General features: G+C 33.0%; 9 protein-coding genes and 2 long non-coding RNA genes across 19 annotated transcripts; 3 read left to right on the forward strand and 8 right to left on the reverse strand.

The window, feature by feature from the left end:
• The first annotated feature begins 21,360 nt into the window (after positions 1–21,360).
• Positions 21,361–85,610, forward strand: LOC126888061 (pyridoxine/pyridoxamine 5'-phosphate oxidase). 2 transcript variants are annotated; one of them, XM_050656077.1, is made up of 6 exons: positions 21,361–21,507; positions 60,349–60,514; positions 67,816–67,915; positions 73,041–73,115; positions 78,988–79,190; positions 85,433–85,610. In XM_050656077.1, exons 1-6 carry the CDS (start codon positions 21,477–21,479, stop codon positions 85,557–85,559), a joined length of 702 nt encoding a protein of 233 aa, XP_050512034.1. In that variant the 5' UTR covers positions 21,361–21,476; the 3' UTR covers positions 85,560–85,610. The 2 variants fall into 2 exon arrangements, with proteins under 2 accessions (XP_050512034.1, XP_050512035.1); XM_050656078.1 differs by lacking the exon at positions 21,361–21,507 and adding an exon at positions 23,714–23,736.
• A 24,305-nt stretch (positions 85,611–109,915) lies between these two features.
• Positions 109,916–205,270, reverse strand: LOC126888062 (pyridoxine/pyridoxamine 5'-phosphate oxidase-like). The gene is made up of 5 exons (XM_050656079.1): positions 205,032–205,270; positions 195,045–195,147; positions 174,298–174,369; positions 124,949–125,152; positions 109,916–110,350 (listed from the first exon to the last, which is right to left on the reverse strand). The coding sequence occupies exons 1-4, from the start codon at positions 205,262–205,264 to the stop codon at positions 124,949–124,951; spliced, it is 612 nt and encodes a 203-aa protein (XP_050512036.1). The 5' UTR covers positions 205,265–205,270; the 3' UTR covers positions 109,916–110,350.
• A 4,265-nt stretch (positions 205,271–209,535) lies between these two features.
• On the forward strand, positions 209,536–540,949 carry LOC126888063 (atrial natriuretic peptide-converting enzyme). Of its 3 annotated transcripts, none has more exons than XM_050656080.1 (12): positions 209,536–209,701; positions 313,365–313,703; positions 366,893–367,079; positions 379,755–379,968; positions 391,642–392,017; positions 405,697–405,919; positions 441,417–441,623; positions 479,551–479,764; positions 493,107–493,252; positions 499,220–499,442; positions 522,507–522,822; positions 535,347–540,949. In XM_050656080.1, exons 2-12 carry the CDS (start codon positions 313,650–313,652, stop codon positions 535,530–535,532), a joined length of 2,346 nt encoding a protein of 781 aa, XP_050512037.1. In that variant the 5' UTR covers positions 209,536–209,701; positions 313,365–313,649; the 3' UTR covers positions 535,533–540,949. The 3 variants fall into 3 exon arrangements, with proteins under 3 accessions (XP_050512037.1, XP_050512038.1, XP_050512039.1); XM_050656081.1 differs by lacking the exon at positions 209,536–209,701 and adding an exon at positions 286,215–286,343; XM_050656082.1 differs by lacking the exons at positions 209,536–209,701; positions 313,365–313,703 and adding an exon at positions 361,877–361,897.
• LOC126888065 (uncharacterized) lies at positions 229,468–230,468 on the reverse strand. Its single transcript, XR_007699372.1, has 2 exons — positions 230,036–230,468; positions 229,468–229,947 (listed from the first exon to the last, which is right to left on the reverse strand). It is a non-coding gene; the product is annotated as an uncharacterized LOC126888065 (long non-coding RNA).
• On the reverse strand, positions 281,196–284,548 carry LOC126888064 (uncharacterized). Its single transcript, XM_050656083.1, has 2 exons — positions 284,194–284,548; positions 281,196–281,698 (listed from the first exon to the last, which is right to left on the reverse strand). Exons 1-2 carry the CDS (start codon positions 284,260–284,262, stop codon positions 281,459–281,461), a joined length of 309 nt encoding a protein of 102 aa, XP_050512040.1. The 5' UTR covers positions 284,263–284,548; the 3' UTR covers positions 281,196–281,458.
• A 6,063-nt stretch (positions 540,950–547,012) lies between the features above and the next one.
• LOC126888066 (uncharacterized) lies at positions 547,013–678,559 on the reverse strand. The gene is made up of 8 exons (XM_050656084.1): positions 678,244–678,559; positions 635,241–635,539; positions 600,396–600,640; positions 595,562–595,795; positions 584,814–585,091; positions 576,482–576,808; positions 557,479–557,752; positions 547,013–547,627 (listed from the first exon to the last, which is right to left on the reverse strand). The coding sequence occupies exons 1-8, from the start codon at positions 678,462–678,464 to the stop codon at positions 547,073–547,075; spliced, it is 2,433 nt and encodes an 810-aa protein (XP_050512041.1). The 5' UTR covers positions 678,465–678,559; the 3' UTR covers positions 547,013–547,072.
• Positions 678,560–693,867: 15,308 nt separating this feature from the next.
• LOC126888067 (armadillo segment polarity protein) lies at positions 693,868–746,301 on the reverse strand. Of its 5 annotated transcripts, none has more exons than XM_050656087.1 (13): positions 746,164–746,301; positions 745,756–745,813; positions 740,017–740,307; positions 739,236–739,954; positions 738,990–739,175; positions 736,295–736,549; positions 734,152–734,166; positions 733,912–734,082; positions 733,485–733,800; positions 720,702–720,853; positions 720,311–720,407; positions 711,279–711,331; positions 696,349–696,694 (listed from the first exon to the last, which is right to left on the reverse strand). In XM_050656087.1, exons 2-12 carry the CDS (start codon positions 745,787–745,789, stop codon positions 711,300–711,302), a joined length of 2,268 nt encoding a protein of 755 aa, XP_050512044.1. In that variant the 5' UTR covers positions 745,790–745,813; positions 746,164–746,301; the 3' UTR covers positions 696,349–696,694; positions 711,279–711,299. The 5 variants fall into 5 exon arrangements, with proteins under 5 accessions (XP_050512042.1, XP_050512043.1, XP_050512044.1 ...); XM_050656088.1 differs by having other exon boundaries at positions 696,545–696,694; positions 711,285–711,331; XM_050656085.1 differs by lacking the exon at positions 711,279–711,331 and having other exon boundaries at positions 693,868–696,694.
• A 155-nt stretch (positions 746,302–746,456) lies between these two features.
• LOC126888626 (uncharacterized) lies at positions 746,457–916,190 on the reverse strand. The gene is made up of 19 exons (XM_050656982.1): positions 916,044–916,190; positions 915,913–915,980; positions 909,538–909,634; positions 909,420–909,486; positions 900,932–901,124; positions 893,318–893,399; positions 890,471–890,629; positions 881,056–881,180; positions 871,973–872,074; positions 871,792–871,912; positions 859,140–859,269; positions 858,642–859,083; positions 842,322–842,670; positions 812,809–813,047; positions 789,803–790,050; positions 772,432–772,603; positions 770,392–770,586; positions 767,507–767,808; positions 746,457–746,773 (listed from the first exon to the last, which is right to left on the reverse strand). Exons 1-19 carry the CDS (start codon positions 916,071–916,073, stop codon positions 746,682–746,684), a joined length of 3,213 nt encoding a protein of 1,070 aa, XP_050512939.1. The 5' UTR covers positions 916,074–916,190; the 3' UTR covers positions 746,457–746,681.
• Positions 875,951–878,645, forward strand: LOC126888069 (uncharacterized). The gene is made up of 3 exons (XR_007699373.1): positions 875,951–876,728; positions 877,365–877,522; positions 878,465–878,645. It is a non-coding gene; the product is annotated as an uncharacterized LOC126888069 (long non-coding RNA).
• Positions 916,191–946,539: 30,349 nt separating the features above from the next.
• LOC126888070 (CKLF-like MARVEL transmembrane domain-containing protein 8) lies at positions 946,540–1,105,365 on the reverse strand. Of its 2 annotated transcripts, none has more exons than XM_050656090.1 (5): positions 1,105,179–1,105,365; positions 1,061,415–1,061,541; positions 1,000,132–1,000,314; positions 955,803–955,928; positions 946,540–951,270 (listed from the first exon to the last, which is right to left on the reverse strand). In XM_050656090.1, the coding sequence occupies exons 2-5, from the start codon at positions 1,061,526–1,061,528 to the stop codon at positions 951,196–951,198; spliced, it is 498 nt and encodes a 165-aa protein (XP_050512047.1). In that variant the 5' UTR covers positions 1,061,529–1,061,541; positions 1,105,179–1,105,365; the 3' UTR covers positions 946,540–951,195. The 2 variants fall into 2 exon arrangements, with proteins under 2 accessions (XP_050512047.1, XP_050512048.1); XM_050656091.1 differs by lacking the exon at positions 1,105,179–1,105,365 and adding an exon at positions 1,104,964–1,104,986.
• A 13,163-nt stretch (positions 1,105,366–1,118,528) lies between these two features.
• On the reverse strand, positions 1,118,529–1,119,125 carry LOC126888627 (uncharacterized). Its single transcript, XM_050656983.1, has one exon. The coding sequence runs from the start codon at positions 1,119,123–1,119,125 to the stop codon at positions 1,118,529–1,118,531; it is 597 nt and encodes a 198-aa protein (XP_050512940.1).
• Between the last annotated feature and the right edge of the window lie 34,308 nt (positions 1,119,126–1,153,433).

Raw genomic sequence — 1,153,433 nt, forward strand, 5'->3', positions numbered from 1 at the left:
CCATCTTTCCCATAATTTTTTGAAAGTCGTTCAAAATAGGTAATTTCTTTATTTTTGTGCTGGGCGTGTTTGGATTCAAGGTGGCGCAAAAGTAAGGAAGGTTTCATGCTACCATTACTTAAAACTTATCCACAAACAACACATAGTGGGTTTGGACTTTCCTCCTCTCCAGTAAACGAAAAGCCATATTTCAAGTACTCATTTGAATATTTTCGTTTCTTTGAGGAAGTTCCACTACTAGTACTAGATTTCTGAGGTTTACTATCACTGGTACTAACACAAGAAGAATGTTCTGCTGCTGAGTCCCGGGACGTACTAGGCTTGCTAAGCACCTGACTTGCCGTATCAATCTAATTTGTTTTAACCGATCCAGTTTTTAACCACTTTTCCATCTTCGTGATTACAGTTAAATCGTTTACAAATCAGTCAAAAACTTACACGCACAATAAGCAAGTAAAAAGTAAACGGAACATAAAATCACGTAATGAAGAGCGACAGACGACAGTCAACTACTATGGAAGCGAACTATGCGAGCACTGACTGACGCTGACGCCTGACGGTACGATAAATAGCAGTGCATTGTGATAGTGGCTAAGTGAGTGGGGGAGGGGGAGCGGCAGAGGGCGAACTGACCTTGACGAGCGAGCGTGAGTCAGACCATCGGACGATTCAGCGCGCTAGTACTGTACTGTACTTTTCAACCACCACGTACGTAACTTAACGTACGACAAACACATAAAATCCGCCATTACCAAATATTTTCGGCGTACCCCCAATCAGGTCGTTGCGTACCCCAAGGGGTACGCGTACCCCAGGTTGGGAACCGCTGGCCTAGTAGTATGAGTATAATAGATAAAGTTATAGGATCGTGCAAAAAAAATTTTTTCAGATTTCACTTTTTTTCGACGTTTTGAGTCCCCCTGAGTCTAAAAAGCAAATAAAAAAAACATGTCGGAAGTATGTACGTACGTACGTATGTCGCCACCGCCCAGCAAAAACTACTGGACCGATTTTGATGAAATTCGGTATGAGTAAGTTTAAGAGAATTTTGTCGAGAAACTAAGCTTTTAAAAAAAACCTCTCAAAGGGGGGCCGAAATAGGGGGGTTATTTAGGGCCCATTTTTGCAAATTTTTACCGAAATGAATGAAATTCAACTCAAAGTAAGCTCATCGATAGGTAAATAAAAATACGGAATTTGACATTTCCAAATTCAAAATGGCGGCCAACATGGCCGACCGCCCACCCGACACATTTCCCTATCTATCTAAAAACTTGTTTAAGATAAGTTTAATTTGAAAAAGTCGTTATATAGCCTAAAGATAGGGCTATAAGAAGGATGTTATCGTTTTTCAGAAAAAGTTACGGGTTGCCTATATTTAAGGGGTCAAATTTTGACATAAATTTGAACTAGATTTTCTCAAAAATGGCTCCAAGGAATTCTTTTATTTTTTGATATATTTTTGATATCCTATCAGTAAATTGAATGACATTAGTCGTATATCTTAACTCCCCATAGGAGGGGAGTTATGAATTTTTTATAAAAAAATATTCGAGTGCCCGTAACTTCCTTCTTAATAGGAACTAAAATTTGAAATTTTGCAGACATATATGGTACTTTATTATCTATTATCACAATAAATTTTACCAAAAATATGGCTTCCAGTTGAACCGGAAATGAATAAAAAATCTTAATTTTTTTAGATACTGTATATTTTGAAAGAATGCAAAATTACCTTTCCAATGACATAAAATTCATTGCTGTAGCTCAAAAACTCGAAAAGTTACGGTAAATAGAAATTTTGCTATAATCTTATGTGTGTCCTCTCTCACGCGTTCATAGCAGAGCATTATTGTAGGGCAGTCAATGAGGGTATTTGGCTCCGAATTCCATCCTACTACATTGATGTACTTGATATTTTCACAGTAAGTAGGGAAAAGCTCAAGAAACAAAATCTACCCTATATACTATGGCGCTTTTATCTTGGTGCGGTTCCCACTTCTTCAAGGGGGTGGAAAATTTGTTGGTCAATATAAGCACGGAAGTGGCTAAAGAACCTATTTCTAAGCAAAAACTGGTCTATAATTTTTTTTGAGAACTCAATACTTTTTGAGTTATGCGTAGTTGAAAATTGGCCATTTTCATTGAAAAATGACACCTTTTTGGACGGATTTTTTGTGAATACCTTAAAAACTATGCATCGAACTAAAAACACTATATAAAACATTTTTTAGATTATAAATAATAAAGAGATTCGTTCCTTCGTAAATGTTCTATTTATAATACAAAAAGTATTATGGTAGGTGAAAATAGTTTGTTTTTTGGTGCATGCTCAAATTGGTGTATTCAACTTGAAATAACAGAGGAACGGTAGGTTTTAGGTGTATAATGCTACCAACACCTTTTGTAGTGTTTGAAAAGGCCTTTAAAACGAGCACCGTGAAATGTCGGTTACTTACAAACTAAGCGAGATATGGTGCAAAAAAATATATGACTAATGTACTTTAAGGAAAAATGAAAAGTATATACATTTAACTCCCCATCCACCATAATTTAAATGCATTGTTTTCCTTCTACAATACCTTTTAATATATATAGTGTTATTTCTACTTTCAAAAAGTTGAACGGGTTTAAAATGAATGGTTTTTGTAAAAAATGTGATCAAATTACAGAATGAATTGTTAAATTTTCTTAAAAATCTTCCTTTTTCTCCATGTAATTCGAAAATAAAAATATTTCATCCCTGAGAAGTGGTGGGAACTTCCCCCATGATAAAGGCGCCATAGTATATAGGATATACTTTGAATTAGGAGATTGGGCTACTCCCAAAATTTCATTAAAATCCATGCAGTAGGATAGAAATTGGAGATAATATCTTGTTCTTAATCTCGCGCATTGACTGGCGTAATCGATATAGAATGAAATGCAAATATTGTAAACTATTAATTTCTCAGAAAAATGAACTAATTTGAAATGAAAGTATGACTATAATATTCTATTGATTTATGCAATAACCTACACATCTATAGTGTGTCCCCGAAATATGGCATCGAACATTTTCTCAAATGCAGGAATTAATGATGCGTAGAACCATAAAATTTAAGTACAGTAGGTGTTTCTAAAATATCAAAATAACGAGTAACTTTGTTATTTTTATAGAATTCCAGTATCTAGTACCATAACGATAATAGATCGGTACGATAAAGTTCTCGGGCGGCCCTTCCGTCCAGCGTTTTTTTAATTTGTTTAAATTTTTTTTAATAAATGTAGCCAAATAACTTCGAAATTATGGCATTTAGATATAGGGAATATAACACGAAAAATATTCAGCATTTCTTAAGGACTTCAAAACGCAAAAATATACAGGGTGTTCCATTTGAAATAAGAAAATTCATTAGATTTACAGAAAAACGGAAGTTCTGACAACAATGTAATTGTCACTATTATATCGGCCGCATTAGAAAACCCTTTGTCACCAAAATCTATAAAAAATTGTGCATGCCGTTTCTGAGATAATTCAGGCTTTCCATATATAAAACTCAGTCTGTATAATATACTCCATTTAATAATACAAGGCAAGGTAGACGGAAGAAGAAAGGTCAGGTTGAAGAAGACCGCCATGGCTTAGACACCTGTGAAAATGGTTTAACAGATCCTCTGCATCCCTTTACCGAGCTGCCATTAATAAAATTACTATAGCCAATTTAATAGCCAACGCTCAATAATCGAGCACGGCACACGAAGAAGAAGATTCTTTTGTATTCAATTACATAAATTTCTGTAAAGCTGATTATAGAGTATTATTTCATGCCACATACCCCTTTCATCCATTCAGATAAAAGATAGTTATACAAACTAAAATTAATGGAAGAAGGCGGTATGTACAGTTTTTATTTATTTTTAGAAAAAATACTAAAAATAAAAACAAATTATCAACATTATAACATGTAAAGGAATGCTTATAGCAATATAAATAAAACCAAATAACACAAACAATATTTTCATGATAAAAGTAGAGGAATAAAAACTTTAACTGCCCATATCTCAAAAGGTAGGCTTTGTAACATACCTTCTTCTTCTACTTAGGTCTTCAATTAATATTAACAAAATTAAGTAATATCGATAAAAGTCTAAATATTTTATCTCGCTTATTGATTAATGTAATTAATTTTGTTTATTAACTAATTCTTTATACTAATTTATGTAAACTGTTATATTCTCCCAATATTTTTTCGCAAACCAGCAACGCAATAGCCGCTATGCTAGTTACATTTAAAAGCAGTGTCAATAGCCGTTAGCATCTATGCATGTATGTCAACACACATCTATGCCTGTATGCCTAGTGTCAACACACGCTAGCATCTGTAAACGTACTGTTTTTCCAAAACCGAGGCAACAAAAGGAAAAAAGAAGCAGAAACCTGATGAGAAACATCACAGAGAACCAACCTAACGCTAAAGGGCATGGATCTGCTCATTAACCTCATATTTTTTTATGTTGTTCATTTATGTTAATATATTATTGTTTATGATTAATTATTTATATGGGAAATAAGCCACAATTAAAATGAAAAAAATAATTTTATTAACGTTTCGACGCCCAAATCGGGTGCCGTTGTCAAAATACAATTTTGATGATTTTGTATTTTGACAACGGCACCCGATTTGGGCGTCGAAACGTTAATAAAATTATTTTTTTCATTTTAATTGTGGCTTATTTCCCATATAAATAATTAATCATAAAAAATGCGACAAGGAAATAGCTTCAGAACAATATTATTGTTTATATCCCAACAACGTTTAATTTTATTTGTTCATACCTAAATCACTTAAATATTTTTCCACAGCAGTAGGTATATAAAATCAGTGTCAATAGCCATTAGCATCTATGCATATATAACCACTAAAAAAGCTAGCTGCTTTCAACACTTTGGTATCCAAATCTGTTAGTATTTGTAAATGTACTGTTTTTCCAAACCCTAACTGATTTCCAAACCCTAACAACACCCTAGTGTGAACACACGCTAGCATCTGTAAACGTACTGTTCTTTCAAAACAGAGGCAACAGAAGGGAAAAAAAGAAGCAGAACCTGATGAGAAACATCACAGAGAACCAACCTAATGCTAAAGGGCATGGATCTGCTCATTAATCTAATATTATTTTTTTAAATGAACTATTTAGATGGGAAATAAGCCAGACTTACATTGAAAAAAATAATTTTATTAACGTTTCGACGCCCAAATCGGGTGTCGTTGTCAAAATACAAAATCCTACTAAATTAAACAAAAATGTTGTTGCTTAGTAAAAAATACTTTAAAATGTATAATATATGTCTGAATTGCCAATATAAATGAGTCAGATTAAATAAATTATTACAAGAATTTTTGACTAAGCAACAACATTTTTGTTTAATTTAGTATTTTGTATTTTGACAACGACACCCGATTTGGGCATCGAAACGTTAATAAAATTATTTTTTTTTCAATTTAATTGTGGCTTATATCCCATCTAAATAATTAATTATAAAAATGCCACAAGGAAATAGCTTCAGAACAACATTATTTTTTATGTTGTTCTTTTGTGTTAATATATGATTGTTTATATCCCAACAACGTTTAATTATTTATTAATACCTAAATCACTTAAATATTTTTCCAAAGCAGTAGGTATATAAAGTCAGTGTCGATAGCCGTTAGCATCTATGCATGTATAACCACTAAAAAAGCTAGCTGCTTTCAACACTCGGGTGTCCAAATCTGTTAGTACAGTCGAACCCGCTTATTGGAATAGCCTTTGTGCAAGGCACAAATATTCTTATAACCGGGATATTCTAATAACCGATCATTGGTGGCTAGTCGAAATAAGTGTTACCGAATATACGTAATAATATTATTTACATACTATGCCAATGTGTAGTTTTACATACTATGCCAATATGTAGTTTTATTACATACTATGCCAATATGTATATCATATAATATGTACCTACATAATCAGTGTATGTAAATGGTTTTAGGTCTTTTTACGTCAATAATACAGTAGTGTAACTAGTACTTATTTATGTATGTGTTAAATACCAAATTACATTACATGTATGTGAATGAATACATTAGGTAATTAATATGAAATGTATGCAATATGTAGATATGTAAATATTTTCTTATTAAAATGCATATATAACAAAATTACTTTTTTTTTCTTGAGAAATTATTGGTAATTATAACTTTTTCGTTGTTAATCCGTGTGGTCATCCTTAATCCATTGGTTGAATAGAAGTTTTATTGGCGTCAAGAAATGGATTGTTACATTCTTGTTCTTTTCTCTTCTTTTCGAATTTAACAAAGCCATAATTCCATCTTGCAAACAAGTAGGTACTCTCTGAGTGAATTATAAATAAACTGCTTCTAACAATTTTATAACAGGCAACAGTGCCTTTGTGTAGACAAATAAAAATTATTTTATGACCCATGCGTTTGTCGGCCTTGCTAAAGATCGAATTGGTATTCGTAACAAAGTAATAAATATTTATTACCCTAATAATATCTAATCCAGCACTACAAACAAGCTGTTGACGACAAACCATAATACCAAACATACATAATTTAAATTTTTAGTAAATTGTAAAAAAAATATTCTTTGACCTGCAAAATATGCTAATAAGCGGTATTATCTAGTTAGATCCTATTCCAATAAACAGATAAATTTATTAAGGAGTAAATGGAAATGTTTCGGGAACTTGAATTTATATTCCATAAACCGGGATATTCCTATAACAGGGATTCTAATAAGCGGGTTCGACTGTATTTGTAAATGCACTGTTTTTTCAAACCCTAACCGATTTTAACACCCTGGTGTCAACACACGCTAGCATCTATAAACGTACTGTTTTTCCAAGCCCTAACTGATTTCAACACCCAGGGCCCTGATTCTAAATCAAATTTCGACCAAAAACAAGTCGCTTTCAATATGGCGACTGTCGAAATTATTTGACACGGAGATGAATGAATCATGAATGAATGGCCAAAAGCGAGGTTAGGTTTAGTTTAGATGTGTTTTGTTTATTTCTTGCAAGGAAAACTAAATCAAAAGGTATTATAATATAGCTGGGTTTAATTGAAATTTGCTTGTTTTGAGGAATTAGATAGAATAGTAAATTAGAAATATAATAATTGAGAATGTCCACAACATGAATCATCAACTCAATGAAAGATGTGAGGTAATAATCTGGGAAAATTAGTAAAAAACAAGGAAAATTAATTACCAGCTATTTTATTGCTGGACATGCTGAAATCAAATCTTAAGATTTCCTATATTAGTAATATAGCTGTGCAAAGTCCACAGAAAGTGTGCTATTTTGTTTATAAACAAATTAGCACTCCGAAATCTTTTTTTTTATTATTGCTCTATAACTCCGAAAATTTTAACTTTAAACCAAAACACTCACATAAAAATTGACAGTAATTTAATTCTGCACATTGATAATTTATTCCAATTTCCTTCGACGGAAATTTTCTTCGGAAAATTCGGGTTTTCCAAACAAAATCTTTAATTTTCAACTAAAATTTGAGGGAAGTAATTATTTATCAATAATTAAATAATTTGGTGACAGTGACATAAATCTTTTTTGTTATGAGTGTCTTGAAGATATGAAAATTTGTATGTACAAAGAGGACCGGAATTAAAAGGTATCTAATGGTTCAAAGATTAAAATCCTGTTGTTTATAACTCTGTCGCAAATGCCGGTCAAATTTGACCGGTTATACCTGGAATCACTCCTCGCAATTCAATTTGTTTTTCTTCGAAAAGGACACAGAAGCCGTGCTCTTTTCAACAGCGTTAACTTAATTTAATTTAATCTAATATTTTCTGAGGGGTTCTATTTGTTTATAAGCCAAAAAATTGTTTCTTTATAACATTCCTGAGACCGCTCAAATGGTCCAATTTCAATCCTGTAAGGTACGTTGAATAGGTATAGTGCTTTTTTTATATGAAAATCATAGTTATTCTGGTGTATCATAATCTTTCTGGTTATTATTTCGACCGAAATTTTTTAATTAACATTTTAATTATTGCTAAACTATTGGTTAGATTGTCGTCGGTCTCCTGATATACAGAGAGGGGCTAAATTATGGAATAAATTCATTTTCTCTAAAATGGACGATTTTAGAGAAAAATCCCGAAACAGGTCGATTTTTATTTTTAAATTAAATTTCTTGGCATATATTTCAAACTAGTGACGTCATCCATCCGAGCGTGATGACGTAATTATTTTTTTAAATAGGAATATGGGTTCGTGTTGTAGCTCATTTACAAAGGCGTTCAATGCTCTATTCAGTATTATAAACATTAATATCATTATTTATACAGGGAGGCCAAAAAAAAATTTGAATTAAATTAATTGACGCAAGAAGAAGAATGTATGTAATTTATTTAACTCAAAATACATTCTATTGCTGTCAGAAAATAGAAAAAAATGTTTATTTTGCAAATAAACATTGCTTTTAGCTTAAATTAAAAGTTCAAACTGCCAATAGGTAGGAGGGAGGCTGTTTGTGATTTAATTTAAGCGAAAAGAAATGTTTATTTGTAAAATAAACCTTTTTTTCTATTTTCTGACAGCAGTACAATGTATTTTGAGTTAAATAAATTACATACATTCTTCTTGTTGCGCCAATTAATTTAATTCAAAATTTTTTTTGGCAACCCTGTATAAATACCTAATGATATTAATGTTTATATTACTGAATAGAGAATTAAACGCCCTTTCAAATGACCTACCACACGACCCCTATTCCCATTAACAAAATTATCGATTACGTCATCACGCTCAGATGGATGACGTCACTAGTATGAAATATATGCCAAAAAATTGTAATTTAAAAATAAAAATCGACCTCTTTCGGGATTTTGCTCCAAAATCGTCCGTTTTAAAGAAATGAATTTATTCCATAATTTAGCCCCTCTGTATAATCTACTATAATAAATCTTTCATGTCTTCAATTATTTAATTATTGATAAATAATTAGGTACTTCCCTAAAATTTTAATTGAAAATGGCAGATTTTTTGGGAAAACTCGGATTTTCTGAGTAAAATTTTTGTTGAAGGAAATCGGAAAAAAAATAACTTTGTGCAGAACTAAATTACGGTGAATTTTTATTTGAGTGTTTTTGGCTCAAAGGAAAAATTATAGGAGTTACAGACCACTAATTGAAAAAAAAAAGAAGATTTAGGAGTGCTAATTTGTTTATAAATAAAATAACACACTTTCTGCGGACTTGTCATACCCCATATTACTAATATATGCAATCTTAAGATTCGATTTTAGCAATAAAATAGCTGGTAAATAATTTTTCCCAAAAATGGTATTTTTTCGATAATTTTCCCAGACTATCAACAAAATCCAAGAAACCGAAGCGCCAACCCAAATTCTGAGCAGTCTCAACATGATAAGGTTAATATCCCCAAGAATCGCTATACTCTCCGGCTGTCATGGCGGTGTCGAAATAAAATTGCGACTGTCGAAATGAATTAGAATCAGGCCCCAGGTGTCTACACACGCTAGCATCTGTAAATATGCCACCCGGTACATTTCATTGTATCATTTTAAATACTCAATCCATAACAATACCCCAAAGATACGTTGCTGGCAGTGGTGTCATGGTGCGGGAACGCCGTTCCGGCACTGGTTAAGAAAAGAAAAAAAAATAATAGAGAATTTAGGTTTTGTAAACAAAAATTAGCAGCGCGTTCCGGCACTGCTAATTTGACACCACTGGTTCGGCTTCACTTTTGGCACTTTTGGTCATAGGATTACTCGTCCTCTAAGAATTCGCCCATAAAAGTATGTTGTAGCAAAGTCTACTATAAACAAGGCTATATTATATAGGCGACCGGCAGCAACCCCTAAAATTACGTTATACCGACCACGAAAATCAACTTTAAATGTTAATGACCAGTTTTGGTGGTTCTTTATGTTTTGGAGGTCGCTGAATCTGAATATGAAGTTTATTTTTTATCTAGAATTGGTGGAACATGTTCAAAAATTAAATTTTATACAAAAATGCGAAAAATCAATTTTGACGATTTTTTAAATTTATCTCGCTGTATCTTTGGTCGCTGTAAATATTTTCTCTTGAAAATTTTACTGTGTTATATTTGAAGTATTTAGATACCAACGAGATTAACACAAAATGTTTATACGAATTAAAAGAGAAGTTGTTAATTTTTAAACATTTTGTCGTCATATTTCGTTAGTTTCATGTTTACTTAAAAAGTTAAGTGACAAAATTCTTAGCTTATAATTTTAACCAACACAACAAGAAAACATAATTCATGAAGAAGTTTTCTGGAATATTTTAAGTCAAAATATGCAACAGGAAAGGATTTATGTGACTTTATAGACGAGCGGCACACCACAAAAGCGCCTATTTCTCGAGATAATGTGTGGTGTGATAACCACGGTGTGGTGAATGGCTAATTTTGGTCATACTGTATGTTTTTGATGGTGCTGAAAACGAAAATAAAGTTTATTTTGAACCTTACGTGGGGGAACATAAGCAAAATCGCAATTTTACCTTAAAAAAAAAATGAAATCACGTTTTTTGCGTTTAATAACTCTGTACCATTTTAATATTTTTTTCTGAAATTTGTATAGTATATTTTTCTTACCTTGCTGAAGACAATGGTAAGTATTTCAATCTTTCTGTTTCATTATTATAAAGGTTATGAATTGTTTAAAGTGAAAGGGACAGATTTCTGAATTTCAAAGTTAAATCGCAAAAGTTGAGCGACAAAATTTGAAATTTAGCTTTTTAATTAAGTTTATGTTAAAATATAGGGTACAAAGAATAATATGTTTTATATAAAAAAATGCAACTTTTAATTTTAAGAAAAACGCGATTTCATTTTCTTTTTATTTTTGGGGTAAAATTGCGATTTTGACAATATTCCTCCATCTAAAATTCAATATAAACCTTATTTTCATTTTCAGCACCATCAAAAACATAAAGTAAGACCAAAATTAGCCATTCACCACTCCGCGGTCACTATCTCGAGAAATAAACGTTTTTTTGGAAGAGTGCCACTCGTTTATAAAGCCATATCAGTTTTTTCTTATTGCATATTTTGACTTGAAATTTTCCAGAAAACTTTTTCATGAATTATATTTTATTGATGTGTTGGTTAAAATTATAAACTAAAAAGTTTGTCACTAAACTTTTTTAAGTAAACATGAAACTAACGAAATCTGACGACAAAATGTTTAAAAATTAACAACCCCTATTTTAATTTTTTTAAACATTTTGGGCAATCTCGTTGTCATTTAAATTCTCGAAAGATGATACAGTAAAATTTTCAAAAGAAAATATTTACAGTGACCAAAGATATAGCGAGGTACCTAAATATGAAAAACGATCAAAATTTATTTTTCTCATTTTTGCATAAAATTTGATTTTTGAACATGTTCCACTCTCCGACGCCCCTGAGGGGCATAAGGAGTTCCGAGAAGGAAGAAGAACATGTTCCACCCATTTTAGATAAAAATAAACTCCATATTCGGATTCACCGACATCGAAAATATAAAGAATGACCAAAATTTGCCATTCACCTATCATGGTTGCTTCTTCGATTTCTAAGCCTGAAAATAGTGGTATGCCGCTGCCGCTCGCCTAATAGTATATAGCAGTGGCGTGCGGTGACTTTTTCTAAAGGGGAAGCGATTCAATAAGGATATAAAAATATTTTCTTAAGGGTCGAGGGTCGAGCAACTTTCCACCTGATAACACTCTGATGCGCAGGGGCTCTCTATCAGCAAAGTACTTAATTATGTGAGACGTCCTGCGTACAAGGACTCACACACTAAATCCGTGACGCGTGAATGCGTGAGGCACTCTATTCCCGCTATATCTAGTGACTAGTGACCTATCATTGATCTGTATTGCTAGCTCGGGCCTTGAGTCCTCGCGCCGGGCTTGGTTTTCTAAAGAAGAATCATATTTAAAAAAAATATACTCCGAGGCATTTTCCACAACACACAATTTTCACTAAAATGGCACTTATTTATACTCGAGGTCTATTCTCCTATCAACTTCTGATAATTGTTGATTTCAGTCTTTTTTAATGGATAATAGGGCTAACTTTCAAAGTCTGTCTTCGCTTGTTGAATTTCTTTTAAACTCTTAATTTGAAACTTTTAATGCATCTTAATACTGCAAAACTTCGTTCAACTGATGCACTTGTGGCTGGGATAGTCACACAACTTAACCACTTCACACAGCGACTTGTTTAAACCAGTAGTTATAAAGAAATCCCAGATTTCTGGGTATTTCTTTATCATTCATGTCAGATGTTTCATAAATGATACTTAACTGAGAATGCAAAGCTGGGATATCAAAAAATTTTCATTATTTAATCGTAATGACATAAATTCCTCTGTGGGAAATTTTGATGAATTATAATTAGAAATATTAAGATTATATATAATTCTACAAATTTTAAATCGTTAAAATTTTGAAAGCTAGAATTCATTTGTTGTAGAATATTATCAAAAGGTCTCTTTGTTTCCTCTGTTTTCTCTGTCTCTCTGTCTCCGAAATTATCAATCTTCATTATTTTTCTTTCATGTTCAAACCCCATATGTTCAGTTTTATCCCAAATATTTTTAAACTGCTCTCGTTTTTTTAATTATCGTATTAATAAAGTCATCAATTTGTCTTATACAAAATGCAATACCATTTGATTTCTGTAAAATGTCAAATAAAAGATCAGTAAAAGGAAATATCTCTGCAAAAAATTTAAATCGAAATATTTTTTAAGCGAATGTATGTAATACCTAAGCATCCCTTAGCAGCAGTAACAGTCGGAGCATCTCACTTTCGGGAAGGCGATACGACGAGCGCTTCCATGGCATACCAAAATTCGCGCGACTAGTGGCTGAGGTCATTGAACCCTGACCAATTTTAAAAGGGACAACTGCATGACAAGCGGCGATTTTGAGATGCGCTTCTGCCAGGAGTGGACCAAATAGTTGAATTGTGTGCATATTGAGTTCGTTCGTACGCGATTAATTTTTAATATTTTTCAATGCCTATTGGCTAGGTAATATGTAGATTATTTGGATTAAGGAAAAAATTGTATTATTAAATATTAATTAATAATATATTTTCTTATATCGACGAATAAATAGGGAAGCGGCGCTTCCCCCGCTTCCATGGACCGCACGCCTCTGGTATATAGTATATAGGTACATTTCACAGCACGGAGATAAGCATAATATTTCAAATAGGGGATAAATGTCTATTTTTTTAGTACGATTTATTGAGTGACTTACTGAGCATACTATGTAGGACAGAAATTGTTTCCACAATTATCCGACCAGAAGTGGCGACTTGCTGAGTGTAACTGGTCATATTATATCGAGTTTTAAAACGTCAGTAAATGTCATTTACTCATAAAGTAAATGCTCATTGAGTATTAGATTGTTTAACGGTTTACCAAAAAAAAAATACAGAATAATATCTATATATTCCTTTAAGAAATCCATTAAAGTCTTATTGCTTACCAAATGATGTTATATTGTGGAAGAGTTTGTTTCGAACAGAAATATTAGGTTGCTAGATGTTACCGTGTAATGTGTAATGTTTATAAAATTTATAAATGTTTTAATTTTTTTGTCTGTAAAACTAATGACGTCTTTTATATACGCTGTTTGTCTTAAACAACGAATAAATATTAATATTATTACAGGTTGATGCCTTCTTAGCATATTTTTTACAAACTCAAAGCAGTTATACTTTTTTTATAAATTTCTTTTAAGACATCATATTTATATGTATTGCTTTACGGTATACGGTATTCGGTATTCTTACTTTAATATAAGTATCTATTTTAATTTTTTTAAAACCTCTAAAAATTGGAAAATGTTTGGATGGCAAGTATAAAACAAAGCATTGCATTTTGAATGGAATTAACATTTCTTCTACGACGCGACGGTATGATCAAATATTATACAAGCAAGACGCAAAACTATCACTAAGTGACCTAACTATATAATTTGAAAATAAGTTTGCGGCCAAGGTTTCTATGAATTTAAAAGATGATGGAAAATACAATTTCTATCTGGGCGGGATGACCATCCCAATAAAATCGAGTGCTCATAGAATCCATCGCCTACTTACCCAAATTTCCGAAAATTTCATCGGGAGCGAATTCACGCAAACCTTTTTATAGGTTCTCACTTATTACCTGAAAGCGGGAGCGAATTCATGTGCAGCCCATGCCGAAACAGATACACAAGTTTAGGTGTTATTTGTTATTTACAAAGTCATATCTCGTGTGAATTCCAAGAGGTCTATTTCTCCTCATTTCCCTAATCCTCCCCTAACGTGCATATACCACCACGTAGCTTCTCGATACAATGTGCTAAAAAGAGACTGAACCAGACAGGAGGAATAGGGAAATGAGAAGTAGATACAACATAGATTTTTACGATGGGTTTTGGATTTGGATCTTGTCCGGGTATGTAGTTTGCCAGTTAAGTTTTTTTTTGAAGGGTTAAGAGTTTTGATTTTTCCAGTGTTCGGATTAGGTTCCAGGTTTAGTTCAAAAAGTAACAATGAATGCCAACAAAGCCTATTTCACGTTAATTCAAATATTCCGTTCCAAAGCTCTAGAATCGAAGAATAAACATAAAATATAATTTATGAACCGTGAAAATGCGCCTTTAGACAGACTTTGCTGCCTTAATTCGAAGTATGCTTGATCCATAAGCATAGGCATAATTAGAGTTCGTGGAGATAATATACCCTCCTAAATATCGTTTCTATGAAAAATGTGTAAATTAAAAAAAAAAAAAAATTATGTTTCTTTGCAGATTTTCAAATTTTTCTAAATTTGTATCCTTTTTTCTGTGCAACATTCTTGATTTGTTATAAATTTGACTTTTAAATTTTGTTTAATATTAATAAACCGGGAGATAGGTATTATACAAAAGTTCAGCCACGATTTTTTAAGTCCTGCCTTTTGCAATACTGGAAGGGTAGACGATGTACTTACAATCTGTGGAAACATCCACAAATTTCGTGTGACATTTTCCTGTAAAAATTAGATTTTCCCAAAAAATAAAAATAGGGTTTTGCGATGAATTTCTAAGTCCTGCCACATCCGTAGATAGACAGGATACTATTGATTTTATGAAGAAAATTTTTTGGGCAGGAGGGTTGCAAACGGGGTAACGGAGTATATATGTATACAAATATGTAAGGAAAATAATGAAAATTTCATGATTTTCTAGGTCCTGCCAACTAAATAAACTAAACATATTTATTTCAAAATGATCAAAAAAAAATATTGGCATGACGTCTCCTAATGTTTAAGTATACTTGACCCTTGGAAAATTCTGCGGAAAATTTTCACCCTGATTCCGTGATTTTCTTAGTCCTGCCTTTAAAAAGTTATAATGTTCAAATAAAATAATACCTTTTCGGTACTCGGCAGGAAGGTTAAATTGTTCTTGTAAGACGGCAGGAGTCCTAGATTTGTAAGAAAATTCGTGAAAAAGTCAACGATTTTCTGAGTCATGCCATTTTGCACATGTTTCAAGATTCTTAATATAAGTCTATTTACAAAGAGGCAGGATGGTTTTATGGTTCTTTTGTATACAGGGTGGGGCATTAGTGTGACAAAGTCCAATTACTTGTTTGTCGTATTATATACGAAAAAATTTATTTAGGTAAAACATGGGCCACAGATAGGACTATGATTTAACAGTATTTTCAAATATATCGGGCTACCCGTTTTCACAGGGTGACACAAATTTATGTTTTTTTAAATGGAATACCCTGTATATTTTTACATTTTTGAATTCTACTCGATGTTCTTTTTAATAAAATATAGTGTTTTGAAATATTATAAGAGGTAGTTTAAAATATAATTACGTTTTTTTGTTAATTTTGTAGGAACATTCACACCCTATATATATTGTTAGTGATTTGATATCCAAACTTCTATTAATTTATGTTTAAACGATTTTAATATACTCTACTATTGTCAGTTATTAATAGTATACCAAAATGTTTAATTTTAGTATACGGGGTTGGTTGAAACTCGGAATGAATATTTTCTGAGTTTTCTTAAATGGGACACCCTGTATTTTAGTATTATAATAAAATTATATTTTATGGTACCTTTTTATTTGTTAAGCATTTTCTATACCATATTTATATATTAATTTCGGCAGTAAATTGATACAGGCAGATACAGGCAGATTACTCAGGTGGTTTTTGGGGTTGCTGAACAAGAATGTCACATTAGAACATATGTTTACCTAGTGCTCGGGGTGACTAATATACACGCCACATTCTTAAATTTCGAGGCTTTCAGACACTAAAGTGATGCAAGTAGATTACTCAAGGAGTTTTGTGGTTGCTGAACATGAATACGCCATCAGAATCGACCTCCAAAAACTCTCTAAATTCGAGATCAGTCACCCTGGGCACCAGGTGCTCCGAGGGTCGGTTGTAGTGTCATATTCGTGTTCGGCCATCCCAAAAACCCTCGAATAATCTGTTTTCTTTAATTTATTGCCGATATACCACGAAACTCCAGATGACGTGCCTTAGCAGCAACTCTGGGCACTAGGTGATTCGGAGGTCGGTTCTGCTTGCGTATTCGTAACTCCATAAACCTCCCACATAACACAATTTTGCCCTTAATACACTGATTTTGACAGGTTTATGCACTTTTGGATGCATGTTATGCACTAAAATGCAATTTCCACCCATTTTTATACTGTACACCTTTTCCTGATGTTATCCTGAACACAATGCAAAAAGTAGCAAGTAGATAGATGCTGTATTTAAAAATAGATTTATTCTGGTGTTGTTAGTGTTAGTACATTTTGCTATCAAATATAGGAAACAATATCAGGACAATATCTACTATAATACAATATCAGGAAAACCAGTTGAGTGCGGCAACTTAGCGCCTGTTACATGCGTGTGTATTTTGTGTTCGAACAAGTAAGAAGGCGGGATAAAATTGCTATGCAACAAAAATATATTGATAACAACAAATAGATAGGCGGCATAAAATTGCTATGCAACAAAAATTTATTGATAACAACAGAAAAACCGACTCCACATTTTTATATTAAATTTGAATTTTGTTGGCTGAAATATTGGTAAGTTTAATATTGTAAGCCTGCCTAAGGGAGCTAAAGCTCCTTACAGATGGCGCGTTGTAATTAGTTTTTTATATCTACAGAGCGCTTCCAATTCGAAAGACAAAAATTGGTCCGTCTTTTTTCTTCCAGAGATAAATCGATTCCATCAATTGCGAATCTCTAGTATCGGTCATAGGAATCTTTTTTGTCTTTCCCTTTTAGGTATTTTTGACACTAGATTATTAAATTGTGAGGTATTCTAGTACTAAAAAGTACTCCTGCTTTAAGTCAGTAGGATGCACGGTTTTCTGGAAAAATCCATTTTAAAATTTTCGTTTGTTGAATTTGAAAAAATTAAAAAAAGAAACGGTGTATTTGCCGACTTAAAGCTACTTTTAGTACTAGAATACCTCATAATTTAATACTCTACTCTCAAAAATGTCTAAAAACTTAAAGACCAATAAGTTATGAGATAAAATATCCGTTGATCTACCCAAGACGGATGCCTATGACCAGTACTAGAAGTTCACAATTGATCAAATCGATTCATCTCTGGAAGAGAAATAAACGTAGCAGTTTTCGTTTTCCTAAATAGAATTTTTCTAAATTCTTTTAAACTCAAAAAACCAAAAAACGAAAAATTTTTCAAATCGATTTTTCTAGAACACTGCGTATTCTTCTGAGTTAAAGCAAAAGTACCTTTTAGTACAAAACTATCCCAGAATTTAATAATCCAGTGTCAGAAATGCTTAAAAGTTAGACAGAAAAGTTATTCGATAAAATATACGTTTCTGGTTTCCGTACCCAATCCAAAACGGACTCCTATAACCGGTACTAAAAATTGACAATTGATAATTGACATAATTTGACAATTGACCTCTGGAAGATAAATAAGTGTACCAGTTTTCGTTTTTCCAAATAAAAGCGTTCTGCAGCTATTTTAAAGAAACTAATTACAAGACTTCGATATGCTTCTTCTAGACGAAGCATATCGAAGTAGAGGTCGTCCGCCACCCAGATGGTCTGATGACATCAAACGGATCGACAGAAACTTGATGCAGACAGCTCAGGACAGAAATGCATGGAGAACACTGAGGGAGACCTATATCCAGCATTGGCTAGATCCGGGTTGAATTATGACGATGATGAATTACAAGACGCCATCTTTAAAGAGCTCTAGCTTTCCACGGAAGCATTTTTGAACTAGGTGAATTGAGTTAAATTTTCTTAAAATTATCTGAGGAATCTCCGGTTTTCGTTTGTTATGAGAGCTTCTGGACACCCTGTATAATATAATGGGTAGGTAAATTCCCTACTATAACCAATAAATTGTAAAAAGTGTTTATTTACTTTTATTGCATTTACTTAGATAAAAATATGATCTAATCACTTAAAATAAAGATGTTAGAGTTTGCTATTAGATTTGAAAAGTGTGTAAAAATTCCGAGACATTATACAGGAAAATAATATTTAATAGGATACGATTGTTTTAATGATATACAAATTAATTTTTTGTATTATTCATCTTTGCGGTTATCCTGCCAAGTTGTAAACGGTTTTAGATTAGTGTTTTTTAAGCATACTCGACATGGTATGACTTAGAAAATTGTGGTGATATGAATATGTTTGTATAACACCCTGAAATAATTTTACAGACACACAATTTAATTTTTTTATACGAAATAACTATACAACCATCCTGCCTCTTTGAAAATAGATTTATATTAACCTTCTTGAGATATGTGCGAAATGGCATGACTTAGAAAATCGTGTAATTTTCCACGAATTTTCTTACAAATTTTTTAACTATATATAGTAAAAAAGGTGTAACTAAACATCCTGCCATTTTGAATAATGTCTACTGAAATTATTTATTTTATAACGAAATTTATTTTATGACTTAGAAAATCACGGAACCAGAGTGAAAATTTTATACAGAATTTGCCAAGAAACAAGTGCATTTAAACATTAGGTGACGTCATGCCAACTTTTTTTTGGTCATTTTGACATAAATATGATTAATTTATTAAGTTGGCAGGACTTAGAAAATTATGAAAATTTCATTATTTTCATTACATATTTGTATATCTATATACTCCCTTAGTCCTTTTGCAACCGTCCTGCCCAAAAAATTTTCTTCATAAAATATATAGTATCCTGTTATTCTATGGATATAGCAGGACTTAAAAATTCATCGCAACTCCCAATTTTTTTTGTTCATGGAAAATCTAATTTTCACTGGAAAATGTCACAGGAAACCCGTGGATTTTTCCACAAATTGTAAGTACCTTCTCTAACCTTCCAGTATTGCAAAAAGGCAGGACTTAGAAAATCGTGGTTGAACTTCTGTTAATATCTCCCGGTTTATAACAGTCAATTGGGAATATCTTAATCTTTTTTACACGCCAGTGTTTATGAAAAATCTGAGTGCCTAGTTATTTTTGCACCCCAGTCAGTGTATATATTGTTTTCACCCAATTTTGAAAAAATGTGAAAACTTTGAATTATTCACGTCAGTCTGCCTGTCTGTCTGTCTGTGATCACAACTCCTCCGTCATTATACTACGTAGAATGACAAATGAGGTGTCAAATGAAAGCTGATAATCCAGGGATGGTACTAAAGGTGAGAAATTTGACCTAGGCTGTCTGTCCGTCAGTCCGTCCGACCGCGAATATAACTCCTCCGTCATTATACCACGTAGAATGACAAATGAGGTATCAAATGAAAGCTTAAAATCAAATGATGGTACTAAAGGTGAGAAATTTGACCTAGGCTGTTTGTCCGTCTGTCTGTCCGACCGCAAATTCAACTCCTCCGTCATTATACCAGGTAGAATGACAAATATGAGGTGTCAAATGAAAGCATATAATCCAAGGATATAAACTAAAGGTGATAAATTTGACCTAGGCTGTCGATCCGTCTGTCCGTCCGATCGCGAATATAACTCCTCCGTCATTATACCAGGTAGAATGACAAATGAGGTGTCGAATGGAAGCTTATAATCAAAGAATGGTACTAAAGGTGAGAAATTTGACCTATGACTTCTGCTTTTAGAAAAGCAGCCATAAGTACTGTGTTAAAGTCACCGGAATAGTAAAAGTGATATATTATTCGACGCGCCTTCGCAAGACGAGAATAAATATATACTTCCGGTTTAATGACTGTCTGTCTGTCCGTCGGCGAATACAACTCCTCCGTTATTAATACATATAGAATGACAAATGAGGTGTCGAATGTAAGCTTGTAACCTAAGGATGGTATTAAAGATAAGAAATTTGACATCAGATCTCCGGTTTTAGAGTTGCATTGCAACCGTAAGTACTGTTTTAAGGTCACCGAAATAGTATAAGCGATATATCATTCGACGTGCCTTAGCAAAATGAGAAAAATGTAAAATTTTGGTTTCAATATTATTTCCGGTTAAAAAGTTCTAACAAGAAGTGCCATTATCGTCGCAGAAATAGTACATGTAACCATCAATCGAAGCGTATTGAAGAGTTCAAATATCGACTTCCAGTTCTACTTTCGATTACTTTGGGTGAAAACTAAGACTTACGAAGTCCAGTTACTTGTTTTATTATATAAATAAAAATATTTATAGGTATATGTATACTGTATACATATAATAATATATAATGTATAATATAATATGATAAAATATATATAAATAAAAATATCTAAATATAATATACCTTTAAATAAAACTGTGCCACATTTGTTTTTTTTTAATATAATTACATAATTGAATGAAGTAAAAGACAGACGTACTCTCAATCATTATCAATGTTTGAGAGTACGTCTGTCTTTTACTTAATTTAAAATGAACTCTCACATGCAACCTAAGCCAAGCCGCACACCAAAGAAATATGAAACGAAAAACATGAAACATGAAACGAAAAACATGTTTCATGAAAAGAAAACACTGCTAAAAACATCTCAAAGTCCGCCTACTAATGAAACGAGTGTGATTCATGCTCATGACACATTTTTATTTTCGGAGAGTCTCATAAATGGCCGGATATATATTTGTTTAGCAGTGGTTTATTTCCATGAAACGTAATTTACGTTTCATGTTTCTTTGATGTGCGGTCGGGCTTAGAGTATGGAAAATTTTTTACCCTCTCCAAAAATTTTCCATACTCTAAGCATGCAACCCATTCAACATTTTATAATTACATAAATATGTCTAAAAATTTTGAAATTTGTATGTACCTACCTATGCAACCCCAAATACACTCTTGTAAGAACAATCACCTGATCCTGGTGAGGTGATGTGATAAAAAATAAATATTTTTTAGACAAACAGTTCATGTGGCATGTCATTTGGAAATAAAACTTCTTTTATAGGTATGTAATAAGGTATTTTTAGCTTATCGATGTAGGTACATTGAAATGTTACCAGGAAAAAGTGATTTATTTCGTTTACCTATCGCAATTTGTGAAATAATAAGTAAAGTTTTTAATTTGGATGGTAGTGACATTTGATTCTGAATACTGAATAAGCAGTGCTGACAGTGCGGTAGTTCGAGAATATTTGTATAGGGGTTTATTTTCTTTGGTTAATTTTTAAAATGGTTTTTTATTCTTTTGGTATTATAATGACATACTGAAAGGTAAACTTCACATTACTGGTGAATTCACGTTATCTAGCTTTGTATGTATATTTTATGCAGGTGTTATGTAGATGCTGCTAAATAGACACTGTCCTATATTTATTCAGCCGCCAAATCCAAAGTGCCCATCTCGAATTTCAGTTCCTTCTATTCATAATTTTTTGGTTGTCGTGCCATGCCAGTTGTTATTTTCATTCCTCTAGTCACAGAATAAATAACCATATTATTCTGTGCTCTATAGTAAAGGAATGGCAAAGCGGAAAATCGCTATCTTGTGGATATTACTAATAGATGGCGTCATTGTGAATGCACTTCGTAGCTTCCCCATAGTTATATATTATCATAGAGAGAGTGTCATTCAGAGCGAAGTGACGACACCATCTTTTTTATTTGGCTTAGTGCTGTTTCACTCTTACGCATAGTAAAGCTGCGACAGTAGTCCTCCCTTTCCGTGCCTATACTCACACTTAATGTAATCTTAGTTTGTCGATACAATGTGTTAGAAAGAGATGCCGCAAACCAGTCCATGAGATCTTGTCGTCAGGAAGCGAGGAAGGTAGGCTCACTCTATGTTAATATATACCTCTATGGTAGATAGTCGAATGAATGTTATATTATCTATAACAGAGGGTAGCATTGTATTTGACTTACATGCAAGACTGTATATTATCAGCTTAAGTTATGTTTTAGTGAGTACAAGTACATATCATCAAACAAACTTAGGAGAGTATTTTTCACTATTTTTCCAAAATATAAACTTTTCTTATTTATCATTCTAGGCCAAAATCACTGAATAGCCGCCACATATTTTTTAAACGAGGGCAAAGTGGAAGCTTTGAAACCTGGGGATGATTTTTTGTGTCTCAGGCACCGAACCATCCAGCAACTCCAAGAGCAAGGAAGTGTGGATTCAGTGCAATATTTGTTAGATGTGGGCTCATAAAATCTGCACCTGGATGAGTATTTATTTGTGATTTTTGTCGAGCAGATATATGCTCGAATATTGAAAAAAATAGATTTCAAGAACAAACATTTCCATTCATTGAATCATTACTTGCATTGAATTCCATTATAATCCCAAAATATGTTCACTGCACCTATTTATTTATTACTTTCCACTTTGCCCGAAATTGATTTTCACTTTGCCCTCCTCATGTAGAAAATGCATATTATTATGTTTGAGAAAAAATTGAATTTTCCTCCTTTTGAAAGAAGGAAACATATCTATTCTTGTGTCTTATCATTAAACATACATTAAGAATCCGACAACGAGGTTTCTGTACATACCAAACTGTATTCTAATAACGAATGCTATAATTAAAGAAAACCTTTCCCCTTTGCCCTCACTTCTCCTACCTACGGGCTCACGAGCTCACAGCGGATACTGGTTCTTTCCTTGTGTGTCATCCACGAAATTGGTCTGTTCACGGTTTTGATGACATTGTGATATATTTTCTGAAACACATCATGTAAATAATTTTCTTGCTAGTTACGGTATTGTTCACATCGCCTAAGATATTACAGTTTGAATTCCTGAGTGGGATTTTCCCTTTTGTGTTTATTCAAAGCAATATCGTTAAACTGTAATTAGTATTATTAATTATCAGTTAGTACTTTCTCATTTATTTTGAAAGTAATTTTCTTTCTTTATCCAGTTTTCGTTGACAGATTTCTTTTCACTTGAAGTTTTGGTCATTCTCATTCCAACCTCTGACGGATACGGTAGTAATAAATAATATTCATTACAACAATCTTTAGTAATATGTTTTTATTCAAAGAAATATCGTTAAAATGTAATTAGTGTTATTAGTTAGTTATCAGTGATGAAAATAAATAAAAATTAAACCAGAGAACCAGAGCTGCTTGTAGATACCACCGAGCAGAAATATTCATACCAATGTAGTGATGTAAAAAGAGGATCTCAAAATAATATGGTGTGCCGTTTTATTAAACTGGATATTAGGTATATAATATGCTTTATCAACAATATTATTCCCCACCGCCAAACAACCAAATAACGTTTACAAAACGTTGAAAAAACGTCATAATTATCACCAAACGACGTCAGCTTATCACGTTTTTTCGACGTCGAAAATCACGTGAATATGTCCCACCATAACTCAAGTTTTTACGTCGATTTTGCGTCATTTTTTAGATTTATTTTTCATTTTATGGTTTTAGAAATACACAATAATTGAATGGGCCCACCGAATAACGTTGTAAGCGCCACATGGTTTGTTTTTGAGAAGTCAAAGAAAAAGTTTTAATATTGTGATAATGTTGAGTTTATACATTTTAAAGGTGAGTAATACAGTTTGTATTTAAAAGCTGTATCACTAACCCTTAAAATGTATAAACTCACCATTATCACAATATTAAAACATTTTCTTTGACTTCTCAAAAACAAATCATGTGGCGCTTACAAGGTTATTCTGCAGACCCATTCAATTATTCGTATGGGCATTGTTGGTACATATTGCAATTTTTCCATTTAAGTAAAACCAAATGGAAGGCTCATTAAAATGTATAGAATTACAATATCCTCAATGCATCATATATAACATACATAGAATTTTCACTTTTTATATTATATTTACTGTGTCAAAACTGGAAACAACATATAAACTAATAAATCATTTATTAACAAATTAAACATTTAAGTCACAATTTAATAACAAACTTAAGTTTAAACCATTTAAGTTATATAATATATATAATTATTATAATTATACCACACACTTTAAAGGTACGACTCCGACAACGACTGCAGACGGCAGTTACAGTTGTCACCATGACAGACGTCATTATTTTGCACTATTAATTTGCATAATTATTAGCAACTGATGTTCTGCCGGACAGCAGTTGCAGTCAGATGTCGGAATCAGTCTCATACAAGTAAATAGTGCAAAGTAGTAACGTCCGTAACGCTGACAACTGACGTTTGCAGTTGCCGTCTGCAGTTGTTGTCGGAATCGTACCTTTAGTCAGAAATTAATACATACAAATAAGATCCAATATATTGAATTTCAATGAAAACTATCTGCTTTATATTTATAAATTTTAAGGAAGAGGATTGAATGATAAAAAATAGGACAAAACTATAATAGTCTGTGTTCTCACATATATTTCCATACTCTTATAATCCTCAAATTGATTTTTCAAATAATTATTACACATTTTTGCATACAAAAAGATCTACAGATACCTGAAAAATATATTTTTTGGTTAAGGGACTGTAATGACCAAATTAAAATGATAAAAAGAATTTACATGTGATATCTAATAATACACACTTAAAAGACTAATACATAAATACTCATGATGAAGAAGTACATTATAATTAAAAATGAATAACCAGTTTCATATCGCTGCAACATGAAGCCAAAGCCGTCTTATATTTCAGTTCGTTTAGAGAGCGCAACAAGCACTCTGACTGAACAGTTTCAAAACACATTAGTTTTTCATCAGAGAATGTACATAGCTGTAACATCTGTACATGCATTGGGTTCTTTTTCTTCTGCCTTGCTGTGGGCATACTCAGCTGCAAATAAGATTGCTGCAATATGGCTGCCAACTTCACTATTACCGGCCAGACACATACAATGTACATTTGCTATGCCATTGGAACTGGCTATCGCCCAAGCATCTAGTGGTTTAGCATTAGCTTTTTGGTAATGCTTCACCTAAAAAAAATATTTTATCTTTGTGGGAATGCTTCAACTACAAAAATTTATTTTTATTATGAGTATTTGCGTTCCTTACAATGATTGAGAATATTTTAAAATCAGACATTCATATAATATAATTTTAGAACAAACAATCATGACTGTTTATTATTCTCTTTTCTATCATAGCAATTACATGTTGTCGACCTAATCTGTAAACTGCGTTACTCCATTTATCCAAATTTTACAGGAGACACAAAAAACTATTTCTCTAAATATGACTAATGTGAATACTACGTATCTCCCATTTTAAAAGATAGGATGCTAAAATGGAATATTTTATAGATAGGTACACATATCACTAACATTTGCACCTATATTGTTTAATTTTTTTTTTATTAACATCCAAGTTTTTTTACAATCTGTTTTACAATGAAAACAATAAGTAAAATTGTTTGTCTTTACAATGGCAGAGAGATGTAAGGTCCAGTGACCAAAGTATCACGACACACACACATTACCTTGTTTACCGGTGAGATGCGCACATACACTGATACGCGAGCACGAAAACTAAAACTAAAACTGGCACAGAACACAATTGCTGGACGCTGTTGAAGGCGTAGCTTCCTCTGCTGTAGGCTCTGTCAGGATCGGTTAGGTAGGTCCAAGGGATCATATCGCTTCAATCTCTTCGCTTGTTGCTTGTTGAGAAGATTGTGTGCCAGGGTGTTTGGATATACCCGCAACCTATTTTGATATTGTTCAGAAAATTTTTTGCACTCTTCGGAGACTGATAGTACCTGAAGATCTCTATGTATTGCGTCATTATGGATGTACCAAGGGGCATTAGCGATTGTTCTTAGAGTTTTGGATTGAAATCTTTGTATTTTCATAATATTAGATTTGCTAGCTGATCCCCAGAGCTGCGAACCATATGTCCAAATGAGTTTTATTATTGTTTTGTATATAAGCAGCTTGTTATCGATCGATAGGTGAGAGTTTTTTCCCAACATTCAGTAAAGTTTTCTGTATACAATTCCCAGTTAAAGTCTTTTCGTCCATATATGTTTGGTCCAAGTTAGTCGTTTGTCAAGGTGAATACCTAGATATTTTACGTCATCCTTTTGAGGTAAAGGATGTCCATCGAGATTAAGTTCTGGACATGTACCTCTTCTTAGAGTGAATGTAATGTGTGTGGATTTTGAGGGGTTTACTCTAATTCTCCAGAGTTTAAGCCATTCATTTATTTTGTTCAGATGTAGTTGCAGTCTCTCTGATGCTATTATTGGATTACCATGAGAGGCCAGGAAAGCAGTATCATCTGCGAATGTTGCAAGTGTTAGGTCGTTGCTTGTTGGCAAGTCAGCCGTATATATTAGGTATAGGATCGGTCCGAGCACACTACCCTGAGGTACACCAGATAGGATGGGGTAGAGTTTTGTATAGGCTTCACTATATTTTACCAGATATCTCCTTTCTGTAAGGTATGATTGAAGCAGTTTGAAGTAAGTGTAAGGTAGGTTTTTCTTTAATTTGTACAGAAGTCCTGTGTGCCACACCTTGTCAAAAGCTTGAGAGGCGTCTAAAAAGGCTGCAGTGCAGTATTGCTTGTTTTCGAGACTAGTTCTTATTGTTGTGTACAGTCTGTGAACTTGTTCTATTGTACTATGTTGATTACGAAATCCGAATTGATGGTCAGGTATGAGACTCTTCTCTTCTAATATTGGTTTTATTTTTCTTAACAGAAGTTTTTCAAACACCTTAGAGATGACTGGGAGCAGACTTATCGGTCGGTATGAGTTGACATCTTTTGGATCTTTTCCAGGTTTTTGAATTAGTATAATCTGTGCCACTTTCCATTGCAACGGGAAGTAGTGCAGACTTAACATAGCATTAAAGATCATAGTGATTATTCTGTAACAATCATCGGTTAGTTCCTGAAGGACCTTACCCGTTATGAGGTCGAATCTTGGTGCCTTATTAGGTTGTATCTCATTATTTATTATCTGTTTTACTTCTTTAATATTAAACTTGGAGATTAGCAGTTCCATTTGATATGGAGCCTCAAGAAAAGAATGAAATGGTTCTTCTTGTTCTAATGGTACTACTCTAGTAAAGGGACTAAATACTGTCGAAAGATGTTCTGCGAATGTCTCGGATTTCTCTGTGTCTGTTCTTGCCCATTTACCTTTGGCATTTTTTAAAGGAGGTATGGCGTCTTTTGGTCCTTTTACTTTTCTCGTCGCCTTCCATAGCGAATAGTTAGTGTCTTTGAATGGAGTCAGATTTTCTAAGTAAGTTTGAATCCCCCTGTTTTTTTCTTCTTTTAATAGATTTTTAAGTCTTCTGGCAATTATGTTTAGATTTTCTTTGTCAATAGGTGAATGTGTGTTTTGCCATTTTCTCCTAAGTTTTCTTTTTTCTTCAATCATGTTTTTTGCACTCAGAGAACAATTTATGGTTTCCTTCCATAATGTTTGTTCAGGTGTAGCACTCCATCCCGCCTTTTGTATGGAGGTAGTAAGTTGTTGTACTGCATTTTCAATTTGTATTTCTGTTTTAAGTGGCAAATTCGTTGATATTTGTTCTGTTAATGCACTTCGGAATATGTTCCAATTTGTTTGGTTATTGGTTAGGACTGGAGGCTTATTTCTGAGTATGACTTTGGAGTTTAGGTCAAAATTAGAATGGGAGAATGATCTGACGAGAGGTCCCAGCATGATTGTATTGCTAAGTAGTTAAGAGAGATACATTTAATTACACAGAAGTCTAAGAGATCTGGTGTTTTATTTGGATCTGTAGGCCAATAAGTTGGTTCTCCTGTAGATATGTGTTGTAGATTGTTTCCTATTATCGACTTCAGCAGTTGTCTACCCCTTGTTGTGATTATTCTAGAGCCCTAGTGATGATGTTTACAGTTAAAGTCTCCTCCTGCTATGAATTTGTGTCCAAGTGAACTAAAATAGGTATTAAAGTTATTTTCGTTGATGGATTGGCCAGGAGGACAGTAGACAGCAGATGAGGTAAGGTTGCCTAACCAGTCATCAATGACAATGCTAGTTGACTGCAGGTACTTTTCACTGAACTTATTTAACTCATGGTGTTTTATATTAGATTTGATAATGATAGCTGTGCCACCGTGTGCTTTGTCATTTGGATGTTTTGTGTAGTGAACAGTGTATTTTGGAATTTTTATATAATTTTTGTCTGTTAGATGGGCTTCTGATATGAGCATAACATCAATTTTCTTCTCGTCGAGAAAAATTTTTATTTCTTGGATATGATTCGTTAGCCCGTTTGAGTCCCAGACGGCTATTTTAAGTGCGTTTTGCATTAGTGCATTTTGGAGATCATAGTGGTAAGGAGATTAAGCATAGTATCCATTCTCTCCATTAATTTTGCCATCATGTTTTCCAGGTTGGCAATTGTCGTTAAATGGTTTGAGCCAACATGACTTTGTTGGTTTGTGATTTCAGCTGTTTGACTATTTCCTGACGTTTTTTGAGCGTAAGAAACACCAGGGGTTACTGTTTGGCTGTTAATTGTATTGATGTCTGTTCTATGGGTCTCTTGTTTCTGTCTGAGTTGGGGGAACTTTTCTTTTTGTATTTGTTTGTTTACGCTGCAGCCCTTATAGTTGGCCAAATGATTTCCCATACAGAGTACACATTGTACGTTATTGCTGCGTTCCTTGCGTGGGCAGTCTAGAGTATGATGATTACTTGCACACTTTACGCATCTTGGAGGCATATAACAGAATTTTTGTGTGTGGCCATAACGTTGACATTTGGTACATTGGGGAACCTGACGCTTGGGATGTGGTGGTTCGAAGGACACAATCATATTCTGAAGTGCTCTCACTTCATAAATGTCTTTATCATTTGGCTTAGCTTTTAGTTCTATATAAAAAAGCGGAAGCGCCGTTTTGGATCCATTCTTATATATATTAGCTATGTTGATTACTTCGTGTCCCATTTGTGCTAACTCATCTTTTAAAGCATCTTTATCTGCTGTTTGATGCATATTACGAAGTACAACTCGGAATGTTTTTTCTTCCTTTGTTTGGTAGGTGTAATAGTGGGTTTTTTTCTCATTTAGTGCTTTGGCTATGTTTCGGTAATGTTCAGAGGTTGTGGGCTGGATCTTTACTTGGTTGTTATAAAGGCATTTGATGGTGTATCCCAGTGGGGATATTGTTTCTAACAATTCTCTAAGAGGTTTTATATCACCTACATCTGAAACAAATATGGGTGGGGGCTGAATACTATTTTTAACTTGATCAGTTTCGGTTAGGTTGGTCTCATCAGGTATTTCATCTAAGCTAGCAAATCTATTAGACGTTGGTGTGGGTGCTTTGAGCCAGTAATCGCTCATTATTTTTTGTCTTAGTTGTTTATCAGCTTCAGGGCTGTCCTTTCTTGCTCTTTTGCGCGCTTGAACAGTGTCCCATCCTTGGTGCTGATTTTCTTGGCTATCGTGTAGATTACTGATGTGTATTTGTGACGGTTGATAAGAATAAGAAGAAGAAGAAGCATGATTAGAAAGAAAAGAGTTACCTGGTTGTTCTTGTTGATTGTTAGTAGAATCAGTCTCTTGGTGCACTATAATGCTTGAGTAATTTTCATTGCTTTGTTGCTCACTAGACGAGGCTGTGGTTGAATCTCTCGATGGTTGTTCCATGGTATTTGTTTGCAAGTTAGCGGTGTATTGTTCTGAAGTTGATCTTCTCGTCGGAGATCTGCTCACTTTATTTGAATTTAGAAACGGATTGTCTTTGTCTATGATTTCTACATTTTCGCTCATCCTGTATCACAATTAAATGTTTTATACATCACGAACAATTATTTTATGGGACGCCTATGACTTTATTTGCCGGTATTTTTGCGTATAGAAAATAGAAATAGTACTTATTTTATTTTATTTGCGTTTTTAAAACACTGGTAAAAAATATTACTAATTAACGATAAAGTTTGGAACAAAAACTGGTTACTAGATATTTTTATACTAAAAATAAATTTATGCGACCGTCTCTAGCAAAGGTTGGATCGAGACTGATATTGTTTAATGAGTATTTAAAATTATTTACCACATTACCACCAACTTTTTCTTGAAAATATCACTTTCTAAACAGTGAGGTCAGTCGTGTGGTATGACAAACTGGGGACTTACATATTTTTCATACTAAATTTGCCGCAAAGGAGATACGGTGTATACGAAGAGGTCACTATTTACTCTTCTAGTAAAAATATGCATGTGCATCATTTTTTAAACGAGTAGGGATTTTTTCAAATAAATGGCAGTAATAACTCATTTTCAGAGAAATATGGAGTTACATAGTTTACAAATTAGTCTGGTTTCATACAGATATATAAACGTAAATAAATCTAATATTTAAAACCAATTTATCCAAAAGACACTAATACTGTTATCCATATATTTCTTAATGGTGAATAAATAAAATAAAGGCATACCTTTCCATCAATAATATATAAATCATTAACAATTTTTACTCCAACTTTCAAAACAAATCCAATTGTGAAGGCTTTTATGTGCTTGAAGGCTTTTGTATGCTTTCTGATGACTGAATTGTATATGGATCTAAATCTCCAATTATTTTCAGCTTCAATGAATATCTATTCTAAAACAATAAAAAAAATAATGTTATTGCTTGCAAAATTCATCATTATTGATAAATATCCGGGAAAAATGAACAGTAAATAAAAATTGTTTCGCCTACCTTTTTCTCCAACATTTGGAGTTTCCAATAATAATTTCCTTAAATAATCACTTTGCATTGTGGTAAATTTATAAAATTCACAAATGACAAACAAATGTTTTAAAAATACACAAAAAAACAGCCAACAAAATCCAAATGAATCCAAAATAGGCGAAATACGAGTAATACGACAAACGACGATACAAACATAACCTATAACCTTTGTTTTGTAACTTTTAAGCTTCTCCAATTTCGTGACGTCAGCCGTTAGACTTCGGCTGTCTGAAATGAAAACGTATTTTAACGTCATTAATTTTACGTATTTAAAATCACCTACAAAAGACGTCGGTATGACGTAATGTTCAACCACGTGTGTATATTCAACCAAAAACTGACGTTTCGTCGACGTTATTGACTATACAAAGAGACAGGAAAGACAGGACTCGAGTTCTCTGAAAAGACAATTTTTATTTAATGTGGTTAAGATAAACATCTGAATAGAAGATAATTGCCATTTCCGAAAAAATGTATTTTTAGGGAATTATTTCATGATGAATTCTGAAGGGAGCTTTTTTTCGGGGCTATTTTGTCGGGGCTATTTTGTCGGCGGGCTATTATTCCGCGGCTATTTTGTCTGCAGGCTATTTTGTCGGAGCTATTTTGTGTGCGGGATATTATGTCGGGGCTATTTTGTCGGAGCTTTTTTGACGGGGCTATTTTGGCGGGGTACCTGTCAGAATCACAAGTTCAATGCATGAACGAACAATCATTCCCAAATTTTGAAGAAAATGGAAGATACTGACTATAAAACAAAAAACGAATAAGAGGTCCAGATGAGGAAAATCTAGGAAACAAACAAGAAAAATAATCCCAAATCTTGCGATTAGTACTGGCATAAGTATAAGCCTTATGAGCCACACTTTAAAAATATTACTCAAAGTTATGTTATGATGTTATGAATCACTCAAAAACCGAATTGATGTTCTGGGATTAGTTTAGCTTTGTCTAATATGATTTTTAACCTTTTCACATACCTACATCTTTTCAAAGAGTTTGCTGGGCATAAGCAGAGATTTATAGGCCGGTAGGAAGATACGTTTTCTGGCTTTTTTCCGGGTTTAAGGATCATTAGGATGTGTGCCAGCATTTTCAGAGTTATGGGGGAAAATAATAACTGTGAGGCTTTTCCCCCATAACTCTGAAAATATCGACCACACGAAAAATTATAATGAAAGAAATTATAGAGAATCACATTTTCAACAATTTTAGTTCTTATGCTTTTTGTCGAGCAGTTGAAAATGGGTGAGATATCGAGCAAAAACAGTTCCCGTTTTAAAATCTAAATGACGGCTATGCAACGGCGAAATTGAGTCGAGATTTTAAATTTACATTACTGTTGACCCTCCTTAAAGATTAGAAAAATAAAATTTGGGGCAGCTCGGCATGCAAGGTTAGGCCTGTTTTCTTTCTAATTTTCTTTCTTTATCCAGTTTTCGTTGACAGATTTGTTTTCACTTGAAGTTTTGGTCATTCTCATTCCAACCTCTGACGGATACGGTAGTAATAAATAATATTCATTACAACAATCTTTAGTAATATGTTTTTATTCAAAGAAATATCGTTAAAATGTAATTAGTGTTATTAGTTATCAGTGCTAAAAATTAAACCAGAGCACCAGAGCTGCTTGTAGATACCACCGAGCAGAAATATTCATACCAATGGAGTGATGTAAAAAGAGGATCTCAAAATAATATGGTGTGCCGTTTTATTAAACTGGATATCAGGTACATAATATGCTTTATCAACAATATTATTCCCCACCGCCAATGGCACAGCCCCAAGTGGGCTACCAAAATGAAAACCAATATATAGGTGATAAATCAATAGATGCCAAGTTCATACACACAAATGCAATCAATTATTCTACAATATTTACCACAAATAAATCCTTCGCCTTTTTACTCAATCCTAGTATGTCAGAATTCACAAGTTCAATGCATGAACAATCATTCCCAAATTTTGAAGAAAATGGGAGATACTGACTATCAAACAAAAAACGAATAAGAGGTCCTGATGAGGAAAATCTAGGAAACAAACAAGAAAAATAATCCTAAATCTTGCGATTAGTACTGATTAATAAGAATTAGGAGCCACACTTTAAAAATATTACTCAAAGTTATGTTATGAATCGCTCAAAAACCAAATTGATGTTCTAGGAATAGTTTAGCTTTGTCTATTCTGATTTTTAGCCTTTTCACGTACATCTTTTCAAAGAGTTTGCTGGGCATAAGCAGAAGATTTATTATAGGCCGGTAGGAAGATACGTTTTCTGGCTTTTTTTCCGGGTTTAAGGATCATTACGATGTGTGCCAGCATTTTCAGAGTTATGGGGGAAAATAATAACTGTGAGGCTTTTCCTCCATAACTCCGAAAATATCGACCACACGAAAAAATTGTAATGAAAGAAATTATAGAGAATCACATTTTCAACAATTTTAGTTCTTATGCTTTTTGTCGAGCAGTTGAAAATGGGTGAGATATCGAGCAAAAACAGTTCCCGTTTTAAAATCTAAATGACGGCTATGCAACGGCGAAATTGAGTCGAGATTTTAAATTTACACTACTGTTGACCCTCTTTAAAGATTAGAAAAATAAAATTTGGTTCAGCTCGGCATGCAAGGTTAGGCCTGTTTTCTTTCTAAATTTCTTTCTTTATCCAGTTTTCGTTGACAGATTTGTTTTCACTTGAAGTTTTGGTCATTCTCATTCCAACCTCTGACGGATACGGTAGTAATAAATAATATTCATTACAACAATCTTTAGTAATATGTTTTTATTCAAAGAAATATCGTTAAAATGTAATTAGTGTTATTAGTTATCAGTGATAAAAATTAAAACAGAGCACCAGAGCTGCTTGTAGATACCACCGAGCAGAAATATTCATACCAATGGAGTGATGTAAAAAGAGGATCTCAAAATAATATGGTGTGCCGTTTTATTAAACTGGATATCAGGTACATAATATGCTTTATCAACAATATTATTCCCCACCGCCAATGGCACAGCCCCAAGTGGGCTACCAAAATCAAAACCAATATATAAGTGATAAATCAATAGATGCCAAGTTCATACACACAAATGCAATCAATTATTCTACATTATTTACCACAAATAAATCCTTCGCCTTTTTTACTCAATCCTAGTATGTCAGAATTCACAAGTTCAATGCATGAACAAACAATCATTCCCAAATTTTGAAGAAAATGGGAGATACTGACTATCAAACAAAAAACGAATAAGAGGTCCTGATGAGGAAAATCTAGAAAACAAACAAGAAAAATAATCCTAAATCTTGCGATTAGTACTGGTTAATAAGCCTTATGAGCCAAACTTTAAAAATACTACTCAAAGTTGTTATGATGTTATGAATCGCTCAAAAACCGAATTGATGTTCTAGGATTAGTTTAGCTTTGTCTATTCTGATTTTTAGCCTTTTCACGTACATCTTTTCAAAGAGTTTGCTGGGCATAAGCAGAAGATTTATTATAGGCCGGTAGGAAGATACATTTTCTGACTTTTTTTCGGGTTTAAGGATCATTAGGATGTGTGCCACCATTTTCAGAGTTATGGGGGAAAATAATAACTATGAGGCTTTTCCCCCATAACTCTGAAAATATCGACTACACGATAAAATCGCAGTGATAGAAATTATAGAGAATCACATTTTCAACAATTTTAGTTCTCATACTTTTTGTCGAGAAGTTGAAAATGGGGGAGATATCGAGCAAAAACGGTTCCCGTTTAAAATCTAAATGAAGGTTAATGCAACGGCGAAATTGAGTCGTGATTTTAAATTTACACTACTGTTGACCTTCCCTAAAGATTAGAAAAATAAAATTTGGGGCAGCTCGGCATGCAAGGTTAGGCCTGTTATTCCTCTAACCCGACTGGACTATCCCTGTTATTTTTGGCATCTACCACATCCGGAAATTGTTGTAAGGAAAAAAGTTGGGTGTTTCGTCAAAATGAAGCTACTTACGAAAAATTAACTTGTTAGTAGTAAATGGTGAAAATAGGCCTGGGATCCCTGACTGTACTTCGTTTACCCTCATATAATTGTCAACCTAACCCTATAGTGCTAATATGGGCACAAGTAAAAAGTGACGTAGCGAGAAACAGCAGTACATTTAAATTAGTTGATAAGATAAGACTTTTACAGGAAGCTTTATCGAAAGTCATTGCAGAAAATCGATAACGATATACCTACATATTAGGGTGGTGCGAAAAAAGTCAAGTTGATAATTTCGTGTCGCTATAGTGCGGAAAAGTTGCGATTGGTAATTACAAGAAAAACAAAAAAAGAATTATTCAAATCGGACTTTATCTTCCGATCCCGCAGCAGGCCTAAAGATTATGAAAAAAAAAATGAAATTTTACCTTTTTTCCAAAAATTTTTATTTATTCTTCGTGTACGTTTTATTTATTGGTATAGTAAAATTTATTTACAGTTTTCATGGTAGAGTAGTAGAAAAAATTGATTTACGCATTTAACGAATATTTTCCGATCCCGCAAGGTCAATCAAAATCTATAAAAGTTTGAAATTTTTGATGATTTTGATAAATTAAAAAAATTTCGTTATCTCATTTTTCTGTTTCATTGTGAAGCTCTTCGCTTGTTTAGATATTGTATGACAATATTTAAACAACCCAGGACTCAAAACGAGCGGGTGGTTGCATTTCTAGCTCCACACGCACCCCTCTATCCAATCAACCAATGAGTGTGTGTTTTTACATTATTTACATAAGTACATTTCTTTTTTATCTGTTTGTGTCCAGTTCTTAAACATCAACTTTGTATTGTGATTTCTTGGTAAAATCTGGCAGCATGGACCTTGGTTTAAATGTTTTCCTGATGAATCCATCTGTTGATTGGGGCCCACATACATTAGCATTAGACGATGCTTCCGTGGGCAACTTTAGACAGCGCTCCTCAGCTTGCATGTGGCAGGGATAGTTTTGTACATTCCAGTCTGGCATGTCTCCCGATGTAATGCAAGAAGTTATATCTTCATTTGAAACTCTTCGCAGAACTGGTGGAGGAGACAGTTTTGTAACATTCCAGTCTATTATTTCAGTGTAGTCCTGCGCTTGAAAATTTAAAGTAGGAGGGATGCAATTTCTAATACTTTTGCCCTTGGCTTTAGTCTGTCCGGCTTTTAACACTCTTCTTGGACCTAGCTCTCTATAATGTGTTTCCTTTCTCCCTACTACTTGAAATTTTGAAGCACAGGACTAAACTAAAATAATAGACTGGAATGATGCAAAACTATCTTCTCCACCACTTTCTCGAAGAGTTTCAAATGAAGATATAACTCCCTGTATTACATGGGGCGACATCTCAAACTGGAATGTATGTACAAAATTATCCCTGCCACAAGCCAGCTGATGAGCGGTGTCTAAAGTTGGCCACGGAAGAATCGTCTAATGCTAATGTATGTGGGCCTCAATCTGGATGCATCATCAGGACAACACTTAAATCAAGGTCCATGCTGCCAGATTTTATCAAGAAATCACAATGCAAAGTTGGTATTTCAGAGCTGGACACAAACAGATGAAAAAGAAGTGTACATATGTAAATCATGTAAAAAACACACACTCATTGGTTGGTTGGAGACAAGGGTGCGTGTGGAGCTAGAAGTGCAACCATCCCCTCGTTTTGAGATCTGGGTTGTTTAAATATTGTCATACAATATTTAAACAAGCGAAGAGCGTCACAATGTAACAAAAAAATGAGATAACTAAATGTTTTTTAATTTTTCAAAATCATCAAAAATTTTAATTTTTTATAGATTTTAATTGACCTTGCGGGATCGGAAAATATCCGTTAAATGCGTAAAACAATTTTATTTAGTACTCAACCATGCAAAGTGTAAATAAATTTTACTATAGCCATAAATAAAACGTACTCGAAGGATAAATAAAAATTTTTGAAAAAAAGGTAAAATTTCATTTTTTTCATAATCTTTAGGTCCGTTGCGGGATCGGAAGATAAAGTCCGATTTGCATAATTATTTTTTTGTTTTTCTTGTAATTACCAATCGCAACTTTTCCGCACTATAGCGATACGAAATTATCAACTCGACTTTTTTCGCACCACCCTACTACATATACACCATGAAAAAAAGGAGGAAGAAAAGTTATGGGACTTAGATTTCTTAGTTGACGAATGCTTATTATAACTAATTACCACCATCATTACTGCAAGCAACACAACTTTAGATTCAGATGTTGATCATAAACACGATGTGATATAATTCATGAATCGTTACGCGCATGCGCAATAACACATTTTTCGTTACTGCGCATACTCGTACCCGTTCAAGAACGGTTTTTGTAACGGGTTGGAACAAACCTATATTAACTGAACTATGGTATTTGTTTATTCGTGCACATCTATATGTTCTTTAGTTATTGTATAGCGAGAAATTGTTTAAACATGCATTTAGTATGTATGGGCCATTCCACGAACATACGCCTGTTTTGGATTATTTCGACAACGAATATTTTACTGTGCAAAATAAGAAGAACAAAAGTAAATTGCAAATGACATTGTTGTTTATTGGAATAATTATTAGCGCCATTTACTTTCGTACTTCTTATGTTGCACAGTAAAATATTCGTTGTCGAAGTAATCCAAAACAGGTGTATGTTCGTGGAATGGCCCATATGTATTTTATATATTGTAGATATTTAACTAAACTATAATATACAGGGTGTAACAAAAATACAGGTCATAAATTAAACCACATGTTCTGGGACCAAAAACAGTTCGATTGAACCTAACTTACCTTAGTACAAATGTGCACATAAAAAAAGTTATAGCCACAGCAATATATTGAAAACTATTAGAGATTTTTTATTGAAAATGGAAATGTGACATTCTTATGGCAGGAACATCTTTAAACAAAAATAAAAGTGAAATTTGTGCACCCCTTACAAATGTTATGGGGGTTTTGTTCCCTTAAACCCCCCAAATATTTGTGTACGTTCCAATTAAAGTATTATTGTGGTACCATTAGTTAAACAAAATGTTTTTTAAAACTTTTTTGTCTCTGTAATTTTTCGATAAGTCAGTTTTTATGGAGATATTTTGAACATTTGTAAAATTCAACACAAATTTTTCATGGTAAGTAAGATTATAGAGATCTGGTAGTAATATGAAAATTTATTGTGAATTTACATTTTTAGGTATCTTTTGAAAAGCATTGTGTTTAACTAATGGTACCACAATAATAAGTTAATTGGAACGTACACAAATATTTGGGGAGTTTAAGGGAGGAAAACCCCCATACAATTTTTAAGTAAACATATTAAAAAAGAAGTCGCATCTCGATAAAAACCAGCTTATCGAAAAAATACTAAGAGGCAAAAAAGTTTTAAAAATATTATGTTTAACTAATGGTACTGCAGAAATAATTTAATTGAAACGTACACAAAAGTTTGGGGGGTTTAAGGGAACAAAACCCCCATACAGTTTTTATGGGGTGTACAAATTACACTGTTATTATTTTTTTGAGATGTCCCTACCATAAGAATACCACATGTCCATTTTGAACAAAAAATCTCTAATAGTTTTCGATATATTGAAAAAAAAAATCGATTTTCATTTTGTAACTTCAAAGGGCTGTAACTTTTTTTAAGTGCGCATTTGTACTAAGGTAAATTAGGTTCAATCGAACTATTTTTGATCCCAGAATATGCGATTTAATTTATGACCTTCATTTTGTTACACCCTGTATAATACATATAGATTATGATAAACTTATGAATGTAGAAAATAATAAAACTTTATTTCCAAACGTTTATACCTAATTCCCCGGCACTGGATCGGCAGATCTTTTATTTTGCTTTGATTGTGAACCCTACAATGTATTGTATTAGCTATAATATAATTACATATACCTACATCTCATAATAGGTACCGGGCGGATATAAAAAAAGATAGCAAGTAAAGACACATTTCTAATGAAGATGCTTATGAGGCGCTTTTTTTTAACAATGCTATAGTGCTTCAGACACAGGTGTTGTGCTATCAAGAAGGTGAAAGGTGAGAATGGCGTATACTAAAATTATACAGTGTGATTCATTAAGAATATCCAATCTCAAGAGTTCTAGATTCTAGACCTCAAAATATTAATGTTTAATAAACCCAAATTACGTAAGCAAAATTTTACTCTTTACTGACACTCAGGGTATTTAATTTAAAATATTTAAAATTATCTGTTACCAGTACTTTAAAACCATTAGACATATCCTGGCACCAGAGGCGTACAACAGTGAAACGTGAATAGTTGACCTTTTCCCAATTCTACGTCACTGATGGAATTGCTATTTTAGCATAATTTTTAGATTATCCAATACTTTATATGTTAATAATATACTCTTCAATCGTCACGATATAGTATATTGTGCAACAAGTGCAGAAAGGTACTAATTTCTCACGAGTTTGAAAAGTTGCGGTACGAGCGCAAGCGAGTGCCGCAATTCAAACGAGTGAGAAATTACCTTTCTGCACGTGTTTCACACTATACTTTTTCTACAAGCACAGTTTTTCCTAAAAATAAAAATCACAATTTCCAAACGACGATTAATTATAATAGGTACCTATGTGATAAATTTTAAACTGTATTTAATTAATACCTACTAATCAATTTAAATTCCTTATACCTAAATAAATTGCACAGAAATCAGTTAAAAAATTAATGCACTGCCTTAATTTGTTTAAATTTAAACAATTATTACACATTATTAACATTATATTTATGCAGTCACGGATTTACACAAAACCTACTTCATTCGACGTCTCTTGCACAGGTTGCTAAATCCTTATTGGTTATTTGATAATTATAAAATGTTTAATAAGAATAAAATTGTAAAATAAAACAGTTGTAACATCCATAATTTAGTTTCTTTGCTATAGTTAAATATAATAATTGTCTTATAGGTTATATATTTGTCTAAAGTTTAACCACGGATGCAGTGCCGCGCCAGCACGTGGTAGCGCCTGTGTACAAAACATTTAATGGCGCCCAAAATGAACAATTATTTATTGTAACCAAAAAAAAAATAACTAAAAATTCTTACACATGCAACACGAAAATAAAGCAAGTTAAAATAATTAAGTAAAAATAAATCTTTGGCGTAATAGCATCAAAAAACTAAAGATATAGGTAGGAAAACATGAAATACTTAGTTATTTTATAAAAAATTAACTTTTCGCGTCTTCAGTTCGAAAAATCTGTTTATAATATATGGTGAATATCAATTTGATTTAATACTGACGACTCTATAGAGATGGTAGATAAATTTATCAACTGCCCTGGACTGATGGTCTATCTCAAATAATTTTTTAAGTTTCAGTTTATAAAAAGATCACTCAGCACTGGCATCAGATATGGGCAGAGTGAGCAGAATGCGAAGAGCTATTGCTAAATTTGAAAAAACTTCAGTAAATTCGTTTAAAAATATAAATTTTAAAATTTTATAGACATTATTTAATTCTTTTAACAAAGGCTGAAGCTGTATAATTTATTCAATTAAATCGTCTCCCCCTATATGTATCTAAATGATCATTAAATCTCATTTTTTACAAATTTCTACACAAAAGTTTTAATTGTGAGTGTTCTGTACTGTTGTTTAAATTATATAAAAATTTGAAAGAGTCAACATGATTTTCCAATATGGAAAATCTGACATTTACTGAAATTAATGCTTGGTCGAGAACACAATAAAATAAATTTTGTATGACATTTTGGGATCCAAAATCAGTTCGTCTTTATGTTCGTAATCGAACTGTTTGCTTTTATTCCGACACCGAACTGTGTGTCTGATTGAAAACTGGGCTCCACATCCAGTTTCTCTGAAGTTTCATTTACTGTAGTAATAACATCATTAAATTTGCTATCTATCCGAAACTAGAGGAAGAATTGTTTTAATGGCGTAGGCGCAAAATTTCGCTCCAATGTGTTTTAAATGAATTCATTTTATCGACTCTTGAGAAAACTAATAAGTATTTTTGAAAAATTTAAAATGCAGAACGAAGGATTACATTATTACCGAGGGCAGAAAGTCCCTTAGAATAACCAAAAAGTTTCATTTGACTGAGATCTTTGAAATTAAAAATCACACTAATTTTTTTTCGCCCCTGTAACTTATTAAAATAAACATTATAGAAGTTTTTAAGGACTTTCGGCCCTCGGTAATAATGCAATCTTTCATTCTAGGTTTAAATTTTTCAAAAATACCTATTAGTTTTCTAAGAATTTGAAAAAAAAGAATGAATTTAAAACACATTGCCGCGAAATTTTGCGCCTACGTCCTTAACTCTTGTAAAGCATTTAAGGCAGGCTGCATATTCATTGTTTTTAATTGTAAAATTTTGCTAACGAAGTTAACTTTCATCAGAACTTCACACTATACCTAGGTATATGTGGACCGAGCATATGAATGTAAATGTTGATATTTTATCTTCTAAATATCTAGCTTGATATTTTTAATCAAGATCAAATTTATCCGAATGCGTTATAGGTACTTACTGCATAAAGCATCATACATTTCTATCAAATTTTTGTATAATGGTTTTAAAGCATAAATTCTCCTGGACCGGTGGCTGCATGTCTTTACATGATTTTTCTTGTTTATGTAGATTGTATAAATCAATACGTAACGTACCTACCTTTAAAGTTGAGATATGCAGGGTGGCAAGGTGGTTAAATTGGTAAGTGTTGTTTTGACCTGCGTAAAATTTTTGTAACAACTCTAGTGGCGCCCCTTAATTGCTGGCGCCTGTGTGCGCCGCACACATTGCACACGTGGACGGCGCGGCCCTGCACGGATGTAAACAGAATATAACGTTACTCAGAATGCGGTAGTCCACGGATGTAAACAGAATATAACGTTACTCAGAATGAGGTAGTCAACTGTGCAGAAAAGAACTTTGCGGCACAGAAACGTCACTTTGCGGCACAGAAATGTCACTTTTCTGCACACTAATGTCAAATATCTTATACTGTGAGAAAATATCAAGTTTGCTAACATAAAACCGTGCAGAAAAGTGCACTTTGAATAGTGGTTGTAGAAAAAAATAATTACTTTTTCTTATTACCAGAGAACGGCAGTTCTCGCCAGTGGCGCACACCCACACCCCCCTACAAGCGACACTATATACACGAAATTGTATATCTGCACGAAATTTGCGATTTTCTAAATCTGATGGAATTGGAAATTGTGCCAACTCCCATCTTAAAGTTCAGGAAAAGACTCACCCATTCATATGTCAACCATCCATTTTGGTCCAAGGGTGTGGATTTTAAGACCCTTCCTATTTAGGGCCTGTTTTTCGTTCTCGTCACCAAAACTCCCAAAAACTTCGAAAATGTAAGTCCCAACTTTGCGGCTTTTAATAGTACTGATCATTACCTTTCCAACGCATGTCTAATTTTGAAAATCGGTTATACCATTCAAAAGTTACCGAGCTCAGAAATATGACTCAATTTCTATTTAAAAAAGGGAAAATGTTTGTGGATATGTATGTATGTATGTATGTATGTATGTATGTATGTGACTGGAAAAGTTAAACCGATCTGAATTTTTTTTCTGTGTTTGAAGAGGAGGTCAGGATCGATTCAGAACCGGTGTAGTTTGTGACTTTTGACCACCCATAAGCCAGCTATAGGGCTTGGTAGGTACAAAACGGCATATTTTTTGGGGGTATATATCTTCGGTTCAAGAAGAGATAGGAGAACCTCAAATACACCAAATCAATAGTGTTGAGTTAAGCTTTCAAATGGTGTTTAAGCCGTCAGGATCAGACATACACACGGCTCAGTATCGCCGAAAAACTGAAAAACTAAACTTTGAAAATTTTGGTTTTCGACAATTACTCAAAATTTCAACCTACGAATTGCGCCAATAACTAAGCGTTTGCATAAGGACCCTAGACGAATCTGACGGTGTATACCTCATATCTGGGAAAATTCGAATTTTTAAGTTATAGGCTTCATAAGTATGTATGATCAAATCTATTTCCTATGGGAAAACGATTTTTCAAGCTCAATAATTCCTGTAATAGCTTCAGTGATCATACTTGACCTTAGATGCATCAGATACTACTTGTCAATACGTTTCAAACTCATGTTTAGTGATCAAAATCGGTTAAGCCGTTTAGAAGTTATTAAGCTACAAACGTATAATAAAATTAACGATTATTCCCGAAATGGTTTATGTAGTTGTAGCGGTTACGACGCTAAATTTGATCTGGCAACGGGCAATCCGAGTTCATTAACCGGCCATCCCAATATTTTTTTTCAATCTATTTCGAATAGAAAAAAATCTTGTGTACATTCGATGGACACTAGATCATTTGGGAGATAATGCGACAAAGGCGAGCATTTATAAAGCTTAACGTGTAATTGAGAAAAATTGCATTCAACTTCATACATTTAATTTATAAAAAACTTTGAAAAGCTCCTGATACAAAAATAAAAAACCGCTAAACGCCGTAAAAATGAGTGAGTGGCGCATACAATATTCCAGCTACAAAAGATCTGATATGAATATTACTGTATTTTCATTTTGATGCAAAATAAAATTTTAGTTTTATTTTAAATTATTTTTCCATAATATTTGCTAAAGGCTATAGCGGGATAAGATGGTCAAAATTGCACCAGGCTCGATTTAGTTTTGGGTTTGCCATTCGAAAAGATATACATAATTGAAAACTCACTCAGCCAAATTTTCAAGTCCCTATGTGCTTCTGGGGGTGCGATATGGAAAAAAACGTGTTTTTTTGAAAAGAAAATTTTCCAGACGCTGTATTAATACAAAAAATCTGAAAAAATTCACTAAGACGTATCTTACCAAATCAAAGCTGCCTGATTTTTTTCAGATTTTTAGTTTAAAATTGAGCCCAGAAAATTTAGGTTATGTTGGAAATTTTTCGCCAACTTTAAATAATGTTTTTTTGTGAATTTTTCTCCGTTCTTTCGAATGGTATAGGCATCATTATCATTTTCGACGTGGAAAATACCTAAAAATCAAAAAAACTGTTTATTGTGGCATTTTTTGAAGTTTTCGACTTGTTACCTCAACAGCAGACAGCTAAATTAATGATCATTTACATTTTTATATGTATTCTTACCTTTACAATCAATATCAGCTATAAAAAATTATTTTTTCCTACAGCATGCACAAAAACCCAAAAAATCCCGTTTTTCGGCGTTTTTACTAACTAGCCTCAAAAATCAGTCAAAATAGTTATTTATGAAACAGTTCGTGAAGTATGCTTTTTGCGAACGCACGCGATATTTAGAGCACGAGCGACAGCGGAGCGAGTGCTATACATCGCGTAAGTTCGCAAAAAGTACTTCACGCACAGTTTCATACAATATTTTATCTACTCTACCATAAAAAAATAAAAAAACTGTAACTCTTCGTCACTGGAATTCATTTCTATTCTACAATTTTTAGAACTTTGACATTTAAAAATTATAACTTCTTTCAAACCACAAAACTGTCAAAACCTTTGTCGTAATTTATTGCTCATTATGTCATCACCATGACAACGCGAAGGTTAAGGATATTTGATTATATGAAAGTGTGTTAAAAACAGTGCGAAAAAGTAAGTTCCATTTAAAATACATTGTTACTTCACGCACACTTTAAACACTTCACGCACTGCTATCTATAATGACAGTTTTCACAAACTAAAAACTTACACATAATATGCCATAGAGTAGATAATAGCTATTTGTATAACAAGGGAGGAAAGTGCTACTTTTCCTCCCGAGAATGAAGTTTACTGCCCGACGCGTAGCGGAGGGCAGTAATCATTCAAGGGAGGAAAAGGCACTTTACTCCCATGTTATACATATGGTTTTTCCACCTTCCTCAAATAACAAGTCATTTTTTCATTTTTACTTAATTTATTTATATAACTAACCAACAAAATTTATTAGAACTAAAACTAAGAAGTACGTACAATATAACTGTCAACTGTCAAATATAAGTCAAATTAATAATGTAAACATTGTTACATCAAAATAACAATTTACTGTTTTTTACCATTCTGCAAAATACAGAGTGTTTTATAAATAAACGTTAAAATGTATAGAAACTTACGTAATAGAAAATAGATATTGTACAGGGCGTCAATAATTTACATTTCATGAATGAAATACCATGACGTCACTTTTACTTTTCCTCCCTAGGGAGGAAAAATATTTTCCTCCCTAGGGAGGAAAAGTACAACTTTGCTCCCTACAATCAGGTCCGGTAAAGTATACTTTCGGTAGAGGTAGGTGGAAAAATAATTTTTTTAATGTTTAAAGAATTAAAATTCTGTTGTTAAGGCGGCTGCACAATTGCCCGGGAACGGGAACGAGAACGGAAACGGGAACGGGAAAAAAGTTAACCTCTATGTAAATTAATGTTGTAGATGCACAATAACCGAGAACGAGAAGCTGTCCGGTAATGGGAACGGGAAAGTTGACCATGTTTTAACTTTCTCGTTCCCGTTGTATTCCCGGAACCAATCAGAAGGCAATATTAAAAATTGTACTGTCAAATGCCCAATAAAAATTTGTTATTAGAAGTGTGTGATCAAGTTTTAGTGAAAATTCCACACCTGTAATTTTGAACCAATCAAAATACGTTATTTTGACAGATCACCATGGCAACGGAGGTATTTTATCGGAAATTTTTTGCTCGTGGGGTACCCAACAGCGAATTATAGTGGAAATTTTTTGACGTTTACAATAACAGAACATTTTTGACAGACTGGTTTTTATTTGTTTACATAATTTAGTTTTGATTCATTTTCTATCACTTGTAGTTACTCAAAACTTATGTAAAATTGAAGAATATACTATTTTCTATCTTGAAATGGTATTCCCATGCAACTACAATGAGTAGAAATTACGAATTTGAAAGCCTAAATAATTGCTGACAAAGCTATGGCGCGCTATTAATCTGTTCATGCAGCTTTGGATTTTCAAATGCAAATTTGGTGTGGAATTTTCTTACCGAATACCACGCGAAGTCAAATTAATATCCGGAAATTTTTTTTTGATCATGAATATTTTTAGAAAATTTCCCTCGTCTGCGACTCGGGAAATTTTCAAAATATTCATGATATCAAAAAAATTTCCGGAAATAATTTGACCTCTAGTGGTATTACTAGTGACAATTTTTATACATTTTGCATTAAAATAAATGACGAACGATTGATTTCTTTATTGGAAAAATGTCCTCATCTGTATGATTGATGTAGATCATAGTACGTAGGTACTTATATGGTAATTAGATACAAAAATGATAATATGCTTTTTATCGTTATGCTGACAAACCTTTGCGATTGCACACATATTGTGTAAATTAGTTCCAAGATCATAAAAAACGAAAATATTAAAAGCTCGTCGTCAAATAAATCCATATTTTTAGAGTTAACAGACATGTTCTTTTAATAAAATTAGAAAAAGATCGTTCCACAAACTTTATTTTGAGAAGAAAAATAATTAATAGCACAAGTGACAGTGACACAAAACAGCTGTTTACCATTTAATTGTAAATCTGCTGATGCTTTCAGTTTCCGTTCTCGTTCCCGTTTCCGTTCTCGTTTCCGTTCCCGGTCAATTGTGCAGCCGCCTTTATAGGGCAGTCAGTGAGGGTATGTGGCTCCGAATTCCATCCTACTATATCGATTTACGTGATATTTTCACAGTAAGTAGGAAATAGCCCGAGAAACAAAGTCTACCCTATGCCGATGTGTGCTTTTGTCTTGGGGGCGGTTCCCACCCCTTCTCGGGCGTGGAAAATTATTTTTTGCTTAAATAACTACGGAAGTTGCTAGAGAACCTAATACTAAGCAAAAACTGTTCTATAATTTTTTTTTCGAAAACTCAATATTTTTGAGTTATTCCTGTTTGAAAATTGGATATTTTCATTGAAACGTAACACCTTTTCAAACGGTTTTTGGCGAATACCTTAAAAACTATGCATCTAACTAAAAAACTATATAAAACATTTTTGTAGCTTATAAAATAACAAAGAGATTCTTTCCTTTATGAATCTTCTAGTTATAAGTGAAAAAAAAAACTTTTTTTCTTGGTGCATGCTCAAATCAGTGTATTTAACTTGAAATAACAGAGAAACGGTCGATTTTAGGTGTATAATGCTACCAATAACTTTTGTTATGCTTGAAAAGATCTATAAATTAAGCAATATTAAATGTCGATTACATTTAAACTATGCGAGATAAACTGTAAAAAATTTGATGACTAACGTATTTTAAGAAAAATATGAGAAGTATATTTAACCCCTCATCCACAAGAATTTAAATGCATCGTTTTCCTTCTACAATACGTTTTACTATAGTGTTCTTTTTATGTTCGAAAAGTTGGGCATGTTTAAAATGAATGGTTTTTGAAAAATATAAGATCAAATTATTGAGCGCATATATAAATTTTCTTAAAAATCTTCCTATTTCTCCATATAACTCGAAAATGATAGGAGATGCCAAAAAAGATGCCATACAAAAATGTAGGTTTCTTCTAGATAAACATTTTGATTTAATTTTTTATAACAGTAACTCTTATCATTTTCAAGTTACATGGAGAAAAAGGAAGATTTTTAAGAAAATTTAAATATGCGCTCTATAATTTGATCTTATTTTTTTCAAAAACCATTCATTTTAAACTCGCTCAAACTTTTTGAACATAAAAATAACACTGTAGTAAAATGTATTGTAGTAGGAAAACGATGCATTTAAATTCTTGTGGATGGGGGGTAATATATGTACTTCTCAATTTTTTTCTTAAAATTCGTTAGTCATCAATTTTTTACAGCATATTTCGCTTAGTTTGAATGTAATCGACATTTAATATTGCATATTTGAAAGGACTTTTCAAGCACAATAAAATGTATTGGTAGCATTATACACCTAAAATCGACCGTTTCTCTGTTATTTCAAGTTGAATACACTGATTTGAGCATGCACCATGCACCAAAAAACAAACTCTTTTTACCTACCATATCTCTTTTTGTGTTATAACTAGAAGATTGAAGAAGGAACAAATCTCTTTGATTTTTTATGAGCTACAAAAATGTTTTAAATAATTTTTTTAGTTAGATGCACTGTTTTTAAGGTATTCGCAAAAAACCGTTTGAAAAGGTGTTATATTTCAATGAAAATGGCCAATTTTCAACCACGAATAACTCAAAAAGTATTAAGTTTTCGAAAAAAAAATTATAGACCAGTTTTTGCTTAGAATTAGGTTCTCTAGGAACTTCCGTAGTTGTTTAACCAAAAAATTTTCCACCCCCGAGAAGGGGTGGGAACCGCCCCCAAGACAAAAGCACACATCGGTATAGGGTAGACTTTGAATAAGGAGATATTTTCAGGTTATTCCTAAAATTTCATTAAAATCCATGCGGTAGGATAGAATTCGGAGGTAATAGCCTGTTCTTGCTCTCATTGACTGCCCTATTATCGATAGAATGTAATACAATAAATACCTAAATAAATTATTTGTTTGCACGATTATTTGAATTTTATATATAATAATATCGTCCCACTAAGGGTACCCTGCCATAGGCTTATAAAAAAATGAATTAATTTTTTTAACGTTTAGGTAATAAAAATTTTATATTGTTCTATAGAAAATGTTCCCCCTTTATGAAAATGCTCATTGCGGTTGTGATTTTCAAAGCGTGCTTAGGTTAAAAAAAGCACGCCACTTTGGTGCCGTACGCAACGAAGCGCTTCAAGCCATGTTTTTGGGAAAAACACAGAAAAAATCAGTCCTCAAGTACCTGCCGTCAAAGCCACTAACTACTTACGTAATAAAAACCTTTTTATTAAGAGGATCGGTACGTATTTTCGGCTGCTATGCTATTCAAATGGGGATTAATTTTTTTCGAATCCTGAGAAAACTAATAAGTATTATTGAAAAATTTAAACGCAGAATGAAAGATTACGTTATTGGCGAGGGCCGAAAGTCCCTGAGAACTTCTGTAATGTTTATTTTAATAAGTTACAGGGGTGAAAAACTAAGAGAAAATTTAGTATGATTTTTAATATCAAATATCTCATTCAAAATAAACTTTTTATTTATTCTAAGGGACTTTCGGCCCTCGATAATAATTTAGTCTTTCATTCTGCATTTAAATTTTTCAAAAATATTTATTGGTTTTTTAAGGATTTGAAAAAAATGAGCACAATGCCGTGGTAATATTTTCCAAATCTATCTTTGTCTTACAATGCACCCAGCTGAATATAATATTGTCAGCATATAGTGTCAGTCAGACACTGACAGTCAGTGACAATTTTAAATATTTGACATTGCATCGGGAATATTTTGAGTTATTAACAGAGGCGTAGCTACCGCCGTATCAGCCATATCAATTATACGGGGCCCCCGACATTGAGGGGCCCCAGCGCGGCATGTCGAAACAAAATTCTATTCAAAAAATTGAACAAAATATTTTACAATTACTTCACTAATAAAACGCTTTGAACAGTATGTATTGTTTGTATATCGACATTTTCGTGAAATGGATTTTTTATCTACATACAAACTATATTTATGCACAGGTACCTATCTATTTTCTGCCTCTCGCCTTTTTATAACTACAGAGCTTTTTTGTTTTCAAGCTAATTATTTTTATTATTGTCCGTTGGCTGTGTGTGAGACATTGTGTAATGTTAATGCCAAATTGCAATATTTGTAATCGCTTTACCTTTGAATATTTGAAAAATTGAAACACTGAGTATTGTTTGCTTATATTTTCGTGTAATCTGTTCTTTATCTATAAATTGTATTAAGGTATATCTATGTATTTGCCAGTCGCTCGCCGTTAAAGTACAGAGTTTCTTTGTTTACGTTCATTTTCAATGTTCATTTACCCTTAGCTTGAAAAAACTGAATCTGTTTTAAAATAATGAGTCTCAACAATTCAAATCTATTTTTCGACTTTGGTTTATTAAAGTTTATTAGGTTTATTATTATTATTTATATTTGGGTGTTATACGCAGAACTTTTTAGTTCTTAAGGTTGTATTATGCAATTTACAATCTACACTCACCGGCAGAGAAAACGGGCACCCCAAAAAATGGGTCATTTTTAATGTCTTGTATTTCCTAAACCTGATGTCCGATTTAAGTAATTTTTTAATATGTTATAGCCTTATTCTTTATAAATATCGCTGTAATAATATTGTTGCTAGACAGGTACATTGTCATTGTATACAGGGTGTACGAATCAAACTGTGTATTTTTCTCAAACTTTGGAACACCCTGTGGAATGTTCTAGCTTTTATAAAATACTAAAATTAAAACCCAACTATAGCCACAGATTTTCTTAACATTCTGTTTTTTTATTCATTCGCTTATGTTGGATAATAAAAAAGTTATGCACTTTAACAACTACCCCTGTTTTTCGTCAATACAGGGTGTTTTTCAATAAGTACGGTAAGCTTTAAGGGGTAATTCTGCATGATAAAATAATGACAGTTTGCTTTATAAACTTATGCCCGCAAATACTTCGTTTGTTGTTCTTACAAACTGACGATTTATTTATTGCTCTAAAACGGTTTGTGATATGCAAATGAAATTTGGTAGATTTTAAGAGCTAGTTATTGCGCATTTTTTGGCATACAATTGAGAATTTTATATTCACCATTGGCGTGCATACGGGATATATTTAAAATATTTATACCCGTATGCACGCCAATGGTGAATATAAAATTCTTAATTGTATGCCAAAAAATGCGCAATAACTACCTCTTAAAATCTACCAAATTTCATTTGCATATCACCAACCCTTTTAGAGAAATAAATAAATCGTCAGTTTGTAAGAAAAATTTCAACACCCCCTATCTCGGAAACGAAGCATTTGCGGGCATACGTTTATAAAGCAAACTGTCATTATTTTATCATGCAGAATTACCCCTTAAAGTTTGCCGTACTTATTTAAAAACACCCTGTATTAACGAAAAACAGGGGTAGTTGTTAAAGTGCTTAACTTTTTTATTATCCAACATAAGCGAATGAATAAAAAAAAAGAATGTTAAGAAAACCTGAGGCTATAGTTTGGTTATAATTTCAGTATTTTATAAAAGCTAGAACATTCCACAGGGTGTTCCAAAATTTGAGAAAAAAACACAGTTTGATTCGTACACCCTGTATACAATGACAATGTACCTGTCGAGCAACAATATTATTACAGCGATATTGATAAAGAATAAGGCTATAACATATTAAAAAAATTACTTAAATCGGACATCAGGTTTAGGAAATACAAGACATTAAAAATGACCCATTTTTGGGGTGCCCGTTTTCTCTGCCGGTGAGTGTATTTAAATTTTTCAATATACAGTTTCATTAATAATTGGAAATAATTTAACTGTAGCTTCGTGGTCCCAAAATATTAAGATTTAACTCAAATCACCTAGTCTGAAAATGCTTCCTAAGGAGCTAGAGCTCTTTGAAGAAGGCGTCTTGTAATTAGTTTTTTTAAATATCTCCAGAACACTTCCATTTAGAGAAACGAAAACTTCTACGCCTATTTATATTCCAGAGATTAATAGTCTCCATAAATTGTGAATTTCTAGTACAGGTCATAGGCGTCCGTTTTGGGTAGGGCAACGGTTGTTTTATCGCATATCCTTTTTGTCTGTAACTTTTAGCCTTTTGGACACTGGAGTATTAAATTGGGAAACATTCTAGTAATAAAAGGTACTCTTGATTTAAGTCGGTCGGATACACCGTTTTCTAGAAATGTCGATCTGAAAATTTTGTGTTTTTAATTTGAGAAAACTTTTCAAAAAAAGCCACGAAAACAAAAAACGAAAACTGGTACGTTTATTTCAGAGATGAATCTTTTTTTGACACTAGATTTTAAATTATGAGGTATTCTAGTATTAAAAGTTACTCTTGCTTTAGGTCGGTAAAATACACCGTTTTTTTTTCTGAAAATTTTTTCAAATTTTGTTCAAATTTAAAAAACAAAACATTTTCAAATCGATTTTTCTATAAAACGGTTTATCCTACCGACTTAAAGTAAGAGTAACTTTTAGTATAGTCGATTCGCTGATCTGAGACACAACTGTCTACACTACAATCACAATAAAAATGCACTATATAGAAACAAACAAACCAAGACACGTTGAATGTTCGAGGAGCACTCTCAAATCATGATTTGGGAGTGCTCCTCATGCTTGTTTATTTCTAGTGCATCTTTATTGTGATTGTAGTGTAGACAGTTGTGTCTCAGATTAGTGAGTCGACTACACTAGAATACCTCACGATTTAATAATCCAGTGTAACAAATGCTTAAAAGTAACAGACAAAAAAGTTATGCCATAAAATAACCGTTGCCCTACCCAACGAGGACGCATATGGCTGGTACTAGAAATTCGCAATTTATAAAATCGATTTATCTCTGGAAGATAAATAGACGTACCAATTTTCGTTTTTCTAAATAGAAGTGTTCTAGAGGTATTTAAAAAAATACTAATTAAAAGACACCATCTTCAAAGAACTCCAGCTCCCTTAGGAAGCATTTTCGGAGTAGATGATTTGGATTAACCCTTAATATTTTGAGGCCAGGAATCTACAGTTAAAATATTTCCAATTATTAATGAAACACCCTGTACTGTTTTGTTTTATTTCATTATCTTTTATTTTGTAATAATATTGACGATTTATGTAATTTCAGTAAACTGTATTTGTCATTGTTTTTTCCTAATCTTTGTAAGCTTTGTCCACAAAATTGTAAAACTTTTGTTAAACATTTTTTTAGCACTATGTCATATCAGTGGTGGCTGGTGGAAGAGGGCCCCGCGACAAACTTTGATATGGGGCCCCTGTGGGGCTAGCTACGCGACTGGTTATTAATTAAATATTATTAATATATAATTGATTTAAGACGTGAATTTAATAAAAAGTTATTTATTGTGTATTATTTGTGGAAGATCCAAGCAGAGAATACATCAGGATAATAATATATTCTGTGATCGAAGTATTTTGTTATTAAAGATGTTCAAAATTGTAAGCGTTCCATAAGAACAATATATTATTAAAAAATCACTTTAACACTTTTCCTCTTTTCTCGATTGAGTATTAGTTTTTGTTGTACAAATAAATTATTACAATCACTGAATACATAGTTAGTGAAAAAATTATCACATTTATTAACTGAATTAATAATTTGCAATTTTAAAAATAACAGTTATCCAAGAACATTCAAAAGCCATCTCTTTAAATTAATGATGACATTTTCAAGTAGAATGACATTGTAGTAATGTTTACATATCCATACCAGTGTGAATTTTACTACACGTAATTTGCCGTGTAAAGACAGAAAAAGTAGGGATACACGTAAAATATTTGCGAATTATGTACCCATAGCCTTAAACGTTAATGAGGAATTATTATTTAAATAAATTATTAAAATATTTGAATTACTTAATTGACTAAGAGTGCAGAGTGTTTAAAGGGATTAATAAATTAATTATTAAAAAGTTACTACGCAAGTTAAATTCAAATTAATATACAGCATGGTGCAAATGAAAGGAATAAAATCGTTATTTCGTAAACTGACGACTTTAAGGAAAAATCCCGAAACGGGTTGAGGGTGATACGAGTGACGTCATTCATCTGGGCGTGATGACGTATTCGATGATTTTTTTAAATGAGAATATGGGTCGTGTGTCAGCTTATTTGAAAGGATATTCAGTTCTCTATTTAATAATGTAAACACTAACTTTATTATTTATACAGGGTGACCAAAAAAACTTTTTTGAATTAAATTAATTGACATAAAAAGAAGAATTTAAGTAATTTATTTACTTCAAAATATATTTTACTGCTGTTAGAAAACAGAAAAAAATGTTTCAGATATAAACATTACCTTTCACTTAAATTCAATGTTCAAGCCAGCTCCTGCCAGCCACCTGCCTCTTGAAAGTTTGAACATTTAATTTAAGCGACAAGCAATGTTTATTTTTCGAAAAAACATTTTTTTCCGTTTTCTGGAAGTAAAGTATATTTTGAATTAAATAAATTACATACATTATTTTTTTTGTAAATTAATTTATTTCAAAAAATGTTTTTGTTCACCTTGTATAAATAATAATGTTAATGTTTATACTACTGAATAGAGAATTGAATAACCTTTCAAATAACCAAATTACAATAAAGTCTAAGTGATTTACTGTATACCATAATTAAAAAACTTACACAGAAGTAAAAAACTTCGGTTTGTATAATGGTATAAAATTCTATTAAAAACTTTTCAAAAAGTCATCCAAATAGATTATAGAAAAACATCAGAATGTTTTCGATCTAGTCAGATCATCTTCAGTGACATTCTGTGTAGTAATTAAAACTAGCCCCCTAGTTGATATATATTATATAGTCTTCAAAATTAGATAATTATTTATTAAAATTTTACTTTTGAAATGCGGCACAATGTCGATGTTAATAGATTTGACTATTAGTACTCAAAACCAGCATGGCTTCCCTGCTCGACAAACTGAAAGGGTACTTTGTTACGTTTAAATTTTGTGCAAAAGCACAAATATAATTTGTCATAAATATAAATTAAATATTTACTGTACTGGCCTAACATCTTTTGTGTTATGGGTCGTAAAGGTATAATTGTATCAGTATGGCCAAATACGTTTCTGGTGGTATTAAACAGTAATTAGTAACTAATTATTTAAGTGTATTTGGGCCCTACCTGTAGGCAACACACATTGTTTTATATATTTATTTATTAGATGTTTAAATGAGCCGCTTATACATTAGGGCTAATTGATCTAAGCATTGGCGACACTGTTGTGGAAGCCGAAGAATTTCCTTCCGTAGAGGAGGTCCGAGGGGACATTTTTGGAATGTGTTAGTGAGACATGGTGAAAGGCAAAGTTTGAAAAGGGCGTGATAGCAAATATTCTGGATGAATCCTACCTCGTGCTGAGGGATATTATTGCACACCCCTCTATAAGGGCTACCTATTGTGTTGAGTGTTCCTAGGTCAGCCTATCCTCAAGGGATAAAGTTATTTGTCATCTCCTGCCGGTCTGATGTCCCGTTGACTATATTGGACTCCTGGACTATATGGGAATTTGGAAGTTTTCGAAGATATTGTGAATTGTATAAAAACCCCAGTTCAATCATTGGTGTAATTTGCTGGGTAAGTTATGTATAATTTTTTGTATTAATTTTTTTGGTTGTCATCATTCTATTTTTTTATGTCATTTTTTTGGTTTAGCTTTCTTCTTGAACGTTATTTAAATAATAGATAATTAAAGAATGGTTTTTGTATCTAAACTTTCTAGTTTCAATGAATTCTTAGTTACTACAACTTTGTAAAAAAAGTTTAATTGGAGGAAGCTTATACTTTATGAAATAAAAAAGATATGATCCTGATTTCTCCGTATTGTTTTAGGGTTTTTTTTGATCCGGGTTTGAAGAATTATTATTGTGTTGGGTATGAAGAATCATTTTTATTTTCTGGTATAAAGATTTATTTCTATTTCCTGGTATGCAGAACATTTCTACCTATTTTTCCTGGTAGAGGGACTTGTAAGCAGAACTGTCTTTCATGGTAGAGGGACTTTTCCTCTCTATAAATGGACTTTTGATTTCGTGTACGTTGATATTTCCTACTGAACATATCTTACGTGGACATGTGGAAATCCTACCGGCTTTCTGTAAAGGCCATATCGACGGCGGAGGAAAAAATGCTATGTTATTAAATTCAGATAAGTTTAGTTGTATGGTCGGACGGTAAGTTCTTATAAAACTTTTTTATTTACTTGCCTGGTTTCAAACAATATCTACTATTATTATTTAATATTAGGCCAGGTATTGACCACTATTTTAAATTAATTAATTGTAATTTGTGTAATTGATAGTATATTTAACCCTACATATATGACATCAAATATTTATCTTGACGGTCCCATATCTGATCAGATACGCAGGGCTTGGTATAGCGTACATCTACACCTCTTCTTAATTTTATTGTTACAGCGGAGAATAATGTTATATAAAATTTATTATTGCAAAACTGACTTATGTTTTACAGGTTGTTTAATTTATATTTTAATTATGCTGAAAATATGTTATGTTTTACAGGTTGTTTAATTTATATTTTTAAAATGAGGAATTTATGTACATGTTATTGTTAAATTTTATTAGTTTCATTTTTATTTTTTTTTTAAAAGAGGTACATTTGTTCGATTGGTATTTATTTATTATTTTGTTTGTTAGGACTTACCGATTCCGTTATTCCTTTCATTCATTTGTTTTACGTATTAGAAGAGTCAATACATGTTTGGTTTACTTTAAGGCTCGTTTTATTCCTTGTCTGTTCCTAAAATAAAACATTCATAGCCGGGGGGGTAGTCCGTTGGAACGGACTGGCGCCCAATATTACATCAGATTTAGGTCTATAAAGAACTCCGACCCACTCCGCTGCCTGACAGGGTTCAGCTAGCCGGACATACCCCTATGTCCCCCCTTCTACTTGTAAGTAACTTGAAGGGTGGGGGTGACAACTTGTCAAGACAAGTTCGAGGTCAAGACTAAATTCGATCTGTGTCACTCGTCTTGACAAGTACCCCTTCAGTTTGTCGAGCAGGGAAGTCATGCTGCTTTTGAGTACTAATAGTAAAATCCATTAACATCGACGTTGTGTCGCATTCCAAAAGTATAATTTTAATAAGTAATTATGTAATTTTTTAAGACTATATAATATCAACTAGTGGGCTAGTTTCAATTACTACACAGAATGTCACTGAAGATGATCTGACTAGATCGAAAACGTTCTGATGTTTCTATAATCTAGTAGGATGACTTTTTTAAAACTTTTTAATAAAATTTTATAACATTATACAAACCGAAGTTTTTCACATCTATGTAAGTTTTTCAAATAAACCTAATTCTCATTTAATCACAATTATTAAAAAAAAATCGACCTCTTTCGGGATTTTCCCGTAAAGTCGACAGTTTAAGAAATGACGAATTTGTTCCTTTCATTTGCATCATACTGTATATTAATTTGAATTTGAATTTTATAATTTGATGAGTACGTAGTAACTTTTTAATGATTCATTTATTAATCCCTTTAAACACTGCACTCTTTAGGTTGCAATATTTAATCAATTAAGTAATTCAAATAATTTAATAATTTACTTAAATAATAATTCCTCATTAACGTTTAATAAAAAGATTTTTAAAATAATAATGTATACCATTTTTATTCAGTTGCAATGCGAACCAAAACTGTCTTATTTTTTACTTAGTTCAGAGAGCGTAACCAGCACTCTTATCGACGATTTCACCACTTTTTAGTGGTTCTTCAGAGAATGCATAGGTTAGGTTGCTATCTCTGTCCCAAGTAGAAATTTTCGACTCTATTAGTCCACACATTGCAACTGACGAGATGGTAGTAGGTGCGTAGCGGCACCTGCTAAATAAAAGTCAAAGTTTTCATCCTAAAAAAAAAATTTAAAAATATTTTTAAAAGATGTTTAATTTAAACCTTATTGGAAAAATGCAAGCCAGATGGATGCTGAAGCGAAGAAGACAAGAGAGAATTCTATTGAAAGTTTTAGAATTCCCTCTTGTCTTCTTCGCTTAGGATCCATGTTATTTGAAATTTTTAGAAGCCATGGAGGTGTTACCAGGAAAATGGACCAATAAGTCTTCAATTAAATATCTTTTAAAATTTTTTTTATTACGTAAGTAGTTAGTGGCTTTGACGGCAGGTACTTGAGGACTGACTTTTCCTGAGTTTTTCCTAAAAACGTGGAAAACAAAAAAATCACAACCGCAACAAGCATTTTTATGAAAGGGGAAGATTTTCTATCAAACACTACAAAAATTTTATTTTTTAAACGTTAAAAAAAATTAATTTTATGATTTTTTTATAAGCCTATGGTAGGGTACCCTTAGTGGGATGATATTATTATACAGTGAGCACGTAAAGGTTGGAATAAATTCATTTTCTCGAAAATGGACGATTTTGGAAAAAAATCCCGAGACAGGTCAATTTTTATTTTTAAATTGCGACTTTTTGGCATATATATCATACTAGTTACGTCACCTATCTGGGCGTGATGACGTCATCTATGATTTTTTGAATGAGAATAGGGGTCGTGTGATAGCTCATTTGAAAGGTAATTCAATTCTATATTCAGTAACATAAACATTAACATAATTATTTATACGGGGTGTCCAAAAAATGTTTTTAATTAAATTTATTTAACTCAAAATACGTTTTACTGCTATCAGCAAACAGGAAATAATGTTTATTTGACAAATAAATTGTTGTTTGCTTAAATTCAATATTAATTCAGCCACCCATCTTCCTCTTGATATATTAAACATTTAATTTAAGCGAAAAGCAATGATTATTTTTCAAATAAACATTATTTTATGTTTTCTGAGACCAGTAAAATGTATTCTGAATTAAATTAATTACATGCATTCTTCTTTTCATGTCAATAAATATAATTAAAAACATTTTTTTGCACACCCTGTATAAAGAATTATGTTAATGTTTATATTACTGAATAGATAATTCAATTACCTTTCAAATGAGCTATCACAGGACTCCTATTTCCATTTAAAAAAATCATCGATGACGTCATCAAGCCCAGATGGGTGAAGTCACTAGTATGATATATATGCCAAAAAGGCGTAATTTAAAAATAAAAATTGACCTGTTTGGGATTTTTTTCCAAAATCGTCCATTCTCGAGAAAATTTATTTATTCCAACCTTTACGTGCTCACTGTATATGAAAATCAAATAATCGTTCAAACAAATCATTTGATTCAGTATTAATTGTATTACATTCTATCGATAACAACAAAATTTTAATTTTTTAAACATTGAAAAACTATTCTTTGACTGATTTTTGAGGATATTTAATAAAAACGTCGAAAAACGGGGTTTTTGTGCATGCTGTAGAAAAAAAGATAAGTTTTAATAGCTGATTTTGATTGTAAAGGTAAGAATACATATAAAAATGTAAATGATCATTAATTTAGCTGTTATAAGTCGAAAACTTCAGAAAAATGCCAAAAAAGCAGTTTTTTTCGATATTTAAGTATTTTCCACGTCGAAAATGATAATGATGCTGATGCCTATGTCGTTCGAAAGAACGGAGAAAAATTCACAAAAAACCATTATTTTAAAGTTGGCGAAAAATTTCCAACATAACCTAAAAAATTTCTGAATATTTTTAAAAAAATTTCCTGAGTTCAATTTTTAACCTAAAAATCTAAAAAAATCAGGCAGCTTTGTATTGTTAAGATACGCCTTCGTGAATTTTTTCAGATTTTTTTCAGCAATACAGCGTTTGAAAAAAAATTTTTCTACGGCGGTGCTAAAAGAACCACTTTCGCACGGCGTGCGTGAAAGTAAATTTTCCAGCACGGCGTGCGGGAAAGTAAAATACCTTGTAATGTGGCATTATAATATATTATAATACATGCAATAAACTAATATTTAGAATATATTTACTAATTTAATAAACGTATATTTACATAATATACGTATTAAAAAATAATCTTACGAATATCACACGACAGTAAGAATAAATAAGAAAATAATGCTTCATTTTTACTCAAATTTGGTTGTAATTGGGCAATAGCCACTCGAGCCCTGCGGGCTCTCTTGTCTACGACCCATTCTGTCATGAAATTATTCAATTAGCAAAATAATATTAAACGACTTTTTTGTGTTATTTGTTTATAAAAGACATCTCTCTTTTACAAAGATAAAATATAAAATACACTTATCTTACGACCGCGAACGATTCAAACTAATCGGACGTTACGAACCATTACGAAAGTGCCGGTCTCCAGTTGCGTCACGACTCCCCCTCCCTTCAGGATGCGTAATATATTTTCTTCTTATTTATAGCAAAGAATACTAACACGTGGGTGTGTTAGTATTCTTTGTTTATAGTATGATCGTATGATGTGTATGTATACATAAGTAGCATAGAACGTACGAAACGCGTATATAATAGCATATATACGCGCATATATTATTTTAAAAATTTTTGAACAAATAATTATCTGTTGTCCACTGCAACTAACACACTGTGCATTCACCCTAGGATATTTGTCAATCAAAAGACTTTTAAACATGGAAGAATCTTCAGGCCTGTCCTTTATAAATCTTAAAGATTCTACTTCACCTTTTGAGCTCGTTGCTGAATGGTTCCAGGAAGCGGGAAAATGTGGCGTAAATATGCATTTTTTTAATTTGGCTACATCTACAAAGTAAGTTTAACCCAGATCAGTACTTAATAATTCCTATGATTATTTTTTAATGATTTTAATTTCCAATCGTGTGGTAAGACTTTTGATCACGTCTTTAATTTTGTTCAATCAGATTATTATTATAATGGGAAAACCCTACTTAGTACAATATTATACTGAGCATAATAGTATATTATTTAACGAGCATGTAATGGCTATTACTCACTCTGATTAATTACGACACTCGCCTACGGCTCGTATCGCAAACTTCATCATCGTGAGTAATAGCCATCATTACATGCTCGTTGAATTAATATATTTTTTCTAAGACTTTTTGATTTTAATTAGTAAAAAATATAATTCTCAACTACTCGAGATTTAAATTATAATAATTTACAAAAATTCCTAAATGCTGTTTAACCCCTAATACGTGGCTGAATAATTGGTTGCCTACTATTACCAAATTCTTATGTATTATAAAAATACAACAAGAAATAGTCGATCCAAGTTATTTTTCGTTTCCGAAAAATTATAAGCATAAATTTGTACAATTCATACATTGTCAACGAATCTAATAAATAGGAAATGGCTATTACCGATGGACGTATTTCATTAAAGTTATAATGTATATTTACATTTAACTATATATAATAAATATAACTATACATACAGTGCAAGTCAAAAGTCCTTACCCCCTCTCATATTTTGAACGGTTATATAGACCAGTAAGTATCTCCGAAAAAACGTCTATTTTTGGATGTGAGAGGTGGCATTCGGATTTTTGCAGATAAAGTTAGGTGACACCTTCAGTAATAATAATTGACTTATGCTCCTTCTCAAATATGCCCGGAACATTAATAAAAAAATTAAAATATTTAAAAATTTCGAAAAACATCGATTTTTTTCTGCTTTCTTTGCTTATAACTTTAAAACGATTCGTTTTGGAACAAAGTCGTAGAGAAATAAAATAAAGATAATTGAATTTTTGACTGTAAAAATAGTAAATAGTTGACTGTAAGTTTATATGACTGGTAAAAATGTCTTAAGGTATTACCTTTTCTGCAATATAGCAATAAATACAAAACAAGGGGGCAAAATAGGTCTGTTGTTATTCAATATTTTTTACCCACTTTGGTGGCACTTAGAACCTTAGTAATTCGCTTAGGAAATTCTTTGTAACATACTTAAATCGTGTACCAAATTTCATTAAAATCGACCTAATAAATTTTGCATAATAAATTTGCAATCTAAATGTTTTTAGAAAAGTTCAAATTTTTAAAAATCTTTCTGAACAAAAACTAGACCATTTAGAAGTTGGCTAATTTTTTTACATATAAAGAGGTGCTCTACCTATTTTATACACTTTACAGAATTAAAATCGGATTATTTAAGGGGCCCCAGCAATGTTTTAAATTTATAAACAATTTTTTGGCTTATAAACAAATAGCTTTGTTTAATAATAAAAAAAATTAATTTTTAGCAATGCAAATAATTAAAACCGGTATAATTTGACTTAAACTTTCAAATGCTGTCAGCAGAATTGCTGTTTTATTTTTTAATCAAACGTTATTCGCTTTCAAAAATTGCAATTTCTCGATTTTTTGAAAGTTCCACCGCGTTTATCTCGAAAACTATGCATCCTACGAAAAAATTTGTAAGAACATTTTTTGCTTAGAATTACCCAAGAAATACAACAAAAATTTTATTTTGCGAAAAATCGATTTTATGTAATTCCTCAAGTTCTTTGTTTATAACAATCTTATCGACATCCGGATCAACTGTTACCCAAAAAATTCGTGTTCTACGGGTCAAAATACATAAAAAAATTTGGGTAAGTCCATCTAAATAAAGGAGCCCGTAGCATCCCCTCCTGGCCACAGCACTAATTTGTTTATAGGCCAAAAAATTGTTTATAACTTTAAAACATTGCTGAGGCTGCTTAAATAATCCGATTTCAATTCTGTAAAGTGAATTAGATAGGTGGAGTACTTCTTTATATGTAAAAAATTGACAAATCTTTGTATGTTCTAGTTTTTGTTATGCAAGATTTTAAAAAATTTTAATTTTTTAAAAAAAGTTTAGATTGCAAAATTATTATGCAAAAACAAGTAAGTCAATTTTAATGAAATTTGATGTACGGTTTTAGCACATTACAAAAATTTTCTAAGCGAATTAGGAAGGTTCCAAGTGTAACCTAAGTAATGGAAAATCATTGAATAAGGACAGGCTTGTTTTGCCCCCTTATTTTATATTTATTGCTATTTTGAAGCAAGGGTGATAAATTAAGACATTTTTAACCGATCGCATCTGATAGAAAATTTAATTATCTTTGTTTTATTCCTTTGTTCTAAAATGAATAGTTTTTAAGTTATAAGCAAAAAAAGTAGAAAAAAAAACGAAATTTTTTGAAATTTTTAAATATTTTATTTTTTTTTATTAATGTTTCGGGCATATTTGAGAAGGAGCATAAATCAATTGTTATTAATGAAGTTATCACCTAACTTTATCCGCAAAAATCTGAATGCCACCTCTCACATCCACCAAAAAACAGATCCTTACTGGTCTAATACCTATAATAGTGAAATTTGGAGGGAGGAAATAAACGGACGTAAGCTTTTTAACTAGTTATGACAGGTGACGTAATAGTGACAGATGACGTTACAGAGCCACTGTGACCGATAATTTTAAATGGGACCTTATGGCAAGTGATACCTCGTTTGAAAGGTATTCAAAATTCCTATTCAGTCATACTAATTTTTTTGGGTTTAAGTCGATTTTGATTTTGGTGAATAAATTAAATAAATAATATATTGTAGTTTCGCATTTAATTAATAAAAATTCAAATGTCCGCCTATGGTTTTTGTCAAAAAAGTTGACGTTTTTAAATTCTCTAGTAGTTTTTACGTCAACGTCAACATTTTTGACAAGTAATCATAGGCGGAATTTTGAATTTTTATTAATTAAATGCGAAACTACAATTTTATATTTATTTCATTTATTCATCGAAATTAGCTTAAACTTAAACAAAATTAGTATGAGTGAATAGGTATTTGCAATACCTTTCAAACAAGGTATCACTTGCCATAAAGCCCCATTTAAAATTATCTGTCACAGTGGCGCTGTAAAGTCATCTGTCACTATTACGTCACCTGTCGTAACTAGTTAAGAAGCCTACGTCCGTTTATTTCCTCCCTCCAAATTTCACTATTATTGGTATAACCGTTGTTAATTAGTTAATTCCAATTAACACAAACAAAATGCGCTAATGTCACTGTCGCTAAAAAAAAAAATTAATTATAAACGTCAAAATTTTTAGTAAACAAGATATAAACGTAAAAAATATACAGTCCATCCCAAACCCTTCTTTCAGTGCATCATAGTTTGTCGAATTTTCTCTATCGTGATTAATATAGGTACCTAGAACTCAGAAAATTATGTATTCTTGGACGGATAGTCTCCTACTTTCACAATGTGAAGGGGTAAAATTACAATTCTAATTCTAGGTTAGTATATTTCGACATTTTATCGTCGATGCACTGAAAGAAGGGTTTGGGATGAACTATACTGACATTGTTACAGTTAAAATTCCTTTAAAAAGGTTTTCGAAGTTAATTATTGATATAAATTACAATAACTAATGTATTAATAAAACAAGTCTAAGTAATGATATTTGCAGTTTATACACGATTAATATTAAAAGTGGCATGCGCCATTTTAGTCCTGTCGCCAGGAGGGGTACAACGGCCTCCTTTATTCAGATGGACTTACCCAAGTTTTTTTCATGTATTTTGACCCGTAGAATACGAATTTTTTGGGTAACAGTTGATCCGGATGTCGAGAAGATTGTTATTGACCAAGAACTTGAGGAATTACATAACAGAGATTTCTCGCAAAACAAAATATTTTTTTGTATTTTTTGGGTCATTCTAAGTAAAAAATGTTCTAACAAGTTTTCCCGTAGGATGCTCAGTTTTCGAGAGAAACGCGGTTGAACTTTCAAAAAATCGAAAAACTGCAATTTTTAAACCCGAATAACTTTTGATTAAAAAATAAAATAGCAATTCTGCTTAGCGCCTTTGAAAGTTCAAGTCAAATTATATCGGTTTTGATTATTTGCATTGCTAAAAATTTATTGTGTTATTGTTAAACAAAGCTACAAACACCTAGTGCGTGAGTGATGCTTTCTATGATTTCTCGTTTAAAATCGAACGAGTAGGTAGAATAGGTACTATACTAGTGCAATCGAGGCTATTTCTACGTAGCATGCGTTAAAACGCATGTAAAGGCACGGGAAACACTATGTGTTTATAGCTTTGTTAAACAATAAAAAAATAAATTTTTAGCAATGCAAATAATTAAAACCGATATAATTTGACTTAAACTTTCAAATGCGGTAAGCCGATTGGCTATTTTATTTTTTAATCAAAAGTTATTCGGGTTCAAAAATTGCAATTTTTCGATTTTTTGAAAGTTCAACCGCGTTGCTCTCGAAAACTGAGCATCCTACGGGAAAACTTGTTAGAACATTTTTTACTTAGAATGACCCAAAAAATACAAAAAAATGTTTTGTTTTGCGAGAAATCTCTGTTATGTAATTCCTCAAGTTCTTGGTCAATAACAATCTTATCGACATCCGGATCAACTGTTATCCAAAAAATTCGTATTCTACGGGTCAAAATACATGAAAAAAACTTGGGTAAGTCCATCTGAATAAAGGAGGCCGTTGTACCCCCCTGGCGACAGGACTATTTGAATCTAACTTCAGCCCGTGAGTAATGACCCGTGAGTAACTTCAGCCCTTGAGTAATGAACTATTACTCACACAGAATATTACTATTACAAACTAGAACAGAATACTATGTACTATCCCAAAATTGGCATTTATTTTAATATAGGCCTGGATCCCGCGTACCAAAAAAGTTGATAATTAACAAGCTGAAAATTTGTTAATAGCTTAAACGGTGTTTAGTCGAACAAACTTTGATGTATGGGAACACTGGAACAGGGTCAGTTTTAATTGTGAAATGTGATTTTAATTGTGGAACGTGTCAACCTGACAAGTTTGTGATTGTAAGAATAGTAATGGAGGAAAGTATGCTAAATGTGCAGTCACTCGAGCGCTTTGGGGACCTATTGGGTAGTGAAGAGTAGGTTCTAAAACCAAAAAAAGTTAATTAAAGTATTCCATTTTAGTGAGGACTTTCCATTTTTATTTTAATTTTCCATTTCCAACAATCGTTTTTTCCGATTATAGCGAAATAAAAGTGATTTATTTTTACGTAAGAAATCCGAAACTGCAAAAAAATGGTTGCGCCCCTATTTAAAATTTTAAAGTAACCCCCCACCCCACCTCCGTGGGGGGTCGTGTTTGGTGCCATTCGATAGATTTTTCAAACATATTGATTAAGTGTATTTTTCAGTTTTTCGATCTGATGTTCATTTCGCGGAATATCGCGGGATTCGTATTTAAAATTTACCCCCCACCAATCTCCGTGGGGAGTCGTGTTTGGTATCATTCGGTAGATTTTTGACAAATATTGAGCACGTGTTTTTTAGTTTTTAGATCTATCGTTCATTTCGCGAAATGTTCGCTTTTTTCTTGTGAAACTTTGTGACTCACCCATTTCCTTACGCCCCGCACTAATCAGATTTCAGATTTCAGATTTTTGAAATGTACACTGTTTTGCATGTACTTAACTTACCTTATCTTAATCTGACGATTTCGAGTTTTTCTAAGGATACATTTTCTTTTTCGGCCCCCCCTTAACGAACTCCCCTGTGTTTAGAGCCAATATATGGTAGAGGTACATCTACAGGGTACCAGGTTTCTCCCCATATGATAATCTGACGCGCTCGAGTTACTGCAAAAATCCCCGCTTGGGCTCCCCTACCAGAACTAGCAGGTGGTTTTTAAGTTTATTCAATAGCAAGCTATATATTATAATACATGAAAAAATGTTTGACCGACAAATACGTTGGCCATTTTAATAAGTCCGACACGTAGAACATGTAAAATGACAGGAATTATGTTGGTGGTAAATAGCAGTCCGATTTTTGCATGAGAGTTTATTGAAAGGGTAACAAATCAATTAAAGCGCTTATTGTATAAAGGGTATAAGTCCACAAAACTTAGTTTTGAGAAAAACGAAAAAAACTATTTAGTTTAGAAACTTGATGATCTATCAAATTTTGTTCTACAGATGAAATGTAGAAGGAGACTAGTAGAGTGACATGTGATACAGCAAACTTGGCTTTGAAAACGATTAACGTCAAAAAGTCGTTTTTAAAGGCTGGGACTTGATTCCTTTCTACAATTAATGAATAAAAGACAAAATAGTGCTGCTTCTCTACAGTTAAATTATTAATTTATTAAAAAAAAAAAAGGTTTATTATTACAAACAAGACCTAAAATACATCGTAAGACTAACTAACCTAAGCTAACCGAAGTAATAAAATAAACGACAAAGTGCCACAAACGATGGTGGTGCCACAAGAATTATTGTATAAAGGTAATCAGTCCCGGACTAGTTCCCTTTATACGCCCAACAAAAACTTTATCGTGCGATACTTCGCGTACGGTGAGACATACAAATTTCCTTTATAGACTCATCGATCCGTCGACGTTGGTTTGACAAAATGTATATCTCACTTTAATTTCGTACGGAGGTGGACTTATTCCCTTTATACAATAAGTGGTTCAATTGGAAGTTCTGTCCGACAAAATACATGGGGCTTTTTCGCAGTCTGAGTGTGAAGTTCGAAACCTGTAACATGTTCCACAAAATTTAAACTCCACCTAAAACTTCCCCTGTTTCAGTGTTCCTGTACATCAAATTTTGTCCGACTAGACACCGTTAAGCTATTAACAAATTTTCAGCTTGCTATTAATAAACTTTTTTTTGGTACGCGGGATCCAGGCCTAATAGACTGGGCATTCAATATGAAAAGGTGTAATGGTGAAGACTATAAAGAAGCGGTGATTAAAACAATGTGGAATAAAACCGCCAAACTTATTCAATATTTTTATCAATCACGATTTTTTGTAATAATATTAATACAATAAAATAAATGTTAACAAAGACTTGAATTTTGTATATGAGTATTAAAAAATAATCTTTTGAATATCACACGATAGCAAGAATAAATACAAATATACAACATATAATGCTCCAGTTTGTTTCTCAAACTTGTTGCCATTCGGCAATAGTCACTCTAGCCCTGCGGGTGCCAGGCAACAACTTTTCGAAAAATTGTCGCATTATTTTCAATTTATTCTCACTATATTGTGATATTAATACTGATAATAATCTATTCTTTTCTAGATCTGGCGAAGTTTCAAATCGATCTCTTCTCTTACACGACTATGTAAATAATTCTTTTAGGTTTATAACTAATGAAAAATCACTCAAAGGACGCGATATGGTAATTAACTACGCCCATATTTATAGTTTAATTTAATTTAGTTCTACAGTATGGTACAAATAAAGGGATTCATTAATTTTTTGTGAATGGGCGATTTTGGAAATAAATCCCGAAACAAGCCGATTTTTATTTTTAAATTATCATTTTTTGGCATATAATATACTTACCTACTAGTGACGTCATCCATCTGGTTGTGAGGACGTAATCGATGATTTTTTAAAATGAGAATAGGGGTCATGTGCTAGCTCATTCGAAAAGTTATTTAATTCTCTATTCAGTAATATAAACATTAACATAATTATTTATACAGGGGGTCCAATTTTTTTTTTTAAATTAAATTAATTGAGACAAAAAGAAGAAGTATGTAAGTTATTTATTCATCACTTTCAAATGGATGAGTCACTATTATGATATAAAAGCCAAAATCAAGAAACTGTAGCAACTCGCCAACCACACTCTTAGCTGCATATTTAAATTTCTTAGCAGAGCACTATTCTCATTTTGTTAAAATTTGCTCTAGCCTTTTCTTTTCTGATTTTTATTTCCTGGAAGTAATCACTTGCAGAGTAATCATTGTTCCAAGATATGTATTTTTGTGCACTTATTCGACATTGGTTCCGTTTATTAGAAGATTGTCGTTTTCTTTGAGATTTCGATATTCTCGTAAATTTTATCTTTGTGACGTTCATTGTTAGACCGTATTCTTTTTCATCTTCTATTCTGGTCACCTCTCTCTGCAGATCTTAAGATAATAATATAAGAAATAAGTCTCTGAAGACCGTATTCTTTTCAATTCTCCTCTATTCTGGGGTCACCAGTCTCTGAAGATCTTCGATATTTTCTATAGTTCGATAGGTACTAAGATGACAGTCTCATTCGCATATCTAATGTTGTTAATGGGAATTCCACTTACCTTTCTTGCAGCTGTTTCACGTTCAAGAGATGTTTTCAGGATTCTTCCGACTAGGCATTAAAAAGAATTGGCGACAATACGTATCCCTGTCTCACCCATGTTTAATTCCAATTTCGTCCAACAGCTGTTAGTTAACCCTTACTTTTGCTCGCAGCTCATATACACAAGGGCATTTAGCACAAAATAAATAAATTTTTAAATACAGCACCTAAAGACTTGCAGTTTTTATTAGCATTATATTCAGGATGACGTCAGGAAAAAAGTCTACTATTCAAAAATGGGTGGAAATTGGAAATGCATAATTGCACTGTAAAGTGCATAAAATGCATCCAAAATTGCATATATAAAAATAAAGTCAAAATCAGTATACTAAGGAACAAAATTTATTATTTGGGGGGTTTTTGGGGTCACTAAATACGATTACGCAATCAGAACTGACACCCGGATCACCTGGTGCTCAAGGTCAGAGCAAGAGACGTCATCTCCTGGAGTTTAAAATGGTTTTCGGCATTAAATCGATGCAAAAGGATTACTCACGGGTTTTAGGGGTCACTAAGTACTAATATGCCATCAGAATTGACCTCCGGAGTACCTGGTGCTCAGGGTAGCTACTAACGCACGTCATCTTCTGGATTTTCGAGGTATTTCGGCACTAAATTGATGCAACTGGACTATTCGGGGGTTTTGAGGTGGTTAAACACGAATACGCCATCAGAACAGACCACCGGATCACCTAATACCCAAGGTTACTGCAAGGCACGTCATCTTCTGGAGTTTCGAGGAATTTCGGTATTAAATTGATGCAAACGGATTACTTACGGATTTTTGGGGTCGCTAAACACTAATATGCCATCATAATTGAAATTCGGAATACCTGGTGCCCAGGGTCGCTACTAGGGCACATCATCTTCTGGGGTTTCGACGGCTTTCGGCATTTAATTAATGCAAATGGATTACTGGAGGGTTTTTGAGGTCGCTAAACACGAATATGCCATTACAACCGACCCCCTGTGAACCTGGTGCCCAAGGTCACTACAAGGGACGTCATCTTCTGAAGTTTTAAGGAATTTCGGCATTAAATTGATGAAAATAAATTACTCGGGGGCTTTTGAGGTCGGTAAACACTGACATCAAAACGGATGCCATCAAAACAGACCATCGTAGTACCTGTTGCCCAGGGTCACTGCAAGGAGCGTCATCCGCTATTCAAGGTTTTCGGTACTATATTGATGCAAACAGATTACTTATAGGTTTTTGGGGATTCTGAACACGAATACCTCATCAAAACAAACATCGGAGGACCTGGTGCCTAAGGCACGTCATCTTCTGAAGTTTCGAAAGTTTTAGATACTCAATTGATGCAAACAGATTACTCACGGGTTTTTGGGGTTGCTAAACACAAATACGGCATCAGAAGAGACACCGGAGCATCTGGGCCTAAGGCACGTTATCCTCTGGAGTTTTGAGGGTTTTTTTGGCATTAAATAGATTCAAACGGATTACTCATGGGCTTTTGGGGTTGCTGAAGACAAATACACCGTTTATCATCTTAAGGAGTTTAGAAAAATTTTGGTCATAAACTGATGTAAATGAATTGCTCATGGGTTTTTGGGTTTGAGGAATACGAACTCTACTATGTTGATTTATTTATTTTTTTAATATGAGTGTTATTATGCGTTGACGTTATTAGTGATCACCGTAATCACCAGATACTCCAGAATTCCTCATGTAAGCCCTATTCGTGTTCAACAACAACAAAACCAAAAAGTAATTAATGTTTCATCAATTTATTACCGAAAACTATCGAAACTCCAAAAGATAACGTGATTTAGGCACCAGGTGCTTCGGTGTCTGTTATGATGGCGTTTTCGTATTCAGTTACATCAGAAACCCATGAGTAATCCGTTTTCACCAATTTAGTACCGAAAACACTCGAAACTCCAGAAGATGACCTGCCTTAGGCACCAGATACTGCGTGGGTTGGATCTGATGGCATATTTATTTTTAACAACCCCAAAAACTTAAAAGTAATCCATTTGCACTAATTTAGTACCGAAAACTATCGAAACTACAGAAGATAATGTGTCTTAGTCACCAGGTGCTCCGGTGTTTGATCTGATGGCGTATGTATGTTCAGAAACCCCCAAAAAAAACCCATGAATAATCCATTTGCATCAAATAAGTACCGAAAACCCTTGAAACTCCAAAAGATGACGTGCCCTAGGTACCAGGTGCTCTGGTGTCTGTTTTGATGACGCAATCGTATTCAACAACTCCAAAATCTGATTAGTAAGTAATCCGTTTGCATCAATTGAACGCCGAAAACCCTCGAAACTTCATATGATGACCTGCCTTAGGTACCAAGTGCTCCGAGGGTGAGATCTGATGGCGTATTCGCGTTCAGCAACCCCAAGCACCTATGATTAATCCGTTTGCATCAATTTAGTACCGAAGACTCTCAATGCTCCAGGAGATGACGATGCTAGCAATAACCTTGGGCACCATGGCATATTCGTATTTAGCGACCTCAAAAACCCCTCAGTAATCCATCTGCATCAATGTAATGCCGAAATTTCTCGAAACTCCAGAAGATGACGTGCCTTGCAGTGACAATGGGCACCAGGTGCTCCGCGGGTCTGTTCTATTGGCATATTCGTGTTAAGCGACCTCAAAAACCCCCGAGTAGTCCATTTGCATCCATTTTATGCCGAAAACCCTCGAAACTCTAGAAGATGACGTGTTCTAGTAACGAACCTGGTCACCAGATACTCCGGAGTTCAATTCTGATATATTCGTGTTTAGCAACTCCAAAAACACGTAAGTAATCCGTTTGCATCAATTTGTTACCGAAAGCCCTCGAAACGCCAGAAGATGATCTCCCTTGCAGTGACCTTGGGCACCAGGTGATCGGGTGGTCTGTTCTGATGGCATATTCGTGTTTAACGACTCAAAAACCCCCGAGTAATCAATTTTTATCAATTTAATGCCGAAATCTCTCAAACTCCAGAAGAGGACGCCCCTTGCATTGAACTTGGGCTCCAGGTGCACAGGGAGTCGGTGTTGATGGCATATTCGTGTTTAGCGACCTCAAAAACCCATAAGGAATCCGTTTGCATTAATTTGATACCGAAAGCCTTTGAAACTCCAGAAGATGACGTCCCTTACAGTGGCCGTGGGCACCAGGTGATCCTAAGGTCTGTCCTGATGACATCTTCGTGTTTAACCACCTCAAAAACTCCCCGAGTAGTCCGGTTACACCAATTTAGTGCTGAAATCCCTCGAAACTGCAGAAGATGACGAACCTGAGCACCAGGTACTCCGGAGGTCAATTCTGATATCATATTCGTATTTAGCGACCCCTAAAACCCGCGAGTAATCCGTTTGCATCGATTTAATGACGAAAACCATCGAAAATCCAGAAGATGACGTCTCTTGCCGTGATCTTGGGCACCAGGTGATCCGGGGATCAGTTCTGATGGCGTAATCGAATTCAGTGACCCCAAAAAGCCCCCAAATAATAAATTTTGTTCCTTAGTATACTAATTTTGACTTTATTTTTGTATTTGTGCAATTTTGGATGCATTTTATGCACTTTACAGTGCAATTATGCATTTCCACCCATTTTTGAATAGTAGACTTTTTTCCTGACGTCATCCTGAACATAATGCAAAAAACTGCAAGTCTCTAGGTGCTGTATTTACAAATTTATTTATTCGGGTGTTTTTAGTGCTAAATGCCCTGGTCTAATAGTATAAATTTGATATGAATCTCAGATCATTGAAGTATATTTTCTATGGTTTCAGGACATCCATTAACATTGTGAGCGCGCTAATAACTGGCAGAATAACGCAAAAGATGGAAAACAATTTAAGTTATGAGATAAAAACAAATGAAACTAGTGGAGGTGGGAACTTTAGCGATAAAAACCTATACATTTATATTATATTTATTGTTTCCCACCTTTACACGTATCGGACAAGATTGGCAACTGCCACTATGACAGTGACAGTTTACTTGACATACTCCTCTGATACGTCTAAAGATGGGAAACAATAAATATAATGTAAATTTTTAGGTTTTTATCGCTAAAGTTCCCACCCCACTAGTTTCATTTCTTTTATCTCACAACTTAATATGTTTTCCATCTTTTGCGTTATTTTGCCGGTTGTTAGCGCGCTCATCACTGCATATTATAAAACATAATCATTTTAGGACGAAAATCCGAATGTTGCAGCTTGCTTTCTTCTACAATACTTGAAGGATGATAAATCTCACGTGGTCAGGCAGGTCGGTATTTATTTGGAGTTATATAATGAACTGACGGTATTAGTGTAGCGATTATAGCTTCAAAAAACAACGACTTTTTACTTTTACTTTTATATTTTTTGAACTGTCTTAGGAAAAACAAAAATTACCTTCAATGGACTACTATCAATAATAGACGGAGAGGCAGCGCTGAAAAATCTCTTAGAATTTACTAAAGCTAAATTTTTCACAGTTGATTACTGTGATTGTGTAGAGAAACATACTGCGGTCGGTCAAGTGAAACGTAGAGCAGGGGTTACTGAGAGGGTATCAAATTTGCTTTCCTACGAAGGTAATTAAATCCATTTACTAAGGCTGAAAATCAGTACACACATTCTAAATTAAATATAAATAAAAGTTATTATAGTCGGTCAGCTGTATGACGGGACAGAGCCCGTCGGTCGGCCCCAATGAATGTACAGGGTTATTCACTATATTTTGACCCCCTTGTAAACTGCTTTATTTACAGAATTAGAAAAAAATGTAATATACAACAGGTATTCGATTTTTTAATTATGATTTTTTGACATATATATCGTACTAGTGATGTCATCCATCTGGGCGTGATGACGTACGCGTAATCGACTATTTTTTTAAATGAGAATAGGGGTCGTGTGCTGGCTCATTTGAAAGGTTATTCAATTCTCTATACAGTACTGTAAACATTAAGATCATTATTTATACAGGGTGTCAAATTTAAAAAATTTTTGGACACCCTGTATAATTAATCATGTTAATGTTTATATTACTGAATAGGGAATTGAATAACCGTTCAAGTGAGTGTCCTGGAATAAGAGAGATAAAGATTTTCATAAGTATTACAAGATAAATTAATAGATGCAAAATAATATCCAATATTGAACTGGGTCAAGATTGTGTAATATCGACTAACATTTACCTTCATTGTTTATTTAAATATTTAGTGTACGAATCCTTGAGCCACGGGTGCTGAATAAGCAACCCGTGTATTTGTAAAAATAACACACATTGATTGTCAAAAATAATACAATGAGAAATCAGAATAAACTTGGTGTTCGTCGAGGTAAGATGTTTCATTCTCCCTTAACTACTTAACATTGAAAAGAACCTGATGTATTACCACTCTTAGCTCCCAGGGTGACAGTAAATACCAGTTATATTAGATGGCGTACCACATACCACCATATGAGCTAGCACTCGACCCATATTCCCATTTAAAAAAATAGTCACGTCCAAATGGATGACGTTATGATATATATGTCAAAAAATCATAATTAAAAAATCGAATACCTTTTGTATATTACATTTTTTTCTTATTCTGTAAAAAAAGCAGTTTACAAGGGGGTCAAAATATAGTGAATAACCCTGTACATTCATTGGGCCGACCGACCGGCTCTGTCCCGTCATACAGCTGATCGACTATAATAACTTTTATTTATATTTAATTTAGAATGTGTGTACTGATTTTCAGCCTTAGTAAATGGATTTAATTACCTTCGTAGGAAAGCAACTTTGATACCCTCTCAGTAACTCCTGTTCTACGTTTCGCTTGACCGACCGCAGTATGTTTCTCTACACAATCACAGTAATCAACTGTGAAAAATCTAGCTTTAGTAAATTCAAAGAGATTTTTCAGCGCTGCCTCTTGCACTATAACTATCAATCATTGATACATAAGAAAGGAGTTAAAACAAAGAAGTGGATGCACACGTTGTTTTATAATGCTACATCGGTTAGGGGTTTGTCAGATGTCGTCTTAAACTATTTGGATGGTGTTCTGCAATAAAAGTATAACCCACTAATCTATTGTTCACAGAAAATGAGCATAATGTATCTACCTACTATAAAAACATCACTTTCACAAATCAGGAGTTAACTAATTTTTTTCAAAGCTTCATAATCGATATTGTTAAAAAATCTATAAAAAAATCTTGGGCAATTAACTTACAAAAATCTTTAAGGTCCTTTATTTTTCTTCAAATAGTGGTTTTTCATTTAGCCATAAGGGAGACAACTCTACATTCGTTAGAACCGCACAGTAAGTAAAGGATTTCGTCTTTTTCCTAATTTTTCAATATTTACCTCTGCAAATTGTATATTTGTTTTGTTACATGGTTTTTTTATTCAAAACTATAGGATTTTCTTTTGTAATCTTTGTGACATGATCAGGCTCAAGATACAAACTGCTACAGTTGATTATGCAAGGTAAAATTAAAGGTAAAAGAGATAGAGGAAGAACGCGAACCTCTTGGTTGCTCAATCTGAGAGAGTGGTCTAATTTGAACTCCATCCAACTTTTCAGAGCTGCCATAAAGTGAAAATTGTTGTGTTGATATCCAATCTTCAGTAGGAGACGGAAGTTTAAGAAGATGTTTTGCAACGATCGATTTCCATAAGGAACCAAAGTCACAGTTCACTTTTGTGAACTTGTCTCAGTTTATTTGATTTTATTATGTCTATTCTCTCTCCTATTTTATGGATACGTATGCATTTTAGCAGAATTTGAGGTACTGTCTGAGAATTAATGTCTCATCCGTATGTCTACATAGTTACATACAGTAATTCCCCATTTTTCTTTGTTCCACATATGGAAGTGATATTAATTGATCAATTCAGCAGAGGTTTATATATTTAGCTTTTTTACAGGCCTTTTAGGCCCAGAGCTTTGTTGTTCTTTTCCATAGCTTTCTGTTACTTGTCAACTTCTTCCAGTCTGTTATTCCCTTTTCTTTTAGGTCTTCTACTACCGCCTCTCTGTATCGCTTTCGTGGTCTCCCTCTCTTTCTTTTATAATCTGGTACTCTCCATGCTATTTTCTTGACCACTCTGTCATCGTTCATTCTTTCTATATGGCCCAGCCACTGCAACCTTCTTGATTTTATTACGCTATTTGCCGTTCCTTGTAAATATTATAAATTTTCTCATTTGTCCTTCTTATATTATCCTTCCTCTGTTCTCTTCCCTCCTAATATTCTTCTGAGTATTTTCCTTTCCCATCTTCTTACTGTTTCTTTTGTTGTTTGGTTGAGTATCCATGTCTCACATCCATATATCGCTGTTGGTCTTATTATAGTCTTATAAATCCTGAATTTCGTATTCCATGACAGCTGCTTTGATCTTAGTAAATAATTCATGGCTCCCGCAGATGGATTGGCTTTACTCAGTCTGGCATCAATTTTTTTCATTGCTTCACACTTGTTTGTTATCCCTGGTCCTAGATATACAAATTCGTCCAAATAAGAATAAAATGGATCTAGTCAATGCGTATACCAACAATATCATATTAAAGATAGATACCATGGCTATAGAACTGAAAAACGTAGTATAAAGCGACCACCAAGACAGGGCCGTAAATACGATGTTGGGGGCCCCGGGGCAAACGTGATCTGGGGCCCCCTACCGGGAGGTCTGGAGAATGTACCCCCCAGCGGGAGGGGGGTTCGGAAAAATGTTTTATATTTAACCCATTGAAAACGCATTTTCCTCCTGTGTGAACACCACACTCTCTTATTTCTTTTGTTTTCAGCATGTCCTGCAATAACTATAAAATTAACAGCGCTAATGATTACATCTTGATCTGTATCTGACATTGCGGATGGATCATCAACGAATGCGTTCGTTCGCTACAATGTAAAATGTACATAAATGGTCTTACTTTGTAGCGAACGAATAACCAAGCGAACGTAAATGCACCTTAAGGTGCATTAAGCAACTGTAGTGTGAGCTGAATGTAAGTGTGAGTGTGAGTGAACACACTCATTGAAGCTGGTCAGTATACTGGTGGGACTGATCCTAATGTGCTGATTCTATCTTACCCTTACCTTCCTTTTCAATATGTGGTACCAAGATGTGGTCTGGAATAAATTGGTTAAGACAAAGTAGCTGGAACCTGGGGCCCCTATTCCGGTTGAATTTTAGTTTTTATTTTGCCAAAATAACTAATTACTTCAGTAACAATTTATTAGGGCCCAGCTTAGCCCGGGCTCCCTCTTCCAATGGCATTTTTGGTTTTATTACGCCGAAATAACTAATTTCCTAAGTAATAATTTAAATGTTTATGTTAAGGTATCGGGAGGTTAAGCTGGGGCTTAGCCTGAGCTAAGCCCCAGCTTAGCTCAGGCCTCAGGGGCCCCTGTGCTCTTCCAATTGCATTTTAGTCGAAAAGACTAATTTCCCCAGTGAACAATTAAAACTTTATGTTGCGTTATTTTTAAAAGGTCTTTTTTAAATTGTGTCATTTGAAAATATTTTGTTAGGACCGGCTTCCAAAATAAATATTTTTATTTTCCTCGTTAAAATATATCAATCTCTGTCAATCAATGTAATATCTCGGCCAATCAAAGGGTATTCCTGCGGGGCCTCCATTGGCCGGGGGCCCCGGGGCACTGCCCCGGTTGCCCCAATGGTAGTTACGACCCTGCACCAAGAGAATATAAATAAAGATCCAAAAAATAATTAATGACAATCTAATCTATAAGTATGTAAATTATTGCAGGAGCTATTTTAACATAACCAAAGTTAGTTGAGGACGATTATACATACATATTTATAATATATACTCACCGGCACAAAATTCCGCCACCCAAAAATTTTGATTAAGTTTGACAATCTATAACTTTATTATTTGTAATCCGATTTTCAAGATTCTTGCCTCAGTTTGTAGGTACATGTATTGATATCGTTTGTTATTATCCCGATAACAATTTTTTTTTGCTTAGATGGCATTATATGGGGGATGAATTAATAACTCTAAAAAATTCTGTGGAAAAATTGAAGGGTCGATTTTGTTTCATACTCCTTTTGTATTATCCTGAAGATATCAATAAGGTTTTTGTTTTTTGAATTATCCGAATATCTCTTTTTTTGTAAGAGCTGTAAATAAAAACACTGCTTTGAAGGTTTATTTAATTAAAAATATCAAACCAAACGCACTAAAATTAACAAAACAAAACAAAATTAACAACAAAACATAACAATTCAATAGCGGGTGTGTCCACCTCTTGGAGCAACGACTGCTTGCAATCTGTTAAGCATCGAATAAAAATGTGTTATCCTTGCCTGGTGAATAGCCCGATATTCCTCTACCAAGGCCATACCTGTACCAAATTTTCTGGAGGCCTAGGATGACGGCGAATAGCTTTTTTTAATTCATCCCATAAATGCTCAACAGGATTGAGATCTGGGCTGCATGCGGACTATTCCAATCTTCTCAATCCAACCCCTATTTTATGAGTCAATCGGTGTTTTTATTTACAAAAAATTGCACAGCTCTTACAAAAAACGATATATTTGGATAATTCAAAAAAGAAAATTTTAGTGATGCCTCCGGGATACTATGATAGGACTGAAAAATAGGATAGAATAAAATCAGCTATTCAATTTTTCCATAGAATTTTTTAAAGTTAGGAGAAAATACAACGCTTTCATTCACCCCTGTATAATGCCATGCAAGTAATTTTTTTTGTTACCGGAATAACACCAAACGATACCAATACATGTACCTACTAGACCTGGATCCCGCGTACCAAAAAAAGTTGATTAATAGCAAGCTGAAAATTTGTTAATAGCTTAACGGTGTCTAGTCGGACAAACTTGGATGTATGGGAATACTGGAACAGGGGAAGTTTTAATTGTGGAACAGGTTAAAAATTTGGAACGTCAGAATACGAAAACGTTCCATGTATTATGTCGGACAGAACTGATTGTTACCATTTCATTGAACTCTTGCAAGGTGCAAGAATCTTGAAAATCGGAGTACAAATAATAAAGTTATAAATTGTCAAACTTAATCAAAAATTTTGGGTGGCGAAATTTTGTGCCGGTGAGTGTAATATTAATATAGAATTAAAAATATCAATTATTTAATTTATTTCAGATAAGGTGTCAAGGTAGTGTTATCAAACTACCATATAAAGAAACTGCAAAATATTATGAAAAAGATCCATTGTTTTGCCAAATACGATCTCAAATAGTACCGAAGCAAGGTGAAAAAGTGGATTGGAATGAACTGAAAATAAAACACGATGAACTACTGAAAAATGTTAAATCAGGATTAAAGTTACGAATGCCTGAATATCAGTATGTATCCATTTTAAGTACACATACCTCTGTAATTCTTATATCTCTGTTTAACATGTTTAAAGAAAATTAAAATATTTAGTAAAATTCAAATAGCAATACAATTACTAATGAATTAATAATAATAATTGAAGAGTACAGGGGAAAAACAAGGAATGTCACTTTTTCATGAGTTCTGGCTTTTCTCGCCATGTGGTGGCAAGAACTGAGTACTATCGACTAGACCAGCGGTTCTCAACCTTTTTTACTCAACGACGCACTAACGTACTCCTTACAGATTTGCGACACCCTTATATGTACAAATTTTTGCTAGTGGTAGGTAAGAACAGATGAATATATTAAAAAGATATACAGTGCGTAAATCGTTCAGCTGGACATAGGAAACATACATTGTATATATTTAGATACATAAATACATACATTGTATTATATTAAGATAATTGTGGCAACTTCGCTCTCTCAATGACAATATAGTATATAGTTGTTAGCATTAGGGCATTAACCTCAAAATTGACAATTAATTTTGGGTGACACAAATAAACGTCAAAACATGACATTGTAGTAGAACTATTTTTGACCTAATGGGAAAACTGAGTCTGTTTAATTTGGAAATTAATTTTTAAATAAAAGATATTTTAAAAATTAAAGTAAAATTATTAATTCATCAGTCAAAATCTTTGTTTTTGATTTATTTATAAACTACCTTGCATTCAAAATCACTCATTCTATTCGTTCTAACAGCTCTATTGCACCAGAAACTCGTACTCGAGAACAGAAGTTTCACCTAACACAGGTTGGCGCAGTTGCCACAATGATCTCAATGTATAATCCCTATGTTCAGCAGAACGATTTACGTACTGTGTATTAAAAACAGTTACTAGAGAGGAAACAATTACGGATTTATTATAAACAATTACTTTATTGATTGGTATAACGTGGTATATACCTAATAGTTAAAAAAATGGTTGAATGCATGATTGGTATATTATAACAAGTAAAAAAATATAAATAAAAATATCGTATTCGTAAATCGCGCGACACACCTGATAGGTTCTTCCGGCACACCACTGTGTCGCGACACGGTGGTTGAGAACCGCTGGACTAGACTATCGATTCAGAACAATAACCAGAAAGATCAGTCTACGTTGAGTTCGTGAATCTTTACCCATGCATCATCATTTAAAGCATACGAAATAAGACGATGATAAGGCGGAAATTGAAATTTACTAAACGCAACAGCAAGTCACTTACTGTCACTTGCTGTTGCGTTTAGTAAATTTCAATTTTCGACTTATCATCGACTTATTTCGTATGCTTTAAATGATAACGCACGGGTAAAAATTCGCGGACTCAACCTGTATATAAATTTTTTAAGAATGTGTATCCAGGCGAAGGACCAGGATTGTCTGCACGCCACTGGACAAAAATAAGGAATGTTAGCAGTTTTTTGGTGCATTATTAAATTAATAACTTAATATAGATTATTATTATATTAAGATTATAGACCAATAATTGCTAGAATTCTGCTAAGAATCTCCTAAGTAGTTTTTAGATATCATAAGAATTAAACCTTTATTGGTGTTTGTCTCAATATGTATAAAATGTGACATTCCTTGTTTTTCCCCTGTACTCTTCAATTAGTTCCCTGTTCGCAACCAGAACGTTTGTGGAAGTCCAACAATCAGTTTATTAAAGATTGCTGGGGTTAAAATATCACATCCCAAAAATCTTTTATATAGGGTTCATATTAGGTGAATTTGTATACATGAATATTATCCATAAAATATTTCATTTTCTTATGGTATTTAGATAATATTCTTTCTTCTTATTCTTTTTGTGTATACATGACACTGTCTGTTTTTTCAATGTGCCTGTAGTACATTTTCATTTCATCGTTTTCGTGGTCTTCCCATTGATCGTCTTCCTATTAGGGAACCGTCTCTCGCCGTCTTTACTACTCTCACGTTCCCAGGCCGACCCTGTCAATTCCGGACGCTTCTGGCGGCGAACTGTCTGAGACCCTTTCTGTGGGCGAGAGAAACTTGTTTACAATCGGCGTATCTAGAAGACCATCGATGAACCTTTTTTTATTGCTCTGTAAATAATATTTACCTTTCGATGTTTCTGGAAATCAGTAGACTAATTGTACATAACTATATAAATAGACATTTTTGGAATTAGAGTGGAGTGGTGAATTTGAAACCGTCGCGTCGGTGTACTTTGATATGTAACGGGCGCGGTATTTTTGAATTTGTAGATTTGGTGTAGATAAATTAGTAGATTTGGTGTAATAAATAAATTAAATATCGTCGTTTGTAAAATAGAAGATATAAATTCAGTGTTTTTCATTTGTTTAGTTGTAAGTTATTAAAAATAAATAAAGTCAACTCAAATTAAACATTAGTGCCTAAAAGACCATAGAAAAGTCAAGTCAGTTTTTTAACACTACTCTATTTGTTGTCATTAGGTTTTTGTGGTCGTTCCGTTCTACTTTTCTGTTTTTTACCCAGTTATTAATGTTGTCCACCGTGCATCTGCGTCGTATATCTGCACTTCTGGCTCTTTCCCATAGTGTCTTGCCATCGATTTTTGAAAGGGTTTTCATTTCTGATGTTTCTAGCATTCTTTTTGTCCTCTTTATATCAGGTCGTTTTTCTGCCGCGTACGTCATTATTGGTCTGATGACTGTTTTGTAAATTCTGTCTTTTCCAATATTTTTATTTCTCCATATTGTTTCATTCAGACAACCTGCGTCTCTTTTTGCTTTATTCACGTGATATTCCACTTCTGTTTCGGGCCTTCCGCAGCCAGATAGTGTGATGACTAGATATTTAAACTCCATCACCTGTTCTATTAGGTATCTGCTCCCCCAGCTCTAATTTACAATTTAGTATATTATCTGTTGTAACCATGCACTTGATCTTTTTTGGGGAAATTAACATGTTAAAGTTTCTGGCGGTTATATAAAATTGGTGCTGCAGATGTTGTAAATCATCTTCAGTTTGAGTGATTAGTATTGTGTAGTCTGCATAGCACTTATTTTAAGTTGTTTTTCCCATTATTTTTTCTTTTATTGTGTTGTTCTGGTAGATTTTTTCAAACGTTTTAATTATTTCCTAGAAATACCTCTCTTGCGTACAATAAATGGATAAACGTCATTTAATTTGATCCTGTCAATTGCCTTTTGAAGGTCCACAAAACATAAATATGCCGGTTTTTGTATTTTAATGACTTCTTTTGAACCTTCCTCATTATTATAGGTATAGCATGGGTGCATGATATTCCCGATCTAAAACCTTCTAGTGTTGCTGCTAATGTTATATTATTGTATACAGTTTGTTTGTTATCACTTTGGTTGTGTTTAATAAATTAATTTCTCTGTAATTCTCCGGGTCCGATTTGTCACACTTTTTGAAGAGAGTTATTATGCTTTGACCTCCATTCTTATGGTGCCTATTCTGTTTTGTTCAATTATTTTTTGGAGTAGTTTTAATACTTGTTCGGTCAGATTTTGTCCTCCATACTTTAGGAGTTCATTCGATATTCTGTCGTTTTCTGGTAATTTTCTATTTTTAATTTCCTTAATGCTTCCTTTACCTCTGCTTTTATAATGTTTATTTCTTCATTTGTCGTCACCTTCAGTAAATAGAGATCGAAAGTAGTCTGTCCATGTTTTCTTCTGAATGTGTTACGTTTTTATTAGTTCGTTTAGCTCTTTTCTTTGTCCTTTGATCATTCTCTATGGTACATTCCATGTCAAATCACTCAGGCAAAAATTTTGGATCTCCAATTTTTCTGAAACTTGGTGTATAGCTTCTGGGGACTTAAAAAATAAGATATTTAAGGTCAAAAAGCCTTCTCTTTTTTTCTTAAAATGTTATTTTATGCGATTTTACAGTGATTTGGTGTTTATTTAAACAAATTTGCATTTTTTATCGTAAATTATCAATGGAAAAAATAATATTTTAATAGAGGGGACTCAAAAATGTCGTTATATGGCATTATAACAAGTTATTTTGATTCAAAACGAGTTTTTGATCAAATTTTATAGTGTAGAAAACATTAAAATAACCGTTTTTTACATTTTTCTCCATTCCCAAAATACATCATAATCGATTTGGCTGAAAATTTGCACATGCAATAATATCAGACTCAAAAGTATATTAGTCAAGTCGGGATATCATTTGACCTTGCATGCCGAGCTGCCCAAAATTTTATTTTTCTAATGTTTAGGGGGGTCAATAGTAGCCTAAATTTAAAATCGCGAATGGATTCCTTCTTTACGTTAGCCGCCATCTTGATTTTAAAGGAGAACCGTTTTTGCTCAATATCTCCACCACTTTTAACTTTTCGACAAAAATGGTAGGAACTGAAACTGTTCCAAATAAATCGTATTTACAATTATTACAATTTCTTTTTAACAATGTTTGTCGTGAGGTCGATATTTTCGAGTTAATTGTACTTGCAGAAGACACCTATATTTTTGACTATGATATTGCATGTGACTTTTTTAGTATTGTAAAATAATTCAAATCCTTCTAACCACTTAAAGTCCCATGTTTTGGCTATCTGTAGGCAAATTTTCAGTCAAATCGATTATGATGTATTTTGGGAATGGAGAAAAATGTAGTAACGTTTTCTACACTATAAAATTTGATCAAAAACTTGTTTTGAATCAAAATAACTTGTTATAATGCCATAAAATGACATTTTTGAGTCCTTATTATTAAAATATTATGTTTTCCATTGATAGTTTATAATAGAAAATGCAAATTTGTTTAAATAAATACCAAATCACTGTTTTAATCATAAATACCAGATCGCCATCAACATTTTGAGAAAAGAGAGAAGAAGAAAAAGAAGATGACAATTCGACCTTAAATGTTTTATTTCTACATCCTGCAGATCCTATATACCAATTTTCAGACAAATAGGAGATCCAAAAGTTTTTTTGATCCAAAATTGAGTGATTTGAAATGGAATCACCCCTATATTTTCTTTTATGTTCCGTAAGAGTTGGGTTCAATCTGTTTTGAGAAGCTCTCCCAGTGTTCCCTTTTTGTTTGTTTGACTAATAGTAGGGGAGCCCAAGCGGGGATTTTTGCAGTTACTAGAGCGCGTCAGATTCTGACATGGGAAGAAATGGGGGTAAACTTAAAATTTTAAATAGGAACCCCGCGATATTTTGAAAAACTGCAAAATACACGTATTCAATATTTTTGAAAAATCTATCGAATGACACCAAACACGATCCCCCACGGAGGTGGGGAGGGGGGTTACTTTAAAATATTAAATAAGAGCCTCCATTTTTTATTGCAGATTTGGATTCCTTGCGTAAAAATGAGTAACTTTTATTTAAAATATTTTTTAGAAATATGGATAGATGGCGTTATAATCGGAAAAACGATTGTTGGAAATGGAAAATTAAATTAAAAAATGGAAAGTCCCCACTTAAATGGAAAACTTTACTTAACTTCTTTTGGTTTTAAGACCCAATCTTTACAACTCAATAGGTCCCCATAACGCTTAAGTAACTTCACATTTAGCATACTTTCCTCCCCTACTATAAAGTGTTCGTTTCGTTTCTGATTCGTTTATAGTGGTTGTAAGTATGTCTGTTGTGTTTGTTTTGTTCTGTATTGTAAAAAGGCTCTCTTCTTTTCTTTACATTTTATTCTCACTTCCTCTCTAAACCTTTTTGATACGTTAGTATTCGTTACTTTCCTCTCTCAAAGTGATTGTGTTGCTGCGTTAGTTATTAAGCTATATTGGAGCTTTTTTCAGCTTTCCTCGATGTTATCGTGTATTTAGATATTTAGATAATGTTTCAGGTATTTAGATAATATTTCGGGTAAACAAATATGTGGATAATGATTTTGGTGACTTTTTTCAATTTTGATAACTTTCAAAGTTCCAGAACTTCGATATTGTTACTGTATATACCAAAGGTTGTTTCATTTGAGAAAAGCACATTTTACCACTAACAAGTTATTTATCAATTGAGTACTAGGTACTCTCAAAGGTCATTTTAGCTCTTAAATTGATAGTTTTAAATCTCCGTGTCTTTAAAAATCTCCCAAAAGTAAATAATAAATTAAATAATACAGACATTCGTTTATAATTCTACAAATTTTGATCTTTGAAATTACAGAAAGGGTCTCAGAATTTCGACGGTATGGGTATTATAAAACATGCGTTAATTTTGAAATAAAAATATATCTCAACAGACTTATTTTTTGCAGGGTTGGATATGAAATACATCCACGTTGTTTTGATTTCTACCATTCTTTAGGAGGTGAAATTGCAGACAGGATAATATTTGAGAAATCAAGTGATGGGTCTTGGAGTTCTCACCACGTTGCATGTTAAAATGTTTTAAATATTTTTTATGTAAACATACAATATACATATATAATAATATCGGAAATTTTATTTATAAATAAATTTTGAAATGCATCTTCAATAGACGATGAACTAAACTAACTGATCCAATTGAACCTGGCAATGGGATAAAACACGGGATTTTCTGAGGCCTTTATTGTTCAACCTGATCATGGATGAAATAATAAAAAAAGGAAGAACTAAAAAAAGTTACCAAGTGGGAGAATAACAACTTAACGACGTTCTACACCTTCGGCCAAGAATTAAAGATTTGCATGAAATTTTAGTATGTTATAGTTTACTTCAAAAAACTAAGACTTGATTTAAAAAAAAAAATTTACCGTGCCGTTTAATTAATATTAAGGTTCAAAGTTAAGTTTTAACATGGGCTCTTATGGGAATTCTTAAAAAGTTAATAACTTTTGACCCAAATTTACGATTTTTAATTATTTGTGTTTAAATTAAAGGTTTTTTTGTAAGTAATAACATATTAAAAAATGAGGATTGTTTACCGCACCTTTATTAAATAAAAGTGAAAATACTGTTTCGAAAATACTGTTTCGCTCTTAAAAAATTAATAACTTTTGACCCAAATTTAAGATTTTTAATTATTTGTGCTTAAATTAAAGATTTTTTTGTAAGGAATAACATATTAAAAAATGAGGATTATTTTCCGTACCATTATTAAATCAAAGTGAAAATACTGTTTCGAAATCATGTTTCGCTCTTAAAAAGTTAATAACTTTTGACCCAAATTTACGATTTTTAATTATTTGTGCTTAAATTAAAGGTTTTTTTGTAAGGAATAACATATTAAAAAATGAGGATTGTTTACCGTACCATTATTAAATAAAAGTGAAAATACTGTTTCGAAAATACTGTTTCGTTTGCATATAAGTTTCCCCCCTTTCCTCTGAGAGGCATACCCCGCAACGAAGGTGTAGAACGTCGTTAAAATAATCTGCTATGCAGACGATGCAATACTAATCACTCAAAGTAAAGATGGTTTACAACGTATGATTCACCATTTTAGTTAATATAACCGTCAGAAAATTTAACATGTTAATTTCCTAAAGAAAGACAAAATGCATGGTTACAACAGCAAATCCAATTAGATGTAAATTAGAGCTGGAAGGTCAGAAGATAGAACAAGTGATGGAGTTTAAATATGTAGGCATCACACTATGTAGCTACGGAAAGCTCGAAACAGAAGTGGAAGATCAAGTGAATAGAGCAAACAAAGCCGCAGGTTGCCTAAATGAAACATTATGGAGAGATAAAAATATCGGAGAAGAAATGAAAGGCAGAATTTACAAAACAGTCACCAGACCAATAATGAAATACTGCGCAGAAACACGACCTGATACAGAGATGACAAAAATATTGCTAGAAAGAGCAGACATGAAAACCCTTAGGAAAATCGAAGGTAAGATACTATGGGACACAGCTAGAAGTACAGATAAACGACAGAGATGCAAGGTGGAGAACATTAGTAACTGGGTAAGAATAGTAAGGACGGCGAGAGGTAGTTCCTTAATAGGAAGACGATCAGTGGAAAGCCCACGAAAACGATGGAACGACAAGTTACGGGAGGCACATTGAAAAAATAGAGTCATGTTTAGACAAAAGAAAGAAGAAGAACAAGAAATATATTTTGTTAAGAGATTAATAAACTTTTATAGCGTTAATGAAAATCAATGCAAAATGTGTATCAATAAAGTAAAGGAGAATTAAATTACGCACACCAATAATCACGCACACCATGGATTCCCCACCGGTAACATATTTTAGATAAAACGAATTTTGTCGATAAGAGACTACCGGGCAAATCAAATACTCGGAATTATCCAACGTTATAGCTGTAGAGACCATTAATATCATACCAATCTGTAACCTTTTTACTGCGAACGGCAGCTTATCGGAGAGCGAGTCGTGGGTTCGAATCTAGCTTTTGAAATTGGTTTTTGGTCCAACAGAATAAATTACCAGAGATAAGATAAAATAGGATTAGGATAGATAGATAGATCGATAGCTAAGATAATCTTCCAATATAGGTATAAGACGAAAAAATAGAAAAAGGACGCCACTTAACTTTTTGTAACTTAAAGAAGAAAGTTGTGAAACCTTAGATCTAGAAGAAAGTTAAGAAACAACAAATTATGTTCTGAAAACTAAAAATGTAAAATACCTATATTGAAGTTACACACACTTACCTAAGACTTACACTTACTTACACAGCCTGATCTTTCTTTCTGGTCGAAATCATCATTCTATTTGCCTTATCCCTATGCGGGGTCGGCTTCCCTAATTGCATTTCTCCACACAACTCTATCTTGGGTCATAGCAATGTTAATCTCCTTTACCAACATGTCCTGCCTTATTGTCTCTCCCCAGGTCTTCTTTGGCCTTCCTCTCCTACTCCTTCCAGGAATCTGCACTTCAGCTATTCTTCGTATTGGGTGATTAACGTCTCCACGTTGAACATGACCAAACCATCTTAACCTATACTCTCTCATTTTGGCATCAATTGGTGCCACACCTAGACTTCCCCTAATATACTCATTTCTAATTTTATCCTTCTTTGTCACTCCACTCATCCATCTAAGCTCATTCTCATTTCCGCCACATGAATTCGTTGTTCCTCTTTCTTTTTCACTGCCCAACATTCAGTTCCGTGCATCATAGCCGGTCTTATGGCTGTTTTATAGAATTTTCCCTTCAGCTTCATTGGAATTTTTCTTTCACACAACACACCACTCGCTTCTTTTCACTTCATCCATCCAGCCCTAATTCTACTGCATGCATCTCCATCTATTTCTCCATTACTCTGTAATACCGATCCTAGGTACTTAAAACTATTGCTTTTCACTAGGTACTTAAAACTATTGCTAAAACAATCACTTCACCATCCAAAGATACCATTTTATTTGTAGTAACTCCATCTTTAAATGAACATTCCAGATACTCTGTTTTTGTCCTACTAAGTTTTAAACCTTTTTCCTCCAGAGCTTGTCTCCACTGTTCATGTTTTGTTCAAAGTCTCTTTCACTATTTTCTATTAACGCTACATCATCAGCATACATTAGGCACCATGGAATACTACCCTGTTGTTTCGCTGTTATCTGGTCCAAAACTAATGAGAATAAATAAGGACTAAGCACCGAGCCTTGGTGCAATCCTACTTTCACCTGAAATTTATCAGTCTCTCCCACACCTGTCCTAACACTAGTCGTTACTCCCTCATACATATCTCTCACAATCTTTACATATTCGCCAGGGACTCCTTTCTTATTGAGTGCCCACCACAGAATCTCTCGAGGAACTTTCTATGCTTTCTCAAGATCAATGAATACCATATGAGCGTTGGTCTCTTTATTCCTGTATTTTTCCATCAGTTGCCTTACAATGAAAATTGCATCTGTTGTCGACTTGCATCTTTCTGCCCTGCATAAAGCCAAATTGATTATCGGATATTTCGGTTTCTTCACGTATCCGTCTATCAATTACTCTCTCCCATATTTTCATGGTGTGGCGAAGTAGTTTTAGAGCCCTGTAGTTTGTGCATTGTTGTATGTCTCAGGTACTAATATACTGCTTCTCCATTCGTCTGGCATTTGTCCAACTTCCATATTCCTGTCTCCCCCAATGCTCTCCATACTTCCCCAGGAATATCATTTGGTCCGACTGCTTTTCCTTTCTCTACCTATTTTTTGAAGCGCTTGGGCCACTTCCTCGTTTGTTATTCTGGTAACCATTGCTGTTACTGTCTCCGTTAACTCTACAGGCTGTCTGTCAAATTCTTTATTTAATAAACTGTCAAAATACTTTCTCCATCTCTTTTTGACATCCTTTTCGTGAATTAGTATTTTATTATTTTCATCTCGGATACATCTAATCTGATTAAAATCTCTTGCTTTCTTTGCTCTCTGTTTGGCTATTTTATATATCTTTGCTTCGCCTTCCCTGGTATCAAGTTGATCGTATAGGTTTGAATACGCTTCTGCTTTAGCTTTTGCTACTGCTGCTTTCGCTTCCTTTTTGGCGACCATATAGTTTTGAAGATCTACGTCCGATCTGGTTTTTTGCCACTTTTTATATAATTTTCCCTTCTCTTTTATTTTTCCTTGTACTTCATTTGCATTTGACCACCACCAAGTCTCTTTATCCTCAAACTTCTTTCCTGACGTTTTCCCAAGTATTTCAATAGCCGTCTGTCTCTCTAATAATATTGGCCATTTTTCTCCAAATTGTGTTAGGGCTTTCTTTCATGTTCCAACATATTTTTTCTACTATTCTTTCCCTGAATAGACCTTCCTTCTCATCTTTTAGCATCCACCATTTGATTTTTTGTGGCCCTCTCCGATATTTTTCTTTAGTTTCGCTTTTTATTTCGATGTCCAGACCAAACAGCTTATGTTGTTGGCTTACTGTCTCATTACCTTGCACTCCTTGCATTCACGTCGAAATACAACTATCAAATTGTATCAAAATACGTTCGTTAAAACAAAAACAATGTATTTCAATACATTGCAAAAAAACAAACACTTTAATTCAACAAATGGTTAGACCTTCACAGTGGCGCACCCAGAATGTTGCACTAGGGGTGGGTTGGCTTGGGCAACCATTTTTTTGTATTGTTTGTGAAAGTCAAGTTACATTTTCCTACTATCCTTTATAATTGTTTATATGCCCTGGGGGGTTTAACCCCTCCTCCAAAACCCTCCTGGTTGAGTCACTGGACCTTCAGAAACAACTGAAATAATAAACCAATAATTTCAACACATAGTTGAATACATAAAAACAGAACAAATAATAGTCCAGGGCGGATCTGTTTTGAGATGGACGTTGAGAGGTGACTCAAATTTTTTTGCAGAAATTGCTTGAAAATAAATCAAATAATAATATTTGAGTTATCCTCCCTCTCAAAAACGTCCGGAACATTGTTTAAATAATCAAAATATCAAAAATTGAAGGAAAAATTCGATTTTTTTCTTCGTTTTTTGATTATAACTTTAAAAGTGTTCATTTCCGAGAAAAGTTGTACTGACCTAAAAGTTGCGTATTTAAATTTCCAACAACATAAAATTGGTTAAAAATTTAAAAAATAGTCACCCTAGTTGCAAAATAGCAATAATTGCGAAAAAACCATACAAAAACAAGTATTCGCATTTTACGTTTTTCAACCATTTATGATACACTTAGGACCTTCATATTTCACCCAGAAAAACTTTATGATACAGTAAAACAATACTGTAAATTTCTTTAAGATCGGTTTAACAGATTTTGCAAAATAAATTTTGCAATCCAGCTTTCGCAAAAAAAATTAATTTTTTCAAAATGTTACAGGACTGAAAATAAAGCAGATAGCAAGTTAAAAATTTTTTTTGCTTATAGAAGTGTACTGTACCTTTCATTTGCAATTTTCAAAATTAAAATCGATTAATTACCACGGCGTCAGAAAATTTTTGAAATAAACAATAATTTTTGGTGCTACGCTCAGGACAGCGGTGTTCGATTCACACAAGTTGATTTCCACCAAAATGTCTTCCAATCTTTATCTAATATATTATTTTCTTACTCTATATTTTGTTGTATTTTAATATTTTAATTCCACAAAAATCAAACTAATTTTATTATTGTTTGTGAAATATTGTTTAAACAATTGCATATGTTTAAAAATAATAAACTTTTATTATTTAAGTTAAAATATATGAACAAAGAAAGTTTTTGCTAATAAAATTGTTATATCAAAGGATAGAGTATGTGTTTTTATTTTGCAATAAACAAATTTATTTATTTATATCGAAATGTAATAAAAATTAAAATGTATCAATAATTATCAACGGTCATTGGAATGCCCAATCAGAGCAAACTATCCGCTGTCCTGCGCGTAGCACCAATATTTAATGTTTATTTAAAAAAATTCCTGACGCCGTGGTGTTAATCGATTTTAATTTTGTAAAATTGCGAATGAAAGGTACAGTACACTTCTATACGCAAAAAAATTTTCAACTTGCTATCTGCTTTATTTTCAGTCCTGTAACATTTTGAAAAAATGAATTTTTTTTACGAAAGCTGGATTGCAAAATTTATTTTGCAAAATCTGTTAAACCGATCTTAATGAAATTTACAGTATTGTTTTACTGTATCATAAAGTTTTTCACGGTGAAATATGAAGGTCCTAAGTGTAGCATAAATGGTTGAAAAACGTAAAATACGAATACTTGTTTTTGTATGTTTTTTTCACAATAATTGCTATTTTGCAACAAGGGTGACTATTTTTTAAATTTTTAACCAATTCTATATTGTAGGAAATTTAATTATGCAACTTTTATGTTAGTACAACTTTTCTCGGAAATGAATACTTTTAAAGTTATAATTAAAAAACCAAGAAAAAAATCGAATTTTTCCCTAATTTTTTGACATTTCGATTATTTAAACAATGTTCCGGACCTTTTTGAGAGGGAGGATAACTCAAATATTATTATTTGATTTATTTTCAAGCAATTTCTGCAAAAAAATTTGAGTCACCTCTCAACGTCCAAATGTACTAATATTTTTACAGATGCGCCCTGGTCTATAAAGAAACTTACAACATACAATTACATCCAGAATATGTAATCAGCAAAGAGATAGTTGCAGTTAATTCAAAATCCAATAAAAAAATAAAAATCTAATCTTTACTAATTAGATCAGGCTTTATATCGAGTTAACCCTTTAACCTAGGGAACATATACGGAGGTCCATGTCACCAGCCCCCCCTTTTTCAATTTGAGGGTAAAAAAAAAGCTCATTCGTTTGTATTGCGTTAGTACTGGATTGTATCACCCTTCATTCGTTTGTACTGCCCCCACCCTTTTAAATCTGCCTGGAGGGGCTGGTGACATGCCATCCCCCTTTTTCGATTTGAGGGTCAAAAAAAAGCTCATTCGTTTGTATTGCGTTAGTACTGGATTGTATCATCCTTCATACGTTTGTACTGCCCCCACCCTTTTAAATCTGCCTGGAGGGGCTGGTGACATGCCATCCCCCCCTTTTTCGATCTGAATCGGATTGTATCGTCCTTATTTTGTTTGTACTGCCCCCACCCGTCTAGATTGGCCTGGGGGGCCAGTGACATGCTACCCTCTACTCTGCACTTTCTTTTTGCCTTCTGAATGTCGAAAATAGGCTATTTCGTTTGTACTGCGTTAGTACTGGATTGTATCACCCTTCATCCTTTTGTACTGCCTCCACCCTTTTAAATCTGCCTGGAGGGGCTGGTGACATGCCATCCCCCCTTTTTCGATATGGGGTTCCGGGATGGGTACGTTCGTTTGTACTACGTTAGTATCGGATCGTATCGCCCTTATTTCGTTTGTACCGCCCCCACCCGTCTAGATTGGCCTGGGGGTTCAGTGACATGCTACCCCTCTAATCTGAACTTTTTGCCATCTGACGTCGAAAATAGGCTATTTCATTTGCACTGCGTTAGTACTGGATTGTATCACCCTTCATCCGTTTGTACTGCCCCACCCTTTTAAATCTGACTGGAGGGGGATCCCTTTTTTCGATCACGGGGTCCGGGATGGGTATGTTCGTTTGTACTGCATTAGTATCAGATTGTATCGCCCTTATTTTGTTTGTACCGCTCCCACCCGTCTAGATTGGCCTGGGGGAGCCAGCGACATGCTACCCTCTACTCTGCACTTTTTGCCTTCTGAACGTCGAAAGTAGGCTATTTCGTTTGTACTGCGTTAGTACTGGATTGTATCACTCTTCATTCGTTTGTACTGCCTCTACCCTTTTAAATCTGTCTAGAGGGGCTGGTGACATGCCATCCCCCCTTTTTCGATATGGTGGTCCGGGATGGGTATGTTCGTTTGTAATGCGTTAGTATCGGATTGTATCGCCCTTATTTTGTTTGTACCCCCCCACCCGTCTATATTGGCCTGGGGGGCCAGTGACATGCTACCCTTCTACATTTAAAACAGGGGAGGATTAATGCTAGGAGTAAGGACACAAAATTAGCCAAAACTATTATGTTCGTTTGTACTACGTTAGTATCGGATCGTATCGCCCTTATTTTGTTTGTACCGCCCCCACCCGTCTAGATTGGCCTGGGGGGTCACTGACATGCTACCCCTCTAATCTGCACTTTTTGCCATCTGACGTCGAAAGTAGGCTATTTCATTTGCACTGCGTTAGTACTGGATTGTATCACCCTTCATCCGTTTGTACTGCCCCACCCTTTTAAATCTGACTGGAGGGGGATCCCTTTTTTCGATCACGGGGTCCGGGATGGGTATGTTCGTTTGTACTGCATTAGTATCAGATTGTATCGCCCTTATTTTGTTTGTACCGCTCCCACCCGTCTAGATTGGCCTGGGGGAGCCAGCGACATGCTACCCTCTACTCTGCACTTTTTGCCTTCTGAACGTCGAAAGTAGGCTATTTCGTTTGTACTGCGTTAGTACTGGATTGTATCACTCTTCATTCGTTTGTACTGCCTCTAACCTTTTAAATCTGTCTAGAGGGGCTGGTGACATGCCATCCCCCCTTTTTCGATATGGTGGTCCGGGATGGGTATGTTCGTTTGTAATGCGTTAGTATCGGATTGTATCGCCCTTATATTGTTTGTACCACCCCCACCCGTCTATATTGGCCTGGGGGGTCAGTGACATGCTACCCTTCTACATTTAAAACAGGGGAGGATTAATGCTAGGAGTAAGGACACAAAATTAGCCAAAACTATTATGTTCGTTTGTACTACGTTAGTATCGGATCGTATCGCCCTTATTTTGTTTGTACCGCCCCCACCCGTCTAGATTGGCCTGGTGGGTCACTGACATGCTACCCCTCTAATCTGCACTTTTTGCCATCTGACGTCGAAAGTAGGCTATTTCGTTTGTACTGCGTTAGTACTGGATTGTATCACCCTTCATCCGTTTGTACTGCCCCACCCTTTTAAATCTGACTGGAGGGGGATCCTTTTTTCGATCACGGGGTCCGGGATGGGTATGTTCGTTTGTACTGCATTAGTATCGGATTGTATCGCCCTTATTTTGTTTGTACCGCCCCCCACCCGTCTAGATTGGCCTGGGGGGCCAGCGACATGCTACCCTCTACTCTGCACTTTTTGCCTTCTGAACGTCGAAAGTAGGCTATTTCGTTTGTACTGCGTTAGTACTGGATTGTATCACTCTTCATTCGTTTGTACTGCCTCCACCCTTTTAAATCTGTCTGGAGGGGCTGGTGACATGCCATCCCCCCTTTTTCGATATGGTGGTCCGGGATGGGTATGTTCGTTTGTACTGCGTTAGTATCGGATTGTATCGCCCTTATTTTGTTTGTACCGCCCCCACCCGTCTAGATTGGCCTGGGGGGCCAGTGACATGCTACCCTTCTACATTTAAAACAGGGGAGGATTAGTGCTAGGAGTAAGGACACAAAATTAGCCAAAACTATTATAGTAACACCGCGGGTGTAAAATTTGGTAAATTCGTCAAAAATGTAACGAATTACATTTTGAAACTGAAAAACAGGCTTGCAAGCCACTCTCCATGGGGAATGGAAAGTTACACCCTCAGATGGATCTCGGAGTAACGCTACCGATTTGAAAAATGGTACATGTATTTGTTGGAGATATTTTGAACACCATTTTCGATCAGAAATCAGAGGAGCGACCTTGCCTTTTCCTACTAGGAAGAAATTTATCCATCCCCTCAATAAATTTTACAGTTTTACACGCTATCGATATGAAAATCAAAGATCTCATGCGGCGCATTCCGAAATGCACTCTTCGTTGTACAATTTCAACCTCTCTGGATAACTGATTAACTGAAACATACATACGGCAGAATTCATTGGAGTCGAAAATTATTAAAAGTATTTGGAACATTAAATGAAAAATTCCCACAATCAATGTCTTTCCTACCATCTAATGCGAGAGACCAGATAACAATAATTGCCGTTGCTATGTTATGGTAATTTGTTTTCTAGAAAGGTTTGTATTGTTCATTTATGACTGCAATGAGATTCAGAATTTCCGTATTCCATTTGCAAAATAAATATAGTGTCAAAACTTGCTTATACATTTGACGCACTGTCCGTCAACGTGTTAATTGACTCTACAGATTCAGTGCCAAAACGAGACATTTTTATAGAAAAATATTTGCAAATATATGAAATGCCAAACTGACCTATTAAATAAACAATGACAGTGCAATTTTCGATTTTTTTACTATGGAATTATCGCTGTATAGACAAGGGCGGATCTGTTTTGAAGTGGATGTGAGAGGTGGCATTCCGATTTTTGCAGATAAAATTAGGTGACAACTTCAGTAATTATAATTGGCTTATGCTTTTTCTCAAATATGCCCGGAACATTTATAAAAACATTCAAATATTTAAAAATTTCGAAAAACATCGATTTTTTTCAACTTTTCAATCGTTTTTAAAACGATTCATTTTGGAACAAAGTCGTAGGGAAATAAAATAAAGATAATTGAATTTTTTATGATATACGACAATAAAATACACTTAATAGATTTTGCATAATAATTTTGCAATCTAAATTTTTTTTAAAAAGTTAAAATTTTTTATAAAATTTCTGAACAAAAAGTAGACCATTATTTAGAAGTTTGCTAATTTTTTTACATATAAAGATACGCCCTACCTATCTAATACACTTTACAGAACTTAAGTTGGTTTATTTAATCGGCCTCAGCAATGTTTTAAATTTATACACAATTTTTTGGCTTATAAACAAATACAGTGAGGACGTTTGAGTTAATAAATACGATTAAATTAATTTTTCTGTTATTTATCAAATGAACATTTTTTTCTGTTTTAGGACAACAGTAAAATGTATCTCGAATTAACTAAATTAAATACTTTCTTCTGTTTGTCTCAATTAATCAAAAAAAATTTGGGCACCCTGTATAAATAATTATGTAATAAATAGAGAATTGAGTAATCTTTCAAATTAGCTAGCACATGACCCACATTTTCATTTAAAAAAAATCATCGATTACGTCATCACACCCAGAGGGATGACGTTAGTAGTATGGTAGATATCAGAAAAATTATAATTTAAATATAAAAATCGACCTGTTTAGGGATTTATCTCCAGAGTTGCCCATTCTCGAGAAAATGAATTTATTCCAACTCAAACGTCCTCACTATATTTGTTTATAAGCAAAAAAATTGTTTATATCCTTAAAACAGTGCTGAGGCCACTTAAATAATCCGATTTTAATTTTGTAAAGTGTATTGGATTGGTAAAGTACCTCTCGATATGTAAAAAAATTAGCAAACTTCTAACAGGTCTACTTTTGGTTCAGAAACTTTTAAAAAAATTTGAACTTTTTCTAAAAAAATTTAGATTGCAAAATTATTATGCAAAATCTATTACGTCGATTTTAATGAAATTTGGTGGACGGATTGAGTATGTTGTAAGAATTTTCTAAGTAAAACACGAAGGTTCTAAGTGCAAACAAAGTGGTTGAAAACCATTGAATAAAAAGAGGCTTATTTTGCCCTCTTATTTTGTATTTATTGCTATTTTGCAGAAACGATAATCATTTAAGATATTTTATACCAGTCGTGTCGTATATCATACAAAATTCAATTATCTTTATTTTATTTCCCTATGACTTTGTTCCAAAATGAATCGTTTTTAAGTTACAAGCAATGAAAGTTGAAAAAAATCGATGTTTTTCGAAATTTTTAAATATTTAAATTTTTTTAATAATGTTCCAAACATATTTGAGAAGGGGCATAAGTCAATTATAATTACTGAAGTTGTCACCTAATTTTATCTGCAAAAATCGGAATGCCACCTCTCACATCCACCTCAAAACAGATCCGCCCTGGTCTATACAGCGATAATTCCATAGTAGAAATCGAAAATTGCAATGTCATTGTTTATTTAATAGGTCAGTTTGGCATTTAATATACTTGCAAATATTTTTCTATAAAAATGTCTCGTTTTGGCACTGAATCTGTAGAGTCAATTAAAACGTTGACGGAAGGTGCGTCAAATGTATAAGCAAGTTTTTGACACTATATTTATTTTACAAATGAAATACGGAAATTCTGAATCTTATGGCAGTCATAAACGAACAATACAAACCTTTCTAGAAAACAAATTACCATAACATAGCAGCGACAATTATTGTTATCTGGTCTCTGACATTAGATGGTAAGAAAGATATTGATTGTGGGAATTTTTCATTTAATGTTCCAAATACTTTTAATAATTTTCTATTCCAATGAATTCTGCCGTATGTATGTTTCAGTTAATCAGTTATCCAGAGAGGTTGACATTGTACAACGAAGAGTGCATTTCGGAATGCGCCGCATAAGATCTTTGATTTTCATATCGATAGCGTCTGAAACTGTAAAATTTATTGAGGGGATGGATAAATTTCTTCCTAGTAGGAAAAGACAAGGTCGCTGCTCTGATTTCTGATTGAAAATGGTGTTCAAAATATCTCCAACAAATACATGTACCATTTTTCAAATCGCTACTACTCCGAGATCCATCTGAGGGGGTAAATTTCCATTCCCCATGGAGAGTGGAGAGTGGCTTGCAAGCCTGTTTTTCAGTTTCAAAATTTAATTCGTTTCATTTTTGACGAATTTACCAATTTACACCCGCGGTGTTACTATGTGCAAGGTTTGGCTGATTTTGTGTTCTTACTCCTAGCACTAATCCTTCTCTGTTTTAAATGTAGAAGGGTAGGGGTAGTACAAACAAAATAAGGGCGGTACAATACAGTACTAACGCAGTACAAACGAAATAGCCTATTTTTGACATTCAGATGGCAAAGAATGCATAGTAGAGGGGTAGCATGTCACTGGCCCCCCAGGCCAATCTAGACGGGTGGGGACGGTACAAACAAAATAAGGGCGATACAATCCGATACTAACTTAGTACAAACGAACATACCCATCCCGGACCCCCATATCGAAAAAAGGGGGGATGGCATGTCACCCGCCCCTCCAGGCAGATTTAAAAGGGTGGAGGCAGTACAAACGAATGAAGGGTGATACAATCCAGTACTAACGCAGTACAAACGAAATAGCCTATTTTCGACATTCAGAAGGCAAAGAATGCATAGTAGAGGGGTAGCATGTCACTGGCCCCCCAAGGCCAATCTAGACGGGTGGGGGCAGTACAAACAAAATAAGGGCGATACAATCCGATACTAACGCAGTACAAACGAACATACCCATCCCGGACCCCCAGATCGAAAAAGGGGGGATGGCATGTCACCAGCTCCTCCAGGCAGATTTAAAAGGGTGGAGGCAGTACAAACGAATGAAGGGTGATACAATCCAGTACTAACGCAATACAAACGAATGAGCTTTTTTTTTTACCCTCAAATCGAAAAAGGGGGGTCTGGTGACATGGACCTCATATACGGGGGTTTTGGGCATTGTGCTTCCGTTTAACACTTCCGCGCATCTATGCATTTCCCGACTTTTGTGGTAAACAAGTTCGTTAGTGTAAAATTGAATAAACATTTTATTAATTATTTATAAAAATGAATATAACGTTTCCTGCTCTGAATTATATTTTGATGCAAGTGAATATAATATATTATGCGTCTCCCGTATATGGGGCACGGCATGTTTAAAAATTTCCGTCGCGAAAGGGAACTCCTAACTTGACAATCTTATTTAAATCTTATACTAATAATTAACAATTGATGGTAATTGACCAATTATTCTAAAACAGTAAAAAAAAATAAAAAATTCCTTGTAACAAACAAAAAGCAAACCGGCACTAACTTTCACTTTGTTCAACAAAATGTGAGTTCAAGTAGTCGTCCTTAATTACACTGGACTTCTAGTAATTCAACAGGTGACAAATACATATATATGATCCATATTTGTCAAAGATTTGGCAACTCTCAAGGTTTTCAAGGGTAATAATAGGTTTGTTCCATGGGTTTGTTCTAGCAAACAGTCAAACTAGTCAAAAACCGTCAGCAAACAGTTGGTCAGTGAGAAAACATAATACAGTCACCAGTGCTATCCCCTCTACTCGCGCTGGTCCACTATTCGCTGATGGTTTCAAACCATTTGAAACTGATGCTAGAACAAACCTATAATTACTAACAGTAGTACCTAGTTGTTGTGTGTCTGGTTCTTGAAAACTCACTGACTAACTGATAAAAAATTGAATACAAAAGCTGCACTCTTTACCTACCTTTTAGACGCATTTTGTTTTGTTTTGTGGATCACAAGTGCCCTGTGATCAAAAGATATCGAATTTTTGCCGTCGAGTTAGTACCGATTTTATTTAAAAAATTGATTTCGCGCGTAGGTAACTGATATTCAAAATCGTCGGTCGCTTCAAACGTTTTTTCCAAGAGAATGGTTCATTTGAACTACACAAAAAGTGCTAATAAACATGTTTGTTATTTAATACAGATTGTTGATAAATCGATATTTTTCGTTTCCCCCTACGAAGGGAGTGCTTTGGGCAAACGTTTTTGCTTCTTTTTTGGGGTAACAAAATTGACATTTTAAGCAAAATTCAGCTTGCTCATATGATTTTTAGAGGTCAAATCTCTGACGATTGGACTGCTTATCTTATGCCACGTTCTATATTAATCTCGTTTGTATCTACTTCTGTTATTTTGACAAAGTATTAGTGATGAGTCCTTCATTATCATTCTAGTTAGTCTTATTATTTTTGCTGGTATTTCCGTCCTTTTCATTTCTTTTAATAATTATTGTTGTCTGTATATGCTCCCGAAAGGTTGTTGGAAGTAGATGAACAATATACAGTGATGAGCGCGCTAATAACCGGCAAAATAACGCAAAAGATGGAAAACATATTAAGTTGTGAGATAAAAAGGGATGAACCCAGTGGAGGTGTTAAATTTAGCGATAGTAACTTATAGATTGACATTATATTGATTGTTTCCCACCTTTAGATATACTCTTCTGATACGTCTAAAGGTGGGAGACAATCAATATAATGTCAATTTATATGTTATGCTTTTTTTCACGAGGATCTTTCAGTGCGTCACAGTTTTTCGATTTCTTTCTAACGCATTAAATTGCATGTGACAGAAAAAAACGCACGTCGGTGATTACATTTCGTCGGTAACATTTATTCTAGTTGTCAATAGATGGCGCTATAATTGAAAAAAAATTATTTACCAATTATATAATATATCTACGAATATAATCTGTACAATTTATAAGACCATACAAATCAAAGAAAATACCATTTTATAAATGCAATAAACACAATTGATTTGATTTTATGCCAAATTGCAAATAAAATGTGACAACTGTCAGATTTAACTAAAATGTCATGTCACTAAAATGTATATTATCACGGACTTACCTTTTTTTCTATCATTTGTGACGCACTGAAAAATGCTCATGAAAAGAAGCATACTATCGCTAAATTTAACAACTCTACTAGTTTTATTTCTTTTATCTCACAATTTAATATGTTTTCCATCTTTTGCGCTATTTTGCCGGTTATTAGCACGCTCATCACTGTATAGTTCTGTTATGTTCGTAGCTTTTCCCGATGGTTTGCCTTCAGGGCCGTTCCTATGGTATTTGCCGCCCGGGTGCGAGAGTAATTTTGCCGCCCCCCCAAACCCAACCTTCCTAGAAAGTAAAATAATATTTTACTTAAAAAAACAAAATTGTAAGTAGAGTTTACTAAAAACAGAGTTTATTTTTAATATTCCTGATATAAATTTTACAACTTATTTGTAACGTTCTATTATATTAACGTTCTATATATTAACGGAATAAATAGATAACTGTCCTTTTTTTAAGGAAAATGTTTTAATTAAGTCAGACTATTTTTCTATAAAAATGTCTCGTTTTGGCACTGAATCTGTAGAGTCAATTAAAACGTTGACGGAAGGTGCGTCAAATGTATAAGCAAGTTTTTGACACTATATTTATTTTACAAATGAAATACGGAAATTCTGAATCTTATGGCAGTCATAAACGAACAATACAAACCTTTCTAGAAAACAAATTACCATAACATAGCAGCGACAATTATTGTTATCTGGTCTCTGACATTAGATGGTAAGAAAGATATTGATTGTGGGAATTTTTCATTTAATGTTCCAAATACTTTTAATAATTTTCTATTCCAATGAATTCTGCCGTATGTATGTTTCAGTTAATCAGTTATCCAGAGAGGTTGACATTGTACAACGAAGAGTGCATTTCGGAATGCGCCGCATAAGATCTTTGATTTTCATATCGATAGCGTCTGAAACTGTAAAATTTATTGAGGGGATGGATAAATTTCTTCCTAGTAGGAAAAGACAAGGTCGCTGCTCTGATTTCTGATTGAAAATGGTGTTCAAAATATCTCCAACAAATACATGTACCATTTTTCAAATCGCTACTACTCCGAGATCCATCTGAGGGGGTAAATTTCCATTCCCCATGGAGAGTGGAGAGTGGCTTGCAAGCCTGTTTTTCAGTTTCAAAATTTAATTCGTTTCATTTTTGACGAATTTACCAATTTACACCCGCGGTGTTACTATGTGCAAGGTTTGGCTGATTTTGTGTTCTTACTCCTAGCACTAATCCTTCTCTGTTTTAAATGTAGAAGGGTAGGGGTAGTACAAACAAAATAAGGGCGGTACAATACAGTACTAACGCAGTACAAACGAAATAGCCTATTTTTGACATTCAGATGGCAAAGAATGCATAGTAGAGGGGTAGCATGTCACTGGCCCCCCAGGCCAATCTAGACGGGTGGGGACGGTACAAACAAAATAAGGGCGATACAATCCGATACTAACTTAGTACAAACGAACATACCCATCCCGGACCCCCATATCGAAAAAAGGGGGGATGGCATGTCACCCGCCCCTCCAGGCAGATTTAAAAGGGTGGAGGCAGTACAAACGAATGAAGGGTGATACAATCCAGTACTAACGCAGTACAAACGAAATAGCCTATTTTCGACATTCAGAAGGCAAAGAATGCATAGTAGAGGGGTAGCATGTCACTGGCCCCCCAAGGCCAATCTAGACGGGTGGGGGCAGTACAAACAAAATAAGGGCGATACAATCCGATACTAACGCAGTACAAACGAACATACCCATCCCGGACCCCCAGATCGAAAAAGGGGGGATGGCATGTCACCAGCTCCTCCAGGCAGATTTAAAAGGGTGGAGGCAGTACAAACGAATGAAGGGTGATACAATCCAGTACTAACGCAATACAAACGAATGAGCTTTTTTTTTACCCTCAAATCGAAAAAGGGGGGTCTGGTGACATGGACCTCATATACGGGGGTTTTGGGCATTGTGCTTCCGTTTAACACTTCCGCGCATCTATGCATTTCCCGACTTTTGTGGTAAACAAGTTCGTTAGTGTAAAATTGAATAAACATTTTATTAATTATTTATAAAAATGAATATAACGTTTCCTGCTCTGAATTATATTTTGATGCAAGTGAATATAATATATTATGCGTCTCCCGTATATGGGGCACGGCATGTTTAAAAATTTCCGTCGCGAAAGGGAACTCCTAACTTGACAATCTTATTTAAATCTTATACTAATAATTAACAATTGATGGTAATTGACCAATTATTCTAAAACAGTAAAAAAAAATAAAAAATTCCTTGTAACAAACAAAAAGCAAACCGGCACTAACTTTCACTTTGTTCAACAAAATGTGAGTTCAAGTAGTCGTCCTTAATTACACTGGACTTCTAGTAATTCAACAGGTGACAAATACATATATATGATCCATATTTGTCAAAGATTTGGCAACTCTCAAGGTTTTCAAGGGTAATAATAGGTTTGTTCCATGGGTTTGTTCTAGCAAACAGTCAAACTAGTCAAAAACCGTCAGCAAACAGTTGGTCAGTGAGAAAACATAATACAGTCACCAGTGCTATCCCCTCTACTCGCGCTGGTCCACTATTCGCTGATGGTTTCAAACCATTTGAAACTGATGCTAGAACAAACCTATAATTACTAACAGTAGTACCTAGTTGTTGTGTGTCTGGTTCTTGAAAACTCACTGACTAACTGATAAAAAATTGAATACAAAAGCTGCACTCTTTACCTACCTTTTAGACGCATTTTGTTTTGTTTTGTGGATCACAAGTGCCCTGTGATCAAAAGATATCGAATTTTTGCCGTCGAGTTAGTACCGATTTTATTTAAAAAATTGATTTCGCGCGTAGGTAACTGATATTCAAAATCGTCGGTCGCTTCAAACGTTTTTTCCAAGAGAATGGTTCATTTGAACTACACAAAAAGTGCTAATAAACATGTTTGTTATTTAATACAGATTGTTGATAAATCGATATTTTTCGTTTCCCCCTACGAAGGGAGTGCTTTGGGCAAACGTTTTTGCTTCTTTTTTGGGGTAACAAAATTGACATTTTAAGCAAAATTCAGCTTGCTCATATGATTTTTAGAGGTCAAATCTCTGACGATTGGACTGCTTATCTTATGCCACGTTCTATATTAATCTCGTTTGTATCTACTTCTGTTATTTTGACAAAGTATTAGTGATGAGTCCTTCATTATCATTCTAGTTAGTCTTATTATTTTTGCTGGTATTTCCGTCCTTTTCATTTCTTTTAATAATTATTGTTGTCTGTATATGCTCCCGAAAGGTTGTTGGAAGTAGATGAACAATATACAGTGATGAGCGCGCTAATAACCGGCAAAATAACGCAAAAGATGGAAAACATATTAAGTTGTGAGATAAAAAGGGATGAACCCAGTGGAGGTGTTAAATTTAGCGATAGTAACTTATAGATTGACATTATATTGATTGTTTCCCACCTTTAGATATACTCTTCTGATACGTCTAAAGGTGGGAGACAATCAATATAATGTCAATTTATATGTTATGCTTTTTTTCACGAGGATCTTTCAGTGCGTCACAGTTTTTCGATTTCTTTCTAACGCATTAAATTGCATGTGACAGAAAAAAACGCACGTCGGTGATTACATTTCGTCGGTAACATTTATTCTAGTTGTCAATAGATGGCGCTATAATTGAAAAAAAATTATTTACCAATTATATAATATATCTACGAATATAATCTGTACAATTTATAAGACCATACAAATCAAAGAAAATACCATTTTATAAATGCAATAAACACAATTGATTTGATTTTATGCCAAATTGCAAATAAAATGTGACAACTGTCAGATTTAACTAAAATGTCATGTCACTAAAATGTATATTATCACGGACTTACCTTTTTTTCTATCATTTGTGACGCACTGAAAAATGCTCATGAAAAGAAGCATACTATCGCTAAATTTAACAACTCTACTAGTTTTATTTCTTTTATCTCACAATTTAATATGTTTTCCATCTTTTGCGCTATTTTGCCGGTTATTAGCACGCTCATCACTGTATAGTTCTGTTATGTTCGTAGCTTTTCCCGATGGTTTGCCTTCAGGGCCGTTCCTATGGTATTTGCCGCCCGGGTGCGAGAGTAATTTTGCCGCCCCCCCAAACCCAACCTTCCTAGAAAGTAAAATAATATTTTACTTAAAAAAACAAAATTGTAAGTAGAGTTTACTAAAAACAGAGTTTATTTTTAATATTCCTGATATAAATTTTACAACTTATTTGTAACGTTCTATTATATTAACGTTCTATATATTAACGGAATAAATAGATAACTGTCCTTTTTTTAAGGAAAATGTTTTAATTAAGTCAGACACATCTATATTTTCAATACTAATGATAGACAAATCTGAAAACCAAGTTTGCCCCATTGTGGATCGTAGATAATTTTTTATTATTTTAAGTTTTGAAAAGCTTCTTTCCCCATTTAATGCGTTCTGCGTTCATTTCAGGAAAAATATACATAGGTTACAAATTTGTCAATTTCATCATATTATACTTGACTTATAACGTCTTTTTCATTTTTAACCGAAGCACATAAAATATTTTCAAGAAGCACATAAAATATTTTACAAACCTAATAGTGTGGTATAACTAGACTCAACCCAGATATCCCAGTATTCACATACAGGGTGAGTCATGAGGAACTCTATATACTCCTACCTCGTATAGAGGCTCCTATGGAGAATAACAAATTAGCATTAAAAAGTGTCTGCTCCCCTTGTTTAATAATATACAGGGCGAGTTTCGCATTTTGACAGAAATTTATATTCGTCATAATTTTTGAACGGTCAGATCGATGTGTCTCTTATTTTGGTCAATCGTTACACTATTACCACATAATCAACTGATTTATTCAAACTAGAAAAAAATCAGGTCCGGCTGTAAACAATTAGTTCGTTTGGATCTTAGAAAAAATTTCACCCTGTATACGTTTTTTGAAAACGCTAATATGAATTTTACAAATTAGACAAATAGGCAATTAAAATGGCTTATTCATTTTTTCCCCACACGATTACTCAATTTTTTATAAAAAAATCAAATTTGACTATGTAAAAGTTTGGTAAAGTAAACCATAGATTTAAAAAAAATTAACTTTTATTGCAAAAATTAATTTTTTTTAACAAATATTTGATTTATGTTATCACCCAATCAATTGATTTATTCAAACTAGAAACAAATCAGGTCCGGCTTTAAAAAATTAGTTCGTTTGGGTCTTAGAAAAAATTTCACCCTGTATACGCTTTTTTAAAACTCTAATATGAATTTTACAAATTAGACAAATAGTCAATTAAAATGGCTTATTCATTTTTTCCCCACACGATTACTTAATTTTTTATAAAAAAATCAAATTTGACTATGTAAAAGTTTGGTAAAGTAAACCATAGATTTAAAAAAAATTAACTTTTATTGCAAAAATTAATTTTTTTTAACAAATATTTGATTTATGTTATCACCCAATCAATTGATTTATTCAAACTAGAAAAAAATCAGGTCCGGCTTTAAAAAATTAGTTCGTTTGGGTCTTAGAAAAAATTTCACCCTGTATACGCTTTTTTAAAACTCTAATATGAATTTTACAAATTAGACAAATAGTCAATTAAAATGGCATATTTATTTTTTCCCCACATGATTACTTAATTTTTTATAAAAAAATATCAAATTTGACTATGAATAATAATTAAAAGTTTGGTAAAGTGAACCATAGATTTAAAAAAATTTACTTTTATTACAAAAATTAATTTTTTTTGAACAAATATTTAATTTATGTTACCACCCAATCAACTGATTTATTCAAACTAGAAAAAAATCAGGCCCGGATTTAAAAAATTATTTCGTTTTGGTCTTTGAAAAAATTTCACCCTATATACGCTTTTTGAAAACTAATATGAATTATACAAATTAGACAAATAGGCAATTAAAATGGCATATTTATTTTTTCCCCACACGATTACTTAATTTTTTATTAAAAAATCAAATTTGTCAAAATTGGAATTTTAACCTAAAAATGAAAAAAAAAAAGATGAAATCACGGTTTAACTCGCTACAACGTTCGATTAAAATTTTATTTTCTTAAATTTTTACAGTACATATCTCTTACCATTGTGAAGACTATGACAATTGTTGTAGACTTTCAGTCTTCTTCTCATAAAAGTTATGAATTTAAAAAAATAAAAGGTGCAGCTTCGTGAATTGCAAAGTTAGATCGCAAAAATTAAGTGAAAAATTTAAAATTTATCTATTTGATCACGTCTATGTTAAACTATTGAGTACAAAGAGAAGTGTTATGGGGAGTTTTAGATCTAGACGTGTTATAAAAAAAATGGTAAAACTTTTAATTTTAAGAAAAACGTTGTTTAATTTTTTTTATTTTTATGGTAAAATTGCGATTTTGACAAATTTGATTTTTTTATAAAAAATTAAGTAATCGTGTGGGAAAAAAAATAAATATGTCATTTTAATTGCCTATTTGTCTAATTTGTAAAATTAATATTAGAATTTTCAAAAAGCGTATACAGGGTGAAATTTTTTCTAAGATCCAAACGAACTAATTTTTTAAAGCCGGACCTGATTTTTTTCTAGTTTGAATAAATCAGTTGATGGGCCGGCGTAGCCGAGTGGTAGTGTGCTAGGCTAGCGTGCCGGTGGTCCGGAGTTCAAATCCTACCGCCGGCAAGAACAACTAGACATTTTTAAAAGGTTTATAGGCCCCGGGTCGACTCAGCCTGAATAAAATGAGTACCTTGGGTAAAACCAGGGGTAATAATAGGCGGTTGAAGCGTAGCACTGGTCCTGTTACCTTCCTTGTATACCGTAGGCCCTAGATATAGCAGACTACCCTGCTATACTCCCAAAGCCACGTGAGCGGTATAAAACGGGAGACTATTATTTTAAATCAGTTGATTAGGTGGTAATAGTGTAACGATTGACCAAAATAAGAGACACATCGATCTGACTGTTCAAAAATTATGACGAATATAAATTTTTGTCAAAATGCGAAACTCGCCCTGTATATTATTAAACAATGGGAGCAGACACTTTTTAATGGTCATTTGTTATTTCCCATAGGGGCCTCTATACGAGGTAGGAGTATGTACAGTCCCTCATGACTCACCCTGTATAGTAGTAGAATCCACATATTGTCCAGTAAAAGGTTACACCATTTTGAGCGTCGGGTTTGAGGGATGGGGAGGGGAAAAGTCGGAAAATTAGTAGTTTTTTACGTCTTTCGTCAACATTTCAAAACCTAAGCGGTTTAGCGTGAACAATATCCTATACAAAAATGTTCTACATTACATCTGAAACGAAAATTTTACTGTTGGAAAGATATTCATCCGACATTGTCCATAGAAAGTTCCGATTGGGTTTCTTCGTACCAGAGATTTATATGGCCTATGCCTGTTGGTGAAAAAAATCAGGTTAAATTTTTTAAGCCTCTTGGTGAAGTTGACGTTCCTTCAAGGACTCATCAGTAACATACCACCGTAACATTCACGCTAAACCGCATAGTTTTAGAAATATTGACGAAAAACCTAAAAAACTCCTAATTAACCAACTTCTCCCCCACCTCCCCACCCAAACCCGACGCTCAAAATGGTGTGACTTTTTACTGAACAATGTATGGACCATATAGAGCAATTGAAGACCTTGGGACCAGAAGGGGACAAGCCACAATTTCGTCAAAAATGAGTTAAAGTAGAAATCGCACACTTTAAGGCCATATTAATGTCCCAAACAGAAAATTTCAGCTGATTTCTCATAGATGCAGATGGCGCCGCTGTAGTAAGTCCCGTTATGTCACCATAACTTTATATTGCAACAGAAGGAGACAAGCCACAGTAGTAATCAACATGGCGGCGGAACATTCCCGTGCATGTAAATGGAGAATAGACGTTTCTGGATTTGATTTTGAACACAGTGACCAAGATCCGTTTTTAAATGAAAGCGAAGATGTCAAAGACTATACAGTATGCGCAAGTAGCAGCGATTCCTTAAACATAAACTTAGAAACGGTATGTTTATTAAATGTGTGGCTTGTCCCCTTATGTTATATTTTTCGAACCTAAAAATATTAGGATTGTTCTAAAGGTTTTTTGTGGCTTATCCCTTTTAGTAAAATACTTACTTTATTGCAGGAAAATGAATAGGTTTATACCCCATAGATTTCTCCAGGTGTTTGCCAACTCCAGAAAAGAAGGCGCCTTCTAGATGGAGACACAAGGATAGCCAACGACATAAAAAAATGAAGCGAAAGACTAAAAGAAATATAGGTTACGAATATATAAATACAAAAGGAAGAAAATAGAACCAAAAAACTTAGGTGCACCTTGCGGTTGCACAAAACAGTGTAGACAGAAATTGGTGCTTGTCAACAGATTCTACCAGGTATTGAGAATAATGAACCACTGGAAGACACTTAACATTTGGACCCCTTTCAGCTATTGAAAATATTGACAACTGAATTATTTTATTGCTGAATTTTATGTTCATTTTTAGAATATAATTTTTTATACAAAAGGGGATAAGCCTCATATTTTTTTTTCAAAAAATGTTCAAAAACTTAAAAACCGTTAAATAAACATTTGTGTTACTTTTATTGTGTATTTAATTACATATTTCCAAACGATTATTGGCCTTACTTCCGAGAAAAATGTAAAAATTGGATTTCGGGATTTGAAAATAAGTTTAAAAGGATGTTTTCTCCAAAGTATTGTTTGGTGGCATGTCTCCTTCTGGTCCCAAGGTCTTCAATTTGGTGTTGAAGGATAACTTTCACTTTGGATGTCTTGGTTATGCCTTTTTTTTGGAACAACTGTATCATACTATAATTGATTTATCCGTTTTAAGGAAATTATATAGGTCTTTGAGAATATTAAACAATGTATCATGTTACTTTATTTGTTCGAACCTTTCCTCCAAATTTGATAAGGCAGTGTCCAATATAAAAAAGTACAAATTATGTGATTGATGGGAGAATAGAGAATTTATTTATCTGTAGAGAAACAATAATACTATTAGAGCTTATATGGATGAGAAATCACAAGTTGTGTGTTTTCAGTGCATTTATAGGTCAATGAAAGTTGCCAAAAAATTGTATTACCTATATAAAAAAAAACAAACAGATACTCTAAACAGTTTAGAACTAATGAGATAGTTTATAATAGGTATATTTATATTTTTATATTTCCGAAATAATATTTTTATTTCCAACAATGTAAGCATGTTCTGTTATATTTTATAAAGTCAACACCGGCTTCTGGCTTTGATTTTAAGGTCCGATTCTTCGATGACACCATTTTCCATTACCACAACTTTTAAAAATAATTCTATCTGCGATACAATGATCTCTTCCATTATAAAAATCCATTTCTACTGGAGTAAGGCGATAGCCCTAATAACACAAAACATTCCATGAATGTTCCTAGAATGTACACACAGGACATTGAAAACATTCCTGGAATGTCCCCAAATGCACACGAATGTCCCTGGAAAGTCCCAGGAAAGTGCTGTGTCAGCATTTTAAATATTCTTAGAATGTTCTGTTGGAACATTCCATGAATGTCTACGAATGTTCTTTGGACATTCACAGTCTATTTTTTAGACTGAATGTCTTGTTGGAACATTCCATGAATGTTCTTTGGACATTCACAGTATATTTTTAGACTGAATGTCTTGTTAGAACATTCCATGAATGTCTACGAACGTTCTTTGAACATTCACAGAATATTTTTTAGACATTCACTGAAATATATCGTCAGTAATGTGACAATACCTCCTATATGTTTTTTCATGAGGTTTGCAGGAGACGAAAAACATTTTTTAAGGTCACTTTCTGTTTTCGTACGTATTCTGACTTTTTTGTAGTAAATAGATAGTTGAATTTACTGCAAAACAAGTCAAAAGATATATGAAAACAGGAGGTGGCCGAAACAAGTTTTTAGTCTATCTTACAAATCTCTTGAAAAAAACAGATAGGAGGTATTGTCACATCACTGACGATATGTGGCCATACCAAATAATACATCCTTGATAAATATAAACATTTTTATTGCAAAAAATCTTTACATACATTTTTTAATGTAATTTACTGACATTCCTAAATATTATAAAAAAATGTGTCACATTTGCTTTGTAAACCTTTCTTTTGCTTTTCGTAGCCACATATTCCGTTTCCTTTCTGTTTTTTTGTAGACCACTTCTCTCAGCTGATTCTAAAAGAAAATAAAATAAAAGGTAATTTTTCTATCCTTTACGATTAACAATCAGAAGAAATATTATTTACAGGTAATAATACGCATAAATAATAATAATAAAAAAATAAATATTAAATAATATTTAATAAATAAAATAATAATAATGAACATTTTGTATTTTGACAACGACATCCGACGTGGAAGTAGAAACCTTAATAAAATTATTTTTTCAAGTAAATTGTGGCTTATTTCCTCATTAGAATAGTTAATTACAAAAAAGCCACAAAGAAATAGATTTTTCACAAACAAATAAGTATTTAGTATTCATTATATTTATTGTTTTTATTATTTACTTTAATGTCCTACTGGTACATTATTTGACAAATAATGACATTTCGAAGTCTGTTAAGTATGATATCACGCCCTTGGGCATTAAATTTAAATAACGACTTAGATACTGTCAAGTTGACAAATATCAACCTAAGTAAAACTATGGTTACCACAATTATGTTACTACTGTTACTGGTAAATGTACTTATTTAAAAACTAATCAATTCAAAATTCATTCAAATTTTTCGCATATAAAGAATAATTTAGTCAGACATTAAACGTTGAAGGCACCACAGGTATTATAATAATAACGCTTTCGGTCAACGTATATCCCTCAGGCCCTTGTTAAAAACACCATTGACCTCAAGCGTTATTATCCTTATAATACCCTTGGTACCTTAATAACTGTAACATAAGATTATACCTTAATTCTTGTTTTCTATTTCTGATGTTTTTATTTATTTACATTGAATATTAATCTGTTTTGTTGTATAATCTACTTCGCAATAATTATGTGATATATTTGACTTAAAATGAATTCTTTTGCAGTTGGGCAACAATGTCAACTTAGATCTCCGATGTAGATAATGAATTACAACAGTATCTATATTGTACAGACTGTATTATTAATTAGGTTATTTATTTATTTATTTATTGAAATATACATCCACCAGGTATAAACCCATAAAGGTGTACATAAGAAAACTACATACATTGACTGAACACTTGATGACAAAATATAAAATAAAATAAAGAATAACCAAAAATGTTTCTGTTGTTAATACACATACACAATAATAAACAAAGACCTTAATAAAGAAAAATAACATGGCATCAATTCGATAAGCTATTGCGTATTTCGCGTTTAAAGATGTTAAAACCAAGAAAAAAAATGCATATACCTGTGTGACATAAGCTATTGGAACAGCACAGTCTCTTAAACGAACAGATGAAAGTGAAGTTCTGTCAATATCTTTTTCTAAAAAGTGTTTTGAACATACTCCTCTATTAACAAATCTGATCTATACTTCATGTCTTCTTCGCAGGATCTTCTGGAAAGCTAAAAATACAAAATATATGCATTACTAAGCATTATTAACAAATTTTAGTTTTAAATAAAAAATATGATTAATGGACTCACAAAATATTATAAAACAGCTTAGAAATTGTTTATTAGTATAGTCGGTTCCCCAAACTCTGACACAACTGGCTAGTGATTTTAGTAGGTAATTTTTTTTGTTTTTGGCCAATTTTGCCAAAATTACAGTAATTATTAACTATTTAGTTATTATTTTTTTTTTGCCAATTTTACCAAATTGGCAAAATTATTTACTAAAATCACTAGCCAGTTGTGTCTGAGACTCAGTAGTACTGAGACTGAGTTTAGCAAATCGACTATAATATTCTGTGTATTCATTAGTTGGTACTGCATATTATAGTGTGTGGTCTACCATCCTATTTATAAAGGCATACATTAGCAAAAACGCAAAAAGAATTACTTTAGTTTTACAAATCCTATTGTTATTATCTCTATTTACTATTTTAGTTAGGAATAAGCGAAGTTTGTGGCTTATTCACAATTATTATTAAAATAATAAATGGATATGACCAATTATTAACTTATAAAATAAAATAATAATTCTTCTGATTTATGCCTTTTATTCACTTTGTTATATCTAGGTTACTTAAAAGATTTTTTATGAATAGTATTATTAGGGTATTAATAGTATTAATTTATTTTCTGAAATACAGGGCATGCCTTCGTTTACATATTTGCATACTAACCTTTTAATAGGGCTTTTCATTCACAGTCATTTGTTTGGAGCTTCTGTCATAATTGAAACGTTATTCCTGCAGATTTTTTTATCTACATTTGTTTCTGCTACTCCAACTGCGTTAAAAACAGGACACCATTTTATTCACTATGTTAATAATACTATTAAAGCTATTATAAAAGTATCCGAATTAAAAAAATATTCTTAAAAAGCACAAATAATAGAAACAACGATCCACCCACCGCAAAGCAAGGTGGCCAAGATGAAGACGAAGATGCCAAGATGGCCGAAGCGAGGTCGTTGGTTGGTCGTTTTTAGTCACGTGATGCCCTCTCAAGCGCCATGCACAAAAATATATGCACGGCGAATTTGAAAATGAACGCAAAAGAAATAAATATAAATGCCTCTCTTGGGTTTTGCATAAGTTATAAGTATTTTTTTTATTAACAAAATCGCATTCCAAATTGAATATTCGCGAACAATAATTTTTATTACATTTGTATGTTTATAATATTGTATTAATTGAACTTGGGAAACTCTTTAAATTTGACATATTATTGCACTGTAGGCCTAAAGTGTCACTTAGTTTGTCTGGTATGTTATAAGTAATGTTGTATCTGTTACACGTATGTATTATTTCGCAACTTAAAATATAGGAACATTGGTAGTATGTTCACAGAATGTCTTATGGTAACATTCCAGGAATAATTTAAACAGATGTTCACCGAATGTTCCCTAAATGTCCAGGACATTCAAATATTGATAGAACTTTGGTAGTACATTCCTGGAATGTTGTGTGTTGTTAGGGAGGCAATCCTAAAAAACAATAAATAATTTATCTCTTAGTATTCTCGGTACAGTACTAAATAGACTAAATATTCCATTGTTTTCCATTCTAAACAAACTCGAGATTAAAAAAAGGCTGCCCACAATACGTTTGCAACGAATTCTGCAATTCTTCGGTCACGTGGTTCGCAGAGGTGACGATAGTTTGGAGAGATTAATTGTTTCTGGAATCGTTCCGGGAAGAAGATCAAGAGGACGATCACCAAATAAATGGTCCGACCAAATTAATAATTCAACTGGAAACTCATTCTGTGAAGCTCTTAGAGCAGCTGAAGATAGAGACCAATGGAAAAAAGTTGTTAGGAATATTGGAAGAAATCACGATCCTCAGTAATGGGGAAACGACAATTACGTAACCATTAATATGATGCTTGTTGTATACGTTCACGAGATTGCAATAATTCTACTATGTAACATTCAGTTTTCCTTATGCCTGGTTGCTGGTTGAACCAACAGATCTTAAGCTTAAGACGTGCCCCAAGCTCAGGTTATGAAACATACACGTTGCACCATTGAGTCTTAGATCAATTTTCAGCTTGCCACAATGAATTGTCACGTGGATTGCATCTTAAACTTCATCTCAATTACGACGTGCTGAGACGAGAATCGAAAATTATGGTTCAACTAAGTGAGACTTAAAGAGACCCTATCTATAAGCTGGAGCTTAAGATTTGTTTGTGCAACAAGGCATTAATCTCGTACCATGGGTTTTTGATTGGTATAGTTCAAGTAAAAGATTTAGTGGAAACGGTCAGATTTGTATGTTTTGGTAGTTCTGCTTAAAGCTATAGTCCGGCGGCTAGTTCTTTTCTGGTAATTAAATAAGCAATTAAAAATATTTATTTTTTGCTTAGGTACCGTTAAAACAATTGCTCACAGACGACGAAGAGATAAGCCGCCAATGTAGAAAATATTTTGTGCAACTCTTAAATACAGAAAGCCCCACAACGACAGGAGGGCAACAAAGACAGTACCAGTTAGCCGAACCTGAAATACCAGGGTCCACACTAGCTGAAGTAAAGTCCGCAATTTCGTCCCTAAAAAACCATAAAGCTCCAGGCCCAGACGGCATACAGGAATATCGTCGGAACGATAGAGGAATATCGTTAATCAATACGACATACAAAATTATATCCATAATACTGTTTAGAAGACTAACTCCAAATGCAGAGGAAATAATAGACGACTACCAAAGCAGATTCAGACCGGGAAGATCGACCATAGACCAGATCATCGTCCTACGCCAGGTATTGGAAAAAAACTGGGAATTCAACCGCGATGTACACCAAATCTTCGTGGACTTTAAACAAGCTTACGATTCTGTTAGCAGAGAAGCATTGTGGGAGACTATGGTCGAAAGGGGAGTACCTGGAAAGCTGGTCCGATTAGCAGAGGTGAGCACGGAGAACGCTTCCGCACGAATCAGAATTGGCAGCACCAAGTCGGAGGAATTCCTCATTGACACCGGGCTTAGACAAGATGATCCTCTCGCCCCCCTGCTGTTTAACTTCGCTCTGGAACATGGCAGTAAGGAAAGCTCAGCCACAACTGACAAACGGATTGGCCGCCCAACGATCAAAAATACTATTAGCCTTTGCGGATGACGTGGACACAATTGCACAATCCACCAGAGATGCAAAAGAAGTTTTCACCCTATTCGAGAACTGAGCTAAGAAAGTTGGCCTTAAGGTCAACGAGGACAAGACCAAGTACATGGTGGTTACGAAGAATCCAACACCAAGGGTTAGACAAAACGTAACAATTAATGAATACAACTTTGAAGTCGTCAAAGAATTTAAGTACCTGGGAGCGATCATAACATCTGAAAATAAATATGAAAAGGACGTGGCAGCCAGGATCATTGCACGAGACAGGGCATATTACTCATTAAGGACTCTACTTAAATCAAAAAAACTTTCAAGACCAGCAAAAATAAGAGTATATAAGACAATAATTCGTCCCACAATCACGTATGGAAGCGAAACATGGACTCTAAATCAGCGGGAAACGACAAAATTACTGGTACTTGAAAGAAAGTAACTACGGACTATCTATGCAGACTATCTACGGACTATCTATGGGCCTTGCAGAGAAGAGACAACAGAATGGAGAATGGAGAAGAAGACACAATGATAAACTCCAGACAATATATGGAGATGAAAACATAGTACGCTACATTAAAGCAAACAGAATACCATGGGCGGGTCACGTGCTAAGATCAAGTGACTAAAGAATTATGAACGCCACATTCTGGGAAAGGCCCGATGAAAAAAGGTCAGTTGGTCGCCCAAGAAAGAAATGGAAGGACGCAGTAGCCTGTGATCTACGCAAAATTGGAGTACAGCAATGGGAAATAGCTGCTCAGGATCGACAACAGTGGAGGGAAATAGTAAACGCGGCCAAGACTCACATAGAGTTGTAGAGCCAAATGATGATGATGATGATGACCGTTAAAACAGGACATATTTATGTGCTAAAATTAATTTTAACCATTTCTTATTTACATTTACCCTTACAGGGACACTTCCTTTTATGCTGGAATAATTAATACCTGATGTAGACTAGCTTTTGTAATTACTGTGTTGCGTACTGTCCAAAAATTTTAACTTACTTACTTACTTACTCAGTAGACCCATTTGTACCTTTCGGTATTTGGCCATTTATAATACAATTCATTAAATTACAATATTTTACAATCTTCTGAATTTTCCTAGCTCTTAACGAACTTTCTCCATTCCTTCCTATTGGATGCTATCTGTGTTGCTTCCTGCCAAGTCTTACCCTTACTCTGCAGTATCTGCGAAATGTCACTGTTCCATTCTTTAATGGGTCTTCCTCTTCTATTCTTACCTATTGGTTTGGCGTCCCGCACTCTTTTCACTTGTCTATTATTGTCCATCCGGGTTAGATGTCCGAACCATGCCAATTTTTTCTCCTTGATTGAGTCGAGTATCGGTTTGATTTTGAGTCTTTCTCTTATTTCTTCATTTCTGATTCTATCAGTTCTTTTTACTCCGATCGTTCTTCTGAGGTATTTCATCTCTGCTGCCTGTATTCTGCTCTGATGTCTTTTGTTTAATATCCAATTTTCTGCTCCATATGTCACCGTAGGTCTATATATTGTTTTGTATATTGTCATCTTGGTCTTTGTTGATATTTCTTTGTTATTAAGGAATCCTCTATTTAGTGCTTGGAATAGTTTTCCTGTGTTTTCCATTCTGTTGTTAAGATCGTCCTCTATGTCTCATTTGTTGTTGATTACTGTTACTAAGTATTTGTATGAATTTGTCTCTATTATTTGATGTTGGTCTATCATTACTTCGATTTGATCTTCCGTCCCTTGTTTCCTTGATATTTTCATTATCTGAGTCTTCTCTTTGTTTACGTTTAAGTTGTATTTGCTTGCTTCTAGGTTCCATTTCTCTAAGTTGTATTTCAGTTTTTTGCTGTTTCCGCAATTAATACTATGTCGTCTGCAAATATACACATCTCAGCGTTTATCATTTGCATTCTGTTCCAACCGATGCAGTATTTCTTGAAAGTTTTCTTACATTCTTTCACTATCTCATCTATTACATTTATGAATAGCACTGGGCTGAGACTTCCCCCTTGTCTAACTCCTTGAGTTGTTTCAAATGGTTCTGACTGTATATTTAACACTCTTACTGTATTTGTTGTTTTCATGTATATACTCTTTGTTGCTTCTATCAGTTCTTCACTTACTTCCTTCTTCTTTAGGCTTTCCCATATATCTTTTCTTTTGACTGAGTAGAATGCTTTTTCCATGTCTATAAAGCTCAGATATATTTCTCTTTTTTTCTTTAATGCTTTTTCTATTACTTGTTGCATGGTGAATATATGGTCTTGTGTGTTGTGACCTTGCCTGAATCCACTTTGTACGTCCTCTAATTTATGTTCTATTTCTTTTCTGATTTTCCTTTCTATTATGGTTTCGTATACTTTTGCTGCTACACATATTAGTGATATACCTCTATAGTTCTTACAGTCCCTTGTGTTTCCTTTCTTGTATATAGGTATAATTACTGCATTTGTCCATTCTCTGGGTATTACTTTTCTCTTCCTTATTAGGTTATATATGTATAACAATTTTTCTTTTGCTTTTACTCCTATATATTTCATCATTTCTGGTGCTACTTCATCGCTTCCTGGTGCTTTTCCAATCTTTATCTTTCTTATTGCTTCTTCTAGTTCTTCTTTTTCTATAGTTTCTGGATTTCGTGTTTCTCATGGATACTCTCTTGATGTGGCTTTCCTTCTCCATTGTATTCGCTTGATTTCCATTAAGTATCAGCTGCAAATGTTCCCTCCATCTTTCCATTATTGTTTTATCGTCATTTATTATTGTTCCTTCCTTGTTCATTATTTGTTTCAGTCAAGGGCGGTCATATATCTTAATTCAGGGGGGGGGCATTTTGTACAATTAGATATTAGCTCTCAATTTCAATACAGACACAAAACGCAGAATGGGATGTTTTATATATTGAAAAGAGAAAATAACAATAACTCGAATGAAATGAAATTATAAACAAAAAACTAATACTCTACATGACGAACTCTATGTTTCGGCTCACTCCACTTTTAGCGAAACGTTCTATTATATTGTCTTCGTTAATAACAATGTCCTTGTGGACATGCATTAGTGCAAGGCCAGTTAACCGTTCTTCACCCATATTGGCCCTCAGCCAACTCTTAAGTCTTCTCAGTCCTGAAAAACTCCTCTCTGCAGATGCAACACTTACTGGAAGAGTACACAATATTTTTAAAATTTTATTAATGATTGGATACATCATTTCATCACATTGTATGAGAGCATTTAGATCATCGCTCGGAATTTCCGATTCTTTGCTGTGTTTCCATCTCATTTTCCATAAATGTAGCTCTGCAATAAAAGTTGACTTCAGCACGTCTCTAACTCTCTCAAACAAACTTCCATATTTTGCAATCAAAATTTCTACGGCGGAATGGATGTCATCTTCATTTGAATGAATTAATATAGCAGCAACACATATTTGCAGATTAAATACATCCATGGTTTCTTGCTGGAAACGACACTCAATGTCGGAAATGACACTTTCAAGTAAAGGAATATATATCGTTATTCGAAAGTATTCTGTGGAGGAATGAATATCTGGATTAGGTCGATTTTTCATGAATTTATTCACTCTTGGAATACATAAATCTATATTCAAATTTTCTAGACATGGCATTATTTCTTTAAGCAAAGCATTGAAATTTGTTTCTGCATTGTTGCGTTTGTCTTTCAAAACAAGCAGCGTATTTAGAACAGCATTCTGTGTAGAGCTTATAGCCAAATTTTTTGTTTGCAATAATTTGCTCAGAGGTAACGTTATTGCGAGTACTTCATTTAGACAAAACAAAGTGATAATAAAGCTGCAATTTTATGAGATCGCAAGTATATGCGTCCTAGCTTTACTGGAAGATTCTCTTTCGTTCCATTCGGAAATCAAATTCAAAGCTTGCAAAATTTTTTCAATCGATGCTTTAAACTGCAGAACGGAGTCGTGCCGTTCTACCCATCGCGTTTCACACAATCCAGAGAGCTGATCACCCAATGTTTGTTTGAGGACATAATTGCGTTTAGAAGAGGCTTTGAAAAAAGATATTATTTCCTTCATTACCCCTACAGCATTTCTCACACATTGAACGTTTGATGATTTCGATAAACTCAAATTTAAAGCATGATTGAAACATGGACATCGTACAGCTATATTCATTTCTTTTTGAATTTCTTGGACGGCTCCTTGTTGTTTTGATGTCATTACGCTGCATCCGTGTGTACAAATTCCTACACAATTTTCCAATGGTAAACGAAATTTTTGAACTTGTTTTATCACTGATTTTCCTAAAATAGTACCATTCAAAACCGGTTCCAACGTATCGGGACTGAGCTCATAGTTCTCAGAATGACAATCTATGAATGACACAAAATCCTCCCGCACGTTGTTACCTTCTAAGTATCTAATAACAATCGACATTTGGGAAACATGTGCTATGTCAGTAGTTTCGTCAAACATAATGCTGTAATATTTAGCATCACTAATTTTTTTCACGATAACAGACAAAATTTCGTCTTTACAACATTCAATCAACTCATTTTGCGTTCCTTTGCTAATATATGTGGCACGTGACGACGTGTTTCTTAAATGCTCTTCTAAAGTTTTGTCTCCTGCTTCGATTCTGAATCGAAGAAGCTCTCGGAAGTTTCCCTCATTATTTGTCACATTGCTTTCTTCTAACAATGGCCCGTCATCTCTATGGTCACGGAAAGGTATACATTGTGTGGCTAAAAAAATTATAGATCGAATGATTGGTTTGAGCCGATTTCGATTATCCTCTATCTGCCTGGCTCGAGCACTATCTATCAAATTTCTTATATCTAAAGATCGGTTTTCGTAACATTTTATAAAATTATCGCTCGATAAAACCGCTTCAATGTGATATCGATTTGTATTATGTTTATCTAGCACACCATCCATTCCAAAAAATTTTGCAAATTTTGTAACTGGTGTGGTAACCAAACTTTGCAAACTTGTTGCTTTATTTTTACCACCTGAATTTGCGAAGATAGCACAGTGCTTACAAAAAAGTCCTTTCTTCAAGTCCGAAAACGCAATCCAGTTATATTTTTGGAGATGATCGTATCTCAAGTACCGCTTAACTAACTTGTTATTTTTGTTATGTTCAGAAAATGGAAATGAGTAGTTTTTTTCCGGAACCCACGTATTTTTCAAATAATTATATTTTTGAAAGTCTCCCAAACCACTCAAACCATCAACAACTCGACCAATGTCGTAGTTACTAACTTCATTGGACTTTTCTACAGCGACTTGCTTTAGAGTATTTTCATTATTAACTGATGTTTGTAATGTTGATACTGTTGTAAGTCGTTCTGGCACTACGAGATTCTGTTGAGAAGACGATGAGGAAGATGACCGGGATGACCCATTATCACCCACATCTTTAATTACTTTCTTCGGAACAACAGAAAAATACGAATTCAACGTATTCGTATTGTTTGCCCTCTTCATTTCCTGAAAAAAAAAGAACATTTGTGATTCCGGCCAAACGAGAGATGGATATGCCCAGGTTTTTTAATTTGAGCCTAATAATAATTTGCAGTCACTTTTCGTTCAAATCGGCATCTATTAACTTTTGTATTTCGAAATAGCATCCTATATAGCGAACATCTGCGCTGGACGAGAGAAAACTGCAGAGTATTATTTACTCATTGCTGATGTATTCGTTCCATTAGCAAACAGAAAATTATTCCTAACCTATCTATGGATTTTTACTCACCTGTCACCCTGGAATAAAATAATGATTACAATCCGGCAATATATATAGTGCACTGCACCTATGTCACCTCTATAACTACGATACGATAGTGTATATCGGGTAGACGATAGAAACTTCAGAACGTTCAAATTTCTACACAATACACAACGATATAACTTCCATAAAAAAATATGTACATAGGCATTCTTATGTTTCTGTTTCTACACTGGACGTCGCCGGTGTCGGGATTCGCGCGGGAGGCGATGCACTTGCATTGGCGTAACCAGAGTTAAAGAGACAGGCATTATGATTAATTATCATTATTACAGATTGCAGTATCTAGGTATTTCAAAATCCGTATGTGAATCCATTCAAAATAATTAATTTACAGAGTAAATAATTTAAAATATATTAACATAACATTATCCTGTGTTACTAGACAAGTTTATTTAAGGTGCATTACCACCTTTGGGGGGGGGGGCATGGCCCCCATGCCCCCCCCCTTATGACCGCCCTTGGTTTCAGTTTCGTTTCTTTGTTGCTTCTTAGGTTTTTCAGTGTTCTATAAAATAATTTTACGTTTTTTGTGCTGTTTTCTTCCATTTTTTCTCCGAATTTTTCCCAACTTTTCTTTTTCTCTTTTTTAACTATCTCTTTAACTTTTGTTCTTTGTCTCTTATAATTTTCATATTTTTGTTGTGTTTTGTATGTATTCTTTCCATAATTTCTTCTTTTCTTTTTTTCTCTTTTCACTTCATCGTTCCACCAAGACGTTCGTTTCCCTCTGTTGTTATTTCTTGTAGTTCCACATATTGATTTAGCTGTTTTTATCATCGCATTTTTAAAATTTCCCCATTCTTCTTCTATTGTTTCTGTTATTTCATGTTCATTGTCCATCTCTTTCTCTAGCCCTTCTGTGTATCTTATTTTCGTTGTTTCTTCCCTTAGTTTATAAATTTTTATTATTTCTTTGTGTTTTCTGTTTATGTTCTCATTTCTTTTTATTTCTTTTCTTTTGCTTTTGAATGTGGTTTCTAGTAGACAGTGGTCACTATCAATTTCATAACTCCTTTTCACCCTTACGTCTCTTATCCAGTTCTTCTCTGTTTTTTGCACTATAGTGTAGTCTATAATTGATTGTTCGTCTCTTGATTTGACTTCTCTTGTGATCTTGTGTATCCTTTTATGTTGGAAGTGTGTGTTCATAATCACCAAGTTATTGTCTAGACAGAATTCAAGTAGTAATTTTCCATTTTTGTTTGTTTTTTCCTCCCCATAAGGTCCGATGACATTGTTCCATTTTTCTGCTTCTTTCCCCACTCTACTGTTCATGTCTCCTGTGATCACAATTTTCTCTGTACAATCATTTATCACTTCTTGTAATTTGTCTCAGAACTCATTCTTTTCGTTTTTTGTTGCGTGTTCATCTGGTCCATATCATATGATTAGGTTTGTATTGGTTTCCTCTGTATCCATATATATATATATATATATATATATATATATATATATATATATATATATATATATATATATATGAAAGGAAACGGCAATTGCATTTTATTTCACTTCGACCACCACCGATATTCTACACGACGTGTTTCGAGCTCATGTCAAGCTCTCGTCAGGAACATCTAGGTGGATGGTCGAGGTGTAAGAAAATGCTTTTGGCCTTTCTGGTAATAATAAAATAACCAGACTTCAGTACACTTGGTACGACATCTATATTAATTAAACGAAAAGATTTCTCTGGTATACAGAAGAAATCTTTTCCGTAGCGGACGCGAAAATGTAAATTTCAAAGTCTTCATAAAAGACGATGAACGACAAAAGACACCTCTTTGTGTCACAGATTTGTCTACAAAGCCACGTGGCTTTGTAGACAAATCTGTGACACAAAGAGGTGTCTTTTGTCGTTCATCGTCTTTTATGAAGACTTTGAAATTTACATTTTCGCGTCCGCTACGGAAAAGATTTCTTCTGTATACCAGAGAAATCTTTTCGTTTAATTAATATAGATGTCGTACCAAGTGTACTGAAGTCTGGTTATTTTATTATTACCAGAAAGGCCAAAAGCATTTTCTTACACCTCGACCATCCACCTAGATGTTCCTGACGAGAGCTTGACATGAGCTCGAAACACGTCGTGTAGAATATCGGTGGTGGTCGAAGTGAAATAAAATGCAATTGCCGTTTCCTTTCATATCACGGTTCTTCTCCGTTATTGACAAATGTGTAGCGAAAAACGTGGCTTTGTAGACAAATCTGTGACACAAAGAGGTGTCTTTTGTCGTTCATCGTCTTTTATGAAGACTTTGAAATTTACATTTTCGCGTCCGCTACGGAAAAGATTTCTTCTGTATACCAGAGAAATCTTTTCGTTTAATTAATATATATATATATATATATATATGTAAATAATATACGAAATTAATATTCACACCTCCGTCTCTCCTACCATTCGTAGACCGGTTTCTGCATTATTGCGTCATCAGTACGACTTTATAGGAAAGACGAAGATGAGAACATTCCTTTCGTATATCTGAGGCCGCGATGCAGCCAAAAAGTCATTCAAAGACTGGTGCAATCTGAATTATATGCAAACAATCTACCTACTTGTTTTGGTAATGAAACCTGTATGGCCTTCCACTTTGAAGGCACTAGATGGCGCCCGGTATTTAAAATAAAATACCTAGAACGCCGAAAACAAGAGGCAATAATTGCTGCTTTCTACTTTACCAAAAGTATGAAAATAATGTGTAAATAATATATATATATATATATATATATATATATATATATATATATATATATATATATATGTATACTCTTAGTATACGTTCGTTGTAATATATCCAATATTTTACTTTGTTGATACTATCCTTCTTAATTATGCACGCTACTCCTGCCTGAGCTCTCTTCGTTTCTTCCACTCCACTGTATATTAGTAACATTCCGTTTTCTAATATTATTGCTCCTCTACCTTTTTTCTTTGTCTCTGTTATAGCTACTATTTTTAGCAAAAATTTTAAAATTCCTTTATATTCTTTCCATTCCTTATACTCTGACTATTTATTATTATTTATTAGTACCTAATACACGTTTATTATAAGATGACACCATAATACAATGTAAATACATCTAATAGTTAATCGGTTATGGTCAGCCGGTTAGGTTTAGCGGAGCCCGTCCTGACATTCTGGTCACATTACAACAAAGACACTTGAATGTTCGGGCTGATAATGAAAGGGTTAATAAATTGAAGCTCAGTGTAAAATCTTGGCAGGTCACGCGACTCGCATGACAGATAACAGATGGACAAAGCAGTTACTGGAATGGAGACCAAGAGATCATGCCTACCGAAGCAGAGGTCGTCCACCAACACGTTGGACTGATGATCTACTAAAACGTTGTCATAGGAATTGGATGCAAGAGGCACAAGATCTAAATGGATGGAAAATTATGAGGGATATCTACGTCCAGCAGAGGACAAGCGAAGATTGGATGATGTACAATCTTATTAGTTACCTACACTGTTGAAGGCATTTTTAGTTCCAATCCTTTTTCGCACTGTTGCAAAATTGCGTCGAATTTATTCTTGTGTGTTGCCCAATCGAGTATTTTTCCTTGTTCAACAATATGAAACTTAACTTTCATAAACTGTGGTATGTGATCAAAATAGGCTGAAGTTTGATCAGTTGGTAGTTGTCCCACCGGTCCAAAGAAACGTACCTGTAAAATATAAATAATATGAGGTTAAGATTGACAATAGACTGATGAAAGAAATATAAATTGCAGGGTTCATTTTGGGTATTTTAGTGAACTTGTACAGTAAGTCCATTTGTTAATCAACTGTTGATAAAACCTACTCATACTCAGAAGAAATAGTAATTAATAGAGTAGTTCTAAATAACATTAAAATTAGAAATGCTGATGATACTGTATTATTAGCGGAGACTTTTGAAGATTTGCAATAACTAGTCGAACGATTGAATTAATATTGTCAAATACGGTCTTAAAATAAACATTTATAGGTCTGGATCCCGCGTATGAAAAAAATTTGATTAATAGCAAGCTGAAAATTTGTTAATTTGATATATGGAAACACTGGAACAGGGGCAGTTTTAATTGTGGAACAGGTTAAAAATTTGGAACGGTCAGACCACGAAAACGGCACATTTATTTTGTCCGACAAAATAGACTTAAACTCTCCGAACAGAGATTAAACTCTTATGCAAAAATCAGACTGCTATTTATCACCTGTCATAATTCCTGTCATTTGACATATTCTACATGTTCCACTCATTAAAACGCCCATTTGATGATAAATAGCAGTCTGATTTTTGCATGAGAGTTTAATCTCTGTTCGGAGAGTTTAAGTCTGTTCTGTCGGACAAAATACATGTCCCGTTTTCGTGGTCTGACCGTTCCAAATTTTTAACCTGTTCCATAATTAAAACTTCCCCTGTTCCAGTGTTCACATATATCAAAGTTTGTGCGACTAGACACCCTTAAGCTATTAACAAATTCTCACTATTAGACCTATTAGAAAACCAAATTTACACCTCGCAATTTTTACAGAATGGATCGATTTCGACAGCAAAAATTGATTAATAGCAAGCTGAAAATTTGTTAATAGCTTAAGGGTGTCTAGTCGGACAAACTTTGATATATAGGAACACTGGAACAGGGGAAGTTTTAATTGTGGAACATGTTAAAAATATGGAACGGTCAGACCACGAAAACGTCACATGTATTTTGTCCGACAGAACTTCCAATTGATTTGTTATCCTTTCATTAAACTCTCATGCAAAAATCAAAGCTGCTATTTATCACCAAATGGGAATTATAATGAGTGGAACACGTAGAATATGTCAAATGACAGGAATTATGACAGGTGATAAATAGCGCTCTGATTTTTACATGAGAGTTTAATGAAAGGGTAGCAAATCAATAATTGAAAGTTCTGTTAGACTGGGAGATATTATACAGAAGTCAGCCACGATTTTCTGAGTCCTGCCTTTTGCAATACTGGAAGGGTAGACGAGGTACTTACAATTTGTGGAAACATCCATAAATATGCCGTTTAAGATTTAATCATGCATTGATTCCAATATATCTACATAAAATTAATTTAAGAGACAATCCATATTGTCAATGTGGAGAAATAGGTGATGCTGAACATATGATTTTAAATTGCCCTCTAATACAAATAAATATAATACTCTGGGCTAATTAGCAAAATACAAGGAAAAGTTATTTACCAGCAATTTTATTGCTGGAATCGAATCTTATGATTGTATATATTAATAATATAGATATGCAAAGTCCGCAGATAGTGTGCTACTTTTTTTATAAACAAAACGGCGACCGAAAATCGTGTTTTTTTCAATTTTTGCTCTATAACTCCAAAGATTTTAACTTTAGACCAAAAACACTTAAATAAAAAATCACCACAATTAAATTCTGCATAGAGACGTGTTTTTTCCGATTTACTTCGACGAAAACTTTCCCCGGAAAATGCGGGTTTTTCCAACAGAATCTTTAATTTTCAACTAAACTTTTAGATAAGTAGTTGTTAATCAATAATTAAATAACTTGGTAGGAAGCCGATTGAAATTGAATGAACAGTTTAGCAACAATTGAAATGTTAATTAAAAATTTACGGTCGCTATTCGCGATGTGCAAGTACTTGGAAGGGAAACGAGAAACGACTGTGCGCAAGTCGCGGAGAAATATTGCAACTATCTTAAATAATTCATATTGTCAATTAAAATTGTCAAATTGACGTATATTTCATACCTTCTGTCATTGAAGCAGAAAAATTATATATTGCTCCTCAATATTGATATAATATGCAATTATTATATAAAGGTAAATTTAATTAATTGTATTTTGCTTGCAGTACTGCATTTTAATAACTAATTTTATTTACTACATACAATTGTTTACGTTTTCATAACATAACCTGAATCTTATTTTTTCTTCTTATTATTTTTTTGGACTATGGCCTTGACAATTATCCAGTAACCAGGACTAATATAATTGGCCAATATAATTAAAAGTGCGAATAAAAGTACAGAGCGAAGAAATAGGGGTCGCTTTGCCGAACTTGCACGGTCCCAATAATAACGACAATAATTACGATGCATAAGAATAACTATAATTTTTTCATAAAAAGACACTATATCTATCTAATGTACTTTACAGAATTGAAATTGGACTATTTAAGCGGCCTCAGGAATATTTTAAAATTATAAACATTTTTTTGGCTTAAAGTTAAAGTGTGAAAACGGTATTCGAAAGACAGCGGCAGGACGCTTCTTTTAAAAGAAAAAACGTTTAATTTTGACACGTGGTTCCTGAGATACAACCGGTCAAAGTTGACCGAAATTTACGGCAAAGATATAAACAATAGGATCATAATTTTCAAACCATCACCTTTTTATTTTTGTCCTCTTTCTCCACACCAATCTTTATATCTTTAAAATCCTCATAACATATATTATTATAATAAAAACTATCGATAATACGTGTGAAAATGCCAAAAATAGCAAAATTCCAATCAAAAATTAGGTTGGAGAAAATGTAACCCTCAAAGTTCAAACTCGGTATACGTTAAAAAAAAATGCATTTTCTCGGCTTCCCATGGAACAATTTCCTTCATTCTTTTTTTGTTCCCAAGTAACTCGAGTAGAGCCATCGAACTAACGCATTATTAAATGTCAAACTTGCTTTTGTTTTGTTATAATATATTAATTTATTTATTATAACACAATATTTTAATTTGTTTAAATAAAAATTGTTTAAATAATTATACAGCTTTCAAATGAGAATATTTATATTTTTAACTCTAAAAGGTACACTTGTAGTAAGTTTATCTAGAAAAAGCCTACAACTGGAAAAAATATGTAATTTTCTGTTCTTATAAATAAATTAATCTATTATAACAAAACAAAAGCAAGTTTGACATTTAATAATGCGTTAGTTCGATGGCTCTACTCGAATTATTAGGGAACAAAAAAAGAATGAAGGAAATTGCTCCATGGGAAGCCTAGAAAATGTTGTTAGCGTATACCGATTTTGAACTTTGAGGGTTACATTTTCTCCAACCTAATTTTTGATTGGAATTTTGCTATTTTTGGCAATTTTCACACGTATTATCGATAGTTTTTATTATAATAATATATGTTATGAAAATTTTAAAGATATGAAAATTGGTGTGGAGAAAGAGGACAAAAATAAAAAGGTGATGGTTTGAAAATTATGATCCTATTGTTTATATCTTTGCCGTAAATTTCGGTCAATTTTGACCGGTTGTATCTCAGGAACCACTCGTCATAATTAAACGTTTTTTCTTTTAAAAGAAGTGTCCTGCCACTGTCTTTCGAATACCGTTTTCACAATTAAATTTAGTTTAATATTTCCCGAGATATTCTATTTGTTTAAAAACCAAAAAATTGTTTATAATTTTAAAATATTCCTGAGGCCGCTTAAATAGTCCAATTTCAATTCTGTAAAGTACATTAGATTGGTATAGTGTCTTTCTATGAAAAAATCATAGTTATTCTTATGCATCATAATTATTGTGGTTATGGTGGCTCCTGGCCGTATTATAGCGACCGTAAATTTTTAATTAACATTTCAATTGTTGCTAAACTGTTCATTCAATTTCCATCGGCTTCTGGAATTATAATATATACGGAAAGGACTTTTACGTTACCAAGTTATTTAATTATTGTTTAACAACTACTTATCTAAAAGTTTAGTTGAAAATTAAAGATTTTGTTGGAAAAACTCGCTTTTTCCGGGGAAAGTTTTCGTCGAAGTAAATCGAAAAAAACAATGTCTATTAAGCTAGAAAGACCATTTCATAAGGGAGCCATAAGACACACCCCATATTTTTTTGCTATTTTATTGCTAATTTATTACGCAAATTAAAAATTTATTGCTTCATCCCCTTCAGAGAAACAGGTGGCCATTCCAGCTTAATATTAAGCTAGAAAGGCCAACATTCATATATCCGGAACGAAAGTAGATAGAGAGTTGCTTCTGGTGGCCTATTTTATTGCTAATTAATTGCTAATTTACTACGTAAAACAAAAATTTATTGCTTCATCCCCTTCAGAGAAACAGGTGGCCATTCCAGCTTAATATTAAGCTAGAAAGGCCAACATTCATATATCCGGAACGCAAGTAGATAGAAAGTTGCTTCCGGCGGCCTATTTTATTGCTAATTAATTGCTACTTTATTACGTAAAACAAAAATTTATTGCTTCATCCCCTTCAGAGAAACAGGTGGCCATTCCAGCTTAATATTAAGCTAGAAAGGCCAACATTCATATATCCGGAACGCAAGTAGATAGAAAGTTGCTTCCGGCGGCCTATTTTATTGCTAATTAATTGCTACTTTATTACGCAAAACAAAAATTTATTGCTTCATCCCCTCCAGAGAAACCGGTGGCCATTCCAGCTTAATATTAAGCTAGAAATGCCAACATTCATATATCCGGAACGAAAGTAGATCGAGAGTTGCTTCCGGCAGCCTATTTTATTGCTAATTAATTGCTAATTTATTAAGTAAAACAAAAATTTATTGCTTCATCCCCTTCAGAGAAACAGGTGGCCATTCCAGCTTAATATTAAGCTAGAAAGCCCAACACTCATATATCCGGAACGAAAGTAGATAGAGAGTTGCTTCCGGTGGCCTATTTTATTGCTAATTAATTGCTAATTTATTACGCAAAACAAAAATTTATTTCTTCATCCCCTTCAGAGAAACAGGTGGCCATTCCAGCTTAATATTAAGCTAGAAAGCCCAACATTCATATATCCGGAACGAAAGTAGATAGAGAGTTGCTTCCGGTGGCCTATTTTATTACTAATTAATTGCTAATTTATTACGCAAAACAAAAATTTATTGTTTCAACCCCTTCAGAGAAACAGGTGGCCATTTCAGCTTAATATTAAGCTAGAATATCCAACATTCATATTTCCGGAACGAAAGTAGATATAGGTTAGCTTCCGGCGGCATATTTTATTGCTAATTAATTGCTGAAAGATTGAGTTTACAAAAATTTACAAACTCACCGCCTTCAACCCCTACCGTTATCATCATTCCCTGGAATCCACAAAAAGTGAAAATAACCAGTTTAAAGAGCTAAAACCAAGTACGTATTTTTTGCTCATTAATTACTACATGTCTAAGCCAAAAATGAATGTTTTGCTTCCTCCCCTAACGAGCCACAATGGCTACAGCGGTTTAATACTTAAGGCTGCAATACTCAACACTGCTATTTCAGGAAAGATAGCAGATAGAGGGTCGCTTCTGGCGGAATATTTAATTTTTAATTAATTTCTAAAAGATGGGTTATACCAGTATTTACAAACTCACCCCCTCCAACCCCTATCGTAATCATCGTTCCACGAGTTTCACAGAGCGTGAAAATAATCAGTTTAAAAACTTAAAACCAAGTGGGTATTTTTTTTCTAATTAACGGCTGCAGGTCTACGCCAAAAATTAATTTTTTGCTTCATCCCCTAACGAGAAACAATGGCTACTGCGGTTTAATTCTTAAGCTACAATACCCAACACTCCTATTTCAGGAACGAAAGCAGATAGAGGGTTGTTTCCAGCGGCATATTTTATTGCTAATTAATTTCTGAAAGATAAGGTATACAACAATTTGCAAACTCACCCCCTCCAACCCCCACCGTTGTCATCATTCCCCGGATTTCACAGAAAGTTAAAATTTCTAGTTTAAAAACCTATGACCAAGTGGGTATTTTTTTCCTAAGCAACTGCTGCAGGCCTACGCCAAAAACGATTGTATTGCTTCATCCCCTAACGAGCAACATTGGCTACTGCGGTTGAATACTTAAACTACAACACTCAGTTCTCCTGTTTCAGTAACGAAAGCAGATAGAGCGTCGCTTCCGGCGGCCTATTTTATTGCTAACTAATTGCTTATTTATTACGCAAATTACAAATTTATAGCTTCAACCCCTTCAGAGAAACAGGTGGCTATTCCAGCTTAATATTAAGGAACAAAAGTAGATAGAGGGAAGCGGGTATTTTTTGCTTATTAATTGCTACAATTTTAAGCCAAAAATGAATGTTTTTCTTCATCCCCTAACGAGCCACAATGGCTACTACGGTTTAATACTTGAGGTTACAATATCCAACAGTCCTATTTCAGGAAAGAAAGCAGATAGAGGGTCACTTCTGGCGGCATATTTTATTTTTAATTAATTGCTGAAAGGAGGAGTATACCAGAATTTGTAAACTCACCCCCTTCAACCCCTACCATTATCATCGTTTCCCGGATTTCACAAAGACTGAAAATAACCAGTTTAACGACTTAAAACCAAGTGGGTATTTTTTCTAATTAATTAACTTCTACGCAGCTCTACGCCAAAAACGAATTTTTTGCTTCATCCCCTAACGAGCAACAATGGCTACTGCGGTTTAATACTTAAGCTACAATACCCAACACTCCTATTTCAGAAACGAAAGCAGATAGAGGCTCGCTTCCAGCGGCATATTTTATTGTTAGTTAATTGCTGAAATTTGTTGTATATAACAATTGACAAACTCACCCCCCAACCCCAATCGTTATCATTCCGCGGATTTCACAGAAAGTGAAAATTACCAGTTAAAACCCTAAGACCAAGTAGGTATTTTTTTTCCTAAATAACTGCTGCAGGTCTACCCGAAAAATGATTTTTTTGCTTCATCCCTGAAGGCCATCGCTGAAGGGCAACAATGGCTACTGCGGTTGAATACTTAAGCTACACAACCCTAGTATTTCAGGGGCGAAAGCAGATAGCTGGTCGCTTCTGGCGGCCTATTTTATTGCTATATTATGCAAAATAAAAATTTATTGAAAAAAATGAATAACCATTTTCAATTTCGAAAATGAATAACCATTTTCAATTTCGTTGCAAAACGAAAATACAGCCGAACCATATTCTAGTCCAATCAGAGAGTGCTGCAAGCACCTCTACCGGTTTCGAAACTTATTAGTCTCTCATCAAAAATTTATTGCTTCAACCCCTTCAGAGAAACAGGTGACTATTTCAGCATAATATTATGCTAGGATAGCCAACATGCATATATCCGGAACGAAAGTAGATAGAGAGTTGCTTCCGATGGCCTTTTTTGTTGCTAATTAATTGCTAATTTATTACGAAAAATAAAAATGTATTGCTTCAACCCCTTCAGAGAAACAGGTGGCTATTCCAGCTTAATATTAAACTAGAATAGCCAACATTCAGATTTCCGGAACAAAAGTAGATAGAGGGTAAGTATGCAACTTCCTTAAAAAAACGAATTTACTAAGAGAGTTGACCATAATTTTTGTACTAATGCGTGCTAATAATAAGCTGCGAAAGAATTTAAGCATAGGTTTCAAAAAATTAAAGCAAGTGTTGTTTATTTAATTTTAATTTATTTTATCTTTAATGTACATTAGTAATCTGGGCGCTATTTTTTTGTTTCTTTAACGAAAAATTATTTAAATCAAACAAATGAAATAGAGAATGTGGAAAAATCCCCTTACGAACAACTCACACATCCACTATTTCGGGAAATTATATTAAAAAATTATTTTTCTAGTAAATTATCGAAGCCCATCCAAGATGTGTTTCCTCTTCGATAGGTATAGGTTATGTAGTGACCACCTCGATTTTCATTAAAATCAGACAAACTGGTTCCTCCTACACCAGTGTATCCGATAGCACCCATTAATACTAGCTGATGATCGTCGTCGTGGGGTATGTTTAAATTTTTAAGGAGTGTCTTTAGTGGTATGGTTTTAATTTCTTCATGTTCATTATAGACTTGAAAAACCGCAACATTGAGAACTAGAATACATAAGTGGTATGTTTTCTCCATCTTCCTCTATGGGGTTGAAGCCTGGAAAATGACAGAAGTAACACAAAAAAAATCCAAGCATTCGAACTCTGGTGCTACCGTAAAATGCTCAGAATGTCCTACATGAGCCATACCACAAACGCGGAAGTCTTTCGGAGGATGAACAAGGAAACAGAGCTTATGATTATAATAAAAAAAGGAAAATACAATGTTTTTTCATCGTAAGAAATCAAAAGTATGAACTACTCCAACTTAACGAACATAATCTTAAGCAAAATTAATAGCAAAAGGGGACCAGGAAGAAGACGCAACTCTTGGCTTAAAAACCTACGACAATGGACGAATATGAACAGGATGGCTGCAAATAAGATAAAATGGGAAAATGTAATGGTCAAGGTCCTTAAGGATAAGGCACCGTAAGAAGAAGATAAAATATATGAGTAATTCCACATAAATTCTCTAGATTTCTGTCACCGATTGTGGATTTTTTGAAATTTAGGGGCATGCTTCTGAAACCACTTTCTGTTCGTTCTCTAGGACCTGAAAGTCAAGCTTTTTTGGGAATTGAAATTGAAACTTATGTCGCAATCTGTCCGAATTATCTTTCCTATCCTTGTTTGCATTCATTAAATGCTATTTTGTAAATTGTTTGGTACAATATATCAACACTCTCGATGTAAACTTGCACGCTCAAGAAGATGGCCTTAACATAATTTGTCTAAAGTCCAAAGTAACGTTCCTATTACCTATTTTTGAAAAAGAGACAAGTGTATTTTAGCATGTTTTTAAAGCGAAGGAACATTCCTACGAGCTATTTTTGAACAAGTGTATTTTAGAATTTTTGCGTTTTTCTGTACTCCGACTATAATTTCAACACAAAAAAAGATACAAGAAATATTTCCATATGGCATAAACAGAATTTACCTAAAACCGTAAGGAACTATCCTAGAAGCTATTTTTTTAATGAGAAATTAGAGTATTTTGGCATGTTTTCTTTTCATTTTTATGCATTTATTTGTAGGTACTCTGGCCATAATTACAACGATAAAAAGTAACAGGTAGGTAATATTTTCGATGTAAAATTTTACACTGAAAAACATGATACTAACAGAATTTAGCTAAAGCCTGAAGGGAGTTTCCTATAACCAATTTTGGAAGGAGAGGTTAGTGGATTTTAAGATGTTTTTTAAGCTTAATTACTTTTTCTATAATCCGTTTTGATGCGCCATTTTGGTGGTGATTTAGTTTGAGATTTTTATCTGAATACAATATTAAGAACAGTAAGGGTATTCTCTTAAATTACTTTTAAGTATAAAAGTATTATTTTTAATCAATTCATCACGAGAACGGCACACGAAGATGAATTATAGAAAAAATCCACTAACATCTACTTTAAAAATAGCTTATATGAATGTTCCTACGAGCATTGTATTAATTATTCCATTAGTGTCATCTTCTTTATCCTGCAATATTAAATCCAAAATGTTACCTGATACTTTTTTTGGGGTTGATATTATGGACATAGTGCAAATAAATACATAAAAATGAAAAATGATGCTAAACTACACTTGTCTCTAATCTATCCTTCCAAAATTGGTTATAGGAAAGGTCCTTCAGGCTTTAGCTAAATTCTGTTAGTATCACGTTTTTCAGTGTAAAATTTTACATCGAAAATGTTACCGACCTGTTACTTTTTTATCGTTGTAATTATGGTCAGATTACAAATAAATGCATAAAAATGAAAAAAAAAACATGTTAAAATACTCTAATCTCTCATTAAAAAATAGCTTGTAGGATAGTTCCTTACGGTTTTAGGCAAATTCTGTTTATACCATATGGAAATGTTTCTTGTATCTTTTTTGTGTTGCAATTATAGTCGGAGTACAGAAAAACGCAAAAAATTCTAAAATACGCTTGTTCAAAAATATAGCTAGTAGGAATGTTCCTTCGCTTTAAAAACATGCTAAAATACACTTGTCTCTTTTTCAAAAATAGGTAATAGGAACGTTACTTTGGACTTTAGACAAATTCTGTTAAGGCCATCTTTTTTAACGTGCAAGTTTATATCGACAGTGTTGATATATTGTACCAAACAATTTACAAAATAGCATTTAATGAATGCAAACAACGATAGGAAAGATAATTCGGACATATGACATAAGTTTCGATTTCAATTCCCAAAACAGCTTGACTTTCAGGTCCTAGAGAACGAACAAAGAGTGGTTTCAGAAGCATGCCCCTAAATTTCAAAAAATCCACAATCTGTGACAGAAATATAGAGAATTTATGTGGAATTACTCATATATTTTATCTTCTCCTTACGGTGCCTTATCCTTAAGGACGTTGACCATTACATTTTCCCATTTAATCTTATTTGCAGCCATCCTGAATAGTCCTGTGGAGGTCATATTCGTCCATTGTCGTAGGTATAAGGTATAAGCATAATCTCTGTTTCCTTGTTCACCCTCCAAAAGACTTCCGCATTTGTCGTATGGCTCATTTAGGACATTCTGGGCATTTTACGGTAGCACCAGAGTTCGAATGCTTGGATTTTTTGTGTGTTACTTCTGTCATTGCTCAGGCTTCAATCTCATAGAGGAAGATGTAGAAAACATAGCACATGTATTCTAGTTCTCAATGAGATATCCAGCTGGAGGTTGCATATAACGTTTTGTATTTTGTAAAACACTGTACGTTCCTTTTCCAGATGTGTTCTTACTTCCAGTGAGTGGTACAAACTTTCATCAAGGTTGCTTTCAAGGTACGTTATTCTTGTTACTCCTCACTCCTTCCAGATCTTTGTTTTGTCACAGTGTGAAGGTCAATGTTTTGTCGACATTGACCTTCACACTTCTGTTTAGGTGCTTGCTAATGACCACCCTTTTTGTCTTTTTTTGTACTGAATTTCATTCCAAATTCTCTACAGGTATTTTATAAAAAACAAAAGTTAATTAATTTACATTCATTGCAGGGGATGTTGTGGTTTTTTAAGTCTATAATGAACATGAAGAAAATAAAACCATACCCTTAAAGACACTCCATAAAAATTTAAACATACCCCGCGACGACGATCATCGGGTAGTATTAATGGGTGCTATCGGATACACTGGTGTAGGAGGAACCAGTTTGTCTGATTTTAATGAAAATCGAGGTGGTCACTATATAACCTATACCTATCTAAGAGGAAACACATCTTGGATGGGCTTCGATGATTTACTGGAAAAATCATTTTTCGTTAAAGAAAAAAAAATAGCGCTCAGATTATTAATGTACAATAAAGATAAAATAAATTAAAATTAAATAAACAACACTTGCTTTAATTTTTTGGTACCTATGCTTAAATTCTTTCGCAGCTTATTATTAGCACGCATAATTGCAAAAATTATGGTCAAATCTCTTAGTATATTCGTTTTTTAAGGACGTTGCATACTTTATTTTAAATTAAGTATATTCAAATGGGAAATAAGCCACAATTTTACCTAAAAATTATTTTATTAACGTTTCGACGCCCAAGTCGGGTGTCGTTGTCAAAATACAAAATAATATTAAATAAACAAAAATGTTGTTGCTTAGTAAAAAATTCTTCTAATAATTTATTTAATCTGACTCATTTATATCGGCAATTCAGACACGTATTATACATTTTAAAGTAGACGACTTTAAAAATGATATTGCCAATATTGATGAGTTGCGTTCCTGGGACGACTTTACTAAAAGATAGTTCATTCGATTACATGAAATCAATCCCAACTCAAGAATAGCCGCCACAAAAAATCATAGCATGTGATCTGTCTTTAAAAAGACAACCAAATGCAACGGTGGTACTGAAATTCTCGCGTTAGAGATTCCATAGTAAATCACGAGGGAAAACCAGGAAAAACCTCGTGATACTATCCCGACATCGCAAGTATTTGGGTTTACATTTAGTTTACGCTCAAAACTAATACCAAATTCTGACTTGATATTTTAAATTTTAAATAATACTAAAATACTAAATATGTACTAACTCGATATGTTACTGATTTACTAATTGTGGTATTTTCTTTCTATTGACTTCCTCCTTTAGTATGGGTAACCACATCCTACTGCATTCTACCGAGGAATTTGCGACACAATTGGTTTCATTTAGCATAATTAGAGCCGCTTCTTTGATTTTTCTCTTTTTACTATCTGCTTCTTTTAGGACTATACTTGAATCTCTCCACTGAACTCTATGTTCATTATCCCATGCGTGTTGACATATTTGAGATCTATCAAATTCTCTATTTTTTATATAAGACTGATGTTCATTTACTCTAACGTCTAATGGTCTTGACGTTTCACCTATATAAAATTGTTCGCATTCACAAGGTATTTTATAAATACAATTCTTTGTTCTTTCTTGTTCACTGTTAGGTTTAGTTTTAGATAGAATAGATCTCAATGTGTTTGTTGCTTTGAATGTTGTTGAATTAGACATTAGACGTTAGATATAATAACCATTAGACGTTAGAGTAAATGAACATCAGTCTTATATAAAAAATAGAGAATTTGATAGATCTCAAATATGACAACACGCATGGGATAATGAACATAGAGTTCAGTGGAGAGATTCAAGTATAGTCCTAAAAGAAGCAGATAGTAAAAAGAGAAAAATCAAAGAAGCGGCTCTAATTATGCTAAATGAAACCAATTGTGTCGCAAATTCCTCGGTAGAATGCAGTAGGATGTGGTTACCCATACTAAAGGAGGAAGTCAATAGAAAGAAAATACCACAATTAGTAAATCAGTAACATATCGAGTTAGTACATATTTAGTATTTTAGTATTATTTAAAATTTAAAATATCAAGTCAGAATTTGGTATTAGTTTTGAGCGTAAACTAAATGTAAACCCAAATACTTGCGATGTCGGGATAGTATCACGAGGTTTTTCCTGGTTTTCCCTCGTGATTTACTATGGAATCTCTAACGCGAGAATTTCAGTACCACCGTTGCATTTGGTTGTCTTTTTAAAGACAGATCACCTGATATGATTTTTTGTGGCGGCTATTCTTGAGTTGGGATTGATTTCATGTAATCGAATGAACTATCTTTTAGTAAAGTCGTCCCAGGAACGCAACTCATCAATATTGGCAATATCATTTTTAAAGTCGTCTACTTTAAAATGTATAATACGTGTCTGAATTGCCGATATAAATGAGTCAGATTAAATAAATTATTAGAAGAATTTTTTACTAAGCAACAACATTTTTGTTTATTTAATATTATTTTGTATTTTGACAACGACACCCGACTTGGGCGTCGAAACGTTAATAAAATCATTTTTAGGTAAAATTGTGGCTTATTTCCCATTTGAATATACTTGATTATAAAAATGCCACAAGAAAATAGCTTCAGAACAACATTTATTTTAAATGTACAGATTTTAGAGAATCTGCCAATATTACCATTTAGTTATTAAAAAACGATATACAAAAACTGAGCATTGGGTCACGTGCTACAGATATGTGATAATGGATATCGACAATTTAACATGGACTCTAAAGTATAAAAAACTCTACAAATCAATATTGAACTGTACAGATATTCTTAATGAGCATTTAAGAAAATTATAAATGAAATATGAGTGTTGGGTACTGTGGGTTCATTATAAAACTGCAGTAGCCATTCTTGCTCGTAAGGGGATGACGCAAAAAATTCATTTTTGGCGTAGACCTGCAGCAATTAATTAGCAAAAAAATGCACACTTGATTTAAATCTCTAAACTGGGTATTTTCACATTTTGTGAAATTAAGGGGATGAAAATAACATTAGGGGTTGGAGAGGGAGTGTCTGTAAATGCTTCTATACCCCACCTTTCAGTAAATAATTGGCAATAAAATATAGCGCCGCAAGCGACTCTATCTACTTTCGTTCCTGAAATATTAGTGTTGGGTATTGTAGCATAAGTATTAAACCGCAGTAGCCATTGTTGGTCGTTACGGGGATGAAGCAAACAATTCCTTTTTCGCGTAGACCTGCAGCAGTTGCTTAGGAAAAAAATACCCACTTGGTCATAGGTTTTTAAACTAGTAATTTTGACTTTCTGTGAAATCCGGGGAATGATGATAACGGTGGGGGTTGGAGGGGGTGAGTTTTTAAATTGTTGTATACCATATCTTTCAGAAATTAATTAGCAATAAAGTATGCCGCTGGAAGCGACCCTCTATCTACTTTCGTTACTGAAATAGGAGAATTGAGTATTGTAGCTTAAGTATTTAACCGCAGTAGCCATTTTTGCTGGTTAGGGGATGAAGCGATAAAATCGATTTTGGCGTAGACCTGCAGCAGTTGCTTAGGAAAAATATACCCACTTGGTCTTAGGTTTTTAAACTGGTAATTTTCACTTTCTGTGAAATCCGTTGAGCGATGATAATGGTAGGGGTTGGAGGGGGTGAGTTTGTAAATTCTGGTATACCCAATCTTTCAGCAATTAATTAGCAGTAAAATATAGCGCCGAGAGCTACTCTCTATCTACTTTCGTGACAGAAATATGAATGTTGGCTCTTCTAGCTTAATATTAAGCTAGAATAGCCACCTGTTTCTCTGAAGGGGTTTAATTTGCGTAATAAATAAGCAATTAATTAGTAATAAAATAGGCCGCCGGAAGCGACGCTCTATCTGTTTTCGTTACTGAAACAGGAGAATTGAGTGTTGTAGTTTAAATATTTAACCGCAGTAGCCATTGTTGCTTGTTAGGGGATGAAGCAATAAAATCATTTTTGGTGTAGACCTGCAGCAGTTGCCTAGGAAAAAAATACCCACTTGGTCATAGGTTTTTAAACTAGTAATTTTGACTTTCTGTGAAATCCGGGGAATGACAACAACGGTGGGGGTTGGAGGGGGTGTGTTTGCAAATTGTTGTATACCATATCTTTCAGAAATTAATTAGCAATAAAATATTCCGCTAGAAACGACCCTCTAGCTGTTTTCGTTCCTGAAATAGGGGTGTTTTGTATTGTAGCATAAGGATTAAACCGCAGTAGCCATTGTTTCTCGTTAGGGGATGAAGCAAAAAATTGGTTTTTGGCGTAAACCTGCAGCTATTAATTACAAAAAAATACCCACTTGGTTTTAAGTTTTTAAACTGATTATTTTCACTCTTTGTGAAATCCGTGGAACGATGATAACGGTAGGGGTTGGAGGGGGTGAGTTTGTAAATTCTGGTATACCCCATCTTTTAGAAATTAATTAAAAATTAAATATTCCGCCAGAAGCGACCGTCTATCTGCTTTCTTTCCTGAAATAGGAGTGTTGAGTATTGTAGCCTTAAGTATTAAACCGCAGTAGCCATTGTGGCTCGTTAGGGGAGAAAGCAAAACATTCATTTTTGGCTTAGACCTGTAGCAATGAATAAGCAAAAAATACGTACTTGGTTTTAGCTCTTTAAACTGGTTATTTTCACGTTTTGTGGATTCCGGGGAATGATGATATCGGTAGGGGTTGAAGGGGGTGAGTTTGTAAATTCTTGTAAACTCAATCTTACAGCAATTAATTAGCAATAAAATAGGCCACCGGAAGCAACTCTCTATCTACTTTCGTTCCGGATATATGAATGTTGGCCTTTCTAGCTTAATATTAAGCTGGAATAGCCACCTGTTTCTCTGAAGGGGATGAAGCAATAAATTTTTGTTTTGCGTAATAAATTAGCAATTAATTAGCAATAAAATAGGCCACCGGAAGCAACTCTCTATCTACTTTCGTTCCGGATATATGAATGTTGGCCTTTCTAGCTTAATATTAAGCTGGAATGGCCACCTGTTTCTCTGAAGGGGATGAAGCAATAAATTTTTGTTTTGCGTAATAAATTAGCAATTAATTAGCAATAAAATAGGCCACCGGAAGCAACTCTCTATCTACTTTCGTTCCGGATATATGAATGTTGGCCTTTCTAGCTTAATATTAAGCTGGAATGGCCACATGTTTCTCTGAAGGGGATGAAGCAATAAATTTTTAATTTGCGTAATAAATTAGCAATAAAATAGCAAAAAAATATGGGGTGTGTCTCATGGCTCCCTTATGAAATGGTCTTTCTAGCTTAATAGACATAAAAAAACACGTCTCTATGCAGAATTTAATTGCGGTGAATTTTTATTTTGGTGTTTTTGGTCTAAAGTTAAAATCTTTGGAGTTATAGAGCAAAAATTGAAAAAAAAACAGGATTTTCGGGCGCCATTTTGTTTATAAAAAAAGTAGCACACTATCTGCGGACTTTGCATATCTATATTATTAATATATACAATCCTAAGATTCGATTCCAGCAATAAAATTGCTGGTAAATAACTTTTCCCAAAAATGGCCTATTCTCCGATAATCAGCCCAGACTATAAATATGTTTATAAGTAAATTATACAGTTGTAAAAATATAACACCCAATAAATTTAACATATACAGGGTGTCCCGAAAAGAATGGTCATAAATTATACCACAACATTCTGGGATCAAAAATAGTTCGGTTGAACCTAACTTACCTTAGTACAAATGTGCTCATAAAAAAAGTTACAACCCTCCGAAGTTACAAAATGAAAATCGATTTTTTTCAATATATCGAAAACTCTCAGAGATTTTTTATTGAAAACGGGCATGTATCATTCTTATGGCAGGACCACCTTAAAACAAAATTATAATGAAATTTGTCTACCCCATAAAAAATTTATGGGGATTTTGTTCCCTTAAACCCCCCCAAACTTTTGTGTACGTTCCAATTAATTCATTATTGTGGTACCATTAGTTGAACACAACGTTTTTAAAACTTTTTTGCCTCTTAGTATTTTTTCAATAAGCCAGTTTTTATCGAGATGCGGCTTCTTTTTTACTATATTTACATAAAAAATTTATGGGGGTTTTGTTCCTTTAAACCCCCCAAATGTTTGTGTACGTTCCAATTAGGCTATTATTGTGGTACCATTAGTTAAACACAGTGTTTTTAAAACTTTTTTGCCTCTTAGTCTTTTTTTGATAAGTCAACTTTTATCGAGATATGGCTTCTTTTTCAAAATATACCAAAAAATTTAAATTATAAATAAATTTTCAGATTATTAACAGGTGTCTATAATCAAACTTAACCATATACAAATATGTGGTGGATACGACAAATATTCAAAATAGCTCGATAAACACTGGCTTATCAAAAAAGTACTAAGAGGCAAGAAAGTTTTAAAAATATTGTGTTTAACTAATGGTGCCACAATAATAATTTAATTGGAACGTACATAAAAGTTTGAGGGGTTTAGGGGAACAAAACCTCCATAAAATTTTTATGGGGTGCACAAATTTCACTATAATTTTTTTTAAGATGTTGCTGCGATAAAAATTCTTCATGTCCATTTTCAATAAAAAACCTCTAGGAGTTTTCGATATATGAAAAAAAATCGATTTTCATTTTGTAACTTCAAAGGGCTGTAACTTTTTTTGTGTGCACTATTGTATATAGGTAAGCGAGGTTCAATCAACCTATTTTTGACCCCAGAATCTGTGGTATAATTTATGACTAATCTTTTCGGGACACGCTGTATATTATCACAAATTAATAATACAGAATTAATGCAATTATTTATAGAACATATGAAAAATATAAAAATCAAATTATAAACTAACTAACGTAAAGACCGAAATTAAAATCTATTATAATATATAAGTACCTAAGGGCCGGTTGTTCGAACGCTAATCAACAATGATCATTATCAAATAATTAATTACTGTCAATGTCAACTTTGTTTGGGTTGTTAAAAAGTCTGTGGAGTCTATAATCAATTAATATAACAATAATTATTAACATAATTTATAATAAATCTCATAATTGTAATTAATTATGTTTTCAGCAACCGAAACAAAGTTGACATTGACACTTTTGGTGACAGTAATTAAATATTTGATAATGATCATTGTTGATTAGCGTTCGAACAACCGGCCCTTAACCTGTGTTTTTGCCTGATGTGGTATTCCCACTGACCTGTGGTCATTCCTTATAAAGTATGTAGAATAAGTAGGATAGAAAATGTTAAGTAGATAGGTATCGGAAAATATATTGTAAAATAAATGAGCAAAATTGGTGAATCGGCGAATGAGCCTTGAAGGGCCCGTAGTCATACAACTCCAAAGAAAAAAAAAACTCTATCTAGTGCCACTTGGTCTTTGAAGGACTAAATCGTGGCGTATGGGATTGAAGTCGAGTTTCATTTAAGCATTTGATCATAACTTCACAACTTCGGTAGAGGCTGAAAAAAAGTTGTACACGGAGTGAACAAACCCAAAATACGATATTGTCGTAACACACCTTTCAGCAGCCCTTACTCCAACAAAATTAAGTGAGTGTGCGGCACAAGGAATGTAAATTGCAAGTTTGTTAATTTTGGATAAATGAAAATGGAGACTATTGTATTTGCCTGACATGTTTGCTGCATTGTCGTATGATTGTCCCCTCATGTCGTTTTAACATCAATGCCACAGTCGTTTAAAAAGGTTAAAACAGCTTAAACAGCAGAAGAAAGATTTTTCCATTATGGCTACTATCTACTAATTGATGTTGAATCGACACTTAATAAGTAGTATTTGGCTTCCTTAATTTATTCAACATGTATTCAAAACGTGTTTTCCCATTACTTATATTCCGTCTTCACAGAGCTTTGAATATAAGTAAGAAGATTTTCCAGTACCCTTATTACTATACTTAGCTAAATGAGAGCTTAAAAAGGATCGGACTCTACAAGTAGCTCTGAAATGACTAAGTAGTTCTTATTATTTTGTGAACCAAGGATCTCTGTATGACCTCTAAGCGCTAATCCGCGAGAAGATAGAAACTTAACCACAGAGACTGCTCTTTTCAGAACTTGCATCCAGTAATTTCACTCTTGATTAAATTGAATTTCCAAAGAGCTGTCAATTCGACCACAAAGGCGCTCCCTGTCTTTCACACATGATCGGTGAGCTTGACTTTCTTCATGTGACTTTATTCTATGAGGAGTATTTTTCCAATGCGAATATCCTGTTGTGAAGTAACCACAATAAGAAGAAATAAAAGGCTAAAATTAAATGATAAATTCCGCGGGAAACTCGGCGGGTGTAATTTCCTCAGCAAAATAATCTTATACCTGAGTTTGGAAGGGTATGTCATAATCCGACAGGTATTTTCCTCACCAAAACTGAAATGGTTGTTTCAGGTAGATTTTACTAAAAGGCATTCAAGGAAATTATTTATCTACTATAAAATTACAGTAGGTACCTAAAATAATTAATTTATTAATTTTATAGTATTTTATTTTTAGTCGTAAATGGAATTTTGACAAAAATGGCATGTTTAATACTTTTAATAGAAAGTAATCGTGGTATTTGAAAATGTTATTTTTTATAAGGTGAAAGTTTTAGAAAGTGAAGAAGTGTTCTGGAGGCAATAAAATAACTTTTACTGCGAAATTGAATACTATTGGGGCAAATTTTACAATAACTAGAAGTAGCCTACAACATAATCATGAACCAGATCTGCAGAAGATAGATCGAAAAATTGTTTCTAACTCTTGTAAACGTAAAGCCGAAGAGAATATACTGAAAAACCGCCAAAAATCATTCGCCAAGAGCTTGCAGCTAATTTGTCTGAAACAATTACTACGATTGATGTCTGTTATATAAGAAAAAATATATATAATTATCGACAAAAATGATGCCTGGTCGACTTCCTTCCAATATTGATGAGGTTCAAGAATTTGTGAAGAGCTGTGCTCAAAAAACAACCAAGGAGGAAAATTTTCTCTTTATAAACTGTGTCAAAAGTAAGATAACTGTATTTAGTTGTGAATGTGAAACAAATATAAGATTTTTAGCAACATTGAATTTTATACAGAGTGGGGCAAAAGTATGGAATATATTCATTTTCTCTAAAATGGACGATTTTGGACAAAAAACCCCGAACCACGTCGATTTTTATTTTTAAATCACAATTTTTTGGCATATCTATATTTCATATTAGTGACGTCATCAATCAATCAATCAATCAATCAATAATTACGTTAATGTTTATATTACTGAATAGAGAATATAACATCCTTTCAAATAAGCTACCACACGACCCCTATTCCCATTTAAAAAAATCATTGATTACGTGATCACGCACAGTTAGATGACGTTACTACTATAAAAATATAGGCTAAAAAAATGTAATTTAAAAATAAAAATCGACCTGTTTCGGGGTTTTTCTCCAAAATCGTCCGTTTTAGAGAAAATTAATTTATTCCATAATTTTGCCCCTCTCGTATATTATATGTATGGCACAATTACCGTACCACATATTATTTGCAATTATTCACTATTCATGGGCCAATTAATGGGCATTATATTTCTTTATTATACTGTTTACTGTCAAACAAAAAAAAAACAGAAACTTAAAACAATCTTTTCTATTTGTTAAAATCAGAAATTTTTAAAGCTCTCGAAATTGAGTTTAATCCTAGTAAAGTTTTTGTAGATTTTGAAAAGGCTATATTTATACATAATGCAATCATTCAAATGTGTCCAAACACTGAAATACATGATTGAAGATTTCACCTAAGTACACCAAACTTGGTATAGAAAATTCAGTCTCTTGATTTAACATCAGAATATACAGTTGAGTCCGCGAGTCTTTACACGTGCGTCACCATTTAAAGCATACGAAATAAGTCAGAAATTTACTAAACGCAATAGCAAGTGACAGAAAGTGGGTATTATATCGATCACGGGTTATAGTATAGAATTTGACGTTATCAAATGAATAGAATGTCAAATTTAAGTTTTGCTTTAAAATTTTGGTGCATAATTTCAGCTACATTCGAAGTAGCTTAATAAATTATTTTATTATCATTGACTAATAAATGAATAAACAATTTGTAAAAAAATTCAATGACATATTTTCTTTTTGTTATTTTATTCACTTTGACGGAACATTTAACACAAGCATATCTTATACGTTGTCAAAATTTATCGTAGAATAACATAAACTTATTTATCATAAAATTTCTAATTCCAATATAAAATTAGTTATGAAAACAACTGATGATATACTATAAAAAACTTCAAAATGCAAAAATTCGACAAAATAACAGCAAAAAGTTCAACAAACTGACGGCCACAAAAGTAAACAAACCAAAACGTCAGAAATTGTACTTAAAATAATATGTGAAAACATTCCCAATCGTCTTTCTTTGTATCTGTCTCTTTTCAATGCACTGAGTCTAAATCGTTCATAAAAATAACATGTATTTTTACTTAATAGCATGCGGCAGCTGGTTTGTCATTAGATTCATGCGTGGAAGAGAATGATGCTAGATAAAAATTTTGTGTTGTATCTCGCCAGGTAATAATGACGCACGGGTAAAGACTCGCGAACTCAACTGTACAAATGATTCTGAAGTAGGCTCAAACATACTTTTGGCCTTACATTATATAAAACCGGAAGACGTATCAGATTGTTTTGTGTTTGATTTAATGTCATGCAAACTATAAAATGAATTTTTTTTATTACTGCAGTCTGCAAGTAAGCTGAGAAAAGTGTAGAAAATTTACGTACGACTGGTCTATTATTTGACAAATAATGACATTATTTCGAAGTCTATTAAGTACGATATAACGCCAAAGGGGGTGTTATAGAAAAATAACGCCCTAGGGCCTATTAAATTTAAATAACGAGTTAAATACTATCAAGTTGACAAATAAAACAAGTAAAACTATGGTTACCACAATTACGTTACTACTATTTCTGGTAAATGTACTTATTCGAAAACTAATTTATTCAAAATTTATTCAAATTTTTTGCATATAAAGAATAATTTAGTCGGGCATTAAACGTTGAAGGCATCACGGGTATCATAATAATAAAATAATAACGCTTTCGGTCAACGTATATACCTCGGGCCGAAGGCCCTCGGCCTATACACTATTGACCTCAAGCGTTATTATCCTTATAATACCCTTGGTACCTTAATAACTATAATAAGTTATCAGTCTAATCAAATGACTATAATGGATTTTGTAAAGTGTGTTTCTTATTATAGTAAATAATAAATAATAAGGTATACGTTTTGCACATTATCTATATTATAAACTACATATTATTACAACGTAAGGAAATGAATGTCTTTTATTCGGATTTCGGATGCTTTCATAATAATCATTCTTAAATTACATCTATATTTTTTATTTTATTACCTGAGTGAGTTGGTGAGGAAAATACCTACCGGATTAACACGAACCCTTAAACTTGGTGAGGAAAATACCTGTCGGATTATATGGTTCTACTGGTTGGTGAGGAATTTACCTCCGCCCGGGAAACTAGAGCGAAAGTCTTGGGTAGTGAATTAGTGAAGGAGAAGGTAGGGAGGGGGCGCTGACTCATTTGTTCCTTTTGCTCTTAGTACTCATGTTACTACTTTTCTAAGAAATCGTGCAAACTGACAGGTCCAGGTCGTACTGTTTCTTCTACCAAACGGCATTCATTAGCGACTTATTCTCACAACATAGGATTTCTATGTGAACAAAGTATGCATTGTAATGTATTTTTTACGTCCATTTTCATTTTTATGTTATTGCGCGATATTTGAATTTTTCAACATAATATGATTTATAGTTTTTATTTAATTATAATTATTATTTTTTCTCTTTGGGCCCTGCGAGGCACCCTTCGGGGCCGATGCCCCTAGGGTAGGCCCAACTGCCTACTTAGCCTAATTGTTAATCCGGCACTGGTTTCGGTTTTAGTTTACGAGAGAGATATTTCAGGATATTTCGACGACATTTAGAAAACTCTAGATTTTTCATACTTCTTCTTTTTTTCAAGGAATTTTTCATGTATGAAACAAGTACATAATTGGACTTCGTAAGTCCTATGTTTTCACTTAATGTGATCGAACGTAGAATCGGAAGTCGATATTTGAACTCTTCATGTAACTTTGCGTCAATTAATATAGGATTTCACTAATTTTGAGTTATTTTTACTAAACTTTTGGTCACCATTGTTTAAACGGAAATGATTTCATAATCGGGACTAAAGAGTCAAGCTCGACTTTTCAATACTCTTCGGTTGATGTCACATGTACTATATCTGCGACTATAATATGGCACTTCCGGTTAGAACTTTTTAACCGGAAATTATATAAAAACCAAAATTATACATTTGTTCTTATCTTGCTGAGGCACGTCGGATAATATATCGCTTATACGTACAGTAGGTACTTTTGTTTGAAACACTAAAACCGGAAGTCCAATGCCAAATTTCTCATATTTAATACCATCGTTGGGTTCGACACCTCATTTGTCATTTTATTTGTATTAAGTACGGAGGAGTTATATTCGCGGACGGATGGACAGACGTGACAGACATATGAAACGAAGTATATATTTGTTCTCGTCTTGTGAAGGCGCATCGGTGACTTTAAAGCAGTACCTCCGGTTGCATTTCTAAAACCGGATGTCCTAGGTCAATAACCTAGATCTTAGGTAGAATATAGATTCTAGGTTTTACCTGGTATAATGACGGAAGAGTTGAGTTTACGGACGGACAGACGGACGTGGATAATTCAACGTTTCCACATTTTTTTAAAATTGGGTGAAAACAATAAATCTTTGTCGTAACAATATCTATAATAATTGCAATTAATAACGGAATAAAAAATAAAAATCCTAAACGTATTAATATGAAATAACCTGATTGGAGAACGACTGAAATTTATTCATTTAGACGTCTATTATTTTGTTCGAGTTTGTTTACAAAAATGGGAACTTCATTGTTCTCAACACCTATCACAATAAAATACCGTATATTATACCTAATACCGCTAATACCTTACTCTCTATTCATCATTCTTAATTCTTATCAATTCTTACAACAGCTTTTTAAAAAAGTAATGATTGACAGGTATTACGTGCAGATTTCGATTTTTCGATATTTAAAGACTTCTAAGTAACGTGTGGTAACATTATCTAAATGGTTTTTTAATAGGTACGTGTATTTTAGTAATTTTTTTTTCTACTGATACTAAGTATTTTTAACCTTCCATGGATACGATAAGAAAACAAAAATGCAAACCTTTGTGAAGTTTGAAGAACTAAATAATTACCTTTGTCAACTATACATATAAAAGAAAATTGAAAGCAGTTGTGTATAAGCTGACACAACTGTCACTGAATTGCTGTAATTATTATCATTAAAGCAGTTCTAATCATTAAAGAAGTAAAGGGAGTACGGGCCCCTTAAGGACTCATTCGCCGATAAATGACCGTTTTGTTTTATGAATATTTTAGCCTGATCAAATAAAATAAAGTCAAAATATAGTTGATGTGCATGTGCAGGTTGGAACAAATCTTGATGTAACGATAGTAAGCGGTCTACCGTCTCGTTTCCACTATAGCTTGTGGTCTACCGAGGGATGCGGTGTAGGTATAATGGGTATTACAGTGCCGATAAAAAAATATTTACAAAGTGAATAAAACACATAAATCACAATAACTATTATTTTATTTTTACAAATTGATACTTTGTCGTATCAATTTACTTTTTAGATGGGAATAATAATCCGGTCAACTTAGACATCAAAATAGTTGGTAAATAACAAAAATTGCCGGAGAGCTAAATTTTGGTGGAGAGGTAGAGTTTACCATAACAAATAAAGTTTTAAAAGTCCCCATCGATCCCATGTGTGCAACAAAAGTTATTCGGGGTCAAAGGTCAAAATTTGAGATTTTTTGGATTTTTCTCGAAAACGGTAAGTTTTATCAAGAAAAAAACATCAAACCAAAGTTGTAGATCTTAATATTCTTTACAAAAATAGTCCTTGCAATTTTTTTCCTAAGAGTTACCATTCCTGAGATATCGCGATTTTAAAAGTTACTTTATACATTATGCACATATAGGGTGTCAATTTAAAAAGTTGCCACCCTTATAATTTGGTCCCTATAGAAAATCTAAAAATATACAAAAACACGTAAAATTTATTTATGAGGGGGACATTTTATTGACCAGTTTTCAACTAAATTACACTAACCCTCTAGCGGGGGCGGACACAACCCCCAAAATCTTTAATGGAAAGGGGGTTGAGTGATACCTCATTTTAAAGGTCGTTCGATTACCTTTTCAAAAATACCACATACATTATATTTCTTTTCAGTAATTTTAATTTTTTTATAATTAATTTTAATAATTAAATATCGAGTTCAAAACTCCAAAAATTTTTTTTGAGTATTGAACTCCAAATTTTTTTGGGGTGTTAAAGTATTTAGAGTATTTTTTTGAAGTATTTTTGGAAAAATCAAGTAAAACCGTAAAGATATTAAGTATAGAGTTCAGAACTCCAAAATTTTTTAGAGTATTGAGTCCAAGATTTTTCCAAAAGTACTGAAAAGAAATATAAGGTATGTGGTATTTTTGAAAAGATAATTTAATGACCTTCAAAATGAGGTATCACTTAACCCCCCTTTCCATTAAAGATTTTGGGGGTTGTGTCCGCCCCCGCTATAGGGATGATGTAATTTAGTTGAAAACTGGTCTACAAAATGTCCTCCTCACAAATAAATTTGACGTGTTTTTGCATATTTTTAGATTTTCTATAGGGACCAAATTGTAGGGGGTGGCAACTTTTTAAATTGACACACTGTATAAGCCACATATATACATAATGTGGCACTTAAGACAAATAGAAGTGCCTATTTGTGTCTCTTTTATATAATATATTATACTATTCTGAAAATATTTCTTCAAAAGATAATCAGTCCCAAATTGAATTTCCTCTATCCTCGTGGTCTTGAAAAACATTTGGCTATACCATTGTTTAAAATAGAACAGATTGTCTATTGTAAACAATGGCTACAGTATTATTGTCCGTAGGTCTTGTTCACATTATCTGTTTCTTTTAGTGCTAAAGGTTCAGTTCAAGTGAATATAAGTACTTATTACAAGCGTCTACCATTTAGCAGACATTACGGGCTTACAGTGACAGTGGTATTTGACGGCTACAGTGACTCGACAAAGAATATTAAAGCTGCACAACAACGTCGTCGAACTACAAAAACATCATCGGGTTCCGAGATTATCTTTGATGAAAATATAACAGTTCCAGCGAATCAACAACAATTTTTCGCTTACATAAATAATAAATCTCGTTTCATTTCCGTGTTATCTGACAAATTAACAGCTGCGAATATTGAAGTGAAACAAGCTAAAAATGACGCAGATGTCCTTATAATTGAGACAGCTATTGAAAAATTTAAGGCAACAAACACAACAATAATTGTAGTTGGTGAAGATGTTGATGTGTTAGTACTGCTTACTACAAGGACTGCAGTAGATAAAGTTATTTATTTTCTGAAACCTGGAAGGCTCAACAGCGAACAGAGATATATTCTTCGAAAAGTTTATCGGCTTATCCCAAATGCCAAAAGTACATTTTATTTTTACATGCGATAACCGGCTGCGACACTACGTCAGCAATGTACAGAAGGGGCAAAACGTAAATACTTAAATTATTCGAAAAAAAAAAGATTTGACTGACTGCTGTAAAGTTTTTGCAGAACTTGATTCCATACCGCAAACAATAATTACGGAAGGAATTCGCTTTCTTTTTGCGGTTTATGGAGCTTCAAAAAAATTAGTTGTCTTGATAAATACCGATACTTAACTTTTGTAAAAAATACGCGAAACAAGAAACAAGTACAACTATCATGTCTTCCTCCAACATCAGCATCTGCTTTTCAACATTTGTATCGAGTATATTATTATGAAGTTCAAACATGGCTAGGCAATTAACTGAATCCAGAAGACTGGGGTTGGAAATTAATAGATAATACTCTGGAACCTGTTGGGCCCCTGGACGTGAAGCGTGTGACCCATGTTAATGTGTATGTATATATATTTTCTCTACTTTTCACTAATTGTTGTATTGATTTCCAACTTTAAATTTATCTATTCTAGTCTATTCAATTGCAAAATTTCATAAACTTTTCACTGCTCCTAATGAGATTAAAAGATCATGTAACTGGCTGTATGGCAAACTGCCAAAGCCATAAAAAAATACTCTGGAACCGATTAAAACCTTACTCCCACTTGCTCCAGAAAAACTCCTTAAACACTATTTTTTGCAATTGCAAAAAAGGTTGTAGTGATAAATGTGGATGTAAAAAAATCGGGTTGCTGTGTTTTTTAGCGTGTACCAACTGCCAAGTGCAGTTTTGCTCAAATGTCCAGTTTAGTACAACAGAGAAAGACTCCTGTGATTTTAATGAAGAGGAAGAAGATAAAATCGAAGAAGACTTGACTGTTGAAGCAGACTTTCAAGAATATGAATCTGATTAATAAAAGTATCTAAAGAAATCAAAACAATAGTTAACCTAAGAATCAATAGCAATATCAATATTCAATATCAATCATAAGGTAATATCTAGAACTTGACCGGTATTGTTTCCTTAAATTATCCTAAAAGTGTCAAAACAGTAAGTGGAGTGGGTCTACAGGGGAAATAACGGTAAAAAAACGCGCCTAGTACACTACCTCACAGGTGGTGTGGAAACGTGTGCATAATATCATGTATAATGTGACTCCTAGAATCGCGATATCTCAGGAATGGCAACTCCTAGGAAAAAAATAGTAAGGACTATTTTTGTAGAGAATTTTAAGATCTACAACTTTGGTTTAAGGTTTCTTTTTGATAAAACTTACCGTTTTCGAAAAAAATCCAAAAAATCTCAAATTTTAACCTTTGACCCGAATAACTTTTGTTGCACACATGGGATCGATGGGGACTTTTAAAACTTTATTTGTTATGGAATACCCTAGCTCTCCACCAAAATTTGGCTCTCCGGCAATTTTTGTTATTTCAAATGTCTATATAGACCGGGTTATAAGCCACAAAATGGGGTTAATCTGCACACTAGCACACTATAATAGATATGCACAGGTAGATCGCATCCTCGAGGTAGACCGCATACTATAGTACCACCCAAATTTTATATCAAAGTTTAAGTGAAAACATACGATATTTTGGAATCATTATTCAAATAATTAAAAATGGTTTTATAAAGGATTTTTCGAATTTTTTCTGTAAAGTTAAAGGAAAAATCGTTCATTTAAGACTTGCCAAATTAAATATATATACACCGTTATTAGGCGTCAACGCCCTTCGGTAGGGATCTATGGAGGAGTATCACCAAGCCGCAAGCCCTTATCCCTTGCCGTACCGATCCTCCATAGGCCGTTTGGACACCAGTTTATTCCAGACCAAGTCGTAGATTCTATTGAATTTTATACTACCGACCGCGACGTTGGCCTCTTATTAATTATAAATGATCTGGCTGAGGCTCGAACCGTCGATCGCAAATCCACTAAACTTGTCGATCGACTGCGCCTCTTCCAACTGAGCCGTCGGCGTCGTGACCGACGCTGGTTCAAACCGGCCAAATTAGATACAACCCTTAAATTATTTAAATAATTATAAATAACTTGAACATATAATTACAACATAGCTTAAAAAAGAAATTTGCAAAAAAAATATTATTTGCATTATAAATAAGCACTATAAAAATCTCTAACAAGAAGTAAAACCACTTCTATGTAAATTGGTATATTTATTAAAACTTAAAAATCCCAATGGATTGAATAAAAATGTCCAATTCAGAACGTTTTCAGACCTATCGGTCCATCATCAGTGAATCTACAATAAAATAAGTAATCCCACTATTAGAATTGAAAGATGGTTGAAATTTTTAAAAGCTAAAAATGTGGTTAGATTACTTACGTGCATACTTGCTAAATAGCCCCAGAACCAAACAATGGTTGAATTTAAAATTCAATTTACATTATTTAAAAATAATATTAAACAGGCTAAACGCCGATGTTACAGGATATTGCCTATGGGAACATGGTGAAACCCTACCAAAACCTCAATCAACCATCTTAGGCCAACTTTGACTATAAAGTGACACTAATGACTAAGGAACTGTTTGAAGTGACATTGACAGTAGAGAAAAAGGTAGTCGATTTTCAATGTTAATTAACCAAAAGGTCATGACCCACAACAAATGATAAAGATTTTAATATCTGAAAAATGTCTAACATTTTAAATCTATTGGTTATTGAAAAGAAATTGTGATATACAAAATTAATTTAGAATATAAGATTATTTATATTGACTGTATACCATAACATTAGATTGATCAAATTGATAGAAAGAAAGTAAGCTGCTGTCAATAAAGATAAAAAGATAAAAATAGATGAAGGTGAGAAAAGAGAAAAATCAATATTAGTTGGAAAGTTATTGTACAAAATGAATAAATTGGTAGGCAATTTAATCTAGTCTATATTGTATTGGTGGTTGTATATGTAAAAGGAAAATATTGTTATTTAAAAATGCAAGTTTTTGTAAATAATGGATTTGAGTTAGGATACAGTCAAATAATTAAAAGTGTGTAATATGTGAATACCAAAAAATGAATCGATTAGTCTGGTTAATTCACTCCTCTTAAATAATTCTGTCACTTCCACCACCACTTCGTCTATTATAAACATTCTCAAAATTTGTCTATCTCAAGATTACTTTGTTTTTAATAACAACTTTTATCAACAACCTGACGGTTTAGCAATGGGTAGTTGCTTATCCCCTTTCTTAGCTGATGTTTTTATGGATCACTTAGAATCCAACTATATCATAAAAAATCCAGAGATCTTACACTGGTTCCGTTATGTTGATGACATTTTAGTCCTCATTTCTGGTAACTCTGATTCAGCTCACAACTTACTTCACAAAATAAATCAAATCCATCCTAATATCACCTTTACCATGGAACTAGAATCTTCTAACTCCATTAACTTTCTGGATTTATCTATTACCAGACTACATGACCACTTCAACTTTGGTATCTACCGTAAACCAACACAGACAGATCATGTTATCCATTCTACTTCTAATCACCCTTTATCATATAAACTCTCTGCTTTTCGCAGTTTTATACATAGATTAAACTCTATTCCTTTATCCGTAACTGAATTCAACAAAGAGTTGAATATTATCAAACAGATTGCAGTCAACAATGGTTATGACCCAGACATTATCACTAAACTTCAACAAAAAAGAGAACTCAAATTACTACAACAATCCGCTTTCTCTACATCATCCACAACTACTCCCATCTATGCCTCCTTACCATTCAATAACTCCAAATTATCTGAAAGAGTCAAACATATCATTTCAAATTCTTGTGACAACATAAAAATATCTTTCAAAGTTAATAACACTCTCAGCAAAAGTTTAACTAATACCAAAGATCCTATCCATTATATGAACCGGAGTGGGGTATACAGACTCTCTTGTTCAGATTGTGATGCCACCTACATCGGCAGAACTTACAGATCCCTTTCTACCCGATCTGCTGAACACAGCAAGAGAGATACCACTTCTGCCTTTTCACACCATTTAAAAGTCAATAAACATGAACTTAAGATTCCTGAAGGTGTCCAGTTGATACACAATATTCAACAAAACAATACACTCCGTTTAGACTTATACGAAGATTTGGAGATTGGCAAGGACATGAAGAAGAGTCCCAACTGTGTCAATAGACAAACATCCCTTAACCGCAACTTTGTCCCCATTCACCGCCAATTATTCTCATAATTCCTATTTTTTCAACTTCCTCTTTTATCCTATTCTTTCTCTTTCAACTTACTCTCTCTTCTTTTTCAAAATTTCCTCTTTCCTTCACTGCTTCCAAACTCCTTTACCCGAATAACATTATTAACTATTGAACCCTATTAACCATCACCTCATTAATTCACCCTACTATCTTTTTACTTCTTTTTCATTTCATTACTTCGTTCAGTTTAATTCCACACCTCATCTTTTCTTTATCCCTCTCTTTCCCTTAAAATTCTTGTCTTTATACCTTACACCACAGCCCTCTGCTTTTTGTCTTTGACCTTTTCCAAGAAAACTTTTACCTCTCCAACTAACATCCATTCACTTGATTTCAGTTCTCACATTCAGATCCATTATCATTACAATTAAATTATATCTATATTCTTTTTCTTACTTTGGTTTTATTTTATTCAGTACACTTTCAATATTATTTTCATTTTAATTTCATTTTTGTATCAACTGGACTTAACAGCTATAATCATACATTACTTTATCTCTAATTTCCCATACCAACACTTTGTCACAAGAATTCTCTCAAAACTTTTGAAATAAAATAAAAAAAATAAACCATCTCATAATAATTACAATTCTTTTTCATTCACATATTACACACTTTTAATTATTTGACTGTATCCTAACTCAAATCCATTATTTACAAAAACTTGCATTTTTAAATAACAATATTTTCCTTTTACATATACAACCACCAATACAATATAGACTAGATTAAATTGCCTACCAATTTATTCATTTTGTACAATAACTTTCCAACTAATATTGATTTTTCTCTTTTCTCACCTTCATCTATTTTTATCTTTTTATCTTTATTGACAGCAGCTTACTTTCTTTCTATCAATTTGATCAATCTAATGTTATGGTATACAGTCAATATAAATAATCTTATATTCTAAATTAATTTTGTATATCACAATTTCTTTTCAATAACCAATAGATTTAAAATGTTAGACATTTTTCAGATATTAAAATCTTTATCATTTGTTGTGGGTCATGACCTTTTGGTTAATTAACATTGAAAATCGACTACCTTTTTCTCTACTGTCAATGTCACTTCAAACAGTTCCTTAGTCATTAGTGTCACTTTATAGTCAAAGTTGGCCTAAGATGGTTGATTGAGGTTTTGGTAGGGTTTCACCATGTTCCCATAGGCAATATCCTGTAACATCGGCGTTTAGCCTGTTTAATATTATTTTTAAATAATGTAAATTGAATTTTAAATTCAACCATTGTTTGGTTCTGGGGCTATTTAGCAAGTATGCACGTAAGTAATCTAACCACATTTTTAGCTTTTAAAAATTTCAACCATCTTTCAATTCTAATAGTGGGATTACTTATTTTATTGTAGATTCACTGATGATGGACCGATAGGTCTGAAAACGTTCTGAATTGGACATTTTTATTCAATCCATTGGGATTTTTAAGTTTTAATAAATATACCAATTTACATAGAAGTGGTTTTACTTCTTGTTAGAGTTTTTTAACTATATGGTATACAGCCAACCTAGGGAACCTCCCTTTTAGTTCACTATAAAAATATTTTATGTTACAGGAAAAGTTGCACTATTTTACCAGTATAAAGCAAGAAATAATATTGTTCTGAAGCTATTTCCATGTGGCATTTTTGCAATCAACTATTCTAAATGGGGAAAAGCCACAATTTAACTAAAAAAATGATTTTATTAACGTTTCGACGTCCAAATCGGATGTCGTTGTCAAAATACAAAATATTGATAAATTAAACAAAAATGTTGTTGCTTAGTAAAAAATTCTTCTAATAGTTTATTTAATCTGACTCATTTATATCGGCAATTCAGACATATATTATACGTATTGCCAATATTTATGAGTTGCGTTCCTGGGACGACTTTACTGAAGGATAGTTCATTTGATTACATAAAAATAACCCCAACTCAAGAATATCCGTCACAAAATAATCATAGCATGTGATCTGTCTTCAAAAAGACAACCACTTGCAACGGTGACAGTAAAATTCTCGTGTTAGAGATTCCATAGAGAAAATTTTACTGTCACCGTTGCATGTGGTTGTCTTTTTAGATATCACATGCTATGACTTTTTTGTGAGGGATATTCTTGAGTTGGGGTTGATTTCATGTAATCGAATGAACTATCTTTCAGTAAAGTGGTCCCAGGAGCGGAACTCATAAATATTGCAATATATGTATAATATATGTCTCAATTGCCGATATAAATGAGTCAGATTAAATAAACTATTAGAAGAATTTTTTACTAAGCAACAACATTTTTGTTTAATTTATCAATATTTTGTATTTTGACAACGACATCCGATTTGGGCGTCGAAACGTTAATAAAATAATTTTTTTAGTTAAATTGTGGCTTATTTCCCATTTAGAATAGTTTATTGCAAAAAATAATTTGAGGAGTTTAATAATCGGAATTTTGATTTCTCACTGTATTTATCAAAAATATACATAAAAACAAAAAATGAGACCTTTAAAAGTGTAGGTATAATATATCGACAACAACCGCGTTTTTGTAATTGAAAAAAAAAATAGTAGCATTTAATAAAAAAATTAAATATCTCACAAACTATTGAATATTTTTTGCGATACTACTCTCAATATCCAGATGAGTAAGACAATTTTTGGGAGATACTTCGACGTACCTTGTCACCTAGGGCTAGGGCTCGACAACAAAGAGTCCCATCAGAGCTCATTCCTTTTGATATCATATGATATTGATGCTATTAATGATAAGCATTGTTGAGCCACTAAAATCAGCCAGACACTCAAGTGGCTCGTCTGCAGCCGTTCATTTAAAACAATGCTTTGCTGCCGGTGGCGCACACGTAGGGCTTACAATACCGAACTAAAATTTGAATACCGGTATTTGATATTTTTGAAATTTGAAATATCGGAATACCGATATGAAGCCGGTATTATTATTAAAAAATTTACTAGCTATATTTTTACTTACCTCAGTAGTCGAGGAAATGAAGCTGAAAAAATGGCAAAACCTCGCAATTTTTTCGTCCAGGATCGATTTGTACAAAAATTTGGGATTATGCTCATTACACCCTCTAGTTCATTTTCTATATTGAGCTGTTGTACGCTTTTGGTTTTTTAAGGGTGCACACTACCCCTAATTGTAAAAAATTATAAAATAACATTTTAAACTTTAATATTGTCAACATTTGGTTCCTATTAGTTACATAATGATTGTTTTATGCTTTAAGATACACTATCATAATATTTCAACCCTTAAAACCACCCTTGTAGGAGCTATATATAAAAAATGTACTTATCCTAACAGAATAATTTTGGCTTGCATCGATTTACATAAAAATTTGCGATTAGGATCATCTCACCCTGTACTTCATATTCTATATCATGCTTAAGGGCGTTGATTATTTTTAGGGGTGTAAACTACCCCTTATTGTCAAAAATTATATAAAAACATTGTAAACTTTAATATGCGTAAAATTTGGTTTTGATTGGTTAAAATAATGATTGTTTTATACTTTAGAATATAATATCATAATATTTCAACCCTTCAAAACCACCCTTAATAACATTACAGTTTTTATAAGTAGATATTTTAATAGATCTATACAGAAAAAAAGTAGAATTAAAGAATTACAAAAACATTTATTTACACAAAAATACGAATTTACAAATATGTACAAATACAAATAGTTTTTTAGTCATTTTCCAGTATACGAACCAGTTCTGTGGTATTATACATACATTGAAAGTTATCCTTAAGCGGACTATCCGAATTTTTCGAGAAAAAAATTTGTTTTATAAACATAGCTCCTTCATTTTAGGCGATAAATTTTTTTTTAAATTACTTTGTAGGCGTTTTAAAGAGTTATAAGACTGTGTAAACTAAATTCCGTAAGATCCCTTAGTTTTTAATTAGGGTGGGTTTAAAGGGCTCGAATAAGGGGGTGTTTGCTCGTAAATAGAGGTTTTAAACAGCTATATCTCGCTAACTGTTCACTGTAATAAAAATATTCGCACAAGGGTATTTGAGTTATTAAATAAGCTACAATTTAGTAATCTATCATTTTTTTCGTGTCTCCAGTATTTTCGGAGATATTTTGAAGTAAAAGCTGAAAAAGGGGAAATTCCAAAAAAATTTATTTTTCTTTAAACTCCAATTTTTCTAAAATTAGGCCTTTTAAATAGGTAAAACTTCTTGGGTGTATTGATAATATAAATATAAAATAAATTACAGAAAGGTGAAGACCGATTTTTAATTAGGAGGATAGTTAGGGGGTTGTTTTTACCGATTTTTTCATAGAGAAAAGCAGGTACCGACCTTTTTTTGATCATAAGTCGCTTGATTTTCAGGCTAGAAACTTTTTATTATTATTTTTTGAGAGAGCTAGCTATATGCTTGAAAAAAATTATTTAAGTTTTCTTCGAAAAATGGAAGGTTTTTCCCCTATTTTACTTTGAATGTTTCAAATTATGCATTTGACGAAAAAAGCTAACTTTTAACATGCCGCATCTCGGTTTTTATTGGTCTTAAAGATATTAGAGAAAGAGAATTTGGTTTGTGTTACCAAAAGACACAATTTTGATATCTACAATTTTTTTGATTAAATGCATATTTTTCGAGGTATTCTCAAAAAACCCTCTAAAAAAGTCGATTTTTTCATCGAAAAACTGTTACTTTTAGTTAGTTTTACGAAGAAAATGTAAAAAACATTTTTTTCTTAGAATTACTTTTTACATCGATTTACATTGTTAAAATGTAATAAAAAATTCGCGCCCCAGAGATGCAACCACCCCCAAGGTTTTAGCGTACAGCAGCATGATATAGAAAATGATCCTTGGGCTATTCCCTACCTTCTGTGAAAATTTCAAGTAAATCCATGCTGGACGAAAAAATTGCGAGCCAAAATGCTTCATTTCCTCGACTACAGTTGTTATATTGACTTGTTAAACAAATAGTATATGAAATCCAATAAATATTGTTCTGAAATGAGTAGATATTATTTATTTTATTACATAGAGAGTAGGAGTAGATAGATATAAAAAAACGTGGCATCAAAATGTTTGGGCGATAAACGATTTCTTCTTTAAGTTTGTTAACTGCCCAGACTTTGAAAATACTCTTTCGGAAGGTACTGATGCAGGTATTGACAAAAATATTGTATAGCCAAATAATAAAGCTCAGGGAAAGCGGATTTGTATTTTTTCCAAAATTCCATTGGGTTATTTTTTCTTGCGAAATGTGGCATTTCACAAGAAAATGTGACATTTCACAATAAAATGAGGCATTTCACAAGAAAATGTGGCATTGGGTAGTAGACGTAAAACATAAACAATCGCTTTATATTGCCGACACCGCCGCTTCTTGATGGTGCCATACTCGGCTCAATATGTGTAATAAATATGCCTGATATAGATTTGAATAAGTACAACGAAATTGTTTGTTTATCTTCAAAAAAATTTCTTGTAATTAATTAATATTATTTAAAATTAGATTTATATTGTGCATAAATTCAATTTTTATCAACTAATGTAATACCAAAATACCGGTATTTTTACATAAATACCGGTTTTTAATACCGGACAAAACGGGTATTCGGGATCCCAGAATCCCAGTATTGCAAGGCCTACGCACACGGGTGTCAGAAACCAGTGTCTTAGTCTGAAAGGGAACTTAAAGTAAGTGAGCCGTATGGCTAAATCTAGTTGTTATGTTTAAAATGGAAACAATGTTGTTCTGAAGCTATTTTCTTGTGGAATTTTTGCAATTAACTAGTTTTGATGGGAAATAAGCCACAATTTTACTAAAAAAATGATTTTATTAACGTTTCTACGCCCAAATCGGGTGTTGTTGTCAAAATACCGACAATTATTTGACAGGTATTTTGACAACGACACCCGATTTGGACGTCGAAACGTTAATAAAATCATTTTTTTAGTAAAATTGTGGCTTATTTCCCATAAAACTAGTTAATGGAAACAATAATTGAGCCGTTGAAAACCACAGAAAGTCAAGAATTTTATTTTACGCGCTCTCTTGATATTATCATTTTTCTATAATATATACCAGGGGTCACCAATTAGTTTCCCTGAGGGTCCGTTTCGAAAACCTATGACACTTCCGGGGTCCGGATTTATGCTGCCTGTGTCTGACTGTTCTGATTCGGTTTCTTTGTGGATTATTGTTAAAAAATATCCCCTATAAACAAATCAGAAGGGTGCCGGCGAAATTTTTGGGTAGAAATTGTTTAATATTTTTTTTAACAAATTCAAAATATCACCTTTTTTGCCCGCGAAAATATGTTTTTAGCATTTTTGGGTCATCTTAAATAGAAAAGGTCTGTCATTTTATTAAAACTTTACAGTTTTCAAGCATCGCAAATGCATATTTTCACATTTTTCGTCACATTTTAAATCGCTTATAACTCTAAAACTATGAAATTTTCAGAAATATGACAAAAGACCTTTATTGTTTATAATTACCTAAGAAACCTAAAAATACATTTTTCGAGGCAAAAAGTAATTTTGAATTTGCTTAAAAAATTGTTTCACCCGGCACCCTTCTAATTTGTTTAAAGGGGACATTTTTGAACAGTAATCCGCAAAGAAATCGAGTCCGAAACAGTTTTCATACGAAAGTGGCCTCACACATGGACTAATATGGAAAGGAAAACTAATAATATCTGATTGTTTTTTGGTTACTGTATACTTTTTTGTAAGTTTTCCTGGTACAATAAATAAAATATAAATTCATTGTGTATTGGTTTGATGTTATTATCAGTATATTTTGAAAACAGCAGTATTGTAAAGTGTTACTGAGAATATTTTAAAAATTAGGATTTATATTTTGAATGCTAATGAAGTTTTTAGACATCTTTAATTTTGTAGACAGGAAACTGAGGAGTTTAAAAGAAATAATCATAGTACAAAATGCTAATTAACATGTTATCTTTTCTACATTAGTTTCAATGCAAGGTGTTTGTTGCAAACTTATTAAATCTAAAAAATTATTTTACTTAAATGCTCATCTGAAAAGTACTCCTGCTTAACATATAGTAGAGAGGAAATGAATATAAAAAATGCACATGACAATTTTATATTACAGCTTACTTAATTTCAAAATTAATGATGAGCAAGTATAACAATAAGGGGGGAAACTCTTTACAAAATTAAATTATCAGAGAGAAAAATGACATTTTTTTATGTAGGTACAACCTGTCTGAAGTTTGGAGTGACTTAAGTGCAACTGAGTCTCATTGGGGAGTTGAGATATTCAGCTGTTGAGTGAGATCTCTAACGATTTTTAATAAAGTTCATTCTTGATAAAGCGGCTTCGCACATATAAGTTGAGCCAAACATAGTACACAATTTCATGGCCAAACATTTTCAAAATTGCCAAACACTAGGTATATTCTGAATTTATTGACGGTTCGCACAAAACTAGCTCACGGTCCGGATGCGGACCGCGATCCGCTAATTGGTGACCCCTGATATATACTATTATTATACAGAGTGAGTTTTATGTATAGAAACCCTCAATTATCTCGGAAACGGCCTACACGATTTTTATAGATTTTGGTGGGTGAGGGATTTCTAATGCGGTCAATATTATATTGGTAATTACGTTGTTGTCAGATCTTCCGCTTTTCTGGAAATCTAATGAACTTTCTTATTTCAAATAGAACACCCTGCATATTTTCCGATTTAAAGTAGTTAAGAAATACTGATTATTTTTCATGTTATATACCCTATACATAAATGCCATAATTTCGGAGTTATTAAATTAAACATTTATTATAAAAAAATTAAACAAATTATAAAAATCACTTTTTTCGTCCCGGGTAGACACATATTTTACGTTTTCTGGATCATTGGGAACAACAAGGTCTTTTGTAATTTTTCTCTAAAGTTAATCGTTTTCGAGTTATAAACAATTTAAACCAAAAAAAATTGAATATTGACGATTTTAAGGTTCACAAACAGCAGTAAAAAATATAATTTTTTGAAATTACGAAAAATTCAAGATAGAACCTTCTACTATCAGCTCGCCATACGATTTTTTGGCACGTTTTATTTTAAAACATTATTTTTTAATTGTTAATAAAGCGCATATGAGAGGACGGGCGGTCGGGCTGCATTAACAACTAAAAACTATATTTTAAAATGAAACAAGCTCAAATTACTTATCAGTAACTGATAAAATAAGGCTTGAACTTAAATTTATTTACTTTTTTGAACCTTGAAACCTCGTCATTATTAAATTTTTTTTTCAGTTTTAATTCGGAACCGATTAATTTAAGAGAAAAATTACAAAAACACTTTTTTGTTCCCAATTATTCAAAGAATGTAAAATAATGTGTACCCGGGCTGAAAAAATTGATTTTTTATAATTTGTTTAATTTTTTTTTAAATAAATGTAGCAATAACAACGAAATTATGGCATTTATGTATAGGGAAATAATCAGTATTTCTTAAGAACTTTAAAACGCAAAAAATATACAGGGTGTTCCATTTAAAATAAGCAAGTTCATTAGATTTCTAGAAAAATGGAAGATCTGACAACAATGGCGGCCGCATTAGAAAACCCTTACCCACCAAAATCTATAAAAATCGTTTAGGCCATTTCCGTGATAATTGACAGTTTCCATATACTGTATAATATTACATATTATTACAGTAGCTTCGTCTTTGAGTGTTAACATTGTTAAACAGAATAAAATTCATGACGTAAACGTAAAATGAAATTTATGACTTAGACCACTCTGGTTTTCAACGGCTCAATTACAAAATAGCTATAACAATAGCTAAAACAGAAGAATAATAATCTATTTAATGAAGTTGATATGAGAAGATGAAAGATACTATTTTTACTGGAAATAAACCTCAATTTTACTTTAGAACAATATGATGCAAGCAAGAAAAATTTACAGGATAACCAAATATAGGCCAAAAAAATAAAATTATGCACGCAAATATTAGTCCTGTCACCAGGGGGAGAGTTGATCCGGATGTCGATTGTTAGAAGATTGTTATACAAAGAACTTGAGGAATTACATAACAGCGATTTTTCGCAAAACAAAACATATTTTTGTATTTATTGGTTCATTCTAAGCAAAAAATGATCTTACAAGTTTGAACGCGGTTGAACTTTCAAAAAATCGAAAAATTGCAATTTTTGAACCCGAATAACTTTTGATTATAAAATAAAATAGCAATTCTGCTTACCGCATTTGGAAGTTCAAGTCAAATTCTATCGGTTTTAATTATTTGCATTGCTAAAAATTAATTTTTTTATTGTTAAACAAAGCTATAAACACATAGTGCTTGAGTGATGTCTTCAATGCAACTCTCATTTAAAATTGAACGAGTAGGCGCGTATACAAACAGGCAATTTCTACGTAGCATGCATTAAAACCCATGCATTGGGCAAGGAAACTCTATTTGTTTATCTCTATTTGTCTACTTGTTTAATAATAAAAAAAATTAATTTTTAGCAACACAAAAAATCAAACCTGATAGAATTTGACTTGAACTTTCAAACGCGGTAATGCGAGTTTATCTCGAAAACTATTAGTCTAAGAGCTAGTGAACCCTCCGACTAACGGTCGTCCTGTAAGGCTAGAAATTTTTCTAGTGATAATTCATAGCACACCAAGGCTAAAAACCATGACCTGGCAGGCCTCAGTGGTGCACGTGTATCTACCAGGTGAATCGAAAAGTGCAAATTTAGGGGGTAAAATAAACTTTCTCCTGTAAGATTTAAATTTAAGTATGTGTTTGAGTAAGTCATTCAGAAGAAATGTGTACAATGACAGGCGATTCTGAAGAGCATAAGACCTTGCCAGGCGAGGGGAAAGATTAGGGGTTTTTCCTAAAAATTTTCTTTTTGCACCGAACAAATTTTTTTTAGGTTTTTTGAAACATTCCAAACAGAAAACGTCTTTAGTGATTTTTCTCTTAAGTTAATAGTTTTTGTTATATAAGCGATTGAAAATTTTGAAAATTGCGAAATCGGCCATTTTTAACCCTAAATCGGACATTTATCTAAAAATTTCAATGTTGCCAAGATACGTAGATATTCTTTAAACATTGATTGATGAAATCCCGAAGAGTTTTTTGCAATAAAATATCGAAAACCCCTTTGTTTTTTAATTGCTAATCAAGCAGGTGCGACACTGTAGTCTAAGTGAGGACGTTTGAGTTTGCATAAATTCATTATCTCGAGAATGGGCAAATTTCAAGAGAAATCCTCAGACAGGTCGATTTTTATTTTTAAATTAGGACTTTTTGGCATATATATAATACTAGTGACGTCATCCATCTGAGCGTGATGAAGCAATCGATGATTTTTTTAAATGAGAGTAGGGATTGTGTGATAGCTCATTTGAAAGGTTATTGAATTTTCTATTCACTAATATAAACATTGACATAATTATTTATACAGGGTGTACAAAAATTTTTTTTTTATTAAATTACCTTTGATTAAATTTGACAAATAGAAGAAAATTTTTTTTTGTACACCCTGTATAAATAATTATGTTAATGTTTATATTACTGAATAGAGGATTAAATAACCTTTCAAATGAGCTATCACACAACCCCTACTCTTATTTAAAAAAATCATCGATTACGTCATCACGCCCATATGGATGACGTCACTAGTATTATATATATGCCAAAAAGTCCTAATTCAAAAATAAAAATCGACCTGTCTGAGGATTTCTCTTAAAATTTGCCCATTCTCGAGATAATGAATTTATGCAAACTCAAACGTCCTCACTTATACTACAGTGTCGCACACGCTTGATTAGCAATTAAAAAAACAAAGGGGTTTTCGATATTTTATTGCAAAAAACTCTTCTAGATTTCATCAATCAATGTTTAAAGAATATCTACGTACCTTGGTAACATTGAAATTTTTAGATAAATGTCCGATTTAGGGTTAAAAATGGCCGATTTCTCAATTTTTAAGAATTCTCAAGTTTTAACGATTCTCAATTTCTCAAGTTTTAAATATATTGGGTTGTAACTAATTAATGATACCACAGAAATATAATTTAATTGGTACGTACACAAAAGTCTGGGGGGGGGTTTAAGGGAACAAAACCCTATAAAAATTTCTGCCATAAGTATGCCACATGTCCATTTTCATTAAAAAATCTCTAAAAGTTTTCAATATATTGGAAAAAATCGATTTTCATTTTGTAAATTCAAAGGGCTGTAACTTTTTTTATGTGCACATTTGTACTAAGGTAAGTCAGGTTCAATCGAATTGTTTCTGGCCTCAGAATATGTGATTTAATTAATGCCCTGTCTTTTTGTTACACCCTGAATAAGAAAAATACTTTTTACTCAATTTATTCTACAATTTATTCAAATTAAAATTTTACACGAAAAACCAATAGAATTATCAAATACAGCCACATCAAGGATGGTCGAAACAAAAAACGTGGAAGTTTTTAAAAATAACGAAGATAAGCCAGTTGGACTTGATGATACTCCTGAAGAAGAGTATAGAAGATAAGAAATAGGAACATGTTGACTAATAAGCTTCTTTAATAGAATTATGAAAGTGGGGCAAATGCCAGGTGAACTGGGAAACAGTATTCGCGGTGTGTACTCGGAAGGGATACGCGAAACGATCGTGCGCGAATAGCGGAGAAATATTGCAACTTTCTTAAATAATTCATATGGTCAATTGAAATTGTCAAATTGACGTACATTTTATACCTATTGTCATTTAAGAAGAAAAATTATATATTGCCCCACAATATTGATATGATATGCAATTATTATATAAAGGTAAACTTAATTCATTGTATTTTGCTTGCAGTACTGCATTTTAATAACTAATTTTATTTACTACATACAATTGTTTACGTTTTGATAACATAACCTAAATTTTATTTTTTCTTCTTATTATTTTTGTTTGGACTATGGCCTTGACAATTATCCAGTAACCAGGACCATATGATTGGCCAATATAATTAAAAGTGCGAATAAAAGTGCAGAGCGAAGAAACCAGGTGTCGCTTTTCCGAACTTGCACGGTTCCAATAGTATCTTAATATCTATTCACACAAACAAGGTTTTCTATAATTTTTCAACAACAATTATATTTCCTGAATATTTTAAAAATATAACATGTTAAGTGCCAAACTTGGAGGATGTACAGAAAGACATTGTGAGACTGAGATACAAGAGAGTTACAAGAAACTCTCAGAACGTTACCGTATGAGTTTTAACTTAGAAAGAGTAGTATCACGTAGTTCACGTGAGGTGATCTCAAAAAGAATAATTATTGTGGCAAAAAACAAGGAATATTGTGCAATGTAAACGTCCATACTGCTACGTAGAAAAATTAAAATTAAGTTGTACACGTCTTTAATATTATTATTGATATCAAAAGCGAAATGGTCGACTTCTCTGCTGAAATCTGGTGCATGAAAAAGGCAAATGTTTTTTTTTTTAATTTTTGAATTAGTAAATACAACATGGTGAGAATCCAGTCGAGATAGTATTTGACCTTGCATGGCGAGCTGCCGGAAATTTTATTATTCTAACCTTTAGGGGGGCCAATACTAGTGTAAATTTACTGAAATTTAAATCACGACTGAATTTCGCCGTTGCGTTAGTCACCATTTTGATTGAAAAGTAGAATCGTTTTTGCTCAGTATCTCCGCGATTTTCAACTTTTCGACAAAAATGGTAGGAACTGAAATTGTTTCAAATGTGATTCTCATTTCCTACAATTTATTTTTGACCTTTTTTTATGCGGTCAATATTTTCCGAGTTACGAGGGAGAATAATTATTGAATTGAACCTAGTTTTTCAGCTGCCCCAAATTTTATATATATCTAACCTTCAGCGGGATCAATAATAGTGTAAATTTAAAATCGCGACTGAATTTCACCGTTGCGTTAGCCGCCATCTTGATTTTAAAGGAGAACCGTTGTTGCACAATATCTTCAACTTTGCGACAAAATGTAGGAACTGAAATTGTTCCAAATGCGATTTTCTACAATTCCTTTTTGATCAATTTCCTAATATTTCTTTCCCACAATTTTGACCTCTTCAATTGTTTGCTAAAATCAATATGCCTTAGGTTCGTTCTTGTTTATGACTTATTGCCGATGACGTCAGCGTCTAGGGTTCTTGTGTCTCGGTATGCTTGTCATATACGTAGGTTCTTAAATGTTGATTGTAGCACAGAAAATAAAAGAAGTCACAATTGTATAAAATTTAATTCCCTTTATTTTTGTTTATGTACATTTATCCACTTATGTCGTAAAGTTCTTTCTTTCTTTCTCCCCTTCCTTATACCCTTTCAGGTGTCGGATTTGGGTTTAATTTAGCTACATATTCACCCATCTCTTCCATTCTTTTCGGTCCTGTGCTATTAGTTTCATTTCTTCTAGCGTTTTCTGTTTGATTTTTCCTGCTTCTACTATTTGCTGTATCCATTTTTTCTTCGGCCTGCCTTTTTTCTTTTTTGTAATATTCCTTGTTTCGTGAATTTTCCTTGCTAGTCTACTAGGTTTCATTCTCATCAGATGTCCATACCAGTTTAATTGCCTCTTTATTATTTTATTCATTATTGGTTCCTGTTTAGTTATCCCTCTTATTGTCTCATTTCTTATTCTATCCCATTTGGTCTTTCCGGCTATAGCACGTAAATGTCTCATCTCAATTGCATTTATCCTACTATTATGCTTTTTCTGTAAAGTCCAATTTTCGCTTGTATACAGTATCGTCGGTATCACAATCGTATTATATATTTTAATTTTTGTTTCGTGGGACAATTCTTTTTTCCTCAGAATTGGCGCTAGTGCGTAGTACAGTTTATTTGATTTTTTAGTTCTGTTTGTTATTTCGAGGTCTATTTTCCCATCATTGGTAATAATACTTCCAAGATAATCATATGCTGTAACTATTTCCAGTTGGGTATTTTTGCATTTTATAATTACTTCATTTTCTTCCTTTTCGCCGATGACCATTATTTTACTTTTCTCGATGTTTATTTCCATTTTTAATTTCTCTATTTCTTCTGTCCATATATTTATGAGTTTATGCATTTTTGTCACGGAATCTGCTATAAGGACTATGTCATCCGCATACAATAGGGCTTCTATTTTTATTGGCTGTAATCTTTGGTATCCTATTGTTGTCTGTATTTGGTTCGTTCTTTCTCCAGTATTTCTAGTCAATTCATTCATGACTATTATGAATAGTAGCGGACTAAGACTGTCTCCTTGCTTGATACCTCTTTCCCAATTGAATTCTTCAGATCTTTCTCCTGCTATCTGTACACGTCCTTTTACTACTCCGTATATATTTTCAATTATTTTTATCAGTGTACTTGGTACTTTCATGTTCTGCAAGCATTTCCATATAATTTGTCTTTCTATAGAGTCGAATGCTGCCCTTAGATCTATGAATGCTAGAATGAGCTTTCCCCCCGAGTCAATATTTCTTTCTATTATATTTCTAATGATGTAAATGTTATCGTTTGTCTGTCTTTCTGGTCTAAACGCTGCTTGTTCTTCTCCCAGTTCTTTTTCTACCTCTTGTCTTAGCCTCTTCTCTACTATTTTCGTGTATATTTTAAAACATACCGATGATAAACATATTGCTCTATAATTGTCACAGTTGACGTGTTCTCCCTTTTTGTATATTGGCACTATAAGGTTACTTTGCCAGTCTTTTGGGATTTGCTGCTTTTCCCATGCCTCTTTGTATATTTTCAACAACCAGTTTATCCCTTCTTCTCCCATGTACTTGACCATTTCCGGGTCTATGTCATCATCCCCTCCAGCTTTACCTATTTTTACGTTTGATACTTCCAATATTACTTCTTCTCTATTTATTTGCTCTAATTCTTTGTTCTCGTTATCTTGATATGTTTCATTTCTATCATCTATTATTGCATTTCTAAATTTGTTTTCATAGTATTCTTTCCATACTTTAGCTATTTGTTCTGGAGTTGTTTGGATTTGGTTTGTTGTATCCCTTACGGCTGTTATTTCTTTATGTTTTCCTTTCTTCATATGTCTGATTGTTGTCCAGAAGCTTCTATTATTTGTTACATAGTTTTGTTGTAATTCTTCTCCAAACTCTTCCCACGTTTTTGTTTTTACTTGTTTTATGGTGTTTTTCGCTAATCGTCTCAGCCTTTTGTATTCTTCTTTATCTTCCTCCAGTTCGGTCTCAATGTATTTTTTCCATGCTATTTTCTTTTTCTTCACTGCTGTTTTAACTTCATTGTTACACCATCTCGTTCTTTTAAGGAGTTTGTTATGTTTTCTGATTCCACATATTTCTGTTGCTGTAGACTTTATGACTACTTTGAAGGCGTTCCATCTTTCTTCCAGTGTCCATGCCTCTTTTTGGTTTTCTAGTTGTCTTAATCTTCTATTTGTTTCTTTTTTGTAATGTTCTCGCACCTGTTCTAATTTGAGCTTATTTACTTTTACTCTTTGGTAATCTTTTCTTTCCACCTCCTTTATTTTTTCATCCTCGAGTTTTGCAGTAACCTTCCTGTGCTCTGTAGCTAGTTCCGGTTCCTTTTCAGTTAAGACGTTATGTATTTTATCTTCTAGGTTTATCGTATAAACTATGTAATCTATCAAACTTTTCGCTCTTCTCTCTTCCGCCACGAACGTATATTTGTCTTCGATGTTTTGGTTTGTAAATGTGTTTCCTATTAGTAGGTCATTTGCTTGGCAGAAATCTAGCATTTTGACACCATTCCTGTTCAAACATTCCTCTCCGTATTTTCCAATGCATCCTAATCCTTTGTTGACATCCTTGCCCACTCTTGAATTCCAATCTCCTAAAATTATGATTTTCTCTCTCGATTCTCTTAATTTGTCTAGTGCTGTTTGGAGTTCATTGTAGAATTCTGTCATCGTTTCTTCATCTCTGCCTTCAGTTGGTCCATATAATTGTATGAATCCTATTTTGTCTTTTAGGTCCATTTGGATTATTATAATTCTAGATGATAATGTTTCATAGTGTGTTATTCTTGGTTCTAGTCTCTTATTTACTATTATACCAACTCCTTCCTTTGCTCTTTGTCCCTGCGGTACTCCTGAATAATAAAGACTATATTCCTCATTTAGATTTATGTGCCCTCCTCATATCTTTTTTGTTTCACTTATTCCCATTATTTGGATACCCATTTTTTCCATTTCTTCAGTTATTTCTATTTCCTTTCTATTTAGAGAGGTCACGTTCCATGTTGCTATTCCTATTTGTTCTGATTCTTCATTTACAAAACTAGTATTTGATTTTCCATTATTGTTATTACTACTACTACTACTATTTATACTACCTATACTACCAATATTTCCACCACCCATCCTATTTCTATTATTATGTTTAACATTTGAACTCCTAAACCTAACCTTATCACTAATCGAGTCTATACTTTTATTTTCATTGTCCAGTGTATTCGTAATTTCCTTGTTTTCTGATCCTTGTCTGGCATCTACTTCGTCTCTTCTCTGTCGCTCTGCTAGTTTTTTGGACTCGCTACCTCCACTACCTTTTCCTCATTGTAGTTCCATCTCCATTCCTTACCATCCACTGTAATTTTGTTGTACCCAATTTTCACTGTTTTTCCTTTATCTCTCATTTCCCTTGCTTTGTCTCTTAGAGATTTCATTTTTTCTCTCTCTTTTTTTGTAAGGTCCTCTGTTATCCATATTTTCTTGGGTTCAACATTCTTTAGTTTGTTCCTATTTCGTAGAATGGCTGTTTTTTCTGTTTCGTTTCCTAGTTCTATTAAGCATGTTCTTATTCCAATCTTACATGCTCTTTTAATATTAATATTTACACCTAAATGTTTTCCAATCATATTTGTTGCTCTTTCTTTCAGTGTTGCTGAATCGTCAGTATCAATTTCTAACCCACTAATAATTAAATTATTTTTCCTTTTGTCTTTGTCCATTATTTCTATTGTTCGTTGGAGTTCTTTTATATCTTCTGTTATCTTTTTATTTTCTTTTTTAAACAATTCATTTTCTTCTATCAAATCTTGTCTTTCCTTAGTCCATTCATTTTTCATTTTTTGGATTTCTAGTTTTATAATATTTATTTCTTCATTATTTTGTTTTATTTCTTCTTTTAGTTCTTTTATATCACTTCTGGTCTTCTTATTTTCTTCCTTCATTTCTGTTTTTAAGTTATTTATTTCTGTTTTAATCTCCTGCTTCAGTTCTGCTAATATGTTCTTTATTTCATCCATTTCTTGCTTTTCCTTATCGTCTTTTTGGGACCGATGACGTCAGCGTCTAGGGTTCTTGTGTCTCGGTATGCGTGTCATATACGTAGATCCTTAAATGTTGATTGAAGCACAGAAAATAAAAGAAGTCACAATTGTATAAAATTTAATTCCCTTTATTTTTGTTTATGTACATTTATCCACTTATGTCGTAAAGTTATAAATATAAATAAGATATTGTAGTAAAGATTTATTTTTTTAAGATATTTTTTTTATAAATAAGATAATTTAATAATTGTGTTATACCTTTTTCCTACTTCTTTCTTAACTCAATAACAAATAACAATTTAAGTCAGTACCATTTTGTCGAAGAGCTTAAAATAGCCGAGATATTAAACAAAAATAATTCCTATATTACCATTTTCCGCAAGATCTTACGCTCGCGCCTTTACCGTATACGTACAACATCAAATGTTGATTTTGGCAAAAAAATGACAAAAATTGTATAAAATATATTTCTCTCCATTTTTGTGTATGTACAAAATTATGTCGTAACGTTAATATCTAATAAATGAGATAATTCAATAATTATGCTTCCCCTCCCCATTCACTATTTCCCCCTTAATTCGAAAAATATTGACTACACAAAAAAATTGTAGAAATGAAATTTTAGGAAATCGCATTTGCAACTATTTCAGCTTCAGCTCATACCATTTTTGTCGAAAAGTTGAAAATGGTGGAGATATTCAGCAAAAACCCCCATCTAGGTTTTCCTTTAAAATCAAGATGGCGGCTACCTGACGGAATTCAGTCGCGATTTTAAACTTCTAAAGGTTAGAATAATAAAATTTTGGGCAACTCTCTATGCAAGGTTAGGCCTTTTTTGTCTAGCCCAATTGGACTAGTATGTATTGTAGTGGAGTTTCATAAGTAAATTTAAGCTTTAAGGCGTAGCTTGTACACATGGAAAGAATGGAGAAAATTCAAGTGGAAATTTTATATGAAATAATGGAAATGCCAAGAATAGTGAGACTAAGGAAACAAAGAGACCCACTACAGGTTGTAGCGCTGAGATTGTATGCATGTTTGTAATAAAATTATAAAACGAATATGCGTACCTGTCTAGATATAGTGATACCATCTTTTAAATAATACAACAGTAAGCAAACACTTGCAACTGGGTTTTCAGCCTAAAATATAAATGTTTTAAAAATTATAATAGGTAATAGAAATGAGTCTCTCGATTTGTGTAGGTTTTTTGTCTACTAATTTTTGTATTGACCCGTTTGCAATTGTGGCAGACATCATGGAAGGTAATAAAGAGGTAACGGTGGTATAGTCTCTTTAAGTCTCTTCCTCTTCCTGATCGTGCTTGGTGCTTGTGGTATATCTGTGCTATTTATAGCCTACTTGTATCTCTCTAGACTGTGTTGGTTGGTGTGAATCGCTAATTCCATTTAATTTAGGGTGCATCTAGGCCCTAGACGAAGTTTTGTATTTCGTAGGGCTTTTCACATGCTGTCTCGATACAGACGCTCTTCTTTACAATTAAAGTTAATTTGTTATTTTTGGAATTTGATACACTGTATTCAATACGCTGTTCTTACTTTTATACATTCTTGAGCACGTACTCAACTAAACAGTTTTTTAACACAACTTTTTCTCAAGGATGTTCCCTTCCATATTAAAATCGTAGGTTTTAATACACGTTAATAATCTACACTTTAAGTATGATTACAATACAAGAAGTTATTTTATACTCAGTCCAAAACGAATGAACTGAAATGGTAGTAAATACCATCAATATACCAGACGAACAGACGCGTAGGGGAGAGTTGGATAAAACGGGATAGTCGGATAAAACGGGATACCTAGCCTAGAGTCCCAACTAGTGGTGCTATCAATCGGACAACGACGAAAACTTGTTATCAGTCGCCATTTTAACATTCTCAGTTCGTTTTACCTTGATGCCACTATTTGATGAAAAGTTGTTGTGTTTAGAATTGTTTGACTCTATTTTTTTGATACTTTGTACTTTTAAGTGCGCTGTTTTCTACATTATACTGCCTACATATATAAAAATATAATTCCGGTGACTATTACATTTAATTAAGCAATCATTAACGAATATTCTCATGTGTAGTCTACCTAATTTTACTTTCACATTTAGGCAGCAGCCACTTTTGTTTTGAAAAATGTCTGAGTTGGACAAAACGGGACACTTATAAGTTGGATAAAATGGGATACAGTTTCTTATGTCCCTTTTTATCTACCTATTTATTTGTTGGCCTATTAGTTTTTTAAATAGAGATATGAAGCGTTTTATCATACCGCAGAGAAGAACAACATATTTTTATGTGACCTTTGTTCTGATATACGTACCTAGTCCTAAATAAAAGGTCTTATTTCCCATTTTCCCATAAAACATAAAAAACGCCTATTTTAAGTTTCTGATTACTGAAGATATTATTCTTTCAAGAGTAAATTTTACTATACAGTTTAATGTCTACTTAATTTAGATATAAATTAAGTTTTAGATAATTTTATACAAAAAATTAAATATTATAAACCTATCCCGTTTTATCCAACCGTAGTTGGATAAAACGGGATGTGTAGGACTTTAATATTTTTTTTTACTATTTTCCAGTGATTAAAAATAGCTTAAGATATGTGATTTGTGTGCTGCAATAAATGTTATACTTATAGAAAATAATATTATGATAATTTCTTTAACATATTTTTCGTAGTTAAAGTAAACAAGAATGGTATCCCGTTTTGTCCAACTCTCCCCTAGGTAACACGTTCTACATTCCGCAAAAGTAGCATAAAATATACGATATCCAAATATAAAGACAAACCCGGCTGCCACATTAGTACTACAACTACAAACACCTTTTTGTAGGAAATCTATGAATATAAGAAAATAGACATCATACATTGTTAGCACAATGAAACTAAAAATAGAAAAAAGAATTAGATTCGAGTCAACTAGAGATAATGAAACATGAAATGTAACTGATGAATAGGGAACTTGCATAAATTTTTAAATTCGAAAAAAATGTTATAAATCACAACATAACATAATTTAAAACATGTATCAAAGATAAAAAAGTTTTGTTTGTCTTTCGTTTGGCCCCTAAAGACGATTAAAAATTCAAATTAAAACAGGTGGTCCAAAACGCTTCGTGACGTCACTTGGTTTTACATTTACATTTTTCCAATAAAGTAAACAGAATTTTAAATTAGACGTTATAAACGTCAGTAGAAAATACATTTATGTGACGTTACAAGTGTTTTTGATCGTTTGAACTATTCATAGAAAAATTCGTACTTTTACAAAATGGTTTTATTTTCAATAGTAAACCTTCGTTTCTTTCCTTCAAAAACAGTATAAAACTACAATTTTAACAAACTGGTATATATTATTACAATGACATACGATAAATGTCATTAGAATATAAATATTTTTGACTTATTCCACGACGATGAGCTTGCCAAATACCCAAGTAGGTGGAGGCCAATAAACTAAAGAAGGAGAAGAAGAACATACATAAATATAAGGTTGTGTCTAGGTGTACGTTACCGTGTACGCAAATAAAAAAGTTAGAGTGTCAGTGATTTCTTATTTTTTATTTGTTTAGTGTTTGTTTTTAAATTAACTACGGAGTGTGGACAATTATTTAGTTCTATTAATGAGTTTAAGAACATTTTAAAACAGTACGAAAAAGATAAGAGACTATAAATTAATATATATTTTTTTTAGTTATAAATGAAATAGTATGTATTACCGTAAAAGATTAAAATAAAAAGAAGACCTAAAGCTTTCACAATAATAATTAACTTGTTCTGAAGCTATTATCCTTGTGGCATTTTTGTAATCAACTATTCTAAATGGGAACTAAGCCACAATTTAACCAAAAAATGATTTTATTAACGTTTCGACGTCTAAATCGGACGTCGTTGTCAAAATACAAAATATTATTAAATTAAACAAAAATGGTGTTGCTTAGTAAAAAATTTTTCTAATAATTTATTTAATCTCACTAATTTTTGTATTTTGACAATGACATCCGATTTGGACGTCGAAACGGTAATAAAATCATTTTTTTAGTTAAATTGTGGCTTATTTCCCATTTAGAATAGTTGATTATAATAATTAACTTCCGTATAAAAATTATTTTAGCAATATTTTGTACGTGTCATATCAACTAAATACATATATTTATTTGGCTAACCTAAATATATACTTTTATATATACATTGATTTATTACAATTAAGTTTGAAACATCTAAATAGTTCTGCTTCCCTTCCCTTAACAAGTATTTTTCTATCAAACAAACACTAAACATATCAAAATATAATGTACCAAAATATACAGTCACTGCGCACGTTAAATAATGAAGTCACTGGCTTGATCAAGCTTGATCAAGTTTAATTCGCGTGTACCTAACTTTTTTATTTGCGTACACGTTAGAGTGTACCTAGACACAGCGAAATATAACCATAATAATAACTAATGTAAAACTATGTGACGTCACGGGTCGGATGAACTATTTTATACCGCAGAAGATTTTAAATATGTATTTCTAAGTTATTACGAGTTTTTGAAGCGTGAAATTTTGGAAATCTCATTTTTAAACAAAACTGAACATTATTATGTAACAAAAAAAAATGTGCAAGTTCCCTATTATTTGAATTCATTACAAGGAAGAGTATCTAATAAATGACCAATCCACGACAGACGTTGAACAAATCAAAGAATTAGCTACACTATTCGGTGAAGACACAAAACTGAGGATTGAAGTCGATACAATACGAGAAGAGAATTAACTCTCAACTCCAACATCCACAAAACCAAATACTACCTTCTTCTTCCTAATTAGTCGTCCCATTCGGACATCGTTCATTGACTTCTCCTAAACTGTCTCTATCTTTCTCTATTCTTTACAGCTCTGAAGCAAAGAGCATTATCTCCAAAAATGTCAGCTTGTCCAGACCATCTCTACGCATCACATGACCAAAGTAAGCGGTGACTTTGTCGGTCACAATTTTTCGAAGCGTACCTACTACTGCAATAGGCTACCTAGGCTTGTAAAGTGCAACTGTTTAAGAATATACTAGTTGGATCTTCTTGCGGTCCAGAGTATTCGTAACATTTTTCGACAGAATAACATTTCAAACGCGCGTAGGGTGCGTTTATCAACGTCTTTTAATAAAAAACAGCTTTCAGATCCATACAGAAAAATAGGGAAGACCATAGTTTTTACAAGCCTTATCTTTTATTCATGGTTATGTTGCGGTTTTTTCATACTTTTGGAATTGGTTATGGGGTAGCCCAGATACGCAATGTGATTCACCACTTCGATGGCATTGATTATGATAAAAGGACTAGCTTAATTCTCTGTAAACCCCTCTGTGGCTCAGTGGTAAGAGCGCCTACCGTTGGATCGAAAGGTCCGAATGGTCGTGAGTGCTAATCTCACCAGGGTAGAGATTCTTTTCGTTTATTATAAAATTAATAAATGAAAATAATTTCTATCATTGTGGGATCGTTACTCACCGGAAGGACCGCAGACGTTCGGATACAATTAGCGTCTCTTTGCAAAGACAATGACGTCGACTTTCCAAAGTAACAAGACACTTACTCCACACACACATTACACTTTACACTAGCTACCTAATTGGAAAAATCCACTGTAGCATCACCATGCCCATGGCCATTAGTTGTCGAGGCATTAGCTGAATAATAAAAAAAATTCTCTGTAAACAAAATTCAAGGAGCTAGACGAAGAAAACGAATTAAATGTACAGTACATATATTCTAAAAATACCGGTGGGGGATGGCGTCTATGCGCAGCATTATAGTCGGTGTATGAGAAAAAAGCATTCAAAATAATGAAATAACAAATAAAATAAAATTTGTTTCATTAGAGAGATTTTGCACTTCTTAAAATAACCGCTGATTTTGGCTCCGCTATGGTTAACTTTATTAAGCATAACGATTACGGCAACGTTAAAAAGCAGAGTTTTTGCAGCCTTTCAAGTAGGTTTTTCGTGTCATCGTTATCGTTATTTAAACATAACCTCACTTCACAACGTTATTGTAATTTTAAGCATGTACTTGAACAGTTTTTGATATTTTAATTTATAGGTCATCAAAATTAGAATCTATGTAAATGTAATTTTACTGATTTTTTTACATTCTGGCAACAAAGCAATTTAACCATTACTATAACGATAACGATAAGCACTACTTTAAACCTCCGTAAATTACGGAATCTCTTATGTTTAATAACGATAACGGATCATATATTCGCTACTGCGAAGACGTAATATAACGATAACCATAAAGGAATTGCAAAATAAGAGGTGCAAAATCTCTCTATTATTTCGAATACTTTCTCTCTCATACACCTACTCCTACTGCGTATAGACGCCATCCCCACCGGCACCTTTAGAATCTGTGCACTGTAGATGATTGTACCTCCCTATAAGCAGAAAATGATAAACTAACCGCGAAGTATAAAGAGCAACAGTGGACAACAGATAGCCTACATGTCACAAATATAGATATGAAGAAGGAGAGAGCAGAACTAAATTACAAAAAAAATACAAACACAGAAGAACTGGGACAGAAGAGAAGGAGAAAATTGCACAAACTGGAAAATGATGAATATATCATTAGCCGTCAGAAATCAAATAACCAGCTATCATCCACCCAACTGGCCTCTGACCATCTACATAGTTTAATAAAAACCCGAATAGACCATTTTTCTCCCATTCTCATCTACACCATCCTTCCATCTAAGTTTTGGCCTACCCCTATTTCTACTTCCCACAGGTTGTGACATAAGGATTCTTCTAATAGGGTTGTTATGCTGTGATCTTGCTAGATGTCCTGCCCATCTTAGTCTTCCTATTCTTATAAGAGATACTACGTCTTTACCACCAAATATATGTTTATATCTGTGGTATACCTCGTAGTTGTACCTCCTCCTCCAAATACCATTTTCACAGATGCCACCGAATATTCCTCTCAGGATCCTTCGTTCAAATATAAGCAGAAGGTTTTCATCTGCCTTGGAGATGGTCCATGTCTCCGATCCATATGTCAACACTGGTTGTATAAGGGTTTTGTATATGGTTATTTTTGTTTTTTGGTTTAAGCTTCTGCTTCTTATATGTCTACTCAGTCCAAAATAGCATTTGTTCGCTAGGATTATCCTTCGTTTGATTTCTTCCGTCATGACGTTCCCCTTGGTGATCAGGGAGCCTAAGTATGTGAATTTGTCCACCACTTCAAAGGTAGAGTTATCACCAGTGAATTGGTGACCGATGTTTCTGGCTCTATTGTTGGGTGTTGATGTCAACATCTTAGTTTTCTCCTCGTTTACTTTCAGGTCCATATTCTTTTAGGCATTTGAGAAGGTGGTATACATTTCTTCTAGTTTGCGTGTTGTGCGGGCAACTAGGTCCACGTCATCTGCATATGCCAAAATTTGGGATGATTTATTAAAAATATTTCCTCTAGCAACCACAGATCGACCCAATGTAAAATTCCTCGAGATCAAACAGCGAAGTGTGCAAACTGCGAAGGCTCACATCCAGCTAGAGGTAATGGATTTTGACAAGAGTTATGAGTCATGCCGATTCAGTACACAAGTTTACCTGTTCTTTACAAGGTCATAGCTCTTGTCAAAATCCATTACCTCTAATTAATAAATACTACACATGGGTAGCTTTTAATCAATGCTCTAACTCTAGATACTGCAACAAAATACCATATTAGCCCAAGCACGGTATGACAACATGAAAAGGACTCAATAGAAGGAAGTAAGTACCCATACAAGAGACACCAGTAGAAATAGGTGAGTAAGAGTAATTATTTATCTCTAATATCATAACAGAAGCAATTCAACCCCTAAAAGACGGGTTGCTAAAACATAAGACGGCATCCTACTCAAAGGAGGCTCAAGAAGAAAAACAAAGGAGAATACCCGCAAACAAACTGAAATATAATATGACACACACTAATATAATTATATACAGGGTGTTTGGTAAAGAATCGGCCATAGTTTAACCTTAGATTCCTGAGGTTAAAATATGTCGATTAAAGCCAACTTACCTTAGTACGAAAGTTGATAATAACAGAAATACAGGGTGCCAAAGTTAAACTTTTATTTTATTTATTTTTGAATATTTCCTGACAGGCACGAGATAACAACACGAAATTTGGTAAGTGGGATTTTTTTAGGTGGATAAATTTAAATTCCCCACCAAAAATTATACAGTATGTCCCTGTAAGTTGTATCCATATTGAAAACTTTTTTATTATTAATTTTACGAAAAAAAGTTATTCTTTATAAAAAGTTGTGCATGGCCCAAAACTCAAGATTCAACCATCAGATATCAAATTTTATGAATGTTATACGAGGTATGTCAAAAAGTTTGAATTTCACTCAACAATTTAATTTCAAGAGTAAAGTAGCTTTATGTTTCAAAACATTGAAAATTGCTATTATGAAAAGTTGTTTGGAATTAAAAACTATATTCTAATATGCAATTACATCCTTCTAATTGAAAAAAAAAAAAATTGAAAAATTATGGATAACTAACATTATTTTCAGTTATTTCAATAATTCTGATAACTCTATTATTAATTTTACGAAAAAAAGTGATCCTTAATAAAAAGTTCTGGATGGTCTAAAATCTAAAATAAAATCTTATATCAAGTTTGATCAATTTTATACTAGGTATGTCAAAAAAGATAAATTTAGATCAAAAGTAAAGTACCTTTTTAGTTCAGAATATTTCAATTAGAAGGATGTAATTACATACTGTTTTTAATTCTAAATAACTTTTCATAATAACAATTTTCGATATTATGAAAAATAAACGTATAAAATTGATCAAACTTGATATAAGATGGTTGTATTTTAGATTTTAGACCATCCAGAACTTTTTATTAAGAATCACTTTTTTTCGTAAAATTAATAATAAAAGAGTTATCTGAATTGAAATAACTGAACATAATGTAAGTTATCCATAATTTTTCAAAAAAATTTTTTTCAATTAGAATGATGTAATTGCATACTAGAATATAGTTTTTAATTCCAAACAACTTTTCACAATAGCAATTTTCAATATTGTGAAAAATAAAGCTCTTGAGTGAAATTCAAACTTTTTGACATACCTCGTATAATATTCAAAAAATTTGATATTTGATGGTTAAATCTTAGGTTTTCGACCATGCAGAGCTTTTTATGAAGAATAGCTTTTTCGTAAAATTGATATTAAAAAAGTTTTCCATATGATACAACTTAGAGAGACATACTGTATATTACCCAGAGGGCACCACATACGTTTTTCAGCGCTCATTTAATACGTTCAATTATTTTTATACATCACTCTACAGAATTTTGAGATCAAAACTTTTATTCCTTTATAATTTTTACTTAAAAAAGGCATACATACTACCTTTATCTCGCTAAACTCAACCGTTTTCGAGATCAACGCATTTTAAATCTACTATGCAAAATTCAATTTTTTGAATTTCATTGTAGTTACTAAAAACCATTTGACTTATCCTTGTCATACTTGGCAGCAAGTGTAAGTACTGTACACTGTACACCCTACTAAATTGTATTCCAACAATATACAAACGTTTTACAAACGTTTCTGGCTACTACCATAGGCGTACGACGGGGGAAAGTGAATGGCTGACCCTTACCAAATTCTACGCCACTGGCAGAATGATTGCTTCTTCTTCTTCCAGTTCCATGACCTTTATCGATCGTTAGATATCGTGTTTACTACCATATTCGCTATCGTGACTTTATTAACAGCAGCTCTGAATAACGATGTAGGTAGTCTATTTTCCATACCATTGCCTTAGATTTTTCAGCCGTGATGTTCTTCTTCTACCAGGACCACGTTTACCTTGGATTTTTCCCTGAATGATTAAATGTAAAAGATCATATTTTCAGGGTGTCTCATAATGTGACTGAAGTATTTCAGCTTGCGTCTCTTTATTATATTGTCCAGTTGTGTTGTTTGGTTCAGCCGTCTAAGGACCTCCTCATTTATAATTCTGTCGACCCAGCTTATTTTTAGTAGTCGTCTGTATACTCACCTCTCAAAGGTTGTCGAGCGTTTAACCATAGCCTCAGTTAAAGTCCATGCTTCTAATCCATACGCTAGTAGATATAATACTCCATAGTATCTATAATACTCCATACAGGAGTAGAAGCCGAATTGCTATTCTAGTTAAATTTTTGGATTCTGCAATACTTTCTATGTAAATAATATATTCTTCATTCGTAACGATAAAGTCATTAGTTTTCGAGATATTTGAAATTAAAAACAAAGGGGCATAATACATTAATCAAATTAACTGTGCCGTTTCATTTTTAACTTTAAATATCTCGAAAACTAACGACTTTATCGTTACGAAAGAGGAGTAGGTATATATAGTGCAGCCGATATGTGAAACAATTGTGCATTTAATGATAGAAGTATATAATTTGGACCCCATATACTACAAATATAAAGGTTCAAATTTAGATACGAGGCCATCTCAGATTTTGCCTTTTACAAAAATGGCGGGCATTCAAAATGGCGACTATACATATGTCACTAATAGCACGATAACTTTTGAACGAGACGTCAGATTTAATTCAAATTTGGTATATAGTTCCTTTTTTTATGTAAAAGATTGAGGTCTTGAACCGAATATATCGGTTTACTAGAAGTTGTGTTTTTCCTGGTTTTAATGTAAAAATATGTTGTTATTTTTTCAATTCTTTCCCTGTATGTATTAATTTTTCAAAAAGTTAATACCGCCATTGAAAATAGCGTAAAAATATTTTTTAGGAAATATTTTGAACTTTTTAGTTCTGTTTATTTATTTAGCGTATGGCTTAAGTATATCACAGAATATATTTAGATTTATGCATTATACAATGCATCACAAACAGATGTCCAATTTTTTTATATATTCGATTGACCCTTCGGTTGCCATTACAAAGTCTATAGGGTCGCCTGTGTATGCTCTGCGTGGGCAGTCCTGAACAATGTGACTGATCGTCTGTCTTGCAGCGCCGCAGTCACAAGAAGGCGAGGGGAGTTTACCCCATCTGTGGAGGGAGTCGGCGCATCTTCCACAGTTTGTTCGAATTCGATTAAGGGCTGCCCAAATCTTACGGGGACGTTCAAATTCGCCAGGTTTCCCTATGATGTCCGGTAGACTATGGTAATGCGGATCTGTCCTACTTTCCCAGTCTTCTCTCCATCGGGTATTTAAGTCAAAGTTGGATTGCTGCAGCGCTTGAGCAGATTGTAGAGGGGGTAACCTGGATCGGAGACGGTTTCCAAGAATATCGGGGATGTCGTTGTGGACTAGAAGCTGGCGACTGTCCATTATTTTGTTATATTCTTTAACCAATGCATGTTCGCGGCGTAGGTTGGGTGGTGCTATATTACTAAGGGTAGGTAGCCACATTGTAGGGGTGGGTTTAATTGTGCCTGTTATCATACGCATAGTACGGTTTAGTTGGGTGTCGACCAGGTGGGTATGCCTGCTATTTAGCCACACTGGAGCACAGTATTCTGCCACCGGATATATCAGGCCAAGAGCAAAGGATCTTAATGTTGATGCTGTGGACCCCCATGTAGTGCCGCAGAGTTTCTGTATTATATTGTTGCGTGTTTTCAATTTTGCTGCTGTTTTCGTCAGGTGTTCTCTGAATGTGAGCGTTCTGTCTAGAGTAACCACAAGGTATTTCGGGTATTTATTGTGTTTTAACAGCTTGTTATTAAAATACACTCGCAATTCTCTGTTTGCCAACTTGTTGTTTAGATGAAAAGCTGATACTTCAGTTTTTGTAGTACTTGGCTGTAGTCTCCATTTCTTAAGGTATTCGCTGAGGATGGATAAGTCATTCGTGAGAGTGATTTCTGTAGTTTCTAAAGATTGGTGGCTTGTTGCAAGGGTCCAGTCGTCAGCATATCCAAACTTCCGAGATTCGGTTTCAGGCATGTCAGCAATATAGAGGCTGAAAAGTAAAGGGGCAAGGACAGAACCCTGTGGAAGACCATTGTTAAGTTTCATCTGTCTACTCGTCTCCTTTCCCATTATAACCTGGAAGGCTCTGTTGGTCAGCATGTTGTCAATGAGGTTAATTATCTTTCTGCAGGGGATAATGCGGGCCAGTTTATATATTAACCCCTGTCTCCAAACAGTATCATATGCTGCTGTTAGATCTATAAATACTGTTGATGTCTTTTGTTTCTTTTGAAAACTAGCTTCTATAAATTTGTTAATGACAGCACTTGGTCCGTACAGCTTCGATGAGGGCGGAAGCCAGCTTGTTCAATGGGGACATTTTCTAGTATCCTGTGACTAATTCTGTTGAGGAGAAGCTTTTCTAATAGTTTATATACCATGCTGAGTAGAGCTATGGGGCGGTAGTTTTCTGGCTTATCGTTTGATTTGCCCGGTTTCGGAATTGCAATTATCTTTGTTCGCTTAAGTGAGAAAGGAATGTTACCTGACTGAAGTATATCATTAAAGAACATTGCAAGCCACTGTTTCGTGTATGCACCACTGTGTATCAAGAACTCTGGATGGATACCATCAAAGCCAGGTGCTTTACCTGATTTCATTTCTTTCAGCGCATGTGTGATTTCAGAAATAAGTATTCTTGCTGAATATTCGGAGTTCGTTCTGTTCATTTGTTTTAATGCCCTTAAGTCTCTTTTCACGTTGGTAGTATGTGTTCGATCTCGTGGAGCTCTGGATAGAGATACTATATGGGAGGCAACCTTGTTAGGAGACATTTTAGACTCTCTGGATTCCAGCTGGTTAGCTCCTCCAATTTTCCGCAACAAGGACCATGCCTGCCGGCTTGATTTTTTGAAGTCAAGGTTTTCGACAGTCTTTATCCATTTTTGGCGTCTAGCTGTATCGATGTTGTGTAAAAGCTCATCGGCTATTTCTCGGTCACCACTTTCGAGAAACTTCGTGTATAAGTCTTCACATGTTTCAGTCCATCCAGGCACATATTCTTTGCGATACCCCCTAGGGATGGTTTTCTTGGCAGTGCTTATTACTGCGCCCACAAACCTCTCATAATGTTTGCTGGTTGGAGGGACCCAGCTCAAGGTCCGGTCTAGTTGTTCAGAGAACTTCTTCCAGTTTGCTTTTCTAAGATTCCACCTGGGTCGAGGATATGATCTAATTATTGGAATTGATATTCCGATGGTGATAAGCACCGGACGATGTTGAGTATGTGGGAAGTCTGCAAGGACACTTCTCGCAGTTGTTAGTGGTCTGTCATTGGTATCTTTTGAGACAAAACATAGGTCTGGGTTATATTCTTTTCTCCATGCAGCTGATTTAAATGTTCCTCTGTCTTTGGCATCAAAAACTAGGTATGTGTTTTCCTCTTCGGACCATTCTACTAGTGCCTCCCCATTTTTATCATTCGTTGTTAGTTCTGTTAATTACCATTTAATAAATGCATAACGTATCTTCACATGTACCTATGTGCGGCAGATTCGTGCAAATATTATAAGAATTATTGTGCATTTAATGGTAGAAGCATATAATTTGGACCACATATACTACACATACAGGGTGAGTTTTTAGTGCGGGATCGGTCGATAATTCCATAATGGTATAGAATATCGAAAAAGGTTATTAAGAAAAAATGTAGGCAATGATATTTATTCTCCAGGCTTGGAAAATATGTTCATTTCTACAGGGCGATCAATAACTGCGTGATATATCAAACATAATTTTTTAAATGGGACACCCTATATATCTTTCATATTTATATTTCCCTCGTAATTCTTGTTCATATAATATAGGGTTTTCCATTACTGTACAGAGTATTTAACAAGTTATGACCATTTTTATTTCGAAATCCCTATAAGATTAACACCATGTATATAAAGAAGTAATTCATAAATAATAATTTGTTTTATATAATGAGATAAACAATATACTGTAGTTTTTAAATTAAGTTTAATTGAAATCATTGACGATTATTTGTATACAGGGTGAACTACAAAACCAAATTACGATTTGCTCAATTTTTTTAAATGGATCACCTTATATTTTATTTTTTGAAAACATTATATTTATTATACTCTTTCATTTTTATACATATAGCATTCCCTATACTTAAACTCATTACTTTTCGAGATATTTTTAGTTTTCTTCAAATATCGGGAATACATTCAATTTTTCTATTAGAAATAAGTTAGTATTGAGAGATAATTAAACAAAATTATTTTTATTCAAGAAATAACTAACACAAAATATATACCATAACAATATGCAGTAAATGTACCAATAAATTTGATATTAAGAAATTATCAATTTTCCCTAATATACATGAATCGTAAAATTCATACAAATAAAAATTTATTTTGTATATAATAATATAACGAGATTATTTTTATTCAATAAATAACTTACACTAAACATAAATCAAAACAATATACAACTGATGTAACAGTTTTTAGATTGTTATATCAACAGTATTCTAAGCCAAGAAGTGTTTAGTGAAACATTCAATTTTATAAGCACTTTTAAACTACAAAAAAATTACGATTTTTTCATTTTTTTACATAGATTAGCCTATATTTTATTTGTTAGGAATGTTGTATTTATGATACTCTTTCATTTTTATATAGCATCTCCTATACCCAAACTTATTAATTTCTGAGATATTTTTAGTTTTCTTTATTTGCCGGGAATACATTAAATTTTTATTGTGTAATAAAATAACAAATATTTGCATTCAATAAATAACTAACAAAATATATAAACCATAACAATGTTTAATGAAAGTACCAATTAATGTGATGTTAAAGATATAAGTCTAAAGTAAATGTTGAAAATGCCCACCTTCAACGTCTATGCAATTTTGTAACCGATATTCAAATGGCCGAGTCACATTTCTTAACATTTTTGTATTATTAAAAGCTCCACCTATTCTTTTTTTAATATCATCAGGCGTTGTTGGATGCTTCTGGTATACAAGGTTTTTTATATAGCCCCAGTTGAAAAAATCAATTTTGGAAGAACTGGAGCACTGTCGTCGTGTAAAAAACCTCAACCGTCAAAAAAATGTGGGCCAATCACATAATCGCCAACAGTAGCATCTTAAACATTTATAAATCACCTACTAGATTGACTATGAGTGTTAACCAAGTAGGGATTTTTTGATGCATAGTAATGGAAAAACTGTATAAAATTATATTATTAATAACTGCGCGCCACAATCTGCAATTAGGAATGTGTTACTAAAAAATTCTTGGCTTAGAATACTGTTGATACAAAAATCTAAAAACTATTACATCAGTTGTATATTGTTTTGATTTATGTTTTGTGTGAGCTGTTTATTAAATAAAAATAATCTTGTTATATTATTATACACAAGACATATTTTTTTGTAGGAATTTTACGATTCTTGTATGTTAGGGAAATATGATAATTTCTTAATATCACATTTATTGGTACATTTACTGCCTATTGGTATGGTTTATATTTTGTGTTAGTTATTTATTGAATAAAACTAATTTTGTATAATTATCGCTCAATACAACTTATTTCTACTAGAAAAATTGAATGTATTCCCGATATTTGAAGAAATCTAAAAATATCTCGAAAAGTAATGAGTTTAAGTATAGGGAATGCTATATAAAAATTAAAGAGTATCATAAATGTAATGTTTTTAAAAAATAAAATATAGGGTGATCCATTTAAAAAAAAATTGAGAAAATCGTAATTTGGTTTTGTAGTTCACCCTGTATACAAATATTCGTCAATGACTTCAATTAAACTTAATTTAAAAACTACAGTATATTGTTTATCTCATTCTATAAAACAAATTATTAGTTATGAATTACCTCTTTATATACATGGTGTTAATCTCATAGGGATTTCGAAATAAAAATGGCCATAACTTGTTAAATACTCTGTATAGTAATGCAAAAACCTATATTATATGAACAAGAATTATGAGAGAAATATAAATATGAAAAAATATATAGGGTGTCCCATTTAAAAAATTATATGTTTGATATACCACGCAGTTATTGATCACCGTGTAGAAATGGATATATTTTCCAAGCCTGGAGAATACCATTGCCTACATTTTTTCTTAATAACTTTTTTCGATATTCTATACCATTATGGAATTATCGACCGATCCCTCACTAAAAACTCACCCTGTATAAAGGTTCAAATTTAGATACGTGGCCATCTCAGATTTTGCCTTTTACAAAAATGGCGGGCATTCAAAAATGGCGACTATACATATGTGACTAATAGCACAATAACTTTTGAACGAGACGTCAGATTTCATTCAAATTTGGTATATAGGTTTCTTTTTTTATGTAAAAGATCGAGGTCTTGAACCGGAAAAATCGGTTTACTAGAAGTTGTGTTTTTCATGGTTTTAATGTAAAAATATGTTGTTCTTTTTTCAATTCTTTCACCCTGTATGTATAAATTTTTCAATAAGTTAATACTGCCATTGAAAAGAGCGTAAAAATATTTTTTAGGAAAAATTTTGGACTTTTTAGTTCTGTTAATTACCATTTAATAAATGCATACCGTATTTTCACATATACCTATGTGCGGCAGATTCGGGCAGATTCGTGCAAATATCATAAGAATTATTGTGCATTTAATGTTAGAAGCATATAATTTGTACTACATATACTGCACTTTGGTTGCATTGGTGGTGTATTGGCTAAACGTGCAGGGCAGGGTATGGTGCTGATAGAAAAGGCATTCAGGCATCAAATATCCAAAAATCTTTTCAGGCCATAATAATGAAAAGATCTTTCTCCAAACGCAGTAAAAACTTATACTGAAATGATGGCATCTCCTGAGGTAAAATGTTCCGGAAGTAAAATGAGCCTCCGTTCGGATCTCCGGGTGAGGACTATCTCAGGGGGAACACCATTGCAGGTTAGAAAAATCAGGATAGGGTCTTGGAATCTTGGTAGTCTTACAGGTAAGAGTCTGGAGTTAGTGGATGCGCTCAAACGAAGAAGAGTTCAAATTGCTTGTTTTCAAGAAACTAGGTGGAAAGGACAAAGGGCGAAAGAACTAGGTGAAGGATACAAATTGTGGTATGTAGGGAGTAGTAACACTAGAAATGGAGTTGGTATAATTGCTGATAGTGAAATGAAAGATAACGTAGTAGAAGTTGTAAGAACGAGTGATAGAATGATGTCAGTGAAATTTGTAATTGATAAAGAGGTATTGAATGTTGTTTGTGTGTATGCTCCCCAAACTGGTCTGGGTGAGAATGAAAGAAGAGCTTTCTATGATCAATTAGGAGACGTACTGAGTGATATTCCAGCAGAGGAGAAAGTTATAATAGGAGGTGATTTCAATGCACATGTGGGCCAAACCAAGACAGGATATGAAACAATACATGGGAGATTAGGCTTTGGAACTAGAAATGAAGCTGGATATGATATGCTTGAATTAGCAACAGCATTGGATATGGCGATTGTTAACACATTCTTTAAAAAGAGAGAAACTCAACTTATTACCTACAAAAGTGGACAACATCAATCCCAAATAGACTACTTCATGATACGGAAAGAAGACATACGTGAATGCAAGGACTGCAAGGTAATAGTGAGTGAGACAGTAAGCCAACAACATAAGCTGCTTGTTCTGGACATCGAAGTAAAAAGCGAAACTAAACAAAAATATCGGAGAGGACCACAAAAAATCAAATGGTGGCTGCTGAAAGATGAGAAAGAAGGTCTATTCATGAGAAGAATAGTAGAAAATATATGTTGGAACATGAAAGGAAGCCCTAATACAATTTGAAGAAAAATGGCCAGTAGTATTAGAGATACTGCTATTGAAATACTTGGGAAAACGTCAGGAAAAAAGTTTGAGGATAAAGAGACTTGGTGGTGGTCAAACGAAGTACAAGGAAAAATAAAAGAGAAGAGAAAATTATATAAAAAGTGGCAAGAAACCAGATCCGACACAGATCTTCAAAACTATATGGTGGCGAAAAAGGAAGCGAAAGTAGCAGTAGCAAAAGCCAAAGCAGAAGCGTATTCAAACCTATATTATGATCAACTTGATACCAGGGAAGGCGAAACGAAGATATATAAAATAGCCAAACAGAGAGCAAGGAAAGCAAAAGATTTTAATCAGATTAGATGTATCCGTGATGAAAATAATAAAATACTAGTTCACGAAAGGGAAGTCAAAAAGAGATTTTGACAGCTTATTAAATGAAGAATTTGACAGACAGCCTGTAGAGTCAACGGAGACAGTAGCAGCAATGGTCACCAAAATAACCAACGAGGAAGTGGCTCAAGCGCTTCAAAAAATAAAGAAAGGAAAAGCGGTAGGACCAGATGATATTCCTGGGGAAGTATGGAGAGCATTGGGAGAGACAGGAACAAGGTGGCTAGCAGGTCTATTTAATAGAATTATGGAAGTCGGACAAATGCCAGACGAATGGAGAAGCAGTATACTGGTACCTGTTTACAAAAACAAGGGAGATATACAACAATGTACAAACTACAGGGCTATAAAACTGCTTAGCCACACCATGAAAATATGGGAAAGAGTAATTGACAGACGGATACGTGAAGAGACCGAAATATCCGAGAATCAATTTGGCTTTATGCAGGGTAGATTAACAACAGATGCAATTTTCATTATAAGGCAGTTGATGGAAAAATACAGGAGTAAAGAAACAAACGCTCATATGGTATTCATTGATCTTGAGAAAGCATATGATAGAGTTCCTCGAGAGATTCTGTGGTGGGCACTCAATAAGAAAGGAGTCCCTGGTGAATATGTAAAGATTATGAGGGATATGTATGAGGGAGTAACGACTAGTGTTAGGACAGGTGTGGGAGAGACTGATAAATTTCATGTGAAAGTAGGATTGCACCAAGGCTCTGTGCTTAGTCCGTATTTATTCTCATTAGTTTTGGACCAGATAACAGCGAAACTACAGGGTAACATTCCATGGTGCTTAATGTATGCTGATGATGTCGTGTTAGTAGGAAATAGTGAAAGAGACTTAGAACAAAAACTGGAACAGTGGAGACAAGCTCTGGAGGAAAAAGGTTTAAAACTTAGTAGGACAAAAACAGAGTATTTGGAATGTTCATTTAAAGATGGAGCTAGTACAAATAAAATGGTATCTTTGGATGGTGAAATGATTGTGAAAAGCAATAGTTTTAAGTACCTAGGATCGGTATTACAGAGTAATGGAGAAATAGATGGAGATGCATGCAGTAGAATTAGGGCTGGATGGATGAAGTGGAAAGAAGCGAGTGGTGTGTTGTGTGACAGAAAAATTCCAATGAAGCTGAAGGGAAAATTCTATAAAACAGCCATAAGACCGGCTATGATGTACGGAACTGAATGTTGGGCAGTGAAAAAGAAAGAGGAACAACGAATGCATGTGGCGGAAATGAGAATGCTTAGATGGATGAGTGGAGTGACAAAAAAGGATAAAATTAGAAATGAGTATATTAGGGGAAGTCTAGGTGTGGCACCAATTGATGCCAAAATGAGAGAGCATAGGTTAAGATGGTTTGGTCATGTTCAACGTCGAGACGTTAATCACCCAATACGAAGAATAGCTGAAGTGCAGATTCCTGGAAGGAGTAGGAGAGGAAGACCAAAGAAGACCTGGGGGGAGGCGATAAGGCAGGACATGTTGGTAAAGGGGATTAACATTGATATGACCCAAGACAGAATTGTGTGGAGAAATGCAATTAGGGAAGCCGACCCTGCATAGGGATAAGGCAAAGAGAATGATGATGATACTGCACATGTAAAGGTTCAAATCTAGATATGAGGCCATCTCAGTTTTTGTTTCTTTTACAAAAATGGCGGGCATTCAAAATGGCGACTATACATATGTGACTAATAGCACCATAACTTTTGAACGAGACGTCAGATTTTAACCAAATTTGGTATATAGGTTCTTTTTTTGATGAGTAAGATCGAGGTCTTGAATCGGAAGAATCAGTTTAACAGAAGTTGTGTTTTTACTGTTTTTTTTTTATGTAAAAATATGTTGTTCCCTTTTCAAAACTTTCACCCTGTATATATAAATTTTTTAAAAAGATAATACCGCCATTGAAAAGAGTGTAAAAATTATTTTTTTAGGAAATATTTTGAACTTTTTAGATATGCTTATTACCATTTAATAAATGCATAACGTATGTTCACATGTACCTATGGGCGACAGATTCATTTTGAATGCCAGACAAAATCTGAGATGGACTCGTATCTAAATTTGAATCTTTGTATCTGTAGTAGGTATGTGTGGTCCAAATTATATGCTTCTAACATTAAATGCACAATAATTTTTATATTATTATTTGCACGAATCTGCCACACATAGGTACCTACATGTGAAGATACGTTATGCATTCTTATTAAATGGTAATTAATATAACTAAAGAGTTTAAAATATTTCCTAAAAAATATTTTTATGCTCTTTTGAATGCCGGTATTACCTTTCTAAAAAGTTATATACAGGGTGAAAGAATTGGAGAAATAAACAACATATTTTTACAAAAAATAATCAGGAAAACACAACTTCTGGTAAACCGACTCTTTCGGATCAAGAGCACGATCTTATACATCAAAAAAGAATCTATATTCCAAATTTGGTTGAAATCGGACTTTTCGTTCAAAAGTTATCGTGCTATTAGTCACATATGTATAGTCGCCATTTTAAATGCCCGCCATTTTTGTAAAAGGCAAAATCTGAGATGGCGCCGTATCTAAATCTGAACGTTTATATGTGTAGTATATGTGATCCAAATTATATGCTTCTACCATTAAATGCACGGTAATTTTTATAATATTTGCACGAATCTGCCGCACTAATATTATTTTCATAGAAAGTATTGGAGAATCTAAAAATTATGCTAAAACAGCAGTTTCGTCAGTGGCGTAGAATTTCGGAAGGGTAAACCATTCACTTTCCCGTGTCGTACGTCTATAGTGGTAACCAAAAACGATTATTTAGTAGGGTATACAGTACCTACAGTAGGAAAAATGAAAGAATACCCATGAACGAACATATAAAACACGCTGTATTTTCCTGTCACCGTGTCACACAAAAAATTGGCCAGCGCAAGTACATGTAATAATTATTATCACATGTACTTGCGCTGAGCAATTTTCTTTGTGGCACGGTGACAGGAAAATACAGCGTGTTTTATATGTTCGTTCATGGGTATTCTTTCATTTTTCCGACTGTACACTTTCTAACAAGTATGATAAGGATATGTCAAATAGCTTTAAAGTAATGGGTACAAATAGTTCTTAACGTTTTTAAATAAAGAATAAATTATTAAAAAAAAAATAATCTTCTTTTATTCTTCTAATCTTCTTCTAATATGTATGTCTGTTATTGTCAACTTTCGTACTAAGGTAAGTTAGTTTAAATCGACCTATTTTAACCCCAAGAATCTACGGTTAAAATATGGTCCATTTTTTACCAAACACCCTGTATATTTCGATAGTGGTTAACCACACATAGCTACTTCCACAGTTTCCCTTGCATCTGCAGAAAATAAATTTTAGAATTTCGGGGGGTGCTGGAGTAATGGAAGTTTGGATTGGTATCCAAATTGTTTCATGCTTTTCCCAGTCCCAATATTCAGCATAACAGTTTTGCCGATCCACGACTGAACCTGGCGATAAACTCGCAGACGGTGGAAACATAATGTAAGTGTTGGAGGAAGCGATGATAAGGTAAATGTGTTTTTGGTTTAGCCGTATATTTTAATTTGATATTCACAAAGACTATGTGGTGTTTTGATACTTACTATGTGTTTGGATTTAGTACTTCTAACGTCAGTAACAAAGAAAAAATCTTCCTCCTCTGTTATTTCTGCATAAGTAATTGTACGATTTAAAACTTCCCCACTCCTAAAAAAATGTTGCTCATTTAATGGTATAAGTAACTGATTTTAAACTTACAGTGAAATGAATAATTTTCGGCAAGACTCAGATGTAGTGTAGGTTTTGGGTATGGTTCAGTATGTTTCCTAAAGTTGAATCTTGTTTAAGAGAAGGTTTAACTTTACTAAAGAAAAATGGGATAAATTCTCTGAAACATTGGATCAAGAAGTTTCCCAGCTACAACCTTGCGCTGATTCATACGATAAATTTGTAGAAATCGTAAAGCAAGTATCACGGAAATTTATCCCTAGAGGTTGTCGAACTGAGTACATAGCGGGGCTCAATAAAGAATCTAAACCCCTACTTAAATGACACGAACAGCTATATGAAGAACATCGTTTCTCGGAAGCGACAATATAGGCTGGGGAGGAAATGCGATATCCGCCAACAGAACGGAAAGGTGGTGCAAGCTGGTCACGAGTCTGGACATGAAACAAAACAGCAGACGTGCCTCGTGCCTGGAAGCTGATTCGGAATCTTGGCAACGATCCCGCTGCTCCGGCAGTCAACATGACAGAAGTCACACCCGATCAGATAGCCCATCATCGTCTAATGAACGGTAAGACTACATTACAGACGTAAGGTGAGAGCTCAACGGAATATCGACGAAGAAAGAGATGTTCTAGGTACCTCTTTTTGTCTAGAGGAGATGAGAGGCGCGATCCACCAAATGAAAGATAATAAAGCGGCTGGCCTGGACGACATACGAACAGAGCAAATAAAGAACTTTGGACTAAAATCCGTAGAGTGGCTCGTAAAAATGATGAATTGCTGCATCCGTACATTACAAATCCCCAAAATCTGGAGGGAAGCTAGAGTGGTAGGTAGCCCTTTTAACACCAGGGAAGGATCCGGCGGATACAAAGAGCTTTAGACCTGTATCTCTCTTGTGCCACCTTTTCAAAGCCTTTGAAAAAATGATACTGAGCCGAATCGCAGAATATGTGAAGACTAAAATTATTCCAGAACAAGCAGGATTCAGGCCCGAAAAGTACTGCTGCAGTCAAATTTTTAATCTCACCCAACATATTGAAGATGGTTTTGAACGGAAGGAAATAACAGGAGTAGCGTTCATAGACTTAACTGCCGCCTATGATACAGTTAACCATCAACGGCTACTCGCAAAACTCTACGAAACTACAAAGGATTTCCGAGTAAAAAGGTTAGTGAAATGTCTCCTCCAGAATAGACGCTTCTACGCAACGCTCCATTCTAAGAACAGTCGGTGGAGGGACCAAAAAAATGGGCTACCACAGGGAAGTGTCCTCGCGCCGATTCTATACAACATATACACCAACGACCAACCCATAAACCAACAAACAAGACAATTTATTTACGCTGATGATACAGCTGTGGCAGCTCAGGGAAGAACCTTCAATGAAGTCGAAGTGAAACTGGCAGATGCCGTGGGAGACTTAGCTCTATACTATGATAAAAACCCTCTGAAACCCAATCCCACAAAAACCCAGGTATGTGTTTTCCACCTGAGAAACAAGCATGCCCAAAGGCCGCTGGAGGTGGAATGGCGTGGTCAGATGCTGGAACACAACAAGACGCCAAAATAACTTGGCGTCCGTCTGGATAGAACTCTGTCTTACCGATACCACTGTCAAGATGTCAAGAAGAAAGTAAGTGCCAGAAATAATATCATCCGCAAGCTAACTAATACAAAATGGGGAGCACAACCACACACTCTCCGCACTTCTGCCTTGGCATTATGTTTTTCGGCCGCGGAGTTTGGAGGACCAGTATGGGCAAACTCTGCTCACGCAAGGAACGTCGACGTGATTCTAAATGAAACGGTCCGTATAATATCGGGTTGCCTGAAACCGACACCTATCGAAGAGGTATACCCCATAGCTGGAATTGCTCCACCACCTATCAGGAGGAAGGTCACGTCAGAGGTAGAACAGAAAAAGTAGGAGACGGACCGAAGACACCCCTTATATGACCACCAAACTCAGCCAAGCAGACTAAGATCTCGGAAAAGCTTCCTGAAAACATCAAGATCCATCCCCGAAGCGCCAGAGACGCGCCGAATACACCTATGGCAAGCGTCAGCTACCGCGACACATTTTCCTCCCTCAGAGGAAATGGCTGCTGGACACAATTTACCGTATCCGACTTGGAAAGCGCTAAACAGACTAAGAACCGGCGTTTTACGTTGTGCTAGTAACCTGAAAAAATGGGGATACCAGGAGGACCATACCTGCGACTGTGACGCGGTTCATACCAGCCGGCATCTACTATCATGCACAGAGATGAGAGAGACCTGCACAGAAGAAGACTTAATTATAGCAAATGACAGTGCCATCATCTATGCGGCCAACCATTGGAAATACAGAATTTAAAGTTGCTGGTGTTCCGGACACGGAAAGTAAGTAAGTAAGTTGAATCTTTTAACATGGACTTCATATCATTTCAATATTAATTTTTCAATGTAATGAAAGAAAAAAAAAAAAAAAAAAAGAAAAAGAACACCTTTTTAAGTGACTGTGGCGTAACCATACCGTGTGAGACTTGGAAACAATATATAGGCCTGGATCCCGCGTACAAAAAAAAAAGTTTATTAACAGCAAGCTGAAAATAGTAGTTTAAAGGTGTCTAGTCAGACAAACTTTGACGTAAGGGGACACTGGAACAGGAGAAATTTTAATTGTGGAACGTGATTTTAATTGCGAAACGTGTCATCCTGACAAGTTTATGATTGTGAAAACTAGCAGGTTGCTTGTAAGTTTATTCAATAACAAACTTTATATTATAATATATGAAAAAATGTTTGTCCGACAGATATGTTGGGCATTTTAATAGGTCCGACACGTAGACCATGTAAAATCGACTGCAAAGACTAACGTTGTAAGCAGCATTTATGATATTCTTCACAAATGATAAATCAAGATACCAATTTCTTTGATTTTTTTTATGCATGCGACATTTTTTCAATATAAGCAATGTAAACTGCAAAAGATCATATACCCATTGTCATAATAATCAAACAAAGAATACGTAACGAGAAAAAAAAAATCATTCTGAGCAAGAATAGCTTTTAAAAAAGTGAAAAAATAGTGTATTTATAAGGTCTCTAAACCCAGCAGAAGTAGAATTTCTAATTTATAACCCCAGCTAATGAAAAATAGGTTTATTTTCATCAATTTCCAACTCGAATATTTCAACGTTAATGACCAAAAAATTAAGACATTTTTGGGGAAAACTCATGACAACTTTTTTAAAGTGTTTAAAAAATCTTTATTTTTGTTTTTCTTAAAAAGTTTCTAGCATCAAACAAAAGTAAGCAAGCTACGCTCAAAATAAAGTTAGAAATAAAGTAAAGCAATACGAAAACGCTCTAAACGAGATACGCAGATTTCGAGAAGCCATGTTTTTTTTTATTTTTTTTTTATTTAATTTAAAAGTATTTGGCAATCTGTTGAGTGTCAACAATAAACAAAAGTAATGACATTGACTAAGGACAAGAAGGATTTTACCCACTGGTAAATAGCCCAGTAAATGAACGGGAAATTTGGCGATACCGTGTAATTTTCAGGGGCAACTCCGAATTGCATGAAAATTTGGATTTAGGTTCTACTTACCCTCCACTTCAAAGTTGAAATTATGCCGTTGGTTGCTTTTACTTGGGGGGTGACAGTCACCCCTTCTCGGGGGTGAAAAAACATACGTTCAAGATAAGACAGGAAATGGATAAATGGACTGATTTTAAGCAACTTTTGTTCTATAGAGTTTTTTACGTAAGTCGATACTTTTCGAGTTATTTGCCATTGAAAATGTTGATTTTTCGACAAAAAAAACTACGTTTTCAGACGGTTTTTCGCAAATAACTCAAGAAATAAATATTTTATAGAAAAAAATACCCCCAGCAAAAGTGTAGCTTATAAAAAACCCAAAAAAATGGTGTATCAGTAAAGTCTATCAATCAAATAAAAACAAGGTTGTAGCTCATGAAAAATACGTTCTTATTCGTCTAATTCGAAATCACCGAAAAATTAAGCACTTTTCGGGAAAAATCCATTTAAACTTTTTTAAAGTGTTTATAAAAAGCTTTGTTTTAATTGTTAACAAAAGTTTTAGCATTAAAAATAAGCTAGTGACGCTCAAAATAAAGTTGGCCCTCTGTTTTTTTTTTGTAAAAAATCATGAAAATCTCGCCATCTTTAGCTCCCCAAAATGAAATTAATCGCTACCGGTTTACAAACAGTTTACTTACCTATCTATTCTTTATATGATCTGTCAGTATCACCGGTTTAAAGTGTTTATTTTTGAAAGGGTTATAATTGAGAAAGCTTGAATGGGTCACTAATCACAAGTGTATGCAAATTTTGAACAGCCATATCTTAACCAATTTTTGTCTTACAGAGAAACAAAATGAAACTAGCATATTTATAATAGCAAAACCTACATTTTTTTACTCTTTAAGATTTTTCTTATCACTAATACTTTTTAAGTTATTTTGAAAAAATGAAATTTTTCAAAAATTTTTAGAAAATTTTTTTTTACTATGAAACCAAATGTTTTCAAAAATAAGCCCTTCAAACCAACCAAACTTACATATCATATAAACAATACACATACAGTTAAAATAGATGGTAAAGCCAAACGATTAATTTCATTTAGGGTGCTAAATAGAGGGAGGTTTTCACGATTTTTTTTACCAAAAAAAGGGGCCAACTTTTTTTTTAGTGTAACTCGCTTATTTTTGATGTTGTAAACTTTTGTAAAAAAAACAAATAATAAGCTTTTTTTCGATATGTTGTAAACTTTTGTAAAAAAAACAAATAATAAGCTTTTTTTCGATACTTTAAAAATTTTAATAAGATTTTCCCGAAAAACGCTTCTTTCTTCGGTGATTTCGCGTTGAACTATTCGATTTGGAATTAGACGAATAAGAACGTATTTTTCATGAGCCGCCACTTTGCTTCTGCTCAATTTGTAGACTTTGCTGGTACACCATTTTTTTCGTTTTTTCATAGGCTACCCTTTTGCTAAAAATATTTATTTCGATAAAATATCTAGTTTTTGAGTTATTTGGGAAAAACGGTCTGAAAACGTAGTTGTTTTGTCAAAAAATCAACATTTTAAATCGCGAATAACTCGAAAAGTATTGACTTACGTAAAAAACTTTATAGAAAAAAAGGTGCTTAAAATAAGTCAATTTATTCATTTCCGGCTTTATTTTAAACACGCGTTTTTCACCCCCCGAGAAGGGGTAAATGTCACCCCCCAAGTAAAAGCAACCAACTGCACAAATTCAACTTTAAAGTGGAGGGTAAGTAGAACCTAAATCCAAATTTTCATGCAATTCGGAGTTGCCCCTGGAAATTACACTCCAAAACGGTCATTTATTGGGCTAAAAATCAAAGTTCAATTTTTATAAAGTTATGTAGAAAATAATTACATTTTATAACTACTAACTAATTAGTTGAAAAGTTTACTCTAAATGGTAAGTCCAGTGGTTTGAACCTCTTTAACCTACGCTGTTCTTAGAAATTGTCTAAGAGGTTAAGTGCAAACTGGTTTTCATGATCCTCCAACTTATCAATGTTGTACGCTACGTTTTGTGATGACTTCTTGTACCATATCCATTTTAAGGTCTCGATGAATAATTCTGTTGTTGATGTACCAAGGTGCATTAGTGATGGTTCTGAGGGTTTTTGATTGGAAGCGTTGGATGATTTCGATGTTGGAGTGACTGGCTCTTCCCCATAGTTCCAACCCATATGTCCAGATTGGCATAAGTATTGCCTTATAGAGCAGAAATTTATTATCCAGAGATTGTCTTGATGAACGGCCCATTAACCAATACATATTTCTGAATTGGAGACCTAGTTGCTTTCTCTTGGTCCAGATATGTTTCCTCCGCATGTGAGACTTCTGTCCAAATAAATACCAAGATATTTTACCTCGTTGGCTGATGGCAATTGGTGATTGTTTAGAGTTACAGGAGGACAAGTTCCTCTTCGTGTTGTAAATGTAACATGAATAGATTTTCCTTCATTGACTTTAATTTTCCATTCCAAAAACCAATCTTGTATTCTGTCTAGATACGCTTGAAGGAGATACGAGGCATAAATAAGGTCAGTGTGTGAGGGTAGGATTGCAGTATCGTCGGCAAATGTTCCTAGCATCATTTCTTCTATAGGTGGTCTCTCCTCTAGTGATTCTTGAAGAGTTGGAGGTATATCTGCGGTAAACATGAGATACAAGGTAGGTCCCAGCACGCTACCCTGTGGTACGCCAGGTTTGGTAGACTAGAGTTTGGAGAAGCTATGTTAAAATTAAAAAATAACAAAGCCTATGGGTCTAATAATCTATCTGCCGAATTTTTTAAAAACGACGGAGACCCTGTTTTCAGATAATAAACATAATATGCTGACAGGTAGTACGCAACGGCTCCAAAGGATGATGGATAATAATGTAGAGATATGTAACAAATACGGCCTAAAACTAAACTCGAAGAAGACAAGAATAATGATCATTAGTACGAACATCAACATAACTCCCAAATTACAATAATAGACCTGGGCGCATTTAGTATTAGTACATTTGGACGTTGAGAGGTGAATTTTTTTTGCAGAAATTGCTTAAAAATAACTCAAATAATAAATAATATTTGAGTTATCCTCCCTCTCAAAAAGGTCCGAAACATTGTTTAAATAATCAAAATGTCAAAAAATTAAGGAAAAATTCGAATTTTTTCTTCGTTTTTTGATTATAACTTTAAAAGTATTCATTTACGGGAAAAGTTGTACCGACATAAAAGTTGCGCAATTAAATTTCCTACAATATGAATTAGTTAAAAATTTAAAAAATAGTCACCCTTGTTGCAGAAAAGCAATAATTGCGAAAAAATTATACAAAAACAAGTATTCGCATTTTACGTTTTTTAACCATTTATTATGCTGCATTTAGGACCTTCATATTTTACCCAGAAAAACTATATGATACAGTAAAACAACACTGCAAATTTCATTAAGATCATTTCATTAGTTTGATTTTTGTGGAATTAAAATATTAAAATACAGCAAAATGTAGAGTAAGAAAATAATATATTAGATAAAGATTGGAAGAAATTTTGGTGGAAATCAACTTGTGTGAATCGAACACCGCTCTCCTGCGCATAGCACCAAAAAGTCATGTTTATTTAAAAAATTTCCTAACGCCGTGGTAATTAATCGATTTTAATTTTGCCAATTTCAAATGAAAGGTACAGTACACTTCTATAAGCAAAAAAAAATTCAACTTGCTATCTGCTTTATTTTCAGTCTTGCAACATTTTAAAGAAATGAATTTTTTTTTGCAAGACCTGGATTGCAAAATTTATTTTGCAAAATCTATTAAATTGATCGTAGTGAAATTTACAGTGTTGTTTTACTATATCATAAAGTTTTTCTGGGTAAAATATTAAGGTCGTAAGTATAGCATAAATGATTGAAAAACGTAAAATGCAAATACTTGTTTTTGTATGTTTTTTTTTCGCAATTATTGCTATTTTGCAACAATGGTGACTACGTTAAAAATTTTTAACCAATTCTGTATTATAGGAAATTTAATTATGCAACTTTTATGCCAGTAAAACTTTTCTCAGAAATAAATAGTTTTAAAGTTATAATCAAAAAACCAATAAAACAATCGAATTTTTCCTTCATATTTTAACATTTTGATTATTTAAACAATGTTCCGGACCATTTTGAGTGGGAGGATAACGCAAATATTATTATTTGAGTTATTTTCAAGCAATTTCTGCAAAAAAAATTGAGTGACCTCTCAACGTCCATCTCAAAACAGATGCGCCCTGGATTATAAGCGACAGATACACTGTTACAAAGAGTGGAATAAATATGCTATTTGGGCTATACAGTAAATACCGACTTCTACAATTGATTCTACAAGGCAAGATTGAAGACAAGAGAGGACCTGGACATAGACGTACATCCAGGCTGGCTATTTTTTAGTAAGATGACAAGATATTTAGAAGATAGGCACCTTTAGCAGAAAAATAACACAAATCTGGCCACGGATTGAAAGCTATGTATATTGTTTCCTCATCACAAAAAAGAAGACAAGATTGTGTGTAATAATTATCTAGGCATCACACTACACACACACACACACACACACACACACACACACACACACACACACACACACACACACACACACACACACACACACACACACACACACACACACACACACACACACACACACACACACACACACACACACACACACACACACACACACACACACACACACACACACACACACACACACACACACACACACACACACACACACACACACACACACACACACACACACACACACACACACACACACACACACACACACACACACACACACACACACACACACACACACACACACACACACACACACACACACACACACACACACACACACACACACACACACACACACACACACACACACACACACACACACACACACACACACACACACACACACACACACACACACACACACACACACACACACACACACACACACACACACACACACACACACACACACACACACACACACACACACACACACACACACACACACACACACACACACACACACACACACACACACACACACACACACACACACACACACACACACACACACACACACACACACACACACACACACACACACACACACACACACACACACACACACACACACACACACACACACACACACACACACACACACACACACACACACACACACACACACACACACACACACACACACACACACACACACACACACACACACACACACACACACACACACACACACACACACACACACACACACACACACACACACACACACACACACACACACACACACACACACACACACACACACACACACACACACACACACACACACACACACACACACACACACACACACACACACACACACACACACACACACACACACACACACACACACACACACACACACACACACACACACACACACACACACACACACACACACACACACACACACACACACACACACACACACACACACACACACACACACACACACACACACACACACACACACACACACACACACACACACACACACACACACACACACACACACACACACACACACACACACACACACACACACACACACACACACACACACACACACACACACACACACACACACACACACACACACACACACACACACACACACACACACACACACACACACACACACACACACACACACACACACACACACACACACACACACACACACACACACACACACACACACACACACACACACACACACACACACACACACACACACACACACACACACACACACACACACACACACACACACACACACACACACACACACACACACACACACACACACACACACACATACTCGTACAACCCCAGCCCCGGGGAACATATGTGTACCAATGGAAAAGTGGGACCCACATGTCCGAAGATCAAACCGGTCACACTCCGTAATGGAGTGGTACCTATCTGACCCTTAAGTTATACCACCACCCCTCCCCATTGAAGGACATACCGAATGGGGAGGCGTTGTACTTAACGTTACTTTAGATGCCCTGGATAATGGGACATCCTCTGATTTACTTCATGTGGTTAAGCCACCTGATTTTAGGGGTAGCTAGAAGAGCTTTTCTCCCTATTGCTCTACCCTCTACCATTGATTATATTATATTATCTAAATCAGATATACTATAGGTACATGCATATATGTATAAATAGTTTTGATTAACTTACTTTGTAGCTGTAGCGATATTAAACACAGGCTTTAACATACCACAGTGTTTGGCTTCGTCAATCCATTCCCTCATTATTTTAAATGGTGAGGTATTTGGTGGGACCTCCATGCAGGCAAGTCCAATTTCGTTAGAGGCCATACTAGAAGTATTTTTTGTTCTAATTAAGTTTCGATAAGACTTTAAATTTTCGTTGACATTTGCATGATTTATGAAAAAAATGTCAAAACACATAATAATTTGAATGTAACAAAGTATATTTATTATGTAGCTAATTAGAATAAACACAATTTTGATAAATGTTACTACAATGACATTAATTACAGGTAGATACAGTCGGAAAAATGAAAGAATACCCATGAACGATCACATCAATCACATATTTTGAATTTGATGTTTTTTTTTTCATAAATAACAAATGAGAGAGATAGATTATTAATAATCTAAATAATATGTGATTGATGTGATCGTTATGGGTATTCTTTCATTTTCCGACATTTTTCAATAGTGTGAATATTTTTATATAAACAAAAAATAGAACAGTCAATTTAAAATTTAACAGTGAATAGGGATGTTCACAAAAAATTAAAAAGTCATTTCAAACATGTAAAACGATTAAGAAACACCCTAGGAATAATTGTCCAAAATTTCAACAAAATTGAAAAAGCCTTTCTATAAAAAATCTTTATTAGAAATCTAGCATTATTTTAAATTTCAAGAACGCTTCTCTATTGGCCTGACGTCACTAGTTGCATACCCCAAGCGCGCGCCATTCTCATAGTGTTACTGTTTACCTGTTTGACGTTTCAGGTCATTTTATTTTGTTCTCTTCTTGTTTTATCAGGGTTAAAGTGGAGTTATATAGTGAATTTGTTTAGTTTAAAGTGGATAGACTGTTTGTAAGGACATATTTTGGGTTTTACAAAAATAAACAAATAAAATGGAAGGTTTTCAGAAAGCCGATTCGTATAAACTACCGACTGTAGTGTAGATGTAACAATGGTGTATGATTTATTGGCATCTTGTAAAAAAATAAATCTACCACAGCTTTACTGAGTGTATATTCCATATAATTTACCATGTCTTCTTTAAGCTAAAAAAATAAATGCTTAATACTCCACAAAAAAAATAGAAAAAGTTGTATGCATGCATTTTACGCATGCATATTGTATATATACATTGGCTGGTTATTACTTTACCTTGGTTAGCTGTATTAAAAATATTTTTATTCTTCTTCATGTGCCTTGTCCATTGTGGACGTTGGCTATCATCATGGCAATTTTAATTTCATTTGAGGCGTTTCTGAATAACTCGATCGATTTTTGTCCAAATCATTGGCGTAAGTTTTTAAGTCATGAGTGTCTTTTCTTCCGGCTCCGCGTTTGCTCTCTATTTTACCTTGCGTTATCAGTTGGAATATACGATATTTATCATGCCTCATGATATGACCGAAATATTTAAGATTTCGTTTCTTAATTGTAAAAGAGATTTCTTTTTGTTTTCCCATTCGACGCAATACCTGTACGTTGGTGTGGGTCGCCCAGGATATTTTGAGGATACGTGGGTACACCCACATCTCGAATGCCTCTAGCTTTTTCATTAATGTTTCCATTATTGTCCAGGCCTCTGCGCCATATAGCAAGACCGGAAATAATAACATTTTAGCAGCCGCATTTTTAGTGGGAGAGATATTATGTCGCAATGGGTGAAAATATTTCTCATGCATGTTGTAAAATGTTGCTATGTCCTTTTCAACTCTAGATCTTATTTCGGTTGTTTCGTATTTCGAGTTGACAACTGTTCCAAGGTAAAAAATATTTTTGAACTTGGGTATTATACAATTTCATTTCAACCAATCTTTTCACTAAATTATTAATGATTTTAATATAATATAAAGTCATACCTACATTCACAGGTAGTTATTTCAAGGTTTACTTTTACTGTATGTATTATTAGAATCCCGTTTTTAGGAATATTCCAGTTTAAGGAATACAAATTTGAGGTCCCGAAACTTTTTCATTTACTCTTTAAGGGGGTAGGTGCAAAATCTTGGTCCAATGCTATTTTAATTCATTCATTTTTTTCGAATCCTGAGAAAACTAATAAGCATTTTTGAAAAATGTAAATGCAGAAAGAACAATTACATTATTGCCAAGGGCCGAAAGTCTCTGGAAAACTTCTATAATGTTTATTTTATTAAGTTAGTTCTTTAAGCTAGTTATTTTAAGTTCTAGCTGCAACAAACCATTTCTTTTTCTGTTTTAAATTGGCTGGGACGGTAATAAAAATCTTGTCAGAACTGTTTTTTGATGTATTTACACACCCAGGAACAAAACACCACTTATTTGGCTTTATATTTAATAATTAAATACGTAAAAAACTGCGCACATTCAAATACACTGAGTAAATAAGTATACAAAACTAGTCGTCGATCAAAGACGTTACGACTGCTGACGTCACAGACCGTAGCCTCGCTGCATGGTACCGTTTTTCTAGCCTCCAAGAAAATCAACATTATGAACTCATTTATCTTAAAAAATATACATTTTTAAACAGTTTTATGATTGTTACGTTTATATATACCTTGTAATCTATTGAATTTAACTATATTTAAAAATTAGTGAACATCCCTATTAATTCTCTCTTTAATTTTTATTTTTGTAGCTTTCTATTGGTCAGAATCTCCTATGACTGAAATATTCTAGCAAATACGTCCGTCGTGACGCTGATAATTTCACTCCAAAACTGTCATTTACTGAGATATTGGTGTATTCATGCATTGTTTATGACGACTTACATTTTTCATCTTTATTGGTATAGAATAAAATAGAACAAAAATTACTAATTACATTAGCATTATTATATGAGATGAACAACTTTCTTCGTGCACTATCTACTATCAGCGAATATATCTACAATTTTATTAATTCGGATGGACAACTTCATTTTCAATATTACACTGCTTAAAAACGTATGTATGCAAATAATATAAGAACACATTTTTAGACAACAAGATGGGGCCCTTGATATATTGGGACCCCCGTAAGCTTCATGCTGCGGGGGCCTCTATTACGCCTCTGGAAAATTGTATCGAAATATTAAACGTAGGTAAAGATTAAAGAGAAACCCCATTTCTAGATTTAGAAATATTTTTCTAAAATTCGGCAAATTACAATTCTCAAATCTTTCAATAGTCACGTACAAAGTATTATAGTTTATTGTCGTCACCCATAAAAGTTCGTGAGACCGGAAATGATTAAGTTTCTCGATATGAGATGATTCACTTGCCGAATACGTCGATTTAGAAATTTATGTTTTTAAATTTAAATACACATAGTAAAATCATATTACCTATAACAGATTTTTACATATCAGACGACAAGATGGGGCCCTTGCTCGATTGGGGCCCCCCGCAAGCCTTACCATATTTTAAGAGTTCATTTGCTATTTGATCTTCCCCTGGTGACTTTCTATTTTTTTATTGGTTTAATCCTTGCTTCACATCTATTTGGGAGATTTCGGTCTTTTCATTAGTTATTATATTTGGCGTTTCTGGTAAAGATTCTTCGTTTTCTTTATGTGTTCTATTTCAACTAGTTCTTTCATTTCGATTCTTTGTTGTCCGTAGAAATCCATCTCTATCCATCATCCTTTTGTGAATCTTTCCCAGTACCTAATCTGTTTTTGTTTTTCTTAACAAATGATGAGTTTCAGTTCTTACTCTTTTCTAGTCTTCATATCATTCATTCGTTTTTTCTGACTTATATTTTAGGAAAGCTTTCTTTTTTTGGTGACATTTTTGTTTAACCTCTAGTGTAAGCCGTGGTGTTTTCGTTGACCACTTTTTGTTGCTGTTTATTATTTTCGTTCGAAGAGCTTCTCGGACAGCGTCCAGAATATTTTTCTTAATTTTCTCCAGTTAGTTTCTACATTGTTTTCATTTTAGATATTCTCCATTTTCATTTTCTGTTTGCCTAGCCTTTTTTGATATAATAATTTTATTTGAATGTATTTGTCATACATAATATTTTTGTTCTCTACTAACAATTGATAATTTTTATAAACTTTTTCGTCTTTAGAATAATTCTATACGAATAATAATTAATTATTATATAATTATAATAATTATTATACGATAATTTTTGTGAAGTTAAGATGTATCCAAAAAAGAAAGCATGGGCATATCAGTCGATTTAGGGCAGATAGGCAGATACGCAGATAGTACCTACCTATTGACAATTCCTCAAGCATTACGTTTTCGTTTGTTTTTATTCTTCATGCATTATTAAGGTTTTTAACTGGATATCGAATGTTATCTCTTCTATTTTATCCTTCTTTTCTCTAATTACACAGTTACAAACAATAAAAACCAAAACATAAACGACCTAGTGATCTGAAACATCAATCTAGCGACACTCTCGCGTGTATTTGGGAAACGGTGTCGTGAGTACAACTCGAAATCCTTCTGTGGAAGATATCAGACACAGACAGACATTCACCAGCTGACGAAGAGGTAGTACTCGAGCGCGCGGTACTCGAGGATCTCTTGGGTTAGTATTATAATAGTACTGCGTAAAGTGGTTTAACGGAAAGTTGGTTATATACGGAGTGTTACAGTTTTGTGTGTGTTTTATGAGGATTTCTTAACGAAGATCCTACTGGAATTATAGGGTAAGCGTTCACTAATGTAGTTATAGATTTATAAAAACTTGCTATATTTATATAAATGTCACCGAAATAATAGTATATCATTTCATGTGTATGTAAAAATGAATATTGCAAATAATAACATATACCTTTAAAAACATTAAATTTTAATTTATATTAAAAAATAATGAGAAATATATACCTAAATAAAGATTTTTGTTTACAAAGATTAGTGGAATCGAATTTAAAATATACTATTTTTTTATAACGATAACTTTCTATTCATTAATATTCTTTATAATATTTGAATAGATCGTTAAATGCATGAATAATATATTATAGGCCCGGATCCCGCGTACCAAAAAAAAGTTGACTAATAGCAAGCTGAAAATTTGTTAATAGATTAACGGTGTCTAGTCAGACAAACTTTGATATATGGGAACGCTGGAACAGGGGAAGTTTTAATTGTGGATCGTGTCATCCTGACAAGTTTATGATTGCGATTATTTAATTCACAGAGATTCTAACCAGTAGAAAGCTACAAGAATAAAAATTACAGCGATTATTATTTCATTCATAGGAGATGCTGACCAATAGAAAGCTTCAAAAGTAAAAATTACAGCGATTGTTTTTTAATGATTTTAGCTTCCAATCATGTAGCAATATTTTTCATCACGTGTTTAATTCTGTCCAATTAGATTATTATTACATCCGTAATTTTCTACCGTAGAAAATTACAGTGGGAATTTTTTGAAGTAGATTGTTTCTGTTTAATTGCAGTTTCCTAGTTTTGACAACTGTCACATCTAAGAAAATATCCATAATAAACTTTTAGTTCTGCATCTATGCCAAATTGTCAGGAGGAGAACACAAATCGGCAAATTGAAGCGCTGGAATTTACTTCGGTAAGATTATTTCAGGAATAAAACTGTATTTAAATGATTTTAACTAATATTTTATTAATATCTTCTTCTAAATATTTGCTAAACTGTGCTGTTCAAGTTGAAAAATGTGTGACATTAATTGGGATCAATGTCACTGAATGTTTTTATACAAAAACTTGAATTTTATATGTAAGTACTAATAAAACCTTACGAATATCACACGACAGTAAGAATAAATAAGAAAATAATGCTCCACTGTTTCTGAAACTTGGTGTCATTAGGCAATAGCCTACAAATTAAAACTGTCATAGTGTCACTCGGAAACAAATCGATAATTTTAGTGCTCTCGTGCAAATACTACTGATAATTTTTGTTAATTTCCCGTCGTCAAGTATTACGCCAGATACACTTCGTTGCGTACATTCAGAAAATATTCAGTGACATTAATGACAATTAATATTTTACAACTTATCAAAGAGAACACCAGAAACAGGTTTAGCAAATATTCAGGTGAAGATATCAATAAAATATTAGTTAAAATGATTTCAAAAACATATTTATTCATGAAATAATCTTATCGAATTACACTCGAACTCTTAAAAATTACCGATTTGTTTTGCCCTCGTGACAATTTGACATAATTTCACTCCCCTTCGGGTCGTAAAATTAAAACTGTCAAAGTGTCACTCGGGATACAAATCGATAATCTTAGAGCTCTCGTGTAATTACTACTGAAAACTAGCAGGTTGTTTTTAAGTTATTCAATAACAAACTTTATATAATATATGAAAAAATATTTGTCCGACAAATATGTTGGGCATTTTAATAATTCCGACACGTAGAAAATGTCAAATGACAGGAATTATATTGGTGCTAAATAGCAGTCTGATTTTTGCATGAGAGTTTAATGAAAGGGTAACAAATCAATTGGAAGTTCTATCCGATAAAATATATGGGACATTTTCGTAATCTGACGTTCGAAACCTGTAACCTGTTCCACAATTAAAATTTCCTCTGTTCCAGTGTTCCCGTACATCAAAGTTAGTCAGACTAGACACCGTTAAGCTATTTACAAATTTTCAGCTTGCTATTAGTTAATAAACTTTTTTTTTTGTACGCGGAATCCAGGCCTATTATGGGATAATAAATTTGCTGATTGTCCACATCTGTTTTCCGCTCTCTCTTATGGATATTTTTAAATATTCTTGTAAATTAACTTGCTATCGCATGATTAACTAAAATATAACTACTTAAATAAAATGTTTTCAGTATAAAACTTGCTTTAAAGTACAGTGACTTACTTTGGACTATTATCTCCATCCTTCATCGATTACATCCACCTCTTTTTAAATCTTAGATTCAAATGATTTTTGTTATTTGCCAATATTTTGAAGCTCCATGTGTATTTGTGTCTCTTTTTAAAATAGTATTGTAGGTAGGTACTCATATTTTCCATCCCAACAGGATGTTTTTATTTTCCCAATAGCTTTGTTTTATCTAGTACCTATTTTATTTATTTCGATGTACCTATTTGGTACAAATACTTTTATAAGTCCAGATAACTGCGCTTTAACAATTTGTCCACCTTCTAAAAGAATCATACATTATATCTGGTGCATCGAATGCGTTGACTTCTTTTTAAATCTAGGATTCAAATAATTTTTATTATTTGCTTTTATTTTGAAGCTCCCTGTGTATTTGTCACTGGTGGATCTACGGGGAGGAAAATGGGAAATTTCCCCCCTAATAAGGTCCAAAATTAAAGAAAAAAAATGTTGAAACATTTATTAGGTTACATTTATTAAAAGAGCTATTTGTATAACAAGGGATCAACGTGCTACTTTTCCTCCCGAGAATGAAGTTTACTGGAAGTAATCATCAAGGTTCTTATTTAGATGATGCTTCGCCATTTTTGTTTGTTCTTTGCAAAAACACCGTGCCTTTTTAAAACAACGTTTCTACGTATATAGACATAATAAGAGTAGACAAGGCATACCTACTGAGCAAAATAGCGTAACGCGCGGGCAGTCGATCAGTGGTCTGTCTTATCTCTTTTTACAAAGCGATCCCGCGCATGTGACAGACAAAGATGGCTAGACCTTCCTCTTCATGTACCATGTCCTTTCAGAACGTTGGTTACCATCATAGCTATCCTAATTTTATACACTGCCACCCTAAATAGCATGCTTGTATCAACACCATACCAATCTCGCAAGTTCTTCAACCATGAGGTTCTTCTTCGTCCTGGACCGCGTTTGCCTGCTATTTTTCCTTGCATAATATTTTGTAGCAACCTATATTTGGGACCTCTCATTACATGTCCGAAGTACTCCAGCTTTCTCTGCTTGATGCTTTTTATGATTTCAGTAGTCTTGCTGAGACGTTCTAGTATTGTGGAGTTTCGAATCTTCTCCACCCAGGAAACTTTTAAAATTCTTCTATAGCACCACATTTCGAAAGCCTCAAGGCGATTTAGATCGATTTTATTCACAGTCCAGGACTCGACACCATAAAGTAAGACCGAGAACACGTAGCAGCGAAGTAGGCGGATCCTCAATGCCAATTTTAGGTCTGTGTTACATAACACCTTGGACATCCTTCTAAAAGCGGCTCTAGCCTGCTCTATCCTAGATCTAATTTCGCCGTGACTTTCTGCGTTACAATTTAGTTGCTGTCCAAGGTAAACGATTTTATCAACTTGCTCAATTTTGGTATTATTTACATATATAGACGGTTTTATATGCTGCTGTTTACTTATTACTTTGTAACGTATTTTGACTATTTTTGAGTATTTTGGTTTTCCGTATGTTCAAATCCAGACCTGCCTCCCTACAACTCTTAACGACACTATCAAGTAGTGTTTGCAGATCTTCTTGACTAGAAGCTAGGAGTACTGTATCGTCCGCATATCGCAAATTATTGATGACTTCACCGTTCACAAGTATTCCTTTTTGTTTTTCAGAAAGAGCTTTTCTGAAAATTCTTTCGGAGTAAACGTTGAAAAGCAGTGGTGACAAGAGGCATCCCTGCCGTACTCCTCTTTTAATATTAAGAGCCTGTGATTCCACACCATCTACTAAAACTGATGTTGTTTGATTTCAATATAAATTTGCAATTATTCGAACATCTCTGCCGTCCAAGCCTATGTCTATTAGAGCTTCTATCAATATAGAGTGCTTAACACGATCAAATGCCTTTTGGAAGTCAATAAAACAACAGTATATGTCTACAGATATATCTCGACATCTTTGAGAAAGTACATTCATTCCAAACAATGCCTCTCTCGTTTCAAACCCGTTACGGAAACCAAACTGTGTGTCATCCAGGTATTCCTCGCATTTATTGCAGATACGACCATGTATTACCTTCACAAAAATTTTCAATAAATGGTTTAACGAACTAATGGTTCTATAATCAGCACAGGTTTTTGCTGTTGTCTTCTTAGGTAGAGCTATAAACAGTGAATTAGACCAGCCATTAGGAAGTTGTCCGCTGGTATAAATGGTATTGAAAAACGAAGTTATAGCCTCTAAAACATTGCTATCATTTATAAGCTTGTATATTTCAGTTGGAATTTCATCAGGACAAGTCGCTCTGCCATCTTTTGATGATTGCATGGCTTTTATTACCTCAGAGGGTGTTATTAGGGATCCGTCGCAGTTAGTAATATCGGGTGGTGAACTACTCCTATCGTCTTCGAATAGGTTCGTAACGTAATTTTCCCATTCTTTAAGTTTGTCCTCTACTTCAAATATTACTTTACCATGTTCATCTTGTAGCAATGCAGTTTGATTCTTATTGAAGATACCAGCTGCTTTTTTCACTTTTTTATGCATGTTAAACGTGTCATATTTGTTTTCAAGTTCTTCAATGTCTTGACACTGTTTGGCTAGATGTTGACTCTTTGCTTCTCGTATTTTACGTCGAATTTCTTTTTGTATGCTGTTATAAAGTGTTTCGTTGTTTTTCGCTAATCGCCGTTGTTCCATCAAATCCAATATGTCTTCTGTCATCCAAGCCTGCTTTTTTAGCTTTTACCCGCCATGTAAATTTCTCACACAGATTTCTTTTACTGTTGTTACGATTTTATTTAAGCCCTCATCACTCATCGACATTCTCACCGATATTTTCCCAAATTAAATTTTCGTTCAGTTGTCTTTGAACTGATTCCTTAACTTTCTCGTTTCTTTTTGATCACCTTTTTTAATTTTAATTGGGTTACAGCTACTATGGGATTGTGATCACACCCAATGTCAGAGTCAGCACCTGGATAAGTTTTAATTGATTTGATGCAGTTTCTAAATCGATTTTTTATTAGAATGAAGTCGATTTGATGTAGAGTCTTGTTGGTGGTAGTTTAAAGTGAGTATTCGATATAATGAAATCGTGTTCTTGACAGAACTGAACAAGTCTATCTCCACGTTAGTTTCTGTTTCCCAAGCCATAATCCCCCACAATGTTCAAACAGCGTCCTTTGCCGACTTTAGCGTTAAAATCTCCGAGGACCATGGTATTTTCTGCTGCTTTGACAAGATCTAGAGCATCAGTAAGATCTTTGTAAAATGCTTCTAATTTGTCTTCATCACTGGATGATGTTGGGCGTAGACCTGAATTACATTGGTAATGAACGGCTTTGAACTAAATTTTATTAACATTACTCTGTCAGATATGGGGATATAAGTTAATACTGATTGAGCTAAGTGTTTTGCTACTACGATTGCAACTCCATTATAGTGATTGACATCGGTATTTCCGGCATGGTACACTTGATATCCATCTACGTCACATACTCCTGATCCCGGCCACCGCATTTCACTTATTCCGAGGATGCTGATTTGCATTCTTTTCATTTCTTTTATGGCATTATATGGCTAGACCACTCAAAGTAAATATTTTCCATTGATATTGGCGTTACACCTCGATGCACAGAGCGGCTCATACCTTGCCTGGTCTACGCTTTATTATGTCTATGTTTCTACGTCTGATGTAACGACGATGTAAAGGATAACGACGACATGATTAAAAAAATTGAATAAATGTACGGTTCACGGTGCGTCAATAAGGCTACTAAGGGTACGAAAATGCCAAAGATACATGGATGAGCGCGGTGTAGGTCGCGGTCGAGGTTTACATCGATGACGGCCAGAGCATACCGAAGATAACTTCCTTTCAGTATTCTTTGTGGTTTCTATATAACCAAAACTTGTCGCAACCTGATTACAACAAGAAATGAACTAATACACCATCCGTATTTCCGGCGAATGTCACGTGGTTTAAAAACCACCAATAAACTTTAATTCACCACGCGATCAGCAGCTGGATCTGCGATCTCATAAGAAAATGATGGTTTGTTTTGATATCGATGTAGCGACCGCGATCGCGACCTACACCGCGCACATCCATGTATCTTCGGCATGTTCGTACCCTAATGTGCAAAGCAAAGGCTAGGCTAGGTGCGACGTATTTATTGTGCTGTGTGTGGTGCCGTGCGATGTGCCGTGCGCCGTTGTGGCCGTAACCTAAGAGTAGCATTTTTTTGGGACTCGGTGAATTGGGTTGAATTGTCTTAAAATTATCTGAGGAATCTCCGGTCTTCGTTTGTCAGAAGAGTATAGAGGACACCCTGTATAGTACAGTACGGTAGACAACTTTACTGATAGCTTTTTATGGATAACATATTATGTTTTTGGCGCCTACTTCAATATTTATTTTTAGCATTTGTGGGTTGATTTATAATTATTATACTTAAATACACATTCTTTTACATGACCTTTCTTGAAATGACCTTAAACTGGAATAATAAAAGTGGTTTATTATTTGGGGAATTCTTAATACACTATGCTTGTTTTGTCCCAATAATTTCGTCTGCTAAATATAAATAAAAAAAACGTTCAAATTTGATTTTTTATTAGGTGAGGAACATACATTATTGTAAAGAGCTTATGTTTAAAAATTTGTGAGAGAAGCAATGAAGAACTGTAGAAAAGTCTTTTTTTCAATTTTCTCTTTCGATATCACTTTGAAGACGAGACAATAAAGTACGACATGCAACCTGTTAAAGGTTCAAACGTCCAATATTTATGCGTAATACTGCGACCGCGCTCACTTAGTGGGATTGCAGAGATAGGTTCTGGGTTGGACTGAGTCAAATGATTTCTCAAAGTCTAAAAATTAAGGGCATATGCGCAAAACGTCGCTGTCAAAATGTTCAATGTTTTTTAAATATATTCATTTTTTTTCGAATCCTAAGAAAACTAATAGTAGGGGAGGAAATGCTAAAAGGTATGCTAAATTTGCAGTTACTCGAGCGTTATTGGGACCTATTGGGTTGTGAAGATTAGGTCCTAAAACCAAAAAACTTAAGTAAAGTTTTCCATTTAAGTGGGGACTTTCCATTTTTTAATTTAATTTTTAATTCCAACAATCATTTATTCCAATTATAGCGCCATCTATCCATAATTCGAAAAAATATCTCGAATAAAAGTTACTTATTTTTACGCAAGGAATCCAAATCTGCAATAAAAAAATGGGGGCTCCTATTTAAGATTTTAAAGTAATCCCCCACCCCACCTCCGTGGGGAGTCTTGTTTGGTGTCATTCGATAGATTTTTCAAAAGTATTGAATACGTGTATCTTGCAGTTTTTCGATCTCATATTCATTTTGAAAAAATATCTGGGGGTTCCTATTTAAAATTTTAAATTCCGCCCCCCAGCCCCCCTCCGTGGGGGGTCGTGTTCGGTATCATTCGATAGATTTTTGAAAAATATCGAAAACGTATTTTTTAGTTTTTCGATCTGACGTTTATTTCTCGAAATATTCGCATTTTTCTTGTGAAACTTTATGACTCACTCATTATCACTCATTTTAAAAAACCCTCAGATTTTTAAAATATACACTATTTTGCATATAGACACTTAACTTACCTTGTCTTAATCTGACGATTTCGAGTTTTTCTAAGAATAGATTTTTTTCATGTATTATCATGTATTAAGATCCAATATATGGTAGAGGTACATTTATAGAGTACAAGGTTTCTCCCCATGTGGTTTTCTGACGCGCTCGAGTAACTGCAAAAATCTCCGCTTGGGCTCCCCTACCATAATTAGTATTTTTGAAAAATTTAACAGCAGAATGAAAGATTGCATTATACTGCAAAAATATCCAAAAAGTTTCTTGTCAATAAAATATTTGAAATTAAAAGACACACTAAATTTTCTCTTTTTTTTTCACCCCTGTAACTTATTAAAACAAAAATTATAGAAGTTCTCAGGGACTTTCGGCCCTCGGCAATAACGTAATCTTTCACTTTGCGTTTAAATTTTTCAAAAATGCTTATTAAGTTTCTCAGGAGTCGAAAAAAAAATAAGTACATTTAAAACACATTGAACATTTTGACAGGCGACATTTTGCGACAATGCCCTTAATATCAATGGCTTGTATTCTATAATTTTCTCTATCAAGGATTTTATTACTTGTAGGTGGTCATTCGTTAAAAGTCACTCCTAAATCCTGCTTGCAAAAATGATTGGTGAGCATCTAACAAAATTTAGAACAAAAATGTTTACTGTTTCAGAAGTGTCTGCTAAGCGATTGCCATTGTTTTTAGAAAATTGGATCAATTTTAAGACGATATTATTTGTTGTGTTCGTCAGTATAAAGTCATTAGCGAACATAAATAATTTTAAAATCGTTTATATTGTTTCAACAGCGGTGACACACATTTCCCACAGTCACGTTTTCGATCTGTCTTTGTAATTGAAATATAAAATAGCAAAAATGTATAAGTATCTATGTAATGCAACTTTAGATACTTTTGACCTTTTCGTAGTTAGAGAAAGTCTAGTATCTTGTGTTTGTTTATAACAAACATTTGTTGGTCGATCGTTTACAAATACTGCCGGTGGCACTCCTTTTTTAAACAGGTGCAATTTGGGTGGAACTTGCCAAAGAATTTGGCAAGGTCAATTTTATTCAACAAAAAAAAACAAAGCACATAAATTATTGTTGTATTGTTTAATTATTAACCAAATTTAATACAAAAATATAAAACATCAAATTTAATACTTAAGTACTTTTTTATTCGATAACGATTCCTTAACTCCTAGATCTTCAGAGTGCTTAAACTAAAGAAAAATTTAGAAAACATTAAATACTTAATGTTGTTGATATGACACGAATCTGTGGCATACTTTTAATCAGCGGCGGCTCGTGGGTCAATCTTCAGGGGGGTCATTTTGGTTTGAAAACTTCAAACTGTTGATTTTTTAAAGTATTTAAAAGATCTTTTAGCATTTATATTTTAGATAAAAAATACAGACTTAGATAAAACTCAATACTATTTACCCTAGTTTTCCGAAAATTAAATTTGTCTTTTTTTAGAGTAAATCTTTTAAAAAATATAGGAAAAATGGTATGAACAGGTTATTGACTGATATATAGATAGGAATATTTATAGTATAATAAATTGTAAATTTATTAAAACGAAACTTACTTTAAATATTTTTATATTTTAAGTCAATTCTTCTATCCTTTAGTTCTGCAAAATAGTCTATGACCTTCTCATTGAAATTTGGAATGCTCTTGACAAGCGTTTTCTCGATGCTCAGCATAGACAAGGCACTAAGTCTAGGTTGTCCCATCGTATTACGCAGGAATGTTTTTACTCTTTTTAAAGTAGAAAAACATCTCTCACTTTCCACGGTTGTCATAGGGAGTGTGCACAAAATATTTAATAACTTCACTGCTTCAGAAAATGTTTCAGACAAATTCATGTTAATAAAAAGCTGAAGTATGGCTACTGCACCAGCACTATTGCGAAAATCCTCACGACAATATAAGACTTCAAGTTCCGATTTTAGTTTGGAAATATTCACTGTGGGATAATTAGCCGTCACCATTTTTAAAATATTTTGCGGAAAGTTGGTAGTGTATGCTTCAAATTTCTCTATGTAGAATAACTGTGAAATCATGAGATGATCATTGAAACTAAACCTGTGATTTATTTCAGATATAATAATATCACAAATTTCAAGTGCAGTTCGTCGCTTTGGATCCTCTGCAGTAGTTTTTCTTTTTTTTGCTGTTGATGTGCTTGGTACTTCTGATTCCAAAATAGTATTTCTAATTATTTGGATATTGTTGTTAAAAGACAGGATACAATTTTTGACAGATATAACATCAATGTCTCGCATTTGCAATTGTTTAAACAATATATCAACATGGGGCATTATTTTATGGAAAAAATTTAACCAAAATAAAAAATGCTCATCTTCCAAATGTCTTTTTAAACCAGTTGCTTGATTTATATTGTTACCATCTTGCTCCTCATCAATAATTTCCTCTAAGCAAGATTTTAAATCATCTTTATAAGTGTATACAATTTCAACACATTTTGTATTGAAAGCCCATCGAGTAGGCGCAGCTTTAGGTAGCCTTACTTTAACCACTCTATCCAGAACCATCGTACGTTTTGGAGATCGGCCGAAAAAGGACGAAAATCCGTGTAAATTTGCAAAAAATATTTTTATCGGTTTGTGTTGACTCGCCGCTTTTTGGAGGATAAGATTAAATTGATGGGCATAGCAGTGAATGAAGTGTGCATTTGGGTATATTTCTTTAATTTTTGTTTGTACTCCTCCCAGTTTACCGCTCATGACTGATGCACCATCGTAACTTTGGGCAATCAATTTTTCAGGTGCTTCATTAATTTTTAATAATTGAAGTTCTTCTAATATTACATTAGTTAAATGTTGTGCTGTAGTACCTAGGGGGTTAACAAATTTCCAAAATCTTTCATGTACAATACCAGTTAATACATATCGCAATATGATAATCATCTGCGTTTTATTGGAGCTGTCTGTGGTCTCATCTACTTGAATGGCCACAAAATTTGTCTGGCCAATCTCCTTCATGATATGAGTATGCACAATGGCTAACATTGATTCTAAAATATCGTTCTGAATTGTTTTCGATGTTCCTTTAAATACTGTACTTTTTTCAATGTGTTCTTTAAACATTAAATCCAGTTCAGAAACAAAATCGATAAGGCCCAGAAAAATTCCACGATTATTGGAGCTGTCACTTTCGTCATGACCGCGCAATGCAATTTCGAAAACTCCACAAAATTTTACACAGTCGATTAGTTTGTTTAAAATATACCTATTTTTAGATACCAATTCATTAAAGTCATGCACAGATTTACGATATACACTATCAAGTTGCTGTCTTATGTTAACACGTCCTAAACTTGCGTAACTCATTGATGAATTTATATGAGTAGTTGAAGAGGCATGTTTTGTAATTTTCACTTTTAAATGCTTAATGTCAGTTACTCCATTTTTCGCCCATACAGCGTCATTCGAAAACAGTAAACACGGATAGCAAAAAAATGCATTTCTCACACTGCAGCCACAAATCCAATCACACAAATTGTACATTGATTCTTTAAAATATCTTTGAATGTCCTTACCCCTATCCTTTGTTGTTTGTTTTAAATTCATGTTTGGTTTTGGTCGACCACTTTCTTTTTTCTCAAGCCGCCGTTCATAATTTAGTGTTCCAGCAGATTTTAAGGCAATTATTTCGTCAACAACACTCATCTTGTTTTCTAACTAAACGTGAGGCCGTCGACTCTACTAGAGGTATACGACGGAAAGGTCACTCCCACTCTCGCCCACGAAATTGCTATCTGCCGTCTCTTTTCTATTTTACATGCATTTGTCCATAAGCCATAAGAACTGTATATAGACAATTTAAAATACGGCCCAGCCACGGGCTTGTGTATAGCGCGAGGCGCGACGTTATTATATCTATTATATTTGTTTTGCCAATGGAGACTGCTGAGAGAGAATTTTATATTTCAGAGTGAAGTTTTAGATAAAAGATATTTTTAATAAAATTGGTATTTTTATGAGATTATTTTAGGGGGGTCATTGACCAATTGACCCTAAGGAGGAGCCGCGCTTGCTTTTAATATTGAAATTATCAAATTTTGGATATTGTCTAGAAAACATAAATACAGGAAAAGTTTTATAGTAATCGATAAGAAATATTCTTAGAAGCAGGTTAAAATATGTTGCAACAAAATAAATATTTATAACGTAGCATAATAATTGAGGCGTTCAGGAACAAGTACCGTAATCCACAATGGGAACCTCCCGTTAATATAAGGAAATTTTCCTAAAATCCTTTTATATTTTTCTTTAAAATATAATTTTCTTCCTTTTTATAGTAATCGATAACAAATATTCGTAGAAGCAGGTTAAAATATGTTGCAACCAAATAAATATTTATAACGTAGCATAATAATTGAGGCGATCAGGAACAAGTACGTAATCCACAATAGGAACCTCCCGTTAATATAAGGAACATTTCCTCACTCCCAGAATTAATTTTTTTTTCGTTTTACATTCTATGTGATAAGACTCAGCTCAATTTTAACCCTCCATCCCCCTGTCCTTCTCCCCGCCCACCACCAAAAATGTAATTTATTCGTTTTTATTTTTTTGGGTGGGACAAAATCAATTTAAAAAAATTCACTTGCGAAGTTGAGGCTTTTACAAAACATGTCTCTTTTTTTATAGGCCTATAGGTTAAGTGTACATAACCCCAAAATGCCTTTTAATTTTTTTTTTGAAAAAATCGTATACTTAACTTTTTTTTTGGAAATGGCTGCAGGTCTATTTTTTATTTTGTGTATTCTATCAAAAACCATATTTCTATTTCTTCAGATTTTGGTGACGTAGGTTACGCCATCTTCAAAAATCCAAAAAACTGGCTTTTGAGAGGATTTTGGGAATTTCCCCATTTTATAGACTTCTATAGACTAGATCAAATCAAGGTTTTTTTTATAGGTTAGATATAATTTGAAGTAACTGCGATCTTTAAGACATTCAAAAATAGAAGAAACACGTTGAAACTCCCAAAAACATACTCCCAAAAAATCCGCTTGTTTTTGGGGCGTTCGAAGATATTTCTCTCGAATTTTAAGTTGCTTCAGATATTTATTTTAAATAAATATACAGTGATTACGTAAAGGTTGGAATAAATTCATGTTCTCGAGAATGGACGATTTTAAAAAATATTCCGAAACAGGTCAATTTTCATTTTTAATTTGCGACTTTTTTGCATATGTATCATACTAGTGACGTCATCTATATTTTTTTTAAATAAGAATAGGGATCGTGTGATAGCTCATTTGAAAGGTAATTCAATTTTCTATTCAGTAATATAAACATTAACATTATTATTTATACAAGGTGTCCACAAAAATTTGTTGACATAAAATGGAGACTGTGTGTAATTTATTTAACTCAAAATACATGTTACTGCTATCAGAAAACAGGAAATAATGTTTATTTGACAAATAAATATTGATTTTTGCTTAAATTCAATATTAAAGCCGCCACCCACCTTCCTCTTGACAGTTTGAACATTAAATTTAAGCGAAAAGCAATGACTACTTTTCAAATAAACATTTTTTTCTGTTTTCTGAGAGTAGTAAAATGTATTCTGAACTAAATAAATTACATGCATTCTTCTTTTTATGTCAATAAATTTAATTCAAAAAAATTTTTTTGAACACTCGGTATAAATACATGTAAATGCTTATACAGTGAGCACGTAAAGGTTGGAATAAATTCATTTTCTCGAGAATGGACGATTTTGGAAAAAAATCCTGAAAAATGTCAATTTTTATTTTTAAATTACGACTTTTTGGCATATATATTATACTAGTGACGTCACCCATCTGGGCGTGATGACGTCATCGATCAATTTTTTAAATGAAAATAGGGATCGTATAATAGCTCATTTGAAAGGTAATTAAATTCTCTATTCAGTAATATAAACATTAACATAATTATTTATACAGGGTGTCCAAAAAAATTTTTTTTTAATTAATTTAATTGACATAAAAAGAAGAATGTGCGTAATTTATTTAATTTAAAATACATTTTACTGCTATCAGAAGACAACAAAAAATGTTTATTTGGCAAATAAATATTGTTTTTTGCTTAAATTCAATATTAAAGCAGCCACCCACCAGCCTCGTGACAGTTTGAATATTTAATTTAAGCGAAAAGCCATGAATATTTTTCAAATAAACATTTTTTTGTTTTCTGAGAGCAGTAAAATGTATTTTGAATTAAATAAATTACATACATTCTTCTTTCCATGTCAATTAATTTAATCAAAAAAAAATTTTTTGGACACCCTGTATAAATAATTATGTTAATGTTTATATTACTGAATAGAGAATTGAATTACCTTTCAAATAAGCTATCACACGACTCCTATTCTCATTTAAAAAAATCATCGATGACGTCATAACGCCCAGATGGGTGACGTCACTAGTATGATATATATGCCAAAAAGTCGTAATTTAAAAACAAAAATTGACCTGTTTCGGGATTTTTCTCCAAAATCCTCCATTCTCAAAAAAAAATGAATTTATTCCAACCTTTACGTGCTCTCTGTATTACTAAATAGAGAATTAAATTACTTTTCAAATGAGCTATCACACAACACCTATTCCTATTTAAAAAATCATCGATGATGTCATCACGCCCAGATGGGTGACGTCACTAGCATGATGTATATGCCAAAAAGTCGTAATTTAAAAATAAAAATTTACCTGTTTTGGGATTTTTTTTTAAAATCGTCCATTCTCGAGAAAATTAATTTATTCCAACCTTTACGTGCTCACTGTATAATAATATGTTTAATTCTGGTTGATGAGAAGCATTTTTTTTTTATTGAAGAAATATCGCTTCTCAAATGATATGCAAATATAGAAGATGTAGTACCTATCTTATAAAATATTATTTTAATGATTCAAAAGAACTTTAGGCTTTGTAATTTTTAAGAGATGCAGACGTTACAGTTGGTCTGTCAAACTGTAACGGTCTATCAAGTTTCAAGAACCGGAACCATTAATGAATATTTATATTTTTTGGGTTGAAGGAACCGTTACACACCCCTACAGGCTTAGTGACTAAAATAATTATTATGACTTGAACAAACTGAATACGCTCAGACTACAATAATCTAACAATAGCTAAAATATTCTTCTTTAAGGATAAAAAATGCTAAAATTTTAAATATTTTGATCGGATTTTTGTAATTGTTTTGCAAAACCTATTACTAGCTACACCCATTTCATATACCTAATATTTCATAGCTACCTAAAATAGACAAAATTTTCGCGTTGTGTGCAAACAGAACCTACCTTTGGACCCAGGGTCGTGAGTTCGAATCTTGCCTGGGTATAAATTTTTCTTACTTACTTATTACTTATTTAATCCAAAACTCTTCTACCTTTCGGTGTGAGCTATTGTGGAGTTGGGTTCTCCGTCGTTTTCTCCACATTTTCTTCCATTTCCTTCTATCCATGGCGAATACTTTTGCTTCCTCCCATTTTATTCCTCTTTTGTCGGCCGCTTCCCTCACTTGTTCTGTCCACGTCTTTCTTGGTCTTCCTCTCTTCTTTCTTCCTATATCTTTCGCTTCATATAACTGTCTTACTATTTTTTTTGTTGTTTTCTTTTGTTCGATTGTTGTTGTAACTGGATGTATTTTCAGATTTTCTCTAAAGGTTTGATTTCTGATTTTATCTTTCCTTGTTGTCCCTCTGTTGTTCTCAGAAATCTCATTTCTGTGATTATTAGTCTATTCTTTTGTCTTTTTGTTAATTCCCAAGATTCACAGGCATAGATTAGAGTTGGCTTCACAATCTATTTTACTATTTCCGTTTTTATATTCTTAGGTATTTCTTTCTTATTTAAAAAGTTAGTCTTGATATTATTATTCAGCTTACCAGTCTTTACAATTTTTTCATCTATTTTATCTTCTAATTTTCGATCCCGGCTTATGATTACCCTCAAATACTTATATCTGTCTATGTGCGATCTTTGATGTTAGGATCTCAAAGGAGCTTTCTAAAGGAGCTCTGACACCGGTTCAGTAAAAAACCCAAACATGAGCAAAAAAGGAATAGAATAATTAAATGAGGCGCAAAGAGGTCCACTTACCAATTCAATCCCTGCATTTGGTCTTCAAGAGGGCCCTCAGCTGCATTTAACACTGCACCAAGTCCATACACAAAAAAAGCCTTACCAGCTAGGCTTTTACACCGGCAAACGAGCGAGCCGTTGGTTGAGTGGCAACTTACGAGCTGTTGATTGTAGAACAACTTGCGAGCCATTGATTGTAGAGGCACTAGCTTCTCTTACTTTTGACGAACACTACTAGGCTCCAGTTTTTGCACTCATTAAAGCAAACCTCTTTTCTATCGCGATAAAAGGCAAAATAACTAGAGTTGGGACTATTTGCCTTCCTCGCGTAAATAAGTTAATTCAAATTTAAATGAAAATACAACAGTCTACTTGTTCAAGTTGCTTGCCATCTACTTCTGTTTTATGTTTTTTTTTGTCTTCCAATGATCTTTGATTTTGATTTTTCTTTGTTTATTTTCATGTTTCTGCTACCTATTTCATTTTTAGCTCTTCATACAGTATGTTTATATTTTCTTGTAATTGTTATTCTGACTCCCCAACCAAATATCACCAGGTCGTCTGCGTAGCATAGTTCTGGTATTTGTATCATTCTCAAATTCCAATATCCTACATCATATTTTCTCCATTTGTGTTTGCATTTTTTTATATCAGCTAGTACTAGGTTAAAGATTAGTGGGATCAGGACACCACTCTGTTTTAATTTATTGTTGCTGTAGAATATTTTTGATTTTTTATTCTTTGTCCTTACATAGCTTTTCGTTTTGTCGTATAAACTCTGGATGCATCCTATTAGATCTTGTTTAATTTTTCTCTTCTTTAGTATTTTCCAAATATCTTCAAATATGAAACATGCAAGTATTTCTTTTTCTGAAAATAATTTTCGACCACGAGTCAGTAATCTATTAACCGACGTACGGCAGTACCAAACGGCGTCGCTAGGAGAATACTCCAATAATGCGTCGTAGATTACTTTTAATGAAACGTGGTCATTTGTACTCTAAACCGAGTAAGGTATAACAAAAAGCAAAATATTCGTTTCGTTTTGATTAAATTCGAGTCTCTTGCCATCCCCTGACACCTGGTGTTTCTAGATCTATCTGTTGTCAAAGAGGCTATACAAGAAGACTGAATTTAATCAAAACAAAACGAAGAATAACTGCATATATAAAAATATTTGCAGCAGAGTGTGGTTAGACTGTCCTCTAACGGGGAATCATGAAATGAGTGAAAATAATTTTCGACCACGAGTCAGTAATCTATTAACCGAGGTACGGCAGTACGAAACGGCGTCGCTAGGAGAATACTCCAATAATGCGTCGTAGATTACTTTTAATGAAACGTGGTCATTTGTACTCTAAACCGAGTAAGGTATAACAAAAAGCAAAATATTCGTTTCGTTTTGATTAAATTCGAGTCTCTTGCCATCCCCTGACACCTGGTGTTTCTAGATCTATCTGTTGTCAAAGAGGCTATACCAGAAGACTGAATTTAATCAAAACAAAACGAAGAATAACTGCATATATAAAAATATTTGCAGCAGAGTGTGGTTAGACTGTCCTCTAACGGGGAATCATGAAATGAGTGAAAATAATTTTCGACCACGAGTCAGTAATCTATTAACCGAGGTACGGCAGTACCAAACGGCGTCGCTAGGAGAATACTCCAATAATGCGTCGTAGATTACTTTTAATGAACCGTGGTCATTTGTACTCTAAACCGAGTAAGGTATAACAAAAAGCAAAATATTCGTTTCGTTTTGATTAAATTCGAGTCTCTTGCCATCCCCTGACACCTGGTGCCATCCCTTGACAACAGATAGATCTAGAAACACCAGGTGTCAGGGGATGGCAAGAGACTCGAATTTAATCAAAACGAAACGAATATTTTGCTTTTTGTTATACCTTACTCGGTTTAGAGTACAAATGACCACGTTTCATTAAAAGTAATCTACGACGCATTATTGGAGTATTCTCCTAGCGACGCCGTTTGGTACTGCCGTACCTCGGTTAATAGATTACTGACTCGTGGTCGAAAATTATTTTCACTCATTTCATGATTCCCCGTTAGAGGACAGTCTAACCACACTCTGCTGCAAATATTTTTATATATGCAGTTATTCTTCGTTTTGTTTTGATTAAATTCAGTCTTCTTGTATAGCCTCTTTGACAACAGATAGATCTAGAAACACCAGGTGTCAGGGGATGGCAAGAGACTCGAATTTAATCAAAACGAAACGAATATTTTGCTTTTTGTTATACCTTACTCGGTTTAGAGTACAAATGACCACGTTTCATTAAAAGTAATCTACGACGCATTATTGGAGTATTAGCGACGCCGTTTGGTACTGCCGTACCTCGGTTAATAGATTACTGACTCGTGGTCGAAAATTATTTTCACTCATTTCATGATTCCCCGTTAGATGACAGTCTAACCACACTCTGCTGCAAATATTTTTATATATGCAGTTATTCTTCGTTTTGTTTTGATTAAATTCAGTCTTCTTGTATAGCCTCTTTGACAACAGATAGATCTAGAAACACCAGGTGTCAGGGGATGGCAAGAGACTCGAATTTAATCAAAACGAAACGAATATTTTGCTTTTTATTTCTTTTTCTGTTTTAAGAGCTTTTTCTACTATTTGTCTCATTATGAAAATCTGATCGTTCGTCCCTCTTTCTTTTCTGAAATCACTCTGGCTCTCCTCAAAGGTGTTTTCTAGTTTTTCTCTTAGCTTGTTATCTAGTATACTAGCATATAGTTTTCCTACTGTGCTTCCAAGTGTTATTGCTCTGTAGTGTGAGCATTCCTTGCTATCTCCTTTTTTATACAATGGCGTTATATTGCGTATCTGCCAATCTAGTGGAACTTCTTTTCTTTCTTTCATGATGTTTAGTAGTTCTTGTTTTCTTTCTTTATTAATGTATTTGACCATATCTGTAGAGGAAGGCCTAGAAAAAGATGGCTGGATGATGTAGAAGTACGGCAGAACTACTGACATTCAGATTACTTTATTAATTACACTTTTTTCTTGTCTCTAATGAGTTACTTGATTTCTTCTACATAAATATATTTTTTCTCTTCTGCTGTACTCTATCATTAACTTACTATTTCCCTTCATAATTTTCTATTATACGGGGTGTTTGGTAAAGACTGCGCCATAGCTTAACCTTAGATTACTGAGGTTAAAATAGGTCGATTTTCGCTAACTTACCTTAGTATGAAAGTTGATAATAATAGAAATACAGGGTGTCAAAGTTCAACTTTTATTTTATTTATTTTTGAATATTTCCTAACAGGCATGAGATAACAATTTGGTAAGTGGGGTCTTTGGGACGAAAAAACTAAATTCTCCACCAAAAATTATATACTACCCAGAGGGCGCCACATACGTCTCTCAGCGCTCATTTAATACGTTCAATTTTTTTATCCCCCCTCTACATAATTTTGGGATCAAAAATTTTATTCTCCTATTATTTTTACTTAAAAAAGGTATACTACATTCATCTCGCTAAACTCAACCGTTTTCGAGATAAACGCATTTTACATCTACGATGCAAAATTCAATTTTTTTTGCATTTCATTGTAGTTACTAAAAACCATTTGACATATCCTCGCCATACTTGGCACCAATTGTAATGGTACACCCTTCTAAATTGTATTAAACAAACGTTTCTGGCTACTACCAGACGCGTACGACGACGGGAGAAAGGGAAGGATCAATCATTCACTTTCCCCTGTCGTACGCCTCTGGTAGTAGCCGAAAACGATTATTTAACATAATTTAGTAGGTGTACAGTACCACAGCTATTTCTCAGTCGGAATTATTTTTATATTATTAGTTGGTTTGATTTAGATGAGCATGAGACATGACAGTTCAAATAAAACACTAGATAACTATAGAGAATATAATGTCAACAAAATTTTAAGTCCCTTTTTACATACAAATATTAATTTTGATTTCAATAGTTTATAAGAACAAAAGTAAGTAATTAATTAAAAAAAAAATAAACCAGAACCAGCTGTTTCCTTCACATAAATATAAAAATCATTGTATTTTAGTCCCCTTTTTAGACCCCTTAACCCAATCTAAATTGTACCTTGTTCTTTCTTGTTTTCTCCCATAAAATAAAATAAAATCTATTACCGTCCTTATTTCCTTCAATAAAAAAAATCATTTGCCTGGATAAACACACTGCAATCTTCCTTAAATTTTGTCAAAATGTCACGTCAAATATCGAACTTCTAAATAAATCTGCCAAATTTATTATTTCCAATATACTGAATAAATGTAAATCTGGTAAATAAATGTACTTCTATTACTTCTTTAAACAGGATCGATAAATACATACAATTTTGTACTACCGGAACACCCTAGCAAAAGAAAAAGAAAATAAAAATAACTGAACTAACTTCTTAAAACTGAGAACCAATAAACTGAACAAAAATGACTTCAGCTTACCTTTAACATACAAAAGGGTCTATTACACGACTCTCAGCCTGGCCATCAATAAACATCGAATTAATCTCTAGAGGCTAGAGGATTTTCCAAGACAAATCTTTACGTGCCCCAAATTTCCAGCACACCAACGGATACCTCAATAAGAGAATTCCCAGTACATCCCACCAAAGGATTGAAAAAGTACCATTTCAATTAAAAAAACTGGGAATCCAAATCGCCGACCAGGCTTCAAGTGCTTTCTCAAAAATGTTTATTGAAAAGAATGAACGTTGTTGATTTTCTAACAAGGCGTTCAAAACAAAAAAAACTCTACAACAAAAATCTTCTCTCACTGACTCACACAAAAAGCATATACATCCAAACATACAAATTATACATCCTCCAAGGACAAAATAATCGTTTATAAACAACCAAAACTCAACAAACGTTACTACTAAATTTTCAACCGTAATAACAGTACCTATACTTTTTGCCAAGTATGACACAGAATATAAAGTATTATTTTTTTTTTAATTATTTATTCTTTATTTAAAACGCTGAGAACTATTTGTACCCGGTACTTTAAAGTTATTTGACATATCCTTATCATACTTGGCAGAAAGTGTAGGTATTGTACACCAGAGGTGTACGACACGGGATAGTGAATGGTTGACCCTTCCCAAATTCTACGCCACTGACGAAACTGCTTGTTTAGCATAATTTTTAGATTCTCCAATACTTTCTATGAAAATAATATACCCTTCATTCGTAACGATAAATTCACCAGTTTTCGAGATATTTGAAGTTAAAAATGAAACGGCACAGTTGTTAATTTGATTAATGTATTAATGTATTATTCCCTTTCGTTTTTAACTTCAGATATCTCGAAAACAGATGACTTTATCGTTACGAATTAAGGGTTTATTATTTACATAGAAAGTATTAGAGAATCCAAAAATTGCACTAAAATAGCAATTCTGACACTGGCGTAGAATTTGGGAAGAGTCGACCATTCACTTTCCCCCGTCGTACGCCTCTGGTAGTAGCCATAAACGTTTGTTTAATACAATTTAGTAGGGTGTATAGTACTTACCCTTGCTACCAAGTATGACAAGGATATGTCAAATGGTTTTTAATAACTACAATGAAATTCAAAAAATTTTATTTTGCACAGTATATTTAAAATGCGTTTAATTCGAAAACTGTTAAGTTTAGGGAGATTGCGAGATAAATGTAGTACACCTTTTTTAAGTAAATATAATAAAGGAATAAAAGTTTTGATCTTAAAATTATGTAGAGTGGGGGATAAAGAAAAATTGAACCTATTAGGTAAATGAGCGTTGAAAGACGTATGTGGCGCCCTCTGGATAATATATAATTTTTGGTGGGAAATTTAGATTTACCGTTCTAATAAACTCCCACTTACCAAATTTCGTGTTGTTATCTCATGCCTGTCAGGAAATATTCAAAAATTAATAAAATAGAAGTTTAACTTTGGCACCCTGTATTTCTGTTATTATCAACTTTCGTACTAAGGTAAGTTAGCTTAAATCGATCTATTTTAACCTCACAAATCTAAGGTTTAGCTGTGGCCCATTTTTTACCAAACATCCTGTATTATTGTGTAAAAAACGATATCATTTATGCCACAATAATGGGATAAAACAAAATAATCATTATTCTTGAAAATTATTCGTAACGGTATATACAAGTTGTACGCGTTAATAGATAAAAATCAACAATTTAATTTATATGTTGGTGATTACAGTAATTTATATAAATATTTCATAATTTCAAATTAACGGTTGTTCCATCGAAAATGTCAATAACAGAGGATGTAAGCTGAAAATAAAATTTAATACAAGGCAATGTACTTGACTGCTTTCTTAAATATAAATATAGAGTTCCGTAATTGTCTATTATTCAATTATGTTTTAAATAATTATTGATTTTAAATTTTTGTTACACTATATATACTTACCTACACTGAATAAAAAAATAATTTCTTAACTTTGCACAATAATTATAAAGTTGGTTATAGCTAAATTGAACTTGATATGTTATTCAGGGTGTAACAAAAAGGCAGGTCATAATTTAAATCACGTATTCTGGGACCAAAAATAGTTCAATTGAATCTAACTCACCATAGTACAAATGTACACAAATGTGCTCCCCCTGAGTCGGGCTCTTTCGACAAAAAATGAAAATGAACTCTAGTAGTTTTTAGGCAATACGCTTTCAAGCTAAATTATCGACAATTTTGATGCACTTGTGTAATTACCCCCAATATTTCATTCTTAGGAGATTCTGTCCAATAGAAATAAAAATTAAAGTGATAATTGTTGATAATATCCCGTCGTCAATTATATTACGTCAGATGCCCTTCGTTGCTACGAAAAAATACATTAAGTGACATTAGTGACAATTAATGTTTTAAAAGTTATAAAAGTGATGACTTTGAACCGTCAAATAGTTATAACAACTGTGTGTTTAATTGTAGTAATTACTAATTTGTACTTGCATAAATAAATTACAATAAAATTTTGCTTTTGAACAGTTTTATTCATGAAATAATCGCCGCAAATTGCACTCGATCTCTGATAATTGCATAGTAGAAATCGAAAATTGCACTGTCATGTTTTTAATTGTTAAATTTGACGACCACATACTAACAGCAGCTTTGTTTATTTAATATGTCGGTTTGGCAAAATTTAAATCCATATCCAAAGGAATCGGGAAATAATGTAAACAATTGAAGACCTTGGGATCAGAAGGGGACAAACCACAATTTCGTCAAAAATGAGTTAAAGTAGAAATCGCACACTCTAAGACCATATTAATGCCCCAAACAGAAAATTTCAGCTTTTTGCTCATCGATGGCGCCGCTGTAGTAAGTCCCGTTGTGTCATCATTACTTTATATTGCAACAGAATGAGACAAGCCACAATAGTAATCAACATGGCGGCGGAACATTCCGGTGCATGTAAACGCAAAATAGACTTTAATGAGTTTGATTCTGAAACGAAGTGACCAAAATCCATTTTTAAATAAAAGCGAAGATGACAAAGACTACAGTTCATTTTTTAGAATTTAATTTTTTTGTACAAAAAGGGCTAAGCCTCATATTTTTCAAAAAATGTTCAAAAACTTAAAAACCGTTAAATAAACATTTGTGTTACTTTAACTGTGTATTTAATAACATATTTCCAAACGATTGTGGACCTTGCTTCCGAGAAAAATGTAAAAATTGGATTTCAGGATCTGAAAATAAGTTTAAAATGGTGTTTTCTCCAAAATAATCTTTTGTGGCATGTCCACTACTCGTCCCAAGGTCTTCAATTATGAAATAGTTTTTTTGATGAAATAATCTTAACGAATTACTCTCTAGCTCGAATTGTCGACTTGTTTTGCCCTCGGTGACACTTTGACATAATTTCACTCCCCTTCGGGTCGTGAAATTAAAACTGTCAAAGTGTCACTCGAGATAAAAATCGATAATTTTAGAGCTGTCGTGTAATTACTAATGAAAATTTATTTTTGATTTACATTTTTAGGTATATTTTAAAAGAGGCAAAAGAAGCCGCCTCTCGATAAAAACTATAAAACTATAAAATTCCCAATAATAATTTAATTGAAACATACACAAAAAGTTTGGGGGAGGGGATTTAAGTAAACAAAACCTCCATAAAATTTTTATGGGGTGTACAAATTTCACTGTCGTTATTTTTTAAAGATGTTCCTGCCATATGAATGCCACATGTCCATTTTCAATAAACAATTTCTAATAGTATTCGATATATTAAAAAAAATCTATTTTCATTTTGTAACTTCAAATGGCTGTAACATTTTTTATATGCACAATTGTACTAAGGCAAGTTAAGTTCAATCGAACTATTTTTGATCCCAGAATTTATGACCTGCTTTTTTGTTACACCCTGTATAATCTAATATCAAGCGCATTAGACAATTCAAAATGTTTAAAATCGGTGAAAATAATGTTAACATAAACTCCAAACCCAACCGAATTCCTTATTTTGATTTCTTAACATATTTTTAGTAGCGAGTTATCGTCAGCAATGATTCCAGTGTCGTATCAACCGAGCAGGTAACATGAACAACTTTTCAACAGGCTTTTATTCCCAACCAAATTATGAACAAAATGTAAAAACCATGGCTCCAATGATCCAAAATCCTATACAAATTCCCACTTGTTCCCAACAACCTAATGATTCACTACAAATAAACCAAACAAATGAACAAACAGCCAGTATTGAAGAACAGCAATGGAATGAGGTTACCGGAAAAAGATTAAGAAGCAGTCCAGAAATGCCTAGAAGTAACAAAAGACAAACAAAACTTGGTGAGTACTGGTTAAGTAAACCTATAACAACACAAAATCAATTTGAAGCACTAAGTTCAATAGATGAAAGTGACAATTTGGAAGACACAGTTAAAAATACAGATGCAAAACCAAAACCACCTCCAATATTTGTATCAGGCGTGCAGATCTGCAAGCCTCTTATCGATCTTTTGCAACAAGTAGCAGAAAATGATTTTATTGCTAAAGCTATCAACAGCGAACAAATAAAAATTCAACCAAAATCAGACAAAGCATACACCGCCATAATAAATGCTCTAAAAACAAAAAACACGGACTTCCACACTTATAAACCTAAAAGTGAAAGACACTACCGAGTGGTTCTTAAAGGCATGCACCCCACGACAAATTTAGAAGAGATAAAAGAAGATCTTAAAACCAAAAACCATAATGTTATAAATATATGGAATATACTACACAACCAAACTAAAAAATCGCTGCCTATGTTCTACATTGATCTAGAAACAAAAGATAATAACAAGGACATCTATAACATTAAACAAGTAATGCATTCCATAGTAGAATTCGAAGCACCGCATGTCAAGAGAATAATTCCGCAATGTAGTAGATGTCAAAAATACAACCACACAAAAAACTTCTGCAATAAACAACCGTGCTGTGTCAAATGCGCAGAACCTCATTACACTAAAGAATGTCCAAGGAAAACCAGAGACAGTAATGTTAAATGTGCTAACTGTGGTGAAAATCACCCCGCAAATTATAGAGGGTGTGAAGTTCACAAACAATTACAAAAACTTAAATTCCCTAACTTGAGACGACACAACGCGAGGACAAACCAAGATAGAACTACAACAGTCAACTATGTGCAACCTGGAATAACATACGCACAAGCAACGCAAGCAGTTAACCAGCAAGCCTCCAACCAAACTACTACACAACATATACCAAATCAAACTAATAACCACACAGACATGTCAGAACTGAAAGACATGTTAAAAAAACTGACGGAACAAATGAGCACTATGCTCAACCTCCTGACCATGATTCTCAACCAGAAATGACTCAGTTACTAAAGCTAGTATTATGGAACGCCAATGGCTTAAGTCAACATGTAGAAGAATTAAAACTATTTATTAACACACAAAAAATTGACATAATGCTGATTACAGAAACTCATTTTACATCCAAAAACCACATCAATATTCCACGATTTACAACTTATCATACGCAACATCCCAATGAAAAAGCACATGGAGGCACTGCAATAATAGTTAGTAATAAACTAAAGCACTACGAAATACAAAAACATGAATGCGACTATCTACAGGCCACCAGCATTGTTGTGGAAGATCAACTAGGCCCACTAACAGTATCAGCTATATACTGTCCGCCAAAGCACAATAACAAAACGGAACAGTTTGAAAATTTCTTTAAAACATTAGGAAATAGATTTATAGCAGGAGGAGATTTTAATTCTAAGCATACTACCTGGGGATCCAGAATTATTACCACAAAAGGCAGAGAACTTCTTAAAGCTATAAATGCGACCAATGCAAATTACCTCACCACAAGGGAACCAACTTACTGGCCTACCGACAATGCAAAAATACCTGATCTACTCGACTTTTATATTGTTAAAGGAATTAATGTTAAATTGGCAAAAGTAGAATCTTGTTACGATCTACCCTCTGACCACTCTAGCGTAGTCGCGACATGGTATGCACAAATAACAAATAGTACTAAACAACCATCACTATACAGTAACAAAACAGACTGGAGCATTTTCAAGACTAAACTAGATGAACTAATTGACATAAACATCCCATTGAAAACAGAAAGTGACATCTACGCAGCAGTAGAAAATCTTCAGAAATCTATACAAGAAGCTGCTTGGTATGCTACCCCTGACTGCTACCAAACAGAATTGAAAGAGAATTGCCCAACTGTAATAAAGGAAATGATTGCTAGAAAGAGAAAAATAAAGGAAGAGTGGCGAAGAAAAAGAACACATGAGAACAAGGCGAAATTAAATAAAATCACCAAGGAAATTAAACTACAATTGCATAATATCAAAAATAACAAAATACAAGAATATCTTACAGGTTTATCAGCAAACGCAGATAGTGAATATACCCTTTGGAAGGCCACGAGAAAAATCAAACACCCGAAACAACAAATACCACCAATACGAAACCAAGAGGGAAACTGGTGTAGAAATAATAAGGAAAAAGCCGAAGCATTTGCAAATCACCTCACTAATGTATTCCAGCCACATCCCATGGAAGATGGTGACACAGAGGAAGAAATAAATGACTTCCTGGAATCGCCCTACCAGATGGATTTACCTATACAAAAAATCACCACTAAAGAAGTTAAAAATATGATCCAGCATGAAATCAGTCCAAAAAAAGCTCCAGGGTATGACCTGATCAACGGGAAAGTACTGCAGCAATTGACATGCAAAGGTCTGAAAATGATAACGCAAGTATTTAATGCAATATTTAGGCTAGGTTACTACCCAGAACAATGGAAAGTTGCTCAAATTATTCTCATACCTAAGCCAGGGAAAAATAAAACTCAGGTGACTTCATACAGACCAATAAGCCTGCTACCTGTTCTATCAAAAATTTTGGAAAAACTTCTCCTTAAACAATTATCCCCAGTTATAGAAGAAAGGAAACTAATTCCCCAACACCAATTTGGGTTCAGAACACAACACGGAACGATAGAACAGGTACATAGACTGGTAAAACACATCAGAAGTGATCTAGAAAATAAAAGGTATTGTTCTGCTGCATTCCTGGACATTGGTCAGGCCTTCGACAAGGTATGGCATGCTGGTATGCTCTTTAAACTAAAGAAAAACCTTCCTCATCCTTTTTATCAAATCCTAAAAAGCTATATTTCCAACCGACATTTCCTAGTCAAGCAGGATAATGAATACACAAGCCTAAGACCAATAAAAGCCGGAGTACCACAAGGAAGTGTCTTGGGACCGATATTGTACTTGCTCTACACTGCTGACCTACCCACAAATAACAAAACAACGTGTGCAACTTTTGCTGATGACACTGCTGTACTAGCCTCCCACCATGATCCAAATACAGCATCCAGAACCCTTCAGAAAGACCTTAATAATATACAAATATGGCTTAAAAAATGGAAGATAAAGGCGAATGAGAGTAAATCCATCCATGTAACCTTCACCATAAGAAGACACACATGTCCATCTGTAACACTAAATGAAACTCAACTCCCACAAACCGATACTGTCAAGTACCTAGGAATCCATCTTGATAGGAGATTAACTTGGCAAAAACACATTTTTACAAAAAGAAAACAACTAGGAATAAAATTTCGAGAAATGTACTGGATCATCGGTCGTAAATCTCAACTATCACTTGAAAACAAACTGCTGATATATAAAACTATATTAAAACCAGTGTGGACCTATGGTATCCAACTTTGGGGGACAGCCAGTCAAACTAACCTAGAAATATTGCAGAGATTCCAGAACAAAGTCCTTAGAACAATGCTGAATGCCCCTTGGTACGTGCCAAACTATGTGATAGAGCAAGACCTCAATGTGCCATCCATAAAAACAGTAATAACGGAATATTACAAAAAATATTCCAAGAGACTAGAATCTCATCCAAATGAGTTAGCCAGCAACCTTACTGATGACCACAGTGATGTACGACGCCTGAAGAGATTCAAAGTAGTGTATCTAGCAAGAAGATTCGAATAATCTGTGATAACTAAACTTATTTTAATTTGTTTTAATTTAATTTATGTAAACAGGGTGATCACTGGATCTCCCTCTACAGGTCAAAATTTTCAATTTTTGTCAAATAGACTAAGTTTTCACTCTAATGGCATATAACATATCCCACCAGAATGAAAACAATGGGAACCTTCTCTGGTTACACCTCCGAGGCTTCTACAATTTGCAAGCCATACGGATGCTGAGACTAAGGAAGATGAGGGAATTCTACAATTTACAATTCACGTCACATCTGCTCAGCGCGGTAAAGTTCCAACGAGACTGGTTCCCTTCATACTCCACACAGAGTAAATGTAAATCAAAAATGAATAACCATTTTCAATTTCGTTGCAAAACGAAAATACAGCCGAACCATATTCCAGTCCAATCAGAGAGTGCTGCAAGCACCTCTACCGGTTTCGAAACTTATTAGTCTCTCATCAGGAGGCACATATGCTGCTCTCCCTGATCCAACCAAAACAAACCCCAGCGTGCAGTCCCGAATTGCAACGAACGAAATGGCATAGATGCCCTAGCGGCAACTGCTAGCAAAAGACTAAGTTTTCACTCTAATGGCATATAACATATCCCACCAGAATGAAAACAATGGGAACCTTCTCTGGTTACACCTCCGAGGCTTCTACAATTTGCAAGCCATACGGATGCTGAGACTAAGGAAGATGAGGGAATTCTACAATTTACAATTCACGTCACATCTGCTCAGCGCGGTAAAGTTCCAACGAGACTGGTTCCCTTCATACTCCACACAGAGTAAATGTAAATCAAAAATGAATAACCATTTTCAATTTCGTTGCAAAACGAAAATACAGCCGAACCATATTCCAGTCCAATCAGAGAGTGCTGCAAGCACCTCTACCGGTTTCGAAACTTATTAGTCTCTCATCAGGAGGCACATATGCTGCTCTCCCTGATCCAACCAAAACAAACCCCAGCGTGCAGTCCCGAATTGCAACGAACGAAATGGCATAGATGCCCTAGCGGCAACTGCTAGCAAAAGACTAAGTTTTCACTCTAATGGCATATAACATATCCCACCAGAATGAAAACAATGGGAACCTTCTCTGGTTACACCTCCGAGGCTTCTACAATTTGCAAGCCATACGGATGCTGAGACTAAGGAAGATGAGGGAATTCTACAATTTACAATTCACGTCACATCTGCTCAGCGCGGTAAAGTTCCAACGAGACTGGTTCCCTTCATACTCCACACAGAGTAAATGTAAATCAAAAATGAATAACCATTTTCAATTTCGTTGCAAAACGAAAATACAGCCGAACCATATTCCAGTCCAATCAGAGAGTGCTGCAAGCACCTCTACCGGTTTCGAAACTTATTAGTCTCTCATCAGGAGGCACATATGCTGCTCTCCCTGATCCAACCAAAACAAACCCCAGCGTGCAGTCCCGAATTGCAACGAACGAAATGGCATAGATGCCCTAGCGGCAACTGCTAGCAAAAGACTAAGTTTTCACTCTAATGGCATATAACATATCCCACCAGAATGAAAACAATGGGAACCTTCTCTGGTTACACCTCCGAGGCTTCTACAATTTGCAAGCCATACGGATGCTGAGACTAAGGAAGATGAGGGAATTCTACAATTTACAATTCACGTCACATCTGCTCAGCGCGGTAAAGTTCCAACGAGACTGGTTCCCTTCATACTCCACACAGAGTAAATGTAAATCAAAAATGAATAACCATTTTCAATTTCGTTGCAAAACGAAAATACAGCCGAACCATATTCCAGTCCAATCAGAGAGTGCTGCAAGCACCTCTACCGGTTTCGAAACTTATTAGTCTCTCATCAGGAGGCACATATGCTGCTCTCCCTGATCCAACCAAAACAAACCCCAGCGTGCAGTCCCGAATTGCAACGAACGAAATGGCATAGATGCCCTAGCGGCAACTGCTAGCAAAAGACTAAGTTTTCACTCTAATGGCATATAACATATCCCACCAGAATGAAAACAATGGGAACCTTCTCTGGTTACACCTCCGAGGCTTCTACAATTTGCAAGCCATACGGATGCTGAGACTAAGGAAGATGAGGGAATTCTACAATTTACAATTCACGTCACATCTGCTCAGCGCGGTAAAGTTCCAACGAGACTGGTTCCCTTCATACTCCACACAGAGTAAATGTAAATCAAAAATGAATAACCATTTTCAATTTCGTTGCAAAACGAAAATACAGCCGAACCATATTCCAGTCCAATCAGAGAGTGCTGCAAGCACCTCTACCGGTTTCGAAACTTATTAGTCTCTCATCAGGAGGCACATATGCTGCTCTCCCTGATCCAACCAAAACAAACCCCAGCGTGCAGTCCCGAATTGCAACGAACGAAATGGCATAGATGCCCTAGCGGCAACTGCTAGCAAAAGACTAAGTTTTCACTCTAATGGCATATAACATATCCCACCAGAATGAAAACAATGGGAACCTTCTCTGGTTACACCTCCGAGGCTTCTACAATTTGCAAGCCATACGGATGCTGAGACTAAGGAAGATGAGGGAATTCTACAATTTACAATTCACGTCACATCTGCTCAGCGCGGTAAAGTTCCAACGAGACTGGTTCCCTTCATACTCCACACAGAGTAAATGTAAATCAAAAATGAATAACCATTTTCAATTTCGTTGCAAAACGAAAATACAGCCGAACCATATTCCAGTCCAATCAGAGAGTGCTGCAAGCACCTCTACCGGTTTCGAAACTTATTAGTCTCTCATCAGGAGGCACATATGCTGCTCTCCCTGATCCAACCAAAACAAACCCCAGCGTGCAGTCCCGAATTGCAACGAACGAAATGGCATAGATGCCCTAGCGGCAACTGCTAGCAAAAGACTAAGTTTTCACTCTAATGGCATATAACATATCCCACCAGAATGAAAACAATGGGAACCTTCTCTGGTTACACCTCCGAGGCTTCTACAATTTGCAAGCCATACGGATGCTGAGACTAAGGAAGATGAGGGAATTCTACAATTTACAATTCACGTCACATCTGCTCAGCGCGGTAAAGTTCCAACGAGACTGGTTCCCTTCATACTCCACACAGAGTAAATGTAAATCAAAAATGAATAACCATTTTCAATTTCGTTGCAAAACGAAAATACAGCCGAACCATATTCCAGTCCAATCAGAGAGTGCTGCAAGCACCTCTACCGGTTTCGAAACTTATTAGTCTCTCATCAGGAGGCACATATGCTGCTCTCCCTGATCCAACCAAAACAAACCCCAGCGTGCAGTCCCGAATTGCAACGAACGAAATGGCATAGATGCCCTAGCGGCAACTCGTTGGAACTTTACCGCGCTGAGCAGATGTGACGTGAATTGTAAATTGTAGAATTCCCTCATCTTCCTTAGTCTCAGCATCCGTATGGCTTGCAAATTGTAGAAGCCTCGGAGGTGTAACCAGAGAAGGTTCCCATTGTTTTCATTCTGGTGGGATATGTTATATGCCATTAGAGTGAAAACTTAGTCTTTTGCTAGCAGTTGCCGCTAGGGCATCTATGCCATTTCGTTCGTTGCAATTCGGGACTGCACGCTGGGGTTTGTTTTGGTTGGATCAGGGAGAGCAGCATATGTGCCTCCTGATGAGAGACTAATAAGTTTCGAAACCGGTAGAGGTGCTTGCAGCACTCTCTGATTGGACTGGAATATGGTTCGGCTGTATTTTCGTTTTGCAACGAAATTGAAAATGGTTATTCATTTTTGATTTACATTTACTCTGTGTGGAGTATGAAGGGAACCAGTCTCGTTGGAACTTTACCGCGCTGAGCAGATGTGACGTGAATTGTAAATTGTAGAATTCCCTCATCTTCCTTAGTCTCAGCATCCGTATGGCTTGCAAATTGTAGAAGCCTCGGAGGTGTAACCAGAGAAGGTTCCCATTGTTTTCATTCTGGTGGGATATGTTATATGCCATTAGAGTGAAAACTTAGTCTTTTGCTAGCAGTTGCCGCTAGGGCATCTATGCCATTTCGTTCGTTGCAATTCGGGACTGCACGCTGGGGTTTGTTTTGGTTGGATCAGGGAGAGCAGCATATGTGCCTCCTGATGAGAGACTAATAAGTTTCGAAACCGGTAGAGGTGCTTGCAGCACTCTCTGATTGGACTGGAATATGGTTCGGCTGTATTTTCGTTTTGCAACGAAATTGAAAATGGTTATTCATTTTTGATTTACATTTACTCTGTGTGGAGTATGAAGGGAACCAGTCTCGTTGGAACTTTACCGCGCTGAGCAGATGTGACGTGAATTGTAAATTGTAGAATTCCCTCATCTTCCTTAGTCTCAGCATCCGTATGGCTTGCAAATTGTAGAAGCCTCGGAGGTGTAACCAGAGAAGGTTCCCATTGTTTTCATTCTGGTGGGATATGTTATATGCCATTAGAGTGAAAACTTAGTCTTTTGCTAGCAGTTGCCGCTAGGGCATCTATGCCATTTCGTTCGTTGCAATTCGGGACTGCACGCTGGGGTTTGTTTTGGTTGGATCAGGGAGAGCAGCATATGTGCCTCCTGATGAGAGACTAATAAGTTTCGAAACCGGTAGAGGTGCTTGCAGCACTCTCTGATTGGACTGGAATATGGTTCGGCTGTATTTTCGTTTTGCAACGAAATTGAAAATGGTTATTCATTTTTGATTTACATTTACTCTGTGTGGAGTATGAAGGGAACCAGTCTCGTTGGAACTTTACCGCGCTGAGCAGATGTGACGTGAATTGTAAATTGTAGAATTCCCTCATCTTCCTTAGTCTCAGCATCCGTATGGCTTGCAAATTGTAGAAGCCTCGGAGGTGTAACCAGAGAAGGTTCCCATTGTTTTCATTCTGGTGGGATATGTTATATGCCATTAGAGTGAAAACTTAGTCTTTTGCTAGCAGTTGCCGCTAGGGCATCTATGCCATTTCGTTCGTTGCAATTCGGGACTGCACGCTGGGGTTTGTTTTGGTTGGATCAGGGAGAGCAGCATATGTGCCTCCTGATGAGAGACTAATAAGTTTCGAAACCGGTAGAGGTGCTTGCAGCACTCTCTGATTGGACTGGAATATGGTTCGGCTGTATTTTCGTTTTGCAACGAAATTGAAAATGGTTATTCATTTTTGATTTACATTTACTCTGTGTGGAGTATGAAGGGAACCAGTCTCGTTGGAACTTTACCGCGCTGAGCAGATGTGACGTGAATTGTAAATTGTAGAATTCCCTCATCTTCCTTAGTCTCAGCATCCGTATGGCTTGCAAATTGTAGAAGCCTCGGAGGTGTAACCAGAGAAGGTTCCCATTGTTTTCATTCTGGTGGGATATGTTATATGCCATTAGAGTGAAAACTTAGTCTTTTGCTAGCAGTTGCCGCTAGGGCATCTATGCCATTTCGTTCGTTGCAATTCGGGACTGCACGCTGGGGTTTGTTTTGGTTGGATCAGGGAGAGCAGCATATGTGCCTCCTGATGAGAGACTAATAAGTTTCGAAACCGGTAGAGGTGCTTGCAGCACTCTCTGATTGGACTGGAATATGGTTCGGCTGTATTTTCGTTTTGCAACGAAATTGAAAATGGTTATTCATTTTTGATTTACATTTACTCTGTGTGGAGTATGAAGGGAACCAGTCTCGTTGGAACTTTACCGCGCTGAGCAGATGTGACGTGAATTGTAAATTGTAGAATTCCCTCATCTTCCTTAGTCTCAGCATCCGTATGGCTTGCAAATTGTAGAAGCCTCGGAGGTGTAACCAGAGAAGGTTCCCATTGTTTTCATTCTGGTGGGATATGTTATATGCCATTAGAGTGAAAACTTAGTCTTTTGCTAGCAGTTGCCGCTAGGGCATCTATGCCATTTCGTTCGTTGCAATTCGGGACTGCACGCTGGGGTTTGTTTTGGTTGGATCAGGGAGAGCAGCATATGTGCCTCCTGATGAGAGACTAATAAGTTTCGAAACCGGTAGAGGTGCTTGCAGCACTCTCTGATTGGACTGGAATATGGTTCGGCTGTATTTTCGTTTTGCAACGAAATTGAAAATGGTTATTCATTTTTGATTTACATTTACTCTGTGTGGAGTATGAAGGGAACCAGTCTCGTTGGAACTTTACCGCGCTGAGCAGATGTGACGTGAATTGTAAATTGTAGAATTCCCTCATCTTCCTTAGTCTCAGCATCCGTATGGCTTGCAAATTGTAGAAGCCTCGGAGGTGTAACCAGAGAAGGTTCCCATTGTTTTCATTCTGGTGGGATATGTTATATGCCATTAGAGTGAAAACTTAGTCTTTTGCTAGCAGTTGCCGCTAGGGCATCTATGCCATTTCGTTCGTTGCAATTCGGGACTGCACGCTGGGGTTTGTTTTGGTTGGATCAGGGAGAGCAGCATATGTGCCTCCTGATGAGAGACTAATAAGTTTCGAAACCGGTAGAGGTGCTTGCAGCACTCTCTGATTGGACTGGAATATGGTTCGGCTGTATTTTCGTTTTGCAACGAAATTGAAAATGGTTATTCATTTTTGATTTACATTTACTCTGTGTGGAGTATGAAGGGAACCAGTCTCGTTGGAACTTTACCGCGCTGAGCAGATGTGACGTGAATTGTAAATTGTAGAATTCCCTCATCTTCCTTAGTCTCAGCATCCGTATGGCTTGCAAATTGTAGAAGCCTCGGAGGTGTAACCAGAGAAGGTTCCCATTGTTTTCATTCTGGTGGGATATGTTATATGCCATTAGAGTGAAAACTTAGTCTTTTGCTAGCAGTTGCCGCTAGGGCATCTATGCCATTTCGTTCGTTGCAATTCGGGACTGCACGCTGGGGTTTGTTTTGGTTGGATCAGGGAGAGCAGCATATGTGCCTCCTGATGAGAGACTAATAAGTTTCGAAACCGGTAGAGGTGCTTGCAGCACTCTCTGATTGGACTGGAATATGGTTCGGCTGTATTTTCGTTTTGCAACGAAATTGAAAATGGTTATTCATTTTTGATTTACATTTACTCTGTGTGGAGTATGAAGGGAACCAGTCTCGTTGGAACTTTACCGCGCTGAGCAGATGTGACGTGAATTGTAAATTGTAGAATTCCCTCATCTTCCTTAGTCTCAGCATCCGTATGGCTTGCAAATTGTAGAAGCCTCGGAGGTGTAACCAGAGAAGGTTCCCATTGTTTTCATTCTGGTGGGATATGTTATATGCCATTAGAGTGAAAACTTAGTCTTTTGCTAGCAGTTGCCGCTAGGGCATCTATGCCATTTCGTTCGTTGCAATTCGGGACTGCACGCTGGGGTTTGTTTTGGTTGGATCAGGGAGAGCAGCATATGTGCCTCCTGATGAGAGACTAATAAGTTTCGAAACCGGTAGAGGTGCTTGCAGCACTCTCTGATTGGACTGGAATATGGTTCGGCTGTATTTTCGTTTTGCAACGAAATTGAAAATGGTTATTCATTTTTGATTTACATTTACTCTGTGTGGAGTATGAAGGGAACCAGTCTCGTTGGAACTTTACCGCGCTGAGCAGATGTGACGTGAATTGTAAATTGTAGAATTCCCTCATCTTCCTTAGTCTCAGCATCCGTATGGCTTGCAAATTGTAGAAGCCTCGGAGGTGTAACCAGAGAAGGTTCCCATTGTTTTCATTCTGGTGGGATATGTTATATGCCATTAGAGTGAAAACTTAGTCTTTTGCTAGCAGTTGCCGCTAGGGCATCTATGCCATTTCGTTCGTTGCAATTCGGGACTGCACGCTGGGGTTTGTTTTGGTTGGATCAGGGAGAGCAGCATATGTGCCTCCTGATGAGAGACTAATAAGTTTCGAAACCGGTAGAGGTGCTTGCAGCACTCTCTGATTGGACTGGAATATGGTTCGGCTGTATTTTCGTTTTGCAACGAAATTGAAAATGGTTATTCATTTTTGTCAAATAATTTACCTATTGTTCTCAGTTGAGGACAGATTGTAAATATTACAACATTAAATAAAAAAAAAACATATTTTTTGAGTCACATCAATGCCGGTCTCCTTTACAGACATGTTGCAACTTATTTTTTCCAACTAAAGTCTATTAACTAATAACCAATCGGTTGACGCATTGGGTAGTTAGCGACAATTGACTCAAATATAACAGGAAAAATAACACTCAACACGAAAAATGATAGTTATCGTCAAAGTTACCTAGAAAAAAAAAACTAAAAGAGCATAAAAATAGTGTTAATTTCAAGAAACGATTAAAATCACATTTAGCCTACAACAACTCCCGTATCACGAATGATTGTAAAGATAAGACAGTTAAGGTGATGCCATTTTATTAGAGATAGCGTGGAGTGAAATATTTATTAATCAACGGTGATAGTGATATAGTCTAGTCACTGTGGAGGAAAACAGGTCAATACCTCTAAATTTTGTATAACTCACTTGATTTTGCTAAAAAATTGAAATTAGTCCCATAGTATACCTATGTGGTTGATGAGCTTTTTATTTTTAAGGAGGATTATTGAAACAAATGAATATTAAAGCATTTTATGGATTTAAATCATGTTAATGAAATACATATTTTATATACCTACATACCCAGACTGTATGCTCGCCCCCGTTAGTTAAATTATTCCAATTCTTTTTTTTTTGCCCAAACTTACTCAAAAAGAGGTCCTTATAACAAATCCACAGGGTGCTAGGCGATATGGCGAGTGGACAATTTTTTTAAACAATTTTTTTAAACAAATTTACAAATTTTTTTTCTTCGGACATTTTTTTTTAGATTCTTTGGTCATTCTGAATAAAAAAGATCTCTTGTGAATTTTTCTCTGAAATTGATTTTATTAAATATTAAATGTTAAAAATATTATAATAAAAGTCAGAAAGTGACCAAATCAAAGTTTAAGTTTAAAGACCCCCCTCCCTACAAGATCCTGGAGAAACTTTTGTCATTATTTTATGAGCGCTAAGCGCGTATTGAGACTGCCGTCAATGGTGAGTGCGAGAGAGATGCACCATTCCAGCCGTCCAATAGTCACTTTCTGACTTTCATAATAATATATTTTAACCGAGTTATTAAGCCTTGAAAATAGCCATTTTCTCGTTTTTCAAATTTTAAATCGTGTATAACTCCACAACAATCAACTTGGAGAAAAATCACCAGAGGCGTTTTTTGTTCAGAATGACCCAATCAGAATTTAAAAAAATTGTCCGAAGGGAAAAAATTTATTTTGTGAATTTGTTTAAAAAAATCGTTTAAACAATTTTTTCTACAACCGTGTTAAAAATGCAATTTTTAGCACTCCATAGGAGCGTTAAAAATGCTACTTTAAAGCACTAGTGCTTTAAAATTTTTAAGGCACTGCAGTTAAAAGTGAATTGTCAAATTATGAAACGTCAAAATATTTATACTTATTTCATTTATTAACATTAATAATAATAGTACAACTTGCGCAATTTGAAAAAGGTGATTTAAAAGGTTTTTTAAAATTTAATTTAAACTGTATTATTGCATTTTTAACACGTTTGTAGAAAAAAACTATTAAAATTTGTTAGAATATACAACAATAAAAGTAAGATGTTATTCTATAGTTGTTATGATTTACGTATTGACAGTATAGGCAGTTTGGATGTAATGTTAAGAGGCTACCGTAGCGATCAACAGGTAGCAACAAACGGGTTCCAAGATTGCCGCTCTAATTTTGAATATTTTGTTGAGATATTTGGCACACATATTCGTAATATAATAAAGAATGGCGGTACAGAGCCCAATTATAACTAAATAAAATATTGAAAAAAGGAGCCTGTACCGCCATTAAGAAGAAAAAAAAACTTTCTTTAAATAAACTTTTTTATACCATGCCTAGATTTTGTGTAATCTTGGAACTACTAAATTTTTTTATTTCTAACAAGAAATCAAATATATTATAACTAAATAACTAATTAGGCAACATAGAGAAATTATCACTGTCATTTTGACAAACCTGCGTCAGATTTTCTCTAATCTGTTCTGTCATCTTTATCGATATCTGTTCAGTGCAGTAGTGTGTTAATTTAATAATTCGTTATTGTTGTTTCATAGGAAAGTAGTGTTTATTGATAGTTAATTTATTATATATTTTTTGTTGTTGTATAAGTTGTTGGCCTCTTTGAAAGAATTCATCATCCAGCCTCAAAAGTCCACTGCTGAACATAGGCCCCCTCCCCTCGTTTCCAACCCCATCTATCCTGCGCCGCCCTCATCCAGTTTTTATTTACCTTTCTCAAGTCGTCAGTCCATCTTGTAGGCGGTCGACCGACGCTTCTCTTATCTTCTCTTGGCCTCCATTCCAATAACCTCTTCGTCCATCGCCCATCTGTCATTCTGGCTACGTGTCCTGCCCATCTCCACTTCAACCTGGCTATCCTCTCGATGACGTCAGTCACCTTTGTTCTTCTCCTGATTTCTTCGTTTCTGATTTTGTCTCGCAGAGTTATTCCTAACATTGACCGCTCCATTCTTCTCTGCGTGACTCTTAGTTTGGTAGCCGAGGCTTTAGTTAAGGTAAGTGTTTCTGATCCGTACGTCAAGACTGGGAGGACGCACTGATCGAATACCTTTCTCTTTAGACATGTGGGTAACTCACTTTTAAAAGTTTCTCTCAGTTTTCCAAATGCTGCCCACCCAAGACCGATTCTTCTCTTCAGCTCATGAGTCTGGTTATCCCTGCCAATCGTAATTTCATGTCCCAGGTATTTATATCTATCTACGAGTTCTATTTCCTTCCCACCAATACTGATGTTCTGGTTGGGTACCAAATTTGTCATTATTTTTGTTTTTGAGATGTTTATATTTAAACCTACATTTTCTGTAGCTACAACGAGTTCTTGTACCATCTCTCTTGCCATACCTAGATCCTCAGCTACTATGACTATATCATCGGCGAAACGTAAGTTGTTTAGGTATTTTCCATCTATTTTTATTCCCTTTGTCATCCAATCCAAACTCTTGAAAGCATGTTCTAAGACCGTATTAAAAAGTTTAGGTGACATTAGGTCTCCTTGTCTAACCCCCCGTTCTATTTTTATGCGATTACTGTTAGTATGTAATTTGACAGTGGTTGTTGCCTGTAAGTATATTTTGTGTAATAATTTTGTATACCTATAATCTAGCCTGCATTCTTTAAGCGCCTGTAATATTTTGCTAAGTTCAACTGTGTCAAAGGCTTTATGAAAATCGATAAAAACTAGAACTAGGGGTTTATTGTATTCCACTACTTTCTCTATCAGGGTTTTTATACTTTGTAGATGGTCATTTGTTCCGTAATTTTTTCGGAATCCTGCCTGTTCTCTTGGTTGATAAGTCTCTAACTTTCTTTCATTCTCTTAACTATTATTCGCGTAAATAACTTATATCAATGGCTGAGGAGGCTAATCGGTCTGTAATTCTCTAAATTGGCTTTGTCTCCTGCTTTGTGTAATAGAATCATAGTAGCGTTGTTCCAGCCTGTTGGAATATTGGCGTTGTGAAGGCAGATATTGAAAAGTTGTTTAATTTTTTCAAGTAGTATATTTCCTCCAATTTTTAGTGCTTCGGATACTACTCCATCTTCACCTGGGGTTCGATTATTTTTCATTTTTCTTCAGAGCCTCTTTGATTTCTGATTTTGTTATATCGGGCATTAAATCCGATCCTTGATTTAATACCCCAGTTTTTACTGTAATTGGAGGTTGCGCATTGTCATCTTTTTTTCTTGATTTGTATAACTGTGTGTAGAACTCTTGAACGAATAGATTGTTGTTAATTGTGAGTTTTAGTTATATGTAGGTAGGTAAGTATATTTTACGTAAAAATATTTCGAATTCTAATGGGACTATATAAAGTTTTAGGAGGATTTTTTATTCTAAAAATATTATCAATAGTTTAACAAAATGGAAAAGTAAATCAAACGAAAAATAAAGTGAAACCTTCCAAGAAAAAGTCCATTAAAAACCGTGCCAAAATTATGCGAAAATCGAAATTTGTTTCGCTTCACAACAAAAAATGATTATTTATTATTGTTTTATTATTAGATATTTCATGCAAATACCTTTCTAAATACCTATCTTAACATAAAATTTTCAACAATTTTGGTTTATTTTTATAAATATCTCTTTATTAATAATAAAATCGTTTTCTATTACAGTAGAGCGTCGATTATCCGAACTAATTGGGGGACATGGGTGTTCGGAAAACCGATTTGTTCGGATAATCGAACTATATTGAGATTGTCATACATATTTATCCACAAGTGAATAACAACCATATTTAGATAATTGTATATTTGTTTATACCTTGATAATGACAAATAGCAATTAAACAAAAAAAGTGCAGTCTTTGCAACAACATATTTTTGGATACACAATTGATGAAAATTGAAGATATTTTAATCGTTAATTACTAACGCTTGCTCAGTACTCGAGTGCGGGGCGCGGGAGTCGGGAGTTCGGATAACCGGTCGTTCGGTTGATCGACGTTCGGATAATCGACGCTCTACTGTACTTCCATTTAGCGCGACTATGATATTGTCAAAATATTAATCTTAGATAATGTCAAAGATTACCACTGTTGCCAAAGTTTATGATACTATCTCCCGAAGTTATATTTTGTTGCTACCTGTTGATCGCTACTGTTTACTCTTAAGAAAAATATAAAAATGGAATGTCAGTCAAGTTCAAGTGAAAATTTTTGTAGGTATTGTCCTGTAATTGAGAATGAATAAATTATAATTGTTGATATATATAAGACGTTTGTAGAAAAAATATTGTATGATATACGTGTTAAAAAGTACATTTTTAAGGCACTCATGTGAATTGCAGAATTTGCTTCGTTCATTCTGCAAACTTTCACATGCGTGCCTTAAAATTGTACTTTTAACACTTATATCATAAATAACTATTCCGACCACCGTACCTCCCGGCACCCTGTGGATTTGTTATAAGGACCACTTTTTGAGTAAAGTGCAAAAAACGAATCGGAATAATTTACCTAACGGGGCGAGCATCCAGCCTGGATTATACGTATGCTTTATCCTACAACATCGGTTTTTAAATTATATGTGATAATATCAGACAAAATCGTAAATCATGCATTTCCTTAGGCGATATTTTCTATTCATTTACTTCGATAAGTAGATGAAAAAACATACCTACGTCTAGAGAAAATCTAAGTAATAGCCAGCTACTAGTTTCTCTAAATCTATTATTAACACCAATCTCATTGCAATGCTATTAGTTGGTATGATTTAAACGCCATGTATATGATGATTTGATCCGAAAACTCTTACTTTCTGATTATTTTATCGATAAATCGGAAAGATATAATTACGAGCAACAACAACAAAAAACAAAACCAGTAAATGAGGAGAAAGTGAGTATTGCAAAAATTATTTTTGCAGCGAATCAATTTTGATCCGACTGAGATCACGACAGACTGTAATTACGTTTAATAAAAGTGCCAGAAATCGTGTTCTTTGTTAAACCAGATGGCAAACATTGCATATTATGTTGTATATGACAAATTAGAGGAAAAGCTTGAATGCATATATTTTTATATCACATGTACTCCAGGGTAAGAAGCTAGAAATAGACCATGTTCGGGACACTCAAAGATCCAGGTAGCTGACTACTTTTTTAGTTATTGTAGACCTATAGGAAGAAAACCTACCTGTTTCCTGCCTAGAGTTCGCGTCCGTTTTTTAATTGTTAACAATTTAGTGCAAGAATCGTGATTTTTTCGATTTTTTGCACCCCATTCAAAAGCTAAATAGTTGACATAAAATTACAAATTTTAATTTTTTAGTACATTAAAAAACCTTCAAAATGCCGATTTTTGAAAGTTAAAAAGTTAATTTGTTGCTACGCAAACTGCAAAATCAGTGAAAATCGTTATTTGTTAATAACTTTTACTAAAACTACTTTAGAACTTTAGTGTTTCACCCAAAGTTGGGTATTGGGGTACTTATCAGCCTCAAAATTTGAGACCGATCCATTAATTAGTTTAAGAGTTATTCTAATTGTTTATCCCAGAGACCTTTACTTTTCAATAACATAAGACAGAAAATAATGAAGATAGGGCAATTCTGCGTATGCCAAATGAAAGTAAAAAACTGATGCTTCAAACTGTACTAAAAAAAGAAAACAAAATGATCTAATATAGTCAAAAATCCTAATGCCAAATTTGTGAAATTTGTAAATATTGTCCATAGAAAAAATCATTTTACATATTAGAAAAGCTGATATTGTACACGAATTATTAAAAATGTAATTCAATTGGTGAGTACCTAGTGGTAAGTGAAAGGGGAGCTGGGAGCCGACAAATGCACGAGTTCAATAACTAAAAAAGGCAACTTAAAACTACCTGCTATCATTTTCTATATCTCGTGATCTACTGAATATATTTTGATCGTTCGTTTTTTAATTTGTATGTAATTTTTCTGTACATTACAAATATGCAATTTGTCTAGATGTATTAATTAATAAACAGTCTAATATGTTTAAAGGATTTTTGAAAAAATAATTTTCTCCCAAAAATCCATGATTTTTATCATACTATCGTTATTAATCATAGAAAAAGTTAAGGTATACTTTAATAAATAAATTATTTTCAATAAATAATTATCTAATAAAAATCATTTATTTATTAAAGTGTAGTTTAACTTTTTCTATGATCATTAATTAATTTGCATTAATGTCATATGATTAAAAAACTAGATTTTTGTAAAAAAAATATTTTTTCAAGAATTATTGTATAAACAAATTAGACTGTTTATTGTACGTAGAAATTACATACAAACTAAAAAAAGAAAGATCAAAATCCATTGAGTTGATCCGGAGATACAGAAAATTGTATTAGCTTGAAATTGCTTATTTTGGTATTTTAACTCAGTGGATTTGTAGGTTCCCTCTAGTAACCGTTTGAACTACATTTTTGAAAAATCTTAGAGGGTGCTGTGAAGGTACAGTGTTTGTGCAAATTTTTTAACAAAAATTACAAATCCCATTCTTTAAAATGGCAATAATGAGATTCCTTAATTATTATAAACAAATTAGCTGTGAATTTAAAAAAAACACACGCTAACTTTGTATCAATTGAACTCAGGCTAAATTGCTTTATTTGAAATTCGTGTTAAAATAAGCTTTTCGAATATATAAAAATATTGTTTCTACCTATAATATTTTTATCAAACTATAAATATTGTATATATGTTATCACTATCTATAAACCCAATAAAAAGTTAATTTTTTTTTACTTTAATTTGACAATTATCGCAATTTAATAGATTGTTAGGTAATATACATTCTATGGTACGTTAGTGGTTGCTTGATCTGGTTGTGTTAAATTTAACAGTTGATTACCTTTGCTTTTTTACATAAATTGCAATTTGAAGTATTTTCAACTTCATAAGCAATAAGCAATCACCAATAATCTCCATTGAGGATTATATAATTTTAAGTTTTTCTGTTAGCTATTCCGTATGTAAGAATATAACAAATGCAATATAAAAAAAAGTACGTTTTTATACTGTTTGGTTATTTATGAATCCGACATTATATTCTACATCTTCATAATAGGCTATTGATTATATTCAAAATAAGATAGCTAAAAGGAACTACAACGTTAACGGGGTTTTATTCTTTCATATGGTCAGTGGATATCTATATATGAAAAAACCGCAGAGTGCTACCATTTAAAGGGGTGCGTTTTTGAGAAATGGGTGAATTAGTCCCTGGGCACAGGTTACATTAGGGTGAGTTCTATGCACTTTTGGTACAAACACGTCTACATAAAAATTGTTCCAAGTTAAATTTTCTATCTAAATATAACTTTTTAAAGTCAATAATACTTTTTTTTACAAAAATATATTCAAAAGAAAACGCACAAAGAAACCCAAAAGAAAGAAATTTTGTTTTTTGTCCCATAACTCTTGTCCACGGGGATATAGGTATAGACATTGCTTTACAGAAAACAAACCTACATATTTCTTCTTTAAAATATTGTTTAGTAAAGGTAATTAGGATTTATAGTTTTCAAAATATGATTTTTCAAAGTTCGCCACTCACAGCAATTTTGTGCAATTTTCTTTGTTATTTCGCAAATATTGTTCTGTAACTTTTTTCTACGTAATTTTAGGTATATACAATGGTACACGTAATAGAAATAGAAATTAATTACCTTTATAATGGTCTACTGTATAAGGTTCTACTACTTTTTTTTAAGAGATTATGGTTTTTCAAGCTTTTATACTTTTAACGATTTTTTATAATATAATATAAAAATAAAATAATATTATTATATAATATATCATATATCATATAATATTATATTATATATAGTATATATAATATAATATATTATATATTATATAATACCTTATTTAAAAAAATATTATATTTTACATTTTTTACGATTATTTTTGGAATTTCTCATTATAACTTTTTGTCTTCTACATTTAGGTATATATTATATTATATAATAAAAAAGTATATTTTGTTTACTTTAAATGGTGTATTACAAAAAATTCTAGGATCATTTTTGAATAAGATATTATTTTTTAAAATGTAATAAGTACTTGCAACGATTTTTGATTTCAGGATTATTTTTTAAATTTGTCATTATAACTTTCTTTTCTTGTACATAAATATACTATAATATATTGCTCAATAAAGAGGGCTTACTTTCTGTTCTTTAAAATGGTGTATCATCTATATTTAAATAATGGAAACAGAGTGATTCTTTGATATTTTTTACCTGTATTATTTAAAATTATTTCTTTTACAAAAATTACATAAACATTAGTCTAAGAAAACATCACTCTAGTTAAAATTATTAAAACGTTGACATTTAAAAAATTTTCAAAATCAAAGTCCATCTCTTCGTTAGCATTAGCTTCAATATCTTCCTCTGACACCTGTTATCTTAGAGTTCCCACAATTAGTACCCATGCACATACACCCTTTGCAGAATATTGAACAACTACTTCCTATCTTCCTACAACCGCAGTTTTTTGTACATCCTTTGGTACATTTACATGCTATTTTTTCAAGCAAAACTTGTGGTGCAGGAGCTTTGACAGTAAAATTTACTGTGTACTGCAATTTATCTATTTATCTAAAATTTACTGTTTACAGTAATATTTAATATTGGAATTATTCCATATTTTGAAGTTTGCCAGGCCGAGTCAAGTGTATCCAAAGTATTACCTATAAAAAATAAGATTCAATCATAACACACAATCACATAAAAAAGTTATAATGAGAAATTTAAAAAATAATCACAAAATCAAAAATCGTTGCAAGTACTTATTATATTTTGAAAAAGCATATCTTATTAAAAAGTAATCCTAGAATTTTTTATAATACACCATTTTAAAGTAAACAGAATAAGCTTTCTTTTTTATGATATATACCTAGATGAAAAGAAAAAATTATAATGTGAAATTTAAAGAATAATCGTAAAAAATATAAAAACTCGTTAAAAGTAAAAAATCTTGAAAGAGATAACCCCTTTAAAAGAAGTCGTACAACGTTATACAGTAGAAAATTTTAAAGGTAATTGATTTCTATTCCTCTTACATGTATCATTGTATATGCCTAAAGTTGCGTAGAAAAAAGTTACAGAACAATATTTGAGAAATAACAACGAAAATTGCCCTAATGACCTAATGACCTAAATCCTAATGACCTCTACTAAACATCATTTTAAAGAGAAAATACGTAAGTTTTTTTTTCTGTTAAGCAATGTCTATACCTATATCCCCGTGGACAAAAGTTATGGGACAAAAAACAAAATTTATTTCTTTTGGGTTTCTTTGTGCTTTTTCTTTTGAATATATTTTTGTAAAAAAAAGTAACTTTGACTTTAAAAAGTTATATTTAGATAGGAAATTTAACCAGGAACAATTTTTATGTAGACGTGTTTGTACTAAAAGTGCATAGAACTCACCCTAATGTAACCTGTGCCCAGGGACTAATTCACCCATTTCTCAAAAACGCACCCCTTTAAATGGTAGCACTCTGCGGTTTTTTCATATATAGAGATTCATTGACCATACGAAATAATAAAACCCCGTTAACGTTGTAGTTCCTTTCTATAGTACATAATCAATAGCCTATAATAAGAGTCTTTTGGGTTATATGTAATATTGGTCTTATGAAATTAAGTCCAGTGACTCGGGAATTTAGCTTATGTGTATTTAAACAAATCAATGTCACTACAGCTATTTCGGCAAAGTGTATTTCTCAAGTGACGAGTTTTTAACTATGCGTCTATGCTATATCGTCTTTAATTAAATTGGTCATTTATAATTATTATATCCGTATTTTTTAATCTATTAATTTCCAAAGGACTAATGATGCATAATGCTTTTATTTTGAATAATGAGAATTTGAAATTGTTCATTAAAAGAATGATTATGGTTTAGAAGGTGAAGTGCGTACGTAGAGTCTGTTTTTCTATTAATGAAAGTCCTTTTGTGTTCTGCCATAATTAGTGTGACCAACTAGTCCGAAAAATCCAGGATATGGCCAAGGGCGCCCATATAAAAAATTTTAGGGGGGGGCCAAACGTGAAGATGTTGCACATTACATTTTGTATATTTTGGATGACAATATATACAGTAGACTCTCTCTATAACGAACACGGATATAACGAGGTTTCGCTTAAAACGAGGTACATTAGGTGTCCCATGAAATTCCTATTGAACTGTGACGCTCTATAACGAGGCATATTTGGTTATAACGAGGAAAATTGAAATCGAAAAATACATGTCTACCTGTTTTTAACGTTGTAATGGTCATAAATAAATAAATGCCCCAACTGCATGTACATAGAAATGCCCAACATCTGTCTTATTATTGAGGCCAGTGCTGTAATAAACTCGGCCGCCTATAATAAACTTCTGCCTGTTTATCGACCGATATTGAATATTATAGGAAATTTACAATTTATGACGGCGAAGTCTCATTGTTCATTGTTCAGGTTGACCATCATCATCATCATCATTATCATCATCATTTGGCTCTACAACTCTATGTGAGTCTTGGCCGCGTTTACTATTTCCCCCCATTGTTGTCGGTCCTGAGCAGCTATTTCCCATTGCTGTACTCCCATTTCCCATCTCTTTCTTGGTCGAATAACTGACCTTTTGCCATCGGGCCTTTCCCAGAATGTGGCGTTCAGCAGTCTTTCGTCACTCGATCTAGCACGTGACCCGCCCATCGTATTCGGTTTGCTTTAATGTAGCGTACTATGTTTTCATCTCCGTATATTGTCTGGAGTTCATCATTGTGTATTCTTTCTCCATTCTCTTATAGTCTCTTCTCTGCAAGGCCCATAGATAGTCCGCAGTATCTTTCTTTCTAGTACCAGTAATTTTGTCGTTTCCCGCTGGTTCAGTTCAGAGTTTATGTTTCGCTTCCATACGTTATTGCGGGACGAATTATTGCCTGATATAGGTACTCTTATTTTTGCTAGTATCGACACCTAATAAACTACGTAAGAGGCATCAAAACATTTCAATATTATTGTTGATATAAAGAGATCCGCTTATAACGAGATAATTAGTCCACCATTTCAGTTCCCGTTATAGAGGGAGTCTACTGTAGTTTAAACCACCTAAAAAACCTAGTTTAAACCCTATTGTGAGAAATTATTCATACATTTAAATACTAGACCAAGTTTTTAAATGGAAATGTCATGGGTACCACAAAAAATTAAAGACGCGATTTAAGTTTTTTCCTATTGATATTCACAAGTTCTTAATCCCACTATCCAATTGCTCAATAATGTTTTTCTTTTTCTTTTCGATCGAATCAAAAAACTGTTGGCCTTGCTTGTAGATTCTAGATGCCAACTAATCTTTTCATGTGATCGGGCATCTTTGAAAAATATTTGTAGTCTTGATGAGCTTTTATTATAAAAGAACCAAATGCGCCTCTCTTTAAAACCGGTGTGAAAATAATACAATGCTTGCAAAGCCCTGCCTTCAACTTTGGCGAGTAGACTAACCATGAGTATGTGTCGAACCAAGTTTTTGCTTTAAAATATTAACCCTTAAGTACTAACACCCGGTCTATCAGACGGCGTCGCTTGTCAAAAGTGGGATATTTCCCTTCCTAGAAAATTTTGAAGGTCACCCGTTTATGACTTTTCAAGTTGGGTTGTTCTTTAGTAGTACTGAATTCGGCAATTTGCGGCAGGTTGTTATTCGAAAGATATTTAGGCTCAAAGTGTGATTTCCGTCTAATATACGGGGTGTTAGTGTTTGTGCCCAGTTCGTCCTTACACATAATGTGCCCCAGTTCGTCAAAAACATCAAATAAGGAAATAAAGACCCTGAGGAAACTCTTTTGAAATGGTTTGATGAGGTAAAAGACGACATAAGCGAAGTGGAATCAATTTGTCATGAAAATGTTGCCACTGACTACCATTGCTACACTGTACTAACTACAGTACCTGTCAGTTTTTTTTTGTTTTAACATTTTTTAAAAAACTTTTTATTTTCATTTTTCTTACTCTTTGTTTAACTCGATTATACAATCTTTAATTTGTTTAATTTTTATCACACTTTTTTTCAGGAATAAAAAGGTACACAAACAATCCTTCCATTCTTGTTATAATGTTTTTTATTATAATAAATACAGAAAAACTGGATTAATTACTGTGTTTTTTAGATAATCAATACTTTCAGTAAGTCATCAAGATATTTTTTTGCATTAAAATATTTAACAAAAACAAAAATTACCACTAAAATATTAAACCCGTCTGTCAGGCGGTTAGTTAGTGTTTACGTCATTGATTTAAGATGTTAGTACTTTAGGGTTAAAAAGGAGCCCCCTTTATTTTTGCAGATATAGAATCCTTATGAAAAATAAGTCACATATATTCCAAACATTTTTAGAATCGTTGATAGATGGCGCAAATAAATCGCATTTTCCGATTATGGCGCCATCCGTCAACAATTCTAAAAAAAGTTTCGAATAAATGTTACTTATTTTTTGAGGAGGAAACTCAATCTGCAATAAAAAACGGGGGTTCCTATTTAAGATTTTAAAGTTAACTCCCACCTTAACTCCAGAGTGTGGAATGTAAAATCGTGTTTGTTGTCATTCTATAGATTTTTGAAAAATATTAAAAACGTGATTTTTAGTTTTTCATTTGGAAGTATATTTCTCGAGATATTAGATCGTTTCTATAATTTTGCTATGGTATCACGATATATCGTTTTTTCCGATTATGGCGCTATCTATCCACAATTCGCAAAATGGCTCGAATAAAATTTGCTTATTTTTACAAGGAAAATCCAAATCTGCAACAAAAATTAGAGGTTACATTTAAGATTTTAAAGTTACCCCCCGCTCCACACCCGGGGGTTGGAGTGGGGGATTTGTTTAGTGTCATTGCACAGATTTTTGAGAAATATTTAACACATTTTTTCAGTTTTTCGATCCGACGTTCATTTCGCGAATTATTCGACCTTTCCGCTACTTTTGGGACACCAATAAGTATATAACACTCATTCATCATGCAAGATCACCTGTTTTTCATTTAAATAAAATTGTTCTGTTCATCATAATGTACACTTTAAAAATAATCAATCTACCTACTTACTAAAAAATACTTTTACAAACTAACATTTGACTATGTTCAATAAATTTTAAAAATTATTTTTCAATATGAATTTATTTTAAAATATAAAATATAATTATTACTTACCTAATGGTGCTTATAAATATGGTTCTATTCGGTGTACACAAAACTTAATATAGAAAACAATAAAACAAATGTAATCACTTCACAGATTTTACCCTTTATAGTGACAGTTCTCAAAGACAAATGGCTCATAGTGATTATCGGTCAGAGATCGGATTTCTTACTGATATGATTTTCTTTTGCAGTATTATAAATGATTCATTTAATTTGTAATTTTGGGTGTCGATTACAGTATATATTATGTTCCCATGTTTCTAATCTCTTTCAATGTTTTCGTTAATAGCATACCGTGACTGTGTGAAATGTGTATTTAGCACATTCCATATAGACCGCTGTCGCAAACACACAGATTTTCTGTTAAACTATTAATTAATAGTTTAACAGAAAATTATTAATTGATAATTACCCAATATGTAAATCTTTTTTATTAATAAATATGTTGTTTCCAATTTATCTCTCAAAATTATCCAATAATTTTTTGACAAAAATACGTTTATGTAATATAAATTTAATTTTTGTTCTTTCCCGAAAAGCTAGGGGGGCCACAGCCCCCCTGCCCGTGTGTATGGGCGCCTATGGATATGGCCCAAGTTACTAAGTCGTATGCCGGCGGCATCTAAACATTCCGTATATGTATTTGGAACCTAGGAGCTTTCTATTGGTTCGTTGCAGCACGCAGTCATATTTTAACCAATAGGCGGCGAGGTTCCAAACGCATATACGGAATGTTATTCGGTGCCAAATTCATATACGAAATGTTAAATATTCGTACACCGAAAAAGATAAGTTTTTATTAGAATCTCTTAAAAGGAGATTGATTGATTTTAAAATACTTGTTACTGTTTAATAAAACAAAAATAAAACAATTATAGTATTTGGAATGTTATTTGGTGCGAAATTCATATACGGTATGTTAAATATTCGTAGAACAAAAAGACGATTTTAATTAAATCCAGTTAAAATGAGACTGGTTTTTATTAGTATATTATGCAACGAGCATTTAATGATGGTCATTATGAAGCGAGTATAAGGAATACAAAACGAGCCGCCTAGCGGCGAGTTTCGTATAGAGTACGAGCTTCATAATGATAATTAAATGCAAGTTGTATACACGATTTTTTCTATGATCGTTCAGAAAAAAAATATATTCAAATTTATTAATTTTGTAACGCAAACAAATTAAGTGGTTTGTCAGTCTGACAGTTTGTTTACATATTGAGAACTGTCAAAGCGTATATATTTGACTCACCATTGGTTACTGCTACCTTTATCGTCATCTACTATTCACCTTTATCGCGAATGTCATATCGCGATTCTATTGGTTAAAAATCTGTATCTTATTGAAAATCTGTATCATAATGAAGTTCATTATGATACAGGTAGTGACATCATAATTGATATTATAGTATGAGATATTATAGTATGAGAATAGAAAAATTATTGTTAATGTATTATTAAAGATCCATAAGGAAAAATGTTTTCTTGTAGTTGGCTGTATACCATATAATACAAAAAACGAATAAAGTCCTTTATAAAAGGTCTCTATTTAAAATCCCTAAAAAGGGCTACATCACAGAACTAGTTTTCGATTGGTTGACCAATCATCATCAGTGCTTTCCTAAAATGAATATAACCTTATAAAATGGTGCAAAGGTTTTAAAATTTTGACTACGGTTAAAAAAAGTTGTACATTATACTCACGTGATCTTACATGCTAACCACCAAAATATTTGTAATTATGTAATATGTATATGTAAATAAAATTTGTAATATTATATTTTGGTGGTTAGCATGGTAAGGTCTTGTGACTATAACCTACAACTTTTTTTAAACGTAGTCAAAATTTTAAAACCTTTGCATCATTTTATCAGGTTATATTCATTTTAGGAAAGCACTGATGATGATTGGTCAACCAATCGAAAACTACTTCTGTGATGTAGTCCTTTTTAGAGATTTTAAATATAGACTCTTTATAAAGGACTTTATTCGTTTTTTTGTATTATATGGTATACAGCCAACTACTTTCCTTGTGGATCTTTAATAATACATTAACAATAATTTTTCTATTCTCATACTATAATATATCAATTATGATATCACTACCTGTATCATAATGAACTTCATTATGATACAGATTTTCATTAGGATACAGATTTTTAAGAAATAGAATCGCGATATGACATTCGCGATAAAGGTGGCACAAGCGCAGTAACCAATGGCGAATCAAATACATACTCTTTGACAGTTATCAATATGTAAACAAACTGTCAGACTGACAAACTACTTAACTTCTTTGCGTTACAAAATTAATAAATTTAAATATATTTTTTTGTGAATGATTCTAGAAAAAATCAGGTATACAACTTGCATTTAATTATCATTATGAAGCTCGTACTCTATACGAAACACGCCGCTAGGCGGCTCGTTTCGTATCCCTTATACTCGCTTCATAATGACCATCATTAAATGCTCGTTGCATAATATACTATTAAAAGCCAGTCTCATTTTAATTGGCTATAATAAAAATCGCCTTTTTGTTCTACGAATGTTTAACATACCTTATATGAATTTCGCACCAAATAACATTCCAAACACTATAATTGTTTTATTTTTATTTAATAATGCAGTAACAAGTATTTTAAAATTAATCTCCTTTAACAGACTTAATAAAAACTTATCTTTTTCGGTGTACGAATATTTAACATTCCGTATATGAATTTGACACCAAATAACATTCCGTATATGCGTTTGGAACCTCGCCGCCTATTGGTTAAAATATGACCGCGTGCTGCAACGAACCAATAGAAAACTCCTAGGTTCCAAATACATATACGGAATGTTTAGATGCGTCCCGGCGTCCCGGACAAGGCTTCCGGGTCATCCGAATTTTCAACGTTTTGGTTAAATTCTATTTTGAAATTTTGAATACGTTATTCTTGTAAGAATTTACATCAAATTGAATTGGTGGGACAAAAAAAAGTCGGAAATCCAACATCAATTGATTTTATAATTTTTCATTTTTTTTAGAACGATTTCCGGATTGGAAGTCGAAACGTAAAAAACTAACAAAAATATAATTATCATCAGAACCAATTGTGGCTTAATCTCAATCAAAAATATCATTGTCAACATAAAAATGTTGTGTGTGTTTGTGTGTGTTTGTGTTTAGATGTATGACCTTGGTTTGAACCAATTGGCCAGCTCAAATTTTTTTTATTATCCTTCTCATAGACACAATTTCCTAATTTTAATTGATATACATTATATTTTAATAATTACATACATATATTACATACATTACATTAAAAATACATACTAATATTACACTATTACTAAATACTTATACTAAACCAATAATTGATATTAAAATTGAAACGAGTAAGGCGATTGACTACCCCGCTAATTGAAATAATATTCGAAAATATTACTTCAATCAACTAAGATAGCCATCGCTACACTCTTAGCTTAGCTCAGTCACTCAGGTGTGTGTTCGTCTTGTCCTAACCTCAGGTATGAACTATGAAAATTGGAATGGAAGCAAACAAAACAATAATTTTAACTAATCATGTTTATTGTTCATAAAGATATAATAAATAAAATGACTTAGTAAATTGCATTAACAAATGTATTCAAATTCTTGCCAAAAACTAACAATTTGTAGATTATACTTATGGCTTTTGGTAGCTGATGGTATCTTCTTGATGTCGTATGGTACTGCTGTCGACTTGTAGACCTGGGCAGGTGTTATGGCCCTAGGTCGCTGCAGCTACGGTCTTGGTGATGTCTATGATGTTGGGTGCTGTTGTCTGTCTAAAGATGTTAGGTTGTCAGCCATCTGGTGCATCGCCGGCGATGGGCTTCATGCTCCCGAAAGGTGAAAGTAGATTTTATTCCAAAAACTGTAACAGTAAAACACATATCAACAATCAAGAAAAAAACCAAATTGTACCTTTGCCAAATAGTATTCAGAAATAGTAATTGGCAAGGTTAAATTACATAGAATTAAGATGAGGAGAATAGTTAAAATTTTGATAACTAAACGTGCATATTAATAGATGAAAAAAATATAGAAATCAAACACATTGTTGAACATTTGAAGGTTAGATAAAAAAAACAATATAAAAACTGTTAGATGGAGAAATATAATTATAATATAATGTTATTCTTACCCCAAGAGATGATTTGATGGAACGAAAATGATTTAATTTTGGAATTACATGCCTTTTTAAGGATTAATTTTTCCCTTCCAGTTTGTGTCTTCTGGTAGGGATGAAGTATGAATTGACACTTTCATGACAGTGCGACATAGGTGGCGGGCATGTTCCGAATTGAGACAGATACTTACGGAGTAAGAATGTATACAGGGTACGTTCAGTATGTTGATTTAAATGAAAAGAGATATAATAAATAGAAGATAATAAAAAAGGATAATAAAATGATAATCAAAGAGGATAATAAAAGAGGATAATAAAAGAGCGCCAACCAATTTTTAAAGGGGGAAATGGGTAAACCAAATAGAAGAAGATAATTATTAATGAAATATTAAAGAAAATAAGGTAAAATAATTATTTAAAAATAAAATATCAAAGATGTGACGTTTGTAACGTTACAAAATATTTTTTTTCAGCGCTAAGACCTAAACCCGATTCAACACCTCGGAGGTTTAGACCTTCTTTGTGATTTTTTTTGTTTTTTTTTGTTTTTTTTTTGTTTTTTTTTGTTTTTTAATATTTATTTCTTTTTTTTGTTATTTTTATTCTTTTTTTATTGTTTTTTTATATATATTTTTATTTTTTTATATATTTTTTTAAGTATCAATTTTCATATTTTTTAAGCAGTTATAAACAATTTTATACAAAGTTATATTTCGTGTACATAGAATGTTAAAATTATTTAATAAAAATGTTAAATAGTCAATAAAATGATTATAATATATGTTCTATATTAAAAAAATGGCCCCGATTTTCATTGAAAGGTCCCGGATTTTAGGTATTTTTTCAGCCTTGTCCCGAAATCGGCTGAATTTGAGTTGGCCACACTAGCCATAATGTTTGTTAAAGATGCTACCAGTTTGACCGCTGTAAGTGTTTGGGCAGTTACCACATGTAACTTTGTATACACCACTGTGTAAGTTCTTTTTCTTTTGGCTCTTGTTATTCTTAATATATTTGCTTGTGGTTTGCCCTGAAAGCTGGTTTTATTCCTTTCTTTTTTATATATTTGGCTATTTTAGTTCATATCAAGATGGGTATCTAACATTTATTAGAGTCGTTTGCTACGCTGACGATGTTGTCCTTGCTGACTGCATTTAATACTAAAGCTAAAGAACTAAATATGCTGATCAACACCGAGAAGAGTAAGTGCCTAGTAATTTCCAAAGAACCGATAAGATGCAAATTGGAAATTGACTCCAAAACTGCGGAACAGGTAAATCACTTTAAATATCTTGGTGTGGAAATAACAAGCTATGGAAATCTCTCAAAAGAGATCAGAGAACAAACAATGAAAGCAGCTAGAATCTTGAAATGCCTGAACGAAGTCGATGGAAGAACAAATATCTAAATACTGTAAGCAAAGTCAAAATATATAAAACAACAATAACACCTGTTATAACATATCCGGCAGAAACAAGAGCAGATACAAATAGAACGTTACAAATGATTAGAACAGTTGAAATGAGGACACACTAAGAAGTATCTGTAGAGTAGGGAGTGTGAGTCAGGTCCCACAGCACTTAGGCCACAATTGACCCATTGTACATCCTCCCAGGGGGTTGTCGTCCTTAGTTCATCATCCATCCTGCCACTTCCAGGAAGGTGGACAAATCACCTGGTGACATCTCCCCTATATCGGCAGGTGTAGGGCAAGGCTCGCCGAACGCATACTCTCGTATTGACGGTAACTCCGGACATTTACATAGGACATGCTCGACAGTTTCGTCATCTCGTTCACACCTCCTGCATAGAAATGTGTCTACTAGCCCCAGTGTGTGGAGGTGTTTTCTTAGTTGACAATGGCCAGTTAAAATACCAACTGTCAAGCGTAGGTTTTTCCTGGTCATTCTCAAGTACTTTTCTGATGCTGACTTCCCAAGGTTCCTTAGTGTTACCTTGGCAAGTCTACATCCTGGCCCTTCTTCCCATCTTTTCACGGTTTGCGTGTGGGAGTGACATTTGACAATTTCCGCGATTGTTGCAGTTGACCACCCAAAAAGATCACCAGGTCCTAAGAGTCTTAGGCCTGCTGCCTTCCTAGCTAGCTGGTCAGCAATGCGGTTGCCTAACACTAAGAGCTATACAGGAATCTTGTATACTAAGAAGTATACAAGAAGGCAAAACTCTACGTGACAGAATAAGAAGTGAAGACATCAGAAAAACTGTGGAATACAGGACATGGGAAGGTGGATCAGACAGAGACGAAGATATTGGAACAAACATATAGGGAGAATGGAGGACAGCAGACTCGTTAAAAGCTCAAAAACGAATAACCCAGTAGGTGAAAGACCACAGGGTAGACCACCAAAACGATGGCGAGAATGCTGGACCTCATCGTCCAGGGAACACTTAATGGCAATGAACAGCCAGTAGCCTACTAGCATGATCGATCATGCTAGAAAGAAGAAGAGGAAGAACAATAAGTTTACATTTTGTCTGTATATGAAATCGAGCAGAAGGTACATACTAGGTTTTTGTGTGGTGATGGAAAGACTAATTTAAGGCTTTCTATTGCAATTCTTAGTTTAAAATTTTGTTTATTATTTGTTCGTTGTATCCATTGTTGTATCTATTTGTTTAATGATATATATTCAATCATATCTGAAACTTGGAAGTTATTTTTTTTATGGGAATTTATATTATCTTAGTATAGTAGACGCATAGTTAAAAATACATCACTTTTAAGAAAGTCATTCTGCCAAAATAGCTGTAGTTACCTTAATTTGTAATACATTTTGTGGAATTATTGAAAACACACATTTTCAGTGTTTTATTGTTAGATAAAATGAACTTCCATCAAGTAACGATCGACTCCATCACTAATCCTAAAATCTTGTATAACCATAATTTAACCCTTAACTAGACTCACTACGTGGTCAAAAAGACCGCACTTATTACAAATTACTAATCTTTCGGCAAAAATTTACATTTGGTAACCACGGCCTTTACTAGCTTACTTATTCGATACATGTAGCCTCATTACTAAATTAGATAAACGGGAGGTTCGTTGATTTGGAGTTACGTCCACCGTTTTATTTTATTCATTTATGTCATTTATTTTATTCATTTTGTCACCCTAAAGTATGGATAAACGTTTTTTTAATATACTATGTTACTCTACTTGTGCCTTATTCTCACTACTTTTGCCCTATTCTTTAGTAATCTTTTGAGTATACCTCTTTTTCTTTTACTGCGGTCAGAAATTACGCTAATCACATTTTAAATTACTGTGCTTACTTTGCAAACAAATTACTATTACGATATTTCATTGAGCATGTTTTATTGAGCATCAAAGGTTTATTGTTTTTTAGTGTTTTACTTAAACTGGTTCCAAATACTTTTAACACAACTTAGAAAAAAAAGACGAAGCGGTCGTTTTGACCGCGAGCTACTACTAGTTTTCAAAAATTTCTATCGACTACTGAGGGGTTAATCAGAGAATCAGTGAATCAGTTGAATCAGTGAACGTTGAATCGTTCATTGCTAGTTCCAATCATTTTGTTACAGGAAATTGTTTAAAACAATGAGTAATTCTGCTAGACCCTATCATTTCTTCTAAAATAAATCGTAACGACTTCAATTAATCTTAAATTAAGGTTTACTCGTGGGAATATACCGTATTTGATTTTTATTACCAGCAATTTCATTACCATTACCTTTTGTTTAACGGTCTAATAAAAACGATCTTCTTTTTTGAACATCGCAATAGCCGACAATTAGTCCATTTACTCACGGATTTTACTCCAAATTAAAAAAAAACCGCTTGGATTAACATGAAATTTGGCATGCACATAGCTAACATGTCAAAGAAATGGAAAAATAGGTTAATAATATTCGTCCAATTCCAAACAATGTTCCAACGCGAAATAACCAAAAAATGAAGCACTTTTTGGGAAAATTCATTACAACTTTCTTCAAGTGTTTAAAAAAAGTTTTATTTTTTTTAAGTTTGTAGCATCAAAAGTAAGCAAATTACGCTCAAAATAAAGATGGTCCCTTTTTCGGGAAAATCACCCCCTAATTAGCATCTTAAATGAAACTAATTGCTACTGCTTCACAAGTTGCTTTACTTATGTTTCATTTAAAGGATCTCAAGTTTCATCGGTTCAAAGTACATATTTTGAAAAAAAAGGTTTCAAAGTAATTTTTTTAATTTTTAATTTTGAAAGAAATACTATTTTTTCAAAATAACTTAAAAATTATTAGTGATACCAAAAATCTCAAAGTGTAAAAAATGTAGGTTTTGCTTTTCTGAATATTTTGGATTTTTTGTTTTTGTGTAGGACAAAAATTGGTATGAAGATATAGCTGTTCAAAATTTGCATATACTCGTGATTAGTGACTTGTTCAAGCCCTTTAAACTACAACCCTTTCAAAAATAAGCAATTTAAACCGATGAAACTTCAGACCTGAGAACTGAGATCATATAAACAATACATACACAATTAAAACAACTTGGTACGATTAATTTCATTTGGAATGCTAATTAGAGACTGATTTTCACGATTCTTTTACCAAAAAAGGGAGCAACTTTATTTTCAGCGTAACTCGCTTACTTTTGGTGCTAGAAACTGTTATTAAACACTTTAAAAAAGCTATAATAAGTTTTCCTCAAAAAGGGCTTCATTTTTTGGTTATTTCACGTTGAAATATTCGATTTGGAAGTTGACGAATATGAACCTATTTTTTATTAGTTACAACTCTGCTTCTACTGATTATAGAGACCTCATACATACACCGTTTTTTCACTTTTTTATAGTCTATATTTTTAGTAAGAATCGATTTTTCTACAAAATAATTACTTTTTGAGTAATTTGCGAAAACCCTCTAAAAACGTAGTTTTTTTGTTGAAAAATGAAAATATTCACTCGCAAATAACTCAAAAAATATTAACTTAGAAAAAAACGCCATAGAACAAAAATTGCTTAGAATTAGTCAGTTTATTCAATTCTGGACTTATTTTGAACGTACATATTTTCATCCCCCGAGAAGGGGTGAAACTCACCTCCAGGGCAAGAGAACACATCAGCACAATATCAGTTTTTTTCTTTGACATGTTAGCTATGTGTATGTTAAATTTCATATCAATCCAAGTAGTTCTTTAAAAGTTAGAGGTTTTGCAATATTTTACAGTCAGAGCATGGACTAAACCAAATACTTAAAATTACTCTGCAAGTAATATAGTAATAATAAGTAATACAACAATGCAGTAAAAATACTGCTCCAATTTTGATTTCAATCTTGTTTCCATTCGAAAAATTGTCGCATTATTGCCAATTTATTCTCACTCTCTTATGATATTAATGTTGATAATATACATTATAACTTGTTTAGGTTAAATTTAGAATCGTAATTGATAAACTTTATTAAAGAATGCGTAAAAGTTTTTAAAAATTACGTTTTGAATGTAAAATCCTGACATATTTATAAAAGCGTGCAGGAAAACGAATTATGAAGTAGGCGCTATAATTCTGAGCTTTACCGCCTTTATAGTGAGCCTAGTAGTCGAGGAGATAAAACTGAAAAAATGGCAAAACCTCGCAATATTTTTGTCCAGCGTCGATTTGTACTAAAATTTGGGATTAGGCTCATTTCACCCTCTAGTTCATTTTCTATATTGAGCCGTTGTACGCTTTTGGTTTTTTAAAGGTGAAAACTACCTCTAATTGTAAAAATTATAAAATAAAAATTATAAAATTTACATAAAAATTTGGGATTAGCATCATCTCACCCTGTACTTCATATTCTATATCATGCTCAAGGGCGTTGATTATTTTTAGGGGTGTAAACTACCTTTTATTGTCAAAAATGTATATAAAAACATTGTAAACTTTGATATGGGTAAAATTTAGTTTTAATTGGTTAAATAATGATTGTTTTATGCTAAAGTATATAATATCATAATATTTCAACCCTTAAAAACCGCCTTTAATAACATTGCTATTTTTATAAATAGATAATTTAATAGATCTATATTCGCGCTGTGCAAGTACTTGGAAGGGATACGAGAAACGATCGTGCGCGAATAGCGGAGAAATATTGCAACTTTCTTAAATAATTCATATTGTCAATTGAAATTGTCAAATTGACGTATATTTCATACCTACCTACTGTCATTGAAGAAGAAAAATTATATATTGCTCCACAATATTGATATGATATGCAATTATTATATAAATGTAAATTTAATTAAGGTATGTGTATACAATATCGCCATGTTAAGAAAAATCGCACATTTGTAGGATTAAATATTAAAACAAAGAAAACGCCAAGTCGTCATTTTATGGCCTATACTATATACCAACAAATGATGACCTCTTAATTTGATTATCCTAATGATCACTAATTAATTAGGGCCTTTTAAAAATAACGTTAAATGGCGATATTGTCAACCCCTGTTGTCAATATCGCCAGGGGATACATTTTAGCATAGGTTTATTTTTAATATGGAATAGAAATGGGTAATTAAAAAAATTTTACATCAAACATGTTTTATTAATGATACTTATGAACAATAAGGACATATGTATGCTGCAATTATGTCGTCTTTTGTAAGTCCCAGGCATTCATCATGCATGTAGCATTTGCACGCAACGCAAAGACGCATGTCGGCCACTCGATCTTCTTTGCAAGCTTTACAATACCAAGTTTCATCCTTGCTTTTGTGTTGGTTCCTTCGTATTTCGACTTTCCTAGTTTTAGAATTTTTCTCAGACACTTTTGGTGTCAAAATTTTTTCTGGCACGAAGTCAGTATTCCTATTAAAAAAGTCTTTTGTGACGACCTGTGCGCGACTATTTAATGCTGCCTTTTTTTTCTTTGTACCATACTTATGTACCATTTCAGGTGTTTCAAGCATTTCATTAAAGGATACTTCTTTAGTTGGCTCATATTCGTCATCTTCAGATTCATTATTCTCATCTTCATTTGCTTCAGACTCATCATCATCCTCTGAATCACTACTGTCCCTCAATTCAGTTACCGTAGGTTTTCTACTAACATTTGATGGCCCTGGGGGTGGAGTGATGACTCTAACTGGTTGCTTTTCATTATTTTGCAGAATATTTTGTAGTCCTGGACCTTCAACATTCTTGTCTTCTGTTACGCTACTTGGGGCAAATGCTTCTGGAGGAAGAATGTCAGAGTTATACGGATAAATGCCTGTAGCCAAGAAACCAGACTTTATGTTAGATGGAGTCATACATTTGTCCCAAACTATAGAAAAAATTATTCCGAAGCGTTGTTTTCTGATGGACCGTTCCTTATACCTTGCCCAATACTTTAAAACTTCCTCATCCCAGTAATGTTCGAAGCTACGAAATACCGCCTTATCCATCGGCTGAAGCTCGTGCGTTGTATTACTTGGCAAGCAATACAAGGTGATGCCGAGTTCACTGGCGACAGTTACAATGGAATAATCTAAATGGCACTTGACACCATCAAATATTAAAAGACAAGGTCCAGGAGTTCTATATTGCGAAAAATGTTGTAACCATTGCTTAAATGTTTCTACGGTCATACTTCCCTTGGCCGTCATTAGTGCCATACTACCCGGCGGGAGTGAATCTGCCCATTCCGGCTTCATTCTCTTTGCTTTATACAATATCAAAGGCGGAATGGCGGCACCCAAAGCGTTACCACATGACACTACTGTAACATTTTGACCATGCTCGTTCGCTACCAGATGTACTCTCTTCGCCCCTTTCTTTGCTAGTACAGATTGTTGGTGATGCAGTGACAATCTGCAGCCTCTTTCGTCCATGTTATAGATGCACTGCGGCTTGTCCATGATATCCAAGTTATTCATTATATTTTCTAATTTTTTGAAATGATCATTCACAATGAATTTGTTCAGTTTTTGCGCCCTTGCTGGGTTCATGCTTTGAGCGCGTCTGTTTCTTATTTGTGGATGTCTAATTAGGAATCCTTTGAGCCAAAATCGCCCAGCCATCATATAATCTTTGTTAAAGGCAGTTTCGATATTGTTAGTATTGCAAAAATTGAAAACACAATGCCGCAAAACTTTGGTTGTTAGTGGATATCCTACTTCAGCCAATCGAATTATTCTATTGCATAAATCTTCCTCTTGATTATTCGTAAGAACAGACTTTCGTCCCATCGAACATTTTGAGGTAAGATGTTTCTTTTAATAATCCCTCAAAGTACCTCTGGGCACCTGAAACTCCTTACTTGCTGAATTAACGGATTGTCCATTTCCAACAGCTAATATTGCATTTTGCAAGTTTTCTTCCCTCCATTTTCCTCTAATACCTTTATTTCGTTTGTTTGGCATAATTATTCCGAAAAAAAAAAGATTTATTATCATATTCTGTAGTCACTTTGTAATTGCTAGTAATATCGCCAAGAGTGATAACTGATTTGACAATATCGCCAATGGCGATAGTGCAAACCATTAAGAATGGCGGTGTTAGCAACAATGACGTAATTTGTTTTCGTGAAAAAAGCACCGGTAAAAATACATAGAAAAAAATTATTTTTGTGTTATCAGCAACGGAAAGGATCCCTATCAATTTTGTAAAATGGACAAAAACACTTACCGGCAATTTGAGCCTGGAGCAGCTAACCAAATACTAGAACTTTTTATAAGAAACAACTCACAATATTCCAGTGGCGGTTAAACGACACATGAAACTGAAATTTTAGGTTATAATCATATGTGCTTCTACCACAACACTAAGTTCATAGTAAGAGAAGGTATCCCTAACGCCATATTTACTCAAGTAGCCTGACAACAGAAATATAGGAAACTGGCGGAATTGCAAACCTGGCGATATCGTATACACCTACCTTAATTGTATTTTGCTTGTAGTACTGCATTTTAATAACTAATTTTATTTACTACATACAATTGTTACGTTTTAATAACATAACCTGAATCTTATTTTTTCGTCTTATTATTTTTTTGGACTATGGCCTTGACAATTACCCAGTAACCAGGACTAATATAATTGGCCAATATAATTATAAGTGCGAAAAATGTTGCTGAGCGTAGAAACCAGGTGTCGCTTTGCCGAACTTGCACGGTCCCAATAGAAAAAAAGTAGAATTAAAGAATTACAAAAACATTTATTTACACAAAAATACGAATTTACAAATATGTACAAATACAATTTAAAAAATAGTTTTTTAGTCATTTTCCAGTATACGAACCGGTTCTGTGGTGTTATACCGGGTGGTGAATTGGAAAACGGCCCACAGGAAACTCAATGTAAAATTCTAAATTGTTGAATTCCTGCTTCCCTAATTACTTTACGTTAAAAGTCATGAGAAACTATTTGTAGAGGATTAAAATCTGTATTAAAAACAAAAGTTAAAATTGTTCTACGTTTTAAACAGAGTCCAAAATTTTGAAAAATGGGGATACATTTGGATAGTTTTATAAACATAGCTCCTTCATTTTTAGCGATAAAATTTTTTTCAAAAATGATTTTGTAGGATTTTTTAAGAGCTATAAGACTGTGTAAATTAAATTCCATAAGATTTTAATTGTTGTGGGTTTAAAGGGCTCGAATAAGGGGGTGTTTGTTCGTAAGGGGGTGTTTGTTCAGCTATATCTTGCTAACTATTCACTGTAATAAAAATCTCTGCACAAGAAAATTGTATTTATTAAAAAAGCTACAATTTAGTGTATCATTTTTTTCGTATCTCCAGTATTTTCGGAGCTATTTTGAAGAAAAAGGTGAAAAATACGAAATTGCAACTAAAATTAGGCCTTTTAAATAGGTCATATAATATAATAATAATATAATAATAATGTTTATTTAAGAATAACAATAAAGATTTACAAAAAAAAGAATGTGTGTGTACTATGTACGCACGTAAGAAGATATTCTTCTATTATATAATAGGTAATTTAAACGAAGTAAATATACTTAAAAGGTTATTTGTATTTTATTTAAAAATTAAACTAACTTTCTTATCTACCACTTTCAAAATTTTTTTATTAAAACAACCAAAAATTAAAAAAAATGTGAATCGCCCGGGAATTGAACCCGCAACCTTCCAATCTCAGTGCTAACGCATTTCTAACTACTCCATCGAGGCTCTAGAAATAGAAATGTAAGTTTCGGATATAATTACACAACACGGCGACATATAGTGTAAAAATGTTATGCTTACATAATATTTTATTAATCCAAAAACACAAGAATTATAATAAATAATACATTTCCTAAAACCACTAATATATTCTTTTAATGACTTATTTGCACGGTTACAGATACATACATACCTATCTTGAAAGATTAGCAATGAACTACATACTGTCAGTGTGCGCAGGCGCGCGGTAAATGTACAATTTTACCCTCAATCGATTCGCCGCTAAAGAAGAATATCTTCAAAAATAAAAAGCATAATGAGTACTACCTAAATAAACATAAATAACTCACTGAAGTTGAGCTACCCTGTATATATATATTACTAATATACATACAAAAGTAGCACCCCTTGTGCGTGAGACTTAAAAATATAATATACTATTTTACAAATATAAACAAACACAAAAAATATTTAACAAATGTATAAATGTATACAGTTATATGAAAATTTATAAAAATACTAAAAACTCTAACATTAATCAAGAAAAAATAAAAATAAAATAATTTTAATATAATTTGTGATATAAATGTGGCCATCAATAATTCAAGAAATGTCGCAGTTGATAATAAAAATCTATTTAGATACAATTTTTATTTTCGATACAATTTTTTATTTCTTATTTAAGTTTATTTATTACAATTATTGTCCATTGATAAGTTCTTCGCAGAATTTTGTTGATTTGTTCCCAATCCATTGTTTAATTTCATATTTATATCTATGTTTTTTATAATCTTTAAATTGTTTTAAATTATCCGGTAGCAAATTGTACAATTTGGGCCCTATGTAACCAACATATCTTTGAAGGATGGATTTATTACATTTTGGTAGAATTGTATTGTTTTATATATCTAGTTTGGTGGGCATGACTGTTCAAATTTAATATTATCTTTTTTTCATGTATATGTATAAGGGCTTTATAATAGAATAATTTACGTACATTTAAAAATTTACTTTCGTTATATAACAGCTCACTAGAATATCTTAAATTTTTCCCGTATATAATTCTAATTAGCCATTTCTGAATAATATTTATAGAATGTAAGTAATTATTGCGTATATATTATACATAACATAATATATATTATAAAAGCCCTTCGTCAAACTTCTTGGGTGTATTTATAATGCAAATATAAATGGAATTACAGAAAGGTAAAGACCAATTTTTAATTAGGAGGGTAGTTAGGGGGTTGTTTTCACTGATTTTTTCGTAGAAAAAAGCAGGTACCGATCTTTTTTTGATCATAAGTCGCTCAATTTTGAGGCAAGAAACCTTTTATTATTATTTTTTTAAAGGTCTAATTGTAAATTGTATGTTTGAAAAAAGATTATCTAATCCTCGAAAAATTCAAAGTTTTCCCGTTATTTGGCTTTGAATATTTCAAATTATGCATTTGACGAAAAAAGCTAACATTTAACATGCCGTACGTATTGGTCGTAAAAATTTATAAAAAAAGAATTTAGTTTGTGTCACTAAAATATACAATTTTGATATTTACAGTTTTTTTATTAAATGCAAATTTTTTTAGTTATTCTCAAAAAACTCTCGAAAAAGGTGGATTTTTTCGTCGAAAAACTGTTACTTTCAACCGCGAATAACTCGAAAAATATTAGTTTTACGAAGAAAATGTAAAAAACATTTTTTTCTTAGAATTACATTTTTACATCGATTTACATGGTTAAAATGTAATAAAAAATTCCCACCTTCGAGATTGGGTGGCAACCGCCCCCAAGGTTTTAGCGTACAGCGGTATGATATATAAAATGATCCTTGGACTATTCCCTACCTCCTGTGAAAATTTCTAGTAAATACATGCTGGACGAAAAAATTGCGAGCCAAAATGCTTCATTTGCTGGTCTATAGTACTGGTAGATCTATCAAAATAAATAGTCTGCGGTGGCTAGGCCACTTAGAGAGAATGAATGAGATGGAGCCGTCGAAACACATTTATAACAAAAGACTGGATGGAGTGAGCAGAAAAGGCAGGAGGAAAGAAGGAATGGAAGCTAATTCTGGAACAGGCCACGAACCACATGGGGTGTAGCGCTAATGATGATGATGGTTAACGAATATAAATTAATTATTATATTTTGTGGGAATTAACCAGCAACGTCATTAGTCATTAGAAATTAAAAATTTAAATTTCCATTTGGAATTTCGTAAGAATATTTATTCGGGCTGTAGAGTCAAAAGTGAGAATAGCAATGATGATTTCTAACCTTCGTCGCGGAGATGGCACGTAAATAAGAAGAAGAATATTTATCTTTGACAAACTACATACACTTACTCCGTACATTACGTTTAATGCCGTCACCACACTTAGCTATGGTATTTGTTTTGCGGCTACGCTGTATGCGCCCAAATATTTGTACTTTGAAGTGTGTCAAAACTGACAACTTTACGGATAGGCGTATTTGCCATTCGTCCTTATGCGTCATGCGTGCGAATAAACACTTCTTCCCATGCGGCCGAATAAGGCGCATAACAAAAAATAACACATAGCGAAGAGTGGTGCCGTCATAAGAATCAGACCGTCAAGTCACGGCGTTTATCCATCTTTTCTCTCCGAATACTTTTAGGCTATTGATTATGTACTATAGAAAGGAACTACAACGTTAACGGGGTTTTATTACTTCATATGGTCAATGAATCTGTATATATGAAAAAACAGCGGAGTGCTACCATTTAAAGGGGTGCGTTTTTGAGAAATGGGTGAATTAGTCCCTGGGCACAGGATACATTAAGGTGAGTTCTATGCACTTTTGGTACAAAAACGTCTACATAAAAATTGTATCTGGTTAAATTTCCTATCTAAATATAACTTTTTAAAGTCAAAGATACTTTTTTTTACAAAAATATATTCAAAAGAAAAAGCCCAAAGAAACCCAAAAGAAAGAAATTTTGTTTTTTGTCCCATAACTTTTGTCCACGGGGATATAGGTATAGACATTGCTTCACAGAAAAAAAACTTACATATTTTCTTTTTAAAATGATGCTTAGTAGAGGTCGTTAGGATTTACAGTTTTCACAATATGATTTTTCAAAATTCGCCACTCACAGCAATTTTGGGCAATTTTCCTTGTTATTTCGCAAATATTTTTCTGTAACTTTTTTCTACGCAACTTTAGGCATATTATGCAATGGTACATGTAAGAGGAATAGAAATCAATTACCTTTAAAATGTTCTACTGTATAATGTTGCACGACTTCTTTTAAAGAGGTTATCTTTTTCAAGATTTTATACTTTTAACGAGTTTTTATATTTTTTACGATTATTTTTTAAATTTCCCATTATAACTTTTTTTCTTCTACATTTAGGTATATATTATATAATAAAAAAGAAAGCTTATTCTGTTTACTTTAAAATGGTGTATTATAAAAAATTCTAGGATTATTTTTGAATAAGATATGCTTTTTCAAAATGTAATAAGTACTTGCAACGATTTTTGATTTTAGGATTATTTTTTAAATTTCTCCTTATAACTTTTTTATGTGATTGTGTGTTATGATTGAATCTTATTTTTTATAGGTAATACTTTGGATCCACTTGACTCGGCCGGGCAAACTTCAAAATATGGATTAATTCCAATATTTACTGTCAAAGTTCCTGCACCACAAACTTTGCTTGAAAAAATAGCATGTAAATGTACCAAAGGATGTACAAAAAACTGCGGTTGTAGGAAGATAGGAATTAGTTTTTCAATATTCTGCAAAGGTTGCATGTGCATGGGTACTAATTGTGGGACTCTAAGATAACTGAGGTGTCAGAGGAAGATATTGAAGCTAATGCTAACGAAGAGATGGACTTTGATTTTGAAATTTTTTAAATGTCAACGTTTAAATAATTTTAACTAAAGTTATGTTTTCTAAGACTAATGTTTATGTAATTTTTGTAAAAGAAATAATTTTAAATAATACAGGTAAAAAAATATCAAAGAATCACTCGGTTTCCATTATTTAAATATAGATGATACACCATTTTAAAGAACAGAAAGTAAGCCCTCTTTATTCAGCAATATATAGTATATTCATGTACAAGAAAAAAAAGTTATAATGAGAAATTTAAAAAATAATCCTAAAATCAAAAAGCGTTGCAAGTACTTATTACATTTTGAAAAATAATATCTTATTCAAAAATAATCCTCAATTTTTTGTAATACAAAATTTTAAAGTAAACAAAATAAGCTTTTTTTATTATATAATATAATATATACCTAAATGTAGAAGAAAAAAAGTTATAATGAGAAATTTCAAAAATAATCGTAAAAAATGTAAAAAATAATATTTTTTTTATATTAGGTATTATATATTATATAATATAATATTATATTATATATACTATATATAATATATTATATAATATACAATATATCATATAATAATATAATTTTATTTTTATATTATATTATAAAAAATCGTTAAAAGTATAAAACTTTGAAAAACCATAATCTCTTTAAAAAAAAAGTCGTACAACGTTAGACAGTAGACCATTTTAAAGCTAATTGATTTCTATTTCTATTACGTGTACCATTTCATATACCTAAAGTTACGTGGAAAAAAGTTACAGAACAATATTTGCGAAATTACAAGGAAAATTGCCCAAAATTGCTGTGAGTGGCGAACTTTGAAAAATCATATTTCGAAAACTATAAATCCTAATTACCTCTACTACACAACATTTTAAAGAAGAAATATGTAGGTTCTTTTTCTGTAAAGCAATGTCTATACCTATATCCTCGTGGACAAAAGTTATGGGACAAAAAACAAAATTTCTTTCTTTTGGGTTTCTTTGTGCTTTTTCTTTTGAATATATTTTTGTAAAAAAAAGTATCATTGACTTTAAAAAGCGATATTTAGATAGGAAATTTAACCAGGAACAATTTTTATGTGGGTATGTTTATACCAAAAGTGCATAGAACTCACCCTAATGTAACCTGTGCCCAGGGACTAATTCACCCATTTCTCAAAAACGCACCCCTTTAAATGGTAGCACTCCGCGGTTTTTTCATATATAGATGTCCATTGACCATATGAAATAATAAAACCCCGTTAACGTTGTAGTTCCTTTTAGCTAGCTTATTTTGAATATAATCAATAGCCTATTTCTCGGTCTGCTCTCTGCGCAAATGGACAAAATTTCGAAAGTCGTTCCTAATTTTGACGAGTAATAACTTATTTTGATTTTTGGCACATGAAAACAAAATTATTTTATTTTAATTTTATTTGCTTCACTTATAATGAGAATTCAGAAAAATTCTATACATTTTACCAAAATTACTTGCCCTAACGAAAATACTTTTTATAGAGAGAAAAATCTTTTAAAATCTATTTCAATAAAAAAATATTATTACTCTTGGTTATTTATAAATAAGGAGAAAATTAGAAAATAAGACATTAAAGAAGTTCCTGAAACATTCATGCAAACAACTCACGTAGAATAACATACATATAATATAAATTAATAATATTATTATAAAAGGCTCCTCTTAGATGGGAAGATCAATAATTCACCATCTATTTAGATTAAGGGGGCATTTGAAATCAAAGTTTAAAGCACATTTTTTTGATTTTTTAAACTATGGTAGAATCATTTTATTTTTAAATTAAATAAACTTATCGGCAGTTGAAAGGTAAATGGTAAAACACACAAATCAACTTTTTTAAGTTAATTTTAAGTTAATAAAAAACGCTCCATTTAAGTAATTTTATGAGGAATTAACCAATTAATTTTATTAATTTATAGGTGAATTATTGATCTACAAATTAATGAAAAAAATATTAGGTTACTTCCTCATAACATTACTTAAGTGGAGCGAGCGTTTTTCCACTTCCTGAAGAAATTTGATTTGTGGGTTACAACCTTTTACCTTTCAACCGTCGAAATTCAGTACAGTTCAAAGAATGTTAAAACAAATCAAGGTAAAGTGTTAAAAAATAAGCCAACGGTGGAAAATTTTTACAAAAACCTCAAAAAAAAATTTATTTTGCGGTGGACATCAAAACTTGTCATTGGATCATATGAAACAAAAAATTCAAAAATAATTTATTAGCTTATGCATGAGTTTATCGAGTTCTTTACTTTTAGCAACTTTTGAGTTTTTGGTATCACTCAGAAGTCAAAATAACGAATTTTTTTGTAAAAAACGGAGAAAATCAACATATTTATTATTGTTACGAAAATATCTCGACAGCATTACTTCAGGAAATGTCTAAACAAAATATATGCAAAATTTCAGGTGGATCAGTCAAATAGTTTTTGAGTTAAAATATCCACTGTCTTTAAAAAACGCAGTTTTGAGAAAAACGCGTTTAAATTTTTGACAACTTTTACTTTCAATTTCTTTTTTATCTTTTCAATCGTAATTTGACGCACACCGTAATGAGTTTTTGAATCGCGGAGTAATTTACAAAAGAGAAGGGGAACAACTGTTGAACATTTCTCACTAAAGCGCTGGTTTCCTCGAAAGCGGTGCCGACAACCTGCGATCGTAACACTGCGATGAATGACATCATAAAAAACTTTACCGTGCAAAATAATAGCGGTGGTTTCCAAGGATGCGTTGGAAGCCACCGCTTGCTGAGTTTGCACATTCCATTGCAGCAGTGAAGAACCTTGAATTTTTCACCGTAATCTGACGTAATTCATCGCAGTGCTACGGTCGCATGTTGTCGGCACCGCTTTCGAGGAAACCAGCGCTGCAGCGCTTAAGCTCAAGCGCGCTGGCATGAAACGGCTGCAATGCGAGTGGAAGGTAGGAATATTCATGCTGTATTTCCAGTAATTTTGCTCCGATCAATCTAAAATTTTCTTAGAGTATTCTTGAAGTTAGCTACTTTCATTTAAAATACTAAAAATAAATCGAAAATTTCAAAATTTTCAAACCATACTCCCCTTCCCCTTAACCCAAATTATTGGAAAACAATTAGCATTTGACCAATGATTCTCTACAACCATTAAGAATGAATACGAAATCAACATAATAATTTTGCATTAATGGTAAATAAATTAAATAGAATAAAATGACATAACAAAAAGGTTAAAACAAGAATATTATCACAATATTGTTTAAAATAAACTTAATGTTGTTCTGAAGCTATTTCCTTGTGACATTTTTATGATTAACTATTTAGATGGGAAATAAGGCACAATTAAATTGAAAAAATAATTTTATTAACGTTTCGACGCCCAAATCGGGTGTAGGTGCACCCTTAGTCGTCGGGTTTTTAATTAACTTATGCTTTGGTCACAATATACTTCTTCATACTTTTTACTGTTTACATACATAACTAACTTCTTCTTCTTAACGTGCCCTATCAAGTCCCCTTGACGTTGGCGATTAACATGGCGAAACTGTCTCTGTCTCGAGCTATTCTAAATAGGTGTTCTGCTTTCTTTATTCCTGTCCACTCCCGGATATTCTTCAACCAAGAGGCCTGCTTTCTACCAATTCCTCTGCGTCCTTCGATTTTACCCATCATAATAAGTTGAAGAATGTTATACCGGTCTCCCCTTACTACGTGTCCAAAATAGGCCATCTTTCTAACATAACTAACCTAAACCAATTTATTATCATTAGCTTTATAAATATTTGCAAAATCCGACAAAATTGTAATATTATTTCAAAAAGAAAATTAATAGATATATTTTTTATACTGACCAAGTCAGTGAGTTCAAGAAAGTTAATTAGTTTTTTTTTTGTACTTGTACAAACCAACAAACCAAATCATTTTTAAGTTCGATACCTACTGATAATTATTGCAGTGCAACTAGAGCATTGAGTTTGGAATTGCAAACTATTAGTTTAAATAATTACATCGCTTTTTAAGACGATTTAAAACTGCAAAGAGATAGGGAAAATATTCAATATCTTCGAGTAAATTCGAGGATTAAAAGATATGGTATTGTACTAAACAAGAATAAAAAACCGCTAAACGCCGTAAAAATGAGTGGCGCATAAAATATTCCAGCTACAAAAGATCTGATATGAATAATACGTGGCGCGAAAATGTATTTTCATTTTGATGCAAAATAAAATTTTAGTTTTATTTTAAAATAATTTTCCATATTTGCTAAATTTGAAGTAAAACGCGCCACAAAAGAGTAACTTTGATACAGTTTGAATTTTGAAACTCTTTTGTGGCGCGTTTACTTCAAATTTAACAAATATTATGGAAAAATCTTTTAAAATAAAACTAAAATTGTATTTTGCATCAGAATGAAAATACATTTTCGCGCCACGTAATATTCATGTCAGATCTTTTGTAGCTGGAATATTGTATGCGCCACTCGTTTTTACGGCGTTTAGCAGATTTTTTTATTCTTGTATCAGGAGTTTTTCAAATTTTTTTTATAAATTAAATGTATGAAGTTGAATGCAATTTTTCTTGATTACACATTAAGCTTTATAAATGGTCGCCTTTGTCGCATTATCTCCCAAATGATCTAGTGTCCATCGAATGTACACTAGATTTTTTTCTATTCGAAATAGATTGAAAAAAATTATTGGGATGGCCGGTTAATGAACTCCGATTGCCGTTGCCAGATCAAATTTAGCGTCGTAATCACTACAACTACATAAACCATTTCGGGAATAATCGTTAATTTTATTATAATTTTGTAGCATAATAACTTCTAAACGGCTTTACCGATTTTGATCACTAAACATGAGTTTGAAACGTATTGACAAGTAGTATCTGATGCATCTAAGGTCAAGTATGATAACTGAAGCCATTACAGGAATTATTGAGCTTGAAAACCCCTTTTTCCCATAGGAAATAGATTTGATCATACTTATGAAGCCTATAACTTAAAAATTCGAATTTTCCCGGATATCAGGTTTCAGATTCGTCTAGAGTCCTTCTACAAACGCTCAGTTATTGGCGCAATTCGTAGGTTGAAATTTTAAGTAATTGTCGAAAAACCAAAATTTTCAAAGTTTAGTTTTTCAGTTTTTCGGCGATACTGAGCCGTGTGTATGCCTGCTCCTGACGGCTTAAACACCATTTGAAAGCTTAACTCAACACGATTCATTTGGTATATTTGCGGTTCTCTGTCTCTTCTTGAACCGAAGATATAGACCCCCAAAAAATATGCCGTTTTGTACCTACCAAGTCCTATAGCTGGCTTATGGGTGGTCAAAAGTCACAAACTACACCGGTTCTGAATCGACCCTGACCCCCTCTTCAAACACAGGAAAAAAATTCAGATCGGTTTAACTTTTCCAGCCACATACATACATATCCACAAATATTTTCCCTTTTATCTCACAATAAATAGAAATTGAGTCTCCCTTTCTTAAATAGAAATTTAGTCATATTTCTGAGCTCAGTAACTTTTGAATGGTATAACGGATTTTCAAAATTAGACATGCGTTGGAAAGGTAATGATCAGTACTATTAGAAGCTGTAAAGGTCGAACTTAAATTTTTGAAGTTTTTGGGAGTTTTGGGGACGAGAACGAAAAACAGGCCCTACATAGGAAGAGCCGTAAAATCCACACCCTTGGACCACAATGGATGGTTGATATATGAATGGGTGAGTCTTTTCCTGAACTTTAAGAAGGGAGTTGGCACAATTTTCAATTCCGTCAGATTTAGAAAATCGAAAATTTCGTATAGTGTCGCGTGTAGGGGGGTGTGGGTGTGCGCAACTGTCGAAAACTGCCGTTCTCTGGTAATGTGTAATGTAAACAAAAGATTACTCATAGTATTTAACAAGCATTCTAAATAAAGTGATTGTTTTGTTTATATGCTTTAAAAATAGAAACCAACTCGGCTCCATTTGAAATTTTACACTATAATTTATTTGTCTTCTTTTAAACAGATTATTAGATGTGTAGTTTTTTATTTTAAGATAAGTTTTTTTGTTTTCCAATGTTCCTGACCCAGAATCCTCCATTTTATCTTAATTATCGTGACTATCATATCAGTCGATACCCGAGGAGATACTTCTTGTTCTTCTTCTGGTTTCATGACCGCTACCGATCGTGGGATATCATATTCACTTTATTGGCCAAAACAAACTAACAATATATAGAATGCTCAACCTACCAATGCTGACATCATCATCAACCCGTATGCGTCCACTGCTGGACATAGGTCTCCCTCAGCACTTTCCATCTGTCTCTGTCCTCTGCGGTTTGCATCCAGTTACTGATCACGCTTCAGATCGTCCATCTGCGTTACCAGACATCTCGTAACGCGACAGATCGTAACCGGACAACTGGTAACGGACAATTCGTAACAGCGACAGTTCGTAACGGCGACACTTCGTAACGGCGACAGTCCGTAACTATACAAATTCGTAACGGACAATTCGTAACGTCCAAATTGAATTATTCTGTTTATTTTTGTTAACGTGGAAACTAACTGTTATTACAGTTATAATTAAAATTATGTTTATTAATTTAACTAAGCAGTACCGGGATAAACATAAACATGTTTAACACATTTTATGTTTCGTGTTTCAGAATATATTAAAAGTCTTTAAACACAAAACAAATATTTAAATACATACAAACTTTTAACAATATTTTTAAAAGTTTATCTCTCTTATTGTTCCTTAAATTTGCATATACCTAGACAAAGGAAAAGTAAAGTAATTCGTGAAATATTTAAGCCAACAACCGTTTTTAGACATTCGTAATTTTCTAGTAAACATTTTGTAAAGGAAAGATTATAATTACCTATTATTATAATAAACCTTGTGATTTGTTATAGCGTTGGAGTATTCAATCAACGGTTATAGTTGGTACGAGGGATGGCTTTTAATACTTTAATATTTGGTTTAAATACTTTTATTATATTCTGAAACACGAAATATAAAATGCCTTAAAAATGTTTATCCTGATACTGATTCGATAAATTGATAAACATAATTTCATTTATAATTGTAATAACATTTTTTAGTTTCCACGTTAACAAAAATAAATAGAATAATTCAATTTAGACGTTACGAATTGTCCGTTACGAATTTGTATAGTTACGAACTGTCGCCGTTACGAAGTGTCGCCGTTACGAACTGTCGCTGTTACGAATTGTCCGTTACCTTGTCCGGTTACGAACTGTCGCGTTACGAGATGTCATGGAACCTCCATCTGGTTGGTGCGCGTCCTCTGCTCCGTAGTGCTTCTTCTCGTGCCTTCCACTCGACAATACGTTTTGTCCATTGGTTTTCTGATAATCTGGTGACGTGTCCTGCCCAATTCCATATGAAGTGTTGACATATGGATCAGAAACAAGGTCTAGCTACAAAACAGACGCAGATCATCTGCTCGTCTTCAAAATGAAGATACTAGGAAGAGTAGGTAATGAACGCAATCTGCGAGAATGGTATTTGAGAAGGCCATATAACTTCTCGAAATGTACGAGAAGTCTAAATAAATAGTAAATGGTAGATATGTAAAATCATTCATAAAAATAGGCAAGCTTAGATGGGCTGAACATGTGTCAAGAGAAAATGAAAGTTACCCACACAAACGAGTAACTGGGAACGGTTGGTGATGGACAGATACGACTACCGAAATATACTGGGGAAGGTCGAGGCTCACCAAGGGTTGTAGCACCACTGATGTGGTTCTACTATCAGTACAGCAGCTGTAAATAATGATGTGGTCGATTTGCCGTGCCATTGTCTCAGATTTTTCAGCCCTAATGCTATTTTTCTACCAGGAACTGGTTTACTTTGGGTCTTTGCCTAAATAATGAGATGCAAAAGTTAATATTTTTCAGAGTATATCATAATGTGGCCAAGATATTCCAGAGGAGACGTACTTTTAAATCAGTTGATTTACCGTTATAGGTTGCATTTTTCGTTTTTCTTTCCACTTTTAATATTGTTTTTTAACTGGCAATCTATACCTAATTGTTATTATCTATCTAATCCTTAACATTAGTGTTAGCCTACAGTACATTAACCTTAACATGAAATTGAAAAAAAACTGCAAGCTCTAGATTGGTGAATTATTTAAGAATGTGTTTTTTTTTGAGAATGTCGTTGTGAAAATCGTCAATTTGGTAATTATTATAATATGAACAACATTACAGTATTACGTCTATTTGCAAGATAATAAATAAAAAAAGAAAGAAAAAAAGTTGAACAAAATCTTTTGGAGCATGAAGCATATCAAACACTTATAGTATGCTAATTTCTCTACTTTTACGGTGTCCGACAGCAAAAACTTCCTCCTATATTTTGTTCGGTAAGTATACTATTACCTTTTAATGGTTTTCATAAAGTTATCTTGATTATTTTTTTAATGATTTTAATTTCCAATCGTGTAGTAAGATTTTTCATCACGTGTTTAATTATGTCCAATCAGATTATTATTATACCGGGAATAATCTACTTACATTATTATACTGGGAATAAATTTTAGGTATTTTGTTTCTGTTTAATTACAACGAGTTTGCTCACAGTTTTGACGACTGTCAGGTTTAAGAAAATGAACCATAATAAACTTTTAGTTCTGCACCTAATGTCAAATTGTCACGGGAACAATACAATTCGGCAATTTTAAGCGCTCGAGTGTACTTCGGTAAAATTATTTCATGGAGAGGCTACATCAGTGCGTCATCAAGACGGAAAACGCGTTCCAAGATTGCAGCTTTAATTTTGAATATTTTGTTCGGAGATATTTGCCACACATACTCGTAATATAGTAAAGAATGACCGTACAGAGCCCAATTTAAGAAATATGTTAGTATGTGGAAATTACTCTATAATTTAATAAAATATTACACAAACGAGTCTGTACTGATATTAAGAAGAACAAAAAAACACACCTTTTTCAAATACATTTTTTTAGCTTATGCCTGGATTATCATAATTATTACTCATATTATCATAATATTGTGCCTTGTGCCTGTATTTCATAGTGTCACGTACTGCCGACACACTGTTGCCAAAGGTTCGCAGAACTTTCGAAAAACGGTGCGGCTACTATCTCTCGAACTAATATCGATAACGCGCTGAATTAGCCTCTGAATGAAACTGTATTTATAAATAATTGGCACTTTGGCTACCAATGACACTATGATTATTCTGCGTTGTGATACCGTTGTATCACCGGTGATCAACCTTCTTGGTTTATTTCTGGACCATGTGTATCACCGGTAATACCATGCAGAGTATAGCTATCGTGCCATGTACCAGGAGTATAAGTCAAAAATGAAAATTTTTCATTAGGACTTTTCAAAGTCTTTTTTACGACTGATGAAATAACTATTACAACTAAATATCAAAATGGTGATGAAACATGATTCATTAATTAGTAATTAACTATTTTACTTTCTACTTTGGTCTCTCTTCAATCCTGACCCCCCCGTAGGGAGTGTAGTGGTCGACGTGATGTCGTGTATTGTCTGTCTCCAAAGATCTCTGTCTCTGGTCATTTCTTTTAACTCATGCATAGGTCTTTTGCATATTCCTGTAATCTGATCGATCCATCTTGTTGGGGATCTTATTCGTGATCTTCGGCCTTCCACCTTTCCTTGTATAATGAGTCTTTACATGTTTTCTGTGTTGGCTCTCATAACATGTCCAAAGTATTTTAATTGTTGGAGATGGACTTTACTGGAGAGTCGTTGGCTAACTTTTAGCTCCCTTAAAATTGAATTATTTGTTCTATGGTCGGTCCAAGGAATTCGTAGCATTCGTCTCCAACAAAACATTTCAGTGGCGTCTATCTTTCTTGTTTCCGAATTTCTCAGGATCCAAGATTCACATCCGTATGTCAGTATTGGAAATATTAAGCAGTTGATCAACCTCATCTTTAACGCTCTTGAAATTTGACAGTCCTTCCATATTGTGGTCATTTTTGCTGTGGCGACTTTTGCTAGATCACATTTACGTTTTATTTCTTCCTGTAAATTACTTTGGTAATAGTACCTTACTTTGGTAATAGTAGGGCAGATGCACCAGTTATGGCCACTACCCCGCCTATGGCCATATCGCTGTGATTTGTAAGATAATAAGCATGGCGTTCGAGAGGCAAATATTAAAACTCCTTTTGCCAATGATCGACCAGGAAGAAAATGGTATTACAGCTTCCTTAACAGGCACAAGCAACTTTCCCAGAAGAAAGCAGAATACATTCACGGTGGTAGAGGTGCAGTAACTGAAGAGAAAATAGGTAAATGGTTCGACGAGGTTCGTATGAATTTAAGTGATATGAGTGCTACCAGTATATTAGATTATCCAAAAAGGATTTATAATATGGATGACACATATTTCTGTTTAGCCCCAAAAAGTGGTACTGTAATTGGACCACGAGGAAAACACATCTACGATGAACGAACTTCGTCAGATAAGGAAAATGTAACTACGCTTTTCACAGTTAATGCAGAAGGAAAATTCGCTCCACCTTTAACAATTTTTAAATATGACCGGATCCCGTCTGCTATGTATAAAGCAGCTCCTAAAGGTTGGGGTTTAGGGAAAAGTCAAAGAGGCTGGATGACAGCAGAATGTTTTTTTTGAGTATTTTTTCGAACGTTTTCGTACCCTACTTAAAGGAGTCTCTAAAGATCTATATTCAGACTCTTCTTCGGAAGAACATGAAGACTGGGAGGAAACTGGTAGCAGTGAAGACGATGTTGACTTCGTGGAACCAGAACAAGAAAATATTGAAATGTTCGATACCGATGATCTCAAATTGGGAGACTTTGTGCTTGCAAGATTTAAGCAACTGGGTAAAAGATCGACGACAACATATAAATATGTTGCCCAAAATTATAGATGTCCTTTCAACAGAAGAGTATGAGATACAATGTTTCAAAAGTGCTAATGAAGAGAAAACTGTGTTTTGTCCTATAGAAAATAATGTTTGCAGTATAGATAAAAACGATATTTTAGGAAAACTACCCGATCCCATTGTCCAGGAACAAGGAAGAAAATTTAAGACTATTTTTCCAGGAAAACTAAACATTTATGAACAAATATAAAATCATAAACACTATTTACAACATTTTTCAATACTTTTTACCTATTTGTATTACCAGAAATTTATTTTGTTTTACCTATTTTTGTAGTTCAATAAATATTTAAACATATAAATATCAACTTATATCTTTATTTGTACCTATTTTTTGGGTGGCCAAAAGTGGGGAAACTGTATGGCCAAATGTAGAAACACATGTCCAAAAGTGGGGATTTTTGTTGTTCAAAATATAAAACGATATAATATTTTCATTCTAAATTGAATCCTTATGATCATTTGATTTCCTAGTAGAGCTAATTCGAAATTACAAATAGCATTGAGCGGAAAGATTTTATTCGAATCCTTCATGTTTCTCAAGAGAAAAATAATAAAGAAAGTTCTTAAAGTGGCCATAAGTGGTGCCTCTGCCCTACTTTATTAATTATTATATAATTCAAAATATAGAATAATGCCGAAAAATCTTTTATCTACCGTATGTCATATTATGTATGGCATAGATGTATTAAGTTTTTAGTTTGTGAAAACTGTCATTATAGATAGCAGTGCGTGAAGTAACAATGTATTTTAAATAGGATTTACTTTTTCGCACTGTTTTTTGGCACACTTTCATATTATCAAATATTCTTAACGTTCGCGTTGTCATGGTGATAACATAATGAGCAATAAATTGCAACAAAAGTTTTGACAGTTTTGTGGTTTGAAAGAAGTTAGAATTTTTAAATGTCAAAGTTCTAAAAATTGTAGAATAGAAATGAATTCCAGTGACGAAGTGTTAGTTTTTTTATTTGTGCGTGAAGTACTTTTTGCGAACTTACGCGGTGTATAGCACTCACTCCGCTGTCGCTCGTGCTCTAAACATCGCGTGCGTTCTCAAAAAGCGTACTTCACGAACTGTTTCATAAATAACTATTTTATGACTTATACTCTTAGTACATAGCATGTATAGTTTAAATGACCATTAATATTGTTGGTATATAAAATCGGGCAAACAGAGTATGCCGATGGGATGTAAGTGAACCTAATAGCATGTAGGACAAGTGGGCATCAGTGGAGATTCATCTTAGTCAAGTTGCAAAAGTAATAAGAAAAAAGCAAGATTTGACGACTATTAATAATTATTATTAGGATTTGTGCTCCGGCATGATATTTTTTATGATTTAAGTTCAGATTTGCATCCTTTTTTATCATAAATGTTATATCACTTTATCAGAGATCCATTATTTTTTTTATTGTATTATTATTGTATTGTATTATTTATTGTATCACTATATTGTTTCTGTTTAATTTTGTATTAGGGATAGGATTGTATATTATTTATTGCAACTGGCTGAATGACTAATGTCTATGCCATTAAATAAAAAAAATAATATTAGAACAATCACGCTTTGTTTGCTAAATATTTTATTATAAAAAGTTACAGAAAAAAAGATATATTTTAACAGATAAAAAAATAATACCTTAGTGTCTTTTTTGAAAACATTTCAAACAGCGCTAGCATTTAGACAACTATTTAGTCCATGCTGTGAGGCCGCCCCAGTATTAAAAATTTTCTGATTCAGTTTCTTTGCGGATTCCTGTTCAAAAATTGAATCTCCTGAATCGGAGAATAAATTTATAACCGCAGTGTGCTTGGTATCAGACAGAAATCTATGCAAATTTATGCCGGTATAACAGCGACTGAAGCTGATGTATCACCGGTGATTCATATGGGAGCCAAAGTGTTAACTAATATTTTATTGATATTTTCGTCTAAATATTTGCTAAATTGTGTTGTTCATTTCGACAAATTGAAAAACAGTAACTGTGATAAATGTCACTGAATGTTTATTTACAAGACTGGAATTTTGTATGTAAGTATTAAAAACTAATCTTTCGAATATCACACGATAGTAAGAATAAATAAGAAAATAATGCTGCAATTTGTTTCTCAAACTCGTTTCCATTCGGCACTAGTCACTCGATCCCTGCGGGCTCTCGTGTCTATTGCCAGGCAATAAATTTTCGAAAAATTGTCGCATTATTGTCAATTTATTCTCACTCCCTTGTGATATTAATGTTGAGAAAATAGACTTGCCAGTATATTTTATGTCATACTTGTTCTATATTGCGTATTTATTGCTAAGTTAACTACTAGATAATAGCAAATGTAATGCCCGTGCGGGTATAAAGTGCACTTTATGGCCCGTACTCGCATCAAGACAAAATAAAAATTTTGATAACATCTTAATAACATTTATTGTGAAAGTTACAAAACATGAAAATAAATTATTATAACTACATAATATTATTTAGTGGAATTCACACAAAACTGGCCATTCTGGAAAGATCCGGTAATAGATAGATTGCCAACAGCAAATTTTGATTCAGGTTTGATTGTCTGCGTATTAAGTTTTTGTAAGGAAAAGCCAGATCCAGAAGTATCCGGAAGATATGCCTACCAGCATCCCTCATCCCCTTTAAACCCAATGTTTTGATGATAAACTACCCTCTATATATCCTTCAGCATCTGACGTACTCTTCCATCCATCATGCCGCTTCAACGTTATCATACTGGCTCTAGCGTCTGCCAGAAGAATTGCCGATGTTCGACGCAGACCTATTTATTTTTATCAGGATCGCTGAAATCTAGATTTTTTGCAATGATAAAGGCAATTTTGTCAAATGTATTTTTTTTTAACTTGTTGTAGGGGAGAGTTGGACAAAACGGGATACCATTCTTGTTTATTTGTATTACGGAAAAAATGTTAAATAAATTATCATATTATTATTTTTTATAGATATAACATTTATTGAAGCACACAAAAAACATGTTTTTAGCTACTTTTAATGACTGGAAAATAGTAAAAAAAAAATTTATTAAAGTCCTGCACATCCCGTTTTAGCATACCATGGTTGGATAAAACGGGGTAGGTTCACAATATTTAATTTTTTGCATAAACTTATCTAAAAAGTATATTTAAGTAATGAACTATTTTAAATGGGAAATAAGCCACAATTTTACCAAAAAAAAAAATGAATTTATTAACGTTTCGACGCCCAAGTCGGGTGTCGTTGTCAAAATACAAAATAATACTAAATAAACAAAAATGTTGTTGCTTAGTAAAAAATTCTTCTAATAATTTATTTAATCTGACTCATTTATATCGGTAATTCAGGCGTATTATACATCTTAAAGTAGAAGACTGTAAAATGATATTGCCAATATTGATGAGTTGCGTTTCCTGGGACGACTTTACTAAAAGATAGTTCATTCGATTACATAAAATCAACCCCAACTCAAGAATATCCGCCACAAAAAAATCATAGCATGTGATCTGTCTTTAAAAAGACAACAAATGCAACGATGGCAGTAAAATTCTCGAGCTAGAGATTCCATAGTAAATCACGAGCGAAAACCAGGAAAAAACCTCGTGATACTATCTCGACATCGTAAGTATTTGGGCTTACATTTAGTTTACTGTCAAAACTAATACCAAATTCTGACTTTAATGTATGTATGCTATTTTAAATTATAAATAATATTAATAATACATAAATATTATATAAATAAAACTAAAATATAAAATATGTACTAACCCGATATGTTAATGACTTACTAATCGTGGCATTTTCTTTCTATTGACTTCCTCTTTTAGTATGGGTAACCACATCCTACTGCATTCTACCGAGGAATTTGCGACACAATTGTTTTCATTTAGCATAATTAGAGCCGCTTCTTTGATTTTTCTCTTTTTACTATCTGTTTCTTTCAGGACTATACTTGAATCTCTCCACTGAACTCTATGTTCATTATCCCATGCGTGTTGACATATTTGAGATCTATCAAATTCTCTATTTTTAATATAAGACTGATGTTCACTTATTCTAACGTCTAATGGTCTTGATGTTTCACCTAAATAAAATTGTTCGCATTCACAAGGTATTTTATAAACACAATTCTTTCTTTTTTCTTGTTCATTGTTAGGTTTAGTTTTAGATAGAATAGATCTCAATGTGTTTGTTGTTTTGAATGTTGTTGAAATGTTGAATTTATTTCCTATTGTTTTAAGTTTCTCGGATAGTCCTTTTATATATGGTATTGATATTTTCCTCGTATTATTTCTTGTGGATGTTGTAGGATCCCGTTCTACGTTGTTCTGTTCCATTCGATCCAATCTTGACAATTTCTTATTTATAAACGATAAAGGATAATCATTTTTTAATAAAACAGATGTTAACAAATGTTTTTCTTCTAAAAATGAATTTTCGTTAGAACTTTAATTTAAGTAGATATAAGACTGCAAAGCAAAATTTACCTTTGAAAAACAATATCTTCAGTAGTCAGAAACTTAAAAATAGGCATTTTTTATGTTTCATTGCAAAATGGAAAATAAGACCTTTTATTTAGGACTAGGTACGTATATCAGAACAACAGTCGCATAAAAATATGTTGTTCTTTTCTGATGCAGTATAAGAACACGCTTTATCGCTATTTAAAAAATTAATAGGCCAACAAATAAATAGGTGGATAAAAGGGGACATAAAAAACTGTATCCCATTTTATCCAACTTATAAGTGTCCCGTTTTGTCCAACTCAGACATTTTTCAAAACAAAAATGGCTCCTGCCTAAACGTGAAAGTAAAATGAGATAGACTACACATGAGAATATTCGTTAATGAGTGCTTAATTAAATGTAATAGTCACCGGAATTATATGTTTAGATATGTAGGCAATATAATGTAGAAAACAACGCACTTAAAAGTACAAAGTACCAAAAAAATAGAGTCAAAGAATTCTAAATACAACAACTTTTCATCAAATAATGGCATCGAGGTAAAACGAACTGAGAATGTTAAAATGACGACCGACAACAAGTTTTCGTCGTTGTCCGATTGATAGCAGCACTAGTTGGGTCTCTACAGTCTCTAGGCTAGGTATCCCGTTTTATCCGACTATCCCGTTTTATCCAACTCTCCCCTACAGTACAGTGACCTTGTCTATAGGCTAGAAATTTTTTTTACTGAACAACCACGTAGCCGTAAAGGCATGTAATCTTTTATTAGCATCAATGTATTCATTTTGTCTTCATCAATAATGGTAAAAACCCGCTTTTGTCGGTTTTTGACTCTGGTACGTTTATCACAAAAAATGATTTTCCATATTCTTCTTTTTCTTGATTGAGTTTGCAACTCCACCGTCCATCGGTCCTCCGGTGAATTTTCGCCGCATCTACTATAGCCGTCTATATTTAATGATCTTGTGCTTCTATTTTCATTATTGTACTCCAATCCTAGATAAATCGGTTCCAACATTATCCATTCATCTGTTTGTGGACGGCCTACTGATCTTTTAGCTTTTATATGTCTGACGATGTTTCAGTACTACCATACAGAGTCACCATCATTGCGGCGCCTTTTCCACTCTTCTGTGATTTCATCTCTTTGAGGAACAAAAATATCATTCTGAGAACCGTTTCTATATTCTACGTGAGTAATTAGCATATTCACCAGTTGTTGCCGTCGACATCCACCAAATACACCAAATACTAATTCAATTTTGTTCATTAAAAACGTCTTATTTGGTGCTTGATGAATAAGTTTTAAAACATTTTCTCTAGGCAGAACTCTAGACGTTTTTGGCTGGATGAAGGATCGAAGGATGGATAACCCTTTCTTGGTTGTACTCGGAGTGTTGGATAGATACCTACATAATAGATATTATTGAGTCAAAATGACCATGCGTTGGCGATGTGGGTAGTGTCGTAGACTGGGGATGTGGCCGTGAATTCCAGATGGTGTTTTCTTTCAATTCCCGCCAGAGATGGTGGTACAACCAGATACGGAATGGGTTAGGGGAAACTGTCAGAACCTGGCTCCGGTTATCAACTACTCTTATCTCCCTCTCGTCGCCTCTCAAGAATTAGCGGCCGCGACCGCACAAGAGTACGACTGCCTCCCAGTTTAGTCGCCTTTTATGGTAAGCGGGAGAAGAACTGTGGTGATATTATTCTTGAGTGGCCCGTGCTTCACATGGGGAATAATCATTAAATTATTCAGGATACGACATAACTTTCCATACATCGCAGAGGTTCGGATACAAAAGCGTCTTTTTGTAAAAATTATGATGTCAACTTTACTAAATAACAAGACATTTACTCAACGCACACACTACACATTACTTTCCTGAGCTAGTGATAAACTATAATCTTGATTGCGACTGGCTGAATGATTAATGTCTATACCATTAAAACCAATATTTTCATAATTATTGTACACTAATTTTTATTTTATTCCAAACATGTTTGCCTAAGTAATGTGTCACAAAATATTTTTAACACTCATTTACTGCACATAAACATTGATAGAACAGTTGGGATGCAAACAAAATCAAATGTTATAAACGTACTAAATTATATTTATAAAAAAGAGATTTATTACTAAAATTACACTTCTTAAATAATAATTGTTTTACTCATTTTTTTTATCAATTTTAATAAAATCTATATTGACGATTTTCCATTTCGTCCTTGAAATCGTTGTTATAATTTCACTCACTTAATGCGAAAAGTTCTCAAGAATCAGATAAGTGGAACAGAATCAATGGCTGTACCGTTACTGTTAAAGGTGTTCTGCAGATCGGAATGTATTGTTTTATTGATGATATTAAACTGTTGATAAACAACTATGAACTTTAATGTCAAAAAATGCAGTAAATAAATAATTTGCGAGCAAAACAAAAATTTAATTACATATTCTTATTTTATCAAAATATTAAATATTATTATTAAAAAAGTTTAATTTATATTTTGAGAACGACTTCCGAAGTGGAAATCCAAACCTTAAAATAAATGTATTTTAAACTGAGATTGTGGTTAATGTCCAATAAAAATAGTAAATAAATTAAATGTTGATAATGAAATAGTATATTGTACAACAAGAGAGAAAAAAGACATATTTCTCACGAGCGCAGAAGTTTGTTGGCACGAGCCGAGGTACTAGGCGAGTGCCACAAATCAAGCGAGGGAGCAATATGTCGTTTTCTCACGTGTTGTACACTGTACTTTTTCTATGGATGCGTTTTTGTCAAGAGTTCAAACTTCAAAATTAAATAGTTTAGGTGCTTTTATGTAGATTATATGCCAAAATTTAAATAAAATACATATTATACACATATGTTGTAGATATTTAATATTCTTAATATTTATATACTTTTATTTATTTAAAATTATAGTTACCAGTTATATTTAAACAGTTTTGAAAGGTAATTCCTGGTAAGTTTTGATTTGACACATTTTATTGGACAAAAATATTTGTGTTTGTATTGTGCATGTTACCATGGAAACCGCGATTCTATGTATGGAACCCATGAGAAAAAATATTTCTTACTGCAATGGCCGACTTTTCTCACAGCCTGAGAAATTGTTCGTTTTGAATGTATATAAGTAGTGAGATAAGTTGCACATTGTATAGCATCCATAGAAAAAAGTTATTATGTACATACGTTAAAAACTCAGTATATTCAGCCGGAATACAAATTTTTAATTACTACTTCCAATTTCTACAACAATGTTTGTCATGTCATGTCATGTCAATTAGAAATAATGTAGTTAATATTACATTTAGGCGAATCTCAAGCTTCCTTTACTACGAACAGATCGGTAATAAATCACATTTTTACAATGAAACATATTTTGACTAGTTCATACTTTATCACTAAATATAATATTGTTAATTCATTTTCGACAAGCATATACAATAAACGTATATAAAGTTTATGAAACACTAGATTATCTGGACATCTGGGAGAAAATAATTAGCGTTACAAAATGTAAATTAAAGAAAAATAAGAGCAAAGTTATGATATAGAATCATAATTCCGATAGCTTCAACAAAGTCTTCGACAAGGTAATCTGCATATGATTTTTACCGCAGGTAGAACTCATGGACGAAAATAGACCGTGCAAACTGATAAGGTAGTGGATATCACTAAACCGTAGGAAGCCAGGAAGGAGGAAGACCTAATGAAACAAACCATAAAGTTAGACATAAGAAAACGTCGACTCACCTAGGTGCAAAAATTTCTTTCTAGAGAAGTTCTGTTGTGTATTTGAACCCGCTTATTGCGGGGTCGACTGTATATAAACTGCTCGTACCGTATCTATGCCAGAAACGAAGTCGAAAAGGTTTTCTTAATGTAGTGTTGTTTACTGATATAAATGCGAAGACTGACAAATCGTGCTCGTTCGACATATACGAAGGATAGAAAATGATAACTAATCAATTGTTTTCGTACATGGTCATCAGAGTAGGTGGTACCTTTGTCAGATTGCCACTTAGATTGGAAAATTTCTATACGTTATGTTGGTGTTCTTATTTCAGTTTCTATACAACTATGTACCTGTAGCTGATGAGAAAGTTAAGTTTATTTTCATTACCACTCATATTTTCTGGTTAGTTTTCTCAAAATATTTTTATTAGTAAAGTGAACAACTTTGATTATGCATTATCCTTCTTTCGTGTCCTTCTTGTGCGGCTCTCATCGGAGATTGAAAGCCGTTTAGGTTCGTCGTATTTACGTCTTATTTACGGCTGACCTAAACAGCTCAATTTGTTACAAGCAAATTATTCCTTCGTAATCACTTCCGGTTGCTTTTTCCCTTCCATTTTACGTCTTTAGTGCAACTGATGTGTGATTAATTCCCACTCACCATAAATATTAGCTTGACGACCCTTCTTTGCCGCGTTCTTTACTTTGTTTTTCCAATTAGGAATTTTTATAGTTTCATATCTAGTTTTACTTTTTATATACCTATAATCTGTTTAGGTCGTTTTTTTGACCGTTTCCCTTGGTGTCTACCTTATTATATCTGGTCCTTAAGGCCATCTTTTGTTCGATTATTACATATATCTGACTTCATCAGGATCCTGTATATTTCATTTTGTCTGGTAATGATCTTGATAATTTTTGGATCCCAAATGGTTAATTCTATCTATCTATCTAATTAGCCTTCTTCGGTCCATCTTTGGACATAGGCCTCCCCAATCCTTTTCCATTCTTCTCTGTCTGTCGCTACAGTTATCCACCTAGAGCCCACGTGCTTCTTGACATCATCTGCCCATCTCATTTGTGGTCTTCCTCTGCTTCGTTTATATTGCCACGGTCTCCAATTTATGAGAATTTTGTTCCATCGGTCTTCCTTTTGTCTTATAGTGTGTCCGGCAAATCTCCATTTCAACTTTGCAACTTCTTGTCTAACATCCCTAACTTTGGTTTTCTCTCTTATCCACTCGTTTCTCTTTTTATGCAATAGTTTTATGTGCAACATTTGCCTTTCCATTGCTCTTATGCTCTTTCAAATGGTTAATTAGTCGATGATATATATTTTGTTCTTAATTACTGTCCTTCTTTCAACCTCTCCGTTGCCATTATTGATTTAGTGAAGCTATACTAAAATCACAATAAAGATGCACTAGAAATAAACAAATCAAGACACTTGAATATTACAAGGAGTACTCCCAAATCATGATTTGGGAGCGCTGCTCCTAACATTCAACGTATCTTGGTTTGTTTATTTCTAGTGCATTTTTATTGTAATTTTGGTATGTGTGTAAAATTTTTCAAGCTTTCGGATTTCGCTTTTGCTTTATTAATTTTTACGTTACTGTTTTGGTGACGCTTTTCCTGTCGAGTTAAAAATGTTTGTATCATTCTGTCTCACCTATATGTGGTAATGATATCGATATTATCTGCAAATGCTAGTGTTTATATACTTTTTGTTGTTATCCGCCCCTCTAGTATTACTCATGACTGTCTGATAATTATTTTCTCTAATATTATAATGTTAAACATAATAATTGCACACCAATGCATCTCCTTGTCTAGGTCCTTGGTCATTTTCTAACTTGCATTATATTTTTTAGTTCGTTCTCGATTTGGATTTCACTATGTACTTCGAGAGTTTCTTTTACTATGGAAATACGATGTATTGGAATGGTACATACTCTTATGCCTGGTTGCGCGAAAAAATCTTAAGCTCCAGCTTAGCCCAGCTCAGTCTATAGATAGGGCCACTTTAAGTCTCACGTACGTTGCACCATAATTTTCAATTCAGGTAGCAATCCATTGTGGCACGCTGAAAATTGATCTAAGACTCAATGGTACAAAGCGTATGTTTCGTAAGCTGAGCTTAAGCCACGTCTTAAGCTTAAGATATGTTGGTGCAACCAGGCATTAATGTCTTTATCAAATTCTATTCCCAATACAGATAAAAACTATTATCAAAGTCACCGCTTCGAATGACTTGGGCAAACCACGAAGTCATAATCTGTCCAGTAAAACTTCTCGACACAGCCATTCAGTGAAGAGGTTAAATTGATGATACAAAACACAGATAGATGCAGAGGAATTGCCTACGCCAAAGTAGAGTATGGCATATTAAGAAGAAGAAAGGTCAAAATTATGTTTATATTTTATATAGATATGATTGGTTTTACACTATCTGGATATATTTAATTACTCGAAGTTTGTTCGAAATGCTTTTTGTGGATGATACTAGATTATTTAAATAAATAAATAAATACGATGGAAGACCAGTGATCAAATTGGCCATAAAATACTCAACGGAGTAGTGATAGTCATTTATGTAATAAAATGTAGCGTTAAATTCAATGCACCAACGTATGGTGGTTGCCACCCTACAACCACCGGTGATAGGGTTGATTAACTTGAAACACTATGTACTTGAATATCTTTATTAACGCACTACATAATGACAGTAACTAGTTGGTGTTGGATGGTTGTTACCCCGTCTGGACTCTAACTAAGTCTGTTTCTGAATAATGAATAATCTCTCATGCCTTTTTACGTATCTAAATTATATTTGTTTGGAATTATTTCATATTTGTCTAATGTGACCGTGAATTACTAATAGCAGTATTTTTGTTTGCTTGCAGTTTTCACTATGCGTGGCCTAGATTACATAAATCAATGTCATCTACTTACGAAACCAAAACATTGAATGAGTGTAATATTTACTTAATACTTTTAAAAATTAAACCGATTAAATATTCTTATTTTCTGGATGCTAATATAAATCCTTTACGAACGAAAGAAAATGTTAGTGCATTTATAATATAAACCTCACCTGAACTGATTCATAGAGTTAAAGGTAATAATTACCCAAAATAAATTAGAAAACTAATCAAGAAGAAAAGAAAACTCAGAAGGATCTTTCAGTGCTCTGGAGCTCCATCTAATAAAACTAAACTAAATAATGCTACTCAACAGCTTAAACGATAAATTATAAAAAATAAAAACAAGTCAATTAGTAACTATCTAAGAGAATTGACAAATGATAGCTCAACTGATTATTCCCTCTGGAGAGCCGATAAGAAATTAAAACGACCGATAATGCAAAATCCTCCACTAAGAAATACAGATGGAAGCTGAACAAAAAGCAATTTAGAGAAGGCTAATAAATTTGCTGAATATCTCGAGGAAAAATTTCAGCCAAATGAAGATGATAACACACTTCAATGGGAAAATGTCACACAAGAAGATGGTGAAATTAAACTAGTCACTCCAAAATAAGTGGCAGACGAAATTAAATTAAACATCAATCCCAGCAACGCACCTGGGTTTGACTTACTTACTGGGGAAATCTTAAAACAACTTCCTAGAAAAGCCATAGTAAAACTGACATACCCTTATAAATGCTTCGTTCAGAATAATATATATTCCCCAAATAAGGAAAGAGGCTGAGGTCATAATGATCCTTAACAGATGGAAGCTGGACAAAAAGCAATTTAGAGAAGGCTAATAAATTTGCTGAATATCTCGAGGAAACATTCAATGGGAAAATATCACACAGGAAGATGGTGAAATTAAACTAGTAACTCCAAAAGAAGCAGCGAGGACAGCGAGAGAAGGTTTCCCAATAGGAAGGCGATCAGTGGGAATACCACGAAAACGATGGAACGACAACTTACTAGAGGTACATTGAAAAAACAGAGTCATGCCTATACAAAAAGAAGAAGACTCCAAAAGAAGTGGCAGACGAAATTAAATTAAACATCAATCGCAGCAACGCACCTGTGTTTGGGGAAATCTTAAAACAACGTCCTAGAAAAGCCATACAAGGTAGTTTGATAGGACCGGTCCTATACCTATTAGAGACTAGTGATATCCCTGGAGTAGATCATAACACAATAGCTACGTTTGCTGATGATACTGCAATCTTGGTCGTAGGTGAAGATCATGAGGAAGCAGCAAGGAAACTACAAATCTCTGTTAATAGACATAACAACTGGACTAAATGCTGTCGAATTAAATTAAATGAAATTAAATGAACGAAAGAAGCATATTAATTTTACAAACAAGAAAAAACGATACTTCGTGTTAACGTAAATCGTAAATAATACTCAGATACCATATGCCGATACCGCAAAATATTTGGGTATTACATTAGACGCTAGGCTACGGAGGAGGGTCCATGTTAAAAAGAAACGAGAACAGCTTTACATGAAGTATAAAAAATGTATTGGCTATTGGGAAGACAATCCACTCTTTCAATCTACAGCAAAATACTTTTGAATAAACAGATTCTAAAACCTATATGGACATGTGGCATCCAGCTATGGGGCTGCGCTAGTAATAGTAATTTAAACATCATCCAGCGACTTCAAAACAAAGTGCTAAGGAGCATTATCAACGCTGCTTGGTACTATTATAGGAACAGTGACCTCCATAGGGACCTAGACATGGATACTGTTAACAAGGCCATTGAAAAATTTGCCAAGAGTCACGAACAACGACTTCTTTAACACGTCAATGTTGAGGCCATCCAGCTCCTCGACAACACGGATCTAGCTAGAAGACTCAAGAGAAAGAAACCCTTTGAGTTAGTTAAGTGAAAAGTAGTGCACGGTGCAAGTGATGGTACTGGTTAATATTTGTGCAATCAAGAATTGATTATTGATTATTGTTAATTACTAACAGAACCTAATTAAATTTTTAGTAGTAATTTAGGTTAGAAATAAATTGCTCATTGATTATATTATTTGATCAGATTGTAATGTTCTTAAGCACCTTATTGGTGTTTAATAAATAAATAAAATTTAAAACTACCTCTCCGACCTGGAAATTAACTAGGTCTATTAGTTTGAATAGCTATTTAACGCGTGGCTCGCTGAATAGTGTTAATAGGTTTCGTTTCAGTGACCTACACTACACTACAACACTGTTTTTAGTAGTGTTTATTGCCATTAATTTTTGGTGTATTGACCGCTACCACTCTTTATTAATTGGTTTATGTGTTGCTTAATACCACCATCATTTTTAAATTGAATAATATTGAAATAGTCATAAAATAACCACAAAAATTAGTAAATATATCTTATATGTTGTACCGTTACTGAATATTGGCGGCTACAATAATTATGTGTTTTGAATTTTTTCCTTTCATACATTAGGTAAATTATCTATTATCTTTTTCATTGGTCTCTATCCTCAACTAATCTGAGAGCTTCGCAGAATGAGTTTCCAGCATGATCGTCCACTTGATCTTTTCCCCGGAACATTTCCAGAAACAATTAATATCTTCAAACTATCGTCACCTCTGCGAACCACATGACCGAAGAATTGCAGAATTAAAAATAAAATAAAAATTCCATTTTTATTCAGTTGCAATGCGAAGGCAAAACGATCTTATTTTTTACTTAAAATACGGAGCGCAGTGCCAGCACTCTGAATCGACGATTTTCGACTCTTGTTGGAGTCTCATCGGAGAGAATGTAGGCCTGCTGCTCCATACTCTAAATGACCAACACCGAGAGTTTATCCCCCACACCGCAACTGACGTGAATGGACTAGGTGACTAGCGTAATCTGGCAATTGAAAGATGAAGTAGTTTTCAATCCTAATAGCAATATTAATAATATTTAAAAATATTAAAATATTACTAAAAGATTTTTAAATTGAAAACTTATTGGTCCATTTTCTTGGTAACACCTCCAAGGCTTCTAAAATTTGCAAGCCAGATGGATGCTGAAGCGAAGAAGACAAGAGGGAATTCAAAAAACTTACAACTTACGACCCCGTCTGTTCAGCTGGTAAATTCCAACAGAAAATGGACCTAGTTACTCAAAGAAGTAATGACTAATACAAAAATAAAATAAAAATTGCATTTTTATTCAGTTGCAATGCGAAGGCAAACAATCTTATTTTTCAATTAGAATACGGAGCGCAGTCCAGCCCTCTGAATCGACGATTTTCGACTCTTGTTGGAGTCTCATCGGAGAGAACGTAGGCCTGCTGCTCCATACTCTAAGTGACCAACACCGAGATTTTATCCTATGCAGAATTTGTTGCAGACATATTGTGAACAGCCTTCTCTTAATCTCGAGTTTGGTTTAGAATGGAAACGTTTGTCCTACGAGCTGTCCAAGATATGCGCAGCATTCTTCTGAAGCACCACATCTCAAAGACATAATTTTTTGGCGCTCGCGTGCGCGAAAAGTCCAAGTCTCTGCCCCTTATAGAAATATTGAGAATACAAGGGCATTCATCTGTCTCATTTTGATATTTTGTGAGATCTGTCTTTCCAAACTTTAGTTAGGCGACTTATCGCATTTTTTTTTCAAAGCCAATACGTCTCCGAACTTCTGCTTCACAGTTACTATCGTTAGTTATACTAGACCCTATATAGACAATCCCAATTAGTTATACTAGACCCGAGATTATATTAGACCCGAGATAGATCTTATGCGATAGTATTGCAAAATTTTTGTGCTCAATAACCAGTCGGTTATGCTTTCAATTTTTAAGTCGAAAGCAGGGCCGGTTTTAGGGTTTTGAGCGCCCCGGGCAAAATAAAATTTGGTGCTCCTTCATACAAGAATATACAATATACAAATTTACTGCGAATATAAAAAAATAGCAAAAAAGGCAAAATATCAAAATTTGACCTTACAGAACTATGTAAAATATATTTATTTAGAAAAAAGTACAATAGTTATTATTTATAACTTATCCAACATAGAGCATAGCATAACGAGCACATTTGAAGTTCAAGCGACGAAGGAGCGAGGTAAAAGATAAATGCACATGATCAACAAGCAGAAAAAAATGTGTATAAACCTTCTACAATACCAAAAAACATGTTGATTGTACGCAAGATATAGCTGCATCCCCAATAACTAAATTGAGGGAGTGGCATCCACTTAGCATAAAAGAGCACGAAGATATTCTTTGCAAACGCGAGCTTGTACACCTTTATTTCTTCTCTTCATGTTAGAGCCGTTGTCATATCCTTGGCCTTACAATCATCTATGTAATTCAGATAAAATCATTAATTAATTTTTTTATTATCTGATGAGTAGGTCTATGACTCGATACCTAGAACCAAACTATGGTTCTAGTGAGTGGTAAAACAAAATAGACTGCATACTATAATTAAACCCGGTACTGTGGGATAAGAACATAAGTATAAAAACAAAAAGAAGAAAATATAACACCATGACAAGAAGTATTATGACTAATGGGTGTGAAAATTGAATAAAAAATACGAAAACCAAATGCAAAATAAGAGCAACAGAGATGGAATACCTAAGGAGAAGCTATAGAAGAGATAGAATAAATAACATAGAGATTAAGACAATAATGGTAATGAATTCAAGAGACAATAGACTCCATAGAACAAAAGAGATTAACCTGGTACGGATATGGCAGAAGAGCAGACCAAAATCGTTGGTTAAACAGAATAACAGATTGGAGCCCGATAGAAAGAAGGAAGAGAGGCAGACCCCGAAGATCTGTCAAAGATAAAATGGACGAAGCAATAGAAAATAAATCTGCACAGGAAATGACTGGCAAAACAGAAAGAACTGAAGAGAACGGTTGAGTGAAAGAATACAGTGAAAACTGTGGAAATCCTTATATACAGGGTGTTTCTAAATAAATGCGACAAACTTTAAGGGGTAATTCTATATGAAAAAATAATGACAGTTTGCTCTATAAACATATGTCCGCAAATGCTTCGTTTCCGAGATATGGGGTGTTGAAATTTTTCTTACAAACTGACGATTTATTTATTGCTCTAAAACCGACTGAGATATGTAAATGAAATTTGATGTGTTTTAAGAGGTAATTATTGCGCATTCTTTGACATAAAATTGAGAATTTTATATCTACTGTTGGCACGAATACAGTTAATGGTCTGAATTTTTTTAAAGAAAAACATAGTAGATACGCCACTGAGATATTTCAAATAAAAAATAATTTTGGAATTGCTCGTTCAATTTGTGTTACAAAAATCTATTCTATCTTTTTTCCATACGTCGGTCGTGCCGTTTTTATGCAAAAAGTGAAACATCTTAACGCTTACAAAGTATTCGAAACAAATTTCTACATTATATGTATTCATAATATGAAAAAGACCTTGTCATTTCTAATAATTTCATACATACCCAGTTTGTTTTTTTTATTTCAAATTACACACCCACGAACACACGACAATGTTGATAATGCAAAGTTTTCAGAACAGGAAGACAAAACTATTTAACCAGTGAGGCTATGATGACAAGCGCCAGTATAATAATATCACTGACTATTCATAAATTTGTTAATATACTTCGTAAAGCTGATCTTCGTGTATTTTAAGTATGTATGTATAACATTGTTACCATAAAAGTGATAGGTAAAATGACAAATGACCTTTGTTACGTGACAAATGACCTTTAAAAGCCATAATAATTTTTAGGTTGCATTATTTTTATTACAGAACTTTTGTGAGCTTGTGAGCTAGAAATAGTTTTCTTATTGTTACAATTATTCAATAATAATTGTCTTAGGAGTAATCTTAGTCCAAAGATAATCTATAAAGTCTAAAAAAATAATGAATGTATAAAATATGATATTTATAGGTATATCAGCGCCTCTCAAAATTTGGCGCCCCCTAAAAATTGGCGCCCCGGGCGGTCGGCCGGCTTGGTTTAAGCTATCACGACTAGTGGCAATCGATTTAGCGTATAAAAATAACACGAAAAAGACTACAAACTTACTGTAGATAGCGCATTATTTCGAGCTTTTCGGCGAATAAACAATTATTTTGTTATTAGCAAAATAAAAACATATTTTGAGTAATCGCGACTACTTAGTCTCATTCGATTCAGCGACCAAAAATACACCGGAGAAGACCTTAACACTATCAATTTATTTACAGGGCTTCTAATAATTCCTGAAAAATACCTAATTTTACCATAACCTGTTAATAACAATTAAACGCACCATATTTGGGCATCCAGACCACTTCCGTTGGATTCAGCAACCGAAAAAATCTGTAATTAATACCACCATCAAATCACGGCGAGCTAGAATTTCCCACGGGACCCCCTATGTTGCGACTAGACTAGGAGTAGAAAACCAAATACTTAATCTAACTTAAATACACAATTATCACTTATACACTTGTTCATGCATCTATAGTCAGAAAACGAAATAGTTGTCAGTGATTAATTGCGAAGTTCGCTGATTGGCGTGTAAAATTATACTATAATTTTATGTGTACTTATAATTCTATAATTTTATAATTAGGACTATTATTTTAGTAAGCAATAACAATAAGTAACATTTCATGCCACAATTCACTGCCAAGTATTTCCTTCATTGAGTATATACTATCTAGTTAGTACTATCAAGGAATTTAATGGCTTTTAGTTTGTTACGACTCAGAAGTTTTCTCTCAGGTTGCTTTCTTGGATAACCTGGTAGCTGATTCTATTGAATTTTCTTTTGTCTTCAAGATTTTTGATTCTCTGCCATACTCTCCTTTGGTCTTCTTCTTTCTTTCATTATTTCTCTGACTTGCAAAGGATAGTTAACTTTATGTACTAGTTTTTCTTTTTTATTTACGATTATCTGCCTTTGCCGCTGCTCGAATTTGTTGTATTCGATTTTGACTTTGTAGATAAAGATCTTCTCTGGTTTGAAATCTTAGTTTTAGACAACTGCATATGGAGTGGCCGATGCTATAGAGAGATTAGCAACACTGTAAGTGGATTACGTGGTTCGAATGACAGATAACAGATGTACAAAGTGGATACTGGAATGAAGACCAAAAGAGAATGCCTACTTAAGCAGAGGTCGCCCACCAATATATTGGACTGATGATATAAAACGTTGCCATAGGAATTGGATACAAGAGGCACAATATCGAACCAGATGGAAAATTTCGAGGAAGATCTGTGTCCAGCAATGGACAACAGTATATTGCACAACTGTTTATTTTTACTCCATTAGTCCCAACACTAACAAAGGTAGTTTGTATTTCATGATCTCTGATTATCTCTTTCTGGAAATGCTGCATGTTTTTCTTAATAATAATAATTACAGCTGTGCATCCACGAGCCCGTTCACTTAAGTGTCCAATAGTCCAATAGTGAAAAACTTCTAGTTCGCCGACTCCCTGGTTAACTCCATTAGTGTTAACTCCATAAGATTTGTATTGCTGGTTCAACTGATCTTTGAACTTCTCCATTTTGTCCACTCTGTTTAATTAACTGAAATAATTTTTCATATCGGTGTTCGGCTAGTTTGTACCAGTTTGTTGTTTTTGGTAGCTATTACGTTGTTTTTTACACAGCATGGAGTAATGATTACCAGCACTTTGATCTCCCAGTTTCTGACTTGAGAAATATGGGATTTAGGGATTTCTAGGACGTACCATTTCTTTGATGTCATATAATATTATAATCCTTAATTGTATTATTATTTTTTTTATTAATTCCATTGAGTGCAGCAATCTGCCCGTTGATCATTAAGCATTTGTTGTGGTAAAAAATACAGACAAGTAGAGAGTTACTCCAGTGAGTAACTTCTTTAATTTTGTTATAATACATAGTTAATATTTATGAACTGCAACTTATTTGAATTAATTTAGGAATATCGGAATTATACATCGTTTATTAATAGAATAAATATTTAATATTTAATAAATCATCTGCTTTCTTTATTAATTTGCTAAACACGTATTACACACACCCATAAAATAATTCTCACGATAAGTATTTCACAAAAATTTACATATTACACAAACAAATAATTGTGTTACCTAAGCATGTTCACACATGTATTCATGTATGTCCAATTTTATAAAACAATATAAATTATTATCTCAATTATATACTAGAATAATATTTGTTCAACGTATTAAAAAGAATAAAAAATGTAAAGAAATAGTATATTATTCAACGTGCATGTAATTGTAATGATGGATATAACTCACTCTGATGAATTACGACACTCGCCTAATAGCCATGACATGCTAGTAGAACACTATACTTTTTCTACGAACTTCCTTTTTTATTAGTGAAAAAGTATTGTACTTAAAAATGCATCGTTAATTTATTAATAAATATAACCAAACTAAATTGAAATAATTTTTTATTGATTTTTTATTTACTAGCAGAACTATTAGTAAAAAATAGTTATTTATGAAACAGTTCGTGAAGTATGCACGAGCGACAACGGAGCGAGTGCTATACATCGCGTAAGTTCGCAAAAAGTACTTCACGCACAGTTTCATACAATATTTTATCTACACTCTGGGCCAAAATTAACCGGCCAGCTTAAAAATGGGTCATTTTTGATGTCTTATATCCCCTAAACCTGTTGTCCGATTTAAGTGATTTTTTTAATATGTTATAGCCTTATTCCTTGACAATATCGTTATAATAATATTGTTGCTAAACAGTAAATTTTCATTGTATACCGGGTGTACGAATCAAACTGTGTATTTTTCTTACAGTTTGCATCACCCTGTGGAATATTTATAAAATATTGAAAGTAAAACCTAACTATAGCCTCATGTTTTCTCAACATTCCGTTTTTAATTCATTCGCTTGTGTTGGATAATAAAAAAGTTAGGTGCTTTAACAACTAGACATTTTTTTAACAATACAGGGTGTTTTTAAAAAATTTTGGGAAAGTTTAAGGGGTAATTCTGCATGAAAAAATAATGACAGTTCGCTTTTTTAAACTTATGTCCGCAAATGCTTCGTTTCCGAGATAGGGGGTGTTGAAATTTTCTGACAAACTGACTATTTATTTATTATTTTAAAACCGGTTGAGACATGCACATGAAATTTTGTGGGTTTTAAGACGTAGTTATTGCACATTTTTTGGCATACAATTAAGCATTTATTGTTCACCATTGGCGCGCATACCGGTAATATGATTGTTCAAATTACCCGTAAATTTCATACATAGACAAATATTACTTGAAAGGGGAACCTATCAAAATCGTATCACATGAAATCAAGATTTTAAGCACATTTTTGTGAATTTTTTTTTTAAAGTATGGTAGAATTATTTTATTTTTAAATTAAGTAAACATATTTAGTACAATTCATAGATCATTCAAAAAAATCAGGGAAAAATAGGCCAACGCTGGCAAATTTTTAAAGACACTAAAAACACCTCCAAAAACAATGAATTTTTCGGTAGACAAAAATGATTGGATCATAGTAAACAAAAAATTAAAAAAGATGTTTGTGTGTACTTTTGCCTTTTTGGTATGACTCAGAACTCAAAACGATTTTTTTTGCAAAAAGGGTGCAAATCAGCATATTTATTATTGTTAAACAAAAAATAAGCATAAAACAAAAAATATCTCTACAGGGTTACCTCAAGGAATGTCTAAAGAAAATATATACAAAATTCCGGGTCGGTCGGTCAAGTTGTTTTTGAGTTACAATGTCTGAAGCCTATGAAAAAAACAGATTTGAGGAAAACGCGTTTAAAGTATTGTCAATTTTCAATTTCTTTTTGACTGTGAATTCGTTAAGTGTTGCACACCGGAATATGTTTTTAAATCGCTGAGTAAATTACAAAAGAGAATGAGAACAGCTGTTGACCGTTTCTCACTACGTCAAACGCGCTGGCGCGGACATCAAGTCGCGCGAGTCGAAGGTAAGGATAATCAACACTCTCTCCCTATCTCCCTACTGATTTGCAGCAAGTTCGCGCTAGCACGTTAGAGCGTAGTGAGAAACGGTCAACAGCTGTTCTCATTCTCTTTTGTAAATTACTCCGCGATTCAAAAACATATTCCGGTGTGCATTACTTTACGAATTTACAGACGGTGGTAGAGGTGGTAGAAATTGTAACTCAAAAACGATTCGACCGACCCACCTGTAATTTTGTATATATTTTTTTAGGCATTCTTTGAGGTAACACTGTGGAGATATTTTTTGTTTTATGCTTATTTTTTGTAACAATAATAAATATGTTCATTTTCACACTTTGTTTGCAAAACAATCGTTGTTTTCACTTCTGAGTGATATCAAAAAGCCATAAGTCGATAAAACTAAAAAACCTGACAACGTTACCTCGAGAAACTCATAAGCTAATAAAATCTTTTTGAATTTTTTGTTTACCGTGATCCAATGTTGACTTCTAATGTTCATCGCAAAATTCATTGTTTTTTGAGGTGTCTTTAAAAATTTGCTACCGTTGACTTAAGTTTCAATATTTTTCCTTGATTTTTTTTGATAATCTATGAATTGTACTCAATATGCCTATTTAACTTTAAAAATAAAATAATTCTACCATACTTTAAAAAAAAATCACAAAAATGCGATTTTGATTGGCAACCCATGCAAGTAATATTTATTGTCTATGTATGTATGAAATTGATTAAAAAAAGTTTCATCTGGAAAGCCGATGGGTGAAGGTCGACCTAGATTAGGATCCTGTACTATAAGTATACCTACATTGTTAGCATTTTCTTTATAAATATTTTTGTTATATTTGAACAGTTTGTGAAATTTAGAGTAGTATTAGTGTTTTGTATAAAACTAGATGATGTGCTTACATTGAGTTTAAGAGTCCTTTGCTACTGAGGTAGCACCCTTCGTGTCTCTTCAAAGCTCTTGTGTCACCCACTATATAGGGTGAGGCAGATAAAGGGCCTATTAGAAATATCTCGAGAACTAAAGGTCAGAGAATCAGGAAAATTGGAATACAGGGGTTTTAAGGTATGAACTATTTATTGAAAATATTTTGGTCTCTTTGCTTCTTCCGGTTATAACGGAAGTTGATTGTAACTTCGTTTTTTAAATATAACACCCTGTATATTTTTACATTTTTGGATTCTGCTCGATGTCTTATTCCTTTAAATATGAGGTTTTGTAATACTATGCAGGGCATTTTAAAAGATAACTACGGTTTTTTATAAATTTTGTAGCAAACTTCACAGCCTGTAGAATTGTATGATTTGATATCAAAAACTCCATTTATGTTCAAGTGATTTTTAATATAGTCTATTATTATTAAAAATTATTAATATAGCGAAATGATTAGTTTTAATATACAGGTTGGTCGAAACTAGGAATGAGTATTTTCTGAGTTTTCTTAAATAAAACACCCTGTAATTTAGTATTGTAACGAAATGATATTTTATAGTACTTTTTTATTTCTTAAGCATTCCCTACACCTAACTGCTTTAATTTGTAAGTTATTCGTAGTTCTTTAAGCCAAACATTAATTGCAACTAAAATTACGTTAAATTTTATTAGGTTTGCCGATAAAATATTCAGTCATAAATAATTTTTTGAAAATAAATACATGTTAATCTAGAATGATCCTTAATTCATTAATATTGGATGAGATACCAAAATGTCTACGTTGTTAAGATTGTTGGTACATAAAATATTAATAAAAACAAACCATATTCTACCTACCTAGTTGGCTTTGACACTAAACTTGATTAAACATTAGACATTATAATTATTTTTATAGTTCCAGTTGCTTTGTTACCATTACTAATATAAATTTTTGTAATGTGAAACTGATTAGTAAAGTTTTTGTTCTAGGAGAGTATAACAAAAATGTACTACTAGCAATAAGAATTTTTCATCTGCAACTCCTTGATAGACGACAACCAAGAAGAGAAACTTTTCAAAGTTTACTATAAGAGTTTCGACGTACTAGACATTTAGATTACTAGAACGTTCATACTAATATGCAGATTCTCAGTGACACTAACATTTAATTCATTTACTAGTTTTTGTTCAATCAGATGTCTAGTAATCTAAATGTCCAGTTCGTTAAAACCACTCTTGTAAATTTTGAAAAGTTTCTCTTTTTGGTTGTTATCTATCATAGAAGTGCTGATGATAAATTCTTATGGCTAGTAGCACATCCAGAACAAAAAAACATCTGAATCAGTTCCTCATTAGAAAAATTCATATTAGTAATGGTAGCAAAGCAACTGGAACTTAAAAAATAGTAGAATGTTTAAGCAAAGCAAATATTTAAGCATATCTAGTGTCAAAGTCATTGCTAACTAGATAGAATATTGTATGTTTTCATTAATATTAAACACACCCACAATTTTAACTACGTAGGTATTTTGATATATCAACCAGTATTAATAAGTTAGGGGCAGTCGAGATTAATATTTGTTTATTTTCAAGAAATTATTTATGACTGAATATTTATTTTCACGGCAAACCTAATAAAATTTCACATACTTTTTGTTACAATTAATGTTTGGCTTAAAGAACTACGAATTACTTACAAATTAATACAGTTAGGTATAGGGAATGCTTAAGAAAAAATAAAAAAGTATCTACTATAAAATATTATTTCATTACAATACAAAAATACAGGGTGTCCCATTTAAGAAAACTCTGAAAATACTCATTCCGAGTTTTGACCAACCCTGTATACTAAGATTAAACATTTCGGTATATTATTAATTTTTAATATATTTTTAATATATTAAAAATCGTTTGAACATAAATGGAGTTTTTGATATCAATCAAATCAGTACAATTCTACAGGGTGTGAAGTTTGCAACAAAATTAATAAAAAACTGTAATTATCTTTTAAACTACCCTGTATAATATTACAAAACCTCATATTTTTAGAAAGAAGACATCGAGCAGAATCGAAAAATGTAAAAACATACAGGGTGTCCCATTTAAAAAAAAACGAAGTTAAAATCAACTTCCAGTATAACCGGGAGTAGCAAAGAGACCAAAATATTTTCATTAAATAGTTCATCCCACAAAACCCCTGTATTCCAATTTTCATGATTCTCTTACCTTTAGTTTTCGAGATATTTATAATAGGCACTTTATGTGCCTCACCTTGTACAATATATGAAATGAAAATAAAATATTCTGTTGAAATTAAAAAGCAATACAAATTTTTACTACCGCTAAAAGATAATCGAATACAATTGATTTCACAATGTATATAATTCTTAACTGAAACCAATAAAAATATGTTTTTTGTTGCAGGTGAAAGTTAGCACTCATCTTAAGAGAAATCTTACGACGGAAGCTTAGAATTTTCACACAACGCTGACTAATTCTTCAATAAAGAAGAACGCAACGGTTAGCAATCTAGAACTACTTTTATTTAACGTGACTAATAAACCGTGAAGAGTGACGATAACTATTACCTATTGTTAGTGTATATGGTTGTGCTTTAGTTCTGCATACATAAGTGTTGTTTTTATGACAAATATACTATTCTGGATTGTTTTATGAAATATGAAATATTCTTGAGGATTTGATTGGAACATGACCGTCTCAATGGAGAGGAAAGGACATAGGAAAAGCTCTTGGGATTCCAAGGTAACGATAATTAAATATTTAAAATATGGTATATTATTATGTACATCATTTTCCAAAACTAATCCTAATCTTGCTATTCTGATTCTGCTCTGTTACTCCATATCATTTTAGAAGCTTTTTGAATTTTTGAAAAACTCAAATTTTACAATTTGATTCATTCTATTGAGTACTATGTTGTCTTTAAAAAGTATTAAGTATCTATCCTGTTCTTTACATAAAAGTTTTTTTGTGACATCCATTTTATTGCAATCTATTTTATAAAAAATAATAAACAATACATGAGTTAAGAGTGTGACACAATCAGTATTCACCCAGTGGTGAATACCTAAGAGAGTACAATAATGATTGAATTAGTACAGTTATTAATAAATTAATTGAATTAATTTGAATAGTACAATAGTAATAAGTGGGAATGGTTAGTTAGTGTTGAGGTCAAGAGTGTCTGTTTTTTTAGTCTTCTGTTCTGTAGGGGTATCAGGAGATTGGTGACCAATATGTTTGGGTGAACCTGTAGTCTATTGTGGTACTTGGATCACAGAGAAACAATTTCTTCTTTGACGGTTTGGACTTGGAGATCCCTATGTATATTATCGTTGGAAATGTACCAAGGAACTTGGCACAGTTGCCTGAGAACTTTAGATTGAAAGCGCTGTATCTTGAGTTAATTTGTTTCACTGGCAGTTCCCCAGATTTTGGCAGTACACATTTGTAGATCAGAAGTTTATTGTCTAGACTTAGGCGTGATTTTTGATTCATGAACCAGTACATCTTTCTATAAACGAGTCCCAGTTGCAGTCGTTTGTTCCAAATATGCTTTTGCCATGTTAGGCGGCCGTCTAGGTAAATCCCCAAGTATTTGACATTACTTCTTATTGGCAGTGGTGTGTTGTTAAAGGTTACAGCTGGATTGATCCCCTTCCTTAGTGTAAATTTAATGTGTGTTCACTTGGAGATATTAACTTTGACTCTCCACAGTTTAAACCATATTTCAAGTCTATTTAAGTGACTTTGTAGTATATGTGAAGCTAATGTCGGATTTTCGTGGCAAGCCATTAGGACAGTGTCATCAGCATATGTTGCAATTCTTGTACGATTTGAAGTTGGTATATCTGCTGTGAACAGGAGGTACAGTGTGAGTCCAAGGACACTTCCTTGCGGCACGCCAGAGTGGATGGGATGTAGAGTAGTGAGGGCCTCCCCTAGTTTTATCTGATACAATCTGCCGGTGAGGTATGATTGTAGAAGAATGCAGATTGGATGAGGCAATTGTCTTTTAAGTTTTGATATTAGACCTTTATGCCATACCTTGTCGAAGGCTTGGGAGACATCCAGGAAGGCTGCTGTACAATATTTCTTGTTCTCGAGTGCATCTCTTGCGATTCTGACTACTCTATGGACCTGTTCGATTGTGCCATGTTGTTGTCGAAATCCGAATTGGCAATGAAGTATTAGGTTTTCTTCTGTAATAACAGTGTCTATTCTTTTCAGAGAAGCCTCTCAAACACTTTGGAGGGTAAAGGCAGAAGGCTAATAGGACGATAGGATGAAGGTTGGGTTGTGTCTTTGTTGGGTTTATGAATTAGAATAATTTGTGCTACCTTCCATTGGGAGGGGAAGTAGCACAATCTTAGGACAGCATTGTATATGTACATTAGTAGCTTTATTGCTTCTTCAGGTAGTTCTTTGAGAATTAGTCCTGTTATCAGGTCGTATCCAGGTGCTTTTTTGTATTTAGGTTTTTGATTACTTCTTCAATTTCGGTAATTTTAACTTTTCTGGCGAGAAGACACATCTGGTAGGGTTCATCTGCTATATCTGCAATAAATTTTTCTTCGTTCTCTGGAACCTCTCTCTTGTGCGATTGGAAAACTGACTGAAGATGTTCAGCGAAGGTGTTAGCCCTCTCTTCGTCACTTCGAGACCAAGTGCCATCATTTTTTCTTATCGGTGCCTTATTTTGTGATTGTGTTTTGACTTTTTTAGACAATTTCCATAACGAGTAGTTCTTTTCTTCAGCGCTAGACAGATTCTCTAGAAAATAGTTTATTTCGTGTTCTTTGTGTTCCTGCAGGATCTTTTTTAATTGACGGGTTGCTCTGTTGCACTTAGTTTTGTCATCTGGAGCACGGGTGGTCTGCCATCTTTTTCTTAATTGTCTTTTTTCGTATATCATGGTTTTTATACAGAGCGAGTATGAGCCCGGTCTCTTAGCATATGATATATCAGGTGAAGCTTCCCATGCGGCTTCTTGAATCTTTACAGTTAGATGTTTGACTGCTTCCTCTATATCTTGCTCAGATTTTAGTGGTAGGTTTAAATTTATACTATTTTTTATTATATCTCTGAAGGTATTCCAGTTTGTCCGGCTGTTGGATAAAACTAGTGGTTTTGTAATGTGGTGAACCTGTGTACTTAGGGTAATAATGAAGGGAGAGTGATCAGATGAGAGATCGAACAAAGGTTGAACTTTCAAGTACTTTAGAGAGATACCTTTGACGATACAGAAGTCGATGAGATCAGGCAGTTTTAGTGTGTCGGTTGGCCAGTACGTAGGTTGACCCGTGGATGCCGTTAGTAAATTATTGTTTTGGACACTTTTTAATAATTCTCTGCCTCGAGAGGTTATAAGTCTTGATCCCCAATGAAGGTGTTTAGCATTATAGTCACCAGCAGCTATGAAGCGATTTCCAAGCTTGTTAAAGTATGTCGTGAAGTGTTTTTCTTTAATAATTTTATTTGGTGGACAGTAAACTGCAGATAGTATAAGCTGGCTATTCCAATCAGTTATTGAGATAGACGTGGCTTGTAAGTTTACTTCACTATGCTTGATTATTTCATGGTGTCTAATGCTGTTTTTTATATTTATAGCAGTGCCTCCATGGGCTCTTCCAAGAGGGTGTTGAGTTGTATATGTTGAGAATTTGGGTATATTGAAGTAGCTTTTGTCTGTCATATGTGCCTCAGATATTAACATAACGTCCAGATCATGCTCTGAAATAAAGGCTTTGACTTCCAGACTATGATTAGTCAGGCCATTGGCGTTCCATGTAAGGTGTTACATAAAAGTTAAAAGAAATTTTTTAACGGATAATTTTATCTCTTTTGTTCATATTATATGGGATATTATTTGTTTTTCATGCGTTTTGTTTGCTATTACTACTAATACGTTCGATGCTATCCTCACCGTTTTTTTAATGGAAGCCACATATCCTACACCAGTCGTACTGCAATTGGTTTCATCATCATCATTGGCTGTACAACCCCTGGAGATTCGTGTCCTGTTCTAGAATACAACAGTACCTATAACATAACCTGTTTATTTTGATGGACCTACCAATACTAGGTTCACCATAAAGTCGGTAAAGCTCAAAATTATACCGTCCACACCATAATCCGATATCCTGCAAGCCTTTATAAATGTCTGAGGATATTACGTTCTTCTAAACAGCCTAAACGTTCTTCATCGCTTTTTGCCATCGTCCACGTTTCTGACGCGTATGCGACTCGTGACTCGTTACTCGAGCTTTGGCATCGTTGAACACGAATATCATGTCGATTATGGTATCCGAGGCTCCTGGTGCCCAGGACAAAGTGATTTTGTATTGAATTTTCACAAAACTCTAGAGTCCCCTTGTGGTCACCAGGTGTCTCGGAGACCATTGGTCTCCGACCCAAAAACTTTAAGTGACACTGATTTTGTATCTAATTTCTACAAAACTCTAAAAGACGAGGCTCGTCCTGATGGTCACCAGGTGCATCCAGGTCTATCGCCGTCGCGAATATTCGTGATCAGCCATCTCGAAAACCTCCGAGTAACGGAGTTTGTATTGATTTTGTATAGAAATTCCATAAAACAATTCCATGTAATTTTATGAAAATTTGATTTCGTATAGAATTTCCATAAAATTTTCCACTTTCCATAGAACATCGATACTACATATGATATTCGTATTCATCGACCCCAAAAATCCCTTATATAACTACTTTGCACTGATTTTGAATGGAATTTTATGGACACCAGGTATCTCGGAGACCATTGCCGACATGCTATTGACGAATGGGACGTTTCATCGCCGCCGGTTCATCGCCGCCGTTTTGATGGCGCCGGTTCATCGCCAGTCCATTTCATCGCCGTCCGTTTCATCGCCGTCCGTTTCATCTCCAGTTAGTTGATTTTGTATTATGGGAGATGACACGACACGACGTTAAATTCAGTTCAAAACTTATGACAATTAAAAAGATGAAAAATATTATTATATTTACTGTTCTACTTCCCCTACATTTTTGTACAGAAATTTTGGGTTCTTTTCGAATTTAAGAAACAGTTTCTCTTGGTTGGGAATGTTGACCGTGAAATTTAAAAGATTATCATTATAATATATTTTATATTATAAAAGTTTAAAAGTCTATTAAAAGATTAAGTATGGCAACGGGAATGGCCATTTAATAGAATTCCTAATTAATACTAAAAATAAATAATAAATGTAACAAATTCGGAAATATATCAGATAGCGATTAACTAACTGGCGTTGAATCGGCCGGCGATGAATGGGCCGGCGATGAATCGGCCGGCGATGAACTGGCGGCATCGAAACGGCGGCGATGAACTGGCGGCGATGAAACGTCCTAGATCCTGCTATTGATGATCCGCGTCTCTAGAAACCTCCGAGAAACAAGTTTGCATTGATTTTGTAATTTTGTATAGACTTTCCATAAAACTCCAGGAGACTAGGCCCATCATGAGCACCAAGTGTCTCAGGGGGCGTCGCCGTTATGATATTTATGCCCAAATAATTAACCCAAGCATTAAATTAAGCAATGGTTTAATCCTAATGATTAAGCCCAAAAGTACTTGAGTAATAATGAACCCATTTCCGTCAATAATTTTTCCGAATTATAAATTTATCATTTTTGATTACTTAGTAATGCATTTTGAATAAAAAATATGAAAAAAATATTTTCAAGAAACGCTTTTCTTTAGGTACGAGTGACTAAAATTAAACATATTATAAAAAAATCAACTAAAAAAAAAATAAAAAAAAAATGGAAAAATCTAACACATTCGTCAAATAAAAGCGTGGCGCGTTTTCATCGAATAATCGGTTTTCGCACCAAGCTTTTCTTTAACGAAGACTTTTCAATTTTTTTTATTTTTTGCTTTTTAGTTGATTTTTTTATAATATCTTTAATTTTACTTACTCGTAACTAAAGACAAGCGTTTCTTAAAAATATTTTTTTCATATTTTTTTATTTTTTACTGTTTAGTCTTACACTTTTTAAACATTAAAATATATCGTCATTTTATAAAACATATGATGTAAGTACAAACATGAAAAGTAGTCGGAATCGGCAAAAAATTTGAAACTTCATTGTTTATTTATGAAGCATAACGTGAACAATTAACGTAAAAAGTGAAATTATGTATAGTTCATATAATTAGCTACAATCTGTAAAAGTTTCAAGTTTCTTCATTGTAAAAAACAAGAGAATTTAAGCATTTTCCGTTAAAATCGTTATTTTTTTATTTAAAAAATTAATAAACATAAAAAAAGTTTTATTGACTATTCGTATATTGTTCCCGCGAATGCATATGTCTGCAAATTTTCATTCATTTGCATTGAAGAAAAGTCAGCCAAATTAACGTCTAAAGATTTGATCCAAACTATTGAAGTAAAGAAAAGCGTTTAAAAATGCATTTTCCTTGTTCAATAATGCAATTTTCATTTTATCGTTATCACTTTGGTTCACAAAGGTTCCTAAGGCTCTTACGAGTCGAATGCAACAAGTTTTTGGACTTTTTATTGTTTGATTGCGTCGCCTATATACGCTTTATTATGATTGTTTATCATCCCGTCCAATATAACACTGAAATGTTTATCTTTCTTTCTGTATATACAGGGCGAGGCAAATAAAGAGTCAATTAGAAATATCTCGGGAATTAAAGACTCATCTCAAGAATTATTAACTGAATCATAAAAATTAGAACTTAAGGGGTTATGGAGGATAGTGAACTATTAAATGAACATATTTATTTTCTACTTCCGGTTATACCGGAAGTTGCTTATAGCTTCATTTTTTTAATGGGAAACCCTATATATTTTTACATTTTTGAATTCTCCTCGACGTCCCCTTTTTTAAAATGTTATTTACGTGATCAATATTGTGCTGCCTAGTTAACTCGAGATCCCGTAACTTCCTCCTGCTATATAGTCCTTGGGCACGGCAACTCTTCTTCTTATCGTTTCAACTAAAATATTTACACCTATAACTTCCAAAAGCTGCAGATTTAAAATACCATATAAGTTTGGTTGAGTTTATAAATAATCATAAGCATTTCAATATTCATTTCAATACTATTTTTTTGCCGCATACTGTAATTGAAAATGTTGTTAATAAACAGTTCACTCTCCAAAACCCCTTAATTCAAATTTTTATGAATCATTACCTTTAGTTCTCGAGATATTTCTAATTGTCCCTTTATCTGCCTCACCCTGTATAGGTACATTAACCCTTTTAGTGATTCATATCTTTATAGTTTTTTTTTTCAATTAACATGTTCCATAGATTTTCGAATGAACTTCCTACCTCTTTACTTTTTCTACTGTTTTTCTCCAGCAAATATCATTTTTCAGTGTTAGAATGTCTTAGGGCCGGTTGTTCGAACGCTAATCAACAATGATCACTATCAAATATTTAATTACTGTCACAACTGTCAATGTCAACTTTGGTTGGGTTGCTGAAAACATAATTGAATTATAATTATGAGATTAGTTAATCAATTAACATAACAATTATTAACTAATAATTGATTAACTAATTTCATAATTGTAATCAATAATTATGTTTTCAGCAATCCAATCAAAGTTGACATTGACAGTTGTGACAGTAATTAAATATTGGATAATGATCATTTCTGATTAGCGTCAGAACAACCGGGCCTTAGAGTCTTAGATCATTCTAAATCCTTTGGAATTATAATCGAGTAGAAATATTAGAAATATTAATGTTCGTTTGGAGAAGAAAAAATTACCTTATTTAAAAAGAATAAGGATCCTTTCGTTACAATTTTTTAATTTGCTATCTGCGAGGCATAGGTTAGGGATATAGAAAATTATGCTCAATTTGATAGTTGATTTTTTCGTGAACTGATTGTTTTTATGAATTCAGATTTTTCTTTATACAGGCTGATTGATTAGTGGGGTAAAGCTCAATAGATCGGCTATAGTAATAGATGGCAATAAAAGTTAATAACAAAAATTATAGACAACTTTGGGATTTATATTACAAAATTAGTATAAATGTTACAGGGTGTTCGATAACCGAGTGGCAGACCAAACTTATGTTTTTTAAATGGAACACCCTGTATTTTATTTTATATTCGAAATATCCTTAACTGCCCCATCACAAAAATATAATGGTTTGTTTTGTTATACAGGGCATGTACAAAGTTATAATCAATTTTATATGAAAATCGTAACAAGTTCAACATCCTTTATAAATAAAAATAAGCACAACAGAAATGGTTTATTGATGCCATATTTTTTGTTGATTGTCAAAATTTTCAAAACTGATTAATGTTGCTAACTTTCTTTATACCGAATACAGGGTGAGTCAGAACGCAAGTACATTATATTCTCAGTAATTTTAAATGGAACACCCTATATTTTATATCATTATTGAAAAGTAACACTAACGTACATACTTTAATTTTTATATAACATTCCCTATGCCCAAATTTATTAGTTTTCGATATTTTCATTTTTCAGAGCAAATTATTAATAAGTGTCTAAATTTTTCCAAATTTTAAGTAAGCCATGACTGAGTGGTCGAAAACTGGCAACTGTTATGGTGTTATTGAATAGTTGAGATGAATTTTACTGCTGATGAAATGGTAAATCTGGACGGATATTGGGGGAGTGCAATAAAAATGCATTATTATCAGTAAGAATTTATCATTATGGAAGACGACAACCTACAAAAGCAATTTTTGAAAGATTGAAGGATCGGTTTAACCGCACTGGTTCAGTTAGGTATGAAAAACACGAACGAACAAAAAGTACTGTAACAGAGGAAAACGAAATAGATGTGTTGCTGGCAGTTACTAAAGATCCACATACAAGTATTCGAAATATTTCCAAAGAAAAACAACAAACTTACTACTCTGCGCAAAAAATTCTTGCAAAAAACAGAATGCACCCTTACCGCATTCAAATGCACCAATAATTAATTCAGGAAGATTTTGAAAAGAGAATATTATTTTGTGAATGGGCCTTAGATAAAATCAATTAACATATAGATTTCTTGGATAATGTACTATTTGGAGATGAAGGCTACGTTTCATAAAAACGGTTCAGTCATGGCTTACTTAAAATTTGGAAAAATTTAGACACCTAATTAATAATTTGCTCTGAAAAATGAAAATATCTCGAAAACTAATAAATTTAGACATAGGGAATATTATATAAAAATTAAAGTACGGTAATGGTACTTTTCAATAGTGATATAAAATACAGGGTGTTCCATTTAAAATTACTGAGGAAATGATGTACTTGCGTTTTGACTCACCCTGTATTTGATATAAAGAAAATTAGCAGCATCAACCATTTTTGAAAATTTTGACAATCAATAAAAAATATGGCAACAATAAACCATTTCTGTTTTGCTTATTTTTATTTATACAGGGTGTTGAACTTGTTACGATTTTGATATAAAATTGGTTATAACTTGGTACATACCCCGTATAACATAACAAACCTTTATATTTTTGCGATGGAGCCGTTAAGGAAATTTCGATTATAAAATAAAATATAGGGTGTTCCATTTAAAAAACATAAGTTTGGTCTGTCACTAGGTTATCGAACACCCTGTAACATTCTAACTAATTTTGTAATATAAATCTCAAAGTTGTCTACAATTTTAATTCTTAACTTTTATTGCTATCTGTTACCATAGCGGATCTATTGAGCTTTACCCCACTAATCAATCACCCTGTAGTGTAGGAAACAGAGGTTGAACCTCGCAAAATTGACACAAGTGCGGTTTTATTTTTTTCTGGTATATTAAGGGGTGCTTATTATAAGACTAACTTTTTTTTTAATTCGCCCCGGAACCCTCCCTTTCATCCCTTTAAAGGGGTTAATTTGTGGTTTTTGCGAAACGTAGCCCTTCCTGTACGTACGTGTTAAGTAAAATGAAGAGAACCATATTTTATACTATTTATTTCCCGACAGCATATGTCTATCACCCACCGTTTAGCGGGGGTGGCGCCTTAAAGTTGACAAGTTTTTAAATAAGATGTTTTTAAAAAATTTTTTTTCCTAACTGTAATGGAAATCAATATAGGTTTCATTTAAGGACAATTGCCCATTTTTTACTTACAGGGTGTTTCATTTTAAAAAACCCCTTTTTATAACAACTGAACCGTTTATGCTAGAGTAAAAAAACTTTCAGCGATTACCCATGTACAAGTATTATTTACAAATTTGTATAATGCACCCCCATATTTTCCCCGGAACCACTCCAAAAAAGGAGAATTAATAAAGAAAATAATCAAAAATTGATTTTGGACAACCACTGTGGCTTTGGGGTGCCAAGAAAGTAAAATATGCATAGGTTGTAATGTGTAGCAAACAGTGTGTTCTTTTATTTTCTTTATTTTCCATAAGTGCCTTATCAATAAAATAAATAGGCGACGAAAAAAAAACGCAAAAACTGGAGCCCGCCAAAGCATTTCTGAGGTTTACGGCGCCACTGTATCGTAACGGTTGCTTATACGAAAAAAATGCATAGGACCTTATTTGCAGAGAAAAGAATGGTCTTTAATTCTGTATCAGTTTTGTTTCAAAAATATTCATAGGTAATGAGAAAATCTTAAAAACATCCTCGCCAAGGGATAGGGGGTTGTTTCTGCAGTTTATTTTCAAGATCGCAGGGATATTGCAATAACCATATATATTTCTGAAAGACACTGTTATTGGAGCATATGCCCATACGGGTCAAAAACAAAAAAAAAATTTCAACCCCCCATTATATTTTTTTTGGCTACAGGGGTTGCATCAAGAAATCGCTTTTGGTGTCCACGCATGGGTAATAAGAATGTGCACAAAATGATAAATAAAGCATTTTAATAAAGGGCATGGTGTGTGAAGGATTCCAAGAAATTAATTCTCCTTTTTTTGGGGTGGTTCCGGGGAGAAAATGGGGGTGCATTATACATAATTTTTACCACAAAATCAGCCACTTATTTGTGATTAATTGCCGAGTTTCTGTTTGATTTCCATTACAGTTAGGGAAAAATATTTTTTTTAAAACATCTTTTTTAAAAACTTGTCAACTTTGGGGCGCCACCCCCGCTAAACGGTGGGTGGTAGACATATGCTGTCGGAAAATAAATAGTAGGAAATATAGTCCTCTTCATTTTATTATTAAGTAAATTTTTTGCAAAACGTATAGGAAGGACGACGTTTTGCAAAATCCTCAAATTACCCCCCTTTAAAGGGATGAAAAGTGGGGTTCCAGGGCGAAATTTTTTAAGAAAAAGTTAATCTCATAATAAGCACTCCTTGATATACCAGAAAAAAAATAAAACCGACCTGTGTTCATTTTGCGACGTTCAACATCTGTTTCCTACACTATTAGTATTTACACAGTTGGGGAAAGGTTTACTCAAACTTCTTTTTTGTACTCATACCGGGTGGAAGCAAAGGAAATTTTTTCTTATGTTAAGTTTGTGAGGAGTATACATCGGACTCGTAATAGTTTTATGTTTTGTGGACATTTTGTTTTTTGATTATTCCTGATATCTTCAGTAACAAAGAAAATAAACGGTTTTATGGTTTAACATGTGTTTTTACTGAAACAAAAATTGGAGACCCTGTAAGGAGGAAAAGGTACAAAGGTGGGTGGGTATACATCGAAATGGTTTTATAGTCTCATAATATCTTCTGAACATTTTAATTTTTAAATTTTTTTGATATCTTTAATAACTAAGAAACTAGACTGTTTTACTCTTATGTATTTTAACTGACGACATGATACGTGAGGAGGCCATGTCTTATCATACCACTAAGGTGAAATTTTTCCCTATATATAGTGCGAAAGTAACAGAGTGTTCAAAGAAAAAAAAATCTGTGTAATGTACCTCTCGCTATTTAAAGACCCTCCACGTAGAAACCGAATCCGTACTTACTCTCAAGGAAATTCCAACCCAAAACATCACAGAGCCTCCATTAAACAATCTAGTCTCTCTCTGTTGCGCTGTGTATATCGCTTACCTGGTTGACAAATAAATCCTACAGATGTCGATCAGAACTGTTTACGTTCTGTACCTTTCTGTTTTAAAAGTTTTATTAACTGTTATTTTTTATTGATATCTAATTTAGTTTTGTTTTAGTTAAAACACATGTTAAACTATAAAACCGCCTATTTTATTTGCTTCTAAAGATATCAGGGACATTCAAAAAACAAAATGTTTACAAAACAGAAGACTATAATACGATTCCGATGAATACTCACATTTGTACGTCACTTGTACCTCATCCTCTCTACAGGATGTCTCAAATTGAACATAAGAAAAACATTTCTTTTCTTCAACCCGGTATAAGTACAAAAATAAAGTATTAGTAAACCTTTGCTCAATTGTGTAGGTATACATTAAAGAGAAATATTAAATAATAAAAAAAAATTAGCGGAATCCGGTATTCGGGTATTTTGTTCACGAAAAAATCAACTACCTATCAAAATGTGCATAATTTTCTATATCCCTAACTTATGCCTCGCACTATTTATAATATTATATTTTAGAGTAGTAAATTAAGTAGGCTATTAATATTATATTATAATAAAATTTTCTTGCACGCTCGAGGAAGTATTTGCCACGGTAGGACAGTCTAACAAGAAATGCAATAAGTACTACCGTTACTGGATACTTTTCTTCTTAAATGTCAATAGAAACCGTAAATGTTGGTTGTTCGTAAAATAGTTTCTATTACAAAGAAACGTTGTTTTCTCTGCAAGGATACCTACAACGTTAACATTGACTTAATGATTAATCATTTTAAATATTTACAATAAATTGTCTTTAAATTTATGTATATACAAATACATATATCGCTCATCCGGAAGAACAGTGTCACAAGTAAAAAAACATCATTTTTCAGGAGCGACAAAAATAGATTTTTTAGATCTTAATTTAACTGTCAGTCTTAAATGATAATTGCTAAAATTTTCAAATCAAAAACGAAGAATATGGTTAAGTAAACGTTTCTTATTGTGTAAGAAGCAAAACTAAAAAAAATATGATATCTGATTTAACAAACAAAAAAAGGTGAAAATTTTGACTTATGTCACTTTTTTTTAAATGTTGGTCACTTTTTTAAAAATTAATGAAAGTATTAACTTGAGAAATCAAGTTTTATTTAATATAGTATCATAGAAATTATCTTATTAAACATATAAAAGAAAAACTTGATAAATCGAAAATAATACTTGAATATAACAGGTACTTAGGTACCTAAAGAGTAATCTACAAAGACTCATAATAAATGGCAAATAGGACTCGGGGATAATTTTTTGAAGTTATAGTTCTTTAGGCGCGATTGAGATTGAGGGTGAATTTATATTGATCTGTGCGCATGCGCACACCGACAGTTTGGTATTAGTCTTTATACGGGCTCTGATTGGGTGTTGAAATGATCTGTCAATAATTGTTCAAAATGGAGGTTATCGGAAAACAAAAATGTTGTATAATATATTAGTTTTTATTGTTGTGAGGACAGAAATAAAATCAAATTTATAATTATAGTGACTTTTAAATAGTTTTGAAAAGCCACAGGTACGTAATTCTAAATGTTTCAGTTGTATTCCAATAAAAAATTATCTTCATACCTATTTGGAAAATGTAAAAAAAAATAATGTACTTACCTAGTACTTGCTATGTATCTGATTACGAACAAACTTTCTACAAATTTTCATCTAATGTAAGTATCGTTTTCTTACTCTATATATTGTTGTATTTTAATTCGACAAAAATCAAACTAATAAAAATTCATATAAACAAAATGTCAAAAAGTTTTTCAGTTTGTGTATATTCCCACATGACGTATACGCGAAGATGGTGCAGTTTGAAATCGCTTCGACTCTCGTACGGCGGGATAGACGGGAAGTAGGTTCAAGCCCAATGCAAGTTATATCATTTTTTTATTTTTTTTATAGATTTTATGATTGTAAGTATATTACTATATAATTTTTTTCAGAAAATACGCATTTAATTAAAATTTTTGGCAACAATTATTGTTCAGAAATCATTTGTGGCATTTTTCAATGTGTTTGTGTGTGTTTTATTCTTTTATTTTTTTAATTTTTGGTATTGTTTTAATAAAAAATTTTGGAAAGTAGTAGAGAAACTGTTTAAAGTATATTGATTTCGTTGAAATCATATAATAGAAGTATAACTTCTTACGTGCGTACAAAGTACACTCATTCTTTTTTTTTTAAATAATGACATCAGCCCTTTCTTCTTTTTTTCTGATATCCCCATTTTATTTTTGTACCTAAACCTTTTTCAATTTTGGTTTGATATTTTTTTTCTTTGATTCAATAGCAACACACCATCAAAATGTTCTTTCTGGTAAGAGGTTTTATAAAACAATATTGCAGGGAATTCTTTTGTGATTTTCAAAACTTTTATATCAGAAATTTTTACGGGTTCGCCATTGGTATTCTTGGAAAAAGAGTTTAAACTTATACCTATCAGCTGCTAATTGCTTCAGATCATAAATGTCTTGATGACAAATTTCATCAACTTTGTATGGTTCTCCAGATTTTTTAGCACTGTGTACAAGCATCACATACTGATCAGAGATATATACAGGTCCTGTATATACAGAGGTGCTGTAGATATATAAAGTGGCGTATACGTATGCAGCTATCATGAAACGGTTTTTCTGTTGGCCTGTACAGTTATCAGAAAAAAATATAATATTCCTATTTTTCTGTTTTTCTAAGCTCTAAACCATTGAGGTATTTTAGTATATACATGAAACTATGTGTTTCATTTACTCCTCTTAGAGTCTCTCCTTCATGCCACATTTTTTAGTTTGAATGTTGCAGATAGTTAGATTATAAACGTTCACGACTGCACAACTGATACTAATATTATTTATTTTTAAATAGAATTCCCCATTCAATAAAGAAATCATGCTTATTCTCAAGAACTCAAGATCATCAAAACGACCAATTCTGTAAACATATTTCAGTGAATGTAAGAGTCATTAAGGAATATAAACATTTAAACAAAATTTAAAACACAATTTTATTTTTTAAATGAACTTATAAGTAGGTATTTGATTCTGTCCATCAGTGCATCAGTAATTATTAAAATGTTCATTTATTTACAAAAAAGTAGATAAATATACGAGAAAAAAGTAATTTCTCTAAATATTTCAACAGTGACGATAAATAGTAAATCTATTTTTTTCAAGAACAATGTCATATGTTGAAAAAAAAACAAAAACGTAAAATTTGTTTTATCAAGTACTTAATGATTAATTACATAACTCAAAATATGACCATATTCTATTAAAAATGTAATAAGAAACCTACTCACCTTTTCAAGAAAAACGACACAAATCTAAATATCTTACTTTTCCGTCGAAACGCCGAAGAATACTGGGACACTTCTCAAAATATAACGGTTTTCTTGATAAAAATCGAAACGTTCACTTAGAACGCCAGAGCTCAACTGAAAAGTGTCATTCTTCCGGAATAAAAGTATTCATTTTACCACCAAAGGAATAATGACACTACCGCCATCTTTCGAAATTGGTAGTAGATATCTATGTGACATTTTTCCTGGTAAAAGTATAGGGTATTTGGACTCAATTTAACAAGATAACTAGAATTATGCATTTTTTTAGTTGTGGCACTTTTCTTCCGGATGAGCGAGATATTAAATCTAAGCAATCTCTTCTTCTTTTTGTGTAGACATGACTCCGTCTGTATTTTCAATGTGTAATGTACCTTGAATCTCCGTCGTATATCTGCACTTCTAGCTCTGTGCCAGTAGTGACTTACCGTTGATTTTTAGGGATTTCCTCTCTGCTGTCTGCTAGTTCTAGCATTTTTGTGCTCTCTGTACTAGGGATGGCGGTTTTTGACAAAACACCGGTTTTCGGTTATACCGGTTTTTTTTCTTACGGTTTAACCTGGCGGTTATAACCGGCCAAAAAACCGGTTTTTGGAAAAACCGGTTGGAAAAACCGGTTTTCGGTTTTTTTAATCCAATAGGCTACAAAGTTACATTTACAATACACTTTAGTTTGCGATACTCCATTCGACTCGATATCAATATGATCAAAATTAGTACTATCAAAAGAACATGTATTACTTTTAACACGTTTGTATATGTATTTGTAGAATAGGTAAATACATTTTAACTCATTTAATACTTCCTGTATGAGTGTATCGTTTTTAAAACCTGGCGGAATTCTTGGAGATTTGTATTCGTAATCAGTAATTCGATATTCATAGTCAGAGCATTATTTTTGATAATCAGAAAAAGTCATTCACCCATTTTCAATGTCAAGAGTTAAGTGTGAAAAATAGATGATGTTTGCGTCTAATTCAACCAGATCACTTCTTATGTAAATATTATGATTATAAATACCTTTTCAAGGAAATATTATAATAAAACTTAATAATTGTTTCTGGCTGATGTGAGATTGCACTTTCAGTTTGCTTCTGTATTTTATAAAATAAAATAAAATTTTAATTATGGTTTTGTTTGGAATAATTACTTGAGAATAATAATTATTATTGGGATCCGAAATAATACCTAACCTAATCCTAATCACCGTAAAAACCTAATAACCGGTTTTTGCTTTAAAAAAAAGCCGGTTATAACCGAGACAAAAAACAACCGGTAAAACCGGTTATTGCGGAGTAAAAAACCGGTTTTAGGTTTAAACCGGTAGGTTTTTCCCATCCCTACTCTGTACCAGGTCGTGTTTCTGACGCTTATGTGATTATAGGTCTGATGCATGTTTTGTAAATTCTACCTTTCATTTCTTTTCCGATATTTTTTCCATATTGTTTGATTCAGGCAACCTGCAGCTCTGTTTGCTTTATTCACTTGATCTTCCACTTCTGTTTCGAGCTTTCCATAGCTAGTTTTACTAGCTGACACTCCAGCTCTTCATAATTTACATTTTAGTAGATTTGCTGTTATAACCATGTATTTAGTCTTTGGGAAATTAACGTGTTAAATTTTCTGGCGGTTATTTTAAATTGGCGCAGCATACGTTGTAAATCAGCTTTACTTTGAGAGATTAGTACTGTCGTCTGCATAGCACATTAGTTGTTTTCCTTCCATTTAGTATTATTTTTTAGTTTTTACTTTTTTATTATTTCATTCATGATCTCATGATCAGGTTGAACAATAGACGACTTAGGGTTAGAGTTGCACAAGTTTGACTTGAATGTTTAAACTTGACTTGAGTTTGACTTAATTTCAAGTCAAACTGGTCAATGGTTACAAGTTTGAAAATTCAAACTGTTTGTCAAACTTGTTTAAAATAGTTTGAAAAATAATTTAATTTGTCGATATACTTTTTTGTCGAGATAGAAATGTTAGTTGCCAATTAAGATAACAAAATTAAAAATACAGTGAGTCCCATATGAAAGTAACTTGATAAGGGAAGCGATTAAGTCAAAATAGAAGTCGTGAATTCAAGAAAATGATCTACTTACGCGTAAAATTGATTGCTGGCAAGTTTCGCTTTATCGGTAATCGTTAATAATTTTATGCATTCTATTCACTTTTATATATTTTTATTTGAGTGTTATTAGATTACAACAAAAAATTCGTTGAATGGTTTTTTATCATACCAAGTGTAATTTAATCTACAATAATTTATGAAGGAACAACAAAATATAAATATATTTTGACATAGTAGGTTCAATGAATTTTTTGTGACTTTGCATTAGATGTCGTTCTAAAGAATTTCCAGTATTTGTTACTTTATAACTGTTCTTTATTTTTACATAATATGCACTTTGCATTTGTCATTGTTTTGCAATTGCCTGTTGCAAAATCAAATTAATCAGTATATTTCTTTTTCTTAATTAAATCTGTTTCGTCTACAGATTTTTTTCTCTTAATTTTTGCAGTGGGAATTCCTGTAAAATCAGATTCAATTTGTTCTGGTACGTATTCTGAGCCCAAAAAGGTTCATGTTCAGACGCTATCGCACAAAGCACACACTTCAAAACGAACGTAACAAAGAAGACAAGCATATACTTCTAAATATGAACTACATATAACTAATTTGTAGAGTAACAGTGTACAGGTTCAGACCTATCCAAATAAGTCAAAACAAAAGGCTCTCAGTTAGAATTGGAAATAAACACATTGCGAAATATGATATTCAAACTTTAAACTGTTTGAAAAAGTTTGATTTCAAGTCAATCCTAAAGATCGAAATCAAGTAAAGTCAAACTTTTTTACAAAATAGGTTTGTTTTTCAAGTCAAGTCAAGTTTGTTGAGTAAAATCAAACTAGTTTGACTTGATGCATCTCTACTCAGGGAACCCCCTAGTTTTACTTTTATTCTGTTGTTCTGGTAGACATTTTCGATCGTTTTAATTATTCCTAGAGGTCAAATGCGCTCTTAAGGTCCATGAAACATAAGTTTGCCGGTTTGTTGTATTCTAATGACTTCTCTTGAACTTGCCGTATTATAAATATAGCGTTGGTAATATTGATCTTCACAACCTAAAACCTTGTTGTTCTTCTGCTAATGTTAGGTATAACAATTTTATTCAGTTTGTTTGTTATCACTTTGGTTGGTAATTTTTAATGTTGTGTTTAATAAATTATTTCCTTTGTAATTATCCGGGTCAGATTTGTCTTACTTTTTGAAGAGAGGTATTAGGATGCTTGATCTCTATTCTTGTGGTATTCTGTTTTGTTCTGTTAGTTTTTGGATTAGTTTTAATAGTTGTTTAGTCAGATCTTGTCCTCTGTACTTTAGGAGTTCATTCGATATTTTGTCCTCTCCTGGTGATTTTTAATTTTTTAATTCCCTTAATGCCTCCTTTACCTCTGCCTTTTCAATGTTTATTTCTTCGTTTTTTGTCACTTCAGATGTTGGTGTTTCATTATCGTCAACTTTAGCAAATAGAGATCGAAAGTAGTCTGCCCACGTTTTCTTCTGAATGTATTTCGTTTTTCTTAGTTTGTTCATTTCTTTTCTTTGTCCTCTGATCATTCTTCCTATTTCCTTTTTTTTTGTGTCTCGGAGAAGTCGTGTTCCATGTGTTTTCAGAAACTCTCCCAGTGTTTCCTTTTTATTTGTCTGACTATTCTTTTAGTTTCTTATTCGTTTATAGTGGTTGTATGCCTGTTGTATTTGTTTTGTTCTGTACTCTAAAAAGGATTTCTTCTTCTCTTCACATTTCATATTCACTTCCTCTCCAAACCATGCGGTTTTATTTTTTGAAATGTTAGGGTTTGCTCACTACGGAGAGCAATGGATTGTATCCTCGCTCCGACCCTTGCTCCCTGGTATTTATATTCGTGAATTCTCGCATTTAAAATAATGTATTTATTTTACATAGCGATCGAAACTATATTATCGATCGCTATGTAAAATAAATACATTATTTTAAATGCGAGAATTCACGAATATAAATACTATGGAGCAAGGATCGGAGCGAGGATACAATCCATTGCTCTTCGTAGTGAGCGCAATTTTAGTATTCGTTACTTTCGTAGCTCCAAGAGATTCTGTTGCTGCGTTAATTATGTTACCTTTGAGTTTTCCCAGCTTTCCTCAATGTTATCGTTTTCTAATATTACATTCTCAGCAATCTTATCTGATATTCTTTTTCTGTATAAGTATTCCGTGGATTCCGTATTTAGTTCTTATCCGTAGATATCTGCATCTAAGTATAATATAATACTAGCCGTAGCCAGCTCCAGCCAGCTTGTAACCAACAGAAGAAATATATCAAACAGTGGCAACGCGTGACTTTTTCTAAAGTGTTACCAAACCAGATGTAAAAAAATCTTATTTAAAAAAAATTATTTTGAACCTCCCAAATATAAGTTTTTGTTTTCAATCCGGTGGGATAAAATTAAACAAATCACTATTCCCAAATTATATGTATGTAATTATGTATATGTAACAGGTATAACAGTAAATAATAAACAAACTAAACATATTATTCTACCATAAAATTAATATAAAAAAAATGAACAAGTAGGAAAAAGAATAGATTTTAAAAACTATTGTTTATATTTTAATTCTTCCATTTTCAATAATATCATTTTCTTTCTTCAAAATTATATATAAAAAAATATACAAGGAGAATAACTTTTCAAGTAGTTGATCAATTACGCAATACGTAGCAACACTCTTCCATGTTTAAATGCACGCACACTGTAATCTGTAATAGGTACTAAACTAATGTTACCAATCCTCAAAGTGGTTACAATACTGATATACACAGCGTGCCCGCGCGCCGTCTCTAACAGAGCCGTCGCTCCTTCAAAATTTTCAGAAACGAGCTAGTCCCGAGCGATAGCGAGGTTTCTCCTGCGGTACCACTGCCAGTATTGGTAACAGCATATAATAAAGTGCAATGGATTTACATATCTCGCCAATATTTTCGTGCGTCTAGTTGGCTATTTACTGAATTAGGTACTATTAAGAAATATTTCTGTTGGTAAAAAATATAAATGGAATTATTTCATAACAGTCATAAAATATTTATTGCAAGATTTTTAACTGCTACCAATGGTAACAGTGGTTACATGGACGCTTGGCCAGTGATATCAAAACATTAACTCTAGATATTTCAATTGTAAATTTCAGTCCAACGTTAAATATATTCAAATATAAATCACAAATTATTACATCCAATAAATAACTATTAAACTTTCATAATAAGGTTAAGTTTTATTCTAAACTATAAATGTTGTTATAGTGGCAACATTAATTTTGACAACTTGCATCAAAACAGCACGAAAAATAGAACTCTAGATATTTCACTTTTAAATATCAGTCCAACATTAAATTAATATGTTCAAATCTAAATCACAAATTATTACATCCAATAAATAACATTTAAACTTACATAACGTCCTATTAGAGGTAAAACTCATTAAAGGCACTTCTTTGAGATTTTGACATTTTCATCAATTTGAACTCAATACGGTACTGCCCAGCCCTGGAGAAGTCACCTGGGGCTCTAACCCTTCTAATTGCTGAGATAATTTATGGTATAATTTACTAAGTGCAAAATTGTGAATTTCGATTTCAGGGCAAAACTCACTGAAACTTATTATTGCACTTAATGAATTGTTCCTTACAATCTGGAGTGCACTCTTGTGAATTTTGGTTTCAGGGTAATAGTCACTAAAACTTAATATTGCACTTTGCACTTAGTGAATTTTTCTTTACAATGTGGAGTGCCGAATAAGTACTTAGTGATCTTTCAAACAATACATTAGTAAACATAACTGTGTATTCTTTGTGTGCATTAGCTATTCGGGGATAGATTAAAGAAATGAGTTAAGTTATTTCTTCGTAGCAGATAGCTTACATAAAGGGTAACATAATCTATTTTGCGATTAAGTACGCGACTTGTGTCTTATATTATAATATATTGTATTGTTGTATAAGTACTGTACATAAGTACACCTTGTATAAGTACTTTGTTGACTTGTTTGGAAAAAACAATTTTGAGTTTGGGTGGGTTGGAGTCAATAAAAGAGCTGTTAGAAGACTGCATTTTATTACTCGAACTTTCAAATGTGTTTACATTCTTTTTCAAGAGGAGATAATTCTAGATTGGTTATTAAAACTGCTAACTTAAATAACTTCATTAACACTATAATATTATACATACGCTTCCTACGTGTTTCTACGTTCTAAGTTCTCATCCATAGTGCAGTCACTGAAGGTTTTCACCTCCGATTTCGTTGAACCTTCATCGATTTTCATGAAAATTGGTGAGCAGTTAGAGGATACCTCAAGGAACAAAGGTGACATGATGCCAACTTGCGCTTTTACCCTGGGGGTGGATGCCACCCCTTTTCTAGGGTGAAAATTATTTTATTAAAAATAATACCATAAATCGATAGAGGAACAAATTCTAAGCAAAATTTGTTATATTAAGTTATTAATATAAATCAATACTTTTTGAGTTATTAAAGATCAGCGATTTTATTTTTTCTTAAAAAATGCATGATTTAAAGCTGTTTTTCACGTATAACTCAAAAACTATTAGCTTTTACAAAAAAGTTATTCTTAGCAAAATTGACGACAAAAAAAATTGAATACACTATTTACTCGAAGTACTAAACTAATGTTAACTCAAAGTGAGTTAGTTATAGGTAATTGAATGTATATTTTTTTCGATAAGTACTCAAATCTAAGTATTTAAGCTTAAATAACGGGAAAACGATGCATTTTATAAAATATACCTGTCAAACACTTATCAAAGTACTTCAGAATACCTAACAAATGAGCTTCAGAAAAAGTTAATAGCATCAAAATTAAGCAAGTTATGATGAAACTAAGAGAACCCCTTCCAATTTTTTAGGAAAAAGTGAAAAATAAAACATACGCCATTTCCACAAAAATTAAAATTTATAGTAATCCTTGCAAAAATATCTTTGTATTAGCATAAGTAATGATTTCAACAATTTTGACCGGTTTAGAATGCATATTTTTGAAAAAAAAGATATAATTTAAAAAAATCAGAATTTTTAAAATTATCGTCATTTTCATTTTCTTTTGATAATAACTAGGTATAAAAATACTCAATATGTATACGTAAAAATGGTAAATAACCAAATTTTAGTTTTTTCTATATCAAATATTATACCTTTTTTACCATTTCCGTAGGGTCAAAAATAACCCAGATAGAAACGTTTAAAGCTTAAATTTTGCTGCAAGAACCATGTAACCGTGGCCATTTAATCTTTGATTTTTAAAAATGTAAGGGGTTTGAAAGATTAAATTCAACGAGATTTAATAGTCTTTGGAATTAACTTTCAAACCCTTTTTAGGTGAACCTGATATCTTAAAAATTAACGGAGTTATTAAAAAAAAACGATAACATTTTTTGGAAATTTTTTAAAAGAAAAGTTTAAAAGATTTTTGGAGCATAAATTTTAATGCTATTAACTTGTTCGATATCATTTGATAGATATTTCTAAGTAATTTCACAAATGTTTAAAATAAGTTTGTTATAAAATGCATCATTTTCCCGTAATTTAAGCTTGAATACTTATATGGGTACTCGCCGAAAAAAATATGCATTCAATTACCTATAACTCACTTTTAGTTAATATTAAAAGGTTTTTTTAGTAAGGAGTTTATTTAATTTTTTATTAGCTTCAATTTTGGTAATAATAACTTTTTTGTAAAAACTTATAGTTTTTGAGTTATCTATGAAAAATCGGTTAAAAACATGCATTTTTCTTACGAAAAGTTAAAATTTTTGATCTTTAATAACTCAAAAAATTTTGATTTATTTTAATAACTTTATATAACAAATTTTTCTTAGAATTTGTCCTCCTATCTAATTATGCGGTTATTTTTAATAAAATAATTTTCACCACGAGAAGGGGTGGCATCCAACCCCAGGGTACAAGCGCAAGTTGGCATCATGTCACCTTTGTTTCTTGAGATATCCTCTAACCACTCACCAATTTTCATGCAAATCGATGGAGGTTGAACTAAATCGGAAGTAATAGCTCATATCCACCTTCAGTGACTCCACTACCACCCGTTAATCATAATGTGTAATGTTTTAAAATATGCGGTAAAAAAAATTAAATGTACAAACGTGGTTTGACCTATTGTTTCTTCTATAGTTGTGCAATATATTATTCAATATATATTTCACTTCTTGTTTGGTACTGAATCTATTATTATAGACTTTGTGTGCACGATTACCTGCTTCAATTAGATATTTCACGCTTTGGTTATTTTTTTAGAGGTTTGCCGTGTAATATCTGCAAAAGTATTACGGAATATAATTCATAACTTTTTAACGGTCCAGAAAACTTGATAACTAGTTAAATACGTGTCTGTAGATTAATTCGCATTCTGTAGAATCATAATCTTTTGGATGCACGTAGTTACAATTGTTACATATAATAAGCAATTATACAGGGTGTCCCGAAAAGATTGGTCATAAATTATACCACATATTCTGCGGTCAAAAATAGTTCGATTGAACCTAACTTACCATAGTACAAATGTGCTCATAAAAAGAGTTACAGCCCTTTGAATTTACAAAATGAAAATCGATTTTTTTCAATATATCGAAAACAATTAGAGATTTTTTATTGAAAATTGACATGTGTCATTCTTATGGCAGTAACATCTTGTAACATCTTAAAACAAAATTATAGTGAAGTTTGTCCACCCCATAAAAATTTTATGGGGGTTTTGTTCCCTTAAACCCCCCCATACTTTTGTATACGTTCCAATTAATTCATTATTGTGGTATCATTAGTTAAACACAACGTTTTTAAAACTTTTTTGCTTCTTAGTATTTTTTCAATAAACCAGTTTTTATCGAGATGCGGCTTCTTTTTTAATATATTTACATAAAAATTTTATGGGGGTTTTGTTCCTTTAAACCCCCCAAATGTTTGTGTACGTTCCGATTACACTATTATTGTGGTACCATTAGTTAAACACAGTCTTTTTAAAACGTTTTTGCCTCTTAGTTTTTTTTGACAAATCACCTTTTATCGAGATATGGCTTCTTTTTCAAAATATACCTAAAATGTAAATTATAAATACATTTTCAGATTATTAACAGGTCTCTATAATCGTACTTAACCATATACAAAATATGTGGTGGATTCGACAAATATTCAAAATAGGTCGATAAACACTGGCTTATCAAAAAAGTACTAAGAGGCAAAAAAGTTTTAAAAACATTTTGTTTAACTAATGGTGTCACAATAATAATTTAATTGGAACGTAGACAAAAGTTGGGGGGGGGGGGTTAAAGGAACAAAACCCCAGTAAAATTTTTATGGGGTGCACAAATTTCACTTTAATTTTTTTTTAAGATGCTGCTGTCATAAGAATGCCACATGTCCATTTTCAATGAAAAATCTCGAAGGGTTTTCGATATATGAAAAAAAATCGATTTTCATTTTGTAACTTCCAAGGGCTGTAACTTTTTTTGTGTGCACTATTGTATATAGGTAAGTAAGGTTCAATCAACATATTTATTTTGGACCCCAGAATCTGTGGTATAATTTATGACCATTCTTTTCGGGACACAATATGTTACAGTTCAAGTTGATTATCCAGTTGGAGTTGACTATTCCTTGAGGTTCGAGTCAGGTCATACGACTATTTTTAGTAAAAGTTGATTTTAAATTTAAAAATGAAGTTTTTTATTCAACATTTCCCAGTAAAAGTAGACTCCAACTAGGAAAAGTATACTCTTCCCAATGCCATTTAGTAAGAGTTGATTATTTTCCAATTATTAGGTCAATATTTACTATAGGCCATTATATTAGGTCAACACGCACAATTCTGAAATTAGGCCATACATTCTGTAGGCTGTTGATGACTTTATTGTCGAATTCTCGTCCATTGTCAGACTGTAAAATGATTGAAGCAGCAAGCAAAGTGAATATATCAACTATGTTATCACCGGCTTCATCGGCTGTTTTTGATCTCAATGGTCTCAAGATCACAAATTTTGTAAGATTGTCTTAATAAACAATTATAAGTTTGAAATCCTTTATAATAGAATACGTTGTCGTATTCTGGAGATGAACCTCGCTAGGGGTAGGAATACACTAAGTACTCATAATATGTTTATTTAATCACTATTACGCTAGTAACTAGTTGGTGTGCTTAAAGTAAAACCATCTGCGAGTGCATCTGGATTAAGAATGATATTTAATTAACGAATCAATTAGAAAATCACGATGCCTTCGTATATAAGTATATAAACAAATATATTGCCGACTCAGCTTGACCACGACATACGAAACTGGTGCTTCTAACAAATCTAGGTCACCTACTAAAATGTAAACAAATGTGTATGTTTTGGTTTTGTTTCTAGTGCATTTAAGAATTAAATGAATATGTCTTGATCTCAATATTGGATGTTGATAAACCTTTACATCCATCCCCTTCGGGAAATTTTCTGACTACATGCAAGGAAGAAAATATTGTTGTGCTCCACCAACTGGTTACTTTAAAAGATTTATAGAAATATATACAAATACAAAATACAAATATAATATATACAAATATGCAGCTTATTACCCTATAAAAAAATTGCCATCAAACATCGTCTATTCTTACTTATTACTTCCTTATATCTCGCGAAATTCTACCCTCAGAAATTGTAATGTATATTTTACCTTTTCCCGATTTAAAATAAAATTATAACTTTAATTCTTACATTTGAACTTACTTTTTAATTATACTTCTTTCACTTTTAAAATAATTATTTGACTTTCTGACCTTTTATATATTCTTCAATTAAAAAAAAATTCTCCGTTTTCTTCCTCTTCTTCTTGACTGGTACTTTACTAATACATATTTTCATTTTCTTTATACTTAGTACTTTCTTCATAGTGTACTATTAAACATATTTCTTTATTAAACTCGTATTTACGTCACATATTCTTCCTTTTCTAACCCTTACCTACTTGGCGGGTTTTTCGCAGCTTTAAATCCTTGTATTTGCTTCCGGTTCTTTCTCCACGTCCTTAGTCATGGGAAGGTTTGTTCCAAAAAGACAAAATGGATAGTTGTGCGCTTAAAAAAATCTACATTTTGCATCCCTAAATTCCTGTCTGATCCGAACTGCTCAGTCTTGATGAGAGTCGGTTAGCTTCAAAACATGAAATAAGCATGTTAAAATCTTCTGATGTTATTTTGTACCTTTTTCCTTGACAAGAGTTGGTTTTTTATTGTTTGTATTGTTAATTAACTTTGCTTCTAATATATTAAAAATCATTTGTCTCCTTAATTAACCATAAAACATAAATATTATATTTATACCAAAATTCACTCGATATTAAAAAATTGAAATCAAAACTTAAAACAAAATCAAAAACAAAAAGAATTATTACCTAAAAACTTCAGTGTTCAATAATGAAAAAAAATCTAAAGAAAGTGTTAATAAAAATAGACTATATTCTGTTGAAAAATATAATGAAAATTCTCTAAGAAAATCTTAATCCTAACACTAAATCTGATTCTGGGCTAACAATAATTAATCCTACTGTTTCTGGGCAAAAATAATTAATCCTAATATTTCTGGGCTAAAAATTGAAATCCTAATACTAAATGAGTTTCGGGGCCGCGGACCCATAAAATATTTACAAAAAAAAAAAGGATTAGGAACGAAAACTTGTAAATATACGCTAAATAAATAATATGAGTTTGTGCTATCTACTAAATAATAGTTTTTTCTCACTTATTCGCGCAATTAGTCACTTTATATTATACCGTCACAATGAAAAAGTCTCTATTTCTCTGATTGAAATACAGTCTTACATGACTTGTCAAGTATTCATTCAAAACATATTAACATTATAGAAAATTAGAGTTAGTTTATATTACAAAAAATTTAAAGTAACTTTATATTATACTAATTATCTATATTTTACTTGAAGCAATACCAAGTATTTTTCTTAAATAGTACTTTTTACTGTACAAAAGTCTCTTCAATTATTCGGTTTTCCGTATCATTGTCATTAAATCTTCTTTACATTAATCTTAATAACATGTCCATCATTATGATATTATGATAAGTCTTATATTTACCAATCTTTTTTTTTTCTTTTTTCCCTCCAATGGGATTTACTTGTTAATGTATAAACTTCCTTACGTCATTATAGGTAACTTATATGTCTTTATTTTTCTTCTTACATCATTACTTTTACATCATTTTCTTACATCATTTCTTCATAAATTCATTGTATAAAAATTCTTGTATATCCTTGTATATAAATAATTTAATTTCTTTTCCGTAGTCATATTTTAAATTTTTTCGTCTTATGTTTCTTAATCGTTAATGTTTCTTTATCTTGTCATTGGTAAAAAAAAATCTCTAAATCCTGATTCTTTTTTCGTTAGTCTTCGTTATTTCGGAACTCACATTTTCCGTGGAAATTATTTCAATAAAATATTCCTTTCATGTTTAACTTTCATGATTCATGTTCAATTAAAATATTTTGACTCATCGCAAAAAGTTTTTCTACACATTTCCTTGTATATAATTTCAATTGTCCATTTAAATTTTTGCTTTTTCAGCAGATTCCTTCATAATCATAACTCATGCTTTCACGGTCAATCGAACGTAAATATAAATATCATACGCACAATAAAGTCATTATCTTGCATTTTTTTTCTCCTCGCTTCTACATGTAAATAAATAGTATATTCATGTAACTAGACACTTATATGCATATTATGTAATTGTAGACAGTTTTAAAAATACTTTTAATTGTTTTATGTGCTGACGCATTGCAAAAAAAATCTTGTTTTATCCTTAAAAATATAAACTTCTATAGATAATCTCTATTTGTAGTTAAGAAAGCTTAGTTAGTCTTTGTAGAAAAAGTAATTTAACTTATTCAATACTCTACTTTACCATTTACTCTACATAGAAATATTAAAAACTTTACCTAATTAATATGTATTTAAATTTAAAAAAATAATTAATCCTAATTTATCCCAAAATTTTATGTATTTACATTATATTTAATAAAAGAAAATTATACGTGTATGTGAGACTGTATGCAATGAAAAAAATAGCTTAAGAGTTACTCACATTCACTATTGACCATTATCCATCGTTTCCATGGTTCCTCTTGCAGCTGGGCGTGGACCCAAGACTCCAACCTTCGTCCTTGTCGACGTCTGCTACTGCGTGGCTGCTCTCCAACTCCATATTGTCCATATAGTCATATATTAATATGTTAATATGGGGATTGGTACTTTACCCCAAATTTCCTCCGTTTTTTCCAATTCTCCATCGCCATTCTTCCTGTTCTCTACCTCAGAAGTCCAGTTCGTCTCTCTCAGGTCGCCATATAATAGAATACGTTGTCGTATTCTGGAGATGAACCTCGCTAGGGGTAGGAATACACTAAGTACTCATAATATGTTTATTTAATCACTATTACGCTAGTAACTAGTTGGTGTGCTTAAAGTAAAACCATCTGCGAGTGCATCTGGATTAAGAATGATATTTAATTAACGAATCAATTAGAAAATCACGATGCCTTCGTATATAAGTATATAAACAAATATATTGCCGACTCAGCTTGACCACGACATACGAAACTGGTGCTTCTAACAAATCTAGGTCACCTACTAAAATGTAAACAAATGTGTATGTTTTGGTTTTGTTTCTAGTGCATTTAAGAATTAAATGAATATGTCTTGATCTCAATATTGGATGTTGATAAACCTTTACACCTTATCCGGATGGAAGGGATTATGCAGGTAAAGATCCAAGGAAATCCCCGACCTCCGTCGTGGAGATAACACTTGAATAAGAAGAAAAAGAATCAAATCTACTTAGCACCGAGAGTTCATTTAACTGAGTACTAAAGACTGATCAGAGGACAAAGAAAAGAAATTAACTAATTAATAAAAATGAAACACATTCAAAATAAAAAATATGCGCAGACTACTTCCGATCTCTATTTGCTAAAGGCGACGATAATGAACTATCAACATCTGAAGTTACGACAAACGAAGAAATCAACATCGAAGAGGGAGGGGTAAAGGAAGCATTAAAAAAGTAAAAATAGAAAACCTCCAGTATAGAACAGAATAACGAACGGACTCCTAAAGTCAGGAGGACAAGATCTGCCTAAACAACTATTAAAACTAATATTAAAACAAAAATAATAGATCAAAACAGAATACCACAAGAATGGAGATCAAGCATCCTAAAACGCCTCTTCAAAAAATGAGACAAATCGGACCCGGAGAATTACAGAAGAACTAACTTATTAAACACATTAAAATTAACAACAAAAGTGATAAGAATCAAACTGAATAAAATTATGACATTAGCAGAAGATCAACAAGGTTTTCAGTCGGGAAGATCATGCACCGACGCTATATTTATAATGAGGCAAGTTCCAGAGAAGTCATTAGAATCGAACAAACCGGCATATTTATGTTCCGTGGACCTTAAGAAAGCATTTGACAGGGTCAAATGAAAGGACGTTATGCATTTATTATAATCAAGAGAGGTATCTATAGGAATAATAATTAAAACGATCGAAAACATCTACCAGAACAACATAATAAAAGTAAATATAAAAAATGAACTAACTGACCCAATTGAAGCTGGCAATGAGATAAGGCAGGAGGATTCCTGAGTCCTGTATTGTTCAACCTGATCAGCAATGAAATAATAAAAAAAGTAAGAACTAAAAAAGGATACCAAATGGGAGAAAAACAACTTAAAATAATCTGATACGATGCAATACTAATCTCTCAAAGTGAAGATGGTTTACAGCGTATGCTAAAAGTTTAAATATTCTAATTAATATCTGATCAGGCTTCTTAATTAAAATTTTTCAATCCGAAGAGGAGTGCAACAGGGTTGCGTCTTATCACTGCTATTTTTTATTTTGTATTCGCTATTCAGAGGAAAGCATTAGACGAGGTCCAAAGTGAGATCAAGATCAGCGGAATCAAATAGACAACATCAGGTACGCTAATGATACCGTCTAAGTAGCAAGCAACGAACAAGAACTACAAAATATACTAAGTGTAGTACTTAATTAGTCATAGCGACTAATTCGGTTTAAATCTAAATGTATCTAAATACCCCAGGCTGTGGGTGAAAAAACGTGTTCAGGAGTTCTTGAAACTTATCAGGTGTTGTAAAAGACAATACCAGGAATAATTTCTACTAAAATGTAACCAAAAATTTTGGGAGCTTTTTAATTTATGATGTTTTTCATTCGTTAAATTTGCAATTTCTAAATATTTTTAATTGTGCAGCTTAGGATATTCATTTTAGAGAAAATCTTTTAAATAGAAAGTTGTAGTAAATTAAAAAACCTCCAATTTGAGCGATGGCAAGTTTAATTTCGTTAATTTGTTATTGCAAAACAGCCTGCGAAAGATCTTATCTTTCAATTCCAAACATAAAAAAAATTGTAAAGCCTGATATACGCCAGCCAATGGGAGCAAGAATAGGATATTTATTACCTCCGAAATCTATACTACTGCTTATCTACTCTACTTATCTCCTAATTCAAAGTCTACCCTATGCCGACGTGCGCTTTTATCTTGGGGTTGGTTCCCACCCCTTCTTAAGGGCGGAAAATTTTTTGGTTAAAATTACCTCGGAATTCGCTAGAGAACCTAATTATAAGCAAAAACTGTTCTATAATTTTTTTTAAAAACTCAATACTTTTTGAGATATTCGTGGTTGAAAATTGGCCATTTTTATTGAAACATAATACCTTTTCGAACGGTTTTTTGTGAATACTTTAAAAACTATGCATCTAACTATAAAAACTATATTTAACATCTTTGTAGGTTATAAAAAAACAAAGAGACACTTGCCTCCATAAATCCTCTAGTTATAATACTAACGGCCGGTTTCACAATCTGTGGTTAACCCTAGCGGTCAACTAACCTTTACCCACAGTCTAACTGACAGTTGCTGTTTCACAACCACAGATTCAATCATGGTTAGTTGACCGTAAGTTTTGTTTTATTTTTCTTATGTTGGTAGGAAATTATGGACCATGATCACCAGAAATAACATTTTTATGGAAGAATTATCAAATCAGCTGATCAGTCAGATGAGCTTCGATTGATTTTTATTAGGATAAATTCAATAAATTGTTATATTTCTTTATGACTATTAATTTGTTGTATATATTTTTTAAGGATTTTATATTTAGTTGTGGAGTTTATTTTGCAGATTAAGGAAAAATAAATGTGTGTGTGTGTGTATATGTGTGGTTAAAATATTCAGTCAGACTTGTGGTTGATTTGCATAATCATATTTTTGATGTTGATTCTTGCTACCTTGCTTTAAAAATTCATATATTTTAACATACCTCCTATGGGATTAATAAAATTTGATACATGATGGTTGAATCTTAGATTTTGGACCATAAAAATTACTATGCAAATCTTTTTTGAAGTATCTTTTTTTCGTAAAATTAATATTAAAAATGCTTCCCATACGTGGCCAACTAAAGTACACACACTGTATATTACATGCACATTATACATTTTAAGTTTTGTTTAAGAATAATATTTGTTTTGAGGTCTTTCGCCAATATTGTTAAAATTAAAATTGTTAATATAAAAACATGTAGCAAGCAAGAGACTATAGTATGTATTAATAATTACCCCAGGAAGCAAATCATTTAAAAATCGAACAATTATTGGCCGCTGAAATACTAAACGCATTTAAGTACATCATATAAATTCATATCTGTAATTAATAATTTAGGTGTATACACTCTGTCCTGTCAATAAAACGAAATTAGGTTAGGATAACCTCTGGTTAAGAGCTTAACCATCACTCCAAGCTCTGGTTAAAAATTCTGTCGGTTAACCACAACTTCGCCGTTGACCTGATATTGTGAAACACATATTTCGGGGTAACTTCTGGTTATCTCTTAACCACAAGTTAACTTCGACTTGTGAAACCGGCCGTAAAAGAAATATGGTAGGTGAAAGTAGTTTGTTTTTTTGGTACATTCTCAAATTGGTGTATTCAACTTGAAATAACAGAGAAACGGTCGATTTTAGGTATATAATGCTACTAATACCTTTTGTAGTGCTTGAAAAGACCTTTGGAATGAGCTATATTAATGGTCCATTACATTAAAACTGAGCGAGATATACTGCAAACAAAATTGATAACTAATGTATTTTAAGAAAAAATGAGAAGTAATTTTAACACCCATCCACCAAAATGGAAAAGCATCATTTTCCTTCCACAATACCTTTTTATAGTGTTATTTCTATGTTTAAAAAGTTGGACGGGTTTAAAATGAATGGTTTTTGAAAAAAAAAAGATCAAATTATAGATCATTTTTAAATTTTCTTAAAAATCTTCCTTTTTCTCCATGTAACTTGAAAATGATACAGTAATGAAAAATAAAAAGGAAATTTTTATCTGAAAAAGCCCTACATTTTTGTGTGGTATCTTTTGTTCGTATCTCTTATCTTTTTCGAGTTACATGGAGGAAAAGGAAGATTTTAAAAAAATTTAAAAATGCGCTCTATAATTTGATCTTATTTTTTTTTCAAAAACCTTTCATTTTAATCCAGTCCAACTTTTTGAACATAGAAATAACACTATAATAAAAAGTATTGTAGAAGGAAAACGATGTATTTAAATTCTGATGGATGAGGGGTTAAATATACTTCTCATTTCTTCTTAAAATACATTAGTCATCAATTTTTTGCAGAATATCTCGCTTAGTTTGAATGTAATCGACATTTAGTATTGCACACTTTAAAGGTCTTTTCAAACACTACAAAAGGTAGTATCATTAAATCATCATACACCTAAAATCGACAGTTTCTCTGTTATTTCAAGTTGAATACACCGATTTGAGCATGCAGCAAAAAAACAAACTCTTCTTACCTACCATATCCCTCTTTGTATTTTAAATAGAAGATTTATGAAGGAACGAATCTATTTGATTTTTTATAACCTACAGAAATATTTTATATAGTTTTTTTGTTAGATGTATAGTTTTTTAAGTTTTCGCAAAAATCCGTCCGAAAAGGTGCCATTTTTCAATGAAAATGGCCAATTTTCAACCACGAATAACTCAAAAAATATTGAGTTTTCAAAAAATAATCATAGAGAAGTTTTTGCTTAAAATTAGGTTCTCTAGCCTTTTCCGTAGCTATTTTAACCAAAACATTTTTCACCCCCGAGAAGGGGTGGGAACCACTCCCAAGATAAAAGCGCACATCGGCATAGGGTAGACTTTGTTTCTTGAGCTATTCCCTACTTACTGTGAAAATATCAAGTAAATCGATCTAGTAGGATGGAATTTGGAGCCAAATACCCTCATTGACTGCCCTAATAGGTGAACTTGTTGCTTATACATTGTTTATCCCGAGAGGGCAAATGTCGAAGGCTATAACTTTTTGAAAAAAAAAATCGTAGAGAGTTAATCCTACATCCACTCTCCTTCTAAAGACTTATATTTTTATACTCTGATGTAAATAAATGCGTAAAATAATTTTCAACTTCTTATTTCGGGTTTGAAAATAAGGGGGCAAATTTTGTTATAAACATTTAGAACTGAAGCGGCCCCTATACATCCTATGAGTTTCTAACTTGCAGATTATTGTTGCTGAAGACAAAACAAAGATTTAAAACAAAATAAAAATTTTCTACGACCAACTGAAGCCGAGATAATTGTTTTTGTTTTCTTGAATCGTAGTGACTTTATAACAATTAAGAAATTATTTCACGGTCATTGACTAAAGAAAGACCTATATTATATTAAAATACAAATTATTTTAAAAGAAAATTACAGTTAATTATTAAAAATGATTTTTAAAGTGGGGTGGAGATTTATTTTTCTTTACGATTGTGATTTTTGTGTCGGTTGCCCTTAGCAACTTATAGTACATGCTAGTAAAATCATGATTTTTGCTCCAAATTTTAAAGAACTGCTTGGATGGAGATGAAATTTAGCATACACATAGATAACATGTCAAAGAAGAAAAATGATATTGGGCTGATGTATATTTTTGCCCTGAGGATGAGTTTCACCCCTTATGGGGGGTTAAAAAATATACGTTTAAAATAAGTCCGGAAATGGATAAACTGATTAATTCTAAGTAACTTTTGTTTTATAGCAATTTTTCAATAAGTTAATACTTTTCGATTTATTTGTGAGTAAATACGTCCATTTTTCAACAAACGATGTCTGCCAAGTGTCAAAAGACACTTGGCAGATATCGATGGCCCAAGATGGTTGGTTAAGGTTCTCGTTTAGAGTTTCACCATGTTCTCAGAGGTTATCTGTTAACATCGGCGTTTAGCCTTTTCAATTTTACAACATTATAATGTAGATTGAAATATAATTACAAGGTTCTGGGCTAGTTAGTAAGTATATATGAATTCGCTGATGATGGACTGATAGGTCCGAAAACGTTCTGGATGAACATATTTTATTCAATTCATTGGGATTTTTTAACATTTTAGTAAATTACCTATTACATAGAAGTGGTTTTACTTCATGTTAGAGTTTGTTTAACTATAATATGTTATACAGCCAACCCAGGGAACTACCCCTTTTTAGTTTAAATATCTAGGCTTTAATATTATGAATAACAAACGGGAATGTGAAAATGTCGGTAAAATTCGGATACGTATGGCTAAAACAAAGTCTACAATGCTATAACAAAATGTGCCTTTAGATTTATAATGCTATAAAATGCCAAGTAAGGCAATATTGTTATATATAATCATTAAAAGATATGATTGATATGATAATCAGGTTTATATTTATATATTAACATGGTCATTCAAAATAAGAACGCTGAACCGCACTGAAGTATTCAATTGTGGAATAATTGTGGAATATGTAGAAGTTCGTAGACGAAGTACCTATGTACCTAATCAAAGCAGAAGGATTGAGAAGAGCTGGCACAGAAAGGTAGCTTTGGAATATCTCGTTACACATAAATCTGTCATGTTTGGACCACGACAGCAAAAATCTTTGGGCGAGGGGACGCGAAATAGTCCAGGGCGCATCTGTTTTGAGATGGACGTTGAGAGGTGACTCATATTTTTTTGGCACAAATTGCTTAAAATTAACTCATATGATAATATTTGAGTTATCCTCCCACTCAAAAAGGTCCGGAACATTGTTTAAATAATCAAAATGTCAAAAAATTAAGGAAAAGTTCTATTTTTTTCTTCGTTTTTTGATTATAACTTTAAGTACTCACTTTCGAGAAAAGTTGCACCGACATAAAAGTTGCGTAATTAAATTTACTACAATATAGGTTTGGTTAAAAATTTTAAAAATTGTCACCCTTGTTGCAAAATAGCAATAATTGCAAAAAAAAAAAAATAAAAAAACAAGTATTCGCATTTTACGTTTTTCAACCATTTCTGCCACCCTTAGGACCTTCATGTTTTAACCAGAAAAACTTTATGATACAATAAAACAATAAATTTCATTAAGATCTATTCAATAGATTTTGCAAAATAAATTTTGGAATCAAGCTTTCGCAAAAAAAATCATTTTTTCAAAATGTTGCAGGGCTGAATATAAAGCAGATAGCAAGTTATTTTTTTTACATATAGAAGAATACTGTACCTTTGATTTTCAGTTTGCAAAATTAAAATCGGTTAACTAGCACCGCGTCAGGATTTTTTTAAATAAACATTAATTTTTTTAATACTAATAAACACTAATTTTTTTAAACATTAATAATTAATAAACACAAGTTGATTTCAACCAAAATTTCTTCCAATCTTTATCTAATATATTATTTTCTTACTCTATATTTTGTTGTACTTTAATATTTTAATTCCACAAAAATCAAACTAATTTGATTATTGTTTGTGAAATATTATTTGAGTATGTTTAAAAATAATAAACTTTTATTCTCAAGTTAACATATATGAACAAAGAAAGTTTTTGCTAAAAAAGTGTTATTTAGAAGGACAGAGTATGTGTTCTTATTTTGCAATAAACAAATAATTTATTTATTTATATCGAAATGTACTAAATATTAAAATTTACCAATCCAGAGCAAACCTATCCGCTGTCCTGCGCGTAGCACCAAAAATTAATGTTTATTTAAAAATAATCCTGACGTGGTGGTAGTTAACTGATTTTAATGCTGCAAACTGAAAATCAAAGGAACAGTATTCTTCTATATGTAAAAAAAATTTAAACTTGCTGTTTGCTTTATTTTCAGTCCTGCAGTATTTTGAAAAAATATTCTTTTTTGCGAAAGCTGGATTGCAAAATTTACGAAGAATACTTGTCTTTTTATGTTTTTTTTTCGCAATTATTGCTATTTTGCAACAAGGGTGACAATTTTAAAAATTTTAAATAATCCTATATTGTAGCAAATTTAATTACACAACTTTAATGTTAGTACAAATTTTCTCGGAACTGAATACTTTTAAAGTTATTATCAAAAAATTTTTCTTTCATTTTTTGACATTTTGATTATCTAAACAATGATCCGGACCTTTTTGAGTGGGAGGATAACTCAAATATTATTATGTGAGTTATTTTCAAGCAATATCTGCAAAAAATATGAGTCACCTCTCAACATCCAAATGTACTAGAAAATAGCTGCGGGACGGGAGGCACAGATGGAAAAGTGCGGGACACGCGGAAGGACAAGAGCCTGTCTCGCGTCCCACTGTATCTCGCAAAACCCTAAATAGTGCGATTTTATTTTTCAATATTTAATTATCTATTTCTATTATTTGCTAACCGAATAAAAAATAGTTATTACCCCGTGAAATAGAACAAAAATTCATATACAGTTTAACGACGACTCTTGAATGATAAATTTTTGTTTATATTTTTAACTTTATCCTTCCTAACCTAACCTACTCTAATCATTAGGTAGCTTAAACTCTTAAATTATTATACTTCTTATACTTAATAGGAAATTAGTATTAAACATTTCTATTATTTTTATGTACCGTTAATTTTTCTCATCAACATTACCGTATTTGTGAAAAGTATGCTGAACTGCATTGAAACTTTCAATTGTATTCTGTGCGCATACTTTTCTTTGTAATTTAATAAATAATTAAAGGAGTGACGAAGTGACTTAGTGACCTAAAATAACACGGTTCCGTGATTAAAACACGGTAGAGGTAATACGTTGGATCTCTGTCATAAAATGAAGACTCTCGATGCTTGTAAATTCACTGATATGTGGGTGATAATGACCCACTTTTAGACTGGTCATTTCGAATTCGAAACAGGAACATAATGAAAACTAGTAATAACAATAAAAGGTTTCATCGCGTCAATATATAAGTATATTATTTAACTATTTTAATTGGGAATAAGCCACAATTTTACTTTGAAATTTAGTTTATTTGACGTTTAGATTTCCACTTCGGAAATCGTTATAAAAATGTAAAATCTTCTATCTTCTAATTACTTAATTTTTTCTGACTCTTTGGCTTTTAAATGATATTGTCAATTTATGAGATGCGTTCCTGGGACGACTTTATTAATTTGTTATTATTAATATTTGTAGTATACAGGGTGGTCCTTAAGTAATTGTACAAAAAGAAACAGTAGATTCTACACTATAAAATATTACGATTTAACCCAACTTACTTTAATAAAATGTTGATATTAAGAAAGATACAGGGTGGTAAAGTTGAAATTTAAAATTTAATTTTTCGCCATAACTTTCATGTTTATGGATATTTATTTACAAAAATTTATAAGTAGAGGTTTTGAGTATGAGGAATTATAATTTGATGCATAATTTTGATGTATTTCTTAGAGGACGCCACATATGCCACATATTTGACATAAATTTGCGCTTAACTTTTTTACTTTTCGAGTTAACACTATTTTTCTGATAAAATATTAAAGATACGATATGTCAACAAAGAAAGGTATACCTGTTAATAGCTTCAAAACTGAACAGTTTTCGAGATAATCGCATTTTACAAATCAGCTGCATAACTCTGTTTAACGCAATTATTCCAGGCAACGAATGAAAAATAGAAAAAAACATCAATACTTATAAATTTTGGTATGGAATACCTTCAACTAAAGTTGATAGTTTCCAAAACATTAAACAAAAAATAGTATACGCTATTATTTTTTTACATACATAATTAATAATCTGTTATTGGATTTGACATCAAACATTTTACATTTCATATTAAATTAAAGTCATAGTACTATTTACAAGAAAAAAAAACAAAACCAAGATATTTGTCAGACTGCTGTATGGTGTGGTGGCTTAGACAGGCAAAACAACGTTCTTTTAAGAGAAGTATTGGTTTAATCCTACCTTATGTTTTCTTTTGTCGATGTTATACACGTGGACGATGTCGTACGGCATTTACATACTGGGATACTTCACAGTTATACAGGTTATATAATATATCGATCCTGGACAAGGGTGTTTCAAAAAAAATTCACAACATCAAAATGAATTGGAGAGAAAGAAAAATTGCTGGCCTTAAAGATAGCGTATGGCCAAAAAGAAAGGTCTTGAGGACCTAAATATCCAGATATTTTAAATCCTTGCTGAGCAAGACAATCTTCAACTTCATCAAATTGAATATTTCTTAATTAGTTATCTGGATTACTTCTGATTAAATATCCTCAAGGAGTTTCATAGGACAACACTAACTTGTCCTCATGAAGTGTAAATCAAAAGTGAGCAAGATATGACACTAGACAGGTAAAGACAAAGAGATGACACTTACTAGACAGGTAGCAATGTATACCTAAAGCCTACTTCATGCCTGATTTTCTGTATGATTTCGGACTTAAAAATGGCTTGATAGCAGCTAATGTTCAAGACAATATAGAAGCCTGATTTTTATAATTGTTTAGGCCAGTACTTGTGACAATAAAGCAAAAATTATGACAATCTTATTTATAAGAATCGTTTCTAGTTGCTTAGCGACTTTTAACCCGTAACAGTGGGTAAGATGGCATACCTTTGAAATAAAGGCACTAATCTCGACATAAGTCACAAATAATTTTTTTGTAGTCTTGGGTACACCAGCACATTCGGAATATGACCACTTGCCACAAATTTGGTATCTTAGTCAGTTTTTTCGAGAACAAGATAATGAAAAGAGGCCATTACAAAAAATGCAAGCAGCATCTTCCTCGTCACTTCATCGACGGAATCGATTTTGTCGGTTCGAATTCCTCTTAAAACGACCCATAACTGTAACGACAAACTTCAATCATATAACAAAATTAATGCAGTGTAAAAACGCATAAGGGTGAGATGGCATACCTATGTCATCTAATCCAACTGCTTACTATGCCATCTCAGGCAACATTGCAATCATACCGTTTTTTTAACCTAATTTTTCTTAAGCACATTTTTAAGATATAAATCGATATAGGCGTGATAGGCATAAGGTAAAAGAACATCACAAAATTTAAAAACTTAACTCAGGTGTAAAGACTCGCGAATTATAATGTGATACAAAAAAAGTCAATAAATATTTTGTCCCACGGTTATTAGACTTTATTACGGTTGTCTTGTCCGACGGGGGTGGGGAGACTTATATTTTTGACTTTACGTCACAAGAGTTTACATTCCCATATTTTTAAATGATTTTCGATCATTGAATGTGTGTTATTGTGTATATATGTGTATTATTTGTGTTATTATGAAATAATTAGACAAATAGTACACATTTTATCTTATACCGGGTGGTGAATCGCAAAAAGGCCATACGAAACTCAGTGTAAAATTCTGAATTGTTGAATTCCTGCTTCCCTAATTATTTTACATCAAAAGTCATGAGAGAATACTTGTAGAGAATTAAAATCTGTATTAAAATCAAAAGTTAAAATTGTTCTACGATTTAAATGCATTCCAAAATTTTGAAAAATATGATACATTTGCCACAATAGGTATGCGTGTAAAAGTAAGGCCACACGTTACTATTTAACTGACATAGTGCTCACACCATTGACTGAATAAAAAAATCTTTATTATTAATCCTTTCTCCGCAACAGGGCTTTTCATCGATTGTCATTTGTTTCGAGCTTCTGTCATATGTTGTATAATCTGTGTATAATATTAATATACACGGATTATACGACATATGACAAAAGCTCGAAACAAATGACTGTGAATCAAAAGCCCTACTGAGGGTATTTTATCAACAGGGCTTTTCATCGATTGTCATTTGTTTCGAGCTTCTGTCATGTGTCACATAATATTAATATATCTACGTCATACGTCTTTGGTTTGTATTATTGTACATACCAATAACGTATGTCGTAGATATATTAATATTATGTGACACATGACAGAAGCTCGAAACAAATGACTGTGAATGAAAAGCCCTACTGTATTGCAGTGGCGGCCCGTGAGGTAGTGCCATAGAGCCATGGCACTACCTTGCTAACTATGCAGAAACATATTTTTTATCTTAAAAACATTTTAATGCCTGTTTATTTTTTTTTGTGAATATTTCTCTTTATTTTTATAAATTATATCAAATCTGGCAACTGTGTAGCGCAATGCAAATCTACCGACTCTGGCCACCCACAGCTGACCGGATAAAGGATGAAAATCATAAAAATCCCAGTGCCGAACGGCATAGTGGCTCGTGAGAAAAGAGAAAGATTGTATGAGCATCCTGTGTAAGTGACAGAGAGAGAGCGGTATTGCACTTTTAACATACGTTTAAATTGGAGTCTCCGTGCCAGGCTCGAAATCTCGAAAAGGAAGTTAGTGGATCTTAAGATACAATGTTTTAGATCTACATATTTCTAGTTTCTTTACGCGTTCGCTTGACGCTATTGTGTTTATTGTCTACTATTGTATTGTATATTTGTGTTTATACTCTACTATATTTTTTAATTTGTAATTATTAGTTAGTGCGTTGTGATCGTGGGTGTCGTAGGTATAAAAATAATATTTTGATTATTTTCTACGTTTAATTTATTTATTGACAATGAATCAAATTAGTATATTAAAAAACTCTTTTGGTGGTTTTTCGTTAGAAAAAAACTACAAATTAAAGAACTCGGTCGGCCTTTACCCGATTTAAAAATTGAAAAACAAAGTGGAAATGGACAAAAACTTCGCTGTCGTAAGTTTAATAAAATTATTTATGATAAAAATAGCTGGTTGTGTGGTTGCGAACAAACTAATAAACTCTTCTGTTTTGTATGCGTTTTGTTTGGAGGTGACGAGACTTGGTCAAACAAAGGCACCGATGATCTTGTACATATATGGGAGAAATTGAAATCCCATGAAAAATCTAAAGTGCACATGAATAACGTTTTTAGCTTTTCAATGCTTGGTAAGTTAAATATAAAAACCCAATTAAATTCAGCTTATCGTGATACTCTAATTAAACATAATGAACAGGTAGATAAAAATCGATATGTCTTGAATCAAATCATAAATTGTATAAGGTTTTGTGGAGCTTTTGAGTTAGCTCTAAGAGGTCACGACGAAACGAAAAATTCAGACAACAGAGGCATATTTAAGGAGCTGGTCAATTTTAGCGCTGAATTAGACAACGACTTAAAGGTTCACATTCAAAGTTCCAAATCTTTTAAAGGTACATCAAAAACAACACAAAATGAACTACTGGAGTGCATGTTAGATGTTTACCACGAGGAAATTAAGAAAGAAATTGAAAATTCTCCTTATGTTGCAGTGATTGCCGATGAAACCACAGACGTTGCTGGTGAATTTCAATTAGTTATAGTCTTTCGATATTTGTGTAAAGGACGACCAGTTGAGAGATTTTGGAGATTTTACGTGCCGGGCGGACATGATGCTAAGTCAATCGCTGAATGTATTTTAAATGTTTTAAATCCATTGTTAAAACATACTCCAAACAAATTAATCGCTCAAAGTTATGATGGCGCATCTGTTATGAGTGGTGGCTTAAATGGTGTGCAAAAAATTATTAAGGAGACATATCCTCTTGCAAATTACGTTCACTGCTATGTACACCAAATGAATTTAATTATGACAAGTGCATGTTCCATCAATAAGCAGGCTAGGATATTTTTTTCTAATTTATCTGGTTTGTGCTCATTCTCTTCAACGTCCCCTCAAAGAACAAAAATTTTGGATGAGGTGGTTAATCGCAGGTTGCCAAAATCTTCCCAGACACGTTGGAATTTTCAATCACGAAGTGTTCATACTGTTCATGAAAATAGAAAAGACCTCATTGCAGTTATGGACATTATACAAAGTACTTCACGTGATTTGTCTTCCATTAATCAAGCAAATGGTTACAAATTAAAGCTCCAGGATAAAGATTTTGTATTTTGGCTATTTATTTTTAATAAAATTATGCCTCACGTAGAAATTATTTTTCATCAATTGCAAAAAGTATGCACTGATTCTGTCAAAGTGAAAAAAGATTTGGAGAATTTTGCAGCAGCAATTCAAGGTATAATGGACGTCATTATGGATAGTATTCAAGAAGAAATAAACACGTCACAGAGACAAACCGATAATGATGAACCAATAAAAAAAAAGGCGCGAATTGAAGAGGACAGGCCCAGCAGAAAACGGGAAGCCTTAGAGATATGCGATGCAGTTTTGTTGCAAAATAAAACAAAGTTTACCTTCTCCGGACATTTAGTTGCTTCTCATTTATTTATGTCAGAGAAGTTTTTTGCTTATAAGGATAAGTTCCCCGAATCATTTCTTAATGAAACATGCACACAATTTTTATTTTTAAACAAAACTCGACTTAAAACTGAATTACAAGTATTGTATCAGCGAGACGAATTAAGTACTACCTCTGGGGCTGTTCCGTTATCTGTTTTATTAAATGATGAAGGTTTAAAATGTACATTTGAAGAAACCGTTAAACTTTTAAGTATATTAATAACCATTCCCATGTCAACATCTGAAGCAGAACGTTGTTTTTCAATGCTAAAACGAATTAAGACATTCCTCAGAAATACCATGAAGGAAGAACGACTAAGTGCTTTAGGTATGCTGTCTACAGAAAGACATTTTGTAAATGGCATTGACAATTTTAATAATAAAGTCATTGAAAACTTTGCCTCCAAAAAAGAAAGAAGGATGGACTTCACATATCGTAAACTTTAAAAGTGATATTAAATAACTTTGTGCGTGTGTGTAAATAATAGAATAGTGTTATTTTTATAATTTTCTAAATAGGCTCTAGAGACCATATCGTAACAACAAACTTCAAGTACATCAGCAGTGGTAGGAAGAATGAAACATTGACAGCATAGGATTAAAGGACGTGGTGGTCGGATGAGTGTGAGAGACGGAAGCTGATGCGTGATGACGAGCGACTGAGAATCGGGCAAAAGAAGGACATCGGGGAGAAGTCATGCCCTAACGGGCGATTCCACCCTGATGCCCTAGTATGAGAGGGGTGGGGTTTAGCTGGTCCCGGCCACATCGGAGTTACGGAGGGAAGGGAGGTCCGATTTAGGGCCAAACTGGTCGACGTGACACTGATGAGGTTTCAGCTCAGGAACCCAGTACTGTTGGAAATGTTTACCTCCGACGTCTGTTTGCAGATTCCCCACCTAGTGATGAAAAAAACAAAAAAAAAAGTACATCAGCAGTAAATACTGGTGGTAAGTTGAATTTATTTTATTGCTAATTACTTAATTTACGGAACTGTTTTGATAAATTTTGGTAAATTTTTTGGCATCCCAAAAATAGTAAATATATAGATATAAGATAAAAATATCTGCGCCTATTTTTTTTTATTTATATTTTATATCCTTTTTGACCATATCGTAAAACCGCCACAAAAAATTTAGGCAGCTGCCCGGATTCTGGCACTACCTTCCTAAAGTTATACGAGCCGCCACTGATAATATCATATTTTATTTTCAATTGAAATTAAGAAATAGTTTAACTGAATAACATAAAACTTTTTATCAAAGTAAGTGTTCGATATGTCCACCATTTCCTTCAATGCATTTATCAATGCGTTCCATAAAAGATCGTCTCATATTAAATAACATCATTGGTTGAAAAGATACAGCTGCGGCATTTATTTCTCCCCAAAGTTAATTGCGAGTGTGTATGACATTTTTGTAGACATGTTGTTTCATTGCTCCCCATACACCAAAATCGAGCGGATTAAATTCTGGGCTACGTGGTGGCCAAGGAAAATGACTACCACGACCAATCCAGCGTTCAGGAAAGTTGTTATCTAGGTATGTTCTCACTGCTCTCGTATAATGTGGTGGTGCACCATCTTGCATGAACCACATACTTTGCCTGTTTCCAGCAGTTTAATGGCAATGTTTCCAGCAAATCAATAAAATCATTTTGTAAAAAATGTAAACAGTTATCACCATTCAAATTACGAGGTAACTCGCATGGCCCTAAAAAATGATTTCCAATGATTCCACACCATACGTTTATTTTAAATTCATGTTGAAAATGCCTTTCTCTTTTAACATGAGGATTTTCAATATCCCAGGAATGATTGCTCCTTAAATTAAAAACCATACGGCGTGTGAATGTAGCTTCGTCCGTAAATAATATTCTATCGACGAAGGAGTGGTCAAGATTTTGCCTGTTTCGGATATCATTTGCAAATCTGCATCTTAAAGGTAAATCTGTTGGCAATACATTTTGTACAGGTGTAAAGTGGTAAGGGTGAAAATGCTCGCGGTGTAGAATTTTTAAAATTGAAGATTTGCTGATTCCTAACGCTGAAGATAAACGTCGTGTACTTACTTGAGAATCATCGTCAACGCGAACCATTACTTCATCTTCTTGATCAGGCGTAATCATTTTCGGTCTAAATTGTCACGTTTATGACGAAATGAAACACTTTCGCCTAAATTCCGAAATATATGTTGAAATGTTTGGTGATTAGGTTGCAGCCTGTCTGGGTATCGTCTTAAATATTCCCTTTTCGCTGCACGCCCGTTAAAATATTGCTGACAATAAATAGCAATCATATCTCTCATATCGATATTTGAAAAATTATTATGCCTCGCCATTTTCTGCTTTTGTTTAATAAACCAAAATAAACTAAATATTACAAAAGTCACTCATTTATTGACACAATACTTATTTGAAGTTGTCAACATCATTAGTGACATCAGCCTATTATGTTAATGAAACAATACTTATTTTAAGTTGTCAAAATCATGCGTGATATAAGCCGTAAAATTTGCCGTAATGAATTAAATAAGAATGGGGTTGTCTAATGATGACATCCAAACTGGCTCTAAATGAAGCATTTATCAGATATTCAGTGCTTTAACGCACAAATATCACAACTAAGAATAAATTATTATGTAGCTGATTCCAATAACACATTATTAATATTATCTTAATGATGTATGTAAAAAAATAATAGCGCATACTATTTTTTCTTTAATGTTTTGGAAACTATCAACTTTAGTTGAAGGTATTCCATACAAAAATTTATATGTATTGATGTTTTTTTCTATTTTTCCTTCGTTGCCTGGAATAATTGCGTTAAACAGAGTTATGCAGCTGATTTGTAAAATGCGATTATCTCGAAAACTGTTCCGTTTTGAAGCTATTAACAAGTATACCTTTTTTTTGTTGAAATATCGTATCTTTAATATTTTATCAGAAAAATGGTGTTAACTCGAAGAGCAAAAAAGTTAAACGCAAATTTATGTCAAATATGTGGCATATTTGGCGTCCTCTATGAGATACATCAAAATTATGCATCAAATTATAATTCCTCATACTCAAGACCTCTACTTATAAATTTTTGTAAATAAATCTCCATAAACATGAAAGTTATGGCGAAAAATTAAATTTTTAATTTCAACTTTACCACCCTGTATCTTTCTTAATATCAACATTTTATTAAAGTAAGTTCGGTTAAATCGAAACATTTTAGAGTGTAGAATCATCTGATTCTTTTTGTACAATTACTTAAGGACCACCCTGTACATGATATAGCCTTGCAAACATAGATGTTCAATATGCCCTCCGTTCAGTTTCAAACATTTTCTGTAATGTTCACAAAGGTTCTCAATCATGTCCTTGAACGAAGGCTGTTTCCGGAAATCTTGAATTTTTTGCCAGAGAGTCATACGACTTCCTGGCAATGTGACAGGTTGCCCCGTCCTGCTGAAACCGTTGTTGATTAAGTGGTAGGTCCCTGGCACGACAAAATCGCTCAAGATCATGTAGAAATGGCGTGATAATCTGTTCTTTGTAGCGTTCCTGATTAACAGTTAACGGCGTTCATCGTTTGCTTCAATGAAATACGGGCCCAATACGCGATGTGGTGTGGTGTGGTGTGCTGTATCCGCACAAATGGTAAAGGGGTCACTGTGAAGAGGGTGCTAGACAATTACGTCAGGGCGTTCGAATCCATGAAACCGTGTTATTTGCTTGTTAAAGGATCCGTTTAAATGAATATAGCTTTCATCGTAAAAACCAATAATCGATAAGAACAACGTATTTTCATAATCCATAGCCAACTACGTGCGCTGGGTTCGAGTCTTACACGCTTATCAGCTGCACTCAGACGCTGTCCGGTGTAATTATCTATATGCAAACCCACCAATATTCTTGAACATTCGATGGAACGATCAATTACTGATATTGTTTTGCACTGATGTTTATCTCAGGCTTCGTTTCGGCCATTGCAGCACTTGATTAAGAACACGTCCGTGATGTATTGGCTGTGACTGTCACTGGCGACCCACTTGATTTTTACGTCGCGTCGGTCGGCAAATCACACTTCTTGTACTACGAAACTTCATAAACTTAAGCCTAAATTCATCGGCAACTGATTCTAAAGCTTTGACCGTTTTCGCGACCTTTTCCGTATGACCGAAAATAGTGCTCCACAACATAATATTTTTTTCTGCAAAACTGAGAACCATCATGAAGCATCTAACACGACATTCACATACGTTATAATGACGTTCGGACACCACTCAGTACGTTTCGGCGCATGACACATACGAAGGGCCTAGCCTGTTAAAATAGTAAAAAATGCCCCCAGCGATATTCCAAAAATAAAAATACCAAGATGTTCTAAATAAAAAAGCATTCAACCAAAAAATTTTTACACCCCAGCCCCACCCATAACCCCCCAAAAAATTAAAACGTGTTTTTTCGTCTCTTGGCCATATCTTCGGTTCTGATCATCGCAGTAACTTCGGTTTGTAGGATTTTTCTATTGCCTATAATATTTTTTCCAAAATTTTTGGCGCGAAATTCAAAAATTTTCTTTGTTTTTGAAACAAACCGTTAAGATGTTTTATTTCTTGCATGAAAACGGCGCGTCGTATGAAAAAAAGAGAAGATAGATTTTCTGTCACAAATTGAATGAGACATTCAAAACTGAGTTATAATTTGAAATATCTCAGTGGCTTACTATTTTTTTGTTTAAATAGATTCAGGCCATTACTCGTATGCACGCTAATGGTGAATATAAAATTCTTAGCTGTATGTCAAAAAAATAACAACTACTTCTTACAACCCACCAAATTTCATTTGCATATCTCAACCGCATCTCAGAAACGGAAGCATTTGCGGACATAGGTTTATAAAACAAACTGTCATTATTTTTTCATATAGAATTACCCCTTAAAGTTTGTCATACTGATTGGAAAACACCCTGTATAAAAATTTCAAAAGCGTTAAAAAAATTTGAATTTCGCGCCAAAAATTTTGTAAAAAAAATATGCTTTAGGCAATAAAATCAGAACCTAAAATATCGCCAAACAACGAAAAAATATGTTAATTTTTTGGGGGGTTATGGGTGGGACTAGGGGTCTAAAAATTGTTTTTGGTTGAATACTTTTTTATATAGAACAGCATGGTATCTTTATTTTTTGAATATCATTAGGGGCATTTTTCAATATCTTAATCGCTCAGTACTGTTTGTATTGCCTCATACCGCCGTACATATTCGTAAAACCGCCGCATCAGTTCTTTGATTCTAATTAGCTCGATTTCATTTAGTCCTACTGCTTTTCCTGATTTTAGCCGTTCCATTACTTTCGGATCAATATTTCAGATCAATCAAGGAAAATTAGCAAATAATTTTCACTACGGATACTTGCGTCACTGTAACATAGCCAGCAATATGAAATGCACATTAAGAAAAATGTTTATTTCATACAATTATAATTATAATTAGATAATATACACAATATTACATACGTTGACCCTCAATATATACGAAATATTTCTATACATAGTTAAACAAAGGCGTCGTTTCAATAAAATATATTGCAATTAAGCAACGTGGGTGCTTTAAATCTTCAACGGTTAGTAGGATGACACTATTATTTGTCCATCGGTGTAATTATAAGTCATTGTATATCTCAGTTTGGCCATATTCTCCTACTTCAATTGTGTTGCAATAATGTTTAGTAAAATAACAGCACAATCATTATCGTTTAGTAAAATAGTTGTGCATGTATAGGTTCGTAATGTGACGAGATTGGTAATATGGAGGTGAGTTTATAAAATATAAAAATTTTCATGATATAGGCATAAAATTTATTTTAATTTAAAAATATTTTTATAAAAGTCTTTTTTCTTATTGATTTTCCCATTATCTTTCGACTCTGAACGAGTATGATATATGTCCTTTTTTACATTGAAAGGTATTTTTTGTATTTTGATCTGAGTAGCTCAGAAAAGATACATGAAATTTATCTATAATAATCTTCTCAGATGCCTCTCGGTGCCTGTATTACCCTTCCTGAATCTCTTCCAGTTAATATTACTAATTTTAAACAAAATTTAAACCCGAACGTTTGCCTAAATATAGCAATTGGAATCATTGAATATTATCATGAAATCTAAAAAGATTACCATATAAATAATTTCAGGATGTTTAAAGATGATTTGTATTAAATATGAAACCGAAATTTACTGTCGTGCCTTTACCGGTCTTTTAATTTATTAATGAATTTTAACACTTGGTTTATTTAGTTTTTATTTTAATTGATTGACATTTATTTTTAATTTATTTACTCAACATTATTTACACTAAAATATAATTTATATAATACATTTATTTCCCGGCAATAATAGGCCCTTATACCCGATACACTCTTTACATTCAAAATGAATCGTGGAATACAATATTTTCCATTTTATTCATTCCGGTCCTGTTCGCGAAATTGTCTGTCTGGTTGGGATCTTTTTCAAATTTAAGTTTAGGTAAAAAATGACTTCAAAAAATTATACTTTTGAAATAACGGGATCATTGTTTCAACACTGGAGAATTGGTATATTCTGCACGGAAATAACTTTTTTATCAAAGTTAAATAGGGAATTCCAAGACTTTGACGATTATGTCACCGCTGGGTGAAAAATTGTTTTTGTATTTGTCATTGTGTTTCTTAAGTTTTATACCTTTAATAGTGTTAATATAGTTATTAAGGTACCAAGGGTATTAAAAGGATAATAACGCCTGAGGGCCTTTGGCCCGAGGGATATACGTTGACCGAAAGCGTTATTATCAATAATACCTGTGGTGCCTTCAACGTTTACTGTCCGACTAAATTATTCTTTATTTGCAAAAAATTTGAATGAATTTTGAATTAATTAGTTTTTTCTACAACCGTGTTAAAAATGCAATTTTTAGCACTCCATACGAGCGTTAAAAATGCTATTTTAAGGCACTAGTGCTTTAAAATTTTTATGGCACTGCAGTTCGTATTGACCGTATAGGCAATTTTGATGTAATGTAAAAAAAATATAAAAATGGAATGTCAGTTCAAGTAAAAGTTTTTGTAGATATTGTCCTGTAATTACATTTGTAGAAAAAATATTGTATGATATGCGTGTTAAAAAGTACATTTTTAAGGCACTCATGTGAATTGCAGAACTCGCTTCGCTCTTTCTGCAAACTTTCACATGCATGCCTTAAACGTGTACTTTTAACACTTATATCATAAATAACTATTAAAATAAGTACATTTCCCAGCAATAGTCGTAACGTAATAGTGGTAACCATAGTTTTACTTAGGTTGCTATTTGTCAACTTGACAGTATTTAACTAGTTATTTAAAGTTAATTAGTCCAGAAAACCACAGCGCATCCGCTAGGAAAAATATTCAGATTCGGATTTTTTCCACAATCATACTTAAAAATGACTCCTTTTAACAAATTTGCATGTTGTCAGGACCAAAAGTGCGTCAAAAATTTTTTAAACGTTTTTTGTTGTTTTTTTCCTAAAATTATTTTTTTTGGGTGGAACAAAGTTTTTTTAGGTTTTTTGGATCATCCCAAACAGAAAAGGTCTTTAGTGACATTTCTCTAAAGTTGATAGTTTTTGACATATAAGCAATTAAAAGTTGAAAAATTGCGAAATCGGCCATTTTTAACCCTCAAAAACTATGTGAAAAATTGAAAATTTGAATGTTGCAAGGTAGGTAGATATTCTTTAAACATCGATTGATGAAATACCGAAGAGTTTTTTGCAATACAATATTCAAAACTCCTTTGTTTTTTAATTGCTAATCAAGCGTGCGCGACACTATTTTATACTGACTCCTCCTCCTCCTCCTCCTCCTCCTCCCATCCCGAAACAGGTCGATTTTTATTTTTAAGTTATGATATTGTGGCATATATGGTATACTAGTAACGTCATCCATCTGGGCGTGATGACGTAATCGATGATTTTTTTAAATGAGAATAGGGTCGTTTGAAAGGTTCTTCAATTCTCTATTCAGTAATATAAACATTTACATAATTATTTATACAGGGTGTCCTTCTACTTCTTTTTTATCAAATAATTTAATTTAATAAAAAATTTTTGGACGCCCTGTATAAATAATTATGTAAATGTTTATATTACTGAATAGAGAATTGAAGAGCCTTTCAAATGAGCTAGCAAACGACCCCTATTCTCATTTAAAAAGATCATCGATTACGTCATCACGCCCAGATGGATGACGTTACTAGTATACCATATATGCCACAATATCATAACTTAAAAATAAAAATCGACCTGTTTCGGGATTTTTCCTTAAAGTCGCCGGTTTATGAAATAACGAATTTATTCCTTTTATTTGCACCATACTGTACACACATGCAACGGTGGAAAATAGTGTCGCGCACGCTTGATTAGCAATTAAAAAACAAAGGAATTTTGAATATTGTATTGCAAAAAACTCTTAGGGATTTCATCAATCGATGTTTAAAGAATATCTACCTACCTTGGCAACATTCAAATTTTCAGTTTTTCACATAGTTTTTGAAGGTTAAAAATGGCCGATTTCGCAATTTTTCAATTTTTAATCGCTTATATGTCAAAAACTTTAGAGAAAAGTCACTTAAGACCTTTTCTGTTTGGAATGATCCAAAAAACCTAAAAAAAACTGTGTTCCATGCAAGAAAAATAATTAAAAAAAAACAAAAAAAACGTTTAAAAAATTTTTGACCAACTTTTGGTCCTGGCAACATGCAAATTTGTTAAAAGGGGTCCTTTTTGAGTAAGATTGTGCAAAAAATCCGAATCGGAATATTTTTCCTAGCGGGTGCGCAGTGGCTTTCTGGACTAAATGCCCTAGGTTATTTTTCAAAATAACGTCCAAGGGCGTTATATCATATAGTCCTGTCGCCAGGGGGGGTACAACGGCCTGCTTAATTCAGATGGACTTACCCAAGTTTTTTTTATATATTTTGACCCGCAGAATACGAATTTTTTGGGTAACAGTTGATCCGGATGTCGATAAGATTGTTATAGACAAAGAACTTGAGGAATTACATAACAGCAATTTCTCGCAAAACAAAACATCTTTTTGAATTTTTTGGGTCATTTTAAGCAAAAAATATTCCTACAAGTTTTTTCGTAGAATGCATAGTTTTCGAGATAACCGCGGTTGAACTTTCAAAAAATCGAAAAATTCTAATTTTTGAACCCGAATAACTTTTGATTAAAAAATAAAGTAGCAATTCTGCTTACCGCATTTGAAAGTTTAAGTCAAATTATATCGGTTTTGATTATTTGCATTGCTAAAAATTTATTACTTTATTGTTAAACAAAGCTATAAACACCTAGTATGTGAGTGATGTTTTATGATTTCTCATTTAAAATCGAACGAGTAGGTAGAGTAGCTACAAGTGCAAGCGAGGCATTTTCTACGTAGCATGCGTTAAAACGCATGTATTAGTCACGGGAAACACTATGTGTTTATAGATTAGTTTAACAATAAAAAAAAATAATTTTTAGCAATGAAAATAATCAAAACCGATATAACTTGACTTAAACTTTCAAATGCGGTTAGCAGAATTGCTACTTTATTTTTTAATCAAAAGTTATTCGGGTTCAAAAATTGCAATTTTTCGATTTTTTGAAAGTTCAACCGCGGTTATCTCGAAAACTATGCATTCTACGAAAAAACTTGTAGGAATATTTTTTGCTTAAAATGACCCAAAAAATACAAAAAGATGTTTTGTTTTGCGAGAAATCGCTGTTATGTAATTCTTCAAGTTCTTTGTCTATAACAATCTTATCGACATCCGGATCAACTGTTACCCAAAAAATTCGTATTCTACGGGTCAAAATATATAAAAAAAAACTTATGTAAGTCCATCTGAATTAAAAAGGCCGTTGTACCCCCCCTGGCGACAGGACTAATATTAACTGACTTCGAAATCATGTCATTATTTGTCAAATAATATACCAGTCAGACATTAATTGTATTTTGCGAACATTTTGTTGTTACTAAAGAAGTAAAAATCTTCTCTTGTAGATGGTATATAATTTATTTAAAGATTTTCTAAAAAAGATCCTTCATTTAAGATAGTTCATTTTTTATATTGAAATCCACTATTTTTTTTCGTCCTCATTGCTGATTTTTTCGGTAAACCTTTCTTTAATTACACATATTACTTATTTCTTCTTTTATTATGGTTTTAAAATCCCCAATAATATGAATTTTTTAATTATTTTGTTTTACTTCGTTTTCCACTAATGCTTGGAACTCTTCATATAATTCTTCTTTATTGTTTTCAGGTTTACAATCTTCTGGTGCATGTATCCTTATTCCGGTTATAATTTTTCTTTTCGCCTTCAAATGTACTAAAAGTATTATTTGAGATATATACCGGCAATCTTTTATTTGATCTTTATATTTCATTTTGATCATTACTGCTACACCTTCTTTCTAGTTTTGGAACTCCACTAAATATCAGTAAATATTTTTCCGTCATCGTTTGTCCTTTACCTTTCCTCTTTGTTTCATGTAGGGCTCAGATGTCTGTAGAAGTTCTCTCAACTCCTTTTCTATTTCCTGATTTATGTTACCACGTTTCCGTCCTAATCCGAGACTGCACCGGTTATTTGAGCATTTGTTTAATTTTATATGTATGGCCGACTGCTATAAATAAAAACAATAAAATATATTGCAACAGTAAAATTAAAATATGTATGTTAATATTTTCTTTATATTTATATTATGATTACGTTGAAACATGATTTTTCTGTTACAGACTTCAGTAAGTTCAATTGGATCAGGTTCAAGACATTACAGAAGATCTCCTAGTTCAATAATCTCATCAGACTCAGATATACGGTTTACAAGAAAAAAGCTGACATCCCAATACAAATGTGGATGTTGTATAATTGCCATATTTCTTCTATTTCTCCTTCTAGCAGCAGTAGGCGTTTATCTAGGATGTAAGTCACTTTTGTTATTTTAGGTTAATCATAGAATTTTATTATGGCTTACTATTTTGAACGTAATGAGTGCAAAAATAATGTTTTTTATGATATTACAATTTATTATTGTTTGTAATAAAAATAACTGCTATGAAGCCAAATTCAAACAACTCCATCACAGTATATGTTTAATGCTTTACTTCTTCTTAGTCACGGCGTATAAGAATTAAAGACCCTGGTGCAAGAAGGGGATAAGTACCAAATTCTGCAAAAACGAGATAGGTGCTTATTTAGGTTGAAAAAGTAACTGTTCTTGCCTGGCGTAAGTATAGGATATGTATAGGTAATATATACTGAAATTATAAGAGAAAACTACTTATCGCCTGGTATGGTCTGGTGCAAGAACAGTATAAGAAATGTGTAACTTATCCCATTCTTGAACCAAATTTTGAGTTAATTTTTATATGTGTGTTATTCTGTCCCACTATTGCACCTGTGGCTTGCTGCGATTGGGAAAGGTACCGGTATCTGCACGAGCCACGAACACGATCTAAGTCATGTAGTCACCGAGAAACTGTTGGAGAGTTAACATAGTACATAGTGCTAGTACGAGAGGTACGGTTTAGTAAAATATGGAGGTTTTAATAATAAAGTATTTCGTCTGAAAATGGGTTTTAATGTAACTTATCCCCTTTTTGCACCTGCTGTAAACTACAGTACAAAAAAGGCTTAAACTTATCCTATTATTGCACCAACATTTTTTTTCCTTAATAGCATTGTTGTTTGGCTGTAGAATGGCGGCAAAATCATATATACCTGTTGTATTAGTTCGGCCCTACTTCATGAACAACATAAATTTTAAATTAAAAAATAAAACTTTTTTTGCTTCTCCTGTAAAATTTACATATTGTTACTTATCCCCTTCTTGCATCAGGGTCTTCAATTATCAGAATTAAGTCTTCTCGATCTTTTGCAACATGGAATGATTTGTCCTGCATTTGCTATCAGAGTTCATTAATGAATGTTATTTAACCAAGAAACTTGTTTCTTCCGCTTCCTACATGTGGCTACCTTCTGTGGCTGTCTATTAGTGCAGTCACTGAAGGTGGATATGAGCTATTACCTCCGATTTCGTTGAACCTTCATCGATTTGCATGAAAATTGGTGCGAGTGGTTAGAGGATATCTCAAGGAACAAAGGTGACATGTTGCCAACTTGCGCTTTTACCCTGGGGGTGGATGCCACCCCTCCTCGTGGGTGGAAATTATTTTATTAAAAATAACCCCACAATTCGATAGAGGGACAAATTATAAGCAACATTTGTAATATAAAGTTATTAAAATAAATCAAAACTTTTTGAGATATTAAAGATCAAAAATTTTAACTTTTCGTGAGAAAAATGCATGTTTTTAACCGATTTTTCATAAATAACTCAAAAATTATAAGTTTTTACAAAAAAGTTATTATTATCAAAATTGAGGCTAATAAAAAATCAAATAAACTCCTTACTAGAAAAACCTTTCAATGTTAACTAAAAGTGAGTTATAGGTAATTGAATGTATATTTCTTTCGTCGAGTACCCAAATCTAAGTATTCAAGCTTAAATACCGGGAAAATGATGCATTTTATAACATAAACTTATTAAACATTTGTCAAAGTTCATAGAAATATCCAGGGCCCCCGTAACCACGCGTGCAACGCGTGCGGGGCACGCGGGCGCAGCCCCAAAAGGGCGTCAAACCGAAGGTTTGGCAAATAAGAAATATTTATTTTAACGAGATATTCATTTTTTATACAATTTTAATTTTACATTCTTAACGAACATCTGGAGAAATTTGAAAAATAAAAAAAAAATTGTGTTAGTGAAAATTAGTGAAAAAATAGTTAAAATCGTATTTTATATTTGGTGTTAATAATTTACTATTATTATTGTATTTTTTTTAAACTTAAAACAGCATAATATCGGAATAAATGTTTTGCAGTACTTATTCGTAAATCGTAAAAAATTGTTTAGAGGTCAAAACTTGTTGGGTTGTAATATTCTGTACAGCTTTGAAACTTTCGTGGATTTTTGAAATTAAAATAATTTCATAAAAATTTGTCATCGGGGTTTTTTTGAGACGAGGAATTCAAATTTTGAAAAATAAAGTTTGACGGTGGATAGGTTGGATTTTAGGTTAAACCGATTTTTTAATAATTTAATAGAAACACTCAATTTGATAAATAATAGATGTTATAAAAAGGCATAGATAGTAATATAAAAATAATATGTACCTTTATATTTAAATTCAGGGAGCAAGTAGATATAAAGCAAGTTCTTTACTATTAAATATCAAATTATTTAGATTTATTTTAATAATGATTATTTGGTATCATGTTTATTCCGGATTAATATTATAAGCAAAATGATACAACGTGTAACAATAATTATTGACATTAAAGTATGTCAAAAGTATTTAAAGAATCTAGTTGATCATTTTAAAAATTACAGCCTCCCCCTTCTGTGGTTTTCGGCGCTAAGGTATAAGTTGCCCGCCTGCAAAACTAGCATAGGCCACCTTAGCGTTTTAAAATTAGTATGTATTTTGTGTAACACCAGCAGCAAAAAGCTCATTTTGACGCCCACGAAAAGGGGCACCCGCCTGCAGTGCATCACTTGCAGGCCCGTTATCGCCGGCCCTGTGTGGCTCAATGGTAAGCAAGCCGACCTTTGGATCCAAGGGATGTGAGTTGTGAATCCCAGCTGAGTATCGAATTTTTCTTTATTAAAAATCAGTTAAATAGAAATAATTTCTATCCTTCTGGGATCGGTAAAGGGAGTGCAGACGTTCGGATACAATTAACGTCTCTTTGTAAAGACAATGAAAGAGACTTTACTATATGACAAGACATTTAATCAACACACACACTACACATTACACTATAAGCTGAATGTGAAATCAACTGTACAATACCAATGGCTAAAAAAATTGGAATTCACGGAGATGAAAATGTTGTTGAAGGAATAATTGCCCAAGCGGGAAAATTGGCAGCCGATGAACAAGGTTTTCCTTCGTTAAATATCGTGAGACGAAAATATAAACCAAAATTTTTCGATTGTGAACATAGAAAAGAGACATTTGAAGATCCAAAAACCGCGTTTAAAATATTATTATTTTTTTTAGAATAATTGGTCAAATTCATTAAATAGTAGATTTGATACGATGTCTTATTATGATAATGATTTTGGTTTTTTCAGTGATAGTTTTACATTAAGTGACAAGTTAACAAAAGATAACTGATCCAGTAAAGACGGAGGCAAAAGTAAAGATTGATGCAACTGAATTATTTAGCGAGATAAAACTTTATAATTAGGTACTTTAATTACCTAACTCATCAGATCCACTTGATATTCTTCAATATATATTTGAAATAATTTAACTTCATCTTTACCAAATATCACTGTTTCATGAAGAATCATCCTCACTTTACCGGTGTCTGTTGCTTCTGGTGAGCGATAATTTACAAAATTAAAGTTAATTAAAAATTGTTTGAGCTGTACTATGGTACAAAAAAGATTTTCTGGTTTGGTAATATTAACAATCGAACAAGAGCTCGTCAATAATATTGACTTTAAAGATATTATAAAAGAATTTTGCTGCCGTCAAATTTTGAAAAACACCCACTTAATTCAATTTAGATTTAAGATACCGATTTCTAGATTAAAGGGTGTTGGCGCAAAATATCGCGCCAATGTGTTTTAAATGTTGTTGAATTTTATTGAATTTTATTTTCGAATCCTGAGTAACTAATATGTAAGAATTTTTGAAAAATTTAAACGCAGAATGAAAGATTGCATTATTACCGAGTGCCGAAAGTTCCTGAAACTTCTATAATGTTTATTTTAATAAATTACAGGAGTGAAAAAAAAAAGAAAAAATTTAGTGTAATTTTTAATTTCAAATATCTCATTCAAAAGAACTTTTTAGTCATTCTAAGGGACTTTCGGTCCTCGGTAATACTGTAATCTTTCATTCTGCCATTAAATTTTTCAAAAATACTTATTAGTTTTCTTAGGATTCGAAAAAATGAATGCATTTAAAACACATTGGCCCAAAATTTTACGCCTATGCCCTTAACTGATATACATATTAACGTTTTATTTGTTTTTTGCCATTATGAGTAAAATTAGTTACAAGAAAAATAAAATTTGAGTTCTTTCAATTTCTGTTGTTTTATTACGAGTAAAAAATAAAAAATAGATTTATCTCATAAATGGATATAGGTAGATTTAAAGGGCGCCAAAATATATACAGCACGCGGGCGCCGCTCAGCCTTGCGGGGGCCCTGGAAATATCTATCAAATAAGCCCCCGAACAAGTTGATAGCTTTAAAATGTATGCACCAAAAATGTTTCAAAATGTATCTTTTAAAAAATTTTCCAAAAAATGTTATTGTTTTTTTTTGTAAATAACTCCGTTAATTTTTAAGACATCAGGTTCACCTTAAAACTAATTAAAAGTTAATTCCAAGAGCTATTAAAAATAGTCAAAATTAGTCTTTCAAACCGCTTACTTTTTTAAAAATAAAAGGTTAAAGGCCCCTGTTACATGGTTCTCGCATCAAAATTGAAATTTTAAATGTTTCTATCTCGGTTATTTTTTACTCTACGGAAATAGTAAAATGGGTAAAGTATTTGGAACAGAAAAAACTAAAATTTAGTTATGTATCATTTTTAACTTATATTTAGTATTTCTGGAGATATTATCAAAAGAAAATGAAAAGTACGATAATTTTAAAAATTCTGATTTTTTAAATTATATCTTTTTTTTTCTTCAAAAATATGCATTCTAAACCAGTCAAAATTGTTGAAATCGTTAACTACGTTAACCTAAAGAAATTCTTGTGAGGATTACTACAAATTTTAATTTTTGTAGAAATGGCGTATGTTTTATTTTTCACTTTTTCCTAAAAAAATCGAAAGGGTTCTCTTATTTTCATCATAACTTGCTTAATTTTGATGCTATTAACTTCTACTGGAGCTCGTTTGATAGGTATTCCGAAGTAATTTGACAAGTGCTTAACAAGTATATTCTATAAAATGCATCGTTTTCCCGTTATGTAAGCTTGAATACTTAGATTTGAGTACTCGTCGAAAAAATTAACATTCATTTACCCGTAACTCACTTTGAAATAACATTAGTTTAGTTTTTTAAGTGGGGAGTGTTTAAATTTTTTATTATTTTTAATTTTGGTAAGAATAGCTTTTTTACAAAAGCTTATAGTTTTTGAGTAATACGTGAAAAACAGCTTTAAAACATGCATTCTTTTAAGAAAAAATAAAAATCTTTGATATTTAATAACTCAAAAAGTAGTGATTTATGTTAATAACTTTATATAATAAATTTTGCTTAAAAGTTGACCCTCTATCGATTTCTGGTATTTTTTTAATAAAAAAAATTTCACCCCCGAGAAGGGGTGGCATCCACCCCCAGGGTAAAAGCGCAAGTTGACATCATGTCACCTTTGTTCCCTGAAGTATCTTCTAACGACTCGCCAATTTTCATGAAAATCGATGAAGGTTCAACGAAATCGGAGGTGAAAACCTTCAGTGACTCCACTATATTTTGCCTTTTAGGATCAGTTACAGTATTCTATATCGGTTTCCCTCACTATAATATGTCTCAAAAGACATTTTTCGGTGTGTCTTTAGCAGTTCTCTAACTTTGTTAACCCTCCTTAGTACTTCCTCATTTAAGACGCCAGGTCTGACTTTTAATATGTAGCCCCTATGTAGGTTTCACCCCTATTCAGCGGTCCCCATAAGCGCGGTCCCCGATTGAGCGGTCTCAATACAGCGGTCCCCGTTTCAGCGGTACCCCGATTCAGCGGTGCCCAATTCAGCGGTCCCCATACACGCGGTCCCCAATAGAGCGGTCTCAATTAGAAAATAATAATATGACAATGATAAGTAATTAGTTTTATTGTAGGATATTATTTTAACTAATTCTTGTTTGAAAATATACAGGTAATATCTAAGTATCTGGTATATACCCCAGTTAATAGGGAAAAAATCATCGATTTCACGTAAAGATGTTCTACAGGGTTTTCAAAGTTTTAAACGGTAGATGAGGGATAACTGATGATAATTCCGTGAAGACGTACAGCTGATTTTGCTTTTTTTTTTTTAACAATTGTAAAGAATGAAAAAAGCAGTTTTTTGACTATATAACGTTTCTTGTACATTTTAGGGAAAAATGTTTCAAATAAATGTAGATCTTATTAAAAAGTCCTTTAATTTGGTGGTAAGCATATTGTAATATATAAACAATTGACCGAGATAATTGCCAAAAACCCTCATTTTTGCAGTAAATTATAAATATTAATAACTTTATTTTTTGCACAATGACGTAAAATTTAATGACTTTAAATTATGTCAATTAATGAGTTATTTAAGTGTGCTAAATTTCAACCAGATCGACCAAATAGTTTATAAGTTATTCAATTTGTTTATCCCAGAGAGCAATTGTTTATACAACTGTTCTTGCCCTACAGTGACTCTGTGAGATATTTAGCAGATCGCAGTCGATTATTTGAGACTTTAATTTTAAGACGTATTAAAAAAATTTTAACATTTTATTGAAATTCTGTAAATTTTATTAAATAAAGTGTATCATTAAGATAAATATATAATAAAAAATATACATTAAAAAAGAAAAAATAGTTTTATATGACCAGTAGAAATCAAGTTAACATTTGTTTTTTAATAAATCATATTTCAATTGTTTACAAATATTAATAGGTGAAAATTGAACAGATTTTATATAAGAATTTACATTTTATAATCCAATTTATGGATTGTATATGCAGTGAAATAATAAAAAGTAAGGACCCTTTAAAATAATGGAAAATCCTTGAAGAGTAAATTAATTACATTTATTATAAAAGTTATCGAATTTTACAATTATTATTATTTTGTAAGGATTCTGTAAATTTTATTAAATAAAGTATATTAGTTAGATAAATTCTATAATAATTATAAATTAATGCAATACATATTTTTTTTTTTAATTTGATACTGGCTTAATAAAGTAATTTTTGTTTTATTATAATTTTATTCGATGAATCTATTAATATTTGTCTAGGTAAGCATCTAATAATAAGTATAAATTATATTTTTGCAATATTTAATGATGTATGTGTAAGTTCAATAATTAGAATTAAATTTCTGTATTCGTTTTAATAGTAATTTGTTCATATAGTTTAATAGTATAATGTTCATGAATTTTAATTTGATTATTCTAGTCAACGTCTACAACTTACAAATTGCTTCTTTGCAAGTTATAGTTCATCTTCTACAAAGTGTATTTATTTCTTTAAATAAATCATCTAACTCAACTTCGTCAAGAATTACTGCAGCGCGATTGAAACATTTTTTTCTCTTCTTCTTCCAGGCTTGTCGGATTTGTCGTACTGGCATCATAAATGACCATCATTAAAAATGCTCGTTGCATAATGTAGTATTATTTTGAAAATACGTAAATAAAACATCAAATTTTTTGCAAATTATTTACCATATTACCCTACTTTTTATGCAATTGCAAAGCTATATATAGGGTAATTTTGGGACAATTTATTGTTTATTTTATAAAATTCATTTTTTATTGTTAAAACTACTGTCCCCAAGAGGGTCCTGTTTTTACTCATTTTCCTGAACGATGCCTCTCAAACGGCATGCTGCAGAACCAAACGCCGCTGAAACGGGTCGGTGGAATCGAGAGCCGCCGAAACGGGGACTGTTGAAATGGGTACCGCTGAACCGGGGACTGCTGAAAAGGGTCGGTGGAATCGAGAACCGCTGAAACGGGGACGGTTAAAATGCGGTCTTACCGTAGGTACATACATAGTTACAGTATCACGGCAGTTTCAACAATGATACATATTAGTTTTTATTACTACTTAAAAGGTCATTAATAAGAAAATAAAATTCTTTACTACTTTTTTTTTCTTACAATAACTTATTATCTTGCATTAACTTTCGGTATGTAAATCGCTGAGGTATTAAAATTGCCGTGATATTTCCAATCGTGACATTACTGTTTGTAGTCTTGAAATAGAAAGCAAGTCGAACAAACGAGGAGTGCTTTGTGTAAAAGGCAAGGGCATCTTGTACATAGAATATTTAAATTTGCAGAAAATGCTACATTTATATTGAATTAGATCAAGTGTACGTAGTAAATGATGGATAAACAAAAATATAAATATAACAAGTAACTGGACTTCGCAAGTCCTAGGTTTTCACCCAAAGTAATCGAAAGTAGAACTGGAAATCGATATTTTTGAACTCTTCGTGTAACTTTACGTTGGTTTATATACGATTTTACTAATTTTGAGTCATTTTTGCTAAACTTTGGGTCATCATTGTTTAAACAGTAATGATTTCAAAACCAGAACTAAAGACTCAAACCCAACTTTTCAATACGCTTCGATTGATGTGTTACATGTACTATTTCTGCGACTATAATGGCACTTCTGGTTAGAACTTTTTACCCGGAAATGATATTAAAACCAATATTTTACATTTTCTCTCATCTTGTTAAGGCACGTCGAATGATATACCGCTTATACTATTTCGGTGACTTTATAACCGTACTTACGGTTGCAACTCTAAAACCGGAAATCTGATGTCAAATTTCTCATCTTTAATACCATCCTTGGGTTATAAGCTTACATTCGACACCTTATTTGTTATTCTATCTGTATTAATAACGGAGGAGTTGTATTCGCCGACGGACAGACACACAGTCAGTCATGAAACCGGAAGTATATATTTATTCTCATCTTGCGATTGCGAAGGCGCGTCGAATAATATATCACAGTTTTCCTTAGTTTACAGTAAGAACCTTAATCTTTATATTATTTGCATTTATAGATCACCTGACTCTTCCGTGGAACTATTTTTTCAGAACCTGCTTAATTTGTTAGATGACCTGCCCCATAAAAGCAGAAAAATTTTATGCGGGGACTTCAACTTTAATTTATGCTGCTGCTTGTGCTACACAAATATCCCTGGTCAACATATTAGAATCATATGGTCTATCAATGCACATTGATTCTCCTACAAGGATTACAAAAACTTCATCTACCATAATTGATTATATTGTCTCAGATTTCTCACCCCTTGATGTCTGCGCTACAACTGTTAATGCGGGACTATCAATCTGATCATGAAGCGGTTTATACGAAGTTTAACATCTTTAGCAAGTCCTCCTCGAAGACTCGATGTTTAGGCAGGATTTTTTCCGGTCGGAACTTTTGTAAATTCCAATGCTTAACCTCTGAGTGGCGTAAGTTCCGTAAAATGACAAAAGCCTATTTATCTGAAAGACCATATTATTCAATAGCAGAGTTTCTTAACCAATAACTAAGAAATTACAGTATTCTTATGTATAAGTAGAATCTTAATCTATATTTGAGTGTCATATGCAGCAGCATAACTTAATAACTTATTAAATTACTTATTAAATTTCTTAAGGTAGATTACGCAATTTGCAATTTTTTTTTAATTTTGCAATAGATTGTTACTGATTTTTATTTCACTTTATTATGTTTTATTTATATTGACGATTTGTATAATTTTAGTAAATTGTATTTGTTATTGTTTGTATTTATGATTCTTGTAAGCTTTGTCTATAAAACTGTTAAATTTTTCATGACAATAAAGCATATTTCTATTCTATTCTATTCTATTCTACTTTTTCAATGCAAGTAAAGTCTTTTTTTATGCGATTTTTTATATGCGCTTTAGCGCTTTTCTGTAGAACGTATCCACTGCATAAAACGAGACCTTACTGTATACTATAACTAAACTTATGCATAGAAATCGGTCCACTTAAAAATTTGGTAATTTTTGATGTCTCGTATTTCCTAAACCTGTTGGCCGATTTAAGTGATTTTTTTAATATGTGATATCTTAATTCTTTAGTAATATCGCTGTGATAATATTGTTGCTAAAAAGGTAAATTTTTATTATATACCGGGTGTACGAATCAAACTGTGTTTTTCCCAAAGTTCGTATCATCCTGTGGAATATTCTAGCATTTATAAAGTACTGAAATTAAAACCCAACTATACCCTCATGTTTTCTTAACATTGTGTTTTTTGATTCATTCGCTTATGTTGGATAATACAAAAGCTAGGTACTTTATGACCTTACTTTATGTACGGGTAATATGATCGATCATATTACCCGTATGCACGCTAATGGTGAATATAAAATTCTTAATTTTATGTCGAAAAATCAGCTATAACTATCTCTTAAAATCTACCAAATTTCATTTGCATATCTCAACGGTTTTAGAGCAATAAATAAATCGTCAGTTTGTAAGAAAAAATTCAACATCCCGTATCTCGGAAACGAAACATTTGCAAACATACGTTTATAAAACAAACTGTCATTGTTTTTATGCAGAATTACCCCTTAAAGTTTGACCCACTTATTTAGAAACACCGTGTATTAATGAAGAACATGTCTGGTTGATAAAGTTCCTAACTTTTTTATTATCCAACATAAACAAATGAATCAAAAAACAGAATGTTAAGAAAACCTGAGGCTAGAGTTGGGTTTTAATTTCAGTATCTTATAAATCCTAGAATATTTCACACTGTGATCCGAATTTTGAGAAAAAAACAGTTTGATTTGTACACCCGGTATACAATAAAAATTTACCTGCTTAGCAACAATATTATTACAGCGATATTGTTAAAGAATCAGGCTATGACATATTGAAAAATCACTTAAATCGGCCAACAAGATTAGGAAATACGAGACATCAAAAGTTACCAAATTTTCAAGGGGGCCGATTTTTATGCACGTAAGTTTAGTTCATCTACACTTTACCTACACTAAATCGTTTCAGTGCAGTAAAGTCGAAGTTGAAGTTATTTATATAGCTTTAACTGTAATTTTGCCAGGTTAAGCATAAACTTTTACTATTGCTTATTAATTATTAAGAAACATCTTAAAACAATAAAATCCATTATTAAGTAAAAGAATTAATTATTTTCCATTAAGAATAGTTAATTACCAAAATGCCACAAGGAAATAGCTTCAGAACAACATTAAAGCATACCACAAATTGGAGATAACAATACCGACGAAATCTGCATACAACGAGGAGTCAGACGCTCAGTCTTTTACACCCAGTAAGCTCAAGACTTGTTTGAAAATGCAACTCAATCAATTTTTTGATTTTTCTTTTATATTTTATTTTTATTGCTGTGTAACAGAATATCCCAACCTGTAGAGAACTTTCGTATTCCTCTAATTATTCTTGTCTCTTGTAACAGTTACTTACGGTCTGTAATGTGAAGACAGAACCTCAGGACGTGTTCAATTTACGTGGGGAGTCAGGTGATGCCTAGTGCTAAATCTAGGATAATTTCAAACATCCATGTTATTTACAATTAACAATGTTAATTTTGTTATAATTGTAATATTTTAAAGGGTTTTTACCGTAATATTTTTGTTTTTGGCGGCTTAGCATGTTCGCATCCTCTTCAGCACTGATGGTGATCTATACAGATCGAAAACGTTCTGCTATTGTGATGTAATAATTTAAAGGACTTTTATTTAATAAATGATATACCTTTTATAAAGGATTTTAAAAAATATAATTTTTTGTGATAAATGGTATACAGCCAGCTACAGGACATCATTTTCCTTGTGGATTTAGATTAAAACATCCTTTCTTTGATTTTCTCTAATTTAGCTTAATGACTCGACAACTTATGGCCATTGGCATGGCACAGTGAATTAATGGTGGTTCGTGATTTTTCAACATCATCCACAGTTGCTGTATTAAATAACCTATTGTTTATTTCTTCTAGATATGCTTCTCTTGAATCATTGTTTTTGAGTTTTCTAATGTTTAATGATGACCTCTGTTTTTTTTCTTTTGCCTGTAGCGAGCCTCAGTTAATAGTTATAACTAAGGGATCGTTGTCGGATCCTATGTCTGTTCCAGGTAATGCAGAGACCTTAGTAATAGCATTCCTATACCTTCTGTTAATTGTTTCGTGATCAACTTGATTCCTCATAATGCCCTGATGTCCGTCTAAAAACGCCCTCGATGTGTAAAGCCTCATGGATAGTGACTTATAACAAGTATTCGTTATGACTAGATCTTTGTCTGGCAGTCAGTACTGTATCAATCTGTCCCCTCTGTGGTTTCTCTGAGCAAGACCATATTTTCCAAATATGTGATATACGGCTCCTTCTCTGACTTTCACGTTAAAATCTCCTAATACGATGTTAATATCGTGATTCTTAGCCACCTTTGAGGCTTCGTCTAGCTGTTGATAAAATCGCTCTAGTTCTTCTTCTGGCTTGTCTGCTCTATGGGCGTAGCCATGTATAATGTTTACATTAACTCTTCCAATCATCTGAATGAGTATGACTCTTTCGGATATCGCGACAAAGCTCTTTTGTTCCGATTAACTAAAACAAATTTTAATTAAATGAAACAATTTTGGTATTAGTTGTTATTATATGTACAAACTTATTTCCTAATACCTTCATACCTTAGCACAAAAGTATTTGTTATAACAAAAATATGTAGATCTATTTTAATAAATTGCAGAACTTTTATTAAACTATTAAATATTAGATTTGTTCTTTATTAATACCGTTAATATCAAATTTTATTCTTTCAGATACATTTTTTCTTCCTCAAGACCCAGACGAGCAGATATTCAGAGCGACGTTTAGGGTGATAGAGGGGGATACCTTTAGTTCAGAATTAGCAGATCCTAGTACAAATAAATTCAGAAACCGATCTCGTGATTATAGAGAAAGACTGAACCTTTTATTTAGGAGAAGTTCGGTGCGACATGGATATATGGGTACTGAAGTTTTAGCCTTGGATGGGTATGTTTTTGTTCGTTTTGTCACTTTATTTTTGATACTATGGTAGGGGAGCAAAGTATGCTAAATGTGCAGTCACTCGAGCGCTTTGGGGACCTATTGGGCTGTGAAGAGTAGGTCCTAAAACCAAAAAAAGTTAAGTAAAATTTTCCATTTTAGTGGGCGCTTGCCATTTTTTAATTTAATTTTCCATTTCCAACAATCGTTTTTTTCGACTATAACGCCATCTATCCATAATTCGAAAAAATGTCTCGAATAAAAGTTACTTATTTTTACGCAAGGAATCCAAATCTGCAATAAAAAATGACAGCTCCTATTTAAGATTTTAAAGTAACCCCCCACCCCACGTCCATGGGGGGTCGTGTTTGGTGCCATTCGATAGATTTTTCAAAAATATTGAATAAGTGTATTTTACAGTTTTTCGATCTAATGTTCATTTCGCGAAATATCCCGGGATTCGTATTTAAAATATTAAATTCACTCCCCACCCCTCTCCGTGGGAAGTCGTGTTTGGTATCATTCGATAGATTTTTAAAAAATATTGAGCACATATTTTTTAGTTTTTCGATCTGTCAATCATTTCGCGAATTATTCTCTTTTTTCTTGTGAAACTTTGGGACTCACCCATTTCCTTACGCCCGGCTCAAATTGTCAGATTTTTGAAATATACACTCTTTTGCATGTACTTAATTTACTGTATCTTAATCTGACAATTTCGAGTTTTTTTAAGGATAGATTTTTTTTTTCGGGCCCCCCTTAACGAACTCCCCTGTGTTAAGAGCCAATATATGGTAGAGGTACATCTGAAGAGTACCAGGTTTCTCCCCATATGCTAATCTGACGCGCTCGAGTAACTGCAAAAATCCCCGCTTGGGCTCCCCTACCACTACTATAATTACTATTTTGGGCAACACGGCAGTCAAAACGAAAACAAATATTGTATTTACCGTCTGCAATAAACTCAATTTTAGAGAGTTGCAACGGGAAATAAGTTATTAAAAGTATCCAGTGAACAATATAAGACATTAAGTTAAGGTTAGTGATAATTAAAAACATTAAAATCGGTGAAATAACATCAAAATAGAACCAAGGACATACAAAAAGTAAGATCGCTAAAATTGTTAAGCCTGTTTAACAACAAAACGTAGACACGAAACTCTGGCCGATGAAATTGCGACGTTGCCGTTGTGAGTAGATTTTCCAGGTAACCACAGAAAATAACAACCGATAACAAATATACAAAATAAATACGGTAAACGCTGTCTTCTCTGCACTTTTGAGGTGGAAGACAGTGTTTGGCGCCGGAAAATGGAAAGGTATCTGGAAACTTTAGACAGTGATGACACACAGTCAGAAGGAGGGTCAAAAAGGAAGGACAGATATATGGATAACGAGGAAGATGATATTTTTAGCAAGAGCAAAAAGTTCTCGAGAACACCAACAAAAAATCAAGAGAAAAGAAATGAAGAAACAAAAATTGATCAATTATTAATAATGGTGAGACACCTCACCGATGACATTAAGGAAATAAAAAGAAATCAAAAAGAAAGCAAGGAAGCAATAGAAAAGCTCATTATAGAAAACAGAGCGCTGAGAAAAGAAAATGCGGAACTAAAACAAGAGAATATAGAAATCAAGGAGGAACTCAGAGAAATAACAAACCACATGGAAGTTATGGAAAAACACCGACGAATAAATAACGTAGTCATGAACGGTCTAAGGATAGACACATATGAACAAGCAGGGTTAAAAGAAACAACTAACAATTTCATCAAACAACACTTAGGAGTAGAGGTTAAAATAAGGAATGCTCACAAGCTAGGAGAAAAAACATGCCTCATTGAATTAGAAAACCAAGAAGAAAAAAGAAAAATAATGGAAAAAAAGTATAAGTTAAAAGAAATAAGAGGGCTGAAGGTATATATTAACGAAGATGCAACCATAAGAGAACGAGAAATACAGAAAACAATTAGAAACATTGCTCAGGAAGAAAGAAACAAAGGAAATGAAGTCAAGATTGGAGTAAAAAAAATATGGGTAAACAACAACGAATGGAAGTGGAACGACAAAGAAGGAAAAATCATCAAAACAACATCAAAAAACTAGCAGACAATTGTACCATGGGAATAACGATGACGACACAAGTACAGAAAAAGGATAACGATAATTCAAAAAAAGGACAAAAGAGAAAAAAAATGAAAACCGGACAAAAACACAAGAGAACATGTCGAAAAGAACACTTACTTTTAGGAACATGGAATGTAAGAGGCACATATAGAGAAGGTAAACTTAAACATCTAGCGAGAGAAATCGAAAAGTTCCAATTTGACATAGTAGCCTTGCAGGAGACGAAACAGCTGGGAAATGATATATTAGAAATAGAAGATACAGTGTTTTTTAATAGCGGCGGAAAGAATAGAACATTAGGCACAGGTTTTATGCTACCAAAAGAACTAAAGGAAGCAATAGTAGAATTCAAACCAATATCAGATCGAATATGTAGTATCAGGATCAAGGGAAAATACCAAAAAATCACTCTCATAAATATTCACGCACCATCTGAAGAAAAAGATAATGATGTCAAAGAATCTTTTTACAGTGAACTAAATAGAACAATCGAAAGTATACCCAGATACGACATGAAAATTATTTTAGGCGACGCAAATGCCAAAATAGGGAAGGAAGAAGTATTTAGACCGACAATAGGAAAACATAGTAAACACAATGAAACTAATGAAAACGGACAGTTCCTCATAGATTTTGCAAGAGAAAAAAATATGATCATAATGAGCACATATTTCGAAAGAAAAGAAATACACAAGGAAACATGGATATCGCCAGATAGTAAGACCAAAAACCAAATAGATCACGTGCTGATCGAAAAAGAAGAGCAGCAATGTATAAAGAAGATTAGAACATACAGAGGACCAGATGCCGACTCCGACCATTACATGGTGGGTATCAAAATGAAGCAACTGATACCTGAAAACAAAAACAAAATAAAAGAAAAGAAATGTATAAATAAACCAATTCGGTTTGCAACAAAAAAAGAGCAAGAAACATACAGAGAAACAATGGAAAGGGAACTAAAAAAGATACAAATAGAAGAACAAACGGAGAACAACTGGGAAATCATAAAGCAAGTAATGAACAAAGCAGCAAAAGAATGTAATAAACAAGAGATTAAAAAGAGGAAGGAGTGGTTCGACATAGAGTGCCAAAAAGAAATAGAACTAAGACAATCATTAAGGATGGAAATGATCAAGAAAGAAACAACAGAGACGCATGATAGATATATAGAACAAAGACAAAAAGTAAAGAGGTTATTGAGAGAAAAGAAGAGAAAACACTTAGATAATAAGCCAAAAGAAATAGAAGAGAACTACAGAAATAAAGAAATAAAAAACCTGTATCAAGGTGCCAGAAACGAGAAAAGAGGATACCAGCAAAAACCCATATTCGTTAAAAACAAAGCTGGAGATAATATAAGCGGCGAAGCAGAAATAGTAGAGAGATGGAAAGAGTATTTTGACGAATTACTAAATGGCAAGAATAAGCCAAACCAAAATGAATCCATAGAAGCAGAGACAGAAAATGAACAGTTAGAAGACATAGAAGAGAATCCACCGAGCAAAGAACAAATCGAGGAAATAATTAGAAATCTTAAAAACAACAAATGCCCTGGAAGCGATAACATAACAGCAGAGATGATGAAATATGGTGGAAAATTGCTGAATGATTGGATACACACAATCATAAAAGATATATGGTTAAAAGAACGAATACCAGAGGACTGGAAGGAAGCAATTATCTGCCCATTACATAAAAAAGGCGACAAAACAGAATGCAGTAATTACAGAGGAATAGCTTTACTAAATACCGTATACAAAATCCTAGGAAAATCAATAAAAGACAAACTTGAAAAAGAAGCTGAAAATATAATAGGCGAATATCAGTGCGGATTTAGAAGAGGGAGAAGCACAACGGACCAAGTATTCGTAATCAGAGAATTACAAGCAGAAAGCTATGAACACAACCTACCAACGATAGCACTATTCATCGACTTCCAACAAGCATACGATAGAATAAAGAGGAAGAAATTAAAAGAGGCGCTTGAGGAATTGGGAGTTAGCAGAAAGCTACGTAACATGATACATCTCACTCTGGAGAATACAGAAAACAGAGTCAAAATAAACAATCAATCATCAGAAAAATTTATAGTAAACGAAGGATTAAGACAGGGCGATCCTCTGTCATCTTTACTCTTCAACTTATGCCTAGAAAAAATAATGCGAGAAGCAAAAATCAATAGAGAAGGACTCATATATCAAAGAAGACACCAAGTTTTGGCGTTTGCGGATGATGTGGTGTTACTGGCAAGAGGAAAAAAAGAGCTACAGGAGATGGTACAGAGAATAGTAAAAGCAGCGAAGAAAATGGGACTATATATAAATTCAACTAAAACAAAATGTATGGAGTGGACAGATGGTCAGTTTAGGAATGGTCAAAAGTTTAAAGTAGAAGTAGAAGAAGGAACATCATACGAATTCGAAATGGTAGAAAGATTTACATACCTAGGGGCAATAATATCACGTAAACCTATCATTAAAGAAGAAATACAAGCTAGAATAATGGCAGGCAATAGAAGTGTACATGCGCTTAATGTAATGTTGAAAAGCAAGTTTCTATCAAGAAGGGCAAAAGTACAGCTATACAAAACAACTATACAGCCAATAGTAACATACTGCAGTGAGACATGGACAATGACAAAAAATGAACAAAATCTACTGGAGATCTGGGAAAGGAAAATACTAAGGAAGATATATGGAGGAAAAATAAGGGACGGTTTATGGATAAGAAGATCAAATGATGAGTTAAAACAATTATACAACCAACCTAATATAATAGGAGTGATAAAGGCTCAGAGACTTAGATGGCGAGGCCACATTGAAAGGATGCCAAACACGAGGACTCCAAAGAAGGTACTAAACTACACTATAACTTCAAGAAAGAGAAGAGGAAGGCCGAAAAATAGATGGAAGCAAGGCGTCGAAAAAGATTTGGAAAGAATGGGGCTAGAGGGCCAAAAAAGAAAAATGAGTGACAGGAAGGAATGGAGGAAAATCACATATCAAGCCAGAGAAGAGCTCAGCACATAAAGAAACGTGAAAATGAAGAAAGAAAAAAAAACAAACTTTTCAAGCCATGGGCCTCTAAGGCCTTTAGTGCTATTGTATATATATATATATATATATATATATATATATATATATATATATATATAATTACTATTAAATTAATACTATAATTACTAGAATATAATAAAATAGAATCTTAACCGATATTCTTGTCTGTTCAACCACAGACCTGGAGGGATTTTTCTTTCCTCTAGTTCTTTTTCAATTTCCTTCCTCGAGCTCCTTCTCGGCCTTCCCCTGTTCCTTCTCCCTTGTGGTGTTCATGCCAAGAAGTCCCTCAGATATCAATGATCCAGTTTTAATTTTTGTAGTCGTTCCATTATACAGACTTTGGACTGCTTTGATAAAACCATTTTTAATGTTGGTTTGCTGTAGGGTTGAGCATAGTTTGCTGAGGGGCATACTGTTTTATGCTTTTTGTAGGTCTACGTACACCAGGTGAACTTCTTTATTGACGGCTGTTTTTTCTCAATAAGTTGCGTAATAGAGTACAGGTAGTCTACTGTGGACCGCCCTGCTCTAAGGCAGCGTTTAGACACCGCGATAAATCCGAGCAATTTATCGATATTGATGGAGTTATTTCAATTTATCGTTGTGTGTAAACGGTGCATTGCAGCGATTTATCCGGATTGGAGTTGGATTGGAGTTGGTATCGGATTGCATCAATTTATTGTAACGATCGAGTTGTTTCAGTTTATAATCAATCGCAACAATATATCGCAGCGTCTAAACAGCTTAAAAAATCAATAAATCGTAGCAATTTATCGTCACAATAAATTGATCGCATTTATAGCGGCGTCTAAATGCCATTTAAAGCCAGCTTGCTCCTCTGCTTCGTAATCTTATAGTCATTTTCTATTTTGTTCTTAATAAGTTTCCCATACCTACATCCTACTTATTGTGCTGTTTACCGGAATTCCTCTGTAATTTTCACACTAATCCTTGCTGTCCTTTTTTTTTTCACTGTCGACCATCCACAAAAAAGGACAGCAAAAATCACAATATAAATGATAATGAAACAACAAAAAAGATTATAAATAAATATTTTAATGAAGAAACGTAAGAACTAGGTAAATGGAATATAAAAAGTCTAAATGGAAAAGGAATAATAAAAATGAACAACAATCGTAAACTTAACCACATGAAGTTAAAAAGAATATGCTTACAACAGCGTCAGGGAGATGCATTGTGCATACCTAGTTATTTAACAATTGACAGCAGCAACAGAAATAAGGGGAAGAGTACGGCAGGAATGCGTACTGTCTCGAATACTCTCTAACGTATATTCAGAACACATAATCAACCTGGACCTAGCAGATGTAGACAAAGAAATACTGTTAAATGGCAAAAGACTGAACAACGTAAGTTATTAAGCAGGTAGTCTAAGCGGACTCGTCCACCAAAGCAATATCCAAACGCAACATGAAACACTCAACATCCCATAAATATCAGCGGTTAATATGTATCCCTTGAACGCACTTAAAACTACCTAGGATTCCTGGAACTTCGTTCACCAATGCAACGGAGATTTGGATCGTCCACCAAAAACTAGATGCGAAACTCAAGGCATATCTTTCCTCAATATAACGATGGATATTGCTTTGGTGTACGAGTCCGCTAAAAGGACTGCAGGCACCAAACACTTAATACAGTAATAGCAGAGGAACGAGGAAGATTTTGATTAGGTTTTAATATTAAAAAGACTAAGTATATGGTCATCAGTAAGAGAAATTCCAAGTGGACAACTGCTTACCAACAACTAATCGAATGGGCCACCAATTACTGCTATTTGGGCACAAATTTGAATAATCGTTGGGAACTCTCGACGAAGCTAAAAGTAAGGATTGAGAACATAAGACCCTCATTTATCAAAATAAAAAGATTTTCAGTAGTCCGCGGACCGCGAAATAAGCATAGTTATAAGTTATAAACCACGTAATACGTAACGAACATCGGTACAACCTGCTCCAAATCATTCTGCAAAGTGCATGGCAAGATAGGTTCAGGAAGGCGTAGGATATCATGGCTGAGCAACCTCCGACATTGGTACAACTTAACAACTACAAAACTTTTTAGAGCATAAGTCAATAAAGTTAGAATAGTCATGCTGGTAGCCATCATTAATGAGTAGGCACTGCAAGAAGATATAAAGGTTGGTCGGAAAGTCCCTTTAAACTAATGAATTATTTTTGTTATACTACAGAGGGAAAAAATAATAACACAATTTAGTTTGTAAGTTATTTATTTATCTAAAATATCGGTGTGCACACCTCCATTATCGCAACACAACTTGGTACGACGCTATGTTCGTATGCTCATTCGTCTCAACATGTCCGGAGGTACTAACGTAAAAGCTTGGCGAACTCCGTTTCGCAAGTCCTCATTCGAAACATATCGGCGTTTTTTAACCTCCTGTTTAATGAAATCCCACAGTGCATTATCCGGAGTGGTCAAATCTGGACTTCTTGGAGGCCAAGGAATTGAAAAACCTCGCCCAATCCATCGGTTCGGGAAGATTTCATTCATTCGTTTGCGAACAACGAGAGCAAAATGGGGTGAGGCGCCATCTTGTTGAAAATAAGTAGTCTCAGCAGTACCCTGAGATGCCAATTGTGGTAATAATAACCACTCGTTGATTATCTGCAGACTGCAGACAAGTGTGTTATGGAGCCTTAAAAAAATTTGACCCAAGCAGATAAGTTGAAGTAATTTCAACCCATATCATAACCTGAGGCGAGTTTTTTTTCAATTCCTCAAAGAAATAATAGGACTTGCCCTTTGCCCATAAACAATTATTTCGATTTCGAGAAATGGCACCCTCATCGGTTAACAGACCATTTTGTTTGTCATATGCTCTCGGAAAGCGTTGAAGCAGTAATTGACACGCTTCAATAGTATACTCACTTGTGGCCGCCATCATGTTTCAATCGCAACTATTAATGATTGTCTGTCTTCGTGACCAGACAGGTGACCTTGACTATGCACATGCGCATGCGCAAGAACGCAAATAAACATTGGTGCGGTGTTGAAACATTATTATTATTAGTGTAAAGGGACTTTCTGCCCCCCCCCCCTATACATATAATAATACGTCTATAGTAATCTCTCTTATTTCTGCCATTACCCTCCACTGAATGATCTCGTCTATCACTTCAAAATCATTATTTTTCTTTCTTTGTCCACTTTTTTGTAATTTGCTGATAAAACGCAAAGCAGAACTCCTAAAAAGTTTATACAGCGAAAAAAAAATATAACAGGACAGTGTACAAATAATGTAATATAGCTTATGTTTGTATGAACTGAAGAAGATTCAATAGAAGTTTACAAAAAGTACACCAGATCAATAAAGAAGCAGCACTATCATTAGAATTCTTTACTGTGGTAGTTTTTATTTAAACAATACAAGAATTCTCAATTTGTATTTCTTTTCAAATAAATTTGGTATATTATTCTGAAGCCATTTTATCTTGGCGTATTATTCAATTTACTATTTTATTTGGGAATAAGCAACAATTTGAGCTTGGAATTAATTTTGTTTGACGTTTCGACTTCCACTTCGGAATATCAATTAGCAATCTCATTTTAAAGTCATCTACTTTAAAATAGAATTGTTTTATTACACAAGAAGGGTGACAGGAGAGATAAAAAAAACTACCGTCCTATCAGTTTGCTATCACACATATATAAACTTTTCACAAAAATTACCAAAAAAGACTGGAGGCTTAGTTAGACTTCTAGACTATCAGCCTAGAGAACAAGCTGGATTTAGATCTGGATATAGCACTAACGATCACTTACTGGTAATAAAAAACCTAATAGAGAAGTCTGCGGAATACAACAAACCATTCGCACTAATATTCGTCGACTACGAGAAAGCATTCGATACCATAAACCAGCAGAAAATGTTAAAAACATTGACAGAATGTCGAATAGACCATCGCTACATTAACATGATCAAATATATCTACCAAAAGGCAACGGCTAGCGTAAGACTGTCTGAATAACAAACAAATATATTCTGTATACAGCGAGGAGTACGGCAAGAAGACACCATCTCATCAAAGCTATTCACAACCCTTTTAGAACACACTCTAAAGAAGGCAGATCTGAACGAATATGGTATCAATATAAATGGAGAGAAGCTCAGTCGTTTGAGATTCGCAGATGACATCGTCCTTATATAGCCGATCCTATGGATGATGCAATAATAATGTTGAACAAATTATATCACGCTTCCTTAGAGGTCAGACTAAAGATTAACATCAACAAGACGTAAATCATGACTAATCTGGTGCTAAATCGTAATATTGTTGTTGATGGAAAGGATATTGAGCAGACTGTATCTTATAAGTACTTGGGGCATGAAATTCGGTTGGGAAGATATAACCAGACGTGCGAGCTCACACGTCGCATAGGATTAGCCTGGGCAGCGTTTGGTAAACTGAAATATGTATTTAAATCGGACTTGCCCATATGGCTTAAAAAGAAAATCTTTGACCAGTGTGTATTGCCTGGCACCATTAATGGAGCCAAAACATTAACATTAACAAAAAAGGTAGTGAACAAGATTCGCGTAACTCAGAGGGCTATGGAGCGCCAGATGTTGGGTGTCTCCCTGAGAGACCGAATCCCAAACGAAGAAATACGTCGTAGAACAAAAACAACAAACGCTATCGAAAAAATCGCGTCGCTTAACTGGAATTGGGTAGAGATAGTGCAAACACTCTTGACCACGGCGCAGTAGCCTTTACGTGAATTTTGACAGGAGTGTTTGCACTATCTCTAGGACACGTCGCCAGATTGTCAGACAACCGATGGACAAAACGTATTGTCGAGTGGAGGCCACGAGAAAAAGCACTACGGCGCAGAAGACGTTCACTAACCAGATGGGCCGATAATTTGAAGCATGTTATCGGTAACTGGATGCAAGCCGCACAAAACAGAGATAGATGGAAAGAGCTGAGGGAGACCTATGCCCAGCAGTGGACGCGTACGGGTTGATGATGATGACTTTAAAATAATAATATACAGGGTGTCCAGAAACTCTACCGACAAACGAAGGCAGGAGATTCCTCAGATAATTTTAAGATATTTTAACCCAATTCACCTAGTCCGAAAATGCTTCCTAAAGGAGCTAGAGCTCTTTGAAGATGGCGTCTTGTAAGTAGTTTTTCTTAAATAACTCCAGAATGCTTCTATTGAGAAAAACAAAAATTGGTACACATATTTATCTTCCAGAGATAAATCGACACCATGCATTTCGAATTTCTAGTACCGATCATAGGCGTCCGTTTTGGGTAGGGCAACAGTTATTTTATCGCATAACTTTTTTATCTTTAATTTTTAAGCATTTTTGACTCTGGATTATTAAATTATGAGATATTCTTCAACTAAAAGGTACTCTTGTTTTAGGTCGATAGGATACACCGTTTTCTAGAAAAATCCATTTGAAAATTTGTCTTTTTTTGAATTTCCAAAAAAAAATTAAAAAAAAACTATTTAGAAATCTGAAAACTGGTACGTTTATTTATATTTCAGAGATAAATCGATTTCATTAACTGCGAATTTCTAGTACGGGTCATATGCGTTTGTTTTGGGTAGGTCAACGGTTATTTTATCGCATAACATTTTTGCCTTTAATTTTTAAGCATTTTTGACTCTAGATTATTAAGTTATGAGGTATTTTAGTACTAGAAGTTACTCTTGCTTTAAGTTGATAAAATACACCGTTTTTTTTTTAATTTTTTTTAAATTTTTATTCAAATTCAAAAAACGAAAAATTTTCAATTCGATTTTTCTAGAAAACCGTGTGTTCTACGGACCTAAACCAGGAGTGCCTTTTAGTACTAGAATACCTCACAATTTAATAATCCAGTGTCAAAAATGCTTAAAAGTGAAAGACAAAAAAGTTATGTGATGAAATAACCGTTGCCCTACCCAAAACGGACGCCTATGATCGGTACTAGAAATTGGCAATGGATGGAATCAATTTATCTCTGGAAGATAAATATACGTACCGATTTTTGTTTTTCTAAATTGAAGCGTTCTGGAGGTATTTAAGAAAAACTAATTACAAGAAGCCATCTTCAAAAAGCTCTAGCTCCCTTAGGAAGCATTTTCGGACTAGGCTAATTGAGCTAAATTGTCTTAAAATTATCTGAAGAATCTCCTGCCTTCGTTTGTCGGTAGAGTTTCTGGACACCCTGTATATCTGAATTATCAATATGAATGAGATAAAATTAAATTATAAAAAGAATTTTCTACCAAGCATCGAAAACAAAATTTGTTTAATTTTTTAATGTTTTGTATTTTGATAACGATTTCCGAAGTGGAATTTGAAACGTCAAATAAACTTAATTTCAAATTCAAGTTGTGGCTTATTTCCAAGTAAAATATTAAATTAAATTTGGTATCAACTTTCTAACCTTTAACTACGTTTTTTATTTCTTTTCTCATTTATATCTACACTTTCTTACAGAACTGAAGATAAAGACTTGGTAGTCCATTTCAATATCCATATAAATCCATACTACCTCGAGATTCGAGCTAAAGACTTGGAAAATATTTTATCGAATGAAATTAGTTTAGCGGAATCCCTCTTCTTTAAAAACCTTACGATCGATGTTAAAAGTGTCGAAGTCAAACCAGAAAATGAACCACCGCGGGTGTCTTCAACTACAGTGATATCAGTAACCGAAGCCATAACAGAAAAACCAGAACCTCCTAGAAGGTGTTTTCCGCTAGAGTTGGATTATTGTAAGAAGCTAGGTTATAATATCACTACGTATCCCAATATTTTCAGACACTGGAGCATCAAAGACGTGAAGAATGACGTAATATCATTTAGAGAATTGGTAAGACTATTGATATTATTTTTATTTTTTTTAATTTTTTTAAGTGTGGAGAAAATTTGGCTTATAATTTTCAAAATTCACAAGGAACAGTTATTTTTCTACGGCCGCGCCGTGCTGAAAAGCCACTTTCACGCACGCATTTCGCTTCCGAAAGTTGCACTTTCCCGCACGGCGTTCGAGAATAGTTATTTTCTATTTGCGGAGTTCGGGCAAGCAGTCGAGTGCGGGAAAGACACTTTCCGCATGAGTTAGGAACAATATTTTTTCTAGAGCCGTAAGTTTGGAAAAAAGCCACAAAAAATAAAGTTATCAATTTTTATTTAGGAGTGAAAATACACAAATTAATTCTTTGACAAGGTTGTCAAAACCAAACTTTCAATATAGGTAATGGTTTACCACGATGACGATATTGGTTTCCATGACGACGATTCAAAACCATTGTAACTGTCTACTGATCTGACTTTTAAATATTATGTCAAAATAATTTTATTTCATCGAATTATCGCGCTAAAAACGATGAATGAAATTGTTAGAGATGTATTAGATGTTAGTAGACTCCACACACCTCGTGGGTTTCTGATCAGATGGAACTCAGATGGATCATACAGTTAATGTCCGTAATGTGAGGGTCCATTCTCTGGACAAAGGGGAGATTTCTGTGGTGCTGATGTTAAATCCAGGAATATTTTAAACATCTCGTTTTTATGTCAATAAAAATTTATAATCTATTTACAAAAATAATGACCAAGCGATTAGACAATAAATTGGAATGGGTTTTAGAAAAGACTTCCGAACAAACGATCAACTATTGGTAATAAATAAATATAGAATCTTATAGAAAAATGCTGTTTCTAAAAACAGCCAAGTGTGTGGTAATGTACCTATAGAAATTTGTAGACAAATGAAATTATTTTATGACCTTGTCGGCGAACGATTGAATTTTCTGTGGGAAAGGAGCGTTTACTCATAACACAGTAATAAAGTGTTTATTAGGTACCTGACAAACCGTAATAATATACAAAACAGCAGGCTTTCGAAGCTCTTACCGACAACCCATTTATATCAGGCAAATTTAAAAATTTTAGGAAATTGTACGTAAAAATTTATTGGTTGACCTGAAAAAAATATTTTAAAAAGCGGTATTACGTTACTAAACCATATTCCAATAAACGGATAAATTTATTAAATGGTAAATGGAAACGTTTCGGAACCTCGAATTTATATTCCATAAACCGGGGTATTCCTATAACTGGTACCTACTCTAATAAGCGGGTTCGACTGTATATGTATAAGATCTAAAGGGTTTTCACCCTTATATCTTAGTGTCTCAAGCATGTCATTTTACCAGTAAAAAGCACTGATTATGGAATTGTTATTCCGGAAACGTTTTGTGACATAGGTAGACCTTTTTAGGTATTTTAGTAAAATATACCTTTTATAAAAGGTTTTAGTAAATTTTTTGTGATTTCGGTATACAGCCAGCTACAGAAATTTAATTTCCCTGTGGATTTTTTTTAATAAATTAAGCGTACCTACCGAAAAATTTACTTTACTTTTACCGAATAATAAAAAAATTTACCACGATCAGTATTTTATATTCGCTTATGGTGCTCGTAGTGGTTGTAGAGTTTTGTATTTCATGCATAAAGAGATTCTATTTGTCACAAAACTATCCAAATCAAAATAGTGTTTAACATTTTCGCTGCTGACTTTTTTCGAGAGGTGTTACTTAGGAGCGGCAATAACTTTTTTCCTAAATTATCAGTAGTAATTGCACAAGAGCTCTAAAATTATTGAATTTTTCCCGAGTGATACTTTGACAGTTTTAATTTCACGACCCGAAGGGGAGTGAAAGTGCCACGAGGGCAAAAATTCGATAATAATTTTAGAGATCGAGTGCGATTTGCTGCGATTATTTCATGAATAAAACTGTTCAAACCCAAAATTTTATTGTAATTTATTTGCGTAAGTACAAATTACTACAACTAAACACACAGTTGTTATAAATATTTGACGGTTGAAAGTCATCACTTTTATAACTTTTAAAACATTAATTGTCATTAATGTCACTGAATGTATTTTTTCGTAGCAACGAAGGGCATCTGAAGTAATATACTTGACGACGGGATATTATCAAAAATTATCAGTAGTAATTGCACAAAAGCTCTAAAATTCTATATTAATTTTAGAGATCGGGTGCAATTTGTTGCGATTATTTTATGAATAAAACTGTTCAAAACCAAAATTTTATTGTAATTTATTTATGTAAGTACAAATTAGTACAATTAAACACACACTTGTTATAAGTATGTATTTGACGATTGAAAGTCATCACTTTTATAATTTTTAAAACATTTGTCATTAATGTCACTGAATGTATTTTTTCGTAGCAACGAAGGGCATCTGACGTAATATGCTTGACGACTGGCAATTATCAAAAAAGTTATCAGTTTAGTTTAGATTTCTGTAGCTTTCTATTGGTCAGAATCTCCTATGAATAAAATAATCAGTAGTAATTGCAAAAGAGCTCTAAAATTCTATATTAATTTTAGAGTCGAGTGCAATTAGTTGCGATTATTTCATGAATAAAACTGTTCAAAACCAAAATGTTATTGTAATTTATTTATGTAAGTACAAATTAGTACAATTAAACACACAGTTGTTATAAATATTTGACGCTTGAAAGTTATCACTTTTATAATTTTTAAAACATTTTGCCATTAATGTCACTGAATGTATTTTTTCATAGCAACGAAGGGCATCTGACGTAATATACTTGACGACGGGCAATTATCAAAAATTATCAATTTAATTTAGATTTCTGTAGCTTTCTATTGGTCAGAATCTCCTATGAATGAAATAATCAGTAGTAATTGCACAAGAGCTGTAAAATTATTGAATTTTGTGTAATTTATTTATATAAGTACAAATTAGTATCTACAATTAAACACACATTTGTTATAAATATTTGACGGTAAGTCATCACTTTTATAATTTTTAAAACATTTATTGTCAATAATGTCACTGAATGTATTTTTTCGTAGCAACGAAGGGCATCTGACGTAATATACTTGACGACGGGATATTATCAAAAATTATCGGGTATAATATAACAAGAGAGTGAGAATAAATTGAAAATAATGCGACAGTTTTTCGAAAATTTGTTGTCTGGCAATAGACACGAGAGCCCATAGGGCTCGAGTTGCTATTGCCCAATGACAACAAATTTGAGTAAAAATGAAGCATTATTTTCTTATTTATTCTTACTGTGGTGTGATATTCGTAAGATTATTTTTTAATACGTATATTATGGATATTTTCTTAAATGTGACAGTTGTCAAAAGTAGGAAACTGGTTGCCATTAAACAGAAACAATCTACTTAAAAAAATTCTATCGGTAATTTTCTACAGTAGATAATTCTCAGTATTAATCTGATTGGACAGAATTAAACACGAGATCAAATATCTTACTATACGATTGGAAGTTAAAATCATCAAAAAATCACTTTAATTTTTATTTCTGTAGCTTTCTATTGAAATAATCAGGTATAATATCACAAGATAGTGAGAATAAATTGACAATAATGCGACAGTTTTTCGAAAATTTGTTGTTTGGCAATAGACACGAGAGCCCGCAGAGCTCGAGTGGCTATTGCCCAATGACAACAAATTTGAGAAAAAACGAAACATTATTGTCTTATTTATTCTTACTGTCGTGTGATATTCGTAAGATTATTTTTTAATACTTACATATAAAATTCAAGTCTTTGTATAAAAACAGTCAGTGACATTGTTCCCAATTAATGTGACACACATTTTTCAACTTGTCAAAGTGAAAAGCACAGTTTATTTAATATTTAGATAAAGATATTAATAAAATATTAGTTAAGTTATTTATAAATACAGTTTTATTCATAAAATAATCTTAATGTTGTTCTGAAGCTATTTCCTTGTGGCATTTTTATGATTAACTCTTTAGATGGGAAATAAGCCACAATTAAATTGAAAAAATAATTTTATTAATGTTTTATTAATGTAATTGAAATAATCTTAAAGCAAATCAAGCGCTTAAATGTGCCTATTTGTGTTCTCCTCCTGACAATTTGACATTAGATTCAGAACTTTGGATATTTTCTTAAATGTGACACTTGTCAAAGCTAGGAAACTGGTTGCAATTAAACAAAAACAATATACTTAAAAAAATTCTATCGGTAATTTTCTACAGTAGATTATTACAGAATCTCCTATGAATGGAATAATCATTGTAATTGATATTAGAATATATAATGATATTAAATTAATTCAATAAAGTGTATAATTGTTTATAAAATGTGATTTGAATTTTTGACTGCGATTAGAGCCTTGCGCACCTGGCTAAGAATTTCTAGTGTATCGCTGACTGGCTCCGATCGGCACAAAGCAAATTAGAACGTTTCTCTAAAAAAAAATAATTATATAACGGAATTTTAGAAAAAATAAGTTACTTATTCTACAAAATACAGAAATTTGATTTACATAAATTTTACAAATTGTACTCCGCACAAACCTTATGGAAATTAGGTCCCAGTGGATTTCGTTCATACTTTGGGAAAATACTCTTTGAAGCATCCTGATAAAAAGTTCTCATGGGCACAACTCAATCGTATGAATCGGACTGCCGTATTCGTATTTAGCGACCTCAAAAAAACACTCCAGTAATTCATTTGCATTAATTAAATGCCGAAAACCATTGAAACTCTAGAAGATGACGTCCCTTGCAGTGGCAGTGGCCACCACGTCCTCCGGAGGTCAATTCTGATGGCATATTCGTGTTTAGCGATCACAAAAATCCATGAGTAATCTGTTTATATCAATTTAATGCCGAAAACTCTCGAAACTCTAGAAGATGACGTCCGTTGAAGGTCAAGGTCAAAGTAAAGGTCGCCATTGGATAGCCAGGAAAAAATCCTAGACTACTAGTACTTCTCCTTGATCCAAACTTCTACATGTTGCCAGATAACCAGTAACTCAGGGAATTGGAATACCCAGTAAATCTTATAATTTTCCGAGTTTGTGCCTCTATATCTTGAAAATCCTTCATACGATTGAGTTGTGCCCATGAGAACTTTTTATCAGGATGCTTCAAAGAGTATTTTCCCAAAGTATGAACGAAATCCACTGGGACCAAATTTCCATAAGGTTTGTGCGGGGTACTTTACAGCAATTTCAAAGCATTCTTCAATACAAAATCCGGGTTGATCAGAACATTTTTCGCAGTGATATGTTGTCTGCTTTTTAATAATTTTGTTTTTCGGAGCATATTTTGCAACGCTTTCTCTTTGTTTGTCCCTTATTGTCCATAGGAATTTTTGAAATACTATGTCTGGAGGAAAGTTTTTGTGGATTTTTAAACACAAGTTTCTGTGTTTTACACTTTAAAGGGCGCGGCATACCTTCCGCCATTTTGAATCACGAAACTACCACAGCTAAGAACGGATAGACATTATTGACACTTGTCACTCACACCCTGACAAACATTAACTAACTCTGGCGGCGTACTAAGTAAAATATACGTCTTAAAAATCAACGGATATCTGTCCTTTGACTCCAATTGGAGTCATGCCCAGCGAAAGTGTTAAGAAGACTTAATGATGTTGCAATAAAAATAAAATCATCATTTCAAAGCGTGGTTCGCTTGGAGGACCCGTCAAATTCAAATCAAGGAGATATGACGGCTTTTAGTTCTAGTTCCATGGTTTGAAGTTAAAATAGTAAAGCATCTAATACACTGCAATCTCTGCTGAACAACCCCAGTTACTACTAAACAAACCAAACGGTTTTTATGAAAAATATGGACTGAAAATGAATATAAAAAAGACCAAACACATGATAATAACTAAGAAAACAAATATACAAACAAACATGCATTTGGGAAATGTACCGATAGAAAGGTTTGATAAATACAAATACCTAGGAACCTGAATTTCAGACAATAATGATCAAATAACAGAAATAAGGGCCAGAATACAAATGGCAAGAACTTCGTTTGTAAAAATGAAACAATTATCTGCAACAAATACCTTAGAATAGAACTGAGAGTAATCCCTGATTGCTTCTTCTTCTTCTTCTTTTTCTTCTTCTTCTTCTTCTTCTTGTAATTGGACTATGTCCTGTTTCTTCTGTTACAGTCTTTGCTGCGATCCGGAGCTCCAACTCTCCTACCATCGTTTTTTGGGTCTTCCTATGGGTCGCTTGGTGTTGGGCTTCTGTGTTTTCGCCCAATGCGCTATACGTTCAGGGTCCATCCGATATACGTGGTCTCTCCACATGCGTCGTCGCGCTCTTGTCCATCTCACTACGTATTGAACGCCTAGCTCTCTCAATGTGTCTTCGTTTCGTATTCTATCTCTAAGTGTGATACCTCTTATGGATCTTAGGGTTTTCATCTCTGTTGTTCTCATTATTTGTTTGGTCTTTGTTGTCTCGGCCCTTGTCTCAGCTGCGTATGTCAGTACGGGTCTAACACATGTCTTATAAATGCGGACTTTGCTTTCGGTGCTCATATATTTATTCCGCCAGATTATATCCCTCAGGAAACCAGATATTCTCGCTGCTTTCGTTGCCTGCTGTTTTGATTCTTGCCACAGATGCCTGTCGCTAGATATTTCCAAACCTAAGTATCTACAATCCATTACCTGTTCGATTATATGGTCGTCCACTACTAATTTACATCTAATTGGGTTCCTGGATATTACCATCGATTGGGTTTTCTCTTTGGATAGTGTCAGGTTATGCTTTTCGGCGGTAATTTTGAATCTTTGTAGTAGGCGTTGTAAGTCATCTTCGTTTTCGGCTATTAAGATTGCATCATCTGCTTAGCAAAGTATTCTCATGGTTCGGTTACCCATTTTGTATCCCTGATTCATTATGTTAACACTACCTATAACTTCATCCATTATTAAATTAAATAGGCATGGACTGAGGCTGTCCCCTTGTCTAATGAATGCATTGATTTTGATTTCTTCCGTGAGCCCGTGTGTGGTTTTAATTCGTGTTTTGTTGGATCTATTGAGCTCTTTGATTATGTTGCTTCATAAAGTTAAATAAAACTTTAAAGTAAAGGAGGCTTTAATCAGTACATAATCAATTAAGTTAAGTCCTTTAATTTAAAGTCTCCTTTAACTTTATTATGAAATCGAGCGTAAGAGCTCTGAGATCTACGTGTTTTCGATATTGCAATATGGACTTGAAAGCTGGACTTAGCAAGGACATATAAATAAGCTACAGTAATTTGAAATTTGCTGTTACAAGAGGATGCTTAGAATATCATGGACACGGAAGAAAACGAACACGGAAGTATTGCGAAATAATAAACACAATAAAAATAAGAAAGTTACAATATCTGGGACAGGTAATGAGGAGACAGCGATATGAAATGCTAAGAAATCCACAAGGATCTAGGATCAAGGATCCGGGGTTTGACTAGTCAAACCCCGATTTCATAAAATTAAGTTTCGACCTTTGCCTGACCAGCTTAGTCTCTCGTAGGTTTGACTAGTCAAAGGCCGAAACTGTAATTTATTTCCGGCTTTGACTAAGACCGTCAGTCATACCTGAGGATTGCCTGGTCAAACCTAGGAGTGCCTGAAATTCGGGCTTTGACTATAACATATATACCGGCTAAAAAAGGAAGTCTTTTTTAGCTCTCAAATAAGTTCGATAACTACTCAAGCTGCTCTAGCTTGTGAAATACGAACGAGATGCCTGTCCTATCTTACGTACGTTTCATTGTCCAGTCTATGATTAATATAAATAGGATTGGTGATATCACAGAGCTTTGTATCATCCCATTTTTAGTATTCATGTGTTGTGATAGTTTTTTGATAGTGTTGTGTATATTTTAATAGGAATATTAATATTTGAATAATTTAGATCTGCTTCTTAACAATAATTCAGTTATATGGATGGGCGTTAAAAATAATTAATATTTATTTATTATAAAAAATGTGAGTTGATCAGCTAACGTATAAAATAAATTAAATTATAAAATTTTTTAAAAATATTAAATGTAGCGGATTTGTATGGTTGTCGTAGTTTTTTTTATAATATAAAAATGCTAACATAACACACTTATCTGTTTCCTTATTTGAATGCCCTGATTTATTTGTTCTGTTCTAGTTTTACAAATTGCCTATCTAACCAAAACTAATACTATTATTCCACATTAAGCAAATAATTAGATTTATCTACTATGTCGTGCTTCATTATCTCGTTGCATCCAAGGAAAAAATTTTATAAAATTGACCGTTTATAAAATTATCGATGATGGATTTTGATTCAGCGTTAAAACTTATGCGGGGGACAATTATCTTAACTGAAAAAAGATCCCAGAAAACTAGACAAAAAAAAATTAGTGGTGAACTACAATTTCTACCATTCTACCTTATTTATAATTAACATTTGATATCAAACTGCAATGTCGGAGTAGTCAAAGAGATGGACCTCAAATTAGTCGAGGCATTGAAGGAGTGAAGTGTCGATTTTTTTGCAGTAAGACGGATTTTAATGCGGATTGGTGCTTTGGATTCGTGAGAATGTCAGGAAATTTTGTGAACTAATGTAATGAATAAGAAATCTCAAATTGCATTTGTGCATAAGAAAAATGCATTGCAAAAGTGCATTTTGAAATAGTGGGAAAAATTGACTCGGTTTTCTTACTCGGGGGTTTTTGGGGTCGCTGAAAACGAATATGAGGTCGGCGAGAGTGTGCAAACTACCTGGTGCCTGCAGCGGGTGTGGTAAACGTCTTCCTCTGAAGTATTGTGGTAATTTATCATATAATTGGCTTAAACTCATTACTCGGGGGTTTTTGGGGTCGCTGAAAATGAATATGAGGTCGACGAGAGTGTGCAAACTACCTGGTGCCTCCACATAGAGCTCCCCCAAGTGTTTTGGAATTTTGCTCTTTTTTCAGACGAGACCAGAATCTGTTTAAATAGTGATAACCGGCGATTTTGTGTGTGGCAAGAGCCAATAAGAGCTGCACAACTAGCCACACACGAATTCGCCGGTTATCACTATTTAAACAGATTCTGGTCTCGTCTAAAAAAGCGCAAAATTCCAAAATTGTTGGGGGAGCTGTGTTCCTGTGTTCCATGTGTTCTTGAGTCCACTGGAGGCGGTCCAAAACATATCTAGGTTGTAGCTAAGGAACTCTTATTGGTCGACGACTCCTCAAACCTGAGTCTGAAAATTCTTCTTCCTATTATAGCCAACGATACTCTGACTCCTGTAGCATGCCTGAATTCTCTTTGGAGGGCTGGTACAGACACAGAAGAATTTCTACAGATGGAAATTCTGATATATCTATTCTGTCGATCATTGGTAACTCGGGGTCTACCAGACCGACCTCTATTCCGTATCGAGTTTGTCTCCAGGAACCTATTCCATATCCGTGAGACATCACTCTGAGAAACACCCACTTTTTCCGCTACGAACCGCTGTGAATGGCCTTCTTCAACTAAATCGATAATTCTTATACGGTCCAACTCAGAAATTAAAGTACGATTCATTTTTAATCACGTTTTCGAAAATTTCACCAGAATAAATTTTTCAAATGGTTACACCTTGGCAAAACCAAGCCAATTAAATGGGTAATCAAATAAAATAAAAAACCAAAAATGGTCTATTTTTTATAAAAAAAGGTCCATTAAAGATGTGATAAAGATACGGATTTATAAAAGCGTAAACATCGTGAATGCGAGGGGTGGTGCATAACTTTTGAAACTATGTGTATAATTAGTTTAAACTCGTTACTCGGGGGTTTTTGGGGTAATCTATTTTCTTCGATGTAACTATAGTGATCAAAAAGGGTGGTATTTTTATTATAAATAAACATAATTTTTTATTATTATAATATATTTATGGTTAAAAAAAGTTCATTATACAAAATTTATCGTAATTTATCTTTAAAATTCATTTTCTTCATCATTATCATCTTCTTCTTCATTATTGCCTTCCTCTCTCGAGTTCAATGCAATATTTGTGCAATCAGAGCCTGCACAATTTTTGCAGGCTAAATTACAAACTAACCCATGCTTCCTGCACCCACATGAGTTGCCGCAGTCTGACTTACAACTACAGAATATTAAATTTAAAATGTTTAGAGGACCATAGTCCTGTCGCCAGGGGGGGGGGTACAACGGCCTCCTTAATTCAGATGGACTTACAAAAGTTTTTTTATATATTTTGACCCGCAGAATACGAATTTTTTGGGTAACAGTTGATTCGGATGTCGATAAGTTTGTTATAGACAAAGAACTTGAGGAATTACATAACAGCGATTTCTCGCAAAACAAAACATCTTTTTGTATTTTTTGGGTCATTTTAAGCAAAAAATATTCTTACAAGTTTTTTCGTAGAATGCATAGTTTTCGAGAAAACCGCGGTTGAACTTTCAAAAAATCTAAAAATTATAATTTTTGAACCCGAATAACTTTTGATTAAAAAATAAAGTAGCAATTCTGCTTACCGCATTTGAAAGTTTATGTCAAATTATATCGGTTTTGATTATTTGCATTGCTAAAAATTTATTATTTTATTGTCAAACAAAGATATAAACACCTAGTATGTGAGTGATGTTTTCAATGGTTTCCCATTTAAAATCGTACGAGTAGGTAGAGTAGCTACAAGTGCAAGCGAGGCAATTTCTACGTAGCATGCGTTAAAACGCATGTATTAGGCACGGGAAACACTATGTGTTTATAGATTAGTTTAACAATAAAAAAATTAATTTTTAGCAATGCAAATAATCAAAACCGGTATAATTTGACTTAAACTTTCAAATGCGGTAAGCAGAACTGCTACTTTATTTTTTAATCAAAAGTTATTCGGGTTCAAAAATTGCAATTTTTCGATTTTTTGAAAGTTCAACCGCGGTTATCTCGAAAACTATGCATTCTACGAAAAAACTTGTAGGAATATTTTTTGCTTAAAATGACCCAAAAAATACAAAAATATGTTTTGTTTTGCGAGAAATCGCTGTTACGTAATTCCTCAAGTTCTTTGTCTATAATCTATAACAATCTTATCGACATCCGGATCAACTGTTACCCAAAAAATTCGTATTCTACGGGTCAAAATATATAAAAAAAACTTGGGTAAGTCCATCTGAATTAAGGAGGCCGTTGTACCCCCCTGGCGACAGGACTACCAGGTGGCTGAGTCATTCTAACTGGAATTAATACATTATTTTGTAATTTCCATCCCCAATCGGTTGGGTTCATGTTACTGTCCTCTCCATGCAGCCAAATGTGTTTTTGTAAATATACCCTTTTTAAATGCTGGGTAAATGCATCAACAGATTAAAGAATTTTTCCAATAACAATCTTTTTATTTTTGGCAATAGCCATTAAGTACATTCTGTATCGATAAGTTTCAGCTAATTGGATATTACTCAGTTTAAATTGCTCAGGAATATTCGGTTTCCTGAAACTTATCAGGGCATTTTACATAGCCATAAGAAGTTGGCAGCCGTGGTCAATAATTTCATTAAAGGGTACATCCTTTTCTGTAAACTTTTTTGCGTGTACCGCAAGATCTGCATACTTTTGAAAATTATTAAAAAATTTAGCTTTTCCTTGATAATAAGTTGCCGATACTGTATCACACCGTGTGATAGCATGAGGCAATAAAATGTTTTCTGCAATTGCAGGTAAATGTTCCAGACTCTTCGAATAGTATAATTCTTCTGCACTATTAGGTCGAGCGGGTTTCAAGAAATAAATATCAATATTCTGTGGTGTAAGAGCAGTAACTAAAGCGAGGACATCGGTATCTTCGGCAACAACAACCCCTTTTTTAGCTTTTTTAGAAGACGTTTATTACACCTGCTGCACGCATAAGGTAGTTTGCACACTCTCGCCGACCTCATATTCATTTTCAGCGACCCCAAAAACCCCCGAGTAATGAGTTTAAGCCAATTATATGATAAATTACCACAATACTCCACCAGAGGAAGACGTTTATTACACCCGCTGCAGGCACCAGGTAGTTTTCACACTCTCGCCTCATATTCGTTTTCAGCGACCCCAAAAACCCCCGAGTAAGAAAATTGAGTCAATTTTTCCCACTATTTACCGAGTTGCAAATTTATAATAATTGCCTATTTCAAAATGCACTTTTGAAATGCATTTTTCTTATGCACAAATTCAATTTCAAATTTCTTATTCATTACATTAGTTCACAAAATTTCTTGACATTCTCACGAATCCAACGCACCAAACTGCATTAAAATCCGTCTTACTGCGTCAAAAATCGACAGTAAGGCCTTTTTTTGTGCTTCAATGCCTCGACTAAATCAACTAGACTAGACCCTTCCTACACAGCTTCCAATAATGTTTAGAGCGTAATATTCTTTAACACTTAAACGCCCAAGTGTGGGTAAAAAATGTCCACCTAATGCGTATTCTCTTGTAACATATTTATTACGTGTTTAAATTTTTTTTAAAAATTATTTATTGTTAACCCGGGAGTAGTCGCGCTCACTTCTGTAACGTCGATAGTCGCGTGTGAGATTCTATCTCAAAATACGAATTTAAAACAAATTTTTATTTTGTACTATTTTTATCTACTTTTTATATTGAAAATATATATTTCTAACAATTTTATTAAAAAAACCTGTGTTAACGGCCACCTGCCAACATCGGCCACCTTTCCTAACGGCCAGTTTAAAAATTTCCCAAACCAATTATATGTAGACTAAAAAAACTGGCAATACCGTCTACCTTTCTATATCGGCCAATAGTTCTTTCATTTTTAGTGGCCGTTACTGACAAATTGTACTGTATGTATTACGAAAAAGGATGAAATGTGAGATTCTATCTAACGGCGCGACTACTCGCGGGTTAAAGCTAATTGGCTTTCCCCAAAGCCATAAATTCCACAAAAAGAAGAAGAAGAAGAAAATTCCTGCGCATTACTACACCCTTCCTCGAGGCACTTACGAAATTTTGTCAAAATTGCAAAATTTTTCATCAAGTTATCGCTAAAAAGGATAAAAATTGAGATTCTATCTCACCGCGCGACTACTCGCCGGTTAAAAAGACAGCCCATTATCGAATGTTAATTTGGTTCTACCAATATTTTTGAAAATAAAAGCAGCATCTTGAGTTAAATATGCATGGGCATAAAAAGTACACCCTTGGCAAAACTTGTTACTAAAGGTTTCTATATAATTTCTCGTTGGTAGGAAGATAATCCATATAACTATCGATGTATAATTACATAATCTACATAATTATCCGCCAATGAGGAGGCTGAAAGAAAGAATATGGAGAAAATCGACAAATCTGAATTACTGGTATGTTAATTTTGATGTACATTGTAATTTTGTTGTAAGGTTTGTAAATTGTTTATATTAATATTTTAGAAGATGCTGTGTTTATTAAGCATAGGATTCTTAAGTTAAATCCATTTTCAACAACTCTCAATAAATATATTAGCTATTTTCGAGGTGGACATTTTTTACCCACCCTTGGGCGTACATGGAACCTAAAAAAGGTTGGGCGTTTAAGGGTTAAAGTAGTTCTAAAACTGTTTTCATGTGGCGTGTTCAACTGAAAAATTGCATTTATATAAATGTCTTTTGTTATTTCCTATCCACAAAATAGATGCTCTATTAATTCCTTATTATCCTTTAGGTGGATGCAGAATGCTACAGACATGCATACGACTTTATTTGTCAAATTCTTCAACCTTCCTGTAAGAAAGGAACCACTGAAGATGAGATGATATTGCCTTGTAGAAGTTTCTGCAGAGACTTCATGACTGGGTGCGGAAACCGACTTCAAGGCAAAATTAAAGAGTTTCTGGATTGTGCCAGGTTTCCTGAGTTCGGTGATGGCACTTGTTTTTCAAAACCAGGTAACTATTTCATGTTTTATGTTTTCAAAATAAAAATCTATGATAAAAAGGTTGCCAATGTGAGTTCATAATAGGTACTAATGTATAGGAAATTAGTCAATATTCATAATCTTAAGTAGTTTTTATTGATGAAAATTGTGGCTACCGATTTCAAGGCTTACAATATATGCCCCATCATCAGGCCCCAGTACATACCTACATCTTTGTTTAACAAAGACTATAAGATATCAGTCACAACACTGATTTATATCAAATCTATATAAATATATACGTTAAATGATCGTTATCGCTATATAGTTTCCAGTTTAAATGACAGAAGTACCATATGTGCGATGTTTAAAAAAAGACAAATATTAACTCTCTTAAAACAAAATTTCTTTTGCAGTGCGCCTTGTTTGATTTATTATACTGATTTTTCCAACTTTATATCCATTGATATTATATATTATGTCACAAAGAATTTTAGTAAAATTTTACGTATTGTTTAAAAAAATATTCGAACGCGTAATAGTAGGAGAGAAAAATATGCTAAATTTCCAGTTACTCGAGCGTTATGGGGACCTATTGTGTTGTGAAGATTAGGTCCTGACTGAAACCAAAAAAAAGTTAAGTAAAATTTTCCATCTAAATGGGAACTTTCAATTTTTTAATTTAATTTTCCATTTCTAACAATTGTGTTTTTCCGATTATAGCATTATCTATCCATAATTCGACAGAAAGTCTCAAATAAAAGTTACTTATTTTACGTAAGGAATCCAAATCTGAAATAAAAATGGGGGCTCCTATTTAAGACTTTAAAGTAACCCCCCACCCCACCACCAAGGGGATCGTGTTTGATGTCATTAGGTAGAGTTTTCAAAAATATTGAATACGTGTATTTAGCAGTTTTTCGATCTGATGTTCATTTTGCGAAATATCGCGGGGTTCCTATTTAAAATTTTACCATTGGACAGATACCATTAGATAGATTTTTGAAAAATATTGAGCACGTATTTTTTAGTTTTCGATCTGACGTTTGTTTCTCGAAATATTCGCATTTTTTTGTGAAATTTTTGACACCAATTTTCTTACAACCCGCTCAAATCGTCAAATTTTTGAAATATACACTGTTCTGCATGTACTTAACTTACTTACTTTATACTACGGGATCCGAATAGGAGGTCGAAATGTACCCATCTGCTTGCCGGATTAGTATGGTATAGTTAGACCCGAACCCAGACATCCAAAGTGAAAGTTATCCTTCAACACCAAATTGTTCTATATGGTCCACATAATGTTCAGAAAAAAGTCACACCATTTTGAGCGTCGGGTTTGGGGGGGAGAAGGGGGAGAAATCTGCAAATTCGTAGTTTTTTAGGTTTTTCGTCAATATTTCTAAAACTAAGCGGCTTAGCATGAACAACCCTTTACACAAAATTGTTCTACATTAAATTTGAAATAAAAAAGGCCCTATGCATAACCCTTCTAAAATGAACGGTTCCAAAGTTACGGAGGTAGTATAGTATAATTGGTCCAAAAAAGGGCCTAACCCAGACATCCAAAGTAAAAGTTTTCCTTCAACACCAATTTGTTCCATATGGTCCACATATTGTTCAGTAAAAAGTTAAACCATTTTGAGCGTCCGGTTTGGGGGGGGGGGAGATAGGGGAGAAGTCGGCAAATTAGTATTTTTTTTAAGTTTTTCGTCAATATTTCTAAAACTATGCTTTAGCGTAAGGAATGTTCTATAGAAAAATGTTCTACATAAAGTTTAAAACAAAAAAGGTTCTATACATAATTGTTATAAAATCAACGGTTCCAGAGTTACGGAGGGTGAAAAGTGGAGGTTTTCGATACTTTTTATATTTACCGATTTCTCCCCCCCCCCCCCCCAAACCCGACGCTTAAAATGGTGTGACTTTTTTCTGAACATTATGTGGACCATATAGAACAATTTGGTGCTGGAAGATAACTTTCACTTTGGATGTCTGGGTTTTTGGTATAGTTATTAGGCTGGGCCGAAAAAGGGCAAAAAAAATTTTTTTGGGAAATTTTAAACGGGATAGTAAAAAAAAGTTGTGTATGGTGGACCTAATACTGTGTACCAAACATAGGCCGAATTAAAATATTTTTGACCAGGCCCCCGGGGCCTAAAAAAAATAATTTTTTTTTGCTTTATTTTTGGGGCGGGCTAGTGTCCAAAATATTAATATCGATGCTACTATCTCATTAAGAAATTTTCATCATGATTTAAAAAAATTTAACCAGCCCCCAGGACTAAAAATATAAAAGAGGGGTAAACAATTCATATTTATTTACTATTTTTGCGCTGTGAACTGTGCTGCTCTTTGCTTGAATCAATATTCGGCACGAAAGGTTGTTACATTGAACTATTATGGACATATTTAACATTCTTTTGTATATTATTATTTATTTAACCCAGAACTCATCACGATGAGGTAGCTGCATGGCGAGTTCCACCCGTCCACTATGAGATATATGTAATCTTCTGCATCGAAATTGATTTAGGGATTTAGGGATACTATGAAAACGCAATTTTTATACCAGCCTTCCTATATTTTAAATTTTTTTGACAGCAACCTCTCTAATACGTTAACGTGAATCTGTTAACATACAAATTTGAATGACTTCCGGGTGTGCAAATTAAGCATTGTCTTGAATAACTTTATTGATAATTGATGAGAAACTCGGAAAATCTCTCGAGGCCTATATTAATTTCCATAGATGCCTGGCACCATATTTTAATCTTGTCTAAGTTTTTATCTCAAACCTCATACGAGAATATACTTGTCTTGTAATACAAACTCAGCTAAAATCTTTAAGCTTTCATAAAAGGATATGTAGCTACATAAACTCTAATGCGGTTCGCTGCCATGAACCAACGTGTTTGTGCCATCCTGGACTTCTCTCTGCCAAACTTTGAGAACATATTCCATCTCAAATTATTATTATTATAATAATTGGAGAAAACTATATAATTATATAGTTTGAATAAATACTGTTGATCTGGACTTAGATCATTTTCGTTTACAAGAGGCAGGATAGCTTCTATGGGTTTAAATTTAATAACAGGCATTTTTTCGCAATTGGGAAGAGGGGATCCAATCAGCTCAGAATATGAATAGGGACCTTTTGTGTGCGCATCTAGTTTTTGCAGAAAATATCGCAAGGCAAGTTCAGTAGCGTGCAACGGGCATACATTCCGCTGTAATGGTTTATGCACTCGCCTTTCTATAATTCCAATGACCTTCGACAATATCTATGACACGAGAATGGCTAAGAGCTAAGTACCCAAAATATAAATTACCGGGTCCTTCGATTAAAGCTATATGGTCTTCAGTTTTCATAATTCGCCTCGCGTTTCTGAAGACCATGGTTTGATATTTTCTTTCATCACAGTTTAGCCCTTTAATTGACTTGTTTAAATGTTGAATGGCTTGTTTAAATTTTTATTCTCGTGCTGGAGTTGCCGTCTGTTTTCCTTAACTCCTCTGCGAATTTTATTTTTGTCGATGACCAGCGTTGTATTATCTTTGAAAATTTAGTTTAGATCTTCTAAAACGGCATTTAAAAGCTTAAGTATCTTTTCCTGTCGACTGTATTATCTTTCTTTCGCTTAACAATATAATATGACAACAGAAGCTTTTTTAATGGCCCCTATCATTTTTTTTTAACAAAATAAAAATTCTTTAAGGGCCGGGGGCCCGGTTAATTACTTTTTAAACCGGCCCAAATTTGATATAGGATTGATTATATAAATAGTAGTTCCAACTTTTAGCCACTAGCCTTGTACAAGAATTTGAAAAACAAAATTTTGACTCAAAAAAAATTTTAAGGGCCAGGGGGCCCGGTTAATTATTTTTTAAACCGGCCCAAATTTGGTATAGGGTTATATAAATACTAGTCACAACTTTTGGCAACTAGCCGTATAGAAAAAGTAGAAAAAAATTTTTTCGGCCCGGCCTAATAGTTATATCATAAATATTGCCCAAAAAATATAAAAAGTATCGAAAACCTCGATTTTTCACCCTCCGTAACGCAGGAACCGTTGATTTTATAACAAATTTGTATAAAACATTTTTTGTTTTAAATTTCATGTAGAACATTTTTGTATATAGTATTGTTTACGCTAAAACATAGTTTTAGAAATATTGACGAAAAACTTAAAAAAACTACTAATTTACCGGCTTCTCTCCCATCTTCCTCCCAAACCGGACGCTCAAAATTGTGTAACTTTTTACTGAACAATATGTGGACTATATAGAACATTTTGGTGTTGGAGGAAAACTTTTACTTTGGATGTTTGGGTTAGGCCTTTTTTTGGACCAGTTATACTATACTACCTCCGTAACTTTGGAACCATTCATTTTAGAAAGATTATGCATAGGGCCTTTTTTATTTCAAATTTAATGTAGAACAATTTTGTATAAAGGATAGTTCATGCTAAACCGCTTAGTTTTAGAAATATTGACGAAAAACCTAAAAAACTACGAATTTAGCGATTTCTTCCCCCTCTCCCCCCCAAACCCGACGCTCAAAATGGTGTGACTTTTTTCTGGACATTGTGTGGACCATATAAAACAATTTGGTGTTGAAGGATAACTTTCACTTTGGATGTCTGGGTTATGCCATCTTTTGGCTATACTAGATAAAACATTTTTTTTATTAAATTTCATACATAGACAAACACGACCAGCATGGGTTACCTATCAAAATCGTGTCATAGCTATCCTTAAGGAGGGCCGTAGGGGTTGAAACAACATTTTAAGCACATTTTTGTGAATTTTTTTTGCAAGTATGGGAGAATAATTTTAGTTTTAAATTAAATAAGCATATTATGTATAATTCAAAGAATATCAAAAAAAATTAAGAAAAAATATTGAAAAATAAGCCAAAGGTGGCAAATTTTTAGAGACACCTCAAAAAACAATGAATTTTGCGGTGGACATCAGAATTTATCATTGGATCATGGTAGACAAAAAATTCAAAAATATTTTATTAGCTTTTATTAGCTTATGAGTTTCTCGAGGTAACGCTGTCACGTTTCTTTTAGTTTTAATGATCTTTGACTTTTTAGTATCATTCAGAAGTCAAACGAACAAAATTTTTTAAAGAAAAAATGGTAAAAATCAACATATATATTATTGTTAATCAAAATATAAGCATAAAACAAAAAACATCTCGAGAGTGTTACCTCAAAGAATGTCTAAAGAAAATGTGTACAAAATTCCAGGTGAGTTGGTCAAGTAGTTTTTGAGTTACAATGTCTACAAGCTTTGAAAAAAGCATTTTTGAAAAAAAACGGTTTTAACACTAGAAGCACCAACATTTCTGCATACCTAGAAGCACCGCAGCGGTCAAAATGACGGGTATTAGAATTTCTATTGCCAGCCGTTTTTGAATTCTTTTTTACTTGATAAAAACCTATATTGAGTAATAACTAATAATAAAAGACATATTTAATTAATTTAAATGAATTATTTAATTATTTAAGCACGATTTATGCAGTAGCAAAATTTTTCAATTTTGCTTGTACAAGACCCACACAAATTTTATTTACATTTATGTATATGACAAATTTCACATGTTTTTCACTTTCACCTGCTACGTCTTTCACTTTCACCTGCTACGTCTTCTCTGTCGTTTTTTGTGGTGTTGAATCGTGGACCTTGAACAAAGAATATGTGCAGAAAATTGGAAGCATTCCAAATGTGGCTATATCGGAGAATAGCCACAAAAGAATCGGAGAGTCACAAATGAGGAGGTCCTCAGAAGAATGTAGAAGAACCGAGAGGTACCACCATCAAATCTCGAAAGTTCGAATGCTTTGGACACATTATGCGAAATGAATCCAGATATACCCTTCTAGAAGCCATCCTGCAAGGAAAAATATTTGGAAAACGGGGCCCAGGAAGAACAACATCCTGCGGATAAGGTAAAAATTCCCATGATGGTCGCCAACATTTATCACGAATAGACACATAAAAAAATAATATGCTCAAAAATATTATATGCCTAAGTGAATACATAAATATAAGCTAGTGAAGCTACTAATATAATATAGTTGCTAACCTGGTGTACTAGCGCTATTGCAAAGTAACTCCCATACTATGTTGCGATGGAGGAATTCTCTAAACTGCTTCCGCGAATTCCTCTTACCCGGTTGGTAATAATTTCTAAAGAGGTATTGGAGTCAGCATTCGAAGTTGAAGCAGAAGTACTACTGAGCATATCCTCAATCTCAACTTCATCTTCAGAATCGCTACCCGATGAATGTCCTTGATCAACTTTATCAGGCACATACTCGTCTTCTTCATTATTGGATACATTTTCATCACATAACTCTACTTCATATTCATTATCTGACAAATTATGTAACCACTCCAATAGTTATTGCTCAGTCAAATATCGACGAGACGTGATAACAGCAGAAAAGAGAAAGATCACAATGAAAAATCAAAATACATATTGAGCACGCACTTGCAAAGAGTATACTCAAATCAGGCGCGGATCCAAGGTGGGGGGGGGTCAATGGGGTCAATTACCCCCTCTTTGGGACTTCGCCTGGTGTGGCCTTTTTTTAAGCAAGAGATAATTACGATTGAAAATAAATAGCGAGTTTTGTATCCTGTTGACAACTGAATAGCGGAATGAAACATAAAACAGCATTCCTTCTCCAAAGTACGTGTTCTCGGTCTTACTGTATGGTGTCGAGTCTTGGACTGTGAATGAAATCGATCTACTTACCTAAATCACCTTGAGGCTTTCGAAATGTGGTTCTACAGAAGAATTTTAAGTATCTTGGCTGAAGAAGATTCGAAACTCCACAATACTAGGACGTCTCAGCAAGACTACTGAGATTATAGAAGGCATCAAGAAGAGAAAAGTGGTGTATTTTGGACATGTAATGAGAAGTTTCAAATATAGGTTGCTACAAAATATTATGCAAATATTATTTATTAAAGTGAAAATAGAAGGCAAACGCAGTCCAGGACGAAAAAGCACTTCGTGGTCGATTTAGGGTGGCAGAGAAGAAAATTAAGATAGCTATGATAGTAACCAACGTTCTGAAAGGACATGGTACATGAAGAAAAATAAAGTAACAGCCCATAACGAAAAAGAATCATGCGTACGCGAGTGACGAGAGATTTTTTATTTCATTGCCCCCTCCATGCAAGGTTGCTGGATCCGCCGTTGACTCAAATTACCTAATAACAAATGTTTTCGATGCATTGTATACATAAAATAAGTAAAAACTTCCCAGAAAATAGAACAAAATGTAGAATACCTTGTCATTATTACCCAATTTTTCTAGGGTAGACATTAACTATATTCAAAATGTAATTATACTGTAAAAGTACCTGTAAAAGAGAAATTATAATCCTCAAATAAATATTAAAGTCCCAAATTATAAATTTTGTAAAATAAATATGAATGAGTAATACAGAGGGTCAAAAAGAGAAAGCAGTCAAAATGACTGCTCTGTTGCTTCTAGGTAGACATTAGCATATCTTAAAAAGTAATTCCGCTAAGTAGCTGTAAAAGAGAAATTATAATCTTCAAATAGATATAGGAAAAGTTATAAATTATCAAGTTTCTAAAATAACTATAAATGAGTAAAACTGAGTGTCAAAAATAATAAGCAGTCAAAATGACCGCTCTGGTGCTTCTAGTGTTAAAGTATTGTCAACTTATATTTTCAACTTTTTTGTCCGTCAAATCGTAAACTGATGCACACCGGAATATGTTTTTGAATCGCGGGGTAATTTACAAAAGAAAATGAGCTGTTGACCGTTTCTCACTACGCTCAAGCGTGCTGGCGCGAAAATGCTGCAAAGCGAGTCGAAGATAGGGAGATAGTGTTGAATATCCCTATTTTCGACTCGCTTTGCAGCAGGTTCGTGTCAGCACGCTTGAACGTAATGAACAACGGTCAACAACTACTCTCATTTTCTTTTGTATATTACTCCGCGATTCAAAAACATATTCCGGTGTGCATCATTTTACGATTTGACAGAAAAAAAAGAAATTGAAAATAAAACTTGACAATACTTTAAACGCTTTTTCCTCAAAACTGCTTTGTTCAAAGGCTTGTAACTCAAAAATTGTAACTCAAAAGCTACTTGACTGACCCACCTGGAATTTTGTATACTGGGTTGGGATAAAGTATGGAACCAAGCAAATATCTTTGAAACGAAAAGAACAATATTTATGAAACTTTTCATGCAAGTACAGTGACGCAAAAGGCATCTGTTGCCATATTTTTTGTAACTACTAAACTTCCGGTTTCCCCGGAAATACCCTTAACTTATTTAATTTAAATGGGACACCCTGTATATTTTTGCGGACTTTAAAAGAACTTGTTATTTTTAATTCATACATCATCAAAGGCATCAGATGCCCTTTGCGTCACTGTACTTGCATGCAAAGTTTCATAAATATTGTTCTTTTTGTTTCAAAGATATTTGCTTGGTTCCATACTTTATCCCAACTCTGTATATTTTCTTTAGACATTTCTTGAGGTAATGCTGTCGATATATTTTTTGTTTTTTGCTTATTTTTTATTAAACAATAATAAATATATTAATTTTCGCCCTTTTTTGTGCAAAAAATTCGTTGTTTTGATTTCTGAGTGATACCAAAAAGTCAAAAATCATTCTAACTAAAATAATTCGACAGAGTTATCTCGATAAACATATAAGCTAATAAAATCTTTTTGAATTTTTTGTTTACCATGATCCAATGATAAGTTCAGATGTCCACGGCAATATCCAAAATTTGTCACCGTTGGCTTATTTTTCAATATTTTTCCTTGAATTTTTTTTGAGTATTCTTTGAATCATACTGAATACGCTTATTTAATTTAAAAAATAAAATAATTTTATTATACTTAAAAAATTCACAAAAATGTGCTTGAAATGTTGATTTCAAACCCCTACGGCCCCCCTTTAAGGATAGCTATGAAAACCCATGCCGGTCGTGTTTGTCTATGCATGAAATTTAATAAAAAAAAATGTTTCATCCGGCAAGCAGATGGGTACATTTCGACCTCCTATTCGGATCTTAGACTATTATCTTAATCTGACGATTTCGAGTTTTTCTAAGGATAGATTTTTTCGGACACCCCTTAACGAACTCCCCTATACTAAGATCCAATATATGGTAGGGGTACATTTACAGGGTAAAAGGTTTCTCACCATGTGATTTTCTGACGTGCTCGAGTAACTGCAAAAATCCCCGGTTGAGCTCCGCTGCCATAAAGAACTTAAGAAGATGGATTTAATGAGGTGCAATTGACCTTTTCCACTGCCACCTTTTCAGATTAGAGCCTAACCATTTTTAAAGGTGTAATACCTTCGAGACTGAACCTGCTATGTAGCTGGCAGGCTGTCACCCTGATATAAAATACGCTCTGCTGTTTCTTTTTCCAGACGACAGAATCTGCATACGTTATTATCTGCTAATCCCATCAGCTTTAACTGCCTAGTAGCCCAGTAAATGAAGGGAAATTCGGCGATACCGTGTAATTTTCAGGGGCAACTCCGAATTGCATGAAAATTTGGATTTAGGTTCTACTTACCCTCCACTTCAAAGTTGAAATTGTGCCGTTGGTTGCTTTTACTTGGGGGGTGACAGTCACCCCTTCTCGGGAGTGAAAAAACATACGTTCAAGATAAGACCAGAAATGGATAAATTGACTGATTTTAAGCAACTTTTAATCTATAGAGTTTTTTACGTAAGTCAATTCTTTTCGAGTTTTTTGCCATTGAAAATGTTGATTTTTCACAAAAAGCTACGTTTCCAGACGGTTTTTCGCAAATAACTCAAAAAGTAAATATTTTATCGAAAAAAATATTCTCAGCAAAAGTGTCGCTTATAAAAAACCCAAAAAAATGGTGTATAATCGTCTAATTCCAAATCGAATATTTCAAGGTGAAATCACTGAAAAATTAAGCACTTTTCGGGAAAAACCCATTTAAACTTTTTTAAAGGGTTTATAAAAAGCTTTGTTTTAATTGTTAACAAAAGTTTTAGCATTAAAAATAAGCGAGTTACGCTCAAAATAAAGTTGGCTCTCTTTGTTTTTTTTGTAAAAAATCATGAAAATCTCGCCGTGTTTAGCTCCCCAAATGAAATTAATCGCTACCGCTTTACAAACAATTTACTTACCTATCTATTTTTTATATTATCTGTCAGTCTCACTGGTTTAAAGTGTTTATTTTTGAAAAGGTTATAATTGAGAAAGCTTGAATGGGTCACTAATCATGAGTGTATGCAAATTTTGAACAGCCATATCTTAACCAATTTTTGTTTTACGGAGGAACAAAATGAAACTAGCATATCTTTGTAATAGCAAAACCTACATTTTTTTACTCTTTAAGATTTTTCTTATCACTAAGACTTTTTAAGTTATTTTGAAAAAATGAAATTTCTCAAAAATTTTTAGAAAATTTTTTTTACTATAAAACCAAATGTTTTCAAAAATAAGCATTTCAAACCAATCAAACTTACAGATCATATAAACAATACACATACAGTTAAAATAGATGGTAAAGCCAAACGATTAATTTCATTTAGGGTGCTAAATAGAGGGAGGATTTCACGATTTTTTTACCAAAAAAAAAGGGCCAACTTTTTTGTTCAGTGTAACTTGTTTATTTTTGATGCTGTAAACTTTTGTAAAAAATTAATAATAAGCTTTTTTTCGGTATTTTAAAAATGTTAATTAGGTTTTCCCCAAAAACTCTTCTTTCTTCAGTGATTTCGCGTTGAATTATTCGATTTGGAATTAGACGAATAAGAACGTATTTTTAATGAGCTACAACTTTGCTTCTACTCAATTTGTAGACTTTACTGGTACACCTTTTTTTTTTTGTTTTTTTATAGGCTACACTTTTGCTAAAAATATTTTTTTCGATAAAGTATTAATTTTTGAGTTATTTGGGAAAAACGGTCTGAAAACGTAGTTTTTTTTGTCGAAAGATCAATATTTTAAATCGCGAATAACTCGAAAAGTATTGACTTACGTAAAAAACGTTATAGAACAAAAGGTGCTTTAAATAAGTCAATTTGTCCATTTCCGGCCTTATTTTAAACACACGTTTTTCACCCCCCGAGAAGGGGTAAAGGGGGGTGAATGTCACCCTCCAAGTAAAAGCAACCAACGGCACAAATTCAACTTTGAAGTGAAGGGTAAGTAGAACCTAAATCCAAATTTTCATGCAATTCAGAGTTGCCCCTGGAAATTACACTCCAAAATGGTCATTTATTGGGCTATATTCAGTTTAGAGTGACCTGTTAGCAGATCTACTATGGCTTTGACTGTTCTTGTGGTTGCTTATTAGGTTTGCCGTAACTTTTGGCGAATGTTCTGTAATAAATTGTTTCGCCTGTCTTTGTTCTGGTGAATTCCTCCACCATCATCGAGGGAGAACATCTAGGAATTCATTATATTGTATTATAGAGAACAATACTCCTTTAAAGCATACCTAAAAGGGTTAACAATCCAAAAGTGACAGTGACACTTTCAACTCGTAATGAACATACTATTTTGGTAATCTTGAAATATTATTATGAATAGGGAAAGTTTACGTATGGTAATGTCAACTGGAAAACAAAATATATGTCAAACAAAACAAAACAAAATATATAACAAAATACCTGTAGCTCCAAATATTTTGCGGAGTATTTTACACTCGAATATTCTCAAAAGTGTTTCATCCTTCTGTGTGTGAGTTCACATCAAGAGAGTGGTCACTATCTATGTTTGGACCTCCGTAGCTTCTGAAGTTCATGAGATCGGATAATTGCCTTCCATCTCTCAGGTTGTGATCTATCTGGTTAACGGTTTTGTTGTTATGAAAATTCCAATATTCTTTTAGAAGGAGCATAGACGATCTGAAAATACGAGTGAGACGGAGGGTGATACATACCGTCACGTGTTTTGCTCCTTAGATCCTTAGTTTTGCAACCGATTTCGAATCATAAAATGCAAATTGTTTCACAAGGTTTTATATTAAACAAACTGGAACATGAAGTAAAAACCACTTCTATGTAAAAGGTATATTTACTAAAAATTTTTAGAATCCCAATGGATTCAATAAAATGAGTTCATCAGAACGTTTTCAAACCTATCGGTCCATTCAACCATCTTTTCAATTTTAATAGTGGGATTACTTATTTGATTTTAGATCACTGATGATGGACCGATAGGTTTGAAAACGTTCTGATGAACTCATTTTATTGAATCCATTGGGATTCTAAAAATTTTTAGTAAATATACCTTTTACATAGAAGTGGTTTTTACTTCATGTTCCAGTTTGTTTAACTATAAGGTATACAGCCAATCCAGGGAACTACCCCTTTTTAGTTTTATATTAACTTGTTAAAGACATGGAATGAGAAACAAGCGTAAACAATAATAACAAATCGTTTTTTCATACTTTATTATATAAAAAATATATCTGTCTTTATGTTTCACTAAACTTTTCAGCCTTCCTTTATCTCTTTAATTAATATAGTTACTAATTACTTAACGTTTTCGTCACGTTTGCTTATTATAAGGATAAAGTTCATTTTTTTGTACTTCCTTTATTTTTTCCGAATCTAACTTGAACTTACAATTTACATTATCCACTTCAATAATTGCAAATGGACCTTTGTATACGGAGTCAAGTTTGTTCATCTCCTCATTTAACCCACGACTAAATCTCCCACTTTCAACTTTTGAGTTGCTGCTAAGTGCTCTTATCTATCCATTTCTTGTTTTTGTGTTTTTGTTTTTGCAATTTCTTTTAAATATCGCCTGTTGCAACAAATTATTAAATAAAATTTTCATACCTCTCTATAAGCACCGATTTTCTAGTGTGTATGCAATATTGACTTCAGATTATACAATATGGTGCAAATGTTTCGAATAAATTCGGTATTTCGTAAGCTGGCGACTTTAAGGAAAAATCTCAAAACAGTTCGATTTTTTTTTAAATTACGTTTTTTTGGCATACCTATATATTGTACTAGTGACGTCATTCATCTGGGTGTGATGAAGAAAACGATGATTTTTTTTACTAAGAATAGGGGTCGTGTGTTAGCTCATTTAAAAGCTTATTCAATTCTCTATTCAGTAATATAAACATGAACACAATTATTTATAGGTACAGGGTGTCCAATACATTTTGTTTAAATTAAATTAATTTATACAAAAAGAAGAGTGTATGTAATTTATTCACAGTACATTTTACTGCTGTCAGAAAACATAAATTTTATTTGGCAAATAAACATTACTTCTCGTTCACTTCAATGTTCAAGCTGCCACCCACGTACCTCTGGGTAATTTGAGCATTTAATTTAAGCAAAAAGCACTGTTAGGGCAGCCAAGCCAATGAGGGTATTTGGCTCCGAATTCTATCCTACTACATCGATTGACTTGATATTTTCACAGTATTTCACAGATTATTTTGAAAATACCCGAAAAACTATGCAGCTAATCAAAAAAACTATATAAAACATTTTTTTAGCTTAAAAAAACAAAGAGATTCGTTCCTTTATAAATCTTCTAGTTATAATACTAAAAAAGATATGGTAGGTGAAAGAGTTTGTTTTTTTTTTGGTCAAATCGGTGTATTCAACTTATTCAACCTGAAATAACAGAGAAAAAGTCGATTTTAGGTGTATAATGCTACCAACACCTTTTGTAGTGCTTGAAAAGAACTTTAAAATGAGCAATATTAAATGTCGATTACATCCATATTAAGCGAGATATACTGCAAAAAAATTGATGACTAATATATTTTAAGAAAAAACGAGAAGTGTATTTAACGCCTCATCAACCAGAATTGAAATGCATCGTTTTTCTTCTACAATACCTTTTATTATAATGTTATTTCTATGTTCAAAAAGTTGGACGGGTTTAAAACGAATGGTTTTTTAAAAAAATAAGATCAGATTATAGAGTGCATTTTTAAATTTTCTTAAAAATTTTCCTTTTTCTCCATGTAACTCGAAAATGATAAAAGATACGACAAAAAGATACAATACAAAAATGTAGGGTTTTTAGATAAACATTTTATTTTTGTTTTTCATTACTGTATCTCTTATCATTTTCAAGTTACATGGAGAAAAAGGAAGATTTTTATGAAAATTTAAAAATGCGCTCTATAATTTGACCTTATTTTTTTCAAAAACCATCCATTTTAAACCCGTTCCACTTTTTGAACATAGAAATAACACTATAGTGAATGCTAATGTAGAAGGAAAACGATGCATTTAAATTCTGGTGGATCAAGAGTTAAATAATATACTTCTCACTTTTTCTTAAATTACATTAGTCATCAATTTTTTTGCAGCATATCTCGCTTAGTTTGACTGTAATCGACATTTAATATTTCTCATTTTAAAGATCTTCTCTAGCACTACAAAATGTATTGGTGGCATTATACACCTAAAATCAACCGTTTCTCTGATATTTCCAGTTGAATACACCGATTTGAACATGCACCAAAAAAAAACAAACTGTTTTCCCTTACCATATCCCTTTTTGTATTATAACTAGAATATCCATGAGGGAACCAGCCTCTTTGTTTATTTATAAGCTACAAAAATGGTTTATATAGTTTTTTTAGTTAGATGCATAGTATTCGCAAAAAACCCTTCGAAAAGGTGTTATACGAATAACTCAAAAAGTATTGTTTTCGAAAAAAAAAATGTGTGTACTTTGTACGCACGTAAGAAGTTATATTTACTTCTATTATATGAATTCAACGAAATCATTATATCTATTTTAAACAGTTTTTTGTATTGTATTAAATATTAAACCAATTTTAGAAAGAACTAAAAGAATACCAAAAATTAAAAAAAAAAAAAAAAGAATATGAATTGTCCGGATTTGAACGCGGGACCTCTCGATCTGTAGGCGAATGCTCTACCGTAAAAAGTTTTCTCTTTACGTACGACCATTTCTCGGACATAATTACAATCACGGTAACAAATAGATCAATTGAATAAACATTTTCAATTATACTTATTATCTTACTCCCGATGAAGACAAATCCAAAGACACAAAAATTATAATAAATATATTTACTAAAACACTAATATATTCTTTTCACGCACACCTTATTTGAGCTACATAACTTATAAAAGATTTAGCGACTAACACCATACTGTCGGTGTGCGCATGCGCCCAGAATAATAAAAATTCACTCTTAATCGCGCCTAAAGAAGTATAACTTCAAAAAATTATAGAACAGTTTTTGCTTAGAATTAGGTTCTCGAGCCACTTCCGTGGTTATTTTAACCAAAAAATTCCACCCTCGAGAAGGGGTGGGAACCGCCCCCAATATAAAAGCGCCATTGTATATAGGGTAGACTTTGAATTAGGAGATATAAGTAGAGGCTATTCCCAAAATTTAATTAACATCCACTCAGTAGGGTAGAATTCAGAGGTAATATCCTGTTCTTGCTCTCATAGACTGGCTTATGTTTATTTGTGAAATAAACATTTTTTTCTGTTTTCTAACAGCAGTAAAATGTATTTTGAATAAATTACATCCATTCTTCTTATTGTGTCAATTAATTTAATAAAAAAATTATTCTGGACATCCTGTATAAATAATAGTGTTAATGTTTATATTACTGAACAGAGAATCGAATGAGCTTTCAAATGAGCTAGCACACGACTCCTTTTCTCATTAAAAAAAATCGTTGATGACGACATCACGCCCAGATATATGACGTCACTACTATGATATATTTGCCAAAAAATCATAATTTGAAAATAAAAATCGACCTATTTTGCGGTTCCTACTCACACTCGCTAGCTTACGAAATACGAATTTATTCCATAATATTTGCACCATACTGTCTAAATTGAAAATATAATCATATAATCGGGCATTAATTTTTATGTTTCTTAAATCGAGTTAAATGTATCATAAAGGATTTTTATTGCCTTACTGTTTTCACGTGTAAATTTTTGTTATCTTTGTAACATTTATTCCGACTTTCACCTGAAAATATTTTAATTAACCATTTTAATCTCCTCGCTGTTTTAGTGAGATTATTTTTAGTAAATTGAAATGTTTAGTTAAACATAATTATACTTTCCCCATTTTAGCCAGTCGCCAATCTCTACTGATTGCTTTAACTTCTTTAACATGCAGAAAAAAGTAAAAAACCTAAGAGGCTGCTTAAAAGAATAAGTCCAATATTTATTATACTCCGTTTTAAAATTATTGATAGCACAATTTTTATAACAGCTTATTTCCATTTTATATTGTATTAAATTTGAAGGTTGTCAAGGTGGTAATAATATTTATCGCCAACCGTCACTAAAGTCATTCATTATTGTACTCATTTGCCCCCATTTGCGGCAGTAAAGTAACACTTTATTGTACTGAAAGAAGAATTTTACTTTACCTGCCGCGATTAATCAAATTAACCACGGTTGAATGTAAGTGGTCGATGCCAGTAATCGAATGGCGAGTATTTGAGTGAACTTAAAATTTATTTACTTTAACTATTAAAAATATTGTACACAATTTGCGACATTATCAATTAAATTTGTGTCAAAAAGTGGAATTTTGTAGTATTTTGTAATTATATTAATATAAAATAAATTAAAACTTTACCGATTTAGTAATTATTCAATATTGATAACTATCGATTGAAAATCGAAAGCGGCCATCTTGCAAAAGTTATCTGTCATCACTGTCATGAAATTATTATGACGTCTAAAATTTAAAAAGTTTATAAATTGTAAATTGCAGGTAAGTATTAAAACCAATATCAAATTATTGTAGAAAGTGAAATTGTAGATAAAATAAATTTTGGCATTGTCCAAGCTGCCAAGCTTTCAGTACTTCATTCTTCAGTTTTTCATTTATAGACTAAGAGCCGCTATAGGTGAAATTTCTTAATCATTTTAGGCACGATGGGACCCTATAACTTAAATAGTAGAACCTAAAAGAAAACGTTTGAACACTGTGCCGTCACTTTTCAGTGGCACATGCGTCGACAGTGGCGCATCAAAATTTCCACTTATGGACGGGATAAATAAATTAAAAGTTAACAGAACTTACTAACAGAATTAATTTTTTTTTATTTTTTTGGTTCTATGTGATTAACACATGGGATTCAGCGTGATTTTAACCCAACACCCCCTTCCCCCTGCCCCCACCATCAAAAACTTCATTTTTCGTTTTTATTTTTTTTTTTGGTGGGATGCAATCAATTTTAAAATTTCAAAAAATTCACACGCATAGCTGAGACTTTTATAAAATATGCCTATTTTTTATAGACCCATAGGTAGAGTGTACATAACCTCAAAAAATTAAAAGAAATTTTTTTTTGAAAAAAGCGTATAACTTTTTTTTAGGAATAGCTGCAGGTCTAATTTTTTCTTAATTTTGTGTGTTTTATGAAACACTATATTTTTAATTTTTTTTCAGATTTTTCTGAAAGTCTCCCCACCTTCAAAAATCCGAAAAACTGTTTTTTGGGGGGTTTTTGGGGGATTTTCCCTATCTTGTAAAATTCATAATATATCAAATCAATTTTGTTTTTATAGGTTATATGTAACTTGAAGTAACTGAGTCCTTTAGAATATTTAAAAATCAGAAAAACACGTTAAAACCCCCCAAAACCCCCTTAAAAACAGTTTTTTTGATTTTTGAAGGTGACCAGCGTTACAGAAAAATCTGAAAAAAATCAAAAATATAGTGTTTGATAAAATACACAAGACTGAGAAAAAATTAGATCTGCAGATATCCCCAAAAAGAAGTTATATGCTTTTTTCCAAAAAAATTTTTTTTTTTTATTTTTTGAGGTTATGTACACTCAACCTACAGGTCTATAAAAAATAGACGTGTTTTATAAAAGTCTTAACTATGCGTGTGAATTTTTTGAAATTTTAAAATTGATTGCATCCCACCAAAAAAAAATAAAATCGAAAAATAAAGTTTTTGATGGTGGGGGCAGGGAGAAGGGGGTGGTGGGTTAAAATTACTATGAGTCTTATGTCTTAGTCACATAGAACTTAAAAAAATAAAAAAAAAATTAATTCTGTTAATGAGTGAGGGTATTTTTTAATTTATGTATCCCGTCCATAAGGGGAAAGTTTGATGCGCCACTGTAGACGCATGTGCCACTGAAAAGTGACGGCACAGTGCTCAAACGTTTTCTTTTAGGTTCTACTATTTAAGTTATAGGGTCCCGTCGTGCCTAAAATCATTAAGAAATTTCACATATAGCGGCTCTTAGTCTATTAGGGATTATTAAAATTAAAGATGGTTAATTTTATGAAATAATGAAGATAATCAAAAAAAGTGTAGTGTTATAATGAGATTTTAAAGAAGTTAAATAAATAAACGACAGATTTTTATTTAATTTTTTTTATAAATTTTATATTATTTTTAAAGAATTACAGAGCCCAAACTCTTACGTAGTCAACTTTAAGGTGCGAATCATCGGAATTCAAATTCCAAGTTGATTTCCAATCAAATTATGTTAACGATAAAATTTTGTATCCACCACGTCAGTAAAGACTCTTTATCGAACTCGCCTCGCTCGCTACACTCGCTCTTCTCGTAATATCAGACTAGTTCGATAAAGAGTCACTTTACTGACTTGGTACATAAATAACTATTTTATCAATTAAAACAAGTATCAATATGTATTTATATTTTTGTCTATTTTGAACAGTCCTGTTTAAATAGACAAGAAAGCAGCAATAGGTATTTATATTATTGTCTACTTTCAACAGTCCTGTAAAAGGTTTCTTTTTTTTCTTCCTTTTCATATATAGGCGCCGAGGGCCTGTTTCTTCTTCGATATTAGCCTCCCGCATTGTTTGCATTACCATACAATATCTTCCTTGCTTTTTCAACACTTCTTCGACCACCTGGTAATTTACCTCAAGCTATTTTTACTATCCTAACTTCTTATATTCTGCTAATAGGTTCGTTCTTAAGCAGCACGTAGCGTTTAGTTTCCGAAAAATATTGATTTTAATGGTTTTAAATATGAACAATTCACACTGTCTGGAACGTATCATATCAGACAAATCTTTATAAAATCAGGGGCCTGATTCTAATTCATTTCGAGGTCGCAATTTAATTTCGACTACGTCATGACAGTCGCAATTTATAGCGAATCTTATTCATTTCGGTATTAGTTCCAACTGGGGATATTAAAGTTATCATTTTGACACTGCTCAGAATTTGGGTTGGTCCTCCTGTTTATTGGAATTATTGGTTATGCAACCACCGCAACGTTTGTTGATAGTCTGGGCAAATTATCGAAAAAATGTCATTTTTGGGAAAAGTTATTTACCAGCTATTTTATTGCTGAAATCGAATCTTAAGATTGCATATATTAGTAATATGGGGTATGACAAGTCCGTAGAAAGTGTGTTATTTTATTTATAAACAAATTAGCATTCCTAAATCTTCTTTTTTTTTTTTCTTAATTAGTGCTCTGTAGCAAGTTCCGTAGTTCTGCACAAAGTTATTTTTTTCCGATTTCCTTCAACAAAAATTTTACTCGGAAAATCCGAGTTTTCCCAAAAAAATCTGCAATTTTCAATTAAAATTTTAGGAAAGTAATTATTTATCAATAATTAAATAAATTGGTGACATGAAATATTTCTTATAGTAGATTATATATCAGGAGGCCGGCGACAATCTAACCAATAGTTTAGCAATAATTAAAATGTTAATTAAAAAAGAATGTGTGTGTACTTTGTACGCACGTAAGAAGTTATACTTCTATTATATGATTTTATTATATAAATATACTTTAAACAGTTTGTTTTAATTTTTTTAACACCAAACTAATTTTGTGCTTACCGCTTTCAAAAAAATAAAAAAAAAACGTATAGGATTGCACTGGATTCGAACTCAAGACCTCTCGATCTCTGGCCGAATGCTATACCAAATGCGCTACGAGGACTGTGTCTGTATCGGTTCGAACGTACCTAATGACAATTCACTGTAACAAACAGACAAGGTGATGTATAATAAATATACAATAAAATGTTTTAATAATACTCATCTTACTCCTGAGGAAGACAAATCCAAAGACACAAAAATTATAATAAATATTTTTACTAAAAACACTAATATATCCTTTTCACACCTTTTCTTGCACTGATATATTTATACATAACTAGAAAGATTTAGCAACTAAACGCCATACTGTCTGTGTGCGCATGCGCGCAGTATTATGAAATTTTACTCTCAATCGGGCCTAAAGAAGTATAACTTCAAAAATTTCGGTCGAAATAATAACCAGAAAGATTATGATTTAGCAGAATAACTATAATTTTCGTATAAAAAAGCACTATACCTATTCAACGTACTTTACAGAATTGAAATTGGACTTGGATTTGAGCGGTCCCAGAAATGTTATAAAGAAACAATGTTTTGGCTTATACATAAATAGAACCCCTCAGAACATATTAGATTAAATTAAATTAAGTTAACGCTGTTGAAAAGGGCACGGCTTCTGTGCCCTTTTCGAAGAAAAAAAATTGAATTGCGAGGAGTGGTTCCAGGTATAACCGGTCAAATTTGACCGGTTTTTGCGACAGAGTTATAAACAACAGGATTTCAATCTTTGAACCATTACCTTTTTATTTCGGTCCTCTTTGTACATACAAATTGTCATATCTTCAAGACACTCATAACAAAAAAGATTTATGTCACCAAGTTATTTAATTATTGATAAATAATTACTTCCCTAAAATTTTAGTTGAAAATTAAAGATTTTGTTTGGAAAACCGAAATTTTCCGAGGAAAATTTCCGCCGAAGGAAATCGGAAAAAAATATCTATGTGCAGAATTAAATTAAAGTGAATCTTTATGTGAGTGTTTTTGGTTTAACGTTAAAATCTTCAGAGTTACAGAGCAATAATTGAAAAAAGATTTCGGAGCGCTAATTTGTTTATAAACCAAATAGCACACTTTCTGCGGACTTTTCATAGCTATATTACTAATATATGAAAGCTTAAGATTTGATTCCAGCCAGCAATAAAATAGCTGGTACATAATTTTCCTTATTTTATACTTATTTTCCCAGATTATTATTTTACCTTACATCTTTCATTGAGTTAATAATTCACGTTGTGGACATTCTCAATTATTATATTTCTAATTTAATACTATTCTATCTAATTCCTCCAAAACCAGCAAATTTTCATAAAACCTAGCCATATTAATACCTTTTGCTTTAGTTTTCCTTGCAAGAAACAAACAAAATACTTCTCCTAAACTAAACCTAACCTCGCTTTCGGCCATTCATTCATGTCCGTGTCACAATAATTTCGACTCGAAATTATAATTTCAACCAATTCTGAGCTGAGGAGTCGAAATTAATTGCGTCCTATCGAAATTTAGTGACGTCCTTTAGTTAGTTTAACTGAAATCAACAAGGATCACAAAGTCGAATGATTGTCAAATAACTGTCAAAGTGTGGATACGAATTTTTATTCTCCGCATTTTAATAGTTTGATTTTAACGATACAAACGAGCAGTTCTCGGTGTATTGTGTGTTATTGTGTTAATTAGTGTTCCTTTTGTTAATTTTCTTTATTGTTTATAATAGGTAGGTTAGGTAAGTGATTAAAAAAATATATAATGGATGAGACCTCGGGTGGCACTTCGCCACCCGAAAATAAGGATGCAGAGGAGGATAGGTATGTAAATAATTTTATAGATTTAAATAATAGATATAGAACTGAGGATAAAGGTCCATATTTTGTATATATTGAGAGTACTGATAAGCATTTGGGAAGAATTTTCCCAATCCGGATTGGTCACGTTTTGTTGACTGACAATTATATAAAATCCGATGTCCTTGATATCAAATCGGTTGGTCTTAATCGCATTAAAGTTATTTTTAAGTCGTATGAAAAAGCTAATTATCTAGTTAATAATAAAATTATGTCTAATAATAACTTAGTACCGTATATACCCAAATTTTTTACACACAAGAAGGGTGTGTTGAGGAATATTGACACATACTTTTCTGAGGAATATTTAAAAAATGCCATAATATCTAATAAAGAGGTGGTTCTAGTTCAACGCATGAAACGAAAGGTAACAGATAAAGACGGTAATATTTCATATGTAAACAGACAAATGGTTATTGTTCAATTTGTAGGAAATGAACTTCCTCAAAATATACAAATTAATTTATGCAATTTCTCTGTAGAACCATATATATTCCCCGTTGTTCAATGTTTTAATTGCTTGTGATATGGACATTCTGCCAAGCAATGTAAAACCAAATCTTCTCACTGTCGAAACTGTTCTAGCCTAAATCATACGTCAGACTCTTCTTACGAAAAATTCTGCATTTATTGCCAAAATAATGAACACTGCTCTACATCCAGAGATTGTCCAGTATATAAGAAACAAAAAAATATCAAACAACTCATGGCCAGGGAAAATATTACATTTAAAGAAGCTGAAAGATTGCATGATAATCCATCTTATGCCAAGATTTCTACAAATAATAGATTTTCAGTTCTTAATAATTCCACTGATTTTCCCTCTCTGCCACTCCCTAGTACGTCCCAAACTCCAAATTCTAGCTTTTTGCTACGTAAACCCATTGTTCGAAATACTTCACCCAAAAGACAAGTGAAAAAACGTAAACCATCTGCTCCAGAGTCTCCACCTATTTCTCAGTATCTGCCTACTTCTTCCAATTTTCAATAAAAAAAAAACAAATCTTCACATAATCCCATCATACCAAATCCTCACAGAGATGACTTTATCCAATATAAGGAAAAACTAACAAGTCAGATAATAACCGTAGTTAAACAAGTAGTTAATTCAGATTCATCCGAAACAAATTACAATTTAGAAGAAAATATTAGAAATATGATCTCCTCTATATTAAGTCCTTCAAATCTAATTCCAGAAATCGATATTGAATCTTGTTCTGATGATTCAATCCACTAATAAGATAAGTACACTCAATAGTAAAAACATTAAAGTTATCCAATGGAATATTCGTTCTTTCTCTAAAAACCATCCAAGTTTATTAAATTTCTTACACAATAATCCTGTAGATATTATAGCTTTATCAGAAACCTTCAAAAAACCAAACCATTCTTTTAAACTTAAAGGGTATAAGATTATCCGACAGGATCGTGCAAATGGCTTTGGCGGTGTTGCCATTGAAGTTCGCCAAGACATTAAATTTATAAATTTTCCTATTACTTTTGCACATAAAAAAGATTTAGAACTTTGCGCAGTTAAATTTCCGTCCTTAAATATCATACTAGTATCGGTGTATAAACCACATAAATTAAATGTTTCTAAATCAGATTGGTCAAATATCTTTCGGCAATTTAATTCTCCTGTTATTTTCTGTGGCGATTTTAACAGCCATCATACACTTTGGGGATCTCATATTAATAAAGCTTGTGGTAATCAATTAGTAGAAGCCTTAGATGATAATAACTACGTTGTTCTTAATAATGGTAAACCAACTAGAATTTCTCGTCCAGAAGAGCTACCTTCGGCGGTAGACATTACATTTTGCTCTGCTAGTTTGGCTAGTGATTGTTGTGTATGGGATGTCGTACCAGATGCGTTAGGTTCAGATCATTGTTTAATCAAATTTGAAATTATTAGGGATAGAGTTATAATAAATAAAAATCCAGCATCTAAATGGAATGATAAATTAGCTGATTGGTCTGCATACTCCACTATACTGGAAATTTCGTTAATTAGTACAAACCAAAATCTAAACTCCAATCTACTAAGCTTCTCTATTTTTATGGAAAATGTCTCAGAGGCAGCATCCGCAACTATTCCCCTAAAAAGAGCAAGACAACAAGTAACTCAACGTCCAATATGGTGGGATACCGAATGCTATGATATGTTTCGTCGTAGAAAAGAAGCCCTGAACCAGTATAAACGTGTCTCAAACTATACAAACTATTGTCAATACCAAAATGTAGCTAGTCAAACTAAATTACTATTTTCTAAAAGTGCTCGAGGTAGCTGGATATCTTTCATAAACAGTATTAATAAAAACACGCACCCACTAAAATTTGGCAATTTATAAAAAAAATATCAAACAAAGACTCAATGGGATCGGGCAGTATACCAGCTGATATGGTGGACGATTTTTTTGAGTTTTTTATTCCCAAATTTGCATCAAATAAAATCGACTTCAGTAAATTCAATAGTAATGTAGCATGCAATGAATCATTTTATATGCCTATCAGTTTGGAGAAATTCCGATTAGCAATCAAACAATCTAAAAGTACAGCACCGGGTTTTGGTAGCATTACATATAAAATGATTGAATACTTGCCTGCAATTGCTAAAGAAATTCTTTTAAATATTTTTAATAGTTGGTGGTTGCAAGGTTTATATGACCAAAGTTTAAAAAAAACTGTAATTTGCTTACTTGCTAAACCCAACAAAAATGTAAGTCTACCTAACTCTTACAGACCCATTTCATTAATATCATGCATTACAAAAACATTTGAGAGAATTATCAAATTAAGAATGGAATTGCATTTTGAAAGTAATTGTTTATTACCTATTAATCAGTTTGGATATCGCAGAGGCAAAGGCACGTCTGAAGCATTAGCTCAATTAGTTTCCGACATTCAGAATGCACTTTCCGTTAATCTTATATCGGCATGCTTGTTTTTAGATATTAAAGGGCCTTATGATACTCTCTGGATATTGATATTCTAACTGTACAGCTCATAAAATACGGTCTAAATTATAAATTCGCACAAAGAATCACAGATTTGTATATGGACAGAGAAGTTTTCATTCGAGATTCAGAGAATCACATTTACGGCCCTCGACTATTATCAATCGGAATTCCGCAAGGTTCAGTCCTAAGTCCAGTACGTTTTAATATCTATACTGCAGAATTGCATGACATGTTAAATGAAACAAATAATACAATTAAAATCATTCAGTATGCAGACGATTTCTGTATATACAGCAGCCGTAAATCATATAATGAGTGTTTATGCGATTTGGGACTGATAATGCAATGTGTAAAAATATGGTATATGGCTTTTAATTTCACGTTATCCCCTTAGAAATCTAGCATCACCTTTTTCACTAGACATAGGTTAAGTTCCCCTACCAGTATAAATTTAAGTAATGTTGATATTAATGTATCCTCTCACCATAAGTATCTGGGCGTGGTTTTGGACAAAAAACTAACCTTGACACTCCATGTGAATCACATTATCAACAAATGCGAAAAAGGTTTAAACATGCTTCGTTGCATATGTAAAGCTAGATGGGGTGCCGACCCAAAGATAGCATTAATTTTCTATAAATCGTATATTCGGTCAATCATTGATTATGGATGCTTTTTATATGGTTCATCGTCAAAATCTAATTTATCAAAAATCGATCATATTCAGTATAAGGCAATACGTATATGTATTAGTGCGTTTAAGTCAACGCCATATGCTGCAATTCTAGCAGAAGCGCTGGAACCTCCTCTAAACCTTAGAAGAGAATTCTTGTCTAATAAGTTTCTATTAAAGACCAGGACTTTAGACTCACATAAATTATTAAGTAAAATTAACAGTCTCACTGAATATAACTTAACAAATTCTTATTGGAGAATTAAAACTTCTCCCCTCCTACAGATGCTTATCTAGAAACTAACAACTTTAGCATTAACACTAAACAAATATTACCCATATATAACCTTTTTATTGAGGGAATCGCAATCTTTCCAAAGATCATAAAACCTACATACAGAAACTTACCATGCCAAAACAATAAAATTATAAAATTAATCTTATCTGAATTTTCTAATTATAAATACATCTATACAGATGGTTCAAAAACATGTAATAGTGTAGGTAGCGCTTATTATGTTTCTAATATAAAAAGTGGTAATTCTTTTAGACTACCTAAATGTACATCTATCTTCACTGCCGAACTTTATGCTATTGAAAGAGCCCTAACTTACGCGGTTGAACAGAACTTTGGAGACACGGTTATACTATCAGATTCTTTATCTGCTCTTGAGGCAATATCACAACCAATAACCAAAAAACACAATAATGAGTTGTTATGCCATATTAGAAAGACAATCGCTCGATTTAAAAATAATAGCAGTGACTTGGTCTTTATCTGGGTAAAAGTACATGCCGGAATCAAAGAAAATGAGATAGTGGATGAAATGGCAAATAATTCAGCATTTTTAAATGAAATAGTAGATTTAACAATCTCCAGCGATTACATTCCAGAATTGCATAAAAAATTAAAAAAGAAATGGGAAACTATTTGGCTTAAGTTTGTACAAACTTCGAGGAATCCATACACTTACATACACCCACAACTTCCGCAAAATATCCCACATATATTTGATTATCACGTTACTCGATTTTATTCCACAGCCCTAAGTCGCTTAAGATTAAACCATGGCAATTTTCCTGCACATTTAGCTAAAATAGGAATGCGTATCAACTCTCTCTGTTCATGTGATAACTACTCTACTGCAGATTTAAATCATATAATCTTTAATTGTGAACTTAATAAAAACCATACGAAAGCACTAATTGCTAGACTTCAGGAGCGGAATGTAAGTTTACCGCTGAATATTTCACATCTACTAAGCTTCGATACCAAAACTATTAATGATATTATCATACAATTTCTTAAAGATTCTAAAATAAAAATTTAATATGACATCTTCAATCTTCAACTTTCAAATATCTGTGGCAAAAAGTTTATCTAATGCCATCCCCTCTTTGTGAACACACACACACACAAAGTCGAATTTCAACGTCGCCATATTGATTGCGACCTGTTTTGAGTCGAAATTTGAATTAGAATCAGGGCTCAGGTTTTTCGGAGACTACGCTACGTGCCGGAAATGATGCGTGCATGATAATCTGTCGCGACCTTTATACATTAGGTATTTGTCCTTCTTACGTCTCGCTTGTCTCTCTATTCATTAGGTTTCTCCCTGATATTCTATGGAGATTCTCATTTTTGTCGTTTCTAGCAGTCGTTTCGTTTTGGATGTGTCGGGTCTCACCCCACTTTATCGGTCTAATCAATGATTTAATTTCATAGATCCTTGCTTTTCTGTCTTGTCCTAGGTGCTTGTTTTTCCAGACTGTATCATTAAGAGTGTTCTGAAACTATTTTTTCTGTGGCATATTAATACAATTTACTATTTTTACTAGGTGTAAGCCACAATTTTACTTTGAAATAAGTTTATTTGACGTTTCTATTTTCACTTCGGAGATACTTTTCGAACTGGAATGAATTCCGCAGTGCAAAAACAGGAGCCTTTTCTTTTTTATATTATGTTTTAATAACAAGAAGTGCAATATTTCCAGCATGTAAAACTAACCAAACAACTGATACACTTATTTAGTCCCTTAGAATAAAACAAAAGTTTCTTTTGAATGAAATATTTGAAATTAAATATCACTAAATTTTCTCTTTTTTTTTCATCCCTGTAACTTATTAAAATAAACATAATATCAGGAACTTTAGTCCCTCGGTAATAATGTAACATTTCTGCGCTTAAATTTTTCAAAAATAGTTATTAGTTTTCTCGGGATTACAAAAATGAATGCATTAAATAGTATTGGACCAAGATTTTGCACCTACCCCCTTAAAATTAAATATCACTGAAGAAATCATAGGTACTACTTAATCGTGACATCTCAATATAAAAAACTATTTCTTGGTTTCTGTTTTGTATGTAGAGTTCTTCTAAATAATGTAAAGCAGTATGTCATAACCCAATTATTTACAATAATTTCCTTCTAGACTGAATGTAGTTCAGTTTCTGTTTACAACAACTGTTGTCTTGTGCGATATATATGAAGAAAGGTAGTTACATATTTTTATAAAATGTCACAGTTTACTACATAATGTTACAAAAACTAGAATTAATTATACGTGTTGCAAGTTACCGCAATATTGACAGTTGTCTTGATTTAAAACTTTTACGAGTTACTCAACCATGAGAAAAATGTTAAACATGTTCATTTCTTAACGGCACTTAAAAATATATTATGTTATTATTCATTAATGATACACAAATATGCGACAATTTATGTCCTTCAATTATTTTAAATTAGAAAAAGTTGGATGAAATGCAGATTAGAAGGTAGTGGCTTCTTTAATTTTTTTCATAAGTTATTATTCCAGATTGTGGAAATATTTCTGTTCACAAATGTCCCCTTTAAAAGAATCTGAAGGGTGCCGTTCAAAATTTTTAGGCAGAAATTGTCTGCAAATTGTTGCAAAAAAAGACAATTTTTTTAACAGATTCGAAACCTCACTTTTTTCTGCTTCTGAAAATATATCCTCAGGTTTATTGGGCCATTTTAAGCAAAAAAGTTCTTTTCATTTTTTTCCTAAAATTGATATTGTTCGAGTTATAAGCGGTTTAAATTCCGAAAAATGCGAAAATACGCATTTTCGAGGCTTGAAAACTCATATTATGTAGATTATTATTTTTGGGGTTGCCAAGTGCCTAAATTGAAGTTTAAACATTCAATTTCAAGATTCTAAAGAGTAATCAGGGCTTATTTTAATGTAGACCGTTTTTTTGGTAATTATGCGCCTCCGTCATTTATTAAAATTTTCTAATTTATTGTTAACACAGTTTTTTTAATAATTTATTTGTTTATTATAGTTATTAAGGTACCAAGAGTATTATAAAGATTATTTACTTAAGAATTTGTTAACAAATTATTGTTTCCTAGTCTGGATCTGTCAAAATGCATCTGAGTTGAGTGAACGGACTTTAAAATTAATTTTAAATTTCTCAATGTTTAAAATTAATACATACAATCGCAAAAATACAAGTTTTTACTTGTTCAAATATTGGGGGCTCATATTTGTTTTGTAGTTACTATTATTTAGTGCTCTTTAGGAGAATATTGGAATAAAGTCATTAAAAAAAAAAGAAAATAACAATACACTTGTGATGATTGGCGTATTTAATTAGAGCAATGGCAACAATTAATTTAATAAATAAAAAAATTATTTAAAAAATCTATGTTAGTAATAAATTACAGTTTTAATAAACGTCAAGTACTGCTTTTGAATTTTTGCGTAAATACGTGTAATATCCCTAATAGCACAAGGACGTCCAATGGACGTCCATTGGACGTCCTTCACGGACTTTAGGGACGTCCATTGGACGTCCGTTTTCGTCCGAGGAACGTCCTTTATACATCCTATTTTGGTCCAAATGTCGCGCTACCGAACGTCCATTGGACGTCCATCTAAGGTCCGAGGGGACGTATATTGGACCTTAATCGGACGTAATTTGGACCTTGATCGGACCTCCTAGGGGACGTAAATTGGACCTTAATCGGACGTAAATTGGACCTTAATCAGACGTAAATTGGACCTTAATAGGACATAAATTGGACCTTAATCGGACGTAAATTGGACCTTAATCGGACGTAAATTGGACCTTAATAGGACGTAAATTGGACCTTAATGGGACGTAAATGGGACCTTAATCGGACGTAAATTGGACCTTAACCGGACGTAAATTGGACCTTAATAGGACGTAAATTGGACCTTAATCGGACGTAAATGGGACCTTAATCGGACGTAAATTGAACCTTAATCGGACGTAAATTGGACCTTAATAGGACGTAAATTGGACCTTAATCGGACGTAAATGGGACCTTAATCGGACGTAAATTGGACCTTAATCGGAAGTAAATTGGACCTTAACCGGACGTCCTAGGGGACGTGAATTGGACATTAACAGGACGTCCAATTTTGGTCCAAATGCCACGTTGCCCAACGTCCAATGGAGGTCCACTTAACATCCGAAGGGACGTTCGGTGGACGTCAATTGGGCCTTCATAGGACGTCCCAGTTTGGTCCAATGTCTTGCTGCCGAACATCCATCTAATGTCGTGGGAAATAAAAAATATATTTTTTAAGGAACTTATATTACATCTTATATTAAATTACAATTATTGGATATTACATTATTTACATTAAATTACAATACACTTCTCCAAGAAATTAACGCACCACCTTAAATATGGGGTATTAAACCTTAAACAAATGGTTCCGTATGTACAGGCTCACTCATTACTATAGAGAGCGATGTGATATAATATATATTACAGTATAGCTCCCCGTGCATGACAAGCATAAGGAGGTACTTAACCTATAGCCTAGGGCCTAGGCTAGAATATTATAAAAAAATCACTTAGATGCAACAACAGGTTTAGGAAATTCGAGACATCAAAAATGCCCAATTTTTAAGGTGGTGCGTAATCGGCTGTATATACAGGGTGTAACAAAAATACAGGTCATAAATTAAATCACATATTCTGGGACCAAAAATAGTTCGAATGAACCTAACTTACCTTAGTACAAATATGCACATAAAAAAAGTTACAGCCCTTTGAAATTACAAAATGAAAATCGATTTTTTCGATTATATGGAAAACTATTAGCGATTTTTTATTGAAAATGGACATGTGGCAGTATTATGGCAGGAATATCTTAAACAAAAATTATGGTGAAATTAGTGCACCCCATAAAAATTTTATGGGGGTTTTGATCCCTTAGATCCTCCCAAACTTTTGTGTACGTTCCAATTCAATTTTATTATTGTGGTAGTTACCATTAGTTAAATTCAATATTTTTGTTTCTTAGTATTTTTCAGATAAGGAAGTTTTTATCGAGTTGCGACTTCTTTTTTAACATGTCTACATAAAAATTTTATGGGGGTTTTGTTCCTTTAAACCCCCCAAATGTTTGTGTACGTTCCAATTAAACTATTACTGAGGTACCATTAGTTAAACAGAATGTTTTTAAAACTTTTTTGCCTCTTTGTATTTTTTCGATAAGGCACATTTTATCGAGATCTGGCTTCTTTTTTAATATGGTTCAAAATATACCTAAAAATGTAAAGCATAAATAAGTCTGCATATTATTACCAAGTCTCCATAATCGTACTTAACCATATACAAATATGTGGTGGATTTGAGAAATATTCAAAATATTTCGATAAAAATTGACTTTTCGAAAAAGCAATAAGAGGCAAAAAAGTTTTTAAAACGTTGTGTTTAAATGGTACTACAATAATAATTAAATTGAAACGTGCACAAAAGTTTGGGGGGGTTTAAAGGAACAAAACCCCCATAAAATTTTTATGGGGTGTCCAAATTTTACTATAGTGTTTTCGTAAGATAGTTGCAGCCAAAGGGCTGCAACTTTTCTTGTGTGTACATTTGTACTAAGGTAAGTTAGGTCCAATCAAACTATTTTTGGTCCCAGAATATGTGATTAAATTTATGACCTGTATTTTTGTTACACCCTGTATATATCTACATACTTCGTCTAATTTACTAACTGTTGTGCGTCATCCGCGTCGTAGTCTGTGAGGTCGCATGATACCAACACGACATATTTAGGCGGTAGGTGTGTTCTTTTTTAGAATCACTTTGCTGAGTACACTGGAAGTACAGACTCTAGACATATTTTATTATATACGCGTAGAAATAATATTTGAAGATTTCTATTAATGTTAACCTAAAGAAATACACAATAATATGTTTCATTTAATTTGTATAAATGGATTATAAAGCGTTTTTATGAAGCAGATTTGTTCGGATCACACTGTAACTGTAATCGAACGAAGGTGACATTTTAGAATAAATTGGTAACATTTATTTGACAGTTGTGGTGATGACACTTCATATTTGTTTATATTCTTTACTATGAGTATCTGTTTTATTTATTATATTTACTGTCTTTATTATTTACTTTACTATAAAAAGATCCTCTACTATAAAAATATAAATATCACCTAATTTTATAACGACTTGGAATAATCATCGAGGTATCTGACAACTTTTTTAGTTGTTATTGTAGACATACTTATACAAAGAAACCTACCGGCTTTTTGCCAAGAGTTCGGAGCCGTTTTTTAATTATTAACAATGCAGTGCAAAAACGCTTGCACTGCAAATCTTAAAAGATTATAACTTAATTCTTGTTCTCTATTTCTTAAGTTTTTACTTATTTACATTGAATATTAATTTGTTTTGTTGTATAATCCACGTTTACAATAATTATGTGATATATTTTATTTAAAATGTGTTCAGGATCTTTTTATACTTTGGCAACTATGTCAACTTAGATCTCTGGCGTAGATAATGACGTGCAACAGTAAGTAAATTAGATGGACTGTAGGTTATATTTGGTTCTTGGGACATCAAAGTATATTTTTTAGACATTCCCTGGATATAGTCACAGATGTGACATACCTCCGATTTGTTTTTTCATGAGTCTTGTAAGAGAGACTAAAAACTTTTTTTATAGTCACCTCCTGTTTTCATATATTTCTAAAAATGGTTTTTCGTCTCCTACAAAATTCATGAAAAAGCAGATAGGAGAATTATTGTACATTACAATTCTCTGATGTTTGGGAAAAAGGGCTTAAGTCAGAATTGCACATCGATAATGTTTTGATGATTTCTATAGTACTGTAGTAGATTCTACTGTACATACAGTTTACATCTACAACAGTTTTTTTCTGGTCCAGAAATCATCAAAACATTATCAATGTGCAATTCTGACTTAAGTCCTTTTTGCCAAACATAAAAAAACAATCTGGTCATAACTGACCAATGAGCAATTTTAATTTAACCTAAATTACTACTGTTTCTTAAAATGAAGAGCTTACCCCATAGCGTCTCTTATCTAATCTAACAAGATCGTGCACTATTCTAACATACACAGGCACAGCACACAAGCACTATGCTCCGTTTTTCACTATCACCTATCACTCAAACTAGTTCAAAAGGCTTTGTCCTCTTCAATCTTCTAGTTTGCCCAGTAGTATCGAGGAGCTGGATTTCCTCGATATTCTTGAACTTATGAAGTTGTTCAATTGCTCGTGTTGCTCGTGACTTCCTGCTATCTTCTTGATATTTGTTGATAAAGTAATAACTTATTATGCATGGACAATGTGGACTTTCTTCCAACTAGCCAATACACTTTTTATATCTCTCTTTTGCCTTTCATAGCCACAAGGCTATACATTTCCTTCTTGGTTTTTTTTGTAGACCACTTTCAGCTGATTCTAAAAAAAATTAAAAAAATGAAGGGTAATTTTTCTATTCTTTACAATTAAAAATCAAAAGAAATAGATACTATTTACAGGTAATAATATGCATGCATAAATGATTCATTTCATAAAGAATAAAGATAATTGAAAACGGATTTTATAATACTTACAAAATTGTTTAAACAAGAGATCCAGCCAGAGCCCAGAGCAAAAACTAGTAGACAGTACAGCAAAAAAGCCACTAATTTCTTCCATTTCCCACACCCCCTTATCGATGCATTTTTTTCCAATCAAAATCTTTACTAAATTTTTAGGTTATCGGTTATAACGAAAATGAAATATATGAAATGTGATGACCAATGACCACGCGACGCTACATAGATATTCGCGCGGCAAATTTGAAAATGAACGCAAATTGAACAGTAAATGGCCTCTCTTAAAATCTTGTAATGGAAAATTTTACCCCTCCAGGAAGACATTTATATCTTCTGGTAACTTTCCACCCATAATTTAATCAGATAGATGTTCACGGAATAGAACGGTAGTACCTACATTCCTGGAATGTTTTGTGTTGTTAGGATTAAACTTTTATTTTATTTATTCTTGAATATTTCCTATTGTTAAACATTGTAACCAATAATTTACAAATAAGATTTTCTTTACATTACATAAAATCAAAAACATGTTTTGGATATTAAACTATAGTTTATAATTGTAATAATTGTATATACAATTTTGAATTAAGATTTAATCTTTTCGATTTAAACTACAGTAAAACCTGTGTTACCGGCCCCCTGCAAACACCGGCCACCTGTACTAACGGCCAGTTTAAAAATTCCCCAAACCAATTACTGTAAAACTTGTCAGTAACGGCCACTAAAAATGAAAAAGCTATTGGCCGATATAGAAAGGTGACCGGTATTGCCAGTTTTTGTAGTCTAGATATAATTGGTTTGGGGAATTTTTAAACTGGCCGTTAGTACAGGTGGCCAGTAACACAAGTTTTACTGTATATCTAGACTACAAAAACTGGCAATAACGGCCACCTTTCTATATCGGCCAATAGTTCTTTCATTTTAGTGGCCGTTACTGACAGGTTTGACTGTATTTCATTAACGTAAAGTTAACGCCTAAGTTAATATTTTATTGAATTATTTTGCTATTTGATCCCGTAATTGGTATAATGTGTCCAATATAATATATAAGCGTTCATAAAACGTCCGTATTTCGTCCAGTATGGACGTCCAAAGGACGTTCAACGTCGGACGTCCAAAGGACGTCCATATTTATTCCGTCCGAAGGACGTCCAACGTCGGACGTCCAAAGGACGTCCATATTTATTCCTTCTGAAGGACGTCCAACATGGGACGTCCAAAGGACGTCCATATTTATTCCTTCCGAAGGACGTCCAACATGGGACGTCCAAAGGACGTCCGTTTATAGTCCATGGACGTAAGGACCAAAAATGGACCTATTTTGGACGTCCAAAGGACGTCGTGTGCTATTAGGGATGTATAAGTGCGAGAGAGACGCACCATATAGTGCGGCGCGCAGAGGCGGCTAAAAATCAAGTGGATGCGCATACCTAATTAACAATTAAAAAACAACGGTCTAAATTGAAATATGCACCGATTGCTCTTCAGAATCTTGAAACTGAATGTTTGAACTTTAATTTAGACACTTGATAACCTCAAAAATAATAATTAACATATAAGTTTTCAAGCCTTGAAAATGCGTATTTTCGAATTTTTCAGATTTTAAATCGTTTTTAACTCTGTCAACTTTAAAGAACAATATCAAGAGACCTTTTTTGTTTAGAATAACCAAAAAGACCCAAAAAATGCCAATGCATTTGTGATAAGTCTAACTTAATGATGACTTTACAAAAGATGATATACTTTTTTGTTCAAAAATACAGAGAAGATTTAAAAGATAATACAAGGTTGCTACAGTGGCGCAAAAATATGCCTTAACTATTTTTAATGGTAATTTTAAAGTCTGCATCTCAGAAACGAAGGGCATTTCTATCTCAAAATTCATAAATTTGTGGGAGTCCGATATCTGAGTAAAACTAAAAAAATGAGAGACACCTTAAGATTTAATTTGTTTTAGGGGCTACCACCATCCGTTAACATATATTTTTTCCTTTTGAGGTCCTCAGAAGGGCCAGTGCTGTACTGTTTTCCACAGGCCGTTCTGAGGACTCCAAAAGACAGAAACATATATCAACGGATGGTGGTAGCTCCTGAAACAAATTAAACCTTAATCTGGCTTTCGTTACTTCAGTTTTACTCACATTTTGAGTACTAGAAAAAAAAAATTAATTGGATTTTTACCTAGATAAATAGTAGGTATTTCTGTCCTTTACATTTCTCTTTGTTTTAAACTTAAAAAATCTTCTTCATTACAGGTTGTGTAGAAGAACTTCAGTCAAAGGCACTTTCACCGCGTATATGTGATGGCGTTATTGATTGTCAAGATGTTGCCGATGAAAAATCGTGCAGTTACTGCCCTAAAAGCCATCTTCACTGTGGAATCGGTCGCGTCTGTATTCAAAAATCCAAAAGGTGTGATGGACATTGGGACTGCCCAGACGGAAGTGACGAAAGAGGATGTTGTAAGTAGATATTTTTCTATTATTCTGAAATTAAATTTGCATTCACTGAAAGAGGTATTTGGAGTTAATTTACTTACGTATATGAAAAAGCCTTTCTCCGTATAATTTTCAGAACATAATAAAATCATGAAATATTCATCACTTATGCCTGGTTGCACGAACAGATGTTAAGCTCCAGCTTAGCGCAACTCAGCTTATATAGTAAAGATTTACACTTATATTTAAGCATAAGTCACGTCTTAAGCTTACGATCTGTTGGTGCAACCAGGCATTAAACTTTTACCTTTATAACCTGTTTAAAAATTAACCCAATAGAGCAGTTTATATGACAAAGCTCATTTGTATTTCATGTTGTATGTATTTGAAATCGGTGCCGCCCAAAATCCTGACAGCCAAAATCCCGACAGCCAAAATCCAGACGGCCAATACACCGACACGCCAGAATCCCGACACGCCAGAATCCCGACAGGCCAAAATCCCGACATGTAAATTATTATGTATTTTAAAAGAAAAAATTATTTAAACACTTCATTTTATAATATAAAAGCTATACTTACTGCAATGGAAGGTTGTATGTGACATGATAATATCTATTAAGTATATGAAAGTAAACTTGAATTCAGGATTTGATTATAAATATATTATTGGACTATATATTGGCAAAAAAAATAATTTAACTCATATACCCATGTCAGAAATTTTATTTAGAAAATTAGTTCATATAATGGTAGGTAAATACTTTTGTTTAGTAACAAAAAATAAAAAACATATGGCCATAAACAAAAACAAGAAATAAATGTAATTATGTATATTATGTTAAAAAGAAACTTATCAAACCTGTCGGGATTCCGATTCTGGCCTGTCGGAATTTTGGCCTGTCGGGATTTTGGCCTGTCGGGATTTTGGCCTGTCGGGATTCTGGCGTGTCGGGATTTTGGCTGTCAGGATTTTGGGGTAGACCCGTTATATAGGAGATACTCATCATTTGATGAAAAACGCTTTCCACGCATATTTTTTTAGTTATTGAAACAAATGGAAGTCGCTAGGAGTCAAATATGAGTAATACTTTTTTTATGCTCTCACAATTCGAACTTTAATTCAAGGATTTCAGCCATTGGTAAAATTCTCATAAAACACAATGCATTGTCCTGATGAGAAAGGATTTTTTCTTTTGCAAACCGGGTCTTTTTTTACGATTTTTTCCTTCAGCTGGACTAAATGGTTACCATAATATCCAGAATTTATTGTTTTATCAGTTTGCAAGTAATCCACAAAAGAAATTTCTCTCACATCCAAAAAACTGATGCTAAAATCTTCTTGGGTCGATTTCTGGACACAAACTCTTTTTGGAGCCGAAAAACCACATTCTACCACTTTTTAACCTTTTGTTTTGATTCAGGATCATGGTGATAGACCAAGTCTCATCCATTGTGATGAATCGACGCACAAAATCTACTTTATCCTTTCGAAAACGCCCTAAATATTGCTGAGAAAGTCGCATTCGAATGTGTTTGTGGTCCGTTGTCAGCAAATGCGGCACTCATTGTGACCACAGCTTTTTGGAACCCAATAACTTCGGTCAAAATATTGCTTACGCTGCCGAATGAGATGCCTAGAGATTCTACTAAATCATTTTCAGTTATAGTCTAAGAGCTGGGAGCGGATTTTGTGCGTGATAAGTAGTATGGAAAAACTATACGGGGATATGTTGAATTAGTTGTTTACATGACTTTCACCAACGGCCGGAAACCAGAGTGGGGGCCGAGGGTAGTTATAAGGGGTCAAATTCGCGGTTTTCAAAGTCGCGGTTTTCAAAGTCGCGGTTTTTATTATTTTTTTTATGACGCTCATGATCGAGATAGTGCACCAAAATTTGGGAATAAGTAGGTCATGACGTACCTAAGTAAAATCTCTAGGGGCGCAACGCTGCTTGGCCGACAAAGGGGTGGGGGTAGGGGTGAATATAAAAAATATAAGTGGTTTTTTGCGACGTTCGTGATTGAGATAGTGCACCAAAATTTGGGTATAAGTAGACCATGACATAAATAAGTAAAATCCCCAGAGCCGGAAACCAGAGTGGGGGAGGAAGGTAGTTATAAGGGACCAAAATCCCGTTTTTTATTATTTTTTTTTTGTGACGCTCATGATCGAGATAGTGCACCAAAATTTGGGAATAAGTAGGTCATGACGTAACTAAGTAAAATCTTTAGGGGTGGCACGCTGCGTGGCCGACAAAGGGATAAGGCAGGGGTGAATATAAAAAAATATAAGGGTGTTTTTGCGACGTTCGTGATTGAGATAGTGCACCAAAATTTTGAAATAAGTAGACCATGACCTAACTAAGTAATATCCCCAGAGGCGGAAACCAGAGTGGCGGACGAGGGTAGTTATATGGGGTAAAAGTCGCGGTTTTTATTATTTTTTTTTGTGGCGCTCATGATGGAGATAATGCACCAAAATTTGAGAGTAAGTAGGTCATGAGGTAACTAAGTAAAATCTACAGGGGCGGAACGATGCTTGGGGTACAAAGGGGTGGTAGGCAGGGGTGAGTATAAAAATATATGGGAGTTTTTTTGCCGTTCGTGATCGAGATGCACCAAAATTTGGGAATAAGTAGATCATAACATTACTAAGTAAAATCTCCAGGAGCCGAACGCTGCGTGGGGGACAAATGTTGTGCCGGGTCACAAAAAAAAATAATATACACTGCGATTTTGACCCCTTAAAACTACCCTCATCCCTAACTCTGGATTCCGGCTCTGGGGATTTGACTTAGCTAAGTCATGCTCTACTTATTCCCAAATTTTGGTGCACTATCTCAATCTAGCACGTCGCAAAAAACCCCTTATATTTTTTATATTCTCACCTACCCCCACCCCTTTATCGGCCACGCAGCGTTCCACCCCTGGAGATTGTACTTATTTACCTCATGACTTACTTATTCCCAAATTTTGGTGCACTATCTCGATCATGAGCGTCACAAAAAACTAATAAAAACGGCGATTTTGACCCCTTCTAACTACGCTCGTCCCCTACCTCGGGTTTCCGGCTCTGAAGATTTTACTTAGTTATGTCATGGTCTACTTATTCCTATATTTTGATGCACTCTCTCAATCACGAACGTCGCAAAAAACCCCTTATATTTTTTGTATTCACCCCTGCCCCGCCCCTTTGTCGGCCACGCAGCGTGCCACCCCTGAAGATTTTACTTAGTTATGTCATGACCTACTTATTTCCAAATTTTAGCGTCACAAAAAAAAATAATAAAAACGGCGACTTTGACACTTATAACGACCCTCGTCCCCCACTCTGGTTTCCGGCTCTGGGGATTTTACTTAGCTAAGTCATGGTCTACTTATTCCCAAATTTTGGTCCACTATCTCAATCACGAACGTCCCAAAAAACCTTTTATATTTTTTATATTCACCCCTACCCCCACCCCTTTGTCGGCCACGCAGCGTTCCGACCCTAGAGATTTTACTTAGTTACGTCATGACCTACTTATTCCTAAATTTTGGTGCACTATCTCGATCATGAGCGTCACAAAAAAATAATAAAAACCGCGACTTTGACCCCTTAAAACTACCCTCGGCCCCCACTCTGGTTTCCGGCCGTTACTGAAAGTCATGTACACAACTAATTCAACATATTCCCGTATAGTGTTTCCATATTACTTATCACGCACAAAATCCACTTCTATCTCTCCGAGTATTACTCGACGAGTTTCCAATACCATATCCTGTGTTTTTTCTACGATTTGTGGTGGTCTTCCTGTTTTTGGGCGTCTTTGACGTGGATCGTCTGCAATGCTTGAACAACCACGTTTAAATTGAGCAACTCACTTTCTACAGTAATGATTGAAGGCGAATAGTCCTTATACACTTTTAACTTTCGTTCATAAATTTCCTTTGCCTTTCATCCTTCCAAAAATAAAAATGCAATCACTGCCCAATACTTGATTATTTCCATTGTAAAAAATACTGTGACACATCGATACTAAATGGCTTCTAAAAAAATAATGAATTGACAGATTGAAATAAAACTTCACATACGTTCATATGAAGAATGTACCAACATAACAAAAAAAATTATGCTAGTAGCAACGCCCTTCCTTATCGAACCGCAAGACTTATTGAACAAACTAAACTTACGTGCATAGAAATCGGCCCACTTAAAAATTTGGTCATTTTTGATGTCTCGTATTTTCTAAACCTATTGGCCGATTAAGTAATTTTTTAGTATGTTATAGCCTGATTCTTTAACAATATTGCTGTAATAATATTGTTGCTAAACAGGTAAATTGTTATTGTATATCGGCAGTGCCGGATTAAGGTGGGGGGCTATGGGACTATTAGCCCCCGGCGGTAAATTTTGATAAAGCGGTACGTCGCTCCCATCATGTTTTAATTCTATATGTGGATATTTCAAATTTATGGAGTTGATTTTCCGAAATAGCATGGTAATAAACTTATTACTTATTTATTATTAGTGAAGTGTTTTAGTGATGTTTCTAAAAAATGAGCGGAAAGGAAGGAGGTGCATTTTGAAAGCGACAAAAGTTAGAAAAACAACAAAAATTAAATGCAGTATTAAAAAACCAAGATTCAGCTTTTTTTACCAAATCCAGACAAGATAGTGTACCAACGAGCACTTCTTTTCAAGAAGACGATCCAATTACAACAGTTTCAGATGTTTTAGAAGGTAGGTTTATTTGACTGTTTTAGTTACTTTTTTAATAAAATAAAATTTGCAGCAGGATCTTCATCACGTCGAGATGATTCATCCACAGCAAATTCAGACCCACTTTGTGATATCGAGTTACATCCTGAAAAGAGTTCTCCTGAACGTCAAATTCTAGTCGAGTGTTAATCGGTTGATTTACAAGATCCAAAATTCTGGCTAAGAAATTGTGTAGATGAAGTGCTGAAAGAATTCAAAACACAGGATCTTAATTCTTTAAACTTTGAATCTTCAAAAAGAAAAATACGAGAACAAAACAGGTACTGCACTAAATCACTATTCTACAAAGTTTTACAGAATGGTGAAAAAATTCGGCGTGACTGGTTAGTTTATTCTAAAAGCACAGGCTCTTTAATTTGGTTATATTGTCGATTTTTTTCAAGCGAAAATTGCACTTTTCCCTTTTGTACTGGATTTGACGACTGGAAAAAGGCTAAAGAAAAATGTGACAGTCATGAAAAATCAGTCGTTCATTTAGAACATCTTAAAAATTTAATTTCAAGAAATTCATTAAGTATGCGAAAGATCAACTCACAGTGCTACTTTTGTGATGGAGCTTTGCATAAAAATAATATAATCGTAACCTCCCCAAACGTAGAAATAGCACTAAGAATCTTCTTATCGTTGATGGTTACTAACGCAACTGGTGAAGATCATTTTCTACTTTAAAACGGGTCAAAAATTATTTGAGAAATACGATGACGGAAGAAAGATTAAATTCGTTCGCTGTTTTAAATATTAATATGTTTACAAAATTAGATTTTAATAAAAATCATCGACCTGTTTGCAAGTAGGAAGTCCAGGAAAATTTGTTTGTAAATAATTATGTTAATTTACTTTCTAAGTAGTGAGTTTGTGTCTTTGTGGCTTTTTGTATATTTGTAATAAATTACCTAATAATATTAAAACAGTTTTAATGAATTGTTAACCTCAGACGCATCTATACCTACTGGAGAGTGGCGGTATAGTATGCTTAGCCCCCGGCGGTCCATGAACAAAATCCGGCACCGTATACCGGGTGTACGAATCAAACTGTGCTTTTTTCTCAAAGTTCGCATCACCCTGTGGAATATTCTAGCATTTATAAAATACTGAAATTAATACCCTACTCCAGCTTCAGGTTTTCTTAATATTTTGTTTTTTGATTCATTGGTTTATGTTGGATAATAAAAAAGTTAGGTGCTTTAACAACTAGACATGTTCTTCATCAATACACGGTGTTTCTAAATAAGTGCGACAAACTTTAAGGGGTAATTCTGCATGAAAAAAGAATGACAGTTTGCAAATGTTTCGTTTCCGAGATACGGGATGTTGATTTTTTTCTTACAAACTGACAATTTATTTATTGTTTTAAAACCGGTTGAGATATGCAAATGAAATTTGGTGGGTTTTAAGACGTAGTTATTGCACATTTTTTGACATACAACTAATAATTTAATATTCACCATTAGCACGCATACGGGTAATATCACCGATAATATTACCTGTATGCACGCTAATGGTAAATATAAAATTCTTAATTTCATGTCAAAAAATCGGCAATAACTATATCTTAAAACCTACCAAATTTCATTTGCATATCTCAACTGGTTTTAGAGCAGTAAATAAATCGTCAGTTTGTAAGAACAAATTCAACATCCCGTATCTCGGAAACGAAACATTTGCAAACATACGTTTATAAAGCAAACTGTCATTATTTTTTCATGCAGAATTACCCCTTAAAGTTTGACGCACTTATTTAGAAACACCGTGTATTGATGAAGAACATGTCTAGTTGTTAAAGTACGTAACTTTTTTATTACCCAACATAAACGAATGAATCAAAAAACAAAATATTAAGAAAAACCGAAGCTGGAGTTGGTTAATAATTTCAGTATTTTATAAATGCTAGAATATTTCACAGAGTTATGCGAACTTTGAGAAAAAAAACATAGTTTGATTCGTACACCCGGTATACAATAAAAATTTACCTGTTTAGCAACAATATTATTATAGCGATATTGTTAAAGAATCAGGCATTAACATATTAAAAAAATCACTTAAATCGGCCAACAGGATTAGGAAATACGAGACATCAAGCATGACCAAATTTTTAAGTGGGCCGATTTATATGCACGTAAATTTAGTATGTGTGGTTAAAAAAATTATTTAAAAGTGATGTTATTGCCCTCATGATATCAAATTCTGACTATTTTTGTGTGTTATTTGTGTTAATTTTATTGTATAATTTGTATCGTAGATGTGATTGGTGAAATTAATTTTTTTAATTTGTTGTGTATGTTAATGTTTATATGTGTATGATTTGTTCTTCGACTTCATTTATCCCTTGAAGTTCTGTGCAGTGGCGAAGCGTGACTTTTTCTAAAGTGTTACCAAAACTAGATGTAAAAAAATCTTATTGAAAAATAGTTATTTATGAAACAGTTCGTGAAGTATGCTTTTTGCGAACGCACGCGATATTTAGAGCACGAGCAACAACGGAGCGAGTGCTATACATCGCGTAAGTTCGCAAAAAGTACTTCACGCACAGTTTCATACAATATTTTATCTACGATAAACAAATAAAAAAACTGTAACTCTTCGTCACTGAAATTCATTTCTATTCTACAATTTTTAGAACTTTGACATTTAAAAATCCTAACTACTCTCAAACCACAAAACTGTCAAAAATTTTGTTGTAACTTGTAAGTCATTGCTCATATTGTCATCGGCATGACAACGCGAAAGTTAAGGATACTTGATTATATGAAAGTGTGCCAAAAAACCCATTGAAAGTGTGCGAAAAAGTAAATCCCATTTAAAATACATTGTTACTTCACGCACACTTTAAACCCTTCACGCACTGCTATCTATAATGACAGTTTTCACAAACTAAAAACTTATACATAATGTGACATAAAGTAGATAAAAATTATTTTGAACCTCCCAAATATAAGTTTTTGTTTTCAATCCTGTGGGATAAAATTAAACAAATCACTATTCCCAAATCATATGCATGTAATTATGTATACATGTATTATATGCATGTAATAGGTATAACAATAAATAATAAACAAACTAAACAGATTATTCTACAATAAAATTAACATCAAAAATAAACAAGTAGGAAACAGAACATATTTTGAAAACTAGTGTTTATATTTTAACACTGTTACTAATAAACCAAGTATAAAAGTTATACTGAGAATAAATCAAGTATAGGCAAAATCACTACCAATAAACATGGAATAACTTCGGTATAGATTATACTTGGTATAAGAATTTAGTCCAAGTTTATACCGACCCACACCCTTGTTTAAGTCTGGTATAACCTATTTTATGAATGTCAAAGTCATCAGAGACAAAAATTTATTATTTTTTGATTTGTCTTTTGAGTACACATATAATAAAAAAATGTGTTTAAGAGGTATTACGGCTAATGAGGAAGTTGATAATTTAATTAACATGATGTAAAATACAGGAAAAAGGAAAACTTTCAAAGAAAGCATAAATTCCTTTTCAAAGAATGCAGAATAAAATTCCGGTTTCCTAAAGATGATGTACGGTTTTTAGAAAAAATAGTAGGTGATTCACTTATTGCAAACAAGCGGAGGCTTATCCTCCAATATACAAGAAAAATAAGGTCTTTATTTTCTATAATATGTAGAACATCTCTCACAATATTCTTCACAATATGCTGAAATTAACATATTTATAAGTAAAATAAATCAATTTGTTTACTTTTTCTTCACTTTCCCATTTAATGCAACGTTCTCTTTTATTTGAAGCCATTTTATAAAATACTCAAACTAAACATACAACATACGAAATACCGATTTATTAAAATATAGCAGAAAATACAAAGTACGAAAAATGACGGAATTTGGCTTCTCAGTTGTAGATAAAAGTCAAAATTGACATATTTCACCCAATATATCGTTGTTTTATGCAATTGTGTAGAAGATTGCGCCGTTGCCAAACTATTATTTCGGAATAAAGTGGGAATACTTATAACTAACTTATACCGAGTTTATTGGTAACAAATTATTTTCGTATTATATCTACCTTATACCTAGGATAACTATTCTAGATATAAATACGGAATAACCTTAGAATACGAGTGTTTTATTAGTAAGGCAGTAAAATCTTCTATTTTCAATTATTTCATTTTTTTCTTCAAAATTATATAAAAAAAAATATACAAGGATAATGACTTTTCAAGTAGTTGATCGATTACGCAGCAACATTCTTCATGTTCAAATGCACGAATAGCTACTAAACTAACGTTACCAGATTGTAAAATGGTTACAATACTGATATACACAGCGTGCCCGCGCCGTCTCTGGAGCCGTCATTCCTTCAAAATTTTCAGTCCCGAGCGATAGCGAGAATCATCTTTCGTTACCAGAACTAGAAGTGGTAACGGAGTATAATAACGTGCAACGGATTCAAATGTATTCACATGTAATCTCGCCAATATTTTCGTGCGTCTATTTGGCTATTTACTGAATTAGGTAGGTACTACGTATTAACAAATATTTCTGTTGGTAAAAAATATAAATTAAATTATTTCATAGTAGTCATAAAATATTTATTTGCAAGATTTTTAACTGTTACCAATGGTAACAGTGGTTACATGGACGCTTCGCCAGTGATTCTTTGTTCCCCGACTTCTTCTTTTAGTATTGGCAACCAAAGCCTGCTACGTTCTGCTGATGGTGTTGCTACATATTCTTCTTGCTTAAGTAGGATGAGGGCTGTTTCTTCAACTTTTTTCTTTTTCGTGTCTGTTTCTTTGATGATTACCTATTGATAATAATTGTTGGTAAAGCGTAGAAATTATTCCATCACCGCATCTTTTATCTAAACTAATTGTTGAAGAAGCGACAAAAAACCGTTATACACAAACAAGTTCAGTATAACAACTTACCTAATTTGAAATCAGCTTCTATGAGTATGTAACAACTCGTGACTATTATATAAAAATTGATTATTATTTCTGATTAACTGAAATTGACTTGTTTAAAACTAATTTTATGCATTGCTTACCATTTGAACACGATTTGCAGGGCCGTACTCAGTGAAAAATCTCAAAACCATTAAGGCTTTGAACACGTTTAGTAATAAACCCATGTCGACTTAATCTAATTGGATAATTTCTGATCTAATTAAGCTAAGCGCTAAAAATTTTAAACTTGTATTCAAACACAAAAATAAAAAACTTGGTTTGATAGCAGCAGTTTCACCAGACAATTTACAAAATTTACATAAACCAGTATAAATTAATCTTTTCCGATATAAGAAATGTAATTTGCTAATAGACGATTTTAAAACATGAATTTATAGATTAATTACGCATCCTCGATATATTATTAACTTACTAATAGTGATATTTTCTTTTTATTGTTTTCTTCCTTTAAGAGGAAACAGTACCGATCAACAGGTAGCGAAAACGCGTTCCAAGATTGCGGCTTTAATTTTGAATATTTTTTCGAGATATTTGGCACACGTATTCGTAAAATAATAAAGAATGGCGGTGCAGAGCCCAATTTGAAAAATATATTATTATGTGGAAATTACTCTGTAATTAAATACAATATTAAAAAAAGAGCCTGTTCCACCATTAAGAAGAACAAAAAAATACACTAGATTTTGTGTCATTTTGGAACTACTAAAATTTTTTATTTCATTAGTAGTTCCAAAATGACACAAAATCTAGGCATCGGATAAAAAAGTTTATTTGAAGACAGTGTATTTTTTATTCTTCTTAATGGCGGTACAGGCTCGTTTTTTTTTAATATTGTATTTAAGTACAAAGTAATTTCCACATATTAATATATTTTTCAAATTGGGCTCTGTACCGCCATTCTTGATTATATTACGAATACGTGTGCCAAATATCTCAAAAAAATATTCAAAATTACAGCCGCAATCTTGGAACGCGTTTTGGCTACCTGTTGATCGTTACTGTATCACCTTAATGTTGATGTTGGTAACCATATTTAACTACAGTTTGCCGGGGAAATTGGTTTGAATAACAACAGCAGAATCTTTGATTTTTCTCTAGATAGACATTTTCAAAAATATTGACAATAGATACCATTTTAAAGTCATCTACTTTAAAATGTATAAACTATGTGTGAGTTGTGTGAATAAGGAAAAATGTAAGAGTTTGCAACGTACATATCAACAATTTTAAATTAAATGCCAGAGTTGGATAGGCATGTGTTATCTCCCATATTATATTTTACATAATATGCAGCAAGGGAAGTTGCAAGGCAAAGTAATAATATGAGGATGAAATAACAGCAACTTTCGATATGATATATGTAATACCGTCATAGTCTTCTTCTTCTTTGTCTGCCGTGCTTGTTTTCAAGTGTAGGCTATCGTCGTATTAACAATCTGATGAAATTTTTCTCATTGTATTGAACCTTTCTCATTTTTATTAAGTTAATCAATTCTAGCTATTTGTGCATGATCTCTAGCACACGTAGGTTAGATATGTGTGCTGTCCACAGGATTCTGAACATGAAACGGTAGCACCGCAACTCGAACGCTTCTAATTTTTTAAGATTTTTTATTTTCGTTGTCCAGTTTTCACATCCATAGAACAAAACGGACCAGACGTGGCACTTGGCAACGTAGCGCTAAGTGTGTGAATATTAATTGTATTTTGCTCCTGCATTAAACCCGTTTTTCGCGAAATGCAGAGTAAATCAATTATAGCAAACGCATAAAGTGTGAAGTTAAGTGAGTAATCTTTGCGCAGAACGAAAAATAATAGACTAAATATTGAAATTATGCTCCAAATTGGCAAAAATAAAAGGTAAGCGTAACACATAAGCAAACAAAACGTCATCGATATTACGATATTCGAAGTGGAACCTTCTTCGATTGGATCGCGGTGTTGTTAAGTCGACAGGGAAGTCCTGTAACTAGGGAGGATCGAAATAGTATATACTGCTCAATATAATTTTATCAAAAAAAAAAGAAAAAAAAAGTAAGACGTTACACTGAGAAAGGTTAAGTTTCTGAGGAGATAGTCCGAACGAGATCTTTATCGCAGTGAAACGAACCAGTTGTAATGAGCAGAGAAGATAAAAATACGAAGAGCTATTTCGAATAGAAAGTGACGGTACTACGACAGACGAAAACGACAAGAAGAGAAAAGAGGAAAAATTGGAACGGGCTTTTAACAAAAGTCGAAAAATAAGCAGATCTCCCTCCTACAGAAAGGAGAAAATGGAGGAGAATGTACAAAAAATTATGGAAATGATGGCAGGAGTAAGTTTAAAAATCGAGGAACAATCAAGAGAACTTAGCGAGATGCGTAGAGAACAGAAAGAATATAGAGATGAAATAAGAGAGCTACGACAGGAGAATATAACATTAAGAGAAGAAAACACGAAACTAAAACAGGCAGTTTATCAAATAGAAGAACGGCTTGAAAGTTTAGAAAATCAAAAAAGGCGAAAAAATATAATTATACAGGGTTTGAATATAGATACAAATGGATCAGATATCCTAAAGCATGCAATGAAAAATTTTATGCAGACAGAAATAGAAGTAGATGTACAAATAGAGAAGGCTCTGAAGTTAGGAGAAAAAGTTTGTTTGGTTGAGCTTGAAAAGGAAGAAGATAAAAGAAAAATCATGCGAAACAAAACTAAATTGAGAAATCGAGAATAAGGTCTAGTTTATATCAACGATGACCTTATCAAAGAACGACAGAATTGCACAGAAACGTGTCAGACAAAAAGCGCAAGAACTAAGAAACGAAGGGAGAAAAGTAAAAGTAGGGTATAAGAAAATATATGCCGATCATGAAATATGGCGCTGGGATGGAAAGAACCAAATGATGGTGATAGAGACAAAAGCAAAAAACTAAGCAACAGCAATGAAAGGAAACAAATGACCACGAAAAATGCAAAGAAGAGGATTACGAACAATGGAAATAAAACAAATCAAGGCAGCAATAAAAAAGAAAAGCCGAAAAATGACAAGAGACAGTTTGCAACAGAAATAAATGAGACGGAAACGACGCAGGCAATGGACAAGGCAATAAGTAAAAATAACAAAAAGAAAACTAAAGTCAACTTGGGTACATGGAATGTAAGAGGCACATACGAAACAGGAAAACTCAAAGAATTAATTAGAGAAATTAAAAGATATAATGTAGAAATAATAGCTTTACAAGAGACAAACCAATTGGAAACAGAAATAGTAGAAAAAAAAGACGTGGTATTTTTTAAAAGCGGGGGAGAAACCAGAAGGTTAGGGACAGGTTTTATAATACAGCGAAAATGGAAGGAAAGAGTAATGGCATTCCAACCAATATCAGATAGATTATGTACAATCAGATTAAAAGGGGACAAACAAAACATAAGTATAATAAATGTACACGCACCGCTTGAAGATGCCACAGAAGAAGAAAAAGATGAATTCTACGAGCAATTGGAAAGAGAATATGATAAATTACCAGGGTTTGACATCAAAATAATAATGGGAGACTGCAACGCCAAAGTCGGGAAAGAGAATATATACGAGCACATAATAGGGAAATATAGTAAGCATGAGGTGTCGAACGATAATGGCCAAAGAATAATAGGCTTTGCAACAGAAAGGCAAATGGTGATAAGAAGCACACAATTACGCCGAAAAGATATATATAAGGGAACGTGGATTTCCCCCGATAAAAAGACAGTAAATCAGATAGACCATATTTTAATAGAAAAGAAACATGCAAACAATGTAATACATGTAAAGAGCATGAGAGGAGCGGACTGTAACTCGGACCACTACTTGGTGAGAGCAGAATACAAAATCGAGCATAACATAAAGAAAAACAATAAAACAAAAAAAAATTGGAAAACAATTCAACATAGGACTACTAAAAGATAACAACACACAGAAGAAGTATGAACAGGGAATAACCAACAGACTAATCAGGGAACAAGAAACGTCAAACCCCGACAAACAATGGGAAAATATAAAAGAAGCAATCTTGAACACAAGTAAAGCAATCCTAGCGAAAACCAAAAGAAAACACAAACCAAAAGATTGGTATGATGAAGAATGTCAAGAAGTAGCAGAAGCAATAAGAAAGGTAAGACTCAAAAATCTCACAAATGACGAAGAAAGCACTAGAGAAGAATACAGAGAACTGAGAAAAATCATAAAAAGAAAATGTAGAAGCAAAAAGAGAAAATACAACGAGAACAAACTGAAAGAAATAGAAGAAAAATTTCAAAAAAAAAAGAAATAAGCTCATTCTACCAGGAAGTAAATAAAATGGAAAGAGGATATCAAAAAAACAACCCATATATGAGAGATGATAAAGGGATGCTGCTAAATGAGCCGGAAAAATAATGGGAAACTGGCAAAACTATTTCACAGAACTGCTAAATAAGAGCGAAGTACAAAATGAAACAAACCATGAAATTGAAGATGACCAGATAGCAATAGAAATACCCACAGAACAAGAAATAAAGAACGAAATAAGGAGCTTGAAAAATAACAAAAGCCCAGGAATAACAGAAATATCGGCCGAAATGATAAAATCAGGAGGGAAAAGACTACAGAAAGAGATATATGACCTGATAAAAAGAATATGGGAAGTAGAAAAAATGCCAGAAGAATGGACCATAGCAAGGATATGTCCTATACATAAAAAGGTGATAGAATGCTATGCGAAAACTACAGAGGCATCGCACTATTAGAAATAGTTTACAAAATCTTGGCACAAAGTATAAGAAAAAGGCTAAGTCAATATTCGGAAAAAATACTGGGAGAATACCAGGCAGGTTTAAGAAACAACAGATCAACGACTGACCAAATATTTGCCTTAAAAGAAATACAGACTACCTGTTACGAACATAAAACAGTACTATATGCTTTGTTCATAGACTTTAAGCAGGCTTACGACACAGTAAACAGACAGTAGATGTACGAACTGATGAAAGAATTGGGGATACCAAGTAAAATTGTCAGGATAGTAAAGATGACGATGGAAAACACAACAAACGAAATAGCTTGGAAAGGATATACATCCAAAAAGTTTGAAACCAAGGAAGGATTACGACAAGGAGACCCACTATCAACAACGGCATTCAATCTAACATTGGAAGGAATAATCAGGAAAAGCAGAATAAACATGCAAGAAACGATATTTAAAAACGGCCACCAATGCATAGCATTTGCAGATGATCTGACGCTATTAGCAACAAGCAAAAAAGAACTACAAAAGTTAATGAAAAACATAATAACAGAAGCAAAAAAATTCGGACTTAAAATAAATGAAGAGAAGACAAAGTATATGATAATGGGAGAGATCCAAAAAGAAAAAGAGAATAACATCATAGTACAAATAGATGGAGAAAAAACATACTCGTTCAAAAGAGCCGAAGAAATTATTTACCTGGGAGCCAAAATAGATGAAAATGGTCAAGAAGGGGAGATAAAGGCAAGAATAGCCAAAGGAAATAAAAAATATGGAGCATTACGCACATTATTGAAATCCAAATACGTATCAAGAAAAACAAAAATAAGAATTTATAAGACTGTTATCAGACCTACAGTAACATACGCATGCGAAACATGGGTGCTCAAAAAGTCAGAAACAGACCTTTTAGAAAGATGGGAGAGAAAAATGCAAAGAGCAATATATGGAGGTGTGAAAATAGAAGGTCAGTGGAGAAGAAGAACCAATAAAGAATTGGAAGAACTATATCAAGAGCCAACGATCACGACGACGATCAAAGCACAGAGAATACGATACTTGGGGCACATCGAGAGAATGGGAAGTAAACGAATGCCAAAAATGGTACTTTCACGAAGACCAATACAAAAGAGGAGGAAAGGCAGGCAAAGGAAAAGATGGAAGGACAGTGTGTATGAAGACTTGAAGAAAAGTAACATTGGCAGATGGAAAAAAAATAGCATTGGACAGAAGGAGATGGAGAGAGGTGTTGAAGGAGTGTATAAAAAGACTGAAGTGTAATTAAATAAAATTTTTAAGTTTTATAAGTTATGTAAGTTATATTAAGTTAAATATAGTAATGAAACACAGACTTACTCACAATCATTTAATTATACTTTGACGACCGGTTTCGATCTCTACAATATACAGATCATCTTCAGGTCGGCGTTACAAGTAGTTAAATGCTACAATAAGAGAAAACTTGTGTTAGACCAGTGTCTGATTGAAGAGATGTTAATAGAAAGCAAAATTTAAAAATTTTTTATAAAATTTTTTGAAATAAAGGTTTGCAACTGTTGACATTTCAGAATATTGGTATATACAAAGTCAAACCTATGAGTAAAAATGCTCATAGGCATGTATGTGCAAATGGGTGCATACAGTTTGAATTTGTTGAGATTAAAATTTTTAACCATTAAAAAACAAAATAAACATAAACTGACTTAAATATGCTTCCAAATTCAAAGTAGTAATAATAAAAGAGATAGTAATATTGTTCTAATCTACTTACATGCCGTTACAAGGATTGCGTTGCAACTTAGTTGTTGTCATATTAGTACGTCCAAATTATGCTAATTGGTTTGTTGGGATAGTGATAGGGTAAACAGACATGTTACGTAGGTTAAAACACAGTAAGATTTCAAATTTGGAATTGATCCTGAAGGAAGATGCGTATGTAAAACGGGTGATGTTTTGTTCGAATGGAGAAAGACAATGCTCCAGGAGTTGCGTATTAATTGTAGCAAAGTATGAAATGTTATTCTAGGATCTTGTACAAATGTGATGGTCTAGGCTCGTAGATGTTATACGATGCGGGCAGAGGTCAAAGTATAGGACATGACAAATAGGAAATTGTTGTCATAAATTAATACAATTTAAGATATGTTGTTCTCAGTAAATTAACTGAGGGATGTCATAAGTATAATAATATCATAATATTATGAAGTAGTAAGTGCCATACACTATGAAACTATGGAGTGTATAGAAATAAAGGGAAACTAGTTAGTTAAATGAAAAAATTATTATCAAAACATCGGTTAAGAAACTGTAAATTGAAAAATTTCAAAAAGGTAAGAAATTGATAAAATTAAAGAATATTTTGTTTGAGCTATTGTATAATGGGATATGTACAAAGAAAAAGAAAGAAACGAAATCTTAATGGAAGGGTGTAGGCACTTACTTGAGAATAGTTTTTAACTAAATAAATAAATTAACACATAACACATAGGGTTTAAAAGCACAAAGACATAACAATTATTGGTAAAAGGTTTTTTAAGGGAGGTAGCACTACATTTCCCCAATTACTATTTAACTTAGTTTTTACTTCCTAAATTGAAGTCTAGTTTTTGTGTTTTCAAGAGGGAATATTGACAGTGTAGACAGATGTAGGTTATCTGAAATGTCAAAACACTTCTTCTCAAATGTTGTACAGTAATTGTCTATTTTAATTAAATCTCTTAGTAACATAAAGTATACAGCATTTTCAAATTTTACAAAAAAGATAGTTGTTAATTTATAGCATTAATAACAAAATCTAAACTATATGTGTAACCACTATTGTGAAAAAATGTTGTAACAATAATAAAAGTACATGATTAAAAGATAACAGATGTATTATTCTACATTAGTATTCAAGTAGAGAAGAATTAAAGTAGAGAAGAAGTGTTGAGTTTAAGTGTAAGTAGGCAGTGCATAATCTAACGTACAAGCATATCACCTGTTGCATAATTGTAGATGAGTAAGATAAATTGATTAGCCTAGTCTATTTAAATTTAGTAAATGAAAACAGATATAAAACGTGAAAGTTATAACAAAGAAAAAGAAAAAGAAAAATAAAAGAAAGTTGGTTGGTAGTATTGTTAATATTGCAGTCGTGGCAATGCCACGTCAACGAGGTCAAAGGAAGCGGAATGTTTAATGACAGGTGTGTAGAGGGAGGTAGGGGGGGGTTTTAATTTAAAAGAGAACCTAAAGTTTGTTTAAATCCTATTTGTATTTAAGTATTGGTGCCAACCAACTTCCTCATGCGCCATAAATGGTAAGTTATAAATTTAAAGTATTTAATAGATTAAAAGGTTTTGATAACTTGTACAAAATGATCATGCACTTCCATATCGGAACTTATTAAATTTATAAAGCTATAATATAAAATGTGTAGTCTTAGTGAATTACAAATAATTTAGGGTGACATTTTTATATTGAGAAACACGTGTTTAATGTTTAAGAATATTGCACTGATCAGACTCCGTATTAAATGTTCAAACGGTCAGGCAACTATGAGATATTAACAGAATGAGCTCAAATGCCATACCAGCAAATTTTCTGACATTTTTAAAATTTTTAAAATGTCAGAAAATTTGCTGGTATGGCATTTGAGCTCATTCTGTTAATATCTCATAGTTGCCTGACCGTTTGAACATTTAATACGGAGTCTGATCAGTGCAATATTCTTAAACATTAAACACGTGTTTCTCAATATAAAAATGTCACCCTAAATTATTTGTAATTCACTAAGACTACACATTTTATATTATAGCTTTATAAATTTAATAAGTTCCGATATGGAAGTGCATGATCATTTTGTACAAGTTATCAAAACCTTTTAATCTATTAAATACTTTAAATTTATAACTTACCATTTATGGCGCATGAGGAAGTTGGTTGGCACCAATACTTAAATACAAATAGGATTTAAACAAACTTTAGGTTCTCTTTTAAATTAAAACCCCCCCCTACCTCCCTCTACACACCTGTCATTAAACATTCCGCTTCCTTTGACCTCGTTGACGTGGCATTGCCACGACTGCAATATTAACAATACTACCAACCAACTTTCTTTTATTTTTCTTTTTCTTTTTCTTTGTTATAACTTTCACGTTTTATATCTGTTTTCATTTACTAAATTTAAATAGACTAGGCTAATCAATTTATCTTACTCATCTACAATTATGCAACAGGTGATATGCTTGTACGTTAGATTATGCACTGCCTACTTACACTTAAACTCAACACTTCTTCTCTACTTTAATTCTTCTCTACTTGAATACTAATGTAGAATAATACATCTGTTATCTTTTAATCATGTACTTTTATTATTGTTACAACATTTTTTCACAATAGTGGTTACACATATAGTTTAGATTTTGTTATTAATGCTATAAATTAACAACTATCTTTTTTGTAAAATTTGAAAATGCTGTATACTTTATGTTACTAAGAGATTTAATTAAAATAGACAATTACTGTACAACATTTGAGAAGAAGTGTTTTGACATTTCAGATAACCTACATCTGTCTACACTGTCAATATTCCCTCTTGAAAACACAAAAACTAGACTTCAATTTAGGAAGTAAAAACTAAGTTAAATAGTAATTGGGGAAATGTAGTGCTACCTCCCTTAAAAAACCTTTTACCAATAATTGTTATGTCTTTGTGCTTTTAAACCCTATGTGTTATGTGTTAATTTATTTATTTAGTTAAAAACTATTCTCAAGTAAGTGCCTACACCCTTCCATTAAGATTTCGTTTCTTTCTTTTTCTTTGTACATATCCCATTATACAATAGCTCAAACAAAATATTCTTTAATTTTATCAATTTCTTACCTTTTTGAAATTTTTCAATTTACAGTTTCTTAACCGATGTTTTGATAATAATTTTTTCATTTAACTAACTAGTTTCCCTTTATTTCTATACACTCCATAGTTTCATAGTGTATGGCACTTACTACTTCATAATATTATGATATTATTATACTTATGACATCCCTCAGTTAATTTACTGAGAACAACATATCTTAAATTGTATTAATTTATGACAACAATTTCCTATTTGTCATGTCCTATACTTTGACCTCTGCCCGCATCGTATAACATCTACGAGCCTAGACCATCACATTTGTACAAGATCCTAGAATAACATTTCATACTTTGCTACAATTAATACGCAACTCCTGGAGCATTGTCTTTCTCCATTCGAACAAAACATCACCCGTTTTACATACGCATCTTCCTTTAGGATCAATTCCAAATTTGAAATCTTACTGTGTTTTAACCTACGTAACATGTCTGTTTACCCTATCACTATCCCAACAAACCAATTAGCATAATTTGGACGTACTAATATGACAACAACTAAGTTGCAACGCAATCCTTGTAACGGCATGTAAGTAGATTAGAACAATATTACTATCTCTTTTATTATTACTACTTTGAATTTGGAAGCATATTTAAGTCAGTTTATGTTTATTTTGTTTTTTAATGGTTAAAAATTTTAATCTCAACAAATTCAAACTGTATGCACCCATTTGCACATACATGCCTATGAGCATTTTTACTCATAGGTTTGACTTTGTATATACCAATATTCTGAAATGTCAACAGTTGCAAACCTTTATTTCAAAAAATTTTATAAAAAATTTTTAAATTTTGCTTTCTATTAACATCTCTTCAATCAGACACTGGTCTAACACAAGTTTTCTCTTATTGTAGCATTTAACTACTTGTAACGCCGACCTGAAGATGATCTGTATATTGTAGAGATCGAAACCGGTCGTCAAAGTATAATTAAATGATTGTGAGTAAGTCTGTGTTTCATTACTATATTTAATATGGACTCACATATGCAACCCATTCAATATTTATATTAAGTTATTTATTATATTATTTATGTAATCAGAAATGTAAACATTTTAGCCCTAGGCCTACAAAGCCTGTTGCGCTTAATAAATAAAATAAATACCGAACCTTTCTCATTTTTATTAAGTTAATCAATTCTAGCTATTTGTGCATGATCTCTAGCACACGTAGGTTAGATATGTGTGCTGTCCACAGGATTCTGAGCATGAAACGGTAGCACCGCAACTCGAACGCTTCTAATTTGTTAAGATTTTTTATTTTCGTTGTCCAGTTTTAACATCCATAGAACAAAACGGACCAGACGTGGCACTTCTATACACTTAGACATGTGGTCAATGACAAACTTCTATTGCACAATAAACAACGCCAACTAATAAAGCTTTTTCGTGCAAGTTCTATTCTGGACGAAATTTCCTCATCGCTTTCAACTCTGCAGTCAATCCAGCTACCAAGATATCGAAAGTGTTTTACCCTTTCCAGGATTTTGTTATCTTTTGGGATTATCTTTTGGTTATTATTTTTTTTGGGAGGTGAGAATCTTCTAAATACCGTCTGGGAAGGTGTCCCAGGTGTGATGGATTCAATCCGCCACGCTTCATTGTGCCGGATCGCCTACCAACTAAAATCACCCCCTCTTTCTCCAGCTGATGGGTCTGGGACCATTCTTAGCGAGCATAGACACTTACCCGTCGACCTTACTCCCAAATCCCCTCTGGCACTTTTCGCGTGCGTTCCGCAGATCAAGTAACCACCTAGCTGCCCCGTCCCACACACACCTCGCAAAAGACCGGCCAGTGAAGACGACCGTCCCGTGCAACCCATGTGCGGGTGAGGCAACCGGGGTGCCCCCCATCCAGCATGAAACTATCAAGAAGATACCAGTCGGCAGTTACGAGTAACTCCAAGCATTCATGTTTTCATTTAGTCACACTCACTCTCTTCCTTATTCATCATAAATTAATACGTAAATAGACTTCCTTATGATAAATAATGGAAAACGTATATAAAAAAATTTTTGTACGGATAAAATTACGGTACCTACGATAATAAATATATAAAATTAAAAGTTAAAATAGATAAAATATTTGTATAAATAAAATTAAATAAAACAAAGTATAATAATAATATCGTATGGCATTTTTGCCGGGGAGATCCTTTCGGACAGTTCCGGCGCCATTTACATCTTTAACCCTGTTTCAAGTAACTAGTGCCGATTACACTAGCCCAGGGAGACCGACGGCTTAACGTGCTCTCCGAAGCACGGTGAGACGGCTCGTGTCATTGGAAATGAAAATGGTTTGTCTTTGGAAGGGTCGAACCCACGTGCACTGGCGTATGAGGCCAGCGATTATGCCGTTACTCCACGGCCGCTCACATAATATAAATAATAAAGCCGTCAATAAAACAAAGTAAAATAACATAAAAAAAATTGAAGAATCTCAGATGCAGAATCCACCAATTTAATAAATTAAAATGGTAGAAAACTGAGATCCTTCGTGTTTGAAAGTTCTTACTGGTACATCCTCAATCTGCGACTTTTTCAATTAATAAGACAGCAGACGACGAATATAGAAAACGAAAGGGAAACGATCACATTTCGCTTTCATTCGTCTAGGAAAAACGGGCAGCAGAGGAACTTTCAGTACTCAAATCCGAGTAATAGGAAATAAAAATAATAAAATGATGGTTTTGCTTGTTTTCGATTCAGAGGGTTGCACACTAGCTAGACAGGCCCTGTTTCTACCCTTTCTGGCGTCATCAGTAGCTTTCCAAAGTGTGCCCACCTCTGAACCGAAAAATAGCTCCACCATCATTTTAAAGGGAATCTGAAAAATAATTCAAATTTCCCATAAGACGCGATACAGCGACATCTACTAAAAAATTGAAGAATCTCAGATGCAGAATCCACCAATTTAATAAATTAAAATGGTAGAAAACTGAGATCCTTCGTGTTTGAAAGTTCTTACTGGTACATCCTCAATCTGCGACTTTTTCAATTAATAAGACAGCAGACGACGAATATAGAAAACGAAAGGGAAACGATCACATTTCGCTTTCATTCGTCTAGGAAAAACGGGCAGCAGAGGAACTTTCAGTACTCAAATCCGAGTAATAGGAAATAAAAATAATAAAATGATGGTTTTGCTTGTTTTCGATTCAGAGGGTTGCACACTAGCTAGACAGGCCCTGTTTCTACCCTTTCAGGCGTCATCAGTAGCTTTCCAAAGTGTGCCCACCTCTGAACCGAAAAATAGCTCCACCATCATTTTAAAGGGAATCTGAAAAATAATTCAAATTTCCCATCAGACGCGATACAGCGACATCTACTAAAAAATTGAAGAATCTCAGATGCAGAATCCACCAATTTAATAAATTAAAATGGTAGAAAACTGAGATCCTTCGTGTTTGAAAGTTCTTACTGGTACATCCTCAATCTGCGACTTTTTCAATTAATAAGACAGCAGACGACGAATATAGAAAACGAAAGGGAAACGATCACATTTCGCTTTCATTCGTCTAGGAAAAACGGGCAGCAGAGGAACTTTCAGTACTCAAATCCGAGTAATAGGAAATAAAAATAATAAAATGATGGTTTTGCTTGTTTTCGATTCAGAGGGTTGCACACTAGCTAGACAGGCCCTGTTTCTACCCTTTCAGGCGTCATCAGTAGCTTTCCAAAGTGTGCCCACCTCTGAACCGAAAAATAGCTCCACCATCATTTTAAAGGGAATCTGAAAAATAATTCTCAGTTTTCTACCATTTTAATTTATTAAATTGGTGGATTCTGCATCTGAGATTCTTCAATTTTTTAGTAGATGTCGCTGTATCGCGTCTGATGGGAAATTTGAATTATTTTTCAGATTCCCTTTAAAATGATGGTGGAGCTATTTTTCGGTTCAGAGGTGGGCACACTTTGGAAAGCTACTGATGACGCCTGAAAGGGTAGAAACAGGGCCTGTCTAGCTAGTGTGCAACCCTCTGAATCGAAAACAAGCAAAACCATCATTTTATTATTTTTATTTCCTATTACTCGGATTTGAGTACTGAAAGTTCCTCTGCTGCCCGTTTTTCCTAGACGAATGAAAGCGAAATGTGATCGTTTCCCTTTCGTTTTCTATATTCGTCGTCTGCTGTCTTATTAATTGAAAAAGTCGCAGATTGAGGATGTACCAGTAAGAACTTTCAAACACGAAGGATCTCAGTTTTCTACCATTTTAATTTATTAAATTGGTGGATTCTGCATCTGAGATTCTTCAATTTTTTAGTAGATGTCGCTGTATCGCGTCTGATGGGAAATTTGAATTATTTTTCAGATTCCCTTTAAAATGATGGTGGAGCTATTTTTCGGTTCAGAGGTGGGCACACTTTGGAAAGCTACTGATGACGCCTGAAAGGGTAGAAACAGGGCCTGTCTAGCTAGTGTGCAACCCTCTGAATCGAAAACAAGCAAAACCATCATTTTATTATTTTTAAAATAACATAATAAGGCAGTGAGCGTAGGTTGGATGTAAAAGATCCTCCACCACTTGCTGCCTCTATGTATGTAACAAAGGCAATGACCAGGTCGAAGTCACTCTTGCTATTGATAGCTTTATCCATTAGCTCGTGAGGCTCGCCTAGAGGAGACCCCAGACCCAGCTGCAGCTCGATACGTCCCGCACGGTATGCCGGGCATACGAATACGACATGTTGCGCGTCATCCACCACTCCACACTCGGGAATAGATCGTCCGCGGTCTTCTTTATACGATAGGTATAGGATCTGAATGATCCATGTCCCATCAATAACTGCGTAAAGTAGTAATTGACGCGCCTGTGCCTGCACTCGTACCACCTTACTACATCCGGAATCAGAGATCTCGTCCAGGCTGCCTTTTCGACCTCGGCTGCCTATTCCCTCTGCCACATCTCTAAACTTCTGTTTCGTTCTTGAGGTCCTGAACCAATTGTCCCGTTGCCCCTGTGATACATTCGGACTCTTTCTCTGGTCAGGATGTGCACCGGCACAGAATCAGCCACAACCTGTGAGGCAATAGTTGATACGGTTCTGTACGCGCTGCACAACCTGATCAGAGGTTTTCTTTGTACTCTAAGAAGCATGTCTTTATATTTCTTCTTCTACTGGACCTCGTGCCATACTGGGGCCCCGTAAAGTGCGATGGATGAATTTGACTGCAGCATCACCGCTCTTTTTGGATTTTGTTATCTAATTTCTAATTAATAATATCTAAGCTCTTTGCAGTACATTCGTTGTATACAGCGTTCAATAGTGTTTGAAGGTCTTCTAGACTCTCTGCAATTATGGCGTTGTCATCTGCGTATCTAATGTTATTAATAATTTTATCATCGATTTTAACAACTTCGCGACGATTATTATTTAACGCTTCCTCAAAAATTGGTTCGGTGTAGGCATTGAGCAATGTCGGTGGCATAACACATCCCTGTCTCACACCACGCTTAATAGAAACTTTAGCTGAAACTTCTTGATCCAACTTAATACAAGAGGTCTGATTGTAGTAAAGACTTTTGAGCAATCTAATGTCGTACGTGTCCAGACCAACTAAGTCTAAGCATTGAAATACACTACTCCAATGTTGTTCTGAAGGTATTTCCTTGTGGCATTTTTATGATTAACGATTTAGTTGGGAAATAAGCCATAATTAAATTGAAACGAATAATTTTATTAACGTTTCGACGCCCAAATCGGGTGTCGTTGTCAAAATACAAAATACTACTAAATTAAACAAAAATGTTGTTGCTAAGTAAACAATTCTTCTAATAATTTATTTAATCTGACTCATTTATATTGGCAATTCAGGCATATATTATACATTTTAAAGTAGAAGACTTTAAAATTATATTGCCAAGATTTATGAGTTACGTTCCTGGGACGACTTTACTGAAAGATCTTTTATGTTTCTAAATGAGTCAGATTAAATAAATTATTAAAAGAATTTTTTACTTAGCAACAACATTTTTGTTTAATTTAGTAAGTAGTACATATTTTGTATTTTGACAACGACATCCGATTTGGGCGTCGAAACGTTAATAAAATTATTCTTTTCAATTTAATTGTGGCTTATTTCACATCTAAATAGTTTAACACTACTCCAAGAAATTAACGCATCACCTTAAAAATGGGTAATTTTTGATGTCTCGAATTTCCAAAAGCTGTTGTCCGATTAGAGTGATTTTTTTAATACGTTATAGCCTTATTATTTAACAATATCGTAATTTTTCGTAACACGTTTTCGTAACACTCTGTTCTTTGATTCTTTCGCCTATGTTAGATAAAAAAACTTAGGTAGTTTAACAGCTAGTTTAACATGTTCTTCATGAATACAGGGTGTTTCTAAATAAGTACGGCAAACTTTAAGGGGTAATTCTGCATGAAAAAATATTGACAGCTTGCTTTATAAACATATGTCCGCAAATGCTTGGTTTCCTAGATACGGGATGTTGAAATTTTTCTTACAAACTGACGATTTATTTATTGCTCTAAAACCGGTTGAGATATGCAATTGAAATTTGATATCTTTTAAGAGATAGTTATTGTGCATTTTTTGACATACAATTATATAATATTATATAATCATTTTGATTTCTTACAATATTGTCTCCTCGATCACTTAGAGATTTCCAAGTCTATAGTCTGCGTTTTGATAAACAAGATCAAGTATTCGGAATTACAAATTTTTCCTCTTGGCAGAACTGCACCAACCGTTCTCCTCTTTTATTTTGTTGTCCTAGCTAGACCTAACTTTCCAGTGATATTAAGAGTACTTTCTGATCCCACTTTTGAATTAAAACCCTATGATAAGAGCAAGTTTATGTTGTTTTACCATTGCGAAGGCTTTTGATACAAGTTGGTAAAATATTTCGATAACGGTATTTTCTTTGTCTGCAGTAGTAGTATGGTATAACTAGATCCAAACCCAGACATCCAAAGTGAAAGTTACCCTCCAACACCAAATTGTTCTATATGGTCCACATAATGTTCAGAAAAAAGTCACACCATTTTGAGCGTCGGGTTTGGGGGGGGGGGAGGGGGGAGAAATAGCTAAATTCGTAGTTTTTTAAGTTTTTCGTCAATATTTCTAAAACTATGCGGTTTAGCATGAACAACCTTTTATACAAAAATTTTCTACATTAAATTTTAAACAAAAAAGGTTCTATGCATAATCCTTCTAAAATGAACGGTTCCAAAGTTACCGACGTAGTGTAGTATAATTGGTCCAAAAAAGGCCTAACCCAGACATTAAAAGTAAAAGTTTTCCTCCAACACAAAATTGTTCTATATGGTCCAGCTATTGTTCAGTAAAAAGTTACACCATTTTGAGCGTCCGGTTTGGGGGGGGGGGGAGATGGGGGAGAAATCGGTAAATTAGTAATTTTTGTTTATGTTTTTCGTCAATATTTCCAAAAATATGCTTTAGCGTAAAAAATGTTCTATACAAAAATGTTCTACATCAAATTTTAAACAAAAAAGGTTCTATACATAATTGTTGTAAAATCAACGATTCCAGAGTTACGGAGGGTGAAAAGTGGAGGTTTTCGATACTTTTTATATGTCTTGGGCAATTTATAATATTTTTACTGATTGAAAGAAATTTTCTTTAACAGGATTTGCTATTTCAGTGGCCGATGGTATGTTAGTAATAAGCCCTTGAACAAAGGTCAACCTCACCACCCAAAATCACCATCAATTGCCCAAAAAATATAAAAATTATCAAAAACCTCCACATTTCACCCTCCGTAACTCTGGAACCGTTGATTTTATAACAATTATGGATAGGATCATTTTTGTTTTAAATGTTATGTAGAATGTTTTTGTATAGAACATTGTAAACATAGTTTTAGAAAATTTCTATTTAAATATTTAATATTGACGAAAAACGCCAAGAAACTACTAATTTACCGAATTCTCCCCCATCTCCCCCCCCCCAAACCGGAGGCTCAAAATGGTGTAACTTTTTACTGAACAATATGTGGACCATATAGAACAATTTGGTGGTGGAGGAAAACTTTTACTTTGGATGTCTGGGTTAGGCCTTTTTTGGACCAATTATACTATACTACCTCCTTAACTTTGGAACCGTTCATTTTCGAGAGATTATGCATGGGTCCTTTTTTATTTCAAATTTAATGTAGAAAATTTTTGTATAGAAGGTTGTTCATGCTAAACCGCATAGTTTTAGAAATATTGACGAAAAACGTAAAAAAATACGAATTTACTGATTTCTCCCCCCTCTCCCCCCAAACCCGACTCTCAAAAAGGTGTGACTTTTTTCTGAACATTATATGGACCATATAGAACAATTTGGTGTTGAAGGATAACTTTCACTTTTGATGTCTGGGTTATGTAATTTTTTGAATCAATTCTATCATACTATAGGTGCGTATACTTTTATATATTTATATCTACGGGGTATGCAGGTCGGATAATGGGACAAATTTTCTTACAAACTTTGCAAGCGATTTCTTAAGTAGATATACCAAGCGTCATAGTCTGCAGAATTAAAAGTGGGAACAAAGGTAGTATAACTAATCAATCTGGGTATATTTGTTTAAAAGCATTATTGTTTGTTTTAATTAATTGTTTATTTCATTTTGAGAATGAGAATTCTGAGAATTAAATAAAACTTCATATATATGCTTTGAATCCAAACAACCAAACTCAAAGTATGTGTCATGACTGAAAAAATGGCCCAGAATTACAATGTTGCCTAAGGAAGCCTTAGTCCACCACTGCCTAAAAGTGATATCTTATTTTTTTGTAACTTTAACAAAAACACATACATAGTGCTACTCTCCTTATTAGAGATGCATCAAGTCAAACTACCTAGTTCGATTTTACTCAACAAACTTGACTTGACTTGAAAATCAAACTTTTTGTATAAAAAAGTTTGACTTGACTTGATTTCGATATCTTTAGGTTTGACTTAAATTCAAACATCTTCAAACAGTTTGAAAAGTTTGAATATTACGCAACGTGTTGATTTGTTCAGTGGCGGATCAACGGGAGGGGGGGGTAATTGGTGGGGAGGGGTAGGGGAAATCCCCCCTCCCAACAAGGTCCAAAAAAACTTTTTTGACAAATTTCAATAAACATAGAAATGTATTGGCTGATATGATATTTAAACGGCAGACAGACAAATAAAACCCAGTAAACGCGCCAGTTAGGATAATAATTATTAAGAAAGCTTATAGCGTCTTATAGTATGATACAATTGATCCAAATAATGGCATAAACCAGACATCCAAAGTGAAAGTTATCATCCAACACCAAATTGTTCTATATGGTCCACATAATGTTCAGAAAAAAGTCACACCATTTTGAGCGTCGGGTTTAAAGGGGAGAGGGGGGAAAAATCGGCAAATTCGTAGTTTTTTACGTTTTTCGTCAATATTTTTAAAACTGTGCGGTTTAGCATGAATAACCTTTTATACAAAAATGTTCTACATTCAATTTAAAATAAAAAAGGCCCAATGCATAGTCCTTCTAAAATGAACAGTTCCAAAGTTACGGAGGTAGTATAGTATAACTGGTCAAAAAAGGCCTAACCCAAACATCCAAAGTAAGAGTCTTCCTCCAACACCAAATTGTTCTATATGGTCCACATATTGTTCAATAAAAAGTTACACCATTTTGAGCGTCCGGTTTGGAGGGGAGATTGGGGAGAAATCGGTAAATTAGTAGTTTTTTTTAAATTTTTCGTCAATATTTCTAAAACTATACTTTAGCGTAAACAATGTTCTATACAAAATTGTTCTACATAAAATTTAAAACAAAAAAGGTCCTATATATAATTGTTATAAAATCAACGCTTTCAGAGTTACGCAGAGTGAAAAGTTCAGGTTTTCGATATTTTTTATATTTTTTGGGCAATTGATGATGATTTTGGGTGGTGAGGTTGACGTTTCTTCAAATGCTTATCACTAACATGCCACTGAAATAGCAAATTTTATTTACAAAACACAATCCTGTTAAAGAAAATTTCTTTCATCAGTAATAATATTATAAATTGCCCAACAAATATAAAAAGTATCGAAAACTTCCACTTTTCACCCTCCGTAACTCTGGAACCGTTGATTTTATAACAAATATGTATAGGACCTTTTTTGTTTTAAATTTCATGTAGAATCCTTTAGAAACCGCATAGTTTTAGAAGTATTGACGAAAAACGTAAAAAACTCCGAATTTACTGATTTTTCCCCCTCTTCCCCCCAAACCCGACGCTCAACATGGTGTGACTTTTTTCTTAACATTATGTGGACCATATAGAACAATTTGGTGTTGGAGGATAACTTTCACTTTGGATGTCTGGGTTTGGGAATGCATAATTTTACATTGATTTTTAAAAAATTTAAACCCAACATTTGTAGCCTATATCCGAAAGAAATTTAAATTGCAGATATAAAACCATATAGATCTGGATCCCGCGTACCAAAAAAAAGTTGATTAATAGCAAGCTGAAAATTTGATAATAGCTTAACGGTGTCTAGTCAGACAAACTTTGATGTATGGGAACACTGGAACAGGAGAAGTTTTAATTGTGGAACAGGTTAAAAATTTGGAACGTCAGACTACGTAAACGTTCCATGTATTTTGTCGGACAGAACTTCCAATTGATTTGTTACCATTTCATTAAACTCTCAAGCAAAAATCAGACTGGTGTTTACCATCAACTGGGCATTTTATTGAGTGGAACATGAAGAGCATGTCAAATGACAGGAATCATGTTGGTTAGTAATAGCAGTCTGATTTTTGCATGAGAGTTTAATGAAAGGGTAACAAATCAATTGGATGTTATGTCCGACAAAATACATGGGACGTTTTTGTAATCTGACGTTCCAAATTTTTAAACTGTTCCACAATTAAAACTTCCACCGTTCCAGTGTTCCCGTACATCTAAGTTTGTCCGACTAGACACCGTTAAGCTATTAACAAATTTTCAGCTTGCTATTAATCAACTTTTTTTGGTACGCAGGATCCAGGTGTAATAACCCAATGGTTAGTTTTGAATTTTAAAGAAATACCAACGAATATACAGCAATACTTTTGTATTGTATTTTCGAGTGAACTAGCAGCTTGGTACCAGATGTTTTTTCGAACTGGCCCTAAGATAATTAAATGCCTTTTTTAATAAAAGAGAAAGTCATAAAAATTCCAAATCATTTTATTTTGTGCTGTCCATTGAGACACATGTTACTGTGCTTGATCTGCTAAATACAAATTTTAAGATTTTTTCACTTTAATACTATTTTGTCGTATTGTAACATGAGCGGAGCGTGAGGGGGCAATATAATACAATCCAGGGGTTCTATGTGAAATATAAACGAAAGTTGAAAAGGTGGAAGATTGCGATTCGGCAGTTTTTTTTATTTAAGTTAAAAAACAATGTTACGTAATGCGCTGTTCGAACCATGCTACCCCCTCCCCGTGCAACGCGCCGTAACGTTTTACATGACCCCCCAACTTGCGTTACGTAATACTTGAACGCTCCCAAAGTAGATTAAATTACACTTTGTATGATAAAAAAACTATCCAACGAATTCTTTGTTTTAATCTAGTAACACTCAAATTTAAAAAAGTTGTATGGATAAAACGAAACTTGCCAGCAAGCAGTTCTAAGCATTCAGGAATCATTTTCAAGAAATTTAAATTTACGACCATATTTTGATTATAATCGCTTCCTTTATTAAGTTACTTTTATGTGGCACTCATTGTATTATTAATTTTATTTTCTTAATTGGCAACTAACATGCCAATCTCGACAAAAAAGTATATCTACTAAATAATTTATTTTTCAAACTCTAGTTTGACAAACAGTTTGAATTTTCAAACCTGTACGATTGACCAGTTTGACTTGACTTGAAATATTTGTCAGAAGAATTGACTTGAGTTTGACTTGAAATTAAGTCAAACGCAATGCAAGTTCAAACATTCAAGTCAAACTTGTGCACCTCTACTCCTTATATCTGCTTTACTTTCTAAATTGATTCCTTGTTATATTTTTTCTGTACAATAGAAATCGTTCCTAATACCCCCCGATTCTAATACTTGTTTGTTAGTTTTTTTAAATATTGGGTTTGATTTCATAACATGACAGTTAACACCAATAATATGAATCATAAAATAAAAATACAATATAATAATTTCGATACTATTGCATAAGATAAAAGAAATATTTCTTTAACGAACCTAATGAAATAAGAAGTAAGTCTTTATTATGTTATTCTTTTTTTACGAACCTAACAATTCATTTTCAGCTGTTCGTGAACGTTTTACATTAATTAAGTAATATTCTGTTTGATGTCGGATCGGGCTCACCTTAAATCCGACACATTTCAAATTTTAATCTGATAGCAACAACAATACTCACGAAAAACAATGGACTTTGATTATGCCGTTCCTTGTATTTGAAAAGAAGAGTGAAATGGTGCTTGTTAAGACCGATTGTATCTGTTGCCGGAAGCTGGGTTCACGAAACGATCTAAATGGTTGTTAAGTCAACTATAAAGACGTTTCTGTGTTTCACATGCCTAACTACAATTGGATTGTAATTATTTGATAGCTCTTCAATTATTAAATTCAATTAGACTTTAATTAGTAGTAAGTTACGCAGAAAAGTTACGGCATTTTTAATCCTCCAGCGGATGGATGGATGAATTAAAATTACACAAACACACGGATGAGGCCTGTATGCACTAAAATGAATAGTTTCTAAACAAAAATAAAATCAATTTTCTTAAACTATTTATGTATCTACGATGTAGTTTTATAATAGTAGCGTTTACTGATACAATATAATTGCAATATGTATTCCAATATTCAAGATTTTTTAGGAATAAACAAGAATATTAAAACTAAGATGAAATTATAAGATATCAAATTTTATCAACCTTATACGAGGTATGTCAAAAAATATAAATTTCGCCCAAGAGTAAAATACCTTTATAGTTCACAATATTTCAATTAGAAGGATGTAATTGCATATTCCAACATAGTTTTTAATCCCGAACAACTTTTTATAATAACAATTTTCAATATTGTGAAAAAAGGTAATTTAATCTTGAGCGCAATTCATATTTTTTGACATACCTCGTATACAATTGATAAAATTTGATATATTATGATTGCATCTTAGTTTTTAGACCATGCAAACCTTTTTATAAACATTAACTTTTTTTCGTAGAATTAATAATAAGGGAGTTATCACGAATAAAAACGATGTTGTGTATCCGTAGTGACAAAAATTTTAATTTAGAAAAATGTAATTGCATATTATAACATAATTTTTAATTAAAAACAACTTTTCTTAATAACAATTTTCGGTATTGTGAAATATAAAGGTACTTTACTTTTGAGCGAAATTAATATTTTTTGACATACGTCGTATACTGATGATAAAATTTGATATCTGATGATTGTATCTTTGGTTTTAGTTTGGACTATGCAGAGCAGTTTATGAAGAATATCGTTTTTTCATAAAAGCAATAATAAAAAAGTTTCCCATATGATTCCAAGTTACGCAGAAACACTATGTTTTATGTTTCTTATTATCCTCTTTGCTCTTCATGTTTCATATCTATTATGTTTAAGTTTCTTATGTATTTCTTTTTTAACATATTGCCTGACATACACCTTTCTCAAGGCCGCGTCCCACCATCAAATAATTTTATCAAACTGGTTTGAGCAAACTGAAAGTGACAGTTAGTGACGTCACATCCTGAGTGTTCATTGTGGATAATAATGAAAAATTTTAATTTTAAATAAAGTACAAACAAGTTAGACAACTCAATACAGAAAATTTGATCAAACTAGACTGATAGTGAGAGCACAGATTTTTAGAATTTCAAAAAAACTGCAATTGTGACGTCACTTTGACGTACTTCCGGAGTTTGCTCAAACTGTTTGATCAAATTATTTGATGGTGAGACGCAACCTTTAAAAATTTTCATGGGGCGCCACACCATAAAAGCTGTTTTTTCTTGGGGGACCATGTCGGCTCTATATGACTGATACTATAAATTTTGAATACACTTATATCACTCAAAATTATGTGACAGTCTATAGATTTTTATATGCGATTTTGTAGTTGTGTCGCCCAGTGAAACTTCAATAAAAATTGGTGGCGCTACAAAAAAAAATATTTTTTTCTTGGATTTTCTTTTTAATATGGCCTCCCACGAAACAACGCTGTCACTCATATATGACACATGGCCTACTGCAAAAAATTCTTTCAATCATCTGTGGGTGACGTTGACATGGTCATTGTTTTAATACACAATTTTCACTATAGTCTAAGAGCTGGGAGCGGATTTTGTGCGTGATAAGTAATATGGAAAAACTATGTGAGGATATGTTGAAATAGTTGTATATATGATTTTCCCCAACGGGCGGAAACTAGAGTGGGGGACGAGGGTAGTTATAAGGGGTCAAAGTCGCGGTTTTTATTATTTTTTTTGTGACGCTCATGATATAGATAGTGCACCAAAATTTGGGAATAAGTAGGTCATGACGTAACTAATGGTAGGGGAGCAAAGTATGCTAAATGTGCAGTCACTCGAGCGCTTTGGGGACCTATTGGGTTGTAAACAGTAGGTCCTAAAACCAAAAAAAGTTAAGTAAAGTTTTCCATTTTAGTGGGCGCTTGCCATTTTTAATTTAATTTTCCATTTCCAACAATCGTTTTTTCCGATTATAGCGACATCTATCCATAATTCGAAAAAATGTTTCGAATAAAAGTTACTTATTTTTACGTAAGGAATCCAAATCTGCAATAAAAAGTGAGGGTTCCTATTTAATATTTTAAAGTAACCCCCCACCCCACATCCATGGGGGGTCGTGTTTGGTGCCTTTCGACAGATTTTTCAAAAATATTGAATAAGTGTATTTTACAGTTTTTCGATCTGATGTTCATTTCGCGAAATATCACGGGGATTCGTATTTAAAATATTAAATTTACCCCCCACCCCTCTCCGTGAGAAGTCGTGTTTGGTATCATTCGATAGATTTTTAAAAAATATTGAGCATATATTTTTTAGTTTTTCGATCTGTCATTCATTTCGCGAAATATTCGGTTTTTTCTTGTGAAAATTTGGGGCTCACCCATTTCCTTATGCCCGGCTCAAATCGTCAGATTTTTGAAATATACACTCGTTTGCATGTACTTAACCTACCTTATCTTAAAATCTGACAATTTCGAGTTTTTTTAAGGGTAGATTTTTTTTTTCGGGCCCCCCTTAACGAACTCCCCTGTGTTAAGAGCCAATATATAGTAGAGGTACATCTGCAGGGTACCAGGTTTCTCACCATATGCTAATCTGACGCGCTCGAGTGACTGCAAAAATCCCCGCTTGGGCTCCCCTACCATAAGTAAAATATCCAGGGGCGGAACGCTGCGTGGCCGACAAAGGGGTGGGAGCAAGGGTGAATATAAAAATTATAAGGGGTTTTTTGTGACGTTCTTGATCGAGATAGTGCACCAAAATTTGGGAATAAGTAGACCATGGCACAGTATATAGAGGTTCCACAGTAAAACCACTCCTCTGTCGGCGCTTTGATGTCAAGAAGTAATACCGGCAGTACGCAATTGGTAATTCACCAGTGGTGGATGCGGGTTTTCCCTGTTAAAATGCGTACGTTTCTATGCGACTAGCAATGCGAGAGTGGGGCAACAGCGACTAAGAACATTGCGCGGTCGCCTGCGCGACTACAGATTTTACTTCCAATTTTTTGAAGAGTGGTTCTACTGTCCCTCTTTATACTGTGACCATGGCATAGTTAACTAAAATCAACAGAGGCGGAAACTAGAGTTGGGGACGAAGGTAGTTATAAAGGGTAAAAAACGCTGTTTTTATTATTTTTTTTGTGATGCTTATGGTCGAGGTAGTGCATCAAAATTTGGGAATAAATAGGTCATGACGTAACTAAGTAAAATCTTTAGGGGCGGAAAGCTGCGTGACCGACAAACGGGTGGGGGCAGCGGTGAAAAAAATTATAAGGGTTTTTTGTGATGTTCCTGATCGAGATAGTGCAACAAAATTTGGGAATAAGTAGATCATGACATAACTAAGGAAAATCTGCAGGGTCGGAATGCTGCATGGGGGACAAATGTTGTGCTGCGTCACAAAAAAAAATAATAAAAGTTGCGACTTTGAGCCCTTAAAACTACCCTCGTCCCCAACTCTGGTTTCCGTCCCTGGAGATGTTGCTTAGTTACGTCATGATCTACTTACTCCCAAATTTTGGTTCACAATCTTAATTACGAACGTAACAAAAAATCTCTTATAATTTTTAAATTCACCCCTGTGTCCACCCTTTTGGCGGCCACGCAGCTTTCCGCCCCTGGAGATTTTACTTAGTTACGTCATGATCTACTTATTCCCAAATTTTGGTGCACTATCCGGATCATGAGCGTCACAAAAAAAATAATAAAAACTGCGACTTTGACCCCCTATAACTACCCTCGTCTCCCGCTCTGGTTTCTGCCCCTGGAGATTTTACTTAGTTATGTCATGGTCTACTTACTTCCAAATTTTGGTGCAGTATCTCGATCACTAACGTCACAAAAAACCCCTAATAATTTATACAGGGTGTAACGAAAATACAGGTTATTAATTAAATTACATATTCTGAGACCAAAAATAGTTCGAATTAACCTAATGTACCTTTGTACAAATATGCACATAAAAAAAGTTACAGCCCTTTGAAGTTACAAAATAAAAATCGATTTTTCCGAATATATCGAAAACTATTAGGGATTTTTTGTTGAAATGGACATGTGGCATTCTTATGGCAGGAATATTTAAAAAAAGAATCATAGTAAAATTTGTGCACCCCATAAAAATTTTATGGGGGTTTTGTTCCCTTAAACCCCGCAAACTTTTGCGTACGTTCCAATTAAATTATTATTGTGCTACCATTAGTTAAATTCAATATTTCTAAAACTTTTTTGCCTCCTAGTATTTTTTCGATAAGGCAGTTTTTATCGAGTTGCGGCTTCTTTTTTAATATGTTTACATAAAAATTTTATGGGGGTTTTGTTCCTTTAAACCCCCCAAATGTTTGTGTATGTTCCAATTAAACTTTTACTGCGGTACCATTAGTTAAACCGTCTTCTTTTTTAATATGGTTCAAAATGTACCTAAAAATTTAAATCATAAATAAATTTTCATATTATTACCAAGTCTCCATAACCGTACTTAACCATATACAAATATGTGGTGGATTTGACAAAAATTCAAAATATCTCGATAAAAACTGACTTTTCGAAAAAGTGCTAGGAGGCAAAAAGTTTTTAAAATATTGTGTTTAACTAATGGTACTATAATAATAATTAAATTGGAACGTACACAAAAGTTTGGGGGGGTTTAAAGGAACAAAACCTCCATAAAATTTTTATGGGATGTCCAAATTTCACTATAATTTTTTCTTAAGATATACTACTACCATAAGAATGCCACATGTCTATTTTCAATAAAATATATTTAATAGTTTTCTATATATTGGAAAAAATCGATTTTCATTTTGTAATTTCAAAGGACTGTAACTTTTTTTATGTGCACATTTGTACTAAGGTAAGTTAGGTTCAATCGAACTATTTTTGGTCCCAGAGTATGTGATTTAATTTATGACCTGTATTTTTGTACACCCTTTATATTCACCCCTGCCCCCACCCCTATGTCGGCCACGCAGCGTTTCGCCCCTGGATATTTTACTTAGTTACGTCATGACCTACTTATTCCCAAATTTTGGTGCACTATCTCGATCATGAGTGTCACAAAAAAAATAATATTAACCGCGACTTTGACCCCTTATACTTATAACTACCCTCGTCCCACACTCTAGTTTCCGCCCGTTGGGGAAAATCATGTACACAACTAATTCAGCATATCCCCGTATAGTTTTTCCATATTACTTATCACGCACAAAATCCGCTTCTATCTCTCTGACTACAAGTATAAACAATTATTATTGGTAAAATATACTGTATAATTAGAAAGCCGAATATAATAATAATTATTGTTTGCAATTATTGGGACCGTGCAAGTTCGGAAAAGCGACACCTATTTCTACGCTCTGAACTTTTATTCGCACTTTTAATAATTATATTGGCCAATCATATGGTCCTGGTTACTGGATAATTGTCAAGGCCATAGTCCAAAAAAAAAATAATAAGAAAAAATAAGATTTAGGTTGTGTTATTCAAACGTAAACAATTGTATGTAGTAAATAAAATTAGTTATTAAAATGCAGTATTGCAATCAAAATACAATTAATTAAATTTACCTTTATATAATAATTGCATATCATATCAATATTGTGAAGCAATATATAGTTTTTCTTCTTAAATGACAATAGGTATGAAATGTACGTCAATTTGACAATTTCAGTTGACAATATGAATTATTTAAGAAAGTTGCAATATTTCTCCGCTATTCGCGCACGACCGTTTCGCGTATCCCTTCCAAGTACTTGCACACCGCGAATAGAAAATTATAAGGAATTCTTATATTTTATAGTTGTAATTAAAATTAGTTGTAGCATTTGAGAATTTTATATTAATTTTTAATATTTTTTAGTGAGTTTGGCGCCAACAGTTGAATCAATGAAAAAAGCTGATATGGTAACTCCGCATCCGTTAAGATATTACTCCGAAGGATTTTTAACATTTAACGAAAAGGGTGAAGTTGGAAAATTATGCACTGAAAGTATTAATAAAAGCCTGCCACTTAACCAGTCCATTGCTGTTTTAGCAGCTGCTGCGACGTCTCTTTGTAAAACACTGACGTACGAGTAAGTAACTTTATTTATTTATTTATACGCACAGGTCGTTACGACCTAGGGCATTTGTATACAATATAATCATAAGATTAACTAATTGAAATTATTTTAAACAAAACTCAAACTTAAGTATGTATATATGTTATAGTCAAATCCCGAAGTTCCGGCTTCCGGCACTCCTTGGTTTGACTAGTCAATCCTCAGGTCTGACTGTCTTAGTCAAACCCCGAAATAAATTTCATTTTCTGGCTTTGACTGAAGTGTTTTTAGTCAAACCTAGGAGTGCCTAACTTTTTAGTCAAACGTTGAGAGAAAAATAATCTGTTTCGGGTTTTGCCTAGGCAATCGTAGAAGCAACTGACAGACTCCGGTCGTACGTCGATCTGTACTGTACTGTACACTCGATAAAAAGTCTTCAGACTTTCTCCTGAAGAGTTTTTTTATCGAATCACAGACAGACTTTCTTCGTCTATCTTGAGACAGGAGAAAATTTAGAAAACGTTATCAATTCATCCGGTGGACGCAAATTTATACTGATGATACTATTAAGTGGCAACTTTGTTGGAATTTTAAATCTACTTAACTCTTTTGATTTCAACAATGTATCTGTTATAACTTGCAGACTAAATTGTTTTACTATACAGTGCACTACATGGTGTACGTGCCAAAGCTCTTGCTTTACCTAGAATCTTAAAAAAATTCATCAAAAAACGTTTCAACTTGAAATCAAAATTTTATTTTATCTCAAAGATATCAAATGAGAATGCCATCATCAACTGTGAAATCAGATTCTTCAATAGGAGAAAAAATTAAGGATCACTATACTGACAAATCCTCTGGACCGTCGTTACTAAGAAAGGAAGAAAATTGTTCAATAATTTGGATTACTTCTTCAGATGTGGTTTGTTGTGTTTGGCAAAAAGAAAGTTTTGGCGCACATACGTGCAAAATTTTAGAATTACATGCATCCATTGTGTAAAGACAGAACATATAAAAATAAATCAAGAAAAGGCGATTTAGACCGGGCTGTATCGTCGCCCCCGCTAGCGAAATTATTCCGATTCGATTTTTTGCACTCAACTTACTCAAAAAGAGGTCCTTATAACATATCCACAGGGTGCCGTGGTCGAAAAATTGTTTAAACAATTTTTTTAAACAAATTCACAAAAATATTTTTTTTACTTCGAACAAATTTTTTTTAGATAATTTGGGACATTCTGAGCAAAAAAGGTCTCCTGTGATTTTTCTCTAAAATTTGTGATTTCTCTCTTGTGATTTTTGTCGAGTTATATGTGATTTAAAATTTGAAAAATGCGAAAATGACCATATAAAAAAAAATTATTTTTGTGAATTTGTTAAAAAAAATGTTTAAACAATTATTCGACCACGGCACCGCCCGGTACCCTGTGGATGTGTTATTTTTGATTGTTATTTGGACCTCTTTTTGAGTAAGTTGGTGCAAAAAAATCTAATCGAAATAGTTTCGCTAACTGGGGGCGACGATACAGTTGGAATATAGCGCTAATTGTTAATAATAATTAAAAATAGCAGCTTTGTAATAAAATAATGACACAAATCTCTTCATAACCTTGAAGAAGGGTCTGAAACTTGATTTGGTCACTTTTTGAATTTCACAATAATAATTTTTAATCGAGATATTAAGCCTTGAAAATGGCCATTTTCGCATTTTTCAAATTTTTATTCGCATATAACTCGACAACAATCAATTTTAAAGAAAAATGACAACAGACTTTTTTGCTCAGAATGACCCAAATTATCTGAAAAAATATTGTTCGAAATGAAAAAATTATTTTTGTGAATTTGTTTAAAAAAAATTTAAACAATTTTTCGAGCACGGCACCGCCCAGCACCCTGTGGATATGTTATAAGGATAATTTCTTTTTGAGTAAGTTTTTGCAAAAAAAAATCGAATCGGAATAATTTCTCTAGCGGGAGCGACGATACAGCCCGGTCTAATTGAAGGTCTTCATGATCAGGCTAATGTTATGAAATAATTAAGTCACTGAAGAAAAATTTTCAGCCAGTTACAATCGGCAAAGCTGTAATCACACCTATTCCCAGCTTTGATGGAGCTAAAGGAGATGCTCAAAATGTTTTGGGTATCATACAAGATAAAATCGTTGATGGTTTATACAGAGTAGGGTAGTAGAAACGTAGTAGGTAAATTAATAGTAGAATGAAATAACGTGACAAGAATTTCCTTAAATAGGAAGATTAGTTCAGAGAAATAAGGAAAAAGATATCATGTTGGTGACACAACCCCCTCCAGACCGAAACCAAATTTTTTGAGTAGTGTGGACATCTATAATAATAACCTATATGTTTCCTGCAGCCAGTTTTGATGATATACATAGTTATAAACAAATGAAGATCAAAAAACGCTAAATTTTCGCTTTTTTCGTCTATTGCCAAAAGGTTAAGCATTTTAAACAAATTTGGAACTAAAAAACTCATAAATCATATAAAAAACTTCAATATGGCGTCCGCTGAATATGTCTATCCTTATTGGTTACTTAGAAAATTGCAGAATAATTCATAAATTTTGAGTTTTTATAAATGTTCATAACTTATGTAAAAATTAACTTAGAACTTTCTTATTATACGGAATGCTGGAACTTCTGGTGCTTAAATTATACTCTAAATTTCATAATAATTGGTCAAATAGTTTAAAAGTTATTTAATTTGTTTATCCCAAATTATTTTTTTTTCAACACTATAAGTCAGAAAATGATGAAATTACAGTAATACTTTGGATAGTTTATGAAAGAAGAAAATTTATGCTAATAATTCAATTTAAAAAAAATGACAAAAAATAATTCTAAGTATCGCAAAATTATTTTGCAAGAACATGTCGATTTTTTGCTTATAAACAATTAGAATAACTTTTTAACCATTACCCGTAGAAAAATTATTTTTTCATATTTAGAAAGACTAAATTTTTATACAAATTAAAAAAAAGAAAAAATTGTCCTAGGACAATTAGGGACGAAGTTGCCCGTCCCCATTTTTTTAAGTCACAGCAGCTTTCTTTATAACAATTACGAAATCAAATCAGTCACATTTGAAAGAACATACTTCAGAGTTTTAATGTACCAAATATAAAAAATATCTACTTTCAAACAAATCGTCCACAAGGCTTCAAAATGTGACCCTTAAAATCGGCCGGCCTTGAAACTTGGGAGATCGATGAGAAGGGGGAAGGAACTGTTAGCTATATCTCTTGTTCTCGCCTACGGATTTCGACGTTTCTTTTTTTAATTTATGTACTTTTTGCGTACAGTACGAGTATGCATTATTTAAATAAATTAATTGTTATATAAGTACACCATCAAATTTGTTTAAAAAAATTTTTTTCAATTTTTTTTAATAATATTTGAAGTAATTTTAATCACAAAACATGTATATTTATGAATAATATAATAATACATAGTCTTTTATTAAACTTAGTAATAATTTAAAGTATGAAAAAACAAATTATCCCATTCAATTGTTTCTAAAAATAGTATTGGTCTATAGAAATCAGAAAATCTCAAATGAACTAGGTTTTATTTTTTTGGTAAACATGCTATTAGATGAATGAAAAACTGAAGTTACAGAACCACCAAACAAGAGATAAACGTAATTGACTGGGGTTGGAAATTAAGCTAAGAACCGTTAGTACCGATTCGATCAAAAGATCTTCTTTATACCAGATATTTTATTAAAATAATCTGCTCTTGCAAAACTGGTTGCACCGAGTACTTGTTAGTACAGAGATATAAATAGTTTATGGACTTCGATAACCAAAACCTCTATCTTTCACTATTATCTATTTTGGAGTTTTTTTTTAATCTGTATGTACTCTTTGCGTACGTTACGGATATGTTTTTTGTTAATAAAGTGGTTATTTAAATAACTATGTAAATTGTGTAAACAATTTTTGGAAATTCTTTTACGATATTTTGCATATGCACTTGACTTTACAATAACTTATATTAAATGGGTAACTGATAATTGTTACGTTTTCATAAAAATACAAGTATTCCTAAATGAATCTCCTTTAATTTTATTTTAATAGTCTTGTTATCATACCAAAACGTATGAAATATCTTAATTTTTGTTTTTTTTTTGCAATTTAAAAATTATAACTTTCTATCTTGTAAGATACAATTATTACAATATTGTAGAAACTTTCTGAAAATAATTTTGTTCTTTTTATCCTCTCTCTAATTTTGTTACATTTCATTTTTCGTTTATATCTAGTAGCATGTTTATCGATAAATAAAACCTAGTTTATTTGAGATTTTTTATTTTCAATTCAATATTATAAGCCAATGTTAGATTTAGGAATAATTGAATAGGATTAGTGTGTAATAATTACAGGGTGTACAAAAATACAGGTCATAAATTTAATCGCATATTCTGGGACCAAAAATAGTTCGATTGAACCTAACTTACCTTTGTATAAATATGCACATAAAAAAAGTTACAGTCCTTTGAAATTACAAAATGAAAATCGATTTTGTGCAATATATCAAAAATTCCGAGAGATTTTTTATTGAAAATAGACATGTGGTATTTTTATGGCAGGAGCATCTTACAAAAAAATTATAGTAAAATTTTGACACCCCATTTTGTTCTTTTAAACCCCCCAAACTTTTGTGTACGTTCCAATTAAATTATTATTGTGGTACCATTAGTTAAACACAATGTTTTTAAAAATTATTTGCCTCTCAGTACTTTTTCGAAAAGTCAGTTTTTATTGAGATATTTTGAATATTAATCAAATCCACTACATATTTCTAAATATGCTTAAGTACGATTATGGAGACTTGGTAATCGTATGAAAATTTATTTATAATTTACATTTTTAGGCATATTTTGAACCATATTAAAAAAGAAGCCAAATCTTGATAAAAGGTGCCTTATCGAAAAAATACTAAGAGACAAAAAAGTTTTAGAAACATTGTGTTTAACTAATGGTACCGCAGTAATAGTTTAATTGGAACGTACACAACCATTTGGGGGGTGTAAAGGAACAAAAGCCCCATAAAATCTTTATGTAAACATATTAAAAAAGAAGCCGCAACTCGATAAAAACTGCCTTATCGAAAAAATGCTAAGAAGCAAAAAAGTTTTAAAACAGTAAGTTTAACTGATGGTACCACAATTATAATTTAATTGGAACGTACACAAAAGTTTGGGGGGTTTAAGATAACAAAACCCCCATAAAATTTTTATGGGATGCACAAATTTCACTATAGTTTTTCTTTAAGATGTTCCTGTTATAAGAATGATACATTCCTATTTTCAATAAAAAATCTCTAATAGTTTTCGATATATTGGAAAAAATCGATTTTCGTTTTGTAACTTTTTTATGTGCACATTTGTATTAAGGTAAGTTAGGTCTAATCGATATATTTTTGGTCCCAGAATATGTGATTTAATTTATGATCTGTATTTTTGTTACGCCCTGTAAAACTAATATGTACGTTTTACAATAAAAGTTACATCAAATATTATTTAAAAAATTGAAAAAAAATGTTTAAACAAATTTGATAGTGTATATAACAATTAGTTTATTTAAATAACGCCCATTCGTAATGTACGTAAAAAGTACATAGAAATTAAAAAAAGAAACAACGAAATAAATAATCGAGAACCAGAGATACAGTTAACAGCTCCTTCCCCCCTCTCATCGCTAACCCAAGTTTCAACGCTGGCCGATTTTAAGGGCCAAAATTTTAAGCTTTGTGGACGATTTCCTTGAAAGGAAATCTTTTGTATACTTGGTAAGTTAAAACTTTGATGTACGCGAAAGAAGGGTGCTAACTTCGTCCCTAATTGTCATAGGACAATTGTTTTTCTTTATAAATGTGTATAAAAATTCAGTCTTTCTAAATATTGAAAAACAATTTTTCTACAGGTTACGGTTCAAAAGTTATTCTAATTGTTTATAAGCAAAAAATCGACATGTTCTTGCAAAATAATTTTACACTATTTAAAATTGTTTTTTGTCATTTTTTGTAATTAAGTTAATAGCATAAATCTTCTTCTTTCATAACCTGTCAGAAGTATTACCATAACCTCATCGTTTTCTGACTTATAGTGTTGCAAAAACATGAATTTGGGATAAACAAATTAAATAACTTTTAAACTATTTGACCAATTGCTTTGAAATTTAGAATATAATTTAAGCACCAGAAGTCTCAGTATTCTCTGTAATAAGAAAGTTCTAACTTAATTTTTACAAAAGTTATGAACATTTATAAATTCTCAAAATTTATGATTTATTTTCCAATTTTCTAAGCAACAATTTAAGCATAGACATATGCAGCGGACGCCATATTGAAGGTTATTATATGATTTATTAGATTATTACTCTAAAATTTGTTTAAAATGCTTCACTTTTTAGTAATAGACGAAAAAAGCGAAAATTTAGCGTTTTTTGATCTTCATTTGTTTATAACTATGTATATCATCAAAATCGGCTGCAGGAAACATATAGGTTAATAATGTTGATGTCCATACTACTCACAAAAATTTGGTCTCGGCCTGGAGGGGGATGTGTCACGAGAAAAATTTTATTTCTCTGGACTAGATGTGCCTAGTTCAGCTTTTTGTAAGAGAAATCAGTACAAAAGATTCTAAAAAGGGGACAAGTCTTTAAAATGTTACTACAATAAAAAATTCCCTTCAAAATTATGTTAATGTAAAAAGTCTAAAGTGTTGTGCAATTCTAAATGTTATAATGTTTCACCATGTGAGAATAAAGACTAATTTTTTATTTTAACTGCGACAATATAAAAATAACAAGCATTCAAATTAAAAAATGATGTTTTATTAATACCCCAAGCTGTGGGTGAAAAAACGTGATGTAATTCAAGAATTTTTGAAACCTATCAGGTGTTGTAAAGGACGATGCCAGGAATAACTTCTACTAAAATGTGACCAAAAATATTGTGAGCTTTTTTTTTAATTGCGATTTTCATTTGTTAAATTTGCAATTTTTAAAGATTTTTAATTTTGCAGCTTAGGTTATTGATTTTAGAGAAAAACTTTTTGATAGAAAGTTGTAGTAAATTAAAAAACCTACAATTTGAGCTAAGGTAAGTTTAATTTCGTTTATTGGTTATTGCAAAACAGCATGCGAAAGGTCCAAAATGGCCGTTTCTTACAATTGCGTTATTTATTGTACAAATAATTTTTTTTTTATTTTTTAAAGCTTTAAAATGAAGATCTTTCAATTCCAAACATAACAAAAAATTGCAAGGCCGGATTAACGAATTTGTTGCTTAGATATTATAAATTGTTTATCCCAAGAGGTCAAATGTCGAAGGCTATAACTTTTTGAAGAAAAATCGTAGAGAGTTGTTGTAACAGCCAATCTCCTTCTAAAGAGTTATATTTTCATATTATGATGTAAATAAATGCGTAAAACATTTTTAAACCTCAAATTTTTGGGTTTGAAAATAAGGGGGCAAATTTCGTTATAAACATTTAGAGCTGAAGCGGCCCAGTACATCCTATGAGTTTTTAACTTACAGATTATTGTTTCTGAAGAGGAAACGAAGATTTATAAAGAAATAAAAAAATTCTACGACCAGCTGAAGCCGAGTTAAATGTTGGGTTTGAAAATAAGGGGGCAAATTTCGTTATAAACATTTAGAGCTGAAGCGGCCCTGTACATCCTATGAGTTTCTAACTTACAGATTGTTGTTGCTAAAGACAAGACGAAGATTTATAAAAAAATAAAAAAAATTTACAACCAACTGAAGCCGAGATAATTGTTTATTTTTTCTTAAATCGTAGTGCCTTTATTTATAACAATTAAGAAATTATTTTACAGTCATTGACTAAAGAAAGACTTATATTATCTTAAAATAAAAATTATTATAAACTATAATTACATTTAATTATTAAAAAGTATTTTTAAAATCGGTGCTTTTGCGAGCGGCCAAATTTTGCAAATCGCCTAGCTCGCTTCAAATCCGCGCGCACGGAAAATTTTTACGTAACTTGTATTAAATTTTGGCCGAAAACAATTTACATTATAATATACAGTGTATTTACCACTGTATTTGTTTTTCTTGATAAACTTTTACATGCGAAATCTCATTTCTGAAGAAATAATATTACAAAAATGATACATATAACTATATTTTTAATTTTTGCATTGTTATATAAATATAATAATAATAATGTTACTTCTTATTATACAATATAAAACTTTTTCTTCTTGTAGTGACTATCCGTTTTGGATGTTTGCGACCATCATGGCAATTTGGCAAACCCCATTTGGAAACTGAGAACCAGGAAGGCGAAGGATTACCTTGCTAGAAAATTTACGTACGTCGTTCAACACAACAACTACAAATCTTTTTAGAGCATCAGTACCGATTTAGTGTGCAAGTACAGATCGCCATGATGGTCGCCAACATCCAAAACGGATAGTCACTACAAGAAGAAAAAGTTTTATATTGTATAATAAGAAGTAACATTATTATTATTATATTTATATAACAATGAAAAAATTAAAAATATAGTTATATATTTCATATTATGTATCATGTTTGTAATATTATTTCTTCAGAAATGAGATTTCACATATAAAAGTTTATCAAGAAAAACAAATAAAGTGGTAAATAGACTGTATATTATAATGGTAAAATATTATTAAATTGTTTTCGGTCAAAATTTAATACAAGTTACGTAAAAATTTTCCGAGGCGCGGATTTGAAGCGAGCCGGGCGATTTGCAAAATTCGGACGCTCGCAAAAGCACCGATTTTAAAAATAATTTTTAATAATTAAATGTAACTATATTTTATAATTATTTTTAATTTAAGATAATATAAGTCTTTCTTTAGTCAATGACTGTAAAATAATTTCTTAATTGTTGTAAATAAAGGCACTACGATTTAAGAAAAAAGAAACAATTATCTCGGCTTCAGTTGGTTGTAGAAATTTTTTATTTTTTTATAAATCTTCGTTTCGTCTTCAGCAACAATAATCTGTAAGTTAGAAACTCATAGGATGTACAGGGCCGCTTCAGCTCTAAATGTTTATAACGAAAATTGCCCCCTTATTTTCAAGCCCAAAAATTTGAAGTTTAAAAATGTTTTACGCATTTATTTACATCAGAATATGAAAATATAACTCTTTAGAAGTAGATTGGATGTTTCACTAACTCTCTACGATTTTTTTTCAAAAAGGTATAGCCTTCGATATTTGACCTCTTGGGATAAACAATTTATAATATCTAAGCAACAAATTCGTTAATCCAGCCTTACAACTTTTTTTATGTTTGGAATTGAAAGATCTTCATTTTAAAGCTTTAAAAAATAAAAAAAAATATTTGTACAATAAATAACGCAATTGTAAAAAACGGCCATTTTGGACCTTTCGCAGGCTGTGTTGCAATAACCAATAAACGAAATTAAACTTACCATAGCTCAAATTGTAGGTTTTTAATTTACTACAACTTTATATTAAAAAGTTTTTCCCTAGAATCAATATCCTAAGCTGCAAAATTAAAAATCTTTAAAAATTGCAAATTTAACAAATGAAAATCGCATTAACAAAAAAAGTTCACAATATTTTTGGTCACATTTTAGTAGAAGTTATTCCTGGCATCGTCCTTTACAACACCTGATAGGTTTCAAAAATTCCTGAATTATATCCTGAAATCGACCTATTTTTCACCCATAGCCTCCAATATAACAAATTACAATAATTTAATACCTAATCGGAGTCTGACAGGTCAAAGTTTGCCTAACCGAGATAGTCTCTCCTAGGTTTAACTAGTCAAAGGCCGAAAATGGAATTTATTTCGAGGTTTGACTAAGACCGTTAGTCAGAGGATTGACTAGTCACTAGGAGTGCAGGAACTTCGGGGTTTGACTATAGCCTATACAAAATTCTTAACTACTCTGAAAGACCTTATGAACAATAGTTCTCCATTGACTTCTGTTTTGTGTTTTTCTTTTCCAGTTCCTTACCTTCACGTATTTAAAGTCATCCTCCACTTTATTAATCCACCCCGTTCTGGGTCTACCTATTCTTTAGGGGCCGATTAGTTTTCTGATAATAACTAGCTCAGGCATTCTGTCACTGCCATTCTTTCTACATGTCCCAACCATCTGATTCTTTGTGAGTTGACGAACTTGGGATGGTTTGGGTTGGGATGGATAGGTTTTATCTACAAAGTCATTAATTCGTTGTTGGTTCTTCTCTCTCACCCGTCTTCTGTCTTCCGTCTTCCGAATACGCGTATCAATATTTTCTTTTCCCATCTTTCCAGAGTATCCTCTTCTTATTTAACGTCCATGCCTTGTCTACATAGGGGAGTGCAATTACAACTGAAAACATGCATTGTTTTGGAAAAATTCAAACAAGCTTATATTTTTCTAAAACTCTTTTTGTTAGTTTATATACATGTTAAAGTAAAAAGTTCTACTCGCACATTTGGCCGCTAATTGTTTATTAATTGTTTAAACAATAACAATTGTTTTGTATAAATAATTTTAAAAATATCGTTAAATTCATCATTTTACTGTGATCAAATATGTTTCTATTTTGTTTTTGATTATGTTGAATCCGAATATGGCATTGCAATTTGAAAATTCTTATACAGAAGCTCTTATACAGTATGTCTGCGTAGCTAGGAACCACATGGAAAACTTTTTTATTATCAATTTAACGAAAAAAAGTTATTCTTCATAAAATGCTCTGAATAGTCAAAAATCTAAAACTCAACCATCAGATATCAAATTTTATCAATTTTATTCGAGTTATGTCAAAAATATGAATTTCGTTAAAGAGTAAAGTACCTTTATATTCCAGAATATTAAAAAATTCTATTATGAAAAGTTGTTTAAAATTAAAAACTATGTTTAAATATACAATTATTGTCCTTTTCATGATCATTTTTCAGTGCGTAACAAATTATAGGAAAAAGGGTAAGTCTGTGATAATACACATTTATGACATTTATTCTAACATGACATTTTAGTTAAATCTGACAGTTGTCACATTTTATTTTCAATTTGGAATAAAAACAAATCAAATGTGTTTCTTGCATTTATAAAATGGTATTTTCTTTGATTTGTATAGTCTTATAAATTATACAGATTATATTTGTAATATTATTATCTAATTAAAAAAAAAATTTTTATTATGGCGCCATCTATCGACAACTAGAATAAATAGAATAAATGTTATAAAAATGTCACCGACGAAATGTAATCACCGACGTGCCTTTTTTTCTGTCACATACAATTTAATGCGTTAGAAAGAAATCGAAAAACTGTGACGCACTGAAAGATGATCATGAGAAAAAGAATACATCATTCTAATCGCAAAAATTTTTTTCAATTTTTTCTCAAATTACGGATACTCATCATCATTTTATTATAATTATGATAACTATTTTATTATCACTTTTACGAAAAAAAGTTATTCTTCAAAAAATGCTCTCCCTGGTCTAAAATCTAAGATACAACCATCAGATATCAAACTTTTTTAATTTTATACGAGGTATGTAAAAAATATGAATTTTTCTTAAGAGTTAACTGCCTTTATTACTCACAATATTTTAATTAGAAGGATGTAATTGAACACTAAAACAATTTTTTAATTCCAAACAACTTTTCTTAATAACAATTTTCGATATTGTGAAATGTAACGGTACTTTACTCTTGAGTAAAATTCATATTTTTTACATACCCCGTATAAAATTAATTAAATTTGATATTTGATGATTGCATCCTAAATTATATACGATGCAGAGTATTTTATAAAGAATAACTTTTTTTCGTAAAACTGATAATAAAAAAGTTATCAATAGGTCCCAAGTTACGCAGACATACTGTATAAGAGCTAAAAAAAAATTTTGCTAAACATTTATTATTGTATTATTAAATGTATTTTAGGTAAGTTTTGCAGAGAAAAGTTTTGATCACTTTGTATAAACATTTTTTTAGCTGGTAATTTTCGGTTTTTGTATTACATTTTTGTTATCTTTCTTAATTTTCTCAAAAAGAAATAGTCTATTTAATTTCTAAAGTAAAATAATTTAGTGCATTTTAAAGATTACATCCTAATCTTTAAAAAAGCACTTATAAAACTGTAATAGATATGTTCAAACTTGAGTAATACCGTCTTAAAGTGGTGGTAATTCTATAAAACTACGAAGATTTCAAAAATTACATTTTTTGAGATATTCATATCATTTGAATTAAATTTTTGAGATTTTTTTTGAATAAAACATCATTTAGTAAGATGCTTGAAAGGTAATTTGTGCAAAATTGAGGGTTTTATAAGAAACATTGTATTAGTTACACATTTTTAAATCATTTGAAACAAAATTGATGTAAGGCTCACTTTCCGCCCCCACCGTACTTATGCCCATACATTTTATTTCTTTTTATTATAACCATAAAAGCTTAATTATTCTTCTTTCATGTTCAATTTGTAAAATTTCATTTGATCCATTAGTTAAAGAATTACATTAAAATGACTCAACCGTGCACTTCGCCGTACGCTAGTTTACAGTGCGCCAATGTTTGTGGGAAGGGTGATTTTAGCGTTATAAATTAAAAATTATAGAAGATACAGATTTAATTTAAGAAAATTCTTTATCTAAGGTTTTTTTTTTGTAAAATTTTCTGAAATTTTCAATGGTCAAGTCAGTTTTTTTCTAAAATTTATATTTTAGAAGTTATTTAAAAAAACATCAAACTTCGTAGTTCATTTGTTTAATAAAAAATGAAGCACCCACTTCTCGAGTAGAACTTTTTGATATGTTGTTTATTAAACATTTCTTAATGAAATTACAAAAATTTCTATCTTGTTTGATTTTTTCCGAAATGAAAATCTATATGCACTCCCAACAAACGTATTTTGAGTTCATTAGTGCTCTTAAACTGCCTAATTTTTTATTCCCTTTTGCATTTCTGGCATCGAGCTCCCATTTTTCTTTTACGTTTTCATCGAATACTACACCTAGGTATTCAAAAAACTATATCTTCTAACTAAGTCTACTTCTTCTTTTTTTTCTTCTGTCCGTCCCATCATCATATAGTCAGTTTTGTCTCCATTTAGCTCCAATCCTAATTTCGGCGTCTCTTCAATAATTTTCTTCACCACCCTTCTTAACTCTTTCGCGGTTCTTGCTAGGATCGTTAGATAGTCGGCAAATGCCAAGCACTGTTGCTCATTTTTCATGATTATTTCTTCCAACTTCATACTAATAAATTTCTTCAAGAAACTTTATCGGCCAAAAATCGTATAAAAAATAAAACAAAAGTAAGATTTTTCTGTTATGGTCTAATTCAATGATTCTTTGATTTTAGAAACATGGCTTCAATGAAGATCGAATATGATTTTGAAGAAAACGTACCCTATGTTAGAATGAGAAATCCTACAGCCTCTGAAATTAGTTTCGTAAGAACAAAATGCCCTTCAAAGCAAGTTCTTAAAGTTACATGTTCGGATCTACGTAAGTATTTATTTTTTCATATATTTAAGCAATGAATTGACAAATTTTAAAGAAGAAATAAAGGAGTGAATTATTATTTTCTATTTTCCAAGTTCTAGGTTTTCGGTATTTGAACTCTTCGTATAACTTTGCGTCGATTAATATACGATTTCAGTAATAATTTTGAGTCATTTTTGACAAACTTTCGGTCATAAATTTTTAACCGGAAATTACATGAAAACCTGAACTGAATATTCAAGCTCGACTTTTTAATACGCGATGATTGATATATCACATGTCCCATTTCTGCGACTATAATGCGGCACTTCCGATTACACCTTTTTAACCGGAAGTAATTTCTATATATAAAAATCGGTAGTATATATTTATTCTCGTCTGGCTAAAGCGCGTCGAGTAATATATGGCTTGTACTATTTCGACGACTTTAAAATAGTACTTTCAGTTGCAACTCTGAAACCGGAAGTCCGAGGTTAAATTTTTCATCCTTGAGTTATAAGTTTTCGTTCCACGCCTCATTTGTAATTCTATCAGTTCTAATAACGTAGGAGTTATATTTGCAGAAACCGGAAGTATATATTTGTTCTCATCTTGCTAAGGCGCGTCGAATAATATATCTTTTGTACTATCTCTGCGACTTTTAAACAGTACTTTTCTGGTTGCAACTCTAAAACCGGAAGTTCTAGTTCAAATTGAATATCATTCGTGGGTTGTAAGCTTTCATTCGATACCTCACTCGTCATTGTATCTAGTCTAATAACAGAGGAATTGTATTTGCAACGTCTCTGGGACAATTGTGTTTATCTGTGGGATAATCCAAAATTTTCACATTTTTTTCAAAATGGGTGAAATCAATATATGACAATGCAAAAAAATATGTAAAAATACTTCGATGTTTTTTCTTTCAAAACAACATTAGTAGTGGAGTCACTGAAGGTTTTCACCTCCGATTTCGTTGAACCTCTATCAATTTTCATGAAAAGTGGTGAGTAGTTAGAGGATACCTCAAGCAACAAAGGTGACATGATGCAAACTTGCGCTTTTACCTTGGTGGTGAAAGCCACCCCTTCTTGGGGGTGAAAATTATTTTATCAAAAATAATACCTGAAATCAATATAGCGATAAATTCTAAGCAAAATGTGTTATATAAAGTTATTAATATTAATCAATGCTTTTTGAGTTATTAAGGATCAAAGATTTTATTTTTTCGTAAAAAAATGCATGTTTTAAAGCTGTTTTTCACGTATAACTCAGAAACTATAAGCTTTTACAAAAAAGTTGTTATTACCAAAATTAAAGATAATAAAAAACTAAATACACACTTCACTTAAACAACTAAACTGATGTTAATTCAAAGTGGGTTATGGTTAATTGAATGTAAATTTTTTTCGAAGATTACTCAGATCTAAGTATTCAAGCTGAAATAACGGGAAAACGATGCATTTTATAAAATATACCTGCTAAGCACTTGTCAAATAACTTAGGATTACCTATCAAATGAGCTCCAGAACAAGTTAATAACATTAAAATTAAGCAAGTTATCATGAAAATAAGAGAACCCCTTTGAATTTTTTAGGAAAAAGTCAAAAATAATACATACGCCATTTCCACAAAAATTAAAATTTATAGTAATCCTTACAAGAATTTATTTATATTAGCATAAGTACTTAATAATTTCAACAATTTTGATCGGTTTAGAACGCTTTGTAAAAAATAGATAAAATTTAAAAAAATCTGAATTTTTAAAATTATCGTAATTTTCATTTTCTTTTGATAATAACTCCAAAAATACTCAATATACGTAAAAAATGATATATAACCAAATTTAATTTTATCCGTATAAAATATTTTACGTTTATTTTTTATTTAAAAAATAACCGAGATAAAAACGTTTAAAGCTTATATTTTGCTGCGAGAACCATGTAACCGGGGCTATTTAACGTTTTATTTTTAAAAAAGTAAGGAGTTTAAAAGATTAAATTCAACGTCGTTTAATAGCCGTAAGCGAACGGCTCCACGGGCGAGAAATTGACGCTGGCAGTAGCAGTGAAGTGAACTTGAGGTTCCGCGGAACGGAATGGGAATGGCCGAACTGTACCGACTACAGGACTTGTGCGTAGTCGATTCAGTTCGGCTGTTCCCATTCCGTTCCGCGGAACCTTAAGTCCATTTTGCATTTTGCTGCTACTGCTAGCGTCAATTTCTCGCCCGTGGAGCCGTAGGCTTAGAATTAACTTTCAAATGGTTTTTAGGTAAACCTGATATCCTAATAATTAACGGAGTTATTTGAGAAAAAAAACATAACATCTTTTGGAAAAAAATTTAAAAGATAAATTTTGAAAACTTTTTTAAGCATAAATTTTAATGCTATTAACTTGTTCGAGGATTCATTTGATAGATATTTCTAAGTACAGTGGAACCCTGATAAGTCGGCCCGGATAACCCGGAAGTCCGGCTAACCCGGACCGATTTTCATCAGACAAAACAAAAATTTTTTCACTTCGACTGAGTTTTTTACCAAGAAATAAACAATACTATATACAACTGTATGTAATTTAGATGTACCGTTCATATGGATTTCATGTTTTGGCATTTATAATGGAGTTTATCTCTAAGTATACCGTATTTTATTAATTACTACCATATTCTCCGGCTAACCCGGATTTTCGATAACCCGGATCGGTTGTAGTCCCGATTAATCCGACTTATCGAGGTTTCACTGTACTGTGAGAAATGTTTTATAAGTTTATGTTATAAAATGCATCATTTTCCCGTTATTTAAGCTTGAATATTTAGATTTGGGTACTCGCCGAAAAAAATATACATTCAATTACCTATAACTCACTTTCAGTTAACACTAAGAGGTTTTTCTAGTAACGGGTTTATTTAATTTTTTATTAGCTTCAATTGTGGTAATAATAACTTTTTTGTAAAAACTTATAGTTTTTGAGTTAATTATGAAAAATCGGTTAAAAACATGCATTTTTCTCACGAAAAATTAAAATCTTTGATCTTTAATAACTCAAAAAGTTTTGATTTATTGTAATAACTTTATATAACAAATTTTGCTTAGAATTTGTCCTTTTAACGAATTATGGGATTATTTTTAATAAAATAATTTTCACCCATCCCCGGGGTAGAAGCGCAAGTTGGCACCATGTCACTTTGGTTCCTTGAGATATCCTCTAACCACTCACCAATTTTCATTCAAATCGATGTAGGTTCAACGAAATCGGAGGTAAAAGCTCATATCCACCTTCAGTGACTGCACTATAGGTAAATAATACTATAACTACTACTCATACTTTACACATCATACTCTAACACTGCTTCCTTATATGCTTCCCACTGATTCCTGTATCTTCATCTATATAGGGTGAGGCAGATAAAGGGCCTATTAGAAATATATCGAGAACTAAATGCAACAGAATCATGAAAATTGGAATGAAGGGGTTCTGAAGAGTGATCTATTTAATGAAAATATTCATAATATTTGCTACTTCCGGTTATACCAGACTTCGTTATACTTATAACTTCGTTTTTTAAAATGTGACACCCTGTATATTTTCACATTTTTAGATTCTCCTCGACGTCATCTTTCTTAAAATTTGAGGTTTTGTAATATTATACAGGGCAGTTTAAAAGATAATTACGTTTTTTTCTTAATTTCGTAGCAACATTAACACCCTGTAGAATTCTAGTAGTTTGACATCAAAAACTCTATTTATGTTCAAATGATTTTTAATATAGTCTACTATTGTTAAAAATTGTCAGTATAGCCAATCTTTTAATTTTAGTATACAGTGTTGGTCGAAACTCGGAATGAGTATTTTCTGAGTTTTCTTAAATCGAACACCCTGTATTATAATATTGAAATGAAATAATATTTTATGGTACTTTTTTATTTATTTCTTAAGCATTTCCTATACCTAAATGCTTTAATTTGTGCTTAATTGTTAATCGAATCAACAATCTTAACTACGTAGGTATTTTGATAGATCAACCATTATTGCTAATTTTAAGGATCAGTCTAGATTAATATGTATTTATTTCCGAAAAATTATTTGTGATTGAGTATTTTCACGGCCAACCTAATCAAATTTCACTATTTTTTGTTTCAATTAATATTTGGTTTAAATCACCAATAACTTACAAACTGAAGCAGTTAGGTAGAGGAAATGCTTAAGAAATAAAAAAGTACCATAAAATATCATTTCCTTATAATACTAAAATACAGGGTGTTCCATTTAAGAAAACAGCCAAAATCGAATACCTCCGTCACATCACGAGGAGCAGTGAAAGATATGGACTACTGCAACTGATCTTGCAAGAAAAAGTAGAAGGAAAGCGAGGACCAGAAAGGCGAAGGATTTCCTGGCTAAAAAACCTACGTACGTGGTTCAACACAACAACCACAAATCTTTTTATAGTGGCAGTGTGCAAAGTGCAGATTGCCATGATAATCACCAACATCCGAAATGGATAGGCATTACAAGAAGAAGAACTGCTCAACGTTCAGCTGCGTACATCATCGCCGGTCTTATTGTTATTTTATAGAATATTCCCTTCAGCTTCACTAGAATTTTTCTGTCACACAACACACCACTTGCTTCCTTCCCATCTATCCCCAATTCTACTGCATGCACCTCCATCTATTACTCCATTACGCTGTAATACCGATCCTTCGTACATAAAACTATTACTTTTCACAATGATTTCACCATCCAAAGATATCATTTTATTTTGTAGTAACTCCATCGTTAAAGGAACATTCCAAATAAACTGTTTCTGTCCTATTAAGTTTTAAACCTTTTTCCTTAAGAGCTGGTCTGCACTGTTTCAGTTTGTGCTCTAACTCCCTTTCATTATTTCTTATTAACCCTACATAATCAGCATACATTAAGCACCAGGGAATATTACCCTGTACTTTCGCTGTTATCTGATCTAAAACTAATGAGAATAAATAAGAACTAAGCACCAAGCTTTGGTGCAATCCCACTTTCACGTGAAATTTATCATGAAATATTTCACATAAAATTTATGTGTGAGGTGTCAGGAGATAAATAAATTGCTGATGACGACATTGCTGATAGTCTTGCTAAAGAAAGAACTCGTACTTTCCATGGCAAACCAGAACCATTCTGTCGATTCCAAAAATATGCAACGTCAAAGATGTTGGATAGAAAATAGTTTAGTGAAGCAGTAGTAGTGCAGCCTACTTTGAAAATTCTTCAGGTCAAAAGCAGGCCAAAAACTTATTACAACATTGTGTTTGTACGCACAAACCAGAGCTTCAGAAAATTGAACTAAAAGTAATCGCAGATGTATTTATTGGACAATATAAAGTGGCAAAAAAGTACAGAGCATCATACAGTCATATTCTGCGAAACTCAGAAGATACGGCCTTACATAATTTTTTCCAACTGGAAGTTAACTGTTCACCAACGACATAAATATCTGGAATAAATCTTTTTAGAAACTTAGGTAACAAACGTATCTCCAAAACGAACTATCTTTTTACTCTATAGATCTACGCGGCGAATTAGCTTTCCGCTTCCCTGCAATCTACAATCTGCAACGGCCCCTGTGCATTGGTTTTCCGTATATTGTGACTAAGTAAGTTTTCTGTCGGGATTTTGTTCGACTAAAACATCTTAAAATTCGTTATTTTGTTAAATGAATTTATTAAATGTCATAGATTTTAAATTCACGTGTCCCATTCAATACTCAATTTATTCTACTTGTTATATATTGTTATAACTCTTTCCAAATATTTACATTGCAATCCATTGCTTTCCAAATATGTGTTGCCGAAGATTATTTTCTGATTTTGTACCTTTATACAACGGTTATACTACAGCACCTACATATAACTATTAATTTCGTGAGCTAATATAAATTTTATGTTTTTAGAATGCACCTACATATAACTATTAATTTCGTGAGCTAATATAAATTTTATGTTTTTAGAATGTGGAATATCCGCAACTCATGGGCAGAATGGTCTAAAGACTTTATCAAAGATGGCGCAGCACGGAGATTGGCCTTGGCATACGACCCTTTTTAAAGAAGACGTTCATATTTGCGATGGTACTCTAGTCTCTCCAGATTGGGTGGCTACAACAACATCCTGTTTTCAAGGTCAGCCTAAAGCAGAGTGGACTGCTAGGTTTGGGATAACCCGACTGTTCAGGTAAACCATTTTGACGTGAAATATGATCTAACCATTTTAAACTAAACTTTTGTATTTTGGTATTAATTCGTAGGTACTACATCTAGACTTTCCCTAGTAGATTCATTTATAATTTATTCTTTTTTGAAGACTACTTCCCGCATTTTTCTAAGCATTATTTCCGCTACATTAATTTATTATTATTCTAATTTTTTTCTATTTAGCTGCCCAACATTTGGTGTTGGTGCCGTTTTATTCTCATCTTATTTCTATATAAAGGAAGTTAAAAAATTTATTAAAGTGTGTAAAAGTTTTTTTTTTCCTTAGCCAAGCGCTTTCGACAAAATTGTCATCATCGGAACTAATGATCAATGTAGGTATATAAAGCTGACCGATCAGTCAACTATTCCTTTTCAGCCGTGGTGGTTGGGTGGAAAAATCCACGCCATGAACAAAGTTTTAATTTGTTTGTAACGTTTGAGTGGCTGTTTTACATGTTTTTTTGATGTTTTTTTTTTGTTGCGGAGTTGCACAAGAGACAATAACTTAAGCATTTTACATATTGTAATACAATAATTAGAATTCTAATGTTCAACATGATGGTCGCGCATTCAACTCTATAAGTATGATTACAATTTTGTCGAAAGAGCTTAGCTAAGAAAATAAAATACTTTTACACACTTTAATACACATTTTTTTTACTTCCTTTATTCTATCAAGCGTGTACAAAATTTATCGTTCTTTCAACTAATATTTCTATATGATTTAAAGGTAAATTCTGGCTATTGGTCCAACTAACTTCGAATCTTTTTTCACAATATCTTGTCCCCACTGTTCTAGTTTATGTTCTAATTTCTTTTCAGCATTTCGTACTAACACTATTGTAATAATATGAGAATAAATGAAACATCATTTTAGAACGCGTATTACTTTAAATGGCCAACTTATAAACAATATTTGATACGCAGACGATACCGTATTGCTAGCAGATAGTGCAGTCTTCAAAGAATGTTGGATCAAATATTGTAAGAAGACAAAAATAATAATCATTAATAAGAACACTAACATAAACGCCTAAATTGCAATAAACGATACACCGGTAGATAGAGTGAAGGAAACATGCTAATTGAAAATAAGCCACAATTTTACTTAAAAAATAATTTTATTAACTTTTCGACGTCCAAATCGGATGCCGTTGTCAAAATACAAAAAATATTAATGAATTAAACAAAAATGTTGTTGCTTAGTAAAACATTCTTCTAATAATTTATTTAATCTGACTCATTTATATCGGCAATTCAGACATATATTATACATTTTAAAGTAGAAGACTTTAAAATGATATTGCCAATATTTGCGTTGCGTAACTGGGACGACTTTACTGAAAGATAGTTCATTCGATTACATGAAGTCAACCCCAACTCAAGAATATCCGTCACAAAAAAAATCATAGCATGTGGTCTGTCTTTAAAAAGACAACCACATGCAACGGTGACAGTAAAATTCTCGCGTTAGAGATTCCATAGTAAATCACGAGGAAAAACCAGGAAAAAAACATCGTGATACTATCTCGGCATCGTAAGTATTAGGTCTTACTTTAGTTTACTCTCAAAGCTAATACCAAATTCTGACCTTAATATGTATATACAGGGTGCGCCAAACCTCTGGTCTTCTTTGATTACGGCTAAACTATGAGATATACAAAAACATGTTTATAACAAAACTAATGTGTATCAAAGAGGTCTATAATCTAAAATTATTTTCAATTGAACGACGTCAGACGGTGAACGACGGTATGAACCAAAGTTGTATTTTTTTAAATGGAACACCCTGTATATTAAATCATTTTTGAATATATTATTTAAAAATATGAAAAATTTGTATAAGGTCTTATAGGCCTAAAGTTAATAATTTTCAAAATATTTACATCTTTATTGAGAAAAATTGTAATACATATTTATAGGGTTGTGGATTATGTTTCCAAGGAAATAAAAATTTAGGTGATAGGTCAAAGTTTTTAAAATACAGTGTTATTTTTAAATAATTTAATATTTTTTACTTTTAGCCATAAAATATACAGTGTGATCACTATTTGCAAATACAAAATTTTCTCATTTTTTTTAATGGGACACCCTGTATATTAGTTTTGCGTTTGGTAGTAAATATTACAACCTTTCTTTTGGTATAAGGTTGTATGTACCTAGCATGTTTCGTTTTGTAGATATTTTAAAAAAACTATAGATTTTACGTTTTTTAAAAATTTTTTTATTTAAAAATTTTTTTGCAAAAAAAATAATTATAATCTGGTTTTAGAAACATACACTAAAATATAAAATATGAAAATAAAAACGTAATTAAAGATTAAAATAAATCGTATGCTAGTACAATTCAATTGAATTTAATAACTTTAAATTATTTTACAAAAAATATTTTACCTTATTAATGAATACATAAATTAGTTACTAAATTAAATAAACAACCAAATTTTAAATCAATCGTAGTAATTCTTCTACCGCAGCAACTTTCCTGTACCAAATTAATTGTTAGTTATATTGTATTTACGAGTAAGATCAGTTAATAACTTTTTAATTTACCTACATCTTGAGAACGTATAAAGTATGCTTTGAAACAAATGAACGTTATGGAAGTATATTAAGAAGTAAATAGTATCTATGTACCTACTCGTGTCACAAAAGCTGGTAATAATTTCTAATGGTTTCGCCCAAAACAAGAGTCATATCCAAAAATTTTTCGGTTAAAAAATTAAAATTTAAAATATAAAAAATTGTTACAAAAATTTCAACTACAAAAGTATTACCAGTTTTTGTGACACCAGTAAATACTATTTATATTAATAAATAATTTGGATGATACATTTAACATTCATTTGTTTCAAAGCATACTTTATAATAATTTTTATATTCTCAAGATGTATGTAAGTAAATTTAAAAGGTAAATTAAAAGTTTAACTAAATACAATTTAACTAACAATTAATTTGGTACAGGAAAGTTGCTGTAGTAGAAAAATTACTACGGTTGATTTAAAATTTGGTTGTTTATTTAATTTAGTAACTAATTTATGCAGTCATTAATATGGTAAAATATTTTTTGTAAAATAATTTAAAGTTATTAAATTCAATTTAGTTGTACTAGCATACGACTTATTTTAATCTTTAATTACGTTTTTATTTTCATATTTTATATTTTAGTGTATGTCTCTAAAACCAGATTATAATTATTTTTTTTGTAAAAAAAATTTTAAATAAAAAATCCGCAAACACGTAAAATCTATAGTTTTTTTAAAATATCTACAAAACGAAACATGCTAGGTACATACAACCTTATACCAAAAGAAAGGTTGTAATATTTACTACAAAACGCAAAACTAATATACAGGGTGTCCCATTTAAAAAAAATGAGAAAATTTTGTATTTGCAAATAGTGATCACACTGTATATTTTATGGCTAAAAGTAAAAAATATTAAATTATTTAAAAATAACATTATATTTTAAAAACTTTGACCTATCACGTAAATTTTTATTTCCTTGGAAACATAATCCACAACCCTATAAATATTACCATTTTTCTCAATAAAAATGTAAATATTTCGAAAATTATTAACTTTAGGCCTATAAGACCTTATACAAATTTTTCATATTTTTAAATAATATATTCAAAAATGATTTAATATACAGGGTGTTCCATTTAAAAAAATACAACTTTGGTTCATACCGTCGTTCTGACTCACCCTGTATAATTGAAAATAATTTTTAATTATAGACCTCTTTGATACACATTAGTTTTGTTATAAACATTTTTTTGTATATCTCATAGTTTAGTCGTAATCAAAGAAGACCAGAGGTTTGGCGCACCCTGTATATGTACAGGGTGAGTCACCACTAACGGGACGGAAGATTACAGCGAAATGGTAAAAGATTTGAAATTTTTTAAATTAGTAGTTTGTAATTTGATAAAATCTACATTTTAAAATTATTTTGAAATATACAGGGTGTCCCAATAAATGGCGGCGTATGAAAGTTATATTTTTTCTTATGGAACACCCTATATTTTATTGCATTTTTAATTGTCCTCAAAAAATAAGGTATAGTTTCATAAGGCTTCCCTATACCTATGTACGGAGTGTTCTGAGTTATGTTGACTTTTCTTAAAATGTAAAGTTTTAAAAGAAGGCTTATTCTCAAGTTATTTAAGAAATTATAAAACAATTACTTTTATATTTAAGTATTTGGATATTGGTTGAATGTATTTCATGATTAATTATTACACATTTATTTACAGGGTGTTCAAAATTTACAGTTTCATTATTAGATTATTCAATGTGTCATATGATTCTTATTTTAAATAGAACACCATGTATATTAATAAATAAATATACTAAACAATTTTACCTCTTTCGAATGGTGTATGGATGTCCTATACCTAGGTCTCATAGTTTTTGCGTAATTTACAATTATTTAAATTCTTAATCTGTAAATCGATTTTAAAACAAAAGATGTAGTTAATTAATTGCATTGTATGACATTGCCACCTTATGACAGTATGGTCTGGTTTTTATTTTATAATTAATGTATTCCGTGATTGATTTTTACACATTTATTTACAGGGTGTTCAAAATTTACAGTTTCATTATTGGATTATTTAAGTGTCATGATGCTTATTTAAAATAAAACACCATGTATATTAATAAATTATTGTACTAAGCACAGCTTCCTCTTTCGAATGGTATAGGGATGTTTTATAACTAGGAGTCATAGCTTTTGCGTAATTTACAATTTTCTTAAACGGTAAATTGATTTTAAAAATAATATTTATAGTCACTCTCAATTTTTGAACAGTACGAAATAAATGTTTGTTTACTGTATCATAATGAAATGAAAATTATGTCTATTTACTAGACCATTATTATGAAAAGTAGGTATATTGGTCTGTATACAATACATTAAAAAAATCAGGATCTTCTATAAAGTCTAAAGTCCATAAACGATAAGTTAAATATTTATCATATTCCTGTTTGGTCTAATACTGGTGTAGTTGAGTTTTATACGGATAATAATGGTTTCTCTTAAGTATTCTAACAGTCGTTTGACTGATTTACAATTCATCCGAAATTTTTTCTTTATTAGTATTTCGGTTTTCCGTAACAGAAAGCAGGACATCAAGCTCCTTGACGTCATCACAAATAACTGGTTTATTTTTATTTAATTTTCCGTATGCAACATTACCAGTAGCACGGAATCCATTGAAATCTCTCAAAAACGTCCTTTTTTGGGTGTCTTCTATCAGGATACTTTTGAGCGTAAACTTAAGAAGGTAAGATACAATTTTGCAAACACTCCCCAATGCAAAGTAAGTACCATGTCTACTTTTTCGTAGATTATTCATTTTTAGGAACAATAAAATTTGAATTTCATACACGGATGTTTATATTTTTGATAATTACAATGAGATACATCTTTTGTTTTAAACTCGATTTACAGATTAAGAATTTAAATAATTGTAAATTACGCAAAAACTATTAGACCCAGGTATAGGACATCCATATACCATTCGAAAGAAGTGACTCCGTTTAGTATGATGGTGTATTAATATACATAGTGTTCCATTTAAAATAAGCATCATATGATACATTGAATAATCCAATAATGAAACTGTAAATTTTGAACACCCTGTAAATAATTGTGTAATAATTAATTACGGAATACATTCAACCAATATCCAACTATTTAGATGTAAAAGTATTTTTTTCATATTTTCTTAAATAACTTGAGAATAAGCCTTCTTTTAAAACTTGACATTTTAAGAAAAGTCACCATAACTCAGAACACTGTACATAGGTATAGGGAAGCCTTATGAAACTATACCTTATTTTTTGAGGACAATTAAAAAATGCAATAAAATATAGGGTGTTCCATAAGAAAAAATATAACTTTGATACGCCGTCATTTATTGGGACACCCTGTACATTTCAAAATAATTTTAAAATGTAGATTTTATCAACTTACACACTACTAATTTAATTTTTTTTCAAATCTTTTACCATTTCCCTGTAATCTTCCGTCCCGTTAGAGGTGACTCACCCTGTATATATGTTATTTTAAATTATAAGTAATATTAATAATACATAGATATATAAATATCACTTACATATAAAATATGTACTAATTCGATATGTTATTGATTTACTAATCGTGGTATTTTCTTTCTATGACTTCCTCTTTTAGTATGGGTAACCACATCCTACTGCATTCTACCGAGGAATCTGCGACACAATTGGTTTCATTTAGCATAATTAGAGCCGCTTCTTTGATTTTTCTCTTTTTATTATCTGTTTCTTTCAGGACTATACTTGAATCTCGCCACTGAACTCTATGTTCATTATCTCATACGTGTTGACATATTTGCGATCTATCATATTCTCTATTTTTAATATAACACTGATGTTCACTTATTCTAATGTTTAATGGTCTTAATGTTTCACCTAAATAAAATTATTCGCATTCACAAAGTATTATTTTATAAATACAATTCTTTGTTCTTTCTTGTTCACTGTTAGGTTTAGTTTTAGATAGAATAGATCTCAATCTGTTTGTTGTTGTTAATGTTGTTGAAATGTTGAAATTATTTCCTACTGTTTTAAGTTTCTCGGATAGTCATTTTATATATGGTATTGATATATATATATATATATATATATATATATATATATATATATATATATATATATATATATATATATACATCCCGCTATCATTATGTCATCTTTTCATGTTGCAGTCATTTGGCATCACCAAGAAATACTATCATTTTCGAATTTTAATTCGTGTATGTTTGTTGAGCGCATTTTTTAACGCCCTGTATCGTTCTGTGTTTTCTAAAATTTTAATTTTAAAAATTTAAATTATATACAAAAATTTTTACACTTCATAACCATTTTGACTTCCACCACATAAAAATGTGTATTTCCCATCATTTTGCCGCTTTTCGACGTTGCCACGAGTTAAAAATACCGATCTTTTGAGGACAGGTAGAAAAGGTCTATTGTAAACTTAGAGGATGGAATATTTTGGTAAAATATTCCATCCTCTCAGATTATAAACTACATAAAAGGTAGGTTCTTTACCTGTTCAGCTGGATTACCAAGCAAGGGTCTAAATATTTTACGAGTTGAATTGTGTTTATTTGATTTCATCTGTTAAATTAAAATTTCTCATACCGACTTAAAATATTTGTTTGAAAAATTCATTTTATATTTTCGTTTAATTTACTTACGCTTGGTTTGACATAAAATTTGGGACACGTACCTATAGCTAATATGTTAAAGAAAAAAAGTGATATTGTGCCGATATGTGCTTTTGATCTGGAGGTGAGTTTCGTCGGTTATAGGGTATGAAAACAAATACGTTCAAATAAGTCAGGAATTGGATAAACTGACTAATTCTAAGCAACTTCTATTTTATAGCGTTTTTCACTAAGTCAATACTTTTAGAGATATTTGCGAGTGAATATGTTCATTTTTCAACAAAAAAAAAAAACGTTTTTATACGGTTTTTCGCAAATAACTCAAAAAGTAGGTACTTTATTGAAAAAAAATTAGCAAATAGTAAATATAGCTTATAAAAAAGTGAAAAAATGGTATATGTGTCAGGTCTGGAGACCCAGTAGAAGCAGAGTTATTGCTAAGCTTTGTTTTAAAACCAAGAGGAGTAGGTAAACTAAATGGCAGATTCACACCCAAGAAAGTCACTAGAAATATCATCAGATAAATCTTCTTTTTTGGTTGATCATATCGGCCTTTGACGGTAATCTTGTCTAAAAATCTAAAAATAAAAGGAAGAACGCAGAAAATACAAAAATTGCTGATAAAATAAATAAACTGACCTATGAAATGCCAATAGTGTCAAAATTTGATATAAGTAAAATTGCCTGAGGTTGTACCAATTACAAACAAGGTGTACGGCGCGGGAAATTTGAATGACTCCTCTTGTTTAAAACAGACTATAGTGAAAAATAAGCTCTTATATCTCAAATTCCAAATCGAATATTTTAACGTGAAATAAAAAAAAATGAAACACTTTTCTGGGAAAACTTATTACAACTTTCTTAAAGTGTTTAAGAAAACGTTTATTTTTATTTTTTTTAAAGTTTCCAGCAGCAAGAGTAAGCAGGTTACGCTCAAAATACAGTTGTTCCTTTTTTTTTGGTTAAAAATATTCTAAAAACTCCCTCTAATTAACAGCCCAAATGGAATTAATCGTTACCACTTCACAAGTAACTTTATGTATTGTTTGTGTTTGTAAGTTTCATCAGTTCAAAGTGCTTATTTGTGGAAAAATTTGGTTTTAAAGTAAATTTTTTTAAATCTTTAATTTTGAAAAAAAGACTTTTGTCAAAATAACTTAAAAATTATTAGTGATACCAAATATCTTGAAGAGTAAAAAATGTAGGTGTTGCTTTTTTAAATATTTGGAATTTTTTGATTTTCTGGAAGACAAAAATTGGTTAAGATATGGCTGTTCAAAATTTGCATATACATACTCGTGACTAGTGATTCGTTCGAGGCCTTTCAACAAAACCCCTTTCAAAAATAAGCATTTTGAACCAATGCAACTTACAGATCATATACAGGGTTTCCCCGAAAATAGTGCGTTCCTTAAAGGTATAGATAGAAAGCACAATGTAGAGCAAAAAAGTCTTATAACATTTTATTCTAAATTCAGCCGTTTGACCAAAAAACGAAAATACATTTTGATATGCAAATTGATACTCAATTAGTAAATAAACAAGGGGTCCCATTAGATTAAATTTCACAGTCACAGGTTCTTCTACGCCATGTTGCCAGGTCATATAAATTTATGAAAATAAAAATTTACTCTTATGGAGAACAACGTAATTTTTGTTGAAACGGTTAACTTTAGGAAAAAATGTTACAACACCTTTTTGTTCTAAATTGTGGATTATATCCACACCTTAAAGGAACGCACTATTTTCGGAGACACCCTGTATAAACAATACATTTATCTAAAGTAACGTGTGAAGCGGTAACAATTAATTTTCATGACTTTCTTTTGCCAAAAAAAAAGGGAACGATTTTATTTTCAGCGTAACTTGCTTACTTTTCACGCTAGAAACTGTTTTAAAAACACCAAAAAAAATTTTTTTAAACACTTTAAAAGAGTTATGATGAGTGTTTCCCGAAAAGTGCTTTATTTTTTTGGTTATTTTACGTTGAAATATTCGATTTGGTATTTGACGAATAAGAACCTATTTTTCATTAGCTGCAACCCTGCTTCTACTGGGTCTACAGACCTTATACTGACACCTCTTTTTCATAAGCTATATTATTACTAGGAATATTTTCTTCGATAAAATATGTACATACTTACTTTTTGAGTTATTTGCGAAAATCCGTCCAAAACGTGTTTTTCTATGAAAAATAAACATATTCACTCGCACATACCTCGAAAAGTATTGACCTAAAACTTTTATAGAACAAAATTTGCTTAGAATTAGAATTAGTCAGTTTATCCACTTCCGGACTTATTTTGCACGTATGTTTTTTCACCTCCAAGAAGGGGTGAAAGTCACATCCAGGACAAGAGAACATATCGGCATAATCTCACTTTTTTCTTTGGCATTTTAGCTACGTGTGTGCCAAATTTTATGTCAATCCAAGCGGTTCTTTAAAATCTGAAGGTTTTGCGATATTTTATCGTGAGTGAATGGAATAATAATTATTACAACGGCAATTATTGCCGTTGTCACTTTTAGATAAGAAGTCATTATCACAATGATATAGTCAGGTTAACTGAATTGTATAATTATTGTTTTTATCATTAAATGTGAAAACCTAGAATTATCCATGTCTGTCCGTCAATAAACACAACTCGTCTATTAGTAGGACAGAAAGAATGACAAATAAGGTGTCAAATGAAAGCCTATAACCAAAATATGATATTACATGTGAGAAGTTTGACCTCGGACTGCCTGTTCCAGAGTTGCAACCGAAAGTACTGTTTTAAATTCGTCGAAATAGTACAAACTATTGGTCAACACGACTAAGAAAGACCAGAACAAATACATACTTCCGGTTTCATGCCTGTCTGTTCGTCCATATCTGTAGGTGAACAAAATTCATCCGTCATATCAGCTGACAAAAAGTTACACGAAGGGTTCAAATATCGACTTCCGGTTCAACTTCCGGTCACTTTTTGTGAAAAATTAGAACTTACGATGTCCAATTGCTTGTTACAATTTTTTTTATAAGTGTTCTACTCTATCTATTCTGACTTTTCATTAACTTACTTAGATCACATATAATTTAATACAGTTTTGATGTCAGGGTCTTCAAAATTTATGTGGTGAGTTCCGGTATGTGATGAATGAAAAACGACTCCATAAGCAGAAGAAAAAAGTGTTCTCAAGACCTAAGACAATACATCGACTCACAAGAGCGTTGTGACAGTAGCAAAAATTCGAGTTGGGGTTCTAATTACTTTCTCATGCGGCTTACTCTCCTGACTTGGCCCCCTCCGATTATTAAGTGTTCCCAAATCTGAAGAAATGATGGGCGAGTCACAAAGTTTCACAAAAAAGCGAATATTTCGCGAAATGAACGTCAGATCGAAAAACTAAAAAATGCGTGTTCAATATTTTTCAAAAGTCTATCGAATGATACCAAAAACGAACCCCCACGGAAAGGGGTGAGGAGTAAATTAAAAATTTTAAATACGAACCCTGCGATATTTCGCGAAATGAACATCAGAGTGCCAGTGTGTGCTTTTTTTCTGGGGATGAGTAGTACCACCCCCTTCTCGAGTGTGAAAAAATATAGGTCCAAATAAGTCCGTAAGTGGATAAACTAATTAAATTCCTTGTAACTTTTGTTTTTAGATGGTTTTTCGCAAATAAATCAAAAAGTAAGTATTTGATCGAAAAACTATTCCTAGCAAATATAAAGCTTATAAAACAGTAAAAAAAATGATGTATGTATGAAGTCTGGACACACAATAAAAAGAGAGTTGGAGCTAATCAAAAGTTGGTTCTTATTCGTCAAATTCCAAATCGACTAGTTCAACGTAAAATGTCCAAAAAATAACGCACTTTTCGGGGAAAACCCGCCACAAATTTTTTAAAGAGTTTAAAAAAAGTTTTATTTTTGTTATATAAAAAGTATCTATTCTATCACCATCAGCATCAAAAGTAGACCGGGCAGTATCGTCGCCCCCGCTAGCGAAATTATTCCGATTCGATTTTTTTGCACAAACTTACTCAAAAAGAGGTCCTTATAACATATCCAAAGGGTGCCGGGCGGTGCATTGGTCGAAAAATTGTTTAAAACATTTTTTTGAAACAAATTCACAAAAACAATTTTTTTATTTCGAACAATTTTTTTTAGATAACTTGTGTCATTCTGGGCAAAAAAGGTGTCTTGCCATTTTTGTTTAAAATTGATTGTTGTCGAGTTATATGCGATTAAAAATTTGAAAAATGCGAAAATGGCCATTTTTAAGTCTTAATAACTCGATTAAAAGTTATTATTATGAAATTAAAAAGTGAGCAGATCAAGTTTCAAACCCTTGCTTCAAGGTCCTTAAGAGATTTTTGTCATTATTTTATTACAAAGCTGTTATTTTTAATTATTAATAATTAGCGCTATAGTCCCGGATTTATCGTCGCCCCTGTTAGTGAAATTATTCCGATTCGATTTTTTTGCACAAACTTACTCAAAAAGAGGTCCTTATAACATATTCACAAGGTGCCGTGGTCGAAAAATTGTTTAAACAATTTTTTAAACAAATCCACAAAAATAATTTTTTCACTTTTAACAATTTTTTTTTAGATAATTTTGGACATTCTGAACAAAAAAGGTCTCTTGTCAATTTTCTCTAAAATTGATTGTTGTCGAGTTATACGCGATTTAAAACCTGAAAAATGCGAAAATGGCCATATAACTCGACAAAAATCAATTTTAGAGAAAAATCTCAAGATACCTTTTTTGCTCAGAATAACCCAAGTTATCTAAAAAATCGTTCGTAATGAAAAAATTATTTTTGTGAATTTGTTTAAAAAATTGTTTAAGGTGATACAGTAGCGATCAACAGGTAGCCAAAACGCGTTCCAAGATTGCGGCTGTAATTTTGAATATTTTTTCAAGATATTTGGCACACGTATCCGTAATATAATAAAGAATGGCGGTACAGAGCCCAATTTGAAAAATATATTAGGTAATATTTGAAAATTATTCTGTAATTAAATACAATATTAAAAAAACGAGCCTGTACCGCCATTAAGAAGAACAAAAAAATACACTTTCTTCAAATAAACTTTTTTATCCGATGCCTAGATTTTGTGTCATTTTGGAACTACTAAAATGTTTTATTTCATTAGTCCAAAACAAAATTTAAATTTTTTAATTCGACAAAATATTTCCACGCACAGGCTGTGGTCTGTATTAATTCGAGAACCAAGAGAGACAGCTCATTAACCGCCTTTCATTTTTTCTTAGAAAATAAACGATCTCTACACAAAGTACTTATAGGATAATACGCCGCCGTTATGAAATGATTGTAGGATGTTAAAATGACGAAGGATGTTTTACCCGGAAATCCGAATTTTATATACTTTTGTTATATTTAATACCCTAATAGCACACGACGTCCTTTGGACGTCCAAAATAGGTAAATTTTTGGTCCTAACGTCCATGGACCATAAACGGACGTCCTTTGGACGTCCGACGCTGGACGTACTTCGGGTGTACTAAATATGTACGTCCTTTGGACGTCCGGCGTTGGACGTCCTTCAGGTGGACTAAATATGTACGTCCTTTGGACGTCCGGCGTTGGACGTCCTTCGGGTGGACTAAATATGTACGTCCTTCGGACGTCCGGTGTTGGACGTCCTTCGGGTGGAATAAATATGAACGTCCTTTGGACGTCCGTACTCGGACGAAATACGGACCTTTTCCAATCGTCCATATTGGACATATTCTACCAATAAGGGGATTAAACAGCAAAATTATTTAATAAAATATTAACTTAATTATGTTAATAAAATAGTTTAAATGGAAAAGATTATAAATCATATTTAATTCAAAACTGTATATGTAGTTTAATATCTAATACATGTTATTGTTTTTATGTAAAGTGTGAAAATCTGATCGGTAAATTATTCGTTATGTCCACTCTACATCAACAATAAATTGAACAAGAAATTGACTAAGTTATTCAAGGCCAAATTTGACGAGTACAAAATGTATGATTTGTAAAAGAAAATGAAGGAATTTGATGAAATAGAACAATTGGATATGTTTTATTTTGTCAAATTTCTTTATTTTCTGTTTATTCACGGCAAAATTGGAAGTAGAATTGTGTTTTGTATAAGCCAAATTTGACCTTGAATAACTTGTCGTCAATTTCTTGTTCAATTATTGTTGATGTAAAGTGGACTTTATAATGTTTTATTATTCCCGTTACCAAGATGATAGAAGTTTGGTGGTTAATTCTAATAAGCAAAAATATAATTTTTATCAATGTATCCTTACTACAGATGAATATTGAGAGCATCTTTTTGAAGTTGAGCGTACGTGTGCACAAAATAGGTCCAGTTTTAGTCCTAATGCGGATGGACTATAAATGAACGTCCTTCGGACGTCCGACGTTGGACGTACTTACGTGTTGAATAAATATGAACGTCCTTTGGACGTCCATTGGACGTCCGTGCTCGGACGTCCGTTGGACATTGACATCGATCCGTGAGCGTCATCTGCAAAGAAGAAAATCACAAGCCAGGACAACCAATCCAAATAGTGAGTGTTTCAAACTTTTGTATTGTGTTGTCAAAAGTTTATTTAATTATTTATGTTTTTCCTTACATACTTACATATTTTTTCAAGCTTTTTGGTATATTTTTCATATTTTTTACTATATTTCGATAAAAAAATTCTTCGCAGTTTTATCCTAATCAACATCATCATCATTCTATCCAAAAAGGCAAATCGCCAAAATCGCAATTTTATCATAATATGATATGTATATTTGCATTTTACCACATTTTTTCGATGTTTTGAAACATTTTTGTATATCTTTTGTGTATCTATCTATATTTTGTATATCACCCCTCCTCGGGGTGAAACTCACCCTTCAAATTCACATACTAATTTGTAAGTACACATACTTTGTAAGTATGGAATAAAGGTTGCTTAATATTAATCAGTTTATCGAAGTCCGGACTTATTTTGAACGTTTTTCACCCCAGAGAAAGAGTGAAACTCACCCCAGGGCAATAGCACACATTGGCACAATATCACTTTTTTTCTTTGGCATGTTAGCTATGCGTATGCCAAATTTCATGTCAATCCTTTAAAATTTACAGCAAAAACCATCAAAGAATGTAGTAATACTTGTTTTCATGAAGTCGGTGATAGAGTTTGACAAATCTTTATGGTTGTTAAATATCTTTTAATTTGTGTATTCGATTTTTAAAGGTAGGTACTATATACGTCCATTTGGCACAATAAAAAATAACCTTCGACCGGTACATATTGCTTGTATCGATGCTCGGTGCATTGTTCAGTCATAAATTTTACCTGTCCCTATAGCGTCGGCCGTCGGGTCCTATTGTAAATTATTATAATAATAGTCCGTCTCGGTATTTTATTATTTCTGTCATAAGTATCTCTGTGGAAATGCAAATGCTGCTTGTAACATCCCAAAAACCAGCTCTACTATTAATTGTACTCGTATAAATAAGTGTATAATATGTACCTACCTACTTATTTATTGTATTCATTTATAGACCTGGATCCCGCGTAATAAAAAAAGTTGATTAACAGCAAGCTGAAAATTTGTTAATAGCTTCACGGTGTCTAGTCGGACAAACTTTGATGTACGGGAATACTGGAACCGGGGAAGTTTTAATTGTGGAACAGGTTAAAAACTTGGAACATCAGACTACCGAAAACGTTCCATGTATTTTGTCGGACAGAACTTCCAATTGATTTGTTACCATTTCATTAAACTCTTATGCAAAAATCAGACTGCGTACCAGTCTACTTTTATTCTCTTAATATTTTTACTTAAAAAAAGTGTACTACAATCATCTCGCTAAACTTAATATAACTGTTTTCGAGATAAACCCATTTTAAATCTGCGATATAACATAATTTTTTGCATAATATTGTAGTTAAATCCGAAAAATCAACTTAAAACCATAATAATAATTGTGCCAATTCTCATTTATGTCATTTATATTTTTGGAGATTTTTATGGTTTATAAGTTATTTTTCGAGTTTAGCGAGACGAATGTAGTATATATTTTTTAAGTAATAATATTAAGAGAATAAAAGTTTTGATTCGAAAAGTATATGTAATGTAGAGTTCCCTCAGCGATGTGATATAATATTATTACAGTATAGCTCCCCGTGCATGACAAGCTTATGGAGGTAGCCCATATAGCCTAGGCTATAATATTATTAAAAAAATCACTTAGATGGGACAATGGCTTTAGGAAATTCGAGACATCAAAAATGGCCCATTTTTAAGGTGGTGCGTTAATTTCTTGGAGAAATGTAATTATAATTTAATGTAAATAATCTAATTTCCAATAATTGTAAATTAATATAAGATGTAATATAAGTTCCTTAAAAAATATATTTTTTATTTCCCACAATACATTCTCCACAGGTATAAATATCGTCTCTAGACGTCCACCGAACGTCCTCCCAGGACGTTAGATGGATGATCGGCAGCAATACATTGGACCAAACTGGGACGTCCTATGAAGGCCCAATTGACGTCCACCGAACGTCCCTTCGGACGTTAGGTGGACCTCCATTGAGCGTTTGGCAACGTGGAATTTGGACCAAAATTGGACGTCCTGTTAAGGTCCAATTCACGTCCCCTAAGACGTCCGATTAAGATCCAATTTACTCCGATTAAGGTCCAATTTACGTCCAATTAAGGTCCCATTTACGTCCGATTAAGGTCCAATTTACGTCCTATTAAAGTCCAATTTACGTCCGATTAAGGTTCAATTTACGTCCGATTAAGGTCCAATTTACATCCGATTAGGGTCCAATTTACGTCCCCTAGGACGTCCGATTAAGGTCCAATTTACGTCCGATTAAGATCCAATATATGTCCCCTCGGACATTAGATGGACGTCCAATTGACGTTCGGTAGCGCGACATTTGGACCAAAATAGGACGTATAAAGGACGTTCCTCGGACGAAAACGGACGTCCAATGGACGTCCCTAAAGTCCGTGAAGGACGTCCATTGGACGTCCTTGTGCTATTAGGGTAGGTACCTACCTATAATTCTGGTGATTTTTTAAATCCTCTATTGTTAAGAGAATTTACACCTTTAGCCAAAGTTTTACGATTTTCTAACGGAAATTAACAAGTTATTTTAAATACGCACCAATTATCGATATTGAAAGGAGTTTTTCAAGTTATAAAAATATTTTGTCTGATCAAAGAATATGTTTCCTCGTAAAGAATTTGGAAAAACACATTGTAGTGAATTATAATCGAAGATATATTTATAGTGATATTGTTGTTTTATTTTAAATAGGTAACTATTGGTAGCAGTTTTTGTAAAAACTGTGAATAAATTGCATATATAAAAAATGATTTTATTTGAAAAATAATAAATAAGATTACTAAATAAGACAGAAAATTTGTGGTTTCCCGAAATGCGCATTTTTTGAATTTTTGTGCATATCTTGCGCATATTTCGTAATTTTTTACCGCATATATATGCGAATATTTCATCAAAATTGATCGCATATAAATCCGCTCCCTAGTCATTGTATTCTGTTGGCTGATTCCAATGATTTGAGCCGCCGTACGACACGTTGGGACCAATGGGAGTGAAGATACGTAACTAATACCTATCAAGAGGTTTACTCAAACTTCTTTTCTGTACTTATACCTACCACTCGGTATAAGTACAAAAAAGAAGTTTGTGTAAACCTTTGCACAACTGTGTAAATACTAAAGAAAAATCTAAAATATTAAAAAAAAAATAGTGGAATCCGTTAATCTGTTCTCGAAAAAATTAGCTATGAAAATGAGCATAATTTTCTATATCCCTAACTTTTGACGAGCAGTTTAGCTTAAATGGGGAAAAGCGGTAAGCTTAGACCAAACACCAGTAGGAGGCATTCAATTAATTGAGGAAAAAAATTAAATGGATAACAATATTCATTTCAGTTATAGAAAAGGCATTGCCCCGCTAGAATGGTTGAAATCACAAGTAACAATTAATAGTCCTACAAAAAAGACAGGCGCTTGAAAGTGATAAGACCATTGAACAATAAGCCTGCGAACTGCCTTTTAAACACATTCTTAAAAATAATCCATAACACAATTAAAAAAAGGTTTGTTAAGAAATTCTTTTATAGACTTCAGAAATTCAACAACTTCTCCTGATTATGTTTAAAAAACGTACGGAATGTACTAAATGAAAAAAAGAAGAAAAAGATTTATCATACTGTTATACTCTAATATATTCTTACGTTGAATATTTGATGCTTCCCTGTAGAGTATAAAACGGACAGTTGTGTTTTTCCCGTGAGCTGCCTTGTTTAGTCTTCTTTGTCGTTCTATTCGTTAAATCCTATCCTCTCAAGTCACAGCGTCAGAAAGCAGTGGGTATATGCAGTGAACGGGAGGCCTATGTCGAGCAGTGAACGTTGGGGCCCTTTCGCGTTTATCATATGTAGAGAAGTCGCTTGTCAAAAACTGGACGTATGTAATCGTATTCTATTTGTTAAATACTCTCACCTAATATGTCATACCATGTGTGTTAATCCATTTTATTTCTACAATTTTAAAGTGTTATTACATGCCGTCATTTTCATTTGTCTACACCATCTTATTCTGCCAGTTAAATCCCATCATTTCAGACGCTGTACGTCACGATTGAACCAATAGAACCGTAGATACAAGACTAAGGCCCTTTTGACATGATGCTGTAATTGATTTTCATACGTCATTGTATTATATTAGTCAAATCCAGTTATTTTAGGTGCTGTACGCCACGATTGGACCAATAGGAGCGAAGATACGTAAATAAGGCCCTTTTGACATATTGCTGTATTTGATTTTTCTGTGTCATTGTATTCTGTTCATTAAACCCTACCATTTGAGCTGCTGTACGTCACAATTGGACCAATAGGACTAGATATACATAACTAGAGCCCTTTTGACTTGTTGCTGTATTTGATTTTTCTGTGTCATTGTATTTTATTTGTCAAGTCCTATTATTTGAGATGCCGTACGTCACGATTGGTCTTATAGGACCGAAGATACGCGACTAAGGCCCTTTTGACATGAGGTTGTATTTGATGTTTCTCTCATTGTATTCTGTTTGTCAAATCCTATCATTTGAGGTGCTATACATCACGATTGGACCAACAGGACCGAAGATACATAACTAAGGCCCTTTTGACATATTGCTTGTTTGATTTTTCTGTGTCATTGTCTTCTATGATGTCTAAGGCATATCTCTGATATGCCCTATTTTTAAATTGGACTTCGTAAGTCCTAGGTTTTCACCCACAAGCTTTTATTTGACACCTCATTTGTCATTCTACCCGGTATAATGGCGGAGGAGTTATATTGGCGGTCGTACGGACCGACAGAAAGAGTACCCAGCTCAAATATCTCACCTTTAGTACCATCCTTGGATTATGATTATAAGCTTTCATTTGACACCTCATTTATTATTATAGCTGGTATAATGATAGAGGAGTTACATTCGCGGTCGGACGGACCCACCGACAGACCGCCTAGGTCAAATATCTCACCTTTAGTACCATCCTTGTATTACCAGCTTACATTTCACACCTTATTTGTCGTCCTACCTGGTATAATGACGGAGAAGTTATATTCGCGGTCGTACGGACCGACAGAAAGATTGTCTAGGCCAAATATCTCACTTTTAGTACCATCCTTGGATTATAAGCTTTCATTTGACACCTTATTTATCATTCTACTTGGTATAAAGACGCAGAAGTTATAGTCGCGGTCGTACGGACCGGCGGAAAGACAGCTTAGGTCAAATCGCTCACCTGTAGTACCATCATTGGATTATCAGCTTTCATTTGACACCTCATTTGTCATTCTACTTGGTATAAAGACGCAGAAGTTATAGTCGCGGTCGTACGGACCGGCGGAAAGACAGCCTAGGTCAAATCGCTCACCTGTAGTACTATCATTGGATTATCAGCTTTCATTTGACACCTCATTTGTCATTCTACCTGGTATAACGACGGAGGGGTTATATGCGCGGTCGTACGGACCGACGGAAAGACAGCCTGGGTCAAATATCTCACCTTTAGTACCATCCTTGGAATATAAGCTTTCATTTGACACCTCATTTGTCATTCTACCTGGTATAATGACGGAGAAGTTATATTCGCGGTCGTACGGACCGACAGAAAGATTGCCTAGGCCAAATATCTCACCTTTAGTACCATCCTTGGATTATAAGCTTTCATTTGACACCTCATTTATCATTCTACCTGGTATAATGATTGAGGAGTTATACTCGCGGTCGGACGGACCGACGGACAGACCATGTAGGTCAAATATCTCACCTTTAGTACCATCCTTGGAAAATCAGCCTTCATTTGACACCTCATTTCTCATTCTACATGGTATAATGAGGGAGGAGTTATATTCCCGGTCGTACGGACCGTCGGAAAGACAGCCTAGGTCAAATATCTCACCTTTATTACCATCCTTGGAATATAAGCTTTCATTTGACACCTCATTTGTCATTCTACCTGGTATAATGATGGAGGAGTTATATTGGCGGTCGGAGGGACCGGCGCACAGATCGCCTAAGTTAAATATCTCACCTTTAGTACCATCCTTGTATTATAAGCTTTCTTTTGACACCTCATTTGTCATTCTACCTGGTATAATGACGCAGGAGTTATATTCGCGGTCGGAGGGACCGACGGAAAGACAGCCTAGGTCAAATATCTCACCTTTAGTACCATCCTAGGATTATCAGCTTTCATTTGACACCTCATTTGTCATTCTACCTGGTATAATGACGGATAAGTTATATTCGCGGTCGGAGGGACCGAGTCACAGACCGCCTAAGTCAAATATCTCACCTTTAGTACCATCCTTGTATTATAAGCTTTCTTTTGACACCTCATTTGTCATTCTACCTGGTATAATGACGGAGGAGTTATATTTGCGGTCGGAGGGACCGACGGAAAGACAGCGTAGGTCAAATATCTCACCGTTAGTACCATCCTTGGATTATATGCTTTCATTTGACACCTCATTTGTCATTCTACCTGGTATAATGATGGAGGAGTTATATTCGCGGTCGTAAAGACCGACGGACAGACCGCCAAGGTCAAATATCTCACCTTTAGTACCATCCTTGGATTATCAGCTTTCATTTGATACCTCATTTGTCATTCTAGCTGGTATATTGACGGAGGAGTTGTGGTTACAGACAGACGGACAGACGGACGTGGATAATACAAAGTTTTCACATTTTTTCAAAATTGGGTGAAAACAATAAAACATGATGCCAGACTGATTTCTTTATGAAAATAATATATACATTCTCAAATTGTCTATTTTTCGTTGTGAATAATATTGTATTCAACAGTGATGCCAAATTTCTGATGCCAAAATGATTGATAATGAAAGTGGGATATACGTTTTCATGTATATAACGGCAGCGACAAAACGGTAAAACACTGAACTAAATGTATATAATATTTTCACTGTACGATCATTTTGGACTCAAACATTTTATGGAATAAACTTATATAACTTAGTAAGAGGTAAACAAGGAAAGCTGATATATTAAAGTAACATCAAGGAATCAAATCTCTAACTACCGAGCTGATTAGACTTCTGGTAGCAAGTACAGGAATAAAGTTATTAAGGTAGTGTAAAGTGGCATCGATATACAGATGCCACTTTGCAAGACGATGCCAAATCGATGGTAAATGCATAATGTATCGATGCCAAATTGATAGTAGGATGTATATATATATATATATATATATATATATATATATATATATATATATATATATATGAACATAGAGTTCAATGGAGAGATTCAAGTAGAGTCCTGAAAGAAACAGATAGTAAAAAGAGAAAAATCAAAGAAGCGGCTCTAATTATGCTAAATGAAACCAATTGTGTCGCAAATTCCTCGGTAGAATACAGTAGGATATAGTTACCCATACTAAAAGAGGAAGTCAATAAAAATAAAATACCACGATTAGTAAGTCAATAACATATCGAGTACATATTTTATATTTTAGTATTATTTATATATCTATGTATTCTTAATGTTATTTATAATTTAAAATAAATACATATTAAGGTCAGAATTTGGTATTAGTTTTGAGAGTAAACTAAAGTAAGACCTATTACTTACGATATCGGGATAGTATCACGAGGTTTTTTCCTGGTTTTCCCTCGTGATTTACTGTGGAATCTCTAACGCGAGAATTTTACTGCCACCGTTGCAGGGGTTGATTTCATGTAATCGAATGAACTATCTTTCAGTAAAGTCGTCCCAGGAACGCAACTCATAAATATTGGCAATATAATTTTAAAGTCTTCTACTTTAAAATGTATATGTCTGAATTGCCGATATAAATGAGTCAGATTAGATAAATTATTAGAAGAATTTTTTACTAAGCAACAACATTGTTGTTTAATTCATATTTTTTATTTTGACAACGGCATCCGATTTGGACGTCGAAACGTTAATAAAATCATTTTTTTATTAAAATTGTGGCTTATTCCCCATTAAAAATAATTAATTACAAAAATGCCACAATAAAATAGCTTCAGAACAATGCTAATTGAGCAGTTGCACTAAAGATACCTGAGATCATAGCTAGCAATAAGAATACCTGCGATCATAATATGATCGATATATGATATCAAGAGAGCCTTTTTGTAGATGAGGAAATTTATAAGTAACCAAAGACTCAGTTTGCAAATCCGATATCGGATCCTAAAATTTTATATCCAGTTTATTTTTCTTTATGGTGTCGAATACTGTTAACGTCGATTTAATGAGAAAGTTGGAAGATTTTTGAGATGGGACTTTCTAGAAGAATTTTTAAAATACAATGAATCGATCATATTACGAACGAAATAATGTTGCACAGAATGGAAAGAGACAGAAAACTTTTGACCACCATTAAAATGTGAAAGAGAGCATATTTCGGGCACTTACTTAGAAATGATAAGTACGAGTTGTTGCAGCTGATTATGAAGGGTAAAATCGAAGGAAAATGTGTCCTGGTAGACAACTATATCCTGGCTGAAAAACATTAGCGAAAAACGTCAATTTATAATAGGAGGGGGACGAATTTTCATGCAAAATTCACGCACTCAAATGTAACCCCCTACTGCCCCGCATCAATCACCAATTTTTTTTTAAATAGCAAGTGCGGTCGAGTGGCACATCATTTGAAAGATATTTTTTTTTCTCTACACGACTCTATTTTTTTTTTAATTTACCTAATAAGTTTAAAGATAATTTTGGACTTAAACAAATGGATTATAAATTAGTTAAATCCAAAATTGTCTTTAAAGTTATTCCGCAACTTAAAAAAAATTGGAGAGTCGTGTACAGTAAAGAAAATACCTTTCAAATGATGTGCAACTCGACTACATTTGCTATTTAAAAAAACTGGGGGGTAGTATAGTAGGGAGTTACATTTGAGGCCATGAATTTTGCAAGAAAATTCGTCTCCCTTCCATTACAAATTGACGTGTTTTTTTAAATTGTAAAGAATCTTGGTCTCTGAGCTTCTGGGGGGAGGGGGTCAAATTTTCGTTGGAACACACTGTATATCTTGCAGTACGGTAGGAGTAAATAATAGAGTAAATAATATTAAAATGCCACAATAAAACAGCTTCAGAATAATATTAAGAAACCTAATTATTGAGGTTTCCAAACATGCCTTTTTTACTTATTTCACTGGCGTAGGAGTACCTATGTATTCCTAAATTATATCAAATATTCTTCTACAACAGTTTTGTATATTTTTTAGCTCAACCCCTTGGGAGCAAGAGAGAAGAATTATCGGAATGATAAAATCTCCTGTAGAAGGCAGTACCATAGCTCTTATTAAATTAGACAAGCCTGTAACCTTGAATGACTTCGTGAGGCCCGTATGTCTCCCTAAGGAGAACATGGGTTTACCATCCGAACAGTTGCAGTGCAACACTTTAGGATGGACCAGGAATAGAGAACAGCTTCAGAGAGTCCAGGTCAAGCTGGCAGACAAAGAAAAATGCGAGAATATCAGTATATCAAGTGTCAACAGTATCTGTACTGAAGCGTTTTACGGAGAAAATGATTGCAATGTAAGTATTTGTGTAAGATGTATACGCTCTGAAAATTTCTGTTTTTATCACTTCAGTTGCAAGTTCTATTAATTCTTTTTCCAGAATTGATCTAATTCTTTAGACTCACTAGTACTTACCATATCGGCCGCGTATGCTAGTATTTGTGTTGAAAGCTAGTCTATAGTTTCTTTTACATGACTTGTCTTGACTATTCCTTCTAATGCTGTATTGAGGAGATTGATTGACTCTTGGTCTCTTCTCAAATCCCCATTTCCACTTCGATTGTGTTTTGATACAAAATGATTCTAATATGGTTTTTGCTCAAGGTCCTTCCATTGTCATTTATGTTATTCTCATTGCTTTTCCCGGGATGCCTTATTTTTCATTTCCTCTACCTAGCAATGTATTACCTTCTGATGCGGCAAAAGGCTTTGTTTAAATCTACGAAGAGGATTTTTAGTTCTGTATTCTGGTCATCCACAATACAGAATCCATTAATTTGTCCTAAATCCTTGTTACTAAATTTTTTGTTCATCCATTTTGAAAAAATGTGAAAACGGTGTGAAAATCCATGTGTACTGTCCCAGAAACTTTGTAAATACAACTCCTTCGTCATTACACCAGATATAATGACAAAAATGAGGTATCTAATGAAAACTTATGACCCAAGGATGGTATTAAAGATGAGAAATTTGACTTCGGACTTCCACCTTTAGAGTTGTAACCGGAAGTACTGTTTTGGAGTCGAGGAAATAGTTCAAGCGATATATTACCCGACTCGCCTTAGCAAGTCGAGAATACATAAAATAGATACTTCCGGTTTTTATATCACTTCCAGTTAAAAAGGTGTAACGGAAGTACCCCATTATAGTCGCAGAAATAGTAGGTACATGTGATATATCAATCATCGCGTATTGAAAATTCGAGCTCGAATATTTAGTTCCAGTTTTGATATAATTTCCAGTTAAATAGTTATGACCGGAAGTATGGCAAAAATGACTCAAAATTAGTGAAATTATAAAATATATCAATAGACTCAAAGTTACACGAAGAGTTCAAATATCGACTTCCAGTTCTACTTCTGGTCACGTTGGGTGAAAACCTAGGACTTACGAAGACCAATGGCTTGTTTTTCTCTTTCCAAAGGGTGAATTGTTTAGTCCATTCTTTCACGGTTTTTGCTCTAAATTTTAAAGAACCGCTTGGATTGACATGAAATTTGGCATACGTATAGCTTACATGTCAAAGAAAAAAGTGATATTGTGCCGATGTGTGCTTTTGCCCTGGGGGTGACTTTCACTCCCTCTTGAGGGTGAAAAAATATATGTCCAAAATAAGTCCGGAAATGGGTAAACTGACTAATTTTAAATAACTTTTGTTTTATAGAACTTTTTCGCCAAGTCGACACTTTTCGAGTTATTTGCGAGTGAATATGTTCATTTTTCAACAAAATAACCACATTTTTAGACGGTTTTTCGCAAATAACTCAAAAAGTAAGTATTTTGTCAAAAAAACGTACTTAGCAAAAATATACCTAGCTTATAAAAAAGTAAAAAAATGGTGTACGCCTTAGGTCTCTAGATCTCGTAGAACCAGAGTTATAGCCAATGAAAAATATATTCATATTCACCAAATTTCAAATAGAATATTTCGACGTGAAATATCCAAAAAATTAAGCACTTTTTGGGGAAAACCTATTATAACTTTTTAAAGTGTTTAAAAAATCTTTATTTCGGTTTTTACAAAAAGTTTCTAGCATTAAATTTAAGCAAGTTACGCTCAAAATAAAGTTGGTCCCTTTTGTTTTTGCAAAAAAAAAATCGGGAAGACCACCCCCTAATTAGCAACTTAAATGAAATTAATCGTTACCACTCCACAAATTATTTTACTTATGTTGTCTTTATATGATCTGTAAGTTTTATCGATTCAAAGTGCTTATTTTTGAAAAAATTTGGTTTCAAAGTAAAATTTTTAAAAATTTAAATTTTTAAAAATATGCTTTTTTTCAAAATAACTTAAAAATTGTTAGAGATACCAAAAATCTCGAAAAACAAAAAAAGTCAGATTTACTTTTCTGAATATCATGTATTTTTTGTTTTTCTGTTAGACAAAAATTGATTAAGATTTGGCGTTTCTAAATTTGCATACATTCGTGATCAGTGACTCGTTCAACCCCTTTTAACTACAGCCCTTTCAATAATAAGGACTTTGAACCGATGAAACTTACAGATCATTTAAACAATATATACACGAGTCAAGAAACTTGTGAAGTTGTAACGATTAAGTTCATTTAAGATACTAATTAGGAGGTGATTTTCTCGATTTTTTTACCAAAAACAAAAAGGACTAACTTTATTTTGAGCGTAACTTGTTTAATTTTGATGCTAGAAATTTTTCTTATAAAACAAAAATGAAGCTTTTTTTAAACACTTTAAATAAGTTGTAATGTGTTTTCCCCGAAATGTGCTTTATTTTTGGTTATTTCACGTTAAAGTATTCCATTTGGAATTTGACGAATATGAACCTATTTTTCATTAGCTATAACTCTGCTTCTACTAGGTGTAGAGACGTGATATATACACCATTTTTTTAAATTTTTTACAGGCTATATTTTTGCTACGAATGTTTTTTCGACAAAATACTTACTATTTGAGTTATTTGCGAAAAACCGTCTAAAAGCGTGGTTATTTTGTTAAAATAATGAACATATTCACTGCCAAATAACTCGAAAAGTATTGACTTAGTGAAAAAACTCTATAGAACAAAAGTTACTTAAAATTAGCCAGTTTATCCATTTCCTGACTTTGTTTGGACGAATATTTTTTCACCCCCAAGAGGGGGTGAAAACCACCCCCAGGGCAAAAGCACATATCAGCACAATATCACTTTTTTTCTTTGACTTATCAGCTATGTGTATGCCAAATTTCATGTCAATCCAAGCGGTTCTTTAAAATTTAGAGATTTTGCAATATTTTACCGTTAAAGAACGGACTAGTTGTCTGATAAGGGATGTTAGGATCCTATATCTCGTATTCAGTAATATTGTTTCCCTATAATTTGGTTTTAACTACGTTTGTCTTCAAATTTTGTTTTTCTGTATTTGATATTTTTTTCTTGTTGCAATCCATTTATTTCAAACTTGTTTTTTGGTTTGATTTTGGATCCATATTTTGTGTAGAACTATTTTTTCTTCCGTTTAAAGTGACAATTGATTAATCTTTTATATTAGGTATAGCCCAGTCGGGATACCATTTGACCTTGCATTAGGAGCTGCCCCAAATTTTATTTTTCTAATCTTTATGGGGGGGGGGGTCAATAGTAGTATAAATTTAAAATCTCGACTTAATTTGACCGTTGCGTTGGCTGCCATCTTGATTTTAAACGAGAACTGTTTTTGCTCAATATCTCTGAAATTGTTTAAAATGCGATTTTCTATAATTTCGTTTATTATATTTTTTTTCGTGCGGTCCATATTTTGCGAGTCATAGGGAAAAACAGTGACAGTTAAAGCATAATTATTTATTTATTGAATTATCTCGTTTATTATTACTTTTACAACAAATTTTAACCCATATAAAAATAAAGAGAATTAAATTTTGTACAATTACGATCTTTCATTTTTTTGAAAAAATCAATATTTAAGGTAGTACCTATGCAGTAAAGGCGCGAGCGTAAGACCCGATTGATTTTAAAGCAATTGTTTTTGTTCAATATCTTCCCCATTTTCAACTTTTCGACAAAAAGTGTAAGTACTGAAATTGTTGCAATTACGATTTACTACAATTTTCCGAGAGAACCAGTGGCGGGTCTAAGAGGGGGGAATGGGAAAATTCCCCCAACGGGGTCCAAAATTTAAAAAAAAAATTGTTGAGATATTAAAATATGTTAGCTGACATGAAGCTTAGTTATCGACAGACAAATTCAACCAATAAAACCCGCTAGCTAATAAAATTAAATAAACTTAATGCATATAAGTTATTATTTATGTCTTTTATGTACTTAGTTTGGTTGGTGTTTCATTGGAAGTTTCAAAAATTGTATAAAATATAATTTTCTTTATTTTTGTTTATGTAAAATTATGTCGTAAAGTTAGTAATAAATGAGACAATTCAATAATTATGCTTCCCCTCCGCTTCCACTATTTTCCTCCCTAACTCGGAGAATGTTGATCGCATAAAAAATTGTGGAAAAGAAATTGTAGGAAATAACGTTTCCAACAATTTTAGTTCCTACTGTTTTTGTCGAAAAGTTGAAAATGGCGGAGATATTAAGCAACAACGGTTCTTCTTTAAAATCAATATGGCGGCTAATGCAACCGCGGAATTCAGTCGAGATTTTAAATTTACACTACTATTGATCTTCCCTAAAGGATAGAATTATCAAATTTAGGGCAGCTCGGAAAAAAGATTCAATTCAGTAATTATGCTCCCCTCACCACTTTTTATTATTTTCCCACTTAACTCGGAAAATATCAACAGCATGAAAAAAATTGTTAAAAAAATATTGTAGGAAATCATATTTGGAACAATTTACGTTGAAAATGGCGTAGATATTGAACAAAAACAATTGCTACAAAATCAATCAGGTCTTACGCTCGCGCCATTATCGCATACATACTACCTTAAATATTAACTTTAGCAAAAAAATTAAAGAAACTAAAATTGTGTATAATTCAATTCTCTCTATTTTTGTGTAGGAACATTTTTGTCGTAAAACTAACAATAAACGAGATAATTCAAGAATTATGCTCTATTTATTTATAACTGTCACTATTTTCCGCTTTAACTCGGAAAATATCGATGGCACGAAAAAATTGTAAAAATAGAAATGATAGAAAATTACATTTTCAACAATTTTGGTTGTTATACTTTTTGTCAAAAAGTTGAAAATGGCGGAGATATTGAGCAAAAACAGTTCTCGTTTAAAATCAAGATGGCGGCTAACGCAATGACGGAATTCAGTCGAGATTTTAAATTTACAATACTATTGACCCCCCGTAAAGATTAAAAAAATAAAATTTGGGGCAGCTCCTAATGCAAGGTTAGGCCTGTTATTCGTCTAACCCGACTGGACTAGTATACATGTTCCTTTTATATTCTCTATTTGCTATTTGATTTGTCAATTGGTGTAATACATTTTCATAATAGTCTAAGATACGATATAAGGTCGACCTTCACATATCTGTTTAATGGATAAAAATTATTGGATATATAAACAATTACAAAAAAACAAGGGTTGCCCGATCTAGTCTTGTTCTAACTATAATTAATTAATAATTAAAAAATGAAATTTTTTTATAATTAAAAAAATCGGCCCGGGAAGTTATTAGAGTTTTTAGATCATTCTAAACAAAAAAAGGTATTTTGTAATTTTTCTCCAAAGTTGATCGTTTTCTAGTTATAAACAATTGAAAACTGGAAAAAGCACGAAAGATGACGTTTTTCAAGGCTCAAAAACATAAGTATAAAATATTAAGGGGGAACGGCAGTTTTTGTATTTGACTCAGAGTTGGACCACCATCTCCAGATAGCTATTTCTGCATCCTATGCGTCATCGGGGAGCTACGCAATCATCACAACTCTGAATCAAAAATCAACAAGCCTGCCTTTTAAGGGAAATAACCGCGATGCAATAATTCCACCTTTAAGACGCAAAACAGCGACATCTTTCGGAAAAACAAGGAAGACGAAAAGACTCAGATACAAAGTTTACTGTAATAAAACAATTAAAAATAATTGGAATAAAACAATAAACAATATTTTAAATCTAAGACTTTTCGTCAAAAGCTTTCTGGTTGCATTCTAAATCTCCGGCTTGAAAAATTAATAAACACGGAGACGACGAATATAGAAGAAAGCAGAAAGGACAACGCAGGGCCCCCGTAACCGGGCGTGCAACGCGTGCGACGCACGCGGGCGTAGCCCCAAAAGTGCGCCAAAACAAAGGTTTGGCAAATAAGAAATATTTATTTTAACGAGATATTCATTTTTTATACAATTTTAATTTTACATTTTTAACGAACATCTGGAGAAATTTCAAAAATAAAAAAATACTGTGTTATTAGTGAAAAAATAATTAAAATCTTATTTTATATTTGGTGTTAATTATTTACTATTTTTTAAAAGAGTATAATATCGGAATACCTATTTTGCAGTACTTATTCGTAAATAGTACAAATTTGTTTACAGGTCAAAACTTGTTGGGTTGTAATATTCTGTCCAGATTTGAAACTTACGTGGATTTTTGAAATTAAAATAATTTCATAAAAATTTGGCATTGAGGTTTTTTGAGACGAGGAATTCAAATTTTGAAAAATAAATTTTGACGGTGGATATGATGGATTTTGGGTTAAATAGATTTTTTAATAATTTAATAGAAACACCCAATGTGATAAATAATACATGTTATAAAAAGGCAAAGATTGTAATATAAAAATAATATGTACCTTATATTTATTTCTAAATTACCGTTTTGAAGTACCTATGCATTTTATATAACACCAGCAGCAAAAAGCTCATTTTGGCGCCCACCAAGTAGGGGCGTCCGCCTGCAGTGCATCACTTGCAGGCCCGTTATCGCCGGCCCTGTGTGGCACAATGGTAACAGAGCCGACCTTTGGATCCAAGGGTTCTAAGTTGTCAATCCCAGCTGAGTATAAAATGTTTTCTGTATTAAAAATCAGTTAATAAAAATAATTTCTATCCTTGTGGGATAGGTGAAGGGAGTGCAGACGTTCGGATCCAATTTGCGTCTCTTTTGTAAAGACAATGAAGTCGACTTTACTCAAGTAACAAGACATTTACTTAACACACACACTAAACATAACACTATAATCTGAATGTGAAATCAACTGTACCATGCCAATGGCCAAAAAAATTACGGAGATGAAAATGTTGTTGAAGGAATAATTGCCCAAGCGGGAAAACTGGCAGCTGATGAACAAGGTTTCCTTCGTTAAATATCGTGAGACGAAAATATAAACCGAAATTTTTCGATTATGAACATAGAAAAGAGACATTTAATGATCCAAAAACCGCGTTTAAAATATTATTTTTTTTTAGAATAATTGGTCAAATTCATTAAATAGTAGATTTGATACAATGTCTTATAATATAATAATGTTTTTAGTTTTTTCAGTGATATTTTTACATTAAGTGACCATTGACCATGATATTTTAAAACATTGTCTTGCTCTTCAACAAAAATTGATCAAGTAAAGATTGATGCAACTGATCTATTTAGCGAGATAAAAGCTTTATAATTAGGTTCTTTAATTGCTTAACTTATCAGATCCACTTGATATTCTTCAATATATATTTGAAAATAATCTAACTTCATCTTTACCAAATAGCACTGTTTCATGAGGAATCATCCTCACTTTACCGGTGTCTGTTGCTTCTGGTGAGAGATCATTTTCAAAATTAAAGTTAATTAAAAATTGTTTGAGCTGTACTATGGTACAGGAAAGATTATCTGGTTTGGTAATATTAACAATCGAGCAAGAGCTCGTCAATAAAATTGACTTTAAAAATATTATAAAAGAATTTGCTGCCATCAAATTTAGAAAAACACCCATTTAATTCAATTTAGATTTAAGGGCGTTGGAGCAAAATTTCGCGCCGTGTTTTAATAAATGCATTATTTTTTTTTTCGAATCCTGAGAAAACTAATATATAAGAAATTTTTGAAAAATCTAAACGCAGAATGAAAGAGGGCCGAAAGTCCTTGAAAACTTCTATATTGTTTATTTTAATAAGTTACAGGAGTGAAAAAAAAAGAGAAAATTTAGTGTAATTTTTAATTTCAGATATCTCATTCAAAAGTACTTTTTGGTGATTCTCAGGGACTTACGGCCCTCGGTAATAATGTAATCTTTCATTCTGCGTTTAAATTTTTCAAAAATACTTATTAGTTTTTTTTAGGATTCGGGAAAAATTAATGCATTTAAAACACATTGGCCCGAAATTTTACGCCTACGTCCTTCATTAATATACATATTAACGTTTTATTTGTTTTTTGCCATTATCAGTAAATTAGTTACAAGAAAAATAAAATTTGAGTTCTTGCAATTTCTGTTTTTTTATTACGAGTAAAAAATAAAAAATTATAGATTTATTTCATAATTGTGGATATAGGTAGATTTAAAGGGCGCCAAAATATATCCAGCACGCGGGCGCCGCTCAACCTTGCGGGGGCCCTGGGACAACGGTCACGTATCTACTATCTTTTTGTCTAGGAAAAGTGCCGAAAGACAGTTTCGAGTACTCAAAAATCTGAGTAAAGAAGAACAAGGAAATCGTTGTTCTTCTTTACTCAGATTTTTGTGTACTCGAAACTATCTTTTGGCTCTTTTATACATAATTAATTATAGGTAGAACCAGGGCTGATTTACCCATTAGGCAATATAGGCAATTGCCTAGGGCGGCACATTATGAGAGGGCGGCACAAATAATGTACAAAAATTATTTTTATATAAAAATTATGGATCTGGGTTCTGTCATTAAAGAGTATGAAGCTCTTTCAAATTAAAAAGATAAAGTTTTTCAATCCTAATAGCAACATTAATGATATTGAAAAATATTAAAAATATTACTAAAAGATTTTTAAATTGAAAACTTATTGGTACATTTGCCTGGTGACACCTCCAAGGCTTCTACAATTTGCAAACCAAATGGATGCTGCAGTGAAGACAAAAGGGAAGGAATTCTACATTATGCAATTCACAACCCTCGTCTGCAGCTTGGTAAAGTTCCAACGGAAAATGCACCTAGTTACTCCACGGAGTAATACTACTATAAAATAAAAATGTATAGGTACCATTTTTATTCAGCTGCAATGCGAAGCCAAAAATGTTTTAATTTTTACTTAGATTAGAGAGCGCAACCAGCACTCTTATCGACGATTTCACCTCTTGTTAGAGGCTCTTCAGAGAATCCATAGGTTGCTTTCTCAGAGAATCTAGTTGCATGTAATCTAAATAAAAATTAAAACATTTTTGGCTTCGCATTGCAGCTGAATAAAAATGGTATACATTTTTATCTCTTTCGAATTACTTTACCGCAAGGAAGCCAAAAAATTCTGCCCAAATAAAACATATAAAGAAATAAGAAAGAGAACAAAAAAAATTCAATTTGACAAGGGGGGCGATGATGAACTAAACTTTACAGCTAGTGATGAGATGAAAATCCACACATTCTATATTATAATCGACACTCTGATAAGAACGTCTGAATAGACCTCTGAATAGACGTCTGGAATCTTATCGACTTATTTATCAACGTTTTCATGTTATTAATAGATTTGCCAAAATTAAGCAATGAAGAAATTATTAAAGAAGCTGAAAATCCGGTACAAAATAAAGACGACCAAGATGCATCATTCATGCATGAATGCATTCGGAATGCATTTGGATACCACAATAAAATCACCAATTGACATATCTTAATCTTAATATTTAAAGAGAGTAAGTGCAGTCACTGAAGGTGGATATGAGCTATTACCTCCGATTTCGTTGAACCTCCATCGATTTGCATGAAAATTGGTGAGTAGTTATAGGATATCTCAAGGAACAAAGGTGATATGGTGTCAACTTGCGCTTTTACCCTGGGGGTGGATGCCACCCCTTCTCGGGAGTGAAAATTATTTGATTAAAAATATCCCCAAAATTTGATAGAGGGACAAATTCTAAGCAAAATTTGTTACATAAAGGTATTAAAATAAATCAAAACTTTTTGAGTTATCAAAGATCAAAGATTTTAATTTTTTTTGAGAAAAATGCGTTTTTAACCGATTTTTTATAAATAACTCAAAAACTATATAAGATTTTACAAAAAGGTGATTCCTACCAAAATTGAATCTAATAAGAAATGAAATAAACTCCTTACTGAAAAGACCTTTTAATGTTAACTAAAAGTGAGTTATAGGTAATTAAATGTATATTTTTTTTCGGCGAGTACCCAAATCTAAGTATTCAAGCTTAAATAACGGGAAAATAATGTATTTTATAACATAATCTTATTAAACATTAATTTGTCAAAGTACCTACTTAGAAATATCTATCAAATGAGCCCCCCAACAAGTTGATAGCATTAAAATTTATGCACCAAATATTTTTCAAAATTTATCTTTTAAGAATTTTTCCAAAAAAGTTTTTGTTTTTTTTTAATAACTCCGTTAATTTTTACGATATCAGGTTTGCCTTAACACCATTTGAAAGTTAATTTTATTGACTATTTAACCACATTAAATTTAATCTTTTAAACCCCTTACTTTTTAAAAAATAAAAGGTTAAATGGCCCCGGTTACATGCTTCTCGCAGCAAAATTTAAGCTTTAAACGTTTCTATCTCGTTATTTTTTACCCTATAGTTATATACCCTATAGTTTTATATAATATAAAGTTAAAATATTTGATACAGAGAAAACTAAAATTTGATTATACATATATCACTTTTTACGTATATTGAGTATTTTTGGAGTTATTATCAAAAATTTTAAAAATTCTGATTTTTTTAAATTATATCTTTGTTTAATATGCATTCTAAACCAAATTTGTCTCTCTATCGATTTATGGAATTATTAAAAAAATAATAATTTTCATCCTCGAGAAGGGGTGGCATTCACCACCACGATAAAAGCTCAAGTTGTCATCATATCTTCTTTGTTCCTTAAGGTATCCTCTAACTACTCACTAATTTTCATGAAAATTGATGGAGGTTCAACGATATCGGAGGTGAAAACCTTCAGTGACTGCACTAAGCGGATTGAAAGATATTTTTCCTAATTTTGACATTGCTTTGCACATTTACTTGTGCATCCCAGGTGCCAACATGTGTGCTGAAAGGTCATTTTCGAAAATGTCAAGCATTAAAAATAATTTCTCATCAAGTATGACGCAAGAACGTGCAATTTGTCGATTTTGTCAAGAAAAATTTTTTTTGAAAAGTCTTTTTTGAAAAGAAGTCTCTGCATGATGTGATCGAACTGGAATGCCAATTTTTTCTGTTATAGGTATATACACGTCGTAGTTTAAATCCATTTTTAGTGTTTTTGCAAATTTCTGCAATTTTTATGATTGAAGGGCAGCTACTAGAGAATTTGCCTAGGGCGTCAATTGACCTAAACGCGTCCCTGGTTAGAACAAGATTAGAACGGGCAACCCGCAACCCTTGTTCTTTGTTATTGTTAACATGCTAAATTACATATTCAATAATTTTTATCCATTAAACAGATAAGTTGCGCTGTCTCGGCCAGACAGTAATCTTTTTGGCCAAGAAACGCATAAGCGCCCAATACTCCACAAGGAGGGATCGAGGGAACGAGAGAGAGAGAGAGAGAGAGAGAGAGAGAGAGAGAGAGAGAGAGAGAGAGAGAGAGAGAGAGAGAGAGAGAGAGAGAGAGAGAGAGAGAAAGAGAAAGAGAGAGAGAAAGAGAGAGAGAAAGAGAGAGAGAGGGAGAGAGAGAGAGAGAGAGAGAGAAACAGATAGGTGAAGGTCGACCGTATATCCGATCCTTTTACTATACGTTTTTAAACCCCTAAATTAAGATTAACTCTATGTTGATATAATATTTATCGGTCTTTTAATGTACTACATTTAAAAATATAACTTATCAGTTAATTGATTATAATAATATGGTAGATATCACATTTTTTTAAATAGGACTACTTTAGGAGTAATACACGTGAGGAACATATTATATATTTTAAACATACAGTATGGTGTAAATGAAAGGAATAAATTCGTTATTTCATAAACCGGCGACTTTAAGGAAAATCCCGAAAAAGGTCGATTTTTATTTTTAAATTATGATATTTTGGCATATATGTCATACTAGTTACGTCATCCATCTGGGCGTGATGACGTAATCGATGATTTTTTAAGGGGAATAGGGGTCGTGTGCTAGCTCATTTGAAAGACTATTCAATTATTTATTCAGTAATATAAACATTTACATAATTATTTATAAAGGGTGCTAAAAAAAATTTAATGAAATTATTTGACAAAAAAAAAGAAGAATGTACGTATTTTATTTAATTCAAAATTCATTTTACTGTTGCCCGAAAACAGAAAAAAATGATTATTTCTCAAATAAACATTCCTTTTCGATTAAATTCAATGTCCAACCAGCCACCTGCCTCTTGGAGGTTTGAACAATAATAAACATTTTTTTTTCTGATTTCTGACAGCAGTAAAATGTGTTTTGAATTAAAGAAATTACATACATTCTTCTTTTTTTTTGGCAAATTATTTAAAAATACTTAATGACACGCTGTATAATTAATAAGGTAAATGTTAATATTTGAATAACCTTTCAAATCAGCTAGCACACGACCCCTATCCTTGTTTTAAAAAATCATCGATTACGTCATCACGCCCAGATGGATGACATCAGTAGTATGACATATATGCCAAAATATCATAATTTAAAAATAAAAATCGACCGGTTTTGGGATTTTTCCTTAAAGTCACCGGTTTACGAAATAGCGAATTTATTCCTTTCATTTTACCATACCACATGTATATTAAATAATTTAATTTTTAGGAGGAAGAATTTGCTGGAAGCCCCATGATATGCCAGTACAAAAAAGATGAGAGATGGTTTTTAACAGGAATCACTAATTGGAGAATAGCTTGTGCCAAAAATGGTTCAGAACGTCCTAGACTATACGATAAAATATCCTCAAACGTGAAATGGATCAAAGACAGTATGAACAATGACGAAAGATGAAATAAAACAATAAAATAGTGATATAAACGGACAAATTGTCGGGCAAATAAACATTGTTTTAATTCTGAAAGTTTTCTTCGGAAGACCAGTTTTGTGATTTGTAGTTTGAGTTGTGCCAATAAGGGAACTGATTTTAAGGAGATAATACATGTCAAGTTAAATAAAAATCATCAATAATTTTGCGCTAAGTAAGAGAATTGTTTTGTTAATTTCTTAGAATCATCTCTAACCCTTTGCTTGTTAAAGTGCACTGCCTTACTATTATTATTTTCTCGATATTTTCGTAAGGAAATATAAAAAAATGTTTAAATATTGGAAAACAAATAGGTTAAGGTATTTGTGAGATCTATACCTATAATGACAACACCTGTAACAAAGTGCTAAGAGAGTATTTTCATATTACCAAAAGCCAGCAATACATCTAGAACAACAAAAATTCGAATATACGAAATGACAATAAGACCTCTAGTTAAACAATGACCAAAGAAGAGAGAGATAATGAAGAGTACTGCGAAAGCACTTAGAAAAAAAAAACGAACCAAGAAATAAAATAAATGACCAGAGACAGAGATCTTTAGAGACGAATAATACACGACACCGCGATGACCATCACACTCCCTCTGGAGGGGCAGGACTGAAGAGAGAGATATTCTTCTTCGTCTTAGCCTTCTATCGTTCATTTTTGGACATAGGCCTCTTCAAACTCCTTCAATCAACCCCTTCCTGAGCTACATACTTCCAATTTGTTCCGTCTATTCTTTTTATATCATCTACCCATCTCATGTGGTCGTCTTGTTGGTCGTTTATCTTTGGAAGGTCTCCAGTGTTGTATTGTGGCATTCCAACGTTGGTATTTTTGTCTATCAGTGTGGTCTCCAAGCTCAATTTCAGTTTGACAATTTTTGCTGTCACACCTTCGAGATTTGTTTTTTGATCTGACCCAGTCGTTCCTTTTTTTTCTGACAGCCGTATACCTAACATTGCTTCTTCCATGAAGATGGGAGACCAAAAATTATACAAAACATACGCACAAAAAGAGCGATGTGTGTAAAGTATAAGGGAGAGTCGGCTATTGGTGCGCACCTAAGGTTAATTCAGAATATTTCTCAAACTTGAAACATTTCAATTTCCAACTTTTTTGAAGATATACTTCAAAGGCATAGGTATATTGATAGGGACCGCATTAAATGAATGGTTGAACAGTAGAACAGTGAGAGGCGAAATTTCCATTAGTGTAACGCGCACAATTACCCGGCCTATACGGCTAATGGTGCGCATATGTCGGATAACTTTGCACAATAATAGAACTTAAAAATAACCTTCGAATATGTAGTTTATTGAACATAAATATTAAAGGGACAAACAAATATACAGAAAATATCAGAACCAAGTTACAGATATGTTAAAAGATCTAAGCATCGCAGAAGTCCCAAATGTATCCTTCTGGACTATCATCTCGTGTACATACATATATGACGCAGTCACAAATCGTAAAGAGATGCCTTTATTTACCTTGCCGGCTAATGGTGCGCAATGCGCACCTTTAGACGATCTTACACTTCACTACATAACACAAAATTGGAGAAAAACAAAAAAGAATCGAGCAAAAGTAACTACACCAGGGTCTAAAATGGCAAATAAATAAAATGTATGTGTACTTTTTAAACTGTATTTCTGTCAAGAAAAAAATAATCGCTTATTTTCTCAGACATAAAAATAATATCATACCACGCAAAAACATGTAAATGATAACTGCCAACCGGTAAAGTATCTACCAACGTTCGTTTTTGTAAGATACATCTGGTAGTTGCTAATAGATGGCCCTACAATAAAGTTTTTGCAATTTTATTAAATAGGGGATTAGAAACATTGATGCGCACAATTATCCGACGCGCATCATTAGCCGACTCTCCCCTAAGAGCCTCCCCTACTTGTAAGAGCTCGCAACAACCAAACAAGTGGGTAAGACTAAGACTACTAACAATATAATATTAAGAAATATTGACTATCATTAACAGAGGCTCTCAAGTTATATACCATTAGTTGTAGTTGTAAGTTAAGCCTTGTTTGAAGCCACATACTAGTAATTATATAATGGTAATTCTTTAGAAGTGACATTTCTCAAGTATTTTCGTCATTTAGAGTGGAGTATGCCTTGAGATCTGTCAACTGATACGAATCAGTATTGAAATTTTCGATGCATCTGGGAAGAGGATTTTATAGTTAGCACTGTTTAGGCACGATCTGAGACATATTCTGTTTAGATGCATACTCTATTACCTATTTAAAATAATTGTTAATCGCAACTATTATTAATGTTAATAGCAACCAAGATGTTCTACAACCGTCGACTTTTCACACTTACCAAGACTGCCTTTCCTCTTGTGTTCATTCAAACGAATCAAGAAATACATAGAGTATTCACACTATGTTTTGTGTTGTTCTTATGTACATGTAACGAGAACTATAGGGGAACAGACATGGTAAATTCCGTTAGACAACAATTATTTAGAAGCCTTGGCCAATCTTAGACTTTCTTGTACCGTCTTCGTTGGTTTGAAGATAGACACGGTTTGCTTAGATTTCGCCAATTCGACCTGGGAAATTTTTAAAAACACTGTGTACACAATGGTTTATATGCCAGTTAGATGGCTTCTCAGTTTTTTCATAAGCGTAACCGGGGGGGTGGTTTTGGGGGTTATAACACCCCCCTTTTGGATGTACTTTGAGTGCTATAGGCTTAACACCATTATTATTCCATAACCCCCAGAGACCTTCAAGTAGATGTAACCCCCCCTTAGGATCATTCTGGTTACAGCTCTAGTTTTCTTCCTAAAAAATTTTGCCACAACCTTGCTCAAAGGATTTTTCATTGTCATCAGATGGAAAAGTCATAACTTTTCATCATAACATTTTCAGAGAATTATTGACCTAATATCTCACGATAGTAAACAGTGAAAACGACCCATAAACTAACTACCATATCATCTCTTTTTAGCGCGATATTCTGATTTTTCGATATTCTGACATAAGTGACATAATTATCAGATTGGCAAATGAATGGTTTTAGTAACATTGATTGATATTTTGCTGTATTCTATATAGTAGGCGTTAGGCGTTAATATTGAAGCTTACAGGAACATCTCCTTCTCAATTTTGGGAAGGCCCTACAGTACCGGTGGTAATACTTCTGCCTTTCATTTTCTGGAAAGTGTACATATCCAGTAGGTTTTTAATTTTGTTCCTATAATTTATCATCCTCTGTTTATAGTCCGACAGTTAGGTTTAGGTTCCCACTATAAGCAGGTAAAATGAAAATATTCTTGTCATCGCCAACTCATGAGATTGATTTTAGGTGATTTGGCTCATCCCAATTCTCTCTCTCTCTCTCTCTCTCTCTCTCTCTCTCTCTCTCTCTCTCTCTCTCTCTCTCTCTCGTTTATTTTGTTGCTCGGGGGTTTTTGGGATCGCTGAAAAGGAATTTGATGTCGTAAGTGATCTCTGGTGCCCAGGGTACCTATTGTTTACCTCGTCTTGTGGAGTTTTCGGCAAATTCATTAAAAAATTAGTCAAAAATCATTACTCGAGGGGTTTTTGGGGTCGCTAATGATGAATATAATATCGGAAGTGATCTCCGGAGTACCCTGGTAGTACCCAGGGTACCTACTGTTTACCTCGGCCTGTGGAGTTTTCTCGTCACATTAATTAAAAAATTAGTCAAAAATCATTACTTGGGGAGTTTTTGGGGTCGCTGACGACGAATATGACATCGAAAGTGATTTTCGGAGTACCTGGTACCCAAGGTACCTACTGTTTACCTCGTCTTCTGGAGTTTTCGGAAATTTCATTAAAAATTAGTCAAAATTCATTACTTGGGAGGTTTTTGGCGTCTCTGACGACGAAGATGATATCGGAAGTGATCTCCGGAGTACCTGGTGCCCAGGGTGCCTACGTCGTCTTCTGGAGTTTAGATAAATTCATTAAAAAATTAGTCAAAAAGCATTACTCGAGGGGTTTTGGGGTCTCTGAAGACGAATATGACATCGGAAGTGGTCTCCGGGGTACCTGGTGTCCAGGGTACCTACTGTTTATGTCGTGACTAATGATTTTTGACTAATTATTTAATGAATATGCCAAAAACTCCAGAAGACGAGATAAACAGTAGGTACCCTGGGTACCAGGTACTCCGGAGATCACTTCAAATTTCATATTCGTCGTCAGCGACCCCAAAGACACCCCGAGTAATGATTTTTGACTAATGGTTTAATGAATTTGCCGCAAATTCCACAACACGAGGTAAGCAGTAGGTACCCTGGGCACCAGGTACTCCGGACATCACTTACTAAGTCATATTCTTTCTCAGCTACCCCAAAAACCCCGAGTAACAAAATTGAACTCATTTCCGCCGATAATTGACGAGTTCTGAATTTTTTCTATTGTCTGTTTGAGATGCCCTTTAGGAATGCATGTTTTGTACGCAGTTTTTCAACATTATCTCATGGCTAGGGGTCACAAAGTTTTCTGACGCATTCATGAATCGAATGCAAAAAGAATTACTAAGATCCGTCTTGTCGTATTTTTTTTTCGGAGGTAGGGCCGATTTTAGTACTTTATTGCTTCGCCTAAAATTATTCTTGTGATACTGTTCATTTTAATATTTTAAACACTTTTCATGAAACAGTAGATTCGTCGGTACTTTACAGTACACGACATATTTCTTAAAATTTTCAAAACTGATTTACTACTTACAAAAAACCACCTTATAATAGATATTGATCAAATAAGTATACAAAATTATTGATGACCAAATTTAATTGATGTTATTTTTGCTGTTGTAAAGATATTCGAAAATAAATGCTGTATTATAAGTAGGTAACTGTATTATGAAAAGGATTCATGTATTTTTATCTTTTAAGATAATTTTAATTGTATATATTTTTAAAACGACTTGTGACTGATAATCTACATTCTATTGCAAATAATATTAGCACTATTTTAATTTCCAGGAAATTGACTAACGCATTTATTTGTTAATTAGAGTTGTCGGAATTCCAAAGCTGCATAGAATAAAAATATGATTTTTATTAGTTTTGGATATAACAATAAAGTTCACTTCTTGCAACCTGAGTTAATTTATTAGCAGTAGGTTTATCCAACACAATATTACTCAATAATGACAAAATTTGTTTGTTGGTATTCTCATTTTTTTTATTACATTTCCTAGAATAATATATTATACTTACTTAGGGCAAGAAGTAATAGGGACTTAAATTAAAATATAACATCATCCTCAAAAGAAATTTGAGAAAAACAGTCAGACTATATTGTTACCAAGAGGGAAATATATTTCACACGAATTTAACAAACTGTATATTTTATCTTGTTAATTATTTAAAATAAAGGATTGTTTGTTTCTTCTTGCTGTCTAAAAATTTAATTCAATGCCTTAGTACTTACGAAATAAAGACGAAATACCAATATTATTACATTGCGTAGGAAAGTATAAATAAATATGTGTATATTATACGTAGGTATACCGAAAAAAGTAGCCTCTAGGTGGTGAGATATGGGTAACAATTAGCGGTGCTACTGTAGTGTGCGGTCTACCATCGCGTTAGAAGAAGAAGAATTATTATTACCTATTTGAATTTTACAAATAATCCTTTGTCATATATCTCTGTTTACTATTTTAGTTGTGAGTAAACCTATTTTATAGCTTACTCCCAATTAAAATAATAAATGATATGACAAAGTATTAGTTTGTAGAATTAAGATTATGGTATAGTTTAGTCACACAGGTAGGAGGTAGGTATACAGTGCCAACAAAAAAATCTTCACAAAGTGAATAAGGCTCATAAATCACAAGAGTTATTGTTTTAATTTTGCAACACCTACTACAGTTGAGTCCGCGAGTCTTTACCCGTGCGTCATCATTTAAAGCATACGAAATAAGTCGTAAATCTATTTCACGCAACAACAAGTGACAGAAAGTGGTTACTGTACCGATTACGGGTTTTACTATAAAATTTGACGTTATCAAATATATAGAATGTCAAATGTAAGTTTTGCTTCACAATTTTTGTGCAGAATTACAGCTACATTTGAAGTAGCTTAATGAATTCTTTTATTATTATTGATTAATAAATAAATAAACATTTCATAAAAAAAATTCAATAACATATTTTCTTTTTGTTATTTTATTCACTTTGACGAAAACCTAAACACAGTCATTTTCTTTACTGTGTGAATGACGTTATTAGCTTTGTATGTTTTAAATATTATTTGCCAAAATAAATTTACTTACCTTAAAATTTCAAAGCCCAATATAAAATTAGTTGTGAAAACAACTGTTTGTGTAATATAAAGAAACTTCAAAACTCAAAAATTCGACAACAACCGCAAAAAATGCAACTGACTGACAGCCACAAAAGTAAACAAAGCAGAAACGTCAAACAAATTGTGCTTAAAATATGAAAACATACCGAATCGTCTTTTTTGTTCCTATCTCTTTTCAATGCACTGAGTCTAGATGGTTCATAAAAATAACACGTGTTTTTACTTAATAACAAACGGCAGCTGGTTTGTCATGAGTTCCATGCGTGGAAGAGAATCATGCTAGATAAAAAGTATAGTATTTTTACTACAAAAACGTTATTACGTAGGTCAAAATTTTTGACGTAAGAGAACTGTCAAAACATTAGAATGTGACTTTTCATATTGCCGTGTTTATAATAAACATAGCAATAATGAAAAGTCACATTCTAATGTTTTGACAGTTCTCTTACGTCAAAAATTTTGACCTACGTAATAACGTTTTTGTAGTAAAAATACTATATGTGTTTTATCTCGCCAGGTATTAATGACGCACGGGTAAAGACTCGCGGACTCAACTGTACATATTTATTTAGTCATATTAATTTACTAGACTATTACTAAAGTTAATAACAAAAATTTTAGCTACCTTTGAGCTTCACATTACAAAATTAGTTAGAATGTTACAGGGTGTTCGATGACACAGTGGCAGACCTAACTTATGTTTTTTTTTTAAATAGAACACCCTATATTTTATTTTAAATTAAAAATCCTGTTAACTTCTCCATCACAAAAATATATAGGTTTGTAATGTTATACGGGGTATTTACAAAGTTATAACCAATTTTTTATGAAAATCGTAACAAGTCCAACTCTTTGTATAAATAAAAATAAGCACAACAGCAATGTTTTATTAATGCCATATTTTTTTATTTATTGTCAAAATTTTTAAGAATTATTACAAATACAGGGTGAGTCAAAACGCAAGTACATTATTTTCTCAGTAATGTTAAATGGAACACCCTGTATTTTATATCATTATTGAAAAGTAACATTAACGTACTTTAATTTTTATATAACATTCCCTATGCCCAAATTTATTACTTTTCGAGATATTTTCATTTTTCAGAGCAAATTATTTTAGGTGTTTAAATTTTTCTAAATTTTAAGTAAGCCATGACTAAATTGGCAATTGAAGATTACCGATTATCAATCAGGTAATCAATGTAACACTGTAGCAAATAAAGAAATAAAAATAATTTATTAGTAATACATTTTACAAACAAAAACACAACCACTACATGCAACATTTTTGAAACAATTAAAAAATATCTTTTTATGTAAATGCAACAAATAAACAAAGAAAATTGGTAACAAATTTTACAAAAAAACACACAAACACAAAATACAATATTTTGTGAAGACAATTAAACACTACTTTTTTATGTAAATGTAACAATGTAACAAATAAAGAACGAAACATAATTTATCAGTAATACATTTTGCAAAAAAACAAGTTTGAAAAAATTAGAAGCTACTTTTAATAAAATATTTTTAATATATAATTACATAAGGTGTTCAAAATTATCTCCTAACACATTTATGTACGCCTAAAAACGATCATTGAATGAGCTACTTACTCTACGGAGCATTTGTAAATTAACACATCGAAATACACTTTGTATTCTATTTTTCATCTCATCCCTTGATGTTGGAGGTATTTTATAAACTTCATTATTAACGTAACCCCAAAAAAATCAGTCCAGTTTATTAAATTCTGGTGATTTGGGTGGCCACGCTACTGGTCCATTGAAAACTTAAAATATCTCGAAAACTAATAAATTTAGAGGAGAGACCGGCCCTGGCAAGGTATGGTGAAGCTGTACCGATATTGTACTCCTAGTTTTTACTAAAAACAAGTGGTATTATTAAATAGTTTTTTAAAATTAAAGTGTTTATCTACTAGATACTACTACGTAAGTCATCTATACGTAATTATTACTTTATTATTGTGAAAAGAAAACGTCAAATAATAAATATACACCATCGTTCAATCATTTTGTGAGGTTAGCTAGCATGCGGTTGGTTTGTCACTTACCAGAGCCGGACTGAAGCTTTCGCCACCGCAGCTAAAATGACTTCACACAATGTAAACACACCTTCCGATCTAACCAGTCCAGTAAATCAACGTTCGAATATCACAAACAGTTATGCATCAGCCGCTTCAAACTCTTTTCCGAGTAAGACCCAAGCAATTGTATTTAGTTGTATCGATAATGCTAAACTGCAGGATTATTTAATTCCGTTGGGCACAATAATCAACCCAAAAAATATTATTTTTTCATCTAGATTATCTCATAATAGAATCTGCATGTATTTGGCAAACAAAACCGTAGTAGATAATTTCATGCAACAACATGGCTCTATAGAAGTACTCGGCGAAATTGTAACAGCACGGAGACTTGTCTCTCTAGCAGAAAGACTAGTCTTGTCTGGTGTCTGCCCGTCAATTCCTCATCAAGTATTAGTTGAAGAATTACAGAATATTGGTTTAAAGCTTATTTCCCCAATAACATTTCTGAAAATTAGCTCAACTCTTCCCGAATATAGTCACATATTGAGCTTTCGGAGGCAAGTTTATGTAAGCCCTATAACATCACCAATTCCAGATTCTATTCTAATAAATTTCGACCAAACACCTTACCGCATATTTTGTCACAAGGTACACTCACCTGCTTTATTTGCAAAAATACAGGACACATATCATCCCAATGCAATAACAGTTCAGTAACGGAATCAACTCATATTGATTCAAACAATGAAGTACCAAATCAAACAGATCCAACAAGTATATTACACAAGTTACCAAACACTCAGCAGTCATCAAGTTATGCATTATCAAATCCGAGCATATCACCTACACCTACAAATCTCCATGACCAAGAAATTACTAATACTCCTACTCATAGCAACACTTTCAGTCATCCACATTCAGCGGCAATACCGTTTTCACAAACTCCTAAAGCAATATCCTCCAATCTATCAGCACCTCTTCCATTAGATACAACTGCAGAAAACTCCAATAAAACTGATACATCACCACAATTTTCCGAAACAACCATTTCAACCAATCTTACAATCAAAACTTCAAGCTCGACTTCTGTCATTACCAATGAGTCTGCTCCAGTACTTCCAAAGGTAATAAAGCCACAACAGCTAAGTGAAAACTCTAATAGCACTTGCGAAAACGCAAGTTCTTCCATAAAACGCAGTATTGGTGAGATCCATACTCCTCCTTCAGACTCAGCAATTTCATCACAAAATCTGTTTGCAAAACCCAAATCTTCTAAACCAAAAAAACCGCGCTCATCTAAAGTCCCATCTACACGGGAAACTCTTGAAAATTTTATTGATAATCATACCCCACCATTCGTTTTAAATTGCCACCAATTGTCCTTACTGATTGATAATGTCCAAGGCTCCCCCGACACTATTAGCGTCGTTAAAGAATTTACAACTGATATGCCTGGTTTACTCTATCTTTTACAAAGCAGCTATCAATATGCAAATGATAGATCTACAAAAACTAAGTTTACAAAACTTCAAAAGAAACTTCTTAACTATTTAGGGAAAGAGATTTCTGACTTAGACAGTGACTCTTCTGTAGATAATTGCTCAGTATCATCTAACTCCGAATCTGTTAACAACATTCAACTCGATACTTCAATGGAACATTGATGGATTTTTCCATCGTCTCCCTATGCTACAGCTTCTTTTATCTAAATATTCTCCAGATATTATTTGTCTACAGGAGACAAACTTAAAGACCAATCAGTTGTACAATTCAAAACATTTCACTTGTTTCCACAATCCGAAACATCCTTTTAAAAAGTTGCTAAAATACCAGCTTTCCCAAGCTCATGAACATGGAAGAAGCGTTCAATTTGTATGGGTTCCCTCACACGTCGGAATAACAGGAAATGAAGAAGCTGACAGGACTGCACGAGAGGCAATTTTAAGTGATTTTTTCGAGCCGATAGACAAGTGTGTTTCCAGTGACTTAAAAGCATATTTTAAAAATAAAGTGTTGTGTTTGTGGCGAAATGAGTGGTCTCAATCTAATTCTAAGTTAAATAAAATAAAAAATAATGTGTCTCAGTGGTTTCCATCGTCGCGCAATAGACCAGAACAAATTGCGCTTGCGCGTTTACGTCTAGGACATACCAGGTTAACGCACTCTTACCTTTTCACAAAGAGTAATCCACCTATATGCGATCAGTGTAACGTCCGATTAACAGTCGAACACTTTTTAATAGTTTGTAGTAAATATGACCAAGAAAGACAGCGCTACAAGATCCCAAACGCTCTACCACAGGCTCTAGGTCAAAACTATTCCTGCGACAATATAGTTAATTATCTAAAATCCATAAACATTCTGTACAACCTGTAGTTGTTTACTTTTGTTATTTATATTTTGTTCCGTCGCTAATAACCTTTTGGTGGATGCGACTTCTTTTTCTAATAAAAAAAAAAAATAAATAAATTTAGACATAGGGAATGTTATCTAAAAATTAAAGTACGGTAATGGTACTTTTGAATAGTGATATAAAATACAGGGTGTTCCATTTAAAATTACTGAGAAAATAATGTACTTGCGTTTTGACTCACCCTGTATTTGATATAAAGAAAATTAGCAATATCGACCATTCTTGAAAATTTTGACAATAGGTTAAAAAATATGGCATTAATAAACCATTGTTGTTTTGCTTATTTTTATTTATACAGGGAGTTGAACTTGTTACGATTTTCATATAAAATTGGTTATAACTTTGTAAATACCCTGTATAACATAACAAACCTTTATATTTTTGGGATGGAGAAGTTAACAGGATTTTGAATTTAAAATAAAATATAGAGTGTTCCATTAAAAAAAAACATAAGTTTGGTCTGCCACTGTGTTATCGAACACCCTGTAACATTCTAACTAATTTTGTAATGGGAAGCTCAAAGGTTGCTAAAATTTTTGTTATTACCTTTTATTGCTATCTATTACTATAGCGGAGCTATTGAGCTTTACCCTACTAATCAATCACCCTGTATGGTCATATTGCAGGATGCATACCCTTTAAAGCATGCGACAAAACTATAGACAATACGGAAAAAGATAATTAGTATATAGTATAATTTTAATAAACATTAAATAAATACATTATCATTATTATCACCATTTAAGCACCAATTTCAGTTCTTTCCGGTTCGACGAACATCACACTTTTCCTTGGTACACCAGAAGCACCGGTACTCATTCTTTGTGCCATGGCGTGTGTATCACTAGGTTTCTTTTTTAGTTTTACAACCGATGATCGCTTGTTGAAAGAAGCACTAGGTCCGACTTGAGCAGCTGCAGAATTATAGGAATTATAAAGATTGGTTAGATTTAAGTTCACATTACTTTTCAGTTGTTGTGATAACTGGTAGTCGAATTGTATGGAGTTTCTGAGTGGAGTAGCAGGAGGCACGTCATTCATCGACTTCACCAATGACCGCTTGTATGTATTTTCTGCTACTTCAATTTCAAATTTAAATTCACGGGCTTCTTCAGTAAAAGCAGACGACGTACTTTCTAGCATTCGTGTCAAGTAGAAAGCTTGTTTTAGATAAAATAAAGGCTGTAGCTGTAGTCCAAATTTATAACTATCTTTGGCTATGTCGATATATATTGTTATAAATTGAGTTAATATTGCCTTGGTTTTAAATATATCGAATGGTTTGTCACATGTCCACTAAAACAGAAAACATTAAATAAAATATTAAACCCATTATACAAAAATATTTTTTTATAATGTATTTTTATTAATATACAGGGTATTTCATTAGTAATTGTCCATATAGTAACTGGAGAAACCTTAGCACAAAATATGAAGATTTAACCTAAAACACTTAAATAAAATATTCCTCCTGACCGAGATACAGTGTTTTATTACAAATATCCTAAAATGATTTTTGCCTGTTGTTTTAACACCTTCCAATATTTTTTGTTCAAACTTGACAAACGGTTTACACATGTTAGAATACTTTAGCTAGTGTTAAAAGATAGTTTTCCGCTGTTACCAGAGGCGTGCTGTAGGGATATATACTTAATTTTCCCCCCTTTCCCCTCACAATCTGCGCCACTGTAGTAATAATCATCTCAGCATGTTTTTTTATTCTCTGTTACTTTTTACGTAAATATTATCCTCTTGTCACAATGCGATAGAGTGAGTAGTTTTGAAGTTATTTTCGTTTAAAGGTAAAGGATTAAATATGATTCTGTATTTTAAACATTAAATCAGATTATATGTTTAAAATACACATAATCTTATTGAATCCTTTACCTTTAAATGCAAATAACTTGAAAAAACTACTCACTCTATCGCATTGAGACAAAAGGATAATATTTACGTAAAAAGTAACAAAGAATCAAAAAACATGCTGAAATGATTATTACGACAATGGCGTAGATTGTGAGGGGGAAAATTAAGTATATATCCCTACAGCACGCCTCTGGTAACAGCGGAAAACTATCTTTTAACACTAGATAAAGTATTCTAACATGTCTAAACCGTTTGTCAAGTTTAAACAACAAAATATTGGAAGGTGTTAAAACAATGGGCTAAAATCATTTTAGGATATTTGTAATAAAACACTCTGTATCTCGGTAAGGAGTATTTAAGTGTTTTAGATTAAATCTTCATATTTTGTGCTAAGGTTTCTTCAGTTACTCATCATCATTCTCTTTGCCTTATCCTTTTGCGGGGTCGGCTTCCCTAATTGTATTTCTCCACACAATTCTATCTTGGGCCATATCAATGTTAATCTTCTTTGGTCTTCCTCTCCTACTCCTTCCAGGAATCTGCACTTCAGATATTCTTCGTATTGGGTGATAAACGTCTCGACGTTGAACATGACCAAACCATCTTAACCCATGCTCTCTCATTATGGCATCAATTGGTGCCACAACTAGACTTCCCCTAATATTCTCATTTCTAATTTTATCCTTCTTTGTCACTCCACTCATCCATCTAAGAATTCTCATTTCCGCCACATGCATTCATTGTTCCTCTTTCTTTTTCACTGCCCTACATTCAGTTTCGTACATCATAGCCGGTCTTATGGCTGTTTTATAGAATTTTCCCTTCAGCTTCATTGGAATTTTTCTGTCACACAACACACCACTCGCTTCTTTCCACTTCATCCATCCAGCCCTAATTCTACTGCATGCATATCGATCTTCATCTATTTCTCCATTACTCTGTAATACCGATCCTAGGTACTTAAAACTATCGCTTTTCACAATTATTTCACCATCCAAAGATACCATTTTATTTGTAGTAACACCATCTTTAAATGAACATTCCAAATACCTACTCTGTTTTTGTCCTACTAAGTTTTAAACCTTTTTCCTCCAGAGCTTGTCTCCACTGTTCCAGTTTTTGTTCTAAGTCTCTTTCACTATTTCCTATTAACACTACATCATCAGCATACATTAGGCACAATGGAATGCTACCCTGTAGTTTCGCTGTTATCTGGTCCAAAACTAATGAGAATAAATAAGGACTAAGCACCGAGCCTTGGTGCAATCCTACTTTCACCTGAAATTTATCAGTCTCTCCCACACCTGTCGTAACACTAGTCGTTACTCCCTCATACATATATCTCACAATCTTTACATATTCGTCAGGGACTCCTTTCTTATTGAGTGCCCACCACAGAATCTCTCGAGGAACTCTATCATATGCTTTCTCAAGATCAATGACATATGAGCGTTGGTCTCTTTATTCCTGTATTTTTCCATCAGTTGCCTTACAATAATATATAGTCGAATAACTATATGGACAATTACTAATGAAACACCCTGTATTAGAGATATATCTAAATTTATGTTTTATATCCTTCAAAGTCGAAAAGTGTGACGTGATAAACTGGGAAAGTCGGTTTTAGGGTCCTGACTACAAATAATGAAAAAACTAAAAGAGCGAATTTTTACATGAAATTCGTATGTTTAGCATGGCTATCCAGAAATTTCGTTACGTTTTGATCTGTAGCCGCTAGGGGTGGAGCTAGCGCGACCATTCTAGCATCGTGGCGTTGCTCCGTTCAGTACATAGAAGAGTAGAAGAGTGGGTGGGGTAGAAAGGGAACTCTATAGGCAGAACTGGTCCCGTATTCCAACACCATCGATATTTTTGGAAGCCAACTAAGCGTTTTAAATTGGAAGATTTCTGTAACGATTTGGAAGATCTCTGTAACGTTTTGGAAGATATCTGTACCGTTTTGAAAGCTTCGCTAGGCATACCAAATTCTATAATGTGCAAGTTATTAATTTTTAGTTTTTGCAATAAAATATTTTTTTTTACAGAAACCATAAAAATAAAAATAATTATTGCAAAAACAAAAAATTAATAACATGCACAAGCATAGAATTTAGCATGAGCAGCGATTATATTTAAAAAATGATACGTATGTATGCAAGAACAATAATGAAACCAACAAATGACAGTAATAATTATTATTTATATAAATTTTGACATGAATTCATTGTTTTCATAACATATAATGTAAAATAATTGTCTTTCTACCTTAGGAATTATTAACATTACCTGAAAACAACTAGGTACAGTTGAGGGAAGAAAAATAATTTATACACTGAAAAAATGTCTATTAATAACTAAAATATGAAACATTCACTTCACTAATCACTTGGGTACGGGATAAAAACAAAAACTTAATACACAAATATAAAATTGATATAAAACGCATACACAACACAACAATTACAAAATGACGCACTCAATTCAATACAAGACAACGTTGCCGTATTTTATTTAGGAAATATATTGCATGTTTGGCTAAAATCTACTAAATCAAGAATTGAAACTTTATTAACTTATTTGAATATAATTTAGGTTTTTTTATAATAAAAACAGCAGCTAACTTAACTGGAAATAAATAAGTATAACGTGAATGTAAAAAAAACAAACTTTTTTTACATTTTAACAGGGAAACAAAATGACCTAGGTACTATAATTAATTTTTATCAGTTTTATATTTAATATTTTTATATAATATTTTGTCATCCATTGATTTTAACATATGCATGTCTGGATCAAATTTGGTACAATTCCCAACCTCATTCTTTGACAAATAATCATGAAAATACATTTTTCCACCTACCTCTACCGAAAGTATACTTTTCCGCACCTGATTGTAGGGAGCAAAGTTGTACTTTTCCTCCCTAGGGAGGAAAATATTTTTCCTCCCTAGGGAGGAAAAGTAAAAGTGACGTCATGGTATTTCATTTATGAAATATAACTTATTGACGCCCTGTACAATATCTATTTTCTATTACGTAAGTATCTATACATTTTAACGTTTATTTATAAAACACCCTGTATTTTGCAGAATGGCAAAAAACAGTAAATTGTTATTTTGATTTAACAATGTTTACATTCATAATTTGACTTAAATTTGACAGTTGACAGTTATATTGTACCTACTTGTTAGTTTTAGTTTTAATAAATTTTGTTGGATAGTTACATAAATAAATTAAGTAAAAATGAAAAATGACTTGTTATTTGAGGAAGGTGGAAAAACCATATGTATAACATGGGAGTAAAGTGCCTTTTCCTCCCTTGAATGATTACTGCCCTCCGCTACGCGTCGGGCAGTAAACTTCATTCTCGGGAGGAAAAGTAGCACTTTCCTCCCTTGTTATACAAATAGCTATTTTTCTACAACCGTGTTAAAAATGCAATTTTTAGCACTCCATACGAGCGTTAAAAATGCTACTTCAAGGAACTAGTACTTTAAAAATTTTAAGGCACTGCAGTTCGTATTGACCGTATAGGCAATTTGATGTAATGTCAAAAAAATATAAAAATGGAATGTCCGTCAAGTTCAAGTAAAAGTTTTTGTAGATATTGTCCTGTAATTACGTTTGTAGAAAAAATTTTGTATGATATGCGTGTTAAAAAGTACATGTTTAAGGCACTCATGTGAATTTGCAGAACTCGCTTCGCTCATTCTGCAAACTTTCACATGCGTGCCTTAAACGTGTACTTTTAACACTTATATCATAAATAACTATTTATTCAAAAGTTTATTGCGATCATCAGTTGTAATACGATTAAAACCGGAAAAAAATCTTTCTCATTTTACGTTAATAGAAACGGGTAAACACATTATTTTTGCAAAGTTACATTTTACATACATATTTTATTTTCCGTCGTTAGCTTAATTTTAATAGCCTCACCGAATGTCAAAACTCTTCGTTATATAAATATTACCCGAAACACTACTGCACTGCTGCTTGAAACAAGAAAGTTTGGTATCAGACTCCAGTTTCATTTCTCTAATCTCTATGTATTCATACCTACGTCCTGAATCTTATTTTCGGTAATGACATTAGGAAATTGTAACAAAATGTCAAATGTAAATACTATTAAAGAGTTAATTTCATTTTAGTCATAATGCATAGTACAGAAAATGTTGATATACAGTTATGAGCGCGCTAATAACCGGCAAAATAGCTCAAAAGATGGAAAACATAATACATTGCGAAACAATAAGAGATGAAACTAGTGGAGGCGGAAATTATCGTTATAAACGTCTAAAATACCATTACATTACATAGTTTCCCACCTTTAGACGTATCAGAGGTATGACAACTGTCACTGTGAGAGTAGAATTTTATAAAATACTCCTGTCACAGACGTCTACAGGTGGAAAACTATGTAATGTAATGTTAATTAATACGTTTATAACGATACCCAAGTAGCAATTTTTCGATGCATTGGTTGTCAGTACAAACAAATGCACTGTATATAACGTTGCCCGAGAGCATTTTAAGTTGTTTCGGCCAACGTCCCCTATCCCGACTGACATTGCGATGTTACAACTTTAAGTAATACCTTTAGTTACACGAGCAACTAATTTATTACCATTGTGACAACTACATATCACAGTTCAGTTTTTTCAACAATCGCAACGACTTAAAAACGTTATAATGCTAAACTAATTTACGCCCTGGCCGACTCTGAAGTTGTCTGTCACGACCCTAGGTGTTGTTCTAGGCGTGTGACACCTTTGCGGCAACTTCAGAAGGAGAAAAAGAATTTACTTTATAACCTTATTTTTTTCTTATTATTATATGTTTTATTTTGCTGGAAATTTTCGATTTATTTAACAACCTGTTTGTTTGTTTTTTTAATAGCTGGTTTCCATTCCATTGTCCACTGTTTTATCAGTAGATTTGATAACCTTAATCTTTCAATCTTTGTATCAGCTTTGCTAGACGAGGTTGCCTGCTAGACGGGGTTGCCAGGTCAGTTTTTACTCTTTCAGTAGTTTTGCTTTCACAAAATCAGTAGATTCTTTTTAGGCCATGTAAATACAGTATACTTATACAGTAATCTGCATATCCGTCTTAACTGTCCCAAGAGGAATTCCAAAAAATTGGAAACCTAATTATTCCAAAACAACAACTGGTAATTACCATTTTTTAGCTAAAATCTACTAAATCAAAAACTAAAATATACTTAAGGATTTTTGGGATATATTTGGGATTTTTGATAATAAAAACAACAGCTAACTTAAGGGGATAGGCGCAAAATGTCGCCCGTTAAAATGTTCAATGTATTTTAAATGTTTTCATTTTTTGCGAATCCTGAGAAAACTAATAAGTATTTTGAAAAATTTAAACGCAGAAAGAAAGATTACGTTATTACCGAGGACCGAAAGTCCCTGAAAACTTCTATAATGTTTATTTTAATAAGTTACAGGGGTGAAAAAAGACAAAATGTAGTGTCATTTTAATTCCAAATATCTCATTAAAAAAAACGTTTTGGTTTTTCTAAATAATGCAGTCTTTCATTCTGCGTTTAAATTTTTCAAAAATACTTACTATAGTTTCCTCATGATTCGAAAAAAATGAATAGGTACATTTAACAACTAGAATATTTTGTCATCCACTAATTTTAACAGCTGCATGTCTGGATCAAACAATTGTTTCGCATTTAACATTAGAAACACGTGAACACAACATTTTGTGTTTTGCAAAGTTGCATATGTTTAGATATTTTAGTTTTCCATCGTTAACTTCTAATAGGCTCACCGAATGCCAGAACTCTTCAATAACACCTGAAATACTGCTTGCACTGTTACTTGAAATCTGCAAGTTTGTTACACAAGAATCCAGTTTCATTTCCCTGTAATATTCATCATCTACGTCCTGAATCTTATTTTCGGTAATGACCTAATTATTCTGAATCTTATTTTCGGTCTTAAGGCTGTATGACACTATACATTTTCTTGTATCATTTCTAATATCGTTTCTGATATGTCAAAAAAATGCATAGTGTCATACACAGATACAAGAAACGATATCAGAAACGATACAAGAATTTGTGTCAGGCACAGATTATTGTACAAGAACTGCGCCAATTTCTGCGCAAAGAGCAAAAACGTAAAACCTGCTGGTAAAACATCTAAAATGTCATAATTACTTACTCATAATGGCGGCTGAAATGAAAATGGGATAATGTATTGATGAATTTATTTGTGTTTTTGTAGGTATTATTTATAAATCTTTTATTGATACTTAATATACCGTTTGGTATGGACTACTGTTCTACTAATAACCATATATTTAGCTCCTAGTAAAGTTCAAACTATAAATTTAGGTTTCATGGTGCATAATTTTTTAATAGACGAAAATACAATAGTTCCTAATTTGGATCAAACTGAAGATAATTCTAATGCAAATATTTTAGCACAAATATCAAAACAAAATAAAAACACAAATAATCAACCTCAGTCAACGTAAAATTCTGGTTAACATTAAAATGTTAATTATATAAAAGTTTATAAATTTTATAAAATATTTAAAATCAGCTGTGTCTGTAGATGCAGTACTACCATAACGTGACACAGGGTGACAAACAAAATTTCGACCAATCACGTGCCGAATTTCATACAATTTTCGATACAAGAACTTGCATATATAGTGTCATACAGGGCACAAATGTACGTACAAGAAATGATACAAGAAAATGTATACAAGAAACGATATCAGAAACGATATTAGAAATGATACAAGAAAATGCATAGTGTCATACAGCCTTTATTTTCGGATTGGGAAATTGTAACCAAATGTGTGAAAATTAATTTAGAAATGAGGTAAATACTATTAAAAAGCAAATTTTATTTTAGTCATAACAAAATGTTGAAATATAACAAAAATCTACTAAACAATATTACCTACTAGAATATTTTAAAAAATATCAAAAATCTACCAAAAAAGTAGAAATCTCCAAAATGTGGCAACGCTGTTAAGGAGAATGCTACACTTATGACACTGGTCACATGACCTCTCTGTCACCCAATAAGAGGGTGCGTTCTAAAATGGTTGGGATAGTCAGCGCGGCCGGGCTTGGTTGGCGATTGGACTTCTAAGTTGTCTTATCGGTCTAGGGTTGGTAATAAGGTATTTTTTTAGTAATAAGGTAATATTGTTTAATGCGCCATTTTGGTTTTACTTGAGATTTTTGGGATGTAAAGAAAATGAAAATACAGAATATAAAAAATGATACCTTTTTCTGATACCTTTAAAAGCACCATGAATACATTAAATTTATACAGAACATCTTTAACATAAATTTTAACTTTTATATTAAAATTTGATTTTTTTAAATTTGCATATTTTTTGTCAAAAATGTCGTAAAAAAGTAGCGCGTGTGTTTTTTAAAGGTGAAATATCCATATTTGACGGTAATCTGAGATGCGTTTATAAATTTTCAGATCAGGTAATTTTGTTTAAGTCCTTTATGTATTTATATAAATTTAAATACCTAATACGATGTCAAAATAGTTACCATTTTGGTTTTCGCATTCACCATACAGGTGTTAAAAATATAGGTAAAAAAACATAACTAGTCTGACTCCTTGAGCAACCATTGCACGCGCAGGTTCTTTTTATAGTCGCTTCAGTTGTCTTATGCAACGCTTACGAAACGATGTTGCTTCATAGGAGGTTGCCTAGGCAACGTCAAGACAACTCAAAAATCGTCCACCAAATTAGTGCAGAATAGGGTCGTCTTCTAGGCAATAACAACGTTGTAACAAAACGTTGCCACGCGGTAGACAACGTTGTCGCGTCGACAAATTGCTACTTGGGTAATTTCCACCTCCACTAGTTTCATCTCTTTTTGTTTCGCAATGTATTATGTTTTCCATCTTTTGAGCTTTTTTGCCTGTTATTAGCGTGCTCATCACTGTATACCAAAAACCTACTAAAAAATATTGCCTACTAGAATTAAAAAAAAAATATATCAAAAATCTATCCAAAAAGTAGAAATCTGCTGAATGTGGCAACGCTGTTACAAAATAAACACAACTGTCCAACTCAAAATTCAATTGTCAAATATTCTTCTTCTTTTCAATTAGCCTTGTACCACATATATTAGCGATCCACATTATGTGTCGCCATCTCTAATTCCGGAAGCTCACTATATATATGGAACCAATTTTTTCCATTGAGTTCGCAGGGCATGGTTCAGTAGCTGTCCAGCTGTGCTAGCGCTAAGTCACTGTCTCTTCTCGATATTTTACAACAGTTGTTTGAAATGTGTGCTGCGATCGAAAACCCCGGCAGTTGAGAGGTGCGATAATAGGGTTCTTGTTGGCTAAAAACAACAAACCAATTGAAATTTATCGCCAAATTTGTGCTGTTTATGGGAACAATGTGATCACTGAAGATGGAGTGTGTCAACGGTGCATTAAATTCAAAAATGGCCGAACCAATGTATACGATGAAGAACGAAGTGGACGGCCAAACATTGTAATTGATAAACTTGTCTCTTCAATTCAAGTAGGAGATGTTTCCCCATCCTCCGTATAGTCCGGATCTTGCACCTAGCGACTACCACCTGTTTCGATCAATGAAGACCTGGCTTGCAACGCAGAGCTTTTATGACGATGCTGAGCTACGGGACGGCGTTGGACACCTGGTTGAAGTCTTAGGTGGCTGAGTTTTATGACAATGGTATTTCAAAGCTAGTTCACCGCTATGATAATTGCCTGAATTTGTTGGGAGCTTATGAAGAAAAATGCAGTTAGATATTTAAAACTAGTATAGTAAAATCAATTCACATATAGAATAAGAAATAAACATGACTATGCTTTGTTTTTAAACCAGGAGTAGAAACAAAATGTCAGACAGATTAAAAATCTAATAAATTAAAGGAATAACGCATAAAATACAAAAAATCGCTGATATTACTTAATAAACCTCTGAAATGCCAGTAGTGACAAAATTTCATAAATATCAAGAGTGTCAAAATTTCATAACAGTGGAGACCTGAGGTTGGTCCAATTAGAAACAAGCATTACGGCGACAGTAGTGTTAAAATTTCATAAATATCAATAGTGTCAAAATTTTATAACAATGGAGTAAACTTGTCTGAGGTTGATCCAATTACAAACAAGCATTACGGCACGGTAAATTTGAATTACTCCTCCTGGTTTAAAAACAGTGCATAGCTATTTAATAAAAATGAAGGGTAATGGAATATAAATGTGATTCGTTAAAAATACTTACCTCTATATCAATAGAGTCTACTGACTTTGTATCTTCCTCTTGTTTAGCTTTCTCTTTTTGCTTCTTTTCTTCTAAAATTTGGTTTCTTCTTTTCATTTCAACTAAATGTCTCCATTGTTTGTCAGCATCCTCATAGACCTTTCTTCTTGCGTTGGGCGGTCTCTCCAACATATTGGGGTTGACTAGTGTGTATCCTTGTTGTTGTGTTAACATATTGTAGAATTTTTTGTATTCGAAAGGAGGATAGAATTTCCCAGTAGAATATCGTAAACATCTGTAACAGAGAAATAATTAATTTGTTTGCGTACTTTTAACTAAAATAAGATCAGGATAAAGCAGTATTTCTTAATAAATTGAAAAAAAAAATAATAGGTCAGTACAATAAGACTAACCCCTTAATTATCAATTATTAACTGTCAATTGTTATTCTATTAATTTTACAAAACATACCAAGCATAATGAGACCGTTGGAGGAAAGTCGTATAGATTATCGGTAGTCCAAACTGATGGCGAACATACAGAATAATGCAACCATGACCGTGTGACTACACAAAGATACCAAATCTAAAAAAATCAAAAGAGGAATCGGGCAGGAAGACACGTTATCTCCCAAACTCTTTATAGTACTGGAACATGCTTTCAAACAATTGGAGTGGGACGTCAAAGGAACAAATGTCGACGGTGAAAGGTTCTCCTATGGACATACGTCCATCGTGTCCAGATATTGCTCAAAGGAACGTAGATGTGTATGCAGGCCCGACCAGAGGGGGGGCAGGGGGGCAAAATCCCCGGGGCCCAAGGGGGCCCGGCCGTTAGCAAATTTAAAAAAATTCCTTTTATTAAAATACTTTACAACAGATTGAATTTGCTTGCGGTTTTAATTATGAAATTATTATAAGGAATATTATGCATTTGGAAAAGGCAATATGCAAGAAATTATTTCTTTGCATAAGTTACAATTAATAAAAATATATCGGGAATACATTGCGCGTGGGAGCCCCTGATCGGAAGCTCGCTCTATCGGCCACTGCCACACGATTCGCAGAAGCGCTGACCTTGGCCTTCTGAAAGAGATAGTAGGATCTTCACTGCACTCATTGTCTGATACGAGGTGGAGTGCTAGAGTAGAATGTGTAAAACCAATAGCGGCACACATAGGCAAAATCATTGAGGCAGTTTCATCATTGTTGAATCTTAACGTAACTGTTGAAACGAGAGCCACAATCAATGGGGTTTTAGAATATCTTAACACCTTCAAGTGCATCCTCATGGCGTCAATTTGGGTGAAAGTGTTGGTCCCCATCAACTACAGAAGTCGACTACTTCAAACTATGGACGCTACTTTGGATATTGAGAGTAGTAATATAGAGAGCCCAATTGATGATTTAAGTGCCTTAAAAAATAACTGAGACAAGATATTGTCTGAATGCAAACATGTTGCAAATGCTTATGGTATCGAACCGGAACTCTCCACTTCCCGTGCGAGAAAGAGGAAGACTTTTCACGATGAAACAGCTACAGAAGATGTAATGTTAAATTTATCCCCGGAAGAACGCTTCAAAACAGAAGTTTTTTACACAATAATTGATGTTTTGGTGGCCAACCTGAAAACGAGGTTCACAGCACTGAGAGAAATCGAAATGAAATTTTCATTTTTATGGAAGTATAACGAAATGGACGAGAATACGATCTCAGAAAGTTCGCCGAAGAGTACAATTCAGATGTAAGCAGGGATCTAGTTGATGAAATGATTTACTTGAAAACTGTTAGTAAATCAAACATCTCAGATACGTCGCTGAAACCAGCAAAACTTTTGAACAAGCTCGTGTCCCTTAATGTGACAAATCTTTTCCCCAATGTGTGCATTGCTCTTCGCATATTCTGTTGCCTACCAGTATCCGTTGCTCAGGCCGAGAGATCATTTAGTGTTTTGAGCCGAATTAAGAATTGTTTAAGATGTACTATGGGTCAACAACGATTATCTGATTTGGGACTGTTAAGCATAGAGTCGAAACTTGCAAAAACTCTTGATTTCGACCACGTGATCCAAAACTTTGCGGATATGAAAGCAAGAAAAGTTATGTTGTAACTAACAGTTCTATTGTAAATAATTAAAAACAAAGTTTAATTGTTAAAACTGTTTTAATTTTCTTCCTTCCTGTGTCAATAGCATGAGTGTTCACTATTACATATCCCAGTTTATGAGTTATCAGATTTTTGGGAATTTTCGTTCAACTGGGTTTGGGGGGGGGGCCGGCCGGGTCTCATCCCCGGGGCCCGGCCTGGCTCTGGGCGGCCCTGTGTGTATGGTGTGCAGGGAAACACTTAACGGCGGAATAACATAAACCAAAAAATGCACCACCCAAATGTGTCCAGTGTTGCGTTGTTAAAAAACCTACTTTACCTCCTAAACTCTACAAGGGAGATAGAACAAAAAATTAAATAGAGGAACAACAGAATGGAAATGCTACTAATTACCACAGCTGTGGGTGAAAAACGTGATATAATTCAGGAATTTTTGAAACCTACCAGGTGTTGTAAAGGACGATGGCAGGAATAACTTCTACTAAAATGTAACCAAAAATTTTATGCGGTTTTTTATTTACGAAGTTTTTCATTTGCTAAATTTGCAATTTTTAAAGATATTTAATTTTGCAGCTTAGGATATTTATTTTAGAGAAAAACTTTTAAATAGAAAACTGTAGTAAATTAAAAAACCTACAATTTGAGCTATGGCAAGTTTAATTTCGTTAATGCGTTATTGTAAAACAGCCTGCGAAAGGTTCAAAATGGCCGTTTTTTGCAATTGCATTATTTATTGTAAAAATAACTTTTATGTATTTTTAAGGTTTAAAAGGAAGATCTTTGAAAACCAAACCTAAAAAAAATTGTAGGGCCCGATTGGTGATTTTGTTGCTTAGATATTATAATTCGTTTATTCCAAGGGGACAAATCCAAAATAAATGCGTATAAGATTTTTCAACCTCTTATTTCGGGTTTGAAAATAAGGGGGCAAATTTCATTATAAACATTTAGATATGAAGCCGCCCCTGTACATCCTATCAGTTTCTAACTTCCAGGTTATTGTTGCTGAAGACAAAATAAAGATTCAAAACAAAATAAAAATGTTCTACGACCAACTGAAGCCGAGATAATTGTTTTTTTTTTCTTAAATCGTAGTGACTTTATTTATAACAATTAAGCAATTATTTCACAGTCATTGACTAAAGAAAGACTTATATTATCTTTAAATAAAAATTATTTTAACCGAAAATTACATGTAATTATTAAAAATGATTTTTAAAGTGTAGTGGAGATTTATTTTTCGTTACGAATGTGATTTATTTTGTCGGTTGCCCTTAGCAACGGTTAGCAACTTATAATATATTGAATCACGGTTTTTGCTTTAAATTTTAAAGCATCGCTTGGATTGACATGAAATTTGGCACACATATAGATAACATGTCAAAGAATAAAAATGATATTGGGCCTCTGTGTGCTTTTGTCCCGGGGGCGAGGTTTAACCCTTATAATGGGTGAAAAAATATATGTTCAAAATAAGTTCGGAAATGGATAAAACGTCTAATTCTAGGCACCTAAATCTAAATTTCAAAGTGAATTATTTCAACGTGAAATAACCAAAAACTCATGCACTTTTTGGAGAAAAATCATTACAACTTTTTTAAGGTGATTAAAAAAATATGTATATCTGTTTTTTAAAAAAGTGTATAGCATCAAAAGTAAGCACGTTACGCTGAAAATAAAGCTAGTCTCTTTTTTTGTCAAAAAAAACTCAGGAGAGTCTCCCCCTAATAAGCATCAAAAATTAAATTAATCCATTTTACTTCAATGTTGTTTTACTCGTGTATGTGTCGTTTATATCTGTAAGTTTCATCGGTTCAAAGTGCTTATTTTTAAGGGGCTGTAGTTAAAAGGACTTGAACTAGTCAATAATCACGAGTGTATGCAAATTTAGAACAGCCATGTATTAACCAATCAATTTTTGCCTTCCAAAAAAAAAGCAAAAAATCCAAAATATTCACAAAAGCAAAAACTACATTTTTTTACTCTTTGTGATTTTTGGTCACACTAATAAATTTTAAGTTATTTTGGAAAAAAAAATTTTTTTCAAAATTAAAAATTAAAACAGATTTAAAACTTTAAAACCAATTTTTTTAATAAGCCCTTTGAACTGATGATACTTACAGATCATATAAATAATACATGAGCACAGTAACTTGTGAAGCGGTAATGATTAATTTGATTTAAGATGGTAATTAGAGGGTGAATTTCCCGAGTTCTTTGTACCAAAAAAGAGATTAACTTTATTTTCAGTGTAACTTGCTTACTTTTGATGCTATAAACATTTTTTAAAAACAGATATACAAATTTTTTTTAAACATTTAAAAAAGTTGTAATAATTTTTCTCCAAAAAGTGCATGATTTTTTGATTATTTCAGGTTAAAATAATTCACTTTGAAATTTGACGGATATGAACCTATTTTTCATTAGCTAGAACTTTGTTTCTACTGGGTCTAGTGTGTTTCTCAACCGCCGGTCCGTGGAAAAATTTTGCCGGTCCACAGAAAATATGTTGCATATGCAAACCCCCGCGAATTTCGCGCTCTGATACAGTGACATCCAACAGCCTATTCTGTGCCTGTGAACTGATGGAGCAGCTAATATGACAGGAAAGTACTGTGGTGTTGCTAAAAAAATTCAAGAAGTTTCGTCCTCAGATCCCATCATTACACATTGTGTCATACATCGACAACATTTAGTAACGAGAAATTTGTTACCAGGACCAGGATTAAATGTTCTTTTGCGAATTTATAAAAATCGTGAATTTTAATAAGAACAGAGATTTAAATTCAAGATGATTTGCAATACTTTGCCAAGAAGTAGGGGCAGAATATCACTTGTAACTACAACTAATAACTATTACTTCATGCTGAAGTAAGATGGTTGTCTCGGGGTAAAGTAATGACAAAACTATTTGAATTACGAACAGAAGTGAAAATGTTTCTAAATGAAAAAAAAATCTTCATTATCGAATTATTTTTTCGTTACAGAATAGGTAGCAAAACTGGCCTATCTGCGCGACATATTTTCTTACGTTAACGATTTAAATTAAAGTCTTCAGGGTAGTACAACAGATATATTTAATTTGCACAGCAAAATAGATGCTTTTAAGAAAAAGATTAAGTGTTGGTTAACGCAAGTTAAACAAAATAATTGTCAAATATTCTCCGCTTACTTAGATTTCCTAAATACCAAAAAAGAATTAAATTATATAAATAAAACGTAATGCAACAATTTATATCTATTTACAAGCATTGTATGATGGGTTTGAAAAATATTTTCCCACAGACATTGGTGTACCTACTTGAGAGTAATTTATTGATAACAAATCCTTTCATTTATAGTGTTAACAAAATGAGCCAGGGATACAAAATGGGTAACCGAACCATGTGAATACATACTTTGCTACGCAGATGATGCAATCTTAATAGCCGAAAACCAAGATGACTTACAACGCCTACTACAAAAATTCAAAACAACCGCCGAAAAGTATAACCTGACACTATCCATAGAGAAAACCCAATCGATGATAATATCCAAGAACCCAATTAGATGTAAATTAGTAGTGGACGACCATATAATCGAACAGGTAATGGATTGTAGATACTTGGGTGTGGAAATATCTAGCGTCAGGCATCTGTGACAAGAACCAAAACAGCACGCAACGAAAGCAGCGAGAATATCTGATTTCTTGAGGGATATAATCTGGCGGAATAAATATATGAGCACCGAAAGCAAAGTCCGCATTTATAAGACATGTGTTAGACCCATACCGACATACGCAGCTGAGACAAGGGCCGAGAGAGCAAAGACCAAACAAATAATCAGAATAACAGAGATGAAAACCCTAAGATCCATAAGAGGTATCACACTCAGAGATAGAATACGAAACGAAGACAGATTGAGAGGGCTAGGCGTTCAAGACGTAGTGAGATCGATGGACAAGAGCACGACGACGCATGTGGAGACCACGTAGATCGGATGGACCCTGAACGTATGGCGAAATGGGCGAAGACACAGAAGTCCAACACCAAGCGACCCATAGAAAGACCCAAAAACGATGGTATGAGAGCTGGAGCTTCAGATCGCAGCAAATACTATAACAGAAGAAACAGGACATAGTCCTATTACAAGAAGAATAAGAATAAGAAGAAATCCTTTCATAGAATATGATAATCTTCAATTAAACAATCAAGGAAAACAACACATTTTAACATTTTGTTCTGATTTGACGTTAAAGGTAAATTTTTCGACAATGACATCCAATGAATTTTGGATCAAAATGAAAGAAGAATATCCCACTCTTCACAACCAGGCTATGAAGATGTTGCTCCCTTTTGCCACAACATATTTATGTGAAGCGGGATTTTCGACAATGACGACAACTAAAAACAAAGCGAGGAATTGGTTGTCGATAAACACGTGACTTCGATTAGCACTAACCAATTTACAACCCGAAATGGACACTGTTATACAGAAGAAATAGACAATCACATTAAACTGTTAAAAATTTTGTGAAAATAGTTTTTGTAATTTTAGTTTTCAATAATAATTTATTAACATGTAGGTAATACATATTTGAAAAAATTATTGGTCCGCTAAAAATTATCCTAACTATTACCGGTCCGCTAAAAATTATTGGTCTGCTAAAAATTATCCCAAGTATTACCGGTCCCTGATAATAAAAAGGTTGAGAAACACTGGTCTAGAGTCTAAATAGAGTTCATGCATACATCAAATTTTAAATTTTTAATTTGCTATATTTTTGACAAAAATGTTTTTTCAATAAAATACTTACTTTTTGAGTTATTTGTCAAAAACCCCCCAGAAACGTGTTTTTCTTTTGTTGAAAAATGAAGGCATTTATTCGAAAACAACTTAAAAAGTACTAACTTGGTGAAAAAATGCTATAGAACAAAAGGTGCTTAGAATTAGACGTTTTATCCATTTCCGAACTTATTTTGAACATATATTTTTTCACCCCTTATTAGGGGTGAAACTCACCCCAGGACAAAAGCACACAGAGCCCATTATCATTTTTATTCTTTGACATGTTATCTATGTGTTTGCTCAATTTCATGTCAATCCAAGCGGTGCTGTAAAATTTAAAGCAAAAACCGTGATTCAATGTATTATAAGTTGCTAGCCGTTGCTAAGGGCAACCGACACAATAAATCACATTCGTAACGAAAAATAAATCTCCACTACACTTTATAAATCATTTTTAATAATTAAATGTAATTTTCGGTTAAAATAATTTTATTTTAAGATAATATAAGTCTTTCTTTAGTCAATGACTGTGAAATAATAGTCACTACGATTATTACATACTAATGGAATAAAGTCACTACGATTTAAAAAAAAAAACAAAAACAATTATCTCGGCTTCAGTTGGTCGTAGAAAATTTTTATTTTGTTTTGAATCTTTATTTTGTCTTCAGCAACAATAACCTGCAACTTAGAAACTCATAGGATGTACAGCGGCGGCTTCAGTTATAAATGTTTATAACGAAATTTGGCCAATTACTTTCAAACCCGAAATAAGAGGTTGAAAATGTTATACGCATTTATTTATATCAGAATATGAAAATATAAGTCTTTAGAAGGAGAGTGGATCTTGGATTAGCTCTCTACGATTTTTTTGAAAAAGGATTTGACCCCTTGGGATAAACAAGTTATAATATCTAAGCAACAAGTTCACCAATCGGGCTCTACTTTTTTTTATGTTTGGTATTAGAAGATCTTTATTTTAAAGCATTAACAAAATACATAAGAGTTATTTTTACAATAAATAATGCAATTGCAAAAAACGGCCATTTTGGACTTTTCGCCGGCTGTTTTGCAATAACTTATATTAACAAAATTAAACTCTCCATAGCTCAAATTGTAGGTTTTTTCATTTACTACAATTTTCTATTTAAAAGTTTTTCTCTAAAATGAATATGCTAAGATGCGAAATTAAAAATCTTTAAAAATTGAAAATTTAAGAAATGAAAAACGCCATAAATAAAAAACCGGATAAAATTTTTGGTTACATTTTAGTAGAAGTTATTCCTGGCATCGTCCTTTACAACACCTGGTAGGTTTCAAAAATTCCTGAGTTATATCCTGAATCGACCTATTTTTCACCCACAACTTGGACTAAATGTACCTAAGTACTGAGCAACAAAATTCAACTAGCGTAATTACCAAAACAAAACATAATTATAGTCAAATAACTGCAGGAAACACAGAAAAACATTGCGAGATCAAGAATTAGGTGAACAAAGATTGAAAACAGATAATGGTACAGAGTAGACAGATTAGATAAGCTAGATGATCGTATCTCAAAATTGTAATATAGCGCACAAATGGCAAGTTAAAAAAGTTTAATCAAATTAGAATACTAAAATAGAATACAAAGGGTTATTGCAGCATCAACAAGAGCTACAAATATTCCTTGAATTATAAAAAAATTGATATCTGCCTTATTGCTGAGATGCATTTCACTAAGGAATCATTTTTATCAAATTTAAGGTATATTTTATGTATCACACTATCCATCCAGACTATTCAGAAGAGGACAGAATTGCAGTTGTAATAAATGAATCCATATTACATAACGAAGAAAAGAATTATGAAACGGTATAAATAAAGACTACATCTTTTATAATTAAAACAAAGACATATGAGATCACACACATGCTGAATTTCTAGATAGACAAGACTATAAAATTATAACTGAAGAAGATTTAAATGCAAAACATACCCACTTGGGATCTAAATTAATAACAGCTAAAGGCAAAGAACTACTAACAGTTAACAGTTTGCAATAATCTCAAATGTCAAACACTATCAACTGGAAACCCTAGTACTAACCATATCTATAAATTTTATACACGTGAAAAAAGCTTGGGATATGAATTCCGATCACACGTTCTTCTTACATTGAGTGAAAAGAAATAAAGCGTCTGGAAGCAATAGAATCCTAACAAAACCAATGCAAGAAGTTGGAAAATAAATCAGCAGTATTGCAAGAAAAACTCATATCTTATAATGTTATGAGTGCCCATTACTATCAGGTCACATCGTAGTACTACAGGACACACTCTAGGATTTTTGACATGGTTACCTACTATTAGGTAGTCTTTAATTCCCTATACGTGGTCCGATAAGTACTTAGCCTCTCCGCCCGATGGCGTTACTGTCGCAAGAGAAAACTACCATCGTGTATATACATTCTTGTAGACGCCATTTTTTCCAAATACCAGCCAAATCGGACTCGTAGAGCGTAGTTTTGTTTTGACCGCGAGTGTAAGCGGGCGTGTTTCGGGGTTCTAGAAAAATGAAAAAGAGTAATATCGGTCGGTGATTCGACTCTTGTTTTTAGAAGGGAAATCCCGCAGTGAAATCAAAAAGCGCCTGAATGCTGTAAACGGTGACTCTTTTCCTTCGATGGAAACCGTCAAAAATTGGTTTAAAGAGTTTCAAAATAGTGGCACTCGGTTTTTGATAAGTCACTCCCAGGTGCCCCGAAAACGGCTACCACTGAGGATACCGTGAAAGAAATAAACGATCTCGTATTAGTAGGCCGCCGACTGAAGGTGCGTGCGATAGCTGAGACAGTTAGTAGGCATCTCAAAAGATCTCGTTGGTCATATCTTGCATGAAATCTTAGGCATAAAAATGCTGTTGGCGCGATAGCTGCCGCATTTTTTTAACTTCGAACAATAAACGCAACCATGAGACCACTTCAGAGCAGTGTCTGATGCTGTTTAAGCATAATCCAAATGAGTTTCTACGTTGTTTCATAACCATCGACTAAACATGGTTCCACTGATATACACCAGAGACCAAGCAACAGTCGATACAGTGGACGTCATCCCGAGAACGTGCTCAGAGGAGGGCGAAGACTGTCCAATCGGCCGGAAAGGTGATGGCCACCATTTTCTGAGATTTACAACATGTGATCTATATCCACTTCCTGGAAAAGGGCAAAACGATCACACGGTTTTACTATGCCGCATTATTGGCCAGATTCGACGCCGACTTACAGAAAAAATAGCCCCAATTGGGGAAGAAATAAATACTCTTTCACCATGACAACTCTCCGGCGCACACCTCCGCCATCGCCAAATTGGTCGAATTGGGCTACAAACTGTTGTTCCATCCAACAAATTCTCCAGATTTGGGGCTGTACGACTTTTTTTTGTTTCCAAACTTGGAAACGTAAATCGCCAGGTAGAAATTTAAGTCGAATAAGGAGTTCATCACCGCCACGGAAGCCTACTTTGCAGACCTCGAGAAAAAGTATTTTTCAGACGGGTTAAAGAAAGTGGAGCATCGCTGGGTCAAGTGTATCGATCTAAAAGAACACTACGTTCAGAAATAAATCGCCATTTTTCCAAAAATTTCGTTTTGATTTTAAAGGTTAACTACTTATCGGACCGCCCTAGTAAATAATTATTAGGAAAGTTACACTGAGAAACACTGGTTACAGGATAAATCCCTTCTTTTTTCTTTCTTGACTGGCTTTACAACTCGGGGTGAGTCTTCACCGCATCCACTATGGCCCTGTTTTCGTAAATGTTTATTTAAAAAATACATATACAAGGGGAGAAAACTAAACACATTTGCTGACCAATTTCAATTTTTCCTCTATTTTGAACCCTGTTATAAAACTGTACCAACTTGTAGAAAAGCCATATTTTTAGAAAGGGTACAACAAAAGGGGAGGAGTATGCATCTATTTAGCAAATGAAATTACTAATATTTTTTCAATAACTAATAAAACAATAGACTTGCCAGGTATAGAAATTATCCATTTGCTTGTTACTAACAATTCTTTTACATTTAATATAGTTTGCATATACCGACCTCCGGATACAGTACTTACTGAGGACAATATGCTTATTGACAAACTTGAGGAATTATCATCCCTTGAAAATCTCATTGTCGTTGGAGATTTCAATTTTCCTGAGATTAGCTGGCCCATTATTTCCAAAACTGACACTATTAACTCCCAAAATTTGTTTAAAAACTTTGTCATGAACTCAAACTTAATTCAACTAATAACTGAACCTACAAGGTTTAGAGTTAATAATCATCCTTCAATTTTAGACTTATTTTTTACAAATGATGATCAATTAGTTTCTACACTTGATGTGTCCTCTCCTGTGGGTATTTCTGACCACTCACTTATTACTGCTCACATTCAATTTAATCTAACACCACTTTGCAAAAATAATCTCGTAACGTATGCCACTACTGATTTCTTTACTGTTAATTTTGTTTTGTCCCAGATAGACTGGCAATCTATTTTTCTTAATCACCCAGATCCATCGTCAATGTGGGACTCTTTTCTTCATACTGCTATTACAATAATTTCTGATAATACAACTGAACGACAAACATACAAAAATCGATTAAAACCTTGGATTAACCTCTCAGCTATCCGCTTAATTCGACATAAACGAAAGCTTTGGCGAACGTATAAACTTACTGGTTCTCTACATGATTTTCTCGCTCACCGTAATTTTTCTAACAGAGTCAAACAATCGTTGCTAAAACTAAGAACAGAATATGAAGAATCTATCATTTCTAGTGGTAACAGTAAAAAAATTTATCGGTACATTCGCACATCTTTATCTTCTAAACTCTCCATACCATTACTTCAAAAAGGTGATGGGTCCATATGTTCTTCTAATAATGAATCTTCGGAATGTTTATCCTTATTTTTTTCTCAGGTTTTTACAGACGAACCAAATGACACCATTCCTCAAATAATGAGTCCACGTCTTCTTACAACTCTTGATAATATCTCTTTCACTCCAGATGTTATTAAACAACATTTGTCGAAACTACGCAATAATTCATCACCTGGATTAGATGGACTAACTTCCTTTTTCCTTAAACAGTGTGCAGAGTTTGTAGCCATTCCTATATCCTTTATAATGAATACTTCTTTTAATCAGGGTTCTCTTCCCTCGTCATGGAAATTGGCTTCGGTTACTCCTATATTCAAGAAAGGAAATAAACTTGACTGCAATAATTATCGTCCAATCAGCCTAGTTCCTATTGTTGGCAAGGTCATGGAATCCATTATTTCTGAAGCTATGTCTGAATTCCTCCTTCAAGAAAATGTCATCCCTCACCAGCAGCATGGTTTTATCAAGGGTCGTTCAACGATCACAAACTTACTTCATTGTATAAGTGACTGGTCTTCATCTTTAAACAATCGACATCCTGTTGATGTAGTCTATTTAGATTTCTCCAAAGCTTTCGATCGTGTTCCCAAACGTCGATTACTAGCTAAATTGGATCACTATGGTATCCGCGGAAAGTTAAACTTTTGGATTCAAAATTTTCTATCAGACAGGTACTTCCGAGTTCGTGTTGGGGAAGCTTATTCACTGGACAAACCAGTCAAGAGTGGAGTTCAACAAGGATCAGTACTTGGACCACTACTATTTTGTATATACACTAGTGATCTTCCTCTTGTTGTATCCATGAATAAGGTTTCCATTTACGCAGATGATACTAAATTATATGTGAATCCAATTATTGACCAACATGTTCTTCAAACCGACCTTGACGCAATATTCAAATGGTCCTCAGAGTGGTTACTTCCACTGAACATTGAAAAATGCGTCATACTACATATTGGCAAAAATAACCCATTACTACCGTACTTTATTAATGGGCATCCCATAGAGTCAGTAACCTCCCACAAAGATCTTGGAGTGATAGTTAACAGTAACTTAAATTGGTCTGACCATATTGTGTCCGTGTGTAAACGTGCAAATTCCAAACTGTTTCTAATCCGCAAATGTTTTACACGAATATCTCTAACCTCAATGAGTAAACTTTACTCTATATACGTCAGACCTATTCTTGAGTTTGCCGGACCAGTGTGGAGTCCAGATCTTAACCGTGATAAAGTCTTACTTGAAAATGTTCAACGTAAAGCCACAAGACTGGCATTTGGCCGTGTAAGACCTAATTATGAAGACAGACTACCCTTGGCTCATCTAACAACATTTGAACATCGACGTCTTCGAGGTGACCTAATTATATCCTTCCGTATTTTAAAATATAATTTTGGAAACCTTAACACAATATTTACGCTAAATCTAGACGAACGATTAAGAGGTCATCGTTATAAATTAAAGAGGGAACAGACGACAACAAGATCCAGAATGAACTTTTTACCAAACAGAATATTTAACATCTGGAATAACTTAGATGAAGACACCATATCGGCAACTAGTGTTAACATTTTTAAAATAGACTTGATAATTCTTTATTTTCTTTGCAAGACTGAATAATTTTAGGACGGCATTATTTAGTGTTTCAAAATTTTGTTTGAAATTGTAATCTTTAAAATTTTTATTAGTTTTATAACGATATTTTTCTTTGTTTTGAACATTATGGGAGCTTTACAGGATTGAATTGTTTTAGGGCGACATTGTTTTATTGTTTCAATATTTTTATTTGATGTTTGTTAATTTTTAACTTTATTTTTAATTTGTATTAGTTGTAAAATGATATTTCTCTTTGTTTTGGGCATAATAGGAGCTCGCTCCTTATTTGATTTATAATAATAATTATAATAATAATAATAATAAGGAGTGGGAGTACCCTGTGGGAGTTTTTTGTCAGTTCTTCTATCAGGCGCGGCCCCTGCGAATGGGGGATGCTTTCTGGGTATTCGTAGCGCCAATACCCAGAGAGTAGCAGGGATACTTGCCGTGGAACAAAAACTGACACCTGGCAGTAGGTATAAAATGCACACCCATGAGAATGGAGAATCATAACTTATGTTTAGGATCGCTGCCTGGGGATCGCCAGGGCACGTCTGGAGCCGGCGCTGGACGTGACAGCATGCGGGACGTCGGTGGCAGGGTGTTGAGGAGGCGGGCCCCTGTCATACAATCAGCTACAGCCCAACCACAACCACAACCACAAGCGAGCCAAACAACAACAAGAGCTCCACCCGTCGAAGGTGCTGCGCTGGATCATCAGCCGGCGCTCACTCAAGCGGGACGACCGAGGCAGCGCATGAAATGGACTGTGTCCATCAATGAGAACATTTTGCGCTTCTACTACAAGGTGACAAACCTCGGTCAAGAAACAATCGGCTACCGACAACAGCTGTATGCCGAATTTTGCAGGACGTACCCAGATATTCAAGTATCGGAGCAACGAGTATCAGACCAATACCGGGTAATTATAAGAAACAACCTTATCCCAGAGACTAGACGCAATATCATCAGAAGCGAAGTCGAACGGGAGATTCATAACGATGTTGTAATTGAAGATCAAGTCCCCAATGAAGTGTATGAGCAGATTCCTGAGCTTGCCATACAAGAAACTCAACCTGACAATACAGAGCAGGAAAACAACGAGCTACATGATAAACTAGTAAGCGAAATGGCACGTGCTGTACAAGAGTTTAATGGAACAAACCCACTTAGCAGACCACCGCTACCACGAATAAACTCTTGTAAGAGACTAGGTGTGCTGTTACAAATTGTGAACACTGAAGTCCTACCCAATTATGTCGTAGAAGCCCACACATTAGAGTATCTACACATGCTAATCTACTGTGCAGCAACAGCAATTGCTAATGTAATGGGCATTAAGATCAGAACACGACGGGGTTCTAATAACGGAAGGACTGGTAGCAGAATTGCACCCTGGGAAAAAAGACTGCTCGGAAAGATTGAATTGCTGCGTAGGGATATTGGTCGAGTCACAGAATATATACGAGGTGTAAGAAGTACAAGAGTCATCAGGAGAGCTGAAGAAATAATACGGAATACTACAAGACACTCAAGATACGATCCAGAAAACAACACAGCCCAACAGTGCCTGGATACGTTAAAACAAAGACTCTCAGTTTATTCAGGACGACTAAGAAGGTACAAAGTGAGTAACAACCGAAAATCCGACAATGCCCTTTTTGAGACTACTGAGAAGGCGTTCTATCGAAAACTCAATTCCACCGTAGAAAATCTCGATAAGTCTTATCCAAGCCAAGAAGAAATTCATGAGTTTTGGGGAAATCAACTTTCCACACCAGCTGCTCTTAACAACAATGCTGGATGGATAGAAGATACGGCACAGAACTGCCAACACTACACTACTACTCTCTACGAACCCTTCACCACTGAAGAAGTCTCAAATATCATCAAAGAGCTTCATAACTGGAAATCTCCTGGACCAGACGGAGTTCAAAACTTTTGGCTCAAGAAGTTTTGGAGTGCTCATGAATGCTTATCAACACTAATTAATTATGTTATTTCTAATCCGCAGGATATACCATCATTCCTAACTCAGGGAACCACTTATTTAATACCGAAGGATCAAAATAACACCCAAGATCCAGCAAAATACCGCCCAATTACTTGTCTTCCAACTTTGTATAAATTGGTCACATCCTGTGTAGCCCGGCGTATCTACCAACACTGTGCGCTGAACAATATCATAGAGCCTCAACAGAAAGGATGCGCTAAGGGTTCCATGGGCTGCAAAGAACAACTTATCATCGACTCAGTCATTTCTAATCAAGCATATTCCAAAAAGAGGAACCTATTTACTGCTTTTATTGATTACAAGAAGGCCTTTGATTCAGTGCCGCATGAATGGCTTATAGATATATTGAGAATATATAAAGTCGATGATAATATAGTGACCTTTTTACAACATATAATGACAGAGTGGAAAACTAGAATTCACCTTCAAATACCTGGTGAAAGTAACATCGAAACTGAAAATATCGCAATCAGCCGGGGCCTGTTTCAAGGAGATTCGTTGAGTCCTCTGTGGCTCTGTCTAGCTATGAACCCACTATCTCAGCTATTGAACTCCACAGATGCAGGTTTTAGCATCAAAAATAACAACAATGTGGTGGCGAAGCTTAATCATTTATTGTACATGGATGATTTGAAATTAATGGCTTCCACTCGAAACCAACTCGACGAGATGGTAAAAACTGTAGAAACTTTTTCTAATGATATTAGTATGTACTTCGGACTAGACAAGTGCCGTATTTTAAATATAGTCAGAGGAAAAGTACAGCCCGGAGGATTCGATATGCAAAATGGCCAGAACATCGAGGCCATGGGTGAAAACGATATGTACAAATATCTTGGAGTAAAGCAAGCGCGGAAAATTGACCATAAACAAATGAAAACAGAGATAACTACTGAGTTTATACGAAGGATAAAACAGCTGCTTCGCTCACACCTTAACAGTAGAAATTTGTTTAAGGCACTAAACACCTACGCATGTTCCGCGCTTAGCTACTTATTTGGTATTGTTAAGTGGACAAAAACAGATATAGAAGCTCTTCAGCGAAAAGTGCGAACACACCTCACAAAGGCACAAAAACACCATCCTAAAAGTGCAGTAGAAAGAACAACATTACCACGGAATCTAGGAGGAAGAGGACTTATGGATATAGGTGAGCAATTAGATAAACAAATTGCTAATTTAAGAACTTATTTTCAGATGAAGGCTGAGACATCTACTCTACATCGCGCTATCTGCGCAGTAGATGACACAACACCGATCAAACTGAGGGAACCAGAAATGCGCATAAACCACCTTACTAAGGACGAAAAAGTGCGCGCCTGGATGGGTAAACCTCTGCACGGGCGACATCCCAATGAGGTCAGCCAAGATTATGTTCGACAATATAGCGTCGAACTACTGGTTGACATCAGGAAAGATGTTCCCTAAAACGGAGGGTTCATTACTGGCCATTCAGGATCACGTTATACCAACCAGAAACTACCTGAAATATATCATCAAAGACCCTCAGGTTCAAAACGACAGATGCCGATATGGATGTCAAGCCCAAGAAACCATCCAACATCTTACAGGGGGCTGCCAGGCATTTGCTGCAACTGAATACAAGGAACGGCATGATGCAGTAGCAAAAATCCTTCATCAAGAGATAGCTATCAAGCTGGGACTTCTCCAAACAGACCATCTCCCGTATTATCAATACGTCCCTGAGATTATGCTTGAGGATGGCAACTACAAGCTATACTGGGACCGCACTGTGCTCACAGACCAAACAGTGGCACATAATAGACCAGATCTCGTACTAGTTAATAAATTAACAAGACAAACAACACTAATTGATGTGGCGATACCTAACAACAATAATCTACGTAGTAAATTTACTGAAAAGATCGCCAAATACAGAGATCTAGAAATTCAAATACGAAGGCAATGGAGAATGCAAAGTACCCAGACGATACCGATTATTATTTCTACTACTGGAGTCATTCCGAAGACCCTCCTCGAAAGCATAAAAAAGCTGGGTCTGAATGAACATCTTTATAAGACCATGCAGAAAGCTGTACTACTCGCGACGGCCAGATGCGTACGAAAATTTCTGGGAGATACACCTGCATACACCAGAGCTCAATCCTTTTGATACCGTAGGTATCTGGGATGAGTCAATTTTCCCCTTAGAGGGAGTGTGAGCCGTATGGCTAAATTTGATAATAATAACATATGTAACCTATATATTTTGAAAATTTTCAAGAAAGTCGGACCAATAAAACTCACTTTAGGCTTAAGACAAGATGACACTTCTTCTTGATGTGCTTATCCGTGACGAATGTTGGCGATCATCAGATGTAGCTGTAGCCACACAGATGTTATGTTGCACCAGGTTCTGAGGTTCTTCCTGGATCTCGTTTTTCAAATATTTTTCCTTGCAGGATGGCTTGTAGGAGGGTATATATCTGGATTCATTTTGCATAATATTTTCGAAGTATTCTAACTTTCGAGATTTGATGGTGGTCAGTACTTCTCGGTTCTTCTTCATTCTTACGAGGATCTCCTCATTTGTGACCCGGTCAGTCCACGGGATTTTAAGAATTCTCCGATATAGCCACATCTCAAATGCTTCTAATCTTCTGCACACATCTTCGTTCAAGGTCCACAATTCAACACCATAAAGAAACAAAAAAGAAGACGTAGCATCGTAGCATTCTTACTTTTATGCTAAAAGAGGTTGTGAAGAAGGCCTCAATGCGGTTGACGGTGGGTCTAGCTTTTTCGAGGCGCTCTCTTATCTCTTGGTTGTTCGTCCATTCTTCATTTATTATGGTGCCGACGTAGTTGTAGTGCGTCACTCTTTCTACAGGGGTTTGGTTGATCTTCTGTCATATATTTCTTGTTAATTATCATAAAATTTATCTTCTTTACGTTTATACTGAGTCCATATTGTTCACTGTAATAAGTGATTTTGTTCATAAGGACTCGTAGGTCTTCTAGGTTGTCTACAAATACTGTGCTGTCATCTGCATACCTGATGTTATTTCGACGGTACTCGTTTAGTAGAATACCTTTTTCAGTTTCGTGCAAAGCTTCGGTAAACATTCTTTAATAGTAGAGATTGAAGATTAGAGGAGACAAAATACAACCTTGCCTCAATCACTGAGGTTTGCAGTCTGATTCTAGTAAATATTTCTAATTATTTTCAGATCTTGGTTACTAATTCCTGCTTCTTTTATTTTATTCTTTATTTTTGTAACAATACCATCAAGATAAAGAGAATGGGAACTGTCTCGAGAATTATAGATAGAATAAAGGAATATTGAATTGGTGACGCTATGAAGCGAAAGCCCACGAGGAAGACCTCAAATGCATTGAACTGGTGACATTAACAGCTTTGCTGAACCAATGTGAAAGCGACTCATAGAAAACAGAGATGAATGGAGATAACTTGCTCGAGTTATAAGGCTGTATTCGGCAAAATAAATAGACGAAAGGCTAAAAAATCAGCTACAGAAACTTCTTGCTTTGTAATGTAACTGTTCTAATCTGTAAATTAAAAATATGTTGAAATATCAACAAAAAACTGATGTCAAAGGATATAAAAGTAGGGATACTGTATAAAAGCTACTAAAAAACTTACCTTAAAGCTCTAAGAAAATATACAATGGGTGATTGCGTAAGTTCGTTGAAGATCTTCTGAGCAAATATTAAATACTTTCTGGGTATGTTTCTAAAATGGTTTTTCTGTTTAATGAAAAAGTCTGGTAATTCGCTAGTAGATAGTCGCTTATATAAATTTGATACAACTTTTAATATTTTGGTACCCAATTTATGCTCAGGCCAGTCTTTAGAGTTAGCTTCACATTCCCAATACATGTGGCATCGTATGTGTTCAGCTAGGAGCCCGTTCCGTTGTGTCACCGGTTCTATGTAGTGTTTATGGATGACAAGCAAAAATAAGAAACACCTGTAATAATAAAAATCATACAAAAATATATCGTTCAGATTGTAAAGGCATGAATCTGTTATCAACCAAACCTGATTTCAGGACAAACTAATCTGGCCCAGGCCAAACTAGTTTGTCCTGAACGCGTTAGGATAAACTAGTTTGGTATAGGCCAAACTAGTTTGTTCTTAACGCGATAGGATAAACTAGTTTGGCCTAGGCCAAACTAGTTTATCCTAATATTAATACGGATACTGCAGGGCCCACTAATAGTACAGCCTAGTATATACATTATAGTATACTGAATAAAATACTCTGTAATTGGAAAATAGTCATTTTTATTAAAACGATAACGAATCGTCGTTAAAACTAATGGACAATTGGTAATACAAACAATCTTATTATAAAAATTTATAAGCGTTTTTTTATAAAAGCAATATTTATTTTCTATGGAGTGTTTTGGTGACACTTAAAATTGCGGAGTATATATATTAATTGCCTTTTTGCATTTACATCTGTTTGTGCAATAGTTTTGTTCCAGCTGCATTTGACAAAACCTTGTCCGATCCAACTGAATCTCGCGTAGCTGCAACCCTTAGCGATATTTTAGAGATAATATATCAAACGTTTTGGGGTATGAATGTCTCTAAAAGGTTTTAACTTAATTTCAGATTAGATTTCGACATTTGCCATCAAACTTTTTTAGAGGTGGTAGAAATAAACTAAGGCACTGAATTATCGTTAAGGGTTGCAGCTACGAGAGCTACGATAAGGTTTTGTCAAATGTAGCTGCAACAAAAACTGTTAGAAAAACAGATGCAAGAGCAAGAAGGCAATGATATAATCCGCAATTCTAAGTGTCACCAAAACACTCCATGAAAAAATAAATAATGTTTAAACAAACTGGAACATGAAGTAAAACCCACCCACCTCTATATATTTTCAACTATACTACTTCAAAATTCTTTTCGGCAAGTGTTTTTCGACTTAAAACAAATCATGGGCGATTTCCATCGCACCTTGCTAAGCTGGGCATTATACAGTCCTCGGCCTGTAGTTGTGTTCAGAACTCTTACGGAGATCTAAATCATATATTTTTCGGTTGCAAAAAACATTTAAAAAAATCCAATGATTTAATTCGTACACTTATTGAAATGAAATATTTTCTTCCATTAAATCTCACACACATTTTGTTAGCTGCCAATAAAAACACCTTGGAACTTTTAGTAAATTTTATTAAAGAAAATAAAATACAAATTTAAAACGGCATAACCCACATCTCTGTAGTTATACTATAAGAAAATTCCTTTTACAACTTTCTGTGGCAAATGGACTTGATTCCATGCCATTATCTTTCCACACACACACACATGAAGTAAAACCACTTCTATGTAAAAGGTATATTTACTAAAATTTTTAAAAATTCCAATGGATTGAATAAAATGTGTTCATCAGAACGTTTTCGAACCTATCGGTCCATCATCAGTGAATCTAAAATCAAATAAGTAATCCCACTATTAAAATTGAAAAGATGGTTGAAATTTTGAAAGTTACAAAAGTGTGGTTATGATTACTTACTTGAATACTTGCAAAATAGCCCCAGAACCAAACAATGGTTGTGATTATAAATCAATCTACATTGTGTTAAAATAATATTGTAAAGGCTAAACGCCGATGTTCATGGATATAACCTCTGGGAACATGGTGATACTCTACCCGAGGACCCAATCAACCATCTTAGGTCAACGATGACTATACCAAGTGTCAAAGGTTTTAAGGAAATGCTTGATGTGACATTGATAGTTAAGGAAGAAGGTAGTCGATTTTCAAAAGAATTCAAAACAAAAGTCATGATCCAAAACGATGATATGATAAAGATTATCTGAAAATGTCTGTTATTTAAATCTATTGTTTTTTAAAAATGTGTTTTACAAAATAAAAATTATTTTTAACTGTAACTACAAATTGACTATATAAAATAAAATTAAACTGATCAAATTAATCAAGATGAAAAAAGTGAGCTGATTAGTAGTAATGATAGAAATAAAAATAAATAAGAAGGTGGTGAGATAGAAGCAATTTTTTTGAAATTTTTGAATTGGGATATTATTATACAAAGAAATTACTATGTCAGCAACATAATGTATACTAATATTGTATTGGTGGTTGTAGAAGGGAAATTTTTGTTTGAATGTAGGTGAAAAAGTTAAAAATATGTAAATTGGAGTTAAGATATAGTCAATCTGATAGTAGAAAATGTATGATTGAAGGAAAGCAATTTTTATTTATTTTTATTTCTATCATTACTACTAATCAGCTCACTTTTTTCATCTTGATTAATTTGATCAGTTTAATTTTATTTTATATAGTCAATTTGTAGTTACAGTTAAAAATATTTTTTATTTTGTAAAACACATTTTTAAAAAACAATAGATTTAAATAACAGACATTTTCAGATATTAAAATCTTTATCATATTTATCATCGTTTTGGATCATGACTTTTGTTTTAAATTCTTTTGAAAATCGACTACCTTCTTTCTTAACTGTCCATGTCACATCAAGCATTTTCTTAAAACCTTTGACACTTTATAGTCATCGTTGACCTAAGATGGTTGATTGGGTCCTCGGGTAGAGTATCACCATGTTCCCAGAGGTTATATCCATGAACATCGGCGTTTGGCCTTTACAATATTATTTTAACACAAGGTAGATTGATTTATAATCACAACCATTGTTTGGTTTTGGGGCTATTTTGCAAGTATTCAAGTAAGTAATCATAACCACACTCTTGTAACTTTCAAAATTTCAACCATATTTTCAATTTTAATAGTGGGATTACTTATTTGATTTTAGATTCACTGATGATGGACCGATAGATTCGAAAACGTTCTGATGAACACATTTTATTATGAACAAAATATACCTTTTACATAGAAGTGGTTTTACTTCATGTTCCAGTTTGCTTAACTATAAGGTATACAGCCAACCCAGGTAACTACCCCTATTAGTTTAAATAATGTTTAATTGTGGTATACCTAATTATTATTGCTTTTATAAAAAGCACAGATTATTTTTTATAATATGTATAGGAACTGTTTGTATTATCAATAATTGTCCATTAATTTTAACGACGAATCATACATACTAAATTTTACATACTAAAAATGATTATTTTCCAATTACAGAGTATTTTATTCAGTTTATCTATTTATTTTGATATTATAGGTATACTATAAAGGGCTTACTAGTTTATCCTGCAGTGTACGTATTAATATCAGGGTAAACTAGTTTGGCCTAGGCCAAACTAGTTTATCCTATCGCGTTTAGGATAAACTAGTTCGACCTAGGCCATACTAGTTTATCTTAACGCGTTCAGGACAAACTAGTTTGGCATAGGCCAAACTAGGTTCAGGACAAATTAGTTTGGCATAGGCCAAACTAGTTTGTCCTGAAATCGCGTTTAGCCGGTAACATATCCACTAAGTTCTCGCTCCACTTGCGCTCTGCGCTTCTGCAACTGCTCCACACAGTGGATAAGTTCGCGCTCCCGGACCGTGCAACGGTGCGCGCTCCGTCTCGGCGCTCCAATTGGTGGCGGTTTGTATGCAGAGGAGCGCATGCAGTATCCATTGGAGCAGTTGCAGAGAGCGCGGAATTCAAGAAGTTGCGAACATAGTTAGTAGTTGTTAATTCGCACACCTAAAGAAACTGTTTGATAATGGAAATTATAATAAAATTATTATTTTACTGTAACACTTGAAAAGCGATATAAAGATTATTAAAACAATTTAAAAAATATTTTTGCTCAACTCACTACTTCCAGTCATATAGTATTTATATATATCATATATAAATATTATTTATATCATATAGTATCATGTATCATATATATTTTAGTCAGCTCAGGTATTTGCATGTTTTGTAGAAAAATCCAATATATTTGGTTAACATTAGTAGATATTAATGTTACAACAGTATGTAAAACTATTAAAATATAAAAGGATATTGAGATCTTTGAAACACGCGCGATTTTTCGAGCAAGACGGCGCAGCCAGAGTGATCGAAATAGAGCAAGTGTTTTAAAGGCTAGTAGTTATCCAAGAATACTTTACACTATTTTTTATTGGTACACTTTGAAATCATGTATACTGTACAGTGTACACCCATACCTCGCTATACAGCTGCTCTTTATACGGCATTTCGCTATAATGCTGTTTCGCTCTTCAATTAAGGCACCTTTTCGATTTACGGCCTAAAATGTTTCGCTATAACGGCCAAAAACCTTTTTTTTCGATGTCGAAAATTATATTACCTCGATTATAAAAAAAAACGGAAAATGTATTGATCATAGGGATTGAGGACAAAAACAAAACAGAAAATGCCAATAAGTCGAATGACTATCCATGAAAAATCTTTAAGTATTTTCGAAAATTTGGAATGGAATGGAAATACCGATGAATCTGCTGAAAATGTCACATTTCAAGCAAGACTAGGATGGTTTGAAGATAAAAATGGTATAATTTTCATGATATGAAAATGGAAGAGGAAACAGCTAGCGCTGAAGAGACCGCAAGGAATATCCCAACATATTAAAGGGAATTGTTGAAAGAGGTGGTTATAAACTTGAACAAGTATTTAACGTAGACGAAACAGGGCTTTATTGAAAGTGAATGCCTGATCGCATGTACATTGTACATTTCATAAACCGAAAAATCTGCGCCTGGTTTTAAGGTGTCTAAAGAACGATTAACATGCTTTTTGAATGATAAACCATGTTACATATCGACGGTCTCATTCTAATACCCCGTATCTGCAAAAAACTGAATTTCCGATTTTCACTGCAAACGATTAACAAAACAGTTATCCATCTATACACAAAACTCCGATCTAAACAAAAAATTCTAGGAACCTCTAATTCAAGTCATCTTATACCATACCCCGTAACTGAATATCTCTAAAATTGATAAGAAATTCCCCGTATCGTAATAATTTGGGTATAGTCTATTCCCGATACGGGATATTGCTGTAATTTTTATACGAATATTTTTGAAGATACGGGGTATTGTAAAAAACAGAAAAAACCTACTGTAAAAAACTTCTTTTGGCAGATACGGGCTATTAGAATTAGACCGTCGATATTTAAAAAATTTGGAATTGATCCCATTGAATTTGTATGAATTTGTATATGAATACTTAATTCCTTATACGGCTTTTCGCTTTACGGCCAAGTTTCATGGAACGTATCTAGGCCGTAAAGCGAGGTATGGGTGTATTATTACTACAAAAAATTGAAATAAGAGATAATAATGTAAAATGGTTAAATTTGTGGTGTACATCAGTATACCGTTCGTTGTTATGAAAATGAAAAATAAACTTATTTTGCAATCTGTCACATAAGATTAATTGTTATTCGACCATCTAAGACTGTGATGGCTCTACGACTCTACGTTTTAGTTGCTGATAGCGATGCAATTAATTATGTGTGTTTGGTGAAGAAGTATTTATTATTGCGCCCCAAAATGTAAGTACAGATCGAGTTTTCTTCTTCTTCTTTACGTACCATCTCCGCGACAGAGGTTGGCAATCACCATGGCTATTCTGATCTTAGATATTGCTGCTCTGAATAGCTCTATTGATGTGCATCCGTACCATTCCCTCAATTAAGCAAACATGATACTAACGGAAGTACAACCTCATTGGCTTTCGAGAATGTTGGTAGTATTAATTTGAACAGCATTTTCTCTGATTTAACAAACGGGAGTAAAAATATTTCAAACAATACCAACTGTACTTTTCACATTCATTTAAAAAATTAAAATTTTCAAATATTTGAATAAAACTTTTAAAACATTTTTGTTAGTAATATTCTATTCATATTTTATTTATTTGGCTTTACAAGTTCTGTACTCCTGTCAGGTCAGATCAACATTTAAAACTGTTGATGTTGCCATGGTAACTTTAAAACGCGCGTTTTTGAAAGTTGAATTTAAACACGCCGAGGCGTAGTATAAATAAGCAAAATGAGGTACCAATAAAAAAATTATTCGGTTGCCCGGCTATGTCAGTTACAAAGCGCAAATAGCTTTAGACTAATAAGAGAGTGTTCGTCTGTACAACATCGTCCTAACTACACCGCCTTTTTTTTGGGGGGGGGGCACTAAAATAACAGCAACACCTTTCTTAACAACTCGATATGCATTGGAAAAATTATAGATTAAAAATAAATCCGAAGAAAACTAAGTTCGTAATAACTAGGAAAATACAAAATATTAGAACCAAAGTAGTACTAGATGATATAAAAATTGGGCAAATATCCTCGTATAAATACCTACCTTGAAGCATGGATCACCAAATATACTGATCGGCATCTAATTAACTGGATTCAAGCAGTTTATTCACGGAAAACCTATTAGATGGGCTACAAGTTTTGAGTTAGGACTACTAGACCAGGTTATGTAGAGTACTTTGATCCATATCAGGCATATTATACCACTATGCAAGATAAATATAAGCTTCTTGGTTTGGGAGCTAGTGTTATAACCATTTACAATTTGTTAAGGCCCTAGAAGAAAAGGCTGCCAAATTGCCCTATGATACATATATATTTTGACATTGATTTCACCACACTACTGCTTTTGGAAGGACTTACATTAAGGATATATAAAGAAGCAGGTACAATTAGGAAAAAAGGAAAAAATCGCCTACGATTGTGAAATTATCGGTTCAAACATATTAAAAAAAAGGGGGCTCCTTTGACGAGTATACTGCAAAAAGAGAAGAGCAGTTGGCAAATAGAATGATAATAATGTTGTTTCCATAATATCAAATCACAATAATGTCTATACAACAAACAACAAATCAAGAAAAACGATATTCTAAAAAACTTCGTCCTAATCTGTAAACTGCATAACTCCATAATTTTCTGAAAAAGTCCCCACTTATCGTTTAAAAAAGTAGCACATGCATGTTTTTACCAGATGAGTAAATAGCGACCCCTTAGTAGTATACACCGTATGATATATCACCCTTGTCGCCAAATTTAGTACGAAAAATTCGTAACTCCCTAGTTTGTCATCCCACACGACTAGAAAAAGTTGGTGGTAGGTAATTTTAAATGTGTATCTATAAAATATTTCCGTTTTACCATTCTATCTTTTAAAATGGGAGATACGTAGTATTCGCGTTAATTTTTGGACAGATAGTTTTTTGCATCTCCTGTAAAATTTGGAGAAATAAATGGATTTGGATACGCAGTTTACAGATTAGGTCGACGAAAAGAAACTCTTTTACCATGTCATTTTGGGGATGCCTGCCGCTCCCCTATAAACACGTCCACGGAATGGGACCAATTGACCAACTCAGATGCTGACAATATGGTTTAGTCTTTGATTTTTTAGATTTTTCTTAACGTTTCGACATTTGTTTTGTATAAGGTATAAGTTTTAAAAAAAAATATTTGTTACTACCTCATGTTAGCTTTATTAAAAATAATCGTTTACTATATCTGAATGATTACAGCACTTAGGACGACTACCGGTCTGACGAACATGTAAACTGTTCTATCATTAGACTAAGTTTTCAATCCAATGGCATATAAAAGAACATAATGCTATTCTACATCCCACCAGACTGAAAACAATGGGAACTATTATGTTGTTTTATATGCCATTGGATTGAAAACTTAGTCGTTTGCCAGCAGTTGCCGCTAGGGCATCTATGCCATTTCGTTCGTTGCAATCCGTGACTGCACGCCGGGGTTTGTTTTGGTTGGATCAGAGAGAGCAGCATATGTGCCTCCTGATGAGAGACTAATAAGTTTCGAAACCGGTAGAGGTGCTTGCTGCACTCTCTGATTGGACTAGAATATGATGCGGCTGTATTTTCGTTTTGCAACGAAATTGAAAATGGTTATTCATTTTTGTCCTATCATTCTGTACTACCGATGCAGGCGATGCAGTTATAACTGCTGTGTTGACTTTACGCTCGTCTAGCAACAAAAATATAAATCTACTTTTATTTACTTACCTCATCTGAGCATAAGACATTCGAGCTTCTAGGTATCTTTCCGCTTTAGGAAACGCAATTTCCCATTCCAGAGTAGCTTCAGAATACTCTCCCCTTTTCTGCCAATAACCTTTTGGAACTGCAACACAATTGAATGTACAAATTTCTTTGACCATGTCATCCGTAGGCCACTTGTACCGGTATCCTGTTGACGTATCCGTTATTGTCGGGCGATCTTCTCGCATGATGAATTCGATTGTCTGTGCGTCAGGCCAGGGTATAGATACTGATGGAATAATCTAAAAAAGTTCTATTTGTAGATACTGACTGACATTTTGGATCAATGATAGCTTGGGTGTTGTGGTTACACACTAATAGAATGAGGTACCTATGTATAAAATGGCAAACAATCTATTTGGTTCATGAAAAGAAGGAAAAATACTCTTCTAAGTGATATCTGTCAATCGGAGATTGGATATCATCATCACTATCTTTACTCTACATATATTTCATTTATTAACATTAATATTCACTTGATGTTGATATTTTGATCTGCTCCTGTAAAAGATAAAAGTTTTGGTGTTTTTTGGAAGATAAAGTAGTGGTTAATAATTAATTTAGTGTTTATAAACAAAAACATTTCAGTATATAGTGGTTTAAAACTTATTTCCCCCTAAATGGGGGATAAAAGTGAGTCAGGGACGTCTCTTTTGACGCGAGTGACTGCGGATAATGGTGATATTATTAGTAAAATGGAATTTAATATGCAAGATGATATTCAATGCAACAAAATTTGAAAGCATATATTCCTAGTCATTTACTAGAAATAAAAGGTGTGGTGAAAGACGTTGACACTAGATATGATGTGAAATATCTCATGGATAACATCGAAACTCCTTCTAATGTTTTGAGTATATATAGGACTAAGCGTAGGGTACAAAAAGAAGATAAAATTTAATATGTGGACAAAAAAACTATAATTATAACTTTTGAAGGCAATATTTTACCGAATTATGTTGCCTTTAATAGAGTATATTTTTCTGTTGAACAGTTTTTTGGCCGAGTTGTTCAATGTTATAAGTGTTTAAAATTTGGGCATGTTTCAGGGTAATGCTGAAGTACACAGGAACTATGTATACAGTGCGGTGAAATTAAAAATAAAGACCATCATTGCGAAAAAAGTATGTTTTGTATACATTGCAAAAATAACGAACATGTGACAATATCAAAAAAATGTCCATTTTATGAAAAACAAAAGAAAATTAAGAATATTATGATAGAACAAAAAACTACTTTTGTGGAAGCTAGATTAATATGTGAAAACTCCTTTTCAGTACTTATCAGTCCCAACTCTTTCTCTTGTTTAAATAATAATGAAAAAGAATTTCCATCCCTACCAATTAATAATAATGATAAAAATCTTGGTCCGACTCGGCCAACTGTAGAAATTAATAGATCTCAATTTTTGACTCAATCAAACTCTAATATAAATAATTCAAATGAACACTCAGGAAAGAAAAGAAAAGCAAATTCACCTATTTTAGAATCAACATCTCATAAACCGATGTTCCCCTTCACTTTTGGACCGTCTCAACCTTTGCCAACTAATTCTTATACACCGAATAATAATATCGAAAATAAAACTGAACTAGCTAAATCTGTAGCAACATTTATAATAAACTTTTTAAAAAATATTCATACAGTAGAAGACATAAAAACCTTAGACAACAAAATAATTATTAAAGAAGTAGAACAGTTCATAATTAATTCATAATGTCAATACAACATAATTTAAAAATAAGTCAGTGGAATTCCAGATCTGCTATATCAAACAAAGGTAGTTTAATTCATTATTTAAATAATAAAAGTATAGACATCCTCCTAATTAGTGAAACATGGTTCAAAAAAGATATTAGTTATCATTTTAAAAATTATAATTTGGTTAGAAAAGACAGAAATGATGGCTTCGGTGGTGTAGCTATTCTCATCCACAATTCAATTACTTTTAGTGAATTAAATTTAAACTCTAATTTTAATACGGAAATAGAAGTTTGTGGTGTAACAATTAAATATAAAACAAAGGATCTGAATATTTTATCTATATACAGACCACCTAAAAGTAAAAGTTCAGTAAATGATTGGACAAACATCTTCTCGCAAGTTAATAATTCAGTAATTATAGGAGGAGATTTTAATGCTCACCATACTATTTGGGGATCTAGTTACAATGACACAGTTGGAACACAGCTTATTAATACTGCAGATGATCTAAACCTTATCGTAATAAATAATGGCGAGCCTACTGTTCTTACTCGACCAGATCAAAATAGTTCAGCAATTGATGTAACTTTTGTTACTCCTGACATAGCTAATAAAATCCACTGGTACATACATTCTGACACACTAGGCTCTAATCATTTTATTATCAATATGGAAATATTAGATAGTACTACAACTGAAGAGTTTATACCCAGAAGTAAGTGGAACATTAGAAAAGCCAATTGGACTCTATACACAACATCAGTTGAAAATTTTTTTAATAGTGTTTACGAAATGGACAGTACATCTGATAAATATAGCTATATAAATATAAATATAGTATGAATCATGCTGCGCACATTTCAATCCCGCAATATAAAACTTTTAAAAATAAAATTCGTTGTTCCCCACCTTGGTGGAATACAGAATGTGATACAATTATTAAAGAAAGGCAAGAAGCACTGACAGAATATAAAAAAATGCTAATTTTAATAATTATATAAAGTGTCAAGCTAGCATGGCTAAAACTAAGAAGAATCTAAAATTGATAGCTAAAAAGAGTTGGAAAGATTTTGTGTCTTCTCTAAACAAAAATACTCCAACTACAACGTTGTGGAAGCAAGCCAGAAAACTAAATAGAAAATCAATTCCAAATGCATACAATTTGGATAACACCTTAGAGGATGAAATCTTTGATAAAATTGCTCCGCCATCTGTTAAACCACCTAATACTCATAATTATATTCCAGATAAGCAAAGCCATTTTTTACTAGAACATTTTAATATTACAGAACTAGAATATGTTCTAAAAAATCGAAATAACACGAGTCCAGGATTTGATAATATTAAATATCCAATGATTCAACATCTCCCTAAAATTGCCAAGCTTCTAATGTTAGATATTTTTAATTGTGTAATCAGCAATAAATCAGTTATTGATCAATTTCACGATGTAATTGTTTTACCAATATTAAAACCAGGTAAAATCTCAAATTTGGCTCAGTCATATAGACCGATTTCTCTTATGTCCTGTATGTTGAAAACTCTAGAACGAATGATAAAACACAGGTTGGAATGGTGGGTAGAAAAAAATAAACTTCTTCCAGATTTTCAGTTTGGTTATAAAAAAGGATATGGTACTTTAGACACACTTTCTACACTAGTAAGAGATATTCAAAACACATTTTCCAACAACACCTATTTACCTACTATATGCTTAGACATTGAAAGTGCATATGACAATGTCAGTCTTGACATTTTAAGGGAAAAATTGATAAAACATTTTCATATACCGCCTCAGTTGGCTGAAGCCCTTTATAATTTTTATTCCTGCAGAAAGATATATCTAAGAACTAATAATAATAAACTGATAGGCCCTAGATATAATAATTTAGGACTACCACAGGGATCAGTATTGAGTCCCCTTTTGTTTAATATGTATACTGCGGATTTGCATAAAGTCCCTACTGACATTTTTAAATTTCAAATAATACAATATGCTGATGATTTTCTCCTGTATTCACAGGCCAAAACTTATGATAACTCGGTTTAAACCTTAGGACGTATTCAATGTTGTGTTAATTTATGGTTCAATCAAAACGGATTCGAAATAGCTCAAAATAAATCTACTGTCTGTATTTTCACTCGACATAATATCCCAAAAATAGAGAATTTAAAACTTAATGGCTACGACTACGCATTTGCTTCTTCCATTAAGTATTTGGGAATGATTTTGGATCGTAAATTGACTTGGAAATTACATATTGACTTTATGATAAATCGATGTAATAAGGGTCTAAATTTTCTTAAATCAGTTTCAAGGATTTGGTGGGGAGCTGATGTTGAAACTTCCTTGCTTTTCTATCGATCATATATTAGATCTATAATTGATTATGGTAGCATTCTATATGGCTCAGCTTCTAAACATATTTTAAACAAAGTAGACGTTGTACAGAACTTAGGACTCCGTATCTGTTTGGGAGCTATGAAATCAACTCCAAATAAAGCTTTACATGTAGAAGCTTTAGAAATTCCACTCAATTATAGAAGGAAATATCTCAGCCAGAAATTTTTAATGAAAATTCGTTACCTAAATATCGGTCTTTACCAAAATATTAACAAGCTGAATGTAGCGGATTTAACTAATAAATACTGGAAGCTAAAGAACTCTCCTCCACTTTGCGAGGCTTTTCGAGATCTGTTAAATTTTGACTGTGATTTTAACATGATTGATAGTTTTGGACTTGAATATTTTCATTCTTTTTTACATACAGTTAAATTAGTAAAACCAAGTTACCATGAAAACAGTAATATGAGCTCTAACATCTTAAGAACATTCTTAGATAATTGGCCAGATTCTATAAATATATATACAGATGCATCTAAGACGTTAGTTGGCACTGGATGTGCCTTTTTCATACCTGCTACTAAAACAGAAAAAATATTTAAGTTAGACCATGATTTTTCTATCTTCAGTGCTGAAGCCATAGCAATTTATGAGGCCCTGCAATATTTTAAAGAATCAGAAGATATATCTGCAACAATTATTTCCGATTCACTCTCTGTTCTTCTTGCTATTCAAACTATAGATTTTCCCAATAACAATTCAAATATTTATATCCTACTAATTAAGAAAATCATTTTTGAAATTCATAAAAATAAAAGAAGAGTGAACTTTTTATGGGTTAAGGCTTATATAGGACTAACGCATAATGAATATGTTGATAGTTTGGCTAAAAAAGCTATTGAATATGGTACTTCACATAATCGTAAGTTTTGCATATCTGACTTAGTTAACACTATTAAGCATCGAGTTAAAAATCAGTGGAGTCAATCATGGCGAGATCTTTGTAAACAATCCAAATCTCAGTATTCACTGATTCAACCTTCTGTTCCAAATATATATTGGTTTAAAAATTATGTAGTACCTCGAAGATATATAACAACATTAATTAGAATGAAGTTTGGACATGCATGTTTCCCTCTACATCTAGCAAGAATTAAAGTTTTTGATTCAAATCTTTGTACAGAATGTCAGAAGGTTGGTGACTTAAATCATACTTTCTTTGAGTGCGCAAAATATATTCCATGCACATATAATTTAATCCAAGATTTAATAAAATGTAATGTTTTTCCACCTTTCAATGTATCTGAACCACCTATCTATTGTCTCTGAACAGCAAGAACATATATGATTGTTTAATGAAATTTATCTGTGAAACTAAAATTAACCTCTAAACTTATTAATCCTGATAATTTGGTATATTATGTACATATGAAAAAAGAAGAAGAAGAAGATACATAATGGAAAATGTGGTGAGCAACTTGGACAGTCCATAGCGGCCAGCTTTTGAACTGAGTAGAGAGCTGTAGAAGAGTTTGCTATGGAACTCTAAGGACCTCATTGCCTTCCTTATGTATGAACAGAAAACAAAAAAAGTTGTGACTGGCTAAATGACACCCAAGTCTATGCCATAAAAAAAAATCTTTACTCTATCTACCAGTGCTCTGAAGATTTCTATAGAGCTGCATCTGAGCCAATCACTTAAATTCTTCAACCATGATACTCTCCTTCTTCCTATTCTCCTTTCTCCTCTCATCTTTCCCTGTATTACCATCTTAGCATTTCATATCGCTGTCCCCTCATTACATGTCTCAGATATTGCAACTTTCTTATTTTTATTGTGTTTGTTATTTCGCATTCTTTACCCATTTCTCGCAATACTTGCGTGTTCGTTTTTTTTTCTGTGTCCATGCCATTCTAAGCATCCTTCTGTAACACCACATTTCAAATGACTGTATTCTTGCTTCAATGTCCAGCTTTGAAGTCCATATTGCAGTATCGAAAACATGTAGCATTTCAAAGCTCTTACTCTAATCCAAAGTTCTAATCTACGGTCTTTGTTGCAGAGAACTGTTTTCATTTAAACGCATTTCTTGCTATTTCTATCCTAGCTCTTATTTCTGTTGTTTGATCATTATTGTCAGAAATCCAGGTTCCTAGAGATACCTATTTGTATTTATATTTACCTTTCTATCGGTGCATTCCCCAAATGTATTCTTGTTTGTATATATATTTGTTTTCTTAGTCATTATCATATATTAGGTATGTTCTTTTTTATATTCATTTTAGTCCATATTCTTCACAGAAACTGTTTGGAAAAACAATACAAGTAATTATATGTAGGTACTACACATCTCATTGTAAATGTAATGTGGTTCGTCATTTTCGAAGATGTCAGTTCGAAGATGCTATAAATATTATGAATCATATATGTTCCAATCAAAATATTTTCCAACGCAATAACATCTATAATAATGTTAACTCAAACTCATTACTTGATATAGTTTTGGTTCATGATGAAAATTGCATTGTCGCAGAAGCTGATGAGGGATTAGTTGACCCCGATAGTTTCCACCCTCCTTTATGCTTTAATTTAAACCGCGGAGATGTTTTAACTGATGAAATGAAAGCTGAGGCCTTTTCTACGACTTTAAACCAGCAAATTTTCAACGTATTTCTGATTACTTAGACACAATATACTGGGATGAAATTTTCAGAGACAAAAGTTTAAATGATATGGTCAATATACTTTATGATGTCTTGTATGGCGCTATCGATGTTTATGTACCAATGAAAAAGTTTTATACCGGCAATTTTCCTAAATAGTATACCCGAGAGTTAAGAAACTGCATCATTGCTAAAAAGAAAGCTCATAAGAAATTTAAAGTGACCAGGTTACCTCAAGACTATAATGAATTTTCTAGATTAAGGTCGATATGCAAGTCCTTATCAGGTCAAGCATACAATCAGTTTGTAGCAAACCTTGAACATACACTTCCCAGTAACATTAAAAGCTTCTGGAGGTTCGTAAATTCTAAAAGGAACAATAATATCATTCCGAACACTTTAAACCATAATGGCCAAACCAGTTCCGATGGTCCTACCATAGCCAAGATATTTGCTGAGTACTTTGCTGCAGTATATGGTGAGGACGAATGTCCTATTTCAAATAGTGCTAGGGCTAACACTAGTTTCAACATTGCTGGTTGTAACTTATCTATTTCAGAGGTATATAACAAATTATCTCAGCTAAACATACATAAGGGTCCAGGACCTGATGGAATCCCACACAAGTTACTGAAATACTGTAGTTTTAATCTTGCTCGTCCCTTATTCTTTATTTTTCAAAAATCATTACAAACGAGTGAATTCCTTTCCGTTTGGAAAGTTAGTTTTATATCACTGATATTCAAGAATGGCGATAGAAGCAGGGTTCAAAGCTACAGACCTATTAGTATCCTTAATACTATACCTAAACTATTCGAGAGTTTAATATGTGACAAAATTAAGCCTACTATACAAAACGTAATAATTGAACAACAGTATGGTTTTGTTATGGGGAGATCAACTGAAATGAACTTGTTAAATTATACCTCCTTCTTAAATGAAGCCTTGGAAAGCAAACAACAGGTAGACGCGATTTATACAGATTTTTCCAAGGCATTTGATAGGGTCAACCATACGTTATTGTTACATAAGATCGAACATTTAGGTTTCTCTGATCCTCTGCTTAGTTGGATTCGAAATTATCTATCAGATAGAAGGCAGATAGTTCGTATTCAGAATTATTTCTCTAATTAAATTATAGTTAAATCGGGGGTACCTCAAGGCTCCCACTTAAGACCTATCTTTTTTAATTTATTTATAAATGACATATGTAAATAAAAGTTTCAATTTTGATCAATTTCTTCTATTTGCCGATGACCTTAAATTATTTCACATAATTACCTCTGATTTTGATCGCTACAATTTGCAATCAGATCTTAATAATCTTGTGGAATGGTGCTCACTTAATGGCATGGACTTAAATGCTAACAAATGCCATGCTATAACTTTTACTCGACTGAGAAACTTTGAGAATAATTCTTATTATATACGGAACACTAGGTTACAATTAGTTGACTCAGTTATAGATCTGGGTGTTATTCTTGACACTAACTTGAATTTCAACCTACACATTCACATTAATAGCATGGTTTCTAAGTCATTAAATATGCTTGGCTTTGTTAAAAGATATAGCTAAGACTTTACGACTGGTCGTTCTTTAAAACTTCTTTATTGTTCTTTGGTTAGACCACATTTAGATTATGCATCATGTGTTTGGTCACCTCAATATAATTGTTACATTAATAAAATCGAATAAGTTCAGCGTAAATGCTTACGTTATTATGCTTATAAGATGCATTTCACTGGTCAAATTTATGAGTTTTTACTGCAAATTATTCGACTTGACTCATTACAGAGTCGTCGTCAACATAAAGATCTTTGCTTCTTATCTAACTTAATTCATGGTCATAAATTCTGTATCTCACTCTTAAATAAAACTGGTCTACGTGTCCAAGAACCACCCGTTCTGTGACCACCTTCAAACTATGGTTCAAGTTCCTATCTCTGTAAAACTATTAAATTAGCAAACACAATTATCTCCGCATGTTCATTTCTTTATGACTGCGTTTTCCACACAATTAAATTTATATTTAACTATGTTTTATTAATTTCAGGACTTAGTCCTGTCGCCAGGGGGGGTACAACGGCCTCGTTAATTCAGATGGACTTACTCAAGTTTTTTTTATGTATTTTGACCCGTAGAACACGAATTTTTTGGGTAACAGTTGATCCGGATGTCGATAAGATTGTTATAGACCAAGAACTTGAGGAATCAAATAACAGCGATTTTTGGCAAAACAAAACAATATTTTGTATTTTTTGGGCCATTTTAAGTAAAAAATATTTCTACAAGTTTTTTCGTAGGATGCACAGTTTTTGAGATAAACGCGGTTGAACTTTAAAAAAATCGAAAAATTGCAATTTTTGAACCCGAATAACTTTTGATTAAAAAATAAAATAGCAAGTCTGCTTACCGCATTTGAAAGTTTAAGTCAAATTATATCGGTTTTGATTATTTGCATTGGTAAAAATTTGTTTTTTTATTGTTTAACAAAGCTATAAACACGTAGGGTTTCCCGTGCTTTTACATGCGTTTTAACGCATGTAACGTAGAAATAGACTTGATTGCACTAGTACCTATTCTACCTACTCGTTCGATTTTAAATGAGAAATCATAGAAACATCACTCACGCACTAGTTGTTTGTAGCTTTGTTTAACAATAACACAATAAATTTTTAGCAATGCAAATAATCAAAACCGACATAATTTGACTTGAACTTTCAAAGGCGCTAAGCAGAATTGCTATTTTATTTTTTAATCAAAAGTTATTCGGGTTTAAAAATTGCAGTTTTTCGATTTTTTGAAAGTTCAACCGCGTTTATCTCGAAAACTGTGCATCCTACTAAAAAACTTGTAGAAATATTTTTTGCTTAAAATGACCCAAAAAATACAAAATATTGTTTTGTTTTGCCAAAAATCGCTGTTATTTGATTCCTCAAGTTCTTGGTCTATAACAATCTTATCGACATCCGGATCAACTGTTACCCAAAAAATTCGTGTTCTACGGGTCAAAATACATAAAAAAAACTTGGGTAAGTCCATCTGAATTAACGAGGCCGTTGTACCCCCCCTGGCGACAGGACTAACTGATTTGTCAATTACTGTTATTGTCTTCGTTCTAAGATAAGTTGTATTTGTCAATTGCAAAATGTTTTAGATATTTAGATTTTATTACTTTATATTATAGGACTAGCTCTCAATTGTTAAATGAGAGCAAGTAATTTTATTATTGCTTATTATGTAATTTGCCAATTTTGTACTAGATCTTATTTTTAATTGTTTTTCTAGTTTGTGTGATATTTTAATTGTATTATGGACTATACTAATGGACTTCGGTCCGTCAATAAATAATAAATAAATAAATTATGGTTAAGTTTATGGTTTGAGAAATATAATTTAGGCTGATAATTTAGTCATATAAAATTGACTATAAAAAAATTGTCATATAAAATGGACTACATTATCATAAATATAAGGTTTAGAAAGAGTATTACCTACATCTGCAGAAACATATCCAAGTGCAGTCGTAGTAACTAATCATAATCTGTTGGATTCAAACTAAAACTAAAAAAAATGAAAGCTGCGATAACTCAGAAGAAACCTAATCGGCCCTAAGAAATGCCGTAATAGCAGATAAGTTCGGAAATAAGATAAATCGTGAGAGCTGGACACAGGGCCGGCGATAACGGGCCTGCAAGGGATGTACTGCAGGCGGACGCCCCTGTTTGGGGGCCCCAAAATGAGCTTTTTTTCTGTTGGTGCGATACAAAATATTAATTTAAAAGAAACCGAACGGCGCCAATGCTAGTTTTGCAGGCGGGCGCCTTATACCCTAGCGCCGGTACTAGCTGGACCTATCTGAACAAGAAAATATCGGCAAAAATATTATTAAAAAATTCTGGTTGCAGAACATTTTCTTAAACTCGTCAAGTTGCGAAATGAATAATTTATTCCTATCATTTGCGCCATTGAATACAAAATAGTACTGATTAGTATTACCTCACAGGAAATGGGATTATCTTCCTCATCCGTAAAATTACAAAAGACTGTTCCTGGAATGGATCTTGCTAAATCGATTTCATGTTGATCGAATCCAAGAGATCGTCCAAGGGAATTTGGAAATAGTACATCCTTGAAGTAGTTCATAAAGCCTTTGGCGTCCACATATATAACAGTGTCAAATAAATCATCTTCTGTTATTTCTAGTCCTTCATCTTGCTGATCTTGGAGATCCTTAAATAAATAAATTTTAGAAAAATAAAAAAACAAAATATATAATAAAAATTATCTGACTGATTATCATATTAATGAAAGATTATGAATGAATGATTAAAAATAGTATTACAGACTAATTTATAGCTAAATAATTAAACAATCAAATACCAATATTTACAGGGCAGGATGTCTGAGTTGATTGGAGATCTATTTCAACTTCTAGGAATCACTTTCTAGGAAACTTCTAGGAAAACTATTTATGAATCCGTGATCAATCCACCTGGTTAATCAATTTAAAATAAGGTATATCTCACGATATATTTGTACTAAGAACATTACAAGAAAAAGCTTATGAATATGCAGTGGCGCACCTAGAATTTTCCTCTGGAGGGAAGGGATTTCCTATTATCCCTTATTTTTTATATGCCTTGGGAGGGGGGGGGGCTGAGTTTTTGTTAATGTGTAAAAAGACCAAATTCTCGACTGCGTCATTCTCGAGTTGTGTACCGTTATACGGGGGTCGGCCAAGAGTTCTCTTTCGTTATACTGCTCCCTCTTAAGATCTGAGCGTCTCGATCAGCAACTCTAGGTAAAGGCCCAGGAGGACGGAATCTACACGACTCTCCAGTTCTGCATGCACCCTTCAAGAAGAAATAACAGTCTACTGTCTTTAAAGGTTACGACATCTTCGGGTTCATAAAACACACAGTAATTCGTACGCCAGTTTCTCTTAAGACCACTTTAAGCATGCTTTTCACAATCTTCCAATCCAGATTTTCTACTGCATGGCCTATTTTTGGTAAAGCCAAATTTTTGATGTCATAATTACACACGATTTTCTTCAAATTAGTTAGAGCACGCCATATGTTCTTGTAGCTTGGTGTGTTCGTATAAGACTTCCTGGTCAGCAAAGATCGATGACCATTTTCCAATCGCAGTACTCTTCCAATTTTAGGCTGCTGATTTCTTAACTCGTCCAGGCGGCCGAACTTTCTATTGAATACGGACAAGATTCCTTTAGTCATCTCGAGGTCTTAGGCAACACAGTGGGCTAGAGAGACGTTTTCTGGAACACTAAACAAATCTTGCTGAACTTCTGTGGTCACGTCGAATCTAGCACTCCTTCTCTCTGCGTAATTTGACATAAATTCCTTAAAACTTGGCCGCGATGCATCTTTCATCTCCTGTTGGAGGACTCGGGCTTCTTCTTTTTAATTTGAGCCAGCATAAGGTACAAGACGATTTATGTGAATAACTTTTGGTTTAACGTTTGGTAACTTCTTAATTCTGTATATTACCTCATTTATTTTCTTCTTAACTTCATACGGACCTTCCCATTGTCTTTGCAGTTTAGGACACAAGCCTCGACGACGTTGTGGATTATAAAGCCAAACAAGATCACCTACTTCGAAGCTTTCATTCTTGCATCGAGAATCATATTGATCTTTCATTCTGTCACTAGCTATCTGGATATGTTGTAGGGCAAGTTAATGAAAGTTGTTCATTCGTAACTTCAGGCGGTCGACGTATTCTTCACCTGCAACATGTTCCTCGGAAGGTCTGCAGCCAAACTCTAGGTCGCAGCGCAAACGAACTTCACGACCCAATATTATGCAGGTTGATGTCTGACCTGTAGTTTAATTCACGGCCGAGCGGTAGACCATCAGGAATAAATGAATGTGCTGGTCTCAATCTCGCGGATGTTCAGATACAACTTTTGACAAGTGTTTACCCATCGTTCGGTTCATCCTCTCGACCATTCCATCTGATTGAGGATGCAGGGGTGTCGTTCTGGTCTTATTGACACCAATCAATTTACAAACGTTTTGGAAAAGAGCTGACCCAAAGTTTCGCCCTTGGTCGGAGTGGATCTCCAAGGGAACACCAAATCGGCTGAAGAATTCTTTAACGAGTACCTCTGCAACGGTAGTAGCTTCTTGATTCGGTAATGCATAGGCCTCGGTCCATTTCGTAAAATAATCCATGGCTACCAGGATGTATTTATTTCCAGCATCGGTTTCTGGAAATGGACCTGCAATGTCGATTGCTACTTCTTCCATAGGACTGCCAATATTGTACTGTCTCATGGGTGCTTTCTTTTTACCAACTGGACCATTACCGGATGCACACAGTTCACATTTCCGGTACCATCTTCTTACATCATCTTTACAGTTCACCTAATAGAACCGTTCTCGAACCTTTTGTAGAGTCTTCGTAATACCAAAGTGTCCACCTGATACACCGTCATGCAAGTGACGCAATGCTTCTGACACTTTACTTTTAGGTACAACCAACTGAAGCTTGGATTCTGTACCATCATCACTCTCAAAGGTTCTGTACAGAAGATCATCTTTTAGTACTAGGCAATTCCATTGGCTCCAGTGGGCCTTGACTTCTGGACTACATGCACTAATGTTCTGTCAACTAGGTCTCTCACCTCGACGCATCCAATCCAATACTCTCTTTATACATGGATCATCTTCTTGGGCGTCATGTAACTGTTGGGGCTGCCGCTGCTCATTAACGGCGGTAGTTCGTCTCACAGGGCAAAGCTGTTCCTCTACTTTAAGCCGGTGATTACAACTTTCACCGCAAGGCTGTATCGAGGAGGCATCTGTATTTGAACGAACTCTTCCAGCTGTCTTCACGCTTCTCTTCGGCATCGTGTCACGATTCACCCTCCATACCATTTCCTCTAAACGTTCATCTTTTCTCTTATCGCCTTTTTCCACGGTTTGTACTTGATTGTTTCGTGAAGCTTGGCTAGCTGCTTCGTGTTCCAAAGCAATAGCAAGTACTTCATCTAAAACTTTCGGTCTTGCTAGCCGTAAAGCTTTCTGTAGTTCACTATCTTTCAACCCATTGACGAAGGTATCTACCGCAATTTCTTCTAAAACGCTGTCTGGCACCTCCGGCTAAGCCAATCGTACCACACGAGCCACATCTCCTTTAAATTCTTGCAGATTCTCAGTTGCTCGTTGACTTCTACTTCGCAGTTGTGCGTTGTATACTTGTTGTAGATGGGCATCTCCATAGCGTTTTTCTAGACGAGTGAACAAGGTCTGGTAACATTTTTCTTGACCCTTAGGAGTTGACCTTAGTATATCTCCAGCATCATCTCGTAAAGCAGCAGTCAAGCAAACAGCCTTTTCTTGTTCGGTCCAATGATTGGCGGTCGCAATAGCTTCAAATTGTCTAAGATATATGGACCAAGAGGACGTTCCTCCATCAAATGGTGGTAATTTGAATCTCATATTATGCGACGTTTCGTCTCTCGGTAGTTCATCTTTCACTACAGGATCTAAAGCTACTGCATTAACTGACGATTGCACTTTTGTATCGGTTATCATGCTCTCTGATTGTTTGATCTTCTCATCTACGGCTAAAACTACTTTATTAACTGAGGGTAAAACTTTCGTGTTGGTTACCATAGTCTCTAGTTGTTTGATCTTCTCTTCTAGCATTTCTTTATTGTCGTTTACACATTTTTGTACCTTATCGAATGTTCTAGAAACATCTTCAAATTTCTCGTTGTTCTGTCTAGAAACTTCTTTAATTACTTGAGAAGCACTTTCAAATTTCTCGTTGCTCTGTCTACAAACTTCTTCAAGTTTTTCGTTGTTCTGTTTACGAACTTTTTCAAGTTTCTCATTGTTCTTTCTAGAAGTTTCATCGATCTTTTGAGAGACACTTTCGAATTTCTCATTATTTATCTTAGACATTTCATCGATCTTTTGAGAAACACTTTCGAATTTCTGATCAAATTTCTCATTTTATCCTAGACGTTTCATCGATCTTTTGAGAAACATTTTTGAATTTCGATAAGATTGCTTGTTCTGCTGACTAGAAGTGGAACGTCTTTGGGTCATCTCCATTCTTCGTGAGAACCTCCTCGAGTCGTGCTTTCAGGACTTTCTTGGACCTACTGGCATCTAACTCGTACTCTTCTAATTGTTCACGGAGCTGTTTAACAGAAAGTTCTTCTAGCAACATCTTTGGTCGGCACACACGTACTTTTCAAAATGTCTTTTAAAAGTCTTTCCGAATACCGAACAATTAACGCAATTAACGATTTTTCCCCGACGAATAAAGTTCAAAAGTATTTTAAAATCTTTCTCTAATTCACTTATTTATATCGCACTAAGTTTACAGAACACCAGACACCAATGTAATAAAACGAGCAATTTCGTATTTATATACGACTTTATTAATTTATTCATACAAGTTTTCTTTACAAATCTCTAGCTTAAACTAACTCTATTTACAAAATTTATTCCTATTTATAGCCCAGCCGTTATTCTGGAACAATCCACGCTCATCTCTAGCTATCAGCTCACACGCCTACTTGAGGTGCGTTCTCGAACTCTCTTTACCCCTCCGCCGATGCCGGTCCAGAACGAGATGGTTGGATAACGTGGAAGACGACATGAAAACCATGAACATAAGACAATGGACGAGGAGAACACAAGAAAGATCTGAATGGAAGTACATAGCCAGACAGGCAAATACTCATCCAGGGTTATGATACCAAAAGCAGAAGAAGATAATATCTTACGATACAACGATAAATAATCAATAATACTGACACGACAAGATTGTATAAAATTATAAAAAATACCTGTAGTTCATAATCGGGCTTTCTAACCCGCTTTGATCTAAAGCAACTGCTTGGCAAGGTATCTCTTCTTTCTGACGAAACTGCTTTCTCTAAAGGTTTTGGTGTTTTCAGATCAGTTATCGTATTATATTCATACAAAGTTGAATCGGTATCAGTCGAAGTACTAGCTTCCACTAATAATTCGGGTAGTGAAGAATACATATTAAGAAGCTTGCTGTTATCGATCTGTTTTAATCTTATAAAACCTAAAAGAAGTTTTTATAAATATAAAGGTATATATATACAGAGTGTAACAAAACGATAGGTCATAAAATAAATCACATATTTTGGCACCAGAAATGGTACCTTAGTACCTAGTTACAAATGTGCACATAAAAAAGTTACAGTCCTTTGAAGTTACAAAATGAAAATCGATTTTTTCCAATATATCGAAAACTGTTAGACATTTTATATTGAAAATGGCCATGTGACTTTCTTATGGCAGGAACTTCTTAAAAAAATAACAGTGAAATTTGTGTACGTTCCCCCCAAATGTTTGTGTACGTTCCAATTAGATTATTATTGTGGTGCCATTAGTTAAACACAATGTTTTTCCAAATATTTGAAAATGTTCAAAATATCTGGCCAGAGGCCAGAATATCACCGAAGACTTAGTGCACAAGAAGTCGGTTTTTACTGCTCAGCTAAGAGAAAAACAGTTTCAATTCAAAGAGTGCCTCTGTAGTTTTATTTTGATAATTGTGTAGAGTGTGACGAATTGCTACTGTATTTTTAATCATAAAAGTTTTATTCCATCCCAGAGAACAGCAATTCTCGCTGTGGCGCACATTCCCCCTACATGCGGCACTATACAGTGCTAATCAAAAGTCAGCACCACGTATCTTTTGAACGGTTATACTTATAATAGTTAAATTTGGAGGGAAGAAATAAACGGACGTAGGCTTCTTACCTAGTCATGACAGGTGACGTAATAGTGACAGATGACTTTACAACGCCACTGTGACAGATACCTAATTTTAAATGAGATTTTATGGCAAGTGATACCTCGTTTAAAAGGTATTGAAAATACCTATTCAGTCGTACTTATTTTATTTGAGTTTAAGCTCATTTTGATGAATAAATGAAATACCTAAATATAAAATTGTAGTTTCGCATTTAATTAATAAAAATTCAAAATTCTATGGTTACTTGTCAAAAAGGTTGACGTTGACATAAAAACTACTAGAGAATTGAAAAACGTCAACTTTTTTGACAAAAATACCATAGGCGGATATTTGAATTTTTATTAATTAAATGCGAAACTACAATATTATATTTATTAATTTGTTCACCAAAATCAAAATCAACTTAAATCCAAAAAAAAATTAGTATGACTGAATAGGTATTTTGAATACCTTCCAAACGAGGTATCACTTGCCAAAAGGTACCATTTAAAATTATCTGTCACAGTGGCGCTGTAAAGTTATCTGTCACTATTACGTCACCTGTCATGACTAGTTAAGAAGCTTACGTCCATTTATTTTTTTTTTCTCCAAATTTCACTATTAGGTTTGTTCCAACACGACCGAGAACCGTCACGAAACGGTAACGCTCCTGCGCAGTAAAGAAAATCCGTTCCAACAAAAATATGATCGTCATCGGATCGTCCTTCCCACTGTTCCAACAAGAATTGTGATCTTTCGGTGACGGTTTCGTGATGATCATTTCAGTAATCGGGCAAATGCATAATGTGCTGGTTTGACTGACTTGAGCACTAGGATTTAATTCTTTAAATTTTTTGAGCCTTTGATCGACTAAAAGCACACAAGCTGTCACCAACAAAAATGACAAATATATGATTACCGTCATGGGACGATAACTGGGCGATACAATTACGAACATGCGCACAACAAACTGTACAAGTAGTTTCGTGACGGTTTCTGGGCCGTCCAAAAGTTCATGTTGGAACAAACCTTATATAAGTAAAACCGTTCAAAAGATACGAGGGGGGACGGACTTTTGACTAGCACTGTATATACGTTTCGATCCGGTCAACCTGGCTGCAGGGCCGCGCCAAGGCTCTAAAGCGCCCCGGGGCAAGTAATTTTAGGCGCTCCTCTCCTCCTTCCTTTTTAAGTGTTTTTTTGTAGCTTAGTGAATTGTTATACGGTTTTTATGTGTTAGGAAAGTATCATCATCATAATCTAACCATTATTGTCCACTGCTGAACATAGGCTTCCTCTAAGTTTCTCCATGTCTCCCTATCGTAGCTACCAGCTAGGTATCCAGTTCCCGGCAGTTCTCTTTACATCGTCACTCCAGCTCGCTGGTGGTCGATTTCTGCTTCGTTTATCCGATTGTCCGCCCGCGGTCGCTATTCCAATAATCTTCTGAGTCTAGCTGTTGTTCGGTGTTCTTGCCACATGACCTGCACATCTCCATTTCTTTTTTGCTACATGTTCTACTATATGTCTTTGATTTTTGTTCTTTGCCTGATATTATTTGCGGTATATTGTGATTGCGCGCAGCGGTCAAATACCTCCTGGGGTACTCTACACTCTAATACCCGAAAGTTAGGTTTGGACCGAAGGGTTAGGTCTTCCTCCTTTGAAAATTGTACTGTATAATATATAATATATATATAACGTTTGTTCCAACTCGATACAAAACGGTTCTTGAACGGTTCATGAACCGCGCAGTAACGAAAAATGTGTTACTGCGCATAATTATTCGTTATTGCGCATGCGCGTAACGATTCAAGAACGGTTTTGTATCGAGTTGGAACTAACCTAATGTATATTAATTTTTTAATTAATTAATTTTTTAAAATTAGCAAAATTTCCGTTCAAAACGAATAAGAAGTAAATACAACTTAGACACCCTGTTGCGAACCCTGACCGCTGCGCGCAATTGCAATCTGCCCATTATTTGGTATTCTGTCTCCTTGTGATTCTTAGCATGGTCCTCTGGGTAAAGGTACGATTCCGACATCGACGGCAGACGGCAACTGCAAACTGCAGTTACAGTTGTTACCATGGCATACGTATTTACTTGGCACTATTAACTTGTATAATTATTAGCAACCGACGCCGACGTCCCGAGGTTCTGCCGGACAGCAATTGAAGTTAGATGTCGAAATCAGTCTCATACAAATTAATAGTGCAAATTAGTGACGTCTGTCACGGCGACAACTGCAACTGCCGTCTGTAGTTGCAGTCTACTGTCTAATTACAGTCTAATTACTGTTGCAGTCTAATTACATATTATCATAGTCCACTTGCTCACGGTTTTTGCTCCGTATTTTCAAGAACCACTTGGATTGACATGAAATTTGGCATGAGACGCATAGCTAATTTATAAACAAAGAAAAAAAAATGATATTGCGTCGTCGGGGATGAAAAAATATAAGTTAAAATTAAGTCCGGAAGTGGATAAACTGACTAATTCTAAGCAACTTTTGTCCCATAATAATACAGTGCGTCCATAAAGTAACGCATGAATTCATTATTTCGTAAACCGGCGACTTTAGGGAAAAATTCCGAAACAGGTCGATTTTTATTTTTAAATTACATTTTTTTGGCATATATATCATACTAGTGACGTCATCCATCTGGGCTTGATAACGTAATCGATGATTTTTTTAAATGAGAATAGGTATCATGTGATAGATCATTTGAAAGGGTATTTAATTGTCTATTTATTAATACAAACAATAACATAATTATTTATACAGGGTGTCCAAAAAGAATTTTTTAATTAAATTAATTGAGACAAAAAGAAGAATGTATGTAACTTATTTAGTTCAAAATTCGTTTTACTTTTGTCAGAATACAGGAATACATGTTTATTTGACAAATAATAAATATTGCTTTTCGCTTAAATTCAATGTTAGAGCTGCCACCCACCTGCCTCTTGGAAGTTTAACATTACGCTTAAGCGAAAATCAATGTTTATTTTTTAAATAAAACATTTTTATGTTTTCTGGCACTGATAAAATATATTTAGAATTAAACAAATTACATACATTTATCTTTTTGTACCAATTAATTTAATTAAAAAAAACATTTTTTGGACACCCTGTATAAATAATTATATTAATGTTTATACTATCGAATAGAGAATTATATACCCTTTCAAATGAGCTATTACATGACCCTATTCTCATTTAAAAAAATCATCGATTACGCCATCACGCCCAGATGGATGACGTCACTAGTATGATATGTATGCCAAAAAATCGTAATTTAAAAATAAAAATCGACCTGTTTCGGGATTTTTCCATATAGTCTCCGGTTTACGAAATAATGAATTTATGCGTTACTTTATGGACGCACTTTGTGGACGTGAGTATGTTGTTACAAAATCATTACAAAAATCATTACAACTTTTTTAAAGTCTTTAGAAAAAGCTTTATTTTTGTTTTTTAAAAAAGTTGCAAAAGTAAGTCGGTAACACTGAAAATAAAGTTGGTCCCTTTAAATAAAAAAAACATCGTAAAAATCTCCGCTTAATTAGCATCCCAAATGAAATTAATCGTTACAGCTTTACAATTTACTTCACGTATGTATATTTATATGATCTGGAAGTTTCACCATTTAAAAGTGCTTATTAAAAAAAATTGGTTTTAAATAAAAAATAATAATTTGAAATTTTGCAGAAAATGCTTTTTTTTCAAATTTTTTCCTAAGAATATATTTTCGGTAAAATACTTACTTTTTGAGTAATTTGTTGGTGGAAAACGGTGGAAGACGAAAAACTGTCTAAAAACGTGTTTTTTTGTTGAAAAATGAACATATTATTCACTCGCAAATAACTCGAAAAGTAGATATTAATTTAAGTAATATAAAAACTTTATAGAACAACTTAACTTTATAGTTACTTACAATTCGTCAGTTTATTCACTTCCGGGCTTATTTTTAACGTAAGTATATTTTCCCCCGTGAAGAAGTGGTGCTCCCCTAGGGCAAGAGCACACGTCGACACAATATTATTTTCTTCTTTGACTTGTTAGCTATTAGACCAGTAAGGATCTGTTTTTAGGTGGATGTGAGAGGTGGCATTCAGATTTTTGCGGATAAAGTTAGGTGATAACTTCGTTAATAATAATTGATTTATGCTCCTTCTCAAATAGGCCCGGAACATTAATAAAAAAAAAATAAAATATTTAAAAATTTCAAAAAATTTGGTTTTTTTTTCTACTTTTTTGCTTATAACTTTAAAACGATTCATTTGGAACAAAGTCGTATAGAAATAAAACAAAGGTAAATAAATTTTCTATCAGATGCGATTGGTTAAAAATGTCTCAATTTATCACCCTTGCTGCAAAATAGCAATAAATATAAAATAAGGGGGCAAAACAATCCTGTCCTTATTCAATGATTTTCCATCACTTAGGTTACACTTGGAACCTTCCTAATTCGCTTAGAAAATTGACTTACTAGATTTTGAATAATAATTTTGCAATCTAAACTTTTTTCAAAAAATTAAAATTTTTCAAAATCTTTCACAACAAAAACTAGAACATACAAAGATTTTTCAATTTTTTTACATATAAAGAAGCACTCCACCTATCTAATGCACTTTACAGAATTGAAATCGAGTTACTTAAGCAGCCTCAGCAATGTTTTAAAGTTATAAACAATTTTTTGGCTTATAAACAAATTAGTCCTGTGGCCAGGAGGTTACCCAAGATTTTTATGTATTTTTTGACCCGTAGAACACGATTTTTTTTGGGTAACAGTTGATCCGGATGTCGATAAGATTGTTATAAACAAAGAACTTGAGGAATTACATAACATCGATTTTTCGCAAAATAAAACATTTTTTTGTATTTCTTGGGTAATTCTAAGAAAAAAATGTTCTCACAAGTTTTTTCGTAGGATGCATAGTTTTCGAGATAAACGCAGTGGAACTTTCAAAAATTCGAAAAATTGCAATTTTTGAATGCGAATAAGTTTTGATTAAAAAATAAAATAGCAATTCTACTGACAGCATTTAAAAGTTTAAGTCAAATTATACTGGTTTTAATTATTTGCATAGCTAAAAATTAATTTTTTTATTATTAAACAAAGCTATTTGTTTATAAGCCAAAACATTGTTTATAACTTTAAAACATTGCTGAGGCCCCTTAAATAATCCGATTTTAATTCTGTAAAGTGCATTGGATAGGTAGAGTATCTCTTTATATGTAAAAAAATTAGACAACTTCTAAATGGTCTACTTTTTGTTCAGAAAGATTTTAAAAAATTTGAACTTTTTTAAAAACATTTAGATTGCAAATTTGTTATGCAAAATCTATTAGGTCGATTTTAATGAAATTTGGTACACGGTTTAAGTATATTACAAAGAATTTCCTAAGCGAATTACTAAGGTTCTAAGTGCCACCAAAGTGGTTAAAAACATTGAATAACAACAGGCGTATTTTGCCCCCTTATTTTGTATTTATTGCTATATTGCAGAAAAGGTAATATGTTAAGACATTTTTGACCAGTCGTATATCATACAAAATTCAATTATCTTTATTTTATTTCTCTACGACTTTGTTCCAAAACGAATCGTTTTAAAGTTATAAGCAAAGAAAGCAGGAAAAATCGACGTTTTTCGAAATTTTTAAATATTTTAATTTTTTTATTAATGTTCCGGGCATATTTGAGAAGGAGCATAAGTCAATTATTATTACTGAAGGTGTCACCTAACTTTATCTGCAAAAATCCGAATGCCACCTTTCACATCCAAAAATAGACGTTTTTTCACAAATCCTTACTGATCTATATGTGTATGCCAAATTTTATGTTAATCGAAGATGTTCCTTAAAATTCAGAGGTTTTGCAATATTTTAGCGTTAGGAATGGAGTAATAGTTTAGTTTAAGGGAACGGAGCAAAATGCCAAAATTTTGACGCATGTCAAAATTTTCAATGTGTTTTAAATGTATTCATTTTTTTCGAATCCTGAGAAAACTAATAAGTATTTTTGAAACATTTAAATGCAGAATGAAAGACTACTTTATTACCGAGGGCTGAAAGTCCCTTAGAATAAATAAAAAGTTTCTTTTGAATGAAATATTTGCAATTAAAAATGACACTAAATTTTTCCTTCTATTTTCACCCTCGTAACTTACTAAAATAAACATAGAAATTTTCAGCAACTTTTGGCCCTCGGTAATAATGTAATCTTGCATTCTGCGTTTAAATTTTTCAAAAATATTTATTAGTTTTCTCAGGATTTCAAAAAAAAAACTGAATACATTTAAAACACATTGAAAATTTTGACATGCGTCAAATTTTTTTCATTTTGCTCCGTTGGCTTTTGAAAGAACTAACGGATCGTACATTTAGGGGATCAAAGTAATAGAAAATAACTGCTATTTTTATATCTACCTACGATTGGTAAATTTTCAATTTCACAATATAATAAAATATTATTGATATTTCTGGTAATTTCCGTATTGTCAAATTTTTTTTCGGCACCTACCGGCGCCTTTTTACTTGGGCGCCGGGGGGCACCGCCCCTCTCCACCCTTATGGACGGCGCGGCCCTGCCTGGCTGTATTAAAAAATTGGCCAAATCCGATGTTAAATTTTAGGAAAAGACCCGTTAACTCCATATGTCAAACATCCATTAGGGTCCAAGGGTGTGAGTTTTACGACCCTACTCATGTGGGATCTGTTTTCGGGATTATCCCCAAAACCCCCAAAAATTTAGAAAACTGAGTGCGGCCCCTGAGCTTCCGATATTATTAATCAATACCTTCCAACGCATATCCAATTTTGAAAATCTGTTATACCATTTAAAAGTATACCACCTCAGAAATTTGACTCAATTTCTATTTAACAAGGGGAACATGCTTGTGGCTATGTGTGTATATACAGGGTGTTTCATTAGGAAAGTAACATACGTTAACTGTAGAAAGAGGACACTTAGACGGTCTCAAAAATACCATACTTAATGGGTCTTACCCCATTATTAACAAAGATACTGGGTGTTTTATCTATTTTGCCATTTTCTTATTTGATTCATAACTTTTTAACCACACTGTATATTTATTTTATATTTGGCACGCAAATATCCTTTAAGGTGTACAATAAGTTAATTTATTTACAATCGCAAAAAATCCAGGTCCGGATTAAAAAATATTGGAAAAATATTCCGACCCAAGAACAACACTCTGTACATTAAATTTTTTTAAAATGGATTTTTCAGTTGAAAAGAGGATGAAAAACTAAATTTAGTGGTATACTTTGAATTTTCGGCAAAATGATTTTTCTGGTCAAATTTTGAATTTGAATTCTGAAATTATGTCAATTGCGAGAGCTCTAAGTAGAAAAAATTAAAATGCGACTTAATTTTAATTAATACCATTATTTAATCTAAATTGGTAAAATGTTAACATTTCAGCGTTTTTTTATTATGTGTAACAAATAGTTTATGGCGAATATTCATCTTTAAATAATGAATAAATAATAAAGAGTCAATAAAGACATCACTTTAATCAACAAAGTATCTAAAAATTATAACAAAACAGCGAAAATTTGCAGCATAATAACTACATATCCAAAACTAACGTAGAACTATAGTAAAACCTACTTATTCAAAATTATCACCATCAAAAATTATTGTTATGTGTCAAAATGTTAATATTTTACCAATTTAGATTCAATAATACTATTACTTAAAATTAAGTCATATTTTAATTTTTCTTACTTTGAGCTTCGCAATTCACATAATTTCAGAATTCATATTCAAAATTTTAACAGAAAAATCATTTTGCCGAAAATTTAAAGTATACCACCAAATTTAGTTTTTCATCCTCTCCTCATATGTAAAATTCGTTTTAAAGAATTTAATATACAGGATGTTTTTTGGGGTCGGAACATTTATACAATATTTTTTAATCCGGACCTGGATCTTTATAATTGCAAATAAACTAATTGATTGGACACCTAAAAAAATATACGCGTGTTAAATATAAAATAAATATACAGTGCGGTTGACAAGTTGTAAGCTGTATTTCAATTTTTTTCTACTTAGAGCTCTCGCAATTAACATAATTTCAGAATTCAAAATCAAAATTTTACCAGAAAAATAATTTTGCCGAAAATTTAAAGTATACCACTAAATTTAGTTTTTCATCTTCTTTTCAACTGAAAAATCCATTTTAAAAAAATTTAATGTACAGGGTGTTGTTTTTGGGTTGGAAGATTTTTCCAATATTTTTTAATCCGGACCTGGATTTTTTACATTTTTGTAAATAAATTAGTTTATTGTACACCTTAAGTGATATTTGCTTGCCAAATATAAAATAAATATACAGTGTGGTTAAAAAGTTATGAACCAAGTAAGAAAATGGCAAAATAGATAAAACACTCAGTATCTTTGTTATTAATGGAGTAAGACCCATTAAGTATGGTATTTTTGAGACCGCCTAAGTGTCCTCTTTCTACAGTTAACGTATGTTACTTTCCCAATGAAACACCCTGTATGTGTGGAAAAGTCACACCATTCCGAAATTTTTTCTATGTTTCAAGAGCGAGTCGGGGCCGATTTACCACCGATATAGTTTGTGATATTTGACCACCCATGAGCCAGCTATAGGACTGAGAATCAGCGCCGGATAAAGGGGCGGTCGCCCGGGGCGCCAAATTGTGAGGGCGCCATATTTGAGGGACACCGATATAAAATTAAAATATTTTATATATTAACTTTGAACATTTTTCCTAATACATGTATGATTGAATAAGTCTAATATTATTTAATTTAAAAGAAAACTATTTCTATCTATAGTCAGAATTCATATCTCAAAATAAAGATTAATAGATTAAAACGAAAGTCCACTATTAAAAATAATGCAACCAAAGAATTGTTATGGCTTGTATCACTCATACAAAGTTAATGCAGACTGCAGACAAATTCTTTTACGATCTAAAAAGTTTGTTCATTTTTTTTTTTTTTTTGAAAATGTCCTTTGTCACGTATAACGTATGTCAACAATCTACATGTAGAGGAGGATCAAATTTTAAATTATCAACAAATTTAAAAATAGTCAGTGATACTATACTGGCGTTAATGTTATACGCCTCATTGGTTAAATAATAATTTAGTCTTTCTGTAAATTTGCATTGACAATGGCGCGCGTGATTTGCGAAATAAAAAAAGTTTTGTAAGGTATTGATTGTGGAATTAATGAATTCTTATTCTTTTAATGTTACATAGATTTAGGTAAGTTGCTATCTACTTAATAAAAAAAAATGAATAATTAATTTTATGGTAGGAAATCATAATATTCAATCGCACATTGTAGTGAGGTAAACGACGAAAATTTTGAACATTTGAAGTGATTTTTTAAAAATTTTATTCTTCGGTCCTAGTAAATACATTATTACCTATTCTTTCATTGTAAAGTGATTTATTTATTGTTTTAAAATTTTTTTACCAAACTGTGACTATTGACGATTATAGGAATGATAAGTTCTTCTTCACATTAATGTACAGAAACCTATTTCAAGTGCTTTATAAGCGTTGAGATGTTTAATTTTTGCACAAAAACGGAGCGTCGTATGAAAAAAGGGTAGATATTTTGTCACAAATTGAACGAGGAATTCTAAAATGATTTTTTTTAAATATATCAGTGGCGTACTATTTTTTCTTTAATTTAGACCATTGCCCGTATGCGCGCCAATGAGGGATATAAAATGCTTGATTTTATATCAAAGAATGCGCAATAATTTTAGAGCAATAAATAAATCGTCAGTTTGTTAGAAAGATTTCAACACCTCGTTTCTCGGAAATGCGTTTATAGAACAAACTATTATTATTTTTTCAAGTAGAGTTACTCATTAAAGTTTGTCGCACTTATTTAGAAACACCCTGCATCCTTTCTAAGAATTTTCACAGTTTTCAATGTATTCCTTCACTCAACCGTTTTCTCCAGTTCTTTCTGTTTTGCCAGTCCCCTTCCCGCAGATTTCTTCTTTCCATTGATTCGTCCGCTTCATCTCTGAAAGATCTTCGGGGTCTGCCTCTCTTTCGTCTTCCTATCGGGCTCCGCTCTGTTATTCTGTTTATCCAACGTTTTTTGTTTGCTCTTCTCAGTACCAATACCAGGTTAATTGCTTCTGTTATATCTAGTCTATTATATCTGAGTTCATCCCCATTATTTTCTTAATCTCTTTTTGGTACTCTGCAGCTTCGCCTTAGGAATTCCATCTCTATTAATCTTATTGTCTTTATACTCCTCTTATACGTGTAAAGGTGGGAAACAATCAATATAATGTAAATCTATAAGTTAATATCGCTAAATTTCCCAGCTCGACTAGTTTCATTTCTTTTTATCTCTCAACTTAATACGTTTTCACTGTTTTTTATTTCTCAACTTAAAACTGTCACTGTGACAGTGGCAGTTGCTAAACTCGTCCGATGCTTCCAAAGGTGGGAAACAATCAATGTAATGTAAATTTTTAGGTTAATATCGCTAGATATCCCAGCTCGACTAGTTTTATTTCTGTTTACCTCACAACTTAATAAGTTTTCCATCTTTTGTGCTAATTTGCCGGTTATTAGCGCGCTCATCACTGTTAGGTCTGGATCCCGCGTATGAAAAAAAAGTTGATTAATAGCAAGCTGAAAATTTGTTAATAGCTTAAGGGAGTCTAGTTGAACAAACTTTGATATATAGGAACACTGGAACAGGGGCAGTTTTAACTGTGGAACAGGTTAAAAATTTGGAACGGTCAGAACACGAAAACGGCACATTTATTTTGTCCGACAGAACAGACTTAAACTCTCCGAACAGAGATTAAACTCTCATGCAAAAATCAGACTGATATTTATCACCTGTCATAATTCCTGTCATTTGACATATTCTACATGTTCCACTCATTAAAACGACCATTTGGTGATAAATAGCAGTCTGATTTTTGCATGAGACTTTAATCTCTGTTCGGAGAGTTTAAGTTTGTTCTGTCGGACAAAATAAATGTGCCGTTTTCGTGGTCTGACCGTTCCAAATTTTTAACCTGTTCCACAATTAAAACTGCCCCTGTTCCAGTGTTCCGATATATCAAAGTTTGTCCGACTAGACACCCTTAAGCTATTAACAAATTTTCAGCTTGCTATTAATCAACTTTTTTTTCATACGCGGGATCCAGACCTAGTATAAGATATATGTAAAAATATATTTGTTCAAGAAATAGTATAAGAGTTATTATTTATAAATAATAACTGTTGTACCATTTCTTGAATAAATATATTTTTACATAGTTCTTTATAATGAAATTTTGATTTTTTGTATGAAAGAGCGCCAAATTCTGTTTTGGCCAGGGCGCTCAAAACCCTAGAACCGGCCCTTGAGAAGGTACAACAGGCATATTTTTTGGGTGAATGTATCTCAGCTTCAAAGGAAAACCGCAAATAGATCAAATCGAGAGGGTTTGAGTCCAGCTTGAAAACGGTGCTAAGTGGTCAGGATTGAACATAAACACGGCCCAATATAGACGTAAAACTGAAAAATGGAACATTGAAAATTTTGGTTTTTCGACAATTACTCAAAAGAGGGGTGTAAAATCAAAGGCGGCAATCTCCACTTTTTCTTGTTTTGAGGAGGGACGCCATCTGTTGCGTTTTTTTATTATCTGTTAGATAAAACTATTTTTAAGAACCAAAAGCGGTCTTAAGTATATCCAAATCGCAGTGAAAAATTCATATTGGTATCAAAAGCGGCAATCTCCATAGCTGAGTGCGTACCAAACACGGCAATCTCCGCTGCGGCCTATAAGAGCCACGTAGTGCTCGCATGTGATCAACTGTGGATGTCGTGAACTCTGTCGAAACCTGTGAATATACAGGGTGTTTGGTAAAGAATGGGCCATAGCTTAACCTCAGGTTCCTGATGTTAAAATAGGCCGATTTAAGCTAACTTACCTTAGTACAAAGTTTATAATAACCGATATATAGGGTGTAAAAATTAAACTTTTTTTTAATTTATTATTGAATATTTCCTGACAGGTATGAGATAACAACATAAAATTTGGTATGTGGGGGTTTTTTGGGTCGAGAAAACTAAATTCCCTACCAAAAATGATGTATTGCCCAGAGGGCGCCACATACGCCTTTCAGCACTCATTTATTACGTTCAATTTTTTTTATCCCTCACTCTGTATCATTTTGACATTATAATTTTTATTCTCCTATTAGTTTTAATTAAAAAAGATTTACTTTTTCATCTCCCTAAACTCAACCGTTTTCAAAATAAACGCATTTTAAATCGGCGATACACCATCATTTTTAGCATATCATTGTACATGGTTCCACCCGAAAAATAACTTAAAACCATAATAATTGTGCCAGTTCTCAAATTTATGTCATTGCATCGCAAATTCCATTTGAAGAAATTTGCGATACATTTTTGGATAATTTTATGGTTTTAAGTTATTTTTCGGGTGTAACTACAATGATATTATGCTAAAAATGATGGTGTATCGCAGATTTAAAATGCGTTTATCTCGAAAACGGTTGAGTTTTGGGAGATGAAAGGAGTATACCTTTTTTAAGTAAAACTAATAGGATAATAAAAATTTTAATGTCAAAATTATACAGAGTGAGGGATAAAAAAAATTGAAAGTAATAAATGAGTGCTGAAAGGCGTATGTGGCGCCCTTTGGGCAATACATAATTATTGGTAGGGAATTTAGTTTTCTCGACCCAAAAAACCCACACATACCAAATTTCATGTTGTTATCTCATGCCTGTCAGGAAATATTCAATATAAAATAAAAAAAAAGTTTAACTTTGACACCCTGTATCTCGGTTATTATAAACTTTATACTAAGGTAAGTTAGCTTAAATCGGCCTATTTTAACCTCAGGAACCTGAGGTTAAGCTATGGCCCATTCTTTACCAAACACCCTGTATACCCTTCCAGATATTTTAGTTTAAGTGATATGCATATTAATTGCTTTTACATATTATATTATTTTCTTCTTGCAGTGCCGTCTCCTATCGGAGATGGGCTACCATCCCAGCAATTTTAACTTTGTTGGCTGCAGCTCTGAACAATTTTATTGAATTGCACCTGTACCACTCCCTTAAATTTCGCAACCAGGAAATCCTCCTACGTCCCACATTTCTCTTTCCTGAGATTTTTCCTTGGATTATGAGCCTTAGTAGGGAGTACTTTTCCCCTCTCATTATGTGGCCTAGATATTCCAGTTTTCTCGTTTTTATTGTTTTGATGACTTCCCATTCCTTCCCCATCTTCAGCAAAACATCTTGATTTGTTACTCTAGCTGTCCTCGGTATTTTCCACATTCTCCACATTCTCTGGTCTGGTCTCCACATTCTTTACTAAGTAGCCGGCACAATGATGTTTTATTAGTTTCAAACCTGACAATATCCTTATAGATCATTTTCATATCCGTCAATCTCCAAGCATTGCAAACAAAAACGGCAATCTCCAAACTAAAATATTAAAAAAAAAAAAAAAAAGGAAAAGAAATAATTTCTTAAGCCCCTCTTTCTGGACATCCGATCACAAACCAAATTTTAAATGATTATTATTTATCAGTTTTATTGTTTTAATTTCATTTTGTTAGCTTCTACAGTTTTGCGCGGTTTCCCACAATTATGGAAATGGGAGATTGCCGACTTTGATTTTACACCCCTCATAGGCTAGATATGCTCCAAACTGTGTATACCTCATAGCCTGATACCTTATAGGTCTGATAATTGTGATCAAATCTATATCCCATGGGGAAAAACTGTTTTCAATCTCATTAAATCCTATAACACCTTCAGATATCATATTTGACCTTGTATGCATCAGACATCACTTACCAATACCTTTCAAATGCGTGTTTAGTGATCAAAATCGGTAAAACCGTTTAGAAGTTATCGATGTCCAAAATTATAATCCACTTAATCATTATCGCCGAAATAGTCTAATGGTTACGACGCTAAACTTGTGATCGGGCAATCCGTGATCATTTTCCAAATATTCCAATATTTTTTTCAATCTATTCCGAGTAGCAAAAAAATCTCTTGTAGGTACATTCGATGGAAACAAAAGAAATAATATTGAAAAAAATACTATTGGGATGACTGGGATATGAACTCGGATTTTCCGATCACAAGTTTAGGGTCGTAACCACTACACCATTTCGATGATAATGGTTTAGTTTAGTGGTTTATAACGTTTAACGTGTAATCGAGAAACAAATTTGAAGTGAAGAGCGCCACAAAAGAGCTTCAAACTGCAAAAATTATCACTGTACTCTTTTGTGGCGCGTTTTATTTCTTTAGCAAATATTATGGAAAAATCTTTCAAAATAAAATTCCTTTTATTTTTCATCAAAATGAAAATACATTACACAATATTATTACTCTGGGCTAATTAGCAAAATTCATGGAAAAGTTATTTACCAGCAATTTTATTGCTGGAATCGAATTATAAGATCCTCCATATTAATAATATAGGTATGCAAAGTCCGCAGATAGTGTGCTACTTTTTTTATAAACAAAATGGCGCCGACAAATCGTGTTTTTTTCAATTATTGCTCTATAACTCCGAAGATTTTAACTTTACAACAAAAACACCCAAATAAAAATTCACCGCAATTAAATTCTGCATAGAGACATGTTTTTCATGATTTGCTCCGACGAAAATTTTCCTTGGAAAATGCGGGTTTTCCTAACAAAAACTCTAATTTTCAAATAAAGTTTTAGGTAAGTAATTATTAATCAATAATTAAATAACTTAGTGACATCAAAGCTTTCTTGGTATAGATTGTAATTCCAGAAGGCGGTGAAAATTAAACGAATATTTTAGCAACAATTCAATTGTTATTTACAATTTATGATCGCAATAGAAACCAAAATAATCATGATACATTGATCAAACTTATAAAGATTATAAAGATGAGATGCTTATTTAATATTTTATCGACAAAATATAAATTTTTCTTTTTTTTTGCATAATCTTTAAATTTTGAAAGAAAAAAAATAGTTATAATACGCTGGTCTAATTAGTAAAGTACAAAGAAAGGTTATTTACCAGCAATTTTATTGCTGGAATCGAATTATAATATCCTATATATTATTAATATAGGTATGCAAAGTCCGCAGATAGTGTGCTACTTAGATAGATTTTAACTTTACCCCAAAAACACTCAAATAAAAATTCACCCCAATTTAATTCTACATAGAGGCATGTTTTTCCCGATTTGCTCCGACGAAAATTTTCCTCGAAAAATGTGGGTTTTCCCAACAAAATCTCGAATTTTCAAATAATTTTTTGGGCCAGTAATTATTTATTAATAATTATATAGTTTAGTGAAATAAAAGCTTTCTTGGTATAGCTTATAAATTCAGAAGCCGATGAAAATGAAACGAATATTTTAGCAACAATTCAATTGTTAATTAACAATTTACAGTCGCAATAACAACCAAAATAATCATGAGACATTGATCAAACTTAGAAAGATTATAAAGGTGTGATGCCTATTTAATATTTTGTCGACAAAATATAAATTTTTAATTTTTTGCATAATCTTTAAATGTTTAAAAAAGTTTTTATAAACAAATTAACATTTCTCAGAAATTGTTTATTATATTCTAATTTTAAAAAATACTTAAAATGCGTATTTCATAGGTCTTGAAAATGAATGCTTTAAAAATTTTTTCCAACCATTTGTAAAAAAGTTATGAAACAGCAAAGTAAATATACGATTGCTCCGTTGTTTATAATTTGTTTTAATTGTTTCAAAGCTTAAAAGTGAGTCTATGGTACAATCTAATTACTCACAAAGAATGTCAAAAATTAGTGCAATGGTTATATTTTAATCAAAGATTAAAAATACTTTTTTTTGTAACTTTTAGAGCAAAAGTAGGCCTGACACAGAGTCGGAGCTAAAATGTTCACTCGAAGCGACTGACACGCAGCATACATTATTTATTAAAAGTGTACGTTGCGCGGCCGCCGGTCGTCGTTCCGAGTGAACATTTTAGCTACAGTACTGTATTATTCTAATTTCTCGCGTGTAAATTACAAAAAAATATATTTATAATCTTTAATTAAAATATAACCATTAAACTTATAATCGATATTTTTTTGTAAATAACTAGCTTGTACTTTAAACTCACTTCTACGCTTTGAAAGAATTAAAAAAAAATTATAAACACCGTAGTAATCGTATGTTTAATTTGCTGTTTCATAACTTTTTTGCAAATGGTTGCAAAAAAGTTTTAAAGCATTAGTTTTCAAGATGTTTGAAATGCGCATTTTAGCTATTTTTTAAAATTATAATATAATAAAACTTTCTGAGAAACGTTAATTTGTTTATAACTATTTTTTTTTAAACATTTAAAGATTATGCAAAAAAATTAAAAATTAATATTTTGTCGAGAAAATGTTAAATAGGCATCTCATCTTTATAAGATTTCAAAGTTTGATCAGTGTATCATAATTATTTTGGTTATTATTGCGACCGTAAATTATTAATTAACAATTGAATTGTTGCTAAAATATTCGTTCAATTTTCACCAGCTTCTGGAACTATAATCTAAACCAAGAAGGCTTTTAAGTCACCAAATTATTTAATTATTGGTAGATAATTACTTATCTAAAACTTTATTTGAAAATTAAAAATTTTGTTGGGAAAACCCGCATTTTCCAAAGAAAATTTTCGTCGAAGCAGATCGGGAAAAACACGTCTCTATGCATAATTTAATCACGGTGAATTTTTATTTGAGTGTTTTTGTTGTAAAGTTAAAATCTTCGGAGTTATAGAGCAATAATTGAAAAAAACACGATTTTCGTGCGCCATTTTGTTTATAAAAAAAGTAGCACACTATCTGAGGACTTTGCATACCTATATTATTAATATATAGGATCTTATAATTCGATTCCAGCAATAAAATTGCTGGTAAATAACTTTTCCCAAAAATGGCCTATTCTCCGATAATCAGTCCAGACTATATGTGATCCACTTATTTTTACTGCGTTTACCGGTTTTTATTTAGGCCAGGGTAATAAGACAAAAATATACCCTGTTCGTGACACTTCAACAGCCAGGGTACTGAAGCGTTTTTTCGACAGGTAGTACCTACCTATAATAGACCAAGAGGCAGCGCCGAAAAATCTATTTTAATTTACTAAAGCTAGATTTTTAACAGATGACTACTGTGAGTGTGTAGAGAAACATACTGCGGTCGGTCAAGCGAAACGTAGAACAGGGGTTACTGAGAGGGTATCAAAGTTACTTTCCTACGAAGGTAATTATTTCCATTTACTAAGGCTGAAAATCACTACACACATTCTAAATTAAATATAAATAAAAGTTATTATAGTCGGTCAGCTGTATGACGGGACAGAGCCGGTCGGTCGGCCCCAATAGTCGATTGAGGAAATGAAGCATTTTGGCTCGCAATTTTTTCGTCCATCATGGATTTACTTGAAATTTTCACAGACGGTTGGAAATAGTCCAAGGATCATTTTCTATATCATGCCGCTATCATACGCTAAAACCTTGGGGTAATTGCCACCCCATCTTGGGGGTGGGAATTTTTTATTGCATTTTAACCATGTAATTCGATGGAAAAAGTTTTTATGAAAAAAATGTTTTTTACATTTTCTTCGTAAAACTAATATTTTTCGAGTTATTCGCGCTTGACGAAAAAATCGACTTTTTTAGAGGGTTTTTTGAGAACACCTCGAAAATATGCATTTAATCAAAAAAACTGTAGAAATCGAAATTGTATCTTTTAGTAACACAAACCAAATTCTTTTCGTATAATATCTATACCTATATATCTATAACCGAGATTCGGCATGTTAAAGGTTAGTTTTTTTCGTGAAGTGCACAATTTGAAATATTCAAAGCCAAATAATGGAAAAAATTTGCATTTTTCGAGGAAAACTTAAATAATCTTTTTTCAAGTATACAATTAGACCTTTCAAAAAATAATAATAAAAAGTGTCTAACGTGAAAATTAAGCGACTTACAAAAAAATGTCGGTACCTGCTTTTCTCTACAAAAAAAATCAGTGAAAACAACCCCCTAACTACCTTCCTAATTCAAAATTGGTCTTCACCTTTCTGTAGTTCCTTTTATATTTATGTAGGATTGTAAATATTTTATCTTAATTTTTAAGATACCCTGTATATAATATTTCTTTAATTATTCGTATTTACAAACACGAAACGAGCGGTTGTCGGCGAGGCTCTAAAATGCACCGATGGGTGGGCGTATCTGATCGAGGGGTAGTTTAAGTGAGCAGTTTCTGTTTATTTTTAAGACATAAAAATAACAAAGTAGAGCCCTTTGACCCAATTTTTATTACTAATAGGCTAGTTCCCGCGAAAGCGAATTAAACCATGAAAAGGGGAAGATTAGCAGTAAGGGAATTTTGGTTGTGTGGGAACGAATACATTTAGTCGATTTTAAGATCTCAACGACATTAGACGTGTTATTGATTACAAGACGCATAGGGATAATACTAAGACGGGTATTATATTGATTAGACGCAAATTATCGATAAATACATTTCTTTTGTAAAAATAAGAACACGTAGAATTTTGGTCGCAAAGTACACTTTTACACTTTTACATTTCGATAAGTTAATAGTAACAATAATTTAGTTATCTATTTTATTAATTAAAACTATTAAACATCAAACGGACTTTAATTACGATCGTCTTTAAAAGAAACCTACATTTATATTATCAATACACTAAAGGAGTTTGACCTATTTAAATTGCCTAATTTTGGAAAAATTGGGTTTTAAAGAAAAATTGATTTTTTGCAATTTGGTCTTTTTCACCTTTACTTCAAAATATCTCCGAAAATACTGAAGATATAAAAAAATTATAAACCACTAAATTTTAGATTTTTTAATGACTAAAATTACTCTGTACATAGATTTTCATTAACGTGAACAGTTAGCCAGATATAGCTGTTTAAAACCTCTATTTACCAGCAAACACCCCCTTATTCGAGCCATTTAAACCCTCCCCAATTAAAAACTAAGGCATCTTACGGAATTTAATTTACACAGTCTTATAGCTTTTTTGCGAAAAAGCGGTATCGAAAGTGCGAATTGCCGTGATGGTTGCCAACCTTCTTAGAGGAGATGGTACATGAAGAAGAAGACAGCTCTTTTAAAAATGCTACAAAATCATTTTTGAGGGGTCTTATTACTGAGAGGGTATCAAAGTTGCTTTCCTACGAAGGTAATTAAATCCATGTACTAAGGCTGAAAATCAGTACACAGATATAATATTTTTCCAAAATTAGGCATTTTAAATAGGTCAAACTCCTTGAGTGTATTGATAATATAAATATAAAAGGAACTACAGAAAGGTGAAGACCAATTTTGAATTAGGAAGGTAGGTAGGGGGTTGTTTTCACTGATTTTTTCGTAGAGAAAAGCAGGTACCGACATTTTTTTGATTATAAGTCGTTTAATTTTCATGCTAGAAACTTTTTATTATTTTTTTTTGAAAGGTCTAATTATATACTTGAAAAAAGATTATTTAAGTTTTCCTCGAAAAATGCAAATTTTTCCCATTATTTGGCTTTGAATATTTCAAATTCTGCATTTGACGAAAAAAGCTAACTTAAACATGCCGTATCTCAGTGTGTGTTGGTCTTAAAGATATTATTGGAAAAGAAATTGTTTTGTGTTACTACAAGATACAATTTTGGTATCTACAGTTTTTTTATTAAATGCATATTTTTCGAGGTATTCTCAAAAAACCCTCTAAAAAAGTCGATTTTTTCGTCGAAAAATTGTTATTTCCAAGCGCGAATAACTCGAAAAATATTAGTTTTACGAAGAGAATGTAAAAAACATTTTTTTCTTAGAATCACCTTTTCAATCGAATTACATGGTTTAAATGTAATAAAAAATTCCCACCCCCAAGATGGGGTGGCAACCACCCCCAAGGTTTTAGCGTATGATAGCGTCATGATATAGAAAATTATCCTTGGACTATTCCCTATCTTCTGTGAAAATTTCAAGTACATCCATGCTGGACGAAAAAATTGCGAGCCAAAATGCTTCATTTCCTCAATCGACTATTGGGGCCGACCGACCGGCTCTGTCCCGTCATACAGCTGACCGACTATAATAACTTTTATTTATATTTAATTTAGAATGTGTGAACTGATTTTCAGCCTTAGTAAATGGAAATAATTACCTTCGTAGGAAAGCAACTTTGATACCCTCTCAGTAACCCCTGTTCTACGTTTCGCTTGATCGACCTCAGTATGTTTCTCTACACACTCACAGTAATCAACTGTGAAAAATCTAGCTTTAGTAAATTCAAATAGATTTTTCAGCTCTACCTCTCCGTCTATAAGAACAAATTATTGTAACTATTTCCTGCGTAGGATCTGGCGGCCATTTTTATTTACAAAAAATTTGGTGCCAAAAATGGCCTTTTTTTCGTTTTCTTTAAATCAATAGAGGACATTAAGACATGGTTTTCTTGGTACGAACATCTTCGACAGAATGAAAAAAGCTTTAAAATGTTCATACAACTTCACAAAACTTTCATACACTCATTTATTGTTAATATAATTGCGAAAAAGGTTGAAATTGCAAAAAAATAATTTCGCAGTAACTATTGTAAAAATAAGTGTACAGCTTTGAAATTTTTGTCAAATGAGGTTCTCTGGTGCTTAATACGTGAAAAAAATTTCAAATCGATTCATTCATTTGTTTAAATTTTATTCAAATTGTTTATTCCAGAGAGCTTTTTTTTTGCAATAACATAAGTCAGCAAAAAATAATTTAAAACCATTCCACAGGGGTCAAATGAGACAGCATGAGCTAAACTTTCAAATCGGTTTAAAAAAATGAATAAAAAATGCATTTTTTAGTATTAAATAATTATGCAAACGTATCGTCAATTTTTCCTTATAAACTTTTTAAGTAACTTTTTTCAAAAAAATCTATTTTTTACCATGTTTTAGGTGCACAACTACCAATTAATGTTATGTATATTTATATGATAATTGATGAAAAATTGTAACAAATACATATATACACTCCTGGCCAAAAATAAATGGGAGGACCTAACCTTAAAAATGGGCCATTTTTGATTTCTCGAATCTCCTAAACCTATTGTCCGATTTTAGTGATTTTTTTAATATGTTATAGCCTTATTCTCTGAGAATATCGATGTAGTAATAGTGTTGCTGAACAGGTAAATATCAGTGGCGGCTCGTTACTTTAAGGACAGGGTCGGCAAGGTTTTGTCTCCTCAGATATGTATGCCATCTAATTAAAAGGCTTCAATTTAATAGGAGATTTTTGGTTTTTGTTTTTTTATTTTTTTTGTTTTTTTTTTGTTTTTTCCTATAAATTTAGAACCTAAACCTGTTTATAAATTAAGTGTATTTAGTCTATGTTGTTTCGAAGTAGCAAAATGGGTTATAACGTCATTGTAAAATTCATTATTGCTTTGGAGAGATTTTATAAGTTTTTTTCTATTGACATTTGAAATTTGAGACAAGTTTGACATTCTCTCTTGTTTCATGGCGTGTCGACAATACGTTTTGACTCTTTTGAGACAAGAGAAATCCCGTTCATTTGAGGCAGAATTTGCACACATTTGAGCACAATAATTTATTAATTTCGGGAACCGTTTGTTGTACCTAATAATTGCAGTACTTATATAAAATTATACATATTTTGTAACTTATCCCACCTTCCGAAAATATTTGGATCAGCATATAAACCTGTTAATCCATTTTCTTATTTTATTTGATTAAAGAATGATGGATAATTTTTAATGAACTTGTCTAATAGATATTTTGAAAATTCTTTGGCGTAACTTTTAAATTTTGAATAGTCAGAGAGGTCAATGACTTATAACAGTGAGTAAATAATAGTTTTGCCTGGTGCAATAGTTTTAACTTTTGCCTGGAGACCATACAATTCACCGGACATCAAGGCAGCGCCGTCATAAATTTGCCTTACCAATTTATTTTTGATATCAAAAAATTTTAATATGTCCTTTAAAACACCAAAAATATATTCTGTCTTATGGCTTCTACTCACGTCTGAAAACCTAAAAACCTCTCATAAATATTAAACGTAACGCGTATCGAAGAACAATTGATATAATACTTGTGAATGACATGTTTACCTCTATCAGTAGTTTCGTCTACTTCTACCGAAAAGCATCAAAATGTAACTACTAATTATTGATTCTTTCATTCTGTGCTGTTTTTGGTACGCCGCTAAATGTCTTTGAGTCAGAAAGTAAATTAGAAAATTTTGTAAACAATTTTATTTGTTCTCTATAATTAACTTGATGTAACGAATCATCCGATTCATCCTGTCCCCCAAATGGTAATTCCTAACAACTTAAAAAAATTACAATATCAATTATCAATCATTAAACGACGCGACGTAAAACTACCTACTTACCTATTTCATAATTTTATCCCGGGCGCGATAGCAAGGTACGTGGCTAGGTACGTGCCTTGCTACCGTTTGCAGATCACCGCTCGGCAGATTGGTTTCTGCCGTACTTGCCATTCAAATAAATACGGGAAATGTATAATTGGTTGCCTATCGGCTAATATTCCATAGCTTCTTATTACAAGCAAATCTTCAATCTGGGGACGGCTTACCGAAAACACACAATCGCAATCGGGTGCATGGCTATAGGATCATTTTTGAAAAGTCTCTTACGCACAGCGCACAGGGATCACTTAATGTATGGGATCGATCGAATTCTTTTAAAAACAATGAATAAAATTTATTTTGTATTATCTTACAGATATTTTTTTTTATTTCACAGAAACGAATATCATCAACTCTGATTAAGGTAAATATTTAAAAAAATCTATAATGTGTCCATAAATATGTGGGTTGGCACTGCCGACCCTGCCGACCCTGACCAGCCGCCACTGGTAAATGTCATTGTATACCGGGTGTAACAATAATATTGTGTTTTTTCCTGAAAGTTCGTAACACCCTGTGGAATATTATAGCATTTAAAAAATATTGAAATTAAAGCTAAACTATAGCCTTAGCCTTTCTTAACATTCTGCTTTCTGACTCATTCACTTATGTTGTACAATGAAAAAGTTAGATACTTTGACAACTAGCCATGTTATTCATCAATACAAGGTGTTTCTAAATAAGTGCAACAAACTTTAAGGGCTAATTCTGCATGGAAAAATAATGACAGTTTGCTTTATAAACATATGTTCGCAAATGCTTCGTTTCCGAGATACGGGATGTTGAATTTTTTCTTACAAACTGACGATTTATTTATTGCTCTAAAACCGATTGAGATATGCAAATTAAATTTGGAAGGTTTGAGAGGTAGTTATTTCACATTTTTTTGACATACTAATAAAAATTTTATATTCACCATTGGCGTGCTTACAGATAATATGACCGGGTAATATGACCCGTATGCACGCCAATGGTGAATATAAAATACATAATTGTATGTCAAAAAATGTTCAATAACTGCCTCTTAAAACATACCAAATTTCATTTGCATATCTCAACCGGTTTTAGAGCAATAACTAAATCGTCAGTGTGTAAGAAAAAATTCAACATCCTGTATTTCGAAAACGACATTTGCAGACATATGTTTATAAATCGAACGGTCATTATTTTTTCATACAGAAGTACCCCTTAAAGTTTGTCGCACTTATTTGGAAAAACCCTGTATTGATGAAGAACCTGGCTGGTTGTCAAAGTACCTAACTTTTTCATTATCCAACATAAGTAAATGAGTCTAAAAGCAGAATGTTAAGAAAGGCTAAGGCTACAATTTAGTTTTAATTTCAACATTTTTTAAGTGCTAGAATATTCTACAGGGTGTTACGAACTTTCAGGAAAGAACACAGTATTATTGTTACACCCGGTATACAATGACATTTACCTATTCAGCAACTCTATTACCACATACCTACATATTCTTAGAGAATAAGGCTATAACATATTAAAAAAATCACCAAAATCGGACAACAGGTTTAGGAGACTCGAGTCCTCAAAAATTACCCATTTTTAAGGTGTCCCGATTTTTTTGGCAAGGAGTGTATAATAGGTTTAAACTTAAGTTTATAAGAAAAAATTGACCATACTTTCGCATATTATTTGTTACTAATAATTGCATTTTATCTACTCTATGTCATATTATGTATAAAGTTTTTAGTTTGTGAATACTGTTATTATAGATAGCAGCGCGTGAAGGGTTTAAAGTGTGCGTGAAGTAACAATGTATTGGATTGTGTAAACGGGATTTACTTTTTCGCACACTTTCAATGGGTTTTTTGGCACACTTTCATGTAATCAAATATCCTTAAATTTCGCATTGTCATGGTGATGACAATATGAGCAATGACTTACAACAAAATTTTTTACAGTTTTGTGGTTTGAAAGTAGTTAGGATTTTTAAATGTCAAAGTTCTAAAAATTGTAGAATAGAAATGAATTCCAGTGACGAAGAGTTACAGTTTTTTTATTTGTTTATCGTAGATAAAATATTGTATGAAACTGTGCGTGAAGTACCTACTTTTTGCGAACTTACGCGATGTATAGCACTCGCTCCGTTGTCGCTCGTGCTCTAAAAATCGCGTGCGTTCGCAAAAAGCATGCTTCACGAACTGTTTCATAAATAACTATTTTATTCACTTTTTTTAAACAAATTTGAAAATTTAGCTCATGCTCTTTCATTTGACATCTATAGAATGGTTCTAACATTATTTTTTTCTGACTTATGGTATTGGAAAAAAAATGCTTTCTGGGATAAACAATTTAAATAAAATTTAAACAATTGAATGAATCGCTTTGAAATGTTTGTAACGTATTAAGCACCTAAGAACCCTTATTTGACAAAGCTGTACACTTATTTTAACAATAGTTATTGCGAAATTATTTTTTTTTAATTTTGACCTTCTTTCGCAATGATATTAAGGGCAAGGGCGCAAATATTTTACGGCTATCCCTACTTCTTCTGTCTTTGCACTTTAAATTACGTGTAGTAAAATTCTCACTGGTATGGATTTGTAAACATTACTTGACAAAATGTCATCATTAAATTTAAAGAGATGGCTTTTGAATGTTCTTTTATAAGTTATTTGCATAAATTATTAATTCAGTTAATTAATATGATATTTTTTTAACTAACCATGTATTCAGTGATTGTAATAATTTATATACTGTACAACAAAAACGAATACTCAATCACACCTCAAAAGGAAAGGGGAAAAGTGATAAAGTGATTTTTTAATAATATAGTGTTACTATGGAACGCTTAAAATTTTGAACATTTTTAACAACAAAATACTTGGATCACAGAATATATCCTGCTGTATTCACTGCTTGGATCTTCCATAAATAATAAACAATAAATATCTTTTTATTCAGTTCACGTCTTAAATCAATTTTTCATCAAATACACTATCAATATTATTTAATGAACAACTCAAAATATTCTCGATACCATGTCAAATATTTAAAATTGTCACTGTCTTGTCACCATATTCTATTTGACTCAGTGCGTTGTATGACAAAGATAGCAAATATTCGATTTGGAAAATATCACCACGGACATGGTGTCCATTTTTTTCGAATCCTGAAAAAACTAATAAATATTTTTAAAAAATTTAAACGCAGAATGAAAGACTAATTTATTATCGAGGGCCGAAAGTCCCTTAGAATAAATAAAAAGTTTCTTTTGAATGAGATATTTGAAATTAAAAATCACACTACATTTTCTCTTAGTTTTTCACCTCTGTAACTTATTCAAATAAACATTACAGAAGTTTTCAGGGATTTTCGGACCTCGGTAAGAACGTAATCTTTCATTCTGCGTTTAAATTTTTCAAAAATACTTATTAGTTTTCTCAGGATTCGAAAAAAATGAATCCCATTTAAATAGCATTAGAGCCGAAACTACGTACCCATCCCCTTAACAATAAATGAATAGATATATTAAACTTTGAAATAAGCCATTTTAAAGCTTTTTCTATTCTCTAGAAGATGTTTTTACTAAGAAAACCATACAGGGTGAGTCATGAGGAACTGTACATACTCCTACCTCGTATAGAGGCTCCTATGGGGAATAACAAATGTCCATTAAAAAGTGTCTGCTCCCCTTGTTTAATAATATACAGGGCGAGTTTCGCATTTTGACAGAAATTTATATTCGTCATAGTTTTTGAACGGTCAGATCGATGTGTCTCTTATTTTGGCCAATCGTTACACTATTACCACCTAATCAACTGATTTATTCAAACTAGAAAAAATCAGGTACGGCTTTAAACAATTAGTTCGTTTGGGTCTTAGAAAAAATTTCACACTGTATACGCTTTTTGAAAACTCTAATATAAATTTTACGAATTAGACAAATCGGCAATTAAAATGGCCAATGACAATTAAAATGAAAAAATATTTATTTTTTCCCCACATGATTACTTAATTTTTTATAAAAAAATCAAATTTGACTATGAATTAAAAGTTTGGTAAAGTAAACCATAGATTTAAAAAAATTAAGTTTTATTACAAAAATTAATTTTTTTTTAACAAATATTTGATTTATGTTACCACCCAATCAACTGATTTATTCAAACTAGAAAAAAATCAGGTCCGGCTTTAAAAAATTAGTTCGTTTGGGTCTTGGAAAAAATTTCACCCTGTATACGCTTTTTGAAAACTATAGTATGAATTTTACAAATTAGACAAATAGGCAATTAAAATGGCATATTTATTTTTTCCCCACAAGATTACTTAATTTTTTATTAAAAAATCAAATTTGTCAAAATCAGAATTTTAACCTAAAAATGAAAATAAAAAGATGAAATCACGGTTTAACTAGCTACAACGTTCCATTTAAAAAAACATTTTTCTGAAATTTTTACAGCACATATCTCTTACCATTGTGAAGACTATGACAATTGTTGTAGACTGTCATTCTTCTTCTCGTAAAAATTATGAATTTTTAAAAATAAAAGGTGCAGCTTCGTGAATTGCAAAATTAAATCGCAAAAATTAAGTGAAAAAATTTAAAATTTATCTATTTGATCACGTACCTATATGTTAAACTATAGAGTCCAAAGAGAAGTGTTATGGGGAGTCTAAGATCTAGATGTGTCATAGAAAAAAAAATGGTGAAACTTTTAATTTTAAGAAAAACGTTGTTTAATTTTTTTTATTTTTATGGTAAAATTGTGATTTTGAAAAATTTTATTGTTTAATAAAAAATTAAGTAATCGTGTGGGGAAAAATAAATATACCATTTTAATTGCCTATTTGTCTAATTTGTAAAATTCATATTAGAGTTTTCAAAAAGCGTATACAGGGTGAATTTTTTTGTAAGACCCAAACGAACTAATTTTTTAAGGCCGGACCTGATTTTTTTCTAGTTTGAATAAATCAGTTGATTGGGTGGTAACATAAATCAAATATTTCTTAAAAAAAAAATTAATTTTTGTAATAAAAGTTAATTTTTTTTAAATCTATGGTTCACTTTACCAAATTTTTAATTCATAGTCAAATTTGGTTTTTTTATAAAAAATTAAGTAATCGTATGGGAAAAAAATAAATATGTCATTTTAATTGCCTATTTGTCTAATTTGTAAAATTAATACAGGCGTATACAGGGTGAAATTTTTTGTAAGACCCAAACGAACTAGTTTTTTAAAGCCGGACCTGATTTTTTTCTAGTTTGAATAAATCAGTTGACTAGATGGTAATAATGTAACGATTGACCAAAATAAGAGACACATCGATCTGACCTTTCAAAAATTATGACGAATATAAATTTCTGTCAAAATGCGAAACTCGCCCTGTATATTATTAAACAATGGGAGCAGACATTTTTTAATGGTCATTTGTTATTCCCCATAGGGGCCTCTATACGAGGTAGGAGTATGTCCCACATAACAATTTCATGTTCTTAGTAGATTCATAGAACATACTTTTCAGAAAAAGTATATACTAAGAATATGCGTAATTACCATTGCGAATGTGCATAGCACATACTGAGTATATACTACATTACAGTACTTAAACGTTCTATGCATATACTTAGAATGTACTACCGCACTTCTTTTCAGTATATACTAAGAATATCCTTTTTAGAACATTCCAAGGACGTGCTATAAACCTTCTATTTATATACTTAGAACGTACTAGCGCACATATTTTTAGTTTATACTAACAACGTACTTTTTAGAATATTCCAAGGAAGTGCTACTATCGAGCATCTTCATATCGTGCTTCTATTTATATACTTAGAACGTACTACTGCAGATCTTTGTATTAGAAGAATATATTTTTAAGGATATTCTAAGAAAGTGCTATCAAGTGCTATATTGCTCAGAAGTATGTTTTCAGCATCACCTAATCTCATCTTAGGTTCTACTAATTCTACCAAATACCTATTATATTTACATATTTTAATGGCAAATGTGAATGTAGTTAGTACCTACATTCTGCAATATTACTTAAAAAGTAAGTACATATTTATAAATTTTAGTTATCTATATAAACTATTATATTATAATATTTAGCTAAACTAAACTATGTAATGAGTAACTAAAATTTATATACTTATATGTACTTACTTATATAGGGTGTCCCAAAAGTAGTGGAACGCTCGAATATTTCGCGAACTAAAGATCGGATCGAAAAACTGAAATATACATGTTCAATCATTTTCAAAAATCTATCCAATGACACTAAACACCAACCCCCACTACACCCCCTGGAGGTGGGGTGGGGGGTAACTTTAAAATCTCAAATGGAAACCCCTAGTTTTTCTTGCAGATTTGGATTCGTTACGTAAAAGTAAGCAACTTTTATTCAAGACATTTTTTCGAACTGTGGATAGATGGCGCTATAATTGGGAAAAACGATTTATTCTGATACCATAGGTAAATTATAGAAACGGTCTAACATCTCGAGAAATACATTTCCAAATGAGAAACCAAAAAACAGGTTTTTAATATTTTTCGAAAACCTATCGATAAACACCAAAAATTACCCTTCAACCCACCCCCTGGAGACGGGGTGGAACCCCCCCCCCCCCCCGGAATTCGAAACATTTTTTAAAATTGCTGATAGATGGCGCTAATAAATCGTATTTTTCCAATTAAAGCGCCATCTATCAACAATTCTAAAAAATGTTTCGAATAAATGTTGCTAATTTTTCATGACAAATCCGAATCTGTAATAAAAGTGGGGGTTGCTATTTAAGATTTTAAAGTTACCCCCCACCCCACCTCCAGGGGGTGGGTTGGAGGGTCATGTTTAGTGTTATTCGATAGGTTTTCGAAAAGTATTAAAAACCTGTTTTTTGTTTTCTCATTTGGAAGTGTATTTCTCGAGATGTTAGACTGTTTCTATAATTTACCTATGGTATCAGAATAAATCGTTTTTCCCAATTATAGCGCCATCTATCCACAGTTCGAAAAAATGTCTTGAATAAAAGTTGCTTACTTTTACGTAACGAATCCAAATCTGCAAGAAAAATTAGGGGTTTCCATTTGAGATTTTAAAGTTACCCTCCACCCCACCTCCAGGGGGTGTAGTGGGGGTTGGTGTTTAGTGTCATTGGATAGATTTTTGAAAATGATTGAACACGTATTTTCAGTTTTTCGATCCGATGTTTAGTTCGCGAAATATTCGACCGTTCCACTACTTTTGGGACACCCTGTATGTATTTATTAAATAATATTGAGTTACCAAAATATATTATTACTAGTACTTTTATTATCAATCGTCTTCATCCTTAACACTGCCACACTGCATAGATAGATACATATTTTCGATTTAATACTGTTGTTTGTTGTTTCCTACCCTGATCCATTCAAGTAAGAAATGGTCAGAATAAGACAAGACGGGGTTAGGGGGATATGTATTGTGGAAGTGGAATAACAACAGTGCACCGGTGAGTGTTGCCAAACGGAGGGAAATTTCACTTTTTGCGGGAATTTTTAAAATAAAAGGTGATAAAGGGAAAAATTAACTCAAAAGGGAATTTTTGTTCCAGTCAAATTACTAAATATTAAAAAAAATCAAAATATTTGAAAATTATTAAACATATCTTCTCAGATTTTGTAAACAGGAGGGAATTTTTGATAAAAGTGGGAATTTTTAAGGTTGACGGAAAAAGCTTACTCGATGGTTGGCAACACCAAAGCCTTTGGTTGTGGGTCGTGGGCTTTGGCATGCTTTATTGGTTCTGGAATGGCCCGTATCACAGCCTCCCGTATTGAATTGAATGTACCTAAATTCAAATTCCAACGATGTAAAAATACTCGTGATAAACTCGAAATGGTAAAGTTATTTCAATTATGAAAACGAATTTTTAATAATAAACGTTAATACAATTAATGTTTAAACTTTTTTACCATACAACAATTTTGAAATGAAATTCGTCCAATACTACCTACATACATGAATTTTATTAATTATTCTAAAATATAACGAAGTTGATAATATATAAGGCTAATATTATACTTCCTATACATACATATTATTTTTAAGATATTTTAAAAGTATCTACTTATAAGTATGTGTTAAGAATGTACTTATAAGTATGTGCTAAGAATATTCGATAAATGTATATTCTAAGAATAAACTTTTACGAATATTCCGAGTTACTACGTGCACGAATGTACTCAGTATATTCGGTACGAGAATATACTTTAAAGTATATGCAAAGAACATGAAATTTAGAATGTTTTTTAAGGTACATGCTATGCTTGTACTAAAAAGAATATACTCCGACGAATGTTGGTAGTATATGCTTAGAACATGATACGAACATCATTGTTATGTGGGGTACAGTTCCTCATGACTCACCCTGTATGTCTTACTGTTTTCCACTAACTTGAAAAAAAAGGAAAAAAGGCCGTTTTTTACACTAAATTGTTTATAAATAAAAATGGCCGCCAGATCCTACACAGGAAATAGTTACAATTTGTTCTTATAGGTCTTACCTGTCGAAAAAACGCTTCAGTACCCTTTCTGTTGAAGTGTCATGGAAAAAACCTTATTACCCTGGATTAATTCTTTTGTTTATTACTTAGTTAGTTAATTAACCATCGACTTTAATATGTTTAACTGAACAGCAATCAGTGCAACATGTTAGCTAAGCTAATTTTATAAGACAGTGTACCCAATGGGAAAAGCACTTATTGATTTACCAGATTGCAGAATAAAGGAGTTAAAAAAAGAAAAAACTGAATAGATGCATTTAAGTAAATACAATGTAGACATAGGTATCAAAAGTTTTTTCGGTAAACATCATGGTAAGTGTTTAAAAGATAACATATTAAAAATATTTTTTATTGGTACCCAATTTTGCTTATTTAACCTTCCGATGACCAACCTTTTTTTGTTACACGGATGATCAACGCTGGTAAAAAATGACCCCAGGTCAAAAATGACCTGGAATGAATGTTTTCAGCATTTAAATCTTCATCTAACAATACAACCTCGTTTTCTGATAAAAATCGCTAGCAGTAACAATTCCTGTAACTCAGCCTCAGTGAGATATTTGCGGGCCATATCTTATATGTACACAAAATACTAAGAAACTATAATAATATACGTCAGGAAATAATAATAATGACTAACTGTAGCAGACAGGAATGTCATGAAAAATAATGAGTTAAAAATTGAAAATACTTTTGAATTTATTAAAGAGAATATACGCTGGGGTCCAAATTTACCCCCTTGGTCATCCGAAGGTTAAAGTACGCCTCAGCGTCTTTATATAAATTCAGCTTCCAAAAACGCACGTGTTTTATAGTTACCATAGCAACATCAACAGTTTTAAATATTGATCTGACCTGACAGGATTGCATACATTGTAACGTCAAATAAATAAAATATGAATAAAATATTACTAACAAACGTTTCAAAAGCTTTATTCAAATATTTGAAAATATTATGAATGTGAATATGAATGTGAAAAGTACAGTTGGTATTGTTTGAAATATTTATACTTCGATTTTTTAAATCAGAGGAAATGCTGTTCAAATAACTAATACTATAATAAATAATACTACCGACATTCTCGGAAGCCAATGAGGTTGTACTGTTCCGACATTTTCTGAAGGTAAGCAAGCACAACTCGTTCATCTGTATCGGTTACCTTTTGCTCTTCCATCCATTTAATGAACTTATTTTATTCTTTTTTATAGGCGGCTTCCGATTTTGCGTATTAACCGCGATTCTGCTTTACTATTTACATAATTAATGTTGGAACTCATTTTTAAGCAATATAAAACCCGTAATAACAATGAATCTTATGTGACAGATTGCAAATTAATTTTTGTTTTCCTCATTTCCATAACAACGAAAGGTATACTGATGTATAGGTATTGGATTTTGACATGAGCTATGAGTCACGCCGATTTAGTAAACAAGTTTGCGTGAAATTTTCAAGGTCACAGCTCTTGTCAAAATCCATTATTTATCCATCACAAATTCAACCATTTTACATTATTAGCTCTTATTTCAATTTTTTGTTGTAATAATAGTTGCGTTCGCAGAGACTGTCGGCGACTAGTCAGTGATAAATTGTCAGAAAATCGCATGCGCACTTTAAAATAATAATATAAATAATATCGTTAAAAGATAAATATACAAGGTATATTTACTATTCATTAATATTAATAATTAGTTATTAATATTAATTAATGGTAAATATACCTTGTATATTTATCTATTAACGGTATTATTTTTTATATTAGGTGAGGTTAGGAGTTGTCATGGACAAGTTCTCAGGGCTCTGCGAACGCACTTAATACATGATTTCAAAGTGCACCAATAAAAAAATAGCATAAAGTATTCGTGGATAACTGGTCTTTAAAACACTTGCTCTATTTCGCGCTACAATCGCGCGTGTTTTAAAGAAAATATCCGCTTATACTTTAATATACTACAGTATGCGGCAAAATAAACAGTACTGAAATGAATATTCAAATGTTTATGGTTATTTATAATATATCTAGTATACATGATATAGGCTTGCAAACATTATTCACGACGACGCACGTTCCCGATAAAACAGATGTTAAAGATTACCTCTGGCCAGTGGCGGATCTACATGGAGGGAAAATGAGGAAATTTCCCCCTAACAAGATCCAAGATTAAAGAAAGAAAATTGTTCAAATATAAAAATATATTAGCTGATATGAAACCGAAACCACAGAAAGACAAATTCAACCCAATAAACACGCTAGTTGGGAAAATTAAGGGAACTAAATGCCTACAAGTTATTATTTATGTCTTTTATGAAATATGAATTTAACTTTTTTTTGTCTTTTGATTGGTTTTTCATTGGAAGTTTCCTCTTACGGCAAATTTTCCCTCCAAATGCAAATTTCTATATCCGCCACTGCCTCTGACACGAAAAAATCTTTAATTCTAGTACGTAATTCCGAAATGGCAGATGGTGGATCTGTCTGACCCCTTCAGCATTCCCCATATATACGCACCTGGTGGCAGTAGTTCTGGTGAGTAGCAACTCCCAAAATGATCAAGCAGTATTCGAAGAGAATCCCTGACAGTTTGACAAGTTGTCCCGTCGTGCTGAAACCATTGTTGATTTTAAGCTTGGACCGTTTTCGTGACCTTTTCCGTATTACCAAAAATAATACTCCACCATAAAAATTTTTCTGCAAAACTGAGAACCATTCTGAAGCACCTAACATTATCACGACATTCACATACGTTATAACGACGGTTGGGAACCACTCAGTATGTTTCAGCGCCTGACACATACAAATTGGAGGCATACGAATTTCAGTACTGTTTATTTTGCCGCATACCGTATACTATTTATATGTTAATATTACTGAAAAAAAAAACTCATAAATATTACCTTTCCGACTAGATTCTTCTATTCTTACTTGATAAGCTGGTTTATCAATAGAAGTGTATTGAGGAACATCCATGCTGCTGATAACTTCCACCGAGTCACTAACAATGAACAACCGTCTGGGTAAAAGATTCTTAGCGGAATGTTTCCCAATACCATGTAAAGGTCTGAATTTCATATTGCTGTTCACGGTTTCAAACAATGAATCAGGGCAAATACACTCCATGGACTCATTTTGGAGTAGGTTTTTGTTCAGGTGTTTCTCCAGTATGTTATTGATGCCAGTAGATTTTTGAATATCTCTAAAATTGAAAAGGATATTAAAAATGATGATTTTGTTGGGGTATTGTAAATAAATACATGCATAACAAGCTATAAATACGAGCATTATGATAACGAAAACTTTTTTTATTTACGCATTTAAACTCGTAATTACAGAAAATACCTACTTATTATGAAAAGTTATTTTAGAATTAAAAACTACTTTAAAAACTTAAGTGCAATTGATTCCTTCTAATTTAAATATTGTGAACCATAAAGGTACTTTACTCTTGAACGACATTCATATTTTTTACATACCTCGTATAAAATTGATAAAATTTGATTAATTATTTAGATCACACAGAGCTTTTTATGAAGAATAACGTTTCTTCGTAAAATTAATAATAAAAGAGTTATCATAAATGAAAATGATGTTGGGTATCCGTAATTTGTGAAAAAATTTCAAATTTTTTCTTTCAGTTGGAAGAATTTAATTGCATTAATATAATTTTTAATTCTAAACAACTTTTCTTGATAACAATTTTTAATATTGTGAAAAATAAAGGTACTTTACTCTTCCGCGAAATTCATATTTTTTGACATATACTTATATCTCGTATAATATAGGTCTGGATCCCGCGTATGAAAAAAAAGTTGATTAATAGCAAGCTGAAAATTTGTTAATAGCTAAAGGGTGTCTAATCGGATAAACTTTGATATATGGGAACACTGGAACAGGGGCAGTTTTAATTGTGGAACAGGTTAAAAATTTGGAACGGTCACACCACGAAAACGGCACATTTATTTTGTTCGACAGAACAGACTTAAATTTTTCGAACAGAGATTAAACTCTCATGCAAAAATCAGACTGCTATTTATCACCTGTCATAATTCCTGTCATTTGACATATTCTACATGTTCCACTCATTAAAACGCCCATTTGGTGAAAAATAGCAGTCTGATTTTTGCATGAGAGTTTAACCTCTGTTCGAAGAGTTTTAGTCTGTTCTGTCGGACAAAATAAATGTGCCGTTTTCGTGGTGTGACCGTTCCAAATTTTTAACCTGTTCAACAATTAAAACTTCCCCTGTTCCAGTGTTCCCATATATCAAAGTTTGTCCGACTAGACACCCTTAAGCTATTAACAAATTTTCAGCTTGCTATTAATTAAATTTTTTTTCATACGCTGGATCCAGACCTAATATAGATAAAATTTGATAGCTGATGTTTAATCACCGGTTTTAGACCTTGCAGAACTTTTTATGAAGAATTACTTTTTCTCGTAAAATTAAAAATAAAAAAGTTTCCCATAATAATGTAACCACCTTAACTAGACACGCTGTATACAGGGTGAGGCAAATAAAGGGTCTATTAGAAATATCTCGAGAACTAAAGGCAACAGAATCATGAAAATTGGAATAAAGGGGTTTTGAAGGATGATCTATTAAATGAAAATATTTTCATCTCTCTGCAACTTCCGGTTATACCGGAAGTTGCTTATAACTTTAGCTTTTTTAAATGGAACACCCTGTATATTTTTACATTTTTGGATTCTCTTCGATATCTTCTTTCTTAAGATATGAGGTTTTGTAATATTATACAGGGTATTTTAAAAGATCAAGATGTCGGTCTTGACGGTCCAGTTAGCTGGGGCTCAGTCGATCGACAAGTTTAGTGGATTTGCGATTTGCGGTCGCTGGTTCGAGCCTCAGCTAGGTCATGAAATTTATAAAAGGCCAACGCCGTAGTATAAAACTCAATAGAGTCTACGGCTTGGTCTGGAATAAACTGGCGTCTGATCGGCCTATGGAGGAGCGGTACGGGAAGGGATAAGGGCTTCCGGCTTGGTGATACTCCTCCATAGATCCCTACCGAAGGGCGTTGATGCCTAAGAACGGTGTATACATGTACATTTTAAAAGATAATTACGTTTCTTTTTTAATTTCGTAGCAAAATTAACACCCTGTAGAATTGTAGAAGTTTGACATCTAAAACTCTACTTACGTTCAAATGATTTTTAATATTTTCTACTATTGTTAAGAATCATTAGTATAGCTAAATTTTTAATTTTAGTATACAGGGTTGGTCGAAACTCGGAATGAGTATTTTCTGAGTTTTCTTAAATGGAACACCCTGTATTTTAGTATTGTAATGAAATGATATTTTATGGTACTTTTTTATTTCTTAAGCATTCCCTATACCTAACTGCTTTAATTTGTGCTTAATTGTTAATCGCACTAACAGTCTTAACTAAGTAGGTGTTTCGATAGCTAAACCATTATTGGTAATTTTAAGGACCAGTCTGGATTAATATGTATTTATTTCTGAAAAATTATTTGGGATTGAGTATTTTCACGGCCAACCAAATAAAATTTTACGTATTTTTTGTTGCAATTAATGTTTAGCTTGAATCACCAATAACTCACAAATTAAAGCAGTTAGGTATAGTGAATGCTTAAGAAATAAAAAAGTACTATAAAATATCATTTTACTACAATACAAAAATACAGGGTGTTCCATTTAAGAAAACTCAGAAAATACTCATTCCGAGTTTCGACCAACCCTGTATACTAAAATTAAAAATTTAGCTATACTAATGATTCTTAACAATATTAGAGTATATTAAAAATTATTTGAACGTAAGTAGAGTTTTAGATGTCAAGCTACTACAATTCTACATGGTGTGAATGTTGCTACGGAATTAATAAAAAAACGTAATTATCTTTTAAAATACCCTGTATAATATTACAAAACCTTATATTTTAAGAAAGAAGACATCGAAGAGAATCCAAAAATGTAAAAATATACAGGGTGTCCCATTTAAAAAAACGAAGTTATAAGCAACTTTCGGTATAAACGGAAGTTGCAGAGATAAAATATTTTCATTTAATAGATCATCCTTCAAAACCCCTTTATTCCAATTTTCATGATTCTGTTGCCTTTAGTTCTCGAGATATTTCTAATAGGCCAGTTATCTGCCTCACCCTATATACATACACTTGTAGTCTGGGCTGATTATCGGAGAATAGGCCATTTTTGGGAAAAGTTATTTACCAGCAATTTTATTGTTGTAATCGAATTATAAGATCCTATATATTAATAATATAGGTATGCAAAGTCCTCAGATAGTGTGCTACTTTTTTTATAACCAAAATGGCGCACGAAAATCGTGTTTTTTTCAATTATTGCTCTATAACTCCGAAGATTTTAACTTTACAACAAAAACACCAAAATAAAAATTCACCGTGATTAAATTCTGCATACTCGTTTCTCGTTTCTGAGTTCTGAGACTCGTTTCTCCCGATCTGCTCCGATGAAAATTTTCTTCGGAAAATGCGGGTTTTCCCAACAAAATCTTTAATTTTCAAATAAAGTTTTAGATAAGTAATTATCTACCAATAATTAAATAATTTGGTGACTTAAAAGCCTTTTTGGTTTAGCTTATAGTTACAGAAGCTGATGAAAATTAAACGAATATTTTAGCAACAATTCAATTGTTAATTAATAATTTACGGTCGCAATAATAACCAAAATAATTATGATACACTGATCAAGCTTTGAAATCTTATAAAGATGAGATGCATATTTAATATTTTGTCGACAAAATATGAATTTTTTATTTTTTTGCATAATCTTTAAATGTTTTAAAAAAAAATAGTTATAAACAAATTAACGTTTCTCAGAAAGTTTTTATTATATTATAATTTTAAAAAATAGCTAAAATGCGCATTTTAAATATCTTTAAAATAAATGCTTTAAAACTTTTTTGCAACCATTTGTAAAAAAGTTATGAAACAGCAAAATAAACATACGATTACTACTGTGTTTATAATTTGTTTTAATTCTTTCAAAGCGTAGAAGTGAGTTTAAAGTACAAGCTAATTATTTACAAAAAAATATCGATTATCAGGTTAATAGTTATATTTTAATTAAAGATTATAAATATATTTTTTTGTAATTTACACGCGCGAAAGTAGAGTAAAACAGTACTGTAGCTAAAATTTTCACTCGGAGCGACGGCCGGCCGCGTGATGTACACTTTTAATAAATAATGCATGCTGCGTGTCAGTCGCTTCGAGTGATCATTTTAGCTCCGACTCTGTATCAGGCCTACGTTTGCGCTAAAAATTACAAAAAAAAGTATTTTTAATCTTTGATTAAAATATAACCATTGCACTAATTTTCGACATTCTTTGTGAGTAATTAGGTTGTACCATAGACTAACTTTTAAGCTTTGAAACAATTAAAACAAATTATAAACAACGGAGATTTGGTATATTTACTTTGCTGTTTCATAACTTTTTCGCAAATGGTTGGAAAATTTTTTTAAAGCATTCATTTTCAAGACCTATGAAATACGCATTTTAAGTATTTTTTTAAATTAGAATATAATAAACAATTTCTGAGAAATGTTAATTTGTTTATAACAATTTTTTTTAAACATTTAAAGATTATGCAAAAAAATGAAAAATTTATATTTTGTCGACAAAATATTAAATAGGCATCACACCTTTATAATCTCTCTAAGTTTGATCAATGTCTCATGATTATTTTGGTTGTTATTGCGACTGTAAATTGTTAATTAACAATTGTATTGTTGCGAAAATATTCGTCTCATTTTCACCGGCTTCTGAATTTATAATCTATAACAAAAAAGCTTTTATTTCACCAAGCTATATAATTATTCATAAATAATTACTGGCCCAAAAAATTTATTTGAAAATTCGAAATTTTGTTGGGAAAACCCACATTTTCCGAGGAAAATTTTCGTCGGAGCAAATCAAGAAAAACATGACTCTGTGCAGAATTAAATTGGGGTGAATTTTTATTTGAGTGTTTTTGGTGTAAAGTTAAAATCTTCGGAGTTATAGAGCAATAATTGAAAAAAATACGATTTGTCGGCGCCATTTTGTTTATAAAAAAAGTAGCACACTATATGCGGACTTTGCATACCTATATTAATAATATATAGGATCTTATAATTCGATTCCAGCAATAAAATTGCTGGTAAATAACCTTTCTTTGTACTTTACTAATTAGACCAGCGTATTATAACTATTTTTTTTTCAAAATTTAAAGATTATGCAAAAAAAAAGAAAAATTTATATTTTGTCGATAAAATATTAAATAAGCATCTCATCTTTATAATCTTTATAAGTTTGATCAATGTATCATGATTATTTTGGTTATTATTGCGATCGTAATTTGTTAATTAACAATTGAATTGTTGCTAAAATATTCGTTTAATTTTCACCGGCTTCTGGAATTACAATCTATACCAAGAAAGCTTTGATGTTACTAAGTTGTTTAATTATTGATTAATAATTACTTACCTAAACCTTTACTTGAAAATTAGAGTTTTTGTTAGGAAAACCCGCATTTTCCGAGGAAAATTTTTGTCATAGCAAATCGTGAAAAACATATCTCTATGCAGAATTTAATTGCGGTGAATTTTTATTAAGGTGTTTTGGTTGTAAAGTTATAATCTTCGGAGTTATAATAGAGCTATAATTGAAAAAAATACGATTTGTCGGCGCCATTTTGTTTATAAAAAAAGTAGCACACTATCTGCGGACTTTGCATACCTATATTATTAATATATAGGATCTTATAATTCGATTCCAGCAATAAAATTACTGGTAAATAACTTTTCCATGAATTTTGCTAATTAGCCCAGAGTATTGAGTCCAGGGTTCTTTACCCGTGCGTCATTAATACCTGGCGAAATAAAACACAAACTTTTTATCTAGCATCATTCTCTTCCACGCATGAAAATAAAGACAAACCAGCTACCGCCTGTTATTAAGTAAAGACACGTGTTATTTTTATGAACGTTCTAGACTCAGTATATCGAAAAAAAATAGGTACAAAAAGATCTTCAAGCGTTTTCAGAGTTTAAGTACAATTTGTGTTTGTGACGTTTCTGGTTTGTCTATTTGTCACTGTCAGTTTGTTGGATTTTTTGCTGGTTTTGTCCTGTTTTTGCATTTAGAAGTTATTTATATTACACAAACAGTTATTTTCACTACTAATTTTAGATTGGAGATTGACATTTCAAGGTGCCTTAAGTGTATCCTATTTTTCCGGTATTTTCATACAAAGTTAACCTAGTTTACATTTAAGGAATGGTTAAGTTTCTGTAAAAGTGAAATAAATAACAAAAAGAAAATATTTTATTGTCAAATATTTATATTATAAAAAATATTTAATTACACTAATGATATTAAAAGGATATATTAAGCTACTTCAAATGTAGCTGTAATTCTGCACCAAAATTTAAAAGCAAAATTAACATTTTACATTTTATTTATTTGATAACGTCAAATTTTTTAATATAATCCGTGATCAGAGTAGTAGCCACTTTCTGTCAAGAAAAAATGACTTGTAGGAACTCTCTCCAGTGAGAGGCTTCCTTTAACATATAATTAACAAACAAAGTTAATAATGTAGTGGTAAATGTTAATTAATTTTATTTAAATCTGTTTATTAAGTCTGTAGGCTTAAAACGCTTTAGTCGACGCACTTCATCGTTGGCATTAAACAGTTCGCGCACTAAGTCATTAGAGTGAGCAATAGCTTTAGACCGATCAAATAAAATTACAATACATGTACATCAAAATGTAATTCCGCACAGGTTGGAATAAATTTTTTATCAAAGTTTAGGTCCAAACAAAAGATATTTTCAAGAAAGTATATGATTCATATGAGGGGATCATTGTTTAAATAATTAAAAATGGGTAAATTTTGCACAAAATTTACTTTTTTAATTGATGTGGTAATTCGTGTTTTTATTAAGGATTTTGCAATTTTTTTCTGCAAAGATGAAGAAACAGTATTTTATATGAGACTTACTAAATTCAATTTGACCCTTAATTTATTTAAATAATTGTAAATCAAAATTGAAAAACAAATTTCCAAAAAAATATTATTTGCAATATAAATAAGCACTATCAAATATTTTGTTTTGCATAAAAAGTTGCGCTATGATATTACTATAAATTGACAAAAAAATTGGTTGATAAATATTGAGTAGTTTATGAGATATTTAATTTGTTTATCAAAAATTACCATTTTTTCAATCGCAAAAACGCGGTTGTTGCCGATAGAGTATATAAGTTTTTAAGGTCTCATTTGTTTTGCTTTTATGTATATTTTTGATAAATGTATTGACAAATCAAAATTTCAATTAAACACCCCTCCAAAATGGCGTTTGAAAATTGGTGTAATTTGTTTCAAATTTATTTTTTTAATAACATCGCCGGGATTAAAAATTTTGAAATTATTTTTCAATATTCGTATTCTTGGTAATTTTTGACATATCCACAAAAGAATAAAAATTTTCTAGGAGCATTTTTGGCCGAGATAGCTTTTCCCAATTTAAAAATTCATAATTTGTTTATTTATCAATATTGACATTTAAAAGTACGTGAGTACATCTATTAACCTTAATACTTAACAATGTCATTTATACACATAATAAAAATTGTAGAATATTTTTTAAAAATGATGATATTCGTTGCACCTTAAATGAAAACTTTTTGTGTGAAAATTAACGGAGGAGTAGTTTCCAATAGTTAATAATGGGCCAATTTCAATGTTTTCTTTTAATTTGGGGTAGCATATAAAAATAATAGCATCTGCATCTGCATGACCCTTTTTGGCATAAATAATCATTAACTAGTTATAAGCAGTTTTCTTTTTCAATAAAATTTTTTTCTCTAGTATTGTGATAAATAAAATTGGCACCAAAGATAATCACAAAAGATTATTAAAACAAATTTTTATTTTAAAAATTTACCAAAATAGTAAATTTTTTTAAAGAATCATAAAAACTTTTTTCTTTGTACAAATTATTGGCAAAATCTCGCAAAGATAATGTGAATACAAAATATAATATATATAAAAAAATTGAGGACAACCTCTATATAAATAAATGTATATAAGTGAATATAGATTACCAAATATATACACAATTTTTTAATTACCTGTTAACAAGATTATAAAATTAAATGTAAAATACACACATATTTTAATATTGTACAAAGAAAAAAGTGTTTAACAAATTTTTAATGCCAATTCAGTATTATTTTTTTTATAAAAAATCTTTTGTGTCAACTTTTATTTATAGTATCAAGAGAAAAAAAATTGAAAAAAATTGTTTATACCTAACAAATTGACGAATATTTATTGTTAACAGTGTCTTTTTTTTAAACTACCATTAACTAAAAAAAAAAACATTGAAATTGGTCCAGTATTAACGAAGATATTGCAAAGTACTACTCCACCACTCTTCATGCAAAAAGTTTTCAGTTTAGGTCGCTACGAAAATCATTATTTTTTAAAATATTCTAAATGTATTCTCTATGTATAAATGACATTGTTAAGTAGTAGGGTTGATAGATGTACTCACAAACTTTGAAATGTTAATATTGATAAATAAACAAATTATGAATTTTTAAACTTGGAAAAGCTATCTTGGCAAAAAATGGATCTAGAATTTTTTTTTTCTTTTGTGAGTATGTCAAAAACTACCAACAACACGAATATCGAAAAATCATTTCAAAATTTTTAATCCCGGTGATGTTATTAAAAAAACAAGTTTTAAACAAATTACACCAATTTTCAAACGTCACTTTGAAGGGGTGTTTGATTAAAATTTTAATTTGTCAATACATTTATCGAAAATATACATAAAGGCAAATAAAATGAGACCTCTAAAACTTGTATACTCTATCGGCAACAACCGCGTTTTTGCAATTGAAAAAATGGTAATTTTTTATAAACAAATTAAATATCTTATAAACTGGTCAACATTTATCAACCAATTTTTTTTGTCGATTTATAGCGATATTATAGCGCAACTTTTTCTGCAAAACATAATATTTTATAGTGCTTATTTATATTGCAAATAATATTTTTTTGGAAATTTGTTTTTCAATTTTGATTTACAATTATTTAAATAAATTAAGGGTCAAATTTAATTTAGTAAATCTCATATAAAAGACTGTTTCTTCATCTTTGCAGAAAAAAATTGTAAAATCCTTAATAAAAACAAGAATTGCCGCAGCAGTTAAAAAAGTAAATTTTGTGCAAAAATTACCAATTTTTAATTACAGTGGAACCCCGATAAGTCGGCCCCCGATAACCCGGAACTCCGGCTAACCCGGACCGATTTTTATCAGACAAACATTTCAACAGTAAAAATGTATGTAATATAATATTTGAGAGATAATGAGTATTTGTGTAATTTGAACTACATATACCATAGTAAAAATGACTCATGGCACACCACATTCATTGTCGTGTTATCGAAAACAACAGGCACCTGTAGTATCCTTTATTTATTTGAAACTGCCTTAGCATTGTTTAGAAAAAACTAAAAGACTTTTTAACAATACAAAAGACTTTTTAAATTCTTTTTTAACAATGGTCTTAGTCATCACTGTTATTAAATAACATAACATCAGAGACGGTATTGTGTGTAGTAAAGTCGTATTGTTCGCTTCTTCGCGATTTTGCAGATTTTGTGTTTGCGTGTTTTTTGTCTACGTACGGGCAACAAAACGTAAAATGTTGTAGTGACAATGGAAAAGAAACTAGAAGCATTAAAGTAGAATTGATAAATGCGAATATTGCAGCATCATATTTGGTGTCGGTAGATCTACAGTATCGGATTGAAAGAAAAATAAAACTAAAATCGAAGAATTTTGTTTCAAAATGATAACAAAAGACAGTTTGGACAATCGGTGCAAAGCTAAAAATGAGACTCTCGACGACGCTTTGTATGTGTGGTTTTGTGCGTAACGCGAACGTGGTTTACCAGTGTCTGTGTGACAATTATAACGGAGTTTATCTGTAAGCATACCACATTATATTAATTTTTACCATTTTCTCCGGTTAACCCGGATTTTCGATAACCCGGATCGGCCGCGGTCCCGATTAATCCAAGTTAACGGGGTTCCACTGTATTTAAACAATGATCCCTCATATGAATCATATACTTTCTTGAAAATATCTTTTGTTTTGAACTAAAATTTAATAAAAAATTTATTCCAACCTGTACGGAATTACATTTTGATTTGATTTTATTTTATTGGGCTATTTTGTTTTTGTATTTTTCACTGTACTTTGTGACTTCAGTTTTTATGGATTGAACTTGGAGGTCTCTTTCTATTATGTTCGAAACATACCACGGAGCATTGGTTATAATTCGAAGAACTTTGTTCTGGAATCTTTGTAGGATTTCTAGGTTTGAATTGCTAGCGGAACCCCATAATTGAATTCCATATGTCCATATTGGCTTCAGTACGGCTTTATATATTAAGATCTTATTTGTGAGATTTAATTGTGATTTCCTGACAATAAGCCAGTAAAGTTGTCTTAGTTTGAGACCCAATTGTTTTCGTTTTGTAAATATATGTGTTCTCCATGTTAATCGTCTGTCAAGATGTAAACCTAAATATTTGACTTCATTTCTCTGAGTAATCATTTGATTATTTAATAACACTGCTGGATATATAACTCTTCTTAGTGTAAAGGTAACATGGATTGATTTGGTCTCATTTACTCGAATTTTCCATTTTTTAACCATGCTTGGATATTATTAAGGCTGGCTTGTAAGTTTCTTGAGGCAGTTACTGGATCATGATGTGAGGCGAGTATTGCAGTGTCATCTGCGAAGGTTGCTGTTATTGTAGTTCTTGAAGTTGGTAGATCTGCAGTAAAAAGCTGGTACAACATTGGTCCTAACACGCTGCCTTGCGGTACTCCTGATTTTATTTGGTATAATTCTGAATATTCTGAATGGTATTTAACTGAAAAGAATCTGTCAGATAAGTAAGACTTTAGAAGTTCATAATATGGATGAGGCAATAGGTTTTTTAGTTTATAGAGTAGACCTTTGTGCCAGACTTTATCGAACGCTTGGCTTATGTCAAGAAACGCTGCTGAGCAATATCGCTTATTTTCAAAGTCGTTGCTGATATGTTTCTATGGACTTGCTCTATGGTTCCATGTTCTTGTCTAAACCCAAACTGATGTTCTGGTATGAGATTTTTGCTATCTAGTATTGGCTTGATGCTTTTCATTAATAATTTTTCCAGCACTTTGGAAAGCACAGGCAGTAAACTTATTGGCCTATATGATGTTAATTCCTCTAGTTTTTTTTCCTGGTTTTGGGATCATAATTATAACTGCCATTTTCAGTTGTTGCGGAAAATAATTTAATCTTAATTGCCTTAAAAATTTGTAATATTGCCGTTATTCCTTTCTTTGTTAATTTTTGTAGTATCCTACCCGTTATCAGATCATAACCAGGAGCTTTTTATCTGGTATTTTATAAGGGTCCGAAGGCCAATATGTGGGTTCTCCTGTTGACAGGTAGTTTAGATTAGATTATTGCAATACATTGCAGTTAGTACTTCACGACCCTTAGTAGTTGTAACTCTCGCAACACAAACTGTGTTTTTAGCGTTGTAATCTCCACCCGCTATAAGTTTGTTTCCAAGTGTTTTGAAGAAAATGTCATAGTTGTCTCTTTTATTGTTGTGCTTGGGAGGGCAGTATACAGCAGATATTTTGGTGATTCCAGTAACTCCTTCTAATGCAATGGTAGTGGCTTGTAGGTGATTTTCTGTATATCTTTCCAGTTCGTGATGTTTTATTGAGTTTCTTATTAGTATTGCTGTGCCTCCATGTAGGTACAGTCCTATCTGGATGGTTGGTAAATTAAATTTTGTAGTTAACTAGGGCTAGGTGACTTTTATTTGTGAAGTGAGTTTCAGTAACTACCATGACATCTATTTCATTGTTGGTTATGAAACTTTTGAGTTCATGAGTATGCTGGTTTAAGCCGTTTGCATTCCATAATGCTATTTTTAGTGTTTGGACCATTGTGACCTATTTGAGACAAGAGCGGTGATAAGATTCATTATTGTTCCCATTTGCGTAATGAGATCTCTCATCATTGCTTTTAGTTCAGAGATATCATTAGGTTGACTTATACTATTTTGTTTGTACATAGTGTTACCTTCTTGTTGATTATTTTGATTGGTTACCTGTGCATATGTCATTCCTTGTGTTGTAGCCCTGCTTCCTTTAGATGTTCGTCCATTTCGTTCTCTAAGTTTTGGATGCATTTTCTCTTGAAGTTGCTTATGTATAATACACCCTCTGTAATTTGCGGGATGCTGTTATTCACAATTTACACATGTCACATTTTCATCTTTTATTTTCCTGGTACATTCTAAAGTGTGATGTGACCCTGTACATTTTACACATCTGGATTCTCTATGGCAAAAGTTTTTTGTATGACCGAATCTCTGACATTTGTTGCACTATGGAATAACTCTTCTAGCATAAGGGGCTTCAATTGTAACTATCGAGTGTCCTAGTTTCTTGACATTATAGACGTCTTTATTATTTTCTTTAATTTTTAGATTGACAAAGAACATGGGTAATGTTTTTTTTGTTATGTTTTGTTTAACATTCCATATATTTAGAACTTCATGTCCAAGAGCTTCTATGTCCTGTTTAATATCGGCAGGATTTGTTGAATAATGAATATTTTTTACTACTATTCTAAAGGGCTTGCTTTGTTTAGACTGGTATGTATGATACTCTGTTTTTTTACTGTTCAATGCTTTCACTATAGTAGTATATGTTTCACTCGAAGTTGGTTGGATTCTTACTTGACTTTCACCCAGGGCTTTTAAGGTGTACTGATTTTTAGCAATTTCAATAAGAAGCTTATTTAAAGGGGTTCATATCTTCGACACCGGATACAAATATCGGTGGTGGTTTGGGTTCTTTTTTTTTCGTTTCTGTTTTAGATTGGTCTATTTTATCCTCATCTTCTTCTTGGAGATTGTTTTATATACAGTAAAACCTCCGTTAACCGAAATAATTGGGGGGAAGGCAGTTTCGGATAACAATAATTTCGGTTAAAAATAACATTGTTTGTTGTATTCTTCTTGTGTTGTATGTTATATTTAATTGCGTCCTTTAGTTGTATGAAAGTAATGTTGACGATGTTGACAAATTAACATCGAATTTAAAAATTTACTTGTTATGGACGAAATTATTTAAACTGTCGGCCGTTTCGGTTAAACGATGTTTCGGTTAAAAAGGTTTCGGTTAACGGAGGTTTTACTGTATTGCTGGTGCTGGTGCTAGGTTTCGACAACCAATAATCTTTTATTTTGGTTTGTCCTTTAGCGTTCCTGTTATCTTCAGGGCTTATTTGCCTTTTTTGTAGTTCACTGTTTGCCATTCATTGCCCTGAGTAGTTGCAGGTGCAGTTAAACTGTTGTTTGTTCCAGAAGGTAAGTTGTTTTGGTAAAAGGGTTGTCCATTTATGGAATTTTGTGATAATGGCATAACTGGTTGCGTGTTAAGGTAAGATGTAGGTTGATACACAGGTATTGGTTGATTCACTAACATTTGACCATTATTATCAGTAGGGACTTGGTTTGGTTGCAGTTATGGATAATTTGTGTAATTATATGGATCTGTCATTTTTGACTCACCCTATATTTGCCTTAAGTCTTACTTTTACAAAAATCAACATTACAATTTTTTTGCAAAAAATCGCGAAAGGGGTTAATTTCGGATCAACTCCTCAGAAAATTAACCCCTATCGGTTTTTAAATTTTTTATTTTTATTATTTTTTGTGATTTATATTTTTTTTATTATATTTCTCACGTATTATTTTGTGAAAATCGGAATATCTATTGTTTATTTATTTATTTACTGAAATAATACTGACCGTTATTTTGGAACGTTGCTTCCCCACCTTTACATTCGCCAACAATTACAACACAAAAAGGTATAATGTTTTAACACAAAGTTCGAACGTTTATCACCAATTAGCACTAAACAATGTTTTTAGCGGAGCAAAAACACAAACACTCTTGAAAAGTACATAAATCTTTCTTATGAAAGTTACGGAAAACCTTGCATGTTCAAGAACAAATTTGTCCAAAAATTTTATAATATAAAATATTTTAAAATAACACTAATGAATTTTGGACAAGGTTTGTTTATCACAGCTTTTTTGTTGTACGACAACCGTTCGCTTTGGCTGCTAATTGACGACTCAAATCCCGAAATCAGTAGATTTTTATTTTTAACTTATGACTTTTTGGCATATATATATCAAATTTGTGACGTCATCCATCTGAGCCTGATGACGTAATCGATGATTTTTTAAATGAGAATAGGGGTCGTGTGATAGCTCATTTGAAAGGTTATTTAATTCTCTATTTAGTAATGTAAACATTAACATACTTATTGTTACAGTGTGTCTAAAAAATGTTTTTTTAATTAAATTAATTGACACAAAAAGAAGATTGTATGCAATTTATTTAATTCAAAATACATTTTATTGCTGTCAGAAAAACAGGCAGAAATGCTTTTTTTGACAAATAAATAATATTTTTCGCTTAAATTCAATGTTAAAACCTCAATGTTAAAACCCAGCTGCCTCTCGACAGTTTGATTTTTATTTAATTTAAGCGAAAAGCAATATTTGTTTTTAAAATAATTGTTTCTATTTTCTGACAGCAGTAAAATGTATTTTGAACTAAATAAATTACATACATTCTTCTTTTTGTGTCAATTAATTTATTTAAAAAATATTTTTTGGGCACCCTGTATAAATAATTATGTTAATGTTTATATGACTGAATAGACAATTAAATAACCTTTACCCATTTAAAAAATCATCGATTACGTCATCACCCTCAGATAGATGACGTCACTAGTATGATATATATGCCAAAAAGTCATAATTTAAAATAAAAATCGACCTGTTTCGGGATGTCTTTCCAAAATCACCCATTCACGAGAAAATGAATTTATTCCAAACTTTACGTGCTCACTGTATATATCATTGGGTATACAGCTTAAATAATAAGTAAAAAAATAGTAAGCTGCCGTTTGACATAACCTACATTACGTATGTATCTAGGTAGAGGTTGCCAAGCCCGGAAACAGCGCCATTTATTGCTTAAGTCGCGCGACTGACGTCACGAAAATATAAATTTTGCAAACTGTCAGTTGTTGTCAAAATAAGATTGAGTTTATATAGACAACATTGCAAAAATTATGTTAATTTATATTTTAAATATTTTCATTAAATGTTTTAGGTCTTTTATTAGATTTATTGGTTGTTTTGTGAGTCTGAAGTGCGTGTAAATAGTGCAATATTGATTCGAAGAGAAAAAGACGTTAATGCAGAAAAGAAACTAAATGAATCTTCCAAATAATTGCATTGTAAACAAAATTCTGGTGCCTCATTATGGATGGGCTGTAATGGAGCTTGCAATAATTGGTTTCACACTGATTGTGTAAAAATATCAATTGGGTGAAAAGCAAAAAAATTAAAATGGTTATATTAAAAATTATTATAAAAAAAATAATAAATATTTTTTTCGATCTTATCTAGCATCAACTAAAGTGAGGTTAAAGGTTAAGCCAGAGCATAGAGTTATATATTAGCATAGAGAGACTGTCATTCAGAGCGAAGTGACGACACCATCTTTTTTATTTGGATTAGTGCTGTTTCACTCTTACGCATAGTAAAGCTGCTAGAGTTGTCCTCCTCTTCCGCGCCTATATTCACACTGAATGTAATCTTAGATTTTCGATACAATGTGTTAGAAAGAGATGCAGCAAACCAGTCCATGAGATCTTGTCGTCAGGAAGCGCGGAAGGTAGGCTCCCTCTATGTTAATATATATCTCTATGAGCCAGAGTAAACGCAAAATAAACAACAACAAAACACTGATCATCTGTTGACCCCTTCCACATTAAAACGGATATACAGCCTGAAAATGGTGGAGCCAATCAGCTTTTAACGTAGACCTTGGCAACACTCTCCCTAGACGCACACTGCCTACGTTAACATTTAATAAATAAAGTTTATTTATTTGACATTTCGATTTTGACATTGACGTTTATCCTAAACAAATACTTGCATCTCGGGACAGTAATTTAGGGTCCTGATCACAAGCGTTTTGTGAAAAATATGAAATTTTCATTTGCATTATTTTTACCTACAGTTTATTACGTGTAATGCATTTGTTTAGCAGGTTCTGCATTGTAGAATTATCTCGCTATCTAAAATTGCCAAAGGACCCTAAATTGGTGTCCCGGGATGCAAGTTACTTGAAGAATTATGACGTCAGAATTTCGACTTTGAGGTAGGTTATCTCGAAGTTGGTTTGAGATATCGGAATGCAGTTTTCAGATTTGGATTCAGGAGACAAAACTACATCTGAATCCATAAGTAGATCGACTCCAAGTATTGCAGGAACGAACGAACGAACAGACAGACTTTGCGAATTTATAAACGAAAACAAAATTTTCGTTCAAAATTTACTCAATGAAATTCTCACTCTGTAGCTTATTTATTTTGTGTAAAAAAGAATTCGACATAAATATAACTTCTTTCCTATTTACGAATATTGGAAAATGTACAATCATTGCAGTGCAATTAGGATGACATAACTGCAACTAAGTTAGCAAATTTTTATTTTGTAGTCATTAGACTCATCCGCCTGACCCATACATTTTAACCAAATCGAAAATCACAGGCTCCTTAAATAATCAAATGTGTCAAAACAAAAATTCGTACTAGCAGAGTTAATTATTTTATCTTCAACCATCACTAAAGTCATTCATTATTGTACTCATTTGCCCTCATTTGCGGCAGTAAAGTAACACTTTATTGTACTGAAAGAAGAATTTCACTTTACCTGCCGCGATTAATCGAGATGGAATGTAAGTGGTCGATGGCAGTAATCGATTATTCTTTTGAGTTAACTTACAATGTACCTACATATTTACTTTAATTATTAAAAATATTGTAGAAAATTTAATTTAATTGTTAATTAAACTTATATCAAAAAGTGAAATTCTGTAGTATTTTGTAATTATATTCATACAAAATAAATCAAGACTTTGCAGATTTAGTATTTATTCAATATTGATAACTATCGATTAAAAATCGAAAGCGACCATCATGCAAAAGCCATCTGTCATCACTGTCACGATATTTTTATTACGTCTAAAATTTAAAAAATTCTTAAATTGTAAATTGTCAGTAAGTGTTAAAACCAATATCAAATTGTTGGCTATAAAATTTTGTATGCACCACGTCAGTAAAGACTCTAAATGTGTCCGAGATATTCTCGGACACATAATTTCTTTTTTTAATTGTAAACATTACTTCTTTTTCTTTCCCCATTCTTCGTAGTACGAGCTCGTTAGTTAGCTTGTCCGTCCATGATATCCTTAGGATTCGCCTGTATAGCCACATCTCGAACGCTTCAAGTTTTTTCTCCATCGCTTCAGTGAGTGCCCAGCTATGGAAGCACGCCAAATAGAATTCTATTTTAGTGACGTCACGTTGCCTAGCAACCGTCGATTCTCCCATTATGAAATTCTATTTTGTGACGTCAGCAAAATAGAATTCTATTTGGCGTGCTCTTTGGCCCAGGACGTGCCGTTACCTGAAGCACAGTATATAGAGGGACAGTAAAACCACTCCTCTGTCGGCGCTTTGATCTCAAGAAGTAATACCGGCAGTACGCAATTGGTAATTCACCAGTGGTGGATCCGGGTTTTCCCTGTTAAAACCAGTACGTTCCTATGCGACTAGCAATGTGAGAGAGGGGCAAAAGCGACTGCCAACAATGCGCGGTAGCCATGCGCGACTAAAGATTTTACTTCCAATTTTTCGGAGAGTGATTCTACTGTCCCTCTTTATACTGTGCCTGAAGTCACTTATCCATACAAGGGCGAACCCCGCTCCGTGTAGCAGCTCCACATAGTGGATACGTCTGTGAACCCCGCTCGGCGCTCACCCTCTTCGATCAACCGGTTTGCAGTTTATATGTAGGGGAGCTCATAGCGTATCCATTCGAGCTGCTACACGGAGCGGGGTTCGCCCTTGGATACGTGACTTCACACTGCAGTGGAAAATGATGCGTCAACCCCAAGACCAAGAAATAACACCTACAATATTGGAATTGAGACACACAATCACAGGCCTCAAAAATAACAAGTGCCCAGGAGTAGACTGTATCACTGAAGAGTTCATCTAACTTGCAGTTAACAACATTATGCACCAAATTCACAGCATAATAGTCAAAGTTTGACGTTATTACTTTGCAAAGTCGACGTCATTGTCTTTGCAAAGAGACGCTAATTGTATCCGAACGTCTGCGGTCCCTTCGGTGAGTACCGATCCCACAGGGAGATTTGTTGGAACGTAAAAATTATAGGGGTACATACAGGGTGTAAGTAGATAAGTATGAAAAACTTTAAGGGGTGAAAAATTGATGACACTTTTAAAATTTTTAATTCATACTGCCAATTTATTTATTGCTCTGAGATCGATTGAGCTATGAAAATGAAATTTGGTGGGTTTTAAGGGGTTATTGAGCATTTTTTGATATACAAATAAAAATTTTGTATTCATCATTGGCGCGCATATGGATCGTGGTCTGAATTTTTTTAAAGAAAAAAGTAGTAGGTACGCCACAGAGATATTTCAAATTAAAAATTATTTTAAATTATTTTCAAATTAAAAATTATTTACAATGGGTTAAAAGCCACTGTGGAATAACTGGAAATGAAATGGTAGATGAATTGGCTAAAAACGCGGTGACAAAAGGAGTATTAACACATTATCTTTGTACGTCTGGAGATATTGAATCAGATTTATTCAAGGAGCTTAAGAAAGAATGGAAAGAAAGGTATATTGATGAGAACATAAATACAGGAAATCATTACAGATCAATCAGAAACTATATCACAGATAAACCTTGGTTTTCTAAAATGGAGTCGACAAAGGATATGACAAGAACCATATGCAGAATGAGATTTAACCACTGTCTTACACCATCATATATATTTAAACTTAATATAGCTGATAGCCCTCAATGTATTTGTGGTCAGTTTGGTAACCTACAACACAAAATTTTGACCTGTTCTCTTATTTCTAATAAAGTTAATATGTTTTTAAATTCACTGTATTCTTTGACTGATGTCCACCATCCCATTAATTTAAATTATTTATTAACATTAGAAAATAATAAGTTGGTATATCGACTATTGTATAAACATATTTTAGATATTAAACTTAAGTTGTAATTGTAAAATATAGTTTAAGCATTTTTTGTAAATTGTTATATATTAAAAGAAAAAAGAAAAGAAAAAAAAAATAAAAAAAAAAAATACAAAAATATATAAAAAAATATAAAAAAAATAATAGAAAAAAAATATATAATAAAAAAAATATATAATAAAAAAAAATTAATGACGAACTTGGACAGTCCATAGTAAAAAGCTTTCGAATGAAGTAGAGGGCTAAAGAAGAAAAGAAGAATGTTGCAGTTTTTACTGTGGAACTCTGAGAACATCATTTAGAAAAAATAAATAAAAAAAAATATAAAATAAAAAATTATTAAAAAAAAATACAAAAATAATTATTTATTAGTAGAATTGTTTATTTGTTTATTAGAGATTAATATTAGTATTAGTTTTAGGATAAGATACGAAAAAATGACTAATAAAATAAAAAATAGTAAAATTGGCGAATGGATTTAGTGTCCGCAGTCATATAAACCTAAATAAACAATATTTTACCGTGGTGACTGAGGTATTCGATTTTGGCTGCTTTTATTGTGGTTAACAGCTCTTTTTCTTTTTGCATTCTCAGCAAAATATCCTGATTAGTAACGTGGTCGGTATAAGATACTTTCAGGATTCGACGATAAAGTCACATTTCAAAAGCCTCAATTCTCATGCAGGTGGTGTCTGTGAAAGTCCACGACTCAACTCCGTGCAACAGTATAGGAAATATATAACATCGTAGTAACCTGACTTTTATGGGTATTGATAAATCATGGCATTTGAATAGCTTAGCCATTTTTTGAAATGCAGATCTTGCTTTCTCTATCCTACATATAATTTCTATGGAATAATCCTAATTTTCATTGACGTTCGTACCAAGGTAGGTGTATGTTATTACTCTTTCTATTTGTTGACCGTTCATCAACGGCGTAACCAGGATGATCCTAAGGGGGGGTTACAACTTCAAAATGGCTTGATTTGTGAACAACACATACCTAATGGAGTTTAGCGTATAGAGCTCAAAGAAGATCTCAATGGGGGGGGGGTTATAACCCCCAAACCCTCCCTGGTTGCGCCTATGTCGTTCACACTGATTCGTCCAACATGCTTTTCCTTCTTAGAGATCATCATACATTTTGTTTTCTTAGTGTTTAGTGAAAGTCCGTATCTCTGACTGACTTTTGTGATTCTGTTCATTAACTCCTGGAGGGCTTCAGTACAGTCAGCGAATACCACCGTGTCGTCTGCGTATCTTATGTTATTGATACATTCTCCGTTAATTCTAATTCCGGCTTAAACATCATCCACTGCTTCTTCAAAGATTTGCTCAGAGTAGATATGAAACAGCAGTGGTGATAGTATACATCCCTGTAGGACCCCACGTTTAATTTTGATATCTACGGATTCTCCTGCCTCTGTCCGGATAGATGGTATTTGATTCCAGTGCAGATTGCTGATCATTCTTAAATCACAGGTGTTTATTCCAATATTGGTTAGTATCTCCAGCTTGTCGTGCTTTACTGTATCGAACGCTTTATGGTAATCAAGGAAGCATGCATAAATATCGTAATTTACGTCTCTACCTATCATTGAAATAGCACTTGTATCCTAAAGAGAGCCTCTCTCGTACCCACTGCATTTCGAAAACCAAACTGTGTACGGATGATGTTTTCTTCGCACAGTCTATATATTCTTTGATGTATAATTTTTAGAAATAATTTTAAAATATGGTTCATTAAGCTGATGGTTCGGAAATCACTGCAGGATACGGAGTTTGTTTTCTTTGGTAAAGCAATAAACGTCGACTTCAGCCATGTTCTTGGTATTACTCCGCTTAAATACATGTCATTAAATATTTTTGTTAGGCGTTGAGTATCGTCGGTATTAAATACTTTTATGAGTTCAGCATATTGTGCATTGTCAGGTCCAGAAGCTTTGATATCTTTTAGTTGTGATATTGCTCTTTCCACTTCATCTGATGTGATTGGTAAGTGGTCTTCACATTTGTACGATGGAGGTTGTTCGGATCTAGTATCATCAAAGAGTTCTTGTATCTATTTTGTCCATATGCAGATTTCTTGGTTTTTGTCTGTGATGATATTCCCCTGTTGGACTCGCAGTTTGCTAGCTGTATTGGATTTCTGAAGACCAGCAGCTTGTTTCACCTTTTTATGCATGTTAAACGTATCATATTTTTGTTCTAACAACTTTGTCTCTTCACACTGTAATTTGAACCAATTCTCTGTGGCCTTTCATATTTCAGTTCTTATTTGTCTCTGAATCATGTTGTACATTATTTTGTTGTTCTTTGATTTTCTTCTTTCTTCCATGAGTTGTAAATATATTGTCATTCATCCAACTTTTTCTCTTCTCTTTCTTTTCTACTAGATGTTCTTCTCTGATCTTGTTAAAGGTTTCACATATATTTTGGAGAGATTCTTCGGCATTATATTGTACATAAATTCATCCCACTACCAAAAAAGCCAAACCCACAACACTGCAACGAGTTACCTCTGATAAGCCTTATGAGTTATGCAGTAAAAGTCCTATTAAGGCCGATGCCACATTATGCGTTTTGACCGGATGCGGTGAAAACGCATCCGTTTCCAACGCAACCGGACCGACCTGTCACACTATGCGTTTAGTCTGGCGCAGTTTGTAAGCGCGTACCGATGACTCAAAACGCATCCGTTTCCAACGCAACCGGACCAATCTGTCACACTATGCGTTTTCACCGGATGCGGCGGAAACGCATCCGGTTAAAACGCATAATCTGACATCGGCCTACGCATAATGTGGCATCGGCCTTTAAGGTCGTATATAATCGAATCTACAGAAAGTGCGAAACAATCATCGGAGACGATCAGTTTGTATTCAGAGCCGGCATGGGAACGAGAGAAGCCCTCTTCAGTTTACTACTTCTCGCCAGTGGCGTGCTGAAACTTTTTAAGCGGCCCGGTGATTTTATAGAAAAGCGTTCTCCCATCCTCATTTTACCTTTTATTAACAGGATTTTTAATTGTTATTTATAAAATAAAAATATAAATTATTGTTTATATAGAACTTTGAAATAAATGGGTTTTTTTAATTTATTGTAATACTTAATTTAACAATCGCCATTTTTAATACAACGCAATAATCTAAACATTCTTTTGCAATTATTTGTAAAATAATTTGCTCTCGATCAATAATTTCCGCATTAATTCCGCATTTTTGGGCCAATTAGTCGATTATTTCGCCATTTTTAAGCTCATACAAAGCTTCTTTTGCTATGACCATTAGCATAAATACTATTTTTCCAAGCGATCTTGTGTTAAAGTAGTTCTTAACCGATTTTTTATGTATTTCAACGTTGAAAAGCTTCTTTTACAAGGTCCTTGTGTCACTGAAAGAGTTAATAAATGGATAAGAACACTGATATAAATTGTACTTATTTAAAACAGCTTAACAGCAAGCTGTACAATCTTTACACACTTTTTATTACCACACTGAGGTGAAGTTTTCAGGGTATCAAAAACATTGATATTTATTACTTCATGTTCATATTTTCTGTAACTGAACATATTCATCATTAGCTCGATCTTCTATAATTTCAGTATTTTGCAAAATCCTATTTTTAATACAATCAATTTATCAGCAAAATGTACGAGTTCTTCTCTAATTATTTCAGTCGCAGATATGGTAGGATAAAAGTTCCCTAATATTTCAGTAAATGATTTAAATGCCATTAAAGTTATACCATTTTTTATAATATATGAGAGTATTTAATGACAAACTTTCAGCACTAGGTGGCTCTCAGACTAAGTACCACGTGCTGAAAACCATGTAATATGTATATCTAATTTGAGGTGGCTACGCATGCATTCTGTCAAACAATCATAACAATTACATATTTATATTTATATACATAGCCTTTTTTTGAAATGTTTTGTTAATATCATTCAATTAGAAATTAAATAAAATTGTTACATCTAAAATTTTTTGAGGGAAAAACTTATTTGACCGGCCTCAAGAGGCCGCGGCCTCTCGGTGATTGCACCGTTTCATTTATATGGCCAGCACGCCACTGCTTCTCGCTCAAAAATACTACGGCCAACAGAAAGATATACCGTGTGTTTACATTTAAATTAGATATAGGAGTACACCCAATACATGGCAACACTGCTTCCCCGCGTCCCACACCCGAGTCGCGCTAAATTATTAAGTCATTCGTCGATTCTACAGTGGCAATGCAACTCATTCTCATAAGCAATGTTGCCGATTTTAGCGTTTTCTTCAGTCGCCTATCTCTATTCGATAACTAAACGTATGGTATTTATATGCTTTATAGACTTCGAAAACGCACTTGATAGAGTAAGACACGACCTACTATTAGAACGGTTGTAAGAAGTCGGTTTAGATGGAAAAGACATCGAATTACTAAAAAACTTGTATCGGATCCAAAACGCCAGAATTAGGATCGAAGATTCCACATCCACAGACGTAGAAATTGGGAGGAGAGTTAGACAAGGATGTGTTCTGTCGCCCCTGCTATTTAATCTTCACTCCGAGTTTCTATTTAAAGTGACACTGGAGAATTCCAAGAATGGAGTCAAGGTGAATGGCGTAAATATCAACAGCATCAGATACGCCGATTCCGACTTAGGTAAATCCTGATCTAGAAATAAGATCGAGAATAGAACAGGCCAGAAAATCTTTCGAAAAAATCAAAAAACTGCTTTGTGATTCTCGAATAAAACTCGAAATTCGACTACGTTTGTCAAAATATAGAGGCTGGTCGACCCTTCTCTATGCAATTGAGACATGGACCTTTAAAACATCAACCGTAAATAAATTGGAAGCCTTTGACATGTGGATCTACCGGAGGATCTTCAAAATTTCATGGAAATCGCATACCTTGAACGAAGAAGTAATGCATAGAATAGGCAAGGAAAGAGAACTTTTCAACACAGTGAAAGTTAGAATAACATCATACCTAGACCACATACTGAGAAATAATAAGTACCAATATGCTTAACTTATAGTGAAAGGGAAGATCAAGGGAGAGGACTAGAAAGGAAAAGCCTATCGTGGCTCAGAAACATTCGACAATGGACAGAGCTAAATTCTGAACAGCTAATAAGAACATCTGAAGACAAAGAAGAGTTTGCAATTGTAGTAGCCAACCTCCATTGAGGAGAGGGTGCTTTAAGAAGAAGAAGAAGAAAAAGATATCTTGTCTTCATTTTTTTACAGGGACTACTTTAAGTACTGTTCACGACGGATCTGCCACTGCCTTTAATTTAATTTTCGCATTTGTCTCCACAGATTTGTCTCATTTTCACTTTTATTGGTATTTCACATATAAATTTATTTGTTTTCTAAATTAGCAATTATTGTGCTCTATAAATAGTATTTGGCAATTAGTATATTATCTCAAGTCATAAATGGATAGATCTAAAGTCTCCATAATGCAGCAAATCAAAAGATAAGCATAAATTAGCCGATAACACTAAATTTTTAAGGGTTTTTATAAACATTACTCTCGTTTTTACTTTTATTATTTCTATTTCACATAAATTTTTTTTTGTCTAAACTATCAATTATTGTTCTATCCCTAATAACACACGACGTCCTCTGGACGTCCAAAATAGGTCCAGTTTTGGTCCTAACGTCCATGGACTATAAACGGGCGTACTTCGGGTGGAATAAATATGAACGTCCCTTGGACGCCCGTACTCGGACGTCCGTACTGGACCAAATATGGACGTTTTCTGGACATCCGACATTGGGCATAATATACCAATTACGGGATCAAATAGCAAATATTTCAATAAAATATTATAGTCAGGGATCCCAGACTTATTTTTACCATTTACTACTAACAAGCTAATTTTTCGTGAGTAGCTTCATTATGACGAGACGCTTAACTTTTTTCCTCACAACAATTTCCGTATGTGGTAGATAACAAAGATAGCAGGGATAGTCCAGTCGGGTTAGACGAATAACAGGCCTAACCTTGCATGCCGAGCTGCCCCAAATTTTATTTTTCTAATCTTTAGGGAGGGTCAATAGTAGTGTCAATTTAAAATGTCGACTGAATTTCGCCGTTGCGTTAGCCGTCATTTTTGTTTTAAACGGGAACCGTTTTTGCTCAATATCTCCGTTATTTTCAACTTATCGACAAAAATTACGAGAACTAAAATTGTTGAAAATGTGATTTTCTATAATCTCTTTCATTGCAATTTTCTCATGCAGTCGATATTTTCAGAGTTATGGAGGAAAATAGTGACAGTTATCATTTTCCCCCATAACTCTGAAAATATCGACCGCACGAAACAAATTGTAATGAAAGAAATTATAGAAAATCATATTTTCAACAATTTTAGTTCTCATACTTTTTGTCGAAAAGTTGAAAATGGCGGAGACATTGAGCAAAAACGGTTCCCGTTTAAAATCAAAATGACGGCTAACGCAACGGCGGAATTCAGTCGGGATTTTATATCTACACTACTATTGACGCTCCCTAAAGATTAGAAAAATAAAATTTGGGGCAGCTCGGCAAGTAAGGTTAGGCCTGTGATTCGTCTAACCCGACTGGACTATCCCTGCTCTCTTTGTTCTACCACATACGGAAATTGTTATAAGCAAAAAAGTTGGGCGTCTCGTCAAAATGAAGCTACTCGAAATGGATGCAAAAAACAGCAAACAGAAATGAATGGACACACCTAAGGGAGGATTACATCCGACGATGGATGGAGTAGCTGTTGGTGATGACCTTGGTATACACATGTCGTATCTAGCGACCACAATCCATTTACAATGGACTATAGACTGAGAAGCTGTCTGAAAGTCGAAAGATAAAACGTCAAACAAAGTATCAAGGTCGAGAAAGAAATAGAAACTATGGCGAACAAAGACAAAATGAAGACATTGAAAAAGGTAGAATGATTTAAAAACAAATATAACCAAAACACAAGAATAATGGCAAGAAAAATAAAACAGTTCAACTTAACAAGAACTTCAATAAAATCATTGGGAAAACTGCATACTAATAAAGAAAACAGGGTGTCAACAAGATGTCCAGAAATCTAACTAAACAATTTTAGAAGAGATATGATACTTTTAACACTCGTAGGAAAGTGAAAGAAATGACAAACAGATACAAAAAAAAAACAAGAAACAATCTCAAGAAATAATAATAACGGAATAATTATATGTAGTGGTAGGGACAACTTTACGAGATGGAAAGCATGCACCGAAAATCTTTACATGATACATGAGTATAGACCATGTATCTCGCCATGTAAAGCAAATAAATAAATGAAAAAAATCCAAAAAATAACTACAGAAGAAGTTATGCATGCAGTAAAAATACAGAAAAAAATGAAAAACCTACCAGTGTCGAAAAATCAATACCGAAAATCAACCAATCAAATTGAAAACTCTTAAAAATCTAGATACATACGCATATTATATAGACTATATACACACGACCGACGTTTGAACTGCGAGCACATGAATGATGATCGATGATCAAAAAGATAAACCGGTATTGACGAACAAGGCTTACTTACAGCTTACCACACAACTCTACTGGCACCAAACGGCAAAGTCCAAATAGAACAAATATCGGAGAATATACGGATTGAGCAGTGAGCTTGAGATTGATACAGAGTTGTCTCCTTTCCCCACTCCTATTTTTTATTCTGTACTTAGAATATATGTTTAGAAAATAATTGGATAAGGTCCAAGGTGGAATGAAGATCAATGAAATACTATAAACAACATCAGACACATAGTCCAGAAAGCCACTGCGCATCCGCTAGGAAAAATATTCCGATTCGGATTTTTTGCACAATCTTACGCAAAAAGGACCCCTTTTAACAAATTTGCATGTTGCCAGGACCAAAAATGGGTCAAAAATTTTTAAAACGTTTTTTTTTGTTTTTTCCTAAAATTATTTTTTTAGCATGGAACAAAGTTTTTTTAGGGTTTTTGGATCATTCCAAACAGAAAATGTCTTTAGTGACTTTTCTCTAAAGTTGATAGCTTTTGGTTAAATTATAGCGATTAAAAATTAAAAAATTGCGAAATCGGCCATTTTTAACCCTTAAAAACTATGTGAAAAACTAAAAATTTGAATGTTACCAAAGTAGGTAGATATTCTTTAAACATCGGTTGATGAAATCCAGAAGAGTTTTTTGCAATACAATATTCAAAACTCCTTTGTTTTTTAATTGCTAATCAAGCGTGCGGTATGGTGCAAATGACAGGAATAAATTCGTTATCTCGTAAACCGGCGACTTTAAGGAAAAATCCCGAAACAGGTCGATTTTTATTTTTAAGTTATGAATTGTGGCATATATGGTATAATAGTAACGTCATCCATATGGGCGTAATGACGTAATCGATGATTTTTTTAAATGAGAATAGGGGTCGTGTGCTAGCTCATTTGAAAGGTACTTAAATTCTCTATTCAGTTATATAAACATTTACATAATTATTTATACAGGGTGTCCAAAAAAAGTTTTTAATTAAATTATTTGAAAAAAAAAGAAGAATGTATGTAATTTATTTAATTCAAAATATATTTTACTGTTACCCGAAAACTAAAAATGTTTGTTTTACAAATAAACATTGCTTTTTAATTAAATTCAATGTTCAAGCCAGCTCCCGCCAGCCACCTGCCTCTTGGAAGTTTGAACATTTAATTTAAGCGAAAAGCAATGTTTATTTGTGAAATAAACTTTGTTTTCTGATTTGTCACAGCAGTAAAATGTATTTTTAATTAAATAAATTACATACATTCTTCTTTTTTGTCAAATAATTTAATTTAATAAAATATACACCCAGTATAAATAATTATGTAAATGTTTATATTACTAAATAGAGAATTGAGGAACCTTTTAAATGAGCTAGCACACAACCCCTATTCTCATTTTAAAAAATCATCGCTTACGTCATCACGCCCAGATGGATGACGTCACTAGTATACCATATATGCCACAATATCATAACTTAAAAATAAAAATCGACCTGTTTCGGGATTTTTCCTTAAAGTCGCCGGTTTACGAAATAACGAATTTATTCCTTTCATTTGCACCATACTGTATACACATGCAACGGTGGAAAATAGTGTCGCGCACGCTTGATTAGCAATTAAAAAACAAAGGAGTTTTGAATATTGTATTGCAAAAAACTCTTCGGAATTTCATCAACTGATGTTTAAAGAATATCTACCTACCTTGGCAACATTCAAATTTTCAGTTTTTCACATAGTTTTTGAGGGTTAAAAATGGCCGATTTCGCAATTTTTCAATTTTTAATCGCTTATAAATCGCAAAAAGTTTAAAAAATTTTTGACCGACTTTTGGTCCTGGCAACATGCAAATTTGTTAAAAAGGGTCCTTTTTGAGTAAGATTGTGCAAAAAATCCAAATCGGAATATTTTTCCCAGCGGATGCGCAGTGGATTTCTGGACTAACACGGACAACACCGTCCTAGCAAATAATGTAACAGAGCTACATACATATACCTACGGGGTTTAAAACGGCCTATGCCGCATCCCCACACCTAACCGCCATCTATTACTATCCTGGATGTAGTCTTCCTCCAAATCTCATGTTCCATGGCTTTTCTTATGTTTTCATTCCAGGATAGCCTTGGTCTTCCCCTCTTTCTTACCAAGGGGTTTGTACTTGTTTCCACTTGTTAATATTTTTTTTGGTCAACGCTGATCACCCATCCGAAGCACGTGATCAAACACGAAGCACACCCATCCGATTTGGTCACGTCTTGGGCGTGCACTCGTCTTCGGATTTCTCTCGAACTGTCTCCCGTCTCGAAACTACAGCACTTCGGCGCAAGTAGTCCATTTCTACACCGTTGATTCGTATTCTGGACTCTGCTGTTAACGTCCATACCTCACTCCCATAAATCAGAACTGACTCCACGAATGCCTTTCCTATTCGAATTTTTGTTTCTTTACTAAACCGAGCTACTAAACCTAATAAATTCTGTAGTCCGTTATGGCGAAATGTTTGTCTAAAATTCTAAACGTATCCAAAACCAAAATACTAGACATTTCAAAGACGCTTATGAATACACATCTACATTTTTGAAGGGACAAAAAATAGAACAAATAACTTCTATAAAAGAGCTGGTAGTTAACATCGACAGTGAGTACAAGAACTAAGAACTGGTATGATCAGATGCTAAGTTTTCTCCGATTTACTCTATGGCTGAAAAATGGGACAATGAACTCTTAAACAGAAAAAGAACACAGGCCTTTAAGATGTATGGATACAGGATACCACAAAGTACCCCGCACAAACCTTATGGAAGATCTCGTATGGAGGATTTTCAAGATATAGAGGCACAAACTCGGAAAATTATAAGATTTACTGGGTATTCGAATTCCCTGAGTTACTGGTTATCTGGCAACAAGTAGAAGTTTTGATCAAAGAAAAGTACTAGTAGTCTAGGATTTCTTCCTGGCTATCCAATGGCGACCTTTATTTTGATCTTGACCTTCAACGGACGTCATCTTCTAGAGTTTCGAGGGTTTTCGGCAATAAATTGATATAAACAGATTATTCATGGGTTTTTGGGATCGCTAAACAGGAATGTGCCATCAGAATTGATCTACGAAGCACGTGGTCAGGGAAAGTGGCCAGGGCCACTGCAAGGGACGTCATATTCTAGAGTTTAGATGGTTTTTGAGGTCGCTTAACACGAATATGCCACCAGAACCGACTCCCGGAGCACCTGGTTTCCAAGGTCAATGATTTCGAGGGTCTTCGGTATTACATTAATGCAAACGGATTAGTTATAGGTTTTTGGGGTTGCTGCAGCACAGACACAGGAGCACCTGGTGCCTAGAACATGTTATCTTCTGGAGTTTCGGAGGAATCAAATGGATTACTCTTAGATTTTTGGAGTTGCTGAACATGCATAAACTATCTGATCCGACCCACGAATCACATTGTGCCTACGGCTCGTCATCTTCTGGAGTTTCGAGGGTTTTCGGCATTAAATTGATAAAAACGGATTACTCGTGGCTTTTTGGGGTCGCTGAACGCTAATACGCCATCAGATCCGACCCACGGAGTAGCTCCGATAGTTGAGTCCGTTTCATTTGCCAGTATCCTAATGTTAGTTATCTTATTCTTCTCTTGGCTTTCTTTATCGCTTCATCCAGTACCACTGAAAATAGCAGTGGACTCAGCACGCATCCCTGTTTGACGCCTTGACTTGAAGTAAATTCTCTGGATTCCTCGTTATTGGTTCTTATTGTATTTGTATTATTTTTGTACATATCCTTTATTACTTCTATTATGTGTCTGTCTACTCCCCTTTCTTTTAGTGTCTTCCATACGTCCTTTCTTCGGATTCTGTCAAACGCCTTTTCCAGGTCAATGAAGCACATATGTATCTCTCTATTCTTCTTGATTACCTTCTCACTTACTTGTCTTAATGTGAATATTAGGTCTTGCGTGCTTCTGTCCTTCCTGAATCCACACTGTGTGTCTTTCATAGTTGTTTCTATTTGGGTTTTTATTCTTGTCTCTATTATTCTTGCGAATACCTTCCCAGGGATACTTGATATGGTGATACCTCGGTAATTATTACAGTTTCTCTTGTCTCCTTTTTTGTGTATTGGTAGTATAATGTCTTTCTTCCAGTCCTTTGGTAATTCTGCTCTATTTATATCATTCATTAGTTCTTTCATGCTATCCATTCCCTCTGTCCCCATGAATTTTATCATTTCCGGGGTAATATGATCCTTGCCTGGTGCTTTGCCCAATTTTACTCTTTCTATTACTTTCTCTAATTCCTCTCTTGTTATGGATTCCACTTGCTGTTCTTCATTCCTTTCTTGTATCTCTCCTATGTTGTCCGTGTCTGCATGAGTTAGCTCTTTGAAATGTTCTCTCCATCTTTCCATTATTTGTTTTTCTTCTGTTAGTACGTTTCCATTCTTGTCTTTTATATTCGGCATCGTGTGCTCTTTCTTTTGTCTGAGTTGTTTTAATGTGCCGTAGAAGAGTTTTTGGTTTTCCCTATAATTTTTTGTCATTTTTTGTCCAAATCTCTCCGATGACCTTTCCTTTCCTGCTTTCACCGCTATTTTAACCTCTTTCCTTTTTTCTTTATATGCCTCGTAATCTTCCGGGTGTTTTGTACTTAGGTATCTCTTCCATTTTTCTTTTTTGTTCTTTATTTTCTCTTGTATTTCTTCCGTCCACCATTCCGTTCTCCTCATGTTAGTATTTGCTATTTTTGCTTTCCCACAAGTTTCCTCAGCTGCTTTGATTATGCTGGTTTTTAGATATTCCCAATTTTCTTCTATATTTGTATTTTTTGCCCTACCCTTCAGAGTATTATCTGGATGCTTTAAAACTGTACAATAAAACTAAAATTAAAACAATTTGGTTTTTTAGTAAACCTTAAGGTTACAATAAAACCGCTTTCAGCATAAAAGGGACCACTCTGAGAGAGGTCAATAAAACCAAAAATAAAAACCATCTTAAAACTTTGTTTTCTTAAGCAACTGGTTTTAAAGCTGCTGTGAAGGTGCTTTTAAAACCATGTTAAAAGACACTTTAAGTGCAGAGAGTTTTATAACAAACTTAAAAAGGTTTCTTAAATGGAGACTTTTAAAGACAATTTACCATATTAAATGATTCTTTAAACCCATATACTCCACATAGGCGAAAACATTTTACGTGTGTTATGATAGGTAGATACATATTTGTAACCATAAAATAATAGAAAGTACTTGGTTATTTCGGACTGTCAAGGTAGAAAAACACTTGCGCGCCCAACTTTATTGATAATGTTTACAAAAGTAGGTCTAAATAACTCACGCGCCCTAAAATTTCTGACTTTTGGGGATTAAAAAATAAAAATAATAAAATTTAAATCCAAAAAATATTAATTTGAAAGAAAAATAATTTTCTCTAAAATTTTAATATTTTAGTTTTAAAATAAATCGAATTTATGTCTTTCGCTTATTTATAATTTTTATATAAGCCTTATATTGTAATCTATCATGGCTTTCAGCATCTCCAGAAAGCAATATGGCCGAAATACAAATAAAACTCTTTAGTAGTGCTGTGGGTGTTGTATTCTTTGAAAAATAAACTGTAATGACCGGTTCGTTTAAATTTTAAGTACTTGCGACTTATTTATTCCATACTAATTGTACTTCCACTCAGTACCGGCGCTAGGGTACAAGGCGCCCGCCTGCAAAACTAGCATAGGCGCCCTTTGATTTTCTTTTAATTAGTATTTTGTATAATACCAGTCATAAAAAAGTCATTTTGGCGCCCTCTAAGCGGGGGCGCCCGCCTGCACTGCATCCCTTGCAGGCTCGTTATCGCCGGCCCTGGACTTCCACTTTCTACAACACTGTTTCGCTCTAAAACAAATAGCCAACCATTTTGGACATGAAAGAAGAGGGGATGAGTTTAGTTTTATTGTTTCTAACAAGAAGCATAGTTTAGTCTTTACGGTGGTCTTTACGGTGGTCTTTACGGTAACCAAATTGATTCAGGTTAGAGCATTCGGTTTTAATATAGCCTACTAATTACTTTTACGAAAGCAACTTTAAAGACAACTAAAAAAATAGTAGCAACTAAAAATTAAGGCATATGTTTTACTGACATAACAGTCTTGAGATCAAGTAGTTTTAATAATAGGGTTTATTAGTCATATTAGGAGAATATTTAAAACTGCAATAAAACTAAAAGGTAACAAACAAGAATCTAATAAAACTAAACAGTCCGGAAGTTCTTCATAAAACTAATTAGTTTTAAAGTGAACTGAGAATAAACCATTTTAAAACTACAATAAGACAAATTATCTATTAAGATTAATTAGTCTTATTTGATACTCTTATTAGATACTTTAAAACTAGTGACAAATGCTTAACAGTTTTAAAGTTCTGGCAGTATATGTACAAGGTAACTTTAAAACCATTATCTTCTTATTTACCACAATAAAACCTTTATAAACCTTAAATAAAACTAAAATGTTTTTATTGTGCTACTTGGGCAGTAACTAAGGGAATTGGAATACCCGGTAAATCTTAATTTTCCGAGTTTGTGCCTCTATATCTTGAAAATCCTCCATACGATCGCGATGTGCCCATGAAAACATTTTATCAGGATGCTTTAAAGTGTATTTTCCCAAAGTATGAACTAAATCCACTGTGACAATCTTTTTCCAACAAAATCTTTAATTTTCAACTAAAGTTTTAGATAAGTAATTGTTAATCAATAATTAAATAACTTGGTAATGTGAAAGCCTTTTTGTATAGATTATAATTCCAGAAGCCGATGAAAATTGATTAAACAGTTTAGCAACAATTGAATTGTTAATTAAAAATTTACGGTCGGTATAATAACGACAATAATTATGATGCATAAGAATAACTATAATTTTTTCATAAAAAGATACTATACCTATCTAATCCACTTTACAGAATTGAAATTGGACTATTTAAGCGGCCTCAGGAGTATTTTAAAATTATAAACAATTTTTTGGCTTATAAACAAATAGAATATCTCGGGAAAATGTTAAACTAAATTAAATCGTAAAAACGGTATTCGAAAAACAGCGGCAGGACGCTTCTTTTAAAAGAAAAAACGTTTAATTATGATGAGTAGTTTCTGAGATACAACCGGTCAAAGTTGACCGGAATTTACGGCAAAGATATAAACAACAGGATCATAATTTTCAAACCATCACCTTTTTATTTTTGTCCTCTTTCTCCACACCAATTTTCATATCCTTAAAATACTCATAACATACAGGGTGTTAGTAAATAAGTATGAAAAATTTTAAGGGCTAATTCTACATGCAAAATTAATGTCAGTTTGCTCTATAAACTTAGTTTCGGAGATACGGGGGTTGAAATTTTTATTTCAAACTGCCAATTTATTTATTGCTCTAAGACCAGTTGAGTTATGAAAATGAAATTTGGTGAGTTTTAGGAGTGCAGCTCACTCAAATTTCTGGTGCAGCTCACTCAAATGTGCGTGGCAGACTCATATGCACAGGTAAAGATAGGAAACAGAACATCGATGCCATTTAGTATAACATCAGGGCTTAGACAAGGAGACCCTTTATCACCATTGCTATTCAATTTGGCTTTAGAATACGCAATAAGTAAAATATCGTCTGAACTAAGAGGGGGATTCGCAAATCGAGGATCAAAACTATTGTTGGCCTTTGCCGATGATCTAGATGCAGTCGCTCATTCTACAAGAGACGTAAGAGAGGTGTTTTCACAGCTCGAGGAGGAAACAGGTAACCTGGGCCTTCGAATAAATGAAGAGAAGACGAAATATATGCTGGTGACCAAAAATCCAAGACCAAGAGTTAGGCAGAACGTAACTATTAATGACCACAACTTTGAAGTAGTAAAAGAGTTTAAATATCTGGGAGCAGTAATCACAGAGGACAATCACATAGAAAAAGAGGTCTCAGCAAGAATAGCTGCGGGAAATAGAGCATTATACTCCCTATCATCATTATTAAGATCTAAGCTGCTGAAAAGACAATCTAAATTAAGACTGTACATGTCAATTATTCGCCCAGTTGTTACATATGGGAGTGAAACATGGACTCTACATCAGCGAGAAATAAATAAATTGCTGATATTTGAAAGGAAAGTCCTCAGAATGATATTTGGTCCTCAAAGAGATGAATTGACAGGAGAGTGGAGAAGGAGCCGCAATGCTGAATTGGTGACTCTATATGGTACTGAAAACATCGTCAGACATATAAAAGCTAATCGGATAAGATGGGCAGGTCATGTAGTAAGATCAGAGGAAGACAGAGTGCTAAAGACAGTGTTCTTCGAGAGACCAGACGGTAGAAGATCAGTGGGCCGTCCCAGAAAAAGATGGAAGGATGATGTTGAAACCGATCTATTGGGGTACAACAATGGCAAATCGAAGCGCAAGATCGCAGACGATGGAGGGCCATAGTGGATGCGGCGAAGACTCACCCCGAGTTGTAAAGCCAGTCAAGAAGAAGAAGAAGAAGAAGAAGAAGAAGAAGAAGAAGAAGAAGAAGAAGAAGAAGAAGAAGAAGAAGAAGAAGAAGAAGAAGAAGAAGAAGAAGAAGAAGAAGAAGAAGAAGAAGAGTTTTAGGAGGTAGTTATTACGAATTTTATGACATACAATTAAGAATTTTGTATTCATTATTGGCGCGCCTACGGGCAATGGTCTGAATTATTTTAAAGAAAAAAATAGTACGCCACTGAGGTATTTCGAATTAGAAATTATTTTTAAATTCCACGTCTAATTTACGATAAAAAACCTTTCTTGCCTTTTTTTCATATGATGCACCGTTTTTGTGCAGAAAAATAAAACATCTTGGCGCATATTTTTCATTTCTTAATAGGTACATCATCAAGAACTATCCAATATAATAATACTAAACTAGAACAATAACAGAAAATATTACTAATACCATTTCAACTAGGTGCAAAGCTGCAAGAAATGTTTAAAATGATCTCCTTTACAGGTAACAGAAAAATTTTATATTCATCATTGGCGCGCGTACGGGTAATGGTCTGAATTTTTTGAAGAAAAAAATAGTACGCCACTGAGATATGTCAAACTAAAAATCATTTTTGAATTCCTCAATTGACGACAAAAAATCTTTCTTGCCTTTTTGTCATATGCGGCGCCGTTTTTATGGAAAAAAATTAAACATCTTAACGTTTACAAAGTATTTGAACTAAGTTCCTATGCATATGGAAACTACCTCAAATACTTGGTAAGCGTTAAGATATTTTATTATTTTTGTATACAAACGGCGCCTCGTATGAAAAAAAAGAAAGAAAGATTTTTTGTCGTAAATTGAACGAGGAATTCAAAAATGATTTTTAGTTTGACATATATCAGTGGCGTACTATTTTTTTCTTCAAAAAATTCAGACCATTACCCGTACGCGCGCCAATGATGAATATAAAATTCTTCTGTTACCTGTAAAGGAGATCATTTTAAACATTTCTTGCAGCTTTGCACCTAGTTGAAATCTTATTAGTAATATTTTCTGTTATTGTTCTAGTTTAGTATTATTATATTGGATAGTTCTTGATGATGTATTAAGAAATGAAAAATACGCGCCAAGATGTTTTATTTTTCTGTATAAAAACGGTGCATCATATGAAAAAAGGCAAGAAAGGTTTTTTATCATAAATTAGACGTGGAATTTAAAAATAATTTTTAGTTCGAAATATCTCAATGGCGTACTATTTTTTTCTTTAAAAAATTCAGACCATTGCCCGTAGGCGCGCCAATGATGAATACAAAATTCTAAATTGTATGTCAAAAAATTCATAATAACTACTTCCTAAAACTCACCAAATTTCATTTTCATAGCACAACCGGTCTTAGAGCAATAAATAAATTGGCAGTTTGAAATAAGAATTTCAACACCCCGTATCTCCGAAACTAAACATTTGCGGACATATGTTTATAGAGCAAACTGGTATTAATTTTTCATGTAGAATTATCCCTTAAAATTTTTCATACTTATTTACTAACACCCTGTATATTATTATAATAAAAATTATCGATAATACGTGTGAAAATTGCCAAAAATAGCAAAATTCCAATCAAAAATTAGGTTGGAGAAAATGTAACCCTCAAAGTTCAAAATCGGTATACGTTACAAAAATGCATTTTCTCGGCTTCCCATGGAGTAATTTCCTTCATTCTTTTTTTGTTCCCAAGTCACTCGAGTAGAGCCATCGATCTAACGCATTATTAAATGTCAAACTTGCTTTTGTTTTGTTATAATAAATTAATTTATTCATTATAACACAAAATTTTAATTTGTTTACATAAAAATTGTTTAAATAATTATACAGCTTTCAAATGAGAACATTTATGTTTTTAACTTTAAAGGTACAGTTGTAGTAAGTTTATCTAAAAAAAGCCTACAATTGGAAAAATATGTAGTTTTCTGTTCTGATAAATAAATTAATCTATTATAACAAAACAAAAGCAAGTTTGACATTTAATAATACGTTAGTTCGATGGCTCTACTCGAGTTATTAGGGAACAAAAAAAGAATGAAGGAAATTGCTCCATGCGAAGCCGAGAAAATGCATTTTTTAACGTATACCGATTTTGAACTTTGAGGGTTCCATTTTCTCCAACCTAATTTTTGATTGGAATTTTGCTATTTTTGGCAATCTTCACACGTATTATCGATAGTTTTTATTATAATAATATACAGGGTGCGCCAAACCTCTGGTCTTCTTTGATTACGGCTAAACTATGAGATATACAAAAAAATGTTTATAACAAAACTAATGTGTATCAAAGAGGTCTATAATTTAAAATTATTTTCAATTATACAGGGTGAGTCAGAATGACGGTATGAACCAAAGTTTTATTTTCTTAAATGGAACACCCTGTATATTAAATCATTTTTGAATATAATATTTAAAAATATTAAAAATTTGTATAAGATCTTATAGGCCTAAAGTTAATAATTTTCGAAATATTTACATTTTTATTGAGAAAAATGGTAATATTTATAGGGTTATGGATTATGTTTCCAAGGAAATAAAAATTTAGGTGATAGGTCAAAGTTTTTAAAATATAGTGTTATTTTCAAATAATTTAATATTTTTTACTTTTAGCCATAAAATATACAGTGTGATCACTATTTGCAAATACAAAATTTTCTCATTTTTTTTAAATGGGACACCCTGTATATTAGTTTTGCGTTTGGTAGTAAATATTACAACCTTTCTTTTGGTATAAGGTTGTATGTACCTAGCATGTTTCGTTTTGTAGATATTTAAAAAAAAACTATAGATTTTACGTTTTTGCGGATTTTTTATTTAAAAATTTTTTTGCAAAAAAAAATATGATCTGGTTTTGGAAACATACACTAAAATATAAAATATGAAAATAAAAACGTAATTAAAGATTAAAATAAATCGTATGCTAGTACAAATCAATTGAATTTAATAACTTTAAATTATTTTACAAAAAATATTTTACCATATTAATGAATACATAAATTAGTTACTAAATTAAATAAACAACCAAATTTTAAATCAATCGTAGTAATTCTTCTACCGCAGCAACTTTCCTATACCAAATTAATTGTTAGTTATATTGTATTTACGAGTAAGATCAGTTAATAACTTTTTAATTTACCTACATCTTGAGAACGTATAAAGTATGCTTTGAAACAAATGAACGTTATGGAAGTATATTAAGAAGTAAATAGTATCTATGTACCTACTCGTGTCACAAAATCTGGTAATAATTTCTAATGGTTTCGCCCAAAACAAATGTCATATCCAAAAATGTTTCGGTTAAAAAATTAAAATTTAAAATATAAAAAATTGTTAGAAAAATTTCAACTACAAAATTATTACCAGTTTTTGTGACACCAGTAAATACTATTTATATTAATAAATAATTTGGATGATACATTTAACATTCACTTGTTTCAAAGCATACTTTATAATAATTTTTATATTCTCAAGATGTATGTAAGTAAATTTAAAAGGTAAATTAAAAGTTTAACTAAATACAATTTAACTAACCATTAATTTGGTACAGGAAAGTTGCTGTAGTAGAAAAATTACTACGGTTGATTTAAAATTTGGTTGTTTATTTAATTTAGTAACTAATTTATGCATTCATTAATATGGTAAAATATTTTTTGTAAAATAATTTAAAGTTATTAAATTCAATTGAATTGTACTAGCATACGATTTATTTTAATCTTTAATTACGTTTTTATCTTCATATTTTATATTTTAGTGTATGTTTCTAAAACCAGACTATAATTATTTTTTTTTGCAAAAAAATTTTTAAATAAAAAATCCGCAAACACGTAAAATCTATAGTTTTTTTTAAATATCTACAAAAAGAAACATGCTAGGTACATACAACCTTATACCAAAAGAAAGGTTGTAATATTTACTACCAAACGCAAAACTAATATACAGGGTGTCCCATTTAAAAAAAAATGAGAAAATTTTGTATTTGCAAATAGTGATCACACTGTATATTTTATGGCTAAAAGTAAAAAATATTAAATTATTTAAAAATAACACTATATTTTAAAAACTTTGACCTATCACCTAAATTTTTATTTCCTTGGAAACATAATCCACAACCCTATAAATATTACCATTTTTCTCAATAAAAATGTAAATATTTCGAAAATTATTAACTTTAGGCCTATAAGACCTTATACAAATTTTTCATATTTTTAAATAATATATTCAAAAATGATTTAATATATAGGGTGTTCCATTTAAAAAAATAAAACTTTGGTTCATACCGTCGTTCTGACTCACCCTGTATAATTGAAAATAATTTTAAATTATAGACCTCTTTGATACACATTAGTTTTGTTATAAACTTTTTTTGTATATCTCATAGTTTAGCCGTAATCAAAGAAGACCAGAGGTTTGGCGCACCCTGTATGTTATGAGTATTTTAAAGATATGAAAATTGGTGTGGAGAAAGAGGACAAAAATAAAAAGGTGATGGTTTGAAAATTATGATCCTATTGTTTATATCTTTTCTGTAAATTCCGGTCAACTTTGACCGGTTGTATCTCAGGAACCACTCGTCATAATTAAACGTTTTTCTTTTAAAAGAAGCGTCCTGCCGGTGTTTTTCGAATACTGTCTTCACAATTTAATTTAGTTTAATATTTCCCGAGATATTCTATTTGTTTATAAGCCAAAAAATGGTTTATAATTTTAAAATATTCCTGAAGCCGCTTAAATAGTCCAATTGCAATTCTGCAAAGTACATTAGATAGGTATAGTATCTTTTTATGAAAAAATCATAGTTATTCTTATGCATCATAATTATTGTCGTTATTATAGCGACCGTAAATTTTTAATTAATAACTCAATTGTTGCTAACAGTTCATTCAATTTCCATCGGCTTCTGGAATTGTAATCTATATGAAAAGGGCTTTTACATTACCAAGTTATTTAATTATTGATTAACAATTACTTATCTAAAATTTTAGTTGAAAAGTAAAGATTTTGTTGGAAAAACCCGCTTTTTCCGGGGAAAGTTTTCGTCGAAATAAATCGGGAAAAACACGTCTCTATGCAGAATTTAATTGCGGTGAATTTTTATTTGGGTGTTTTTGGTGTAAAGTTAAAATTTTTGGAGTTATAGAGCAAAAATAAAAAAAACACGATTTTAGGACGCCATTTTGTTTATAAAAAAAAGTAGCACACTATCTGCGGACTTTGCATACCTATATTATTAATACATACAATTACAAGATTCGATTCCAGCAATAAAATTGCTGGTAAATAACTTTTCCTTGTATTTTGCTAAGTAGCCCAGAGTAATAAGATTTGTGCGGGGTACTTTCATGGTTACAAAGTATGATTAACGATAAGATTTTCCAGCGCATTCGTTAAGGAAAAAAAACTGTTAATAGTTATTTATGATATAAGTGTTAAAAGTACACATTTAAGGCACGCATGTGAAAGTTTGCAGGAGCGATAGTCTGCATGAGTGCCTTAAAAATGTACTTTTTAACACGCATATCATACAATATTTTTTTCTACAAACGTAATTAGAGGACAATATCTACAAAAACTTTTACTTGAAATTGACTGACGTTCCATTTTTATATTTTTTTGACATTACATCAAAATTGTCTATACGGTCAATACGCATTGCAGTGCCATAAAATTTTTAAAGCACTAGTGCCTTAAAGTAGCATTTTTAACGCTCGTATGGAGTGCTAAAAATTGCATTTTTAACACGGTTGTAGAAAAACACCATTAAAGACAGAAAATTGCAGTACTTCGGTTATGTAATAAGATATGAAAGATAATAAAGCTAGTTTGACTCATTTTGGATGGGAAAATACAGGGGAGGTCAGTAGAAAGACGTCAGAATTTATGGTTAACGGACTTAAGAAGGCGATTTGATCGCCAATCTGCAGGTGCTGCATTTTCAAAACTACAATTGTCATTTGGATTGCCAATCTTCGGAAGGAGACTGCGAATTAGAAGAAAAAGAAGAAGCAAGAAGTTTTAAATATAAGCGTGTTGCAATAAGTGGACAGAAGTTAAAGAATATTTTATCAATGGGTAAAACTTTAACGTAAATCTTAGACTTAATTGTGTAGTTAAATAAGATTGCTTAATGATTTTTATGGCCAGATTACAAAAGATATTACGAACATAAAAAAGTAATCCTACGATTGTAGTTGATCTAAAACTTCCGATATTTCGACATTTGAGTACATTATGGTGTAAATAAAGGTTCAAAGATTATAAATGACGAATCAATGGTTTAATAAATTGTACCTTTTTAATATTCTCTAGGGTACTCTAGAAAAGGGTTATATTAAGCAAGGTGAAAATTCGAGAATTATGGTAGGTAACGAAAATTTTGTTTACGGTTAGCAGACATCATTTCTATATTACTATATATACAGGGTGATTGATTAGTGGGGTAAAGCTCCGTAGATCCGTTATAGTAATAGATAGCAATAAAAGTATATTAAAAATTGTACCCAACTTTGAGCTTCACATTTCAAAATTAATTAGAATGTTACAGGGTGTTCGATAAACAGTGGCAGACCAAACTTATGTTTGTTTAAATAGAACACCCTGTATTTTATTTTATATTCGAAATCTTCTTAACTTCTCCATTACAAAAATATAAAGGTTTGTTGTTATAGATGGTATTTACAAAGTTATAACCAATTTTATATGAAAATCGTAACAAGTTCAACTCACTGTATAAATAAAAATAAGCACAAAAGTAATGGATTATTGATGCCATATTTTTTATTTATTGTCAAAATTTTCATAAATAATTGATATTGCTAATTTTCTTTATATTGAATACTTACATTATTTTCTTAGTAATTTTAAATGGAACACCCTGTATTTTGTATCACTATAGAAAAGTACCATTACTCTACTTTAATTTTTATGTAACACTTATGTCTAAATTTATTAGTTTTCGAGATGTGAAAGGTGAAAATGTATAAATGTTGGTATAGGTAGGTAAATCAAATAAATTTAAAAATTTATTTTGAGTTGTGGGTACGCAAACATCAATACTTGGCACTAATAGAATGTGCAATAATTTAAGTTATGGTTAATTAATAAACTTAAGATGGTATTAAAACCCTACCCTACATCCTACATGTTGAAAACATTTGGTACCTACCTGAGAAATTTTAATGTGTAGGTACTTTTTTATAAATAATATTAAGGCCCTATATTATGTTAAAAAGCAACATTTGGTACCTGAGAAATTTTGATATGTGTACGTTTCTAAATTATTAATTGTGAAGGAAGTAAGTATTATACTGACTGATTTGTGTATGAAATTTATCAAATATATGTAGAACCAACAAAATTGATGAGTGACACAAGACTATTAGTTTAAATAAAGAACAAGTTTTAATTTAATATAGGTACACATAAGTAATGATACGAAGAGTAATAACTTAAAGAGAGAAAAACCTATTATAATTATAGGTACACACAAGTAAAAGATATATGTATAGTAATTACCGACTTCTAAAACATATGTTAATCTGGGTATAAATATATTACCTTACCTTCGATAATTTTCAAAAAATTGCACTGTCATAAGTAAATTATTTAATAGGAAAACATCTGGTATATCCCTATATTCCTTTTTCATTGAATCGATAATTTGTTCATCTTGCCGTATCCTTGAATCAACCCTATCCGAACCCCCGCCGTTATTTCTGAGTTGTACTTCTGACGGTCTGGGAAAGTCCGGATCGATTTCTTGTGAGCAACAATTGTTGCCCATTTTTTTTATTTAATCACTAATACGAATAATCATTTAGAAACGCCCGACGTTGATGTGTCTCAAACTTTTGCATTACTAACATGGAAATCTTCACAATAATGAGATAAGATATAAGTAACAAAAAATATTAGGTTATGATTAAGAAGCTTATCTTCATATTAGAATATTTATCTATTGTTTTGATTTTGAAATTGTTCTTAGATTATCGGAATCAGAAAAATTATTTTCTATTATTTAAACGTGTGTGTTATATTGTTTCCGATTATATCGCTGATAGTCTATAGCACACTATAATATACAAGTGGTCGACGCAATTTCGAAACATGGAGAAATTATTAATTTTTAGTACAAAAGTTCAAAGAATTATATGTTTCCATGATATAAAAATAAAATCTTCAAGACGCATGTTAGTTTATTTTTTTTACATGTAATGCCATTCCATATACAGTGATGAGCGCGCTTTAAGTAGTGGGATAAAAAGAGATGAAACTAGTAGAGGTGAGAAGTTTAGCGATATACACGTATAAATTTGCATTATATTAATTGTTTCCCACCTTTAGACGTATCGGACGAGTTTCGCAACTAACACTGTGACAGTGACAGTTTTAGTTCACCTACTCCTCTGATACGTCTAAATGTGGGAAACAATCATATAATCTATCTCACAACTTGATATGATTTCCATCTTTTGCGTTATTTTGCCGGTTATTAGCGAGCTCATCACTGTATACAGTGCCGGTTATTAGCGTGCTTATCATTATATACAGTGATGAGCGCACTAATAACTGGCAAAATAACGCAAAAGATGGAAAACATATTATTAACAATAAATTAACATTGCATTACATAGTTTCCCACCTTTAGACGTGTTGGAGGAGTATGACGACTGTCCATGTGACAGGAGAATTTATAAAACACTTCTGTCACACACGTCTAAAGGTGGGAAACTATGTATATGTATATATACAGGGTGTTTCATTAAGAATTATCCATATCGTAACTGGAGAAACCTTAGCACAAAATACGAAGATTTAACCCAAAACACTTAAATAAAATATTCAAAACAAATATTCAAAATGATTTTAACATATTGTTTTAACACCTTTCAATATTTTTTGTTCAAACTTGGCAAACAGTTTACACATGCTAGGATACTCTAACTAGTGTTAAAAGATAGTTTGCCGCTGTTACCAGAGGCGTGCTGTAGGGATATATACTTCATTTTCGCTCCTTTCTCCCCCTCACAATCTACGCCACTGTCGTAATGGTTTCCATTAGACTGTGTTTTAAAATACATTCAATAAAATTATGTGTTTAAAATACATAACCTTATTGAATCCATTACATTAAAACGCATATAACTTGAAAACTACTTACTCTATCGCATTGAGACAAAAGGATGATATTTACGTAAAAAGTAACGAATAATCAAAAAACATGCTGAAATGATTATTACGACACTGGAGTAGATTGTAAGGGGGAAAGGGACGAAAATGAAGTATACCTATATCCCTACAGCACGCCTCTGCTAACAGCGGAAAACTATCTTTTAACACTAGATAAAGTATCCTAACATGTGTAAACTGTGTGTCAAGTTTGAACAAAAAATATTGAAAGGTGAAATAACAATGGGCTAAAATTGTTTTAGAACATTTGTAATAAAACACTCTGTATCTCGGTAAGGAAGAATATTTTATTTAAGTGTTTTGGGTTAAATATTCGTATTTTGTGCTAAGGTTTCTCCAGTTACGATATGGAACAATTCTTAATGAAACACCCTGTATATATAATCATAATCCCGTCTACCGTAAGGTGTAGGGATGGGAAACTATGTAATGTAATGTTAATTTATACGTTTATATCGATAATTTCCACCTCCACTAGTTTCATCTCTTTTTAGTTCATAGTTCATATCATATTATGTTTTCCATCTTTTGCCGATTATTAGCGCGTTCATCAATGTATTTTATTTAACTCCCAAAAAGAGATATTAAAACTGAACAAAGCTAAAATTAGATAAAATGGAAGTGTTATTTTGTGGTATGCCGAAATGGATGTTTTTTTTTTATTATTTACGACGAATATTTAATGGATATTTTTATTTTATCGCGACCAGATTCACTTTGTATTTGAAATTTGGATGCGCACTGTTGTTGACGTTCGGTGTTTCCACATTTTCTGAATTTTAATTTGGTACCGTGCAGGTATTTTACTTGGCGAGACGTTACCACAATACAATTCAAAAAAATTGGAAAAACCCAACGTCACCACCAGTGCGCATCCAAATCTCAAATACAAAGTGAATCTGGTAGTGCTGCAAATGCCTCGATAACTAAGGCCATTGGCATGGTGCAGTTGATTTCGCAATCGGATTATAGTGTAAAATGTGTGTTGAGTAAATGTCTTGTTACTTAGTAAAGTCGACTTCATTGTTTTTACAAAGAGACGCTAATTGTATCCGAACGTCTGCGGACGAGGAATCAGGCTAGAGAATGTAGTATGTGCTAGAGGCCACAATAGATCTGAAAAGGTCATTGTATATATCTGTGTATCTATATACCTACTTAATCGTTTTGAACACGTACAAACATTCTTTAATAGAACACAAGCCATTTTACTGTTAACAGTTAATGAGGCTAAAATCCCGTTTACATTGTAGCTACAAGCTCCAGAGTCCAACCCAACATCATTTTTGAATCAAAACAGCCAATAATCGTGTGGATCTACTTTTAAAACAAACAACTAGTGGACACACTTTATGGATTCTTGTAATGCCGTCAGCATTAATAGAATACAATCAGAGGTTAAAATATTTATTAATCCAGCGCAATGGTTGGTTATCTGGATGTTGGATAACTGTCAGTTTTAATTAAAATGTCATGCTATAATATGATTCTCTACATTCTTAAAATAATATATTACATCATTAATGACACACTGAAAGACTGAGAAGAACTTTAAATTATAGTCTTATAGATATGAAATAGGTAAATATAAGTAAATCGATAAACCTAAATCTTTTTATTTTTCGATTATAGCGCCATCTATCAACAACTGGAATAACTGTTATACATGTATATGTATCACGGACGTACCTTTTTATCTGTCACTTGCGTCACACTGAAAAAAGCCTCTGAGAAGAACCATATTAACCAAACCCTAACACAAAATGAAAATTGCATCAATAACTATTATCAACATCACAATATTAAATGATGAAAGGGTTGCCAATGCGAGTCCATTATACAATTGGATATAGTAATTGAGTCAATACTCGCAATCTTAAGTTTGTATTTTATTAGTTGTTATATAATCATGGGGCAACCGGTTTCGAGTCTTACAATATATGACTCATCAGGCCCAGTACAAAAAGTCTTCACAATACAAACTACAAGGTAACAGCCACTGAAACTATTCGACAGCTAAATATGTACCTGGAAGTCACCAGTCCCATAAGAAAAGTTGACCAGTCAAACAGCCCTTAGTCTCTTAAATTGTTTGTTATGTTCAGTGTGGAACCTGGCATAAATTCCTGTGTTCCCAGTGGTGCAGTGGTGTCATGGCAAAATTAGCAGTGCCGGAACGCACTGCTAATTTTTGTTTACAAAACCTAAATTCTCTATTTATTTTTTTTCTTTTCTTAACCAGTGTGGGAACGGCGTTCCCACACCATGACACCAGTGCAGTGGTGTATGTTTTTTATCATTAACAGTTGTTTTTTGTCTGATTTAGCAGTTGTTTTTTATTTTTTTAATGTTAAGAAAGTGTAAAACATTTAATAATTTAATAATGGGACATCACTCACAAAATTTACACATGCACAAATTTTAAAAATTGTTTTTTGGTTGCCAGAGACTTTTTACGAAACCGGTTCACAGTGTTCAAAATTGGTCAAAACGTGATCGAAACTAAATTTGTTTAAACTGTACAAGTTATCTCGCTGAAAACTTAGAATATTTGAGATATTATACCGTATAACGAGCATATATATAATAGGGGTCGTTTTTTTTAGTTTTCATCCCTTCATTAGGGTGTATTTTACTTAAAAAATATCGTTATACAGGGTGTTTCATTAAGAATGTCAAATCTTTGAATTGTAGATTCTAGACCTCTAAATATTAGGATTTAACCCAAATTACTTAAATAAAATGTGGCTCCTTACGGAGTTACAGGGTGTTTTATTTAAAAATTTAAAAACTACTTTTGCTCAGTGGTTTAAAACTTTTCGACGTATCCTTTTCATACTTGGCAAAAAGTGTAGGTACTGTACATCCTATAAAATTATGTTAAACAAACGTTTCTGGCTATTACCAGAGGCGTACGACAGGGGACAGTGAATGGTTGACCCTTCCCAAATTCTACGCCACTGGCGGAAATGCCATTTGAGCGCAATTTTTCGATTCTCCAATACTCTCTATGTAAATAACATACACTTCATTCGCAACGATAAAGTCATTAGTTTTCGAGATATTTGAAGTTAAACATGTAACGGCACAGATATTTGATTAACGTATTGCCGCTTAATTTTAAACTTCAAATATCTCTAAAATCAATGATTTTATCGTTAAGACTGAAGAGTATATTTTTCATTCATAATCAGAAAATCATTAGTTTTCAAGATATTTGAAATTAAAAATTAAAGTTCAAATATCTCGAAAACTAATAAATGTATCGTTAGGAGTGAGGAGTATGTTATTTACATAGAGAGTATTTATCTATTGAGGAATAACACTACTTCATCAAAACTAAAATCTCTTTTCGTAACACTAACAAATAACATGTGTTTGACATACTTGTAAACAATACGTACGAGTGCAATTATTAATTGAGACAAATGCGCGCAGCGCTCGATGCAAACTTATGCGCATGTACTCAGTTGCGCACCTCTGCGCAGTTTTGGAAGGATTGAAAGGATTTAATTTGGCACAATAAACGTAATACACTGTCAAACATTAATTTTATCAAAAATTGGATAGGTTTTTAGACAGCCGATTATATCAAAATCACCTTTCAGTGAAGCTAACTAGGCTATTTTAATCTTTAAAGTATGTACTTTTATCTCAAATAATTACTTTTATATTAGCTATACACATAAATGAAGTAATAATTAAAGTAAAAGGCAGCCTCTGAGGATTTAAATTTGATGTATAAAATTATATTGAATTTTGTACTTGTGATCATTAATACATCTGGCCCTAAAAAACAAAAAATCAATTTTTGCTGAGAAGTTGCATCATGAGTAGTACAAACAAACCTATTAATTTCGGCATTCTTAGATTTATTTTTTTTTTGTACTTACGATCACGTTTCCTTCAATTTTGAACACTGTGCCGTTGCCCCATGATTATATAACAACTAATAAAATACAAACTTAAGATTGCGAGTATTGACTCAATTACTATATCCAATCACAATATTAGTAATAACAATAAAATATTAACAACAACATATAAAAGTAATTTATTGTAACACGCCGTTAGTCTGTAACTTCTGTATAAGAAACAAGTGTATAACGGTATTTATATCTTGTCACACTTCATCAAAAACATCCGTAATATGAGCAGGACTGTCTTAAAACTAGCCGTACTGGTCAGCGGTAAATGTGCAGACTGCCACACTGAACATGTTCAATATTTTTTTCTACTTTTCAGAGCCTTTTTCACCGGCCCAAATGTCACAAGGTGATATAGGCATCTGAAAATCACAAGGCGATAAATCGGGACTATAGGGTGGATGCTCTAATACCCTCCATCTCTTTCGTTGTAGATTTTCTTTCACTACTTTGGCAACATAAGGCTGATCATTGTCGTGCAAAAGAATGACGCCATGTGAGAGCTTATCCGGATATTTTCGCCTTATTGCTTGACGGCAAGATAATATAATAATCACACCTAGATTCATCACCAGTAATTATTGAAAATCATTACCGTTGTGCCTGTATTCCGTGAGATGGTGCATAGATAAGCCCATACGCAAGCTTGTTTGGTCCTCTGGCAAAACGTGAGGAACACATTGCGCAGAAACTTTGCTGTAACCCACGGTTCTTAGACATTACTACGGTTGCCTAAATCGACTAACAAATGAACATTAAGGGTGAGATTACGTCACGAGAGTTTACTGTCATTTGAATCGTAATATGATTTTTTTCGAATCCTGAGAAAACCAAGTATTTTAGAAAAATTAAACGCAGGATGCAAGATTACATTATTACCGAGGGCGGAAAGCCCCTTAGAATAAACAAGCAGATTCTATTGAATGAAATATTTGAAATTAAATATCACACTTCTCTTTTATTTTCAGCCCTGTAACTTATTAAAATAAACATTATAGAAGTTTTCAGGTACTTTCAGCCCTCGGTACTAATGTAGTCATTCATTCTGAGTTTAAGTTTTTCAAAAATATTTATTAGTTTTCTCAGGATTCGAAAAAAATGAATACAATTAAAACACATTGAGAATTTTGACATGCGTCAAAATTTTGCATTAACTCAATGTAAAATTCTGAACTGTTGAATTCCAGCTTCCCTAATAATTATTGTACATCAAAAGACATTAGAAACTATTTGTAGAGGATTGAAATCTGTATTGGAAATAACTGTTAAAATTGGTCTACGTAAAACATATTCCAAAATTTTGTAAAAATGCAATACATTTTAGTTTTCAGCCCAAACTTAGGCCACACACAATGCAATAATGTTCACATTTTTGAACTTTCAATATTTTTATTTTATCATCTATTGTTTAAAAACAATACAGTTGATAAGATACCCTCAGTTGCGGAGAAAGGATTAATAATTAAGATTTTTTTATTCAGTCAATGATGTGAGCACTGTCAGTTAAATAGTAACGTGTGGCCTTACTTTTACACGCATACCTATTGAGGCAAATGTATCATATTTTTCAAAATTTTGGAATGCATTTAAATCGTAGACCAATTTTAACTTTTGATTTTAATACAGATTTTAATTCTCTACAAGTATTCTCTCATGACTTTTGATGTAAAATAATTAGGGAAGCAGGAATTCAACAATTCAGAATTTACATTGAGTTTCCTATGGCCCTTTTTACGATTCACCACCCGGTATAAGATAAAATGTGTACTATTTGTCTAATTATTTCATAATAACACAAATAATACACATATATACACAATAACACACATTCAATGATCGAAAATCATTTAAAAATATGGGAATGTAAACTCTTGTGACGTAAAGTCAAAAATATAAGTCTCCCCACCACCGTCTGACAAGACAACCGTAATAAGGTCTAATAACCGTGGCTGTAACCCACTTTGTGTACTATACTATGGACATATCCTATTTTCACACAAAATATTTTTGATGTTTACAAACAACTAACATTGCAGAACGTCAGTTATTGAGTATGTAATTACAATTGCTTCCAAGGCTAACCTGACCAAAGATGCGTTTCAATTGAACAAGCATATAATAATTGTCTTTAGTTCAAGGATTGTCAGGGCAGACATTTTGTAATTCGTAAACATTTGATGGCAAGCGGCTATATATTTATTTATTAGCCCTTATTTACGAAATGCCACCATTGAACTACAGTCGTCTCGGGCCCCTCCAGAGTCTATAATTTTTAAGCGATACCCTGACAATCCTATTGATTCGACTATAATTTTCTAAGTTTCTACACTTGCAAGTAAAAAAATCGACTCAAAAGTAAAGTAGGTGAGTTATATTTTTTGACTACGCTTTATGGAAAATGTCTATCCACATATAGGTAAAATTAGTAGTAAAATATTGTGAGCAGAAGTAATTTTTATTGCAATAGCACCAATATTTATAAAGTTGGTTACTAAAAAGCATAACAAAAATAACTTCATATTCTTCTTCTTCCTGCTTCCTTAATAGGCTCGCGCCTTTTCCACCTTCGGATGCCTCTTCATCAGATATCCAGGTTGTCACTCCATCTCTTCCTTGGCCTTCCTATACTTAGTACTTAATATTGTATGTGAGAAAACATGTTATAGCCCGATCAAAGAACAATCTGACCCCAAAAAAAAAAATAAAGGAAGGACGAAAATTTGGGAATAGGTAGTTGAAATTGTCTATTATTATATAAGAAAAAGTTTACAATTCTACATCCCCTTCATTTTACAAAAATGGAGGGGAATGCCCCCCTCTTGAAGGTAAAAAAAATACATTCAAAATAAGACCGAAATTGGATAAAATGACTTATTCTAAACAACTTTTGTTCAATGGAGTTTTTTCACTAAGTCAATACTTTTCGAGTTATTTGCGAGTGAATATGTTCATGTTAAGAAAATAAAACATGTTTTTGAACGGTTTTTCGGAGATAACTCAAAAAGTAAGTATTTTAGCGAAATAATTATTCTTAGCAAAAATATAGCTCATAAAAAATTGAAAAAAAATGGTGTATCAATGCGGTCTGTAGACCCAGTAGAAGCAGAGTTGCATCTAATGAAAAGTAGGTTCTTCTTCGTAAAATTCCAAATCGAATATTTCAATGTGAAATAACCCAAATACGAAGCACTTTTCGGGGAAAATTCATTTTAACTTTTTCAAAGTGTTTAAAAGAAGGTTTATTTTTGTTTTTTAAAAAAACTTGTAACATTAAAAGTAAGTGAGTTAGGCTCAAAATACTGTTGGTCCCTTTTATTTTTTGGTAAAAAAATCACGAAAATCACCCCCTAATTAGTATCACAAATAAAATTTATCCTTACCACTTCACAAGTTACTTTGTCTATGTATTATTTATATGATCTGTAAGTTTCATCGTTTCAAAGTGCTTCTTTTTGAAAAAGATGTAGGTAAAATGGCTTGAGCGAGTAACTAATCACTAGTTTAGGCAAATTTGGAACAGCCCTAGCATAACTAATTTTTGTCTAACAAGAAAACAAAAAATAAAAAATATTCAGAAAAGCAAAAGGTACATTTTATTACTCTTTGAGATTTTTGGTATTACTAATAATTTTTAAGTTAATTCCATAAACAATTCCGATTTTTTTCAAAGTAAAAGAAAATGTTTTATTTTAAATCCCATTTTTTTTCAAAACTGAGCACTTTAAACCAATGAAACTTATAGATAATATAAATAATACATAAATAAAGTAACTTGTGAAGCGGTAACGATTAATTTTATTTGAGAAGCTAATTAGGGGGTGATTTTCGCCATTTTTTTACCAAAAAATAAAAGGGACCAACAATATTTTGAGCGTAACTCATTTACTTTTAATATTAGAAGTATTTTTTTTAAAAACAAAAATAAACCTTTTTTTAAACACTCTAAAAAATTGTAATGAATTTTCCCAGAAAAGTGCTCCGTTTCTTGGTTATTTCACACTGAAATATCCGATTTGGAATTTGACGAAGAAGAACCTACTTTTCATTAGCTGCAACTCTACTTCTACTGTGTCTGCAGACCTCACGCATACACCATTTTTTTCAATTTTTTATAAGCTATATTTTTACTATATATTTATACAATATTTTTTTCGCTAAAATACTTACTTTTTGAGTTACCTCCGAAAAACCGTCCAAAAACATGTTTTTTTTTTTTTGTTAAAAATGAACATATTCACTAGCAAATAACTCGAAAAGTATCGACTTTGTAAAAAAAAACTCTATAGAACAAAACTTGCTTAGTCATTATATCCAATTCCGGACTTATTTTGAACGTATTTTTTTTCAACCCCGAGAAAAATTTTTTCACCCCGTATTTTCCAATTTTTGTAAAATGGAGGGGATATAGAATTGTAAACTTTTTCTTATACGATAATAGACAATTTCAACTACCTATTCAAAAATTTTCATCCCTCCTTTATCTTTTATTTTGAGGTTTTCGTAAAATTTTGTGTTCCTTGATCGGGCTATTGTGAATAAAAGTCATTATGTCAATGAACATAGAGTAAATTAACATAGAACATCAAAATGAATACAGATTATTTCCTTCCCTGTGTTGTGTTATTACACTTTCCATGCGAGATCTTAACGGCCTTATGTTTCTGAGTGATCGCTTCCCACTCTTTCATCTAATGCAGTTTTTAGGTCCGCCACTGTCGCTGGATTACGGACCCGAACCTTGCGTTTGAGCTCATCCCATATGTGTTCGATAGGATCCATGTCCTGACTCAATAGAGGCCAGTCGATTGTTGTTGGTCAGGTAATCAATCGTTCGTATTCCGCGCTGTGTGACATCGAGCATTATCAGGCATTAACATGATGTCGTCGCCTATGTAGCCGGCGTAAGGAATAACATGGTCTTGAAGAATACCCGTAATATAACGATCCGCTGTCAAACCCCCTCCACAACAAGTTCTGTTTTTTCTTATAAAGATATACCACTCCAAACCATACACGAACCACCTCCATAGCTCACGGTTTTGACACTGCAGCACTCTGCAAAGGATTCTCCAGGCCTTCGATAGACGCGTCGTCTTCTGTCATTGCTTTATAAGCACATTCGACTCTCATCAGAGAATAAAACTCTGCTTCATTGGCGAAGGTCCCAACTGACTTGTTCTCGGGCAAACTGAAGACGAGCTTGTTTCTGACGTGCGTTCAATTTGGGCCTTGTTTTAGTTTATCTGGGAGTCAAAGTGGAAGTCTTCTTCCAACTATCCACATCCACTGAGCTACGGTGACACCTCGAACATTCCTCAAGGATTATTGAAGCTCAACCATCGTCGCGAGCAGATTCCGCAAGCCATTCAGAACAATCGACGGTAACCCCTTGAGACTGCGTCATAAGGAGGTGACAATCGACTCCTCTGACTATAACCTTCTCGTATGATGCAATTACCTGAGCCTTTTTTTGGAAGCTCTATTATAGACAATATTGTTTTGCATTAATTGTTGAAGTTATACTTCTTTAGGCATTGGGTGAATTTTTACATTCCCTGGCCCATGCGCACACCGACAGTATGGTATTAGTCGCTCAAACATTATACGGGATCTGATTGGGTATTAAAATCATCTGTCAATAATTGTTAAATATGGAGATTATGGATAAAAAAATGTTGTGTATATTAGTTTTTATTGTTGTGATGGTAGAGAAAAAGGTAAGTTTATAATTGTAGTGACTTTTTAAATAGTTTTTAAAAGCGACAGGTACGTAATAATTGTAAATGTTTCAGTATCCTAATAAAAAATTACATAGGTACCTACCTATTTGGAAAATTTAAAATGAATCTACCAAAATAGTATGTAATGCTTTGATTTGCATAATTTGATTACCATCAAAATGTGTACCGATATTCCCCTAATATATTGTTATTTCACAAAATATTCCTTTAATTTCACAAAAATCAAACTAATTTGATTAAATTCATATAAGTAATAAACAACTACTCTCAGAAAGTTTATGGTGTAAACGTTCAATTGGTGTATATTCCCACATGACAGGCACGCGAAGGTGGCGCAATGGGAAAGCACTTCGATTTTCGATCGTCGGGAGGCGGGTTAGATCCCCAATGCAAGTTACTATTTTTTTATTTTGTTTTTGTACATTTTATGATTGTAAGTATGTATATTATTATATTATTTTTTCAGAAAATACGCATTTAGTTAAAATTTTGTGTGTGTTTTATTCTTTTATTTTTGGTATTGTTTTAATAAAAATTGTTGGAAAGTAGTAATTATTAAAATTAGTTTAATAGTTAAATTAAATATAAATAAACTGTTTAAAGTATATTGATTTCGTTGAAATCATATAATAGAAGTATAACTTCTTACGTGCGTACAAAGTACACACATTCTTTTTTTTTAATTCAAAGAACGCAACATGAAATTACTAAGCATAAAGTACAGTTTATTGAGTGAGTCATTTTTTTTTGCTCGCAAGTGTAGTTACGTTGCTATAAAAAATGTTTATAATTTGTTTATTTTTTTTTAACCAATGGTCATATTACATCCTCCATTAAGGCGTATTAAACACTGAAAATGTACTGCCAATCTCGGCCCCACCCGATCAGTATTACTTACATAAATTAGCCCCCCCCACACAGTGGCGTGCTGGCCATATAAATGAATCGGTGCAATCACCGAGAGGCCGCGGCCTCTTGAGGCCGGTCAAATAAGTTTTTTTCACAAAGAATTTTAAATGTAACAATTTTTTTTATTTCTAATCAAATGATATTAACAAAACATTTCAAAAATATTTTATTTCCATACATAGTGTTCGAGCCATTTGAATAATATTGCATTAAGTCCTCTATTCCAAAACGGTTAAAATTAAGATGTTTAATTGAGTCATGAATAGGTATTATTCGGCTGATAATATAAACACAGACTTTTACACAAAATACGACTCAGCAATTGTATATATTTTGTTTAGATAATATGTGTTTCTGGGAAAAGTTGGTTAAATTTATTATACTCAGCCTTTACCACTGCTAATTCCGCTGTCGGAAATATTGTCCGAAATATGATATCGACGCAAGTGAGGTGTTCACATCAGTTCCTCGCCAATGTCCTCATTACTCATTTACCGAACGACTTTCAAGAATGGAATGTGACGACAGCATCGTCTTGCTCCCTTACTCACTTGCCGCTTTGCCGGCGGCAAGTGAGAGAGAATAGTTGAATGTGAATACTAACTTGCACTCGCGCTGCCAGTCCTATGACTTCCATCGCAAAAACCGACTTTTGAGGGAGCGCCGTGCAATGTCAGTAGCATGAGCAGCAGCAGCGCGAGTGAGCTATTTACACATTCACGCTGCCCACTTCCCTGTCCAACAGGGCTGAATGTAAATGCGGTATAAGTATTTTTGGATGTTTTCGATTTTGCCGAGTGGACAGAACCAGGCGATGTATCGCGGTTATCTTGAAATTAGCGAGAATAGATCCATTATAAATATAAATATGTATAATATAGAATTTATATTTTCTATAAATGGAAAAACAACTTAACACGTTAATCGCCATGACACCCAACAGTTGGGTTTCAGATCTTATGGTTGTACACGCTCTGACACCCATACGGCAACCTTCACTACTAGTATGAACATTAAGGTCTGTCTTAATTGGGCCTGGGGGTAAGATATTTTTCGCATCATTTGGGCGATTAACGTGTTAAAAACAAACAATGCAAACAGACGATGCAATACTAATGTCTCAAAGTGAAGATGATTTACAACGTATCTCTCTCTCTCTCTTGTCGTTTCCCCATTACTGAGGATCGTGATTTCTTCCAATATTCTTCCTAACAATTTTATTCCGTTGGTGTCTATCTTCAGCTGCTCTAAGAGCTTCGCAGAATGCTTTCCAGCTGAATTCTTAATTTGGTAGGACCATCTAGTTGGTGATCATCGTCCTCTTGATCTCCCCGGAACGTTCCCAGAAACAATTAATATCTCCAAACTATCGTAACCTCTGCGAACCACGTGACCGAAGAATTGCAGAATTCGTTGCAGACATATTGTGGACAGCCTTTTTTTTTTATTTTGAGTTGGTTTAGAATGGAAACGTTTGTCCTATGAGATGTCCAAGGTATGCGCAGCATTTTTCTCCAGCTCCACATTTCAAAGGCATCCACTCTCAAAAGCACCATACTTGGACTCAAAGAGTCCAAGTCTCTGACCCGTATAGAAATATTGAGAATACAAGGGCATTCCAATACGCCTTCGTGGGAATTCAGGTCTTCGTCTACGAGGGAATTCCATTCATACCAATACGTCTCTGAACTTCTGCTTCACAGTTACCATCGTCAATTACACTAGACCCGAGATAGACAAAGGTGTTTACTATCTGGTATTCCTGTAACATTCCTGACGTTAGTCAGTTGAATAGTGTCGAATCTGTCGACCACCATTATTTTTGTCTTAGCTTTATTGATTTTCAGACCAACTTTATTGCTTTTGTACTCAACTCTTCGCAGGAGATCAAACATTTCTTACGACGTATGCTGCACCAATTTAACATAACCGCCAGAAAATTTAATATGTTAATTATCCCAAAAAAAGACAAAATGCATGGTTATAACAGCAAATCCAATAAGATGTAAATTGGAGCTGGAGGGCTAATAATAATAATGTTTATTTAGCAATAACAATAAAGATTTACAAAAAAAATAAAAAGCATAATGAGTACTACCTAAATAAACATAAATAACTCACTGAAGTTGAGCTACCCTGTATATGTATTGCTAATATACATACAAAAGTAGCACCCCTTGTGCGTGAGACTTAAAAATATAATATACTAATTTACAAATATAAACACAAAAAATATTTAACAAATGTATACAGTTATATGGAAATTTATAAAAATACTAAAAACTCTAATAGAACATATGATGGAGTTTAAATATCTAGGCATCACGCTATCTAGCTACGGAAGGCTCGAAACAGAAGTGGAAGATCAAGTGAATAGAACAAACAGCCGCAGGTTGTCTAAATGACACACAATATGGAGAAATAAAAATATCGGAAAAGAAAAGAAAGGGAGAATTTACAAAACAGTCATCAGACCAATAATGACATACGCGGCAGAAACATGACCCGACACAGAGAGGACAAAAAAATTGCTCGAAACAGCGGAGATGAAAACCCTTCGAAAAATCGATGGTAAAATTCTATGGGACACAGAGCTAGAAGTACAGATATACAACGGAGATTCAAGGCGGACAATATTAATAACAAACTGGATAAGAAACAGAAGAACAGAATAGAATGACCACATACGCCGAATGACAACAAATAGAGTAGTAAGGACAGCGAGAGACGGTTCCTCTATAGGAAGACGATCAGTGGGAAGACCATAAAAACGATGCAACGACGACTTATTAGAGGCACATTGAAAAAACAGACAGAGTCAAAGGAAAAGTATTTTTGTTTTATAAATAAGAAATAAAAGTTCTGATAATAGAAGATAAAATAAGGATGGGAGGCCGTTTTTCTATAAAATCATTGGGCCGCTTGAAAAGTTCCAGCACGCCACTGCCCCCACAACATTGAAGAAATAGTTTCAAAATCTTGAAATTATATTAGTGTACTGGTAGTACATCAGTTTGGCCATTAAACGATCAGTCAATATTTGAAAATACTGACAATAATTTCGAGGGTCAAATAGCAGTGCGATGGCAGTGGCCAGTATATTGCCAATATTGTTGATAATGTGCAGGCCTTTACAATTACTAATATACTCATGTTCTTTGAGATGATTAAATTATTCCCATATATTTTTAGCTAGTGGTCAGTAGCAACATTCATTGCGGCTATATTGCCGCAGTATATTGCCAATATTGTTGATAATGTGCAGGCCTTTACAATTACTAATATACTCATGTTCTTTGAGATGATTAAATTATTCCCATATATTTTTAGCTAGTGGTCAGTAGCAACATTCATTGCGGCTATAGCGTTTACAAGATATTTTAAAAAGGTCTGTGAGGAAGAGATAAATAAAACAAAAGAATACAATCAGAAATTTAATTAAATCTATTAAATTACATGCAGTATTAAACGAAGGCAGTGCCTTTATTTGATGTAATTAACATTCTACCCTGTATACGGAAAAACGTTTAGAATAATTCATACAGAAAAGAAATTAAAATTGTGCGAAAGACGAAAGAGTAGGGAGACATTTTCGTTCCCAAAAACAAAACATATTTGTTACTGATAACTTATCACTATCAAAAAAAGCTATTTCCTATTGATACATATTTTTATTCTATAAATACTGTCTTTCTTACTTAATAATTAAGTTTCTACGACACAAAATTATTAATGATAAATAATTTAGAACAACGTTTCACCTTTATCCAAGTTGTTTCATCAACAACAACCGACTTAGTGAAATATGTTGGATAAGATAAAAAAGTCAAGTTGCTAAAATTAAATGCATCGCGCCACTAAGGGGAAGAAATTATAAATATGCAGATAAAAATTATCTGGAGAAAATTTCAGTCAATACTTAGTGTCATTTCTATGATCCAGATATTTTTATCGGCTATGTCAAAAAGAATCCAACATTACGATATATAATAGATAAATATAATCCTATAGATTGCCACAATAAAATGGTAGATACCTTCCTTAAAAACTAATATAAAACAATTAAGAACAGTGTAAATAGCTGCATCTTTTAATGTCATCATAAAGAACTGATAAATTTGTATGTGGAGGTTTTTATCCAAAACAATTATTCCCACTTATTCTTTGTATATCTACAAACTTTTCTTGCATGGACTATGAGAGTATTTTTGAATATGCGTAATAAATATGGCATCTCATTTGATGATTGTTTTAATGTAGAAACTGCTGTTACAGCCAGGTCGAACTTGTAGGCCACATAAACCATACCTTTAAAATATTCTATAAATCATATTTAATCTGTAATATGAAAGGTTTAACATAATGATTAGTTAGTCGAAAATTTACATCAGTTTCCATAATTTGCTTACGCTCCTTAAATGTTTTTAGACTCCCAAAATTTGAATTGTGTGTCGAACATTTATTTTGACTAAAACATTTGCGCATTTATTTCGTTTCAAAGTTTAAAATTTGTCCAAAATGTAGAATTTCGCAACTGTTTTCCTCTAATGCTCTTTGTATTTTAGACTCATTCACTGAAAAATGTTTTTTAAACGTGAGTTCAAATAATTCAGCTGTTTCGCGGGTCGGAGAACAAAATAAATAATCATCAGCAATGCGATGTATTCTAAAACCATTTGTCATACATTATTGTAAATGTTTTTGCTCTAAAATGCTAAGGTAAAGACAACACAGATCGGCAGAAAGATGACCCCCTTGAAGGAGACCGTGAATCCACTGAAATTTATTCTTTAGAATAAAATAAAGTTCTGATTTTCCACGTGATGAATCAAAAATCATTTTTCTGAGTCTAGAAAGTTGCTCGCTCTGATTACTTGACACAAGTGTTTGGTATCGACGTTACCGTAAGCACTTTCCAAGTCCATTTTAATTCCATACGAGTATTTGTTATGGTACGTATTTGCAGTGGATTCCCAAAACGAAAACACGTTGCAAGATGAAGTTGTACTAAATGTTTTGGCTAAATCGCTTTTTTTTTTGTCGTGATAGGAGTTTGAATTTCCGTACGGTTTCTTTGGTAATTGCATTGGCGTACATGATTGGTCTATAGTTGAGACTGGTAAACTGGTTAAAAACAACTGAAATATTTAAAAAAAATAACCACTGCTTCGATAAAGAGTGTAAAAAAAGCTGAAAAAAAAAGATGAGAGTGAAGATTTGGAGAAGAGCCTAGGAGAATACCAGGGAGGAGTTCGTAAGGAAAGATCAACAACCTACCAAACTTTTATGCTGAAACAAATCCTGATCAATGGCTATGAATACAACATTCCAGTAATTTTGACGTCATATATGATTTTAAGAATGAAGAGAATCATTGAATGACATTTTAATTAAATCTGACAGTTGTCAGGTCAGAATCGTAATCAGCCAAATATGAAAACCATTTTATTTGCAATTTGGTATAAACAGAAATCAATCGTGTTTATTGCATTTATAAAAAGTTCTGTTCTTTGACGTAAATGATTTTTTTATTATAGCGCCATCTATCATTAACTAGAATAAATGTGTATAATTGCGGGCGTACCTTTTTTCTGTCACTTCCAACTTAATGCGTTAGAAAGAAATGGAAAAATTGTTACGCACTGAAAGAAGGCTCTGAAAAAAAGTATATATGAAATATCTAAGAAAATGGATTTAAAGTGACAAAACAGTTAAACCAGAATACAAAAACGTTGTTTTGTAATGTCGATATGTAACTTCCGCAGAGAGCAGCTACCTCTGAAGTATTTTACCTTTGATAATTAAAAAAAACAGAGGAAATATAACTTCTCATCTTTGCCTATTAAATTTATTATGACAGTATCTCAATTCTCTTATGAGTATAATTCAGAAAAACCTCATCTTCAACTGCTTCAATTCTTTATAATGAACATCTAGCACCACTAATTTATAAAACAATGAAAAACTACATGTACTAATATTACTAAAAATGAAAAAATATCGAATTATCTCGTAACAAAATATAAACGAATATTAGAAATGAATGATTTACAGGTCTGTATCGTACCAAGCTGCGGCGTGGTTATTATCTTGAGGAGGGGTGGGAAGTTGATCAATAGTATCGAAGTTAAGATCCGGATCCCCGCTGGTAACATCCATGGCGTCGATTGCGCTATAGGTCGACCCATTTCCGCCTCCATGGGAGCCAATATCTAGACCTTGCATATCTATGGGTATCTGGTCATACCCTAAAAATACAATTTTTAGTCAATAATGCATTTTTAAACTGTGTGTGGTACATTCCATGTCAAATCACTCAGGCAAAAAATTTTGAATCTCCGATTTTTCTGAAACTTGGTGTATAGCTTCTGCGGGACGTAAAAATAAGATATTTAAGGTCAAAAAATCTTCTTCTTTTTTTTTCTCAAAATGTTATTTTATGCGATTTTACAATGATATGGTGTTTATTTAAACAAATTTGCATTTTCTATCGTAAAGTATCAATAGAAACAATAATATTTTAATAGAAGGGACTCAAAAATGTCATTATATTGCATTATAATAAGTTATTTTAATTCAAAACAAGTTTTTGATCAAATTTTATAGTGTAGAAAACGTTAAAATAGCGTTTTTTACATTTTTCCCCATTCCCAAAATACATCATACTCGATTTGGCTGAAAATTTGCCCACAGATAGTCAAAACATCAGACTTTGAGTGGTTAGAAGGATTGGAATTATATTACAATACCAAAAAGTTACATGCAATAATATCAGACTCAAAAGTATATTAGTCCAGTCGGGATAGCATTTTTGACCTTGCATGCCGAGCTGCCCAAAATTTTATTTTATTAATCTTTAGGGGAGTCAATAGTAGCCTAAATTTAAAATCGCGAATGAATTACTCCGTTACGTTAGCCGCCATCTTGATTTTTAAAGGAGAACCTGTTTTGCTCCATATCTCCGCCATTTTTAACTTTTCGACAAAAATGGTAGGAACTGAAATTGTTCCTAATAAATCGTATTTACAATTATAACAATTTATTTTTAACAATTTTTGTCGTGAGATCGATATTTTCCGAGTTAATTGTACTTACAGTAGACGCCTATATTTTTGACTATAATATTGCATGTAACTTTTTTGGTGTTGTAATATAATTCAAATCCTTCTAATCACTTAAAGTCCTATATTTTGGCTATCTGTGGGCAAATTTTCAGCCAAATCGATTATGATGTATTTTGGGAATGGGGGAAAATGTAAAAAACGGTATTTTAACGTTTTCTGCACCATAAAATTTGATCAAAAACTTGTTTTGAATCAAAATAACTTGTTATAATGTCATATAATGACATTTTTGCGGCCCTTCTATTAAAATATTATGTTTTCCACTGATACTTTACGATAAAAAATGCAAATTTGTTTGAATAAACCCCAAATCACTGTAAAATCGCATAAAATAACATTTTGAGAAAAAAAAAGAAGAATATTTTTTGACCTTAAATATCTTATTTTTACGTCCCGCAGAAGCTATATACAAATTTTCAGACAAATCGGAGATCCAAAATTTTTTTTTATCCAAAATTGAGTGATTTGAGATGGAATCACCCGTGTATATTTACAAAGTGTACAAATATTTGAAATGAATCCTTGGTTTCGTTTCTATTACAACAAATTTAGTTGAGCCTTTAAAGATGATTTTCTAAACAATTGTATGTACTTTATCTATTTTCTTGTATTGTGGCATTTTAATATTATTTAGTATCTTTATATGCAGTTGTATATAACTCTTTAGAGCAGCGGTGGATAGAGTAAAGATAGTGATGATGATATCCAACCTCCGATTAGGAGACGGCACTTGAAGAAGATCTTTATTGAAAATTGCTGCTATCTTCACTGACCTGCTACTGGTGTACACAATGACCAAAATGAACTACTAACGGACCCTAGCGATATACTTAATACATTAAGGGGCTATCCTAGTGTAAAAGTACCAAATTCATATACATACATTTTTTGGGAATTTCTAAAATAAAAAGTACTGTACCAATTGTTTTGAAAATTTTCAACAGCATTTATTATAAAAAGAAGTACCTACATGCAAGACAATTTTTATAAAAAAATATTGAAAATTAAACGATTTATGCACTATCTACTGGCACCGTGAAAATAAAAACATGGCTTCTCTGCTGCAGTGATTGGGACTAACAGAGATCCTGAATAGTCCATTCTTTCACGGTTTTTACTCTAAATTTTAAAGAACCGCTTGGATTGACATGAAATTTGGCATACGTATAGCTTACATGTGAAAGAAAAAAAGTGATATTGTGCCGAAGTGTGCTTTTGCCCTGGGGGTGACTTTCACCCCCTCTTGGGGGTGAAAAAATATATGTCCAAAATAAGTCCAGACATGGGTAAACTGACTCATTTTAAGTAACTTTTGTTCTATAGAGCTTTTTCGCCAAGTCAACACTTTTCGAGTTATTTGCGAGTGAATATGTTCATTTTTCAACAAAATAACCACATTTTTAGACGGTTTTTCGCAAATAACTCAAAAAGTAAGTATTTTGTCGAAAAAAACATTCTTAGCAAAAATATAGCCTATAAAAAAGTAAAAAAAATGGTGTACGCATTAGGTCTCTGGATCTCGTAGAACCAGAGTTATAGCCAATGAAAAATAGATTCATAATCACCAAATTTCAAATAGAATATTTCGACGTGAAATATCCAAAAAATTAAGCACTTTTTGGGGAAAACCCATTATAACTTTTTTAAAGTGTTTAAAAAAAGCTTTATTTCTGTTTTTACAAAAAGTTTCTAGCATTAAATTGAGGCAAGTTACGCTCAAAATAAAGTTGGTTCCTTTTGGTTTTGCAAAAAAAAAATCGGGTAAACCACCTCCTAATTAGCAACTTAAATGAAATTAATCGTTACCGCTCCACAAATTATTTTACTTATGTTGTGTTTATATGATCTGTAAGTTTCATCGATTCAAAGTGCATATTTTTAAAAAAATTTGGTTTCAAAATAAAATTTTTAAAAATTTAAATTTTGAAAAATATTATTTTTTTCAAAATTACTTAAAAATTGTTAGAGATACCAAAAATCTCGAAAAACAAAAGAAGTCAGATTTGCTTTCCTGAATATCATGTATTTTTTTGTTTTTCTGTTAGACAAAAATTGATTAAGATTTGGTGTTTCTAAATTTGCATACATTCGTGATCAGTGACTCGTTCAACCCCTTTTAACTACAGCCCTTTCAATAATAAGGACTTTGAACCGATGAAACTTACAGATTATATAAACAATATATACAAGAGTCAAGAAACTTGTGAAGTCATAACGATTAAGTTCATTTAAGATACTAATTAGGGGGTGATTTTCTCGATTTTGTTACCAAAACCAAAAGGGACTAACTTTATTTTGAGCGTAACTTGTTTAATTTTGACGCTAGAAATTTTTTTTATAAAACAAAAATGGAGCTTTTTTTTAACACTTTAAATAAGTTGTAATGAGTTTTTCCCGAAATGTACTTCATTTTTGGTAATTTCACGTTAAAGTATTCCATTTGGAATTTGACGAATATGAACCTATTTTTCATTAGCTATAACGCGTCTTCTGCTAGGTGTAGAGACGTGATATATACACCACTTTTTAAAAAATTTTACAGACTATATTTTTGCTAAGAATGTTTTTTCGACAAAATACTTACTATTTGAGTTATTTGCGAAAAACCGTCTAAAAGCGTGGTTATTTTGTTGAAAAAATGAACATATTCACTGCCAAATAACTCGAAAAGTATTGACTTAGTGAAAAAACTCTATAGAACAAAAGTTACTTAAAATTATCCAGTTTATCCATTTCCTGACTTTCTTTGGAGGAATATTTTTTCACCCCCAAGAGGGGGTGAAAACCACCCCCAGGGCAAAAGCACATATCGGCACAATATCACTTTTTTTCTTTGACTTGTTAGCTATGTGTATGCCAAATTTCATATCAATCCAAGCGGTTCTTTAAAATTTAGAGGTTTTGCAATATTTTACCGTTAAAGAACGGACTAGAAACATCAAATTTCAAAGTGATTATTGAAAAATAAGTTATTTCCTATACCATCAACTAGGATTTTTGAAAAATATTAAAATTTGGAAAAATGACGAAGTGTTTAAAACATATTCAGTTTCAAAAACCGCCAAATTGACATTTTTTATCCGATCAAGAAACCCCTAGTTGATGGTATAGAAAATATCTTATATTTCAATAATAACTATGTTTCAGGATCTCTATTAGTCCCAATCACTGCAGCAGTGGAGCTATGTTTTTATGTTCACGGCTTCAGTAGATGGCGCATAATTCGTTTACTTTTCAATATTTTTTTATGAAGATTGTTTTACATATACTTCTTTTTATAAAAAATGCTCACGCAAATTTTCAAAACAATTGGTACAGTACTTTTTGTTTAAGAAATTCCCAAAAAAACTATATGAATTTCGTACTTTTACACTAGGATAGCCCCTTAATACTTGGAAAATATACACAGAAAATAATTTGTTCAATGATCACAGAAAAAAACAAAAGCCATCATAACTGGGAGATCATTTGTGTAGCCCAAGTATTTTGAAAGCTGAGGTTGTGCACGCTATCAAACTATTAAAAAGTAACAAAACCCCAGAACCAGATGATATCTTCTTCTTCCTCTTTATAAGCAATTATGCTTGTTCATTGGCGGATTGTTACCTCTATGGATAGAAAGGTTGTCACTCCATCTTTTGCGCGGTCGGCCGATACTTCTTCTGCCGATTGGTGATTTATCTCGTGCTATTTTGAACATACGTGTCTCCCCCATTCTGGTTATGTGGTTGTTCCATTCTTATTTTCTATTTAGTGTCCATTCGTTTATACACTGTACGTTACATTGTCTTCTAATATCTTCGCTCCTCTTTCGTTCTCTCAATGTATTTCCTGTAATTCTTATCAGTACTCTCATCTCTGCCGTTTCCAGTAGTCTTTGTGTTGTGGCTGTATCGGTCTTGTTTCTGATGCATATGTCATTATTGGTCTTACACTGGCTTTATAAATTCTTGACTTCATCTCAGTGTTAATATGTCGGTTTCGCCATATAGTGTTATTAAGGCATCCTGCCAATCTATTTGCTTTTTGTACTTGATTTCTCACTTCTTTGTCTAGGTCTCCGTAACTTGACAATGTAATTCCAAGGTATTTTACTTCCATTACTTGTTCAATACTGATACCATCAATTTCTATTTTGCATCTGATTGATTCTTTACTGATTACTATTGTTTTGGTTTTCTGAGATGAAATTGTCATATTGAATTATTTTGCTCTTATGTTAAATCTGTGGACTAATCTTTGCAGACTATCTTCACCTTTGGGCTATCAATATTGCGTCGTCTGTGTAGCAGAGTATTTTTACTTCTTTGTTTCCCATTCTATATCCTCTTCCTTGTTGACGTTTTTGATGATTTCATCCATGATTAAATTGAAAAGCATAGGACTCAATGAGTCTCCCTGTCTTATTCAGCTGCCTATATCTATAGGTTCTGTAAGTTGTCCATATATTCTGACTTCCATTTTGTTCTTTTGGTAGATGTTCTCAATAGTTTTTATGATATCTAGAGGGACTTCTCTATTATACAGAAGATGGATTACATCTTTGACTCTTACTCTGTCAAATGCTTTCTTTAAGTCAATCAAACATAGAAATACTGGTCTATTATACTCTAGTGACTTCTCAGTAATTTGCTTTATGACGAATATTGCATCTGTACAAGATCTTCCAGTACGAAAACCCTGTTGTTCATCTGCTAAACTTATCCTCTGATTCATTAAATCTTGTAAGATTTTAGTTGTAAATTTTAGGGTAGCATTTAACAAGTTGATACCTCTGTAGTTTTCTGGTTGCTTTTTATCTCCTTTTTTGAATAGTAGAATTAGTTCGCTCGTTCTCCATTCTTCCGGTATTTTATTGTGTTTTATGATTTTGTTAATTAATGTTGTTAACTGTTCTGTCATTGCTGCTCCACAATATTTCAGTAATTCGTTTGTTATTCCATCCTTACCTGCAGCTTTTCTGTTCTTCAGCTTTTCGAGTGTTTTTCGTACTTCCCGTGCACTTATATTAACATCTTCATTTGTGGTAATTTCTGGTGTTTCCGGTTCTAGCATAATTTGTTCTTCCTCTGCATAGAGCTTTTTTAGATAATCAATCCATGTATCCTTTTCTATGTGTTTTGGTTCTATTAGTTCCTTTACCTCCGCGCTTTATAAGAGGTCAAAGAACGGAGGTAAAGAACCAGATGATATGTATGCAGAAACAATCAAGCTACTTTATGAACAAAACCTAGACATTATTGTGAAGCTCTTTAACGACATCTACGACATGGGCCAGATTCCAAATGATTGGCTTTGCTCTAGATTTATCGCCCTACCCAAAATACCACATGCGAACTTCTGCACGGACCACCGACTAATAAGCCTAATGACTCACTTTTTAAAACGTTTTTTGAGAATACTATACACTAGATTATTTAAGAAATGTGAAGAGGTCAGTGGATGGAGTGAGTTTGGTTTCAAAAGTGGACTTGGCTCGAGAGAAGCTATCTTTAGTATGCAAACATTAATACAGAACTGTTTAGAGTTTAGATCAAAGAAAGGATATTTTTCTCTGTTTCATTAATTATGAGAAAGCATTCGATAATGTAAAACATAAACTGATGATAAAATACCTACAAAAGTTGGGATTGGATGCCAAGAACATAAGAATTATCGCCAATCTGAGGTTGATACCTTGCATTTTATTAATATTTCCGTCTTCATTATAGAACCATCTTTTTTAAATACAGTCTTAAAAAAAATTAAATGCTATAAAACAATACTTAACGTAAGAATGAATATATCCTTTCAAATACTTATTTACATGTATGTACTAATCTTAAGTCATAAGATAATTTCAGTAGCCAATCGGATGAAACTGTTTTAATCGTTACTAATAAATTTTATTAAATTAATTGAAAAATGCGATATTATTGAATGGTTGGTTATCTGATAAACTCACACTATGATATTCAGAAGAATACCAATAAAGCTTAAAATATAAGTCCAGGTGTTATAGAAGAAAGCCATGTCCATGTAAGAGCACGTTATGTATATTACACTATTTTGATAGAGCAGTTAGGAAGCTATGACATCAACTACATGCGTGCAATGAAAATAATATAGAAATGTTAAAATAGTATTAGCAAAAATTCAAATTATCAGTGTGTTTGTATAAAGCCATAGGACGTGGTTTTTAAATCAAACAGCGATATACCCACTAATCATTAAGTAATGCCAAAATGGTATGGGTTGTTTAATCTCAAGTATTCATAATTCATATCCGAGAATTAAACAATATATCTATCACCCAGTAGAATATATTACCGCAACTTGTTATTCTATCCAAGCATGTGCGGTCGGCTAATTTAATTGATAATTACAAATCATAAACAATATATTTTGGATATTGCACACAAATGCTGAGTTTAAAAATCATCTCTGTCCATTATTAAAAACATTCAATTGTCGTGTGTAAAAGTTGACCCAAATGTCTTTTCAATAAAACCTCGTTACAGAATGAATAACTATTGTAATTTATTTTCCCGGGCAGCTAGGGGTGTTAATAAACGGTGTTAAAACAGTGGTTTCGAATTCATCTTACATTCTACATCCCTACAACTGGACGAAGATTAGATTGCTGATTTTATTCAGGGTAGTAGGGCGAATATCAACTAATGTTTTTTTTTTAAATTGTTTACATTTTTTTAATCGTTTGGACACTCGAATATCTTTAAATTTAAATTGAATAAGTAAAAAGTAGATAAGCTAGATATCTTTATTCAGTCTAAAATTTGACTAGATAGATTCAAAATTTTGTAATTCTGCAAAAATATAGTTCAGGAAGTTTGACATTTATCTAGAATATTTATAATTCAAAAAAAAAAAGAATGTGTGTGTACTTTGTACGCACGTAAGAAGATATTCTTCTATTATATAGGTAATTTAAACGAAGTAAATATACTTAACAGGTTATTTGTATTTTATTTAAAAATTAAACTAACTTTGTTATCTACCACTTTCAAAAAATTTTTATTAAAATAACGAAAAATAAAAAAAAGTATGAATCGTCCAGGATTTGAACCCGCGACCTTCCGTGTGCTTCCGTTCTCTGTCCCACCGCTCTGCCAACTACCCCATCGAGCCACTTGAATTGACACGTAAGTTTCGGATATAATTACACAACACGGCGACAAACCGTAAAAATGTTATGCCTACTATTTTATTATTTTACTACAGGGAAACACAAATCCAAAAACACAAGAATTATAATAAATAATACATTTCTTAAAACCACTAATATATTCTTTTAATGACTTATTTGCACGGTTACAGATACATACATACCTATCTTGAAAGATTAGCAATGAACTACATACTGTCAGAACTACGTACTCTCAGTGTGCGCAGGCGCGTGGTTCATGTACAATTTTACCCTCAATCGATTCGCCGCTAAAGAAGAATATCTTCAACAAGATCATTTTAGTAAGGCACCCTGCACTTGTTAGTGTCAATTTATTAAGACAGTAAAAACAATTAATACACCTAGTAAAATCATCGGAGGTCTTTTTAAACCACTTCTATCGCTCCATTCAATAATGCCAGTTTACATATATCGCTGCTAAATTATTCATATACATAGAACGATCGAAATGTAATCTCGCGAGATATTGATATGATAATATCGTCCCTATTCTAAAAGAACTTTATCCGAAACCATTTTGAGAATGAAGAACAAATTCTCAAACCGGAAGCAGTCCTTAAACTGCTTGATTATCGTATAAAACAAGTTAAAAAAAAATGCAATACATACTTCATTCAATAATTCATCATTCTGAAGCGCATCGAGGAATCGAGAATTCGTTATTTGGCAAGGCAAAAATCCCAAAACAGGTCGATTCTTATTTTTCAATTACGATTCTTTTACTTATATATCATACTAGTGACGTCATCCATCTGGGCGTGATGACGTAATCGATGATTTGTTTAAAGCAGAATAATTTGTACTGAGACAAATCACAGAAAATGCCATCGAGTACAATAAACCAGCATATCTATGTTTTATAGACCTGACAAAGGCTTTCGATCGCATCCAAGTCGGAGACGTCTTACACTTACTGTATAGAAGAAACATACCAATCAATATTATACAAACCATGGAAAACATCTACTTCCATAATCGAATACAGGCAAAGATAAATGGAAAACTAATACAGTTTATACCAGTACAAAGCGGAGTCAGACAAGGTGACTCGTTAAGCCCACTGCTCTTTAATATAATAATGGACGAAATAATAAAAGCAGTACGTAAAGGTCATGGTTACAGAATGGGGAACAAAGAAATCCAAATATTATGTTATGCAGACGACGCCGACGCCGCATTAATCGCCGAGACAGAAGACGATCTCCAAAGATTAACACACATCTTCAATACAACAGCCAAGAAATACAATATAATATTAGCAGAAAAAACCAAATGTATGACAACATCTAAATACCCACTACGATGTAAAATCGAAATTGATGGGAAAATAATAAAGCAGTGAGCAAGGTTTAGATATCTGGGAATATATATAACCAGATATGGACATGTTGAAGAGGAAGTACGACAACAAAGCTTAAAAGCAAGTAAAGCGGCGGTATCTCTTAATGACACAATCTGGAAGAACAAACACCTAAGACAAGACACAAAAGCAAGAATCTATAATAATATTAATTAAATTAATTAACACAAAAATAAGAATGTGCGTAATTTATTTAATTCAAACTACATTTTACTGGTGTAAAAAAGGTTTATTTGAGAAATAAACATTGCTTTTCGCTTAAATTCAATGTTCAAGCTGCCAACTACCTGCCTCTTGGAAGTTTAAACTTTTATTTTAAGCGAAAAGCATTGCTTATTTGTCAAATAAACATTTTTCTCTATTTTTGGACAACAGTGAAATGTATTTTGAATTAAATAAATTACCTACCTATACTAAATTTACAATCAAGATGCAGTCAGTAGAAATAAACAAACCAAGACACGTTAAATGCTACTAGGAACACTCCCGAATCATAATTTACAATATTACAATGTATATACATTGTAAATCCCAAATCATGATTTCCAAAGTTTATACATTGTAAATATTGATTCGGGAGTGCTCCTAGTAGCATTTAACGTGTCTTGGTTTGTTTATTTCTACTGCAACTTGATTGTAAATTTAGTATATTCTTCTTTTTGTGTCAAGTAATTTAATTAAAAAAAAAACATTTTTGGACACCCCGTATAAATAAATAATGTTTATATTACTGAATAGAGCATTGAACAACGTTTTAAAAATAATCTAGCACACGACCCCTATTCCACTTTAAAAAATCATCAATTACGTCATCACGCCCAGTTGGACGTGATCACGTTAACAGTATAATATGTGTTCCAAAAAATCATAATTTAAAACTAAAAATCCACCTGTTTCGGGATTTTCCTTAAGAGCGTAGGCGCAAATATACTTAGAGATAGCTTTTGAATGTTCTTGGATAAACGTTATTTGTTTAATCGCTTATTATTAATTCAGTTAATTAGTATGATTATTTTTTCACTAACTATGTATTCAGTGAAGACAATAATTTATATATTATACAATAAAACTTACAAACAATAAAATATAACTTTAAAACTACTAACTTTTAAGAAAAATGTCAAGCAACTTATTTTATTTAGAATGTCCCAAAGAATCTAGAACAAATATTTTTCGGAGGAAAATAGGAGATTTTTGAAAATAGTGTGCGCCGCACCGGCAAAAAACCGGATGGACACGCATAATTAACAATTAAAAAACTACGGTCTAAATTGAAGTTAGACCCGATCACTCTTCGGAATCTTGAAAAGGAATGTTTAAACTTTAATCCAAGTTATTGGCACCCTTAAAAATACTAATTTAAATATGAGTTTTTAAGCCTCGAAAATACGTATTTTCGCATTTTTTCGATTTTAAATCGCCTATAACTCGAAAACTGTCGAGAAAAATCACAAGATACCTTTCTTGTTTAGAATGACCCAAAAAACCTAAAAATATATTTTTGGAGCAATAAAAGGTGATCTTATGTATTTGTTTAAAAAAATTGTTTAAACAATTTCTGCCCAAAAATTCCGTCCGGCACCCTTCAGATTTGTTTAAAGGGAACATTTTTGAATATGAATCCGCAGAGAAACCGAATTAGAAATATTTTTCAGACGGGAGCGGTCTCACCACATGGACTATTATAGTCTTATTCTTTAACAATATCGCTGTAATAATATTGTTGCTAGACAGGTAAATTGTCATTGTATACCGGGTGTACCAATCAAACTGTGTGTTTTTTCTCAAAGTTCACCACACCCTGTGGAATATTCTAGCATTTACAAAATACTGGAATTAAAACCTAACTTTAGCCTCAGGTTTTTAGCCCAGCTCTTAGACTATAAAATACTGAAATTAAAACCCAACTATGTATGTTTTCTTAACATTATGTTTTTTGATTCATTCGCTTATGTTAAATAATAAAAAAGTTAGGTAGGCCTACTTTAACACCTAACCATGTTCTTCATCAATACAGGGTATTTCTAAATAAGTGCGACAAACTTTAAGGGGTAATTCTGCATGAAAAAATAATGACCGTTTGCCTTATAAACATATGTCCGCAAATACTTCGTTTCCGAGATACGGGATATTGAATTATTTCTTACAAACTGACGATTTATTTATTTCTCTAAAACCGGTTGAGGTATGCAATTGAAATTTGGTAGGTTTTAAGAGGTAGTTATTGCGCATTTTTTGACATGAAATTAAAAAGGCGCAATAACTACCTAACAAATTTCATTTGCATATCTCAACCGGTTTCAGAGCAATAAATAAATCGTCAGTTTGTAAGAAAAAATTCAACATCCCGTATCTCGGAAACGAAGCATTTGAGGATATATTATGTTTATCAAGCATATGTGTTAAAGATTTATGTGTTAAAGTAGGTACCGAAATTTTTTTATTATTCAACATAAGCGAATGAAAAAAAAAACAGAAAGTTAAGAATACCTGAGGCTATAGTTGGGTTTTAATTTCAGTATTTTATAAATGCTAGAATATTCCACAGGGTGTGGTGAACTTTGAGAAAAAAAAACACAGTTTGATTGGTACACCCGGTATACAGTGACGATTTACCTGTCTAGCAACAATATTATTACAGCGATATTGTTAGAGAATAAGGCTATAACATTAAAAAAAAACACTTAAATCGGACAACAGGTTTAGGAATTTCGAGACATCAAGAATTACCCATTTTGTGGAATGCCCGTTTTCTCTGACGCGCAGTGTATATTGTTACTATGGAACGCTTAGATCAATTTTGAAAACATCTTTAACAACAAAATATTTGAATCACAGAATATATACTTGTGTATTTTCTGCTTGGATCTTCCCTAAATAATAAAGAATAAATACTATCATAATAAACGTTTTCTTAATTTCATGTCTTAAATCAATTATGTATCAAATGCACTATCAATATCATTTAATAAACAACTCATAATAGACAAGGCGAAAACGGCGGGTTCGAAGGGAAAAATATTCCCATGAGATTTTTTTGCATAATCACATTCGTGAGGCATCCCAGAATAAGGTTCAAGAAGTCGCCCAAGTGAAAAGTGGGCAAATTTTTTTTAACAATTTTTTTTTTAATCAAATTGCAAGAATCAATATTTTTGGCCCGAACAATTTTTTCTTTAATTTTTTGGACCATTCTGGACAAAAAAGGTCTCTTATAATTTTTCTCTAAAGTTGATCATTTTCGACTTATAAGCAATTTAAAATTGAAAAAAACGAAAAATGGCGATTTTTAAGGCTTAATAACTTAATAATAAAAGTTATTATTATGAAAGTCAATATATGACTAAATCAAAGTTTGAAGCCCCCCCTACAAGATCCTGAAGAAATTTTTGTCATTATTTTATTACTAAGCTGTTATTTTTAAGTAATAATAATAAGCGCCATGCACGTGTGCGGGGCTGTAAATGCTGAGTGCGAGAGAGAAGCTATTCCAGCAGTCCAATTGTGCATCTTACTCGCACTAACATTTACAGCAGCGTCAATACGATACAACCACTCATTGTTATTAAATAAAAATAACAGCTTAATAGTAAATTAATGACACAGATTTCTTCAGGATCATGTAACGGCGACTTTAAACTTTGATTTAGTCACTTTCTGACTTTCAAAATAATAATTTTTGACCGAGTTATTAAGCCTTAAAAATGGCCATTTTCGCGTTTTTCAAATTTTAACTTGCTTATAACTCGAAAAAGATCACCTTTAGAGAAAAATTATAGAGACCTTTTTTGTCCAGAATGGTCCAAAAAACCTAAAAAAAAAATAGTCCGGGCCAAAATATTGATTTTTTGCAATTTGATTAAAAAAAAATTGTTAAAAAAAAAAAATTGGCCCACTTTTCTCGTGGGCGACTTCTTGAACCTTATTCTGGGACACGAATGTGATTATACAAAAATATCTCATGGGAATATTTTTCCCAACGAACCCGCCGTTTCCGCCTTGTCTATAATATTCTTAAAGCCGTATCAAATATTTAGTAGCCTTGTTTGTCACTGTCTTATCACCGAATTCTGTTCGACCGAGTGCGTTGTATGATAAAGATAGCGAATGTTTGATTTGGAAAATATGACCACAGACATGGTGTTCATTTTTTCGAATCCTGAAAAAACTAGTAAATATTTTTGATAAATTTAAACGCAGATTGAAATACTACATTTTTACCGAGGGTAGACAGTCCCTTAGAATAAACAAAAGGTTTCTTTTGAATGAGATACTTCAAATTAAAAATCACACTAAATTTTCTCTTTTTTTCGCCCCTGTAACTTATTAAAAAAAAGTTTTCAGGGTCTTGCTACCCTCAGTAACGTAATCTATCATTCTGGGTTTAATTTGTCAAAAATACTTATTAATTTTCTCAGGATTCGAAAACAAAAAATGGATCTTTTGAATACAGACAGATCAATTATACACAACTACTTTGATATATTATAATGATCCATTGGTAGATTGAATTGTTAGATTTAAACGTTTTTGTTACCTTTTATTATATTATTAGACATTAATATTTTTAACTTAAATTGATTTTTATAAATTTTATATTGTACATATTGTTGAATTTATATTTCCCTCGAATTAAATAATCTATATTATTTTAATTTCAAATTTTTATACATAGTTTTATAGATTATAAATTATACCTATCTATTTATATTATTATGTAACCGAAACAAGTGTGTAGACACTTATCGGTATATGTACTACTTTATTCAAATATTTTATTTATATATGTATACAAAGCTGTAATTTTTTTTGAATAAAGTTCATTCATTCATTCATTCATTTAAATAGCATTGAAGCCCAAACTTTGCGCCTATCCCCTTAAAGTCGTCGGCTTACGAAATAACGAATTTATTCCTTCCATTTGCATTAAACTGTATATACTAGTATGTTTTAAAAATGAATAAAATTGATCTAAACTGGGGTGCTTTAAAGCTGATTCTGTTTGAATTACGTAACCTATGGCTATACAAAAATGTGCTGCAGTTTTAAAGAAAAATCTTACCATATCAACAAGCAGTTATTATATATTAAACGGATTAGTAATGGTTAACAAATTTTCAAAAACATGCAAAAGGGTCAAAACAAACAATTTTACTACATACATTCACCTTAATTGTTAGATGTTAGAAGATAATGCTTCTTTTAAAATCCATGTCTGGAGTGGAAATAAAAAATATACGAATTAAATATACTAACTAAAGTTTTTCACTTATTCCTATATAAACACAATCTCCAATCACTGATTTAATTTTTTAACATTAGAATTAAAACGGCAAAAAATAAAAAAAAACATTTTTATGTGCCGTATCAGAATTCAATTAATGAGAATAATTTCCGTTAATAAGTTTTTTTCAATATGCAAATATAAAATAAGTGCAAAAGTAAAAAACCAATCACATAATCCACATAAAAGTCTCACATAAGTAAAAATTCAATAAAATCACAAAAATAAAAATACATTTCATCAAAAAATACAATTCTTATTCATAATCATCAATATAATTATTAATTACAAAATTAAGCATATAATTACGTTAGCAGATGTAAGGAGTTCCGTGTGAAACCATCGTGACATCGTAACACAAAAAAGACCAGCTAGAATATTCCACAATCCACAAAAACAAAAAAAGTATATTTTGAGGAGAAATGTGAGAAAGTCGAATAACTTCAGAATAATTGTTACTTGTATGACTTACATAAAACGTTAAAGAGATGACATTGCTACAACGAAACAAACATATTTTACCAAGTCAAAAATAGGAACACCATAAATGAGACAGGAAAAACTAAACGCTGTGTCTAGGTACACGCTAACTTGTACGCAAATAAAAAAAGTTAGGTACACGCGGGCTGCACGTCATCAAATCAGTGACGTCACTATTTAGCGTCCACTATGACTGGATTTTTTGGTACACGCTAACTTGAGCCGCCTGTATTCTGTGGTAAGTACTGCGAGTGTCACAGTGAGGTTAGAATTTGTCTAATCGCGTTGTGTTTACAGTTTAACCTTTAACTACCCGCGCATCAAGTTATAACATAACTACACGCGTGGCGTACTTTGTACGCCACAAGAAAATACACTTAAAAACAGCGGATTTGTTTAATTTTTTTTGAAAAAATACACTTAGGGCCGGTTGTTCGAACGCTAATCAACAATGATCATTATCAAATAATTAATTACTGTCAATGTCAACTTTAAAAACATAATTAATTACAATTCTGAGACTATAATCAATTAATATAACAATAATTATTAACATAATTAATAATAAATCTCAAAATTGTAATTAATTATGTTTTCAGCAACCCAAACAAAGTTGACATTGACAGTTTTGGTGACAGTAATTGAATATTTGATAATGATCATTGTTGATTAGCGTTCGAACAACCGGCCCTTAGTTGTTTGTTATAAACCTTATTCGGCATCAGTGAATACTTGGAGTTCCTTTTCAGTAAGCCAACTGGGATTTATAACTGGAATCATGGAATAACTGGATTCCATGATAAATAAAATTACTAATAAAAAATTTTTTTAAATGTGATTTTTTACAGGAGAAAAAGTATTGTTTACAAAGAAAAATATATTTTTTGCCATAATGACTAAAAAACAATTAAAATATGTACTTATATTACGACTTATAGTAATATAATCCTGGGGTATATTGTCCACCACCGGAAACAACAAATAATAAAATGTAAATTACGATCTTTCCAGAACGCCGATTATAACGAAACTAAAACCAAATTGTAAAGCACATTCCAGTGATATGTTAGAAAAATAAGCAAGGTCAAAAATTAAATTTTTAAATATATTTCCAGTAGAATTCTTATATCTGGCGTACAAAGTACGCCAGCGCGTGTAGTTAAAGGTTAATATTGATTAGTAAAGAGTTGTCTTATTTTTTACAGTAGAGCGTCGACTATCCGAACGTCGATCAACCGAACGACCGGTTATCCGAACTCCCGACTCCCGGACTCGAGTACCCAGCAAGCGTTAGTAATTAACGCTTAAAATATCTTCAATTTTCTTCAATATTGTATCCAAAAATATGTTGTTGCAAAGACTGCACTTTTTTGTTTGATTGCTGTTTGTCATTAGTCATTATCAAGATATAAATAAATATGTAGGTATATAAATATGGCTTTTATTCACTTGTGGATAAATATGTATGACTATATTAATATAGTTCGATTATCCGAACAAATCGATTTTCCGAACACCCATGTCCCCCAATTAGTTCGGATAATCGACGCTCTACTGTATTTTTTTTAATTCAAAATTAAAATAAAAGGAAGACCAAAAAGATCAAACCGATATTGGATTACAGCGAAAACTAATTAAAAAATAATTTTATGAGCTTTCATAATAATAATTAACTTACATATAAAAATTATTTTGTACAGTCACAATCACTGAATAGTTTACACCTTTATGTTTATATTGTAATACTGTAAAATCGCAGTGTCGTGCGGATTTACTAAATGTCAAATTGCTTGTCAAAAATTTCAGTGCGTATTGAAAAATAAAATAAGTTATTAAAAGCGTCCAAAATGCCGTTTATATCACGCCCAAAACCAAAAGTAATTGCCGAACTCAATAATTTTAACTCAATTTTATTTTAAAAAATGCCTTTCTATACTTTCCGTTTTGTTAAATTTTGTAAAATAGATTTATTTTATTTTGATTTTTTTAATTTTAATCAACCTATTCTGGGTCCGCCACTGGTAACGTCACTTTGACGTAAAAGGTGCGTTTAAACGAGGTAAAAATTCAAAAAATTGGCCACTGAATATTAAAGGGTGTAAACTATTCAGTGCTTGTGACTGTACATGTCATGTCAGGTCAGTGGCGTAGCGTAGTGGGGGCGGTAGGGGCGGTACACCCCGGGCGGCACTTTTTAGGGGGCGGCAAAATTTAACAATAAATAATAAAAATATTAAAAGACTAAGTTTTTCAAGCTAATAAAAATATTTGTAAAATAAAATATTTTTAAAAGATTTTTAATTGAAAAACTTATTGGCCCATTTTCCTGGTGACACCTCCAAGGCTTCTACAATATGCAAGCCAGATGGATGCTGCAGTGAAGACAAAAGGGAAGGAATTCTACACTATGCAATTCACAACCCCCGTCTGCAGCTTGGTAAAGTTCCAACGGAAAATGGACTCTATAGGAGTAATACTAATATAAAATAAAAATGTATACCATTTTTATTCAGTTGCAATGGGAAACCAAAACCGTCTTAATTTTTACCTAGATCAGAGAGTGCAGCCAGCACTCTTATCGACGATTTCACCTCTTGTTAGAGGCTCTTCAGAGAATGCACTCAGAGAATAATCCAGGTAAAAAATTTTTTTCTTTAGAATTCCTTCCCTTTTGTCTTCACTGCAGCATCCATCTGGCTTGCATATTGTAGAAGCCTTGGAGGTGTCACCAGGAAAATGGGCCAATAAGTTTTTCAATTAAAAATCTTTTAAAAATATTTTATTTTGCAAATATTTTTATTAGGTTGAAAAACTTAGTCTTTCATTTAGCAGATGCCGCTACGCACCTACTACCTTCACGTCAGTTGCAATGGGGGACTAATATGTCGAAAAATTTTTACCTGGAGTAGAGAAAGCAGCCTATGCATTCTCTGAAGAGCCTCTAACAAGAGGTGAAATCGTCGATAAGAGTGCTGGCTGCACTCTCTGATCTAGGTAAAAATTAAGACGGTTTTGGTTTCGCATTGCAACTGAATAAAAATGGTATACATTTTTATTTTATAACAAAAATATTTTGTAAATATTTGAACCATTTTATATTTTTACCGCAACTGTATATTCGGACCGATTGAAAGGAGCACGGAATGTTTCCTTACTTATTTTGTGACGAATTCGGGGAATTCCTTTTCTTTGAATGATATTTATTCCCTGTTTATCACTAACAATCAGCACAACTGTTTTCGGCACTTTAGAACGTTGCTATTCTTTTTTTCTCATCCACACATCGTTGGGAAGTTCTGATAGCAGCTACAGGCAAAAGAAGGATTCAAGACACGCGGTGGAGTGCAAGAGGCTATGCCGTAAATGTGACATGGCATCATTACAAAGACATTCTCGTCACTTTGGAAAAACTGACAGAGGCAGGTGAAAGCTTAAACACTAGAATAGATGCAGGTGCTTTACTAGTTTCGATGCAGTCATTTTCCTTTCTTTGTTTTTTGGGCCTGTGGCAACCGGTGCTACATGAAGTGAATGATGCACAAAAATATTTACAAACAAGGGGACTTAACATAAGATTGTGCGCTCAGAAAGTAAATGCTTTGCAGATGATATTGACAGAGAAAATATAGGAATGGGCAAATGGCGCTGTAGGTTATGCGAAGATATGTGTGAAGAACTTGGAATTTCCATAAAACCTCGGAGGCGCATAACAAGAAAGCATATTTTCGATGACGGAAAAATGAGTTGAGACGAAAGCTGTTTTCCTCGTTAGATAGAGTTGTTGTAGAAGTTTGTGAGCATTTTTAACAGCAACAACACTGAATGTAATCTAGACTACGCATCTGACGAAATTGACGAGCAGGGTTTCAAGCTGGAAAAACTTCGACTGCGGACTTTCGTTGCTACTACAGGCAACGAAATTGATTAATGCAGACTCACTTGAATTATTTAAATTTATTGTTAAATCCAAGCTGGAAGATACTCTGCCCAATATTTTAATAATGTTCCGAATATTTTTCATAGTTGCTATAAGCAATGCCAGCTGTGAAAGGAGTTTTTCAAAATTGAAAATGATTAGAAATTATTTAAGATCGACAATGAGTACTCTAAGACTAACTAATTTGGCTGTTTTGTCTATTGAGCAAGAGGTGTGTGATGCGCTAGACATTGATGGTGCAATAAAAGACTTTTCTCTTAAAAAAAGTAGACGTATAAATTTTTTAATTGAAGATGGAAGTTTTGTTTTTAATTCCAACAAAAATACTCCTTTTACTTTTCAATAAAAATAAGAATATAACATTATAGTATTGTTCTAGTTCTAATTAAAAATTGATTTTATTTAATTTTGTCGATCATCAAGGTGTACCTAATCTTAAGTGATAGGTACCTAAGTTATATCAATATATCTAATTGGTTAAAGTAAAAGAATTTTTGTATCAATAAACGTGATTGTAAAACTTAGATAAACTTTTTTATTTAAAATCCAACCTGTATAATGCAAAATAACGATGACTGTTCTTGCCGAAAAGTTCTCTATAATTAATGTATGTAATGTTATACAATAAATTAAAATACCTAAATAAGAGGGCGGCAAAATTGTCCCCGCCCCGGGCGGCCGACACTCACGCTACGCCACTGTGTCAGGTAAATATTTATTTTGCCAACCTGAATATATACTTTTATACAGGATGTTTGGTAAATAATGGGCCATAGCTAACTTACCTTAGTACGAAGGTTGATAATAACCGAAATACAGGGTGTCAAAGTTAAACTTTTATTTTATTTATTCTTGAATATTTCCTGGCAGGCATGGGATAACAACGTTAAATTTGGTAGGAGGGGGTTTTTTGGGACGAGAAATCTAAATTCGCCACCAAAAATGATTTATTACCCAGAGGGCTCCATATACGTCTGTCAGCGCTGATTTAATACGTTCAATTTTTTTTATCCCCCACTGTACATACTTTTTGAATCAAAACTTTTCTTCCCTTAATATTTTTACTTAAAAAAGGACTACATTCATCTCGCTAAACTCAACTGTTTTCGAGATAAACGCATTTTAAATATGCGATTCAACATAATTTTTTGCTTAATATTGCAACATAATGATTGCGCAAGTTCTCATATTTATGTTATTGCATCGCAAATTCCATTTGAAGGAATTTACGATACATTTTTGGATATTAGGTATTATGGTTTATTTTTCGTATAAGTTTATTTTTCGGGTGTAACTACAATGATATTATGCAAAAAATTATGTTGCATCGCAGATTTAAAATGCGTTTATCTCGAAAACAGTCGAGTTTGGCGAGATGAATTCACTATACCTTTTTTAAGTAAAAATATTAAGAGAACAAAAGTTTTGATTCAAAAAGTATGTAGAGTGGGGGAAAAATTGAACGTATTAAATCAGCGCTGAAAGGCGTATGTGGCGCCCTCTGGGTAATTTCTCGTCCCAAAAAACCCCCGCCTACCAAACTTCGTGTTGTTATCCCATGTCTGTCAGGAAATATTCAAGAATAAATAAAATAAAAGTTTAACTTTGACACCCTGTATTTCGGTTATTATCAACTTTCGTAGTAAGGTAAGTTAGCTTAAATCGACCTATTTTAAGCTCAGGGATCTAAGGTTAAGCTATGGCCCATTCTTTACCAAAAACCCTGTATACACATTGATTTATTACAATTAAGTTTGAAACATCTGAATAGTTCTGCTGCCCTTCCCTTAATAACAAATATTTTTCTATCAAACGCTGTGCACGCTAAATATTGACGTCACTGGCTTGATGAAGTTTAACTCGCGTATACCTAACTTTTTATTTGCCTACAAGTGTGTGTACCTACACACAGCGAAAATTAAAACACTGGAAAGAATACATCGAAGGGCTGTTTGAAGACGAAAGAGGAAAAATAGAGCACATATTGTTCAAAGAAAGAGAGAAACGTGTAGACATTACTAAGAGGTACTGCATGCGCTAAAGATACTCAAAAGTCCTCTAGGGCAGACGAATTATCTATTGATATTCTTAAAATAGAAACGAAACACATGAAACTTTTCGTAAAGTTTTTCAATGTGATATATCAATCAGGAGATATACACAAGGAATGGTTGACTTCGACCTATATTTGCCCCCTAAGAAGACAAACGCTAGAGAATACAGCGATCACTATACCATTAGTATGATGTACCTTACACTGAAAATGTTCCTAAAGATCATACACAAATTCGACATGGATATAGAGGAAATGCAGTTTGGATTCCATAAAAGTGTCGTTGGTACACGAGAAGCTTCCTTTACATTCAATGTATTGATACAGAGATGCTTGGACGTTAACCAAGATATGCACATCTGTTTCATAGATTATCAAGACGTTTGATAAAAACCTTCAGATCATAAAATTCTACCTTATAAAAAACGAGCAATAGTATGCTTGAATAAAAACATAAATCCGAATTAAAAGAGGGGTGAGACAGGGCTCTGTACTGTCACCATTTCTCTTCAATGCATACTCTGAACTAATTTTGAGAAGGACCCTTAAGGGAGAAACTGCTAGGATAAAGGTTAATGGAACACCAATTAACAACATTAGTATGAAAAATGTTCAGACTGATGAACAAAGTAGTTAATCACGCAAAAGAATAAGATATTTCAATATTATATCAACAAAACAAAATTTATGACGAAAGTCATCAAAAATGTGTGAGAATTACTCATGGAATTATTAAAAGAAACTCGAGAAAAAAAATAAAGTTGACATTAAGCGCCGAACTCCACTTGCGATTTTCTTGTCGCGAAGATTGAATACATTGTTTCAAATACAAGTCAATCCATTTGCGACTAAATAATCGTGGATTGACTTTTATTTGAAACAATGTGTTCAATCTTCGCGACAAAACAATCTCGCAACTACAAATCGCAAGTGGAATCCGGTGCTAACACTCAACCAATCATAATAGACACTTGTAATATGAATGGCTCAGATTATGACAGTGAAGAAATCTGAAATTTCTTTTCGTATACGAAGTTTAAATAAATATCTAAAATAAATTGTTTTTTTTTACTAAACTCAAAAGTTTTAGACGTTTCAAATTATTTTACATATGTTCCTTATCTGAAATGTGTTTATTTTTGCAATTAACTATTCTAAATAGGAAATAAGCCACAATTTAACTAAAAAATTATTTTATTAACGTTTCGACGTCCAAATCGGACGTCGTTGTCAAAATACAAAATGTTAATAAATTAAACAAAAACGTTGTTGCTTAGTAAAAAATTCTTCTAATAATTTAGTTTAATCTGACTCATTTATATCGGCAATTCAGGCATATATTATTAGACATTTTAAAGTAGAAGACTTTAAAATGATATTGCCAATATTTATGAGTTGCGTTCTTGGGACGACTTTACTGAAAGATAGTTCATTTGATTACATGAAATCAATCCCAACTCAAGAATATCCATGTGGTTGTCTTTTTAAAGACAGATCACAGGCTATGATTTTTTGAGACGGATATTCTTAAGTTGGGGTTGATTTCATGTAATCGAATGAACTATCTTTCAGTATTACTATTACTATCTTTTAGTTTTAGTCATTTTGTATGAATAATACCTGTTATGAGGCTCAAAGCGCATCAATATTGAATCCATCAATCTACTCAATAGTAGTAAAAACAAAGTCATTGAATAAACAAAGAATAAACTGAATGATCAAAATGATGGAGCCCTGATGTATATTTCTATTCAGTTTTTTTAATAATAGCCCAACTATTTGCTTATATGGAATGAAAACACTTTTATTTCTGATTACTACTAAAAGTAGTATACTATAGTTAAGAAATTAAAAAAAATAACTCTGGGCGTTGATAGGTTAATGTATATATCTTATCTATCTGAGGTGTACATTGTACTGTTTGTTAAAATACCCCGATAGGGTCCTGGACAAAAAGAGTACCATCTCCGTATAAAATCGTTTTTAAGAGATTTCATCCTAAGTACAAAAGTACAAAAAAAAAAAAAGTAAGAAGATATACGGATTAAGTCTCGGTATACGGTTAAGATATACGGATTAAGTACAAAAGTACAAAAAAAAAAAGTAAAAAGATATACGGATTAAGTCTCGGAGACTGAAAAATAAAAAAACTAAAATGTCGAAAGACCATCTTGGTTAAAGAATATACATCTGCACGTAGTTATATACATAGTATAGGAAATGACATATTTTCAGATTACCTGTTTATACAGTGATAATTGAACTGTCTTCAATTTTTATTATGCTAACGAGACTTTTATTAATTAAAAAATAGAACTGGAGAAGTGATTACCTTGTTCTTTTTAATTTAGTTATCAAATTAAATAATTTGTATAAAATAAATCGTCAATAAAAATAATATTGATAAAAAATAAAATAAAAAACTAAAACAAAAACCTACCTTGTTGCTGGTAAGGCCTACCGCCGTGGCTGCTATGAACACTGGGGGGACCTTGTGCATACATATTGTCGTAAGCTTGATCTGGACTCAATATATCCTAAAAACGAGCAACAAAAAATGCAAAAAACAAAATAAAAAATAAAAATATAAATGCAATACATACTCTACTGAAAAACACAATAGAACGAATGCTAAATAATCTACAAACGATATATTTAGCGTTGATAAAAATAAAAACATGCTAAATAGGTTTTCAGTATTATACATACCTTTCATTATACAACCATTATTATAAAACAGTACTCTTGAAATTCTTAATAAAAGTTTATTCAAGTTGTACTTATAATGAGAAGTAAAAATTGATTATGTACTGATTTCCAAATTAACATACCTGTAAATCAGGGCCCATCCCTAGGTCTGGATTCCAGAGGTTCTCTTCTCTAAACAAGGAGTTCGTTAACTCCATAGACAGTCGTTTCTTATAGTCCTGCGGTTTATCTTCACTCATTCTGAATAAAACAGCTGCTGCATATGTAGCAACACCTACAAAAATATGATACTTATTCTAATGCAGTACTCATTTTTGACTTTCGTCAAGTGAGGATCGTTAATGAGTGTAGAAATTAACATTAACATACAGAACATACAGAAAAAGATAATTACAGTGTTAAGGTTTTTGCCTTCATTAACTAGTTAAATTCAATAAATAGTCCGGGTACTTTAAGTGAAAATATGTGCCATGGGAGAGCAGAAATACAAAGAAATGTGAGCAAATTAATTAAATAAAATGAAAAGTCCTACTATTTTCAACAAGAACAACAAATACAATCACAACTTAGTTATGTGGAACCTAATAACCAATATAATCAACCCAATTATTCACAAATACAGGGTCTCATACTACAGCAAATGCAACCTATGGTTCCTCAATATACTCCTTTAATATCCATCTTGCCCAGTTACAGTCAATGTCTTCCACAAAACTCACAACCATCACAAATATATTATAATCCTAACATGGTAACCCCAACAGAAAAAGAACCACATGACAAATACGAATCGCAAACAGTATAAGGTAAACAAAGTAAAAAAAGATTAAAATCTCCAGATAAAGAAAAAATTGAAATTAAAAATCGTTTTGTAAATCTGAGCAAAGAAGATAAGGAAACAATGGAACAGGGAATTACTTAAAAAAATCACAAATAACGAGTATACAATAAAGAGCCTAGGCACAGACACAGTGAAGATCTAACTTAATCAGCTGACCATTACGAGCCTGTAATAAATGAGTTAGAAGCGAAAGAAACCCAGTTCCATACATATAGTATAAACAAAATAAAACATTTCGAGTAGTCATGAAAGGTCTTCACCATTCAACTGATACTGATGAGATTAAAAATAGCTTAAAAGAATTGGACCATGAAGTGACTAACATACAGTGCGTTGGAATAAGTGTTGCCCCCCCTGTTAACTTGTTTATTTTAAGAATATAAGCAAAACGCTCGGACAGGTCGATTTTTAAACTAATCATAGTATATCATAGCATCAACGTTTCGAAATTTACGCGATCCCTCTTCAGGTGACAGGCATAACTTTGATTTTTTTAAATGGTAAAGTACATCATGTGACACCTCATTTAACAGCTTTTAAAATACTGATTTAAATGTAAAATACTTTAATTCTTTTTGAGATCGCTGGCCCAAAATTTCGGTCGAACTCTTTTTAAACGCATTTATTTATTTCGAATTCTGAGAAAACTAATAAGTATTTTTTAAAAATTTAAACGCAGAATGAAAGATTAGATTATTACCGAGGGCTGACAGTCCCTTAGAATAAACAAAAAGCTTCTTTTGAATGATATATTTGAAATTAAAAATCACACTAAATTTTCTCTTTTTTCCACCACTGTGACTTATTAAAATAAACATTATAGGAGTTCTCAGGGACTTTGGACCATCGAGAATACTGTAATATTTCACTCTGCATTTAAAAATTTTTCAAAAATATTTATTAGTTTTTTCAGGATTCGAAAAAAATGATTGCATTTAGAAAGAATTCGACCGAAATTTTGCGCCTACGCTCTCAAACAGGATTAAAGTATTATACATTTTTGAACTCAGTATTTTAAGAGCTTTTAAATGAGGTGTCACATGATGTACTTTCCCATTTAAAAAAATCAAAGTTATGGCTGTCACCTGAAGAGGGATCGCGTAAAGTTCGAAATGTTGATGCTATAATATGCTATGGTTAGTTTAAAAATCGACCTGTCCGAGCGTTTTGCTTATATTCTTAAAATAAACAAGTTAACAGGGGGGGCAACACTTATTCCACCGCACTGTATATATGTATATAATATCAAACACAAAATAAATAAATAACCCCTACTCATGTTTTTCATAAATCTCAAGCCCAAAGACAATAATAAAAAAAGATACGCTATAAAAAAAGAGATGAAAACGAAAAATGCATAAACTGCCAAGGAAACCATCCAGCTAACTATAGAGGATACGAAGTGCATAAACAACTGCATCAACAACTGTACCCCATACTTAGACAAAAAAACATAGAACAGCAGACAAAAACCGACTCGAGAGTAAGACGAGGAGTGAACAAGCCCGCTCCCAAGTACACAAGTAGTGTCCCCTCACATAGCTAATCAAAACTATCTAAGCAAATTAGAAAATATGACAGGAAACCTTACCGAACAAATAGGAACCCTTAATCTACTAACCACGGTCATTAATAAACTTGCATAATGGCAGCGCAATGTAAGTTCAAAATATGAGTCTGGAATGCTAATGGCCTTCAACAACATATTGATGAAGTAAAGTCATATATAAATAATGGAAACCTTGACATGCTGCTTATATCTGAAGCCCATTGTACAGAAAAACACCACTTCCGTATACGAAAATACAAAGTGTACACTACGAAACATCAGAGCGAGAAAGCACATGGAGGAACCGTAGTACCTAATGAAGAACACATACAAGCCACGAGCGTAACTATAACAAACGACTCCAGTCCACTAACCATCTCTGCAATTTACTGCCCGCCCAAACACAACAATAAACAAGAACAATACGAAGAATACTTCAAGACATTGGGCAATAAATTCCTAGCCAACGGAGACTACAATGCCAAAAATACCGTTTGGAGATCACATATAACAACCACTAAAGGCCGAGAAGTATTAAAGGCATTGAATGTGAATAACCTCAAGTACCTATCTTCTAATGAACCTACTTACTGGCCATCAGACATTAATAAACTTCTAGACTTGCTAGACTTCGCAACTATCAAAGACCTATTAAAAAAACCTAGGTGTGCAAGGAGGCACATCTGATGACCTGTCATCCGATCATTCCCCGATAATAATTACAATACATTCAAAGATCTTAAAAAAAAGAAATGCCCCCTACATTACACAGTGATGAGCGCCCTAATAACCGGCAAAATAACGTAAAAGATGAAAAACATATTAAGGGGTATGTTTACACCGCAGTTATAATAGGTGGCGATTATATAAACTAATGATTAACAATTCTGTGAATAGATGGCAGCACGTACATATATTTTATTATTAAATTTAGTTCTCTGAACAACACAGCATTGATGTAACGTATTGCATTTCACTCTCGGCACATACTCTGTCCTTTGAGAAATGATACTTTTTTTAGCAAAAACTTTCTTTGTTCATATATTTTACCTGAGAGAATAAAAGTTTATTATTTTTAAACATATGTAATTGTTTAAACAATATTTCACAAACGATAATCAAATTAGATTGATTCTTGTGGAATTAGAATATTAAAATACAACAAAATATAGAGCAAGAAAATAATATATTAGATAAAGATTGGAAGAAATTTTTTTAGTCCATGTGGTGAGACCGCTCCCGTCTGGAAAAATTTCTGATTCGGTTTGTTTGTGGATTCCTATTCAAAAATGTCCCCTTTAAACAAATCTGAAGGGTGCCGGGCGGAATTTTTGGGCAGAAATTGTTTAAACAATTTTTTTAGACAAATACAAAAAATCACCTTTTTTCCCTCCGGAACATATATTTTTAAGTTTTGTGGGTCATTCTAAACAAGAATTTTGTAAATTTTCGTTTTCGAAGTTATAAGCGATTTAAAATCTGAAAAATGCGAAAATATGCATTTTCGAGGCCTAAAAACTCATTTAAATTAGTATTTTTAAGGTTGCCAGATACTTAAATTGAAGATTAAGCATTCAGCTTCAAGATTCTGAAGAGTGATCGCGTCTAACCTTAATTCATACCGTTGTTTTTTTTTAATTGTTAAATATGAGTGTTTACCCGATTATTTTTGCCGATGCGGCGAGCTCTATTTCAAAAATCTCCTATTTTCCTCCGAAAAATATTTTTTCTAGATTCTTTGGGATATTCTAAATAAAATAAGTTTTTTGACATTTTTCTCAAAAGTTAATAGTTTTAAAGTTATAAGCGATTTAAAATACAAAAATTCGTTCTTTTGTCATTTTTCGGATTTTAAATCGCTTATAACTTTAAAACTATTAAATTTTGAGAAAAATGTCAAGAAACTTATTTTATTTAGAATATCCCAAAGAATCCAAAAAAATATTTTTCGGAGGAAAATAGGAGATTTTTGAAATAGAGCACCGGCAATTTTGCCGCACCGGCAAAAAAATCGGATAAACACGCATATTTAACAATTAAAAAACAACGGTATAAATTAAGGATAGACGCGATCACTCTTCAGAATCTTGAAGCTGAATGTTTAATCGTCAATTTAATTATGTGGCAACCTCAAAAATACTAATTTAAATATGAGTTTTTAAGCCTCGAAAATGCGTATTTTTGCATTTTGCGAATCGAACACTGCTGTCATGCGTGTAGCATCAAAAATTATTGTTTATTTAAAAAAATTCCTGACGCCGCAACCGATTTTAATTTTGCAAATTGCAAATGAAAGGTACAGTACTCTTCTATATGTAAAAAAATTTCAACTTGCTATCTGCTTTATTTTCAGTTCTGCAACATTTTGAAAAAATGAGTTTTTTTGCGAAAGCTGTATTGCAAAATTTATTTTGCAAAATCTATTGAACTGATCTTAATGAAATTTACAGTATTGTTTTATTATATCATAAAATTTTTCTGGGTAAAATATGAAGGTCCTAAGTGTAGCACAAATGTTTGAAAAACGTAAAATGCGAATACTTGATTTTTTAATGTTTTTTTTTTCGCAATTATTGCTATTTTGCAACAAGGGTGACAATTTTTAAAATATTTAACCAATCCTATATTGTAGGAAATTTAATTACGCAACTTTTATGTCAGTGCAACTTTTCTCGAAAGTGAATACTTTTAAAAGTTATAATCAAAAAACGAAGAAAAAAATCGAATTCATTTTCTGACTTTTTTCTTCATATTTTGACATTCAGATTATTTAACAACGTTCGGGACCTTTCTGAGTGGGAGGATAATTCAATTATTATTGTATGAGTTAATTCCAAGTAATTTCTGCAAAAAAATATGAGTCACCTCTCAACGTCCATCTCAAAATAGATGCGCCTTGGACTATATGTTAACGTGCAAATTTTTAGAATGGTGCTCATATAAGCAGAGAAGAACGAGTTGAAGGAACTGAGTTTATAGGTAATTTAGCAACTTTAAAATATGGTGATGACTCGGCTGAAATAATGGCACTTTATTGGTCTACGGAGGGATTTTTTGGGAAACCATAAGTTGTAAAACCAATTGAAAAACTAGACCCAATAGTATGGTGGAAAGGTATATGTTTCGGAACAAAATTAACTAAAATAGCAGTTGACATATTATTAAGCATGCCTTCATCCAGTGCAGCTACTGAAAAAGTTTCAGTACTTATAGTTTTTTTATCCACTCCTCTAAAAGAAACGGGCTTACTGCTGAACGGGCAGGTAAGGTAACTTTTATTGCTCACCATTTAAAATTGTTAGACATAGACAATCCATGACTGAGCTGGCGATTCGTGAAAAACGAAATCCCACAACTTCTCATCAGTAGTATTGAAATGCAGAATGTAGATGACCAGAATGAGCTAATGATAGAAATAGATTCTGAATCTGAGGCCTCATCTTTTTCAGATTAGATCACCACATCCATTATTTGCTGTTAAGAAGAAAATTCTATTTTTTTATCAAATAAATTTTGTGTTTTCTGTTGTTTTTGTATTTTTTTATATATAAAGAACACTGTTGTTTCGTCTTCGTCTCATGATTTTGTATGTATATAATTTCATGATTTTTAATACCTTATTTCATCTGTAATAATATCCCTAATAGTCTGGGCAGATTATTGGAGAATATGCCATTTTTGGGAAAAGTTATTTACCAGCAATTTTATTGCTGGAATCGAATCTTATGATTGTATATATTAATAATATAGGTATGCAAAGTCCGCAGATAGTGTGCTACTTTTTTATAAACAAAATGGCACCCGAAAATCGTGTTTTTCTCAATTTTTGCTCTAAAACTCCAAAGATTTTAACTTTACACCAAAAACACTCAAATAAAAATTCACCTTAATTAAATTCTGCATAGAGACGTGTTTTTCCCTATTTACTTCCGACGAAAATTTTCCCAGGAAAATGCGGGTTTTTCCAACAAAATATTTAATTTTCAACTAAAATTTTAGATAAGTAATTGATTATCAATAATTAAATAACTTAGTAATATAAAAGCTCTTTTCGTATAGAGTATAGATTATAATTCCAGCAGCCGATGGATATTGAATGAACAATTTAGCAACAATTGAAATGTTAATTAAAAATCTACGGTCGCTATAATAACCACAATAATTAAGATACATAAGAATAACTATGGTAGGGGAGCAAAGTATGCTAAATGTGCAGTCACTCGAGCGTTATGGGGACCTATTGGGTTGTGAAGAGTAGGTCTTTAAACCAAAAAAAGTTAAGTAAAGTTTTCCATTTTGGCGGGCGCTTGCAATTTTTTAATTTAATTTTCCATTTCCAACAATCGTTTTTTCCGATTATAACGCCATCTATCCATAATTCGAAAAAATGTTTCGAATAAAAGTTACTTATTTTTACGTAAGGAATCCAAATCTGCAATAAAAAATGGGGGCTCCTATTTAAGATTTTAAAGTAACCCCCCTCCCCACCTCCGTGGGGGGTCGTGTTTGGTGCCATTAGATAGATTTTTTAAAAATATTGAATAAGTGTATTTTACAGTTTTTCGATCTGATGTTCATTTCGCGAAATATCGCGGGAGTCGTATTTAAAATAATAAATTTACCCCCCACCCCTCTCCCTGGTAAGTCGTGTTTGGTATCATTCGATAGATTTTTAAAAAATATTGAGTAAGTATTTTTTAGTTTTTCGATCTGTCATTTATTTCGCGAAATATTCGCTTTTTTCTTGTGAAACTTTGGGACTCACCCATTTCCTTACGTCCGGCTCAAATCGTCACGATTTTTGAAATATACACTCTTTTGCATGTAATTAACTTACCTTATCTTAATCTGACAATATCGAGTTTTTTTAAGGATAGATTTTTTTTTCGGGCCCCCCTTAACGAACTCCCCTGTGTTATGAGCCAATATATGGTAGAGGTACATCTGTAGGGTACCAGGTTTCTCACCATATGATAATCTGATGCGCTCGAGTAACTGCAAAAATCCCCGCTTGGGCTCCCCTACCACTATGATTTTTGTATAAAAAGACACTGTACCTATCTAATGTACTTTACAGAATTGAAATTGAACTATTTAAGCGGCCTTAGAAATATTTTAAAATTATAAACAATTTTTTGGCTTGTAAACAAATAGAATAATAATAATAATAAAAATAAAAATGTATACCATTTTTATTCATTCAGTTGCGGTGCGAAACCAAAACTGTCTTAATTTTTACTCAGATCAGAGAGTGCAGCCAGCACTCTTATCGAACCTCTTGTTAGAGGTTCATCAGAGACTGCATAGGCTGCTTTTCTCTGGCCCAGGTAAAAAATTTCGACATATCCATCTCCCACCGCAACTGACGAGATGGTAGTAGGTGCCTAGCGGCATCTGCTAAATAAAAGACTAAGTTTTTCAACCTAATAAAAATATTTGTAAATTAAATATTTTTAAAAGATTTTTAATTGAAAAACTTTATTGGCCCATTTCCTGGTGACAACCTCCAAGGCTTCTAAAAAATGCAAGCCAAATGGATGCTGCAGTGAAGACTAAAGGGAAGGAATTCTACACTATGCAATTCACAACCCCCGTCTACAGCGTGGTAAAGTTCCAACGGAAAATGGACCTAGTTACTCTATAGGAGTAATACTAATATAAAAATAAAAATGTATACCATTTTTATTCATTCAGTTGCGGTGCGAAACCAAAACTGTCTTAATTTTTACTCAGATCAGAGAGTGCAGCCAGCCCTCTTATCGACGATTTCACCTCTTGTTAGAGGTTCATCAGAGACTGCATAGGCTGCTTTTCTCTGGCCCAGGTAAAAAATTTCGACATATCCATCGACATATCATTTAGTCTTTTAAATAGAATAATCTCGGTAAATATTAAATTAAATTAAATTATGAAAACGGTATTAGAAAAAAACCGGCAGGATGTTTCTTTTAAAAGAAAAAACGTTTAATTGTGATAAGTGGTTCCTGAGATACAACCGGTCAAAGTTGACCGGCATTTACGGCAAAGATATAAACAATAGGATCATAATTTTCAAACCATCACCTTTTTGTTTTTGTCCTCTTTCTCCACACCAATTTTCATATCTTTAAAATACTCATAACATATATTATTATAATAAAAACTATCGATATTACGAGTAAAAATTGCCAAAATTAGCAAAATTTCAATCAAAAATTAGGTTGGAGAAAATGTAATCTCAAAGTTCAAAATCGGTATACGTTAAAAAAATGCATTTTCTCGGCTTCCCATGGAGCAATTTTCTTCATTCTTTTTTTGTTCCCAAGTAACTCGAGCCATCTAACTAACGCATTATTAAATGTCAAACTTGCTTTTGTTTTGTTATAACTCAATTTATTTATTATAACAAAAATTGTTGATTTGTTGAGAATATTTGTGTGTTTTAACGTTAAAAGGTACACTTGTTGTAAGTTTATCTAAAAAAAGTCTACAACTGGAAACAATATGTAGTTTTCTTTTCTAATAAATAAATTAATCTACTATAACAAAACAAAAGCAAGTTTGACATTTAATAATGCGTTAGTTAGATGGCTCTACTCGAGTTACTTGGGAACAAACAAAGAATTAAGAAAATTGCTCCATGGGAAGCCGAGAAAATGCATTTTTTTAACGTATACCGATTTTGAACTTTAAGATTACATTTTCTCCAACCTAATTTTTGATTGGAATTTTGCTATTTTTGGCAATTTTCACTCGTAATATCGATAGTTTTTATTATAATAATACATGTTATGAGTATTTTAAAGATATGAAAATTGGTGTGGACAAAGAGAACAAAAACAAAAAGGTGATGGTTCGAAAATTATGATCCTATTTTTTATATCTTTGCCGTAAATGCAGGTCAACTTTGCCCCGTTTTATCTGAGGAACCACTCATCACAATTAAACGTTTTTTTATTTTAAAAGAAACAGCCTGCCGGTTTTTTTCTAATACCATTTTCATAATTTAATTTGATTTAATATTTACCGAGATATTCTATTTGTTCATAAGCCAAAAAATTGTTTATAATTTTAAAATATTTCCGAGGCCGCTTAAATAGTTCAATTTCAATTCTGTAAAGTACGTTAGATAGGTACAGTGTCTTTTTATACAAAAATCATAGTTATTCTTATGTATCTTAATTATTGTGGTTATTAGAGCGACCGTAAATTTTTAATTAAAATTTCAATTGATGCTAAATTGTTCATTCAATTTCCATCGAATCTATACGAAAAGAGCTTTTATATTACCAAGTTATTTAATTATTGATAAACAATTACTTATCTAAAATTTTAGTTGAAAATTAAAGATTTTGTTGGAAAACCCGCATTTTCCGGGGAAAATTTTCGTTAAAGTAAATCGGGAAAACACGTCTCTATGCAGAATTTAATTACGGTGAATATTTATTTGGGCGTTTTTGGTTTAAGGTTAAAATCTTTGGAGTTATAGAACAAAAATTGAAAAAAAACACTATTTTCGGGCGCCATTTTGTTTATAAAAAGAGTAGCACACTACCCAAGTAGCACAATAAAAACATTTTAGTTTTATTTAAGGTTTATAAAGGTTTTATTGTGGTAAATAAGAAGATAATGGTTTTAAAGTTACCTTGTAGATATACTGCCAGAACTTTAAAACTGTTAAGCATTTGTAACTAGTTTTAAGTATCTAATATGAGTATCAAATAAGACTAATTAATCTTAATAGATAATTTGTCTTATTGTAGTTTTAAAATGGTTTATTCTCAGTTCACTTTAAAACTAGAAGAACTCCCGGACTGTTTGGTTTTATTAGATTCTAGTGTTACCTTCTAGTTTTATTGCAGTTTTGAAGATTCTGCTAATATGACTAATAAAACCTATTATTAAAACTACTTGATCTCAAGACTATTATGTCAATAAAACATATGCCTTAAAACTATTTATTTAGTTTTCTTTAAAGTTGCTTTCTTAAAAGCAATTAGTAGGCTATATTAAAACCAAACGCTCTTAACTGAATTAATTTGGTTATCGTAAAGACTAAACTATGCTTCTTGTTAGAAACAATAAAACTAAACTCACCCCCCCCCCCCTTCTTTTATGTCCAAAATGGTCGGCCATTTGTTTTAGAGCGAAACAGTGGTATAGAGTGTTGTATAAAAAAATGGAAGTACAGTTAGTATGGAAGAAATAAGTCGCAAGTACTTAAAATATAAACGGACTGGTCATTTTAAAAGAAAAATACAACACACACACCACTATGACGCCTCGAATTTAGGTTAGATTCACATTAAAACCGAGTGGCATTATTGACAGCAGCATTAAAACTAAACGGTTTTAATTCCAAGGCAACCTTGCTTTTATGTAGGATATTATGCTCTTGAAAAGGTATATAATAAAACCATTTGATCTTAACAATTCTCTGTCGATAGACCAAATAGTTTTATTTGGATTTTGGTCATATTGCTCTCTGGAGATGCTGAATGCCAAGATAGATTACAATATAAGGCTTACATAAAAATTATAAATAAGCGACTTAAAGACAAATTCGATTTATTTTAACATTAAAACATTAAAATTGTAGATAAAATTATTTTTCATTCAAATTAATATTTTTCGGATTTAAATTTTTTTATTATTTTTATTTTTTTAAACGCCAAAAGTCAGAAATTTTAGGGCGCGTGAGTTATTTAGACCTATTTTTGTTAACATTATCAATAAAGTTGGGTGCGCAAGTGTTTTTCTAGCCTGACTGTCCGAAATAACCAAGTATTTTTTATTATTTTATGGTTACAAATACGTATCTACCTATCATAACACATGTAAAAATTTGTTGGCCTATGTAGAGTATATGGGTTTAAAGAATCATTTAATATGGTAAATAGTCTTTAAAAGTCTCCATTTAAGAAACCTTTTTAAGTTTGCTATAAAACTACCTGCACTTAAAGTGTCTTTTAACATGGTTTTGAAAAGCACCTTCACAGCAGCTTTAAAACCAGTTGCTTAAGAAAACACAGTTTTAAGAAGGTTTTTATTTTTGGTTGTATTGATCTCTTTCAGAGTGGGCCCTTTTATGCTGAAGGCGGTTTTATTGCAACCTTAAGGTTTACTTTAAAACCAAATGGTTTTAATGTTAGTTTTATTCTACAGTTTTAAAGCATCCTTAAAAGACTTAATAAACCCGTTCGGTGCTACTTGGGTATGTGCGGACTTTGCATTTCTATATTATTAATATATACAATCATAAGATTCGATTCCAGCAATAAAATTGCTGGTAAATAACTTTTCCTTGTATTTTGCTAATTAGCCCAGAGTATAACCGCATAGGGTTCATTTTCGGAAAATTCTCCATATCGGGAGTATTCTCGAGAATATTTTCCGATTTTTCATTCTCGAGAATTTTACAACACTAATTTAAGACAACATGTTACTGACACATTAGTGAAGGTGGGAAGAGAAAAGATAGCACTCACAAAAATTAAAAATGGTCTGTAAATATCTCAATAAACAAAAAACCCACTGAAATAAGAAAAAGTATCTCCTAGAACAGAAAGAAGTGAAGAATTACAAAGAATGATGGAAGAACTAGATAGAGAATCGACAAAGATAGGACTGAATATGAATTACAGTAAAATAAAAACCATGACCAATCAACAAGAAGAACTAATAATTATAGTGGCACAGACAAGAATAGAACAAGTAAAAGAGTATATATATCTAGGACAAATCACTAGATTAAATAAAGAAAATCAAACCTAAGAAATAAAGAGAAGAATAAGATTGGCCTGGGCATCATTCGAAAAACTGTCTTATATTCTAAAGGATAGAAAATTCCCGCAATACCTAAAAACATTAAATCAATGTATACTCGCTGTTCTAATATATGGCTCTCAGACATGGACGTTTACAAAAGAAAATATGGAAAAAATAGCAAAGACAGAAAGATCCATAGAAAGACAAATGCAGAACATTAAACTATCAGACAGGAAAAGAAACGAATGGATCCGTAACAAAACAAAAGTGAAACATGTCTCTACCCAAGTAGCAAAGCTTAAATTGAAGTTCGCCGGACACACCCTACGGCAGAAGGATGAAAGACGGACTAAGATGATTATACATTGGGAGACCGTGGAACCACAAACGAAAAAGGGGAAGGCCACAGATGCGATGGTCGGATGACCTGAAAAAACACACTGGGTCAAATTGGATGCAAATTGCCCAAGATAGAGAGGCATGGAAGAAGGAAGAGGAGGCCTATATCCAAGGATGGATGTTTAGGGCTGATTAGATAGATAGATCTCCTAGAAAAAAAAGCAAACCGCAGAATTAGAATTGTAATTAAAATGCTACAAATCATTATATGACATAGTTATAAGGAAGCAAAGCAAATAACTTGAAACTGATGAATATAATTATCTTTACAATTGCATTGATAATGAATGAAGCATACAAAAAAGGGAAATCTTTTCATTTGGTATTATATCAGTGAAACCGGCTTAAAAGATACACATGTGTACAAACCTTCATTTCTTGAATGTAAAAGCTCAGTCAAGGGTGCAGTGGCTCCTTCTTGTTCTATCATCTCAGCTCCTTCTTTATCAGCTGCTAATTCACAAAGCACTCCTGCTGCAACACGTTGGATGTTTTCAATATCATTAAAGAGTAGCTGCACAAATATCGGTACAACCATCTGCTGTCTTATTATGGCACGATTATGGGACTCTCTTGACAGAATGTGAAGAGCTCCCACTGTACCCTCCACAATTTCTTCCATTCTCACACCATCTGCGTATGTGCCAGGAGGTTGGCTGCCGCCACTCGCAACACTTGCTCTTTGCTTGAAGAAGTAAAATTATAATTATTACATATATCAAATAATTTTTATATTATACTTATAATCTTGGATATGGCTTATTTTTAAAATAAAATACAATTTTATAATACTTACTCTCTGTGTATCTTGGAAAGCTCTCATCAACAGCTGTACAAGATGATGTATGGCACCATGTTCTCTCAATGGGGCATGATTGGCAGGACATAAAGCCAAATTTCTGATCAAACCAATCACTGCTTTCACCAATGGCCAACGGGAAGGTGGGTTCAACAGTTTTACTATAATCTATTAAAAAATCACAGTATCAGTACAATAAAATCATCAAATTTATGTACTACTATAAGATTTACTCACCGTGTTTGCAAACACCTACAAATAAAATTGTAAATGTTATATTAATGCTCGAACCACACTCGTCGCAAAAAGTATCGCATAAACGTATTAAATCTAGAAGATTTGATTAGTATCTTCAAATTTTTTTGGAAATGCCAGGGAATGAAATGTAGTAATATTTAACAGTGGTGTCTTCCAGTAAATCAAAAATCAAAGACTAACAGGCCAAAAAAATGAAAAGAATTATTATTCAACAAAAATGAAAAATACAAAACTATGAAATAAGGAATTTCAAGGACAAATTGAACATTTTAGTATCTGGTATTAGCGTTCTCTGTGGAAGGCTTCTTATTAGAGACTAGATATGTACTTCAAATCAAAAGTTTCCCATTCTTCCGTTAAAACATTTCCCAGTTCATCAAGGTTATCTGGAGCGATAATACGGGTCTTTATGAGTCTTTCTAGGTAGCCCCATACACGCTCAATTGGGTTTAGGTCTGGGCTGACTGCTGGCCCACCGAGAATTTAAATACCAACCCCTTGAAGATGTTACATTGTTATTCTAGCAACGTGCAGGCGAGCGTTGTCTTGTATAAGAACGAAATTATCTCCAATAATTCGAACAAAAGGCACAGCATTTTCTTCAAGATTCTCTCTTACATACCAATCCAGATGCCTCCCCGTATCATAATTGGGCCATCTCTTACGCTGGCTCTGATTCCAAAGGCACCTAACCTGTTTCTAACTGAATTGTGACTTATTCGAACATTACAGACTGTGGAAAGATTATTTCACAGTTGTCTAGCAGTAACATGACATGTATGGAAAGTCTGCAGATGTAAATATAACGGTAATAAACGGGGTTCATGCGCCTGGGACGTCCTGGAGCTGGTCTTCTTGTTTAACCTCTAGCTTCTCTATACCTTCTTAAAACTCTTGGAACGCTGGACTGGTGGACTCCCATAACATCAGCAACATATGGCTGCGATCGTCCATCTCCAATGAAAGCTCTGATTTGGGCTGTTTGTTCTAACATTAAATTACTAATTTTTTCTAAGAACGCACCTCCTCATTGAAAAATCAAGCAGACAGTGCACAGACCAAATTCTTAACACAAATGTCCAAAATAAATACAGTAAAACCTCCGTTAACTGAAACATCGTTTAACCGAAATGGCAGACAGTTTTAATATTCTCATTAATAAAAAGTAAATTTAAAAAAAGCAATAAAATTAAGGAAAATGAACATGTTTAGAGTATTTTTTAAAGAAATCTTCTAATTTCTTTTCTGTTTTCCTTTGGCAACGATGTTTTGCAGCTATATCTCTCCAATAATGTAATTTGATACAAGAATAAAAAAACAATGTTATTTTTAACTGAAATTCTTATCCGAAACGGCCTCCCCCCCCCCAATTATTTCGGTTAACGGAGGTTTTACTGTATTCTCTCTTATCAACGTCTTGTTTACTTTTTTTTTTGGAAAAACACGCTATAACCCTTCCGTTGCGGATGACGTCCTTCGACGCCATCGGTATATAACTTAATTTAATGTATAGTCAGCCTAAAGTAAACGACGTCTTTCAACTCATCGGCAGCGAAAGGATTAACTGAAAATGTTATGGGTTTCTAGACACCTAAAGGAGACCATAGACAAGTATACTAACATTTTACTAAAAATTAAATAATTACTTTTAAACCGTTTTGTTTTAAAAATTATGCGATACTTTTTGCGGTTAGTGTATTTATACAAATTGGTTTTGTTACATTCTTAGCCAAATTTCAAATAATATAAAACATATTTTTCAGTCTGTCAAGACTCAATTAAAACTATTCAATTTTGAATAAAACTCAATTACACCAAAAAAAAATATGCTTCATAGTGCTGAATTGTTACTATCACTACAAAAATATGGGTATCTTTGAAGAAAATTTGTCAATGAACATTGTGGATTACAGTGAATAAACCCAGTGGTTAGAAGGAAATCCTATCCTAAGTTGCAATTGTAGGGCTAGAATTTTTCTAAACAGTGATAAAGTTTTTTTAGTGTATGTAAATACTAAGGCCAAAAAATAGTAATGGAAATAACTTTGTTTACTATATAAAAGAAGAAACCTTACTGTCTGCATCTTGCCAAGTATGTTATTTAAATTTAAGAACAACAAACCTGCATGCCGTAGTTGAGTCTAACAGCATTCTGTGCCATTTCTGATTCCACATGTCTGGATGTCAAATGACGCAGTGCACAAACAGCTGGTTCCGTGATTTCTTCTCTATCTCCTGCACTGACTATAGTGCGCACAAGTGCATCAACCCCTCCCACTTGGCACACAGTTACTTTATTGCGCTGATTGTTACAAGTCAGATTGGAAAGGATACCAGCAGCACATGTCACTACATTGACATCAGAAGATGCTAATACCTAAAAAAGTTGAACTTATAAATACACAATAATAAATAAATACATATTATTTAACACTTTCAATGCTACCTGTCACCAAAGGGAATTTTGCTTAGTTGAGCTAGGTGCTACTGTAGCTAGGACCATGATTCTTTACCCGTGCATCATCATTTAAAGTTTACGAAATTAGTCGGAAATTTACTCCACGCAACAGCCAGTGACAGAAGGTTGTAACTTTATGTAAATTAATGGCACACTTACCATAACATTTCAAACTCCAATATAAAATTAGCTGTGAAAATAACTGTTTTGTATAATGTTGTGTTGTGTATAATATAAATAACTAAATGTAAAAACAGGACAAAAACAGCAAACTGACAGTCACAAACAAACAAATAAGAAACGTCACATATTGTACTTAAAATCTGAAAACGTCCCCAAGCATCTTTTTTGTATCTATCTCTTTTCAATGTACTGAGTCTAGAGCGTTCATAAAAATAACATGTGTCTTTACTTAATAACAGGCGGTAGCTGGTTTGTTTTTAGTTTCATGCATGGAAGACAATGATGCTAGATAAAAAGTATGTGTTTTATCTGGCCAGGTGTTAATGACGCATGGGTAAAGAACCCTGGACTCAACTGTATAAGGTGTTTTGTCCTACTTCAGTCTACTGCATAGTTATTTCTTGTTTTGCAGGCACATATATTTAGACTGCTGCATAATACACACAGCAGCAAAATTAACGGAACACCTTAAAAATGGGTCATTGAATTTAATAAACCTGTTGTCCGATTTGAGTGATTTTTTTAGTATGTTATAGCCTTATTATTTAAGAAAATCGATGTAATAATATTGTTGCTAGACAGGTAAGTGTCATTTTATACCGGGTGTAACAATCATACTGTGTTTTTTTCTCAAAGTTCACTGCACCCTGTGGAATATTCTAGCATTTACAAAATACTGGAATTAAAACATAACTTTAGCCTCAGGTTTTCTTAAAACCTTAAAAGTTCGGAATACCCTGTGGAATATTCTAGTATAAAATATTGAAATTAAAACTCAATTGTAGCCGTAGGCTTTCTAAACATTTTGTTTTTTTAATTTATTCGCTTATGTTCCATAATAAAAGAGATATATTATGTACTTTTATAATTACAAATGAGGTATGCTATTTGGTCTTGATCAATGTCATTCCAAATCTCGAGAGCTACTGTTTTTACCTCTTATAAGGTTCTATGAGGCAAGGCAAATGCTGTCGTAGTCTTCTGCCAATTATGTCGCACAAATATTCGATCAGGTTAAGATCTGGACTATGCTATGGCCAATTTAAAGTCCAAAGATTTACCTGTTGTAAATATTTGATTACAGTTTGTGAACGTGAGGTCTTGCATTATCGTTCATTAGCAAAAAATTGTTACCAATGTAAGGAGTCGATAGCATGGTAGCAAGTCCTTCACTATGTAAGATCACTGCTTGAAATTTCTTGTAGCGTGTTCCATTTCCACGAAACATAAAAAAAAAAAATACGGACTTAATTGAAACTTTAAATAATAAATCTACTAATTTTCACAACAAACCGACAACAAACAGACACTTTTTGACTGTTAACAATTTGACATCTATTAAATTGTTAATTTCTCATAGCCTACTTTAGGCTTGTCTATTAAACCATGCAGAAAATGAGGATTTATTGATGAAAAACACAGCTAGTTGTTAACGTACCTAACTTTTTTATTATCCAACATAAGTAAATGAATCAAAAAAGAAAATGTTAATAAAGCCTAAGGCTACAATTGAGTTTTAATTTCAATTTATTATATGTGCTAGAATATTCCACAGGGTGTTCCTAACTTTACGAAAAAAACACAGGATGATTGTTACACCCGGTATAAAATGACATTTACCTGCCCCTAGCAACAATATTATTACATCGATTTTCTTAAATAAGGCAATAACATACTAAAAAAATTACTCAAATCAGAGAACAGGTTTAGGAAATTCGAGACATCTAACATGTCCCGTTTTTGAGGTGTTCCGTTAATTTTGCTGCTTAGTATTATGAATAACAATGTAATTTATGTTGTAAGAATATTTGTTGTGTTCAGATATAATTTTTTAGTTTTAATTTTTTTACATTTCTTTGTGAAGATTCTTATAAGTTCAGTTTTCTAAGATTCCTGATGCTTTTGGATTTTAGGTGGATATAAGAATTATCACACTAGTAAAGACCAGTCACACCTTTAGGCATTTAACTTTTTATGCCCTACTCCAAGCCAAAATTAATCTAAATTTTATTTTTTGACTTTCCTTCAAGATAGTTAGGATAACATTAATATAAAGTTTTCAAATTTCATATTGGCCCCACACTAAAGTAACTGAATATATAAGTAGCACAAATAATCAGTAACTAATAATTGAGTGGCAGCAAAACATTTTTAGTTTCAGATGAAGAATACTTACTTGTACCAAAGATTGCAATAAGCTTTCTAGACCATCAACTTTTGTAGCAGCATCTGATAGATTTCGCAATGTCCATAGACAATTTTGAACCAATCTTGTGCTTGGATTTCCCAAGTGCATTGCCAAAGCTTGCATTCCTCCTGCTTCAACTATAGCAGGTTTGTTACTGGCACAAACTGAAAGAACCTACAAAATAATTCCATAATTAGCAATTATTGTCTGAATAATATTCTTTAAGTGACTTACTTTCAGAACTCTAGAAGTAGTCCACAACAACTTCTCATAATCGTAAGATCTCATGATTCTGACCAATTCAATAGGTCCTTGACTTGCCAAAATGATCAACTTGCTCTCCTGGTTACCATAAGCCAAAATTTGTAAGCAATCAGTTACAATTGACAAAAATTTGACATGGTTTCTTTGGAGTAGTGCAACCATCTTTTGCAAACCACCTGCAAGTCTAACAGCCATCTTTGATCCATCTTGATGTAATAAAAGGTTGTGAAGGGTGGTTATAGCATAGACAAGAACACTTTCTACAGGAGAACTGAGCAACTTTACAAGTGCTGGAATACCTCCGCTTTTAAAAATAGCAAGTAAACCTTGTCTGTGGTGTGATAACTTGTGTAGGGTACCAACAGCTCCTTTGGTAGTCTCTAAGTCATTAGAGTTTGATATAGCTCTCACTAAGGCAGCTACCATTTGAGGACTGTTCATAATAGCATGTCTAGATGCTTCCTTCTTAGATAGTTGGTGGACCATCATAGCTGCCTGGGATACTACTACTTGGTCTTCATCATTAAGGAGCTTGATCAATTCTGGTATGGCCCTGGTTGCAAGGTCAGCATCATCTTGATAGTTAATAAGATTAACTACAGCATGCTTGAGCATTTGACTAGGTTCTGCCAGACGTTGAACTGCTGTTTGATGATTAGGATCAAACTGTGTGGAAGGGATTTCAATACCTGCATGACATACAACACAAATTGTAATAAATAATATTTGCACATCCTCATAAATAATTTACCTTCATCCAAAGTTTCAGGAAACATGGCAGCTCTAACTCTTTGGGACCTAGTATGATTCAGTTGATTATTCATGTCATCAACTTGCTCTTGTGTAAAACCCTGGTAGGGTTGATCCAAATCAAACAGATCCATTTCTTCCTCCTCTTTACCTGTCAGTGATGGAACCTGTGTAGCAGCCCCAGACTGAATGCCAGAGTCTCCCATGTATGAATTCTGCTGCCATAGTAAAGTCTGTTCTTTAGAAGACTGCATGGGCAGGTCATTAGGACCCTGATGGTAGCTTTGAGACACTGTATAAATAAATAATTTCATTAATAAAAAATAATTGAAAGATTAATGCCCAGTTGCACGAACAGATCTTAAGCTTAAGTAGAGAATATCATAAGAATTAATATAATATAATTATAATATATTACAATAAGAATACCATAATATAATAATAGATATAATTAATAATAAGGTAAGAATGTAAAATTATGGTGCAACGTAAATGATACTCAAAGGAGGCCCTATCTATAAGTAGAGCTTAGCTAAGCTGGAGCTTAAGATCTGTTGGTGCAACCAGGCATAAGAATTGCATTTTATTGTAAAATAAAACATTTTTGTTGTACAGTTTAATTATTTACACAATTTGCCATTTCTTTATCATAATTTCATTTTTTACCTGTTTTGCATATAATTAAACATTTTAAGTAGTAACAGAGATGCACATAAAATGACATTGTTAATGAAATTTAACTGGGGTCTCACAAAATAGTGAATTAGAAAGAAGAAAAAACAAAAGTAAAAAAACTAAAGTTTATTATAGCAGCAGTACCGGGGTGACAGGGCTGTGTACTATGATATCCTAGAATGATATTCGCATATATAGTCCGTCCGCTATAACTTTTCCCATGCGGTACGATTCATTTTCATAAACGAACGTCGATGTGTATATACATTTTGTATACTGTATACTATATACTACACACATCGGCGTACGTTTCACTTTCTGTTTTGACTTAAGGCTATGGGTACATAATTCGCAAATATTTTACGTGTATCCCTACCTTTTCTGTCTTTACACGGCAAATTACGTGTAGTAAAATTCACACTGGTATGGATATGTAAACATTACTAGAATGTCATTCTACTTGAAAATGTCATCATTAATTTAAAGAGATGGGTTTTGAATGTTCTTGGATAACTGTTATTTTTATAATTGGAAATTATTAATTCAGTTAATAAATGTGATAATTTTTTTACTAACTATGTATTCAGTGATTGTAATAATTTATTTGTACAACAAAGGCCAATACACAATCGAGAAAAGAGGAAAAGTGTTAAAGTGATTTTTTAATAATATATTGTTATGGAACGCTTACAGTTTTGAACATCTTTAACAACAAAATACTTGGATCACAGAATATATTATCCTGATGTATTCTCTGCTTGGATCTTCCACAAATAATACACAATAAATAACTTTTTATTAAGTTCACGTCTTAAATCAATTATTTATCAAATACACTATATTTCAATAATATTTAATCAATAACTCAACATATTCCCGATGCAATGTCAAATATTTAAAATTGTCACTGATTGTCAGTGTCTGACTGACAATATATGCTGACAATATTATATTCGGCTGAGTGCGTTGTAAGACAAAGATAGATTTGGAAAATATTACCACGGCATTGTGTTTATTTTTTTCGAATCCTGAAAAAACCAATAAATCTTTTTGAAAAATTTAAACGCAGAATGAAAGACTAAATTATTACCGAGGGCCGAAAGTCCCTTCGAATAAATAAAAAGTTTATTTTGAATGATATATTTGAAATTAAAAATCACACTAAATTCTCTCTTAGTTTTTCACCCCTGTAACTTATTAAAATAAACATTATAGAAGTTCTCAGGGACTTTCGGCACTCGCTAATAACGTGATCTTTCATTCTGCGTTTAAATTTTTCAAAAATATTTATTAGTTTTCTCAGGATTCGAAAAAAATGAATCCCCATTTGAATAGCATTGCAGCCGAAAATACGTACCGATCCTCTTAATTTGATTGAAAATTAATCGTACTGCGTGGGAAAAGTTATAGCAGACGGACTATAAGTAAAAAAACCTGTGTTCTCCACTAATCCATTTTTGATTCTCATTTTTGACATTTTGAAATCCACTATAGGTATGAAGATGCCACTGTCTTTCAGATATCGCCTGGTGAGAATAGTGGCGAAATTTCAAAATGAACATTTAGAGATAATCTTATTTGAAGTTTTGGTGAAACTGCTAAATAGTATAACTTACTAATATGCAGTGCTGTTTTTGTAACGGTATGCACTGGTAGGCCATACCGGTACCTCTTGGGACAAAAAATAAGAAAAACAACAAAATTATAGACAAATTCCTGAATTTTTCCTTGCTCCCAAATAGCTTTAAAACGACCTTATTGAGGCTAAATTTAAAAAAATTTCCTGGGTACGGACCCCCTTATGAACACTCCCCAGACCCCCGAACATTGTGTACCGGAACCTATATTGTTACAAAAACAGCTCTGCTAATATGTAATCATTTTGCAAAATTTTTCTAATAATATGCTTTCTAGGTATTTAAACCAATTAAGTAGTAGAAGTAATTTTATTTGAAGAAAAGATAAACATTGTATTTATTTTAGATTTTTTTTGCGTTACGTCATTATTGCATTATCGAGGATGTTTAATTGGATGTTTCGCCACTATACTTTGCTACTACTACGCTACAACAGTTTGGTTTTTGCATCAAATAACATATTTTATTGTACAAACCAAAAACTTATTCACAAAATGAAAGTAAGTACAATAGAAGTACATAGAAAAATAACAAAATAAGATCTTAAGTAATGATTATTAACATTATCTCTCTTAACAAGAAAACGATAAACATGATAAAAAATGAAAAGTAAGCAGAAAAACCATGAGTAGTAAAATAAAATTCATTATTTCACTTACGTTTCATATTTCAAGGTACTGAAGAACTGTGGGCAAAAGGAATTGATTTATTTTGTAAGAGATTTTGCAAGTCATCAAACTTCTTTTTAGAAATGGATAATGGTTCTCGATACAGTGGAACCAAAGAATACTGATCCAAAGTGCATAGTTGCTTTCTTGATTTTCTATTTCTAAGTAAGACCAGTCTTTTCTAAAGGAAAGACGTCTTTGCTGTATTTATTGACTATGAGAAGGCCTTTGATCGAGTACAACATCACAAATTAATTAAAATACTAAAGGATAAAGGAGTTGATAGTCAAGATGTACGAATCATAGAAAAATTATACTGGCGTCAAACAGCGACAGCTTGCATAAATGGAAAATCAACAGAAATATGAAAAATACAAAGAGGCGTCAGACAGGGTTGTATACTGTCCCCACTGTTGTTCAATTTGTATTCAGATAGAATATTTAAGGAAGCGCTGCATAATTTGGAATGGGGTGTGAAGGTTAATGGAATTCTGATAAATACAATCAGATATGCAGACGATACAGTTATTTTAAGTGGTGATATGAATGGATTACAACACCTTTTAAATGCCATTGACAGAGTGGGAAGAGAGTTTGGCCTAAATATAAACTGTTCAAAAACAAAGTACATGGTATTTAGCCGTTTGGCCCATCAAGATTCAGGGTTATATGTTGATGGTCATATGATTCAAAGAGTACCCAGTTTTAAATATCTTGGTTGCCATATTACTGAACAACTAGATCCAGATAAAGAGATACAATGTAGAATCGAGATAGCCCGCACGACATTTTTAAAAATGAGGTCATTCTTCTGTAATGATACCTTGCAACTTCAACTTCGAAAGCGCATGATTAAATGCTACATTTGGTCAGTCCTCTTGTATGGTGTCGAAGCATGGACATTAAAAATATCCACCATTAACCGTTTGGAGGCCTTTGAAATGTGGCTGCACAGACGTATTCTAAAAATACCATGGACGGCTATGCTGACAAATGTGGCAGTCCTTAAGAGAGCAAATGCTACCCGTGAGCTGCTTGATAACATCAAATATAGAAAGATGGCCTATTTTGGACACGTAGTAAGGGGAGACCGGTACAATATTCTTCAACTTATTATGATGGGTAAAATCGAAGGACGCAGAGGAATTGGTAGAAAGCAGGCCTCTTGGTTGAAGAATATCCGGGAGTGGACAGGAATAAAGAAAGCAGAACACCTATTTAGAATAGCTCGAGACAGAGACAGTTTCGCCATGTTAATCGCCAACGTCAAGGGGACTTGATAGGGCACGTTAAGAAGAAGAAGTAAGACCAGTTGAAACTGAGTTTCTATGTAAGACGTTGTTTAAAAAAACACACAAACAACAAGACCACACAGACAAAAGTGCACATTCGCCACTATTGCACATTGCACTACTATTTTTAAAGATAATAGTTCAATGTTAAAATACGTGGAAGCACGGCGTAATTGAAGATTCGCCTGTGTTGATATAAAGTTTCGTTACGTTCCTAAAGAAAACAATTTAAGAAGTGGCAATTCATCGTTAATGCATCAAAATAGTTGACAAATTCACAATAAAATAAAGAGGGCATATTTAGATATCGGTTGATGGACTTAACTCAAAAACATTGATTTTCGGGTTTCGCCACTATTGTTCTCACTAGGCGATATATCCCCTTTCTCTACAAAATGGTGCTTCTTAATACTTATAATGAATTTCTGTCAAAATGTCAAAAATGCCTATTTATGGACATGTCCGCTTTCTCTTTCTCACCGAATCAATTAATAGTGAGACCAACTTTGCTGTATGCATGTGAAACTTACACAATGATTTAGAAAGAAGAAGAAAAAGCTAGGAATTTGTGAGAGAAAATCTTGAGAAAAGTTTATGGTGGTACTTATAAAGGGGGCTAAAGGGGAATGACATAGAAGAACAAACCATGAGCTAATGGAGATGTATAAGAGACCTAAAGTAACATACAAAAAACGGCACAGAGAGTTAGATGGTTAGGACATGTTTTATGAATGCCAACAGAAAGAAACGTCCTAAGAGTGTTGCAAGCAGGAGAACACAGGAAGAAAAGAAGAGGGAGACCACAAAGGAAGTGGATTGATGCCATAGGGATTAATAGAAGAAATGGGAACAAGGGACTGCAGCTTGAGAAAATATCAATAAAATTTAGGGTTGCTCTTCACCATTGGCGATGATCATCGTATGATTGTCTATGATCGTCACAACCATCTTGCAAGTGTAAACACAATCGTTTAACTCAAAAACTTATTATTTACTAATCAGCAATTCTCTTTGAAGCGTTTCTAAAGGCCGACAATTCACGAATCATAGACAGTCATGGGTGATCATAGACAGTTATGTAGAGGGGCTAGTCATTACCTATTATACAAATTTCATAAAATGAACTTTATTTTCATGTATTAGGTATTTTTATAATCTACTGTTGTAATGATAATGGAAGAATCCAAAAAATTGGATATGACGATCAAAGGTAATACTAAACAGTTTAGGTATAATAGTGAAAAAACAAATAACTAAAATAAAAAATCGAAGTAGGTATTATGACTACTTATGTCCAATAAACTGTCAACACAACTTATTATGGATCAAAAGGAATCTTCTAAACCTCATCATTAAAACTTTCACATTTCTAGAATAAGAAACAAAAATGAAAAAAAGAATTCCTAGGATTTATTTACTTCATTTCCTGTATCAAGTTATTTAATCTAAATAGAAAAAAAATACTTACTTGGTCTATTTTGGTTAGACTGCATGTAACTCATGGTGATCTGGTGAGATTGTCACACCTATGGAATACAAAAATCCACTTCTTAGAAATATTAGTCACTGTGTACAATTCTGTTAATTAGCATATACATTGAACAAATTTATTGCTTTTTATTTACTGTTTAACCTACATAAATAAGAAAAACCAAAAAGTGCAAAGCTATGATAATAGATACTAGTAAATAGAATAAAAATATGTAAACAAGAGATTATGTCTCTCGAGGAATGCACCTTACGACTACATAAAGAGATAAGAATCCACCATGTTGTATACAAATTCATTGGGGTTCAACGACTTTTTATGGAATATTAAATGAACTATAAAAAATATGTATATAAAAAAATTAAAGATAATTGATATATTCCTTACCTTACACCAAAAACACAATAGTTTATACTATTTTTCACTTTAACTTTTACTCACAATTTACAAAACACACCGCACCCCAATTTACAGAGCTGAGAACTAAGAAAAGTACGTTTTACACCACTAACGATCCTTGATCAAATTGTCAAAAAGTCAAAATTAAAATATTTTATTCCTGTGGTAAAATTAGTTACATTTAGTTTAATGTAAAAAAAATAATAATAGAACTATTAATCTATTTTATTAAAAAATAAAGTAAGAATATAACAATTATAAAAATATAAATAACGTAAGTATATAATTATTTGTATGCTGTAAATCCAACTTTCTACTTAGCGCCATCTATTTGACTAATTTGAACGAAGAGTATTTGATCATAGAATTCTACTTGATTTATAGTGATCTATGATTAGAACAGTCAAAAAGAAAAAAAATGTAATATTTTAATTTTATGTACTTAAAAATTTGATAATATCTATGTTCAAATAACATTCGTATTCTCAACTCGTAATATTTCTTTGTTAACAATATAATAAAGAAGCTGGGGGCAACGTAATCATAGAGTGCCCTGATAATGGAGCCGGTAAACAGCCTAAACCTCGAACCCAAGTTTCTAAAAAGATAAAAAGGGATAAGTTAGTCATACACATATACATATATGTACCTACTAAGAAAGATAAACTTAATTCAATTGGTAAAATATAGAAGTTCCGTTTTAAACAAAAAATTGCTTCTAATGTGGGAGATCCAGACAAGAGGAGCCAAAGGTTTGCTGCACATTTAAAACAGAATACCTGTACAGAGAAAGCCCAATATTATCAGGATTAGGTACGCAAACCGTATAGTATCATATTTTAATATAGTTTTTCCATTTTATCTTTTCCCATGCGTCATGATTTATTTTCAAAAAATTCAATCAAAACAAAGTGAAACATAGGTCGATGTTTATATACCTATAGGTACCTACACATCGACGTACGTTTCACTTATGTTTTGACTTAGTTTAGTTTGTTTGAAAATGAATCGTGACGCATGGGCAAAGATAAAATGGAACAACTATACATAAAATAAATGCTTTTTTTTAATGCAAGCACCAAAATAACTGCAACTTTACATTTGGCACTTGTTGCCCGAAAAATATCTAGGTACCTATAGGTACAGTCGGGCAAAAAGAACTAGGGGAGAGTTGGATAAAACGGGATAGTCTGATAAAACGGGATACCTAGCCTAGAGACCCAACTAGTGCTGCTATCAATCAGACAACGACGAAAATTTGTTCTCAGTCGTCATTTTAACATTCTCAGTTCGTTTTACCTCGATGCCACTATTTGATGAAAAGTTGTTGTGTTTAGAATTGTTTGACTCTTTTTTTTTGGTATATTGTACTTTTAAGTGCGTTTTCTACATTATATATTGCCTGTAGTGTTGCCAATCGCATTTCTCTAGATTATCCGATGATCGCTCGAAAAATATCCGATTTGTCACGAAAAGGTACGCTAGGTCAAAAATTATTCTGTTATTAAAATCAATGTTGCCAATGTTATTCTTTTAGTCCCCTTAACAACCGTCAAATAACAAAATCCGTTGTTCGTACGCCAATCAGTTGATTGTAATCAATTATCATTATGATAATTAACATAATTGATTGATTAATTAATTATTAATTATCAATTAACGTAACAATTAGGGAGCGTTCAAGTATTACGTAACGCGATTTTTGAAGATTTTTTACACCCCCCCCCCAACCTTCGTTACGCAATATTTGAACGCTCCCTTATTAACATAATTGATTAATTAATCAATTAATCTCATAATTGTAATCAATTATGTTTTCAGCAACCTAATCAAAGTTGACATTGACAGTAATTAAATATTTGATAATGATCAGTTGATTCCATTTCTGATTAGCGTTCGAACAACCGGCCCTTTAATCTACTGGATTCTCTATTTCACGGTTTAAAAATTTTCGTTTATAGATGAAAATCTCGTATCCTAGCTGATTATTACCTAATTCATGTATGTAAATACTATTTACCAGTGTTGCCAATCGGCGGATAATTATCCGATTTGCGTACCTTTTTGAGAGTTGTCGTATCTTCTTCGTACCTTTACATAAATCGGATATTTGCGGATATTTTTCAGTGTATCTACCATCGACTAAAACTTTCTCATCCATATATTCTCAACACCAACAATACATTAATTTTGTTTGGTTCCACCCAAAATTTTATAAATAGCCTATACTGGATGAATGTTAGTGACATCCGATACTTTTCATCTTTTGACAAAAGGGACATGTGCCGATTCTTTTGTTTAGAATTTAAATGCCCAAGTGCATCCACTTAAGGCATACTAATCCAATTCAAATTTCAAAAACCGTCTGCCGTCCGATGTTATTTATGAGTTTTTAGTTTTTAGTCTTTAAACTTATGAAACTTATTTTCATTTTATGTAGTGCAGTGCTTCAGTAAACGTTTCCAGATTTCTCGGACATGAGATGTAGTTAAATCTAGTTCTTTTTTATAAAGTTCTATCAAATCTAATATCTTAAACAAAACCATTTCATCAAAACATGTTATACTTACCTAGTTAGGTATATTTATGATTTTTTTGAGGAATGTAATGGTACTATGCAGAGAAGAACTTTTCGGCACAGAAACGTCACTTTTCTGCACACTACTGTCAGTTATTCTGTGAGAAAATATTAAGTTTGTTAACATAAAATTGTGCAGAAAAATGAATTTGGAATAGTGGTTGTAGAAAAATCTACTTATTTGAAACTAGTAATATCTAGATATCTACTAATTAACTCAAAAATCCTTCAAATTTTTTGCCTATAAAAATTATTTTGTCTGCCATTAACGTTGAACGCACCACGGGTATTATGGATAATAACTTTGATACCTTAATAACTACAAGACTGTCAAATACATTTCTATTGTTTTAGTTGTAATAAATCTTTAGTTGTTAAAAGAGCGTAGGCGCAAAATTTCGGACCAATAATCTTTAAACGTATTCATTTTTTTCGAATCCTGAGAAAACTAATAAATATTTTTGAAAAATTTGAACGCAGAATGAAAGATTACATTATTACCGAGGGCTGAAAGTCCCTTTGAATAAACAAAATGTTTCTTTTGAATGAAATATTTGAAATTAAAAATCACACTTAATATTCTCTTTTCCTTTTACCCCTGTAACATATTAGAATAAAAATTATAGAAGTCTTCAGGGACTTTCGGCCCTTGGTAATAATGCAATCTTTCATTCTGAGTTTAAATTTTTAAATAATAATAATTATTAGCTTTCTCAGGACTCGAAAAAAAATGCATTTTAAAAGCATTGACCAGAAATTTTGGGCCTATGCTATTAATGTAGCTGTAGTTTATTTCGTATTGATTTATTTATTATTTATTTTTCCAGTACCTAGTTTTAGGTAGTTATTACGTTTTAATAAATTAATATAACGATCCAAATAATGAAATATTTAGATTTAATTTATTTATTTGGAATTTAACACTTACCATAATACAAAATACGAATAATATAGTAATAGTAAGTAAATAGTATTTACATACATGAATTAGGTAATAATCAGCTAGGATACGAGATTTTCATCTTTAAACGAAAATTTTTAAACTGTGAAATAGAGAATCCAGTAGATTAAAGGGCCGGTTGTTCGAACGCTAATCAGTAATTGAATCAACTGATCATTAGCAAATATTTAATTACTGTCAATGTCAACTTTGATTGGGTTGCTGAAAACATAATTGATTACAATTATGAGATTAATTGATTAATTAATCAATTATGTTAATAATTGTTACGTTAATTGATAATTCATAATTAATTAATCAATCAATTATGTTAATTATCATAATGATAATTGATTACAATCAACTGATTGGCGTACGAATAACGGATTTTGTTATTTGATGGTTGTTAAGGGGACTAAAAGAATAACATTGGCAACATTGATTTTAATAACAGAATAATTTTTGACCTAGCATACTTTTTCGTGACAAATCGGATATTTTTCGAGCGATCATCGGATAATCTAGAGAAATGCGATTGGCAACACTGCTATTTACTTACTATTATTATATTATTCGTATTTTGTATTATCGTAAGTGTTAAATTCTAAATAAATAAATAAATCTAAATATTTCATTATTTGGATCGTTATATTAATTTATTATAATTATTTAAGTAAAAAAACACTTTTAAATATTATTTTATGAAAACGTAATAACTACCTAAAACTGGTACTTTTAAAATAAATAATAAATAAATCAATACAAAATAAACTACAGCTACATTAATAGCATAGGCGCAAAATTTCTGGCCAATGCTTTTAAAATGCATTATTTTTATCGAGTCCTGAGTTACTTAAGCACTGCACTACATAAAATGAAAATAAAACTAAATCGTGCGTGAATTAGCTTTCATAAGTTTAAAGACTAAAAACTAAAAACTCATCGCACGGTAATAAACTCATACTTGGTTTTTGAAATTTGAATTGTATTAGTATGCCTTAAGTGGATGCACTTGTGCATTTAAATTCTAAACAAAAGAATCGGCACATGTCCCTTTTGTCAAAAGATGAAAAGTATCGGATGTCACTAACACTCATCCAGTATAGACTATTTATAAAAATTTGGGCGGAACCAAACAAAATTAATGTGTTGTTGGTGTTGGGAATATATGGATGAGAAAGTTTTAGTCGATGGTAGATACACTGAAAAATATCCGCAAATATGCGATTTATTTAAAGATACGAAGAAGATACGACAACTCTCAAAAAGGTACGCAAATCGGATAATTATCCGCCGATTGGGAAGACTGTATTGCCTACATATATAAACATATAATTCCGGTAACTATTACCTACATTTAATTAAGCACTCATTAACGAATATTCTCATGTGTAGTCTATCTAATTTTACTTTCACGTTTAGGCAGGAGCCATTTTTGTTTTGAAAAATGTCGGAGTTGGACAAAACGGGACACTTATAAGTTGGATAAAATGGGATACAGTTTCTTATGTCCCGTTTTATCCACCTATTTATTTGTTGGCCTATTAATTTTTTAAATAGCGTAAAGCGTGTTCTCATACTGCAGAAAAGAACAGCATATTTTTATGTGACTTTTGTTCTGGTATACGTACCTGGTCCTAAATAAATAAGATCTTATTTCCATTTTGCAATAAAACATAAAAGAGGCCTACTTTTAAGTTTCTGACTACTGAAGATATTGTTTTTTCAAAGGTAAATTTTGCTTTGCAGTCTTATGTCTACTTAATTATACTTTTTAGATAATTTTATGCAAAAAATAAAATATTGTGGACCTATCCCGTTTTATCCAACCGTGGTATGCTAAAACGGGATGTGTAAGACTTTAATAAATTTTTTTTACCATTTTCCAGTCATTAAAAATAGCTAAAAATATGTTTTTTGTGTGCTTTAATAAATGTTATACCTATAAAAAATAATAATATGATAATTTCTTTAACATTTTTTCCGTAATAAAAATAAACAAGAATGGTATCCCGTTTTGTCCAGCTCTCCATTATTTGCTTTGCGCAAAAGAACCCTTTCAGGCAATCGCCCATTCTTGAACGTAGGCCCCCCCTTTACAGGATTCTCGGTCCTATACCTACTCATCCATTTGGACCCAGCGTGTTTTTTTATGTCGTCGATTCATCTCATTTGAGGTCTTCCTCTTCCTCTTTGGTATTCCCAGGGTCTCCAGTGTAGTATTTGGTTATTCCATCTGCCTCCTCCTCTGCAAAAGGAATCTCCTTTTGCCTTGCAGTGTGCCTAGCGAATTTCCATTTCAGTTCTGTTTTTTTTTTTCATTTACCTATATCCTATATCTTTGACCTTAATTTTTCTTATCCATTCGTTTCTTTTCTTTTCCTTCAGATTTACTTGTAGCATTTTTCTTTCCATGGCCCTTTGTGTTTTTAATACATTATTAATGTTATTTCTTGTCAGTGTCCATGTTTGCGCTCCGTAATATATCAATATAGGCAGTACCTACACATTGGTTGTAGACTTTTGTTTTTAGGTATTGCGGGAATCGCTTATTTTTGAGAATGTAGCTGAGCTTTCCAAACGCTACCCATGCAAATCTTATTCTCCTGATCACCTTCGATGTTTGGTTCTCCTTGCTATAGGCCTAAATAATTTACTCATACAGTTATAGTATATTATATTATATAGGTACCTATTCTTGCACTTGTTGGATTTCTTGGATTTCTTCATTTTGAATATAGACAAGCGAAAACGGCGTGTTCGTTGGAAAAAATATTTCCATAAGATTTTTTTACATAATCACATTCGTAAGATAGGTACCCCAGAATAAGGTTCAAGAAGTCACCCACGCGAAAAGTGGTTAAATTTTTTTTATAACAATTTTTTAATCAAATTGCAAAATTTGGTCAATATTTTTGGCCCGGACCAATTTTTTTTGGGGGTTTTGGACAAAAAAGATCTCTTGTAATTTTTCTCTAAAGTTGATCGTTTTCGAGTTATAAGCAACTTTAAATTTGAAAAACGCGAAAATGGCCATTTTTAAGACTTAATATCTCTGTTAAAAATTATTATTATGAAAGTCAGAAAGTGACTAAATCAAAGTATAAAGACCCCCCCTACATGATCCTGAGGAAATTTGTGTCATTAATTTATTACTAAGCTGTTATTTTTAATTATTAACATAATGAGCGGTAAGATCGTATTGACGCGGCTGTAAATGTGAGTGCGAGTAAGATGCACCATTAGACTGTCGGAATGGCATCTCTTTCGCACTCATCATTGACGGCCGCCTAATACGTGCATGGCATACAAACATTTATCGAAAAATTGTCAAATCACCTAAAAAAGGCCTACTATCAAAATCGTCTGGGAAGCTCTAAAAGTGTTGCAAAAGAAATTTGGTCCATAATAAACGATCTTTTAAATAAAACTCACACAGCTCAATAATTTTCCCTTCCAAACCCTGAAAGTCTAAACGATTAGTTCGTTAATGTGAGTAAAAATATAACATCAACTATTTAATTATTAACAATTTAGTGCAAAAATCGCGATTTTTTCGATTTTTTGCACGCCATTCAAAAGCTAAATAGTTGACATAAAATTACAAAATTTAATTTTTTAGAACATTGAAAAATCTTCAAAATTCCGATTTTTTAAATTTAAAAAGTTAATTTGTTGCTACGCAAACTGCAAAATAAGTGAAAATCGTTATTTTTTAATAACTTTTATTAAAACTTCCTTAGCACTTTAGTGTTTCACCCAAAGTTGGGTATTGGGGTAGGTACTTAACAAACCCTCAAAATTTGAGACATCCATTAATTAGTTTAAGAGTTATTCTATTTGTTTATCCCAGAGTCCTTTATTTTGAAATAACATAAGACAGAATATAATGAAGATAGGACAATTCTGAGTATGCCAAATGAAAATAGAAAAGTGATAGTATCAAAATGTATTAAAAAAAGATAAAAAAAATTAATTAATATAGTCAAAAATCCTAATGCCAAATTTTTGAAATTTTGTAGTTTATAAACATTTAGAATAACTTTGAAAATGTTGTCCGTAGAAACAATCTTTTATATATTAGAAAAGCTTGCATTTTAACACGAATGTTCAAATAAAAAAATTTAGCCTGGATTCATTTGGGACAAAGTTAGCCATGTGTTTTTTAATTCACAGCTAATTTGTTTATTAAGGAATCTCATAAATGCCATTTTAAAGAATGAGATTTGTATTTTTTCTTAAAAAACACACATTTTCACAGCACCCTCTGCGATTTTTCAAAAATGTGGTTCAAACGATTATTAGGGGGAACCTATAAATCCACCGAGTTAAAATACCGAAAAAGCAATTTCAAACTAATACAATTTTCTGTATCTCCGGATCAAATCAATGGATTTTGATCTTTCTTTTTTTAATTTGTATGTAATTTCGACGTACATTACAAATATGCAATTTGTTAAGTAAGTATAAGTAAGTATTAACCTTACGTTTGTCTTCATTAAAAAGGTTATACTTATTTCAGATAAAAAGCACTGATGATGGAATTGCTATTTCGAAAATATTCTGTGATGTATCCCTTTTTAGGGGTTTTAAAAAAATGTACCTTTTATAAAGGATCTTAGTACGTTTGGACTAATACTGGACTACCGTTTGTTGAATAATGTTACCAAGGAAGATAGTTATCCTCTGCCTCGGATCGACGACACGTTGGACACATTGGCTGGATGTAAATTGTTTTCTACGTTGGACTTGAAGTCTGGATATTGGCAGGTAGAAATGGATTCAGTGGACGGCCTTCACTACAGGATCTGGATTATGGGAATTCTACGTTATGCCGTTTGGACTCTGTAATGCTCCTGTTACATTTGAGAGGCTTATGGAAAATGTGTTGAGACGAATATCTTGGAAAATGCGCCTGGTGTATTTAAACGACATAATTGATTTGGGGGAGACGTTTGAAGACCACCTGAAGAATTTAGAAGACGTTTTTAATCGACTTAAAGCTGCCAGTTAATGTTAAACCCCAAGAAATGCCTGCTATTTCAAAGTACAGTCAATTATTTAGGTCATATAGTCAGCAAAGAAGGAGTGGCCACGAATAAAGGAAAAATCGATTCCATTAAGGAATGACCTAAACCAACTGATAAACATCAAGTGAGAAGCTTTCTGGGACTATATACTTACTACCGGAGGTTCATTAAGAAGTTTGCAGGTATCGCTAAGCCATTACCGCGACTTACAAAGGAAGCAAGGGATTATTGCTGGGATGGAGACTGCCGAACAGCCTTTGAAACTTTGAAGAGGCATTTAATAACAGCGCCAATACTAGGGTATCCACTGCCAGAGGAAGAGTTCATCTTAGATACGGATGCAAGTAATGTGGGAATTGGAGGAGTGCTGTCTCAGATTCAAGGAGGACAGGAACGAGTTCTGGGATATTTTAGTAAAGGGCTTTCAAACATGAACGAAATTACTACGTCACGAGAAGAGAACTTCTAGCAGTAGTAAAATCAGTGGAACACTACTATCAATACCTCTATGGAAGGAAGTTTCTAATCCGAACCGACCATGCCGCCCTTAAATGAATGCAGTTTAAGAATCCAGAGGGTCAGATAGATAGATGGATTGAACGACTTCAAGAATACAATTTCAAGATCGAGCATGGGGCCGGAGTTAGCCACAGTAAGCAGTTTTAAGAACAACAGTGGTCAACAACGAGTGGACGCCTATCAAGATCAAGAAAGAAGAAGAGAAAGATCCAGTTTTACAGAAGATTCGAAAATGGAAACAAGAAAATCGTCGACCATCTTGGCAAGAAATATCAAGCCTAGGCTCAGTAGTTAAGACGTATTGGGCTCAGTGGGACTCATTTATCTTGGAAGACAGCTTGCTTAAACGAGTAATGGAAAATGATGATGGTTCAGCGAGGAGAACACAGTTGGTGATTCCAAAGAGCAGAGTAGCCGAAGTGCTTCGTCAGTTACACGACAGTCCATCAGGAGGGCATTTTGGTGTAAAGAAAACCCTTCAGAGAATTCGGGAACGAATTTATTGGATGAATAGTTCTGAAGATGTGAAGGACTGGGGTAAGAAATGTACTACAAATGTGCTACAAGTAACGGACCCTACCGGAAAAGAAAGGCTCCTATGAGACAGTACAATGTTGGAAGTCTGTTTGAAAGAATAGCTTTGGATATTACTGGGCCTTTTCCAGAAAATGAAAATGGATGCAAATACATGTTGGTCGTAATGGATTACTTCAGGAAATGGGTTGAGATCTACGCAATTCCGGACCAAAAGGCCGCCAGTATTGCAGATGTGCTAATCAAAGACTGTATCAGCCGATTTGAAGTGCCTCTGGAGATCCATAGTGGTGATCAAGGAAGGAACTTTGAGAGAGATCTATTTCAGGGAATCTGTGATAGACTAGGCATGAAGAAGACAAGAACCACGGCCTATTACCCACAATCGGATGGAATGGTGGAGCGTATGAATAAGACAGTCGGCAAGTATTTGACAAAGATGGTGTCCAATCATCAGCGAGACTGGGACCAGTACCTTCCGTTCTTCTCAATGGCCTATAGATCTGCTGTTAATGAATCAACGGTACAAACACCAGCAAAAGTCCTATTTGGACGCGAGATGCGTCTACCCTGTGATTTAGAGTTTGGATGTCGACCTGGAGAAGATGTGGCTGGTGAGGATTATGTGAATGAATTGCGAAGAAGAATGGACGATATACACGAGTTGGTCCGTTCCCATCTTCAGATCGCTAGCGACCGAATGAAGAAACGATACGATACCTAAGCCGAGAAGGGATGTTTCAAGGAGAACGACAAAGTCTGGCTTTATAATCCAAAGAAGCGAACAGGTTGTGCTTCCAAGTTGCAGCAGTTCTGGGAAGGCCCGTACCTCATTGTAAATTGACGTTATCTACCGAATAAGCAAGATTCATAGGGGAAAGCCGATGATAGTCCACCATAACCGGTTGGCTCCGTACGAGGGAGACCACGACGTAGATGAAGAAGTGGAAGTAAACCAATTTCGAGAAATACCTAACCTCACATTTGAGGAGTTCATGGGGGCCTATGGTGTACCGGTAAAGCGAGATATGGTGTTACCACTGAAGAAAAGCGAGATCTACTCGCATTCCCCGATGACTATTCACTGGCCCATACCATCCCGGCCAGTATCAGAGACGCACGAGGGTTGGCATCCGCCTTTCGAAGGAAGATTGGTCGAGTTGCAGAACTTCAATACCAACTGCCAGCTCCTGGCAAAACATTGAAACTCCAATATGTATCACGTTACCTATTCTATCTGGTAACAAAAGACACTGTCCATGACCAACCTACCTACCAAGATGCATGGGATATATTAATTCAATTGAGAGAGCACGTGTTGGAGTCCGACGTGCAAAAGTTAGCCATGCCAAAGTTAGAATGCCGCCAATTAGACTGCCGAAATATGGTAGAAGAAATTTTCCAAGACACCAAGGTCCAGGTGTTAGTCTGTTGCAATCCGCATAGTTACTGATGCGGAGCGAAGACCGTCCCCTGCCAATTTTATACAACTGGGAGTTATAAAAGAGGGTCCAGTTGCAGATACCAGCATCCAGTTCGAGTCCCGACAAGGTTCCAGGAGGAACCTTCTTTTAAGGAAGGGGCAATGTGACATGATTATGTCACCCGACTGTTTTCAGCTCCTGGCCTATTTATTATAATTTAACAGACCTTTTTTGTTGGCTGAATTTGATTTATTTGTTTGTGAATGCTTTTAAAAGGGGGACCTTTTTAACAGGTACACACCTCGATATTTCTTTTTCATTCTAGAAAATGCTTATTTGATATTTATGTAAATAACCCTTCGATTGTTATTCTACAATAAGATGAATTCTTCCGTAATAATCTTTCTTATTCTGGAACATTATAATTATGTATAAATAGGGGTTTTTGGAATTAGTAGGTCAGTTGTGAATTTGAAACCGTCGGTGTACTTTTGAATTTGTAATTAGATAAATAAGTAGATTTGGTGTATTAAATAAAATAGATACCGTAGTTTGTAAAATAAAAGATATACATTCAGGGTATTTCATTTGTTTAGTTGTAAGTTATTAAAAATAAATAAAGTCAACTAAAATTAAACATTAGTGCCTAAAAGATCATAGAAAAGTCAAGTCAGTTTTGTTAACACTTATATGGAATCACTTGATATTTCTTATTATTTCGTGCGAATTTAAAAAAACGAACACACGAAGTCAAACAATATTTATTTTAAAGCAATTTAATAACAAATACATAACAATTAAATAAAGTCGGTATTTAACAAACAAATTAAAATTAGTTATTTTAAAGTCAATAGCATAAAAAACTTCAATGTAAAACGAATAATGTTTAAATTGTTTTTATTTATTTCTTTTGTTTTTTTTTTTGGTAGTCAGTGTTATCACCTCTAGTCCTTAGGCAAGCTTCTGTTTACGTGGGCACGCTCCTAATCAAATTATCAACATTTTGTTGTGGTAGGTTGCTCCATCCTTCAAGAACAGTTTGTACTAGCCGTGAGGTGTTTTGTGGATTATCCTGGCGAGCTCTAATTTTTCTTTTAAGCATATGCCACAAATTCTGTTTAGGGTTAAGCTCGGGTGAGCAAGCATTCCACTCCAAACAAGGGATACCTTCTGCTTCAATGATGTCTCCAGTCACTCTGATGGTATGTGGAGGTCCATTATCATGCAATAAAATTAAATTTTCTCCTGTTGCACCTCTCCAGAGCCTAACTACAGGTTATCAACATACCTGTGAGCAGTTAAAGTTAATTGGATGAAAATTAAAGGAGTTTTTTAACGGATCACAATTCCTCTTCAGAACATTAAACTTCCTCTTGTATATTTGTGGACAGATCTAATAGTTTTCGTTCTTGCTTGTCTTCCTCGACCTCTAAGTACACGATTTCGTGGGTCATCTGATTTTACACAAATCCTGACTTTTTCTGAAAATAGCACATTTTGTCAATTTCCAATGTTCCAGTTTTGGTGGTGAAGACACCGATTTAGGCGATCAATCTTGTGCTGCCTGGATGACTCAGGAACCCATAACTGTCTCCTGCTGTATACTTATTGGCACGAACTCTTCTTCTTATCGTTTCAACTGAAAGAGTTACACCTGTATCTGCCAAAAGCTGCCTTTGGAGCTGCACGTGAGAAATGGTTGGATATATTTCAGCTGAATGGACAACTAAACGATCGTGGCGAGCCGTTATTACTTTTTGGCGACTTTCCCTTGCTTTATGTTTGAGTTTTCCTAGTCCTGTTACCTAGCATAGGTTTTGGAGAGAACGCCCTGTGTTACGTCTAGCTCTACAGCTATGTCCCTCTCAGAACATTACTTGCTCCACAAGACCAATAATCTTTCCCCGTTGTAAGTTCTACAATCCCATATGACGCATATTTTCGTTTTTTGACGCAAAAGTTAGTTAATTTATTTTCATTCAATTTGCAGCTCAGCAAATAACCTATACCGTACCGAGCTGTACTATCTGATGGTCTTATAGATTTGTTTATTTTCAATAAAAACCTTTATTTTTCGCAACAATAACAAGTTTTTTCAAAAGAAATAAATATTACTTTGAAATACATTGGTGATTCCATATAATATAATAGTGTAACCATAGTGTACAGAGGTATATACCTACAATTTATAAGAAGATAGATAAAGAATCCATTACACGAAAATGTCGATATCCAAACAATACATACTGTTTCAAAGCGTTTTAAGAGTGAAATTCTAGAATATTTTGTTCAATTTTTTTTTAAATGTAACTTTTGTTTCGACATGATCCGCTGGGGCCCCTGAATATCGGGGGCCCCGTATAATTGATACAGCTGATACGGCGGTAGCTACGCCTCTGGTCTAAGCGTTCTACTAGGTGTTTTGTCGTTATCCATTCGTATAAGGTGACCTGCCCAACGCAATGTTTGTCTGTTTCCATAATTTGCTATAGAGGGGGTCTCTGTAATATTGGTATAGACAAGACGAAAACGGCGGGTTCGTTGGGAAAAATATTCCCATGAGATTTTTTGCATAATTACATTCGTGAGAAATCCCAGAATAAGGTTCAAGAAGCCCACGTGAAAAGTGGGCCAATTTTTTTTTTAACAATTTTTTTTAATCAAATTGCAAAAATCAATATTTTTGGCCCGAACAATTTTTTTTAGGTTTTTTGGACCATTCTGGATAAAAAAGTTCTCTTATAATTTTTCTCTAAAGTTGATCGTTTTCGAGTTATAAGCAATTTAAAATTGAAAAAAACGAAAAATGGCGATTTTCAAGGCTTAATAACTCGGTTATCAAGATCCCGAAGAAATTTTTGTCATTATTTTATTAGTAAGCTGTTATTTTTAAGTAATAATATTGAGCGCCATGCACGTGGTAGCCGGCCGTAAATGCTGAGTGCGAGAGAGATACCACTCCGGCAGTCCAATTGTGCATATTACTTGCACTCACATTTACGGCCGCCTACCACGTGCATGGCGCTCAATATTATTACTTAAAAATAACAGCTTAGTAATAAAATAATGACAAAAATTTCTTCGGGATCTTGTAGGGGGGCATTAAACTTTGATTTAGTCACTTTCTGCCTTTCATAATAATAACTTTTAACCGAGTTATTAAGCCTTGAAAATCACCATTTTTCGTTTTTTTTTCAATTTTAAATTGCTTATAACTCGAAAACGATCAACTTTAGAGAAAAATTATAAGAGACTTATCCAGAATGGTACAAAAACCTAATAAAAAATATTAATGTTTGCAATTTGATTAAAAAAAATTGTTAAAAAAAATTTGGCCCACTATTCACGTGGGCGACTTCTTGAACCTTATTCTGGGATGTCTCACGAATGTAATTATGCAAACAAATCTCATGAGAATATTTTTCCCAACGAACCCGCCGTTTTCGCATTGTCTAGTATAACTCGTGGTTGAACTTTATTCTCCATATACCATTGTCATAAATGGGTCCCAGTATCCTCCTTAATATCTTCCTTTCAAAAGAATTAATAAGCTTTAATGTCTTTTCAGTTATGATCCATGTTTCTACACCATATTTTGCTATTGGCCGTATGATGGCTTTGTATATTTTAAAATTTACTTCCCTATGGATGTCTTTGTTAGCAAGCGTTATACGTTTAAGTATTTCTTCCTCCTCGCTGCCATTCTCAGTAATCTGTAGGTGCCTACACCAAGGTATGTGAGCTGTCCTACTCAGTGGTGAAGCGTGACTTTTTCTAAAGTGTTACCAAAACTAGATGTAAAAATAGTTATTTATGAAACAGTTCGTGAAGTATGCTTTTTGCGAACGCACGCGATATTTAGAGCACGAGCGACAACGGAGCGAGTGCTATACATCGCGTAAGTTCGCAAAAAGTACTTCACGCACAGTTCCATACAATATTTTATCTACGATAAACAAATAAAAAAACTGTAACTCTTCGTCACTGGAATTCATTTCTATTCTACAATTTTTAGAACTTTGACATTTAAAAATCCAAACTACTTTCAAACCACAAAAACTGTCAAAAATTTTGTTGTAAGTTAGGGTGACCAGATCATAAACTTAAAAAAACGGGACACATCCAAGGAGCAGTAGCGTAGAATTTTTCTCTGGGGAAGGGGGTTGACTTATTTTTTTGTATTGTTTGTGAAAGACAAGTTACATTTTCCTACTTTTTTTTTATATACAGTAGAACCCGCTTATTGGAATAGCCTTCGTGCCAAGCAAAAGTATTCCTATAAATGGGATATTCTAATAACCGATCATTAGTGGCTAGTAGAAACGTTTCGGGACTTCAAATTTCTATTCCTTTAAGCGGAATATTCCTATAACCGGTATTCTAATAAGCGGGTTCGACTGTATTTTTCATATGCCCTGAGGGAAAGGGAGTTTAACCCCCAAGTCCCCTCTCCGGGTACGCCACTGCCAAGGAGGGTTTGAGGCGATATCCAAACGGGCAGGATGAAACATGGTCTTTTAGCTAAGTTGGGACCTACAAATCCTTTTCAATTTACCTTTTAATATGTAATTTACGTACGATCAAGACTGCGAAACAAACTAAAAAAACGCCAGAATATCATGGATCAACAATCCGTCAGAACAAAACAGTTGTTAACTGAACATCAAATAAAGCAATTTTACAAAAAAGTCAGAGCAACAAAAAATAAGCCCAGCATTAAATCAAGCAAAACAAGAGGACTAAAAAACCAAAAAGGAGAAACCGTATTTGAAGAGAAACAGATCAGCAAAATATGGGAAGAATATTACGAAAAAACGCTATTCACTATGAAGAAGGAAACACACTGCTATGAAGAAATAAAACCGTAGAAGATAACGACGAAGCCGAAATTTTCACAGCAGAAGAAGTACAAAAACAAATACTAAAAACCTAGGAAACGGAAAAGCAGCAGGAGAAGATGAAAAAGTAGTGGAATTAACAAAATACGGAGGGAGAGAATTACATAAAGAAATAAACCAACTAACACAACAAATTATGGACAAAACTGACTACCAGACGATTGGAACACAGGTATTGTAGTACCTATAATATATGAAAAAAAAAAGGAGATCGGGAGGAGTGCGAGAATTAAAGAGCAATAACTTTATTAAACACCACATATAATATTCTAGCAAACATACTAAACATGACACTTAAATAATGCGCTGAACGAATATTAGGAGAATACCAGAATGGATTCAGACCAAGGAGGTCGATGACTAATTTCACACATACAGTGAAACAAATAATTCAAAAACTAGAGAATACAACAGAGAAATTCCCCGAATATACATAGATTTCAAAAGCGCTTTTGATATAATCAATCGGACGAAAATGATGGAGGAGATAGAGAATGTTGGAATCCCAGAAATATTAAGACAAATTATGCTAACAGTAAGCCTAAAGAGCACCAAAGCACTTAATGAGATAAATGTAAATAAATAAGTGAAATAAGGTGACTCTGGCTCCCCGACACTATTATTTAATCTGATATTGAAAGTAATAATAAGGAGGACAAACTTGTATCCACCTTTAGCTACTTGGAAGTAACAATATGGAAAACCGGAAAAGAGAGAACAGAGGAAAGAATTCTGAAAGGCAGAAAAACAGATGGAATGATTAGAAATCTGTTGAGAAACAAGACAACTATAATATGAACCAATATAATACCTTAATAAGACCTGTTGATACATATGGGATGGAAACAACGACGATTAATAAGAAAGAGGAATATAGTATTCCGAAATTTGAACGAACAATAATGAGAACAATACTGGACCACAATGTAATAAGAGAGGGAGAAATAATAATGAAAACAAATGCCGAAATTGAAGAAACAATTAAAATTGAAGAAAAAATACGAGACATTTAGGCGTCCCGAGAGACTTTTTCGGGACACCGGGACAAATCGGTAAAAAACGGGAAAATCCCGTTTTTTCGGGACGTTCGGCCACCCTATTGTAATCATTGCTCATATTGTCATAAATATGACAACGCGAAAGTTAAAGATACTTGATTATATGAAAGTGTGCCAAAAAACCCACTGAAAGTGTGCGAAAAGGTAAATCCCATTTAAAATACATTGTTACCTCACGCACACTTTAAACCCTTCACTCACTGCTATCTATAATGACGGTTTTCACAAACTAAAAATTTATACATAATATGACATAAAGTAAATAACAATTATTTTGAACCTCCCAAATATAAGTGTTTGTTTTCAATCATGTGGAATAAAATTAAACAAATCACTATTCCCAAATTATATGCATGTAATTATGTATACATATATTATATGCATGTAATAGGTATAACAATAAATAATAAACAAACTAAACAGATTATTCTACAATAAAATTAACATAAAAATAAACAAGTAGGAAACAGAACATATTTTGAAAACTAGTGTTTATATTTTAAATCTATCTTCAATCATTTCATTTTTTTCTTCAAAATTATATATAAAAAAATATATAAGGATAATGACTTTTCAAGTAGTTCATCGATTACGCAGCAACATTCTTCCATGTTCAAATGCACGAATAGCTACTAAACTAACGTTACCAAATTGTTAACTGGTGACAATACTGATATACACAGCGTGTCCGCGCCGTCTCTGGAGCCGTCATTCCTTCAAAATCAGAACTAGAAGTGGTAACGGAGTATAATAACGTGCAACGGATTCAAATGTAGGTATTCGCATGTAATCTCGCCAGTATTTTCGTGAGTCTAGTTGGCTATTTACTGAATTAGGTAGGTACTACGTATTAACAAATATTTCTGTTGGTAAAAAATATAAATGGAATTATTTCATAGTAGTCATAAAATATTTATTTGCAAGATTTTTAACTGTTACCAATGGTAACAGTGGTTACATGGACGCTTCGCCAGTGGTCCTACTACTTCTATATTAGCATCGCCTATTATTAAATTCTGCAAGTTTCGTTAGTTCCTTGCTTGTATTAGGCTTTAGCTTTATTTACGGTTCTCTTGCGGTTCTTTCCATCAAGTTTACATCATCTGCGTACATTGCAATCGGCTTAGACTTATTAAACAGTATATTTTTTAGATTTACGGACATTTTTTTATGACATATTCCATACATACACATATTAAACAGAGTCGATGCCAGTCCATCTCCCTGTTTTAGCCCTTGTGTTATCTGGAAGGGATCTGTCAATTCATTTTGAACTCGTACTTGCGCTTCTGCGTGAGTCTTGGTGGTTTGAACTAACTTTACCAAGTTCCTTGGTATAGGTACCAATATCATAATTACATACCTATATTTTATTTGTATGTATGTTACCATAAGCTTGTCGAAAATCTGCAAAGATTTGGTAGATATCTATGTCGTGCTCCCAGGCTTTAACCCTACGTTAGGCGCGGTTATTGCTGACAAGCTTAGTCGCGCTGTCTACGATTGTAGACCAATAGTTTTTTGTCGTATAATACCGGATTTTGACAAAATTAACAAATTAATGGTTAATATAGTCGGTTCGCTAAACTCAGAGACAACTGGCTAGTGATTTTAGTCTGTAATTTTTTTGTTTTTTGCCAATTTCGCCAAAATTTGCAAAATTATTAACTATTTAGTAATTATTTTTTTTTGCCAATTTTACCAAATTGGCAAAATTAGTTACTAAAATCACTAGCCTGTTGTGTCTGAGTTTAGCGAACCAACTATAACATGTTTATTTATGTCCGAACTTTGATATTAGATATGTTTTGTTCCTTGGCTTTTCTCATTTTGACAGTGGTAAAATTAAAAACGAGATCATGATTTTTTGGGTCTTTATTCGCAAGTAGGTAAATGAAAATGGTCACAAAAATAAGCTCAATTTAGTAAAAAACACAAATATTTTTTATCTTTGAACTTATAGAATGACCAATAGGGATGAATAATAAAGAATTGAACTAAAAAGTAAAAAAGAACAAAACTAAATTAAATGGTCAAAGTGGCACAATTTTAGGGCACAGTCAAACATTCAGTGCAAATATCCCCAAAATGATCCTTGAATGCAAATTTGTCACATCTTTGGCATGCCCTTTTTGTTGACATATTGCAAATTCGTGCACAAATACACATCGTCCCACGTAATTTGTTGGAATATTAGGGGGAGGGGGTACGACTTCTTGAACTTCGAGCAGTACGCGAGCTCGTCGTCCTTTAGTAGGGAAGGTATAGTTGATCCATATTCAATTTGCGGATTGATTAGTTCCCAAGTTTTCAATGAAGTCGCTTTTTGAAACATTTTCATTAATGTTACATATTAGCTTTACATACACAGCAGGCTACATATTAGCTTTATATATGTTACGGTCAATGATGTAAATTGGACATTGACGTTAATGGCCGGGCACTGTCGTAAATGTCCATTTTCCTTGGTTATTAACGACAATGCCCGGCCGTTAACGACAATAACCTTAGCTATTGGCCAATATTGTAAAAACTTAACGTAAAATTAGACTTTTCATCAATAATCGGTCAATAACGACAGTGGCCAGAAGCAATTGGCCAATGTTGATAAATCGATGCCTCAGAAGATAATCGGTGTGAGTCAATAAGTGTTTCAAATGAGATACTAAGATGTTTCTGAACGTAGTTGCAGAAATATAAGTAGTTATTAAAAACAAATAAAACGTCTTTTTATCATAATATGGGTAACATATTTATAAATACAAACAAGGAAATAATAATATTTTTATAATATACAGTTGTAGCATAATATAATACTTTAGACTGGGTGTTTTCGTCAACTGGCATAATCAGTCGCTCTTTACCACTTATTGTAATTACATCATATTTACAAACCATTCTATAGTGCTTTGTTGTTTTTTTTAGCACCCGGTGTTCTCAAAATATTTTTCGCTTCTTTAATTTCACTTATTCGGCTATTGTATTTGTTACAGTTTAAAAATGATTTATTGTCATCACGTTTTGACTTGACTATTGCGTTTATATAATTATTAAAACGAGTGCGCACATTGTTGATATCCATGATAACACTTATTAAATAAATTTACGAGTAATTTCAGCACGAAAACAATACACAATATACACACATGAAGTAAACAATAGTAAACCTACACATAACCTATCTTTTAGTCAAAATTTCAACATTGACCGATTAACAATGTCGATATTGGCCGGGCAATGATAGAAATGTTATCAAGAATTTAAAATGATCTTCAATGTCCAGTTTCTATGGACAATAACGTTAATATCCGGCCATTGTCGACAATGACCAATTCAACCGGCCATTGTCGTTATTAGCCGGTCAGTAACGTTATTGGCCGGATTTGCGTCATTGTCCGTAACAGATATATTATACAACTAAAAACTGGAACGCGCTTAGTCGCGCGGTCTACGCTTGTAGACTATAGTTGATTTTTTTACCAAGAGGAGTAAACTAAAAAGACAGATTCACACCCAAGAAAGTTACTAGAAATGTCACCAAATTCATCTTCTTTTTTCGTTGATCATATCAGCTTTCGATGATAATCCATACATATTACATTATACTAACACCTCGCTAAAGAGTTCTAAAAACAACTGTTTTTATATAAAAGTAGACTAAAAATCTAAAAATTAAAGGAATAATGCAGAAAACACAAAAAATCGCAGATTTACTTAATTAACCTATAAAATGACAGAAGTGTCAAAATTTGATAAATGTCATTAGTGTCAAAATTTAATAACAGTGGAGTAAACTTGCCTGCGGTTGGACCAATTAGAAACAAGCATTACGGCGCGGTAAATTTGAATCACTCCTCTTGGTTAAAAAACAAACTATAGTGCTCTGTGCTCTTTGAATAATGGTCAAAAAACTAATACAAACAGTTCCGCGACGTTTAGCAAACTGAAGAGTAAGTTGCAAGTATTAGTGACAGCTACTAAGTGGGATGGGGGCGTATGTGCAGTTTTCTGCAATTCGCGACCACTTAAAGGAGAGTGGTCTACGATTGTAGACCGCGCGACTAACGGAGGGTTAACTAATATTTGTTTTACGTTAAATAGCTGGTCAAAAGTAGACTATCCTGGTCTGAATCCGGCCTGGTATTCTCCTATGATTTGTTCTGTGAAGTGGCTTAATCTCTGGTTTATGATCCACTTACATTATCAACGTCAAACCATAAATGTCACGTCATTTAACATGGTGACTATGCTACTATCGACATGTAGATATACCTAAGTAAGAAATTCCTATATCTAAATTATTATCTATTATTGTCTAAATTATTACATTTAATAAATCAAGATACCAACCTCTTTGACAACAGAAACATTCAATATTATTTAGAGCTCTCCCATAAATGGAGGTAACACCTCCTACAACCAATATTTGTGTGCCAAGATACGAAACAGCATGTCCATGTCTGGGAATATTCATATTAGTGACCATGACCCATTCCAACTTGTTTTCTTTCCATACATCTACGTCTCCCGTACTACAAGAGCCATATTCTGAAGCTTTTCTAGCTCCGCCAATAATATACATTTTCTGTGACAAAACAATCATAGAAAAAAAGCATCTTGGATATCTTAAAAGGTATTGAACTCGGGTCCATCTAAAAGTATAACGTTTGTCAATAAGTCCCGGGCCTAACCATGAGATGGCGACGCGAATAAATTTTGAATTTAACATATCCGTAGTCCTAACATTCAAAAGCATACTGTCCAAATTTCATGTAATTAGGATTATTAGGACTCTAAAAGTATTACCGAGACTCTGCTTCCTCGATTACAACCGATGGCTTACTGAATTCCAACGCGGTCCTACCGACAACAATGGTGTTAAGAGTTCCGGAAGGCCAAATGATGCAGTTATTCCCAAAAACATCGAAAAAAATGCTGAAAATTATTACAAAAACCGCAAAGTAAAATTGCAAGATATATCTCTCTAAATTTATCAAAGGATAGCCTTTTAGCTGTCATACATGAACATTTGGGTATGAGAAAGCTGTTTTCCAAATGGGTGTCGCATTTTCTCATATCAGAGCAAAAACAACAACGAATTGATGAATCTAGGCGCTTTTTGGACATGTTTAATCGAAAGAAGTCGGAGTTTTTGCATCGGTATGTCACAATGGATGAAACATGGATTCATCACGTCATTTCGGAATCAAATCGGTAGTCATCTAAATGGACAGAACCCGGAGAAAGGAGAAAGCCGTCCAAAGCGAACAAAGACGCAACAAACGACCGGAAAGGTTATGGATTATGGCCTTTGTATTTTGAAACCCGCAAGGAATTATTTTCATTGACTATTTGAAACATGGACAAAAAATCAACATCAACTACTATATTGGATTATTGGAGCATTTTAAGACCCAAGCCACAAAGAAAAGGCTTCAATGAAAGCGAGGGTAAAAATGCACGAATTGAACTCGGAATTGCTTCCAAAGCCTCCGCGTAGACCAGATCTGGACCCCAGCGATTACCACCTTTTTCCGATCTAAAAAAAATGCTCTGTGGCAAGAGATATCGCTCCAATGAGGAAGTAATCGCCGAAGCTGTAGCCTATTGAAGGCAAAGGTAAATCGTTTTAAACAACGGCGGCATCGAAAAATTAGAAAAGGGATGGTATCATCGTATCGCCGTTAAAGAGTATTGGACAGAGTAGGGATTTGCATTCTCCCCTCTATTTGTTGCTCGCCGCCAGTTGGGGGGCGCTCCTTCGATTGGTTCGGTTGTAAGAAGAAAAATTCGTGCAATGTATAAATTTAATGAAATAATTTACCTTTTTCTGGCGAACATACATTCACAACTACACATTTACACAACTAATTTTACATATTAAAAATCGCATATATAGCTAGATATTTTTAAACAAAGGTGCTACATGTTGCTTTTGAGAAGTCCGAACAGGAATGCTCAAATAAAACGCGGGAGAACCACACAATTGGGGCATGTAGAAACGCAAACAAAAAATTCCGGTTCAAACAAAACACGAACTTGGCTATTTCTCTTATAGGAAAAACGGGGCGAGCGTCAGTTACACCATAATTCTAAAAAGTTGCATTCGCAACAAGTAGATATATTTTGATGAATAAAGAATAATTTTTGCAAAAAAATATTGTTTTACTACTTAGACCCGGAACTTATATCAACGAGTTATACAGTGCGTCTGCGTAACTTGAAACCATATGGGAAACTTCTTTATTATCAATTTTACGAAAAAATTTATTCTTCGTAAAGTGCTCTACATGGTCTACAACCTAAGATTCAATCATCATATATCAAATTTTAACAACAGTATACGAGGTATGTCAAAAAATATGAATTTCATTCAAGAGGAAACTACCTTTATATTTTTCACAATATCGAAAATTGTTATTAAGAAAAGTTATTTGGAATTAAAAATTATGTTAAAATACGCAATTACATTCTTCTAATTTAAAAAAAAATGATTTTTTTTCAAATTACGGATACCTACCCAACATCATTTTTATTACGATAACTCCGTTATTATTAATTTTACGAAAAAAAGATATTCTTTATAAAAATGTCTGCATAGTCTAACAACTAAGATGCAATTAGTAGATATCAAATTTTATCAATTTTATGTGAAGTACATATGTCATAATATATGAATTTCACTCAAGAGTAAATTTAATTATAAGGATATAACTGCATACTGAAACACAGTTTAAATTCCGAACAACTTTCCAATACTATGAAAAATAAAGGTACTTTACAAGCGAAATTCAAATTTTTTGACATACCTCGTATAAAGTTGATAACATTTGATATCTTATAAGCATCTTAGGACTATGAAGACCTTTTTATAAAGAATACCTTTTTTAATAACCGAGTAAAATTAATAATAACCGAGTTATCGTAATAAAAATGATGTTGGGAATTTAAAAATAAATTTCAATTAGGAGAATGTAGTTGCATATTATGTATGTATAACATAATTCTTAATTCCAAATAAATTTTCTTAATAACAATTTTCGATATTGTGAAATATAAGTACTTTACTCTTGAGCAAAATTCATATTTTTTGTTTACCTCGTATACTGTTGCACTTTATGAAAATAACTTTTTTCGTAAAATTGATAATAAAAAAGTTTCCCATATGGTTCCAAGCTACGCAGACACACTGTAAGAAATGTAGGTTTTTATTAAGATACCGTGAGGGAACTTACTGATCAGTTTTAATGTCATAAGTTTCTACGGAATCTAATATTTCAATACAATTGTCCTTTTCGTCAAATCCACCTGCAACCCAAATGCTGTGCCTATACTTTGTACATCCAAATCCTGCTTTGGCTCTTAGCATGGAAGATACCCTCTTCCATAATTTTTTCTTATCATCATATTTTTCAACAGAACTTAAGATTCTAAAATACATAATAAATAAATAAAAGAAAAATTTGACCACTAATAGTGTTATCACGTTATTAAACCTATAAAGATTTACATAAACATAAAATAGACCAGGGCATTTAGCAATAAAAACATCGGAATATATTTAATATTAAATAGGTAGAGCAGTTTTGCAACTTTTTGCATTGTGTTCAGGATGATTCCAGGAAAAAAGTCTACAATGAAAAAATGGGTTCAAACGCATAATTGCATTTTAAAGTGCATACAATGCATCCAAAATGCATAACGTGTCAAAATAAGTGGTACTTATATTAAGGGCTAGACTGGGGGTTTTTGGAGTCACTGAACATGAATATGTCATCAGAATCGACTCCCGGAGTTCCTGATACCACGTGTCCCTGCTAAAGCACGTCATCTGGAGTTTCGAATGTTTTCGGCATTAAATTGATGGAAATAGATTACTCTGGGAGTTTTTGGGGTTGCTGGAAACGAATACGCCGTCCTGAACCGACACGCGGAGCACCTGATGTCTGCGGTCACGTCATCTTCGGGAAATTCGAGAAATTTGGCCACTAAATTAATGCAAACAGATTAAACGCGGAGGTTTTTGGGGATACTGAATACTAATACGCCATTAGAACTGACCCCACTGAGCACGAGGTCAGTGGTCACTGCTAAGGTACGTCATTTTCTGGAGTTTTGAAGGTTTTCGGCACTGAATGGGTGCAAATAGATTACTAGGCGGTTTTTGGGGTCGCTGAATACGAATATGCCATCATTATCGACCTTCGAACCACCTGGTGCCAAAGGTCACTGCTAAGGCATGTTATCTTCTGGAGTTCGGAGAGTTTTGGGGACCAGGTGCACCGGGAATTGATTCTTATGGCGCATTCTTGTTCAGAGATCCCAAAAACCACCTAGTAATCTGTTTGCAACAATTTAGTACCGAAAACCCTCGAAACTTCAGATGGCGTGGCTTAAGAGTGAACCTGGTCACCAGGTGCTCCGGTGGTTGGTTCTGATGGCGTATTCGCCTTCAGTGGCCCCAAAAATCACCGAGTAATAAAATCTGGCCTTAATACACGTATTTTAGCATGTTGGTGCACTTTTTGGATGCAAGTTATACACTTTAAAATGCCGCTAATGCATTTCCACCTATTTTTCTATTGTAGACGTTTTTCCTGACACAATGCAAAAAATTGTAAGTCTCTAGGTGTTGTATTTAAAAATCGATTGAGTTGATGGAACTTCCGCTTGTTACATTTTTCGGTGACTTTAATACATTTTTTGCAGAAAAACATTCATTAAACAATTTAACAACGAAAAAAAAAGACTTCCACTTATAAAATAACTAAGTATTTAATGGTACCTATATATTTGAAATTTTTTATTAAAATTGAAATTATCTAAATGAATTAAAAATTTCAGAACGTTTTCGGTCGTATCAGGCCATCACCAGTGAAAACATCCGTAGCGTTTGAACTAGCAAAATGTACATAATAACCCTTAAATTACGTATTAGGAGATTAAAGAGATTTCAGTGAGCGTGTTTTCGCTGTTCTTTGCGAATATGGTGATTTTTCATAAATCTCAATTTACGGCAATGAGTCTTGGCTCTTTGGAACTTGGTCCTTCAGGTGATTCAGTTTTTTCTTCCACAATATCTTGTTAACTTTTAGCATCATCTAGATAATCATAAATCATAAATTAATTATTTAATGATACCTGAAGTTAGCGTCGTACATAATCGATATTAATTAGTTTAATTAGTTTAATCTGTATGATTTTTACTGACTCACGAAATGAACGTTAAACTAAATGCTATGACATATCAATATTGTCTGTAGAATATATCTTACAGAAAATCATTCCCCTGTCCTCCAATAGCATACAATCCTTGATTACATCCTACTAGTCCAAAATTTTTTCTGAAATCAAGCATTGAAGGTTCTTCAGCCCATTTTCTTGTAACTGGATCAATGCTCCAAACAGTACTGCTCACATCATTACTTTTTGTGGGATCACATCCACCTAAAAATTATATTAAATTATATTACCTTTATGACACTTGAGTGGTAGGTACATACTTTAAAAAATAATCTAATTTTAAGTCTAATTATCCAATAGTGTTTTATTCTTGAGATTTTGTTGTACTCACAGTTGTTACAGAACTTGTTTTCTTGTTGTTTAATGAATGATTGTCAATTATTATAATTTGGAATAGCGAAAAGCTATCATATGATATAATACAGAAAATAAACCAGGCACATTAGAACAGGCACATTTTAGAACAGGTCAATAAATTTAATTACCTGTGATGTTGGATCGATTACAGTCTAAATCTGGATCTAAAAATAAGATGTGACACAGAATCTTTCCAAAAAAAATCAAAAGACTGCTATGTGATTCTCGAATAAAACTCGAAATTCAACAACTTTTATTAAAATGCTACGTCTCATCGACTCTATTAGGCAGGCCGCACATCAAAGAAACATGAAACGTAAATCACTTATCATGGAAATAAAACACTGCTAAACAAATAGACGTCCGGCCATTTATGAAACTTTCCGAAAATAAAAATGTGTTATGAGCATGAATCACACTCGTTTCATTGGTAAGCTGACTTCAAGATTTGTTTAGCTGTTTTAATTTTCATGAAACGTGTTTTACGTTTCATGTTTCATGTTTTTCGTTTCATGTTTCGTTGGTGTGCGGCTTTCCTTAGTGCAGCCGATATGTGAAACAATTGTGAATTTAATGATAGAAATATATAATTTGGACCACATATACTACACACATAAAGGTTCAAATTTAGATATGAGGCCATCTCAGGATTTTGCCTTTTACAAAAATTACGGGCATTCAAAATGGCGACTATACATATGTGACTAATAGCACGATAACTTTTGAACAAGACGTCAGATTTCAACCAAATTTGGTATGTAGGTTCTTTTGTTGATGTATAAGATCGAGGTCTTGAACCAGAAAAATTGGTTTACTAGAAGTTGTGTTTTTCCTGGTTTTTATGTAAAAATATGTTGTTGTTTTTTCAATTCTTTCACCCTGTATGTACCAATTTTTCAAAAAGTTAATACCGCCATTGAAAAGAGCGTAAAAACATTTTTTAGGAAATATTTTGAACTTTTTAGTTATGTTAATTACCATGTAATAAATCCATAACTTATCTTCACATGTATCCATGTGCGGCAGATTCGTGCAAATATTATAAGAATAAATTATTGTGCATTTCATGGCAGAAGCATATAATTTGGACCACATATACTAAACATATAAAGGTTCAAACGTAGATATGAAGCCATCTCAGTTTTTGTTCCTTTTACAAAAATGGCGGGCATTCAAAATGGCGACTATATATATGTGACTAATAGCACGATAACTTTTGAACTAGACATCAGATTTTAAACAAATTTGGTATATAGGTTTTTTTTAAAGAATAAGATCGAGGTGTTGAATAAACAGGAAGAATCGGTTTACTACAAGTTGTGTTTTTACTGTTTTTTTTTTTATGTAAAAATATGTTGTTTCTTTTTCAATTCTTTCACCCTGTATATATAAATTTTTCAAAAAGGTAATACCGCCATTTAAATCAGTGTAAAAATATTTTTTAGGAAATATTTTGAACTTTTTAGTTATGTTAATTACCATTTAATAAATGCATAACGTATGTTCACATGTACCTATGGGCGGCAGATTCATTTTGAATGCCCGTCATTTTTGTAGAAGACACAATCCGAGATGGCCTCATATCTAAATTTGAATCTTTGTATGTGTAGTATGTGTGGTCCAAATTATATGCTTCTACCACTAAATGCACAATAATCCTTATATTATTATTTGCACGAATTTGCCGCACATAGGTACCTACATGTAAAGATACGTTATGCATTTATTAAATGGTAATTAATATAACTAAAGAGTTCAAAATGTTTCCTTAAACATATTTTTACGCTCTTTTCAATGCCGGCATAACCTTTTTGAAAACTTAATATATACAGGGTGACAGAATTGAAAAATAAACATCATATTTTTACAAAAAATCAGAAAAAACACAACTTCTGGTAAACCGATTTTTCCGATTCAAGAGCTCGAACTTATGCATCAAAAAAAGGACCTATATATCAAATTTGGTTGAAATCGGACCTTTCGTTCAAAAGTTATCCTGCTATTAGTCACAAATGTATAGTCGCCATTTTGAATGCCCCTCCTTTTTTGTAAAAGGCAAAATCTGAGATAGCCTCATATCTAAATTTGAACGTTTGTATGTGTAGTATATATGATCCAAATTATATGCTTCTACCATTAAACGCACAATAATTCTTATATTTGCACAAATCTGTCGCACATAGGTACATGTGAAGATAAGTTATGCATTTATTACATGGTAATTAATATAATATAAAAAGCTCGAAATATTTTCTAAAAAATATTTTTACGCTCTTTTCAATGCCGGTATTACCTTTTTGAAAAATTAATATATACAGGGTGAAAGAATTGAAGAAAAACAACATATTTTTACATAAAAAATCAGGAAAAACACAATTTCTGCTAGTCATTCTTTCGTTTTAGGATCTAGATTTTATACATCAAAAAGAGAACCCATATACCAAATTTTTGGTTGAAGTCGGACTTGTCGTTTAAAAGTTATCGTGCTATTAGTCACATATATGTATCGTAGCCATTTTGAATGCCCGCCATTTTTGGAAATCGGTAAAATCTGAGATGACCTCGTATCTAATTTTGAACCTTTATATGTGTAGTATATGTGGTCCAATTTTATGCTTTCTATCATTAAATGCACAATTCTTATAATATTTGCACGAATCTGCCGCACTATATGCAGTTTAAACGTGGACCCTTAAAACATCAACCTTAAATAAATTCGAGGCCTTTGAAATGTTGATCTACCAGAGGATCCTCAAATTCGGATAAAATAGGACATCGACTACCTCAAACGAAGAAGTAGTGCATATATTAGACAAGAAACGAGAACTTTTTAACACAGTGAAAGTTAGAAAAACATCATACCTAGGTCACATATCTTAGCAATAATAAGAACCAATATGCTCAACTTATAGTGAAAGGAAAGATCGAGAGAAAAAGAGGACTATTTAATATTTTACTTGGGAAATAAATCACAATATAAGTTAGAAATGAAATTTATTTGACGTTTCTACTTCCTCATCGGAAATCGTTATCAAAATACAAAATATTAATAAATTAAACAAATTTAGTTTGTTGCTTCGTAAAAAAATTCTTCTAATAATTTAATTTTATCTCTCATTCATGTTGACAATTCGGACATATTATATTATAATGCATTTTAAAATAGACGACTTTAAAATAATATTTCCAATATTTAGCAGTTGCGTTCCTGGGACGACTTTATTCGAAGACAGTTCATTCGATTACATGAAATCAACTTTAACTTAGAACATCAGTCAGAAAAAAAATCATAACATTTGATTTGTCGTTAAAAAGACATCCACATGCAATGATGACAGTAAAATTATCGTGTTATAGTGATTCCATAGTATATCACGAGGAAAAACCAGGAAAAAACCTCATGATACTATCCCGACATGGTAAGTATTTGGTCTTACATTCAGTTTACTCTCAAATTTAACACCAAACTCTGATTTTATATGTATGTTATTTTAAAATATAAATAATATTAATAATACATAAATATATCTAATAAATAATATTAATTGTCAATACTAACGAATCAGACAAATTTAAATTATTAAAAGAATTGTTTAATTTACACATTAATATTTTGTATTTTGATAACGATTTCCGAAGTGGAAGTCGAAACGTTAAATAAATTTAATTTCGCAACTTAAATTGTAGCTTATTTCCCAAGTAAAATTCTAAATTGCATAAGCTGCCACCAAGAAATAGCTTGAGAACAAAAATTAAGGGAGCACTAGGAAGGGAAAGACTATCTTGACTAAGAAAATTTGGCCCTATCCATTGACAATGGATAGGGCCAAATTTTGAACTGCTAAAGAACAGCTGGAGGCAGAGAAGAGTTTGCAGTTATTGTAGTAGCCAACTTCCATCGAGGAGAAGACACTTATAGGACAATAATGAAACTTGTACTTTCTTTCTCTTCATTTCATGTACTTGTAGCCAACTTCCATCGAGGAGAAGACACTTATAGGACAATAATGAAACTTGTACTTTCTTTCTCTTCATTTCATGTACTTGTTTCGGCATCAATTACAGTCGAACCCGCTTATTAGAATACCGATTATAGGAATATCGCGGTTTAAGGAATAGATATTTGAGGTCCCACTTCTACTAAACGAAACGTTTCTACTAGCCACAAACGATCGGTTATTAGAATATCCTGGTTCTGCATCTGTAGAATAGGGAGGGTGGTTCAAGTCCCACAGCACCTAGGCCACAATTGACCCATTGTGCATCCTCCCAGGGGGTTGTCGTCCTTAGTTCATTATCCATCCTGCCATTTCCAGGAAGGCGGACAAATCACCAGGTGACATCTCCCCTATGTCGGCAGGTGTAGGCCAAGGCTCACCGAACGCATACTCTTGTATTGACGATCACTCCGGAAATTCACATAGTTTCGTCATCTCGTTCACACCTCCTGCATAGAGGTGTGTCTAGCCCCAGTGTGTGGAGGTGTTTTCTTAGTTGACAATGGCCAATTGAAAAACCAACTGTCAAGCGTAGATTTTTCCTGGTCATTCTCAAGTACTTTTCTGATGCTGACTTCCCAAGGTTTCTTAGTGTTACCTTTGCAAGTCTACATCCTGGCCCTTCTTCCCATATTTTCACGGTTTGCGTATGGAAGTGACATTTGACAATTTCCGCGATTGTTGCAGTTGACCAGCTAAAAAGATCACCACGTCCTAAGAGTCTTAGGCCTACTGCCTTCCTAGCTAGCTGGTCAGCAATGCGGTTGCCTTTATTTCCGTTTCCGTTTATGTCCTTTAACCCACCTCAGGATGAAGTTGTTACCATCCGAAGCTTGGACTAGCGATTCATGACACTCCATTACTAGCTCTGACATGACACGTGATCTGTTCAGGGTCAGTAGCGCTTGTCTGCTATCAGTGCAGATTATTATGGTTTTGCCGGCTATACCTTTCCGGGTTATCTCTTTTGCGGCTATGGAGATACCAGCCAGTTCAGTTTGAACTACGCTGACATTATTGCCCATACCCCATTTTATACTAAGGTTCAATGATCTGGAGTATATCCCGCAGCCTGAGACTTTTGGATCCATCGGTGTAGATGCAATATGCATTTGCCACGTTTGACTCCATATTACGTTGTCTTGTTTCGATTTTGTAGGGTTTGTCGAAGACAAACGTAGGTTTAATTGAGTCGCAACTATGGCGCGCATGTAGCTGGGGCAGTGCCTCCAGCTCACCGCGCCAGAAACGACATCTCAATTGTCTCATTCCTACATCAAGGTTTGCACCCACTGAGCGTAATCTCATTATCCTCATCAGCGCCACCTCTTTGACATATATGTCTAAAGGGGTGATGCCATAATAAGCAACTCCATTGCAGCAGTTGGCGTTGTTTTCATGGAACCTGTTATATTTAGGCAAGCCATCCGTTGAATATGGTTTAGTTTGTGTTAATCGCTGTTGCCTGTAGCACTTTTGGTACCCAAGCAATAGCTCCGTAAGTTAGCATTGGTCTAATGACAGTAGTGTAGATCCAAGCGACTTGAGACAAAGGTCTCAAGTGCGTCCGACCGTTCTCCGACACTGTTCATAGGCAATATATGCTCTTTTAGCTCTACTATCGAAGTGAGAGTTCCATGTTAACTTCTTGGCAAGGGTAATACCAAGGTATTTCACCTCTTCAGAGAAGTTGAAACAGAAATTGCGATGGACTACCACAGCTAATTGTAATACCATTCGAAAATAATATTTGAACCAACTAAGATAGCCGTCGTTCACCCTAACTTAGCTCAATCTCTCAAGGTGTGTGTTCGTCTTGTCCTAATCTTAAATATGAACTATGAAAATTCAGAATGGAAGCAAACAAAACAATATTTTAACCAATCATGTTTATTGTTCAATAAAGATATACTAAAAATGTGACTTGTTAAATGCATTAACAAATATATTCAACTTCTTGCCAAAAACTAACAATTTGTAGATTATACGACTTATGGCTTATCGGTTCGATGGTAACTTCTTGATGTCGAATGGTACTGCTGTAGACGTCTTATAGACCTGGGCAGATGTTCGGCCTCAGATCCCTGCAGCTGAAGATGTTCGTCGTTGCAGTCTAGATGGCATAGTCTTCATTCTTATCAGCCTTAGTTCCATCACCGGTAAGGATGGCATGAAGCTCGCGAAGGGAGAAAGTTTGATTTTGTTCCCAAAAACTAGAAGATATAATGCGTATAAGTGACAATCAAGAAGTTAATAACCAAAATGTAACTTTGCCAAATACAGTGGAACCTCGATAACTCAGATTAATCGGGACCGCGACCGATCCGGGTTATCGAAAATCCGAGATAGCCGGAGAATATGGTAAAAATTAATAAAATACGGTATACTTACAGATAAACTCCGTTAGAATTGAAATAACATGAAATATATTTATAAATATGCACAGTACCTACTCATTAAAATTACTAAAAAAACACCAAACCCAAACGTAAGCAAATGGAAGCGAACAATACAAGACACACAATACTAAAGACCATTGTTTATAAAATAATTTTTTAAATAGTCTTTCCTAAACAATGCTGACAGTTTGAAATAAAAAGGAATATATACTACAGACAGGTGGCTGTTGTTTCTGCGGCGTGTGCTATGAGTCATTTTTAATATCGTATAGTTCAAATTACACACATAAGTACACATTATCTCTCAAGTATTATATTACATAGGTACATTTTTATTGTTGAAAGGTTTGTCTGATATTAACTATTTTGATTGGAAATAAGCCACAATTAAATTGAAAAATACAAAATATTGAAAATCAAAATGTTTATCTGATGAAAATCGGTCCGGGTTAGCCGGACTTCCGGATTATCGGGGGCCGACTTATCGGGGTTCCACTGTAGTATTAAAAAAACTAGTAGATGGCAAGGGTAAATTAAATGGAATTACGATGAGGGGAATAGTTAAATAATTTGATTACTAAAAACATATTAATAGAGAGAATGTAAAATATGAAACATGTGTTTTTGACATGGAAGGTTAGGTATAAGAAAAAATGACTATAAAAAAGTAATACAGGCTTAAAATAAAAACTCACCCCAATGGAAACTCACAATGTTTATGGATAAATAAAGCTGGTATCAGCCTGTAATTGGCTTTTATAATTTTATTAATTTACCACCACCCTTGTGACTGAAATATGGGAGATTTCACTGTCATTGAAACGACAGGGCAACGTAGGAGATGGCAGGCATGTTCCGTATTGTAACTGAATGATTAGATGAAAAGAGAGTTGCCTATAGAACGGGCGTCTAACAGGTTTTTAACGGAAAAACAAGTTTAAACGAATAGAAGATAATTATTAATGAAATATGAAAGAAAATAAAGTAAGATAATTATTTAAAAATAAAATAGCAAAGATGTGACGTTTGTAACGTTACAAAGTTCAGACTGCAGTTTAGAATCCTAGGGGGCATTAAGCTCGTGATCCTTCTTTTGCGGGTGAAGAGGACCATCTCTGTCTTTTTTGGATTTATAGACAGTGAGTGTTCCTTACACCATGTTTCTATTAGTCTGAGAGCAACTTGTAATCTCTCACATAGTGTGTTCTAAAACTTACCTCTTACAAACTGAAACCGTTCTTGCAAAGTTTATCAACCAGGGTATCCAAAACTATGTTCCAGAGAAGTGATGATAGCACCCCCTGTGAACATCCCCTCGTAACCATCCCTCTAACCAAAACGTCTTCTACATTTATACTTATTGCTCTATTTGAGAACATACTAAATATCCATTCGCTCATGACCAGGACCAGGGGGACATTTCTGACATTGAGCTGTTGGGTGATGGTTGGGAAAGTTGTTCTATCAAACGCTCCCTCAATGTCTATGAATATAGGTATCTAGGGTGGATTCTTTATTATCCAGCGATCTTTCAATTCTTCCCACTACTCGATGCAGTGCAGAATCGGTAGATCTTCCCGAAGTATATGCATGTTGATTTGGATGAAGTGAGTTATGAACCAGAACTTCATCCCTTCCCTTATGTACAGCTGGTTCCTAAAAAAACTGATACGACTCTTAGTAAGATTTGATCATTTTGAGCAGTGTATTTGATTGGTTTGACATTACATTATATTTATTATGACAGACAAATAATAAAATAAACAAACAACTGATTACATATAATATGTTAATTCATAAAAGTTGTCATAATTATTAAGGTCTAAATATTGATATTATTTTCAATTCTTGCAGTTTTCGCATCTTCAAAATTTGTCTTCTCTTCTAATCTCTCCAAATGTGTACTATCTTCATGAGGGGTAGATATTTTTGGTCTTCCAGGACCTTGCTGTCTTTCGAGAGTTGCTTGTTCTCTCCATCTTTTATTAATATTAAAAACTGTTGTTCTGCTTCCGTTAAAACGGTTCTTTAGGGCAGATAGTGACCAACCATCTTCTAATTTCGTTACAATTCTTGTTTTTAGTTCTTTGCTAGCATGTGGAGCCATTTTTTGAGGTTGAACAGAATAAGTTATTTGACAAATTTTAAGATTTGGCAGTGACAGTATGTAAATAATAAGTATTTATCCTTCAAAATACACTGCTCAATTTTCACTAGTCAAATTATTTCCGGAAATTTTTTTGAGATCATGAATATTTTGAAAATTTCCCGAGTCGCAGACGAGGGAAATTTTCTAAAAATATTCATGATCAAAAAAAAATTTCCGGATATTAATTTGACTTCGCGTGGTATTCGGTAAGAAAATTCCACACCAAATTTGCATTTGAAAATCCAAAGCTGCATGAACAGATTAATAGCGCGCCATAGCTTTGTCAGCAATTATTTAGGCTTTCAAATTCGTAATTTCTACTCATTGTAGTTGCATGGGAATACCATTTCAAGATAGAAAATAGTATATTCTTCAATTTTACATAAGTTTTGAGTAACTACAAGTGATAAAAAATTATTTTTTGGCGTTTTATTTTAAATTATGTAAACAAATAAAAACCAGTCTGTCAAAAATGTTCTGTTATTGTAAACGTCAAAAAATTTCCACTATAATTCGCTGTTGGGTACCCCACGAGCAAAAAATTTCCGATAAAATACCTCCGTTGCCATGGTGATCTGTCAAAATAACGTATTTTGATTGGTTCAAAATTACAGGTGTGGAATTTTCTATAAAATACGCTTTAAGAGTCGTATCAGTTTTTTTTAGGAACCAGCTGTACTTCTCGCATAGCCTTTCCATCGTTTTGAAGTAAAAATATATGAGGCTAATTGGTCGGAAAACCTTCGGTAGGGTAAATAAATAATTTCGTTCGACGTGTTCTGTTTGTAAAAACTTTATTCATCAAACTAATCTACTTAACAATAATTTGAATAATGTAGATTGAACACTAAAGCCGAATTATAAAGTTCATAAGTTGCGTGATCGAACGTTCAAAATACAAAGACTCACTACCTGTCCAGATATGGGTATAAATACCCATTGAAGTAAATGTCTTTCTTTTCTAGAACGTGGAAATGTTCTTTTACGACGCGAAGAATGCGTCGTTCCACAATATGTAGTAAACAGGAAAATTCCGATTGGAGTGGCTACTTAACTCCTCCCTGTGTAAGATCGGAAAATAACACTGGTTTATTTTGCGATGATGTAAGATGATTTTCTTTCTGATTTTCAAGTCCTTTCTCAAAGTTCTATTGTCTCTTCTCTTCTGTATGAATGGAACGATCACTTTAAAATTATAAATGATTATTAAAACAGTTATTGTGATTATTATTAGTTTCACTTAGATTCACTTTTACACTTTCACATTTGTTTAATCCTTGTCTTAATAGTTGACTCGAAGTTTGCTGGTGTCTGGTAGTAATAGTAGTTTTCAATCTCTAATCATTCTTCTGCTGTGGACCATTCTTTTTAAAGAGTTGAGTAATAGGAATGGTTATTTAGGTATGATTATTTGGTTTTGTATAGGTACAGGGTATAATTGAAATATTTAAATCTGATGTCAAAAGAACATGAATTTTAAAAATTATTAAATTATTTTTGATTATTATTTGAATTGCGAATAAGTTGTAATAATTCATTAAGTTATTTAATTTAAGAATTTCTAACGAGTCATACAGTTTTATTTCTATAATCATATTTTGTAAATTATTAGGTGTTATAATTGAATTATGTAAAACATTTAATTTTGCAAACAAGATAGCAATCTAAATGTTATAATTACATTTTATATACTTTGTAATTAAAATATTAAATTATTGACAGTCATTAATAATTTGAAGATACATATATTCTTTTTTTTTTATTATTATTATTATTAAATCATTAAAAAATTTTTTTTTTTATTATTTGAATTTGTTTATTGATCATTGTTTTTGATTGGTAGAAAGTGTTTCAAAGGTCTTAGTGTACTTTTACGTTAACTCAGTTAAGATAGTTCGAAATTTTGATATATCATTATACAATTTATTTTAATTTTTCGACAATGTTTTTAAATAATTATTAATATAATTTTCATCTTTGGCATTTAGTGTTCCTTATCGTTAATAATTCCTCGTTTTCTTCCAATGCGTTTTATATATGATTCTATTTTATTAATAATTAACTTACTTAAATGTATTCGTTATTTAATTTCGTATCCAATATATTTGAATATTACCTCTTTTTTATATAACTAATTTTAGATTATTTAATTCATATAATATCTTACTTGCTATGTCGTAAGGACAACTTATATTTATGTGATAATATAAAAATATGCTTATCCGTAATTAATTTGCAATTCCCTATTTGCACAGATAAAGTCAAATTCTTGATTTCCTTAATTTCTAGGGTTAAATGTTTGTTCCATTGGAGGAATAATATTATCGTCATTATTAGAAACTTCATTGCCGCTTAGAACACTTGTAACAAAACGTTGTGGTTTAAGCATTCGTAAATGATAAATTTTATCATCAGATTTTATTTTATTATCTTGTATTAATTCTGGATTATTAACTTTTTTATAAGGTTGGGATGCCTTCTGATTTCGTGAATCGTTATATTTTTGTCTGTAAATAGGTTTATTCAAATCGATTTTTAATTCTTGAGTTTTATTTATATTTGCTTTATTTAAATTGTTTGTTTGTTTTGTTATTAATTTTCTTCTTATTAATTCCGATAATTGCTCTAGATTTTGTGAATGTTCATGAATATAGTTTGTTAGTTTCTCATTTTCATTTTGTTCAAATGGGTCTTTGTAATCTAGTTTTCCTCTTAATATTTGGAATGGAGTAAAATCAAGACTTGAATGAATGCTATTATTATAGGTTAAGATGGCATAATTTATTAGTTGGGAAATATTTAAATTTGGTTTTTCTTCTTTTAATATTCTCAATGCTTCGATAAGAGTTGAATGAAATCTTTCGATTGGACTATTACTGTTAGGATTGTAAGCAGTAGTATAATGTATTTCAATGTTATGTAATTTACAAAAATCTTGAACTACGTGGTTTTTAAATTCTGTACCATTGTCACATGTAATTTTTAGTGGTAATCCGTAGTGACTAATAAAATGAATTAATTTATCTGTAATTTCAATTGCATTGTTTGAATTTATAGGATATGCTTGTCCAAATTTCGAAAAACTATCGATAATTGTAATTAGAGTTTGATAACCAAATTTGAAAGTGTCTATATATAAATGTTCCATTGGAATATTTCCAATTGGTGTTGGCTTTAATACTAACGAATATGGGTGTCTTTCATATTTTGATTTTTGACAACTGTCACATATATTAATGTAATTTATTACATCTTGATCCATTTTGGGCCAATAAAAATGTTTCTTTAAAGCAGCTAAGTTTTCATTTATCCCTCGATGAGTAGTTTTCGTTTCGTGAAAAAATTGAATTTTTTCTTTCTGTTCAGTTTCTTCCGTTATATCTTTTAAAAGTATATTTGAAATCACTATAGAAAATGAATTATTTTTAAATTTTTGTGTCATATAATTAATAAATGGTATTTTAAAATTTTCGTTCTTAAAATACAAACAAAATGTAACATTTGGTTTTATCGTTTCTTTTATAAGATTAATCCAATATTTTTCTGTTGAATTTTCTGATATATTCCAATAATGTCTATTCTTATCAAATATTTTTTCAAATGAATGTTTTATATTACTATTTTTACTTTCTCTAATTATTATTTGATTTTTATATGTATTAATACTTTTTTCGGTAAAAGGAATATTTAAAATAGGATTTTCTGAATTTGAATGTACTGTTTGTGAGTCATTAATTGTTAATGTTTCTTTAGAAGGTTTAGATATTACGTTTGTGTGACTTATTTCATTAGCTGGATTTATTAAAATATTTTGTAGTACTTTTATTTTTGGTTTATCTTTATTTTCTTCTTGAGTACTTTCAGGTAATATTTGATCTAATAATTCTTGATTTATTATAGGTAATTCATTTTGAGAATATAACATATCTTTGTATTCATTATCTAACATTTCGTTTTCATCAAATTGCGCTATTATTGATAATCTATCATCTTTTTCTTCTATTGGGTTAATTTCTACTTGAGATAATGCATCTGCGTTACTATTTAATTTACCTTTTTTATATATTATTTTATAATCAAACTCTTCTAATTTTAGTCTCCATCTTACAAGTTTAGAATTAGGTTCTTTTAAGGAAAATAGCCATTGTAATGGTTTATGATCGGATATTATATTGAATTTTTGTCCAAATAAATAAGGTCTAAAATATTTAACTGCATAAATAATAGCTAATAACTCTTTTTCAATTGTACTATAATGAGTTTCAGATTGATTTAGTGTTCTCAAAGCATATGCAATTGGTAAATCGTTTCCGATGGGTCCTTGTGATAAAACTGAACCAATAGCATAATTTGAAGCATCTGTTGTTACGTTAAAAGGCTTTGAAAAATCTGGATATTGTAATATTGGATCATTCATTAATATATTTTTACATATTTCAAATGTTTGAATAAATTCTGCCGTATGTTTTACTTGATTTCCCTTTTTAAAACAAACTGTTAAAGGTTTCGTTAATTTTGCAAAGTTTTTTATAAATTTTCTATAGTATCCGATTAATCCTAAAAATGATTTTATTTGTTTCTGTGTTTTAGGTATAGGAAACTTTTGTATTGCCAATATTTTCTTTGGATTTGGTTTAATTCCATCAGGTGTTATTACGTGGCCTAAAAATTCTACACTTTTACATAAAAATTCTGATTTGTCCAATTGTAATTTTAATTCTGCTTCTTCTAATCTTTGAAATACAAGTTTTAAATTATTTATATGTTCTTGTAACGATATTGAATAAATTATTATATCATCCATGTATACGAGACAAATTTTTCCAATTAAATCATTAAGAATTGAATCCATAACTCTTTGAAATGTTGAGGGAGATCCTTTTAATCCAAAAGGCATTCTTAAAAATTCGTATTTGCCATGTTCTACCATAAATGCTGTTTTTTCAATTGAATTTGGTTCCATTTCTATTTGATGAAAACCCGATGCAAGATCTAATGTAGTAAAATAATTTGATCTTCCTAATCTGTCTAATATATCGTTAATATTAGGAATTGGATATTTATCATCTATTGTTTTCTCATTTAATTTTCTGTAATCAACAACTAGTCTCCATTTTTGTTTTCCACTGGCATCTAATTTTTTTGCGACAATCCAAATCGGCGAGCTATAGGCTGAAAATGAATTTCTTATTATTCCGTCTTGTAACATTTGGTTTATTTCATTTTTCACTTCTTCTTTATGTACATATGGATATCTATAAGATTTCGTGTGTATTGGGATTTCATCTGTAGTCTTTATTTCATGTTTTATTTTATGTGTAAATGTTAATGGTTTATCCTTTTTATAAAAAATATTTTTAAATTGTTTAATTAATTTTAACAAAGCATTTTTCTCTTCTTGGTTTAGATGGTTTAGTCTTAATTGAGAAATATCACCTGTATTTTCAATTTCATCTTTCTTCTTAATTTTTGGCATGATATCTTCAATATTAAAACATTCGAATAAATTTTCTGAATATTCTTGTTTGAATTTATCTAAAAAAATCCTTTTTTATGATAAATAATTTAGATTTGTCTGAATTATTTCTAAATTCCATATTTACTAATCCATTTCTTACATTTAATATACTTGCTGGAATATAAATCGAATCCTCTTCATTATTTAAGTCGGGAATTAATATTTGTCCATCTGGTAATGACGTTTTTATTTGTTTAATCATTGATGCATGAGGAGGTATTTCAACCTTTTGATAACTAAAATCTGTTCTATAATTCAACGGTATTCTTATAAAATTATTGTACAAACATTTGTTTTTTAAATCTACATTTAAATCTAAATTTCTCAAATCGCGAACTCCAAGTAATCCATCATAAAAATCGTGAAAATCGAAAAGTACAAAATCAAACCAATCATATATTTGAAATTCTTCTAACAATGGTAATTTTGCACTACTATCTGCAGTTTTTGTTCCTGTACAAGTCATAATTGGTGTATTTTTCTTTCTTATTTTGTCTGGAAAATTAGTTTCAGCAATAATTGGACGTAACATAGACATATGACATCCTGTATCAATTAATAAACGTAGCGGAGGATTTTTTAAAGTAACGAAGGGTAATGAATTTTGCAATTCAATATTAATTTCAATTAATTTTGGTACGGTGGTTTGGGTTGTAAATCGACTTTGCAAAAATTTTCTTCTGAGTAATCTCTTTCTAACGAAATGGGATTATCTATTTGTTCGTTGTAATATTCTTGTTCGTTATCATATTGTTTTAATTCATTGTTTTGTGTATTGTACATTTCTTCTGCTATAAAATTTGCAGGTCCTGTTTGTTGAAAATAGTTATTTCTGTAGTTTTGTCTTGGATATGTATATCTAGTATTTGTAGTCATTGGTTGGGGAGGTCCTGTTAGTTTATTCGAATTTCTTGGAGAAAATATATTTTTATTAGGTCGATTATTTTGTTGATTATAATATGTTTTAGGAGGAATCTGTCTTTGTTGAATATTTATTGGTTCTCTAGGAACTGTTTGTTGATTTTGAACATTATGCGTTTGATAATTTGGACTTTGATAATTTTGTCTGTTATCATATCTTTGATTTACATATTGATTGTATCTTGGGTAATACTGTTTTTGAGGAAAGTAATTAGAGTAATTAGAGTAATTATTATTTTGACGATTTTGATTAAAATTTCTTTGTTGTTGTTGGGGAACAAATTGGTTTTGTTTTTTATTAAAGTTTGTATTTTTATTTTCTTTGTAAAGAGAATTTAATCGTTGTTCTCTGTAATAATATCGATTTATAGTTTCACATGCATCGTTCATATTTCTGGGATTTTGTATGTCTAATATTGCTCTTAAACTGTCATTAACATTACCCACTAATACATCTAGAGCATTTTCTTCATTTTGTTCAATAAGATTCAATTTTCTTTCTTGTGTGAGATTAGGATCTGATATTATTTTTACTTCTAATCGAGATTTTGAAGATTTTACTCTGTTAATAAAGTCTAATATGTCTTCTCCTTGATGAATTCTTAAAGTTAAAAATTCTTTTGTTAATGTTTGTCTGTCAATACGATCTCCAAATTGTTCTCTCAAAGCATTTCTGATTTGTGGCCAAGTATTAAGATCTGGCCTACATAGAATATATTTTGGGCATCTTTCGTAATTTTAGAACGTAAAGCATTAAATACGAACTCATTTAGATTAATATCTGCAGAAACGAACATATTATAAAATTTATCGCAACTATTTAAAAAGCATTCTAACTGAGACGTATCTCCTTCAAATATTGGTAAAAATTCAGAGTATACTTTAGCTGTGTTAGCAGCAATTTGAATATTTTCAAGCGACATTTTTTTTTTTTTAATAATAACAATAATTCTTTTTAATTTGAATCACTTTCTAACGTCAAATATCAAAAATATTAAAAATAATAATTTTTCCCTAATAATTTTGTATAAAATACTTCACATATAAATATAAATATATATAAGGTTTTCTACCATTAAACTTTTAATTGTATGAATTATTAAAACTGATCTTTCTTAATAAAATTTTTATATTTTTTCTTTTTATAAAATATTCAAAAGGAAAGAAAAAAGGAAACTCTTACGTTTTCGTAGTTTTCCAGGATTTTTTCTAGTAATCCAAGTGATTCACATTAATTTACTGGAAACTAGCGTCATTTACTAAGACGCTTTCACTGAAGAAACTGTTTTTTATACCGTTTTCTTCAATATCCTACTGACTGCGCCAAATAAATAATTTCGTTTGACGTGTTCTGTTTGTAAAAACTTTATTCATCAAACTAATCTACTTAACAATAATTTGAATAATGTAGATTGAACACTAAAGCCGAATTATAAAGTTCATAAGTTGCGTGATCGAACGTTCAAAATACAAAGACTCACTACCTGTCCAGATATGGGTATAAATACCCATTGAAGTAAATGTCTTTCTTTTCTAGAACGTGGAAATGTTCTTTTACGACGCGAAGAATGCGTCGTTCCACAATATGTAGTAAACAGGAAAATTCCGATTGGAGTGGCTACTTAACTGGGTGTAATCCATCCTACCTGGTTTTGGTATGAAGACTACACGTACCTCTCTCCACTCTCTAGGAATATATCTCAGAGCCAAAGAGGCTCTGAAGATTCCCACAATGCACCTGAATATCCTGGTTATAGGAATACTTTTGCTTAGCACGAAGGCTATTCCAATAAGCGGGTTCGACTGTATTTTGTTTTGTTACTCGATTTAATTTATTTAATTTGCATTTTAAAAATGCTGTGTATGTACAGAATGTACAGTACATACATACAAAACAGTGTAGTAAATATCGGAGAAGAAATTTTAATAACATATTCTTCTAAGGAGTATTTAGCTTGAGAGGAACCAGCATATAGCAGAATACAATTTATAAGACATCTATAAACTTCTTAAAAACTGTTAGTAAATAATAAATATGTAATAAGATAATTCGGCAAATACCTGCTAAAAATATTCTGCCCTTGTAAAACTCGGTACAGTGATTGTGTCTTGCTTCGGGTAATTCTCCTACACATACCCAACGATTTCTGATAGGCATATAACTGTAAATATTTGTACCTAGTCTTTCTCTATTATCATAACTATGTGGATCAAAACCTCCAAAGACTAGCACTGTTTCTCTAGTTTTGTGGAAGAGTGATGCTTTCTCTGTGAGGTCTCTTATTGTTCTGGTATGGGTTACGTTGTTTCTGAAATAAAAATTAAGATGTGCCGAGAAAATAATAGATATTTTATATATACAGGGTGTTTCATTAATGATTGGAAATATTTTAACTGTAGATTTATGGGTTCAAAATATTAGGGTTTATTCCATATCAATTAATATGCCACTAATAAAATGTGGCTGCTTACTGGGTGACAGACAGGCCCGGACTGGCCCACCGGCCCACCGGCCCTCGGGCCGGTGCGGCTTTTGCCTTCGTTAGTATCTATCCATAAAAAAATTAAAGGCTAAAAAAATTTTTTTTTAACCTTTACACAAAGATGATGCAGCTACCATTCCTCCAAAAAAATATTGTTATTTGCCTCTGATTTCGCCGTTTAGCACCGAGGGCGCACCAGAAACCTACATAATGAAGCCAGTCGGTACAACAAAATACAACTTGTATCAGGCATCAGATAATCAAAAAGCTTAGATATGACAGACGGAGCTATCGAAGACCATTTTTACGATTCAGGCGCCTTTCGATGACAATTTTTACAATTCGGTCGCCTTTCGTAAGTATCAATTTCCGCTGTGTCTATTATAATAAATAGCTTAGACGCGGCGCCCTCGAAACCAATTTTTCGATTCGGGCGCCTTTCGTAGGTATCAATTTCCGCTGTTTCTAATATAATACAAATAGCGGATATTTATAATTACGAAAGGCGCCCAAATTGTAAAAATGGTCCTCGAGAGCACTGCGCTTCTCATCTAAGCTATTTGATTATTTGATATCTGATATAAAGAGTGTTACATCCCACAATTGGCCTAAATTATACAGGTGTACTTTTTCTGCACTCCATAACTACATTCTACGACATACTGGATTGTTGCGCTCCAGAATCCTAAATAATGAAGCCAGACAATGAACAAAATACAACTTGTATCAGGTATCAGATAATCAAATAGCTTAGATGCGATGCGCGCCGCCCTCGAAGACCATTTTTGCGATTCAGGCGCCTTTCGTAGGTATCAATACCCGCTGTTTCTATTATAATAAAAATCTTAGACGCGGGGCTCTCGAAGAAAATTTTTTCGATTCAGGCGCCTTTCGTAGGTATCAATTTCCGCTGATTCTATTATAATAAATAGCTTAGATGCAAGGAGCGGCGCCCTCGAAGACAATTTTTAGGATTCGGGCGCTTTTCGTAGATACCAATTTCCACTGATTCTATTATAATAAATAGCTTAGATACGACGCACGGCGCCCTCGAAAACCATAATTTTTACGATCAATTTCCGCTGTTTCTAATATAATACAAATAGCGGATATCTATACATACGAAAGGCGCCCAAATTGTAAAAATGGTCTTCGAGGGCACTGCGCCTCGCACCTAAGCTATTTGAGTATCTGATATAAAGAGTGTTACATCCAACAATTGGCCTAAATTATAGAGGTGTATTTTTCTGCTCTCCATAACTACATTATACATACTTGATTGTTGCGCCCCAGAATCCTAAATAATGAAGCCAGACAATGAACAAAATATAACTTGTCAACTTGTATCAGTTATCAGATATTCAAATAGCTTTTGCGATTCAGGCGCCTTTCGTAGGTATCAATATCCACTTTTTCTATTATAATATAAGAGTGTTACATCTCACAATTGGCCTAAAATATATAAATGCAGTTTTCTGCGCTCCATAACTACATTTTACATATAGGATTGTTGTGCTCAAGAGTCCTACATAATGAAGCCAGTGAGTACAACAAAATTCAACTCGCAGGTATCAGATAATCAAAGGCTTTCTTTGATTATCTTATACCTGAATCGAGTTGAATTTTGTTGTATCCTTCTTACTCTCATACAATTCGTCCTCATATATTCATGCCGCTCATTCCACCAGTATGCTTGTTTCCTTTCATACCTCCCATTTTACTTCACACAAGCCAACTTCGATGCCGCACTCAGACCCTCGATCAACTCATTTACATCCTGGCATCTTGGACCAATCAAGCCAAAAGCAATCATAAAAACCTCATTTAAAAGTCTCGTTAGATCGATATCTCTATCTTTCTGTTTCTTCCTTTTGCTCGTTATTTCAAAACTCACATACTTATGTAAGCTGAGCGATTCTTCTTCCAAAACAGTCTAGCTTATGACCCAGAACTGACGTTGAAACCAGTGAGATGTCCAGAAAGGATTCACTTTTACCTCTCACGAACGTAGGTGCCTCCCACCATTTAGCAAAGTAAGCTCTATGGCGTGGATACATGCTGATAGGGGTTTCCATGTCCCTACAGATCTCCTATCTTTAATGATTCTTTGTCGAGAGACCAACTTTACATTGCGCTCCTGAAAGTCATAACTTTCCCTTCGTGCAAATGTTTCTGCAACGTCGTGAGCGGCTCTCGCCCTTCCACATTTATTTGAAGGAACTTCGTATTAGATAGTTTTTATCTCTCTAACTTAGCCGTACGCTGTCTGATTCCTGGTCTTAGGTGCTTTCATCCACCCTTTCCTCGTCCCTTGAGGCAGGGTCTCTCCTATGGCCCCGCTTTTCCAAGATCGATTTGTTATACTCCGAGCACTGTAAGCTCTCGGCTCTGTGACCGAAATCTACATGTGAAGCAGAAAGTCGCCTCACTACTTCACTCTCGTGCCTAGTGCCCCCTTGCCTTATCTGTAGCAGGAGTCCGATTTGTTTTCTTCCTTGCAGTCGGTTTTACTATGCCCGAATTGTAGGCATCTGAGGCACCGCTGGACATGCAGTCTCTCTAGTATCTTGCACGACTTCCAATCAATGGGTAGTAGCAATGTTCTCTTTGTAGTGCCTTCATGGCTGCTATGTGCGTCAGTCCGACTGTGACGTTTGTATTGTCTTCTCCATTTTCCCTTATAGAGACGAGTTTGACGAAGTTAGGCTTCCTGCTGCCGGTATACCTCCGAACTATCCTTAAGATTTCTTCCTTTGTGACATATCCGTCTATATCAAATACTTTCTCCTGGTCCTGATAGCCCCGGACATCCTTTACTGTGTTTCCCTCCGTGCGGACCACGATAGTCTTCTTCAGCCGCTCGGCTTGTTCTTTCTCTGCCACTTCGAGGTTGAGGTCCCCGCCCCTAGTTTTCTTAGCGCTTTTGACGCTAATCCCCTCCTTCCTCGTGGCTGCGCTACCTTTGATTAGCTTGAGCAACTCGGCGTAGGATTTTCCACCTCCCTGAACAAGAATTGCCAGTAGTCTCTTATCCCCGTCACCCATTTCTCTACAGGAACCATAAAAATAGTCTGACGATTTCCCGTGTTCCCTTCCTCCTAACCCTTCCTTGTAATTATTAAGTTGGAGGTACTTCACCTCTCCTGGTCTGTATGTACCTCCTGCACATACTACCGGTTTTTCCCGATCGTGGTATCTGTTCTGCTCACCAGAAAGTCCAGGTTGCCTGACCACTGCTGAGTCGCCTGCAGATTTATTCCCTCTTCCTGGTTTGGCGACCGCATATAGTTATTTTTTTTTTCATTCGACTTTATTATGTCGTTTATTTCTTCAAAGCCTCTTTCACCTGAGTTCGGGACCGTTGCAGTTGCTATCATTTCTATCTCTCTTTCACTAAGATTTTCGGGGAAGAACTTTCGAAGTCCAAAGGTGTAGACACGCTTGCCGTCTCCTTAGTCCTTCCTTCCTCGTCGATTTTCCCCACTATTCTATCTCGTTTCTCAATGCTGCCGAGGGCGACTTGTCTGAAAGTGCCCTCCATGTCTTCGGTGACTCTCTTAAGGTTTTTACCCCATTCTTGATTTCGATCTTCGTGTTCGTATGGTCAGACATTAGTCTCACTAAATTATTTGTAACTCTAGTAAGTTTCTCCATTGCTCTTACCATAGCCATATGTCGCAGCTGTCCACCTTCTCTCTACATCTTTTTTCCTGAAGTGAGGACCTCCTTTGCAAGGTTGCCTCCCCTGGAAGATTCGTCTTGGTCAGGTCACTACCCCTGACCGGAGATCTTCTAACCAAAGACCCTCTTCTTCCGGAGATTATAGTCTCCTCTTTTCCTCTTCGCTGAGTACTTGCCCATTGTTTCCATCACTACTCATGTAGATGTAGTGGCTGATGTTCCATAGCATCTCATTCATAGTTTGTTCCAGCTGCACCACCATTATTGGTGTCTCGCTCCAACTTCATGGATTTAAATTAAAATTAAAATTAAAAAAATTCACAAGTAATATTGATTTACTTTTGCATAAAAAGTATGATGTTAAAGCTTAGGAGGGGGGTCTGGCGCCTTTGTTTGGAGATTAGGTAGGCGCCTTTTTTAGAATTTGGGTTGGCGCCTTTTTCATGAGCCAGTCCGGCCCTGGTGACAGAGTGTTTTATTTAAAAAATAAAAACTAGGTACTTGTAACCAATACTTTAAAACTATGTGGCATATCCTTGCCAAACTTGATAGGAAGTGTAGGTACTCTTAACCTTTAACTACCCGCGCATCAAGTTATAACATAACTACACGCGTGGCGTACTTTGTACGCCACAAGAAAATACACTTAAAAACAGCGGATTTGTTTAATTTTTTTTTGAAAAAACACACTTAGTTGTTTGTTATAAACCTTATTCGGCATCAGTGAATACTTGGAGTTCCTTTTCAGTAAGCCAATTGGGATTTATAACTGGAATCATGGAATAACTGGATTCCATGATAAATAAAATTACTAATAAAAATTTTTTTAAATGTGATTTTTTACAGGAGAACAAGTATTGTTTACAAAGAAAAATATATTTTTTGCCATAATGACTAAAAAACAATTAAAATATGTACTTATATTACGACTTATAGTAATATAATCCTGGGGTATATTGTCCACCACCGGAAACAACAAATAATAAAATGTAAATTACGATCTTTTCAGAACGCCGATTATAACGAAACTAAAACCAAATTGTAAAGCACATTCCAGTGATAGGTTAGAAAAATAAGCAAGGTCAAAAATTAAATTTTTAAATATATTTCCAGTAGAATTCTTATATCTGGCGTACAAAGTACGCCAGCGCGTGTAGTTAAAGGTTAACATTGCTAAATATTGTTCGAAAGCTATTTATTTGTGGCATTTATGTAATCTACTATTGTAACTGGGAAATAAGCCACAATTTAACTTAAAAAATAATTTTATTGACGTTTCGACTTCCACCTCGGACGTTGGTATCAAAATAAAAAGTATTACTAAATTAAACAAAAATGTTGCTTAATAAAAAAATTCTTCTAATAATATAATTTAATTTAATCTGACTCATTCATATCGGCAATTCAGACATATATTATACGTTTTAAAGTAGAAGACTTTTTATGAGTTACGTTCCTGGGATGACTTTATTGAAATATAGTTCATTCGATTATTCGATTACATGAAATCAACTGTAACTCAAGAATGTTCCTCACAAAAAATCATAGCATGTTATTTTTTCTTTTAAAAGACAACCCCATGCAATGGTGACAGTAAATTTTTTGTGTTAGTGATTCCATTGTAAATCACGAGGAAAAAACCAGCAAAAAACCCTCATGATACTATACCGATATTGTAAGTATTTGGTCTTACATTCAGTTTACTCTCAAAACTAACACCAAACTCTGATTATATATGTATGTTATTTTAAATTATAAATAATATTAATAATACATAGATATACAGGGTGTAACAAAAATGCAGGTCATAAATTAAATTACATATTTTGAGACCAAAAATAGTTCGAATGAACCTAACTTACCTTAGTACAAATATGCACATAAAAAAAGTTACACAGCCCTTTGAAATTACAAAATAAAAATTGATTTTTCCCAATATATTGAAAACTATTATATATTTTTCATTGAAAATAGACATGCGACATTCTTATGACAGGACAGTTTTCACCGAATAGCCGAAAGCAGAGGGTCACTGCATCACACCCTCTCAAGAGTAGGCTAGTAGAAGACAAAAGCTATAGAAGATAGTCGAAGACAGCGAAAATAGCCATACCAAAAAGCCATCTAGCCAGAAGAGGCTAACAACACCTGAATAAACCAATAACGAATCCACCTACAAAAATACCACTAGAGGTGGCCGTTGCCTGGAACTGTTACATTGTAACTGTTGGAAGTAACGGTCGCTGACAAGTAAATAGGAGGCATTTCAAAGCAAACTGGTGAGTTCTGGGTGTACGTCTGGTCAGCTTCTTGGGTAGTGGTCTGGGGGCAGCTTGCTGCTTCTAGACGTCCCTCGAGGGTGTCCATAGATAGGTCGCGTGGGTCGTAGGCGCCTAGCGAGCGCTAAATCTCATCCTGCGAAGGACAAGACTTCTTCGAGCCTGACGAGGTTCTCTCGTCGCCGGTACTAGGTGAGTCTGCCACCGGCTAGCAGGAAAAGATAAAAAAATATCCGCTCTTCTTAACTATTCTCCCCCCATATAGGCGCAAGCCTCACGAGATAATCCAGGCCCCTGAGATGGAGACTCCATCGTCTCAGGGGCTCAGTCGACGAGGAGGAAAAATTCCTCCAAAACCTCTCACAAACTTTGTGTTCGGCATATGAAAAATATCCGAATGCACTACCACGCATTTTTAAAATGCTCCATGAAAAAGTTCCAACACCATCGGAGGTTGGAACCAGTTCACGCGCATCTTCTCCACTCATTGATCTAGATTTTGATTTCAAGTACAATGATGTGTTTCCTACTCTCCCTCCCATTCAAGAGGAATCTCCATCAGGAGATGCCGCAACCTCTAGGAGGAAATCCAAGGAAACAAAATCTCCTAAGAAGTCACCTTCTAAACCTTCTAGGCCCAGAACTCGTTCTGGGTCAAGAGCACCTACTAGTTTGCCTAAGCAAGCTAAACCCAAACCAAGTAAATCCTCCAAGAAAGCCAAGAAAAGCACTCGGACGCACTCTGGCGATTCTCAAATACCTTCAACTTCTTCTTCAACAAACCTTCCTGCCACTACTGTCAATGAGGTCCCTCAGACCTCGACAAATGCGGAGGAAGCCAGTCTGCCTGAAAAACGTTTTTACTACAAAATTATCAATATTCCAGTAACCTATGACACCCAGAGGAAGCTCTTTCTGCTGGTTAATACCCACGAGCTTCTGAGGGGTGTCATGGTCAACATTAGACTTGTCTTTAAAGACAAGATCGCGTACCTTGAGACCAACCAATCGGTTGACCTCAAGGAAGTAACCAGAAGGTTACAAGCACGCACTGGCGACCCAAGCATTGCTATAGAGTTGAAAAACTCACCTCCTACTCGGTCCCACAATACCAAACCAAATTCGTCCACCAAATTATCCGACTTTCAATTAGTCATCACAGACATCGACCTAGATATCACAGAAGAGGATTTAGGCCAAAGCCTCAAAGAAATTAATTTCCTTTTCAATAAACTTCGTCGAATTGTCTCCAGACAATTCGACAAACCTACGAGGCTAGTCCGGCTATTCCTCGATTCCGAGGTGCACTTCAAGAGTGCTCTGTCCAGTGGCATCGTCATCGACGGGCTGGTCAGACCTTGCGAGGCACCGAGGAATCCTAATTTCGTCCGCCCAGTAACCAAATATTGCAGCCGTTGCTGTAAAAGTGGCCATGAAATCGCGGAGTGCACCAAAAGACAAGTGACTTGCCCTTATTGCGGCAGTGGCGAGCACAAGTCCACCGAGTGCCCTACTCAGTCCAACCCGACATGCCCGAATTGCAAGGGCAAACACCCTGCCTGGCATCCGAGTTGCCCCAAAAGGCAGGAACCTGCTGCTTCATATAAGGAGCTAAAACCGATTGTTGCTGAGAGAAAGGTTCCCTCAGCCAACCTAACAGAGGATGCGAAAATGGTGATGGAAATCATCACCATGCTATTGCTCAATGTCCTTCCTGACAGAAGAGACTCCATTGGCAAGTTCGCATCTCAACTCTGTGAAACTTACTTTGGTCACCGTATGGTATCTCATCCTAAGAACAAAGGGTTAGAAATAACCTTTGTTCCCATCCGCTAAATAAAATAAGTCACATTCAACTGTGTATTGGGTACAGTCAACTGTCAGGGTATTGGTAGAAAGAGAGCTTTAATTAAGCAAATGCTCTTTGACAATAACATACAAATCCTATCCCTCACCGATACCCTGTCCAAAACCACGCCTAACTTTACAGGCTGTACTTCATATCACCTACACAAAAGCCAGGTCAGCCGTGGAAACGGCTTGCTGATACATAACAGCATACCTACCTCCCCACACATCCTTCCCCCCCACATCCAATTTCCAGACCTGGATTTCCTGGCAGTTGACATATACGTACAAAATAACATCAAAATTACGATAATCTCCTATTACAAGCATCCAAATCAACCCCTTTCCAACCTGCTGTTAGAGTATTTTTCCACACTCAACTCAGCAGTGTTAATGGGCGATCTTAATTGCAGGCATACCCAATTCGGTGATAGTACAATAAATCCAGCTGGCAGAATGCTCTCAAACTTACTTCTTGATCTGCCAATATCCAGAATCACCAACTCCGAAGTCACGTTTTTTGGGCCGGCTGGAATGTCCATCGTCGACCATATCCTCTGCACAGATAATGTGCTGGGCATGTTCGATGATGAATGCTTCATTGCTGACTCAATAACCTCTGACCACCTTCCTTTGTTAGTTAAAACTAACTTCACAGAACCTCCGCAAATAAGACCTGTTATATATAGGGACGATTATCGTAAAGCTAATTGGGAACTATTCCAAGACTATATCGATCATAACATTCCTCAGTTAGGTAATATGTCAACCATCAACGAAGTTGACACAGGAATCTCTAAAATCGAGAGCCTTCTACGGGAGGCCTCATCCTTAGCAATTCCAGTAACTCGATACAATCTTTTTACTCCAACTCTACCTCCCAGAATAATCGCTAACATCAAAACAAAGCGACGACTAATCAGAGAGTATAAAAGATATCGAGACCCCCTCATCAAAACAGAATACAACCGACTCTCAGCGTCCATCAGGCTGGAGGTCAACAGGCTGAAACAAGCTCAGTGGAGGCATGTTACTTCTCAGCTGGACTATAGAGAAGGGAGTAAATTCTGGAACAAGTTTAAAATCCTAACGAAACAAAAGTCTAAACATCATTCACATCTTGTAGTCAATAACGTCATCCTTAATAATCCACTAGATAAGGCCGAAGCTTTTAAAAGCTCTCTCCAAACAGCCTTCATCTCACCCAACAACCCAAACTTCAACGAGCGACACAGACGCAATGTCGAAAGGAGAGTGGAAGAAATACTCCAAAACCCCCAACACATGGCAGCCTACCCTCATCCGATGGTGGCTCCTGTGGAGGAGGAAACCGTCAGGCAGATGTGTAACATAGGAAAAAACACATCTCCTGGCCCAGATGGTATCCACAGAAGGTGCCTCAAAAAACTTCCAGAGAGTATTATACCCCTGCTTACAAACACAATCAATGCATGTCTCAGGTTGTGCTATTTTCCAACTTCATGGAAAGTAGCCAACACAGTCATGATTCCTAAACCTAGGAAACCACCTACCAGCACAGAATCCTACAGACCTATTTCTCTTCTTAACACTGTAGGTAAAGTCTACGAGAGAATCCTCAAGGAGAGACTCGTAGAATTCCTAGAGACAAACCACATTCTCCCCAGTTTTCAATTTGGATTCAGAGCTGAACATTCCACACGTAACGCATTGATTGAAGCAGCTACTTTCATTTCCCAAACCATTAATAAGCATAGAAAATATGCTATAGGCATCTTCCTAGACGTCCAAAAGGCCTTCGACCAGGTCTGGCACCCAGGCCTGATCGAAAAACTCCACCGATTTGGACTGCCTATAACATTTATCAAACTTATTCATTCCTACCTCTCAAATCGAACAATTCGCGTCAAAGTCGCTAACCAATTATCCACCCCATTTACTCCTCAAGCAGGAGTGCCACAAGGATCCATATTAGCTCCTATACTATACACAGCGTACAACAGTGAAATTCCCCATCCCATTAATCGAACCGAGTCAATCCTACTTTACGCCGACGATACTGCACTGCTCACTGCAGGCACTGCGCGAGGCACGCTAGGACGGCCCTCTGCCTTCGATAGGGCCCAAACTCTATTAGACAAGGTAGTGAGGTGGTGCAATAAATGGAGAGTCACCCTCAACCCAGCCAAAACACAAATGATTGCCTTCAGACACCCTCGTAGTGCTAGGTACGAAACAACCAGAATAACCCTTCAAGGAGAAACTCTTGAATATCGTCCGTCGGTGGTCTACTTGGGAGTCCACTTCAGCAGGACACTCAATTGGAACATCGACATCAAACACACCCTAAACAGGGTAAGAAACAGAGCTAAACTCCTTGGGGCGTTATCTGGAACGTTTGGAGGCACATCTAGCAAGACTCTCCTGCACACCTATAAAACCTTCATAAGGCCCATTATCGACTACAGAGCGCTCCTTTATGCTTCGCTAAATCAAGTATATACTAATAAAATCCTCGGATGCGAGCGTAGAATTCTCAGAAAGTGCCTCAGGAAACAATGGAGATATCCGTCGGTATTGGTACATCCACTCGCTAAACTACCCCCCATAAATGAGAGAATCCGTTCTCTCAGCAACAAATATGTCATACGAACGATTAATGGTAACAACCAAAGGGCTAAAAATGTCCTAATTACCCCTTGCAATCGGCGAAGGCATATACTCACCGGAACTCCCAAATAAAAAAGAAAGCTTATTTTTTTACTTTAAAATGGTGTAAATATTGTAAAAAGTTCTAGGACTATTTTTAAACAAGATATCAGTAGGATATCCAAGGGTACCCGTAATTTGAGAAAAATTTTGAATTTGTTTGTCAATTAGAAGAATATAATTTAAAATGTATAATATATGTCTGAATTACCGATATAAATAAGTCAGACTCAATTAAATTATTAGAAGAATTTTTTTACTAAGCAACAAGATTTTTGTGTAATTTATTAATATTTTGTATTTTGATAATGACGTCCGAGGTGGAAGTCGAAACGTCAATAAAATCATTTTTCAAGTTAAACGGTGGTTTATTTCCCAATTAGAATAGTTTATTTCCCAACAAGAATATAAGTTCATATTAGAACATAATTTTTAATTCCAAATAACTTTTCTTAATAACACTTTTCCATATTCTGAAATATAAAGGTAATTTACTCTTGAGCGAAATTCATACTTTTAACTTGTCTCTTATATTATTTATAAAATTTGATATCTGATGATTGCATCTTAAGTTTCAGGTTATGTAGAGCATTTTATCTTAAGCATTTATTTTAAGTTAATAATAAAAAAGTTTTCCATATGGTTCAAATTTAGTGGGGCATATGACATATTGCATGTGTATATATGTCAAACTTTGAAAAGCATATCTTGCTTTAAAATAGGCCTAGAATTGTTTACAATTAGTGTTGCCCAAATGCAAGACCAAGACGAGACTTAGAGAGTCTTGGTCTTGGTCTTGCGACAGTACACCTGGTCTTGGTCTTGGTCTTGGTATTGCGCTCCAGGTCTTGGTCTTGGTCTTGATCTTGCAGCAAGAGTCTTGCAAGTCTCGCAGTTGCCCACTAGCTTATTACATATCTTAGAACAACGTAACAGAGTAGGTCAATTTTAAGCTTTAATATCACAGCCATAGTAAAGACCAACCAAATTAATAAATATCTAAACAACTGACACCGGGTGGGGTTTGAACCTACGATCTAAGCGATCCGTGTCTATGTTCCAACTAACCAAAGTCTATTAGGAACTTACGTATTTTTTAGAGTATTTACCATATCAACCTGGGAATGGACAAGGGGAAATAAATATGATAATCGTCTTAAAATCACGTCACAAGATTGGACGCAAGGGGTAAAAACAATGAATATGTAACTTTATTTTTCATTTTACCGAAAATTCTTGCAGATAGACATTCATCGTTCTTTCCCATAGCCCTTCATAATGCCAGTTCTCATTTTGGTACAGAATACCAAACCGAGAATTATACACTTCTCCAAGAAATTAAGGCACCTCCTTAAAAATGGGTCATTTTTGATATCTCGAATTTCCTAAACCTGTTATCTGATTTAAGTAATTTTTTAATATTATATAGCCGTATTCGTTAACAATCTCGCTGTAATAATATTGTTGCTAGAAGTTAAATTGTTGTTGTATAGGTACCGGATACCTTATCGGTACTAATGAGTGTACCAACCAAACTGTGTTTTTTTCTCAAAGTTAGCATCATCTTGTGGAATATTCTAGCATTTATAAAATACTGAAATTAAAACCCAACTACAGTCTGACATTTTTTTAACATTTTGTTTTTTCATTCGCTTATGTTGGTATTTTAGGTATTTTAACAACTAGCCGTGTTTTTCATCAATACAGGGTGTTTTTAAATAAGTATGGCAAATTTTAAGGAGTAATTCTAAACAAACGGGTCATGTTACCCGTATGCGCGCTAATGGTGAATATTAAATTCTTAATTGTATGTCAAAAATGCGTAATAACTACCTCTTAAAATCCACCAAATTGTATTTGCATATCTCAACCGGTTTTAGAGCAATAAATAAATCGTCAGTTTGTAAGAAAAATTTTAACACCCCCTATTTCGGAAACGAAGCATTTGCGAACATACATTTATAAAGCAAACTGTCAAATTATTTTTCGTGCAGAATTACCCCTTAAAGGTTGCCATACTTATTTAAAAACACCCTGTATTGATGAAAAACATGGCTAGTTAAAAAAGTACATAACTTTTTATTATCCAACATAAGCGAATGAATAAAAAAACAAAATGTTAAGAAAATATGAGGCTATAGTTGGGTTCTAATTTCAATATTTTATAAATGCTAGAATATCCACAGGGTGATGCGAACTTTGAGAAAAAAAATACAGTTTGATTGGTACACCCGGTATACAATGACAATTTACCTGTCTAGAAACAATATTATTACAGTGATATTTATACAGATTAAGGCTATATTATTATCAAACATTAAAATCAAATAAATAAAAAATCAAATTGGAGTAGTGTATATCAACCAAAGAGTTACAAAAGAACAGTCGATTGATAAAACAAATGACCAATTTAATTTAACTACCTACAGAAAAAACAACTTATAAACGTCCTTTTGTTTTCCAAGTATTTCACTGTAAATATTTCTTTGTTGAATGCCTCGTAGACAGTATACCGTTACTAAATATTTGGGTATTTGGTTACACGGTATAGCCGGCACGGCATTATCTGTTATTATTATTATTAGCCTGTCTCGTTATCGTAGTCACACTCAGCAGAAAAAATATACATAATAGTCTTATTATTCTATATATTGATATGATTTTTGTGGTGTTTAAATTCCAAGAAAACTATTTAAGGAAAGAAATGAACTAGTTATTAGGTAGGTATATTTTTTAGCAGCATATTACATATTTTTAAAAAGTTTCGATACATTAATTTATGAATAGAGAATAGAGGGCGGCTATTCTCAAAACCTGGACAATTAATTTCAGAGCGAAGAATGTATGTTTGTTTATGGTACTGTTAGTAAGGCGCATAAGTCCAATTTTACAATTTTTTTGCTTCTCATAGAGTACCTACCTAAGAATATACCCGAACTAATATACTTTATAAAACGACCCTCAGTTCTAATTGCAAGGCGCAAGAGTCTTGCAGGCTTAGTCTTGTTCTTGCTCAAATTTTGCACGGTAAGTCTTGGTCTTGGTCTTGCTCAAATTAGGCGGTCTTGGTCTTGGTCTTGGTCTTGCAAAAACGCAAGAACAAGACCAAGACTGCAATACCAAGACTGATTTTGAGCAACACTATTTACAATACACCATATTAAACTAAAGAAAATAAACTTTATTTTGTATTCATCAAATAATCGTAAACATATCAAAAAGCGTTAAAAGTATAAAACTTTGAAAAACCATATCTAGCTAAAAATTAGTCACACAACCTTCTAGTATAGACCATTTTCAAGGCAATTGACTTTTTTATCTACTAAATGTACCATTTCATGCGTAGAAAAAGTTACAGAACAATGTTTGCGAAATATTAGGGAATATGACCCAAACATTCTGTGAGAGGCAAATTGTGAAAAACCATACTTCGGAAATTATAAATCCTAAAGACTTCTACCAAACGTCATTTTAAAGAAGAAGGATATAAGTTTTTTTCTGTGAAGAAATACATATACCTATATCCATATGGAAAAAAGTTATGGGGCAAAAAACAAAACTGCTTTCTTTTGTGTTTTGTTTTGATTTTTTTGAATACATTTTTGTAGAAAAAAGTATTTTTCACTTTAAAAGATATTTCGATAGCATATTTAACCTGGAATAATTTTTCTGTAGACGTGTTTGTACCAAAAGTGCATAGAACTCACCCTAAGGCCGCGTTCAGAGTGGACGAGCAAAGAGCAAAGAGCAAAGAGCAAAGAGCAAAGAGCAACGAGCAAAGAGCAAAGAGCAATGCACCCTGTGCCTAGGCACTAATTCACTCCTTTCTCAAAAACGCACCCCTTTAAATGGTAGCACTCCACGGTTTTTTCATATTTAGAGGTCCATTTACCATATGAAACAATAAAATCCCCTTAACGTTGTAGTTCCTTTTAAAAAGAAGCCTCATCTCTATAAAAGGTTGCTTATCGAAAAATATTAAGAGGCAAAAAAGTTTTCAAAACAATGTGTTTACCTAAAGGTACCACAATAATAGTTTTTCTGCAGCCGTCCCGAAAATAAAACGTTCGGTATGATTTATTAAATCGAAAGTACCATTTTACACAACTCATACCGAAAGTAGTTACTTTCGAGACTAATTTTTTCACTTTCCGGACTATTTTTTTACTTTCGGGACGATTTTGGGTAACTAGGTAACAGCTTTGACAATAAAATCAACTTTGTATTTTATTATGACAACGCTTGTCATAATTAAAGAGTTTAATAAAAGTTCATAAGTAAAGTTTATACATAAATATAATCTTTTTACTTTTTAACATACAAAACGGCTGCAGAAAAAATATTGTACGTAACACGATCAAAAAGTGATTTTACGAGACTCGCTGGATTCCAGGACTCGCCTACGGCTCGCCCTGGAAACTTCCTACTCGTCTCGTAAAGTATCACTTTCGGAACTTGTTACGTAAATTACTATTAATTGGAACGTACACAAACATTTGGATGTTTAAAGAAACAAAACCCCCATAAAATTTTTATGTAAACATATTAAAAATAAGCAACATCTCGATAAAAACTGGCTTATTGAAAAAATACTAACAAGCAAAAAATTTTAAAAACATTATGTTTAACTAACGGTGCCACAATAATAAATTAATGGCAACATACACAAAAGTTTGGGGGGGTTTAAGGGAACAAAACCCCATAAAATTTTTATGGGGTGTACAAATTTCACTGTAATTTTTTTTAAGATGTTCTTGCCATAATATTGCCACATGTACAATTTCAATAAAAAAAAACAGTTTTCGATATATTCAAAAAAATTAATTTTCATTTTTTAATTTCAAATGGCTTTAACTTTTTTATGTGCACATTTGTACTGAGGTATTAGGTTGAATCGAACTATTTTTGGTCCCAGAATATTCAATTTAATTAATGATCTGCAGTTTTGTTACACCCTGTATAAATAATACTAAAATATCAATTATGTTTTAATATATTTTTAAACGCTTTTCTTTAGTTTAGTCGTTTGGGTCAAATTTTTAGACGTTAATTTGACTGCTTTTTCTTTAATGCAAATGAATGAAAATTTGCAGACATATACATTCGCGGGAACAATACACGAATAGTCAATCATTTTTTTATGTTTATCAATTGTTTAAATAAACAAAAACGATTTTAATGGAAAATGCTTAAATTCTCTTGTTTTTTTCAATGTAGAAACTTTAAACTTTTACAGATTGTAGCTAAATATATGAACTATACATAATTTAAATTTTTAGGTTAATTGTTTACGTCATGCTTCATAAATAAACAATAAAGTTTCAAATTTTTTGGCGATTCCGACTACTGTTCATGTTTGTACATCATGTTTAAAAACATCCTAAGCGGCGACGATTTTGAACGCTCATATTTTGGTTTATATAAACATCAGCGCTTATTCATGTCAAATTTCAATACGACCAAACCACGACCAACTTCAACCAAAACACGAATTCAAAAAATTCGTGTTTTTAACGTAGTCTTAAAAAATCCACCGGTAGAGTCGTTCTGTGCTACAATTAACATTAGAATTCGTAATTCGAGAGAAATGAACAGGGTCTACACCGTACAATAGTAAAGCATTAGAAGAGATGGAAAGACTGCGAAAACTGTAATAGGTGTAAATAATGATTTTGATTTAAGAAATGTATGAAGAAATTGCAGAAAATGTACAATGTATGTATCAAATGTTGAAATAAATGCAAAAATGTGTCTATAATATACATCCTTTTTTTTAACATGACGATATATTTTAATGTTTGAAAAGTGTAAGACTAAAAGTAAAAAATAGATAAATATAAAAAAATTTTAAGAAACGCTTTTTTTAGTTACGAGTGATTAAAATTAAAGATATATATAAAAACAACTAGAAAGCAAAAAATAGAAAAATTCGAACTCGGAGGATTATTCGAAAAAAACTGTTATACAGATTAAATATACAAAAATCTTACGCATTTTTCAACAAATTGAAAAAATCTACCAGATTCGTTAAAAAAAAGCGTGCGACGCGAAAAGTAAAAAAGTATCTATCCTCAAACCGTTAATTCGATGAAGAGCCGCCCCACGCTTTTCTTTAACGAAGGTGTTAGTTTTTTTAATTTTTTAAGAAATGTGTGAGATTTTTGTATATTTAATCTGTCTAACAGTTATTTTCGAATAATCCTTAGAGTTTAAATTTTTTTTATTTTTTGCTTTTTAGTTGATTTTTTTTTATATGTTTAATTTTAGTCACTCACAACTAAAGAAAAGCGTTTCTTAAATTGTTTTTATATTATTTTATTTAAGTTAAATTGTGGCTTATTTCCTAGTTATAATAGTAAACCCTACTAAATTTTGTTAAATAAACGTTTCCGGCTACTACCAGCGGCGTACGACAGGGGAAATTAGTGGTTGGATTTTCCCAAACTCTACACCATTAGCGGAATTACTATTTTAGCAGAAATTTTAGAATATTAATTTTTAGAATCTAATTTTTAGATTACTCTTTCAAAAATAAATAACCATTTTTAATTTCGTAGCAAAACGAAAATAGAGCCGCACCATATTCTAGTCCAATCAGAGAGTGCAGCAAGCAACTCTACCGGTTTCGAAACTTATTAGTCTCTCATCAGGAGGCACATGTGCTGCTCTCTCTGATCCAACCAAAACAAACCCCGGCGTGCAGTCAGGGATTGCAACGAACGAAATGGCATAGATGTCCTAGCGGCAACTGCTAACAAAAGACTAAGTTTTCAATCTAATGACATATAAAACAACATAACGTTACTCTACATCCCACCAGACTGAAAACAATGGGAACCTTCTCTGGTTACACCTCCTAGGCTTCTGAAATTTGCAAGCCATAACGGATGCTGAGACTAAGGAAGATGAGGGAATTTTACAATGTATAATTCACGTCCCATCTGTTCAGCGCGGTAAAGTTCCAACGAGAATGGTTCCCTTCGTACTCCAATTACAGTAAACATGTAAATCAAAAATGAATAACCATTTTCAATTTCGTTGCAAAACGAAAATACAGCCGCACCATAGTCTAGTCCAATCAGAGTGTGCAGCAAGCACCTCTACCGGTTTCGAAACTTATTAGTCTCTCATCAGGAGGCACATATGCTGCTCTCTCTGATCCAACCAAAACAAACCCCGGCGTGCAGTCATGGATTGCAACGAACGGAATGGCATTGATACCCTAGCGGCAACTGCTAGCAAAAGACTAAGTTTTTAATCTAATGGCATATAAAACAACATAATGTTACTCTACATTTCACCAGACTGAAAACAATGGGAACCTTCTCTGGTTACACCTCCGAGGCTTCTATTTCCCTCATAATTCATCATCCATCTCAGCATCGTATTTCCTCATCTTCCTTAGTCTCAGCATCCGTTATGGCTTGCAAATTGTAGAAGCCTCAGAGGTGTAACCAGAGAAGGTTCCCATTGTTTTCAGTCTGGTGGGATGTAGAGTAACATTATGTTGTTTTATATGCCATTAGCTTGAAAACTTAGTCTTTTGCTAGCAGTTGCCGCTAGGGTACCGATGCCATTTTATTCGTTGCAATCCGTGACTGCACGCCGGGGTTTGTTTTGGTTGGATTAGAGAGAGCAGCATATGTGCCTCCTGATGAGAGACTAATAAGTTTCGAAACCGGTAGAGGTGCTTGCTGCACTCTCTGATTGGACTGGAATATGGCGCGGCTGTATTTTCGTTTTGCAACGAAATTGAAAATGGTTATTCATTTTTGATTTACATATTCACTCTGATTGGAGTACGAAGGGAACCATTCTCGTTGGAACTTTACCGCGCTGAGCATCTTCCTTAGTCTCAGCATCCGTTATGGCTTACAAATTGTAGAATCCTCGGAGTTGTAACCAGAGAAGGTTACCATTGTTTTCAGTCTGGTGGGATGTAGAGTAACATTATGTTGTTTTATATGCCATTAGATTGAAAATTTACCCTTTTAACTTACTCTTTATTCGGAACGACAAAATCATTATTTTCGAGATATTTAAAGTTAAAAATGAAGCAGCACATAGAAGCCTTAAAGTGATATGGGATGTGGGACGACCTAAAATTTAACAGTTGATCGGGAGATATTTTAGTGTGAGTTGCTAATAATCCTGAACTAAGCACTCGGCGTTTATTAGCAATGACTGGAGTAAGCCACGGTTCAGTTTTTCGATTATTGAAACATGAAAATCTACAATCTTAGCACTTTACACCCGTACAAACTGTATTACTTAGAGATTATCCTTTACAGTAGGGAAGGAAAGTATGCTAAATTTGCAGTTACTCGAGCGTTATGGGGACCTATTGAGTTGTGAAGATTAGCTCCTAAAACCAAAAAAAGTTAAGTTAAATTTTCCATTTTAGTGGGGACTTTTCATTTTTTAATTTAATTTTCCATTTCCAGCAATCATTTTTTCCGATTATAGCGCCATTTATCCATAATTCGAAAAAATGTTTCAAATAAAAGTTACTTATTTTTACGTAAGGAATCTGAATCTGCAATAAAAATGGAGGCTCCTATTTAAAATTTTAAAGTAATCCCCCCCCCCTCACCTACGTGGGGGTCGTGTTCGGTGCCACCTACTTGGATAAGTGTATTTTTCAGTTTTTCGATCTGAAGTTCATTTCACGAAATATCGCGAGATTCGTATATAAAATTTTAAATTTACCCCCCACCCCTCTCCGTGGGGAGTCGTGTTTGATATCATTTGATAGATTTTTGACAAATATTGAGCACGTATTTTTTAGTTTTTAGATCTATCGTTCATTTCGCGAAATATTCACTTTTTTCTTGTGAAACTTTGTGACTCACCCATTTCCTTAGCGCCGCCCAAATCGTCAGATTTTTGAAATATACACTGTTTTGCATGTACTTAACTTACCTTATCTTAATCTGACAATAGGGAGTTTTTGTGCACACAAATACGTAAACGTAACGCATCTTTTTGACATATACGCTTGCGCATTAATGGTTGAACTACCGTATCGAGATACGTATTACCTAAGGTTACGGGCTGGTACGTTAGGTTCATACGCATCCCTATCGAGCCGAAAGTCACCGAATGCACACGAGGATCTTGCCCGATTACCTACCAAATGAACATTTCATCAGCGTACTACCCGTTTATAAACATTTTAAGGTTATATTGGTTATTGGTTTAGTCTATTTGAGTAAAATTATTCTGTGTTTGTAATTGGAAATTGTAACTTCATAATAGATTTAAAATTTTATTGTTTTTAAGTTGTCTATTAATAAAGCAAAACAAACAAATCTTGTATTAATTTAAGAAATACAGTGATCACCACAATTAATAACTAGATAAACAAATGACCTAGTTTCAGTAAAATTTTCAAATAAATATTACCAAACTATTTACATAAATACCTACTGGAATTCTGATGTAGGTATACAATAATTTACAACTAAAAAGTAGGTATAAACAAAAATAAAAAAATTTTAACCTAAGGAAAAATAATATTTTTTATTTAAATAGAAGCAATTAAAACCATACAATTTCATCATTCATTTATCTTTTTTTACATTTGTATATTAATTGTATATTGTGTGAACATTGTTTTATTTTTTTGAATGTCAACGGAATTTAAAAATGACTACGATTTGCTTTACGTTACGTTAAGGCAGTTACAAAAACTACCTATTTTAACATTCATCCTCTACGACACGTTAGTTGCTTTACGTATACGGAGATGCGTTACGTTACGTAGCAACAAAAACTCCCTATTTTCGAGTTTTTCTAAGAAAAGATTTTTTTTCGGCCCCCCTTAACGAACTCCCCTGCGTTTAGAGAAATTATATGGTAGAGGTACATCTACAGGGTACGAGGTTTCTCCCCGTATAATAATCTGACGCGCTCGAGTAACTGCAAAAATCCCCGCTTGGGCTCCCCTACCATTACGATTGAATTCTGCTCAGTGGATCATAAACAAAAAAAAAATCGTAATATTATTAAAAAATAGTTATTTATGTACCAAGTCAGTAAAGTGACTCTTTATCGAACGAGTCTTCATATTACGAGAAGAGCGAGCGTAGCGAGCGAGGCGAGTAGCAGACGAGTTCGATAAAGAGTCTTTACTGACGTGGTGCATACAAAATTTTATCGCCAACATAATTTGATGGGAAATCAACTTGAAATTTGAATTCGCACCTTAAAGTTGACTACGTAAGAGTTTGGGCTCTGTAATAATTTAAAAATAATATAAAATTTATAAAATAAATTGAATAAAAACCTGTTGTTTATTTAACTTCTTTAAAATCTCATTATAACACTACACAATTTTTTTAATTTGATTATCTTCATTATTTCATAAATTTAATCATCTTTAATTTTAATATGTAATCCCTGAATGAACAACTGGAAAATGAAGTACTGAAAGCTTGACAGCTTGGATAATGCCAAAATATATTTTATCTATGTACAATAATTTCACTTTCTACAATAATTTGATATTGGTTTTAACACTTATTTGCAATTTACAATTTAAGAACTTTTTAAAATTTAGACGTAATAATAATTTCATGACAGTGATGAAAGATAACTTTTGCAATATGGCCGCTTTCGATTTTTAATCGATAGTTATCAATATTGAATAATTACTAAATCGCTAAAGTTTTAATTTATTTTATATGAATATATTTACAAAATACTACAGAATTTCACTTTTTGACATAAATTTAATTATTAATAACGCAAATTGTGTGCAATATTTTTAATAAATAAAGTAAATAAATTTTAAGTTCACTCAAATTCTCGCCATTCGATTACTGCCATCGACCTCTTACATTCAATCAAAATTCTTCTTTTAGTACAATAAAGTGTTACTTTACTGCCGCAAATGAGGGCAAATGAGTACAATAATGAATGATTTTAGTGACGGTTGACGATAAATTCCTTTTACTGACGGGGCTACATTTAGAGGCGTATTTAACTGGAGAAATAGCCACAGTTGGGATATTGAAAATCCCCATCTATTTCTAGGATCACATTTTCAACATGAATTTAAGATTAATGTATGGTACGGTATATTTTGGAGATATTTTGTTGGGTCCTTATGAATTATCAGCAAATCAGAATGCTAACTCGTATTTAATTTCCACAAACTAGACGTTTCGACGATCTAGAAGAATTTGCACTTAATCAAAGAAGAGATATATGTGGTTCATGCAAGATGGAGTTCCGCCTCAATGTCATTTCATAGTACGGAACTATCTAGATGAGCAATGTCTTCATCGTTGAATTGGCAGAGGTAGTAAAATTCCGTAGCCGCCTGGAATACCCGAATGCAATCCCTTAAATCTTGATTTCTGAGGTACATATATGAAATCACTGGTATACTCACAAGAATTAAATAATCGTCAAGCACTATGGCAGCAGATAGTACCTAAATATCGCTAATTTTATTGGCAATCCGCCAAACTGGAATTATTTAGCTAAATGTGCGCCATATTGAACATCTGTTACAAATGGTTTAGCAAAAGTGTGTTTTTTGATATTGTCGTGTTATTCAAATTTTGAAGTATAGAAAAATGGTTATTTTCAGAAGCAAAATTTGTTTTTAAATGTTGAATGCATGTATTGTTTTCAAGAAATTTCAGTAAATGATATTGTTTCTTTGTTAATATCTATTAAAGTATCATTTGCGTGACGAATGCGTTACGATGACCCAAAAACACCAACATAATTAATACATTAATTAAAATAACTGTACCGGTTCATTTTTAACTTTAAATATCTTGAAAATACAGACTTTATCGTTGCAAATGAAGAGTAAACTATTTACATAGAGAGTTCTAGAGAATATAAAAATTGTGCTAAAATAGCAATTCCCCCAATGGCATAGAATTTGGAAAGGGTCAATCATCCACTTTCCCCCATCGTTCGTCTCTGGTAGTATCCAGATACGAGTATTTAACATAATTTAATATGGTTTACAGTAGTACCTACACTTTGTAGTTGTTAATCTGTTTTTTGTAAATATTTTTTTATTATTTAAAAGAAAAGTAATAGAGAATGCATTAAAAAAACTTACTGCTTTTCTGAAATACGAAACATTTTAAGAATGTTGGTTAAAGATTTACTGTTGCTCTGAATATTTTTATTGTTCTCTGATTTTATTTTCTTTATAAGTTCCCTTCGTTTATATCTCCTGTACGCCCTCTGAATGATTAGAGCAGCATATATTTTCTTTTGTGTCCAATATTCCGAATCTACAGATAGTTTTTCTGTAGTATTTGGCGTTAAAATTGTAGGAACACTCATCATAGACTTCTAAAAATTATATACATACTTTAAAATATTTATGGTATAAAGAAAACAAAAGCTTATACTGATCTAATCTAACCGATGGTATTAAAATTAATGATGTAGTCTACTAGCACTCTGTAAATGTAACATTATTCACGAATTATTCTTTTAGTAGGGGAGCGAAGTATGCTAAATGTGCAGTCACTCGAGCGCTTTGGGGACCTATTGGGTTGTGAAGAGTAGGTCCTAAAACCAAAAAAAGTTAAGTAAAGTTTTCCATTTTAGTGGGCGCTTCCCATTTTTTAATTTAATTTTCCATTTCCAACAATCGTTTTTTCCGATTATAGCGCCATCTATCAATAATTTGAAAAAATGTTTCGAATAAAAGTTGCTTATTTTTACGTAAAGAATCCAAATCCGGAATAAAAATTTGGGGCTCCTATTTAATATTCTAAACTAACCCCCCTTCCACCTCTGTGGTGGGTTGTGTTTGGTACCATTCGATAGATTTTTCAAAAATATTGATTAAGTGTATTTTGCAGATTTTAGATCTAATGCTTATTTTGCGAAATTTCGCGGGATTTGTATTTAAAGTTTTAAATTTACCCCCCACCGTTTTCTGTTGGGGGTCATGTTTAGTATCATGCGATAGATTTTTGAAAAATATTGAACACGTATTTTTTAGTTTTTCGATGTAACGTTGATTTCGCGAATTATTCGCTTTTTTGTGAAACTTTTTAACTCACCCATTTTGAAATTTTGAAATATACACTGTTTTGCATGTCCTTAACTTACCTTATATCTTAATCTGACAATTTCGAGTATTTTTAAGGATAGATTTTTTTTCGGGCTCACTTTAACGAACTCCCCTGTGTTAAGAGCTAATATATGGTAGAGGTACATCTGCAGGGCACCAGGTTTCTCCCCATATGATAATCTGACGCGCTCGAGTAACTGCAAAAATTCCCGCTTGGGCTCCCCTACCATTTGTATCTACTCACACTTTTCTATCCACAAGCTTAGATCATAAAAGTAATCCACTTGTAGCCATAGCCACAGAATAACATAAATCATACAAGGAAACAAAATGACGAAGTACAGTGATTGATTCCACACACTGGCTACTTAGATTTAATTTTGACAATTTTGTGTCAGCGCGTTTGTTCATAATTAATTTTCGGGGGTAATTACGCAAATGCATCAAAATTATCGATAATTTTGCTTGAAAGCGTATTGCCTAAAAACTACTTCATTTACTACAAACTACAAACTTACAAACTAAACAGGGTTCATTTTCATATTTTGGCGAAAGAGCACGACTCCGAAGGAGGACTCTTTCGCATAAGTGAAAATGAACTAGAGTAGTTTTTAAAAGGCAATACACTTAAAAGCTAAATTATCTGATTATTTTGATGCACGAGTGTAATTTAGGAAGAAAATTACTCGACGAAAGTGAAACTATTAAATGAGGAAATAATAATTTTCTATACAATTTATTTAACAATACAATAAAACCTTATCTTAAAAAAACTAATAATTATTAAAGACACAGTTATAATATTTGTTTACATTATTTCCCAATTCCTTTGGATGTGGATTTAAATTTTTGGAACAACTAGGTTAGGAATCCGTTGTACTGGTTCTAATTTGTTGAATGATCGTCATTGTCAAATTCAGAAATTAAAAACATAACAGTGCAGTGTTCGATTTCTACTATAGTCTGGGCAGATTGTCGGAGAATAGGCCATTTTTGGGAAAAGTTATGAATCTCATGATTGTATATATTAATAATATAGGTGTGCAAATTCCGCAGATAGTTAGTGTGCTATTTTTTTTATAAACAAAATGGCGCCCGAAAATCGTGTTTTTTCCAATTTTTGCTCTATAACTCCAAAGATTTTAACTTTACACCAAGAACACCCAAATAAAAATTCACCATAATTAAATTGTGCATAGAGACCTGTTTTTCCCGAGTTAATTCGATGAAAATTTTCCCCGGAAAAGGCGGGTTTTTCCAACAAAATCTTTAATTTGCAACTAAAATTTTAGATAAGTAATTGTTTATCAATAATTAAATAACTTGGTAATATAAAAGCTTTTTTCGTATAGATTATAATTCCAAAAGCCGATGGAAATTGAATGAACAGTTTAGCAACAATTGAATTGTTAATTAAAATTTTACGGTCGCTATAATAACCACAATAATTATGATACATAAGAATAACTATGAATTTTGTATAAAAAGACACTGTACCTATCTAATGTACTTTACAGAATTACAATTGGATTATTTAGGCGGCCTCAGGAATATTTTAAAATTATAAACAATTTTTTGGCTTATAAACAAATAGAATATCTCGGGAAATATTAAATTAAATCTTGAAAACGGTATTGGAAAAAAGCGGCAGGATGCTTATTCTAAAAGAAAAAACGTTTAATTGTGATGAGTGGTTCCTGAGATACAACCGGTCAAAATTGACCGGCAGTTACGGCAAAGATATAAAAAATAGGATCATAATTTTTGAACCATCACCTTTTTGTTTCGGTCCTCTTTTCTCCACACCAATTTTCATATCTTTAAAATACTCACAACATATATTATTATAATAAAAACTATCGATATTACGAGTCAAAATTAACAAAAATAGCAAAATTCCAATAAAAAATTAGGTTGGAGAAAATGCAATCTCAAAGTTCAAAATCGGCCTACGTTAAAAAAATGCATTTTCTCGGCTTCCCATGGAGCAATTTTCTTCATTATTTTTTTGTTCCCAACTAATTCGAGTAGAGCCATGTAACTAACGTATTACTAAATGTCAAAGTTGGTTTTGTTTTGTTATAATAAATTAATTGATTTATTATAACAAAAATTTTTAGTTTGTTTAAATAAAAATTGTTTAAATAATTATATAGCTTTCAAATGAGAATATTTGTGTTTTTAACGGTAAAAGGTACACTTGTTGTAAGTTTATCTAAAAAAAGTCTACAACTGGAAAAAATATGTAGTTTTCTTTTCTTATAAATAAATTAATCTATTATAACAAAACAAAAGAAAGTTTGACATTTAGTAATGCGTTAGTTAGATGGCTCTACTCGAGTTACTTGGGAACAAAAAATGAATGAAGAAAATTGCTCCATGGGAAGCCGAGAAAATACATTTTTTTAACGTATACCGATTTTGAACTTTGAGATTACATTTTCTCCAACCTAATTTTTGATTGGAATTTTGCTATTTTTGACAATTTTCACTCGTAATATCGGTAGTTTTTATTATAATAATATATGTTATGAGTGTTTTAAAGATATAAATATTAATGAAGAGAGAGAGGACAAAAATAAAAAGGTGATGGTTCGAAAATTACGATCCTATTTTTTATATCTTTGCCGTAAATGCCGGTCAAATTTGACCAGTCGTATCTCAGGAACCACCCATCACAATTAAACGTTTTTTCTTTTAAAATAAGCGTCCTGACGTTTTTTTTTTTCAATACCGTTTTCACGATTTAATTTAATGTAATATTTCCAGAGTTATTCTATTTGTTTATAAGCCAAAAAATTGTTTATAATTTTAAAATATTCCTGAGGCCGCTTAAATAGTCCAATTTCAATTCTGTAAAGTACATTAGATAGGTACAGTGTCTTTTTATACAAAAATCATAGTTATTCTTATGTATCATAATTATTGTGGTTATTATAGCAAACGTAAAATTTTAATTAACAATTCAATTGTTGCTAAACTGTTCATTTAAGTTCCATCTGCTTCTGGAATTATAATCTATACAAAAAGAGATTTTATATTACCAAGTTATTCAATTATTGATAAACAATTAATTATCTAAACTTTTAGTTGAAAATTAAAGATTTTGTTGGAAATACCCGCATTTTCCGGGGAAAATTTTCGTCGAAGTAAATCGGGAAATACACGTCTCTATGCAGAATTTAATTATGGTGAATTTTTATTTGGGTGTTTTTGGTGTAAAGTTAAAATCTTTGGAGTTATAGAGCAAAAATTGAAAAAAAAAGACACGATTTTCGGGCGCCCTTTTGTTTATAAAAAAGTAGCACACTATCTGCGGGCTTTGAATACCTATATTATTAATATATACAATCATTAGATTCGATTCCAGCAATAAAATTGCTGGTGAATAACTTTTCCTTGTATTTTGCTAATTAGCCCCGAGTACTATGAAATTATCAGTAGTAATTGCACAAGAGCTCTAAAATTCTATATTAATTTTAGAGTTCGAGTGCAATTTGTTGCGATTATTTCATGAATAAAACTGTTCAAAACCAAAATTTTATTGTAATTTATATATGTAAGTACCAATTAGTGAAATTAAACACACAGTTGTTATAAATATGTATTTGACGGTTGAAAGTCATCACTTTTATAATGTTTAAAACATTTGTCATTAATGTCACTGAATGTATTTTTTCGTAGCAACGAAGGGCATCTGACGTAATATGCTTAACGACGGGAGATTATCAAAAATTATTACCTTAATTTGCATGTCTGTAGCTTTCTATTGGTCAGAATCTCCTATGAATGAAATAATCGCTGTAAGCAAGCGATAATTATTGTCGAGTAGACAAATGTGTGAGTGTAATTTTCGTTTAAATTATAAATTGATTTAGTGAAATATATCTTTGGTATAAAAGATATTACTACTAGGTCTAATCAAGCTAGACCGTCTGCAGTGGGCAGGACATGTAGCCCGGGCGCCGGAATCGAATATGATAAAAAAGTATCTAACAACGCCACTGGTGACAATGAGAAGACGGGATAGACTAAAACTGAGGTAAATAGATGGAGTAACACATGATGCTGAGAAGATTGGTGTTACCAACTGGAAAATTCCTGGCGAGCGGTACACCCCTAATTTGAGACTAAGAAATCGAAAAAGCGACCATGATATGTGAATGGCAAATGTTGGTCAATTCTTCATGTTTTCAAGGATTCTCAATCCGAATATGAAGTTATATAGAATATATAGAATTAGTGAAACACGTTCAAAAATAAAATTTTAAGCAATAATGCGAAAAATCAATTTTGATGATTTTTCAAATGTAACTCGCTCTATCTTTAGTCGTTGTAAATATTTCCTTTTGAAAATTTTACTGTATCATCTTTGAAGTATTTAGATAACAATGACATTGGTCCGAAATGTTTAGAAAGATTTAAGGAGGAGTTGAACTGAAATTAACTGAAAAGTCTCAGATACAGAATCCACCATTATAATAAAAATTAAAATGGTAAAAATTTATTTAAATCTGAAACTTTTCTTGTTGGAAATTATTTTTGGTACATCCTTAATCTGCGACTATTGCAATTTATAAGACAGCAGACGACGAATATAGAAAACAAAAAGGACTCTACTATATGCAGTCACATTACGTTTCCATTTGTCTAGGAAAAAGACATAAAGAAACTTCCTAGTACTCAAATCAGAGTAAAGATAGAAAAGTAAAAGACGGTTTTTGCTTGCTTTCGATTCAGAGGGATGCACAATCCCTGGACAGCTGTTTCTGCCTTACAGTCTTTTTCATCAGAGCTGACGTGTTCACCTCTGAAGCGAAAACGAGCCAGCTCATGCATTTAAGTGAAATTTCAAAGACATCTTTTGAAATCTACATTGGGACGCAATTCAGCGACATCTCTTAAATGAACTGAAAAGTCTCAGATACAGAATCCAGTATTATAATAAAAATTAAAATGGTAAATAACTACAGCAGAGCGTCGATTATCCGAAGGTCGATCAACCGAACGACCGGTTATCCGAACTCCCGACTCCCGCTCCCCGCACTCGAGTACTGAGCAAGCGTTAGTAATTAACGTCTAAAATATCTTCAATTTTCTTCAATTGGGTATTCAAAAATAGGTTGTTGCAAAGACTGCACTTTTTTGTTTAATTGCCATCTGTCATTATCAAGGTATAAACAAATATACAGTTATAAATATGGTTTTTATTCACGTGTGGATAAATATGTATGACAATCTCAATAGAGTTCGATTATCCGAACAAATCGGTTTTCCGAACACCCATGAACCCCAATTAGTTCGGATAATCGACGCTCTACTGTACTTAAATCTGAAACTTTTCTTGTTGGAAATTCTTTCTGGTACATCCTTAATCTGCAACTCTTACAATTTATAAGACAGCAGACGACGAATCTAAAAAACAAAAAGGACTACTATAGGTTTTACTATAGATTTACCGTTTTCATTCGTCTAGGAAAAGGACAGAAGGAAAAGAGGAGTTGTTAATTTTTAAACATTTTGTCGTCAGATTTCGTTAGTTTCATGTTTACTTAAAAAAGATGAGTGATAAACTATTTAGTTTATAATTTTATCCAACAGACCATTGAAATATAGGTCACGAAGAAGTTTTCTGGAAAATTCAAAATCAGAAGTCAAAATATGTAATAGGAAAAAAGTTATGAGACTTTATAGACGAGTGATACTCCCCCCACAAAACGCTTATTTCTCGAGATACTGACCCCGGTGTGGTGAATGGCTAATTTTGTCCACACTTTAGGTTTTTTGTGGTGCCGAAAACGAAAATGAGGTTTGTTTTAAATTTTATCTGGGGAAACATTGTCATAATCGCAATTTTAAAATAAAAATAAAAAAAATTAAATCACGTTTTTTTGCGTTTAACTCGTTACAATTCTGTTCCATTTTAATATTTTTTTCTGAAATTTTTATAATATATATTTCTCACCTTTCTGAAGACAAAGGGACATGCTTTCATTTTTCAGTCTTATTATAATAAAAGTTATGAATTTTTTAAAGTATATATATAAGTAGTGGGGTTCCTACGGTCTCCTCCGTATCCCACATTTCGCCCGCCATCGTTTTCTATCCACCCATTCGTTTTCGTCAATAGCTCTATCTGCCATAGACTGTTCTATGCCTTTCTTCCATGTTTCTGTAGGCCTTCCTCTTCTTCTTCTATTTATGGGTGTGTAATTTAATGCTCTTTTTGGCCATCTTTCCTCTGACATCCTCATAATATGGCAATACCATAGCAATTTCTTTGTTTCTATATGGTAAACCGTGGAATATAAACTATTTGTCCGTCGTCTTATTTCCTCATTTGGTACATGTTCTAATCTAGATACTCTGCATGCTCTACGTAAGTAATCCATTTCCGCTACTTCTATATTTTTCCTTTCCTTTCCTGTGAGTTGCCAACACTCTGCTCCATAAGTTATAATAGGTTCTACAATTGTTCTGTAGATTGTTAACTTTGTGTTCAGCTTCACCTTGTTAGACCATAGTAGACCATTTAAAATACGAGTTGCTTTCCTTCCTTGCTGTATCCTATGCTGTATGTCTCTTTTTGTAGTTCCTTCTTCTGATATTATGCTTCCTAAATATCTATATTCCTTACATTTCCTTATATTTCTTAACTCTAATTCCGGATCTTCGGTTTCCTCTCCTATTCTCAAATATTCCGTTTTCTCCATGTTCATACATAGGCCCCATTTTTCATATTCGATCTGTAACTTTCTTAGCATATAATCCATATCATGTTCATCGTTGGCAAGAATTACTTGGTCATCAGCAAAAAACAAAGTTGTTAAGCAGTTTTCTTCAATCATTATTCCCATCCCAGCAACTGTTTTCCTCCATTGCTCCAGAGCTTTCTGGATGTATATTTTAAACAGTGTTGGCGATAAGCAGCACCCTTGCCTTAAACCTTTTGTAACAGGGAATGGTTTCGACATAGATTTTCCCTGCTTAATACAGATTTTCGGATTTTGATACATATTTTGAATTGCTCGCACATATGCTTTGCTTATGCCTATCGTGGTCAAAATGTCAAAGAGTTTCTTTAAAGGTACCGTGTCGTAGGCTTTTTCCAGATCAATAAATGTTAGGTGAGTAGACAGATTCCTTGCTCTTCTTTTCTCTATTATTTGTTGCATCACGAATATGTTATCTGCGCACGATCTACCGGCGCGAAAACCACTCTGTTCTTCCATGTCCTGAATTTCTAATTCCACCCTTTTCTTTAATACTCGGCCATACAACCTCCCCATTGCACTGGTTATACTTATACCTCTGTAGTTTTTGCACAACGTTTTGTCTCCTTTTTTGTAAATCGAGCTAATGTATGCACAATTCCAGTCTTCTGGTATTTTTTCTCCCTGCAACATGCATTTGTTGAAGAGTTCCGTCATTATTTCGTGCAGTATGTCTGGTCCATATTTTATCAGTTCGATGGGGATATTTCCAGGTCCTGATGCTTTCCCATTTTTTGATTCTAATAAGGCTTCTTTTATTTCTTCTGTAGTTATTCTTCTAACTTGTTCATTTACATTCGTCTGCATCTCCATTTGATTTACCTCAAATTCGGGTCTAGTTTCCCTCAGTAGTATCTTATAGTAATCTTCCCATTCTTTGGTACTTATTACATTTAAATTACTCTGTCCTTTATTTTCTTTTCTGATATTTTTATCGTTTTCCATGCTTCAGCTACTTTGGATCCGCCTATGTATCTTTCCACCTCTTCGCACTTTCTTTCCCATGTGTCATTTTTACTCCTTATTACTTCTCTTTTCACTTCTCTGTTTAGTTGTGCGTATACTCTTTGATCTTGTAAGTCCTGTGTCTGTAGCCATTTTTGGTACGCTGTCTTCTTGTTATCTACTAAACCTTTTAGTTTCTCTAACCACCATTCTGGATTTTGTTTATCATCTTTTTCCAAATATCCTAACGCTTCCTTTGCTGCTGCGTGTATGCTTTCTTTTATTTGCTGGTACAACTTTTCGGTGTTATCGGTGTTACTTTCTATTAATCTTAATTTTGAGGCCAGTCTCAACTTATACAAAAATTTGGTCGATTCGTGTTTTAAGCTTTCCAACTTATAACACTTTTCTGAAATGTTAGTTCCTTCGTCTTTTTTTAGCCTTTTTGTATTTGTTGACCGGTAAGTTATTCTTATGCTGGCTACCAACAGGTGGTGATCGGATCCACATTCTGGTCCCCGGTATATTTTTTAAAGTAAAAGGTGAAAATTACTGAATTGGAAAGCTTAATCGCAAAAGTTAAGTGATAAAATTTGAAATTTAGATTTTTAATCAAGTTAATGTTAAAATATAGAGTACAAAGAACTAAATGTTTTATAGAAAAAAATGGTGCAACTTTGTATTTTAAGTAAAATGTGAATTCATTTTTTTTTTAGGGTAAAATTGCGATTTTGACAATATTCCCCATTTAAAATTTAAAATAAACCTCATTTTTGTTTTCAGCACTATTAAAAACATAAAGTATGACCAAAATTAGCCCTTCACCATATCGAGTGCAACTCTTCTATAAAGTCACATAACTTTTTTTTCTATTGCATATTTTGACTAAAAATTTTCCAAAAAACTTCTTTATGACTTACGTTTTAATACTGTGTTGGTAAAAATTATAAACTAAAGAGTCTGTTAGGTACTCAACTTTTTTAAATAAACATGCAACTAACGAAATCTGACTACAAAATGTTTAAAAATTAACAACTCCTCTCTTAATTTGTCTAAAGATCTCGGACAAATTTAATTTTTATCTAAATACTTCAAAGATAATGTAATTAAATTTTTGAAAGGAAATATTTACAGTAACCAAAGATACAGCGAGTTAAATTTTAAAAATCATCTAAATGATTTTTCACTTTTTGGCATAAAATTTGATTTTTTAACATGTTCCACCAATTTTAGATAAAAATAAACTTCATATTCTGATTCAGCTACCTTGAAAACATAAATAATAACCTGAAAGTTAATTTTGGTGGACGGTATAACATCATTTTAGGGGTTGCTGCCGCTCGCCTACAACACCATGATGATCATGATGATCAATGCTAATGTCATAGAAACATTTCGATTTTATACAAGGGCGTAGGCGCAAAATTACGCGCCAATGTGTTTTAAATGCATTCATTTTTCGAACCCTGAGAAAACTAATAGGTAAGTATTTTTAAAAAATTTAAACGCAGAATGAAAGATTACCGAGGGCCGAAAGTCCCTTAGAATAACCAAAAAGTTTCTTTTGAATGAGATATTTATAATTCGAAATCACACTTAATTTTTTTCATCCCTGTAACTTATTGAGATAGACATTAATGAAGTTTTCAAGGACTTTCAGCCCTAGGCAATAATGCAATATTTCATTCTGCGTTTAAATTTTTTAAGAAGACTGTGTGAAAACTGTGGGAAATATGAAAACTAACTTAAAAAAAGATTGATTTTAAATAATATGGTTCCACAAGCTATGCGCAAATCGCTTACCTTAAAATTGGTGTTCTTTAGGATTTGGTAAACTATGAAGACCCAAGGGTGATTACTCAATTCATCACTGCTCCTGTTAATGGACTCCTTCCATGAAATGCACGATGCACGTGCGACGCGGCAGTACCGTCAAATCACGAAAAGTGCGGAATTTGGGAAGTTCTTTCACCGTTGAGAGCTAGAAGCGAAGTCGTACCTTGTGTTCTTAAGGTACTCAACGGAGCGTGTCCGTTTGTATATGATGCGCAAAGCGATTTTTGTGCTTGTGGATGAGCATTTATTTAAATTAGAAGACACACAAGGTTATTCTGCATCATTTTTAAAGAGGGCAGAGAAAATCCACTAAATATAATTTTTAAACAAATTAAATAGAGAATGTGGAAAAATCCCCTTACGAATAATTCACACATCCACTACTTCGGGAGGGGAAAATTTTTTGAATAGAATCAAATATCCAAACACCAGTTCTTAGAAATGTGTTTCGCCCTCTTCAACCTCTCTGGACTCATCAGTGAAGATGAGAGGTTGAATATCTTCAGACACATTCCAATCAAAAAACAACATTCGAGACCTAGACATAGCAGGAGCGTAAATCTACGCCCAATCTGACAATGCCCGTCTCAAGTTTTAATTCTCTATTTCAAGTTCCACATTCTCTATTTCATTTGTTTGTTTTCGTACGAGTGGTCGTCCAAACCAGTAACTTTGGATCTTTTGATCACTGAGTGTGTTTCAAAGATCTACATCTTTTGTTTTTAAAACATAATTTTTAAATTATCTAAAACTTATTCTACCCGAAATAAATTAAATATTATAATGATATTCAATATAAAATAAAGAAATAAGGATTCCTGAACAAAGACTTTAAAGTATTTAAAACACATTGGCGCGAAGTTTTGTGCCTACGCCCTTAAGATAGATTATTATTAGATTTCGTTTCGAAAAGGTAAAGCCAGTGAGAAATTATGCCAAAAATTAAAAGCATACGTAATAATCATTACAATTATGTATCGAATAAGATTTTAGAAAATTTTCTTATTGGCTTTCGGATTAGACCGTGCAGCCAGAAACAAAGTAAATAGTACATACATAAACATAATATATCTTATCTAAACTATCTAATTAGTAATCTAAGTTAAGGTTATCTAAGGCTGACCGACCTTTTTGTTAAGAATAGATATAATAAAAATTTTATTTTCAAAGTGAATTTTTGCTAAATTAATCTTAATAAAAATTTTGAGATAAGGACAAGGGTCACACTTTTCTCATTCAAGGGTTTTCTTTTTTCTTAATAATTATTGATTACCTACATACCCACCCCACATTAGAAAAATTAATCCAATTATCATTTGGGCATCAGAGCAATGGTTGAATGATCATTGGATTAATTTTATAATAACTACAAATGGATAACTACAAAAAAGTTTGTAATCTTTCCTTGGTGATCAGATTTGCTGATTATCGTATTAATAACACAAATAGTAATTTTTGTAGGTTGCTAAAATAATTACGAGTAAAGTATCCGCAAAAGATAAAAGGCCATGTAAGTGCACTTTTATCTTTTGTTGATTAAAATAAAATAAAAAATGCACTTACATGCTTTTTACAGGTTTGCTATGTTAACTTCTGTTGCCTAAAAATGAGTATATACAGCGTTTAATATTTGACTTAGTTGGTATTTTTTAAGTACTTACCATATTACCAGTTAGTATAATCACCAAGGGTTTTTCATTCCAGAGGGAATGTTTACCACTCTTACTTAGAGCTCTGATTCGCTTATTGCGGTGAATCCCTCCGCATTCCTATTATGTATTGTAAAAACTTGTTGTATGACTTTGCTTTCGTTACAATTTCCTTCCACTCATTTCGATATATGCATAGTTCCTTTCAGTTTCTCACTTTCAGGGTTTTGATGTCCCTCATGACCAGGTCCTCCCATCTATCCCCTTAATCTTTCAGTTTCTGGCTTCCATCTGGTGACCTTCGTAATCAGTGGGTCGTTTTCCTTATCTTTATGTGCCATAGCCTTTGCGCTTTATTAAATCGAACTATATCTTTTTCCCTTCATGATGTCGCTTAGATCATGGTACATTCTTCTTTTGATTTCTTCGTTTTCCATTCTTCTTAGGATTTTCCTTTCTAATATTCTTAATTTATCTTCATCTTTAGTACAGTGTGAGGTACATTGTCTCAGCTGCGTCTGTAAGTACTGATCTGATTGCAACTCTGTATATTTTCAGTTTTGTACTTCTGGATTGTCCTTCATTACCCTATGATATCTCCAGTATGTTTTGTTGCCTGCTAGTATTCGCTTCACTTCTTGTGGAGCTTAAGTATTCTTCACTTCTCTTATTGTTGCCATTTACAATTACTTCCACATAAATATGCATCATTGTTGAACTTTCAAAAGTGTAGTTTTATATCTTCATTTCTATCGTCTTGTTATGTTCTCTTCTAGAAGATTCTGGCTTCTATATAAAATTTATTTGGGTTAAGGCACATATTGGACTCAAAGATAATGAGTATGTAGACTACTTAGCTAAATCCAGTATAACATCAGGCACTTTATTGTCATATTCTTTATGTGTATCAGATGTTATTACTATTTCTAAAAGAAACCAACTATCGATATGGAAAAATCAATGGAATGTTTACTGCTTAACAAACCCCACAAGATACACCACTTTACAACCAGTGATTCCACAAAGTACCTGGTTTAAGAGTGTTAAAGCTCCACGTTAATATATAACGACTATAAATCGACTACGTTTTGGGCATGCTTGCTATCCAAGTCATTTATATAAAATAAATGTGATTGAAGACGATAATTGCAAACATTGCGGAAAGCAGGGTGATCTTGATCATATCTTTTTTGAATGTACTAAGTTTCAACAGCATTCAAACTCTCTCTATAAAAATTTAATTAAAATTTAATTAAATTTGATATGCATGCACCATTCAATATCCAGTCTCTGCTGGCTACAGGCTCACAACAAATATACAATATCATTATAAATTTCTTGTCAGATACACGCATGGTCTTATAAGATTTGTACTTGGGCATGATATTTTTTATGATTTAAGTTCAGATTTGCATCCTTTTTTATCATAAATGCTATATCACTTTATCAGAGATCCATTATTGTTTCTATTGTATCCAGATTTAGCCATACGGCTCACACTCCCTCTAAGGGGAAAATTGACTCATCCCAGATACCTACGGTATCAAAAGGATTGAGCTCTGGTGGGACTCTTTCCGTGTTATCGAGCCCTAGGTGACTTGGTATGCAGGTGTATCTCCCAAAAATTTTCGTACACATCTGGCCGTTGCGAGTAGTACTGCTTTCTGCATGGTCTTATAAAGATGTTCATTAAGACCCATCTTTTTTATGCTTTCGAGGAGGGTCTTCGGAATGACTCCAGTAGTAGACATAATAATCGGTATCGTCTGGGTACTTTGCATTCTCCATTGTCTCCGTATTTGAATTTCCAGATCTCTGTACTTGGCGATCTTTTCAGTAAATTTAGTACGTAGATTATTGTTGTTAGGAATCGCCACATCAATGAGGGTTGTCTGGTCTATTATGCGCCACTGTTTGGTCTGTGAGCACAGTGCGGTCCCAGTATAGCTTGTAGTTGCCATCCTCAAGCTTACTCTCAGGGATGTATTGATAATATGGGACATGGTCGGTTTGGAGAAGTCCCAGCTTGATAGCTATCTCCTGATGAAGGATTTTTCCCACTGCGTCATGCCGTTCCTTGTACTCAGTTGCAGCAAATGCCTGGCAGCCCCCTGTAAGATGTTGTATGGTTTCTTGGGCTTGACATCCATATCGGCATCTGTCGTTTTGAACATGAGGGTCTTTGATGATATATTTCAGGTAATTTCTAGTTGGTATAACCTGAACCTCGTGTTTTTTTTGCCTTTGTGAGGTGCGTTCTTACTTTTCGCATAAGATTTTCTATGTCCGTTTTTGTCCACTTAACAATGCCAAATGAATAGCTAAGCGCGGAACATGCGTAGGTGTTTAGTGCCTTAAACAAATTTCTACTATTAAGGTTTGAGCGAAGCAGCTGTTTTACCCTTCGCATAAACTCAGTAGTTATCTGTTTTCATTTGTTTATGGTCAATTCTCCGCGCCTGCTTTACTCCAAGATATTTATACATATCGTTTTCACCCATGGCCACGATGTTCTGGCCATTTTGCATATCGAATCCTCCAGGCTGTACTTTTCCTCTGACTATATTTAAAATACGGCACTTGTCTAGTCCGAAGTGCATGCTAATATCATTAGAAAAAGTTTCTACAGTTTTTAGCATCTCATCGAGTTGGTTTCGAGTGGAAGCCATTAATTTCAAATCATCCATATACAATAAATGATTAAGCTTCGCCACCACATTGTTGTTATTTTTGATTCTAAAACCTGCGTCTGTGGAATTCAATAGCTGAGATAGTGGGTTCATAGCTAGACAGAACCACAGTGGACTCAACGAATCTCCTTGAAACAGGCCCCGGTTGATTGCGATATTTTCAGTTTCGATGTTATTTTCACCAGGTATTTGAAGGTGAATTCTAGTCTTCCACTCCGTCATTATATGTTCTAAAAAGGTCACTATATTATCATCGACTTTATATATTCTCAATATATCTATAAGCCATTCATGCGGCACTGCTATTGTATTATTATTGTATTGTATTATTTATTGTATCACTATAGTGTTTCTGTTTAATTTTGTATTAGGGATAGGATTGTATATTTTTTATTGCAACTGGCTGAATGACTAATAGACCAGTAAGGATCTGTGAAAAAACGTCTATTTTTGGATGTGAGAGGTGGCATTCGGATTTTTGCAGATAAAGTTAGGTGACACCTTCAGTAATAATAATTGACTTATGCTCCTTCTCAAATATGCCCGGAACATTAATAAAAAAATTAAAATATTTAAAAATTTCGAAAATCGTCGATTTTTTTTTGCTTTCTTTGCTTATAACTTTAAAAAGATTCGTTTTGGAACAAAGTCCTACAGAAATAAAATAAAGATAATTGAATTTTGTATGATATACAACTAGCCAAAAATGTCTTAACGTATTACCTTTTCTGCAATATAGCAATAAATACAAAATAAGGAGGCAAAATACGCCTGTTGTTATTCAATGTTTTTAAGCACTTTGGTGGCACTTAGAACCTTAGTAATTCGCTTATGAAATTCTTTGTAACATACTTAAGCCGTGTACCGAATTTCATTAAAAGCGACTTAATAGATTTTGCATAATAAATTTGCAATCTAAATGTTTTTAAAAAAGTTCAAATTTTTAAAAATCTTTCTGAACAAAAAGTAGACCATTTAGAAGTTGTCTAATTTTTTACATATAAAGAGGTGCTTTACCTATCTAATACACTTTACAGAATTAAAATCGGATTATTTAAGGGGCCTCAGCAATGTTTTAAACTTATAAACAATTTTTTGGCATATAAAAATAGCTTTGTTTAATAATAAAAAAAATTATTTTTAGCAATGGAAATAATTAAAACCGGTATAATTTGACTTAAACTTTCGAATGCTGTCAGCAGAATTGCTATTTTATTATATAATCAAAAGTTATTCGCGTTCAAAAATTGCAATTTTTCGAATTTTTGAAAGTTCCACTGCGTTTATCTCGAAAACTATGTATCCTACGAAAAAACTTGTAAGAACATTTTTTGCTTAGAATTACCCAGGAAATACAAAAAAATGTTTTATTTTGCGAAAAATCGATGTTATGTAATTCCTCAAGTTCTTTGTTTATAACAATCTTATCGACATCCAGAACAACTGTTACCCAAAAAAAATCGTGTTCTACGGGTCAAAAATACATAAAAATCTTGGGTAAGTCCATCTAAATAAAGGAGCCCGTAGCACCCCCTACTGGCCACAGGACTAATTTGTTTATAAGCCAAAAAATGGTTTATAACTTTAAAACATTGCTGAGGCTGCTTAAACAATCCGATTTTAATTCTGTAAAGTGCATTTGATAGGTGAAGTCCTTTTTTTAATGTAACAAAATTTACAAATCTTTGTATGTTCTAGTTTTTGTTGTGCAAGATTTTAAAAATTTTTAATTTTTTAAAAAAAGTTTAGATTGCAAAATTTTTATTTAAAATCTAGTAAGTCAATTTTAATGAAATTTGGTGTACGGTTTTAGCACATTACAAAAATTTTCTAAGAGAATTAGGAAGGTACTAAGTATAACCTAAGTCATGGAAAATCATTGAATAAAGACAGGCTTGTTTTGCCCCCTTATTTTATATTTATTGATATTTTGTAGCAAGGCTGATAAGTTCAGACATTTTTAACCAATTGGGGCTGATAGAAAAGTTAATTATCTTTGTTTTATTCCTATACGACTTTGTTCCAAAATGAATCGTTTTTAAGTTATAAGCAAAAAAATAGAAAAAAAACGAAATTTTTTGAAATTTTTAATTGTTTTATTTTTTTATTAATGTTCCGGGCATATTTGAGAAGGAGCATAGATCAAGTATTATTAACGAAGTTATCACCTAACTTTATCCGCAAAAATCTGAATGCCACCTCTCACATCCATCTAAAAACAGATCCTTACTGGTCTATAATGTCTATGCCATTAAATAAAAAAAAAATGTTCTCTTCTAGAGCAGAGTCGATATTTTATTTTTCCTTTGTTAATTTCTAGACCCCTTTTCCGTTCTTCATTTGCCAGGGTTGTTACTGATTTTTTCTTTGTCTCTTCCCATAAGAACTATGTCGCCTTTATATGCTACGAAGCTAAGACAAATAATCCCGGACAAAAAATCCCCGCAAATTATCCCTGGACAAAAAATCACCAGACAAAATTCCCCACAAAAAAACCCCACAAATAATCTCCACAAATAATCTCCGGACAAATAATCCCTACATAAAACTCCGGACAAATAATCCCCACAAATTTTTTTGGACAAAATATCCCCACAAAAAATCCCCAAGAAATATTTGCTGCCAAATAGTTCTCTAAGAGTTTTCCCGTGAATGCAATGGACGCAAATGTTTTTCAGCCTCAGCGCATGAGAGTTATTGCAATCACCATGAAACCGCTTTTAGACACGAAAAACAGAGTTATTCACAGCAGAGCGAGCAAAATATTTAAGGATAGGCGCAAAATTTCGGCTCCAATGCTTTTTAAATACATTAATTTTTCTTGAATATTGAGGAAACTAATAAATATTTTTGAAACATTTAAACGCAGAATGAATGAGGGCCGAAAGTCCCTTAGAATAAACAAACAGTTTCGTTTGAATGAGATATTTGACATTAAAAATCATACTTAATTTTCTCTTTTTTTTCACCTCTGTAACTTACTAAAATAAATATTATAGAAGTTTTCAGGGACTTTCGGCCCACGGTAATAACGTAATGTTTTATTCTGAGTTTAAATTTTTCAAAAATACTTATTAGTTTTCTCAGGATTCGAAAACATGGATGCATTCAAAAAGCATTAGAAACTATGTAAATTTTACGCCTACATATACCTCGTCCAATTTACTTACCGTTGCACGTCATCCGCGCCATAGCCTGTGACACGATACCAACACGAAATATCTAGGCGGTAGGTGTGTTCCCCTTTAGAATCATTTTGATTCTAAAAAAGAACACACCCACCGCCTAAATATTTCGTGTTGGTATCGTGTCACAGGCTAAGGCGCGGATGACGTGCAACGGTAAGTAAATTGGACGAGGTGTACACCCTTAGCGAATAATAACAACATGATTCCCGTAGCCTTAGCTCATTCCCCATATCTTCCACTATTTTTGATTGAAAAAACTCACACACTTTTTTGTCATGTAAAATGTGAAGTTTTCGGCATGGAGTTGGAATTGGAAGTCGAAATTTGATAATCGAAATTACAATTCATGCTAATCTTAATTATTGCTAATATTCGATTGTATTCACGGGAAAACTTTTAGAGAACTATTCGGCAGCAAATATGTATTTCTTGGGAATTTTTTGTCAGAGGTTTCTGTCGGAATTTTTTGTCCGGAATTTTTTGTGAGGATTTTTTTTGGGGATTTTTTGTCCGGATTTTTTTTTGAGATTTTTTGTCCGAGGATTATTTGTCCGGGGATTATTTGTGGGAATTATTTGTGAGGATTTTTTGTAGGGATTTTTTGTCTGAGGATTTTTTGTCCAGGGATTATTTGTCCAAACCCGTTGAATAGTGTCATTGACAAGGAATCTCCTTGTCTCTTGTCTCACTCCTGTTTCTATTGCAATTGACTTTGTACTACCTTATTCTGTTGTTACTTTATCTCGAGATCCATCTTAAATCTTAATACACTTTAGTCAGTTGTTACGTTTTAAAAATTCAATCACCTATATAATTAACTATTTTTAATGGAAATAAGCCACAATTTTACCAAAAAAATGATTTTATTAACGTTTCAAAGCCCAAATCGGGTTTCGTTGTCAAAATACAAAATACTACTAAAATTAACAAAAATGTTGTTGCTAAGTAAAAAAATTCTTCTAATAATTTATTTAATCTGACTCATTTATATTGGCATTTCAGACGTATATTATACATTTTAAAGTAGAAGACTTAAAATTATATCGCCAATATTTATGAGTTGCGTTCCTGGGACGACTTTACTAAAAGATAATTCATTCGATTACATGAAATCATTCCCAACTCAAGAACATCCGTCACAAAATAACCTATATAATTATATATTATATCTATATTATTTTTATTAATAAGGTTATTCCACTCTCATATATTGTTTTCCACATTTCTACTATTTCCTTAAATAAATAAGTGAATAGATAGCAGACTTTGAATTTGGTTGTCATGGATACGTTACGGTACGTCACCTTGACAGTCGTAAATTCTAAAATTGTTGTGTTGCTGTGGAACATAAGTTTTCAGGCAATTGGGCTTTTATAGACACCCTCATTGGGGAAATCGGTCTGAACTTATGCTAAATTGAACTTGGCATATTGTAGTGTTGCTGTAGGTACATTTTGTCTAGTTGTCAAATTCACACTGTAAAATACGGGACCTATTTTCAAGGCACTATTTTAGTTACATGCCGTGACGATTCATTGAAGCCATTCTGAAGGAAAAGAACACCAGTTATTAGGCCTTAAACCACAGAATAGATAGGGGTAAATAGTATTTATTGGTGGAAATACTCTGTGCGAAGTAGAAGAGTTTTTTTTATATATGTACCCCCTTGAAAACCCTTCTGGCCAGCCAAAGGGTCTCCATTTACCTTCAATTTCTTCTTGCAATTTTTAGTTTCGTTGTGTTTGCTATTGTTTGATCACGTAGTTAATTCGTTATTGGTTACTCTTCTTATTGGATACATCGCTGGATACCTCACCACAGATTTAAGATAAGGATTTTTATTAATTTATTTTTTATACGTTTATGTTCATCAGGCTTTATTAATTCTAGTTTATTTGTGAGTAGTACCTAGTGCGTTTTCGGTTTGTTATACTGGTTTGTGTTTTACAGCGGTTCCACCTGAGCTCCCGCGACGCTTATAATTTTCGGTTAATTTTGAGTGCTAGAAGCCCTATTTGCTTCGTCGCAACTAGTTACTTGGTAGGTTATCGTTGTGGTTGTTCAATATTGTTATATTTGTTCAGTTTATTCTATTATTATTATTTCATATTTAGTTACAGACTTAATTTATTGTTTATTTATTTATTCATTTATTATTAATAGATCATTTTTACGTGAGGTATCGTCTAATTCCATTTGTTCCATACACCACATGATTGGTACTGCAACAATTTGGTAGGCTTGGAGTTGCAGTCTACTTTAGGCGTGGGCCGTGGGGCAAATCTGCCTGGCGCCCAGTTAACATCTATATTAAGGTTGAAAGAGAAGTCTCAACGAACCCCTCCATCACCACTAGAGCATGGCGGGCTACGCCTTTGTTGTCATCCGATAGCGGATGTAGCAACGTAGCGTCCGCGCATGAGCGGCGAGGCGTTGCACAGTTAGTATTGTTCATTTTATCTTTGCTCATGCGTCACGATTCATTTTCAAAAAAATTAAGTCAAAATATGAAGTGAAACGTAGGTACATCGATGTGTATATACATTGTGTATACTGTATACTATAATATAATATACACATCGACCTACGTTTCACTTTATGTTTTGAATTAATTTTTTAACACATGTTACTTGTTAAATGTTACAACATTAAGGAAATCTAACAAGCGATAATTATGAAATGCGACTTAGAAATCAAATTGTATCTGCCCTGAAAAGAAAGTTTGGAGCCAATTTTATTGAGATATTTACACTCATTTTGGTGTAAATGTTTGGAGTTATTTAGATCAGATATTTCCCGGAAGATCGATTGGTAGATTAGGTAGTATTACGTGACCTCCTCGTTCACCCGATTTGAATGCTAAAGATTATTTTTATTGGGATACTTGAAAAATAGAATTTATAAAACTTAAGCAGCATGTGATGCAGATCTAAGGTAATGAATTATCGATGAATCCATAATAATTTCTATGGAAACATGAATAAATGTAATAGAGGTATTCTACCATCGCCGCATCGTTTAAGATACTGTCCAATTAACAACGGTCGATATTTTGAACACTTGATTGTAGTAAACTTTTTATATGTTCAAATATTGTACATACTTTAAATTAAAACAAGCTGAAAATGCGAGCATTATCATACCGAAAACTTTGTTAATTTACGTATTTTAATTCATAATATAAAAAATTGCTATTATGAAAAGTTGCTTAGAATTAATAATTATGTTTTAAAGACGAAGCAAGTTTTCAATCCTAATAGTAAATTAATAATATTGAAAAATATTAAAAATCACTAAAAGATTTTTAAATTGAAAACTTATTGGTACATTTTCATGGTAACACCTCCAAGACTTCTATAATTTGCAAGTCATATGGATACTGCAGTGAAGACGAAAGGGAAGGAACTCTACACCTTGCAATTCACATCCCCCGTCTGCAGCCGGCAAAGTTCCAACAGAAAAATGCACCTGGTTACTCTACGGAGTAATACGAAAAATAAAATAAAAATGTGTACCATTTTTATTCGGTTGCAATGCGAAGGCAAACCAATCTTACTTTTTAATTAGAATACGGAGTGCAGTCCAGTTCCTTTAAGCGCGATTTTCTGCTCTTATTGGAGCTTCATCAGAAGGAACGTAGGCACTGTTCTCCATACTCCAACTAAATTGCATCGAGAGGTTTTCCCACACATCGCAACCAAAGTGATGATAATAGGTGGCAAGCGCCATCTGGCAATTGAAAGACGAAGCAAGTTTTCAATCCTAATAGTAAATTAATAATATTGAAAAATATTAAAAATCACTAAAAGATTTTTAAATTGAAAACTTATTGGTACATTTTCATGGTAACACCTCCAAGACTTCTATAATTTGCAAGTCATATGGATGCTGCAGTGAAGACGAAAGGGAAGGAATTCTACACCTTGCAATTCACATACCCCCTCTGCAGCCGGCAAAGTTCCAACTGAAAAATGCACCTGGTTACTCTACGGGGTAATACGAAAAATAAAATAAAAATGTGTACCATTTTTATTCGGTTGCAATGCGAAGGCAAACCAATCTTACTTTTAAATTAGAATACGGAGTGCAGTCCACTTCCTTTAACCGCGATTTTCTGCTGTTATTGGAGCTTCATCAGAAGGAACGTAGGCACTGTTCTCCATACTCCAACTAAATTGCATCGAGAGGTTTTCCCACACATCGCCACCAAAGTGATGATAATAGGTGTCAAGCGCCATCTGGCAATTGAAAGACGAAGCAAGTTTTCAATCCTAATAGTAAATTAATAATATTGAAAAATATTAAAAATCACTTAAAGGTTTTTAAATTGAAAACTTATTGGTACATTTTCATGGTAACACCTCCAAGACTTCTATAATTTGCAAGTCATATGGATGCTGCAGTGAAGACGAAAGGGAAGGAATTCTACACCTTGCAATTCACATCCCCCGTCTGCAGCCGGCAAAGTTCCAACTGAAAAATGCACCTTGTTACTCTACGGAGTAATACGAAAAATAAAATAAAAATGTGTACCATTTTTATTCGGTTGCAATGCGAAGGCAAACCAATCTTACTTTTTAATTAGAATACGGAGTGCAGTCCAGTTCCTTTAACCGCGATTTTCTGCTCTTATTGGAGCTTCATCAGAAGGAACGTAGGCACTGTTCTCCATACTCCAACTAAATTGCTTCGAGAGGTTTTCCCACACATCGCAACCAAAGTGATGATAATAGGTGGCAAGCGCCATCTGGCAATTGAAAGACGAAGCAAGTTTTCAATCCTAATAGTAAATTATTAATATTGAAAAATATTAAAAATCACTAAAAGATTTTTAAATTGAAAACTTATTGGTACATTTTCATGGTAACACCTCCAAGACTTCTATAATTTGCAAGTCATATGGATGCTGCAGTGAAGACGAAAGGGAAGGAATTCTACACCTTGCAATTCACATCCCCCGTCTGCAGCCGGCAAAGTTCCAACTGAAAAATGCACCTGGTTACTCTACGGAGTAATACAAAAAATAAAATAAAAATGTGTACCATTTTTATTCGGTTGCAATGCGAAGGCAAACCAATCTTACTTTTTAATTAGAATACGGAGTGCAGTCCAGTTCCTTTAACCGCGATTTTCTGCTCTTATTGGAGCTTCATCAGAAGGAACGTAGGCACTGTTCTCCATACTCCAGCTAAATTGCATCGAGAGGTTTTCCCACACATCGCAACCAAAGTTATGATAATAGGTGGCAAGCGCCATCCGGCAATTGAAAGACGAAGCAAGTTTTCAATCCTAATAGTAAATTAATAATGTTGAAAAATATTAAAAATCACTAAAAGATTTTTAAATTGAAAACTTATTGGTACATTTTCATGGTAACACCTCCAAGACTTCTATAATTTGCAAGTCATATGGATGCTGCAGTGAAGACGAAAGGGAAGGAATTCTACACCTTGCAAGTCACATCCCCCGTCTGCAGCCGGCAAAGTTCCCACTGAAAAATGCACTTGGTTACTCTACGGAGTAATACGAAAAATAAAATAAAAATGTGTACCATTTTTATTCGGTTGCAATGCGAAGGCAAACCAATCTTACTTTTTAATTAGAATACGGAGTGCAGTCCAGTTCCTTTAACCGCGATTTTCTGCTCTTATTGGAGCTTCATCAGAAGGAACGTAGGCACTGTTCTCCATACTCCAACTAAATTGCATCGAGAGGTTTTCCCACACATCGCAACCAAAGTGATGATAATAGGTGGCAAGAGCCATCTGGCAATTGAAAGACAATAAAAAAAAATTGACAAAGCAAGTTTTCAATCCAAATAGTAGGTAAATTAATAATATTGAAAAATATTAAAAATCACTAAAAGATTTTTAAATTGAAAACTTATTGGTACATTTTCATGGTAACACCTCCAAGACTTCTATAATTTGCAAGTCATATGGATGCTGCGGTGAAGACAAAAGGGAAGGAATTCTACACCTTGCAATTCACATCCCCCGTCTGCAGCCGGAAAAGTTCCAACTGAAAAATGCACCTGGTTAGTCTACGAAGTAATATGAAAAATAAAATAAAAATGTGTACCATTTTTATTCGGTTGCAATGCGAAGGCAAACCAATCTTACTTTTTAATTAGAATACGGAGTGCAGTCGAGTTCCTTTAACCGCGATTTTCTGCTCTTATTGGAGCTTCATCAGAAGGAACGTAGGCACTGTTCTCCATACTCCAACTAAATTGCATCGAGAGGTTTTCCCACACATTGCAACCAAAGTGATGATAATAGGTGGCAAGCGCCATCTGGCAATTGAAAGACGAAGCAAGTTTTCAATCCTAATAGTAAATTAATAATATTGAAAAATATTAAAAATCACTAAAAGATTTTTAAATTGAAAACTTATTGGTACATTTTCATGGTAACACCTCCAAGACTTCTATAATTTGCAAGTCATATGGATGCTGCAGTGAAGACGAAAGGGAAGGAATTCTACACCTTGCAATTCACATCCCTTGTCGGCAGCCGGCAAAGTTCCATCTGAAAAATGCACCTGGTTACTCTACGGGAAAATACGAAAAATAAAATAAAAATGTGTACCATTTTTATTCGGTTGCAATGCGAAGGCAAACCAATCTTACTTTTTAATTAGAATACGGAGTGCAGTCCAGTTCCTTTAACCGCGATTTTCTGCTGTTATTGGAGCTTCATCAGAAGGAACGTAGGCACTGTTCTCCATACTCCAACTAAATTGCATCGAGAGGTTTTCCCACACATCGCAACCAAAGTGATGATAATAGGTGGCAAGCGCCATCCGGCAATTGAAAGACGAAGCAAGTTTTCAATCCTAATAGTAGGTAAATTAATAATATTGAAAAATATTAAAAATCACTAAAAGATTTTTAAATTAAAAACTTATTGGTACATTTTCATGGTAACACCTCCAAGACTTCTATAATTTGCAAGTCATATGGATGCTGCAGTGAAGACGAAAGGGAAGGAATTCTACACCTTGCAATTCACATCCCCCGTCTGCAGCCGGCAAAGTTTCAACTGAAAAATGCACCTGGTTACTCTACGGAGTAATACGAAAAATATAATAAAAATGTGTACCATTTTTATTCGGTTGCAATGCGAAGGCAAACCAATCTTACTTTTTAATTAGAATACGGAGTGCAGTCCAGTTCCTTTAACCGCGATTTTCTGCTCTTATTGGAGCTTCATCAGAAGGAACGTAGGCACTGTTCTCCATACTCCAACTAAATTGCATCGAGAGGTTTTCCCACACATCGCAACCAAAGTGATGATAATAGGTGGCAAGCGCCATCTGGCAATTGAAAGACGAAGCAAGTTTTCAATCCTAATAGTAAATTAATAATATTGAAAAATATTAAAAATCACTAAAAGATTTTTGAATTGAAAACTTATTGGTACATTTTCATGGTAACACCTCCAAGACTTCTATAATTTGCAAGTCATATGGATGCTGCAGTGAAGACGAAAGGGAAGGAATTCTACACCTTGCAATTCACATCCCCCGTCTGCAGCCGGCAAAGTTCCAACTGAAAAATGCACCTGGTTACTCTACGGAGTAATACGAAAAATAAAATAAAAATGTGTACCATTTTTATTCGGTTGCAATGCGAAGGCAAACCAATCTTACTTTTTAATTAGAACACGGAGTGCAGTCCAGTTCCTTTAACCGCGATTTTCTGCTCTTATTGGAGCTTCATCAGAAGGAACGTAGGCACTGTTCTCCATACTCCAACTAAATTGCATCGAGAGGTTTTCCCACACATCGCAACCAAAGTGATGATAATAGGTGGCAAGCGCCATCTGGCAATTAAAAGACGAAGCAAGTTTTCAATCCTAATAGTAAATTAATAATATTGAAAAATATTAAAAATCACTAAAAGATTTTTAAATTGAAAACTTATTGGTACATTTTCGTGGTAACACATCCAAGACTTCTATAATTTGCAAGTCATATGGATGCTGCAGTGAAGACGAAAGGGAAGGAATTCTACACCTTGCAATTCACATCCCCCGTTTGCAGCCGGCAAAGTTCCAACTGAAAAATGCACCTGGTTATTCTACGGAGTAATACGAGAAATAAAATAAAAATGTGTACCATTTTTATTCGGTTGCAATGCGAAGGCAAACCAATCTTACTTTTTAATTAGAATACGGAGTGCAGTCCAGTTCCTTTAACCGCGATTTTCTGCTCTTATTGGAGCTTCATCAGAAGGAACGTAGGCACTGTTCTCCATACTCCAACTAAATTGCATCGAGAGGTTTTCCCACACATCGCAACCAAAGTGATGATAATAGGTGGCAAGCGCCATCTGGCAATTGAAAGACGAAGCAAGTTTTCAATCCTAATAGTAGGTAAATTAATAATATTGAAAAATATTAAAAATCACTAAAAGATTTTTAAATTGAAAACTTATTGGTACATTTTCATGGTAACACCTCCAAGACTTCTATAATTTGCAAGTCATATGGATGCTGCAGTGAAGACGAAAGGGAAGGAATTCTACACCTTGCAATTCACATCCCCCGTCTGTAGCCTGCAATTATGTTTTAATGTGCAATTATATCATTCTAATTTAAATGTTATGAACTATAAAGGCACTTTACTCTTGATCGAAATTCATATTTTTTATATACCTTGTATAAAATTAATAAAATTTTATATATGATTGGTTGCATCATAAATCTTAGAGCATGAAGAGCTGTTTATGAAGAATAACTTTTCTTCGTCAAATTAAAAAGAAAAGAGTTATAAATGAAAATGTTGTTGGTATCCATAATTTGAGAAAAATCTTCAATTTTTTTCCGTTAGAAGGATGTAATTGCACATATTAGACCATAATTTTTTATTCATACAATATTATTTCATATAGTTGGTTAGCTAAACTCAGACACAACTGGCTAGTGATTTTAGTCAATAATTTTGCCAATTTGGCAAAAAAAATAATTACTAAATAGTTAATAAGTACTAAATAATTAGTAATCTTGCCAATTTTGGGAAAATTGCCAAAAGACAAAAAAATTACCTACTAAAATTACAAGCCAGTTGTGTCGAGTTTAGCGAACCGACTATAAAAACAATTTTCATTTCATAACGAATGGAACAGTCCATTTATCATTAAAGAGGAGGCCGTATACTCGTATAAAGGATTCACAAAGTAAAGTTAACTTGTTTTTAAGAGATAACCAAAGGTTACCCCAAAATATGCGTTTTAGTCTCAAGTCAACGACGAAGTATGGTTAACTCACAGAATTTTCAACCAGAGGTTGGAGTGGGTTACCCTTATGGGTATACCCAGAAGGGTAACAATTATGAAAGTGAAACGCATATTTTGGGGTAACCTCTGGTTATCTCTTTAACCACAAGTTATCTTTACTTTGTGAAACCGGCCGTAAAGCTGTTAATAAATTATTGCTTTTAAAATATACTCAAATTGTATTTTTGAACATCTTATTTATTTTATATAATAATTAAATTCACTACCAAATGTCTTTGATATTTTATTAATACTTAATTTAAAATTAAGTTTGACATTCACGAAGTGTTAAACTCAAATGTAAATAACCTATGCTTTGCTTAACAAATCGAGATTAAAAAACTAGCCTACTTATTAGCAACGATTTCAGCTGACCTGTAGTGTGTCGGCAGAAAATAAATGGATTGTGACGTCACATTTTAGTCTTTGAGGTCGATTATCTCGAAGACGGTTAGATATATCGAAATGCCGTTTTCAGATTTGGATTCAGAAGAAAAAACTACATAAGAATCCATCGATACTTTACATTCAGACTTTTGCGAATTTATAAACGAAAAGTTTTCGTTGAAAATATTAAGACCATGAGGGGTTTCTAGGCCTTTGTTTTATCTTTACAAATACAGTGATGAGTGAGTAAGTACTCAGCAAAATACATAACGCAAAAGACGGAAAACGTATTAAGTCATGAAATTAATAAAAATAGATGATAATAGTAGAGGAGGGAAATTTAGCGATAGACATAGCTATATAAATTTACATTATATTGATTGTTTCTCACCTTTAGATGTATCGGACGAGTTTGGCAACTACCACTCTGACAGTGACAGTTTTAGTTGACATACTCATCTGACACAGCTAAAGGTGTGAAACAATCAATATTCATTTATTTATTAAGCATTACAATCCCTAGGGATTATAGATAACGCTATGGCGTTCAAAATCCTATTCTTCGACGAGGTGGATCACTCCTGTGTCATTAATAGCTTGCTGTGTGTCTTTGCTGTTGTCGTGACTCTTTTCCATTTCTTCCTGTCCTGGCACTGAAATTTCCAGTCTTTCACATTCATTGCTCTTATGCCTTCTTCTACATCATCCAGCCATCTTCTTCTGGGTCTTCCTCTGTACCTGAGCCAAGTGGTGTCCAGTGAGTTATCCTTCTCAACATATTTGATTGTGGACGTCTCTGTATATGTCCTATCCATTCTAAGGGAAGAGATTTTATGTATTTGACTATTCAGAATTCCACTGCTATCTCATCTTCTCCTGTTGCTTTTCCGTTTCGGAGGTTTTTAATTTCTTTTTGTACTTCTTCTTCTGTGGGAATTTCTACTTCGTCTCGTCGTTATCTTGTACTATTGGTCTTACTTCTCATTGCAGTGTGTTTCCTCCGTAGTGAATAGCATTTTTTTATAATATTCTTCCCATATTCTGATCTGTTTGTCTTCAAACACGCTTTCTCTTTTTGGTTATTTAGTCCTCTTCTTTTAATTCTGGGCGTATTTTATGTTGCTCTGACTTATTTGTAAAATTGTTTTATTTTATGATTTTTTCTCTCTTTTTTAATATCATCCAGCTTTTGATTTAACCAGTCATTTTTCTTTGTTGCGTTGGTTTTGTTTATCGCTATTTTGTATTCTTCCCTATTTTGTTTTGACGGGTTGTTGATCCATGTCATTCTGGCTAATTTTTTTAGAGTTCTAGAGTGGGTTGACTAGCGGCAATCAATATAATTTAAATTAAAATGTTTCTATCGCTAAATTTTCCACCTCTACAGTTTCATCTCCTTTTATCTCACAACTTAATACGTTTGTTCTAGCAAACAGTCAAACTAGTCACAAACCGTCAGCAAACAGTTGGTCAGTGTGAGAACAAAATACAGTACCCAGTACCCAGTGCTATCCCCTCTACTCGCGCTGGTCCACCATTCGCTGATGGTTTCAAACCGTTTGAAACTGATGCTAGAACAAACCTATTATATTTTCTATCTTTTGCGTTATTTTGCCGGTTATTAGCGGTCTAATCACTGAATATAAAAACAAATATTGAATGTGTTATTAATTATTACTAACTAAATTTTCGGATTTATATTCAAAAGAGTATATTATATAGTTTCTAAAAACCACAAGATATATAATATTACAATCTTTTATAAACAAAACAAAAATTTTACATAGCTTCTACGAAATAACTCTATTTAGCTTCCGTTGCTGTCCACTTACTTTTTTCTTTGACAAAAATTCTTCCATTGTCGGCACTCTTGGGGAATCTTGTTCAGTTATGTTTATAGGTTTTCTTAATGTTTCTTTCGCGTCACCCCTTTCTTTGTCGTTAGACATTTTCGGCTTGTTTTTTTCTATTAACTGGTTACGCCTATATTGGTCCAGATAAATAAGAAACTCCCTGTAAGTGAAGTATGTTTTGTCTGAACCGCTCCAGTTGCGGGGTGGTGGTTCCTGAAGTCCGAGCACCGCATTCCAGTGCTGGAAGTCATCGTTCTCTTGACCATACCAATACTTTATGATCACATAACTAAAAATTATTTTTAGTATTTAAATACAGTCCGTACAATATACCTACAATTGAGTCCACGAGTCTTTACCCGTGCGTCATTAATACCTGGCGAGATAAAACACATATTTTTATCTAGCATCATTCTCTTCCACGCATGAAACTAATGACAAACCAGCTGCCGCCTGTTATTAAAGAGTGTTATTAAAAACACATGTTATTTTTATGAACGATCTAGACCAGCGGTTCCCAACCTTTTTTAGCTTGAGGCACACTAACTTAAAAACTCGTTCAGCCACGGCACACTTTGGGTAAATAATCTCTATAATGAGTATAATTATAAGGTATTGTTATGTGAATTTCGCGGCACACCTACAGGGACTTCAGGGCACACCAGTGTGCCGCGGCATACTGGTTGGGAACCTCTGATCTAGACTCAGTGCATTGAAAAGAGATAGGTACAAAGAAACACGATTGGGGATGTTTTCACATATTATTTTAACTTCAAAGTACAATTTCTGACGTTTTGGTTTGTTTACTTTTGTGGCTGTCAGTTTGTTGAATTTTTTGCTGTTATTTTGTAGAATTTTTGCATTTTGAAGTTTTTTTGTAGTATACAATCAGTTGTTTTCACAACTAATTTTATATTAGAGTTAAAAATTTTATGATAAGTTTATGTTATTTTACGATTAATTTTGACAACGTACAAAGCTAACTTCATTGACACAGTTAAGGAATGCTTGTGTTTAATGTTCCGCCAAAGTGAATAAAATAACAATAAGAAGATATGTTATTGAATTTTTTTATAAATTGTTTATTTATTTATTAATCAATGATAATAAAAGAATTTATTAAGCTACTTCAAATCTAGCTGTAATTATGCACCAAAATTTTAAAGCAAAACTTAAATTTGACATTCTATTTATTTGATAACGTCAAATTTTATACTATAACCCGTGATCGGAATAATACCCACTTTCTGTCACTTGCTGTTGCGTTTAGTAAATTTCCGACTTATTTGGTATGCTTTAAATGATGACGCACGGGTAAAGACTCGTGGACTCAACTGTACACTGTACATACCGTTGCACGTCATTATATACGTTAGAGATTTAAGTTGACATTGTTGCCCAAATACAAAAAAATTCTTGAATGTGGATTATACAACAAAACAAATTAATATTCAATGTAAATAAATAAAAACTTTAGAAATAGAAAACAAGAATTAAGTTATAATCTTACGTTAAAGTAAATAATACAAACAATAAATATAACAAAACAAATACTTATAGTAAAGAATAAAAACAAATATGAAGAGTCATCACCGCAACTGTCAAATAAATGTTACGAATTCATGCCAAAATGTCACCTTTGTTCAATCGCAGTTGGAGTGTAATCCGAACAAGTGTACTTTATAAAAACGCTTTATATTCCACTTATACAAATTAAATCAAACAAGTTAGGGTATGTTTCTTTAAATGTATACTAACAGAAATATTCCAATAAATATTTCTACGCGTATATACGTATATAATAAAATATGTCTAGTGACTGTAATTTCAGTGTACTCGGCTAAATGATTCTAAAAAGGAACAGACCTACCGCCTAAATCTTTTGTGCTGGTATCATATGACGTCACGAGCTATAACGCGGATGACGTGCAACGGTATGTAGGTATATTGGACGGACTGTAGTTACATAGTCAGCTACTTTCAAATAAAAGATCAACCAGAATACATAGTACGGAGTCCGAATCTAGGTCGACTTTCACCCATCTGTTTATAGGATGAAACATTTTTTTAATTAACTCATTAGCGCCCAAGTTTTTCTTTATTTGAAAATCTTTACTTTTAGGGTTAATTAGATGAAAATGTTAATAATTTAATCCAAAAAAACAACTTTTTCGGTTTCATGTCTTTTTTTAAAAAAATTATATGGTGTTACCTTATGGTAACGCTGGGCGCTTAAGGAATTTTTAGGATCGTTGAAATCAAAATTTTTAATTTTTTTTAAATATTTATTTGAGAATATTTTAATCGTCTGGTGTGGTATCCTATAAAACAATTAACACACAAATAAAAGTTGCATTTTTGGCATATTGTTCGTCCAAATGTTGTACATCCGTCACCAGCACATCGCCTTCTACTGCTTGATGTAACGAAATGGTCGAAGCGATCAAAACGAAGATCTGGCAAGTTCTGTCTATTTAGACTAGATCTTCCTGTATACAGGGTGAGTCATAACTATAGGGACATAGACTAAGGACAGGTTATTTGGACCAAAATATGGCTCTTGGGCCAAATATGCCTTAATAAAATGTTGCTGAGAAAAAAGATACAGGGTGTTAAAGTTAATTTTTGTTTTTCGTTTTTTGCTAATAGTTTCCCTGTATATTTATAAATTACTATCAAAATTGGCACAAAGTCATAATCTTAGACAAGAAATAGTATTTTATCTACAATTTTACGTTTTGTCATAGAGGGCGCCACGTGGATCATTCCTGATGATCAAATTGAGTCTAAACTTTTTCTGATGAAACTTTTTAGTAATTTTTATTAGAAAATATGACGTAAACATCATTTTTACGTAAAATTGGTACTCTTGTTTAAACATGATAATTTCAACCGTTTTCGATAAAAACGCAATTGAAGATTTCAGGAACTCAGAAGGGGATATCAAATACCAAACTAATAAACAAAGTTGCAACTGAAATGATTGTGACGAGGCATTTCAATCAAAAAAGTAATGATTACTTTTAAAAAATACAACACTACACTACACTGTCACATCAAAAATAATTTACTCTGAACAAATGACATTTACCAACAACAATTATCTGACAGTCCAAAGCATACTTTTCATAAATGAAATAATATTTGAAATCCTTTTTTAAGACTCTAAGCAGTTCGACTGCGTTGTTATCGAAAACGGTTAAAATTATCATGTTTAAACAAGAGTACCAATTTTACGTAAAAATGATTTTTACGTCATATTTTCTAATAAAAATTACTAAAAAGTTTCATCAGAAAAAGTTTAGACTCAATTTGATCATCAGGAATGATCCACGTGGCGCCCTCTATGACAAAACGTAAAATTGTAGATAAAATACTATTTCTTGTCTAAGATTATGCCTTTGTGCCAATTTTGATAGCAATTTATAAATATACAGGGAAACTATTAGCAAAAAACGAAAAACAAAAATTAACTTTAACACCCTGTATCTTTTGTCTCAGCAATATCTTATTAAGGCATATTTCGCCCAATAGCCATATTTTGGTCCAAAGAACCTGTCCTTAGTCTATGTCCCTATAGTTATGACTCACCCTGTATAAGGGAGGACTTCCATATCTTGCGAGAAGAACTTGGGCCAATTCTCTCCTAAACGATAGCAAGGATATATCTTTTTTATTTTTTTTTTATATAAATGCCATGAGTTATGGACTGCAACATCCAACAACCATGTTACAATTGGCCAGTACAATTTTTTACTGCAAATTGCTACTCGGTAGGTTGAAACACCTTGATCCATCAAGTCGGTACCCCCCATATTTTTGTTGTATTCAGCAATACAATGAGGCCGACTTACTTGAATGTGGCGTTTTCTTCATGAGAAAATCTTTTTACCGTGCCCAATGCTGAACCACCACAACTCGTAGATGCCACTGTAACAACAGAGTTATCTTTCCATCGCACCAGTAATGCTATCGCTTCTGCTAACGAAAATCAACGACTGAAAAAAAAAATAAGATTATGACTCCGTAAGCGCCCACCGCAACCCTATAGTAACGGCGCACTTTGATTATTCCTACCAAATTCGCTACATTTAATTGTTGATAAAATACAACAATTTATAATAAGTTGGAGTATAATAAACTTAGTTTTTTTTAAATATGCAAATATAGTTACTAGAAGACTATCAAATATTGCTTACGCAAAACGGACGTCCATCTTTTTCTATAAACTTAAATCACACTGTCATATCATTATCTCTCGACGGTTGAGAGTTGAGAGAAGACTAAGATACGAATCCGTTACGTTTTATGGGTGCCTGAAGTATTCCTAGAAACAGTAGAAACGGTAGTTTTCAAAATATGTGGCTGACTAGTTCCATGGGCATACCGCAGAATTTTTAAAAATCATGTGTTTTACGTTACCATATAGTAACGCTGGGCGCTAATGGGTTAAATTTCATACATAGATAAATACGACTTGCATGGGTTGCCTATCAAAATATGGTCACAGCTATCCTAAAGGAGGGCGTATTGTTTGAAATCAATATTTCAAGCACATTTTTGTGAATTTTTTTGAAAGTATAGTAGAATTATTTTATTTTTAAATTAAATATGCATATTTAGTATAGTTCAAAGAATATTAACAAAAATTCAAGGAAAAATGTTGAAAAATAAACCAACCATGGAAAATTTTGTAGGTATATATTTTTTGAAAGTATGGTAGAATTATTTTATTTTTAAATTAAAAAGCATATTCAGTACAATTCGTAGAATCTTAAAAAAATTAAGGAAAAATATTAAAAAATAAGCCAACGGTGGCAAATATTTAAAGGCACTTCGAAACTCAAAAAATGGATTTTGGGGTGGACATAAGAACTCTACATTGGATCAATGTGAAACCAAAAATTCAAAAAGGTTTTTAAGCTTATGAGTTTGTTGATATAACGCTGTTGAAGTCAGAAGTCACAACAACGAATATTTTTGCACAAAAGGGTGAAAATTAACATATTTTTCTACGACCGTTTAATAACATGCTCATTATTCGCTATTTTTTCATAGATAATAGCACCCATTACTGTAACCGTGAGTAATAGTTCATTACTCACGGGCTGAAGTTACTCACGGGTCATTACTCACGGGCTGAAGTTAGATTCAAGTGACGCATGCCACTTTTAATATTAATCGTATATAAACTGCAAATAAAATTACTTAAAGTTGTTTATTTAATACAATAATTATTGTAATTTATATCAATAATTAACTTCGAAAAATTTTTAAAGGAATTTTAACTGTAACAATGTCAGTATATTCCATACGTTTATATCTTGTTTACTAAAAATTTTGACGTTTATCATTTATTTTAGTGACAGTGACATTAGCTCATTTTGTTTATGTTAATTGGAATTTATAACTAATATAGGGTTTATTTTTCAAGTTATATTGTGTTAAATATGTTATAACATATTATGTATAGTTATATTATTATATTATATAGTATATATATTATATAGTATATACATAGTTAAATGCAAATGTACATTATAACTATTGAAATACGTCCACCGACAACAGCCATTTCCTATTTATTAGATTAATTGACAGTAGGTACAAATTTAAGCTTATAATTTTTCGGAACGCATAGAATTTATATGGACTATTTCTAGTTGTATTTTTACAATAAATATTAATTTGGTAATAGTAGACAACCAATTATTCAGCCACGTACTAGGGGTAAATAGCATTTAAGTATTCTTGAAAGTTATTATAATTATTTAAATCTCGAGTAGTTGATAATTAAATTTTTTACTAATTAAAATAAAAAAAGGTCGTAGAAAAAGTATAGTATTCTACTCGCATGTAATGGCTATTACTCACTCTGATGAATTACGACACTCGCCTATGGCTCGTGTCGCAAACTTCATCATCGTGAGTAATAGCCATCATTACATGCTCGTTGAATAATATACTATTATCATTGGTAAACAAAAAATAAGCATAAATCAAAAAATTTCTGGACAGTGTTACCTCACAAAATATCTAAAGAAAATATATACAAAATTTCAGGTGGATCGGTCAAGTAGTTTTCGAGTTACAATGTCCACCACCTTTGAAAAAACAGTTTTGAGAAAAATGCGTTTAAAGGCTGTATGACACTATACATTTTCTTGTATCATTTCTAATATCGTTTCTGATATGTCAAAAAAATGCATAGTGTCATACACAGATACAAGAAACGATATCAGAAACGATACAAGAATTTGAGTCAGACACAGATTCTTGTACAAGAACTGCGCCAATTTCTGCGCAAAGAGCAAAAACGTAAAACCTGCTGGTAAAACATCTAAAATGTCATAATTACTTACTCATAATGGCGGCTGAAATGAAAATGGGATAATGTATTGATGAATTTATTTGTGTTTTTGTAGGTATTATTTATAAATCTTTTATTGATACTTAATATACCGTTTGGTATGGACTACTGTTCTACTAATAACCATATATTTAGCTCCTAGTAAAGTTCATACTATAAATTTAGGTGCATAATTTTTTAATAGACGAAAATACTAATTCCTAATTTGGATCAAACTGAAGATAATTCTAATGCAAATATTTTAGCACAAATATCAAAACAAAATAAAAACACAAATAATCAACCTCAAACAGTCAACGTAAAATTCTGGTTAACATTAAAATGTTAATTAAAAGTTTATAAATTTTATAAAATCTTCAAAATCAGCTGTAGCTGTAGATGCAGTATGCAGTACTACCATAACGTGACACAGGGTGACAAACAAAATTTCGACCAATCACGTGCCGAATTTCATACAATTTTCGATACAAGAACTTGCATAGTGTCATACAGGGCACAAATGTACGTACAAGAAATGATACAAGAAAATGTATACAAGAAACGATATCAGAAACGATATTAGAAATGATACAAGAAAATGCATAGTGTCATACAGCCTTAAAGTATTGTCAACTTATATTTTCAAAGTAATTTACAAAGGAGAATGGAAACAACCTGTTGACCGTTGTTCACTACGCTCAAGCGCGAACCTGCTGCATAGCGAGTCGAAGGTAGGTATATTCAATATGCTGTATTTTCGATTCTTTCGGAAACTACAGCATGTTATAAGTTCCGGTAGAACCGGAAATACAGCATGTTGAATATCCATACCTTCGACTCGATTTGCAACAGGTTCGCGCCAGTTCGCCTGAGCGTGGTGAAAAACGTCCTACAGCTGTTCCTTTTCTCTTTTGTAAATTACTCAGCGAATCAAAAACATCACTTGTTTGCAACACTTTTAGACATTTCGTGGGATAACAGAGTCGAGATATTTTTTGTTTTAGGTTTATTTTTTGTTTAACAATAATAAATATTATAAAAAGGAATGAATCCCTCTAATTGGCTGTATCATCATCATCATCATCCAGCCCTTTGCGTTCACTGCTGGACATAGGCCTCCCTCATTTTTGTCCATTGTGCTCTATTTTGAGCACTTTGCATCCAATTTCTAGACATTTTCTTAAGATCGTCAGTCCAACGAGTAGGTGGTCTTCCTCTACTTCTTTTGTCTAATCTCGGCCTCCACTCAAGTAATCTCTTCGTCCATCTCCCATCACTGATTCGGGCGACGTGTCCGACCCAGTTCCATTTCAGGGTGGCAATTCGGGAAATTACATCGGTAACTCCTGTTCTTCGTCTTAAGTCTTCATTTCTAACTTGGTCATGAAGCGATATAGGTACTCAGCATTGACCTTTCCATTTTCCTCTGGGCTATTTGCAGCATTTTAGAAGTTGTAGCTGTCAATGTTAAAGTTTCGGCACCATAAGTCATCACAGGCAACACACTTATTGGCAATTGGCTGTATACCATAATAAAAATGACTTAAGAAGTAAAAATTCTTCCTCTGTAGATGGTATATAATTTCATTAAAAAAATATTTTCTAAAAAAATCCAAGTTGGAATCAAAGTACATCACACAAACCAAGACACGTTAAATGCTACTAGGAGCACTCCCGAATCTCTCTCCCATTTGCACTCCCATTTGCCTAATGAAAGGGCACTGGAAATCCGATTATCGTATTCTTCATAAAATTCTGCGCATATTTTATTTCACAAGTTTAAGTCTACCTGTGCAAATAAGAGGTGGGGGTGAGTCAGAACCTTGTTATGAAAAAATCGCTGTAAGTCCGGTGAAACTTGGTCCGGGTAACTTGGTCTTGTTGAAAACAGCTCTTTTTCGTCAATGTAATAGTTATAATTTGGAAACAGCCTATTACATAATATGCCGGCTAGGAGGCGCTATTTATTTTCTTTTTAGAAATCTAGTTTTCTTTGGAAAATATTCAATACAAGTATGTATTTTTTTCCTGTATTACAAAATTAGATTAAATTAGCAACAGAATACCGAAACCCGCATGTCTATACCTTTTTTTTATCTCGAGATATCTTAAGAAACGCGTAAATTTTAAACATAACTGTTGCTGTCATACATATAAGTGGAAATATATAGAAGCAAGTAGTGTGCTATGGAAAAAAACAAAGAAATATTTTCCAGATGTCACCGTATATAATAAATCAAAACAAAATATGAAAAACTCTACTACTGGGGTGACGTATTTGGGGATATTTCATTGCATATATTCTAGCCGCAACAGTTGCATTTCTTATGCATTCAAAGAATGTGGCTATCATGTCAAATGCTTCTTAGTTCGTAACAATCATCTTGAATGTCACTCTGTATAAATTTTATATAAAATTTAATAGAACCAAACCGCAACAAACCATCAATGAATAAATTTTTATGTTTTACTGATTTGACACATAATTTGACACATGATGACTTTTTGAAGTTAATACTTCTAATAGTTCTATTTTTTCCATAGCACACTACTTGTTTACACTTTGACTTCCTTAACTTAGTTTACCGGTGACAATAACAGTTATGTATTGACCTTAGTTGGGAATAGGATAATTGATATTAAAATATAATGAAATAAAAATTAAAAATTTGTGTAGAAAATCTGACGTTTTACATTTTCTACGATTCATCGAGAGAAAAGCAAATGCGCGGAGGCAACAATTCATAAAAATTTACATATTAACGCTATTTTTGGTATTATTTTAAGTATTAAAGTTAGTGTAATATTTAAATAAAAATAAAATTAAACTGTTTAAAATATATTTATTTCGTTATAGTCATAATAATAAAAGTATAACTTCTTACTCGCGTACAAAGTACACACACTCTTTTTTTGTTATATTTTATAGTGTTATTTGTTTTATTGTTGTTTTGATTCATTATATACGGTGACATCTGGACAATGTTCCTTTGTTTTTCTCCATAGCACACTACGTGCTTCTATATATTTCAACTTATATGACAGCAACAGTTATGTTTAAAATTTACACGTTTCTTAAGATTTCTCGAGATAGAAAAAAGGTATCGACATGCGGTTTTCGGTATTCTGTTACTAATTTGGTCTAATTTTGTAATGCAGGAAAAAAAATACATACTTGTATTTAATATTTTCCAAAGAAAACTAGATTTCAAAAAAAAAAAAATAAATAGCGCCTTCTAGCCGGCATATTATGTAATAGGCTGTTTCCAAATTATAACCATTACATTGACAAAAAAGAGCTGTTTTCAACAAGACGAAGTTTGTAAAAATCGATTAAGCAGAACCGGACTTACAGCGATTTTTTCATAACAAGGTTCCCACTCACCCCCACCTCTTATTTGCACAGGTAGACTTAAACTTGTGAAATAAAATATGTACAGAATTGTATGAAGAATACGATGATTGGATTTCCAGTGCCCTTTCATTAGGCAAATTTTGTAAAATTTCGATTTTTTAATTTTTGATATTCAATTACGCCCTCTAGCGGTGGACTTACAATTATGAAAATAATTTCCAGGCTTTTCTCGGGGCAACTTTTGTTATAAAATTTTTTTCCCAAAGCTGTAGTATAAACGGTTCCTGAGATATGGCCGAGAGCCATTCTTATTGGGACACCCGGTATATACGTTGTAAATCCCAAATCATGATTTCCGAAGTTTATACATGGTAAATTATGATTCAGGAGCGCTCCTAGTAGCATTTAACCCGTCTTGGTTTGTTTATTTCTACTGCATCTTGATTTTAAATTTAGTATAGCTACAGAATTTGATCACATGACTGTTTAATTACAATATTTGATAATTGAATATGTAATAAGTATGTTGACTTTCAGTCTTTTTTGCAAAAAATGTCGTTGCTTATGCTTTGAATTCTGAGTGATACCAAAGAGTCAACAATCATCGTTAAAACTAAAAAAATTCGACAGCGTTACCTCTAGAAACTCCTAAGCTAATAGAATCTCTTTTAATTCTTTGTTTTACACGACATAATGATGAGTTCTGATGTCCACGGCAAAATCCATTTTTTAGATGTCTGAAAAATTTTCCATCGTAGGTTTATTTTTCAACATTTTTCCTTGATTTTTTTTATATTCTGTGAACTATACTGAATATGCTTATTTAATTTAAAAATAAAATAATTCTAATGTACTTTCAAAAAATCTTCACAAAAATGTGCTTGAAATATCGATTTCAAACCCTACGCCCGCCTTACCGATAGCTATGATCATTTCTGATAGACAACCCATGCAAGCCGTATTTGTCGATATATGAAAGGACACCGCACACATCTTATGGAAAATGTAATGTCAATCAAATTCAATAAAATTTATATGAATAGATTTGTTTCAAATTAACGGTCAATTGTTATCATTGCGCCAACTCTGTATTTTCAATAATAAGAGCAAAAATTGATATAAATAAATCTGAAATCAAATGGGTACGTACATAAGTTAGAGAGAGAAGAAATATTTTAAAATACCCAAATTATCGGTACTCCATAAATCAGTGGATTAGTTTCACTAATCCGCTTAGGTCCAGCGGGGTTTAAGCTGTTTTGAATAGCACCCAGAGCAATAGTGATTGTAACTGACACATTTATGTACTCCAAAAATGTGATTTTGATAAACTTTAATTGCAATTTGCGCCGTAATTAATCATATAAGAGTTGGCGCAATGATAAGAATTGACCGTTAATTTAAAACGAATCTATTCATATAAATTTTATTGAATTTGAGTGACATTATATTTGCCATAATATGTGTGCGGTGTCCAATAAAAAAAATTAAGGCACTCAGGGGAATGCCGACAGAAGTGAAAATATCTTGCGAACCAAGTGCCACAACGTTGCTAAAGAAGTTTTTATTTCACAAATACTTTAAACACTAACTACTCAGAATCTTATAATGATTGAAGTAGGGATAGTGTTGCCCTTCATGCGCTTGCTTCGCAAGCTCATTCAAGTACACCCTCTATCCTCCTCTAACCATTATAACTTCGGTCTTAACTTATACTCAAATCCCTATAGGCCTATAGTATATAAATTACTATTTCGCCGTAGCGAACTATTTCGCCGTAGCGATGACGGTCGCGAGTACATTGCTTTTTCCCCATCCAAAAAAGTGCTACACCTATATTATATACGCGTTAATTGTGTCCTATACTATTTATATGTATACAGTGCTAGTCAAAAGTCCGTACCCCCCCTCGTATCATTTGAACGGTTATACCTATAATAGTGAAATTTGGAGGGAGGAAATAAACGGACGTGAGCTTCGTAACTAGTCATGACAGGTGACGAAATAGTGACAGATAACGTTACAGAGCCACTGTGACCGATAATTTTAAATGGGACCCTATGACAAGTGATACCTCGTTTGAAAGGTATTCAAAATGCCTATTCAGTCATACTAATTTTTTTGGGTTTTAGTTGATTTGAATTTTGGTGAATAAATTAAATGAATATAATATTTTAGTTTCGCATTTAATTAATAAAAATTCAACTGTCCGCCTATGGTTTTTTTGTCAAAAGGGTTGACGTTTTTCACTTCTCTAGTAGTTTTTACGTCAACGTCAACCTTTTTGACAAGTAATTATATGCGGAATTTTGAATTTTTATTAATTAAATGCGAAACTCCAATTTTATATTTATTTCATTTATTCATCAAAATTAGCTTAAACTTAAACAAAATTAGTATGACTGAATAGGTATTTTGAATACCTTTCAAACGAGGTATCACTTGCCACAAGGTCCCATTTAAAATTATCGGTCACAGTGGCTCTGTAACGTCATCTGTCACTATTACGTCACCTGTCATGACTAGTTAAGAAGCTTACGTTCGTTTATTTCCTCCCTCCAAATTTCACTATTATAACCGTTCAAAAGATACGAGGGGGTACGGACTTTTGACTAGCACTGTATACATTCACATACTGTATAAACATACAGAATTTATTTCGGCGAAGCGGTGACGGTCGCGAATTCAATGCTTTTTCCAATTCAAAAAGTGCACAACGTCGCTAAAGAAGTCTTCACTTCAAAAAGACTTTAAACACTAATCAGTTATAATGATTGGAGTAGGGATAGTGCGGCCCCTCATGCGCATGTTTAACAAGCTCCTTCGGGTACACACTGTATCCCTCCTCCAACCATTATAACTTCGGTCGAACATATAAGTAATTCAACCCATCGTCTTTAAATTAGTTATATCTCGCCGTAGCGATGACGGTCACGGATTCAATGCTGTTTCTCCACACAAAAAGTGCACAACGTCGCTAAAAAAATTTTCACTTCAAAAATACTTTCAACAGTAATCAGTTATCATGATTGGAGTACGGATAGTGTGCCCAATCACGCGCTTGCTTCGCAAGCTCCTTCGAGTACACAGTCTATCCCTCCTACAACCATTATAACTTCGGTCGATCTTATACTCAATTCCACCTATAGTATACAGTATGGTGCAAACGAAAGGAATAAATTCGATATTTCGTAATCTGGCGACTCTAAGGAAAAATCCCGAAACAGGTCGATTTTTATTTTTAAATTCTGATTTTTTGGCATCTATATCATATTAGTGACGTCATCCGCATGGACGTGATGACTTAATCGATCATTTTTTTAAATGGGACTAGGAGTCTTAAATTTTGACTGTTAAAAAATTGAAAGGTGTGGTTAAGATTACAGGAACAGAGAGTAAGTAATCTCAAACACACTTTTCATTTTTTTAACAGTCAAAATTTCACCCCTTTCAATTTTATTAAGTGGGATTACTTACTTTTGGGTTCACTGATGATGGACTGATAAGTCCGAAAACGTTCTGAACGTAATCCTTTTGGATTTTTAAAATTTTTTAAAATTTTTATTAAAATATACCAACTACACCAAGTAGTGTTTTACTTCAAGTTAAATTTTATATAAAAATAATAAACTTTAAAATTCAAAAATGACGTTTTATTAAACCTAATCTAACAAATTACGACATTCTAAGAGCTGATCGGGGTTTGACTAGTCAAACCCCGATTTCATAAAATTAAATTTCGACCTTTGCCTGACCAACTTAGTCTCTCCTAGGTTTCACTAGTTAAAGGACGAAACTGTAATTTATTTCGGGCTTTGACTAAGACCGTCAGTCAGACCTAAGGATTGCCTAGTCAAACCTAGGAATGCCTGAAATTCGGGCTTTGACTATAAAAATCATTTTCAAAATGTCCGTCAAAATCAATTTTGACGGTCGCAAAATCAAAATGTATAAATACACGTAATATTTTTTATACGTACAAAATTTATTTCGCCGAAGTGATGACGGTCGCGAAATCAATTTTCCCCATCTAAAAATAGGTTTTACATTTATTTAAATTTAAATACTTCTACACAATTTATATAGAGCACACGGCAGTAATAAATGCAATGCAAAATTGTAGAATAGACAGCAGATATATTAACTTAATAAAAGAAACTATGAACCAAGCTACAGCTACATACTACCTAAATGAAAATGAATACACGGACCCTGTACCATTAAACAGGGGAGTCAAACAGGAAGACACTCTATCACCCAAACTGTTCACCTTATTTTTGGAGGACGTGTTTAAAAATCTAAATTGGAAATATAAGGGAATAAACATCAATGGCCGCTACCTCAATAATCTACGATTTGCGGATGAAATAATTCTGATAGCTACTGACCTACAAGAACTGCCAACCATGCTTTCAGAACTACACACAGAATCTTCTAAAATAGGACTGAAAATGAATTTAAACAAAACAAAAGTTATGCACTCCGAAGAAGCCGTGACAATAATAAACGACAAAGTTATAGAAAAAGTTGAAGAATATATATACTTAGGGCAAAAAATAATACTAAGTAGGGAAATTGAAACGGAAGAAATAAAAAGAAGAAGAAAGTTAGCATGGGCAGCATTCGGCAAACTGAACTATATACTCAGAAATCAGCAAATTCAACTACATCTTAGATCTAAAGTTTTTGATGCATGCATTATTCCGATATTAACATATGGGGCACAAACATGGACAATCACAAAAAAGAATATGAATATACTCAGAGTCACTCAACACGCGATGGAAAGAGCAATGCTTGGCATATCACTTAAGGACAGGAAAACAAACACATGGATAAGACAGAAAACCAAAGTCACCGATGTGGTACAAAAATCATTAACATTGAAATGGAAATACGCTGGACATGTAGCTAGGAGCGATCTAAACAAAAGGCACAGAACAATTTTAACCTGGAGAGCATACCAACACAAAAGACCCAGAGGCAGACCTCCTGATCTGAAACGAACTGCCGGGAAAAATTGGCTACAAGTAGCGTACAACAAAAAACAATGGAAAGGAAGACTTGAAGAGGCTTATGTTCAGATGTGGACGTGAATGGCTAGACGAAGAAGAAGAAGACGCAATTTATATACACATAGGTACACCATAATATACACTGACCGGCACAAAATTCCGCCACCCAAAATTTTTGATTAAGTTTGACAGTCTGTAACTTTATTCTTTGTACTCCGATTTTCAATATTCTTGCATGAGTTTGTAGGTACATGTATTGATGTCGTTTGCTATTATTCCGATAACAACAAATTTTTGCTTAGATGGCATTATACGGGGGTGAATTAAAGCGTTGTTTTTATCCTAACTTTAAAAAATTCTGTGGAAAAATTGGAGGGCTGATTTTGTTTCATACTCCTTTTGTATTATTCTGGAGGTATCTCTAAGGTTGTATTTTTTGAATTATCCGAATATCTCTTTTCTTGTAAGAGCTGTAATTAAAAACATTGCTTTGAAGGTTTATTTAATTCAAAATATCAAACGTACTAAAATTAACAAAACAAAACAATTCAATAGCGGGTATGTCCACCTCTTGCAGCAACGACTGGTCGCAATCTGTTTAGCATCGAATAAAGATGTGTTTTCCTTGCCTGGGGAATAGCCCGATATTCCTCTACCAGAGCCATAACTGTACCAAATTTTTTGGAGGCCTAGAATGACGGCAAATAGCTTTTTTTATTCATCCCATAAATTCTCAATAGGATTGAGATCTGGGCTGCATGCGGGCAATTCTAATCTTATCAATCCAACCTGTATTTTATGAGTCAATCAGTGTTTTTATTTACAAAAAATGGTACAGCTCTTACAAGAAAAAAGATATTCGGATAATTCAAAAAACAAAATGTTGGTGATGCCTCCCGGATAATATGACAGGACTATGAAACAAAATCAGCTATTCCATTTTTCCACAGAATTTTTTAAAATTAGGAAAAAATACAACCCTTCCTTTTACCCCTGTATAATGCCGTGCAAGCAAAATGTATTTATACGGGAATAATACCAAACAATATCAATACATGTACCTACAAACTGGTGCAAGAATCTTGAAACTCGGAGCAAAAATAATAAAGTTATAAATTGTCAAACTTAATCAAAAATTTTGGGTGGCGGAATTTTGTGCCGGTGAGTGTATGCCGAAGTGATGACGGTCGAGATGACGGTCGCGAAATCAATCCTTTTTCTCCATCCAAAAACAGGTTTTACATTTATTTTTTTAAATACTTCTACACAATTTATATATTATACATACACATAATATATGTATAAGTAACAAATTTATTTCGCCGAAACGATGACGGTCGAAATGACGGTCGCGATGACGGTCGCGAATTCAATGCTTTTTCCCCATCCCAAAAGTGCGCAACGTCCCTAAAGAAGTTTTCACTTCAAAAATGTAACAAATGGGTGAAAGTCGACCTATATTCGGATCTTAGGCTACATGGTATTATTTTTTATTTTTAATTTTAGGTAAAATATTTATTATCATTTATACCAATACTTACGCTAACCCATCATCGATCATTTTACATATTCTGGGATCTTTGGCTAGTTCCAGGAAATCTGGATTCTCAGGATTCCTTTTAATGTCCACTAACTGCCATGGGGCAATATTGCCGAATCTCACACAATCTAACAAATCATACTTATATCGATCTCTGTTTGCCCAGTCGTGCTTCAACCATCTCACTGCTGACATAAATACTTCCATTTCGCAGTTTACGCAAATATAATTCGATTTAAGAAAATTCTTCACGTCTTCTACTTCAAGCTCTAACCAGTTTTGAGAACTGACAAGCATAAGAAAGAATCCTTGTATCCGAGGTAACATTAACTCCCTTACCTCGATCAAATTTTTCTCTTTGGCATCCATATATAAAAGAAAAGCTGTATCTTCATAGAAAACTTCGTTATGGTCAATGAATGCCCAACACTGCTCTACCAAATCTAAAAAATAACTGAAAATATATACAATTCTTAGTCTTCATTATTTTTAATACTACCTTTGATTTTGAGATATTTAGCGCTGTTAAAAATGTCTAGTACGTTATCCCTTGTAAGCTCCCGGTAAGAAGGTTCACCAGTAATCATCCATTCGTAGATAAATGCAAAGGAAGTTGCGGTACATTTGTCCTGTAAATGGACAAGTAAAGTGTTATTTTTTAATAATATATGATTTTCGACATTTCCAGTCAGTTCCATAGTCAGGAACTCAATCTGTCATTTGGGGTATAGCCGAAGCAATAAAGCACTAAAATCGGCCTTACCTCCGTGAAACTTTGTATCCCATGGCCATGAGATAATATTAAAAAACTGCATCTCAAACAGACAATAAAAAAAATTCAGAACTCGTCAATTATCGACGGAAATGAGTTCAATTTTGTTAGCCGGGGGTTGTTGTGGTCGCTGAAAACGAATATGACATTGGAAGTGATCTCCGGAGTACCTGGTGCCCAGGGTACCTACTTTTTACTTCGTCTTCTGGAGTTTTCGGCAAATTAATTAAAAAATTAGTCAAAAATCATTACTTGGGGAGTTTTTGATTTCGCTGAAAAAGAAGATGACATTGAAAATTATCTCCAGAGTACCTGGTGCCTAGAATACCTACTTTTTAAGTCAACTTCTGGAACTACCAGATACTGTGCCTTGGTGTTAAAATGGAAAATGTCAATTTTAGGCATATTGTTTTGTCAATATTAATTTTTAAATAAAACTGCACAAAAAAGTAAAATATTAACATTGACCATTTTAGCAGCAAGTCACAGATTTATTTTAAGCGGGAGATCGTCTTTTTACTTTCTATATTCTCTCCTTCTTTTCATACGCAGTGTTAACATCGATTATATAAAGATTCATCAATGCTACCAACAGAATCTGAAGCGCCAAATAAAAAAAAATGGTATTTTTTAAAGATATCAAATGAAACTCTATCACGCAGTGGCGTGCGGTGACATTTTCGGTAGGGGAAGCGATTCAATAAGAGTATAAAATTATTTTCTTACGGAGGTCGAGATCAAAATATATACTATGTGATAAGTATATATGTACCTACTTAATAGATAAATAGTACGTATATATAATATACCTAATATTCTACTACTTGTTAACTTATATGGATTAAAAACAAAAACTATAAAAAATTACCTGTAAAACGAAGCAAGCAAGCAAGCAATAGTGTTTAACCCAGCCTGAGACACTTGCACGCACCTTGAAGACATTCAGGTGATACAATTCATTGGGGAGAGGAGGATTTACTCCTAGAAGCGGCCGTCACTCCACCCCGCCCCAATGCTCCAGACTATCCACTACCCCCTCCCCCCCCGATAATAGTACTCTGATGCGTATTTAGGGGCTCTCTAAAACTTTAACGTCTTTAATATTATCCATGCCTCGAGATAAAACCAAATTAAGTCTGTGTGCTAAAGAGTAAACAAAAATTGCATGTTTAAACTGTTCCTTTACTTTAGCTTAAAGACCTGCTAACTGACCAGCCATTGCCATTACTGCAGCACCATCATAGCTCTGAGCGACAAGCTTGGAATTACATTCTTGCTTATATTATTATTAGAAATAGTATCACACACAATTTGAAACATAGCCTCTGCAGTCCGATCGGCAGTTATGTTCACGAATTCTAAAAATCTCTCTTAAGGAATACCATCAACCACTACCACATATCGCACAACAATGGATAACTGACAAAAAATGGTTACATCTGTTGTTTCATCAAGTGCAATTGAAAGAAATGGAGCTTTTTTTATCTCATTTTTAATATGATCCATTACAACGTCAGCCGTACATTTAATTAAGTCGTTTTGGATTCTGTTTGAGGTACCTCGGAAAACTGTGGAATTAATAAATAGTTATTTTCCTAACTAGTGCGGAAAGTAATACTTTCACGCATGAGACTGCCGTTGACCCGAGCGACGCGATAGCGGAGTTCGGGCAAGCAGTGGAGTGCGGGGAAGACACTTTCCGCATGAATTAGGAACAATATTTTTTCTAGGGCCGTACGTTTGGAAAAAAGCCACAAAAAATAGAGTTATATCAATTTTTATTTGTCCCAATAATTTAAATTATTGTCCAAACTATGTTCAATGCGATATGCCCCGAATATTTTTCTTTAATTGTAGCACTTAAATGGCACTTACTATTTACATGTCGCTTTACACTTTTGTGAAAATTATTTAAATCTGTATTGTGCAATGTGTTTTTTCGCTTGTATTAAAAAGAATACAGGGCCAACAAAATAATTTTGGTACAATTTTGCAGCCAGTTAACCATTCATATTTTTCATAAAAACCCACATGGAAATGTTTGGTAAATCTCTTTGCCGATTTTTCCACTTTTGTCTCCAAATGAATGGGCTCCTTTGACCTACCAGACTTCATAATGTCTACTTTCTCTTGATAACTTCGACTTGAAAATCCTTTTTTTAATAAACTACACACTTACATAAACAATTCGCGCGAACTCAAGATGACTTGAGGGTGCGGTCATTAAACCCTGACCACCACCCCTCAGGGTTGCCGATTTGTACATAATTATCAGATTTTAACATAATTTTTATGGCATTCTGATAATAAATATTTTTTTAACATAATTGATAATTTTAACATAATTTTATACGGATAGATTTGGCAATAGAGTTTAGTAAATTTTCAAGAATTCTTCTATTTGTTTGCATTTGCATTTAGAATACTAGCTACGACTTGCGACACATGTTCAGCAGATACAGATATCAATTTTATGACCACCTTTTATATTTGATTTTGGGACTAATGTACCTACCTGAATAGTGAATTACTATTGAGGATTGTGGTTTTCATATAAAAAATATCATTAATATCAAACTAAGTAACTTATGGATTAAAAAAAATGAAGACAATTGCTTTATAAAAAGCCGAGAAAATACATTTTTTAAGGTAAACCGATTTTGAACTTTGAGTGATTTTTATGATGAATGATGATTATTGATCATCATATTATGACGAAGGTAGTTTATTTTTGAATACTTGTACCTATAATAGAAGTATAATAAAGTATCATTTTTTTGCAATGTGATAGCCAAATAATTAAAAAATAAAATCAACCGAAATTTGACGATTTCTACCGAAAAATTAGGAGCAATTCTACTGAAATTTTGTCCAAGTTCTGTGGCTTGTGACAGGGGTTGGCGATAAAAAATTTTAACATAATTTTTGGCAAATTCTGATAATTTTAGCAACCGCTTAACATAATTTCATATCGTGACATCGGCAACACTGCCACCCCTGGCCAACACAAGGATGGATCAACTGTGCTTATTTTGAAAAGAGCTTCCGTACAGGCACGGACTCTTGGTATAGGATGCGTTAAATTGTGTGTATATTATTATTTGAGTTCGTTTATGCGATAAATTTTTAATATTTTCGATCGTATTGCCTACATAATAGATTACTTAGATTAGGGAAAATTTGTTGATAATTAAATATTAATTAATAATATATTTTCTTATATCGAAGTATAGGGAAGCGGTGCTTCCCCCGCTTCCATGGACCGCACGCCTCTGCTATGACGTAATGGTTGCTCAGAAGATTGTTTTTGATAAATACGTTCTCAGCGAGCACAAAATCCCCCAAATATAAAGTTCTGATTACTTATTTATCAGAAATATGGAAAACTCCAGGAGACGAGGTAAACAGTAGGTACCCTGGACATTAGGTACTCCAGAGATCACGTCCGATGTTATTTTCGTCTTAAGCGTCCTCAAACACCCCAGAGTAATGATTTTTGACTAATTGTTTAATGAATTTTCCGAAAACTCCGGAAGACGAGGTACACCGTAGGTACCCTGGGCACCAGGTACTCCAGAGATCACTTCCGATGTCATATTCGTCGTCAGCGACCCCAAACCCCCCAGTAATGAGTTTTGACTAATGTTTTAATGAATTTGCTGAAAACTCCAGAAGACGAGGTAAACAGTAGGTACCCTGGTCACCAGGTAGTCGGAAGATTACTTCCAATGTCATATTCGTCGTCAGCGACCCCAAAAGCCCCCGAGTAATGATGTTTGACTAATTTTTTTATTGCATTTGCCGAAAACTCAAGAAGACGAGGTAAACAGTAGGTACCCGGGGCACCAGGTACTCCGGAGATCACTTACGACGTCATATTCGTTTTCAGCGACCGCAAAAACCACGAGTAACAATTGAACTCCGATAATTGACGAGTTCTGAATTTTTTATTTTATTGTCTGTTTGAGATGCACTTTTGAGAATGCACTTTTTGTATGCACAAAAACAGTTTTTCAATATAATCTCATGGCTATCACGAAGTTTCCTGGCGTATTCACGAATCGAATGCAAAAAAAATTATTCAGATCCGTCTTGTCGTTTTTTTTTCGGAGGTTCAGTGCATTATTGCTTCAACTAGTATAAAATATTTTCTGAGAAATTTGCTTCAGATTCGTTACTCAACTTCAGTAAAAAGCAGGGTCAGGGCAAATGGGAAAGGGAGCTATGGTCCTCAGAAAAGGGGGTTTTCGTACGGACCAGCGATCCATGCATGTAAAACGCTAATGTTACGAAAATAATATTATTGCCATAGAACAGAACCAATTATCAAAACACACGACAAAAGCTACGGAGGGAGATAAAACAATCAGAACTCAGAAGACCTGAAATATAATATATGATGTAACAGCCAGGAAATGAGATGAACAAGGTCTGTAACAATATGTATTGAGAGTCATTAGCATTGCGGTTTGGATATCTGAAAAATGATGTGGCATTGTAATAAATGAAAGATTGTAATCAGAGCTGTTAGACTTGAAATCAGTCGATGAAAAGATCTGTATTATAAGAATAAGGGGCAAATGGTCCAATTTAACTATATTCTCAGTATATGCACCAACAAAAGAAGCATCAGAGGATGCTTCTGTATATGCAACTTAAATCAATGATTCTCTAAATCAACTATAAAGAGTAGGCACAGAAGAGTACATAATACCGGTGATAGTATGATAGTCTACAAGACGTTAAAAATGACAATGGATGACGATTGATTGATTTTGCGACTGGCTGCAACTTATTCTTCAGAAGCACTGTTTGTTAGAAAAAACATCCACAAGGCAACATGGATATGAAGGTATGTAAGAACAAAATAGGCTATTGATTATGTTCAAAATAAGAGAGCTAAAAGGAACTACAACGTTAATTTATCTCATATGGTCAATGGACCTCAAAATTTGAAAAAACCGTGGAGTGCTACCATTTAGGTGGGTGCGTTTTTGAGAAAGGGGTGAATTAGTCCCTAGGCACAGGGTGAATTAGGGTGAGTTCTATGCACTTTTGGTACAAACAAGTCTACAGTAAAATAATTCCAGGTTATATTTACTATCAAAATATCACATTTTAAAGTCGAAAATATTTTCTTTTACAAAAATATACTCAAAAGAAAAGCAAGAAAAAAACACGAAAGAAAGCAATTTTGTTTTTTGCCCCATAACTTTTTTCCACAGGGATATAGGTCTAGGCATTGCTTCAGCGAAAAATAACATTTATCCTTTCTCTTTGAAACGACTTTTAGTAAAAGTCTCTAGAATTTGCAGTTACTGAAATATGATTTTTCAAAGTTCGGCGCTCACAACATTTTTGAGTCATTTTCCCCATTATTTCGCAAACATTGTTCCGTAACTTTTTTCTACGCATTTCTAGGTATATATAGTGGTACATTTAGTAGAAGGAGAAGTCAATTACCTTTAAAATGGTCTATTGTATAAGGTTGTATGACTATTTTTAAGCAAGTTATGGTTTTTCAAGGTTTTATACTTTTAATGATTTTTTATACCATGATTATTTTTTAAATTTCTCATTATGACTATTTTTCTTGTACATTTAGGTATACACATTGTGAAACAAAAAAAGCATATTTTCTTTAGTTTAAAATGGGGTATTGCAAAAAAATTTAAGGACTATTTGAGACAATATATCCGTAGAATATCCAAGATTATCCGTAATTTGAGACAAATTTTAAAATATTTTATTGTTTCAATTAGAAAAGTATGATTGCATATTGTAACGTAATTTTTAATTCCAAATAACTCTTCCTAATAACACTTTTCGATATTGTGAAATATAAAGGTACTTTACTCCTGAGCCAAATTCATATTTTTTAACATACCTCGTACTCTATTGATAAAATTTTATACCTGATGATTGAATCTTAGGTATTAGACTATGCAGAGCATTTTATAAAGAATAACTTTTCTTCATAAAGTTGATAATAAAAAAGTTTTCCATATGGTTCCAACTTAGTGGGAGGACCTATTGCATGTGTATATGTCACATTTTGAAAAAGCATATCTCGTTTAAAAATAGTCCTAGAATTTTTTACAATACACCATTTTAAAATAAATAAAATAAGCTTTCTTTTGTATTTAGCAATGTATATATCTAAATATACAATAAAAAAAGTTATAATGAGAAATTTAAAAATAACCGTAAAATATATCAAAAATCATTAAAAGTATAAAAGTTTGAAAAACCATATCTTGCTTAAAAATAGCCATACCGCCTTCTACAATAGACCATTTTAAGGATAATTGACTTTTCTTCCTATTAAATGTAACATTGCATATACCAAAAGCTACGTAGAAAAAAGTTACAGAACAATCTTTGCAAAATAACAAGGAAAATTGCCCAAAATTGCTGTGAGTGGCGAAATTTGAAAAATCATATTTCGAAAACTGTAAATCCTAATGACCTCTACCAAACACCATTTTAAAGACAAAATTTGTAAGTTTTATTTCTGTGAAGCAATGTCTATACCTATATCCCCGTGGACAAAAGTTATGGGACAAAAAACAAAATTTCTTTCTTTTGGGTTTCTTTGTGCTTTTTCTTTTGAATATATTTTTGTAAAAAAAAGTATCTTTGACTTTAAAAAGTTATATTTAGATAGGAAATTTAACCAGGAATAATTCTTATGTAGACGTGTTTGTACCAAAAGTGCATAGAACTCACCCTAATGTAACCTGCCTGTGCCCAGGGACTAATTCACCCATTGCTCAAAAACGCACCCCTTTAAATGGTAGCACTCCGCGGTTTTTTCATATATAGAGATTCATTGACCATATGAAATAGTAAAACCCCGTTAACGTTGTAGTTCCTTTCTATAGTACATAATCAATAGTCTAAAATATCAAATTGATCATATTAGATTGAGTGATGGGAAACATTCTACCATAGAGGTATATATTAACATAGAGGGAGCCTACCTTCCGCGCTTACTGACGACAAGATCTCATGGACTGGTTTGCTGCATCTCTTTCTAACACATTGTATCGAAAATCAATGATGACATTCAGTGTGAATATAGGCACGGAAGAGGAGGACAACTGTAGCAGCTTTACTATGCGTAAGAGTGAAACAGCACTAATCCAAATAAAAAAGATGGTGTCGTCACTTCGCTCTGAATGACACTCTCTCTATGCTAATATATAACTCTATGCATTCTACATGTACGCCGTACAACTTCTTGGCGACTATGGCCTTGGCGGTTTGGGACATCTAGCAATGAACTACACACACCGGCAAAATTAGCCGAACATCTTAAAAATGGGACATGTTTGATGTCTCAGATTTCCTAAACCAGTTGTCCGATTTAAATGATTTTTTTAGTCTGTTATAGCCTTATCATTTAAGAATAACAGTGTAATAATATTGTTACTAGACAGGTAAATGTCATTTTATACCGGGTGTTACAATCATATTGTGTTTTTTCCTTAAAGTTCAGAACACTCTGTGGAATATTCTAGCCTATATAAAATATTGAAATTAAACTCAATTGTAGCCATAGGCCTTCTTAACATTTTGTTTTTTGGTTCATTTGCTTATGTTGGATAATAAAAAAGTTAGATACTTTAACAACTAGCCATGTTCTTCGTCAATACAGGGTGTTTCTAAATAAGTGCGACAAACTTAGAGGGGTAATTATGCATAAAAAAATAGTGACCGTTTTCTTTACAAACGTATGTCCGCAAAAGTTTCGTTTCCGAGATACGGGATGTTGAATTTTTTCTTACAAACTGACGATTTATTTATTGCTCTAAAACCGGATGAGATATGTAAATTAAATTTGGTAGGTTTCAAGAGGTAGTTATTGCGCATTTTCTGACATTCAATTAAGAATTCTATATTCACCATTGGCGTGCATACGGGTATAAATATTTTAGAAATATCCCGTATGCACGCCAATGGTGAATACAGAATTCTTAATTGTATGTCAAAAAATGCGCAATAACTACCTCTTGAAACATACCAAATTTCATTTGCATATCTCATCCGGTTTTAGAGCAATAAATAAATCGTCAGTTTGTAAGAAAAAATTCAACCTCCCGTATCTCGGAAACGAAGCATTTGCGGACATATGTTTATAAAGCAAATGGTCACCATTTTTTATGCATAATTACCCCTCTAAGTTTGTCGCACTTATTTAGAAACACCCTGTATTGATGAAGAACATGGCTAGTTGTTAAAGTACCTAACTTTTTTATTATCCAACATAAGCAAATAAACCAAAAAAGAAAATGTTAAGAAAGTCTATGGCTACAATTGAGTTTTAATTTCAATATTTTATATAGGCTAGAATATTCCACAGAGTGTTCTGAACTTTAAGGAAAAAACACAGTATGATAATAACACCCGGTATAAAATGACATTTACCTGCCTAGTAACAATATTATTACACCGATATTCTTAAATGATAAGGCTATAATATACTAAAAAAATCATTCAAATCGGACAACTGGTTTAGGAAATCTGAGATATCAAACATGTCCCATTTTTAAGGTGTTCGGCTAATTTTGCCGGTGTGTGTATTTCGTGCGGCTGTAAATAAGACAATGATTGTTAATATGCTGGGCAATATGAGAGGCAACGATCGACAAGAGGTCTCGGTACCTTAAGAAGAAGAAGAAGAAACATTCTAGCAGCTTAATAAGTCTAAGAACTATGAGATGGTCAGATAACAACACATAAATATCATCCATTTTATCCCAAGCTCAGGACCAGAATTTTAACACAAATAATTGATAAATAGAGAAAGATAGAAATGTGGAATGTGGCGAAACTGGAAGAAGAATATAGGGGATGACAATAATAACTGGAAATAAGAAACATGTTAAAGGTTTGGGAAATAAATGAAAATTAGGGTTAAGACATCCATCAGCAATGGCATTATATAAAAAGAACTTAAAATCCACGAGGAAAATAAACTTCCTGTATTGGAAAAACTTGGTAACAACATCTTGGTAACTTGTAAACAAAAAACTTGGTATTTTAATAAAAAGAACTATTAAAGAAGCAGCAGAGAAATCTATCAGAAGAAAGAAAAAAATAAGTGCCACGAAGAATGGATTGTTATGAACAGCCATAAAAAAAGAAGAATGGATTATCTGTTAAACTCATTAGATGAGAGACGTATGCAATTTAACAAACAACAAATTGAAAGAAAGGCGAAAACAATAAATCAGAGGGTAAGTTTAACAGATGAAAAACAGATGCAATATTCGTCATAAATCAAATTATTGAGAAAACGCTAGAGTAAACGATAGAGAAAACACCAGCATTTCTATGTATATATTTTGAGAAAGCATTTGACAGAGTAAGACTCAAACACGTACTCCATTTTATGTGTAAAAAAGAAGTTCCCCCAGGTATCATAAAAACTATTGAAAATATCTACACAAAAACAGCAAAATGGAAGTCAGAAGAGATGGATAACTTACAGAACTTAATATGGAATAAGACACGGAGACTCATTGAGCCCTATGCTCTTCGATTTAATCATGGATGAGATTATCAAAAGCGTCAACAACGGAGAAGGATACAGAATGGGAAACAAAGAAGTAAATAAATTACTCTGTTAGACACACGACGCAATATTGATAGCGCCCAATATGAAGATATTATGTAAAGGTTAGTCCACAGATTTAACAAAAAAGCAAAAGAATTCAATATGAAAATTTCATCGGCAAATGTTGCCGCGGCAACAACTGCAGCCGTCTACCGCCTGCCGTCGATGTCGGAATCGTACCTTAAGAAAACTAAAACAATAGTAATCAGTAAAGAACCAATCAGCTGTACAACTGAAATTGATGGCATCAATATTAAACAAGTAATGGAAATAAAATACAGTAAAACCCCGATACGTCGGCCCTCGATAACCCGGAAGTCCGATTTTCATCAGACAAACATTTCAACGGAACACAAAAAGAAGTATGGAGAATGAACTTAGGGCAAAGAAAGGAGATGAACGAATTAATAAAAGCGAAACTTATTCAGAAGGAAACATGGGCAGACTACTTATCCATTTGTTATACTCGAGAGAGGTACCTCTAGGAATAATTAAAACGATCGAAAACATCTGCCAGAACAACACAATAAAAGTAAAAGTGGACGGTGAATTAACTGACCAAATTGAAGCCGGCAATGGGATAAGACAAGGGGATTCCTTGAGTCTATTGTTCAACCTGATCATGGACGAAATAATAAAAAAAGTAAGAACTAAAAAAGGATACCAAATGGGAGAAAAACAACTTAAAATAATCTACTATGCGGACGATGCAATACTAATCTCTCAAAGTGAAGATGATTTATAACGTATGCTGCACCAATTCAATATAATCGTCAGAAAATTTAACATGTTAATTTCCTCACAAAAGACAAAATGCATGATTATAACAGCAGATCCAATAAGATGTAAATTGGAGCTGGAAGGTCAGATAATAGAACAAGTGATGGAGTTTAAATACCTAGGCATCACACTATCTAGCTACGGAATGCTTGAAACAGAAGAAGTGGAAGATCAGGTGAATAAAGCAAACAGAACCGCAGGTTGCCTGAATAAAACAATATGGAGAAATAAAAATATCGGAAAAGAAATGAAAGGCAGAATTTACAAAACAGTCATCAGGCCAATAATGACATACGCGGCAGAAACGCGACCCGACACAGAGAGGACAAAAATATTGCTTGAAACAGCGGAGATGAAAACCCTTCGAAAAATCGATGGTAAGACTCTATGGGACAGAGCTAGAAGTACAGATATACGACGGAGATGCAAGGTGTATAACATTAATAACTGGGTAAGAAACAGAAGAATAGAATGGAATGGCCACATAAGCCGAATGACAATAAATAGGATAGTCAGGACAGCGAGAAACGGTTGCCCAATAGAAAGACGATCAGTGGGAAGACCACGAAAACGATGGAACGACAACTTACTAGATGCACATTGAAAAAACAGACAGAGTCATGTCTATACAAAAAGAAGAAGAAGAAGAAGAAACATTTCAACAATAAAAATGTACTATCCGTTGCAAGATAATTCGGATGGAATTCCCCAGATTATTTTGTGCTTGACATCGGCCCAGTCTCTTAATCTGGGGAATTCCATCCTGATTATCTTGAAAGGGATAGTATGTAATATAATATTTGAGAGATAATGTGTATTTGTGTAATTTGAACTATGTATATGATAGTAAAAATGTCTGCAAATAGCAAACTGTCTTAGCATTGTTTAAAAAAAGACTAAAAGACTATTTAAAAAATTCTTTTTTAAACAATGGTCTTAGTTTTCACTGTTCATAACATCGTTCCGATTGTGACTGTATTGTGTGTAGTACAGTCTTGTATTGCTTGCTTCCGTTTGCTTAGGTTTGTTTTTGCGTGTTTTTAATAATTTAGATGTGTAGGTAGGGGTTTATCTGTAAGTATACCGTATTTTATTAATTCTTACCATATTCTCCGGTAACCCGGATTTTCAATAACCCGGATCGGCCGCGGTCCCGATTAATCTGAGTTATCGAGGTTCCACTGTACTTACTTTGGAATTACACTGTCCAGCTACGGAGACCTGGACAAAGAAGTGAGAAATCAAGTAAAAAAGCAAAGAGACAGAGTATATTTGCTTTTATGAGATTATATGGTGAAACCGACATATTAACACTGAATTTATATGGATTTATATGTATCAGAAATGAGACCTGATACAGCCACAGCACAAATACCCATACAAAAACAAATATTACTGAAAACATCAGAGCTGGGAGTACCTTCTGAGAATAATTGCAGGAAATACACTGAGAGATCGAAAGAGGAGTGAAGACAGAAGAAAATATAAGGTAAAGTATAAAAACGAATGGACCCTAGGTAGAAGAAAAAAATGGAATAAGGGCATAAGCAGAATAGGGGAGACTCTTGTGTCAAAATAGCAAGAGATAAATCACCAATCGGAAGAAGTATCGGTCAACCGCGCCAAAAATGGGGTGACAACCTTCTACAGAGGTATCATTCCGCCCATAAACAAACAGAATTGCTTATAAAGACTAAGAAGAAGAAGATTTTATTTTCGTTTGATTATAATCTAAAAGTTACTTCAAACTTCATGTTTTGAGAAAGACCTTTTAAGATCTGGACGTCGAAAAGTTACCGAATAATAAAGGCTTTAGTATAAGTTCTATGCCTGAGGTGCCATTAACATATTTTTATAACAAGAAAAACACCTTTATTGAGGATAGTAATAATTATTTCACAAACATTTTTTTGAATTTTGAATCGTTTTTAGTACACTGTATAAACTTGGAAGGGGATTTATTGATGTTACACTTACCGATGGCAGCTCTACTTTCTTAACTGCAATATAGGCATCAAATAACTCTGAGTAACACTGGAGTACTATTAAATGACAATTAAACTCCTCATTATCAATATATACCTTACAGTCAGCATTTCTGGAAAATAGAAAGTTGAAGAAAATCGCAAGAAAGTATATTATAGTATATTAAACATACGTGTAGTTGGTTATTCGTGAGTATAATTCGAGATATAAATTTTTCTTTTCGGGTAACGCTACTTTTTGCCAAGATATGTCATCCGTTCCGCTATAACCCAACCTAAAAATTCCATTTTCGTCTATGTTAATAATAATTCCATTCCTACTAACTACACTTGCGAGCAAAAAAATCGCAAAAAAAATTATTGCAGTTTATGTTGTTTTCTTTGGATTGAAATAACTAATGCAAAACTATTTTCTATTATAGAGCTTCCAAAAAATAATTCTTTTATGCAAGTTGGCAACGTGTAATAAAATTTACCTACTTTTGTATCATGGCATAGAGTATAGGGAATGCAGCAAACATTGTAACGGGCATGTTCTACGCAACTTACACGTCTATGAATATGCCGGTGGTCGTTTCAGTAGCTTTACAAACGTTGACGTTTGTGTACACTTCGAAGTGCAATAAGTGCATATTTTATAAATAAGTACCTTACCAGTGAAGGCGACTCACGTAATTGCATAATTAGGAGACCGTATAGTCAAAATACTGTCGCTCGTCGCCTCCTTATGACGCAGTCTGTAGTCTGAAGGGCGTACCGTCGATACAAAAAGACCGGTAGTTATAGTTGACGATCACGAGGTTCGGGCGTCGACGTGTAATGCCAGATAGGGATGATCGATTCATTGTCGTGAGTGCCTTGCGAAATCGGTCCGCGACAGGAGTTGAGCTTCAACAATCCTTGAGGAATGTTCGAGGTGTCACCTGTAAGGCTATCACTTTGACTCCCAGACAAGCTAACACAGGGCCCAACTTAAGCTCGACTTCGGTTTGCCCGAGAACACGTTAATTGGGACCTTGGTTAATGGGACAGAGTTTTAGTCTCTAACGAGGGTCAAATGTGCTTGTAAAGCAATGACAGAAGATGACGCATCCATCGGAGGCCCGAAGAACCATTTACCCAGTAGGTACTGCAATGTCAAAACATTGAGCCATGGAGATAGTTTGTGTATGTTTTGAGGTGGTAGTTATATCTTTAGAAGGAAAAGCAGAACTTATGTTCGTGACTGGTGTTGATCGCGGAGGGGGTTTGACAGCGGATCGTTACATTAAAAATGTTCTCCAAGACCATGTTGTTTCTTCGGTAAACAAAAGATTACCTGTCCAACACTGACTCGGGTCCGTAATCCAGCACCAGCGACAGTGGCGGAGCTAAAAACTGCATTAGATAAAGAGTGGGAAGCGATTATTCAGGAATCCGCCAGAAACTTTATAAGACCCTTAAAATTTCGCATAGAAAGTGTAGTATAACGAAGATGAGAAAATATTCAGTATTAATTTTGATTTTTTATGTTAATTTATCTTTATAGTCATTCACTACATGACTTTAATTCATGTTTTATCATGTACAATCTTACAAGATATCTTTGTTATTTTCTTAAGTTACTAACTTTATAAGTATTGGTGTCATTGCATTAAAAATTACTGCTATTCACAATATTTTACTTCTTATTTTACATAATATGTGGATAGACTTGCAAAATAGCGTAATAACCACATAACAATGATGTTCGCATCATGTTCAAAGCATATACTACCAACATTCGACAGAGTATATTCTTTTTAGTACATGCGTAGTACAAACATGGCACGTACCCTAAAAAACATTCTAAATTTCATGTTCTTTGCATATACTTTAAAGAATATTCTTGAATTGAATATACTGAGCACATTCGTGTACGTAGTATCTCAGTATATTCGTAAAAGTATATTATTGGAATATACCTTCATCGTATATACTTTAAAAGTATGTGCTTAACACATACTTGTACGTATGTACTTTTAAAATATCTTAAAAAGAATATATATGTATAGGAAGGATAATGTTAGCCTTATAGATTATCAACTTATTATTTTTAGAATAATTAATAAAATTTATGTATGTAGGTATCCCGGACGAATTCATTTCTTAAAATTGTTTTAATTTTGTAGGTATGGTAAAAAAGTTTAAATATTAATTTGTATTAAAGAAAAAAAATTTCGTTTTCATAATTGAAATGAATTTACCATTTTGATTTTACCATGAGTATTTTTAAATCGTTGGAATTTATTAGATACATGCAATTGCTGTTTATAAAAGAATACACCATTACCAGATCGTAAAAGATCGGAATAATGCAAATGGAATAACGGAAATGACCCTTCTCATTCTACCTGCATAGGAATTAACAAAGGTTTTATGAAAATAAAAACGCAAACACAAACACTAAACAGGCACACGGCACCAAGGGCGTAGCCAGGGGGTTTTGGGGGTTCACACCCCCCCCCCCCCCGAAAAGTTAAGATATTAACATATTTCAAATTTTTATTATAAATATAAAGATTATTTTATGTAGTTTTGGTCGTTTTACTTTTTTGAACCCCCTCCTAAACTAAAACCTGGCTACGCCTGTGCACGGCATTTGCATTTTTGTATCCAATCTATGCTTGATGCTGTGTTAGGAGGAAGACGAACGACAAATCAAAAAATGTAACTTATTTTACTTTTGGGTCAATTTTTTTGCTCGCGAGTGTATCTATATTAATAAAAATAAAGTACTTCCACTCTAACTTTTCCCATGCAAGAAGTTATTCACGAACTACTTTTTATAGTAGTTCTCTTTTTAACTCACAGAAACTAGTATCGCAAAATTAAGCCGCTTTTACATAGAAATCACAATAATTTAGACAAGGATTAAAAATTATAGAATGTCTTTGTAGCTTATGAATTTTGATGTTTATAACTTTTAATTACAGTGACAGTTTTTTTATTTATTTGCTTTTATTGTTTATTTGGTTTTATAAATGAATAAATAAAGTTCTATTTATTTATCAATAAAGTTTATTTGTTTTTATATTTATAAAAAATAAATATAAGATTTTCGTTAAATAAAAGAAGAGTTGCAATACTGACTTTTTGGTCCCCAGACAAAGACGAGTAGGTAACCTATTAGTAATATCGGAGTGTTGACAACTCAATTTGTGTAAAACTTGCATTTATATGACCGTTTCCCCAAGCTTTGATATATTAAAAATATTAATTGTGTTTTATGCAATTCACTAGATAGTTTTGTTTTTCTCTACCTTAACCCATATAGCACACAACGTCCGATGGACGTCCATATAACGTACATTTAAAGTCCATATGTAAGACCAATATGTAAGTCCATTAAGGGACGTCCATTGGACGTTTGATTTCAACGTACATTGGACATCCATTTGTGGTCCATGGATATTTTACACAAAACGCGACTATTATTATCAGTAATTATATATAGCTTCTTGTTTTAATCAAAGCAATATTATTAGTAGAATACAAGAAGCTTCTAATAAATGTAGTCACATATTTTTTCATCATCGAATTAAAACACTGAACCACTAAAATTATTTTAATTAAACCTATATAATATTAGATGTTGAATAAAACGATGGTAAACTTTTTCAGAATAACGGAGCTACATCGCGCATCGGTAATTATAGAACTTACAATAATTAGACACTACCAATTTAAATCTTAAATGTGCATTTTGTAATTGTTAAATTTCCCGCCAAACTAAATGAGAATCTTCTTGAAAACGTTGTCGCTCTTCACGCTATCGGTCGTAAAAGGTAGTATTAGGCAGGTACTTTTAGGGGAGTATCGCTGTTAATTGTTGTGGAATTCTGAAGGAGGATTTAGTTATGATAATTCACAGAATGGCAAACTCGCTTGCAATATACAACCATAGATTAATAATATAGTATTACCGGATAGATAGGCAACTCACTGTAAAAATTTGGTTCCTTTCGCCACTTGCGACCGTAGTGTTAACTAATCACCATTTGGCGGGAAATTTAAATGGACAAGCATTAATTTCATCCGTTCAGCGCCTCTTGCGGGCCCTTTCGTTACTAATTAAAATATCTTCTTATAATCTCACCTATATTATTAAAATAAAATACCAGAACTTACCCCTAACAACACACAACATTCCAGGAATGTACTACCAAAGTTCTATCAATATTTGAATGTCCTGGACATTTAGGGAACATTCGGTGAACATCTGTTTAAATTATTCCTGGAATGTTACCATAAGACATTCTGTGAACATACTACCAATGTTCCTATATTTTAAGTTGCGAAATAATACATACGTGTAAGAGATACAACATTACTTATAACATACCAGACAAACTAAGTGACATTTTAGGCCTACAGTGCAATAATATGTCAAATTTAAAGAGTTTCCCAAGATTATAAACATACAAATGTAATAAAAATTATTGTTCGCGAATATTCAATTTGGAATGCGATTTTGTTAATAAAAAAAATACTTATAACTTATGCAAAACCCAAGAGAGGCATTTATATTTATTTCTTTTGCGTTCATTTTCAAATTCGCCGTGCATATATTTTTGTGCATGGCGCTTGAGAGGGCATCACGTGACTAAAAACGACCAACCAACGACCTCGCTTCGGCCATCTTGGCATCTTCATCTTGGCGACCTTGCCTTGCCGTGGATTGTTTTTAGTTGTTTGTATTATTTGTACTTTTTAAGAATATTTTTTTAATTCGGATACTTTTATAATAGCTTTAATAGTATTATTAACATAGTGCATAAAATGGTGTCCTGTTTTTAACGCAGTTGGAGTAGCAGAAACAAATGTAGATAAAAAAATCTGCAGGAATAACGTTTCAATTATGACAGAAGCTCAAAACAAATGACTGTGAATGAAAAGCCCTATTAAAAGGTTAGTATGCAAATATGTAAACGAAAGCATGCCCTGTATTTCAGAAAATAAATTAATACTATTAATACCCTAATAATACTATTCATAAAAAATCTTTTAAGTAACGTAGATATAACAAAGTGAATAAAAGGCATAAATCAGAAGAATTATTATTTTATTTTATAAGTTAATAATTGGTCATATCCATTTATTATTTTAATAATAATTGTGAATAAGCCACAAACTTCGCTTATTCCTAACTAAAATAGTAAATAGAGATAGGTAATAACAAAAGGATTTGTAAAACTAAAATAATTCTTTTTGCGTTTTTGCTAGTGTATGCGTTTATAAATAGGATGGTAGACCACACACTATAATATGCAGTACCAACTAATGAATACACAGAATATTATAGTCGATTTGCTAAACTCAGTCTCAGTACTAATTACTGTAATTTTGGCAAAATTGGCCAAAAACAAAAAAAAAATACCTACTAAAATCACTAGCCAGTTGTGTCTGAGTTTGGGGAACCGACTATACTAATAAACAATTTCTAAGCTGTTTTATAATAATTTTGTGAGTTCATTAATCATATTTTTTATTTAAAACTAAAATTTGTTAATAATGCTTAGTAATGCATATATTTTGTATTTTTAGCTTTCCAGAAGATCCTGCGAAGAAGACATGAAGTATAGATCAGATTTGTTAATAGAGGAGTATGTTCAAAACACTTTTTAGAAAAAGATATTGACAGAACTTCACTTTCATCTGTTCGTTTGAGAGACTGTGCTGTTCCAATAGCTTATGTCACACAGGTATATGCATAACCTAATTAATAATACAGTCCGTACAATATAGATACTGTTGTAATTCATTATCTACATCGGAGATCTAAGTTGACATTGTTGCCCAACTACAAAAAATTTTTGAATTCATTTTAAGTCAAATATATCACATAATTATTGCGAAGTAGATTATACAACAAAACAGATTAATATTCAATGTAAATAAATAAAAACATCAGAAATCGAAAACAAGAATTAAGGTATAATCTTATGTTACAGTTATTAAGGTACCAAGGGTATTATAGGGATATACGTTGACCGAAAGCGTTATTATTATAATACCTGTGGTGCCTTCAACGTTTAATGCCCGACTAAATTATTCTTTATATGCGAAAAATTTGAATGAATTTTGAATTGATTAGTTTTTAAATAAGTACATTTACCAGTAACAGTAGTAACGTAATTGTGGTAACCATAGTTTTACTTAGGTTGATATTTGTCAACTTGACAGTATCTAAGTCGTTATTTAAATTTAATGCCCAAGGGCGTTATATCGTACTTAACAGACTTCGAAATGTCATTATTTGTCAAATAATGTACCAGTAGGACATTAAAGTAAATAATAAAAACAATAAATATAATGAATACTAAATACTTATTTGTTTGTGAAAAATCTATTTCTTTGTGGCTTTTTTGTAATTAATTATTCTAATGGGGAAATAAGCCACAATTTACTTGAAAAAATAATTTTATTAAGGTTTCTACTTCCACATCGGATGTCGTTGTCAAAATACAAAATGTTCATTATTATTATTTTATTTATTAAATATTATTTATTATTTATTTAAATATTATTTAATATTTATTTTTTTATTATTATTATTTATGCATATTATTACCTGTAAATAATATTTCTTCTGATTGTTAATTGTAAAGGATAGAAAAATTACCTTTTATTTTATTTTCTTTTAGAATCAGCTGAGAGAAGTGGTCTACAAAAAACCAGAAAGGAAACGGAATATGTGGCTACGAAAAGCAAAAGAAAGGTTTACAAAGCAAATGTGACACATTTTTTTATAATATTTAGGAATGTCAGCAAATTACATTAAAAAATGTATGTAAAGATTTTTTGCAATAAAAATGTTTATATTTATCAAGGATGTATTATTTGGTATGGCCATATATCGTCAGTGATGTGACAGTACCTCCTATCTGTTTTTTTCAAGAGATTTGTAAGATAGACTAAAAACTTGTTTCGGCCACCTCCTGTTTTCATATATTTTTTGACTTGTTTTGCAGTAAATTCAACTATCTATTTACTACAAAAAAAGTCAGAATACGTACGAAACCAGAAAGTGACCTTAAAAAATGTTTTTCGTCTCCTGCAAACCTCATGAAAAAACATATAGGAGGTATTGTCACATTACTGACGATATATTTCAGTGAATGTCTAAAAAATATACTGTGAATGTTCAAAGAACGTTCGTAGACATTCATGGAATGTTCTAACAAGACATTCAGTCTAAAAATATACTGTGAATGTCCAAAGAACATTCATGGAATGTTCCAACAAGACATTCAGTCTAAAAAATAGACTGTGAATGTCCAAAGAACATTCGTAGACATTCATGGAATGTTCCAACAGAACATTCTAAGAATATTTAAAATGCTGACACAGCACTTTCCTGGTACTTTCCAGGGACATTCGTGTGCATTTGGGGACATTCCAGGAATGTTTTCAATGTCCTGTGTGTACATTCTAGGAACATTCATGGAATGTTTTGTGTTATTAGGGACTAAGCTTGTTAAAGTATTTTATTTAAATAATATCTAAGTAATACTCATAAATTATTCGGAATTCCCAAGTTACAAAAATATGTTATTTTTGCTGTAAAATTTAGTAAGGAAAAGGGATATAAAAAAAGTTATGACAATGTTTTTCTAAATATAGGTACGTGTATTTATTTGTTGTTTCAGATAAAACAGTTATAAACTAATTACTATTTACCTATCTATGCATTTTTCTAACTTTTCTATGATTTGTACACAACGGTACACAACAATAATAAACCATGTTCAGTTTTTTTATTAACACAACACAAAAGTTCTTTCGTTTCGTAACTAAAACAAAACTACACTTTATCAACGAAGGATAAGGAACCAACTTAAATTGAAATTACTAAGAACAAATCGTTAAAGGTAATACAATAAAAAATAAAAACTGTAAACTAATGGAAAAATTTTTCCACTAACTGTCATTACTTTTGACAGAATTGACATTGCCGAGTTAAGCCTCGTTTGATTATTTTATTTATGACATTCAGATATGGCGTTAACATAAATGATTGGTTAAAGTCTTCGTGAGCGAGATAGGCTGTCATTTCTCTTTATTAGCTGACGGTAGTGAAAGTGATGGGGGAAATTCCCCAGTTTGTTCATATAAGATTCCGGGGCATGATATACAACCGTACTGACTCTAAGTTCTAAGTAATAATATTTGGAAGGAAACAGAACACTCAGAACAGAACAGAAATAAACCTTTTTTAATGTGCATGCTTCATAGGGCGCCATTATCTGAATTTTGTCTTTATTAAGTTATTACATACAATATAATACATCCTGTGATATCTTTGTGTTTGCTGTTTATCGTGCAAGTGCAGTCGTGCATTAATGAAGTTCCTATAATAAAGTATACATAATAAAGTTATAATAAAGAGAAATAAAAAAGGTATTTTGTGTAATATTTTAAAGTATAAGTTTAGTATTAAAGGAACTATTTCCTATACCTAAAGGCTTTTTGCTATGTATGTATTCAAAAAATTATGGACACTAGATTGCTTTCTGAAAAGTGCCCTACAAAAATGTCCATAAGACATACATTGAATGTACATCAGATGTACATTGAATGTACATAAGATGTACACTGAAAGCTTCAACAACGTACACTGTACGTTTGTAGCGGACGTTTTATGGACGTCCAATTTTGTGAACTCTGGACGTTCGTTGGACGTCCATCGGATGTCCATTGCACCTTAGCGGGACGTCCATTGGACGTTCCAATGTACACAGATGTACTTCCATTGGATGTCCATAAAACGTACTTGTGCTATCTGGGAAGTAATATTAAATCTTCTCAACAATAGTAACTTTGTTGTTGTGACCTTTTTTTTTATTTATTTGTTACCGTTCTATATTTATCTTTATATTCGTAGTAGTCTGTATGGTGTTCAAGCTGTTTAATGTTGAGTCTAACAATCTCCTCAATAGTGAAAAAAGATTAAACACTTCAATAAATTAACTTTATAAAATACGTTCACGGGATTATAGCCATTTCCTAATTATTACCACTGCCACTATGACAGTACGTATCAATACGACACATCGACGTACGTTTCACTTTATTTTTTGATTCAACTTGTTTGAAAATTAATCGTGACGCATGGGAAAAGTTAGAGTAGAAGAAGTTATACTTAAAAAACAAATATCAGAAATAAGAATAAAAGATTTCTATCTACATTTTAGTGTTTGTTGATAAGAATAAAGTTGTTAAATCAACAACTTACCTTCCAAGATTTAATTCAGGATCTAAGATTTCTGAAGTTTGCTTGCTTTCGTATTCAGAAGCTTCTTTATTACCACTTCTAATTGGAGTATGGCCTATTAATGTACCCAAACTCGAAAACCCAGCCTGAAAATTTTAGGTTAATGTTGAATAAGTACATTTATACATGGTGATTCATTAAGAATGTCCAATCTCTAGGTCCTAGGTTGTAGATTTTAGACCTCAATATATTAGGATTTATCCCAAATCACTTAAATAAAATTTGGCTCGTTACTGAGTTACAGGGTGTTTTATTTAAAAATTTAATAACAATTATTTTTACCAAGTGCTTTAAACATATCCTTGTCATACTTGGCAGAAAATGTAGGTACTGTACATCCTACAAAATTATGATAAACAAACATTTTTCTACGGTCGTGCTAAAAGAGCCACTTTTCCGCACGCATTTTGTTTCCGAAAGTTTCCGCACGACGTGCGTGAAGGTAAATTTTTACCGCACGGGGTGCGGAAAAGTAAAATACCTTGTAATATGGCATTATAATATATTATAATACATGCAATAAACTAATATTTAGATATTGGATCTCGTTGGAACTTTACCGCGCTGAGCAGATGTGACGTGAATTGTAAATTGTAGAATTCCCTCATCTTCCTTAGTCTCAGCATCCGCATGGCTTGCAAATTGTAGAAGCCTCGGAGGTGTAACCAGAGAAGGTTCCCATTGTTTTCATTCTGGTGGGATATGTTATATGCCATTAGAGTGAAAACTTAGTCTTTTGCTAGCAGTTGCCGCTAGGGCATCTATGCCATTTCGTTCGTTGCAATTCGGGACTGCACGCTGGGGTTTGTTTTGGTTGGATCAGGGAGAGCAGCATATGTGCCTCCTGATGAGAGACTAATAAGTTTCGAAACCGGTAGAGGTGATTGCAGCACTCTCTGATTGGACTGGAATATGGTTCGGCTGTATTTTCGTTTTGCAACGAAATTGAAAGTGGTTATTCATTTTTAATATTTAGATATTATTTACTAATTTATTTCAAATTTATCTTATTGTGTTCATATTTTAATGAAATTAGCGCGATTATTTCATTCATAGGAGATTCTGACCAATAGAAAGCTACAGAAATCTAAATTAAGCTGATAATTTTTGATAGTTGTCCGTCGTCAAGTATATTACGTCAGATGCCCTTCGTTGCTACGAAAAAATACATTCAATGACATTAATGACAATTATTAATGTTTTAAAACTTATAAAAGTGATGACTTTCAACCGTCAAATATTTATAAAAACTGTGTTTAATTTTACTAATTTGTACTTACATAACTAAATTACAATAAAATTTTGGTTTTGAACAGTTTTATTCATGAAATAATCGCAACAAATTGCACTCGATCTCTAAAATTAATATAGAATATTTGCCCTCGTGACACTTTGACATAATTTCACTCGCCTTCGGCTCGTGAAATTAACTGTCAAAGTGTCACTCGGGAAAAATTCAATAATTTTAGAGCTCTTGTGCAATTACTACTGATAATTCGATGAAATAAAATTATTTTGACATCATATTTAAAAGTCAGATCAGAAGACAAATACAATGGTTTTGAATCGTCATCATGGAAACCAATATGGTCGTCGTGGTAACCCATTATATTGAAAGTTTGGTTTTGACAACCTTGTCAAAGAATTAATTTGTGTATTTTCACTCCTAAATAAAAATTGATATAACTCTATTTTTTGTGGTATTTTCCAAACGTACAGCCCTAGAAAAAATATTGTTCCTAACTCATGCGGAAAGTGTCTTCCCCGCACTCGACTGCTTGTCTGAACTCCGCTATCGCGTCGTTCGGGTCAACGGCAGTCTCGTGCGTGAAAGTATCACTTTCCGCACTACTTAGGAAAATAACTATTATGGCTTCTACTCTGGGCAGATTTATTGGAGAACAGGCCATTTTTGGGAAAAGTTATTTACCAGCAATTTTATTGCTGGAATCAAGTCTTATGATTGTATATATTAATAATATAGGTATGCAAAGTCCGCAGATAGTGTGCTACTTTTTATAAACAAAATGGCGCCCGAAAATCGTGTTTTTTTCAATTTCTGCTCTATAACTCCAAAGATTTTAACTTTACACCAAAAACACCCAAATAAAAATTCATCGTAATTAAATTCTGCATAGGGACGTGTGTTCCCCATTTACTTCGACAAATTTCCCCGGAAAATGCCGGTTTTTCCAACAAAATCTTTAATTTTCAAATTTTAGATAAGTAATTGTTTGTCAAGAATTAAATAACTTGGTAGCATAAAACCTCTTTTGGTGTAGATTACGATTCCAGAAGACGATGGAAATTGAATGAACAGTTTAGCAACAATTGAACTGTTAATTAAAAATTTACGGTCGCTATAATAACCACAATAATTATGATACATAAGAATAACTATGATTTTTGTATAAAAAGATACTGTACCTATCTAATGTACTGTACAAAATTGAAATTTGACTATTTAAGCGGCCTCAGGAATATTTTAAAATTATAAACAATTTTTTGGCTTATAAACAAATAAAATATCTCCGGAAATATTAAATTAAATCAAATCATGAAAACGGTATTGGAAAAAAACCGACAGAACGCTTCTTTTCAAAGAAAAAACGTTTAATTGTGATGAGTGGTTCCTGAGATGCAACCGGTCAAAGTTGACCGGCATTTACGGTAAAGATATAAACAATAGGATCATAATTTTTGAACCATCACCTTTTTATTTTTATCCTCTTTCTTCACGCCAATTTTCATATCTTTAAAATAATCATAACATATATTATTATAATAAAAACTATCGATATTACGAGTGAAAATTGCCAAAAATAGCAAAATTCCAATAAAAAATTTGGTTGGAGGAAATGGTTAGCCATCTAACTAACGCATTATTAAATGTCAAAGTTGCTTTTGTTTTGTTATAATAAATTAATTTATTTATTATAACAAAATTTTTAATTTGTTTAAATAAAGATTGTTTAAATAATTATACAGCTTTCAAATAAGGTACACTTGTAGTAAGTTTATCCAAAAAAATTCTACAACTGGAAAAAATATGTAGTTTTCTTTTCTTATAAATAAATTAATCTATTATAACAAAACAAAAACAAGTTTGACATTTAATAATGCGTTAGTTAGATGGCTCTACTCGAGTTACTTGGGAACAAAAAAAGAATGAAAAAATTGCTGCATGGGAAGCCGAGAAAATGAATATTTTTAACGTATACCGATTTTAAAGTTTGAGATTACATTTTCTCCAACCTGATTTTTGATTGGAATTTTGCTATTTTTAGCAATTTTCACTCGTAATATCAATAGTTTTTATTATAATATGTAATATGTTATGATTATTTTAAAGATATAAAAATTGGTGTGAAGAAAGAGGATAAAAATAAAAAGGTGATGGTTCAAGAATTATGATCCTATTGTTTATATCTTTGCCGTAAATGCCGGTCAACTTTGACCGATTGCATCTCAGGAACCACTCATCACAATTAAACGTTTTTTCTTTTAATAGAAGCGTCCTGCCGCTTTTTTTCCAATACCGTATTCTATTTGTTTATAAGCCAAAAAATTGTTTATAATTTTAAAATATTCCTGAGGTCGCTTAAATCGTCTAATTTCAATTTTGTAAAGTACATTAGATAGGTACAGTGACTTTTTATATAAAAATCATAGTTATTCTTATGTATCATAATTATTGTGGTTATCATAGCGACCGTAAATTTTTAATTAACAATTCAATTATTGCTAAACTGTCTATTCAATGTCCATCGGCTTCTGGAATTATAATTTATATAAAAAGAGCTTTTATACTACCAAGTTATTCAATTATTGATAATTAATTACTTATCTAAAATTTTAGTTGAAAATTAAATATTTTGTTGGAAAAACCCGCGTTTTCCGGGGAAAATTTTCGTCGAAGTAAATCGGGAAAAACACGTCTCTATGCATAATTTAATTACGGTGAATTTTTATTTGAGTGTTTTTGGTGTTAAGTTAAAATATTTGGAGTTATAGAGCAAAAATTTAAAAAAAAACACGATCTTCGGGCGCCATTTTGTTTATAAAAAAGTAGCACACTGTATGCGGACTTTGCATACCTATATTATTAATATATGCAATCATAAGATTCGATTCCAGCAATAAAATTGCTGGTAAATAACTTTTCTTTGTATTTTGCTAATTAGCCCACAGTATACTACCAGAGACGTACGACAGGGGGCAGTAATTGGTTTACCTTTGCCAAATTCTAGGCCACTGGTGGAACTGCTATTTTAGTGCAATATTTCGATTCTCCAATACTTTCTATGTAAATAATACACTCTTCATTCGTAACATTATAGTCATTAGTTTTCGAGATATTTGACGTTGAATATGAAACGGCACAGCTATTTTGACTAATGTATTGCGCCCATTTATTTTAAACTTTAAATATCTCGAAAACTAATGATGTTATCGGTACGAATGAAAAGTATATTATTTACATAGAAAGTATTGGAGAATCGAAAGATTGTGCTAAAATGGCAATTCCGACAGTGGCGTAGAATTTGGGAGTGGTAAACCATTCACTTTCCCCTGTCGTACGCCTCTGGTAGTAGCTAGAAACGTTTTGTTTACCATAATTTAGTAGGGTGTACGGTAACTACACTTTCTGCAAAGTATGACAAGGATATATCAAATAGTTTTAGAGTACAAGGTAAAAATACCTATTAAATTTTTAAATAAATCACCGTGTAACTCAGTATCGGGCATATTTCATTTAAATGATTTGGGTTAAATCTTAATATTTTGACGTCTAGAATCTACAACTCAGAGATTGGACATTCTTAATGAATCACCCTGTATAGGGAGGAACTCACTTATGGAATAAAGTTATTTCTGGTATTGTTTTAAAAATATTTAAAAAATGTTGAGACCCGTCGATTTTATATAAAAATTTCAGCTTTTTAAACATAAATTTAAATGTACAGGGTGATCCAAGTAAGCCTAGCATAGTCCATGGCCATAAGCATTATTTTTAACAGAACATTCTCTATATTTTTATGCTCTCAACAAACTGATCATGAGAAACTATAAATATGTTGGGTCATGGCATATCATGAATACCCACAGTTTTTATATGTGTCTTGGAGGGAAGCAGGAAGCGGCTGATGAAGTCTTAATTGTCTACCGACAATTTCTCATGAGTGTTCAATAGGATTCATGTCGGGAGTGTGGGGGGCCAATTCAATTTCTGAATATTTACCTCACTTAAATATTCAGTAACGACACTCGATAAGTGAAGGCTTGCATTAAGATGAAATTATCTCTTATACAGGGTGTCCCAAAAAGAATGGTCATAAATTATACCACACATTCTGGGGTCAAAAATAGTTCGGTTGAACTTAACTTACCTTAGTACAAATGTGCTCATAAAAAAAGTTACAGCCCTTTAAAGTTACAAAATGAAAATCGATTTTTTTCAATATGTCGAAAACTCTCAAAGATTTTTTATTGAAAACGGGCATGTATCATTCTTATGACAGGCCCACATTAAAACCAAATTATAGTGAAATTTTTCCAGCCCATAAAAAATTTATGGGGATTTTGTTCCCTTGAACCCCCCCAAACTTTTGTGTACGTTCCAATTAATTCATTATTGTGGTACCATTAGTTGAACACAACGTTTTTAAAACTTTTTTGCCTCTTAGTATTTTTTCGATAAGCTAGGTTTTATCGAGATGCGGCTACTTTTTTACTATATTTACATAAAAAATTTATGGGGGTTTTGTTCCTTTAAACCCCCCAAATGTTTGTGTACGTTCCAATTAAACTATTATTGTGGTACCATTAGTTAAATACAGTGTTTTTAAAACTTTATTGTTTCTTAGTCTTTTTTTGATAAGTCAACTTTTATCGAGATGTGGCTTCTTTTTCAAAATATACCAAAAAATTTAAGTTATAAATAAATTTTCAGATTATTAACAGGTGTCTATAATCATACTTAACCATATACAAATAGGTGGTGGATTCGACAAATATTCAAAATATCTCGATAAACACTGCCTTATGAAAAAAGTACTAAGAGGCAAAAAGTTTTAAAAATATTGTGTTTAACTAATGGTGCCACAATAATAATTTAAATGGAACGTACATAAACGTTTGGGGGGGTTTAAGTGAACCAAACCCCCAAAAAAATTTTATGGGGTACACAAATTTCACTATAATTCTTTTTTAAGATGCTGCTACCATAAAGATTCCTCATGTCCATTTTCAATAAAAAACCTCTAGAAGTTTTCGATATATTAAAAAAAATCGATTTTCATTTTGTAACTTTAAAGGGCTGTAACTTTTTTTGTGTGCACTATTGTATATAGGTAAGTGAGGTTTAATCAATCTATTTTTGACCCCAGAATCTGTGGTATAATTTATGACCAATCTTTTCGGGACACCCTGTATAAGGTGCGAAAGGAAAAACGTGTTCTAAAAGTAACAAAATTTCTGTAATCTACCTTTCGATATTTTAAGAGTTTACACGTAAAGACACCAACTCCGTTCTGTGTTAATAAAGCACTGCTAATATGACAATTAAGAACCGTGACCAGACACCTCGTAACGCGACAGTTCGTAACCGGACAGTTGGTAACGGACAATTCGTAACAGCTACAGTTCGTAACGGCGACACTGGTAACGGCGACAGTTCGTAACTATACAAATTCGTAACGGACAATTCGTAACATCCAAATTGAATTAATATGTTTATTTTTGTTAACATGGAAACTAACTGTTATTACAGTTATAATTGAAATTATGTTTATCAATTTAACGAATCAGTACGGATAAACAGGTTTAACACATTTTATATTTCGTGTTTCAGAATATTTAAAAGTCTTTAAACACAAACAAATATATTTAAATACATAGAAACTTTTAACATTATTTTTAAAATTTTATCACTCTTATTGTTCCTTAAATTTGCATATACCTAGACAAGGAACAATGAAGTGCTTAATTCGTGAAATATTTAATCTGACAACCGTCTTTAGACATTCCAAACTTTTTAAATAAACATTTTGTAAAGGAAAGATTATAATTACCTGTTACTATAATAAACCTTGTGATTGGTAATAGCTTTGGGGTATTCAATCAACGGTTATAGTTGATAAGAGGGGTGGCTTGTAATACCGTTGTGATACTTTAATACATACTTGTTTTAACTACTTTTATTATATTCTGAAACACGAAATATGAAATGCCTTAAAAATGTTTATCCTGATACTGATTCGTTAAATTGATAAACATAATTTCATTTATAACTGTAATAACAGTTAGTTTCCACGTTAACAACAACAAACAGAATAATTCAATTTGGAGGTTACGAATTGTCCGTTACGAATTTGTATAGTTACGAACTGTCGCCGTTACGAAGTGTCTCCGTTACGAACTGCCGCTGTTACGAATTGTCCGGTACCAACTGTCCAGTTAAGAACTGTCGCGTTACGAGATGTCATGGAACCTTAAGAGGATCGGTACGTATTTTAGGCTGCAATGCTATTCAAATGGGGATTCATTTTTTTCGAATCCTGAGAAAACTAATAAGTATTTTTGAGAAATTTAAACGCAGAATGAAAGATTACGTTATTAGCGAGGGCAGAAAGTCCCTGAGAACTTCTATAATGTTTATTTTAATAAGTTACAGGGGTGAAAAACTAAGAGAAAATTTAGTGTGATTTTTAATTTCAAATATCTCATTCAAAATAAACTTTTTATTTATTCTAAGGGACTTTCGGCCCTCGGTAATAATTTAGTCTTTCATTCTGCGTTTAAATTTTTCCAAAATATTTATTGGTTTTTTCAGGATTCGAAAAAAATGAACACAACGCCGTGGTAATATTTTCCAAATCTATCTTTGTCTTACAACGCACTCAACCGAATATAATATTGTCAGCATATATTGTCAGTCAGACACTGACAATCAGTTGCAATTTTAAATATTTGACATTGCATCGGGAATATTTTGAGTTTTGATTAAATATTATTGATATACAGTGAGCAGGTAAAAGTTGGAATAAATTCATTTCCTTGAGAATGGACAATTTTGGAAAAAAATCCTGAAACAGGTCAATTTTTATTTTTAAATTACGACTTTTTGGCATATATATTATACTAGTGACGTCACCCATCTGGGCGTTATGACGTCATCGATGATTGTTTTAAATTAGAATAGGGGTTGTGTGATAGCTCATTTGAAAGGTAATTAAATTCTCTATTCAGTAATATAAACATTAACATAAATATTTATACAAGGTGTACAAAAAAATTTTTTTTGAATTAAATTTGTTGACATAAGAAGAAGAATGTGTGTAATTTATTTAATTCAAAATACATTTTACTGCTAACAGAAAACAGGAAAAAAATGTTTATCGGCAAATAAATATTGTTTTTTGCTTAAATTAAATATTAAACAGCCACCCACCAGTCCCGTGACAATTTGAACATTTAATTTAAGCGAAAAGCCATGATTATTTTTCAAATAAACATTTTTTTCTGTTTTCTGAAAGCAGTAAAATGTATTTTGAAATAAATAAATTACTTACATTCTTCTTTTTATGCCAATAAATTTAATCAAAAAAAAATTTTTTTGGACACCCTGTATAAATAATTATGTTAATGTTTATATTACTGAATAGAAAATTGAGTTACCTTTCAAATGAGCTAGCACACGACCCCCATTCTCTTTTAAAAAAATCATCGATGACGTCATCACGCCCAGACGTGTGACGTCACTAGTAAGATGTATATGCCAAAAAGTCGTAATTTAAAAATAAAAATTGACCTATTTCGGGATTTTTTCCAAAATCGTCCATTCTCGAGAAAATGAATTTATTCCAACCTTTACGTGCTCACTGTATAGTATATTTGATAAATAATTGATTTAAGACGTGAACTTAATAAAAAGTTATTTATTGTGTATTATTTGTGGAAGATCCAAGCAAAGAATACATCAGGATAATATATTCTGTGATCCAAGTATTTTGTTGTTAAAGATGTTCAAAATTGTAAGCGTTCCATAACAATATATTATTAAAAAATCACTTTAACACTTTTCCTCTTTTCTCGATTGAGTATTAGTTTTTGTTGTACAAATAAATTATTACAATCACTGAAAACATAGTTAGTGAAAAAATTATCACATTTATTAACTGAATTAATAATTTGCAATTATAAAAATAACAGTTATCCAAGAACATTTAAAACCCATCTCTTTAAATTAATGATGACATTTTCAAGTAGAATGACATTTTAGTAATGTTTACATATCCATACCAGTGTGAATTTTACTACACAGTAAAATAAATACATATTGCGTAGGATGTAAAATTTTGGATTTTTTAATTACCTGGCTCATAATGGTGTCCATTGCAGAATTTTTTGATAATTCAGGTTCATGGGTCATTTTATTATTTATACCAAAATTTGTTGTTTCGGGATACACATTAACTTTTGTAACCTTTGGGTCAGCTACTAATACACTTAATTTATTTGACGTAAAAACAACCTAAAAAATATTGTGGACTTGAATTAAAAAAAATATAAACAAAATTGGAAAATCTGAAAATAAAAGTTTTAAGCAAGTAAATAACAAGCAAACAATATTTAAATTAAAAAAAAGTTACTATGATGACAGTGGTAAGAATACAAAGAGATATCCAGGGTGATCCTAGCCACTGCAACTATTTTAACGACATAAAATATACCTACTAGACTTATTTTACTATTAGTCCAGGGTAATGAGGTTTTTTCCATGACACTTCAACAGCCAGGGTACTGAAGCGTTTTTTCGATAGCTAATACCTATAAGAACAAATTGTAACTATTTTCTGCGTAGGATCTGCCGGCCATTTTTATTTATAAACAATTTAGTGCCACAAAACGGTATTTTTTCCTTTTTTTGCTAATTAATGGAAAACAGTAAGACTTATGGTTTTCTTAGTACAAACATCTTCGAGATAATGGAAAAAGCTTTAAAGTGGCGTATTACAAAGTTTAATACACTCATTAATTGTTAACATAATTGCGAAAAAATCGAAATTTCAAAAAAATTAATTTCGCAATAACTATTGTAAAAATTAGTATAGAGCTTTGAAATTTTTGTCAAATGAGGGTTCTTTGGTGCTTAATATGAGATAAAAGTTTCAAAGCGATTCATTCAATTGTTTAAATTTTATTTGAATTGTTTATCCCAGAGAGCTTTATTTTGCAATAATATAAGTCAGAAAAAAATAATGTTAGAACCATTCTACAGCTGTCAAATGAAAGAGCATAAGCTAAACTTTCAAATTGGTTTAAAAAAAGTTAATAAAAAATTCATTTATTATTAATAAATAATTATGCCAAAGTATGTTCAATTTTTCCTTATATACTTTTTATTTTTTTATATAATAAATTATATATTTTTTTTTATTTAATCAATTAAGCCCATTCGTACCTTTCGGTGTTGGGCTTTTTATATATATATTTATATATATAATTATATATATTTATTACCTAAAATTTTTCATCAATTATAAATCATCAATTATTCACTTTTTTAAACCAATTTGAAAGTTTAGTTCATGCTCTTTCATTTGACACCTGTAGAATGGTTCTAACATTATTTTTTTCTGACTTATGTTATTGCAAAAAAATGGAATAAACATCTCTGGAATAAACAATTTGAATAAAATTTAAATAATTGAGTGAATCGCTTTAAAATTTTTGTCACATTTTAAGCACTAAAGAACCCTCATTTGACAAAAATTTCAAAACTCTATACTTATTTTTATAATAGTTATTGCGAAATTAACTTTTTTGAAATTTAGACCTTTTTTCGCATTTATATTAACAATAAATGAGTGTATTAACTTTGTAATACGCCATTTTAAAGCTTTTTCTATTCTCTCCAAGATGTCTGTACTAAAAAAACCATAAGTCTTACTGTTTTCCATTAATTTGAAAAAAAAAAAGGAAAAAGGCCGTTTTTTGACATTAAGTTGTTTATAAACAAAAATTGCCGCCAGATCCTACGCAGGAAATAGTTACAATTTGTTCTTATAGGTATTACCTGTCGAAAAAACGCTTCAGTACCCTGGCTGCTGAAGTGTCACGAAAAGGGTATATTTTTGTCTTATTACCCTGGCCTATATTAGAAGTGTTAAGGAGAATAGGCAGAGAGAGGAAAATTGAAAACAATAAAAGAAAGGAAATTGCAATATGTCGGACATGTGATGAATGGCGAAAGATATAACATCTTAAGACTCATAGTTCAAGGAAGAATAGAGGGTAGAAGAAGCGTAGGAAGGAGAAGCGTTTCGTGGTTGAAGAACCTGATAACGGCTGCCACGAAGGTCAGAATAGCCATGATGATTGCCAACCTTCGTGACGGAGATGGCACTTAAAGAAGAAGACTTAGGGTAGGTGGGGGCAAAGGTACGCATTTTCTAAATTTTCATCTCTTGTGAATTTCCTAATGCTTGAATTGGCACAGAGTATAGATGAAAGTGAAATTGATACATTTTGTAATCATATTAGGCAAATGGAAATTCTTCAATATTATTTTTGTAGTGTTGATAACTTTTTGAAAAAAAAAATGTTAATGCGTACTTTTGCCCCACCCAATGGGGCAAAAGTACGCATGTGCATACTTTTGCGGATTTGAGACATTTTGCAATTGAGACAAAATTAGCTGATAGAATATCAAGCTCAACTTGATCTTCACTTTGAACTTGAAACATGCATTTGCCAAGTCTACCTCACTGGGGGCAAAGATACGCACTGCGAACGTTTGCCCCATTTGTGTGAGTACTTTTGCCCCATCCGGCAACCAATGAATTATTTAACTTCAATATGAAACTATGCACATGTGAACTTATACTGTCATGTAGAAGAAGTCTTCTAACAATAAACTTTCAATATGCCTAACCAGTAATAATCTGAGTTTGAAAGATTAAGAATTAGAATCAATCAATTTTAAGAAAAATTAGATCAAAAGGTACAAAAATAATTTTTACCTTATTTTTGTTGTGGTATTCGCCCTGATTGCGTTTCTCATCCAATGCTACTGAGTAGTACAAACGTATGCCACAAGATGTTGTCGCCAACATATAAGAAGTTACTGAAAATGTAAGTGCGTACCTTTGCCCCGTGCGTACTTTTGCCCCCACCTACCCTATTTATTCTATAAATAAAAAGAATTAAAAAGACTTACTTGTGAGGAATCAACTTTGAGGTTTCCACTGGGTGTGACTTTAAATGGGAAATGATCACTGTTTTCTTGACTTTTCGGCGAGCTATATTAAACGCTATTGTTGAAGAAAATTATTTACAGTTAAAAGGAATGATAAAAAGTGTTGATTCGTAATGGTAGGTAGTCCCCGCTCACGCGGGGATTTTTGCAGTTACTCGAACGCATCGGAAAATCACATGGATAGAAACCTGGTACCTTGTAAATGTACCCCTACCATATCATGGGCTCTTAATGGGCTACTTAATACCATATCATGGGCTCGTTAATGGAGGTCCGAAAAAAAATCTATCTTTAGAAAAACTCGAAATCGTCATATTAAGAATATAAAAAAAGCGAACATTTCGCAAAATGAATGTCAGATCGAAAATCTAAAAAATATGTGTTCAATATTTTTCAAAAATCTATCGCATAATACCAAAGACAACCCCCATGGAGAGGTGTGGGGGGTAACTTTAAAATTTTAAATAGGAACCCCGCGACATTTCGCAAAATGAACATCAGATCAAAAAACTGGAAAATGCGTGTTCAATATTTTTAAACATCTATCGAATGACATCAAACACGACCACCCACGGAAGGGGAGGGGGGTTACTTTAAAATATTAACTAGCAACCCCCACTTTCTATGGAAGATTTGGAGTCCTTACATAAAAACAAGTAACTTTTATTTAAAACTTTTAAAAAAACATTTGTTGGAAATGGAAAATTAAATTAAAAATTGGAAAGTACCCACTAAAATGGAAAATTTAACTTAACTTTTTTTTGCTTTTAGGAGCTAATCTTCACAACTCAATAGGTCCCCATAACGCTCGAGTAACTACAAATTTAGCATACTTGCCTCCCCTACTAAAACAATAGCTTCAAAATCAAAATATAATTATTATTTATTACGCCAGTCAACGGAAGCAAGAATAGGATATTACCTCCGAATTCTATCCTACTGCATGGGTTTTAATGAAATTTTGGAAATAGCCTCTACTTATCTCCTAATTCAAAGTCTACTTTATGTCGATGTGTGCTTTTATCTTGGGGGTGGTTCCCACCCCTTCTCAGGGGTGTAAAATTTTTTGGTAAGATAACCACGGAATTTGCTAGAGAACCTAATTCTAAGCAAAAACTGATCTATAATTTTTTTTTGAAATCTCAATACTTTTTGAGTTATTCGTGGTCGAAAATTGGCCATTTTCATTGAAACATAACACCTTTTCGAACGGTTTTTTTAAATACCTTAAAAAATATGCATCTAACTAAAAAACTGTATAAAACATTTTTGTAGGTTATAAAAAACAAAGACACACTTGCCTTCATAAATCTTCTAGTTATATATAATACAAAAATAGATATGGTAAAAATAACAGAAAAACGGTCGATTTTATGTGTATAATGCTACCAATACTTTTTGTAGTGCTTAAAAAGACCTTTAAAATGAGCAATATTATAAGTAAATTGCATTCAAACTCAAGCGAGATATCTTGCAAACATAATTGATAACTAATTTATTTTAAGAAAAAATGAGAAGTAATTTTAACCCCCATCCACCAGAATGTAAATGCATCCTTTTCCATATACAATACCTTTTATTATAGTATTATTTCTATGTTCAAAAAGTTGGATGAGTTTAAAATAAATGGTTATTGAAAAAATGAGATCAAATTATAGAGCGCATTTTTAAATTTTCTTAAAAATCTTCCTTTTCCTCCATGTAACTTGAAAATGATAATAGATACAGTAATGAAAAATAAAAACGAAATTTTTATATAAAAAAATTCTACATTTTTGTAATATATCTTTTTTTCGTTTTTCTTATCATTTTTAGGAAATTTAAAAATGCGCTCTATAATTTGATCTTACTTTTTTCAAAAATCCTTTATTTTAAACCAGTCCAACTTTTTGAACATAGAAATAAATCTATAATAAGTATTTTAGAAGGAAAACGATGTATTTAAATTCTGATGGATGAGGGGTTAAATATACTTCTCATTTATTCATAAAATACATTAGTCATCAATTTTTTTGCAGCATATCTCGCTTACTTTGAATGTAATCGACATTTAATACTCCTCATTTTAAAGGCTTTTTCAAGCACTATCAAAGTTATTAGTACCATTATACACTTAAAATCAACCGTTTCTCTGTTATTTCAAGTTGAATACACCGATTTGAGCATGCACCAAAAAACAAACTCTTCTCACCTACCATACCCCTTTTTGCATTATAACATAACTAGAAGATTTATGAAGGAATGAATCTCTTTGTTATTTTATAAGCTACAAAAATATTTTACATGGTTTTTTTGTTAGGTGCATAGTTTTTAAGTTATTCGCAAAAATCCGTCCGAAAGGGTATCATTTTTCAATGAAAATAGACAATTTTCAACAACGAATAACTCAAAAAGTATTGAGTTTTCAAAAAATAATTATGGAACAGTTTTTGCTTAGAATTAAATCCTCTAGCCTCTTCCGTGGCTATTTTATCCAAAAAAAATTTCACCCTCGAGAACTGCTTGGATTGACATGAAATTTGGCATACACATAGCTAACAAGTCAAAGAAAAAAAGTGATATTGTGCCTATGTGTGCTTTTGCCCTAGGGGTGAGTTTCACCCCCTTTTGGGGGTGAAAAATATATGTTCGAAATAAGTCCAGAAATAGATAAAATGACTAATTCTAAGCAACTTTTGTTCTATAAAGTTTTTTCACAAAGTTAATACTTTTCGAGTTATTTGCGGGTGAATATGTTAAATTTTCTACAAAATAACCACGTTTTCAGACGGTTTTTTGCAAATAACTCAAAAAGTAAGTATTGGGTGAAAAAAAATTCGTATCAAAAATATAGCACGTAATAAAGTGAAAAACTGGGTGTATATATTAGGTCACTGTACCTAGTAGAAGCAGAGTTATAGCTAATGAAAAATAGGTTCATATTCGTCAAATTCCAAATCGTATATTTTAACGTGCCATAACTAAAAAACGAAGGACTATTTTGGGGAAAACTCTATTTAACTTTTTTAAAGTGTATAAAAAATGGTTATTTTTGTTTTTAAAAAAAAAATTTTAGTATCAAAAGTAAAAAAATTACGCTCAAAATAAAGTTGGTCCCACGCTTTTATTTAGTTCAAGATTTCGCGTCAAATCTTTAGACGTTAATTGCCTTTTCTGCCTTTTCTCCAATGCAAATGAATGAAAACTTGCAGACATATGCACTCGCGGAAATAATACACGAATAGTCAATAAAAATTTTTTTTATGATTATTATCTGTTTAAATAAAAAAAAAACGATTTTAATGGAAAATGCTTAATTTCTGTTGTTTCTGACAATGTAAAAACTTGAAACTTTTACGGATTGTAGCTAATGATTAGAACTATACATAATTTAACTTTTTACGTTAATTGTTTACGTAATGCTTTATAAATAAACAATAAAGTTTCAAATTTTTTGCCGATTCCGACTACTTTTCATGTTAGTACATCATAAGTTTTATACATATTTTAATAAACATGACAATATATTTTAATGTTTGAAAAGTGTAAGACTAAAAAGTAAAAAATAAAAAAATTTTAAAAAAAAATTTGACTAAAATTAAAAATTTAAAAAAATCAACCAAAAACAAAAAAAAAAATAAAAAAAAATGAAAAAATCTAACACATTCGTTAAGAAAAGCGCGGGGCGAAAACCGTTTATTCGATGAACACGCGCCACGCTTTTCTTTCACGAATGTGTTAGATTTTTTCAGTTTTTTTAATTTTTTTGCTTTTTGGTTGATTTTTTTATAATATTTTTAATTTCAGTCACTCGAAACTAAAGAAAAGCGTTTCTTAAATATTTTTTTCATTTTTTTTTATTTTATTAAGAAATCGGGAAAATCACCCCCTAATTAGCAGTTCAAATGAACTTAATTGTTATCACTTCACAAGTTTTTTACTCGCGTATGGTATTGATCATACGATCTGTAAGTTTCATCGGTTCAAAGTCCTTATTATTGAAAGAGCTGTAGTTAAAAGGGCTTGAACGAGTCACTTATTACGAGTGTATGAAAATTTAGAAACACCAAATCTTGACCAATTTTTGTCTTACAGAAAAACAAAAAAATGCAAAATATTCAGAAAAGTAAAGCCGACTTTTTTTATTGTTTAAGACTTTTGGTATCTCTAACAATTTTTAAGTTATTTTGATTTCTTGACATTTCTTTCAAAATTAAAATTTTTAAAAAACTTACTTTAAAACCAAATTATTTCAAAAATAAGCACTTTGAATCAATGAAACTTACAGATCATATAAACACAACATAAGTAAAGTAACTTGTGAAGCGGTAACGATTAATTTCATTTAAGTTGCTAATTGGGGGGTGATCTTCCTGATTTTTTTTGCCAAAACAAAAGAGACCAACTTTATTTTGAGCGTAACTTGCTTACATTTGATGCTAGAAATTTTTTTATAAAAACAGAAATAAAGCTTTTTTTTAAACACTTTAAAAAAGTTGTAATGTGTTTTCCCCAAGAATGTTTCATTATTTGGATATTTCACATTGAATTATTCTATTTGGAATTTTTCGAATATGAACCTATTTTTCATTAGCTATAACTCTGCTTTTGCTAGGTATAGAGACCTAATATATCGACTGTTTTTTTCACTTTTTTTATAGGTTATAGTTTTGCTAAGAATATTTTTTTGACAAAATGCTTACGTTTTGAGTTATATGCGAAAAACCGTCTAAAAACGTGGTTATTTTGTTGAAAAATGAACATATTCACTTGCAAATAACTCGAAAAGTATTGATTTGGTGGGAAAACTCTATAGAACAAAAGTTGCTTAAAATTAATCAGCTTATCAATTTCGGGACTTAAGACTAAGTTTTCACTCTAATGGCATATAACATATCCCACCAGAATGAAAACAATGGGAACCTTCTCTGGTTACACCTCCGAGGCTTCTACAATTTGCAAGCCATACGGATGCTGAGACTAAGGAAGATGAGGAAATTCTACAATTTACAATTCACGTCACATCTGCTCAGCGCGGTAAAGTTCCAACGAGACTGGTTCCCTTCATACTCCACACAGAGTAAATGTAAATCAAAAATGAATAACCATTTTCAATTTCGTTGCAAAACGAAAATACAGCCGAACCATATTCCAGTCCAATCAGAGAGTGCTGCAAGCACCTCTACCGGTTTCGAAACTTATTAGTCTCTCATCAGGAGGCACATATGCTGCTCTCCCTGATCCAACCAAAACAAACCCCAGCGTACAGTCCCGAATTGCAACGAACGAAATGGCATAGATGCCCTAGCGGCAACTGCTAGCAAAAGACTAAGTTTTCACTCTAATGGCATATAACATATCCCACCAGAATGAAAACAATGGAAACCTTCTCTGGTTACACCTCCGAGGCTTCTACAATTTGCAAGCCATACGGATGCTGAGACTAAGGAAGATGAGGAAATTCTACAATTTACAATTCACGTCACATCTGCTCAGCGCGGTAAAGTTCCAACGAGACTGGTTCCCTTCATACTCCACACAGAGTAAATGTAAATCAAAAATGAATAACCATTTTCAATTTCGTTGCAAAACGAAAATACAGCCGAACCATATTCCAGTCCAATCAGAGAGTGCTGCAAGCACCTCTACCGGTTTCGAAACTTATTAGTCTCTCATCAGGAGGCACATATGCTGCTCTCCCTGATCCAACCAAAACAAACCCCAGCGTGCAGTCCCGAATTGCAACGAACGAAATGGCATAGATGCCCTAGCGGCAACTGCTAGCAAAAGACTAAGTTTTCACTCTAATGGCATATAACATATCCCACCAGAATGAAAACAATGGGAACCTTCTCTGGTTACACCTCCGAGGCTTCTACAATTTGCAAGCCATACGGATGCTGAGACTAAGGAAGATGAGGAAATTCTACAATTTACAATTCACGTCACATCTGCTCAGCGCGGTAAAGTTCCAACGAGACTGGTTCCCTTCATACTCCACACAGAGTAAATGTAAATCAAAAATGAATAACCATTTTCAATTTCGTTGCAAAACGAAAATACAGCCGAACCATATTCCAGTCCAATCAGAGAGTGCTGCAAGCACCTCTACCGGTTTCGTAACTTATTTATTATATTAGTTATATGCCATATGCCATATATGCATATATTAGTTATATGCCTCTATATTAGTTATATGCCATTAGAGTGAAAACTTAGTCTTTTGCTAGCAGTTGCCGCTAGGGCATCTATGCCATTTCGTTCGTTGCAATTCGGGACTGCACGCTGGGGTTTGTTTTGGTTGGATCAGGGAGAGCAGCATATGTGCCTCCTGATGAGAGACTAATAAGTTTCGAAACCGGTAGAGGTGCTTGCAGCACTCTCTGATTGGACTGGAATATGGTTCGGCTGTATTTTCGTTTTGCAACGAAATTGAAAATGGTTATTCATTTTTGATTTACATTTACTCTGTGTGGAGTATGAAGGGAACCAGTCTCGTTGGAACTTTACCGCGCTGAGCAGATGTGACGTGAATTGTAAATTGTAGAATTTCCTCATCTTCCTTAGTCTCAGCATCCGTATGGCTTGCAAATTGTAGAAGCCTCGGAGGTGTAACCAGAGAAGGTTCCCATTGTTTTCATTCTGGTGGGATATGTTATATGCCATTAGAGTGAAAACTTAGTCTTTTGCTAGCAGTTGCCGCTAGGGCATCTATGCCATTTCGTTCGTTGCAATTCGGGACTGCACGCTGGGGTTTGTTTTGGTTGGATCAGGGAGAACAGCATATGTGTCTCCTGATGAGAGACTAATAAGTTTCGAAACCGGTAGAGGTGCTTGCAGCACTCTCTGATTGGACTGGAATATGGTTCGGCTGTATTTTCGTTTTGCAACGAAATTGAAAATGGTTATTCATTTTTGATTTACATTTACTCTGTGTGGAGTATGAAGGGAACCAGTCTCGTTGGAACTTTACCGCGCTGAGCAGATGTGACGTGAATTGTAAATTGTAGAATTTCCTCATCTTCCTTAGTCTCAGCATCCGTATGGCTTGCAAATTGTAGAAGCCTCGGAGGTGTAACCAGAGAAGGTTCCCATTGTTTTCATTCTGGTGGGATATGTTATATGCCATTAGAGTGAAAACTTAGTCTTTTGCTAGCAGTTGCCGCTAGGGCATCTATGCCATTTCGTTCGTTGCAATTCGGGACTGCACGCTGGGGTTTGTTTTGGTTGGATCAGGGAGAGCAGCATATGTGCCTCCTGATGAGAGACTAATAAGTTTCGAAACCGGTAGAGGTGCTTGCAGCACTCTCTGATTGGACTGGAATATGGTTCGGCTGTATTTTCGTTTTGCAACGAAATTGAAAATGGTTATTCATTTTCGGGACTTAACTTGAACATATATTTTTTCACCCCCGAGATGGGGTGAAACTCACCCCCAGGACAAAATCACACATCGGCACCATATCACTTTTTTTCTATGACATGTTAGCTATGCGTATGCTAAATTTCATGTCAATTCAAGCAGTTCTTTAAAATTTACAGCAAAAACCGTGAAATAATGTACTAAAAAAGAATCTTATTGACTCTTATGCTTACTTGAATTTTGGCATTCTATTCTCGGATATAACGTCAATTATTTGTGTTCGTGTCTTCTTTTTGCTGGGAAAAAGAAAATCCTTATCTGTTATAGGTTCCGTTGATACGTACTCAGGCAACTGTTGTTTTGAATACAAAAGAACCAAATTTTCGGAAGGAATTGTCGATGATGTAGAATGGATATTAGCATAACCTGAAAATAACACTTCATTTACCAGAATAAAAAAGATACATAATAAAATTTGTCAAGAAGCTCTATGACGTTGATGGCTTCATTTTAAATAACCAAATTATCTAATTTTCTGCAACAAATTATAAGACTTTTTCGTTTCGTTTTAAAAATTGTTCTAAGTTAATCTAGAAGTATTCATCCTCACCTTCAGAAGTCTCAGCTTCATTCATCCAATATTGGACATAAGTATCTTTATTCCAGTATTTCTTCCGTTCTTCTCTGTTACTAATTACTCTGTAAATGTTTTGGGGTCACCTACCCATCTTATTTGCGGTCTTCTTTGTGCCAGGTTAAGACCCGTTCTCCCAATGTCTTAATTGTACGATTTGATTATTCCTTCTGTTATATTTAAATCTAATGTGGTATCCTGTAAATCGTCATTTATATTTTGTTGATTACATATATGTTGATATTTGATATTCATATTCATAACCTCTTATTTTACATTTTGTAGTTTCCTATCCCATAGCTCTTTCTATTTTCTTTATTCTATCGCATTTGCCTTTTTTAACACCTTTCTATTTAAGGTCTTTTTCTGCTTCACCTAACCATGTCGTTCGTGGTCGACCTACTTTTCTTTTGTCGTCAATCTCTGTATCTACTAATATTTTTGGCATTCTTTCTTCTTTAATTCTTTCTACCATCTCAATATTGATGCTTCAACTACTTCCGATATAACATGCTCTTTAAAAGGAGTTATGATCGCGGCATTGATTATTCTTATATATAACTCCACCTCCAAGAATTCTTCTCTATAGTTCCCTTTCTCATTCATTTTATTTTTTTCTTTTTTGGGTTTAATTTAGCACCCATGTTTCGTGTATCAAGGATTTTATGTAAAACTCCTGCCTTTATGTATTCTTGAATCCAGCTCACAGTTATCTTTTTAGCTCTCATGAATGTTAGTTCCCAGGTTCTAATATTATAACATATAATATACAGGGTTGTTTTATTAATTATTAAAAATATTTTAAATGTAGATTTATGGGCTCAAAATATTAGGGTTTAACCAAAAGGGAGCTAGAGATTTTTGAAGATGGCGTCGTGTAATTAGTTTTTTTTAAATACCTCCAGAACGCTTCTATTTAGAAAACCTAAAACTGCTAGGTCTAGTTATTTTCTAGAGATAAATTGATTCCGTAAATTTCGAATTTCTAGTACCGGTCATAGGCGTTCCTTTTGGGTAGGGCAAAGGTTATTTTATCGAATCTTTTTTGTCTTAACCTTTTAAGCATTTTTTGACACTGCACTTGATTATTAAATTGTGAGGTATTTTAGTATTAAAAGGTACTCTTGCTTAAAAGTTGGTAGGATACACCGTTTTCTAGAAAAATTGATTTGAAAATTATTCGTTTTTTGAATTTGAAAAACAATTTCTCATTTCGACTTTTGACTTCTCTTGTAAACATATCGCCGCTTCGCAAGAACGTAGGCTTAAGTCAAAATTTGACGAAATTGACTTATTAATGCAGATCTACTAAAAATAAAAATATCTATCGCGTGAATAAAGACCTATGGCGTTAATAATAATAGTCGCTAAGAGATGACACCAAGTGTCTATATTTGTTTAGCGCAAAATTAGTTAATTAACATTTTCGTATGAATACAGACCCAAGCTAGTTACGCCGCAGAATAGCGCAGAATGTGAAGCAATTTGTCTGTTTGTTTCTCGTCAAGGACGACCGGTCTTATACTTACGATTAGATTTTGTGAAAATTCTCTCTAAAATAAGGACCCTTTTTGTAGTTAGGTCAGCGTTTTAACAAAGTTGAAGTAAATGTTTCTGAGGAAAAAAGACTCAAATGTAATAGGGGTTAACAAAAACACTTTATAAATTTATCTAGTTATCACAGTTTGCATTTTAGTCCAGAAGGCCACTGCGCATCCGCTAGGAAAAATATTCCGATTCGGATTTTTTGCACAATTTTACTCAAAAAGAACCCCTTCTAACAAATTTACATGTTGCCAGGTCCAAAAGTGGGTGAAAATTCTTTTAAACGGTTTTTTTTTTGTTTTTTTCCTAAAATTATTTTTTTTGCATCGAACAAAGTTTTTTTAGGTTTTTTGGATCATTTGAAACAGAAAAGGTTTTTATTGACTTTTCTCTAGAGTGGATAGTTTTTGACATATAAGAGATTAAAAATTTAAAAATTGCGAAATCGGCCATTTTTAAACCTCAGAAACTATGTGATAAACTGGAAATTTCGATGTTGCCAAGGTAATAAGATATTCTTTGAACATCGATTGATGAAATCCAGGAGAGTTTTTTGAAATACAATCTCGAAAACCCCTTTGTTTTTTATTTGCCAATCAAGCGGGCGTTGCATGTATATGTAACATGCGTAAATATATGTGCGGAAAAATATTTCGATTCAATTTTTTTCACCATCTTGCTTGAAAATATTCCCTCTTAACAAATTTGTATGTTGCCAGGATCAAAAAGTCAAAAAATAAATTAAACGTTTGTTTTTTGTTTTTCCCTAAAACTAATTTTTTGCATCGGACAAATTTTTTTAGGTTTTTTGAATCATTCCAAATAGCGATTGGAAATTTAAAAATTGCACAATCGGCCATTTTTAACCCTCAAAAACTATGTAAAACACCGAAAATTTCAATGATACCAAGGTACGTAGATATTCTAAGAATATCTATTGATAAAGTCCCGAAGAGTTTTTTGCAATACAATATCGAAAACCCCTTTGTTTTTTAATTGCTAATCAAGCGGTCGCTACACTATTTTTAACCGTTGCATGTATACGGGTCATTCCATTTCAAATCACTCAATTTTGGAACAAAAAGAATTTTGGACCTCTGATTTGTCTGAAAATTGGTATATAGCTTCTGCGGGACGTACAAATAAGATATTTAAGTCTACTGTAAGTACAATTAACTCGAAAATATCGACCTCACGACAAAAATTGTTAAAAAGAAATTGTAATAATTGTAAATACGATTTGTTTGGAACAATTTCAGTTCCTACCATTTTTGTCGAAAAGTTAAAAATGGCGGAGATATTGAGCAAAACAGGTTCTCCTTTAAAATCAAGATGGCGGCTAACGTAACGGAGAAATTCATTCGTGATTTTAAATTTAGGCTACTATTGACTCCCCTAAAGATCAGAAAAATAAAATTTTGGGCAGCTCGGCATTCAAGGTCAAATGCTATCCTGACTGGACTAATATATACTTTTGAGTCTGATATTACTGCATGTAACTTTTTTGGTATTGTAATATAATTCAAATCCTTCTAACCACTTAAAGTCCTATCTTTTGGCTATCTGTGAGAAAATTTTCAGCCAAATCGATGATGATGTATTTTGGAAATGGAGGAAAATGTAAAAAAACGGTATTTTAACGTTTTTTACACTATAAAACTTGATCAAAAACTTGTTTTGATTCAAAATAACTTGTTATAATGCCATATAATGACATTTTTGAGTCCTTTCTATTAAAATATTATGTTTTTCATTGATACTTTACGACAGAAAATGCAAATTTGTTGAAATAAACACCAAATCACTGTAAAATCGCATAAAATAACATTTTGAGAAAAAAAGAAGAAGAAGATTTTTTGACCTTAAATATCTTAGTTTTACGTCCCGCAGAAGCTATATACCAATTTTCAGACAAATCGGAGATCCAAATTTTTTTGCCTGAGTGATTTGACATGGAATGTACCATACAATATTGTATGTATGTAATATGTGTAAATATATGTGCGGAAAAATATTCTGATTAAATTTTTTTCCACCATCTTGCTTAAAAAGGTTCCCTATTAACAAATTTGCATGTTGCCAGGGTCAAAAATGTGTCAAAAAAAATTTTAAACAATTTTTTAAACTTAAAATGTTTTCCGAGTACATAATATTATACACATGCAACGGTTGAAAATAGTGTCGCTCCCGCTTGATTAGCAATTAAAAAACAAAGGGGTTTTCGATATTGTATTGTAAAAAGCTCTTCGGAATTTCATCAATCGATATTCTTAGAATATCTACGTATGTACCTTGGTGTCATTGAAATTTTTGGTGTTTCACAGTGTTTTGGTGTTAGTTTTTGAGGGTTAAAAATGGCCGATTCTGCAATTTTTAAAATTTCAATCGCTTATATCTCGAAAACTATCACATTTATAGAAAAGTCACTTAAGGTCTTTTCTATTTGGAATGATCCAAAAACCTAAAAAAATTTGTCCGATGCAAAACAATTAGTTTTAGGAAAGAACAAAAAACAAACGTTTAAAATTTTTTTGACTTTTTGATCCTGGCAACATACAAATTTGTTAAGAGGGGATATTTTTAAGCAAGATGGTGAAAAAAATTGAATCGAAATATTTTTCCGCACATATATTTACGCATGTTACATATACATGCAACGGTTGCCAATCAAGCGCCCGCTTGATTGGCGGCGCTTGATTGGCAAATAAAAAACAAAGGGGTTTTTGATATTGTATTGCAAAAAACTCTCCTGGATTTCATCAATCGATGTTCAAAGAATATCTTCTTATCTTGGCAACATCGAAATTTTCAGTTTTTCACATAGTTTCTGCGAGTTAAAAATGGCCGATTTCGCAATTTTTAATTTTTTAATCGCTTATATGTCAAAAACTATCAACTTTAGAGAAAAGTCACTAAATACCTTTTCTGTTTGAAATGATCGAAAAAACCTAAAAAAACTTTGTTCGATGCAAACAAAAAAATTTTAGAAAAAAAAACAAAAAAAAAACGTTTAAAAAAATTTTGACCCACTTTTGGACCTGACAACATGCAAATGTGTTAAAAGGGGTCCTTTTTGAGTTAGATTGTGCAAAAAATCCGAATCGGAATATTTTTCCTAGCACATGCGCAGTGGCTTTCTGTACTATGTATTTAGATATATTTCTAACAAAATTGTATATACTTAATCTAATTTACTAACCGTTGCACGTCATCCGCGTCATAGCCTTTGACGTCGCATGATGCCAACACGAAATATTTAGGTGGTAGGTGTGTTCTTTTTTAGACGTTGCCGAATACACTGGAATTACAGCCACTATACATATTTTATTATATACGCGTAGAAATAATATTTAAAGATTTCTATTAATGTCAACCTAAAGAAATACACAATAATATGTTTCATTTAATTTGTATAAATGGATTATAAAGCGTTTTTATGAAGCACATTTACTCGAATGACACTGTAACTGTAATCGAACGAAGGTGACATTTTAGAATAAATTGGTAACATTTATTTGACAGTTGCGGTGGTGACACTTCATATTTGTTTATATTCTTTACTATAAGTATCTGTTTTATTATATTTACTGTTTTTATTATTTACTTTACTATAAAAACATTCTCTACTATAAAAATATAAATTTCACCTAATTTTATCACGACTTGGAATAATCGAGGTATCTGACAACTTTTTTTAGTTGTTATTGTAGACATAATATACAAAGAAACCTACCTGCTTCATGCCAAGAGTTCGGAGCCGTTTTTTAATTATTAACAATGCAGTGCAAAAACGCTTGCACTGCAAATCTTAAAAGATTATAACTTAATTCTTGTTCTGTATTTCTTAAGTTTTTACTTATTTACATTGAATATTAATTTGTTTTCTTGTATAATCCACGTTTACAATAATTATGTGATTTATTTCATTTAAAATGGATTCAGGATTTTTTTATACTTTGGCAACTATGTCAACTTAGGTCTCTGGCGTAGATAATGACGTGCAACGGTAAGTAAATTAGACGGACTGTAGGTAATTTCATTAAAGTAACAACTTATTTGGAGTTATGCTCATAATCATATTCATAAAATTTTAAAATGCCTCTCCTCTAAAATCGTCTATTTTGACTTAAGCCTATGTTCTTGCGAAGCGGCGATATGTGTTTCTTTGTAATTAAAAAATGTATTAGTTATTGTAATACTGTTTAGAGTGCAAAATTCTAGCAATATATATTGTATATGCCTAGTGCCGATTTCATCTTTTGTTTCGACCCTACTGTTGAATTAACCTGCAATTTATATTTCTTCTGTTTCGGCTTCTACTGCTAAAGTATATTTCTCTCCATAATTCATCTTTGTTTTGTGCGTTATCTCCTTCATTTGGTCCATATAAGTGTCCGTTCTTTAACGGTAAAATATTGCAAAACCTCTAAATTTTAAAGAACCGCTTGGATTGACATGAAATTTGGCATACACATAGCTAACAAGTCAAAGAAAAAAAGTGATATTAAGCCGATATGTGCTTTTGTCCCGGGGGTGCTTTTCACCCCCTCTTGGGGGTGAAAAAGTATTCGTCCAAAGTAAGTCCGGAAATTGATAAACTGACTAATTTTAAGTAACTTTTGTTCTATAGAGTTTTTTTACTAAGTCAATACTTTTCGAGTTATTTGCCAGTGAATATGTTCATTTTTTCAACAAAATAACCACACTTTTAGACGGTTTTTGCAAATAACTCAAATAGTACGTATTTTGTCGAAAAAAAATTCATAGCAAAAATATAGCCTGTAAAAAATTTAAAGAAATGGTGTATATATCACGTGTCTATACCTAGTAGAAGCAGAGTTATAGCTAATTAAAAATAGGTTCATATTCGTCAAATTCCAAACGGAATATTTTGACGTGAAATAACCAAAAATGAAGCACATTTCGGGGAAAACTCATTACAACTTATTTAAAGTGTTTCAAAAAAGCTTCATTTTTGTTTTATAAAAAAAATTTTTAGCATCAAAAGTAAACAAGTTACGCTCAAAATAAAGTTAGTCCCTTTTTTTTGTTAAAAAAATCGGGAAAATCACCCCCTAATTAGTATCTCAAATGAACTTAATCGTTACGACTTCACAAGTTTCTTGACCCATGTATGTATTGTTTATATGATCTGTAAGTTTCATCGGTTCAAAGTCCTTATTTTTGAAAGGGCTGTTGTTAAAAGGGGTTGAACGAGTGACTCATCACGAATGTATGCAAATTTAGAAACACCAAATCTCAATCAACTTTTGTCTAACAGAAAAACAAAAAAATACATGATATTCAGAAAAGCAATGCTGACATTTTTTGTTTTTCGAGATTTTTGTATCTCTAACAATATTTAAGTTATTTTGAAAAAAAGCATATTTTTCAAAATTAAAATTTTCAAAAATTTTATTTTAAAACCAAATTTTTTCCAAAATAAGCACTTTGAATCGATGAAACTTACAGATCATATAAACACAACATAAGTAAAATAATTTGTGGAGCGGTAACGATTAATTTCATTTAAGTTGCTAATTAGGGGTGGTCTTCCCGATTTTTTTTTGCCAAAACAAAAGCGACCAACTTTATTTTGAGCGTAACTTGCTTAAATTTAATGCTAGAACCTTTTTATAAAAACAGAAATAAAGCTTTTTTTAAACACTTTAAAAAAGTTAAAATAGATTTTCCCCTAAAAGTGCTTAATTTTTTGGATATTTCACTTCGAAGTATTCTATTTGAAATTTGGTGAATATGAATCTATTTTTCATTGGCTATAACTCTGGTTTTACGAGGTCCAGAGACCTAACGCGTACACCATTTTTTGTACTTTTTTACAAGCTATATTTTTGCTAAGAACGTTTTTTTCGACAAAATACTTACTTTTTGAGTTATTTGCGAAAAACCGTCTAAAAATGTAGTTATTTTGTTGAAAAATGAACATATTCACTCGCAAATAACTCGAAAAGTGTTGACTTGGCGAAAAAGCTCTATAGAACAAAAGATACTTAAAATTAGTCAGTTTATCCATTTCCGGACTTATTTCAGACTTATATCTTTTCACCCCCAAGAGAGGGTGAAAGTCACCCCCAGGGCAAAAGCACACATCGGCACAATATCACTTTTTTCTTTGACATGTAAGCTATGCGTATGCCAAATTTCATGTCAATCCAAGCGGTTCTTTAAAATTTAGAGCAAAAACCGTGAAAGAATGGACTAACTGTTATAATCGCTTTATTACGTCTACACTATTTATCATTAATTTCTAATAGTAATATTCTTTCTGACCATGCTTTCCAGCAGTATATCTGAATCTATTCTCTTGATGAAGGAATGAACGTGATGAACGTTGAGAGAATTTGCTTGAAATTTTTCAAGAAATACTTGAAAAAATAGATTTCTTACAAAATAAATGTTTACTTTACCAGCTAGGACTGAGTTAAAAATTGTTGAAGTATATAAACCAGAAGAATGAGAGAATCGTAGAATTGTAGAACGCTCTATATGTAGACAATATTAAAAAACCATATCCTTAATACCTTGTGGTAATTTGGTGAGATTAGGGACCAAACTTCTGGTCTCAGATTTTTCCAAAGAATGGCGATGCTAAAAATAAAATGTATAAGAAATATGTAATACTTATATAATTTGTATTACTCTAGATTGGCTTAATCCTCTGTCCAATAACTTATTTGTCAAATTGCTCTTACAAATTCGTTCTCTCTTATTTTCCAAGCGTTCGCAAGGAAAAAGTCTAAAATTAAATTATAAATTAATAAGCCATCCAAGACAAATATAATTAAAGCGAGCCTTGGAATAAGTATTCCTCCTTTCTGATGGTTAGTCACACAAGAGTACATTCATTTGCTACATAAATACCTTAATAAGTCCACTGAAAGTCTCAAGAACATAAAATAAAAACTTATTTTAGCTGTCTATTGACTTACGCTGATTGACTTCTATAAGCAATCAATATTTGATGCTTCTTTATTTGCACAAAATAATTTTCTTATAATAAAAACACTGACAGAACTACTGTCTCAGACATGATAATAAACGACAAGTAAACGAAATATTCAAAATAGAGGGTACCTGCAGGGTGCAGGTAATATAGACATCATAAAGACGAACCATACCATAATATAGGCCTCATATTTCCGTAACTTTGACGCGACTTGGCATCTGACTCTGACAATTTTTATTTTTATTGACCTCTTTAACTACAGTCGGAAAAATGAAAGATTACCCATGAACGATCACATCAATCACTTATTTTGTATTTGCCGTCTTTTTCTATAAATAATAAACGTTTGTTATAGAAACAAATAGCAAATACAAAATAAGTGATTGATGTGATCGTTCATGGGTATTCTTTCATTTTTCCGACTGTACGTTTGTTATTTATAGAAAAAGACAGCAAATACAAAATAAGTGATTGATGTGATCGTTCATGGGTAATCTTTCATTTTTCCGACTGTAAAACCTCTATGTTTCCTGCAGTGGCTTAAGTGGACTTTTTAAATTATTACCAATTTAAGGCCAAAAATGTAGCTTCGCTGTCGCCAACGACTAACCAGTAAAGCATTCCTCAATGTTTCTCGGACAATAGCAAAAAAGTTATTAAAATTGTCTATAAGAAAAAATTGCAATGTTGGAAATGGTTGAAAAGTTTATTAAAATCTTTTGTAAGTTAAGTTTTTTCTGACTTATGTTGTTGCAAAAAAAAGGTTAATTGGAAAAAACAAATTGAATAACTTTTTAAGTAATTGACTAATTACCCTGAAATTTCAAACACATTTTTGACACCATAATACCCTACTTTCCACAAAAATATTAAGGTTGTAGGTTCTTTTTTACAATAGTTATTAATGAAAATTAGGAATGTTATAGTTATTTTCCTAACAAGTGCAGAAAGTCATTCTTTTCCGCACGCGACTGCAGTTTGCCGAACGACGCGAAGCGGGAGTTCGGCAAGCAGTCGAGTGCGGAAAAAAGACTTTCTGCAAGAGTTAGGAACAATATTTTTTCTAAGAGTCTTTAAAAAATTACCAAATCTTAATCAATTAATTTATTCAATATGATTATTTCATTCATAGGAGATTCTGACCAATAGAAAGCTACAGAAATCTGAATTAAATCGATAATTTTTGATAATCTCCCGTCGTTAAGTATATTACGTCAGATGCCCTTCGTTGCTACGAAAAAATACATTCAGTGACCTTAATGACAATTAATGTTTTAAAAATTATAAAAGTGGTGACTTTCAATCGTCAAATATTTATAAAAACTGTGTGTTTAATGGTACTTACATAAATAAATTACAATAAAATTTTGGTTTTGAACAGTTTTATTCATGAAATAATCGCAACAAATTGCACTCGACCTCTGAAATTAATATAGCATTTTTGCTCTCGTGACATTTTGACATAAATTAAAACTGTCAAAGTGTCACTCGGGAAAAATTCAATAATTTTAGAGCTTTTGTGCAATTACTACTGAAAATACATACACAAATTAATTCTTTGACAAGGTTGTCAAAACCAAACTTTCAATATAATTAGTTAGCATGACGACGATCTTGGTTTCCATGACGATGATTCAAAACGACTGTTATTGTCTACCGATTTGACTTTCGAATATTATGTCAAAATAATATTATTTCATCGAATTGTCGCGTTAATTTCATTAAAACAGGAACACAATAAGATATATTTGAAATAAATTAGTAAATAATATCTAAATATTAGATTATTGCATGTATTATAATTACTTTAAGGCCTTATTAACATATCTAAATTAACACGCGTGCAGAAAAGTAAAAACCGCGTGCGGAAAAGTAACACGCGTGCAGAAAAGTGAATCTTTCTAAACTAAAATGCGTGTGCGAAAGTAGACATTTTTGCACGCTCGTAGAAAAAAGTTTTTACAGCTTTTTAAGCAACAAATTAGTTAATCAACATTCATATATCGCCATTTTAAAGCTTTAAACGTGCATAATTAAAAGCTTGGGGCAAAATTTTGGACCAATTCTTTTAAAGGCGTTCATTTTTTTCAAATCCTGAGAAAACTACTAAATATGTTTTAAAAATTTAAACGCACAATGACAAATTACATTATTACCGAGGACCGAAAGTTCCTTAGAATAAAAAAGTTTCTTTTGAATTTGATATTTGAAATTAAAAATCACACTAAATTTTCTCTTCTTTTTCACTCTGTAACTTATTAAAATAAACATTATAGAAGTTTTGAGGGACTGTCGGCCCTCGGTAATAATGTAATCTTTCTATCTGCAATTAAATTTTCCAAAAATACTTATTAGTTTTCTAAAGATTCGAAAAAAATTAATGTACTTAAAAAGCATTGGGCCGAAATTTTGCACGTACGCCCTTAAACGAAATGATTACGTCCAAATCCGTTCATTACGTTCAAATAACTATTAACATCCGCGGATGGCATTGACCTTTAGAGAAACCCAGTCACCAATATGAAGGGAGCTTTCAATAAATTAAAAGCAAAAATACTGTTCGAAGGGTCAATGAAGAGAACCAAATAATCAGAGTTTTATGTATCTTTCGTGTTAGGATTTTAGATTTAATAGTGTTGTGAAGGCTATACACACATCTATTTGCTGCCTAAATTTTCTCTTTTATCTCTTTCGTGATTTCGCTATCTATGGTGATTGCCGCTCCGAGATATTTAAAACCCTTAACTTTTTAAAACCCAATATAACCGTTAAGTTATATGGGTCTGTTGTAACATTTGCCCTATTCTATCTCGTCTCTTGTGTCTGTTAATACACCCATCATCATCATCAATGGTGCTACAGCCCTATGAAAGAGCCTCGACCTTCTCAAGTCTATTACGCCAGTCAGTCATATCCATTTCCAACCGATGCCAGTTTGCTGCGCCTATTTTTCTCCCATCCTCATCTACACCACCCTTCCATCTAAGTTTTGTCCTACCCCTATCTCTACTTTCTACAGGAAGTGACATAAAGATTCTTCTAGGAGGGTTGTTATGCTGTGATCTTGCTAGATGTCCTGCCCATCTTAGTCTTCCTATTTTTATAAGAGATACTACGTCTTTACCACCAAATATAAATATGTTTATATCTAAGGTATACCTCGTAGTTGTACCTCCTCCTCCAAATACCATTTTCACAGATGCCACCGAATATTGCTCTCAGGATCCTTCGTTCAAATATAAGCAGAAGGTTTTCATCTGCCTTGGAGATGGTCCATGTCTCCGATCCATATGTCAACACTGATTGTGTATGGTTATTTTGTTTTTTGGCTTAAGTTTCTGCTTCTCATATGTCTACTCAGTCCAAAATAGCATTTGTTTGCTAGGATTATCCTTCGCTTGATTTCCTCCGTCATGACGTTCTCCTTGGCCTAAGTATGTGAATTTGTCTACCACTTCAACAGTGAATTGGTGACCGATGTTCCTGGCTCTATTGTTGGGTGTTGATGCCAACATCTTAGTTTTCTCCTCGTTTATTTTCAGACTTTTGGTCTACTTTGAGAAGGTGGTATACATTTCTCCTAGTTTGCGTGCTGTGCGGGCAACTAGGTCCACGTCATCTGCATATGTCAAAATTTGGGATGATTTATTAAAAATATTTCCTCTGTTGTCTATTCGTGCATTAATGCACCCATACAACTTAGAAAAAGTTAAGCGTTTTAAATATCTAGGAGCGACAATCACCGTAGATATCGATATCACGAAAGAGATAAAAGAGAAAATTCAGACAGCAAATAGATGTGTGTATAGCCTTCACAATACTATTAAATCTAAAAGCCTAACACGAAAGATACATAAAACTCTGATTAGACCAGTGCTCATGTATGGGTGTGGGACATGGACGCTGACAATAGCAATGGAAAGAAAGCTCAACCGCCATACTTAGTTAAACTAGGAAGAGGTCCCGACGGAAAGAAAGCACCTATAATATGGTCAGATTTAAGAACAATGGAGCTACCCACTGACCCAATTATCATGGACGACCATTCGAGATGGAAGCAGATGGAAGTTGATGAGTCCAAAAAACTCAAAAAACTTGTCAAATACCTGTTCGGGTCAAAGTCCATAAGAGAGTACTTTTCCATTATTTTTCTAGACTTAGACATGAATTCTCGAAGTTTGTGTGAGTATAGTTGATGCTCAACCCATTAAAAGACATATATTAGAATTACTAAAGAAGTAAAGAAGACTTCTTTTGTTACCTAAGAGTTACAAAAGGAATTCTTTTTTACTTCTTCAGTATTTTTACTATGGTATATAGCCAATTGGAGGGATTTCCTGATCTATGTTACATAATACATTTACCACAACGGCATTTAGTAAACTGTACCTATTTTTAAGCTATATTTATACAGGGTGTCCAATAATTAATTGGACATTAGCTAGTGGGTGATAGAAGACATCAAAATATTAAGATTTAACCAAAATCGCTTAAATAAAATATGGCTCCTTACGGAGTTACAGGGTGTTTTATTTAAATATTTAAAAAATATTTTTGCTCAGTATTTTAAAACTATTCGACGTATCCTCTTCATACTTGGCAGAAAGTGTATGTATTATACATCCTATGAAATTAGGATAAATAAACATTTCTGGCTACTACCAGTGGCGTACGACAGGGGACAGCGAATGGTCGATCCTTCCCAAATTCTACGCCACTTGCGGAACTGCCATTTTAGCGCAATTTTTAGATTCTCCAATACTCTTTATGTAAATAACGTACTCTTTACTCGTAACGATAAAGTCATTAGTTTTCGAGATATTTGAAGTTAATCATGTAACTGCACAGATATTTTGATTAATATATTGTGCCGCTTAATTTTAAACTTCAAATATCTCGAAAAATAATGATTTTATCATTAAGATTGAAGAATATATTATTCATTCTTAACAATAAATTCATTAGTTTTCGAAATATTTGAAATTAAAAATCAAGCAGCACAATAGATTAATTAAAATAACTGTGCCGTTACATGTTTAACTTCAAATATCTCGAAAACTATTGACTTTATCGTTACAAGTGAAGAGTACGTTATTTACATAGAGAGTATTGGAGAATCGAAAAATTGCGGTAAAATGGCAATTCCGCCAGTGACGTAGAATTTGGGAAGGGTCACCATCCGCTGTCCCCTGTTGTACGCCACTGGTAGTAGCCAGAAACGTTTATTTATCATAATTTCATAGGGTTTGTAATACCTACACTTTCTACCAAGTATGAAAAAGATACGTCAAATAGTTTTAAAATACTGAGCAAAAATAATTTTTAAATTTTTAAATAAAACACTCTGTAACTCAGTAAGGAGCCATATTTTATTTAAGCGATTTTAGGTAAATCCTAATATTTTGATGTCTTCTATCACCCATTAGCTAATGTCCAATTAATTATGGGACACCCTGTATAAAAATCCACGAGGAAAAAGTGTTCCTGTAGTTGGCTGTATACCATATATGTATTACAAAAAACTACTAAAATCCTTTATAAAAGGTACATTTGTTAAAATCCCTAAAGAGGGCTACATTACAGAACTAGTTTTCAATCGGATGACCGATCATCATCAGTGCTTACGTGATTCTAACGTGCTAACCATCAAAATACAAAAATATATGGGTAAAAACCCTTTAAAATTGATCCGTCATGGAAACATAGATAAAATATGTGAACTTAACGTGGATGTACAAAATATCCCATGTAATATGCTTCGGGTACCATTTGAGCCCAAAATTGACTTGTTTACATGTTGACTAGGATGATGGCAAGTGATGGCATTATATTATATGAATTTTCTTTGAGCTTTAACTATGTTTACTTTTATATCAATTTTAACTACTTAGATCATCGTAAGCGATTTTGGTTTTCGAAACTTCCTTTTATAACACAAAAATTGATTAATTTATCTACTTATTTTAATTTTTTACACTCTAATTTTAACCTTACACAGTATTAATAATATAGTAATACATCTCCGTTCAAACTTTTTAATTTTAAGTTGTTAAGAAGAAAACAGTTACCTTAAATTTAGCAAATCAAGATTCTCGAAACAAAACTTATCTCTGTCCTCAGAAAAAATTATATCCTCCTAAAACGTCAAAATTATTTATTCATTATCACTTGTTAAAACTAAAATTAAGGTTTTTATTACCTGTTCGATTTTTGGAAAACTCTTTACCATGATATTTTTAACCAGAAACTAAAATTTTTGTTAGTTTTTCTCTCTAAAAACACAATATTTCGCTCTGACTTTTTCAAAAAATATATCATAAAACAACAGAAAATAGTTGTCAAACATGTCACAAATTATAGGTTTGGTGGCGACTTCCCTGAGATTTTGCTAAACTATTACACTCAATACTCAACTCAGTGCTCAACTTAACACTCAATAGATGCCATCCCCTGTTTGTGAACACACACACACACACTCTCAAAAGTTAGTTTGCGTTTATTAAAAAAATATATAAAATTTATAAGTATTTTTATTTAATATAAATACTGTAGATACATTTTATATTATATTCGCAAAGACTAATACGGACACACAGATGAAGGTAACATTTCTGAAATCGCACTAGTCTAGATAGATAAACTACTATCCAAAATTCTTAAGCTTATTGAAGAAGAAATATTGATGCCTTGGCCTCCAGAGTGCCTAGACATGAATCTAAACGTGTATTTAGGCTTTATTTGCAACAGGAAAGCCTTCGATCAAGTTCTGATAAAAATAATAATACCTACTATTACTACAACTATGTGCTATGATCAAAGAGCGATAGTACTGATAGAACAAGAGGCAACTAAAGTTATAAAAAATAAAAAGAGTAGTTCTTTTTGAATTACACGCCTTTCCTTTTTTCGTCTTTATGTAAATAAGTGACATATAAATCCAAACACTCATTATAAATTATTTTATTTTATACCTTTAGACGCTCTCAGGGCCGGTAGTTTATGTCCCGATTAACCGATCCAAACACTCATTATAAATTATTTTATTTTATACCTTTAGACGCTCTCAGGGCCGGTAGTTTATGTCCCGATTAACCGGGACAGAAAATACCGGCCCTAAGAATAACAGACTTAATAAATGCAATTATAATTATTACCTACAGTTATAATAATTATTATGATTGCATTTATTAAGTCTGTTATTCTTAGGGCCGGTATTTTTCCGATTAAACCCCGGTTATCTAGCTGGGGTTTAATCGGGACATAAAGTACCGGCCCTAACACTCTTATTTTCCGTTAATGGCAACTTAAGTCATTGGAATGTAAACAACTCAATTTGGATCCCACGTGTTGGGAAATTCAATACATTACCTTAGGGCATTATCCTAGTTGTCATGTGACCATCATAAGGCATTTTATTAAAGTATGCACTTTTAACGCATCTATGTTATATTTAAAGGGTTTTTACCCGGATATTTTTCTTTGGTGGCTCAGCTAGCATCCAGTTTATCTAACACTGATGATGATTTTTTATAAAAATAAAACGTTTTGTTATGATGTAGCCCTTTAAAGGGATTTTAATAAAATTGTATACCTTTTACAAAGGATTTTTTCCAATTTTTGTGATTGATGGTATACAGCCAACTACAGGAAAAACATTTTCTTTTCCTTGTGGATTCTTCTTTTAATGTCAATAAATTTAATTAAAAATTTTTTGACACCCTGTATAAATTATTATGTTAATGTTTTTATTACTGAATAGAGAATTGAATAACCTTTCAAATGAGCTATCTCACGACCGCTATTCTCATTAAAAAAAATATAGATGACGTCATCACGTCCATATGGGTGACGTCACTAGTATGATACATATGCCAAAAAGTCGCAATTTAAAATAAAAATTGACCTGTTTCAGGATTTTTTTTTCAAAATCGTCCATTCTCGAGAAAATGAATTTATTCCAACCTTTACTTGCTCACTGTATATTAAGTACTGTACTATAATTACGAAATTTATATCCAACTAGATGACCCGGTGAACTTCGTTGCACCTTAGATAGTGTGTCAGAATTAGATAATGTGTCATATTTTGATTCTAGATCAATTGCTTGAACGCAATTGCTAGAGATCAATTACTGAAAATCAACCACTCGAAAATGAATTGTTCGACATAAAAATTGATTCAAATACAAATTGCTCGAATAAAAAAGAAAATTATATGTCCAAATATTCATTCATAATAATGCAAAGTTTGTAGGTACATAATAAAGATACATTTAATATGACAAATTATATGATATTCCACGTATACAGTACGTAAATCGTTCAGCTGGACATAGGGAACATACAATATAATATATATTTAGATACGTAAATACATACATTGTATTATTTTGAGATAATTGTGGCAACTGAGCTGTCTCGATGACAATATTTTCGGCCTCATATGAAAAGTGCCTAAGTCCCAGAATAAGCAAAAATGAGATTTTCTGCGCCATCTGATTAATATTTATGGTACGTATGCATAGCAAGGTAAAAAAAGAAAGAGTGTACTTTTTACGCACGTAAGAAGTTATACTTTTATTATATGATTGTAACGAAATCAATATACTTTAAATAGTTTATTTATATTTAATTTAAATATTAAACTAATTTTAATACTTACTACTTTCCAAAAATTAAAAAAATAAAAGAATAAAACACACACAAACACATTGAAAAATGCCACAAAGAAATGATTTCTGAACAATAATTGTTGCCAAAAATTTTAATTAAATACGTATTTCCTGGAAAAAATTATATAATAATATACTTACAACCATAAAATGTATAAAACAATAAAAAAAATAATAACTTGCATTGGGGCTCGAATCCGCTTCCCGTCGATCCCGCCGCTCGAAAGTCAAAGCGACAAAGTATATGTCATGTGGAAATGTACACCAACTGAACGTTTACACCATAAACTTTTTTATATTGTGTTTATTTATATGAATTAAATCAAATTATTAGTTTGATTTTTGTCGAATTAAAATATTAAAATACAACAAAATATAGAGTGAGAAAACGATATATTAGATGAAGATTTGTAGAAAGTTTGTTCGTAATCAGATTATGTAAATAAAGCATTGCCTACTAATAGATAAGTACATTATTTTTTTTTTAGATTTTCCAAATAGGTATGAAGATAAGTTTTTATTGCAATACAACTGAAACATTTAGAATTACGTATCTGTGGCTTTTCAAAACTATTTAGAAAGTCACTACAATTGTAAATTTGATTTTATTTCTGTCCTCACGACAATAAAAACTATTATAATATACAACATTTTTGTTTACCGATAACCTCCATATTGAACAATTATTGACAGATCATTTCAACACCCAATCAGAGCCTGTATAACGACTAATACCATACTGTCGGTGTGCGCATGCGCCCAGTAAAATAAAAATTCACTCCAAATCGCGCCTAAAGAAGTATAACTTCAAAAAGTTCAAAAAAGTCAATAGATGTCGCTAGAACCACAAAAAAGAATTCTATCCAACTCCATGGCGTTCATGACATTTGGAAACACGATTTAAATGTTCGAATTGTCTTCAGGAACAGATTAGAATCCGGATCTGTACCAGTTAGTATACCGTTTAATGGTTCAGGCGGTGTTTCAATTTCAGGAAGTTTCACCTTTCCTGATGCGCAACACATTCCGGCTGGCTCATTTTCAAATTTGAGGGCAATGCGGGCATTCTTTATCCATAGCACCAATTGTTACTTTTGAATGAGTATAATAGTCAATATTTGGCTCATACTTGAATGCTAAACGCAGGAACGAATCAGACGTAAATACTCTATTTATCTGTTGGTGTTGTTGGTCATTGACCAGATATGCCAAATATGCGCCTCCGCCAAAATTTTGATTATTATACCAGAGATATGGTCCTTCGGCAAAATTTTGAAATATTTTTTGGTACATTAAAAATAGTAATCGTAAAGTTAAAACTTCATATTTTCACTGATTTTAGTACAATTTAGTGTCGTCTCTCGTGCTCTCGTATTGTCCTAGGGCCTCGTTTTGCTATCTCGGAAACTAATTGAGCTAGAGAGACGATTTATACACCGTTTTTTTCGCATTTAAGCAAGGATTCCACCTGCCAAATTTCATGAGGACAATCGGTCAAGTGGTTTCGGAGGAGTACGGTAACAAAGCCTGCGAATAAGAATTTTACATATATAGATGTTAAACCACGAAATTTTTTTAAAAAAATAACGGTTAAAGACAGAAAAGTGAAAATTTAGGATTGTATGTATCTTTTGCTTCTGAATCATATACAATTAAGAAAAATCGGTTTGTCGAAAAATAAAAAAAAATTTTAGGGGGGGCCAAGCCCCCTTATAACGTACGGCTATGAAATATAGATAACCTACTCCCTGTCCGGTCGAGTCCACCTGCCAAATTTCATGAAAATCGGTCAAGTGGTTTCGGAGAAGTACGGTAACAAAGCCTGCGAATAAGAATTTTATATATATAGATAATGTCGCCACTATCAGTACCTATATATCTGGATGGACATCGCCACCTACATACCTCTACCGCCGGTTTTCCGTGGTATCCAATCATATTATCGCTAGGGATATTGATGAAAAAAGGTGGATGCCTTTATAAATACAAATCTAAAGGAGGCCCCTGAGTTGTTAACCTTTCAGTTTTAAAAATTAATATATTTGCCTGTATATGTATTATGTATTAATGTATATGTATTAATGTATATGTATTAATGTATTTGTCTCAATTGAATAGAACAGAAAGAATCTTTCGTGTATCAACTGCTGTAAATGCCAATACACTTATTAATATGATCAATGAATTGGTTATAAGTTATAATAATTTTTGTACACTTTAATTATAATAATTAATTAATTTTATACTTAATTTTATATATATACCTATTGTAAATAAACCGGGAGATATTAACAGAACTTCAACCATGATTTTCTAAGTCCTGCCCTTTGCAATACTGGAAAGTTAGAAAAAATACTTACAATTTATGGAAAAATCCACGGGTTTCCTGTGACATTTTCCTGTGAAAATTAGATTTTTCATGAGGAAAAAAAATGGGGAGTTGCGATAAATTTCTGAGTCCTGCCATATCCATAGAATGACAGGATACTATCAATTTTATGAAGAAAATAATTTTTTGGGAAGGAGGGTTGCAAAAGGACTAAGGGAGTATATAGATATACAAACATGTAATGAAAATAATGAAATTTTCATAATTTTCTGAGTCCTGCCAACTTAATCAATTAAACATAATTATTTGAAAATGATCGAAAAAAAATGTTGGCATGACGTCTCCTAATGTTTAATTGCACTTGGCCCTTTTATAATTCTGTGGAAAATTTTCACCCTGGTTCCGTGATTTTCTGAGTCGTAAAATAAAGTTTATTATAAAATAAATAATTTAAGTAGACATTATTTAAAATGGCACGATGTTTAGTTACACCTTTATTCCTTTATTTAAGAAGGGAGATAAAAAGGAATGTTCAAATTATCGAGGTATTTCCATGCTAAATGTCCCGGCTAAGGTTTATGAACGAATACTGGAAATGAGACTGAGAAAGAAAGTGGAACATCAACTACACGATGCACAAAGTGGTTTCCGACCGGGGCACAGTGTCCAAGATCATATCTTTACTATAAGACAAATAACAAAAAAATTCCTTAATTTTGACAAAGATATATACATGTGTTTCATAGACATGGAAAAAGCCTTTGACAAGGTACCCAGACATCACATTTGGAAAGCGCTTGAACAGTTCGATGTTGGAGTAGAACTAATTGATGCAGTAAAATCTATGTACTGGAAGAGTTGAAACATTGTGCGAGCATTAAACTGTGAATCAAACAAATTTGCTACTACACAAGGAGTAAGGCAAGGTGGAGTTTTGAGCCCACTGCTATTCATTATATATATATATATATATATATATATATATATATATATATATATATATATATATATATATATATATATGAATGAAGTAATAGAAAAATGCAGTAGAGAGTCCCGAAAATTAGATTTAGGTTACCATCGATTAAAAAGTATAACTATAAGTGAATGTGTATTTGCAGATGACATTGCATTAATAGCAAGTTCAGAGAAATATTTGCAAAACAACCTAATAGTCGGAGAGATAGAAGCGGATTTTGTGCGTGATAAGTAATATGGAAAAACTATACGGGGATATGTTGAATTAGTTGTGTACATGACTTTCACCAACGACCGGAAACCAGAGTTGGGGCCGAGGGTAGTTATAAGGGGTCAATGTCGCGGAATTTATTATTTTTTTTATGACGCTCATGATCGAGATAGTGCACCAAAATTTGGGAATAAGTAGGCCATGACGTACCTAAGTAAAATCTCTAGGGGCGGAACGCTGCGTGGTCGACAAAGGGGTGGGGGTAGGGGTGAATATAAAAAATATAAAGGGTTTTTTGCGACGTTCGTGATTGAGATAGTGGACCAAAATTTGGGAATAAGTAGATCATGACATTACTAAGTAAAATCCCCAGAGCCGGAAATAAGAGTTGGGGATGAGGGTAGTTATAAGGGGTCAAATTCGACGTTTTTATTATTTTTTTTTGTGACACTCATGATCGAGAGAGTGCACCAAAATTTGGGAATAAGTAGGTAATCACGTAACTAAGTAAAATCTCCAGGGGTGGCACGCTGCGTGGCCGACAAAGGGGTGGGGCAGGGGTGAATACAAAATATATAAGGGTTTTTTTTGCGACGTTCGTGATTGAGAGAGTGCACCAAAATTTGGGAATAAGTAGGCCATGACATAACTAAGTAAAATCCTCAGAGCCGGAAACCAGAGTTGGGCATGAGGGTAGTTATAAGGGATCAAAATCGCCGTTTTTATTATTTTTTTTGTGACGCTCATGATCGAGATAGTGCACCAAAATTTGGGAATAATTAAGTCATGGGGTAACTAAGTACAATCTCCAGGGGTGAAACGCTGCGTGGCCGATAAAGGGTTGGGGGTAGGTGTGAATATAAAAAATATAAGGGGTTTTCTGCGACGTGCTAGATTGAGATAGTGCACCAAAATTTGGGAATGAGTAGACCATGACTTAGCTAAGTAAAATCCCCAGAGCCGGAAATCAGAGTTGGGGATGAGGGTAGCTTTAAGGGGTCAAATTCGCAGTGTGTATTATTTTTTTGTGACCCGGCACAACATTTGTCCCCCACGCAGCGTTCCGCCCCTGGAGATTTTACTTAGTAATATCATGATCTACTTATTCCCAAATTTTGGTGCACTATCTCGATCACGGACGGCAAAAAAACCCCATATAGTTTTATACTCACCCCTGCCTACCACCCGTTTGTACCCCAAGCAGCGGTCCGCCCCTGAAGATTTTACTTAGTTACGTCATAACCTACTTACTCCCAAATTTTGGTGCACTATCTCCATCATGAGCGCCACAAAAAAAAAATAAAAACCGCGACTTTGACCCCTTATAACTACCCTCGTCCGCCACTCTGGTTTCCGCCTCTGGGGATATTACTTAGTTATGTCATGGTCTACTTATACCCAAATTTTGGTGCACTATCTCAATCAGGAACGTCGCAAAAAACCCCTTATATTTTTTATATTCACCCCTACCCCCACCCCTTTGTCGGCCACGCAGCGTTGAGCCCCTAGAGATTTTACTTAGGTACGTCATGACCTACTTATTCCCAAATTTTGGTGAACTATCTCGATCATGAGCGTCATAAAAAAATAATAAAAACCGCGACTTTGACCCCTTATAACTACCCTCGGCCCCAACTCTGGTTTCCGGTCGTTGGTGAAAGTCATGTACACAACTAATTCAACATATCCCCGTATAGTCTTTCCATATTACTTATCACGCACAAAATCCGCTCCCAGCTCTTAGACTATAAATTTATGGACGAGAGAACTTGCAGACAAAGGAATGAATATAAATTTAGCAAGGACCAAAACTCTACTTATATCCAAGACACCGAGAGAAATCCATATAAACCTAGATGGAAATTTAGTAGAACAAGTGGAGGATTTTGAATATTTAGGAACTATAATAGATGAAAAAGGAAAATTGCTAAAACATCACGACTATATCACTCCCTGAATTCAGGTTTCATTAGCAAAAGAGAATTTAGCAAGAAGACAAAAGTGTCAGTATATAAGACAATATACCTCCCTACTTTGTTATATGGAAGCGAAACGGACGCTAACTGAACGGAAGAAGAGCAAGATACAATCTTCTGAAATGAAGTATTTACGAAAGTAGAAGGAGTTACGCTAATGGACAAAGTAAAAAATGAAACGATAAGAAACAACCTAGATGTTGAGAGTGCTAACAAAGCAATAGAAAGATTGCAACTAAGATGGTTCGGTCATTTAAACAGGTTAGATCCACATAGGCAAGTCAAGGTAGTTTGGGAAGCAAAGGGAATTGGTACAAGGAGAAGAGGAAGACCGTGTCAACAATGGAACGGTGCTGTGGGAAAATCATTACAAAGCAGAAACCTCACATGGGAGGAAGCCAAGAGAAGGACATCCAACAGAAAACTTTGGAGAGAGATGATTAGGAAGCAAAAGCAGATTTCTCGACACCTCACGGTAGCAGAGAACGGGATTATATAATATATAATAATACAATAGCTCCAGAACACTTCTATTTAGAAAAACGAAAATTGGTACACCTATTTATCTTTCAGAGATAAATCGGTTCCATCAATTATCAATTTTTAGTACCGGTCATAGGCGTCCGGTTAGGGTAGGGAAACGGATATTTTATCGCATAACTTTTCTGTGTTTAACTTTTAAGCATTATTGACACTGGATTATTAAGCTATGGAGTACTCTTGTACTAAAATGTACTTTGCTTTAAGTCGGTAGGATACGCCAGGTTCTAGAAAAATCGATTTGAAAAATTTTGCGGTTTTTGAATTTGAAAAAAAAAACTATTTAGAAAAACGAAAACTGGTACTTTTATTTCTTAATCGATTTTATCAATTGTGAATTTCTAGTATCGGTCATAGGCGTCCGTCTTGGGTAGATCAACGAAATCTCATAACTTGCTTTAATTTTTAAGCATTTTTGACAGTAAACTATCAAATTATGAGGTATTCTAGTACTAAAAATTACTCTTGCTTTAAGTCGATAAATACACCGTTTTTTTTTATTTTTTTATTCAAGTTTTTCTTAAATTCAAAATACGAAAAATTTTAAAATTGATTTTTCTAGAAAACGGTGCATCCTACCGACTTAAAGCAAGAGTACCTTTTAGTACTAGAATACCTCACAATTTAATAATATAGTGTCAAAAATGCTTAAAAGCCTAAAGACAAAAAAGTTATGCGATAAAATAACCGTTGTCCTACCCAAAACGGACTCCTATGACCGGTACTAGAGATTCGCAATTGATGGAATCGATTTATCTCTGGAAGCTAAAAAGGCGGACCAGTTTTTATGTATCGAAATGGAAGCGTTCTGGAGATATAATATATAATCTTTAGCCCTTCTACCCTCTCGGGTGTAGGTATTAACGTGTGCTCTGTTAACAGTGCACAAATCTCTTCCATTGTTTCCTGTCCTGTGCCATAGCCTTTGCTTCGTTCCATGATATTCCTTTTTTGTCAAGAATCGTTGCCATCACTTCATTCCATGTCTCTCTCGGTCTTCCTCTACTTCCTTTTCCCTGCACCTTCGTTTCCCATATCTTTTTAACTGGTACTTCTTTCTGTAGTCGTTGAAGATGCCCCCACCAACTTAATTGTCTTTTTTAAACATACTCCATCATTGTCTCGATTTTTAGTTCTTCTCTTATGTAGTTATTCCTTACCCTATCCCTTCTAGTGACTCCTTGAACTCTGCGTAGATACCTCATTTCTGCTGCCTGTATCTTACTTTTCTGTTGTCTATTTAGTACCCAGGATTCACATCCGTATGTAAGTACTGGTCTGTATATAGCCTTAAATACCGTGATTTTCGTAGGTTTCGATACTTCTTTCTTGTTAATAATTGTTTTTCCTATTGCGTGGTACAGTCTATTAACTTTATCAATTCTTTTATTGATTTCAGCTCCCTGTCTACCTGTTTCTTCAATGGTTACTCCCAAGTACTCAAATGATTGTACCTGTCTAATCTCTGTATCATCTACCTGGAGATGAACATTCTCTCTTTCTTTAGCTATTACCATTACCTTTGATTTCTCTTTGTTCATAGTCATACCATACTTTTTTAAAACTGTGTTCCATGTTTTTACGCTTCTTTGTAGCTCGTCTTCAGTCGCTGCTAAAATTACTACATCGTCGGCAAATGTACAATCTGCTATCTCTGTGCTTTTCAGATTTCTATACCCTATGTGTAATGGTCTGACTTTTGTTTTTGTTTCTTTTATTATTTCGTCCATAAAAGTAATAAATAGTAACGGGCTCAAGCTTCCCCCTTGTCTTACACCTTCAGTTGTTCTGAACTGGTCAGATATCATCTTTTTACTTATCACACGGTTTCTAGTGTCTCTTTATATTGATTTAGTTACCCGTATAAAATTCTCTGGTATGTTTCTGTTCTTCAGACTTTTCCATACTTTTGATCTAGGTACTTTGTCGAATGCTTTTTCCATATCAAGGAAACTGAGGTACGTTTTTTTCTTCCTAGATAATCTTTTATTTATTATATCGTTTAACGTAAAAATGTGATCTTGTGTACATCTACCAGGTCTAAAACCACTTTGCGATTCTTCTAAAGTTGGTTCTATTATTTTTCTCAGTCTACTCTCTACTATTAGCTCATAAACTTTCATCACTGTACTTAACAGAGTTATTCCTCTATAGTTGTTGCAATTCTTGTTGTCACCCTTTTTATGTATAGTACAATCAGACCAATCTCCCAGTCTGTAGGTATTTGTTCGTCTCTCCAAATCATTTGAAATAGTTCTAATAACTTTTGTAGTCCCATATCACCCATGTTTTTGATCATTTCCGCCGTAATTTGATCATGACCTAGTGCCTTTCCATTTTTTATCTTCCTAATCGCGTCAGTTAATTCATCCATTGTAATGTTTGGTATAAATTCAACTTCTTGTTCGCCAGTTCTTTCTTCATCTTCTTCACTTGTGCTGTGTGGTTCGTGTTGTAGTAGTTTCTGAAAATATTCTTTCCATCTTTTCATAATGCTCACTTCATCAGTCAGTAGATCTCCATTCTGATCTTATAGTGATGTTACTTCTTTATGTTTATTACCTCTAATTCCTTTTATGACCTTATAAAATAATTTCTGATTGCTTCTGCTATCGTGTTCTAATTTGTCTCCAAAATCTTTCCAGGACTTTTGTTTTGCTGCTACTACTATATTTTTAACTCTTTTCCGCTGCTCTCTATATCGTTTATAATTTTCATCTGTTCGGTTACCTAGATATTTTCTCCACATCTCCTTTTTCTTGCGCGTGTGTCTTCTGATTTCCTCTGTCCACCATGCTGTTAGTTTCTGTTTACTGTTGCTTTTGTGTATTCCACAAACTCTCTCTGCTGTTTTTATTATGTTGTTGCATTTTACATGTCTGCTCTAATGGGATCAAGGATAAGATTAACTATATAGATACTTTGGGTCGAAATGGGACTAAAGAGGAAGGAACAGGCATATAAAGCTTCTTGCGTACGACAGCTCATTTTTTGTGCGGTGGCGGGTCGTGGAATCGTTAGGGGGGGGGTAAGAGGGTTTAAAGAAGACTAAATACATAACCAAATAAGCAAAGGATACTTACACAGACTTGAGGACTTTCCTACTATTTAAAGAAATTTGGACGCCGTTTGAAAAATCCTCAAATTCACATATCGAGTACTTACTGGACATATTCCATAATTTTGGGAACCAAATTGGGGGACATTCATCTTAGATTCCTCGTTGGGGTTATACTGGGCTATTAATTACCATCCTATGGCTTATATGCCATTTCTTTTCTTTATTCTAAAACTTATTTCATTTGTATCTGGTATCAGACATCTGGTTAATAATTTTCCAAGAAAAAGTTTACAGAAATAAAGATAGATACTTTATGTAATGTTTATTTAAACCTTAAAACCTTATTATTTTTACTTTGAGAATAAGCATATTCTGAAACAAGAAATGAATAAATAAAACAAATATATGATTTTACAATTCTTAACCTTATTTTTAGCAGTGTATCTCTAAACAAAAATTTGACTTATGGCTGTCAAAAGTCACTGCCATTTTATTTACTTTACATAAAATTTTCCGTTAGTTACCATGTTGAAAACAAACTATTTAAATATTTAAAACCTTTACCAAATTTATATCCACATGGAATTTAATTAAAATAAACATTATTTCATACCTTTATTTTTAAAACAAAATCCAATCGTGACTCGTCACACTTGGAACTTAACCAAAATTTTCCATCCAAGATAAAGGGGAGACATTCAATACTAACCAAACAGGAAACAGGATAAGTTGATACCAAATAAAATATCATCGGGTACTTCAATACAGGAATTCTTACAGGAACAGGAACAAATCCATAACATCATCATAAAAATAGCAACAGCTACACAAAAGACAGGAACCACGAACTTTTCTACCGGCAAACCAAACTGCATCACAATAATACTGTTTCACATGAATATATCCAATGTAATGCTGTGAAACTTTGCAACAATATTCCTTAATGTTTACTGGACAAAATGCAAGTCCTTTTCTTCTTTACCATAACGAAAAAAGCCATTTTAAACCGGTAAAGTGCGTTTCTTTGTGAGTTCTAGCGAAAAAGGTCTTCACCTTTCAAACATGCTTTTAGAACTAACTTTCCTCATCATATTTCTCAGTGAGAGACGCTCACGCGTCAAGCCGATCATTCTTTCGGCTGAAACATTGGCCAATCGGCGGAGAGAACTCAACGATCTTTCAAAATTCACACCAATAATACTAAAAGATGCTTCGCGGTCAAAGAAAGGGAAAAATACCAAAACTTTTCAAGGATTCATTCTAGAATAATGAATGTTTACTTACACAAATAAACAGGAAATTTCCTAACGTTTATAATGTTGTGAAATATTGAAATATTTCCAACAGGAACGGCTTAGGAAATTTTAATGATATATAAACTCACAAAATAAATTAGAAAAATAAATATTTTTCTTGGGATAGGATATAAAATTAATGGATAGTATTTACAAAACATTGTAGCAGAAATTTGTAATGCTACAATGTCTTTGAATGTTTGCCACATTTGTTCCACTTGTAAGTTTTCCCAATTTTTCCCTCCTAATTCTTCGTTCAAAACATTTACGTATTTGTTCGCTAAAGTTTTGTGTCTTAATCTGTATGATTTGATTGTTCTAAATTCTTTTGTTATTGCTTTTTGGTTGTGATCCTATGTTACTTCGTCTTTTATTGTTGCCACGAGTAAATAATGATCACCACCTATCTCTGGACCGCGTCTTACTCTTACATCGGTGATTTTCCTTCTATTTTCTTTTTCTATCAGCACATAGTCTATAATGGATTTTTCACCTCTGCTAGGTTCTTCCCTTGTATACTTATGAATATAAAAAAACTACCAAACTTTAGCACGCTGAGCAGATGGGACGTGAATTATAAATTGTAAAATTCCCTCATCTTCCTTAATTCTCAGCATCCGTTATGGCTTGCAAATTGTAGAAGCCTCGGAGTTGTTACCAGAGAAGGTTCCCATTGTTTTCAGTCTGGTAGGATGTATAATGACATTTTTGGATGTTGTTTTATGTGCTATTAGATTGAAGACTTAGTTTTTTGATAGCAGTTGCCGCTAGGGCATCCCTGCCGTTTCGTTCGTTGCAATCCGTGACTGCACGCCGGGGTTTGTCCTAGTTGGATCAGAGAGAGCAGCATATGTGCCTCCTGATGAGAGACTAATAAGTTTCGAAACCGGTAGAGGTGCTTGCTGCACTCTCTGATTGAACTGGAATAATGATGCGGCTGTAGTTTCGTGTTGCAACGAAATTGAAAATGGTTATTCATTTTTGATTTATGTTTACTCCCATTGGAGTACGAAGGGAAACATTCTCGTTGGAACTTTACCGCGCTGAGCAGATGGGACGTGAATGATAAATTGTAAAATTCCCTCATATTCCTTAGTCTCAGCATCCGTTATGGCTTGCAAATTGTAGAAGCCTCGGAGGTGTTACCAGAGAAGGTTCCCATTGTTTTCAGTCTTGTAGGATGTATAATGACATTTTTGGATGTTGTTTTATGTGCTATTAGATTGAAGACTTAGTTTTTTGATAGCAGTTGCCTCTAGGGCATCCCTGCCGTTTCGTTCGTTGCAATCCGTAACTGCACGCCGGGGTTTGTCCTAGTTGGATCAGAGAGAGCAGCATATGTGCCTCCTGATGAGAGACTAATAAGTTTCGAAGCCGGTACCGGTGCTTGCTGCACTCTCTGATTGAACTGGAATAATTATGCGGCTGTAGTTTCGTGTTGCAACGAAATTGAAAATGGTTATTCATTTTTGATTTATGTTTACTCCCATTGGAGTACGAAGGGAACCATTCTCGTTGGAACTTTACCGCGCTGAGCAGATGGGACGTGAATTATAAATTGTAAAATTCCCTCATCTTCCTTAGTCTCAGCATCCGTTATGGCTTGCAAATTGTAGAAGCCTCGGAGGTGTTACCAGAGAAGGTTCCCATTGTTTTCAGTCTGGTAGGATGTAGAATAACATTTTTGGATGTGGTTTTATGTGCTATTAGATTGAAGACTTAGTTTTTTGATAGCAGTTGCCGCTAGGGCATCCCTGACGTTTCGTTCGTTGCAATCCGTGACTGCACGCCGGGGTTTGTCCTAGTTGGATCAGAGAGAGCAGCATATGTGCCTCCTGATGAGAGACTAATAAGTTTCGAAACCGGTAGAGGTGCTTGCTGCACTCTCTAATTGAACTGGAATAATGATGCGGCTGTAGTTTCGTGTTGCAACGAAATTGAAAATGGTTATTCATTTTTGATTTATGTTTACTCCCATTGGAGTATGAAGGGAACCATTCTCGTTGGAACTTTACCGCGCTGAGCAGAAGGGACGTGAATTATAAATTGTAAAATTCCCTCATCTTCCTTAGTCTCAGCATCCGTTATGGCTTGCAAATTGTAGAAGCCTCGGAGGTGTTACCAGAGAAGATTCCCATTGTTTTCAGTCTGGTAGGATGTAGAATAACATTTTTGGATGTTGTTTTATGTGCTATTAGATTGAAGACTTAGTTTTTTTGATAGCAGTTGCCGCTAGGGCATCCCTGTCGTTTCGTTCGTTGCAATCCGTGACTGCACGCCGGGGTTTGTCCTAGTTGGATCAGAGAGAGCAGCATATGTGCCTCCTGATGAGAGACTAATAAGTTTCGAAACCGGTAGAGGTGCTTGCTGCACTCTCTAATTGAACTGGAATAATGATGCGGCTGTAGTTTCGTGTTGCAACGAAATTGAAAATGGTTATTCATTTTTGACATATGAATATCTTTGTGTTCATAGAAGGTATTTGTGACGATTAAATTGTGTATTTGACAGTAGTCGAGTAGTCTCTTGCCATTATTATTTCTCTTTTTTTCCCCATGTATTCCAATTACTGTCTAGTACTCATGATCTCTCTGCCCTACTCTCCCATTAAGGTCTCCCGCTACTAATATGGATCCTTTACTTCCTTCGGTCGCTATTGATATTTCTTCCCAGAAAACATCTTTTCGTTCTGCTCTTTCGTCTTCGTTCGGCCCATACGCCACTATTATACTTTTGTTTTGTTCATTGCATTTAAATTCAATTACCATTATTCTGTAGGATATGGCCTCCCACTTTTTTACAAACTTTCTGTTTCTGGAGTGTATTATGCATCCTACTCCTGATGCAGCTCTTTCAATTGTATCAACCCCACTGTATAAGAGCAAATGTCCTTTTCTAGCTCTATTTCTCCTTTACCTGTCTTCTTAGTTTCTGTCAATGCAAGAAAATCTAAATTTGCCTTTTCAAATTCCATTTCTAGTTCTTTCTCTTTGTTATACAAAGTTTTGATGTTCCAGGTTCCTAGTTTAATAGCTTTTGTCACTCTTGTTTTGTTCTTCTCTCTATTATTTTCCTTGTTATTAGTTGTCCTCTTTATTTGTTCCTTCGTAGTACTGGATGTTCCATGTCCTTGCCTGGTCGTCATCAACGTCTCTCCGTCCGATTCGCTAATTAGTTTTTTGAATGGATTGTTCTTGGGTATTTGTTGCGTATCTCAAGAGACCTTTCCGTTTTTCCCATCTCAGGAGACCTTTCGCTGTATGTTCTTCCTGCTTTTGATCTTGCTTTATATTCCTTATCGCTATCTGTTACGACTTGTTGTTCCTCTTGTTCATAACCTAAGCTCTCTGCTGTATAAATTTCATCATTTATGTACAATTTGTTGTATACTATATTTGCCTTAATTCCTTTTTCTCTCGCTTCTTTCATCTGTTTTCGTAACATTCCTCTCTGAATCTGAATTTCTTTGGGGTAGTCTTCATCTATGAATATGTTAGTTCCCTTTAATTTATGAGTTGCCTTGATTATTTCCCTTTTTTATTCCAATCTGTTAGCTCTATTAGCATCGGTCTTGTTTTATTTGCCGTTTTCTTTCCAATTCTTCTAATTTCACTTATATCCTTTTTTCATTAAGTTCGATATCCAGTTTTCTTATAACTTTCTGGCTTTCCTTTTTCATAATGGATGTATCCTCATTTTCTGTTTCCCCAATCCCGAAGATTACTTTTTTCTTTTTTCTCTTTCTAGGTCATTTATCCTGCTTTCTTGCATTTTCAGTTCTTTCTTTAGTTCTCTATTTTCTTCTTTGATTACCCGGTATTCTTTCCTAATATTTTCTACTTCCGACTGTAGGCTATCTATTTCCTTTTCCATCCTGATGTCTCTGTCTTCCATGTTTTCCAATTTTTTCATTATTTCCTCCATCATTTTCTCCATTTTCCTTGTTATTTCACGAACTTATTTTAAACCAGCGAATAGAGTGTTCATCCGAATTCGCGTACCGCGATAAGAACTTTTGCCCAGTTCAACCCTTCAGAGGCTCAGTTCTTCTCAGTACCATTTATTAGCTACGTAATTTGAGGTCGACTAAAGTTAAATACAATGTAACAGCGAAAGTTATTTTGGAACGCTTCGAGGATAAATTTAAATAATATAATGTTAAACCGAAAGTTATTTTGGAACTCTTTGACGACAGGTTCCTCCACCTCTATATAAACTAGTTAATTACTTACTGTTTACTATTTTTTTTCTTTGGTATCCGAAAAGTTTGTACAGATTATTAAATATTATTATATATTTTGTACTTACAGTTTTCAAAAACTATATTTATTCTTCTCACCAATTTATATACCTTTAAGCAAATTCACCATTAATTTATTAGCGTTTAAAACACTCGTATGACCCAAAAATTGAGTTAAAACCACGGAGCGATTTAAACACACCTTGTCACTTCTACTAGAGATAGACCATTTTTCTGTGGAGATATAAAAAAACTAATTACAAGGCGCCATCTTTAAAGAGCTCTAGCTCCCTTAGGAAACATTTTTGGATTAGGTGAATTGTGTTAAATTGTCTTAAAATGATCTTAGGAATCTTAAAATTATATACAGGGTGTTCCATTAAAAAAAAACATAAGTTTGTGTCGCCCTGTCAATACGGGTAGCCCTGTATATTAGAAAATATTTTTAAATTATGATCCTATCTTTGCCCCACGTTTTACCTAAATAACTTTTTTTCGTATCTCTTACGAAAAACGAGTAATTGGACTTTGTCACACTAATGCCCCACCCTGTATACGAAATAACTATAAAACCTTCCTGCCTCATTCAGAAACATTCAAAATGGCATGACTCAGAACATCGTGGAATTTTTCACGAATTTTCTTACAAATCTAGGACTCCTGCCGTCTTACTAGAACCGTTTAACCTTCCTGCCGAGTACCGAAAAAGTATTGATTGCATTTGAGTATTAAAACTTTTTAAAGGCAGGACTCAGAAAATCACGAAATCAGGGTGAAAATTTTCCGCAGAATTTTCCAAGCGACAAGTATACTTAAACATTAGGAGACGTCATGCCAATATTTTTTTTGATCATTTTGAAATAAATATGTTTAATTTATTTAGTTGGCAGGACCCAGAAAATCATGAAAATTTCATTATTTCCCTTACATGTTTGTATACATGTATACTCCGTTAGCCCGTTTGCAACCCTCCTGCCCAAAAAATTTTCTTCATAAAATCGATAGTATCCTGTCATTCTACGGATATGGCAGGACTCAGAAATTCATCGCAAAACCCTATTTTTATTTTTTGGGAAAATCTAGTTTTTTTACAGGAAAATGTCACAGGAAATTTGTGGATGTTTCCACAGATTGTAAGTACTTCGTCTACCCTTCCAGTATTGCAAAAGGCAGGACTGAGAAAATCGTGGCTGAACTTCTGTATAATATCTCCCGGTCTAAAAGTATAGTTTATCGATTTTAATTTCTACAAAGAAAGCAGAAATGTTGTGAAACCTTCTGTTTTCCTATTTGCTGCTCCAAAGAGGCTACAGTAGCGCGTCATCAAAAACGGAAAACGCGGTCCAAGATTGCAGGAGCGCCTAAAGATACAGTGCGGCTCCCTACTTTGCGCATGCGTCAAAATATTTACAACGTTGTCATGTTGTTTACACATTGACATCGCCGGGAAATTCAAAATGCTAGCTCGTTGCAAGGAATCTTTTATTTTGACAAATGACATAATATTTTTGTAATGTAAATATAAAAATAACCTATAAAAATAAAATTCTATTTTGTTTTACCTGTACCTGTAAAAGGGTATTAAGAAAATATAAGATCACTGAAAAGAGTAAAACGTTGAATTTAATTATTTTGTCAGTTAAAGAACAACATACCCATCATACAATATGGAAGTGCTATTTTAGGTTTAGAAGTTTTTAAATACTTTTGCATATTATGGGTATATAAAATGACACCATTGCAGAATCTTCAGTCAGACAGTAGTTGAAGTGTTGTATAATCAATGACAAATTGCCTCAAGAATTGTTATAGAAAGAATATTTGGTATTTTATGCAGAAAAGATTCCCCATATTAGTATGTGAAATGAGATGCAAGTTACCTTTTGTTTGAAGAATAATATCAGCTTGTATACTTTTACATAATATTGCAGTTGTTAATAGAGAAAACATTGAAATACTGGAAAAGGAGGATGCTGTTATTTAATCGAACAAGCTGTGGCAGTACCTACATTTTCAACCAGGAGCAAATCTAGTGTAACTAAATGTTGTGTGTGTTTGTTTTAAAAGATTATTCTCCATTTAACTCAAGCCTAAATGGTTCCCACATAACAATTTCATGTTCTTGGTAGATTCGATATTCAATATTCGATAAATAGACTATTGATTCTGTATTTTAGAAAGGAACTACAACGTTAACGGGGTTTTATTGTTTCATATAGTCAATAGACTTTTAAATATGAAAAACCCGCGGAGTGCTACCATTTAAAGGGGTGAGTTTTTGAGAAAGGGGTGAATTAATCCCTAGGCACAGGACGAATTAGGGTGAGTTCTATGCATTTTTGGTCCAAACACATCTGCAGGAAAATTGTTCCAGGTTAAATTTACTATCCAAACATCACATTTTAAAGTTAAAAATTTTTTTTTACAAAAATATATTCAAAAGAAAAGCAAGAAAAAAAACTTCCATCCTTACTCTTTAACACATTCGCGGTCATGACTGCATATGAAGTCATTTACTCCATAAGAATACGTGTATAAAATGACAGCGTGTCCGCGAATGTGTTAAAATGATGTTTAGTAGAAGTCTCTATGATTTATGATTTCCAAAATATGATTTTTCAAAGTTCGCCACTCACAGCGATTTTGGCCCATTTTCCTTGTTACTTCTCAAACATTGTTCTGTAACTTTTTTCTATGTAGCTTTAGGTATATGCAATGTTACATTTAATAAGAAAAAGGTCAATTACCTTTAAAAAGTTTTATACTTTTAATGATTTTTGATATATTTTACGATTATTTTTAAATTTCTCATTATAACTTTTTTTATTGTATATGTAGGTATATAATTGGTAGGTATATTATTGTCTAATAAAAAAGAAAGCTTATTTTATTTACAGTGGAACCTCGTTAACTCGGATTAATCGGGACCGCGGCCGATCCGGGTTATCAAAAATCCGGGTTAGACGGAGAAAATGGTAAAAATTAATAAAATACGGTATACTTACAGATACAACTCCGTTATAATTGAAATAACATGAAATATATATGCACAGTACACATCTAAATTACGTATCAATTACGCCTTTATCAATTCTACCTAATGCTTCTAGTTTATTTTCCATTGTCACTACATTTTTACGTTTTGTTGCCATTAAGTAGACCAAAAAACACGCAAACACAAAATCTGAATAGATTTATGAACGATTACAGAACGGAAGCGAACAATATGACTGTTACTACACACAATACGGTCTCAATCGCAACGATGTTATGTTATTTAATAACAGTGAAGACTAAGACCATTGTTTAAAAAATAATTTTTTAATAGTCTTTTAGTATTTTTTAAACAAAGACAGTTTGAAATAAATTAAGGATACTACAGGTGCTTGTTTCCGATAACACGACAATGAACGTCGTGTGCCATGATGAGTCATTTTTACCATCGTATATGTAGTTCAAATTACACAAATACCCATTATCTCTCAAATATTATATTACATACATTTTTATTGATGAAATGTTTGTCTGATAAAAATCGGTCCGAGTTATCCGGACTTCCGGGTTATAGGGGGCCGACTTATCGGGGTTCCACTGTACTTTAAAATGGTGTATCGTAAAAAATTCTGGGACTATTTTTAAACAAGATATTAAAATGTGACCTATTTATACACATGCAATAGGTCCCACTAAGTTGGAACCCTATGGAAAACTTTTTTATTATTAACTTTATGAAAAAAAAAAATTATGATATAATATGCAATCATATTTTTCTAATTGAAAAAAATTTAAAAAATTTAAAATTTTTCTCAAATTACGGATACTCTTCGATATACACAATGTATATACTTAAACATACAAGAAAAAAAGTCATAATGAGAAATTTGAAAAAGCATAACTTGCTTAGAAAGAGCTGTATAAATAACCTTATACAATAGACTATTTTAAAGGTAATTAATTTCTCTTTCTACTATTGCATATACATAGAAATGCGCACGAAATAGTTACAGAACAATGTTTGCGAAATAATGGGGAAAATTGCCCAAAAATGCTGTGAGCGGCAAACTTAGAAAAATCCTATTTCGGAAACTATAAATCTTAGAGAATTTTACCAAACTTCATTTTAAAGAGGAAGGATGGAAGTTATTTTTCGCTAAAGCAATGCCTATACCTATATCCCCGTGGAAAATAGTTATGGGGCTAAAAACAAAATTGTTTTCTTTCGTGTTTTTTTCTTGCTTTTATTTTGAATATATTTTTGTAAAAAAAAATATTTTTGACTTTAAAATGTGATGTTTGGATAGTAAATTTAACCTGGAACAATTTTCCTGTAGATGTGTTTATGTTCAAAAGTGCATAGAACTCACCCTAATTCACCCTGTGACTAGGGACTAATTCACCCCTTTCTCAAAAACGCACCCATTTCAATGGTAGCACTCCATGGTTTTTTCTAATTTAGAGACAGATATGTGACAATAAAATCCCGTTAACGTTGTAGTTCCTTTTAGTTATCTTATTTTGAACATAATCAATAGCCTAAAAGGTTTATTCCAAGAATAAACTTTTACGAATATTCTATGTAACTACATACATGAATGTGCTCAGTATATTTGGTCCGAGAATATTCTTCGAAGTATATGCAAAAAACATGAAATTTAGAATGTTTTTATAGTACATGCTATGCTTCTACTACACACATAAACACTAAAAAGAATATATTCCGACGAATGTTGGTAGTGTATGCTTCGAACATGAAAGGAAAATCATTGTTATGTAGTATAATGTTGATAATTTTATTTTTATTGGACTGCAGTTTGTTAATAAATTTATAAATTAATAGGTATATTATATTGGTGACTGATTTGATTTTAAGTATTTTATTATTATTAGCAATTTATAAATACATGATATTGGTGTTTGATTTTGAGTATCCTTTAAAATTTATTTTAAATCTCATTCTGTTAAAAGGCCTTCCAAAACTAGCAAAAATGTATGAACAAAGAATTTATTTTAAAGGACAAAAATAATAATAGAAAAATTAGCTTTATGGTGTTTTTTTTTATTAATTTTTTGACAGTATGTTTAAATAAACAAATGCTGATGACACGAAAATGAAAGTGTAATACATACTTTTGGCTCAAAACTTTATAGATTATGGGACTTATGTCCCCGTTAAACCTCGGTTAGCTAATTGGGACAGAAAAGTACCTCTTTGGGCCTCTTCCGTTGTAATATCATGTATAAACATAATATCATCATCATTGGCTCCGCAACCCATGGTGGGTCTTGACCTGTTCCAGAATCAGCTTCCTATCCCTCACCTTGGTTTTCCAATTTCGCACTCCTAATCATAATAATAAGTATGATTGTGTTTATGTCTATGCTATGCATATATTTCTGTCCTGATTAAACCCGGTTAGCTAATGGCGGTTTAACCGGGACATAAATACCCGCCCTATATCTAAATAATAAAAGGATTAAAATTCCAAAAACCTTTGTTTTATTGTATTAACCTGTTCATATTGTTAAGACCATACGTATATTATGTTATATCTGTTGAATTGAACTGTACTTTTGAATCCAGAATTTTAACAAATCCTAAACTTTTCCACAATTTCACAAGCATGATATTTGTGCATTCAAATTAATTGAAATTACATCTTATATATCTATACCTACTAAAAATATTTATTTCTATACAAAAATGTCTAAATTAATAATTATAAAGAATGTCTATGTGATTCTTGTAATTAACAGTTTAAAATTATTTACAAATTATATAGCTTCAATAAATGTCCTCGTTTCATATTGATTTGGGTCAAACCATGCATAATCTGTATCTGAGAATAAACTTTTATTTAGGAGTCCTTTTTAATGAATAAAACAGGACATACATAACCAACTTAGATCCAAATATCCAAAATATAAAAATATTATATCCAATAATCCGATCAAAGATGTGACTGACAGTGACAAATAGACGCGTTTCTTGTTTCTCAACGACAAATTTGTCCTTCAAACTATCTCGGAAACGGCAACGTTGGAGTTGATGACACGCACGCGCAAATTAGGGAGCCGCACTGTATCTTTAGCCGCTCCTCAAGATTGCGGCTTTAATTTTGAATATTTGTCGAGATATTTGGCACACATATTCGTAATATACAGTATGCGGCAAAATAAACAGTACTGAAATGAATATTGAAATGTTTATGATTATTTATATGTCGATAATACATGATATAGCCTTGGAAATATCATTCACGACGACGCAAGTTCCCGATAAAACAGATGTTAAAGATGCCATCCGGCCAGTGGAAGATCTACGGGAGGGAAAATTCAACCCAATAAACACGCTAGTTAGGAAAATTAAGGGAACTTAATGCGTTATTATTTATGTCTTTTATGTAATCTGAGTTTATCTTTTTTATGTCTTTTGGTTGCTTTTTCATTGGAAGTTCCCCCCTAAGGCAAATTGACCCTCCCAAGGCAAATTTCTAGATCCTCCTCTGCATCTGGCACGAAAAAATCTTTAATTCTAGTCCTCAATTCCGAAATGGCAGACGGTGACCCCTTCAGCATTCCCCATATGTACGCATCTGGTTGCGTTATTTTTGGGGAGTGGCAGCTGGCAGCTCCAAAAATGATCACACAGTATTCAAAGAGACTCCCTGGCAGTGTGACAGGTTATCCCGTTCTGCTGAAACCATTGTTGATAATAAGCTTGGACCATTTTCGTGATCTTTTCCGTATGGCCGAAAATAGTACTCCATTATAAAATTTTTTTTTGCAAAACTGAGAGCCATCCTGAAGTATCTAACATTAACATGATATTGACAAACGTTATAACAACGTTTAGAAACCACTCAATACTTTTGGGCACATGACACATACAAATTTGACGCATACGAATTTCAGTACTAGTGCCCGATATGTGAAACAATTGCACATTTAATGATGCAAGCATATAATTTGGACCATATATACTACACATATAAAGATTCAAATTTAGATATGAAGCCATCTCAGATTTTGCCTTTTACAAAAATGGCGGGAATTCAAAATGGCGCCTATGTTTAATATTACCATAACTCTTGAACGAAAAGTCCGATTTCAACCAAATTTGGTATATAGGTTCTTTTTTGATTTACAAGATGGATGTGGTGAACCAGAAGAATCGGTTTACCAAAAGTTGTATTTTTACTGGTTGTTTATGTAAAAATATGTTTTTTTTTCAATATTTCCCCTCTGTATGTATTCATTTTTCAAAAAGGTAATACCGCAATTGAAAAGAGCGTAAAAATATTTTGTAGAAAATATTTTGAACTTTTTAGTTATGTTAATTACCATTTAATAAATGCATAAAGTATCTTCACATGTACCTACCTATGTGTGGCAGACTCGTGCAAATATTATAAGAATTATTGTCAATTTAATGGTAGAATCATATATAATTTGGACCACATATACTACACACATCAAGGTTCAAATTTAGATGTAAGGCCATCTCAGATTTTACCATTTACAAAAATGGCGGGTATTCAAAATGCCGACTATACATATATGACTAATAGCACGATAACTTTTGAACGAAATGTCTGATTTCAACCAAATTTGGTATATAGGTTCTTCTTTTGATGTGTAAGACCAACGTCTTGAACAGAAAGAATTGATTGACCAGAGGTTGTGTTTTTCCTAATTTTTATGTAAAAACATGTTGTTTTTTTACCAATTCTTTCACCTTGTATATATTAATTTTTCAAAAAGGTAATACCGGCGTTGAGAAGAGCGTAAAAATATTCTTTAGCAAATATTTTGAACTCTTTAGTTATGTTAATTACCAATTAATAAATGCATAACGTATCTTCACATGTACCTATGAACCTATGTGCGGCAGATTCGTGCAAATAATATAATAATTATTGTGCACTTAATGCTAAAAGCATATAATTTGGACCACATATACTACACATACAAAGATTCAAATTTAGATATGAGGCCATCTCAGATTTTGTCTTTTACAAAAATGGCGGGCATTCAAAATGAATCTGCCGCACATAGATCTACATGTGAAGATACGTTATGCATTTATTAAAAGGTAATTAACATAACTAAAAAGTTCAAAATCTTTCCTAAAAAATATTTTTACACTCTTTTCAGTGGCGGTATTACCTTTTTGCCAAGTTAATATATACAGGGTGGAAGAATTGAAAAAAAAACAACATATTTTTACATAAAAACCAGTAAAAACACAACTTCTGATAAACCGATTCTTCTTGTTCAAACCTAGATCTTACTCATCAAAAAAAGAACCTTGGTGCCAAATTTGGCTGAAATCGGACTTTTCGTTTAAAAGTTATCGTGCTATTAGTCACATATCTACAGCCGCCATTTTGAATGCTCTTCATTTTTGTAAAAGGCAAAATCTGAGATGACCTCATATCTAAATTTGAACTTTTGTATGTGTAGTATATGTGGTCCAAATTATATGCTTCTACCATTAAATTCACAATAATTCTTATAATATTTGCACGAATCTACCACACATAGGTACATGTGAAGATACGTTATGCATTTATTAAATGGTAATTAACATAACTAAAAAGTTCAAAATATTTCCTAAAACATATTCTTACGCTCTTTTCAATGGTGGTATTACCATTTTGAAAAATTAATATATACAGGGTGAAAAAATTGAAAATAAATTATTTACATAATATAAAATAGTTTTACATAAGAAACCACATAAAACATAACTTCTGGTAAACCGATTCTTCCAGTTCACGATATCGATCTTGTAAATCACAAAAGACCTATGTAGCAAATTTGGTTGAGATCGGACTTTTCATTCAAAAGATATCGTGTTATTAGTCACATATTATGTATAGTCGCCCATTTTGAATTAACGCGATTTTTGTAAAGGGCAAAATCTGAGATGGCCTCACATCTAAATTTGTACCTTTATTGTGCAGTATATGTGGACGAAATTATATGCTTGTATCATTTAATGTGCAATTCTTATAATATTTGCACGAATCTGCCGCACTATACTGTTTATTTTGCCGCATACCGTAGTAAAGAATGGCAGTGTAAATAATAATAAATAAATACCCAATTTGAGAAATATGTTAGAATGTGGAAATTACTCTATAATTAAATACAATATTAAAAAAACGAACCTGTACCGCCATTAAGAAGAACAAAAAAATACACTTTCTTCAAATAAACTTTTTCATCCCATGCCTAAATTGTGTGTTACATTGGAACTACTAAAAATTTTTATCTCTAACAAGAAATCGAACATATACCAGGTAGCTAATACATAACTGATTAGGCAACATACAGAAATAGTCACTGTCATTTTGACAAACCTGCGTCAGATTTTTAAATGTAATAGCAGTTGTATTTTGGTTTATTTTTATAAATATTTATTTACTTATAATAAAATTGTTTTCTATTACTTCCATTTAGCGCAACAATGAGTATAACGTATAACGTCACAATATTCAAGTTATGTCAAATAATCCCGACGCACTGTTGCCAAAGTTTCGCAGAACTTTCGAAAAAAGATGTGCTACTATCTCCCGAAGTTATATTGATGACGCGCTACTGTTGGCTCTTAAAGACACAACTAAATATTGCGAAAAGAAGGATCATATGAGATTTATTTACCACAGTATAGAGCACATTAATTTAAGTTTTTCCTTACAATGTGTTTATCATCTTTCACTATTTTTTGAGCTTTCACTCTTGTTTACATTATTTCTAATTATTATATATCAATTTTTATAATAGAAGATTGCTGAAAATGGAATGTTAGAAAATGATAACATCGAGGAATGTTGGGAAAAACTCAAAAGTAACATAATTAACGCAGCAACATATTAACTTGGAGAGAGGAAGGTAACGAATAATAATATATCAAAAAAGTAAATCCCATGGTTTCGAGAGGAAGTGAAGATAAAATGTGATGAAAAGGAGAAAGGCTGTCTACAATACAGGACAAAACAAACACAACAGGCATACCAACAACCACCATAAACGAATTAGAAACGAAACGAACACTTTAGTCGAACAAACAAAAAAATAACACTGGGAGAGCTTCTCAAAACAGATGGAACACGACTTCTACGGTACACAAAAGAAAATATGGAGAATGATCAGAGGACAAAGAAAAGAGATGAACGAACTAATAAAAACGAAACACATTCAGAAGAAAACTTATGCAGACTATTTTCGATCTCTGTTTGCTAAAGGTGACGATAATGAACCACCAACACCTGAAGTGACAACAAAAAAAAAACATTAAAGGCGCAGAGGTAACGAAAGAATTAAGGAAATTAAAAAATAGAAAATCACAATGAGAGGACAAAATATCCAATGAACTCTTAAAGTACGGAGGACAAGATCTGGCCAAGCAACTATTACAACTAATCCAAAAAATATTAGAACAAAACAGAATACCACAAGAATGGAGATCAAGCATCCTAATACCTCTTTTCAAAAAGGGAGAAAAATCGGATCCGGGGAATTACAGACGAATTAATTTATTAAACACAACACTAAAATTAACGAACAAAGTGATAAGAAACAAACTGAATAAAGTTTTTACGTTAGCAGAAGAACAAGGTTTTAGGTCGGGAAGATCATGCACCGATGGTATATTTATAATGAGGCAGGTTGAAGATAAATCGTTAGAATACAACAAACCGACAGTGTTTCGTGGATCTTAAGAAGGCATTTGACAAAGTCAAATTAAAGGACGTTATCCATTTATTGTACCCAAGAGAGGTACCTTTAGGAATAATTAAACGATCGAAAATATCTACCAGAACAACACAAGAAAAGTAAAAGTAGATGAAAAACTAACTGACCCAATTGAAGCTGGCAATGGGATAAGACAGGGAGACTCCCTGAGTCCTCTATTGTTCAACATGATCATGGATAAAATAATAAAAAAAAAGGAAGAACAAAAAAAGGATACCAAATGGGAGAAAAACAATTTAAAATTATCTGCTATGAAGACGACGCAATACTAATCTCTCAAACATGATTTACAAGGTATCCTTCACCAATTTAATAAAACCGCTAGAAAATTTAACATGCTAATTTCCCCAAAAAAGACTAAATGCATGGTTATAACAGCAAATCTAATAAGGTGTAAATTAGAGCTGGAGGGTCAGACAATAGAACAAGTCATAATTAATTATTTTTCAATGGGAAACAATAATTTAACCAGAACAAGTCATTAAGTTTAAAAATCTAGGCATCACATTATCTAGCTACGGAAAGCTCGAAACAGAAGTGGAAGATCAGGTGAACAAAGCAAACAGAGCCGCAGGTTGTCTGAATGAAACAATATGGAGAAATAAAAACATCGGAAAAGAAGTGAAAGGCAGAATTTACAAAACAGTCATCAGACCAATAATGACATTCGCGGCAGAAATACGACCTGATACAGAAAGGACAAAAGAATGCTAGAAACAGCAGAGATGAAAACACTTAAAAAATCGATGGTAAGATACTATGGGATAGAGCTAGAAATGCAGATATACGACGGAGATGCAAGGTGGACAACATTAATCACTGGGTGAAAAACAGAAGAGTAGAATGAACGACCACATAAGCCGAAAGGCAACAAATAGAGTAGTAAGGACGGCGAGAGACGGTTCCCCAATAGAAAGACGATCAGTGGGAAGACCACGAAAACGATGAAACAACTTACTGGAGGCACATTGAAAAACAGACAGTCATATCTACACAAAAAGAAGAAGAATTTATATAACTATTATTAGTCTCATTTCCCATCTGTTCATCTATTTTCTTCGTGAATAAATCAAATTTCATATTTTGTTGGTGATCAAGTTTATTTTTCTACAAAGAAACTTAAAGCTATTGATTTAAAGCGACTTCGCCAGTGGTCCCAACAGTTTCTGATATTACACTTCTTCTTGTAGTGCCTATCCGTTTCGGACATTGGCGACCATCATGGCAATCTGTACTTTGCACACTGCTTCTCTAAAAAGATTTGTGTTTGTTGTGTTGAACCACATAAGTAGATTTGTCCGCCAGGAAATCCTTTGCCTTCCTGGTCCGCGTTTTCCTTCTACTTTTCCCTAAAAAATTAGTTGCAGCAGTGCACATCTTTTACTATTCCTCATAATATGATTGAGGTATCCGATTTTGGTTTTTTTATTGTAGAGTATTTTATTAACCATCTCTTTTTCTTTTTGCATTCTCAACAAACCACCCTGATTAGTAACGTGGTCGGTATAAGATATCTTCAGGAGTCGACGATAAAGATACATTTCAAAAGCCTCAATTTTCTTGCAGGTGGTGTCTGTGAGAGTCCACGACTCAGCTCCTTATAGTATAGTAGGTATAGGAAAGATATCAACATCGTAGTAACCTGATTTTTATTTTTATTTTATGGTTATTTTTATGGATACGTTTATGGATAAATCATGAATCATGATATTTGAATACCTTAGCCATTTTTTAAAATGCAGGTCTTGCTTTCTCTGTCCTACATTTGATTTCTAGGGAATGGTCCCAATTTTCATTGAGGTTGTATACATACCATACACATACCAAGGTAGGTGTATGGTTATAATCTTTTTATTTGTTGACCATTCACACTGATTCGTTCAAATTGCTGTTCTTTCTTAAAGATCATCATACATTTTGTTTTCTTAATGTTTAGTGAAAATCCGTATCTCTGGCTTACTTCTGTGATTCTATTCATTAACTCCTGGAGCGATTCAGAATTGTCAGATAATACCACCGTGTCGTCCGCGTATCTTGTGTTATATATTCTCCGTTAATTCGATTTCCCGCTTCAACATCATCGACTGCTTCTTGAAATATTTCCTCCGAGTACATGTTAAACAGCAATGGTGATAGTATACATCCCTGACGAACACCAAGTTTGATTTTGATATCGTCGGATTCTCCTGCTCCTGCCTCTGTCCGGATAGACGATGTTTGATTCCAGTACAGATTGCTGATAATACTTAAATCACCGGTGTTTATTCCAATATTGGTTAATGTCTTCATCTCCATATTATGTATTTCCTTGTTAGTTATTCACATAGACATATACCATATACCTAATACCTAGACTGCGCATTTTAATCTAAAATTGTTCCCCAGTGCGACAGAGTAAAGTATTTGTATTTAGGGTAGGGATCTCTTTCTATGCAATCGACGGTGTGAACCCAATGACGTTGGATTTATAGACCGCGTGACTTTCCCATTGCCGCCGATTTGATAAACCACGCCGATTAGAAAGAGATACCTGCACTAAATACAAACACTTGTCTTTGCTACACTCGGGGAACAATTTTAGATTACAGCGCGCAACATACGATTTGACATACGATTGGATAAAATAAAACAACTTTTTATTTTTCAGTCTGTTTAATTGACACAATTAAATATATTTAAGACCTAATAAACTGTACAATAAGTTTTTAAAATATTAATAAACGTAACAAAAATATATATGATAAGCCTCTAAAAAATAAGTAACCAATAACAAAATATTACGGTTATTGTGAAAGAACTATCAAAATACCTCTATACAGGTCTGTAGGCAAAAATATACACGGCACTCAGTTATATACTACTTGAGTACTCAGAAAATATTCGAGAAATTAATATAAACGCGCTATAAGAATACAAAATGTATATCCTGGAGGACGATACAAAAATGAAATAGATTATATTCCTGTCCATGGTGAAGTGGTGAGACCAAACCAGCTGCATACTGCAGACTATTGTTCCGACTAAAAAAAAAGTGACAAGCGCAATTCTGAATTAAGCTACAGAGTAAGACAATTACAAATAAAAGACAAACATTGGTTCCAAAATACCCAGAACATTTTAGAAGGGCATTAGCAAACACTGACCTACCAGAGACTATCCGAGACACTGACGAAACGTGGGGACACACAAGGAAATGGATCACTGAAGCCATCAACAACATAAACCCTAAAGAAAATATATAGGAAAAAACATTTGATGCTTGAAGATACTCTCAATCAAAAATAAAGACGAAAACTTAGAAGCGGCACATCAAATTCAATATAAAAAAATAGAGATAGACACCATAAGTACAACTATAAAATACTTGTGCAGAAGGGACAATGTAATTATATTAAAATCTTATGTGCTCAACTAGAAAAACATGCTGGCCGACAAGAATCTAGAGAACTTTGCTCAAAAGTCAAATTATCTAGCGAGAGAATTCAAACCGCATACATAGATCATCAAAAATTATAGTGGAAATATCATTACAAACCAAAAAAGTTATCGCAGCGGTTTGAAAACAATATTGCGAAATACTGTTTCTCTAAAAACAACCCAGGCAATAATGCAAAGAAAACTAGTTATGAAAAAGAGCCACAAATACTGAAATCAAAAATTGAGGCGGCGCGGCGATAAAATAGCTGAAATTCAAAAAAGCAGAATGGTGGGAAAGATGGAACACTAGCTGAGACACTCTACGAAATTGGAGGGGTAGGGATTTAAGTAATGCTTATAATCTTAAACGAAATCAGGAACACCGAAAAGTGACAAAATGACTGGGGTAAGCTCACTTTTATTCCCATATATAAAAAGGTTCACCGACAGATTACAACAATTGCTGTACAGTAGCATTAATATCCCAAGCGAGCAAAGTACCTACTCCTCATCATAACGAATGGAAAACTAAAATCAATACTCTTACCATTATATTCTCCAAGAAGAATTGTGAATTTGTCCTAGATAGGGGCACAAGAGAACACAGTTTTAATGTTCATCAAATTGTAGAAAAATCTCAAGAGTTCAATATAGAAATATATTTGTGCTTTGTTGACTACTTTAAGGTATTCGAGAGTATAAAATGGGATAAATAAAGTAAAATTATTTCGAAGAGCACAAAATAAAAACATGAAATTAAAAATATTAAATTTTATATTAAAGTTTTAATTAGTTTTAGAGGCACCTACAGATAGTTCTAATTTCTAAAACTTTTACAAAATACATAGTAGCGTGCCTATCTAATACTTTTAAGTACATTTTATAAAATTTTATCTTACATAAATTTCAGTTTTAATAAAATATAAAAATATTGCTATAAAATTATTAGGTACGCTACTGATGTAAAATATATTAATATATAAATATATATACCCTTATATAAAAAGCTTACACTTAAGGCACAGTTAAAATGCGGAATTATGGCAGCGTATAAAGTCACTAAAACGATTACAATGACTGGCGACTGGAAGTACGTGATAAATAATTGTCTTACATAGTCAAAAATAACGTCAACAAGATGCAAACCAATAATAAAACTTGTCGATAAAAAGGGTTTTAAAAAATTTAATTCCTTATTTAATAATATGTATTATCTTTCTGGTCTTTTGTTCTGTCTTTCTGGGTTTTATTTCTGGTGTAATTAGTGGTCTTACACTGACTTTATCATGGTCACGGTGAAATCAGATCCAGGATAGAGCAGACCAGAGCCGCTTTTAGAAGGATGTCCAAAGTATGCTTTTGGTCCAAAGTATGCAAAGAGTGCCTTTAGCCCGAGGGATATAAGTTGACCGAAAGCGTTATTAATACCCGTGGTGCCTTCAACCTTTAATGTCCGACTAAAGAATTCTTTATATACAAAAAATGTGAATGACTTTTGAATTAATTAGTTTGCAAATAAGTACATTTACCAGCAATAGTCGTAACGTAATTGTGGTAACCATAGTTGTACTTAGGTTGTTATTTGTCAACTTGACAATATTTAACTAATTATTTAAATTTAATGCCCTGGGCGTTATTTTTCGGGCATTATATCATACTTAACTGACTTAGAAATCATGCCATTATTTTTTGTCAAATAATGTACCAGTCGGACATTAAGGATAATTACAGCTTCCATACTATTTTTTTTATAGAGATAGGGAGACTTTTATTTTTTCTAATAATTTTTCACTTTAGGTACAATATGTACCTAAGGCATCATTTACAGTAAGTAAATTTCCGTAATCCGTACTTCGGTAATCCGAAAATCTGCTTAGGCTAAGGCTAAGGCCACACGAGCGATAATTTACGGCGTCGTAAGAGCAGTAAACCTGACGAGACATTGCTTGACTAACTCCTATTTCTTCTACAATTAGTGGAGGAGTTAGTCAACCAATGGGTTTACTGCTCTTACGGCGGCGGCGCCGTAAACCTGACGAGGCATTGGTTGACTAACTCCTATTTCATCTACAATTGGTGGACGAGTTAGTCAACCAATGGGTTTACTGCTCTTACGGCGCCGTAAATTATTACCCGTGTGGCCTTTCGCTTACTCCAAGAACCACTACTTTATATATCTAAAATGACAATAAAATATTATTTTAAGTACTTAACTGTAATAAACCTTTTAAATTTTACATTTTTTGAAAAGATCAGTTAAATTTTTCTGCTTTAGTGAAGATTTTTTTATCTCGAAACTAAATTACGCCAGCGCCAGCATCTCAAAAAAATGGTATCCACTGGTGTGGCGCCAGGTTGTTGCGCTAAGTAGCGTAGCGCTAGATCTAACGCAGCCACAGCGTCTGCATGGGTTACCCGCAGTTCGCTGTTGACATCTTCTTCTCCATCACTTTCATTGGAGGGTTTTGAAGGTTCTTCTGTAACCACTTCAATGATTTAGGTACTGATCATTATATATCTCGTGGTCATCATCATCAGCTCACACCCATTCTTCTACATCATTGTTATTCGTCTCTTCACAACCAGAAATATTTTGCACAAGGTCCCTTAACAAATTAGTTTCTTCAGGCCCTACATCTGGCATTTCTTCGTAAGTAATGCTTGGCCAAATTATTTTCCAAGAGTTTCTTATAACTTTCTCATTCACAGATTCTGAGAGTAAAGCATAAACTTATCTATGCTTCCTGAATACGAATGTGAATTAAATTTGAGTAGCACTGGGCCCGGGATAAATTTCCACTATTAAATATTAAATCCAACTTTTGTTTTGAAAAACGGTGTTTGATTGTACGTCTCAGATGAATGTATTCTTCTATTAAAGAGTTCATTACTTCCTTCTTATTATCATAGGCTCTTATTGCAAACAAAACGAAAGTATTGATAGGGATATTATTTATGTTACTTTTTATAAAAAGAGTGTGTTTTAAAAAAATCTGTTTAATCGGAAAAATTCGGTAATCCGAAATGGGTTCGGTCCCAATTATTTCGGATTACCGGGACTCCACTGTAATTATAAAGATAAATGGACATGCAGAGTACTATTCAACTTTGTGTTGTCAACAAATCAGTTACGACTTATTTCACATGAGTCGTCACGACTTCTTTATAAGTAGACAACTCTTCCAGTTTTTTGGCCTCCGTTTAAAGATCCTTGCAGCATTGCCTAATTAAGGCCAGTCTTCTTCATGTCCTTACTCTCAGTACCTGTATATCTGCTACTGTATCATCCAAGAAATGTTTTTCCATGTCACAGTACTTGTTACATACCTGTTTCTTTTTAATTTTATGCAATAACTGGATATTCACTGTAGTTACCTTTAGCTGTGTGTACAGATCTGCTGCGTACATCAGCCAACAACATTTCATTGTGTAGCATCGTCCTTAGTAGGGTATTAAGGTAATTGCTCCAAAATTCGTCTGTACACTATAACACTTTATTATGGAGCTAAGAAATAATAAGAACTTTTCCTGGTATGCATCTTGCCGATTTAAAAAAATAATTATTTCCTTAACTTAATTATGCCTGGTTGCACCAACAGATCTTAGGCTTAAGACGTGCTTTAAGCTCCGCTTAAGAAACATACTCGTTGCACCATTGAGTCTCAGATCAATTTTCAGCTTGCCACAATGGATTTCCAAGTGGATTGTATCTTAAACTTACAAGTTAAGACGTGCTAAGATAGACGAGCCCTATCTATAAGCTGAGCTGGGCTAAGCTCAAGCTGGAGCTTAAGATTTTTTGGTGCAACCAGGCATTAGTGGGTCAAACCGTGACAAATAAATAGTTAACAAAAATGTCTAATAGGAGAGAGTTAAAGACCTCTGTAGCTTCTTAAGGCGAAGATCGTACTTAATAGGTAAAGTACTGAATTTACCAATCCAATTACCTGAAAAATAAGGTAAAATATTTTAATTTATAGTAAATAAGTAATGCAGTATAGTTGTGTACACAATAGGGAACTTGTACAAAATTTTAAATTCGAAAAAATGCTATAAATCACATCAGAACATAATTTAAAATATACAGGGTGTCCCATAATTAATTGGACATTAGCTAATGGGTGATAGAAGACATCAAAATATTAAGATTTAACCAAAATCGCTTAAATAAAATATGGCTCCTTACTGAGTTACAGGGTGTTTTATTTAAAAATTTAAAAATTATTTTTGCTCACTATTTTAAATCTATTTAACGCATCCTTTTCATACTTGGCAGAAAGTGTGGGTTTAATACATCCTATGAAATTATGATAATAAATAAACGTTTCTGGATACTACCAGTGGCGTTAAGTGGCGTACGACATGGGACAGCGAATGGTTGACCCTTCCCAAATTCTACGCCACTGGCGGACTTGCCATTTTACCGCTATTTTTCGATTCTTCAACACTCTCTATATAAATAAAGTACTCTTCACTCGTAACGATAAAGTAAATAGTTTTCGAGATATTTGAAGTTAAACATGTAATGGCACAGTTATTGTAATTAATATATTGTGCCGCTTAATTTTTAATTTCAAATATTTCGAAAACTAATGAATTTATAGTTAAGAATGAATAATATGCTCTTCAGTCTTAATTATAAATCAAAATATCTGTGCCGTTACATGTTTAATTTCAAATTACGGACAATTAATTTAATAAGGACACTGCAGGATAAACTAGTACCAGTACCACTAGTACCACAATGTGGTCGTTGTTTTCTGCTAGTACTGCCTCGTATAAACATTACAGTAGGACCTACAAAGCCAAAATAAATAGATAAACTGAATAAAATACTCTGAAATTGGATGTAAATCAATTATTTTTATTAAAATGATAATAATTCGGCATTAACTAATGGACAATTGAAAATACAAACAATGATATAAAAAATATACAGTGTTTTTTTTTTGATAAAAACAATAACTATACCTCAATTATAAAAATTATTATATGCTTTTTCATGGAGTGCTATGGCGACACTTAGAATTGATATCATTGTCTTCTTGCACTTGCATCTGTTTATGGAACAGTTTTTGTTGCAGGTGTATTTAAAAAATAAAAATTGTTCTGATTTAACTGAATCTCTCGTAGCTGCAACCATTAACAATATTTTAGAGCCTTGGTTTAGAACTTTCGACTTCATCTGTAGCAAGAAATCATAAATGACATTCAGGATAAAGATAACTTAAGGAAGATAATAGACAATAATTTTAATGTTAACCTAAGAGAAGACAGTGATGCTTACAGGCAAAGGTGATCTCAGAAACATCATTTGAGTGATTCTTCAGACAAATGGCGAAGGAGTTTACAAAGTTTGCACACCAAACTTGGTATCCTTGAGATACCATATTCTGGGTTTATTATTTCTTACTTAATACATTCACGGATACGACTTCATAACCCGTCCCTTTGTAAGTGTCTGCATATGCAGTCGTGTCCACGATAAAATCAGTTGGTTCAGGACAAGGTCTTGTCAATTGCAGCTGCAACAAAAACTGCTCCACAAACAGATGCAAGAAGGAATGATACTATGCACCAAAGCACTCGATACAAAAATAAAAAATAATGTTTATAATTATTGAGGTTTTTATAATATGATTGTTCGTATTACCAATTTATTGTCCATTAGTTTTAACGACTAATCATTATCGTTTTAATAAAAATAATTTTTTGCACGATTGATCATTTTTGACTGTTTACCGTGACAGATTTTACGTCAGTAGGTGACATTTACTAGCAACTCGACGGTAAGTAATCCAACTCGACGGTAAGTAATTCACTTACTGTCGAGTTAAAAAATCTCTTAATTTTAATTTATTTTTTGAAAGAATAAAGAAAACTAACGAATTATTTATTAATATTGAAACTTATGGTACAATTTGTTAAATTATTTAATGAAATCCCACTTGTTTGGGCTGTGGTTTCACTTCTAACAGAAACTCCTGCAGAATCGCATACATTAGTAGTATTACTAGTATTGCACAATATTTTTTCGGCAAAATCTATTTTATTTTGAAGAGAATCTTCTACATAGCTTTCTGCTACTGTCGATGAACGCCAACCTCCATGACGCTTTAATCCGAGGACATCAACACCTTTATTAGCCAAAAGCGTTGCTGATGTCCTCCTGAACGAATGGCCAGTATAGTTCTCGGGATTAGGCAAATTTAAGAATTTGGCAATTTGAGAAGGCCAGCCCCCGATTGTCCCTTTCCCTATTACTTAAGCACATTTTCCTTTGGCGTATCTTAAGAACAAATGATTTGATTTTACTTGTAATGGACGAAGTTTTATACACTTTTGCAGAATTTCTAAATATGGAATTTTATCGTCTGGTTTATTAACGACTGTAAAAGTACGCTGGATGTTCGTTTTTGCATTGGGTACTTTTACAATCATTAAACCATCGGTTTGTTGGATGTCATTCATAGTAATATTATATAATTCTTCTCTTCTACAGGCACCAGATATTCCCAATATCATTGTGACCTACAAATTATGAAAAAATCTTCATTAGAGTATTTCTTTTACCTAAACTAGCTTATATTACCTTGTGAACTAGAAATTCTTTATCCGGTGCTTCCATCAGAAATTTTTCAAATTGCTCCCGTATAAAAATGCTCGCTTTCTTAGGCCTATAGCCAACATTTTTTCTCTTCAAATACGCGATCAAAGTTGAAAACTTGGAAATATCAATGCCATCATAAAGAAAAACGGTGGATTTAATCATTGAATATTCTGCCCAGAGGCTTTCAGGAGCTTTCAACTGCATATGTCTTTGAACGAAATATGCCAATAGAGTCTTTTCTTAGATTCTTAAATTCTTGCCTTCGCACCATTTGTTAAAACTTTGGTAGGTATTTTGATAACGGATTTTGGATTTTTCGGGAATAATTGCGGAACACCCTTCTTCCCAAGCCCGTTCAATTTCTTCAAATTCACTTTCGCTCATATTTTAATTTATAATAATCAAAATTGTACTTAACATTATTGACAACTAAATAAAAACTCAATTCTCCATTGTTGTTATGCACCCTAGTTACTACCTAACAACCAAAGTATCTATCTTGATAAAATGAATGAAACTAGTCAATATGACGAAAATGTTTTAATTTTATAATTTATAATGATATCAATCGTGCAAAAAACGTTATAAGCATGTCGAAGGTTAAGGGTAACCGATAATTGGAGTCGTCGCTCCGCTCCTCCTCCAAACAATTGTCTTCGATCGGTATAAAACCCTTACCGTTCTCCATACTTAATATACTATTCTTACATCCAATTACAGAGTATTTTATTTATCCTGCAGTATCCATATTATTATCAGGATAAACTAGTTTGGCCTAGGGTAAACTAGTTTATCCTATCGCGTTTAGGACAAACTAGTTTATCCTAACGTGTTCAATCGAGTTTGGCCGGTATACATGTACATAGCAACGTCAATTCTCGGTAGTTATTACATTTTCTTGTATTTTCTTTTTTTATTCTATATGGGCATTACTAGTGACATTTTCTAATTTCTAGTTTCCATATTTTATTCATTACTATTAGTAATATATGTTTTACACCATGATGATTTGTTCTACATTTTTCCATGTTGTTTTATAATTTCTGTTGTTATTCTATCCACTTCAGAAGCTTTTCCATATTTCAATGTTTTTGTTGCTTCTTTTAGTTCTTCCTCATTTATTGAGTTTTCTATATTTATATTTTCTGCCAATATATAATTTTGTTTTTGATTAATGTAATTCTTTTATATCCGTTAATAGTTCTTCAAAGTGTTGTTTCCATCTTTTAACTATTTCTTTTGTTTCTGATATTAATTCTCTATTGTTATCTATAAGGATGTATATTTCGTTTTTGTTTAGTAGTTTAGTTCTTATCGTCTTCAGGATTCTGTAGAATAGCTTCTGGTTACTTTTGCTATCTTCTTCCATTTTATCTCAGAATGTTTTCCAATTATTTCTCTTGTCTGGCGTAACTAATATTTTTACCTTTTTTCTTTTATTTTTATAGTCATTGTTTTATTTTACTGGTTTATTTTATCTTTCAGATATTGTTTCTATAATTTTTTATTCACTTTTACTTGCTTTTTTATTTCTTGGGACTACCACGCTGTCTGTTTCTTTATTGAGTCTTTTTACTTGGTCCACATACGTCCAGACAAAATCCAGTAATAGATGCTTATAGTTGCTCCATAGGTTGATTATATCATTATTGCCTTCTGTTTCTTTTATTGTTCTTCGTTTACTTTTTTCTAAAATATTTTTGCCATTTCTTTGTTTCTTACCTTACGTCGGGGCATATTAATGTTAATAATTTCATATTATGCAAAACAAATAAATAGTGAGTTATTTATTACGAATTACACATTTATTATGAAAACAAAAAATTATTCTTTAATTATAATATATTTTTGTAAGGTATAAATACTTACTGCTGCTGCAAAATATGCTTCATAATCTGAGGTATAGTAACTCTTTTTCCAATGGTTTATCTCGATGACAAATGTCAAACTAGCAGCCAATACAAGTATAAAGGCACATCCATGATAGACAACTTCCTGTAAAATAAATAGATATTAAAGTAAAAAGATACTTTTTTACATATTTATAGGCTATTGATTATGTACTATAGAAAGGAACTACAACGTTAACGGGGTTTTATTATTTCGTATGGTCAATGAATCTCTATATATGAAAAAACCGCGGAGTGCTACCATTTAAAGGGGTGCGTTTTTGAGAAATGGGTGAATAAGTCTCTGGGCACAGGTTACATTAGGGTGAGTTCTATGCACTTTTGGTACAAACACGTCTACATAAAAATTGTTCCTGGTTAAATTTCCTATCTAAATATAACTTTTTTTGGTCAAAGATACGTTTTGTTACAAAAATATATTCAAAAGAAAAAGCACGAAGAAACCCAAAAGAAAGAAATTTTGTTTTTTGTCCCATAACTTTTGTCCACGGGGATATAGGTATAGCCATTGCTTCACAGAAAAAAAACTTACATATTTTGTCTTTAAAATAGTGTTTGGTAGAGGTCATTAGGATTTACAGTTTTCGAAATATGATTTTTGAAAATTCGCCACTCACAGCAATTTTGGGCAATTTTCCTTGTTATTTCGCAAATATTGTTCTGTAACTTGTTTCTACGTAACTTTAGGCATATGCAATGGTACATGTAAGAGGAATAGAAATCAATTACCTTTAAAATAATCTACTGCATAATGTTGTACGACTTATTTTAAAGAGGTTATCTTTTTCAAGACTTTATACTTTTAACGAGTTATTATATTTTTTACGATTATTTTTTCGATCTCCCATTATAACTTTTTTTTTTCTAAATTTAGGTATATATTATATAATAAAAAGAAAGCTTATTCTGTTTACTTTAAAATGGTGCGTTATAAAAAATTCTAGGATCATTTTTGAATAAGATATGCTTTTTCAAAATGTAATAAGTACTTGCAACGATTTTTGATTGTAGGATTATTTTTTAAATTCCTCATTATAACTTTTTTATGTGATTGTGTGTTATGATTGAATCTTATTTTTTATAGGTAATACTTGGATCCACTTGACTCGGCCAGGCAAACTTCAAAATATGGATTAATTCCAATATTTACGGTCAAAGCTCTTGCACCACAAGCTTTGCTTGAAAAAATAGCATGTAAATGTACCAAAGGATGTACAAAAAACTGCGGTTGTAGGAAGATAGAAACTAGTTGTTCAATATTCTGCAAAGGGTGCATGTGCATGGGTACTAATTGTGGGAACTCTAAGGGATATAGATATATGAGGTGTCAGAGGAAGATATTGAAGCTAATGCTAACGAAGAGATGGACTTTGATTTTGAAAATTTTTTAAATGTCAACGTTTAAATAATTTTAACTAAAGTGATGTTTTCTAAGACTAATGTTTATGTAATTTTTGTAAAAGAAATAATTTTAAATAATACAGGTAAAAAAATATCAAAGGATCAGTCGGTTTCCATTACATATTTAAATATAGATTATACACCATTTTAAAGAACATAAAGTAAGCCCTCTTTATTGAGCAATATATAGTATATTCATGTACAAGAAAAAAAGTTATAATGAGAAATTTCAAAAATAATCGTAAAAAATGTAAAAAATAATATTTTTTTATATTAGGTATTATATAATAATTAATATATAATATAATATTATATAATATATAATATATTATATAATAATATTTTTTTATTTTATATTATATTATAAAAAATCGTTAAAAGTATAAAACCTTGAAAAACCATCTCTTTAAAAAAAGTCATACAACGTTATACAGTAGACCGTTTTAAAGGTAATTGATTTCTATTCCTATTACGTGTACCATTGCATATACCTAAAGTTACGTAGAAAAAAGTTACAGAACAATATTTGCTAAATAACAAGGAAAATTGCCCAAAATTGCTGTGAGTGGCGAACTTTGAAAAATCATATTTCGAAAACTACAAATCCTAATTACCTCTACTAAACAACATTTTAAAGAAAAAATATGTAGGTTTTTTTTCTGTAAAGCAATATCTATACCTATATCCTCGTGGACAAAAGTTATGGGACAAAAAACAAAATTTCTTTCTTTTGGGTTTCTTTGTGCTTTTTCTTTTGAATATATTTTTGTAAAAAAAAGTATCATTGATTTTAAAAAGTGATATTTAGATAGGAAATTTAACCAGGAACAATTTTTATGTAGATATGTTTGTACCAAAAGTGCATAGAACTCACCCTAATGTAACCTGTGCCCAGGGACTAATTCACTCATTTCTCAAAAACGCACCCCTTTAAATGGTAGCACTCCGCGGTTTTTGCATATATAGATGTCCATTGACCATATGAAATAATAAAACCCCGTTAACGTTGTAGTTCCTTTTAGCTGTCTTATTTTGAATATAATCAATAGCCTATTAAGAATAGAAATAAATATTCCCAAACATTAATTTGTGATATTTTTGTAAACTCAATATGTTTTATTCACGATTTCATTTCCTTAAAATTAGAAATAAATTAGTGTAAAAAGATTATTAGCTATCTTTGTAGCTATAAAGATGGATATTATAAATATGATTCTTCTTCTTCTTAAATTAGGTGTTAGGCATGTTCTTGGCCGATCCTAAAACTGTAGGCTTATTTGTGATGTTAACTATTCGTTAGGTACTTTCTTATCATCTTTTACAGGCTATTCCTTGTGATCTGGTGTCTGGTTGCTATTACATCTCTTGGTTTTCGAGTCTCTCAAATTTCAGACATTTTTAATTAATTCGTTGTCAATTAAGTACAATTTTGTCTCCTTTGTGTTTGCTTGCCAACACTAAAAACGTCTTAGATGTAAATATTTTATATTGTAAATCGCATTTACTGTTTTGAATGTTCGAATCATTCGCTGTAGTAAATTACCTTCATTATTTGATCAGGATTGCAATGAAATAAGAAAATTTACGAAATGAAAAATCCCAGATCCGAAAAAGATCTATTTAGCGCGCTGTAACGACATCTATTACCGAAATGAGAAGTCCCAGATCCGTAAAACTGAAAACTTCTATCGTGGAACCAATTTCTGGGTACATTATTAATCTTTGCCTTTTACAATTTATAAGGCAATCAGACTACGAATAAAGGAGACGAAGGGGACTCTACAATATGCAGTCAGATTCCGTCTATTCGACTTGGAAAAAATTCCAAAGAAAGTTGGTTCCGTGTACCTACCTACTCACAATATGAGTAAACTAAGAAAATGAAGGACAGCTTATGTTTTATTTTAGTTTAGAGATGATCAACCATCCCCTTCGTCTGTTTGTCTTGTAAATTAAAGGCAAATATTAAGGATGTACCCATAAATTGGTTACACGGTAAACGTTTTCAAATTTGATGGATTCGACCGTTACTTGATGGAAGTTCATTTTATCTAACAATAAAACACTGAAAACGTTTGTTTTCTATACTTCCACAAAATTTATTACAACTAAGTGACTACAGCTGTTTCGGCAGAGTGCCTTTCTCAAGTGATATAGTTTACAATGTGTTTGCCTTTTTAAGTCTTTAACTGAAGAGGTTGAGGAGTGGGGAGCTGTTTGTCTCGAGTTGGTCATTCAGAATTATATCTGTATTTTTCAATTTATTAATTTCCATAGGTTCTAAAAAGATAGCTTAAGGCCTTTATTTTGGATATGAAGAATTTGAAACTCTTCATTGAAAGAATGATTATGATCTAGAAGGTGAAGTGCGTATGTAGAAGTGTCTGTTTTTCTATTGTTGAAAGCCCTTTTGTGTTCTGCTATCCGTTTGTCAAAGGTTCTGCCAGTTTGACCGATGTAAGTTTTAGGACAGGCACCACAAGTTAGTTTGTACATACCACTCTGTAGCTGCTTTCTCTTTCGGCTTTTATTGTTCTTAATATATTTACTTAAGTTGTTGTTAGTTCTGAAGGCTGGTGTTATTCCTTTCTTTTTATGTATCTGGCTATTTTTGTTGTTATCTTGCCAGTATATGTGAGAGAGCAGAAGGTACTGGGTTCTTTCTGTGGTGGTGGATACACTAATTTCAGGGCTTTCTTATGGAGTTTTTGGTTTAAAATTTTATTAACTGTTTGTTCGTTATAGCCATTGTTTACTTCTATTTGTTTAATGATGTTTAGTTTTATCTCGAAGTTATTTTTTGTCATGGGAATTTCTGTCAGTCTATGTATCATGCTATGGTAGGCTGCTAATTTGTGTTGTGTAGGATGGGATGATGAATTGTGTATGGTTGTGTCAGTATGGGTAGGTTTATACACAACCATACACAATGACACAACCATACACAATTCATCATCCCATCCTACACAACACAAATTAGCAGCCTACCATAGCATGATACATAGACTGACAGAAATTCCCATGACAAAAAATAACTTCGAGATAGAACTAAACATCATTAAACAAATAGCAGTAGACAATGGCTATAACGAACAAACAGTTAACAAAATTTTAAACCAAAAACTGCATAAGAAAGCCCTGAAATAAGTGTATCCACCACCACAGAAAGAACCCAGTACCTTCTGCTCTCTCACATATACTGGCAAGATAACAACACAAATAGCCAGATACATAAAAAAGAAAGGAATAACACCAGCCTTCAGAACTAACAACAACTTAAGTAAATATATTAAGAACAATAAAAGCCGAAAGAGAAAGCAGCTACAGAGTGGTATGTACAAACTAACTTGTGGTGACTGTCCGAAACCTTACATCGGTCAAACTGGCAGAACCTTTGACAAACGGATAGCAGAACACAAAAGGGCTTTCAACAATAGAAAAACAGACACTTCTACATACGAGTACGCACTTCACCTTCTAGATCATAATCATTCTTTCAATGAAGAGTTTCAAATTCTGCATATCCAAAATAAAGGCCTTAAGCTATCTTTTTTAGAATCTATGGAAATTAATAAATTTAAAAATACAGATATAATTCTGAATGACCAACTCGAGACAAACAGCTCCCCCACTCCTCAACCTCTTCAGTTAAAGACTTAAAAAGGCAAACACATTGTAAATTATATCACTTGAGAAAGGCACTCTGCCGAAACAGCTGTAGTCACTTAGTTGTAATAAATTTTGTGGAAGTATAGAAAACAAACGTTTTCAGTGTTTTATTGTTTTCAAATTTACGAATCTGGGACTCATCATTTCGTTAATAGCTGTCGCTACAGCATCCAAAACTCGAATTATTTTTATAATTTTACGTTTGGTTTCATTTCGATTCAGAGCTGATCATATAACCCCTGTGATGATGTCTGGGGAAACTGAAACGTACGTAAGGGGATTATTGATCATCTCTGAACCGAAATAAAACATAACAGTCCTGTTCAGGACCTGGCTCTGTTCAGGACCATTACCCATACGTTTCAGCTTGATACTGAAAACGCTGCTATAATAGACGTTTTCAGTAAGTTTTTAGGGGCACATAAATTTAATATTAAATTAACCCAAACGTCTTAAAACTTTAAATCCATTAAAGAAAAAATTGTAGTTCTTGTATTTGTTTATTTAAAAAAATGAGGTTACTCGAGTAACTAGCGTACTAATGATTATTATCATTGTTTCGCGATGTGATATAAAGCAGAGCACAGATTAAGACTAATTAAAGAAACACTAATTAAAATTCTAATCTAAAACTGCAGCAGTCAGTGTCAACCTTATTACTAATTCTTTAACATTATAGTACGTTCTTTAAAGGTAAAATATTGCAAAACTTCTAAATTTTAAAGAACCGCTTGGATTGACATGAAATTTGGCATACACATAGCTAACAAGTCAAAGAAAAACAGTGATATTGTGCTGATGTGTACTTTTGCCCTAGGGGTGAGTTTCACCTTTTGGGGGTGAAAAATATATGTTTAAAATCAGTCCGGAAATGGATAAAATGACTACTTCTAAGCAACTTTTGTTCTATAAAGTTTTTTCACCAAGTTAATACTTTTCGAGTTATTTGTGAGTGAATATGTTAATTTTTTTAAGAAATAACCACGTTTTCAGACGGTTTTCGCAAATAACTCAAAAAGTAAGTATTTCATCGAAACAAAATTCTTATCAAAAATATAGCACGTAAAAAAGTGAAAAACAGATTGTATACAGTGTGTCAATTTTAAAACTTACAATGGCTATATCTCACGAACAAAAGCTGAAAACGAAAAATGCTTGAAACCGTTTCTAGGATAGTAAGGGGGAACTAAAATGGCATGAAAGAGAACTCACCCCCATCAACCCCCTAGGCCCCACCCACCACAACCCAAAAAGTTTAAATTGCAAACCCCTACTTGTGATACATAATTGAAGAGGCTATAAAAAATGCTATCCAATGGTATAAACAATAATTATACAGGGTGAAGCAATAATTGTGAAACTTTGGCTTAAATGAAAAATTTAATGAGGTTTTGTTGAATTGCAAATTTGATAAAAATGTCAATTAAATAAATTTGCAAAGTGGGTTCCGTTGTTTTGTAAACAATAATACAGTCTATTTTCAAATTCTGCACGAAATTTGGCAAATGTTTTTCTAGTAATAGGGCGACATGCTTGAGTAATTATTTCTCGCAATTTCCCAAGTGATGCAAGTTAAGTTTTATAAACAACTGATTTAAGGTAAAAATAGCAAATTAAGTTTTAATTCAACAAAAAAAGTTCGAGCGGACATTTACCATTTAAAATAATAGTCCGGGAGATAGCATTACAAATACAAAAGTCATAGTAAGCCAGCTGATATTAACACCCTGTATAATTAATGTTTATACCATTGGATGGTACTTTTTATAGTAGAATAGTATATAATTTTTTTCTATGGGGTTACGTTAAATCAGTTGTTTATAAAACTCCACCTGCTTCACTTGGGGAATTGCGAGAAAGAATTACTCAAGCATGTCGCCCTATTACTAGAACATTTGCCAAATTTCGTGCAGAATTTGATAATAGGCTGTATTATTGTTTACCAAACAACGGAATTCACATTAAATATTTACTTAATTGACATTTTTATCAAATTTGCAATTCAACAAAACCTCATTAAATTTTTCATTTAAGCCAAAGTTTCACAATTATTGCTTCACCCTGTATAATTATTGTTTATACCATTGGATAGCATTTTTTATAGCCTCTTCAATTATATATCACAAGTAGGGGTTTGCAATTTAAACTTTTTGGGTTGTGGTGGGTGGGGCCTAGGGGGTTGATGGGGGTGAGTTCTCTTTCATGCCATTTTAGTTCCCCCTTACTATCCTAGAAACGGTTTCAAGCATTTTTTGATATCAGCTTTTGTTCGTGAGATATAGCCATTGTAAGTTTTTAAATTGACACACTGTATATTAGGTCACTATATCTAGTAGAAGCAGAGTTGTAGCTAATGAAAAATAAGTTCATATTCGTCAAATTCCAAATCGAATACTTTAACGTGCCATAACCAAAAAACGAATGACTTTTTTGGGCAAAACTCATTTTAACTTTTTTAAAGTGTTTAAAAAACGCTTATTTTTGTTAAAAAAAGTTTTAGCATCAAAAGTAAACAAAAACGCTCAAAATAAAATTGGTCCCTTTTTTTGGTAAGAAATCGGGAAAATCACCCCTAATTAGCATATTAAATGAACTGAATTGTTACCACTTCACAAGTTTTTTTACTCACGTATGTATTGACCATATGATCTGTAAGTTTCATCTGTTTAAAGTCCTTATTTTTGAAAGAGCTGTAGTTAAAAGGGCTTGAACGAGTCACTTATCACGAGTGTACGCAAATTTAGAAACACCGAATCTTAACCAATTTTTGTTTTACAGAAAAACAAAAAAATACGAAATATTCAGAAAAGTAAAGCCGACTTTTTTTATTGTTTAAGATTTTTGGTATATCTAACAAGTTTTAAGTAATTTTGAAAAAAGCATTATTTTCAAAATTAAATTTTTTAAAAATTTTACTTTAAAACTAAATTTTTTCAAAAATAAGAACTTTGAATCGATGAAACTTACAGATCATATAAACACAACATAAGTAAAGTAACTTGTGAAGCGGTAACGATTAATTTCATTTAAGTTGCTCATTGGGGGGTGATCTTCCTGATTTTTTTTTTTTGCCAAAACAAAAGGTACCAACTTTATTTTGAGCGTAACTTGGTTAAATCTTTGCCAGAATTTTTTTTTATAAAAACAGAAATAAAGATTTTTTCTACGAGCGTGCAAAAATGTCTACTTTTGCGCACGCGTTTTAGTTTAGAAAGTTTTACTTTTCCGCACGCGTGTTACTTTTCCGCACGCGTTTTACTTTTCCGCACGAGTGTTAATTTAGATATGTTAATATGGCCTTAAAGTAATTATAATACATGCAATAAACTAATATTTAGATATTATTTACTAATTTATTTTAAATATATCTTATCGTGTTCATGTTTTAATGAAATTAACGCGAGAATTCGATGAAATAAAATAATTTTGACATAATATTCGAAAGTCAAATCAGTAGACAATAACAGTGGTTTTGAATCGTCGCCATGGAAACCAAGATCGTCGTCATGCTAACGAATTATGCTGAAAGTTTGGTTTTGACAACTTTGTCGAAGAATTAATTTGTGTATATATTTTCATATTAATTAAATTAATTGATTAAGATTTGGTCATTTTTTAAAGACTCGTAGAAAAAATATTGTTCCTAACGCTTGCAGAAAGTCTCTTTTCCGCACTCGTCTGCTTTACGAACTCCCGCTTCACGTCGTTCGTCAAACTGCAGTCGCGTGCGGAAAAGTATGACTTTCTGCACTTGTTAGGAAATAGTATATTGTGCAACAAGTGCAGAAAGATACTAATTTCTCACGAGTTTGAAAAGTTGCGGTACGAGCGCAAGCGAGTGCCGCAATTCAAACGAGTGAGAAATTATCTTTCTGCACGTGTTTCACACTATACTTTTTCTACAAGCACAGTTTTTCCTAAAAATAAAAATCACAATTTCCAAACGACGATTAATTATAATAGGTACCTATGTGATAAATTTTATATACCTACTAATCAATATAAATTCCTTATACCTAAATAAATTACACAGAAATCAGTTAAAAAATTAATGCACTGCCTTAATTTGTTTAAATTTAAACAATTATTACACATTATTGACATTATATTTATGCAGTCACGGATTTACACAAAACCTACTTCATTCGACGTCTCTTGCACAGGTTGCTAAATCCTTATTGGTTATTTGATAATTATAAAATGTTTAATAAGAATAAAATTGTAAAATAAAACAGTTGTAACATCCATAATTTAGTTTCTATGTTATAGTTAAATATAATAATTGTCTTATAGGTTATATATTTGTCTAAAGTTTAACCACGGATGTAAACAGAATATAACGTTACTCAGAATGCGGTAGTCCACGGATGTAAACAAAATATAACGTTACTCAGAATGAGGTAGTCAAATGTGCAGAAAAGAACTTTGCGGCACAGAAACGTCACTTTTCTGCACACTAATGTCAAATATCTTATACTGTGAGAAAATATCAAGTTTGCTAACCTAAAACCGTGCAGAAAAGTACACTTTGAATAGTGGTTGTAGAAAATAGTATATTGTGCAACAAGTGCAGAAAGGTACTAATTTCTCACGAGTTTGAAAAGTTGCGGTACGAGCGCAAGCGAGTGCCGCAATTCAAACGAGTGAGAAATTACCTTTCTGCACGTGTTTCACACTATACTTTTTCTACAAGCACAGTTTTTCCTAAAAATAAAAATCACAATTTCCAAACGACGATTAATTATAATAGGTACCTATGTGATAAATTTTAAACTGTATTTAATTAATACCTACTAATCAATTTAAATTCCTTATACCTAAATAAATTGCACATAAATCAGTTAAAAAATTAATGCACTGACTTAATTTGTTTAAATTTAAACAATTATTACACATTATTGACATTATATTTATGCAGTCACGGATTTACACAAAACCTACTTCATTCGACGTCTCTTGCACAGGTTGCTAAATCCTTATTGGTTATTTGATAATTATAAAATGTTTAATAGGAATAAAATTGTAAAATAAAACAGTTGTAACATCCATAATTTAGTTTCTATGCTATAGTTAAATATAATAATTGTCTTATACGTTATATATTTGTCTAAAGTTTAACCACGGATGTAAACAGAATATAACGTTACTCAGAATGCGGTAGTCCACGGATGTAAACAGAATATAACGTTACTCAGAATGAGGTAGTCAACTGTGCAGAAAAGAACTTTGCGGCACAGAAACGTCACTTTGCGGCACAGAAACGTCACTTTTCTGCACGCTAATGTCAAATATCTTATACTGTGAGAAAATATCAAGTTTGCTAACATAAAACCGTGCAGAAAAGTGCACTTTGAATAGTGGTTGTAGAAAAATAACTATTTTTAAACATGATGAAGTTAGTTTTCAATCCTAATAGCAAAATTAATAATATTGAAAATATTAAAAATATTACTAAAAGATTTTTAAATTGAAAACTTATTGGTACATTTCCCTGGTGACACCTCCAAGGCTTCTACAATTTGCAAGCCAAATGGATGCTGCAGTGAAGACAACGGGAAGGAATTCTACACTATGCAATTCACATCCCCCGTCTGCAGCTCGGTAAAGTTCCAACGGAAAATGCACCTGGTTACTCTACGGAGTAATACGACTATAAAATAAAAATGTATACCATTTTTATTCAGTTGCAATGCGAAGGCAAAACAATCTTACTTTTCAATCAGAATACGGAGCGCAGTCCAGTCCTCTGAATCGCGATTTTCGGCTCTTATTGCAGCCTCATCGGAAAGAACGTAGGCACTGTTCTCCATACTCTAATTGACTAGCGTCGAGAGCTTTTCCCACCCATTGCAACCGAAGTGAAGGTATTAGGTGACTAGCGTCATCTGGCAATTGAAAGATAAAGTTAGTTTTCAATCCTAATAGCAAAATTAATAATATATTGAAAATATTAAAAATATTACTAAAAGATTTTTAAATTGAAAACTTATTGGTACATTTCCCTAGTGACACCTCCAAGGCTTCTACAATTTGCAAGCCAAATGGATGCTGCAGTGAAGACAAAGGGAAGGAATTCTAGTTATCTAGTCACCTAATACCTTCACTTCGGTTGCAATGGGTGGGAAAAGCTCTCGACGCTAGTCAATTAGGGTATGGAGAACAGTGCCTACGTTCTTTCCGATGAGGCTCCAATAAGAGCCGAAAATCGCGATTCAGAGGACTGGACTGTGCTCCGTATTCTGATTGAAAAGTAAGATTGTTTTGCCTTCGCATTGTAACTGAATAAAAATGGTATACATTTTTATTTTATTTTTAAACACTTTAAAAAAGGTGTAATGTTTTCCCCAGGCATGCTTCATTAATTGGATATTTCACATTGAATTATTCTATTTCGAATTTTTAGAATATGAACCTATTTTTCATTAGCTGTAACTCTGCTTTTGCTAGGTACAGAGACCTAATATATACACCGTTTTTTTCACTTTTTTATAGGCTATAGTTCTGGTAAGAATATTTTTTTCGACAAATTGCCTACGTTTTGAGTTATTTTCGAAAAACCGTCTAAAAACGTGGTTATTTTGTTGAAAAATTAACATATTCACTTGCAAATAACTCGAAAAGTATTGATTTGGTGAAAAAACTCTATAGAACAAAAGTTGCTTAAAATTAGTCAGTTTATCCATTTCGGGACTTATCTTGGACATATATTTTTTCACCCCCGAGATGGGGTGAAAGTCACCCCTGGGGCAAAAGTACACATCCGCACCATATCACTTTTTTTCTTTGACATATTAGCTATGCGTATGCCAAATTTCATGTCAATCCAAGCGGTTCTTTAAAATGTACAGCAAAAACCGTGAAAGAATGTACTATTAAAAAATAAGCAGAGAGTACAGCAATGTGAGAATATAGTGCATTTAAAATAAAACAAGCAGTAGGTACCTACGCCAGTAACAGTAGGTACTTACTAGTCACTTAAAAATCTTTAAAAAAATTAAAGACAAAAGCTAATTTTTTTGTTTAATTTTACCTACTACATAGTTGATTTCTAATTATATCCTTTAAAAACTTATTTATCTTTTGAAATTGCCTAGTGACGAAATCATAGCAAAAAAGAATTTACACACGTTTCTTCTCGATCTGTACTTATACGGGGTGTGTCACTGGGAAACGGAAATAGGTACTTGAATGGTGAATTGATGTCAGTGAGGCGGTTCTGGATAATATTACATCTATTGCCCCACCGATTTTTATAACCTAGTTACATGGTGCTTTATCGATTTTGCCCATTTTTTTTTCTGAATCCATAACTTTAGAACCATCTTGTATATTCTTTTATATTTGGTACACATATCTCATTTAGAATACACACGACCTAACTATTAATCACAAGAAAAATTTAAGTCCGGATCAACAAAAATATAAAGTCACTGTCACCTTGAAACAACACCCTGTACCTATATTGAAATTTTCAAAATCCGTTTGCATAATGGTTTGCTACACTTTTTTATGCAAAAAATGCAATGGCTTTAATTTTGAAATTATATTAAATTTTTTAAGTACTCTGAGATTAAAAATCAAGAATTGTTAACTTTTAATAATAAATTAATGAATAAATAATTATGACTATGAATCTGCAATCAATCACAAATAAGTCTGGCTAATTGGCTTTGCCAAAGCCATTTTTCAAGCAAAAAAAAATGAATAAATACTCATTTTAAAAATAATCAATACTATTTACTTCATTGGAAGGACCCACTTACCAATCCCGAGAGAAATCCAGGTCGGGATTAACAAAAAAAACTAATTGTGGCCTTGAAATAACACCCTGCATATTGATATTTTCAACATGCGTTTGCACATTTGAAACGAGCACAAAAAACGAAGTTTAATGGTTCGCTTCAATTTTTTCGGAAGATATTAATTTTGAAATTATATCGAAATGTTTCTTAGAGTTCTCAGATATCTTAAAAATTTCGATATAATTTCAAAATTAAAGTCATTAAATTGTCTGCGCAAAAAATTGAAGCGGATCATTAAACTTGACTTTTTGCGCTCTTTTCAAATGTGCAAGCGAATTTTGAAAATTTCAATATACAGGGTGTCGTTTCAAGCTCACAATGAATTTATATTTTTTGTTAATCCGGATATGGATTTTTATTGTGATTAGTAGTTGGTTGGTTTGGGTTTCAAATGAAAGATATTATGTGTATCAAATATCAAAAAAAAATATATAAGGTGGTTCTAAAGTTATGGATCCAGAAAGAACTGGGCAAAATCTATAAAACTCCCTGTAACTCGGTTATGAAAATCTGTGGGGCAATAAATGTAGTATATCTAGAACCGCCTCAGTGAACTCTCTCTCTATTCACCATTCCAGTATTTTCGTTTCACAATGAAACAGCCCATATAATAGAGTGTTTATTAGGGTAGCTTCTTTATGGTTTTCGTTGTAAATATTTTGTAAAATTATTTTAAAATGGATGACTCATATTTTTTATGATTCAATAATGATTCTTGGTCTAAATGCAATTACTAAAACAATCAGATATTGTTAGCTGCTGTAACGTTCTTATCAATTGGAAAAAATAAGTGAAATATGTACATATAAAAAATCCATTGAAGGGGGTAGAAAGTAAGAGAGGGGGTAGAAAGGGGGTAGAAAGTAAAATACATAGAAGTAAAGTAAAAATACACACATTAAGACATAACATTATCTGAAGGGGAAAGGCGCAAAATGTCGCTTGTCAAAATTTTCAATGTGTTTTTAATGTATTCATTTTTTTTTCGAATCCTGAGACAACGAATAAATATTTTTGAAAAATTTAAACGCAAAATAAAAGATTACATTATTACTGAGAGCAAAAGGTGCCTGAAAACTTCTATAATGTTTATTTTAATAAGTTACAGGGGTGAAAATAAAAGAGAAAATTTAGTGTGATTTTGAATTGCAAATATTTCATTCAAAAGAAGCTTTTTATTTATTCTAAGGGACTTTCGGCCCTCGGTAATAACGTGATCTTTCATTCTGCGTTTAAATTAAAAAAAAATACTTATTAGATTACTCAGGATTCGAAAAAAAATTAATACATTTAAAACACATTGAAAATTTTGACAGGCGACGTTTTCGCTTTTCCCCTTAATACCGTGTACCTGCAATAATTGTGTTGAATATATATTTTGATCTTTCTTTATTCCATTAGAAATTACTAATAGATGATAGAATCTTACATAAATGTAGTATGTAATATTACATACTATGTAATATGTAAGTGGAGTAGGTATAGTTTTATTTTATTACGACATATTAAATTAATACTAACTATATCATTTTTTTACTGATCCTGGAATATGTCCAAGAAATGAATGTTTTATTTTTATGTTTAATTTTATAGCTACAAATGTAAAACGTCAGATCTAGTTAAAAATATTTCTGTATTATCTAAAATTTAGTTGTTCATTTTACCATTTTGTATAATATTTACTCTATAAATATCTTCTGTTTTATTAAACCTGTAATATTCACAAACATATTGATGTACACGATCAACATCTTTGTAAAATACCAAAAGATTCTCCAAAATAGATTCTTCACTACAAAAGGTCATCCTTTAAAGGTTGTCATTCAATTATTTTTGTCGGCCGATACTTCTTCTACCGACTGGTGATTTAACTCTTGGTATTTTAACCACACGTGTCTCCCCCACTCTGCTGCTTATATGGTTATTCCATTTTTTTCTATTTAGTGTCCATTAGTTTACACACTGTACGTTACAGTTTCTTCTAATGCTTTTACTTCTCTTTCTATCTCTCAGCGTAGTTCCTGTAATTCTTCTCAGTACTCTCATTTCAGTCGTTTCTAGTATGTAGTCTTTGTATTGTTGCTGTATCGGGTTTTGTTTCTGATGCATATGTCATTAATGGTCTTGGTTTCTCCATATATTGTTATTAACCCTTAAACGCCCAAGGGTGGGTAAAAAATGTCCACCTAATGCGTATTCCCTTGTAACATATTTATTACGGGTTTAAAAATTTTCCAAAAATTATTTATTGTTAAAAAGACAGCCTTTTATCGAATGTTAAATTGGTTCTACCGATATTTTTGAAAATAAAATTAATATCTTGAGTTAAATATGGGTGGACATAAAAAGTACACGCTTGGCAAAACGTGTTACCGCCAATATTAAATAATTATCCGCCAATGAAGAGGCTCAAAGGAAGAATGTAAAGAAAATCGACAAATCTGAATTACTGGCTTTTACTGGTATGTTAATTTTGATGTACATTGTAATTTTGTTGTAAGGTTTGTAAATTGTTTATATTAATATTTTAGAAGATGCTGTGTTTATTAAGCATACGATTCTTAAGTTTAATCAATTTCCAACAACTCTCAATAAATATATTAGGTATTTTCGAGGTGGATATTTTTTACCCACCCTTGGGCGTACATGGAACCTAAAAAAGGTTGGGCGTTTAAGGGTTAAGGCACCCTGCCAGTCTATTTGCTTTTTGTACTTGATTTCTCACTTCTTTGTCCAGGTCTCTGTAGCTGGACAGTGTAATTCCAAGGTGTTTTATTTCCACTACTTGTTCAATACTGATGCCATTAATTTCTATTTTATATCTGATTGGTTTTTTACTGATTACCCTTGTTTTAGTTTTCTGAGATGAAATTGTCTTATTGAATTATTTTGCTCTTATCTTAAAATTGTGGACTAACCTTTACCGACTATCTTCATCTTGGGCTATCAGTATTGGGTCGTCTGCATAACAGAGTATTTTTATTACGAGGAAAACGAAAAGCCCTAGATACAATAGGTCTGGATCCCGCGTATGAAAAAAAAGTTGATTAATAGCAAGCTGAAAATTTGTTAATAGCTTAAGGGTGTCTAGTCGAATAAACTTTGATATGTGTGAACACTGGAACAGGGGTAGTTTTAATTGTGGAACAGGTTAAAAATTTGGAACGGTCACAGCACGAAAACGGCACATTTATTTTGTCCGACAGAACAGACTTAAACTCTCCGAATAGAGATTAAACTCTCATGAAAAAATCAGACTGCTATTTATTACCTGTCATAATTCCTGTCATTTCACATATTCTACATGTTCCACTCGTTAAAACGCCCATTTGGTGATAAATAGCAGTCTGATTTTTGCATGAGAGTTTAATCTCTGTTCGAAGAGTTTAAGTCTGTTCTGTCGGACAAAATAAATGTACCGTTTTCGTGCTGTGACCGTTCCAAATTTTTAACCTGTTCCACAATTAAAACTACCCCTGTTCCAGTGTTCACACATATCAAAGTTTATTCGACTAGACACCCTTAAGATATTAACAAATTTTCAGCTTGCTATTAATCAACTTTTTTTTCATACGCCGGATCCAGACCTAAAAGTTTACTACTTTTTTAACAATTAGAATAATTGAAATAAAAATATAATAAACAATATTTTAAATCCAAGACTTTTCGTTAATAAACTGCTTTCTGGCTGCATCCCATATCTCCGGATTTTACAATATATAATCACATAGAGACGACGAAATAGGAGAAAGCAAATAGAGGACACTTAGGCCACGCATTTACCTTCTCTTCGTCTAGGAAAAGGACCGAAAGACAGTTTCTAAATACTCACAAATTGAGTAAAAATGAAAAAGATAAAAAAGGGTTCAAGGCAGGTTTTGTTTATATTCGATTCAGAGTTGGACTACCATCTCCATATAGTAACTATTTCAGCATCCTTATGCATCATCAGTGAAGATTATGCAGTCACAACTCTGAAGGGAATACAAACAGTTTATTAACGAAAAGTCTTGGATTTAAAATATTGTTTATTATATTTTTATTTCAATTATTCTAATTGTTTAAAAAGTAGTAAACTTTGTATCTAGGGCTTTTCGTTTTCCTCGTAATACGAGAGATGTCGCTGTATTGCGTCTCAAAAGGCGGGTTCATCGCATCGCGATGGTTTGCTTTAAAAGAGGCAGAATGTTTGTATTCCCTTCAGAGTTGTGACTGCATAATCTTCACTGATGATGCATAAGGATGCTGAAATAGTTACTATATGGAGATGGTAGTCCAACTCTGAATCGAATATAAACAAAACCTGCCTTGAACCCTTTTTTATCTTTTTCATTTTTACTCAATTTGTGAGTATTTAGAAACTGTCTTTCGGTCCTTTTCCTAGACGAAGAGAAGGTAAATGCGTGGCCTAAGTGTCCTCTATTTGCTTTCTCCTATTTCGTCGTCTCTATGTGATTATATATTGTAAAATCCGGAGATATGGGATGCAGCCAGAAAGCAGTTTATTAACGAAAAGTCTTGGATTTAAAATATTGTTTATTATATTTTTATTTCAATTATTCTAATTGTTTAAAAAGTAGTAAACTTTGTATCTAGGGCTTTTCGTTTTCCTCGTAATACGAGACATGTCGCTGTATTGCGTCTCAAAAGGCGGGTTCATCGCATCGCGATGGTTTGCTTTAAAAGAGGCAGAATGTTTGTATTCCCTTCAGAGTTGTGACTGCATAATCTTCACTGATGATGCATAAGGATGCTGAAATAGTTACTATATGGAGATGGTAGTCCAACTCTGAATCGAATATAAACAAAACCTGCCTTGAACCCTTTTTTATCTTTTTCATTTTTACTCAATTTGTGAGTATTTAGAAACTGTCTTTCGGTCCTTTTCCTAGACGAAGAGAAGGTAAATGCGTGGCCTAAGTGTCCTCTATTTGCTTTCTCCTATTTCGTCGTCTCTATGTGATTATATATTGTAAAATCCGGAGATATGGGATGCAGCCAGAAAGCAGTTTATTAACGAAAAGTCTTGGATTTAAAATATTGTTTATTATATTTTTATTTCAATTATTCTAATTGTTTAAAAAGTAGTAAACTTTGTATCTAGGGCTTTTCGTTTTCCTCGTAATACGAGAGATGTCGCTGTATTGCGTCTCAAAAGGCGGGTTCATCGCATCGCGATGGTTTGCTTTAAAAGAGGCAGAATGTTTGTATTCCCTTCAGAGTTGTGACTGCATAATCTTCACTGATGATGCATAAGGATGCTGAAATAGTTACTATATGGAGATGGTAGTCCAACTCTGAATCGAATATAAACAAAACCTGCCTTGAACCCTTTTTTATCTTTTTCATTTTTACTCAATTTGTGAGTATTTAGAAACTGTCTTTCGGTCCTTTTCCTAGACGAAGAGAAGGTAAATGCGTGGCCTAAGTGTCCTCTATTTGCTTTCTCCTATTTCGTCGTCTCTATGTGATTGATTATATATTGTAAAATCCGGAGATATGGGATGCAGCCAGAAAGCAGTTTATTAACGAAAAGTCTTGGATTTAAAATATTGTTTATTATATTTTTATTTCAATTATTCTAATTGTTTAAAAAGTAGTAAACTTTGTATCTAGGGCTTTTCGTTTTCCTCGTAATACGAGAGAGGTCGCTGTATTGTGTCTCAAAAGGCGGGTTCATCGCATCGCGATGGTTTGCTTTAAAAGAGGCAGAATGTTTGTATTCCCTTCAGAGTTGTGACTGCATAATCTTCACTGATGATGCATAAGGATGCTGAAATAGTTACTATATGGAGATGGTAGTCCAACTCTGAATCGAATATAAACAAAACCTGCCTTGAACCCCCTTTTTTATCTTAGAGTATTTTTACTGATTTGTTTCCCATTCTTTATTCTCTTCCTGTATTGACCCTTTTAATGATTTCATCCATAATTACATTAAAAAGCATAGGACTCAATGATTCTTTGCATATATCTATAGGTTGTGTAAGTTGCCCATCTATTCTTACTTCCATTTGGATGGTTTGGTAAATGTTTTAATCGGAGGGTGTAATTTCCTCACCAAAATAATCTTTTGCCTGCGTTTATAAGGGTATGTCATAATCTCACAGATATTTTCCTCACCAAGACCAAAATGGTTATTTCAGGTAGATTTTACTAAAAGGCATTCAATTGAATTATTTATCTACTATTAAATTACAGTAGGTACCTATAATTATAATAATTAATTAATTAATTATAGTATTTTATTTTTAGTCACAATTGGAATTTTGACAAAAATGGAATGTTTAATAGAAAGTGAAAGCGGTAAACCTTACGCGGTATTGGTATTTGAAAATTTTATTTTTTATAAAGTGAAAGTTTTAAAAAGTGAAGAAGTATTCTGGAGGATAAAACAACTTGTAGTGCGAAATTTTTTACTATTGGTGCAACTTTTACAATATCTAGAAGTAGCTGACAACATAATCATAAACCAGATTGTCAGAAGTTAGATCGAAAAATTGTTTATAACTATTGTAAACGTAAAGCCCAAGAGAATTGAAAAACCAGCAAAAATTATACGCCAAGCACTTACAGCTAATTTGTCTGAAACAATTACTACGATTGTTGTCAGTTACATAAGAAAAAATATATAATTATCGACGAAAAATGATGCCTGGTCAACTTCCTTCCAATATTGATGAGGTTCAAGAATTTGTGGCGGGGTGTGCTCAAAAAACAACCAAGAGAGAAAATTTTCTCTTTATAAACTGTGTCAAAAGTAGGATAATTGTATTTAGTTGTGAAACAAATATAAGACTTTTAGCCACATTGAATTTTATTATATGGATGGCACATTGCAATTATTCATTATTCATGGGCTAATTAATGGGCATTATATTTCTTTATTATACTGTTTACTGCCAAAAAAAAAACAGAAATTTACAACAATATTTTTTATTTGTTAAAATCAGAAATTTTTAAATCTCTCAAAATTGAGTTTAATACTAGTAACATTTTTGAAGATTTAGAAAAGGAGAGCAGTTATTGAAATGTGTCCGAATGTGTATACCTGTGCTAAATGTGTCCTAAATGTGTACACTAAGCTTGGTATAGAAATGCCTTGGTCTCTTGATTTAATATCAGAATATAAAAATGATTCTGAAAGAGGCAAGTGGCTCAAACATACTTTTGGCCTTACATATAAAACCAGAAGACGTATCAGATTGTTTTGTGTTTGATTTAATGTCATGCAAACCAGGAAAGGGAGCGTTCAAGTATTACGTAACGCACCTTGGGGGGAGGGGGTCTTGCATAACGTTACGGCCCGTTACATGGGGGGAGGGGGGGGGTGAAAAATCTTCAAAAACTGCGTTACGTAATACTTGAACGCCCCCAAATGAAATTTAAGATAGATATGTTGATTATTTAGTTTAAACTTATATAGACGAAGATTCCATATTCTCCCCATATTTGTGGACAGAGGCAAATTCTTTTGTTATTCGTATTACGAATGCTTGCGAATCTTTTCATTCGCATTTTAATTTATCGTTTTGTAATACGCATCCATCCATATATATTTTCTGTGAAAAAATTAAAGAATTTCAGGTAGATACGTATGTTAAAATTTAAAGTTTGCATATTGCAAAACCTATCAAAGATAAACAAGTTAAACTGAAATTGAAAAATATAGTAAATTTATTAATAAGATATCAGTCTAATCAAATGACTAGAATGGATTTTGTAAAGTGTCTGTCTTATTATAGTAAATATTAAATAATAATTTATACGTCTTGCATATTATCTATATTATAAACTATTGCACACAACGCAAAAGTCTAGGGATATTTTTATAAATAGACGTATTTTGTTTATCTGTAATCAACTTAAAAAAAGTAATACAAAATTTGTAGTTTAAATTGTTGTTTAATATGTCAAAAACCATAAATTGCAAAAAAACAGAAAATTGGAGAAAAAAAAATATATTGCAAATCACCCATGTTTCACATACCACCATAAAATGTCAAAAACACGAAATATAAACTTAAAATAAAGTCTGGCCACAACGTTGGTTTATCACAGCTCTACATCTACTGTTCATGCTCCGAATCACATTGTTAATGTCTGCTTGAGGTAGTTGTGTCCATTGTTCTCTCAGAAGCTCTTTTAATTGAAACTCATTGTAGATATTGCCCATATGTGGAGTAATTCTTCGTTGGAGCATGTCCCATACATGCTCAATGGGATTCAAGTCCGGTGATTGTGCTGGCCACGGCAATACATCAATACCCTCGTTATCCAACCAGTTTGTTACAATATGCGCAACATGTGGTCGAGCGTTATCATGCCTAAAGTAAAAAATTTTCTCCAACAGCAGCAGCAAACGGGCGCACAACAGGTTCAAGAATAGTGTCCAAATATTGCTGACTTCTGAGAAAGCCACGTGAGAAAATGAGGTCAGTTCTTCCGTCAATCACGATTCCGTCCCATACCATTAATGTACCACCACTGTATGCATACACTTCTTGAAGATGTCGTAATCGTTCTCCATTTCCGGGTCGTCTCCAAACTCTTGTCCGACGAGAATCTGGATGAAATCCATATCTAGACTCGTCACTAAACAAAACTGTGGTCCAGTCATTGTCAGTCCAATTCTGAAACTCTTGACACCAGATTAATCTTGCAGCGCGATTGCCTCTAGATAGAGGTGGACATCTCGGTGGTCGCCAAATACGAAGATTGGCTCCATGGAGACGATTCCTCACAGTACTGCGGCTAATTGTTACATTATGTGCAAGCTGTAATTCATTAACCAGCTCGGGTGCTGTGACTTTTGGCAGCCTTCTGGCATTTAAAATTAAATATCGGTCTTGAGCGACGGTTGTAGAGTGACCACGTCCTGGATGTTGCTCGGATGGACTCCCAGTGTCTCTAAACCGACGCCACAAACGACTTACGACGTTTTGGGAGACACCCAGCTGGTCAGCAACTTAAGTTTGTCGCATACCAGCTTGAAGGAGGCCCACGGCTCTATTCATCTCTTCCAACGTTAAATGTTGTCGTTGCATGGTAAAAAGATAATATCTTTAACTCACCTATTAAGCAAGAATGGTATAAAGTGACTTAAATTAAAAATAAACAAAACATAAAAATGTCGATTTTTTTGTCCCTTATAAAAAACGTTCTAAAACACGTATTGCTATCAGTTTTACAATTTTTTTTTTTTTGATAAGAAGTGAGTGTCTGTATCAAAAATTATGGTACAAGCAAATTTATGTGGTCATGCTGTCATTGGTATTGACAAATTATTAAAATATCCTTAGACTTTTGCGTTGTGTGTATTATAATGTAAGGAAATTAATGTCTTTTATTCAGATTTCGGATGCTTTCATAATAGACATTCTTAAATTAAACCTATATTTTTATTTTATTACCTGAGTGAGTTGGTGAGGAAAATACCTACCGGATTAATATGAACCTTTAAATTTGGTGAGGAAAATACCTGTCGGATTATATGTTTTTACTGGTTGGTGAGTAATTTACCTCCGCCCGTTTTAATAGTTTTTAAGATATCTAGGAGAACTTCTTTATTATACAGAAGATGGATTACATATTTGAGTCTTACCCTGTCAAGTGCTTTCTTCAAGTCAATCAGACATAGTATAGTGTACTTATTTTGTCTCTGTTTATGTTATCATAGGCTTGTCGAGAATCTTGTCAATTATAAAGATTTGATAGATATCTATATTGTGCTCCCAGGTATTTGTTTTACGTTGAGTAATTGGTCAATAGTAGACCGTCCTGCTATGGATCCGGCCTGGTATTCTCCTTTAATTTGCTCTGTGAAGTGACTCAATCTCCTGTTCACGATCCGTGTAAACACCTTACAATTCATCCAGGATAAGGGCATAGGTATAAGGATATGCCTATGTAACTTTTATAGCTGATTTTGTCGCCTTTCTTGTGGAATGGGCATAAAATTGCTTTTTTCCAGCCTCCTGGAATTTCTTCTGTGTTTCACACCTCTGTTATAGCTTATGAAATGTATCTATCAGTGTGTGTTGTCCAATTTTAAGAATTTCAGCTGGTATGTTGTCAATACCTGTAATTTTATTATTCTTCAGTGCTTTGGTGGCATCCATTATTTGTAATATCCCCCTATAAATATATTTTAAGCCTATATATGAGTACAATATGGGCAAAAGTCATTAACCATACCGTATTCCTAATTATATTTATGTTGCTACCATTTTCTGATCTAATCTCTACGTTACGCAGGTTTTCTCGCAGTCTATCCCATTCTTACCTTCCCCTTATAACGGTTTGCAGAGAGGGGAAGTCCAGAGGGAAAATACAGTATAATGACACTTTCTTCTGCTGTTGGTTTTTGCCACCTAGTTATAAATCCAATATAACATATCTGATTTTAAGCTGATCTGACTACTATCAAAGTAGTCACCGCTCCCATGGTTATTAGTTCTCTCTACTCATTTGAAGAAAGCCTTGAGTTTAATATATGGGGGAAATACCTACACCTGAAGTCAATTCTGTAACTACAGTCGTTGCCTGATATATTCTATCTTTGACTGTGCTATTACATTTGCAGTGGGCCAAAGATCTTGTTATCCGCATTGCTGTCAACCATAAATAATCAGATTACACAAAAGAAGAGAAAAGATTCCCCTTCTGATAACCTTTGTTTCTAAGTATGGTTACTGAAACCCTACCTTAATTTTTTCTTTATCAGAATATGATTAGTTAAATTACATTATGTTCCCATCTAATTTATGACAATTTTGTTTGTAAATATTTTTATCTACTCTATGTCGTATTATGTATAAGTTTTTAGTTTGTAAAAACTGCCATTATAGATAGCAGTGCGTGAAGGGTTTAAAGTGTGCGTGAAGTAACAATGTATTTTAAATGGGATTTACTTTTTCGCACACTTTCAATGGGTTTTTTGGCACACTTTCATATAATCAAATATCCTTAATTTTCGCGTTGTCATGGTGATGACAATATGAGCAATGACTTACAACAAAATTTTTGACAGTTATGTGGTTTGAAAGTAGTTAGGATGTTTAAATGTCAAAGTTCTAAAAATTGTAGAATAGAAATGAATTCCAGTGACGAAGAGTTACAGTTTTTTATTTGTTTATCGTAGATAAAATATTGTATGGAGCTGTGCGTGAAGTACTTTTTGCAAACTTACGCGATGTATAGCACTCGCTCCGTTGTCGCTCGTGCTCTAAAGATCGCGTGCGTTCGCAAAAAGCATACTTCACGAACTGTTTCATAAATAACTATTTTTTTTTAATTAATAACCGTTATCAAAATTATAAATTAGATTTCAGTTATTTTCATATATTTTTAATTACATTTATATGACCTCATCATCATCATGGCATCTACACTCCTCGCGGAGTGATTGCCTCCCTCTTTGGGTTCTTCCGATTCATTTGTCGCAAGTATGTCGCATTACCATTTTGAGTTTACAACTGGTTGTGTGACTTGGCATCTTCTACAATTTTTCTCCATTCGTTCCGGTTTTGCTTATGGTTACCCATTCTCTAACATTCATCCCGTTAAGGTCCTCGATTATCTGGTTCTCGAGTTATCCCTCGAGGATCTGGTAAGCTCCTCGTGGTCTGCCTGACACAGGTCTCCATTTGGTAATTTTCTTGATAACGGCTTCTGGATTTCTCCTTTCTATAATGTCTCGTTCATCTGAGTCTCTATGCCTTGATAAATCTGACAATCTCTTCTCCTTTCAAAAATTCTTTTATTTCGTGATTCATCAGCCTTCTAAATTCATTATTACCTAAGGTTAGTGGTCCTGCTATCCTCCGAATTAATTTTCTCTCTAGGATCCTCAATTTTTCTTTACCTTTCTGTGTTGAAAACATTACTTCAGCACCATATGTGATTACTGGTCTAGTTGCTGCTCTGTAAAATTTCAGTTTAGTATTCTGAGTAAGCTTCTTATCTTTGAGGAAGTTGTTGTATTTCTAGTAAGTTCTGTTTCCTGCCTGAAAAATGTATATGACCTACTGGCCGTTACAGTCGAACCCGCGTATTGCCTTAGCAATAGCCTTCGTGCCAAGCAAAAATATTCTTATAACCGGGATATTCTAATAACCGATCATTGGTTGCTAGCTGTAATAAGTGTACCGAATATACGTAATAATAGCAAATACTATGTTAATAATGTATATGTATATGGTTTTAGGTCTTTTTATGTCAATAATACAATAGCGTAACGTGTTTATTAAAAAACTAAGTTACTTTATATTATGTGGATGCGTACAGTAATTAATATGAACTGTATGCAATATATAGATTATGAAAATGTTTTTGTATTAAAATACATAATATACTTAATAAGAAAATTACTTATTTAGTCTTGAAAAATAATCGGTAGGTAATTGTAGCTTGTTTTTTTTACATAAAATACTAGTCACGTTTGTTGCACTGAATTATAAAAATTAGAAAAATTTACAATGGTTTGGCCATCCCGAAAACGTTTTATAACTTTATAAGCGATTAGGATGGGCGAACTGTTTCTTAAAAAATTTATAACAGACAAGTGGGTGGCCATATATATAGTTTGTATACAAAGGAAATTATTTTACGACTGAATTTGTCGGTTAACGATTGAATTGGTACTCATAAGAACGCAATAAAATATTTATTACCTATCTGACAAACCCAGATAATATAAATAAAACAGCAGTACAGGCCTTCGAACCCCTTGGCGAGAAACCATAATACAAGACATAATTTAAATTTTTAGGAAATTCGAAATTGTAGGTAAAAATTTATTCGTTGACCTGAAACATATTCCAAAAAGCGGTAATGTTTTATTAATACGTATTCCAATAAACGGATAAATTTATTAAGGAATAAATGGAAACGTTTTGGGACCTCGAATTTATATTCCATAAACCGGGATATTCCTATAACCGGTACTCTGATAAGCGGGTTCTACTGTATTTTATTGCCTATAGCAGTTTGACGATCATGAACCACGAAGTAAGATAACTTCTGAAAGGAGTAAATATCGTCAGATTTAGCAAGGTACAGAAACTCAGATTGATGGGACATATAGAAAGGAAAAATTCAGAAGCTATTATCAAGAAAATTGCCAAATAGAGACCTATATTAGGCAGACCACGAGGAAGACCCAAAATCAGATGGGAGAAACAGATAGTCGAGAAACTTAAGAAGATGTGAGTGGGGATGGCCGGGTCCCGGGTATCGAGCCGAACCGAGCAGAACTTTTGACAAGCTTGAGCTCGGCTCGAAATTTCGAGCCGAGCTCGAGATAGAAGCTCGACTTGACCTTCGAGCTGCATCGTGTCGGCTCGGCTCAAATATTTCGAGCCTAGCCGAGCCGCGTTCGGCTGGAATTTATTTCATATTTTACAAAGACACTGTTTATTGAAAATATACTTATATTAGTCTGAATTACTTATTCTCAAACAAAAGTATCAGTTGTAGAAGAAATACATGAGTTAGAAGGAGTATTAGAGTGTTAGCTAAAATATCGACAAGTTCGTTAAGGAAAGCTCGGCTCGGCTCGGCTCGGCTCGGCTCGTTTCGCATTCAGCTCGGCTCGGCTCGAAAAATTTTTTATTTATCTCGAAGCTCGGCTCGCAAGAAATAAACCGGCTTGAGCTCGAAGCTTGGCTTGTCAAGCGAGCAAAACCTAGACCCGAGCCCAGCTGAGCTCGAGCTTGTGACCATCCCTAGATAACAGTTAGAAAATGGGTAACCATAAGCAAAACAGGAACGAATGGAGAAAATTTGTATGTTAATACGGACTGATTCCCAGGGACAAATGAATCGAAAGAGCCCAAAGACGCGGCAATACTTCGCTAGGAGTGTAGATGCCATGACGATGATAGCAATTTCAGCACAGTTTCTTCCATTATTTTAACCATCAAACTACAAATTCAACTTTTCAACTATGTAGTCATTCATAAAATTAATATAAATGACTAGAAACTTCGAAATGTCGATATCTGTAAAGATGAAGAAATAATTTTTTATAAGAAACATAAATAATATAAACATCATGAGGTTAACTAGGTTACTTTTTTAAATAGTTATTTACATGCATTGTTGCAACTGCAATTAAATTTTTTAAGAGGATGAAGTCATCAAAGATATAAATAAATAAAAATAACTCTTGGGAAATAAAGAAGCATTGTTAAATTGATTTGTAATTATTTTATAAGATAAATAAATAGAGGTTTCTGAAAACTAAAGTAAAGTTTGATAAATGTTTCGATCATTTTATTTATGTAAAACGTTATAAAACGATTAAAAAATATTAAAGCTTCACAGACACAAACTTGTGACAGAGCGAATATAAACCAAAAATGAAAAATAAATGAATATTTGTCAAAAATAACAAACACAAGATATTAACATCGGCATATTAGGGAGTTATTGCCAGCGCAAAATAAAGTATCCTTTATTACAGGATACTTTAATAAAGGACAAATACAGGACAGTCTACATAAAAGAGTGCTATTTCAAATGCAGTTAAGGAATCTTTTATTTTGACAAATGTCATGAAATACTTTTGTAAATATTAAAATAACCTATAAAATTCAATTTGTTGATAAAAATTAAAATAAGATCAAAAATGAATAACCATTTTCAATTTCGTTGCAACACGAAACTACAGCCGCATCATTATTCCAATTCAATCAGATAATGCAGCAAGCACCTCTACCGGTTGTTTCGAAACTTATTAGTCTCTCATCAGGAGGCACATAATATTAGTCCTTAGTTTTTTTTTTTAATACGATCATTGAAAAGAGTAAAACGTTAAATTTAATAATTATCATTTTGTCATTTCTCTCTCTCTCTCTCTCTCTCTCTCTCTCTCTCTCTCTCTCTCTCTCTCTCTCTCTCTCTCTCTCTCTCTCTCTCTCTCTGTCTCTGTCTCTGTCTCTGTCTCTGTCTCTGTCTCTGTCTCTGTCTCTGTCTCTGTCTCTGTCTCTGTCTCTGTCTCTGTCTCTGTCTCTGTCTCTGTCTCTGTCTCTGTCTCTGTCTCTGTCTCTGTCTCTGTCTCTGTCTCTGTCTCTGTCTCTGTCTCTGTCTCTGTCTCTGTCTCTGTCTCTGTCTCTGTCTCTGTCTCTGTCTCTGTCTCTGTCTCTGTCTCTGTCTCTGTCTCTGTCTCTGTCTCTGTCTCTGTCTCTGTCTCTGTCTCTGTCTCTGTCTCTGTCTCTGTCTCTGTCTCTGTCTCTGTCTCTGTCTCTGTCTCTGTCTCTGTCTCTGTCTCTGTCTCTGTCTCTGTCTCTCTCTCTCTCTCTCTCTCTGTCTCTCTCTCTCTCTCTGTCTCTGTCTCTGTCTCTGTCTCTGTCTCTGTCTCTGTCTCTGTCTCTGTCTCTGTCTCTGTCTCTGTCTCTGTCTCTGTCTCTGTCTCTGTCTCTGTCTCTCTCTCTCTCTCTCTCTCTCTCTCTCTCTCTCTCTCTCTCTCTCTCTCTCTCTTTCTCGTTCCATCCCTCCTTGTGGAGTATTGGGCGCTTATGCGTTTCTTGGCCAAAAGTGTAAGATTGCTGTCTGGCCAAGACAGCGCATCTTCTTTTGTTTTTATTCTCTGGATAAATTGTGAACTAATTCCCTCCACTCTCTTCTTGCTGACAAAATGTCTTGCCGCGAGCAAATCGAAAAATTTCAGCTTTTTTCCGCTTGTTTGCTTAAATCTCGAAAACTATTAACTTTTAGTAAATGGTCTGTTAACAGAAATTAAAGTACTTAAAATTATCTACAGATATCACTATTTACTTTTTTTTTCAGACGAACCGTTCGATCTAAAGTGCACGTTTAAAATTGCCAATTTTTAACGGTCTCGGCAAAACCCACTTTTTACATTCCAAAACTTTAGTTTTTATTAGAATGTTGTCATTTGATAGATTTCTTCTAGTTTTCTGTACAAATAATAAATGTTAGTTCATAATATGAATATGGTATGTCTCTTCTCCTAGCTTACATGAATCCATTCCATCTTAAAATACCGAGAATGTCTCTGCTTTTCCCTTAGCCAAGCCGCACACCAAAGACATATGAAACGAAAAACATGAAACGAAAAACATGTTTCATGAAACTAAAACACTGCTAAATAAATCTCAAAGTCCGCCTACCAATGAAACCATGGACGTATAGGTCCATGAATGAAACTAGTGTGATTCATGCTCATGACACATTTTTATTTTCGGAGAGTTTCATAAATGGCCGGACGTATATTTGTTTAGCAGTGGTTTATTTCCATGAAACGTAATTTACGTTTCATGTTTCTTTGATGTGCGGCCGGGCTAAGAGCCACAGAAGATCAGGCACAGGTGGAGTCACAGTTTCAGTTAGTGTGAACATTCCCTTCGGATATTGATTTCTGATAAACCTTGAGTTTTTGTCCTTTCAAAATGTATTAGTTGAACAGCTCTCTGACTTTCATAAACCTCAGGTGCGGTTTTAGTTTTTAGCCGAGGAATGGATTGGTTAGGAGCTATTGCATGTTTTGGTGTAATACAAGAAATGCCACCCATGACGTAAAAAGTGTGATATCGGTCGATTGTTAACCCTTTCTGTCCCAACGCTGCATATATATGTTTTTGAAAAAGTGGATCAGTACTCCCAGCCGCCGTATATATATACGTTCAAGGTGTTATGATCTCAATTTACCAAAGCCGAAAATATGCATTGCTTATAACATTTTAGACTCATTGGTGTCCCAATGCCATGGAAATATGTCCGAAAATATTAGATTTATTGTTCACAAAGCCTCAAAATGTTGGCACCTAAGACAGGTCATGCGGACCCATTGCCGTATATATTTGTTCACATATTTTAGACATATGCTATATTGTAGTACTGGTGGCAACGCTTATAGGTAGCTGCTAGAAGGTGAAGCGTTTGTAGCCACAGAAGAGACCAGAAAAAAAAATAAGCCAATCGAGATACATGTGTGCAAGATGCGGAGTCGGCCTTTGCGTAGTGTCATGTTTTGAGGAGTACCGCACAAAAGAAAACTTTTAAAAATACAAAAATAGACGGTTTAGTTTTGATTTAAATCTGTCTCCTGCCATCCCCCGATAGCGCTATTTCTAGGTCTACCTTTTGTCAAGGAGGCTATGCAAGAAGACAAATTTAAATCAAAACTTCCGTAGTTCTCGGTATACAATAAAACTATTTATACCGGAGTAAGGTTAGAACGCCCTCTAACGGGGAATAAGTGAAATAAATGGCGACTCGATTCTAGTTTTCTGTTGACCTAGATATCAAAATATCAAAAGGCACCGCTGGGAAAATATTCCAAAAATGCGGTTCAGAGAAACTATATGAAACGAGTCTTTGTACTCTCATACAGAGTATGGCATTAGTAAAAATACAAAAATAGACGGTTTAGTTTTGATTTAAATCTGTCTCCTGCCATCCCCCGATAGCGCTATTTCTAGGTCTACCTTTTGTCAAGGAGGCTATGCAAGAAGACAAATTTAAATCAAAACTTCCGTAGTTATCGGTATACAATAAAACTATTTATACCGGAGTAAGGTTAGAACGCCCTCTAACGGGGAATAAGTGAAATAAATGGCGACTCGATTCTAGTTTTCTGTTGACCTAGATATCAAAATATCAAAAGGCACCGCTGGGAAAATATTCCAAAAATGCGGTTCAGAGAAACTATATGAAACGAGTCTTTGTACTCTCATACAGAGTATGGCATTAGTAAAAATACAAAAATAGACGGTTTAGTTTTGATTTAAATCTGTCTCCTGCCATCCCCCGATAGCGCTATTTCTAGGTCTACCTTTTGTCAAGGAGGCTATGCAAGAAGACAAATTTAAATCAAAACTTCCGTAGTTCTCGGTATACAATAAAACTATTTATACCGGAGTAAGGTTAGAACGCCCTCTAACGGGGAATAAGTGAAATAAATGGCGACTCGATTCTAGTTTTCTGTTGACCTAGATATCAAAATATCAAAAGGCACCGCTGGGAAAATATTCCAAAAATGCGGTTCAGAGAAACTATATGAAACGAGTCTTTGTACTCTCATACAGAGTATGGCATTAGTAAAAATACAAAAATAGACGGTTTAGTTTTGATTTAAATCTGTCTCCTGCCATCCCCCGATAGCGCTATTTCTAGGTCTACCTTTTGTCAAGGAGGCTATGCAAGAAGACAAATTTAAATCAAAACTTCCGTAGTTCTCGGTATACAATAAAACTATTTATACCGGAGTAAGGTTAGAACGCCCTCTAACGGGGAATAAGTGAAATAAATGGCGACTCGATTCTAGTTTTCTGTTGACCTAGATATCAAAATATCAAAAGGCACCGCTGGGAAAATATTCCAAAAATGCGGTTCAGAGAAACTATATGAAACGAGTCTTTGTACTCTCATACAGAGTATGGCATTAGTAAAAATACAAAAATAGACGGTTTAGTTTTGATTTAAATCTGTCTCCTGCCATCCCCCGATAGCGCTATTTCTAGGTCTACCTTTTGTCAAGGAGGCTATGCAAGAAGACAAATTTAAATCAAAACTTCCGTAGTTCTCGGTATACAATAAAACTATTTATACCGGAGTAAGGTTAGAACGCCCTCTAACGGGGAATAAGTGAAATAAATGGCGACTCGATTCTAGTTTTCTGTTGACCTAGATATCAAAATATCAAAAGGCACCGCTGGGAAAATATTCCAAAAATGCGGTTCAGAGAAACTATATGAAACGAGTCTTTGTACTATGGTATAAATAGTTTTATTGTATACCGAGAACTACGGAAGTTTTGATTTAAATTTGTCTTCTTGCATAGCCTCCTTGACAAAAGGTAGACCTAGAAATAGCGCTATCGGGGGATGGCAGGAGACAGATTTAAATCAAAACTAAACCGTCTATTTTTGTATTTTTACTAATGCCATACTCTGTATGAGAGTACAAAGACTCGTTTCATATAGTTTCTCTGAACCGCATTTTTGGAATATTTTCCCAGCGGTGCCTTTTGATATTTTGATATCTAGGTCAACAGAAAACTAGAATCGAGTCGCCATTTAGAAAACTTTTAATGTTAATTTATATTAAATTATTTTTTTTACGTTACATTTTTTCAAGTTGGTTTTGCTCTCTGATGAGTACTTTTAAAAAGAAACGTTTGAGTTGGTTAAAAAAACTCATTAAAAAACATGTTTTGGTCATTTATTTGTTTATTTATGTGCGACGTATATATAAGGCAATGGGACTCTAAAGCATGAAAAAACCTTTGGGATTGAGGGACTAACATGCAAATTAAGGCATGGCGTAGAAAGGGTTAAAATCAGCGTTTTCGTACACCTGTCGTGTAAAGCACGGCTAGTCAATTTTCTGCGGATCGCCTGCGATTGTTGACACTTCCAGATAAGCAACGTGCTTGCTCAAAGTCTTGTAGCGGCAGTAAGCCCCAGATAGTTGGTCTCACCATTCCTTGCAGGGTTGGCCGTTTTCTCTACAAAAAGTACGGCTCAAGAAAATAGGTTGATGCAGTTTCCTCTTTGGGGTTTTGTTCATCCTATACAGAAGCTGTTCGCCTGGGTCAGCATTTGCAGGCGATCCGCAGAAAATTGACCTGACGTGCTTTACACAGCAGGTGTACGATAATGCTGATTTTAACGTACATAAAATCGACGAATACCACCAATCGACCTTTTCATGTCATATGTGGCATTTCTTGTATTGCACCAAAACATGCAGTAGCTCCTACGCAATCCATTCCTCGGATAAAAAAGAAACCCGCCCCTGAGGTTTATGGAAGTCAGGGAGCTGTTCAACTAATTCATTTTAAATGGACAAAACCTCAAGGTTTATCCGAAATCAAGATAACAGATCCGAAGGAAATGTTCACACCAACTGAAACTGTGACTCCATCTGTGCCTGATCTTCTGTGGGTCTAAGGGAAAAGCAGAGACATTCCCGGCCTCTTAGGACGGAATGGACTCATGGAAGCTGTCACAAGAGACATATCATACCAATGAACTAACATTTATTATTTGTACAGAAAACTAGGAGAAATTTATCAAATGACAGCATTCTAATAAAAAATAAAATTTTGGAATGTAAAAAGTGGGTTTTGCCGAGACCAGTAAAAATTGGCAATTTTCAACTTGTACTTTAGACCGAATGGTTTGTCTGAAAAAAAAAGAAAATAGTGATATTTGTAGATAATTTTAAGTACTTTAATTTCTGTTAACAGACCATTTACTAAAAGTTAATAGTTTTCGAGATTTGAGCAAAAAAGCGGAAAAAGCTGAAATTTTTCGCTTTTTTCGCGATTTTTTCAAAGTTCCGGCAATTGTCCGCAAACCTCATATTCGGATTCAGCAGCCCAAAACCCATATATAATGAAAGAAATCAGAACTACTCCAAAACTGTCCTAGTCAAAACACAATTTTATTGAATCATCTATCTTTTGCTCTCTTTTTAATTTCTCCCCATCTTAGTCCAATTTTTTCGTGTTCTCTCGTTGTTGTTCTTTTCCAGCTGTTGTCTGGTCTGCCTCTCTATCTTTTCCTCTCTGGTTGGTATTCAAGTGCTTGTCTCGCTATGCTGTTTTGGTCTTTCCTCAAAGTGTGGCCGATCCATTTCCTTTTTTTTTTCCTTGACTGTAGTAGATATGTATTTTGTCATTTAAAGATGTTTAAAGAACAACATATCCCATAATACTCATCGTTCAATAATATGAAAGTGCAATTGGAAATACTATTTTAGGAGTTTTTAAATATTTTGCTTGTTATAGGTTTCTCTGCAACAGAACGATGTTTCTCTGCATTAAAACGTATGAAAACCAAAACTTTCCTTAGAATGGCAATGGGCTAGGATCGACTAACAGCACTCGCAATGTTTTCAATAAAAGAATGACTCAAGAAATTTAAAATTTTACTGAATTGGTTATTGAATAATTTATCTAAAAAAATGACAGGCGACTTGACTTTCGTTACAAAACTTGCAAGTTACATTTTTAAACACTAAATTATAATTTTAAGTCAATAATAGCTATTTGTATAACAAGGGAGGAAAGTGCTACTTTTCCTCCCGAGAATGAAGTTTACATGTAAGTACTGTAGTAATCATTCGAGGGAGGAAAAGGCACTTTATTCCCATGTTATACCTACATATGATTTTTCCACCTTCCTCAAATATCAAGCAATTTTTTCATTTTTAAATAATTTATTTATGTAAATAACTGACAAAATTTATTAGAGCACTAAAACTAAGTAGGTACAGTATAACTGTCAACTGTCAAATGTATAGATACTTACGTAATAGATAATAGAATATTGTATACGGAGTCAATAAGTTATTTCATCAATGACATACCATGACGTGACTTTTACTTTTCCTCCCTCGGGAGGAAAAGTACAACTTGGCTCCCTACAATCAGGTCAAGACAAGTATACTTTCGGTAGAGGTAGGTGGAAAAATACATTATTTATTGTAATTTTTTAAAAAGGTCCTTTGATTTTTTCAATTTAACGACACTTAAATTTTACCTAGGGAAATAGGGCCTCAAGGACTTTTTATATCTTAATATTATATGTGCACCCCAATACTTTACACCAGGCGCCGCCACTGGTGAGAATGGATTATTAACAGATCCTCTGCATCCCTTTTCCGAACTGCCATCAACAAAATCACTATAGCCAATTTGATAGCCAACGCTCAATAATCGAACACGGCACATGAAGAAGAAGATTATTTTGTGTTCAATAATTACATAAATTTCTGTAAAACAGATTATAGAGTATTATTTCATGCAACATTCCATTCAGTTAATGGATAGTTATACAAACTACAATTAATGGAAGAAGGTAAAGTTTTTATTTATTTTTAGAAAAAATACTAAAAATAAAATAAAAACACATTATCAACATTATATTTATGTAAAGGACTTCTTATAGCAATATAAATAAAGCCAAATAACACAAACAATATTTTCGTGATAAAAGTAGAGGAATAAAAACTGTAACTGCCCATATCTCAAAAGGTAGGCTTTGTAACATACCCCTTCTTCCACTTAGATCTTCAATTGTCAACTCCAATAAATGATTTACGAATTGTCAATCCTTTTCGACAGTCAAGCGTTACGACTTGACCGTTACTAAACTACATTGTAGCTTAGCAACACTAGATTATTGTTACGATTTCGAACTTAGTGCAAAAATTTATAGGTAGGTATTTACATAAAATTGACTAAAAAATTAAGCAGGTTTTGAAAAACTTGAATTTTATTTCGTTTTAAGGGGTTTATAACAAGCAAAATTTTTTATCACGAATGACAATTTTTCGCTAAAATTGAAAATAAAAAAGTTTTTCCTCTTGGGCACCCCATCCGTGGATACACTGTATTATACTTATGTTAAGTGAATGGAACGAGAGGATGATATGCGAATTGATAAAAATAGAGAGGATCTGAATCACCTAATATTTGCCGATGACATCGTTTTAATATCTGATAGAGTTGATAAAGCTAAAAGAATGTTGGAAACGCTCTATGAAGCATCAAAACAATTATTGATCTTGAAATTAACACCTCAAAGACACAATTTATGACCAACCTTGTAGACATCGATAAAATTCAAATGGAAATAGCTTACACATAGGGCATGAGATTCGCATATGCCGAGATAATCAGCCAACTGAATTACAAAGGGCTGCCTTTGGTAGATTGTTTGTTTAAAATGGAAGATTTTTAACCAATGTGTTTTACCGGTTCTTACATATGATGCAGAAATACTAACTTTGACAAAAGCAACAATAAATAAAATAAGGGTTGCACAACAAGCTATGGAAAGATCAATGTTAGGTACCTATTACCATCAGAGACAAAGTACCAAACCTAGAAAAAAGAAGAAAAACAAAAGTCACGGATGGAGTTTAAAGAATAGTCATGGCTAAATGGGCTTGGACCGGACATGTTGCCAGATTGACGGATGATACATGGACCAGAAAGATTCTGGAATGGCGACCGTGACAAGAGGCATATTGAAGCCGAGGATGGCGACTGTCTAGCTAGATGGACGAATGATATACAGCGCATCACCACAAATTAGATGCAAGAAGCTCAAGATATATAAATAGGTGGAAACTTTTACGGGAGGCCTACATTCAGCAGTGGACAAATATTGGCTAATTGCTAAATCAAACTAAAAAGATAATAAATTGAAGAGTCTCAAATGCAGAATTCACCACTCAATAAAATTAAAATGGTAAATAGTTATTTAAATCTGAGACTCTTCGTGTTGAAAGTTCTTTCTGGTACATCCTTAATCTGCGACTTTTACAATTTATAAGACCGCAGACGACGAATATAGAAAACAAAAAGGACTCCTTGCAATCACATTCTGTTTTCATTCGTCTAGGAAAAGGACAGAAGAGGAACTTTCTATTACTCAAATCTGAGTAAAGATAGTAAAGTAAATAGATGGTTTAAAAAACAAGCAAAACCATCTATTTACTAAAAAGATAATGTTGCTAAATTTATTTTCCCTATTTTCTTCTTCATATTATTTTGAAGCTATTTTCTTGTGAGATTTTAATACTATCTACTATTTTTATTGGGAATAAACCACAATTTCAGTTTAAATCTGCATTTTGAGAACGATTTCCCAAGTGGAAATCGAAATGTCAATATAAATGTATTTTAAACTAAAATTGTGGTTAATTCCCAATAAAAATAGTAAATAATATTACATTCTCAGTTAAGGGATCCTTAAGGTTAAGGGGTTTAAGGGTTATAGCAAAATCTTGGTCCAATGCTATTTAAATGCATTCATTTTTTCGAATCCAAAGAAAACCAATAAATATTTTTGAAAAATTTAAACGCAAAATGAAAGACTACATTATTACCGAGGGCCGAATGTCCCCTAGAATAAACAAAAAGTTTCTTTTAATGAAATATTTAAAATTAAAAATCACACTAAATTTACTCTTTTTTGTTTCACCTCTGTAACTTATTAAAATAAACATTATATAACTTTTCAGGAACTTTCGGCTCTCGGTAATAATGTAATATTTCATTTGGCGTTTAAATTTTTTTAAAATACTTATTAGTTTTCTCAGGATTCGAAAAAAAATGAATGCATTTAAATAGCAGTGGACCAAGATTTTGCGCCTATTCCCTAAAATACTACTTGGTATGGTATTCATACAAACGCATTTATTTTATACAGCTCACAACTTGTATGCATGCGTAGGTCATTGTAAAATCGACATATATCCACATTTTTTTTCAAAAATAACATTTTCATGGAGTTCATATATTATATAAATAAGTATAACTGAACAGATTTAACTGAAATCCTCAAGGTCACTTGCACCGCTTTAACGAACGTTTGTCGTATGTTTTCCTCGCGGTTGAAGATAAATGGGTTTACTGTACCAAGCCACAATAATTGCCCCCTAAAACAATATACCTAGTGCTTTTAAAATGTTTTTTTGTCCGGCCCCGATAGCGAGCAAATCATACAGCTTTCATATCGGTCTTGACAAATTTATAAATTCAAGTATGTAGTTAAAAATTGAAATATAATTTAATTTTTATACTGTTTGCAACGTAAAGTTAACTGTGACAATGAACTGAAACTTCAACGATTCTGTGAGTACAAAACTGCATTATTAATGTCTAACCATAATACCGTAAAATCAGAAGTTTAAAAGACAAATATTTTATCGATTTCAATCCAATTGATCGATTATCGACAACAACTTTTTGCTAATTCAAGTAATTAGGCTACCGTCCAATTTTGTTAAGTGGCCAGGTCCGGCTTCAGATCCACTGTTCCAACGTATGTAAACTTTCAACGGGACGATGGCTGAACCGGAATTAGCTACTACTTCACGAAATACACCGGCTACGTCACATATATCTTACTCTTGTGAATTAAACAGTTTTAAACATCCTTCAAAAGACCAAGGTATCATACTTTCAACCATACAAGGAATACAAGTTTTCTAATATGTAAAAGCAGTTGGATCAATAGTACAGCCCAAAAATGTTATTAGGGCATCTAGAATCGCAAACAACCGCATCTGCATCTATCTCTCGTCTAAATATATAGTTGACCAATTTCTTAGCTCTTACAAATATGTAATTATTGAGGGCAACCAAATTGAAGGTAGAAGAATAATAATCCCTGCCCAGAGATTAACCATATCTAATGTATATCCTACTATACCAAATAGCATAATTGAAGAGCGCCTAAAACAATGGGTATAAAATCCGCCTCCAACATGACGTTTCTACTAGTAGGCATGCAAGACCCGGAATGCAGCCACTTGCTTAGCTTTAGGAGGCAAATCTTCATAAGTCCTTTAGAAAACGCATCAATTCCTGACTCATTCGACAATACATCATAAGGCATATTCATTTCCATAGACGGTTTAAACTGCTCCAGATGCAGGATGGTCGGACATTAAGATTCTGACTGTCCTTCTTTATCATCATTAAGTAGTCCAATTAATCAAACGGAAACTGACCATCAAGTGAACATACATAACTCTGCCAATGAAGAATATAGTCAGCTAGAAGAACAACAACGAAAAGAACACGAAGAAGGTACCCAGACATTAAAGGAACCGGAACTTAACTCTACACTAAATCACAAATTAACATTAACCACATACGACCAAACCACTTCCTCACAAACAAAGAACTACAGATTTTGTCACAACCACAAATATCCCAAGATTCAGTAATTGAAAGCGATAGAAAAATCTCTGAAGCTACTGATGTTACTAAAAGACAAATTTCCACCTCTACCGAAATCCTTGAAGATGACCTACCTCCTCCCACTAGTGAAAAACAAAAAAATAAAAAGCCTACAACTCAAGATCCTATTCAAATTAAATTATCCTATTGTCAATCAAATTAAAGAAAAAATTGAAAATAGAAGCCCTTCCTATACACTTTCTTTTTATGAAATATGTGATTTTCTGTCAAATTCCCTTCATTCAAAACATCTTGAACTTATTGCTAGAAATTATTCAAATAAAAGAGATGAAATAAAAGAAATTCTAAACTTATATTCTCAAACACAAAATGAAAGTTTAAAAAAATATATCACCAGATTAAAGAAGAAACTACATACTTCTAAGCAGTCTTTCTTCTTCTGACGAAACTGACTACGAATCAAGTTCTCAAATAAATAGTTAAAATGACCAATAATACATTTATATTACAGTGGAACCCCAATGGTTATTTTACTCATATAGAATCCATCAAGCTTCTTATAAATATATTCCTTTAGTTATATGCCTAGAAGAGACACATTTTAAGCATCAAAATGTGACATTAAAAAATTATATTCCTTTTCTAAGAAACCGAGTTACAGATCACTCAAGCGGCGGAAACAGTTGCAGTGTCAGTCACCCACAAAATGAAAATCAATATTTGCAACGTATACTTACCTCATCCTACTGATTTAAACCATAAGCAATGTTTTAAACCATAAGCAATGTTTTAAACCAAATTCCACACCCAAAAATAATATTAGGCGATTTTAACTGTCACAATCTCATCGACAATTTAAACTTAGTTTTACTGAACACTGGCATATCTACTAGGTTCGATTCATACAACGGTACTTTTTCAGATAGATCTCTCTTTATGCAGTCCGTCGCTAGCTTCTTTATTATATTGGGACACATTGGGGTATTTATATGATCAGAGGTGTAACCAGGATGATCCTAAGGGGGGGTTACATCTACTTGAAGGTCTCTAGGGGGTATGGAATAATAATGTTGTTAAGCGTATAGAGCTCAAAGTATATCCAAAAGGGGGGGGTTATAACCCCCAAAACCACCCCCTGGTTACGCCTATGTATATGATAGTGATCATTTCCCTATCACAATAAACATAACACTAATGACAAATCGACTTTTTCAATTCACCCGACATGGAAAATAAAGTCAACTGACTGGGATTTGTATCGAACACTTATAGAAGAACAAACAAACAACTTTAATTTAACCAATAACGCAAATCAAAATCTTGAATTATTTAATAATATTATTATTTCTGCAGCAACAATCGCAGTGGGAAAAACAAAATCTAGTAAAAGGCAACCAGTTCCTTGGTGGAATAACGAAATTGCGCAAGCACTTACTTTGTCTAAACAAGCTTTCAACGTTTACAAGAAACATAAAACTATCGATAACCTTTTAATGTTTAAAAATCTCAGAGCACAAAGCAGACAATTGATCAAGAAAGGAAAACGAGAAAGTTGGAAAAAGTACGTGACTTCAATAAATCCTTTCACTCCCTTAGGCAACGTATGGGACAAAGTTCGCAGAATAAAAGGAACAAAATACTTCCGAGGCATAGATACTCAGAAGACATTCCAGAAATACTAGCAGATATATTATGAACTTAATTCTAGTGATTCGAATTATAGCATATCTTTTCTAGAACATAAAAAACTAATGGAGTCGTCAAATATACAAATCACCGAGAGTGACAATCCAATAACCAAACCCATAAGTCTTCAGGAATTAGAATTTTTTTTAAGTGCAAAAAATTCGACGCCAGGACCTGATGATATCCACCCACTTTTCTTACGAAATTTTCCTTTAAATGCAAAACTAATATTAGTTGATGCTTTTAAAAATATTTTCATTCACCACGACTTTCCTGATGTATGGTCGCAAGCAACTTTAATTCCAATCCTTAAATATAATAAACCAAAAGACGATCCAAATAATTGCTATCGTCCAATATCACTTACTTGCTGTACCTGCAAACTTTTAGAAAAAATACTTAATTATCGTCCTAAATAGCATCTCGAAAACAATAACCTAATAAGTATCAGACAAAGTGGTTTTGGTATGGGTAGATCCACAACAGACAATCTAATAACCCTTGAATAAGCTGTACATGAATCTTTTCTGCGCAATCAAAAACTTATTGCCGTATTTTTTGACATAAGAAAAGCTTTTGACACAACATGGAGACATCTTATACTAAAAACACTTCAAGAATGAATGTCCAAGGACATATGTTGTCGTTTATTGAAGATTTTCTAGAAACACGAACTTTTCGAGTTAGAACCAATGGATTCACATCTTCCAGAGTACTGCAAAATGGCACTCCACAAGGATCTACTCTAAATCCTACGTCCTAAGACGACTTAGTCATTCATCTAAAAACAAACAATGTAACTCTGGGATCACATATATTGCAAACTTCCTTACGCACATTTGAAAGCTGGTCGCAAAACATGGGTTGCATATTCTCTGGTAAAAAGACATGTTATTTAATTGTTAGCAAAATAAAAAACTATCCTAATATTCAATCAGTGGCGGATCCAGGGGAGGGCGATGGGGACGATCGGTCCCCACTCTCAAACCAAGTTATATATAAAGATTAAAAACTTTCATTTATTCAATGATTTTTCATAGAAATTTAGCTAATCTGCCCCCCTCTTGACGATGTTGGATCCTGCTGGATCCGCCACTGTATTCAATTAACACTTAACGGAGTTATGCTGAAACAGGCAGAAGAAATAAATTTCTTAGGACTTTCTTTTGAACGTAACTGAAAATGGTAAAACCACGTAAAGAATCTGCAACGTTCTTGCCAATCCAGAATTAACCTACTAAAAATGCTGTCAAATACCTCTTGGAGGGCTGATACAACAACCTTACTTACTCTATATAGATCATTAATACGAAGTAAATTAGACTACGACTGTTTATGCTACGATACTGCTAAAAAAACATCTTTAAAAAAACTTGACTACATTCAAAATACGTGGCTGAGATTAGTTTTAGGTGCCACAAGAACTAGTCCAGTAAGTAGCTTACAAGTTTTGGCTAATGAACTTCCTTTAAGCCAACGAAGGCAACTCCTATCACTAAATTACGTTGCCAGAAGTTCAGAAAACAAAAGCAACGTAACCTACTAAACAGTGTTCTTCCACTTCCCCTACCTCTTATTTTTAAATAGGGAATAGGGGTCGTGTGCTAGCTCATTTGAAAGGTTATTCAATTCTCTATTCAGTAATATCAACATTGACATAAAAATTTGTACAGGGTGTCCAAGAAAAAATTTTTTGAATTAAATTAATTGACACAAAAATAAGAATGTATGTAATTTATTTAACTCAGAATACATTCTACTGCTGACAGAAAACAGAAAAAAAATGTTTTTTGATAAATTGACACTGCTTTTCGTTTAATTTCAATGTTCAAGCTTCCACCCATCTGCCTCTTGGTAGGTTGAATATTGAATTTAAGCAACAAACAGTGTTTATTTATCAAATAAACATTTTATTATATTTTCTGTCAGCAGTAGAATGTATTCTGAGTTAAATAAATTACATACATTCTTCTTTTTGTGTCAATTAATTTAATTCAAAATAATTTTTCTTGGACACCTTGTATAAATTTTTATGTCAATATTGATATTACTGAATAGAGAATTGAATAACCTTTCAAATGAGCTAACACACGACCCCCATTCCCTATTTAAAAATAAGGGGAGGGGGAAGTGGAAGGGAGGGAGTTGACAAATGACAGATATTTGTAACATAAAAATGTGTCCGCCTTAGATCAAAAATTGATCTGTTTTTTTATTTTCTTAAAATCCAATAAATACTGCCAAATATCGGGGTGGACTCTTTTCTCTGGCCCACTCTGTATATACTGGAGAACTTACGGCAATTCACCAGGCAATGAAAAAATGTGGTTCTATCGATAAAAGCAAATTTGTGATTATAGGTCTGGATCCCGCGTATGAAAAAAAAGTTGATTAATAGCAAGCTGAAAATTTGTTAATAGCTTAAGGGTGTCTAGTCGGACAAACTTTTATATATGGGAACACTGAAACAGGGGAAGTTTTAATTTTGGAACAGGCTAAAAATTTGGAACGGTCACAATACGAAAACGGCATATTTATTTTGTCCGACAGAACAGACTTAAACTCTTCGAACAGAGATTAAACTCTCATGCAAAAATCAGACTGCTATTTATCACCAAATGGGCGTTTTAATGAGTGGAACATGTAGAATATGTCAAATAACAGGAATTATGACAGGTGATAAATAGCAGTCTGATTTTTGCATGAGAGTTTAATCTCTGTTCGGAGAGTTTAAGTCTGTTCTGTCGGACAAAATAAATGTGCCGCTTTCGTGGTGTGACCGTTCCAAATTTTTAACCTGTTCCACAATTAAAACTGCCCCTGTTACAGTGTTCCCATATATCAAAGTTTATCCGACTAGACACCCTTAAGCTATTAACAAATTTTCAGCTTGCTATTAATCAACTTTTTTTTCATACGCGGGATCCAGACCTATTATCACCGATTCATTGAGCCCATTACTTGGGATAAAACAGCTATATACAACTAACGCTATACTTCTCAAAATCAAAGAAAAATTATCTTATCTACAGGCTCAACAAAAAAATATTTCCTTCATCTGGGTACCTTCCCATATGTGAATAAGTGGACTCTCTAGCAAGCAATGCAACTACCGACAAAAGTATTGCTATCATAGATCAAATACTTTGGACTGATCACAAGGTAAACATCAAAGCCCATGTCCACAGAAAGTGGCAAACTACTTGGAATCAGACTACCAACAAACTTAAAGAATGCCTAAGTCAAGTAGGAACCAAACTCATCGTACCAAGTAACAGAAAAGACCAAGTCATTATCAACCGACTCCGAATAGGACATACATTAATTACACCACACACACAAACATATCTTCAACCAGAAGGCGGCTCCGATGTGTACCAAGTGCAACACGCAACTAACAGTGAAGCATGTCTTTATCGAGTGTCCAGTGTACCAGAACGAAAGGATCGCGTGTGCTCTTAGTGACAATCTAAAAAGTGTACTGACTTCAAACTTAAATCCCTATTAAGTTATCTCAAAATGACTAAACTATATACCAGATTATAAAGTATTTTTATGTAATATGTAATCATAATAATAATAATAATAATAGCGTTTATTGTCCAACAGAATCCATTTACAGGACAAAATATTACACAAATAAAAAATTAAATAAAATATTAGTAATTCATAGGTATTGATAATATAACAAAAATTTTACAAAACTAAATTTGAACCTAAAGAAATAAATTATTAATCACCTAGGTAGATCTTGGCCATAGAAATCAGTTGCTTTAAACTGCAGTTAAATATATCGCAGTAAATACTTACGGCATTATAATAGCTGCACATGACGAATAGAGGAGAATTTAACATTATTGAGAATTGTAATATATGTATCTTACTGTTTGTGTATGTCTCCCCGCTAATAACCCTTAGTGGTTGATGCGGGTCTATTTGTGTAATTAAACAAATGGTTTTTCTCAAAATAAAAGTACTTCAGTGGATATATATGTCCTTTTAAAATGACCAATTCGTGTGTAGTATATAAAACTTACGTATATTGTTTTAGAGATGATAGATGCAGTTGAAATAGATATCAAACACGATGTTAATAGTAGGAACGTTCCTATAAGGAATGTCACAGCCATAAGTAGGAAGAATATTTCGGGAGTGTTGACATATCTTCCATATCTATGGATATAGTAACCTACGATTCCGACAGTCACAATTCCAAGGATCTGAAAATTAAAAAATACATTTATTTAAATTTCTTTAAAGTTTATAGACCTGTATTTCATTGATTATAAGATTAAGATGGAAGAGACTTTTTAGTTGCAAAAATTGAAAAAATACGTTATTAGGTAAACTAATATCACTTAAGCCCAAAAATAATGTATTATCATATTATCTTCCATGAAACTCCTGAGTTAAAACGAAATCCTGGTGCAATGGAATGGATCCATGGTAGCAAACTATTTTATTATATGTATTGAATTTTTTTTTGTATAAGGTTTAGCAATGTGTAAAGTTGTTAATATATATACGTCTATGGTTTCTATGGAGATTAAATGCATATCATGGCCGTCTTAAGTATAGATATGTCCAATAGACCTATCTAATGTTAGGCTACCATGTGAATATAATTTATTGCTTCAAAGTCAGACAATTAAGTGTTCACAGCTCTACCTAAGAAAAAAACAGCAAAAACCTGTACTCATTATAACACAAAAACCATCAAGTTGTTAAGCCATTTCTGAAGGTAATACATGGCCGTATCTTTAATTAATGCGAGGAATAGGTACCTAAGTGACACACAGTTTGGTTTCCGTAACAGGGAACGAAAGAAACATTGTTTGGGATGAATGCACTTGCTTAAGGGTGATACAGTAGCTATCAATAGGTAGCCAAAACGCGTTCCAAGATTGCGGCTGTAATTTTGAATATTTTTTCGAGATATTTGACACACGTATTCGTAATATAATAAAGAATGGCGGTACGGAGCCCAATTTGAAAAATATATAGTGGAAATTACTCTGTAATTAAATACAATATTTAAAAAACGAGCCTGTACCGCCATTAAGAAGAACAAAAAATACACTTTCTTCAAATAAACTTTTTTATCCGATGCCTATATTTTGTGTCATTTTGGAACTACTAATGAAATAAAACATTTTAGTAGTTCCAAAGTGACACAAAATCTAGGCATCGGATAAAAAAGTTTATTTGAAGAAAGTGTATTTTTTTGTTCTTCTTAATAGCGGTACAGGCTCGTTTTTTTAATATTGTATTTAATTACCGAGTACCTAATTTCCACATATTAATATATTTTTCTAATTAGGCTCTGTACCGCCATTCTTTATTACATTACGAATACGTGTGCCAAATATCTCAAAAAAATATTCAAAATTACAGCCACAATCTTGGAACGCGTTTTCGCTACATGTTGATCGCTACTGTTTCCTCTTAAAGATGTCGTGATATCTGTAGACATGTACTGTTGTTTCATTTACTTATAAAAGGCATTTGATAGTGTAAAGCACTCTATATTGATCGAAGTTCTAAGAGACATTGGTTTGGACAGCAGAGACGTTCGCATAATTGCAAGTTTGTATTGGAATCAAACAACACCAGTTTTAGTGGATGGTTTGGAATCACAGGCTCTTAATATTAAAAGAAGGGATACCTTGTGTAGCCTCTGATTTTCAATGTTTACCCCGAAAGAATTTTCAGAGATGCACTTTCTGAAAAACAAGAATAACTTTTACTTATATGTAAATGATTGTGTTTTATTTAATTTCTATTGCTGTGTTGTCTTATTTCTTTCATAAGTTCTAAAATAGCATCTGTTATGAATTATTGCCGTATTGTTTTTCTCGTAGGGTTTTTATTTTTCTCGTGTTATTCGAGGAAACTATCTTGTTTGAGTTTCTTTACGTCAATACCTCTTGGAGATATTTTCTTAACTACTTTTTGTAGTTGAAGTTTAGTAAGAGTGAGAGTCACCAGTACGTTGTGGTCTAATGGAATGTCTGATCGTAGATAAGTTTTACAGGATACAACCGTATTGCGATATTTTCTGTTTATTATGATGAAGTCAATCTGGTTCTCCACAAATCTGTGATTATTTTCAGCAGGAGATTTACAAATGTATATGCTATTATAAATGGGTTACAATGATACAAATCCTATTAGGAGAGACCATTGTTGAATAGTGCGTTGAAACGTGTTTAATTTTTGATACAATCTAATATAGCTACACATTTCGCACATATATGTAATTCATATTGTTAAAATAATCATATTCCATTTTTAGAAATATGAACAGTAATTCAATGAGTAAAAAATACGAATATTACGTTTGCTATCTTTTTTTTAATTTTGTCTAATAATATCTAAAAGTTATTTGTGTAATAATAAAAATTATGTGTAATATCTAAAAGTTTTAATAATATTAAGTCACCACTTGACTCATTACATTAAAAAAAGAGAGGTCGTACTCTGTAAAATGTGTGGATATCAAATTATGGAGTAATTTAACTGCAATTTGTTTGTACAGAACCCTTTGTGTCAATACTATAAACAAGATATGATATCATCATTAGGTAAACCATGATATCATTTATTTTATAAGAAATCAGTTTCGCGCGATAAGTTTTATTCAATCCTGTAAACGATTTTTAAACCATCGTTCAAAAGAAATGGTCAAAAAATAATATATTCTCGTTGATGGTGGTATGGCGTTTAACTACCTACAGATAAGATTGGTAAGAGTGGTTAGCATTGGTCAGCACTTCATCTGATAGTAATATAAATATATAAAAGATATCTATAATAATCATCACATTTCTTTCTCCCTCAGAATGATAGGTACACCAGATAGCATAATCATATAATTATGTCAAATTTGGCGTTGATTTTCACCGATTTGCTGTTAAGGTTCCGCAAGGTGATTGCTACATATTCACCATATCATGTAGCTTTTTCATGTTACTTGATAATTGTTCATTACCGCGTACGCTTCTTCAGATCTACGGCTCTTTCAGTCCATGCGTCGTGTTTTTTATTTCTGTTTTTAAAATCTATAAATGTAGAATGTAGCTCATCCCGTAGCAATCCCATAATACTCGTTGCTCACGAAATAGCTCAATTAAATGAGTAATCAGTTCTTTCGACCATTCCATCGCTTAAGTAACCCTACGTGAACAAAGCAAAGAAAAATTTAGCAAAATCACTTAAGAACGAACAAGGCGATATGACTCCGACGGTTGCTGCTCGCGCACTATAGAGAAATGTTTCAGAGTTTCAGTAACATGTTTTTAAGTGTAGATCAGTCGCGGTGTGGTTTTACAACAATGTTTTTTAACTTTCTTTAATGTTAACTGACATCTGTTGGATAACATAAAATATGCTATATAACCAGAAAAATGTTATACAACACTGTGTTTTAAAACTTTTTTATTTAAAATTCTGTAACAAGTTACAAAACTTTGTTAATTAACATGTTTTTTTACATAGTTTGGACCCGGCTTTAGCGTAAAAAATAAATACTGTCGGACCTAAATCAAATTAAGAGAGCAACAGTTAGTCGTTCTAACAATAATTATTATGTTCAGAAATAAAAATTACAATGACATATACAAAGACTATAAGTTTAAATAATATGAAAAACCAAATAAACCAAAAAAAATACAGTGGAACCCCGATAAGTCGGCCTCCAATAACCCGGAAGTCCGCCTAATCCGGACCGATTTTCATCAGACAAAACAAACATTTTTTCACTTTGACCAAGTTTTTACCAAGAAATAAACGATACAGTATTATAAGTGTATGTAATTTAGATGTACTGCGCAAAATATGTATTTTATGTTTTTGCAATTATAATGGAGTTTATCTGTAAGTGTACCTGTTTTATTTATTATATTAATCCACCGACTAACCCGGATTTTCGATAACCCGGATCGGCTTCGGTTTCGATTAATTCGATTTATCGAGGTTCAATTGTACAACAAATGCGCTGAGCTGATGTACTGAAAATGATAAACGTCAAAATTCATAGTAAACAAGGTATCAAAGACATGCTGTACCTATTGTTTATCGTTGTTTAATTAATTGTGTTTTCTATGGACAAGCAGCTTAATTTTGGAATTTACTACTAATTAACTACGATCAACCTGAAGGTGGTTAAAATGTTGAAAGGTTTTTTTTTTCAATGTGTTACCGTACACTTAAGCTCGTATCTATTTTTGAAAACCTAGTTGGTTGGAATTAACGACAGCTTCTATTGTACTCGGTCTCGTAGTGTAGACGTTAACTGCCAATGTTGATTGACGCGTGATCTTGAATGTGTATTTTTCTATTGAGGTCTAGATTTTTATTCTTAGCCATTTCATTTAGTATTTACATAAATATTATAGGGGAGTCAATGTAAATGGAAAACGTGCATTGTTTCGGAAAAAATCAAAGAAGCTTATATTTTTCTAAAACCTTGTTTGTTAGTTTATAAATATATTATGTTAAAATAAAAAAATCTACTCGCAGACTTAGCCGCTAATATTTATTTTTTTCAAATTTTTTTATAATTTTTCAAACAAAAAAAGCTCATTTTTATAAATAATTTTAAAAATTCCGGCGAATTCATCATTTTTCTTTGATCAGAAATGTTTCTATTTTGTTTTTGATTATGCTGAATCCGAATCTGTCATTACAATTTAAAAATTCAAAATATCGGATCCAAGATGGCGGATTTTTTCCTAAAAAAACTTAATATTGTTATAAGCTATTTCTTTGTGGCATCTCATCCAATTTACTATTTTATTATCCACAATTTAAGTAGAAAATGAACTTTAGTTAATAAATTAAATAAATTTTGGAAAGCCAGCTTTAGATTTCATCACCTGCCCGCTTATCTAGATAAAATTCCAACAGAATTCTGCATCCTTAATACTCAAATGTAAAATAAAATAAAAATACTAGATTTATTGTAAAAGGGAGGTATATTTTAAAATATCCTAAATAAGGGTCACATTAAAACAAAACGTTTTCGGATTAAGAAATCCATTATCAGTGTTTCTAAAAGCCCTAAAATTAAGTATAACCTAATTATTTGAGAAAAAAAAGTTAAAAAGTTGACAGGGGTTTAAAAAACAAGAGGCCATACTTACAAAAAATAGCATGCCTGAGCCACCAAAATGTTTTAGGTAAAAACCCTTTAAATATGAACAATTATGTTATGTTACATGTTAATATAATAGTTTAAGGACGCTGCAGATATGTCTTTTTTTTTCGTCTTTAAAGAGGGGGGGTCTGGAATCTTCAAAAGACACCTCAGTCCAGAACGCCGCCTGACTGACCTTAGTGCAGGATTCATTCTTCGTAGTACCAGCGATAGTTCCCGAGGTGCTTTAAAACGCTCTCTCGTCGCCGAGGCTACGCCGAATGCCTACCTGCTAAACCAGACCCTCCTCTGTCATCCAGCGCTCCGAAAGTGGAATGGCCGCTTTAACATCGCTTCCGAAGCACTTTACCTTCATTTATCCACAGACTGTAAGCAAGGAGGCCCTTCATTTTCCCCGTTCCCCCTTTTTTTTCGTCCCAAGATTGGGCTTTTTTTTTCTAGAGCTTCTTTCCCACAGTCTGTCTCATACAATATATCTCACTTATTCGCCTCTCGTCAAAACGTATTCCCTCTGCTTTCTACTCACAATATATTTCTCTCTCACCCTATCGTTGGTACAGCTGTTTTTCCTCCTCTTCTTTCTTCTTGATCACTACACGGATATAGTTGTGTATGCTAGTCCAACCAGTTTTATTTTCAATCATTCTCTCAATCATTTCTCGCACTGTCACAAAATTCACACCTGTCTCTCTTTCCATTCTATTTATTTCTACTACCCATCTGTTGCACTCTAGCATCGTATGTGTAACAGTGTCCGGGTGTCTGCAGTATAGACATTCATCAGTGTCAGCCTTTCCAAACCTAGAGAAGTAGGCTCTAAAACACCCGTGTCCTGTGAGCACCTGCGTCAGGAAATAGTCCAGTCGCCTGTGACCACAGTCCATCCAATCTTTCAAGTTAGGAAGCAACATCTTTGTCCACTGTGCCACATGCTCCATGTTGTTCCATTCTTGCTGCCATCTTTCAATTGACCTTTCTCTTTCCTGTCTTCTCTCGGCCGTAGTAAGCTCAAGTTCTCTTCTCTCATACAGTTCTTTTCTTTCTATTACCAACACATGCAGCGGAACACATCCAGTGATGGCCCACAAGGCTGCGGCAGACACAGTCCTGTAGGCGCATGCCACTCGCAGCAGACTTGTTCTGTCCACTCGTGTAATGAGCCCCCTGTAGGCCCGTATCGCTACCGCCTCACTCCAGACTGGGGCCGCATAGAGGACGATCGACTGCACAACACCGTGCAAGACCCTCCTCCTTTCGGATTTGGGTCCTCCAATGTTGGGCATCACCCTCCCCAACGCAGCCGCACTGTTTGCAGCCTTCCGGGTCACCACCTGCACTTGCTCCCCCCATTTTCCATTCGGGTGCAACGTCACTCCTAGGTACTTTACGTGTTTCTTGGGTGTTAGACACGCTCCTGCACATTGTAGCTCCACACTTTGCCTGTTCCTTTTCCCCTTCAGAATGATGGCCTCGGTCTTCTCTGTCGCGAGTTTCAGTCCATGCTGTGTCATCCATTTCTTCACGACGCCGCCTGCTTTCCGTACCCGGTATTTAAGATCTGGCTCGTCCCGCGCCACTACCAGCACAGCGAGATCGTCTGCAAATGCGAAGGGAGACGTACCCTTTCCATATTCACAGTTCAGAATCCCGTCATATGCTAGATTCCATAGCGTCGGGCCCAAGACAGATCCCTGGGGAACACCTGCCGTCACATCCACGATCGTGCCTTTCTCCACCATAATTCTTCTTTCAGACAGATATTCCGCTACCACGTTCATCAGGTATCCAGAACATTCTCTCTCCTCCATTGCCTTCATTACCTCGTTCCACTGCAGCGTAATGAATGCATTCCTAACATCGAACAACAACAGGGCCGCCCAACGGTGTTCATCCCCTCTATTGCGCAATGCGTCGAATACACTCACGATTGCATGAATCGTGCTTCTCCCTTTACAGAAAAAAGATATGTCTGGATATTACAATTCCAAGAGTATTAATATGTACAAATATGTACACATTACATACAATTTTGTTTTCCTAGACGTCTATACGTAAAAGGCCTTTCTCATTATTTGTCTAAGTGTATTGATATTATATGACCAACATAACAACTATAGGTATTATTGTTGACTGCATAAATTCCGGTAACGTAAATATTTTATTTTCCTATTTGATTATTTAATTAATGGATAATTCAAACTTTTTCATTTATGTTCGAATAACTTTAACTCCAACATATGCAAATTTGATACTGTTTTTATGTCAACTCAAATATTAAAATAAACTTTAAACGATGTGCCTGAAATAACAATATAACATCTAGGTTACATTGACGGTTCTTGACGTCTTTTTGAGTTGATCTTGTATTCAGTTGTCAGTTGGCCATTGAAATCCAATATGTGAGGTTTAATTCTCCAAAAAAATTTCAACCACGTGGGAAGAGTCCTGTGTTGCCCTGGGTAATATCCAGGCATATCTGCAACCTCCTTAAACTATTATATTAACATGTAACATAACATAACTGTTCACATTTAAAGGTGTTTTACCCAAAACATTTTGGTGGCTTAGGTTGACAGAGTCAACTTTTTAACTTTTTTTTCTCAATTAATTTGGTTATACTTAATTTTAGGGCTTTTAGAAACACTGATGATGGATTTCTTAATCCGAAAACGTTTAGTTTTAATGTGACCCTTATTTAGGGTATTTTAAAATATACCTTTTACAACAAATCTAGTATTTTTGTGATTTATAGTATACAGCCAGCTACAGGAAGTTTATTTTCCTCGTGGATTTTTTAAAATAAAATAATTCGGGGGCCACTACCATCGGTTGACCTGCAAAGGTTTCTACTTTTCAGTGTCTTCAGAGCCGTCTGTGGTGTACCCCGAAGCGAACTAATTCTGGGTGTCCCATTGGGGACAGCCAGACAGATCGCTTTTAACGGCATGCATGCTTTGTAAATTTGTAAAAAGCTCAGGCAATATAGTAACCAAGGATTCTGCATTCCGACCTATAGATAATTTTTTTTCTAAACAAATTTTGTTTATGTTTCTTCAGTGTCGGTTTAACCTAACTTCGGGCCCTGGGCGCTGGAGGTTTAGGGGGCCCCCTTCATTGCTATTCGTTGGCAGTTTTTTTAACAAGAAAACACATGCATTAACTATAAAGGTTTATTGTAAAATCCATAAAATAATTTTTTTTAAACAAACAAGGAGAATAGCAAACGTAAAAAATAATCCAAAAAATACATTTAAAAACATAAAAAACAGAAAGTTCAACAAAACAACACATGACAAACAAAAAACATTCTAAAAAATACATAAAGACAAAAATTAGATCACTTTTTTTGTTGACTTGGCATTCGCAACCTGCCATATATTATCACAATTCAGTTTCTCCAGTTCTTCATTCTCTATATCATCATCATCATCATCATCATCATCATCATCAGTAGCTCGACAACCCTTGTTGGGTCCTGGCTTGTTCAGGATTTTCCGCCATTCTGTTCTGTTCCTTGCTTTGTTCTTCCAGTGGGTAATCTCAAATGTTTTCAGGTCTTGTTCCACTTGTTTCATGTATCTAAGTTTGGGTCTTCCCTTTGACCTTCTCCCTACTGGTGTTTGCTTCATTATATGCTTTGGTGTTTCGGTCTCCAACATTCGTTCAACATGGCCCATCCAGCGCAGACGTCCGATCTTTATGGATGTTATGACGTCGGGTTCGTTGTATGCTGCGTATAGTTCAAAATTATATCTTCTGCGCCATACGTCATTTTCTTTCACCCCCTTATATATGTGTCTAAGGATTTTTCGTTCAAACGTACCTAATAAGTTCTCATCGCTTTTCGGCAGCGTCCATGTCTCTGATCCATATATAAGAACCGGTTTTATCAGGGTTTTGTATATTTTGCATTTGGTTTTTCTTTCATTCTCTATATACAATGGTGATGATGAGTCTAGGTTTTCTTGGCCCAAATTTGACCTTAAATATGTTTTTATTCTTTTTAAAGCCGAGAAACACCGCTCGCCTGACGCTTTAGAAATTGGTATCGTCAAATAAATTTGCAGTAAAGTTAAAATATTGGAAAAAGTTGCCTTTACACCTTGGATCACATCAAATTTTTCATAAATTGTATGTTTATTCAAATTTTGGCATAACGCAACGTTACAAAATGGGCAATTTCATTATGCAAGTTCTCTTTGGTTTCATCAACATCTTTTTTTATATTTCTCGCATAAATTATTAATTGACGTTTTGATTTCTTCTTTATCTAGCGTAAAAAAACATCTAAAAGCTGATGTTACATCCTTGTAGCATTCAATGCTCTTTAAAAGATCTTGATTAATATTGTCGCATATAACATAACATTAAAGACTTCAATTCTAAATCTCTCTTGCCCATTTAAAATCGTTTCACTTTCACCTGCTTCATCTAAAAATGTTTTTCTTTTCTTTGTTCTTTGAAGGTCAGCTGTATAGTAGTTGTTTGAAATATCCTCGCCTTGGCAAAAGGAAGTTTTCGCTTCTTGTTCAATTTCGCTAAACTTATTTCTTACTTCTCCAACAAAGCTCAAAAGAGATCTCATTAATTCTACTCCAATTGACACGTTGAAGTCCACAGTTTCTAACGTTTTGCTTGTTTCATTCACTCATTCCAAAATTCTTGCCCAAATCAGTGTCAATAGAGCTGTCTTAAAGGTATCCGTTTTATTGTGCAGTGCCTTAGCTTCATTTCTAACTACTGATTTTTCATCTCTATTATTACTTACCTGAAAAAAAAAATATGTTTGATGATTCCATAGTTTTCAATCAGGCGGATCATCTAGTTTCAATTAATCTTTTTACACAACATTTGCCGCTTTCTTTTCGTAAATTCCACCTTTGGGGAGAAGCCGAAAAAACGTGTAGATACTTTAAATAGTGCTGAAATAACCAGTTGCTTTCAAGCTGGATTCATTTGCAAAATTCACTGCTAGATTTAGAGAATGATTCGCACATGGGACATAAATAGCGGTTGATGATAATGCTCGTATTCTTGCTTAAAGCCCTGTGTAACTATTTTCGGAAAATATGTAGATTATTTAGCGACTTTTTTATAACTAATAGAAATATGTAGATTATTTAGCGACTTTTTTATAACTAAAAGGAACGGGCCCCTCCGGGGCCCGGGCCCCTGGGCGCCCGCCCCAAGCGCCCAGTGGATAAACCGGCACTGTGTTTCTTGGTAAAAAAAATCCTCTAATAATATAATTTAATCTGACTTATTCATATTGACAATTCAGACATAATATACATATTATAAATATTAAATAGGCCATTCCAACATGTTGTCAATTTTAAAATCAATCTGACAGCAGGATGTATTATTCTATCATTTATTATTATGTATTATTCTATCAGTTCTTAATGTGTTTTAGATCATTTTAGTTGCATTTATTTGTTTGTTTTGTACAAGCATTAATTTAACATTTTTACTGGAATAATTGATAATATGCTTCATTTCTGTTGTGTTTTGAAGTGTGGAATGAGAAGTAATCGTGATAAAGTTAAGTTTTATCGGTTACCATCAGTGCTACATTTTAAGCATAAGACCAACCGAACTAAATAAGTTATGATCTGCGAGACATAAACAATGGTTAAGGCCATGGGTACATAATTCGCAAATATTTTACGGTTATCCCTACCTTTTCTGTCTTTACATGACAAATTACTTGTAGTAAAATTCCCACTGGTATGGATATGTAAATATTACTATAATGTCATTCTACTTGACAATGTCATAACTAACTTAAAGAGATGGTGAATGTTCTTGGATAACTGTTATTTTTTGTATAATTGCAAATTATTAATTCAGTTAATAAATGTGATAATTTTTTCACTAACTATGTATTCAGTGATTTTAATAATTTATATGTACCTACAACAAAAACTAATACTCGATCGAGAAAAGAGGAAAAGTGTTAAAGTTATTTTTTAATAATATATTGTTATTATGGAACGCTTACAATTTTGAACATCTTTAACAACAAAATACTTAGATCACAGAATATATCTTGATGTATTCTTTGCTTCTATCTCCATAAATAATACACAATAAATAACTTTTTATAAAGTTCACGTCTTAAATCAATTATTTATCAAATACACTATACGCTCTGAGCTTCGCTGGTGTCGCTCCTAGCGGTTACTAATTCAACTTTTACCGGTAATTTTTAAATTTATTATTTAATTGTTATCGCTTAATATTTACAACGCAAAAAAGTAATTAAATTGTAATCGATTTTTTAAAAATTTTTCTAATCATTTTGACGTTCTATTGATAAAATATCAATTTCTTACTTCGGATACTTTGACAATAATCGTGTAGATGGCGCTAAGATTATAATAGATTATTTATAATTAGATATTACGGAACATTAAAAAAACTTAAATTCAGTATTTAAAACGTAAGTATATTTAAGGTAAAAATATATACCACAGCTTTGACCAACTAATAATGTTTATAATTAATGTTTTTAATTTTAATTTTAAATTAATCACTTTGACATTTATGTCAAATTTCCAGTAAACGTTTACAAACTTGTCACTACTGGCGTTCGCGAATTTGTAAATATCCCCTCTACGTACGAGCTCACAGCGTATATATCAATATTATTTAATCAACAACTCAAAATATTCCCCATTCATGTCAAATATTTAAAATTGTCACTAATTGTCAGTGTCTGACTGACAATATGCTGACAATATTCATTTCGACTGAGTGCGTTGTATGACAAAGATAGATTTGGAAAATATTACCACGGACATTGTGTTCATTTTTTTCGAATTCTGAAAAACCAATAAATATTTTTGAAAAATCTAAACGTAGAATGAAAGACTAATTTATTACCGAGGGCCAAAAGTCCCTTAGATTAAATAAGAAGTTTATTTTGAATGAGATTTTTGAAATTAAAAATAACACTAAATTTTCTCTTAGTTTTTCACCCCTGTAACTTATTAAAATAAACATTATAGAAGTTCTCAGGGACTTTCGGCCCTCGCTAATAACGTAATCTTTCATTCTGCGTTTAAATTTTTCATAAATACTTATTAGTTTTCTCAGGATTCGAAAAAAGTGAATCCCCATTTGAATATAATAAAGCTTTTTTTTCTCTCTGATTCTGGTCTTGGTTTAGAACTAGAACCTTTAGCCACGTAATTGTATATCTTATCACTAACTCAGGTGTAATGTGTAGTGTGTGTGTTGAGTAAGTGTCTTGTTACTTTGCAAAGTCGACGTCATTGTCTTTGCAAAGAGGACACAAGGACAGAAACTATTTTCATTTATTAATTTATAATAAATCAAAAATTCCTGACCCTGGTGGGATTCGAACTCACTACCATTCGGAACTTTCTATCCAAAGGTTAGGCGCTCTTACCACTGAGCCACAGAGGGGCTATAATAAAGCTATAAAATGTATTATAAAAATGCTAAATAACTAACTACTGTACCTACAAGCAACTGTATTGTCTACCAACAACTTTCGAAAATATTCACTTATCTTTATTTATTCACTGCTTAAAACTAAATAAAGTCGTTCAAGTACTTCTACAACTAAAAACTACACAAAATCAACAACAAAATGTTCGAAAAATAAAACTAAAAAACTATTAAAGCGGTGAAAAATTTAACAAACACAATGTCAAAAAATATAAACAAATAAACTATGTTCGTTCTCGAACACTGTCGCGGACTTTTAGTCATGGAATGCTTCACTTGTCGTCGACTAGTCCCTGACTGTCACTGCTAATACCCTTATTAATTTCCTCCCAGCACCGGTAACATAAACGTCCAAATCCTGAAATGGCCTATAGGGCTTGTCATTCACTGTCATATGTACCGAGCTTCTGTCATATGTCGTACAATCCGTGTAGGTATATTAATACAAGAATGAAAAACCGCTAAACGCCTTAAAAATGAGTGGCGCATACAATATTCCAGGTACAAAAGATCTGGTATGAATATTACGTGGTGCGAAAATGTATTTTCATTTTGATGTAGAACAAAATTCTAGTTTTATTTTAAAAGATTTTTCCATAATATTTGCTAAATTTGAAGTAAACGCGCCACAAAAGAATAACTTTGATACAGTTTGAATTTTGAAACTCTTTTGTGGCGCGTTTACTTCAAACTTAGCAAATATTATGGAAAAATCTTTTAAAATAAAACTAGAATTTTGTTTTACATCAAAATGAAAATACATTTTCGCGCCACGTAATATTCATAACAGATGTTTTGTAGCTGGAATATTGTATGCGCCACTCATTTTTAAGGCGTTTAGCGGTTTTTTATTCTTTTATCAGGAGTTTTTCAATTTTTTTTTTAAATTAAATGTATGAAGTTGAATGCAATGTTCCCCTATTACTAGTTAAGCTTTATAAATGGTCACCTTTGTTGCATTATCTCCCAAATGATCTAGTGTCCATCGAATGTACACTAGATTTTTTTCTATTCGAAATAGATTGAAAAAAAATATTGAGATGACCGGTAAATGAAGCCGGATTGCCCGTTGCCAGATCAAATTTAGCGTCGTAATCACTACAACTACATAAACCATTTCGGGAATAATCGTTAATTGGATTATAATTTTGTAGCTTAATAACTTCTAAAAGGCTTAACCGATTTTGATCAGTAAACATGAGTTTGAAACGTATTTACGAGTATCTGATGGATCTAAGGTCAAGTAAGATAACTGAAGCTATTACAGGAATTATTGAGCTTGAGAAATCGTTTTTCCCGTAGGAAATAGATTTGATCATACTTATGAAGCCTATAACTTAAAAATTCTAGTTTTGCCGGATATAACGTATACACCGTTAGATTCGTCTAGAGTCCTTCTACAAACGCTCAGTTATTGGCGCAATTTGTAGGTTGAAATTTTGAGTAATTGTCGAAAAACCAAAATTTTTAAAGTATAATTTTTCAGTTTTTCAGCTATACTGAGCTGTGTGTATGTCTGATCCTGACGGCTTAGACACCATTTGAATGCTTAACTCAACGCTATTGATTTGGTGGATTTGCGGTTCTCCTGTCTCTTCTTGATCCGAAGATATATACCCCCAAAAAATATGCCGTTTTGTACCTACCAAGTCCTCTAGCTGGCTTATGGGTGGTCAGAAGTCACAAACTACACCAGTTCTGAATCGGCCCAGATCCCCTCTTCAATCACAGAAAAAAAATTCAAATCGGTTTAACTTTCAAACACACATACATATCCACAAACATTTTCCCTTTGTTAAATAAAAATTGAGTCATATTTCTGAGCTCGGTAACTTTTGAATGGTATAACCGATTTTCAAAATTAGACATGCGTTGGAAAAGTAATGATCAGTACTATTAGAAGCCGCAAAGGTCGGACTTCTTGGGAGTTTTGGGGATGAGAACGAAAACAGACCCTAAATATAAAGGGCCGTAAAATCCACACCCTTGGACCAAAATGGATGGTTGACATATGAATGGGTGAGTCTTTTCCTGAACTTTAAGATGGGACTTGGCCCATCTTTCGAATCAGTCAGATTTTGAAAATCGAAAATTTCGTGTATCTATATATAGTGTCGCGTATAGGGGGGTGTTGGTGTGCGCCACTGGCGAGAACTGCCATTCTCTGGTAATTATACACTGATTATACAACATGTTGTGACAGAAGCTTAAAACAGATAACAATCGATGAAAAGCCCTATTAGACGACTTTAAAATGATATGTATTGCCAATTTTTTTAAATGCTTTATATTTATTTTAAGATGTTGCTGAGCTGAACCTAAATTAAATGTCCAAATTGACAAGAGGCAGGAGGCTGTCAGCTTAAACATTGAATTTAAACGAAAAGAAATGTTTATTTGTGAAATAAACATTATTTTATGTTTTCTGACATCAGTAAAATATATTTTGAATTCAATAAATTACATACATTTTTCTTTTTGTGTCAATTAATTTATCTTAAAAATAATTGTTTTGAACTCCCTGCAAAAATAATTGTGTCAATGTTTATATTACTGAACAGAGAATTGAATAGGTAACCTTTCAAATGAGCTAGCACACGACTCCTATTCTTATTAAAAAATCATCGACTACGTCATCTCACCCAGATGGACGACGTCATTAGTGTGGTATATTTGCCAAAAAATCACAACTTAAAAATAAAAATCGACCTGTTTCGATATTTTTCCTTAAAGTCGCCGGCTTACTAAATACCGAATTTATTCCAAACATTTTTTACACCATACTTTATATTTCTTTATGAAATTATAAAAAGTTATATCTTGTTAGAATTTTTTCGTACGTAAAAACTACATTGACTCCACTATTATTCAAATTATCTTTCTACAAAAACTATAATTTTGTACTCTACTTATCACTGTTATAATTCCATGAGAAATACGAAACTAAAAAATCATAAATTTTTGTAAAATTCCAACTAATTTAAATGTTCCGTCAACTAAAAATTAACTGTCTTTATCGATACTTATTCTATTCTTTAAATCGTATGAATCAAGGTGAGTCTGCAACTCGATTATAAAATCACCACACCACGGCAGACCAAACTGGAAGTAGGTCAATGTGATCGATGTTCATCAAAATGAAAATAGCCCATTACATACTCGATGAGATTTCTCAATATTGTGGGTGCGTCCGGCAAATATCCCATGTTATTTTCGAAAACATAAATACTCGTTTTGAAGGATTACATTTTTAAGACGCCGATAGATTACTATAACTTACGAGTATGTATATTAGTTTGTACTTTTAACAAAAAATAAATATAATAAGAGAAAAACTACTACACTTCTCCAAGAAATTAACGCACTACCTTAAAAATGGGCCATTTTTGATGTCTGTAATTTCCTAAACCTGTTGTCCGATTCCGATTTAAGTCTTCTTCTTCTACGGCACTACAGTCCCAATTGCGCCTTGGCCTCCTTTATTTTTTGCCTCCACCCTTGTTTGACTGTGGCTGCTCTTCTCCATACACGGACTCGTAAAAGGGCTTGTGCGTCACAGCGTCGCTGTTTACTGTGTCTTCCCAACGCTTTCTTGGCTTTCCAATCGGTCTCTTTTCCTGCATTCTAGAATTCAGTGCTCTTTTTAGTAGCCTATCCTCTCCCATTTTTATCCGATCCAATTCTTATTCTATTCCGATTTAAGTGCTTATTTTAATACGTTACAGCCTTATTCTTTGACAATATCGCTGTAATAATATTGTTGCTGTACAGGTAAATTATCCTTTTATACCGGGTGTACCAATCAAACTGTGATTTTTTTCAAAGTTCGCTTAGCCCAGTGGAACATTCTAGCGTTTATAAAATACTGAAATTAAAACCAAACTATAGCCTCATGTTTTCTTAATATTCTGTTTTTTATTCATTCGCGTAAGTTGGATACTAAAAAAAGTTAGATACTTTAGCAACTAACCTCGTTTTTTGTCAATAAAGTGTGTTTTTAAATAAGTTTGGCAAACTTTAAGGGGTAATTCTGCATGATAAAATAATGACAGTTTGCTTTATAAACATATTATGTCCGCCAATGCTTCGTTTCCGAGATAGGTGTTAAAATTTTTCTTACAAACTGTCGATTTATTTATTGCTTTAAAACCGGTTAAGATATGCAGATAAAATTTGGTGGGTTTTAAGAGGTAGTTAATGCGCATTTTTTCATATACAATTATGAATTTAATATTCATCATTGGAACGCATATGGGTTATATGACCCTTACGTGCGCCAATGGTGAACATAAAATTCTTAATTGTATGTCATAAAATGCACAATTACTACCTCTTAAAACCCACCAAATATCATTTGCATATCTTAACCGGTTTTAAAGCAATAAATAAATCATCAGTTTGTATAGAAAATAGTAAGAAACATTTCAACACCACCTATCTCGGAAACGAAGCATTTGCAGACATATGTTTATGAAGCAAACTGTCATTATTTTTTCATGATTCATGCAGTTAATCATGAAACACCCCTTAAAGTTTGCCATACTTAATTAAAAACACCCTGTATTGATGAAAAACAATAGTACCTAACTTTATTACTATATATAAGAGTAATAGTACTCTTAGTACCTAACTATTTTATTACCCAACATAAGTAAATGAATCAAAAAACAGAATGTTAGAAAACATGAGGCTATAGTTGGGTTTTAATTTCAGTATTTTATAAATGCTAAAATATTCCACAGGGTGACGCGAACTTTGAGAAAAAATCACAGTTTGATTGGTATATCTGATATACAATGACAATAGGGAACTTGCACAATTTTTATTACATATTACAGGTGAGTGCATGTAGATTTTCACTTCGGAAAAAATCAAACAAGATAGAACTTTTTGTAATTTCATTAGGAAATGTTTAATAAACAACATATCAAAAAGTTCTACTCGAGAAGTGGGTGCTTCATTTTTTAATTAAACAAATGATCTGCGAAATTAATTGTTTTTTTTAAACTACGTAAGACGTCATCGTATACCTTCATGAAGAGCTCCGAATGGCTCCCATTGATTAGTTCTATGCCAAATCGAAAAATGAGTACAAATCATCGCGAACCGTGGTGGTAGCACACATTATTAAAACGAGTGATACTTGTTTTTTCTTGAATCTATAATTTAATTATTGTTATAAATTTAACTATAATGGTACATCGAAATTTTCAATCCATTTATTATATATTTTTTTAATTTTTCCTTGTTTTCTATTTGATTTTTATAATAAAAGGAAGCAATAATGACTGCAGTGTATTAGGGAATCAATAATTTTGTTTATCAATGCTCACAACCTACGCACATTTTTTAAACAAATTTATTCCAAAATTTAGTCATATATTATAAAATTATGAAAATGACCTTTATGTTATTACTATAAAGTCAAGTATAAACAGTTCGATCCGTTGTATATTTTCCATTCATTGTGACTTTGAAAACTTCGACGTTTTATGGTATAAATACTATTTTTCTATGGATTCTATACAATATGCAACTTCTCTCACTACTTACACACATTCAAAACGAACAATTCCTCACGCAGTGAGAAAAGTTGGCCATTGCAGTGAGTAATATATTTTCTGGGTCTAGGAAAGTTGGTCGAAAATACTTCGTCGACGGAAAATTAGTCGACAACATTTGGTCGACAAACAGTTGGTCGAATGCACAATTCATCGAATCTACAATTCGTCGACGAACATTTGGTCGAATGGATTTTTCGTCGACAAACTGTTATTTATCTTTAGGATAAAGGGATTAATGATGACAAACGACGGATTATTGGTTTTTATATTGTTAACTGGAATATTGTATTATACATATCTGAATTAATTTTTTGGGGGGTTTTGTTAATTTTTTGTTTCTAAATCTTAATTATTTTTAAATTTAATAAAAAAATTTTCTGCGGTGGGAGAGTAGACAGCAAATATAAACCGATATTTTAATTAGTGATGGTATACCGTTCTTCTTTTTGGTGTCGGCGCACTTGCGAACGGAGGATTTCCGGACAAGTCAAATTTGGGGGCACTTGCGGACAAGACGAAATATGCGAGATGCTGAGGTAAATAAATTGTTAGGGAATCAAGGCATTTCCGTACAATGTTTTCGACTGCAATAATCAGTCAATATCAATGAAATAGTAAAGAAATCGTGAGAATAAACATCCCTTCACACTTTATCCAAGGCTTAGGACTCGCAATTTATAAAATAATTTTTTTGATATGGTATAAGAAACTAACTTTATATATTGGCGTGTTTCTGCCATGTATTATTCCCTTTGGGTCTTTGTCGACGAAAAATCCATTCGATCAAATGTTCGTCGACGAATTGTACATTCGATGAATTGTGCATTCGACCATCTGTTTGTCGACCAAATGTTGTCGACTAATTTTCCATCGACGAAGTGTTCTCGACCAACTTTCCGACACCGATTTTTTCTCACGGGTTCTCCTACGGTCTTCCATACTATGATCGCCGTTTTCATGGTAACATGCACAATATAAACACAATTAATGTTGTCATAAATGTGTTAAAGCAAAACCTATCAGGAATTACGTTTCAAAACTGTTCAAAAATAACTGTTAATTAGAATTTTAAAAAATACGGTATATAAATTTTAAGAATATTAAATACCTACATGTATATGTATTTTATTTCAATTTATGCATATACTATACCTAAAAGCACCCAAATTATTTAATTTTGAAGTTTGAACTCTTGACAAAACCGCATCCATAGAAAAAGTACAGTGTACAACACATGAGAAAATGACATAATTCTCCCTCGCTTGATTTGCGGTCCTCGCCTCATCCCTCGGCTCGTGCCAACAAACTTCTGCGCTCGTTAGAAATATGTCTTTTTTTCTCACTTGTACAATATACTATTAAAGCCAAACATCCATTATAAATATTATAATATAAGTATATTTTGAAAATATTTCTCACAATTATATAGCGTAGCAAAACAAACGAAAAATCAAAATTTCAATATGATTGAAGCAATTGACGATTAATATTATCAATTATTAATATTAATATTTCGATACCAAACTTCTGCAAAGTACTTAGAAAAACCCGCTAGACAGACCATAATAGTCTAAGAGCTGGGAGCGGATTGTGTGCGTGATAAGTAATATGGAAAAACTATACGGGGATATGTTTAATTAGTTGTGCACATGACTTTCCCCAACGGCCGGAAACCAGAGTGGGGGACGAGGGTAGTTATAAGGGGTCAAAGTCGCAGTTTTTATTATTTTTTTGTGACGCTCATGATCGAGAGAGTGCACCAAAATTTGGGAATGAATAAGTAGGTCATCATGTAACTAAGTAAAATCTCTAGGAGCGGAACGCTGCGTTGCCGACAAAGGGGTGGGGGTAGGGGTGAATATAAAAAATATAAGGGGTTTTTTGCGACGTTCTTGATTGGTATAGTGCACCAAAATTTGGGAATAAGTAGACCATGACATAACTAAGTAAAATCCCCAGAGCCGGAAACCAGAGTGGGGGACGAGGGTAGTTATAAGGGGTCAAAGTCGCGGTTTTTATTATTTTTTTGTGACGCTCATGATCGAGATAGTGCCCTAAAATTTGGGATGAAGTAGGTCATGACGTAACTAAGTAAAATCTTCTGGGATGTAACGCTGCGTCGACAAAGGGGTGGGGCAGGGGTGAATATAAAAAATATTAAAGGTTTTTTGCGACGTTCGTGATTGAGATAGTGCTCAAAAATTTGGGAATAAGTAGACCATGACATAACTAAGTAAAATCTCCAGAGCCGGAAACCAGAGTGGACGACGAGGGTAGTTATAAGGGGTAAAAGTCGCGATTTTTATTATTTTTTTAGTGACGCTCATGATGGAGATAGTGCACCAAAATTATGGAGTAAGTAGCTCATGACGTTACTAAGTAAAATCTCCAGGGTCGGAACGCTGCTTGGGGTAAAAAAGGATGGTAGGCAGGGGTAAGTATAAAAATATAAGGGGTTTTTTTGCCGTTCGTGATCGAGATAGTGCACCAAAATTTGGGAAAAAGTAGATCATGACATTACTAAGTAAAATCTCTAGGGCGGAACGCTGCGTGGGGGACAAATGTTGTGCTGCGCCACAAAAAAATAATAGAAACTGCGACTTTGGCCCCTTAAAACTACCCTCATCCTCAACTCTGGTTTCCGCCCCTGGAGTTAGTTACTCCCAAATTTTGGTGCACTATCTCTATCACGAACGTCGCAAAAAACCCCTTATATTTTTTATTTTCACCCCTTCCCACCCTTTTGTTGGCCACGCAGCGTGCCACCCCTAAAGATGTTACTTAGTTACGTCATAACCTACTTATTCCCAAATCTTGGTGCACTATCTCGATCATGAGTGTCACAAAAAAAAATAATAAAAACCGAGAATTTGACCCCTTATAACTACCCTTGTCCCCCACTTTGATTTCCAGCTCTGGGGATTTTACTTAGTTATGTCATGGTCTACTTATTCCCCAAATTTTGGTGCACTATATCAATCACGAATGTCGCAAAAAACCCTTTATATTTTTTATATTCACCACTACCCCCACCCTTTTGTCGGCCACGCAGCGTTCCGCCCCTAGATATTTTACTTAGTTTCGTCATGACCTACTTATTCCCAAATTTTGGTGCACTATCTCGATAATGAGAGTCACAAAAAAAAATAATAAAAACCGCGACTTTGACCCCTTATCCCCCACTCTGGTTTCCGGCCGTTGGGGAAAGTCATGTACACAACTAATTCATCATATCCCCGTATAGTTTTTCCATATTACTTATCACGCACAAAATCCGCTTCTATCTCTCCGACTATAAAATAGTATGAGTACATGTGAGTAGAAACAAAATTCTCTCTGAGACTTCTTCAGCAGACGTACGAGTATAAATAAAAAAGGGACACGTTAAAGAAATACCCCAAGAAAAGATCTCAAAAGACGAAGTTTTGGATGATGACCATTTTCCCTATTGAGGATAGAGAACATGGTCAAGATGCAAATTTCAAGGCTTTACATTGAAACATGTATAATTTGAAAATGCACAATACCGTTATTTCCTTTGTCATTACATGTAGTTCCAATTATTGACATATTGTGGGGCTGCAATGATAGAACAATTAACGAGATTAATTAACAAAATTATCAAACACAATAGAATACCGGAAGAATGGAGAACGAACGAACTAATTCTACTATTCAAAAAAGGAGATAAAAAGCATCCAGAAAACTACAGAGGAATCAACTTGTTAAATACTAAATACTACCCTAAAACTTACAACTAAAACTTTACAAGAACTAATGAATCAGAGGATAAGTTTAGCAGATGAACAGCACAGTTTTTGGACTGGAAGATATGTACAGCTACAATATTCGTCAAACAGCAAATTACTGAGAAATCAGTAGAGTATATTAGACCAACACTTCTATATCTGATTGACTTGAAGAAAGCATTTGACAGAGAAAGATCCAAATATGTAGTCCATCTTTTGATCCATCAACGGAATGAAAGTCAGAATAGATGGACAACTTATGGCAGCGGAATAACACAGGGAGACCCATTGAGCCCTATGCTCGTCAATTTAATCATGGATGAAATCATCAAAAGCGCCAACATAGGAAGAGTATAATAATATAGAATGGGAAATAAATAAGTAAAAACACTCTGTTATGCAGACGATGCGATGCAATATTGATAGCTCAAGATAAAGATAGTCTGCAAAGATTAATCCACAGATTTAACATAAATACAAAATACATAATTCAATATGACAATTTCGTCTAAGAAAACTAAAACAATATCTAGTAAGAACAAATCAGACATAAAATAGAAATTGATGGCATTACTATTGAACAAGTAATGGAATATTTCTTGGAATTACATTGTCTAGCTACGGACACCGGGACAAAAAAGTGAGAAATTAATTATAAAAAGCAAATAGACTGACAGGATGCCTTAATAACTTTATATAGCGAAACCGACATATTAACACTGAAATCAAGTCAAGAATTTATAAAACCGGAGTAAAACCAATACATCATATGACATATACATCAGAAACAAGATCCGACACAGCAACAACACAAATACTACTGAAACGGCAGAGATGAGAGTACTAAGGAAAATTACAGAAATTATACTTCAATGTCAAAAAAACGTCAAAAGTGAAAACCAATATTTTAAATTTCTCCGAAGAAAATATTAGTTTTTAGCGTTTTTTTTTTCATTAAAGTTCTACTGTAGTTCACCTACGATTCAGACGTGTTTATCGGCAAGAGTAAAACCAAATTAAACAATATCCGATTAAAATTGTGTCTTAAAATAGTTGTTCAAATTTGGTGGTATATAAGGAAGTTTGGATAGAGTGTTCAAAACCAATTAAATGGACCTGCAAGTCGGGGGGAAACCCCCTGACCCTGTACCCCCAGATATACCTCAAAAAAAGATAAGTTTAATTGAAGATGTAAGTATGGATATTTATCCAGTCGGACAGGTGACAACCTTTAATAAAAATAACATTTGCAATGAAAATAATCCGGTAAGTACTGACAATAATTTATTAATTAATCAAAATTCGTCAACAAATGATAAAATCGACAATATTATGTCAAAAGAAAGAGAGGAATTTGTGTATGTAAGTACTGATTTAGGGCCATACCATATTTATGTTGAAAATAATACAGCTGAATTCAAAGGCAAATTAAATGCTCTCAAAATTGGAGATATAATTCTCTCTAACTTCCAGCAAATAGATAACAAAATTATTAGTATTGATTCTATAGGTCGGAATAGGATTAGAATCAAGCTAAAAGATTATAAATCAGCGAATTTTCTAATAACTCATAAAAACGATAACATTTTTGTTAAAAATAACTTTGTATTGTACATTCCAAAATTTATTCTTCATCGACAGGGCGTCATTAGAGATATTGAACAAGACTTTTCGGATGAGTATATAAAAGGTAAAATAAAACCATTTGATCAACATTGCAATTTTGAAGTTTCTAACGTCAAAAGAATAAACCGTAAAGTAGAAAAAATTACAGATGAAGGTAAGTCAATAGAATATGTAGCTACTAAGTCTTGCATTGTTACTTTTAAATCCCAAATTTTGCCAAAATATATTTCTATTAATAAGGTTATTAAGGAAGTAGAACCCTACAAACAAAAGGTACTATTATGTTATAACTGCCTCCGTTTCGGCCACCTAGGTAGTCAGTGTAGAAGTAGACCGAGATGTAGTAAATGTCAGGAATCCCACACCACAAAAGATTGTACTAGTACTGACTACCTACCACGTTGCTTTAGCTGTCAAGGAAATCACCTTACAACTAATTTATCTTCTTGTCCAGAATTTAAAAGGCAAAAAATTGTGAAGGAAACCATGAGCTCTTCCAATGTTAATTTCTTTGATGCAAATAAACAGGTCCCAAAAAATACATACGCCAACATAGTCGCTCTTAATACCTCTGCCATGGAAAATAGTGTAATTTCCTCGACAAATTATCCCCAACGGATTCAATCTGGACTTACCCCATCTAGCATAATACAGTCTCATTCTTCTCAACCCCAATTCTCGCAGACCCAGAATTTACAACCCAAATCGTATAAAAATAATTTTACTAATTACATGTTTTCTTCTCCTACATCTTCAAGCCCAAACAAAAGGCACAGGCCAATTAGCCCTAATCCCATTGAAATTTCAAGACAAGAAATTCTTTCTCAACCAAACTCATCTTTTGTCTCGGGAGGAATTTTTAATAGTCAACATTATTTAAAAAACTCAGTTGGAGTAAAATCACAATCAGAGGAATTAAATTCAACAATAAGTTTAGTTTTAGAAGTAGTTCTCAATATTATAAATAATATAAAACAAACAAACAATTTTAATGTATCAGAGTCAGAAATAGTTCAATTAATTAGTAATCATGTAAACCAACCCTTGTCTTCAAATTCGCAGACATCACAAATATGAATATGCTGCAATGGAATTGTCGTTCAGCAGTAGCTAATAAAGTAAATTTAGAATATCTGCTATATCAAAATCAAATTTCCATAGCATTACTCTCAGAAACCTGGTTTAAATCAAAATACTATTATAATTTTAAAGGTTATAATTGCTTTAGATCAGATCGTGCAGACGGGTATGGTGGAACTGCCATTTTATTAAAATCAAACATAAGATGTGAAGAAATAAATCTTAAAAATAGACATCCTTTCACTCATAAATGTATTTCAGTTCAAATTTTTCGAAACAAAAATCCTATTACTATTGTCTCAGTATACATTGAACCAAAAACCCAGATATCTGAAAGACAATGGTTGGAATTCTTTACAGATATTCCTAAGCCTTTTATTATTGGTGGCGATTTTAATGCCCACAGTATCGCATGGGGCTGTGAAATTGAAGACAATTATGGTAAAAAACTTTTAGAAAGTATTGATCATTGTAATTTGATATGTCTGAATGATGGGTCGCCCACATTAGCAACTAGTAACAGTCCATCTGCTATTGACTTAACATTTTGTACTCAAGATCTTTCAAATTTTTTAACGTGGAGTGTCTTACAAGATCCTCATGGATCCAATCATCTTCCGATTATCATAAACATGGAAACAGATAATACAACTTCATCTCCAACTGAAAACTTTCATAAGATCTGGAATCTTAACAAGGCCGATTGGGACTTATACACCTCTGTACTAGAAGCTGAAAATTCTCCCGGTAATTATCAACAGTTAATAGCAAACATCAATAAAGCAGCCAATTTAGCAATACCGAAGTTTTCATCTAACGTCATACATAAGAGACAAATCTCAAACCAATGGTGGTGCGAAAGTTGTAAAACTGCTGCTGATAACCGTAAAATTGCATACGGAAAATATAAACAAAACCCTACAAGGAATAATTTATTTGAATTTAAGAGACTTGATGCTGTCGCAAAAAAACTCTTCAAGCAAAAGAAAAAACAGAATTGGATAGAGTACTGCGAAAGCCTTAACTCCAAAACAAAAATCAGTGAAGTATGGAAGAAAGTAAACGCCTTTAAAAACCGCAAACAGTCCAACAAGTTTCCAATAAATCCAAATTCAAGCTGGCTAGATGAATTTCATAATAAAATATCTCCTCAGTGGGTACCTTCCCAATATTTTCCAGAATACAGCGAAACAGTTTCAAGGGATAAGTTTGGCTTAGAACAACCATTTAAATTGTGGGAGTTAGATCGAGTACTTAGTCAACAAAATAGCAGTGCTCCAGGTAAAGACAATATTTCATATTCCATGATATACCATATACCACTTCAATATAAAATATCATTATTACATATTTTTAATGAAATTTGGAATGACACGTCACAAATTCCAGAGAGTTGGAAGGAATATATTCTAATACCTATTAAAAAACCTGGAAAACCAGAAAATTCTTATAGTTCATATAGACCAATATCCCTAGCTTCTTGCTTCCTAAAGACGTTAGAAAGATTAATAAAAAATAGAATTGAACACTGGTTAGAGCAAGAAGATATTTTCCCAAAATCTCAATATGGATTTCGAAAATCAAAATCAACTCAAGATGCGATAACTTCCTTAGTCTCATCTATACTAATAAACTTTACTGATAATGCGTATACTATGGCTGCTTTTCTAGATGTCTCTTCTGCATTCGATACCGTTAATTTGGACATTATGTATAAAAAACTAGTAGACATTGGTTTTCCCATCAACTTAGCTAGATTTCTGAGGACATTGTACACTAATAGATGGACGGTTTTAAAAATCAACAATTCCATCTCCACTCCACGTCTTACAAATATAGGACTACCACAGGGTAGCATATTAAGTCCAATGTTATATATTTTATATAATATTGATTTAGAAAATTGTATTAATAGCACAACAAAGATTATTCAATATGCTGATGATGTAGTAGTTTACACATCCCACAAATCATTGGATATATATAAAAATAATTTTAATGTCTCAATTAAGGCTGTTCTTAATCACTATCAAAATATTGGTTTAGCAATATCAGAATCTAAAACAGAAATTTGCATTTTCTCCAGAAATCGTCAAATTCCACAAGGTCATTTGGCAGTAGGTCAAATTCAATATCCTATTAAAAATTGTATAAAATATCTCGGTACTTATTTGGATAGAAAACTTCTATGGAAGGATCACATGCATCATATCATAAAAAAGTCTGAAAATGCAATGAATATTCTACGAGCCTTTTGTAGAACTAATTGGGGTGCCGATCCAAATATAGCACTTTTATTTTACCGTACTATGATTCGTCCTATTTTCGATTACAGTTGTCATCTGTATGGAACTGCTGCAAACACACATTTGAATAAATTAGAAATACAAAAAAATAAATGTCTTCGACTTTGTCTTGGATATTTGAAGTCTACACCCGTTAATATAATGGAAGTTGAGGCGATAGAACCACCCCTGGAATTTCGACGACAGTTTTTAAGTGATAAATTTATTACTAGAGCTATAGGAAAAAATACAAACTATCTGCAGGATATACATAAGTTATCAATTTTAGATCTAACTCATAAATATTGGACAAAGAAAAAATGTCCCCTTCTTGTAGATAGTTACTTGAAAATATCTCAATACCGAAGTACTTTCTATACTTATGAAAATCAAGTTTCACCTATGTATTCCCATGTATTAGAAGAAATTTTCTCAAAACAAATTAATACTTTTTTTATGGATATTAATTTAAATCCAGCCGTTTTTCAATCATTTATACTTCATAAATGGCCACATTATCAGTTTTACTATACAGCTGGATCCAAAGTACAAAACAAAGTAGGATGTGCAATAATCAATATTCAAAGTGGATTTAAAAAATTATTCAAATTGCCTTGTGAATCATCGATATACACCGCTGAAATGATAGCGATACTTTTTGCTTTAAGACACATATTTAGTAACGAACCCTATAGCTGCATAATATTTACAGACAGTAAGAGTGTCGTTGATAGACTAACTAACGTACATAAGTACCAACAACTCAATCATATAGAACTGGAAATTATGACTCTTTATAATAAAATTGCAAATTTAGGAAAAAACATCATTATATCATGGATAAAGGGACACGCAGGCATTAGGGGTAACGAAATAGTAGACAGGCTAGCCAAATCCGCCCTAGAAATAGGCGAAGAACTTCCCATGAACTTACTACCCATTTCGGATATTGATATTATTAGTAGACGACACCAAAAAGAAAATTGGCAAAGGTATTATCGAAACACGAGAACTGGTAGTAATTACAAACAAATGCGACCTGAAATTCCCATTAAAAGATGGTTTCATTCTTAGTCCTGTCGCCAGGGGGGGTACAACGGCCTCGTTAATTCAGATGGACTTACCCAAGTTTTTTTTATGTATTTTGACCCGTAGAACACGAATTTTTTTGGGTAACAGTTGATCCGGATGTCGATAAGATTGTTATAGACCAAGAACTTGAGGAATCAAATAACAGCGATTTTTGGCAAAACAAAACAATATTTTGTATTTTTTGGGTCATTTTAAGCAAAAAATATTTCTACAAGTTTTTTAGTAGGATGCACAGTTTTCGAGATAAACGCGGTTGAACTTTGAAAAAATCGAAAAACTGCAATTTTTAAACCCGAATAACTTTTGATTAAAAAATAAAATAGCAATTCTGCTTAGCGCCTTGATTATTTGCATTGCTAAAAATTTATTGTGTTATTGTTAAACAAAGCTACAAACAACTAGTGCGTGAGTGATGTTTCTATGATTTCTCATTTAAAATCGAACGAGTAGGTAGAATAGGTACTAGTGCAATCAAGACTATTTCTACGTTACATGCGTTAAAACGCATGTAAAAGCACGGGAAACCCTACGTGTTTATAGCTTTGTTAAACAATAAAAAAATAAATTTTTACCAATGCAAATAATCAAAACCGATATAATTTGACTTAAACTTTCAAATGCGGTAAGCAGACTTGCTATTTTATTTTTTAATCAAAAGTTATTCGGGTTCAAAAATTGCAATTTTTCGATTTTTTTAAAGTTCAACCGCGTTTATCTCGAAAACTGTGCATCCTACGAAAAAACTTGTAGAAATATTTTTTACTTAAAATGGCCCAAAAAATACAAAATATTGTTTTGTTTTGCCAAAAATCGCTGTTATTTGATTCCTCAAGTTCTTGGTCTATAACAATCTTATCGACATTCGGATCAACTGTTACCCAAAAAATTCGTGTTCTACGGGTCAAAATACATAAAAAAAACTTGAGTAAGTCCATCTGAATTAACGAGGCCGTTGTACCCCCCCTGGCGACAGGACTATCTGTATCAAATCGCCATTTCATAAGAGTTATAAATAGATTGAGATGTAATCATGCTCTTACCCCCCTTCATATGTACAGTCTGGGTCTCACAGAGTCACCTAACTGTGAGTGTGGAAAAGAAGGTAATCTACTACATATTCTCCTCGAATGTTCACATCAATCAGTAAATATAAACAAATTTTATGATAATCTTAATATATTAAAAATTCCACTTCCCGTCTACCTGAACAATTTGATTTTTTCTGAAGAGATTAATATATTAAAAACAATTTACGAACATATCAAAAATTGTAAATATAGATTGTAGCAATAAAATTTACCCTGTATTTAAGAAATTTTGTTAAAACAAAGCAGGCATGTTTGTTAAAACAAAACAAACATGTTTGTTTTGTTGTTATTTTGTTTTAAATCCTGTAGATTTAAGTAATTATTGTATATTATAATTGAAAAAAGAAAAGAACAAAAAGAAAGAGAAAAAGAAAAGAAAAAAAAAAACAAAAAAAAATAAAAAATGCAAAAAAAAAAACAAAAAAAAAATAAAATATGCAAAAAAAAAACTAAGAAGATGTAAACCTCCGCGAGGATGAATCGGGTTTACGTCTTAGCGTAGTAAAAAAAAACAATTTATAAAAAATAACAATAAAAAAATTAATAAAAAAAACAAATTAACAATATAAAAAAAATGCAAAAAAAAATACAAAAAAAAAATAAAAATTTACAAAAAAAAATGAACAACCAAAACAGAGTATTATTTAGATAATAATTGTAGATAATAATGTTAGTTTGTTATGTATTTAGAGTTAGAAATACAGAAAAAATTCCTCTGATTGAAAAATCAAATTTGTTTGTTTTTAAAATAACAAAATGTCTGGCTAATTGGCTCGGCCAAGACCATCAAATTCACTTAAAAAAAAAAAAAAAAAAGAAATTATACTTTGAGAGATCGAAATAGAAGTGAAGACATAAAGGTAACGTACAGTGTATAAATGAATGGACACTAAAAAAAATAATAAAAATATGAAAAAAATATTTTTAAGAAACGCTTTTCTTTAGTTATGAGTGACTAAAATTAAACATATTATAAAAAAAATAAACTAAAAAGCAAAAAATAAAAAAAATTAAAAAATTTAACACATTCGTCAAAGAAAAGCGTGGCGCGTCTTCATCGAATAAACGGTTTTCGCACCACGCTTTTCTTTAACAAATGTGTTAGATTTTTTAAATTTTTTTTATTTTTTGCTTTTTAGTTGATTTTTTGAAATTATACTTCTTTACGCGCGATAGAGGGTGAATTTTAATAGGATTAAAACCTTTGATCCCGGCGCAGTCGCATTACAACTTTGTTCTGATTGGATGTTCAAATGACATGACAAAAATTATCCAATATGGCAAAACAAAAAAGTTTATAATTGTAGTGATTTTTAAATAGTTTTTAAAGCAACAGGTACGTAATAATTGTAAATTTATCATAGGTACCTACCAAAATACATAGTATGTAATATCATTTGAACTATCATTTGAACCTACCAAAATACATAGTATGTAATACTTTTATTTACATAATTTGATTACCATCAAAATTTCTATCAATATTCACCTAATATATTGTTCTCTTACTCTATGTTTTATTGTATTTTTTCAATTCTAAATCATTTCAATTCAAAATCAAAATAATTTGATTTACATAATGCAAAAATGTCAAAAGTTTAATCCGTTTAGTTCGTCGATCTTCGCACATAATGACACACTGTCTCCGTGGCGAAGCGTAAAATGCGAGTGAACCCCAATACAACGTTAATACCAGCCGCGCTGGTAAGTTGGTTCAAATCCCAATAGAAACTTTTATTTTTTTATTTTTTTTTTATACATTTTATGATTGTAAGCATATTTATTATATAATTTTATTTTCAGAAAATACGTATTTAGTTAAAAAAATTTCCGACAATTAATGTTCAGAAATCATTTGTGGCATTTTTAATGTGTTTGTGTGTGTTTTATTCTTTTATTATTTTAATTTTTGGCACTGTTTTAATAAAAAAGTTTGAGAAGTAGTAAGTATAAATTAGTTTTATATTTAAATAAAATATAAATAAAAAGTATATTAATTTCGTTTATAATTATATAATCATATAATAGAAGTATAACTTTTAGCTACAATCTGTAAAAGTTTCAAGTTTCTTCATTCTAAAAAACAAGAGAATTTAAGCATTTTCCATTAAAATCGTTTTTTTTATTTAACAATTAATAAACAAAAAATTTTTATTGACTATTCGTGTATTGTTCCTGCGAATGCATATGTCTGCAAATTTTTAGTCATTTGCATTGAAGAAAAGGCAATCAAATTAACGTCCAAAGATTTGACCCAAACGATTGAACTAAAGAAAAGCGTTTAATTAATTAATACGACAAAACGAATTCTAATGTTAATTGTGGCACAAAACGTCTTTACCGGTGGTTTTTCCAAGACTACGATAAAAACAGGAATTTCTTTAATTCTAGTTTTGGTTGAAGTTTTGTTTCGCATCGTATTGAAATTTGACACGAATAAACGCCGATTTATACATATGTATATAAACAAATATATGAGCGTTCAAAATTTGAAACTTTATTGTTTATTTATGAAGCATAACGTAAACAATTAACGTAAAAAGTGAAATTATGTATAGTTCATATCATTAGCTACAATCCGTAAAAGTTTCAAGTTTCTACATTGTAAAAAACAAGAGAATTTAAGCTTTTTCCGTTAAAATTGTTTTTTTACTTAAACAATTAATTAATATGAAATTTTTTTATTGACTATTCGGGTATTGTTCCCGCGAATGCATATGTCTGCGAATTTTCATTCATTTGCATTGATGAAAAGTCAGTCAAATTAACGTCCAAAGATTTGATGCAAACTATTGAAGTAGAAGTAAAGAAAAGCGTTTAATAAAAAACAAATGGAATAAGCACATAAGCAGAATGGGAGAGACACGTGTGGTCAAAATAGTAAGAGATAAATCACCAATCGATAGAAGAAGTATTGGCCGCCCGCGCAAAAGATGAAGTGGTAACGTGGTAACCTTCATAGAGGCTTCAATCCGCTAATGAACAAGCAGAATTGCTTATAAAGAGGAAGAAGATGTTGTTCCATGATCGACACCAATTTTTTTTCTGGTAGCTAATTTTTTTTAATATCCTTATGTGGAAATAGAATTAAAGTTTCTGTCTGAGATTTTTTTTGACAAAGACCAAAAATTCATGCGGTAAAGGGTTCAATGGACTTCCACAATTTTTATTTTGCTCCGCTAAACAATTAGTCCATGTGGTGAGACCGCTCCCGTCTGAAAAACATTTCTAATTCGACTTCTCTGCGGATTCATATTCAAAAATGTCCCCTTTAGAGAAATCGGAAGGGTGCCGTACGGAATTTTTGGGCAGAAATTGTTTTAAACAATTTTTTTAAACAAATACATAAGATCACCTTTTATTGCTCCAAAAAATATATTTTTAGGTTTTCTGGGTCATTCTAAACAAGAAAGGTATCTTGTGATTTTTCTCAAAAATTGACAGTTTTCGAGTTATAGGCGATTTAAAATCTAAAAAATGCGAAAATACGCATTTTCGAGGCTTAAAAACTCATATTTAAATTAGTATTTTTAAGGATCCCAATAACTTGGATTAAAGTTTTAACATTTATTTTCAAGATTCCGAAGAGTGATCGGATCTAACTTCGATTTAGACCGTAGTTTTTTAATTGTTAATTATGCGTGTCCATCCGGTTTGTTTGCCGGTGCGGCGCTCACTATTTTCAAAAATCTCCTATTTTTCTCAGAAAAATATTTTTTCTAGATTATTTAGGACATTCTAAATAAAATAAGTTTCTTGTCATTTTTCTCAAAAGTTAATAGTTTTAAAGTTATAAGCGATTTAAATTGCGAAAATGTGTTTATTGTCATTTTTCGGATTTTAAATCGCTTATAACTTTAAAACTATTAACTTTTGAGAAAAATGTCAAGAAACTTATTTTATTTAGAATATCGCAAAGAATCTAAAAAACATATTTTTCCGGGGAAAATAGGAGATTTTTGAAATAGAGCGCGCCGCACCGGCAAAAAAACCGGATGGACACGCATAATTAACAATTAAAAAACTACGGTCTAAATTGAAGTTAGACCCGATCACTCTTCGGAATCTTGAAAAGAAATGTTAAAATTTTAATCCAAGTTATTGGCATCCTTAAAAATACTAATTTAAATATGAGTTTTTAAGCCTCGAAAATGCATATTTTCGCATTTTTTAGATTTTAAATCGCCTATAACTCGAAAACTGTCAATTTTTGAGAAAAATCCCAAGATACCTTTCTTGTTTAGAATGACCCAAAAAACGTAAAAATATATTTTTGGAGCAATAAAAGGTTATCTTATGTATTTGTTTAAAAAAATTGTTTAAACAATTTCTGCCCAAAAATTCCGTCCGGCACCCTTCAGGTTTGTTTAAAGGGGACATTTTTGAATATGAATCCGCAGAGAAGTCGAATTAGAAATGTTTTTCAGGCAGGAGTGGTCTCACCACATGGACTAAATAGGCGTGGATCGAATTTGTTGCACCTGAGCGTATATGTTTTAAAATTAACAAAACCTTAATGTTACGAAGACTTAAAGTTATGCATGGAAATTAACATAATTAAATAATTTTACTGGTTGGATGTTGGATGAGTCATATGCTAGGAAACCTTGAATTGAAAATTTTTATATTCGGAAAGGTATTCGTTTAAAAACTATACTTTATATTTATTTATTGGTCACCTACTGTAGTGACCTAGGCCTGAATCCTCAGACTTATCGACTTCCAAGCAATATTAAATAATTCTACGATACTTGTATTAAAAACATATACTATATTCGGAATGTTTTAGTACGCTTAGAGGACATGTTTAACCAGCAATATACTCTAGAGATTTTTTATTGACTTTAGTACAATCATAATCGTTTCTACTCACATGGATAAAAAGCTATAAGAAATTGAAAAACACTAGGGATATAAATAAGAATATAAGGAACGTTTACAAAAAAATATAGAAGGGAAGGATAACACTAGTAGGAGAGTAAATAATGTAAATATTTATTATCAAATGGAAGAGCTACAGAAAAAATGACTAAACTAAGGCAGTGGGAGGAAGGGAGGGCATCTGGATGAAACATTTTTTTATTAAATTTCATACATAGACAAACACGACCAGCATGGGTTGCCTATCAAAATCGTGTTATAGCTATCCTTATGGGATATCTAGTGGGGGCCGTAGTGGTTGAAATCAACATTTAAAGAACATTTATGTGAATTTTTTTTGAAAGTATGAGAGAATAATTTTATTTTTAAATTAAATAAGCATATTAAGTATATTTCAAAGAATATTAAAATAAATTCAAGCAAAAAATATCGAAAAATAAGCCAACTGTGGCAAATTTTTAAAGACTCCTCCAAAAAAAACTATGAATTTTGCGGTGGACATCAGAATTTATCATTGGATTATGGTAAACAAACAATTCAAAAATATTTTATTAGCTTATGAATTTCTCGAGGTAAAACTGTCAAGTTTCTTTTAGTTTTAATGATCTTTGGCTTTTTAGTATCACTCAGGAAAATCATCATATTTATTATTGTTAAACAAAATATAAGCATAAAACAAAAAGTTTCTCTACAGCGTTACCTCACGAAATGTCTAAATAAAATGTATACAAAATTTCAGATAGATCGGTCAACCAGTTTTTGAGTTACAATGTCCCACGCCTTGGAAAAAGCAGTTTAGAGAAAAACGCGTTTAAAGTTTTGTCAACTCTTATTTTCAATTTCTTCTTGTCTGTCAGATCAAAAAGTGATGCACACCGAAATATGTTTTTGAATCGCGGAGTAATTTACAAAATAGAATAGGAACAGCTGTCGACCGTTTCTTACTACGCTCAAGAGCGTTGGTGCGAACCTGCTGAAAGCGAGTCGAAGATAGGGATATGCTGGTAGGGAAAATGCTGTATATCCGGTAATTTTGCTCGGATCAATCTGAAATTTCTGAGAGTACTCTTGAAGTTTTTCTTTGTAATTAAATAGATAAAAATTAAACAAATAAAACATATGAAAGTATTCAAAACATTTCTGAATAACGAATTTTTTTGTTTATTTCTTATTTATTCAAAAATTGTTAAATTTATAAATATTATTCTACATCTGAGTCATCCCAACTAACATCATGATCTTCGGAATCGAATAACTCTTCGTTTTTATTTTCGGTCACTTCCAGAAGGTCTTTTATCTTCAAAGGCGTCTGATCACCAATAAATCCTACTGGTTTAAAACAATTATTTGTTAAACGCCAACCGCAATGTTCCGGATTTAATTTCGCACAATTTGATTCTGTTGCATGAATCCAGATATAATTGACGTAACACGTACGCAAAATTTTTTGAGTAAGAGAAGACCAGCACGTCGGTATAATGTTTGAGTCGAAAGAAGATACATATTTTTTTAAGAACTGTTCATTGTCTTCTGTCGTAGAGTAAGTTTTAAGGAAAATGCGAACTCCTGCATCACTGACACTTGTGCAGTGCTTGATGCCATAAAGATCAGCTGTAAATTCCTGAACCATTTTTTAATCAATAAAAATATCGGCTTCTATTCATCAAGTAACGATGCAAAAATCTTTTGGGACCTTCCGGTAAACCCATGGAAAGCTGGTAGACTTCGACAAAGTGTATTTCCCAATTTTTGTTCCAAAGCTGTGCAATTAATACAAACGAGGTCTTCGTATTTTTTTTTCTTATTCGTTGAACTGGCCAGCCAAATTTCTGTTTTGTTAATTTTATCCATGTTTCCAAGCACAATAATTAGTACCTCAGTGTACACTCAGTGTATACATTTGGTACAAATAATTAAAAACAAAAAAGTATTTTTAACTGTTAAAAATGACTATTACTCATATCAAACGCAGCAAGATCGAGTTATCAAAACTGAGGAAGTTGAATACAATTGTCATCACGCTTCTAAAATTACAGCAGGTTCAAAGATATTAATAAAATCTTCTGACACCTATGTACTAATTATTTTGCTTGGAAACATGGATAAAATTAACGAAACAGAAATTTGGCTGGCCAGTTCAACGAATAAGAAAAAAAATACGAAAGACCTATATTGTATAAATTGCACAGCTTTGGCACAAAAATTGGGAAGTACACTATGTCGAAGTCTACCAGCTTTCCATGCGTTTACCGGAAGCGATTATACGGCAGCTTTTTACCAAAAAAGTAAAGAAGACCGTTCAAACTATTTTCAAAGAATTTTTTTCAGAAGAACAGATTTTTGCATCGATACTTGATGCAGCCGATATTTTTATTGATAGAAAAATTGATGCTGTTAAAGAATTTACAGTTGATCTTTATGGCATCAAGCACTACACCAGTGTCAATGATGCAAGAGTTTGCATTTTCCTGAAAACTTACTCTACAAAAGGAGACAATGAACAGTTCTTAAAAAAATATCTTCTTTCGACTCAAACATTATACCACCGTGCTGGTCTTATCTTACTCAGAAAATTTCGAATACGTGCTACGTCAATTATACAAATAGCGTGTGTCAGCCAAATGGAATAAATTCAATAGTTCAAATACTAATTGCTTTTTTGAAAAATGCTCAGATCTGTCGATTAGTATTTTAAATATAAATTTTTTACATACAATAGTAATGTATACAGGGTGTCCCAATTTAGAAATATGACGTCATCGTTAATTTTCTTAAATGGCAACACTGTTATTTTAATGGCTATTTAGATAGAGCGTGCAAAGTTTTACATAACTGCAAAATATCAAATTTTTATTTTCTAACATTTACAAGATAATAAAAATAAATTTATCTCTGTAATGTGGAATAAACTTATAGTTCAAATAATAATTTTTTTTTTGAAAAATGCTTAGACCTGTCGATTAGTATTTCAAATCGACATTTTTTACATACAATAATAATGTATACAGGGTGTCCCAATTTAGAGATTTAATGTTATTTTTTATTATCTTGTAAATGGTAAGGAATAAAAATTTGATATTTTGTAGTTGTGTATAACTTTACACACCCTATCAAAATAGCTATCAAAATGACAGTGTTGCCATTTAAGAAAATAAATGATCACGTCATATCTCTAAATTGGGACACCCTGTATACATTATTATTGTACGAAGAAAATTTTCATTTAAAATGTTAAGCGACAGATTTAATCATTTTCCAAAAAAACAATAAGTATTTGAACTATTGAATTTTTTCCAAATTACAGACATGACTGTTATTTTTTATCTTGTAAATGGTAAGGAATAAAAATTTGATATTTTGCAGTTATGTATAACTTTACACACCCTATCCAAATAGCTATCAAAATGATAGTGTTGCCATTTAAGAATATCAATGATGACGTCATATCTCTAAATTGGGACACCCTGTATACATTATTATTGTATGAAAAAAAATTTCATTTGAAATACTAATCGACAGGCTTAAGCATTTTTCAAAAAAACAATTAGTATTTGAACTATTGAGTTTATTTCATTTGGCTGACATACAGTGTATGTGGCTTCATGCAACAGAATCAAATTGTGCGAAATTAAATCCGGAACATTGCGGTTGGCGTTTAACAAATAATTGTTTTAAACCAGTAGGATTTATTGGTGATCAGACGCCTTTGAAGATAAAAGACCTTCTGAAAGTGATCGAAAATGAAAACGAAGAGTTATTCGATTCCGAAGAGCATGATGCAAGTTGGGATGACTCAGATGTAGAATAATATTTATAAATTTAACAATTTTTGAATAAATAAGAAATAAACATAAAAAAAATTCGTTACTCATTAATGTTTTGAATAGTTTCATATGTTATGTCATATGAACAAATAAAGTTTAATTTTTATCTATTTAATTACAAAGAAAAACTTCAAGAGTACTCTCAGAAATTTCAGATTGATCCGAGCAAAATTACCGCATATACAGCATTTTCCCTACCATAATATCCCTATCTTCGACTCGCTTTCAGCAGGTTCGCGCCAACCCTATTGAGCGTAAACGCTCGACAGCTGTTCCCATTCTAGTTTGTAAATTACTCCGCGATTCAAAAACATATTTCGGTGTGCAATACTTTTTGATTTGACAGACAAGAAGAAATTGAAAATAAGAGTTGACAAAACTTTTAACGCGTTTTTCTCTAAACTGCTTTTTTCCAAGGTGTTAGACATCGTAACTCAAAAACTACTTGACCGATGTATCTGAAATTTTGTATATATTTTCTTTAGACATTTCGTGAGGTAACGCTGTTGAGGATTTTTTTGTTTTATGCTTATATTTTGTTTAACGATAATAAATATATTAATTTTCACCATTTCTCTGTAAAAAATTTGGTTGTTTTGACTTCTGAGTGATACCAAAAAGTCAAGCATCATTAAACTAAAAGAAACTTGACAGTGTTAACTCGAGAAATTCATAAGCTAATAAAATCTTTTTGAATTATTTTTTTATCATAATCCAATGATAAATTCTGATGTCCACCGCAAAATTCATTGTTTTTACAGGTGTCTTTAAAAATTTGCCACCGTTGGCTTATTTTTCAATATTTTTTCTTGAATTTTCCTTAATATTCTTTGAAATATAGTTAATATGCTTATTTAATTTAAAAATAAGATTATTCTCTCATATTCTCAAAAAAAAATCACAAAAATATGCTTAAAATGTTGATTTCAACCCCTACGCCCCCCTTAAGGATAGCTATGACATGATTTTGATAGGCAACCCATTCTGGTCGTGTATGTCTATGTATGAAATTTAATAAAAAAAATGTTTCTTCCGGCAAGCAGATGAGTATATTTCGACCTTCTAACGAATCTTAGACTATGAGGAAAATTTGGGAGGAAATGCTAGAGGAATGGAGTTATTAATATGTTTCATATAATGAAAAAGAGACATTATAAGAAAGACAGGTAGGTACATACTCCAGGGAAATAAGAAAGAATAGACCATGTTCGGGACACTGAATTATTCAGGTATCTGACAAACTTTTTTAGTTATTATAGGCCTATAAGAAGAAAACCTATCTATTTCCGCCTAGAGTTCGGGACCGTTTTTAAATTATTAACAATTTAGTGCAAAAACGCGAGTTTTTCCATTTTTTACACCTTATTAAAAGCTAAATGGTTGACATAAAATTACAAAATTTGATTTTTTAGAACATTGAAAAATGCTGATCTTTGAAAGTTAAAAAGTCAATTTTTTGCTTCGCAAACTGTAAAATAAGTGAAAATCGTTATTTGTTAATAACTCTTATTAAAACTAACGTAGAACATTGGTGTTTTATCCAAAGTTGGGTATTGGGGTACTTAACAAAACCTCAAAATTTGAGACCCATATATTAATTAGTTTAAAAGTTATTCTATTTGTTTATCCCAGAGATCTTTGTTTTGCAATAACATAAGACAAAAAATAATGAAGATAGGGCAATTCTGCGTATGCCAAATAAAAGTAGAAGAGTTATGCTATCAAAATGTATTAAACAAAGATAAAAAATTTATTATTGTCAAAAATCCTAAAGCCAAATTTTTGAAATGTTGTAGTTTATAAACATTTAGAATAACTTTAAAAATATTGTCCATAAAAAAATATTTTTAAATATTCGAAAAGCTAGTATTTTACACGAATTTTCAAAAAGTAGTTTAAATGGTGACTAGTCGTGGTAAGTGAGGGGGAAGCCGGGAACCTACAAATCCACGAATTCAAAAACTAAAAAAGCGACTTAAAACTACTATCATTTTCTATATCTCGGGACCCACTCAATGAATTTTGTACTTCATTTTTTTTAATTTATATGTATTTTTTGTGTACATTACAAATATGCAATTTTTTAGACATTTATTAATTAATAAACAGTCTAATATGTTTAAACAATTTTTGAAAAAATAATTTTTTTCCAAAAATCTATTTTTTTAATCATATTATTAATCATGGAAAAATTACACTTAAATAAATAAATAATCTTCAACAAATAATTCTTTATTAAACATAATTTATGTAGGTATTAAAGTGTACTTTATCTTTTTCTATGATTTTAATGACACTATGATTAGAAAAAATAGATTTTTGAAAAAAATATATTTTTCCAAAAATTGTTTAAAAAAATTAGACTGTTTCTTCCCTTAATTTTACCGTATCAGGGTATTTTTTCCCTGAAAGCCGTCTGTTGTGAACCGGTTGTACTGCAGTCACTTGGCTTATTGTACATCTTCCATTCGCTTATGAAGCCTATTCCAAAATTCTGGAACCCCGTACCAGCTTGCACAGGTCTAGTGGGTGGGTGCCATATATATTTGGAGTCACTTTGATGTCTCCAAAAAGTGTTTGCCGCCTCCGATTCAATGCCTCACAGGCATGCAAGATATGGTTGACTGTTTCAGGTTCTCTGTTACAGAGTGTGCAAGTCAAGTCTCCATGAACAAGCCCTATTGTATGCAGGTGACCCTTAACTGGCGCATATCCAGTGAGGAAACCTGTTATGACTCTAAGCTGATTCCTGCTTGTTTTCAGGAGTAATTTAGCCCTACTAGCACATGTCCGTCCAATATACATCTTGCCATATGTGTTTGACCGGGTATACTCTCAAAGTGTGAGTTGTGTTGGCTTCGGATCTAGGCTCTTTTTCGTTCGCAGACGGTGCTTTTTGGCACTCCCACGGCCGGCTCTGGACCTAGGTATTTTGTAGCTGATGCTCTCCTGGCAAGTGCATCAGCTCTTTCATTGCCGTATATGCCCCGATGACCTGAAACCCATACCAGTATAACACTGTTATGTTGTTCCAGTCTGTCAAGTTCTTGTCGACATTACCACACCAGCCTAGAGTTCACCTTAGGGCTTATAAGAGCCCCAATGGCTGCTTGGCTATCTGTGAATATGTTAACCCGCTGCAGTTCGAATGCCTTCAGGTTATTTTCTCTTGTACACTGCAAGATTGCAAAAATCTCTGCCTGAAATACGGGGGTATGTTCTCCCAGTGGAATAGAAATGTTGAAATTTCCACTACTACAGAATATGCCTGCACCCGAACCTTCTGCAGTTTGACACCCGTCCGTATACCAGGTGTAACCCTGCAGTCTGAATCGAGAGTTTCCTCTGTCCCATTCGTCTCGTGGGCAAATTTCCACTTGAAAAGGTACTTCAGGCTTTTATCTGGATGTCATATAGTTAGAAATCATCATCCATTCGGCATCATTAGTTTCATTTGTTATTCTACTATGTCCTGATTTAACTGGTACGTTGCTCAGGTTTACTCGCAGTCTATAATAGCCCATTCTCTCCTCACCTCTTATTGTTATATGTAAAGGAGGAAGATCCAGTAGTGCCTCCATAGCTGCCGTAAGTGTGTCCCTCATAGCACCCGTGATCCTTAATTACCGTGATCCTTATTAAGTAATCACACCCGTGATTGCTTAATTTGATTACGGCACTTTTTTGCTGCACTTTTGGCCACCATACCACTGATGCATATGTAATTGCAGGTTGTACCACCATGTTATAAATCCAATGTACCATGTCTGGTCTCAAACACCACATTTTTCCATGAGTACGTCTGGCTACCATTAACGTAGTTACCGCTCTTGTCGTTATTCTTTCGATCTGCTGATTAGGTCTTGAGTCTAATATTAAGTCTTGAGTCTAATATTATCCCGAGATACTTTACTTCACACATCAGATTTAAATGTAGACTGATGGAATGAGAGGACTGATGTTAAGCCCTACATTTGAAGTCCATTCTGTAACTACGGTCAGAGCCTGTTGCATTCGATCTATGACTGTACCATTAAATTTTTCGTGGGCTAAGATGACTAGGTCATCCGCATAGAACAGGACATGATGCCTATCGTTGTCGAGTCTAGCTATCAGGCCATCCATGACCAGATTCCACAATAGAGAAGATAAAACTCCCCCCGTGGGCAGCCTCTGGCTACCTGAGCCGACACTGTCTCCCCCAACAACGAAGAGTATATCAGACGGCTTCTCAGCATGCAGTATATCCATCTGCAGCTTGTTTCGTCTATTCTTTTTAAACGGATCACCCTTGTGATCGCTTCGTAGGAGGTACTGTCAAATGCTTCCTCAATATCGAGAAATGCACCCAATATCACCTTTTGGTTTTCTAGAACGTACTCCACTCTCTGCCCGAAATGGTACATTGCCGTTTCTGTGGAGACTCCCGCTCGATACTCATATTGTCCCTGATGCATCGGACTTTCAACCAATACACCATCCCTGATATGCCTATCGAGCAATTTTTCTAAGGTCTTCAGTATGAATGACATCAGATTTATTGGCCGCAGAGGCTTGGCCCTTTTCTGTCCGATTTTGCCAGGTTTGGATATAAAAGTCACCCTTATTAGCCTCCATGCTTTTGGTATGTACTCCAGCCCTAAACTAGCCTGCAGTAGCTTACACAATTTTTTGAAAAGGTCGTTTCCCTTCTGTAGAAGTATTTAATAAATCCCGTCCGGACCCGGTGATTTACATGGCTCGAATGAGTTTATTTCCCATTTGATTTTGTCCTGGTTTATAACTTATTTTGGAAAGTGCACCCTAAAGGACAAGTTTCAGACTCAGGAAAGTGCACCCTGAAAAGCTCTTTCAGGGTGTCTTCACCATTCTGAGTGTATTCACCTGACTCTTTTTGGAGCGAGGGAATACTTATCTGAGGGTCCTTTGAGAGAATTTTATGGAGCCTTGCCATTTCTGAAGTCCATACTGTCTCTTCACAATGCCTTCTCCACGATTCTCTTTTTGCCCTTCTCAGTTCCTTATTGTAGTCAGTCAGAGTTTTGCGATAATCGCCCCACTCACCTGACCTTTTGGCGAAATTAAATTTTCGTCTAACCTCTGTTCTTTGATATGCAAGATTATGATTCCATCAGGAAACTTTCCTGTTTGAATTTCTTCACTATCTTCGGACAGTTCTTCAAACGCTGACATGACAATCTCTTGAAATTGTTCGGCAGCTATGTCTAGGTCCAATGTGTGCCTTATTTTCCCGTTAATCCTGCCTAAGCTATATTCTAGGTCTGCTTGATATGCTTCTCAGTTTGTTTTACGAGGATTACGATAATTTTCCTTGATAAGCTCATTGCCTGTCATTCCAAACAAATGTGTCGATGGTCTGAAAAGGACACCTCATCTGACACATGCCAGTTTTTCACAGTTCTAGCCACTTAGTCGTGGCAACTGTTATATCAATCACCTCCTTCCGTCGTGAAGTCACGAAGGTTGGTTTATTTCCTACGTTTAACATGTCTAAATTATCTTGCATTATAAACTGTAGTACTGACTCACCTCTTGAATTGGTGTTTGTACTGCCCCAAGTCAGATGGTGCGCATTCGCATCACAGCCAATGATTAATTGTAATCCATTTTTCCTGCAATCTCTCACTATCTGCTCCAATTCCCTTGATTTTGGTTGTTCGGCCCAGCCTTTTCTATTTCCTGCCATTATTTTCAATTCCTCAAATGATTTTTGTTTAATTTTTTCCACCTCTACTACTTGCTGTATACATTTTTTTCCTTGGTCTGCCTCTTTTACTTTTTACAATGTTCTTTATTCGTGGACGTTTCTTGTAAAATTCTATTGGGTTACATCCTCATTAAATGCGCACACCAGTTCATTTGTTTTTTTGCTATTTTATTCATTACTTATTGGTTCTTAGTTGGCCATTTTCCTACTAGTCTCGTTGCTTAATCTATCCCATTTTGTCTTTACAACTATCCTTGTTAAGGGTCTCATCTCCATTGCATTTATCCAGCTCTTCACTTGCATAGAACACAGTTTGTATCACTATTATGTATATGCTTCTCTCGTGTAAGGTTTCTTTTTCTCAGTATTGGAGCTAACGCATCCATTTAGTTCTTCTATTTTGTTCTACCCAAATATCCATTAGTATGTATCTGCATTTTACTCTCAGATAGCATTTTACTAATCTTGCTATTAGTAGGTACTATAATCGTCCGCATATGTAATTAGGGACTTGATACCAGGACCTATCCTGGTATCAATTCGTTCATTACTATTATGAATAGCAAAGGGCTGTGTCTATCTCCTTGTTTAACAGCTCTCTACCAATTAAATTCTTCCGATTTTTCCCTCGTTATTTGTACGCTTCCTTTTATCTTTTTGTAAGTATTTTCTATAATTTGTATCAAATGTATTGGATACATTCCTAAAGTTCTTCTTCTACGGCATTACAGCCCAAATTGAGCCTTGGCCTCCTTTATTTTTTGCCTCCGCCCTTGCTTGTCTGTGGCTGTTCTTCTCCATACACGGACTCATAGAAGGGCTTGTGCGTCGCTGTTTACTGTGTCTTCCCAGCGCGTTCTTGGCTTTCCAACCGGCTTCTTTCCCTGCATTCTAGCATTCAGTGCTCTTTTTGGTAGCCTATCCTCTCCTATTCTTATCACATGTCCGGCCCGTTGCAATCTTTGTATTCTAATGAAGTTTGACAGGGGTGTTTCCTTATAAAAGTTGATAAAGCTCGTTGTTTTATCGACTTCTGAAGATTCCGTTTTCCCCCACAGGTCCTAATATTCTCCTCAGTACTTTCCTTTCGAATGTGTCGAGTTTGTTTTTGGATATTTCTTTCAGGACCCATGCTTCACTGCCATAGCTATTGGTCGAATGAATGTTTTATAGATTCTCATCTTTGTATTTCGGTGGACATTTTTAGACCAAAATATATGGGAGAGGGCAAAATAAACTCTGTTTGCCTGCGTTATTCTCTTTCGGATTTCTCCATTTTGTGATCCGTCGGCATATAGTTCTACTCCCAGGTATGTAAACTTTCCAACCGTTTCAATGTCATCTTGATGTATAATATTTTGTGGGACTATATTTCTTCTCGTCTGCATCATTATTTTTGTTTTTTCTGTGTTAACTTCCAGACTTAGCCTTTTTGTTTGCATTTTTAACTCGACGTATGTTTCCAGTGCTCCTATTGATGTTCTACTCATAATATTAATATCATCGGCATAAGCGGCCAGTTGAACCGTTCGGTTGGTCAGTAGGTTTCCTCGTCCAGTTTGCATTTGCCTAACCGCATACTCCAGTGCCAGGTTAAACAAAGTTGGGGCCAGCCCATCTCCCTGCTTTAGTCCCTGCGAAATTTTGAAAAAATCTGTCCGGTGGTTTTGTATTCGTACACATGCCTCAGTTTCATCCATTGTGGCTTTAATGAGTCTAATATTTGCTTGTGTGGTATTGCCAATTCAGCCAATATATTGTAGAGTTTGTTCCTTTTGACTGAGTCGTATGCCTGTTTGAAGTCTACAAACACGTTATGGACATCAATGTCGTGTTCCCATGATTTGCTCAAGATTTGTTTGACTGTAAATATTTGACCCAGTGTCGATCTTCCCCGTCGGAAGCCTGTCGGATGCCCGTCTGATATTCTCCCTTAAGTTGTTCTACATAGATGATACTGCTTCGTAGTTTGTTAACATTGATTCTTGAATGAAGTTTGACAGGGGTGTTTCCTTATAAAAGTTGATAAAGCTCGTTGTTTTATCGACTTCTGAAGATTCCGTTTTCCCCCACAGGTCCTAATATTCTCCTCAGTACTTTCCTTTCGAATGTGTCGAGTTTGTTTTTGGATATTTCTTTCAGGACCCATGCTTCACTGCCATAGCTATTGGTCGAATGAATGTTTTATAGATTCTCATCTTTGTATTTCGGTGGACATTTTTAGACCAAAATATATGGGAGAGGGCAATATATTGTAGAGTTTGTTCCTTTTGACTGAGTCGTATGCCTGTTTGAAGTCTACAAACACGTTATGGACATCAATGTCGTGTTCCCATGATTTGCTCAAGATTTGTTTGACTGTAAATATTTGACCCAGTGTCGATCTTCCCCGTCGGAAGCCTGTCGGATGCCCGTCTGATATTCTCCCTTAAGTTGTTCTACATAGATGATACTGCTTCGTAGTTTGTTAACATTGATTCTATTCGTTTATTCACTATTACACCGACTCCTTTTACTTTGTATCCCTCCGGTACTCCGGCATGGTATAGGCTATATTTCTCGTTGATATTGATGTGCCCTCTCCCTATCCTTTTTGTTTCACTGAATCCCATTATTTGTAGGTACATCCAAATAAAATATCTAGAATATTTATTTGAAGACTGCATTACAAATACCCGATGTATTGGGTACATAATTTTTGTGTTAATAATATTCAATCTGTAAAACAAGACGAAATTATAAAAGTAAATAATTATGCTATTAATACTTGAGTATCATGGTTGCGTTCCTGGTATTGGAAATTAATGTTTAAAAATATACTTGTCTTGATGGAGACAAAGTTCGAGAATTTCTGTAAAGTTATAAAATAATAAATAATGAGAAACTCATGAAGGCTTAACAATCATAGAGTATAATTTAAAACAATAAAAAATTATATATAAGTTACATGTATTTCTGTGTCAACATATAATTCTTTATGTAATTTAATTTATTGTCACATAAACTATAATCAAAAGAAGACAGTAAATAATTAAACAATACTTTGATTCACCTACTCTTACACGAAGAAGTAGAAGTGATTTTGTAGCAACAACAAAGGCAATATTAACTAACAAGCGAAAGTTTTGCTTTAATAAAATATTTAATAGTTATTTATGATATAAGTGTTAAAAGTACACGTTTAAGGCACGCATGTGAAAGTTTGCAGAATGAGCGATAGCGAGTTCTGCAATTCACATGAGTGCCTTAAAAATGTACTTTTTAACACGCATATCATACAATATTTTTTCTACAAACGTAATTACAGGACAATATCTACAAAAACTTTTACTTGAACGTGACTGACATTCCATTTTTATATTTTTTTGACAATACATCAAAGTTGTCTATACGGTCAATACGAACTGCAGTGCCTTAAAAATATTTTTTCTACAACCACTATTCAAAGTGCACTTTTCTGCACGGTTTTATGTTAGCAAACTTGATATTTTCTCACAGTATAAGATATTTGACATTAGTGTACAGAAAAGTGAAGTTTCTGTGCCGCAAAGTTCTTTTCTGCACAGTTGACTACCTCATTCTGAGTAACGTTATATTCTGTTTACATCCGTGGTTAAAATTTAGACAAATATATAACCTATAAGACAATTATTATATTTAACTATAGCATAGAAACTAAATTATGGATGTTACAACTGTTTTATTTTACAATTTTATTCTTATTAAACATTTTATAATTATCAAATAACCAATAAGGATTTAGCAACCTGTGCAAGAGACGTCGAATGAAGTAGGTTTTGTGTAAATCCGTGACTGCATAAATATAATGTCAATAATGTGTAATAATTGCTAAATTTAAACAAATTAAAGCAGTGCATTAATTTTTTAACTGATTTCTGTGCAATTTATTTAGGTATAAGGTATTTAAATTGATTAGTAGGTATTAATTAAATACAGTTTAAAATTTATCACATAGGTACCTATTATAATTAATCGTCGTTTGGAAATTGTGATTTTTATTTTTAGGAAAAACTGTGCTTGTAGAAAAAGTATAGTGTGAAACACGTGCAGAAAGGTAATTTCTCACTCGTTTGAATTGCGGCACTCGCTTGCGCTCGTACCGCAACTTTTCAAACTCGTGAGAAATTAGTACCTTTCTGCACTTGTTGCACAATATACTATTTTCTACAACCACTATTCAAAGTGCACTTTTCTGCACGGTTTTATGTTAGCAAACTTGATATTTTCTCACAGTATAAGATATTTGACATTAGTGTGCAGAAAAATGACGTTTCTGTGCCGCAAAGTGACGTTTCTGTGCCGCAAAGTTCTTTTCTGCACAGTTGACTACCTCATTCTGAGTAACGTTATATTCTGTTTACATCCGTGGACTACCGCATTCTGAGTAACGTTATATTCTGTTTACATCCGTGGTTAAACTTTAGACAAATATATAACCTATAAGACAATTATTATATTTAACTATAGCATAGAAACTAAATTATGGATGTTACAACTGTTTTATTTTACAATTTTATTCTTATTAAACATTTTATAATTATCAAATAACCAATAAGGATTTAGCAACCTGTGCAAGAGACGTCAAATGAAGTAGGTTTTGTGTAAATGCGTGACTGCATAAATATAATGTCAATAATGTGTAATAATTGTTTAAATTTAAACAAATTAAGGCAGTGCATTAATTTTTTAACTGATTTCTGTGCAATTTATTTAGGTATAAGGAATTTAAATTGATTAGTAGGTATTAATTAAATACAGTTTAAAATTTATCACATAGGTACCTATTATAATTAATCGTCGTTTGGAAATTGTGATTTTTATTTTTAGGAAAAACTGTGCTTGTAGAAATTTCTCACTCGTTTGAATTGCGGCACTCGCTTGCGCTCGTACCGCAACTTTTCAAACTCGTGAGAAATTAGTACCTTTCTGCACTTGTTGCACAATATACTATTAAAGCACTAGTGCCTTAAAGTAACATTTTTAACGCACGTATGGAGTGCTAAAAATTGCATTTTTAACACGGTTGTAGAAAAATAATATTAAAAACAAAACCTTATTCGTACCACCTTTCTGGTAACACCTTCGTGGTTTCTAAAATTTGAAAACGAACAGATTACTGGATTAAAGAAGGCTGAGAGACAGGCGAGAACTGAGATGCTCTTAGATCTCTCTCGGCCTTCTTTGTTACAGTAATTCGTTGGTTTGCAAATTTTGTTACCAGAAAATTGGTCCCAATAAAGTTTTGTTTTTAATATTATTTAATTATTTTATTAAAGCAAAACTTTCCCGTGCTTTTAGCAGATCTCGCTACGACACCCACACCATGTTATTTCGTTGTGAATCGATACTGGCAACCCGAATATGTATTCAGAGATAATCAAATATGCGCTCTCTGATGATAATCTAATATGGTTTGAAATCGGTTAGTTTGCTTTGATGCTCTCTGAGTAAACTAAAATATAAGACGGCTCTTGTTTCGTTTTATAACAAAATGATTATATAATTGGATGGCAAAGTTTTCAACCTAATATAAACATTAATAATATTGAAAAATATTAAAAATATTACTAAAAGATTTTTAGATGGCTTGCAAGGGAAGTGTTACCAGGGAAATGGATCAATAAGTTTTCAATTAAAAATCTTTTAGTAATATTTTTAATATTTTTCAATATTATTAATGTTTATATTATGTTGAAAACTTTGCCTTTCAATGGCCAGATGACGCTAGTCACCTACTCTAATAACGTCAGTTGCAATGCAGGGATAAACTTTCGTGGTTTTGTCACTTCGAGCAGAGAGCAGCAAGCCTACGCCTCTCCGATGATAACTAAAAAAGAGTCGAAAATTGTCGATTCAGAGTGCTGATTTGCGCTCCCTGTTCTAAGTGAAAAATAAGACGGTTTTGCCTTCGCATTGCAACTGAATAAAAATGGAATTACTCCATTAAAATGTTACATTTTTTATGCCGTACCTTGTATTTGTTAGAGGAGTCAATTTTATTTCTTTAATGTGTAGGGGGGATCAGTAGAAGCTTAAGTTCAAGTTTTTGGGGTCTCCACCCTTGTCCCCCGGCCGCCATTTTGGAAATGGTGTGCAAAGGGCTTTCGCGCTATATCTCGTAAACTAATAACCCTACGGAAAATCTAATTAAACATAAAATGTAGCAAATTAAATTTTCTACAATTTTATTAAACGCTTTTATTTAGTTCAATAGTTTGCGTCAAATCTTTAGACGTTAATTTGACTGCCTTTTCTTCAATGCAAATGAATGAAAATTTGCAGACATTTGCATTCATGAGAACAATACACGAATAGTCAATAAACATTTTTTATTCTGTTTATTAATTGTTTAAATAAAAAAACGATTTTAATGGAAAATTCTTAAATTCTCTTGCTTTTTACAATGTAGAAACTTAAAACTTCTACGGATTGTAGCTAATGATATGAACTATACATAATTTCACTTTTTACGTTAATTGTTTACGTTATGCTTCATAAATAAACAATAAAGTTTCAAATTTTGAACGCTCATATATTGTTTTTTGTTTATATAAAAATCGGCGCTTATTTGTGTCAAAATTCAATACGATACGAAACAAAATTTCAACCAAAACTCGAATTAAAAAAATTCAAGTTTTTATCGTAGTCTTATAAAAACCACCGGTAGAGACGTTTTGTGCTACAATTAACATTAGAATTCGTTTTGGCGTATTAATTAATTAAACGCTTTTCTTTAGTTCAATCGTTTGGGTCAAATCTTTGGACGGAAATTTCACTGCCTTTTCTTCAATGTAAATGACTAAACATTTGCAGACATATGCATTCGCGAGAACAATACAAGAATAATTAATAAAAAAAAATTTATGTTTATTAATTGTTTAAATAAAAAACGATTTTAACGGAAAATGCTTAAATTCTTTTGTTTTTTACAATGAAGAAACTTGAAACTTTTACAGATTGTAGCTAAATATATGAACTATATATAATTTGACTTTTTACGTTAAATGTTTACGTTACGCTTCATTAATAAACAATAAACATACTTTTCATGTTTGTAGATCATATATTTTATGCATATTTTAATAAACATGACGATATATTTTAATGTTTGAAAAGTGTAAGACTAAAAAGTAAAAAATAAAAAAAATATGAAAAAAAATTTTTAAGAAACGCTTTTCTTTAGTTACGAGTGACTAACATTAAAAATAATATAAAAAAAAATCAACTAAAAAGCCAAAAATAAAAAAAATTTAAGAAATATAACACATTCGTTAAAGAAAAGCGTGGGGCGAAAACCGTTTATTCGATGAAGACGCGCCACGCTTTTCTTTGACGAATGTGTTAGATTTCTTCAATTTTTTTTATTTTTGGCTTTTTAGTTGATTTTTTTATAATATTTTTAATGTTAGTCACTCGTAACTAAAGAAAAGCGTTTCTTAAAAATTTTTTTTCATATTTTTTTTATTTCTATTACATTATATCGTCAAGTGACCAACAAAAAGGATATAAACAAAAATATGTAAAATAATTTTAACAAGATTCCTTTTGGAGGTTATAACTTTTTTCAGTTCATTTTAAAATAAAATAACATTAGAGCAATTTTGTAGAGGGTTTTTCAGCAAACAATTTCCACTATAAATTTGTTTAATTCTATTTATTTATATAGGTTTTACAGCGCTCCAAACTTGACCAGATTCTCGAATGCTCATAGGGATATAATAAAAACAAAAGTTAGGCTTACTTTTCTATCTATATGTATCTTTTATTCATACAATTTATTATGATTTTAACATTCCTATGCTATTATTAATCTGTTTTTGACCTTTCTCCCCACTATAAAACTTATAACCCTAAGCATATATAGAAACGGCCCAAGAAGTTGTTTGAGGACAAATTTGCCGGTTCAGAAGAAGAATGACGCAACCACATATTGCAAAATCCTTAAGAAGAGCAAAAAACGAATTTTTGTTATCAAAATCATAAAGTATGATCAAAATTAGCCATTTACCACACCGTGGTCAGGATCTCGAGATATTAAGCGTTTTTTGGGGTTTGCCGCTCGTTTATGAAGTAACATAACTTTTTTCCTAGTACATATTTTGACTTAAAATTTTCCAAAAAACTTCTTCATGAATTATATTTTATTGTTGTGTTGGTTAAAATTATAAACTAAAAAGTCTGTCACTCAACTTTTTAAGTAAACATGAAACTAACAAAATATGATGACAAAATGTTTAAAAACTAACAACTCCATTTTTAATGTGTTTAAATATTTAGGACAAATCCCATTACATTGTTATCTACATACTTCAGAGATTAAACAGTAAAATTTTTAAAAGGAAATATTTACAGCGACCAAAGATACAGCGAGGTAAATTTAAAAAATCATGAAAATTGATTTTCGGCATTTTTGTATAAAATTAAATTTTTTAACATGTTCCACCAAATCTAGATAAAAATAAACTTCATATCCGGAGTCAGCCACCTCGAAAACATAAAAATAGACCAAAATTGGTCTTTCACCTTAAATTTGATTTTCGTGGTCGGCATAACGATTGCTGCCGCTCGACTAATATACAGGGTGAGGCAGCTAAAGGGCCTATTAGAAATATCTCGAGAACTCAAGGTAAGAAAATTATGAAAATCGGAATACAAGGGTTTTGAAATGTGAACTATTTAATGAAAATATTTTGGTCTCTTTGCTACTTCCGGTTATACCGGAAGTTGGTTGTAACTTCGTTTTTTTAAATGGGACACCCTGTATATTTTTACATTTCTGGATTCTCCTTGATTTCTTCTTTCTTAAAATATAAGTTTTTGTAATATTATACAGGGTAGGTTAAAAGATAATTACGTTTTTTTATTAATTTCGTAGCAAAATTCACACCCTGTAGAATAGTAGTAGTTTGACATAATAAACTCTGTTTATGTTCAAATGATTTTTAATATAGTCTACTATGTTAAGAATTATTGGTATAGTTAAATTTTTCCTTTTTTGTATACAGGGTTGGTCGAAACTCAGAATGAGTATTTTCTGAGTTTTCTTAAATGGAACACCCTGTATTTTAGTATTGTAATAAAATGTTATTTTAGGATACATTTAATTTCTTAAGCAATCCCTATACCTAACTGCTTCAATTTGTGAGTTATTGGTGATTCAACCCAAACATTACAGTGGAACCCCGATAAGTCGGCCTCCGATAACCCGGAAGTCCGGCTAACCCGGACCGATATTCATCAGACAAACATTTTAACAAATAAACAATTTAACAATTTTATCAAATAAAAATGTGTGTAGGCAAAATAATATTTGAGAGATAATGTGTATTTGTGTAATTTGAACTATACGATAGTATAAATGATTCATGACACACGGCGGTAGAGCGACCGTCTCAGCTTATCGGAAAGAACAGGCACCTGTCTGTATTCCTTTTCCTTTATTTTTGTCAAATTGTCTTAGCATTGTTTAAAATAGACTAAAAGACTATTTAAAAAAATCTTTTTTAAAACAATGGTCTTAGTCTGTTCTTAAATAACAACATTGTTCCTTGTGACCATATTGTGTGTAGTATAGTCGTATTGTTCACTTCCGTTCTGTAATCGTGCTTCAGATTGTGTTTGCGTGTTTTTTGTCTACGTAATGGCAACAAAACGTAAAAATGTTGTAGTGACAATAGAAAAGAAACTAGAAGCATTAGGTAGAATTGATAAAGGCGAATCTTTAAAATCAAGTTATTGCAGCATCATATGGTGTCGGTACATCTACAGTATGACTGAGTTTTTACCAAGAAATGAACAATACTCTACACTCTATAAAACTATACGTAATTTAGATGTGTACTGTGCATATGTGTTTCATGTTTTTGTAATTATAATGGAGGTTATCTGTAAGTATACTGTATTTTATTAATTTTTACCATATTCTCCGGCTAACCCGAATTTTCGATAACCCGGATCGGCCGCGGTCCCGATTAATCCGAGTTATCGAGGTTCCACTGTAATTCCAACATAAAATACCTGAAATTTTATTAGGTTGGCCGTAAAAATATTCAATCACAAATAATTTTTCGGAAATAAATACATACTAATCGAGACTGATACTTAAAATTGCCCATAATGGTTGAACTATCAAAATATCTACGTAGTTACGATTGTTGGTGCGATTAACAATTAAGCAAAAATTAAAGCAGTTGGGTATAGGGAATGCTTAAGAAATTAAAAAGTACCATAAAATACCATTTCATTACAATACTGAAATATAGTGTGTACCATTTAAGAAAACTCAGAAAATACACATTCCGAGTTTCGACCCACCCTGTATACTAAAATTCAAAATTTAGCTATACTAATAATTGGTAGCAATAGTAGACCATATTAAAAATCATTTGAACATATAAAGGGATTTTGATGTAAAACTACTACAATTCTACAGGGTGCGAATTTTGCTACGAAATTAATAAAAAAACGTAATTATCTTTTAATTTACCTTGTATAATATTACAAAACCTTATACTTTAAGAAATAAGAAATCGAGGAGAATCCAAAAACGTAAAAATATATAGGGTGTCCCATTTAAAAAAACGAAGTTACAATCAACTTCCGGTATAATCGGAAGTAGTAAAGAGACCAAAATATTTTCATTAAATAGTTCACACCTCAAAACCCCTATATTCCAATTTTCATAATTTTCTTTACTTTAGTTCTCGAGATATTTCTAATAGTCCCTTTATCTGCCTCACCCCATATATGTATAGATAGAAAAGTATTTTTTTTTTTATTGTATTCCTATGAGAATTCGAGAATCTGGTCAAGATTGAAGCGCTGTAAAACCTAGATAATAAATAAAATTAAACAACTTTATAGCGAAAATTGTTCATTGAAAAATCCTCTACAAAATCGCTATGATGTTATTTTATTGTGAAATGAACGGAAAAAAAGTGATAACCTCCAAAAGGAAACTTCTTAAAAAATTATGTCATATTTTTATTTATAACTTTTTTGTTGGTCACTTGACGATAAAAAGTAATAGATATAAAATTGTATAAAATTTAATTTGCTATATTTTATTTGTAATTAAATTTTCTGTAGGATTGCTAGTTTAGAAGATACAGCGCGAAAGCCCTTTGCACCCCTTTTTCCAATATGGCGGCCGGGGGACAAGGGTGGCGACCCCAAAAACTTGAAGTTAAGCTTCTACTGAACCCCCTAGACATTAAAAAAAATAAAATTGACTCCTCTAAGAAATACAACCTAAATGTAACATTTTAATGGACTAAATTTTTATTTTATGATTATTTAATTATATAACAATACTAATTCTATCTCAATATTAAAAAACCAAATGTCTAGTGAAGAAATGAAAAATATAAAAGAGAAATTAATCTATTATTACAAAATCCTAAGACGAGACACGTTAAGCGAAAACACAGTTTGTCCTGGACAATAATTCTAGGATAATTTTATTATTTATTTATTATTTATATTTTCAACAAAATAAAATTAAATGAGTTAATTTTAGTGTTTATTTATTATTTAGGTTTTAAACAAATTATGTTATTATGTTGATATTTAGTTTGAACGGTTCTGTCAAAAGTAAATAACGTACGCTTGGTTGATACATTAGCAGGTGACGCTAGGAGCAAACATAATAATTTATTGAATTATTTTAAATTTTTAATAAAATATAAATATCACTAAATAGTAAATTTAATTATTATATTATAAAGATGTTTAAAAATAAACTTTGAATAATTATAGTTTGGTTAGTAGTAAAAAGGTTAGTAGAAATATATAGCTTTTATAATTGAATCGATTATTGTTGAAAAGGGGTAAGCATCATTTTCAACTTTTCGAGTTATAGTAGAAAACCCTTTTTTCTTTCAATATGCAAGTCATTTGGTGTTAAATGCAGTTCCGCCGTATAAACTATATTCATGCAGTGCATCAGCTCTTGCATCCTTTCAACACCAAATGACGCGGATAAAGAAAGAGAGAAGGGTTTTTTACTGTAACTCGAAAAGTAGAAAATGGCGCTTACCCCTTTCAACAATAACCGAAATAATTACAAATTAAAAAAAAGACTAAGTCTTTAATCTAATAGCACATAAAACAACATCCAAAAATGTTATTCTACATCCTACCAGACTGAAAACAATGGGAACCTTCTCTGGTAAAACCTCCGAGATTTCTACAATTTGCAAGACATAACGAATGCTGAGACTAAGGAAGATGAGGGAATTTTACAATTTATAATTCACGTCCCATCTGCTCAGCGCGGTAAAGTTCCAACGAGAATAGTTCCCTTCGTACTCCAATCAGCGTAAACATTTAAATCAAAAATGAAAAATGAATAACCATTTTCAATTTTGTTCCAACACGAAACTACAGCCGCAACATTATTTCAGTTCAATCAGAGAGTGCAGCAAGCACCTCTACCTGTTTCGAAATTTATTAGTCTCTCATCAGGAGGCACAAATGCTGCTTTCTCTGACCCAACTAGGACAAACCCCGGCGTGCAGTCACGGATTGCAACGAACGAAATGGCAGGGATGCCCTAGCGGCAACTGCTAGCAAAAAACTAAGTTTTCAATCTAATAGCACATAAAACAACATCCAAAAATGTAGACTGACAACAATGGGAACCTTCTCTGGTAACACCTCCGAGGCTTCTACAATTTGCAAGCCATAACGGATGCTGAGACTAAGGAAGATGAGGGAATTTTACAATTTATAATTCGCGTCCCATCTTCACGAAGCCTAGGAGGTGTTACCAGAGAAGGTTACCATTGTTTTCAGTCTGGTAGGATGTAGAATAACATTTTTGGATGTTGTTTTATGCGCTAGGGCATCCCTGCCATTTCGTTCGTTGGAATCCGTGACTGCACGCCGGGGCTTGTCTTAGTTGGGTCAGAGAGAGCAGCATACGTACCTTTTGATGAGAGAATAATAAGTTTCGAAACCGGTAGAGGTGCTTGCTGCATTCTCTGATTGAACTGGAATAATGATGCGGCTGTAGTTTCGTGTTGCAACGAAATTGAAAATGGTTATTCATTTTTGATTTACATGTTTGGTGACATCCATAAACTACGTCGTTGAAAAGGGGGGGGGGTCTTTGCTTATTACGACGGTATACGACAGGGGGGAGGGGGCCATAAGTGCACATCCGACGTCGTTTGATGTTCACGAATATAAAAAATATACCATATTTTAGAATTAAAAAGAATTAGTAGGTATATTACTTTTATGGCATACTTCTTATTTCGTTTTTATCACTCACGGCCTTAATAATATTGCTAGCAATTTTGTACACAATAACAAACAATAAAACATTGTTCTACGTATTTAAACAAACGCTTCTATAAAGAACAACGTCTGGAAGCAATAAATATTAAACTGTTCATTTATTTACTGAATACTCTGTGTGAAACACCCGTGTTGAGCTGCCCCCCCCCCCACTTGCAAAAATTAAAAAACAAATAGCCCTGATTTATGAGCTATTTATGAGCTTTCATATTCCGCAAACTAAAAATTTTGAGCTCGTTCCACTGAGCAGGAATTTAATACTTTAGTGGGGGGGGCTGAGTCAGCCCCCCCACTACTTAAAAATAGGAATATTGTATCGGTTTTTACGGTAGAATTACGAGCTATTTATGAGCTCTTGAAATTATATAGTTTCGATTTTTGAGCTCATCCCCTTCACCCATGGTGGTACCATGTCACCTTTGTGTCTTGAGGTATCCTCTAACCACTGACCAATTTTCGTGAAAATCGATGAAGGTTCGCCGAAATCGACGGTAATCGTTGATTTTTACCTTCAGTGACTGCACTATACAAAATAAATTGCAATTTACTTTTCTAAATGCGCGTAATTCGGGAGCTTATAAATTATTAAATGATATGTAGTCCTCAAATAATTAATTTAATGCATTTTTAAGTACAACTTTCTCTGAAGGTGGGAAGATAAGGTGGTTTTCTTGCGAAGGGGTTGTAGCTCAATAATCGAAATGCACGTGATTTAATAGTTTATTCTTAGAGTATATAAGCAATAGGAATTTTATCCGCAATACGATATATTTTAAGCATTTTTCTCTTAAGTTAAATCAACTAAGGGTTGTTTGGGGGTGAAGGGGATGAGCTCAAAAATCGAAACTATATAATTTCAAGAGCTCATAAATAGCTCGTAATTCTACCGCAAAAACCGATTCAATATTCCTATTTTTAAGTAGTGGGGGGGGGCTTTCCCCACTAAAGTATTAAATTCCTGCTCAGTGAAACGAGCTCAAAATTTTTAGTTTGCGGAATATGAAAGCTCATAAATAGCTCATAAATCAGGGCTATTTGTTTTTTAATTTTTGCAAGTGGGGGGGCAGCTCAACACGGGTATGTGAAACAATTGTACAAGAATGAATAGAAATGAAATATTTAGTCAGTAGATTATATTTATACTTAATATAAGAAATGGTCTTGAAATTAAAACAAAATAAGTATCAAGATTTATATGATACAGTTAAGAAAGCATAGGACCTCCGATAAAAGTATTGTCTTGTAATGATAGGCTGACGCTCCGTCCAAACATCGACACTCGGAACCGTGCGATTCTCTCAAATCGCGCAGGTGCCCCCACTAAGTTCCACCTCTCCGAACCAACGCCGCCAGAGGGATATTTAAGAGCATCGTAAGCGACGATCCGGCAGTCCTGAACGACCGTTCTGGGCTCCATAACCAGCCAAGCGAAGTGAGCGAGGCCGGCCAACCTGAATCGCGACGTGCACCGTTCGTGAGGTGATTCGTAAACTCAGGCAGGCCAACTCGAGACGAGACGCACGGTGTACCGAAGTGAGGTAATGTGCGACTCGTAATTCAACGGAGGCAAGCGTATTGAGCGAGCCCCGATAGATATAATATATTTGAATACCTCTGTTAATTTTGGTTCTTCTGTTACAGACGCCCATCCGGAGGAAGACTTCGCTGGAACGGGATAAAATATCAAATTATTATTTTGCGTTATATTGTTATAATTTAGAGTTAATAAATTTGCTTTGTTTTCAACCTGTGTTTTACTGAGTCTGTCGTCCTGAAAGAACTACCCGTTACAAATTTGGCGCCCGAGCAATAATTAGAACCATACAAAGACACAGACTCAGTACCAGGTCCACGTCGTGGATAAATAAATAGAACCCGTTCAAAGATGATTAAGCTTCTTTGTTTTCAGATTCTTAAGGAACCGAAACCGAGAAGGAACCGAAAATAAACGTCGCCGATGCAACGAGCAGGAAGAGTTGCGACCGTTCGCTGTAGAAAAACCTTGGCATACTGTCCCAATGGAGTTGAGGGGATCACGCCCAAGATCTACAGAAGGAAGCACCTTCTAGCCAGTCATCCGAGACCAATTTACGAATCACCGAAAAATACGACATTGTTGATGGAACCGTCAAAGATGAAACCAGCAAGAAAAATGTGACCATCTGCTGTAGAAAAACCTTGATAAGCTGTCCCAATGGATTTGAGGGGACCACGAGCAAGATCTACAGAAGGAAACATCCTCTTGACAATCATCCCAGACCAGTTTGTGAAAGAAAATCGACAGAAAGTACATGCCTTAAGGGTAAACCGTCGCAGATGCAGCCAGCAGGAAGAATGTGACCATTTGCTGTAGAAAAGCCTTGGTACACTGTCCCAATGGATATGAGGGGACCACGATCAAGATCTACAGAGGGAAGCATCTTCTTCATGCCTTAAGGGTAAACCGTCGCAGATGCAGCCAGCAGGAAGAATGTGACCATTTCTGTAGAAAAGCCTTGGTACACTGTCCCAATGGATATGAGGGGACCACGACCAAGATCTACAGAGGGAAGCATCTTCTTGACAGCCATCCAGGACCAGTTTACGAAGTAAGGAAGAACCGACCAAGACCACACCGATGATGAGCCCAAGCCGTGTTGCACACACGGCACAAAAAAAAATGTATGCTACATTTTTTTTTGTTTTCCAAAGAGAAGGGGGTGTAACGATGTGATGCCTCGGCGGGCGATGAGCTGCTGTTACCGGAGGGGACTGATGGAGTATATAATTACCTTTATATAAAAAACTGTATATAATTACCTTTAATATATTTGCTTTATTTTTAAATTGTGTTTTACTGAGTCTGTCGTCCTTAAAACAACTACCCGTTACAAATTATTGCCAATTTGTAACGGGTAGTTACAAACTGCGTAGCTTTTATTTTGCTCGGGCGCCATTTTGTAACGGGTAGTTGTTTTAAGGACGACAGACTCAGTAAAACACAATTTAAAAATAAAGCAAATATATTAAAGGTAATTATATACAGTTTAAAACAAATAAAATAAAATATAATTCCATCTTCTGCAAAGGAAAAACAATATTAAACTTTATCATAGCCATCCGATCATAGTAGCGACTTTGAAATAATACGATAAACAATATAATATACAATAATAATCTCGCTACGTTAAAACAACGTAGCCTGGAGACGGCATTTCACTTCAATGCAGTCACTCGTTCCTCGCTACTACCGCCTACTGCGATAACGATTGTGGCAAGACTCCACGTCACTACGGTGGCGTCTACCTAGGCACAGTTCCGCCTCACAAACGGCGCATCTTTGCCAAGCCAGCTGAAGCTCGTTCAATACGCGAGGCATCAGCTGTTGAGCCATAGTAAGTTCAATACACGAACCATGACTGATTTTCTCATTCTCCTAGCTCGCCTTAAATATGCTCTCGATGCCCTCTCCTTCGGTTTCCCCCAGCGGTGCCGTGAAGAAGGAATGCGCAAACACGGACACTCCATCAGTCCCCTCCGGTAACAGCAGCTCATCGCCCGCCGAGGCATCACATCGTTACAGTCTTTAGTCTCAATAAAGGTATTGTTATAATTAGTTGTACAGTGAATTGGGAGAAAAAAATACGCGGATATTAATAAGCTACATAGTAATAATAATTTGGATACATTCGTAAATTGTCGGATACAATTCGTAATTTTGATAGCTAACCTTAAAAAATCCAGAAATAACATGGAATTAAAAAAAAATCACTAAAAGAGGGGGTCATGAGTTGCAATTGCGACGTCGTTATGAGGGGGCGGGTCAACTGTAAACGACGATTTACGACGGAAGGGGGGGAGGGTACTAAAAAGTCCAAAATTTTTACGACGTAGTTTATGGATGATCCCGATTGGGGTACGAAGGGAACCATTTTCGTTGGAACTTTACCGCGCTGAGCAGATGGGACGTGAATTATAAATTGTAAAATTCCCTTATCTTCCTTAGTCTCAGCATTCGTTATGTCTTGCAAATTGTAGAAATCTCGGAGGTTTTACCAGAGAAGGTTCCCATTGTTTTCAGTCTGGTAGGATGTAGAATAACATTTTTGGGTGTTGTTTTATGTGCTATTAGGTTGAAAACTTAGTTTTTTGCTAGCAGTTGCCGCTAGGGCATCCCTGCCATTTCGTTTGTTGCAATCCGTGACTGCACGCCGGGGTTTGTCCTAGTTGGGTCAGAGGGAGCAGCATATATGCCTCCTGATGAGATACTAATAAGTTTCGAAACCGGTAGAGGTGCTTGCTGCACTCTCTGATTGAACTGGAATAATGATGCGGCTGTAGTTTCGTGTTGCAACGAAAATTGAAAATGGTTATTCATTTTTGAAAAATATGTTTATTTGAAAAAGGTCGTGAACAAAAATGATATTTACCTACATAAACTCTTGATAAAGTATTTAAAACTTACTAATTGTGCAAACTTCAGTAATCCTGGCCATGATTTTAAATAGCCTGTGTTAATTATGATAGCTGAGGTAGTTGTCGTAGTTGTAGTTCTAGTAACTGTTACCGTATGAGACATTTTGGATGATTATCTGAAACAAATAATATGAGATATAAAAAACATAAACAGGAAAACTTATTTGTAACCTATTTGTGAACTAACCACTGCCTAACTTTTTTTTAGTTTTACATATTGTGTGTTACGCTATATTATGTCTATTATAGCCCAGTAAATGACCGTTTTGGAGTGTAATTTTCAGGGTCAACTCCGAATTGCATGGAAATTTGGATTTAGGTTCTACTTACCCTCCACTTCAAGTTGAACTTACGCCGTTAGTTGCTGTTACTTGGTGGGTGGCAGTCACCTCTTCTCGGGGATGAAAAAACGCGCATTTAAGATAAGTCCGGAAATGGATAAATTGACTAATTATTAGCAACTTTCGTTCTACAAAGTGTTTTATGTAAGTCAATACTTTTTGAGTTAATTGCGATTGAAAATGTTTGTTTTTCTACAAAAACACGTTTTCAGACTGTTTTTCGCAAAAAACTCAAAAAGCAAATATCTTACCGAAAAAAATATTCTATGCAAAAATATAGCTTAGCAAATATGAAAAAAAAATGGTGTATTAATGAAGTCTGCAAACCCAGTAAAAGCAAAGTTGTAGCTCATGAAAAATACGTTCTTATTCGTCAAATTCAATCAAATATTTCAACGTGACATAACCAAAAAAATTAGCAATTTTCGGGAAAATCTTATTAAATTTTTTTAAAGTGTTAAAAAAAGCGTTACTTCTATTTTTTACAGAAGTTTCTAGCTTTAACACTAAACAAGTTACACTCAAAATAAAGTTGGCCCCTTATTTTGGTAAAAAAATCGCGAAAATCTCCCCTATTTAGCACCCTAAATAAAATTAATCGTTACCGCTTTACCATTTACTTTTTCTATAATATGCAGTGTCTATACGATAAATTTAACCGGTTCAAAGTGCTTATTTTTGAAAACATTTAGTTTGATATAAAAAAATTTTTCTAAAAATTTTGCAAAATGCTCTTTTTGCAAAATAACTTAAAAAGTATTAGTGATACGAAAAATCTTAAAGAGCAAAAATATGTAGGTTTTGCTTATATAAATATGCTAGTTTCGCTTTGTTTTTCTTTAAGACAAAAATTGGTAAATTCAAATATGGCTATTCAAAGTTTGCATATACTCGTGATTAGCGACTCGTTCAAGCCCTTTCAACTATAACCCTTTCAAAAATACCTAAGTACTATAAAACGGTGAAACTTACAGATTATATAGAAAATACATAAGTAAAATAAATTGCTTGTAAAGCGGTAACGACTAATTTCATTTGGGGTCCTAAACAGGGGGAGATTTTCACAATTTTTTTACCAAAAAAAGGAGCCAACTTTATTTTAAGCGTATCTCGCTTAGATTTAATGATGCAAACTTTTGTAACAAATAAAAATAAAGCTTTTTTTAAAAACTTTTAAAAAAGTTTCAATGGGTTTTCCCGAAATTAATTTTTTAGTATTTCACGCTGAAATATTTTATTTGGAATTTGACGAATAAAAACGTATTTTCCATGAGCTACAACGTTGCTTTTGCTGGGTGTGTAGACTTCACAAATAGCAACTTTTTTCGTTTTTTTTCCTGTGCTACATTTTTGCTAAGAATATCTTTCTCGTCAAATATTTACTTATTGAGTTATTTGCGAATAACCGCCTGAAAACGTGTTTTTTGTCGAAAAATAAACATTTTCAATCGCAAATAACTCGAAAAGTATTGATTTACATAAAAAATCTATAAAACGAAAGTTGCTTAGAATTAGTAAGTTTATCTATCTTATTTTAAACGCGTGTTTTTTCGCCCTCGTGAAGTGGTAACTGTGACCTCCCAAGTAAAAGTAACCAACGCAACGGCACAAATTCAACTTTGAAATGGAGGGTAAGTAGAACATAATTATATATCTACATAAGAATACAATTAAATTGAGGCGACAAATATTGTTCTGCCTAAATAGGTCTGGATCCCGCGTATGAAAAAAAAGTTGATTAATAGCAAGCTGAAAATTTGTTAATAGCTTAAAGGTGTCTAGTCGGATAAACTTCGATATATGGGAACACTGGAATAGGGGAAGTTTTAATTGTGGAACAGGTTAAAAATTTGGAACGGTCACACCACGAAAACGGCACATTTATTTTGTCCGTCAGAACAGACTTAAACTCTTCGAACAGAGATTAAACTCTCATGCAAAAATCAGACTGCTATTTATCACCAAATGGGCGTTTTAATGAGTGGAACATGTAGAATATGTCAAATGACAGGAATTATGACACGTAATAAATAGCAGTCTGATTTTTGCATGAGAGTTTAATCTCTGTTCGGAGTCTGTTCTGTCGGACAAAATAAATGTGCCGTTTTCGTGGTGTGACCGTTCCAAATTTTTAACCTGTTCCACAATTAACACTGCCCCTGTTCCAGTGTTCCCATATATCAAAGTTTATCCGACTAGACACCCTTAAGCTATTAACAAATTTTAAGCTTGCTATTAATCAACTTTTTTTTCATACGCAGGATCCAGACCTAAAATTGAAGGAGGAAATGAAGCATGTAAATCAATATATGTATGTATCAAATTTGATTAATTTATTGAAAATGTATTTTGATTAATTTTACCTGGCCAAAGTAAACAATCGAATTTAAACAAAACCCGGGTTTTTCTAATGATTTTTTAATGCATTAATCTCAATTACATGAATATTATATTATAAATAGCGATAATAAATATTGTGTTATAATGAACAAAATTAAAATTGGACGAGTTTCATAGCGGCATCGGACGAATTTCATACATAGTTACTTTTGATGTCTAAAATAAATTCAGATCAATTTCATGGTGGTTATAGACTCGGACGAATTTCATTTCGCCGTTTGTTATTATTGTTTTTGAATAATATCCATTTTCTTCATACCCGTAACTACTGTTACCTACTCTGCATTAGGGTTTTATGTAATCAAGCATCGTCCAAAGAATTTTATATTGTATTTAAATCCAAGACTATAAAGTAATAATAATTAATATTCGAAGAGTGGGAAGAAAACATTCACTACACGGTAAATAATTTTATTTTTAAAGAATGTAGGGATGCCAACGTAAGTATTATATTTCAGTCTTGATATGTCATAATAATATTATTACAAGCATTTGGTGGGCGTAGTTGACTAATATTAAGAAACTAAAACAAGAATGCTTTAGAATGATTTCGCTTATATGGTACGTGACTCCCAGTTTACTTTAATTTGAGTAGTGTTTGCCATTAAGTATTAAATTCTCTGTTTGCCATATACGGAGTAAATTTTAAGTATGGAACGCCTCAATTATCTCGATTATTTTTTATTGATTTTAACTTCCAATCGTATAGTAAGATATTTGATCACGTGTTTAATTCTGTCCAATCAGATTAAAATTATACTGAGAATTATCAACTGTAGAAAATTACCGATAGATCTTTTTTAAGTAGATTGTTTCTGTTTAATGGCAACTAGCGATGTGAAATTACGTGTAATTTCAGAAATTGTAAGTTACACGTGTAAAATTACCCAAAAATTACAAACCAGATGTAATTTATGTAACTTATGTAATTTATGTTCATTGTATTAAAAAATCAATTGTTTGCATTCATATTGAATATAATAAACACAAAGTAACTACATACTTATGAAATAAAGAAAAGTGGATAAGAAATACATACAAATAATAAAGAAATGAAAACATAGGTTCTTTAGTTTTGTTTTAAGCGGCTTTTATAAATCACAACTTCCTTTTTCGCAGACAACTGGAGACCTTCTTGTTATAAAACGTCGAAGTTTCAATTGTTTGCTCTTCCAATGAGCCTTGTGTAATTTTTTTTATCTCCGGCAAATCCAGAACTGCATCCTGAAATTAAATAGGAAAGTGTAAACATAGAGAGTAAAAATAATGGGTTTATAATATAATATATACAGATCTAACTACCTTGTTTTCGGCATCTGAAGTATCCTTCTCGACTTCCGTTTTTTTTTGGGGTTGTTCTGTGCCTTTACCCTGAAATTGATAATTTTGGAATATAAACAATAAATATGTATGTGTTTACACTAATTTACCGATTTCATTAAGACGTTTTCTAAAATGTTCACTTTGCTTTGTCTCAAAATGCGTGCTGGTCTCTGTTCCCTAGTTTCCATTCTTTGATCAATTTCATCATCGGTCATTGCAAAGTCAGCAAAATTAAAATCATCGTCGGAATTTCCATTTCCTGTTGTATTTGAATGCCATGATGATATTGTCTGAAAACATAAGATTTATAATTTTTTATTCGAAAACGGTGGAATGCATTGGAAAATCGGAAAAGAAGCAAACTGCATATATCACATGCACATATCACATATCTAAAAAATGCCTAAATTTAAAATTACCTCGTCTAATTCTTCCTCTTCGGAAATATGGTTTTCAATTACTTCTATCTCCTTCTGTAAGTTTCTACCTTCTATCGAAACGTTGTTCTGTACAGTCTCTTCTATAGGATATTGACTTTGTATGTGATGTTGTCGTGAACGTTTCAGCAATTTTGAATTATATTGTATATAATTTAAATTTGCTGCCCTTTGAGTTGTTAGGCGATTTCTTCTCTTCGTATGAATGCTGCTCTGGGAGCTAAAGCTTCTCTCTGTTGCCGCAGAAGTGCACGGCATTGTCAATATCCTGACTGCAACTTTGGAGAGGCATGAATGTCCACAAAATCCTTTCCACCATGTAACCAAAGAGACATTATCGAGTATGTTCCATAAAAATGTTTCGCCAAAAAAGTCTGTTTTAGCTAAATAGTTTCCTAAATCCTCAGTAATCTTTGACACTCCTTCATCACCAATCTCTATCGTGGTCGTGGTTGACATAGTAGTAATGTATTTCATCGCTTCAATCCTTTCGGCTGATGATAAATTTGCACCAACAGACCGAGGGTTTAGTAAGTCTGCGGCAAAATGGATCGGTTGAAGGGCGTATTCCTTCCTTGATATAAATTTATCCATCGCTTCTGTTTTTTCGCAATCCGTTAGTTTCACGCATTCTAAATGAGTAGATATGTTACTACCGATTTTCGCGAAAGTTTCACAAACCAAATGAATTGACGAAGAATCTCCTTCAAGACGTGTTATTGCTTCAGTAATTGGCTTAAGCAATTCAACAAGAGCGCTAGAATTTATCCAGAATCCTTCATCAAGTAAATTTGCTTTTGCGCTGCGTATTCTATCTTGAATTGTTTTATCTGGAGATATTGCTAGACGTTGTAGGACGGACTTGCATTTAGTCAGATCTTGAAGACATTTTACATGTGAACCCCATCTTGTTTTTACAGGTAGGCTAAGAGACACTCCACACTTCATCTCATTTCTTATTTCTGTGAATTGAGCTCTCAGTACTTGACACTGGTTAATAGTTTTAACGATATGTATAATATGTGACAAATGTGTCTCTATTGAAGATAATTTCAAAATATCGCTGCACAATAAATGTAATGTGTGCGCTAAACAGCCGTATGATACAAGATGGGGATACATCTCTTCACATTGTCTCACAGCCTTCCTCATATTCTTTGCGTTATCAGTCACAATAGCGAAAAATTTTTTAGGTCCATACTCCTCCAGAACTTCAACCATTAATTTTGTTATATATTCTGCGGTATGCTTCTCTGCTTTTGTTAGTACTGATTTGACAAATAACGGTTCGGGTGTTGTAACAATGAAATTAATTACACTTTCATTTCGCAAGTTGGACCAACCATCGCATTGCAATGATAAATTGTCAGCTTGCTTAATTTTATCATTAACTTGAACTTCAACTCGCTCGTACTCTTCGGTCAGGAGACGATTTGATAACATATATCTCGATGGTAAGGTGTATGAAGGTCTAATTTTTTTAAAAAACAATTTCCAATCTTCATTCTCGGTAATTGAATGTGGTGCTGAACTGGTGTAAATAGCTCTAGCAAGCAAAATATTCAATTCGTTATTTTGTTCGTGTGTCATTCGATCACAAAATGATTGTATTCTGTTGATTTTTGTGCAAACAGGTGTTTCCACATGAATGTTATCAGAAGCAGATGTTGATGCTGTGGAAACCGTTGATGATGTACAAGCAGCATCAGTGTTATCGTTATCCAATTTTGCCGATGTGATCTTTTTCATGGATGTTTCAAATGGAAATTTAGAGTGATTCCCCTTTGACTTTGGAGTTAAAATATTGAATTTAAGTTTTATCATATGCGGCACATAAGTGCATTGTTGAAGATGAGATTTCATTCTTGTAGCATTTTTTGCATGTACACTCTTGCAAAATTTACACCTCACATTTATGGTCTTTTGATTAGAAGAACCCGCAGGTAACACTTCAAAATAAAGCCAGATATCTGTCTTACGTTTCACCATGTTTTATGACCTAAAAAAAATATTCAGGTAGACTTAAACATTAAGAAGGGAAAAAACATTATTTTTCAAAGTATTTGATGGGCACGAGGGCATAAAAAATTGTTAGGCATCCTTAAATAGAAGAAAGATTAAAATTGAATCTGTGTAACAATTTAATGAAATTCGAATAAGCAGAATACTGGATCGGACAACTACATTATTTTGCCCTCAACGTTATCAAAATTTTTTATTTAGTAAGTTATGTCAGTGTAATTCAATTACACATGCTACATGCACAAGTACCCCGTTGCTCCTATCATTCTTATAGTTATTGTACAGTAAACTAATCTAAAAAATCGAATAAAACTTGGTAAACCGAATTCAGAATTAAGTACTGTAGCCACATATAAAATGACGCGCGTTAGATTTAACGTACAGTCGATATGCGATAGGCCCGCCCCTGTGTTTCCCAATCTAAGGTTGCTATGGACATCACCGGCACGTGTTTTGCTGTTTGTAGAAATAATATATTTCTTACCTTATAGTTTCTGTGCTTCCTTATAAATAAATGTAAAGTAACCAACGCTGCGTGAATGAATAGAGAAAGAACAGTCGAAAACTAACTTATACATACACATTACACATACAATAACAGAAATGTAAACATAACCTGCCTGACTCAGACTAAGGAACGACTAACGAGCGACGAGCGTAATAGCACCCACTGGTTCGCGCGCGCCGGCACCGGCGCACCGCACTTACGACAATTGCGCGCGCATAAGTTGCCATAATATATGTAATTTTACCAGTAATTACATAAATTACGGTAATTTATGTAAATTTATCATAAGTTACGTTAAATTTCATAAATTACGTAAATTCCAAAAATTACATAAATTACATTAAGTTACGGGTATCATGTAATATTACCGTAAGTTACGTGTAATTTATGTAACGTAAGTTATGTAATTTTACAACTCACATCACTAATGGCAACTAGTTTCCTAGTTTTGACAACTGTCACATGTAAGACAATATTCATAATATACGTATTAAAAAATAATCTTACGAATATCACACGACAGTAAGAATAAATAAGAAAATAATGCTTCATTTTTACTCAAATTTGTTGTCATTGGGCAATAGCCACTCGAACCCTGCGGGCTCTCGTGTCTATTGCCAGACAACAAATTTTCGAAAAACTGTCGCATTATTTTCAATTTATTCTCACTCTCTTGTGATATTATACCCGAAAACAACTTGAACCGTTTATATACATGTTGGGTCAAATTTATTTGGAACCCAGTTTGTCCTTGCCGTTTTTCCATTATTGATGCTGCTAGTGAAACCATCACTGAAGCGGAAAAATGACTTTTAATTTTTTTAATTGTCACTTATTCAAGTCCTTTCTTATTATTTTACGCACACGTACGTACTAATATTCGGTGTTTTAGAAACTTTCCTAAACTAACATTATTTTCGTTATTTTGCCCAATATTGCCAAAAATGTCCCTTGTCATCGCAATGCTTTTAGTAATTCTACCAGTATTCGCTCTTATGTATACTTATGTATACAGGGTGTTTTATTAATAATTGTCCATACAGTAACTGGAGAAACCTTAGAACAAAATACGAAGATTTAACCTAAAACACTTACATAAAATGTGGTTCCTTACTGAGTTACAGGGTGTTTTATCTAAAAATTTAAAAATTATTTTTGCTCAGCATTTTAAAAATATTCGACGTCTTCTTTTCATACTTGGCAGGAAGTATAGGTACTATAAAAACTACTAAATTATGTTAAACAAACGTTTCTGGCTATTACCAGAGGCGTACGACGGGGGAAAGTGAATGGTTGACCCTTTCCAAATTCTACGTCACTGGCGAACTTGCTATTTTAGTTCAATTTTTGGATTCTCCAAAAACTTTGTATGAAAATAATATACTCTTCATTCGTAACGATAAAGCCATTAGTTTTCGAGATCTTTGAAGTTAAAAATGAGACGACACGGTTATTTTGATTAATGTATTGTGTCGCTTTATTTTTAATTTCAAATATCTCGAAAACTAATCATTTTATCGTTACGAATGAAGAGCATATTATTTACATAAAAAGTAATGCAAAATCAAAAACTTACACTAAAATAGCAATTTAGTCAGAGGCGTAGAATTTGGGAAGGGTCAACCAGCCACTATCCCCTGTTGTACGCCTCTGGTAGTAGCTAGAAACGTTTATTTATCTTAATTTAGTAGGGTGTACAGTACCTACACTTTCTGCCAAGTATGATAAGGATACGCCAAATAGTTTTAAAGTACTGGATACAAATAATTTTTAAATTGTAATCATATGAATCATATCATAAATTAATCAAAATAAGTGTGCCGTTTCATATTTAACTTCAAATATCTCCAAAACTAATGACTTTATCGTTACCAATGAAGAGTATATTATTTACGTAGAAAATATTGGAGAATCTAAAAATGGCAATAAAATAGTAATTCCTCCAGTGGCGTAAAATTTGAGAAGGGTCAACCATTCACCATCCCCTGTCGTACGCCTCTGGTAGTAGCTAGAAACGTTTGTTTATCATAATTTAGTAGGGTGTCTAGTAGTCGCACTTTCTGCCAAGTGTGAAAAGGATACGTCGAATAGTTTAAAAATTCTGAACAAAAATAGTTTTTAAATTTTTAGATAAAACACCCTGTAACTCAGTAAGGAACCACATTTTATTTAAGTGTTTTAGGTTAAATCTTCGTATTTTGTGCTAAGTTTTCATCAGTTACTATATGGACAATTATTAATGAAACACCCTGTATAGTAGGCTATGAAACAAAATTTTCACGTTACTCACAACTGTCAGCAGACATTAATGTATTTAGTTTTGTGTTGTTATGATTAAAAATGGTTTACCTTCCCATTGAAGATAAAGCGTTAATAAAGTCTTTAGGTCAAAAAAAAATATGGCGCCAAAATAATTGTAAAAATGTTCCGGCAGAACTGGAGAAAGTATTGCCATGGTAAGGGAAATTCTTGGTAATGTTGGGCAACATGATGTTATTAGTTCAAGAAAAATATCAAAATTACAAATAGGTCTGGATCCCGCGTACCAAAAAAAGTTGATTAATAGCAAGCTGAAAATTTGTTAATAGCTTAACGGTGTCTAGTCGGACCAACTTTGATGTACGGGAACACTGGAACAGGGGAAGTTTTAATTGTGGAACAGTTTAAAAATTTGGAAGGTCAGATTACGAACACGTCCCATGTATTCTGTCGGACAAAACATCCGATTTGTTACCCTTTCATTAAACTCTCATGCAAAAATCAGACTCCCATTACTAACCAACATGATCCGTGTCATTGGACATGTTCTTCGTGTTCCACTCATTACAATGCCCAGTTGGTGATAAACACAGAGACATGTAAAAGGATAGACTTGGCTAGGGATATGCCACAATGCATTTTTGTCAGTCACATGCGCGGAATCGCTTGGTTAAAAGAGATAGATAGACCACCGTTCGACTGTTTGCATGCTGTTTCCGCGTTACGCTTTTTTGGTGAGTATGCCAAGTCTACGCTTAATATGTCAATGGATAAACAGCAGTCTGATTTTTGCATGAGAGTTTAATGAAATGGTAATATATCAATTTTAAGTTCTGTCCGACAAAATACATGGAACATTTTCGTAGTCTGACGTTCCAAATTTTTAACCTGTTCCACAATTAAAACTTCCAGTGTTCCCGTACATCAAAGTTTGTCCGACTAGACACCGTTAAGCTATTACCAAATTTTCAGCTTGCTATTAATCAACTTTTTTTGGTACGCGGGATCCAGGTCTAAAACATTAAACGTACAACTCTGCGTAGAATATTAGGTCAGGAATTGAATAAGCGACCATTAAAAAAATAATTGTCAAAAACTATCTGCAGATACAAGTAATAAAAGATTTAAAAGAAGCAGATAGTTATTAAGGAGGTTCAGAAGCAGACAACAAATTGAAAAACTCTGGTTTTTAGATGAAAAATTTTTTTATTGCGTCAACCAAAAACACCCCAAAACATAATAGGGTTTACTCTGATGCTCTAAAGAAATCTGACACACCGCTAGATTTTCGTTTAGTTTAAAGGAGTCATTTTTCCACCTGACGGAGATGGTTTCACTAGCAGTATCAATGATGAGAAAAACAGAACTTTATTTTGTAAACTTATATTTATATAAAAACAGAGAGATATTTTAAGCAATATGCTTGCTGATATTGAAAATATTAGTCAGGACTTCATCTTTCAACAAGATATTTATTGCTCAACCCAAACTTTCAGAATTACGATAACATATATTGTCCAGAATAAGTTGCAGATTTCATCGAACATGTGGCCTCCAAATAACCTTGATCTTAACCCGGTGGATTACAATATATGGAGTATATTAGAAGCCATAGAATGAGGGGAAAGACATGAACTACGTCAAATCATACTTAGAAGGTAAAATACAGAGTAAAAGATCAGTAGGAAGAAGCCATAACTCGTGACTGAAAGACCTGAGAAGATGGTTTGACCGCTCATCTATAGAAATTTTTCGTGCGGCAGTTTCCAAAACTAAAATTGCCATTTGGATCGCCATCATTCGAAAGGAGAAAACGTAATAAAAAGAAGAGGAAGAAGGCATGATTCACGAAAACTTTATTTTCAACACTATCGATGAATTGAAACATCGGATAACTAATTCGACCAAGAAGTTACTAACCAATCAATTGGACAGTAGCGTCGTAGTCGTCAAGACTGCAAGCTGTAGTTGTCCGACTCAACACAAATAACTGAATAAAAAAAGTCTTATAAAGGAGGTAATTTTTTTAATGTGGGCCCAATAGCTATTACTATCTACTGAATTGTAAAAAAAACTATAAAATTGGTTTCACCAAGGCCATTTTTCTAACCTAAAAAAATTATATACACTGGGGTGCAAAATTAACCGGACACCTTAAAAATGGGTCATTTTTGATGTCTCGAATTTTCTAAACCTGTTGTCCGATTTAAGTGATTTTTAAATTATAACCTTACTCTTTAACAATATCGCTGTAATAATATTGTTGCTAAAGAGGCAAATTTTCATTGTATACCGGGTGTAACAATGAAACTTGGTTTTTTTCTCAAATTTCGCATCACCCTGTGGAATATTCTAGCATTTTTAAAATACTCAAATTAAAACCCAACTATAGCCACATGTTTTCTCAACATTCTGTTTTTTTTTTCATTCGCTTATGTTGGACCGTAAAAAAGTTAGGTACTTTAACAATTAGCCATGTTTTTCATCAATACATGGTGCTTATACATAAGTATGGCAAACTTCAAAGGGCTACATGAAAAAATAATGACAGTTTGCTTTATAAACCTATGCTTGCAAATGCGTCGTTTCTGAGATAGAGGGTGTTAAAATGTTTGTTACAAACTGACGATTTATTTATTGCTTTAAAACCGGTTGAGATATGCAAATGAAATTTGGTGAGTTTTAAGACGTAGTTATTGTACATTTTTTCACATACAATTAAGAATTTAATATTCACCATTGGCGCGCGTACGGGTAATATGAGCCGTCATATTACCCGTATTGTATGTGAAAAAATCTACAATAACTACGTCTTAAAACCCAGCAAATTGCATTTGCATATCTCAACCGGTTTTAAAGCAATAAATAAATCGTCAGTTTGTAAGAAAAATTTCAACACCCCCTATCTCGGAAACGACGGATTTGCGGACATACCATTTATAAAGCAAGCTGTCAATATTTTTTCATGCAGAATTACCCCTTAAAGTTTGCCATACTTATTTAAAAACACCCTGTATTGATAAAAAACATGGCTAGTTGTTAAAGTACCTAACTTTGTTATTATCCAACATAAGCGAATGAATCAAAAAACCAAATGTTGAGAAAACATGTGGCTATAGTTGGATTTTAATTTCAGTATTTTATAAATGCTACAATATTCCACAGGATGATGCGAACTTTGAGAAAAAACAGAGTTTGATTGGTACACCAGGTATACAATGAAAATTTAACTGTTTAGCAACAATACTATTACAGCGATATTGGTAAAGAATAAGGTTATAATATGTATATTAAAAAATCACTTAAATTGGACAACAGGTTCATGAAATCTGAGACAGCAAAAATGACCCATTTTTAAGGTGTCCGTATAATTTTGCACCCCAGTGTATTTTATTCGTTACGTAATAACTTCAATAGCTTGAAATGCAACGAGCCTTTAATGATGGTCATTATGAAGCGAATATGACGGATAGGATACGAGCCACGAAGCTACAAGTTTTGTATAGAATATAAGCATCATGACATGATGACAATTAAATGCAAGTTGTAAACCGGATTTTTTCTATGATCATTCACAACAAAAAAATATATTTAACTTTATTTATTTTGTAACACAAACAAGTTAAGTAGTTATATGATTGAATTAATTATCATTTTGTTGATAAATATTTACATTTTGAATATTACAATGATTAATATTTTAGGTTAAATTTAAGAATATATTAAAGTATGGGAGTATAAAAATAATTATTTTAGAAAAATAGGCAGTTACAATTAAAAGTACAGCAGAAAAAAATGAAAAAAAACATGAAAAAAACACAAATCTTCTTAAAGATTATTCTAAGTCACAAATAAAAATCGAGTGGCACATTGTAATTGATGTTTTGTAATACAAACGAGTATATACAATCAATTTTCGAAACGACTGGTAAAGCTGTAAAACTATTCTAAATATAATTTCTGTGTGTACAATCGATGTTTAAAAAAAATTCAACTGAATTGATCTGACTGGGGAAATAGTATTACGTAATTAGATTTTTAATGATTTTCATTGAAAACTGGTTGATATTCCAGATTAAATTACTTTATAGAAAGAAAATAGAACTGCAGAATTCATATAGTAAGCTAAACTATAAAAGACATAATAAATTTAGGATAAAGAACGAAAGAAATTACATTCCAGAAACTCTCCTGACAAACGAAGACTGGAGATTCCTCAGATAATTTTGAAGACAATTTAACCCTATTCACATAGTACGAAAATGTTTCCTAAGGGAGCTAGAGCTCTTTGAAGATGCCGCTATGTAAATAGCTTTTTTAATATCTCGCTTCTATTTGAATCAGTTATTTATGAAACATATTAATGACCAGTTGCACCAACAAAAAACGATTTATTTTTTGATTTGGATTGTCCGTTTATTTTAAAATATAATAATTGTCAAAAAACTGTCAATTTAAACAGAAATTTTAACAATTCTCCCGAAAAATATTAAATTTTTTACCATCAAATATAATAACAGAACAGTTTTCTTTTCTGTCTAAAAACGTTGAAATTTAACATTTTTTGGGTGATTTGTTAAAATTTCTGTTATTAATTAGACAGTTCTTTGACAATTATATTTTAAAATAAACGGGCAATCCCAATCAACCATTTATATTATTTGTTGGTGCAACTGGACGTAAGTACATAGATATAATAACAAGTAGATTAGACCAGGTCCTAAAAATTGCGTAACGCGGAGCAGTTCGGGTCGGTGGTCTATCTATCTCCCTCTACCGGCGCTTAGCTTTCTCTCTCTAGCATATAATGGCCGCCGCCTCTGTGTTTGTGTCGTTCCATTACTTCCATCTCTTGGTAGATACGCTCATGATACTATGAATAACGAGATAGTATGTTCCCGTAGCTCAAATACGTCCGAGTTCGCGTATGATTACGTAACTGGAGACCGGAAGTTGAATTTGATTTCTTGTTAAAGTTAAATGGGATTTGTATGCATGCTATGATGAAATTATTCAATTAGTAACATAACATTAAACTTCAATATATTCGAAAAAAAATTAGTGTCGAGATTCCTGTCAAAAATAAAATATAAAATACACTTAGCTTACAACCGCGAACAATTCAAACTAATCGGACATTACGAATGATTACGAACCATTACGAACTTGCCGGTCTCCAGTTACCTCACACTTCAGGATGTGCAATATATTATCTTGTTATTTATAGATCATGGATACGCTCACACTCGCACGAGAGACAAAGACAGCTAGACCACCGTACTTTATATTGGCATTACACCCCGATGCATTGAGTGGCATATAACTAGCCTGGTCTATTGTTAACATGTCTCTGCATAAGTCACCCATTTCCAGAAATCTTAGAATATAAAATAAAGATTTATTTTATATTCTAAGCCAGAAATTGACATGGTGACTGGACGCACACTGGGTGACAGAAAAGCAATGTTTACACATAGACGTATCATTTTGCATTACAGGTTCCTCAGTAACAGACCGTATTTCATTCAGTTTATTTATGAAAGATATTAAGTCGCCGACTAAATATCGGATCGATTTGCTTGAAATTTTGAGAACAAGTAGTGGATCGTTCAAGGATTAAAAACTATATGATGCCGAAAGGCGCTTTTACGCTATTCTAAGCAAAAAATGTTCTATACTGTTTTTGATAAAATGAATAGTTTTCGATTTATTCGCTATCGAAAGTGTTAATTTTATATCGAAAAAATAAGTGTTTTTCAATAATATACTAATTTACGATTCACTCAATTTTTGCCGTAGAAAAAATTTTCTCAAACCAATTTCTTGGGAATTAAATAACCTATAATTTCATATTTAAACATTTTTTCGTATCTCTGATGATAATCTTTCTATTCTGAAGAAATCGACATTGTTACCAAACTCCAGTTTTTTAAAAACTAATATTTCTAAGCCAGTCAAACTTCTAGAATCTTTTAATAATACATAAATAAAGAAGAATGAATAAGGCCAATGACTAAAAACACCGCTAACTTACATTATTATGCTTCCAATTGGATTTCTCCTTTTTTTTTTCAAAAAAATATATTGATTTTTGAACCGCAACTTTTCTATTTTTTATCTTAGAAAGTTTGACGAAAAAGAATTTTGAAGGGTTTTATAAGGTCTATAAGCCTATTAATAGTAATTCTTTTTAAAATCCTCAGTCGCAAAAAGAAGTGACTTTAAAAGAGTTGGTAATGGTGGTTTTTGCATGTTATTACAAGTTTTAATTATCAATAGCTCACTCAATGTTTGCTGTAGTAAAAATTTTTGCAAACCAGTTTCTTGAGAATTAAATAAGCTACAATTTCTTATTTTAATATTTTTTCGAATCGCTGATGCTAATCTTTCTATTCTGAAGAAAAGGTAATTTTTTTCCAAACTACAAAAATTCGTTATTCTCTTCTAACTCCATTTTTTTTAAAACTAATCATTCTAAGCCGGTCAAACTTCTAGAAAATATTAATAATAAAAAAATAAAGAAGACCATGACCAAATAAGATTAATGACTAATTTTAATTAGGGTGGTGATTAGGAGGTTGCTTCGGATCACTTTTTCGCTGAAAAAGGTAGGGACTAACATTCTTTTCAATATACGTCACTTAATTTTTGAGCTAAAGACTTTGTTTTTATTTCTGGTGATAGATATTTTAAAATGCTTTAAATTAGTTTTTAAACAGTATTTAGCATTTGACGAAGAAGAGCTAACATTTAATAATGTATAGCTCGATTACTATTGGTTTTAAAAAAAATTAAAAGAAACGGTTTTGTTTATTGTTTCAAAAGGTACATTTTTGTTAACTAAAGTTGTTTTGATAAAACGAAAATTTTTGGAATTATTAGCCGAAAACTTATAACAACATTGATTTTTTCGATATAAAACTAACACTTTCGATAGCGAATAAATGGAAAACTATTAATTTTATCAAAAAAAATGTATAGAACGTTTTTTGCTTAGAATGAATGTTTTTACTAACTTTTGCGGTCAAAATATAATAAAAAATTTCCACCCCCGAGATGTTAAAGCGCCTTTCGGCATCATATAGATTTTGATCCTTGGACTATCCACTACTTATTCTCAAATTTTCAAGCAAATCGATCCATTCTGTAAAAATGGCGAGGTTTTGTCCTATTTTAAGCTTCAATTACTTGGACTTATAAAATTTACGTTTTATGATTTACTATGTTTAATAAATAACCGATTAGTTTAGAAAAACGAAAACTGGTATGCCTATTTATATTCCAGAGATACAATTGAGTCAACGATTCTTTACCCGTGCGTCATTAATACCTGGCGAGACAAAACACATACTTTTTATCTTGCATCATTCTCTTCCACGCATGAAACTAAAGACAAATCAGCTACCGCCTGTTGTAAAAACACATGTTATTTTTATGAACGCTCTAGACTCTAGACTCAGTAGGTACTTTGAAAAGAAATAGGTACAAAAAAAGACGATTGGGGATGATTTTCAGATTTAAGTACAGTTTATGACGTTTCTGGTTTGTTTACATTTGTGGCTGTCAGTCTGTTGAACTTTTGCTGTTTTTTGTCGAATTTTTGCATTTTGAAGTTATTTAATAAGTATATTTTATTTTACCATTAATTTTTACAACATACAAAGCTAACCTTATTCACACAGTTAAGGAATGGTTGTGTTTAAGTTTCCGCTAAAGTGAATAAAATGACAAAAAGAAAATATGTTATTGAATTTTTTAATAATTGTTTATTTATCTGATCACTAACGATATTAAAATAATGTATTAAGCTGCTTAAAACGTAGCTGTAATTCTCCACCAAAATTTCACAGCAAAACTTACATTTGAGATTCTATGTATTTGATAACGTCAAATTTTATAATATAACCCGTAATCGGAGCAGTAGCTACTTTATATCACTTGCTGTTCTTCTTTCTTCTTTAGCCCATTTCTATTTAACTTTGGACACAGGCCTTCCCCATATCGTCTTTCCATCGCATCTGAGGTCTTCCTCTGCCTCTTCTTCCTGTCTCGCATTGTGGCCCGCAAATCTCCACTTTAACCCTGTTATATGTTCAGTTACATCTTTTACTTTTGTTTTCTCTCTTATCCATTCGTTTGATTTTCTGTCTTGCAGTTTTATTCCCAGCATGTATCTTTCAATTTTTCTCTGACTTATTTCTATTTTGTTTATATTGGCCTTTGCTAATGTCCATGTTTCTGAGCCATACGTCAGAACAAGAAGGATGTACTGGTCAAATACACGGGCTTTTAGGTATTGTTGTTGCTGTTGCGTTTATAGCCCAATATAGCCCAAATGACCGTTTTGGAGTGTAATTTTCAGGGGCAACTCCGAATTGCATGAAAATTTGGATTTAGGTTCTACTTATACTCCACTTCAAAGTTGAATATGTGCCGTTGCGTTGGTTGCTTTTACTTGGGGAGTGACAGTCACCCCTTCTCGGGGTGACAAAACGCGTGTTTAAAATAAGCCAGTAAATGAATAAATTGACTGATTCTAAGCAACTTTCGTTCTATAGAGTTTATTTTGTAGGTCAATACTTTTCGAATTATTTGCGATTAAAAATGTTTATTTTTTGACAACAAAAACTACGTTTTCAGACGATTTTTCGCAAACAACTCAAAAAGTAAATATTTTACCGAAAAAAATATTCTTAGCAAAAGTGTAGCTTATTAAAAAACCCAAAAATGGTGTACCTATAAGTAAAGTCTATAAACCGAGTAAAAGCATAGTTGTAGCTCATGAAAAATACGTTCTTATACGTCTAATTCCAAATCAAATATTTCAACGAGAAATCACCGAAAAAATAAGTAATTTTCAGGAAAAATTTTTAAAGTGTTTAAAAAAAAATTATATTTTTGTTGGTTACAAAACTTTATAGCATAAAAATAAACGAGTTACGTGGAAAAAAAGGTGGCCCCTTTATTTTTGGTAAAAAAAATCTTGAAAATCTCCCTCTATTTAGCACCCTAAATAAAATTAATCATTACCGCTTTACCATTTACAATAAATGCATGTGTATTGTTTATATAATCTGTAAGTTTGACAGGTTTGAAATGGTTATTTTTGAAAAAATTTTGATTTATAGTAAAAAACTTTTTTCTAAAAATTTTGGGAAAATTACCTTTTTTCACAATAATTTAAAAAGTATTAGTGATACGAAAAATCTCAAAGAGTAAACAAATGCAGGTTTTACTGTTGTAAATATGCTAGTTTCATTTTGTTTTTCTGTAAGACAAAAATTGGTTAAGATATGGCTGTTCAAAGTTTGCATACACTCGTGATTAGTGACTCGTTCAAGCCCTTTCAACTATAACCCTTTCAAAAATAAGCATTTTAAACCGGTGAAATAGACAGATAATATTAAAAATAGATAAGTAACGTAAATTGTTTGTAAAGTGTTAATGATTAATTTCATTTGGGGAGCTAAACCCGGGGGGATTTTCATGATTTTTTTACCAAAAAAAGGAGACCAACTTTATTTTGAGCGTAACTCGCTTATTTTTAATGCTAGAAAGTTTTATAAACAATTAAAGTAAATCTTTTTTAAACACTTCAAAAAAGTTTAAATGGGCTTTTCCCGGAAAAGGCTTAATTTTTTGGTTATTTCACGATGAAATATTCGATTAGTAATTGGACGAATAAAAACGTATTTTTCATGAGCCACAAATTTGCTTCTGTTGAATCTATGCACTTCACGAGTACACAACTCTTTTCGTTTTTTTTTTCTAAGCTACATTTTTGCTAAAAATATTTTTTTCGGTAAAATATTTACTTTTTGAGTTATTTGCGAAAAATTGTCTGAAAACGTAGTTTTTTTTGTCGAAAAATAAACATTTTCAATCGCAAATAACTAGAAAAGTATTGGGGTCATTCCATTTCAAATCACTCAATTTTGGAGCAAAAAAAAGTTTGGACCTCCGATTTGTCTGAAAATTGGTATATAGCTTCTGCGGGACGTACAAATAAGATATTTAAGGTCAAAAAATCTTCTTCTTCTTTTTTTCTCAAAATGTTATTTTATGCGATTTTACAGTGATTTGGTGTTTATTTATACACATTTGCATTTTCTATCGTAAGGTATCAATGAAAAACTTAATATTTTAATAGAAAGGACTCAAAACTGTCATTATATGGCATTATAACAAGTTACTTTGATTCAAAACAAGCTTTTGATCAAATTTTATAGTGTAGAAAACGTTAAAATTTTCAGTTTTTTACATTTTTCTCCATTCCCAAAATACATCATAATCGATTTGGCTGAAAATTTGCCCACAGATAGACAAAATATAGGACTTTAAGTGGTGAGAAGGATTTGGATTATATTACAATACCAAAAAAGTTACATGCAATATTATAGTCAAAAATATAGGCGTCTACTGTAAGTAAAATTAACTCAAAAATATCGACCTCACGACAAAAATTGTTGAAAAGAAATTGTAATAATTGTAAATACGATTTATTTGGAACAATTTCAGTTCCTACCATTTTTGTCGAAAAGTTAAAAATGGCGGAGATATTGAGCCAAACAGGTTCTCCTTTAAAATCAAGATGGCGGCTAACGTAACGGAGGAATTCATTCGTGATTTTAAATTTAGGCTACTATTGACTCCCTTAAAGATCAGAAAAATAAAATTTTGGGCAGCTCGGCATTCAAGGTCAAATGCTATCCCGACTGGACTAATATATACTTTTGAGTCTGATACTACTGCATGTAACTTTTTTGGTATTGTAATATAATTCAAATCCTTCTAACCACTTAAAGTTCTATCTTTTGGATATCTGTGGGCAAATTTTCAGCCAAATCGATGATGATGTATTTTGGGAATGGAGGAAAATGTAAAAAACGGTATTTTAACGTTTTTTACACTATAAAATTTGATCAAAAACTTGTTTTGATTCAAAATAACTTGTTATAATGCCATATAATGACATTTTTGAGTCCTTTCTATTAAAATATTATGTTTTTCATTGATACTTTACGACAGAAAATGCAAATTTGTTTAAATAAACACCAAATCACTGTAAAATCGCATAAAATCACATTTTGAGAAAAAAAGAAGAAGAAGATTTTTTGACCTTAACCTTTAACTACACGCGCTGGCGTATTTTGTACGCCAAATATAAGAATTATACTGCAAATATATTTAAAAATTTAATTTTTGACCTTGTTTATCTCTCTAACCTATCACTGGAATGTGCTTTACAATTTGGTTTTAGTTTCGTTTTAATCGGCTTTCTGGGAAGATCGTAATTTACAGTTTATTATTTGTTGTTTCCGGTGGTGGACAATATACGCCACGATTATATTAATATAAGTCGTAATATAAGTAAATATTTCAATTGTTTTTTAGTCATTATGGCACAAAATATATTTTTCTTTATAAACAATACTTTTTCTCCTGTAAAAAATCACATTTCAAAAAATTTTTTATTAGTAATTTTATTTATCATTGAAACCAGTTATTCCATGATTCCAGTTATAAGTCCAAATTGGCTTACTGAGAAGGAATTCCAAGTATTCACTGATGCCAAATAAGGTTTATAACAAACAAATAAGCGTATTTTTTCAAAAAAAAAAAACAAATCCGCTGTTTTTAAGTGTATTTCCTTGTGGCGTATAAAGTACGCCACGCGTGTAGTTATGTTATAACTTGATGCGCGGGTAGTTAAAGGTTAAATATCTTATTTTTACGTCCCGCAGAAGCTATATACCAATTTTCAGACAAATAGGAGATTCAAAATTTTTTGCCTGAGTGATTTGACATGGAATGTACCATTGACTTATATAAAAAACTCTATAAATCGAAAGTTGCTTATAATCAGTCAATTTATTCATTTCCTGGCTTACTTTGAACGTATGTTTTTTCACCCTCGAGAAGGGATGACTGTCACCCCCCAAGTAAAAGCAACCAACGGTACAACTTTGAAGTGGAGGGTAAGTAGAACCTAAATCCAAATTTTCATGCAATTCGAAGTTGACCCTGAAAATAACAGAGTATCGCCGTATTTCCCGTTCATTTACTAGGCTATTAATAAATTTTCGACTTATTTCGTACGCTTTAAATGATGACGCACGGGTAAAGAACCCTGGACTCAACTGTAAATCGATTCCACCAATTCCGAATTTCTAGTACCGGTCATAGGCGTCCATTTTGGGTAGGGCAACAGTTATTTTATCGCATCACTTTTTGTCTTTAACGTTTAAGCATTTTTGACACTGGATCATTAATTGTGAGGTATTCTAGTATTAAACATTACTCTTTGTTTAAATCGGTAGCATGCACCGTTTTTAGAAAAGTGGATTTCAAATTTTTTCGTATTTTACGGCGTATTTTATCGATTTAAAGCAAGAATAACTTTTAGTACTAGTTATTTTGAAAAGGAGCTATTTTTACAAAAATTTTAGAAATTTTTTTACTATAAAACCAGTTTTTTTTTCAAAAATAAGCACTTCGAATCGGTCAAACATACATACATAATATATAAAGTAAATGGTAAAGCGGTAACGATTAATTTTATTTGGGGTGATAAATAGGGGGAGATTATCACGATTTGTTTACTAAAAAAATGGGCCAACTTTATTTTGAGCGCAACTCGCTTAGATCTGATGCTAGAAACTCTTATAAAAAAAAACAAAATAAAGCTTTTTTTAAAAACTTGTAATGATAGGTGAGCCCAAGCAGGGATTTTTGCAGTTACTCGAGCGCGTCAGATTATCACATGGGGAGTAACCTTGTACCCTGTAAATATACCTCTACCATATATTGGATCTTAATACAGGGGAGTTCGTTAAGAGGGGGCCGAAAGAAAATATATCCTTAGTAAAACTTGAAATCGTCATATTAAGATAAGGTAAAATAAGTACATGCAAAACATTGTATATTTCAAAAATCTGACGATTTGAGCGGGGCGTAAGGAAATTGGCGAGTTACAAAGTTTCACAAAAAAAAGCGAATATTTCGCGTAATGAACGTCAGATCGAAAAACTAAAAAATACGTGTTCAACAATTTTCAAAAATTTATTGAATGATGATAAACACGACTCCCCAGGGAGAGGGGTGTGGGGTAAATTTAAAATTTTAAATACAAATCCCGCGATATTTCGCGAAATGAAATTCAGATTGAAAAGCTGAAAAATACACTTAGGGTCGGTTGTTCGAACGCTAATCAACAATGATCACTATCAAATATTTAATTACTGTCACCAACTGTCAATGTCAACTTTTATTGGGTTGCTGAAAACATAATTGATTATAATTATGAGATTAGTTAATCAATTAACATAACAATTATTAACATAATTGATTAATTTCATAATTGTAATCAATAATTATGATTTCAGCAACCCAATCAAAGTTGACATTGACAGTTGGTGACAGTAATTAAATATTTGATAATGATCATTGTTGATTAGCGTTCGAACAACCGGCCCTTATTCAATATATTTGAAAAATCATATTAAAAAATCTATCGAATGGCACCAAGCACGACCCCCGCGGAGGTGGGGTGGAGGGTTACTTTAAAATGTTAAATGGGAGCCCCCATTTTGTATTGCAGGTTTGGATTCCTTACGTAAAAATAAGTCACTTTTATTCGAGTCATTTTTTCGAATTATGGATAGATGGCGCTATAGTCGGAAAAGAGGTTGTTGGAAATGGAAAATTAAATTAAAAATGGAAAGTCCCCACTAAAATGGAAAACTTAACTTATTTTGGTTTTAGGACCTAATCTTTACAACCCAATAGGTCCCAATAACGCTCGAGTGACTGCACACTGCACACTTTTCTCCCCTACTATAACAGTTATAATATACAGTTATGAGCGCGCTAATAACCGGCAAAATAATGCAAAAGATGGAAAACATAACATATTGTGAAGTAAAAAAAAGAGATGAAGCTAGTAGATATGGAAATGATCGATATAAACGTGTAAATTAACATTACATTACATGATTTCCCACCTTTAGACGTCTGTGACAGGAGTATTTTATAAAATTCTCCACAGGGACAGTTTTAATACTCCTCCGATAAGACTAAAGGTGGGAAACTATGTAATGTAATGTTAATTTATACGTTTATATCGATAATTTCCACTTTTACTATTTTAATCTCTTTTTACTTCACAATGTATTATGTTTGCCATCTTCTGCGGTATTTTGTCGGTTATTGCCGCGTTCGTCAATGTATACCTAAATTAAATAAAGTCATAATTTAATTATTTACCTTAATAAGAAAGATATGATTAGCGGAAACAATCGCGTCATTCCAATCAATGATTTTAAAGCTAAATATGTGAAAAATAAGACGATTAATCATTTTATACATAGCCTAGTATCAGATAACGCCGTATCAAGTTTATACTTTCATATCCGCTATTTACTTTTAACGTGTTTTGTCATTTTATGTGGAAAACCCTAACCATTAGAGAGCTAAATGAAGTGTATAGTTTTTAATATACCTACCTTAATTAAGAATAAGTAGTATAAATATTAACAAATTTTATATATACTAGCTTATGGTCGTATAATCCAAGTCAACCATTACATATCAATCACCTTACAAATAATATTAAGCTGTACAAACAATATTATTTTGATCAATATTTGATTTGTTATCCGTTCATAGTTAAATCATTGTACGGGTTGAAGATATAGTCAAAGACATAAAAGCAATATGATACTAAAGAAACGAACATAACAAACCTTTCCAAAGGATGGAAAAGTGTGATGCCGAAATACTGTGATAACTTATTACAAATAAAGATTTTTACGAAAAACCAGTGACATAAACAAGTCCTGCTATAAGTCCTGCAATCACTGGAAAAACAAGCAATAATAATTGTAAAATGCTACATTTTTAGAAATGAAATTGTCCCTGCCCTGAAAAACAAGTTTGGAGCAAATTTTAATGAGATAAGATTTCAACAAGAATGAGCTCCAGCTCATTTGATGTAAATAATCGGCGTTCTTTAGATCAGACATTTCCCGTACGATGGATTGGTAGATTAGGTATAATAAAATTGCCTCCTCGTTCACCCGATTTGGAACCTAAAGATTATTTTTATTGGAGATACTTGAAAAGTAGAATTTATAAAAATAATCCAAAGTGTTGCAGAGATATAAGGCACAGAATACAGAATTATCGATGAATTCATACTATGTAATTTCTAGAGAAACATGGAGAAATGTAATAGACATATTCTACTATCGCTTAGGATACTGTCAAATTAACAGCTGAGGACATTTCGAACACTTGATTAGTTAGAAATTAATTTAGCAATGTAGTAAACTTTTCATTATTAGCTTTTTCATTAGTTGTACATGTACATACATAGTTTGAATAAAAAAAAATATTGAGACGATTATTCGTTTCTAGAATTTTGTTTTATGTTTTAAGATGTTCAAATCGAAAATAATAGGTATAGTTACATGGTTGAACTGGTATTGAAGTGGAGATTTTAATAAAGGTACAATATACAGGGTATTGTATTTAAAAGAACCAAAGTGACTAATGATATCAGAAAAAATGGTAAATCTATGCCACCGTGTAAGCATCAAATTTGAAGTATCCATGTTGCAGAATAGGTGTACTAGGCCTGGATCCTGCGTACCAAAAAAAAGTTGATTAATAGCAAGCTGAAAATTTGTTAATAGCTTAACGGTGTCAAGTCGGACAAACTTTGATGTACGGGAACACTGAAAGAGGGGAAGTTTTAATTGTGGAACAGGTTAAAAATTTGGAACGTCAGACTACGAAAACGTTCCATGTATGTTGTCGGACAGAACTTCCAATTGATTTGTTACCCTTTCATTAAACTCTCATGCAAAAATCAGACTGGTATTTATCACCAACTGGGCATTTTCATGTAGAACATGAAGTCCGTCACGTAGAACATGTCAAATGACAGGAATTATGACAGGTGATAAATAGCAGTCTTATCTTGCATGAGAGTTTAATGAAAGGGTAACAAATCAATTGGAAGTTCTGTCCGACAAAATACATGGGACGTTTTCGTAGTCTGACGTTCCAAATTTTTAATCTGTTTCTCAATTAAAACTTCCCCTGTTCCAGTGTTCCCGTACATCAAAGTTTGTCCGACTAGACGCCGTTAAGCTACATATTAACAAATTTTCAGCTTGCTAATAATCAACTTTATTTGGTACGCGGGATCCAGGTCTATACCTGTTTTTGTATAATTCGAACAATCCATTTAAGAGATAATTCTGTTTAAAACTTAAAATATAATTGCAGATATTATTCTTTTAGCCTGTCAAAAAATTTGAATTTTACATAAGAGGAAAATACCTTTATAGCCAACCGTAACTAAAAGTAATTCATTATTTTATTCATTTGCCCTCATTTTCGGCAGTAAAGTAACACTTTATTGTACTGAAAGAATAATTTTACTTTACCTGCGGCGATTAATCGAGATTGAATGTAAGTGGTCGATGGCAGTAATCGATTATTTATTTGAGTTAACTTACAATTTATTTATTTAATTATTAAAAATATTGTAAGCAATTTGCGATATTATCAATTAAATTTATACCAAAATTAAAATTCTGTAGAATTTTGTAATTATATTCATATAAAATAAATCAAAACTTTACCGATTTAGTAATTATTCAATGTTGATAACTATCGATTAAAAATCGAAAGCGGCTATCATGCAAAAGTCATCTGTCATCACTGTCATGAGATTGGTATTACGTCTAAAATTTAAAAAAATTCTTAAATTGTAAATTGTAAGTAAGTATTCAAACCAACATCAAATTGTTGGCGATAAAATTTTGTATGTACTACGTCAGGAAAGACTCTTTATCGAACTCGTCTGTTATTCGCCTTTCTCGCTATGCTCGCTCTGCTCATAATATCAGACTTGTTCGATAAAGAGTAACTTTACTGACTTGGTACATAAATAACTATTATTTTTAATAATATCTACAGTCGTTAGTAAAAAAATTAACCTAATTAAAAACTACAGTAATCTCAGATATGCTGTCGATACATTAATAATTGCTTCGAAACAAGAAGAAATGGAAAACATAATGAGACAGCGAGAGAAGAAAAGCAATAATCCTAAAGGCTGTATGACACTATGCATTTTCTTGTATCATTTCTAATATCGTTTCTGATATTAGAAAGTTATATACATTTTCTTGTATCGTTTCTTGTAATATGTACATTTGTGCCCTGTATGACACTATGCAAGTTCTTGTATCGAAAATAATTGTATGAAATTCGGCACGTGATTGGTCGAAATTTTGTTTGTCACCCTGTGTCACGTTACATTGGTATCTGTGTCACGTTACATTGGTATGGTAGTACTGCGTCTACAGCTGATTTTAAGGATTTTATAAAATTTATAAACTTTTAAAAACTTATAAATTTAACATTTTAATATTAACCAGAATTTTTACGTTGACTGCTTGAGGTTGATTATTTGTGTTTTTATTTTGTTTTGATATTTGTGCTAAAATATTTGCATTAGAATTATTTTCAGTTTTATCCAAATTAGGAACTATTGTATTTTCTTCTTTTAAAAAATTATGCAACATGAAACCCAAAGTTAGAGTTTGAACTTTACTACATAGGAGCTAATAAATATATGGTTATTAGTAGAACAGTAGTCCATACCATCATACCAAACGGTATATTAAGTATCAATAAAAGATTTATAAATAATACCTACAAAAGCACAAATAAATTCATCAAGACATAAATCATATTATGATCCCATTTTCAGCCGCCATTATGACATTTAGATGTTAATTTTACCAGCAGGTTTTACGTTTTTGCTCTTTGTGCAGAAATTGGCGCAGTTCTTGTACAAGAATCTGTGTCTGACACAAATTCTTGTATCGTTTCTGATATCGTTTCTTGTATCTGTGTATGACACTATGCATTTTTTTGACATATCAGAAACAATACAAGAAAATGCATAGTGTCATACAGCCTTAAGTAGGAGGAAGACAAAAATCGTGATAATAGGCCGAGCACAGAAGATGGCTTACTATCGCAAGAGCAGCTACGATGAAGCTTATACACTTTGAAAAACTCAACCATAACAATGCACACAAAATTAAGACTGATAAGAGAACTCATTTTTCCCATAGCCTACGTATGCATCTGAAACGTGGAATCAAAAGAAAGAAGATAAAATCAAAATAGAGGCTTTTGAGATGTATGTATACCGTCGCATGTTGAGAATATCCTGGTTTGAACATCGAACAAATGTATCCATAATAGAACAACTCATTAAAAAAGATAGGTTGCTTAAAACCCTTTCAATATGGAAAGCTCACCGGTGCGCTTTGTTCATCATCATTCTCTTTGCCTTATCCCTATGCGGGGTCGGCTTCCCTAATTGCATGGCTCCACACAATTCTATCCTGGGTCATATCAATATTAATCCCCTTTACCGACAGGTCCTGCCTAATCGTCTCCCCCACGTCTTCTTTGATCTTCCTCTCCTACTTCTTCCAGGAATCTGCACTTCAGCTACTCTTTGTATTGGATGATTAACGTCTCGACGTTGAACATAACCAAACCATCTCAACCTATGCTCTCTCATTTTGGCATCAATTGGTGCCACACCTAGACTTCCCCTAATATACTCATTTTTAATTTTATCTTTTCTTGTCACTCCACTCATCCATCTAAGCATTCTCATCTCCGCCACATGCATTCGTTGGTCCTCTTTCTTTTTCACTGCCCAACATTCAGTTCCGTACATCATAGCCGGTCTTATGGCTGTTTTATAGAATTTTCCTTTCAGCTTCATTGGAACTTTTCTGTCACACAAGACACCACCACACCGGTGCGCTTTGTTAATTGTTGATAAAATGCGAAAGGCGCACCGGTGCGCTCTCGTCCCATTAAATTTTAATTAAGCAGGCCAGGGCCGCACAGTCGGTACAGTACAACTTCCTCCTATTTAATGCCGCACTGAAAGGGTTAAACAAATATAACAGAGATATTTAGAGTATTTGGGCCACGTTGCCAGAAGAACAGGCACGATGGAAAAAGTTTTCATTGAGGGTAAAGTTAAAGGAAATAGACCGAGGGAAAGATTTCCAAGCTATTAGGTGGATCAAACAAAAACACATCAACTGAGGAATTCAAGTGACCGAACAACTAGCCCAGAACAAAGTAATATTTTTCCCCATAATCATCACTACGATGATGATTATTACAATTACAATCTGGTCATAATTGACCAACGAGCAATTTTAATTTAACCTAAATTACTACTGTTCCTTACCCCATAACGTCTCTTATCTAATCTAACAAGATAGTGCACTATTCTAGCCAGTCCCGTCGCTAGGGTATAAAGTGCCCGCCTGTAGAACTTGCACGGGCGCCCTTCGAGTTTTTTAATTTAGTTATTTTGTGTAACACCAACAGACAAAAAGATCATTTTGGCGCCCCCCAAACAGGGGCGCCCGCCTGCAGTGCATCCCTTGCAGGCCCGTTATCGCCGGCCCTGATTCTAGCATACACACTAACGCGCACAAGCACTATGCTCTGCTTTTCACTATCACCTATCACTTAAACTAGTTCAGAAGGCTTTGTCCTCTTCAGTCTTCTAATTTTCCCAGTGGTATTGAGGAGCTGGATTGCCTCAATATGCTCGTGCATATGAAGTCGTTGCTCGTGACTTACCGCCATCTTCTTGATGATTATATCCACAGTTTCCATTCCTAGGTCCTTATGGAGATCACTGTTTGTCACATACCAAGGAGCATCTACAATATTTCTTAGTATTTTGTTCTGAAATCTTTGTATTACTGTTATATTAATTGGTCTAGTACACCCCCATAGTGGGCATCCATAAGTTCATACAGGTCTCAATATTTGTTTGTACAGTAGTAACTTATTATGCATCGACAATGTAGAGTTTCTTCCAATTAGCCAATGCATTTTTTTTATATCTTATATTTAGTTAAATAAAATAAATTTCGACCACGAGTCAGGATTCTGTTAACCGAGATACTATAGTATCAAGCGGCGCCGCTAGGAGGAGCTTCTCCAACAATGCGTCTCAGAATACTTTAAGAACACTTGGTCATTTTGTACTCTAAACCGAGTAAAGCATGAAAAAGAAAAAGAAAATAATCGTTTTCGTTTTGATTCAATTCGAGTCTCTTGCCATCCTCTGACACGGTGTTTCTGGATCTTTATCCTTTATCAAAGAGGCTATTGCAAGTAGACTGAATTGAATCAACTCGAGACGAAGAAGAACTGCATCTATTAAAATATCTGCAGTATATTGTGGTTAGACTGTCCTCTAACGGGGAATGACAAAATAAATAAAATAAATTTCGACCACGAGTCAGGATTCTGTTAACCGAGATACTATAGTATCAAGCGGCGCCGCTAGGAGGAGCTTCTCCAACAATGCGTCTCAGAATACTTTAAGAACACTTGGTCATTTTGTACTCTAAACCGAGTAAAGCATGAAAAAGAAAAAGAAAATAATCGTTTTCGTTTTGATTCAATTCGAGTCTCTTGCCATCCTCTGACTCGGTGTTTCTGGATCTTTATCCTTTATCAAAGAGGCTATTGCAAGTAGACTGAATTGAATCAACTCGAGACGAAGAAGAACTGCATCTATTAAAATATCTGCAGTATATTGTGGTTAGACTGTCCTCTAACGGGGAATGACAAAATAAATAAAATAAATTTCGACCACGAGTCAGGATTCTGTTAACCGAGATACTATAGTATCAAGCGGCGCCGCTAGGAGGAGCTTCTCCAACAATGCGTCTCAGAATACTTTAAGAACACTTGGTCATTTTGTACTCTAAACCGAGTAAAGCATGAAAAAGAAAAAGAAAATAATCGTTTTCGTTTTGATTCAATTCGAGTCTCTTGCCATCCTCTGACACGGTGTTTCTGGATCTTTATCCTTTATCAAAGAGGCTATTGCAAGTAGACTGAATTGAATCAACTCGAGACGAAGAAGAACTGCATCTATTAAAATATCTGCAGTATATTGTGGTTAGACTGTCCTCTAACGGGGAATGACAAAATAAATAAAATAAATTTCGACCACGAGTCAGGATTCTGTTAACCGAGATACTATAGTATCAAGCGGCGCCGCTAGGAGGAGCTTCTCCAACAATGCGTCTCAGAATACTTTAAGAACACTTGGTCATTTTGTACTCTAAACCGAGTAAAGCATGAAAAAGAAAAAGAAAATAATCGTTTTCGTTTTGATTCAATTCGAGTCTCTTGCCATCCTCTCACACGGTGTTTCTGGATCTTTATCCTTTATCAAAGAGGCTATTGCAAGTAGACTGAATTGAATCAACTCGAGACGAAGAAGAACTGCATCTATTAAAATATCTGCAGTATATTGTGGTTAGACTGTCCTCTAACGGGGAATGACAAAATAAATAAAATAAATTTCGACCACGAGTCAGGATTCTGTTAACCGAGATACTATAGTATCAAGCGGCGCCGCTAGGAGGAGCTTCTCCAACAATGCGTCTCAGAATACTTTAAGAACACTTGGTCATTTTGTACTCTAAACCGAGTAAAGCATGAAAAAGAAAAAGAAAATAATCGTTTTCGTTTTGATTCAATTCGAGTCTCTTGCCATCCTCTGACACGGTGTTTCTGGATCTTTATCCTTTATCAAAGAGGCTATTGCAAGTAGACTGAATTGAATCAACTCGAGACGAAGAAGAACTGCATCTATTAAAATATCTGCAGTATATTGTGGTTAGACTGTCCTCTAACGGGGAATGACAAAATAAATAAAATAAATTTCGACCACGAGTCAGGATTCTGTTAACCGAGATACTATAGTATCAAGCGGCGCCGCTAGGAGGAGCTTCTCCAACAATGCGTCTCAGAATACTTTAAGAACACTTGGTCATTTTGTACTCTAAACCGAGTAAAGCATGAAAAAGAAAAAGAAAATAATCGTTTTCGTTTTGATTCAATTCGAGTCTCTTGCCATCCTCTGACACGGTGTTTCTGGATCTTTATCCTTTATCAAAGAGGCTATTGCAAGTAGACTGAATTGAATCAACTATTAACAACTCAATTGTTATATTTAGTTCTTCCCTTTTTTTCTTAACGTGCACCTTCCAGCGTAGTTTTGCATCTAATGTTATACCCAAATACTTAGCAGTATCAGCATATGGTACTTGGATATTGTTGATTATAACTGGTATATTGTATTTTTTTGTTGGTGAAATTAACATGGACAGATTTAGCTTCATTCAGCCTGATTCTCCATTTTTGTGTCCATTGATGGATTTGGTTAACTGCTATTTGGACCTTGTTGGTCGCCTCTTCACTTGTCGTCCCTACTGCTTGAATAGCTGCATCATCATCTAACAAAGTAATATGAAGAGAAATTATAAAAATTTGGTGGTGTCGACAAATCCAAAGAAGGGATTAAGGACCGAGGAAGACGAATGATCCGAAAGGTTGTCATGTTTTTAATAGCTGAAGTCTTCTAATAAAATAGCTAACGTCTTCTAAATACCAATTGAGGATATTGTTAATAGGCGAGGCAACGAAGCACTAAAAAGCCCAAAACCTAGGATCTTTGTGGATGTAAGATGAATCGTAATGCAACTTTTTGCATTCGGTTCGAGAAAGTGTAAGAAAATTTTGTAACTAAATTGATGTCCGGGAGATGAAAATTGCATTTTGTGCATAAGAAAAATGCATTTTCAAAGTGCATTTTGTGCATAAGAAAAATGCATTTTCAAAGTGCATTTCGAAGAGATGGAAAATGAAAAATTTAGAACTCGGCAAATATTGACGAAAATGAGTTCAGCTTTTATATTCGGGGTTTTGGAAGTCGCTGAGCACGACTTTCATGACGGCGATGGTATCCGAGGTGTCTGGTGCCTAGGGTGGTACACATCGCCTGTAGGTTTATATTATAATGATTCAAAATCAGTCAATAAACATTACTCGGGGATTTTGGGGGTTGCTGAGCACGAATTTCATGACGGCGATGGTTTCCGTCAGAGTCACCACTTGGTGCCTAGGGTAGGGATGGGAAAAACCTACCGGTTTAAACCTAAAACCGGTTTTTTACTTCGCAATAACCGGTTTTACCGATTGTTTTTTTGTCCCGGTTATAACCGGTTTTTTCTTTTGAAAGTAAAAACCGGGTATTAGGTTTTTACGGTGATTAGGATTAGGTTACGTATTATTTTGGATCCCAATCATAATTATTATTATTCTCAAGTAATTATTCCAAACAAAACCATAATTCAAATTTTATTTTATTTTATAAAATACAGAAGCAAACTGAAAGAGCCAGAAACAATTATTAAGTTTTATTATAATATTTCCTTGAAAAGGTATTTGTAATCATAATATTTACATAAGAAGTGATCTGGTTGAATTAGACGCAAACATCCTCTATTTTTCACACTTAACTCTTGACATTGAAAGTGGGTGAATGACGTTTTCTGATTACCAAAAATAATGCTCTTACTATGAATATCGAATTACTGATTACGAATACGAATCTCCAAGAATTTCGCTACGTTTTCAAAACGATACACTCATAATTACAGGAAGTATTAAATGAGTTAAAATGTACCTATTCTACAAATATACAAAGGTGTTAAATATACAAATATACAAACGAGTTAAAAGTAATACATGTTCTTTCGATAATACCAATTTTGATCATATTGATATCGAGTCGAATGGCGTATCGCAAACTAAAGTGTATTGTAAATGTAACTTTGTAACCTATTGGATTAAAAAAAACCGAAAACCGGTTTTTCCAAAAACCGGTTTTTCTGGCCGGTTATAACCGCCAGGTTAAGCCGCGAGAAAAAAAACCGGTATAACCGAAAACCGGTGTTTTGTCAAAAACCACCATCCCTAGCCTAGGGTGGAATTACTCATCTAGAGTTTTATGTTATAATCATTTATAATCATGCAAAATCAGTCAATAAGCATTACTCGGGGAATTTGGAGGTATCTGAGCACGAATTTCATGACGGCGATGGTCTCCGAGGTACCTGATGCACAGGGTGGAACACGTCTCCCGGAGGTTTATGTTAAAATCATTCAAAATCAGTCGATAACCATTACTCGGGGGGTTTTGGGGGTCGCTGAGCACGAATTTCATGACGGCGATGGTCTCCGAGTTACCTGGTACTCAGGGCGTAACTCGCTATACATGCACAACAATTCAAAAGAAATCAATTTGACTGACGATATGTTACTTAAACTACTTCTAACCATGTACGTTGCTTCAATTACATTCAGAAAGCCAAATATACCTGATGAATTTAAACCAACAAATATTCAGTTATGTGAAACATATAGATATAGAATGCGGGCTACAAATTCCACACTGGGCACCAGGTACCTTGGAGGCCATCGCCGTCATGAAATTCGTGCTCAGCGACCCCCAAAACTCATGAGTAATGGTTATTAACTGATTTTGAATGATTACAACATAAAACTCCAGACGACGAGTTCCACCCTCGGCACCAGGTACCTTGGAAACCATCGCCGACATGAAATTCGTGTTCAGCAACGTCCCGAAACCTCCGAGTATAAAAATTGAACTCATTTCCGTGAATATTTCCCGAGTTTAAAATTTTTCATTTTCCTTCTCTTCGAGATGCACTTTGAAAATGCCTTTTTCTTATGCCCAAAATGAAATTTTCATCTCTCGGAGATCGATTTAGTTCACAAAATTTCCTGAGACTCTCCCGAATGGAATGCAAAAAGTTACATGACAATAATGCATCTTACTGTACAAAATTCCTAGGTTTAATGCTTCGTTACCTCGTCTATAAATCTTACATAAAATTCATATTTTTATTTTTAATAAAACTAAAAATATAGTTATACTCCTAACAAGTGCAGAAAGTCATTCTTTTCCGCATGCGACTGCAGTTTGCCGAACGACGCGAAGCGGGAGTTCGGCAAGCAGTCGAGTGCGGAAAAGAGACTTTCTGCAAGAGTTAGGAACAATATTTTTTCTAAAAGTCTTTAAAAAATTACCAAATCTTAATCAATTAATTTAATTAATATGAAAATACATACACAAATTAATTCTTTGACAAGGTTGTCAAAACCAAACTTTCAATATAGTCTGGGCTGATTATCGGAGAATAGGCCATTTTCGGGAAAAGTTATTTACCAGCAATTTTATTGCTGGAATCGAATTATAAGATCCTATGTATTAATAATATAGGTATGCAAAGTCCTCAGATAGTGTGCTACTTTTTTTATAAACAAAATGGCGCACGAAAATCGTGTTTTTTTCAATTATTGCTCTATAACTCAGAAGATTTTAACTTTACAACAAAAACACCCAAATAAAAATTCACCATGATTAAATTCTGCATAGAGACGCGTTTTTCCCGATCTGCTCCGACGAAAATTTTCCTCGGAAAATGCGGGTTTTCCCAACAAAATCTTTAATTTTCGAATAAAGTTTTGGATAAGTAATTATCTACCAATAATTAAATAATTTGGTGACTTAAAAGCCTTGTTGGTTTAGATTATAGTTCCAGAAGCTGATGAAAATTAAACGAATATTTTAGCAACAATTCAATTGTTAATTAATAATTTACGGTCGCAATAATAACCAAAATAATTATGATACACTGATCAAGCTTTGAAATCTTATAAAGATGAGATGCCAATTTAACATTTTGTCGACAAAATATGAATTTTTTATTTTTTTGCATAATCTTTAAATGTTTTAAAAAAAAATAGTTATAAACAAATTAACGTTTCTCAGAAAGTTTTTATTATATTATAATTTTAAAAAATAGATAAAATGCGCATTTCAAATATCTTGAAAACGAATGCTATAAAACTTGTTTACAACCATTTGTAAAAAAGTTATGAAACAGCAAAATAAACATACGATTACTACTGTGTTTATAATTTTTTTAATTCTTTCAAAGCGTAGAAATGAGTTTAAAGTACAAGCTAATTAATTACAAAAAAATATCGATTATCAGTTTAATTGTTATATTTTAATTAAAGATTATAAATATATTTTTTTGTAATTTACACGCGCGAAAGTAGAGTAACACAGTACTGTAGCTAAAATTTTCACTCGGAGCGACGACCGGCCGCGTGATGTACACTTTTAATAAATAATGTAAGCTGCGTGTCAGTCGCTTCGAGTGAACATTTTAGCTCCGACTCTGTATCAGGCCTACGTTTTCGCTAAAAATTACAAAATAAAATATTTTTAATCTTTGATTAAAATATAACCATTGCACTAATTTTTGACATTCTTTGTGAGTAATTAGGTTGTACCATAGACTCACTTTTAAGCTTTGAAACAATTAAAACAAATTATAAACAACTCGTATATTTACTTAGCTGTATATTTACTGAATACTGAATTTACTTACTTAGCTGAATTCGTATATTTACTTTGCTGTTTCATAACTTTTTTGCAAATGGTTGGAAAAAATTTTTAAAGCATTCATTTACAAGACCTATGAAATACGCATTTTAAGTATTTTTTAAAATTAGAATATAATAAACAATTTCTGAGAAATGTTAATTTGTTTATAACAATTTTTTTAAACATTTAAAGATTATGCAAAAAAATGAAAAATTTATATTTTGTCGACAAAATATTAAATAGGCATCACACCTTTATAATCTTTCTAAGTTTGATCAATGTCTCATGATTATTTTGGTTGTTATTGCGACTGTAAATTGTTAATTAACAATTGATTTGTTGCTAAAATATTCGTTTCATTTTCACCGGCATCTGAATTTATAATCTATAACAAGAAAGCTTTTATTTCACCAAGCTATATAATTATTGATAAATAATTACTAGCCCAAAAAATTTATTTGAAAATTCGAGATTTTGTTGGGAAAACCCACATTTTCCGAGGAAAATTTTCGTCGGAGCAAATCGGGAAAACATGCCTGTATGCAGAATTAAATTGGGGTGAATTTTTATTTGAGTGTTTTTGGTGTAAATTTAAAATCTTCGGAGTTATAGAGCAATAATTGAAAAAAATACGATTTGTCGGCTTCATTTTTTTTATAAAAAAAGTAGCACACTATATGCGGACTTTGCATACCTATATTAATAATATATAGGATCTTATAATTCGATTCCAGCAATAAAATTGCTAGTAAATAACCTTTCTTTGTACTTTAGTAATTAGACCAGCGTATTATAACTATTTTTTTTTCAAAATTTAAAGATTATGCAAAAAAAGAAAAATATATATTTTGTCGATAAAATATTAAATAAGCATCTCATCTTTATAATCTTTATAAGTTTGATCAATGTATCATGATTATTTTGGTTATTATTGCGATCGTAATTTGTTAATTAACAATTGAATTGTTGCTAAAATATTCGTTTAATTTTCACCGGCTTCTGGAATTACAATCTATACCAAGAAAGCTTTGATGTCACTAAGTTATTTAATTATTGATTAATAATTACTTACCTAAAACTTTATTTGAAAATTCGAGATTTTGTTGGGAAAACCCACATTTTCCGAGGAAAATTTTCGTCGGAGCAAATCGGGAAAGCGCCATTTTGTTTATAAAAAAAGTAGCACACTATCTGCGGACTTTGCATACCTATATTATTAATATATAGGATCTTATAATTCGATTCCAGCAATAAAATTGCTGGTAAATAACTTTTCCATGAATTTTGCTAATTAGCCCAGAGTAATATAATTAGTTAGCACGACGACGATCTTGGTTTCCATGACGATGATTCAAAACGACTGTTATTGTCCACCGATTTGACTTTCGAATATTATGTCAAAATAATTTTATTTCATTGAATTGTTGCGTTAATTTCATCAAAACAGGAACACAATAAGATATATTTGAAATAAATTAGTAAATAATATCTAAATATTAGTTTATTGCATGCATTATAATTACTTTAAGGCCATATTAACATATATAAATTAACACGCGTGCGGAAAAGTAAAAACCACGTGCGGAAAAGTGAAACTTTCTAAATTAAAATGCGTGCGCGAAAGTAGACATTTTGCACGCTCGTAGAAAAAAAAAAGTTTTATACATATCAAATTAAAAGTTCTAAAACTGTTTTCTTGTGTCATTACTAAGTTAAATATTATTTAAAAATTGCCTTTTAAAATTTTCGTTTGAAGTTTCGATTTCCACTCCGGAAACCGCTTAAAAAAAGATATATTATAGGTACCTACACTTCTGTAAGAAATTAACACACCACCTTATAGGGCAGTCAATGAGGGTATTTGGCTCCGAATTCCATCCTACTACATCGATTTACTTTATGTTTTCACAGTTAGTAGGGAATATATCGAGAAACAAAGTCTACCCTATGCAGATGTGTGCTTTTATCGTGGGGGCGGCTCACACCCCTTCTCGGTGGTGGAAAATTTTTTTGTTAAAATAGCCACGGAAATGGCTAGAGAACCAACCCTGAAGAGGACAAAATCCTAAACACTCATTGTAAGCATTTCTACAAAGCATTTCAATCTTTACACGCAAATCAATACAATGAGATGATGCTAAAGAACCTAGTTCTAAGCAGAAACTGTTCTATAATTTTTTTTTGAAAACTCAATAATTTTTGAGTTATGCCTGGTTGAAAATTGACCATTTTCATTGGAAAATGACACCTTTGCAGACGGTTTTTTGCGAATACCCTAAAAACTATGCATATAACGAAAAAATTATACAAAATATTTTTGTAGCTTATAAAAAAGCAAAGAGATTCGTTCCTTCATAAATCTTCTAGTTATAATACAAAAAGAGATATGGTAGGTGAGAAGAGTTTGTTTTTTTGTTGCATGCTCAAATCGGTACATATATTTAACCTGAAATAACAGAGAAACGGTAGATTTTACGTGTATAATGGTACTAATACCCTTTGTAGTACTTGAAAAAACCTTTAAAATTAGCTACATTAAATGTCAATTACATTCAAACTGAGCGAGATATGCTGCAAAAAATTGATGACTAACGTATTTTAAGAAAAAATCAGAAGTATATTTAACCCCTCATCCGTCAGAATTTAAATACATCGTTTTCTTCTACAATACTTTTTATTGTAGTGTCATTTCTATGTTTAAAAAGTTGGACGGGTTTAAAAAGAATGGTTTTTGAAAAAAGTAAAATCAAATTATAGAGCGCATTTTTAAATTTTCTTAAAAATCTTCATTTTTCTCCATGTAACTTGAAAATGCTAAGAGATACGAAAAAAATATACTGCACAAAAATGTAGGGTCTTTTTAGATAAATATTTTGTTTTTTTTTTCATTAGTGTATCTCTTATCATTTTCAAGATACATGGAGAAGAAGGAAGATTTTTAAGAAAATTTAAAAATGCGCTCTATAATTTGATCTTATTTTTTTTCAAAAACCATTAATTTTAAACCCGTCCAACTTTTTTAATATAAAAACAAAACTATAATAAAAAGTATTGTGGAAGGAAAACGGCGCATTTAAATTCTGACGGATGAGGGGTTAGATATATTTCTTATTTTTTCTTAAAATGCATTAGCCATTAACTTTTTTGCAGCATATCTCGCTTAGTTTGAATGTGATCGACATTTAATATTGCTCGTTTTAAAGGAATTTTTAAGCACTACAAAAGGTATTAGTTTCATTATACACGTAAAATCAACCGTTTCTCTGTTATTTCAAGCTATTTTTTTTTAAATACACCGATTTGAGCAAGCACCAAAAAAACAAACTCTTCCCACCTACCATATTTCTTTTTGTATTATAAGTAGATTTATGAAGGAACAAATCTGTTTGCTTTTTTATAAGCTACAAAAATATTTTATATAGTTTTTTCGTTAGATGCATAGTTTTTAGGGTATTCGCAAAAAACCGTCCGCAAAGGTGTCATTTTTCAATGAAAATGACCAATTTCAACTGCGAATAACTCAAAAAGTATTGAGTTTAAAAAAAATATTATAGAACAGTTTTTGCTTAGAATTAGGTTCTCTAGCGACTTCCGTGGTAATTTTAACCAAAAAATTTTCCACCCCCAAGAAGGGGTGGGAATAGTGATGTAAGAAGAGAATATTCTCAAGAGAATATTCTCGGCCAGAAAATTCTCAGCGAGAATATTCTCGGTCAGAAAATTATTTTCGAGAATTTTCTATATTTTTTTGCCAATTTACCTCGTATATTTTTTGCATCCCAAACATTATTATGCTTGAAGCTCAAACACCTACCGCTCCGCTCATGAAATGCTTTTTCGCTTTCACGCGATTTTAGATCAAATCCCCGAAAATCTAAGTAGCCGGGACTGGGGGATCCCATGTACCACTAGCTAGGGTGTTTACAGTGTCAGTATTTATTGTTTTGGTGCTATATTCGAAGTAAAGCATAATTTACTAAAAAACCTAAAACGCTCACTATACTACTCGCGAAGTCGATCGAAGTTCACAGAGTACGAGAGTGTAGACAGGTTGTTCATGCGACTTTTCTGCGCCTCGGCCTACTTGCATTGTGTGGTGGTTTTTGAGACCAAGTCAAAGGAACCGAAGTCCTTATCGCCCGGAGTGAATGTGTTCCTTACGAAGTAGAACGAGTGTGTAGTGACGGGTACTTCGGACTTCGGTGAACTTTCCCGAAGTAACTTCGCGAGAGTGTGGTGCTCGCTTTAAAAGGAATATATGGAATTACTGTAAAATTAAAAGTGTACAAGATAAAACAACTACTATTGCAAATTTTGTGATAATTAATACTTGAAAAATGCAACAAGAATGACAAAACAGTTAGTAAAATGTGTTAAATGTCCAGTGGGAGCGAGACAATTATTTGAAAGGGATCAACAGAAACATTCATCAACTGCTTTTCAGCCAACACAGTTGTTAGAGTCGTCCAATGACGGTAAGCATGCCTTAATCCAGTGCATCGACTGAAAGAAGTTTCAGTACTTATGGTTTTATCCACTCCTCTAAAAGAAACCGGCTTACTCGTGAACGGGCTGATAAGGTAACTTTTATTGCTCACAATTTAAAGTTGCTAGACCAATCCATGACTGAGCTGGCGACTAGTGAAAAACAAAATCCCACAACTTTTCATCAGTACATTGAAATGCAGAATTTAGATGACCAGGATGAGCTAATGGTAGAAATAGATTGTGAATTTGAGGCCTCATCTTTTTCAGATTAGCTCACCACATCCAGTATTTGCTGTTAAGAAAATTTCATTATTTTTGTCAAATAAATTTTGTTTTCTGTTGTTTTTGTATTTTCTTATATATAAGTCTATTGTTTCGTCTCATAATTTTGTATATAATTTAATGATTTTTAATACCCTATTTCATCTTTAACAATATCCATAAGCGCGTCATAAGGTTCATTCTCAGAAAATTCTCCATATTAAGAATATTCTCGGGAATATTCTCCAATTTTTCATTCTCGAGAATTTTCCAACACCAGATGGGAACCACCCCCAAGATAAAAGCACACATCGGCATAGGGTAGATTTTGAATAAAGAGATAAGTAGAGGCTATTCCCAAAATTGCATTAAAATCCATGCAGTAGGATAGAATTCGGAGGTAATATCCTATTCTTGCTCCCATTGACTGGCGTATTAAAAATGGGTCATGTTTGACCTCTCGAATTTCTAAACCGGTTGTCAGATTTAAGTGTATATTTATATGTTATAGCCTTATTCTTTAAGAATGTGTTTTTTTCTCAAAATTCGCAACACCCTGTGGAATATTCTAGCATTTATAAAATACTGAAATTAAAACCCAACTATACGGGTTTTCTTAACATTTTGGTTTTTGATTCATTCGCTTATGTTGGAAAATAAAAAAAAGTTAGTACTTTAACAACTAGCCAATTTTCATTAATAATATCCTAAGTTTCTGCTTAGTTTAATAAACAAGTCTAAAATAGGCTATGAGAAATTAACCATTTGATAAATGTCAAATTTTTAACAGTCAAAAAGTGTCTGGTTTGTTGTGAAAATTAGTAAATTTATTATTTAAACTTTTAATTAAGTCCGTAATTCTTTCTAAATTTTTTTGTTGTTTGGTAGAAATCGAACGCACTACAAAGAATTTGACGCGCGATGAGTGTGTTCAAGCAGTGACCTTACATAGTGAAGGACTTAGCTGTCATGCTATCGGATTCTTATATTGGTAACAATTTTTTGCTAATGCACGATAATGCAAGACCTCACGTTTCACGAAGTGTAACCGAATAAATACAGGTATATCTTCGGACTTTGAATTGGCCACCGCATAGTGCAGATCTTATCCCGATCGAACATTTGTGGGACATAATTGGCAGAAACTACGACAGCGTTTGCCAACTCCTAGCTAGAACCTTACAAGAGGTAGAAACAGTAGCTCTCGAGATTTGTAATGATATTGATCAAGACCAAATAGCAAACCTCATTTGTGAATATACAGTGATAAGCGCGCTAATGATGCAAAAGATGGGAAACATATTAAGTTGTGAGATAAAAGAGACGAAACTAGTAGAGGTGGGAAATTTAGCGATGGAAACCTAAAAATTTACATCATATTCATTGTTTCCCACCTTTTAGACGTATCCGACGAGTTTGGCAACTACCACTGTGACAGTGACAGTTTTAGTTGACATACTCCTCTGATACGTCTAAAGGTAGGAAATAATAAATATAAAATATAATGTAAATTTATAGGCTTTTATCGCTAAACTTCCCACCTCTACTAGTTTCATCTCTTTTTATCTCACAACTTTCTCATAATTTGTTTTCCATCTTTTGCTTTATTTTGTCTGTTATTAGCGCGCTCATCACTGTATAAAAGTACATACGTTGAGTCCTCGAGTCTTTACCCGTGCGTCATTAATACCTGAATAGATAAAACACATACTTTTTATCTAGCATCATTCTCTTCCACGCATGAAACTCATGACAAACCAGCTGCCGTTTGTTATTAAGTAACAACACATGTTATTTTTATGAACCATCTAGACTCAGTGCATTGAAAAGAGATACACAAAAAGACGATTCGGTATGTTTTCATATTTTAAGCACAATTTGTTTGACGTTTCTGCTTTGTTTACTTTTGTGGCTGTCAATCAGTTGAATTTTTTGCGGTTTTTGTCGAATTTTTGCGTTTTGAAGTTTCTTTATATTACACAAACAGTTGTTTTCACAACTAATTTTATATTGGGCTTTGAAATTTTAAGGTAAATAATTATATTTTGGTAATTAATATTTAAAACATACAAATCTAACGTCATTCACACAGTAAAGAAATGATTGTGTTTAGATTTCCGTCAAAGTGAATAAAATAACAAAAATAAAATATGTTACTGAATTTTTTTATAAATTCTTTATTTATTTATAAATCAATAATAATATAAGAATTTATTAAGCTACTTCAAATGTAGCTGTAATTCTGCACAAAAATGTTGAAGCAAAACTTACATTTGACATTCTATATATTATTTGATAACGTCAAATTTTATAATAAAACCCGTAATCGGAACAGTAGCCACTTTCTGTCAGTTGTTGTTGCGTGAAATAGATTTCCGACTTATTTCGTATGCTTTAAATGATGACGCACGGGTAAAGACTCGCGGACTCAACTGTACACATACCACATACCTATCTCTTTTACTATCGAACATCGAACATAAGGGAATGAATCAAAAAACAAAATATTAAGAAAGCCTAAGGCTACAGATTGAGTTTTAATTTCAACATTTTATAAATGCTAGAATATTCCACATGATATTCTGAACTTTTAGAAAAAAAAAACACAGTAGGTATGATTATTACACCCGGTATACAATAACATTTGCTATTAGCATTACTATTACTACCAACATTATTAAAGCGATATTGTTAAAGAATGAGGCTACAACATATTTAAAAAGTCACTTAAGTCGGACAACAAGATTAGGAAATTCGAGACATCAAAAATGTTCCAATTTTAAGATGGTGCGTTAATGGAGTAGTGTAGAATATTTTTCTGAACACAATTTCCGAGTGGAAATCGAAACATCAAATAATAATAAAATAATAATTATCAAATCTAATCTTCGTTACAATCAATTGTGGCCTAACAACTGTAAATAATATTAGTGCATTAAAATAAAATCATATTAAATACTTATCATTGCATGCGGAACAGTTGTTAATGAAACGTAGGGGTTAATGATAAGCGTCTTATCAACGACGGTATTACCATTTAAAACCTCAAAAGTAAATAGAAAATCTCAAAAATAACCCACCTTTTCAGAAACATAATACCTTCCAAGCGTGAAAACTAACGAAAATAGCTCTGACTCATTTCTCTCATAAACCACTTGGATCAATAAGACATTTTATGCTATTTAATCTCGGTTTTGTAAAAATACTATTCATTGCATTGCTCACGAATACAAATACTTGTGGGCAACAAGATTTAAAAATACTATCGAATTGTGTATGTGTATTGTTAACTTACCTGTCAACGTTTGTTTTGGATAAATTTGTTTAGGCGATTTAAAAGTGTGCGTTTAATCAAGAGCGCGAAAGTAGTAATAAATCCGTTGTGTTTGAACGCGAAACGCGATACAACTGGAGAAGTAGAAGTGTGGAAACGAGAATACTGACGCACTGACGGTGACGATACCACAGCATAGAAAACGCAACAGCAGTGACACACTAGTAGGCGGGAAAAGTTCGCGCACTATTACTGCGCAGATCGTAGGCCATTTTGTGCGTAGTACCAGACAATGTAGAAAATCGACAGTGTTGCCGATTTGTACATGATTATCAGATTTACGTAACTTTTATGACATTCATATTTTTTAACATAATTTTATACGTATGCCTGTGGGAATTATGTCAATAATTGGGACATAACACAAAATATTGACGATGAATGGCGATTGTATTGTTAATCTTTTGCATAAATTCCAGAAATTATTCAAAAATAATCTCTTACGGGTAATAAAGTTGGTGACATCGGCAACACTGATGAACCAACACATCACATCACCACTGGATGTACTACGCGAAAAATGGCGACCCTGTACTTTTCAACTTCAAAGGCGGCATCAGGGAGTGTCCTTGCTGGTTTCGTTTATTATGCTGTGACGATACTGTGAAACTGAAACTGTGAACGTAGAACGTGAACGTGAACGCAGAAACCCCGTCCTAGCCTATTAAATCGATTGTGAATCGAGAGAACATTTTTGGTATCAGTAAATCGATTTACATACCGAATGAATATTGTAATTATTGGTGAAGGAATAGATAGCCCAGTAAATGAACGTGAAATATGGAGATACCGTGTAATTTTCAGTGTCACCACCGAATTGCATGACAATTTGGATTTAGGCTCTACTTATCCTCCACTTTAAAGTGGGACTTGTCCCGTTAGTTGCTTTTACTTGAGGGGTAGGGGGTGTGCAAGTTACCCCTTCCTGGGGGTGAAGAAACATACGTCTAAAATAATTACGGAAATGGGTAAACTGACTAATTATAAGCAATTTTTGTTGTACATATATAGTTTTTTATCTAGTCAATAGTTTTCGAGTTATTTGCGGCTGAGAATGTTTATTTTTCAACAAAAAAAAACAAGTTTTCATGCGAATTTTCGCACATAACTTAAAAAGTAAGTATTTAATGGAAAAAATATTCTTAGCAAAAATACAGCTCATAAGAAAATGAAAAAATGGTGTATTCATGAAGTCTATCGACCCAGTAAAAAGCAAAGTTGTATGTATCTTATGAGAAATTGTTCTTATTCATCAAATTCCACATCGAATATTAAAACTCTTTTTTAATTAGAGTGTTTAACAAAGCTTTATTTTTATTTTTTATGAAAGTCTCTAGCATCAAAACTAAACGAGTTACGCTCAAAATAAAGTTGGCCATTTTTATTGGTATAAAACATCGTGAAAAGCTCCCTCTATTTTGCACCCCAAATGAAATTAATCATTACCGCTTTACAAATTATTTAATTTTTAAATTTTTAATATGACTTGAACGAAGGCTTAAAAGGGCTTAAACGAGGCACTAATCACGAGTGTATGCAAACTTTGAACAGCCATATCTTAACCAATTTTTGTCTTACAGAAAAACAAAATAAAACTAAAAATATTTATAAAAGCAAAACCTACATTTTTTTACTCTTTAAGATTTTTCGTGTGACTAATACTTTACTGAAAAAAAGTGCATTTTCCAAAATAAAAAGGAAATACTATAAAACCAAATTTTTTTAAAAATAAGCATTTCGAACCGATCAACTTTAGAGAAATTTCAATTTGGGGTGCTAAATAGTCGTACGATTTTTTTTACTAAAAACGGGCCAACTTTACTTTGCACGTAACTCGCTTAGTTTTGTTGCTAGAAACATTTTAGTCCGTTCGCTGACGGAAAAATATTGCAAAACCTCTAAATTTTAAATAACCGCTTGGATTGACATGAAATTTGACATAGACATAGCTAACAAGTCAAAGAAAAACAGTGATATTATTCCGATGTATACTTTTTCCCTAGGTTTGAGTTTAACCCCTTACCGGGGGTGAGAAAATATACGTTCAAAATAAATCCGGAAGTGGATAAACTGACTAATCCTAAGCAACTTTTGTCTTATACAGGGTGATTGATTAGTGGGGTAAAGCTCAATAGATCCGCTATAGTAATAAATAGCAATAAAAGTTAATAACAAAAATTTTAGCCACCTTTGAGCTTCATATCGTAAAATTAGTTAAAATGTTACAGGGTGTTCGAAAACTCAGTGGCAGACCAAACTTATGTTTTTTTAAATGGAACACCCTATATTTTATTTTAAATTCGAAATCCTGTTAACTTCTCCATCACAAAAATATAAAGGTTTGTTATGTTATACAGGGTATTTACAAAGTTATAACCAATTTTATATGAAAATCGTAACAAGTTCAACTCCCTGTGTAAATAAAAATAAGCAAAACAGCAATGGTTTGTTAATGCCGTATTTTTTACGTATTGTCAAAATTTTCAAGAATTATTTATATTGCTAATTTCTTTATATCAAATACAGGGTAAGTCAAAACGCAAGTAAGTACATTATTTTCTCAGTAATTTTAAATGTATTTTATATCACTATTAAAAAGTACCATTACCGTACTTTAATTTTTGGATAACATTCTCTATGTCAAAGTTTATTAGTTTTCGAGATATTTTCATTTTTCAATGGACCAGTAACGTGGCCACCCAAATCACCAGAATTTAATAAACTGGACTGATTTTTTTGAGGTTACGTTAATAATGAATTTTATAAAATACCTCCAACAACAAGGGATGAGATGAAAAATAGAATACAAAGTGTATTTCGATGTGTTAATTTACAAATGCTTCGTAGAGTAAGTAGCTCATTCAATGATCGTTTTTAGGCGAGCATAAATGGTTAAGAGGTAATTTTGAACACCTTATTTAATTAAATATTAAAAACATTTTATTAAAAGTAGCTTCTAATTTTTTCAAACATGTTTTTTTGCAAAATGTATTACTGAAAAATTGTGTTTAGTTCTTTATTTGTTAAAATTTTTACATTTTTACATTGTTACATTTACATACAAAAGTAGTGTTTAATTGTCTTCACAAAAGGTTGTATTTTGTGTTTGTGTGTTTGTTTGTAAAATTTATTACTAATTTTCTTTGTTTATTTGTTGCATTTACATAAAAAAGTAGTTTTTAATTGTTTCAAAAATGTTGCATGTTGTGGTTGTGTTTTTGTTTTTGTAAAATGTATTACTAATAAATTATTTTTATTTCTCTATTTGCTACATTGTTACATTGATTACCGGATTGATAATCAGTAATCGTCAATTGTCAATTCAGTCATGGGTTATAGTGCGGCAGATTCGTGCAAATATTATAAGAATTGTGCATTTAATGAAAAAAGCATATAATTTGGACCACATATACTACACATATAAAGGTTCAAAATAAGATCGGAGGCCATCTCAGATTTTGCCTTTTACAAAAATGGCGGAGATTCAAAATGGCGACTATACATATGTGACGAATAGCACGATAACTTTTGAACGAGACTTCAAATTTTAACTAAATTTGGTATATAGGTTCCATTTTTATGTATAAGATCGAGGTCTTGAACCGGAAGAATCGGTTTACCAGAAGTTGTGTTTTTCCTGGTTTTTATGTAAAAATATGTTGTTTTTTTTCAATTATTTCACCCTGTATATATTAATTTTTTCAGATAGTTAACACGGCTATTAAAAAGAGCGTAAAAATAGTTTTTAGGAAATATTTTTAAATTTTTAGTTATGTTAATTACCATTTATTAAGTGCAAAACGTATCTTCACATGTACCTGTGTGCGGCAGATTCGTGCAAATAGTATAAGAATTATTGTGCATTTAATGGTAGAAGCATATAATTTGGACCACATATACTACACATATAGAGGTTCAAATTTAGATACGAGGCCACCTCAGTTTTTATTCCTTTTACAAAAATGGCGGGCATCAATATGGCGACTATACATATGTGACTAATAGCACGATAACTTTTGAACGAGATGTCAGATTTCAACCAAATTTCTTATATAGGTTCTTTTTTTGATGAATAATATCGAGGTCTTGAACCGGAAGAATCGGTTTACTAGAATTTGTGTTTTTACTGTTTTTTTTATGTAAAAATATGTTGTTTCTTTTTCAATTCTTTCACCCTGTATATATTAATTTTTCAAAAAGGTGATACCGGCGTTGAAAAGAGCGTAAAAATATTTTTAAGGAAATATTTTGAACTCTATAGTTATATTAATTACCATTTAATACATGCATAACGTATCTTTCCAAGTAGGTACCTATGTGCGGCAGATTTGTGCAAATAATAATATAAGAATTATTGTGCATTTAATGGTAGAAGCATATAATTTGGACCACACATACTACACATACAAAGATTCAAATTTAGATATGAGGCCATCTCAGATTTAGTCTTTTACAAAAATGGCGGGCGTTCAAAATGAATCTGCCGCCCATAGGTACATGTGAAGATACAGTATGCATTTAATAAATGGTAATTAAAACAACTGAAAAGTTCAAAATATTTCCTAAAAACTATATTTAAACTCTTTTTAATGGCATTATTACCTTTTTGAAAAATTTATATATACAGGGTGAAAGAATTGAAAAAGAAACAACATATTATTACATAAAAAAACAGTAAAAACAAATTCTGGTAAACCGGTTCCTTTCATTCAAGAGCTCGATATTATTAATCAAAAACCGATTCTTCCGGTTCAAGACCTCGATCTTATACATAAAAAATAGAACCTATATAATTTGGTTGAAATCTGACGTTTCGTTCAAAAGTTATCGTGCTATTAGTCACATATGTATAGTCGCCATTTTGAATGCCCGCCATTTTTGTAAAAGGAACAAAAATTGAGATGGCCTCGTATCTAAATTTGAACCTTTATATGTGTAGTATATGTGGTCCAAATTATATGCTTCTACCATTAAATGCACAATAATTCTTATAATATTTGCACGAATCTGTCGCATTTAGGTACATGTGAAGATACGTTTTGCATTTATTAAATGGTAATTAACATAACTAAAAAGTTAAAAATATTTCCTAAAAAATATTTTTACGCTCTCTTCAATGGTGATATCAACTTTTTGGAAAATTAATACATACAGGGTGAAAGAATTGAAAAAAACAGCATATTTTTACATAAAAACCAGGAAAAACACAACTTCTGGTAAACCGATTCTTCCAGTTCAATACCTCGATCTTATACATCAAAAAAAGAACCTATATACCAAATTTGGTTGACATCTGAAGTCTCGTTCAAAAGTTATCGTGCTATTAGTCACAATGTATAGTTGCCATTTTGAATCCCCGCCATTTTTGTAAAAGGTAAAATCTGAGATGGCCTCATATCTAACTTTGAACCTTTATATGTGCAGTATATGTGGTCCAAATTATATACTTCTCTCATTAAATGCACAATTGTTTCACATATTGGCTGCACTATTACTTAAAATTTAGATTTTAAACACCTAAAATAATTTGCTTTGTCTTTTTCTTCTCGTTGTCCTTATGCCCTATAAGAGCGTCGGACTTTGGTATCACCTATCCATCTTTTACCCATTTCTTCCACGCCTTCCGGTCTCCTGCCATTTCCTTCATCTGTTGCACTGTTTTCCCTCTATTTGTCCCGATTTCCTCGATTTGTTCCATCCACCCCTTTCTAGGTCTGCCCCTTCTTCTTTTCCCCTGTCTTTTGGCATCTGTTACCTTCTTTACTAGTCTGTTCTCGTTCATCCTAGTTATATGTCCAAACCAATTCAGTTTTCTTTTTTTTCAATTTTTTTCTCTATTGGTTCCTGACTTAGCACGTTTCTGATGTTTTCGTTCCTTTCTCTGTCCATCTTCGTCTTTCTAGCTATTTTTCTCAGCTGCTTCATTTCTGCTGCATTTATGGCACTTTCATGTCTTTTATTTGTGACCCATGTCTCGCTTGCATATAGAAGAGTTGGTACTGTGATTGTATTATATACATGCATTTTTGTTTCCTGGCTGATTTCCCTTTTCCCAGTATTGTATTATTAATCGCATAGTATATTTTCGTAGCTTTCTTTGTCCTATTTGCAATTTCTAGGTCTAGCTTTCCGTCATTCGATATTATCGTGCCCAGGTACTCGTAGGCCGTCACTCTCTCAATCCAATTCTTGTCCTTTACAGAGCACTCGTGTTTCGCCTTCAATTTCCTGCTCCTGCTGACCTATTTTCATCGTCTTGCATTTGCTGATGTTTATTTCTAATTTCATTTTCTCTATTTCCTCAGTCCATACGTAAATTTTTTTTTCATAATTTGCTTTGAAAAATGAAAATATCTCAAAAACTAATAAATTTGGACATTGCAATGTTATATAAAAATTAAAGTACGGTAATGTTATTTTTTAATAATGATATAAAATACAGGGTGTGTCATTTAATATTACGGAGAAAATAATGTACTTGCGTTTTGAATCACCCTGTATTTGATATAAAGAAAATTAGCAATGTCAATAGTTCTTGAAAATTTTGACAATAAGTAAAAAAGATGGCATGAATAAACCATTGCTATTGAGCTTATTTTTATTTATACAGGGAGTTGAACTTGTTACGATTTTTATACAAAATTGGTTATAACTTTGTAAATACCCGGTGTAACATAACAAACCTTTATATTTTTGTGATGGAGAAGTTAACAGGATTTCGAATATAAAATAAAATATAAGGTGTTCCATTTAAAAAAAAAACATAAGTTAGGTCTGCCACTGTGTTATGGAACACCCTGTAACGTTCTAATTAATTTTGTAATGTGAAGCTCAAAGGTAGCTAAAATTTTTGTTATTAACTTTTATTGCTTTCTATTACTATAGCGGAGCTATTGAGCTTTACCGCACTAATCAATCACCCTGTAGAGTGTTTTCACCAAGTCATTCCTTTTCGAGTTATTTGCGAGAGAATATGTTCATTTTTCAACAAAAAGTAAGTATTTTGTCGAAAAAATCATTCTGACTAAAAATATAGCCTGTAAAAAAGTGTAAAAATGGTGTATACATTAGGTCTCTAGACTCAAGACCTAGTAGAAGCAGAGCTATAGCTAATGAATAATAGGTTCATATTAGTCAAATTCCAAATCGAGTATTTTAACGTGAAAAAGCCAAAAAATGAAGCACTTTTTGGGGAAAACTCACTACAACTTTTTTTAATTCTAAAAAAAGCTTTAGTTTTGCTTTATAACAAACATTCAGACAAGACATCTTTAAGATGTAAGGATTTCAGGGTTTGTAATATCCGTACATCTTTAAGACGTCGTAAAGATATCTTTCCGGAAATACAAGGCATCTTTAAGACGTCTAAAACATCTTTAGTGTTTTAAGTTCCTTTCGTCATGTAAATCAAATATTAAACAGTATTGTTCATACAAATATTTATTAGCAATCAAGAAGCTACAACTTATAAGTTACATGACACTAGCCGGAATGACGTTACGTCGCTGACATGTGTCTGTCGTTGGTCTTCTTCTTTTACATCCTAAACATAATATATTCCACGTTCCTTTTTTTTTAACTAAAATACCTCGTACAAAACTAAAACACAAACACAAAACTAAAATAGAAATATAAACAAGAGGCAACCTTAACTTATTATTACCACAATTATTTCAATTTAACATGTAGTCCTTTAAATATGTAGGAGGCTTGTGAGATCTCTTACTATTTTTAATGATAGTGTTACCTTCCTCCTCATCTCTTACATTCAGTAGGTTATCGACAATAACCCCATTATTTAAATTAACATTTTCAAACATCTCAATCTCAATATTAGTAAGACCTTCATGGTCAATATGATTTTTATAGATATCACTATCATTCTGACTCACAATTTTAATATTAGATTCAGTTGGGATATTAGCTTTACCATGATCAATTGGGATACTAACATTGTGTATATCATTATTGTTAACCAAGATATTTTCATTTTTGAATAAATTCAAATTAAAATCATATAATAAAAAGTTTTTGTTACACGATAAATTAGTTTTTCAAGTCAAATTTAATGCAGTCACTGAGACCTAATATTGGTTCAGCATTAAAATCAACAATCAGGAACTTTACTTTAGAGTAGCTATTTTTATACTGACATTCCAAAAAAATTTCACCTACTGGTTTAAACTTAAAATTACCATAAGAAACAAGAGTCGTTATTGATTTATTAAAAAGCAACTTACTTGATAGAGAATCAAAAATATACTTAGGTAAAATACTGACATCAGCACCTGAATCCAACTTAAACTTTACCTCTTTCCCAGTTACCATCAATGTTTCATATCATGAATTTTTACTTTTAGAATGACACTCATATACATATGAGTGGCTTCATATCAAAGACAGACATATGTCATGCAAGAAAAATTGAGATAAATTGTTTTTTTTTGTACACAGCTGCTATTATTCTTTTTATGAAAATCTCGCTTCCTATAATCATTGATTGATTGGATAATTTCGCATTCATGTGATTACAATACAGCATTCTCATTGGCTGTTGGGGAGATGTGCGTTTTTGAAATAAACCGTCATAGCAGGAGTCCGTTTTTGAAACAAACATTGAACTGTGAAGCTGAAATTAACGTACCTATTTGCATCCGTGTTTGAGGGAAACTATTATCACCGTTGAAAAGAACAGGAATAGACGAGGGCATTTAGCACAAAATAAATAAATTTTTAAATACAGCACCTAGAGACTTGCAGTTTTTTGCGTTATGTTCAGGATGACGTCAGGAAAAAAGTCTACTATTCAAAAATGGGTGGAAATGCATAATTGCACGGTAATGTGCATAAAATGCATCCAAAATTGCATAAATATAAAAATAAAGTCAAAATCAGTATACTAAGGAACAAAATTTATTATTTGGAGGGTTTGTTTTTGGGGTCACTGAATACGATTACGCCATCAGAACTGACCCCCGGATCACCTGGTGCCCAAGGTCAGTGCAAGAGAAGTCATCTTCTGGAGTTTCGATGGTTTTCGGCATTAAATCGATGCAAACGGATTACTCACGAGTTTTAGAGGTCACTAAGTCCTAATATGATATCAGAATTGACCTCCGGAGTACCTGGTGCCCAGGGTCGCTACTAAGGCACGTCATCTTCTGTAGTTTTGAGGGATTTCGGCACTAAATTGATGCAACTAGACTATTCGGGAGGTTATTAAGGTGGTTAAACACGAATATGCCATCAGAACAGACCTCTGGATCACCTGGTGTCCAAGGTCACTGCAAGGGACGTCATCTTCTGGACTTTAGAGGGCATTCGGTATTAAATTGGTGCAAACGGATCACTCGGGGGGTTTTTGAGGTCGCCAAACACGAATATGCCATCAGAATAGACCACGGGATTACCTGGTGCCCAAGGTCACTGCAAGGGACGTCATCTTCTGGAGTTTCGAAGTTTCGAGTAACTCGGTATTAAATTGATGCAAACGGATTAATTACAGGTTTCTGTGGTCGATAAACACGAATATGCCATCAGAATTGAATTCTGGAGTACCTGGTGCCCAGGATCGCTACTAAGGCACGTAGTCTTCTGGAGTTTGAGTGTTTTCGGCATTAAATTGATGTAAACGGATTACTCATGGGTTTTTTGGGGTCCGTAAACACGAATATGATATCAGAACTGAACTCCGGAATACCTGGTGCCCAGGGTCGCTACTAGGGCACGTCATCTTCTGGGGTTTCGAGGGTTTTCGGCATTTAATTGATGCAAATGGATTACTTTAGGGTTTTTGGTGTCGCTAGATACGAATATGCCATCAGAATTGACCTCCGGAGTACCTGGTGCCCAGGGTCGCTACTAAGGCAAGTCATCTTTTGGGGTTTCGAGGTTTTCGGTATTTAATTGATTAAAATGGATTATTGGAGGGTTTTTGAGGTCCCTAAACACGAATATGCCATCAGAACCTACCCCCTGTGCACCTAGAGCCCAAGGTCACTTCAAGTGACATCTTCTTCTGGAGTTTTGAGGGATTTTGGCATTAAATTGATAAAAATGGATTACTCGGGGGGTTTCGAGGTGCTAGATACGAATATGCCATCAGAACAAACCACCAGATCAGCTGGTGCCCAAGGTCACTGCAAGGGACGTCATTTTCTGGAGTTTCGAGTGATTTCGGTATTAAATTTATGCAAACGAATTACTTACGGGTTTTTGGGGTTGCTAAACACGAATATGCCATTATAATTAAACTTCGAAATACCTGGTGACCAGGGTAGCTACTGGCTACTAGGGCACGCCATCTTCTGGTTTTTCGAGGGCTTTCGGCATTTAATTGATGCAAATGGATTACTGGGGGGTTTTTGAGGTCGCTAAACACGCATATGCCATCACAACCGACCCCCTGTGCACCTGGTGCCCAAGGTCACTACAAGGGACGTCATCTTCTGAAGCTTTAAGGGATTTCGGCATTAAGTTGATGAAAATAAATTACTTTAGGGTTTTTGAGGTCGGTAAATACTAACATGCCATCAAAACAGACCATCGTAGAATCTGGTGCCCAGGGTTACTGCAAGGGGCGTGATCCGCTAGACGAGTTTTTCGCTACTATATTGATGCAAACAGATTACTTATAGGTTTTTGGGGATGCTGAACACGAATACCCCAATAGAACAAACACCGGAAAACTTGGTGCCTAAGGCACGTCATCTTCTGGAGGTTTGAAAGTTTTAGGTACTCAATTGATGCACACAGATTACTCACGGCTTTTTGGGGTTGATAAAACACAAATATGCCATCAGAAGAGACACCGGAGCACCTGGGCCTAAGGCACGTTATTCACTGGAGTTTGGAGGGTTTTTGGCATTAAATAGATTTAAACGGATTACTCATGGGTTTTTGGGGTTACTAAAGACAAATACGCCGTCAAAACAAACACCGGAGCACCTGATGCCTAAGGCACATCATATTATGAAGTTTTTTTTTAAATTTTGGTACTAAATTGATGTAAACGAATTATTGCTCATGGGTTTTTGGGTTTGCGGAGTATGAACTCTACTATGTTGATCCATTTAATTTTTTTATATGAGTGTTATTATGCGTTGACGTTATTAGTGATTACTGTAATCACAAGATACTCCAAAATTCCTCATGTAAGCCATATTCGTGCTCAACAACCCCAAAACCAAAAAGTAATCCGTTTTTCATCAATTTAGTACCTACCGAAAACTCTCGAAACTCCAAAAGATAACGTGTTTTAGGCACCAGGTGCTTCGGTGTCTGTTCTGATGGCGTTTTCGTGTTTAAGTACCTCAGAAACCCATGCGAGTAATCCATTTTCATCAATTTAGTACCGAAAACACTCGAAACTCCAGAATATGACCTGCCTTAGGCACCAGATGCTGCGTGGGTTAGGTCTGATGTCTTATTTATGTTCAGCAACCCCAAAAACTCAAGACTAATTCGTTCGCACTAATTTAGTACCGAAAATTATCGAAACTACAGAACATAAGGTCCCTTAGGCACCAGGTGCTCCGGTGTCTCTTTTGATGGCGTATTTATGTTCACAAACTCCAAAAACCCATGAGTAATCCATTTGCATCAATTAAGTACCGAAAACCCTCGAAACTCCAGAAGATAACGTGCTCTAGCTACCAGGTGCTCTGGTGTCTGTTCTGATGACGCAATCGTGTTCAACAACTCCAAAATCCGATTAGTAAGTAATCCGTTTGCATCAATTGAATGCCGAAAACCCTCGGAACTTCAGAAGATGACCTGCCTTAGGCGCCAGGTGCTCCGAGTTTGAGATCTGATGGCGTATTCGCGTTTAGCAACTCCAAAAACCTATGAGTAATCCGTTTGCATTAATTTAGTACCGAAGACTCTCGAAGCTCCAGAAGATGACGCCCCTAGCAATAACCTCAGGTTGTCCGAAATTCGGTTCTGATAGCATATTCGTATTTAGCGACCTCAAGAACCCCTCAATAATCCATTTGCATCAATTTAATGCTGAAATTTCTCGAAACTCCAGAAGATGACGTCCCTTATAGTTACCCTGGGCACCAAGTGCTCCGTGGGTCTGTTCTAATGGCATATTCGTGTTTAGCGACCTCAAAAACCCCCCGAATAATCCATTTGCATCCATTTTATGCCGAAAATCCTCGAAACTCCAGAGAATGACGTGTCCTAGTAGCGATCCTGGTCACCAGATACTCCGGAGTTCAATTCTGATATTATATTCGTATTTAGCAACCCCAAAAATACGTAAGTAATCCGTTTGCATCAATTTAATACCGAAACCCCTCGAAACTCCAGAAGATGACGTCCCTTGCAGTGACCTTGGGCACCAGGTTATCGAGAGGTCTGTTCTGATGGCATATTCGTGTTTAACTACTCAAAAACACCCGAGAAATCCATTTTTATCAATGTAATGCCGAAATCTCTCAAACTATAGAAGAGGGCGCACCTTACAGCGGCATTGGGCACCAGGTGATCCGAAGGTCTGTCTTGATAGCGTCTTCGTGTTTAGCCACCTCAAAAACCCCCCGAGAAGTCCAGTTACATCAATTTAGTGCCGAAATCCCTCGAAACTCAAGAAGATGACGTTCCTTATTAGCGAACCTGGGCACCAGGTTCTCCGGAGGTCAATTGTGCTATCATATTCGTATTTAGCGACCGCTTAAACCCGTGAGTAATCCGTTTGCATCGATTTAATGCCGAAAACCATCGAAACTCCAGAAGATGCCGTCTCTTGTCGTGACCTTGGGCACCAGGTGATCCGGGGATCAGTTCTGATGGCGTAATCGTATTCAGTGACCCCAAAACCCCCCAAATAATAAATTTTGTTCCTTAGTATACTGATTTTGACTTTATTTTTATATTTATGCAATTTTGGATGCAATTTATGCACATTACAGTGCAATTATGCATTTCCATCCATTTTTGAATAGTAGACTTTTTTCCTGACGTCATTCTGAACGTAATGCAAAAAACTGCAAGTCTCTAGGTGCTGTATTTAAAAATTTATTTATTCGGGTGTTTTTAGTGCTAAATGCCCTGGTCTAGAAAAATTATATTTATAAGAAACCACTACTATAGTATTTTTACTACAAAAACGTTATTACGTAGGTCAAAATTTTTGACGTAAGAGAACTGTCAAAACATTAGAATGTGACTTTTCATTATTGCCGTGTTTATAATAAACATGTCAATAATGAAAAGTCACATTCTAATGTTTTGACAGTTCTCTTATGTCAAAAATTTTGACCTACGTAATAACGTTTTTGTAGTAAAAATACTATAACTAAATTTTTATTTTTTACACATATGTCCTTCTTTGATATTATGCCACTTATATATCAAATTGTCTTTTTCTTCCTCCTGGACTGTATTAACAGCTCTTTCTCCTCTAGGTGAATAAGAGTTCTTGTTACTATTACCTTCACATGTTTCTTCACTTCTATCAGGACAGGCTTTTGCAAAATGGCCCTTAACTTGACAAATAACACAAGTCTTGTTAAACGCAGGACATCTGTTAGAAAAATGTTTATAATGGCACTTCTTACACAATAACTTTTTCAATGGTTTGTACTGCTTGACAAAGTCGACATCTTCTTCTTTGGTAAGAACTTTTATATGCTCTTTGCTTAGCTCAATACTCTTACTACAATATTCAAGGATTTTTTCGGTAGTAAGAGTCTGTTCTCTAAGGAGTCGGAGTTGACTTTCCTTACATTTTAATCCAATTATTAGCTGATCACGGATCATCATGTCTTCATAAGTTTCACCACAGGTTGTATTAGTGCATTTAAATTCACATAATCTTGCTTGTTTCTTTAAGTCAGTCAGATACTGGTCTATAGTTTGTTCATTACCCTGGACAAGATTATGAAACTTAAAGGTTTCCATTGGAACTATCTTTTTTGGTAAAAAATATTCGTCAAATGCACTTACTAGTTTGTCAACAGTTGCCTGTTGATCTTCTGTAAATGTATTGTAAATATCAACACCCTCATCTCCTATGAAATTTAACAGATTTGCAATTTTCACTTCTTCGGTGCAAGCACTCTTTCCACTGGCTGTAAGGTAAATTCTAAATTTCTGTCTCCATAAAAGCTAATAACCAGCCGGACTTTGATGTTCAAATAATGGACTAGGCGGTTTAACCATTAAGTACTAACACCCCGTCGTTCAGACGGCATCGCTTGTCGAAAGTCGAAAAATTTCCCTTCCTAGAAAATTTTGAAGGTCACCCGTTTACGACTTTTCAAATTGGGTTGTTTCTTAGTAGTATTGAATTCGGCAATTTGCGGCGGGTTGTTATTCGAAAGATATTTAGGCTCAAAGTGTGATTTCCGTCTAATAGACGGGGTGTTAGTGTTTGTGCCCAGTCCGTCATTACACATAATGTGCCACAGTTCATCAAAAAACATCAAATAAGGGAATAAAGACCCTGAGGAAACACTTTTAAAATGGTTTGATGAGGTAGAAGACGACATAAGCGAAGTGGAATCAATTTGTGATGAAAATTTTGCCACTTACTACCATTGCTACACTGTACTAATTATAGTACCTGTCAGTTTTTTGTGTTTTAACGTTTTTTAAAAACCTTTTTATTTTCATATTTCTTACTCTTTCTTTAACTCGATTGTAAATTTTTATTAAGATTCTTTAATTTGTTTAATTTTTATCACACTTTTTTTCAGGAGTAAAAAGGTACACAAACAATCCTTCCATTCTTGTTATAATGTTTTTTTATTTTAATAAATATACAGAATAACTAGATTACTTACTGTGTTTTTATAATCAATACTTTCAGTAAGTCATCGAGAAAGTTTTTTGTATTAAAATATTTAACAAAAACAAAAATTACCAAAAAAATGTTAAACCCGTCTGTCAGGCGATTAGTTAGTGTTTACTTCATTGATTTAAGATGTTAGTACTTAAGGGTTAAATTCCATTATTATTCTTAAAATTTCTAACATATAACCAGACAATCTTTTTTGGCGGTCTTCTAACCTCACTTCTTCTCGTGGTATCACACTTCTTCTTCTTCTTCTTCCTTTATTGGGTTATATCCCTCGGGATAATTCGCCCAGCTTACACCAGGGAAATACTCTTGTCTTGCTCTGGGCAGTCGAATATTTCCAAATATATATGTTAAAACCTCAATTTTTTTTTTTTTTTAAATATATATTAGCAGGAACATCTTCGTATAGGGCCAGACAGTCCCTACAGGAAAGGCAATATTATACCATAAGAGTTAAGGCTTTTATCATTTGGAGGTCCAATATTTTTTTATATCTTTATCTTCTTAATTTTTTTAATTCAAATTTGGGAATTGATTTATTTATAAATTAAGTTTGGCTAAGTTAAGGAATTTAAGGATCAGGTTAATCCTACGTGGATTAAGGTTGGACATAAGTAAGCAAATTTCAATGGGAGTAGGGATATTTGTCTTGGCTAATTCTTTATATAGGTCAAAATTGGGTGACATATTTATAGGGCACTCAAAAATCAGATGATTTAAGGACCCAACTCGGCCACAGTCACAATATGGGTCATCTTTTACTCCTATCCTGAATAGGTGAACTGGAGTAGCACAATGACCTGTCCTCATTCTAATAATAGTGGTTATATGTCTTCTGTCTTGGTATGCAAAATTGTGGTACCAGGGGAGTTTATCTATCTGACCTACAATTTTAGAGTAAAATGAATTATTTCGATTTTTCCCCTGCCATTCTTGCTTCCACCGATTCCAGATGGAATGCTTGATGTCTGGTAGAAAGTTGGAATAGTGAAGAGTGATACCAGCAGCTACATTTAAGGTTCTACCTATATTAGCTAGTTTATCAGCCACCATGTTCCCTTTAATATTCGAGTGTCCTGGAATCCATGCCAGACTAATATTAACGTTATTTTCTTTCGCTTCAATGATGCCTCTCTTGGTCATGAACGATGAATGTTCTGTTTCCATAGAATAGGTTGATCTGCCTATTTTCTGTAAGGCACTTTTAGAGTCCGAGCAGATGATTGCTTGTTTAATCCCATTTTTCAAAATAATTTGGAGGGCATGATTAATTGCGACAATCTCAGCCGTACATATTTGGGTATACTTAGGTAGTTTACTGGTATAAGAATAGTTGATCTCTCGGCTAAAGACACCAAAGCCTGCTGATCCTTCATCATCAACCGAGCCGTCCGTGAAGAATTTGGTGTGACTAGGTTTATTTAGAATTATTTTTTGGAGTTGAACTGAGGCAAGTTCATCTGAACGATTAGATTGGATATTTATGATTGGAATTGTTGATAATTGATGGTCTAGTTCAAAGTTATGGCATGGGTATAAGTCACTTAAATATAAGTTGGGATAAGTACTTTTAAATTTGTTTTTTAAAAGCACTAGAAATGGAATACTTCTGTTTTTCCAATGATTTTGGTTCCTTTGAATTGCCAAGTCTAACAGGTCGAGAGCGGAAATAATTGGGTTGCCAATTAACATTAAATTTTTTAATATAAATTTAGAGCTAAGCCATTCCCATCTAGATTTAAGCGAGATCTGACCACTTTCACTTAAGAGAGCATGAATTGGGGTAGATTTCATGCATCCAGTTATAATTCGGATACTTTTGTATTTTAGTTTCTCCAATCTTTTAATTAAGGAAGTTGGACAATCGAAAATTACCTGGCAGCCAAAGTCCAGATGGCTCTGAATCAGACCATTGTGTACAATTTGTAAGGTTTTTGGATCACTTCCCCAATAAGTCCCACAAAGAGCTCTCATCACATTCAGGCCACGATTTACTTTTAGTTCTATTGAGTTTACATATGAATTCCACTTTAAGTTTTTTTGAATATTTACCCCCAGGTATTTGACTGAATCCACCCAACCAATATTCTGGTTACAAAATATTACGTTAGGGGGAGAGATTTTCGTGTTTCCTTTTGTAAATAATATTGCAGAAGATTTGTTCTTAGACAGATTTAAATTGTGGTCTAGCAACCATGATTCCATCTGAATCAATAATTTATTTACATTAATTACCAATTCATTAATATCACTCCCTCTAATCAGAAGAACCAAATCGTCTGCATACTGAATTAGTTTGCATGAAGAGGGGATTAAATTATACAGGGAAAGACAATATAGGTTGAAGAGGATAGGGCTTAATGGGGAACCTTGGGGTAGTCCCAGACTTGATTTTCTTGGGCCATGGGTTTGTCCCAGTTTGTCTTTGACAAATAGCTCTCTATCATTTAGAAGGCAGAAAATCAAATTAGCCAGTTGGGTTGGAATGTTATACTTTAATAATTTGGAATACAAGAATGATATATTGACATTATCATAAGCAGAAGAGATATCTAGAAATATGCCAACAGTGTATTGATTTTGAGCGAAGCCTATTTGAATTGTTGAGGTGAGGTATGTAAGGCATTCCGTACAACCTCTACCCCTTCTAAATCCTAGTTGTAGTGGATTAAAAATCTTATTATGTTCCACAATCCACTCTATTCTATTCTTTATAAGAGTTTCGAGCATTTTGCCTACACATGAAGAAAGAGCTATTGGTCTAAAGTTTAACGGATTATTACAATCTTTATCTTTTTTGATTATAGGTAAAATTACTGATTGTTTCCACTGAACAGGAACTATACCCGTTCTAAGACTTTCATTGAAAAGTTGAATTAATAACAAAGATCCAACAACGGGAAGATTTTTTAACATTGAGTAGGAAATCTGATCCAAACCAGGAGCCGAGTCAGATTTAATTGAGAGGGAGTTCTGATACTCGTCGAGAGCAAATGGCGGTTCTAGGGCTTGAGGAGATCTAACCAATACTTTATTGACAGCGGAAAGGGGGGTTAAGCAACATAGAATTTCGTGGGATATAGGAGTAGAGGGCAATTGTGTATATATTGAAGGTTTCGAAGCCGATACCTTATTAATTTTCTCCCACACAACTTTTAGAGGAGTGTTTCTATTTAATTTACTGCAAAATAGTCTGAAACTATTTTTACGTTTTGATTTTAGGAATTTTCTTGATTTGGCTATATTCTTTTTAGCCTCGATATAGTTTTCCATTGAGGGGATATTTTTAAATTTTTTTAAGGCAGACACTCTCGCAGAGACGACTTCAGCACATGAGTCATCCCACCATGGAATGTGGTATTTGGAATTATTAGGAGGGTGAAGCCAAGGTATTGTTTCATCAGCTACCGATGATATGGAGTTAGTAAAAAATTCGTAATCTTCCCTAGGAGAAGCTAAGAAAATGCTGTTTAAATTGTTATGATAAGTAGACCAATCAGCTTTCTTTAGATTTCTTCTTTTACATGAATGCGGGGGAGATTGAGGACATACACCTATCTGACATATTATGAGGAAGTGGTCACTAGTTCCAGTATCTGAAATAGTGGACCACTTGCCCACACTGGCTGCCACATCGACTGATGCCATTGTTAGATCTACTACCGACTTACTGCCTCCTGGGGCCACCAGTCTAGTTGGGGACCCATCATTGAGAAATACTAGCTCAAGTTCCTCCAAAGAATCAAAAATAATCCTACCATTGTGACTGTCTCTAGAACTACCCCATGCCTTATGATTACAATTTAGATCACCCATGATTAAAAATGGCTTATTAAGTAATTTAACAAGGGAAAACCAGTTGGATTTGGAGATAGAGTTGTCTTGTGGACAGTATATATTAAGAATATTCAAATTAAAGTTAGGGAGAAATGTGAGTTGGAATTGGACATCATGATTGAAGCCTGGATTGGCAATTTGAATTTCCCTATAATCAATATTATTTTTGATAAGAGTAATTAATCCGCCATAGCCATCCTCTCGATCTTTTCTGATTATTTGATACCCTCTACATCTTATAACATGTTGGTTTGAGAGCCAAGATTCGCTAATAAGGATTATATCTGGGTTAAGGTTTTTTATAAGGATTTTTAGATTGTCAGAATTAGTGTTATACGAACGTATATTCCACTGAATAATAGTTATCGGAGTGTTAGGATTCATTATAAAGAGTATGTTTGCTAGACCAAGGAGTCAAAAGATCTCAAATCCTCAGGCTCGAGATCCTCTATTCCCCTCCGACCCTGGTTTACATTTGTATTGAAAGGTGATACACTTTTGTTTATGCTAGTCTTTAGATCTGCCATATTGTAAGGAATGGAGTATGATTTTGAGTTTATTAAGTCCCCAATGAAGGTCATGACGAGCTCCCTGTGAGATTGGTTCAGCATAGACATGGCCTGATTAAAATCCAAATGAAGTTGGGATAAAGATTGTGAGTTAGTGATTTGAGAATCAGAGTGAGCAGGATTGAATTTTGAAGTCGAAGGCTCATTTATTCTTCTACCTGATGGATTAATAAGTAGTCTTTGGTGGGAGATTTTATCATAACCTGTATTTTCTTGTACTGAAGGTCTTCTTCTTTTTGGTGGAGATTGAGTGACTTGACTAAAAGGTTTTGAATATTGAGCTGAGGCTGCAGACCTCCTCTCCTGTGGTAAGATGCCATTAGAATTATTCTGATCGCTATGTAAGGGGGGGAAATCGTTTATGTTTAAAGATGAAATATTATGGATCCTAGGAACCTGCTGACTTGCCTCATAGAAAGATAGATTAGAAAAGGACATTAGATCCTTAATATCTTTTTGTCTGACTCTCTCTCTACAATTACGACTATTTGATTCATGGTCAGAAGATTTACAGAAAATGCAATATTTTGTACACGTATTAGATGAAGAATCCTCATGAGAAGTTCCGCATCTAGCACATTTCTTTTTTCCTCTACATTGGTTCGTAGAATGGCCATAAAGTAAGCAATTTCCACATTGAAGAACAGGGCTGATGAATGGTGTGACCCTCATTGGTAGTTGATATATGGAAATTTCTTTAGGAATAGTTTTTCCTGAAAAAGTTATGCTAATAGTTCCCGTGGAGACAAATTCAACCTTTGAATCCACTTGTACTCTCCGGTTCATTCGCTTTACACTTAATATCTTACATAAAGCCAAGTTGGTTTCTGATGTCTCCTTTATTTCTTCCTCTGTGAATCTTTTATTAACTCCCCTTACTATACCCCTACAAGAAATCTGATGAAATGGAATGAACACGTCATACCCTAGGGCTTCCCAATCTTTCCTCACAACGAAATCGTTGGCTGCTTTTCTAGTGGCAAATAATACCCCTATCCTGTTTTTACCTTTTCTACTGATTTTCGTGATGTCTTTAATTTTTAAAACAGAAATAGATTTAGCTATACTTAACACGTGGTAATCTCCAATATTTTTATCCTGACCCTGGACAAATACTTCATAAGGACCTATGTCGGTCTCCGAAAATAGTATTTGTTTTTTTCCTTTAGGACTTTTCTGAATAATTGGAGGTTGAGATTGACATTCATGTTGGTTGATTTTATTAGGAGGGTCAGGTGGTGGAGGAGGATCGGGAGGAACTTCTTCCTCCATCTTATGCGGCAGATTGACGAATTTAAAATCTATGCCAGTCGATGCAAATTAGAAATTAACAGGGAAATATAGATAGTTTTGGCCCTTACCCTTTGGATGAGTCGTCCGTTCACCTCGAACGATAATCACAGATTTGTCTATTTTAAGTTTTCTTCCAAAAAATCAAATGTCAAACACAACAAAATTCACAACAGATATTCACTGCGAAAAGAAGCCGAGGCTGTTCATCCCAGCAGACCTCGACTTCTTATCAACGATAAATAAAAAATTAACAAGAATTAACAACTGTTTTCACACTAAATTAGGTTTGATGAGGTTTTTTTAGCAAAAATTAAAAACTGTCAACTGTGACGTTTTCAACCAACCAAAATAATCCTGGTATCACACTTCCAAATTATTAGTTTCAAGTACTCAAAATTCGGGCAAACTAGCAGCCATTACACCTGACACCATGTTTTAAGTTCCTTTCGTCATGTAAATCAAATATTATATTCTTGTTCTCATGATCATTTTTCAGTGCGTCATTAATTATGACGTCATATACTGCATTGGGTGTGTCGAGACTTATTTCATGTAATTATTGACGAATCTGACAGATGCCACAATCGTACTTAGCCATAGGTGAAAAGCTTGTGGAATTAAACTAATTAGTAATTTAGTAGATTTGATTTTTACACAATATGTTAACATGTAGGTATTTTTTATAAAGGGGAATAAAATTAAAAAGTAAACAATATTGTTAATTAAATTTATAAATATGGAAACATTAAAAAATGACACAAAACTGTCCATAAACTGTGTTTTTATCTTCTTCTCTAGGTGCTGTCTCCGCTTCAAAAGTTAGCAATCATCAGAGAGATCTTTATTTCTGAAACAGCGGCTCTAAATAATTCATTGTTATTACATCCAAACCAGTTCCTAAGGTTCTTCAGCCATGAGTTACGTCTCCTTACTATGGATCTTTTTCTTGCATAATGACCTGGAGTATTAGATATACATCTCTCATCACATGTCCCATATATCTGAGTTTTCTTCTTATTTGTTAGTTCTCGTTCCTTATGCGTAAGTCTCATTACCTCCACGTTGGCTATTCTATCTACTCATGAGATATTTAACACTCTTCGGTACAAATCGAATGTCTCTAGTCTTCTCACGCCAATGACTAACTTTTAACGAACTAAATTCTAAACCAAAACACAAAATAATGCACAAAGACGTTGTGAAACACAAGTGAAGTCGAATTCGAAATTTCAAAATGACAGGTACACAAAATACTGACCTGAATAATAACCGTCACTTGACTCTTTGACACTTCTAAAAAATGGCCAAAATGGACGTCAATGTTCGTCAAATGTTCGTAATACGTGTATTTGATTGGCTAGAAAAAACGCGCATTCTAAATATCAACGAATCAAAGGTAGGTTAGGAATAGACATCTTATGTATATAACCATTGTAATGCTGCATTATTTTTGTGTTTAATCACGGAGCTACCGCTTTTTCCGTCTCATCTAACTTAATGCATTAGAGAGAAATCGAAAAACTGTGACGCACTGAAAAATGATCATGAGAACAAGAATACAGTATTGTTCATACAAATCTTTATTAGAAATCAAGAAGCTACAACTTATAAGTTACATGACGCTAGCCGGAATGACGTTACGTCGCTGACATGTGTCTGTCGTTGGTCTTCTTCTTTTACATCCTAAACATAATATATTACATTTAGTAAGTTATCTTTTAGATTTCTTTAAGATGTCTTTGTGTTATCTGGGAAGGTATACAGAATATGAGAATATGTGATTTAATTTATGACCTGCATTTTTGTTACACCCTGTATGATCTATTTGATTACGGATTACTATTTTCATTGTATTACGGTGAAGCCCGCGTGTATTAATCTGCGAGAATGTAATTTAAACCATGTATTTGTCGCGTCGCCACCATATTATGTTATTAGCAGAATTCGGTCATTCTCTCTTCCCTGTCGTTCCTTGCTCCATGTCCGAAGTCTCCAGTCAATCCAGCAACCTTTCCTTTGTCCAACTTAGCGTTAAAAGTCACCTAAGGTAAATGTTAGGTCTCGTTTTTTGGTCATCTTTATAAGTTTTTCTACATCAGCGTACCACGCTTCTAGCTCTTCCATGGGTTTATCGGTCGTCAGCGTATAAGTCTGAATGATGTTAATATTTACTGGCTTTCCGGATAGTTGATAAGTAGATAGACATCGGTCCGAAAATGGCACAAAATTTGTGACGGCATTTTTGTATTTGTCTTCTAAGATTACTCCAACTCCGTTTCGATGAACCGGATCATTATTACCAGAGTAATAGGAAGTTTTGTTCATGGTTTTAACTTTACCTGAACCTGACCATTTAACTTCACTGAAACCCAATATCTGCAATCCTAAACGTTTCATCTTGTGGCATGCATTTGTGAGTTTTCCTGTTTCGAGCAGACTTCTGACGTTCCATGTTGCAATCTTAAAGTTTGTATTTAAAATATTTAGACTATTCCTCCCGGGGATTCTTCGCAATCATTGATCATCTAAAATCTGCCGGTGACTAGCGGCCATTTTTGTTTGTGCTTTCATTGTAGTTTTCTTGGGAAATATATGCCAGAGTGGTTTCCCGTTGCCTTCTCTGGTTTGTATTTTAGCCGATCCTCTGGACACAGACGCTATTTGCAGCCGCCCACTCTGGATTAGACGCTGCGTGCTAGTTTTGGTCCACCTCGGGTATTTCTATCCGCCACCTTGGAAAGCGCTCGATGGATGTCTAGCACCCCACACGAGAGTAGATTCTTTAGTAAAATTATTTGATATATATTACACTTTTAAAAAAATCTATTCGAGTATCCAGGGAGTATAAAAGAGTATAACGGAGTGTTTGGGAAAGTATGCAGTGTTTATTTAAATAGTTTGCTTTATTAGTTTTTTATTAGTTATTATACAGTGCTAGTCAAAAGTCCGTACCCCCCTCGTATCTTTTGAACGGTTATACTTATAATAGTGGAATTTGGACGGAGGAAATAAACGGATATAGGCTTCTTAACTAGTCATGACAGGTGACGTAATAATGACAGATGACGTTACAGCGCCACAGATAATTTTAAATGGGACCTTATGGCAAGTGATACCTCGTTTGAAAGGTATTGAAAATACCTATCCAGTCATACTATTTTTTTTGGGTTTAAGTTGATTTTGATTTTGGTGAATAAATTAAATAAATATAACATTGTAGTTTCGTATTTAACTAATAAAAATTCAAATGTCCGCCTATGGTTTTTTTGTCAAAAAAGTTGACGTTTTTCAGTTCTCTAGTAGTTTTTACGTCAACGTCAACCTTTTTGACAAGTAATCATAGGCGGAGGTTTGAATTTTTATTAATTAAATGCGAAACTACAATTTTTTATTATTTCTTTTATTCATCAAAATGAGCTTAAACTCAAACAAAATTAGTATGACTGAATAGGTATTTTCAATACCTTTCAAACGAGGTATCACTTGCCATAAGGTCCCATTTAAAATTATCTGTCATAGTGGCGCTGTAACGTCATCTGTCACTATTACGTCACCTGTCATGATTGGTTAAGAAGCCTACATCCGTTTATTTCCTCCCTCCTAATTTCACTATTATAAGTATAACCGTTCAAAAGATACGAGGGGGGTACGGACTTTTGACTAGCACTGTATATTATTAGTTATGTAATAAATTTAAGCTCTTTTAACACCCTTACAACCCCTGGGGATGCTGTCCAACTACAGCCATTTTTTTTCTGAAAAATGGCTATGGCAGAGCCAATTAGCCAGACTTGTTTCTGATTGATTGCATATTCATATAATCATAAATTTCTTATTTCATAAACATAGGTAAGTTCTACAATATTATTTTTATACAGTGCGCTGGAGTAAGTGTTACCTCCCCCCTTAATTACTTATTTATTTCTAGCACATAAGCAAAACGCTCTGACAGGTCGATTTTTAAAATAGTCAAAGTATATTATACCATCAATGTTTCGAACTTTACGCAATCCCTCTTCAGGTGACAGGCAAAACTTTAATTTTTTTAATGGGAAATTACATCATGTGATAGCTCATTTAAAGGCGTTTGAAATACTGATTACAAAAAGGTATAATACTTTAACCATTTTTAAGATCGTAGGCGCAAAATTTCGACCGAATTGTTTTTAAACGCATTCATTTTTTTCGAATCCTGAGGGTTCAATTATTACCGAGGGCTGAAAGTCCCTTAGAATAAACAAAAATTTCTTTTGAATGATATGTTTGAAATTAAAAATCCGACTAAATTTTGTTTTTTTTTTCACCCCTGTGACTTATTAAAATAATCATTATAATCTCAGGGACTTTTGACCCTCGATAATACTGTAATATTTCATTCTGCGTTTAAATTTTTCAAAAATACCTACTTATTAGTTTTCTCAGGATTCGAAAAAAATTAATACATTTCAAAATATTTCGACCGAAATTTTGCGCCTACGGCCTCAAAAAGGATTAAAGTATTATACAGTTCTGTAATTAGTCTTTCAAAAGCTTTTAAATGAGGTGTCACTTGATGTACTTTCCCATTTAAAACAAATCAAAGTTATCACTGTCACCTGAAGAGGGACCGCGTAAAGTTCGAAATATTGATGCTATAATATACTATGATTATTTTAAAAATCGACCTGTCCGAGCACAGCCGGATTTAAGCCTGTGGGGGCCGTGGGCAGAATTGGAGTCGGGGCCCTACCTCCTACCATTAAAAAAATATTGATCTACTTTTATAAATATAATTTTAAATAATAAAAAGTACAAGCGCTTTAACTTGTTACAGTAAAATATTAAAAATAATAGTAAGATGTATGGTTAAAGTCCGGGAACTTTTCGAGATATTTTAATTGAAAATTTCTTGATTATGTGGGACATAAGTTGCATTTAGACATCGTGGCCAATGCTCATTGTAGAGAGATGAGTCAAACACTCTTGGCCCATCATAGACCGAAGTCGATTTTTAATTAACTTAAATTTTGAAAATGATCTCTAACCACTGCAGTAAGTTAGCATCAGAACTAAATATTAACAAAGTGTCACCTCAACATTTGGAAAAGCATCATTTTTTTTTTAGCAGTTGGTACATTTGAAATTCTTTGCTTATATTTGATGAGCTGATTTCCTCTTTAAATGAATTGAAGAATCTTACAAACTGTACCAGATGGACAGATAAGTTTTCATCTAAATCATTGCTATAAATGTTCGTAAGCTTTAGTGAGTGAGCTTCAATTTCATTCAGAGTTAAATTTTACAATTTTCCGAAATGATGTAAAAATCCAAATTTGGAATAGATGGATTCATATATGCAGAAAGCCTCTGACTTAGACGTAATGAAGTGATCTATAATAGCGATAAAATTTTGAGTTCTAAACTTCCCCGATGTTCTCATATCTTTCGAAATTGTTACGTCTTGACTGTAAAATTTGTATAAGTGATCTAAGTGCTGCCACTCTTGAATTAAGGTCAATATTTGGATCTTGAACAATACGACTTGTGCTGTTTGTCCTCCCTGATATCCTCTCTGTTTCCAGTAAACACATTCGATTATCGGTACAACAAACCATTTGTAATGCTACGATTATTAAATTGTTGTTCATAGTCTTCCGAAATTTTGGATAATGCTCATTTAATCTGATTATAACCTTTAACTAGTCCTTTTGCGGCATTACCTCCATGACCATCTAGTAGTATTTGCTCTTTTAGGAACAATAATATTTTTGCCACGGTCTGTATTGCTGTCGCTTTAAAACGCAGCTTTTAAACATTCTGTTAAGTTGTATCTATATGTAGAGGAAGTGAAAAATACATATAGCTAGTTCTTCTAAGAAATTAAAGAATGCGGTGCTATGCTAATGCATGATAACACTCAGTTGCAGCTTTTGAAACTAAATTTAGAGGGTGGGCGACACAAGGAATCCACAACTCCAAGATATTAAGGTACGTATCCATACGTGGGTGCTCCGTGCTCGGTGTAGCAGTTCCACATAGTGGATACGTTGGTGATCGCCAACCAGTGATTTAACCGGTTTGCTGTTCCGTACTCCGTGCTCCGTGTGGAGCACGGAGCACCCACGTATGGATATGTACCTTTTTGTTCTACAATTTCAGCCTGAACACCATTGTATTTTCCACTGATATCTGACGCATTAACGTAGGATGGTCTCCTGCAGTTTTTCAGATGGATATCATGTTCTTGCAAAAATGTCATTAGATAATTAAATATATCTTCTACTTTATAACGGCGATTTGGCAAAAATATGGTAAACCTTTCAACAGGAGTGAAACCTTCTATGTAACGAAATATCACATAATTAATAGTTAATTGATTTGTATGAACTGAATAATATTTTGACTTCTTAATGCTTGAAACTACTTCATTTAATACGTTGTGGCCCATCAGATGTACAATTTCCTCACATATGGTTGATGAAAGATAGTTGACATGTCCGCTTCCAGGATTTGAATATGTATTAAAATATGGTGCTTCAAAAATTGATCATATTCAGCTAATAACTGGAGTATTTTCAAATAATTTTCATTTTGTGATCAACTCGACAACTCCTTCTCGATACGAAATGCTAAATCTCGTTCACAAATAAACTTTATAACAATAAAATTAGTCTTTGAGTTACCATTTTCCAATAATTCTTTATTTCTTCGTCCTGCTTTGCTACTTCAGTATCAATACGCTTAATTCTTTCTTGTGCTTTAGATATTTCGTGATCCATAACCTACTATCTGCATCTGCATGTTTCCTATCACAAAATTCTCTTCTCGTCACTTGATAAGAATTTACAAACGAAGCAATACACTCACCCGGTGGAAGGTCAAAAACATAACCATGAACAATGCAATATTATCACTCCTACGCTACTTCATTTTATACTTGTCATACATTGTTCCTGTATCTCCTGCCAATATCTGTTTAAATGAACCTCTTATTTTTGGGACTTTGTGGGGGCCTCCGAAATGTGGGGGCTCCGGGCAGCTGCCCAGCCTCCCCCCCCCTTAAATCCGGCCCTGTGTCCGAGCGTTTGGCTTATGTGCTAAAAATAAATAAGTTATTGTAAGGGGTAACACTTATTCCAGCGCACTGTAGATAGATAAGTACATTGTGCTGCTTTTTTCATTTTGTTTTTATTTATGTTATTGTGTTTTTTTATTATATATTTTAATTTGTAATAAACGCTTTTTTGCTTCTTTTTTTTTGTTATTTTTCTTTTTTATATATTACTTTTTTCTTTTTTAATTTTTTCAAACTGTATTAACAAAAATTATGCTTAATTAGTACCTACATATTACGTTTACAACATGTATTTACATAATTTAACATGTGTATAAATGAGATGAAGAGTTTCCATATCATTTGTAAATATTAAAGTAATAAGGTTTATTGGAAAACAAAATTTTAAATTGTTTAACTCTTTATAAAGGTCGTTTATGTTATTTATGTGAAAATGTCATTCTAACTACAGCCATTTAAAGATAAGTGCGATAATCTCTTTGACAATTGATACAATTTATGATATAGCCAGGTTTTCTTCACGTTTACATACGAACACACAACCATTCATTTTTTTATACCACACATTCTGGGGTCAAAATTAGTTCGATTGAACCTAACTTACCTTAGTACAAATGTGCTCATAAAAAAAGTTACAGCCCTTTGAAGTTACAAAATGAAAATCGATTTTGTTCAATATATCGAAAACTATTACAGATATTTTATTGAAAATGGACATGTATCATTCTTATGGCAGGAAAATTTTAAAACAAAATTATAGTGAAATTTGTCCACCCTATAAAAATTTTATGGGGCTTTTGTTCCCTTAAACCCCCCCAAACTTTTGTGTATGTTCCAATTAATTCATTATTATGATACCATTAGTTAAACACAACGTTTTAAAAACTTTTTTGCCTCTTAGTATTTTTTCGATAAGCCAGTTTTTATCGAGATTATGTTTTTTTTAATATGTTTACATAAAAATTTTATGGGGGTTGTGTTCCTTTAAACCCTCCAAATGTTTGTGTACGTTCCAATTAAACTTTTATTGCGGTACCATTAGTTAAACACAGTGTTTTTAAAACTTTTTTGCCTCTTAGCCTTTTTTTGATAAGTCACCTTGTATCGAGATGTGGCTTCTTTTTCAAAATATACCTAAAAATATAAATTATAAATAAATTTTCAGATTATATTAACAGGTTTCTATAATCGTACTTATACAAATATGTGGTGGATTCCACAAATATTCAAAATATCTCGATAAACACTGGCTTATCGAAAAATTATTAAGAGGTAAAAAAGTTTTAAAACCATTGTGTTTAATTAATGGTGCCACAATAATAACTTAATTGGAACGTAAACAAAAGTTTGGGGGGATTTAAGGGAACAAAACCCCCATAAAATTTTTATGGGGTGCACAAATTTCAGTTTAATTTTTTTTTAAGATTTTGCTGCCATAAGAATGCCACATGTCCATTTTCAATAAAAAATCTCTAATAGTTTTCGATATATTGGAAAAAATCGATTTTCATTTTGTAACTTCAAAGGGCTGTAACTTTGTTTGTATGCACTATTGTATATAGGTAAGTCAGGTTCAATCAACCTATTTTTGACCCCAGAATCTGTGGTATAATTGATGACCAATCTTTTCGGGACACCCTGTATATTTATATCTATATTCACTGTATTTACATAGTCCATTGCTTTCATCACTAAGTGTATCATTATTCAAACTCAGCGACCTCATAACGAATCATAAGCCTTAGAAGCTTCACGGAGTAAAAGGAATAGTGAACAACTAAAACTGAAACTATTTTTTTGGCATCGTGATATTTCTACATACTACGTGGAAATCAAAACATCAAAATAAACGTACTTATTTTAAAGTAATATTTTCTACAACCGTGTTAAAAATACAATTTTTAGCACTCCATACGAGCGTTAAAAATGCTATTTTAAGGCACTAGTGCTTTAAAATTTTTATGGCACTGCAATTCGTGTCAAAAAAATATAGAAATGGAATGTCAGTCAAGTTCAAGTAAAAGCTTTTGTAGATGTTGTCCTGTAATTAGGTTAGAAAAAATATTGTATGATATGCGTGTTAAAAAGAACATTTTTAAGGCACTCATGTGATTTGCAGAACTCGCTATCGCTCATTCTGCAAACTTTCACATGCGTGCCTTAAACGTGTATTTTTAACACTTGTATCATAAATAACCATTGTGGCTTATTTCCAATAAAAATAATAAATTATTTTGTGGATTTAAATTGAAATTAAACTTTAAAAAAATTCACAAATAATATTGACTTATTTTACATGCATTACTTGGAGGTTTGTAAGAGGCAAAAAAGTTTTAAAAACATTGTGTTTAATTAATGGTGCCACAATAATAACTTAATTGGAACGTAAACAAAAGTTTGTGGGGATTTAAGGGAACAAAACCCCCATAAAATTTTTATGGGGTGCACAAATTTCAGTTTAATTTTTTTTTTAAGATTTTGCTGCAATAAGAATGCCACATGTCCATTTTCAATAAAAAATCTCTAATAGTTTTCGATATATTGGAAAAAATCGATTTTCATTTTGTAACTTCAAAGGGCTGTAACTTTTTTTGTGTGCACTATTGTATATAGGTAAGTCAGGTTCAATCAACCTATTTTTGGCCTCATAATCTGTGGTATAATTTATGACCAATCTTTTCGGGACACCCTGTATATTTATATCTATATTCACTGTATTTACATAGTCCATTGCTTTCATCACTAAGTGTATCATTATTCAAACTCAGCGACCACATAACGAATCATAAGCCTTAGAAGCTTCACGGAGTAAAAGGAATAGTGAACAACTAAAACTGAAACTATTTTTTTGGCATCGTGATATTTCTACATACTACGTGGAAATCAAAACATCAAAATAAACGTACTTATTTTAAAGTAATATTTTCTACAAACGTGTTAAAAATGCAATTTTTAGCACTCCATACGAGCGTTAAAAATGCTATTTTAAGGCACTAGTGCTTTAAAATTTTTATGGCACTGCAATTCGTATTGACCGTATAGGCAATTTTGATGTAATGTCAAAAAAATATAAAAATGGAATGTCAGTCAAGTTCAAGTAAAAGCTTTTGTAGATATTGTCCTGTAATTACGTTTGTAGAAAAAATATTGCATGATATGCGTGTTAAAAAGAACATTTTTAAGGCACTCATGTGATTTGCAGAATGAGCGATACATGCGTGCCTTAAACGTGTATTTTTAACACTTGTATCATAAATAACCATTGTGGCTTATTTCCAATAAAAATAATAAATTATTTTGTAGATTTAAATTGAAATTAAACTTAAAAAAAATTCACAAATAATATTGACTTATTTTACATGCATTACTTGGAGGTTTGTAGTTAAGCGCTGGTTTCCTCGAAAGCGGTGCCGACAACCTGCGATCGTAACACTGCGATGAATGAGGTCATAAAAAACTGTACCATGCAAAATAATAGCGGTGGTTTCCAAGGATGCGTTGGAAGCCACCGCTTGCTGAGTTTGCACATTCCATTGCCGCAATGAAGAACCTTTAATTTTTCACCGTAATCTAACGTAATTCATCGCAGTGCTACGGTCGCTGTTTGTCGGCTACTAAAGCAGTGTGTTACTCTTTGAATTTAACAGTTTGTACCTATCATTTGTCAGAATAATATACAGGGTGTCCCCGAAAATAGTGCGATCATTTAAAGTATGGATATAATACACAATGTAGAACAAAAAGTCCTATAACATTTTTTCTAAAGTTAACCGTTTCAAAAAAAAATTACACTGTTCTTGGAACCCTTTGTTTATTTAATATTATTATATACTATTATTTACTATTTGAGGTGTGATTTTAAGGTTATTGACACCACAAATATAGGTCAGGCAGGTAGACACCTGCAAAATAATTATTTCTTGCTTTAGTAATGTGGCATTTGCTATTATCTGAATTAAGTTGTTGGATAAGGGCTCTAAGTTTAACATAAATTATAACTTTTACTTAAATAACTATGGTTTAATTCCTAAAATGCAATTAATGCACCTATTAAAGGTGCATTTGATTTTCATCCTTTTGTTACAAAGAATTTCGTTTTTTTTTACTTCCGAGTGATACCATGAACTCAAACATCGTTAAAAATAAAAAAAAAACTCGACAGCGTTGTCTCGAGAAACACATAGGCTGATAAAACCTGTGAATTTTTTGTTTCACATGACCCAGTGACGAGTTCTGATGTCCAAGGCAAAATAAATTTTTTTAAGGTGTCTAAAAATTTTCCACCATTGGCTTATTTTTCAATATTTTAATTTCAATATTCCTTTATTTTTTTTTAAATATTATTCGAATTGTAGATATAGTCCAGTAAATGAACAGGAAATACGGCGATACCGTGTAATTTTCAGGGGCAACTCCGAATTGCATGAAAATTTGGATTTAGGTTCTACTTACTCTCCACTTCAAAGTTGAAATTGTACCGTTGGTTGCTTTAACTTGGGGGGTGACAGTTACCCCTTCTCGGAGGTGAAAAAACATACGTTCAAGTTAAGACCGGAAATGGATAAATTGACTGATTTTAAGTAACTTTTGTTCTATAGAGTTTTTTACGTAACTTAATACTTTTCGAGTTATTTGCGATTAAAAATGTTTATTTTTCGACAAAAAAAAACCACGTTTTTAGACGGTTTTTCGCAAATAACTCAAAAAGTAAATATTTGATTGAAATAAATATTCTTAGCAAAAGTGTCGCTTAAAAAAACAAAAAAAAATGGTGTACCAGTAAAGTCTATCAATCAAGTAAAAACAAAGTTGTAGCTCATGAAAAATTCGTTCTTATTCGTCTAATTACAAATCGAATATTTCAAGGTGAAATCACCGAAAAATTAAGCCCCTTTCCGAAAAAACCCATTCAAGCTTTTTTAAAGTGTTTATAAAAAGCTTTATTTTAATTGTTTATAAAAGTTTCTAGCATTAAAAATAAGCGAGTTACGCTCAAAATAAAGTTGGCCCTCTTTTTTTTGGAAAAAATCATGAAAATCTCCCCGTCTTTAGCTCCCCAAATGAAATTAATCGCTACCGCTTTACAAACAATTTACTTAATAATCTATTTTTTATATGATCTGTCAGTCTCACTGGGTTAAAGTGCTTATTTTTGAAAGGGTGATAGTTGAAAAAGCTTGAACGGGTCACTAATCACGAGTGTATGCAAATTTTGAACAGCCTTATCTTAACCAATTTTTGTCTTACGGAAAAACAAAATGAAACTAGCATATTTATAATGGCAAAACCTATATTTTATTACTGTTTAAGATTTTTCTTATCACTAATACTTTGTAAGTTATTTAAAAAAAAAGAAATTTTTCAAAAATTTTTAGAAAATTTTTTTTACTATAAAACCAATTTTTTTTTTAATAAGCACTTCAAACCAATCAACCTTACATATCATATAAACAATACACATACAGTTAAAATAAATGGTAAAGCGGCAACGATTCATTTTATTTAGTGTGCTAAATAGAGGGAGGTTTTCACGATTTTTTTGCCAAAAAAGGGGCCAACTTTTTTTTTCAGTGTAACTCGTTTATTTTTAATGCTAGAAACTTTTGTAAAAAACAAGTATAAAGCTTTTTTAGATACTTCAAAAATGTTAAAAAGCTTTTCCCGAAAAGTGCGTAATTGTTCGGTGATTTCGCCTAGAATTATTCGATTTGGAATTAGACGAATAAGAACGTATTTTTCATGAGCTACAACTTTGCTTTTGCTCAATTTATAGACTTTAATGATATACCATTTTTTTCGTTTTTTTATATGCTACACTTTTGCTAAGAATATTTTTTTCGATAAAATATTTACTTTTTGAGTTATTTGCGAAAAACTGTCGGAAAACGTGTTCTTTTTTTGTCGAAAAATCAACATTTTCAATCGGGAATAACTCGAAAAGTATTGACTTAATTAAAAAGCTTTATAGAACGAAACTTGCTTATAATCTGTCAATTTATCCATTTCCAAGCTTATTTTAAACACGCGTTTTTCACCCCCCCGAGAAGGGGTGACTATCACCCCCCCCCCCAAGTAAAAGCAACCAACGGCACAAATTCAACTTTGAAGGGGAGGATAAGTAGAACCTAAATCCAAATTTTCATGCAATTCGGAGTTGCCCGTGAAAATTACACTACAAAACGGTCATTTATTGGGCTAATAATAAGCATCTTTAATTTAAAAATAAAATAAACGTACTGTAGGTTAAAAAGTCACAAACATGTGCTTGGAATATTGATCTCAAACCATACCACTCCACATTTGAAAATCAAACAAAACAAGAATTTGGTTGCTTGTTGAGAAGGAAGACAGGGTTTAATGTAAATACTAAATGCCTATGCCCAAAAAGGGGCTTTCGCTTGATATTTACATGATTTATTATTTTTACTTTACTACCAGATACAACTGCTGCATTTTCGGGTTGCAAAGAAATTGAAAATGTTTACACATTTTTCATTCATTTACTCTTTTGTGGAGTACTTAGGAAGCTTTCTCGTTGGAACTTTGCCACGCTGAGCAGATGGGACGTGAATTATTTAAAATTCCCTCATCTTTATGTTCGTCTCGGCACCCGTATGGCTTATAATTTTTGAAAGTCACGGGCTGTAACCAGAGAACTTCCACCTGTTGTAGATCTAGTGTAGTGGTATAGAGAACAATATTTATTGTCGTTTTCTGTGCTTCTGGATAGAGAACATATATTTTTTCTTGGTAAATGTCTCTACGATATCCGTGGCATTTCTTTCTTTGCAATCCGGAAAGGCACAATGCGAGGTACCTGGTTGAATTGGAGAGAAGAGGATATGGGACTACTGATGAGGGGAAAAATCCCCGAAACCGGTATAGATTCCTCCTGCACTCTCCGATTTAACTAGAGTATAATGCTGCTGCATTTTCGGGTTGCAAAGAAATTGAAAATGTTTACACATTTTTAATTCATTGACTCTTTTGTTTAGTACTTATAGGAAGCTCTCTCGTTGGAACTTTACCACGCTGAGCAGATGGGACGTAAATTATTTGAAATTCCCTCATCTTAATATTCGTCTCGGCACCCGTACGGCTTTTAATTTTTGAAAGTCACGGGGGTAGTAACCAGAGAACTTCCACCTGTTGTCAATCTAGTGGTATAGAGAACGATAGTTACTGTCGTTTTCTGTGCTACTGGATTGAGAACTTATTTTTTTTTATTTGTAGATGTCTCTACGATATACATGGCATTTCTTTCTTTGTAATGCGAAAAGGCACAAAGCAAGGTACCTGGTTAAATTGGAGAGAAGAGGATATGGGATTACTGTAACAAAGTAATGTAACAAAGTGAAAAATAAACTAATACCAACAAACCATAGTGAATTTAGACAGACGACAGTGCTTTCGATAAAAATAGTTCGTCAAAATTCAGCAGAAACTAGTGAGTAAGCATTGCAAAAAGCATAATAACCTCTCAAACAATTAATAAACAACAGACAAGAACATTGCGATAAGAGCTGAAGAGGTATTGAAAAATTTCTGCAATAAAGCCGAAACATTAATACGAAAATCTATATCTGAGTAAAACTCCAAAGTGCTGAGAAGGGTTGACGCTCCGCCAAGTCGATTGGGCTGACCCCCTTACCGCGGTACAATGGAGCAGATATTAGAAAAATTAGAGAGAATGGATGAAAGAAATGTAAGAATCGAAAGCAAAATAGATAAAATGCAAGTAGACCTGGATAAATTAAATAAAGAAAAGGAACAGTTGAAAGCAGATAACCAAGCAATGAGAACTAAAATCACGGAACAAGAAGTTAGAATCGAATTACTGGAAAGACAAGCCAGAAGAAAAAACATAATAATACAGGGGTCGAAGAAAACTAAACAGAAAGCGAACAAGAGATGATAAATAAGATAAAGGGGATAATGGAAAAAATCGACGTACAAACAAACCTAGATGAAGAACTGGTAGAGATGAGAAGAATAGGTAGACAAGGTGATCCCCAAAATGTACCCAGACCCATCTTATTAGAAATGAAAAAGGAAGCTACGAGAATGGAAATTCTGAAGGCTGCTAAAAACCTAAGAGGAACTAAAATATATATCAATGAGGACTTCCCGAAAAAAATACTACAAGAAAGGAAGCACCTTCTCCAGCACATGAAAATGGTACGCTAGGAAGGACACACAGCCGCACTAAAATACAACAAATTATGGATAAATGGTGAACTGTTCTCACTGGAGCAACTAGAAGGCATGGATGTAAATTACTGGAAGAAACCTGAAGAGAAGAAGAGTAACGCTAGGAAAATAAACGACAGATCCCCCCTATCTGATGATATAGATCCACGCGGAAAATTGATAAAAATGACGTCAAAAAACTAACAGAACATATAACAAAAGACGGCGACAGTATAACGGAGTTGGCAATGAATACGGACATGAAAATATTTTGTAAGAAAAGACGCAAAAACAACACAAAGAAAAATAAAATAAAAGACAAAAACAGGAAAATAAGAATAGGAACGTGGAACATCAAAACACTTCTAAGACCAGGCAAAATGGAAGAGTTGGCAAAAGAAATGACAAAATACAGGATGGGAATACTAGCGCTACAAGAAATAAGGTGGGCAGTAGAAGGGATGATCAATAGAAGAAACCACACAATGTACTATGCAGGAGAAAGCAAACAGGGTCGCAATGGAACCACCTTTCTAGTTAGTAATAGCGTAAGAGACAAGATTATTAACTTTAAAGCGGTTGATGGAAGAATATCATATATAAATATGAAAAATAAACAAGCAAATTTAACATTTGTTAATATATATGCACCTACAGAGAATGCTCCCGAAGAAAAAAAGAATGAATTATATGAGAAACTTGAAGAATTGTACGAAGAAATACCAAAGAACGACATACTAATCCTATTAGGAGACTTTAACGCAAAGATAGGGAAAGAAGACACGAACAGAGAAATCGCAGGAAAAGAAACGATCCATCAAAATACGAACAACAATGGCAGGAGAATATGTAATCTAGCAGCAGCAACCAATACTTTTATTATTAGCACCCAATTCAAGCACAAAAAAGAGCACAAAGTAACGTGGCTAATACCTGGAACGACAGACGGAAACCAAATAGACCACATCCTAATTTTAAAAAAATGGAGATTAATTGTACAGAATGTGAGGTCCTACAGGGGAGCCAATGCTGATTCGGATCACATTTTGGTGATAGGCGACATGAAATTGAAGATACTTAAAGACAAAAACGACAGAAAGAAAAGAAAGAGGTGGAATAGGTCAAAACTAAACACAGATAATGCAAACAGAAAATTCTGCACTAAGTTGGAAGAAAAACTACTAGTCTTAAAACCATCGGACCTAGGTGAAACATGGGAAGACATAAAAGATAGTATTTTAACAGCAGCAGATGAGACGATAGGACTAATGAACGATAATAAAAGAAAAGATTGGTACGATGAAGAATGCGAGCAAGCTAGTAAAGGCAAGGACCAAGCAAGACACAGGTGGTTGGCCACAGGGAAACAAGATCTCCTACACTATAAAGAGAAAAATAAAGAGTCAGACAAATGTTGCAGAACTAAAAAGAAGAAATGGATTGAAGACTTACTGCTGGAACTCGAAGCTAATAGTAACGATAATGCAAGACTATATAAACACATAAAAGTACAGAATAAGAAAAAGATTCCGGCAAATATTGGAAAAAAGGAATGGGAAACACACTATAGAGAATTGTTCAAAAAGAAAGGCGATGCTGAAAATTCAGAAAATGAAGAACAAACAGTAAATAGGAATGAAGAACAATCAGAGCCTCCCTCATACAACGAAGCATTGGCGACCATAAACAGATTAAAGACAAGGAAAGCAGCAGGACCAGACGACATTATAAATGAGTTCTTCAAGAAAGGGGGAGAGGAACTAGCCCACAGAATCCACAAGCTGATAGAACGAATATGGGAAGAAGAACGCATGCCGAACGACTGGAATTGCGGTCTGATAACACCAATCCCTAAAAAAGGTGACAAGGCGAAATGCAATAACTACAGAGGAATCACGCTATTAAATACAATGTACAAAATATTAACTAATTTGATCAGACAAAGAATAGAAAAAGAAACGAGAACAAAAATAGGTGAATACCAACATGGATTCAGAGAAGGTAAGTCAACAATAGATGCAATACACATTGTAACGCAAATCGTCGAAAAAAGTTACGAGCATGGAATAGATCTACATATACTGTTTATTGACTACAAGCAAGCCTTTGACAGTGTGATAAGGGAGGAGCTAATTAATGATATGCAGCAACTAGGCATTCAAGAAAAACTAGTAAGTCTCACGAAAATGACGATGAAGGAATCCAAAGCACGAATCTCAACAAGGGAAGGCCCGTCAGATGAAGTACAAATGGAGGTAGGTGTCAGACAGGGAGACTCCCTATCAACAACATTATTTAACATTGCCATAGAGGGTGCAGTAAGAGCAGCCAAAATTAGGGGAACAATCATCGAATCTTCAGCTCAACTGATAGAGTATACAGACGATATTGCACTGGTTACTAGAGATTTAAAAACCATGCAGAATATAATATTAATACTAGATAAAGAAGCAAAGAAGAGAGGGTTAGTAATAAACCAAAGCAAAACGAAATACCTCAAGTGCTCAAGAGAGAATACGAACATCGAGAAAGAAATTAAGCTTGGAGCATATACATTTGAAAGAGTACACCGTTTCAAATATTTGGGAGTGATGGTGAATGGCAGAAATGATAGAACAGATGAAATAAATGAACGCATCCTACTGGGTAATAAAACCTATTGGAACTACCAAAAATTCTTGAAAGAAAAACACATTAGTAAGACAACCAAATTAAAAATTTACAAGACTGCAATCAAGCCAGTGATCACCTATGGTGCAGAGACGATGTGCCTAACACAAAAAGATGAAATGAGATTAGAAATCTTAGAGAGAAAGATAATTCGACGAATAATGGGACCGGTGAAGATAAGTGTAGGTGAATTTAGAAGATTAACAAATGAAGAAATTAAAGAAGTCATCCAGGGTGAAGACATAATCAAGTTCGTTAAGGCGCAGAGGCTCAGGTGGCTGGGACACACAGAAAGAGCTAACCCAGACTCTACGTTAAAGCGAATAACTGGCTGCATACCAACAACAGGGAGACCAAAGGGAAGACCCAAAACAAGATGGAGAGACCAAGTCTTAGGAGACATAAAGAAGCTAAGAAGCTACAATTGGAAGGAGCGTTGTAAGGACCGGAAAGAATGGAGGAAAGTTGTAGACAAAGCCAAGTCACACACGCTGCTATAATAATAAAAGACAACAGCGGACTGATTCTCCGCAACAAATGAATCAGAGAGCCCAAAAGGGCGGCAAACACTCAGAAAAGGAATCAGAATAAAAATTGGACTTATTTTTTTAAAAAATAATAAAGATATATTCACCTATATTTACTTTTATTTACCTAAATCATCATAAGTGTGTATGGTATGTACATGTACATAATATGTAGTATTATATAGTATGTAATACGTATATACCTTCAATATGTACTTACTGGGTACGTACCTTTAGTACGTACTAGGTACGTACCTTCAGTACGTTCTAGGTACGTACCTTCAGTATGTACTAGGTACGTACCTTCAGTACGTACTAGGTACGTACCATAATTTGGAAAATGTACGGCTTATGTACGTATTAAGTACGTACTTCGCACAGCAAAGTACGTACATTGTACATACTTTATGTCCCATCAGTACGTACTTAGTTTGTCTTATGTACGTACTTGTGCTTACTGGGTTAGTACTTAGGAAGCTTTCTCGTTGGAACTTTACCACGCTGAGCAGATGGGACGTAAATTATTTGAAATTCCTTCATCTTAATGTTCGTCTCGGCACCCGTATGGCTTATAATTTTTGAAAGTCACGGGGGTAGTAAGCAGAGAACTTCCACCTGTTGTCAATCTAGTGGTATAGAGAACGATAGTTATTGTCGTTTTCTGTGCTACTGGATTGAGAACTTATTTTTTTATTTGTAGATGTCTCTACGATATACATGGCATTTCTTTCTTTGTAATGCGAAAAGACACAAAGCGAGGTACCTGGTTAAATTGGAGAGAAGAGGATATGGGATTACTGATGAGGGGAAAATCTCCGAAACCGGTATAGACTCCTCCTGCACTCTCCGATTTAACTAGAGTATAGCTGCATTTTCGGGTTGCAAAGAAATTGAAAATGTTTACACATTTTTAATTCATTTTTTCTTTTGTTTAGTACTTAGGAAGCTTTCTCGTTGGAACTTTACCACGCTGAGCAGATGGGACGTAAATTATTTGAAATTCCTTCATCTTAATGTTCGTCTCGGCACCCGTATGGCTGATAATTTTTGAAAGTCACGGGGGTAGTAAGCAGAGAACTTCCACCTGTTGTCAATCTAGTGGTATAGAGAACGATAGTTATTGTCGTTTTCTGTGCTACTGGATTGAGAACTTATTTTTTTATTTGTAGATGTCTCTACGATATACATGGCATTTCTTTCTTTGTAATGCGAAAAGGCACAAAGCGAGGTACCTGGTTAAATTGGAGAGAAGAGGATATGCGATTACTGATGAGGGGAAAATCTCCGAAACCGGTATAGACTCCTCCTGCACTCTCCGATTTAACTAGAGTATAGCTGCATTTTCGGGTTGCAAAGAAATTTAAAATGTTTACACATTTTTAATTCATTTTTTCTTTTGTTTAGTACTTAGGAAGCTTTCTCGTTGGAACTTTACCACGCTGAGCAGATGGGACGTAAATTATTTGAAATTCCTTCATCTTAATGTTCGTCTCGGCACCCGTATGGCTGATAATTTTTGAAAGTCACGGGGGTAGTAAGCAGAGAACTTCCACCTGTTGTCAATCTAGTGGTATAGAGAACGATAGTTATTGTCGTTTTCTGTGCTACTGGATTGAGAACTTATTTTTTTATTTGTAGATGTCTCTACGATATACATGGCATTTCTTTCTTTGTAATGCGAAAAGGCACAAAGCGAGGTACCTGGTTAAATTGGAGAGAAGAGGATATGGGATTACTGATGAGGGGAAAATCTCCGAAACCGGTATAGACTCCTCCTGCACTCTCTGATTTAACTAGAGTATAGCTGCATTTTCGGGTTGCAAAGAAATTTAAAATGTTTACACATTTTTAATTCATTTTTTCTTTTGTTTAGTACTTAGGAAGCTTTCTCGTTGGAACTTTACCACGCTGAGCAGATGGGACGTAAATTATTTGAAATTCCTTCATCTTAATGTTCGTCTCGGCACCCGTATGGCTTATAATTTTTGAAAGTCACGGGGGTAGTAACCAGAGAACTTCCACCTTTTGTCAATCTAGTGGTATAGAGAACGATAGTTATTGTCGTTTTCTGTGCTACTGGATTGAGAACTTATTTTTTTATTTGTAGATGTCTCTACGATATACATGGCATTTCTTTCTTTGTAATGCGAAAAGGCACAAAGCGATGTACCTGGTTAAATTGGAGAGAAGAGGATATGGGATTACTGTAACAAAGTAATGTAACAAAGTGATTTCTGCAATAAAGCCGAAACATTAATACGTAAAGCTATATCTGAGTAAAACTCCAAAGTGCTGAGAAGGGTTGACGCTCCGCCAAGTCGATTGGGCTGACCCCCTTACCGCGGTACAATGGAGTATATATTAGAAAAATTAGAGAGAATGGATGAAAGAAATGTAAGAATCGAAAGCAAAATAGATAAAATGCAAGTAGACCTGGATAAATTAAATAAAGAAAAGGAGCAGTTGAAAGCAGATAACCAAGCAATGAGAACTAAAATCACGGAACAAGAATTTAGAGTCGTTTTCTGTGCTACTGGATTGAGAACTTATTTTTTTTATTTGTAGATGTCTCTACGATATACATGGCATTTCTTTCTTTGTAATGCGAAAAAGCACAAAGCGAGGTACCTGGTTAAATTGAAGAGAAGAGGATATGGGATTACTGATGAGGGGAAAAATCCCCGAAACCGGTATAGACTCCTCCTGCACTCTCCGATTTAACTAGAGTATAATGCTGCTGCATTTTCGGGTTGCAAAGAAATTGAAAATGTTTACACATTTTTAATTCATTTATTTTTTGTTTATTAGTACTTAGGAAGCTTTCTCGTTGGAACTTTACCACGCTGAGCAGATGGGACGTAAATTATTTGAAATTCCTTCATCTTAATGTTCGTCTCGGCACCCGTATGGCTTATAATTTTTGAAAGTCACGGGGGTAGTAACCAGAGAACTTCCACCTGTTGTCAATCTAGTGGTATAGAGCAGGGGTCACCAATTATATTTCCTGAGGGTCCGTTTCGAAAACCTATGACACTTCCGGGGTCCGGTGTTAACACTACCTGTCTGGTTGTTCCAATTCGGTAAACAAATCAGAAGGGTGCAGTGCGAAATTTTTAGGCAGAAATTGTTTTTAACAGTTTTTTAATAAATCTAAAACATCACCTTTTTTGCTACCAAAAATATGTTTTTAGCATTTTTGGGCAATCTTAAACAAAAAAGTTTTCTGTAATTTTTCTCAAAACTTGATAGATTTCAAGTTTTAAGCGATTTATAATCTGAAAAATGCGAAAATAAGCATTTTCGAAGCTTGAAAATTCATATGTACAATATTATTTTTGCGTTTGTCAAGTACCTAAATTGAAGTTTATACATTCAATTTCAAGATTCTGATGAGTTATCGGGGTTTATTTCAATTTCTACCGTTTGTTTTATTGGCGTATTTAATTAGCACATTGGCAATAATTAATTAAATAAATAAATAAATAAATAAATCATTAAGAAAAGAATATGTTAATAATAAATTATAAAATTTTAATAAATGTGAAGTATTTGTTGGGCATTTTTTGCATCTTCTTCTTGGGGTGCTTTCTCCTTTAGTAGAGGTTAGCGACTACACTGGCAAATCTGTCTCTGTCCAATGCGGCTCTAAACAAAGGTGTTGAATCAAGGCTGGTCCAGTCTCTGATATTTCTAAGCCATGAAATCTGGCGCCTACCGGGACCCCGTTTTCCTTCAATCTTACTCTGGATGATCAGTTGCGCGAGGCGGCTTTTCGCATAAGTACTTATAATATGTATAATAAGCGCGACAGAGACGCACCATACATTGCGATGTGCGGCGGCTTAGAAGTCGAGTGGACTCGCATAATTAACAATTAAAAAACAACGGTCTATATTGAAGTAAACCCCGATTACTCGTTAGAATCTTGAAATTTAATTTATAAACTTCAATGTAGGCACTTGGCAACCTGAAAACTAATAATTTAGAAATGAGTTTTCAAACCTCGAAAATGCTTAGGTATTTTCACATTTTTCAGATTTTAAATCGCTTATAACTCGAAAACTGTAAACTTTTGAAAAAAATGACAAGAGACCCAAATGACCTTTTTTAAATACAATTTTCGGGGCTAAAAGGTAATTTTGAATTTGTAAAAAATATTGTTTTGCCCGGCATCCCGGGCCCCTTCTGACTTGTTTAAGGGGACATTTTTGAACAGGAATCCACAAAAAACCGAATTAGAAAATGTTTCATTCGGAAGAGGCTTCACAACATGGAGTAATGTGGAAAGAAAACCTAATAATATCCGATTGTTTTTTGGCCACTGTAGAGTTGAATACTTTCCTGGTACAATAAAAATAAAGTATAAATTCATTGTGTATTGTTTTGATGTTATTATCAGTAACACAAGTATTGTAAATTGTTATTGAGAGTATTTTAAAAGTTAGGAATTTATAGTTTGGATGTTAATAACGTCTTTCTAAATTTTTTAGACATCTTCAGTTTTGTACATAGTTAGTTATGTTATTAAGTTTCTTGAAATCCAGTTATTAAAACAGAAATTTAAAATAAATGATCATACTTAGTACGAAATGGTAAATAATTTGTGTTATCTTTTCTACATTAGTTTCAATGCAAGCTGTTTGTTGCAAACTTATTAAATCTGAAAACTATTTTAATTACATGCACACCTGAAAAGTATTCCCACTTAACATATAAGGTACCTGAGCCAAATAAGGCCCGTCATATTTAATTATTTTTAAATAAATATTAAATATTCGATTTAATTTCTCAAAGCAATGGAAAACGAATGGAAGGTTTATGCTCTTTCATTTTACTACGGTACAGTTTATAAAATTTTAATACTTTTAAAGTTAAAACCGTTTTTTTTTTAATCAGTGTTGTGGGCCTTATTGGGTACAGTAGTTCCAAAAAAGGCCCACTATTTGATCCAAATAAGGCCCACCTTTTTTTAATCGTTATTTTATTTTGTTCATTAATTTGATACATGATTTTTGATGTTAATAAAATTAGATAGTGTTAACTATTTTTGAGGGTGTTTTATTGCAAGATATCCATTAAACAAAGGCATTTATTAAATCAGAAACATACGTTTATTCACATTTAAGAAATTTTACAGTTTTGTAATTATCCGCAGTCTAGAAATCACACTTTGGACAAACAAATGTAGGTGTTTTGTCTCTGCTTGTTAATCCTAAACATTATTCGTGTACGTATTTAAGGGATTTGGTGCTGAGTTTGAAACCTTATACTGCAATCCACTTGGACCTGCTTTTAAGGAAGGTTGAATTTTTCCTTTATCTTTCTTTTCATTGAGGGATTTTAATTTTATATTATGTTCTCCTTTTTTTGGTTTCGTCTGTTTCCCTTTATCGCTAATAGGTTTTTTGTCTTGATTTTTATCCTTTTCAGTAAATAAAGCTATATTTACTGTAACAGCTCTATAATTAAGTGACTTTGCTCGGGGCTGGACAATTTTCTTTTTTATTTCAGGTGTAGAAAAAATTTCCTGAAAGGAAGTCCCCAAAATACCTTCGTCATTACTGGAATCATCCTGAAAAAATAAGATGTCGGAAGTTGTACTTGAATCTGGCGAAAAATAAATCTTTCTTTTCTGACTCTTCTTGTTAGAGGGGTCTCGTTCTTGTATCATTGGTGCCTGGCTGTCATCGGTCCTCGATTGTGTAGGCGATGGAGTATCTTCTTCATTTACGTTATCTCGCCTCGACAGTTCAGATGGACCAAATGCTTGTTCCGGGATAACATTAGGGTCAAACGGATAGATGCCTGTGGCACGAAACCCAATTATGAGGTGTAGCAGCTCTTGGCCAGAGTTTGGAAAATATTTTTCCGAAAATTATTTTATTAATCGCACGCCCTTTTTCCAGTTTTTGTGGTGGTCCAGTACAACAAAACCTCTTGGTCACAATATTCTTCAAAAGGCGCAAATACAGATTTGTCCATGGGCTGTAGCTCGTGTGTAGTGTTGCTAGGAATACAAAAAAGTGTAATGCCATGGAAGTCAGCTGCATCAACAATACCTGCGTCTAAGTGAGACTTAGCTCCATCGAAAATAAGTAAAACGGGACCTTGTGGTTTGAACTTTGCAAAGTGGTGTACCCATTTTATAAAGGTTGATGTGGTCATTGATCCTTTCTCTGTCATTTCAATGGTCGAACCAGCTGGAAGATTATCTTGCCATTCTGGCTGCATTCTTTTTCCTTTGAAGAGAATCATTGAAGGTATAACTTGGCCCAGAGAGTTTTCACATGAAACTATGGTAACATTTTCACCATGTTCAGGAGCAACCATATGTACCCTTTTTGATCCTTTTTTAGCATAGACTGATTGTTATTTATGTAGAGAAAGTCGACATCCTTTCTCGTCCATTTTAAAGATCAAATGCGGCTTATCAAAAATGTCCAATTTAGACAGCACCTCTTTTAACTTGTTAAAATAGTCGTTTACTATAAAGTTATTAAGTTTGGCTGCTCTTCAAGGGTTCATGCTTTGTGTTTCTTTTTGCGACATCTGGGTGACGTTTTAAAAAGAGGCTTTAAATAAATAAACATTGCTGAAAATATACGGGCACCAAATAAGGCCCGCGGGCCTTGTTTAGAACTCTAGCGGTGGGGTGGGCCTTAATAGGGACAGCTTCTTTATCCGTGTCATGTCCTGTATTTTTATGAAAAACTATAAATACTCAAACGTTACAGTACTTTATTTTACATGTTGTCTATTATATAAATTATAAGCTATCGGATCATATATAACACAATTATTTATCTTCCAAACTTATCAATAAATTCATAAATACCTGAAAATAGTAATTTAATGTGCGCCTAGCGTGTCTGCATAGAAAAAAAAGTGTTGTGTGATTTGGGTGTCTGGACAAGCAACTGACAACTGACATCAACAAGACGTAGTCACACTTAACCTCGATTTAAGTTCAGATTTAGCCAATAGATGCCAGTAGCGTCCAGAGACAAACGTCACCTTGAGAAATATTCGATTTTTTTAGTAAAAACAATCGATGGGCTTTATTTGAAACCGGGCCTTATTTGGGTCAGGTACCTTAGTAGAGAGGAAATGAATATTTATATAAAAACGCACATGACAATTTTATGTTGCAGTTTACTTAAATTCAAAATTGATGATTATAATAAATATAACAATAAAGGGAAATCTCTTTACAAAATCAAATTATCAGCGAGAAAAATGGCATTTTTATTATGTACAATTTGTCTGAAGTTTGGAGTAAGTTTGGTGCAACTGTTTCTCATTGAGGAGTTGAGATATTCATCTGTTAGCTGAGATATGTACCGATTTTTAATAAAGTTCGTTCTTGATAAAGGGCTTCGCACACCTAAGTTGAGTCAAACATAATATACAATTTCATGGCCAAACATTTTCAAAATTTCCAAATGTTATATTCTGAATTTAATGACGGTCCGCACAAAAGTAGCTCACGGTCCGGATGTGGACCGCGGTCCTCTAATTGGTGACCCCTGGTATAGAGAACGATAGTTATTGTCGTTTTCTGTGCTACTGGATTGAGAACTTATTTTATTTATTTGTAGATGTCTCTACGATATACATGGCATTTCTTCTTTTTTAATGCGAAAAGGTACAAAGCAAGGTACCTGGTTAAATTGGAGAGAAGAGGATATGGGGCTACTGATGAGGGGAAAAATCCACGACACCTGTATAGGCTCTTCCTGCACTCTCCGATTTAACTAGAGTATAATGTTTACACATTTTTAATTCATTGACTCTTTTGTTTAGTACTTATAGGAAGCTTTCTCGTTGGGACTTTACCACGCTGAGCAGATGGGACGTGAATTATTTGGAATTCCTTCATCTTAATGTTGGTCTCGGCACCCGTATGGCTTATAATTTTTGAAAGTCACGGGGGTAGTAACCTAAGACCTTCCACCTGTTGTCAATCTAGTGGTATAGAGAACGATATTTATTGTCGTTTTCTGAGCTACTGAATTGAGAACTTATTTTGTTTCTTGGTAGATGTCTCTACGATATCCGTGGCATTTCTTTCTTTGCAATCCGGAAGGGCACAAAGCGAGGTACCTGGTTGAATTGGAGAGAAGATGATATGGGACTACTGATGAAGGGACAAAAAAACTCTCCAATTTAACTATAGTATAATGCTGCTTCATTTTCGGGTTGCAAAGAAATTGAAATGTTTATACATTTTTAATTCATTTACTCTACTGTGGAGTACTTAGGAAGCTTTCTCGTTGGAACTTTACCACTCTGAGCAGATGGGACGTGAATTATTTAAAATTCCATCATCTTAATGTTCGTCTCGGCACCCGTATGGCTGATAATTTTTGAAAGTCACGGGGGTAGTAACCAGAGAACTTTCACCTGCTGTCAAACTAGTGGTATAGAGAACGATATTTGTTGTCGTTTTCTGTGCTACTGGATTAAGAATTTATTTTGTTTCTTGGTAGATGTCTCTATACGATATCCGTGTGGCATTTCTTTCTTTGCAATCCGGAAAGGCACAAAGCGAGGTACCTGGTTGAATTGGAGAGAAGAAGATATGGGACTATTGATGAGGGAAAGAAAGTCCCCTACACCGGTATACATTCTTCCTGCACTCTCCGATTTAACTAGAGTATAATGCTGCTGTATTTTCGGGTTGCAACGAAATTGAAAATGTTTATACATTTTTACTATTTTTGAATTGTGACTGTCTATCTTTAGAATTTTGTATTGCAGCATACTTGCCTGATTTAAATTTGCATACCAAAATTTATTTTGATTTTTTGCCCAAACGGTTCAATTTAGAAAAAAATGTTATAACACTTTTTTGCTCTACATGGTGCCTTCTACGTATACCTTTAAGGAACGCACTATTTTCGGGGACACCCTGTCTATCTAATTATTAGTAATTACACAGTTATACGTAAGACATACATACATTTTTCTTTTTTAACCAAATAATTCAAATAATTAACCAATAATACAATAAAAACAAACAAAATTAGCGTAAACCTCTACACCTAAACTAGTGTAGGAAACAGAGGTTGAACCTTGCAAAATGGACACAAGTCCGGTTTTATTTTTTTTCTGGCATATCAAGGGGTGCTTATTATCAGACTAACTTTTTCTGAAAAAATTTCGCCCCGGAACCCCCCTTTTCACCCCTTTAAAGGGGGTAATTTATGGTTTTTGCAGAACGTAGCCCTTCCTGTACCTTTTACAAAAAATTTCTTTTATAGAAAT

Source organism: Diabrotica virgifera, chromosome 7 (genome assembly GCF_917563875.1).
Source record: "Diabrotica virgifera virgifera chromosome 7, PGI_DIABVI_V3a".
Classification (NCBI taxonomy): Eukaryota; Metazoa; Arthropoda; class Insecta; order Coleoptera; family Chrysomelidae; genus Diabrotica; species Diabrotica virgifera.

Bases quoted from the DNA above. Each gene is read 5' to 3' on its own strand.
- LOC126888067 (XM_050656085.1), bottom strand. From the start codon at position 745,789: ATGAGTTACATGCAGTCTAACCAAAATAGACCAA. The intron at 739,955-740,016 runs GTAAATTATTTA...TATGTCATGCAG, and splicing joins TCCTGAAACTTTGGATGAAG to GTATTGAAATCCCTTCCACA. The intron at 720,854-733,484 runs GTTTGTACACAT...ATATTTTTGTAG, and splicing joins TTTACATTCAAGAAATGAAG to GTGTTGCTACATATGCAGCA.
- LOC126888627 (XM_050656983.1), bottom strand. From the start codon at position 1,119,125: ATGGAAACCTTTAAGTTTCATAATCTTGTCCAGGGTAATGAACAAACT.
- LOC126888064 (XM_050656083.1), bottom strand. From the start codon at position 284,262: ATGGAAAGTGCTGAGGGAGACCTATGTCCAGCAGTGGACGCATACGGG. The intron at 281,699-284,193 runs GTAGGTTGAGCA...AAATTGGTTTAG, and splicing joins TGATGATGATGTCAGCATTG to GTTAGTTATGTTAGAAAGAT.
- LOC126888062 (XM_050656079.1), bottom strand. From the start codon at position 205,264: ATGTGTTTTGACATTTTTTTCATAAATCATGCAAATGTCAACGAAAAT. The intron at 174,370-195,044 runs GTAAGTATCAAA...TTTATATTTTAG, and splicing joins GTACTAAATCCAAACACATA to GCTGAAAACCCAGTTGCAAG. The intron at 125,153-174,297 runs GTACGCATATTC...TATATTTTACAG, and splicing joins GTATCACTATATCTAGACAG to GTACGTTTCTTTGGACCGGT.
- LOC126888066 (XM_050656084.1), bottom strand. From the start codon at position 678,464: ATGGGCAACAATTGTTGCTCACAAGAAATCGATCCGGACTTTCCCAGA. The intron at 635,540-678,243 runs GTAAGGTAATAT...TTTCAATTTTAG, and splicing joins TTTTTTGAAAATTATCGAAG to AGATATTCAAAAATCTACTG. The intron at 600,641-635,240 runs GTAATATTTATG...AACTTCTTTTAG, and splicing joins AGAAGAATCTAGTCGGAAAG to GTTTTATAAGATTAAAACAG.
- LOC126888070 (XM_050656090.1), bottom strand. From the start codon at position 1,061,528: ATGTCTCATACGGTAACAGTTACTAGAACTACAACTACGACAACTACC. The intron at 1,000,315-1,061,414 runs GTAAGTTTTAAA...TTTAATTTTCAG, and splicing joins TACTGAAGTTTGCACAATTA to ATCCTTGGAATTGTGACTGT. The intron at 955,929-1,000,131 runs GTAAGTTTTATA...TTTATTTTACAG, and splicing joins TCATCTCTAAAACAATATAC to GAAGTTGTCTATCATGGATG.
- LOC126888063 (XM_050656080.1), top strand. From the start codon at position 313,650: ATGACCGTCTCAATGGAGAGGAAAGGACATAGGAAAAGCTCTTGGGAT. The intron at 313,704-366,892 runs GTAACGATAATT...TTTCTGTTACAG, and splicing joins AAAGCTCTTGGGATTCCAAG to ACTTCAGTAAGTTCAATTGG. The intron at 405,920-441,416 runs GTAACTATTTCA...TCTTCATTACAG, and splicing joins CACTTGTTTTTCAAAACCAG to GTTGTGTAGAAGAACTTCAG.
- LOC126888626 (XM_050656982.1), bottom strand. From the start codon at position 916,073: ATGGTAAAGAGTTTTCCAAAAATCGAACAG. The intron at 909,487-909,537 runs GTAATACAAATT...TTTTATTTTTAG, and splicing joins GAGGATTAAGCCAATCTAGA to CATCGCCATTCTTTGGAAAA. The intron at 872,075-881,055 runs GTAAGTTGTTGA...TGGAATTTTTAG, and splicing joins CCTGAATTAAATCTTGGAAG to GTTGGGTTATAGCGGAACGG.
- LOC126888061 (XM_050656077.1), top strand. From the start codon at position 21,477: ATGTCATTTGGAAATAAAACTTCTTTTATAG. The intron at 73,116-78,987 runs GTCGGTATTTAT...AATTTATTTCAG, and splicing joins AATCTCACGTGGTCAGGCAG to ATAAGGTGTCAAGGTAGTGT. The intron at 79,191-85,432 runs GTATGTATCCAT...TATTTTTTGCAG, and splicing joins TTACGAATGCCTGAATATCA to GGTTGGATATGAAATACATC.